At 41.2% G+C, this 1,153,433-nt stretch overlaps 3 protein-coding genes, 1 long non-coding RNA gene and 6 pseudogenes across 10 annotated transcripts; 3 read left to right on the top strand and 7 right to left on the bottom strand.

Annotated features, from left to right (window-relative positions):
* The first annotated feature begins 613 nt into the window (after nt 1–613).
* Nucleotides 614–57,494, top strand: Slc6a5 (solute carrier family 6 (neurotransmitter transporter, glycine), member 5). Of its 7 annotated transcripts, none has more exons than XM_006540546.4 (16): nt 614–705; nt 5,331–5,873; nt 8,342–8,480; nt 10,859–10,990; nt 11,223–11,396; nt 21,195–21,336; nt 23,615–23,747; nt 29,808–29,942; nt 31,927–32,030; nt 35,400–35,524; nt 39,128–39,240; nt 40,133–40,264; nt 41,871–41,970; nt 45,034–45,134; nt 50,028–50,195; nt 52,899–57,494. In XM_006540546.4, exons 1-16 carry the CDS (start codon nt 658–660, stop codon nt 53,052–53,054), a joined length of 2,445 nt encoding a protein of 814 aa, XP_006540609.1. In that variant the 5' UTR covers nt 614–657; the 3' UTR covers nt 53,055–57,494. The 7 variants fall into 7 exon arrangements, with proteins under 7 accessions (XP_006540609.1, XP_006540612.1, NP_001139485.1 ...); NM_001146013.1 differs by lacking the exon at nt 614–705 and adding an exon at nt 3,929–4,011 and having other exon boundaries at nt 52,899–53,123; XM_006540547.2 differs by lacking the exon at nt 614–705 and adding an exon at nt 4,271–4,535.
* An 11,485-nt stretch (nt 57,495–68,979) lies between these two features.
* On the top strand, nt 68,980–956,919 carry Nell1 (NEL-like 1). Its single transcript, NM_001037906.2, has 20 exons — nt 68,980–69,073; nt 76,306–76,434; nt 156,248–156,398; nt 214,160–214,330; nt 269,855–269,951; nt 313,212–313,284; nt 313,884–313,966; nt 322,422–322,556; nt 323,786–323,888; nt 343,271–343,344; nt 351,796–351,895; nt 373,148–373,276; nt 542,470–542,595; nt 654,397–654,519; nt 794,786–794,881; nt 919,890–920,030; nt 942,113–942,306; nt 947,459–947,635; nt 949,834–950,058; nt 956,529–956,919. The coding sequence occupies exons 1-20, from the start codon at nt 69,019–69,021 to the stop codon at nt 956,577–956,579; spliced, it is 2,433 nt and encodes an 810-aa protein (NP_001032995.1). The 5' UTR covers nt 68,980–69,018; the 3' UTR covers nt 956,580–956,919.
* Nell1os (NEL-like 1, opposite strand) lies at nt 610,939–669,514 on the bottom strand. The gene is made up of 4 exons (NR_045928.1): nt 669,469–669,514; nt 656,388–656,567; nt 651,049–651,131; nt 610,939–611,118 (listed from the first exon to the last, which is right to left on the bottom strand). It is a non-coding gene; the product is annotated as an NEL-like 1, opposite strand (long non-coding RNA).
* 4933405O20Rik (RIKEN cDNA 4933405O20 gene) lies at nt 692,820–694,158 on the top strand. Its single transcript, NM_172901.2, has one exon. The coding sequence runs from the start codon at nt 692,850–692,852 to the stop codon at nt 694,038–694,040; it is 1,191 nt and encodes a 396-aa protein (NP_766489.1). The 5' UTR covers nt 692,820–692,849; the 3' UTR covers nt 694,041–694,158.
* Nucleotides 1,034,173–1,036,817, bottom strand: Gm9343 (predicted gene 9343; annotated as a pseudogene).
* Nucleotides 1,042,922–1,045,566, bottom strand: Gm21032 (predicted gene, 21032; annotated as a pseudogene).
* On the bottom strand, nt 1,051,669–1,054,313 carry Gm21033 (predicted gene, 21033; annotated as a pseudogene).
* On the bottom strand, nt 1,060,424–1,063,067 carry Gm21034 (predicted gene, 21034; annotated as a pseudogene).
* Gm21035 (predicted gene, 21035) lies at nt 1,069,175–1,071,819 on the bottom strand (annotated as a pseudogene).
* Nucleotides 1,077,927–1,080,571, bottom strand: Gm21036 (predicted gene, 21036; annotated as a pseudogene).

Raw genomic sequence — 1,153,433 nt, forward strand, 5'->3', positions numbered from 1 at the left:
GACTCGCTCTGATCTGTCTGTGTCCTTTGACTCCAGTGATCTAAATGGGAACTGGACCAACTGTGAGGCTGAGGCTGAGTATTAAGTTCCAAGCTTCTGCACTGTGCACTGCATTTTACCTTAGTATAAACAAAGGTACTTCTCGACATATTCCTAGCAGCCTCAGTGTTTGGGCACATTTTACTAAAAAATTAAAAAAAATAAAGGTAAACTCTTGATTGTTTTATTGGCTAAGGAGAAAAAATGGGTTCACACTAGCTATCTTTTTGGAAAGTTGTCTGCTCTTTGTATCCACCTACTCATATTGTGCCTTCTGAACCAGGCACAGAGATCTGCTGTTTTTCCTAAATCTCCGAGTCTTCAAGTATACTGTCCATCTAGACAGAGTAGTAGCAATATCCGAATCCTCAGCACACCAGGTAGCCAGCTTCAATCCATTCACTTCATGTGCACATTCTCATTTATCTTCAGGTCCCTCTCCACCTCTGGTTAATTCTTCATTTAACAAATGGAAAATGTCCCTCAAGGTCAGGGAACCAGGAGGCAGTGCGGTCTGTCTGCAGAACTTAGATCCTTAACACAACACAACACTACAGCGGCAATAGGCAGCAGTAGACAGTTGGAGAAAATACTGCATGGCTTCTTGACTGTCAAGCAATGTCACCTGAAACTCACATGGTGCCTTCACATCCATCATCCGTAGAGGTAAGTGCTGGCATAGCCATATAAACATCAACTAAACAAAGACACGCAGTTCACACAACATTTCATTTCTTCTGTGTGGTATGGGGTAGACTGGAATCCACACAGATTTGGCTCCAATCCCAGCTCTGCCTGCCGACCCTGCGCAAGTTCCTTGGCGTTTTTGATGAATCACACTGCTGTTCTTCCTTGCACCAAAATCCTGAGGACCAGAGAAGGCTGAGGCCACTAGCTCTGGGTGAATAGTAGTGTAAAACACCCTTTCCTTTCCCGCCTTAATTCCTTTTGGGGAGAAAGAGGGCAGGGACTTGGCTTAGCATGGCTGTCCTCTGGGTACTCTCAGCTTGAGTTCCAGCTGCCTTTTGCGTCTTGGCACAAACATCAGCTTCAGAGCTATAGCCAGACAGTTCTTTTTCCACTAGGCTGCCCCAACCGGGTGGTGGACACGGTCTTCTTCGCAAACAGCTATTTATTTGCTTATCTTCAAGGAAGGAGGGGAGAGGGGCAAGTGATAGAGGACAAAATCAATTACTATTTTTCATCTTTGACAAAGTAATTAAGGCCATAGCGACTGGCTAATTCCGACCGAATGGCTGCGCACGGATGGATGCGGATTTACAGCCTCCTTGGCTGCGGTGCGCACCGGCCCAGATTATCACTCTGAACAGGCGGCAGAAGAGGCAGGAGGTGGAGGCTTATGTGGGGGTGGGTGACAGACTTTTCACTCCGCCCATTTCTGCTTTTTAATTAATTAATTAATTAATTAATTAATTAATTTTATTTGGATCTGCAGCACCATCCTTTGATTCTCGCAGGCGTTGACACACAACTGGACTCCAGATGATGCCCCCCTCCCCCAGTGCCAGGTCCCTGCTTCACTGTAGGGGGGAGGAGGAGGGAGGTGTTGCTCTTTTGGTCACTATCCTGTTGGAGCGACTCCTCTCGGTGTCTGGTCCCTGAACTGTCCCTCCACTCTATCGGCAGCCCCTCCTTTCTGGAATCTTGCGGCTGGAGGAGGGGGGGTTCTTTGTGGAGCTTGAACTGGCGCCTACTCGTCACCCGCCTCTGCAGGACCTTATTAGCCCCATGCTAACTCAAATGCGCACTTGAGCAGGCGACACGTCAGATCTGAGGCTGAGCGGGGGCGTTGGGCATCACTCACGGTCAGCAACGAAGTGGGGGTGGAGGGTAGCGGGAAGTAGCCCTGCACGACTCGGCCACCTCAGTACATTCCCTCCTTACTGGCCAGGCTCTTTTGCACACTCCACCGACTCCCGCGTCAAGTCTGGCAGGGGCTGCTCAGATGCAAATTTGGAGACTAGCCACAAGCTTTGAAGTCGTGACTATTTGCTGTCAAAGTGGCCTCTGGACCTCAGAGCCAGACCTGAATCTTAACTAGAAGCGGGTCTCATGACTCCATTGAAGCCACTCCCGGACATTGCACTTTCTTGGGATTTGAGGATATTACAGGACTGTCAACCCTACCGGCTTTCAGAGCCTTTTTCAGTCAGAGTACCCCAGGGTCCCACTCATCCCCTTATTCCTCCTCTGAGTCCTTCCCCATTTCTCGGTTGCCTAGAGTGGTGACTGGTGCAGGCAACGGGCTGTGGAGGAGCTAGTAACTTCAAAATAGACCCTGACCTTAGCGTTCACAGCATAAACACTGGAATAATTTCCGAAAGGCTGTTGGCAAACTTAAACGTAATAATTTCGTGGAAGCGTTGCAGATGGCCTAATAGTAAAAGCTCAGTAAATGTCAGTAAAAGGCTATCTGGAACCCGAAAGACACTGGGAGGACAAGGCTCCTCTGGCTGCCTACTCGCCCCCATCCCCCGCTGCCATCCCCAATCCCAAATAGTGCAGACCCAGAATCCAGGTGGCTATCCTGGGAGAGCCAGGCTCACAGAGGCATCTACCACTCTTGGAGTCTTGGAAGGGTGAGGGAGGAGACCCGAGTGGAGCAGCAATGCCCCCGGCATCCACCGCAATCTGCCACCGCAGCCTGCGCCCTCGGCCGCTGCCGCGGCTTTGTCCTGGCTCCGCAGGGAGACAGCCCAGTCGAGTGCGACGGCACGGACCCGGAGGCGGTGGGCCCCGTTGCGCGCTCAGCGCTTTCCAAGCTTCCCGTTCCAGAGGCCACGGTTCCCTAGCTAGGCTGTCAAGACAAGAGAGAGGGGAGGCATATTGCTGCAAATCCCCTTCTAGTTTTCAAATGACACCTTTGCAAAGGGCTTTTCCCTTTTGTGATCGTGGTTGCTGCCTTGTACCTCGGGTAAAGTTCATAGTCCACCTGGCCACTTCAGACCTGGGCGGGAGCCCGCAGTCTCTTCTTAGGGTTTCCCAGAGAGCCAGCCCTGCCCTGGGTTGCGGGGTGGGGGTGGGGGTGGGGATCCTCGTTTCAGGTAAAACTGCATTCTCCAATCAGGCCTTATTTTAAAAGGATTTTTGTTTGGAGGACCACGGAGAAAGGGTGGGTTTTACATGGCTGGAGGACTAAGTCAGTATTTAAAAATAAATAAATAAATAAATAAATAAATCCAGAAGAGCCTAAAACGTACAACGAGAAACAGGATTAGCAGAGACAAACAGGGATGAGAAAAGTGCATTTAATAGTTTAAACGAAAACTCGGGGTCTTTCCTTAGATTGACTTTCTGGAAAGGCTGGGATGTAGGGATCTGAACACCACACACTGACCAGCCAGGTGCGCCCTGACCAAATACAGGGCTCTACCCTGGAACAGGCATAGAAGATCTGGCTGGATACCCGAGACAGGCCTGGCATTCTTTGGGGGGAGGGGATACTTTTGAATCGGACAGAGATTCAGGGAGAGCGCAAGCAAATTTGATGGGAGAGGGAGACTGATTTGACCCCCCCCCCTCCCTCACTTTAATCCAATCTGTTTGGTTGGCGGCTGCGCCTTGCCTTGGAGTCTTGGGCGCAGTGGGACGTGTCTCTCCCATGTTTCCCTTAATTAGGAGGTGGCAAACTTTTCTCGTTCCCTCCCACCGGCTTTGGTTTAGTAATCAGACCCACATGAGTCACGCCAAACACGCAGCCCCCTCCTACCGGAGTGACAACAAGACAGCGTACTCCAGGCTGTTGTCCCTTTAAAATCCGAATCCAAAGGGGTAATGATTTATCAAACGTGTATTATCAGGAAGATGTCAAACGAAGGGCACCTTGCTTCCCACTGACGCAAACCCAGCCTTTCCCGGGGAGATATAGAAAGCGCCTCTTGTTCCAGGGCCAAACCTAGATCAGTAGAGGATTTTACTCTACGGTTCAATCTGTTGTCCGCATCAGACATGGTGAGTGCTTGCTTTTATTCTCTAAAGAAAGGTGGAAGTGGGGATAAGGATGGCTGGCTCGTTTGGGGTATTTCTTTTTGGAAATATCTGCAATAGGTGAGAGGCAGAGAACCATTTTCGAAGGCTCAAGTTCAGGTATTCGTACTTGGGAGCCTTGCCGGAGGGCAGAGGAGGTTTCCCTAGATGGTAAAGCTGCTCTTAAACCCGGTCTTAGGTACTGTCCGTGGTACTGAAAGTCAAGATTCCTTTAACCGCGAGTCGCTCTGGGTCTTAGGGACAACTGAGAACGCAGACTGGAGTCCAGGCATTGGGTTTGGTGCACGTAAACTCGGTTTGTGCGTTTGTGAAGCGGGTTAGAGCAGAGATTTTCGGTTGATGAGAAGGTAGTTTGATTGGTTTTACAGTGAAGTAATTATACTATCTTGGAACTCTGAAAGGTAACACTAGCACGCGGAAGCCGAAGGGAAACCCACTTCTGGCAAGTCTTTAAAATTCAATAGGGAGAAAGCTAATGAAAATTATTGGTGAGTTTTGGTCCTCAGTCAAGAGTTGGGAGGGAAAGAATATTATATTACTGGAAATGGACAGCAAAATAAAAATAAAAAATTGGCAAGATCCGTATACATTGGAGGGGTCTGGAATCAAGTGGAGAGAATGTAAGGGTCAAAGCCAGCTACTATGCGTTTCCCATCTAGTTTATTGTTTTAGTGGTGGGCTGTTTGTTGGTAGTAATATTTTGATTTTAAAAAAAACAAAAAACAAAAAACCTTTAGCCTTGACTTTGCATCTTGGGTGACCAAGGTAGGCTGAATGCTGGAGTTTGAATTTACCCGTGTGGCTTCCAGCCTTGGCCTACCCCAGAGCATGTTTTGTGATCACAGCTTGTCTATGGGGGGAAAAAAAGGCAATGTGCATTGTTGAATGACAAAGGAAATGGGGCGGAAAATTAAAGAATCTTTCTCCACAATGGTGAAGGGGATGTGGTACCCACAGCCTTGATTTGAAATCCACAGAGGGCAGGGAGCTCCTGGCTGTAGGGTTATTTCTATATTGCCCGCCTCTTTCCCCCTGTCAAAACCCACTCATTCTTCGGTCTTAGTTCCTCCTCCACTTGGGAGAAAATATTAGCTTCTTCATGTCCCAGGATTACAGACGTGTCTGGCGAGTGGAGAAACACCGGTTCCGTTTGCTACCCTGTCTATTTTGTGCCTGGACCTGGAATGTGTGCATCTGTGTATGCAGACCCATATATTTTATTTTTAATGCTGCCGTGACTTTTTGTTTGTTTGTTTTGCACGAACTTGACATTGTGTTTGCAGGATTGCAGTGCTCCCAAGGAAATGAATAAACAGCCAGCCAACATCTTGGAGGCAGCGGTGCCAGGCCACCGGGATAGTCCTCGTGCACCTAGGACCAGCCCTGAACAGGATCTTCCTGCTGAGGCCCCCACGGCCACTGTCCAGCCGCCACGTGTGCCCAGGTCGGCTTCCACCGGCGCCCAAACTTTCCAGTCTGCGGATGCGAGAGCCTGCGAGGCCCAGCAGTCCGGAGTAGGGTTTTGTAATCTCAGCAGCCCCCGGGCACAAGCGACCTCCGCGGCCCTCCGGGACTTAAGCGAAGGGCACAGCGCACAGGCCAATCCCCCTTCCGGGCCCGCCGGGGCTGGCAACGCTCTGCACTGCAAGATTCCAGCTCTGCGTGGCCCGGAGGAGGACGCGAACGTGAGTGTGGGCAAGGGCACGCTGGAGCACAACAATACCCCAGCCGTGGGCTGGGTGAATATGAGCCAGAGCACAGTAGTGTTGGGAACCGATGGCATCGCGTCGGTGCTCCCGGGCAGCGTGGCCACCACTACCATACCGGTAAGCAGGTCACAAGCGGCCCCGCTGCCTGCTGCTCACCAACCGCGCGTGAAGGGGAGCTGGGCCCTGGCGGGTGCACGTATGCTGATGTTGAAACGGGTTGGCAATGCCAGGTGGTGGATGCTGGAGGCAGCTTTGGGGCTTCGGAAGCTCGCACTGCTGGGGGCGGGGAAGGGGGCTCAGGTCCTCAGTTAAGGTTTGGGGTGTGTGTGTGTGCAGCGATCGAGCCAGCAAGGTTTGGACTTGCTCTTCCCAGCCTCAGCTGTAGAACCGGTGCAGATCCGTTAAAAAAAAAAAAAAAAAAAAAAAAAAAAAAAAAAAAAGCAGATAGATTCTGCATCTTGCAACAGACGCAAGAGTCTCCATCCTATCAATGTCTGAGTCTTTTTCGGTTCTTTAAAAAGAAAAACTACAATAGAAAAGGAAGCCTGCGGTGGTATGGGAGGGGGATATAGCTTATTCTGAGAGCTCTCCCCATGTGAGTCTACCCCAGAACTACCCCAGAACTCTCAATGAGGCGCTGCTGAAGTTAAATTTAAGCATCAGGGTCTCTTAATCTGGCCTCTTCTAAATCCCAGAATGTAGTTTCTTTTTTCATTCCCCTAACATAAGCCCTCTCCCTTGTATACGGTTTGGTTCGGTTCGGTTCAGGCCCTTCCCAGTTGGGTATCCCCTTAACCGGAGATAGGAAAAACGTACAGAGTGAACCCTGATCACTGGACCAGGGATAAAGACCATTTTTTCCTCCTTAAAGCCTTTTGTTCCATTTCACCCCAGTGATTTCTCTCCCTTCTCTGCCCCCCCCCACTGTCCCCCACCCCCTACCCCGTTGTTTCAGGTATTCTTTCCTTTCCTTGGCCTGTCCCTCCTTTAGCTCCCCTTTAACCCTGCAGTCAGGGGTTAGGTGTGTGGCCAGAGCTCAAAGGCTGGGGGGTGGGGGTGGGGGTCGGGGCAGATGGAACATCACCACAAGCAATGTGGGGTTTATAGACCTGTCTCTCCTCATCTGGAGCCCCACCCCCACTCGCATAGTAGGAACTCAGCCACCCAGTCATCGGGGTAACTAGAAATAACCTTGCATTTACATGTTTCTTTGCTTTGGAATTTCTTTCTAGAACACTGTTCTGCATATATTAGATGCTTTTAATGTCATGTGCCCACCAGTGGAGTAGAAACTATGTTTCCCACACCTCCCTTTACCTCTGCACTGCGACAAAAAGAGCTGGGACTCCCTTACTCTGTCAGCTGTGTTGGGGGTGGGGCTAGGGGTGGAGCCCTGTGTGTGTGGGGGGGGGTGGGGGTGGGGGTGGGGGGGAGGAACAGCAATGGGGTTGAGTAAGGGCTGCCAGGCCTGAGAGTACCAATGTTTCAGCCCCTTCTGACAATCACTCTGCCCTTCTTCTCTCTTGACCATCACTGCTTCATCCTCCATGACCTGAAGAATCATGAAGTACTCCATGCTGTCATTTGATAGGTGAAGGGTGACTGGGGAGCAGGGTGCCCCAATGTCTGGTTGTCAGGAGCAGAGTTCACATAAGGTGCCTTTCCCATTCATTTTTCTGAGGCTTTCTAGAATCAAGTCCATGTGAGCTTGGAGACAGAAGGCTAGAGATTCACAGACTATGTAAGTTGGCAGATGCCCCAGAGACAATTATTCAGTCCTCCCTCCCCCATTGTCCAGATGTGGACAGAGGCTGAGCCCAAGCAGTGCACAGGGAGTTCCCCTGGTTAGTAGCAAGATCTAGATCAGAAGTCATGGTTTTGGCTGTTCTGTTTCTTACCACGTTAGTCTTCTCCTATTCTTTCTCTTGTGTCAACTCCAATTCTCCATCCTGCCTGTTTCCCTCGCTCCAGGGCTGAAGGATGCACCTTTTAAAATTAGCTGACTGGGCAGGTTTTGCCTGCAAGTTTTGGCAGAGAAATGTGAGGCAGGGGCTCTGGCTGGCTGGAAGCATTACAATTCTTATTTCTGCCACACGTTTTGAAGAAAGGACTGAAGAAGGGGTGTGCATCGAGGGGTTTTATGGGGTGGGGGAAGGAATTGGTTCGGAACCTGCTTGCTGGGAACTTCAGGCATGATACTGGGAGTCTGCTTGCTAAATGAACTCCTGGCGACAGGTTGGGTATGAAGGGACGGTTATGCTTGGGGAAGGCTGCTTGCTGGTGTGCCCTGACTCTAGGATTTAGGAAACCGGGTCAGAGGTCTGATTAAAGAGGCCCTTTAGAATAAGATTGGGGGGGGGGGGCTGCTTGCTGAAGACTCAGTGCAGGGGTGAGGGGTAAGGGCTCTGCTCGTAGATGCATCCTTTCTTCAGATTTGGGATCTTGCTTGCCGATGCATCCTATGCGGGGAAACTGGGGACCTGCTTGCGGGGGAAGGACCCTCAGCTGTTGCGGGGAGGGCTGAATGGGGCCTGCTGAGGACCTACCTGGGTCTGCTATCCGACAATGTGCTTTTCCGCCCTCAGGAGGACGAGCAAGGGGATGAGAATAAGGCCCGAGGGAACTGGTCCAGCAAACTGGACTTCATCCTGTCCATGGTGGGGTACGCAGTGGGGCTGGGCAATGTTTGGAGGTTTCCCTACCTGGCCTTCCAGAACGGGGGAGGTACGGCTTTTCAGCTCTTTCCGCCTGCGGAGGGGGCGGGCACTGGAGGGGTGGGGCGGGTGCATCTGAAGACCTTAAACAGAGGTTGGGAGGGAAGATTGGGGCAACCTGGTCCTCTGAAGGCCAGACTGCAGGAGCGAATGGAACCCGCTGGATTTCAGAATGGACACGGGATCAGCTGAGGTGTAGGCCTCACTCACTAGAGATCTCTACTGGCCCAGACCGGGGAGGGTCCCCAGGCAAGTGTACACCGAAGCAGAGGTGTTTGAATTCAAGTTAAACACCGATTAGTCAGGAAGTGAGTACTCCCTTGTAGGAAATGCACTCTAGAGCCCGAAGCCCTGCTGTCCTGAAGGTCAAAAGGTGTCTGGTTGTAACTGGGAAATGCGGAGCCTCCTCCTCATTTGGAGACTGCGAAAGAACAACCTTGACAGAATGCAGGGTGCAAGAGAGCAGTGGGGAGCTTGGGGTGTACCTTCTTCCTGGGTAATCTCTCAGGAGTACCCCACCCTAACACTCCCTTTCTTGGGAAAAGGCAGGAGATATTTTGGTTTTAGTTATATCATTTAGCAAAGATGAATCTACTTCCGTGTGTCCTCACTGTGTGAAAGATACTGCCTGTGAAAGAAGAGTGGAGATGCCAAGGAGCATGGATTAGAACTCACTGGATCTTGGACGTACCCACCAGGAAGGGACCCTATAAAGCCAGGGTCCCTTGGCTTGCCACCCAGAGGTTCAGGCGAGGGGCCGGCTGCTCACCCCAGGCCAATTAACAAGGGTCGTCCAGGAATTTGCATCTCTATCGGACCCAAAGTGCACGGAATGCAACCCTCGGAGTCCTCTCTGGCCGGGTTTTAGGTCCTTCCGCTCCAGGAGGTATTTAGTGCCCAGAGTAGATACCACTCTGCAGCAGGGGACAGTTATGGTGTAAAATAAAAAACACCCTCCACCCTGCCCCGTCTTTGCAGTTCCGAATAAGACACTTTGACAAGTACTAATGCAGATACAAAGTGTTCAAAATCAGGGGTGTCCCGGAAACTGATAGAACGAAGCGCCCTGACTGGGTTTCCATTCTTCCCCCAGCAGGGAATCCCCAGGCCTGAGTGTAGGGATAAGGTGCTGTTCTTGGAGCTGCAGGGATGGGCGCGGGAGGGGGTCTACTTGTGGGATGGGACGAGGGAGGGGAGGGATTCCAGAAGAGCGCTTTTGCCCGGGAAAGTGCCCGCCCTTGTTTCGCGAGGTCCTGAAGATTATAAGGGGGGGCAAGAATAAAAGCAGAGGCTTTGTCCGCAGTGCGGCTCAGGCGCCTCACAGCAGCGCGTGAGGGGAGCTTCCGCACACAATGAACATTTTTTTTTTTCTTTTAAATTTCTATCCAGAGAGAATAGAGAAGGAGCCCAAGCCTATCCCCCAGTAGATCCTGGTCGCTACTGGGACCTTATTAACTGGAGGCTTTGGTAGAAAATGACCCTCTGCCAGACCGACCTGGAATAAGTCAGGGGAAGGGTGGGGGTGAGGGAGTAGCTTCCTGAGCTGAGCACAGCCTTCCAGATTCTGTTGTTTCTAGTACCCAAATTGACCTTGACTCTTGTCCTGGCAATTCTCTCCAGGCCTGAAAAATCCTTGCCCTTCCCCAGAACCCAGCAAGGCCGCAGGTACTAGGTGCTACAGCCTCCCCCAGGCCCCGGGGGAGGAACAGAGTTGAAAGAGAAACACGTCTGAGAGCTCACAGTCTAGAGGAGACAGCCACATAAATATTTTGAAGAGAAGGGTGCTTCTTGAGGCAAGGGACTGTGGGAAGACTTATCCCCCAAAAGGAGGGCTGACTTCTGAGGACTAAGCTCTGAGTGGAGAAGGAGGTTGTGTGAAGATGCGGCTGCCTGTGGGTGATGGTGTGGGCGGGCCAGAGCGAGAGGGCATCCAGTTGTCCGCAGGCAGGCAGAGCAGGCCAAGCTCTGGTGAGGTGAAGGTTTGTGCTTTCCTCAGATTATTGTACGGGAGGCTCACAAATCCAGCTTAGCTGAGTGTTTGAGGGCCCACAGAGGGCCTAGGTATTAATGGGAATCCACCAAATCTGCCTCCAGTGAAAGGCACGGATTTGTGAATCAGTGGAAGGGTTTAATTTGGGAGTGGGGTGGGAATCAAAGCATTGGAAAGGACACACGGCATGCAACTTCTTTCTGGTGGGAAACGGAGGGCAAGTACTGTATGACTTTGGAAGAAGGCCCTAAACTGCCCTGAGGGTGCCTACTGTAGAGCTAGGACACTAAAAGCCTCTTCAGTTTATTTTTAAGAAGACCAAGTCCAGCCCAGAGGGTTGAGTTGGGCCAGAGCCCTGCTCATGTCTCCTGACTCTTCCTTCCCACTTTCTCTCCAAGGCGCGTTCCTCATCCCTTACTTGATGATGCTGGCACTGGCTGGCTTACCCATCTTCTTCCTAGAGGTGTCCCTGGGCCAGTTTGCCAGCCAGGGTCCTGTGTCTGTGTGGAAGGCCATCCCAGCTCTGCAGGGTGAGTCCAGTCTCCTCGTTGCCTCCTGGCTTTGCCCTCCCTGTCACCTTCCAGACTTAAGGAGGGACACCTACTCCCTCTCATCTTCCCTTCATTGTTTCTGCCCTTGTGGGGTCCTTGGCAGATCGTCTCCATTTCCGTGGATGCATCCCCCTGTGCAGAGCATCTCTGTGGGTACCATTCTTGCACGGGGTTTTGGGATGATACCAACACAGGCCCTTCACCTTTGCAGGTTGTGGCATTGCGATGCTCATCATCTCTGTCCTCATAGCCATATACTACAACGTCATCATCTGCTACACGCTCTTCTACCTGTTTGCCTCCTTCGTGTCTGTGCTGCCCTGGGGGTCCTGCAACAACCCGTGGAACACACCAGAATGCAAAGATAAAACCAAACTTTTACTAGGTAAGTTTGGGCATGCTTTAGCTGTCTGTGGTTCATTCAATAGATGCTCAGAGAGCACTGAAGAGGCAAGCCAGGCCCAGGGTGCACAGAGGTGACGTCAAACCTCCAAACATACTGAATTCTAATGTTTAGAAAGCTCATGCTGAAAGGGTGGGAGTCAGAAAAGTCTTGTTTGCTCCCAGAGAGCTGATGTGTTTGTTAAATGTCCAGGTTAACGTTCCTGTGTGGGATGCTTGCTTTATTAGAGTGGGTAAAGCCAGGAAATTTGCATTTTTACCAACCAATTTATGTTTTGCTTTCTTTCATTGAATATATGTCCATCTAGCTGTGATCTGGGAGGGAGTTTGCAACCCTCTCTGGCATTTTTTCCCCCCTGAGATCCTCATTGGCAGAGTTCTTAATAATAATGCCACAAATCACATAGACTCCAGGAACCCCACACATGTGATCCCGGAGCTTTGACTGAGACTGTGCCCCAGACTCTGTTAGAAATGTGTGTAGTATGAGAACCAAGGAGAGGGCTTTCTACTATGGGGAGAAAGGAAACTTGGTGCTGGGTGTGTGAAACCCACTGTGTCCAGGAGTGGGGGGCACATTTTCAGCTTATTGGGTGGAAGGAAGGAGTGGATGCCAGGAGACCCAGGAAACAGAAATAATGACTGTTCGGTATGTATATTCCTATGCTTTCCAGAGGAAAGACACGGGGATATGACAGCAGCTGTGAATGTGCAAAAATCTTCCAGTGAGTGAGTGTGTGTGAGAGTGTGTGAGTGTGTGTGGTGTGTGTGTATGTGTGTGTGTGTGAGAGAGTGTGTGTGTGAGTGTGTGTATGTGTGTGTGAGTGTGTGAGTGTCTGTGTGTGAATGTGTGTGTGAGTGTGTGAGTGCGTGTGTGTATGGTGTGTGTGTGTGTGAGTGTGTGGTGTGTATGTGTGTGTGCGTGTGTTTCGGCTAGTGTCAGTCACTGTGGGAAATTATGGGTATTTTAGTGGGTACTGGTAAGCAAGAGGTCTCTCCCAGGTTTCCCATGGAAGGTGGGATCCCACTGAGGTCAGTTGCACACGATCTCTTTGCTTTGTCCTAACATTCACCTCCCAAACCAGCTCTTTCCCCTACAGTGCCCATACCTTGTGGAACTTTGACATTGTTTGCCCCCCGTGGGTTTGTTAACAGCATACAATGAGTTCTTCCCTGCTGTATTAGTTACCTGTGGGTGCTATGATATAGAACCATGACCCAAGGTGACTTTTGGAAGAATGAGTTTATTCTACCTTATGGTAAACAGGGGTCCATTGTGAGGGGGAGGAGGCATGGCCAAAGAAGCAGGAAGCTGAGAGATCACATCAGGAAGCAGAGAACACACTGGAAATGGGGTGTCTTGGTCAGTGCTCTATTGCTGTGGAGAGACACTGTGACCATGACAACTCTTATAAAAGACAGCATCCAACTGGGGCTTGCTTATAGTTTCAGAGGTTTCATCCATTATCATCAGGGCAGAGAGCATGACAACATGCAATTAGATAACTGGAGAAATAGCTGAGAGTTTTACATCCAAATCCTGCAGGTATGCAATGTTTGGGTAGAAGAGAAATATCTCTACTGTTGCTCTCTTTTGGTCTTATTCAAAACTTCTCTAGGTGGAGGCTGGGTGGTGTGTGTGTGTGACATATATGTGTGACATACATGTGTGTGTAAAAGTACGACAGTATAAACTATGTCCTTAGATGTGGGACAATAACTTGAGGCTACAGCAGGCAGCAGGAAGAGAGAGACACTGGCTTTGGTGTGGGCCTTTGGAACCTTAAACCCCACCCAGTGATGCACCTGCTCCAACAAGGCCACACCCCTAATCCTTCTCAAGCAGTGCCGCTCCCTGATGACTAAGCACTCAAACGTATGAGCCCATAGGGGACATTCTTATTCACACCATCACATGGGCAATGCTATAAACCCTCAAGCCTGCTCCCAGTCATCATGTACTTCCTCCAGCAAGGCCACGCCTCCTAATCCTCCCCCAACAGCACCACCTACTGGGGACCAAGTGCTCAAATATGTGAATCTATGGAGGACATCGCACATTAAAATCAACACATGTCCTATATAGTCCCAGTCCCACATTGAAGGACACAGTATACACTGTAGTGCTTTTACACACACACACACACACACACACACACACACACACACACACACCACCCCACACCCAGCCTCCACCTAGAAAGGTTTTGAATAACAGCAAAAGAGAGGAACAATAAAGTTGTTTCCCTTCAATCCAAATTCTGCACACCTGGCAGGGCTCAGGAGTGGGGAACGGGGCTTGCACAGGTTCCCTATGGATGCATGACCAAGGCTAAGTGTCCCTCAGTATCTGTGGGGCTCATAGTCTTCATCTCCACTGGTTCCCTGTTGACAGTTTTCTCAGGGCACTAGAGTGGTACCCAAAGCTGGTAGCTGCATATCAGAATCACCTGGGAATGAGCAATGTCAGTCACTTAAGGAACAAACTTGATGAATTAAAGATCAGACTGCATCAATGACTCTGGGAACCAGGATTTAAAATCTTCTCAGATTTGGACTTAGGATCCATCTCAGTTGATAGAGTATTGTGTACCGTGCATAGGACCCCGAGTTTGATCCCTAGCACAGCATAAGCTCGGTGTGGTAGTGAATGTCTACGATTCATTCCAGCACTCTGGAGGTGGAGGCAGGAGGACTAGAAATTCAAAGTCATCCTTGACTGCATAGCAAGCTTGAGGCCAGTGGGTTACATGAGATCCCATCTCAATAAAGGAAGCAATATGTTGTTTTTGCTCAAGTATAAGCCAAGCTAGGAACTAACTACCAGGGTAGAAGTTGCTCAGTGCCTTTCTGTTTTTCTTGCCGTTGGGGACTGAACACACACACGTGAGCCACCATTGAGTAACTAACACCCTCCCCACCTCCAGAATAGTTTTTGACAATGTGGACCATACTTGGTTTTGGAATGAGGCGTGGCCCACCTTCTTTGCCTCATGCAGTACTTACCTCTAAAAAAGAAAAAAAAAAATCTGTGATTTTGGAGAGATTCACTTGCAGCTCTCCACAGAATCCCAGGCAGCAATCAGATGCCAGAATATCTTCTTGGAAACAACCAGCAAGTTTAGATCAAGCACGTTATTCCAGGAATTGCCTCCTGGAGTGGAGAAAACTCAGGTCATAACCCATCCCAGAGTCCAGCTTGTCTTTGCCAAAATCTGACTGGAAAGGAAGTTCCCTTCCAAGACTATGTGCTGGATCAAGTTGTGGCTTTTGATTTAGGATCCAAGGATGCTTTCTGGAGCGAGCCTGAGAGGCCATATGGTCACAGCGATCAGTGTCCTGCAGCTGTCCCCCAGGTGGGAGTATCATTCAGAAATATGCAGTCTTCTACCAAGAAGGTCCACTCTCACCAGTGTAGCATCTGAGCACATATTAAAGACAGCCACTTTCACTGCACGCTGTCTGTCTGAGACGCTCTTTCATTGACTATTCAATGTTAATATGCACAACAAGCCTACATAGGCATTCCGTTGTTTCTATGTCACAGGCGAAAAACCTTGAGCAGAAGCTCTGAATTAGGTGTCTGGTCGGACTTGGGGACTGGAGTCCAAGTATGCATGTCTTTTAAGGCCACAGACTTACCCCAGTGCTAAATGCTTCCTAGACTGCAAGGCTGCACCATAAAGTCACATTTTTACCCCTCTTGAACAGAACCTGCGGATTGCAGACGGCAAGTGACGCGATGATTATTGTTTTTTTTCCCCAGATGACTAAGGGGAGTTTTCAAACTTGCAATGTAAGTTGCAAGGTCTGCATTTTGGGCCATGTGACCCCCATATTTTCTGCCTGTCCGGGGTGTTTAAAGAATCTTTGGTCCACGTGTTCTAGTCTATCAAGTCCCAGCAAAAGTGATATCATGACAGGTGTTCCCCCCCCCCAGTGATATTTGTGGTTGATATTCTGTGTGATAGCAAGAAAGATCACGCACGCAATAGCTAAGCTATCACTGTGATGATTCTACGTGGAGGCATCCGTGCAAAGGGAAAATTAGAGACAGATAAATATGGTACGAAACTGCTCATTGCAATCACATTCACAGTGCTGGAAAGCAGTAGGAACTTAGTATGTGATAAAGAGCCCCACAATTCCATTGCTCAAATAAATCATGGCTCACCCTTCATAATAAGTTATTCTATAATCATTAAAAACAAATAGTCATATATAAAAGCATGGGAAAAACCTCCCACATCCTAATACATTTAAAAGCATGCTATGTTCATAGTGGGATTTTATCTTTATTAGAGATACCTACATGGATGTAAGGATAAAAATTTGAACAATTTGGGGCCCATCTTTGCTCCATTTTTCTGTCATAGATATGCATCTATTGTGTAGTCTATTCATTTTTACATGTGTGTGTTTATTCTTTTTAAAGCTACCTAGGTACCTTGGCCAGGCATATAGGTGATGCCTTAAGAGAGAGGCAGGCATGACCCTGCCCTGGTTTGGATTCATGTCTCTCTCCAGTGTGGTGTGAAGCAACCCTGAGAGGCAGAGGGCTATGGGGCCTGGCATGGCTAGGCATCTATTCACCAGCCGTACACCATTAAAACAACCAGAGCACAGACAATGGGCATATTTCTCTGATTATTCCTAGGAGCCCATGAATGAGTCAGAGGCCGCAGCACGCTTAGCCATAGTTTCTAATTTTTTTTTTGTTAATTAAATAAAGCAAAGTATCAATATTCCCCCACCCCCTCTCTGCACTCCCCTCAGCTTCTGCATTACTTGTACATGGGTGGGCTCTATACATGGGGTCAAGTTCTCTTTGATAGGGGTTTCAATCCTGTTGGGTTTTGAGGTGCCGTAGAAAGGTAAGAGAATCCTGACCTATAGAGATACACATTGCTTTAAATCCCTTCTGCTTGGCCCAGCTGTTGGGAATTTAGACAATAGCTTTTCCCATGCCATCTCCAAGATGAATACACCAAGCTAGGCTTCTTTGGGAAATGGACCTGATGCCCCCTCTCCTCCCTTGCAGTGTTCCCCACATGACCCCCAAGGCACCGCCTCAGCCCTGTAACCACTTCGTTTTCAAAGCAAGCCTGGCACTGTCCCAGGAGATGAACGGACGTATAAATGGCTTAACATTGTGACCCTCACACACAGTGGGTGGAGGTGTGTCCACCACCAGTGTTGCTCTGATCATGTTGTCTGATTGTTCATGTCAGCATGCAGATGCCAAGCACTGTGCCCACTCCAGCCCGAGACCAGCCCTGGGGCTGCCTACAGAGAGAGGCAGAACATGCCTAGTCATTTCATCTTCCTTCCCGTTTTTATTAAGGCAAGGCCTTGTTCTGTAGTTCAGATGGCAATCCTCTAGTCTCAGCTTCCTGCGTCTCTAGGTACAGCTTGTAGGACAGGCTACTGCCCAGGCTGACTCAGCCCTCCAAGGATCTGCAATGGAGGACAGTTTGTCCCTACCCTGCGGAATGAGTTCAGCCACTGTTTTGTTCAAACAGGGCCTTAGCTGGGTCAGCTCAAATTGGAACAGTATAAACACCATTTCTATTTCTGGAATGGCTTAATTTTCATTAGAACTTTAATTAAATGATCCCTTTTCTCCCCGGTCTTTCCTGTGCTTTCATTTATTAATAATTGCCCGAGTAAAGAGAATCCCATTCCAACAGCTTTCCAATTTAGCCGATCATTATCGCTGTTCTTTGTTCGGGGTTGTTGGGCCGCGGAGCTCTGATGAGATGGCCTGTCACTGCTTCTCTGGCGGACAGAAAGGGCAGAGAGCCGAGAAGCACGCTCCTGCCACCTAGTGGTTAGAAGAGACATTGCAGGAGGCTCGAGGCTGCTGGTGGCTCTGCAGCATTGCAGTGGGAACCTGGAACTGGATCTTATGAGGCTACACTGGGTTGGCTGGTCGGTGGTCCTCTGGGCATTCACGGGTCCAGGGAGTCTTTACAAAGGCAATTTTGGAAGCAAGCAGCGATCACTGAGATCTTAGCGGATGGGTTGCTTTTCATCAGGAAAAATCAGAATTAAGCCGTGGTGATTTACGCCAAAAGGATCTGAGTGGAACTTTAATCCCCTGGTTCAGGGGATTAAAAGAAATTAAAAGAAGAAATTAAAAGAAATTAAAAGAAGAAATCTTCCCCAGCAAAGATTTGATAGTCGGGAGTCTGGAATCCTTCTGAAAATGTTTTTGTTGTTGTTGTTTTTATTTTGTTTTGTTTTGGTTTTGTTGTTTTGTTTTTTTAATTAAAGAGCTAATGTTGAAAAGGCAGCTTCTAGGAGACACCTAGAAACAGATTCTCAGCCTGAGATTTAGCAGAGCCAGTTTTTGTTTTTGTTTTTGCTTTTGTTTTTGGTCTGGGGTGGTAAGACTACTAGTGTTTGGTGAGCAGCAGCCAGTGGCTATTACCACATAGGACAGCCTTCTTCCAGCAAAGAATGATTTGGCCCGGGAAGTAATTATTAGTACTCCTCGGAGAGAGTCTGGGGAGCCAATCAGAAGGGGAGGGGTTTTCTACTGTTATTTGAATCTTGCTTGTTTGAGATAAGGTTGGGCTCACGCTCCTGGCAGCCTTCCTGTCTCAGCCTGTCACATGCCGGGATTACAGGTGTACACCACCACACGTGGTCTAATGTGCATCCGAAGACTGAACCGGAGGCTTCGTGCTGCTAGGCAAACACTCTAGCAATGAGCAACATCAGCAGCCCATGTTGTTGGAATCTTCCCTCGGCATTCTGAGATAACTAGGGGTGGGGGTGGGGGAGCAGCCGGCCATTGAGGTAGGTCAGTGTGTTCCTCGGAAGTGATACAGAGTACAGTCTGCCTCGTGGACAGGTAATATGACGAAGATTGAGTTACTGCTAGGATGTATTGAGTATTTTTAAGCCTCTTATCTCACTTACTTTGGACCCTGCAATAGCCCCGTGAACGAGATCCATCCATCCCTAGCAGTTGGAGGTGCTCTCAGGCCTGGTGGAAGCCTGAACCCCCACTCTTGCCCTTGTGGCTGCACTCACAGAGGGTGTGGCTCGGGGCATGGTTTGGGGCGTGGCTTGGAGCGTGGCACAATGCATCTTCACTGCATGCATTTTGTCATGGTGTCTAGAACAATTTTAACTCATTCTCCAAAACTTAGAAAAGGAAGATGGTATGCAGACTCACTTTCTGCATCTGGACCTGAACATCTGGAAAAGGTCATTGCGGATTGGTGGGAACAATCTGTCTGCTGCTGCCGTCATTCCCCATTTGTGCCTTCCTCCTTGGGCCCCTGTGCTGGACTCTCTAGGTGCACGAGCCCATGAGCCCTGCTGTGTACTCCAGAGTGGGGTAGATCAGAGTGAGGACTGCAAAAAGCAAGTGCCCCGTTCCTCCTGGCAGGACTTGCATCCTTGGTAAGCGGCTGCAGCTCTGGGTACCAGCTGATTCCAGGACTTGGCTCACAGGGGTGACGTAAGGCTTGGGGGCCATGAGCATCCAGTGTTGCAGACATCCCCGAGACCTAGTCCTCACAGTGCCAGTTGTCTTGCTACTTGGTGCTTGATGAAACTGTCTTTTGGGAGTCCAGCGGGCTTTTTGTTTCAAATTTCTGCCCATTTTTACTTATTGCATCCCCTTCTGTGGTGCTGGAATTAGAACCTAGGGCCTTAGGCATGCTAGTTAGTGCTTCACCCCTGAGAAAACCCACAGCTGTGTGTCTAGCAGTTTATACTGCTGTTAGAAACACATTGCAAAACGGTCAGAAATACCCCAGCTTCTTCCTATTGAGAGTAAAGATTAAAATAATCTATGCTTGCTGTGTCTAAAGACGACTTCTTGAGCTGAGCCCAGCATGGGGTCTTATTGTAGAAATTATTTATTCTCAATCTGGGACTTCTAACTCACCTTTGATCATTTAGTTCCTAGATAAAAGACACACAACTTTTATTATTTACAGTACGCCTTAATCAGCGCTAGAGCTGGGCAGAAATCTATCCTCTATGCTATTAAAATCTATGTCCTATCGATAACCCCAAGTTATTACTTATGTTTCATCTGGGCTGCTCTTAACTCCAATTGGCCAGCCTTCATGACCATGCTTTCCCAACTCCTAACCTATGACATCTTTCTCCTCTCCCACCTTCTTTTCACCCTTATGGTCTCCTCAGCTCCAAGCCCAGGAACCCATCTTTGCCTATCTTTCTTCTCCCAAGCTGTAGGCATTTTATTCACCATTCAGGGAAAATTTTTGGGGTGGGGGTCAAGGTTACAAAGTATCACTTGTGTAAGTCACTTGGGTAAGTGGGGTGGGGGTCAAGGTTACAAAGTATCACTTGTGTAAGTCACTTGGGTAAGTGCAGACCCTCGTATCCCTGGAGGCACCCAGGCCTCGGAGGCCAGCATTTAGCATTACAACACAAGCAAAAGACCAAACCTCAACGGTGCCTGGCACCCTGGCACCCCTGCACCCTGGCATGCTAACGCTCATGTGGTTGACTGGTTGACTTTCTCTTCTTATTCCAGGCATTCTCAGCTATTGGGATTTTGCATGGGATAATTCTTTGTCAACATGGAGAACTGACTTGCTCATTGTAGCAGCAGCAGCAGCAGCAGCAGCAGCAGCAGCAGCAGCAGCCTTGGTCTTTATGCTCTTGATGTCAATAGTGCTGAGCTGCTCAGATGCAAAAGTTAGAAATGTTTCTGGATATTACTATATGGCCCATGATGATCACATTCACCAAGACGACACATTCTCAGGTCCTGTTGAAGGCCCTTTAGCACACAGTGTGGTCACTAGGCCTGCTGACCCATGTGAGTGTGGAAAGAGCATAGCACAGGTTCTAAGAGTACCTACTGTGTGTTGTCTATATTACTAGGTGGTGCTTCAAAGCAGGGCTTAGAAATTATTATTATTTTTTTCTTGACACAGAATCTAGTTCAGGATGTTTTAGAAACTGCTGTGAAGCTGGTCATAACCTTAAAGTTCTGACCTCTTTGCATCCACCTCCCGAGTGTTGGGATTGCAGATGTGAGCAACTACACCTGGTTTTATGCGGTGCTGGGAATTGAACCTGGGGTTTCCTGCATGCCTGGCAACCGACCAACTGAGCTGTATCCCAGCCTCCTTGATCTTCCTGCCTCTGTCTGACACATGCTGGGATTATAGGCTGGCACTCTTGTCCTGGCCAGAGAGACCACTTACTAGAAAGCCTTCTATAGCAATAGCACTTAAGAAGGAGCCTCACAGGATACCCCTGCTCAAATTGATATCTGTAACTGATATGCCTTCTGTAGTGTCCTAAGGATCTGGGTCTGAATTTAGATCTTATGACCTATGGGACTTCAGTCATGATATTGACCTTTAAATGACCTTAATGACTTTAAAAAGCTCATTTCTTTATTTAAAAACTTAATTATTTATTTTAGATAGGGTTTTACCGTATTACCCTGGATGTTCTGGAACTAACTATATGGACCAGGCCGGTCTTGAACTCACAGACATCCTCCTGCCTCGGCTTCCTGAGTGCTGGGTTTGAAGGCACAAGCCCAGTTTTTCTTTTTTAAAGATTCCAGGGTTGCACACATGTGGGGTTTTGCTATTAGTACAAGGTATTGCAGGGCTGGAGAATGCAGGGTGAGGACTACACTCTGCCAACATTTCCCTGCTGCCCCTCAATGCTTAGAGCTCTGGCTTCTTACCTCGGATGGGCAGAGAGATCGCTGTCTATTCTCCATACTTCTCTCAACGTTCCTGGTCCATCCTCTTCCTCTCCCGATCAGATTCCTGTGTTATCGGTGACCATCCCAAGATACAGATCAAGAACTCTACTTTCTGCATGACTGCCTATCCGAACTTGACAATGGTTAACTTCACCAGCCAGACCAATAAGACATTTGTCAGCGGGAGTGAAGAGTACTTCAAGTAAGCTGGCTGGGTCTGGGGAAGCTCTGTAAGCAAGCCCAGAAGATGGTTTGGAGGTGGGAGGGGTGGGTGGCCTCCCTTTGTACTCTCCTTGCTGATGCCAGTGGTCTGAGAGGGAGATTGTGTCTGGTTGGGCTTCCAAAAGCTATGTGCTGTGTACTGTGGCAATCCATGTTGATAAGAAATAAATGCTAACCTTGACTCATGTCATCCAAGCTGACACCTGTCAGCCAGGTCACTCTGTCCATCTGCACTTGACCTCCAGGGAAGAGAAGTCAAAAGTAAGAAAACCATTAGGGTCAGGCACTTAGCTTCAAGGAGGAAACAGACTTTCTTTCATCCCTCCTTTCTTCCTCTCTCCCTTATCTCTCCTTTCCTTCCTCCATCTCTCCTTCCTTTCTTTTTTCTCCCTCTCTTCCCCTTCCTCCATCCTTTTCTTCTTCCTTTCTGCCTTTCCTTTTTTCTTTCCTTCCCTTCTTTCCAAAAGGAGACTCTCTCTGTAGCCCTGGCTGGCTTGGACTCACCATGTGGTCTGGAATAGTTTTGAACTCACAAGAATCCTCTTGCCTGAGTTTCTGGGGCTGGTTTTACAGGCATGAGGCCCCATGCCTGGCTGAGTTTTGTCCTTTCTCTGTGTCCATTATTGAATGCTGGTGATGGGGTTCAAGATTACTAGAAGACTTTCAGCTGTAAGTGTACTTGCTGAAATGTTTGTGGAGCGGGGGGCAGTGTAGACATTTCATGGAGGGGAAAACAATGTGGTCCAGCCACTCATGTGCACTCTGGTGTGAGCAGGATTGTAAGTGAGTGGAATTATAAAATGGTGGGGAGTGGACTGAGGCAAGCTAAGGGGGAGCCGTCAGAGTGCTGGGGTGCTCAGACCCACTTGAGCTGTTTTTAGGCAATATGAGCCAGTACTATTGGAGTCTCATGCAGCCCAATTCTTGAGCTCTCTAACTAGTCCACCGAGGTACAGTTCACCTTACACTCTAAATCCTCCTGCCCCCATCCCCCAATGCTGGGATTACAGGACACCATCTGGTCCTGTTCACACAGTGCTGGAGATGAAAAGCAGGGCTGTATGTTTGCCAGGCAAGCACTCTAGAGTGAGTACTTTAACATTTTAGCCAACATCAGCCTCAGAGCATGCCTAGTACAACTCGAAGTACGTGCAGAGGTGCACTTTAAGTGACTGCTTTCTACACTCCTGCTTTGTAAAGTTGAGAAGTACAACTGTGCTCCAGTATGGAAAAGCTTGACATCCTCCTCCTCCTCCTCCTCCTCCTCCTCCTTCTTCCTCCTCCTCCTCCCTCCTCCTCCTCTTCCTCCTCTTCCTCCTCTTCTTCTTCTTCTTCTTCTTCTTCTTCTTCTTCTTCTTCTTCTTCTTCTTCCTCTTCCTCTTCCTCTTCCTCTTCCTCTTCCTCTTCCTCTTCCTCTTCTTCTTCTTCTTCTTCTTCTTCTTCTTCTTCTTCTTCTTCTTCTTTTTCTTCCTCCTCCTCCTTCATCTTTAAAAAAAAGATTTATTTTATTTATTTACTTGAGCATGTGTGTGTTTAAGTGACTTGTGAGTTTATGCAAATGTGGCTATAGATACTCCTGTAGAAGCTAGAAGGGGGCATTAGCTCCTTCAGAGCTTTTCAGTGTTTGTGGGTGCTGGGCTCCTCATGTGGCTGCTAGGATCCAGACTTCTCTCCTCAGGACTGGGGAGTCAGTACTCAAACCACTGAGCAATCTCCCAAGTCCCCACTTCAGAATTTCTATTATACATCTTTCATTTTGTTTATTTACCTTTTTTTTTTTTTTTGAGAGGGTGTGTGTGTGTGTGTGTCTCATGTAGTCCAGGCTGGGCTCGAACTTACTATACAGCTGAGAATGACCGTACATTCCTGATCCTCTGCCTCCACATCCTAAGTGTTGAGATTACAGTTGTGCTTTTTGTGTGGCAACTCCAGTGGATAGTGCCAACTGTCTTTCACAAAATCAATCCACTATCACACAAGACCTTCCAGCTCAGTTAAAAGAGATCCGCAAATCCTTAGTAAGTAGACAGCCTTAGGCAAGAGCCAGGCCCACCAATCTCTGCTTACAGGCTGTGGGAAGTGCTGGGTGTGCTGAAATCTCCCGGCTCTGATGCTCTGACCCAAGGTTGAAGCTTGCACATCTTCACTTCTCTTCTCCCCCACTCCCTCTCTCCCTCCCTTCCTCCCCTCTCCCTCCCTCCCTTCCTCCCCTTCCCCTCCCTCCCTTTCTCCTTCTTCCATCTCTCTGATTTTTTTAGGTATTTTGTGCTGAAGATTTCTGCAGGGATTGAATATCCGGGTGAGATCCGGTGGCCCTTGGCCTTCTGCCTTTTCTTGGCTTGGGTGATTGTGTACGCATCACTGGCGAAAGGAATTAAGTCATCAGGAAAAGTAAGAACTTGGCTTTGTCTGACCTCTCTTCCCCCCACCCCTCACCCCCACCCCTTCCTCCTCTTCTGCCTTTTTTGAGACTGGGTTATTCTTCTCACAGCCTTCAGGCCCCTGAGGGCTTCCCATGGTGTGTGTTGTGTGAGGTTGTCTCCACTTGAGACATGAAACTTGGCTGAACTTTTGATTTACTCTTAACATTTATTTTTTTTCCTCCAGCAAATAAAAAGCCAAGGGTCTCATCTTAGCTTTTTTTTTTTTTTTTTTTTTTAGGACTTCTGTTTTCTCCGTTTGAAGGTGAAAGATGTTGAGCTAGCAGGTGTTTAAGGCCCTCTAGTTCCCACATTGTTCTATCTGAGCACTTGCCAAAGGAGCTATCAGGGCCTATGCATTCTCTAAGATCTGTTTACCAATCTGTAAAATGGGAGCTGGGATGGAAGCCTGAGGACCCCACTGGTTCAGGATGAATGCTGTGGGGGCTATAGGAAGGTGCAGAATGCTGAAGGGACCACACAGCCATGTCCAGGGTCCCCTGTGCTTTCCTGATGTGCTTGCCCCACATGTATTGGATCTGAGTGGAATGGCCGCTCCATCTTCTAAGGATGCTTAGCACAGCCGGCCAAGCATCTGCTCAGCAAAAGTCCCACAGGCTGGGGATGGAGATGATGTGGCTTGACTATGGCCCAGTGAAGAGGATGCAGTCTCTTCCTAGCTGTGTAACTATGGCAAGATAGTAATCCTTGGGAGTGTGTTTCTTAATCCTCAACCCCCATACCCTGTAGGATTGCCATAGGGTGTAAGAATGCATGTAAAATACCTAGTCTATGGCCAGGTCTTTTAAAGGGCCAGCCAGTTTCTTCCACTTTGTTATAATCGGCTGATGGAATAGACTAATGGTCATCCCTGCTGGCATCCCAGAAACAGTGACCTCACTGGGGAATCAGGATGAGTAGGTATCTTGTGGAGAGCTCTGTGTGGAGCACCGGCTGATTTCTCCACATGCATCAGTACGTCAGTTTCATAGCACCTGCCGCGCGGGTCCCCTATTCCCATCTACAGACAGGCTAGGCTGCCTGCTGTCACACAGCTGGTAAACAGCAGCAGGGGCATTTGAACATGGGTCTAGCTCATTGCAAAGCCTAGAATCTAGCCGGCTTTCTCTTTCTTTTGCTATAAGGAACAGAGAACCACAGGTCCCCATTTACATGAAGTATCAGGCTATCAGTTCTCCTAGCCTGTCTCAGCTCCATTTATCATTATGACTTTGGGAAGCCCCCCCCGGGTGCATCGGGGCCTTATTGTGCTCATTTACAAAATCCAGGATTAAAATAAATATTCTGTAAGGTTCTTTCTGTTTGTTTGTTTTCTGAGTCAGGGCATCACTGTGCAGTCCTGGCTGTCTTGGAACTTGCTAGACAGACCAGGTGAGCCTTGAACTCACAGAGACCCGCCTGTCTCTACCTCCTAATTGCGGCTTCTGAGTGTACACCAGCACACTTAGCCTCTTAAGATTCTTTAAAGTTCCGTTCATCTGTGCTGTTGGTGGAGTGGCATTACGGCTAGCTCGTTCAAGTGATTAGGATTTAACCTTTGGGGGCAGATTTCATAGGCTTCAGGGGACAGGAAGTTTAAAGCAGTCTGGAGCATGTAGGCTTGTCACTGACAACTGCCACACTAATGCTGGCTCACCGAGGAAAGTTTCCAATAAAAAACTATTGATTTTTTGAGGTGTCTATTTTTTCCCCCTTTAAAATGAGGAGTGCTACCAGAAATAGTGAGCCGAAGCTTCTTATTCGGCCCCAGGTTTTACTGCTATGAATCAAAGTTATTTGCGAGCCAGAGAGAATGTGGGACTGAGTTGTTCATTTGTGACTGGCTCCTTTACAATGGAGATTCCACAAGCAAAGCCCTGTCCTACAGAGATGCCTCTTTCCCTGCAGTGATGTGAGCTCCGTTCCTCTAGTGCAGGACCTGAGGGGACAAAGTTGGCTCTTTGGAGACGTGGCCTTTGAACTGGTAGAACTCGACAGGTGACCAGTAGGCAGATAGCCTGGGGTCCTGGGGCTGCTCTGCCTGCAAGTGCGAGCAACCCAGTAAAGGGAACCTAATTAGCTGTCTGTGTGGGACCCCTGCGGTGAGGAGGAGGGTGCCTGCAAGGGCCAGGTGATCCAGTCAGCCTCCTTCCTGCCAAGCATGCTTCATTACTGTTCACAGTCAGCTTTGACCCGCCATTTGAAGCAGGTGCTGGTGGGAGCCCACCTGACCCAGACAAGCAGCTTGCAGAAAGCCTCCACCTGCTCCTCTCTCACGTCCGAGGTATAAGCCAAATATTCCCCTCTCCATTCACCAGGAGCAAAGGAACTGGGCCACCTACCCATGGGGCCATGTGCAGGGGAGGTGAGGAAGTACCCAAGGTGTGATTTTTTAAGGAGACACTCACATGGGCTTGTAGGTCCCTGCAAGTGCCACCTCCTGAAAGCATGCACCCTAGACACCTCTCTTGCCTACTGTTAGCACCCAGCTCCTGTTTCTGGCCTGTCAGTTTACAGAATGACCCTAATGGAAGTAATGGCTTTGGAGTGGCTTCAGGTTTGGACATTGGTTCAAGCTGGAAGTCCACGAATGAGTTATTTAATCCTCTGTGAGATGTTCAGCCCAGACCTCAGCTTTCTCTGCAAAATAAGGCTCATGTCACAACAGCTATGTGGGAACAGCTGGCTCAGCTGATCAGGCTGACGTCAAGTGAGAGGGAGGGGTCTTGATGGTCCCCATGGACTAGGATGTTTCTTCTCCTCTGTGGTCCTCCTGTAGGCTTTCCTTCCCATCAGCCCCCAGTTAGGTGTCCTCTGCTGCTCCGTCCCTGGTGAAGGTAAGAAGTGAGACTGTCTGTGACCATGCCTTGCCTGGTAGCAGCTCCTCTTCCAGGCTCATCTCACAATGGGGAGGTCAGTCTGGTCAGCCTGAGGTAGAGTGATATTTTTTCTCTCTCAAGGTGTCAGATATCCTTGAGGTTTTAGAATGTCTGTGTGCAGATGCAGGGTCTTCTGTTTTCCTTCAGACTTTAAGAAGAGAGAAGCAAGTTCGGAGATGTAGGAGGGTATCTTAGGGTTTCCATTGATGTGCGGAGACACCATAACCAAGGCAACTCTTATAAAGGACAACTGCCATGCACACTCCAGTGAAGTCTGCCTGGAAGCTCTCACGAGGCAAAGAGTTTCATGGAAACTCACCTCCTGGAGCTTTGGCGTTCTCATTAACCCGCATACTCATAACCTATCCCCGCGTTAGTCTGGTGTATGGGTCCACGTGCTCTCTTTTAGTATTATCTTATTATAAGTGCCTTTTAAGATTGAATTCTGACATAGCCTTCGCCAGTGTTCCAAGGTTCCAGAAGCCTATGAGCTTGGAATCGGTAGGAATGCAGTAAGGAAGTTACCTATTCAGTAACTAATTAAGCATTACAAAAGACGGAGCCAAAGAAGCTCAAGGCTAGTCTGCAGAGTATTTACTAAGGACAACAGCTCAGAGCTGGTCTGCAGAGTGTTTACCATGTAAGAGCCAGGGAATCCCACTGAGATAGAAATCTTCAGCACAGGCTACATTGCATATTAGAAGCAAATTGGTGAATTCTTATGACAAATGGAGATTCTTCACAGATACTTAAAAGTTACTAGAAATTATCAGGGCCCAGGAAATAGGGGGGGGTTGTGGTATTGCCGTATTCATGAGAAGGTCTACTAAAGTAGAACCCCTGGTGGTGGGTTTAACAATAGACTAGCTTTACACCTGGCTCCTTTCTTAGTGGCAGCGGTCTAGTTCCCGCCTTCTTTTGATGTATACATTCCTTTTGTATTGTAACTTGGTGGATTGTATCTCGTCTGGTTTCTTGCTATTCTGCTGTATAAAAAGTTTGATGCTCGACCTGACAACATACATTCAGATTCTACACAATCTCGTGTGTTGGTCTGTCTGTCATTCGCTGACTCTTTGCCCACCTGCGACCAGAGACCCATTCCATGCAGACAAAGGGACCCAGAGGGTCTGCAGCAGACAACATTTAACCAGGGCTGGCTTACAGGTTCAAGAGGTTCAGTCCATTATGATAAAGGCAGGAGCATGGCAGCATCCAGGCAGACATGGGCTGGAGGAGTCGAGAGTTCTACATCTTGTTCCAAAGTCAAACAGGAGAAGACTGGCTCCCAAGCAGCTAAAAGGAGGGTCTCACAGCCCACCCCCACAGTGACATACTTCCTCTAACAAGGCCACACCTCTCAATAGTGCCACTCCCTGGGCCAAGCATATTCAAACCACCACAGAGGGGCTGGCTGTGGGCACTACCTCATCTCTGGGACCAGAGGGACCAGAAGGGCAAAGTGACTAATGTTGCATGTGTCAGAGGAGAGGCATCTGTATAGTGGTCCAGGTGGAAAGAGGTGGTCAGACCTTTCTGGGCTGGAGTCAGAGAGTAAGAGCTTGGCTTTGAGTGGCAGGGTGTTTCAGTGTTTGACAGTTTACTTTTGTGGTCCTAGGCAGGCTCTCAATCCTCTTCTCCTTTGATTGCCCCATCATGCTCCTCCCAGTACTCTGTAAGGGACATGCAGCTCTTACCACCTGCAGGTATTAACACTTACATCCAGAGAGGTTTAGCCACTCCCCAAAGCAACCCAGCTCATAAGTGGAGGAGTCAGGATTTAAACTCTAGACCCTGTGACTGTGGAGTTGAGCAGGCACAGTTTGCCACCCCTGTTGGCATTCCTTCTAGGCTCTGCCCAACAGTCCCTCGATCTACTAAATCTCAGTCTCAAGCCCTTGCTTCACCTTGAGGCTTGATTGACAGGAAAGAAAGTACCCCTAACCTATCCTCATCCAGGACATCCCTAAGTTCTGCTAATGTTTCCTCCAGATGTGCCTTTACTCCGTCCCTCCATCTCTTTCAGAAGTTACAACTACCTGTTTGCACTTTGGGCCTCCCATGCTCTGACCTCCTCCAGCACCTCTAGCTACCCTTCTCTCCACCGGTGACCTTCTGCCATCCTAGCAGCGAATGGGCAGAGCATCACTTTCCAGTTCCTGCCTCGCCCACCCTCTCCCCTCCTTCCCTTTGCCAGCTTGCCTGGGCTATTTGAGATTGCCTTTCTGCTCTGAGACCCAGCTTGAGTGATATCTCCATGAACCCTTCAGACACTCCCAGGCTGGGTACTATACGCTTCCCTTGAGTCCCACAAGTTTCCTATGGTTGACTGCTCAGCCCCTGTGCAGATATTGGGTCCTTTCCATTATGTATTCCCTCTCCATATAGCAGAGCCAGTTCACCAGAAACCCTCCATACATGCCTGTGGAACTTAGGTGTATTTAATGATCCTCTTATGGCCAGGCCCTGTACCTGCTTCCACACAGCAGCTTGTATAACCCTATGTGTTGTTTTAGGATAGGTGCTCTATACCCATATTACAGGTATATAAACAGGTTCAGAGACCTTAGGAGCTTGCCCACCGTCACACTTCAGTATCAGAGAATGTATACCATTTTTGTAGGAATGTTTCTAATTTTAGAATCACAATCTCTTCACTCTGTGAGGCCATTTTACCTAGCGTGTCTATGTAAGCCAGGATGGCAGGTATAAGCCAAAGTGTTATGGTGATATTTGGGCAGAGATAAGGTAGATATTTTGGGGAACATAGCACAAAGCCTCTGTCCCTACCTGTGGCTTCTTGCACTATTGATCACTTGGTAGCTGGGCAGGGGGATATCTTCTCCCAGTCTAATGTGTCCTGGCTGCCTCACACCAAAGCCTTGGGCCTCCTGGCTGGATGCTTTCTTCACCACCAGGCTTGATTGACAGGTCAGGAAGGCAGGTACTTTCTGCTCTTCTCCATCTGACCCTGGCCCCAGTGGGTCTCCAGTGTTGTCAGAGCTTGGGAAGACCTCACTGTTGGGCTGGCAAACTGTGTCTGCTCAGCTCCACATTAGCAGGTATTAGGGTGACAGGTCCCCTGTCACCTCAGCTCAATGATGTCCTTAGGGATGCTGCTCACCTGCCTCTCTACCCCTCTGCTCTTGCAGGTAGTCTACTTCACAGCCACATTCCCTTATGTCGTCCTGGTCATCCTCCTTATTCGAGGAGTCACCCTGCCTGGAGCTGGAGCCGGCATCTGGTACTTCATCACACCTAAGTGGGAAAAACTCACGGATGCCACGGTGGGCTCATTACTCTGTTTATAGCAGACTGGAAGCAAAGGTGGTGTGTGTGTGTGTGTGTGTGTGTGTGTGTGTGTGACATTCTCAGGGTAGACCACTCTCCTGGATGTGGAGCAGATGGGGCCAGCCTTGCCTTCCCTTCCCCTTTGGGGTCCCCATGGCTACATCTTCAGGTCTGGGAGATCTTGGTGTGCTGGGGTGATGATCAGGTAGCTAAGTGCTTTCAGATTCTGAAGTAGCAGCTTTCCATCTGTAGTTGCAGCCTAGGCCCTAATGAAGATGAGTGTCTGAGTCAGGGTTTCTATTCCTGCACAAACGTCATGATCAAGAAGCAAGTTGGGGAGGAAAGGGTTTATTCAGCTTACACTTCCACATTGCTGTTCATCACCAAAAGATGTCAGGACTGGAACTCAAGCAGGTCAGGAAGCAGGAGCTGATGCAAAGGCCATGGAGGGATGTTACTTACTGGCTTGCTTCCCCTGGCTTGCTCTCTTATAGAACCCAAGACTATAAGCCCAGGGATGGCACCACCCACAATGGGCCCTCCCCTCTTGATCACTAATTGAGAAAATGCCTTACAACCAAATCTTGTGGAGGCATTTTCTCAAAGGAGGCTTCTTTCTCTTTGATAACTCCAACTGTGTCAAGTTGACACACAAAACCTTAGCTAGTACAACGGGGATCTTTTGGTAGCTTTGGGCCACCCACACACCACTTATTCCTTACTAAGTATAGCGTGTTGGAAGCAGAGTGTTGCTGGTTGGAAAATCAGAGCACAAGCAGCTCTTTGATTTTAAAGACACATTTGAGTATTTCCTGAACACAGATGTGGGACCATCGGATACTTGAACTTTCTCTGTGGGTCAGGTGTATGGACATCACACTCTAAAAAATTCACCCTCACACACATCCCTCCCTGTGAAGGGTGAGTGTGTAACAGCAGATGAATTTTCAAAACTGCATTTCCAAGGGTACATCAAAAACTCATGGTAAGGATTGAGTTTGGATGCACATACCGCAGAGTCCAGGTCACGACAGCATAAACAAGATAACAGTTGATGGCTGCTGGTCAAAGGCCAGTTCAACCCTCTGTGATGTCACGAGGGATCAAGGGTCTGGCCTCTCCATCCTTAGCGACCAGATCCCGAGAACCGCTGTAGCATCCACCATCATGCCACCATTCCACCACCATTCCAGGCAGCAAGTGTGAGAGCCAAGGCAGAGAGAGGCAGCCTTCCTCTTTCAAAGAGCAGAGACTACAGATGTTCCACATAATAATTGATTTTCACACAGTTGGCGAGAGACTAAGTGACAAGCTGGTCTTCCCTACTCGATCCTCCATGATGGAGAAGCTGGACACAGCACTGATTTTCAACCAATCAAAGCATTGTTTTAGGGCAGACAAGAAATGGGTGCTGGGTAGATGTGGGTTTTAACCAGTTTCACACTTGAGATCTACCTTTGCATTATTTTAAGTACATTAACATTTTTATTTATATGTGTGAAGCTCAGGTTCTGGCAGTTATCCTAAGGTATAAGACTGTCAACTAAAAAGGGTTTTTGTTTTGAATCCGTGACTGTATTTGGTGTCACAGATTGTTCTTTGGGTGGGTAAGCGCTTTGAGAGAGGGCCATCATCCTGTTCTGTCTGGTGTGATATTGTAGGCCGGGTAACCTGGATGCAAAGGTAGGTTTCAAGTGCAAGGCTGGTAAAGGCCCCATCCACCCAGCAGCCATTTTCCTTGTCCTGTCAGAAAGTCTGCAGACCAATTATCTCAACCCTTCCTTCTATTGCACAGAGTTAGAATCTCCTAGCTAAATCCTACCTTAGCTTCAGGAACAAGAGAGGCACGGCTTCTGTTTGTGCACTCTCAGCTCTTTTGTTCCCAGTCACCTCTGATTCACGTGGGAAGGTGACATGGTGTCAAATATGTCACTGGAGGCTGGACACTCTTAGTGACCTGACTCTCCTTCTTCTTCCCAGGTATGGAAGGATGCGGCCACTCAGATTTTCTTCTCCCTGTCTGCGGCCTGGGGAGGGCTCATCACTCTTTCTTCTTACAACAAATTCCACAACAACTGCTACAGGTGCGTGCAGACATCCAATCCAGAGGCTGCAGGCCAGCAAAACAAAGCCTCGACACACACCCAAGGCAGAGTTATAGAGTCACCCTGGGCTCAGGAGGAGCAGCTGGCCAATGCCTTGTCACTCACTTCTTCATCTCAGCTGACCCCACTGACCAGGGCCCTGAGTGGGGGCTCAGTGGCTACCTACAGGATGCAATGTCCTCTTGGAGAGGGTCACAGTGGATAGATGTGTCCTGTAGAAGTCCATGTATACAGTCATGGAGTAGTCATGTGTGTAGTAAGGTCACTGATCACTTGATTTCAAGAGGGAAAGACAGCCTGATGCAGAGGAAGGGACAGCATGGAGCTAGGGGGCATTTGAGGATAACTTTGCTATTTGCTACAAATGCAAGGATGTGGCCCTTTTGGACATCTGTTTTCTCATCTATAGAGCACAGAGTGCAATGTCTTGTGAGTAAGAGGTGATGCATGCAGTTACCACAGGGTATTTTGGACATAGTAGGTACTCAGTAAGCAATAGCAGTCACTATCATCGTTCAGAATCAAGGTGCCAGAATCAGGGTGCACAATTTTAGCCCATAATTTCCTTGAAGGACAGGTTCAGATGCCAGACTCAGGCCTTTGAACAGTTTTGGTCACACTGCTCAACATCTACCAAGGCCAACTGGTCTGAAGGCCATCAGAAGGTAAAGCATTGTGTGTGCCTCACAAGAAATGAGGCTACATGGCATCGGAGTAGGGACCTTGGCTGAGAGCTAGAAAGTTATTCAAATTCTGTCTCACTACCAAGTCATCCATGGAACCGCCTGCCTCCGTTTGCTCTTTAGGTAGCTCAGGGGTTTACAGGGCAGATGTTTCCTTCACACTGGCTCTGTGGTGGGCTGAGTGAGGTGCAGAAGTCACCTTGTTCTATGTTCTCAGCCCCTTGAAGAGAGAGGTGAAGTTACTGCCACCATTACAGTATAGGAAGGGAAATGAACGGCGCAGGGTCATTTTAGGTTATACATGAAGCATACTAGCAACCAGACATGGAGATTGTAGGGTCAGGCTTGGATGGGTAATTAGGTCATAGGAGCTACTGTAGGAAGCTTGCCTTCATTCAAAATTGCAGGTGGTTGCTACCAACAAAGGGGACAGGTGAGAAAGGGAAGGAGGAGGGACAGGAGGTGGAGGAAAAAGAGGAAGGGGAGGAGGAAGGCCAGGATTTTAATGTAGGCCCAATGACCCTTCCTTTTTTCTGTGACCTCACATTTGAGCCTAGAGCAGGCTGCAAACACCTAGCTGTGTTACCAGCAGAAGGCTCTAGAACAGTGGTCCTCAACCTTCCTAATGCTGTGACCTTTTAGTACAATTCCTCATCTCGTAGTGACCCTCAACCAGAAACATTTTTACTTGCTTTGGTGATTTGAATATTCTTGGCTCATGGGTGCTATTAGGAGAGGTGGCCTTGTTGGAGGAAGTGCATCACTGAGGGGGTGGGCTTTGAAGCTCTGCCCAGTGTGGAAGAGTCAGTCTTCTCCTGGTTGCCTTCTGATCAGTTTTTAGAACTCTCAGCTCCTCCAGCACCATGTCTGCCTAGATGCTGCCATGCTTCCTTCCATAATGATAATAGACTGAACCTCTGAACCTATACGCCAGCCCTTTAATTAAGTAAATGCTGTCCTTTATTAGAGTTGTCTTTTCATGCAATAGCCCCCTAACTAAAACAAAAGTTGGTACCAGGGAGTTGGGTATTGCTGTGATAGACCTATGTTTTGGTATGGAGAAATGAGGATTTTGGGATTTTGGAAAGTGGCAGAATGCTTTAAGGGGGGCTTAATGGGCCATCTTAGTAGGAATATGGAAGACATTAGTGCTGAGAGTTCTATATCTTGTTTGGAAGGCGACCAGGAGAAGACTGATTCTTCCACACTGGGGAGAGCTTCAAAGCCCACCCGCTCAGTGATGCACTTCCTCCAACAAGGCCACTCCTCTTAATAGTGTCACTTCCCGTGAGCCAAGCATATTCAAACCACCACAGTTGCTACTTCATAATTGTAATTTTGCTAGTTAGGAATTGTAATGGAAATATTTTTGGAGATAGAGGTTTGCCAAAGGGGTCATGACCTACAGGCTGAGAACCGCTGTTTTAGGACAAAGGTAGTGATGCCTGTCTCCATTGCTTCTCTTGCTCTTTTCAGCCCTTTGAGCCCTAGCCCCAGGCTGCCATCATAATTCTGATGTCATTTCAATGTCCCACTGCCTTCTATTCCTCCTTGTGGGTTCCTCATCCTGAGTCTCAGAACTCTCCTTTGTTACTGTGATGGCTGGATTATCTCCTATCTTGATATTATAGTCATTTTTGGCCTATTATTGCAAGAGTATTTTACATTGGGTAATTTATAAACAACAGAAGTTTATTGCTCATATTTTGGAAGTCCAAGATCACGGTGCTAGGAGATTCAGTGTCTGATGAGGTCTCTCTCCAAGTTCTAGTTGGTCCCTTGCTGCTGCATACGAGTAGGCTTTGGAGCAGCACGCACCTCACAGCCTCTTTCATGAGGGCATCCTCTTAGTCATTGGATGAAACCGTTCTTCCAAGGCCCTGCCTTGTGATATGACCACACTTGGGATTGAGCTTCATTATACTATTTTGGGGGAGCATTTAGCCACTGCGAATTAGTTGTGACCCTGTCCTAAGGATAAGAAACTAGAGTTTCACCCAGAGGTCCTAGGTGGGGCCATTATAATATTATGACATAGACTAATATATAATATCTTTATTGATTCTATGAGAATGTTATATAATGTATTTCAATCACTTGTATTTCACCCCTCCTCCCAAGCCTACCTCCTCCTCCTCACCTCCCTTCACTTTGTGTCTTTTTGTTGCTAGAAAACATTGCTAGAAGAGCTGGTCCTCTAACTCTGACAAGCTTTCCCCTTCTTCTGTGATAGTCTCGAAGCCTTGGGAGTAAAGGTTGTATTGTAGATGTATCAGTTGGGGAATTGGAGACCAGCACCCTAAAGCCAGCCATTCTCTGCTTTCTCAGATGGTGTCCATTTGTTGAAAAAAGACAACTCTGATGAGGGGGTGAGAGCTATGTGCTTATCTGTGGAAATAAGAATGAGTGTTTAGATTACAGTTAGAAATTACACTGCTTTAGGAAAATAGATTTGAGTCTTTTGAGGCTTTTCGGATATACAGAAGGGCATCTGTGCTTGGGACTGCTTACTTCTTTCCTTGGATGTATATGTATGTGAACAAAGTGTTCATAGATGATCCTGCATGCACGTGGGCACATAAATACATGGCACACACTTGTCTTTTTCCGTCCCTTTCTACTCACAGAGCTCACCTAACCTCAAACTCTGGTCTCTTCCTTCCAGGGATACGTTAATTGTAACCTGCACTAACAGTGCCACTAGCATCTTTGCTGGGTTTGTCATCTTCTCTGTCATCGGCTTCATGGCCAACGAGCGCAAAGTCAACATTGAGAATGTGGCCGACCAAGGTACAGGGCAGTTGTCACCCTGCTGTCCCAGGGCAGGTTCCTGGCTTACCTCACAAGCTTCTGATTTGTTCTGTCTGGAACTTAGATAGATGGAGGTGGGGTGCTCAAGTGTCTTGACAGAGTGAGCAAGACAGGCTCCATTGGGAAGCTCATAGAAGAGCTAGAGCCAGCCTAAGACAGATCGTTTACAGCTTGTTCCCTCTTCTTCTTCCTTGCTCTCTTAAACTTGCTCCAGCCTGTCTGGGTCAGGGTTGTGCCTGTTGTATCAGTTAGGCATGAGCAGGGGAGTCATTAGGCAGCCCACAGCCCTGCAGCTGCCTGCTCTCTGCTGTAGAAGTTGAGGGCTGGTGCTTAATGAGCTCCAACTGGACTTCAGGGAGCTTTGTCCTTACGAAGCACTTTCCTAATTGTTAGGTCAAGTATGTTCTCATGGCTTTTTCTGCTTAGTTAGCATTGCCGCCCTGCAGTTTTCTCCCCAGCCAAGTGGCAAGGTTGAATGGGTGGTGGAGGTGGGAGTGTGGGATAAATGTTTACGCTGCACCCAAATGATGCTAACATTTGCATAGTGCTCTCGAGTTTGTAAGGAGCCTTCCTTTGAATACATTCAAAGTATATTTCCAGGACAGCATTTGCAGAGGGAGCATTTGCGATTTTTATTAACTTATTTCCACTCTGCCTGGTTCTACAGAGGATTAGGGTATTGCAGGTTTGTGGCCACTGGGGGCGGGGGCTTCATTGTGGAGATTGCTGACTATTCTGGCCAGACTGACCAGGCATATGAGCTTCAGTGTGTGGGAACTGTGATGGGTGAGTGCAGAGATGCGTGGCCCTGAGCCCCAGCCCCACCAGTGGTGGGAGGCTTGTCTGGCAGCAGTTGTCTTTCAAGTGGCTCCCCATGGTTTTCAGAGTCGGCACACAGCAGAGCCAAGTTCCAGAAGGTCACCTTTTTGGAGGGATGGCCCAGTCTCTTCCTGTTCGCTGGGCATAATTAAGCACTGCTTCCACTCGTGCCAATACAGCCTCAAAGAGTTAAGGCTCCAGCGTATCCCAGGGGTATCATAATCTCTCCCTGGAGAGACTGTGAGCCCCCGGAGATGTTGGTTCCATATCAGTGGGCTGTGCAGTGCTTTTCCTGGCTGAGAATTTCCCTACTCTCTGTGAGGCAGGAGATGCTACAAAGGCCTTATCCTCAGGCACGAAGCTACCCCTAGCTGTTCTGTAACCTCAATTTCTTTTAGCAGAGTCATTGAGGCTGATAGTTTCTGCCCCACTTTCAAGAACATCTGAGGCATTTTGGTTTCTAAAACAAAACAACCACCAAACCTATCCTGTTGGGAACTAGGGGATGAACTGATAAAAATAGTATGGGGGGGGGGAGGACGGGACACATAGGCCACTTAGGCTAGCTGCCCTGAGCTGTCTCCTGTCCCGGTGAGGCCAGGAGAAGACAGGTGCCATTAAACACCCAGGTTAAATCTGTTTATCTTCCATATGCAAAGCAGTAGAAATTTCCAGCATGTTCCTCTGAAATTCCCTCTTTCCATAGCTATTTACTCCCTCCGTTTTACAGGAAGAAAATCATATCTAACTCAGACACGGGAACAAACGGGGCTCAGTGTCCAGGAGGGTCCCTGAGTCTTAGGACCTCTTCCAAGACCCCTTGTGGGTCTAATTCTTTGAAAATTTTTATATATTATACATTTTATTGTCTCTCTTATTTTTGAGATTATATATACGTTTCCCCTTCCCGTTCCTCCCAGGTAGCCTTCCTTGCTCTCTTTCAAATGTATAGCCTCTTTCCATCAATGGCTATTGCATGCATATGCAAATATATTCCTAAATATAAGCTGTATGATGTTACTTGTATGGGTGTTTTCAGGTCAGACCCTTTGGTATTGGATAACCAGTTGGTACGTTCTTCCCTGGGGAAGACTGTTTCTCCCACTCTCAGTTTTTTGTATAGGGTTGAAGCCTCATGATTTTTCCCATCTTCTTTGGCATGTCCATCGTTGCCCTTACTCAGCTCATGCTTAGGCAGCCATGTTGGTAAGACGTCATGGGGATAGTTCACACACTTTCTATCTGTTCTTCTTAAGTCTATTTTCCCCTGTCCCAAGAAGGCTCCGCAGAATGTGTGCAAAGGGATGTGTGGGGTCAGCTGCACCCCAGCCTAGCTGAGCAGTATCCAGCATATTTGTACTCAAGACAGCTGCTGGTCCAAACACTGTGCTCTGATGGCTAGTCAGAAACAGCATCATAATGAGGCCAACTGGTTGCTGTGACCACACTCTTCTCAAGGAGGTGTGCCTGTCAGAATTATTGACCCTCCTTCCAAGCAGTAACACCCAAAGGGTGGAACGGTCTTCAAGCACCACAGTTAAGTCCTCTGGTGGTGACCGTCCCAGGGCCTATGTGTCAACCTCACAGGCTGGCTTTTTGGGTCTGTGTTTCAACTGTTGTTTAATACAGACTTTTCTTTTCTGTTTCACACAAGGAGCCCTTGGAGACTGGCTCTACAGTCTGTTCAATAAATGTATAGGACAGGGGGTATCTTCCAGGTTCTATATTTTAAGCACCCTGAGGCCTTGTGCAACTCCAGTTTCAAAAAAGTGCTGTTATGCTGGCTGGAGAAATAGCACAGCAGTTAAGAACACTTGCTGTTCTTTCGGAAGACCAGAGTTCAATTCCCAGTACCTATGCCAGTAGCTCACAACTGCCTGTAACCAAGTCCCAGGGGAGCTGATGCCCTCTCTGGATGCTGGGCACCTGCATGCTGAAAGGACTCAGGCACAGCCTCCCCTAGCCCCCACAGTATATGGTACTCTTAGAAGCCATTGCTCCCCTGCCTGGGACGTGTGTCTCTGCTTTCTAATTTAAGCAGGTTTCTGTATGAACTTCTTTTCTTCTTGCTGTGACAAAAAGCTGACAAAATCAACAAAATCAAGGAGGGAGGGTTTATCTGGCGAACAGTTGGAGGAGATGCATTTCTCGCCATGGGGAAGGTATGAGGACTGGCTGCATATATGGTCACATTTCCTCTGCAGTCAGGAAACACACACACACACACACACACACACACACACACACACAGAGAGAGAGAGAGAGAGAGAGAGAGAGAGAGAGAGAGCTGTGCTTAGCTCACATTCTCCTTATTCAGCCTGGGACCCCGGCTCATGGATGGTGCTATCCATGCCGGTTAGCCCAACAAAGAGACTCCTTCACAGACACGCCTAGAGGATTGTTCCCTAGGTGACTTTAGATCCTGTCAAGTTGAAAGAACGGATCATCAAATTATCCCACTTCATCCCATTTGTGAGAAACAAAACTGCCTTCAGACACTGCCAGGTACCCCTCAGGGCTCAATATCAACAATTCTACCAGAAGGTAATAATTCTCTTTGCCTCCATTCAAATAAAAGCAAGTAGTTTCTTAGTATTTTCATGGGAGGAAGGCTGGTCTAATGAGCAGAGATGAGCATAAATAACAGACAGTGGAGCGAACCTATGGCCTGTGAAACCGTTCAGGATCTCAGTGGAGGGAAGGCTGTGGGTAGAGGGGCTTCGAGCAGGGCCTCCCTGACACCTTCTCTCTTGCTTTTTCCAGGGCCTGGCATTGCATTTGTGGTTTACCCTGAGGCCTTAACTAGGCTGCCTCTCTCTCCATTCTGGGCCATCATCTTTTTTCTGATGCTTCTCACGCTTGGACTCGACACCATGGTGAGTCCCTGTCTCTCCCATCCCTTCCCCACAAACCCTTCAAAGACTCTACTTTCCATGATCCCAGGTCTAGCCTGCAGAAAAGGCTTAGGCTTATGGGTTACACTGAGGCATCTCTTGAGTAATGTCTGGATGGTGAGGGACCTGTCTAGAGTCACAGTAAGTCTCCTCTCTCTCTCTCTCTCTCTCTCTCTCTCTCTCTCTCTCTCTCTAATCCATATCTCAGGATGGCCTTGAACTCTTTAGCCTCCTTCCTCAGCTTCCAGAATGCTGGGATATGTGAGCGCAACACCACAGCCAATTTAACCTCACCTTTTTGGTGGTCATGTGATGGTGAGAAGGGGCTCTCCTCTCTCTTCCATTCCCTCTTTCTGTTCTCCACGCCAAGTTTTAGCCTGCATCCTCCTTCCTTGGCATCGTCTTGCCAACATGAACTCTGTAGGGCAGCATAAGGGATGATAATATGAAGTCAATTTTAGGAGAATTGCTTTGAGGCTGAACCTACTACAAATCATGCCGACAGGTGCTCAGAGTTTAGTCATTGGGTACAAAGTGGGCTCTCCCTCAAGTAGGAGATCAAACGGTAGATAACTAGAGGAGAGGAATTTACATCTCATGAATACAAAATGAAGCTAAGATCTCCTGATGGATGATTGTGAGTGATTCCCTCGGGCTTTGGGGTAGAGTTTCTGGAGCTAATACACTGCTTGAGTTCTCCCGACTTTGTGTGTTGGCATCCAGTAGGGCTATTTAGACCCATCAATAGAATGGCGCTCTAAAAACCAGACAGAGCCCAAGCACAGATTTCCCTAGTGACACACACAACACTTTGGAGAGGGCTTTTTTTGGGGGATAGTTGAGCTCAAATGCTTTTGTCCCGGTACTCTTTCAGTTTGCCACCATTGAGACCATCGTGACCTCCATCTCGGATGAGTTTCCCAAGTACCTGCGCACACACAAGCCTGTGTTCACCCTGGGCTGCTGCATCTGCTTCTTCATTATGGGCTTCCCTATGATCACACAGGTGAGAGTCCTCTTTGCATGACCAGATGTGGTGGGGCATGTATACTGACTGTCCAACAATCACTCTTGGGTAAGAGCCTACCCTGCACAGGTGACCAGGGGTCAGGTGCGAGACGTATGATGGCTGTCTGTCACCACACAGCCGAGAGTCTGCAGTCATGAGCTCCTTGTGGCGCAGGTGGAGGACCTGTGATGGCTGTCCATCCCTGTATTCGCATTTCACAGACCTCTCAACCAGAGCCAAATCCCTGTCATTCCCATAGATGGCACGAGCTCAATGATGATTCTGACCGCACGTGGAAATATGTCATCTTGGCTCCTAGCAAGGCCCCTAGTATCTTCATAATTGAGATGTAGTCTTCTTGAGCCAATAAGACAGGTGTGTCCTACTTAAAGAAAACAGAGATCAGGAACGTCCAGATTTATTCACCAGCCAAATTTCCAAGAATATCACTTGAGGTTTTTCTTAGTCCCGAGCGTGTTGGCAAATTACACGGTGACACTTAGGGCATATGCGGTGTTTGCTGTCTCTGTGACCTTGAACCATCCACTCCTCTGGGCCTTAGTTCTTGTATTTATAAAGTGATGGAGAAATGAGATGGCCTCCAAGTCTCATCTGTTGTAGGGAGATTTCAGAGCAAGGCAGAGAGAGAGAGAGAGAGAGAGAGAGAGAGAGAGAGAGAGAGAGAGACACACACAGAGAGACAGAGAGACAGAGAGACACAGAGAGAGAGACATGGAGAGAGACACAGAGAGAGACACAGAGAGAGGTTTGAAGAAAGCCCAGTGTATTAGTTAGGGTTCTCTAGAGAGATAGAACTGGTAGGGATCAGCCTACACCACATCCAGAACAACTGTCTCACATCTGAGGGACTGAGAACCCAATAGTTACTTAGTCCATGAGGCTTGGTGCCCCAAGCAGTCTCAGTCTGCTGCTGGAGCCTGGAGGGTTCCTGGAGAGCCGGGTTTACCTTGGGAGCCTGGAAAGGCTGCTTGGGATATCAGTAGAGGAGTCAGTGGCAACAAAGTAAATTAACTCTGAGCTGAGAGGGAAAGCCAGGCTGAGAAAGATCCGGCTCTCTTCCTTCTTCTGTGACCTTTTACATCTGGGCCCTTCCCGAGGGTGCCAACTGCATTCAGAGTGGGTCTTCCCAAGTGAATGAAGGCAGTCAGGAGAATTCCTCAATGAGCCTCCTGTTCAGGTGATGCTAAAGTAAATACAGCCATAGCTAAAGGTCACATGAGAGTCAGTCAAGTGCATCTACACGGGTAGAAGTGGTCATTGACAGCTCGAAGCAAATATGAAGCGAGGAGGATGCTCTCATAGCTCCCTCAGAGGGTGACCTTTGCCTTGGGAAAAAAAATAAGATATTTAGCCTGCTTTTTGTGCTTTATCGATTCCCTCAGAGGCCACTGAGGGATGCCTCTGTTAAGCTGGACAAGTCTCCAGTTTACATGCCTTGTCCAGGTATAGTCTCTGCTGTGGACCAGGGAGGACTCTGACCCTGCTGGTCCTCAGGAGGGAGAAGAGGAGCTATTACAGGTGGGAAGATGGAGCTGGGCCATGGGGTCCTATTTGATGGTGGCTGTTTTCTCTCTCCTGCTAGGGTGGAATCTACATGTTTCAGCTTGTGGACACCTACGCTGCCTCCTATGCCCTTGTCATCATTGCCATATTTGAGCTTGTTGGCATCTCCTATGTGTATGGTAAGGGGACACTCTGCCTGTTGCCATGGGAGGGCCAGAATGTATGGCAGGCCTTGCTGACAAGTATGGACCCCATATTTAAAGGGGTTCAATGCTTCTATTTCTGAGCTTGCCTCAGATTCACTGTGAGGAAATTAAATGAGAAACCAAAGGTGCCTGACTGTGAATCTTAGCAGTGTATGCCAGAAGATCGTAGGACCTGGTTTTGGGTATGGGCTGGCACAGTTAATGCCTGTGGCCAGTGGGCTCCTTTGCTGGTGTGGGATTATTCTCCGTGTTGGCAGTATCACTGCCCATGTGCTTGAGGTGAAGGGTGGCTCCCCACAACCCCAGGATACCAAAGGCCACTCGATCATAGAGCCTTCCAATCTTGATAAGCACCTGGGGGGAACTTGCCATACAGTATCTAAGTCCCGGATTTTCTCAGCAAAGAAACTTTCAGTTCCCTAATGGTTTACTAGTTCTGCCATCACCATAGCAACATGCAACCCATCCACTAGAGCTATTATCAAGGATAAAGGATGGCAGCCATCTCCACCCTTTGTGCACAAGTATGTGTCGTAGAGGTCACACCAGGGCCCTCCTGGTTAGTCTGTCCAGTTTGGCTCAGGTACTGCTGACTCCTTTGTGATTAGACATCTTAGAATGGTCACTGGATAAGGCCACATAGCAACTATTAGGGAAAAAAAAAGTTTCAGGGTTCAATGATCTAATAGTCTTGTAGTCGCTGAAGAGATAGAAACTTTGTTCTAAGAGAAAAATAAGTGAAATGAATTGCTTGGAATAGAGGTGCCCCCAGATCATCATGTGGGGATGCTAGAAGTGTTTGCAGAGCTCTGATCTCCAAAAGGAGGACAACACACTCCCCAACTTCTGTGTGCCCTGGGAAGAGTGCCTTGATTGTTGGTCTCATACTGGCAGGTATGCAAAAGTTATTAGATTTCCTGGAAATCGCATTAAAATAAAAAAGAAATAAAATAGAGCAGAAAATCAGGATCGAAAATGAAAATCTTTCATGTAAAATTTATTCACCCTAGAAACAGGAAGAGGCTACAATTATTAATTAAAAAAAATTACTGAGCACGGTGGCACCTGCCTTTAAACCTAGCACCGGGGAGGCAGAGGTTGGTAGCCTGGTCTACAAAGTTCCAGGATAGCCAGAGGACTACACAGAGAAACCCTGTCTCAAAAAGCAAACGGAACAGAACAAAACAAAGTCTCGTGTGCAGTATATGTGTGTCTGAGTATGACTATGTGCACCAGTGTTATGGGCATGGAGGTCAGAAGAGGGCATCAGATCCCCTGGAGCTGGAGTTATGGGTGGTTGTGAGCCACCTGGTGTGAGTGCTGGGGGTGGGAGGGGAGGTCGGGGAGGGGTTGGAAATGTCAAACTCTGGATCTTTACAAAAGCTGTTTGTGCTCTTAACCACAGAGCCATCTCTCCAGTCTTGCAATTACGTCCAGATGAGAGTTGAAGGGGAATTTTTTTAAAGACTCGAGACCATCCCCCCATTTCAGGGAGAGTTTGATCGTTGCACTTATAGCTTGTCTGCAGTCATGCCCATGGGCATAGACTAGCTCCTTTTACCCAGTTCCTAACTGCTAATTGCCACAAAAGGCACATTCCCAAAGCCCTTTCTGGTATAACAGGCCTATTCAGCAAGGCTTGAAAACAATTAAACCAGGCACCTTTTAATATGCCTAGTTTTAGAAGTTAAATCGTCTCTCCCAAACCTTAAGCAAATCTGGCTGTGAAGGAATGAGTAAACCCCAAGTACTTCCGTCAATGGGCTATGCTAATTTTCCTGGTACTCCATTAACCTCTTTTTATTTTTATTTTTTTATTTTTTTTGAGAAATCTCTAGGTTTTCCGTGATGGTCATATGACTTTGTGGTTCGGTCATCAGTATATCAGGGCCTCCTCTGTGAGGAACACATCTTGGATACATCAGGATGAGTTTTTAGACATCCCCCAAAACAGCAGTGGTCCTCAACCTGTGGGCTGAGACCCCTTCTGGGGATTGAGCCTTTCATAGGAGTTACCTAAGACCATCAGAACACACAGATATTTACATTACAATTTATAACAGTAGCAAAGTCAGAGTTATCAAGTAGTGATGAAATAATTTTATGGCTGGTGGGGGGGGGTGGTTTACCACAACACGGGCCACTGGATTAAAGGGTGGCAGCATTAGGAAGTCTGGGGATCACTGCAATGTGGTGACCTGTACTCAGGAAGCTATCAGGTCCCGTTTGCATATTGAACCCCCATTTCTGATGGGTTCCACTTCTGTTATCAGTGCCTTGCCTCCGAAGCAGCACTCCAGTGCCCTCCTAAACTAAGAGGTTGCCAGGAGGGTGGCTCTATGGGTGTATGGCTGTCTCCTTTACATTTTACGTTAGTGAAGTTTCAGAGCAGACAACAGTCATTGAGTTCCAGCTTAAGTGAGTGCTGGCCACTTGGGATTAACATTGCTTTTCACCTGTAGCTGTCACCAGACTCTAGGCAGAGCAAGGTGGATGCAATGGAAATGCTCTCCGGAGGGTGAGAGGCACCACCCCAGGCCACAGAGACTTGCTAAGTGCTGAGCCTTTTATAATATGGTCTCTTGGTTTACCGAAATCTTTTCCTCTGCTAGACTTGACATCAAGCAGACCAAGCCCATGCACATGCCACTGCCAGGGGACCTGGAACTAAGCTCTGGAGATGTTGCCATGGCAGCTCTGAACCTCACTGCAGAGAGTGTTTAGCATCTATTTCAACATTCAGTTAGCCTCAGTATTCCTGACAGTGAGTTATCTGTCTGATAGTTTCCTGTCTCAGGGAAACAGGGGTTATGGTGACCTAAGTTGGGTTCTTCCTTAGCCAAGGTTGTTGAGTGAGGGGCTCCCCCCGTACCCCTGCCCACTGTACCTCACACATGGCCTCTGCTGTCTCTCAGCAGGCTCCCCCGCCACCCCTGCCCACTGTACCTCACACATGGCCTCTGCTGTCTCTCTGCAGGCTCCCCCGCTACCCCTGCCCACTGTACCTCACACATGGCCTCTGCTGTCTCTCTGCAGGCTTGCAGAGATTCTGTGAAGACATCGAGATGATGATTGGATTCAAGCCCAACATTTTCTGGAAAGTCTGCTGGGCATTCGTCACACCGACCATTTTGACTGTAAGGGCTGAATGCTTTCTCTCACAGCCTCTCCTGCATGTCAGTGCTTTACCACCTTTGAATACATGTGTGCCTCCTGGTGAGGCTGGGGAGCTGGTGGGATGGGTATTGGCCTTGTCTTCCAAGGCGAGTGTACTGTAGGCCAGAAAGGAGAAGCGACTGAACTCCAGGTATCTGGCTGGTCAGGGATGGAGCTAGGATTGACCAAGCACATCTGTGTAGGGCACACACATTATATCCGTCTGCCTCTTGTGCTAGCAGATAGCAGTCAACAGCCAAGTAGGCCACACATTTACCATGGTTCAGATTTTGTTCTGGGTGACTGGTGTATAGGGCTCTCTCTCAGCAGTCCTGCCAGGCTGGTGTAGTGATCTTTGTCTTGCAGAAGGGGAATGTCCTCTTTCCTTTTCAGTTGCCATGATAAGATAACCTAACAAAAACAGCTCAGGGGACAGAAGGGTTTATTTCCACTTACAGTTCCAGGTTGTAGTTCATCATAGCAGGGAAGCCATAGTATCAGGAGCTTGAAGCAGCTGGGTACACTCAGTCAAAGGCAGAGAGAAATGATGGCACCCATGTTTGTTCGTGCCCAGCTAGCTTTCCACTTTTCAGAAAAGGATCTCTTCTACTATTTCCTTACACGTGTGCCTGTGTGTGTCTGTGTGCATGTATGTGCAGGTGCATGTGGGAGCCTGAAGAGTCCAGAAGTCCCATTGGATCCCCTGGAGCTGGAGTTCAGGTGGCTGTGAGCTGTGAGCCAAATTCCAATCCTTTGTAAGAGCAGCACATGCTCTTAACACTTTGAGCTCTTTCTCCAGCCCCTGATTTCTGTAATATGAGATCCCTCTGCCTAGGGAATGAAGCTGCCTACAGTGGACTACATCTTCTCACATCAACTAACATAAGCAAGGCCAACCCCACAGGCCAACCTGATCTAGGCAATTCTTCATTGAGACTCCTTTCTAAGCGATTCTAGGTGGTGTCAAGGGAACAATTAAAACTAAGTATCACAGGGAACCCGAAGCTTGGAGTTATGTGACTGAACTAGCATTGAATGTACAATAGTTAGCAATAGTCTGAATTTGAACCCACATGTTCTGGCTCCTAACCATTCTCAATGTGCCTACTCTACAATTAATGCAGCTTTAATCAGGCATTTACTGCTGATTTTTATAGCTTTTGAGAGCCATGTTGTCACCTTCAAGTGTGGGGAAGGAGTTTTGAGATCATCTGACATTCCCTTTCTTAATGAACAGAGCCACAGATATGCCTGTAGTCTATACAGACTTAAACTCACACCTGTAACCCTCCTTATTGTGCCCGAAGCTATCAGCGTGGCTTCACTTTTTTCCCCAAGCAAATCTGCAGAGATTTTGTCTTCCCCCTCCTCTGCTTGCTTTTTGTCTTTTTCTGACTTATGGGGATTTTGTCTTTTTCTGACTTATTGAGAAAGCCTGGAGGAAGTTGCCTGTAATTTTTTTATTTATTATGCATTTTCCTCAATTACATTTCCAATGCTATCCCAAAAGCACCCCATACCCTCCCCCCCCACTCCCCTACCCACCCATTCCCATTTTTTGGCCCTGGCGTTCCCCTGTACTGGGGCATATAAAGTTTGTGTGTCCAATGGACCTCTCTTTCTAGTGATGGCCGACTAGGCCATCTTTTGATACATATGTAGCTAGAGTCAAGAGCTCTGGGGTACTGGTTAGTTCATAATATTGTTCCATCTATAGGGTTGCAGGTCCCTTTAGCTCCTTGGGTACTTTCTCTAGCTCCTCCATTGGGAGCCCTGTGATCCATCCAATAGCTGACTGTGAGCATCCACTTCTGTGTTTGCTAGGCCCCGGCATAGTCTCTCAAGAGACAGCTATATCTGGGTCCTTTCAGTAAAATCTTGCTAGTGTATGCAATGGTGTCAGCGTTTGGAAGCTGATTATGGGGTGGATCCCTAGATATGGCAGTCTCTAGATGGTTCATCCTTTTGTCACAGCTCCAAACTTTTTCTCTGTAACTTCTTCCATGGGTGTTTTGTTCCCAATTCTAAGAAGGGGCACAGTGTCCACACTTTGGTCTTCATTCTTCTAGAGTTTCATGCATTTGGCAAATTGTATCTTATATCTTGTGTATCCTAAGTTTTGGGCTAATATCCAGTTATCAGTGAGTACATGTAATTTTTACTTATCCCAGTAGGTGGCACTAGAAACCAGCTAGAGAGCCCGCTTTGCACCACCAGACACCAGCTTCTTTTAAGATGCAGAATGAATAAAAGCAGATGCAATGGAGATATATTTTTTTTTCTTCATTTGCTTGCCTTTCCCCCCTCCCCCATCTGCTGAGAGTATGTTCTAGTTAAACCATATCTTTCTGAAAAGCTAGAGGTTTAGACAGAAAATCCATCCCACAATCTCCGTCTTCTGTATGGACACCGAGAGCTTACCCACATCTATATTGGTAGTGTGAAAAGCCCTGCTGGAGTTGGGGCATGAGACCTGAACAATATTAAAGACAGGTGCTCATGAATGAAGTGTGTCTAAGCCGGCTTAGCTTATGGGTGTGAAGATGATGCTGTTGCCTGTTGCCTGAATATGCTGTGTTAGCAAATCCTGTCCCTGTTGACCCTTGACTTCCCTCATTTTCATTCCTTGTAGTTTATTATCAGCAGAGTCAGCTTTACAATATGTTCTATATTCTGTCCTCCTTTTCTTTTCATCCCAGAAGAGTGTCAGAATTTTGCCTTAATCTGTGGAGATGCATCACACGGCCATCCGCCTGCTGCTGTGTGTGTTTCAAGGCAGGCCCTTTATTGGCCTTATCGTTTACACCCATGCCATCTCCCCATTTTACAGATGTGTACATTGAGGCTCAGAGAGGGTAAGGGACTTGCTCTAGGCCACAAGGCCGTAGAGCTAGGGTGGCCTTTAAGCTTGCCCTCTGCATTCTGACAGTCTAGGAACAGCATGGCCTGTTTGGGTTAGAAGTCAAGTCTTCGAACTCAGGGAGAAGGAATTCTATTTCATTATTTTTTATTTCATTCTTGGGGAAGTTCTCAGTTTTGCTGTGATTCGGTAGATTACACGTCAGAAGCTGCGGAGACACCCTAAGACTGTCTTGAGCAGATTCTCTATGCTGTTTGGAGGTAGGGATGTCTCCAACCAGTGTGTCTCCTGTGTCTCATTGGTTGCTGGGAAAGGCAGAGGTGGGCAGGACTTGGAAGCAAAGTCCACCCCAGTGCAGGCTCTCATCCAAGCTGACCTGGCAGAGGGAAATTTATGGCAAGCAACCGGCTTGTGCCTAAAAGTTTGATGTGATATTTGCGGAAGTGGAAATGGGTGTCAAAGGTCTCTGCCCTGCTTGTATTTTACCATTTACCTCCGTAGCAGAGATAGCTTCCAGGTCCTGGACCAGGGTGAGATTATGGGTTTAAATCACTTCAGGGCCTCTGAGATAAAATCCATCATTTTTCTACGTGCCGTCATGGATTTATGGGGCCATAAATATCCTCATGCAATTATCATATGCACAGTCTGATCACGTTACTGAAGGCACACACATAAGCAGATGCATTGCTATTTATATAGTAAATGAAACAGAGCAGCATGCCATAATGACATCGGGCCATACTTCCAATAGATTGGCTAATAAAACTTATGACTCAGGGGCAAAAGTTGGAAAGGGGGGGGGCTAATGTCGACCTTGCTTTCCACGGGAGCCTTGTCTTTGGGCTTACATTGCTTTGAATCACCATATGAATTTCACCGAAAAGAAGTCCCTGGCCCTGGCAGCCTGGGTGCTGAGGCACTGGTGTGGATGTTTTGTGTTTGTCTCGGGCTTCGCAGTTCTCCAAAAATCTCCCACCTGCTATTTCCCTCCAATCATTTTGTTACACTGCAGCTTACGGTAGGAAGAGAGACATAGAGCCGGGGAAAGGGCGTACGTGGATAATTCTAGGCTTATGCTGCCACAGGCAAGAAGAATACGCGGAATCATGTTGTCTTGAGAAATGGTCTCCACAGGCTGGGCTGGAGCTGTCAGAAGCCTGGCTCTGTATACAGATGCCTCTGACTTCAGCCTATGCCTTCCCTTGGCCCTCTTCAGCTGCCCAGCCAAGCCTTCGGACGGATCTCAGAGCTCTTGCTGGTCGAAGTACGATGTGATCACAGATAACGGCCAAAACCCACATCATGACCTTTTAAGAATGAGGAAGGTCTCTGGAGTAAATACAGACTTCTGCTCCCAGAGAATCCCAGCACTGCATACATGGTGTGAAATAAATCAATTTTGTAGCTGAGAATCTGAGAGGCCCTACAGCTCATTAGCTCAGGTCTCTGGGGTCACTGGTGATCTCCCTCCCCCTCCCCCTCCCCCTCCCCCCTCTCCCCCTCCACCAATGGCTTATTATAGGACTGTGCTTCTAGATCAGTCACCTGTGGGGGACCAAGAACCATGTTGAATCTCACACAGCCAACTTTAGAGGCAGCCTCACACGTTGGCTATTCCTTGTGCAAGAAGGAAGCCAAATGGATTCAATTAAAAGGATTGAGATCTACAAATTTAGCACATCATTCCCCCCATTATAACAAAGGCTTAGTTATCAATGGTAGTGCAGTCAGTCTCCTCAGAACTCCCAGCTGTCAGGCACTGTGCTATGTTCTCCTGGTGTAGCCATTGACTTCATGTGTGAGGACAAACACAGGAGCAGTAGCTGAGTTTGTGTTTCCACCTTCGCCATCTTGAGGTTTTACTTCCTTCACTGGGAAAACCCCCTTTCAGAGAGATGAGAGTGTACACAAGGCAAGAGGAGCGAAGCATGCGGCCGGGTTCCGTACGTGCGTGTTGAATGAGTGAGTGACTCACACCATCACCCTAAGGCAACTTTCTCTTCTCTCTCAGTTTATCCTTTGCTTCAGCTTCTACCAGTGGGAGCCCATGACCTATGGCTCTTACCGCTACCCTAACTGGTCCATGGTGCTTGGATGGCTGATGCTCGCCTGCTCCGTTATCTGGATCCCGATTATGTTCGTGATAAAAATGTATCTGGCTCCCGGGAGATTTATTGAGGTAATTCTATTGGCTCCTTTCCCCCTGCTAGCCTCTCCCGAGGGAGAGATCCTAAAAGCTCTATGCATTAAAAACAAAAAGATCCGGTAAACATATCCAAGAAGGATACTGGGTGAGTAAGTCATCCCAGTTGCCACTGATTCTATTAAACTCATTTTAATTATATATTATTCCTGTAGTGGAGGAGACCAGTCAATCATCAGGCTGAGTGAGCTGTGCTGTTCCTCACAGTGGTGGCAGCCTTGGGACGAGCAATCTGAATGCCTCCTCTTTCCCAGAGCTCCCATCCCCTCCTCCTCAGCTACTATCTATATCTTGGAGTTCATTTTTTAACACAGGGGTCCCCTCTCTGGTGTCCCTCTGCCTCCAAGCTTCCTCCCTCCTAAATGTTGATTGCCATTAGACTTAAAGTCACCACTGCTCCCTTTGTTCCTGAGTGAAGGATGTCTGATTAGACATTTGACGACTCTCAGCATGTCCTATGCAGTCCAGGGCGTGGCTAGTGCGAGGGGAGACTTGCTTTCCCTTACCAACTGTCATAGTTAGCTTTCTGTTGCTGCAATAAAATCATGACCAGGAGCAGCTTAGGGAGGAAAGGGCCTATTTCATCTCATTATTGCCCAGTCACAATCTTCCCTGAGGGAAGGAAGTCAGAGTAGGAGCTCAAGGCAGGAACCTAGAGATAGAAGCTGAAGGAGAGGTCATGGAGAGGACTACTTCCTGGCTTGTTCCTCCTGGCTTGCTCAGCTTGTTTTCTTATGTAACTTGAGGCCATCTGCCCAGAGGTGGCACTGTCACCATGGGTTAGGCCCTCCCACATTAATCATTAATCAAGATAATGCCCCCACGGACTTGCCTATGGGCTCATCTGAAGGAGGCGATTCCTCAGTTGCCGTTGCCTCTTTCTAGATGACTGTACCTGGCTAAGCTCACTAGCACACCACTCAGTTCTGATCAGAGCTCAGGGGACTTTTCCATAGAGACAATGGGACGGCCACCACTGAGGAGCCACCCAGCTTTTGTTACTCATGAGAAGTCACTTGTTCAAGTGTACCTGTAATTCTAGCACTTGGGAAGTAGAAGCAGGAGGATCAAGAGTTCAAGGCTATCCTTAGCTCTGTGTGAACTTTAGGCTACCCTGGGCTATAGGAGATCCTGTCTCCAAGGGAAAGGAAACGGTCATTTGTCCAGCTGGGCTGAGAATGAATGACCTCTGCCTGCATCCTGAAGACATCTGGACCTCCATGAGCCCTGGGGTCTGATCTAGAGGCGTCCTGGGAGCTTGTCACAAATGCAGACAGCCAGGTTCTCTCAACTGCACGGAGCTCAGGGGAATGGAGCTTGGCCTCATCTTCTAGTGATTTGGTTGCGTGTTCGGATTTGGGAAGCACTGAGCCCATCACAAAGAAATACTTATTCACTGGGGTGGAGAATGGCTGTGTGGGGTCTGCTCTTGGGCAGCTAGATTGACATGAAGAAGAGGCTGGTGGGGAGGGACAGGGCAGGGGTGAGGGCGTGGCCAGCACACAACACAAGTGTTCACTTGGTGTGGGTAAGCAAGTGGCCTTTGTTTCCACTGACCCCGGATGACAGTGAGTCCTCATGTTTAAGATGTATTCTGGTTTTCTTCCCTAGAGAATTCTGTTTATTATTCTCTGGTGTAAAGCAGTTCTGGCCCAGCCTATCCCCAGCGTACCACGCTTCTTAGCCACCTTCCTACCAGAGGTCACGGGAATCTCTTTCCCTAACCGGAACCTGCTGTAACCTCGGCTGCTGTTGCAGCCTAAAATTCTCTAGACTGATGGGGTTGGCCGTACAAATTTATGATGGTTAATTTGGGACACAAAGGTTGCAAGCTGGTGATTAAAGGGGCATTAAACTAACAGCTATAAGAACCAGATTTTCCCTTAATAGGTAATAAACATATAATTATTCCCTCTTATATAGTCGGAAATAAGTTGTCTTTCTCTATATGTTTCTATCAGATTTTATTTTCAATAATAATTTCAGTTGAAGCTAGAGACACCTCCATTATTTTTAAGCTTATCTACATGAACCTGCACTGCTGATCTGAGTCAGAAACATATATATACGCACATATATGTATATGTGTATATAAATATATATGTATATATACACATATGTGTATACACACACACACACACACACACACTCAACAGACAATTAAAATTTTTGTTCATGCTTGGTGGTGTATCTTTGGGTTTGGCTTTTTTCTTGGCCATTTGTATACTTTTGGGAAATATGCTAAAAAAAATCCAATTATTTTTGATGTAGCAACCCATCACTGAGACTCCAGAACAAATGTAATTGAGCCCATGGCTTTTGCTGTTGAGAGCAGAAGTAGGAGCTTGGGAGCTCTCTCAACTTGGTGGGTGGAGATGTATAATTAAAATCTGGGCCCTTTGTCCTCTACTCATCGTATGCACGGGAAACATGGAGCAATCACAAAGTTGCTTTCAGGGTGATGATTTCAAGAGAACCAAACCTAGTCTTGCTTTTCCTGTTCTTGGCCTGGTTAATAAATGCTGGCTCATCTCCCTCACTGTGAGGCGAGGGGGAGGGGCTCTTGACTTCAGTGGTGGATCTGAGGAAATGGTACCTAGTCTTTTGGGGATGGCTAGCGGTGCCAAGGGGAGGAAGGCGAGTTCATATTGTAACTATGGGTCTTTGCCTTCTTTGCAGAGGCTGAAGTTGGTATGCTCGCCACAGCCCGACTGGGGCCCATTCTTAGCTCAGCACCGCGGGGAACGCTACAAGAATATGATCGACCCCTTGGGAACTTCGTCGCTGGGACTCAAGCTGCCCGTGAAGGATTTGGAACTGGGCACTCAGTGCTAGTCCAGTCGTGTGGATGGTCCGGTATTACTCCCGGGCTTCCTCTCTGCCTCCCCTTCACACTTTCCCCAGATTTATTCCCAATTTTCTTCTTTCTCCCCACACTTCGGTTCACAGCTGTGCATGAGAGTGTTCCATAGAAAAGTAGGACATAGCGTAGCATGCCGTAGCGAGAGCCACACAGGCCACTGATAGCGCTGTCTGTCTGTTGTCTGTGTTATCAGTTTCTGGAAGGGTTGGCCCCCTGGTCAGGTTTCTTCCTTCATCCTGCAGGATGGGTTGACCAGGTGGATGCTGGCAGGTACGTGGTTGGTTTGGCAGTAGAGAAATTGCGTTGTGTCTTCTCATTGCCGGAAGGAGAGAGTAGGGCACGGGGAGAATGCAGACTTTCCAGACTCATCAGCACCGTCCAGCTGATCTGGGCAACACAGTGATCTCATTCAGAAGCTGGAAGTTCAGGTCAGGTATGTTTAGCCGGATGGCAGAGCTGGCAATTATTTTGGATGCAGACATGGCTGGTAGATAGACTTGGCCACCGCTGAGTGGTTTGATCTGTGTATTCATTTCCTTTATTTTGACTAAATATACCATGCATTTAGAAGCTTCATCCCTCTATGCCGTGGATCTGAAGGGACTGTCCATTCTCTCGCCATAGCTTTCCTTCCTTCCTTCCTTCCTTCCTTCCTTCCTTCCTTCCTTCCTTCCTTCCTTCTCTCTTCCTTTCTTCTCTCCCTTCCCTCCCTTTCACCCTCCTCTCCCCCCCTTCTGTAATAATGACACTGAAGAGTTAATGCTCTGGGTCTTCTCTTTCACTCTCTGCACAAGAAGCCATGCTTTGATTTGCATGTCAGCCTTTGTATCGCCATTGTATCTGCATGGTGTCTTTGGCACCATGGTTCAGTATCATGTTATGCTGTCTCTTTGCCTCCAAGTCACTTTCTATAAGGTGTAGGTAACCTTCACTTCCAACCTGTTGACAAATGAGACCTACCCCAGTTCTGTCTATATATTATATACACACGGGACACAAACTCTTAAAAGACACTTTCTCATTTTTTACTCCTTTTTCAGTAACAGTAAATGCCAATTGTGGCCATAGGGAAAATCAGAGACATGAAGAAGTTGGTAAAAAGCAACCCTATGACTCCCCATCCCTGTGGTTGTACATCTTAGGTCACTGTATTTCCAGAGCTTTCTGATAAATACAGCTTAGTTAGGTAGTGAGTAAGCCGATTAAAACTGTAGCTTTTAAGACTGCATTTAGCTAGTTCAATGTCCAGAACTCCTTCTCCACTCTGCTCAATGTAACTGCCCTCCAGTGAGAGCGAGCCCCCTGTCGGCAGAGCCCGGCCAGGCCATACCCTTCAATCCGCTGTGTCCTGAGTGGGCACATGCAGTGCTATGTACACATAGTGCTAGTGGTCTTTTCTGTCCTCATAAATATCTTATGAATCACTGCAGAGATGGCAAATTTAGAGTAGCATAGTCCGGGCTTTTTATTTCTCCCTCTTGCAGTATTAATATCACAACCTAAACTCATTTCCTCTAGGGGAGACGGGTTCAATCATTTTCTTATTAGTTTGTCTTCATATAACAGGGTCTCAGGCAAAGTTTTCAGTTCAAATCTTGTATATCGACGTGACATTTTCATCCTGTGCAGCGGCAATGGCACCTCAACAACAGACTTTAATGTATCATTTAAAAAATCTCACTCTTTTTGTGTAAAGTGTCTTAAGTCGTTGAATTGAACTCTCCTTTCTTAGGGCAAGTTGCTCACACCACCTGCCAACAGTGATGGGTACTTGTGTTTCCCAGAGTAGCCATGATAGGTTTTAGGGAAAGGAACATGGTGGGTTTTGAATCCCTGGCTCTCTCTCTCTCTCTCTCTCTCTCTCTCTCTCTCTCTCTCTCTCTCTCTCTCTCTTCCTCTTCTATTTTCTCTTTTCTCCTAGTTTCCCCAAGCTAGGTCTTGCTAGGCTGTCAAAGAGATGGAACCTCAGGCTTCCCTGTTTTAGGCAGATGAGCTGTGGACTCAGCTCTTCACTGTCTGCTGTTGTCATCTGTTTCCCCAAGAAAGCCACATCGACGAGAGGGCCCATTCCTGCACCAGCATCGTAGGGCAGTGCCGTGACTTGGGTGGTGTGTGTGTGAGTGGGGAGGTCAGTTTGAAAACTCCTGCAGCCCTGCCAGTTTGCAGGTTGAAGAAAAGCACAGCGCTCTCCTTCAGCACATGTGGGATCTGTGCTTGTGTTGGGATGAATGGCTTCTGGCTTCCTGTTTTCCTATTGGCCGGAACTGGGATTGGTGCTGGATGCCAACCCGATTTCTGCTCATTTTTTGCCTCTGTGATTACAAGAAGGATGTGGGGAGGCCCTGGACACTGCCAGATGTGAACTGAGAGTCAACTTGCTTGTCAGAGTGATGACCTTATCCATTAGTGTGGGGAGCTACAGCCGTGTCTACTGGGATATAGTTAGGAAAGACCTAGAAGCTGCCCCTGAGTATATGTCCATTTTGTTGCTGTTGTTGCTTTGTTTCTCTTCCCTAGTTAGACTGCTTAGAAGGACAGAGTCAGACAGAAGGTTCCGGGCTTGCCTGGAAACCACTGGCTTTCAAGTTAGTTTTGGCCATTCATTGCCATGTTCAACTTCAAGGTTGGCAGGGGGCAGTGGTGTCTGGGTAGCCTCTGTTCATGGTGTATCTCAGCGGTGTGCCTCCTGGGGATTTGGTTGGGATACTCAGAGCTGATATGTATCCCACGAGATGGATTGTTTTCACGCCACTAAAATGCACAATCAATCGGAAGAAGAAAGAGGAGGGAATTCATAGACAATGAAAGCACTGTCATAACTTGCCACCTGAGCGTTCTCCCCTGACCATGAAGGAGAAGCAAGGCTACTTTGCAAAAAGGGTTCCCTGTGCATACTGGTGGGGAGTTTTCCATCTGTGAGATGATTTCATAATACCACTTTAATAAATCCATTCAGAGAAAAACAAGCCATATGTGAAAAATAGTAACCCCGTAATATCCTTAAAAACAGAAAAGCACCATATATTTATTAACTACTCGTGTTGTGGTTTCTTATGCAAACCTTTGTCTAATTGTCTTGCCCACTAGAAACTTCTAATCTCTTTCAAGCTTTGTTTTATTTGTGAACAAGTGTGTCTGTCCAATTCTGGTCTTTCCTGGTTGTTGTTTTATCTGCCCCTGTCTATTTCTTTACTGCATGATATCTGTGGTCAAAGCAAAATCCTAATGACCATTGACGGCTTTGGAGTTTTTGCTGTGATTTTAATGTGTGAGAGCTGCACTTGATGTGTCCTTCAGGGACTGGCACTTTAGAAAGAGTGGAATGGAAGGGCCTTCGGTTTGATGAGACTCGGAGTGTGTCTATGCTGCCACAGCACTGAGGGGGTCAGGGTTTTGTTTCTCTTCTGTCATCTGTGTGTGCCTCAGAGCGTCTCAGTTCCTTTCTGTCAGCATGGGCTTCCCATGCCCTAAATTGACATTTCGTCTTTGTCTCCTTGGCCGTGGTCATCGTCCTCTTCCCAGAGGCTAGTTCAGTAACTGTTGCTGGATGAATGTGCGATGGCAAGGTCATCCTGCCCGTGGTATTGGATGTGGGTCTGTGACTTGCTTCTTCAAGGCTCTGACATGAGTGAGGGTGTTCTGTATGGTACATTAGCATGCAAGGCATGAAGGCCAAGGCCGGCGAGCCAGTTTCCTCTGTCTCATGATGTGTGATGCAGAGCTGGCCTGAGGTTTGGGAGCAAGACTTCTTGTCTTTCTCTCATTTAGCTGTGCTTGACTAGAAGGACCACGGTGAAATATGGTCTCGGCGCAGGCTGCTGTAAACTGCCTGCAGAGGAAGGATTTCAGATGGGTGTTCATCACCCCTGAAAAGCAAGCCCAGGTTTGATTAGCTTCAGAGGATGACACTTGCAGGTGACCAGCTGCCTTACAGGTGTTTTTGATCATTGGGCTGCTGTTTAGATGGCAACTGGGAACTGCCGTGTCTCTCATTTGTCTGTGTCTTTTGCACTTTATTACGGACCTATCCAGGAATAGGAGGTTGATTCTTAAATTGTGTACTTGGATAAAGTCCTAGATGCAAGCATCTCATGTGAACAGTACTGTTCATGAATAAAGATGTTTCCTAGTCAGGTCCTTATATTTTTTCATTGACTTTACATGAAGAAAATATATTATGTTATAAAATGATGCATCATATATATCTATCTATCATATAGAGTGCTTATTATATACTGTGCATTATTCATTTAAGAAGTCATTACTCTTGAGGCCCTACCTCAAATTTTGTATTTATGTGTACAAATGCAATTTATTGTATTATATATTACATACTGATATAAATTAGAGTTTATCCTAATAATGTATGAGTTCTCAAAACCCCTGAAATAAATGTCAGTATTTAAAACACACTGCTTGCCATTGTGTCTGTTTCAAATCTGTCATTACCATGGTTTCTTCTTTAACAAATGGGCTTCAGGTGGGCTCAGGGTGAGCCTGTGCCATTGTGAGAAACTTGGCACAGCTGTGGAAAATGGCCCTCCTGGGGAAATGAGGTATCGTTGTATTGTGTAGAAGGAAATATCAATTAAATTGCTATATTTGCAGCTATCAGAACACATCGTAGTTTTCTAAATTATTAATTAGCTGAGAGAAAGAGAGAGAGAGAGAGAGAGAGAGAGAGAGAGAGAGAGAAAATCTGAACAGATCTGAATAGAGAATGAGCTAGATAAATCTCTGTGTGTAGTAAAATTATTATTTTTTCCATTTCCAATTTTATTTAACTTTAGCAGCATCTAGATATTCTTGATGTGTGCTTGGCTCCAGGCCGAATGAGCCTGGTAAAAAAACCTCCCATGTGAAGCTAACAAACAAGTGTCCTCCATCTCTATTTGAGTAGGTGGAACCCCTGGCTCCCTGTTCCAAGACAGGTTTTGTGCTATGTATGCTTTTCCATTTGACTGCATTAAACTGGACAAAGGCTGTCTTCTGAGCAAGGGGCTCACTTCCTGTCTCTATCTTCTGCTTCAGTGCTAGATGGCTGCAGAATGGCCTGGGCCAGTATCAGTGGGAAGACACAGGTGCTCAAAGAAGATGCTGGGATCCACACACTGAAGTATGGAGTCCATCCTGTGATAAAGCCTAGGCCTAGGAAAGGCCTATGATGGGGTTCACATACACACTTGGGAGAGGCCTGTGACTGTGAGGGTCACACATCTGGGAGAGGCCTGTGACTTTGAGGTTCATACACACATCTGGGAGAGGCCTGTGACTCTGAGGTTCACACATCCGGGAGAGGCCTGTTGCTGTAATGTTCACACACATCTGAGAAAGGCCTGTGGCTGTTAGTTCACATACCTTGGTGAGGGCTGTGGTCCTAAGGTTCATGAAAGTTTAGGATTAGCCACAGAACTGCAGCCAGAAAGTGCACAGCTGTGTTAAGCACACTCAGTTGTGTATCTTACCTCTCAGCCAAGGTGACTTTGCTAGAAAATGCTCTGAGGGATAAGAACTTGGTGCTGGGCCTGTACCTTGCCTCCTTCCTGAGATTGCTATTATTATTTTTTTTTGTTTGTTGGGCCCCGTTTTGGTCCTGGTTTGGGCTTTGAGGACAACCCGGAGCCTGGCCTGAGTTTTGAGTGAGTCTCAGTCACTTCCATATGGGGTGACTCAGCAAGACCTGTTTGGCCCTGCCTCTGCCCCGCTGATGTAGAGCTTTGCCATTGGCCCTGCCAGTCACTCCATACCCTCCGTCACCCTTCCCTGTCTCCTACATCATCTTATCCCACCAAAAATCCCCCTCCCTATGTTCCGAACTTATATAAGCAAGAGACTGATGCCATAAAGTTGAGTTCTTGCTTCGACAAGACTTCCGACTTGCTATTCCTGCTCAGCCCAGGAGAGACCCTGGCAGGACCAGGACCTCTCTCCTCTTCCCTGAACCTGCCAGCAAGGAGCCTGGAGTTGTTGTTGTTGTTATTATTATTATTTAGAACTTTTAATTAAAACACAAAACCTCAGATAGGTAGAATACTAGCAAGAAAGAAGGATGGGTTCTTGTGTCCGTCCATTTCTTGGTTTCCATAACTACAGGCCACGCCTAAGCACTCATTCTCACCTGTCGGTCTTACCACCCAAGTAGTGGTGTTCCATGTGGAGACTTCCATACCAGACACAGGCAAGCAAGGATGTTAGAAATCCTCTGTAGAGTCCTATTGCCCTTTGAACAGTTTTTTTCCTGAATGGGGTTGAGGGTGAGTATGGCAATCCTGGCCCTCTGCCCCACTGGAGTAGAAGGCTTGAATGACTTCCACACTGAGAGCCAGCCACACTCGTTTCTGTCTTTCACCTTATGTGACACCCATGCTGAGAGCCAGTCATATCCCCTCATGTCTTTCACCTTTTTTTGTATTTGTTTGATATTGCTGTTTTCTTGTCCAGATCTCCAACATCTTAGGCAGTTTTCAATCTTTGTTCTTATAATACTCTGTCAATTCGCCTCCATGTCTCTCCTGCAGCCAGAGCCTCAGAATGGCACAGTGGTACAGAACTCCAAGCTCACTCATTCCAAGGATGGCCTTGAGACATGGGTCACTGCCCAATGGTCTTTTTACTAGGAGTTGGGTTTGCAAAGAGATGCTCGTGCTGAGTGGTTGCATTTTATAGAGTCATGGTAGAGCTCTTTGCAACAGAAAGCTCCTCCTGTAAACGCCTATAAAATGGGCTAATGCCACAAAAGCAGGATTTTCTTCTCTGATCACATATTTTACCAGAAAAGCAAGCCAATGTGTTACTTGCCTCGTAGTGTGCTTTGTGATGGTATGAGGACTTTTGGGACTGAAACTCACTTAACTTATGTCCTTTCTTTTCTAGACCTCTTCCTGCAGATCTCAGTAGGTTAGGAGAAATGGCGACAGGCAAGCCACCTTGTCATCTGTCATTGATTTGTTGGCCTACTTCCTTGCCATTCCCCCTGTGTTAACTGTTTATATGTTCCCAGTGCTTAACAGGGTTTGGCACTTAGTGGATACTCGGAAAAAAATGCATCTTAAAATTGAATAAGCAAATATTGAGTGTTGACTCTGGACAAGGAACAGAACTCAGTGTTATAAAGAGCAAAGGATGAGAAGGAAAGCCAGGCCTCTCTTCAGGGTTACTCAAACCTGGACACAGCCTCAGCCTACATGAAAAAACGAGAGCCTCTGAAGTATCTAGGATAAGACCAAACTGAAAGAGAGCAGCAGAAGGCATTCCTGCCAGCTGAGGGGCTCTGTCAGGACTTCCTGAAATGGGATGTTGGCTCCTGGGGTAGGTGTAAGGGTCAGTGGGGTGCTGGGATGGGCTTACGGGATGAAAGCAAACCCGTGGCAGAGCAAAGGTGCAACTGGATATTTTAAAACTGGATGGTGGGGCTGGAGAGATGGCTCAGCGGTGGTTAAGAGCACTGACTGCTCTTTTGAAGGTCCTGAGTTCAAATCCCAGCAACCACATGGTGGCTCACAACCATCTGTAATGAGATCTGATACCCTTTTCTGGTGTTGTCTGAAGAGAGCTACAGTGTACTTAGATATAATAATAAATATATCTTTAGACAGGAGTGAGCAGAGGTCCTGAATTCAGATTCCCAGTAACCACATGATGGCTCACAACCATCAGTACAGCTACAGTGTACTCATATATATAAATAAATAAATCTTAAAAAAAACCCTGGATGGTGGGGTGTGGGGGATGTCCATTTAGTACAATGTTTTCCGGGTAAGCTTGATATTCTCACTTTGATTCCCCCAGAACCCCTATGAAAAAAGCCGTGTATAGTCGTGCCTGCTTGTAATCCCTTCATTGGGAAGGTGGAGATAGTAGTGTTTCTGGGACTCATAGGCCAGACAGCCTAGCCTACTTACCAAACTTCAGGCTGGTGAGAGGCCCTGTCTCATAAAACAGGGTGAAAAGGATTTGAAAAAGGAAATTTGAAGTTGTCCTCTGGTGTCTAGAAACACACACACACACACACACACACACACACACACACACACACACACGAACGCATGCACACATGCATCTACACCTGCACGCATGCCCCTCTACCCTCAAAGAATGATGAGTGGGTTTTGAAAGTGTTGTCTCTGTCAATAGAATGTGGGGACTAAGGCTGAAACGCCAGTCGGGACTTGACAGTCTGGTGCTTTTCATGCAACATGGAGCACAGGCGCTCCTCCTCAGAGCTCAGAGGACAGCAATCTATGGGGTAGTAGGCTGGTGCTTTTTGGCAGAGATATCTTGGATATTGATTTGTTCTTTCTTGGTTTAAGATTTTTGGAGACATGATATTAAAGGATTGTCACTGATTCGTCTCCTCAACAGTGGAAAGTCCCATGGCCGCCTTGCAGGTTCCTTGGTTTTATTTATTTATTTATGTATTTATTTATTTATTTGCACAGGAGGTCATTCTCTTTAGACAGGCTCCTTTCCTTGTATTCTTAATCCACACGGTGCCTTGAGGGAAGACTGAGAGCCATAGCGACTGCACAAGCCATATGCTGATATCTCACAGGGATGATGTACCTACCCTAAGAGGTGTCCTGGAGGCTGAGAACTGTCCCTGGACTCCTGTCTTTTCTTCTTTAGGATCATCAGACTCTAGCCCTGTGTGTTATCACTGTGGCTCTCTTTCTTTACTTCCTCCAGATAATACTCTTATAATATCCTCACTATGTGTGGGTTATGTGTCTTGGCCCCTGACCTCAGCTTTGCACCCACGCCTTTCTCCGTGTCCTGTGGGCAGTGTGCCAGGCCTGTGTCTACATCGGAAAGGTCCTCTTTATTTTCTTTTTGGTGCCACTTTGGGCTTTGAGAAGAACGTGTCCTGGCTATACCATGGTCATCACGTGGCAACTGGGATGACATCACAGACCTGTACTGAGAGGAGGCCAGCCCATCTCCTGCAGTGTGCATTGGAATGGTCAATAATCAGTCTGGTGGAACTGAACCCTAGCCAAGCTACAGCTACACAAGACCCAGTGCTTAGTGTTGCTAACAGTATGAATAGTTGAACAATATTATTTTATCTGAATATTACAAGGCCAAAGCTGCCAGAAGTGCGTTTTGTGGCCATTCCACAACAGTAGGCAGCAGATGTGTACGGAGTAGCCATGAGAATAGATTCTGTCAGAAGGCAAGTGGAACTGACACGTGAGGCTCCCAGGCAGGCATGCTCTCTTTGCCTCCCATGGTTTGCTATCTGGAATGCAGGTGCAATGGCTGGAGTGCTGGCAGCCAACTAGAAGAGCAAGGATAACAACTGTATCTTAGAGATGATGCCAAAAAGGTCTGAAAGGACCTGGGTCCCTGAAGGCTTCACAGAGCAAATAAATTTGCCTTGGACTGTCCAGTTCTGAATTCTTTTACCCAAGAACAGTGGTTAGTAATCTTGGAGTTTTCCTGCTGTTTGTTGCCAGATAACATCCTTATTGATACAGAGGAGTTCACTGTCACTCTGTCAACAAGAAGACATTGTTTGGCTTTTGACTCTGGGTAAAGGTCTGAAAGCACTGGGGATGGCAAGGCAAGCCCATGGCTGCTGTGTGAGTGTGTTGCACAGAGAGCAACAAGAGCCTTCTCCCTCTGATAAAAGCACCTCTCCCATTGCCCATCCAAGTTCTGAATACCCCCCAACTCTGGTAGCTACCCCTTGCTTTGGGTTGGCAGACCTGCTCCTGAGAACTATATTTTACCCTTATGTTTTACATCTTATTTTGTGGTACTGGAGATGAACCCAGGTCCTCATGCATGCCAGACAATGGCTGGAGCCCGGAGCCCCACCCAGCCTCAAGCCTACACCTTGGTGAGGTAGGCAGTTTCTCTCCTAACTCAGTGTGAGCTGAAAAGCAATGCTTTCTTCCTAGGTTTCCTGCAGAATAGTGATAAATGTGCTTCTAACACAAATAAAGGATTGTTTAAGGCTTGAAAAAGAAGGCTTGGGTGAGTGCTTTATGCACAGCCCTAGATGACAGGCAGAGCTCTTATAGCGACAGTTTGAATGGCAACGGACCGCTATTCTCTGGGTTGCCTCTTTCCTACTCTCTTGGTTCCCATGGTGAGTGATTTTTCTCGAGCACTGATGGACCTTAAACCCACTCTGACTCTCCCATCCCATGCAGAGGAAGGAGGCAAACCCTTGGCCTTTCTTTCTCGACGAGGCTACTTTGCTTTCTGTTCTTATCCAGCTCAGTGGGCAGATGGCTGTGGGAAGGTCCAGCCTGGAGGTAGGGCAGATGGCCAGTCCATTCTGGCTCTCACAGACGGCTGTGCTCTCTCAGGACTGCCCCTGTATTAATGAGGGGATGTTTGGGCCTCCTGTGAATTTTTTTTTTTTTTAAATTTCTTGATTGGTTCAGAGCTGGGTCAGAGACTAGTACTGTGGTTTGTGGATTGTTTGAGGTCTCTAAAGGTCTCAACAAGGAGACTGAATTCACAGGATTCATCCAAGGACACATGGTATAGTTTAATAATTCAGTGTATGCCGGTAGTCATCCTGCCTGAGTTTAAAGCTTGGCTTTAAACTGGACAATGGCTGATTCCATGTCTATAAAATATGTATAATAATCCCATCTGCTAATTGGGTTTGGGGAACACATAAATTAATCCGTTGCAAGCATGCTGAGCATGGTCTGCCTTGGTCATGGATCCAATGCTTGGATAGGGAACAGCTTGTCCCTGAGCAGTTAGACTGGCTGGTACCTGCTTACTTGTCACTCAACAATACCCAGGTATGCGTACCTTGATTGTGTCCTCAGAAACCTAGCCTGAGGTTGTTGGTGTGATGAAATGCCCCTCCCTTTTAATTGGTTATTTATTTACATTTCAAATGTTGTCCTACTTTCAGGTTCCCCCTCCCAAAACACCTCATCCTATCCCCTCTCCCTCTGCCTCTATGAGGGTGCTTCCCCACCCCCACCCACTCCTACCTCACTGCCCTAGCATCCCCCTTTACTGGGGCATTGAGCCTCCACAGGACCAAGGACCTCCCCTCCCATTGATGCCAGATAAGGCCATTCTCTACTACATATGCAGCTAGAGCCATGAGTCCCTCCGTGTAGAGTTAGGGGAAGGACTAAAGGAGCTGAATAGGATTGCAACCCCAAAGGAAGAACAACAATATCAACTAACCGGACCTCCTAGAGCTAACTAGGGACTAAACCACTAACCAAAGGTGTGATCGATTAGAACAGTTTCATCATAAGCACCATAAGCTAGCTGTCTTTATCCCTGTGTTTATCTGTAGGTTTTTCTACCTATTTTCCCCATCGTCCTATATCCAGTTCTATTTTAAAAGTGTTTGAAGCTTTACAACTGGGTGCAGTAGTTACATCAGAACAAAGGTCCTTCTCATTTGGATGTGATTGAAGTTGATTTTACTCATTAGAGAAAAGTTAAAACGTTTTACCAGCAGAGCTAAATATTCACATAGAGATAGTGGCACTGAGGAAGGCACATCCACTTAACCCCCGTTTGGATGCACATGCATTTCAAGAACCAAAGACCCCTTCTCTTACCAGCCCTCCAGGTTCTAGGGTACTTAGTACCATGCCTGGAAAGGAAGCTGGGGTGTTGTTACCACTTCTTGGCTCCTAGGGCTCTCCTAACCGAACAGTTCAAATAAGAGTTGCCACTGTGAAACCAAGGGCAGTGGCTGAGCTCTGTTTGAACCCTCCTGGGAGTCCCGCTCCTTCCAGCCCCTGCAGCCCTGGCTCTTTGTAGTCTGAAGCTGCCTCTGTCTTCCCTTGTTCTTTTTGGTGTCTCTTCTTGTCTGCTTTCCAGAAGCATGGAGCACGGCAGACATATTAGATTGGGTTCTCTCTGATGACCTCACTTTGACTTAGTTACATGTACAAAGACTCTATTTCTAAATAAGATTACATCCTCAGTTGCGAGGGGTCTAGGAATTGAGCATGCCTTGGGGGCAGAGTGGGAGGCACAATGTGTGATAATACCAACCTCTCAATGTCTCCAATTTTGAGTATTTATCTTCTCAAACTTGGATCTTCCCCTGGCTGTGGACTGACTTTGAATCCTGGCCAATGACTTCTCCTTACTTCTCCTCACTCTGAGAGCCACTGTCTGAAAGGAAGTCAGCTTGGAGTATCCCTAGAGGCCAACAGGACAAGGCAGTTTGCTTGTGTCCTTGATGACTGTCTATCAGAAAAACCAGGTGTTCCCTAGAAACTATGTTGCTTCATTTATTCAATAAGCAATTATCAAACCTCTAAATGTTCCAGGCACTACTCTGGTGAAACGAAATTGAGATGAACGAGAGAGACAAACCTCCTACTCATGGGGCACTGGTATTATGGTTGGGGAGATAGTGAACACACAAGTAAATGTGTAAATAATATTACTTACGGTAATCAGACACATGGGAAGAAAATGAAGCTGAGAGCCCTGGGGGTTGACAAGAGGGATTCTGCTCTAGGCAGCCTCTGCCCAGGGAGCTGACTTTTCAGCAGGGATCCAAGACTCATGTTCAAAGCCAAGTACACAGGGTACATCCTAGCACGATGAAATCTTAACCTGCAGGCAGGACAAAAACCTGCCTCCAGCTTGATTTCTTCGTGCCCTGCAACCAAAGCATGTGGTATCTTCACAATACCAATAGAATTTCTTTATAGTTTATGAAGTAGACTGTGACCTTTATGGTATGACTGACTTGTAAGGGCAAGCATGGAGGCAGTGAGGACACCCAGAAAGAGATAGGAATGAGTTGGAGGGTTGGGAGCCCCGGGGCTGCTGAGAAAACCACCTTTCCTCACAGATTCTGGCAGGGTTTTATGATTTACCTGTAGGCATAGGGTAGTTGTGGGTTATTTGATTGGGCCATGTGGTGAAGGCCAGTGCGTTCTCTTAGAAGTTGTCAGGAAACAAGTTTGGGCAACCAGAAACCAAAAATCCTTACTTGGTCATCATTACAGCCATCACTAAGGAATTTTCCAAAATATATAATTCACGTACTCCATGATTTACCAAAGTACACAATTCAATGTTTTATATATATAGTGATATCTCTGAGAGCCATATACCCATCAACTTTTTACCATCATGATTTTATGGTTCCCCTAAAGTAAACCCTACGTTCTTTAGCCATCATTCTCCAGATCCTCCTCCTACTCACTCCTCATCCAGAGGCAGCCACTCATCAGCTTCCTGTTTCTATGCATTTGTTTTTTTTCTGGAGACGTCACAGAAATGGACTATATGCCAACAGAAATCCACTGGGCCTATTCTCTGCTGGACCAACAGGTCTACCGCCCGCCCCTTCCCCACGTCCCCACTCAGGAAAGCGTGTACTTACCTGAGTGGACTGAGGTCCTTAGTTATCTAGGGAAGATTTATGAGCTTGTTGAGATTAACTCTTGTTACTGCTAATGGCTGCGAAGCTGCAGAGCTACGACAGAACATATGTCTCACTTAATTTTTTAAATGGAACACGCTGAAACCCTCATCCCACAGGACCAGCTACACAGTCTTGACGATTAGGGTTCAAAAGATACAAGTCCCCTGCTGGGACCACTGTGCCTCTTAGGGCTTCTGGGATTTCTGAGATCAAGAAAAGGGGACTAGGAAAAGCACTTCAGAGCCCCTAAAGGCCATAGAAGTGCATTTATACTGAGGGAGAGTTGAGGGTGGGACATGGTTCTCACAATATATAGCTTGGCATCCGGAGTCCTTACTTAGGAGGCCCAGTGAAACATGGGAAATCTAGTTTTCTGCAAGGGGTGTGTGTGTGTGTGTGTGTGTGTGTGTGTGTGTGTGTGATTTTAATGTTGGCATCACGTGCAGCATGCTCCAGGAGGAAGAGAAAGCCTCGACTCTGTAATGAAGACACAGGAGGAAGGGTCTGCTCTGGGGCCAAGTTGAATTTTGAGAATTTTGGAGAGTAAAGGGCTATGGAGACAGATTAGTTGGTAGACTGCTTGCCCAGGATGCACAAGGAAGCAGGTCCCATCCCCAGCACTACATAAACTAGGTGGCCCAGACATATAACCCTAGCATTTAGGAGATGAAGGGACAGGAGGTTCAAGGTTCAAGGCTAGCTCCAGATACATAACAAAGAAAATATTTGGGAGCTGAAATAAAGTTCAGTTGACACAAGGATCCAGGACACATGTCACAATAGATTGTAATTTCAGCAGCAGTGCATCCAACATTGTCTTCTATCTTCCAGGGGCACACACACACACACACACACACACACACACACACACTCTTAAAAGCTGGAGAGTTAAGCCTTGACATCCACTCTGTAATGGCCCAGTTCAGCTGCATTGCAGTGGGTACTTCTCAGGCTGATTTATCTTTCATGATTTCTTTCTTCACCTGCCGGGGAAGGTACGAACGGGGAGCAAATGGGCAAGGGGGTGTATACAGAATGTCCTGAAAAATAGGATCAAGGTCAGAGGACCATGTAGGTTAAGACCTTTCCTCTTCATAAACTGTGCAACTAAATTGGTGACCCCCCACTGGACTCCTGGGGTCAAAGGTATGTGAAGTAAAGGCCCTGGGAGCACAGAGGATGGGCAAATGCCAGAGAGAAACCCTGGAAAGAAAGCAGAGCTCTTTTGTTGAACTCTTTCCCCCCCCCCCCCTCTGGGATCTGGGAGGTTGTTATGAGTTTAAGTATCTCAGAGTAGTATTGGATGTTGGGGGAAGCTGGAGCCATAGATGGAGCCACAGGACAAGCTGGGGTGCGGGAGGCTTCGAGTCACATGGCATGAACATGTAAGCTGGAGGTACTGACCTTTCAGGTTCTGTGACTGCATCATCTCTAGATAGACTGAAGCACACAGTACAGGGACCCTAGCGGGGCGGCCCCAGTAGCAGAGGGTACACTAGACAGGAGAGACTCCTCTGCTTGTCCACTGGTCGCCAGCAAAGCCCAGCTTTTCTCTCTACAGAATGGTGTTCCAGTAGGGGTTTCCAAAGAAAGGAGAGAGAGAGAGAGAGAGAGAGAGAGAGAGAGAGAGAGAGAGAGAGAGAGAGAGACCGAGACCTAAACAGCGGGTTTTGGAGAAAACCATCCAGAAAGTCACACAACAGCCAAAAAAAAAAAAAAAAAAAAAAAAAAAAGGTTTAGAAGGTTTAGAACTTCCCCTATGTGGCAGCATTTGGCCTGTAGAACGAAGCTAGCAAACACTTCTTAAATTCGAGCCATAGATTGCTCTAAGCTCAGGGACTCCCACCTCAACACCCTCAACCAGCACTCTTAAAAGCTAGTATCCAGTCACAAGAGCCTTTGGCTGGGACTAGACAGCAAGTACAGGTGGCGGTTGGGGACTCAGGCATCATCCGTCCCCTGCCCCCTCCTCCGCCCCCACCTGCTCCTCCCCACCCACTTGCTGGAGCGAATCGGTAGTAGTTATTTCCCAAGGAGGTGCTGGGAGCACTTCTCGACACCGCCTAGGTCTGGTTCCCCTAGGGAACAAAACCCACGCACGCAGGCTGGGCGGCTTCGGACCCGGCCTGGATGAACTGTTGCAACTTGGGCAGCCCGCAGCGCGGCGCAGTGGCAGAGGCGGGGGCGTGAAGCCGTGAGGCGCGGGTAGCCGGGATCCTTGCATCTCCGGAGTCCAGGAGGCGAGCGGAATCCGCACAGACTCCCAGGGCAACCTGCGGGAGTGGCGGAGCCCCGCGCTCCCGCCCTAGCTCAGGGGGAGCGCAGCTGCAGCAGGGTTTAGGGCCCCAGCCCCGTGCCACCGCCACCCGCGGTGGAGGGTGGGCTGGGGGCGGGGCAGTCGGGGTTGCTTTCCCGGGCGCCGCCGAGCCACCTCCCCTGCCGCCCGCTAGTAAGTTTGGCCGCTTCGAGCCCACAGAGCCGCGGCTTTCTGAAGCATTGGTTTCTTGCTGGCGTTGGTGCGCCCTGCTTGGCGGGGGGCCTCCGGAGCGATGCCGATGGATGTGATTTTAGTTTTGTGGTTCTGTGTGTGCACCGCCAGGACAGGTAAGCAAGGCTGGGCATTAAGCGGGATTTGGGGGAAGGTGGTGGTGATGATAGTGCTGCTCCCGACTGCTGTAACCCGGGATTACTCTGTCTAGGAGAGACTCGGAACCTATCTCTGACGGGCTAGAGAAGGGCAGCAGAGTGCTTGGGTTCTGATTGCCCAGCACAGCTCGGGGTAAAAGCGCTAGAAAAGATGCCCGGGCGAGTGTTCTCTTCCCCGGGGACGCAGCAGCGGGCATTCAGTATGCGGGGTGCGGCCGGGTGGTCGCAGCCTTGTGTGGCTAGCAAGCAGCTTCCCGGTTCTAAGGAGTCAGAACCCGCTGCAGCGTGGCCAGAGATCCTACATCCTTGAACTTGCAGGGTGCGGTGGCCAAGGGTGTCCCCGAGCCGCGGGAGTTCCACCCGCAGAGGGAGCGCGTGCGGCAGGCAGGCGCGGCCAGAGCCGGGGGAGCCAGACGGCGCACGGGAGAGGGCTGCGAGGAAAGGGGGGACCCGCGAGCTCTTCCGTGGTTCCCACATGGCTCCCAGAGGGAACTCCAGGAGTGGTCTCCTGTCAGCTCCCTGCCCAAACAACTAAGCGAACAATTATTAGGAGGTAAATTGGACCAGTGGAGACGACAGAAGATTTTCTCAACCTCTAAACCGTGTTCCTCCTGCTGTCATCCAAGATTGTGGGGTGGGACCCGGGGCCAAGGAAACTGGCCTGATGACCAAGTCCCTATAGAATCTGCCTGCTGGAGGTGCGGTTGTGATGACCCTGAGGCGCACTCCACTCTTTCCTCTTCCACGGGGTTCCCTGACTCCGGGTCCCTGGGGTTCAAGAATGTAGCCTACTTCACCAAGCTTGCAGTAGTTGTCAGGAGGCAGGGGCGGGGTTAGGAAGGGTAGGAAGCAGATCAACAAGGCAGACAGGGGAAGAGATAGTTCTTGGTAGCCAGACATCAGATTCATTGCCCACAGACTTCGGATCCCTAGAATGGACGCATAGGCATTCCCTGTCCCCATGTCGGCGGCCCTCCAGTACCTTCATTCCCCACTCTAGAGGTTCAGTCTCCTTCCCAAGCCAGACAGCTGGTTTACGTTTAGAGGACTGAGGAACACACCCCTTCTTTAGTCGACTTAAAAAGTTCCCATCCCTTATGCCCCAGACTCCCCACTTTGGCAGGCAGTTAGGGGTCTGTGAGCTTCTAGCCTCCCCTCCCTTACTTCCCAGGACCGAAGTGGACTAAGGTTTTCCTTTGCCTAATCCCAGTGAGACGGGGAAACCTTTCTCTAGGGACAAAAGAACCTGAGTGTCTTTCCGGAACTCCCTTCGCAGCCAATAGACCCAAGGCTAAGTGGCGCTTACTACAGTTGCTCCTTGCAATTAGAACTAGTTCCAGGAAGATGAGGACATGGCCTACTAGTGCTGGGCTACCGGTGGGGAGGAGGAGAGTGTTGCTGGGGACATCCTACAGGGAAAGGGAAGATAGGGAGAAGACAGATGGCGAAGGAGCAGCCTGATGACCATTCCATATCATTCCAGATTAGGACCCAAGTGCTTACATCCTTTGTTTTCATTACTCTTTTGAAGAGTTGCCAAAAACTGCTCATGAGCTTCAGGCTGAGTTTCCACTATACTTCAGTTTCTGACGTGAGGTCTTCCCCCCTCCCTACAATCCTAGCTCCCTTTTACATCTTGAACAGTGGGTGGCTTATTAGGTGCCACACACACACACACACACACACACACACACACACAGAGAGAGAGAGAGAGAGAGAGAGAGAGAGAGAGAGAGAGAGCGCACGGGAGAGAGAGACAGACAGACAGAGACACACACACACACACACACACACACACACACACACACACAGAGAGAGAGAGCGCACAGGAGAGAGAGAGAGAGACAGACAGAGACAGACAGACAGAGAGAGAGAGAGAGAGAGCGAGCACGGGAGAGAGAGACAGAGACAGAGACACACACAGAGAGAGACAGAGACACAGAGAGAGAGACAGAGACACAGAGAGAGAGACAGAGCTGACTGGAGAACTTAGAGCTTTGCTGAGAATCTTGGTAGAAACCAGAAAGCATTCTTGTTACACTGTGTGATGTGGGGGAGAGGTGGGCTGTGAGAAATTGGGGTCATGGGAGTGAAGTTCTGGTTACATGGTAGAGAGGATGATCACCTACCTGTAAGGCTTTGCCCAGGCAGTGAGTTGTGTGAGTTGTGCCTTGATGGCTCTGGAGGAATAAAGTGGAATGTAGTCAGGCCCCCCAAAAAACCCTGGACAAAGACAGAATGGATCTAAGATGTAGCTCCCCAACCTGTCCCTAAGCTTGGTACAAGGCCAATCCTTGTGCTTCCTGGTAGCAATTACTTGATTGCCTGAGGCTGCATATTTTTCATACATAAATTGTTGGAAGAATTAAAGAAATGGAAGAAATTATGCCTTGTGGGTTTGCAGTTTCTTGTAGCTGGAGAGAGCATTGTGTTCGGTTTCTGGAAGCAGCCCCTTTGGTTTTGCCCAGGAAGCCCCATCTCCATCCCTTACATCCATCTTTGGGTTTAGAAGGAGGCCGGCTGGAGATTACTGTATCAGGATCCAAACAGCTGCTTAGAGAGTTTATTTGTCAAGTGAGACAATTGTTGTCTGGGACATTACCAGTCCTAGATGAAGTAAACATGTGGCCCACTTAGCTACTCAGATATCACCAGCTTTTAATGGAAATGAATAGATGCTATCAGGCACATTTTAATTAAAGCAAGACTGCAGTGCAGGGGTAGCTTCAAAAGGCAGGTGTTATGAGGAAGCTGCTCATATCACTCTGGCCCAGAGCACCTCTGGAGCACAGAGTGGGGGTGGGGTTAGGGGTGGGGGTGGAGGTGCCTGTTGTCTTCCATTCTGGGATTTTCAGGTACATTGGGGTAGATGGATGGGCAGAGTAGTATCTATGAAAGCATCCTTCATCCACCAGTTTTCTCCTGTGTCTTGGAAATGCCAGTAGTATGTGCTCAGTGCTTAAGCCTTCCTTGCTTTCCAGTTTTTTGGGGGGGAGGGAGGTTGTCACCAGGGTAGAGGATAAAGGGTATACCCAAAATATCAACACCCGAAGGTACCCACTCAGTGTCTCCTGCTGCACCCTGCTGGGAAGGAGGGATTTTTCTGTTTGAAGCAATTTCCAGGCAGTTCAGCCTGAGCATCCCCCACCCCAACCCTATCAAGCATGTGCCAACTGGTAGAAGCATAAAGTCTATTCTTCAAGAACACCACTTTTCAAGGTATTAAGAAGAGGTCAAGTGGCCATACACTCCTGTTATTAGAGGAGGTTGTAGAGTCTTTCCAGTGTCACTTTGCTCTGCATCCATGAGAAGGATTAGATCTGAAGTGAGTCAGGCCAGGACTCTGTGCTTGGAACGTCAAAGGCAAACTGAAGGGCTTTGGGCTGGATCTCTTCTTGGCCAAGGCTGAGGATCAGCCAGCAGTGGCATGGACAACAGCAGGTATCCCAGCTAAAGTGAGTTCTGAGTACCAGATCAGACCTCAAGTGCCTCTGTCATGTTCACGGCTGCTTCCCAGGCTCTGAAAATATCATCTCCCCGGGAGCTTTTTACTCTGCTTAATTCTAATGCCCACTTTTAGCCATTTGTAGAGCTGTTATGTCAAAAGTAGAGAACTTTAATAGAGTTTCCTAGGAAATGGCAGGAGCTGGCTGCATGGCCAGGAGACAGAAGCTTGGGAATAAAACATGTTTGATGGAGCCAGCATCTCACATGATGCAAGGATCAGGAGGGGTCACGGAGATGGCTCCTTATTAATGGGTTTCCTGATTCCCTATCCCATGTGCAATGTGTTATTCTATCAGCATCGGGCATCGTCCTGAAAGGAACTAATTAAAGAGAGAGAACAAAACTGCATCTGGAAGCCTAATTGGTTTCTTTTTTCTGTTTGTATGGTGTGTCTTCACATAAAGAGCAAAACGGTCACAGCAGTGAGGAGAGCTGCCCAAGCTGCTTCCTTAACTTCTGTGGAGTACAGGATCAGGGCTGGCATGGTCTGGAGAGTTAGTCTTATGAGCGCATGTGACTGAGACCCCAGGCGAGTATCTACTGTATGTAGCCTGTTGGTGAGCTCGGCTCCCAGACCTCGGGTGTCAGGGAGGTGACACTGACCTTCCTATGGAGGAGGAGACTGAGGTTCTCAGGAGCGATACTTCTGCCTAAGAGCACATGCACCAGCCATTTACCAAGTTCCTGGCCAGAGAAAGACCAGCTTGCAGGTCCTTTGAGATTACCTTTGATTTCATTTGCGCAGTATAGGATCAGAACAGTATAGATCAAATTGAAATATTAGTTCCTTTCCTGTCTGCTCAAGGTGATCACAGAGCTGCTGGCATCTAACCTCACAAGTCCTGACAGCAGGCTCATGAGCAAGACAGAAGGGTATCTTTTTTTCTTTTTTTAAAACTATGCAACATGATCTTTTATTAGTTCTGCTGATAACCATGTATTACACTACTTTTTTTTTAAATTGGATATTTTATTTGTTTACATTTCAAATGTTATCCCCTTTCCTGTTTCCCCCCTACAAGCCTCCTTACCCAGCTTCTGTGAGGGTGCTCCCCAACCCATGCACCCACTCCCGCCTCACTTCCCTAGCATTCTAGAAGGGTATCTTGCCCCACTTTTCTTTGCTCAGAGCAGGCACCGTGAACGGAGTTGGTATGTAGTGTGAGCAATAGCACACAGGTGAATGCTTAAAGATAGACCATATTTGAAATATAAATGAGAGCACATATAGGCATCCTTTCCTTGAGCACAAACTTCACAGTACTCCAACGATCACCCATTAGAAACAGCATAAAAGCCAAGGTCCTTGTCAAAGTTCCTAAGGCCTTTTATAACCTGCCCCTTACAGTCTCTAGTTAGCACTGTCTACCGAGAAGAGAGCCACCTGCAAAGAGAGTTATAGGGAGATGCTGGTCATGGCCCAAGTTTGGAAGTCAGAGGACAGCTTGGGGGAGTTGTTTCTCTCTTTCCACCATGTGGGTGACGAGGATCAGACTCAGGTGGTCAGGCTTGTTGGCATGTGCCTTCACCCTCTGAGCCAGCTCACAGACCTTGACGACAGAGATGTACTGAGTCATTTTCTCTGTCAGGTGGCTCTGTGGGCCTTTCTGTGAAGGATGGTCATTACTGTTAATTGATGTCAGAGTGCCCAGCCCACTCTAGGTAGCACTGTTCTCTGGGCAGGTGTCCCCGGCTGTTTCAAAAAACTAGTTATTCGTGAGTCTGCCAGGGTGCCAGTGAGTGAACCAGCAAATAGCTTCCTTCATGGTTTCTGCCTTGACTTCCCTCAGTGGTGGAGTGTGAATACTGTTTTACCACAGCAATGGAAAGGAAGAGGAGAACACCTGCCTTTGAGCTAGCTCTCCCTACCCCTCAAACCCATTCTGCTACAGGCAAGTCTACCCATCTCTCTTCTGTTTCTAGAACACTCCACGATGTTCCTGGCTTGCACCCACGGTTATCTACATGTGGACATGATTTTCCTCGGGCCTGGCCCTGCTCATCTTGATTTTCTAGCTCAAAATGACCTAGTTAGGCCCCCTACCCCTCCAAGTTTTTTTCTATTCTGATACTTTCTGGTATTTATTGCCAAACTATCCACTTAGTTTCTTCTCTCTCAGGGAGGAAAACATCATGAGAATGTCCTTGGTGCGCACCACATGCATATATCTAGTATGTGCTACATGGGACCCCATCCCCAAAGGGCTGATAAATGAATTCAAACAGTGGATATGAGAGCTATCTTTGGGTCATTGGGTAACTGGTTGCATTTCAAGGAGAAAAATTTCAAGCTCAGCTCAGAAGATGTGTGTGTGTGTGTGTGTGTGTGTGTGTGTGTGTGTGTGTTAGACAGGGCCTGGCAAAAACCAAGAAAGCAGTTAAATGCACCATGCCTTCCATTTAATCAAGTTTCTGCCTTGGCATGACCGGTTTCAACTCTGAAGCATCCCTTCTGACCAGCCTTCTGATATGGCTGCAGAATAGGAAAAGGGGAGGGAAGGGTGAATCTCCTTCCCCTAATCTATATAGGCTGCAGGGGTAGGAGGGGGACAGGTGAGGCTGTGGGGGCCTAGGAAGGCCTGATGAATAGTCACTGAGACTCCATGGGACAAATTGGGTGCCTGCTCTCTGAATCCCGCCTGGGTGACTGCACTGCCATCAGGGGGATGTTGACAGCTGTTGCTGATTAAAACATTTCCAACCGAGCAATCAGAACCCACTATTGAGATGCTAAGTGGCGCTAAGTAGAGCCTTCATGAATGGCTTCAAACAAAGTCCCACAGAGTAATCTGTAGCCTTATTAATACATGTAATTGGAAATCACTTTGCAGCCGTGAATGTGTCATTCCACAGAACACTCTCTGGGTAAGAGACACCCTCGGGGATCTACCATTCCCAGACAGGGGATTCAGCCACATTTCTTCCCTAGAGAGAAGAGTCAGGGCATCTACTTTTTATTCCCGGAGTCCTTTGGAGGAACCTACATACCTGTTAAGCCGAACCTGTTCCCGTTCGCCAGTAGGGGCAGCAGTTCTCTCCCTGCTCCCTTCCTGAGTATTGCAGGTGGTGGTTTCTGGGTGATGGGGGTCACTGCAGGGTTTGCTGCTGTGTCTGTCTGAGGCCAGATAGGCCAGCACCACAGTCCTGCACCCACCATCCCCATCCTCACAGCCCAAAGTTTAGAAATCAAAATTTCTTCATAACTCACCAGACAACAAAACTGTCCTGAGTTGAATCCATTTGGTGACAAAATGTGTCCTGAAGGGATATTGGGCTATTTAAATCATTGTTTCAATTAGCAGAAAACAGCACTTTTTTTTTCACATCAGAAACACCCTAGAATTTGATTATAGGCCATGACTTTGCAGAGAGTGTTACATAAAACATACCATGTAGGCCATATTTCCTTTTTAACCTGCGATATGTCCTGAATTCTGAAGCTTATTTGGCCCCAGAGAGTTTCAGTGTGGGATTAGCCATCTATAATGGAGTGGGTCGGGGCAGGGTACCAAGAAGCTGAGCTCTGAGAGGGGTTGTGGGTGGAGTTGCTTTCCCTGATTTTCCCAGTGCAAACTCCTTAGCACTCCTAACTGCCTTGGCTGAATCCTGCTCCCATCCCCCTCTGTAATCTGCTCTGTATGTATCGCTGCCTGATAAACCAACACGAATCTGTTTCTCCCCAGTGCTGGGCTTTGGGATGGACCCTGACCTTCAGATGGACATCATCACTGAACTTGACCTTGTGAACACCACCCTGGGCGTCACTCAGGTGGCTGGACTACACAATGCCAGTAAGGCATTTCTGTTTCAAGGTAAAAACATATGTCTGTTTTTTTTTTTTTTTTTTTTTTTTTTTGTGGGGTGGGGGTAGGAGAGGCGGAGTTGGTCTAGGGGTATGCTTACCCTCCTGGTTTGGGGTCACCTTTGCTGCTTTTCTTGTGTTGTTATCCTGAAGTGTGTGATAAACAGGGAAAGTTCTGAGAGTGAGCAGAGGCATGTGGCGTGTGGAGGTGTGGTGGAAAGATACTTGCTTTGACAGTGAAATGTTCACCCAAGGACTTTGGCGGGGACCTGGTAGTGGAATTAAGTTGCAGAACTTTTGAAAGCTGCTGCTCAGCCATGCTTGGCTTACAGATCATTTATCTCATGATTGTTTCTATCTTCGATGTTTCTAGTCCCTGTCTTATCTGTGGGAAGAATGTGCCCATGGCCACATTCTCTTTGGGCACAGCTTCCTCAGCTCTGCCAACGACACACCTGACTACACACCATCTAACAAGCCTTTCTAAAGCCAAGATAGAAGAGTGCTTTGAAGCTTGGGCTCTGGAGCCCCACTGATTGCAATTGCCTTCCAGTTTTGGCACTATGGCCTGTGGGACTTAGCTTCTCTGTGCCTTGGTATCTTCATCTAATTGACAGATCCCTGCAGCACCTCCCTAGTGGGGCCTCTGGAACAACGCCTGATGTATAGTTCTTGTTTAGTGAACACTGGCATTGTTTTAGCGTTCTTCTGTGTACTATCTCAAATGCCAAGAGTGAAGAAGATACATGTAGCCCCTGCCCTAAAATAGAATGCAGAAGTCAGAAAATTCCACAGATTGTTGTTGAATCAAAGTGGCTTTGCTTATCCATCAAGGGGATGTATAGACTGCCAGTCAAGGGTAACACAGACAGGTCTGTTCAGTTTGGGTAAGAGACAGAGGTCACCAGAGAAAGGCCACCTGGAAAGCAGGTCAGCAGGGACTGACTTGAAACCTGAAAGGAAAACCTGGGGTCAGAAGAGAGGGAAATCTGGCCACTGTGGACGGTTACATGTAGAAAAGCCTTTAACAGAAGCCAACAGATAGAGGTGCAGAATAGCTGGAGGGTGGTGAGTGTCGGAAGGGGTTAGGCACTGCCTATTTATCTTGGACCAGCAGTCAGAGGCGATACTTTACAGGTGGCATGGGTTTGCGTACTCGGATGGCTTATGCAGTGGGAGGCTGTGTGCTTGCTCGATGCTGTGTTTTAATCTCACAGCAATGGGACCATCGCAGAGGTGAAAGCAGGGGAGTGCACCGAGCAGATATGTAAGGCACGAGGCTTGGTATCTCCCTGTAAAAAAATGCCTAACAAGGTTCTTCCAGCTCCCCCTTCTGTGAAGACAAGTGTACTGGGTAGATTTTCATTGCTCTGATCCTTTGCATGCCTGAACCAAACAACTTGAGGCAGGAAAACTTTATCCTGGCTCACAGTTTTAGAAGGTTTTGTCAGTCATAGCAGGGGAGGGAGGGTGGAACAGCTCACATCATAGCAGCCTGGAAGCAGAGTGTAAGCCAGGAAGGAGTGGGGATTGATAAACACTAAGGTTGGTGACTTCTTCCTCTAGCTAGACTCCACTGCTTAAAGCTTCAGGAGCTCCCCCAAATGACAGCAGCAGATGGGGAGCATGGGTTTAAAACACAAGCACACAGGGAACATAGCATGTTCAACACAAATAGCAACATGGTTTGTTTACAATCGCGGAACCTATATTGGATGTGATTTAAGATATTCACTGTATGGAGAGCTAACCAATTGTTAGTAACAATGACTTATTGCAAAACGACAGGTATGTGAATTCCACTTAATTACTTAGACATTTGGTGAACTATTTAAGCTGGTGTGGCTAAAAGGACAAAGGCTGGGTCACCGGATTGCTTTCCTTTTTGCCTCGTGGAGAGTGAGAATCCCAGCCATTCTCTGCTAAGAAGGCTTGGGTGCTCCGTGAGCTTCCTGGGACAGGGGTCCCACCTGTCTAGAGAGTTCTTGATCTTTAGAGCCAGCTGTTGTGCCTAGTGTGTCAGTGACTAATGAGCCTTTTCAGTCTGATGAAAAGTCCTCTGCCCAGTGTACCTCGGAAGAGGCTTTTGTTTACTTTGCGGGTCATTCATTCCATTGCCGAGCCCATGGGCGGGGCTTCTTCTCTGGAACCTGTTTGCTCTCTGGGTTGGTGTTTACCTCTAGGAGTCTTCCAGGTGGGGGTTTTTAGCATCCTTGGTGGGAAGAGAAACTAAATTTTGGGAACTGGGTGAGACATTTTCCTGTAACCTGGGCTCCTGTGATTGGCTATAGCATACCTACCGGGATAGCCCAGGATGCCCTTTTTTCTCCAGCCAACGTCTTATTATATCTGCAAAGCTTCCTTTATCTCTTAAGGTGGCATTTTTCATAGGTTCTGGTGATTGACTCCTGGACTGCTTTGGGGAAACCATTGTTCTGCGAATTGCATCCTCTACTTCCCAAAGATTCATGTCTGTCCTACATGCAAAATACAACCATCTCACCCCTATCCTTCAACAATCTTAATGCTTGAAGCATCAGCGCACTGTCCCAAATCTCCTTCAATTGTGTCTGTTGAAGTCCTAAACCTTGCTCTTCATTTAAATCATGTGTGATGAGACACACTTGGGACAGAATTTTCCTCATCGTGGGCCCATGGAACTGGGGGGAAAAAAGATACTACTTCCAAAAGATAAGGGAGGCAGAAATGGAATAGACGCTCCTGCTTAAAGGGGGAAGGAGTGGGAAGAAGGGGGCTGCCACCCACCCCAGTAATCTGGGAGCCCAGCAGTACCAACTTCACTGAATCTCAAAGCTTGGGCACAACCTCTGCCCCCTGTCCTTGGCACACCCCTCTGGGATACCTTTCTCTTTGCATGAAGGAGAACATGTATTTACAGCTGAATGAGTGTATCAGCCTGTGCCCTGTCAGTAGAGTTTGGGGGTCTTGTGAGCCCTGACTCATTTCGTCCTCTTACTTTTTTTCCAGTTCAAGCTGGTGATGTTTCTGCCAGAGTAAAATTCTCAGAAATATTTTAAAATTTATTTATTTATTTTATTATCTCTAACTTCATTATCTGGGTGTGTTTGTGTGTGTGTATATATAGTATTACAGGGGTTTGGGGATTTAGCTCAGTTTGTAGAGTGTTCCCACAATAAGCAGAAGGCCTTGGGTTTGGTCCTCAGCTTTGGAAAAAAAAGAGACAAAATAGTGCACAGCATGAGTGTGTTCATATGTAAATGCACGTGGAGGCCAGAGGTCAATGTTAAATGTTTTCCCCTATGTCTCTCCACCTTATTTATTTATTTATTTAGAGACAGAGTTTCTCCCTGAGTCCAGAGCTCACTGATTGGCTATGCTGACTGACTAAAGAACTTCAGAGATCCACCCATCTTTACCCTGTGACTCTTAGGCTCTGTGGTTCCGGATATGCGGATATGCGGATATGCCGATATGCGGATATGCCGATATGCGGATATGCCAATATTCAGATATGCACTGCTCACCTGGCTTTTTACAGTGGTGCTTCTCTTGCTTGTGTGGCAGACACTTTACTGACTGAGCCATCTCCCTGGTCCCTATTGTAGATTTTGAAACAACTATGTAACCGAGGCAGCCCTGGGACTTGAAATGCTCTCGCCTCAGTCCTCTGAGTGCTGTGATCACAGATATGTGCATTGGGGACATTTCAAAACTGGATTTTGTTTTTGGTTGATGTATAGCAGTTGTACATAGTAATGGGGTGCAGAGTCTGATTTCAGTGCCTGAGGCCAGTGTGTGAGGATCAGGTCAGGCTTGGTGCATGTCTATCACCTCAGTCATTTCTTGCTATTCCATTTTCCAAACCTTCAAATTCTTTTCTACCAGTTATTTGGAGGTATTTAATCATAGCTTTCTTACTTGCGGCAGAACAACTGCAGCTAACCAACTGCATTCATCAGGCCCTCACTCACGCCCCGTCTCTCTTTCCTCTGCTCTGGGAAGCACTATCGTATTCTATTCTGTAGGATCAGTGTCTTCCTTTTCACATATAATGCTGAGCTTGCTGTGTTTGTCCTTTTGGTGTTCCTTCCTTTAATGTGTATTCATCGCCCATTTGTTAAGAATCAGTTGGCTGTAGGAAACTGGCTTTGTTTCTGAGTGTTTTTTCCTGTGTCACTGGTCCAGGTGTCTGTTTTTTTGCCAAATGTTATGCTGTTTTAGTTAACATGGATTCTTTTTTTTTATTAAAAAAAATTTTTTTTAATTAGATATTTTCTTTATTTACATTTCAAATGCTATCCCAAAAGTTCCCTATACCCTCTCCCCGCCCTGCTCCCCTACCCACCCACTCCCACTTCTTGGCCCTGGCATCCCCCTGTACTGGGGCATATAAAGTTTGACATGGATTCTTAGTATGTCTAATAATCTTAGTGGTCTCCTGCCTATGAGAGACAGGAGGCTGGCTCTTCTATACAGGGTGACCCAGTCACACTTGATCTCTTCCAACAGATCCCTGGGTGGGTGATGGACTTTTCCGGTCTTTGAATCCTTTCAAGACACTGCCTTGTTCTCTTACACTTGGTCTCCCCTCAAGAGTGGGCTCTCTCTGGAGTCAGTCTCATTTTGTTCTCTTTTGTGATGGAGGTGGGCCGAGAGTCCCTCAAACAATCAGCCCCTCCTTCCCTTTTGCTTAGCAGTTTTTTGCCTCAACCTCCTTCTTGCTTCTGACATTTTTCACGAGGAGCAGGAAGTCAGGCCCCCTCTGCAGTCCCTTCAGCTACCCATCCACAGCCACTCAGCCCCAGTCACCACTGGCGGGTGCCTTCCCCACCTCTGCAGTCCCTTCAGCTAATCACCCATGCTCACTGTTGGCAGGTGTCTTTTCCAGGTCACCGCAGGGCCAATCTCAGCCTGTCTTTCCGTTGCTATCTGAAGATTCCTTGTTTGCTTGTTGGCAAGGTGCTTCTCATTTCCTTCTCAGCCTCCAGGAGCAGTGGCCTTTGAGCATTCACAGCTGTACATATTTAACAACAATCAAATAGTCTCAGAGGCAGGGCAGACTCTCTACTGTCTTCTCCACTTTCTTCTCAGAAGTTCTATTAACAGTCTGTGGAAGGCATTTTCCACCACACCCTTCAGACTTTTTTTTTGGAGGGGGCTATTTTTGTTACCCAAGTCAAAACCTTTCCCCAATTCTTGTGTAATGGTTGAAGCAGTATCTCAACTTCACACACACACACACACAATTTGTGTTATTTATTTCCTGTCGTTATAACAAATGACCACAGATTTAGTTACATCAAAATGTAATTATCTTAGAATTCTGGACATTGTAAGTTTAAAGTGAGCTCTCAGGAACTGATGTTGGGGTACTGAAAAGCCGTGTTCTTCATGCATAACTGAGCCTTTCCCCCATTCCATAGCTACCATCCTCCTGGACTTGATACAGTGCTCCAGCACATGTGTCCGCTGTCACACTGCCTCCTGCCTCTGCCCCACTCACATACTGTCTACTTGGGTATGGATCTGCTGTCCCCCTCTCCCTTCTGTCAGGACTTTGTGATTACACTGGGTCATACATAACAGTGGCCTCATTTCAAGACTCAGAAAGTAATCACATTTAAAGTGCCTTCTGCCAAGTAAGACAATTTGTTTACTTGGTGACTAAAGTGTGGACATTTTTGGGAAGGGCGTTTTTCTGACTACCCATTGCTGGGCAGAAATGTGAATACTACTGTGTTCCGAGTAGTTCAGCTAAATCCCCCTCTGTGGTGGAGAACTGTCCAGTAGAGTGTGCAATGAATGCGCCTCATGTTTTAGAGGAACCATGTTGAACAAGTGAAAACATGCCGGTGAAATTACACGTGTGTTTCATTGTGAAATGTTCTCATTTCAACATGCGGTTGACACAGAAAGTTCCTGCTAAGATGCTTTAACCTTTTGTTAACAAACTCTTCAAAATTCTTCAAAAACTTTAAAAACAAAATCCTCAAAATTCTTCAAAATCTTCAAAAACAAAATCTTCACCACCTTTGGAGGTTTCACCTGTACCAATCAATATATATTAGACTTAATAATATTTAAAGCCCAAACCGGATTTAATAACTTATTCCAATCACATTTTAGATTAGAATGTAATCAACTCTATTGAGGTATGATTGACGTGATAAATTGTGCATATTAAAACAGTATGATATGGTGATTCTGACACGTGAATACACCTGTGGAACCATCCCATAATAATTAAGGATATAGTTGTCACTTCAAGCTATCACCCACTTCTCCCCATCTCTGTCTCCCCAAACTGCTGTTCTGCTATCGTTATAGATTAATTTACACTCTCTAGAGCTTTCTACAAATAGAATTTTATGATGCTTTCCTTAGGGTACATATATAGCTGGGGCTTGCCTTTTTATTAGGTATTGGTTAGTTTTGTGTGAACTTGCCACAAGTTAGAGTCATTAGGGAAGAGGGACTTCCCAGTAATAGAAAAGCAACTAAGGCATTATTTATTGATTTACTTACCTGTAAAAATCTATTTTTATTTCATGTGTATGAATCTTTGTCCACATATATGCCTTTGCACTACATGCATGCAGTGCTTACGGAGACCAGAAGTGGACACCGGGCTTTCTGGAGTTACAGGGAGGAACTGAACCCAGGTCCTTTAGCAGAACAACCAGTGCTCCTGGTTCCTGAGCTACCTCTCCAGCCCCCAATCAACAGACAACCTAAATCTTTTCATTCTATTGTTTAGTTTATATTTAGTATGACTGTTGATGTGGTTGTTTAAATTTGTCTTTTTCTGTTTTTATTTTCTGTCACTCCCCTCTCTTCCCCTCCCCTCCCCTTCTTTCTCCTCCCTTCCCCTCCTTCCTTTCCCATCTTCTATTCTTTCTTTTTCTTTCTTTTCTGTCTTATGAATTAAGTGGATAGCTTTTAAAAACGTGATTCCATTTCTGTTCTTTACTGGTCTCTTAATGCAACCTTCTGTTTTGTGACTTTAGTGGTTACTCTGGGGCACACAAAGTCTGTCTTTATGCTAACACTACCTTCTAATGGCATATTGTCACATTATGTATAAGATCATTTCAGTAGTCCATTTCTGTCTTCCTGACCTTTGAACTGCCATTGCAACATATTTTATTTGTATGCTGGGCCGCAGCCTGCATTGTTAGCATTGTTTTTGTTTGCAGGGCTTGGTGTAGGATCTCACATATGCTGGACAAGTACTCTCCAACCAAATGCTCAGACCTATTCTTACTGTATATGTGTATGCATGAGTGTGCCTGTATGTATGAGAGTGTGTGTAGTGTGTGTGTGTGTGAGTGTGTATATGTATGACTGTGTGTGGTATGTGTGTATGCATGAGTTTGTGTGTGTGTATATATGTGAGTGTGTGTTCATATGTGTGTGAGTATGTGTGTGTTTGTGTGTATGTGTGTGTGCATGTGTATGTTTGAGTATGTGTGAGTGTGTGTTCATATGTGTGTGTTTGTGTGTATGTGTGTGTGCATGTGTATGTGTGAGTATGTGTGTGTGTGTGTTTGTGTATATGTGTATGTGTGTATATGTGTGTTCATATATGTATGTGTGTATATGGGTGTTATATGTGTATGTGTGACTATGTGCGTGTTTTTGTATATGTGTGAATGTTTGTGTATATGTGTATCTGTATATGTGTGCATCTATATATGTGTGTGTATGTGTGTGTCTGTATATGTGTGTATGGGTGAGTGTGTGTGTATGTGTAAGTGTGCATGTATGTATGAGTATGTGTGTAGTATGTGTGTGTATGTATATGTGTGGGGGTGTGTATTATGTGAGTATGTGTATTCATGTGTGTATGTGTCTGTGTGTGTATATGTGAGCATGTGTGCGTGTTTGTGTGTATGTTTGAATGTGTGTGCATGTGTATGTGTGTGTATATCTGAGTATGTATGTATGTTTGTGTGTATGTGAGTGTATGTATGTGTGTGGTGTGTATAGGTGTTTTGCCTATATGTATATGATCATGAGCATGGTTTGTGTCCGTAGAGGCTAGAAGAGGGCATCAGATACCTTGGCATTTGAGTTACAAATGGTTATAAGCTGCCATGTGGGTGCTGGGAACTCAACTTCATCCTCTGGAGGATTAGCCAGGGCTTTTCATCACTGAGCCATCTTTCCAGGCTCCATTCTTACTTTATTTATTTAACCAGCCAATTATTATTTAAATCAATTTAAGTTAAAAAAAAACCCTGCCTTCCGTTTATTCTTGTCAATTTGGTTACTGTTTTCTGTATTTTGTATCCCTTGTGTAAATTTGTGTTTCTTTAAACATTTTTTAGACTGTGGGTCTCCTGGTGCTGAGTTCCTCTGGATTTTATATATCTGAGACAGTCTTTATGTTTCCTTCAATGTTGAAATACATTGTTGCTGAGCATAAACCTCTGGGTTGACAGTTTACTTTCTCTCATTCCTATTCATGCTGTTTCTAGCTCGAAATCTGCTGTGTCACTGCTTTGCTCAGAGATAATGTACCTAGCTTCCCTGTGCTTCCTCACGGCTTCTCTTTACCACTGATTTTAAGTATTTTGCTTATGACATATAGCGCTGTAATTGTCACCATATTTCTTCTGCATGGGATGGATTTGAGTTTCATTAAATCTAAAAAAATTTGGCCATTTGGTCTTCAGATATCTTTTATTGTCTTTTTTTTTTCCAACCTCCCCTCCCCCATACCTACCCATACTTGCCTACCCACCCAACTTTGCGTCCTCTATATTTTCTTAACCCCACCAAGTCCAATTTGTGTTGCCCATATATTCTTGCCTGTTTGCCCATGCACTGGAGTACAGTCAATGTATGGAGGGTCGAACCTTAAGGAAAATTGACCCTTATTCTATCAGTTCAGAGGTGGGGCTTCATGCCTAATCCACTTGCCATGCTGAGGTTTTGTGTGTCTTGAGCTTGTCTGTGCAGGCCCAGTGAGCACCCAAACCTTGCTTGTCTCTGTTTCCTCTCCCCACAAGCAGGGAAGTATAGCAGCACACATTTCCATGTCAACCGTTAGCTTGGTTGCTGGTGGTCCAAACTTAGTTGCCTGTGCTTGCACAGCAAACATTATGCTTGCTGACTTCTCTCTACAGCTCCTGGATCAGTTTTCACTGGCTGAGTTTTTTTTCTTTGTAGCCCTGTGCCTTGCACGCCTAGACCATTTTTCATTGAGTGTTAGCCATGGTGATGTTTGCCTAAATGTTCTTTGAGTTGTGTTCTAGAATACAGTTGAATTATTGGGAAACAGTTAAGCGTTTAGACTCTACTTTTTGAGGCTGCACAGAATGCCCTGGAGGAGTGCTCATTTGATGTTGAACAATTGTTTCCTATCACTGAGGCAAAACTTCTGACAAACTCCACCCAGTGCCCAAGGAATGTTAGTTCTCCCTGGGCTGCTGGAAATACACACACTTCTTGTGTGTTGGCTGCTTTAGTTTTGTAGGCTTTCTGCTCTATTTCTGGGCAATATTTTCACATGTATGAATCCATTAGTACCCAGCTGGCTGCAGACTTTAAGGGAGGCCTTCACTCTTTCTTTGTGTTGCAGTAGCCTCTCCTACCTTGCCTGACAAACCTAGATTCCTCAGTCTCCCCAAATTCTGAGCTTCCTGTCCTCAACTCTGACAGTGCTAGGCTCTGCCTAAGTTCCTTTCCCAAGGCAGCAGCCTGGATGCTTTCTCACTCACCAGCTCATCTCTCTTGTATCACAAGGATTGTGTCACCTTTCATAGAATGACATCTAGTGTCACAAAGCCTCACTTTCTCCAATGCTCGATTTCCAGTGAATTAAAGTGATAAAATATTAAAATCCACTTTTTGGCTACACCATTCCTATTTCATCTGTCATGTGTGACTAGAGGTTGCCTAACTAGATAGAGCAGGTCCACAGGCTTTTCCATTTCAGCTCCATCCAGTTAATATACCACACTGTATGATCTTATCACTCAAGGGCAGTGCACCATGTTAATTAGAATGCCACCTACATTTTCTACCTAAGTCTCTCCATGTACACATTGATAAAACATCAGTGAAAATAGTTCCTGTGAAGTCCAGTTGTAGTGAGGTGAGAGTAAATTAAAGTGTACCAAGTTCTGGGACTGAACACTGAACACAGACTGTAAATTCTTGTCACTATGTCCTTATATCTTAAGGTGGTAGGTCTAGTTGTGTGTGTGTGTGTGCATGCACACAGAAGTGTGTATATGTGTGTACTTGTATGCATGTGTTTGTGTACAGTGTGTGTATGAGTGTGAATATGTGTGCACTTGTACATGTGTTTGGATGTGTGTATATGTGTGTGCAGATGTGTGTGTATGTGTGCATGTATGTGTGTGCCTGTGTGTTTAGGAGAACAAGATTGTGAGGGGACAGAGAATGAGTTAGCCCTTCGTGTTTTTAAAAATTTAATTAATTAATTAATTAATTAATTAATTTGTTTACATCCCAAATGCTGATCCCTCTCCAAATCCCTTCCTCATCCAGTCCCTTTTCCTCACTTCCTTCCCCTTCTCCGCTGAGAGGGTAGGACCCACTCTGATTACCCCTCTACCCTAACACATCAAGTCTCTGCTAGATTAGGTACATCCTTTCCCATTGAGGCCAGACAGGGTAGCTATGGAAACGAAGGCTGAGCTATCTGCCTGCTACATATGTGCCCAGGAAGGGGTGTGTATATGTGTGTGTGTGTTCTCATTTCAGCCTGTGGTTGTTTTTTGGTTGGTGGATGAGATTCTGAAAGCTTCCAGGGGGTCCAGGTTTGTTGACTCTGTTGGCCTTCCTATGGGGTTTCCATTTACTTCTGGGCTTTTAATTTGTCCCCCAACTTTTCCATAAGAGTCCCCAACCCCTCCGTCCAATGTTTGGCTGTGGATATCTGCTTCTGTTTAGGTCAACTTCTGGGTGGAGCCTCTCAGAGGACAATTATACTAGGCTCCTGTCTACAAGCACAACAAAGTATCAATAATGTCCGGGTTTGGTGTTTGCCCATGGAATGGGTTTCTAGTTGGGCTGGTTATTGGTTGGCCTTTCCTTCTGTCTCTTCTCCATTCATGCATTTCTTTAAGACAGGACAAATATTGGGCTGAAAGTTTTGTGGGTGGGTTGGTGTCCTTATCCTTCCACTGTAGGACCTGCCTGGGTACAGGAGGTGGCCTCTTTAGGTTCTGTGTTCCTACTATTAGGCATCTCAGCTAAGGTCACTTACATTGACTCCTGGGAATCTCTCTTATCCCAGGTCTCTGGGACTTCCTAAAGATTCTCCCCTCCTCTCCACCCCAGGCAGATTTCCATTCATTCTCCTGGCCAACTGGGCCTCTCTCCTGGTTCTCTCTGCACCCAATCCTCTTTAAAGGCCTCTACCATCTTCATGAGATAGTATTTTAAGTCTTGTTCTTTAGGTGTGTTAGAATATCCAGAGTTTGCTGTAGTAGGAGGGCTGGGTTCTGATGGTGTCTTGTTGCTTTGGCTTCTGTTGATTATGTTCTTGCTCTTGCCTTTCACCATCTAGTTATCTCTGGTGTTGGTTGGCCTGAGTGTTGTTCATTGGATTGGGCCTTCCAGAAGGCAGGCGGAGCTATATATCTCAGGTTTGAGCAGATCTCTAGGGAAGCAGGCATAGCTGTGGGGTGGGGCACAGTGTGCCACTCCTTGACCACTGCTACAGACCAAAAGAAAGATGGAGTTGTGAATGAATGAGGAGGGCAGAACCCATAGATGTTAGGCTTACTGGGGTCCTTGAAGGTGGGATTATTGGGGTGGGAGGGTGAGTCCTTTGTGTTTAAACTTCATGTTTGCTTTAACTATATCAGGGTGATTCTGCTATTATTGGAAGAACTTCGATGTGATTTTTTTTTGTTAAAATGCATTTTATTAAATTATATAAAAGGGATTTCATACACATATGCAATATATTTTAATTATATTTTTCCCCCACCTATTATCCTAATTTATTCGAGATTCACTCATCCCCCCCCCAACCTGCCTCCCATCTTCATGTCCTTTTTTTTCTTTTTTTCTTTTTTTTATTATGTATTTTCTTCAATTACATTTCCAATGCTATCCCAAAAGTCCCCCCCCCCCACTCCCCTACCCACCCATTCCCATTTTTTGGCCCTGGCATTCCCCTGTACTGGGGCATATAACGTTTGCCTGACCAATGGGCCTCTCTTTCCAGTGATGGCCGACTAGGTCATCTTTTGATACATATGCAGCTAGAGTCAAGAGCTCTGGGGTACTGGTTAGTTCATAATGTTGTTCCTACGATAGGGTTGCAGATCTCTTTAGCTCCTTGGATACTTTCTCTAGCTCCTCCATTGGGGGCCCTGTGATCCATCCAATAGTTGACTGTGAGCATCCACTTCTGTGTTTGCTAGGCCCCGGCCTAGTCTCACAAGGGACAGCTATATCACCGTCCTTGCAACAAAGGCTTGTTATTGTATGCAATGGTGTCATCACTTGGAGACTAATTATGGGATGGATCCCTGGATCTGGCAGTCTCTAGATGGTTCATGTCCTTTTCAAATTTGATTTTTATAACCTACTATGCCCAATCTGTGCTGGTCATTTATTCATGGGAGTGGAGTCCTCCATTAGAGGCCCACCTACTCAAGATCATCCCCGCTAAAGAAAACTGACTCCCCCTCCTCCAGAATCCATCAGCTCCTCAGTTAGGGATATGCTGTTGAGACTGTTCTTAAGTGTGCCAGTAGGTGTGTCTTTCAGTGTCATCATTCTTCAGTTTCTATGACTGGAAAGGGAAGGACCATTTAGGCAGCTTGTGCAAATTAAACTCCATTGGACAGTTCCTTTAAAAGGTCAAAGTGTAAAACAGAAGTGCGACATTCTTTCTTTTGTTTCTACTTTATCTCTCACCATCCAATGCACAGCTATGTGTGTCTCTGCACTTGGGGCAAGAAGGCATTTGTGTCATTGCTGTCCTGTTCACAGAGTTGATGAAGTTCAATAGAAAGCTCTTGAGCTGCTGGCTCCTCTAGTGCTGACTTTGGAGCCTGGTAGGATTTGCTTTCTGGGTCCCTCCCCTCACCATGGTCTTTGTGCAATGAATTGGATTAGCAAGAGTTTTATTCATCTTTTATTTTGAAAAAATGATCCATTTTTATTAGATGTGTGGATACACTGGGAGACGAATGGGTGGTTATGGGTAGGAATAGCATGTGTCAAAGTGGAGGGAATCCCTGAATACTAGCATTGGACTTTCTTTTTTAAAAAAGATTTATTTATTTTATGTACATGAGTACACAGACACACCAGGAGAGGGCATCAGATCCCATTACAGATGGTTGTGAGCCACCATGTGGTTGCTGGGAATTGAACTCAGGACCTCTGTTAGAGCAGTCAGTGCTCTTAACCACTGAGCCATCTCTCCAGCCCAACATTGGACTTTCAAAAGTCACTTTGCAGTACTTGCACTTGACTTTGAGTAGGACTCAGGATATCTGAGAGTCAGGAAGTATGGTTTTCAGGCAATATCTCCCAGATAGCAGTTCCAAGTCTGTATCTCCTGGTGTTGAATTTATAAAACTAAATTAGATGAGATTGGCACTTTTAGGTATGACCACAGACAGAAGTAAATTGGAATATGCACAAGTACAAGTTCTTTATGATATTGCTTCCTCTGCTACATAAAGTATTACTTTTTAGCAGATGTTTGAGGAGGGGTTTTAAGGAAAGAAGAGATAAGATTTCCCATGTAACCTGCTGCATAAAATAAGATAGAACATAGACTAATGTACGTTCCTACCAGGGGAGATTGTAGGTATTTGGTTCCATTTTGCATGCTAAGCTTTGAGCTTGGTTCTGGTGGAAGACACAGGAGCTGAGGTCACAGTGTAGAAGATCAAACACCACATGGCCTCTGATGCTCTAAAGAAGGGGAGAAAATCTGTGTGGATAAAGTCTAGAGAATATTCAAGAAATAATTTCTACTTCCTGGGTGACCTGAGGAAGAGGAAGAGAGGGGTGGTATCTGATGAGAATCAAATAGTCAGACTCCTGTTTACAGAATGCCCTTGTGTAGTAATCGTTTCCACAAAGTGATGGGAAGGCTGTGCCATAGCTCTTAATGCTTAGAAAAATCTGAGGAAAATAAAGTTACCCAAAGGGTTTATTTAATGTCGATCTTCCTGATTCCCCGACATCCGCTGTTGCCCAAGTCTGAATTGTTTTTTCTGTTGATTGGATATGCCTAGTCACTAATTACCTCTGGGAACATTTATAAGTCAACCTCCACTTTGAATGGAGTGATTTAGTACAACTTTGCATTTAATCAATTAGTGGAGTGGTTCAATCCACATACCAAGTGTCTCCCAAATATAGGTGTTTTTGCTCTTGCCAAGTAAAAAAGTCAAGCAAGCTTTGAGTGGGTTTTCAAATCCCTCCCTGGGCCAAATTTAACACCTGCACCAAATTGGTCTAGAAAATAGTTAAATGGCCATGTGAGTAGATGTATGTAATGGAGCAAATAAACTCTGTGTTTGTTCTCTAGATCTGCAGTCCCAACATCCACATTAAAATCGATTCTCTCAATCATGCTTCTTTCCCCATCAGGAGCACAAATGAAAAATGATTAAGAGCCTCTTAGGAGACTTTAGCTGGAGGAGCTAAGTACCCATGAACAAACTGACCTATGACAATTGGTTAAGACCACCTGGAATTTGCATCCTCTTTGGGTGCTGGGTAATGGTAAAGACTGATTTAGATAAACAACTTGTATACAAGAGAAAACTAAAATTCAGTGTTAATTGATGTTACCATCGTGAGTAGTTCCTAGAAAATACATAATTTTCCATTAAGAAGATACACAGTGGATATCTGCTATATGCCAAGCACTTTTCAAAACAAGATGGGTATTGTAGTGAAGAATCAGAGAACTCCCCACTGTACTGGGGAGATGCTCAGTAGATAAATCAAGTCCTGTGAAGCCTGAAGATTCCCTTCCTGAGAACCACTAAAAGCTGGCTGAGCACGGTAGTCAGCCTGTAAGTCATCAGGAGGCAGAGACAGGTGATCCCTGCTAATCTGGTTAGCTAGATGAGCCACATTGTAAGCCAGGTTCAGTGAGAGACCTGGTTGCAGAAAACACAATGGAGAGCAACCAAAGAAGATACCCGAGATCACTTCTGATCTCATACATATACATACTTCCATACACACATTCCATGCTGTGGTACATATACCTACTCATGTATACACTGTCAAGGAAATGAAAATGTAAATCAGAGGAAAATGCAAATAAATAAGTGTAAATTATATTTCTCCCAGATAACTTAAAATCGATATGTTTAAATTTAGGAACATTTTTATACTTTGTTTTCTCTCAAGAAGTATATATTTATGCTGATTAGAAATTTTGTGTGTGTATGTATGTGCATATGTCCGTACAGTGTATGAGATGGTGTCAGAGCCTGTTTTGGTCAGTTGTAAGCAATCATGTACATGCTGAGAACTGAACCCAGTGTGTCTTCTGCAAGAGCAGCAAGTTCTTTTAACTGCTGAGTTATCTCTCCAGTTTCAATTTAATGAATCCAATCTATTTAATCCTTGTAAAAATGAATGTGTGTCATCTGGGATGGGTTTTTATTTCTTTTTGAGACAAAAGAAAAATTTTCTCTGGTTTACTTTTTCATTTTCTTGACAATGTATACATGACTAGGTATATGTACCACAGTGTGGAATGTGTGTGTGAAACATGTATATGCACGAGATACGATGTGATGTCACGTATCTTCTTTGGCTGCTCACTGGGTAGTCCTGGTTGGCCTGGAACTCACTATGTACACCAGGGTGGCCTGAAATTCACAGAGATTTGCCTTCTTCTGCCTTCCAATTGCCAGGATTAAAGCTGTGCACTAGAACACCTGGCACTAGACTGGATATTCTCTTTTAAAGAAATAATTTCAACTATTGTGTCTAGTCTACATTCCTGTTTACAACCCTAAAAGTTAGGCTCTTTTTAAAAACTGTTATATTGCTGTAAAGAGGCACCAAGACAAAAGCAATGATTATAAAGAAAACATTTAATTGGAGGTTTGCTTATAGTTTTAGAGGGTTAGTCCATAATTATCATAGTGGGAAGCAGACAGGCATGACACTGGAACAATAGCTGAGAGCTTTCTATTCTAATCTACAATGAAGCAGGGGAGAAGGAAGGAGGGGTGGAGAGAGAAAGGAAGGGAGGGAAGGGGAGAGGGGGTGGGGAATAGAGAAGGAGGGAGAGAGGGAGTGAGGAAGAGAAGAGCCAGGGCCTGGGTTGGGCTTTTGAAACATCAAAGCCAAGCCCCAGTGACACCATCCTTCTAACAAGGCCACACCTTCTAATTCTTCCTAAACAGTTCCACTAACTGGGGACCAAACATTCAAATGTATGAACTTATGGGGACCATTCTCTTTCAAACTACCACAGGCTTGTACACTGCCTTGTACATGCATGTTCTATTTTCATATTCATGGTACAGATGAGAGAAGAGGTAAGTCCCCTTGACTATATGTTACCTGTTGTGGTAGATAAAGAGATTAACTCAGACACGGATGCTTGAGGGCTTTGTCTTAGCCCCACTCCATTCATAGCTGTTTCCTTGTATTTCATGAGACTGGAAATGAATATACAAGTTTGACATGATGGAGTTACAGCATTCCTGAAGAGATTCCAAAGAACTTCTGCCAAGAAACGATTTGACAGGTATTTTAAATCAACCAGGACAGATGGTGGTCTTGTCAGTTGGTGAATTCTACTTAATAGAATTTCATGTTTTTTTTTTTTTTTTTCCTACTTGGCAGTGCCCAGAAATGAAGATTTGGCAACCGGTTTGGCTGATTAAAGAGTGGATACAAGAAAGCAGAAATAACCAGGAATACGAGTTCTCATAGGTTAAAATGTGTTCTCTATGACCCCTTGACCAAAAGGAGGATGTTGTGAACACTGTGACCACAGTGTTCTTTGATGGATGCTGTAATTCTTTTTTTTTTTTTTAATCTTGATTCCATATAAGTTAAAAGGTTTTTAAAAATTATTCTTTTTTATATTTTAATATGTGTATGCACATGTGTCAGGTTCTGGGCATGTGTGCAATGAGTACAGGACCTGTAGATCTAGGTGTTCAGGCCCTCCCAGAACAGAATTAGACATGGCTGTCAGCAGCCAGCTATGGGTGCTGGGAACTGGACTCAGGTTCTCACCAAGGGCAGCCATTGCTCTTAACCACAGAGCCATCCTTCCAGTTGCATAGATGCTCTGATTCCCTTTTCTTTCTCAAAATAAAACAAAACCATCTGATATGTACGAGTGTCTATCTACGTGTATATATGTGCCTTGTATCCAAGAGACCAGAGGAAGCATTGGTTTCCTTAGAGTTAGAGTTATAGATTGTGAGCTACCATGTTGGTGCTGGGAATGGAACCCAGGCCTCCTCTTCAATAGTAGCCAGAGCTCATTAACTGCTGAGCTGTCTCATCAACTCCAAATAATCTGATTCTTAATTGGGACTTATTTTGAATGTTTTGGGACTGGATTCTTTCCTGTGGGAACACATTCCTAGAATTACAATGTAAATCATTAGGAAAATATTATTTTATATGCAAATATTTCATTTAAATATGACTTTTCCTGGATGAAGCCAATACAGGAAAGAAAGCCAAGATGTAGTTATAACTAGGTTGGCTCCATCCTCATGCTTATGGTCCACTGAACAAACAGTATGATAGCTTGGAATAGCAGTGTAGAAGTGGGCTCTGTATCTGAAAGCAGGCTGAAGCCTGGGCTTGTTCACGGCTGACTCCTACATCTTTCAAGTGATAGATTTCTCCTCATGTCAGTCAGATTTTAGTTTCTCTGGGGATTATTTTCAACGGACTAGTATGATATTAAGCAACAGGTTCTTGTTGCATCTTAGTATCAGCAAGTGTCAAAACTTGGTTCTATTTGGCCATGCTCCAGTAGAGGCCACATCTATGTGGGCAGCACAAAGTGGACTTTATTGCATTAAAACAAAAGACACATAGTTGGATGGAAAGGGAAGAGGAGGAGTTGGGGAGAAAATAGGACCAGAATTATGCAGTTCTCAAAGAACTAATAAAAACCTTGTCAAAGGCCCATTAAAATTAGCCACAGGCCTGGGTATGAGTACTTGTCGCGTGTACAGGAAGCCTGGGTTTGCTCAGAGGCAAAAAAATAAACTGAATGCACTAGGGGTTATGGTGGGTACCTGTAACCATAACACTTGGGAAGTAGAGGCAGGAAGGACCAGGATCTCAGAGTCATGCTCAGTTATACTGTGAATTTGAGGCCAGCCTGGGAGGTAAGAAACTTGGCTTTCAAACAGTAGTAAGCAAGCAGCGGTCTTGTAGTAATCAAGTCTGTATGCGGACTCTCGGACTCTCAGCCTTCTTAGAGGGCTTAGTATGCTGATGAATATTCAAAACCTACTTTGGGGCTGGGGAGGTAGCTCAGGAAGTAAATGACAGGCATTGGGAACACAGAGATAGGGAGATTCTGGGGGCTCAGAGGCTCAGAGGTGGCAGGTAATTGAGGAAAGACTTTCTGAGGCCAGCTTGTGGTTTCTACATAGACCTGCATGGGACAGCACACCTGCTCACCCCACACCCCTTCTCACACTTATAACCATAACAACCTCCACACACAAACTCACTTTGTGTATTGTGTGCACCTACCAATTTCATGTTTGTATATTTATATGTATCTATGTTTGAGGAATGTAATAGAGAGGGCACCTGTAGTGTGGCCAGATGTCTAGCCCTCTGCACCGTGTTGCCAGGTTTCAGCCCCTACTCTGACTCCTGCTAGCTGCATAGTCCAGAAATGTTTCTTTAACTTTGCTTTTTCGTTTTCATCTGGGTGAGTAAGACCCTTGCTTCACAGTGCTGTTCTGTGTATGAAGCTGGCCGGACCCCATAACGTTATAATTTACTGGGTTTCCTGCATAAGAACCCCCGGTGAATATCAGCTGTTGTACTGGATGACTTATAAAATTATGTAAATGGTAGTATAGTGTGGCCCTCCTGAAACTCATTTAGCTCACATTCTTTTCACAGCATGCAGATCTGATTTGTTGAACTGCTGCTTGACACCACAAGGCATTTATCCACTTTTTATTGATGAGAAGTTGGCTTGGTTCAGAAGTTTGATTGACAGCCTTGCAATATACATCTCTGGATATACTCTCTCATTTATAGCTTGTACCTTTTTTCTTTTCAATTATTGTTATTATTACTATTATTGTTATTATTATTTTAAATATTTAGTATTACTAACTAGTATACAGAGTATTAGGTTTCATTATGTTCCTTCCTCCCTCTCGCTCCCTCCCTCCCTAAGTTTATTTGCTTTATATCATGTGTATGTGTGTGCACCTGAGTGAATGTATATGCATCTTGTGATTGTAGGTGTTCTCCAAGTCAGAAGAGAGCATTGGGTCCCTTGGAACCAGAGTTACAATTGGTCACATGGAAAATGAACATGAGTCCTCTGCAAGAGTATAAGTGCTCTTGCTGGACCTGGTGGGGTATGCCTTTAATCCTAGAATTCAGAAGGCAGAGACAGGGGGATCTCTGTGAATTCAAGGGCAGCCTGGTCTATATCAGGAGTCTTAGGACAGCCGGGATAACATAATAGAGAGACCCTATCTTAAAACACAACCACCACCACCACCACCAACAACAACAACTAAGAGTGGTTTTATCCCCTGTGCCACCTGTCCAGTCTCTCGTGATGGCCTTTTCAGATACATTGCTCTTGTCAGCGCTCCACCCTTCTACCCCACCACCCCACCCCTCCTGCTGGCTGGTTTCTCTCCCTGCTAGCCACTCTTCTGCTGTCATGTCACCTGTATTCTGTTGCCCTCTTCTTTCCATCCATAAAACCTTTATAATACCCCTTAATATCTCTTCCCCCTCTCTCTTACAGTCTCTATAGTCAGGACCTATACCACCCCCTCACATAAAAGTAAAAATCGAAAATGTGTATATGAGAGGAAATGAAGTATTTGTGTTCCTGAATCTGTTATATTTTATTTAATACAATGATTTCTTGATCCCTCCATTTTCCTGCAAGTGTTAGGATCTCTGTTTTTCTTTATGGGTGAATAAACTCCAGCATGTCTGTGTAATACATTTTCTTTATCTGTTCATCTGTTGTTGGACATCTAGGCTGGTTCCATATCCCAGTTGTGAATTGAGCAGCAATGAACGTGGGTGTGCAGGTCTCTCTCTGACAAGACTTAGGGTCCTTTGAGGATATACACAGGGTGCCCATACCTGGGTGCAGTCATGCTAATTTCAGTGTTTTGAGGAGCCTCTATTCTGATTTTTATAATGTCTATGACAATTTGTACTCCCATAAACTTCAAATAAAGAGAGCCTTTCCCCACATTATCATGACATTTGTTGTTTGTTTGTTTGATGTTAGGCATTCTGACTGAGGTAAGATGGAATCTCAAAGATGCTTTTCTTTGCATTTCCGTAATGGCCAAGGATACTGATGGTTCGCACAATTCTAAGAAACGTATCTCACTATAGAGAACATTCTTTAAGGAGGTTTGTAATTGTCCAACAGCCCATGATAAATCTGCTGCTATGCCTGATCACTCTTAGAGATGGGAGAGTGAAAGCTGCCCTTGTGGGACTCCAATGGGATCATCTCGAAGGCTAATTCTGATTCTATGCAGTGTTTGTCTATTCCTATCCAGCACTCCAGTTTCACTGGTGCTCTTCTTGTCCCTTGGGTACTCAGACCTCCTCCAGATTATTCTGTCACCTCACCTTGTCTCTTCACTTCCTGTTCTTGTCTCTTCCTCCTCATACTTGGGGTTGGCAAGAAATGCCAGTTTCTCATGGAGGCCCCCTGGGACCATCTCACTCAGAGAGGCTTTTGCTTTGTTTCCTGTCACTTCTTGTTTGACCCTTCAGAATTCTTACCATGTGCTGAAATTACAGATTTCTCTGTCTTTACTTTTATTTTTTCCCCATAGGAAATAATGGATAAGTCTATATTATTTAGAGTTCTTTAAAGGAACAGAGCTGATAGTATATGTGTATACAGAAGTGTATGTGTCCATGCAAATGTATGTGTGCATATACATACGTATGTATGTGTATACATATATGTGTACATATATATATATACATTTATTTGAGTGGCTTACTGGCTGTGACCTGAGTGATGTCTGTGTTCTGACAAGAAAGTACAAGGATCTCATATTTGTTCAGTCCATGAGACTGGATGTGTCAGCAGTACCAATCTTGGGCTGGAGTCTCCCAGAATTCCTAGGAAGCTTCCAGTCTTCAGTTTACATTGGGATCTTAAAAGAGTAGGCTCTAACACCAGTGAAGAAATGCCTTAACAGCAGGATAGACAGACTTGCCAGAGAGAGTGAGGGCTAGCAGCAAAGAAGCCAAAGTTTCCTTCTTCAATCTCCTTTTATGGGGGCTGTCATTAGTGTGTGTGGCCCAGATTTAGGGTGGGTCTTGCATCTCTAATGAGCCAGTCAGAAAATCCTGCATAGCTTGGGGTTTACTTGATTCCAGATGCAAACTGACAACCAAGATTAGCCATTACAAAGTCCATGGCTACTTTCCCCTTCCACATATGTTTCCAGCCTAGGCCTATCCCATACAGTTGGTGTAATGGCTATTCCTTGTTGTCAACTTAACTATATCTGGACTGAGCTACAATCCAGAATTGGAAGGCTCACCTGTGATCCAGATCTTGAGGCTGGGGAGACACAAGTTTCTGACTTGGATCTTGGCATGGAGATCTTGAGACGTAGTGGCTATGAATCCCAGCAGACTATGGCAAGCCAGTAAGTAACATCCCTCCATGGCCTCTGTATCAGCTCCTGCCTCCTGACCTGCTTGAGTTCCAGTCCTGACTTCCTTTGGTGATGAACAGCAATGTGGAAGTTTAAACTGAATAAGCCCTTTCCTCCCCAACTTGCTTTTTGGTCATGATGTTTTGTGTAGGAGTAGAAACCCTGACTAAGACAGTTGGTATTTAAAGTTCAGGTAGTTTCAACTTTCTGTGTCTTAGTTAGATTTCTATTGCTGTGATAAAGCTATACGGCTTAAAGTGTGGAGAGGAAAGGGTTTAGTTTATCTACAACTCCCAGGTTAGCACTCAGTTACTAAGGGAAGTCAGGGCAGGAACTCAAGGCAGGAACTTGGAGGCAGAGGAACATGTTGCACACTGGCTTGCTCAATCTGCTTTCTTACACAACTCAGGACCCATCCACAGTTATTTGGTTAAAGTTATTTGCTTTAGTCATTAATCCTTCCACATTCGTCTACCAGTCAACCTATAGAGGCATTTTCTGAATTCAGAGTCTTTCTTCTCAAATGACTGTTTTGTGTTAAATTGACAGAAAACTAACCAATGACACAACTTAGGATCTGAATGAAAAAGTCCCAAGTTCTTTGGTAGGGGTATTTGTGGACAGCTTTCCAAGTCCCCTCCTTCCTTTACCTGGTTACTTAGATTGGTCCTGTCAGAAATTTTCTGCCTTGGTCCCCATCATGGTCTCTTATGGTTTGATAGTTTAAGCCCCTGATGGTATTTGCTGTCAGAAACTGAAAATGATACTTCCTATGTGGTCTAACCGGGACATGGCTGACTGCCCTCTCCTTGTTCAAGTTCCCTGGTTCCTGTTTCTGTAGCTGGGTCAGAGCTGATGAACTCAATGTGGCCCAAAGCCCCACAGAGATTTGTTTGTTTCTCTGGTTTCACGGGGCTCCCCCTTTCTCTTTTCTCAACATTATGTGGTTGTTTTTGAGCCACATTTATGTCCTTATGTTCATTACCATTAAATTTCATTGCCAGCCATAAAAGGAGAGAGGGTAGGATTAAATCACCAAGGTCACTTGCTGCTTTTCAAAATAAAATCAGTTATTGCCCTGGAACTTTCTGTGACGGTAGAAGGGCTGTACATTCTCCAGCCCTGTGGCTTAAGTCACATGTGGCCACTGAGCCCTTCAGATGGCCAGCGAAACCAAGGAGTTGAACTTTAAACTTTATACTGCTTTAATTATTTTGAGGTTAAATTTAGGTAATTATCATGGGGGAATAGTCACTCAATCAGACAGTACCATTCTAAATAAAGTTATTAGACATTCAGGAGCTGGGGAGGCCCGTATAGAACATTAGGAGAGACCCACACAGCAGAGAGGATGGCTGTTTTGGGTTAGGAATATTGATTTAATGTTCTTTTATTTGATAAAATTTTCTCCTTATATTCTTTTATGGAGTTGATATGTGCCATCTATAGTTCTAATTGCTGGGGATACAGCTTTGAAGAAGTCTCATGTTGTGTCCTGTCAGGACTCCTCATCTGCTATGGCCCTCAGCCTTGGCTGTATATTTACATAAATAGGGAACTTCAAAGAAATCTAGTGAGAGGACTAGGGATATAGCCCAGTGGTCGAGGCCTTGCTTAGCATGTGCAAGGGCCTGGGTGTGATATTTAGTACTTCTTCAGCCCCTACATTTTGATGCTGTGTCTCTGCCCCAAAGACCATACTTTATATCCTCTGATGTAAATTCTTGTAGGCTTGGGAAAGCCACACTGGTGAGCCAATCAACAATCAGGGCTAAGAAGTCTTCTCTTCTAAGGAAAGGGAGGTCCCTTCTTGATAAACAGCTGGAGAGAATAACATTTGGAGTTCTACTTAGAGGGAAAAATTTTCTGCATATTGTAAAATATTCCGCTTGATAGCCTGGTGTGACTTCATCATGCATCCTCAACCAAGAAAGACAAATGTCCTGGAGCTTGGTGAACCATGAAATCAATCACACGGCCTTATTTGTTGTGTAATGATGTGAAACCGGCAAACATTTAATCAAGATAAGTTATGAGTGTTTTCTCCTGGCAAAAAAAATGGATGGTAAGTCTTGAGATGGGATTTCAGTCCCCAGCATGTTTTCATTGATCATTCTAATCAGTGTAAATTCTTGTGACTCTGGAACTCAGCCTCAGTGGCAAAAGACGAATTCAGATCTGGACATTTGTGAGGTGCAAGGATTAATGACTTGCATCCTCTAAGGAGGAGGAGGTCGGTGGCTGTGCCATTCAGTCATTTACTGTGACTAATAACAAGGGTTGATTTCTCCATGTTTCTTGTGAGGCATCTGAGGTTTGGAATAAGCTGGCGGAACATCCTTTGGATAGCTTGTGGCAGAGCATCAGGGGCCTTGAGACCTTTGTCTAGAAGCATATTGCTTTTGTTTTGTTTTGTTTTGTTTAAACACTTTATTCAGAGGCTTGGGGAAAGGTAGTAGAAGTCCATGCTGTCTGCTGTCCTGCGCGGGGCAGACCTTAGAGAAGTCCTCGTCGCTAAGAGCGCATATTGCTTTTTACATGAAAGAAGATTTATGGCCAGCCAAAGAGGTAGTCTCCCCTAGGAGAAGAAAGGAGAGATTTGTGAATAATACATCTCTTTATGATCTTCTGTTTTTGTTGCAAATAATTTATTCTATTGCTTTTCAACCCAAAATAAACTCTTCCTCTGTTTCTGTCTAAACTAACCAAAAGTTTTACTAATCATGATGACAGGAATAAAGTGTGAGATCCAGTAATGGTCTAGTGTGAGGCACACTTGACTCTTCTTAGCTCAGGTAGTCAGATACTTATCAATTAACATGAGATATTACCTTTTATATTTTGGAAAAGGAGAAAGATGGAGGTTTTCTATTAGTTACTTCTGGTGGCACTTGGAGATTCATTGGGACAGCTGTTGTAAAGTCCCCTTATCTTAGGCTTAGTCAGCTTTCAGTTGCTTTAGGAAGTACCTGAAAAAGTAGATTTGTAAAGAGAAAGTTTTCGTTTTGGCTCAGTGTTGGGAGTCCATGATCAGTTGAACTTATTATTCTGGGCCTGTAGTGAGGGAGGCCGTGATGGAGGAAGAGTATGCCAGCATAAAACTGCTGTCCTCACGGCCCAGATGAAGAGAAGGGGGAGGGGTGGAGAGGGAGCGGGGACAGGAGGTGAATGAGCTCAGGGTCTCAGTGCCCTTCAAGGATCCGCTCTCAGTGACCTAAAGACCTGTCATAAATCCATGAGTCCATTTCTCCTAAAGTCCATTTCTTCCTAAATAGCATCACACTGGAGTCCAGACATTTGACATAGGATATTTGGGGTCAAGACAGTGTTTCTGAACCCATGGGTCTGAGCCCATTGGGAGCTGCATATCAGATATCCTGTATATCAGATATTTACATCATGATTCATAACAGTAGCAAAATTATAGTCATGAAGTAGCAACAAAAATAATTTTGTGCGTTGGTGGTCCTCACAACATGAGGAACTATATTAAAGGGTCACAGCGTTAGGAAGGCTGAGAACCACTGCTCTAAGATTTTGTAGGGGACATACACATCCTTTTACTTCCCGGAAGTAGACAGTAGCTGGAAAGCTGTCAATCCATTTTTACTTAGAGCTGCGCCTTGACCTGTGCAGTTGGGATCTTGGGATCCTCTGACTAGGAATGGAGAGGAAGTAAAGAAAGGACAGACACATAGACACATGTGCAGAAAAGCTGGGGTCAGGTGGGGTGTGTACTCTCTAGGGAAGTACCCTGGAACCTCAGTATGTTTATTATGCTCTGTGTGGGGTGGGGAGGGGGAGGGGTTTGCTAGTGGCCATAGGAGGCCTCTGTATGTTACTTTCAGGCTGTGAACACCCAGGAGGAGAAAGCGGCAGTTGCTGGTTGTACACACAGATCACTTGCTTGCACTCAGACCTGGAGGGAAGCTTGACCATTCTACTGAACTTGGCTCATGTGGGGAGCAGCTTTGCCACTTGCCCATGGGTCTGAGGCTTTGGTCTTTGTCATAGCTGTACCCATTTCGGTGACCCACATTCACCCAGGACTTCATTCATCATGGCTTCCTCCACTCTCCATAGGACTTGAGTATTAGTTTCCTAAGTCACAGTTGTTTGTAATAAAAGACAACTATGACTCTTTTTTCTTTTTCTTTCTTTTTTTTTTTTTTCGAGACAGGGTTTCTCTGTGTAATCCTGGCTGTCCTGGAACTCACCAGGCTGGCCTCGAACTCAGAAATCCGCCTGCCTCTGCCTCCCGAGTGCTGGAATTAAAGGCGTGCACCACCACGCCCGGCTCTTTTTCTTTTTTTATGACTCTTTTTTCTTAAGTAAAAATGAGTACTATTTGGCCTTTTTTTTTTTTTGCACATTTTAAAAATTAGATATCTTCTTTATATACATTTCAAATTTCAAATGCTATCCCGAAAGTTCCCTATACCCTTTCTTTATTTACATTTCAAATGCTATCCCAAAAGTCACCTATACCCTCCCCCCAGCCCTGCTCCCCTACCCACTCACTCCCACTTTTTGGCCCTGGCGTTCCCCTGTACTGGGGCATATAAAGTTTGCAATACCAAGGGGCCTCTCCTCCCAGTGATGGCCGACTAGCTAGAGACACGAGCTCTGGGGGGGGGGCACTGGTTAGTTCATATTGTTGTTCCACCTATAGGGTTGCAGACCCCTTCAGCTCCTTGGGTGCTTTCTCTAGCTTCTCCATTGGGGGCCCTGTGTTCTGTCTTATACATGACTGTGAGCATCCACTTCTGTATTTGCCAGGCACTGGCATAGCCTCATACGAGACAGCTATACAAGGGTCCCTTCATCAAAATCTTGCTGGCATATGCAATAGTGTCTGGGTTTGGTGGCTGACTAAGGGATGGATCCCTGGGTGGGGTAGTCTCGGGATAGTCCATCCTTTCATCTTAGCTTATTTGGCCCCTTTTCTCATAAAAAATAAAAACAGTTTTCTATGTGGAGAGGCATACTCATATTTTGTGTGGACTACCTTGAATCTGTGGGGGTTTCATGAAGACCCAGAAACCTCCTTTTCTTTCTCTGTATTTTCAGCTGAAAAGACTCATAGGTACTTGTAAAATGTGTTCAGATGTTTTAACAATGGGTAGGTTGCCTGACCTCTTGATTTAATTCTTGCCTTGAGGCTGAGTTTTAATTGGTTTGTCCAGAGCCCATCTCAATTTTGTCTTTTATTGTTGAAAATGAGAAGGACTTGTCTCTTTCAGCCCTACAAGCCCTGGATTTCATGGCTCTCTATTCTCTTTCATTTCCATTTACAAGGAAGCCAGTTCTTTTCTGCCCCCATCTTGTATCAGTATGTGAAAGAGTCCATGACGAAACACTGCACACTGGGCATCTTAAGCCACAGAAATTATTTCCAGTTCTAGACAATAGAAGTCCAAAATTAAAGTGTCTGTGGGGTTAGTTCCTTCAGAGGGTTGTGAAGGATTCCTCTTCTGGGTCTCGATTACTGGCTTGTAAATGTCAGTCCACTTCCATTACATCACTCCTCCCTCTGTATACATCTGCTAGGTCCTGGGATCAAAGCCAAAGTCCTTAAAAAAAAAAAAAACAAAAACCAAAACCCGTTGCTGTAAAGTTCTGTCCACAGTTTTCCTAAACTTCCTGAAAACTGTAGGAATGCTGTTATGCTTCTTTGTCCCTCACCGTCATCTGACATTCCACTTTTCCTGTGCCAAATTTTTCTTTTATAGGAAACTTGTTATATTGGGTTATAACTTCCCTTAATGACCTAATTTTAGTTTCATTAACACTGTGAAGACATTATTTCCCAGTAAGGCAATATTCCAAAGAAGTAAGGCATTGATTCCTCAACAGAAAGTACAAATGAGGAAAGAGAATGCACAGTTCAACAAACAACACATCTTTTTGTTCTTGTTCTTGTCAAATATAGCAAATGGTAACCACTTCTACCTGACTTTTCTGTTTTCCAAGTTTATCAGGTAAGTTTTCTGTTACAATTTACTTCAGTTGGCAGTTTTACCAAATGTAGTCCTACATTTGTAAAATATGAATTAATAGAAATCCAGCTTTCAATAAGTTTCTTTTATGTTCCTTGCCTGGCATCAGAAGCCAGTTCTACATATCCTTAGTTTGTTGTGGTAACACCCCACTTCTGGTACCAGTTTCTGTACCAGCACAAAGGCTAGGGTGTTGCAATGAGGAGTTCTTAAGTTTCAGTGGCACCCAGTGTCAAAGCTTCCTTCTTGCTCATGACATATGTCCACTGTGAATTCACTACCTGTTTTCTTCATATTTCCCTCCCTCTAGAGCAGTGATTCTCAACCTTCTTAATGCCGTGACCCCTTAATACACATCTTTATGTGGTAGTGACCCTCAAACGTAACTGTTACTTCACAACAGTAATTTTGCTATTGCCATTAATCATACTGTAATGTAAATATCTGTGTTTTCTAATGGTCTTAGGTGGCCCCTGTGAAAGGATCATTCAGACCCCCAAAGGAGCCATGGCCCACAGGTTGAGACCCACTGTTCTAGACCCAGTGTTACTGCTGTTAGGAGGCTGACACAGAAATTTACTGTAGTGAATTGTGGGAAAAACAAGAAAGTGTCCTCTTAAAATCACTACTTAGGTTTTAAGAGGTGTCCTATGGCTCTTAAAGCTACCATTCCTAAATGGTACATGCCATTTCTTCTCCAATTTCATTGGCTAAAGAAGCTTTCTGGCCAAGCCTTAAGTTAAAGGAGAGAGACACTTCAGATCTCTCCAGGGAGGGTATACAGATGCTTGTCAGCATGGTGAGTGACAGTCATACTTTTTCAGAAAGTTCAGGGAGATGGAAGATTGAAATAGAAGTAGCTGAGTTAAAGGAAGAGAAAGACTCTGGGTTTGGTACTAGACTCTAGAGGAATGTATTTTTTATTAGAGACCTTACATAGTAACATTGGGGGCAGGAGAGTCTATAGAGGGAACATAGTTCATGTAGGAAGCTGTTTCCCAAAATTTCATATTGCAGTTCTACACTTAGTTGTGTGACTTTTGTCAAATCATGTGACATCTCTGAGACCCTGTTTCTCACCTGTCCAAAGTATCATCTCTGTTTCTAGAATTCTTTGTCTGTATCATCTATCCATGTAGTTGTGTGACTTTCTGAAAGTTATTTATACAATGTTCCTCAGTGTTGTGGGCTTTAGATTTTAGAATTCCTCCACTAGAAATACAAAAATCTGGATGCTCTAGGTTCTTAGATAAAAAGGTATAGAATTATAACCTAAAAATGTGTTTGTGTTCTGAAAGTACTTGTCATCTCTGGATGACTTTAAAATGAAAATTCTCTGCAAATAGATGTAAAGCTATATCATTTAGTGCGAGGGTCTCAACCTTGCTAATGCTATGACCTTTTAATACAGTCCCTCAAGTTGTGGTGACCCCTTAATTGTAAGTTTGCTACTGTTATGAATTAATGTAAATATCTGACATCTGACCCCTGTAAAAGGGTCATTCCACCTCAAAGGGGTCACCACCTACATACAGGTTGAGAAACACTGGTTTAGTGAATCATGAATAACAATGAGAAATATATGTATTTAGTGGAAATGATTTTTTTCCAGAATACTTTTAGTCTTTGGTTTAGTTGAAGCTATGGGCTGTACCCAGATCAACTGATCAATCAATCAATCAATCAATCGATTAATTTTTAAGACAGGCTCTCACTGTGTATGCTTGGCTGGTCTAGAATTTGCTATGTAAACAAGGGTGACCTCAAACATATTTGCTTGTCTCTGCTTTTCAAGTTTTGGTATTAAAGGTGTGTGATATCACTCTTGGCTCAGTTTCTAATTTATAAAATTAATTTATTCTTTGCTATATTTATATGTATAGATGATATATTCTGGTTAGATCACCACTCTGCCCTATCTTATTTTCCTCTTCATCCAGCCAGTCTCCCTCTCATTATGTCTGTTTCTAGGTCTTGTCTCCTCTGTTCCCAGTCTTGGGAGGGAAGAATTTTGTGTGTTCTTAACACTTGTGGGTTGATCACTTCCTAAGGAGCTTCCATGGAGGATAGGAATGTTTCAGTGGGGAGGATACTGATCCACAAGAGTAACCTCAGTCTCTAGAGATGTTGGTAGCAGCAAGAAGGCTGCTCACCTTGCAGATGATGGAAGCTGATGCAGGGGCCCTCTGTGAAAGCAAGACACAACAGGCTCTTCTGTTTCTCATGTTACAGATGAGGAAACAGGCGCTTAGGATAGCACAGAATTCATTTAACATTATAAGCTTTGTCACTTCCATAAGCAGACTTAGCATCTACATGTAGAGGAGTCAGTTTTGACATTTCTTTCTGTACTGGCTGGTTTTGTGTGTCAACTTGACACAGGTTGGGGTTATCACAGAGAAAGGGGCTTCAGCTGAAGAAATGTCTCCATGAGATCCAGCTGTAAGGCATTTTCTCAATTAGTGATCAAGGGGGGGGGGAGGGCCCACTATGGGTGGTGCCATCCCTGGGCTGGTAGTCCTGGGTTCTCTAAGAAAGCAAGCTGAGCAAGCCAGGGGAAGCAAGCCAGTAAGTAACATCCCTCCATGGCCTCTGCATCACCTCCTGCTTCCTGGCCTGCTTGATTTCCAGTCTTGACATCCTTTGGTGATAAAGAGCAATGTGGAAGTGTAAGCTGAATAAACCCTTTCCTCCACAACTTGCTTCTTGGTCATGATGTTTTGTCCAGGAATAGAACCCCTGACTAAGACACTTTCTTTTTTTGAAAAAAAATTTTTTTTATTGAGTCTTTGTGAGTTTCACATCATGTACTTCAGTCCCATTCATTTTCTCTTCCCCTTGTTTCTGCCCTTGCAACCCTGCCCCCAAACACACAAACAAACAAAAATTAAACAAAACAAAGCATAGAAAACATCTTGTTATGGAAGCCGTAGTGTGTCACAGTGTGTTCCACAGTATACCTCTTTGTTTTCTTCACTTGCAAATGTTCATTGCAATTGTTCTAGTTCAAGGTCTCTGGCTTCTGTGACACCATGAATATTGGATCCCCACTGGGACTCCTCAATTATCCTGTTGTTGCCTTGTGTCACAGAGACTCTACTGCTTTGGATGAGGAGGGCCAGACCTTTTATGTGTCCCAAAAGTTCCAAGATGATGTAGTGTTTGGGATGGGCCAACTCAAAGTCGTGAATCTGGGCCAAGGTGGCAGCTATCATGGTCTGTGCACCAGTTCTTTCTTATCCACACAAACAGGGTGAGCTCTCAGGCACTGCTCTGGGTAGGCTACCCAATTCCATGGGAGGCAGTAGGCAGGGTCAGTTCTCCCACTCATGCCCTTGGGTGACTCATCCACACCCATGACTTCAGAGCCAGTTCCATTGTGCTGCTCAGCCAGGTGCAGGACCTGCTCTTTTGAGTGCTACATCCAGTGAAGGGCAGGCCTAGTTCTGCATAACCCCTGGACATCCAGATGGTTCCAGGGAAGTCCCCATGGTCTCTAGTGGTAATATGAGTCATGGACACTGACATTGACCCCTGCTGTTGCACAGCAACAGACCCACACATGGCCCTCAGCAGCAGCATGGGCTGGGGCTTCACCATGGTCACAGGTGGTGGGGTTGGCCATTCACAACAGGCTACTCCTCTCCATCCTCAGGTTTCCAGTTTTCTCTCTCTTCAAATTGCTCACGTTGTTCCTCTTCTCTTTCTTTCCCATATGTCCATCATATACTAGCTCGTTGTAGTGGCTCCTGCAGCAGGTGAGCCACACAGCTGGTGGCTGCACTGTGTGGTATGACAGCAAGTGGGTCTCTAGGTGTCTACAGAAGCTGTGTGGTGAGAGGTCCTATGAATGCTCTGATGCCTTCCTCCTCTGGCACCACATGGTTTGGTGGCAGGCAGGCCTCTGTGTGTCTATGGCCTGCCTAAGCTATATGGCAGCAGGCAGGTCTCTGGGTTTCTCCCTGCTCATGCCACATGGCATGGCAGTGGGTGGGTCTCTGGATGTCTTCCTTCTCTGGCACTTCACTGAGTGGCAGCAGGCAGGGCTCTGTGTCTTAGTTTTGACATTTAAACTTAGAGTATCAGCTAAATTCTAATTCATTTATATCATCCATCCATCCATCCATCCGCCCTTCCATCTTTACATCCATATATCTACTCACTCATCCATCTACCCTCTCACAATCTACCCACATACCCTCTCACCCACCCATCTCTATTCAGCTATTCATACACTCATCTACCCATGACCCATAAATATACCATTCACTGACCCATCCATCCATCCATCCATCCATCCAACCAACCATCCATTTTTGTGCTCCATTATATAGGATGTTATGCTGGCCTGATCACTTTCTGCAAACAGTGGGTGAAGAATCTGAATCGTATCTTTTGCTCACCTTTATGTTCTTTTATGCTGTTTTTGTTGGGAAGGCAAGCTTGTCTGTAGAGCCTAGCCAACAGGGAGGAAATTGGAAGCACTCAGGATGCCTGATAGATAGAATGATTGACATTGTCTAGGCCAAAAGCAAAGGATAGCAGCTGTCCCAACTCTGGAATGAGCTCCAATGTATTGGCAGCAATTCTGAAATAGAAGGAGAGGATGGCTTCCCAAGGAGGGCACCTGGCTTCTTTGAACCTTGAAGGACCTTAGATGCAGCATCCTTGCTGATAGTTAAGTCATCAATGAGGCTTGGTGTAGAAATGATGAATTATTGGCAGGCTCAAGTTGTGAATTCTGTCCTTTAGGAAATAAACATATAGTTCAAAATAAGTAAACACATAAGAGACTCTCAATGCTACACCATTGAGATGAATAGCTATCAGTATTGTGCTAGAGTCAAAGAAACCTCTTGTGCTTCAGAGATCTGAGTGTGAAGTCTATGGGAAAGCTTCAGTTAATGTGTGGACACTGACACTGCATGGCAATTTTAAGTGTAAAATTTCCAAGGAGAGGCTTTTGTAACTGTATCATCTCCTAGAGACACAACAGAGCACCTATGCAATCGTTCAGAAATGGGATCTTGAGAGTGTTTCTGTTTTTCAGATGGGAAAGTCAAGACTCAGTGGCCATATCAATACTTGAGCTCAAACCTTTTTGTCTTCTAACTCTAGGCTTGACCTGACTTGCTATGAGACAGGGTTATTGCACTAGGAAGGGGAAACTGAGGCTCGTAGTGGTTAGTCTATTTCTCTAGCTTTCATTTGTGTACAGAAATGGCATGTCACTTGTGGGGCGTTGGGCTATGCACACTGGAATGGTGATAATTCACTTACATGACATGACACAGTAGGCATTCCTTCCTGCTCCTGGAACTTTGGCTCCTGCCTAAGTTAATGCCCCTCACAGCCCCCACAAGAGAAGCATGGCTAGAAGTCAGTAAGCAATGCCCCAAGCTTCTGACCTTCAGGCTAAACTCCTTCCCAGTTACCTAGCAACAGTAAGATAAGGCAGCATACTTTAAAAGGGGCTGTCAGTTCCCTCCTCACCTCTCTCTTACTCCTTACTCTCACCCCCTCTCTTTGTCTTCTCTCCTCTCACTCCTTTCTCATTCCTTTGTTCTCTTACCTCTCACTTCTCTCACTCCTCTCTCTTTTCTCTTTGTCTTCTCCTCTCCTCTCCTCTTACTCTTACTCTCTTTCTCTGTAGTCTTCCTCCCTCCTTTCTTTCTCCCTGCCTTTCTATAATAAAGCTCTAAAACCATAGACAGTCTCGGCTCATCAAGAACCTCTCTTCCCTTTTCCCTCTCTCCCATAACTCTGGGGCTTTAGAGAGTAGCCCTGGGGCTCCCAGGTTGGGCTGCCCCTTGTTCACCCACCCCCCCAACCTAGAGTGGGTCAGAAGCTTGGATACCCATCTGGGGCTGAGTGGAAAGAGTCTGGCAGCCCTCCCATGTCCGCCTGACCAGAGCATAGGTGGAACTCTGGCTGGGTGTGGGTCTTTCCTCCCTCTCTTCCCCAGGGCCCTTTTTAGTTTCCACAGTCACTGTTATTTTGAACAGAAAGTTTGCCTTTCAGGGAAAAACCAGAGTGATCCTAGCCGCATATCTCCTGCTGGGTACCTAGATGTGCAGGATGAAGGTGATGAACTGCCTCTGCTTCACATAGTTTATACTTAAGAAAGAGCTTCCTGGGGCTGGAGAGATGGCTCAGTGGTTAAGAGCACTGACTGCTCTTACAGAGTCCTGAGTTCAATTCCCAGCAACCACATGGTGGCTCACAACCATGTGTAGGGATCTGATGCCTTCTTCTGGTGTGTTGAAAAGGAAAAAGGAAAAGAAAAAGAAAAAGAAAAAGAAATAGCCTCTCGACTTCCAAGTGACTTCCTGAGAGAGGATGAAGTCTCTAGAGCATTCAGATTTGATTGTCTTAAGCAGGGGGAGGGTATATAAATCTCAGATGGCTACCATGGGTCACCATGTTTTCGTGGTGGTTCTAACTGTACTGCCTCTTCCTATGTTTAGGGTGAGTGGAGGGTTAATTAGTGTGTCTAGCTGTGGAACCTTCAGCATCCTCAGACACATTCTCAGCAGGGCTTTTGACACCAACACCACTTAACTTTGCTGTTCACCTTGAGAAATGCAGTTCTTCAGACACCAGAGGAAGTCTGCATCGTCACAAGACACCCAGGGCTCTGGATGCTCAGTGAATGTCTTCACACCTTGACAAGCTGCAAGGTTTTAATGGGCTTAAAGCACTTTGATGATGACCTAGTGAGGTTCTGTTACACAAATTGAGACCTCATGGGAAATCATTCTGTTGGGTTTGCTTGGCTGAAGGCTACGGCTCAATGTGAGAAGAGGAGAAAGCAGGGCCTTGTGGACATCATGGTCCAATAGCAGTAGGAAACTGTAGCTAGGTTAGGTTTGTAGAGGAAAAATCTCTGTGCATAGTCTGCAGGGTGAGGGTGCATAGGTGGGTTTTATGAGTGTGAATGTGGACTTGGAAGTGAGGGTAGAATGTCTGGGTACAATGCTATTAGGGATGTTTGTTATGATTAAGGTCTAGCTTTGAATTATACATGCATCTACAGGGTAAGTTAATTTACACCTTTGCATATTTTCTCATCTGTCAAAGCAGAATAACAATAAATACTTTACAGGGTCACTGTAAGGATCACAATAAAAATTCGCATATGGAAAATGCAAAGCCCATGGCCACAATCTGGTTTTTGAGGCTCCAGCAGTAAGAAGGAAGCTTTCTTTTGATGCATGTATAGAAATACAAGAGAACGGTAATACAAGGATAGATACATTACAAGATGATCATGAATAGAGAACAGACATTGGCTTAATTAATCAAAACAATTTTGAATGTCTACTATTTGCTGGCTATCGATTCAGCTCAGGGTGGGTAATGCAGCAGGTTTAATAAGGCTAAGTCAAAGGTCAGGGGGACTGAAGTGGGCAGTGTGGAGATGGGAGTAGGTGGGTCAGAAAGGTAAACAGAGTCTTGAGGGTATGCAAAGGAGTTAAAGCTTCATTTTTTTTTTTTTTGGTCTGGGAAGTTATTAGAGGATTTTAGATAGGGCAAATATATATATATATATACATACATATATATATATGGTGTATTATAAGATTGTATATTATGCTTATATAATGTATATATGTATTAGAGGATTCTGCCAAAATTCTCTAATATATATATATATATATATATATATATATGCAGTCAAAACACTCATACATAAATTATGCATGACATATGCGTAATATGTATGTATATATAAAAATTCTATATATAGTTTGTGTGTATATGTTTTGTGTGTAATTTGTGTAGATGAGTGTTTTGACTGTATGTATGTATGTATGTATGTATGTATGTATGTTTGTATGTATGCATACATGCATGTTGGCCTGTCTGTCTCTACATATGTATACAACATGTGTACCGGGTGTCTGTAGAGATTGGAAGAAGGTGTCCAGTCCCCTGGAACTTGAGTCAACTGACAGTTGTGAGCCTCCATGTGGAGTCTGGAAAGTGAATCTGGGTCCTCTGAAAGAGCAGCAGTTGCTCTTAACCACTGAGCCATCTCTCCAGCTCATGTGATTTATATTTTGACATAGAACTTGTTTTGTGAAAGAGAAATTATTCAGAGTTCAGATGAGAACTGCAGAGAGCAGATGGGATGTATGCATTCATCTTGTGATGCAGAGACCCCACACCAAAGGTGGGAGACCATTTATGTGTCTTTTTGGATTTTGTTTTTCTTTTTCTTTTTGAATCAGAGAGTACAAGGTTTGCGATGGATTGGGTGTAGGGTACCAGAGAGCTTGTGGCGTCAACACTGCTTCCTTAGGCACTGGGAACCATCTGTGTGAGTTTACGGGACTCGTGAGATCATCTGAGGCATCAACTCCCAACACAGTTCTTGAGCCAAACTGCCCCACAGACCACTTAACCTGGAGGCGGACCAGAGCTGATTATTAGGCTTCTCCCTGCATCAGCTGAAGATCTTTGAGGGCTGGGTCTGTCTGGTGTAGCTCAAACTGAGTGCTGGGGAAGAGATGCAGACTGGTTCCTGAGGTCTCTAATAATGAGAATGAAGAAGAGAAGAAGGTGAGGGCCTTGGTGCTGAGTGGGGAAGCAGAGGGTAACAAGCCGAGATCCACCGCAGCTCCACAGAGGTCAGGAGAGCCCACATTGTAAAGAGGAGCTGTTCTTTGTTCTTTTTCAGTGTAATAAAAAGTGAGGTCATGAACTGACAACAAAGAGGGAGGAAGTTAGAGGTGAGAGAACATGGTGTTAAACAAGAAAATAAATGGGGTGATGCCACATGTAAACTCATCGCTGCTCTCTGTGGCACAGAGGGCAGGGCTGGTCGCAGACTCTCTCACCTTTGCCCACTGTGAAGTGGAGGCCAGGGTGCCAGCAGGGCCCTGGCAAGCATCTCCCAGCTCTGTTAGCCATACTCATGGCAAGCTACGTGTGCAATTTAAATTTAAACACCATTAAAATAACTAACACAAAGAATATCCCTCCCTAGCATTAGGCATGTTTTAAGTGCTCAGCAGCCACACTGACTTGGCTATTGTACTGCTTGACAGAGCTGCCTATGTAGGAAGTCCTGTTGTATCTGCTGCCTGGCAAAGAGCAGGCATCAAGGTTGTATCAGTGAGCAGAGCCCTGCTAAGACTGTGTGGCCTAGGAGCTCTTTCTAGTGCCACTAATGTAGCTGGTGACACCTGCAACTTTTGCACCAGTTATGCCACTGGACCCTTCACACGTGATTTGGGAATGAGCAGAGGAGAGGCTCCATTGTCAGGGGGCTTCTTGGGAGCCAAATGCCCAGTGTAAATGGAACATGCATACTTGTCTCATGGCCTCCTGCTGTGTTTTGTAGGCTTTGGCCCTTCCAGCAGAAGGCTACCTAACGTTTGCTTGTCTGCCCGTGTTTATACTTCCTTCGGTGAGAGAAGCCAGCTTTACTATATCCCCTATTCCCTCAACTGCACTGTCTCAGAGCCTCAGAACCGGAAAGTGCTGAGACACTTGCTCCACCAAGTGTAGTGGGACCTGTTAATGGATGTCCTTCCCACAGCCCGGCCATTCCCTGGGCACAGGCAGGAAACAACCTCTCCTCACTTTCCACATGGCTGACGCTAGGAGGTGGGTGACAGAGAGCGGAGGTGGAGAAAGAAAAGAAATCGTGAAATGGTTTGGGTGACTCAGTTGTGCAGTTTGGCGAGATAAACTTTTAAAGAAATGGCTTTAGCCTCTTTCTTCTGTTCTATCGCCACCACTGTTAGGCTTAACCCTGTAGGACGTGAGTTCCCATGTTGTATAACTTTTCCTGTGGGAATGTGAGCAAGCATCTATTCAGGATAGACTGAAGAAAGGATTTCACTCACGTGGGGCAGGAGCATGGGTGAGGGGCTAGCTACAGAAACATGGTGAGTTGCTACTTTCAGGAACACAGGCTGCTGATAGACAGTAAAGAGCCCAAGAAGCGTCTCCTTCCTGTAACATCCTGCATGTCTTCCTGGAGGGGCAGACCTTGGGTACCTTTGTGAACCAGAACTCACCTGCTAAACTTACCCAGGCTTCTTACATTTGAGTTGTCATAACATGAGCTGTCAGTGCGCCAAGCCTGTCCTGTATTTTCTTGTGATTAGTTATGGGAGAACAGTGAGTCATATATGAGCTCTGACTCCTCTCTGGGCTTCTGTCTCCATCTTTGACTGTTTTCTGTTGCCAGATATTTAATCTTGCTGTGAAGCCTGAGACTGTGTTATTTACTGAAAAAATTGCTTCTAGCTGTGGTGTGGTCCAGTCCTTCGCACACCCTCTTTCTGGAATACACACACACACTTAGTACACACCCTTAATCCCAAACAATGAAGGTAAAGCTAGTTTGTATAAAGAAGCACCCATATATGAAAGTGATGTCTAACTGAGTGGCTGTCAAAGTGACAAATCAGAGAAAGATCTGACAGAATAGGACACGCCCAACTCTTACGAGAAGGGAGAGAGAGGGAAAGGAAGCAATTTAAGAGAGCACAGAGAGAAAAAAGGGGGAGAGGAGACATTTTTAGCAGGACAGTGATAGACAGATCGCAGACAGAGAATAAGCTAGACACAGGAAAAGACAGACGAGCCAGACAATAAGGAGACAGAAGATTAGAACAGATTGCCGGAGTTAGTTTAGTCACAGGCCAAGAGACAAGTCAGACTGAATCAGTCAGCTGGAGAGGAATTTGAGCCAGAACAGCTGAGGTGAACCAACCAGTCAGAGATCAGAAAGGACTCGGAAGAGGTGAGCTTTTTCAGCAATAAGTCTCAAAGGCTGAAAATATTATAGGCCTAGAATAGATTGTATGAAGGCTAGAAGCATCCAGGAGTAGGTCTAGGTTAACAGGAAGAGCTTATAAGCCTCAGAGACAGCAATTACATCAGGGGAATAAAGGTTATATTTACAGTTTTACCTCTTGGGCATAGACTTTTGTTTCTTTCTAACCTTTGCTGACGTGTCCTTAGCTCCAGAAATCCAAATGTTGTGTGGATCACTGTAAGACAGCTTTTCCACCTTTCTAGATGATCACTTCTGCTCTCATGGCTTCAAATATAACCTATGTACCATTGACACACAGATCTCTATTTCTAGTCCACATTGCTTCTTTGAAGGGCAGAAGTGAATAACACATGTTCCAGTTAGCATCTCTACTCCTTCAGTAGACAAAGATGGATGACCAGCAAGGGCCAGGAGTCCACCTATCTCTGCTTCCCTAGCTCCCAGGTTTCAAGTGCATACCATCAGGATCTTAAAAATTAAATCTATCTATCTATCTATCTATCTATCTATCTATCTATCTATCTTACTATCTATCTATCTATCTATCTATCTATCTATCTATCTATCTATCTACATGCCTGTGAGTATGTATGTATGTATGTATCTACATGCCTGTGAGTATGTATGTACCCATGTGTGCCATAGCACACAACTAGAGTTCTGAGGACAACTTGGAGGAATTGGTTTTTGTTTCCATTTCCACTACGTGGGTTCTGGTGATGGAACTCAGTCATGAGGCTTGGAGGGAAGTATCTTTCCAGATGTCCCCTCTCTTTAAAATATATAACATCTAGGGTTTGAACTCCATTTCTTGGTTTTGTATGTCTAAGGACTTTGCTCCCTGAGATGCATCTGGGCACCCTGAACCCATCAGATTTTATACTACATATTCCTCTTTGGGAGTTTTGTAGCTGAACCCAGGGAGGGGTATGACATACAGCTTTTGCCGAGCTCATTCCTGAATTTAGTTCCTTCTACTCTGGAGATTGAAAAGAACCTTGGCAAGATTTAATACCCATAACCATGACCAAAGTCTACACCTTGATCATACCTTTACAGCTTGGAGAAACCAATCCTCATTTTCACTGCCCTCTTGGAGCAGTCTCCAGAGGCAGGTCTGCAGCCAGCTGCCTGTGTGTCTGCTCCTTTCAGCTGAGAGATGTCTTGTTCACAATTACATGCCTGACTTCCTTCTTTGAAAACACCTGGTGCCTATAATAAAATTGGAACAGCTGAATATTACCTCAGAGTGATGGGTAATTCTGACCAGGAAGGTAATTGAATGTATTCAGTAGTGAGAAGATGTTAAGTTGTCCATGGACAGTGTGCTTGCTTTGAGGGTCTGTGCACACAAAGCTGTCATACATGGCCACACATGCTTGTGTGTATTCTTGATGACATATTTTATTAGTAGAAAGAAAATCTGCTAGATCTTTTGAAATAAGCAGAAAATGCAATTTCTTCAGCAGGAGTTTGTCTTGGTCAGTAGGACCAGCCAGTCTTGGAACAATAAGAGGAGAATCATTAAGTTTGACATCTTTTTTTTTTTCCTCCAGAGGCAGGAGAAGCAAAGAAAATTCATTATTCTACATTGCTTTTATTGTTTTTCTCTATAATTAAGGAGTAGTGGCTAGAGAGGTTATAAGCACTTGCTAGTCTTATAGAAGACTAGAGTTTGGTTCCTCACATCGATGTGGTGGCTCACAACTGCCTGTAACTCCAGTTACAGGGAATCTGATACCCCCTTCTGGCCCCTGTAGGCTTTATAGACATGTGGTACAAAGACAAATATGTAGGCAAAATCATGCATATAAATAAAAGCTCATGCAGATAAATATAAAGAAAAGTGAAAAATGAAGGGTAATTAAAACCCAGTAAAGTAACCAGATGCTACCTGTCTGGATTGATGAGTTTTTATAATAATATGGGTATAAAGCGTTCACCTACAAACAAATCTTTCCCTTACCTCCTCTCCCTATACCTTCTGGCTTGGACGTCTGATGGGGACTGTGCTGCTCATTCTACTCTTGTATCTGCTTCCATTTTGCTTAGCACATTGTTCTTAGGTGTCTTCTTACATGCTTTCTGTTGCTGGCAGTTCATTTGTATTCTCAATTAGTCTTCCTCTTTGCAGATGTAGAAAGTGAGTATCTAGGAGAAAAAATTGATGGGTCAGAAGGTGGCTAGAACCACCCTGCTGCAACGTGTGTTAGGGTGCCAGCTTTCCTCCATCCCTGCCAACACTTGATACTCTTAGCTTTTGATCATCATTCAGTATAGCTGTGGTTGAATCACTGAGTTGTTGGCAGCATTTCTCTGCTGGCATTTTGCATCTCTTCTTGTGTGTTTCCCTTTATTCCTGTATCTTTGTGAGAGGTCCGTTCAATTGTTTATTTGCATGCTTTACAGTTACATTACGATTATTTATTCTATTCGTGTGTGTATGTATGTATGTATGTGTGTGAGCATGCCATGGTGTGCATGTAGGGGTGACTGGGAATCAAACTCTAGCCATCACACTTGGTGACGAGTACCTTTTCCTGATGAGCCATCCTGCAGGTCCTAATGTTATTATTTTTAAGTCACTCAATGGTAGGGGTGATTTTTTTTCATTCTGGCTTCATTTTGTCAGACAGATTTATTGCATGTGCAATTCACGGATTCTGTCTTATCCATTCATATTCTTGCTGATGCTTTTTGTGAGGAGAAAATTTGAATGTTGATGAAGCCCAATGTATTATTTTCTTTTGTAGTTAGCTTTTTGTATTTAAAAATAAATCATTGCTTATTCTAAACTCGAAGAAATACTATTTCCTAGAAATTTATGTTTCCAGCTTTTATGTTTGTTCTTTGATGCATCTTGAATTAATTCTCTTGTGTGGTGGGAGATTGAAGTTGAAAATTTATTTTTTAAAAAAACAAATCCTCAGCTGGAGAGATGGTTAAAAGAACTCATTGTTCTTGCAGAAGATCTGGATTCAGCTCCTAGCACCCACATGGCAGGTCACAGTCATATGTAACTTGGGTTCTATGGGGAATCTGGTGCCCTCTTTTGGCCTCTGGAGGCATTACATGCATGTGGTGCATATACATACATACATACATACATGCATATATACATATAGGCAAACTTCCAAACACATGAGATCAAAATAAACAAATCTTAAAAATGTACAGATCTCCTTCCTTCTATTTCATTGAATTGGTGACTTTGTCAACATTCATTTGAGTGTGATATATCTGAGTCTATCCCTGTGTTCTCCATTCTGTTCAATGAGCCATATCTTTCTTCATATTCTCTTACACTGTCAGTTTTTGCAGTGTTAGGAAAGTCTTAAAATCCGGCAGTGGAAGAAAGTCAACTTTGTTCTTGGTGTTTATGATTGATTGCATATGCTGGGGCCTTTGCATTTTAACTGTAATTTTAGAATTAGTTGCAGATGTCTTCAGAAAAATTCAGCAATGAGTTATTTTTGAGTCCATCAAATCTTTGTGCCAACCTATGAATCCATCAAATCTATGTGTTTAGGAGTTTGCCTGCATGTGTGTATGTGCACCACATGCATGCAATGCCTCCAGGGGCCAAAAGAGGACACCAGATCCCCCTAGAACCCCAGTTACAGAGGACTGTGATCAACCATGTGGGTGCTGGGACCTGAACCCAGATCCCCTGCAACAGCAATGAGTGCTCTTAGCCATCTCTCCAGCTGAAGATGTGTATTTTTAAAAATAAACGCCAACTTCAATCTCATTTCAATGTGAACATCTAAAAATACCAATTTTTTTCATGTACTAGGTTTTAACAGTATATATCTTTCCATCGATTTAGGTTTCAAGATGTTTATAATTTTCTTCGTAGCTTTTAGCATGAAGGGACATGGGCTTACTATCATCATCATATCACCACCACCACCACCACCACCACCACCACCATCATCATCCTGTGGCTAAAAACCAGCTTCTCTTGTAACCTAAGAAATTTTCCTATCACTGACCAGACATTCATTCTTACCCAGATTTATTCTTTCACATGGAATCTTATGCTAATGCATATTATATATAAACATATATACCATTATATATATAATGTTATTATAATTAATTTTCATTTTTAATCATTGCTATTTTATTAGATTAGAAACTGATTTGCATATATTGACCATTTGTTTTATAAGCCTTGTTAAACCTGTTTATTTGCCCCGAGAGCTCTTTGTGAACAGAATCTCTAAGGTGCCTTTTATTGGCAAGTGTGTCATCTCTGAATGATGCTATCTTACCTCGGTCTTTTCAATAGTTTGTATTTATTTCTTTTCTTGCTTTATTGCAATGATTATGGTGTCTAGTGCAGGGCTCAACATTCTTGTTCCAATTCTAGTGGGAAAGCATCCAATGCTTCATTATTATGACGCTATTGTCAGGGTCTGTTATTGATTTGTTCTGTTAGTGTGAAAAGTTGTATGCATTTGCTGAGAGTTGTGCTTAAAAATATTACAAATGATCATTTTATTGAGGACTTTTTCTGCATCTATTGAGAAGGCCTGGCGACACCTCCCCATCCCCCATTCAGTCAGTTTTGAGAACAGCCACCTCACTAGCAGGAAATGTTCAAGGGCAAAAACCAAAATGTCTATTTTTTTTTTTTGATAAAGATAGTGGTTAAAACTGGCTTTTAAAGGAAATTGTAACTAAAAACAATCACTTTTATGAGTATGCATGTTTTGTCTGCATGTTTGTCTGGGCATCAGCAGGCATGCTCACTGTCTGTGGAGGCCAGAAAGTGTTGGCTTCCCCGAGACTGGGGTGACTGACAGCTATGAACCACCATATGGTTACTGGGAATAAAGCTGGGTCCTGTGACAGTCCTCTAGCCACAGAGCCGTCTCTCTAGCCCCATCAGAGGCCTTTTTTAAAAATAGAAACTGTGTGTATTCTGGAAAGCAGAGCCGCACAGGCTTATAAATCTCTTCTTGGAAATAATTCTAGATTTCTTTTTAAAAAATTAAACAGATGTAAATAATCAAACAGGAATTATTGATTCTCTCTTGATCTGGTCCAAGAAAACCCTCAAATTCATCTTCTGTTGTGGCCTCTTGGACCCTGGAAGGTGGAATCAGGTCTGATTGATCTCTGAGGGACTACACCAGTCATACTCGTTTTGTCTGCCCATCTCTTTGTGAGTTTAGATGTCTCTTGCTGTGCTGTGTTGGGACTGTTCGAACTTAGGGCCGTGGTGCTTCTGGGAGCAACCTGGAGTGGTTTTACTGCTTTCTCTCAGAAACTCCAGTCAAAAGATGCCTCCCCCCTTTTCATCACCAAGTAAAACAACAATTTTGAAGCTGAGGATGATATCAGTGGTAGAACATGTCATCTGCATGTGGTCTTCATGTGGTCTGCATGTATAAGGCTGTATACGCAACCACTAGCCTTGAACAAAAATGTGAAGCTATGTCTCATTGGCCCATAAACTGCACTTATCCAGCCCGAAGTCAGTACTGTGCAGCTTTCTGATGAGTAAATGATGCTGATTGGCTGGACCTGGTTATATCTCTACCAGGTGGGGTAGAGTCAGCACCTGGGTGAGTGAGAAACCACCCTGTAGCTCACACAAGGAGAGGGAATGCAAAGTAAGCAAGATGAGAACAGGACAAGACAAACCCCCACACATTGGAAAACAATCATCCATGTACCTCCAGGTTCTTGGCCAGTTTATCTGCTGTTAGATAGAGAAATATCCTTCAGTTCAGTGGGGCTGGCCTTTAGCAGTCTCTGTGAGTACTCTTTGTGTAAGATTGTTAAGTGACTGCTTGTTGATAGTCTAGTTCATTGGATTTATAGTGGGCTGAGCAAATATACCTTATGAGTGTTGACTCATGAATTGATGCTGGCCTGGGAGATGGTCCCCAAGGGCATGCTCTTTGGTTTTGTAAATAATCCACTTTAGGCTGGCATTTCTTTTCAGCAACTTGGGCGAATCTATAGCAGATATAAGAGTTTTAGATGAACTGCTCCTGAAATGTTGGATTTCTCAGCTTAGCTAACTTATAGAAAAAATGTAGGAGTAACATATAATCTGTAACTTTTTATTTGGAAGTATACAAATATTATGAGAACTGCCATCTATTCATTTAACCAACATTTTACTGTGCTAACATAGATCTGTTTTCATAAGAGAAGAAGGCCGCAAAGTCTCACTGGAAGACAGCTCTTCCCAAGAAGGGATAATTGGCTGCCTTACACTGACATTATAAAATAACATAACAGATAGTGCACAAACAATTGCAACAATATCAGTTTTCAAAATTACAGTGAATCTAATTTCTGTAATTTCCTCGGCATACATTTGTTACTTTAGAAATCTGTACTTGACAGTGCATCCTAGCATGGAACCTTGATGACAGCCCGTGAACTTGATTGCTCTTCAGACTTCTTGGAAGGCTCAGGGATTCTATGGCTCTGCTGATAGTTATAGAAGAATGATACTGTTCATGATCTGTCACTTGATTCAGAGTCTTTTCCACTATTCCAAGAGTGGCTGAAAACACTTATCCAAGTCATAAATGCACGCTTTGTTGGTGCTGACACTCCTAAACCATTTCCACCCTCTTCCTCTAGAGGGCAGGGGAAAGGCCATGCACCTGAAGTATGCATGAAGGACGCCGGACATTTACCTAAAGGCTCCCTTGTTGGGGGTGCTCAAAAACCCTCATGATTTTGACTGAGGCAGGCAGGGAATGATACTGCAAGCCAAAGGCATTCCCCCTCAAGGCTGAGGCTGTTTGCAGCTATTTCTGAGGTGGTGAAAAATTGTGTGTGGCGATCTATCCTCGCCTTGCCACAGACTCCTTACCGAACATCAGAATCAGGCTTTTAAGAGGGTCCACATGCTGGACCCAGGAACTTTCTGACAGGAAGGAATTCCAGGGATTAGCCTTTCTCTCTTCCTTATGACTACAGACTAGGCTATACAAGAACAAGACTGTCTTGAGAGCAATTCACGGGAAAAATACCTTAAGGTTTAATCAACTCAGGTTCAGGATATCTCAGATAACATCATCAGTGTGGGCTTCCTTAATCAGGACATAAGGCCAAGATCCTGGGAGATGAAGGGAGGTAATAGTTGAACTTCAGCAGGGTTATTGGCATTCTGGACCAGGTCACTCTTATTTCTTAGGGGCCTTCTTGTGATCTGTGTGTTACCAGTAGCTGTGGATATTACTCACTGTGTGCCAGAACCATCCCCCACAGGTAGCCACCAAAATTATGTCTGGGCACATAACCTCTGAAGGGTGAGGATAAATGGCTTTGGCTCTGAGCCATCACACAGTGAAGTCTCCCTGTGCCAGTGTGGAGCGTGAGGTCAGTTCCGAGGGCTCCACTATACTGTGACTGTTCATACAATGGGTCAATCCCAGAGCACCGGACTGAATAAACACCAGTTTTGTAGGAGAAACTAAGAGTGCTTGGAATGGAGGAGAAACAGTTTGCAGGAAGGGGTGTTAGGAATGGATCCCTGTTGGAGAGGGACAACCCTCTTTTTATTCTAGCTTTTCAGACTGGAACTCCTTCCTTCCCCTCTTTCCTTTCTCTCTTCTGGGATTCATGTAACTTCCTACCCAGTATTTTTTAATTGTACTAAAATACATATATAATACAGTACTTTAGTCACTGAAACAGATGGTTCAGGGGCATTCCCAGTTTTGTACAACTATCGTCAAGATCTCCAGTAGTATTCATTATTCCGAACGATCCTTTCAGTATCGTTTCCTTTCCCATCTCTGAACATACAGAAGCCTGATCCAGCTGCCTTACTGTAATCCCCAACTTTATACACCACAGCCCTGCAATGTCTAATGGAGACTGTGTTGTCCAAGGCGGTACACTGAGTAAAAGAGTTGCCACTTTCATTAAATCAGCTGTGCCTGCTTCTATTCATCAATCATGATTAGGACTGTGGGCTGTTGACATTCTGTCATGAAAGGAAGGGATAGGGAAGGTCAGTAGATCCTTACCCAAGTTTCCAGCTGATCATCTTTGCTCTAATTATATGCGGCCTCAGGGTCTCTGAAAGTACTAGAATACATGGGTTGGGAAGGTTGACAGGGTCTCCATCTATGCAGCAACGGAGGAGCCATCCTCATTCATGTTGAGATTAGACCTTCCCCTATTGGCTGCTTTAGGTCAAGAGACTCCTGTTAGTAACTCCTCACCCACATTCTGTAGTGACCCCTCACCCATACTCTGTAGTGACCCCTCACCCACGCCTTGTAGTGACCCCTCACCCACGCTCTGTAGTGACCCCTCACCCATGCCCTGTAGTGACCCCTCACCCACGCCCTGTAGTGATCCCTCACCCACGCTCTGTAGGTGATCTCTGGTGTCTTCCTTTTTCTTTATTTTTTAATGTATGAGTGTTTTGTCTGGATGTATGTCTCTGTCCTCTCAGAGTCCAGAAGAACATTTCAGATCCCTCAGAACTGGAGTTACAGATAGTTATGTGCTGTCATGTTGGAGCTACAGATTTAACCTGGGTCCTCTGGAAGAACATCTAATGCTTGTAACCTCTAAGCGAGCTCTCTAGACCCCTGTGATATCTTCTTAGTGGCACCCATCTTGTCAAGAGTCTCGCATCATCATGATCCCACTTAAAACCAATGACCAACTAAAGATCCCATATCCCAATTCCCTGCGTTGGAGACTTGGACGTTTGAGTTTGGAGGGATGCACCCTTTTCATGTACCCATCCATCTCCTTCCTCAACCCCAGACAGTCCTTTTCTCTCATTCCCTCATCCCATCTCTAAGCTTCCTTTTCCAGTCTATACTTTACACTGTAGCCATCCCTGGCCTTCCATGGAGCTTGTCATGTTGTTATCTTACATAGGTTGTGGCTGGAGGGATCCACACACCTTAGCAAATCACTTGAGACTTCCCACGACTCTGTCCCCCTCCATCTTTCTCCAGTCATCCCCATCATATCACGTTCCTAGGGATGCCTCACTTTTGTGGTACCTGTTTCTGCTTGATGCTTTGCCGTGCAGACATGTCTGTGCCTGTGCTTCATCCCCTTTGTTCTTCACATGTACCCTTTCTTTTCTTGATCTATCCTGGAGAAGATCATGTGGTTCTTTCTCCTGGTAGATATAGCATATACGCTGAGATCCTATTTAATCGATTTTGCTCTGCCTTATTTTGCATTTTGTTTCACCTCCATCCCTTACAGGGAAAACTTCCCCAGGGCAAGAACTCTGCCCACTTGTCTTGGTTAATGCTAGGGCCTTGCACACTTACAGATCTTTGACACATTGCATACTGCATAGTTAGATTTACTCTGCAGAGAGAGAGAGGGCAAAATATCAGACAACAGCTAAGAGTCCTTTACTTTGATTTAATCAGAGCAGAAATGTTTTGAGTGAGAATTGATCAATAATGAAGAGGCGAAGAGAGGCAGTTGCTGAGTGCCTGTTTCTGATAATGTTCAAACAAAAGCCGGGAAGACAATCTTCTAGAGTGCTATAGAGAGAATTTCTGACTTTGGATGTTATTAGAGGCTGCCTAAGGCTAACTTTCTCAGATTCAGCACTCTTGACCATCGGGACAGGGTAAATCTTCTTTGTGGTGGTGAGGACTGTCCTGTGTGTTAAAGGATGATTAACAGTGTCCTTAACATCTATCTCCTAGATACTAGTAACCTTCCAAGGTGATGATCTCAAAAATGTTCCCAAACTATGACACATATTCCTGGTAGGCAAAAATCACACAAGTTGAGCGTGATTGGTTTGGACTCCTCTCTATCAGTAATGCATGTGCTATTTGGTCCTTTTTTCAAAGTCACCACCTCAGAACGAATGGGCATTCTGTGGGTTGGGAAAAAAAGAAAGCTGTGAAGAAAAATGTTTTTGTTTAGTTTACTTTGTGCAGTGTTAATCTGTGAGGTGAGGGGATTGGGTTTCCATTGTGATTTGAATGTAAATGTCTCTTAAATGTAAATGTTTGAGACTCTTGGTCTCTGGGTAGTGGGGCTGCTTTGGGAAGTTTCCTTTGCGGCCATGCCTTCTTCCATGCAACTGAACAAATCCTTAGGCCCTTTCTTTCAAGGTATTTGGTCACAGAGACAAGGGAAATATCTCATATTTTGCAGATGGTGAAGTTGGGGCTCAGCTGTGGAGATGCTTGACAGAACCCGTCTTCTTCCTCTTATTTCTTCTTGCCCTAAGTGTTTGTTTTCCCTTCAGTGCCTTTAAGCTCATCTCTCACGCCTACCTTGCTCCATTTAGGAACCTCACACTGAAGATCTGAACACGTTCCAGTGTTTGCTTCTTGAGGTTTTCTACAGAGCCCTGGTTCAGCACTCACTTACAGGGGAGGGCTGCCCAGGAGTCTCAGGTGTTCAGATCACCCTCAGTATTATTGAGTGGGCTCACTGAAATACCTTCACATCGTGATGTTGCCTTCTGATGCAGCAAATGGCTTGTTTTCGGTGATTCCAACATGTTAGTAAGGTCGAGGAACCTTAAATAACAACAAAGCCACAACACTGATAAGCATATTTATTGTGTTCCTTTCTGCCATAGCAAGGTCTCCAATTTCCTGTGCAAGACTTTGGAAACCAACTCTTCCTGGGTCCCTCCTGAGGTTCCTTGCTGTTCAGTCCCATAACTTCATCCACCTTTGGAGGTGTTGTTCTTTCTACTCTACTCTGGCCAGTCTGGAAGCTTCTGGAAACCAGGCCACTATTGTCTGGGTTGTCAGAGCTCCTACAACTCATCATATATGTCCAGGAAGCTATGCCTGATGATTCCAGAGAGTCATACCTTGAGGGATCCAGGGATCCTTACCAGTTAGACCTCTTAGAGTAGCAGAGTAGACCTGGGTCCAAGTGGACAAGGATTCTTACTCTAGTTAACTCACATGTAGGTTCCTGGCCAAATCCTTGAAATCTCCTCAAGTAATATACCCATGCCATGTATTCTTGTTCTGTAAAATATGAACATTTAAGCCTTGCCAATGATAAATAGGAACTCTATGGTATCTTGTGCTCAAGGGCAGGGGGTAGCTCTTATCTTTTGAATTTAGCCTGAACTTATGCTTTCCCACAAAAAGGAAAAGAGGTTTGACACTAGGACCGAACTTAGCCAGCATTTCCTGTGTCACAAATGAAAGGTTTAACTTGGAGTACACCCATGTGCTGTGCTGCTATCAGCTGTGTTTGACTCATCCCTAGGGTGACCTGACATGCGTGTTCAATCCTCTGCTGTTTAGTTGACAGCTGGGATGCATATGACCAACCATATCTGGAATTGTGACTCAAAAGATACAGACACTTTAGGGTACATACTAATGCCACACCCTGGACTGTGACCTCTCTAGACTTCGGGTGGAAAATGTAGAATGTTTCCATTTCTCTGCCACTTAGGAATGGGTGGAAAACAGGATCTTCCAAGGGAGAGGAGAAGGAGGAGAAGGGAGAGGAGGAGGAGGAAGAGGAGGAGGAAGAGGAGGAAGAAGAGGAGAAGGAGAAGGAGGAGGAGGAGGAGGAAGAGGAGCAGAGAAGGATGATCGGGTAAACAGGGTCCATAGTGATAGACTAACTCCAGACCTATCAGGCAAGACTCTGAATTTTAACATATGGAATATTTTTATGGAGCGATGACATCTGATGTTCCATAGCACAGGAGGGGAATTGACTGGCAACAATGATCACAGATTTTAAAATCGCTATTAGAGAGGGTCTGAATGTTTCAAACAGAAGGGAATGATAAATGTTTAAGGGGATAGATAGCCCACTTATCTTCTCTAAGCATGACTCATTGTATATGTGTATTGAAATATTGCACTGTACCCCATAAGTATGTACCAATAAAATGGAGCAAAGCAAAAACAACATCAAAAACCTTTCAACATCTGTTAGGACTTCCCGTCTGATTGACATAGGTGGGCATGTGGCTGGTTTGGGAATCTTACTCAATTTTTTTTCTGTTTTTTTTCTTCTTCTTCTTTTTTTAACCACAAAATGGAAGTTTGGTATCCTATCCATTTGGCAGTGTCTGTTAAAGATTTGAGGGCTACTGCCCAACTACCCAGCCTCATTTGGCTGCTTTGAAGAATCGGGTCTGTGGGAAGAAGGGTCAGCAGAGCTTCTCCAAACCCACAGCTCAGAGGAAGATGAGTACCCGAGGCTGCTCTTGTCATCATCCTGTGGGAATAAAAATTAGCTCCTCATGGGTATTCAAACTACTGCCTTGTTTATTTCTGCCAATGATTCAGGCTTGTGCTGGGCAAACAGGAAGTGTGCATCTGCATGCTTTTGTGTGTGTGTGTGTGTGTGTGTGTGTGTGTGTGTGTGTGTGTGAGAGAGAGAGAGAGAGAGAGAGAGAGAGAGAGAGAGAGAGAGAGCCTGCTGGTATGTGTATCTATGTGTGTATGTTTGGCACATGTGTATCTGTGGGCTTATATCTGGGATACGTGTATCTGTGTGAGTGTGTCTGGCACATGTGTATCTGTATCTAGCATGTGTGTTTGGCTGGAAGTGGTGGTAGAATTCTATTTTGCTCCACTCAGAATCACTGTTTAGATATCTGGTGTCCATTGCATACACTAGCAAGATTTTGCTGAAAGGACCCTGATATAGCTGTCTCTTGTGAGACTATGCCGGGGCCTAGCAAACACAGAAGTGGATGCTCACAGTCAGCTATTGGATGGATCACAGGGCCCCCAATGGAGGAGCTGGAGGAAGTACCCAGGGAGCTGGGGGGATCTGCAACCCTATAGATGGAACAACAATATGAACTAACCAGTAACCCCCCACCCCCCCCAGAGCTCGTGTCTCTAGCTGCATATGTATCAGAAGATGGCCTAGTTGGCCATCAGTGGAAAGAGAGGCCCATTGGTCGTGCAGACCTTATATGCCTCAGTACAGGGGAACACCAGGGCCAAGAGGTGGGAGTGGGTGGGTGGGGGAGTGGGTGTGGGAGGGTGTGGGGGACTTTTGGGATAACATTGGAAATCTAAATTAAATAAATACATAATAATAATAATAATAATGATAATAATAAAGATATCTGGTGTCAGAAAATGTCAGTCAGTGAGCAGGTGCAGCTTCTGTCACATAACATTATGTGAGATGTGGTACTTTCATTTGCTTTCTGAGAAACTGTCTGTCAATGGACCGCCCACTCTGTTTTGCTTCTGAGCTTCTGATTTGTTCTGGCTTTTGGAGGGATCACAGTTCAATACTTTCCCAAGTCTTGGAACATCTGAGTAAAGATAGAAATTAATGCAGACCCGAATTTTCCAAAAACTGTTATAGTTGTGTGCTTGCACAGTAATGGGAGAAATGGCATCATATGCCATGGCTTTGTGTCTGTTTTTTCCAGATGATAACTGGGTTTACTTTCTTAAGGAATGCCAGAAATGTTCTGTCATCTCTGCTTAATCTGATATTTGTTTGTAAAGCTCCCCAAACAAACCTTCAGCTTGGGAGTTTTGGAGAATTGCTCAGTCTGGAACACCTGACATAGTCCTTCAAATTCTAGGCAAGGGGTGACTTTAAAAGGCTTTTTTTTTTTTTTTGGGCTGTTTCATATTTTGAAACAACTCTGAATGTGGGAGGAGGATTGCATTTGGAAGGAGACCTGGAAGCCAGCTTGTTTTGTATGTGAGATATGACAAGATTCTTATAGATTTGCTTTAAAAAATGAAAGCTCAGAACTTGTCATCTGACATCCCCAGGGCCATCTGATAAATGCTGATGGCTTTGCGACACCACATGCCGCTTTTCTTCCCCTCCATTTCACATTTATTTCTTTGAAATACCAAAGTCAGGACTTAGAAGGAACCTGGCAGCCTTTGTGGAGGAAAAGCCTCCTTGAGAGAGGACTTGGTAGGCGTGTGAACACCCGGTGAATGGCATCACATGAAGGGCATCTCGGATGTCAACCTGTCTCCATTCTTTTGTAGCTCTGCTTGTGTTTCTTTGATTGAACTAAGTGATGTCCTGTGTCAGGCTACTTCCTTAGTGACTGGTGAGCCCTTTGGTTTTGGGATTTTGATCCCCAATTGTTTAGAAATGTCTTCCATAAAAAACAAAGTCAACTTGGCCTCAGGTGCTGTAGGTGACAAGAGAGGGTGAGTGACCTAGGCACACGTGATCTTTCTCTTAGATAAGACTCATCCACAAACAAAGGCTTTTGCTCACGCAAGAGCTCTTTGTACACAGAACACGTCTGCTGTTACGGACGAGGCCTCTCTGATGGCTGCTGTCAACCTTGTCATATTTTATTCATGAGTTGTGTGTGTCTGGATGAAATAAGAAAAACTGAGCTCCACATCATAATTATGGTATAAGAGATAAAATTGTTATTATGGTGATATTATTTTTGAAGAATTTTAAAATCTTCCTAATAATCCACTTGGAAAAGTTTTTCAGAAGGACTGAGTGTGTAGCACATATTTATGTTGTGTGGAGGCTCCAGTGCTCGGTTATCCTGGGATGCACAGTGACAGGCTCCATGCACCCAGTGAATGAGAGCATATTTAGAGAGAGGGCTCCAGCAGGAGTTCCATGTAAGTGGAGATGCTGACAGCGTCTTTGCGTGGACCATGCTCACATTATCACTCCCTAGTTGATCAAAGTACTGCATTCTTGCCTGTTTTTCCAAAAGGCCACTGTTTTTATCCAAATGGGGGCATCTGAATCATCTGATGTGACTGGTCTGGGGAAAATGTGTCAGAAGAAGGCCACTTAAAAAAGAATATGCACATCGGGGCAGTAGTGGTGCACACCTTTAATCCCAGCACTTGGGAGGCTGAGGCAGGTGGATTTCTGAGTTTGAGGCCAGCCTGGTCTACAGAGTGAGTTCCAGGACAGCCAGGGCTACACAGAGAAACTACAGAAAAACCCTGTCTTGAAAAAACAAACAAAAAAATTGTACATCCCACAGATGTTGAGGGTAGCAACACAGGCTTTAGACAGGAAGCTCAGGCTCCAGGTTTATGTCATGCATTGAGAAAGTAGACTCTCAGAGACTGAACCATCAACCAAAGAGCATACATAGGCTGGACATGGGTCTCTCCACACAAGTGCAGCAGATGTGCAGCTTGGTGTTCAAGTGGGTCCTGAACAACCGGAGCATGGGACTATTCTAAAAGCGGTTGCCTGTAGGTGTGATATGTTCTTCTAGCAGGGCTTCCTATCTGGTCTCAGTGGGAGTAGATGTACCTAGCCTCACAGAGACTTGATGTGCTAGGGTGGGGGGATATATAGGGGAGGTCCCATCCACTCAGAGGAGAAAGGGAAGGGGGATATGGGAAAGGATTGTGGGAGGGGGCAGTGAATGGGATGTAAAGTGAATAAGTAAAAATAAAATAAAAAATAAAACTAAAATCTCTATCACAATTATATAGTATTTTATAGAAATTATAAATATGTACAAATATTTAGCATCTATATAGCAACATGAAAAAAAATCTACAGGCTCATTAAAAAGCCAACTGTTGTCACATAGCTCCCCTCTGCTAATACAGGGCTTGGGCACTTCTTGTTTATTAAGATTTATTTGGAGATACTTATAAGCCTTTGTGCTTGTGACTGCCCCTGACTCTGGTCCAGATTACGCATGGACACACTGTAGCATGCATTCCTCACTGTTTATTATCCTAGCTGTGGTCCCTTGCTCACCGTACCCAATTGAATGCTGTCTGAGAAAGCTGCAGAATGCAGGCCTCGTCTCACCTGATGTTAAGTGATGCTATGTGGATACTCATCCCAGCATGACTTGAGGACCAGAAGGAAAGTGCATGATATTTTCAATACCATTTGTGTTGGTGGCCACATGTCCATCATACAGATTCTGTGGTAGACAGGTCATCGTTATTACTTGGTACCAGTTTCTGGAGACCACGAGGCTGAGAGGCGTTAAGTGACAGCCTGGATTTTAACGTTATTAAATGTCACTCAGGTACTGAATGTCAAGATTGGCAGGAGATCACAGGTCCTCTGACCCCCAAACCTACTTCAGTGTAGGACTGATCTTCTTGGCTCTTTTCAGATCACGGCACACAGGAAAATGAATGTGTACCAGTGGAGAGAAAATGGATTTTTGTTTTATGTGTTCTGCTTGGTCACAATGAGGGCTGAACAGATCCATACCTGTTATCAGGGTTTGGACATCCTGTGGAGAATCAACAGTGGGGAGCCTGGAGAGGCTGCAAGGGCTATAAGCATGGGTGATGCAAGGCCCAGGGGAAAGCTAGGATGGCCTGTAAGATCAGAGAGCAGAAGGGGTTTGTGTGTAGTATACAGGTTGTGCAACTTGTTGGTCCAAGTTCAGGACATGAATGGGATGATCCATGATCTCAGAACCCAGGTGTCAGCTGGGAAATAACAGAGTGAAATAACAGTGTGTATCTGAGAGGGTCTGCAGTAGCTGGAAATGGCACCACACACCATCTCTGTCAGCCTCGGCATCCATGCTGATGAAAATAGGCCTTGTGCTGCTAGGACATCTCATGTCATTGTTTTATCCGAGATCTCAAGGTCACAAAAAAACTTCTTTATTAGTTTTCTGAAGGAACAGATCTGATAGAATCTGTCTATCCATCCACTCATCCATCCATCCACTCATCTATCCATCCACTCATCTATCCATCCACTCATCTATCCATCCACTCATCCATCCATCCATCCATCCATCCATCCATCCATCCATCCATCCATCCATCCATCCATCCATCCACTGATCTATTCAATCATCCATCCATCCATCCATCCATCCATCCATCCATCCATCCATCCATCTACCTACCTAGCTACCTAGCTACCTACCTAGCTAGCTAGCTAGCTAGCTAGCTACCTACCTACCTACCTACCTACCTATCTCTATCTCTATCTCTATGTGATTTATTAGAGTGGTTTACAAGTTGTAGTCCAGTTAGTTAGTCTCCTGATAGAAAAGCCACAAGGTTTGATGTCTTAACATCACAATCTGGTGTTAGAGTCCAGAAGGATTCCTAGAGAGCTGCAGGTCTTTAGTCTGTGTTGGAATCGTGATGTAGTAACAGGAAAGATGAACTTGCCAAGTGAGAGTGAGGGCAAGCAGGTCCGCCCCAAAAGGTTCGTTCTTCTGTCTCCTTGTATGTGAGTTGTCACCAGACAGTATAACCCAGTTTTATAGTAAATCTTCCCACCTCAAATGGCTCAATCAAGAAAATGCCTCTCAGAAATGCCCACATATTTGGGTTTTAGTTGACTCCAGATGTAGTCAAGTTGACAACTGAGACCACTTATTTGTGCACTGTGTTTTACTGACTTTCCTCACACATTGAAATTGGCCAACTTATGCAATAAGCCACATAAATAATCTACAGTTAATGGTGCCTCTTTTGTTTTTATAGTCAAATGATGTGTTTCTTGGGGTAAGTTGGACATCTTACAGTTATGGTACTTAGTGTGTTGCTTGGGAGGGTGGTGGGTGACACCGGAAACTAAAGTGGATGCATTTTATCTGGAGCAGGAACACTAAGTAAGACCAATGTGTCAGCTGTTGCTGCCACATTCTCTTGGATGCTTAAACACCAATGCCTGTGCACCAAACTGGGCTTCTTCTTCTTCTTCTTCTTCTTCTTCTTCTTCTTCTTCTTCTTCTTCTTCTTCTTCTTCTTCTTCTTCTTCTTCTTCTTCTTCTTCTTCTTCTTCTTCTTCTTCTGCTGCTGCTGCTTCTGCTTCTTCTTCTTCTTCTTCTTCTTCTTCTTCTTCTTCTTCTTCTTCTTCTTCTTCTTCTTCTTCTTCTTCTTCTTCTTCTTCTGCTGCTGCTGCTGCTGCTTCTGCTTCTTCTTCTTCTTCTTCTTCTTCTTCTTCTTCTTCTTCTTCTTCTTCTTCTTCTTCTTCTTCTTCTTCTTCTTCTTTTTCCTGTTTCAGGGCAAGAATTGGACATTCTAGTTTTTACATTGCCAGGTGATTCTGACATAGAGACTGATGAGAGCTTTCAGTTGGAGTGATCTGAACAGAGAAAAAGGTGAGATGTTCTGGCTTGTTCCATAAAATCCTGAGAGGGGTAAGAAAAGCCCTGATTGGAGGGATCAAGAGGTGAGATTCAATTGACTTGACCTTGTTACCTGAACCCCGCAGCCACGGGATTGAGGGTTGAGAGCTGTTTAAATTGAAATGAGGCAGATAAAGGACAAATTATAATGGTACCATAATTATGATGTACGAATTCAATTTTTACAGTACTTAGGAAGAGCATAGAGACAGCAGCTAAATGTTTTATATTTCTGTATTTTCATAGATTTGGGTTATGTTATTAAGGGAAACTTAGAGTCCATCCGTCTACTCAACCATGTCTCAAAGCTTCTTCAATGCCATGCTTTGTGGTCCTGGGTGCTCCAGCTCAGGGCTCAGCTCACACAGCCTCTTTTCTGCAAGATGGTTCCAGAGAAGGAAATGCCCTTGGGATGCGGAAGCCACGTCGTCTCGACCTGGGGTTGTGGGAGGTAGCTTTTCTGTTGAAGACTGAGTGATGAGTCATAGCCAGGCATGGGTGTGCACAGGTGTGTGTGTGTGTGTGTGTGTGTGTGCACAGGTGTGTTCCAGGCATGGGTGTGCACAGGGGTGTTCCAGACAAAAAGATGACTTGCCCACAGTTTTTAGGCAAGAGAGAACTTAAGTGTTAGTGGAATCAAAGATGATCAGAGACTCTGGAAGAGGCAAAGCTGGGCCTGAGCTGGTCCACTAGATCCTGCTATACAAAGTTTTGGTGGTTACATTAGGGAGACAGACTTCCTATTAAATCAAATTATAGTTTTGTTAATTATATTGAAAAAAGGAAAAAAATGTACTGCCATGACCATTTATTTTAAACAATTTTAAAATTTCATTGGATATGTGTGTATATATGTATGTATGTGTTTACAGGCACACACTAACTGGGGTGCACATGTGGAAGTTTGAACAATTTGTAAAAGTCAGTTCTCTCTCCTAGAGACTGATCTCAGGTCATCAGGCCTGGTGACAAGCAGCCAAGCAGCCACCTTGCTGGACATGGCTCAGCCATTCTAAGTGCACCGTTCAGCAGCGTTGACTATGTGGTGCACTGTAAAGAAAAGATCTACAGATTTTTTTTTTTTTTTTTTTTTTTTTACTTTGCAAAACCATTGAATCTTAACCCCTTCAATTTTAGTGAGAATGAGTTGTCCCATAAGCATGGGGGCCACTGGAGCAAGGGGAACTGTTTGTGATCAGAGAGTGACACAGTTATGCCTAAGTGGTGTGGGCCCAGAGGGAGGGTGACGTGGCCCATTTTGTGTTGATATAAAATCATCTGAGACTGAGTATTTCTGAAGAAAGGAGGCTTGTATTTAGGTAACATTCTGGAAGGTTTCTGATCTTGGGGTTCCTTATCTTCCAGTGAGGGATCTATCACATGTGAGGGATCTCTAATGTGTGTGTCAAGTTAGAGAAAAATGGGCTTCACAGGTGAGAATGGGGCAGAGATGGGAGGGACCCAGGCTTTCTGTTTTATAGCAACTTCTCTCACAGGACTGAAATCACTTCTGAGGGATTTAGCGCAATCCTCAGAACCAGCATCTACCCATCTGCAAAGGTGGCCATGTTTCAGTCACCTTCCAGGCTCACCTCTTCAGGACCTATCAGCTTTCAGACCTGTTAGGTTAAGGACCAAGCTTCGACATAAACTTTATTGGGAAAGCCCCTGTAAACCACATCAAAGGGCTGCAATTGATCCGTTCAGGAGAGTGAGGAGGGAGCAGGCATCTTCACATTTCAAATTAGTGTTGACGAAGCCTCTGCCCTGCTCCCATTGAACACAAACGCTGGGCTCAGACTGGCTTAGCACAGCATTTTATGAGATTGAGAACATCTGGTGCTGTGTGATGTTAGCTTGTGCCTCTTCTGCACATCCGTTAGCAGGGAAGCAGAGGTGAGGAAGGCGGTGCCTTCAAAGGGGAAGTCTTCACCTGACAGAACATGAGCTGCAGGCTCCTGTGGAAAGGGCAGCCACAGAGAAATTGGTGGGTAGCAGTTGGCAAAGGTTCCCAGCAATTGGCTTTATTTGTATATTTCAAGCTAGCTGTAGTATTGGTTTTGATGTTTTATTTATACAGAAAAATCTCAGCAACTCTTCTGATCTACTTGTACGTACAGAGGACTGAATTCCTGTAATGTGCTCCAAGTCTCTCATTTCAAGGTGTGCTTTTGGGAACCCTTATCTTTCAGTGAATCTTTGAGTGACCTGATGGAGGATGATGGTGGTGGGGATGATCATGATGATTTTGTGTGTATGTTTACCTTTAAAGGAGGCTTTACATTCTCATGTATGTACTGATCATCAGGAGCGTCTAACACATGGTTGTGGAGGCCACTGTCCTGGGTTCTGGTGGAGCACAAAGAATATCACAGGTGTCCTGTCTTTGAGGAACTCTTGTCTAAGTGCAGCAAAGAGAGTAGCCCAAATTTGTTCATCCATCCAACCATTTATCCATTCCTAACAAATATTGATTAACCATCTATGTATTCTGGGTATGAGCAATGCAGCAGAAAAAAGACAGAGTTTGTCTACAACTCTACATGAGTCCATATATTCCTGCAGGGGTGGAAAAAGATGATAATAAACAAGTGTGGTAAAAAAGTAGTAATCATATATATATATATATATATATATATATACACATATATATATATTATGGAGATAAAAGCAACACACACATATTCTCTGTCTCTGTCTCTGTCTCTTTCTCTTTCTCTTTCTCTTTCTCTTTCTCTTTCTCTTTCTCTTTCTCTTTCTCTGTCTCTGTCTCTGTCTCTGTCTCTGTCTCTGTCTCTGTCTCTGTCTCTGTCTCTCTCTCTCTCTCACACACACACAGACACTTAGAGGCAGGAGGCTGAGAGTGACTAAATGACTTAGGGAGATGGTTGCCTTTAAATCAGAATGCTGGTGAAGGCATTTCTGGAGATGTGATGTTGGAGTTGATGGCTAAAGGAAAGAGTTAGAGAACTCAGGTAAATATGCAAAGAACATATCCTTAATATTTGCCTATAGTCTTTTTTAATTATTATTAGGTATTTATTTCATTTACATTTCCAATGTTATCCCAAAAGTCCCCCCCACCCTCCCACACCCACTCCCCCACCCACCCACTCCCACCTCTTGGCCCTGGTGTTCCCCTGTACTGAGGCATATAAGGTCTGCACGACCAATGGGCCTCTCTTTCCGCTGATGGCTGACCAGGCCATCTTCTGATTCATATGCAGCTAGAGACACGAGCTCTGGGGGAGGGGGGGGGTTTACTGGTTAGTTGATATTGTTGTTCCACCTATAGGGTTGCAGATCCCCCCCAGCTCCCTGGGTACTTCCTCCAGCTCCTCCATTGGGGGGCTGTGATCCATCCAATAGCTGACTGTGAGCATCCACTTCTGTGTTTGCTAGGCCCCGGCATAGTCTCACAAGACACAGCTATATCAGGGTCCTTTCAGCAAAATCTTGCTAGTGTATGCAATGGTGTCAGCGTTTGGAGGCTGAAATATTTGCCTATAGTCTTATGAATGGCTCTGCTAAACACTGTTCTAATTCTTTTATGTCCATTAACTCACCCCCTAAAGGGAGATATAATATAAACCCCATCTTATAGGAGCACAGAAAAGGAAATAAAGGGATCAGTTGGTCAAGGCTAAATGCTTAGGCACAGGCAAAGCTAGGGATTGAACTAGCTTACTTTGCTCCAGATCCCACACTCTTGGAACATCTGGGAAAAATTCTTCAGATCTAGGCAACATTAATGGACATACAGATGTCCCAGGAGGGTAGATGTTCCAGAGGATTCCAGAAAAACATGGCCAGGGTTAGATCATGTGAGATCATTCTGGTTAGGACAAAGAATTAGGGTTTTATTCAGATTTCAGCAGGCACTGTTTTGGGCAGAATAATGGCCTATGCCCCAAAAGAGACCACAAGGAGACCCAAGTCACAGAAAGTTGGAAAGCACACAATAGATTTCCCCAGAGATCCCTGAGGAATAACTATACTATCTCTTTAGTTGTTTTTCTTGCCATCAACTTAAGGGAAGAAGGGATTACTTCAGGTCATAGCTGGCAAAGATACAGCCCATCATGGAGGGGAAGGCATGGCAGAATTTATGACAGCTGAAGCGTGTGTCTGGGACTCCTCACATCTGGATGGATCAGGAAGCAGAGAACAGCCAGAAACTCTGCTGCACTTTAAATCCTCCAGGCCCTCCTCCAGGGACACATTTCATCCATTTCTATTCCATGTCTTAAATGTTCCACAACCCCCCAGACACTAGTCAGCTGAGGTTCAAGTGTTGAAACACTTACGGCAAGATGGGTACAACTGCAGATTCAAACAACAGTACTGTCTAAACCTTGGCTTTGTCTCTTCAGCTCCTCAGTCCCCTGGAACTTTGAGATCAAACAAACATGTCCTTATAAGCCAGTGTTTCAGGAGTTACTTAAAGCAGCTTCAGGAAACTGCTACAGCCAGCTGTTTAGGGATTTGAAATGAGAGGTGAGGTGATTGAAAAGTGCGGACCTTTTGGATTCTCTGGCATCCATGTGAGTGTGGGGAGAAGAGCAAGGATTAATAGAGGAGGGAGAAGGTAGTAAAGAGGATGTAAGAAAAGGTGGTGGAGGAGGAGGAGGAGGAGGAGGAGGAGGAGGAGGAGGAGGAGGTGGTGGCAGCTGATGGTGGATAGCTGGTACCTAGCAGGTCTGTAGAGTCAGGGGTCATTGTTGCAACTGAGGTGGAACCCAGGACTTGCTGATGGGATGTTCCTAATAATGACCAGGCAAAGCAGGATGTCATGAAGAAACTTCAAGATGTCCCAGCCATGGAGGACAACCAAAGAAGTGCAGATTCTGGACAGGTTGTGAGAGGCACCTAGAAGCCAGGTTGCCACCTAGCCACTGGTTTGTCATTTCACTGATGTGTCCATTCAGCTAGTCATATTGGTTGGATGAGTCTTTTCTGGTCAAGTCTGGAGCTTACAGAGCTTACAGATAATGGCAGGACAGACCTCTGTGTGTGTGAACGAATGATTGGGCTTAGGACTTGAAAGGGAAAATCATCCTCAGCTGGGCTTCTGGAACCTTGGCTCATTAAAGTTTGGTTGGCCCTCAAAGTAGGCGGGATTTGAACAGGGGACACCTAGAATTACAAGTGGGAGGTGAGGTGTGTGTGTGTGTGTGTGTGTGTGTGTGTGTGTGTGAGTGTGTGTGTGTGTGTGTGTGAGAGAGAGAGAGAGAGAGAGAGAGAGAGGAAACTGTGAGTACTTCAGACACCTCTTTGCCTTCCTTAGAGAACCTCTTGGTTGTCCAATTGTGAATATGGAAGAATAAAATAACCATTTTCAGTGTGGCTAGCAGAGAGCAGGAAGAAATGCCAACTGTTAAAGTCAAATCATATACAAGTAGAGACAATACCTCAGTGACCTAACAGCCGGCCTTTGAAATGAAGTAGGAAATTGAACGGGAGGGGTCCATTGAATTTGGACAGGCCTGAGCTAGGCATGTTTGCAACAATGATCAAAGACCAACTTTTGCTTCAATCCATATATTTTTAAAAATTCATTTTGAAAATGCTTCAGTAAACAGGGCTTATAGTTTCAGCTCATGTTTGTGGCTCTTGTTTAAAAGGGTGGAGGTGGGACATTGACTAAACAAAGTTCTGCACCAGAGTCACTGCTTTGATCTCAAAAAGCAAACAAGATATGCACAGTTCCCTTTAGGGGTGACTTCAGTGTTTAATGCAGTTGAAATAAGATCTGTAAAAAAGAACAAAAAGAAATGCCCACTGCCCCCTTTTTAGAAAGATGCCCACATTTCTCAGAGCTCATTTTAGTACCCTGGAATGTTGGGCAGCCTACTTCTTGTTGGGAAAGTGTTGCCATCCTGCTTGTCCAGGGTTAAAAGGTCTGGGCTTCATGGTTTCCCCAGGGAAAATGAAAATGCACAAGACACATAGATAAATAGTGAGGAGGATGGCCCCAGCAGTGAGTCCGGAACTCATTAGCTAACAAGGCGTGTAATTAGATTAATACTTGGGAACCAAGAGCTGATGATGCACTTTTTAGGACAGTGGAAATATGAAAGCAAGTATTACCTGGATGAGTTCCATTATTGCCCCTGTCACAGTGAACCTGGCCCATGTTTTATGGATAGCCAGATGAAAGGAGTGGGTAGCTTCCACATACAGTTTACAACAAGGATACACTTGTTACCCTGATTAATTAGAACCTGTGTGTGAATATTAGAACACTACACCACGTCCCATAAATAAGTTCAATTACTATGTTGTAATCTGTTTAACAGTGTTTGAGGATATAGAGTCGCTAAGTCTTCTGACTTGATAATTGCACAGTGTATACATGCATGGAATTATTATTACGTGTTATCCCGTGAGCTGGGCCTAGGGTGACAGTGAGGATGAAGGTGCTATCACTCTATTGGTGGCTGAGCTGTGTGAATCTCCTGTTGCTTCGTGTTTCCTTATTTTGTGGAAAGGTTCTCTACCCTCCTTCCTCTTGCAATGGAAGAGGTCTCTTCACTGCACCGGATCCAGGCTTGCTTGACCAGAACAGGCTAGTTTTCTTAGGAAGGACTCCTCTCATTTTCTCCTTTAAAGTCCCTTCCCTTTCCAGGAGCAGTCCCACCTCTTAGCATGGAGTCACACCCCTCACCTCAGACCTCAGATCCGGGTTCAGCAGATTTGACCTCTCACTCTCTGCCTTTCCTGATCTTTCTTTCATCTCTCTCAGAAGCAACACTGCCTTGTTGGCCCCAGAATAACACATTTGTGTAGTGTCTGGGGGGATGGTGGTGGTGGTGGAAATGTTGCTTTGGTTACTTAAGCCATTTCTTCTTGTCTCCCTGACAGTTTGTTAATCAATATGATTTTTGGTCATTGCATCCTGCATTGAAGTTGGACCAATTTCCCAGGGGTAGAAAGTCAGACATTAATCCACTAAAGCAACTGAATTACTTGTGTGTGTAAGACAGTTTCATCAGGACTATCTGTCTGGGGTTTGACACCTTGCTTTACAGGCTGTGAACTTTTGAAAGTGCTCTCTGGTTCAGTGACAGGGGCATCTGGATTCTTGATAGAAAGTTAAGTGATTAAAAGATCGCCTCCCTCTGGTCAAACCATGCTTAGAGTGTGTGTGTGTAGCCCTGAGAAGGGACTTGGGTCATCTTTGGAAGCTGAGTGAGAAAATCATCTGCTCTGTCTTCTATTAGTCAGATGCAAGCATATCTCTCAGGGCTCAGTGTTCTACCTGTGTGTGTGACACAACTGTCTTTTTGCCCCAGAGTCTCAGCAACTTACCTCTAAAACATGAGCTATTCACCCTACTAATTGTCCCAGCCTCTAATTTAATGAAAACCCATTAAACCGAAACAATAATTAAAATGAGACATCATCTCTGTAGGAGGTTTGCATATTAAAATTACCCTGAACTTCAATGCAGGCAGATTTTTATTCTTGAAAAACAGCATTCGAAGCAACATGTAAAATATGATTTATAATGAACAGTCATGGATTGGAGAGCTTGGCTATTGGACACGATGTCCCACTGTTTAATATTGACATTGAGAAGATGTAGTGAGGTCAAGGCCAATGCGATGTTTTAAAAAAATCTCTTTCATGCCTAAAATTAGGACTCTGCACAAAAGAGGATTAATTATAATTAGGTCAGTCACTGATCCAAACTTTTAATGCAAGTTCAAGGTTGCACCCAGTATACAGGGTAGCTGAGGCTCTTGAAGGAGGCTGACCCTGGCGTGGGTGTGGGGTGAGGGTTGCAGTGATCTGGGGTTAGGGAAGCCATGCACAGGAAGAGCTTGTTCTCATTAAAGTGAGTGTCTCATGGCTCATGCAGTGGGCTTTTACAGCTATGGAATGTCATGTATACATAGACACCTGGGAAGTGGTCCTGCTCAGAGCTAAGTGGGTAACTTTCGAATTCTCCTTTGCAAACAACTCAGAAACTTCCTTAGGGATGGCACTGCGTATGGACTCATTCTTCCATTTATTTGTGACAGAACCCTGAAAAGCAGGATAGCACCATCCCGTCACAGTCATGGCCACTCAAAGATGGAGAAAGGAAGGTGAGCTATCCCCAGTGTGTGAAGGGCAGAGCTGAGAGCCAGATCCTGGCATGTCTGAGAAGACGGGCAGTGGTCTCCTGAGGTTGGCTTTAAGTGGATCAGAGTCCGACTTCTGCCTCCTCCACAAAGGCATCTTCACTGACCTGTGGGATGATACAAGAGCACTGACCTCATTGTGCTGCTTTGAAGATTACACGAATGCATTTAAAATCCTTGCTAAGCAGCACAAAGTAAAAATTCAAAACTGTCTGGCTGTTGGCTGACTGGACCTAGACTGCAAAGTGGCCAGAAATCCCGTCGACACTCCACTTTCTTGTAAGCAGATGAGAATTGGAACAGGTGGTTAAACCTGCCACAAAGCATAGCAAACAATACCTGTTCTCCTGCCTTCTGCTTTCCCACTGGCCCACAGCCATACTTAGCCATCAACACGGCCATTGCTACAGCTCAGACTGCAGAACCATCAAATGCTGGCTGTGGATGTAGTTTGGTACTCCATACATCCTACAGGATCTGGGCCCTGAGCCCAAACACATGTGCTTTTTTATGGGGAGACACTATCATAAAGGTTAAAACCCACTATGTAATTTAATTGTCACAGTTGCACTGTCTCCATCGGGGTACATGCAGTTTCCTGGCATTTGGGGAATGAGGAGTCTGAAACATAGAGAGAGAGGTTAACTGGTCCAAAGCTATACACCTGATGGACAAACCTGGAATCTCAGCTGGACCCAGTGGTCATACCAAATCTGTAATCCCTGCTACTCAGGAGGCTAACTTATAAGAACCAAAAGCTCAAGACCAGCTCAGGAAATTTATGAAAAACATGGTATTTAAAAGAAAATGGAAGAAATTTTCTGTGCTGTGGAGGTATTTCAGTGATGAACTGTCTAGAATGTGTTTGGCCTTGGGTATCAACTATAAAGCACACACACGCGCGCGCGCGCGCGCGCGCACACACACACACACACACACACACACACACACACACACTCACCACACACACACACACAAGCCATGCACCATACCCCCGCCCCCACATACACACACATTATCTCTAGCAGATCATTGGCTTGGCTCCTGAGCTAACTACTCTCCTATACTGTTCCTGAAAGGCATGCACCACCAAATTGAGCCTTACACCCTGTGGAGATACATAGTAATCCACTTGCCTTCATTCAGAGGAATGCTCAATAAAGGCATTTAAATGGAGATCAAGCGAGTGAATGGTTGCATCCATGGGCGCTTCGAAAAGCTCAGGACGCCGTTCTATCTTTTGAAGAATAGAGACAGCAAACCTTGCAGGAGGATGCATTCTTGTCCAAGTTCAGTATTTTCCTATGCGTGGAGCTGCATATTCCATGCAGTGGGCACATCTGCTTGGCCCTCGGACTATTGACAGAACAGATTAAAACCATGTCTGAGGGAGCTTGATGGCAAGTGATTGCTATCTTCCTGATTTATCTTGGAGCTATACAGGGCATAGGGTCAGGGTGTGAAGGTTGAATGCCCTATTTTAGTTTAAATGTCCATTCAAGCCATTTGGAGCTGACTGGCTCTATCCTTTAAGGAGAGGAGGGTCTTCATAGAGAGTGACTCTGGGTTGAGCTTCAATGGAACACTGGCCATCTCATGATTAAGGATGCCCCTCATTGACGGACAGCTAGATGAATGGGGCTTTTATTTTCTTTTATAGCATTCTCTTCTTGGTTTTCTCTTTTTATTTAATATGTTTTTATATTTCAGAAAATGTGTCTTTTTTTCTCATCATAACATCTAGAGAAGATTTAGAAATTCAGACACATGGAAAGAAGAAACAGTTTACCTATCCCTCAGAATGGCTAATATCTACTGAAGACCATGCTGCTGTCTGTGTGAATAACTGAATAGGTTCTGTGTACACGTGATTTCCTGTTATGGATATGATTGTATAACATGTGCAGTGTTGGGAATGGAACTTAAAGCCTTACATAGTCCCTCCAAGCATTCTAACACTAACCAACATCCTTATCTCTTGGGGGTCTTGGGGACAGGGTCTCACTGTGACTCAGCTTAGGCTGACTGTGAACTTACGATGCAGTCTGGGCTGGCCTCAAACTCGGGCAATCCTCCTGTCTCTGCCTCAAGTACGTTCGAGAGTGGAAGCATGCTTCACCACACCTGGAACATTTGGTAACTGTTGGACAGTGTGACTGGACATTTCCTTCCTTATCTCATTACCTCAGTGTCATTATGATATTATCATATGTGATTTTCCTTCAGGCATCTATATCATGATGTAATTATCTGTTCCCTACTCTTTTGGTTAAATAATGAAGTCTTAATCATGTTGTGGAGATCTTTTATCAGCCCCCCACCCTGTGTGTTTTCCTGTCCTGTGAGGCAAATGGGCAGGCATTCATACTTCTCCTTTTTTCTTAGTCCTATGCTTCTGAGTCGTGTGTGTGTGTGTGTGTGTGTGTGTGTGTGTGTGTGTGTGTGTGTGTGTGTGAGGGGGGTGATGGGAGTGAGCAGGATGATTCTGCTGAGTTGCTGGGGCAGTGTGGAGAGGCAGTCTAAAATGTTACTCGGTTGATTTTCTTCCTGATATCATTAAATGTGTAAGGAGAACGCAGCCGTCTTAAATCTCTTCTCTCATTAGTGAAATTATGGGGGCACCGGGATGTCTTCTGATTGAGTCAAATAGTAATTACAAAAATTCATTAGTGCCATGTGTCATAGGGCTCCCTAGGCTCCATCCCCTAATGGAAGGGTTGGAATGGTTCTCTAGATTTATTGTTCCTTAGGCAGCTTGCTATGGGGGTGCACTTTGTCTCAACAGGTTGGGTTATGTGAGGTGCTGCTCACCCCTGTCTTATGTTTTATTCAGGAGTTGGCAGACCAGATCACTTTTATTTGCCAAGTGATTGGATCTCCACCAGATGTGTGCCAGTAGTAGGTGTTAGGTACACATTGGTAAAGGGTTTCCCATGGGATCTACAGTGGAAGAAACAAGATATTATTTAGTAAGTTAATCACATGCAAAAAACGATTGCATGCACGAAACCAGTGGTTGTGCTAAGTACAGTGGGGACAGAACACAGGGACTCAGCTGGCCTGAAACAGTCAGAGGGAGCTTGAAAAAGCTGCTGCAGACAGGAACAACAGCGTGAGAGTGCTGTCCCCTGGAGGAAGGGCAGTGGGGTTTGCAGTGCTCTGATGCAGGGGCAGAGGTGGAGTGGGAGATGAGAGGGGTGACAGGTAAGCAGGGGACCAGCTGAATGCCAGGGAGCACGATGGTCAGTCTTGATGACCAGCATGCTGGTTATTTTCCTGTGCCTTGACTCACGACTCTGGGTAAGCTAGGGTATGCCTTTGTGATTCAGTTTCTTTACCTATTGGCATTTGCCTCAAAAGGGGTCCTTCCCTCATTCACTCAGTGTTTCCTGGATGGATGCAGAATGCTCAGCTGTGGACTTATGATAGGGATCCATCTCTTTCCACATAGACATAGACATCAAGGCCACAATGTGACAGATGGCAGATGGCACAAAGTTAGATATGTGTTCTATAGGATGAGCTAGCTTGGTGTCTTTGTGCAATGGCTTCCTAGCCCAGTGTCTTTCATAACATTATTTAAATTCTGCAAGTCTAGCTTACTTTTAAAAAAAAAGTTTTTTTTTAACATCTCAATCCCAATCACAGTTTCCCTTCCCTCCTTTCTTCCCCATCCCTTCCCCAACCTCTCACCCCCATCCGCTCTTCCTCCATTTCTCTTCAGAAAAGGGTAGTCCTGCCATAGATCCATGGCTATCAGCCAGCCCTGGCATATCGAGTCACAGTAAGAGTAGGCACATCTTTTTCTATTAAAGCTAGAGGAGGCAACTCAGTAGGAAAAAGGGGTCTCAAAGGTAGGCTTTGTTTTTGTTTTTTAAACATTTTACTATTTTTAAATTTACACATATGAATGCTCTCTCTGTGTGTATATGTATATCTGCCTACAGTGCCAGATGAAGACATCAGCTTCCTGTCCCCATTCTTCTTGCCTGTGCTCAGCACTTTCCTTTTGTCCATTTGGTCTATGATTGAGCATATTTCATAGATTTCTAAGTTGATAGCTATACTTTATGCTTATAAACTCCATTCACCATGTGCGTTTTTCTTGTTCCATCTCATGGATGGAATATTCTCAAGGGGCACTGTGAACGTGCATCCCCGTGGTAGAACACGGCAGCACAACATTTGCCCCAGGGGCTCGTTAATTCATTTCACTCATTGCTCTTTCAACTCTGGGCAGAAGTCTGCCTCTGGGGAGGCAGTGACACGCCAGTATTTGAGGAACTGAAAACTTTATATTTTAATTTGGAACTTGAACAAAGAAGAGCAATTATAGAATCTGTGTGCTGCATAGATGGAAAAAAATTACCCTCTTTTGCTATATGTCTTGGGCAGAATAAATTAATTAACAATAATGAGATGTTCAAGCTGAGGCATCATATAACATGATCCATTGATCTTGAGCAGTTGATTATGGGGTTCAAAGAGGAGAAGTGTTTTCCAAGGCTACCCAGCTAGTGATCTGCCAGACTCAGAGTAGTCTCCGTGATGTGCAACCTGCTCTGGAATTCAGACCTCTATGCTATGTGAAGTGGGGTAGCTTTTCATGTTCTTTGATTCTGGCAGGTGCTTACTTGAGAATAATGAGACTGTATGTGACATCTCCATGTTTTCAAATGGGCATTTCTTACATTTCCCTCTGGTAGGTAGGTCTTTTTCCTTTAATATGCCAATAATTTATGGAGAGATGTATGAAAGCTAGGATGCAAAATACTGAAACTTCAAGGCTGGTAGAGGCAGTTCTGACTATTTAAGGGTGTCTTGTATAGAAGAGGAGGGATTGGCTCAAAATACCATTTTCTTCAACCAAGATACTCTTACTGGCATGAGAGAAAGATCAGTTTATCTCCTGGTTTTGCATATTTTCTGAGTTCGATATAAGTAGTTATTTAAAGTAAAAATATAAAGTAAGGAAAATAAATGGAGCAATCAGAGTGTCCAAATTGGATGCCTTTGTGTCAGGCACAAAGAATGGGGGTCAGACTATGAATAAATAGATATACCTTCAATCAAGGAGCTTGCAGTCTGTTAGGGAGAGAAAGTAAATAACACAAAGACTGGTTGTTACATATAGAGGCAATGAACTGGTCACAGTCTATGTATAACAATGAGTCATATGGAAGGAATACCCAAAATGGTTCGAAAAGGGACATCCCTGGAGAGCCCTCATTGACAGGTGGCTCAAAGGTTGCAGTGAGAATTCAAGGAGGAGGGTCCAGGCATTTACAGAGCCCCCTGAGAAGAGTGAAGAGACAAAGATGCAAGGCAAGGGTGTGTTCTTCTAGCAAATGAAGAAGGGTGAATGAGATGTGGTAGAGAGATGCATCAGATGGGTCCATGGTTGACTTCACTGGTCTTGTGATGGAATGGGATTTGATTCCATGGGCAGTGGGAAGTAACTGTACGCTTTTAGCAGGAGGCTAACATGATTCAAATGTATGTTTTCAAAAGAACATTTGGCTGTTGTGTGCAAGATGGGAAGAAGGTAGCATGGACATGGGGAAGCTAGTGAGGGGTCAATAGAGAATGTCTTGAGGGACTATGGGAGTGACTTGGGCATGAGATATGAGAGGGAAGTTGGGGTGCAGTGGATACGTTCCAGACATGGGAGTCAGATCACCTGCTCTTGGATTGGACTTGGAAGCAGAGAAGTGGGAAGAACCAAGGACAGTTTCTAGTGTTTGGCTTGAGGGTTGGGTGTCACATACACTAAGACTGAAAACTAGGATGGTTGAGTCTGGGTCAAAGAGTGAAAGTCTTTAACCATAGGTGTTTGAAACATTGACTAGATGTCCAGATGGCCGCAGTAAGTAAGGAATTGTGTATGTGAGTCTGTTGTTTAAAGAAAGCTTACAGCTGTGAATTTTAATATGGAGGCTTTTGGCCAGGGGCTAGATACCCAAGGGCAAGAGAGAGGAAGAAGGACAAAAGAAAGCAGACAAGTTCATCCCAGGAATCTTCCCCCCACTCCCGGCAATAAATACAGATGAAGGAGAATTTTGCTTAGCACTAATATAAAAAATATAAAGTTAATAAAATTTGGCCAGTATTCTCTAGTTTGCAAGATAAATTGCTCTTGTGTTTAGTAAAAATGGAAGCTATCTCAGAAAGTGCCCAGGAAGGATCGTGAAGACATTGAATCATTTTTTTCCTTTTAAAGATTGATTTATTTTTATGCATATTCATGTATTGTCTACATGATATCAGAGCACTATGTGAACACAGTGCATATGGAAGCCAGACGTGGACCTAGGATCCCTTGGAACTGGAAATGCAGACAGTTGCTAGCTGCCATGTGGGTGATTGGAATCAAAGTGAAGTATCAGAACAACAAATGCTCTTTTTTTTTTTTTTTTTTTCTACACCCATTTCCCTCCCACCCATTGCCTCCCAAGACCATATTTCCCTTTTCTAAGTGGGATTCCTTCTTATTTAACTTCAAGAGTCTATGAGGTATATTCTGTACTTTTTGGCTAATATCAACTTATCAGTGAGTACATACCTACATGTCCTTTTGGGTCTGGGTCACTTCACTCAGGATGATATTTTCTAGTTCTATCCACTTGCCTGCAAAACTCATGATGTCCTTGTTTTTAATGGCTGAATAGTATCCCATTGTGTAAATGAACCACATTTTCTGTATCTATTCTTTTTTTTTTTTCCATTTTTTATTAGGTATTTAGCTCATTTACATTTCCAATGCTATACCAAAAGTCCCCCTTACCCACCCACCCCCACTCCCCTACCCACCCACTCCCCCCTTTGGCCCTGGCGTTCCCCTGTACCGGGGCACACAAAGTCTGCGTGTCCAATGGGCCTCTCTTTCCAGTGATGGCCGACTAGGCCATCTTTTGATACATATGCAGCTAGAGTCAAGAGCTCAGGGGTACTGGTTAGTTCATAATGTTGTTCCACCTATAGGGTTGAAGATCCCTTTAGCTCCTTGGGTACTTTCTCTAGCTCCTCCATTGGGAGCCCTGTGATCCATCCATTAGCTGACTGTGAGCATCCACTTCTGTGTTTGCTAGGCCCCGGCATAGTCTCACAAGAGACAGCTACATCTGGGTCCTTTCGATAAAATCTTGCTAGTATATGCAATGGTGTCAGCGTTTGGATGCTGATTATGGGGTGGATCCCTGGATATGGCAGTCTCTACATGGTCCATCCTTTCATCTCAGCTCCAAACTTTGTTTCTGTAACTCCTTCCATGGGTGTTTTGTTCCCACTTCTAAGGAGGGGCATAGTGTCCACACTTCAGTCTTCATTTTTCTTGAGTTTCATGTGTTTAGGAAATTGTATCTTATATCGTGGGTATCCTAGGTTTTGGGCTAGTATCCACTTATCAGTGAGTACATATTGTGTGAGTTCCTTTGTGATTGTGTTACCTCACTCAGGATGATGCTCTCCAGGTCCATCCATTTGGCTAGGAATTTCATAAATTCATTCTTTTTAATAGCTGAGTAGTACTCCATTGTGTAGATGTACCACATTTTCTGTATCCATTCCTCTGTTGAGGGGCATCTGGGTTCTTTCCAGTTTCTGGCTATTATAAATAAGGCTGCTATGAACATAGTGGAGCATGTGTCCTTCTTACCAGTTGGGGCTTCTTCTGGATATATGCCCAGGAGAGGTATTGCTGGATCCTCCGGTAGTACTATGTCCAATTTTCTGAGGAACCGCCAGACTGATTTCCAGAGTGGTTGTACAAGCCTGCAATCCCACCAACAATGGAGGAGTGTTCCTCTTTCTCCACATCCTCGCCAGCATCTGCTGTCACCTGAATTTTTGATCTTAGCCATTCTCACTGGTGTGAGGTGGAATCTCAGGGTTGTTTTGATTTGCATTTCCCTGATGATTAAGGATGTTGAACATTTTTTCAGGTGCTTCTCTGCCATTCGGTATTCCTCAGGTGAGAATTCTTTGTTCAGTTCTGAGCCCCATTTTTTAAGGGGGTTATTTGATTTTCTGAGGTCCACCTTCTTGAGTTCTTTATATATGTTGGATATTAGTCCCCTATCTGATTTAGGATAGGTAAAGATCCTTTCCCAGTCTGTTGGTGGTCTTTTTGTCTTATAGACAGTGTCTTTTGCCTTGCAGAAACTTTGGAGTTTCATTAGGTCCCATTTGTCAATTCTCGATCTTACAGCACAAGCCATTGCTGTTCTGTTCAGGAATTTTTCCCCTGTGCCCATATCTTCAAGGCTTTTCCCCACTTTCTCCTCTATAAGTTTCAGTGTCTCTGGTTTTATGTGAAGTTCCTTGATCCACTTAGATTTGACCTTAGTACAAGGAGATAAGTATGGATCGATTCGCATTCTTCTACATGATAACAACCAGTTGTGCCAGCACCAATTGTTGAAAATGCTGTCTTTCTTCCACTGGATGGTTTTGGCTCCCTTGTCGAAGATCAAGTGACCATAGGTGTGTGGGTTCATTTCTGGGTCTTCAATTCTATTCCATTGGTCCACTTGTCTGTCTCTATACCAGTACCATGCAGTTTTTATCACAATTGCTCTGTAGTAAAGCTTTAGGTCAGGCATGGTGATTCCACCAGAGGTTCTTTTATCCTTGAGAAGAGTTTTTGCTATCCTCGGTTTTTTGTTATTCCAGATGAATTTGCAAATTGCTCCTTCTAATTCGTTGAAGAATTGAGTTGGAATTTTAATGGGGATTGCATTGAATCTGTAGATTGCTTTTGGCAAGATAGCCATTTTTACAATGTTGGTCCTGCCAATCCATGAGCATGGGAGATCTTTCCATCTTCTGAGATCTTCTTTAATTTCTTTCTTCAGGGACTTGAAGTTTTTATCATACAGATCTTTCACTTCCTTCGTTAGAGTCACGCCGAGATATTTTATATTATTTGTGGCTATTGAGAAGGGTGTTGTTTCCCTAATTTCTTTCTCAGCCTGTTTATTCTTTGTGTAGAGAAAGGCCATTGACTTGTTTGAGTTAATTTTATATCCAGCTACTTCACCGAAGCTGTTTATCAGGTTTAGGAGTTCTCTGTTGGAATTTTTAGGGTCACTTATATATACTATCATATCATCTGCAAAAAGTGATATTTTGACTTCCTCTTTTCCAATTTGTATCCCCTTGATCTCCTTTTGTTGTCGAATTGCTCTGGCTAATACTTCAAGTACTATGTTGAAAAGGTAGGGAGAAAGTGGGCAGCCTTGTCTAGTCCCTGATTTTAGTGGGATTGCTTCCAGCTTCTCTCCATTTACTTTGATGTTGGCTACTGGTTTGCTGTAGATTGCTTTTATCATGTTTAGGTATTGGCCTTGAATTCCTGATCTTTCCAGAACTTTTATCATGAATGGGTGTTGGATCTTGTCAAATGCTTTTTCTGCATCTAACGAGATGATCATGTGGTTTTTGTCTTTGAGTTTGTTTATATAATGGATTACATTGATGGATTTTCGTATATTAAACCATCCCTGCATCCCTGGAATAAAACCTACTTGGTCAGGATGGATGATTGCTTTAATGTGTTCTTGGATTCGGTTAGCGAGAATTTTATTAAGGATTTTTGCATCGATGTTCATAAGAGAAATTGGTCTGAAGTTCTCTATCTTTGTTGGATCTTTCTGTGGTTTAGGTATCAGAGTAATAGTGGCTTCATAAAATGAGTTGGGTAGAATACCTTCTACTTCTATCTTGTGAAAAAGTTTGTGCAGAACTGGAGTTAGATCTTCTTTGAAGGTCTGATAGAACTCTGCACTAAACCCGTCTGGTCCTGGGCTTTTTTTGGCTGGGAGACTATTAATAACTGCTTCTATTTCTTTAGGGGATATGGGACTGTTTAGAAGGTCAACTTGATCCTGATTCAACTTTGGTACCTGGTATCTGTCCAGAAATTTGTCCATTTCGTCCAGGTTTTCCAGTTTTGTTGAGTATAGCCTTTTGTAGAAGGATCTGATGGTGTTTTGGATTTCTTCAGGATCTGTTGTTATGTCTCCCTTTTCATTTCTGATTTTGTTAATTAGGATTTTGTCCCTGTGCCCTTTAGTGAGTGTAGCTAAGGGTTTATCTATCTTGTTGATTTTCTCAAAGAACCAACTCCTCGTTTGGTTAATTCTTTGAATAGTTCTTCTTGTTTCCACTTGGTTGATTTCACCCCTGAGTTTGATTATTTCTTGCCGTCTACTCCTCTTGGGTGAATTTGCTTCCTTTTTTTCTAGAGCTTTTAGATGTGTTGTCAAGCTGCTAGTATGTGCTCTCTCCCGTTTTTTCTTGAAGGCACTCATAGCTATGAGTTTCCCTCTTAGAAATGCTTTCATTGTGTCCCAAAGGTTTGGGTACGTTGTGGCTTCATTTTCATTAAACTCTAAAAAGTCTTTAATTTCTTTCTTTATTCCTTCCTTGACCAAGGTATCATTGAGAAGAGTGTTGTTCAGTTTCCATGTGAATGTTGGCTTTCTGTTATTTATTTTGTTATTGAAGATCAGCCTTAGTGCATGGTGATCTGATAGGATACATGGGACAATTTCAATATTTTTGAATCTGTTGAGGCCTGATTTGTGACCTATTATGTGGTCAATTTTGGAGAAGGTACCATGAGGTGCTGAGAAGAAGGTATATCCTTTTGTTTTAGGGTAAAATGTTCTGTAGATATCTGTCAGATCCATTTGTTTCATCACTTCTGTTAGTTTCAGTGTGTCCCTGTTTAGTTTCTGTTTCCATGATCTGTCCATTGGTGAAAGTGGTGTGTTGAAGTCTCCCACTATTATTGTGTGAGGCGCAATGTGTGCTTTGAGCTTTACTAAAGTTTCTTTAGTGAATGTGGCTGCTCTTGTATTTGGAGCATAGATATTCAGAATTGAGAGTTCCTCTTGGAGGATTTTACCTTTGATGAGAATGAAGTGTCCCTCCTTGTCTTTTTTGATGACTTTGGGTTGGAAGTCAATCTTATCAGATATTAGGATGGCTACTCCTGCTTGTTTCTTCATACCATTTGCTTGGAAAATTGTTTTCCAGCCTTTCATTCTGAGGTAGTGTCTATCTTTTTCTCTGAGATGAGTTTCCTGTAAGCAGCAAAATGTTGGGTCTTGTTTGTGTAGCCAGTTTGTTAGTCTATGTCTTTTTATTGGCGAGTTGAGACCATTGATGTTAAGAGATATTAAGGAAAAGTAATTGTTGCTTCCTGTTATTTTAGTTGTTAAAGGTGGCATTCTGTTCTTGTGGCTGTCTTCTTTTAGGTTTGTTGAGGGATTACCTTCTTGTTTTTTCTAGGGCGTTGTTCCCGTTCTTGTATTGGTTTTTTTCTGTTATTATCCTTTGAAGGGCTGGATTCGTGGAGAGATAATGCGTGAATTTGGTTTTGTCGTGGAATACTTTGGTTTCTCCCTCTATGATAATTGAGAGTTTGGCTGGGTATAGTAGCCTGGGCTGCAGTTTGTGTTCTCTTAGTGTCTGTATAACATCTGTCCAGGCTCTTCTGGCTTTCATAGTCTCTGGTGAAAAATCTGGTGTAATTCTGATAGGCTTGCCTTTATATGTTACTTGACCTTTTTCCCTTACTGCTTTTAGTATTCTATCTTTATTTAGTGCATTTGATGTTCTGATTATTATGTGTCGGGAGGAATTTCTTTTCTGGTCCAGTCTATTTGGAGTTCTGTAGGCTTCTTGTATGTTCATATGCATCTCATTCTTTAGATTTGGGAAGTTTTCTTCAATAATTTTGTTGAAGATGTTTGCTGGACCTTTGAGTTGAAAATCTTCATTCTCATCCACTCCTATTATCCGTACGTTTGGTCTTCTTATTGTGTCCTGGATTTCCTGGATATTTTGAGTTAGGATCTTTTTGCATTTTCCATTTTCTTTGATTGTTGTGCCGATGTTCTCTATGGAATCTTCTGCACCTGAGATTCTCTCTTCCATCTCTTGTATTCTGTTGCTGATGCTCAAATCTATGGTTCCAGATTTCTTTCCTAGGGTTTCTATCTCTAGTGTTGCCTCGCTTTGAGTTTTCTTTATTGTGTCTACTTCCCTTTTTAGGTCTAGTATGGTTTTGTTCATTTCCATCACCTGTTTGTATGTTTTTTCCTCTTTTTCTGTAAGGACTTCTACCTGTTTGATTGTGTTTTCCTGTTTTTCTTTAAGGACTTGTAACTCTTTAGCAGTGTTCTCCTGTATTTCTTTAAGTGATTTATTAAAGTCCTTCTTGATGTCCTCTACCATCATCATGAGATATGCTTTTAAATCTAGGTCTAGGTTCTCAGGTGTGTTGGGGTTCCCTGGACTGGGCGAAGTGGGTGTGCTGGGTTCTGGTGATGGTGAGTGGTCTTGGTTCCTGTTAGTAAGATTCCTCCGTTTACCTTTCGCCATCTGGTAATCTCTGGAGTTAGTAGTTATAGTTGACTCTGTTTAGAGATTGTTCTTCTGGTGATTCTGTTACCGTCTATCAGCAGACCTGGGAGACAGATTCTCTCCTCTGAGTTTCAGTGCTCAGAGCACTCTCTGCTGGCAAGCTCTCTTACAGGGAAGGTGCGCAGATATCTTGTATTTGGATCTCCTCCTGGCCGAAGAAGAAGGCCCAAAACAGGACCTTTCTCAGACACTGTGTTGCTTTGGCAGTTCCCAGGTGGTACAGACTCTCACCTAAGCAGACTAAATTCCTAAGTTCCTTGGAGTCCCGGGACCAAGATGGCGACCGCTGCTGCTGTGGCTTAGGTCGCCTCCCCAGCCGGGCGGGCACCTGTCCTCTGGTCCGGAAGGTGGCCGGCTGTCCCCGGCCCACACAGGGTGCTGCCTCAGCGCCTCTGTGCTTCTGCCTGTTCCAGAGGCTGTCAGGTTCTCTGGCGCACCCTCTCACCTGTTCAGACTAATTTCCTAAGTTCGGCAGGTCCCGGACCAAGATGGCGACCGCTGCTGCTGTGGCTTAGGCCGCCTCCCCAGCCGGGTGGGCACCTGTCCTCTGGTCCGGAAGGTGGCCGGCTGTCCCCGGCCCACGCAGGGTGCTGCCTCAGCGCCTCTGTGCTTCCGCCTGTTCCAGAAGCTGTCAGGTTCTCTGGCGCACCCTCTCACCTGTTCAGACTAATTTCCTAAGTTCGGCGGGTCCCGGACCAAGATGGCGACCGCTGCTGCTGTGGCTTAGGTCGCCTCCCCAGCCGGGCGGGCACCTGTCCTCCGGTCCGGAAGGTGGCCGGCTGTCCCCGGCCCACACAGGGTGCTGCCTCAGCGCCTCTGTGCTTCTGCCTGTTCCAGAGGCTGTCAGGTTCTCTGGCGCACCCTCTCACCTGTTCAGACTAATTTCCTAAGTTCGGCGGGTCTCGGACCAAGATCAACAAATGCTCTTAACCACAGAGTCATCTTCTCTAGACCCCATAGAAAGCATTCTTTACATGGCTTTCTTATGTGTTGGCCTGTAGCAAGGTCATAGTAAATAATAAAAATAATAAAACAGTGATGACTTTTCAGTAGGCAGAAAAAGTGAGTGTCAGGCATCTGGTGTCCTGCCTCTATGGGAGAGACTGCTTGTATGCATCTCTCTCTCTCTCTCTCTCTCTCTCTCTCTCTCTCTCTCTCTCTCTCTCATTAGATATTTTCTTCATTTACATTTCAAATGCTATCCCCAAAGTCCCCTATACCCTCCCCCTGCCCTGCTCCCCAACCCACCCACTCCTGCTTCCTGGCTCTGGCATTCACTTGTCCTGGGGCATATGATCTTCACTAGACCAAGGGCCTCTCCTCCCATTGATGGCCGACTAGGCCATCCTCTGCTACATATGCAACTAGAGACACAACTCTAAGGAGTACTGGTTAATTCATATTGTTGTTCCTTTTCAGCTCTGTGTGTGTGTGTGTGTGTATAATCTATTAAATCCATTTGGTGTTGCTCCTTGTACATGTGTTTAGGATTGGCCACTTGGGATTGGCTGACCTATCAGGAGGCTCATGGCTACAGAACATTGGTTCTCCCTTTCTCAGAGCCACTGAATGCCTATCCCTCTTCATCCCTCATCTATATTGGCATGTCAAAATGATATTATTATTATGCTGGTCTTGTTTAGGCAGCCATATTATTGTGATTTCCTGGGTATGACTTCTCTGTCACATCTAGAAAATACTGTCTAGTAGCAGGCCTCCTGGTTCTGTGACTAAAGAATGTAAAAGCCAAATGACTTTTGATGCTCACTTGCCCTCCTCTGCTATGACATCCCCATGTTTGGTCCGTTGGTGACCAGTTCTGATGCTGGGAGATGATCGTGAAATAATGTACAATGAGCAAGCAGGATGAGCAGGGTTCATGCACCTCTAGACCTTACAGACCTTAATGAATATGTCATAAGGAATGTAATCCATCTCATGATCACAGAGTTATTCTAAGCACACGTACAGATCACTAGTGTGTATTGTTTATTGTCTCATTCTTTAAGCAAAGGCGATATTCCCTGGCATTGTTAGTGCAGGTATAAGACAAGGACAGGGATTCTAGATGCATGTTGGGGAGAGAGAAGCCAAGACTACAAGCAACATAGAATCTGAATGCTATTAGTTATCATTGAGTCCTGCCAGGTCTGAGATTCTCTGCCTCTCAGGACCCTACTTACCTGACAACCTCCAACATTATTTATGGCCACTCTATTGATTTTATTTTTTTCAGAAGGCCAAATTGCTCATTATCCCATCAAAATTTATGTCAGAAAACCACTGTCTGGCCTATCGTGACTTGCCAAAGTGACAAGTGGGCCTGGTGGCAGAGATAGCAGCGTTTCTGGGTTTTTTGTTGAATGGATGTAGCTGTGTGGGGTGATGAATGGTGCCAGAAAATGAAAGCTATTGACAGAAGAGGAAGAAAAAACAAAAAAGGCAATCTGGGCTCTTAAATGTTTCACTTGTAATTTGATCCCTTTTTCTTTTTTTCTCCCCTGCTTATGTTTTCTGTGTCTCTCCACTTCACCCTGCTTCTTCTGTGCCTTTTTCTTGACCCCCTAGATGTACAGAGAGAGATCCACTCAGCCCCTCATGTGAGTGAGAAGCTGATCCAGCTATTCCGGAATAAGAGTGAGTTTACCTTTTTGGCTACAGTGCAGCAGAAGCCGTCCACCTCAGGGGTGATACTGTCGATCCGGGAGCTGGAACACAGGTAGGAAACAGTCTTCTTTTAATTACTTAATTGGCTTCTTGAGAGAAACCCTTGGCTGGTTTGAAATGTAGTTCATAGACTGACTGTTCTTGCTCTTTCTATGATCCTCTTGCCTTTGCCTTCTGTTCTGGAAATATAGGTGTGTGCCACCATGCCTGGTAAAGAAAGCTCTGTATACTTTCAAGAGTCTTTTTGGAATGAAAGGACTATACAAGATGCTTTTGGGCTCTAGAGATGGGGATTGGATGGGAAAATGTGGTGGCCACCTCGGGTCTAGTTTCTACTGAACACATAAATGTTAGAATTTACTTTGCAGTAAGAATTTACTTTGGGCAAAAGGATGTGCACTTATTTTTCAAAGGCCACTCATGAGTATTGTTTATCTTCTAATTTGCTTCATTTGTATAAAACCACATCCTACCTTGCATATTTAGGTCATCAAACATGTTAATCAGTTGTATTTAAGAATGTTCTGTAAGACTCCATTGTGTGTTTCCATGGAAACTGTACTTGACATTGGATGTAAAGGCAACTATCTCCAAATGTTTACTCTGAGGCTTTGAGAAGCTAGTAGGGACCGTGGACAGATGAGCGCTAAGATGCTTTATGGATGCAGGGTTAGAAGTTCGTCTTGATAAAGGTAGGCTGGGCCAGTCCTACATAAGGTTGTATTAGTCAAAGAAAGCATCAGAGAAAATGACAGTTATATAATGAAAAAAGTGAGTGTGGTAGATAGCTCAGTGTGCACTTGCTGTCAGGCCCGACAACTTCAGTTTGATCCCCAGACCCACCCATGTGGTGGACAGAGAGAGCCAAACTCCTGCAGGCTGTTATCTGACTTCTCTTTGTGTGCTGTGGCATGTATAAACTCAGGTTTACATAAATAAATGTTTGACAGTCTGAATGGGAAGCAATGGGTAGCACTGTAAAAAAAGAGGTTCCTGGAAATTTAAGAAGGATCAGGCTGTTGGGTAAAGGTGGAGGTGTAAGGGAATTTCTGGGAAAGAATGAAAATTTGGAGTACACAGAGATGGGTATAATACAGAGCTAGCAAGAGACAAGAGGAAGCTTGGTCACTGTGAAAACTCAATGCTGTGTTGGAGACCTTAGATGCAAGTCTCCAGAGTTTTAAGTTTAAGAACACTCATGTTACCCTAAATAGACTGTCTCCATCAAATCTCTCCCATCAGGACTCAGAGAAATGGGATGGAGGACACAGGCCCTCTGAATAAACAGAACTCAGAGACTGAGGCAGTATGCATAGGGTTTGCATGGGTCTGCACCTGATAGATATTATGGCTTCTTGTTTTGTGTTTTTATGGCATTCCTGAGTGTATGAGCAAGTGGACGTTTTCTTTGCTTAAACTCTTTCCCTTCTGTTTGTTTTACTCTGTCCTGACGTGTTAGATTTTTTTCTTCTTATTATCACATTATATTTTATTACTATCCCTTCGAAGCCTGCTTTGTTTTCTAGTGAGAGAGAGAAGGAGGTGGTAGATCCAGATGGAAGGGGTGGTGGGAAGGAACTGGGAGAAGAAGAGGAAGGGGAAACTATATTCAGGATATATTATATGAGGGGAAAAATCTATTTTCAATGAAAGGGGTCAGGGAGAAGAACACTCACGGCTGACACAATGTTCAGTTCCTTTCACAGAGGACTTTATGTCTGAGAAAGCTCAAGGTAATGCTGACCAGGTAACCAAACATTTAAAAATGGTGGTAGACTCTTCCTCCCCTTGCCCTGTCGAATATACTTCTGAAGAGGTTTCTTTGTTCCAGGGACTGTAACAAGTTCTTGTGGAGTCAATAAAACAGAATATCGAAAGGATTTATGAACCCTTGAGGTATAAAAGCATGGCCAAAGAAAAAGCTAAAACTTAGTCAATGCTAATCAAAGGGAGGCACCAAGCAGTGTGTGACCTTCATAATTTTGTCAAGTGCTGAGGTCATTAACCAGACCATCGAGCCAGGGTGCAGGGAGCATTGCCGGTGGCAGAACCCAGCAGGGAAGGAAAGAGTAATCTCAAGCAGGAGGGGCTATGTGTGCGGTCACAGAGCTGAGGGAACAGGGCGTGTAGGTTCGTTATATCCGTGGGGAGAGAAAGGCAGTGTGAAAGCCAACTTAGGCGAAGCTCGAGAGCTTTACTTGTGGGCTTACAGTAATTGTAGGAGCGACTATCTCTAGTCAAGAAATTCTTTATTTCACTTATTTATTTTTAATAATATAATATTTTATTAATTCTTTGAGAATTTCACATAATATATCATAATCATATCTAGCTTAGTTCCTCCTCATAGCCATTTGTATCTATCTATCTATCTATCTATCTATCTATCTATCTATCTATCTATCTATCTATCTATATGTATATATTTTTAATGAAAAATTATGCCATTTCCTGCTTTCTTTCCCTCTAATCCCTCCCATGCTCCATCTTCTTACTACCTCTTAAAATTATGGCCTCTTTTCCCTTAATTACTATTGTTTTACATATACACACCCTAAATATATAACTACAGCATATATATATATATTTTTTTTTTGAGAATTTCATATATCTTGATATGTGTTATATGAACATATATATGTCTGATATAGGTATATGTGTGTATATATATATATATGTGTATGTGTGTGTGTGTGTGTGTGTGTGTATGTTTATCTTATGTCAGTCATAGAACTCATAGGATTGCTTTGGTTATTTGGAGTCTTTTGTCGTTCACTCTATATATGAATATTAGGATTTTCCTCTATTTCTCTGAAGACTGAGGTTGGGATTGTATTGAATCTATAAATAGCTTTTGGTAGAAAGGTCATTTCTGCTACAATATTAACTCTACCAAGCCACAAGTATGGGATATTTTTCCATTTTCTGATCTCTTTATCTCTTTCCTCAGAGGTTTAAGCTTTTTATTGTAGAGGTCTTTTACTTCCCTGGCTAGGTTTATTCCTCAATATTTTATTTTCCTTGAGGCTACTGAGAATAGGAATGTGTTCATGATCTCTTCCTCAGCATGTTTGGTTTTGGTATATGGAAAAGCTGTTGATTTCTGTAAGTTGATTCTGTATCTTGCCATCTTGCAGCAGGCATCCCTGACCTCTGGCTCTTATCATCTTTCTGTTCCCTCTTCTATGGTGTTTCTTGAGCCTTCAGTGTAGGCATTGTAGACATATCAAGTGGAGGCAGGTACCCCATAGTCAACTGTTCTTTGTATGTTGACTAATTGTGGTCTTTCTGCAACAGTCTCTGATGCAAAATGAAGCTTCTTTGATGGCTACACACATTAGGCAAAATTGCTTCTCAAGCTATTTGTCTGGAGCTAGGCCTGAGGGGACAGTTGGGCTATTTTTATTTTTAATTTTATGTGCATTTTGTATCTGAGTGTGGGGTTTGTGTGAATGAGTACAGTGAATGATTACAGAGGAGACCAGAGGAGTGTACTGGACACTGGATTCTCTGGAGCTGGAATCACAGGCACTTAGAAGCACCTGATGTGGCTGCTGGGAACGGAACTTGGGTCCTTTGCAGTAGTAGCTGACCAATCTACTACTTCCATAAGTTGTTCTGTCTGTTTCTTAATGATTCAATTTGTTCTCAGCCTCAAGTGGTTTGCAGTATACTCTGATTCCTGTCTGTGAGTTTTGTCAATGTTATGAACAATAGGTAGGTCCACACAAGGTAACTTGTGTGTCTGTGAGATGTGGGTAATTCCAAGGTTCACTATGTGCTGAAATCTGGATGTCAAACCAAGGCTTGGCTTTCTGAGCACAGAAAGGCTGAGTCCTTTTGTGCCCCTCTCTGACTCGATGGGGCAGAAATGTGAGGATCTTTATGGTAACAGGGACAAACCAATGCCTAAGACTGGACAGAACTCTTCAGTTGCTTGTCAACAAACACAGAGGGGAGCTTCCCAGCAGTTAAGAAGAATGCGGGCTCAGGGTTCCAGAGTTGGTCTGACGTGGGTTGGTGTCCCAGCTTTGTGACATCCACCATCTCATGTCTTGAGAGCAGTTTCGTTGTCTATAACATACAGACAAGAATCTAATTAGTACAGTTGCTCTAGAACCACAAAGGACAATACATATTGAATTATCATCATTCCTCAACAGGTAAATCTTTCCTTTCCTTGTTTATGTCTAGGAACTTTAGTAGCCTGCTTTTCCTTTGGGATTAAATATCTTTATTTTGAGAAAGAACTTAAATAATGTGTACAGCCCCAGAGTTCTTCAATGCTGCCTTTCTTGTCTTATGTCCATAGCAGACCTCTAAAGAACTCAGGACTACTGAGCTGAGAGTCTGCTCACCATTTTCCACAATAATAGTAAACCCCAGGTATCAACTGACAAAGCAAGTATGAAGGACTAGATAAGGGATCCTACTCTGGATTTTGTGGTTCTCTCTCCCACATGTGCACAGTTTGTGTAAGGAAGGCAAAGCAGGAAGGATGGACAGGAAAGGCTATGAGTAACGCAGAAGATGATTTCCACCTTTAAAAAGATTAAACTATAGCCAAGAGACCCAGCATGTGATAAAACAGAGAATACGTAACACTGAATATTTAGGCATTAACTTCTCTCTCCCCATTAGTCTCCCCAGAGGATATCTTTACCAAGTAAGACTCTTCTAATACCTCTCCAGGTTGTTAACAGTGTCTAGTGGGACAACATCCTACAGACACTGAACATGGACATTTTTGAATACAGTAGTTTTAGAGAATTTCATACTTGTATATAATGTATTTTGATCATATTTAATTCCATTCATCCTCCTAATTTCCCCCAGACCCACCCAATACCATCCCACTATGCCCGATTTATTTTTGTACTGTACTGATTCCAGTTTGTGCTGCCCATATGCACATGGGCGTGAGGTCATCCACTGGAGCATGGTCTACCTACCAGGGCCCTCAACCTTAAAGAAAACCATCTTTCCCTCCCAGGGAAGTCGTCAACTGTCTAATAGGCCATTTGACCAGGTGTATAATAGCAGGAACTTGGGAGCTCTTCTTTATCTAATAGCAAGGGGTCTAGATATGTGATGTGCAGATCACTGGTATGACAGTCAGGCACCATGTTTCTTCCATGGTTCCCCAACTCTATCCCTTATGAGGAGTAACTCACTAGGTTGCTGTAATTGGGATATAATAGGCATCATTAGTGGGCATCACTAAATTGTCAGTTTTCATCTTTATCCTGTGACTTTTTTTTTTTTTTTTGGCTTTTTTGAGACAGGGTTTCTCTGTTAGCCCTGGCTGTCTTAGAACTCATTTTGTAGACCAGGCTGGCCTCGAACTCAGAAATCCGCCTGCCTCTGCCTCCCAAGTGCTGGGATTAAAGTTGTGCCCCACCATGCCTGGCTTTATCCTGTGACTTTTAGTGTACTCAAAAAGTTGTGCATTGATTGCATAGTATCTCTGGAAAATCCAACCCCCACAAAGGTCAGTGGCTATTCTCAGTCTCTCATGAAGTTCTCCTGCCCTAGTTTTAAGTGGTCTCAAGTCTACTTTCTGTTTATGGAGTTGCCTATTTGGGTCATTGCATAGAAACAAAGTCATATTCCACATGGTTCCCGATTGGGTATATTCACTTAGAACAGTGTTTCCCAAGTTCATTCATGTTTTTATCAGTAATTTTTTTTTTAGTGCACTATTTAAAGTTAACAGCTTTCATTTATCCATCCATCAGGACATTTGACCTGGATATTCTCAATTTCTGTGAAAATTCTCATGCACAATTTATGTTGTCATTGTCTTGGATTCATATTTAGAAGTGGGCCTTCTGACTCAGATGGAGACCCTGTTCAAGTTCATGAGAAGTTCATGTACCATGGCTGAGCAGCTAAGAGCACTAGCTGCTCTGGCAGAGAACCAGGGTTTGATTCCCAACACCCAGATGGTGACCTACAACTGTCTGTAACTCCAGTTTCAGGGGATCTGCTGCTCTGTTCACCACTGGTACTGCACAGACATGGTGTGTGTGTGTGTGTGTGTGTGTGTGTGTGTGTGTGTGTGTGTGTATGCATGCAGTCAAAACATTCATACACATAAAATACCTTTTCAAAAAAGTGCTTCACCCTTTACATCCCCACCAGCAGTGTATGAAGAGCCCATCTTCCCCACATCCTTGTCCACACTGATGATTCCCCTTCTCTTTGATTGTAGCCATCCAAATGGGCATGGCATGATCTCTGTTGAATTTTAGAACCACCTCTGCTGGATGGCAAATGATGTTGAGTTTTTTTTCATGCTCTGACTGGCCACCTGCATATCTTTGGAGCGATGTCTGTTTGGATCACTTGCTCAATTCTAACTGGTGGTATCTTTGGCGTACAGAGTTTTAAAGTTTGATGATGATCAATTTCCTTTAATTGTTTGTCCTTTCAGTGCCACAGCTAAGACCACATAGCCTGAGCCAAGGCTGAAGACGCACTCTCAGAACCTCTTTAGATTTCGTGGGTTTAGCTCTTACATTTAGCTCTTTTATGTTTTAAATGTTTTTATTAGTGCATGTTAATTATATGTAACGGTGGGTTTAACTGAGATGTTTTCATATACCTACATTATGTATTTCCATCGCATTCATCCCCATCATCCTCTTGACTTCTCCTCACTTCTGTTAACCTCTGCTTTTCCCTAACCACCCTTACCCAATACTTCCATTTTTAATTTTGAACCCCCTCCCCATGTTAATTAGAATTCTTTCTAGAGGTGTGAGTGAAAGTTTGTTTTCGGTATTTTGTGCACTTTACCAGTGGTTACAGCAGTAAAGAAAGTATTTCTTCCTGCCCTGGTTTGGATAGATTTTAAGTTAAATTCTCTGAATGGTGGATGGTTGGGGTTTGACTTCATGCTCTGTCAGGGACATCAGTTGTCCCAAAGCCATCTGTAGCTCTTTTTCTCCCCAGTAATTACTTCAGCATCCTTGTTGAAGACAAACTAAACTAACCATAATTGTGAGCATCTCACTCCATTTCAATGATGTCTTGATCACCGTGGCAGTAATGTCCTGATTGTTGTAGCTTTGTTGTAAGTTTGATAGCTGGAAACACAAGGAACCAACCTCACTGTCTTTTAAAGGTTGTTAGGGTCTTCTGTTCTCTGTGAATGTGGGTATGCATGTAAGGACTAGCCTGAGAATTTCTGCAAAGAACTCAGAAGAGACATTGAGAGGGGTTATGTTTAATTCATGAATCAATTTTGGGGTGTCTGATTTCATAACATGACAATATTAACCAATTGATTCAAGATTATGGGATAGCTTTTTCAATCACCCTTTTTAATGTAAAGATTTTTTAAAATAGTTTTCAGAATATTATTTTTCCTGATTTTTAAAAAATCCATTCTTAAGTATTTTATAAAGGATTTATTTATTTTTATTTAATGTGTATGAGTGTTTTGTGTGAATGTATGCCTATGCACCAAATTGTGTTCATTGTGGTTATAGGCCAGAAGAGGACATTGGATTCCCTGGAACTGAAGTTACATATGGTTGTTAGCTACCATGTGGTTTCTGGGAACTGAACTCAGAACTTCAACTGCTAAGCTATCTTTCTTGCCCCTTAATTAGTTTTTGGTGCTATTGTAAATGGAGTTGATTTTGTAATGTAATCTTATGGTTCTTCATAGCTTTTATATAATAAAATGGATTTTATGTAATAATCTTATGTTTTGAAGCCTTGAAAATTATTTCTTAGCTAGGATGATTTGTTTGTGGTTGCTCTACATGAGGTTATATTGTATGTAAATCTTTCTGTTTCCTTCCTGTCCTATCTTGGTGCCTTTTATTTTGTTCTCTTGCCTACTTGCCTTGGCTGGAGCTTTCAAGCTCAACATGAAGTAGGAGTCACAACACATTACTACTATCTTGGTCCTCATTTTAGGGAGAAAGCTTTACATTTTCACCATGGAGTTTGCTAAGTGTGGTATTCACAGCTACTCTTAACTAAGTTGAAGTTTCTTCTGAGCATGTTTCTGGTCAGGGTGAAGAGCTTGCCTCTGCCCCCCCCCCTCAGATAAAGTACTTGTGTTATGAAGAGGTATTGGTATTTTTTACATTCTCTTCTTGTACTTATTGAGATTTATTATGAAGAAGTATTGGTATTTTTTTACATTCTCTTTTTGTATCTATTGAGATGATGAGTAGTTTATAGTAAAGTGGTGTATGACATGAATTGAGTGAAACTTATTTATTTAATATATGTGGTACAATGTCACTATTTTTGGACACACCAGAAGAGGACATCAGATCCTATTACAGATGGTCATGAGCCTCCATGTGGTTTCCGGGAATTGAACTCAGGACCTCTGGAAGAATAGTCATTGCTCTTAACCGCGAAGCCATTTTTTCAGTCCCATGAAACTTCTTTTTACCAATATCCTGAGCTGACTATTTGTCTTAGTCACTGTTCTATACTGTGAAGAGACATCATGATCACAGCAACTCTTGTAAAGGAAAGCATTTAATTGGGGCTGGCTTACAGTTTCAGAGGTTTAGTGCATTGTCATCGTGGCAGGGAGCATGGTGGCATGCAGGCAGACATGGTGCTGGAGAGCTAACTGAGAGTTCTACATCTGCATCTGAAGGCAGCAGGAAGGGACTGACATTGACGCTGGCTTGGACTTTTGAAACCCAAAACCCCACCCCCAGTGTACTTTCTCTGACAGGGCCACACCTACTCTAAAAAGGCCATACCTTCTAATTCCTCTCAAGTAGTTCTATTCCCTGATGACCAAACATTCACATATATGAATCTAAGGGGAGCATTCCTATTCAAATCACCACACCACTTGATTGGACAACCTATGTGAGACCTCATACCAGCCATGTGGAATTTTGTCATTATGTCACATTGTTTAGGTTAACATTGTTTCATGGGTGATATTTATTACTTTATTAATTTGAGTATGTGTGTGCATGTGCATACATATACATATGAGTGTACTTGTGCCCCTGCTGTGGCACATGTGTATGAAGGTCAGAGGACAAATTGTAGGAGTTGGTTCTCTCTGTCTACCCTGGGGGTTTTGGGATCAAACTCCAGGTGTCATGTCTGGCAGCAAGTGCCTTTACCTGCTGAGCCATCTTGCCAGCCTTGGGTTGCATTTGGAATGTTTTCTCAGATTGAATAGCCACTTGGTTGTGATTCAGTCAATTTTCTAAATTACTGGATGTGGTTTATTTGTTATGTACGGCATTGAAGAGTTTTATATCTTATTCATAAGAGAGTCTTAGTTCTGAAGTATTCTTTGGGTATTTTTAGTCTGGTTTTCAAAATAGAGGTTTAGCTGATTTTAAGATATTTGGAGTGTTTTCTAAAAAGATAACATTCACTGATTGTAAGCCATGTGCTAAGCATTTTATTGTTTTAAACAACCCCTTTGATTTGTTTGCTGTAAAATTTCATAATTTTAAAATATTGAAAATCCTATATCTTAAATTCCAATACTCATATTAGCACTTTTGTTTCGTTTTATAACACTGTCTTGAATTCATTCACATGGCACACATATATGGAGATCAGAGGACAAATTGTGGGAGTTGGTTCTCACCTTCTACCTTGTGAGTTTTGGGGTCAAACTTAAATTGTCAGGTTCTACAGCAGGTATCTTTACGATGAACGATAAATAAGTAGGTTAAATATAATCTATCCCTATTAAAGTCAGGAAAATAGAGAGGGCAATCCCTTTTCTTATGGCTTTATCATGCTCTTTTTATCTGCTTAATAAAATTCTTAGTAATAAGTTCTAACTTATGTATCTCTCTAGTCAGAGTGTAAAGAAAATTTCATTTTGTTTCTGATTTACTAAAAGGCCCAAAGCAATCATCCACAGTTGTTAAATTGCATTACGAATGCCTTTGACGGTATTTTAATCTTTTCCCTGGTATCTGTTAACACACTTAGTGATATTAATTGGATCTATAATGTTAAGCTATACTCTTTTAAATTTACACTCTTTTTTTATTTTGCACATATGAGTGTTGCCTGCATACGCAATGCTGACAGAGGCCAGAAAAGGACATCAGATCCCCTGTAGCTAGAGTTACAAATGGCTGCCATGTGGTGCATGTGGTACTGGGAATCAAACATGTTTCCTCTGGTGCAGCAGCCAGTGCTCTTAACTGCTGAGCCATTTCTCCAGCCCTTGCAGAACTATTCTTGAAACATTTCAATAAACTCACAGAGACATGGGGTTTTAATTTTTGCATAATAGAATTAGTAGAAAAATTGACTCAAATAGCAATAGTCACTACAATTATTTTCTTTAAAAGGTAAAAAATTATTTTGTATGTATAGATATTTTGCCTGCATACAAGTCTGTGTTTTGTGTGTGTGCTAAGTCCCTGTGCAGGCCAGAAGAGGGTGTCAGATACCCTGGAATGGAGGTTACAGAGGGCTGTGAGCTGCCACGTGGGTGCTGGGAACTGAACTCAAGTTCAGAGTCACAAGTACTTTAGATGCTGAGCAATGTCTGCAGCCCCATTAAAATTATTTTAAAGTTCTGATTCTTTTATTATATATTTTCTTCATTTACATTTCAAATGCTATCCCAAAAGTCCCCTATACCCTCCCCCATCCTACTCCCCAACCCACCCACTCCCTCTTCTTGGCCCTGGCATTCCCCTGTACTGGGGCATATAATCCTCACAAGACCAAGGGCCTCTCCTCCCAATGATGGCTGACCAGGCCACCATCTGCTACATATGCAGCTATAGATACCATCTCTGGGGGTATTGGTTAGTTCATATTGTTCTTCCTCCTATAGGGTTGCCCCTTGAGTATAAAGTTCTGATTTTTGATTAGGCATTTTTCTAAATATTTGTCTAAACAGATTTTTCTGTATACGTGAATTAATTCAAGGCACTTTAAAGTTAATCTCCCAGAGTTATTATTTATTTACAAACCTCTCTCTATATATGATTTATTAATATATAATATATTACACACATCTGTGTGTGTGTGTGCACGTGTGCTTGTGCGTGTGTGTGAGCATGTGTTCATGTGAGTGTAATACCAGAAGAAGAGGTTAGATCCCCTGGGGTTGGACTTATGAGCATTTGTGAGAAGCCTAGCATAGGTGCTGACATCTGAAAGATGTTTCTTTTGTAAGAACACCAAGTATTCTTAAGTGCTGAGCCATCTCTCCAGCCCCAGCCCCCATCAAATTTTTAGATTCTGCATACCATTGAGGTCACCTGGCATTCCTCTCTCTCTGAGCCTGGTTTATTTCTCTTGACACGATGTCCTCTATATTTAGATGTTGTTGATAGTGATGGGATTTTTTTTTCAAGGCTCACTGAGATTCCACCTAACAGTATTCCATCTGTCTTCCACAGAGTAGCAACTGTCTATTTTCTTTTCATTCACCCTCTGATGGGCACTGTGATGGTTACTATTGGTTACTTGCCAATTTAACACGTGGGAAAAAGAGAACCTCAACTAAAGAACTATCTTCTTGACAGTGGCTTCTGGAATGTTTGTATGGCATTTTCTTTCTTTCTTTTTTAATATTTTTTATTATTACGTATTTTCCTCAATTACATTTAGAATGCTATCCTAAAAGTCCCCCATACCCTCCCCCCAACTCCCCTACCCACCCATTCCCATTTTTTGGCCCTGGCATTCCCCTGTACTGGGGCATATAAAGTTTGCGTGTCCAATGGGCCTCTCTTTCCAGTGATGGCCGACTTTTGATACATATGCAGCTAGAGTCAAGAGCTCCGGGGTACTGGTTAGTTCATAACGTTGTTGCACCTACAGGGTTACAGATCTCTTTAGCTCCTTGGATACTTTCTCTAGTTCCTCCATTGGGGGCCCTGTGATCCATCCAATAGCTGACTGTGAGCATCCACTTATGTGTTTGCTAGGCCCCGGCCTAGTCTCACAAGAGACAGCTAGATCAGGGTCCTTTCAGCCAACACTTGCTAGTGTATGCAATGGTATCATCGTTTGGAGGCTAATTTTCTTGACTGAAAATTGATGTAGAAGAGCCCAACCCACTGCGGCTGGTGCCATCTTTGGGTAGGTGGGCCTGGGCTATAAAGCAGTGGCAGCTGAGCAAGCCAGTTGCAGGACTTGATTCAAGTTTTGTCCCTGCAGAAGTTTCTGCCATCATTTCCCTCAGTAAGGGATTGTGAACTAACTGTAAGCCAAAAGCCTTCCCTTCTCAAGTTGAGTTTGGTCATGTTGCTTATCCCACTGGACAGACACTAAGGTTGGTTCCTTGTGAATAATGCTGTAAAGATCACGGGGATGTAGCAGCCTGTGTTTACTTCATGTGTTTTCACAGTTTCAGTTGCTTTTGTTTTTAACCCATTTTGAGATAATATTTTTAATATGGTGTAAGAGAAGGTCTAAAGTGTGGATGTCTGGTTTTCTAAACAAATGCATTGAAGAGACTGTCCTCACCTTCCCTGTGTATTCCCAGAATCCGTTGAATCAGTTGGCTGTGGATGAATGGATTTGTCTGAATTTGAATGGTTCCCTATTTTACCTCATTGGTCTGTGTCTGGCTTATGTCATTATCACATTATTTTGATATTTGTAGCTTTTCTTTGTAGTTTTGAAGTCAGTTAACCTGAGGCCTCCAGTTTTGTTCTTTTTTTCCTGAAGATTCCTGTGGCGCTTCTGGATGTTTTCTGGTTTTCATGAATGGTTTTCTGTTTCAGTGAGACTGGGATTATGCTGATAATAGGCTCGTTTCGGTACGTGTTTAAACATGTACATATTTAAACATCATTTGTTCTTCTACCCCACGAATATGAGGTATACTCTCATCTGTTTTCACTTTTTTCAATGTTCAAATCAATATTTGGCAGTTTTCAGAGTAGAGATTATTCTTTTTTTCTTGGATAAATTTATATCTTTGGGTATTTTTATTCTTTTTTTTTTGGTAAATACTATGAATGGAATTATTTCCTAGATTTCACATAATTTGCTGTTAAGTATATAGAAGCAATTCTAAATTTTATACATCAATTCTATGTCTTGCAGCTTTGCTGAGTTAGTTTGCATGCCACGCAAGAGTGTGTGTGTGTGTGTGTGTGTGTGTGTGTGTGTGTGTGTGTGTGTGTGACATTTTTAGGTGGCCATTTTAGGTGCTCTTCCAGAGGTCCTGAGTTTAATTCCCAGCAACCACATGGTGGCTCACAACCATCTGTAGTGGGATCCAATGCCCTCTTCTGGTGTGTGTCTATAGACAGCTACAGTGTACTCATATACATAAAATAAGTAATTCTTTTAAAAATCATTTATTTATTTTTATTTTATTTCAATGCCCAAAACTAATGACCTTAAAGAACAGAGGCAAGAATGGGCATATTTTGCCTTGCTTAGAGTCTTGGAGGCAAAGTTTTCAATGTTTCTACTTAAATGATTTTTAGTGGGAGCTTATCTTATTCCTTGTGTTTGGAAATTATTTTTTGTTCTAAATGGCTTAGAAATATATGAAATACTTTTCACATAGATTTTTTTATGGAATTAGCCTGAAAATAGTAAGATGCAGAATTAGATGAAAATATGATTGTCAGAGTACAGGAAATATTTTGTATAGAAAACATTTGATATGAAAAGTAGAAAAATTATTTGCATTGATAATATGTTCAGGGAGACATGGTGAATCATTTGGTATTAAAATGCTCATATTTTAGTTTTTATGATAAAGTTCTATTTATTTAGTTTGAAAATCTTTTTTGTATCAGTTCACATCTTGCAAAATCATTGATTTCATTGAAATATATGCTTTTTGGCAATGAACATTATATTTGTATTTTATAAAAATTTTCATACTTATGGCATATTTTCTCTCATTTCTAATGTGAAAGAAATATTTTCATTTTTCTTTTTCTGCCCAGACTCTTCATGTGGTTACGTAATTTATTGGTCTTTTAAATGACACACTTTTAGTTTTATTGATCAAGTCTGCTCTTCCTCATTTCAAATTCATTGATTCCCCCCATCTTATTTTCCTTTCAATCTTCTTGTCGCTATTTTTAGTAGCCTCTCAATGTTTCATGCATTTGTATTCAGTACTCTGTATTTATAGTACTGGTAGCCCACTGAAGGCCCTACCTCTAATGGCTATTGCTCTGAGTATAACATATAGTTCTATTGTGTTTTCATTTTCTGTCCTTATTTTGTGGTTCTTAATTTTACTTTGACTTCCTTTTTGACCCCAGTTGGAGGAATGTAGCATCCAAAGTGATTAAATAAAAGGTACTTAATGGGTCATTTCTGCCTTTATTGCTAATTGAAGACATAAAATATGTGCTGTATAGCTTTTGGAGTTTGCTGAAGTGTTTTTTTCTTTAAAAAAAAACTTTGTAAAACCTTAATTAAATTTGGTTCTTGAAAATTTTATACATGCATATAATGTATTTTTAATTTTTTTCTATTGCGACATGGCCTTATAGAGTAGCAGTGGTTGTTTTGAAACTCTGTGTAGACCAATTGGCCTCAAACTCACAGAGATCCTCCTGCTTTTGTCTCTTCAGTGCCGGACTTAAAGGTGTGTACCAACATGGCCCATCATGAATTCTGATTATTCTGTGCATCTTATCTCTTCCTTCCTTCCCATTTCCATTCTTACCCCCACTAGTTCCTTTGTAAGATTTTTGACCTTTGGCTTTGTTTTGCGAGGCTGGTGGTGGCAGTGATGCTGGTAGGGATGGTGGTGGTGATGATGATGATGGTGGTGGTGGTGGTGATATAGTAGTGGTGGTGATAATGTTATTGAGGTGGAGGTAGAATGCAAAACAGGGTCCAGACAAGACAATGGTCATTTTTTTTCTAGCTTAGCGGTTAAAAGAAAATGATGGCTACTACCCAGAACTGACTGGTGGTATTCAATGTCCAGTCTGATGCTACTTTTGTGGATGAAGCACAAAGGGGGAACAGAGTGCTGGGTCTGAACACTGTGTAGCCTCCCTGCTCACCGCATGACACAGCCACCCATCTGCTTATGGAAGCTATCCTCTATGGAATCCTCACTTACTACTGTGGAAATGAATGTTCCAAGTGTCTGTGGACACTTGTAGTTCTAGCTACTTTGAGTTATAGGCAGAAATGTTCACTCAGTGGCTCACAGGCAGAACCTCTCTCATTCATGAGCAGTCAGCAACCAGAGGGGGTTGCTTGGAAGACTGAAATGCCTTCCAGTAGGAGCCAACTTCTTGGCAATGTAATATCTGGGGACGCCAAGGTAACTGTGTCGATTGAGTTCCTATGGGTAACTTGAGTGGGTAGATACACTGAGATGGAGGACTTAACCATAAGGCTATTGAAAAACCACCTGGAGGGAGCAACTGAGACAAGCTCCTTTATGTAATGAGACAGACACTCTTGATATTCTAACATGTATTTTAAAGGTGATGTGTTTTGTTTTGTTTTCCCACAGTACTGAGAGAGCACACTGGATAGCAACAGGAATGAACTTGTCTTGCTGAACTGTAGTAGTGGTGTTGAGAACTTAATGTTTATTTTTTTCTAATTCAAATGTGTTAATATAGAGCTTTGTTAAGACAGAAATCTTAATTAATGCAGATTAACTCTAATGGAACACTCTACCTGTATATGAAACTCTATATGATATAATGGTAAATCTCTTATTTTTCGGTTTTATCTCTAAATTATAGATAAAATTACATCCAAGTACAATTAGAGAGGAAACAAATCAATGATATATGATCTAAGACAAAGCAAGATTCTTGTGGGATAGACACTATGAGGGATGAAGAAACCATGTTTGGCTTCCTCATTTTCTTTGTGGGAAGGGCTTTGCACAATGATGCTAGGTTTAGTTCCTGGCTTTGTCAGTTATTTGACAAGTGAATTTTCAGAGTTGTTTTTAACTCATGACCACTGCACTGTTCTTCCATGAAAAGGGAAGGCGTGATAAACATGGTGTGGAGTTCTGGGGATTCAAAAGGGCATCTGAGAGCAAGCCCTCCTCTGTCTGGTCCCCATGGGACTCAGTGTATTCTTTTTTCCTTCCCTCATGGCCTCTTTCGCTATTTTCCTTCCTCAGAAGGAAAGATGTTAGAGATTGGTCCCTTTGTATGAAATTGTTTTGAGGCTTTTATAAGAGGTTTGCAGGGATAATACACAGCAGTGGATTTTCTAGACAGAATTCACATTGTAATGTCTGAGCAGCAGAGTGACCTTTCTTAGTACAGATGATTTAAGAAAATAACTAAATTGTTTTCCAGATAATTTGTTGAAAAGTGTCAGAACAGGGTTTAGAAGAGAAAAGAAGAAGTCTAGAGTGTGTTCTAGTACTTGTTAAAACCAGCCCAGGAGAAGCCTTCCTGCAGGGCAGTTGACAGTACAAGTCTGTAAGCTGAACTTTCTTAAACTCAAATGTTGAGTTCTTGCAATGAGATATAGCAAAAGGCTTATATTATTTAAAAGGTATATGCTTTTTAATGTTAGGTTATTTCCATTTGGGAAGGGAATGAGAAGCTTGGATTCTTGCCTTTTGAGCCATACAAACTTGCCTTCACATTTCAAACACAGTTTGGGGGGGGGGTCCTTCAGTTCAGAGCTATAAACTCTTGACAGAGGCTAGCCTCTTGAACTGCACACCCAGGAGGTATCAGTGATATTAAGGCAAAGACCATGTGGTGATGGATTCCAAGCTATCAGTTCATTAGAGAAACAATATGGTTAGAGATGAAATAGAGTGAGCAGTACCTGATCACCCCAAATGAGTTGCTGAGTCTCACACTAGGAGCTATGTATCAGAGCCTAATAGAGAATTCAGGATGTATTAATCAGGAAGACAGGGATGGGGCCGTGTTCTGGATGAAGCCTGGATGAAGAAGTGAGAGATGAGAGTTTGTGGAGCACTAGAAACAGTACATGTCTTGCGTTATCGGAGAGTGGGGAGTAAGGACAGGGACCAACAGTGAGTCTGGAGGGGTTGACAAGATGCCTGATCATGAATGAGATGGAGTCCCAGTTTTCTTGCTCTAGTGGAGGTATGGCATGATTTGATTTGTGGTTTTGAAAGGTTTCATGGGATGTTTCAGGGAGAAATGGCACGGAGAGGACAAACCGGAGACAGAAATACAGTAAAGAGGTTGCTTATAGTTGTCTGGAATCTACAACCCAGACAAGAGGGAGTGTTAGACCAGGCTAGCTATGGGGTATAGTTGCTAAGAAGACAAACCTTCAGGGCGAGGCTAGATGTACTCAAGGGATTCCTCTTTGGACCACTGTAAAGTTCTCTGACTTTTCCCCCAAGTCATAGTTCTGTGTATATGCCACACAGTATTGCTTCTAGTGTTTGTTTTGCTCAGGTTCTTAGTTAGACAAGGTAATAAAACCATAGAAAACAGCTAAAGTATAATAAAGAAAGTCATATACTCTCACCTAGTAAATGGGGCCATCTGCCTCCTGCTGGAAGTTTTTCACTGAAGAAGGTTAAAAAGTCAGAAGATGAAAATGTGTATCTTCTAGAGATGCTTCCGCATGTCAGGTGACCAGACATGAGGATGCTGGGCTTCTATCGTTCTTCTTGTATACTTGGCAGAGTGTAGTCTTGAATAGCAAGAGGAAGGGTACGGAGGCCATGGTGTCTTGGGAAAGCAGCAATTTTCATGCAGAAATGCAAATGGATGGAAGGGCTTGCTGTCAAGAAAATGAGGTTTTCAGGAACACACTAATTAAGTAAAATTTAAGTCTTTGTGGAAAGAATTGAAGCTGTTCGGATGACTTTTGACCTTAATTGAAGATAGGACGCATCATAGCAATAAGAGTATAATGTTTCAGGCAGATTGCTCATGCTTGTATGTATGCATATTAGATTTTGGATTGCTTGGTGTTTGAGAAATGGAAAAACAGCAAATGTCACCATTAACCTTTACTTTTTTAGTATAAAAGTCACAATTTCATTAATATTTATGCATACAATCATTTAAGTTCAATGGAATTCTCTTAGAGAATTTTAAAAGCCGTTTTGGAAGCCCTTTGGAATTACTGGTTGTGAAACACTTGAATTACTGAGTGACATTCATTCACTCAATTGGTTCTGGGGATAGAAATGTGGGCAAGTGAGTCTCATCGGGGTGAGATACAGATTAAAGCCCTGGCTTGCTGAGCCTTCATGGAATGTACCTCTGACCCTCAGAGCAGGGGAGAGGGGACACAGTGGCTCTGATGTTGAAGCAGAAGGCAGAATATGCAGAAAAGCTCTTCTTAGTACTTGAAAAACTAGAACTCATTCATTATCCGTCAGATGCTAATCCATTCCAGGCACTTGCTTATCTGTGGGAGAAGCACAGGGATGATGTATTTAAAGATGAGGAGGATGTGCAGAGGGCGTGTTCTCAGGGGAGTTCTCATGGAGGCGTCAGATGATAAATAGGTACCACTTTAAATCTAGTAGTGAATGTTATAGGAAAGAAAGACATTGAGGGATTGGAGAAAACCAAGCAAACGAGGGAGGGAAGAGGGCTTTGAGAATAGAGCACACGAGGTGACTCTAAAGGAGACACCGATGAGAAAAATCAGGAAGATGAGCATCCCAGAGAGAGGAGATGACACATTCAGAGGTCCCAGGGCAGAGTCCAGCCTGGAGCTGAGAGCTGGGTTCTACAGGGGTCTATTGACTGGTAATGGGAAGGTAATAATATTGAATGAGGAGACACTCAGCAGATCCTGCCCTGATGGCTCACAGTGTGAGATGCTTCGCAGACTGTAGTGTGATCTTCACATAGTGAGTGTCATATTATTTCAGGTCAAAAATCATTTATAGAGCACCAGCTGTGTGCACAGTTTACCCACTGATCAAAACCCTTCCTGGCAAAAAACAAACAAACAAACAAACAACCACCTCTGTCATTTTTGAGACTGTAATTAGGTATACATCTTTTAAAGTAAGTGAACTCAAGTGTGTTTTGTTTTATTTTTAGAATTTTTATGCTTTCCCTCCCCCTTTAGTTGATTAAGTTGCTTGTGGATTAGATACAGCATGATAAGAATAAGCTGGCTGCTCTTTTCCTAAGAGTTGCAGGGCCTCATCCCCAGGAAGGTGGCAGTGGTGTGGTGGTGAGGGTATGGCTCAGTGGTGGACTAGCTAAGAGGTAGTTGGTACTCAGGGTGTGGGAGGGTAGTGCCCTGAAGAGGTTCTGGTGGGTGTGGTACCATCTTCAAGGCAAGACTGGCAAAGGGAACATATTTGGACACTGGTGCCTCTCTCCCAGTAGGCAGCCTTGTGGGACTTGTTAAGAAGCAGAACCTTGAGCTTTGGGGATAAAGGTCGGAACTACCAATTCCGATGGCTTGCATGCTAATGCTCACAGTGGTTTTTTTCCCCTCAAAGTAATGAATTAGTCACTATCACTTTAAAGATTTATAGCTGGTTGTAGTGGTTCCTACCTGTAATCTGAACACTTAGAAGTTCAAGGCTAGCCTTGGCTACATAATGAATTCTAGGCCAGCCTGATCTAAAAGTTGGACATTGTCCAACAAACAAACAAACAAACCAACAAACACAACCCTCAAGCCTCCAAACCTCCTGCTTTTCCCTGGTGAACACATGGTGACTGTATACCTCCTGCTGCCCAGCTCAGAGCTCTCTCCTTTGCCTCCCATCTCTGCTAGCCAGCAGGAGTTAATGGGAGTTTTATTTTAATTGGTGTAAAGTCTTGTGCTATCGTCTTTATTAGAAGGGAGTGAAAGAATCTTTAAGGATTAGTTATTTCTAGAAAAGCACTTTGGACTCCTACCCTGCCTCAATGGTGTAAGGGCTGACCTGGCCACCTACCCTGAAGTTGTGGGTTCTCTGTGGAGGTGGGCATGGTTGGTGAAGTGTTTTGCAAACAGGAGGAAGCCTGCAGATGTGTCTGTGGTGACAGGGGCTCTTAGGGAGCTCTGCAGAGGACATGATGCCACAGGTGCAGTTTTGTTGCAATGAAAGGAAGACTCTTGTTGCAGAGTCATAGTTTGGCTCTTCACACTGAGAAAGGAGCTAAGAAACAGTGTTCACTGCAGGGGGCTTCTACACACACTGGGTTCTTGAAGCTTCGTAGATGGCTTCCCACAACCGTCCGGGCTTCCCACAATCCTCCATGCACACTATGTCCCTCCACCTGGTTGTCTTTCCTCCAGGTGGAGTGTGAGAGATAGAGAGTCTGACAGGGAACTATAGGATGACTTAATAATCCTGCCTCCAGGAGATAAGGTTTCATTTGTTTATGGAGCTGATGGATTTGGCAGGGAATGTTGGGAAATAGTGAACACATTGTAAAGTCTCTCCTTACAGGGTGGCTACAGTGTTGGGCCAGCAGTACCAGCACAGGATGCCTCTGAAGGGTTCTGCAAGTTGCCATGGGCCCATGTGTTGTTTTAGTTTTGCTGGAGTTGATGCCTGTGGACCTGGAAGAATGGATCACATTCAGTTTTACGAAGTGGGACTCTTTCCAGCATCCCATATGTGACTCTTTGCTTTTTGGAAAAGTGAGCTTATTTGGTGCTTTTGACTTAGTTTGACCTAGGAACCAGGACTCCAATGGTGCATCTCGAAGGGACAATTTGAGGCTCAGTGATAAGAGTCTCAGAGCTGATTAATTCCTAACATGGGGCAGCTGTTTTAGCTACATTATCCCAGCCAGGATGTGGTAAGGGCTTCTATCCCTGCTCAGAGAAGGGAGGCAGTTGAAAGCCAGAGGGCCATTTGAAGTCTGAAGACTCTGAAAGAAGACTTCCAGTGCATCTAGGGAGTGTAGCCAATGAACAATTTAAGGTGTAGATGCCACCCTTTGCATCTGGTATTCTTTCAGGAGAGCAATTACAATTTAAAAAACTTGACTAAGTTTGTCTGTGAACTCTTTAAAAAGAAACACGAGGGTAAGCTAGGGACTTTGCTAGTAGTCAATGTACAGCCAAGTCTCCTACAACACAGAGTCATAAGCTACAAGTGTTAGCAGTGTGAGGTGGGGAATGGCATTCTACACTCACCGAAGGTACAAATTATGACCTGCCCATGTTTATTTATTTATTTTCTTGAGATCAATACTTGTATCTCATGTCTTCCCAAAGCAAACCTGACTCCTTCTAGCAGCCTGCAGTTATTATTAGTTACCTTCAAATTTAAAATTTTTTTGAGAATTTCATATACAAGAACTTTTCTTATACTGTTCCAGCGTCTCCTCCTTACCTCCAATTCTCCTATGTTCTCCCCACTTTCGAGTCAATGGCTTCTTCTTTACAACCTAACAGGTCCCTACAGTGTTGCTTGTATGTGTATGTTTTCAGGATTGACCACTTGGTATTAGATAAGAAATCTGGGGACTCTTCCCTGGGGAAGGCTATTCCCCCCACTACCAGCATTCCTCTGTTTCTTGTCATTATACTCATGTCCTTGGCATGTCATTGCTGGTCATCCTCATTCAGGTCTTATTTAGGCAGCTATATTGGTGAGACTTCAAGGACGTAGCTTCTCTGACATTTCTAGAAGACATGATCTCACAGGAAACTTTTTTTTCCTATGACACTTAGTCTTCCTGACTCCTCTTTCACAATGATCCCTCAGCCCTAGGAGTAGGGAGTGTAGACACATTAGTCGGACTGGGTTCTACAACTCTTCAATTGGATTAGTTGTGGTTTTCTGAGGTAATGAGAATAACTAACTTTGCTGGGTGAAAACATTTTACGATTACAACACATTTCAGTCCCACTTAGTGCAGAAGTCACTTCTTGTTGGGGTTCTTATCAAAAAGTTACAGAAAACACTGGAAACCTCAGACTTTTTACATTTATATCAGACCAGGGGACTAGGGAGACAGTTCAATGGGTTAAATGTTGGGGTAGCACGAAGATCTGGATTCAGATCCTTAGCACCCTTATAAAAAGCTAGGCATGGCAGCTCAGGCCTGCCATTCAAGTGTGGGAATCAGAGATGAAGCATCTCAGGGGCTTGCTGGTTAGCCATTCCAGTCAGTCTGGAGCCCCAGGATTAGTTAGAGACCTCGTTTCAAAAAATAAGGTAGAGAGTGGAAGATGGAGATGATGTTGACTGCTTGCCATCAGGCATAGGTACACACACACAGACACACACACAACCATGTAAGAATATGTTGGATGTATGCAATGAATTTGCAATGCATGGTAGTATTTAATCATTATGATGAGGCAGGCTCGGTTTGCATTTCTGCTTCCAGGCCAAGGAAACTGCAGCACAGATTGTTATCTGCTCTGTCAAGGGTCACCTTGCTCGCAAAAGGATGGAGCTGAGCATCAGACCCAGGAATCTGGCTCCTTCTCAGACTTTCTTTGCCTGTGTGCCACACTACATTGCTCTTATATCTGGTCGATTTACATTATTATTATTATTACTATATAGTGTGTTGGGTTGGTTACTTACCATCCTGTCATTGAATTACATGCTGACAAACACTGAGAGGTACTGCAGATATGACATGGGTTCAAGGCCTCAGCAGGCTTTAGTCCAGAAAGAATCAGTCTTGGAAGAGTCTGGAAACCTGGACCTGGTGAGCTCGTTGGAGAACATTTCCTTGGTGACTGATGCTTGTCTGTTGAAATATTACTCAGATGTCCAGCATTTCACCTCGCCCTCATGGTCCACAGAGAGCAATGCCTGAGGCCCTGTCTACTTGTCGAAGTTTGGAGGCACAGAGAGCTGGGCAACACCAGTGTCTGTGTTGCTGGAGGAGATTTTAACTTGTCTAAAAGTTCTAGTAAGATAAATCATTCCTGAGCTGCCCATTCTGTGAATAGAAGTTATGCATAAAAACGTTTAACCTCTTCTAAGACAATTTGTTGCCCAGGAGTGGGTGGATTGGCTGGTGTGGTAGTTTGAAGGACAAATATCTCCCATAGAATCAACCATTTGAACACTTGGCTCCCAGTAGGTAGCACTGATTGGGGTGGTTAAGGGGAGGTGTAGCCTTGATGGAGGAAATGTGTCACTGGGGGCGAGCCTTGAGAGTTCATCACACGGAAGCTTGAGGAAAGCTCCACAGATTGTAGAAGTTTTTTTCTTGCAAAGGATTTAAAATATGCTAAGTACGCAACTGCAGGATTCCACAGTTTCTCAGCTCTCATCTTTGAGAATGCCTTGGGGACACTGTACAATACCTAGGGGACAAATAGAATTGACCTGGCAGCTTAAGCTCCTTTCTGGCAGTGTGTAGGGAGACTGGTAGGCATTTCTGGAGGATATGATAAAGCCCCCAGAGCATACCAGTGCAGCAATGGACCTTGGAACATAGGGCAGTTTTGATGGCTTATGAATTCTGGTCATAGGAATTTCAAGCAGCCCTTTCAGTGATGGCTCTGTGGATAACTAGACTGGCTGCTTGTTCCTGCACGTGGAGACTAGGTGTTTCTGAGGGAAGCCTCACATGGCTAAGTGAAGGTAGAGTTTGAATTTAGGAGGCTGACCCTTTCCCAAGAATGATGAGAGAGTCACAGGTGGTCCTGCATGCTGTGTGTGTGTGTGTGTGTGTGTGTGTGTGTGTGTGTGTGAGTGTGTGTGTGTCTAGATAAGAGCTTTCTATTTGCTTTGTTCTCATCATTCCATCTCTGAAAAGTTATTAAATAAAGTTATTTTATAAAGTGGGCACCATGATTGGAGCTGGAGAGATAGAGATGTGCCCTTGAGGGAGACATGTATCGATAATTACAGCAGTGGTGATGTGTTTTATAGAGAGATGAGCTGTAGTTGATGGCTTCCTTCTAACTCAGTATAAGATCCAACTGTCTGATTTTGGCTCTGAGCTTCATGAGCTGGGCTCTGCCTATACCTCCTGTATAGTCTTTTAGCTTAGCCCCACAGGCTGAATCCCTTCCTTCCTTCCTTCCTTCCTTCCTTCCTTCCTTCCTTCCTTCCTTCCTTCCTTCCTTCCTTCCTTCCTCCCTCCCCCTCCCTCCCTCACTCCCTCCCTCCATCCCTATTTTCTTCCCCCTTCTCAGATTTCAGAATATAAATTTATCCTACATTCTGGATCGTGAGTACAATGATTTTTGTCAGTTTTTTAAAGCTATAGGCTAATTTTAAATTTGATTTATTTTTGAGAATTACATACATCAGAACTATATATGATTTCTCTTCTCATTTCCCCCCCATAACACCCCTTGAGTTCCCCCATTCCCTATCAAATAAAGAGCTACAGGCAATCAATAGCTGCTGAAGAGTAATCATCTTCAAGCCCCAGTGGCCAAACCCAAACACAGAGACATAGGAGCCACGCCAGAAGGCATCAGTCACTGCATTCACAAATTTATATGTGTATGTATTTATATGTAATAATTAAAGAATTGGGAACAGAACACCCATGGAAGTAGTTACAGAGACAAAGTTTGGAGCTGAGACAAAAGGATGGACCATGTAGAGACTGCCATATCCAGGGATCCAACCCATAATCAGCTTCCAAACGTTGACACCATTGCATACATTAACAAGATTTTGCGGAAAGGACCCAGATATAGCTGTCTCTTGTGAGACTATGCTGGGGCCTAGCAAACACAGAAGTGGATGCTCACAGTCAGCTATTGGATGGATCACAGGGCCCCCAATGGAGGAGCTAGAGAAAATATCCAAGGAGCTAAAGGGATCTGCAACCCTATAGGAGGAACAACAATATGAACTAACAAGTACCCCCGGAGCTCGTGTCTCTAGCTGCAAGGGCCTCCCCTCCCACTGATGGCAGATAAGGCCATCCTCTGCTACATATGCAGCTGGAGCCATCATGACCAGATCCGTCTTGTTTCTGCAATGACTTTTATTGTTCAGCCCAGCAATTTCCTCCATGAAAATCTCTTTTCATGTATTCTCAACAACTTAGGGCACCCCGCCCCCCATCCTACTCGACAACCCTTGTGTCTACAGTCCCTTCTCTGCTCTCTCATGTTTTATTCTCTTAAGCTTCTCCATGCTACCTTATCACCATCTAACACAAGGAATACTTATTGTTTTCTACCCTATTCTATTAGATAGGAACTGCAAGCATAGAAACACTTCATTTGTTAAGTTCACAGCTGTATCATAGGCACTTTGAACATCCTTTTGGTGTCCTATTAACATCCATTAAATATATATATGAGAGGAAACTTCTTTTGAAATGAGAAGGAAGCCAATAACTGTTGTGGGAAAAGTCAAGGGGGGATTTACAGAGAAAGTAGTATTTAAACTTTAACTCAAAGCCTGAGTAAGAGTTTTGGGGGCTGGCTCAGTGGTTAAGGGCACTGGCCGCTCCTCCAGAGCTGGGTTTAATTCTCGTCTGTAACTAGACTGTCAGTTCTAGGGGACCTGATGCCCTCTTCTGACCTCTATGGACTACAGACATAGACATGGTACACAGACTCACACACAAGCAAAATGCCAGCATACGTAAAATAAAAATAGACAAATCTAAAAAAGTTTCCCAGGTGGATACAGTGTGAGCTGCCACAAGAGAGGAGCATGCCTCTAGGCAAAGCGGGATACATTGTTTCATTCTTCTCTCTTTCTCATCAGTCTTCCTGGGGCTTGTGGAAGAGACTGCTTCCCAGCATCTTTTTGGAGGCCCATACTACATAAACTCTTGCACTCAGGTGTACAGTGCAGTACATGTGATGTGTCCGGTGCCTGATTGAGCTTGAGTATGATATGATATGGGGAAGGGGTGGTGGCTTCACTGCTGCGTACTACTAACAGCTCATAACCAGGTCCTCTGAAGTATGTGGGAGTTTCACATGCTGACCTAGGGAGAGTAAAATATTTTGAGTCAATTGTAGGGTAATAATGTCCATCTCCAAAAGAACTTACTATGGTTGTAACGTGTCCAACTGTTTCACATGGGGAAACCCCAGGGTGGAGTTAGGTCTCCACTTGGAGTTCTTTCCTCACTCTGGCACTTTGGAATTTTAGTTGAAGGGCAGCAACTAGACCTTTAAAATGAGATAATGTTTAGAGATTTTGTAAAAGGGCAGTAATAGCTTATATAGCAACAGGCCAAGCCTGGGCTTTGCAATGCTAAGTCTGATCATTTGTGTGTTATTGGGAAACATTGTTTAGCAAATGAGGAAAAGTCTCAGTGAACTCTCATTTACCCCAAAGCAGAGGGCTGCTCCCTAGCTTCTACTAGGTAGTCATTCAATAGTAATAGGGCAGGGTTGTTGGTTTTTTTTTTTTTTTTTTTTTTTTGTCTTTCTTCCTTTTTTTCCCCTAAGACATTCCTTCCAAGGATATTAAAATGCTTAATCAGGCCACTGTGCTTAGTCAGGTCCAAATGGGTTAATGGGTGTCTCCAAGTCAGGAATGAGAGAAGTAAGTCATTTTGGGATGATGGGACCCAGAGAGGAAGGGGCAGAGGAGGGCAGCCTGGAGCAGAGGGAACAGCAGTGGGCCAGGTTACTGAGCAGCATAATGGGCAGAGAGACTGCAGGGGATCTGCAGACATTGAGGAGGCATGCTTAGAGAATGGATGGCTGCAACCCAGGGGCACCTGAGTCACAGGGAGAAACCAAACACGAAGAGTACAGCAAGAGAAGTGATTGGCAACAAGGCCTGTACGCCCTGGCGAGACACAGCCTGGCATAAATGCTTAGCACAAACACTCATGGAGCTAATGAGACAAGTTTTCTGATTTGAAGATGAGCATCATTTTGGCAGAGCAAGAGTCACTCTCAGGGTAGGGATGGCAGGGTTCTGTGGGTGTGGTCAATTCACAGAAGTGTTGGTGGATTGTGGAGTATCATGAGGATGACAGGGCTAGATTTTCAGGCAAATTGTCATAGTTTCTGCTGTCAGGGCAGTATGGTAATTGTTTTCAACTGCTTGAATGGATGCTGAAACTGAGTCTTAAAGGCGGGTGTATGTAGCTGTTATTGGCTGGAACCTGGTCATGTGACCACACATGGTTTGTAAAGCCATGGTGGCAATAATAGCCCAGGAATGAAAGAACCGATGTGGCTCAGGGAACAGCTCTTATAAATGCAGAGGGAAGCAGGAAGGATGGTCAGAGGCAGTCAGAACGTTGTGAGCCCTGTGTTAATGCTTCGCCTAAAGAGCTTGACATTGTGAAGCAATGAACTTGATGGATGATTAAGAGACCTTTCCAGGTAGGTGATGAGGAAGGCCTTAAGCTGGAAGTGTGGAGTGTGGAGGATGGCCCCTGGAGGAGCAGCTGAAGGTTTGGCTTGGAAGGGACAATTTTGATCTGAAAATGGAAGCAGAGAAAGGAATGTGAAGACTCATCTGGAGCTACATGGAAGAGTTGCTGCAACAGGATGTCTGCAAGGCTGGAAACCCCGAGTCCTTATCCACAGGACCTTCATCCCAATGGGCCACAAGCACAGGACACACAGCCACGTGCTTTAAGATGACAATTTGGGAAAATGCTTTAAATTTGGATCAGGGATGCTGGGTTAAAATAAATACCAAGGTAACTCTAACAATAAAACATTCTATGGACACTTAAGAGAACCAAGGCAAAGCAACTATGATGTGTGCACTTTTTTGAAAAGACAGGGAAAATATCCAAGACAAAGAAAGACAAAAACTGCATGTTTTTCCCTGTTTGTGGATCTAAGATTATCTCTTTATCTATCTATCTATCTATCTATCTATCTATCTATCTATCTATCTATCTATCTATCTATCTTTCTTTATTTCTTTCTATCTATCTATCTATCTATCTATCTATCTATCTATCTATCTATCTATCTACCTACCTATCTATCTACCTATCTATCTATATATCTATATATCTATGAATTTATATATGTACATATGCATGTACCTATTAATACATTTAACCTACCACTCTATATTTATCATCTTATGTACCATCTGTCTATATATATCTAAGTAAGTAAGTAAGTAACTAACTAGCTAACTCTGTATATGTATATCTATCATGTATCTATCATGTGTACCCATCTATTGGTGAATCTATCTATCCTCTCCCTCCTCTTTCTATGCATATGTATAACTCATGAAAGGCATCCATGTGGCAGAAAAAAATAGAGTCTTAAGAAAGAGCTGGGGACAGATAAAAGGCAGTCAATAGAGTGACATGAAAATGAAAGTGGTATAGTGGGGAAAGTGGTGGAGCCAGCAAAAGGAGGGCAAGAGGATTGGGAGTAGGAGTAGAAAGAGGAAGAAACAAAATAGAATACATATGAAAATACCATAGCAAAAACTTTTACTTCAGATGCTAATTTAACAAAAGTGAATAAAAAGTCAAGTGAAAAAAGACTATAGAGGTACACAGTCATCCATCTAGAGCTGGAAGGCATGATGAGGTCCATGCAAAATTCACTGCATCCAGGGAATCCATGATTATCAGATGTAGGATCAACTGTGGGAGTGAGGACCAAAGTACTGGTGTTTCTAAGAGGAGAACCATGTAACTTGCTCTTGTGAGGCAGCTGGAAGGCAGGTAGTCAGAGTTCATGAGACAGTTTCACAGGGTTGAGGTCCAGGCTCTTCTGCAGTTTCTGGTATGGTATATTCTGTCTCCCCCTGAGTCATCCTGGTTCACTCTTATACATCTGCTTCCCTTAAAGTTCTCACTATAAAACAAGAAAGAGCCTTGATGGGAGTCTATCTGTGCACTTGGTAGGTACAGCTTACATTTGTTTGTGTCTGTCATCTTGGCCTTTGCATACAGCAGAGAGACAGCTAGCATCAGTAGAGACTGGAGAGTGTATTTTGGATGTTGATGCTTTTTAGAAGTTAACACATTTTAGTTACATACACTAGTGAGTGTGTTTGCTGTGCTATTTTCATATATGTGCAAGTATGCAACCATCTTTCTGTACATACCTACGAACTCTTCCCAATGTCTACTCGTCACTATTCTGTGCTTTCCAAATCATGCTACAATAAGCATTGCTATGCTGGTCAAAAGGTTTGTCAACTCTATTTCCTTTAAATGTATCCTCAGAGGTAGGGTAGATGGTAGGCTTATTTTTTTTGTGTGTGTCTTGCTGTCTTTCCCAAGGTTGCTATGTTGAGCAGAAGTGATCAAATATCACTTAACCATAAAAATGGACTTAAAAATCTTGACACAGAGAGAGTGAAAGGTGTACTATTTCTCTGTCTTTCTATCTGACTTATTTCACTTAAATGATTTCTCTAGTTAAATTGATTTTGCTACAAAGATAGGATTTTACTTTTCTTTATGGTCAGGACAACATAGAAATCTTACACAAGGTAACAAGACTCTGTCCCTTCCCCAGCAGCTATCTGACCTCTGGATAGGTATCCAAAGGAAGTGAAGTCATCATACTACAGACATAAACTGGCTTGCTGTGTTCACAGTAGCTAAGATGTGATGTCATTCCAGGTGCCTAGCAATGTGGGAGTTGGTCATTCTAGAGTCTGTCAAGTTGACAATATTAACCATCACGGTGGATAAAGAAATTTAATACATAGTATTTATATTATATATACACATACATTATATATGTATATAATAAATATATGTAGTATTATATATATGTACACATATATAGTATGTATGTATAGAGGTGTTGTATATGTAAAGTTGCATATTATGCACATATGTACATATATACATATGCACTGATTTTCTGTGTTCACAGTAGCTAAGATGTGATGTCACCCCAGGTGCCTAGCAACATGGGAGTGAATGTATCAGTGACTTTCTTCATTGTTGTGATGAAATAACTAGAAATAAGCAATTTAAGGGAGGAAGGGCTTATTGTTTATTGTCATTTAAAGTCAAAGGGGCTCATCCATCATGGTAGAGAGGATATGGCATACATATATATATCTCCAGGAAATGAATCTAGTTTGATGTTAGATTACAAGTGAGTGTAACTGGTGGTAAATTAGCAAGCAGCTCTGAGGTTCTAAGAAGTTCTGGGTTAGTTACAATCATCAGCTGTGTTTGGCATTGTTCAGTAAAAGCACCTCTGCTCCAAGGTTGGCTTATAGCACTTTTGTCTCTGATGCATAATGTCAACAGCGTCAGCTCTCCTACTGTCAGCAACTCAACAGTTGACACCATGACTTAGGTACAATGCTGTGGAAGAGTGTGTGTAGTGTTAGGTCAACCTCATTCCATCCTTAGATCTGCCACCAACCAGAGATGGTGTCACAGTTAGTCACTGTGTATCTCTGAACTCTGCTTTCTGTATCCATGAATTATGCATATTTTCTATCTAGTGTCCATAGTCAGATATCTTAGAACAATATATGTGTCTTAGTCAGGGTTTCTATTCCTGGACAAAACATCATGACCAAGAAGCAAGTTGGGGAGGAAAGGGTTTATTCAGTTTACGCTTCCATACTGACTGCTGTTCATCACCAAGGAAGTCAGGACTGGAACTCAAGCAGGTCAGGAAGCAGGAGCTGATGCAGAGGCCATGGAGGGATGTTCCTTACTGGCTTGCTTCCCCTGGCTTGCTCAGCCTGCTCTCTTATAGAACTAAGACTACCAGCCCAGAGATGGCACCACCCACAAGGGAACCTCCCGCCTTGATCACTAATTGAGAAAATGCCTTACAGCTGGATCTCATGGAGGCATTTCCCCAACTGAAGCTCCTTTCTCTGTGATAACTCCAGCCTGTGTCAAGTTGACACAAAACTAGTCAGTACAATGACATACAGTTGGTACTCAATAATTGTTAATTACTATTATTAATGTAACTATTAGGGACAGTATACTTTCCGTTTTCACTCCAGTAGGCATTGTTTGGTTTTATTTTTTGAGATTTTTTTTCAGTCTCTATTTCTATTTTTAGAATGTCTATTGAAATCCGTCATATTTGACATCTGGTCTTTACGTTTTACTTGCAAACACCAGAGGCTAAGGAAAGAATTAGTAGTGAGAAAGCCCTGAGTTATGTTGCTACCATAGTGACCAATATAAGGAGTCATCTTCCTGGCCACTTTTTGAGAATGAATCAAGGGGCTTTCTGTGTCTGCCGTCTGTGCTGAGATGGATGGAGGAGGATCATGTGGTTGTCTTTGGTTCATCTTCCCTAGGAACCTATGATGTAATGAGTTCTGTGCTCACATGACTTCATATTCTTCTTGTGCTCAGATACCCACCAATCTCATGTAGGCTGGAAGACCCTTTTATTTCTTTTTCTTGTTGTAGTTAATGTCTTTCAAAATAATTCTTTTCTTTCCAGTTCATTTCTTGGTCTTTATTTGTGTGTGTTCGTGTGTGTGTGTGTGTGTGTGTGTGTGTGTGTGTATGCAGGTGTGTGTGGTGTATGTACATAGATGTGCACACATGAGGAAGCTGGAGGAAGTATCTTGCTTTATCACTCTCCATCTTATTCTTTGAGACAGGATCTCTTATTGACTCTGGCTCTAGGATGACAGCTAGCAGTCTCCAGCAGCCCTCCCATTGCCATGCCTCACAGTGGTGGCACTACAGGTACATGTCGCCACAGCTGGCTTTTTACATGGATGCTAGGGTTCACACTCAGGGTCTCAGACTTGTATAGCAAATCCTCTGACTACTGAGCTGTCTCCCTAATTCCCACAACTGTTCTTGAGGTTTGTTTTCCCGTAAGCTTGTGTCAGGTGGATCTCACAACCAAAACCCAGGTGAGCTGGTCTACTCAATTGTGAGTAAATCCAGATCCAAGAGAAGGTGCATAGAGCACCCAGCCTTTTCTTATTCAGATGTGGAGTACTAGCGACATCTCCAGTGGGGCATGGCTTCCTAGGCTCTATCGCTGAGGGATATTTATTTATTTATTTATTTATTTATTTATTTATTTATTTTTAGCCTTTTCCTTGGTCTTATTTTAGATTTAGAGGGAAGTTTTAGAAATGTACAGAGCATCCATGTGTCTCCCACACTGAGCCTAACTCCAATAATAACATCTTACGTAACCACTGAAATTGTAAAATCCAGGAAGTTAGCAGGATAACATGATTATTCACCACGCTGTGCAGTTTATTTTAATTTACCTTCCCCACTGAGATCTGTCCTTCACCACTCTAGAATCTCCCCCAGGATCCCACATTACATTTAGTCGCCGCTTCTCATGTTCAGGATGTGACAATCTCTCAGACATTCCTGTCTTTCAGGGCTTGACAGCACCGAAGCATATGGCCAGTTACTTTGCAGAAAAAGCTCATTTTGTTTTTGACATTTTCTTGTGATTAAATCTTTTTTTTTTTTTGGCAAGAATGAAGTGAAGTTGCCTTTCCACTTGTATTGTGTCATAGGACTCGTGGTGTCCATTTAGAGTCTTAGACCGATTATGCATTCTCTCCCTTGGCTAAGGTGGGGGCCACCGTTCTTTACTGAGAAGTTCCTGCCTTTCCTTTGGAATTAGAGGAAACAGTACATTGTAAAGTTCTTTCTAGGCCACTGCTTACTGAGAAGAGCTGCTCCTGCAGCCTGTCTGTGATGAGAGAGGTTCTGATGGGGATTGACAGCTCAGAGACACCCAGATGTGGTTTTACCTTACTGCTTTGCCTTTTAGTCAGAACCTTTACCTTGCCTCCCTCCCTCTTTCCCTCTTCTTCCCCTTTCTCTTTCTTGTAACATCATTTTACTTCTTGGAGGTGAGGGAGGGCATCAGGATTCCTTTCTGTATTGTAAGATTAGGTCTTTTGTGAATGGACATCCATAACACAAAGCACTTGCCTGGTCATCGACATTCTCCTAAGGGTGTAGATAAAGTAGAGCTCTCTCCTAAGGTACACCCTTAGGAGAAAAAGTAGCCCTCATTACAGATGCTTGGAACCAGAAGTGTTTTGGATTTGAGCTTTCTTTTCATTTATATTTCACCAAACCTTATACATATAGTCTGAAGATAATTTCATGTAACATTTTTCAGTGTACTTGCATGAAACTCTGACCTGTCTGTCACATGAGGCCAGGTATAGAATGCAAAAACATCCTTTCACTGTTATTTCACTGTGCAGAGTAGAACACGTCCATTTAAGTATATATTCTACATTGAACGTGCTCCCTCATCGTTTGTGCCCTCTACCTCCCCATCTTGTTATTCCTCTGTTGTTCTTAGACACTGCTCTTCTGTCATCTATGCATGGGTGTGTTCTTGCTTGTGTGTGTGCACATGTGCAAGTGCATGTGTGTGTTTATGTAGGCCGGAAGCTAAGTCTGGCTCTTCTCCTTTATCTCTTTTCATCTTACTTTTTTGAGGGGCATCTCTTATTGAGTCTATAGTTCACTGATTGCTTTCTGGATGCCTGGTAAGCTCCAGGGGTCTTCCTGTCTTTGCTCCATAGCACCAGGGTTATGGGTGCACATCACTGTGGCTGCCTGGCTTTTTCCCTTACCTAAGAGCTGGGAATCCAAACTAAAGTCCTATGTGTTCACAGCAGGCACTAAACCAATTGGACCATGTCTCCAGTCCCCAGTATGATATTTCAATGCATTCATATGATATGTAAAGGTCAAAATTTGTGATATGTCTGTTTCCTTACATTTTATTAGTTCTTTGTATTGAGAACATGCACAAGCCTTTTGACTGGGCATTTAAAAATAGCCCATTAATTGATATGTGCCACAGTAACTTTATTGTACTATAGAGTATTGGGAGTTACTTCTTCTTTGAACCTGCTTTTACCAGGATGATTAGTGTGCAACTTGAATGAAGTACAAGGCACACTTTAAAAGGAGTACTGCCATGGTCACCATGACTCTGTTGCCTAGGTGTCTGGGAAGCTACAGTTGTTTAGGGCCCAAAAAGGTGACCTCCCAATGATGATGGCAGGAAGCCTCTTTAGCCCTTGGGGATGGGATGGTAGTAGGGCACTCTCTCAGAACAGGGCAGGCGTGTTAACCTCAAAGCTTACTGATGTCTTTGTGGGGTGTGAGTGCTCCGGGCATGCCAACTTCCTGAAATTTTGTTAACTTTGAGAGGAAGCCCTGGAAGAGGTGCCCTCATGCACTGTCTGATCTGCTGGAGATGCAGGGTGTAGGTTCCCCATTGCTCCAAATGGTTGATTCTAAAATCAGTTTACCTAACAGCCAGTTTAATTAATAGCAGTTTCTTCCAAATCACATGCACTAGGAAGTTAGTTTAACTAGTTTAAGTTAAATTTGGTGTTAGATGAGGCTATTTTAGGCAAAATTTCACTTACATATATCAACTCTAGGCAAGCTCAGTTCATGTGGTTTTACCTGATCCAGGGTCTGTTGTAGTAAATATTTAATCTCGAATCAGGGTTTCTACCCCATTTTTGATCATTCAGTCCCCAGGTAAAACACATACAACTTTTATATTTATAATAAGCCTTTGGTACACTAGAGCTGGGGATATTTTTATTCACAATGCTATTATGTCTATGTCCCTATCATCTTCTCTCTCCCTCCTTTTGATTCCTGTCTCAGACCTCAAGCCTGTGAATCAAAAACCCTGCCTATCACTATTCTGCCCGATCAGGAATAACTTGGGGGGAGGGGGCAAGGTTACACATAACATCACTTGGGTCTATATGAGGATTATCTCATCCCTGGGTCAACCAGGCCTTTGGGGAGGGGGCAGTAATCAGCATTACAATACATAGCAAAAGACTAAACCTCAGTAAGGGTCTTCTCCTAGGACAGGTGGTGGTGATATTCTCTACAGGATTGCCTGGCTGCAGTGCACAATCATTACTGGCAATGTGTTTGTAGAACTTTCTCAGGGCCAAGAGGCTGGGTGCAAACTTGCTCCGCTTGTCTTCTTATTGGCTCCCTGACAGGTTTATCATATAGCTCTTTTCTTGCATGGTGATTATAATATTGAAAAACACTTTTACTTAGCTGGGTCTCTGCTTGCTAGGCTACTCCTTTAGTGCAGTTCTCAGCGACACTGCACATGCATTAAGACACTGCTTCTGATACTCACGCTCAGCCTGTGCCTGCCATCACTCTGGGCACCCTCATTCCATTGCAATTTAAACCAGTCTCAACTTTATCATCAAGCCACATGCCTTCTTTTGACAGCACTTATCTATTTCCAAGTTTATATTTGTAGTGTGACTATTTCATTAGCATCTGTCCTCCCCCTGAATGGTGAGCTCAGTGAGCATTGTGGGCCTTGTCTGTTTCTGTCTCCTCATGGCATCTCCAGAGACTAGAGTAGGATGTAGCCTATCAGATTGGAGATGTGGTAAATATTTTTGGACTAAATGAACACATTAACAAACCTCTGGCTTTTTTTATTAACAGTAATCAATTGCATCTGGCACGTCTCATAGATAACTGCCATGCATCAGGTTACTCTGACACAGAAGCGGAGAATCATTATTGTAGAAGATAAAAGTTTCTCATCAAGAAAGCAGTTCAATAAAATCAACATTTAAATAATGATAGTAATCGCTGACATTTATTGAGTTCTTGCAGCATATCAGTCATCTCAAAGAGCTGATAATATAACATGCCTCTCTCTCTCTTTTGTTTTTAATGGAAGCTCATCTTTCTTACAAGCAATGAAGAGGCCTCTAGACCCTGTTACCAAGGTGGTGGCACTCAGTTTCTAGTGGTGAAGCATTCAGTACTCTGGACAGAGGCAGTAAACACAGGCTCTGATTAATTTGTCGATTTGCTCCCAGCTCCCAGCTCCCAGTGGTGTACATTCTGGGGAACCATCTGCCCAGGAGGTCAGCCGTCTTGCTGAGTCTCTTGGGTGGCTGGGTGTTCATCACAGGGCAGATGAGTCTGTGTTGACGCTCATGCTTCTCTCCTCCCAGAGTGTTCAGCGTAGGCTCTCGTGTCTCAGCCATGCGCATTTGATCAAGACACCAAACTCCTCTTGAGTTGTAGTTAAGTGGAGATAATGATCCGTCTCTCCACAGAGTTGGCATAAGAAATCACTGGTCTATGTAAAGAACTCATCAAGTTGGCATGTGGTAAGATGTAACAACTGTTAGTGATTATGAAGTGTTTTATCATCATATAGATGAGGCTTTTACAGAAATACCTTAATGAACTTGTATCTTCCATCATAGTGATTCTCAGCTTCAGGGTTACAACTCGTTGGGGTAGCATAGTCAGCACTCCGTGTATGCATGAAATTTGCAAACAGTGCATTTGCTACTAAAGTCACTTGTTCGTTCGTTCATTCGTTCATTCATTCATTCAAGAAGTCTACCCTAAGTCTCTCCAACATCCTAGGCTCCACAGACAGGGTGATGTGTGGCAGCAGGCAATGCCTTCGTGGATCTCGAAGTCAACAAAATATTGATCCTTTAGAAGTGGAATCAGAGATAATGAAGGAAACTGAAAGAAGACTGAAGGATTAACCAGAGCCTGGTCCCTCTGCCTCTGTCCAGGGTGTGAATGCTTCACAGTACTGGAAACTGAGAGCAGCTACCTTGGTAAACAGGTTCCAGTGGCCCCCTCACTACTTGTAAGAAAGATGAACTTTCATGAAATTCAGTGAGGTATATGAAGTACTTATGATAATTGATATGTTATAAGAGCTCAATAAATGTCAGCAATTACTATCATTATTTAAATGTTGGGTTTACTCATATGGCCATAGGACCGAGGTGAGAGGAGAGAGTGTCTGCAATATCTTGACAGGCAAGGTCAGGAAGGATAAAGAAAAATGAGTTTACAGCTGTGCCACTTCCGGTCATACAGCCAAAGAACTCTATATCCTACCTAAGTAAAAAAAACAATTAAAAGCAAATAAACAGTTAAAAACAAATAAAAAGCAAAAAGAACACCCAACTCTATTTTTGGGGAGTAGAGTCAGGTGTACTGGGATGGATGGGAGCCTGGAATGTTTGGAGAGAAGATGTATAGATTCCAGCATGCCTGAGTCCTTGTTTAGAAACTCTAGACCTAAGTTAATCAGCAGTGGGAAGTCAATGATGGGGCTTTAAACTGGAGAGTGTTTGGTAACTTAATTGAATGTTGTCATTGTTTTGAGAGACACTCTTCTTGGATAGCCCAGGCTGGTCTGGAACCGATAGATAGTTTAAAGCTGACCTTAAGCTCACAGAGTTCTGTCTGCTTCTGTCTCTTGACTGGACTTTTATTTTGAGAAGATGACTGTGGCCTTTGAATGGGTTGGAAAGGATGAGAATGGCTTTATCAAGATCTTAGAAGAGACTGTAGAGTTTCCAGTGGGAAATGATGGTGGCCCAGGCTGTAGAGTTTCCAGTTGGAAATGATGGTGTCCCAGGAGAGGACAATAACAACAGGAGAGATGAGTGATGGGTATGAGGGAATCACCTAGAACAGAGCAGTAGAGTAGGAAATATTCTCCATATTGGTTGCAAGGAAGAGAAGGCATTAGAGCTGGCCCTCTGGGTTTTAGCATTTGATCTTGGGGAGATTCTCTTACCAAGGTGCCAGGCTTATGAGGGACAATAATAAGATTATGTGTTTGTTTACTGAGCTTGAGGGATATAAGTTGAATTACTGCTTAGACATTTGGCTGCCCAAGCATATAGCTCAGAAAATAAACATAGATTGGAAATACAAATTTGATATTCATTTTCATGAAAAAACAAAACAAAACAAAGAACATTACACAACAAAAGTGCTTGACAAGTTAGAGTCCATACAGAGTGCTCGATTTGAATTTGATCTGTAAAAGGCCTGAGGGGAGGAGCAAAGTTTGCTGACATTATGGGGGTGTATTAAACTCTTGAGTGAAATCTGTTTGCTTTTCTCATGACAGAAATAGCTTGGGCACTGGCAGGGAGGAACAGGGTCACACATCAGGGACTGATTATGTGAATTCATTTCTGTTTGTAACTGTGACTTTACAACATTTTTGTCTGTGGCCATCTTTGATGCTGTGTGTCGCTGTTCAGCCTCTCTGGTCTCTTAGGTTGCAGACATGGTTGCCCTTATGTGCTTTGCTTTCTCTCTTCTGCCCCAAAGCATCTTCCCTATCTCTCTCCACCCACCTGTTTCCACCCTCAAAGATTTCTTGCATCTCCACTTAAGAGTGGATTCCTGCCCCCTCTCACTGTTGGTCAGGCTGTGCTGTCTGTTTTTCTGTTTTAATTTTGCCTTATCATATGGCATTATATTCCTTGAAGAGGCTCGTCTTGGCATTCCCTGCTGCACATTACCACCTTGTGCCATCCTTCTTCCGTGATTCTTTGCCATCCTTCCCATATGATTTCCTATCTTGCTTTCACTCTATGTGAGCTTCTCTTAGCTGTGGGTCTTTATTGAGGTGTAATCTAGGTTTGAGCTGTAAAAAGTAATTGATTTTAACTTTGGGTGGGAGAATTTGTATTACTCTGAAAAGAGAAGAATGAAGAATTGGCCCTAGAGGTGAGTAAGATCTCCTTACATTAAGTGAAAAGAGCATGGGAGATTGAGCGTAATGTGCTGCCATCAGTGTTAAAGAGGTGAGATGGATAATGTATTCATGTTTGCTTTCTCAGATTGGGAACCTTGGGGAAAAAGAATAGTCTTTTAAGCAAACGATGCAGGAAAATTGGCCATTCGTATGCAAAAACTGGACCTTGACACAGACTTCACACTTTTCACAGAAGTTAACTCAGAAGGACCATGCAATGTGTATGGTAAACCAAAAAGGTAAAACTAGAACACAGGGAGAGTAAGGCCTTGGTTTTAGTGATATGCTTTAAGTACGATTTTGAGAACATGACCAAGGAAAGATGTAAGGTTAAGATCAAAACCTCTGCTCTGCTACACACACTGACAAGAAAGTGAAAAATCAGATCAGACAAGGAGAAAAGTAACTAAGACAGAAGTTGGTATCAGAAGTGAAGTCCTGCTTACAATGTTGAACTGATTTCCTAGTCCAATGTCCCCAAATATTCCACATTTCTCCTCCAAAACCCTCATGGTCATATCTGTCACAACACCTATTGGTACCAACTTCTGTCTTAGGTATTTTTCTTTTTTTTCTTAATGTTTTTTTTTATTACGTATTTTCCTCAATTACATTTCCAATGCTATCCCAAAAGTCCCCCATACCCTCCCTCCCACTCCCCTACCCACCCATTCCCACTTTTTGGCCCTGGCGTTCCCCTGTACCGGGGCATATAAAGTTTGCAAGTCCAATGGGCCTCTCTTTCCTGTGATGGCCGACTAGGTCATCTTTTGATGCATATGCAGCTAGAGTCAAGAGCTCCGGGGTACTGGTTAGTTTATAATGTTGTTGTACCTACAGGGTTGCAGATCTCTTTAGCTCCTTGGATACTTTCTCTAGTTCCTCCATTGGGGGCCCTGTGATCCATCCAATAGCTGACTGTGAGGATCCACTTATGTGTTTGCTAGGCCCTGGCCTAGTCTCACAAGAGACAGCTATATCAGGGTCCTTTCAGCAAACTCTTGCTAGTGTATGCAATGGTGTCAGCATTTGGAAGCTGATTTTTATACCACTATCAAGGTAACTTGTAACAGAAAGCACTATGGCTCATGGTTTCAAAGGGTTAGTGTCAACAATAAGGACTGAAGGGATGTTGAGAGTTTGTGCCTTGACCCACAACCATAAAGCAGAGATGGGGATACTGGGAATGGTGCAAATCTTTTGAAACTTCAAAGCTTACCGCTGGTGACACACCCCTCCAGCTAATCCACACTCCCAATCCTTCCCAAACAGTTACACCAACTGGCAACCAAGTATTAGAATATAAGAACCTATAAAAACCATTCTCATTCAAACAACCCCAGTGAATGACTATTTTGTCTGCATGTATCCTGTGTCTATGTGCACCATGTGTGTATATGGTGTCTCCAGATGCCAGAAGAGGGCACTAGATGTCCTGGAACTGGAGGTACAGATGGTTGTAAGCCACCGTGTAAGTGGTGGGAATTGAACCCAGCTCCTCTGCAAGAGTAGTAAGCACACTTAACCACTGAACCATCTCTCCACGCTCAGAGGTCACTATTTTCCACTAGCCTGGCTGTCCAGAGAGCTCTCCAAACCTTCCTGGCTTAGATTTCCACATCTCACATAGCATGCCTAGCTTTTTACATGGGTTCTGGGGATTCGAACTCAGGATCTCATGTCTCTAGCACAAGTATTCTTACGCACCAAAGCATTTCCTACCCCTTCAGTAAGTTTTAATACTGAGTCCCAGAAATGTGTACAATTAACCTTCAGCTTTATTTACTAATAGGGAGTAAGGAAATGCCAGAACATTTAAAGAAATAGTAAAAATTCATAATAATGGGAATGTTTCAAAAGAAAGAAGTGGAAACACACAGTGGCTGCAGATGGATCAGTCGAGACACCAAAAGAATGAAAATTTAGAATGTCATCCACAAAAATGACAACAACTAAGTCCATGGTGCTTTAAACACATTTGAATAAATAAATAAGAGAAGTAGAATACAAGGGTCTCATGCAGAATTAGAAATAATTAATGTAAACAACCAGCCCTCAAGGCAATTGGGACAGAGCTCCCCTCTGCTCCGGGATGAGCTGCAGATGGTAAGTTTCTTCCCTGGAGCACAGGATGGAAGCAGGAGGATGAACTTCATGGTGGAGAAGGTCAGCAAGAACTACTCGAGCCTGTAGGTTGACCCAAGGATCAGCCTCAGCAGGGATGCTGCGGCATGGCATGTGTTCCTAATAAGCTGGGTTGTGGATGGTGACATGAGATCTGCTCCTCATAAGCTTGGGTGAGGATGGTACCTGACCTCTCTTGTCTTTCTCCTCTCACTTCACAACTCATAAGTAATTGTGACAGACATCACAGAAATCTACATTGAAGAAAACCACCTGAATATTACTCAAACCTGTCAGGGTGACAAAAAAAAGAAGACAGCCTGGAGTCTGAGGAGACAGGCTGATTAAATCTATGTGGTATGTTGGATAAAATTCTAGGTTTCAGAAAGGGAATACCAGGCAAAAACAAACAACAAACAAACAAGCAAATGAACCAAGGAAATCCTATGGAAGGGGATGAGGAGGGATTATGCCAGCTGTGGATGGAGGGTGACCTCAAAGAAACAATGTCTTCCAGACACAGCAGCCGCCACACATATCAACTCACATCAGTTGTGACAGCAGGCATAAGACCTGTGTAAACTCAAGCCAGACACGGGGACAGGAGGTGGACATTCAGTCCCACCTCTAGCTGAGAACTGTTTGGCAATTGACAGCTGCTGGGAGAGGCAGAGTCATTTTCAATAGTGTGACCCCTGGTAGGTTGACACTCCAGAAGATGGCCTTACATCCAAGAGTATTTGAGCAGAAAAAAAAATTTACTTTATAATTTTAAAAACTGAAAGAGAGGACACAAAGTTGTGTGGTTAGAGAATCAGGTGAGGATCTTTGAGGAATTGGGTGGGTGTAAACATGATCAAAATAACACTAAATAAAATTCTTTATTTTTATTAAATTATTTATTTACTGTGCAGCAGTTTATCCTCACAGTCCCTCATCCCACAGTTCCTCATCCCATTACTCATTTCTTGCCTCTGGGAGGGTGCTCCTCCCACCAGGCCTTCCCTTTCCCTGAAGCCTCCCTCAATTCTCTTGAGGATTAGGCTTGTCTTCCCCCACTGGGGTCAGACCAGGCAGTCCTCTGCTATATATGTTCCGGGGGCCTCGGACCAGCTTGTGTATGCTGCCTGGTTGGTGACTCAGTCTCTTGAAGATCCCTGGGGACTGGGTTAGTTGAGACTGCTGGTCTTCCTATGGGGTCACCCTCCTCGTCAGCTTTTAATCCTTCCCCTAAATTCAACCACAGGAGTCCCCGACTTCAGTCCAGTGGCTGGGTGTAAGTATTTGCATCTGTCTCAGTCAGCTGCTGAATAAAATTCTTAAAGAATGAATAGAAATAAATTAAAAAACTACGGAAATATCAAGACAGTATAAAATGTAGTAATAGTGTATTTCTATTGGTTCATTGATTATGTAAGATGTCAATAATAAAGGGAGCTGGTGTGCTGCACACAGACTCACATCTACGTCGTGCTTATCTTACTTTTATCTGTTCTTTTCTGTATCCCTCCCTTGCTCGCTTCCCCCAACCTCTGTTTGCTCCTCCCATTCCAAGATCACTTCCTCAAATGCATCTAACCTTAACTATTCTATTTCCTCTTCCTGGGAAGATCTCTCCTCCCAGACCCTTACTCTCTACCTAACCTCTGTGGTTATGTGGATTGTAGCTTGCTTATCAATGACTTAAAAGTTAACCTCCACATATAAGTGAATGCATGCCATATTTGTTACATCAATCTACCTGCAAATTTCATTTTTCTAAACCATGAAAATAACCAAAAGGTATCATCCGAGGATAATAATATCCTTCTGTTTAAAAACCTTACAGATTTTCTAACCATCATCATGCGTGTGTAGGAGATGTAGGCATATGTTTGTGCATGTATGTGTATATGATGCATGTGTGTGTGTATTATGTGTGTATATATGACATGTTTGTATGTATGATGCATGTGTGTGTATTAAGGCACACATGTGTCACAGTGCATGCATGAAGGTCAGAGGACAGCTTGCAAGGGTGGGTTGATTCTCACCTCCACAGTAGGGTCTGAGGGTGAACACATTGTCAGGGTTGCTCAGTGAGGGCTTTGGGCCTGTTAGGCCATCTCACTGGCTTACCTTCTCATCAAGTCTTCAGTAAGTGAAATAGAGAAGGTGGGTTTTATGACAATTTCAGTAATGCAAACAGTGATCTCAATTTTTCTTTTTATGCTCATGTCTTAAATTACATGCATTTTGATCTTGAGTTCAGGAGGTTCAGAGCTATACCTCAGCTTAATGTAAAATAAAACAGTGAGACTGTAAGCTCTCTGCTCCAGATTTGGTCACTTCATAAACACTTTAAAATTGGTTTTCTTGGCAAACTTTGACCATTAGAAAGAAAACCAAGTCTCCTTCCACAATCACCGTAGATGATCTCGTTGGTTGCTTTCGTTTTAGATTTCTTTATGCAAACGTTTGTTCTGTATTACCTTCCTAACATTCAGTCTTCTCTGGGTCTTCATGTTGGAGAAGGCACAAGTCAGCCTTCTCTTTAGTAGGGACAGCCAGGTTAATTCCACATGGATTGTAACGTCTGGTTATAAAACCATTTCGAATCGATATAGAGAGCTCACTTTGCGTTTCATGTGGCAGCGAGTGCTTTGTTCTCTGTAACAGATGCTATGTCATTGTCACTGTTAATCTTCTGCTAGCTGTTTGCTAAGCACACTGAGCACAAAACTAATATGTAACTTTACAAAACAAATAAAATCACCAGGTCATAGCTAAACAAGAAGGGAAAAACACACAAACTCTCCTTCTATAGTAAGGGGTGTGTACATTCCTAGTTGTACCTCTGGGAAGCTGCTTGTTTCCATGGTCATAGAAAGAGATAAGAAGTCTTAAGCACTGTTGGATGCCTTGTAAGGTGGCTTACAGACTGGTGTTATTTTGTCCAAAGCAGACTGTGGAGTGAATGTTTACTTTCCTGCTGAGTGAAGACACAGACAGAGGGAAGCACGTGAGCCCAGAGGGGGAAGGGCTCGGCTCTGAGGCTGCCCTGCTGCTGCACTGTTTTCTGATGTTGAATCCCCTTCTACAGCACATTGCTGTACTTGGAGGAAGTGGACGCACTAGAAGTTTATCAAGGAGGACACATCCTTTCCTTGAACTCAGACAATATCTTGAAGACTGGGAAGGCATTTGGGACTGAATCCAGGGAACACATCTCACTTTTGAAGAGGCTACCAAGGTGGCCCCTCATTCTAGCAAACATGAAGCTGGAAACCAAGCTGCTGGGTCTTGAAAAAAGTGATAGAAGAGAAATAGCCAAGAATTCATTATATACTTATTTCATATCTTCTGACAAGCATGTATTAAAAATACCCAATACCGTGATATATTAATACTATACTTTTCAATAATTTATTATTTTAACTGATAACCTATCATTGTTTAAATTATGGGGGGGGGTACAAGGTGATGTTCTGCTTTGTGAATATAGTACAGAATGGTTAGTTGAGTTTACCGGTACTGTTCTCATTGCCTCAAAAACCTAATGTGTTTTAGGTGAAAACAGTTGAGCAACATTTAAAACAATTTTGAAGCACATATTATTTATCATTAGTAAATCATCTTGAGGTGCAAGAAAACTAAAGAGTATTCTTGTTTCCCCTCACATCCCCACTTCAGTCAATGTGCAGCCTCCACAAACACCGTTTTACTTTCTGCTATGTGTGATCAAGCAGTGCCTGTCTTTCTGTATTTTCTGTATTTCACTTGTATGATGTTCACTATTTCTTTCCATGGTGTCGATCATGACAGAAATTTTCTTTTTCTAAGGCTGTCATTGTTTGCTGACATGCTCTTTTACAGAGAAGAGCACACTCTACTAAAATACTACAATAAATGGATTTAATAACTAACCCACAACAATTAGTGGTTTGTCTCTACACTGAAAACAGACTGTCCATCTTACTTTTATAAGTTAGAAGAATGTGCGCAGCTATAAATCTGTGCAGAGAATTCTCACTTTGAGACTTGATTATCTGGCCAGAGATCCCAGGCATTTTGAAAAGACATACCTAAATTATAATTTCAAAGCTTAAAGGTCAAAAATACATATACTTGCACTTAGAGTGTTCCAATTTCTGTTAATGTCTGAAAAATGGTTCCCAAACTTTTAATGCTTCTGGGTTCTCTGGGTTAAGGATTTGGACATAGCCCAAAGGAGAAGGCTTCTTGGTGCTTCATGACATTTGTGGCTCCAGCTGTGGGGATTAGGTGGTGGGGGAAGTGATCTAGAGGAGCTTCCATGCTGCTTTATATCAGCTATTGGCTGATGTCCCAGTTTCTGTGCCAAGAAGAGCATCTGGCTGATGCCTCCTTGGTGTGGCTTGGGCTTCCTCCAAGCACGGTGCCCTCAGGATTCTTAGGTTTCTTAGCAGGTGACTGGGGGCTTCAAGCACAAGTATTCTGGTACACGGGATCAAAACTTACCTCTTGAATTTGTCACCAAGCAATACAAAGTCCCCCAGGTCCTATGTGAGTCCTTTTCATTCTGAGAGAGAGAGAGTTGTCAAGATCGCTTTATGAGATGGGCATGTGATATAGGGATATTGTGGTCACCCTTGGGAAATGTAACTTCCCTGTCACCTGTTCTGTGGCTAAGAGGGGATTGTGTCTTCTGCCTCCTTTCTTGTCTCAGAGTAGTAGTACCAGCTCTGTGTCTTGGCTTCTCACAGTTTTCTGCCTTTCTCTTCTAATTCATACTCTTCTGTTTCGCTTTACTCTCGAAACTTCTACGTCTGTTTAGTATGTCTGAGTGCATTTATTGTGTTTAGGTCCCAGCTCAGCATTAGTTTCTGTAATGAATGGTATCTCTGATCCATATGGTCATTTTCAGACTCACTCCATCTACCAGTGCTTCTGAGTCCTCTGACAAACCTCCAGCAAGTAGCGTGGGCTAGGCACACACTGTTGGCTAGAGTTAGCTTTTATTGAGGGTTTACAATGGAATTACAGGGGCAATTCTGAGAAACTATTTTCTTTTTTATATACTTTGGGCTTTTGGTAGGGTTTAGGAATGCCTCACTCAGGGGAATTTGTCTACATATGAGGTGGCCTCATACAGGAAGTTGATTAGTGGCTATAGGCCCTTAGTATTCTGCTAGCCTTGAGTATCTTGCTGGAGTTAAATATGGCTGGGGTGCACCTTGCTTTTAAGGTCATCTTGCCTTGACCTCCTATTCTGATCCCCAGGATACAGTTATTTGTCCAGCCACAGAATCCGCTGTTGGAGTGTGAGCAGGCACAGAGCACAGCACCAAAGCTCTTTTTGGTGGATTTTTCACCAGGCAATGTACATACCTCATATAGAGGAGAACACCAGAAAAGACATCTTCCTGAGATACTTATCATTCCTCATAAGAAAATACACACTGGCCACTTAAAACAAGTCCCCCTTACTTTCTCTCTATATGTCCTGCCAGCAGAGGTCTCTTTAACATTTGAACATGCCTGCCTTTGAAGTCTTTGATATTGAGCTAGTTTCTTTTTTCTTTTTCTTAACTTGAGAGAGGGTTTAATTGTGTGTGTAGACTAGGTTGGCCTCAAACTCACTGAGATCCTCCTGTCTCTGCCTCTTTTTTTTTTTTTTTCCCGTAATGTTTATTCACTTACTGACAATGCACACAGCAGTATACTGCTAAACTCAACCATAAAAAGAACACATACATACACATGTGTGTGTATTATATACATTTATGTTATATATACAGTGTGTGTGTGTGTGTGTGTGTGTGTGTGTGTGTGTGTGTAGTATTTATAGAGGATGTGGCAGTAAGGAAAACCTCCCTTACAATTAAACAACTGTAATATCAATTACTATTATTCAAATACCTCATAATCTATGAAAATATTTGCTTTTGGAGGCAAATTGATTTTCTGACTTGTTTAGCTTCATTTCTATATACTGCGTCTCTTTTTTTTTTTTTTCCATTTTTTATTAGGTATTTCGCTCATTTACATTTGCAATGCTATACCAAAAGTCCCCCATAGCCACCCACCCCCTCTCCCCTACCCACCCACTCCCCTTTTATGGCCCTGGCGTTCCCCTGTACTGGGGCATATAAAGTTTGCGTGTCCAATGGGCCTCTCTTTCCAGTGATGGCCGACTAGGCCATCTTTTGATGCATATGCAGCTAGAGTCAAGAGCTCCGGGGTACTGGTTAGTTCATAATGTTGTTCCACCTATAGGGTTGCAGATCCCTTTAGCTTCTTTGGTACTTTCTCTAGCTCCTTCATTGGGGGCCATGTGATCCATCCAATAGCCGACTGTGAGCATCCACTTCTATGTTTGCTAGGCCCAGGCATACTCTGACAAGAGACAGCTATATCAGGGTCCTTTCAGCATAATCTTGCTAGTGTATGCAATGGTGTCAGCATTTGGAAGCTGATTATGGGATGGATCCCCGGATATGCTAGTGTCTACATGGTCCATCCTTTTATCTCAGCTCCAAACTTTGTCTCTGTAACTCCTTCCAAGGGTGTTTTGTTCCCACTTCTAAGGAGGGGCATAGTGTTCACACTTCAGTCTTCATTTTTCTTGAGTTTCATGTGTTTAGGAAATTGTATCTTATATCTTGGGTATCCTAGGTTTTGGGCTAATATCCACTTATCAGTGAGTACATATTGTGTGAGTTCCTTTGTGAATGTGTTACCTCACTCAGGATGATGCCCTCCAGGTCCATCCATTTGGCTAGGAATTTCATAAATTCATTCTTTTTAATAGCTGAGTAGTACTCCATTGTGTAGATGTACCACATTTTCTGTATCCATTCCTCTGTTGAGGGGCATCTGGGTTCCTTCCAGCTTCTGGCTATTATAAATAAGGCTGCTATGAACATAGTGGAGCATGTGTCCTTCTTACCAGTTGGGGCATCTTCTGGATATATGCCCAGGAGAGGTATTGCTGGATCCTCCGGTAGTACTATATCCAGTTTTCTGAGGAACCGCCAGACTGATTTCCATAGTGGTTGTACAAGCCTGCAATCCCACCAACAATGGAGGAGTGTTCCTCTTTCTCCACATCCACGCCAGCATCTGCTGTCACCTGAATTTTTGATCTTAGCCATTCTGACTGGTGTGAGGTGGAATCTCAGGGTTGTTTTGATTTGCATTTCCCTGATGATTAAGGATGTTGAGCATTTTTTCAGGTGCTTCTCTGCCATTCGGTATTCCTCGGGTGAGAATTCTTTGTTCAGTTCTGAGCCCCATTTTTTAATGGGGTTATTTGATTTTCTGAAGTCCACCTTCTTGAGTTCTTTATATATGTTGGATATTAGTCCCCTATCTGATTTAGGATAGGTAAAGATCCTTTCCCAATCTGTTGGTGGTCTTTTTGTCTTATTGACAGTGTCTTTTGCCTTGCAGAAACTTTGGAGTTTCATTAGGTCCCATTTGTCAATTCTCGATCTTACAGAGCAAGCCATTGCTGTTCTGTTCAGGAATTTTTCCCCTGTACCCATATCTTCAAGGCTTTTCCCCACTTTCTCCTCTATAAGTTTCAGTGTCTCTGGTTTTATGTGAAGTTCCTTGATCCACTTAGATTTGACCTTAGTACAAGGAGATAAGTATGGATCGATTCGCATTCTTCTACATGATAACAACCAGTTGTGCCAGCACCAATTGTTGAAAATGCTGTCTTTCTTCCACTGGATGGTTTTAGCTCCCTTGTCGAAGATCAAGTGACCATAGGTGTGTGGGTTCATTTCTGGGTCTTCAATTCTATTCCATTGGTCTACTTGTCTGTCTCTATACCAGTACCATGCAGTTTTTATCACAATTGCCCTGTAGTAAAGCTTTAGGTCAGGCATGGTGATTCCACCAGAGGTTCTTTTATCCTTGAGAAGAGTTTTTGCTATCCTAGGTTTTTTGTTATTCCAGATGAATTTGCAAATTGCTCCTTCTAATTCGTTGAAGAATTGAGTTGGAATTTTGATGGGGATTGCATTGAATCTGTAGATTGCTTTTGGCAAGATAGCCATTTTTACAATGTTGATCCTGCCAATCCATGAGCATGGGAGATCTTTCCATCTTCTGAGATCTTCTTTAATTTCTTTCTTCAGAGACTTGAAGTTTTTATCATACAGATCTTTTACTTCCTTAGTTAGAGTCACGCCGAGATATTTTATATTATTTGTGACTATTGAGAAGGGTGTTGTTTCCCTAATTTCTTTCTCAGCCTGTTTATTCTTTGTGTAGAGAAAGGCCATTGACTTGTTTGAGTTAATTTTATATCCAGCTACTTCACCAAAGCTGTTTATCAGGTTTAGGAGTTCTTTGGTGGAATTTTTAGGGTCACTTATATATACTATCATATCATCTGCAAAAAGTGATATTTTGACTTCCTCTTTTCCAATTTGTATCCCCTTGATCTCCTTTTGTGGTCGAATTGCTCTGGCTAATACTTCAAGTACTATGTTGAAAAGGTAGGGAGAAAGTGGGCAACCTTGTCTAGTCCCTGATTTTAGTGGGATTGCTTCCAGCTTCTCTCCATTTACTTTGATGTTGGCTACTGGTTTGCTGTAGATTGCTTTTATTATGTTTAGGTATGGGCCTTGAATTCCTGATCTTTCCAAAACTTTTATCATGAATGGGTGTTGGATCTTGTCAAATGCTTTTTCTGCATCTAACGAGATGATCATGTGGTTTTTGTCTTTGAGTTTGTTTATATAATGGATTACATTGATGGATTTTCGTATATTAAACCATCCCTGCATCCCTGGAATAAAACCTACTTGGTCAGGATGGATGATTTCTTTAATGTGTTCTTGGATTCGGTTAGCGAGAATTTTATTAAGGATTTTTGCATCGATATTCATAAGAGAAATTGGTCTGAAGTTCTCTATCTTTGTTGGATCTTTCTGTGGTTTAGGTATCAGAGTAATAGTGGCTTCATAAAATGAGTTGGGTAGAGTACCTTCTACTTCTATCTTGTGAAATAGTTTGTGCAGAACTGGAATTAGATCTTCTTTGAAGGTCTGATAGAACTCTGCACTAAACCCATCTGGTCCTGGGCTTTTTTTGGCTGGGAGACTATTAATAACTGCTTCTATTTCTTTAGGGGATATGGGACTGTTTAGAAGGTCAACTTGATCCTGATTCAACTTTGGTACCTGGTATCTGTCCAGAAATTTGTCCATTTCGTCCAGGTTTTCCAGTTTTGTTGAGTATAAGCTTTTGTAGAAGGATCTGATGGTGTTTTGGATTTCTTCAGGATCTGTTGTTATGTCTCCCTTTTCATTTCTGATTTTGTTGATTAGGATTTTGTCCCTTTGCCCTCTAGTGAGTCTAGCTAAGGGCTTATCTATCTTGTTGATTTTCTCAAAGAACCAACTCCTCGTTTGGTTAATTCTTTGAATAGTTCTTCTTGTTTCCACTTGGTTAATTTCACCCCTGAGTTTGATTATTTCCTGCCGTCTACTCCTCTTGGGTGAATTTGCTTCCTTTTTTTCTAGAGCTTTTAGATGTGTTGTCAAGCTGCTAGTATGTGCTCTCTCCTGTTTCTTCTTGGAGGTACTCAGAGCTATGAGTTTCCCTCTTAGAAATGCTTTCATTGTGTCCCAATGGTTTGGGTACATTGTGGCTTCATTTTCATTAAACTCTAAAAAGTCTTTAATTTCTTTCTTTATTCCTTCCTTGACCAAGGTGTCATTGAGAAGAGTGTTGTTCAGTTTCCACGTGAATGTTGGCTTTCCATTCTTAATGTTGTTATTGAAGATCAGTCTTAGGCCATGGTGGTCTGATAGGATACATGGGACAATTTCAATATTTTTGTATCTGTTGAGGCCTATTTTGTGACCAATTATATGGTCAATTTTGGAGAAGGTCCCGTGAGGTGCTGAGAAGAAGGTATATCCTTTTGTTTTAGGATAAAATGTTCTGTAGATATCTGTTAGGTCCATTTGTTTCATAACTTCTGTTAGTTTCACTGTGTCCCTGTTTAGTTTCTGTTTCCACGATCTGTCCATTGATGAAAGTGGTGTGTTGAGGTCTCCCACTATTATTGTGTGAGGTGCAATGTGTGCTTTGAGCTTTACTAAAGTGTCTTTAATGAATGTGGCTGCCCTTGCATTTGGAGCGTAGATATTCAGAATTGAGAGTTCCTCTTGGAGGATTTTACCTTTGATGAGTATGAAGTGTCCCTCCTTGTCTTTTTTGATAACTTTGGGTTGGAAGTCGATTTTATCCGATATTAGAATGGCTACTCCAGCTTGTTTCTTCAGACCATTTGCTTGGAAAATTGTTTTCCAGCCTTTCACTCTGAGGTAGTGTCTGTCTTTTTCCCTGAGATGGGTTTCCTGTAAGCAGCAGAATGTTGGGTCCTGTTTGTGTAGCCAGTCTGTTAGTCTATGTCTTTTTATTGGGGAATTGAGTCCATTGATATTAAGAGATATTAAGGAAAGGTAATTGTTGCTTCCTGTTATTTTTGTTGTTAAAGTTGGCATTCTGTTCTTGTGGCTGTCTTCTTTTAGGTTTGTTGAGGGATTATCTTCTTGTTTTTTCTAGGGCGTGGTTCCCGTCCTTGTATTGGTTTTTTTCTGTTATTATCCTTTGAAGGGCTGGATTCGTGGAGAGATAATGGGTGAATTTAGTTTTGTCGTGGAATACTTTGGTTTCTCCATCTATGGTAATTGAGAGTTTGGCTGGGTATAGTAGCCTGGGCTGGCATTTGTGTTCTCTTAGTGTCTGTATAACATCTGTCCAGGCTCTTCTGGCTTTCATAGTCTCTGGTGAAAAATCTGGTGTAATTCTGATAGGCTTGCCTTTATATGTTACTTGACCTTTTTCCCTTACTGCTTTTAGTATTCTATCTTTATTTAGTGCATTTGGTGTTCTGATTATTATGTGTCGGGAGGAATTTCTTTTCTGGTCCAGTCTATTTGGAGTTCTGTAGGCTTCTTGTATGATCATGGGCATCTCTTTCTTTATGTTTGGGAAGTTTTCTTCAATTATTTTGTTGAAGATGTTTGCTGGTCCTTTTAGTTGAAAATCTTCATTCTCATCCACTCCTATTATCCGTAGGTTTGGTCTTCTCATTGTGTCCTGGATTTCCTGGATGTTTTGAGTTAGGATCTTTTTGCATTTTCCATTTTCTTTGATTGTTGTGCCGATGTTCTCTATGGAGTCTTCTGCACCTGAGATTCTCTCTTCCATCTCTTGTATTCTGTTGCTGATGCTGGCATCTATGGTTCCAGATTTCTTTCCTAGGGTTTCTATCTCCAGCGTCGCCTCACTTTGGGTTTTCTTTATTGTGTCTACTTCCCTTTTTAGGTCTAGTATGGTTTTGTTCATTTCCATCACCTGTTTGGATGTGTTTTCCTGTTTTTCTATAAGGACTTCTACCTGTTTGGTTGTGTTTTCCTGTTTTTCTTTAAGGACTTGTAACTCTTTAGCAGTGTTTTCCTGTTTTTCTTTAAGGACTTGTAACTCTTTAGCAGTGTTCTCCTGTATTTCTTTAAGTGAGTTATTGAATTCCTTCTTTATGTCCTCTACCATCATCATGAGATATGCTTTTAAATCCAGGTCTACCTTTTCAGGTGTGTTAGGGTGTCCTGGATTGGGCGAAGTGGGCGTTCTGGGTTCTGATGATGGTGAGTGGTCCTGGCTTCTGTTAGTAGGATTCTTACGTTTACCTTTCGCCATCTGGCAATCTCTGGAGTTAGTTGTTATAGTTATCTTTGTTAAGAGATTGTTCCTCTGTTGATTTTGTTACCCTCTATCAGCAGGCGTGGGAGACAAGCTCTCTTCTCTGAGTTTCAGTGGTCAGAGCAGTCTCTGTAGGCAAGCTCTCCTCTTTCAGGGAAGGTGTACAGTTATCTGGTGTTTGGACCTCCTCCTGGCTGAAGGTGAAGGCCCAAAACAGGATCTTTCCCAGAAGCTGTGTTGCTTTGGCCAGGAAGGTGGCCAGTTGTCTGGAGTCGAAGATGTCGCCGCCTGAGAAGCTCTGTGGCTCTTGTCCGGAAGGAGGCCGGCCGTCTGGAGCTGAGGATGGCGCTGCCTCAGAAGCTCTGTGGCTCTTGCCGGGAAGGTGGCTGGTTGTCTGGAGTTGAAGATGGCGCCGCCCAGAAGCTCTGCGACTCTCGCCCATCCCAGAAACGGCTGGCACTCTGTATTCCACACGGTCACCCGTGCAGCCTGCCCTCCGCGGAGTCCCGGAGCCAAGAAGGTTCCCGCCGGCGCCTGTGCCACAAACCTCTCAGGCCGAGCAGACCCCCGTGCTCTCACCAGGAAGTGGCCGGCTGTCTGGAGCTGAAGATGGTGCCGCCCAGAAGCTCTGCGACTCTCGCCAGTCCCAGAAACAGCTGGCACTCTGTATTCCACACGGTCACCCGTGCAGCCTGCCCTCCGCGGAGTCCCGGAGCCAAGAAGGCTCCCGCCGGCGCCTGTGCCACAAACCTCTCAGGCCTGGCAGACCCCCGTGCTCTCACCAGGAAGGTGGCCGGCTATCTGGAGCTGAAGATCCTGTCTCTGCCTCTTAACTGCAGGAATTAAAGGCATGCACCAGTAAGCCAAGCTTTAATTACTTTTGTTGTTGCTGCTGTGGCAAAATGCCTGTCAGAGACAACTTAAGGAAGACAGACAGGCTCACAGGTGGAGGATATAGCCCTTCATGACAGGGAAGGTGTGGCTACACATTGTCTCTAGGCTGTTGAGGCAGCTGGACCTATTGAACCTGCAGTCGGGAAGCAGAAAGACAAGAGACCAGAACCCCAGGCCATGAAGTGATGCTACTTATATTCAGAGTGGAATGTCTCCACCTTCTTGAGTATATGTCTTTAGATTGACTGTTACAGACACTCTAAGAGGTGCATTTTATGGTGGTTCTAAATATAGTCAAGATGATAGTGAAGCTAAACCATTACAAATGATTGATTAAAAAAAATCTCAAAATGGGATATAATTTGGAGAAAATTATAAACATTTCAATAAAAATGTCTGTGTGGCCTTGATCAATCTATGTACTATTTAGAATTATTCTTCTTGAATTTTATTTTCAAACAGCATGAAATTCATATGGTTCTATGAAATTAAACTTCCTTTCACGGAGAACTGGTTGTGTCTAATACTGTAGGGTGGGCCTTGGGGAATTATGCAGATGAAGCCTAGCATTTAAGCAAAATATTTTAAAATTCATCTATGGAAATACAGACTGGGAAGAATTTGCATACAGAGTTTTGGGTGAAGGGGCTCAGGCTGTTAGTTGATGAGAAAGTCAGTGTAAACAGAACACAATCATGGCCACATATAGCCCAGAGCAAGGCGAGGAGAATGTCACTACCCTGTGCATTTGAAGACATCTGCACTGGGAACCTTATTCCTGTTTCTATATTGATGATGTGCCAAGTGGATTCATTTGGCCATGCCTGAAGCATCAGGACCAACCTGATGGTGTGTCTAGAAAGAAGAATTAAGAAGAATCATTTTCTAGAAAGGGGAATAGTCTAGGTAGGAGACAGAAATGTACAGAGAATACTTGTCCTGAAGAAGAAAAGTAAAACAACTGTAGGAGGGTATATCATCACTGTTTGCAAATATCTATAAGGTGAAAAGGCCATTCAGAGAGTGGTGTTCCTTGGAACAGCACCACAGGTTGAGGTCCAAGGCTAGGGAAGTGCATCTCCTTGGTGAGATGTTACTACAGAGCTCTTGTCCTTCCTAGCCTCTCAGGAAGCTCTTCTGCATGAGTAAGGGCTCACAGGTCTGGACTGTTCATGAGAAGCTCCTCATGCTAGCTTCCACCACCCTTCTGCTCCCACAGCAGCAAATGGCTGCTAGTCCCCACCCACAGTGGAACTCCTGACATCCACCACCTTTGTGGTGAGCCCCCTTGTGGCAAGCAGCTGGTCAGGAAGTATATGCAGTGCTCTCCACTGCCCAGAATCTTAACCTTCCAGGTGCTCAGAAATCATCTGGGAGTCCTACTGAAATGCAAAGTCTGACTCAGTAGGCCTTGGGGTGGGGAGGGCTGTGATCTGATACCGCTGGGACATGTACCAGTCCACTGGCTCATCACTGTGGCCAAATAATACAAAAAGGGTTTGTTTGGGCTCAAAATTTGAGAAGTTTCAATCCACGTTAGCTGACTCCTTTGCTGTGGCCCATATTTAGGCAGCAGAATCAGGTGATGATGGGGTCTGGCTGCTTATGGTGGCATGGAAAGGGGGAAGAATGAGAGAAGCAGAGAGATATGGACAGGCTTAGAGTTATTGGAGCAAAAGAGATATACAAAGAGGGAGAGAGATAGACACATAGAGATAAAGATACAGAGGAAAAAGCCAGTGAGAAAAACAGAAAGAAATGCAGAAATACACACAGACAACGAGAGGTATGGAGGCAGAGCAGAGAGAAAGAGAGAGAGAGAGAGAGAGAGAGAGAGAGAGAGATTGAGAGAAAGATACATACATGTACACACACATGCATACATGTGCATACACACCAGGAGAGACCCAGAGAGACAGAGAGAAGGAGACTCCAATAATGGCACACATTATAAACCCATCAACAGATTGATACATTGACTTGGCCATAGCCCTGAGTTAGCTCCAAGAACAAGTCCTTCAACACATGAGCCCTTTGGGAGCACTCTAGTACAGATTATGGCGTGCATTTCTCATGTCACAGCCTTTAGATCGGTGACGGCCTCCGACAGGCTGCTGTCAGGACTATGCCACATGTCCCTGTCAGTGGAGAGTTACTGCCTGGACATACTGCTGTGTTTCCTTCAGTCTAAACTTTCACCTAGGTTTGACCCAGGTGCCCCTTAGCTGTCCAGTGGTTCTGTCATCCCTGGGACACATCAGCAGTTACCTAACGTAACTCTGCAAGTACACGCCATCTTGGATTGTATTCAAGTAGTTTGAAGTGCATTGCCTGTGAGTGAAGAATGTCTGGGGCTGTGAGAAAAGACTCCAAGGTACAAGTGGTCACTGTGAGGCACCAGAGCAGGGTTCTTTTCTCATAGCTACATATTTGTGATTACCACAAGGCAATCACTTACTCTGGTGCTTTGTAAAGAGATCTTTAAACGATCTATTTATAACACATTTAGCACTTGCTCAATGAGGCTGTAACCCCAGGAACAGTGATTGAATCTGGTTAAATGCACTAACCCCCCATCTTAATGATCCTATCAGCCATCTTGATGAACATTTCCAATTGTCATTGACTGAAGTCCTTTCAAGGTCAGGTCCCTTTTCCCAGGAGTCTCTTATTGGTCAAAATAATTGAGAGATTTCACATGATGTGCGGACCTTGGTGAGGTGCTTTTCTAAGCCAGAGCTCTGTCCTCCTGGGGATTAGGCATGCTCTGTGTCTGACCATATGAGATCTCACTGCAAAGTCTTAATAAAAATGTACTTGGCAGATTCCCAGGATGAAGTGTTTGCTTGTAGCATGACAGCTTCCCTCGCCTCCTCCTTGGACACTTCTAGTTTATGATGGCAAGGAACATGTTTCAGCGCACTCTTTACTAGTCTCAGAACATCTTGATGGAGGGATCTATACTTCAGATCATGTTTATCTCCTCCCTCTGTGCTCACTAAAGACACATTGAGTTAACGAGTGGATGAATGACGGATTACCCAGTGTCTTGAATTAGGTTCTTCAGTTTTATTCTTCTAGAACATGTTTGAAGCTTTGAAGAACTTAAAAAAAAAACCCAAATATTAAGGAATATCTTCTTTTTGAAAATATATACTATACTAATTATACCTAGTTAGCATGACCCTGGGCATAGAATCTGGTTTCTGTGGTAGGGATAATCTCTTGGGGATGATCCCTTGTGCTGCTGGAGACGAGGTAGTTGCGAGGTGGTCTTCAGTCTGTGCTTCCCATGGGAATGGTCTTCGTGAGATGAGCAGGAAGTGCTCATTTGTTCTCTGACATGGTTTGGGTCATGGCCAAAGAGTCTGATTTTCATCATAGCTCCATCTAGACCTCATCAGTGATGAAATTTGCATTTCAGATTTAATATAGTCAAGCTTGGGTTATCTCAGCTCAGTGGATTATAGGAAAACTGTAGCTCCTTCCAGCTACAAGGATCACACTGCCACCCTGTCTAGATGAATGTCTCTAGAGCTGCATGCATTTCTGGAGGCGAGTGCTAGCTGAGTTTATGCCCAGTACTACTTAAGAGCATTTTCAGGTGGCTAAAAAATGCCAATGACCTGCCTTTAAAATGTACAAGGGTATGTTTATAATCCTTAAATCTCAGTTTTTCTCCACACACTTTTTTCTTTACTGCTTCCTTCTCCTCCCCTTTCCTCCCCTCCCTTTCTCTCCCTTCCTTTTCTTTCTCCTCTCCTCTTCTCTCCTCCCCTCTTCTTCCCTCTCCTCTCCTCTTCTTTTCAATCTCTTCTTTTCTAATAGATCTCATGTAGCCCAGGCTAGCCTCAAACTCACTATATATATTTTCAAGAATGACCAGGAGACTTTCTGATCCTCTAGTGATAGAATTACATGTTGTGTACAGCAACATCTGGCTTGTGCAGTGCTGGGGGATGAACCCACGGCTTCACACATGGCAGGCAAGCACTCTATACTACAGTCATAATCTCAGTTCTTCAGCCTTTAAGAGGGAATGGCAGTGCAAGTGCTTTAGGCTATGATGGGAGGCAAATTACAACATGCACGTAACAAGCTAATGCACAGTTGGCAGTGAGGTCAGGCACATGCCAATGACAGTGATGATAACTTCTGGAAGTTATAGGAGACAAATCCCCAGGAACCCATGGAAGTCCCAGCCCTAGCACTTTGGACCACAATGGTGGCTGAAAAACATGAGGACATCCTTGGCAGAAAGAACTCCAGTTATGTACTTTACACTGTGATAATTGTAAATGTTGACTCAGGTGTGAGAGGCTTTAGTCACTCCCTGTCCCATCATCTGATGGTCACCTATCTGGTGAAAGCATCCACCCCACCCTCGATGGGAAGGACAGAAACAGACTTATCTCTTTACTCTTGTATTGACTTTAATCCCAGATGCCCAACCCATTTCTCATTAATTCTGGAAAAAGTTTAAATGGCAGTTCTAAAAATAAATATCAATAAAGCCCTCCAGTCAATAGAGAGAGGGCACTGAACTGTACTTTTAAGTATTTAGGAAGCACAACTCCAAGCTAATTAGCTAGTGGGTTTTCCCTCATCGTGGATCAAATTGATCTCCATGTCAGAAGCTCAAGGTGTTTTTAGAAGGGCTTTCAGACCATAGGTGGGGTGGGCTCTATACCACACACTTGAGTTCAGGTCATGGCTTTGTGTGCTGTGTTTAGGTAATTTTAGTTTCTAAGAAACCTAATAATGAGGATGTGGGGCTAATGAACACCATGATGCCCAAGACTAAAGTCTTTGTTCCTTTACATGCAGCTATTTTGAACTGGAGAGCAGTGGCCCAAGAGAAGAGATACGCTATCATTACATCCATGGCGGCAAGCCCAGGACTGAGGCCCTTCCCTACCGCATGGCCGATGGACAGTGGCACAAGGTCGCGCTGTCTGTGAGCGCCTCTCACCTCCTACTCCATGTCGACTGCAATAGGTATGTTTGGCTTTGACCTTCCGTGACTCTGCCCTTCAAATCTCACTCTGTATGGGGAAGGGGGAAAATGTTAACCCCCCTACACCAAAACCTTAATTGTCATTTAACCTACTGAATGGGCCATTAGGCATGCTGAAATGACCAACTGTAATGCGATAAGAAAACAGTTCATTAAGATAAAACTGTATCCTGTGATTAGGAACAAATGTAACAAAGGTTGATTACAGATCAGGGACTATTAACTGCCCCTCAGTGAGCTCTCAGCACTGGCTGAAGTTCCATGGAGCTGTGACCACAGTTAACTGTGATGGATTGTTGAGTTCGTTCCACTTGGAAGTGAATAAGCCAGTTATTCATGTTAGGATGAGTCTGAGAAGCTTTGCTGCTGAGGTAGCTGAGTCTATTTTATTCCATTAAGCGTAGCTTTGCTTAACTTAAATGACTTCCTTTTTTTTAAGTGTATATTTTCTTTATTTTTATTTCAAATGGTATCTCTTTTCTCAGTTTCCCCTCCAAAACCCCCCTATCCCTTCTCCCCTCCCCTTGCTTCTACGAGGGTGTTCCCCCCCCCATCCACCCACCCACCCACCCACCCACCCAGTCCCTGCCCTGGTCTTCCCCTACACTGGGGCATTGAGCCCAAGTGCTTCTCCTCTCATTGATGCCAGACAAGGCCATCCTCTGCTACATATGTGGCTGGAGCCATGGGTCACTCCATGTGTACTCTTTGGTTGGTGGTTTAGTCCCTAGGAGCTCTGGAGGGGGGTCAGTTGATTGATATTGTTGTTCTTCCTATGATGTTGCAAACCCCTTCAGCTCCTTCAGTCCTTTCTCTAACTCTTCCATTGGGGATCCCATGCTCAGTCCAATGGTTGGCTTTGAGCATCTGCCTCTGTATTTATCAGGCTCTGGCAGAGCCTCTCAGTAGACAGCTATATCAGGCTCCATTCAACTAGCACTTCTTGGTATCTGCAATAGTGTCTGGGTTTAGTGACTGGGTTTGTGTTTTGGGGATGGATCCCCAGATGGGGCAGTCTCTGGATGGCCTTTCCTTCAGTCTCTGCTCCACCCTTTGTCTCCATATTTGCTCCCATGAATATTTGTTCCCCCTTCTAAGAAGAACTGAAGCACCCACGCTTTGTTCTTCCTTATTCTTGAGCTTCATGTGGTCTGTGAATTATATCTTGGGTATTCTGAGCTTTTGGGCTAATATCCACTTATCAATGAGTACATGCCATGTGTGTTCTTTTGCAATTGGGTTACCTCATTCAGGATGATATTTTATAGTTCCATCCATTTGCCTAAGAATTTCATAAATTCATTATTTTTAATAGCTGAGTAGTAGTTCATTCCTTAGTCACCAGGGAAATGCAAATAAAAACAACCCTGAGATTCTACCTCACACCAGTCAGAATGACTAAGATTAAAAACTCAGGACTCGAGCCCAGGGCTTCCTGGCCAGCGGAGTTGCCTGACACCCGAAAGGGCCCACACAGGATTCCCCACGGGATCCTAAGACCTCTGGTGAGCAGAACACAGCGCCGGCCCCAATCCAATCGAGCGGAACCTGAGACTGCGGTACATAGGGAAGCAGACTGCTCGGGCCTGACCCGGGACAAAAGCCCCTTCCGCTCCACTCGACCCCCGGGCTTCCTTGCCAGCAGAGTCGCCTGACACCCGCAAGGGCCCACACAGGATTCCCCACGGGATCCTAAGACCTCTAGTGAGTGGAACACAACTTCTGCCAGGAGTCCGGTTCGAACACCAGATATCTGGGTACCTTCCCTGCAAGAAGAGAGCTTTCCTGCAGAGAATACTCTACACACTGAAACCAAGGAGAGTGCTACCCTCCCAGGTCTGCTTATAGAGGCTAACAGAGTCACCTGAAGTACAAGCTTTTAACAGAGACAACTATAACAGCTAGCTTCAGAGATTACCAGATGGCGAAAGGGAAACATAAGAATCCTACTAACAGAAATCAAGACCACTCACCATCATCAGAACACAGCACTCCCACCCCACCTAGTCCTGGGCACCCCAACACAACCAAAAATCTAGACCCAGATTTAAAAACATTTTTCATGATGATGATAGAGGACATCAAGAAGGACTTTCATAAGTCACTTAAAGAATTACAGGAGAGCACTGCTAAAGAGTTACAGGCCCTTAAAGAAAAGCAGGAAAACACAGCCAAACAGGTAGAAGTCCTTAAAGAAAAACAGGAAAACACATCCAAACAGGTAATGGAAATGAACAAAACCATACTAGTACTAAAAAGGGAAGTAGACACAGTAAAGAAAACCCAAAGCGAGGCAACGCTGGAGATAGAAACCCTAGGAAAGAGATCTGGAACCATAGATGCGAGCATCAGCAACAGAATACAAGAAATGGAAGAGAGAATCTCAGGTGCAGAAGATTCCATAGAGAACATCGACACAACAGTCAAAGAAAATACAAAATGCAAAAGGATCCTAACTCAAAACATCCAGGTAATCCAGGACACAATGAGAAGACCAAACCTACGGATAATAGGAATTGATGAGAATGAAGATTTTCAACTTAAAGGGCCAGCTAATATCTTCAACAAAATAATTGAAGAAAACTTCCCAAACATAAAGAAAGAGATGCCCATGATCATACAAGAGGCCTACAGAACTCCAAATAGACTGGACCAGAAAAGAAATTCCTCCCGACACATAATAATCAGAACAACAAATGCACTAAATAAAGATAGAATATTAAAAGCAGTAAGGGAGAAAGGTCAAGTAACATATAAAGGAAGGCCTATCAGAATTACACCAGACTTTTCACCAGAGACTATGAAAGCCAGAAGAGCCTGGACAGATGTTATACAGACACTAAGAGAACACAAATGCCAGCCCAGGCTACTATACCCGGCCAAACTCTCAATTACCATAGATGGAGAAACCAAAGTATTCCATGACAAAACCAAATTCACACAATATCTTTCCACGAATCCAGCCCTTCAAAGGATAATAACAGAAAAGAAGCAATACAAGGACAGAAATCACGCCCTAGAACAAACAAGAAAGTAATCCCTCAACAAACCAAAAAGAAGACAGCCACAAGAACAGAATGCCAACTCTAACAAGAAAAATAAAAGGAAGCAACAATTACTTTTCCTTAATATCTCTTAATATTAATGGACTCAATTCCCCAATAAAAAGACATAGACTAACAGACTGGCTACACAAATAGGACCCAACATTCTGCTGCTTACAGGAAACCCATCTCAGGGAAAAAGACAGACACTACCTCAGAGTGAAAGGCTGGAAAACAATTTTCCAAGCAAATGGTCTGAAGAAACAAGCTGGAGTAGCCATTCTAATATCGGATAAAATCGACTTCCAACCCAAAGTTATCAAAAAGGACAAGGAGGGACACTTCATACTCATCAAAGGTAAAATCCTCCAAGAGGAACTCTCAATTCTGAATATCTACGCTCCAAATGCAAGGGCAGCCACATTCATTAAAGACATTTTAGTAAAGCTCAAAGCACACATTGCACCTCACACAATAATAGTGGGAGACTTCAACACACCACTTTCATCAAGGGACAGATCGTGGAAACAGAAACTAAACAGGGACACAGTGAAACTAACAGAAGTTATGAAACAAATGGACCTAACAGATATCTACAGAACATTTTATCCTAAAACAAAAGGATATACCTTCTTCTCAGCACCTCACGGGACCTTCTCCAAAATTGACCATATAATTGGTCACAAAACAGGCTTCAACAGATACAAAAATATTGAAATTGTCCCATGTATCCTATCAGACCACCATGGCCCAAGACTGATCTTCAATAACAACATAAATAATGGAAAGCCAACATTCACGTGGAAACTGAACAACACTCTTCTCAATGATACCTTGGTCAAGGAAGGAATAAAGAAAGAAATTAAAGACTTTTTAGAGTTTAATGAAAATGAAGCCACAATGTACCCAAACCTTTGGGACACAATGAAAGCATTTTTTTTAAAGATTTATTTATTTATTATATGTAAGTACACTGTAGCTGTCTTCAGACACTCCAGAAGAGGGAGTCAGATCTTGTTACAGATGGTTGTGAGCCACCATGTGGTTGCTGGGATTTGAACTCCGGACTTTCGGAAGAGCAGTCGGGTGCTCTTACCCACTGAGCCATCTCACCAGCCTCAATGAAAGCATTTCTAAGAGGGAAACTCATAGCTCTGAGTGCCTCCAAGAAGAAACGGGAGAGAGCACATACTAGCAGCTTGACAACACATCTAAAAGCTCTAGAAAAAAAGGAAGCAAATTCACCCAAGAGGAGTAGACGGCAGGAAATAATCAAACTCAGGGGTGAAATCAACCAAGTGGAAACAAGAAGAACTATTCAAAGAATTAACCAAACGAGGAGTTGGTTCTTTGAGAAAATCAAAAAGATAGATAAACCCTTAGTTAGACTTACTAAAGGGCACAGGGACAAAATCCTAATTAACAAAATCAGAAATGAAAAGGGAGACATAACAACAGATCCTGAAGAAATCCAAAACACCATCAGATCCTTCTACAAAAGGTTATACTCAACAAAACTGGAAAACCTGGACGAAATGGACAAATTTCTGGACAGATACCAGGTACCAAAGTTGAGTCAGGATCAAGTTGACCATCTAAACAGTCCCATATCACCTAAAGAAATAGAAGCAGTTATTAATAGTCTCCCAGCCAAAAAAAGCCCAGGACCAGCCGGGTATAGTGCAGAGTTCTATCAGATCTTCAAAGAAGATCTAATTCCAGTTCTTCACAAACTATTTCACAAAATAGAAGTAGAAGGTACTCTACCCAACTCATTTTATGAAGCCACTATTACTCTGATACCTAAACCACAGAAAGATTCAACAAAGATAGAGAACTTCAGACCAATTTCTCTTATGAATATCGATGCAAAAATCCTCAATAAAATTCTTGCTCACCGAATCCAAGAACATATTAAAGCAATCATCCATCCTGACCAAGTAGGTTTTATTCCAGGGATGCAGGGATGGTTTAATATATGAAAATCCATCAATGTAATCCATTATATAAACAAACTCAAAGACAAAAACCACATGATCATCTCGTTAGATGCAGAAAAAGCATTTGACAAGATTCAACACCCATTCATGTTAAAAATTTTGGAAAGATCAGGAATTCAAGGCCCATACCTAAACATGATAAAAGCAATCTACAGCAAACCAGTAGCCAACATCAAAGTAAATGGAGAGAAGCTGGAAGCAATCCCACTAAAATCAGGGACTAGACAAGGCTGCCCACTTTCTCCCTACCTTTTCAACATAGTACTTGAAGTATTATCCAGAGCAATTCGACCACAAAAGGAGATCAAGGGGATACAAATTGGAAAAGAGGAAGTCAAAATATCACTTTTTGCAGATGATATGATAATATATATAAGTGACTCTAAAAATTCCACCAGAGAACTCCTAAACCTGATAAGCAGCTTCGGTGAAGTAGCTGGATATAAAATAAACTCAAACAAGTCAATGGCCTTTCTCTATACAAAGAATAAACAGGCTGAGAAAGAAATTAGGGAAACAACACCCTTCTCAATAGTCACAAATAGTATAAAATATCTTGGCGTAACGGTAACTAAGGAGGTGAAAGATCTGTATGATAAAAACTTCAAATCTCTGAAGAAAGAAATTAAAGAAGATCTCAGAAGATGGAAAGATCTCCCATGCTCATGGATTGGCAGGATCAACATTGTAAAAATGGCTATCTTGCCAAAAGCAATCTACAGATTCAATGCAATCCCCATCAAAATTCCAACTCAATTCTTCAACGAATTAGAAGGAGCAATTTGCAAATTCATCTGGAATAACAAAAAACCTAGGATAGCAAAAACTCTTCTCAAGGATAAAAGAACCTCTGGTGGAATCACCATGCCTGACCTAAAGCTGTACTACAGAGCAATTGTGATAAAAACTGCATGGTACTGGTATAGAGACAGACAAGTAGACCAATGGAACAGAATTGAAGACCCAGAAATGAACCCACACACCTATGGTCACTTGATCTTCGACAAGGGAGCTAAAACCATCCAGTGGAAGAAAGACAGCATTTTCAACAATTGGTGCTGGCACAACTGGTTGTTATCGTGTAGAAGAATGCGAATCAATCCATACTTATCTCTTTGTACTAAGGTCAAATCTAAGTGGATCAAGGAACTTCACATAAAACCAGAGACACTGAGACTTATAGAGGAGAAAGTGGGGAAAAGCCTTGAAGATATGGGCACAGGGGAAAAATTCCTGAACAGAACAGCAATGGCATGTGCTGTAAGATCGAGAATTGACAAATGGGACCTAATGAAACTCCAAAGTTTCTGCAAGGCAAAAGACACCGTCAATAAGACAAAAAGACCACCAACAGATTGGGAAAGGATCTTTACCTATCCTAAATCAGATAGGGGGCTAATATCCAACATATATAAAGAACTCAAGAAGGTGGACTTCAGAAAATCGAACAACCCCATTAAAAAATGGGGCTCAGAACTGAACAAAGAATTCTCACCCGAGGAATACCGAATGGCAGAGAAGCACCTGAAAAAATGTTCAACATCCTTAATCATCAGGGAAATGCAAATCAAAACAACCCTGAGATTCCACCTCACACCAGTCAGAATGGCTAAGATCAAAAATTCAGGTGACAGCAGATGCTGGCGTGGATGTGGAGAAAGAGGAACACTCCTCCATTGTTGGTGGGATTGCAGGCTTGTACAACCACTATGGAAATCAGTCTGGCGGTTCCTCAGAAAATTGGACATAGTACTACCGGAGGATCCAGCAATACCTCTCCTGGGCATTTATCCAGAAGATGCCCCAACTGGTAAGAAGGACACATGCTCCACTATGTTCATAGCAGCCTTATTTATAATAGCCAGAAGCTGGAAAGAACCCAGATGCCCCTCAACAGAGGAATGGATACAGAAAATGTGGTACATCTACACAATGGAGTACTACTCAGCTATTAAAAAGAATGAATTTATGAAATTCCTAGGCAAATGGATGGACCTGGAGGGCATCATCCTGAGTGAGGTAACACATTCACAAAGGAACTCACACAATATGTACTCACTGATAAGTGGATATTAGCCCCAAACCTAGGATTCCCAAGATATAAGGTACAATTTGCTAAACACATGAAACTCAAGAAGAATGAAGACTGAAGTGTGGACACTATGCCCCTCCTTAGAATTGGGAACAAAACATCCATGGAAGGAGTTACAGAGACAAAGTTTAGAGCTGAGATGAAAGTATGGACCATGTAGAGACTGCCATATCCAGGGATCCACCCCATAATCAGCATCCAAACGCTGACACCATTGCATACCCTAGCAAGATTTTATTGAAAGGACCCAGATGTAGCTATCTCTTCTGAGACTATGCCGGGGCTTAGCAAACACAGAAGTGGATGCTCACAGTCAGCTAATGGATGGATCACAGGGCTCCCAATGGAGGAGCTAGAGAAAGAACCCAAGGAGCTAAAGGGATCTGCAACCCTATAGGTGGAACAACATTATGAACTAACCAGTACCCTGGATCTCTTGACTCTAGCTGCATATGTATCAAAAGATGGCCTAATCGGCCATCACTGGAAAGAGAGGCCCATTGGACACGTAAACTTTGTATGCCCCAGTACAGGGGAAAGCCAGGGCCAAAAAGGGGGAGTGGGTGTGTAGGGGAGTGGTGGTGGGTGGGTATGGGGGACTTTTGGTATAGCATTGGAAATGTAAATGAGCTAAATACCTAATAAAAAATGGAAAAAAAAACTCAGGTGACAACAGATGCTGGTGAGGATGTGGAGAAAGAGAAACACTTCTCCATTGCTGGTGGGACTGCAAGCTGGTACAACCACTCTGGGAATCAGTCTGGAAGTTCCTCAGAAAATTGGACACAGTACTACCTGAGCTATTACCACTCCTGGGCATATACCACAAAATGCTTCAACATACAGTAAGGACACATGCTCCACTATATTCATAACAGCCTTATTTATAATAGCCAGAAGCTGGAAAGAACCCTGATGTTCTTCAACAGAGGAATGGATACAGAAAACAGAGACTTCTTAAAGAGGTATTGAGTCTCTCATTACTGAGGACTCCATGCTCTGTAGAAGAAGGGGCCCATTAACTTATCAGTGGGTGCTAGTGTTCCCTGGGTAGGTGGAAACTCATAGGAGGTTGTTGGCTGTGCTGCTGGGGAAGAAGCAATGTCCCACATGTCTGTCTCTGCAGGCAGACTCACTGAGAGCTGAGAAGAGGAAGGGACCATTGGTCTCTACTGCATCATTTGTGGAAGGACAGTTGGATAATGGTGGCCAATGCTTTGATTTTCCAACCCACTGCAAATTTTTTCAGATTAGTGACCTGAGGCTAATAATAGAGTTTTATTTTGAACTCTAAACTGTGCCCATGCACTATTAGCCTCAACAATGATGCTGTCAAAATTAAAATGACGGTCCAGCCATGAGGCGTGTTCTCTGGGGCCAGGGTACAGGACAAACATGGTGGGGATAGCCTCCTCACGCCCATAGAGACAGTGCTCCAAGGACACTCTGCAGCAGAGTGTCAGTCTGATGAGACGATGCTGCAGCATGCTTACCAAATCACTGCTGCACTGCAGTTAAAGACTGGAGGACAGGAAAGTGTGTCAGGATCCACACAGGCCTGCCATATATGTGATACTTGATCTGTTTGGATATGACTTATTTAAGATGCTTTCCAAACATTTGAGTTATTGATGCTTCCAGTAGATCTATTGTTAATGTCTGGCAAGAACCATGAGTTCTTTACCAGTCATAACTGGGCTTCACAGCCTGAATGAAACCAACCCTTAGCTGCCCTGTTCATATCTACCTTTAAGAGCTCATTATATCCTTCAGTTTCATAGGACTAAAGTATCAGATTAGGAGGCCTCATTTCTTCATGATCTGCTGACCAGTCAGGTGCTTCCTACATGGGACTGTGGAGGGACTACATGCTTTTGGACTCCATTGGTAGCTTCCAAGAAATTTCCAAGATTCTTGTCTTATTTTTTCCATGTGTTCATCTACATGTTTATTCTTTTTTAAATTAGGTATTTTCCTCATTTACATTTCCAATGCTATCCCAAAAGTCCCCCATATTCTCCCCCCCACTCCCCCACCCACCCACTCCCAGTTTTTGGCCCTGGTGTTCCCCTGTACTGGGGCATATAAAGTTTGCAAGTCCAATGGGCCTCTCTTTCCAGTGATGGCCGACTAGGCCATCTTTTGATACATATGCAGCTAGAGTCAAGAGCTCCGGGGTACTGGTTAGTTCATAATGTTGTTCCACATATAGAGTTGCAGATCCCTTTAGATCCTTGGGTACTTTCTCTAGCTCCTCCATTGGGGGCCCTGTGATCCATCCAATAGCTGACTGTGAGCATCCACTTATGTGTTTGCTAGGCCCTGGTGTAGTCTCACAAGAGACAGCTATAACATGTTAACCATTCTCTGACATCGTTCACTTTGGAGAAGAGAAAGAGAACAGAGTATGTCTGCTAAGTTAGTGTCTCACCCTCAAATTCTTTGGTTCCTGTTTGATATTCACCTCTTCCTCGGCCACTTGGTTGGTTGCGTCAGTTTAAGCAGCTTACTTTCTATGCCTCTCAGTTTCATCTTCTTGTACTGAGATTAATCATACTTACATATAGTTAGTAATTCTAAGTCTGCACTGCACAAATAATATTTTAGCCAAGGGCAAGGAGCAGACAACATGGTGGTCTCCTTTGGTGGATCCCCAGGAAATGATGTAACCTTTGTGTAAGCTTACTTGGTGATGTCTACAGAGGGATGAGACTCTGTCGCCACTGGTTTGTCAGTTTATACTGTCTTGAAGCACCATATGTCTGCACGTGCTCATGTATGGAAATAGAAAATGTTCTGAGAAAATCTCTTAGACCTTCAGTACTCAGCCCACATCTGCCTTTGTTGGTGTTACTTATATCACACACCTATGGCATCTTTGTCCTTGCCATCAGACCATTCCCATCTTCTATCAGAAGAGTGGAAAGAGGACATGAATGCTGTCCTGTAGCTTTGGGTGTGGCCTCATTTTCCAGATCAGTGGAAGGGGTCTTGTAGATTCTTTTTTTCCATTGATATTTTTCACTCTTTTGATTGTGTTAACATGTAAGATCTTAGAGGATGTTACAGCTTGCTATTGCTGTGATAAACACCATGACCAGAAGGAGCTTCAGGAGGAAAGGGTTTATTTGCTTGCATTTTCATACAACAGCCCATCATCAAGGGAAGCCAGGGCAGGAGCTCAAGTCATGACTCTAGAGGCAGAATCCAAGTGGAGACCATGGAGGGACTGCTTCTTGCTCTCACACCCCTACTCAGCTACCTTTCTTATGCAGCATAGGTCGCCTGTTTAAAGATGGCAGTCCACAGTGGGCTGAACCCTTCCACATCAATTTTTATTGGATATTTTCTTTATTTACATCTCAAATGTTATACCCTTTCCTGGTTTCCCCTCTGAAAAATATCCCCCACCTCCCCCTGCTCATCAACCCACCTACTCCCGATTCCTGGCCCTGGCATTCCCCAACACTGGGGCAAACAGCCTTCATAGGACAAAGGGCCTCTTCCCCATTGATGTCCGACTAGGCCGTCCTCTGCTGCATATGTAGCTGGAGCCATGAGTCCCACCATGTGGGTTCTTTGGTTGGTGGTTTAGTCCCTGGGAGCTCTGGGGTTACTGACTAGTTCATATTGTTGTTCCTCCTATGGGGCTGCAAACCCCTTTAGCTCCTTAGGTCCTTTCTCTAGCTCCTCTATTAGGGATCCTATCCTCAGTCTAATGGATGGCTGTGAACATCCATCTCTGAGTTTGTCAGGCACTGGCAGAGCCTCTCAGGAGAGAGCTATATCATGCTCCTGTCAGCAAAGCTCTTGTTGGCATCCACAACAGTGTCTGGGTTTGGTGATTGTAAATGGGATGGATCCCCAGGTGAGTCAGTCTCTAGATTGTCATTTCTTCAGTCTCTACTACACACTTTGTCTCTGTAACTCCTCCCATGGGTGTTTTGTTCTCCCTTCTAAGATGGAGAGAAGTATCCACACTATGGTCTTCCTTCTTCTTGAGTTTCATGTAGTTTATGAATTGTACCTTAGGTATTCTGAACTTTTGGGCCTCTGGGATAATATCCACTTATCAGTGAGTACATATCATGTGTGTTCTTTTGTGGCAGGGTTACCTTACTCAGGATGATATACTCCAGATCCACCCATTTGCCTATGGATTTTATAAATTCATTGTTTTTAATAGCTGAGTTGTACTCAATTGTATAAATGTATCACATTTTCTGTATCCATTCCTCTGTTGAGGGACATCTGGGTTCTTTCCAGATTCTGACTATTATAAATAAGGCTGCTATGAACACAGTGGAGCATGTGTTCTTATTACAAGTTGGAACATCTTCTGGGTATATGCCTAGGAGTAATATAGCTTGGTCCTCAGGTAGTACTATGTATAATTTTCTGAGGAACTGCCAAACTGATTTCTAGAGTGGTTGTACCAGCTTGCAACCCCATCAGCAATGGAGGAGTGTTCTTCTTTCTCCACATCCTTGCCAGCATCTGCTGTCACCTGAGGTTTTGATCTTAGCCATTCTGACTAGTGTGAGGTGCAATCTCAGGGTTGTTTTGATTTGCATTTCCCTGATGACCAAGGATACTGAACATTTTTTAGGTCCTTCTCAGCCATTCAGTATTCCTCAGTTGAGAATTCTTTGTTTAGCTCTGTACCCCATTTTAATAGGGTTATTTGTTTCTCTGGAGTTTAACTTCTTGAGTTCTTTGTATATCTTGGATATTAGCCCTCTATCGAATATAGGATTGGTGAAGATCTTTTTCCAATCTGTTGGTGGCCTTTTTGTCTTCTTGACAGTGTCCTTTGCCTTACAAAAGCTTTGCAACTTCATGAGGTCCCACTTGTTGATTCTTGATCTTACATCACAAGCCATTGGTATTCTGTTCAGAAAATATCCCCATGTGCCCATATCTTCGAGGCTCTTCCCCACTTTCTCCTTTATAAGTTTCAGTGTCTCTGGTTTTATGTGGAGTTCTTTGATCCACTTGGACTTGAGCTTTGTACAAGGAGATAAGAATGGGTCGATTTGCCTTCTTCTACATGCTAATTACTAGTTGAGCCAGCACCATTTGTTGAAAATGCTGTCTTTTTTCCCCACTTTTTAGTTTTAGCTTCTTTGTCAAAGATCAATTGACCATAGGTGTGTGGGTTCATTTCTGAGTCTTCAATTCTATTCCACTGATCTACCTGCCTGTCACTGTTCCAATACCATGCAGTTTTTAATCACAATTGCTCTGTGATAAAAACCTCAGCTTGAGATCAGAGATGGTGATTCCTCCAGAATTTCTTTTATTGTTGTGACTAGTTTTCACTATCTTGTGCTTTTTGTTATTTCAGATGAATTTGGAAATTGCTCTTTCTAAATCTATGAAGAATTGAGTTGAATTTTTGATGGTGATTGCATTGAATAGGTAGATAGCTTTTGGCAAGATGGCCATTTTTGCTATATTAATCCTGCTAATCGATGAGCATGGGAGATCTTTCCATCTTCTGAGATCTTCTTCGATTTCTTTCTTCACAGACTTGAAATTCTTATCATATAGATCTTTCACTTGCTTAGTTAGATTTACACCAAGATATTTTATATTTTTTGTGACTATTTTTCCCTTATGAATATCAATGCAAAAATTCTCAATAAAATTCTCGCAAACTGAATCCAAGAACACATTAAAAGGATCACTCGTCATAATCAAGTAGGCTTCATCCCAAGGATGCAGGGATGGTTCAATATACAGAAATCCATCAATGTAATCCACTATATAAACAAACTCAAAGGAAAAAACCGTATGCTCATCTCATTAGATGCTGACAAAACATTTGACAAAATCCAGCACTGGTTCATCATAAAAGTTTTGGAAAGACCAGAAATTCAAGGCCCATACCCAAACATAGTAAAAGCAATATACGGCAAACCAGTACCTAACATCAAACTAAATGGAGAGAAACTTGAAGCAATCCTACTAAAATCAGGGACTAGGCAAAGCTGCCCATTCTCTCCCTACATATTCAAAATTGTACTCTATATACTAGACTGGGCAATTAGAACAGAAAAGGAGTCAAGTGGATACAAATCGGAAAGGAAAGAGTCAAAATATCAGTATTTGCAGATGATATGATAGTATACTTAAGTGACCCCAAAAATTTCACCAGAGAACTCCAAAACCTGATAAACAACTTCAGCAAAGTGGCTGGATATAAGATTAAATCAAAGAAATCAGTGGCCTTCCTCTAAACAAAGTATAAACAGGCCGAGAAAGAAATTAGGGAAACAACATCCTTCACAATAGTCACAAATAATATAAAATATCTTGGTGTGAATCAATTATTAATCAAGAAAATGTCCCCACAGACTTACCTACAAGTCAGTCTGATAGATGCATTTTCTCAAATGAGATTTCCTTTTTTCCAGATAAGATTAGCTTGTGTTATGTTGACAGAAGACTAGCCAGCACAGGAGAGAAACAAATGAAGCTATTTCCAATTAGTAAGTGAAGGGCCCTAAACCAAAATAAAACTTTTAAATAAGTTGGTGGGTAACAGGCCTAGAAAGGAAAGATATATTGTGATTCTTATAGAGGAAAAATCTATAGTTTTCCATTGGTTCCAGAACTATGTATAATGTTACCTGAGGAATTTACTAAAATAGAGGCAGGCAGGCCCATATCTGACTTACTGAGTATGAAACTGAAGATGCGCTTTTTTTTTTTTTTTTTTTGGGCTGACAACTAATGTTTTTACACCTTTAGGAGAATCACGTGATAATTCAATGCAGTGTACAGCGTGCTATGATGAAATCTGGGGAATTTGCTTTTCTCTCCTCATATATTTATCATTTCTATGTGTTTGAGAACCTTTCGATTCTTCTGAGATATAAACTGTTGCAGACAAAAGTTAACACACTTAGCTGTAGGACTTTAGAACCAATTCCTCCTATCTTTGTGTTACCTAGCCCTTGATCCCTAGCCTCTAGGGATCATAATTCCATCCTCTTATTCTGCTTTAAACTTCCACAAATGAGTGAGAATGTGAGCTATTTGTTCTACTATGGCTGGATTATTACACTTGACTTCATAGTTCTACTTCTAGTCCCATTGTCACAAGTGACACGCTTTTGTTCTTATTGATGATAGATATCTTACTGCATATATCTTTCAGGAAGCTCTTCCTATTGGTTTTGTGTGGGACACTTAGCCTTGGTGCATGAGCTGGTGTTCTAGAACCTCTGGCTAAGCAGAGGGGTAGGTGTCAAAGGTGATGGAAGCCTACGAGAAACCAGAGCTTAGAAAAGCAAGCACTGGATGTGCAGTCCTGGGGAGGAGGAGGAGGAGGAGGAGGAGGAGGAAGAAGAGGAAGAAAAGGAGAAGATGGGAGACAGAGTGGTATATAGTGTGCAAACAGGACTATTCTCATTAGTAGGTACAAGCTGGCCCTAGAGTGACCTTGGCTCTGACACTTGTACCAATGTGCTAGTCTACACCTAGTTGTTTCTGTAGAGAGTGAATGTCAAGAGACTTATTTCTACCCTTCCAACTGTGCCTTCCATTCCACCTTGAGAACATCTCTAGTTTTTTATCTTTCTTATCCTGTCTCATTTTTTTCTTCTAATCTGTCACTCACTGGAGTCCTGCTGGCTAGATAGAGATAAAGGTGATAGAGATAAAGCTGACTGAGTGTTGACTTTGATTGGCCATTTACTGTAAGTTTTTAAGATGAGCGAACCAAAGATTGTATTAGTGATGCTGCTGTAATGGCACCCAGGTGTGACTGTGAGTGTCTGCTGTGACTGTTAAGGTCTGACTGTGAGCATATGCTGTGACTGCTGAGGTCTGACTGTGAGTGTCTGCTGAGGTCTGTCTGCAAGAATCTGCTGAAGTCTGACTGTGAGTGTCTGCTGTGACTGCTGAGGTCTGTATGTGAGTGTCTGCTGAGGTCTGTCTGTGAGCATATGCTGTGACTGCTGAGGTCTGACTGTGAGTGTCTGCTGTGACTGCTGAGATCTGTCTTTGAGTGTCTTCTGAGGTCTGACTGAGTCTGTTGTGATTGCTAAGCCCTGTAGTGGTGATGGCTACCACTGGATTTATAACACAAGGAAAGTCAAGAGCCTTGCTTGGGGCAGGAGTTTGCTCCTTTCTAGTATTTTTCTTTTAGATGTTCACATTGATGACCTTGGAGGATCAGAAAAGATACAGAATCTAATGAATAGGCTCTGTTTCACTTGTGTTGGGGAATTGAACTGTGTTATCAAACTTCTACTACTGTCTATGTAATGGGCTAGGCTAAGTAGTCCTTAAGATAACATTTAGTGACTGCTTTATTGGAATCATAGATTCGAAAATAAAAAAAGAAAGGCTCAGAGAAGGTAGATGGCTTAGTTTCAGTCAAATAAGCATAGAAACAAAACCTTGAGCTAGAAACAGTCCCTCCAAACTTTAGTCATACCATCTCTCCAAGTTACCTTCATAGTGTGCTAACTTTACATGTTTGTTAAGACAAAGTCACAATACCAGAGAGTCTTCCCAGGGCAGAGATGCTGTAGAAGGTGAGAGAACCATCTGAAACAAAAGCAAGCCTACAGAATAGGGGAGAATCTTGGTTATATGTCAGTCAAAAGCTTAGTGTCTGGTGCTTTGAATGCGAAATGCCCATTATAGGCTCATGTATGTGAGCACTTGGTTCAGAGTTGATGGCACTGTTTGGGGAGCTTATGGAACCTTTGGGAGGCAGAGCCTTGCTGGAGGAAGCATGTCAGTGGTGGGGTGGAGACTTTGTAGCCTGGCTCTACTTTTAGTGTGCAACTGAGATGCAATCTCTTGGCTTCCCACCCCTGCTTCAATGCCTACTTTGCTAGTATGGAAACCTAGGTGTCTGAGACCATAAGCCCAAGTACATGCTTCTCAGGGTGTGTTTGGCCTTTTCGTCACAGCAACAGAAAATAACCAATGCAGTATCCATGTAACAAACTACAAAAATTAAACACCAAACATCAGTGACTAGGCCAATGGAATGAACAGGCAGTTCTCAAGTGAAATACAAATGGCCAATATTTTTTAAAAAATGTCTAACATTTTTATCCATTAGAAACATGCAAATTGAAACCGCATTGATAATTCTATCTCATGTCTGCCAGAAGGGTAAGCACTGAGAAAACAAATGACAAGGGATGTTGGTGGGGACACGGGGAAAGGACGCCTTACCCACTGTCAGTAGGAGTGTTACTAGTATAGTCATTATGAAAATCAGTGTGGGGCATTTCCCATGAGCTGCCATATGACCCAGATGTATCAGCCTTAGACATTCCCAAAGGATGCAGCATCCTACCACAGGAATACTTACATTTCCATGTTGCTGATGCTCTATTCACAATAGCAAGGAAACAGAATCAGCCTAGATGTCCGTCAACTTGATGGATGCATAATTACAATGTGGCACTTATACACAATGAGATTGTATTCATCTTTGGAGAAAAATAAAATTATGAAACTGTCAGAAAAAAATGAGTGGGGCTGGAAAATATCTTACGTGAAATAATCCAGGCTCCTAAAACCCAAACCGGGAGATTCTAGAGGTGAGCACACTGGAAGGGGAGTCATGAGAAAGAAGAGACATTAAGGAACACAGGGGTGTGAATGTGGAAAGGGTGGGGTGAAAGGTGGCCTGGGCAGGAAGAGGAGGAAGGGTCAGTTAACAGTAAGCCTATGTGAAATGACATGAAGAACCCTGTTGCTTTGTCTGCTAACTAAATGATAAAATATTTCCTTTTCTCCAAAAGATGGAACAATTTCTCAGGCAATTGCATTATTCTGAACATTTTTAGCCTGGAAGGATTTTCTACTTTTTTTTTTTTTAAAGGTTAGAATTGAGAAATGGAGCTAATTGCACAAATTGTCACAAGGAAAGCAGCTGCTATTTTAGTCAGTAGACAACACTCTGTCGACTACGGAAAGTCACACTTTTTCACTTGCTTTGGCTGTTCAGCTGGGCCTGCTTAGCAGCTCCAGGTAGTGTATCTGGAGCCCTGGAGTGAGAAAGCAGAGGAGGAGTTCATTGGCTGGCTAGGCTGGATATCTCCACTGACTCAGATTGTTATTTTTTCCTGGCAGCCTTTTATGTTCATAGTTTCCCAAAAACTTCAAAGCAGATAATGGTTTGTAAATGGAGGAGGTAAAGGGACTTGTGAAGCCACACCCCTCCCTAGGTGCCCTTGGAGGCTAATGGGTGCCGGGTCAGGGAAGATATTTTCTTCACTAGTGTAGGACTGGTAAGTTCCTCATGATCCCGTGATAACCTCTTACCCACTAACGTCAGCAACCCTAATAAAACTTACTGGGTCACACAAACAAATGATGAGGGGTAAAATGGAAGGATGGGACTAGGTTTTGAAGAGAAGGGGTGTCAGCAAGAGTGGAAGTGGGTTGAGACAAGGCAGCGGCAGGTTCTAGACACATTATGTCCATGTATGAGTGTCACAGTGAAATCCATCATTATGTCTTAATATGTGCTGATAAAAATAGCTGCTGCCCAGGCTGGGGCTGAGGCATTCCTAGTTCATGTGGTAGCTTAGGCCCATGACTCAAAGGGCACTGACATGAGGATTCAGATATATGGCTGTTGATCTTCCCCATTAGCCAATTTCTTTCTTCTATTAGGTGACTTTTAATTTTCTGTTAGCTCATCAAGTAGAAGCAGAAGCTGATCATTGGAGAGAACTGAAAACGGTCGTGTTCTAGGTTCCTTTCTGTTGCTGTATTAAACACCATGGCCAAAATCAACTTGGGGAGGTAGGGACTTATTTCATTTTCCAGTTTGTAGTACATCAAGAAGGGAAGTCAGGGCAGGGACTCAAGGTGGGAAACCTGGGAGTAGGAGCTGAAATAGAGGCCATGGAGGGATGCTGCTTACTGGCTTGTTCTCCATGACTTGCTCAGCCTGCTTCCATATAGAACCCAGGAATACATGTTCAGGGGTGGAACTACCCACAGTGAGTTGGGCCTTTCCACGACAGTCATTAATCAAGTCACTTGCCTACAGACCAATCTGGTGGAGGCATATTTTTCTTATTTGAAGTTTCCTCCCTCCCTGATGACATAAGCTTGTATCAAGTTGACAAAACCTAACCAGCGCAGGTCAGTTCTGTTGTATCGGCCTTTGACGGATGGTCAGTGGCACTGAGCTTGTTGGCAGTGAGGGGATGGGCACCACAGAGCTTTCCATTGAACTGTGTATTCTCTGGGAAACTGACCAGTGCATTTTACAATGTGCAAACGTCTCTACTTCTGGTCTACACCTTTCCTCTCTATGTGGTTAAAAAGATCATTTCTAAAGGACAATTGATCATAGTCCAACATAGCTCTTCATTCTTTATTTTAAAAAATTGTTGCTATTTATTTATTTATTTATTTACTTACTTACTTACTTATTTATTTATTTATTCATGTGCATGTGCTCCTGTGCATGTGTGTGTGTTTCTATGTGTGCCACAGTGTGTGCATAAACATCAGAGGACAATTTGTTAGAGTCTGTTCTCTCTTTCCATTAGGAGGATCTTGAGGCCTGAATTCAGGTCATTAAGCTTGACCAGGCATGAAGATCTGGATTTTCAAACTTTCAAAAACACATGTTTGACCCATGCAGGTACATGTACATACACACACACACACACACACACACACACACACACACACACACACAGAGAGAGAGAGAGAGAGAGCTGCAACATGTTGTCACAGAAAGTTAGCTCAGTGATTCTGTTCTATTTTATGTGTTTTCACTTATTTACTTGTGCTTGTACGCACATATGTCTTGTGTGTGCATTTGGTGCCTGCAGAGGCCAGAAGAGGGTGTTGGCTTCCGTAGGACTGGAATAACAGATGTTTGTGAGTCTCTGTATGGGTGTTGGGGATTAGAACCCGATCCTCTAGAATATATCCAGTGTTCCTGACTGCTGAGAGACCTTTCCAGCCACTCAATGCTCACACTCTAGATGAAAAGCATAGTAGATGCTCATTGTAACACTCACTTATTCACACAGAGCACATCTACCCTTTGCATCCATCGAGCTGATTTTGTAAAACACATAGAATTGGAAGCTAAGCTCACTACAAATCATAGTAAAAGCTAATAACTCAAGGTTCCTATAGAATATTTTCAGTACTTTTAAAGATAGAAGCAACTGTTTATACATGTAGATGTTTTTTTCATAATAAAATGTGTTGATATGGCATCTTCCACAGAACTGCTGAAGTATCTCTAAATATAGTCTTGTTAAGCCTCACATTCCTTTAGATAGTTAAGCCATTTGTGTGATGAGCTTCATGAGTTTTATACAAACACTGCTGCAGTATGATGAGGCCATGAATAGGTGACTAGAAAAGGCCAGAAGTTCCCAGAAAGCAGTAAAGACTCCCAAGCTAACTAGCTCTGGGTTCCCTGCTTATTATATTCTTCACACAGGAAGCAGAACTGCATACCACATCTCATTAGCAAAACTCATTAAAATAAAACCAGGTAGCTGGCATATGTCTCATTTCAACTAAGACGGCACATGAAGAATCACAAGCAAGTTGGGAAGATAGGATGAGCCCATGCTCAGATATAAAGAACAACTCTTGTGTAGTAGTTTAAGAGATGCCACAAGACATCATGATGGACCGTTGCATTTCTGGTACAGATAATCAGGTTCAGGCAGAAGAACTCCAGAGGGGATGTGCAATAGCCTCTGTTGCTATCCCAGGTGAAATGCATGGTGGTTTCTACAGCCTCACAGGCTGCAGTGTGAGCTGTCGGCCACATGTGAGTGGGACATGAAGCACTGTTTATGCTTCAGAGATCACAAAGCCAATCATAGCCTGGTAAGGGTAGAATGTGTGTAACTGAGAGAAAGCCTATAGGGAGAGGCAGAGGCAGAAATGTGGAAGAGGAAGGAAGGTGAAGGAAGAGCAGTCTTTCATGTTTCGTATTCCAGACATGAGATCTGCGATTTAACGCAGGCTGAAATGAATTCTTAAACTCTCATTTTGGTTTTGCCATTTGTAAAATGTGATTTCATGCAGTTGTGTAGTCGTGTGAGAGACAATTAAGGCTTAGTTTTCTCATTCTTTCATTGGCCAGGAACTGTGCTTGTGTTTGTAAAATAGAAGCCACTGTGACTCCACAGAGTTGTGGAAATGTAGCTGGAGGGTGCGAGGTAAAGCAGAATACTTCAAGCTCTAGTCATTACATCTTGTGGTATGGAAATGACTTTAGAGTATGATGCTGGAACAAGCTCCATTCTGTCAGATTTGCAGTTCTCTGGCAACATTGGCTTATGTTCCAGATTCATGGTACAGCATCAGGCTTGAGGCCATTCAAGTCCCCAGAGTTCCTATAGATTGACAGCTCCCAGCCGTGGCTCTCCAGGACTTCCCCTTGCGTTTCCAGTCTTAATACAGCATGGTGATGCCTGGTTTTATGATAGCAGAATCACTGTTAAAATGTTTGACTGAGGCAAAGCAGGGTAGGAGATCCGCAGGGTGAGGGGGCCATTGCTTGTCCTTGAAGGATTCTGAGCATGCGGTATAGTTTCTCTTTTTTCTCCATTATTAAGCGGGGAAGACTTTACCCCTCCCAACAGAAGCCAAAACTATGGTTTTTATGAGAGATGTAAAATCATCTGTTAGTTTTCTGGGTCTTCTAAAGACTCCATGAACAAGGAAAACAATGCTCTGCCCTCAAAATATGGCATGATAGCCAGAAAATATGCTGGAATGAATTGACTTGAAACAAATGACTAAATCATGTGATTCCAGCAAATTATTGTCTCTGGGCTTCAGCTTCATTTTGCTTTTATTTTTCTTTTAAGATTATCTATCTATCTATCTATCTATCTATCTATCTATCTATCTATCTATCTATCTATCTATCTATCTATCTATGTGAATGCTATATGTGTGTGGGTACCACAAAGGTCAGAAGAGAGTGCCAGATGCCTTGAAGTTGGAGTGAGTTTCCTGACATGTGAGTGCTGAGTTCTAGGAATTGAACTCATGTCCTCTGGAAGAGGAGGAAGTGCTCTTACTGAGCCAAATCTTCATTCCCTGGGATTCACCTTCTTTTTTTTTTTTTTTTTCCATTTTTTATTAGGTATTTAACTCATTTACATTTCCAATGCTATACCAAAAGTCCCCCATATCCACCCACCCCCACTCCCCTGCCCACCCACTCCCCCTTTTTGGCCCTGGTATTCCCCTGTACTGGGGCATATAAAGTTTGCAAGTCCAATGGGCCTCTCTTTCCAGTGATGGCCGACTAGGCCATCTTTTGATATATATGCAGCTAGAGTCAAGAGCTCCGGGGTACTGGTTAGCTCATAATGTTGTTCCACCTATAGGGTTGCAGATCCCTTTAGCTCCTTGGCTACTTTCTCTAGCTCCTCCATTGGGAGCCCTATGATCCACCCATTAGCTGACTGTGAGCATCCACTTCTGTGTTTGCTGGGCCCCGGCATAGTCTCACAAGAGACAGCTACATCTGCGTCCTTTCAATAAAATCTTGCTAGTGTATGCAATGGTGTCAGCGTTTGGATGCTGATTATGGGGTGGATCCCTGGCTATGGCAGTCTCTACATGGTCCATCCTTTCATCTCAGCTCCAAACTCCGTCTCTGTAACTCCTTCCATGGGTGTTTTGTTCCCAATCTAAGGAGGGGCATAGTGTCCACACTTCAGTCTTCATTCTCCTTGAGTTTCATGTGTTTAGCAAATTATATCTTATATCTTGGGTATCCTAGGTTTGGGGCTAATATCCACTTATCAGTGAATACATATTGTGTGAGTTTCTTTGTGAATGTGTTACCTCACTCAGGATGATGCCCTCCAGGTCCATCCATTTGGCTAGGAATTTCATAAATTCATTCTTTTTAATAGCTGAGTAGTACTCCATTGTGTAGATGTACCACATTTTCTGTATCCATTCCTCTGTTGAGGGGCATCTAGGTTCTTTCCAGCTTCTGGCTATTATAAATAAGGCTGCTATGAACATAGTGGAGCATGTGTCCTTCTTACATGTTGGGGCATCTTCTGGATATATGCCCAGGAGAGGTATTGCTGGATCCTCCGGTAGTACTATGTCCAGTTTTCTGAGGAACCGCCAGACTGATTTCCAGAGTGGTTGTACAAGCCTGCACTCCCACCAACAATGGAGGAGTGTTCCTCTTTCTCCACATCCTCGCCAGCATCTGCTGTCACCTGAATTTTTGATCTTAGCCATTCTGACTGGTGTGAGGTGGAATCTCAGGGTTGTTTTGATTTGCATTTCCCTGATGATTAAAGATGTTGAACATTTTTTCAAGTGCTTCTCTGCCATTCGGTATTCCTCAGGTGAGAATTCTTTGTTCAGTTCTGAGCCCCATTTTTTAATGGGGTTATTTGATTTTCTGAAGTCCACCGTCTTGAGTTCTTTATATATGTTGGATATTAGCCCCCTATCTGATTTAGGATAGGTAAAGATCCTTTCCCAATCTGTTGGTGGTCTTTTTGTCTTATTGACGGTGTCTTTTGCCTTGCAGAAACTTTGGAGTTTCATTAGGTCCCATTTGTCGATTCTCGATCTTACAGCACAAGCCATTGCTGTTCTGTTCAGGAATTTTTCCCCTGTGCCCATATCTTCAAGGCTTTTCCCCACTTTCTCCTCTATAAGTTTCAGTGTCTCTGGTTTTATGTGAAGTTCCTTGATCCACTTAGATTTGACCTTAGTACAAGGAGATAAGTATGGATCGATTCGCATTCTTCTACATGATAACAACCAGTTGTGCCAGCACCAATTGTTGAAAATGCTGTCTTTCTTCCACTGGATGGTTTTAGCTCCCTTGTCGAAGATCAAGTGACCATAGGTGTGTGTGTTCATTTCTGGATCTTCAATTCTATTCCATTGGTCTACTTGTCTGTCTCTATACCAGTACCATGCAGTTTTTATCACAATTGCTCTGTAGTAAAGCTTTAGGTCTGGCATGGTGATTCCGCCAGAAGTTCTTTTATCCTTGAGAAGACTTTTTGCTATCCTAGGTTTTTTGTTATTCCAGACAAATTTGCAAATTGCTCCTTCCAATTCGTTGAAGAATTGAGTTGGAATTTTGATGGGGATTGCATTGAATCTGTAGATTGCTTTTGGCAAGATAGCCATTTTTACAATGTTGATCCTGCCAATCCATGAGCATGGGAGATCTTTCCATCTTCTGAGATCTTCTTTAATTTCTTTCTTCAGAGATTTGAAGTTTTTATCATACAGATCTTTCACCTCCTTAGTTAGAGTCACGCCAAGATATTTTATATTATTTGTGACTATTGAGAAGGGTGTTGTTTCCCTAATTTCTTTCTCAGCCTGTTTATTCTTTGTATAGAGAAAGGCCATTGACTTGTTTGAGTTTATTTTATATCCAGCTACTTCACCGAAGCTGTTTATCAGGTTTAGGAGTTCTCTGGTAGAATTTTTAGGGTCACTTATATATACTATCATATCATCTGCAAAAAGTGATATTTTGACTTCCTCTTTTCCAATTTGTATCCCCTTGATCTCCTTTTGTTGTCGAATTGCTCTGGCTAATACTTCAAGTACTATGTTGAAAAGGTAGGGAGAAAGTGGGCAACCTTGTCTAGTCCCTGATTTTAGTGGGATTGCTTCCAGCTTCTCTCCATTTACTTTGATGTTGGCTACTGGTTTGCTGTAGATTGCTTTTATCATGTTTAGGTATGGGCCTTGAATTCCTGATCTTTCCAAAACTTTTATCATGAATGGGTGTTGGATATTGTCAAATGCTTTTTCTGCATCTAACGAGATGATCATGTGGTTTTTGTCTTTGAGTTTGTTTATATAATGGATTACATTGATGGATTTTCGTATATTAAACCATCCCTGCATCCCTGGAATAAAACCTACTTGGTCAGGATGGATGATTGCTTTAATGTGTTCTTGGATTCGGTTAGCGAGAATTTTATTGAGGATTTTTGCATCGATATTCATAAGAGAAATTGGTCTGAAGTTCTCTATCTTTGTTGGATCTTTCTGTGGTTTAGGTATCAGAGTAATAGTGGCTTCATAAAATGAGTTGGGTAGAGTACCTTCTACTTCTATTTTGTGAAATAGTTTGTGCAGAATTGGAATTAGATCTTCTTTGAAGGTCTGATAGAACTCTGCACTAAACCCATCTGGTCCTGGGCTTTTTTTGGTTGGGAGACTATTAATAACTGCTTCTATTTCTTTAGGTGATATGGGACTGTTTAGATGGTCAACTTGATCCTGATTCAACTTTGGTACCTGGTATCTGTCCAGAAATTTGTCCATTTCGTCCAGGTTTTCCAGTTTTGTTGAGTATAGCCTTTTGTAGAAGGATCTGATGGTGTTTTGGATTTCTTCAGGATCTGTTGTTATGTCTCCCTTTTCATTTCTGATTTTGTTAATTAGGATTTTGTCCCTGTGCCCTTTAGTGAGTCTAGCTAAGGGTTTATCTATCTTGTTGATTTTCTCAAAGAACCAACTCCTCGTTTGGTTAATTCTTTGAATAGTTCTTCTTGTTTCCACTTGGTTGATTTCACCCCTGAGTTTGATTATTTCCTGCCGTCTACTCCTCTTGGGTGAATTTGCTTCCTTTTTTTCTAGGGCTTTTAGATGTGTTGTCAAGCTGCTAGTATGTGCTGTCTCCCGTTTCTTCTTGGAGGCACTCAGCGCTATGAGTTTCCCTCTTAGAAATGCTTTCATTGTGTCCCATAGGTTTGGGTACGTTGTGGCTTCATTTTCATTAAACTCTAAAAAGTCTTTAATTTCTTTCTTTATTCCTTCCTTGACCAAGGTATCATTGAGAAGAGTGTTATTCAGTTTCCACGTGAATGTTGGCTTTCCATTATTTATGTTGTTATTGAAGATCAGTCTTAGGCCATGGTGGTCTGATAGGATACATGGGACAATTTCAATATTTTTGTATCTATTGAGGCCTGTTTTGTGACCAATTATATGGTCAATTTTGGAGAAGGTCCCGTGAGGTGCTGAGAAGAAGGTATATCCTTTTGTTTTAGGATAAAATGTTCTGTAGATATCTGTCAGGTCCATTTGTTTCATAACTTCTGTTAGTTTCACTGTGTCCCTGTTTAGTTTCTGTTTCCACGATCTGTCCTTTGAAGAAAGTGGTGTGTTGAAGTCTCCCACTATTATTGTGTGAGGTGCAATGTATGCTTTGAGCTTTACTAAAGTGTCTCTAATGAATGTGGCTGCCCTTGCATTTGGTGCGTAGATATTCAGAATTGAGAGTTCCTCTTGGAGGATTTTACCTTTGATGAGTATGAAGTGTCCCTCCTTGTCTTTTTTGATAACTTTGGGTTGGAAGTCGATTTTATCCGATATTAAAATGGCTACTCCAGCTTGTTTCTTCAGTCCATTTGCTTGGAAAATTGTTTTCCAGCCTTTCACTCTGAGGTAGTGTCTGTCTTTTTCCCTGAGATGGGTTTCCTGTAAGCAGCAGAATGTTGGGTCCTATTTGTGTAGCCAGTCTGTTAGTCTATGTCTTTTTATTGGGGAATTGAGTCCATTGATATTAAGAGATATTAAGGAAAAGTAATTGTTGCTCCCTTTTATTTTTGTTGTTAGAGTTGGCATTCTGTTCTTGTGGCTGTCTTCTTTTTGGTTTGTTGAATGATTACTTTCTTGGTTGTTCTAGGGCGTGATTTCCGTCCTTGTATTGCTTCTTTTCTGTTATTATCCTTTGAAGGGCTGGATTCGTGGAAAGATATTGTGTGAACTTGGTTTTGTCGTGGAATACTTTGGTTTCTCCATCTATGGTAATTGAGAGTTTGGCCGGGTATAGTAGCCTGGGCTGGCATTTGTGTTCTCTTAGTGTCTGTATAACATCTGTCCAGGCTCTTCTGGCTTTCATAGTCTCTGGTGAAAAGTCTGGTGTAATTCTGATAGGCCTTCCTTTATATGTTACTTGACCTTTCTCCCTTACTGCTTTTAATATTCTATCTTTATTTAGTGCATTTGTTGTTCTGATTATTATGTGTCGGGAGGAATTTCTTTTCTGGTCCAGTCTATTTGGAGTTCTGTATGCTTCTTGTATGATCATGGGCATCTCTTTTTTTATGTTTGGGAAGTTTTCTTCTATTATTTTGTTGAAGATATTAGCTGGCCCTTTAAGTTGAAAATCTTCATTCTCATCAATTCCTATTATCCGTAGGTTTGGTCTTCTCATTGTGTCCTGGATTACCTGGATGTTTTGAGTTAGGATCCTTTTGCATTTTGTATTTTCTTTGACTGTTGTGTCGATGTTCTCTATGGAATCTTCTGCACCTGAGATTCTCTCTTCCATTTCTTGTATTCTGTTGCTGATGCTCGCATCTATGGTTCCAGATCTCTTTCCTAGGGTTTCTATCTCCAGCGTTGCCTCGCTTTGGGTTTTCTTTATTGTGTCTACTTCCCCTTTTCGTTCTAGTATGGTTTTGTTCATTTCCATCACCTGTTTGGCTGTGTTTTCCTGCTTTTCTTTAAGAGCCTGTAACTCTTTAGCAGTGCTCTCCTGTAAATCTTTAAGTGACTTATGAAAGTCCTTCTTGATGTCCTCTATCATCATCATGAGAAATGTTTTTAAATCTGGGTCTAGATTTTCGGTTGTGTTGGGGTGCCCAGGACTAGGTGGGTTGGGAGTGCTGCGTTCTGATGATGGTGAGTGGTCTTGATTTCTGTTAGTAGGATTCTTACGTTTGCCTTTCGCCATCTGGTAATCTCTGAAGCTAGCTGTTTTAGTTGTCACTGTTAAGAGCTTGTTCTTCAGGTGACTCTGTTAGCCTCTATGAGCAGACCTGGAGGGTAGCACTCTCCTTAGTTTCAGTGGGCAGAGTATTCTCTGCAGGCAAGCTCTCTTCTTGCAAGGCAGGTACCCAGATATCTGGTGTTCGAACCAGACTCCTGGCAGAAGTTGTGTTCCACTCACTAGAGGTCTTAGGATCACGTGTGGAATCCTGTGTGGGCCCTTGCGGGTGTCAGGCGACTCAGCTGGCAAGGTAGCCGGGGCTCGAGTGGAGTGGAAGGGGTTTGTGCCCCAGATCAAGCCCGGGTAGCCTGCTTCCCTATGTACCGCAGTCTCAAGTTCCGCGCGATTGGATTGGGGCAGGCACTGTGATCCACTCACCAGAGGTCTTAGGGTCCCGTGGGGAGTCCCGTGTGGACCCTTGCGGGTGTTGGGCAAGACTCTGCTGGCAAGGTAGCCCGGGGCTCGAGTCTCGAGTCGAGCGGAAGGGACTTGTGCCCCAGATCAGGCCCGGGTAGCCTGCTTCCCTATGTACCGCAGTCTCGAGTTCCGCGCGATTGGATTGGGGCAGGCACTGTGATCCACTCACCAGAGGTCTTAGGGTCCCGTGGGGAGTCCTGTGTGGACCCTTGCGGGTGTTGGGCAAGACTCTGCTGGCAAGGTAGCCCGGGGCTCGAGTCACGAGTCGAGCGGAAGGGACTTGTGCCCCAGATCAGGCCCGGGTAGCCTGCTTCCCTATGTACCGCAGTCTCAAGTTCCGCGCGATTGGATTGGGGCAGGCACTGTGATCCACTCACCAGAGGTCTTAGGGTCCCGTGGGGAGTCCCGTGTGGACCCTTGCGGGTGTTGGGCAAGACTCTGCTGGCAAGGTAGCCCGGGGCTCGAGTCTCGAGTCGAGCGGAAGGGACTTGTGCCCCAGATCAGGCCCGGGTAGCCTGCTTCCCTATGTACCGCAGTCTCGAGTTCCGCGCGATTGGATTGGGGCAGGCACTGTGATCCACTCACCAGAGGTCTTAGGGTCCCGTGGGGAGTCCTGTGTGGACCCTTGCGGGTGTTGGGCAAGACTCTGCTGGCAAGGTAGCCCGGGGCTCGAGTCACGAGTCGAGCGGAAGGGACTTGTGCCCCAGATCAGGCCCGGGTAGCCTGCTTCCCTATGTACCGCAGTCTCAAGTTCCGCGCGATTGGATTGGGGCAGGCACTGTGATCCACTCACCAGAGGTCTTAGGGTCCCGTGGGGAGTCCCGTGTGGACCCTTGCGGGTGTTGGGCAAGACTCTGCTGGCAAGGTAGCCCGGGGCTCGAGTCTCGAGTCGAGCGGAAGGGACTTGTGCCCCAGATCAGGCCCGGGTAGCCTGCTTCCCTATGTACCGCAGTCTCAAGTTCCGCGCGATTGGATTGGGGCAGGCACTGTGGTCCACTCACCAGAGGTCTTAGGGTCCCATGGGGAGTCCCGTGTGGACCCTTGCGGGTGTTGGGCAAGACTCTGCTGGCAAGGTAGCCCGGGGCTCGAGTCTTGAGTCGAGCGGAAGGGACTTGTGCCCCAGATCAGGCCCGGGTAGCCTGCTTCCCTATGTACCGCAGTCTCAAGTTCCGCGCGATTGGATTGGGGCAGGCACTGTGGTCCACTCACCAGAGGTCTTAGGGTCCCGTGGGGAGTCCCGTGTGGGCCCTTGCGGGTGTTGGGCAAGACTCTGCTGGCAAGGTAGCCCGGGGCTCGAGTCTCGAGTCGAGCGGAAGGGACTTGTCGGGATTCACCTTCTAAATATATAGTGAGGAGTTAAAATGATATAACTTTTAACTCCACTTCCAGCTTTAGTCTGGACAGCTCTGATTCTATTTTACCCAGATGGGTATTTTACATTTTACATTTCATATCCCTTTCAGGACCTTGGAGAGTTCCACAACGCCACACTCTCTTGAGTAGGACACTTCTTAGTGGACCAACAGGGGCTCTGTAGTCCTGTAATGTTTGCTTGTAGGTGCAAAGACCAGAATTCACTTCCACTACATGCTTGCTCTTTCAAACTAGTTGTCTCTCAGTTTGTTGAAGTAGCTGCTAACCATGCAGTTTAGATTCTGAGGGATGCTGAGACACTGGACAGCCTTGTATGTGTACTGGTCTGGGCATGGAGGCCTTGGTAGTGTGTTGACCTAAAAGAATAGCAGTATACTATAGTACACAGATGTCGAGATAGTTGTGTTGTTGAAATAACATAACATACTCTGAATACTGAAAGGAAAAAAAGCCCTTAGATTCTGTCTAGTTACAAAGATTTGAATAATAAACTAGAGAGCTAGAAGGCCAATTGGATGCATTCAAAGTTCTAGCAGGATGGCAGGTGGTCTTTTAATTATTGGGGAATGCTAGATAATACGGGCTCCAATGCCTTGTTCCAACTGGGCTCCCCATCCTCCTGTCTCTGGATCATGTGGCTTATTCATTTCAACCTTATTAGGGGGAATCCAGGCTCAACTTTTCCCTATATTTAGCTACAGAGGCAGACTCATTTCTAATTTTGTCTGTTCAGGAGCCTTCCTCATTTCCTCTTGTACCCCAATGGGTTTAAATATGTCTTTAGTTAACTGTGGCCTCAGTGGCATTGAGAGGTAGGAGGTGGAAGGATGACCTGAAGAGTGCTTTCATCATTCCTTCCATCAGCCTGTGTTCCTGGGCTTCCAAAGGTGTAATGTAAAGCAGACAACGAGCACAATAGCCTTCCCTTTAACTAATGGATTGTTGGCCGGAGCTACCAGCAGATCAACAGGAAGCTATTTTATTATGTACACGAGGTCTAACATGTATTAGAATTGAGATAAAATAAGCTCCTTTTGTATCTCAGTGACTTCATATATGGCCTCTTGACATATCTTATAATGTCACAGAGGTTGTTCTGCAGAAAGGGCATGGGAGGGCAACAGGCCATAAGAAACACAAATGTTTTCTTACAGAGAGTGTCGATGCTTGCATCTTTATCATTATAATTTTACTTTTTACTTTATATATATATATAAAGGAAAAAGCAGAGATGGGAAAATTAAAAGTCAAATGAGAATATACCTGATGGGATTCTACTTGGAGAAATACACATTTATGTATTAGTTTTCTCTATTTCTTTTGTGCTCAAACTTGTTAGATAGAGGAGCACCGAGGAATAAAACTGCATGCTCCATGAGGACTTTTTAATTGAAAAAAAATTCGATTGCTGCATTTGTTTTCCAGTTATACCAGAGGTGTGGATGTTGTCATTAAAATGAACTGATTTTCTACACCAAGAAATTAATTTATCTCCCTGAAAGCTTTAATTAAACTAATGTTATAAATATGAGCAGCCAGAGCAGCTGGATGCCAGAGAACAGATTCATGGTTGTTGGTATTTAACGGCTTTTCTTCTAGGGGGTGTGCTGGGGGTAGATGTGAGGATGAGGGAATTAGGAAGGGAAGGTTGTCTGTGCAATACTTCCCTGCACTGACCCTGAAGACAGCTGCCTTGTGTGCCCTTTGCAGCCATTTAAACTTCTTAGTGAGTGTCTCTCCCATCAGGGGTTCAGCTGTATTTACCCAGGTCATATAGCGATGCTCTCACCTCAGTGTTTGCCTTGGCAATTAGAGTGGAAATAATTTCTCTTCTCCTTAAAGGGCCTATGTGTTGCTGTCTCTTGAGTTTTCCCCAGGAATGTCAAGATACATCCCTGCTCATTACAGCAGATTAGTTTGAGTGTATCACTTTCCTGGCAGTAAATCGCACACATGTGCAGTCACAGGCGTCAAGTGGGGACCCATCAGTAGGCTTTTTTGGAGACACTTAGAATGCCTGTATTACCCTGGATGGGATTTTATTTGATTGGAAGTAAACAGCTCTGGGCACTTAGCTAAGGCACTTGGTGCACTCTTGCTAATATCCACTTTCCAGGTCAGATGCTGTCGTTGGCTGAGGGAGAATCAAGGAAAGACTTGGAAACACATAATTCAAGCTCCTCAAATCCTTTGATATTTTAGCCTCGGAGGCCTAATACCACTCTGGTTGCACTTGGACTTTTCTCTTGGTCGCTCCAAGCTGAGTTGAATGTTTCATACTGCTTAGGAGGTTGGTGACATCTTCACTTGGGATTCATTGTAGCCCTGTGAGACAGATGCTCATGCATCTTATAGATGGGGACTTTTGAGACCTGGGAAAAGTTGTTTGTTCAGTACTTCAGAAAAAGTCAGCAGCAGACCAGAATCAGAGCCCATTTCAGGAAGTTTGTTCTTTGTTTATATCACATGCTCTACCTGGAGCCACTCAAGGGAGCTCAGTGGCTTTCCCTCAGGACTTAGGTCCTTCCTCTTTTACTTCTCCTACTCTTTCTCTCCTTTCCTATCTTCCTCCCTATGCTACCATGTATTACCCTTGCAACTCTCCATGCAGCAGGATAGCACTTCACATTTCTCATGGGAGATGAGTTGCCTTATATTGATAGAATCCTTACCCATGGAAGAAAGGCTACTCAGACATGGAAGATGTGCTACTCAGACAGGGATCTGCCTTCTAAGGAGAGTACCTCTGGGTTGGACTAAGAACCAGCCTTCTAGAAACCAATCTATTCCAGGTCAATAGGTCAAGGTGGCCCGAGTGTCATTGTCTTCAGGTCTGAAGACTCCTCTCTTCTTGGAACTGGAAGAGTGAGGGTCCTAATTTTACCATCCTATTGATGTGGCCTGTCACCCTTGTGAGATTTATATGCCTTACATGTGGCTCAGTGAGGATGTGTAATGGCCAGGGACCTAATCTGCAATGATGACTGACTGTAAATGAGCCGTTTGGCCATTTCTTTGGATGTGGAATGAGTGGCTCACAACGTTCTCCTCAGTTACATATGTGGTTTTATATTCTTCCAACATAAATTTTGATACTCTCTGTTTCAAGGTGATAAACTCTATTTTTTGAGGTGACTTTGTAATTGCTATGTCTCATTAAAAACTGCTGGCAATGAAATAATGTGTTGGGCAGTGGAGGACCCGCATTTAGGAGGACATTAGTCGTTATTGCTTCTTTTATTGGTACCTAATTAGATATGTACTAGAGCCTGCAGGAGCTAATCAGAGATGTAGGTGAGCACACTGAATTCTGAGTGTTTTTCACAGATGGAAACTTATGAATGCTATCTGGGTGCACAAAGGCCTTATGTTGCAAACTGGATCACCACATTCCCTCCATGACAGAAATGCCCCATTAGTGATATCATATACATGTTTGGGTCCTTAACACAGCGTACACAGGAATGTGAAGTCTGACTCATGGTCCCCTCTCTAGTTTCATCATGTGCTTCCCTTCTTCATCCTCGAGTCCCAAGTTCCTCTGCTTCTTTGGATGCAGCATAATTGCTTAGGTCACTGGATCCTTGCACATGACATTTCTAAAGTGCCAAGTTTACTCCTGTTTATCCTCAATTTTCAACACAGTTCCTAGTGTTTTATATAATACGGGGCTCATTTTCTACCAAGTATTTTTACATATCCATCAATCCATCTATCCATTCATCCAGCTATATGTTGATCAACTACAATCCATCTATCTATGTATCATCTAGTGTGTGTGTGTGTATGTGTGTATATGTGTGTGTGTGTGTGTGTGTGTGTGTGTGTGTGTGTGTACATGCTACAGTGCACAAGCAGAAGATATAGAATTACTTATAGAAATCAGTTCTCTCCTTCCAGTATTTGGGTCCCTGGAACCTAACTCAGACTCGGTGGCAGGTACCTTTGTCCTCTGAGCCACCTTGGTGTGTTGTGATCATTTGAATGGTGTCTGTCTTTGTGTAGGCAGTAGGCATGCAGAAAGCTTGTGCTTGCACTTACTAGTGCCTTTCATAGAGTAGTCACACCAGAGCTACTTAGAGCTATTCACAAATATTAGGATAGATGAATAATTGGAAGCGATGCTTCTGGTGTCTGTATTCTTGGCATCTAGCCTAGGCTCCTTGCCTTCTAGATAGCTGTAGTGGTTGAATCTGCTTTCCTTTGTTGCACCCTCCTTATCTGTATATTAAGTTACGTGCTCAGGGCTGTGTTGAGGGCCAAGTGAGAACCTGCTTGTGAATATGTGCTGTAAATTTTGATGTGTATACTGCTCCTTGTGTGTAAGCACAAGGAAAAGTGGAGATGGATGGATCCCAGCCTTTCTGTTTTGACATTTGGTGGATTGGCTTCTTCCCAAAGAAGCAGTTGATTTACATACATCCTCTGGTGTTTTCTGGGCCTGATTCACAGCACATGGTGAGCCATGGTGCCCTGATCTGCAGTTGAATTTACACGTGTTCTGTGTTGGTGGGATTGCTGGCAGGCATAAAGGAGTGAAGGTGGTAATTTATAGATGGGACACAAGCATAAACCAATCATAGGTGAGAGTAAGGGATATGTGCCTCCCTGTGGAGTGCAGAAGGAGTTTGGGTCACTTGGCTTGTTTGTATGGTAGACATGTCAGCACTGTGAGATCCCTAGTCTGTTTCTCAGAACTGCCGCTGATGTACACAGGCAGAGCTTCCTGTGAAGCTGGGGTTAACCCTTTGTGCATGGTTTCATCAACATCTCACATTATTTTATGGACCATTGTTTTGAGCTTGATGGCTGTGCTTTTAAGTGGTGAAAGCATAAGGTATTTAAAACTACCTTTAGTCCCATTGTGCAGAAGTGGTTATTTTTGAATAGCTACTTTCCACTCCTTTTCTCTGGGCTTCCTTTTTCCTTTAAGTCTGCAAACACATTTTTTTTTTCAGTAGACCGGTAGCACAGTGCTTATGGTTCTTCAATGCAAAGGCTTAGCCTTTCCATTTAGCAGAATCTAAGCCTGATAGACCCTTGATCCGTGGCAAGAGCACATTGAGGAGGAGGAATGGGGCTGCTATGGTTCTTCTATAGGATAGTCAAGGGAGCTTTGGCCCTTGGCAGTGTGTGCCATAACAGTCACTTGGAAGTTTGCAGCTTCCTGATCTGGGCTTCATACATCCCTCTTGCATGTCACAGACAGCAGTGACTACAGAGACAGGTCAGGATGCCAGGAGCCTCCTGGATCAGGATGCCCTACCTCAGCTGGGCAGCTCAATGAGACCATGGCAGGTAGTTGAGATGAGAACAACAAGGTGGAAACAGGGTGTACCAAAGCCCATGTGCTTTGAGTGCAGGTGCGGTGCTAGATCTTATGTCATGTGGAGAAGTTGAGCTGCTGCTGTCCAAGGTGAGACGTCAGTTTAGTGGTTAAAGGTTTGGAGTTGGACAGAGATGAATGTCAGCTCTGGTTCTGCCACAAGCTACAAGTTACTTAACCATATGCATAGAATCTTATACGTAATGTACTTAATATAAGTGAATTTGTGGGAGATGGGTAACAATAGCACCTTCTTTATGAGATTTTAAGAATTAAATGCTAGTTTATGTGTATCAGAAAGACCAGTCTTGGTTGTAAACAATAGCACTTGGATAAGACTATGTAACAAATAATAGATTTAGGTAAGGGTGTGTCAGGGATGTTTGTAGCCTACATATGACAACCGGGGTGAAGTCCTTTGTGTTCTTTGACTCCACCATCCCCAGCATTGTCACTACATGCTTCTCCTCCAAAAGGGACAAGGGTCACAATTCTGTCATAGGCCAATCATCTTTCTTTTCATGGTACTGGTGCCTTGCTTTAACAACAAAATTGAATGTTTTTTTCTTCTTCTTTTACCCCCATTTTTTGGAGCAAAGAGGCAATGTGGTGTATGTGTGTATGTATGTATATTGAATCAGTTGTCAATAGTCATGTCAATAGTTAAACTTCATTCCTGGAAAGACTTAATATAGTCCATGGTGTTGACACTAGTTCTTCCAGGGTGAGTCTTGCTTGTCTGAGCAAAGCAGAGGTGACCAGGCAGATGAATAACACAGGTGCCTGTTTAATCAGAGGTCACTTTAAGCATGACTGTTGCTGCTGTCAAGGCATCTTTGAAAGGCCATAATCCAATAGGCCAGACTGCCTTCTTCCTGGAATTCTGTCAAGTCTATCAGTCAGGGTACCATTTGTTAGGCCTTTTTATTATTTTAGAAACCTAGCCTTGTTTTTTTCTGGATATTGCCTTCTCACAGGCCATTGAGACACAGATGTGTGTTCCTTTTAAAGTACCATGATGGATGGCTCTGGGCCAGGGCCCTCCTGGAATTTTCCGTGTTTGGTCTCATCTCCGAATACTGTTCTCTTCTTGGTGCATCACCCTCTGGCTTCTGATAGCTTCTTCTCTACCTGCTCACCTTGTTTGGGCAGTTTCTCATTGGCTGGCCCCAGAACTTCATTGTTCCTCTGTCAGCTGTACTTCATGGCATTCTTGCTGACAGGAAAGAACATGACCTTTGCTGTGCTGCACTCTCTCAACTTTTTTTTTTTAAATTTTTTTATCCATTTTCTCCCACGACCACCAGAAAAGAGCTGGCCTTCATGGAATATCAACTGAACACAGTACAACAAGATACAATAAGGCCAGGTACAGGCCCTTACATCAAGGCTGGGGGAGGCAATCTAGTAGGAGAAAAATATAGGCGAATGAGTCAGAGATATCCCCACTCCAGGATGTCCCCCCAAACACCAAGCCAACAACCATAACATATAACAGAGGACCTAGCACAGATCTATACAGGCTATGTGACTGCATAGTCTCTGTGAGCCCCCATGAGTCTCGCTTAGTTAATTCGACAGGCTGTGCTCTCCAGGTATCCTCAACCCTTCTGGTTTCCTCAATTCCTCCTTCCTTTCTTACATGTGGTCCTCCCACCCTGAGCTCCAGGGGAAGGGGTATCTGATGGAGATCTCCAACCTGGAATCTCTCTCCACCTAATATTTGGTTGTGGGTCTCTGTATTCTCTCCCATCAGCTGCTGGAGGTAGTCTCACTGATGACAACAGGACTAGGCACTCTCATCCTGACTCCTTGAGAAGACCTGGCCTTTTTATTTTTCTGCCATACTTTACCTGTGTGTGTTGGATCCTGGCCAGTGTGGTCAAATAAGAGTAGCAGGACAGTGGAATTTGACATCTCGGATGGGCTTAGAGCGTCATTCAGCTAAAATCTAGAGTAGTAAATGGATGCACGACACATTTACAGTTTCCATAAAGCTGATAACCATGCAAAAAATGTGACAGAGCTTTCTGTAAAGCCCATTCCTGAGAAGCAGCTCATGGGAAAGGTGACCCAGTGTTTGCAAGGTGAACAGTCATTAGGATTAACCAAAATGCCACCTCTGCCAAAGCAGAGGATGCCTAAAGTTTCAGTTCTAGTCATCCTTTCAGGGGAAGGGGGGTTGGGATAGAGGGAGTGGGCTGGGAACCCCTGCAGAGTATCTTACAATTGCTTCTCCAGAAACACTCTCTGCCCTCCTGTCTTCTCTCTGCCCTGGCCTGTCAGGCTGACTGGATTTCTCATGAAATTGTATAAATTGCATTGGCAGAAAACATGGGCAGGACCTGGGAGGAATGGAGAGACATCTATTTGCCCCCTTCTTCTGCAGTATCATCCGATGGCTGTGTTCCTTGTTAAAGGCCACAGGCTCTAGCTAAGTTTTTTTTTCCCCCTTTATACCAAGAAAGAGAAGAGGTCATGTGACACCCTTAACTTTTTTTTAAAAATATTTTTTATTAGGTATTTTCCTCATTTACATTTCCAATGCTATCCCAAAAGTCCCCCATATCCTCCACCCCACTCCCCCACCCACCCACTCCCACTTTTTGGCCCTGGCGTTCCCCTGTACTGGGGCATATAAAGTTTGCAAATCCAATGGGCCTCTCTTTCCAGTGATGGCCGACTAGGCCATCTTTTGATACATATGCAGCTAGAGTCAAGAGCTCCGGGGAACTGGTTAGTTCATAATGTTGTTCCACCTATAGGGTTGCAGTTCCCTTTAGCTCCTTGGATACTTTCTCTAGCTCCTCCATTGGGGGCCCTGTGATCCATCCAATAGCTGACTGTGAGCAACTACTTCTGTGTTTGCTAGGACCCGGCATAGTCTCACAGGGCACCAAACATTCTCTTCACATTTACCTACATCTGGGCTTAGTTGTGTAAAGGATTCTTTTTCTTATATACTGACCATTTTTAGTATCATATCTTCATTGAACCTATGTATTGAGATTCATAAAGACTAGCATTGGGCATTTGTGAAGGTGACCCTTACGCCAATCTAAACATAGAAATACTTGTATATCCATGTTCATTGCTGCACTGTACACAACAGTTATGTTATAGAATCAGCTCAGGTGTCTGCCAAGAGAGGACTGTATATTATTATCTTTTCAAATGATCATATCGCAGCCTATAACTCTTTCCAACTGGGACACTGCTCTGTACAGATCACAGGATGGCTTCTCCACTCTCTAGCGGTGTGATTTTACCCCTTCCTTATTGTGGGGTGACACTATGCTTGCTTGTGTTTGCCCTACCAGCTGAGTGAATACCTCATGGACTGTGCATAAGGGAGGAGTTTATATCACTCTACCAGGTCAGGAGCTTGAAGTAAATACTGGGGAAGTTGCAAGGCCTTGAGGCTGAAACATGAGAGGGCTCTGCATCCTCCCCATTTCAATTTTCATTATTAATTATTTATCTTCTTGCGTCTATCACCTTTTTTCACTGTATTCGGAAGCCCCTCTTTTCTGAATTTTTCACTGGGTTACTCTGCCCCCAAATCTAAACTCAGAGGAGTTGCTCACTAATTACTCCTATGCTCCATTAATTTTACCTTTGTAGTGTATTAAGAATCTGATGATGTTCATACTTCCCTGATTGTAAACCTGCATCCAGATCTCACCAGTTCTCACCTATGCTATTGCAGTGCTCTACAGCAGGCTTCCCCATTCCTCCTGTCCCAAGTCCATTCTTAACCTTACCAACCATAGTTAGCCATTTGAATTAGATAACATCAGCCCTCCACTCAAAAGTCTCTGGAGCTTTCCACTTCACTTCAAACAAATGGTTGAGCTGTGGGCTGTTCTCTCACTGTAAGAAGACCTAGCTCCTTCATTCTATGCCCCAAACTCCTATATTGTCTCCCTGACTACTGTACTGCAGATTCATCTGTTATCTAGAGCCTTAGTGTACCCTGAGCATGTCATATCCCTACCCTTGTTTCTTTTATGTGCCATTTTCTCCCTGTCTGTCTGTTTGACTTGTCTCTCTCTGTGTTCCTCCCTATTTACCTCCCTCCCCCCTCTCTGTGTGCGTGTGCATGCTTGCGTGCACCTATATGTGTGGGTCCATCCATGACTTGTATCTTAACTTCTTTATTGAAATGCTTTCTTATCCATGAAATCATACAGTGCAGAGGTCCCCTCATCATACTTTTACTGTTGTATTTTTTTTCTTGATTTTTTTTCATGTTACATATACATATGCAAGGTACATATATAACCTTTCCTTGTTGATGCTTCTCTAAGAGGTCAGCAATTATTCAGAATGTATGGCCCCATTACACCATCATAAATACTAAATAGTTATGGAGGAGAAGGAGGACTCACCAAACTCTCAGTTCCAACCAAACCAGACCACATCAGAGCCAAGGTTAAGAGAATGGCTCTGGATTTCTGAGAACCATAAAATGGTGAAGGTGATGTTGCAGAATCTTTTGTACAGAGAAATCAGGTGAGAACAGCAGTAGCTGCTGTGCCAACAGGAAATGAAGAGGTAATTTTTATTCCACAGATGTAATTGTGCTGAATTACATTGTGTAGTTACTGCCGAGTAAGCTCACCCTTTCTAGTTCTTTCTGAACTCTGTCTGGCTTGTTCAACTCAGCTGTTCTGACTCAAACTCCTCTCCAAGCTGACTGATTCAATCTGGCTTCTCTTGGCTTCTCAATGAATTGCTCTGCTTGGTCTCAAGCTAACTCTGGCACTTTGTTCTAATCTTCCGTCTCTTTCTTATTCTCTGACTTCAACTGACTCTGCGGCAGGAACTGAATGAAACTGAAATCAACTCCATTGCACAGACTCAACTGATCTGAACTGCATTGCATTCACTGAACTGACTGGCTGCCTCTCATTCAGATTCTGACTCACTCACTCTCTTTTTGCACTACTCTTAAGTAGTCTACATTTCCTGTGCTGTTCTCTAGAGAGTTGGGCTTATCCTATCTTTGACTCATTCTGCCAAATCTTTTTCTGATTCCTCACTTTGTCTGTCCCTCATTGTTTGGGATTAAAGGTGTGTGCTAAGGGCGTGTCTGCATTTCAGCCAGAGGAATTAAAGATGTGTCATTGCCACCAGATCGCACAGACCTTAGCAGAGCAGCCATGCTGCTGGCTTTAAAGTTTTTATTTTGTTTTGTTTTGTCTTTTAACAAGGCAGTACTGCTGTGTTGAAGGAAAGTGCAGCTGGATCTTGGCTGAGTTTGGCTCATGGTGAAGAAAGGGAGAATTAGGAGGAAGATCGCTAAGCTGTCCTTTTTTGAGCTCTTATAAGTCAGCCTTCATGATTGAAAAGCATTATTTCTGTATCATATAAAACCCAGGAGGCATCATTTGCCTCATTTGATGGAGAGTTTAAATTTCTGTGTCAGGCTCCATGGCCCAGAAGTGGGATTTGGTTGCACCAGAATTTCGTTGATAGGGAGGAAATAGCAAGGCATGGAAAAGGTGCTCTATGTCTCTTCCCAGATCATCTTCTAACTTGCAGACTATTTAGTTGACAGTTCACATATTTACTGTTCCAAGAAAGCATTTGTCAAGTATCCACTCCAACCAGCCATAGGAGGTGTGGAAGCAGAGGTGTACCCTATTGTCCAAGAAGTTTAGAGACTTGTTTGGAATATAAAACAAACACAGTGGCCAGTAGATTGTAGTGTACAATAGGGTCTGACTCAATGCTGAACTGTCTGTTAAATGTATTTTGAGTGACACTATGATAGAGAAGACAAAAATACATGCTCTTCTTCCATTTGATACTTTTAAGGATGTTTCATGCTAAGTCTCGTCCTAGTTTCTGAGAAGAGCAGGAGGAGGAAAGGAGCAAGAGGAGAAGGAGCACAAGGAAGAGGAGCAGGAAAAGGAGGAGGGTGAATTGTTGGCGAGGAAGCATTATTTAACTTAAGTGAAACATATAGAATTAGCGGATCTGTAGAATGCTTCAACATTGAAAAGCAGGACAGAGGTTTCCAGGCTGTTGGGTAGGAAAATGGAGTACTGTCAGAGTTTCTGGTCGGGGTGAGTCTAAGTTTTGTATACAGTGGCAATAGTCATACATCACAGTGAATGTAATTAATGTCACAGAGTCTTACAACTAAGCACGGAGAAAGTGGCTCTTTTTTGGTTGTATATATGTCATAATAATTACAAATTGATGATGTGATAGAACAAAGTATGTCAAAGTGTTCACATTCGGTAGGTGAATTGTGTCATATATGAAGTGCATCTCACAAAGGCTGTTGAACTTAGCATGCAGGAAAATAAAGGATTATGGATACCAAGAACCCCATCCCGAGTCTGGGAAACTCACTTAGCAGATGCATCTAAGCTAATGAAAATCACTTCAATGAGAGAGAAATAAAAACTCAAAGTAATACTTAAACGTTTAAACACATACTGAAAAAGTAAAAGCAAAAAAAAAAAAAGTCACGTTGGCAGAAGACATTTTGCTAGCATCATACAAAAGAAGACAAAAAGTACCATTTTCAATAAGACTCAAATAGCCTGAGAAGAGCTTTGCAGTCAACAGTCTTGATGTTTTATATAGCCACTGATCTGCTAAGAAGGTTTCTGGAACTAAGAAACCCACATGCATGAAGGATGGAAACCAGAAGGCTTGAGGGACTTCTGCATGTTGCAAATACTTAGGCATGCAGGATGACTTGAGCAGTAGCATTTGGTGTCTGGTGATTCCCAGCCAGTGTGGGTTATGGCGAGAGAGCTATTTATGATTCCATATGAAGAGATAGAGGAAAGACAGAGCAGCCGGGGCAATGTGGCTGTAACTCTCATTTGCTTGAGGAGATGTTTCAGGAAGTAATCAACTCTTCAGAGATCCCATACTCCTCTTTCAAACATCAGTCTACATTTCAACTTTTCCATCTGTCTAGTTTTGAAAATACTAACAAACCAATTTAAAAGGTTTTTCTTAATTTTTTTCAAAATACAATAATAGTACCTATTGATAAGACAAAAGATAACATTTCAACGCATACATATGTAACAAGCACAGATCAAATCAAGGTATTGCCGATGATTCATATTTTAGTAAAAACGATGTTTGTGGTTGTGTGTGCGTGTGGAGGCACTTACATGGGGTGTGTATGGAGATAAGAGGATGCCTTCCAGGGGTCTGTTTCCTCCTCACACTCTGTAGGTTCAAGAAATTAAACTCAAGTTTGTCTGGCCTGGTGGCAAGCACCTTCACCCAATGACCTATATTACTGGCCCCTATTTCTTTATTTTAGAAACTTTGAGCTCCTCCTATTTTAGTTCTTTATAAAATAGAGTGCTGCCTGTGCCCTGGATGACTCACTGCCTGACCATACCTGCCCTTGGGGGGTTGGAGGTGAGGTGGTGCAGAATCAAATACACAGACTCTGTGAGCAGGTGAGAAACACTACAGCAAGCTCATCTGAACCCTGCTGCAAGCTTCTTTAGTACCCTCCACCCCCTACCCCATTGACCCCAAGAAAGCATCTCTTCTAACCAGTAGTTCCCGACTGGCTGGCGTTGTCTGCATCAGCAATCCTTGGTCTCTTAGGCAGTCCTCAATTAGGTTCTTCTTCAGGAGATGCCTTTGTGGTTGTATAGGCCCCCAGCATTTATGTAGAGGTGGCCATTATTCTTCCTGTAATATATGACAGGGTTTTGTGAACTATAGTGATATATAGGGACATTGGAACCTTTTTCTTTTGTGTTTTTGTATCCGTTCTCCAAATCCCTGATTCCTGTTCTCTGGCTCCCCTTCTGAGTATCTAGTAGTGACTCCTTTAGTCTCTTCTATTTTGACATTTTATTTTTAGCTTCCACGTAAGAATAAACATGTGGCATTTGTCTTTCCTGTGTCTGACTTTTTAAAATTCACACAATACCATTCAGTTCCAAACATTTGGATGATGAATGATTGATCTATGCACGAGGCAGAAGGAATAAGTCTGTTTATCCACTGTACAGTCAGAGGGAGAGGGCTGTATATAGAAACTACTCAGAATAACATTCTAGTACTGCCAAGTGCAAAAATAACTGGGGAAAAAGCCACTGTTCTTGAGCATGTATTCTGCAGCAAGAACTGGGTTAGGTCCTGGAAATGGCAAGACATGTAAGAACCGTATTCTCCACAAGGACATAAGCTTTCGGTTGTGTCCCAGGGTGTATGTGAGGTAGGCATAGAACATGCGAGAAGATGTACCTTTTATTCCACGTGCATTACAAAGTGAGTTCCACATTTCCTTGCAGGCAGCACTTCATTTGAGTGCTGAACTGTTTGACATCTGATCCACTTCCCCACACACTCTTATGTCACTTAAGTTTTGATGGTATGTGACGAAGATCAAGTTGAGTAACTTCAGCTGACTACATTTCTGTGTGTGCATGTGTGCCTGTATGCTTGTGTGTGTGTGTGTGTGTGTGTGTGTGTGTGTGTCTGATGTGGCTTATATAAGGAGGTGGCATGGTTTATTCTAGGCCACACACCACATCAGTTGAGCCTAGAATTTGTAGCAAAGTCCTCCTGATTCCTGGATCTCTTATAATTATAAGTTTCCTTCAGAATACTAGTATTTTTTCATCCTTTTATTTCCTTAAGTTTTCTTTTATCCCTTATTTTAGTCTTTGACACTAAAGGAGTCACTTGTGTGTCCCTAATGATAGGCTCACTTGAGGTATGTCTAAAAATACTCTTACTTGTGCCTTGTGGTCTGAACATACAGGGGCTACCATGACATGGGGCGATTCTAATGAGTAGAGATTCGGCCATGGTAGTGATTTTCTTGTGATCTTCTGTGAATGCCTTATCAGAGACGGGCCATTATAGTTTAAATGCCAAAATGAGTTTGAAAAGAGTTTGCAACTTCATCAGACACTTCCTGAGCTTCGAGTTGTAGCCCATTGTTTTCCAGATTCCAATTTTTCCCCTCTACAATGAACAATAACTTTTTGATTAAACAGCTGGCAGTTACTATTGAATGCCTCACATTTAATAACAAAGTCTTCCGTCAGAACAGGAAATTTTATCTAAATTGCTTTGCTCTTCTTGGTGACTGAACTTCTAAAGTCTGACAGGACTGATAGCATGGAAAAACAAAAATTTCATTCAAGAAGACAATGATTACTTTTTAAAAGAAACAGCCTCGAACTAAATGAATAATTCAGAGTACATGCAGTCGAGCAGAAGTCAAGGCATAAGCATTGTCCTCTCTGTAAACATTATTAAAAAACAATCAAGTTTGTATTGACACACTTATATTGGGAAGACCACAGACTGCAGCTGAGAGACGGAGAGACCCTGAATAGAAGGACCTTCTTCACTGTATTCGGTCTTCCTCATGGGGCACCTACCCCATGAAGTACTAACCAGTGGTTACTATTGTGTGCTGTGCACCAGGCTACCACAATGAGCCCCTTATCTATTAGCCTACACCTGAGACTCAGCCTTTCCTTCCCTCCTGATGGACTTTGCTTCAATCACTTGGAACCTTGGCAGAGAGGAACTGACTGACACCCAAGGCTCAGACTCCCGAGCTGCAAAGCAAGGCAATGACAAGTCAAACATATCTGGAGGGACAAATGGAGACTATCTGTCTCACTAGAGTTTACATTCCTTTTTGTTAAAAATTTGAGGTTAAAAATATGATTACATCATTTTCCCCTTTCCTTTTACTCCCTCCAGACCTCCAAACTTATACATATGTATATACAGCCCTATCTACCTATCTATCCATCCATCATCTATCTTATTTTTCTTATTTATCATCTGTCTGTCTGTCTTCAGTCTCTCCATTCACCATCAGTGTAACAGTCACTAGTGGATATGGTCAGGGGAACTCTGATTTCCTCGTATCCTTCATAAAAGTTAGTACCAGGAAGGTTCTTCTTCCTTTTGCATTGTTTTCCTATTCTCCCCCCACCCCCGCCCCTCTATCATTCAAGAAGGAAAATGTTTAGATGTGGTCTTAGAGTGGGAACAACCCACTTGCAAGTTTCAAATTCCACCTTGGACATGGCTTCAAGTCCTAACTGCTTAAAGACAAGTTTTCTTGGCTGAAGACGGTAGCGATGATGTATTAGGATTGTCATCCAAATCTGACTGTTGTGTGGGGACAGGCAAGTCAGATATCCATCGGTGATTCTTGTCTACACAAGATCAGACTGGCATATGTAAGTCTGAGGGACCCAGAAATTTGTGTTCCTAACTAACTCATGAAGTTCTCCCGTTGCCTAGCAAAGTTTGGACATTACCAAAAGACGACATCAAAGTCTTCAAGTGCAACCTCCATCAAGAGTCCCAGAAAGAGCCAAAGAATATGGATTATGTCTTGGGTTTTAGAGGTGCCAGTATTTGGGACAGGTTTGTAGGCTTGCAGCCTGTAGCTATGTAAAACCGAAAAGAGAGAGAGAGAGTTTGTGAAATATTTTCTTTGTTCCTTACCATAGCTGCTAGACCCTGACATATTCCAAACAACAAGGGTTGTTTGGAAATGTCAATCATCAGGCCTTTGGGGAGTTCTGTTTGCTCTGGGAAGCTTCAAGCTGTTATAGGAGCAAGTATACCTGCTCACTGCTGACAGATGGCTTTTGGATGCTTGTATATTAATGTTACAAGTAGCAGATGGAGGTGGGATTAGAAGACTTTCAATGTCCTTTCTGACCTATGAGTCCCTGCTACCCAAGTATGTCCTATATGAGCAGCAGGCTTTTCATTTATTATATGAAGAACATTTAAATCTTCATCTCAGGGAATAACACGACAGATGTGACAGACAGCTCGCTGGTGCAGCACTAAGCCCTGTACATAGCATGTTTTGTCTGGATCCCTTGAAAAGATGGCAGCAATGGCTATGGCCTCCAAGTGCTGCTGGAGGCACTGTTGACAGAGTGGTTTGAGGGCTCAAACTCAATTCTCCTTCCCATTAGAACTTCCACCATCCTCACCTGTAGAAATTGAGAGCTGAAGTGGAAAGTGTGCTTATCCAGTAAAGCCAAATGGCTTCTATAAAGACTTCGGCAGTTTGTCTGAAAATAATTCAAACAAAAATATCTTTCAGGTTATTTGGTGAAGATAAGAGCATTTCTTTCCCTTAATGACACTAATAACAGTGCACTTGTAAAGAGCACTTACAACTTCATGAAATACTTTCTAGACTATTATCTGGGTGTTTACAGAAAATCTGTATAAGACGAATTGCTATCAAAATCAGCTAGGTGTGGTGGTAGTATGCCTGTAATTCCAGCACTTAGGAGACGGATGCAGGCAGAGCTGAAGTTCAATGTCATCTTCAGCTACATAGTAGGTGGCTTTGAGTTCAGCCTTGACTGCACAAAGGCATATTTAAAACAAAAAGTGCATGGTTGAAAAAACTATCTGAGGTACAGTAACTTTCCCTAGGTTAGAAAGTGTGAACGGGAGAGGTAAGGCATGCACAGGGGCTTGCTGACCCTAGGCCAGATGGTCCTTCTCTGTCCCATGATGTTTCTGTAATCTCCCCACTGGGTGTTTTACTCTGCCAGAGCAGAATCCACTGTAAGACAGAAGGCAATGCCATGCACTAAAGGTTTACATCTTGGTTTGAATTTGGTCGCTGCCATTCATTTCAGGAAAGTCCTTTCACTTTTACAAGCATGTGTCAGTTGAGCAGGGTGTGTGCCTATTATTAACATTATTACAATGATTATAAAGTATATATACTTGTGCACTATAGTTAGAGCCCACTCAAAGTTTGCTCCAGTGACTTTTGAGGCAGAGACTCTATCACTGGGTTTGAGATTAATTGGCTCTTTTACTTTCAGCAGCAAAGCTCTATATATAGAGAGGAGGTTCACAGTGGCCAGGCTGTCTATTCTCTGTGCATGTTGCTCTGACTGTTAAAAAATTCACCCTTTCTCAAGCTGAAAGCATACTGTTAATGGTCCTATTATTATGTATTAATTACTTGCCTTGTTGCTGTTACAATATGCCCAACCAATGCAACTTAAGGAGGGTAAAGGATTAGTTGACTCGCAGTTTGAGGGGACAGACTATTATGTTGGGGCCAGCATGGTGGCAGGAGTGTGCAGCAGCTATTCATAATGGAAATCACTATCAGGAAGCAGGGAGAGGTGAATGCTGGTGCTCTGTGGCTTTTTTCCAGTCTAAGATCCTCACTCGTGGGACATGAGGTTGGGTCTTCCCAGTTTAGTTAATATAATCTTGGAAGTCTCTCCCAGATAGGCACAGAGTTTGTCTCCTGGGTAGTTCTAGGTCCTGCCACATTGACACTGTAACCTTGCACAGTGCACATTTTACTCCCATGTGATATTGGAGTACATCTAATTCCTCTCCAGGGCTTCTTCCTCATATGTGAAGACTCTGCCACCCGTCAGTCTTCTTCAGACTGCCTCTGCCCTTCTGCCATTTGTTTCTTCATTTGGCTCCTAGGTCCTTCACATTCTTCTTGTTTCCTTCTGAAGTGTGTGTTTAGTTTGGAAAGTTCTAGAAGTACACATGACCCTCTAAGCAGATGGACTGATTTGGGTCTGATGAAACTGGACTTCTCTGGTACAGTTTAAACTCCCAATTGTAGGCATAGATTTTTTTTTTTTGCAACCTACTTTTAATAAGGGTTCAACCTCTCCTCTAGTCCACCATCCAGCAGAGGTAGTGGAAGAGAAAAGTTATTAGGAAGTGGGGGAAGTGGACCTGTTCAGCAATAGTTCTTTGGGGGGCAAGCTTGATCTTCTCTCTTAGCAGCTCTGTCCTGTAGCAAAAACCAAATATAACTCAGTAGCTGTAGACCAATCCTTTAAGCAGGCAGACACAATACATAAACCAGCAGCTACAGTCCAGTCCTCTAGGTAGGCAGACATCAGTCACGAACCAGCAGCTACAGTCAGACAATTTCAGCAAGCAGACACCAGGCATGAACCAGCAGCCATAGTTCAAGCCTGAAGAAACAACAAGGCTCAGCAACTAGCCCAAGGTGAGGCTATGGAAGCAACAAGCTTCTGTAGGAACCTCACAGGCAGTTCTTTGGGGGAGTTTCTCTCTGGTGTCACCACTAGTAGAGATCAACAACACTATGCAAGATGAACCAATACATGCATATAGTTATTGAGGAATAGTGAAGCAGAGCAAACCAAACCAATTCTCATTGCTCTTCTCCCACTTTCTGTGGGATCATATTTATACTCCTTCAGTACAGGTCTTCTCACATGTTTGCTATATCAAAACATCCTTTCACCTGTATGTGCTTCGGGAAAACATTCCTTCCCCTGCTGTCTGCTCCAGCAAAACATCCTTTCACCTGTGTGTTCCAGCAAAACAGCATGTGACATTAATTAAACAAACCAAAGCTTCCACTTCACCCAGTCTTCCTTTTGATGGTATTAGTTTAACTTACTGTTAATGTAAAAATAGCTAAGAGCCCCCCCATCAGCTATACAGCAGTTCTGTTCACTCTTAGACTCTCACACATTGTGTTTAAGAGGCTTGCATATCTTAAGCATGTAAGCTTCCCCCCCCCAGTGTTAAATTTCATCTTGAGTTGACCTGATTCCTGCCTATTAATGTCACTTTTAATCCTGATGGTGTTCTATCAAGTCTCTTATGGCTGAAACCATAACACCAGCATCATAGTTTCTTACAGACTTAAGAAACACTGATACTGCCAAGTCACAGATAAAATCCTAAGTCTGTAGAATTATGTGACGGTGTTATTTGACCTTGATCTGCAAATCTGAAGCATTTTAGGTTGATTCTGGATTATGAACTTCAGGCAGAGAAAAAGTGTTGGGAAGAATAAGTAGAAGATGGGCTTGTGATGTGGACTAACTTGTAAAGTTCTCACAGAACCTGAGTGCAAGCCCCACTGCCCACATTAAAAACAGCCAGGTGTTATAGTTTACATTTGTAATCCCAGAGCTGGTAAGTCACAGACAGAGGTCCCCTGGGACTCTCTGGTCAGCCAGCCCAGACTACACAGCCAGATCCTCTCCCTGTGATACTCTGTTTCTCCCATCCAATGCCAGAGGTGCATTTTAAAGATCTAATTATTTGTTAAGTGTCATCTGGATTTGTTTAGCAGATTAGTAGGAGGGGAGTACAGAGCTGCTCCTTGGGGGTGCCCTTTCATGTCCCTCTGGTACAAGCTCTTTGGGCTGTGTGTTCCATGTTAGAAAATAGTAACAGCAGCCAGGCAATAAGCAGGGCACTGTGCACAGCTGGTGATGTGCCCTGTCACAGTGAATGAGATTTAAGGAGCCTCTGGGCACAGTGCAGACCTCTGGACTCAACATTTGTGGGTGTCAAGAAGAATGGTAATGACATCAGATGGATGCTCTCAGATTTTCTAGTTGCCTTCAAAAACCTGTTATTCTCACACTTCCCTATGAGGCCACCAGGAAAAAGTATGTGCTTGTCTCTTACAGCCTAAGTTAGAAGAAGAGGTTACTGTATGCAAGGTCACCCATCGCCATAGCAGTGGGGACATCTGGGGAAAATGGCCTTGTATTCTGCAGAGGGAACTTCCTTAGAGAGCACCTTGACATTCTTCTGGGAAGAGGCTTCTCCACACACTAAGCAAGGTTGTTGTAATGTCCTTTCACAGGAGTGCATGGAAGCTTTCCTGCAGTTGGTGGCAAGGCCCAAGATAAATATCTTCATTCAGTGCCTTAGTAGGGGTTCCTCATGTCTTAGTAAACAGGGATGTAATTCATGACAGTTCATGTGTTTCCATTGGAAATTCATTCTTCTACGTAGTTAGGAAAGGTCCCTGAGGTCCCTTCAGAGGTCTTTCTTCATCCAGATAAATAAGCATTCAATATTCTTTCATTTATCTTATAGTTCAACCCTTACATTGCACAGTGTTGAGTTCCGAGGGCATTGCTCTGAAACAGGAAGTTCGAGTTTCCTGAGGATTATGGACTGGTCTTTTAAGCAGGGGGATGTTGTTATTCAAAGTCACACATAAAGAGTGTGACTCTTCTTGCTCCTTGTGAAGAAATTCCTGATGTGAACCCTTGATCCAGTGGATGATTTTATCTGGACTGTCAGTTACTCTCGGCTGCTCGCTTTCCGAAGGCAGGTTTTATGTCTGACTGGATGGCTAATTTTGCATGGTGTTGTATTAGAAATGAGATGCTTACACTTTAAGCTCCTGATGGATACTAATGGCATGCACAATTCCCATAACTCCTCCAATACCACTTAATAGTCAGCACCATGTTTAATGGCTCAAGTGAGCTCGAAGCCTCAGATACAGGACTAAGTGGGAATTAGGTTTTCTGCAGTCAAAAGAAGGGGTAGATTTCAGATGACTGTGGAGTAATTCATTATTTGTATCAGACAGGCTATGAGAGTGTGATAAATTTGGTAAAAGCAAAAAGATTTATATGATCCGAAGAAAAACTGCAGTGTTATTTGGGATGATGATAATGTAGCCAACTGAAACTGTAAGTCACTGACTTAGCTCTTGATCTAATTAATTTTCAAGTTGCCCACTGTTTATCCTTCTTTCTGAAATACAGCTATCTAGCTTCCCTGTTAGCAACGTGCCTGCCTGACAGATTTAAATTTGCTACCCCCTCACTTTTCTGGGTGGGAAACAATGAGAAGCATTTGTCTTGCTTCTTTCTAGTTTTGTGTGTAAATCTCACGAGGTGGAGATGGCAGAGGAAGAGGCTAGGAAGGGATGATCACATTTCACTCATTTTACTGACTTTATTTCTCTAAGGGTTATCAGCATGCTGCAAAGTGCCTCTTCCAACGAACTCTTTTCCCAGTTGGAATTATCCAGCTTTATGAATTGCTTATTGTAAAGTTTCAACTTGGTAGGTTTTTTTTTTTCCTATCTATCATCCTCTGATTTTGAAGATCCAGGAAGCATTCACTCATTTGTTTATTTGTTCATTCATTCATTCATTCATTCATTCATTATGAGTAGATGTATACTACTTTGGCTAGGCAGTCTCCTTGACACTAGAAATGCTGACTTGCAAATAACAAGATCTCTCTTTCAAGGTATCCTATGGGAGGACAGAGTCAATGAGCAGAGGAGCCATGGACCCATTTTGGAGTTACCTGTTTTGATCAAGGCAAGACAAGCTAAGTGCTAGAGAGTGACCAGGTGGTTCTGAGGTGCTTCATAGACTATCATGGAAGGTCTATCAGTAAAGGGTACAATGGATCAGACACAGGGCTGAGTCCTGAGGTGAAGGCTCTACTCCATACCGACCGTGCAGAGGATAAGAGCAATGACAGTCAGGAAATGCAAAGAGCTTGAGGACAAACATGCTAGGCCAAGGTCACTGAGATACCCAAGTTCTTCCTTCCTCTGTTGGGAAGTTTGGAAAGGCAAGCCCAGCTATGATCATGATCTTAGAGACAGTAGTGTGATGTATCAGTCAAAAGGTTGAAGAGGGACTCACATGGGCCATTCTAGCATATATTCCCAGAGATTAGTAAAAAAGCAAAAAAAAAAAGACATAAACATAATACATAAAAGGTATACAGTCCACCTGAAAAACTACTCAGCTATTAAAAAAATGAATTTATGAAATTCCTAGGCAAATGGATGGACCTGGAGGGTATCATCCTGAGTGAGGTAACCCAATCACAAAGGAACTCGCACAATATGTACTCACTGATAAGTGGATATTAGCCCAGAAACTTAGGATACCTAAGATATAAGATACAACTTGGCAAACGCATGAAATTCAAGAAGAACGAAGACCAAAGTGTGGACACTTTACCCTTTCTTAGAAATGGGAACAAAACACCCATGGAAGGAGTTACAGAGACAAAATTTGGAGCTGTGACGAAAGGATGGACCATCTAGTGATTGCCATATGCAGGGATCCATCCCATAATCAGCTTCCAAATGCTGACACCATTGCATACACTAGCAAGATTTTGCTGAAAGAACCCAGATATAGCTCTCTCTTGTGAGACTATGCCGGGGCCTAGCAAACACAGAAGTGGATGATCACAGTCAGCTATTGGATGGGTCACAAGGCCCCCAATGGAGGAGGTAGAGAAATTACCCAAGGAGCTAAAGGGAACTGCAACCCTATAGGTGGAACAACAATATGAACTAACCAGTACCCCGGAGCTCTTGTCTCTAGCTGCATATGTATCAAAAGATGTCCTAGTCGGCCATCACTGCAAAGAGAGGCCCATTGGACTTGCAAACTTTATATGCCCCAGTACAGGGGAACGCCAGGGCCAAAAAGGGGGAGTGGGTGGGTAGGGGATTGGGGGGGTGGGTATGGGGGACCTTTGGGATAGCATTGAAAATGTAAACGAGGAAAATACCTAATTAAAAAAAAACTGGCACAGAAAAGAGCTGTTTCTCACTGCAGACATGCTTGTTTTCTGAGGATGCTTATCTGCAAATTGTCTCAATCTAGTGACCATCTCAGTGAGCCTGCAAAATGTGTCCTTGTCTTGGTAACGAGATCTCTCTTTTCCCTTCCTTCTAGATAAGTCAATAAAGTCAGGACTAATAATTTATTTGTATAAATTATACTTTTATATTGCTATTGTACAAAAAGATACCAACTTGGCTTACAATGTGAGCATGCACCATTCAGAGGTTTTGATAATTCATGAGTTACCCAAGCATGATCTCACTGTATACTTTGGTATTTTCTCTGAAAAAAAAAATTTACAGGTTCTGTTAGTCTAACTTTTGGGGGAAGCAATAGCTTGGCTACAGTTTCTGCAGTGAAGTCTCTTTATTGAATATCTAAATAGGCAGTGCAGAAGAATGGCTGAACATTGAGTTCAAAGCCCAGTACTTACAAGCTGTCGCACCATGGCTATACTTGTTAATCTGGCTGATGTCTCTTATGAAGAGTTTGCAAGCTTAAAAACATATCGTGTGCCTTTAAAATCCCTATGTTGCTATACATATATCCAATTTGCTGATTCCGCCTGCTGCTGCACATATTCTCTATGGATTCTTGCTTTTTGGAAGACATTGGTTGCCAAGGAGGCAGCATCTTATACTTCTCCCTGACCTATAGAGAAGACCCTAGTGGGGACTGGGCATACAACATTGGAGCACTAGTGTGACACACATGTCCTGTGGGTCACCCTGTTCTAGTTGGTGGTGACAGATGCCAAATATTTGCTTCCTCCACTGTTTTCAAGGCACAAGGAGCAGCTACCATGATCAGAAAGAAGATGGAGAGAATGAGGAGTTGGTATTTTTTAGTTATTCCATCATCCATTCACTTGTGTGCTCTATAAATATTAATTAAGGCCCACCCTGCTCAGTGGAGATGGCTCAAGAGTATATGAATGTAAGGAAGAAAGTATCGGCACTGAAAATTCCTCTGACTCTGACAGAGGTGAACACTTGAAAATACAGGCTAAGGTAAATGGGTTGACAACGTTTTAAATTTATTAGCGAGACAGCCTTGTAGAAAATTATGGTCCTATCTCTTCCCCTAAATACAGTGATCTCCATTTCTCCTTAGCCTGTCTTGTATCCACCAATGTCAAACATAACTTTTCCACTGTTATCTCCACAGTACATAAATAACTTTATATTTCATGTCCTCTAGTGAAAATTATTTTGTATATATTTTCCCATTTCTCACAATCTGCATATTTATCACTTTTAATGACTATAGTAAATTCTTGGAAGATGATACTTTTATACCTTATGCTTATTTTTTTCTCTTTTGTTGTAAGTTTGGCTTGTTTCTAGCTTTTCCAGTATATCGAGCCTAGGAACCCTTTAAGAGAAAGTATATAATATATTGTTATACTATAAAGCTACTTTAACAAATTGTTTTACCCAAGAAGGCTCATTTAATACACACAAAAGGTTGGATTCCTATGAAGAAAACATGGCCTATTTTCTTAAGGGAAACTTATGTTTCCTTAATTATGTTTTGAGTTTCCATTTATGATGGAAATATAATTAGTGGGAAAAGCCCTGATATATTCATGTTCCTAACAAGGCTTTGCACCGAGTCTTCTGAACTGCATATTCCTGGAGATGTAGAGTCTTAGGATACATAGCTTGGGTAAAAGGCTGTAGTATATCAGCTCCTAATAGCAAGAGTCTTTCTGTGTTTTACTTTCCTTAAAACTGGAAATCTTCAGTTCTTCTACACTTTCCTTCTGAGAATGTTCTAGAGAAATACACCGTTCTCTGTTCTCCAGCAAGGGGTACTCAGCCCCATGACAACCTGGAGGTCCTGACATGACCTGGAAAATGACTCTTTAGTAGCAGCCCTGAGCAAAGAATGTGGAAAACATGAGTAGGCAGGGCCCTCATCTGGACCTGAAATGCACGACTCCCTCTGTCTCACTCCACTGAGAGTTCTCTGGGCCTCCAGCACTGTGACACAAATCTTGGTCATCAACCTGACATATCTGGAAAGAGAGAACCTTAGTAGAGAAATTGCCTCCATTGGATTGGCCTATGGACATACCAGTGGGGACATTTTCTTGATTAATGATTGAAGTGGGTTGCAGTGAGTTGTACTATCTCTGGACAGGTGGGCCTAGGCTATATAAGAAAGGAAGCCAACTGTGAGCCTGGGAATAGGCCAGTAAGCAGCATTCTTCCATGGTCTCTACTTCTTGCTTATGTAAGCCAAATAAACCCTTTCCATCCCATATTGATTTTTGTCATAGTATTTATCACAGAAAACTACAAGTACTGAGAAATTTTTGCTGTGGGGGGAAATGGAGGGTTGGGATTAGCTGGTCTCGAGAAAGCACAGATTTTAAGCTGTCTCACTGTTTACCTGATGTTGGCAGGATGGAACCAAGACAGTTGTTCTGAAGTCATACCTTCTATGTGAGCAAGCCTGGGATTTGTTGGATGTTTCAGGATGCTATCTGTCTTAAGTTTCATGGTTGTAGGACTGTATGGGTCTGTCAGTCTAAAGCTCATTGCTTTAGTTTCTTATTACCTATTATGGAATTTGGAGCATAAGTCTGTTAATGAATACCTTGTGATTGGTTCTTGATGGGATGTGTCGATGTGGCAGTTGCTGGAGCCAGAGAGATGACAGCTTTATCACAATGGTAACATGTACTTCATCTCTGCTGGCTGCACTAGTGGACATGCTTACATTCTCTTTACATCAGTTCTTTGACCTGTACCATTGGGATAAAATCACTTCCTTCTAAGTTTGTGCAGGGGTCATTGGTCAAGGTAGACATTCAAAATGGTGTCTTCTTAGTCCCATCTCCCAACCTCATGGTAAAGAAGGTAAGAAAGGTATGACGTACCCAGACAGTGTGCCCAGTACTGCCATGGAGGAGATCTCTGTCATGGTACCGTATATCACTTAAAGCATGACACACCTTATTATTATTATTATTATTATTATTATTATTATTATTATTATTTATTTTCTTTATTTACATCTCAAATGTTATCCCTTTTCTGGTCCCCCCCCCCCCAAACCCTTATCTACTACCTCTTTCGCCTGCTCACCAACCCACTCACTCCTACTTCCTGGTCCTGGAATTCCCCTACACTGGGGCATCAAGTCTTCACAGGACCAAGGGCCTCTCCTCCCACTGATGACCAACGAGGCCATCCTCTGCTACATATGCAGATGGAGTCATGGGTCCCTCCATGTGTATTCTTTGGTTGGTGGTTTAGACCCTGGTAATTTTGGGGGTACTGGTTGGTTCATATTGTTGTTCCTCCTATGGGGCTGCAAACACCCTCAACTCCTTGGGCCCTTTCTCTAGCTCCTTCATTGGAGACCCTATGCGTGAGCACAGGCCCAGTGGTTGGCTGCAAGCATCCACCTCTGTATTTGTCAGGCACTGGCAGAGCTTCTCAGGAGAGAGCTATATCTGGCTCCTGTCAGCAAGCTCTTGTTGGCATCCACAATAGTGTCTGGGTTTGGTGACTGTATATGGGATGGATCCCCAGGTGGGGCAGTCTCTGGATAGTCATTCCTTCAGTGTCTGCTCCACACTTTGTCTCTGTATCTCCTACCATGGGTATTTTGTTCTCCCTTCTAAGAAGGACTGAAGTATCTAAACTTTGGTCTGCCTTTTTCTTGAGCTTCACGTGGTCTATGAATTTGGGTATCTTGGGTATTCTGAGCTTTTGGGCTAATATCCACTTATCAGTGAGTGTATAACATTTATGTTCTTTTGTGACCTCACTGAGGGTGATATTTTCTAGTTCCATCCATTTGCCTAAGAATTTAATAAATTCATTGTTTTTAATAGCTGAATACGACTCTATTGTGTAAATGTACCACATTTTCTATATCCATTCCTCTGTTGAGGGGCATCTGGGTTCTTTCCAGGTTCTGGTTATTATAAATAAGGCTGCTATGAACATAGTGGAGCATGTGTCCTTATTACCTTAACCTCTTTAAACTATCAGCTATGTACAACTATGCAAACATCATGGCAGTCCCTCTATTAACAACTATGTTCTTTGTTCTTACAGGATTTATGAGCGTGTGATAGATCCTCCGGAGACCAACCTTCCTCCAGGAAGCAATCTATGGCTTGGGCAACGTAATCAAAAGCATGGCTTTTTCAAAGTAAGCTCTAATTTTCACATATATTGAAAAATGCTCCTCTCTCTCTCTCTCTCTCTCTCTCTCTCTCTCTCTCTCTCTCTCTCTCTTTCTCCATCCTCCCTCTTTCTTCTTTTTTACAGTTTTAAAATTAGAATATAATTAAATCATTTCCCCCTTTCCTTTCTCTTCAGCCTCTCCCACATCCTCCCTGCCACTCCCTCTCGAAATCATGGCCTCTTTTTTCTTTGATTACTATGGAAGTCTGAATGAGAATGGCTCCCATAGGCTTGTATATTTAAAAGCTTACTCCTTAGTTGGTGGAACTGTTTGGGAAGTATTAAGAGGTATGGGCTTGTTAGAGGAGGCGTGTCACTGGGGGTTGGGTTTTGAAGTTTCAGAAGCTCATGCTATTCCCAGTTAGTTCTTTCTCTTTGTCTTGTGTTTCTTGTTTCAACATCTAAGCTTTCAGCTATTGCTCAGCATCATGCCTGCCTGCCTGCTGCCATGCCCCACCATGTTGGTCATGGCCTCTACTACCCTTTGGAAACACAAGCCCCAAATTGAATTCTCTCTTTTATGTTTCCTTGGTCATTATGTCCCTTTATACCAATAGAAAAGTAATTAAGAAAATTAATATTTTTATAAATATATGTGTAAATTATAAATATAGCATACGGAGTCCACTTGGTATTACTTGTTTGTATACAATTTCAGGACTAACTCCTTGGTATTGAATAACCAATTAGGGAGAGTTCATTTCTGAGAAAGAGTAATTCTCTCTCTGCTAGCAGTTGTTAGTTGCCTATAGTTCTTTGTCAGGGATAAGGTCTCATGAAATTCCCCCCCCCCTTCTATATTTGCATGTCTATTAGTGTTGTCATTGTTTGGAGCTTGTTAGGCATCTGTATTGAGGTATTATGGGTAAAGCTTCTCTTCCATGTCTAGAAGACACAAACTCATAGTGACTTCCCAAACTTTGGCTCTTACATTTATTGCAGCACCTCTTCCATGATGTTCTCTATGCTTTAGGTACAGAAGATGTTGCTGGTTGTATGCATAAAATTGTATTAATGGAAGGGCATAGCAATGGCTATTGAATACTTAATGAATATACATGGTTTTAGCATAAGTACTCTATAAAATAGATATTTTGAAACTGAATAGTTTACCCTAGGATATTACTACATTGCATTTTCATTAGCTAAACTACTCAGTTTTCTGTCTTGCTAGGCTTGGGTAATCAAGAACATAAATTATCCATTGGATGTATCTCATCACATTAAACTCTTAATTCTGAAAGATTTAAATAACTGTAGTGGTTTGAAGGAGAATATCCTTCATGTGTTCAGATGTTTGAATATTTGGTTTCCAGTTTGTAGAACCATTTGGGAAGGATTAGGAGGCGTAGCTTTACTGGAAGAGATATGTTACTGGGAGCTGGCTTTGAGGTTGCCAAAGACTCTGGTCAGCACCATTTGGGGCTAGCTCTCTTGACTGGCTTTCTGTTAGTGGATCTTAGCTACTGATCTAGCTGGCTGCCACAGTGCCTTTTCACACAGTCATAGACTCTAGACCTCTAGAACTTTAAACCCAATTAAACTCTTTCTTTTAAGATGCCTTCATCCTGGTGTTTTATCACATTGATCGAAAAGATTGGGTCCATCATCAGCATACATGATAATTGAATCTGGAACAGATACTTATTCATACATAAGAAGTAAAATCTCACCTTCTTTGGGTTTGGTTTCCTTGGCTATGAAGACGATACAGGAACTGCATTGCTTTTCTTTGTGGAAACATGAGGATACTGTGATAAAATGAGCTGAAAACCTAACACTATTAAATTTTAAAATACTCTTGTTCTATAAAGAATGGTAGACTTTGCCTCTGGTAGTATGGAAGACTGATATTTTAAAAATTCTCCTGGTTTGAAATACCTATAAATGCTGGATAAAATATGGGTGCAATCCTTTTAAATTCATCATTGCACTTACAAGAAAGGAAATCCTTAGGGACTAAATATATGGAGGAGAGAAAAAAAACTAGAAGAGTATATTCCAACTAGAGACACAGAGTCTTGATCTTTTCCTTTGAAAATTAAGATATAATTTACACACAGTAAAAGGTGTTAGCATTTCTTTTAGGCTCCACCCAACAGTTGCCTAGCAACAGGCAGGTAAGGACATGGCTTGCTATAAAAGGATTGTTTGCTCTCTCTCTCTCTCTCTCTCTCTCTCTCTCTCTCTCTCTCTCTCTCTCCTTATCCAATCTCTTTCTCTCCCCACATGTTTCTGGCCTGTCTCTTCCCTTCTTTCTCTCTTCTCTCTTTTTTTGTCCTTCTCTGTCCCCCTTCTTTTTCTGCCTCTACCGTATTCTCCCAGACCATTAGTCTCATGTCCCAGATTAACTTCATTTTGTATTAAACCTGACCTATGACTGACAGTTGAGAGGGGCACCTCAGTATGCACAAGCTAAGACACCCCTCCCGCTGCATCATGCCACTGCATTACAAACATCAAAAGGTGCCCCTCTAAATGCACAGCTTCATTATTTTGAGAAATTTTAGTTCAGCCCTGCAGCTGCTATGAAGATAAAGAATTACTCCAACATCTCCAGGTTATCCATTTCTCCTTCTTTCTCCTTATCCCAATCCTCTCATCTGTTCTGGATTTTGCCTTTCCAGAATATTCTAATCATGAAACCATTTGTGCATATGGACATTTGTATAACTGTGTACATTTGAGATTCACTCAAATTCTTGTATTTGTGGGTGATTCTCTCTTTTCCATTGCTGAGTAACGTTCCAGTTTTTCAGCACAAATAAACCACAGTGTATAAGTTTATTTTTTTGCTGTGGAGACAAATATGATGGAGCAACCTAGGGGAAGGAAGGAATTGTTTGGCATACAATCTATGCATCATTGAGGGACATCTGGGCAGAAACTCAAGCAGGAACTTGGATCAGAAAGTATAGGAGTGCTGTTTCCTGGTTGGTTCTCAGGCTTATACTTAAGTAGCTTTATTATATAGACCATGACTACCTGTAAGGGAATGAACAGTGTGACCCATCATGGGCTGGACCCCTCTTCTCACACCCAGTGTCAGTTAACAGTCAAGACAATCTCCCAAACACATGCCCACAGGCCAGTCTCATTTGAACATTTGGGAGTTGAGGCTCCCAAATCACATGACTCTGGAACGTGCCAAGTTGACAGTAAAAGCTAGGAAGCCCATACATGATCGTGAAGCTGCTTTCAACTGATGAACATTTTAGTTTTTAGCACTTATAAATAAAGTCACTAGAAACATTTGTAGATAGATTTCTGTGAGTAAAAGGTTTTGTTCGCTTAATGTAAAAATGTAGGCGTGAGAGCACCAAGTCAGAAATTAATATTCAAGTTCATAGGAAACTGCCAAATTATTTTACAAACTGTGTGAGCCATTTTGCACCCCTATTACCAATGTGTGAAAACTCTAGTTGGAACTTTGAATTCCATCAGTCTGTGAAGTGTGAGGAGCCTCTTAGATCCCATGCATGTTGGAGAGTAGAGGATAGAAACTTCTGAACTAGAGCCTCAGTGGAGGGGAGGCAGAGGGAGGGAGTCCATCACTCAGCAAAGCCAGATGATAAGTTAAACCAGCCTGTTACCCTCTCCACTCAGATTAGGAAAAGAGAGTGGTTTTGAGAATCTAACCTCAGCCCTGTCATCAAATGGATGCCACCGTAGGTTTAATGCAATAAATGCTTCAGGCAGTCCTTGGTGGTACCTTGTGGTAAGGCAGTAATGCAAATTAACTTTGGGAGAAGTCACTCTTAGTCAGCCCTCTTGTGGTGCCTCATGGATTGATTGTTGAAAGGAGGAGTGTATGAATCATCGTGGGCGACAAAGGGAAAGAAATGAATTAGTCCTTGCAGGATTGCAGAAATGAAATTAGCAAATAATTTCATATTTGAGATGTTCAAAGGAACACAATATTAAAGAATAGGTGCTAGCCAAAGATTGAACTGAAAACACTTCTAGAGATGAAAACTCCAGTCAACAGGTGAGCTAAGATTTCAGTGAGTCTGCTAAGCATTAGCTGCGACACAGGATTGGTGAGCAGTCATAAAAGGGTACTTACTGATAAGGTCATTACCTCAATAGTTCTACAGAAGGAAGGAAGGAAGGAAGGAAGGAAGGAAGGAAGGAAGGAAGGAAGGAAGGAAAGAAGAGGTTAAATGCAGAAAAGATAGATAAATATGAAATTTATACACCTGTTTAGTGTGTGCTCACACACACACACACACACACACATATATATATTATATGTGTGTATGTACCTACTATATATTCAAATAGTTATCCAATCCATATATTTATATATAGGCATGTTACACATTTATTTGCATATCTATGTGAAAAATTTAGGAATAAAGAATATTTAATTAATTACCCAATTAAATATAGAGAATTTAAGAGAGAAAAATATTACAGGAACTGTTAGAAATGTAATTGTTAGGGGCTTTCTGAATTGTTAGAACATGTTGCTTATCATTACAGGAGGTAACATGAACATACTCTGTGTTCCCTGCAGCCCCCCGAGTCACTTATAAACTTAGGGGTTTAAAGAATAATTTTACTTGGCACTCAGGTCCAGTACTCTTTCTGTTTTTGACTCCCTATGCTTGTGCCTGCTGGGTTCCCTGGAGAGCCTGTGGCCAGCTGGTCCCTCAGCAAGTGGCAAGGTGAACCAAGATGCTGCCCCCTCCTTCTTGATTTAGCATCTCACTCTTTAATAGCACAGTTTGGACATCCTCACATAGTACCCTTAGGATACTGAGCACCAGGATCAAGCAAGTCCTAGAATTTATGCTTTAAAAGGCTCTTTTAAATAATCACATGGCTCATTGTCCAAAGCAAGGTATGTGGTAATGTCTGGAATCCCAGGGTAAAGAAATAGAGTGCCCCTTTCAAAGGGCTGCTTTGTAACACTACATTGCAAACCTTGAATACAAAGAGGAAAGGACTCTTTGGAAGATTTTAATGGTATATTACATGAAGAAGATATTAAAAGTATTCAATGGGAAGAGAGAAAAATTAAAGCAAAATAACAGTTTGGAGCAAATAGTTTTAAAATACTAAAGCAGAAGTCAAAAGATAGGAGGGAAATGTTTTATAATTTTTCAGGAGAGAAATAACTCTTCACAGGTAACTGTGCAGACCCAGCTTGATCCGTAGGTAAGGAGGTTGGCAAGATAAACCTCTGCAGACAGTCAAAACGCTTAGTTTATAACCACCAGATTTTCATTAAGAATTTTTCTAAAGAAAGCACATATTGTTAAATAGGAGAAGAATTGGTAAAGAGAGGCTGGAGAGATTGCTCCATGGTTAAGGGTATTGGTTGTTCTTTGATAGGACTCAGGTTTGGTTTGAAGCACTCATGATGGGAGGTTCACGCCATCTGTAATCCCATGTTCAGGTGATTTGGCATTCTCTTCTAGAATACGTAGGCACCTCCCTTCCTGTATACATACTCACACATAAACACATACCTCCATGCAATTTAAAACAATCTTTAAAAGAGGATTGGTAAAAAAAATATTGAAAGCATTCACAAACATGTATAATTATTGTTTTATTAATAATAATGTTAATTAATTTTAGGAAAATAAGATTATATCCGCATTACAGTACAGGGTGATTTGACCTGAAGTACAAAAATAATGGAGGAATCCAATAACTTTAGATTTTTAGTTTATATGTGAATAATGTAAACCAAGGCCTACATAATAAAAATCATGTTACAGGTCAAATTTAAATGTAAGAGAAAGAGGAGACCAAAACGAAGAAACAAATTGAGGAAACAACTCCTCCATCACTCTGGGCCTAACAGCATGACTTAGCAGCCGCAGCTCCTTGGGAGGCTGAGGCAGGAGAATCACTGAAGCCCGTGAGTTTGAGGACAGTCTGTGTGGCAGAGATAAAGTGCAGTCTCCAAACTTCCACTGGCCAAAAATAAGGCAGGAGGAGAGACATGTTTGATGTAAAATAATGGATAAAACTCCAGTTCACAGTATTCACAATTTAAAGTAACTGGCAGTCAACAGCATCAGCTGAGCAACCATTGGTGAGCCTACCAGGTACCAGTGCAGAGCTCAAAATCCAGGAGCACAGTGAAAGCCCTGCCTGAAAGCATCGGGTCTCAAACCAAACCAAAAAGACACACATGTAGGGGGCCTATAGGGAGAAGAGGGGGTGATGGGGAGAGTGAGGTGATGGAAGGAGGGAGACAAGGGAGGGAGGGAGGGAGGGTAATCAGAGTGCATTGTTAACATGTATGAAAATGTCAAATGAAAAATTTAATTGAGTTTTAAAAAATACGGAAAAAGTGCTCATGTGCAGGGTTAGAATAGCGGGTTCAAACGGACTCCTAGGATTCAGTTCGTGCTGTGTCCTGTTTAAATGCAACAGCAACAAAAAGCTACTTTTAAATGCTAATAGGGAAGTAGAGTGTTAGAAAGGAAAATAGGTCCAAAGTAGCCCGGGAAGGCAAGAAAGACACTACTGACATCAATTTCAAAGCCCAGGGGTCCCTGCACAATCATGGGTAACCCTACAAATGCACAGGCTTAATGAGGGAGTCTCACAATGTGTGGCCGAAGCAGGGCCATAGGGAAGGGAAGGATGGCCCCGGAGGGATGGAGCATTTCATCATCTGAGGTTCCTGGGAAGAGCTAACTGTGACTCTTACCTTGAATGAAACCAATTTCAATTCAAAAGTCAACTCAATTCAAACCATGAGTGAAATGATGGTTATTCTTGGTTGTCAACTTGACTGCATCTGGAGTGAACTATAATACAGAAATTGAGGGCACGCCTGTAAGGAATTTTTTTTTTCTTGGTATAAAGTGGGGTAATCCGCTTCTAGTCTTTATGGTATGAAGACAGATGAAAAGATACATACATACCTTTGATCTGTTCCATACCTGCTGTTGGATGTCTCTATGAGGATGTAGACGAAGGAAGGAAGCTTTTGCTCTTTGCCTGCTTGCCTTCAGTTTCCGAGCACATCAATTCCTTCACTGGCATTAGAGTCTACTTGTCTGTGACTCCAGCATATACTGAAGATCTGCTGAGATATCTAGCTTTGTGAACTGAGCAAGTACTGGATTCTTGGACTTTCAGTTCACAGACAGCCATTTTTGGACTTTGATCAACTATATATGTGTGTGTGTGTGTACGTATATATAAAATATGTGTGTATTTGTATGTGCATATTTGCATATATGTATTATATACATATATTCATTCTATAAGTTCTGTTACTTTACAGTATTCTGACTCATATACCATAGAAGAATATCTTTGCAACCTTAATTTTCAAAAGATATTTTAAAGAGAACATAGTAACCACAAAGAAGTAGGTGGCTACAGTGGAATTTATTAAAATAACTATTTTTTCAGTAAAATACATTACTGAGAGTAAAAAAGGCATATCATAACACAGCTCAAGCTGTTACTAACAGTTACACTCTACAGAGGCCTTTGATCCACACCATGTAGTGAAACTCTTCAAGTCAAGCAAACATCTATCCAATTAAAAAGCAGACAAACATGCTGAAAGTCACTTCACAGAAGGTAATATCCAGAGACTCATAAAGACAGGAAAGGCATCTGTCTGGTTAGTAATTGGGGTGAGAAAGCCAATATGGATGCTATTGAATTCTGATAAGAAAACCAACATTCACAAAACTGACATGAGCAGATGTTTTGCCAGGATAAGGAGCAACTAGAACCTTCATTCACTGCAGGCATGACTACAAGTTGGTGAAAATGCCATAGAAAGATGTTTGGTTATATATACGTGCATGTGTGAATTAATAAAAAAAAATCTGGTTTTAGCCAAATAAGACTAATATCCCCTGGTATAAATACATCACACATGCATGCATACATTCACACACACAAATATGTATACACACATATACAATGCTTTTGTAAAGATTTATTTACATTTATTTTTATGAATGTATTGCCTGCATGTGTGTATGTGCATCATACAGGTTCTGGAAATAGAACTCCAGTCCTCTGAAAGAGCAGCAAGTGCCCTTCTGAGTCATCCTTCTAGTCCTACGAAATGGTTTTTACTGGAAATATCAATAAGAGAAAAACAAAACAAAAGTCCTTTGAAAGTATGAGATTTGTGAATTGCAGTATTATTAAGAAGTATATTCTATGTTGTTACTAACATGAACAAATTGCACTGTGTCCGTGTGGTTGCGCACAGTGAGTCCAACAAGAGACTGAGCAGAGTGTTCACTGTTCTATTACAATGAAGCACAGGAAAGATGAATCTGATGTGGTCCAGGCTTTTTGGGGGAAGGAAGGAGTGAGGACTGGAAAGGAGAGAAGTGGCCGGTAAAGTATTGTCCAGCCCTTGTTCGTTGAATTAGGTAGCAATTCCACAATGTATTCAAGCCACATTAACTCACCAGTAGTATTTTTATGATTTGTATATTTTTTATGTGTGCAATATTCTTTGATGAAGATGTTCATTAAATATATATATATTGACATGCACAATAGGTAACTTAAGGAAAATAAATAGATTGATTTTTAAGCATATTTCAATTAGTAATTTATAGATAAAACAGGCAAAAAGTTAATAAGCATATGAGCTTAACACACTTATCTGTGTTATATTGTTTATAAATCCAGTAACCAACACATAACACAACTTGCAAATAGTATCTCTATAAAAACTGATACATAGGAACATTGACTTCACACAAAAAAAAAATTAGACAAGTCTTCACACAACCCATGTGGCATGATTTATGGATTATGTTCTAAGATGACGATAGAATCTCATTACATCAGTAGTGTGTTTGGGGGAAGTAAGTGACCTCTCACTTTTATCCATGTAAGGATGTAGACATTTTCATAAAAGTCATAGTCTGGTTTAAGGATAGGATAAGCATGTACAAGAATAATGGAAGAAATGAGAGATAGGTTCATTCTCAGATGGAGACACTTGTAATGAGCTAAGGACCTAGAGTAGGAAGTTGGAGAAACTTATAAAGTTGATCCAAAGATAGTAAAAAGCATGAAATAATAAGCATATACGAGCAGAAATTAATACAATGATCAGACAAGGTAAAAGTCCACCAAACTTGGTCTTTTAAAAAAGATAAATATAGAAATTTGGATAAGAAAAAAAAATGAGGACACTGGAAAGCCTCAGAGATTGAGAGCCTCTGTTAATTTTACCAAGGACCTGGGATTTGTTTGCTAGCACACACGTGGTGGCTCACAACGATCAGTGACTTCAGTTCCCAGGATATAATGCCCTTTTCTGGCCTCTGGAGGCACTGCATGCATGTGGTACACAGAATGTGGGCAAAACTTATATATACATGAATTGGAAATAAATAAGCCGTTTAAAAAAGAGAAAGTGAGAGAAAGATATTAAAAGCAGTTATTGTGAAAAGGCACCAGTAAGTGACATGAAAATGAAGACAATCGCCACGTATTAATATAACAATAAAGTGAAAATGCAAGAAAAAACATTATCATTAAAAAATATAAATTACCCTAACACACATAGATACTCTTATTATCACTAGAACACGTGAGTTTATGATTCAATATCTTTGGCCTTGAGTTTTGCTGCCAGCAAATAAAACACAGACCGCGTTTGGAAGCAGTGCCCGTGGAACTCAGCTTGAAACCAGGGCTGTCCATGACTGGGAACTCTTGCTTCTCAAAGGGTTACTTAGGGAACTCACACCAGTTGCTGGAGTTTCTAACTCTCCTGCAGTGAAATAGCTGGGATAGCTCACCCACTTTGACAGCTTCCATTTTCCAGAAGTCTGGTCCAGGCTTTTCTATCTGATGACTGAGTAGAGTTTCTGGAGCTAACGCAGAAACTGGACTCTTTGAGAGCCAGGCTTGATACTTCTGTGTTGTTTGCTTTGCAGTAATCCAGCATCCTATGCAGTTACAAATCCTCTTTGTTGTGAGGGCATGGCAAATCGATGCTATCTAAAACTCTGTACTGCACAGGGCTTGGACACAGTGAGAGGCAAAAATTTGGGTCAGCTTTGTCATTTACTATTTCCACCAACAGCTCCTAGGCTAAGATACCTTAGGGCACTTGGTTGCCACATATTCAGGGAACAATTCAATCCTACATCACCCTTTCTGGAGAACAGTGTACAGGAGAGTGCTTCCTGTCTGACTCATCAGTATATGTGAGCTCGATTTTCTCGCTGTGTTAAAACTGCTTAAAAAAAAGAATTACATAAACTGTCTTAGTTTTGAACAGATTATATAAAAATGAAATCTAAAAGTATCTGCATCTGTGTGTGTGTGTGTGTGCGCGTGTGTGTTTGTCTGGCACACACATACACACACGCACACACACACCAGCAACAGAGAGTGAAAGCCTGAGAGCAAATTGGTTATTTCAACAATGCAAATTTGTTTTTAATGTATTACTGTGTTAATGTAATCTTCCATATTAAACAGACAAAATGGGAAGTTACAGGGTCATCTCAAGAGAAGAAGCGCACTGATAAAATTCAATATTGACTCATGGCAAAAGACCCTTAGTAAATTATCAATGGGAGGAAACATCACTGAACTAATAGAGTATATAAAATAAACACACATAAAAAAAATCAGGCTTGCAGTTTAAACACGGAGAGCTCCTACTAGAGCCAGTCCGACATAGATACTTATCATTTGTATCTCTGTGTTGGGTGTGACTACAGGTCACTAGCAAAACAAGAAGTTTTTGAAAGGAAGTATAATTATTCACACATTTTAATCTGTCCTTGTAAAAAGGTGTTCTCAAGTTATTAATACTAACATAAGAGTACAGAAAGGGTGATAGGTGTAAGATCAAAGAAATAACCAGTTGTATTGTTGCAACAAAAACTAAATAAAATGGATAAACCAAAAGTATAATTTATAATGTCAGAAGGTCACCACGCCAAATACAATATGAAGGTTAAGCAAATCAAATATTTTCGTTTTTAAAATCACTCTATAGGACATCCTTGTCACGCCAACCTCCAAAGGCCCAGGGATCATCAGAAGAGCGGGTGTGCAGATTATAAAGGCCAGAGGAGGTAGATTACTTAAAAGCCGTCATGATTTCTGGATGCAACAGAAGCTACACATATGAACTCATGTGGTTGGGACAGTAGGCACAAGACCTGTGAGCTCCAGCCAGACAACATCCAAGCAACCACAGTGGATATGGCCCACAAGTCCCACCCTTAGCTGACAAGCTATTGGCAGTTGCTTGATGCTGAGAGAGGCAGAGTCAATTTTCTTAAAATATGTGACCCCTAGGAAATAGACCAACACTCATACACACAACACATATAACATCCACAGTCACACTAATACCCAAACCAACACCCACATCCATATCAACACCAACCCTGCCCACACCCATACCAACACCCACACCTACACACTGGTATGTCACCTACACCCAAGAATTATGTAAACAGCACAAACTGGACTCAATGGGTTTAACAAAAGATAGGGGTCACACAACTGGATGGGCAGGGAAACCAAGAATGGGTTAGATCTCAGAGGAGTTGGGGAAGAGGTGAATAGAATCAAAAAGTACTGTATGGAATTCTCAGAGTTAAAATCTATAAAAACATAATGAAGAATATCTTCATAGGTAGAGGTAGTATTATATTATTGGAAAAGAAACTTTAATATAGTTAAAATGTCAAAAACTTCCATAGTGATCTCTAGCTTCAGTGAACTTGCAATAATTTCACAATGGGATTTTTTTTGTGTGTGTGTTAGAATGTATAAGTAGATTCTAGAATACTAATGGAAGACTAGAAGCTGAAAATAATGAAGACATTTTCTGAAAAAAAAAAAAAAAAGGAAGGATTTGTTCTTTCAGGTTCCGAAGCTTATTATAAAGTTATTACAGCCCATGGAGCATGCTATTCCTGCAAAGAGCAGCCCATAAACCAAGAAAGGAGAAAGGAGGCTGTAACGGCCGTACCGTAAGACATGGCAGGTTGGGAGACTTGATGCATGATTGGTGTGTCATTTCTGACCAATGAGAAAAGGAGGGCTTATCAATAGCAATTTATGGGGCTCAGTTATTTAAAAATGTATACATCTCACATAGATAAGCTACTGGCACACAGCTTTCACTAACAGATATTAATGTTCTGTGTTCAGTGTCAGGAAATGCTTCTGGCATACACCTGCATCCTCACACAGAATCAATTGCAATTAGAACTGAATTCAATTCTTTATGTTCTCAAGGTAGAGAAGTTGTATTTGGAAGTACATTTTAATTTTTCTAATTGGAAATAGATCCCCCCCTCTCATCCAGTAATCCCAACCACGGTTTCCTGTACTTCCTCTCCTCCCAGCTCCCTCTCACCTCCTCTCTCCCCAGATCTGCTCCTTCTCCATTTTCTTTCAGAAAAGGACAAACCTCCAAGAGACAACCACCACTGACATAGTAACTGCATGTATGTAGATGTTCTTAAGATAAAAGATCATGAACCCCACAGAAGAGGAGGTAGAGTGTGAGAGACAGAGGGAATGGGAGATACCAAGAAAACAAGGTCCTTTAAATCAACATGAGCAAAGCTCAGATGAACTCACAGAGACTAAGGCAGCATGCACAGCGCCTGAACAGGTCTGTCCCAGGTCTCTTGTATGGCTTCCAGTTAAGTGTTTTAATGGGATTCCTGAGTGTGCAGATGGGTAGGTCTCTTTTTGTTGGCTTTCTTTCTTTCTTTCTTTCTTTCTTTCTTTCTTTCTTTCTTTCTTTCTTTCTTTTCTGTATGTTTTGTTCAATTCCAGTGTATTTATTTTTTGGTACATCTTATTATACTATATTTTATTATTATTCCTTAGAAACACATTTATTTTCTAATGAGAGACAGAAAGGAGTGGATCTGGATGGGAGGGGAGAGGAAGGGCCTGGGAAGAGTAGATGAACAGGAAGCCATAATCAGGATTTATTACATGAGAAAAGTATTTTCAATCAAAGGAAAACAAATGTAAAAGCATGCAAGCTCACTAAGGACAATATCGATCATTTTACTACTACTGAATAAAATTGAAAACTCCAACAAAGAAGGTCTTAGCAATATGCTGGATTGTATTGCATTTCTAAATATGGAAGTGATTAGGTTCAAACAGAAAATAAAGAGCATCTGTTAAAGACTCTCTGTAAAACTCCAAGAGTCACAGGATCATCAGGATCAGATTGAAGACAGGAGAGGACCTGTCTCCAGAGTAGAAATGTGAATAGTTGGGAATGTACTATAAAGGTATATTGGAAATGCAAATTTATACAGTTACTATGATAACATTTCTTCACCAATCAGTATCAGGCATGTGAGTGATGGACCCATTGTGGAAACTTTAATTGACAGAGCCAAAAAGAGAGTGATGTACACATTTTTGTTAATGTATCTTATTATACAGGACTTCTGCACCTCGATATAATTATCAAAGAAACTCTTGGTACTATACCAAAGATGGGTCTATCAATATAATTGTCTGGGTTGTTGTCATGTCAAAAAACTGAAAAACTATCCAACTAATTGCCAGTCAAGGGTGAACGTTCAAACCAAGTAAAACAAGACCTTACAATGAGATGGTAAAGCCAGCGATGTGTTGAATGTGTTTTTATTCAACACATATGAAAAATATGGTATTAAATCACTTCCATATTTAAAAAGGCAATACAATCTAACATATTGTTTATTGATTCAGTTCCATAAAAAAAGATAATTGCAGGGAATTATAGGCATCAGATACAGAAAAGTTTGCTTCCTCAGAGGGAGGGATGGGGGATCTTTTTGATGATGCACACACAGAGGCCCACAGCCATGTTAACAGCATGAAGGCTGAATTGTGCATACATGTGCTACATTTTGTTTTAAACTCTCTCATACATCATAGTCAAAATATGACAACTTTGTGGCTAATAATCTATTTATTTCACTCTGTGTGTGTGTTTAAATACCATCTTCCTATGCATCCAAGAATTAACAGATGTATGCGCAGGTGTCTCCATTCCGACCCAACTCATTTAATGCAGTGCTGATTCTTGTTCTGCAAAAAGCAACTAACTGGTAAAACCAGACTTTTCTTTTGAGTCTTGAGTCTATAACAAAGGGCAGCAACTGCTTTCCACTCCTAAAAACATAAATATCCCCATGAAAAGACTTTAAAACTCAGATCCTATATATGCCTATATATACTTGTTGAGAATTTGAACTGTAGAATTTAAGAATTTCCATGATAAAACTTAATGATTGATTTGGATTTAATAGGTTTGAAGACTCAAACTTTAGGCCATGGATGTAGAGATCTGTGTGTTGACTAGAGTTTTGCCTTGGTCTGTAGAAACATTCGACAGCCCACAAGATATCAGTAGTTACTGATTCTGATAATTCCTGGGATAGCTTATATAGTCAGCAATATAGTGGCATGGGCATCTCCCAAGACACTACACACCTGGTGCATACACTTACATACATGCAGGCAAACACTCATAGACACGGCTATTTTAAAAATATTTTAAACAAGCATACCAAAAATAGGTCTGGCGGGGCACAATGACATCAACACTTTCTAGGCAAAGGCATGTGGATGTCTGAGTCTGATGTCAGGTTGGGCCTACATAGTGAGATATTTTTCTCAAAACAAACAAAACCAAAACAACAGCAAGAACAGTATAAATATTTTAAAGCAAGCAGAAATGGATAGAACTAAATTTAGTGAATCTTTGAAAGCAAAGCTTCGTAGTAACTCTCTGTGTGTCAAGACAAAGACAGTGTGGCCATGTTGGGGATGGCTCACAGACGCTTACTGAGCTTGGCCTCATACTTGTGTGGTCTTTGAAGTATCACTTCATTGAAAGTCTTAAAGTTAACACTCTCTGCTCCCAGTGCAGGGAAGGAGTTCCTAGACCGTGGAGCGAGTAGAGACATCACTCATTAGTTATTTTTGTGTCTGTTCTAAATGTCAGAGACTATGCGGGACTGATGTGAGGCACTGGACTCAGTCTCAATTATCTCAGAATTCTTCAGCATGAGGAAAGTGGCAGATAATGATTGGAACAGCAAGGCTAATAACCTGCTGTATGGAGCAAGAGAGGAAGGGAAAGACACATACTAGGTCATTCAATACAAGCCTGAAACTGAGGAGAGAGTTTACTCCAGTAATTCAAAAGCACCTGCATATTTAGGATATTTAGAAAGTCTGCTACATGTACCAGGTAAAATGAATGGTCAGAAATGACCTGAAAATGCCCTCCTGCCCCCACCCAATAGCTCAAGCCAATCTGTAAGATGTGGCTATTCTGGCATAGTCTCTGCCCCTTCCTCTGCTGTTTAAGATGTTCAAGGAAGAGTTTCTAGCACGAGAATAGGGCAGGGCCAGCAGTGAGCACACATGATAAGGAAGCAAATCCATCTAACAAACCACCAAAGAAACAGACAAGCACACTGTCTAGCAGCCAGAAACAAGCAAGATCAGAAAACTCAGAGCCACTTGGAGACTCTGCTATTCAAAGTTCTTACACTTTAGTGATCATGTGTTCATAAAATGTTCAAATAAAGCCACAGGACAAGAAATGAATAAGGAAAATACTATTGTTTGTTGAAGCAAAATCATCTCTGAGGAAGGTCAAATTAAGCAAAAACTTTTCCCTTCCTCCCTCCCTCCCTCCCTCCCTCCCTCCCTCCCTCCCTCCCTCCCTCCCTCCCTCCCTCCCTTCCTTCCTTCCTTTTTTAAATTTGAAGGGCTTACATGTATTCCAGAGTTCAAGAATCCTGGAAACTAGGGAAGTGATATTCAAACAAAACAAGAATTTAAATAACAATAAGAAGTATAAACACGAATCAGATATTTCACATCTAAGAAGACAACTGAAAAATTAAAAAGTCTCCAGAGGGATCTAACAGCAGATTTGAGCAGGCTGGAGAAAGACTTACTGAGCTTGAAAATGAGATGATTAAAATTAACAAGTCTGGGGAGCAAGAGGAAAAATAAATGAAGAAAAATGAGTCCATGGGACTGGAATTTACTATGAAATAGATGAACGTGTCTACTTGGAATCTCAGAAAGAGTGAGTCTAATGTGTGAAGAAACACGCCATGTGATCCACAAATTGAGTCACATGAGTTCAACTCCAAGTACAATAAACAGACAGATCCTTAGAGATTTGATTGAGAGGCCAAAAGAGGGCTGGAACAGAGCGGGTAGAGTGCTTGCTATATAAGAATTAGGACCTGAATCTAATCCTCCAAATTCACATAAAGAAAGCCTGGTTGCCGGGCTTGGTGGTGCACACCTTTAGTCCATCCCAGCACTTGGGAGGCAGAGGCAGGCAGATTTCTGAGTCCGAGGCCAGCCTGGTCTACAGAGTGAGTTCCAGGACAGCCAAGACTACACAGAGAAGCCCTGTCTTGAAAAAAACAAACAAACAAACAAACAAACAAACAAAAAAAAAACAACCCCCCCCAAAACAAACAAAAAAAGCCTGGTGTGGTGGCATGTTCTTATAATCGTAGCTGAGAGGCAGAGACAAGAGGACTCTGGGGTCTACCAGCAGCAAAGCTAGTCTAGTCAGTGAGATCCAAGCCAATGATGAGTTCTGCCTCAAAAAACAAGGTATTACACATCTACACATACGTGTGCACCCATATATGTGGGCTAAGCACAGGAATGTACACAGCAAAGAGACATTTGACAGGAAGAGAGAAACATGATTGTCACATACAAGTAGCGGCTCGTCCTTCATCAGAAGGCTTGGAGGCCAGCATGCTTCCAGGGAGGGTGATGCTTAGACTTTGCGGAAAATATGATTCCAAAAGAAGACACATAAAGATATCAAAGGCAAGGACATTGTGAACCATTATTTCTTAATATAGATGTAGCATCTCTCACAACACATAAAGAAACTGAACTCAGCAGCATATTCAACGGCTGTGCACCATGTTCTAGTTGCAGGCCTAATATGAACAAACAAACAAACAAGTAAGCAAACAAACAAAAACAGTACCTATTCCTAGTTCCTAACAGTATAAGCAGCCAGCTGGCTAGGGTCCTTCTTGATGGACTAAGCATGAAATACCAAGTGGGCAGAGTAATTGTTTTAGTATTAGCCATCCTGGGTCTGAAGGCTTTTGGGTTCAGCTGACAGACTTAAAGACTCCTGACTCTAGGTTTTGAGAACTAGAAGATTTCGAAGCCAGAGACTCATAGCTCTGGGAACTTCAATCAGAGGCCTGTTGTTCTTAGATGCATCTGCCTATGGCTGGTACTTGACACAGAGCATGATCCTTGGCTTTTAGTAGCAGTTAAGGACAGGAGTAATTGGCATCAGCTATCGTTATGACTTCGGCATCTTGGATGTCAGGACCCTGGGTCATAATAGAAGCTAGTATTATACAGTTCTGAGCTTGGGCCATTGGAACCATCAACCCTTAACCTACCAGAGCTCTCTGGCAACCAGGGTTTGTAATTCCTGAAGTTTTAGCCCCCGCTTCAGCTCGTTACAACCTCTAGTCATTTGAAGCATCTCAGTCTCTTCCCTTCGCAGCACTTCAGCCATCCTTTCCTGCTTCTTGCAATTTCTGCCTCAGTTCCTTGTCATTATCTCTTAAGTTGTCTTTTCATGGCTGCTGCATCTCACTGGCTACTCTACGGTCTTCTTTCTATGCTGCCCCCTTGGCCCGCTCTGCTTATAATAAAGTGTGTGCATGTGGGCAAACATAGCAATGTCTTCCATTGTGTCTAATTCTGTAATACAAGGAGGCAGCACAGTGTAACCTTTACAAAAAAAGAAGAGCAGCGGAAGAGTCTGGCTGCAGTTGCGAGGGTGTGTGGTGTGAATATGGTTTGCAGAGCTCTCAGTTCCATCCACTGCAAGTCTTTTTTTTCCACCAATTTTTTTTATTAGGTATTTACTTCATTTACGTTTCAAATGCTATCCCGAAAGTCCCCTATACAGTCCACCACCCCCACCCCCCGCCTTGCTTCCCTACCCACTCACTCCCACTTCTTGGCCCTGGTGTTCCCCTGTACTGGGGCATATAAAGTTTGCAAGACCAAGGGGCCTCTCTTCCCAATGATGGCCGACTAGGCCATCTTCTGCTAAAAATGCAGCTAGAGACACGAGCTCTGGGGGGCACTGGTTAGTTCATATTGTTGTTCCACCTATAGGGTTGCAGACCCTTTCAGCTCCTTGGGTACTTTCTCTGGCTCCTCCATTGGGGGCCCTGTGTTTCATACTATAGATGACTGTGAGCATCCACTTCTGTGTTTGCCTGGCACTGGCTTAGTCTCACAAGAGACAGCTATATCAGGGGCCCTTCAGCAAAATTTTGCTGGCATATGCAATAGTGTCTGTGTTTGGTGGTTGATTATGGGATGGACCCCCGGGTGGGGCAGTGTCTGGATGGTCCATCCTTTCGTCTCAGCTCCAAACTTTGTCTCTGTAACTCCTTCCATGGGTGTTTTGTACCCAATTCTAAGAAGGGGCGAATTGTCCACACTTTGCTCTTCCTTTGTCTTGAGTTTTATGTGTTTTTCAAGTTGTATCTTGGATAGTCTAAGTTTCTGGACTAAAATCCACTTATCAGTAACTGCATATCTTGTGAGTTCTTTGTGATTGGGTTACCTCACTCGGGATGATACCAGACCGTATACATCTTTTGCCTTTTACCATTGCAAATCTTAAATAAAGACCAGTCACAGTCTTTTGTTGAGTCATTGGAATAAGTGCTCTGCCATTTGTCTTGAATGAGAACAGTAGCAGAGAGATTAGGCGCATTCAGAGTTCATTGAAGCTGGTGCGGTGCAAGCTTTGAGCAACAGTCATGGGCTGGAGCCAGGGTCCTGTCTGCAGCAGCTTTGTGTTTTGCATCTGGAATGCAGTTTCCCCAGCATGTCAGTGGAGAGTTAAATGCGACCAGGCCACTATAATGGCTGTTTGAGTCAAATCACCTGACTCCCAACCACTTAGCTTATTTAAAGCAAAAGTAAACATCAAAAGAGTGCTTATGTTAAATATCTATTATTGACATTCTTAACTGTACTCTTAACAACTCTTAAGCAAATACAATGGTGAGAGTTGGGGCAGTCTCTCTGGCTTGAGAACACTCAGAACAGTAGCAGTAGGAGCAATACTCAAGATGATAAAAGGTATAAGAGAAAACTCCACAGCAGCCAGCATCCTTGGTGTAGAAGGACTGATAGCTTTCCTCTGAAGAGGAAGAGCAAGGTGAGAAAGACACCAACACTGCTTAGCATCATACTAGAGCTTCTCGCTAGTGCAGCCAAATGAACAACAGAATTCTTTCAAACTCGAAAAGGCTAGGGAAAACCATCTCTGTTTGCAGAAATGATGGGAGATAGAGAACATTGTGAAAATCTGCGCGAAAGCTGCTAAAGCCCACAGGTGACTTCAGCAGTTACAAATTAAACTCACAGTGTCCCTGATGATTCTGGAAGTCACTAGCAAGTAATCTGGAAGACAGACTAAGAGAGTAGTACATATATACAATCTCCTAAATGAGTAAAAGACCTAGCAGTGCATTTAACAAGGAAATAGGAGGCTTGCAAATTCACAGCACTACAATTCTGTAAAAAGAAATTAAATCTACACAAGTGGATTTTTTTTCCATTTTTTATTAGGTATTTAGCTCATTTACATTTCCAATGCTATACCAAAAGTCCCCCATACCCACCCACCCCCAATCCCCTACCCACCCACTCCCCCTTTTTGGCCCTGGCATTCCCCTGTACTGGGGCATATAAAGTTTGCGTGTCCAATGGGCCTCTCTTTCCAGTGATGGCCGCCTAGGCCATCTTTTGATACATATGCAGCTAGAGTCAAGAGCTCCGGGGTACTGGTTAGTTCATAATGTTGTTCCACCTATAGGGTTGCAGATCCCTTTAGCTTCTTTGGTACTTTCTCTAGCTCCTTCATTGGGGGCCATGTGATCCATCCAATAGCTGACTGTGAGCATCCACTTCTGTGTTTGCTAGGCCCCGGCATAGTCTCACAAGAGGCAGCTACATCTGGGTCCTTTCGATAAAATCTTGCTAGTGTATGCAAGGGTGTCAGCGTTTGGATGCTGATTATGGGGTGGATCCCTGGATATGGAAGTCTCTACATGGTCCATCCTTTCATCTCAGCTCCAAACTTTGTCTCTGTAACTCCTTCCAAGGGTGTTTTGTTCCCACTTCTAAGGAGGGGCATAGTGTCCACACTTCAGTCTTCATTTTTCTTGAGTTTCATGTGTTTAGGAAATTGTATCTTATATCTTGGGTATCCTAGGTTTTGGGCTAATATCCACTTATCAGTGAGTACATATTGTGTGAGTTCCTTTGTGAATGTGTTACCTCACTCAGGATGATGCCCTCCAGGTCCATCCATTTGGCTAGGAATTTCATAAATTCATTCTTTTTAATAGCTGAGTAGTACTCCATTGTGTAGATGTACCACATTTTCTGTATCCATTCCTCTGTTGAGGGGCATCTGGGTTCTTTCCAGCTTCTGGCTATTATAAATAAGGCTGCTATGAACATAGTGGAGCATGTGTCCTTCTTACCAGTTGGGGCATCTTCTGGATATATGCCCAGGAGAGGTATTGCTGGATCCTCTGGTAGTACTATGTCCAATTTCCTGAGGAACCGCCAGACTGATTTCCAGAGTGGTTGTACAAGCCTGCACTCCCACCAACAATGGAGGAGTGTTCCTCTTTCTCCACATCCATGCCAGCATCTGCTGTCACCTGAATTTTTGATCTTAGCCATTCTGACTGGTGTGAGGTGGAATCTCAGGGTTGTTTTGATTTGCATTTCCCTGATGATTAAGGATGTTGAACATTTTTTCAGGTGCTTCTCTGCCATTCGGTATTCCTCAGGTGAGAATTCTTTGTTCAGTTCTGAGCCCCATTTTTTAATGGGGTTATTTGATTTTCTGAAGTCCACCTTCTTGAGTTCTTTATATATGTTGGATATTAGTCCCCTATCTGATTTAGGATAGGTAAAGATCCTTTCCCAATCTGTTGGTGGTCTTTTTGTCTTTTTGACGGTGTCTTTTGCCTTGCAGAAACTTTGGAGTTTCATTAGGTCCCATTTGTCAATTCTCGATCTTACAGCACAAGCCATTGCTGTTCTGTTCAGGAATTTTTCCCCTGTGCCCATATCTTCAAGGCTTTTCCCCACTTTCTCCTCTATAAGTTTCAGTGTCTCTGGTTTTATGTGAAGTTCCTTGATCCACTTAGATTTGACCTTAGTACAAGGAGATAAGTATGGATCGATTCCCATTCTTCTACATGATAACAACCAGTTGTGCCAGCACCAATTGTTGAAAATGCTGTCTTTCTTCCACTGGATGGTTTTAGCTCCCTTGTCGAAGATCAAGTGACCATAGGTGTGTGGGTTCATTTCTGGGTCTTCAATTCTATTCCATTGGTCTACTTGTCTGTCTCTATACCAGTACCATGCAGTTTTTATCACAATTGCTCTGTAGTAAAGCTTTAGGTCAGGCATGGTGATTCCACCAGAGGTTCTTTTATCCTTGAGAAGAGTTTTTGCTATCCTAGTTTTTTTGTTATTCCAGATGAATTTGCAAATTGCTCCTTCTAATTCGTTGAAGAATTGAGTTGGAATTTTGATGGGGATTGCATTGAATCTGTAGATTGCTTTTGGCAAGATAGCCATTTTTACAATGTTGATCCTGCCAATCCATGAGCATGGGAGATCTTTCCATCTTCTGAGATCTTCTTTAATTTCTTTCTTCAGAGATTTGAAGTTTTTATCATATAGATCTTTCACTTCCTTAGTTAGAGTCACGCCAAGATATTTTATATTATTTGTGACTATTGAGAAGGGTGTTGTTTCCCTAATTTCTTTCTCAGCCTGTTTATTCTTTGTATAGAGAAAGGCCATTGACTTGTTTGAGTTTATTTTATATCCAGCTACTTCACCGAAGCTGTTTATCAGGTTTAGGAGTTCTCTGGTAGAATTTTTAGGGTCACTTATATATACTATCATATCATCTGCAAAAAGTGATATTTTGACTTCCTCTTTTCCAATTTGTATCCCCTTGATCTCCTTTTGTTGTCGAATTGCTCTGGCTAATACTTCAAGTACTATGTTGAAAAGGTAGGGAGAAAGTGGGCAGCCTTGTCTAGTCCCTGATTTTAGTGGGATTGCTTCCAGCTTCTCTCCATTTACTTTGATGTTGGCTACTGGTTTGCTGTAGATTGCTTTTATCATGTTTAGGTATGGGCCTTGAATTCCTGATCTTTCCAACACTTTTATCATGAATGAGTGTTAGATCTTGTCAAATGCTTTCTCACCATCTAACGAGATGATCATGTGGTTTTTGTCTTTGAGTTTGTTTATATAATGGATTACATTGATGGATTTTCGTATATTAAACCATCCCTGCATCCCTGGAATAAAACCTACTTGGTCAGGATGGATGATTGCTTTAATGTGTTCTTGGATTCGGTTAGCGAGAATTTTATTGAGGATTTTTGCATCGATATTCATAAGAGAAATTGGTCTGAAGTTCTCTATCTTTGTTGGGTCTTTCTGTGGTTTAGGTATCAGAGTAATAGTGGCTTCATAAAATGAGTTGGGTAGAGTACCTTCTACTTCTATTTTGTGAAATAGTTTGTGCAGAACTGGAATTAGATCTTCTTTGAAGGTCTGATAGAACTCTGCACTAAACCCGTCTGGTCCTGGGCTTTTTTTGGCTGGGAGACTATTGATAACTGCTTCTATTTCTTAAGGTAATATGGGACTGTTTAGATGGTCAACTTGATCCTGATTCAACTTTGGTACCTGATATCTGTCCAGAAATTTGTCCATTTCGTCCAGGTTTTCCAGTTTTGTTGAGTATAGCCTTTTGTAGAAGGATCTGATGGTGTTTTGGATTTCTTCAGGATCTGTTGTTATGTCTCCCTTTTCAGTTCTGATTTTGTTAATTAGGATTTTGTCCCTGTGCCCGTTAGTGAGTCTAGCTAAGGGTTTATCTATCTTGTTGATTTTTTCAAAGAACCAACTTCTCGTTTGGTTAATTCTTTGAATAGTTCTTCTTGTTTCCACTTGGTTGATTTCACCCCTGAGTTTGATTATTTCCTGCCGTCTACTCCTCTTGGGTGAATTTGCTTCCTTTTTTTCTAGAGCTTTTAGATGTGTTGTCAAGCTGCTAGTATGTGCTCTCTCCCGTTTCTTCTTGGAGGCACTCAGAGCTATGAGTTTCCCTCTTAGAAATGCTTTCATTGTGTCCCATAGGTTTGGGTACGTTGTGGCTTCATTTTCATTAAACTCTAAAAAGTCTTTAATTTCTTTCTTTATTCCTTCCTTGACCAAGGTATCATTGAGAAGAGTGTTGTTCAGTTTCCATGTGAATGTTGGCTTTCCATTATTTATGTTGTTATTGAAGATCAGTCTTAGGCCATGGTGGTCTGATAGGATACCTGGGACAATTTCAATATGTTTGTATCTGTTGAGGCCTGTTTTGTGACCAATTATATGGTCAATTTTGGAGAAGGTCCCGTGAGGTGCTGAGAAGAAGGTATATCCTTTTGTTTTAGGATAAAAAGTTCTGTAGATATCTGTCAGGTCCATTTGTTTCATAACTTCTGTTAGTTTCACTGTGTCCCTGTTTAGTTTCTGTTTCCACGATCTGTCCATTGATGAAAGTGGTGTGTTGAAGTCTCCCACTATTATTGTGTGAGGTGCAACGTGTGCTTTGAGCTTTACTAAAGTGTCTTTAATGAATGTGGCTACCCTTGCATTTGGAGCGTAGATATTCAGAATTGAGAGTTCCTCTTGGAGGATTTTACCTTTGATGAGTATGAAGTGTCCCTCCTTGTCTTTTTTAATAACTTTGGGTTGGAAGTCGATTTTATCCGATATTAGAATGGCTACTCCAGCCTGTTTCTTCAGACCATTTGCTTGGAAAATTGTTTTCCAGCCTTTCACTCTGAGGTAGTGTCTGTCTTTTTCCCTGAGATGGGTTTCCTGTAAGCAGCAGAATGTTGGGTCCTGTTTGTGTAGCCAGTCTGTTAGTCTATGTCTTTTTATTGGGGAGTTAAGACCATTGATATTAAGAGATATTAAGGAAAAGTAATTGTTGCTTCCTGTTGTTTTTGTTGTTAAAGTTGGCATTCTGTTCTTGTGGCTGTCTTCTTTTAGTTTTGTTGAGGGATTATCTTCTTGTTTTTTCTAGGGCGTGGTTCCCGTTCTTGTATTGGTTTTTTTCTGTTATTATCCTTGAAGGGCTGGATTCGTGGAGAGATAATGGGTGAATTTAGTTTTGTCGTGGAATACTTTGGTTTCTCCATCTATGGCAATTGAGAGTTTGGCTGGGTATAGTAGCCTGGGCTGGAATTTGTGTTCTCTTAGTGTCTGTATAACATCTGTCCAGGCTCTTCTGGCTTTCATAGTCTCTGGTGAAAAATCTGGTGTAATTCTGATAGGCTTGCCTTTATATGTTACTTGACCTTTTTCCCTTACTGCTTTTAGTATTCTATCTTTATTTAGTGCATTTGCTGTTCTGATTATTATGTGTCGGGAGGAATTTCTTTTCTGGTCCAGTCTATTTGGAGTTCTGTAGGCTTCTTGTATGTTCATGGGTATCTCTTTCTTTAGATTTGGGAAGTTTTCTTCAATAATCTTGTTGAAGATGTTTGCTGGTCCTTTGAGTTGAAAATCTTCATTCTCATCCACTCCTATTATCCGTAGGTTCGGTCTTCTCATTGTGTCCTGGATTTCCTGGATGTTTTGAGTTAGGATCTTTTTGCATTTTCCATTTTCTTTGATTGTTGTGCCGATGTTCTCTATGGAATCTTCTGCACCTGAGATTCTCTCTTCCATTTCTTGTATTCTGTTGCTGATGCTCGCATCTATGGTTCCAGATTTCTTTCCTAGTGTTTCTATCTCCACTGTTGCCTCACTTTGGGTTTTCTTTATTGTGTCTACTTCCCTTTTTAGGTCTTGGATGGTTTTATTCAATTCCATCACCTGTTTGGTTGTGTTTTCCTGCAATTCTTTAAGGGATTTTTGTGTTTCCTCTTTAATGTCTTCTACCTGTTTGGTTATGTTTTCCTGTAATTCTTTAAGGGATTTTTGTGTTTCCTCTTTAATGTCTTCTACTTGTTTAGCAGTGTTCTCCTGTATTTCTTTAAGTGAGTTATTTATGTCCTTCTTGATGTCCTCTACCATCATCATGAGATATGCTTTTAAATCCAGGTCTAGCTTTTCAGGTGTGTTGGGGTGCCCTGGACTGGGCGAAGTGGGAGTGCTGGGTTCTGATGATGGTGAGTAGTCCTCGTTTCTGTTAGTAAGATTCTTACTTTTACCTTTCGCCATCTGGTAATCTCTGGAGTTAGTTGTTATAGTTGTCTCTGTTTAGAGATTGTTCCTCTGGTGATTTTGTTACACTATATCAGCAGACCAGGGAGACTAGCTCTCTTCCCTGAGTTTCAGTGGTCAGAGCAGTCTCTGCAGGCAAGCTCTCCTCTTTCAGGGAGGTGCACAGTTATCTGGTGTTTGGACCTCCTCCTGGCCGAAGATAAAGGCCCAAAACAGGATTTTTCCCAGAAGCTGTGTTGCTTTGGCCTGCAGACTGCCCGCTGCGGAGTCCCAGAATCAAGGTGGCCCCCGCGGAACGTGAGGCAGAAGCCTCACGGGCTGTGCGGACACCTGTGCTCTGACCAGGAAGGTGGCAGGTTGTCTGGAGCCGAAAATGGCGCCGCCTCAGAGGCTCTGTGGCTCTCGCCCGTTCCAGAAGCTGCTGGCCTCTGTGTTCCACACTCTCACCTGCAGACCGCCCGCCACGGAGTCCCGGAACCAAGGTGGCCCCCACGGAACGTGAGGCAGAAGCCTCTCCGGCCGGGTGGACCCCTGTGCTCTCACCAGGAAGGTGGTCGGTTGTCTGGAGCCGGAAATGGCGCCGCCTCCGGATTTTTTTCATTGATAGGGAGATTAATATTACCCAAATTCTAACATGGAAAATTTGATCCTCAAATTCATATGAACCTGCTATTAGCCCTGAGTGGCCAAAACAACCTTGAAAAGGAAGAAATTTGGAAGACTCAATTTCCCGTTTTTGAAACTTCACTCAAAGCTCTAGCCATCATGCCATTAGCATGATGATGGATACATATCTCAATAGGATAAAGCTAAGGCTCTAGACACAAACTCATGTGTTGTATGGCTAGTTTAATTTAAAAAAATATTTTAGTTTATGTATATGAATGTTTGGCCTGCATGTGTGTTTGTATAGCCTGTGCATGCATAGCCTGCCAAAGTTAGATGTTAGTGACTGGTCCCCTGTAGCTGGAATTACATACTGTTGTGAGCTGCCATGCATGTGCTGAGAACCAAATCTAGGTTGTCTGCAAAAGCATATGGCTCCTAACAGCTGAGCCGTCTTTCCAGGGAATTGCTAATTTTTTTTTTTTAATTACAAGAATGTTATGACCACTGAGCGGGAGAGGATAGTTTCCTCAGCAAATGTTGCTGAATTTACACATGCAAAAGACTAAAACTAGGTTTATTGTTTACAATATATAAAAGAAATTAGTCCCAAATGGACCAACAGTCTGAATATGAGTTAACACCATGAAACAATTAGAAAGAAAGATAGGGACAAACCATATGATCTTTGATTTAGCAATGGAGTCTTAGCTATGACCTCAAAAAGCATGAGATGTAAAGGAAAAGTGTAGGTAAGTTAGACTTCATCAAGGGAAATTATTAAGCACATGAAAAATCCCATATGAGAAGAAAAAAACATTTTCTAATTATATATCTTATAAGGATTTAACATCAGGATATGTAACGTAGACCAATTAAAAATGTGCTAATGGCGAGGCTGGAAGGGTCTGAGGGTGAATATAATCTTGTATGAAATTATCAAAGAATCAATGCAAATTTTAAAGTGTTAAAATGATCTGACTAGACACTTCTCCAAAAAGATGACCAGAAAATCCATGAAATGATGCTCAACATTATTAACCAGTTAAAGGTAAATAAAAACCATGATCACCTTTACGGCAATCACGCGGTTAGACAATTTAAAAATGGAAAGTGACGTCTGTGTGGGTGAGGGGGCATGGGTCTCTGTAGCCTATATCTTGTTGGCTGTGAATATGAGATGGTATGGATACTGAAAAAAGTTTGTTCCTCACAATCTCAACACTGAATTATCCTGTGACCCCCTAGACTGATACTCAAAAGGACTGAAAACAGAGACCCAATTTTGTATGCCAATGTCTTCTGAAACGTTAGTCACAATTTCCAAAATATGGGAACACTGAGTATGTCTACTCATGTAGGAAGGAATATTCAAAGCATGGTATGTGCAGGTGGCAAGCCATTAGGTTGACCAAAGTTCTGTAGTGTGAATGGGCCTTCAAAATTCCCATGAGATACTAGGTATAAAGGCAAATACTGTTTGATTGTACTTGCTCTGGTTTCTTTCCCTGTTAATGTGATTAAAATATACCAACAAAAACCTAAGAGATAAAGGGATTTTTTTTTTTGACTCACAGTTTAGGGACATAGTCTATAATTCTGGAGTGGTCAAGGCATTGGGAGACTTGAAACAGCTGGTAGCATAGAGTCCACACCCAGAAAGCAGGGTGATACACGCATGTGCTCAAACAATTTTCTCCTTTTTATATAGCCCAGGATCCAGCCTAGGGAATGGTGATACCCCTAGTGGGCATGTCTTACCATCCCATTCCATCCAATTTAATATAGTCCTGTGCAGACATAATATGCTGTCTTTCAGATGATTCCTGATTTTATCAAATTGACAATTGATATGCAGTTTCATGAATATACAAAGCCATTGAATCAGAAATGTCAGTGTTCACACGTGGTAGGGGTAGGTGATAATGAGAATGGTTACAAAACCTTTATTTGGAGGGAGTGATAAGTTACATGACATTGTGAATGAACTTGATGCCTCTGAATTGTGCATTTCAAATAGCTAAAATGGCAAATTAGTTATCCTGGCTGCATTTCCAAAGTCATACTCGGTAGTCCTGAAATAGGACCTGGCACTCTTTCACTTCTGACACATGACTAAGAGATGTTGATTCATGATTCTGATGTTCTGAGATAGCATTTAGAGGCCAGTGTATTAGACAAACATACAATGACAGCCAGGTAAAAGAGCTTTGGTGACAACAGTGATGCACATTTAAGTTTGACTACCAGACTTCTCGGAGCTGGTGAGCCTGTACTTGCTTTTGAGATTAACGGACCTGTATTCTTTTGTTTAAATCTGTGTGCATGTTTGTATGTATGCGTGTATGTGCACACACACACGTGTGTGCACAGGTACGTGTGCCTCTTTGCACATGTGGAAGCCAGAAGAAGGTGCTAAGTGTTATCCTCTATCACTCTCTTTTCTGTTTTATCCCTTGGAGTCAAGGTTTCTCACTGACCCGGAGACCTCATCTTTCAGTCTTTCAGCTTGGTTAGCAGCCAGCAATCTAGAGATCTTTCTATTCCACCCCACTCTGTGCTAGGGCAATAGGCATGTTCAGGTCCATGTTTGCCTTGTTACATGGGTCCTCATGCTTGCCCTACAATTGCTCTGAACTGCCAAACCTTTTCTCCAGCCCCTGGGGTGACTGCATTGCAAGTCACATCAGTGTCAGATCTGGTTCCTGCTTTCCTCTGCAACCTTATTTCCTGCTATTGCTTCTTCTGACCATAATATAATTGCAACTCTCATCTCTGAGCCCCTGGGAAATGCCAGAGTCTCAGAATAGTTTCCACTTCCTTTCCTCCCCCTTTTTCTTTTTTTTTTTTTTGTACCTTTCATTACTCCCTTTTCTCCCTCTCTTCTTCCCTCCCCCCACCTCTTTCTTTTCCTCTTTTTCAAAACTGCTGCTTCTCTTGTGAAGTTCACACGTCACAGGGAGATTTTGTAAGGATCTGGCTTGCCTATTCCCTCATAGATTTATTTACTCATGTGCCTGCAGCAGGCTGTTGAAACTGGATGAGGTCTAATTTATCTTGGATAGTTTCAGTCAAATGGTGGCTGACTCTTGGCTGGGATAATGTCTGAACCACATGTCTCTCATTATGTAGTAGGCTAGTTTGGACTTGTTTCTATTTTAGTGATCAGGGTTGTGTAGGAGGGGGAAAAGACGTGGTGCTTGGGCCCTTGCTTTACAACTGGTACAGAACAACTTCTAGCATGTTCTACTGGCCAAAAATAAACCATGACGTCAGGCCTATATTCAAAGCTCAGAAGCTGCCCTGTCCTCTCAATGTGAAGTTAACAGTGTTAGCCTGGGGTGTGTGGATGCAGGAAAAGGAGCCCCTATACTGAAATAACTTTCTCAATGAAGCATCTTTTTATTATCATACTGGATTGAAAGAGCAGATATAGAGAGGACTGACTTCATAAACAGCTGACACATGTAGTCCTACTACATGGTGCTGCACTTATTAGGGCTGTATGGTTGATTTAAGGTGTTGCTATCTTTGAGGACTTAGTAATTTTTAAAATAGGTTACAATCATGTAATTGTTCCTTGGTATAGATTGTGTGTTTAATGGTTTGCTCTTTCTTTCCAGACTGGAAAGCCTTACCAGGTTCAGAACCCATTTTTATCTCTATTTTATTTAGAGAGTATTTAAACTAGTGCCCAGCTCTAAATGATGGAGTGACATTCCTGTTGTAGAAAGTATTTAATCCTGGCCTTGAGGTTTCTACCCTGCCTTAGCTTCTTAAGTTCCTGGATTAAAGATACACACAACCTTTATATTTACAATAAACCTTAAACAGCACAATAGCTGGATTAATACTTACCATCAATATTATTAGAATCTACTTTCCTATTGATAACCCTGAGTTATTATTTACTGTTTACTATGCTTCATTTGGGCTGCTCTTGACTCCAATGGGCCAGCTCTCAGGGCCACATTCTTATGGCTCACCTAACCTATGGTGGGTTCTTCTTCTTTCTCCTGCACCTTCCTCTTCTCTAATGGTTTTCCTCTGTCCCCAAGCCCAGGAAACATAAACCCCACCTATATTTCTTCTGCCCAGCTATTGGCTGTCAACATTTTTATTTACCAATCAGAAATAACTTGGGGGCAGGATCACAGGGGCTTTAAGTCTTGGGAGCCCACACATTTAACATTACAATAGACAATAAAAGATAAAACCTCAACACATTCCAGTAAACCTATTGTAAGTTGAAAATATATTAAATCAAAAATTCATTTAGTTGCTGGGCCATGATGGTGCATGCCTGTAATCTCAAGACTTGGAAGGTGAAAGCAAGGAGATCATGAATTCAAGGCTAGTCTCAGCTATACAACAAGGATAGATAGATAGATAGATATGTAGAGATAGATAGACAGACAGACAGACAGATCGATAGATAGTTAGATAGGTAGATAGATGGGTAGGTGGGTAGGTAGGTAGATAGATGATAAATGGAAGGATAGATAGATGGATAAATATATTTAGTAAATTACCATACTTAAAGACATCCCCATTTTGCTTGCCAGTTCTCTCTCCTTATGATCTTGAGGCTGCAGATCTATTGTGGCTGTGGCTCTTGGAGGTAGACTGTCAACATAATGAGTGGCCTAGCCCAGTCCTCTGCAGTAAAGACTTCATTTATACAGGAGAGGAATTGCAGATAGGAGATGGGTGTCATGGCTGGCCATGCTCATATCCATGGCAAGGAGAAGAAAAATGGGATTTTAAAAGTTAAAATGAGAAGTTATATAAATAGTTTGGAAACAACTATGTTTGACTATAAGGCTCAATTGCACGGCTGTGGTGAGTTCCATATTGAGTGAACAGCTGCTTAGAGAAGTATTGTCTTAATAATATTCATTCACTTCTGTTGAAAGGATGCATTTTGGGGTGAGTCTTTTGTAGTAGGTCTTGTTACCAGGCAGTATGCATACATCCCATCCATGCCTTACCCTGACTCCCTTTTCATTAGAGTTTGATAGAAGGGGTCTCCTTTGATTCTGACAATTTAGACATTGTTTTACCACATATCCATAGCATAGAAAGAGACCAAAATTTGAAATTTGAAGTAAAGTTTCTATTGAATATGTACTGCTTTGACACTGCTGCAAATTTGAAAGATTATAAGTTAAACTGTGGAAAGTTAGGGACTTTCTGTGGTCTTAAAGATGAATGAGTACAAAGATTAGGAAGTAGTGTGCTATCCCGAGTTTTCTAGATGTGCAGAACTTATAGAATGAATAAATATAAACATAGATTTATTAAATTGGCTCATAGCATGTAGTGTGGGTAGTTTGACAATGTCTGTTTCACATTGGAGAGACCAACAACCTGGTCTCACTCCTTGAGGCTGTATGTCTGTCTCCACAGTCCCAGTCTGTCACAGAAGGGACTTTCCTATGGGATTCCTTGAAAGGTACTGGTCTTCAGTCTACATTGGCATCCTGGAGATAGTTGGTTCTAATAGTGGTGACAGAATTCTATAGCAACAGAATAGATGGCCTCACCAGTGAGAATGAAGGCAAGCAAGCTAAAAGGAAACATTTTTCTTCGTGCCCTTTTATCTGGGCTGCCACCAGAAGGTGCCATTCAGAGTTAGGATGGGTCTTGCTGCTTCAAATAATGTGATTAAGAAAATCTCTCCCATGAGTGCCTAACATCTTGGGGTTTTATTGATTCCAGATGCAGTCAGGTTAACATCCAAGATTAACCATTACAGACATCTTACTTATAAAATGATAAGTCTGTCATAAGAGGCGATGCAGATTGAATATGTATACGCATTAAAGGTACCTAGCATGTGAGAGGCTGCATCATACACAGTCCATCTTGTCTCTCTTAAGCACTTTATGCTGTGCTTCACATCATACCGTAGAAGTAATATGCACATTTATCGTATTGAGGGAACCTCTATTTTAGTTAGAAGGATATGACCCAGAGAATAGTCAACCACATCTATTGTAGCCTTGAAGTATATGACTCTCTAGGCATGAGGAATCTTGGGTGTCAAGAGAGGGGATGGAGAGGAGTTGAAGAGAACATGGAAAGAACACAGAGAAGACATGAAGGTGATACAGAAAAGACTCAGGAAACACACAAAGGACACAGAGAGGACATGGGCAGGATGTGAAGAGTTCTGAGCCTGGACATGTTTTGCTGCAGATGTAGGTTGTGAAATGTGGATGAGAGAGACAGTGACTTACTGCTTTTGAGGCTCCAGACTTCTGCTCTCCATCATTGCCTAAGCTAATTATACCTCCCATTCAGAGCATCCTAATGAGGTGGTGATTATTATTTCCATTGTACAGGTAAGTCAATGGGACTGGAGACTAAGTGATCTGCCAATCCCACACAGTGATGGGAATAAGATTTAAGCCTAAAGTTTGTTTTCCCTTCAGTCTGACCATTCAACCAACAGGTATGTTTTACAGTCTTTGTGGGGGTGAGGAAGTACATACCTACTTCACTCTTGATTGGAGAGATATCTCATCTGATTTTATTCTTGATTTCAAGGGGGCGGGAGAACAGCTATTTCTTGTGGAAAGAGAGAGAAGGGACTTGCTGCTCCTCACAGCCCTTTTCCCCGGGGAGCAGGATAGTTCTCTTTGCCTTCCAGCAGTAGTATGAATACTTAGTTATGGGGTTGCTTACAGGGACCTCAAATCTAATCTCCTCTTTAGAATTCTGGGCACCACATAATGCTGATGGCCATCCGTTGGTGAGGTATGATGACTTGGGTACTGGCAATATGTCAGCGTCTCATTATAGAAATTACCTCTTGATTAATTCAATGCTGCAGAGCTCTGCCTGAAGAGGAGGCAGCCACATCTTGAGAGTCAGCACATCTTAGGGCTTTGCACATTCATCCTTGGGATGCTGCCTCCTGGGCCTAAGACACACACACACACACACACACACACACACACACACACACACACCTGCTTTACTGCTCTGGAGTTAAATTCCTACGATGTGTTTCAGGCTAAAATAACATTATTCTCTATTATAAAATATGAATGTGTCACTTCCTAGGCAAAGGAGAAAGCAAGAGAGTCTCACGTGTCAAACCCTGGTGCATCCTTGAATACAGCATGATAATGTCCATGCAGACCAAGGAGCACAGGCTAGAGGCATGGGCTTTGTGAGGGGCACACAAGCCTCTCTACCACTGATGAGTCCCCTGGGAAACACAGGCACACTCTCGGGATTTCTGTACTTTAGAACAATGGCTTTCTGAGGAACTAGTTATTCAGTAGGGAAGAAACATGATTGTCACAGATTTTCATTACCGGAATGGTTGGCTACCCACTTGGTTTCTCTGTCATGCATTTTAGCTGTTTGTGCTCTTTATTTCAGAGTATTAAAAATAATGACTAAGCCTAAGTGAACTGCAGTGAGTTTGGGATGCTTCAGGTGGCTGTCGGGACTGGGAACATAGCTTAGCAGGTAGGGTGCTTGCCTCATTGCACAGGGATCTCCGTTTAAGCTCTAGCACTGCAAATACCTGGATTAGTGGCTCACACTTATAATTCCAGCTCGTGACAGGAGGATACAGGAGGATCAGGAACTCAAAATCACGCTCAGTTTCCTTTAGGGAGCTTGAGTCCAGCCTGGGCTACATCATCTCCAAAATATCTAAGGGGAGTGATGGTAAAGAGCTAGAGGAGGAATTGAGTGTTCTCACAGCTTCTAAACAGTATGTCTCCCCGAGGATTCCCACCTGCACAGGTCCAAGGTTGGTTTCTTTCTCTCCTGAAAGTCTTTTCTTTTTCTTTTCTTTTGTTTAAATCCCATCAAGGGTCTCATGCAGTCCAGGCTGGATGACATTGCACTTCTGATCCTCCCATCCGTAACTCCAAATTTGGTAATTACGGATGTACTTCATCTGCCAAGCTGCTGTTATGTGGTGTTGGGGATTTCACCCAGGGCTTCATGCTTGCCAGGCAAGCAAGCACTCTACCAAGGACATCCTGAGTGCTTTCTCTCACCTGGTCATCTCTCCCTCTCTCCTCTCTCTCCTCCTCCTCCTCCTCCTTCTCTCTCTCTCTCCCTCTCTCCTCTCTCTCTCCTCTCTCCTCTCTCTCTCTCCTCTCTCTCTCCTCTCTCCTCTCCTCTCTCTCTCCTCTCTCTCCTCTCTCTCCTCTCTCTCTCCCCCATCTCTCCTCCTCTCTCTCCTCTCTCTCCTCTCTCTCTCCCCCCCTCTCTCCTCATCTCTCTCCTCCTCCTCCTCCTCCTCCTCTCTCTCTCTCCCTCTCTCTCTCTCCTCTCTCTCTCTCTCTCCTCTCTCCTCTCTCTCTCTCTCTCTCTCTCTCTCTCTCTCTCTCTCTCTCTCTCTCTCTCTCCTTCAGCAGCTGAGCTGTCACTGCAAAGGAAGATTGATGACAACTTCTTCCCTTAATCTGGCAGCTGCTGTTTTTTCTCACCTCAGCTGCTTCCCATAATCCCGCAGATGGCAGACATATGTTTATAGGCACAAAGCAAAAGAAGCTGTTTTGGATTCCTCCCATTCTTAATTCCTATTTTCCCTTTCATGGGGGAAAGCTGGAATCGCAGCACTGGAAAGTGTATACATTTATAGATTAATATTTCTCTGCGTTAAGACTCTGTGGGAACAGCAGGGCAGCTAATGATATGCTAATGAGCTGACAGTTTTTTATGGATCATAATGGAAGTCGACAAGTGTCTTTCTTGGCTTTTATGCAAGCTGGGATATTTTATTCACTGTCTTCAGGGCAGAGATAGGCGATGGGTTGCATCTTGAAAATGCTGCTCTCCAGCTCTTACTTTCCATGATCCTGTTGTAAAAGCTTGGGTCTCTGCCAGATTGTAAACAAAACACATCTTCATCCATATATTTACATGCCTGGCAGGAAATGCTCCCACCCGCTCTGCTCTTCCTTTGCCTTTCAAAGCAATTTGTTTCAGTGTTTTTAGCATACAAAAAAAAAAAACCCCAGAACCAGTTTCTTCAATGTAAACAGAGATCTGCAGGGAAATAAGAGCGTTAAAAATGAATTAGCATTTGTTTGGCCTTAAAGCATCTTTCATTTGTGTTTGAGAATGCTGAGCATCTAAGGAGGGTTTGCTAATCTCAGTTATCCCATATGTAAGAGGGTCTTAATGGCATCATTTCCCATTTTTTTTTAATTATACCTTTCTATTTTTCTTACTGAACGACAAAAAATGTTGGAAATAATGGGAGTTGGCTTTACAAACATGAACAACTCAAAATGTATCACTGATTGGGGGGATTTATTTTTTTTTCAGTTTCATGGCAGGCAAGCTGTCTGCGGGAGGTAGAGTTGGCAACAGGTGGGAAGGGATTGAACTGTATGCCTTCCATCCTTACTAATAGCAAGCACTTCTTGTAATGTGGGCTCTGCACTGTAGGAATTCACTCAGATTTCAGATCCCCCACCCCCAGGTTTAGCACCTCTGACAAAGAGCTAGTTAGCAAGGGGAATGTGATGGTGGCCTGTGGGTAAAATCAGACTACCTAGAAGCAGCTCCTCTTCTCAGTGTTTAAATTTGCCTCAGCAAAGGGTTGGCACCAAATGCAAATGACTCAATAGACATTGGGCAATGAAGATAAGCTGTCATGTCAGTAAGAGGAGTTCTTTGCTGTAGTGTCTCCTGTGACCATGCAGCAAACTGTGGGGCTCCTGTAGGTTATGCAGGCTAAGCTCTGGCATCTTGTGGCACCCGAGTGCTGGCTTGGTGTTAGAAGATCTGTACTGTTTGATTGGTTTAAGATGCAGGTGCCACGTAGGAAGGCTATTAAAGGTATCATAGCCTTCAATTTCTTACAGGTGAAATGAGCTGGTTATTTGGCCCCCAGCTCAGTACTTCATTGTAACAACCACTGCAGAAGTTCCCCCAAAACGTTCCTGGGTGTCTGTTTTCCAGGGTCTTGAAAACACTGATATGCATTTGTAGGTAGAAATGGAATGCTGTATATTACCCAAACTTCTTAGAAAAAACACAATCTGATATTGCGCAACCTATAGGCTTTAGGAATTTGGTGCTCTTATACTGTTTACTATGCTGACAATGCACACTCTTAAGACTCAGGAAGAACAGAGGACACTGGGATCTGTGTTGCCTTTTGACCTCAGCTTATGTATCCAGCAATCCACCCGTTTCCATCCAGTAGCAAGTCAGTGAACTGCTCATATGTAGCTGTTAGACACCACACTCAACACTGAACTTTTAGCACATAAACCTTTCTGCTCAGAAAGAAAATGATTGACAGCAGATCAAGCTGATCTAAGCTTGGTCTTTTGACTTTTCCTCAGAATCATTGGGAGCGGTTTTATAAAAATGCTGATTTCTGGGTCTATTCCAACTCCAGTGAAGTGGAGTCTTGTAGGGTTAGTCCAGGACTGAGAATTTTTAGTCAATACTCATGGTATTTCAGAATTATTAAGAAAGTTGAGATTTGAGAAAGTCTGCCAGGATAAATGATGTGAAATAAAGCATAGGGAATGAGGCCACCAAGGCCAGCTAACACACTGTCACCTAGGCCAGCTAACACAGAGCCACCAAACCCAGCTAACACAGAGCCAGAATGCTGCTGAAGTGAACATAGGCTCATTGAACTGTATTAGACATAGGTCTAGTATGCTGTAATTTCAGATAAGTATGGATACATTTAAAGATAAATGAGGAGGGGCGAGGGGAATTCTGTCTTTTACCCCTTATCTCTTTGAGAGAAGTTGCAGTACTGGAAGACTCCTTTTTGTCTATGGAAATCCTCACAGGTGAAGGTTTCTGTGGAGAAATAAGGGTAAGGGAGAGGTTTTTTTTTTTTTTTTTTCTTTTTTCTCCTTACTTTTATGTTTGTAAAACTTAATGGGTTTAAATTTTTAATTTTAATTTAATTAATTTATTTTAGCATGGCAAATGTTTATCCTACTATTGTGCTGGTTAATTTTTTGTCAACTTGACATAATAAAGTCAACTGGGAGGAGGAAATTTCAGGTGAGGAATTGTCTCCATCTGATTGGCCTGTGAGCATGTCTGTGAGACATTTTCTTAATAACTGATGTCAGAGTTCAGCCACCTGTGGGTGTTACTGTGCCTAGGCAGGTGGGTCTGGACTGTACAAGAAAGGTAGCTGAGCAAACAAGGGAAACAGTATTTCTCTGTGGTCCTTGTTTCATTTGCTGCCTTGAGTTCTTGCCTTGGCTTTCCTTGAAGATAGACAGGCTGTAACATATAAGCCAAATAAGCCCCTTTTTCTTCCCAAATTCTTTGTGGTCTGTGTTTTATCATTGCAGCAGAAAGCAAACTAGGACAGAAGTTGGTACCAGAGAGTAGGCTATTGCTGTGGTGGGTCTGGTTATATTGGTTTTAGGGAGGATTGTTGAAGGATTTTACGCTTTGGGCTAGAAAAAGTATTGAGTACTCAGGCTGCTCTATGGAAGCTTGATAGAGAAGAACATTGAAATAAATGTAGACAACAGTGTCTTGGCTTGTGAGACTTCAGAGGGATGTTTGAGAGACCCTCACAAACTCTAAAGGGGCTGTTTGAATATTAAGTTGGAATTAAGGAAAAGAGTTCATGTATTTGAGGAGACAAGAAATGGCCATAGAAGAGGTTGGAGGGATGAAAGGGAAGATGATGAACCAGCCTACCTCCATCTTAGGCTTATAGTAAAGACAAACTAGGATTATTTTGTTTTTGATTAAAGCCCTGTTTCTCAAGGATTGGGCTAAGCTCAACTTGTAACCTTAACTACAAATGGTTCTATATTGCATGGTCCAGGAAATGACAACCGTGTCTTTATTTCAAAAAGTTATAATAACCATATGACAACCCTACATTTGTTTCAAATGGTTGCTATAATTGTTTCAAATGGTAGTCAGAAAAGGTAGTTACCTTGTTTGGCTACCTGTTTTTATGACTACTCTGTTATGACTACCTTGCAATCATGTCTTCATTTTAGGAGGTCATTATGACTAACTTGTTATAGTTATGTTCTGGTCCTGTAACCCTGCCTATTTTGCATGCCAAATCTCCCATTAGAAAACCTTGCACCACTGAGCTACAAAATCCTTGTCTTCCTCATATTCAATGCTGAATTCTTGAACCCCATCTTAGGAGGAGGCAGCCCATATACATGGGAAAAAAAGCTTGCTTTAACTAGTTGGTCTATGGTCTTTCTCCTCACTTTGGGATTAAAAAAAGGAGAAATGATGTGATTATATTTTAAGTAAAATATGTTTAAAATGGGCATTTATAAATTATAATCACAACAGTAAATTTGCAAGAAAAGAAAGGAACCCATGGAAACGAAACCTTTGCTTTATGGTGAAAATAGATGCTGGTTAACTGTGGCTGAAAAATCAATGTGCTTATCAAGAGATGAGCATCATTGAGTGGGAATCTTCTGAGAAATCTTTAGTATTCCCTCAAGGTCAGCACACTGAAGGTAAAGTCAAGAGGAGGGCAAGGCTATATCTCTAGCTGGCAGCTAAAGTTGGTGATTTTGGTGGCATGAGAACTGCAGGATTGAAGGGGTCATGGAGCATAGCTGAACCCTGGTACACTGTGGCAGTGTTGGAATCTCCCAGAAGAAAGGCCATCTGGGAAGGTGTAGTCTCAGTTTCCATGTAGAACAAAGACTGGAGGGATCATGGAGAGAAGTTGAGGCTTGTCACTATGAGAAGACAGGAAAGGCCATTGGTGAAGACACAGCTTCACCTACAGTGGGGACACTAGCATATTGCTGATGACAAGACCATGGGACAACCACCAAGGACAGTATGAGTGTGGAATAGAGTTAGCCTATGAGACAAGTTGAATATGCTGTGGCAGAGCTGGAGAGTTTGAGCTTCCAAGGACTTTTGGAACCCAGAAGATTGTGAGTGAGTTCCAGATGTCAGACTTTGAGCTGCAGGATTTGAAGCTACACTGCTGGACTTTGGTTTTGCTTAAGAATGCTGTTTTTATGCCCACGTCTTTCAATTTTGGAAGAAAGTGTTCAACTTACTTTTTATTGTACCAGAGCCCACAGCTAAGTGTCTTTGGTCTTTAAAAAGAATCACTGAACTTTTAACCTGATGAGTATTTTAAAGACTGTGGGAGTTTTGAAGTTGGACTGTGTTTTCTATTATGAAAGTAAAATGAAAACTTTAGGACTCATAGGAAAGAAAAGGTTGTAGTTTCAGGTTGTTGTGTTTGTGTGGAAAGTTAACGAGGAGTCAATGGTGTGGGTTAATTTTATTCAACTTTTGATACAAACGAGAGTCACCTAGGAAGATAGACTCTCAACTGAGGAGTTACTGACATCAGACTGTGCTGCTGGGCATGTCTATGAGACTTTTTTTCTTTCCTATTAAGCAATGTAGCAGGGTCCAGCCCACTGTAGGCAGTACAACCCCTACTTAGGCGGGCCTGGGTTATATGAGAAAGCAGGCTGAGCAAGTCAGGGAAGCAGTTTTCCTCTCATTTTCTGCTTTGATTTCCCTTGATGATGGACATTTAAGACAAATATACCCTTCCCCCACCCCCCATAAATTGTTTTTGGTCAAAATGTTTTATCACAGCAACAAAAAGCAAACTCAGATAGTCCAGTCCTATGTCACCAATATTTAGGCACTGCATGATCACCATGGTGAATAAATGCAAGAGTTTCTGTCCTTATTTAGGGGAGGAGGTGGGATGCCAGCACTTCTTGGATCCCAAGTGTGCACATTTGCACTCAGATTTCTGTCAGTTACATACACAATATACCTACACTTTTGTGGGTGACATGAGTGTTTACAGTCACACTTTTGTGGGGGCACATGTACATTTATATCCATATTTTTGTCAGACATACACACACACACACACACACACACATCACTCACTTCTGTGGTTCACATATGCACAGTCCTACCCACACTTCTGTGGGACACGTGCACATTCACATCCCTACTTTTATGGGGCAGATGCACAATCACATCCCCAATTTGGTGAGCCACACACAAATCTACACCCACACTTCTGCGAGTGTCAGTTAGTATTGCTGTCCTGCCTCCTGCTTTCTTTCAACCCAGCATCGATTTGTATCCGTTCTGCATCAAGTTAACATCTTGATTTATGTGGCAAGAACAAGTTTTTATGCCCACATGCGGGCTGACCCCTATGACTTTTTCTCAGAAAAAAAAATTACCAAGTGCTTTGGGTTTTTGTGTTAATGAGCATTGGAAAGCTGTCAGCACTTATTTCAGGTTTTGTCCAAGTCAACATCATTGACCTTCACCTAATGATCTGTGACACAAATGTGTGCATATGCGTGCATGGACACACACAAACACACACACACACACATACACACTCATGACAGAGATCAAAAGTGGAAAAGACAGAAGCAAGGAAGGTTAAGAGGAAGTAATTTGTAGCTTATCTTTTATCTAAAATGTGTAAGGTCACTTCAAAGAAGGCCAAGAAAAGCTAGCATGCCCTGGGTTGTTGTTAGGCCAATTCATGTTGCAGTTTTCAGGGTGGTTTTCTATTTTGTGAGGGAAAGCTAATTTATATAAAACACATTTCTGAGAACTCTTCCCATGCATGATGCAACCTCTTCTGACAGGGATAGATAGACCTGGGCCTCTTCTGGCACATACGTGTCTTCTGCATACTTAAGGATCACCAAGGTTGACCAGTTCTCTTGTTTTGGCTGGGAGTGTCTTTGTTTTAGTAATAAGATATCCCTTGTAAGAGAAAAATCTCTACATCTTGGGCAAAATAGGCTGGCTGGTTATTCTAATCTATCTAGAATCTATCTGATTACATAGGCATTTTATTTTAAAAAAACAAAATTTAATATTATATTTCTGCTTTGTGTTTTAAATTATATGTACTACTCTACAGCTTTTAGTGAATGCACACAGTGATGATCTCTTTATGGTATTTTTGGATACATATCCTGTTTTGCTCATGTTTATGCCTGTCTTTCTCTATTGTCTCTTTACCCTCCCTTTTCACCATAGTATTTTGTCTTCCACACAAATGTTTGCCTTCTCTGCCATTACACTTCTCTCTCAGTCAGAGGTTCTGAATATGAGAGAACATTCAACAGTTTCCCTTTTATTTTCTTCCCATTATCATCTGTTGACCTATCTTCCACTTAGACTCTTTCTTCCCCTCTCACTTAGTTCCATTCAGGTTTCTTCCAGAAATGTATTTTCTAGCATGACATTTAATTTTCTACAGGCATCTTTCTTTAGTGGAAATATATAATTTTGTTTATATAAGCATATTTCTATACACATGCTACATACATAGGTGGAAAGGCAATTAAAAAATGAGAGGTCTCGTGGGTGACAGTGTAGATTCAGATGCCTGTGAAATTGACCCAAATCCTGTGTTAGAGGGATGTGTTAACTTTTAGATCCAGCATCTCCCTCCAACTGATGCTCAGAGAAGGTCACTTCCTTCTTGTACTGTACACACAGTAAGCCAGAGTCAAGATCAAGAACTTGGCTTCCCCTGACTTCTAAGCATAGATTTTTATTTTCTTTTGAAGTTACAATGTGTCTGAAAGTTGCCCTGACTCTTGAAGCAATTGTTTGGCTCTAAAAGATGGAGCATCTTTGTACCCGAGAGAAGCTCACTCAGGTTGTATTAATTGCTGCATGAGATTATGAGTTAATAGTAGGAAGCAGTGGCTGGCTTCTTTCCCATTGGGAAGCCATCTCCCCTTGTGATCACCAGCACTGCTCTTTGGTAAAAAGAGATGAGGTTAAGAAATGTGTACAGTTCTGTTGTTGATGAACTCTGCTCCTGTTATTTATATTAATATTTCCAATTAAATTTTATTTTGAAATAAGAAGTAGAGAGCAACATGTGCCGATTGCCTTGTCTAGAAGGCATTCATGTAAATGTTAAGTGTTCGCCTCCCCAAAGACTTACCCACTATCTTAAGCCTATATTTTATTTATAAATGAAGCTCAATATTCGGAACCAGAGTCTGTGTCTACCATCTGTTCTCTTCCATATCTTTCATTAGATCTAAAGGAAAAAAAAAACCATCTAAAACCAGAATCTTAAATTTAACTTGAAAAATCCCAAAGCCAAGCCAATGTTTTTGTTGAGAGATCGGTTCCCACTGACTGCTTCAAATTTGGCCTTTTCTTCTAAACTGAACTGTAGTGTTAAAGTAGCCTTTCTTCTCTCAGATGTTGATCAAGTTTTTTTTTTTTTTTTTTTTTTTTTTTTTGGTTTTTCGAGACAGGGTTTTCTCTGTATAGTCCTGCCTGTCCTGGAACTCACTCTGTAGACCATGCTGGCCTCGAACTCAGAAATCCACCTGCCTCTGCCTCCCAAGTGCTGGGATTAAAGGCGTGTGCCACCATGCCCGGCTGTTGATCAGGTTTTAAGATGCCAGCAAAGACTCAGTGTTGTTCAATTATTTGAGGAGAGAAAATTGTTGCTTAATTTTTCTTTGATGTTTAATTTTATTTCCTTAACTAAATGTATCAATAGAAGTCTTTATTGGGATTGGGAGTATGGTTCAGTGGTTAAAGCACTTGCTATACAAACCTAAGAACTAGAGTTTGGGTCACCAGTAAATGCTAGGAGAATGTGGAAACATACCTGTGATCCTAGCACATATGAGGTGGAGATGTGATTCTCAGAGCCAGTTGGCTAGCTATAGTAGACAGAGGGCTCTGAGTTCAAGAGAGAGACCCTGCCTCAATACATGTAGATTGAAGAAGATGCCTAACATCAGACCCTTACCTCTGCATTCATATGGACACATGTACATGCATGTACACTCTCACACTTGTGCCCACACTCATGCAGACAGCATACTCATATGTACATACACTGTACACATACATATGCAAAAATGAGAAATCTTTTATTATATTTATTTCCCCCTCCAAAAGCAAGCCTTGAAAAAAAAATCAACATTACTCAATGTTCTAAGATTAGGGCATAAGAGAGCATTTGTATTTCACAGCATCCTTTAAATTTGATAGTTCATGAATGCAGATATCCCCTACTGCGCCCGCCCTTGCTACTGTTCTCGATGGTATCTACCAGATGGAATTATCTGTGACCTTCTCAAGATGAATGTATAAGGGACTTCTAGATGGGGGTGATTTTGGCTGATGCCAACCAAGGCTGCCTGGACTCCTGAGTGAACCAGTCTTGGTAAGCACCCTCTGATTGTGGGGGTTGCACAGAACTCCTGGCAGCTGTCAACTTGATCGCTATTTATCTCTTCTTTGGTAGGGAATCATCCAAGATGGCAAGATCATCTTCATGCCGAACGGCTTCATCACACAGTGCCCCAACCTAAATCGCAGTAAGTAGCACGCAGGCATTTCTGATTAAATAGTATGTGACTTGTTCCTAGTGTCAGACAAAAACATCTGTAAGGAAACGCGTAAGTTATGTAAGATTGACTTCGGGGACAGTAGAAGGATTATCTGACGTCGATATTACTGGGTCTTTCAAGGTTGGAACAAGATTTTGTTACTTTGGCAATTACAATTTGAGGGCAAGAAAGGATCACACAATGGGTTCTGTATATTGCAACAAAAATATATATTCAATATAATTACATAAATGTATGTTTAATGTAAAAATATATATCTCACAAAATTATTCTTTAAATTTTTGACCTGGGTGTGAGTTACTTCTTGGAAAATTTCAATTTCATATGAGGATTTAGTTTACAAAATATCAGGTTCTTTTTAGTTAATGGCCTCCTTTTTTCCTATTTTTAATTATTAATAAAAATGAGGGAAACAGTGTTAGGAACAGAAATCCTCTGTCATTTCCCTCAAATTTTAATCTCAAGAAAGCAAAACCCCTTGTATAGTTACGTAACTCTGTTTTCAAATTTTTCTCTCTCTCATGCGAGCACAAGGTTAACACGTGCCTTCTGTTTTCTTTATTGAGCTTGCCCAACATGCAGTGATTTCCTGAGCCTGGTTCAAGGAATAATGGATTTGCAAGAGCTTTTGGCCAAGATGACTGCAAAAGTAGGTGTCTAAATTCACTGTGATAGTATGTCTCTTTGTCCTACCTGGAATTTAGAGCAAGATGTTCTAGTGGAAACACTTTTAGCTTGGCATGTGTAAAGTGCTGTAGCAAAATGTCTTATTCTTGCTTGAAATGAGACTGCCCGTAGTAACACAACCATTGAAGTCTTTGATACAATTAGGCTGTATCACAATCGTTTTCTTGAGAAGTGCTAGGAAACAGAACACAGTCTGCATCACTGTAGGTTCCTTGTGAGCAGAAAAAGAATTTGCCCAGTGGCTAGGAAAGCAGACAGAATGAGAGATGATATATGGGGCAGAGTCTCTGCAGCTTGTGAGCTAATGCATTTTGGATGTAAGAATAATTGGCAATAATCATGAGGGTAAAACAGCTATCATGAGCAGATTTCTGTCATTGCGAGACATTACATCGAGCTTCTAATATGTGACTCATTTTCAGATTGTTCCTGAGTTAAATGAAGGGGCAAAGATACCTTCAGTTGTATCATTCGGAATACCCACTTTATCATTTATGCAACAGATACAGTGTACAGCTCTGGGATATTCCTGGCACCCTATTAGATACAAAGAGGCAAAACAATCCCTCTGAAATGCTCATGCTGAGTAGCGTTGTTCCAGATGTAAATAATTAGGGCTGTTCATATGTATTCATAAAGCACCGCTCCGCATGAGAAGCCGAAGCCTCGCGGAAAAGGGCACTGAAATAAAAACAAAACCAAAATGAAACAGAACATGCTGTTGTTATCAGAGCCATCAGTCCTGGACACGGATTCTGGCCTAGGGCAAAGGAAGAATTAGGTTGGGCCAAAGAGACGTTACACACTGCAAAAGAAAGGATTTTAATAACAGTGAAAATGATACATTAGTCCCATTCCACCTGTGGCTGGCTGCTGCTGCCCTTCAGCTGTGGCATGTGGACATGGAGTGGGAGGTGGCTATGTAATTGTGAGCCATAGATCACTCCATGGATGACAAGCTTTCTATCTCAAACTAGACTTTTGGCTAAGACATCTTCTTTGAGCTTGTGTGTGTGTGTGTGTGTGTGTGTGTGTGTGTGTGTGTGTGTACACATGTAGATGGGTGTACCCATGTATAGGTGGTAAGGCCAAAAGTCAATATTGCTACTTCCTCAAGTCACTTCCTACTTTAGCTTTTGGGACAGACTTCCTCACCATACCCAGAACTCACTAATGACTGTATTGGTTGGCCAATGAACCCCAGACATCCTCCTGTCTCTGTATCCCTACTGCTGATGTTATAAACAGGCCAGAATATTTGGCTTTTTACCTGGGCAATGGAGAATAAAGTTTGATCCTCACACTTGCAAGGACAAGCAACACAAGCCACCAAACTGTCTTCCAGTGCCCCAAGCCAAATCCTCTTTTGTCTGGAAAAGAGAGAGAAAGCTTTTGTAAAGAGAAAGATGGAGACGGAGGCTGGAGTCCTAAGGCATTAGCTTTTCACCTTTAGAGTGTGGAGGAAATTTGAATCACAGGCAATTATTCACCATCCCAGCTGGTGGCACACAGAGGCTTTTATGTCACATTGTCTGCAGCAGCTTGATCTCAATACTGGTAATTATATTTTAGCATGCTGGCAAATTTTTAGAACAAGACACAAGCCACTCAGCTTCAGGTGATGGCTGGCCTCCATTCTCAGCTCCTAGGATGCTCTTTTCTTTCCCATTCTCCCCCATTGTGGGCAATGCCATTTTTCTCTTTGAGCTGTGCACTGTCTAGGAGACACAATGAACTCTAACCTTCAAACATTATTATGTAAAGTGGGCATTTGTGAAATGGAAGACATTTAATTGTGGGAAATTATAAGCTGAAAATGTGTTCATTCACCTTCCAAACCCTTGGTGCTTTGAGAATTTTGAAGTCTGTTCCTTCTAAACTTGCTGGATGTGTAATTCTATGTAGCAAGGGAGTGTGTCCATTATCACTGCATTGTTTGGAAGCTATAATGGAAACCGGATACACACACACACACACACTTATACCTAACTAGCCAATGGTAGGCTTTTCCAGTCCAAGAGGCAAAATTTAGGATACTGTGTATATACTTGTTTTATTAAAATATAATGATAAATAACCTAAATTATAACCATTGAAAAATTTATGAACCATTCTTAGCTTACAGGCTATAAAAAAATGGTAGACAGGATTCGGCTTATGGAGCTACATTGATGTAGAAGGAATGGGAAACTCATTCATTAGGTAAATGTATTGAGCGGTTTCTCTGTGCTTGATCCAATGCTTATCTTTTATGTTCACTATCCCCTTAATTCTCCACATAATTCTGAGAGCTTAGTTTAATTTGTCTACATACATCACAGAGGAGAAGACTGAAGGTCAGGATGGGTAGGTAGCTCTTCCTGGGAAAATAGAAGGCAGACGCATCAGCAGAACTCAAGACTCTTAGACCTTGAAATTCCAGCCATATCCGAGAAACTTTATGGTTAGAAAAAATAGGATTGTAAAGAGAAATAAGATAAAATCTGTAGAAAGGAAGAGGTGGATGTTAAATGGTGGATAGCAAAAGGGTGGAGTTATCAAAAAGGAAAAGGAAGAAATTAGAAAGGGCTACTTCACTGAGCCATGGCCAAGTTCTCAGGTTCCCTGTAGGGAGTGAATCTATCACCTGCAGCCACCCAGTGAGGAGGAAGACCTGGCCAGGAACAAGACTTGTTAACCTCACCCTTTGCCTCCGAACTGCTTGTTTTCCTTGGAAACTGGTGATTCTTTGAGCCCTGGGTTGACATCGTGTGTGCGTCTGCAAAGATGATGAGGATTCTTCTTTTTATATCATCTGACTTCACAAAGTGGCTCTCCCAGCCAAGAGTAGGCCAGGTGAAATCTGTGAGAAGAATTTGTAAGGAATTTCTCAAGGACAACTTTTTCTCTCTTTTGCCAGTGGTAAAGTCTGAACAAGGAAGCTTTGCGTGTGTGTGTGTGTGTGTGTGTGTGTGTGTGTGTGTGTGCAGTGCAAAGATCACCTTTTCTTTCTGTGCTATGTATATGGCTTACTTCCTTTCCGTTTACCCTCCACAGCCTTACTTTTATATGGGAGTTTCCTTTAAAAGCCACACTCTTAGACTATATTATCTAGATGCCCCACTCCCATGTAACAACCATCAAGATGAGAGCTCAAAGGCTCTGAATTTCAGCAGAAACCTTTAGGGTTCAGGTTGGCCTTGGTACTTGCTAGTCACCTGGGATCCCTCCGTCACTCTACTTTCGCTTTTGTATCTTTCTTTTGAGATGCATCTATGGCCACCTTTGAGATTTTTACTTATACATTAGACACAGGGTTTTAGTTCATTCAAGCAGAGAAGTCCTTCAGGGCATCTGGTCTACCATTTTGGTGGAAACAAAACATCATTTATCCTTTTGGCAGATTGAAGGATGTGAGGCCAATTGGGAGTTAAATACATTCCAAGATGCAAAGAGAACTGGATGGCATCAAGTCTTCTTGGAGTCAGGGCTTATCCTCAATTAAATAAACCCAGTGTGACAAGTGTTAGTGATTGGAGCTTGGTTTGGGTTATCCAGCAGCTGTGATTTAGACACAAATATAATCAGAGAGCTCAGGGTAGAGATGGAGACAAGGATTTGGAATCATAATGACCTGAGCCTAAGCCTTCTTTTATCACTGTTGTCAATATTCCTAGTCTTGAACAAGCCATTGGGCTTTTCCAGCTGCCACAACCCCATCTATAGAGATAATTATTTCTGCCATCAGCCTATGAGCTTTGGTGCAGGATAATGATGCATATTCAGTGAGCATTGGCTGCTATTCATACTGGTAAGCTAGGAACCATCAGTAGTCTCTAAAGAAATGTACAGCTCCCTCAGTGGCTAGACATCACAAATACCAGAAGCATTTCCTAGGTGTTATCAGGCCTTTCATCTGCGGCTGGAAGAGAGAAGTCTTGAAGAGATATTTTATACGATGCGTTATATCTGGGTTTTCATGCCTGCGTTGCAGTGGAAACCTCAAGGCCCTTCTGGAGAGCAAGTCCAGAGCACGGTGCTACTCCTCGGTATGTGGTCCTGGGTTGTATAAAAAAGAAAACTGAGCAAGCCATGAAGGGACGAGAGTAAGCAGTCCTCTATGGAGTCTATCAGTTCCTGCCTTCAGGTTCTTCCATTGAGTTTGCCTTGCCTTCCTCTCATGATAGACCGTAAACTGTAAGCAGAAATAAACCTTTCCTTCTCAAATTGCCTTTGGTTAAGGTCTTTATCACAGCAATGAAAAGTAAGTAAAATATTGCCTTTCTGAGACTGACTTTGTTTTCTTATATGATTATCTTCATTTGCATCCATGTTTCCCCTGTAAACATAACTTCATTATTCTTTATGGCTGAAAAAGAATCGCATTGTATGTATATACACATTTTATCTATCCAGTCCTCTGTTGTTGGACACCTTGGTTAGTTTCCCAGCTTAGCTTTCTGAACAGAGACTTTCAAGTCTCTCTGGGGTATGCTGAGAAGTGGCATAGCTGGGCCATCTAGTTTGTCTGTTGTCAGGAGCTTCATACTGACCTCCACAGTAACTGCACTAAGAGTATGTTTCCACTCAGTGTACAGGGTCCCTTTTGTCTGCACCCCCATCAGCAGCTGCTTTTATTTGTGTTCCTGAGAACTGCCATTCTGACTGGGGTGAGATGGATTCTCTCAGTCCATTTCTCAGATGGCTAAGGTCTTAATTTTGTCTTATGTTGATGTGATAAGAGACCTGGACAAAAGCAACTTAAAGGAGGCGAGGCCTATGTGGCTCTTTGTTCCAGGTTCAAGTTCATCCTTAACTGGCAAGTTGTTAAGGTATCAGTAACTTGAAGCAACTGCTCAGATTGGTTCCACAATCAGGAGCAGAGAGCACTGAATCGGTGAAATTTAAGCTCAATGTCCAGCACAGAAAATGGTGCTTCCCACATTCAGGGTGGGTTTTTGCACCTCCATTAACCAAATTAAGAAAAATCACTCACAGGCATGCTCACAGGAAAACCTAATCTACATGAGTCCTCACTTAGACTCTCAAGCCAGGAAATTCTAGATTGTGATCAGCTGACAATTTAAAACCAGCCTTCACAATGAGGGTGAACATTTTCTCATAGGCATATTGGCTATCTGTACTTCATTCCCTGAGAACTCTGTTTTCCTACATTAAGCTCATTGGTTGGTATTTTTAGTGTCTAGTTTTTGGAGTTCGGTGATTCTGAGTTCTAAGACATTCATCAGAGCTAGCTAGATTTTCTATGAATTGGAATTCCTTTTGAAAATGTGTTTACTTGGTTTATGTTTGCATGCACACATATGCGTGTGGCACAATGCCCATGTGTTGGTTAGATAACCACCATCAGGAGTCATTCTCCCCTTCCATTGTGTGTTTTCTGGTGATGGAACTCAGTTCTTTATGCTTGGCACCAAGCAGCCTTACTTGTTATCCCAACTTTCCAGCTCCTAGAGTTGGAATTTCTTGATTACTTTTGTTTATGTCTGAAATTTGTGTAGGCAGATCAGGTTCCACGCAGAGTAGCATTTCAAGCTATAACATATTTAATTTGGGGACCTTTCTTGTTTGAGGAACTCAGTGATGATTTTTCCAATTAGGATTGCAGACTTAACAATAGAAGATTTACATTTCCTCCCATCCATATAACAAGCATCAGATAGTACTTCAAAGCAGAAAGGCAATCTACTGTATGACTAATGTACTTGGGTCCATTCATTGACCTCTTCCTGTGAAAAAGCCCGCCGCTGTCTGTCTTCGAATGTCTAGAGGTAGGAATAAATGATTCAGTCTGTGGTTGCTTAGATAAGTGCGAGAACAAAGGTAAACACAATGGAGATGCAGACCTGAGACTGTATCTATCTGGGATCTCAGGCATCCTCAGAGAGAGAGGCAGTTGTGTAGAAATAGCTTTTCAAAATGAATTTGTATAAATTCAGCATGCTCCCACCAATAGCAGAAAATGTAATTCATTTCTTTTGACTCAGAGCTGTTTTTCTCCTTTATTGTTGTTATAGGATTTAGCAGAGGAAAAAAAGGCAAGATTACATATTAAATGCCTTTGAAAAATTTGATTTTTTTACCTTAATATCCCTTTGCCTTTGTTATCTGTTTATTACACTCTCCTTATTATACAGATTAGGGCTTTTCCATGTTGCTAGACAGAACTAAACATATTAAAAGTCAAAAGAAAGTTCAGGCAGGAAAACAAGATGCATTACATTAAAAATGAAGTTTTCTTAGGACTGGAGCCTCACAGATGGGCATCTCAGCTTTGTTGGATGGACACTGGTCATCGCAAAGGCTGACCTTAGATAAGCTCCCATGTCACAGAACTTCATTCGGTAAAGCTCCCTCTCAGATCATGGGGGCTTGAAGGACTTTCCTTCCTTGTGTTAGACAGATGGGAAAGTTGTTTTAGATTTTCACACTGAAGGCACACCCACTTCCTGCTGAGCTCACAAGCCCCATTTGAAGCTACTTTTAGCAGGTATATCTAGCTCATCTCTGTTTTTGCTCATCCCCAGCTCATGTAGGAACTACTGGGGCTAATAGATGGAGTAAATGTAGTGAGTGATGAGCTGTCATTTCATTATCTTTGATGTGTAGGTGGCTTGGTTACTTAAAGTCACCAAAATCTTGGAAGTGTGTTTTATTTGTGCTTCCTAAAGAATTCCCAAAGATCTTAATTACCATAGATTCTAGAAACTCTATAATTAGGCTGGAGCTTTAAGTAAAGATCATACATATTAGAAAGACCTATAGGGGTCTAAAGCAAGTCTGTCAGTTCTCAGCTCCAGGGTGAACATGGAGCATGTAGGTAGTTGAGGGGTCTGCTTTCTCTGTCATTTGCATCTTACCATAGGAGCCAACAAAGGACACCTTCCCCTGAGAAACTGCAAGTGCTTGGAGGAAAAGGATGAAAGAAATGGCCACAAATGACCATACCATAGGTTAGAATTATACATGGACTGTGTTTTCAGAGAGTAATGGTGTTTAGAAGCACAGGGAGAGATCATGAAACCGACTGTTGGCAGTTGATAGTTGTTGGCGGTGTGCCTCATTGACTTCAGTGGGATAGCCACTGGTGATCTGAAACTCCCACACACTCTTGGTTAAGAAGCTACAGTTAAACTCAAGGTCTCACACATAGAAAAGAGCCATGGAAAGAGGAGGAGGTCTTGTTAAGAAAAAGGGTTCCAGAGGGAGAGAGAGGGAGATGAGGGAGGAGAAAAGGATGCATGTGAAAATGACTCAAATTTATTATATAAATGTATAAAAGTGTTACACATTATTGATCAAAGAAAGATGGTGTTTCCCAGGATCATAATTATGCTTAAGATACTGGCTTGCAATAGTCATAGTTGGTTCCAAGGCTGCTCTGGTTCCTAAGGGAAACATGCAAAGCACTGGTAGAGAAGGTGTGATTTAGAAAGAAAAGAGCCTCCTCCCCCCCCCCCCGCCTCTGTATGTATTTCGGGGCCAGAGGCTCATGTCAGTGTCTTCTTCCCCCATTTTCATCTTATTTTTGAGATAGAATCTCCCCTTGAATCAGATAGCTTGGCTAATGAACATAAGAGATCTGTCTTCATCTCCCTTGCACTAAGGTTATAGACAACTGCTGCACTCAACTTTGATCTGGGTGCTGGGGAGGGAACTCATCCCCCCAGGCTTTCCTGGCAAGTGCCTTACTCACTGAGCTATCTCTGTTCCTCTCCCACAACTAACCAAGCAAGTAACCAACCAACTAACTAAACAACCAACCAATCAATCAATCAATCAATCAACTCTTCCTGATCTCAGTTAGGGTTTTCTCAACCTCCCCTGATCTACCTCTGAATGTTCAAATGAATTCCTGGGCATTCTGTTTGGGGACACTGACCTGGAAAGACACTGGGCTCTCCATTGGCCTTTTTTTTTTTCCTTGTTGCAAGTTCCCAGAATTTTTATCCTAGAGGAAGTTACACCTTCACTTTGTGAACTACACAGAGAGGATGGTGGGAGACAGATGTGAGCACACGAGGCTTCCCAATTACATCTCTACTCAGCATCCTAATAGTTCCTGGGAAAACTCTCATTGCCAGCACATCTGTGTGGGCTTGTGCTGTAAGCACACGCTGTCATGGATACCCATAAGGCTCCAGAGACGCCATTTAATGTCTCATTTGATGTTCATTAGACCACGGGAGACAGCATGTCTTCAATTTAGTGTGATTTTACCTGTGTGTAAACCAGAAAACAGATTCTGCTAAGGATCAGGAAGCCACTCAGTGATGTTTTTTTTTTTTGTTTGTTTGTTTGTTTGTTTGTTTGTTTTCTCTCTTTCCTTGGATTTTTTTCCCTCTTTATTACTATTAGCTTTGCTGGAACAGTGCAATCTAATCACCCAAATTACAGCCACTAAATCTTTTCTGCAGCTGAATTATGCAGAGACGAGACTTGGTCAACTGGAAAATTGCCACTGTGAGAAGACCTGCCAAGTGAGTGGGCTGCTCTACAGGGACCAAGACTCCTGGGTAGATGGTGACAACTGCAGGAACTGCACATGCAAAGTAAGCCTCTACCCTAGGCCACAAGTCTGCTGATTAGTGTGTGACTATGCCACTTAGCACCTAGTGCTACTTCCATTATACACGCTCGCCTTTAGTGATGCTAGCGATGTGCAAATATTTGGAAAGTAAAGTCTTCTTCTTCTTCTTCTTCTTCTTCTTCTTCTTCTTCTTCTTCTTCTTCTTCTTCTTCTTCTTCTTCTTCTTCTTCTTCTCCTTCTTCTTCTTCTTCTTCTTCTTCTTCTTCTTCTTCTTCTTCTTCTTCTTCTTCTTCTTCTTCTTTATACTCTTTGCTCTATCTTCGTTTAAGTAACTTACTATCTTGAGTCTGAAATTCAGGTGTAGAGGGAGGCAGAGACTCCTTTGATTTCCTGCCCTAAAGTTAGGAGCTTTATTCACTTTATTCTTCCTCCTAGACTACATACACACGTTAAGATTTAACTCTATTACTTGTAACTATGTGCACTTAAGTGCGTCTCTATGTGAGTATGTGGGTGAGAATGTAGGTTTCCACAGGAGCCATAAGTTTTGGGTTCCCCCCAGGGCTGGAGTTATAAGTGCTTTTAAGCTGAACAACATGGATGTTGGGAACTGAACTCAGATCCTAAGAGAGGGTAATACACACTCTTAAACACTGAGCCACCTCTCCAGCTCCCACCATAAACTTTTAACAGTTTAATTAGTCTCTTGATATTTGTATTGTATTTTTGCAAGGTGTTTGTTCCTGAGAACTTCAGAGATCTGCCTCTCCCTACTTTACAGAATATCCAGCATCTGTAAACTCCTTTAGTTTCAGAAAAGTCGTAAGAGCTTCACCTCAGATTAGTATGTAAACTCTGTCCAGCTGAAATTACTTGATAAATATCTGAAGAATGCTATTGTTTGTCCAGAAAAACACAAAATGGATTGTTAGAGCCTTAAAAATGATTGACAGGGTCTACTAAAGGTGTTATTTATGCTCTCATAGAAATAGGCTTTTTGTTTTCTGCCTAATCTACTTAGTCCACATGGGCAGGTGGATGAAGCCAGTGATGTTTATCAGAAAAGTAATTGAGGTCACATAGGTTCATTCCGACTGGAGAGAATACTTTATTTGTGGTTGTGGAGGGGCCTGGGAATTCCCCACACTGCCCTGTCTCCCTGAGGTCCTGGAGAAGAGAGGCAAACTTCCTCAGAAATAGATGTGTTAATTGAGCACCTCAGAGACCCTTTTCTCTGTCTTTCCTTCTCAGAGTGGTGCTGTGGAGTGCCGAAGGATGTCCTGTCCCCCACTCAACTGTTCCCCAGACTCACTTCCTGTGCATATTTCTGGCCAATGTTGTAAAGTTTGCAGACGTAAGTATTCACCAAGGGTCACAGTGATCCTCTGTGCTTTTTGAGTTATTTCCCTCTGTTTCGGGACCCAACTAACATTTGTGAATGAAAGCAGTGGCATTTGATCTGGAGCTGGATAAGAAGGGCTGAACGGTTCATTCCCTGCCATTGCAGCAGACACTGTACACAGGCTATTCCTCTCCAGAAAAACTGTCCCACTCACCCTAATCACTGTCCCCCATTCTTTACATCTGAAGTGACCAAGTCGCTTCTCCAGGTTCTAACACCAGGCTGGACTTGTAGTGTGAATGTACAACCCCCCCAAGTTTATGTGGTTTGGTCTTTTTATTTTAAATGATCAAGTTAAGAGTCAAATTCTGTATTTAGTTTCTCTAGGTATTTGGATAGATCTCTTGTTATTAAGGTGCCCTTTTAGAATTTTCAGTATGAAATTAGTTTAAAACACTGAAACATTTATCTTCAGTGTTGGCCAACCCAAGTAATAATGATAAAAAAATACCCTTTTAGGCAAGAGGAATAGCTCGGCAGTTAAGAGCACTTGCTGCTCTTGTAGAGGACCCAGATTCAATTTCCAGCACCCACACAGCATCTCACAACCATCTGTAACTCCATTTCTAAGGGATCTGACACCTTCTTTTACAAGTGCTGGTACCAAACACGGTGCACATTCATAGTAGAGAGGCCTGCATGTGTCTGCTGTGCGCTGTACTGTGCTGGACGCTTTTGTTCAATGAATTGGCTTCTCATGGTAAGGTAACATACATTGTTTGGAACCCATTTTACCAGACACTCAATTCAGCCTAGGGGGAATCAGTTTCCCAAGGCCACAAGGCTAGTGGGATCCCAAACTAGCTTTGCTGCCTACAAAGCCTGCAGATTTTCCATAAAAATCACCTGACCTAGAGAGAAAACTTTCAGATAGAAATGTGGCAACCTAGCTGGGTGGTGAATACCTGCATTCCTGCATTGGCAACACAGAGGCTGAGGGGTTAGGAGTTCAAGGTCACCTTCAGTCATACAGTGAATTTGAGGCTGGCTTGGATTATATGAGACTCTGTCTCAAAGATGCCAACAACAAAACATCCACCAACCAAAAAAGCAGGCAAGCAAACAGACAAATGAAATTTGTATATTCTGCTTTGCTGACTTAGCCATTATCGCTTAAATGTATCTGATATAGTTTTAAAGACAATGAATCTTATTTTACTGAATTTCAGATTCCCACTGTTTCACTGATGCATAAATATTTCCCAGCTATCCAAAGTCCAGGTTGTTTCCCACTTTTCATTATTATAAGGACTCTATGATAATGTGCTTCATACAGAAACATATTTTTTGATTATTTTGAATTGCCTTAATCTAAGATTGTCCAATGTAGAATGACTGGGCCTCAAACTGACACCCTCGAGACCCCTTTACATTTATTTATGTAGTGTGTGTGTAGGTCCATGTAGGAGTCAGAGAACAACTCTGGCTGTCAGTTCTCTTCTTCGGCCATATATGTCCAGGGAATGAGCTCATATATCAGCCTGCTGAGCCATCTTGCTGGCCCTCAAGGCCTTGGTTACATATAATTCATTCTCTCTCTCTCTCTCTCTCTCTCTCTCTCTCTCTCTCTCTCTCCTTTCTTTTCCTTTCCTTTCCTTTCCTTTCCTTTCCTTTCCTTTCCTTTCCTTTCCTCTCCTTTCCTTTTCTTTTTCTTTTTTGGTTTTTCGAGACAGGGTTTCTCTGTGTAGCCCTGGCTGTCCTGGAACTCACTCTGTAGACTAGTCTGGCCTTGAAAATTAATTCTCTTTATCATATATCAGGGAGATGGACATTTATCTGTATTCCAGTTCGTTTGAGAATTGTCAAGTTATAAGATGATCCTAGAAATTTGCCCAAATTTTCCAAGATGCTGAAGCACAACCTAAAGATAATGTTGGACTTTTATATTTATGTAGAGTCCACATCAAGTTGGTTATATAGAACTCAACTTCTCAGTAATTCTGGTGATATTTTGATGCCCAGAGGTTCACTGGGAATATGAACACAATAGATTAATATTTAATGTAACTCTAAAGTTAAAGAGGTTGAGACCTTCTGGCCTGAAATCTTACACGCGTTCTCACGCCCGGCCAGGAAGAACACAACAAACCAAAATCTTCTGCGGCAAAACTTTATTGCTTACATCTTCAGGAGCCAGGAGCGCAAACCCCCAGCCCCAAAAGCGAAAGCCACCCCAATAACGAAACCGAAACCCCTTCCCTATTTAGGAGAGTTATATTTCGCCTAGGACGCATCACTCCCTGATTGGCTGCAGCCCATGGCCGAGCTGACGTTCACGGGAAAGGCAGAGTACAAGTAGTCGTAAAATACCCTTGGCACATGCGCAGATTATTTGTTTACCACTTAGAACACAGGATGTCAGCGCCATCTTGTGACGGCGAATGTGGGGGCGGCTCCCAACATCTCCCCCTTTTCTTTTAATAAGAGCAAATAGGCCACCCATATTAATGAGAGTGGAGATAGAGGTCAAATCCCCAGTGTGTAGGTAAAGGAGCCGTACACATAACCTCCTCCCAGGCTCATCACCCAGAGGGGTCCTGGTCTGGTCCCGTGTTGTTTTTCCTGGGGGAAGGACACTTGAACACTCAACCTTCTTGAAAGATGACATGTCTCCCTAGAATAGGCTCATTTTATGCCGCAGAGCCCTTCTATTGCAGTGCTTAGCCGTGCAACTCTCTCGGGCTGCTGAAGCACACTCACTCTATCCCGTGCAATGAGTCTAGCCTCGTGAGATGTAAGAGCTGAGTGGCCAGCGACCTATTGCCTAAGCATAGATATATCAGGGGAAGCTCCATGTTCTAGTCCTGCAAGCGCCTGGGCAATAACCACCTTGTCTCTCCTAGTTTGGGCCTTAAGCTTACAGACCAATCAAAGAAGCAACACTAATCCACAGCAAAGTGTATCTCCAAATAATATCAATCCCACCCATTCTTTAAAGAAGGAAAATGCTGAGGAGATCCAATTGGGTAATCCTTTGGTCAGGGACAGGTCCAAGCGCGTGGAGTTGACCTGAAGTCTCAATTCCCGAAGGATCTGTTCAAATTCAGCCGTCCAATTCTGTAACATATACTGAAAAAGACTTTTTGACAAATTAGCTGCCCTAGTAAATTTAACATACTGAATGGAAGTAACACACAATCCCGGAAACTTTTGTTTACACCCCAGCTGAGTTATTTGTCATAATACATTTAGTTGATTCTGGACAAGATCTATGAGTTGATTAACCAGCATGAGACCTCCCTGTATCATGACATTAGCTGAGGCCTGTTTATCTATGACTGTAGTCACTGAGGCTGACAAAGTGTTAATGGTGTCAGTCGTCTGGACCTGTCTAGACAGAGCCAAGGCTGTCTGAATCAAGGCCAAACCCAGTTCCTAGTTAGTGGTAAAAAAGCAGGAGAATACTTGAGCATTATACATCACCGTCATTGGGAGTGGAAATGTCGACATTATTCCCCAACGCTGCTCTCTCTTTATTATTGACGCCCTGGACATCACCAAGACGAGGGACATCAGTATTCCCTTGGTCAGTCTGGATTTTTCGGGTGAGTCTTTCTGGTATCCAAAATGGGTTGTCTTCATTCTGTGGGAAAACACAAACCGCTCCCCTGGATCTTATCAAAATAGGATCTGGGCCATACCATTTATTATCAAGGACATTTTTCCATTTAACCATCTCATTGGGCCTATCTGGCTCTGAACAATGACGTTCAGCCGCAGTATGGCCATGAGCATCAATATTTAAAAAATTGAGTGTAAAGAGTGCCATAGACACAGACACTCTTGGTGCTCGGGGTAAAGTCTCCTCAAAAGTTCCCCTCTTCTGTTTTATAAGATAGGCTTTGAGGGTGCGATGCGCACGCTCAACAATACCCTGTCCTTGAGGGTTGTATGGAAGTCCAGTCAGGTGGGTTACGTCCATCTGACGGCAGAACTGCTGAAATTTTTGAGACGTATAAGCTGGTCCATTATCAGTCTTAAGGAGTTTGGGTTTCCCCCAAGCACTCCATGCCTCAAGGCAATGTTGAATCACATGTGAGGCTTTTTCTCCGGTTAACGGAGAAGCAAACATGATGCCAGAACATGTGTCAATGGACACATGGAGATATTGAAGTTTTCCAAAGGAAGAAACATGTGTAACATCCATTTGCCAGACCTGTAGAGGTCGAATACCGCGTGGGTTAATTCCCACATGAGGAACTGGCAAGAACTCACAGCAGCTTTGACATTGAGTAACAATGTCACGGGCTTCTTTTCTTGTCAAGGAGAAACGACTGCGTAATGTTTCAGCCGTCACATGAAAATTGTTATGAAAATTTCTTGCAGCCTCTACCGGGGATGATAGGGCAGCAGCCACCACTTTAGTGGCCTTATCTGCCAAATCATTTTCCAGAGCCATGGGGCCAGGTAGGCCTGAATGGGCTCTAACATGAGTAATATAAACAGGAAATCTTCTAGATAACAAAACTAATTGTATCTGCTGAAAAATATTGGCAACTCTACTGGAAGGCTTAATCACTCCAGCCACTTCTAAAAGATTTACTGCATTAACCACATAACAGGAATCTGACACAATATTAAGGGGTTCTAAAAAGGTTTTTAAAACTTCTAAAACCACTAAACATTCTACCACTTGAGGTGAATTTTCATTATATTGTTTGGATACCACTTTACCATTAGCCACATAGGCACCTATGCCAGTTTTTGATCCATCAGTATATACCACAATCCCATTTTTAAGTGGGTTTCTTACTGTTATTTGTGGAAACACAACAGATTGATTTTGGGCAAACTGTAAAATTGGATGTTTTGGATAATGGTTATCTATTTGTCCTGAAAAGGAGGTAACTAAAACTGCCCAATCATTAGATGTGGCTGCCAAGGTTTGAACCTGTGCAGCGGTATAAGGTACAATTAAAAGATATGGACTTCGCCCAAAGTGGGTGATTGCTGCTTTTAGGCCTTTAAGGGCAAGCTGTGCAATTGCATCAGGATACCAATCTATTATTTTAGCTGGGGATACGTTTGGATGGATCCACAACAATGGCCCATTCTGCCACAAAACTGCGGTTGGCAATTGTGCTGTCTTAAAGACACACAAACTGAAAGGCTGCGAATCCTCAATACGTTGTAATTGTGCATTCTGTAAGGCTTTTTCCACCTTCTGTAAGGCCTGGTTAGCAGCTAGAGTAAGAGTCCTAGGGGAGGAGATATGAGGATCTCCTTCTAAAATACCAAACAAAGGCCTTAACTCAGCGGAAGGAATTTTTAAAAAAGGTCTGAGCCAATTAATATCTCCCAACAGCTTTTGAAAATCATTTAAGGTATGGAGGTGATCTCTTCTTATCTCTACCTTTTGGGGCACAATCTTATCTGGGGACACCACAGAGCCCAAGAATTGTCCTGTATCAGAAATTTGGACTTTTTCTGTGGCTATCTGTAAACCCCACTGACTTAAAGTTTTAAGTAGAAAAGGATATGCCTTTTGTAGCATGGTAAGGTCTTTATGGCATAGGAGGATGTCATCCATGTAAAGGAGCAAAATTAAAGAGGGGAATTGTTCCCTCACTGGCAAAAGAGCTTCTTGTACATAAAGTTGACACATAGTAGGACTATTGGACATTCCCTGTGGTAAGACCTTCTATTGATACCTCTTATCAGGTTCCATGTGATTAATAGAGGGGATGGTAAAGGCAAATCTGGGCCTATCCCTTGGACACAAAGGTATAGAAAAGAAACAATCTTTAATATCTATAATAATTAAATTCCAGCCACGTGGTAAGGCGGAAAGTACAGGGAGACCCCTCTGTACTGGGCCAAATAAGTTCATTTGCTCATTAATGGCTCTGAGGTCATGGAGCAGTCTCCACTTTCCTGACTTTTTTTTAATTACAAAAATTGGAGTATTCCAAGGTGAGGTAGAGGGTTCAATATGGCCTAGTTTTAATTGTTCCTCTACCAGTTGAATCACAGCTTTCAGTTTTTCAGAGGATAGGGGCCATTGAGGAACCCACACTGGGTCCCCTGTTTTCCATGGTATGGGTCGTGCTGCCCCAATGGCCACTAAGGAAAACCCAGACCCTGTCTGTCTTGGTTTTCATTAGGTGAGATGGGCTCTATCCTTCCCTGTTCTTGATGTCCTAACCCTTTTCCTTCTTTATAACCCATCTTTGCCATGATATTTTTTGCTTTAGCTGAATACCCTCCCGATGGGGCGTTTTCATTGGACAAAATAAGGCCCAAATGCTGCATAATATCCCTTCCCCGGAGGTTAACCGGGAGTGGGAGCACATAAGGTATGAATTTCCCTTGCTGCCCTTCAGAGGATTCCCACGTCAAGGCAATGGAGCTTATAGTGGGACATGATTGATAACCTAGGCCCTGTAATGAATGAGATGACTCTGTGGTGGGCCATGCTTTGGGCCACCAATGTGTAGAAATTATACTTTTATCTGCTCCGGTATCAAGGATGCCTTTAAACTCTTTTCCGTTGATCTTAAGGCGGAGCTTAGGTCTATCATTCAAAGATACAACCAAATAGGCAGAATCATTTCCTGAGGAGCCCATTTTCTTTATCTCAGGGCCTGCAAATTTCTCCCTGGTATTATCAGGGAGGAGCAGCAGCTGAGCTATCCTATCTCCTTTACTAATAGAAAAAACGCCTTTAGGGCTTGAGCACAGGACCTGTATTTCAGGGGAATGTTGACAATCCATAACTCCAGGGTGGACTACTAAGCCCTGTAAGGTGAGTGAACCCCGGCCGAGAATAAGGCCCATGGTTCCCGGGGGCAAGGATGGTATAGGCTCCACTGGCACCGGCTGAATACTCATTTGAGGCATTAATAGGAAGTCGGAGGCGGCACGCAGGTACACCCTTGTGGGTCTTCCTGGGTCGCCTCTCTGACTGCTTCCTGGGTCCTGACAAACTGGTTCCCATATCTTTGAGGGCCCTGGGACCGAGGGCCCGATGACCCGTTTTTTGGCACATAAGCTGATTGACTATCAGGTGGGGGAAGGATTCTGCCCTTTATATCCCTCACAGAGCGACACTGGTCGGCTCTATGATAACCCTTGCCACACTTAGAGCAAAGAGTGAGAGTCCCTCCCTGTTTATCTGGAGCTCTGCAATCTTTCTTAAAATGCCCAGGCTTTCCGCAGTTAAAACATGTCCTCTGATTATTTCTGCCCATGGAGCGGTTTTGGGATTGAAGGATGGCAGCCGCTAAACCTGCATTGCTGAGAGGTCCCCCAAGCTCTCGACAAACCCTGAGCCAGTCTTGTAAGCCTTTGTTCTTTCTTGGGGCTATGGCCGCTCGGCACTCCTTTGTGGCTTGCTCATAGATGAGCTGTTTTATCAGAGGCGCGGCTTGCTCTGACTCTCCAAAAATACGCTCTGCTGCCTCTGTCATTCTGGCCACAAAATCTGAGAAGGACTCCTGAGGTCCCTGGATTATCTTTGTTAACTGCCCAGTGGCTTCACCTGCTCGGGAGAGCGCCTTCCAGGCCCTAATAGCCGTGGAGGAAATTTGGGCATAAGCTCCCCAATGGTAGTTTGTCTGATCAGCAGAATAAGCTCCCTGACCCGTTAACAAGTCAAAAGTCCAATCTCTCTGCTCTGGAGTCAAAGCAGCTGCGTTTGTTCGGGCCTGCGCTTGTGCAGCTTCGTGCCAAAGAGCTCTCCATTCCATATATTTGCCCATACTAGGGAGAGCGGCTTTTACAATCGTTTGCCAGTCAGCAGGAGTTAGTGCCATGCCGGCGAGCCTGTCTAACTGCACCAAGGTAAAATTAGCATTGGTTCCGTATTTACGGACCGACTCGGCGAGTTCTTTAATCTGCACGTATTCTACCGGAGCGTGGACACGCCCACCCTCGGCTCCTTTAAAGACTGGAAATGTCTGTTGTATTTTCCTTTGTTCCTCTCTGGGAATGAATGAGTCTGCGCACTGCCTCTCTGCGCACTGTCTCTCTGCGCACTGCCTCTCTGCGCACTGCCTCTCTGCGCATTGCCTCTCTGCGCACTGCCTCTCTGCGCATTGCTGACGCACTACGCAGGGCGGGGGCTCCGCATAGGGCGGACCTTGAAACCGACTGCCCGGAGGTTGAACAGTACGCTGGCTTTCGCCAGCCGCTTTTGGCTTTTTTCTTGACCAATTAGCTGGCTGGTAATGGGCTGCTTCTTCCTCCCAGTCTGTTTCCTCAGAGGAGAATTCTTCATCTGCTTCAGAGCTACTAAGAGCTGGCTTCCTGAGCTCATCTAGTGACGAGTATCTCCTAGAGACCTCCGCTAATCGATCTTTTTTCTTTTCTTTTTTCTTTTCCTTCCTTCTAATCTCTCCCCAGGTATTCATACCTGACCTAAACTTTTCCTCAGGTTCAAGACCCGTGGAAAGGCCTGTATACTTATTTTGTGTACCATATTTTCTCTTTGCTCCTATTCTCTCTCCCCGCTTTACTTCTGATAGATTGTCCTGAATTTCATCTAGAATCTGCCCTGCCTTAACCACTTGATAACATGTGAAAAGGAACAAAAGGGCTCCTAACACTAGAAAAAATTTAAGGCCAAACATACCTTGTAAAGCCATTTTCCACTTTACTTCTGATAGACTGTCTTGAATTTCCTTAGAAAGTTCAAGACCAGACTTACCTTGTAAAGCTGTACTCACTGGTACTCTGTTCCCCCAGCTGAAAAGTTCTGAATTCATGCAGTTGAATCCTTCTTAACAGTCTGCTTTACGGGAACCTTTATTACCGCGACCCGCAGTTCTGGTTCTGGAATGAGGGATCTTCCTTGCGCCGGTGATGGTAAACTCTCGTCCCGAGTTTTTCTTCCCGGGTTTCCTCTTCCTGGAATTTCTCGTCCCGGAATTTCTCGTCCCGGGTTTCGGCACCAATTCTTACACGCGTTCTCACGCCCGGCCAGGAAGAACACAACAAACCAAAATCTTCTGCGGCAAAACTTTATTGCTTACATCTTCAGGAGCCAGGAGCGCAAACCCCCAGCCCCAAAAGCGAAAGCCACCCCAATAACGAAACCGAAACCCCTTCCCTATTTAGGAGAGTTATATTTCGCCTAGGACGCATCACTCCCTGATTGGCTGCAGCCCATGGCCGAGCTGACGTTCACGGGAAAGGCAGAGTACAAGTAGTCGTAAAATACCCTTGGCACATGCGCAGATTATTTGTTTACCACTTAGAACACAGGATGTCAGCGCCATCTTGTGACGGCGAATGTGGGGGCGGCTCCCAACACTGAAATACTCTTTATTTCTTATTAGATTTTAAATACAAATCTCTGTTAGTTAGTTTTGGGTTTGGGAGTCTGGTTTGGGTTCTGAAAGAATCTTCCATTGAGCTAGGCACAAGTCCCAGTGTCCAGAAGTGAAGTGGGGCAGGTGTAGTGCAGTGTGGACACAGGCATGTTAAGGAATGTTCATAATAACAGCTTAGCAGTGTATTTAGAAATTAGTAGGAACATTTTAGGTACCCATGTGAGTAAGAACATACCTGTCAGAGGGAAACACACAGGCTAAAAAAGGCCAAGAGAATTAAACATAGAATTGGTGTTTTTAACTTAAAAATTAATGATTTTAAAGAGCATCTTGGGGCTGGACCTAGGCCCGCTACACATTTGTAGCAGATATGCAGCTTGGTCTTCATGTGGGTCCCCTAACAACTGGAGCAGAGGCTGTCTCTGACTCTGTTGTCTACCACTGGATTCTCTTCCCTTAGCTGGCCTGCCTGGTCAGGCCTCAGTGGGAGAGGATGTGCTTAATCCTGCAGTGAGTTGATGTCCCAGGGTGGGGAGGTACCCAAGGCAGCGGGGTGGGGTGGGGTGGGGTGGGGTGTGTGTTCCTCTTCTCTGAGAAGAAGAGGAGGAGTTAGTGGGGGGGGCGATTTGTGAGGGTGGGACTAGGAGGAGAGGAGGGAGGGGGGCTGTGACCAAGATATAAAGTGAATAAATAAAAAATGAAAAAAAGAATGAAATTAAATATAATGTTATTTTTAAAAACTTAAGTCTTTTGGGTGGTGGGTGGTGGGTGGCACTGTGTGGATGGATGGCTCAGTGGATAAGAGCCCTGGCTGCTCTGCAGAGAACTTGGGTCTGGTTTCCAGCATCCATAGCTCACAACTGCTTATAACCTCAGTTCCAGGGGATCTGATACCCTGTTGCCTTCTTGGACACCTACATGCATGTGGTATACATAAACTTACACAGGTGCACACATACAGGCATATATTTTTTTTAAATGAAGTTTTAAAATAGGGCTATGGAACACTCAGAAAAGTGATTTAAGAAAGGGCACCGTGTTAACCGAGCTGGAGGCAGTGGCCAAGCCTGAGACTTGGACATATTCCATATGAAAATGATGGGCAAGCAGATAGACTGCCTAGGGAGAAAAAGAGAAGGGATGGCTGTGAGTGACAGCTAAAGGACCTGGCCTATAAGCATTGATTTATATGAGTGTCTGTGCGAGTGAGCAGGTGCCAAGTTTTGAAGGAGAGCCCACGGGAGACAAGCAACGCGAAGTACAGAGACAGGGCAAAGGGAAGAAACAGTTTGGTGTGTGCTTGTGTGCATTATGTCTTCTGTTTGGCATCTGTGGGTTGGAGATGCCTTGGTGATACCCAGTTTGATGTGGGTATCTTATTCAGAGAGAGGGAGTTTGTAAGCTCACCAAAGTAATTTACTGAGGATGGTAGGACCCTTGGATGTTTAGTACTTCTGATCTGTAAGGCTCTTTTAGTGTGAAGCAGAGTGCTATGTCAAAGTCACCAAGTGCCCAGGGATGGCTGACATGTGTGAGGGAATGAAGATCTGAATGTGGACAGAGAAACCTCTTGTGCCTTTCTGACAGGGTCAACAGAACTAGCACTTGTCAATTGTTCATTCAGTGTGCACTCAAGTGGCCAGAGTGTCCAGTCCCCAAACTCAAGAAATCAAGGTCACATCCAAAGGCCCAGATGTCGGTGGGTGCAAAAGGAACAATAAACTGTCTCTAAATGCCCAGCATGCTTGTTTCTGACATCACGAGGAAGTGTGTGCTGGAGCTGGGTTTCAATTTCATGGTTGGACACTGTGAAATCCTCTACTTTGCATGTCCCTGGTGTGACATGAAGGGCTCCGGGTATCCATTTGTGTTTCTGCCCACACTGAAAGCTGTAGGGATGAATTCTCCAGTGCCCAGCCAAAGGCAGTAGGGCCTGACTCACCTTGCGCTTGAATTTCCTCATACATCAAAAATAAGTCTTTTGGCTGCAGATTAAGAGGTTTGATAATGAGGACTTGTATTATCCATAAAGAAGGAGATGACAGTGAAGAAAGGGATGCTATCAGAGCAGTGGGGGAGAATATGAATGCAGGGGGACTTTCCAATCCCAAAAGTTGTTGGAGGTTATTTTGTGGACACCTGGCATTCATATCATATGCACTTTCTGTACCTTGACACAGCTGCAACTGGTGGAGACATATAGACCCAGGCTGGTGTCATTCCCCAGGCCCCAAAGCTCCCTATGATGTGATGGCATAAAATTCAGCAGACATTTATTTTTTATAGCAGCCTGGTGGATGCAGGATGTGTCTCTGAGTGTGGCATAAACAGTAGGGCATTTTTATCTCTATATAGGATTTTTTGGATGAGCCTGCCAGAAAAGAAAGGAGCCAGCCGAATGTTTCAAGACAGGGTAGCAAGCGTGTTAATACCATTGTGGAGTGGCAAGGGGCCAAAGGGAAAGAAAAGGAGAATTTCTGCATTACCCAGTCCATGCCAAGAAACAGATGGCAGTGTCGGCGGGAGTGTGTTTAGCAGAACTGTCACTCTGGAACAAGCCACCTCGCCAAGTTGGCAGCTGCTGTCTTTTAGAAGTATGGGAATTTATCACACAGGAATCCCAGGGTCTTGGAGATGGGTCTTCCTGTGTAAGCCAGTGGGGTGAGGGGACCCAGAGTGTCATTAGGAGCAATGAGTCACAGCCACTGATTTATCTAGAACACTGTGGCATAAAAGAGATTTTTTTTAAATTAAAAATAACAAGGAAAGAATCAGTTAGGGAACTGTTTCATCCACTATTTAGGTGTTGTTATTGTTGCTGCATTGCTTTGAAACTGTTGGATGTTTAAAGCTCTATGGAGGAGCAGAAATAACTCCTAGCAGGCCAGGAGATTTGTTGTTGTTTCTTTTACTACTCACTAGAGCTCATTAGATTGAAGTAGAAGTGGTATTTATCATTTCTAGTCAACAATAAGCCCAGAGAGGCACTGAGCTTGAGGTGGGGTTCACAATTATGCCTACACAGTTCTGACTCTCATGGAGGTGACAGTGGGAAAGATGTAAAATTAAGTGTGTAGTTAAGATACAATGTCACATATGCTCTGTGTGTAGATAAGATACAATGTGATATATGCTCTGCTAGGGTGTGGTCCACAGAACAATAGAAACAGCAAGTAGAAGAGTTAATTAGGGTTCAGGCTCAAGATCAACTTCCTGGGGTTGGAGAGATGGCTTTGTCTGTGCATTGCTTGCTTTACAAGTACGGGGACAAGAGCTAGGATCCCCAGAGCCCATGGAAATGTTGGACATAGTGGCATGAACCTGTGAGGTTCATCCATGTCTATATACAGAGACAAGCAGATTCCTGAAGCTTATTGGCTCCCCAGCCTAGCTAAATTGATGATTTTCATGTTTAGTGAAAGACTTTAAAAAAATAAAGGTGAGAGCAAACAGAGGAAAGAGATCTGATATTGATCTTGGGCCTTCCTGTGCACAGGTGTGAGCACCCTCCCACCCTGTACCTATCCACCTAATTATGAATTTACATCATAAATACAATACAGACAGACAGACAGACAGCAGGCAGGCAGGCAGGCAGGCAGACAGACAGACAGACAGACAGACACACACACACACACACACACACACACACACTTCTTTTTTTTTCAGTTTCCAATTTAGTTTATTCATAAATATTTAATGTGTTGAATATACAATTACAAATTTACAGACACTTATTATTTTTTAAACAACTATAAACTGTAAACTTGTACAGATTTGTTTTGAATTTAATATAATTTGTTTGAAAGACCTAATATTAGCTACTAAAACTCTTTTTTTTTCCATTTTTATTAGGTATTTAGCTCATTTACATTTCCAATGCTATACCAAAAGTCCCCCATACCCACCCACCCCCACTCCCCTACCCACCCACTCCCCTTTTTTGGCCCTGGCGTTCCCCTGTACTGGGGCATATAAAGTTTGTGTGTCCAATGGGCCTCTCTTTCCAGTGATGGCCGCCTAGGCCATCTTTTGATACATATGCAGCTAGAGTCAAGAGCTCCGGGGTACTGGTTAGTTCATAATGTTGTTCCACCTATAGGGTTGCAGATCCCTTTAGCTTCTTGGGTACTTTCTCTAGCTCCTTCATTGGGGGCCACGTGATCCATCCAATAGCCGACTGTGAGCATCCACTTCTATGTTTGCTAGGCCCAGGCATACTCTGACAAGAGACAGCTATATCAGGGTCCTTTCAGCATAATCTTGCTAGTGTATGCAATGGTGTCAGCATTTGGAAGCTGATTATGGGATGGATCCCCGGATATGGCAGTCTCTACATGGTCCATCTTTTTATCTCAGCTCCAAACTTTGTCTCTGTACCTCCTTCCAAGGGTGTTTTGTTCCCACTTCTAAGGAGGGGCATAGTGTCCACACTTCAGTCTTCACTTTTCTTGAGTTTCATGTGTTTAGGAAATTGTATCTTATATCTTGGATATCCTAGGTTTTGGGCTAATATCCACTTATCAGTGAGTACATATTGTGACACACACACTTCTTAAGAGAAGATAGGACATCATTAAAATAGATCTAGGTCTGTCTACCTGTCTATGTGTCTATCTATCTATCTATCTATCTATCTATCTATCTATCTATCTATCTATCTATTGAGAGAGTGAATATGGATGGCTATATATGGGTGTGGTGGAGACAGATTGGGGCATATATGTTTGAGAGTGTTGAAATGGGTAGGTATATAGGCGAGGAGGGAGGAAATGGATGAGTTTATATGTTGAAAGATGCAAATGGATGGATAAATACCTTGGAAGGCTGAAAACTGATATAGAAGTTGGGAGGGTAGAAATGTATGGCTATATATGTTATAAGGGTGGAAACAGATGGGTATATGTTAGAACTATGAAAAAGGATGGGTATACGTTAAAAAATAGAAGTGGATGGGTGTAGTGTTGGGATGGTATGCTGGTTGGTTTATGTCAACTTGACACAATCGAGAGAAGAGAACCTAGACTGAGAAAATGTCTCCATAAGATTGGGGTGTACACAGTGGAGGGAGCTTGGTGACTCTTGTAGAAGAATAGGAGGAAGGATTGCAGGCCTCAGAGGGGATAGGAACTCTATAGGAGGCAACTAACCTGGACCTTTGAGGTTCTCAGAGACTGAACAACCAACCAAAGAACATACACAGGCTGGATCTAGACTTCCCCGCACATATGTAGCAGATGTGCAGCTTGGTCTTCATGTGGGTATGAAACAACTGGAACAGGGGCTATCCCAAAAGCTGTTGTCTGTGCATGGGATATGTTCTATGAGCTGGGCTGCTTTGTTTGGCCTCAGTGGGAGATGATGCACCTAGCTTCATAGAGTCTTGAGGTGATAACCAGGGGACCTCACCCTCTCAGAAGAGAAGGGGAAGGAGGATAGGGAGGGATAATGGGAGGGGTGACTGGGAGTGAGGCAGTAAGTGGTATATAAGGTGAATAAGTAAAAAAAAAAAACTGAATTAAAATGATTTTAAAAATTGGGGTGAAGATAGTGCTGTGGGGCATTTTCTTGATTATTAACTGATATTGGAAAGCTCAGCCTATTGTGAGTGGTTCCATTCCTGGCTGGTGATCTTGGTTGCTATAAAAGAGCTGGCTGAGCAAGCTATTCTGAGTTGAGAATCTCTGTTTCTGGTTAGCTGGGATGGAATAATTAGCTGTGCTTAAGATGATAGCAGAACTACTAAAGTGAATCCTTTGCTTTGCTTGGATACTTGATACTCTCAGCTGGGGCTGAGAATTTAGCAGTGATTAAGAAGAGACCAGCATCATTGATGTGAATTCTTCTGGGACATGGTTCCTGAGAGTCAGCACACAGAAGCTGTGTTCCAGAGCTAACCAAGGTTGTACTTTTCATTGACAGCCAAACTTGGTCATAGTTACCCAGGTGGTAATGATTTTGGAGGTATTGAGGGTTCATGAAAAGCAGCTCAAGTTCGGCACTGTGAGAAGCCAGGATAGGCCACTGGAGAAGGAGTACAGCCTCAGGTGTAAGCTCCAGAACTGAAGGCATCATAGAGAGAAACCGAGGCTTGGCACTGTGAAGAGAGCTCAGGAGAGGTGATTGATCAAAGTGCATCCAAGTTGAAGCAGAGGTACCAAGCATTTTTTGGGATACCAGTGCCATAGCATAAACATCAAGAATAGCAACAGAGCTGAAGTGGAGCCAGCCAAAGTTTACATAGGAAGACAAGCTAAGTGTGTTGCAGAAGGTGAGCCAGAGAGGCGACCCAAGGCCTTTCAGAAGCCCAGAAGATCATGAGTGAATCCCAGATAGTAAACACCGAGTTACTCATATTTTTAAAGTTTGGTTTTACTTTGTTCAGATCATGAATGTGCCCTGGTTCTTACCCCTTGAAGTAAGAAAACATTTAAGTCAGCTTCCCACAAGCTATAGTCATTTGAGAGGAGGGAGCCTTGATTGAGAAAATGCCTCCATAAGATCTGATTGTAGACAAACCCGTAGAGTATTTTCTTAATTAGTGATTGATGGGGGGAATGCTTAACCCATTATGGGTGGTGACAGATGTGCAGCTTGGTCTTCATGTGGGTATGAAACAACTGGAACAGGGGTGATCCTGGATTTTATAAGAAAGCAGGCTGAGCAAGCCATGAGCAGCAAACCAGTAAACAGCACCCATCCATGGGCTCTGGTTTCCAGGTCCCCGCCCTGTTTGAGTTCCTGTTCTGACTTCTTCTAATGTTGAACAATGATGTAGAAGAGTAACCCAAATAAACCCTTTCCTCCCCTCATTGCTTTTAGTTGTGGTGTTTCTTCACAGCAATAGTAACCTCAACTAAGACAGAGGGTGTCAGTGAATAATGGAGATCTGAGCATTTCTATAGAAGACAAGAATATGTGCAATGCTCGGTAGTGAGAGAAAGAGAAAGAGAGCATAGCTGTGACACAGGTGGGGTATGAGTATTTATAGTTGCACAGGGGTTGGTAAGTTTTTGGTGTTTTGAGAGATCAGGAAAAGCTGACAGACCCCAGTGCCTTTGCAGTTGTCTGTGGAAGTACTGGGGAAGGCTGAGGTTAAAACAGGGAGGTTTGGTAGCAGCAGAGAAGAGGGACACTGATGGTCTGAACGAAGGCGAGAGTGCAGAATGGAGAAGCATAACTTGAGCAGGAAGCATTGCTCTTGACTTGGTTCCCCACCAGACACAAGATTGAGTAAGAAGCATATGTAGAAGGAGCTGGGGTAGACAGTGGTGCCATTCACTGAGAAGAGAGCACTAAGGTGCAGCTGGGTGTGTGGGTTGGTGCAGTCCAGGCGTGGACCAGGACCAGTCTACCATGGAGATTTCCACATGCTTTATTAGAAAAGGCACACAGGATCAGTTATGTATCAGAATGGGTGCTGAAGACGCAGAATCAGCAGAAGTTTGTTGACCAGATACTCATAGCAAATTCTATGAGTTCTTCCCACTGGGAACCTCAGAATGGCCTCTGGGAGTTGTCCTGAGTCAACCCAAGAAGGCAGGACTTTGTGTCATGTTATCAATGCTTTATCAGATTTGGGCTAGCTTAGTGAAGAGTCTTGACTTTGGGCAAAGTGGCTATTCATAGCCCAGCATAGATCAACCGTTGGCTGAGGCCTGTTGGGTAACACTGTTCCAACAGCTGTATAAATATGTCAGTTGTCACAGAGGGCTCTGGGCATCATGTCAGAGTATCTACCTTACAGAAGGGACATGCTAGGTAAAGTGGCATTGGTTTCTGGGCTCTTCACTTTCTGTGATGATGAGCGCTGGGCAGATGCTTACAAGGCTCTATGAATATGAACATCGGATGAGAATGAGAAGACTGTAGAGCCAGGGAGCTACCAAAGTTAATCAACCCAACTTTAATAGATACAGACAAGGCCTGAGAGGTGAAGCTGTTTTATGAACTAAAGGCAAGTGTGTATTTATTTCTGTTTCTCCAGAGAGCTGGGGCTAGAGGGCCTTTATCAGGCCAGGAAAGAGTTCAATCAGACCTTTGCTTTCTGTTTCCTCTTGAAGGGGCTGGAAAAATCTAGTAGACTCAGAGAGAGGTCATAGCAAATTGACATATTCGGCAAATGCTTAAAATGAATCAGAAAGTGAAGCCAAGGCTCGAGCCCTGGCAGAATCTCAATTGAGCTGTTTCTCTTTGAAACACTCTACAAGGCTGACTTCCACTTTCTGCCCTCCGTGTTAACCCACACAGGTCACCTTTCTCAAGGCCCCGTCTCCAGTGTGCTGATGTCACAATTGGCCAGGTTGGCTTGATGGTCTTAGTTGTCTGAATATGATTAAGTGTCTCTGGGCTCAGGGCACTGTCCTCTCAGGATCATAAAGAAGCACATAGGGGATCCTCGGTGTCGTGGAAAGTTTTGATGAACAGAACATCTGCCTTTTACCCAGAGGCACACCTGGTAGCAGGACTGTCTGCATCAAAACTACTGCTGACTGGTCTGGGGGTGGGGAGTGGCTCAGAACATACACTAACAAGTATGAGGACATGAGTTCAGATTCCCAGTACTCAAATAAATAGCTGGGTGTGGCCATGTAGTGGCATCTCTGGAAAGGCAGAGTCAGGCAGATCCTGGAGGTCACTGGCTGGTCAGTCTACCTGAATCAGTGAGTGCCAGGTCCAGTATGAGACCCTGTCTCAACAAGTAAGATGGAGAGGGACAGAGGAAGATATCTGATGTTGACATAAAGCTACCACATACGCATGCTTCTACCTGTACTCATGAGCACACATACACACACACACACACACACACACACACACACACAAAACTTTTTGTCTGTCTGTCTGTCTGTCTGTCTGTCTGTCTTACTAATTCACTTTACATTCTCATCACTGCCCCCTCCTGGTCACACTCTCCCAAAATCCTTCCCCATTGTCTCCGCCCCCCCCCCCCCTCTCCTCTGAGGGGATGGGGGCCTACTACCCTGGCAAATCAACTCTCTGTGAGGCTAAGTGGATCGTCTCCCACTGAGGCCAGACAAGGCAGCCCAGCTAGAACATGTCCCAGGCACAGGCAACAACATCCATCCACCGTTTGGCTGTGGGTATCTGCATTGGTCTGAGTCAGTTGCTGGGGGCAGTCTCTCAGAGCACAGCCATGTTAGACTCCTGTCTGCAAGTATAATAAGAGTATCATTGACAGTGTCAGGGATTGGTGCTTGTCCATGGGATGGGTTTCAAGTTGGACCAGTTATTGGTTGACCATTTCCTCTGTCTCTGTTCCATTTCCTGTCCCTACGTTTCTTGAGAGGGAAATAACCCAGTACCCAAAGGACATGCACACTATGTATTCACTTAAGGGTGAATACTAGCCCTAAAATACGGGTTAGCCATGCTACACTCCACAGACTCAAAGAAGTTAAACAAGAAGGAAGGCACAAATGAAGATGCTTGAATCTCACTTAGAAGGGGGAATAAAATATTCCTGAGTGTCAGATGGAGGGGGGGGATTGGGTAGGAGAGGAGATGGGGAGGGGAATGGGAGGGTGTTCATAATCAGGTGTGGGGAGGGACAGAAGGGATGGCCAGATGTCCATGAGAATGAATAGAAATCTGCATCTCATGGGGTGAGGAGGTAGGGGCCATCTCCAGGATGAGACAGAGACCTGGGATAAGGTAGGCACCCCGGAATCAATGACCTTAGCTTTGACTCACAGCACTGGGGATATGGAACCTGAAGAGGCTACCTCCTGTAGCCATCCAGGAACTCCAATGGAGTGATAGGGACACCAGCCCACCTACAAAACGTTCAACCCAAAATTTACCCTTTGGCTTTTTTCCCCCACTTATTTTGCTTTGCTATGAAGGTGAGGTGAACTCAAAAGGTCTGGCTGAGGGCTTCAGGGGCTTTGCATGCTCCTCTTTCCATGCCTTACATTGGATGAAGTTTATATCACTTAGACTCAGCGAATCTGTGGGATCTGTTAGCTTGGGAAGGAGACTCTGAGGACGTTTGGTAGCATAGCATGACTAGGCATGAACTGTATTTTTGTTTTCTTGCAGCAAAATGTATCTATGGAGGAAAAGTTCTTGCTGAGGGCCAGCGGATTTTAACCAAGACCTGCCGGGAATGTCGAGTAAGTTTATCCATGGTCCCTGTCATTTCCACAGAACAGAGAAGATAGACTTGTGGTGTTCCTCTGTGGGGCATGTTGGCCTAAGTGGGTCCCTGAGGGGCAGAGTTAATGGGCTGGAGTCAAGGAGGATCTAGACACCAATGTGTGACTAGCTTGCATTCAAGTGTGTAACATGCCTTGAGAAGCAGTCAGTATGGGAAGGATGTGGAAAGGAAAATGAGACAGGAGTTGCTGTAAATGGGGATGTTGACAGGTGGCCCTGAGGAAACGTGATGTGTTGGTGGTAGGCAAGGGAGTAGGTGATACCATCTTGACTGGGCCAAGCTCCACAAGTGGTCAAAGAATGATCTCTTGTAGTTGTATATGTTTCATGCCATCAGATGTACAGTTCTTACTTGGAGTCTCAATGTGGTCGCAATGTTTTGACTGTTGGAGGTAGAATCCTATGTTGACTGCACAAGTCAGGATGTTGGACGCCCAAGATGACTTCTTTATGCATCTCTAAGACAATTGAAACAGACTCTCCCCTTCCTCATGCATGGCTATGTACATACTTCCTTATGGAATAATGGTCTGAGACATTTCTTATGTGGAGAGTACTTTTCCTCAGAACAAATCTACCCAAAAGACCAATGTGAAAGATCCAATGTTTCCTATGACCTAGTCTCCAAAGCTGTGTAGCATCATTCCCTCTTAATTCTATTATTTGTATTTGACTGCTTCAGATTTATTATTAAGGAGGATGGAGAGAAGGCATGGATTCCCAGGAGCATGTGTCCTTAGAGACCAACTATCACAGTAGAGACTCTGATACAGTTTTCTGTGAAAATACCCATGTCCAATTGCCTATACCTTGACTGGCATTTATTAACACAAGTAGCTCATTCCCTGACTAGAAACCATTAGTAAGTAGCAAATTCCTTTGATTTGGTGAAAATCCACCTTTTTATAACCTCTACCCAGTGACCTTACTTTTGATCTCTGGAAAGTATGAGAGTAAGTTTGTCTCCTTTGACAGAGTGGCATCGTGTCAACAGATCAAAAGTCTGTAGTAACATAGACTTCGGTGAAGTTCAGATTCCCTTTGTTGGTTCTTACTAAGAGACAACTGGGAGACAGTGGAAGCAGAAGATTAAGTTAAAGTACCTCTGTCTTTCCATTTTCCCTCTTCTTACCGTGCTCACTGCATCCTAGAGGAATGCAGATGAATGTCAGTGCAAAAGTTGTTCCAGCCTTCAGCTGGGCTGCCTGACCAGACAGCCTTCTCCTCGCCAGCATTAACAGAGAAGACAGCAAAGGAAAAGTACTACTTACCCATGTGACTTAGGGTCCTGGAGAACAAAACTTGAGGCACAGGACTTTTGAGTTAATACTTTACTTATATATTCTTTGTTAGTGATGAGGAGTTGGATCTTGGACAGTGGGAGGAAGGGACAGACAGGAAGGGATGTGGAGGGAAAGGAAGAAGAGAAAAATGTATTGCTATGTGGCCACAGACCAAGGCTGGTTTTGTGAGGTATAGCCAGAGATGCTGAGTGAACTGCTTTGTAGACATCTTTTAAAATGCTTTTTACTTATGTTCTTTTCTTTTCCTCACATCCCAAGAGAAAAGGAAGAATGCTATTTTAAACATTGAACAGAACAAAGTATTTAGAGATTTACTGGGCATTCAAAGAGATCCCAATGAAAGAAGAGCCGAAATCTCTTCTTTTATGGGGCCTAGGGAAAAAGGCTTTCTCCTGGATCTTTCTCTTACTAGAAACATCTTCTAATGGTTGACCCCCTTGAACTCATCTTTGTGTTCCTCATTATCCCTCCCTGTCTGGCATCATGCCTGGCAGAAATGGTTGGTTCAGTCAGTTTGGTGATTAACACAGGTGGGGGTACTGTGATTGTTAGTTGTAAACATCAAAGTGTATAACCTAGAGTCACTTAGATAAAGCCTCAGTTGATAAATTATCTTGATGAGGAAATGTTTTGTTAATTACCCCAGCCCATTGTGGGCAGCACCATTTCATGTGTTAGGCCCTGACCTGTAAGAGCTCGTAAGGCTAGCTGAGCACAGAAGCCAGCAGGCAGGTGGCATGGGGTATGCTTGTCTCTCTCTCTGCTCTTGACTGTGGATGTGGTATTTTAAGTTCCTGCCTTGACCTTTCTGCAATGATGGCCGATAACCTGGAACTGTGAACCAAATAAATAAAGTAAGCTCTTTCCTCCTTCATATTGCTTTTGGCTAGGACTTTAGGCAGCAACTGAATGACACTGGGGCTGGTATCTCTGTACCAATAGATGCTGGCTGTGGATCTTTTGCCAGGATCAATGGTGTAGATGAGATGGCAGTGAGGACTTTTTGTCTCTTTATCAACTAAGAAGCTCCCAGGCCTGGGAGCTGGCATGGTCTCCATCCTAAGACAGGCATGTCACAATGGGGGATGTTAATACACAGAGGAGAAAATGTGGTGCTTGGCACTAAATCTGCAGTGAACATGAATTGTTTTTGCCTCACATGGCCTTGTCTACCTTCCTTGAGTACAATTAAAGATGTCATGGTCTCTGTAAATAGGTTCCATTCTGGGGAGGACAATGAATTTAGATTCTGCCTTTGGTTTCCTCTCCTACCCCAGGGAAAGGTGGGGTGATTAAAATCAATTCTGCCCACTCTCTGTGATCACAGCATAAGCCACAGGACTGACACTAATTAAACCTATTCCTTTTTGCATTTTGAGCAGAGGCCTTGGGTGACTCTCTCCAAAGTCTTCTTTGTGACTACATCCTTGTCATCAGAGATGATCGGAGCATGAAATGGGCAGACATGAAACAGACACTCTGTATTCTTTGGTTCGTTATTACTATGTTGAGGATTGATGAGTTAGAAGAAAATTGGTCCAGCGACCTCTTTGCATAAGCTATATGTGCATGCATGCATGCGTATATATGTGTGTGTGTGCATGTGTGTGTATTCATAGGAATGATTTCACCCTGTTTTGAAAAGTGAGTTATTTCTTGGCTTTCTGTAAATATTTATGAGTTACCCTGTCCACAGAGAAATGAGTCATTTACAATATCATTTAACATTCTTTATGTACTTACTATTTTTTGAGTATTATCTAAGCTAGATAAAACATATCACATTTAAGTATCATAATAACCCTACAAGGTATGTACTACACAGATGTGGCAGTCAGGATTCAGAAGGGCAAGGGAGCTAGCTGGAGTCAGACTCTGTGTATGGCTGGGTAACACACATTCTTAGCTTTTCTGTGCTCATTCCTCTGGCTTTGAATTATTTGTAATAGTTCTTGGTTTTGAATTTTAGAGAGGTACTATGTTCATTTCCTTTTTTGTTATGATAAAATACTCTGGTGAGGGAAGTCATCTAAGGGAGAAGGGTTTACTTTGTTCATAGATTTAAAATATTTTAATTTTTTTATCCTTTAAGTTTCACACATCTATACCATGAGTTTTATCCATTGTCACTCCCTGTTATCCCCACCCTGTCCTGTTGATACCATTCTTCTTTTGGAAAACTTTTGCCTCCTACTTTCATTTCTTTTCAGTGTGTGTAGGAACCACAGAGTTGAATTAGTGTTGCTTGCATGAGTGTGGGTGGGGAGTTATTTAAGGACTGAAGGTTAACATATGGGTGGGTATAGCATTGAAGAAAATAACATGCCTCCTCCAACTCCACCCCCAGCAGCAGGGCCTCGTGGCTCCCTTCCCTGTCCCAGATGAAGTGTTGATGGGTCTAGTCAAATACAGGTCTTCTTCCCGTAGCCGCAGCTGCACTGAGTTGATGAGTGCAATGGCCATGTCTTTCTGTGGCCTACCTCTTCCTCCTCATCCTCCAGCTCTATTCTTCCTGCTTGATTTTTAGTATTCCCTCTAGACTTATCATGGTGGGAAGTCATGGCAGCTAGAACTGGAGGCACACTTTGCCTATAGTCAGGAGGCAGAGAGAGGTGAATGCTGGCCTGGGTCACTTTTCCCTAATTCAATCACTCATGGAATGGTGCTACCTTAAGTTAGGTTAGGTCTTCACACAATCCATTTAATCTATATAATCCTAGGCACTAATGGAGTTTTTACTCTTAAGTGGCTCTAGATTCACTTGAGAGAAAACAGTCTAGGTCTTGTCAAAGTGACCATCAGCATTGACTACCTTTCAGTGTAACTGAGGATACATAGTCAGTCAGGCTAGGACTCACTGCTTAATCAACAAAGGGAAGTTCTGTATAAGACCATAGAATAATGTGGAGGCCAATTTAATGAGTATGTTCAATAAGAACAGAGGCTAGTGGGTATGGACGGGACTGGTCTGCCCTACCTTGCCTTTCTTAGTGTTTGAGCTCCAACATTGTATGGCTTCTATGGTATGTAATAAATCAATTTCTCCCCAAGTCATCCAAAGTGATACACATACTCTCCTGAGAGAATAGAGTATATCCTTGCTCAAATAATGATTGTGTTCTTTGGTTCAGGTGAGGATCCCCTGACAATGAAAGGCAACCTGGATCTCTACCCATTTCTGTCTTATGGGATTGAATTGGAGACATCTTTCGCCTTAATTTTTTGCTTTATGTGTCTCTGCATATATGTGCCTGTGAGGGACAGGTACACTCAGAGGCCAGGGGTGTTTAATCTCCTGGAGCTGGAGCTGAAGTTAGAGGAAGTTGTGAACCATATGGTGTGGATTCTGGCAACCAAACTCTGGTCCCTGCAAGAACATCTTAAGCTTGCAACAACTCAGCTGTCTCTTCACTCCACTATATTATTTATTAGGCCATTTCTTTCTTTTCTTTTTCTTTTTTATTTAGTTTTCAAAAATTTAAGACTATAATTGAAAGATTTCTTTCCTCTCCCCCCTCCATATTGCCCCAATATACCCCTCCTTGATCTCTTTCAAATCCACATTCTCAATTTAATCAATTGTTATTGCATGTATATATGAATATACATATATGTTCCTTAATATAGCCCACTCAGCCCATATAATGTTACTTGTATTTGTGTTTTCAGGGCTGACCATTTGGCATTGGATAAACAATTGCTATACTCTTCTGTGGGGGAGACTATTTCTTCTGCTTTCAGCACTCCTTAGTTGTGTGAGTCTTCATGTAGAATCAAGGCATTGTAGGAGTTTCTCTGTCCACTTTAGCATGTTTATTGGTGTTGTTCTTATTAAGCTCCTATTTAGGCAGCCACACTGATGAGACCTTGTGGGTGCAGCTTCTGACATTACTAGGAGACATGATCTCATAGCAAGCTCCCAACCCATTATTTTTAAACCAAGTTGAGGAAGTCTTCTAACAGTCTTGCTTCCATTTGCCCAATTATCGACTTTTCTGGAACATTTCTTCAGCACAGTGGCAGTTTTCAACTTGCAGATATTTATGTATTGTTAGGAATTCAAGTCAGAGCCTGGTGAGGTGATTTGTATAGAAGTTGGAATGTTTACATTTGAGCACTGAGCAGGCGAGTTACTCTAAAATAGGAAAAGTGGAATAATTGTGTTTTTCTACTAACACAGAACTCAGTGCAGAGGTCACAACATACAACAATCAGGAAGATTTAAAAGTAATGACAGATTACGTTTTACTGGCGATAATTTTCAAAATAGAGTTGAAAAACGTTTCTCCCTGGGCTAATGGATGTAGATGCACTTATCCAACAATAAAGGCAGTTCAGGTTATTTTAAAAATATACCAGTAGGTTTGTCTCAATTTAAACTTTGGAATTGGGTCTTATTTATTAAACATATTAAGGATTGATTAGAATTCCAACTCATTTAGATGGCTCAGCAGGTAAAAGAACCTGCTACCAAGCTTGGCAACCTGAGTTCAGTTCCCATCACACACATGGTGGAAGGAGAGAACTGACTTTGGCACATTATCCGCTGACCTCTACACGGGTGCTGTGTCACATGCATGTTCTCAAGTAAATAAATATAATGGGAAAATATTTTTAAAAAACTGTTAGATGATATAATCAGTAGCTAGAGCAAACTCCTTTTATAGGAAGAAAACATCATGAATGATCACTTTTAAGAAGTGACAATCAAAGTATTATTTAGCAACAACATACACACACACACACACACACACACACACACACACACACACACACACACCCAGGCTGTAAAATTTTAGGTTTAGAAGGAAAATACAAGGAAGTAACTGGAAATCATCTAGAATTTGACCACCCAAAGTTCTTTAGTAGTTTGCATTTTGAAAACAGCTCTAATAGAATAGTGAAACACATTAATTGTCCTAATTTGTATAACCCTAGAAGCTGACTCTGCACTAAGGAATGACCTGTTCAGGATGTATTCCCAGTAGGACCCATTAGACTGTGAGTGCATTGGGCAGGGGGATGGGAAGAACCTGAGCAAAGAAAGAATTCAGACAAAAGGTCACATCTAGCTAGAACCCACTGGGCATTGTGGAGCATAAATCATACCTCAGAGATTGTCCATTCTGTAGTTGCAGGCCTCATATACTGTTCAGCCACGGGCTTTGGGCCATGGAAATACGGGTGTAGAACTTGCAGGTAGCTTCCAGCTTTTCAAATGGAGGCAACAATCGATGTGCCCTCTGTCAGAGGTGAGTCAACATCAGGGTGTTAGAAAAGCATCCAGAACTTGGAGATGGGAGCATAGTTTGGATAAAAAGTATTCAGCAGGTTTTTTGTTTTTTGTTTTTGTTTTTTTTTAAATCTATGTTGGAGGCAATGCACCAGAGCCTCTATCTTACTATGGGATGGTAGGATTGGAGTTTATAATAAGTCATTCATTTCCATTTCCAAACAGTGCAGTTCCAGAGAGCAAGGAGCTTAGTTTCTGTTGCCTTGGAATAATTGGTTTGACTCAGATGTCGACAGTAATCTTAGTCCTGATGCTTAGACTCTGGCCGTCAGCTACATGAGAAATGAGGATGGAATCTGGCTGGAAAAGAGGACTGAATGTAACAGGATCTGTTATTGAGTCTTAGGACCAGTTTCTTATAGAATCGTGGGGGGTGGGGGGGGGAGTAAGAGTTTAGGAAGATCACCAGAGGTTGTGTGTGTGGGTTGGGGGTGGTGGTGGTGGTGGAGTATGCTAGGAACCAGGCTGGCTGGCTGGGAAACTTCAAGAAAGAAGAGAAAGACATGTTGCAGATAACTTACTGGAAGGCAAGTAGCTGATGTATGTGGCTCACTTTGTGCAACCAGCATGATAGTACTCAAGCAAGAGTCTTGTGTTTTGTATTTCTATTTGGCATTTGATGTCCTGACTGTTCTCTTCTCTAGAAATTAGTGTCCCTTCTTCCAAACCAGACAACTGGGAAGATTGCGGGGTAGTCACAGGACAGTGAGTCTCTCTTGGAAACATAAAACACAGTGCCCGTCTCTCCTAGCCTCACGGCTGTACAGCTCGGTCCTGTCTTCCTACCCACCTCTGTTTGGGACTGACTTTTGTCCTAAACTGAGGCTCCTCTTCTTGACTGTCTTAAACACCTTGAAAAGGATTAGAGAGAAAAACCTAAGTGCATTAGATAAACTTAGAGCCTCTTCAACCTTTTAAAAGAAAGTAATCAATGGGCTTATTTTAAAAATTCAGCCTAAAACTAATGCAGACACCACTCATGCCAATCAGGAGGACCTTAGGTCAGTGAGGCCAAGAGTGTACAGTTGACTATTTAACAACATTGTGTACGTTATGTTATTTACAGCCAGAGGAAATCTATTTTTCATCTGACTGGTGCTCTTTCATGTCCATGTGCCTTGTCTACTATCTTGACCTCTAAAGTCTCTTTATACAATTAGTCAAGTTCCTTCCAACATGACCCCTTCATAATTTCTCCCTGCCTGGGCAGAGTTAACTACTCTCTGTAGCACATTACATTGCCTTTATTAGAGCATGTTTTAAAATGAATTTCCGTACTGTATTAGCATTCCTAGTTTAGGAACTATAGATCTCATTCCACTTGAGTTGTAATTCTACTGAGAATAGGAAGCTACCCTGTTGGCATCTGGTGACAAGGCTGTGGTTTGTGGAAGCTGGAATTGCTTCAGAGAAGTCTGTTGTATACAACATGGGTAGCACAACGTGAACTGTTGCATTTTACAGCAGAGAACTCAGTAACTGACGCAGGATGCTGCCACACTCAGCAGTCAGCTGTTGGAAATTATCAGTACATCACTGTGGGCATCCCTTTGCATTAGAAAAAGAGACTTAGGGAAAAAAAAAAGAATGGCACTTGTAGATACCCAGGCTGTTTTGATATAGAAAGGAAGCCTGATTTCTCTCCCTGGACTCATCAATTTGACTTGCAAGATTGTTCTTCTCGGTGGAATTCCCAAGAATGCTCTTAGTATCTGGGTGGTTACCTCTGCAAGCTGATAATAAGGAACGTTAGAAGCGCCTGCAATGGGCTCTCCAAATGAACTCACTCTTTCCTGGTATTTGGCTTCTAGGGTGGAGTCTTGGTAAAAATCACAGAAGCTTGCCCTCCTTTGAACTGCTCAGAGAAGGATCATATTCTTCCGGAGAACCAGTGCTGCAGGGTCTGCCGAGGTGAGTGGGTGTGGCAAGTGGGCGTGGCAAGCGGGCGTGGCAAGCAAGGGCTTCTGGGTGGGGCTGGTGGTGGGCGTGAAGGTTTGATGAACAGTGAGCTTGTCTTGCTCACTCCATCCTGATTTCAGAGACTTGTAGAAACCATTTACCTTTCTCTGAGATTGTCTCCTCAATTGTAAACCGAGGATAATAATAGTATCTACCTCGTAAGACTGCTGTGAAGATTAAATGGCAAAAATGCATAAGCACAGAGCAGAAGGCCCAGCGTGAGACAGACATCCAATAAGCAGTAGTTTCTATATTAAAGCAAATGATAGTTCCTGTGATAACAACCATTACCATCATTATTACATTTTCTTACTGAGTGGGGCTGAGCAGTATTCCTCCCTGCCTCATCCACAGGCCAGAATGACTCAAAACTTCAAATAAGTATGCCTGCTAGTTAATTCTTAGGCAGGAATTATTTTCTCTTTCTGGGTCCTCTTTTCCAAATTTATTCTTATGTTTTCAGTTAGTTCATGAATTGATTCTTTCCTGAAGTTCTCACATAGGAAGAATTAGCTGGGTTAGGAAAACCTAGAATTTATTAAACACCTTAACCCACAAATCCAGTTAAAAATCATAGCCACTATTTCATAGCTGTGCCTATTTCAAGCACCTCGAACTCTATAATTCACACTAATGTGGAACATCCCTAACTGAATTTTGGTGGTTTCTGAGTTAAGGAAGACCTGGAGTCTAATAGGTTAACTTAGGTCACTTGATACTTAGTTCTCCTCCTCCTCCTCCTCCTCCTCTTCCTCCTCCTCCTCCTCCTCCTCCTCCTCCTCTTCTTCTTTTTTCATTCTAGAAAAGGTCTGCAACATTTTTCTTACTATAAAGAGCCACAGAGCGAATATTTTAGTTTTAGCAGACTAGTTTTCTAGTATATCTCCTTAACTCTGCTCTTGCACACAGAAGCACAGAAGGTGGCTGGGGTGTAGGTATATGAGTGGGCACAGCTGTGTCCCAAACTATTTCAAGGAACTCCTGGGAACAGGTCCTGATTGACTGACTTCATCCCCAGCACCTTCTGATTTATATGAAAAATGTACATTATTATGATGTGTTCTCATCTGAAGTTGTGATTACTCTCAGTGGTTGGTCAGGAGAGAGTTCTGCTATATAAAATCTCATTGCTCTAAAAAAAAGAAATTGGCTATAGAATCAGGGACATGATAACTCTGCCATCTGAGTATCAGCCCTGACTCATCTATCTCTGTTCTCCATGATGTTTTATCTGGAGGGTTAAAAACAAACATCTGCCCAGTCCAGATAGGGCATTGAAGAAGACAGCCTAAAGAAACCATTCCACCCAAGTCTATCTTGGTGAACCAGTGAGTGTATTGGACTGAGTTACAGAACCATGGCTGATGGGTCACTCACAGGAGCATGGCTAAAGGGATCACCCTTCCTGATCTGTCTAAGATTGAGAAGTTTCATGAGTTTTTGAGCTTTGTGAATTTAGATAACTTCTAGAATCTTATGAGTCATAACCCCCCTGGAGGGTATGTCTCTTTTTAGAGGGAAGAACTGTATGACGAGGAGCTTACTTGCAGCTGGGAGATCTTAGAAATACCTACATATTGAGTTGAATTTTTCAGAGAGATGCATTTATTGGGAACCAATAAGGTTGTTAGGTAGGTCTTATAATTTAATGCAAAATCCATCACTGGCTATTTGTTGAGGTGCCAAGTGGGCCTCTGTTTATGCAGATCTTTTCTGATTAATGGCTTCATTAGAGCAGAAACATTGATTAGGGCACAGAAACTCAAGAGGAATTTCATTGTTCTGACCCAGTTTACAATAGGTGTCTCTCCCTCTGCTTGTGCCTATCTAGAGCTCTCACCCTTCATCAGCAAGGCTGCTGGGAGCTCCCACAGGCACACGAGGCTCCTTCTGGAATCACTATGAGTGGCTTTTGCCAAACCTGGCTCAGGTATAGAGGAACAAGAGAGGATATGCTGCGGAGCTGAGGGCTTTCCTTCCACTTATGCTCTCTGCTCTGCTAGGACATGTCTGGAGGAGGAGGGTGATGCTTATCTCTGGAAATGCTGTGTAGGCGGGAGTTGCTTTTGTGTTCTGAATTCTGCATCTTCCACAAGAACTGGAGTCGCCATTCAGAGAAGATGCAGTGGAGGGGATTTCTTGGGAAGTATGGCAAATTAATCCCTCTGTGCCTTTACTTCTTCTGACTTCCAATTTCTAATATTTTCAAATACATTTTTTAGATGTGTTTATTTTATTTTATTTCATGTACAAGTATTTGGGTGACATATAAGCCTGTGAACCCTGAACATGCCTGTTACCTACAGAAGTGGGAAGATTGGTGTCGGGCTCCCTGAAGCTATACCTACAGATGTTTGCAAACTGCTGTGTGGGGGCTGGGAAGTGAGCTTGGGTCTTTTGCAAGAATAGCCAGTGTTCTTAACCGCTGAACCATCTCTCCAGCCCCTCTCTTGACATTTATCCTGCACACTTGATTGCTAATTAATTTACGGGGCAGAACTTGCCTCACTTCCTCTTTCTGGTATCCTCTTCTTTACTAAATGTTGTCTTCTGTCTTCAAATGTCAGCTCAAGCATTTCTTCCTCTATGAAGTTTTCACTCAGGGAAAATTAGTCGGATTAGGAGAATCTAGAATTGATTCACAATCTTAAAATCTAATCCAGTTAAAATCATAGTTATCCAGCAGTAAGAATCCATTAAGGGAAATCTGGTCAATGTTTGGCTTGTGTTGAGAGCTAACATTCTAGCTGGGTGGCTCAGTCACCTGGCCCGGGAACTACCCTGAGGAATATAGCTCGCCTTAAGCCATGCTAAAGAGGTAGGTGGACTAACTAGTCTTTAATGCCATACTGTACTTCTCAATTTCAGAATTCCTGCCTCTGTTGCAGTATCTTACAGAACAATGGCCACTGGGCTTTACAAGTCTGCTCACTGTCCTGAGTTACCCTGGGAAGGGTAACTTGTCTTGTTTTGATCCTACTGTCTCTGCCGTAAGCATGCTTTCCTTAATGGTATTTTGGATTTCCTTGCTAAACCACTACGCGGCTCCTGGCTGCCATGCCGCTGACCTTCATGCAGGCTGCACTCAGGACCTTTTCTCTTCTGTCCTCTGTTCTTCCCCTCTGGGCAGTTGTGAGGATTTATAGCTTCCCTGCTTTTGAGATTTTTCTTTTAAACTCTAATAAAATTTTCTTCATACTAAAAAAATGATAATAGCTACTCTTTAGAATCTGTCCCTATCCTCAACACCTCACATTGTCAAATACCCAGTTAGCTAGATCCTTTCTGCCTTTTTTTTTTTTTTGATGTTTTTAGGTTTAGAAAATCAATCTGGTGGTCTAATACTTAGCTTGGGTTATCTTATATTTAACTCCTTTTTTTCGCCTTCTGCCTTATTCCCGCTCCCCAGCACAGAGGTTAGCCATATTCATCAATAATGTTCCAGAAATAAAAGTATGACTTTTGACCAAGGGCCTTTGCAGCACCTCCCACTGTCATTATGTCCTCCTCTTGAGGATGGGAGCCCAGAGTCCCAGAACAGGAGCTCACCTGCGCATGTCTGTGGTCCTGGTGACACATTATGTGACCACCAAATGGAAGATCATCATCAGGATAGCGTCCATGACTTCCTCACAAAGCCCTACAGCTTAGATGATCATTCCAGATGAACTCAACATCTGTGGTCCTGAACCACACTCACTGTGAATCTGACTTCGTTTCTGGTTTATCCCTTAAGGGCTCATTTAGAGATAGCACAATAATCTCACACAGTTCTGAGAGAAACCTGCTTCTCCCTTTGTAATTCACTGTTTTTTCACCTTTCCTGCTATGTTCATGTTTTCTGGGTGGGGTCTTAGATGAAGATGGGCCTGAACTAGTACCTTTTTAACAAGACATGGATTTCAGGGACTTTGTCTAAGGCAAAGAATTCAGTTTTTCTTATCCTACTTCCTCAAAACATAAAGCAAACAAAGGCAGAAATGAGTCAATATCTACATAAATTAATTAAAATAAAAAAGATTTATTTTGTGTGTAGGAGTATTACCTGCATGTATATCTGTGCACCATGTACATTCATTGCCCACAGAGGCCAGAATAAGGCATCGAATTTCCAAGTACTGGAATTATAGACAAGTTGTGAGCCATTATCTAGTACTTGGAATTGAACCTGGGTCCTCTGCAGGAGCAGACAGTGGTCTTGACTGCTGAGCCAGTTTTCCAGCGCCATATAAAATCAGCCTTTATCCTGAATATGGGAAGGCTACCTTTTTGCTTTGTGGACTGAGATCTCCTGCAGGCATCCAAATAGACACGTGAGGTCTGATGAATGAAGTGTGTTATCTCCAGAATTGTCTCTGTGGAAATTGTGTCCACATGTCTTCTGCTACCCTGGAGTGACTGATCACGAAAACCCAAGTGGCTGAATTCTCTATACACTTGCATAGAGGAACTTCCAATGGATGTTTCCACCATCTCTGGCTCACTGAGAGTGTTAGGTCTGTATGCTACAAGATGTTGTCTGAGATGCCATTCCTTGGAAGTTGAATTAAAGCTATTCTCATGCTTTGAGAATTTGACATTTTTTTCAAGATTTATTTTTGTTAAAAATCTGTTAGGCCACCTTACCCAAGGGGCATAGTCTGGGCATTGGAGAGAACTGTCCTCCTCCAGATCAGGGGACAGGGTAGACCTTCTGATTATAGGGGGACTGTCCTGTGTTTTTTACTTTCAAGACTTCAAATGATACCATTTTCAGTACTGAATAATATACTCCACGAATGCAATAGTATTTATAAAACATTTTTCTGAGTTGTAACTTTGTTTCCAAGTTGTTGGATCATAACATGATTTTGTTTTTATCAAATTAGTGGTACCTATTTTCTATTATGTCTGCTACCACTCCAATGACTAATCAAGATGAAGGATACAGACCTTTGTTTCAAAATTGAGGGATTTTTTTTTTGTCTTTGTAGAATTTGAATCTGAGAAATTACAGTGAAGCATAACAATGTGTTGTGATCTATAGCGTTCAGTGCCATCAGCTGACCTAGAATTTAGACCAGGAGCTTGGACACCTTGCTTTTTTCAATCCTGGGTTTGTCAAATACTGCAATCCTGTGGGCCGCTCCATCTGCCTTTAAGGAAGATAAAGGAACCAAGTGAATAGGCAGCTCAATTCCCAGGATTCAGCGGATGGACTGCATCTTGGTGCAGCCAAGACAGATCCAGGAAAAGAACCACAGGGCAGTTTAGGAAGACATGCATAGGACTGAATGTGATGGGCACGACTTGGGGCTCTGTGCTGTTGCTGGGTCTGCAGGTCTTGGCTAACTGTGTAGTACCCAAAACTGCCCTGACTGACCACTCTGACCATTGATGCTTTTTTTCCCCCTGATGTCTCAAAGCCACCCATGGAACATTGTTTATGCTCATTGCTTTGAGGTAATGGCTGTAGAAGAGGTCTATTACCTTAGAGTGTGTGGTCAATAGTTGTGGGGGCAGAGTGGACAGTAGAGTGGCAGCTATGCTTCTTGCTGGAAGAATGTGATGAAGGACTGAATGTAGACCCAGCAGGAAGTATTTCCCATGGATTTCTGCTACTCTCAGTCAAAGGCTCAACAACATCAACAAAAAAGCTAGTAATCTTGACCATACATTTTCAAGACCGCTCCAGGAAAACACACTGATCATTCAGCCCATCCTGGCACCTTCAACACACTCCTTGGAGTTTTATTTCCCTCATAACCAGCTCTAATTGTATTTTCAGCATCGCCAATGACTTTGGAGGGTTTTGCTTCATGTTTATGACTTTGGGTGTTGGAAGAAAGTTCTTTCCGACATCTGTTCCAAATGTGTTTATCGGTAATTTTAATTCATGCTCACTTGCCTTGTCATCTGTCCTGGACTGAAATTAGCTGAGATTATTTGTACTATTTAAGATTTTATGCTCTTCAATTAAATCCTCCCAAAGAATCCTGTTATCACATGAGTTTCCCTCCCACACTTCCTGATCATTTCAGGTGGGTTTGTAATTGAAATGATCTTAGAGATGTGACTTCAGGGGATTAGAGGTGAAAAGTAATCTGGAAAGGAGGAATTTAGTGAGCATGTGGGCTTGCACACACATAGGAGAACTGGCAGTGTTTCACGGGAGGGGGTTGTTCTCTGTATGTTGACAGATGGGTCAGATCAAAACTTTGCACATGTGAGCTAACATGGACCATGAAGATGGGGCTGCAATGCAACTGCTGTGCGGTGGGCAGAGGAATTTGAAGGACAATACTGTCTAGAGGAGACAGGAGTTCAGTGCCCGCGGAAGTGCTCTATTGGGTAAAGGTCTTGAACATGCCCAGAACGAGGTCCATTGTTCTAGAGGGAAGACTGGAAACTAGGGCTGTGCTGCCTTGGACAGGAATTTCAGAAGGAACTGAGTGCTTTTAGGACAGAACCTGTGAGGACATGGAGCCCACTCTCCTTTGATAGTCCTGTCCTGGTGTGTCCACAAAAGGTGTGTCCCCCAAGGCTCTGGTTTCTCTTGTGACATGTATTCTCGCTCTGGGGTCCCTTCAGGACTCTCAGTTCTTATAAAGCATCTGTCTTAACCAATTGGTGGATGGTACTGACTAGCTCTGAGGCACACAGACCAGCAGCACACATTGCTCTTTGTGTGAATTACAAGGTTGGGCAAGCAGTTGGGAACGGGAGAGGAATAGATTTCTTGAAATTTGACTTAGGGTAGAGGGGTTTGGAATGTGTATTCTGAATGTGCAGGTACACAATTCAAAGGTAAACTACCTAGCTTGCTCATGAGAAGTGCATTATTGGCAGGGGACCCAGGGCAAGCTGTGTGTCCCTCTATGACAGTAGTATTGGTCTTGACCCTCTTGGGGGGCCCAACAACTCATTCACAAGCGTCACCTAAGACCACCTATACCATTATAGTAGCAAAATTACAGTTATGAAGTAGCAACAAAATTACTTTATGACTGGGGGGGTCACATGATATGAGGAACTGTATTAAAGGTGCAGCATTAGCAAGATTGAAAACCATTGTTTTAATGGAGTCAGTCTTTAGTCATCTCAGCAAAGCCTGGGGTCAGGAGTGTTCTGTTTTTATTGTAGATAAAGTCACAGGGCAAAGAACACAGATGCTGTCCATCATTGGTGGCAGAAGCCAGAGGTAAAGCAAGATAAATGAATAGTGTTATCACAATTATGAAGAGAGAGAAAGAGAGCAATTTAGACAGCGGCAGTATGAGAGCTTCATTACAATGAAGAAAAACAGTTAAAAAAAAACTAGATTGGCTTGCTAGTGTTTCTATTACAGAAATGCAGAGGCAGAGCCACAAAATGAGTCCAGATTTTTCACCTCTCCATAAGAAAAGTGTGACACACCTAATATTTATGGTTGCTCATTAATTACTTTGAATGCATCATGGGCGTTTGCTGCTTTATGTTGGGTTTATGGTAGTATTTGTGATGCCTCCATTGCCAAGCACAGTAATTGGGTAGACACTTTGCTTTTCTTAGATGGATGACTTGGTTTACTTAGCTTTTGTTGGCTGGATGAATGGCACTTTGCTGGGAATTAAACACAGGTGTGTGTCCTGAGTGAAACTCCCAGCTGCATCCCAGCAGGTCGTGTGACTTAGAGCGGTTGCTCATTTCAGCCACTTGGCGTCTTCAGATTGGTTCTCTTTCATCCTCCTGTACATCCTTCTACAGAGTGACAAATTCTTTTCCTTCTGATGTTAAGTCTCCAGGTAGTGAGAAATGATGGCATATTTCTTAAAGGAAGAAGCAAGGTTTGGTTTTTTGGGAAGGTGCAGGTGTTTCACCCCCTGGAAAATGCCAGTGGCTGATGGAGTGTTGGTTTCTCCTGCAAGGGTTGATATTTCATGAATTTCCTTTGATGATGAAATGATGGCTGGTCAGTCATATGGGCAGTGAGAGGAATTAAGAGTAATATTTGTGTTTATAACTCTGTTTCTTCTACTAGTATATATGTATTTGCACATGCACATATTTAGGTATGCATATAAATATGTTTATGCATATAAATATATACTAGTTGTGCCTTTGTAGGAGATGCAGTTAACCTTGCCAGACTCATTTTGTTTATCTTAAAAACACATTCAAGTCTAGCTTGAGAAGACAATGAAGATTTAGTGAATAACTGAATAAGAATCAGCTGAGTGCCTACAGTACATTGGGCTGTTGTCTTAGCCAGAAGGTGGGCAAATGTACATGGTCCTTTCCCTCAGTGAGGGAAGCATCTAGAGGGGAGATAAGCATCTACTAATAAAAGAAAAAATAATCCCATAATTAGTCATTGTAATAACTGCTACAAACAAAGTCACAGCGTCTTGTGAGAGAATAATAGTGTTTAATTTAGGAAATAAGAAATTTCTTATTTTGGAAATCAGAAATGTTGCCCTGAATGTGACTGAGGGGATGGGGGACTGATTTATTATTTCTGTTTAAAAACTTATTATTGAACTTTATTCAGGTATAATTGACCAAAAAATAAAATGTGTGTGTACTTAGAGATTTACAACATGGTGTTTTGACATGTATGTGCATTATAAAGTTATTAATCAATCCAGCCTCACAAACTTACCATCTTACTCATCATTTTTGTGTGCTCAGTGAGAACTTTTCCATGAACATTTTCAGGAGCTTTTTGGCATATATTGTTACCATCAATAAACCTCATGCTGTGTAATACAAGGTCATAATTTACTCTTTGTTTAACTGAAATACTGCCCTCTTGACCAAGCTCTTCTATTGCCCAATGAGTAGGATATAATTAATCTTAACTTGATGGCTGAGTTATTATATCCGGGAGAATGGCTTTGCAAAGCTCTTGAATTAGAGAGAGAGAAAACAAAAGAACAGAATACTTGAGGAGGGGTGAGGGCTTTCCCTTAGCTGGTAAAGAGCTTACCTTAAATACAGAAAGATCTCGGCTCAGTTCCCAGCACTGCACAGACTGAGTGTGGCACTGTAATCACCGTACTTGGGATCATTCGCCACCACACAAGGTCTTAGCCTGGGATCTAAGGGACGTGCTTCAAAAATGAACAAACCAACTCACAAACAAAACAAAAATAAAAGGACAAAATGGTTAGCAGCTATGACAAATAACAAATTAAAAAAAATACTAGAAGAGTTAAAAGAATGGGGAGAAGATAGTGTTACAGATTTTGCAAAATGAAAAACCCTTGCAAGATTTTGAAGGGAGGGAAGGGACCAAATGCACTGACAGTGAGTGGCAGGGGTAAGGTGGGTAGAGATACATGTCATCCTGTGAAGAATAAAATAAAGAAGGAAGGCAGATGAGATGGCTTCCATTTAAGAGAGGATAGTGGAGTGGGAGGAGATTTTAATTAGTATAGCTGTGAAGAGGTCCAGAAGCAGGTAAATTGATGATATATATATGGAAGAAAGGACCAAGATGTGGTTCAGTGTTAGAGTGCTTTCCTTATACATACAAGGCCTCAAGTATGATTCCACCTTCCCAAAGCAACATATGTCTATATGTATACGTAAATATGTGCATATGCATATACATGCATACAAACTGATGGGACTCAGGAGGGCCAGTTTTCCAGAGGTGAGGGCTAACATGACTTCCATTTCTCTGACTTGGGTAGATTAAGGTACCACAGATAGATGGGAAGAGCCAATGAGACTCAGGTTTGAGAGTGTGATCAAAGGTTCAGCTTTTACAGGGAAACTGTGACTTGCTTCGGAGGTTGGAATGGAGAGGAACATTAATGGGCAGTGAGTGGTCTGTTTGCTATAATGATACAGTGTAAGTGAAGCCAGAAATGCTAAAGAGTCCTATTGTTTTCTATGCTCCTAGAGGGGGTTGTGATTCCCTCACTATTGCTCATGGAGAGAAGTAGATATTTATAGCACATGTCCATAAGATTTGGCATTTTATTTAATTTCTGATTAGAACAGAATGACAATATCTCCAAGAAGGATTACAATCTACAAGCATCATTGGAAAGGTTATTACTGCTGGGGTTCTCTATGGCCTCAGGTATTTAAATGTCAGGAGAATTATTTTTTTCAGCAGTTCTAACAAGAACTTTAGAGTCAGAATGTGACTGTCACTTACTCATGTATACTTTGGATATACAAACTCTAAGCCTTATCTCTCTAACCTCTAAATTGAGGATAGTGATCTTTAGGGTTATCGTAAAGGTTTAATTGATATGTCTAGTTGTATGTTAGAAGACATGATGGAAGAAGTCTGGGAAAAGCAGATTTTATATTTAAGACGTTTTAGACATTTGAACAAATTCTAGATTTAAGATGTCACTATATACTAATTTCAGAATCGTTTCAAAGACTCAAATACACTTATTTTAAAAAGTAAAATAAGTTGTGAACAGTGGCTTGTTTATTTACTTATTTGTGATTTTTTTTCTTGATTAAGCTGTATCTTCTAAGCCCATAAAGATAAAAGGACTACTAAATTTAGAATGCCAGGCATGATTTCTTTCTGGTGATGAGTGTCTCTAATCCAAAAAGCAGTTGGTTACCCTCATAACAGCCATGCCATTGTTGCACAGTGAGTGCGGCGTACTTGGTGGGTTGGTGTTGTAGCTCACAGAATTCATAAGTAGATGAGGCTATTGATGGCTGTTCTTTCTTTAGTAGCCTGCATAGCACTACCTTGCATTTTGAAACTTAGCACTTAGCTCACTTCCAGCTTGATTTCTCTAAGGCTTATAACCAAGTGTGTGGTGTCTTCAGAAGTATGGTCTAGACATTTGGTTCTCAAGGGCACCAAGGGCAATAGCAGTACTATATTAATTTTGAGTCCCACCAGGGCTTCTATGACCAACAGCTTATAGGGAGGTATCCCACACATGTTACTAGAGGCTTTGTTTAATAGCTATGCTCTCTGGGGCAGCATTATTTACTGTAGTAGATACTTCAGTTCTCAGTCTTTCTGTCTTTAGAAATTATTTTTAAATTATCTTATAAAGTAGTATGTTTTCATAAAATGCTATTTAATATATCCTTAGTTTTGATTAATATTCTGACCCCTTCTTTTATGAACAGAGAGCACAGTGAATATGAACATGAATATGAATATGAATGCCTTTGTATCTTTGTGGCAATCTTTAGGTATATTCCCAGGAGTGATACAGCTTGATGAGGTAGTAGTTCTATTTTTAGCTTTTTGAGAGACCTCTACACTGATCTCCATAATGGCGACACCCATTTATTCTCCCAGTGACAGTGAATAAGGGTTCCCCTTTCTCTACATGTCTGGAGAGGTCACAGGCCTCTGTGGGGGGAGCTTACCTTTGATGTTATTGTAAAATGCAAATGTTGTCAAACTGCCTTCTAAATATTTACGTTTATCCCTATCATTAGTACTGTTCTCAGCCTTGGTTAGAGCAGCTTCCCCTTGCAGTGTGTGGTAGTTATGGTAGTGACTAATAACTGTCCAAAGTGCTGAGAATAAGGGACTGTTGAGTGCTGAACCCCAAACAAGTTGTCTATACAGCCTCCTCCAAGGGAGCTGCATGCAAGAGAGTGTGTCAAAGATGTACAAGCTGGAGGATAGGGAAGAATATGAAATAGGCTGTCTTCTAGATGTGAGTTCATTGCAGCTGCGTTTACCTGTATAATACTGGCTTATAATTTATCAACAATCAAGTGTGGTTGGAGGACAAGAGCAGGAGACTCCACCCCTTCCAGAGATACTCTTGCTGGTTAGTAATTCCTGAAAGATCGAGGGGCAGTTTCTTCAGTAGTATAGCCACAGCTAAGCTGACCATGCTCCGGTGAATAACCCGTGACCATGCTAAGGCACATGATCCTAATTAGATACAGTGGGTCACTTAAATACTCACACACACAAGACACTTGGGCTTTTGTAGGAATAGAATGGGATAAAAAGGAAAATGGGTGGGTGAATACAATTAAAGTACGTCATATACAGTTACAAAATTACAAAAGAATAAAGAACCAAAGGATAAATTAACATTGAACAATATTGATGCTAATCAAGAGAGTATTTTTGAGTGGGATCATGCCTTAGACCTTCTTGATAACCATCCTGAGGGGAAAAGTTTGCTGAAGCCTGACTGGAACATGAATGGGCAAAGGGAAGAACTGGGTGACAACTGACAATAAATATTAAGAAAAAGAAAGCTTGTGTCTTAAGTGACATGCTCTTCACAGACATCAGATAAGAAAGACAAAGCCATTTGAAGGATTATAGAAATAGAGAGCGAGCTGAGGATTTATGAACCTGAGCTGACAGCCAGCTAAGACGCTGAGGTAGTACTTGATGAACGATGATGGTTAGCAGTGGGAAGCAGTGTTTTTGGCCTGGGTGTTGAGGCTGAGTCACGACCACACATGGTTGCTAAAGATCATCAGACTCTACTTACTATAGGAGGAGTTGGTGGTTTGTGAATAGTAGCATTAATAAAAACGTTGAAAGAAGAAATATGGTGGATGGCCTAAGGGAGTCTGAATGGTTTGTGGTGGTGGGATGGCATCAATTCATCTGTTAATTCACTAGTTTATCCACTAAGGTTTTGCCTGCCCATCAGGCCTCTTACTTATGAGACACACATCCACATAGCAATACCTGTATAGTACAAGGCCTTTTTCTGCCAAGACTGAATATTGGGTAGTCCAGTCTGGCTTTGAACTTGGGGTGTAGCTGAGGATGAGCTTAAACCTTTGATCCTCCTGGCTGCACATCCCAGGTGCTGAGATCACAGGTGTGGAATACTCTTTGCATATTACTGACGATGGAAACTCAGGGCCTTATGAATGCTAGACTAGCATCCCACCCACTGATCTACACTCCAGCTCTTAGAAAGCTTTTGATTAGAGACCCCGATTAGACATAGGCTCTGACCTAAGAGGGTTTAGTGACGAAAGTTGTGCTTTTGCTCAGAGGACTTAGAGTTATCAGACAGGGACGTATTGAAAAGCCCTTTGTTTCCCTCACTGTAAGTGTATTTTTAAAGCTTTATAGTAGGTAAATAATAATTATATATCATATGAGGTCTAAAATGATGTTTAGATACTTGTTGACATGTTTGAAGGGTTTTGTTTCAGGCTGTGGTATTCACTCTGGGGGAAAAAAAAGAAGACATGAATAAATCAGATGCAGAACACATATGCTAAGAGATGACTGTGTGACATTGTTTCAAGTGTCCCAGTGGTGAGAAGCCTGATGAATATTGGCTTAAGGAGTGAGCTTCAGATACTTCCTCGTACAGGGAAAGCCACAATGCCTAAAATTGCCCCTTGTGCAGCAGAAACATCAGTTTCTTTTAGCTGTAATGATCACTGTGAGAATTTTAATCTGGCTACAAGCACCCATAGGTGTTAGTTCCCAGATTTTTGAGGGTTAAAGCTGTGTTCTGCTTTTGGTTGGGGCTGCCACTGGTTGGTGGCTGGCATCCAGTCATTTTCACTAGGGCTGTGGATCTACCTTTTTATGTCCCAAGAATCAGCCACACTTTTGACCTTTTATTAGATTTTGCCATCACAGAGGGTATATGGTACAAGAGAAATGCAGAAATGCATGGCTGCAGGAGCGATCAGGGCCTGACCTGGATTCCCAGTGTCTGGAGTGGAAGAGGAATACTTCCTGTGGCCACAAACACCAATACAGGGAGAGCAACTGAATCTTTGCAGTCCACCTGTCTTAGTCAGGGTTTTACTGCTTTGAATAGACACCAAGGCAAGTCTTATAAAAAGCAACATATATTTGGGGCTGGCTTACAGGTTCAGAGGTTCAGTCTATTATCCTCAAGGTGGGAACATGGTAGCATCTAGGCAGGCATGGTGCAAGGCAGAGCTGAGAGTTCTACATCTTCATCTGAAGGCTGATAGTGGAAGAGTAGCTTCCAGGCAGCTAGGATGAGGGTCTTATAGCTCACACCTACAATGACACACCTACTCCAACAGGGCCTAATAGTGCCATTCCCTGGGCCAAGCATATACTAACCATCACACCACTTAATTTAGAGCAATGATGTTCTGAGAAGGCAGAGATAACACTCCAAAGCCAAGCTGCCTTTCCTCTCAACTCCACCTAGCTGGGTCTGTAGGAGAGGGGACAAGGCAGGCAGCCATCCTGGAGCTCAGCTTCCCAGGGGTCAGCCACATTTCTGAGACTTGCTTCTGTGCCCCTCTCATTATGTTTCCATCCATTCACTCCTCAGTTCCTGGGCCTAGACATGTCTTAGAGCACTGAGTCTTGTTGGTGTCTTCTGGGATCAACTCTGTGGTCTTTCAGGTGCCACCTGGGTTGGAGAGATAATCCAGAGCAAGGCATTAATGGTGTGTATATGTGAAACTATTAATATCATATAGGGACAGATTCCTTTCTACGACACAAAATAAAAACGCCCCCATTTATCCTCCAATTACCTGTCATGTGTTTGAATTTGAATTTTTCTTTTATTTTCATAACTTGCAGTTGAGGGGACAATAGTTTTATTTTATTTTATTTTTTCTGCATGGAAGGGAATATATATTTTCTCTTTTTTAAACAATTTTATTAGATATTTTCTTCATTTACATTTCAAATGCTATCCTAAAAGTCCCCTATACCCTACCCACACCCTGCTCCCCTACACACTCACTCCCACTTCTTGGCCCCGGCGTTCCCCTGTACTGAGCCATATAAAGTTTGCAAGACCAAGGGGCCTCTCTTCCCAATGATGGCCTACTAGGCCATCTTCTGCTGCATATGCAGCTAGAGACAGGAGCTCTGGGGGTACTGGTTAGTTCATTTTGCTGTTCCTCCTATAGAGTTGCAGACCCCTTCAGCTCCTTGGGTACTTTCTCTAGCTCCTCCATTGGGGGCCCTGTGTTCCATCCAGTAGATGACTGTGAGCATCCACTTCTGTATTTGCCAGGCAATAGTCTTATTTTAAACTTTAGTTCTCACTGTTAGCAAGATCACCACAATCACCATCATCATGTCCATCCCCATTCCTACCATCACCATCACTAACATCATCTATTACCAACATCACCAATAGAATGGGTACCAATGTCCAACTTCTTTAGTATGTATCAGGAGTTGTTTCAAGTATTTTATATTAATTTGGCTCTTCACATTCTTCAACCACAAATCAGTAATGCTATCTCTCTTATTTAAAATATTTACTGAAATGACAGGCACATTACAGGTGCAAGAATCTTATTATTAGTAGTAAAAAGCATTACCTTCTAGGCTAAATGTTGTTGGTTTAAAAAAAATTGAAGAATAACAGTTCTAGAATTTTCTCATTAAAATGAATTAAAGTATAATTTTGCCTTGTCTGGGGATTTGCATGGTTTTTAAGCCTGAGTTTGTACTTTCCATAATCCATATGCCAAAATGTAAAAGGGTAATTGTTGCATGTGTGAGAGGGTCAGGGGGCGTGATCTCTCTGTACTTGCCTGTCTTGGCTGAGGGTCTCAGCAGCAGTTTGAAATCACCACTGTCATCATTTCTGTATGTACTGAGGCAGGAAAGGTGATATGCAGTGTTTGTTAGCTGCAGACCCTGAATTATACATGAGATTTCCTGATCCCTAGGTGCAGTTTCCTGTGAGATGATCGTATGTGCTGTAGCATAATCATTAGTATCCTCAAAATGTACCGATTTAAAGGGGATAAAGTACTGTCACATATCTTATCACATTTAACCTATATTTTATAGAGCCGAGCCTCCCAATTTAACCCTCAGATGCTGCATAGTATGTTTTTTTCATTTAGTAGGTCTTGCAGTAGAGAAGGAGAAAGAGAGAGAGAGAGAGAGAGAGAGAGAGAGAGAGAGAGAGAGAGAGAGAGAGAGAGAGAGAGAGAGAGAAGTTAAAGAAGTGTGATGCAGCATGCTGGAGTTGGTTTTCCCTGAGAGCAGGTTGTTTTTTGTTTGTTTGTTTGTTTATCTTTGTTGGTTTTCTGCATGACTTTTTATGGACAGTGCATAGCCTGGTGCTAGTATGAGATGATTGAATGAGAATCTCAAAGGGTGATTTTCTCAAAGGGTGAAAAGCAAACCTTTAAGACGAGGCTTATCTGTCTTAGACAAGGCTTATCTGTCTAAGGCTATCTTGAGTCTTAGATTGGGTTCTACAGGAGGAAGTTGGCATTCCAGAAAGCATAGGGCTGCAGGGTGTCCTATTTGTGTGGTTTAATTCTCACCCCAAGGCAAACAGACAGTTTAAAGTGATTTTATGTTGACAGTCCCTTCAGCCACCTGACAGAGGGTAACATAAAATACTAAAACCCAAGCCAGGAATATTTTCTACATATTCCATTTCAAACAAGATGAGCTCTAAAATGAAAGAGTCAGGCTCAAGGAAAAGAAAGAAAACAAGCCACCATCGATAATGTTCAGCATAAACAACAAACTGCAAAATCACAAAGCCAGCTGGTTGATAGTGAAAGCCTCAACATAAAGATTGACTTAAAGGATTAAAAGGTGAGTAGATGAGGGGATATCAAATTGACTAAGCAGATTAAAAGAAACAACACTGAATTCTAGACTAAAATATAAGGGCAATTTAAAATGATATGAGAGACTAAGGCAGAATGAGACACAGCCCAACACAGAATTAATGAACTAAGAGTTATATGGGGAATTCACTGAAATTTAGCAGGAAAAGAACAAAAAAGACATAGATCATGTGACAGTAAGACAACAAAATAAGAGAGACCCTGTCATGTGACCCAGCTAGAAGTCTGAGAGCAAACACTGATCTCTTGGCTCCTTCTCATTTTCTGGTTTGTTCTGTCTTCATCTGGGTCTAACTTGTCGTCTCTCTGCAACATGTCTCTGTACAACTATCTAGGTAAAATTGTCCCCCCTTTTCTCTCTCTGTGCCCTCTTAAATAGCTTTCCTTCTCTGTCTTTTCTCATGGGAATTAGACATATCCTATTCTATCAAATTTCTCTCTGATTAATCACATTGTCGGCCACTCAATTAGACACCACTTTCAAACACGGGTGCTTTTTTTTTTTTTTTTCCTACAAATTAACTTTATCTTCCTTGCTTGGGATTAAAGGTGTGTACTAAGGGCTGAGCCACACCCTAAGTAGAAACAGTTTTTCAGTAAATAACTTAATCTCTGGGCTTCTCTGGGTTCACAATATGTTGAAATATCCTGCAACAAATAGTGACTGTGCAGATATGAATAGGTGATAGAATTGGAGATGAGTAGTTTATCCTGTATTATATAATCACAATGTAATCACTATCTAATCATACTAGTATACAAAAGCACATAGTTTTTGATGGGTCATATGGAAAGATTTGTAGACAATAGACAACCCAGTGTGATACAGTGCTGAGGAGAGAGAGAGAGAGGCATTTCTTTTTATTTTAATTTTATTTGTTTATTTATTTTTAATTAGGTATTTTCTTCATTTACATTTGCATTGCTACCCCAAAAGTCCCCCAAACCCTCCCCCCACTCCTACTTCTTGGCCCTGGCATTCCCCTGTACTGAGGCATATACAGTTTGCAAGACCAATGGGCCTCTCTTCCCAATGATGGCCAACTAGGCCATCTTCTGATACATATGCAGCTAGAGACACGAGCTCCTGGGGGTACTGATTAGTTCATATTGTTGTTCCACCTATACGGTTGCAGACCCCTTTAGCTCCTTGGGCACTTTCTCTAGCTCCTCCATTGGGGGCCCTGTGATCCATCCAATAGCTGACTGTGAGCATCCACTTCTGTGTTTTCTAGGCCCCAGCATAGCCTTGCAAGAGACAGCTATATCAGGGTCCTTTCAGCAATATCTTGCTAGTGTGTCCAATGCTGTCAGCGTTTGGAGGCTGATTATGGGATGGATCCCTGGGTATGGCAGTCTCTAGATGGTCCATCCTTTTGTCTCAGCTCCAAACTTTGTCTCTGTAACTCCTTCCATGGGTGTTTTGTTTCCAATTCTAAGAAGGGGCAAAGTGTCCACACTTTGGTCTTCGTTCTTTTTGAGTTTCATGTGTTTTGCAAATTGTATCTTGTATCTTTGGTATTCTAAGATTCTGGGCTAATATCCACTTATCAGTGAGTACATATCATGTGAGTTCTTTTGTGATTGGGTTACCTCACTCAGGATGATGCCCTCCAGGTCCATCCATTTGCCTAGGCATTTCATAAATTCATTCTTTTTAATAGTTGAGTAGTACTCCATTGTGTAAATGTACCACATTTTCTGTATCCATTCTTCTGTTGAGGGGCATGTGAGTTCTTTCCAGCTTCTGGCTATTACAAATAAGGCTGCTATGAACATAGTTGAGCATATGTCCTTCTTACTGGTTGGGACATCTTCTCGATATATGCTCAGGAGAGGTATTGCAGGATCCTCCGGTAGTACTATGTCCAATTTTCTGAGGAACCGCCAGACTGATATCCAGAGTGGTTGTACAAGCTTGCAATTCCACCAACAGTGGAGGAGTGTTCCTCTTTCTCCACATCCTCGCCAGCATCTGCTGTCACCTGAATTTTTGATCTTAGGCATTCTGACTGGTGTGAGGTGGAATCTCAGGGTTGTTTTGATTTGCATTTCCCTGATGAATAAGGATGCTGAACATTTTTTTCAGGTGCTTCTCAGCCATTCGGTATTCCTCAGGTGAGAATTCTTTGTTTAGCTCTGAGCCCCATTTTTAATGGGGTTATTTGATTTTCTGGAGTCCACCTTCTTGAGTTCTTTATATATATTGGATATTAGTCCCCTATCTGATTTAGGATAGGTAAAGATCCTTTCCCAATCTGTTGGTGGCCTTTTTGTCTTATTGACGGTGTCTTTTGCCTTACAGAAGCTTTGCAATTTTATGAGGTTCCATTTGTTGATTCTCGATCTTACAGCACAAGCCATTGCTGTTCTATTCGGGAATTTTTCCCCTGTGCCCATATCTTCAAGGCTTTTCCCCACTTTCTCCTCTATAAGTTTCAGTGTCTCTGGTTTTATGTGGAGTTCCTTGATCCACTTAGATTTGATCTTAGTACAAGTAGATAGGAATGCATCAATTCGTATTCTTCTACATGATAACAGCCAGTTGTGCCAGCACCATTTGTTAAAAATGCTGTCTTTTTTCCACTGGATGGTTTTAGCTCCCTTGTCAAAGATCAAGTGACCATATTTGTATGGGTTCATATCTGGGTCTTCAATTCTATTCCGTTGGTCTACTTTTCTGTCATTATACCAGTACCATGCAGTTTTTATCACAATTGCTCTGTAGTACAGCTTTAGGTCAGGCATGGTGATTCCACCAGAGGTTCTTTTATCCTTGAGAAGACTTTTTGCTATCCTAGGTTTTTTGTTATTCCAGATGAATTTGCAGATTGCCCTTTCCAATTCGTTGAAGAATTGAGTTGGAAAATTGATGGGGATTGCACTGAATCTGTAGATTGCTTTTGGCAAGATAGCCATTTTTACTATATTGAGCCTGCCCATCCATGAGCATGGGAGATCTTTCCATCTTCTGAGATCTTCTTTAATTTCTTTCTTCAGAGACTTGAAGTTTTTATCATACAGATCTTTCACTTCCTTAGTTAGAGTCACGCCGAGATATTTTATATTATTTGTGACTATTGAGAAGGGTGTTGTTTCCCTAATTTCTTTCTCAGCCTGTTTATCCTTTGTGTAGAGAAAGGCCATTGACTTGTTTGAGTTAATTTTATATCCAGCTACTTCACTGAAGCTGTTTATCAGGTTTAGGAGTTCTCTGGTGGAATTTTTAGGGTCATTTGTATATACTATCATATCATCTGTAAAAAGTGATATTTTGACTTCTTCCTTTCCAATTTGTATCCCCTTGATCTCCTTTTGTTGTCAAATTGCTCTGGCTAGGACTTCAAGCACCATGTTGAATATAGAGAGGCATTTCAAAAGTAAAGAAAGGGATGCACCAATTCTCAGATTCAGGCCCCATCCGCAAGAAATCATAATGTGAAAACACATTCATGTTCATGAACTTCAGAATAATTGAAGACTAGAACATCAAACCAACCCAAGGTAACCTTTCACCCACCAATCAAACAGCCAGATAAAGGTTCAACATCTTCATTGACAGAATGGTGACCACATTAGAAGGAATGGCTATTAAATTAACTTCTAATTATCAGTAACAATATGAAAACTGTAAAGCAGAATCATATCTTCAAATGTTGAGATTACATACCTTTACAGAGTAGAATTATTTTTCAAATACAAGGATAGTTCTATAATTGGCTGATTGAGGAAGTCTTGCTGTGTGGTCAAGGCTGGTGCTGAATCCTTGTGTTCTAGTTTCCCATATGCTTGGAGTACAGTATAGATTTCATGATACGTAGCTTGAACATTTGAAATGAATTAAAATTAAGTTCAGAAATAGCTGAGCATAGATTTCTAGTAGATACTTGAGGAGGTAAAGCAACTAGCCTACAAGGGATGGGTGGAATTCTGGAATAAGTGTGGGGCAAAACAATTTTGACTTGTCAAAACTGTGTTTAAAACCATTTAGCAACAATTTTATATTTCAAAACATGCAAATAATTCCAATATTGATTTTTAAAGGAAAGTAGTTAAATGTAAATTATGGAATTCTCATAATGCTGAGACACAGCATTGACAAATGAATGCCTATAAGCACTGCCATGGTTAGAGTTTATTAATATGAATAAAGACATCTACAGGTATATATATACAGAATGATTATACGATGGGAGGTTGAAGATGGCAAAAACTGAATATTTGTTTAGAAATAAGCATCAGTGTATGAAAAGATCATAGCTATGTACAAAGTAGTGAAGCCCGGCAGAAAGAGAGGCTCTATAATGTTAACACTCACATTAGATTCATTGTATCTCCTATACCCATATATTTGGGTCATGCATTCTTTTCTACACATCATAAATTATCTACTAAGATAATTATAACAATGTAAGAAGCAACAAGACTGCACAGATTGGCTTGGGTACAATACCCAGACAGGAAGTAGCTTAGCAAGGTAAGCAGTGCCAGGCACATCAGGAAACATGCTCTCATACACAGGACAGTCCAGAGTTTCTCCTTCCTGCCCTATAGCTCCTACTAGGCTTAATCTTGCATGTTCATGGATCTATTTCTGTGATCCCTATGTCATATACAATACTGTGTGCCTTATTGTTGGAGGCTCTTCCTTCTTGTCATTCCTCCATGTAAAACATTCTTTCTGTCCTGTAGGTCATAACTTCTGTGCAGAAGCACCTAAGTGTGGAGAAAACTCGGAATGCAAAAATTGGAATACAAAAGCGACTTGTGAGTGCAAGAATGGATACATCTCTGTCCAGGGCAACTCTGCATACTGTGAAGGTAAGGTCAGCCAGGTCTTGTGGGGAAGTGGTAGAGAAGTTTATTTCCAGTTACTACAGATATGGATTTGGCTATGCAAGGGCATCAGTTCTCATGGTTTATCCAGCAGCTTCATGTGAGAAACTAAGGGCTGTGTGAGATCATACCGTCTCCCCACTGTCCACACCAACACCAGGGTAACCACAAGCACAACACTTTCATTCTAACGATTGGAGGGGAGAATCATCTCCAAGGTCATCATGGGATGTGGCAAATGAGTTCCCTTTTAAAATAAGGGATCAGACATTGGCTTAGACCCAGATTTCATCTTCAATTCCTGAAGGCAGAATTATTTTTTCAGTTGATTTCCTCAAAGGATGATTCGTGAGCTGTCACTTTCTGGTCATTATCAAAAATTAATGTGACTGACAGGACTTATGACTTAGCCCCATGAACTGACACTGTTACAATGGGGATGTGGCCTCAAGCCCAACCTACCATTTCTTTGCCTTGTGGGTACATCCCTTTCTCCCAGGCTCAGCCCCTCACATGCTGCTGGTGGGCATTGCACACATGTACTCTTTTAGCAGCCAGAGGGGTGGGGCTTGCTCTGACCACGTCTAATATATCTGAGCCTGTCCTTTTCAAAGGCTCTCCCTGGTTCCTCCCCTTTGGGCAGAGACGTTCTATAAGGCAGAGTCATGATTGGTCTGCTTCTCTGCTCCTCCTGTTTCAATTTGGCCACTCCTTTCATCTTTGATAGCTGAATATCAAGCCATGGTAGCCTGGGAGAAAGGCAGTTTTCTCAAACTGAACAAATGGGGCAGTGTCTATTCACTATCACGCACATGTAGCTTGGTTCTAAAGTGGGTCAAGTGTTCTTAAGGTACAGATGGTGCTCATATGTGACAATAATGATAAATGCCTGTTCAGTCTGTGTTCTGTATTGCTGACCCCTCTTTAACATTTTGACTTCACTCAAAGAGCTATTCACTTCTTTAAAAAAATTATCTGCTGATTCCCAGTGATGGTTCTGGTGGGTAGTCCTTGCTTTTTCATTTATTCTGGAAGGCTTTCTTTGTTCCTTTCTTCTTAGTCAGTAGCAGTATTCTAACCTGGGGGCTTCCTCCCTCTTTTTAATCCTTTTATTTTGCATTTGTGCTTTTGCTTTGAACTTGATTCACATCCTTTGGGAAAATAAAGTTACCCTTGTGATTATGAATATTTTCCATCCACCCCTAAATTCTTCTTAGCTATTTGTCAATTTGGGGAAGAACATTATAAATGTCAATACTTCAGATTAAGTGATTTCTTTATATTTCTATCTTATGTTGTTTTCCACTTAATCCGGAAAAAAGCCTCCATGTGAAAATCCTTTTAATTCAATCTCTATGGGAAACACTTCCAAACTAGGTAATGAGCTGATGGAGTTGTGCTCCTATCTTCTGCTAAATGTTGGGTTGAACTCTTAGCCATTATAAAAGTGATAGCAGAATCCAGGGCCCATGTGCATTTGAGACCTAGAAGAAATGGGAGTAATGGCTGCTGTGAATGCTTGCTGTGACTCTTTGATTCTTTCTTCCTTGATTCAGGTTTTTATTATATAGAATTGGCTCCAAAAGAGAACAGTGGTACTAAAGTTGCCCTTTCTGTGGGAGGCCTTTAAAAAAATTAGTTACACTGTATGACTGCAGGTTTGACTCACTGTTTTCTTGGAATGCCTCTGCCTAGTTCACCATCTGGATCTGTCTTCATGCCAGCATGCTTGCTTGGTACCAGTGGTCTAGATCATAGTGATGACTAGGGGCTGTAGCCATTTCTCTGCCATCATAGAGACAGTCCAGAAGTTCCATGGAACTTGTTCACGGAGACAGACCAGTTCTAAGGAGGAATATAACTAATAAGGAGGAATATAGGGCATAACAACAGAACTCTGGAGCTAAAGCAGGAACTACATGCTGGGCATCCAGAGGGAACTCAGGACCACATGTAGTAGATGCCAATGCTTAAGAGCATGTGCTCATCATCTTGAACACATCGAACTTGGTCTTTGGGTTTACATTCCAGTGGTTACATGATACTGACATCCATACTGCTGTAACTCCAGTCACTGTGTGTTGAAGGACAGATCTCTGTGTGAGATTCTACATTTGCGTGTTCAAAACTATTTCTTCCTATAGGGAATTCTCTAAGCCCTATGCTACTCAGACATGCAGAAGATTCTCCATCTTAGTTTTCAGAACTGGATTACCTCCTACCTAGTCCTGACATTACTCATCTGATATTTGGGGAGGGCGGGGAATCCTATGAGGTCTGGTTGCTTATGGTCCTCCTTTGGATCTGAAATCAACCTCTTCCCTTTGAATCTAGTAGAGGTGTGGGAAGAGGAAACAATGAGGGTAGTTTGAGAAAACAATGAGGAAAATCTGTTCCTGCACCGCTCTTCTGTTAGTTATGCATAATTCTTGTCATTTTCTGAGTTCGTACCTAGGAATTTCCATCCAGTGTCATCTAGTGGAGAACCTTAGAGGTGAGTGTCAGAGACTCCCAGGGATGCATTATTTGCCATAGCTTAGAGACAACTAGAGATGCATAAACTGCAATAAATGAATGAAAATGACCTGGATTATAAAACCACAATGAGCAAGATTAGCTTGAAATTAAAACAAAACAGTACACACACTGTCCAGAAATCTTGAAGGATCCATCCCAGATTCTCAGAGGAAGACAAAGCACAAAAGGCATTGAGCTTTCTTACCTTTGTCCCGTGGCAGCAGAGCTCTGGTGTATTAAAGACTCCTGATCTTCAGAAGTTATAAAACTGCCGAGGAGATGTCAAAACTCCTGACCAATCAATGGAAGATAATAAAACCTTCTGTCAGCTGTAATACAATTCACCAGGTTTCATTTTTGCCTTGTGAGACTGGGGCAGGCACAGTCCTCATCCTGAAAACTCCGTTCATTGGATTTTTTAGTGTTTTGAGGATCTGGTTGGCTGGGGATTTCTCCCCCTGTGATAGCATTTTCACTGAGTGGGTTTTAGGTAGTTTCTGATACCTTTGTGTGAATTATAACCAGTGTCTGGTATAACTGCCATGCTAGCTGTCCTGTTGGCACCCTTACTACTGAATTTGGAGGCTGAGCAGCTTTTCATGAACCGGAATGAGTAGCTGTTTGTAAGGATGAGGAATAATATGATGTCCTTTGCATCCTGAAGGATGAGAACTGATTGAAAAATGACCCTTTAGTTGACCTGAGTTTCCCAGGATCCGTTTGTATTTGTTGCACTTATGGGAGCTTAGAATCTGTGAGCACATGGCAACCCTGACCATTGTTAGCCCCACTTTACCCAATGCAGCCATTGAGACTCAGAGAAACCCAGCCATGGCAGAGCTTAGTGATTTTCTACTCTGGTTTTTTCCTGATGCTCTGGTGGTCTCTGATCCTAATCCTCCTACTGTTCTGATCTCCTATTAGAGTTCAAAATATCTTCTTTTTTTCTTGATTCATCCCGCTGACATCCAGGTTAGCTAAAGAACTATAGTGGGATGGGGCTAAGAGACAGCTGAGCTCTTAAGAGAATGCAGTGTGTACCACAGCCATGTCAAGAAACTCAGGTCTGTAACTCCGTCTCCAGGGAGATCTGCTGCCTTGGCTATCTACCGTCACAGCACTCAAATACATGCATGTAATTAAGCATGATAAAGATAAACCTTAAATAAAAAATTAGTTCAGGCATGATGGCACTTGTCTTTAATTCTAGCAGGGTTAGAGGCAGGTAACTCTCTGAGTTCTAGGTCAGGCTCGTGTTTTAGATCAGAAAGACCATGTCTCAAAGAAAAAAAGAATAGAAAATGAAGCAAACAAGCTGCAAGTAGACATGACCCAGATTATTTCTGAATGAAGACTAACAATTTTTGCAAGTTCCTATCTCTATTATTCTCTTTCTGGCACAAAACCTCATCATATATCAAGGGTTTTGTTGTTGTTGTTGTTGTTGTTGTTGTTTAGTCGGGCTTCTAGAAGAAAGATAACATGGAACAATTGACATCTGACAGATGATGAGTAGATTTCTGGTACATGTCATATGTAATATTTTATACCATTGAAATTTGCCTTGATGGTGAGGGACAGCTACCTGTTGCTTTTCTATAACTGAGTTGAGTTTGCTGGTAGACCCTGATTAATTGATCCAAAGTTCTTATATTCAGCAGAGATCAATATTTACAATAAAAAAGCAGTGTTGAGAATCACTAGGGAAAGTCTAAAAGACAGGAGCTAGCAGTCAGGCAGTAAATTGTTTTGTATATGTGTGGTAGAATACAGTTGCAATTTAGTGTTTGGTTATCCCAAATCCAGCATAGGAAATTGGATTTCCCAGTTCACATTCCAATGAGATGGAGCATACTAAAAATTTACCAAATTTCCCAGATTGACTAAAGGTTGAAAAGATTGTGTTGATTATCATCATCTTCATCACCATTATCGTTATCATCATCATCGTCATCATCGTCATCACCACCAGTACAAGCTCCTGGTTTGTGTTCTCTCAGAGGTCAGTGCTTTGAGAGCCAAATTTTATTCATCTACATGTTATGGTAAAACTGGCAGATGACCAGGGAAAGTGCCTTGAGATGGAAGGACTAGATTATATCAGTTATGCAGGGGAATGTGGGACACAAGCCATTGTCACTTACAAAACTGTATGTGCTCTTTCATCAGAAAGCACAAATGGAGCTCTTTATGGGAAGAGTTTAGCACGAAATGACCTCTGCTATGTGAATCTAATAATCACACGTAGCAGGTATTCCGAAGCATTGGATACACACAGGCACTGATCACCAATGTGAATCATAACTTCTCTTTTTAAATAATATCTTTTATTTCCCAAGATTATGTTATAATTATATCAGAGCAATAACTTCATGTGATTGGAGGTTACGATGGATGCATGGGCCCGGTTTTTCTTTTCAGTAGTAAGAGACCTGGAAAGTTGCTGGAAAAGAAGAGTTCAAATGGGAAGAGGCCTCAGACTCACTATGAAGGTAGAGATTACTGTACAGAGTCTAGCGTGAGCACGCTTCCATAGAAACAAGCCTGCCAGTTCCTGCTTTAGAGACTCCACGGGGACTGGCCCAGGGTGCTTGCTACGCTTCTGATTACCCAAGAATTGATCAGGTATCTCTGCTTTCACGTTTTCTTTTACATTTAAGTGTTTTACATATTATAGCATGAATGGCCCTTGCGATTCACAGAGCCCAGTTAATGTTCCAGTTTGAGTCTATCTCTGAAGTCCTGCTTTGACTAGGGAGGAATTATCCATCTTTAGCAAATTAGCTCTTTGCCCTTGTGGCTGGGTATTGGCAGGAATTCTGAATGCCGGATGTAAGAATGCCTCCAGAAGTCTTTCTTCTTCTGTTTAGTCTGCTTGCCTCAGCTAGATAGCTTGTTACCCAAGTGTTTTCTCAGACAGATTTTAGCCTTTGTTTCGTCTGAGTAGCTCTATCTGTTGTCCTACCTCCAACTGGAACAGCTAGACTCCTTTCCATTTACCTCTGCATCTTTGATCCCAAGGCTGCTTGGGCTCAAACCCAAGCGCCCAAGATGCAAACACAAGTGTACCCACCCTTCCTCTTACCTGAGCCCTCCATAGCCCTTCTGCCTTGACCACTTTCAGTTTTAGTTGAGCTCCCTCAATACTAATTCTAAATGTGTTTGCGTGATCAGATGATCCCGGTCGTTTCCTCCTTGGCATCACATTTTTAGCACCCAAATGTTTGCTGCACTCCATCCCCTCAGTGTGACTTTGTGTAAATGACTAGGGCTTCGAATTTTTAATCACCTCACTTGTAAATGGGCTGGGAATTCTCCTGTATAGCCTGGAATCAAATGGGACAATGAACTGAGAATAGAGCTGATGTGTTGTAGAAACACACAGTAGAAACATCATTGTTCATTCACACTATTTCCCACTCTTCTTCACATAAATAGGTGTGTTCCACAAACACTGCACAGCACCCTGTGCTTGTCCTGGTCCATATTGTCATCTCTTTATCCTGCCCTGACAATTTTCCTCTTGGAATTAAAACAGACACAGCAAAATACGAGCAAACTTAAATTCTGTTACCTCTACTTGAGTCAGACCAAAGAGTTCTTGTTAAAGCTTGAGCCCTTCAAACTGTCTGACACAGTGGTCAGAACAGCAGGGTAAGTGAGCTATTAAAAACATTCTTCAAATTCATTTGTAAGGCATTGTTTGAAATTTTTCATTATGTTTTTGCAATAACGTGTCAAGTATTGATTAGGTCTCTAGGGTGTTTTGCAGAAATGGGATTGTCATGTAGCTAAACTATTGCATTCAAAAACTCTTTGGGTTCTTGCTTTCTCCTGGGTGGCAGTGCTTAGCTCAGCTAATAGTACACCCGTCTACTTGGTTGTTCCCATCACAGAATGTTGAAACTGCTCATGAATTCAGCCTTTTCCAACCTTCGTTTCAAATGACCACCTATTTATTGCATCTTCGTTGTGTCAGCCCTGTCTGAGTCTTCTTTGTTTCTTAGCTAGTGATGACCATGGTAGCCACTCTTGCCCCATTTACTCACCTTCCCAACAATATATGAAGGGGGAGCTTTGAAAGCATCCAGAAGTTATGCCGTTGCTCTGTTACAAATTGCCTGATGGGTGCCATGGTTCTTGGAATAATACCCAAACTTGGATCTGGGTAAGGCTTGGTGTGAGGTTGGGCTCGTGAGCTTGGTATTTCTGTTGACCTCTGCTTTGTGTTCATGCGTCTTCAACTTTATTGGCATTCTTTGCATTCTTCCATCAGGTCTGGGTGGTAGTTCTTTCCCCAGCCTGGGACGCCCCTCCCAAGTCTTTGCAAAGTTTTCTCTTTCTCTTAGCAAGCTCAGAAAATTCTGAAATTTTCTTTGAAAAATTGAAAGAACTCTTAACCACCCAGATGAGAGTATCTTTTTCAGCCTCTAATGCTTTCTTTTTTTTTTTTGCCATTTTGATATTTGAACTTTATTTTCATCATAGCAATTTCTCTCTAAAAATTCTTTTTCTTTTTTTCAAAATTATTATTATCTTACTTTGTCCTTTTGAAGTATAAACTGCATGGGACGGTAATTTTACTCCTTATTATTTTCAGTCTTTAAGGTAGTGCAAGGTGAATTGCTGGTGAACAAACGTGAGTTTAATGGAAGGAAGGATAAAGGAAAGAATAAAGGAGGGAAGAGAACAGTGGGATAGGATTCAAGTCTCTGTGTGATTGTCCCTTTCTTGTGACAAAGTTGCCTTGTGTCATTCAAGTCCTGCTTTCTACAATGTGAAGTTGCTTCTGCTATGTTTTGCTACTATTCAGTCCATGGAATATTAGCACACGTGTGTTACCATTTCCCCTGTATTATTTTTCTGTTGCTGTGAAAAATACCATGACCTAAAGGAACCTAAGGTAGAAGGGGCCTATTTTAGTGCTTATGGTTTCAGAGAGTCCATAATGCTGAGGACCCATAGCATGGTGGCAGAAGCAGGAAGCTGGGAAATCACATTTCATTCATAAGTAGGAAGCAGAGAAAATAAGAAGAGGGTGAGCCTTGATACATCAAAGTCCATCCCCAGGGGCATACTTCCTACAGCAAGTCTCCATACATAACCTTCCCAAACAGCACCAAGTATTTAGATACTTGAGCCCGTTGGGGACATTTCTCATTAAACCACCGTACCCTACTATGAACTAGCTGTCTTTAGTACCTCAAGATGGGCATTTGTCACAACATTTATAGTAAATCAACTGATGTGGGGCTTACAGCAATGACAGCTTTCATTCCTCATTGCATAATCTTTAAAATGGCTGTTTCTAGTCATTAAGGTCTTCCCTCAGAGCTCTGAGTCAGGCCCCCTTTGGTGGTCCATCATGTGTAGTCTGTGGCCTTCAAGGTCATTGTGGAGAAGGAAGAGAGAACAGAAAGTTTTCAATGTGCCTGTGCTGGTTACATTTCACTTGCTAAATCCTCGTTACCCACCACACTCAGCGCCAAGGGAGACTGGTGAACAGCATCTAGCTCTTTGCCCAGGAGGAACAAGAATTTGTGATAAGCAGCTTTCTGATCTTGCTGGCTTTTCTGCTTACTAAATGAAAAAAAAAAGTTCCTCATTAATTTTAATCCTTTTTACTCTTTTATTTCCTGTGTTCTGATGTCAGCAGATATTACTGAGACTCATTCATAGATAGGGTTGGATAACAGGACAGTTTGCCTGCCACAGTGTCATTGTCTTTTTCCTAAGATGTCTCCATGGTGACTACTGTTGCTCCTCTGTGGGGTTGCTTCAACTCTGTATACCTCATATCCCAAAGTGACTTGCCTGATTTCGTGTTGTTGTTGTTGTTGTTGTTTTGACAAAATTCATGGTTTTACGTGCAGTATGCATTTGGAGCCTTACACTAAGCAGAAAGCAGTTCATGCAAAAAGCTTAATATGCATCTGCAAATGATTGATGTCATCCTAATGGTAGCAGAGATGAGTGTGTGCATAATAGGATGCTGGATAATGAAGAACATCCCCAAATTGTGGAGTTGTAAGTGCCATAGAAAAGGAAAGTGGAGATTGAAACAAAAATGAATGTAGAAATGGCTGGCCCTGTTTGCCTGGTGGCTTGCCTTGGTGGCTGACAACCCCCAGATAGTTCCATTTTCTAGTGTTTTGTGCTCTCTGTTGATTTTCTTGACACTTCCTGAGGCAATGATAGAGTGGAAGAATGTTGAAATGAGGATCAGGAGACCCTGATTGATCCTGGCTTGATCATTTAGCAACTGGGTCACCATAGAATGTTACTTGATCCTTTTGTGTTTCAGTTTCTCATAGCTCAAATAAGTTATGAAACAAGACGCAAATAAGGACAACTGGAAGTGCTTTGTGAAGACTGGTATAATATAGGTGTACATTGTTATATCTTTTATCATTTTAATTGGGCAGTTATGTGTCATATTAGCAATACATCTTATCTTTTGCAGCTACTGGACTAGAACATAGGTCTTCCTGGTCTGTCTGTCTATGTACACATACCCTAGATATATATTGTTCCCATGAGTATACATATTAGGCCAAGTTTTTATATTGAGCTGTGATAGGCTTCATAGAAGTGGGTCTTATATCCAGCCATGTCCTTTATCTGCATCAGTGAACTCTGTTGTGGTCTTGCAGTATGAAGCATACAAGGCTGCTTATATCACAGTCCTGTCAAGGGTGTAAAGCAAGCAGGTGTGGAGCCTTATTTTACTTAGGCACATGCTTGGCAGGGGCTTCTGGGTTGTTAGAATTCTGAAGATGATCAGTGACCTGTCCCATCCTCAGGAACACCATAGTCTAGAGTGGAAGAAAGACTTATAACCAGATAATGAAAACATAGCAGAACTTATACCATCATAGACTTAAAGACTGTAGTAGGTCTGTGTTGATGGGAGCCATGCATTCTGCCAATAGCACTCTCTGCAGGTTACCTGAGAGGCATGGCCAAGGAACTGAGTTCTTAAAGTTGTGAAATAGGAGAGGTGTGAGGGATGGATATCCTTAATGTGAGGGATGAATGTCCTTAGTGTACACAAAAGCACAGAGTAATAGCTTTAATATGACTACAAAAAAGAGCAACTGGTAGATGTAGCCAATGGTGAGATGACAGGAGATCCAGGTTGTCCTATAAGCCATGCATATAAACAGTGTACAGACATCACACTAGGTGAAATGAATTCACTGGAGTATGGAGAACATTCTGGAACTTTATGCTTAGTGCTATCTCATACTAATAGCTTTCATTTTAATATATATATATATATATATATATATATTATATAATTATGATGTAGTATAGTACTAGTAGACACATATACTTTATTAAATAATTATGTATTTACTTACAGAAAGTACATGCCCAAACATTTTTATCTCTAAAGATGCATGATCAAAAAAAAAAAAATCATCAAAGACCACAGCCGTGGACCAGAGTCACATTGAATTTGAATTCTGAGGTCAGGAGGATGTAATTGGATGTCCTGTCAGGAAAGTTGTATTCCAGGCCCCAAGAGTTCAGAAGCATTGACTGGAGGGTCACTGGCGGAGAAGAACCAGGTTAGGTGACACTGCTTGCATAGTTCATGTCTTCCCAGGTTCAGGCATGGCCACTGTAGGTGGGAAATAGATAAAATATCCCCGAGGCCACTTGGAAGAGTCCATCTGGCTTTGCTTAGCTGCTTGGTGGTGTTTTTCTAAAGCCTACAGTTCCTGCACCTGACTCCCGATGGGCTCCCAGTGCGAGTGATGCACCTGGCATTTCCCTGGTGTGTCTTCCTCTCCTCAGGACACAAGACACTCAGAGGATAAATAGTTACAGCCTCTTAATTGCTTTCCAGGGATGTACTTTCAACATGGGAAATGATACTGAGACAATTCTTGGTTCCTTGTGTGGGAATTTTAGATTTTAAGGAGTTCCCTTAAAAGTCATTAGTCATTTATTTATAGCACTTAGCATTTTAAAATTATATTTTTCTCTCATATATAATAGCCCAACCACAGTTTCTCCTCCCTCTACTTCTTCCAGTCCCTTCACTAACCACCCTTCTCCCCCAGATCCATTCCTCCTCTGTTTTTCCAAGTGCTGGGATTAAAAGCATGCACCACCACCACCACCTGGCGAAATGCTTTTCTTTACCTAAAATGTGAATAACTTTTGACTCTTTGATATGTCTGATATCCAGATATAAAGAATTGAGTATATGATGTTGTTCTTTGTGAGTGTATCTCTGTGTGCCTGTGCATGCACATATGTGTAGAGACCAGAGGATGACCTCATGTGTCCTCTCCTATCACTCTTCATCTTGTCTTTTAGATAAGGTCTCTCACTTAACTTGGAGCTCACTTGTTTAGCTAGATTGCTTATTGAGGTCTAGGGAATCCCCATGCCTCTCTGCTTGCTTTGAAGTTAAACACGAACCCATATTTTTGTAGATAACTGGGGATCTGAACCCAGGTCCTCATGGTAGCACTTCTCACACAGTATCTATTGAGCCATCTCCTCAGCCCCAAACTTTTTATTTTGCTTTAGCTACAGCTACTAGTATATATCTGTCTTTGCTATTGAGTTTAAATTCTTGGCAAAATTTGCCTAGATAAAAATTACACATGCCAAATCTTTAGGGAAGAAAAGCAGAGGTTGGACAGAAACCTTAAAATTTGATCTGGTGTATTTGACTTAAAACTTCTGTCTTTATAATTTGTGAAATCAGACCAAAAATACATTTATCTGTGTTTCTGTCTGGTAAAACCAGTGTGCAAATGTATACACTCCAGTGGTCTCTTTTTGTGGTTGTGTGTGTGTGTGCAGAGTGTGAATATAGGTGCATATGTGGGCACATGCAAAGGCCCGGGGAGGTTGTTAGGCATCTTCTTTAACTTTGTACCTTATTCTCTTGAGACATGGTTTCTTACTGAACCTGAAACATGTAGTTTCAGCTCGGCTGGCTAGCCATTTAGCTCCCACAGTCTGCCCATCTCTGCTCTCTTGCTCTGGAGTTACAAGCATGTGCATCCATGCCTAGCTGTTTATCTGTGGGTACTGGAAATTTGAACTCAGGTCCTCATGCTTCACCTCTTTAAGAACTACTCTAAAGACAAAGGCAAATTAAGCTTTAGGAAATGAAATATAGAACAGCTTAAGATTTAAATAAATTATCAGCTAACTATGAGTATAGCAACTGCTCAATTATGAGTATGTAAATTCCGAGTCATACTGTAGTGAATGTGTTGTGAGCAGTGGAGATGGGGAGGACCATTCCTGGAGTGAGAAGGAAATGGGCATCTTACAAGCGAGGACTATGGTGGCCTGTGAATGACACTGGATGTTTCATGGGCAAGTATGAATTGTCCCGGGGGATCCAAGATGAAACTATTCCATGAGATGGAGGGAGCTGGCTGATGGGAGATGGATAAGTGCTGGGAGGGGCCTCTATAGAAACACTGAGGCAAGAAGAGGCCAAGTGAGCCTGTACTGTTCTTAGAACCCAGTGTGGGAGCTCTGGGGGATGGAACCAGGAGTCTATGAAATCATTCTAAAGACATTGGGGTGCTGGAGTATTTTTTTATGAGAAACAATGAGATTTGATTTTTATTTTTGAAAAAAATTCTAACAACAGCAACTCGTCAGGGACACCAACTATCAGCTAGTGACGCTCATCTGGGAAAGTTGTCATAGTGGGTAGAGGTGAAATCAGCAGGCTGAGTGATTTGCTGGATGCTGATTGGGAGACTGAAGGCTGTATAAAAAGAGTTCAGGTTATTCTTTGGCTCCTCACTTTGGTGACTGACTTTGTAGTTCCCTGCTCTGGCTCTGAGAAGACTTTGTTCATAATTTAAAGGATCTGGTTACTACTCTCTATAGCTCCTAAATTATGAGCTATGGGCTGCTTCAGATTCATCTCCAAGCTGCCAAGGCCCAGCCTCCCGGCCTGGAGAATGGTAGTTAGTTTAGAAACTAAAGGTATGATTGCCTGTGTGAACACAGTGCTTCATGGGCTCTTTTCTTGCAGCTTCTAAACTAAATAAAGTTTGTTACTTAGGCATGTGTGTGTGTGTGCGCGCACGCGTGCCTGCATGAGTTAAGTCACTACAAGTACGCAGACACCTAGAGAGAGGTCAGAAGGTGTTGGGTCCCCTAGGATTACAGAAGCCTATGAACCCCCTGATGAGAGTGCTGGGATCTGAACCTGGCAAGAGAACAAGCCCTTGGTAGCTTAGCCATTTCTCTAGCCCATGTCTTGTCAATTTCCTTTCTAATTTAAAAACAAAAAGAGTCACTATGGAACATTCCATTTCTGACCTACCTATGTTTTATAAGAGCCCTTCCCCCCACCTCATTCGTTTACCACTGAAAAGAGTTTCAGAATTTCTGTGCGAGCTAATAGCGATCTGGGTAGTACTTTATTGCTAGGCCCTTATCACTTTCCCTTCTGCTGAGGAATGTCAGATTTGTTGTCTTTGATGCTCACTCTCCTGGCTCCTCAGAACTCCAGTGGCAACTTTTCTGAGCGCGGCTAAAGAGCCCTGGTTTGTGAGATAGATTACACTTCCCGTGTTGACGCTTCCAGCGTTCTGCCAACTTCTGCTTTTTGCTTGACTTGGCGAGGTAATAAGTTTGTTTACACTTGTGAAGAATAAATGGAAATGAGCACGCTCTTTCCAAGCACCAGGCTGTGCACAAACACTGAGCTTGCTGCTGGTTTGTTCATTCTTTGTCTCACTTAGAAAGCACCTGGTTTTATTACATTTACCTCATCATTAGTCTATATCTTATTCATCCCCAGAGTAGACAAATGATGGTTTATGTATATTTGTATGTAAATATATACCCACATCTATCTATCTATCTATCTATCTATCTATCTATCTATCTATCTATCTATCTATCTATCTATGTAGCTACTATATGTAGCACAATCCTAAAACTATGTATATCCTGTTCTGTATATAATTTCAGGTAACATGTTAAAATTATCATATGACATATATGCTTTTATATATAACAGACATAATCTCCATTTTATACCAGTTAAAATTTGCAATAAGTTTTAATTTAGATACTATCATCCTCACATGTAGTGAATTGTCAAAGCATGGTAGAATTTTACTGGCTGTTGAATAGAAACAAGACCATTGGTATCTGCATCTCTACCTTCCAACCCCCAGCTCTGACGTGTGTTTCTGCCTTGGCCACTGAAGGTTGAGTGCCTCTTTTTGAAACTCCAGACTTAATGCTTAAGTTGTTTGCTTACATTCTCAGTTCTCAGTCCTTTCTACTTGTCTGAGGGAGGATGAGAACAATGATTCATTGTTTAAAATGTTTTGAACATGTTGTACACCAGATCTTAGGATTACACAATTATTGGCTTTGAAAGCTCGTAGGAAACTGCTTAGTTTATTTTTCTTTAAATGGTTTGTACCTGGAATCATGTTTTTTTCACAGAAGAACCCTGTCATCATTCTTTGAGACACTTTGTAAAACAGTCCTTAGTGTGTTTCACTTGTAAAGAAAATCTAGAGATACAAGATTTCCTAGAAGTCCCAGACATTGATGTGACAGATGCCAGCATTTTCTATGGTAACTATGATAAGTGTCAAAGTTTAATTACTCTTTTCTAATGCGAGTTCCTCTGAAACTCGTTGCTTCTCTTTTACAATTTGTCTGACTCAGGCCTTACAGATTTAATTTATTTAATAGTTAATAAAAGAATGTTGTCCTTCTGTTTTTCTCAACTTGATGAACACAATCATTAAGCATGTATATAGGGATAATTAACATATTAATAGAACATTTGCATAATGCATTATAATTTATAAATTGCTTCAATGAATAATGTTCCCTTTATCTTCTAAGGTGTGGCTTTTGCTCATAGACTATTTTACAGGTGAGGAGACTGAGGCTCAGAGAAACAATGGCAGGTCCACACTCAGAGCTTGGCCTTCCGTGCATGTAAATCAAGTCTAATCTTGGTTTACGGCTCTTTCCGTATTGACCTTCCTTAAGAGATACTTGGATTACTTAAGGAGTATTGGCAGCCCACTTGGTAGCCTTGTTGACATGGATAGTGGGCTCCCAGATGTCACATGCTTCTGTCGGCTTCATTTACTGTTGCTCTCTAATATCCAGCCTTGCCAGCCACACAGCAGCTCTGCTCTTGAAGTCACTGCTGACTGCAATCACGGATACTCTAATCATAGTAAGTGTTGCTGTTAGTATTTATTTATATACATTTAAATATTGCCATCGCCAGTTTCCAGATGAGGAAACTGAGGTCTGGAACAGAGGAAAGCCTTGGGGTAACTCAGGGAGCTAAGAGACAGAGGCTCATTTCTCTGGCTCCTGGATCCTAACCTTCATCTTTGAAGAGGGAACAGAGGAACTTGAATCTTATGTCAAATCCAGCCGTTTCTACACCAACGTATGCCACTGCTCTGTCACACTCACCCCCACAATAGACAAAGAATGACAATCCTCTTCTGGTGACAGTTAATATTTCTGAGCATCATCTATGCTAGTTACTGTGATAAGAACTTTATATTTCTTATGTCCTTTAATTCTCCCAAATTTCCAAGTTAGCACTTATTGTTATCCCAAGAAAGCCAAGGCTTTCTTGAAGATCAATGGTTTGCCCAGGGTTATACTGCCCACAGAGAAAGCTCAGACACTCTATCAACTTTAATTCCAAACTGTATTTGCCTCCACAAAATAAAACAAAACAAAAATGGGGAGATAAATTTATTAGCCACTTCTAACGAGGTATCTGTCTGCTTTAGCTGGTTCTCTTGTTGTATGTCCCGCGTGAGCACAATTTGGTATCTGAGAAAGAAACAGTTGGAGACACATTCACATTGCCATCTTATGTTGGTATGGACATAGGATAACTCCATCATAGATTCAGGCTGGCTTGGTTCTTTTTAAGCCTGTCCATTCTGAAACACTTCCTGACAGAATCCTCTAGAACATGTGATCTGGTCACAGTCACCTTCCAGCTCTCATTCTCTTCCCCCTCTCTTCCTGATCCATAATACCTCATCTTCTCCTTTTTTTATTTTTCTCTCTAGCTTATTCTACAAAACCCACTGCTCCCATTTAGCTGCCTGCTCTGTATCTTTTCCCTTTCTAATCCCCATTTTCCTAATTTCCTAATTATTGCCAGCATTGTTGAAACTTACTGCTTAGTGTGATAGGAAATGCTGTCTGTAATGCCCACAGGTAAGTATACTTCAAAAAGAATAAATGGGGTTCAGCAGCCCCCAGCATATTTACTGGAGAAAGACAAAGGCTTTAAATTAAGGGATTAATTGGAACCCTCTCAGGTACACTTAGTTTCTGCTTGGCTGAACCAAGTTCTTCTCTTGAAAGGTCAATGAGTTTTTCCATAATTTTGAGCTGCTCTGAGAAAGAAACCATAAATCTTTCTGTTTATTTGCTTTATAAATCTCTCCCTTCCGCTCATTTAGTTAGTAGGGAGCTGAACATAATAAATCCATGGCTTTCTTTTCAAAAAAGGAAAACAAACCATGTTACCATAAAAGGAAACCTGGGCTGCTAAAACTATAAATGTCAACTCTTCCTGACAGAAGATGTGTGTGTATATGTGTGAGTGTATGTGTGTGAGTGAGTGTGTGTGTGTGTGTGTGTGTGTGCACGCACACGATCACACATTTTAAGTTATAATAAATCACACTGCTGGTTTTTACTTGTATTATCTTCTATGTAGAAGATTTTATGATGTTATCAAAGAAATAAAATAACCTTTGCTATGAAGTGACATCTACATTAGGATGTAATGAGGAGTATGGTCAAATTGATGGACGATATGGTCAAAGAATAACTTATTCTTATTAATTGGAGAAATTATTCAGTCATGTTCATGCTCTTCTGTTTTACTAGCAAATCTTTAAATTCTCAAGTCTCACTTCAGGCCATAGAGTAGAAGGCCATATTTATTGTTCAGTTTCTACTTGGTGGCTGATGGGTGCACCAAGAAGACATCAGAACTGATTCAGAGCCTCTTCATCCACGGTGTCAGGTGTGCACCACCAGATTGAAGCTTGCACTAACCTGTTGTCCTGTCTTCCAGGATGGCTTTGGAGGTTGTTTTGGTGTCCTAGCCATCATTTTAATGTTTCTCCCTGAGATAACCACAGGTAAGGTAGTCTCAGCCCTTCCCAAGGCCACATACCTTTCCATGCATCATGGTGTCTCCAGCACTATTCCTGGTATGCTAGTTACAATGTACTTTTACAAATAGCTAATGGTTCTAGAATATAGCTTAGTTGGTAAAGTGCTTGCCTAACATGGTGGAAGTCCTAGGATTTGATCTCCAGTGACACCCTGACTTAAAAATAAAATTCAATAGTTGAGAAAAGACATGCTGGTTTCACCTGTGGCTAACCAACATACATAAATCTGAGCTTTTAAAGATTTGGGTCAGCTTTTCTGTCTGGCTCTTTTCTTTTCTTTGAATTTATTACCTTCTAACTCAACTACAAAGGGGATTAGCATGCCCTGCATCCCTCTCACATCTTAGATACTGTGGTAGAATCCATCAGATTCTTTAGTGGTCTGTTGCAAAGTAGATTTTACCATCTTTATTCTGAAAGGTGATGAGCATTTGGGCCAATCCATTGTACATTTTCACACCCCATCCTGTGCTTCTCTAATGTGCCAGAGCATCTGGGCCTCTTGGGAGGTTCTGTGAGGATCCTGACGCTAGGGCTTGTGTATGTGGGGGGGATATGTGAGCCATAGCGCGTGTGTGGAAGTCAGAAGACAAGTTGTACCTGTTAGTTCTTTCCTTCTCCTATGCGGGTCTTAGGGATCAAACTCTGGGAGCCAGCTTTGTTGGCAAGTGCCTTTACTAGCTGAGCTGTGCCACTGGCCTAAGAATCTTCAAAGGGAACATGAATCTGTGGGCGTGCCATGGCTCATGGAAGATTATGGTGTGGTGGAAATGAGGCTGTTTGTTTCTTGTACCCAGAACATAAGCTATGAGGGTAGTAGGAGAAGAAATGACAAATGACATGCTGGTTTCACCTGTGGCTAACCACAGCTCCTTGTAGGCACTCCTTATCTGAGCAACATGAAGCCATATTAGGGCTAGGTTTTTTAATTTTGTGAGTTGTTGACAAAAAATCATTAGATTCTTGATAAACTTAAATAAGATTAAAATATTCATCCTGGCCCTGTTGCTAGTACTTAACTCATGGATCTCCTTCTATCAACAAACCAAGAAAAATCAAGATGTCATGCAAATTTAGTTTCCAGCCTGAAAACCTTTCACTGGAAAAAAAAAATCAATGAAACAAGGAGCTAATGGAGGTGTTCAGATGGATGAGGAGTGCTGAGAGGGTTTCTTTGATATGTAAATGCTAGAAATACAAACTCAAAATGGCTTCTGCAGGGAAATTTGATGACCTGAGATAACTTAAAGTTCAGGATTAGCTCTCAGCCAGGCTAGCTCTCAGCAGTACAGTCCCCAGGAGACAGCTCTCTCTTTTATCTTGCTTTTTCATAAGCATGTCTGCTCAGCTCCTACCTCCATCTTCAAACCTGTCTGTCATGCTGTGCCATTTAACATGTGTGTGTGTCACCCAACTGAGTGTCATTATTCTGGGTTGAGCTCAGAGTTTGGCCCTTGAACCACTCCTATGTCCCAGTATCCAGGGAGCTACAAAGTCCCAAGTAGTCTGTCCTGCTTTGTGACAGCTTTATGACTGCAAAGTGAGGGTAGGACTGACCTGTACTTAAACCATGTGATACATGAAGGAGAGGTCTTGATGAAAGGAAACAGGACAGCATCTTAGAAAATGGGCATGATTTCTTGGAGAGAAATGCCCACTGCTCTCTTTAATGTTTTCACGATGCAAAGGAAGGTCCCTTGCCAGGAGCCAGCCTGGCCTGGAATGGTTTGAAGCAGGCAAACAGCATTGGACGGGATGTAGAGTAAACTTCTAACTCTCTAACTATACTGAATGCTTGCTGATAACTTCTAAAATATCCTACAAACCATTGGCTTAGGCAACTAACACCTGTTGCCTAGCAGCGGGGAACTAAGTAAAAAAAATTATCGCTATCATTCCATTCTATGTCCAGGCAGCCAGAGACCTCTATGGCTAGGCTGGTTAACTCTTTGTGAACCAGAGAGGAAGGAAAGTAAAAGAATTAGAATGCTTTATATAGTTATGCTCAGCAGATATGCACAGACACATATACGTTTATATACCCACACTCTGGCTGGGCCTGCCTATCTGTCTCAATTAACTCCACAAGTATTCATGCATCTTACATACATACACATATATTTACACATGTACATACAGACTGGATGGATGAATGGATGGATAGGTGGGTGGGTGAGTGGATGGATGGGTGGGTGGATGGATGGATGGATGGATGGATGGATGGATGGGGCAGAGCTCCCCAAACCATTTAACTACCAATTTTATGTCTTTTCTCTGGCCTTTTAAAAATACCTCCTTAGACACAAAGTTCTTTAGAAAATCACCTCAGAGATAAAATGTTACATAAAATGGGAGTTACAGAAGGATGTTGATATAAGATCAAAGCAATGTTTCATTCTATATAATCACTATAAGTACAAAGCAACAGTTTTTTCCTGGCCTTGCTCATCATAGTGCACACCTGTGGCTATATCCTTGGACCTAAATATTTTTTTCTTTTTTTTTTTTTTTTTTTTTTTCCATTTTTTATTAGGTATTTAGCTCATTTACATTTCCAATGCTATACCAAAAGTCCCCCTTACCCACCCACCCCCACTCCCCTACCCACCCACTCCCCCCCTTTGGCCCTGGCGTTCCCCTGTACCGGGGCACACAAAGTCTGCGTGTCCAATGGGCCTCTCTTTCCAGTGATGGCCGACTAGGCCATCTTTTGATACATATGCAGCTAGAGTCAAGAGCTCAGGGGTACTGGTTAGTTCATAATGTTGTTCCACCTATAGGGTTGAAGATCCCTTTAGCTCCTTGGGTACTTTCTCTAGCTCCTCCATTGGGAGCCCTGTGATCCATCCATTAGCTGACTGTGAGCATCCACTTCTGTGTTTGCTAGGCCCCGGCATAGTCTCACAAGAGACAGCTACATCTGGGTCCTTTCGATAAAATCTTGCTAGTATATGCAATGGTGTCAGCGTTTGGATGCTGATTATGGGGTGGATCCCTGGATATGGCAGTCTCTACATGGTCCATCCTTTCATCTCAGCTCCAAACTTTGTTTCTGTAACTCCTTCCATGGGTGTTTTGTTCCCACTTCTAAGGAGGGGCATAGTGTCCACACTTCAGTCTTCATTTTTCTTGAGTTTCATGTGTTTAGGAAATTGTATCTTATATCGTGGGTATCCTAGGTTTTGGGCTAATATCCACTTATCAGTGAGTACATATTGTGTGAGTTCCTTTGTGATTGTGTTACCTCACTCAGGATGATGCTCTCCAGGTCCATCCATTTGGCTAGGAATTTCATAAATTCATTCTTTTTAATAGCTGAGTAGTACTCCATTGTGTAGATGTACCACATTTTCTGTATCCATTCCTCTGTTGAGGGGCATCTGGGTTCTTTCCAGTTTCTGGCTATTATAAATAAGGCTGCTATGAACATAGTGGAGCATGTGTCCTTCTTACCAGTTGGGGCTTCTTCTGGATATATGCCCAGGAGAGGTATTGCTGGATCCTCCGGTAGTACTATGTCCAATTTTCTGAGGAACCGCCAGACTGATTTCCAGAGTGGTTGTACAAGCCTGCAATCCCACCAACAATGGAGGAGTGTTCCTCTTTCTCCACATCCTCGCCAGCATCTGCTGTCACCTGAATTTTTGATCTTAGCCATTCTCACTGGTGTGAGGTGGAATCTCAGGGTTGTTTTGATTTGCATTTCCCTGATGATTAAGGATGTTGAACATTTTTTCAGGTGCTTCTCTGCCATTCGGTATTCCTCAGGTGAGAATTCTTTGTTCAGTTCTGAGCCCCATTTTTTAAGGGGGTTATTTGATTTTCTGAGGTCCACCTTCTTGAGTTCTTTATATATGTTGGATATTAGTCCCCTATCTGATTTAGGATAGGTAAAGATCCTTTCCCAGTCTGTTGGTGGTCTTTTTGTCTTATAGACAGTGTCTTTTGCCTTGCAGAAACTTTGGAGTTTCATTAGGTCCCATTTGTCAATTCTCGATCTTACAGCACAAGCCATTGCTGTTCTGTTCAGGAATTTTTCCCCTGTGCCCATATCTTCAAGGCTTTTCCCCACTTTCTCCTCTATAAGTTTCAGTGTCTCTGGTTTTATGTGAAGTTCCTTGATCCACTTAGATTTGACCTTAGTACAAGGAGATAAGTATGGATCGATTCGCATTCTTCTACATGATAACAACCAGTTGTGCCAGCACCAATTGTTGAAAATGCTGTCTTTCTTCCACTGGATGGTTTTGGCTCCCTTGTCGAAGATCAAGTGACCATAGGTGTGTGGGTTCATTTCTGGGTCTTCAATTCTATTCCATTGGTCCACTTGTCTGTCTCTATACCAGTACCATGCAGTTTTTATCACAATTGCTCTGTAGTAAAGCTTTAGGTCAGGCATGGTGATTCCACCAGAGGTTCTTTTATCCTTGAGAAGAGTTTTTGCTATCCTAGGTTTTTTGTTATTCCAGATGAATTTGCAAATTGCTCCTTCTAATTCGTTGAAGAATTGAGTTGGAATTTTAATGGGGATTGCATTGAATCTGTAGATTGCTTTTGGCAAGATAGCCATTTTTACAATGTTGGTCCTGCCAATCCATGAGCATGGGAGATCTTTCCATCTTCTGAGATCTTCTTTAATTTCTTTCTTCAGGGACTTGAAGTTTTTATCATACAGATCTTTCACTTCCTTCGTTAGAGTCACGCCGAGATATTTTATATTATTTGTGGCTATTGAGAAGGGTGTTGTTTCCCTAATTTCTTTCTCAGCCTGTTTATTCTTTGTGTAGAGAAAGGCCATTGACTTGTTTGAGTTAATTTTATATCCAGCTACTTCACCGAAGCTGTTTATCAGGTTTAGGAGTTCTCTGTTGGAATTTTTAGGGTCACTTATATATACTATCATATCATCTGCAAAAAGTGATATTTTGACTTCCTCTTTTCCAATTTGTATCCCCTTGATCTCCTTTTGTTGTCGAATTGCTCTGGCTAATACTTCAAGTACTATGTTGAAAAGGTAGGGAGAAAGTGGGCAGCCTTGTCTAGTCCCTGATTTTAGTGGGATTGCTTCCAGCTTCTCTCCATTTACTTTGATGTTGGCTACTGGTTTGCTGTAGATTGCTTTTATCATGTTTAGGTATTGGCCTTGAATTCCTGATCTTTCCAGAACTTTTATCATGAATGGGTGTTGGATCTTGTCAAATGCTTTTTCTGCATCTAACGAGATGATCATGTGGTTTTTGTCTTTGAGTTTGTTTATATAATGGATTACATTGATGGATTTTCGTATATTAAACCATCCCTGCATCCCTGGAATAAAACCTACTTGGTCAGGATGGATGATTGCTTTAATGTGTTCTTGGATTCGGTTAGCGAGAATTTTATTAAGGATTTTTGCATCGATGTTCATAAGAGAAATTGGTCTGAAGTTCTCTATCTTTGTTGGATCTTTCTGTGGTTTAGGTATCAGAGTAATAGTGGCTTCATAAAATGAGTTGGGTAGAATACCTTCTACTTCTATCTTGTGAAAAAGTTTGTGCAGAACTGGAGTTAGATCTTCTTTGAAGGTCTGATAGAACTCTGCACTAAACCCGTCTGGTCCTGGGCTTTTTTTGGCTGGGAGACTATTAATAACTGCTTCTATTTCTTTAGGGGATATGGGACTGTTTAGAAGGTCAACTTGATCCTGATTCAACTTTGGTACCTGGTATCTGTCCAGAAATTTGTCCATTTCGTCCAGGTTTTCCAGTTTTGTTGAGTATAGCCTTTTGTAGAAGGATCTGATGGTGTTTTGGATTTCTTCAGGATCTGTTGTTATGTCTCCCTTTTCATTTCTGATTTTGTTAATTAGGATTTTGTCCCTGTGCCCTTTAGTGAGTGTAGCTAAGGGTTTATCTATCTTGTTGATTTTCTCAAAGAACCAACTCCTCCTTTGGTTAATTCTTTGAATAGTTCTTCTTGTTTCCACTTGGTTGATTTCACCCCTGAGTTTGATTATTTCCTGCCGTCTACTCCTCTTGGGTGAATTTGCTTCCTTTTTTTCTAGAGCTTTTAGATGTGTTGTCAAGCTGCTAGTATGTGCTCTCTCCCGTTTCTTCATGGAGGCACTCAGAGCTATGAGTTTCCCTCTTAGAAATGCTTTCATTGTGTCCCAAAGGTTTGGGTACGTTGTGGCTTCATTTTCATTAAACTCTAAAAAGTCTTTAATTTCTTTCTTTATTCCTTCCTTGACCAAGGTATCATTGAGAAGAGTGTTGTTCAGTTTCCATGTGAATGTTGGCTTTCTGTTATTTATTTTGTTATTGAAGATCAGCCTTAGTGCATGGTGATCTGATAGGATACATGGGACAATTTCAATATTTTTGAATCTGTTGAGGCCTGATTTGTGACCTATTATGTGGTCAATTTTGGAGAAGGTACCATGAGGTGCTGAGAAGAAGGTATATCCTTTTGTTTTAGGATAAAATGTTCTGTAGATATCTGTCAGATCCATTTGTTTCATCACTTCTGTTAGTTTCAGTGTGTCCCTGTTTAGTTTCTGTTTCCATGATCTGTCCATTGGTGAAAGTGGTGTGTTGAAGTCTCCCACTATTATTGTGTGAGGCGCAATGTGTGCTTTGAGCTTTACTAAAGTTTCTTTAGTGAATGTGGCTGCTCTTGTATTTGGAGCATAGATATTCAGAATTGAGAGTTCCTCTTGGAGGATTTTACCTTTGATGAGAATGAAGTGTCCCTCCTTGTCTTTTTTGATGACTTTGGGTTGGAAGTCAATCTTATCAGATATTAGGATGGCTACTCCTGCTTGTTTCTTCATACCATTTGCTTGGCAAATTGTTTTCCAGCCTTTCATTCTGAGGTAGTGTCTATCTTTTTCTCTGAGATGAGTTTCCTGTAAGCAGCAAAATGTTGGGTCTTGTTTGTGTAGCCAGTTTGTTAGTCTATGTCTTTTTATTGGCGAGTTGAGACCATTGATGTTAAGAGATATTAAGGAAAAGTAATTGTTGCTTCCTGTTATTTTAGTTGTTAAAGGTGGCATTCTGTTCTTGTGGCTGTCTTCTTTTAGGTTTGTTGAGGGATTACCTTCTTGTTTTTTCTAGGGCGTTGTTCCCGTTCTTGTATTGGTTTTTTTCTGTTATTATCCTTTGAAGGGCTGGATTCGTGGAGAGATAATGCGTGAATTTGGTTTTGTCGTGGAATACTTTGGTTTCTCCCTCTATGATAATTGAGAGTTTGGCTGGGTATAGTAGCCTGGGCTGCAGTTTGTGTTCTCTTAGTGTCTGTATAACATCTGTCCAGGCTCTTCTGGCTTTCATAGTCTCTGGTGAAAAATCTGGTGTAATTCTGATAGGCTTGCCTTTATATGTTACTTGACCTTTTTCCCTTACTGCTTTTAGTATTCTATCTTTATTTAGTGCATTTGATGTTCTGATTATTATGTGTCGGGAGGAATTTCTTTTCTGGTCCAGTCTATTTGGAGTTCTGTAGGCTTCTTGTATGTTCATATGCATCTCATTCTTTAGATTTGGGAAGTTTTCTTCAATAATTTTGTTGAAGATGTTTGCTGGACCTTTGAGTTGAAAATCTTCATTCTCATCCACTCCTATTATCCGTACGTTTGGTCTTCTTATTGTGTCCTGGATTTCCTGGATATTTTGAGTTAGGATCTTTTTGCATTTTCCATTTTCTTTGATTGTTGTGCCGATGTTCTCTATGGAATCTTCTGCACCTGAGATTCTCTCTTCCATCTCTTGTATTCTGTTGCTGATGCTCAAATCTATGGTTCCAGATTTCTTTCCTAGGGTTTCTATCTCTAGTGTTGCCTCGCTTTGAGTTTTCTTTATTGTGTCTACTTCCCTTTTTAGGTCTAGTATGGTTTTGTTCATTTCCATCACCTGTTTGTATGTTTTTTCCTCTTTTTCTGTAAGGACTTCTACCTGTTTGATTGTGTTTTCCTGTTTTTCTTTAAGGACTTGTAACTCTTTAGCAGTGTTCTCCTGTATTTCTTTAAGTGATTTATTAAAGTCCTTCTTGATGTCCTCTACCATCATCATGAGATATGCTTTTAAATCTAGGTCTAGGTTCTCAGGTGTGTTGGGGTTCCCTGGACTGGGCGAAGTGGGTGTGCTGGGTTCTGGTGATGGTGAGTGGTCTTGGTTCCTGTTAGTAAGATTCCTCCATTTACCTTTCGCCATCTGGTAATCTCTGGAGTTAGTAGTTATAGTTGACTCTGTTTAGAGATTGTTCTTCTGGTGATTCTGTTACCGTCTATCAGCAGACCTGGGAGACAGATTCTCTCCTCTGAGTTTCAGTGCTCAGAGCACTCTCTGCTGGCAAGCTCTCTTACAGGGAAGGTGCGCAGATATCTTGTATTTGGGCCTCCTCCTGGCCGAAGAAGAAGGCCCAAAACAGGACCTTTCTCAGACACTGTGTTGCTTTGGCAGTTCCCAGGTGGTACAGACTCTCACCTAAGCAGACTAAATTCCTAAGTTCCTTGGAGTCCCGGGACCAAGATGGCGACCGCTGCTGCTGTGGCTTAGGCCGCCTCCCCAGCCGGGTGGGCACCTGTCCTCCGGTCCGGAAGGTGGCCGGCTGTCCCCGGCCCACACAGGGTGCTGCCTCAGCGCCTCTGTGCTTCTGCCTGTTCCAGAAGCTGTCAGGTTCTCTGGCGCACCCTCTCACCTGTTCAGACTAATTTCCTAAGTTCGGCGGGTCCCGGACCAAGATGGCGACCGCTGCTGCTGTGGCTTAGGTCGCCTCCCCAGCCGGGTGGGCACCTGTCCTCCGGTCCGGAAGGTGGCCGGCTGTCCCCGGCCCACACAGGGTGCTGCCTCAGCGCCTCTGTGCTTCTGCCTGTTCCAGAAGCTGTCAGGTTCTCTGGCGCACCCTCTCACCTGTTCAGACTAATTTCCTAAGTTCGGCGGGTCCCGGACCAACTAAATATTTTTTTCTTGAACAAAAGTTTGTCCCAAGTCTATTTCTATTTTTAGTATAACTATGAAAGCTTGTTATATTTCTTACTATGTAGCCTTTACTTACTATTATGAGAAGTGGGTATGTATATTCTATTCTTGATTCTAACCTTTTTACATCTTTCTAGCAAAGCAACTAAGACCATCTCTTAAAACTTTTTTTCCTAAAATTATTTGAATCAAATCTGGTATTCTTTACAATCATTAATTCATCTCAACGGTATTATTAATTCATCAAAGTTCATGTTAATATTGTTCTGCAGGAAATCTGATCAATAGGGTGGGCTAATACCCAGGGATTATTATTAGTAATTTAATAATGTCAGGAAAGGCATATCAGCTGCAGGAAGCAATTCTGGGATGAAGTCTCTTTGGAACCTTGCCATCAAGCTCACCCATTGTAGACCATGCAAAACTGGGTGTTCCACAAACAGTGCAGAGATCCAGATCCTCTGTGCTTGTCCTGGTCCATACAGCCATCTCTTCCTTTGGCTTTGCTGGCATGACTTCTAGGGAATAATGTTCGGTTTGGTAGAGATGAGTCAACCTTCTGTTGTATCCCATGGGTGTCCATGCAGAGTCACTTGACACCTTAATGACCAGCATTTATCACGGTGGGCCATTTTCCAGGAGGAGGGAATAATTTGCTTAGTTTGAAGGTACTCATCTTGGACACTACAGATCAGTGATTATTCCTCTTCATAGAGTCCCTAAAAAGCTTCTCTACTGGGGTTCCATGATTTCAAACATATTTCATTGGTTGTATGTATGTATATGTATATGTATATGTATATGTATATGTATATGTATATGTATATGTATGTGTTGACTGAATGAATTAATAGTTTCCTTCAAGTTATATGGCTCACTCAAACTTTTAGTTTGATTGGCTCAACAGCTTACTGAAAGGTCTTATCAGTTTACTGGCTAAGAACTTGCCTTGTGTAGCTATGAATAGGAAGATGATGTATCCCTAGGAACAGAATGAAGTCAAGTGGTCACCCTCTCTTAGATAGATGAGGAGTTTGAGATGGCTTATAAGAATTTACAGTGAATTGAAATAGTTGAAATTATTTTAAACTAAAATCCCGCTTAGCATTGGTGTCATAGACTGGACTTGGCTAGTTATTTGGCCTCTGTCACCCTCATGGTTTGTCCTTTCATCTCCCGTTTTGTCCCTCTGAGCCTTTAGACTATAATGTCCAACATCTACACTAGGGTCAGAAGGATTCAGTTTGCTGGGTACTAGTGTTCAGGAACTTCACCTGCATCATAGTCTTCTGGTGTCTGTGTTTAGGGGAGAGGAGACATCCCAAGTCCTTGATTTCTTTGGTCTGGAGTAGAGACTATTATTTTGCTTATCTAACAAGTTCCAGGTGACATGTCTTTGCCTCCTTCCTGATATCAATGTCATGCTCTAGAGATGCTCTCACAGGCATTTAAATTTTAAATTTTTGTTTTGTCTCTCTTAAGCCTGTATCAACAAATCAAACAACTACAGATACTGTATATACCTTAAAGTGCAAGGTTGGGGAAGTAAAGTCCCCTTTAAGAGAATCAGACAAACTAGATTTGGTATGTTAGGTAACATTTTTGTACTTATCCTCCTTAATTTTATAGCCTTTATTAACATGGCATATAAATATAAACTGAAATTCATAAAATATTGACGGACTGTATAGAAGAGTTAAATATTTTAAGTGATCCTGAAGATCCTACAGAGCATATAATGCAGAATTTGCCCACCGTAGTCTCTGATGTTTGGTTGGAAATGCTCAAAATGACTTTTGTAAGAGATAAGAAAGAAACCCCACAGGGCTGAAGCATTCTCTAATTATAGTAAAAAGGCCAAAGCAATTTTAACCTGGGTGAATTTTACCCCATTTAATTTAAATTTAATTTAATTTCCCTTTTCCCTTTACAACCCTCCTTAGCTAGCTTGACCCAGGTCATGCCTATTCTTATCCAATCACAACCCATACAGCAGAGACTGCCCAAGTGAAAGTTCCTTTTCTGTTACATGATAAGTTATTAGCTGTGTATGTTGAGAGACTTGTTTAACTTTCTTGCACCTCATTTTTCCTCATTTATCCTCTGCAATGAGGATAATAATGGTATTTATGCTGTGCCATTGCTCTGAGGATAAGTTAATTTATACAAGTAAAGTGAGTGATGCTTAAGGCATCTTTAAATATTGTAATGGAATACTTGCCTTCCTTGAGATTTAGAGAATTCTCCAGGAAGGGCTTCTTGGTCCTGAAAACCACATCATATTGATCCACAGTTAGCAGAGAATCTAAAAGACAAAAGATTGGAATTTGCCTCTGCTAACAAAAAACCGACATGATCAGCCTTTCAGACCATGCTGCATTTAACACTTCCACTGGGAACATGCATAGGACACGGTGCCTTTGCTTTGCTGTGGGGCTGTTGGAATACTCTGTGGTCTAAAGAAATGATGTTTCCTCATACGTTCCATAATTCCCATCGGCTTCTTCAGCTATTTGATCATAAAAAGATGAAATCTGACTTTAAGATTTTTTTCTGGGCATATTTTAGGGTTTCTTTTTTTGAGTCAAAATGAAACAACATATAACATGAATTCAGTCCCACAAGCCCTGTTATCTTCTGCTTGTAGATACCATTAGCAATGTCTTATGCTTAGAAGTGCTCATATATTTTTTTTCTCCAAAGCTCTTTTTTTCTGGGTCACCAGAACACCTCAAGGAGTATTGTTTTCTCAACTGGTTTGATAGAAGGCTTTGACATTACACATAAGAATTGTGTGCTTTAGCCTTCAGTAGCTGACTGTTTGATACTAATTCTGGCAAGATGACCAACCTTTCTGAGCCCCAGTTGGCCCATATGCCACAATATTATTCCTTTGTGGTGCTGGTGAAGTAATGCTCACTTACCCACACACAGCTAAATTATAATAGAGTTTAAATCCAAATCTGGAATATAGACCTTTGTCTCATTGCTCTTACCATTTCTGAAGAGGAAGATCTTGTGTACACTCTGGACCAAGACATTTATGGAAGGAGATTAGAGGTTGCCCTTAGGAAACCTCTCTTAAACCTCTTCTTCATTCTCCATTACTCGCCCACAGCAGATAAATTATGTAGGTTTCACTCCTAGACCAGGCATCGTTTACCTGTAGTGTTGGGTGTCTTGTCTGCCTACCTCCTCATTAATACTTATATGACAGGGTATTGAAGCTCTTCAATTATCTTGGTCCCTCCCTCTCCATTGGTATTCTCTGTTTTCTCCTGACTCATCTATTTACCTTTGACCCACTTTATAGGTCTTGACTTCACCCCATACTCGATAGTACAACTCGATGTTAACTTGGCAGTTGAAAAATCTGAAATTGTTTGGGGTATAGTAACAAGATAATTTATTTTTTCCACACATTTCCCTCAACTTCTCCCTTAACTCCAAATGCTGGGCCCAACCTATAGATTTCTGGTGACATTTGTATATTGACATTTTAGTTTAGACATTTAGTTTAGTTTGAAACTCTAATCTCATGTCTAAATGCACTTATCTTCCCTTCTTTCTTGTTTTGGCTTGAGAGCTTACAGAGGTAGGGGATATAGTCTGGCTTTCCAGCACTTTACCACTACTACTTGGGTATTCCATTATGTTTTCTTTCATGATCAAGGTGTAAAGTCCATGGCAGGTCGTGTAGGCCTGCTGTCCATCACTCAGGTACCTAATATGGAGACTGACAGTAGTTTGTTTTCTGGCATCTAATCAATCCTCCCTTTGATACCCCTTTTTTTAGTAGTAAATTCCTATAACACATTGATGCTGTGATCTTCTTTCCCATTTGGAATCTCTTAGATGTGGCCCTGGAGAAATGGCTGGTGATTGGTTGTTTTTCACACTGTGCACCTATTAAGCATGGTTTCTTGACATGACACTACTAGAGAGCATGTTTCCTTCTGCTGCTTTTTAGACTCAGAGAAAACCCCTAGATTCATGTAAAAAAATAGGTGCCCAATTCAGGAGTACCTTTCCTATCTCTCTTTGTTGGCAGCACCACTCTCTTGCCCCTATTTTTCAACAACTTGAGTATTTGGCTTTATTGAGTCTGACCACATTCTTTAACTCCCTTATCTGTCTTTTGTTTCTACAGCTAGAGGAGAAGAATGGTGTTGTAGTGACTTAGGTAGCAAACTTTGGGAAGTGTTGGCCACTCATTGGTGTTCAAATTCTTTAGACTGTGTACTTGGAGCATTTTGTCTTTGTCTTTGATACTAATGCTAGTTATGAGAAGCCCTGCTCAAAACTCTCTGCTGTTGACACTCAGAACTTCTCTGGGCATACCCTGTAGCTGTCTTCTGGAGTTTACATGCCCATGGTCAGGTGAATAGGATGGTAAGCCTAGAATACAATGACTGTCCACTGAATAGTGTTCTGGGACTTTGCCACCAATCAGAACTGTCATGTAGCCACTGTGTTTTATAGCTGCTGTGTTTATCTATGTATCAAGGTGTTTTCCATTCTTAGTGGAGAATCTACCTGCCTTGAATGTAGTCCTGTATGGGGTGCCTGACAAGATTTTATGAAGATTCAGTTCAGAAGCTACCTAACACTCAGGACCTTCCTTGGCCATGCCCTATGGCTGTGTTCTAGACCTTTTCACACCTAGATTCCTTGTCTTATGACTCTCCTTGATCCCTAAGAGCCTTGATCCCCCAAGAGCAAGCCAGGATGCGTTTCCTTGTCTCATTATTTCTGCCTTTGATGATAGTATTATTTCTGGCAACCCAGATTTTATTGTAACATACTATGTTTGTCCCTTCTTCATTGGTACCCATCCTCTAGTGAGATTTCTTTCTTTTTTTTTTCCTTTTAAATTGGATATTTTTCTTTATTTACAATTCAAATGTTATCCCCTTTCCCGGTCCCCCACCCCCAAACTCCCTATCCCATCCCCACTTCCCTTGCTTCTATGAGGGTGTTCTCCCACTCACCCACCCACTCCCACCTCCCTGCCCTGGCATTCCCCTACACTGGGACATGGAGTCTTCACAGGACCAAGGGCCTCTCCTCTCATTGATGTCTGGCAAGGCCATCCTCTGCTACATATGTGGCTGGAGCAGTGGGTCCCTCCATGTGTACTGTTTGGTTGGTGGTTTAGTCCCTGGGAGCTCTGGGATATCTGGTTGGTTGATACTGTTGTTCTTCCTATGGGGTTGCAAACCCTTCAGTGCCAGACTAAAGCATTGGCTTCCTCTACTGAGATTTCTAAGGTATATGAATTTTAACAGAAAGAACATACAGGAACCTTTACAAGGTGCTTTGGACCATCTTCAACAACTTTGTGTGGTAGGTAACATTACTTTCATCTGTTCTAGTTAGCTTTAAATTGTTAACTTGACAGCCTAAAGTCAACCAAGAAGGGAATCTCAATCTAGGAATTGCCCAGATGGAGATGTGGTCTACCTGAAGGCATGTCTGTAGAGGTTTGTGTTGATTGTTAATTGACAAATTTGCATAGGAGTGCCCAGCTTCCTGTGAGTGGCGCCAATTTCCAGGCAGGTGGTCTTGGGCTCTATAAGAAAGCTAGTTCAGTATGAGCCTGTGAATGAGCCAGTCAACTCCTCATTCTTAGACTTTAATTTCTTTCTGTTACTTTAAATCAGATTCTTTACATGGGTCAATGCTGTCCAGGACACTCATACTAGGATTTGCTATCTGCCAGAGGGTTGGAAACCTTTGTGGGTTTGTTGCTGTCATTGTTGTCTGATTATTTTCTAATTTAAGACATTAAAAACAACCTGTGAGGGCCATTAAAAATGAGTTTTAAGTTCTTCCTCATAGTTTCTGTTCCAAGATCCTGCCTCGATTTCCCTCAGTGATGTATTGTGACCTGAAACTATAAGCCAAGTAAACCCTTCCCTTCCCTAAGTTCCTTTTCATCAGAGTAATTTATCACAGCAACAGAAAGGAAGTAGGACATCATATTTTTAAGGACTACATGAAAGGCCCTAGATATGTAAGTTGTGTATCCCATCAGGCTAGATCTGAAACCCTTATTGGAATGTTTCCAAAGTCCTCAGTTCTTACCTCTTATTATAAGAACAGTGAACAAGTCAGCAGATTGGAATTTGTTTTGTTGTGGATGATGGTATGAACCAGCATTGGCCTCAGTCAACAGCTGCCATTGGCAGAGCGAGGCCTGTTCTGAGATCCTCGCTCTGAGTTTGCACTGGCTCCCAGGTCCCAGGCTTATCACAATGCACGTTACTTGTAACAGCTGAGGAAGTTAATTTGGCAGAAGGAAATTAAACTCATCTGGATTCTCCATTGTCTCTGAAGAGTTACACTAGAGGAGAATCACTCCCAAGATGATAGGTCTTTCACAGAAAGGTCACAGCATTCCCTCTCCTCTCCTCCTCTTCTCCCTTGATTCCTTCATAGCTTTGGTAGGATGAAGGGTTTTTTTTTCATCATTTAACTGAATAACAGTTTTATGAAGAAAGAGATATTTACATGCTAGATCATTAATTCAGAGTTTAAGGTTGTTGAATATGCAAGCAAGCAGAGAACCTAGGGCACTAAAATAAACAGGGCTTTGGCAACAGGAAGGCTGAGCCAGGAGACCGTTTTCATTTCAATGTGATCTCAGTTACCATAGGCATGCCTCACAGATAGGATTAGATTTCTGTATTTCTTTCTCATTCTTAGACTTTAATTTCTGGCTGTTACTTTAAGTCAGGTTCTTTATGTATGTCATTGCTGTCCAGGACACTCATACTAGGATTTGCCATCTGCCAGAGGGTTGGAAACTTTTGTGAGATTTTGTTGTTGTTTGCTGATTATTTTTCTAATTTAAGACTTAAAAAACAGCTTATAAACAGCTTATAAGGGCTGTCAAAAATGAATTTTAACTTCTCCTTTTGTAGTTTAGAGAACTTAAGAGCCTGGCTTCTCCTTTGGACACCCATGGGTCAGCCTTGTCTTGGACCTTGAAAGGCCAAAGTTAGATGGATAGCTATACAGAATGGAGCAAAACCATTTGTCTTCTGAACCATGTCCACAGCTTTAGCTCCTGACTGCTACTCCTTCTAGTTATAAGTATTTTGATGGCTCTTTGACAACTTTGTGTAGAAGGTTCTAGGCTCATCTCCACTTTGTCATGCTTTTTACTCTTGGCCAAGGCAATGTCTAACACATGCCTCCTACAGTAGGAGCAAGCAAGTAGGAGCAAGGCAAGCTTGTATGAGAGTAACTGGGCTCAATTCAGAAGCAACTAATGTAAGACTCTGATGAGCCTTAGCTACTGGGAACCCTCTGAGTGAACCAAGTACAGTTGGGGACGGATACAAAAGCAAGAGGAATTTATTGTTCCAAAGCACTGGAGAGGTGGCCATTTGGCGAGTTTTTATACAGTTTACAAGGGTAGAATAGAGCATCAGCTACTAGGCACAAAATGATTGGTGGAACAGTGTGCCCTTTAAACTGATTAGTCTTTGGGGAATAAGGTAGTGGGTGCTTCCCATATCTGCAGGTGGCCAATGGTAGGTCTGCCCCTCAGTTTTTCTGAGGAATGTAGTCAGCCTCCCCTACCAGAGGGGAGGGGTACGTATGTGTTCCATCGACCTCTCCCTTCTGGAAAGGGAAGGGGTATAAGCTATTCTGAGATCTGGTAGAATTTTTCAACAGTCTTTAGTTAGCTGACCTTTTCACCTCCATCAATCCTTCTTTAGTGCTCCCTGCCCATCCCACCCAAACCCCAAGCAAGCAAGCATGTAATTTTATACTGAATTTCTGTTTCAGTCTTTGTAATCTACTTATGGAGATGATAGCAGTGCAACTGTTGAGTGGACACCACAGTGGACCATCCCCGAATTCCCTGATGGTGGGGACTTTTGTTGTTAATGTTATTGTAACTGGGGTTGTTGTTCAGCATTTGTTTGTTGACTGTCTAAATAAACATCTAGCTATGCTGCAGTGAGCCAACTGTTCACTGCAGCCAGGGTGAGACTGGTGAGACTTCTGTTCTCTTAAGCCAGGTACAGCTCGGTCAGTTCTTATTGGATTTTGTTGGTAACGAAGTATTTTGGCTATTGGTCTTTAGCATGGTCTGTGAGCAGAGCCTTAATAGGTGGGCTTAAATGAGTATAGTCTTATTAAAAATGAAGACCAATCCAGAACTTCCTTAAATCAATATGGACCAGGCAGTTCCATTTTCTACATTCTCAATAAATAATATCAATATCATTTGCACATTCTTCTGTATCTTCAAAGAAAAAGATGTAAATCTCAGCTTTGGTGATCATTTAATCCCTCTCTGTTAAGGATAACTTTTCTAGTGAAATAAGACACCTTTTAGAAAGCCAGTTTGCTTTTGATGACCATTGCCCCATATTGGGGCTCAGGCTTGATACTTGATAGCCATGAAGTCTATCATTTAGAATTTGAATGTTTGAGTTGAACTTGTACACACCTGCACTATCAAAAATCATCACAAGGCAAACTCACTAGGCCAGTTCTAAAAATAAGCACTGAACACTGTAATGAAAACACATGAAGATTCCCTGAGCAGCAAACATTGCAGCAGAGGGAATCTAATGACACCTAGGTGAGGTCTAATGGTTAGGAATGCCTGTAGTGCCTCGTGCCTGGATGGCTCACAATGCTGTGCCTATTTTCATGAGCCTAGGTTATTGTTCACTGTTGCTGAAAGAGAAGGCAATCAGCCAGCTAAAAGTCTAGCTTCCCAAACACCAGCAATTAAATGCAAGAGAAGACAGCACAGGCATTGCCAAGGACTAGGCTGTTTTTTTTTAAGTTGAAAAATGTGAAATGGAACAGGGGAAATGTGCAGGGAAAATACAAATGATACACGTCCCCAAAGCAGGAAAGAATAGTGTTTACATTGGTGCTTACAGCAGATGGATTGCTCACACTTTCCAAAGCTGCTGGGGTACTTACCAGCGAATTAGTTTAAATTGTAGACTAGAAGTGCCAGGCTTTAGGAGAACCAAGCTAGAATTGTTCCTTGTCCCTCAGAGTTGCTCTCATTATGTTAGTGTGGTATCCTGCTGTGATTTCCATGAATTTTAATTTCTAATAAGGTAGCCATGTGTTTTGGAGGGAGTTGTAAGGAAGTGTCACAAATAACTATCTTTTCTGACAAATCTGACCTCGAGACAATCAGACCTCATTTTAACAACTCATGTTAGATGTGGGTTTTCCCCGTTTCCATGGCTCAACCTGCTCACCTCAGAATGGCCTAGTAACAAAGGGGGATATCTGAGAGGAAACTTCCTTTTTCTATTTTTCTCCTCACCCCCATGCTGCTATTTCCATCTAGAGTTGCAAACTCCACAGAGGAGGTTGGCCATCAACACTCCCTGTGCTCCACAGAGGAGGTTGGCTATCAACATTCCCCAATTCTCTCTTTCCTTTCTTTTTACTTTTTTATTCTTTTCCCCCTACTTCTAATTCCTGTAAAGAAAATGGATTATGTTAGATACAACCAACATGAGTTGTCCAGAAGAATTATGTTAGCTCATTCTTCTCCTGGTGATTAGGACTGTAAATAACCAAGAGATAGAGGGAGCAAGGAAACACACACACACACACACACACACACACACACACACACACATTTCTACATTCTCAATAAATAATATCAATATCACTTCATAGAGTCTCTCACTCATGGACGTCTTCTGTGATAACACTTCCCCCCAAAATATGAAAGTAAGAGGCTAGACAGGAAGCTACCAAAGAGAACTCTTTAATGATGTGGATGCTGGAGAGGAGCTCGCCACAACTGATGGCTTCTGGTACAGGGACAGAAGGGAAACGACTCAGTGTTATTAAAGGTGCAGGCCACTGAGAGTTTGACTGTGCTCCAGTGAGTATATAGGTAACACAAATTGAACTTCTAAAAATATTTTTATTTTTGCTAGTTTTTTGGGGGGGAGTGGGGGTGAAGGAAGTCAGAAGGAGGGAACAGACATGGAAGGACTAAGAAGTGAACGTGATTAGGGTGTATAATGTGAAATTCCTAGAGAATCAATAAAAATACTATATTGAAAAAAATGAACCTCATATTCTCTACCCCAGACAGCAGAATGGCTCCAGTTCCTAACTCAGTGTTCCCTTCTGCTACAGTCTCTCAGCAAGCTGCCCTTTCTGTACTCTGCTCATCAATAAGTTAATTAGCACATGCTTATGGCATTCCCTATCTCATGTGGGGCAGGTGTAACATCAGAAGAAGGGTGCTGTGCAGATAAGATCCGGTTTCTCTCTGTTCCCTTATCACTTCCTTGGAGATGCCGGTTGTCCTGGCTTGCTTTCTGCTGCTGTGATAAACACCATGTCCAAGGGAAGGAGAGGGTTTGTATCATCTTATACTTTCCACCATAGTCAATCACTGAGAGAAGTCAGAGCTGGAACTCAGTACAGGAACCTGGCGAAGCATTGGGGAACAATGTTTACTGGCTTGTCTTCCAGCTTTCTTACATAACACAGGACTGCCTGCCCAGAGGTAGCACCGTCCACAGTAGGCTAGGCTATCAATAAACAATTAAGACAGTTCCCCACACTCACAGTTATGTCTGAAAACCTCTCAGATGCAAATATACCAAGGTGACTCGTGGTTGTGTCACGCTGACAGCCAAACAACAGTCTTCCTAGAATATCATAGAACTACAGTGGGGAGGGACTTGATAGCAAATCTAGATCAATTGGGAATGAACTAGATGACTTCCATGAAGACTACAGGAGCTGAACAATGGGGAAGTTTTGGGCTGAAGGACAGAATCCAAATGTCTTCTTACTCCTCACATATTAAAATATGTTTAGTTAATATAATCTTGGCTATTCTAGTTGGAATGAGCCCCTTAACCCCTTGTATGAAAATTCATTTCCTTTAATCCCATCTTATTGTTATGTTCCATTCTTAATCAATGAAGAGTATGGTTAGTTTTGGGCCTTTGGGTCTCTTTAATTTAAAATTAATAATAATAATTTTAATTAAGCTCATTTTTCATGTAGATAATCTACATATTGAGCCTATCAATATGGCCCCCATGTTGATGTCACAAGCAAGTATGCTCAGTGACCTTTTTGTAATGGAAACCTAGAAGATTCTGGATCTCTTTTTCAACACAGATATCAATGAACCATTGTATCTCTGTCTCTCTGTCTCTGTCTCTCTCTCTCTCCCCCCCCTGTCTCTGTATTCCTCTATGAGGGTTCAGCTTCATCTTTTCATGTACATGAGGATGGCCCTCTCTCTGCATCTCTCACTTGACTACATCTTTCTGTGAACACGAGGATGCACTGTTAGAGGAAAACAGAACAGCAATCCTTTCTTTTTCAGTCTTTCTCCTCCCTCTCTGGGGCTTTTATCTTTCTGATGCCTCACTCCATTAAGCTAAAGAGCCCTAGGGATTAGTTTCTTAACACCTTCATTTTTCTTACATTACCTTGAAATCTCTGCTTTTTCCATATCCCCCAGTCAATGGTTTTTCTCTCCATTTTCTCTCTTCTAGAAACTTCAGCTATACCATATTTTTTCATCTTCCCTATCTCATGGGCATACTTCCAATTTTGCTTTAGCCAAAACCAAAAGGAAAGTTTCTAATTTAAAAAAGAATTGTTTTATTTTATTTTATGTGCACCAGTGTTTTGCCTGCATCTATCTCTAGGCACTGTGTTCCTGCCAGTGCCCTTGGAATTTGGCAGATCCCCTGGAACTGGAGTTAGAGACAGTTCAGTTGTGAGCTGTCACGAGGGTGCTGGGAATTGAACTTATGCCCTCTGAAAGATCGGCCAGTGCTCTGTAAATGCTGAGCCATCACTCCAGCCCCCGAAATCCTTATCTTAAACAGTGTGACAGAAAGTATAGAATAATAAAACAAAACAACACCAAGTACTCTGACTTGACATTTTTCATCATCCAATTCGGAGGATGAGGAGAGCATGACCAGACAAAATGTTGGGCTTTGTCATCTCAGGAGTTTGCTTGTGACAACAGAACACTGGGGTCATCCATGCTCAGGACTGCTAAATCATCTTGGAGTGGAAGATGGAATTAGTGGCAAAATCAGATAGAAGTGGATTGTGGAATTTAGGTAATAGTAATGTTCTGGTCCATGCTATTTGATTAGTTTTGACAAATACACAGTATTAATCGTTGATATAACTATTAGAGGAAACTGGGTGGACTTATTTGAGAAAGTGTCCTGGACTGCCTGTAAATTTTGTGTGTATGAAATTATTCCCCCTTTAGAACTTATTTATAATGAACTACTTGTGTGTATGGTCAAAGCCTTAAAAGTACCAGCAGAATAGAAATTATCATATTTATTGCTCAGGTGTTTTTATTTTTATTTTTTTTAACATTTTCTGTCCTTTAAGATCAAAAGAATAAAAATATAAAAAAGTTACACAATTCAAAACTTCATATTTCTTTCTTTGCGTGTATGTGTTTATATTGTTTTATTTATATGTACTGTTTTCTGCAAATAGGCTTTAAGAGAGAGAGAAAGCTACTCCTCTCCCAATACTGTGTGCATGTATGTGTGTAGAATATGCATGCTCGTGTGGAGGTGTGTACAGTTTCTTCTGTGTCCATGTATCTGTGTGTGTGGGTCAGAGTCAACATTAGATGTTGCTTCCCATTACTGCTCTCCATCCCTATTTTTTGCCTTAAATTTCTTTATTGTTTACCTTTTTACATGCTGATTATTATTTTTATAATTAAAAATTCACATTTTTATAACTTCCTTTTTTAAGTAAATTTATTGTTTGATAATTTCCTACATCATATAATGTGCTTCGATCAAGTCAACTCTCCCTCCCTCCTCTTCACCATCTCCATTCCTCCCACCAGTACTTTCTCCTGGCTTCATATACTCTTGAACAGCCCACTGATAGGCTAGAGTGGGCAGCCTACTGGGGACTACATCCCTGAAGGAAACTGACTCTCTCTCCACCAGAATCTATCAATTGCCAATATCTCTTCAGCTAGAGGCTGGATTTCATAAGCCTCTCTCCATCCCTGCTGGAACTTTGCCTTATTTTTCAAAACCTAGTCTTTCACTGAACTTGGAGCTCACTGATTCAGCTAGGCTGGCCCCTGGGATATGATTGCAGGTGTGCTCAACCTTGCTAGCTTTTCTGAGTCCTAGGGATCAAAGTCCAGGTCTCTAGGATTGTGCAGCAAGCTCTTTGTCAACTGGGTCATCTCCCTAGCATTCTCCTGCAGTATTCCATGGGGACACAGGCCCTTCATCATGTGAATGATTTAGCCTAGATGTTATGGCTTCATTTCATCATTTTAATTTGGTTTTAGTATGGCTAAATTTGTGGTTGCCACTATAGAATTTTATTTAGATGGAGACGTGACTTTACCATTGTTTTATAGTCTCTCTCTCTTTTTTTATTTTTATTTTTTATTTTGTTTTTTTTGCAATGACAATGGTGATGATTACCACCAAGCACCTCTCTCACATTGCTAGCATCTCTGTATGATTTGGGCTCCATATTATCAAAATTAATCTTTTCTCCTAGGTAAGTAAGCACCTTGGCACAAAACACATCTTGTAAGTTATTGAACCAAAACAGCAGCTCATTTAACAGCTCAGGCTTGATCAATAATGTTGGCCAGTAGGAACACTCCAGCTGTCTTCCATCTTTCTACTCATCAGCACTATTTATTAACTTAATAGTCTAATGGTTGTGCTTGAGTATTGCATTATGGAATATCTCTGTAGAAGAGTAAATTCAATGGAATTCAATGTCTGTGATGCTATTTCTCAAAAATGAATTGCATACTTTCAGTAGGAGCCTGGTGGATGGCAACTCCTGCCATCACTAGACAGGCAACAAAGGAAGCTTGTAAATCACAGCAAATTATGCACACTAGGCAACAGTCACGTTGGTAGACAGACTCACATATCACAGTTTGATATTTGTAGTGATTTGTGATATTTCATCAGTTTTCTGTGTTCCCACTTGAATAGAATTGGGAGTCAAATGCTGGGGTTAGAGTACCATGTCTCCAAGATGGGCATAAAACTCATCTTTGCGGAATATGGCACATGGTGTTGCTTCTCTTGACACCTCTTCTCCACTCCCAGTTGGATCTCCAGTAGGTTTTCATGGGATGCTGCTACCACCTTAACCTGCAGTAATCCACATGTCACTTGGTTCTCAGGATTCTGGCTCTATTCTATTTAGTATATAGCTTTTTTTTTTTTTTTTTTTTTTTTTTTGGTGATGATAACATCTGTGGCCTGGTTGTTTAAACTCTCTATATTAAGATATGCCATCTCTTATATTTTGACTTGTGAGCCTAGCCTTTAATGGCTCAGCCATCTCTGCAGCCCCTCAAAAAAGGAATATAAAGCCTGAAAAAGAAGCTGAGGAACATCTGTTGCATCTACCCACTCAAATTAGTGACCCCATCTTTCTATCTTTTATGCCAAAATTGGTAACAATCCTGCAAGTCTAAATATAGTAGTGGCATGTCAAACTCATAAACCTGAGACAGATACTCGCATAGCCCACATTGGACATAAACAGATCTGTAGTTGAGACTGACCTTGAACTTATCTTCCTGATTATTTTACTTCTTATGTGCTGGGATTAAAGGCATGTGCCCCCTTACCTGGCTATGGACTACTTTTAAAAATATCACCTCAATTATGAACATGTTACTTACATATACTGTTTTCTGAAAGCCCTACTGATCAAAAATATTGAAACCCTCTCAAGAAGCCCTATTCTAGTTACTTAATGTTATGTCTAACTTTAAAGGGTATGAGTTTTATTGCTTTAAGTTTCAATCTGTTGTAATAGAAAATATGACTCAGCCTCAGACACGGTGGATCCTGTTGTTCTTTTGTTCGTTATGGTGTCAAAGATTTAGCTCCAATCTGCCACCTGCTCCATAAAGGCCATCGATACTCCAGAGTGTGTTTGCTAATTACATTTGATTACTTGAAAGGTCATCTGAAGGTTTCCAGTGTGTGTTGGAGTAGAGGTGTTTAAATCAGAACTTTGATGGATGATATCTGTCAGATCCCCAAAGGTCAGCTGAGTGAAGTTGGACAAAAGGCATTGGCAGTGATTGACGGAGTCACACAGAAATGTGCGTCTGGTTTTGGTTTGTCTTTTCTGAACAGATGACGTTCTCAGTTTCATTCACCTTGAGTAAGACCCTTGATCTGGTTGCCTGTGAGAGCTCGTGGGATTCAAGATCACCCTAGAATATTTTCATGGGAGCTTTTTAAGAGATGTTCTTGGCCTGTTTAATCTTCCCAACCACCACTTCCAGGGGCCCCAATCAGAATGTCAGACATGGTGGCTGCTGTTATCTAGCCAAAATGTCTGAATAAGTTCGTGTCTTCAATGCCCTTTCTGCCAGTAGTTGCAGACAAACACACATGCTCGTGGGCAGGCACACACATGCATGAACATATGCATGCATACTCAAGGGGTGCACGAAACTAGGAAAGACAAAAAGGCTCCCAGTGACTTTCAACATCTCGTTATTTTCTTTAAACAAGGAGTCTCCTGCAGTGAAAGCAGCAGTATCTTTGGCATACCCCAGTGGAGGACATGCAACTTGCATTCATAGAAACTGGAAAAGTCGTCTTTGTCAAAGCAGAAGGGGACACTTTTGATAGTCATCCTCTGTGAAGTTAAATGTTATATAGCAGGAGGTTATAATAGACTACCCCTCACAGAAGCCCCTTGTTGGCCATCATTGGAAAGAGAGGCACATTGGTCTTGCAAACTTTATATGCCTCAGTACAGGGGAACACCAAGGCCAAGAAGTGAGAGTGGGTGGGTAGGGGAGTCTGGGGGGGGGGAAGGTATGAGGGACTTTTGGGATACTATTTGAAATGTAAATGAAGAAAATACCTAATAAAAATAAAAGAAGCCCATATACAAAGAAGCACAGTAGAGAAGGCAGCTACTCAGCAGAGTCTACCAGGAGATGCCTGGGTTCTTTTTCACTAATTATGACAGAAAACCAGTTCGATGCTCTTATTTGGGGCATGTGTATACACAGAGACAAGTGCCTCCTTCAAAAATCATAGATTAATAATTCCATCTGCAGGTTCCTCCAATGCCTGATGGCATTTTGGTATTACCAGTCTTGACAACTCAGTATTCTCTCCAGAGGCTAAAGAGCTAAAAGAACAGCCCCCCACCCACCATGGTATAGAGGTGTTCAACCTTTCTCCACCAGGTTCCTCTATGGAAATGCGAGGATTCTTCCTTTTCCGAAGACTGGCAAGGAAACTACCAGGGCACCTCTGGGAAACTTGCTGCTTTTGGAGCTGGGGCAGGTGCTGAGCCAGCCTGGCTCCCAGTCTGCAGATCTGAGGAGAGAGCTGAGGCAGGCAGGGCACAGGACTGGCTTGGAGACTTGCACTCCCACTGGAGTTCTGTTCCATTAATCCATGGTATGCCTTTGTAGGAGGTGCTGAGGCAGAATTAGAGGGACAAATATCTTGTTAAGAAATGGGGGTAACCTATGAGCAATAGAAAGGAAAGAAGCAGGATATGAGGGAGAACTTCAGATCGCATGCAGGTCTGACAAAGCATTTGGTTGCGGGATAGTCTGAGTAGTATCCTGTAAAAAGGTTAAGTTGGACATAAGTGGAACAACCTTAATACATTTCCTATAATGGTAAGGGTACTCTGATGGGGGATATCTAGGAAGTATGCCCAGGCTTCAGCACTGTGTAGCTGCAGTTGATTCCAGATGAATTTGCTCCCTCAAATGTGCTTTCTCATGAAGCTGTAAGTTTGTGAACACACACACACACACACACACACACACACACACACACACACACAAATATAAAATAATAATAACTACATCTTTTAAAAAGTAGTTAGAACAGGGGTTAGCTATACTTTGGGACAATTTCAGCTGTTATCTCTTAAGTCAACCTGCTTCTGCATCCCTTCTCTTTAGCATATCCACCTTAGCCCATCACTGTCTGGGGACAGCTTTGCCACGAGCAAGGGCTTTCAGCCAATGGAAAACTTTCATCTTCTAGGCTCACCTTGAGGAGACACAGTGTCCTTTCACTTACTGTTCTACTGCTGTTTCCACTGCAGTCGCATGCACTCTTTCCTGCCAGGATACCTGCAATGTCCTCCTCTGCAGCCTTTGGCTGTGCTAACAGAAACCTTGAATTCAAAAATCTTCTCCCAGTCCCCAACCTTTCTATCCATAAGACGCTTCACTGATTATTTAATGGCATGCTTCTAACTTTAACCAATCAATAAAATAATTATCAGGCCAACAGTCCATCCCTTAGTGGAATGGATATCTTTGGCTGAGGGTACATAAGTGGTGGTATACCTCATGTAGCCTAGAATGGCCTCAAGTTTGCTATACCCCTTGGTATATACAGGGTATACAGCTGACATACCTTGAACTCCTGATCCTCTTGCCTTTATTTCCTAGCTTCTGGGATGATAGGAATGTACTGTTATACCTTGGCTTAATGGCTGGTAGCAATGCAGTGGGACATCTAGTTCACTTAGTTTCATAGCTTGGAGCCTAAAGTGAAAAGACAATGACATTTTCAAGGTGACAGGGTCCTAAATGAGAGTGCTGTGCCTCTGAGTCCTTGCTTTGTTTTATTCTGTGCTGGACCTCAGACCAGGGAAAGCTGGAAGTGTTTAGACCACTGAGTTGCAGAAAGGGCTGAATCCGGGAGTTTAGGTTCCTCTAAATTTTGTGATCTCCCATGTATAATGCAGACAAATATTTAAGTACAGGCTACAGATGTTTGTAGAAGGATAACTATAAGAAAAAAATGGAGGCCCCATGTATATTTTCTTGCTGTGTCAGTTGTCTTTGGGCTCTGTCCTCATTGTCTTACTCATCTGCCTATCACAGGACTCATTGGTCTCTCCTAGGGAACACACTGCCCTTTCACTACGTCCCTGCCACACTTCAGGACACCATTTGAACATTTGGGCCTTGAGATTTAATTACTTGTTCTGTGCTTTTCTCCTTGGCTGCCCTGAATGTGAGTGACAGATATCAGTAGTACTTATCTCTATATTCACCAAAGCATATATTGACATATTAGCTATCCATGTTAGGTTAATTGAAATAACAGATAAGATATATAATTAGTGAAGCTCAAGGTAAATTTGCAAAATTTTATATGTAGAGATTATTATTGTAAAATGTTATGCCCATAGAGTATCTTTGTTTGTTTGATTCAAATATTAATTCCAGGTAGTAGTTGTTTTTATTATTTTGTAATTTTTATTTTTAGACAGAGAAAAATATTTTTAAATTCAGTTTTAAACTCTCTCTCTCTCTCTCTCTCTCTCTCTCTCTCTCTCTCTCTCTCGGGTGTGTGTGTGTGTGTGTGTGTGTGTGTGTGTGTGTGTGATTCATTTGGCGCTTTGGATGAAAATGGCCCCATAGGCTCCTATAATTGAATACTTTGTTCCCAGTTGGTAGAACTGTTGGAGAAGGATTAGGAGGTTTGACCTTGTTGGAAGAAGTTTGACTCTGAAGGTGGACTCTGAAGATGATTCAAAAGCTCATGCCATTTCCAGTTAGTTTGTTCTCTGCCTCTGTGTTAGTGTTATATTATTGTGAAGAGACACCATGACCAAGGAAACTCTTAACTCTTAATTAAGCTTGCTTACAGTTTCAGAGGTTTAATCCATTGTCATTTGTGGGGAGCACTTCTGGAGTTAACTTTGACTGACTTCTTGCTTGTGATTAATCATGAATGAGTCTGCCAACATCTGACTTTGGTTTTAATTAAGACATGTGATATACCCTGACAAGTTCCCCTAGTTATGCATACATCATTGAGAGACTGTCCTAGTCTGAAGGAAATGACCTTAGTCAAACATAGATACTCTGTATCATAAATTTGCCACATAAGGATTTGTGGTCATTATTTATCTTCCTGGGATTGGTCATGCTTTGTGTTGGTTGCCTTTAAAAGACACTGAGAAAGTACCCTTGCTCGCTGGCAAGCAAGCAGCTCTCCCATACCTGTCTCTTGCATCTTGTTTCTACCTTTCCTATAAGCATCTGCCCCAGTCATGGTTCCCATATTGACTGACCTTCAGGCCCAAAACAGTCATCATGATGGGTGGGATATATGATGGGAAGCAGGCAGACTTGGTGATGAACATCTTGCCCTGTAGGCAGCAGGAAGAGAGAGAAATACTGAGTATGACATGACTTTTGAAACCTCAAAGCCCATGTCCCTTTGACACAATTTCTACAACTAAGCCACAGGTACTCCAACAAGGCCATGCATCCTTAATCCTTTCTAATGGTGCACTCCCTATGCATTCAAACATATGAGCCTATGGAGGACACTTCTGTTCAAGCCACCATATCCTCATATTTGCAGTTAAATATGAAGTGCTCAGTTATTGCTCAAGCACTATGCTGGCCTCCGTGATGCCATGCTCCTGGCCATGATGGCCATAGACTCTGGAATTATAAGACCCTGATAAACTCTTCATCATTGTTGCCTTCATCATTGTGTCTTGTCACAATAGAAAAGTAGCTTAGACAGTGCATTTGTTTGTGAAGGGCAGAAGACATCATCAGGTATTCTTAGTCATTTTCTTCGTGAGTCCTTTTAGACAGGGTTTCTCTCACGAACCCAGAGCAAGGCCAGCAGCCAGAACTTTGAGCAATCTTTATGTCTCCACCTCCACAGCACTGGCACCCACATAACCATGCCTGAATTTTCCTGAGCAGGCTTGAGATCTAAACACAGGTCCTCATGTTTGCACAGTATACAGTCTTACTTGATAAGCCATTCCCATAGCTCTTCCCCATTGTTATTTGGATTTTCAAAATGAGATGTTGAGATTCCAATTCAAAAATCCTGGTTGAAGTCTTCATGCCCTGGCTTTTACAAAAGGATTCTTACATAAGAGATGGGCAAGTGATAACATAAAGTTCACATCATATTTGTCTTAGTCAGGGTTTCTATTCCTGCACAAACATCATGACCAAGAAACAAGTTGGGGAGGAAAGGGTTTATTCGGCTTACACTTCCATACTGCTGTTCATCACCACGGAAGCCAGGACTGGAACTCAAGCAGGTCAGGAAGCAGGAGCTGATGCAGAGGCCATGGAGGGATGTTCTTTACTGGCTTGCCTCACCTGGCTTGCTCAGCCTGCTCTCTTATAGAACCCAAGACTACCAGTCCAGAGATGGTCCCACCCACAAGGGGCCTTTCTCCCTTGATCACTCACTAATTGAGAAAATGCCTTACAGTTGGATCTCATGGAGGCATTTCCTCAACTGAAGCTCCTTTCTCTGTGATAACCCCAGCTGTGTCAAGTTGACACAAAATTAGCCAGTACAATTGACCCCTTGTCAACTTGACACACAAACAAATCACTAGTAAGCCTCAACCCTTACATTCTTATTCATCCCCAAGATTTAAATAACTTTAAAAGTCCCACAGTCTTTACATATTCTTAAAATTTCAATTTCTTTAAAATAGCCATCTCTTTTAAAATCCAAAGTCTTTTTACAATTAAAAGTCTCTTAACTGTGGGCTCCACTAAAACAGTTTCTTCCTTCGAGAGGGAAAATATCAGGGCACAGCCACAATCAAAAGCAAAAGTCAATCTCCAACCGTCCAATGTCTGGGATCCAACTTACGATCTTCTGGGCTCCTCCAAGGGCTTGGGTCACTTCTCCAGCCATGCCCTTTGTAGCACACGCGTCATCCTCTAGGCTCCAGATGCCTGTACTCCACTGCTGCTGCTGCTCTTGGTGGTCATCTCATGGTACTGGCATCTCCAAAACACTGAATGACCCCTTCAGTCCTGGGCCATCAATTGCAACTGAGGCTGGACTTTCACCAATGGCCTTCCATGACCTCTCACAGTGCCAAGCCTCAGCTGCTCTGCTCAACTCCTTCATGCCTTCAAAACCAGTACCACCTGGGTGACCCTTATACATTACCAAGTCCAGCCACAGCACAAGGTACAACTTTGGCTATATCTGGAACACAGCCACTGTGCTCTCAGAAAACACTTCCCAGAAGATGTCACCTCAATGATGCTGGTCTCTTCTTAATCACTGCTAATTTCTTAACTCCAGCTAACCAGCATCAATAGTCCCAGTAATGCAAAGTTTTTGCTTTAGTAGTTCTGGTATCTTGTTAATCACAGCTGATTCTTCAGCCCCAGCTAACCAGAACTACAGAATCTTCACAATCAAAACAGCAATGGCCCTGAAAAGAGTCTTTAATTTTCCCTCTGAAATTTCACAAACCAGACCTCCATCTTCTGCAGTGTTCTCAACATTATCTTCCAAGCTCCTACACAACATCTGACAGAGCTTTTAACAACGGGTGGATCTTCAAGCCCAAAGTTCCAAAGTCCTTCCACAGTCCTCCCCAAAACATGGTCAGGTTGTCACAGGAATACCCCACTCCTGGTACCAATTTGTCTTAGTCAGGGTTTCTATTCCTGCACAAACATCATGACCAAGAAACAAGTTGGGGAGGAAAGGGTTTATTCGGCTTACACTTCCATACTGCTGTTCATCACCACGGAAGCCAGGACTGGAACTCAAGCAGGTCAGGAAGCAGGAGCTGATGCAGAGGCCATGGAGGGATGTTCTTTACTGGCTTGCCTCACCTGGCTTGCTCAGCCTGCTCTCTTATAGAACCCAAGACTACCAGTCCAGAGATGGTCCCACCCACAAGGGGCCTTTCTCCCTTGATCACTCACTAATTGAGAAAATGCCTTACAGTTGGATCTCATGGAGGCATTTCCTCAACTGAAGCTCCTTTCTCTGTGATAACCCCAGCTGTGTCAAGTTGACACAAAATTAGCCAGTACAATATTACTGTAATTCTTGTGTTTTATAAAAAAAAGACCAGGATATGTTTGTAGTGTGGTTTGTTGAGGTTGGAGGGTGTATGCTGAGACAACCCTTCCCCATGAGGTACCAGCCATATAATGGATATAGTGTCGAATAGGGTTTATTTAGGACATGGGAATGGGAGTTGAGAAGGGAGTAGAGACAGAGAAAGACAGACACAGAGAGAGACAGGTGGAGAGACAGACAGAGAGACAGAGAGGAGGGGGAGGAGGAAAGAGGGAGAAAGGAGTCAGGGAGAGAAGAGAGTCAGGGAGACAGAGAAGGGGCAGAGAGAGTGTGAAGAGGCGAGGCCAAACAGTTTCTTTTATAGCAAGCCAGGCCTACCTGGCTGTTGCCAGGTAACTGTTGGTTTGGATTGTAGAAAGAATGGTAACAGTAATAGAAAACCCCAAACTGCTTAATCTATAAAGAAATGTACCTGCCTCACAGCTGTGGAAATCAGTACCTCACTATCAAGAAGGCACATGTGGCATCAGACTCCATGCTATGTCACCTACAGGAGGAGGAAGCATGGAGATGTTAGAGCTCAACTGAACCAGGCTGGCTTTGACAAATCCACCTCTGTGACAACTAGCCGCATCCCTTGATAAAGCCAGGAATCCACCCTTGAAGGCAGAATCCTCATGGCCCAGTCTACCCCTGCTCCTCTTGTGTTTCTGGAAGTTTTTTTTTTTTTTCTTGGTTTTTCGAGACAGGGTTTCTCTGTGTAGCCCTGGCTGTCCTGGAACTCACTCTGTAGACCAGGCTGGCCTTAAACTCAGAAATCCACCTGCCTTTGCCTCCCAGGTGTTGGGACTAAAGGTATGCGCCACCACTGCCCATAGTTCTTTTCTTTAATAATTCTAAGTCTTTATTAAGCAATACTCACAGATAACACAGTTCCTTGATTAATATGTGAGCTTTTTTAAAAAAAAATTTATTTTATTTATTCACTTTTCATTCCATTATCAACCTCCCCCTTTCCTTCCAGTTACATCCAGACATTACAGAAAGATTTAAAACCAGAGCCGACTAATATCAGTTTGGTAACTTTGCTGTGACCATGATTGGGGTAGGAAATTAAGAATGAAAAAGAAAGTATTCTTCTCAAAACTCTTTATAGTTAAATTGGTTTTTTTTTAAAATAAAATAATTGTGGCAACATCTAGTATACTAAAAATCATTTTACTCTCCAAGAACATTGCTTACAATTTGTAAGCCACTAATATCTGTGGACTTTTTAATGTCTCAGTGGTCCCCATACCTCAAAACATAGAAACCACAGCCGTCTATGTCATATGCCTCAAACAGTTAAGTATTTTTTTTTTCTTCCTGCTTCTGCCCTTTGGAAGCAAATGATGAGAAAATAAGCACATATCAGAAATTTAATTAAGACAGCATCCATCTAAAACCCACCGGGTATCCTTGGCTTCAGAACACATCAAATATATTTTCTCATACTTGTCTAGGGACAGCCCTGCAAAGCCAGGGCTCAGTGAAGAGTAACTTTGTAGTCATGTGACCCTGAGGAACTTGTTTTTCCTTGCTGTGTTTGCTGAAAATCTTGGGTGTGGTTATAAACACCCATGTCATGACTTCCCACGCAAAGACTTAAAAATGTGTTTTCTGAGACTTTCCTTATAAGCCAATTCCATCATGTCCAAGAAATCTGGAACAGTAATCCATGTTTTTCCCTGTCGCTATAGAAGTTAGTTTACATCACAAACATCCTTATTTTTTGACTTAGAGTTTGATACTCACATCACAGGTCTCATAGCAATGTGTGTGTGTTTTCTGCCTGGAGACTATGAATGAATTCCGGTATGTTCGCTGGGGAAGGGACACTGAGGGGTCACAGAACTAGTGGCATTTGGAGGCCACTTCACACAGCATAGCTGCTGCCTGTTCACTGGCATTTTGCTGCATCTTGGCCCCTGCCCGTTTAGATGGGAGGGTGTATTAATAATTTCCTCTCTTGATAAAGATGGTGTTTATGAACACCGGCATTAACAGCACGGGTTTTGCAGCCCTGAGGTTAAAAGCTTTCTGCTGTCTCATTAACTCACAATGGCATTTCATTTTTAATATTATCTATGCACCCTGGCTGGAATCATCACCGTTCAAACAGCTTTAATTTGCAGTGGCAAGCTAACCTGTGATGGATGCAGTGGTTTCCAACCTTCCTAAAGCTGTGACCCTTTAATACAGTTTTTCTTGTTGTGGTGACCCACACCATAAAATTACTTTTGTTGCCACTTCATAACTGTAATTTTGCTAGTGTTCTTTTTTTCCCCCAATGGTCTTGGTGACCCTTGTGAAAGGGTTGCTTGACCTACATATTGAGGACAGCTGCTCTAGAGAGATAACAGCCAAAGTAGTAGGTGTTACCATGGTGGGCTTGCTCTTTGCTAACTACTATTTGTAATAGTATGCATATTTTCTCTGATAGGTGGGCTTGGATCTGGCTTTGAATTTTACCAGTGTGTTACTATTGTCCTTGGGCCATATAGTGAATTCATGAGTTACAGTACCCCCGCCCATGTGTGTGTTTATGTATGTGTGTGTGTGAATGCACATGTGTTCATGTATCTGAATGCATGCATACGTGTGTATGCAGATGATTCTGTACACCTAAGAATAGCATGCATGTTTGTGTATGTGCACATGGATACCAGAGGTCTGTATTGAATGGCTTACATTATTATTCTTCACCCTGTCTATCTATCTATCTATCTATCTATCTATCTATCTATCTATCACCTATTTTTTGGTGTGTTTGTATGTGGGTATACACACACACACACACACACATATGCACCTGTATTTCTATATTTTTGAGTTCTATATGCATGTGTGCACCTGTGATTGCATGTGTGTATGCTATGCAGGTGGATATGGAAACAGGATACCTTTCTCAATTATTTTCAACTTTGGTTTTTACCCAGAGTCTCTGACTGAATTTAAATTTTACCTTTTGTGCTAGAATGGCTGGCAATGAGCCACTGATATCTCCAAGTGTCTCTGCTTCCTGGCCCTGGGGTTATAGATATACATAGCCACACTCAACTTTTAAAAGCGATCCAAATTCTTACCCTCATGATTTCTCAGCAGGAACTTTACTGAATGAACCATTAGTCTAGCCCAAGTCAGCTTCTTGTGAATAGAATAGGTGCAATTGTACAGTCTCATGGATTTGAGAGAAATCTTAATGAATGGAAATTAGATATTCAGTAGCCAGCCATGTTCACGTGTGGGGTCTGTACTTGTCTTTCTGGTGGTACTCAGGTTAGAATTTCTGTTGTTCTAATGCTTTGCCTAGATTTTCCAAGGCTTCAGAAACCATGCTATTCCTTTGGTATGACATCCCCAAGCAGAGACCCCTTTCTTTGCCATTGAGCCTATAAATTGTCAAGAAGGCCTTGACCTCTTCTCCTGGTCTCCCTTGCTTTTCTCTCATTGGTGTCTCTGTCTTCTTGATGTAATTGTCTTTTTTCAGCAGCTACCTGGAGGGGGATGCACTCTCTTGTCTTTTCAAGGTAGAGCCACCAACTGCCTTCCTCACATCTGATGGCTTTGCACTAAGGCTTGGGCCATCATGGCTGAATACTTATAATTTGTCATTGTCCTTTACTAGACTATATTTCTTAGGGAGGTGGGTAGGCTGGGCCAAAATCAATTCCTTGGTTTGGAGTGAAAGAAACATCAGTTCTGTAAGAAGCCTCCAACATTGTGAATAACACAAGGAAAGCACAGACTTAGGACATGGGGTTGCTTCTTAATGGACATTTATCTGATGTAAAAGGGCAAGGGATTCTTCTAGACCACCGTGGGAGGCAGACATAGCAGCACAGGCTTTTCTCTTCAACACTGAGGGATTCTTGCCCACACCCACCTTTTCATCCCATTTTATAACCAATGGAACAACATCTCCTTACCCTCTTACTCTCTGGTCTTAAATGTTTTCAGAGGTAGAGTCAGGGAGGGTATTTCTGAAGCTACTGGAATCTTTGAACTTGATACAAATATCTGCTCTTAGTGACGTGTTCTCCCCAGAAGACACAATAGCATGCTACATATTGATAGGATAAAGGCATTCACATTTAGCATGTTATCTATCAAGCGTGAGGTGAGAAAGTGCAGCATGAATGGAATAGAAGTTTTGATTGGCCTGGGGCTGTTCTCTGTTGAGCCTGCTGCAGCCTATGTTTGGAGACTTCAGCGTGTGTATTCCACAGCCCTGCCCACCCTCCTCTCTCTAGTTTCATTTCTCTCCTGGATCTTCTTCTTCTGTTAGAAACAAGGCAGCTGGGTTCCATCCTCTTGATGTCTTCATGCTGGGATTGTGTGAGGAGAGTGTGCACATATTAAATCTACAGTTGTAAGTGCTGCACAATTATAATTTAACAGCAAGTACTTTACCATACCTTCCAACTCCCAAATGAGAGAACAATGAGAGAAAGCTGTGGATACCCACTTAAGGAAATAACATTAAAATCATTATTAAAGTGTGGCCTGCTATCCAAGATGATTTTCATAATGCCTAGCCTATATACCAGAGAGCATGAACAAGACTGGGAATATCCAGATGTTGATCTGCAGACACTATACTAAAGCTAATGCTTCCGCTAACTCAGGGAGCTGAGAGCCACAAATGGCTTTAAAATCACCCATATCTGCCTTTTTGCACAGTAGTGAAGTGGCTACCTAGATAAATAATGTCACACACCAAAAGCTTCTTGGTGGAAGAGATTGAGCCCATAAGTTCTCAACTGACTTGTCCCCGTTGGGCCTTGTCTCAATACCTGTAGCAGCTATAGCTCTGAATCACCAAACAGACACTGAGTCACTTTTGGAGAAGTGCATTGCTTGCTTGTTGTTTTATACATGTGAGGATGTTTGCTCCATGCTGTGTTGGATGCTTTCTGCGATGAAGGCTATCAGGCTGATGCAAGCATTCTTTTTTTTTTTTTTTTTTTAAGTAGGAAGACTTAATGATTGATTGACATTCCTAGGTATTTTGTGTGCATGATTCTAAGTGAAGGGACACTGGGAAATTTTCTTTTACTGAATGGTTCTGATTTCTTCTGGTCTGGGAGATCTAGAATAAAGCAGTGGTTGTAGTGCAGCATTTCCCAGCAGTCCTTTCCATTCTCTGACCCTTATAATTTTTCCCGCTCTTTCTTTCTTGATGCTCTGTCAATTGATGAATGGATAATGAAATTTTGTTTCACAAATGGGATGCTACTCAGCTGTAAAGAAAAATGAAATTATGAAAGTTACAGATAAATGAATAGAACTGGGAGAAATTATACCAAGTGACTGAGTAAGATCACACAGGTCCCAAAAGATAGACACCACATACCTTCTATTGTACGTGATCCCCAACTTCAAATCTTTTGTTTTGTGTACATGTGTGTATTTTATAGATGATGTGAAAAAAGTTCAATACTGGAGTAAAAATGCTTGTAAAGAACTAAAAGGATAAAAGCTAAAGATGGGTCGTGGGAGCTTATAAGGATGGTTTGCTTGTATGATACCCACACTCAGCCTATGTACATCCTACATTGGTAGGTCGGGAAAATTCTAGAAAATTCTATTGCACCCAGGGCAGTGACAACTGTTTTTAAATTATACTGCCAGCTTTCCTAATTTGAAGAGGTAGGATCCCAGCTCACTAATTTGGGATATGAAGGAGGGGAATAGAAATTAATATGGAGAAGATGATGATGTTCCTAATGTATTGCTATCCCCAAGGTGCTCTGAAGTTTAATGTGTCAGAACCGTAAGAGTCTCCAACAGGCTCCAACCAGGATCTACAGCTAAAGAGCAGACATGGCGATCTGGTTGGTAGGGATAGATATCCTAACATTGATATCTGGTTCTTTAGATACTAGGTATGTTAGCAAAAGCCTGTGCTTCAGTTTACTTTTGCAGCCATTAGACTAGAGATGATTCCTTGGGGTGGCCAGTCAAGACTCACTGCTGCCAGTTCCAAGGCGTTCTCCTTCCTGCTGATCCTCACAGCATCCTCCCATTAACTTCTAAGTAGCTTCAGGAGATGTAGTATTATCATTCATTCATTCATTCATTCATTTATTCATTCATGCATGCAACAAGTATTGAGGGTCTTCTGTTCACTGGTTATTATGAAACTGTAGAGGATTCACAGATGAGAAGAGAATTCCTATAGTCCCTGTGTATATTCACACTCTCTTTTGCACCCATAGTTTGCAGAGAAGTAGAGGAGAACATCTACAGCAGCAGAGATCACTCAGGGTGGCCTTGTCCTGATGAAAAATCACCCCCATCCAGGTTCTGCATCTTGCTGCCTAAGAAATGACTCTTCCGGTTTGCTGCAAAGAGTACCATCGCTTAGGGACAGGTTCCTGTTGACAAACTCATGGTCTGCTTATACATGCTATCTGAGAACATCACTTCAATAATTTGTAGTAGTCATCAGGCAGGTCTGACATTGTCTCAGATAGACTAGAGTCTGCTCACCTTGAAGGGAAGACAAGTGGCTAGAAGATTCCTTAGTGAACAGGTCCCCAGAGGAAGGTTCAATAGCAGTGGGCTCTGCCTGGCTGGTGAGTCTGGCTCCACAATGCTTGTACCCTATGGAAGAGTGATCATTCATGCGTAGTCAGAATGTTCTTCACACTCATGGTAATTTCTGGCCTTCCCTGCCCTCTCCTCCTGTGGTGCCAGGCTGTTTGCTTTCGGGAGCCGGGACATAAATATTTACAAGAATGAAAATCTATCATAATGTACCACACACATTTTTTTTCTTTAAGGTAGAGTTTTTCAAACTGACTTTCTTTATGTATTTGTTTTTTTTTCTTTACCAAAATAAAATATTTGTATGTTTTAAAGAAAAATATTGCTCTATGGTTTATGATGAAAGCCCACAGCTCCACACTTCTTCCTTTCCAGTTTGAGCATTCCTGTTGAAGGCTCTTCTCAAACCGACTTCCATCTTTCCTAATGCTGTGCTCATGCTGCTATTATGCATGCAATTGTATTCATTACCTATTGCCTCTCTCTCTTCTTTTCCTTAACGTGAATGAAGATTCAGCATGCTAATGGCTCTCTTCCCCCACCCTGCCTTCCTCCTCCCTTTCCCAATCTTCCAATTTAGCCAGGACTCACCGGAAGCTTCGGACAAGCTTTGTACAGTATGTGTTCAAGAGTGTGGTCCTCAGTGCTGGGTGTCCCAGTTCAGGATACACCGCTCATATTCTGACCTGTCAGCTTAGCCAGCATACTAGCTATTTAAAAGTGAGGATTGTAGGTTTCACTCTCTTCCAAATCAAAGTGATAATATTTATAGTCTCAATGGAAAGTGAAGTCAATATATGTAAAGTGCCTGGATTATATACCTTAAAAAGTAAACTAAGAAGAGGCAGGCAGCTTTGAGAAGTGCTTTGAAAACAGATACCATAAACTGACTTAGCACAATATGTATCTTTAAAGGTTTTTTTAACTCTGTATGTTTATGTGCATGCATGTGCGCGCGCGCACACACACACACACACACACACACACACACACACACACACACACAGCCTGTATGCTGGACTCTGGTCCAGTAGAAAACACTGGATCTTCCATAGCTGGCATTGGAACTGTCGTAAGCCATCCGGTGAGGGTGTGAGTGTGGGAAGCCAACTTGAGAAGGAGTAGTATGTGTTCTTAAGCATTGAACTATCTCTCCTGCCCCAAGACAGTATTTTTTTTTTTAACTAAAGAGTTTATAATGCAGGCAAAGCTCTCCTGTCTCTCCATCCCAAAGAGCTAAAACCAAAAATCCCAGCAAATGGTGCTTGTGTGGCCCAGCTTTGATCATGCCTCCTTCTGGAGACTTGTACTTCAGCGGCCCAGCCCCCTTTCTGTTCAGCCTTTCTCTGATCAGGGACAATACCATTGATTAGGCTCCATCTACTTAGTAAACCACAATCACACCGCAGCCTTCCTGCCTTGAAATTATGACCAAATCACCTTGATTGGGGTTTTCAGTATTCCTGATTCCTCCCTCACACATTTGCAGACATTTTCTGGGTTTATTTCCCCAGATGGCTAATCTCACTGCTTGTTCATAGGCTTTATGCATTTAACTCACAGGTGGCAACCTTATTTCTCCTATCTTTGCCTTCTCTATGATCTAATCAACTTAAGAATGTTCTTTATAGTGAAGCCTCGAGGCAAGATTTACTTGCTGTGCAGTTTTGTGCCCCCCATTCCTGTCACTCTTTGAGTTGAGGGAATACAAGTTGAGGACATGGTGTTTAGGGTATTAGGTGTTGTTCATTAGAGACTGCTACCTCTGCAGGGAAAATAGAGGAAGCAGAATAACACCACAAAGATGGGATATAGACTTGTGTTGCAATTGTTTGGCCCAGATCTTTCTTCTTCTACCCATTCCTCTCCTCAGATGTACATGGCTCACAGATGAGCATGTTAATAGATCAGAGACTTCTCTGTAGCTCAACTCTCAGGCAGAGGTGTGTCTAGCACCCATAAGTTGCAACTGGATACCCAGTTCTTTACCCAGAGAGATATTAAGTGTTTGGCTTTGTGTTTAACACCCAGAGTTCCCACTCCAGCTTATGTGAGGTTAATTCATCCTCCGCCAGCCCCAGAAGACCAAGAGCACGCCTTCATTGCTCATGCTCCTTATCTCCAACACTTGGCGCGTGATGGGCACTTGACGTCTCTTTCAGTAAGAATTTCACAAATGATCATAAAGCCGGTTTAAATCCTAGAGTTATTTCTATCACTGGAGCTGTCAATTGCAGCTGAAGGATAGAAACTCATTTTTCTGAGCCCCTCTTGGGTGCCAATCATTCTGGTATGAGCTTTATATCTGTAAATTAATTTAACCTTCACAAACGCTTCGTGAAGAGAGATATTGATCTCTGTTTACAGTTGGAGAGATGCAGAGGGCCTGTTGGTCTGCGTCACATTGCCTTTGTGGACAAGGCTGGACTTCTAGGCTCTGTACTGAAAGTACTTCTCAGGGTTGGGGTAGGGACCTGTGCCTTCTTTATTTACCTTATATTTTAGTTATTTTGCCATTGATCTGATAAAATGCCCTTACCTAAGAAACTTTATGGGAGAAAGGAGTTATTTTGACTTATGTTTGCTGGTGTTCACAGTCCACCTTGACAAGTAAGCCTTGGCAGCAGGAGTAGTCACCAGGCTTGTAGCATTGCTGTGCCACATTGTCACGTTGCATCAGAACTCAGAAAGCCGAGGTTGGCCAGAAAGTAAGCATGGTTAGATAGCTTCAAGTCCTGCCACAGTCCACTTCCTTCGAGAAAGTTCTACCTCATAATTATTCATAACCTGAAATAGTGCCACCAACTGGGGACCAAGTGTTCAAACATGTGAGTCTACAGGAGACATTTCACATTTAAACCACACTACCATATTGAATCCAAGTTGAACATCATGGTAGACACTCTTCTCATCTTGGTTGCTATCCTACCAAAAATGCTCTGTTCTATCCAGATGCTGTTTCTTACAGCCTTCTGGACTACTTGCACATCAACCCAAGCTTTGCTCTCTCTCAGTAAAGCTGAGACAAATCCCTCAGATATGGCCTATATGCTACAGTCAGACCTATTTTTCTTGATAGTTTTCTATCTAAGAGCCCATGTTTTCCTTATAGGTCATCTTTCTTTCTCTACCATCCAGGCCATTGTGTTGTAAGGGGAGATCAGGAGCCCCCTTCCCTCATCCTGTAGGAATCATAGGCCATCATCTCTTAGGAGCAGCCCAACATCTTTTGTCTCTTTCGCAGCCCTATTTATGCTTTAATATATGCAGGACCCTGCCACCCTCTGGGATCTGCTGGCTTTATAGTCTATGGTGAAGGAGTTACTCAGGTCCCCACTCTGGCTGCAGAAATAGTAGAGAAGTATGGAATTGATTAGGAAGAAGACGGGGAAGCAGTCTGCCAAGCTTCCAGTTGCATGGTAGGTGGTGAAACAGAAGAGTAAAACTGTGGAAGTTGCCTCCAAGAAGGTGAGCCACCATCAGAAGGCAGTGGCAGGGTCAGTGCTGGGAGCACTTAACAACCATGGTCCTGGCTGGAGAAAGGGTGCCATCCATGGGTGATGTCAAGTACAGGCATGCACAGCAGATGTATTTATCCTGTGACACTAGGGATCAGCAAAGTGAGGGGACCACAATGTTGTCTTTGAGGTCAGAGTCCATGAATCTGAATTCGGATCCTACCAGTTATGTGAGTGTGAGTAAGTCATTGCCCACATCTGTGCCTCTGACTCTCTTATGCAGAGTAAGGAATGCACGGTAGGTAGCTAACTCCCTGAGCTGCTGCAGGGCTAAAGTGAGCCCCATGCTGTCTACCAAGGATATCGTAGTCTCTCTTTTTAAAATAAGAAAGTGTTAATTTTTATTTTATGTGGACAAGTGCTTTGCCTGCATATATGTAAGTGCACTGTAGCGAGAAGTACCTGAGGAAGCCAGAAGAAGGCACTGGTTGCCCCAGAACTGGGGGTACAGACTTTTGTGAGCCATGTGCGAATGTGTGGAAAAGACCCCGAGTCTTCTGCAAGAGCACCTAGTGCTCATAGCTTAGTGGTGCCATCTATCTCTCCAGCCATGTTTTAAAACAAACTTCTTCTGTTAGAAAAGTTTTAGATTTATGGGAAAATTTTGAGGATACTACCTAGAGTTGAAATTTTCTTTACTGTTGGTATTTTATGTTATTATGATATAGACCCATGTTGGTTTATTGGCTTAGCCAAAGTCTATACCTCTGCTCCAATTCTCTGAGCTCTGTCATTCTGTGTATTGTTCTTTGCAGTCCTGGTCCTCACATCTCCGGAAGGGTCTCATTGGCATCTATGTTTTACTTGTTGCTGCTGCCATTGCAAAGCCTAAAGAGATCATTCGCAATTCTTTAGAATACCCGTCACCTCCGTCCCCATCCCCATCACTCCAAAGCTTTTTTCACTATTACATCTCGAGCATATTTCAGGACAAAGACTAATAGATAGTTATTTTCTACTTTGGGTTAAAACCGAACATACTTCATTTTGTCTGTGATTGTGCCAACTTGGCAAATAGGAGCTGTTAGAGTTGACTCCATTGTTAGAGATTTTCAGAGTTGGCTTAACTGAGTGAAAACTGTTTTGTTGGATTTGATACAACAGGCACCTGGGGCTCAGAGCAGAGGGTTGCCCATGTTCACTCTGCCTCTGGCTATGCTTGGATTCTTCCACTTGGCAGTCGTGTCAAGCGCTGTGCCCTGCAGGTCTTCCTAGTGTCTGAAATGCAGTTGGTGGAGTGGCATCAAGCTTGCTCATTTTGTTTCCTTATCTTCCCCGTTCACATTGTAAATTCTTTTTGAACAATGGGATTTTCTTCCTAGGACAGATCTGTGAAGAAATGTAGTACAATGTACCATGCCTTCAGCCCACCATGCTGGCATTCCTCAGATAGTCTGGGGTTTCTGTTTATTTTTTGTTTTTGTTTTTGTTTTTTTTTCTAACTAAGCACGAGGCAGGCTTATTTCTCAGGTAAGTTTTACATTTATAAGGCAGATGAGCTCTTAATTCATTGCTTACTTAAGTCTTGTTTTGAGCACTGCTGGTTCTGTGATTATCTGTGCATAGAATGCTGGGACCTTGAGCACTGTGAAGTCCCCCAGGGCACATACTGTTGCAACACATCCTTGTGAATCCATGGTGCTTCGTTAGCAGACGAGTAATGTTGCTGAAACAAATGAGGACTGTAGAACTGGAAAATCGACTCATTTACTCACATAGCTTGATGGGATTGAGGTTTCCTAATCACGTTTATGTAATACAGTTATATACAGTTAAGGAAAGACACTGTCCCCTGTTATTTTAAATTTTATTTTAGTTTTTTTCCTTGTTTTTAATTGAAATACAACTACATCACTCCCCTCTTCCCTACACCCCCTTACAGTGGTTCTCTCTTAACCTCCCCTACCCTAAAGTTTCCTTCCTTCCTTCCTTCCTTCCTTCCTTCCTTCCTTCCTTCCTCTTTTCTCTCTCTCTCTCCTTCCTTCCTTCCTTCCTTCCTTCCTTCCTTCCTTCCTTCCTTCCTTCCTTCCTTCCTTCCTTCCTTCCTCCCTCCCTCCCCCTCTCTCTCTCTCCTTCCTTCCTTCTTTCCTTCCTTCCTTCCTCCCTCCCTCCCTCCCTCTGTTCTCTCTCTCTCTCTCTCTCTCTCTCTCTCCTTCCTTCCTTCCTTCCTTCTTTCCCTCTTTCTTTTTCTTTGGTGATATTCATTACTTATATGTCTGTGTGTATTCATGTGCATGTCTGTGTTTAGAAATATATACACAGAACCTACTGAATCTGTTTTGTTTTGTGTGTATATGGCTTCAAGGATTACCACTCTCACTTTGCATTGGTCAACTCAAGTCTTTCTCCTACCTGTCAATCGTTGCTTATAGTTCTTGTCCAGGGGGTGAGACCCTGCAAAATTCCTTCCTTCCCTATTGACATGCCCACTGCACTGCCATTGTTTTGCTCTTGTTCACGAAGTCATTTCTAGGAGAGACAGTTTGAATTCAGACTTCCTGGTATTTTAACTGTATAATCTTTCCTCCTCCCCTTCCACAATGTTCCTGAGCTATAGAAGAAAACTAACACTTTTCTGAGTAATTCTGAAAAGCAGGAAGACTCATAAGGCTCCGCATGTGTGACTATGTAGCTGTGATGTAAATATAGCCACTGTGGCTGGGCTCCCTATAATTCATTGTTCTCTGCACTGTGTTCAGTTGTGGTCTTCTGTGATTGGCTAATTGTTGTAAAATTAGTCTTCTTTGGTGAGAAGTTATAGCCACACTTACCTGTGGGTGTAAGGACAGGGTTTAGAAATGTGGGAAGGAATTATGTTGGCCCAGCAAAGTTGCGGTAAGTAATGGATTCTTTCTAAGGCTCATGACCTTTTCTAAGGTTCACAGCCCAGGAGACAGGCTAGGTGTTTAGTTGCAGTCCCTTGTGCTTGTAGAAACGATTCCCTCGATTTTGGTTCTTGATCTCCTTGGATGAACTTTCCCCATTACAGTTGTCAATGCTTCTCCTCTTCATCTCACAGCTACGTTACTAAATCTTGGGGAAATCTTTTGTCGGGTAATAGCTGGGAAATCAGGATCCTCTCTTGGAATTATAGTCTCCTTAAGAAAAGCACTTAAAAGACTCCAATAGTGCTCAGGGGTAAGGGCCTAGCAAACACATAAGTAGATGCTCACAGTTAGCTATTGGATGGAGCACAGGGCCCCCAATGGAGGAGCTAGAGAAAGTACCCAAGGAGCTAAAGGGATCTGCAACCCTGTAGGTGCAACAACATTATGAACTAACCAGTACCCCGGAGCTCTTGACTCTAGCTGCATATGTATCAAAAGATGGCCTAGTCGGCCATCACTGGAAAGAGAGGCCCATTGGACTTGCAAACTTTATATGCCCCAGTACAGGGGAATGCCAGGGCCAAAAAATGGGAATGGGTGGGTAGGGAAGTGGGGAGGGGTATGGGGGACTTTTGGGATAGCATTCTAAATATAATTGAGGAAAATACGTAATAATAAAAAATATTTTAAAAAAAGAAAGAAAATCAGAGTAGATAAGCTATAAATCTCAGTAGCTACATGGAGGAGGAGAATATAGAAGAGAAGGGAGAAAAAGTCATGCTATTTGCGTTAAACTACCATGGAATTCAAGCAGAAGGTAGGAGGCAGCACAAGGAGGGGATTGGGGCTTCAGAGAAAGAAGGAAGCCTAGAGTTGAAGAGGAAGCATTCTTAGAGAAGAGATGGAAAGAGAGGAAGAAAACTTAGAGTTTTCTGTGTAATTCTGAAAAGCAGGTAGACTCACGAGGCCCCATGCATGTGACTTTGTAAGCTCCTGCACTAGGGGTAGGGATGGTGGAGAGGAAAGGTATATGATCTCATTAAAGGCATGACTAGTCTGCCTGCCTCTTTAGCGTGGGTTAAGGTGATCAGGCTTCCTAGGTGTGGTCTCTTAGTTATGTGATTGATCTCGCAGGGAAAATTTAGTGTCTGTCCAGGCCAGAGATCCAGCCTCTTGACCTGAAGAAGGACATGATTCTTCCCAGGGGTCCTTAATGCCTGAGTTATTTGTTTACTTTGTTACACTATGCACATTTTCAGACCTCAGCACCTGTTCTGATTGTGTCACCTCCTGCCTTTTGACAAAATTTCTTGCTTTTAATCCAGGTTCCCTATTTTTGTAACAGAAATGTGCTGTTAGGTCTTCAAGGTGTAACAAGAATGTGTTGGTTTTGCTTATTGCTGAGAGCATTATTTACTTAGTACCAAAAGAGGCAAGCCTCTCCAAGTTCTGGTGTGACAGCAACTAAGTTGGGGAGAGAGAAAAAGAGACTCATTCCTGCAGTTGGAGTTGGAACTATGGCTCCCGTACAGATGGTAAGGTAAGGACTTGATCTACGTATGAGTATGCCTGGCTGTGTGGTCATAGTGGCTCCAACCTGCCAATGACCAGTGATCAATGCTCCTGTCTAAGCGGAATTGGCCTGACAATACATGAATCTTTGAAGGTCAAGTCCTTTCTCCTTTCGCCATTTTCTTTAACCTGTTACCCTGAAGTGACTTTGTTTCATGGATTTTTGTTATTGTTGTTGTTTTTGGTTTTGTTTTGTCCCATGGCTGAATCAATGGAGCTGTGTAAAGGTCAGCTTTTGATACCCTTTGGTTTGGAATGGACTCTTTAAGGCTCATATTCAAGATTTCCATTCTCCCTGGTCCTTTCTTCTTCCCCAATGGAGAATCAATTCTAGAGTCCCATCTGTGCTTTTCTTCTAAAGGATGCTCTAGCGGGCGTGAATGATGCTGTTCAGTAAAACATGCCATCGCCCTCTCTTAAGGCAGATGTGTCCTGTTGGTGCCAGTAGATCTTGTAACCCCCAAACATCCAGTAATTGTCCTTGCACTGTTGTCATTTCTCAGTGACTCTTTTTGCTACATAAATAGCCATTTGACCTCTATTTTTGGAGTACAAAAATATGGTCCTTTTGTGTCTGAGCTGTAGGTTTCTATAACATTTGTTTTTTGTGCTTCTGGTATTGGCAGAGAGTGTCTGTACTGACAGGTCTTACCTCAGGAAGAGGTGTCTACTGGGATGCTTATGGGCATAATTGGACAGACCTGGCTGGATACCAGGTAGTGACTATATGAGAATCTAACTTCCTGTTTCTCTTGTGTGTTAGGATGGACAGGTATGCTCAGGCCAAGATGGGTATAATTAAATGCTTCCCTTCTAATGACAATTCAGTTTAGACTTAATTCATCCACTTCCTCACTTACAATCACTGAAAACGAACCAATTAACTAGAGGAGCCCCTAGGGCAAGTCAGATCTGAACATACTTCCTCCTGCTACTTAGGAGGCATTTGGCTGGGTGTTGTTCTGGGGAAATATCATCTTCTTATGCTTTAAAATGCCAATAGCAGGAATGGAAGGATGACTCAGTGCTTAAAAGAGGACAAAGTTTGGCTTCCCAGAATTTGGACTACTTATAATCTGTAACTCAAGCTCCAGGGGATCCAAGGGCCCTGGCTTGTTTGAGTACCTCATGCATGGATATACACATTTAAAAATAAAAATCAGAGGTCAATAACTAACTATCCTAACTCTGAAGAATTGGAGCCCACCATGACCTGGTTCCACCATCTTCCTCATGCCCTTTCTCCATTCTTACCCACAGAATCCATTGTTCTAGACACATCGACAATCATGGCTCTGTGACAACCTTGCTCAGTTCTTCAGTTCCCAGTGTCTGTGCCTGATGGTGTCCCATCTCTGCTTTCTTATCCTTGATGTAATTTCCCTGCTTTACACCAACAGCAAATAGAATCCTACCCTTCACTCAGGGCCCAGATATAATCCTTTCCTTCTCCTGCCTGAACAACTGACCTTCTCAAATCATGAGACATCTGTGTTTGTTACATTCATGGGCTTTCTGTATTTGGCCATCTGAGAACCATGTGCCAGTCTATATTAATGTCATTTTGTTTTCCAGCAAAGGAAAAGTCCTATGTCATTGCAGTATATAAGCAGCAGAGAGGGTGTCTTTTGAACACTTGAAATATGCCTAGTGTAAGTGTTGGACTGAGATTTTAATCTTCTCCATTTTAATGAGCTGACTAACTTAGTTGCTCCCATTCTATTGGGCAGTGTAGGTGTGGTGCAGTGGTTGTAAAACTAGTCTACGTCAGCCTAGAAGGTCTGATGAAAGCACAGCTCCTGGGAACCCCTCCCTGGGTTTCTGAATCAGTGAATCTGTCTGGGGTTATGGCCTCATAATTTGCATTTCCTGGAGGCTCCCAGGGAATGCTGGTATTTCTTGTTGAAGACTCACAGTTTGCACAGTTTATACATAAATGATATAAACCAGTGTCAACAGGTTTGCCTTGAAGCAGTGTGGCAAGCCTGTCATCTCAGCACTTGGGAGGTGGAGGAAGATCAGAGGTTTGGGTCATCCTTGGTCACATAGTGAGTTGGGAGCCAATCTGGACTACAACAGTCCCCACCCTTGTTTTTTTTTTTTTTTTTTTTTTTGTTTTTTTGTTTTTTGTTTTTTTTTTAAAGAAAGAAAGAATATGCGTTGCTGGAGAAAGCCTCAGTCTTTCATTTACAAATTATTTAATTATTTATGTTGGTTTTACCCTGTAGTGGGAGAGAAGAGCAACCACACCAAGACCCAAATAAATATTTGTAAAGACAAAAACCTGGTGCTGACTATAGAAAATGTGGGTATTTTAGGTCTCTAGTCTACAAAAATAACTTAGTCTTTTCTGTAACCTATGACAGTGTCCTATAGAGAATGAAGAAATGAATGAACATGTATACGGAAAGAATATTGGATTGGTTGCTCTGAGCAACAGTGAGGCCTTCACCTATGATACATTGTTTCAGGCTTTCCATAGGCTTAAAAACATTTAGAATTTGACCACGGATAAAAGATAAGTAAAGGACTATGGGACTAGAAGTGGTGCCATCTAAAAGGAAGGAACACTGTCTGATCTGTTTGCTACCAGTAGTGTATTTTATATTGGAAATCTATTTTATCCTAGGGCTAACAGGACAGGTTTCTCCCCAGACTAGGAACCTAGACCACTCTGCACCTCTCTTAGAGAGCATCTGGGGAGCTTTTGATGACTCATTTTCCTCTAGGCCATTGGAGTCACACCATGCTGGACAATTTCAGTCTATAAAATGTCCATTAAAGTGAAGGTTGTAGCCTTTATGCATTTTCCCCTTTTCTTTTCTTGCTTCACATGGCTAATTTTTGCAAAGAAGGTTCAGAACAATCTAAATTATCTGCACCAAAAAGTTGTTATCTAAATGGGAATTTGCCATTTAATCCTAAAATATTTTCAAGATTTATTAATTTATTTTATTTTAGAGTATGAATGCTTTGTCTAAATGTATGTATGTGTAATACATACTTGCCTAGGATCCATGGGAGCCAGAAGAGGGCTTGAGACTGGAGTTACCAATTGTGAGCTGCCATGTAGGTCAAACCCTAGTCCTTTCGACCAGCAGCCAACCATCTCCCGAACCTCATCAGTTACAGTTATCTCCTCCTTCCTCTTACTTTACACATGAGCAGAGTGGTTAATTGGGCAACCCTTGACCTTTCAATTTCTCTCCTCCCAATTCCTGTATGTTCTTGGGAAGGTCACCGAGACATTGTGCACCTCAGTTTGCATTCTGGACTCTGTTGTTGATCTGCTGTCATGGCCACTAGCTTCCCTGAGAGCTTTTGAGAATGGCCTTCCCACCCTGGGGTTATAAGTGTATGCCCTCATACTCAGTCTTTGTATGTGGGTGCTAGGGCTTAAAATCAGGACCTCACTTTACTAACTAGCCATCTCCCAGCCCTCTCTTTTAACCATATAATACCTTGCTTAAATGCCACCCCTTCAGATATCTCAAGTACTTACTTAGCTCTCAGGCCATACTTGGCTCTTGTTCTTGTCATAGTTATCGAAATTAAAATCTTCAAATGACAGATTTGCCTTCTTGTATCTTTCTTATGTCTATAAGATATTTGTGTCAAGACCCTTTTCTTACACCTATTGATGTTTCTAGCTTTGCAACTAAGATGGAATAGGTTTCAATAACAAATGTTCAAAGACTCACATAGTCTTCATGGTTCCCAAAAGAAGATACTTGGCCTCTGGGATGGAAAGCCTCGATGATAGATTCTGTTACTTTCCTAAAGCTCTGTCTGAGTTGTGCACTCACAGGCCTGTGGCAGGCTGGCAAGGGACAGACCTATTAAACTGCAGCAATAGGGGATAAACTGCTGCCACTGCTGTGGCCACAGTGTGGTCAGATGTCTGGACCTGGTCCTTCTGATTATAAGAACATGTGACTGGGGAATACAGCTTTCCTCTCTGTCAGCCCTGTTGTTGGCTTGGGCTGGTTCAGTGCGGCAGGTACATTATTTCATGTCTACCCTGGAGCAAAAGACATCCTGGGTGCTGATGCAGAGATAAGAGCAATGTGGAAGGCACTGTCTTTCCCCTGGCTGGGGCCAGAGATGGATATTTTTTGTGACTCTCGAGCTGCATGTGGAAATATTTTATCGAGTGAGTTTACCCCAGGAATGCTCAGATCTATTATTTACCAAATGGCTCAGTGAGAGATGGATGCGCTGTGGTCCTTACTCATTTTTCATGTGCAGAGGCTGCTTCCCAATCTGCTCCGTGTCCTACTTCATTTTAAGTGCTTCTAATGTTGGGACACCTACAGCCTTCTCAAGATGATTTAAGCATTGGAAAGTAGTCTGGAGGTCTTTGCTTTTCTTTCCACTTTTAATTGGTCTTTTGGAGGGTTTATTTCCCTGAGGGTGGTAGAGAGCTGTGAGAGAGTCTGAAGTGAAGGTCTAGGTTGGAGCCCTGGTTCTAACAGGAGCTGCTTCTGTGATTGTGGACAAATGGCTTAACCTTTCTTAGCCTCATGTTCATGCCCTTTGAAATGCAAGGGATTGCAATTGCTCTTCTGAGCTATCAGAATATGTTAATCTGGCTAAGGCCTTTTGATTATAAAGCAGTGGTTCAAAGACAGCATTTCTTTCCCTCTGGATGAGCAAGAGATGCTCATCAGAATATAGGCTGCACAGGGAATATAGACTACCAAGCACTGTGTAGGGTGTGGCTACACTTCAAGACAGCCTCCTAGCCTGGAAGATGCAGTGTAGTAAGAATAACAGAATATTTCCTGAAAGGTAACAACAAGGGTTATGTTGTATACCAGTTGAGGCAGAATACAGCAAGAGCAAAGAGGATCCTTTGTGGTTATCCTTTCTTGTCTAATGAGAGAAGATATTGCCAGGGATGAGAAGTATCTGGAGATGTTTTGGGCTGCCACAAGCTCAGGAGAGAAAAGGGCTAAATTAGGCAACCTGTCAATAGAGAACAGGGATGCTGTAAACTCTGTACCATATGCAAAGCAAGCTCATCACCATAATCTAGTTTTGATCATCCAGTGAGGTGGGTGAGAAGCAGTGAAACCTCCAGGCTGATCGAGGCCTGCTTCTGTGAGACATGGGGACACGGGAGGTGTAACAACTTTCCTGAGTAACAGGCCTGTGGCTGGTTCTTGGTTCTTCCAGGATTTGTCTTTGCAGGCATCACTCCAGCTTTCAGGTTTAATGAGCCCAGTATTTCCTTACTGGATTCACTTTCTCTACACCTTAAGCCCTCCTCTTCTTGTTATTTCTTTCCACAGGACGTCTCTTGTATTAACAGATCCTGAAGGTTAAGAATTTGGAGTTCATGGGCAGAATGCCCATTTCAAATTTTGCTCTGCCATTTACACACCATGTGACTGCAGACGAATGCTTGAGCTTTAGCTAATACCAGTACAAACTGGAGAGCCTAACACCTATCTTCTACAGTTGTAGATCAATAAATATGTTGAAAGAACAAGATGATGTGCCAGTGAATTAGTTCCTAAGATGTTTCCTCCCATTTCGTAAGTGCTTAATAGAGGTTAACAATTAGTTTATATAATACGTATCGAACCTAGACTCCAATATGGCGTTACTTTGTGGGTCTTCACCATTTCAACTCAACTGACCAAGCATTTGTTTCATGCCAGATACAAAGTTGAGGTGTGTAAACCACACATGCCCAGACCAGCTCAGAAGCATGAGAGCTTATTGAATCCCTGTATCAGCTGATGAATCAATAGTACAGAGGCTGCAGTCTGGGGATGGCTAGTTCTCTAAAGTCACCAAGAGAGAAAGCCTTGTTGTTGTTGTTGTTGTTGTTGTTGTTGTTGTTATTACTTTTTACTCTTTGGGAGGGTAGATTTTAAGAGGTGGCCAGCAGATTTCAGGAGAGTTTTTGAAAGAAGAAACCCCTCATTATCTGGATCAAGGTGGTCTGGTTGGCCTCCTGAACCTTTTTCCTATCTTAAACTGCTTTGTCTTCCTTGTTCATCCTACGTTGGCTTCATCCCTCTGATCTACAGTACCTGAGGGATACACTCCTCCTTGCCTCTCTCCACTTTTCCTGCCTTGGCAAATAGATTGATGCAGAAAAGATATCCCTGTTTGGAGAGGGCTTAGAACATACTTCTTTCATGACCTCTGCCTCCTTAGAAGGGATATCCTTGCAGGAAGCACAGGAAAACTAGCAGTTTCTGTAGCTCACTCACATTGTGGGTAAGCTGGATGTTACACCAGACAGTGGTTATCTATGGAGCTGCTGGGACTGATTCACCCTTGTGAGGAGCACTCAGAAACCCATCCTGGGAAGGATTGGCTGTCTGAGAGTGTAGAAGTCAACATAGTTCTAACAAACAGCAACAACAAAATTTATAGATGGTCTTCAAAAGGCCACCCAAAATACAGATGTTTCTATAGTGAGTCAAGAGTTAGGGCTGGTTTGTAACTGCATCTTAATGAGTTACTGCCCTGGAGCAGAGTTAAGTGTGGGTTTGCACACCTCCTGCTATAAGCGGATCTTAAACCTGGTTGAATACACTCAACATTGGAATATCAGCTTGGATTGGTGGGGCTGGTGCAGGAACTGGGGTATACATGTGAGGAAAGCTTTTTAAATTTGCACATGTCTTTCATGTTCATCTAAGAGTATGAAATTTGAGTGTCTGATCAATTCATTATGGCTTATAGACTTGTGGGTAATTGTTCACTCTTTCTCTCAGACAACTTTAGTGCCCCAAGTAGTTCTCTTATTTTAGGCTTGAAATTCAACTTATTTTCATAATCACATCACGTCCTGGGGAAGACACATCAGATGAAGGTGTTATTACTGCTAATTGTAATCTCGTGCCTTCAGAGGAGCACCTGTGCAGATGGAACCTCAGTTGCTGCTACATGAATGAGCATAGATTGCATTATGGATGTGCTACGTTTTCCCTTGTTCCCGTGCATAGCTAGTTGCCTGGGAGATGTGAGGTGCAACTCTCAGAGTAGTGATAGGCTCATTTGCAAACCTGTTGATAGTAATCATGCTATGAAAAGAATGAACCATTTGCTTGAATCCATAGGGAGTCTGTGTTTGGGCTGACCCCATATAATGCCATGAAAGTGAAATGAAATCCTAGTCCTAGCAGCAAGCTTTCTCTCCCCTTGGACTTTCTTGAATATAACAGCATTTCCATTTGGTGCTAGATAAATTGATCCTCTGTTATGGATATTAGGTAGTGGGCCTAACTTGATCTGGAAACCAGTAGCATCTCCTACCACAGTAGTGACAATCAAAAATGTCTTCAGACACTGTCACATTTCCTAGGAGGCAAAATTACCCTTGCTTGGAAAAAAATGACCCTTGTTGAAAACCAAGGTACTTAATATTTCATATATGGAGAATAAAGGATTATGTCATGCTGTGACTCTCACTAATGACTCCATAGTGACCTACAGTGGTGATTGGGGAAGAAGAATCCCTAATCCTACAAATACTTTTTAGGAAGCTGTCTTATAAAAGATGGTTACTTAGTTCTTAATGCCACAAACTTTGTTTTAATCTCAGAATGTCATTCGTTCATTTTAGAGTGAATGAATGAATGAAATAGTTCAGTGTCAGCTCTGTATCTTCTCATACTTGCTGAAGATACCATCTAATCTAGGAAGAAAAGGTTACTCTCCTCAGTGAGCTTTTGTTGTGGACCATGGTCTATGACCTGTTTGCCCATACCATCTTTTCTGTCAGTCCTCCCCTTCCATACCTACATTGGTGACATTTTTACTAGTCAGCTAGCTGAAAGCCATTTGCTCTACCCAGGTTTGAATTGTGATAGTCAAGGAGATACTAATCACTAGAAGAGTGCAAATCTAGGTTTGCACCAATCACAGCCTTTTCCCCTCTGTTTTCCAGGGGAAATGCTTCCCTCTGGCTAAAGGAAAAATAGTTGCAGGACCATCTAGAGCAATGGTTTTCAACCTTCCTAATGCTATTACGCCTTAATTCAGTTCCTCATGCTGTGTTGATTGCCAACCATAAAATTACTTTCATTGTTGCTTCATGCCTCCTTTTACTTGTGCTTCATATAGCTGCTCCTGTTATGAATTGAATTTGACTATCTGCGTTTTCTGATGGTCTTAGGTGAACTCTGTGAAGGGGTCATTTGACTCCCAAAGGGTCGCAACCCACAGGTTGAAAATTGCTGATCTAAAGTATACAAGGGCTTGTGATAGCAGAGCCCAACGTCACTGAAACAGATATGCTTTCAGGAGTAGATGTTTCTTATGTTGCTTTCAGTTTTCTCAAGGGATCAAAGGAGAAGTCTATGACCATGGATGGAATAAGAAGAGTCCAGCAGGCTTTTAGATTAACAGTCCTTCTGGTCAAGGTAGTCAGGGCAACAAATCAAGTTGAATGGCTGCTAATTAGAGGGTCAACTTACCCCACCTCTCAGTCTTTGCTTATTTACAGAAAAATGAACACGAAAAAGAAGTGCTTTCAATAAGGTCTCAAAGAACTTATTATTAATGCTCAGAGTGATTTATAACAGTATGATTCAAACTGCTAAATACCCATGTAGTTCACCCAAGAGAGGTGAATCCCCTTATCTGTTTAAACTTGAATGTCCATTATAGGTATTCAAACTGAACTTGATGGATGATAATTAAAGGATCATTGCTGTTCTTTATTGAACTTTCACTATAATAAGCCCTTCTGTGCTTTGTATAAAAATGCCTTGTTTCATTATTTCAGTCTTATTAAGTTGCTATTATTCTTCTCATTTTATAGTTAAGACAGCAGAGGCTTAGCAAGTTAGGATAAATGCCCATGGTCACAGGGCTGGAAAGAAAAAGAATCTGGGTTTGAATCAGGCAGAAAGTAACTGATTTTGAGTAGGTGTGTAGATATATGCATGAGTAGATGAAGGCATTTAATCTTTAGGAAGTTTAAGTTTAGCATCTATTTCCCAGTCATCATCTATCATCAATGTATCTTTCATTATCCTATCTATCTATCTATCTATCTATCTATCTATCTATCTATCTATCTATCATCTATCATCTATATCCTTATCTTTGTCTATGTATCATCTATATATCCATCATTCTTTATCATTTTGAATCTATCCTTTACACATCTATCACATTTATCTATGATTTATACTTATGTATATTATACCTATATGTACACCTAATCTATCATCTATGTGTCCATCTCCATCATTACAGTCATGCATTTGTCTCCTTTGATCCCTTGCTCTTCCCTTCCTTCCATCTCATCTTCCCATTTTTCACCCTTGTGTATTTCTACCTTGGCCAAATCTTCTCAGTCTCCCTTTCTGGTCTTCTTCACTTCCTTGAAGTGCAAAGTTAGAAGAGTCCCAGAGCTCTCTCCATGAGCTTCTACTTCTGCTTAGAGTTCTCTTAATGACCTCGTAGAGTGTTCTGGTACTAAGTAGTATCTATGAACAGATTATGTTCACATTTACAAGTCTAGACCTGACCTCTGCACCTTTGATTCATGCATTTTACTGGTTAGTTTGTATCTACATTTGGTATTTTAAGAACATGCAAAGCAGATCATGTCCCAAATGGAGTTCAAGCTATTCCTCGACCTATATTCTCCAACCTACCTTTCCTTCAGCTTTTCCACAATTAAAAGCAATCATCCCAGTTACCTAGACTGAAAACCTGCAGTCATTTCTGATTCTATTTCCTCATATTATAATTTAATTCATCAGCACATCCCCTGATCTCAGTCTTCAAAATTATCTGGAATTGGTCTGACCATCTCCTATACCGTGAAATGACCTCTTAGTTGTCCTGTTCCTGCACCTGCCTCTCCACCCTCCAGTATCTATACTCCCACGTTGACAAAACTACATGACAGTATAAAGCACACCATGCCCAGGGCTCTCTTTGGAATCAACCTATGAAGATCTGTCCCAGCCAGCTCTGTCCTTCCTCTGAACTCGTCTCCTCCTAACTTCCTTGTACTTAACCTTGACACACTGGCCCCCTTGCTGCTCTGCAGACATGCCAGGCAGCCTCTCCTTCTGGGCCTTGGCAATGACTTTCTCTTCTGCATGGCTCATTGCCTCTTGTCTTCAGTGTTTATTCACATGTCACCTATCAGTGCAGTCTTTCTGATGACTCTATCTAAAGCTGCACATTCTTCCAACTCCCTGGCTTCCTTTCTTTGCTTTTATAATCTCCATTGCAACCATCACTATCTAAATTTACAATTCACAATCTAATTGATTTAACAGTAGACAGTCACTTATAGGAAGGCAGGGGTTATTACCGTTTGTGTTGTTTCTACCCTAGACCAGTACCCCATATATTCTGTGTACTTGTTAAATCCCTGTTGAATGCATGTGTGGTGGCTTCACTTGGCATAAAACATCATGCCTAGGATTTTGCATTTACTATCACGTTGGCAAAGGCTCACCTACTGCATATATATATATATATATATATATATATATATATATATATCCTTTACAAATGAGAAACCTGAACTTACAGAGATTAAGGGTCTTGTTCAAGGTTACACAGCTAAGAATAGACATGGGTCTTTCTAAATCTCAAAACCACATGCTGTAAATAATTGTATTTTTCTGATATTTGTTCTCAGTACAGAAACCTCTACCCCTGCCAGTCCCCTTCCCCTCCCCCCCAAGCCCCAAACATAAAATTTTCTCTTGGTCCATTTCCTCCTGGTGGACTATAACATGCCTTTCCCAGTGTCCTTTTAAGGATAATTAGGCATTCTTTGGAAAAATGGAACGACTAGAGGGTAACATTTATTTCTTTCCCAGTGAGAATGAAAGCAATAGGCTGGAGGGAGGCTTAGGATGACCATCTATTTTAAGGATTTGGGGGAAAAATTGTAGTTCTTTTTCAAAATGTGTATGTCATATGACATGTCACATGTATACAGTGCCTGCAGTGGCCAGAAGAGGACACCAGATCCCCTAGAGCAGGAGTTATATGTTATTGCAAGCCACCTGATGTGGGTGCTGAGAACTTTGGTGAGTACACACTATAGCTGAACAGATAGTTGTGAGCCTTCATCTGGTTGTTGGAGATTGAATTTAGGACCTCTGCTCCCTCCGGTCAGCCCCGCTTACTGAGGCTCAAAGATTTATTTATTGTGAATAAGTATACTGTAGCTGTCTTTAGATGCATCAGAAGAGGGTGTCAGATCTCATTATGAGATGGTTGTGAGCCACCACGTGGTGGTTGCTGGGATTTGAACTCAGGACCTTTGAAAGAGCAGTCAGTGCTCTTATCTGCTGAGCCATCTCACCAGCCCAAGTGTTCTTAACTGCTATGCCACTTCTCCAGCAGCTCATTTAGCCTTTCTAAGGTGATGATCAACTCACACCTGCAAATCAGAACTGTAGTCAGACTTACAAAACATCTTTTTTTGTAAATCTCAGAGGAACGTTTCCCCCAGTTACTCTGAGAAAGCAGGCATTAGTTGTTGTTTCCCCATGTGCTTCTGATTTCCTACCTAGTTTGCAAGCTCCTGCCAAGCCAAGAACCATCACTGTTGCATTCTGTGATGCCTTAGTGACTACTAAGAAAGATAAACACAACCTCACTCCTGCCAGTAGCTGCAAACTATTAGTGAGGGAGAGAAACAAATACCCAAGTTGGTAGAAGGAAGTCTCCCTAACATCACCCTTTGGAAGCTGGCATTAGAATCTTCTTGGGGATGCCAGGGGCAGTGTGCACCCATATGCTCTGCCTTTCCCAGAATCACTGCACCTCAGCAGCAGCCAACTCTCAAGGTGAGGAATTCTTGGAACTAGAGGGCTGAGACTCTTAAAGAGGATTTTTCTCACAGCTTCCAATTCCTAACTTCCCCAGCTTCCTGCATTCTTTTGATGTTGTACAAGATGCAGTTTAGGATGCCTATAGCTGGTACAGGTGTGCTACTGTAACCATCCATATTGCATTTTTAAACCCTCTGCTATGATCCTAGTATGCCTCCAGGGTTGAAAATACTCCTTTCAACCATTTCTGGCCTTTGTGCTTAGAGTCCTTTCTTCCTGCAGGCAGAATGAATTTGAGTCAGAGAAATCTGGTCAATTCAGAACTATAAACCATTTGGCAAACATGTGGTCTGTAGTTAAATGGCCCTATCAAAAAGATATAATTAATACTGTCATTTCAAAGGACACTAAATGCAGGTAGAACCCACTGATGAAGGAAATACTTGCTTAACCATGTACTTCCTCATTAATCTGCAGAAACTGCCCCAATCCAGTTCTATTCTGGCCAGCTACCCTCCCTACTCTTGCCTATCCCGTGTCTCCAGATGCACTGTTCTACAGCCTCTCTGTTACTTTCTTCTTTAATTTGCATGTATTCACATTTACACTCTTGCCTTATTGCTCTTTGGCCAACATACATACTATTACATTTCATCCTGGTTGCAATATTTCTTGAGAAACTACTTCTCTAATGAGCTACTTTAAAATAACCTTAACTGGATCATTTCTATTTCTCTTCATCTAAAAATGCTCTCAAGGTTTTACTTTTTATTTAAGAGATTCCCAGAGATGTTTACATACTTTAGTTTAACACGCCGCCTCTCATGGATTGTTGGGACTTAATGGAAATAGAACCTTACCTCTGCCCATGCCCTGGTACTAGATAAATCAGAGTCACCCACACCAACTCATGCTCCTTCCTCATTCTATGATCTGACTTGTAACTGTGGGTTTTTAACATTTCTGATACCAACAACAGAAGTGTACAGATTCTTTTCTACCTGTGCTGGAAATAAAAAAAAAATCTGATTATAACCAGAGTCCTGGCTTCCTGTAAGCACCATGTCTAGACGATCAAGACTGACTTGTTTACATAGAATGCGAATTGATCCAGTCTTATATCCTTGTACAAAGCTCAAGTCTAAGTAGATCAAGGAACTCCACATAAAACCAGAGACACTGAAACTTATAGAGGAGAAAGTGGGGAAAAGCCTCAAAGATATGGGCACAGGGGAAAAATTCCTGAACAGAACAGCAATGGCTTGTGCTGTAAGACTGAGAATCGACAAATGGGACCTCATAAAATTGCAAAGCTTCTGTAAGGCAAAAGACACTGTCAATAAAACAAAAAGGCCACCAACAGACTGGGAAAGGATCTTTACCAACCCTAAATCCAATAGGGGACTAATATCTAATATATACAAAGAACTCGAGAAGTTGGACTCTAGAAAATCAAATAACCCCATTAAAAATGGGGTACAGAGCTAAACAAAGATTTCTCAATTGAGGAATATTGAATAGCTGAGAAGCACCTGAAAAAATGTTCAACATCCTTTATTATCAGGGAAATGCAAATCAAAACAACCCTGAGATTCCATCTCACACCAGTCAGAATGGCTAAGATCAAAAATTCAGGTGACAGCAGATCCTGGCAAGGATGTGGAGAAAGAGAAACACTCCTCCATTGTTGGTGGGATTGCAAGCTTGTATAACCACTCTGGAAATCAGTCTGGCAGTTCCTCAGAAAATTGGACATAATACTACCGGAGGATCCCGCAATACCTCTCCTGGGCATATATCCAGAAGATGTTCCAACCAGTAAGAAGGACACATGCTCCACTATGTTCATAGCAGCCTTATTTATAATAGCCAGAAGCTAGAAAGAACCCTAGATGTCCCTCAACAGAGGAATGGATACAGAAAGTGTGGTACATTTACACAACGGAGTACTATATAGCTATTAAAAACAATGATTTTATGAAATTCTTAGGCAAATGGATGGATCTGAAAGGTATCATCCTGAGTGAGGTAACCCAATCACAAAAGAACTCACATGATATGCACTCACTGGTAAGTGGATATTAGCCCAGAAACTTAGAATATCCAAGATACAATCTGCAAAACACATGAAACTCAAGAAGAAGGAAGACTGAAGTGTGGATACTTGGTTCCTCCTTAGAATGGGAAACAAAATACCCATGGAAGGAGTTACAGAGACAAAGTTCAGAGCTGAGAAGGAAGAAAGGACCATCCAGCGATTGCCCCACATGGGGATCCATCCCCAATACAGCCATTAAACCCAGACACTATTGCATATGCCAGAAAGATTTTGCTGACAGGACCCTTATTTAGCTGTCTCTTGTGAGGCTATGCCAGTGCCTGGCAAATATAGAAGTGGATGCTCTCAATCATTTATTGGGTGGAACATAGGGCCCCCAATGGAGGAGCTAGAGAAACTACCCAAGAAGCTGAAGGGGTCTGCAACCCTATAGGAGGAACAACAATATGAACTAATCAGTACCCCCAGAGCTCATGTCTCTAGCTGCATATGTAGCAGAAGATGGCCTAGTCGGCCATCACTGGGAAGAGAGGCCCTTGGTCTTGAGAAGATTATATGCCCCAGAACAGGGGAATGCCAGGGCCAGGAAGCGGGAGTGGGTGGGTTGGGAAGCAGGGCGGGGGAGGGTATAGGGGACTTTTTGGATAGCATTTGAAATGTAAATGAAGGAAATATCTAATAAAATTTTTTAAAAAAAATTAAAAAAAGACTGAGTTGTTTTCTTAGCTCTCATTGTCCTTCACTGGAGAGGAAGGCCAGGGTTTTACCCTCTCTCTACTGCTGGGAAAGTTACGAATCATTGAAACACACATACCAAGTGAATTTAAGCTTCCAAAGTCCGCACTGTGTCTTTGATGTATATCTTTTCAGTTAATTTGGCATTTGTTTAAGAAGCTTGGTTTGTGTGTCCCGGGTTTGTGACATGTACAACCTCCATGTTACAGGCTTGGTCACCATGTCTGCCATCCACAATATTACCAAGACCATTACCACCTTTCCTTCTCCTTCTCCATCCCCTCTGCCCCTCCTTCCTACTTATTCCCTCGCCTTCCTTCCCTTTCAAAAGTGCCCCGTCCCCTTTCCCTCCCTGTCTGACCTCCCTTCTCTTTACTTCCCTCCCTCTCTTTTTCCCCCACCTCCACTATCACTGTGGATACTAAAAGGCACCCATAAACCTTACTGAGCTACCAATCCCTGTGGGTTCATTAAGGTGTGATGAGTTCACTAATGTTACCTTGACTTTCCGAAGTCCAAACTTTTGTTTTTCCTGAAATGATCTGGATTCAGGCTCATACTCTCAAAGGGAAGCTGGAGAAGATGGCAGGGATGGGTTGGATAAAAAAGAACAAAAGGATGTCTGCTTCAAATTATAGCAAGAATCACCTTCTGTATTAGCTCCATCTTTCCCTCTCCATTCATCTATTTCTCTAACAGAAAAGAAATGGAAAAACCATTAAGCACCTTTATTTTGATGGCAGGTACATTATATCTGAAAATAAGATTGAAGATCTTGAAATTTCCACATGCTCAGCAAGACTTTAATTTTTTTTTTGGAATGACCTGCTGAATAGGTACTTGAAAGAGTGCCAGTTCCAAAGTAAATGAAGTGATGGGGCTCATCAGGACATATTAGATGACAGGTGCACACGCACTGTGAAAGTGGTACCCTGTGTGCTAGATGTTATCTTGTGAATTGAACTTTAAAATCCCATTAGATGTTTCTTGAGGGGTCAGCAGAAGAGTGTTGGTGAAAGGGCTTCTGGTGTGGGAAAGCTGTCACTGCTCTGGAAGGTCAGGTCAGGGAGCTGTAGATGGCCAGGAAGGATGCAATGCATCGCTGCGCTTGGGTGGTCTGCACTGCTGCAGGAAGTGTTTGACCTTTTGTTTACACAAAGGATTGTTAACAGATGAAATGTCAGGGCTGGGCTGCCTCCCTTGAGCAGAAACTCAGGGAATTGGAGTTCTGTCCTAGCTCTGTGTGTGTGTGCCTGTGTGTTTGTGTGTGTGTCTGTGTGTTTGTGTGTGTGTGTGTGTGTGTGTGTGTGTGTGTGTGTGTGTGTGTGTGTGTGTGTGTTTATAGGGCATAAAATGGAAAGGGTACTATGAGAAAGGAAAAAGAAATCTACACAGAGAGGGAGGTTATATATTGGAGGCTATTCTATTTTCATGGTGGCTCAGTGTTAATGACTATAGTGTGCACTCATGCAGTTCATTTCAGAAACTCTTATTTTCATCTTTATTATTCTTTTGTTTTCGAGACAAGGTCTCATGCAATGCAGATTAGCCTGCAGTTCACTGTATATCCTAAACTAGCTGGGAACCCCTAGTGCTCTCTTTCCCACTTCCTAGGTGCTAAGATTACAGGTGTGGATCACCATGTCAAATTCTGTTGATTTTCTTTTGATGTGATTTTCTTTGAGCATATTTATCTTTTACTTCCTCGGCCTTGTAGGTTTAAAGCTTCTGGTGGTCTTGCAAGAACAGGAGCCATGAAACTTGTTGCTCTTTTGCTGAGGTCCATGCTGGACCCGGCACTCATTTTAGTTTGTTCTGATAATAATAGCAAGGTTTGTTTGTTTGGAGAATGAAAGCAAAGTTCAGCCATTTCAACTCAGCCATAGATTTGACAAGTAACAATATTTGGTGTATTTCTAGGGTTTAATTATATACCTCTTGTCCATCATTCCTCTTAGTAGGTATACTAACAGGTTCATTTGAATAAAATGGAATATATTTTATATTTTTAAAGATAACATATAAAAACATTGGGTTCCTTTATGGCATTTTCATATAAAGATATTCTACTTTGTATTTTTTCATATCTCTTCCTACAGCTATCTTTTTGTTTCCTCTATTTGTCTGGTCCCCTTCCTTCCCCAAGTACCCCGTGCTCCACTCCCTCTCTCTCTAGATTTTTTTCTCCTTTCTCATAGTACCCTCTCCATTTTATGCCCTATAAACACACACACACACACACACACACACACACACACACACACACACACACACACACACATTGTTCTGAGAACAGTTTGTTTTCTTAGCATAACGGTCTCTAGCTCCATGAGTATTCCTACAGATGGCATGATTTAATTCTACTCTACAGCTGAATCAAATTTTACTGTGTTTGGGTACTACATTTTCTTTATTTTTTCTACCTATGAGTTTTTTTTTTTTTTTTGGTTTTTGTTTTGTTTTTTACCTGAATATATATCAGTATAACATGTGCATCCTTGGTGCCATGGAGTCAAGAAGAGGGTATGAAGTCCCCTGGAACTAGAGTTAAAGATGATTGCAAGTTACTATGTAGGTGCTATGAACTGAGTATAACTCCTCTGGAAGAGCAGCCACTTAAGCCTCTACAGTCTCTCTCTCTCTCTCTCTCTCTCTCTCTCTCTCTCTCTCTCTCTCTCTCTCTCTCTCTCCCTCCCTCCCTCCCTCCCTCCCTCCCTCCCCCTTCTTTTCTTTTCTTTTCTTTTCTTTTCTTTTCTTTTCTTTTCTTTTCTTTTCTTTTCTTTTCTTTTCTTTTCTTTTCTTTCTTCTCTCTTTCCTCCTATGCCCATTTATTTGTTGATAGGCATCTAGTCTGGATCCACTTTGCGCTGATTGTGCCTAGTGTCTACCATCTCTGTATTTGATTGTTTGAATGAGCAATGGCCTCCTTATGGTCATATATTTGAACCATTGGTTCCCAGTTATAGATGTCGTTTGGGACTGTTAGGAGGTGCATCCTTGCTGGAGGAAGTACATAACATGGGGAAGGCTTCGAGAGCTTGTAGCCTTGCCTCACTTTTCATAAACACATTGTTTTCCAGTACTTTCTCCTCTTTGTCTGGTCCCCATCCCCTGCTCAGTCAGTTCCTCCTGCTGTAAATTATTACTTTATTCACACTCCAGAATAATCATTTATGATACTACTTAATTCTAAGTTGACAATTTTTCATTATGAAGACTCTTGGGAGTCCTTTAGGTTGAACCCAGGCTCTTCTAAATGCTAAAACCCACATGATAAATAGGAGCTCCATTATGGAAAGACTATCCAGTCCTCTCTCAGTAGCTCACAAGGCATATGTCCTGGTATCTGATTGGCAGACGTATTTGGGCAGCTGAAGCTCTCCGTACTCTTTGGAGGATGCTTCGTTTTATTCTTCTCACTACTTGTAGATGCCTTCTTTGTTTTTCAGTGATATGCATTCCTGTCGTGGTGATTTACCTGAGTGGATTTCCTCCTTGTCATCCTACTTACTGAACTTCAGGTTTTGTTGCGCTCACAAGGTCTACAGGTTTTCAGCTGTTCTCTTCTGATGGTTGTGTCTTACTGACATGCTTCATTTTTCTCACCTCAGAACTTCGATTAGAGTTTTGAACTCTGCCTTCCCTGTCTTTTGACTGTGGCATTAGTTACTTGAATTGACCAAATACCTGGCAGGAAGCAACTTAAGGGGGAAGGGTACATTCGATGCGCAGTGTGATGAGACACCATATGTAATAGTGAGGAAGGTATCCTGGCACAGAAGTGAGGCAGCTGGTCACACTTGGTTTGCAGTTGGGAAGCAGATGTTCATTCGTGTACAGGGGACTGGAAGTGGGGCTGGGCTCCTAAACCTCAGGCTGGCCTCTAGTGATCTGCTTCCTCCAGAGGGCTCAGCTTCATAAAGTTTCCACAACACCTTCAAACAGCACCAACAACTGGGGACCAAGTGTTTAAATATGTGGGCCTGTGAGGCACATTTCATACCAAAACCATAGCAACTTTTCTTTACAACCATTCCGTCTCCCCGTGCGGCACCTGTTAGTAACTCTCACATACATTGTCTCATCAGGGATGTATTCATCTAGTCACTGAATCTTTAATTTTAAATGATGATATAAATACATGCCTAGAATTTGTGTTAGTTGCTGTTGGAAGCCAGTATGATCTTTTCTATGGTATCTCTTTCCTTTGTTATGGATTTTAGCTCATGTTTGATTTTTAAGAATGGTCAAACTATGTACCTTGTAATGAGTATAAATATAATACATAACCTCTAACATTACTAGTCTCATCACTAGTTTTCTTCTATTTGTTACTCTTTCAAAACATTTTTTATTGGTTGCCTTTTAAAAAACTGTTTCTTGGAGAATTTCATACATGAGTCCTATATTTACATAATTTCTAACCTTCCCTTTCTCTCTTCCAAGTCCTCCAATGTCTTCCTCAATCCTCAAATCCATGATCTCTCTCTCTCTCTCTCTCTTTCAGACACACACACACACACACACACACACACACACACACACACACACACAGAAGGGGGGAAGAAAAGAGATAAAGGGAGAAGAAGGAGGAGAGGAAAAGGGATGGGGAGAGAGATCAGGGAGCTGCCTGCTGAGTCTATTTAGTTGTTCTTGAGTATATGGGTTTGGGGCTGACTGCTTGGAATTGGGATTGGCTAAACTATCAAGGGGTTCATCCCCGGGGAAGATTAATTCTTTTCTCATCAGACATTAATTGACTGTTGTTCTTTATCTTGGTGTGGGGCCTGGGGTCTTGGGAGGGTCCCCGCTCATGTTATATATCAGCTGGCATTGCCATTGTGCAGATCTTGTGTCTTTTCACTTGCAGTGAGTTGTGATCTTGTTTATACTTTGGGTATGAGCTGACTTTCAGCAGCAGTTGGGGAGAGGGTCCTGTGGGGAGGGGGCAGGTGAGGGATGCGCTTCTGAACACTAATGCTATTCAGTATGAGATTTTACAGGGTTATAAAATGTTTTCAACATTGAGATTCAGTAATAAAATTTGACTACTGTCAGGAGGTGAGTTATTTTTCTTCATCTAATATTCATTAATTGAAATGTAAATTTAGTCATGTATGTCTGGTGGCCAACTTACTGGACAGCCAGTTTTACAGAACGTTTATTTAGGCTTTTTCTATGTGCTCTTGAGAATGGCCAATCTATTAATATTATCCCACACTATACAAATTGTTCTGAAAATGTCAGTGCAGGCTTATGGATATGTAAACGCAAGTTATCTTATATATACATATGCATATATATCATCTCTTTTTCTATATATACATAAATACACAGTGTGTGTCTGTATGTAAGTATGTATGTACAAGATAAAGACATCTTCCCTTATCTACCTGTTCTTTCTGGTGTGCAGATGGAATATGAAAACATGGTTTCCTTAATGTATGCAAAGTTCCATAAATGTATCAACTTTATGTATGGCCTTTTCTCCCCATTTTGGAAAAATCTGGGCCATGTATCCCTTTTGCCAGCAGCTACTTACACCTGTTAAATGCTCCAGGGTATTCATTTCCAATGATGACCATGTTTGCCTCTGGTTTTCAACCCCGCCTCTCTGCTCTTCCATCAAGTTTCCTCTGTCTTCTTGCAGGCTTAGGTAACCATCGGAGGAGAGCTTATTCAGTTGTACCCAGTTTTTGACTGAGTTATCATTGGCAGTTACCTTAATCAGTCCTTTTGCTGGAAATGGAAATGTCACCAGTTCTTGCTGACTGAATAATTTCTTGGTAGTGGACAGGCAGTGGAATACACTCCTGCTGGGGATGGAGAGAGGGGTTTGTTAGCAGTCAAATAACAGAACGGGAATGTAAATAAGCCCCTTTCATGGGCCATTAAGCCCATGAATAAAATAGATGAGACAAGGTGCTTTGTATTGGCAACTGAACACTACTTTCCTCATAAACTGGGTATGTTAAGCTCTAACTATAAACAAGCAGCCTGCAAGTATCCTATTTTCCCAGCTGCATCAGGGCACACAGGATTATTGATGTGGGAGCCACAAGTCCATGCTGTGAAGGTCAAATTACCTTCGTGCATCTGTACCAGGATGCTGGAAGATCATAATGAGATTCAGCTTGTGAGGCTGTAGGTTGTAAGTGCCTTCAATGGTTTATTTGCTTTTTGAAAGGTAATCCTGGTTTGATGAGTCTGTTGGTGATAACTAGTCAATATATATTTTTATTCTTCTCTATTTTAAAATGTGTATGGGAATTAGATTCCAACATAGGACAATGAATCATGTACTACAAAACGGTAAGGCCAGAGGTAGAATGTACTAGAAAGACAGTTCAGGCCCCCACATGTGAGGTAAGAAGGGTTAGTGGTAGTAGGTCATTGTCTGACTCTCTTGGCTTTCTTCCATGCATCATTGTTAAGTCCCAGCCTCGACTGGACAGTCACTATATTTTAGATACAGATCCATATAGTTTATTAGGTCGTCCAAACAATTACTGGTGTAGATTCATTGTGCAGGTGATGGGTTTCTGAAAGATACATTTGTTCAGTTACATCAAGTAATTTAATCACATTCTCCCTCAATTACAGCTGGCCCCCTCCTAGCTTCCACTGTAACCCCTATTGTCCGTGGTGACACAAACACAGAGAAATTGAGAAACATGTTTATGTTCACATAACTAATAATCAATACAGCCAAGATTTGAGTCCAGACACCAGTGTCTGCCTCTGAGTCAGTACATTTCATTTTAGAAATACTCTCTGATGCTGCAAATATTGGATTCTGTAATCACTGGGAGGATGATCTAAGTGAATATATAAGTCTTCTGTTACAGTATCTGTTTCCTTCTTTTCTCCCCATACCATAAGATGTTGGATATTGGTTCAGCAATGCTATATATCTGTGCTAAGTATCTATGTGGTTTCATTTTTCTTTTCCCATATTGACCATGCTTACTTTAATGCCCAAGCTTGTCTCTGGCTTGCAATGTGGGTTTTTGGGACTATATCCAAGTCATCAAACCAGGAGGGGAGGAAAAAGCTACAGCAATATTGTCTGTTTAATCAGAAGTGAAAATGACTTTCCTGATGTGCACACAGAGACAACCTCTCCTGTATCATTTGTTTGTCTGACTTGTATCCTGTGTCTATCCACGATGGCAAAGGATGATGTAACTGTAGGCTCTCACTGTTTCTTAAGCCTTTAGAGGACAGTAAGGGAAAAGCTAAATTTGACGTGACCTGGGAGGGGCTTCAGTAGCATCCTCTGTATTGTTACACACTGATCACAGTTTGGTTAAGAGGAATCTATTCTGTGAGATAATAATGCCTCTGGGATTCTGTATGGGAACGGTGTGTGGTAGGAGATAGGGAGGCCACACATTATCTTTTCTTTATAGTAACTAAGGCCCTTAGGAGTCCACCTGTTGACTTAGCCACATTCAATCCAAGAGCTGGACCTTGCCAGTGACAGACTCTGGAATTAGTTTTGTACCATCATCATCTTCTGGGAGGTCTGTGATGTTAGCTAGCTCTCACCTGTGGCTGTGTGCTCTTTCCCATCTCTACATGCTACAATGAAGCCTTCCCTCATTCTTGTAGCTAATATTAAGCATGCCACATCTTCCTTGGCACTCCACTATGGGCCAAGGTTAGGCTATCTGGATTAACTACATAGACAGCCCCACCTGATGCCTCTCATGCATTCAAAGTGGCTCCTTTCCTGTCTGAAGCTTCTCATGCCAGATCTTTTTTATTTTTTCCTTCTGGAGACTTCCCCACCTTCACTTCAAACGTTACTTTCTACTTACTGGTGTGTGTCCCTTACTTCTCTCTGTTGCTTGAGGGCTAAGTACTTTTTCTCAATACACTTATCACATATGGGTGAGTACCTGGAACTAAATCCTGGAGAGTGAGAAATGCACAAATGTCAGTCTTCAAAGCACGAATCTAGATTACAATAAGAAATGCATGTATCTCTAGAATTTAAATCAACTGTGTCCCTAAGTGTGTTAGTACAGGTGGCTTTATATTTGCACTGTTTTTGTGAAAAGATTTTTTTTTTGAAGGAAGCCATGTGCTGACTTGTTTCTGGTGTCAGCTCCTAGATTTGTGGGTTCTAACAAAAAGTACACAGACTCACCGCATTCAGTTACTCAGGGCCTGAGGACAAAGGAGGGTCAAAAGATGAAGGAAGTGAGAAGGAACTGAGGTAAGACTGGAAGTTAGTGGTGGTCAGAGATAACTATGTTCATACGGAAGAGAAAAGTCCTGGATGAGGGAAACCTGCATCTTCTTCTTAGGCACATTGTATACTTGGCCTTCAGAGACATTTTCCATATGACCACTAAAGGAAAAACAAAACCAACCAACCAATCAACCAAACAAACAAACAAAAGAAAAAAAAAAAGACAAAGAGCAAACCTCTGAGAAGTGATTTTTCTGAATGGAAGAAATTCATGATCCACTGGATGATGTGTACTGTGATTTCTAATGAAATCTGTTAAAATTGTCATTGTCACCTGACTTGATGATATTCATTGTGTCAATGCAATCATATGATACTATAGTGTGGTTGCCTTCTGTACCCATCATACCTGAGCCACAGGGAAGGGTCTTTTCTATTATGAGAGTGCACCCTGGAGGGTAGTTGGGTTAATTAACCTGGTTAATTGACCCCCCACCCCCAATGGTCAATTCCATAGTCTCTCACTTTTTTTTTTTTTTCTATTTCTTTTTTTTTTTTCCATTTTTTATTAGGTATTTAACTCATTTACATTTCCAATGCTATACCAAAAGTCCCCCATATCCACCCACCCCCACTCCCCTGCCCACCCACTCCCCCTTTTTGGCCCTGGAATTCCCCTGTACTGGGGCATATAAAGTTTGCAAGTCCAATGGGCCTCTCTTTCCAGTGATGGCCGACTAGGCCATCTTTTGATATATATGCAGCTAGAGTCAAGAGCTCCGGGGTACTGGTTAGCTCATAATGTTGTTCCACCTATAGGGTTGCAGATCCCTTTAGCTCCTTGGCTACTTTCTCTAGCTCCTCCATTGGGAGCCCTATGATCCATCCATTAGCTGACTGTGAGCATCCACTTCTGTGTTTGCTGGGCCCCGGCATAGTATCACAAGAGACAGCTACATCTGCGTCCTTTCAATAAAATCTTGCTAGTGTATGCAATGGTGTCAGCGTTTGGATGCTGATTATGGGGTGGATCCCTGGCTATGGCAGTCTCTACATGGTCCATCCTTTCATCTCAGCTCCAAACTCCGTCTCTGTAACTCCTTCCATGGGTGTTTTGTTCCCAAATCTAAGGAGGGGCATAGTGTCCACACTTCAGTCTTCATTCTCCTTGAGTTTCATGTGTTTAGCAAATTATATCTTATATCTTGGGTATCCTAGGTTTGGGGCTAATATCCACTTATCAGTGAATACATATTGTGTGAGTTTCTTTGTGAATGTGTTACCTCACTCAGGATGATGCCCTCCAGGTCCATCCATTTGGCTAGGAATTTCATAAATTCATTCTTTTTAATAGCTGAGTAGTACTCCATTGTGTAGATGTACCACATTTTCTGTATCCATTCCTCTGTTGAGGGGCATCTAGGTTCTTTCCAGCTTCTGGCTATTATAAATAAGGCTGCTATGAACATAGTGGAGCATGTGTCCTTCTTACCTGTTGGGGCATCTTCTGGATATATGCCCAGGAGAGGTATTGCTAGATCCTCCGGTAGTACTATGTCCAGTTTTCTGAGGAACCGCCAGACTGATTTCCAGAGTGGTTGTACAAGCCTGCACTCCCACCAACAATGGAGGAGTGTTCCTCTTTCTCCACATCCTCGCCAGCATCTGCTGTCACCTGAATTTTTGATCTTAGCCATTCTGACTGGTGTGAGGTGGAATCTCAGGGTTGTTTTGATTTGCATTTCCCTGATGATTAAGGATGTTGAACATTTTTTCAAGTGCTTCTCTGCCATTCGGTATTCCTCAGGTGAGAATTCTTTGTTCAGTTCTGAGCCCCATTTTTTAATGGGGTTATTTGATTTTCTGAAGTCCACCTTCTTGAGTTCTTTATATATGTTGGATATTAGTCCCCTATCTGATTTAGGATAGGTAAAGATCCTTTCCCAATCTGTTGGTGGTCTTTTTGTCTTATTGACGGTGTCTTTTGCCTTGCAGAAACTTTGGAGTTTCATTAGGTCCCATTTGTCGATTCTCGATCTTACAGCACAAGCCATTGCTGTTCTGTTCAGGAATTTTTCCCCTGTGCCCATATCTTCAAGGCTTTTCCCCACTTTCTCCTCTATAAGTTTCAGTGTCTCTGGTTTTATGTGAAGTTCCTTGATCCACTTAGATTTGACCTTAGTACAAGGAGATAAGTATGGATCGATTCCCATTCTTCTACACGATAACAACCAGTTGTGCCAGCACCAATTGTTGAAAATGCTGTCTTTCTTCCACTGGATGGTTTTAGCTCCCTTGTCGAAGATCAAGTGACCATAGGTGTGTGGGTTCATTTCTGGATCTTCAATTCTATTCCATTGGTCTACTTGTCTGTCTCTATACCAGTACCATGCAGTTTTTATTACAATTGCTCTGTAGTAAAGCTTTAGGTCTGGCATGGTGATTCCGCCAGAAGTTCTTTTATCCTTGAGAAGACTTTTTGCTATCCTAGGTTTTTTGTTATTCCAGACAAATTTGCAAATTGCTCCTTCCAATTCGTTGAAGAATTGAGTTGGAATTTTGATGGGGATTGCATTGAATCTGTAGATTGCTTTTGGCAAGATAGCCATTTTTACAATGTTGATCCTGCCAATCCATGAGCATGGGAGATCTTTCCATCTTCTGAGATCTTCTTTAATTTCTTTCTTCAGAGATTTGAAGTTTTTATCATACAGATCTTTCACCTCCTTAGTTAGAGTCACGCCAAGATATTTTATATTATTTGTGACTATTGAGAAGGGTGTTGTTTCCCTAATTTCTTTCTCAGCCTGTTTATTCTTTGTATAGAGAAAGGCCATTGACTTGTTTGAGTTTATTTTATATCCAGCTACTTCACCGAAGCTGTTTATCAGGTTTAGGAGTTCTCTGGTAGAATTTTTAGGGTCACTTATATATACTATCATATCATCTGCAAAAAATGATATTTTGACTTCCTCTTTTCCAATTTGTATCCCCTTGATCTCCTTTTGTTGTCGAATTGCTCTGGCTAATACTTCAAGTACTATGTTGAAAAGGTAGGGAGAAAGTGGGCAGCCTTGTCTAGTCCCTGATTTTAGTGGGATTGCTTCCAGCTTCTCTCCATTTACTTTGATGTTGGCTACTGGTTTGCTGTAGATTGCTTTTATCATGTTTAGGTATGGGCCTTGAATTCCTGATCTTTCCAAAACTTTTATCATGAATGGGTGTTGGATCTTGTCAAATGCTTTTTCTGCATCTAACGAGATGATCATGTGGTTTTTGTCTTTGAGTTTGTTTATATAATGGATTACATTGATGGATTTTCGTATATTAAACCATCCCTGCATCCCTGGAATAAAACCTACTTGGTCAGGATGGATGATTGCTTTAATGTGTTCTTGGATTCGGTTAGCGAGAATTTTATTGAGGATTTTTGCATCGATATTCATAAGAGAAATTGGTCTGAAGTTCTCTATCTTTGTTGGATCTTTCTGTGGTTTAGGTATCAGAGTAATAGTGGCTTCATAAAATGAGTTGGGTAGAGTACCTTCTACTTCTATTTTGTGAAATAGTTTGTGCAGAATTGGAATTAGATCTTCTTTGAAGGTCTGATAGAACTCTGCACTAAACCCATCTGGTCCTGGGCTTTTTTTGGTTGGGAGACTATTAATAACTGCTTCTATTTCTTTAGGTGATATGGGACTGTTTAGATGGTCAACTTGATCCTGATTCAACTTTGGTACCTGGTATCTGTCCAGAAATTTGTCCATTTCGTCCAGGTTTTCCAGTTTTGTTGAGTATAGCCTTTTGTAGAAGGATCTGATGGTGTTTTGGATTTCTTCAGGATCTGTTGTTATGTCTCCCTTTTCATTTCTGATTTTGTTAATTAGGATTTTGTCCCTGTGCCCTTTAGTGAGTCTAGCTAAGGGTTTATCTATCTTGTTGATTTTCTCAAAGAACCAACTCCTCGTTTGGTTAATTCTTTGAATAGTTCTTCTTGTTTCACTAGGTTGATTTCACCCCTGAGTTTGATTATTTCCTGCCGTCTACTCCTCTTGGGTGAATTTGCTTCCTTTTTTTCTAGGGCTTTTAGATGTGTTGTCAAGCTGCTAGTATGTGCTGTCTCCCGTTTCTTCTTGGAGGCACTCAGCGCTATGAGTTTCCCTCTTAGAAATGCTTTCATTGTGTCCCATAGGTTTGGGTACGTTGTGGCTTCATTTTCATTAAACTCTAAAAAGTCTTTAATTTCTTTCTTTATTCCTTCCTTGACCAAGGTATCATTGAGAAGAGTGTTATTCAGTTTCCACGTGAATGTTGGCTTTCCATTATTTATGTTGTTATTGAAGATCAGTCTTAGGCCATGGTGGTCTGATAGGATACATGGGACAATTTCAATATTTTTGTATCTATTGAGGCCTGTTTTGTGACCAATTATATGGTCAATTTTGGAGAAGGTCCCGTGAGGTGCTGAGAAGAAGGTATATCCTTTTGTTTTAGGATAAAATGTTCTGTAGATATCTGTCAGGTCCATTTGTTTCATAACTTCTGTTAGTTTCACTGTGTCCCTGTTTAGTTTCTGTTTCCACGATCTGTCCTTTGAAGAAAGTGGTGTGTTGAAGTCTCCCACTATTATTGTGTGAGGTGCAATGTATGCTTTGAGCTTTACTAAAGTGTCTCTAATGAATGTGGCTGCCCTGGCATTTGGTGCGTAGATATTCAGAATTGAGAGTTCCTCTTGGAGGATTTTACCTTTGATGAGTATGAAGTGTCCCTCCTTGTCTTTTTTGATAACTTTGGGTTGGAAGTCAATCTTATCAGATATTAAAATGGCTACTCCAGCTTGTTTCTTCAGTCCATTTGCTTGGAAAATTGTTTTCCAGCCTTTCACTCTGAGGTAGTGTCTGTCTTTTTCCCTGAGATGGGTTTCCTGTAAGCAGCAGAATGTTGGGTCCTGTTTGTGTAGCCAGTCTGTTAGTCTATGTCTTTTTATTGGGGAATTGAGTCCATTGATATTAAGAGATATTAAGGAAAAGTAATTGTTGCTCCCTTTTATTTTTGTTGTTAGAGTTGGCATTCTGTTCTTGTGGCTGTCTTCTTTTTGGTTTGTTGAATGATTACTTTCTTGGTTGTTCTAGGGCGTGATTTCCGTCCTTGTATTGCTTCTTTTCTGTTATTATCCTTTGAAGGGCTGGATTCGTGGAAAGATATTGTGTGAACTTGGTTTTGTCGTGGAATACTTTGGTTTCTCCATCTATGGTAATTGAGAGTTTGGCCGGGTATAGTAGCCTGGGCTTGCATTTGTGTTCTCTTAGTGTCTGTATAACATCTGTCCAGGCTCTTCTGGCTTTCATAGTCTCTGGTGAAAAGTCTGGTGTAATTCTGATAGGCCTTCCTTTATATGTTACTTGACCTTTCTCCCTTACTGCTTTTAATATTCTATCTTTATTTAGTGCATTTGTTGTTCTGATTATTATGTGTCGGGAGGAATTTCTTTTCTGGTCCAGTCTATTTGGAGTTCTGTATGCTTCTTGTATGATCATGGGCATCTCTTTTTTTATGTTTGGGAAGTTTTCTTCTATTATTTTGTTGAAGATATTAGCTGGCCCTTTAAGTTGAAAATCTTCATTCTCATCAATTCCTATTATCCGTAGGTTTGGTCTTCTCATTGTGTCCTGGATTACCTGGATGTTTTGAGTTAGGATCCTTTTGCATTTTGTATTTTCTTTGACTGTTGTGTCGATGTTCTCTATGGAATCTTCTGCACCTGAGATTCTCTCTTCCATTTCTTGTATTCTGTTGCTGATGCTCGCATCTATGGTTCCAGATCTCTTTCCTAGGGTTTCTATCTCCAGCGTTGCCTCGCTTTGGGTTTTCTTTATTGTGTCTACTTCCCCTTTTAGTTCTAGTATGGTTTTGTTCATTTCCATCACCTGTTTGGCTGTGTTTTCCTGCTTTTCTTTAAGAGCCTGTAACTCTTTAGCAGTGCTCTCCTGTAAATCTTTAAGTGACTTATGAAAGTCCTTCTTGATGTCCTCTATCATCATCATGAGAAATGTTTTTAAATCTGGGTCTAGATTTTCGGTTGTGTTGGGGTGCCCAGGACTAGGTGGGGTGGGAGTGCTGCGTTCTGATGATGGTGAGTGGTCTTGATTTCTGTTAGTAGGATTCTTACGTTTGCCTTTCGCCATCTGGTAATCTCTGAAGCTAGCTGTTTTAGTTGTCACTGTTAAGAGCTTGTTCTTCAGGTGACTCTGTTAGCCTCTATGAGCAGACCTGGAGGGTAGCACTCTCCTTAGTTTCAGTGGGCAGAGTATTCTCTGCAGGCAAGCTCTCTTCTTGCAAGGCAGGTACCCAGATATCTGGTGTTCGAACCAGACTCCTGGCAGAAGTTGTGTTCCACTCACTAGAGGTCTTAGGATCACGTGTGGAATCCTGTGTGGGCCCTTGCGGGTGTCAGGCGACTCAGCTGGCAAGGTAGCCGGGGCTCGAGTGGAGTGGAAGGGGTTTGTGCCCCAGATCAAGCCCGGGTAGCCTGCTTCCCTATGTACCGCAGTCTCAAGTTCCACGCGATTGGATTGGGGTAGGCGCTGTGTTCCACTCATCAGAGGTCTTAGGGTCCCGTGGGGAGTCCCGTGTGGGCCCTTGCGGGTGTTGGGCAAGACTCTGCTGTCAAGGTAGCCCGGGGCTCGAGTCTCGAGTCGAGCGGAAGGGACTTGTGCCCCAGATCAGGCCCGGGTAGCCTGCTTCCCTATGTACCGCAGTCTCAAGTTCCGCGCGATTGGATTGGGGCAGGCACTGTGATCCACTCACCAGAGGTCTTAGGGTCCCGTGGGGAGTCCCGTGTGGACCCTTGCGGGTGTTGGGCAAGACTCTGCTGGCAAGGTAGCCCGGGGCTCGAGTCTCGAGTCGAGCGGAAGGGACTTGTGCCCCAGATCAGGCCCGGGTAGCCTGCTTCCCTATGTACCGCAGTCTCAAGTTCCGCGCGATTGGATTGGGGCAGGCACTGTGATCCACTCACCAGAGGTCTTAGGGTCCCGTGGGGAGTCCCGTGTGGACCCTTGCGGGTGTTGGGCAAGACTCTGCTGGCAAGGTAGCCCGGGGCTCGAGTCTCGAGTCGAGCGGAAGGGACTTGTGCCCCAGATCAGGCCCGGGTAGCCTGCTTCCCTATGTACCGCAGTCTCAAGTTCTGCGTGATTGGATTGGGGCAGGCACTGTGGTCCACTCACCAGAGGTCTTAGGGTCCCGTGGGGAGTCCCGTGTGGGCCCTTGCGGGTGTTGGGCAAGACTCTGCTGGCAAGGTAGCCCGGGGCTCGAGTCTCGAGTCGAGCGGAAGGGACTTGTGCCCCAGATCAGGCCCGGGTAGCCTGCTTCCCTATGTACTGCAGTCTCAAGTTCCGCGCGATTGGATTGGGGCAGGCACTGTGATCCACTCACCAGAGGTCTTAGGGTCCCGTGGGGAGTCCTGTGTGGACCCTTGCGGGTGTTGGGCAAGACTCTGCTGGCAAGGTAGCCCGGGGCTCAAGTCACGAGTCGAGTGGAAGGGACTTGTGCCCCAGATCAGGCCCGGGTAGCCTGCTTCCCTATGTACCGCAGTCTCAAGTTCAGCGCGATTGGATTGGGGCAGGCACTGTGGTCCACTCACCAGAGGTCTTAGGGTCCCGTGGGGAGTCCCGTGTGGGCCCTTGCGGGTGTTGGGCAAGACTCTGCTGGCAAGGTAGCCCGGGGCTTGAGTCTCGAGTCGAGCGGAAGGGCAGTCTCTCACTTTTTGGGGAGGGGTGTTGGTTCTATAAATGAAGTCTTCCTTCAGTTAGAGTTCAGCGCTATTGTGGAACCTCCAGTATTTTGTAGAAACTCTATCATTTAGCTCCTTTCATGTGGGTCTACACACATCAGCATGCCATGACACACATGAGGAAGTTGGAGGACAGACTGAGGGAGGCAATCTCCTTCAACCATGTGGGTCACAGAGATCAATGCCATGTTATTACGCTTGGCTGTAAAAGATTTTGCCAACTGGGACATCTTGATGGCTCCCATTTAATATTTATGCTGATACAAAACTCAGATGATTGGGATTAGAGAGCAGGTGTGGTGACTAAGAGTGCTTGTCCTTTCAGTTCCAGCACATTCAACTTCCTCTTCTGGGACTGTGGGCAGCCATGTGCATGTGCACACACCCCCTATCATCAGAATAAAGTGGAAATGTCATTGTTTGCGTAACAGATTTTCTTTATCCAGTCAATGTTGGCAGGCACCCATGCTCATTCTGTTGGGCATTGTGAACAGTCTAGTAATGAATATGGCTGTGTACCCAGCCTTCTCTGTGGTATGCCGACATACCCAGAAGTGGTGGTGCTGGATCACATGTAGAGATAAGAATCTCTATACAGATTTCTGTAGAGCCTGAGTGGAGAATTTGTCTATCGGTAGTGTTAGCTTTTTTACTTCTTTGGCCTCTGTTGCAATCTTGGATAAAAATATGGGAGAGAGCAGCTCTCCCAGTGTCACTGGGCATTCAGGCACACCTGTATTTTCATGGAGCATAGCTTAATTATTGCTTATATCTTGGGTCATTAGAAAAAATAATTGTACTCTGATGTACTGTAATTTATAAAGCTATTACACATTCTCTTCATAGCATGAGTTGGCAATTGATTTAAAGATTCTAATAGGGTCCGATTATGAGGAGGAGGGAGAGAGAGAGAGAGAGGAAAGGGCACTAGGAGAGAAGGGGAGAAAGAGCAAGAGGAAAGGAGGGGGGAAGAAGGAGAGGGCGGAGGAAGAGAGAGAGGCAGAGATGGAGAGGAGAGAGGGTGAGGTGAGAAAATAGAAGGCTAGCAGCCTTGTCTCTGCTTTAAAGCTGTTACTGCTCTCCGTGAATCTCTAGCCTATCTTACTCACTTTTCTCTTTCACAAATACCTTCTGTACATTATTTATGAAATTGGTTCTCTCTCGCACCTGACAGGAAGCTATGTCATAAGCCTTCACTGGGGATATTTACAGATAGAACCTTTTGATCATATCTTGGGTAGAGAACAGTAAAATAAATGAGTAAAGGAGATGTGGTAAAAGCGTCTCTGAGATATTCCACTGACCATGGCCCAAGTCTCCACACAAGGATGAATTTAAAGCTGAGTTTCCACATTACAGGATTGGGCCAGTTATGTTTCAGTGTCCTTCCCTGGATCAGTTGTTTTGAGTGAACACGACATTTCTAAGCGTGATACAAGTACAAAGAGCTGGAATTAGTGTAACACTGTGGGTTGCGTTTGCTGCTTCCCGCCATGGCTATGAACCATCTAGCTGAACATTTTAAAAGGAAGAAGGACCTATTTTTGCTACTGGACTTACAGGCCTCAGTCCATGATTGGTTCAACACGAGCACTTGGGTAGGAAGTCATGTTGGCACGTGTATGTGGCTAAGGAGACCTCTCACCTCTCCATGAACCTCACTGTAGGTAGGAAGCACAGGTAGGGGTGGGGTGGTGGGGGTGTGGGTACTGGCTCCATCTCTGGCTTTCCAAGTTTCGCTTTTACTCTGCCCAGGCCTCCTGCCTATATAATGGTGCTATTCCCATTCAGAAGTGATTTCCCTGCTCAGTCCATCATCTTTGGGAACACCATCACAGACATCCTATGTGTTTTATAGGTACTTTCTTCTCAACCTAATCAGCTTCACTACCAACATTAACCATGAAAATACCAATGCTGAATGCTCAGTAGGCCTGACTTTTAAGAAAGCAAGCTTATCTTCAGTATATGTCTGAGATGATCAACTCTAAGCTTGAAGGGTTAGTGAAGTTTACCTTGTTACCTTTCACAATGCCCTCTGCTACCCAGGAGAAGCTATGGTAAGGAAAATGTATGCATGGGTCCAAAAGCCCACATTACCGACACTTGCAGAGCTGAGCTGTGTGCTAAAGTCTGTCTTTCTATATTAGACAGAATTCACAAATTTTCTTTTTGACATATATATGATATGTGCATGCATTTATATTTGTATGTGTGGGGTGTAGAGGCCATAGGGGAATGTCTAGTATCTTCCCCTGCCTCTTGTCACCACCCCCCCAACCCCCTTTTTCTTCAGACAAGGTTTCTCAGTGAACCTGGTGCTCACCCGTTCAGTTAGGCTGGCTGGTCAGTGAGCCCAGGATCCTCTTGTCTCTGTCTCCTCACTGCTGTAAGCACAGGCATTTGTTGTCATGCCTGGCCTTTTATATGGTTACTTGGCATCTAAACTTGGGTCTTTGGCAAGTTCAACAATTGCTCTACTAATGGAACCATCTCCCTGGATACCAATATTTGCAAACTTTTCAGTGGGAACAAAAAGACTAGTAAATATAGACCTTGATTTAATTATCTTTATCCTAACAGATCTTGGATATATACAACCATAAACTCAGGTATAAATATAGTTTGTGTAGAATTATGAAAGTGATTTATGATAAGGATAAACAAATCGGTAAGCCAATAGATTTAAATGAACTACATTGATTTAACAGTCCCAAAGATAGTGTTTTGCAGGAATTAAATCAGCACTGGCAATGTGTGTGAAACCTGTAGGCTTTGGTGCAGATTTTAGGAGCTGGCAGACGGCCCCACGCTGAGGAAACATGACTCATTTGCCTTTCTTGCTATATTTGAACCACTGGGGAATCATTTTTGAAAAGCATGTTGGAAATCCCACTTTGTTTTCATTCCGCCTAAATACATCCTGATCAATCAAGTCTACCTCTTTTCTCATTTGTTAGCTACAATGTAAACTCTCTTGGTACAATGTATTATAAACTGGAAACAAAAACACATAGTGGTATCTAACTATGAAGGATTTATCAGAAGTATTCAAGATGGAACAGACAGTGTTGAGACCATTGAACTCTGACCCTGGCAAAGACCATACATTCCTGATGTCACAATGCTGTTTTTAGGAATTAGACCACATTGAATTGCTTGTGAGCCTTGTGGAGAACCTGCAGATATGGAGGGATCAGGAAATGAGATCTTAGAACTTGGACCATAGTTAAGCAACTCCTGCAGTATCAATACCCGAGATATAAGATACAATTTGCAAAACACATGAAACTGAAGAAGAACGAAGACCAAAGTGTGGACATTTTGCCCCTTCTTAGAATTGGAAACAATCACCCATGGAAGGAGTTACAGAGACAAAGTTTGGAGCTGAAACAAAAGGATGGACCATCTAGAGACTGCCATATCCAAGAATCCATCCCATAATTAGCCTCCAAACGATGACACCATTGCATACACTAGCAAGATTTTGCCGAAAGGACCCAGATGTAGCTGTCTCTTGTGAGACTATGCCAGGGCCTAGCAAACACAGAAGTGGATGCTCACAGTCAGCTATTGGATGATCACACGGCCCCCAATGGAGGAGGTAGAGAAATTACCCAATGAGCTAAAGGGAACTGCAACCCTATAGGTGGAACAACAATATGAACTAACCAGTACCCCGGAGCTCTTGACTCTAGCTGCATATGTATCAAAAGATGGCCTAGTCGGCCATCACTGGAAAGAGAGGCCCACTGGATTTGCAAACTTTATATGCCCCAGTACATGGGAACGCCAGGGCCAAAAAGTGGGAATGGGTGGGTAGGGGAGTGGAGGGGAGGTCATGGGGGACTTTTGGGCTAGCATTGGAAATGTAATTGAGGAAAATACGTAATAAAAAAAAGAGTGTTAATTCATCCAGACTATAACCTATGCCAGAAGTAGAGATCAACGGTTGTCTCAGCGCCAAGAACCTGGAGATGAACCTCACTCTGGAGAAGGCAGCCTTCTCACTGCCTGGCCATACTTCTCGTTCCTTCCTAGAAACAGTCAGTCCTTTTCCATCCTGGCCCGAGGGCTTGCAGGTGACAAAGCTCCAAAACACCCAAGGAGGGGTGAATGGGAGGTCAGAGAGATATTTCTGCAATGCATTCTAAGCCAGGGTCCCAACACTGTTGGAAGCCAAATCTTACAGGATTTATCACCTTGGCAGTGGCCATGTGGAACGAAGTCTGCTCTGAGTTGGTTCATTTCATTGAAATGCATATATGTATATAATCAACAACAGGAAAACTCATGAAGGTTGTATTCTCATGTGGCAGGTGGATATTATATGATAAAACCAGGAAATAAAATGGACACTGATCTGAATACATTTTAGGAATAAAGTAAGATTGAGAATGCACACTGTGTTCTAGAGAATGCCATTTGCCTTAGAGAAATGGTACAAAGAGGCCATCATGAAGTAAAAGAGAAAGACAAGGTATATATCATGAAGAGCCTGGAGCTGATATTGATGTGTTGTAAAGACTTAATACTGAAAGAATCTAGGCAGAGGTGTGACTGGTGGCCTGAGTTTTTACAGGAACCACTTAGTGCTTTGTGAAGAGTGGGTTGGGAGGGCAATAGGGTAGCTGGGGCTCCAAAAATGATAGATAGATAGATAGATAGATAGATAGATAGATAGATAGATAGACAGACAGACAGATAGATAAAAATAGATAGGTAGATAAATAGACGATAAAAGGTAGGTTATTAGGTAGGTAGGTAGGTAGATAAATAGATAGATAGATAGATAGATAGATAGATAGATAGATAGATAGATAGACAGACAGATAGATAAATATAGATAGGTAGATAAATAGACGATAAAAGGTAGGTTATTAGGTAGGTAGGTAGGTAGGTAGATAAATAGATAGATAGATAGATAGATAGATAGATAGATAGATAGATAGATAGACAGACAGACAGATAGATAAAAATAGATAGGTAGATAAATAGACGATAAAAGGTAGGTTATTAGGTAGGTAGGTAGGTAGGTAGATAAATAGATAGATAGATAGATAGATAGATAGATAGATAGATAGATAGATAGACAGACAGATAGATAAAAATAGATAGGTAGATAAATAGACGATAAGAGGTAGGTTATTAGGTAGGTATGTAGGTAGGTAGATAAATAGATAGATAGATAGATAGATAGATAGATAGACAGACAGACAGATAGATAAAAATAGATAGGTAGATAAATAGACGATAAAAGGTAGGTTATTAGGTAGGTAGGTAGGTAGGTAGATAGATAGATAGATAGATAGATAGATAGATAGATAGATAGATAGATAGCAAAGAAATGGGTCGATCGATGAGAGATGAGAGATAGATAGACAGATGGATAGAGAGACAGATAGATAGGTGATAGAGAACTATAACAGTGAAACTGGTGAAAGGCTGCTCCATCTGAGAACTACAATTCAGTGAATAATTCTTCTGATCAACTGAATAGGAGGTGTAAAGAAAAAAAAAAGGAATCAAGGATTAATCCAAAGTGTCTGGTTTCATAACTGTGCTCAATGGCATTGTTTTGAGAGAGGAATACAAGGTCACATTCTATGAGGTTCTGAGAGAATTCAAGTGTGGTGACCAGTAGGATCTTGATTTTTATGAGTACAAGAGACTAGTCTATACAGGTTATAAAAATTTGACCATTATCAACCCAGGCACAATATTTAAAATTGCAAAAAATAGTTGCAATCATTAACAAAATGGTATTGACTCAAAACAAATCCCAAAGAATGATTAGGTTTTGAGCTTTGGTGGAGAAGAAAGTGACAACAAAGAGAGCATGTAGATTGTGCCCAGAGAGCTAAACGGCGTCTTCAACAGGGGTGGCAGAATCCTCGGAAGAGGCTGAAGGAGGAAGATTTAATGAAACATGAGATATGTGTCTCTGAATGGGCAAGAGGCCCATTGTTGGTGATTGTGATGAGTTTCCTCCAATGGTACAGGGCAAGAGTGAAAGACGTGAAATAAAACGTGGGGAAGTCACTTGAGGAGTTTGAATGGCAGAAGAAAAATACATAGTATCAGCAGGGAGATGAAAAGACAAGTTGAAATGTGTTTACATAGTCTTTAATGAGATATATCAGAGTATATATGTATATAGATAAGAAAAATTCAAAAAAATTGACAATGTAGGAAGAGAGTAGTTGTCTTTGAGGGCACAACTGGCATGGCAAGTAAAGAGAGGAGTGATTCATAGGAGAATGGACTTCACTTTTTAAATTTTTTCTTGATTCTTTGGTAATTTCATAAATGAGTCCAATTAATTCATACCCATCTTTTGCTATGCCAACCCCTTTTGGACCCTAATATCCCATCAACTCCATGTCTTCCTCTCCTTCCCCTCTCACCCGCTGAATCCACCCAAAAAAGTATAGGTTGAGTACCCTTGCCATGCTGATTTGGTGGAGGAGACCTGATTGATCTACAACAGGCAGTTTGTCAGGAGAGTGTACAGTGTCCAACAGGAGGGAACAGGGGAGTGTACATAGGATTCTGGTGGTTAGAGGAGGTATGAGTGGTCTTCCCAGAGATGAGTAAGCTCCACCAAATGCAGTATATAGCATAGTTCACATAATCTTCTAAGGCCGATTGACAGAGCTTTTGTTTCTGAAGCTTTGAGTTGGTTGAGTGAGGGCCATTAAGGGTGGACATTTAAATTTCACACAGTACAGAGTTTTACTTACACAAGAACGCCAGGAACAGATGGCCAATGCAGTTAGGGTTAGAAGAACAATGAGGTAGGGAAGATAAAGGGAAGCAAAGGCTAATTAAGAACACATGCAGCAGATGAATGGACCAGTAGCTCCCTGAGGTTGAAGGACAGTGGCAGAGGCTGATCACTGAAAACCAATCAGAAGACAGCGGTGTGGTGTCAGGCTGGAAATGAGAACATTTCTCCATGGTGAGCCTTAGAATCTTGGAATTGTGGATGAGAAAGTAAAGAACCCAAGAGTTCAGAGGTGTAGTGTCCTGTGCCTTTCCCAAACTATGCTCTGGGTGTACTGCAGGTAGTTGTGGGCATTGCTTCATGGGCATGATGTCCCAAGTGTACGTGTTCATACATTTGGCAAAAGTGTCTATTTCTCTGTCACCCCTTGTCCTCAGACTGCCTACAGAAGTCTCTAAATTTTCTGTTAGAAAGATCTCATTCAGCATACTTAATTCAATCTACTTTTATAATATGTTTAGTCTTGGTTTTACTTACTTTTATGTATATTGGTGTTTTGCTTACATGCATTTCATGTACCACATGAATACCTGGTGCCCACAGAGTCAAGGAAACACTATCAGATGCTCTGGGACTAGAGTTGCAGACAGTTGTAATCTATCAGGTGGATGCTGGGAACTAAACCCAGGTCCTTTGGAAAAGCAGCCAGTACTCTATCCCCCAATGTCAATTAAAAATACATCTTTAAATATGTATATATTTTTTTGAGAATTTAATGTACATATGCAATGTATTTTGATTATATCCAAACCTGCTCCAACTCTTCCTAGGATTCTTCCAATTATACCACCCTACCAAATTCATGCCTTCCTTTTACACACCCTTGGTCCAATTATTATTGGCCACATGGATGTAGGTCAGGAGCCACAGCAACCTATCAGGGGCCACATCCCTGATAAAAACTACTCTTCTTCCTCCATTTCTCTCCTTTCGCGAAATTTTCTTGGCTGTTCTCACCAATTCATTGCTCTCTTCTAGACCATCATGGTCACATTCCAGTAATAATCCTATGTGAGATTTAATTGAAGTTGAATTAAATGTGTAATTAAATTTCAGAATAATAGCCTGTTGGTCATTATTTAGCTTTATCGTAAATGTCTTTACATTTCTCTAAGAGTTTTCGAGTTTCTAGATAGTTTTATAATCCCTCCCTGTACAACATATGCTCTCCTGGGTGTTTCTAGTTAATGCTATTTCTGGTTATCTTTTGTTGTGCTGGTAATATGGTAATTATCTTTTTTCCATTATATTCTGTGCCTTTTTATTGCTGGTGTTTAAGGATGGTATTGATTTTTGTATATTTACTTTGTATCTGTCTTTATTACTGAACACACTCACCAGCATTAATGGCATTTTAATTGATTCTTAAAGATGGTGCTTTTCAAGTTTCAGAAAGGTACAGGCTAGCTTCTAAAGGAGAAAAGAAACCAACCTATGATGACTTAGAGATTCTTTTTGCAGATGATCAGAACAGTGTTGCTAAGATATGGAATTTAAAGTCAAGGCTACACTTCTTATCCTGATAGCTGACAATAAAATGAGCAGGATTCTTTGTCTGGTTAATTTTCTCTGTTTTGGTTAATTTAAACCATCAGCTTCTGTGTAACTGTGTCCTGGTTACTGAAGCCCAATGTCATTGAGTTTATCATGCCTCAAGAATAATCACTCTGCAAAGGCTCATTTTTTTCCATCACTATAGAACTGTCAACCATGTCAACCCTTTGTTTCTTATACCTTGGCTTTTTATTCTTATCAGGATCCAGTGATCAAACAATAATAGAACCAAATCAGTCTGTTCTGTGACCACATAATACAGCCGCATAGTCACACCTGTCACCCATGGCACAATCCACTGTTCATAGTCATCAATTCTACACACATACAAAGTTTAAATTTGCTTCCCAGATTTTTAAAAGAATACAAATTTAAGATTATTACTAAGGATTGGAGGATCCATGATAATACACCCTGAAACTTTCAGGGTCTCTGAACTCAAGCATGAGGAACATTATTCTCCGGACATTGTGGCAAAACAAACAAAACACATGTGATTGAAAGCAAATGAGGAAGGGGTTATTTAATAGGAGAAAGAAGGTCAGGAAGGGAGGATGTGGAGTCTTTTTCAGATATTAATGTAATAATTATGATAGTAAGCAAATAATTGATAAAACAGAAAACTATTCTGTAACATTGCTAATTATGTCCTTTTATAGACAGCTATCTTCTATGTTAATTTCATATTCAGAACTTTGTGATGGTAACTAGTGTCTAGAAAACTAATAGTATCCTTCTCCTTCTTTATTAAAAATATAATTTAAAGAAGTTTCCCTATTGTTTTCTTTATATAATTAAATAATCCTTTAGTTTCTTAACAAGTGTTCTTTAATACCAGTTAGCCTAATAGATTTTTCTCATACTCAGCCTTTTTGCATTACAGAATGAATACCAATTTGGTAGTAAACTATAACATTGAATAGTTTAGATGCAATTTTCTAGAATTTCTAAATTGTAAAAAGAAATTTCCCAGTAGTTTACAAGTGTATGCACTTATAGAATGGGCTTTTATCTGGGAGATGTCTTTTAGGTTGTGTTTTAGGTCTTTAGGATTTGGATTCAAAATGACACTAGCAAAATGAAGAGAGTTTAACTGGATTTCTGAAGTGTGCATAGGTTGAAGAATGGCTGAGGCTTAGTGAGTTTGAAGATAATACAACAATGTTCCCTAAATGCAAAACTTGTAACCACAACATATTATTGAGGCTGAAGAAGATACAGCTGTATGAGTATAGGTCCCCAGCTCCTTTCCACTTCTCCAGAGATCCTTGCCAAAGAAGGGTTTGGCACTCCCTGAGTTAACCAGGCTGTTTTCTGATTCCCAGGTTCAGACTATGATCCTAGCTTAGCCTCCTAAGTCGCTGTGTCTATAGCCATGTGACATTTAAACAAGATTTCAAACTTCCCTGATCAAGATGGCAACATTGTAGAAAGAAACGCTCCCAACCAGAGAACCTCAGAGCTCTGGGAGCCTTTTCATGCAGAGCTACCCACAGACTTGAGGGCAGCAGCCACACCAACATGGGAAATCTTTTTCATGTACCATGGCTCTTGCTCAGTGGGATACTTCTACCTTTTGTTTCCTTTCAAGTTATCAGCCCAGTCAGGCTTGGGTTGGGGGATTACTGAGTGTGTTACTGAATGAGAGGATCATTGAATATATTGTTAAGTGAAGAATTATTGAGTGGATTGCTGGACAAATGAACTTTTCATTTTTAAACTTTGTAGAGTGATAGGCATTGACTGAATGGGATAGTAGGTTTCTTTATGACATTTTCATATATGTGAAACCTCTGATCATATCACTGTCCCTCTCCTCTGGCCTCCCTTTCATGACCTGTCTATTCTGTGACAGTTGTCCTCATCTTCCCCATTGTGTCCTCATCTACTTTCATGTTCTTTTCCATTTTTGAGATCAAACATATTTGTCTTCCTGAGTATGACTTATTTCACTTAATATACTGATTTATAATAATGTTTCCTCATGCCAGGGCCAAAAAGGGGGAGTGGGTGGGTAGGGGAGTGGGGGTGGGTGGCCATGGGGGACTTTTGGTATAGCATTGGAAATGTAAATGAGCTAAATACATAATAAAAAATGGAAAAGAAAAAAAATAATGTTTCCTCATTGCAAAACACAAAGACATTACTTAACCTTGCCCAGTTTTGTATGGCCATATTAGTCTTAAAATGCTAGTATCTTGGGGCAAGACAGATGACTCAATGTTTAAGAATGCTTGGTGCTCTTCCAGAAAACCTGATCTCTATTTTGTTCCCAGGAACCATATTGGGAGGTTCATAAACTTTTTTAACTACAACTCTGGGGGACCCAATGCCCTCTTCCGGACTCCATGGGCATCTGCATGCATTTGTACAACCCCTCATACATAAGTGGAAAAGTATAGCAAACCTCTCAAATATTGAGATATTGATAATGGAAATCAGAAGATATCTCCTAGGTTCTGTAGTATCCTATAATAAAAAGAATTCCATTTAACATTCTTAGCTTCATTTTTAGGGCATGGCATACATGCAGACTTCCCAGTATTTGCCTGCTAATGCTGGGGGAAGAAGGAAGCATTTTAAGACTACAGGTGCTCACAAGTGCCTCTTAACATTTTCCTCAGAGTACAGTAGTTTTCAGTACATACAAATCTGTCTTGAACCAGGATCTGAGTTTGGTGTTCCCACAATCCGCTCAGTTTTTTTTTTTTTTTTTAAACAGCTCTGTATCTCAGGCAGCTCCCTCTTGCAGGCCTGCATTCAGTGCTTTTGAAGTTGAACTGAGAATAAATGCTAATGAAACTTTAGCTTGACAAGTGAAGCCACAAACAAACACAGATGTAGATGTCAGTCATCGAGGATGGCTAGCTGCATCTTAAATGCATTCAGAGACTGATGGATGAAGTAAACAAGATATAATTGTCTCCCTTCCTCAGCAGTATTATTAATTTGGCCACCCACCACCTCTCATCACATGAAATGATGAATATATATATATGTAGTTTATTTGGGGATTTCCAATATTAGGAGTAGGTGGAAAATCAAAAGACAAACTTACCTGTGTTCTTACTTTCCTTTTAAACCTTTCTTTATTCTTACTTCTGTAAACTAATAATTTTAATCAAATTCTTAAATGTGACAATCTGAACAGTGATTGTTTAAAACTCAAAAATTGCATAAACATAATTTTTAAGACAGTCTATTTTTGGTTGAAGAAAAGACAGCTGATTTAATATAGGGTCATATGCATCTTAGATAGCGCAGGCTCTGCACGGACCAGCACAATTAAATGCACGATTAAGTGTTCTTGTTTTGCTTAAACAAGAACAATTATCTCCAAGTCTTCTGTGATGCATAAATATACAGACTGAAGACCTGAATTGACTTCGAGGTCTGATTAGGTCAGCAGAGCCTCTTTGTGGAATAAATTATTTTTTTTAAATCAGTGTCCTATTATGTAGCCTTGAATGACCTGGAACTCTCCATGTAGACCAGGCTGCAGGCTGGCATTGAACTTACTGTGATCCTCCTGTCTTTGCTTCCAGGAAGCTGGGAATAAAGATGTATGTTATAATGTTTATAATATATGTATAATGTATGCCATAATGCCTGTGTCCAGTGGTTTTTTTTAAAACTATGTATATGCGAGTGTCTGCGTGTGTTTATGTGCAGCACATGCATGCAAGTACCTGGGGAGGCTTCAGACCTCCTGGAACTAGAGTTACAGACTTTTGTGAGCCACCTGATGTAAGTGGCTGGGAACTAAGGGTCCTATCGAAGAGTAGTAAGTGCTTTCAACAGTTAAGCCAGAACTCCTGCCCCTCAAATGAGTTTTAAAAAAGCTTACTCCTTTAATGTCTGCCTTCCTCTGTGATTGGAGTAGGAGGAGAAGGGGGACAGTGGGAGAGGATGTGAAAAGCCAAGATGGGCAGGATCTCCATGGCCTTGGCCATCACTCTAGCATCTCTTGCTTTTGCTCTGGGTATAACTGAGACTGGATCAGGCCCTGGACCAAAGCATCATGCCATCAGATCTACATTTAAACAGGCCATTGTAACAAGGCTAGAGGCACAAAGACTATTTATTCTTCTGTGGAAAAAGCCTTAGAAGGGAGAGTGGTTGGATCACAATGCCAAAGTGATCACATCCTGACTGTATTTTGGCTCTATAGCCAGCTATGTGATGTATTAATTTTAGTGAATTCATCAACCAATCTTTATTAAATTTTGGTAGCTTCCAGCAGTGCAATGAAATAAGAAAAAGATTTTATATTGGATTCTGCAGTGCAGATCAGGGAGAGGACTGGTTTACATTTTATGGTCTCTGAGGGATTATTTAGAGGACAGCCACTCTAGATATGAATGAAGCAAGCCAGTAAATCAAATGGTAGTATAGTGGTCTGCTTCATGAGATCATCATGTGAAAGGTCCACAAGGCAGCCTCAAGAGTTTCTTTTTTCAAACTCGTGAATCTAAGGTGGCTGGGTGAGCTTCTGAGATGCCAGGTAGAAGTAGAAGGTGAAGTTAGAAATGTGAGCCATCAATGGGAGGAGAGGCCCTTGGTCTTCTGAAGATCATATGCCCCGGTACAAGGGAATGCCAGGGCCAGGAAGTGGGAGTGGGTGGGTTAGTGAGCAGGGCAGAGGAAGGGTATAGGGGACTTTCAGAGAGGAAACTAGGAAAGGGGATAGCATTTGAAATGTAAATGAAGAAAATATATAATAATGATAATAATAAAAAGAACCATCAAAAGAAAAGAAGAGAAGAGAAGAGAAGAGAACAGAAGAGAAGAGAAGAGAAAAAAAAAGTGAGATGATTCTAATGGGTGGGGTATTGTAGACCAAGGTGGGAGCTGGCTCCTTGATGCCGTGGCAGAAACACAGGTTGCTTGAAGGGAGAGGCATTCTGTGTTTGGTACTAGACTAATACCATGGAGACTGCATTTGGAAGGGGTTATATCCCAATCCATGAGGGGAAGACGATTGATCAGTCATGCCTGAGCCATTTGGACCTGAAGTTTCCTCTTAACAATGACAAGCTTTTTTGCAGGAGCCTTCCCCACATAGCTCCGAGGGCACACTGAGCACCACACCCCCACTCTCTGTAAACTAGAAAAGCTCTTCTGCGACCCACATAGCTAGGAGAAAATGTCCACCAGCTTCCCTCTCAGTATTTGCTGTCAGTATTTTGCATCTTCTTCCACAATCCCCATTAACTCAAAGTGGAGTTAGAGACATGGCTAGGCCCAGGGAAGCTTTCCCTCAAATGGAATTGTTTGACACAATTGCTTTTCTTGGTGCATATGTCTTTATTTATCATGGTCTCCTTATTGGAGCAGATGTGTGTCTCTGATAAACCAAATTCATGGACTAAATCTATTCCAGTTTATGTGAAGTGTAAACAATGAGAGTAGTAGTAGTGACACAGAACTTGATATTTTTCTCCGAGTTCACTATTTGGGTGATATAACTGGGCTTTTCCTACCATACCCAGTTCCCAAAATATCGACTCTGAGACTTATTTCAGGAATAAATGCTTAGGTCATAAGCTTTTTCTCATTCCCCAATTAGATCACAACTCAGTTAACCCATTTATTCTATTCTGTGAGTGCCACATAGTCGAATACCTCTCCTCAGTTTTATATGACTGTCTCCTCAGAGTTCAGGGCAAATCTCTTCCCATGCCTGACTCCATCTCAGAATTCTCTGTCTGTTGGATACCCCACCTTCTATTTCCTGCCTTAGCTAATAGGCTAACAGCATTTCCTTGACTGCTGATGCTTCCATACATTACACACGAGATTCTTTCTGCAGGGTGACTCATTCACATCGTGATTGCTCTTCTTCTTCTCAGTGGCAATACCTTTTCATTGTAGAAAATTTGGAACGAGCGAGCGGAAAGAACAAAGCCATCCATACTCCCATCATGTGGAGATACAGTACAGCTATCGTCTTGATAAGGATGCTTCTCTCCATCTCCCCTTTCTTTTTCTCTCTTTCACCAATAGGAAGATTCTCCGTTTTAGAAAGTCAAGGTTATATTGTCCTTAACTATCTGGGAATACACTTGTGTTAGTATTCTCATGAAGCAGCCATGAAATAGCTGATCACAGCCACGTAAGGTAGGGAAGGTGTGTGTTAGCTACAGTTGGCAGAGCATCCGCCATGGTGGAGAAGGCATGCTGGCTGGAGCTTATGCAGTACATTCTATCCTCAGGAAGCAGAGAGAGATGAATTCTTGTATTCGGTTTGTTTTTGCCATTTTATTCAGTCTAGAACTCCAGACCATGGGATGATGCCACCCCTAGGATAGGTCTTCCTCCTCAGTCAACCCAGTGTAGAAACGGCCTCATAGATGTAAGAATGCCAGTGGAGGAAAATAAGAGTAGACTCAGTTTGTCCTCAAAATGGTGAGAGCGGACTTCATTGGTATGAGAGACTGTCACTCCCAAATCATTGTGTGGAGTAGGAGACTATACCCAACAGTGACTGAAAATCAGTTTTTGTAATGGAGTATAAGAAGAGGTAGGACCTGGCTTCACCAGGCCCAGAAACTGCTTTAGGGGATGACCTGCTTGGTGGGAGACAGGTCAGCTTCCTTATTTTGGAGACCTCCTGGCTCCAAGTTGTGTCATGAAGACTGACTGCCTTCCGGAATTCCATGGATAACAAGCTTCGTTAAGGCTTGCACATGTTTTATGGCTCTGGTTTTAGGATGGGAGTTTCTCTTGACAGACATGCTTGTCTCCTGTGTGATTCTGGATCCTGTTGCCAGTCAATATTAGCCACCACAGAGCTTTCTCATTTAGCCTAGTTTTTAGTATTACATATCTAAAATGATGCTTTTAATGGCATCTCAAAAGGTACTGCCTATGTGCTATATCCTTCTGTAATGCTTAGTCCTTTGTTTTCCCTAGAGTATCTAGAATGGCTAAGAACGCTCAAATACCATTGTAGGGTTCTCATTAAGCTTTCACTGCTAAGCCTAACTTCTCAGCCTCTTCTTTTGAAATTCTAACCCCATAGACTTTGGACCCCACAGAGAAGTGTATCACAGGGCTGTAGATTGTGAATCCTTGCTCCTTTGACAGATAAGGGAATGGCAGCTTCACTGCTCCAGTTGACATTCTTCTGCTTACCGACCTGCCAATCGTTTCCCCTGCTCCTCCCTCACACTTGCATCTGTTTTGTGAGTTGCAAATTCCTATACGGTGTGCAACTTTACATTGTATTTTGCACAGTTCAGTTGATAAATGGTCTAATTTATTTCTATATGTTTTTATTGTTTCTTTCGAAATGGAGCTCTCATGTAGCCCTGACTGGTTTCAAGCATAGTATGTTCCTAAGGCTGGCCTTGAACTTTTAATCCTCCTGCCTCACCTCCCGAGTGCAGGGATTACACAATGCCTGGCTTAACCTTTAAGTGTGTATGAGTCAGTATGTGTGCAATTATCTGCCAAACGCATAATTTGCCTTTTATTTTGCTTATGGCATTTCTGGTCTGATAGGTATTTTTGATTGAAATCAAACCAGATATTCTTCCTCATTCTGGTAATGGCACATGAGGACAGACTTGCTTGTCCAGCCTATGAGAGTCTCCAGATTTACTGTCTAAAACTACAGAAATAGGAAAAAAGAATGATGCTTCTGACTGTGCATTATGATGAGAAAAATATTCCTCTCCAGTGAACCATTTCAGTTTCTTTATTATTTTGCAGTTTAACTTTAAACAATTAATTGTTCATTTGAGTATTAACTTGCCTTGGGGTACTGTAGGAGAGCCTGGCATTATTGTTTTGTTTTGTTTTTTTCCCTTCAGATAGTTGATAAAATGTACTGGAACTCTTCTTTAAATAATCCTAGCTTTATTGCTAATTTAAAATGTTCTTTTTCATTATGAACCAAATTATGAGTACTGAGGTCAGAATTTTAATTTTTTTCAGCTTTAGTGTTTCTACTATCAGGCTGTGCAGGGTCTCAGCTTGAATTTCCCTTTATTCTCTTACTTCCCTTTCCTTCCTTTTCATTTCAAAATTGTTTTAGTCACTCTCATTTTTCAGGGGATGTTTCAAGCAGTTCTATAAAATTTTCAAGTCATATTTTATTAGAATTAGATAGTATTTCTGAATAAATTTAAGGCTGGTATCTTAGTTAGAGTTTCAATTGCTATGAAGAGATACCATGACCAAGGCAACTCTTATAAAGAAAAAAAAAAACATTCAATTGGGGCTAACTTGCGGTTCCTGAGCTGTAGTCCATTATTATCATGGTGGAAAGCATGGCAGCATGTAGGCAGATATGGTGCTGGAGAAGCTGACAGCTCTACCAGGAGGAGACTGTCGTCTACAGGCAGCCAGGAGTGGACTTCTTATCACACTAGGTATAGTTTGAGCATAGGATCTCAAAGCCCAACCCCACAGTGGTACACTTCCTCCAACCAGGTCATACCTATTCCAACAAGGCCACACTCCTAATGGTACCACTTCCCATGGGCCAGTTATATTTAAACCACCACAGCTGGAAGGAAGGATTCGTGATTACAAATTCTTACTGCCCTTGCCTGAGTTCAGTTCCCCACACCTGCTTGGCGACTCACAGCCATCCAACACTCCAATTCCAAGGGATCCAACACCCTCTTCTGGCCTCCACAAGCACTATACATGTTTGGTGGACATACAAACAGGCAGGCAAAACATTCATACACATAAAATAAAACAAATGAATTGTAAGGTAATTTTGAGAACATTCAGAGGATGGCGATATGCCTATTCTCAAGTTAATGTCCATGTCTCTTAATAAGGATTGACAATGTCTCTGTATATCTATTGCTCTATTACTTATGACTATGGTTCACTACTAAATGTGGTTTGAACTATTTTCTTTTTAACAGATTGTAGGTTCTGTTTAGGAGGGTTGTTGGCCTGTGTTTAATTTTTACTAATCTCATGCCATGGAGGAAATCCTGAGGAAGGATTGGCTAAGCCTTGTCCACAGGACTATGATGGGCAAGGGATGCCTTTGAGATGGAAGGGTGCCTGAGCACAGGTTCTTTTTCTCCCCATTCAGCTCAGCAATGTAGAGAGCTTCTTAGCGAAGCTCGGTGAAAATCTTTCTCGCAAAATACTTTCCAGTTATTTGAATGATTCATTTTGATGTTGCTAATAGTAAGGTTGAGAAAAGAAGGCTCAGGGGTGTATTGATTTCTGCTTTATGTACATTGGAATATTGTAATATTCAAGTCAATGTATCACTAACTGCTAACAGTTACTGAGCAGTCTAGGCATTGGGCCAAGCACTAAATATAGATTAATGCATTTAATCTTCACAACATGTTTATGAGGTAGGTATTTTATAACTTCCATTTTGAGGATGGAAGACCTGAATGAAATAGGTCTACCAATTCACCCTGATCACAGAGAAGCCAGGGCTAGGGCCTTACTTTGGAATAAAGAGTACTATCCAGGACCCTTGCTCCCAAAGACTAAGCCACTTTGCTGCCTACCCCATTTTCCCCAGTGCACAAAATGACACTCATTGGCCATGTTGATTAGATGTGATATTCCCACATAACTCCTCACTTGTTAATTTCAAAAGATTTGACAACCTTTTTGTAGTTTAGACACAAAGCCAGAGAGGTTCATGTTATAGAAAAACATTCCTTCAAAACGTGGAGGCCTGGGTCCCTGTTCCACCATCATGTAATCACTCACGTGACTTGTTGGACACCTTCTTTTGGCCTTGTAGTCGCCAAGTGAACAGGAAGGTGGGTTGTGTAAGCTTCTGGAAGCGTAACTCTCTGAGATTTCAGTGTCCTTTTAAGTCAGCATTCATTTTATACAGACTAAGGCTTCGTGCTGCACAGAGAGCTTGTTCCTTTAGTAAATCAATTGCATTGGCAAGCTCCATTAAATTCTATTGCCTTTTTTTTATTATTAAAGTTGGAAGTAAATGTCCCTCTCAGGCATGAGTGCACAACCAGTGACATCTTCTGTATCTGCCAATTCATAGATCCAACAAATGTTGCAACCACAGTATCCTCAGAGATCACAGATTCAGAGGCTGAAGCTCAGCTGTGTTGAGTTCTAGCCTGAGATCTCAATGGGAGTAGAGGGCAGAGATGTACATCAAAATATGTTTACCATCTACTACAAAACTTATTGTGTCCTCTTTTGTAGGCTAGCACTAGATAAGGTAGCCAAGGTTTAGGGTATGTCTTCTGATCTCAGATAATCTGATCAAGAAAAATATGTCCAGTGACTTGGGTTTTAGCTAATTCCATGTGTAATCAGATTGACAGCCAAGATTGCCCATTACAACTCTACCCCTTGTCAACTTGACACACAACAGTATATCTTTATGTCATGCTTAATTTTCAAATGAAAACAATAACTAGGTTATAGCACCTGGCATGATATAACTATCCCACATACAACTGCAAGTGCATTATATATTTTTGAATAGGTGACAATTTTCCTGGAGGGACATTCTTTTAGTGACTCATAACTTAATTATAGCAATTAGTATGTTGATTGATGCTATATTACATGATAATGGCACAGAGGAAAGAAAACACAAATATTTGCTTAGTAAATGTGTATATATGTACAAATATGTTCTTAGAAATGACAGAGGCACTCATGCCAATTATAATCCTCATTTTTGCAGCTGGTCACTTGGTATAGTTATACCTGGAATAACTATATTCTCCACCTTCAGCAAGCACCTCAGCGGGTCTTGATTCTTTTACTAAAGTAGTGATCTATCTCTTAATCCCTAAAGGACATGGGCCCTATCTGAATTGGGTTGGATTCCATTACTTCTAATCACAGGACATGGGAACACCAAGGGATGCCCTAAAGCAATTGTCCTTATCTTTCTTAATGCTGTGACCCTTTAATACAGTTCTTCATGTTGTGGTGACCCTAAACCATAAAATTACTTTTGGTGCTACTTCATAACTATAATTTTCCTTCTGTTATAAATCATAATGTAGGGCTGATGAGATGGCTCAGTGGGTAAGAGCACCCGACTGCTCTTCCAAAGGTCCGGAGTTCAAATCCCAGCAACCACATGGTGGCTCACAACCATCCGTAACGAGATCTGACGCCCTCTTCTGATGTGTCTGAAGACAGCTACAGTGTACTTATATATAATAAATAAATAAATCTTTAAAAAAAATAAATCATAATGTAAACATCTGACATTCAGGATATCTGATATGCGACCCCTCCCCAAAGATGTTGCAACCCACAATTTGAGAAGTACTACCCTAAAGGATATCCTGCCTTCCAGACATAATTTTTATTACCTCCATTGTGGAGAAGTAATCTAATTTCCCCTTGGTAATCTGGATCAATCAACACTCCTACCACTGTATTTTTTTTTTGTCTTAGTCTGTTGATTTAAGGAAATCAGAAGCCCAAAGTAGCCAGGGAGAAGTCTGGGCTTCCACTTCTATGGAATGGTTGTTGTGTCTCCTGGCAGGAGTGGTTCCAAATGTCTGAAACTAACATTCACACACCATCAGAGCTTAACATCATGGGAACAGGAAGCAAAAATATTTTCCTAGTGGTTACTAGGGGTGATAGTAAGTAGAGCCATTACCCTTTCTATCTCTTGACTACTGAACCGGTGGATCCTGGTTATGGGAGAAACTGTACCATATATTGGATACTGAAGGAAAACATATATTGCCTTCTGGAGATCTGTGTCCCAAACCCTCTAGGTTACTGACACCTAATTAGCACTGCAACTGTGTCTTCAAAAGCCCATTCTACTGCTATGTCAGCCAGTTACTTCAAGATAGTGGAGAACTTGAAATGTTCCTTGAGCATGTGTCCACTGTTGCACTTTCCTGGCTGGGGAGTGAGTTTCTTGGTCAGAAGCAATACTGCCTATAATATCATGACAGAAGCTGTAACCAGGTCAGCTGTGGTGGGTGGGAGTCCATGTTATTAAGTCCACCATCATCTCTGGCACCATGGCTATTTTTTCATGGGACTATTAGGCAATGACAAATGACAGAGATGGCTAGGGAAGAGGCTGACTGCTGGCAGAATGGATCATTCTGTTCTTGATTACTGAACTCTTCCTCAGCTGAAATCACCACTTGAGCATCTACATGGAACACAAGTATTGTTAGACCTTTTGCTCATTTTTAGAGATCTATCAACATACTTCATTCTCAGATGTCTTTCTCACTAGTTTCTCCAATTATGCTCTTTCCAAGTCTCTAACCACTCAGCTCATGAATAAGTGAACACATTCGTCCATTTCTCTTTCAAAATAAATGTCCAACCATATGTACTGTCCAAAGTTTTGCCCACTGTGAAGATTTCCCTTCACTGGACTCTTTCAGGGCTATCACAGAAAAAGGTTGTAATTGTAGCTGTCCACTCTTGGGTGGTGCCTGTATAACATGCTGAACCATCAGTAAGTCAGGAAGGTCTTCTCTTCCTCAGTAAACTGATCATTTTGCTCAGTTGTACCTATAGTCCATGCTTGGGACTATAGGTACAAGCTTGGGAGCAGACAGCATTGTAACCATATGTAAACCATAGTCATTTGGGCAACTTCACGTAACTTTCTTGTGTCTTCAGGACTGGTTCCTGCCTGATCATTCATATATATATATATATATATATGTATATATACCACTTCCATTTGATAATGGATTTCTGCTGTGCATGTCTTACTTTATGGCTTGGTGGGTAAGATAATACTTAGTTCATGATGGGCAGCTCAAATTGTTTAGTAACTTGGTGGCCCATTGTCAAACATTTGGTTTCCACCATGGCTCAATTTCAGTCCAAGAGCGATCTCTCAAAGGGAGAATGATTGTCTGTAAATAATGGTAAACCCTTGTTCCACAATCTTAAGTATTATGCCCACACATAACTTCTATCTCTGTCATCATGTGTACTGTTCTTACAGAGGAGCCAAGTTCAGTTCTCAGTACTCAGGTCATATAGCCACCTGTAACTCCAGATCTAGGGGATCTAACACTATCTTTTGGCTTCTGAGGCCAAATTCCCATCCCCTGATACACATATATGCATACATTTGTTTAAATTGGGGTTTTAGAAAGCTGAAATAGTGAGGAAATTCAGAAAGATAAAGAAGAGGGTCATGAATTTCAAATTTTGAAAGTTTTAAAAGGAAATCATTGCAATATAATGATCTAGAAAAATAGGTAGCTCAATGTTTCCTCAATATAGTAAGAATTTCATCAAATCAATACAAAACAGATAAATATGTAAATTCCTTAAATGAGGCATAAACCCATATAGGAAGACATTTCATGAAAGAAGAGAAAATAAATGGTCCAATAGAAATAAATTTCTCTGCTATTCAAATAGATGCAAATTAAGACAATTAGGTGCTTTTATCCAATGTATTGAATAAGTCAAGATTAAGAAAGTGTAACAGTCAGGGATGTGGACACCCTCACACTTGTGTCTTAGAAAGTAGATGAGAATGGTTTTCCAGCAGGATTTCTGTCTTATGGTTTCCATTGCTGTGAAGAGACACTATGACCAAATGCAACTCTTATAAAGGACAACATTTAATCGGGACTGTCATACTGGTTCTGAGGTTCAGCCCATTATCATCATGGCAGGAAGCATGGCAACATCCAGGCAGACATGGGGCTGGGAGAGCTAAGAATTCCACACCTTGTTCCAAAGGCAAACAGGAGAAGATTGGCTTAGGGATGTGTCTGTGATTCAACACTAGAGGTCACTTAGACTTACACTCTGAAACAATTCCAACTAGCCACTTGGCAAATGTGATTTTTTTTTTTCCTCTCTCATGAAGGGATAGTGGAAAATTTTGAGAGTTACTGAAGTTGTCAGTACCATGACAGTAGGAGAGTGTGTGTGTGTGTGTGTGTGTGTGTGTGTGTGTGTGTGTGTGTGTGTATGTACCACAGTAAACGTACAGAGGTCAGAAGGGTCAGTTTTCTCATTCTATCATATGTGTCCTGGGATTCAATTCAGGAGATCAGGTTTGGCAGCAAACACTTCTATCTGCTGAGCCATCTTCCTGACTCTATATCTCTTTATTTTAAAAATATGACCATAATTAACTTTATTCCAGAAAAAGTAGGTACTTGAGTTATTTTCAGAGGCTCTTATGTGGTTTAGACATTCCTTTGATTTTCTTTTTTGTACTTTCTCTCTTTTGCAGAAAGTTGGCTGATTAAAGCCTGTTGTGTCCATTGTTTACCACTTTTGAACAAAATAAAGTCAATTTTGAACTGAAAATGTAAACTACCAAAGATGCTGCAGTAAAGGCAGTACATTGTGTTCAAGACAGTGACCTCTCCCCAGAATAGATGGTAATAGTCAGAGATGTGCATAGCTCCTGTACTGTATATGTGGTGGACTCAGCAACAAAGGGACTGTTGTATGGATGTGTGCTAGCCCCCAAAACATTCCACAGGAATCAAGTTGGTGTCATTGTCCCCTGTTTAAGCATAGGTTTTTTTTTTATATAAGTTCATTATATTTTTATTTTAAACAAAAGAACAGAGAAATTTTCAAGTTACTTAAAATAAAATTATGCTGTTTTTCGGTGTGGTTTGTGTCTTTCATTTTAATAAAATAGTTTTGTGCTGACAGTCATCTTTGGAAATGAAAACATCATAATTTAATGAAATGACATTTTCCAAGCTTTAAGGGAAGTGGATATTTGGATTAGCTTGTTTAAATTAAATTGTTGTTTTCTTTTGACTTTATTAGCAGGCACACTCCATGCCCTTTCTCCAGCTCTATACGGTGTGCTGAGATTTGGTTTGGAAGTGGAATTGTAGCATCTACCCTGCTTATACCATGGTGCACACTGAGTCGTAGTCACTTAGTTAAAATTTTTCTTTCTTTTTTTTTCCATTTTTTATTAGGTATTTAGCTCATTTACATTTCCAATGCTATACCAAAAGTCCCCCATACCCACCCACCCCCACTCCCCTACCCACCCACTCCCCCTTTTTGGCCCTGGCGTTCCCCTGTACTGGGGCATATAAAGTTTGCGTGTCCAATGGGCCTCTCTTTCCAGTGATGGCCGACTAGGCCATCTTTTGATACATATGCAGCTAGAGTCAAGATTTTTTCAATAGCGAGATTTATTTAGTACCCACTGTCATCACACCTAATACAGAGAGAACCCATTCATCTGTCATTAACTATTTTCTAAATGTTATGTTTAAAACTACAATTCTTGGGCTGGGGAAGTGGACTAGTGGATTAGAGTTCTTGCTCTGCAGACAGGAGGACTTCAGTTTGTATTCCCAGAAATCATACGAAAAGCTGCATGTGGCCACCTGTTCCTCTAACTCCAGATCTGGGAAACAGTGACAGGCAGATCTCCAGAGCTCACCGTTGACTGTAAGTTCACTGTAAGCTGAAATGGTGTGCTTCCATGTCAGTGAGAGACCCTGTCTTAAGGTAATAAAGTGCAAACAGTAGAGGAAGATACTGATGTTCTGTTCTTACTTCCCCATGTGGCATGGGTGTGTGCACCTGTGCATTTATATGGATGCAGTATGCACACCATGTACACACAGAACCATACAAACTACTACTACCACGTCGCTGCCACAGCTCTGATGGAGATATTTCCTTGTACGAGCAGGCTAGGTGGTCTCTCAGGTTCCACAAGAGCTATGTACTTTTTTAAAATGTTTGTTTAATAAGAAATTTAATGAAAGGAGTTATAGCTGGGGTTATTTGTACAGACAGGGATTCAGGGCACCAGCAACATGTTATAGAAACGTGTCATCTGTCTTGGATGAGAGTGCTTGGCCTTGTGTAGAAGCATCAGAGGAGCCACCTATTGGTTTCCCAACAGTCCGTAAGACCACAGTTCCTTTTGTCCTACTCTGTCACTGTTGGGTCATCTGTTTGCTTCTGTGTCAGGTTTCAGAGTGAGATTCATGCCATCATTACATAGTGAAAATGAAAGCCACTGAACAGCAGCTCAGAGCCACCTTTGGTGTGCAGTGGCCACCCTGCTTGGAGCCCTCCAGCTGAGGACTGTCATGGGCCTTTGCACTGTAAGTGCTTACTGCTGTGCTGAGTGGTAAACCCTGCTTATCCACCAGGGTTCGGTGCTAATCACGCCTGGTGCACCATAAAGCAAAGCTTGCCACTCCCAATGCTCTGCCAGTACTCTACCTGGAGCTCATTATAGTCCTGAGTCCTGTTCACTCTGTCCACATCTCTGAGTCTCCATGTTTCCCCTAGCACACATCTAGATTAATTCAAATTCCTATCCACAGAGAGCAGTTATTAGTCTGTGAGTATTTGCCACACTTGCCTAAAAGAATCCTGGGATTTTTTTTTGAATAACAATGGAGACACGTTCCTTTACCTCCATGAAAATTTTGACCTATACTGGGTTTTTGTCCTGATGAATCAAATAGCATTACAGTAGATATTCTTAATTACTATGGTACAAAGTTTTATCTTACCAAGCTAAAGAAAAATCGATATTTTACCAACTTGGAGAAATTGAGAACTTCTTGGGGGGTAGTGATTCCATTATGCATCGGGCTACCCACAATCTGCAGAACTGTCATCTCTTCTGTGCCCTGTGGGTCCCAGCCGAGGCACATAAGGGCAAAGCCATAGGTTTGCTTTGCTTTGCTCCTGTGCTTCTGTCACTGTTGCTACTGGAAGTAAGAGGAGAAGGCTGTCTCTGGGTCAGAGGTGGAGAACTCTATTCTTAAATTTATATAATCAGTCCTTCTCATGACACGCTCAAGAGCCCACCTGCTGGGCCAGCTCCCTAGCCATAATGAAACATGCTCTAAGCTAATGAACCACATGGGATTAAGCACATTAATTAGGTAAATAAGACCTCGGTGTCACTCTCTACTGTGAAGGTCATTTTGTCTTTCCATAGCTCCATCCTTACTTAAGCAAAGCGGAGGATTTGCAGTTTGAGTCTTAACTCTGCTACTGATTAGCTCTGGGCATGTTGGAGAGGGATGCTTAATCAACTCCCTCTCATATTCCTTTCCTATGTAATGAGAATGACACTATCCATGGGATTATTGTGAGGGTGAAATTAAATTATATTACATCTGTCCAGAGCTTAGGCATTAGAAGCACTTAAAAGTTTTAGTTATTAGTATTAACTAATAGGTTGCATGATTTAGCTGCCTATGACTATTTGGTTTAGCTGTCTCAGCATCTCTACTGGTGATGGTCTCTGCCCCTGTACCTTTTTTTTTTTTTTTTTTTTTTTTTTTTGCATAACATTTCAACCAAGCTCTCATTATAATGCTGACACCTAGTGAAATGTTATACTATTGATTTCAGTATCCCATTATGTACCAAATAATGAACCAGTGTGTAGAAGAGTAAAACCAAGGAAGGGCAACCTATGAACAATCCAGGACCAGCTCCACTGTTATCTCTAAGGAAAACTGTTGTGTTTTGGGCCTCCCCCTCCCGTTCTGTTTTTAATGGATAATAGAGCATTCACTTCCTGAAACCTAGAACTTTCTGAAGACCCAGAGCTGCTGGGTGATTTGTTAGCTTTTCTACCATGTGCACAGAGTCTAGGTTTAAATCTCAGCATGTAGAAGTAAACGAGACAAACATGCGTCAGTTTCTGCCCTGTGGCCTGTTTCTGGAAACTGTTAACTCATGAAAAGAAAATGAAGGTTTGGTCTTTGTAGCAACCTGAATGGGAGGGGAGATCTGTGAAATGAAATAAGCCAGGCGCAGAGAGACAAGTGTTCCATGATCTCCATGGTACATGAGACATAAAAACATGGATTTCAATGAAGCCGAGAATAGAATAGTGATGACCAGAAGCTGGGGGCCGTGGGGGGCGCAGAGCAGGGAAAGATTGAGCAGCAGGCACTGAGCGATGGTTGAATGGCAGCAGGGAGCTCTGGGGTACCATAGCACATTTGGGTGACTATAGATTGTGATGTTGGACTGCATACTTCAAAAGCCTAGATGAAATGATATTTAAAGTCTTTAATATAAATAGTAAATGTTTGAAGAGGTAAGTATGCCTAATCCAATTTTTTACTTTAATTTTTGTTTGAAAGTTTTATACATACATATAATGCAATTTGGTTCAATCCACCTTCGTTCCCTTCCCCTCCAATTCCTACTCTTTCTCCTTCGAAACTTTGTATATACATTGAAACCCACTGAGTCCACTTAGGGCTGCCTGTAGTGTATGGGTGTGGGGTCATCTACTGCAGCATGAGTAACCTTTCAAGGCCCACATCCTGAGGAAAATGTACTGTCCCTCCTTCAGCAACCATCAATTGCCAATACCTCCTCAGCTATGGGTGGGACTTTATGACCCCCCCCCCATCTGTGCTGGGCTTTTGGATAGCTTGATCTTGTGTAGGTCTTGTGCATCAGTCACAACCTTTGAGAGGTCATAGTTGCAGTGGCCCTGCCATGTCCTAGGAAATGTGTTTTCCTACAGGCATCCTTTACCTGTGGCTCCTGCAACCTTGCTGAAGCCTTTTCCATGAACCCTGATCCTTGGGTAGAGGAAGTATGATAGAAATGTCCCTTTAGAGTTGAGTCTTCCACAGTCTCCTTCTCTCTTCAGGTTGATCAGTTGTAGGCCTCTCAATTACTACCTATTGCAAACAGAAGCTTCTTTGATGAGACTTGAAAGATGTACTAATCTCTGGGTACAAAGACAGTAACTTGTGGGACAGTTTATTGACATGTCTATTTAGCAGAATAATGGTCTTAGGTTTCCCTTTAAGTCCAATGACCCTAGTTAGCCATAGGTTTTTGGCTCCATTAACAGGACCAGACATGGGTTCCATTTTGTGGAACAGCCTATATATCCAATCAGAAAGTGGTGGTTGTTCCTATAACATGTGTGCCACCATTGCACGACTGGCATATCTTAAGGACCAGTGCACATTGTAGCTTACAGGACATTTCATAGTTGTAGAAGACTGTTGATGGTTTTTCTCCCTAGCACCTTCTAGCTATGTGGAAGATAACCAGTAGGGATGGAGCCTCCAGACTGGTTACAGCTTTATTTCTCCATATTCTATAACTCAGGTATGTGGTGTTTGTTAGCAGTAGAGTCTTACCATCAAGTTACGGAGGGTAACCAAGAATAATGACAATAGCCTGTAATGTTTAGGGAGGCCTATTGAACCCACTGACCAACGACTGGAAAAAAAGTAACCGATAGCTGGCATAGAATTTTTATTTGATAACAGTGTGATTGGGAGAGGTGTTTGTCCCTTAGTTGTAGGGTAACTTCATTTAAAATTTTATATATGAACATGCATATATTTTAGGAAGTTCTACTACAGTAAGTTTCAGAATGACATTTTAAATGTCTTTAGGGTTAATCATCCCCTCAAACTGTTTCCCATCCTCTACCCTATTTAACCCTCTCTGTTTCATTGTTTCTTCTTTCCTCTTCATATAATCTGTATTTTATCCCGCCTCTTGAAGTTCATCATTACTATTTCTTACTACTTTCCTTGCCTCTTTGAGTATTGAAAACAAACTATACACGTCTAAAGAGTCAAAGCTAGCATCCACATATGAGAAAGAACATGCAATATTTGTTTAACAGAGTTTGGGTTACCTAACTTCTTTTTTTTTTTTTTGAGACAGGGTTTCTCTGTGTAGCCCTGGCTGTCGTGGTACTCACTTTGTAGACCAGGCTGGCCTCGAACTCAGAAATCCGCCTGCCTCTGCCTCCTGAGTGCTGGGATTAAAGGCGTGCGCCACCACACCCGGCTGGGTTACCTAACTTCTAATGATTATTTCTAGTTCCATCTATTTACTTACAAATTTTATAATTCCATTTTTTTGTAGCTGAATAATATTTTATTGTCTATATATATCACATTTCCTTTATCTGTTTATCAGTGGGTAGACATCTAAGCTGTTTCCATTCCTGGGTTATTGTGAATAGAGCAGCAATGGACATGGATGAGGAATTCTCTCTATAGCAGGATATAGAGCCCTTTGGAAATTTTCCAAGCAGAGGAATAGCTTGGTCCTAGAGTGTATCTAATTCTAACTTTTTGAAGAACCTCCACTCTGAAGGGGTGACTACAAGTTTGCATCCCCATTACAGTGAATAAGTGTTTCTCTTCTCTCATAACCACAGCAATTTGTATTTTTGATCTTAAACATTATGACTAGAATAAGATGAAATCTCAAAGCTGTTTTGATATAAACTTCTGTGATAGCTAATGAGGTTGAGCCATCAACCATTTGTATTTCTCAGCCATTTGCATTTTTTTTAAACAAATGAACTCTCTAGTTAGTTCCCTGCACACATTTTAAATTTTCTTTCTTGCTGTTTAGTTTTTCGGTTCTTTGTATATTCTAGACACTAACTCTCTGTCAGATGTAAAGTCTCATGATGTCCTGTTTATTGGTTGTTGGTCTTAATATCTGTGATACTAGGGTCCTGTTTAGAAAGATATTTCCTATGCCCTTAAGTTCAGTTGTATTTCCCATTTAGTCATCGAACAGATTCAGGGTATCATGTCTTCTGTTGAGGTCTTTGATCCATTTGAAGTTGAGGTTTGTGCACTGTCAAAGATATAGTTTCATTTTTCTACATGTGACAATCCACTTGTCCCAGAACCATTTGTTGAAAATAAGAAAGCAAAACAACAACAACAACAACAGTCATCGTCAGTACAGATGACCATCAGGTGGTACTACGTGAGGCAGTTAGCAGAAGTAGAGTGGGAATTGACACTGCTGATGGGCTGTCGATGGCAGTGATGGGTGGGTTAGACACAATGGGCAAAGTAGGTCTTGCCATAGAGGAGTGATGAACAAAGTCTTAAAGGAGATAAGAGAGTTAGAGCAGCTACAATCTTGAGCACTTAGGTTCCAGGCCAGTGAAAAGGCCTAAAATCAGAAATGGTCCTGGCATAGTCAGGGAACAGGCAGAAAGCCACTCGAGCAGAGCTGTGAGATCATGGAACAATAGCAGAAGAGAAGCAGGGGTGGAAGATGCCGGGTCTCAGTGGCTGTGGCTTTTACTCTGATGAGCTCTTTCATCTGAAGAAATCTGAGCAGAGGACCCAATTTCCTTTCTGAGAGTCTCACTATGTCTCCTGTGAGATGACTATAGAGAGCAGAACAAATGCAGAACCAACTGCTTTGGTGCAGTTTCCATTATCCAGGCAGAAGATGATAGCAGCTGAGAGCAAGGGATAGGAGACAAGGTGATGAGACATCATGGGATTTTCGATACATTTTGAAGGTAGAGGCAACCGAACTTTTTCAGAAGTTAGCCTGAGAAGTCCAGTGGTCCTAGAGGATGCTGGGAAAAGGATGCATTGTTATACTGAGTGTTGTGGAAGCCATACAAGAGCCTGAGTAGAGTAGTGCCATTTACACAACTCATTCGAACCTGTTTGTGGAAGAATTAGGGGAGAGGGGAATGGGTGCAGAGAGGCTGGGCCATAGTGTTTAAACATCTTGTAGGCATTACATACCACCCCATATAAACAGAGAAGACATACCAATGTCCCTTATTAGACGAAGTTTTTGCTGCAAATGTTTTTAAGGAATTTTATAATTTTTCCTATGGAATGATTTGATCCCTCTTAGCAATTTAATTGAAAAATGACTTTGATTTGTGAGTTATCTTGCATTCATAAGACAAGTGAGAACAATCTAACCTACAAATTATATTCAGATGGAAAGAGACTTTTGGCAATTTGTGATTTTAGTAACACAAAATTTGATGCTCAGGGAAACAAATTTTGTAGACAAATCAATTGATATTAATACTGCTCTGGCTTTTTGAAGTTTTGAAGTAGAATTTCGCAATTTGCAAAATTGGTATAATGAATTCAGTCATTTATAAAATTGATACAGTGGCACATTTTTAGACAAATCACTATGTACCAATATTGACTTTATGGTTTTTTATTTGAGCACATATGTTTCTTTACAGGTCTTGACGACTTTTATGGGTTTCTACAAAGTTTATAGGCTCATAAGCCTAATAGATTAAACAACAAGAATCCCAGGGGGTTTATTTAGGAATCTGCTTTATGGAAGGGAACTTTGGGAAACTTCTTGATTTCACTCGCTTTACAGAGGCAAGAGTTTAGGAAAATCCACAGGAAAAAAATATCTACCAGCTATCATTATATAATATCTACTATTATATTTCTTTCTCTTTTTTTACTATTATATTTCAAAAGGCACTTTGTGCCTGCTGGTTAAATGGATCTTAGAGTTGATTATAAGGGATTTTGAAGGTTTGGCTTCTTGGCTCAGTTTACTATTGGGCAGTTGGGCTGTTCATATCACTGTGAAAGTATTTTCCACCCTGATGTAGTGAGGATGTTGGGAGAATTGTTTCAAGGCTTGAGAAACAGATACAGAATATTGATTTTTATCTTTACCACTCTTAATAATGGATTCTTTTATTTTTCTGGTAACTCGGTATTGATTGCATGTATTGAACCCAAAGAGTTCTAGTTGTGTTATAGATAGAGGGCGACATATTACCTGTGGGGTAAATGATTTTAATGGGATGTTGTGCATTTACCACTGAATTCACTTACAGTGGTAAAGCAGGGATAACAGTTTCACAGTGAATCTGAGAAGAAATGTGTTTTCCTCGTTCAACTGAGTAAGTTCTTTTATGTTTAAATGTACAGATAGTTTGCATGTTTCTTGAGAAAGAGGAGATAGTTAAAAAAAATCAAGTTAGCAATCTTCAAAGATCAAGTATTTCCTCTTTTATTTTTCAAAATGTGCTAGCAAAGGCCATTTATAAACTCTTGTTCCTTTGTAGGGGTGTACTGCCTGATTTTGTGCGTCAACTTTGCACAAGCTGGAGTTATTACAGAAAGGAACCTCCCTTGAGGAAATGCCTCCATGAGATCCAGCTGTAAGGCATTTTCTCAGTTAGTGACCAAGAGGGGAGGGTCCGTTGTGAGTGGTGCCATCCCTGGGCTGGTAGTCATAGGTTCTATAAGAAGGCAAGCTGAGCAAGCAAGGGGAAGCAAGCCAGTAAGTAACATCCCTCCATGGCCTCTGCATCAGCTCCTGCTTCCTGACCTGCTTGAGTTCCAGTCCTGACTTCCTTGGTGGTGAACAGCAATGTGGAAGTGTAAGCTGAATAAATCCTTTCCTCCCCAACTTGTTTCTTGGTCATGATGTTTTCTGCAGGAATAGAAACCCTGACTAAGACAAGGGGAATGCATCTGTATCCGCCCTATGTGTCCCTGATTCATTTGTAGCTTTGAGAATTGTAATTTATTTCATTTTCAGCCTTTTTTCTGAGCGGGATTCCTAGTTTTGCGGTGTAAAATGAACATAAGTAACTCATCAGTTGTGATTGTCCTCTGGTGACTATTGGCTATGGAGTCCTTGTCAGTGATGAAACAAAAGGCTTTTTCCGCTGGATATCTGAAGACAAACCTGTGACAGTTTTACCTTGGTCCCAGCTGCCAGTCTCCTCATAGAGCTTGTGTCTCTGTACTTGGCACACTGCTTTCACGGCTGTGTAGAAAAGCTTAGTGACCAGGCTTTGCTTGCATTTACTTTTATCTGATCCCTGTACATTTTGCTTTGTGGGTTGACCATTTGTAAAGGATGTTTTGCTTTCAATGGTCCTACTGGGGTATGCTCGGAACCCTCAGATGCTTAGTAAATTTAGAGCCATCCTTGGGTATAGGAGGTCCTATTTCAAACAAACATACAAACAAGAGTAAATACATAGTGTTTTACATTCTTTTCTTAGGGTATTAGTGAGGTTGGCAGCCCAAAGTTCTCTGCTGTACTTTTTGGTTTGTTGTTAATATACCATGAAAAGATGAAGCCATGACGACAGATGAGCTGTAGTTTCAGACTTTTCAATCTGCAGATTTTCTTCCCTCTGGCTGCTTTGAACAAGTTAATTTCCATGTCTCTCTGTTTGTCGGTTTACTGATCTGTGAAATGAAAGTTACCATCCTTCACCCAGTGTGTGTTCCCTGAGAACCACGAGGCAGGGTTAGTGTCCTGGGCCCTCACTTCTTGTCCTTGACTGCAGCTCCTGTGGGAGAAAGGAGATGCACAGCACCCAGTAGTTCCTAAACACAGCACAGTCACTCTGTCCTTTACTCTGCATGCACTAAAGAAATTAGCTTAGTGAGTGTGTGCCATTAAACTCCTTTTAATGTTCTATGGTTTTGGTTTGCCCTCAAATCTGAAAAGGGGAGTTTCTGGTGAAGTTGTAGCTTTTGAACACAGGAATCCCTAAGGAGTACAAGGAAAACTAATGAGCAGAGGAGATTATGGGACAGAATGCTAAGTCTGGTAGGTGTCTCAGATCATGACTGCTTGGGACACTTCACATTTCCACCATATTTTGTGAAAGTCTTGCATTTTAAATTATCATTCCAGCTAAAATCCCCAGTCTGGGATGAGTCTCTCTGTCTCTAATTGAGTAAGACTGGTTCTGCTGAGACCTTTCATGTACTGGGCTGAAGACAGTCCACAATGCTCAGAGGACTAGCTCCTCGAGTGTTTTGGAAAAGAGGAAATGTGATGAAGGAGTTTTGCAAACAGGCAGCCCCCTGCACCTCTCCCCCAAGAAAGATGCCATTAATAAAGAGAGTCAGAAGCTGCCTGGAGGGCAAATCAGAAAGCTTTAGAGATCATTCACTAGGTATATGCCACAAACAAGACTGACTTTTATACACTTCAATTTATGTCCTCTCTGCCCCATCCCCCCCCCCCTCTCTCTCTCTCTCTCTCTCTCTCTCTCTCTCTCTCTCTGTGTGTGTGTGTGTGTGTGTGTGTGTGTGTGTGTGTGTGTGTGTGTGTGTGTGTGTGTGTGTAGACCAGAGATCTTGTGGAGTGTCCTCCTTAACTGTTCTCCACTTTGTTTTTGAACTCAACTCTAAACCTAGAATTCACTCTGGCTGCTCCAGCTACTCAGCAAGTGTTAGAAATTCCCCAGTCTCACCTCTTCTGGTTCAGGAGAGCAGATTTCACTGGGGCACTTGGCTCTTACCTGGGTGTTGGGAATCAAACATGGGTTTGCAAACACTATGCTGACACAGCTGCTCCCTCCACTCTGCATTCTTGCTCAGAATCATTGCTTGCTTTAGGTTCTATTGAGTGACTGTTGTTTGTTTATTTATTTATTTATTTATTTATTTATTTGTTTGTTTATAAAGATTTATCTATTTTATGTATGTGAGTACATGGTCACTCTCTTCAGACATATATCAGAAGAGGCCATCACATCCCATTGTGAGCCACCATGTGGTTGCTGGGAATTGAACTCAGGATCTCTGGGGGGTGCAATCATTGGTCTTAACCACTGAGCCAACTCTCCAGCCCAGAGTGGCTGTTGCTGTTTTCTCTGAAAGAATTGCCACTTGTTTCTATGAAGACCTCAAGGAAGGAATGTGTATTCTGCTGTGTGGTAGACTTTGGGTCAGTTCTGAACCCTTAACCTGGAAGAATGCAGACCTGTGTTCAGGAGAGATAGACAGGCCTCCTTAGAGAACGGAGGTGCTGATCGCCACCTCTGAAGACCTTTTTTTCCCATGCATCTGCTGTTTTACATCTTTTACATGTCACCTAGTTTAGTCCCTATGACATACCCCCTCTATTTTAGGTATAAACATTGGGACTTCACTAATTTCCCCAGACCCATCAAGTTAATAAGGAGTAGAATCTGATTTCAAGTAGTACTCTTAAGCTGAGTCTATGTTTTCTCTTTTCATTAGGATGAGCGGATAATTTTGTAAAGATTAAAATCCACGGACTGGCCTAGAATTCATATATACGTTGAATGCAAATCCTCTTACATTCTTATTTCTTTGATCTTTAATGTTTACATTTTTCATTGGCACACCTTGACACAAACCACATGCAGAGAGAACCATCAACACACCTGTACAGGATCGCTTAGGAACACTTAGTGCAGATGCCCAGTTCCTCAAGATAGCCAGTTCCTCAAGGATGAAAAGGAAGAAGTAGGAGCTTGTTCCGGTGGAGCAAACCTGTCACCTCCTCACTTTCCAAGCTGAGGCAGGAGAATTGTAAGATTGAGATCAACCTTGGATCAACTTGGGGAAGGCAGTGCCTGATGGTCGGGCATGTGGGGAATGTGGGGCTGACCAACAGATTCTGGAGTCCATGTGCCTCTATATGTTGAGCCATGTGGCAACAAGTGATGGAAATAAGTATTTCTTGTACTGTTCACTGAGTGTGTCTGCCCTTTCAATACACTAAGTTTCTCTCAAGGCCAATCCTTAGGACATCTTACAGTACTTAATGATTATTAGGTAAATGAAGCCTTGGGGGCTAGTCTCCCTGAAATAAGGCCATGGGATGAGGACTATATTGTGTCTAAACGTACATTAAACCCTTTCCTTTGGAGTTCAGAGGACTGAATGGGATCCCATAGAATACAGGCAGATACTGCCTTCATTCAGAACAAATACTTGTGGAGATGCTTCACTTGCCTCTAAGGATCCAGAGTTGAAAACAGTAACTTGATGTCTTCACTCGCCATGGACAGAAGTGCTTAGAATTTGGAAACAGCTGTGTTCCTTCCCTAAGTCTGTAGGGTGGCATTCTGCGCTGAACACTGTTACACGCTGTACCTTCCATCACTGTGAGGGCTCCAAGGATTAGTATCTACCCCTCTTGAAACACGGTAAGAAGGAGTCTTACGGCAATCCTCATTGGCTGGCTTCCAGGTTGATGGTGTTGTTCTGCAAGGGAGGGCCATGGAGTTGACCTCATGCTGCTCAGTTAAACTTACCAGTTCACATGACATATGGCAGACATGTGTTTATTTTTCAAGATTCAAATTCAGTTTTGCGAGTGTGTGTGTGTGTGTGTGTGTGTGTGTGTGTGTGTGTATTATTATTCAGGTATTTCTACGGTCTTTCCTGAGGTGTTAGGTATTATAGCTTAGAAATCACTGATTAAGAATATTAAGAAGTCATATGGATGATGGCAACAGGTCTAGATGTCCACTCAGTTTCTCTATATCCAGTCTGGGTGACTCTGGTAAGTCATGTTAGTGCACTGAGCTTCAATCAAGTTGCTGTGACATTTTTACAAAGGTGGAGTAACTAGGTATAATGTCTGTCACACAGTAGGTGTCCTGTAGGTCTTTGTGTTTTCACTTTTCCATTTTTTTTTCATCTTTTAGGCACATAGTCACTCTTGGAGAGTGATGGTGTTGTGAAGGACTTGTATTCAGTTAAACCAAATGGATAAATAGTTTCCCAGTCTTAAATGACAAGCATCCACACCAAGTTCATCCACACCTCACACAAGCTACTTCCTGGGAGGCTTATGCTTTTTTTTATTAAAGTAGCCTGATATATGCTGTTGAGGATTCTGATAGAGACCATCATACTGAATTAAGTAAGATGAAGATTCCAAGGAAGCTGGGTACACTAATATCCATCCAGTCTCCTTTCTCCTTTGAAACTTGCCCATTTAATAGGAATAATTTTCAGGAGATAAGATACCCAGATAAGAAAAAGGAAAGTGCCAGGGCTGGTGACACATATTCAGGAAGTAGAGGCAGGTGAATCAGGAGTTCAAGATCACCCTTGGATATATGACATCTGCCACCAAAAGGCAAAATAATAATCAAAAGGAGGTTGTAAAAGTGGAAGACTTGGTGTTTAAGGATACTAGATAAATCTTAAACTAGAATTCTTCATCTTTTGTCCCCATGATTTTGAAAGTTCAGTCTCTCAGGAGTTGACATTAGAGTTGAAAAGGACTAGAAAGCCGGATAATGAGGCTGATGTGGCTTCATCTGCTTCAAGGGGACCATGAGGGCTCTGAGACTGAAAACAAATAATAATGATTCTTCCATAGTTTGCAAAAAAGCACAGGATGTGCTTATTTGAAAATGTTCCTTCCATGTTTCTTTTGTAATATCCTATCCTGTTATTTCTTGTCTTGTATAAAGCCTGGTGTGGGCTGAGCCTACCCAACTCAGTGCAGTGCCTTTTGAGTATATATATCACAGTTGTCATGATGAGTTACAAAGATCCCCATGACACTAAAATTAGCATCTGAAGTAAATCTGAGGAATCGTTGTTCAAGGACTGAGATGAATATGTCTTTAAAAGTATGTCTGAGTGGGAGGACACAGATGAACAGTGCCTTTGAGCAAATATCAAACATCAGGGATCTTGCTAGGTTGTTGCTTTTATTCTGACAACCGGGAGCCTCCTTAACCCAACTGCTTGAAAACCAACTAAAGACAGCAGATATTCAGAGACCTAAACTTTGCTTCTCATCCCCCCCAAATGACTGTCCAGGCCACTTCAGAACTCCAGAACGGCAGGGCAGCTGGAAGATTAGGTTCATATCTGTAGGGTCAGGATTACATTTTTGATCTCTTCCCTATCTACTGTGTAATCTTGGACAAATTTTGAGCTTCAGTTACATCATTTTAAAAACATAAATGATACATTATGAACAGTAAGGAAATAAACCAATTAATCTTATTGTGGGCTGCCTTTCGAGAAAGGACAATGTCTGGTGTGAACATGGCTGTTCACCCAATTCCCACAGTAGTTGATAGGAGTTACTTAATAATGAGTAGGTAACGTATATTATACATCCGGCAGCAGGTTTGGCATGTACTGATCATTTCATGAATGGCAGAGAGGATGTTAATAATAACGGTAACCAGGAAAAAGACTGCATACTTTTTAAGTGATTTTTGTTTTTTGGTTTTTAGGTTTTTTTTTTGTTTGTTTGTTTGTTTGTTTGTTTTTGAATCAGCCTTCTGTCTCTCAAGGCCCTTTTCATACAACTTGTATAGCTTTTGTCAGGCCAACTCGCTTCCCAAGGCCTAACATTGAGGATGACCTCACTTCCTGCCTTTCCAACTCTTAGCCTGGTGTTTCCATGTGCAGACTGTCAGGTGTCACTAGGGGAAGCAGCAGGTGGCTCCTGGGCACAGACAGCTGAGATCAAAATTTGACTCTAATGAGGGGTTGGGAGACGGTGAAGTCTTTTGAGACCCTTTGTGCAGTAGGTGACTTACTTAATGAAGTGATTACCCAAGAAAGCATTTTGATTTCTCTCTTGAAGAATGAAAAAATTTCCTTTTTAATGAATCTATTTAGCCTTCTCACAGGCATGGTGTCTTTGATGCCTCTGGGAGGTGGCTTTTATCTCTGATAGCTGGGTTTGTCTCACAATGACCAGGCTTTTTATCATTCTGCCAAGTTGATGGCAAAGGTCCAGGAGAAATGTGGGAAACTGGAAAGTCACCATCTTCTCTTGATGGTCCCATTGGCAATGTATGCTGAAGATAATGAATTTAAATTAGTAACTAAGACACTTTTATGAAAGCTTGATCCATTAGTTTGTTTAGCTTTGTGGTGGAAGCCTTTAGGAGCGCTTGCTTTGGCAGGTAAGTGCTTAAAGGCCTGGTGCTGCTAATAGCCAAATGGTACACAACAATCAAGTCAATAAACAGGGCGATTATTAGATAGGAGTGCGGGGACGGGGGCTGGAATAGCAAAGCTGAGTGGCTTGAAATTACACAGTTGGCATGCACGAGGAGCAGCAATCTACAGCTGACATCGCAGCTACACAGTACAGTTTTCTCCCTAGTCTTATCCTGTCCAGGATGATATCGGGATTTTTATTTATAATTCCCGAGTAAGTTGTTATTTTTTTTCTCCCCAGCTGCAGAACCCTGACTTGAATTGTATTTTCATTTTCAACATCAATAGTTCTTTGTATAAGAGCATTCTTTGGCCTGAAAGTTCCTGGCATTTCCTACAAGGAATATAGCTGAGTAACAATTCTTTACAGGGATGGGAGAAATAAAAAATGACAGACTAAAGATGTGCGGTTAAGCTGTAAGAAACCTAGCAGATAAAGCTTGGCAAAGATTTATGCAGGAAAAGAAGTATTGTTTAGCCAAAGACATGGAGAAAAAGGAAATCCCTCCCCCTCCAAAGAGCAAATAGCATAAGCTTCAAAGCCTTACTGAGATGCCGCTGCCTCAGGCAGCCCTGGCAAGGAATTGTGTACCTTGATTTTGTTGTATCAGCAAAGGCTTTCCTCTTCTGATAGTTTTCCAGAATATGTGCTATTAGCCACATGTGTGCATGCCAGCACTGTGGCTGCAGCCTGTGTTCATTAGCATGTGGTGTGCCTTTTATTTAAGTAAACAGAGCTGGCAGTGTGTGCCTGGCTTTTAATATAAATGGCTCTTAATTCTTTCATTTCTATAGCATTTAAAAGCAATTTTATTTTAGTAGCTGTTCTTGTGGTAATATGTATTATGAGTGTGTGTACACATGTGCACACACACACACACACACACACACACACACACATGAGTGTGTTTGCCTTTGTACGTGTATAGGAGTGTGCCTCTGGGTGTGTGTGTTCTTAAAGGTATGTTCAGAAGAAAATATTTCCACCCTGAATGTAGGCAGTATCATGTCATAGGCTGGGGTCCTGGGCAGAATCAAGGGGAGACAAAGATGAACTCTATCCTTCATCTCTCTCTTCTTAACCATGGACATTGTGTGACCAGCTCTTGTCACTGAGCTCTTGTCACCGCGATGGATACTATTTCAAACTATTATCCAGAATATACCTTTCTTCCTTAACTAGCTTTTAGAAGGTAGTTAGTCAGAACAGTGAGAAAAGGTAGTTAATGCATAGGGCAAGCTCTTGATGCCTAAAGCCCTATGTGGCATCACAGCAAAGTGGTCACGGGGTACTTGCTGAGAAGTGAATAAACGAAGGCAAGGCAGAATCACAGGAGCGAAGATGATCTCATAGCCACACAGAGTGAAGGTTTCATAGGGAAGCAGTGGGTTTGCTTGTTTGTTTTGCTTTTCAAAAATATGGAGAAATGTCGGGGGGGGTGCAGTGAAAATAGTAAATTGCAGTTATTATTATTTTATTAGATATTTTCTTTATCTACATTTCAAATGATTTCCCCCTTCCTATTTTCCCTTCCAAAACCTCCCACCTGCTTCCTCCTCCCCCTGCTCACCAACCCACCCACTCCTGCTTCCTGGACTTGGCATTCCCCTATACTAGGGCATAGCACCTTCCCAGGACCAAGGGTCTCTCCTCCCATTGATGACCAACTAGGCCATCCTCTGCTACATATGCAGCTAGAACCATGAGTACTACCATGTGTTTTCACTGGTTGGTGATTTAGTCCCTGGGAGCTCTGGGGATACTGGTTAGTTCATATTGTTGTTCCTCCTTAAGGGGCTGCAATCCCCTTTAGCTCCTTGGGTACTTTCTCTAGCTCATGCATTGGGGAACCTGTGCTCTGTCTAATGGATGGCTGTGAGCATCCACTTCTGTATTAGTCAGGCACTGGCAGAGCCTCTCAGGAGACAGCTATATAAGGCTCCTGTCAGCAAGCTCTTGTTGGGATCCACAATAGTGTCTGAATTTGGTGGTTGCATATGGGATGGATTCCCAGGTGAGGCAGTCTCTGGATGGTCATTCCTTCAGTCTCTGCTTCATACTTTGTCTCTGTAATTCTTTCCATGGGTATTTTGTTCCCCCTTCTAAGAGGGATTTGCAGCTATTAAAGACAATGAATTTGTGAAATTCTTAGACAAATGGATAGATCTGAAGGATATCATCCTGAGTGAGGTAAGCTAATCACAAAAGAACACGCATGGTATATGCACTCACTGATAAGTGGATATTAGCCCAGAAGCTCAGAATACCCAGATACAATTCACAGACCACATGAAACTCAAGAAGAAGGAAAACCAAATTACAGTTATTTTTATTTCCTTCTCTTTAGGGAAGTATTTCTGAAAAATATTTTTGTAGCTCTAGATTCAACCAGTTAATTCTAGCACTATAAATAAATATTTCTCATATTTTCTTGACAAGTGTACAACGACAGTGGGAGTGACTTTAAAGACGTTTCTCTGAATCGATACAAACAGAAGGTTTTGAGAATAAGAAATGTGCTTAAATCCCTTTTGCATATGAAGTAGTATGAAGTTTTTTTTTATGTCTGTTCTTTTTAATAAAAATTATTTGGAAGTTCACAGAAAATAGAACAAGATAAAGAAGAGGCCTTAAGTTTTCTAGTCAAAGATGAGTCATTGTTAAATTTCAAAGACAGGAAGGACCTTGCTTCCTGACATGTGGTCCTGAGATGTGTAAAGATGGCACCCACAGTGACCCTGCTTAGAAATGCAGAATTCAAACACCGCCTCAGGATTATGGAATCATATAGTTTCTGTTAACAAGACTCTTAGGTGGTATTGGGTGCTGATACAGAAGCTGTGCTGTAGGAAACAGAAGCCTGGGAAATGTGATTTACATATAACAAAGTTCACCTGTAAGGAAACCTTTTTTATTCTTTCTGTATTATTCTGATGTACAGTTGAGATGAGAATATGCCATAGAAGAGTGATAGTTGACTATCCTATTTTCCTAATAAAAATATATCCTGAGACTAGACAATGGAGATGTAATGATTAATTATTTACAAGGGATAGCAAAATCATTTAGGTCTTGTACTATGTCTGTATGATTTGATAGGCTGTGTCAGGAGAGTTACACCTGAGGCCTTTCTTAATTCTCCCTCATGTGGGGTTTCTTTCCATACAGAAATTTAAAAGATTCTATGGTATATAAAATGTTTAGAATTTGTACCAAATCCAACACAACCAAACTCCACAGGTGCAACAGCAGGCATAGTGATCTAATTTCTTCTCTGTTGCTGTGATAATACATCCTGACCAAAAGCAACTTAGGAGAGGAAAGGGTTCATTTGGTTTAAACTTGTAGGTCATAGCCCAGCATTGGAAGAAGTCTGGGCAGGCATTCAAATAAGAGCATGAAACAGAAATCATGGAGAAACAATGCTTGCTGACTCACTAACAGGTGCTTAAACAGTCAAGGACCACCTGCCTAGGGAATAGTCTGCCCACAATGGGCTGGACCCTCTTAAATCAATTAACAGTCTCTCCACTCACATGCCCAAAAGATGATTGTATTGATTTCACCTATGGTGAACTTAGTCAAGGGTTTGTTGTGATGATGGGTTGGAGGCAGTATGTGTGTGAGGAATTAGGACTTTTATTTTGCAAGATGGATGTCATACAAGGACTCTAGTTTTTTTCTCAGTTTCCTAGCACAAAAATAATTTTTAGGCTCTAAGACCAGGAAGGAAAAGTAAGAGAACACCCTGGCAAATCTAGTGTGATGACTTTTCATAGAAGCTGGGTTAAGTTTCCTTCATGTGAATCTGCCTTCCCATTTTAAACTGAGAAAAGGGAAAGAAGAGTATCCATGAGAATAAAGTAGTGGAAGAGGTCGTCCGCGCCCCATGATCGGGTAATCATTCCCCGCTTACTTCTCCAGTGAATGTTGAAAATGACACAAGATAGGAAATATTATGATAAAGATTTATAAAATGGAAACATATACTCATCTGTAGATCAAAGACTCCAGATAACCTTAGTAGTCTTACAACAAAATAAATCCTGTAGGTCTTTTCCCCAAAGGAAACATTTTAAAATTCAACAAAATTCCATAGAGGAGAAAATAAAAATGAAAATAAATTATAACTGTGTAGAAACAAATACCAGGCACATATCAGAATTTTTCTCTAAAAAAAGAAGGTTATTTACTGCCAAAAGAAAAGTCACATTGTTGACGGATGGAGAAGATTACGTGGAATTAAAAGAAGTCATATTCAAATTGTCCCTTATGTCTGATGATCTTCTAAATCTGAAATTTGAAACACAGACAGGAAAGAGGCTCTTTGAATTTACTTAAATAGCCCAGGAGTAAGATCATTATTTAAAACACACACACACACACACACACACACACACACACACACACACACAGAGAGAGAGAGAGAGAGAGAGAGAGAGAGAATTAATAATTAAGCTGACACTCTTAGAATGAAACTGAAACCACCATTTTATGTAAATAAGAGGTAAAAGCAGAATATATGAAGAAGAAAATGTTCCATAGCAAATGGAGGTAGGATGGTGCAGTGAAGTCACACTGAATCTCACATAGCAAAGCATGAAACACACTTTGTTTCAGATTTCACATTGTCAATGTAGGACTCTATGTTTAGCTGTCATCTGTTATCATCATCTATCCAATACATCCATCATCATCAATCATTTCTATTTTATATCTCTTTGTTCTATCTATGTAGAGAACTCTCTTGTCTTTCATTTATCTATCTATCTATCTATCTATCTATCTATCTATCTATCTATCATCTATCTACTTGTCTATCTCCTATCTCTATCTATCTATCTATCTATCTATCTATCTATCTATCTATCTATCTATCTCTATCTGTCTATCTCTCTCTCTATCTATCATCTATCTATCTATCTATCTATCTATCTATCTATCTATCTATCATCTATTAATCTAACTATCATCTATCTATCTACTCTCTATCTATCACCTATGTATGTGTACCTATAGCTGAGTGATATTGATGATCACATCCTCCTCTGGTAGTATACAACTATCGTCCATGACAATGGACATTAATCAGTGGGGGTGAAGCTTTTTATTGTGTGTTAGCTCAATTTCTTCATGTTCATGACATAAATAAGTTTTATCTTCAGCAATAGGGTCTTACCATCCGGTTCTGGGAACAACAAGCAGCCTCGACAATAGTTCATGATATTTGGGGGCATCTGTGGTGACCCCGTTGTCCAATGATTCAACAAAGTTTAATCCACTCCTGGCAGTGGAAGCTTTATTTTGTAGCATGAGATGAAACATCTAGTTGAAGCATTCTCTCTTCCATTATATGTTGACTCCATTTAAACACTTTCCATATATTTATATATTTTAGGAATCTTCTGTACTGGTAGGTTTCCATATGGCTTTAATCTTCCCCCATCTTTCATTTATTTATTTATCTATCTATCTATCTATCTATCTATCTATCTATCTCTATCCCTCATCCATCTATTGTATATTCATTGTGTATCTATCTATTGGTACACACATACTTACATTATATGGTGTGTGCATGTAGGGAAGGTAGATAGGTGAATTCTGGTTTTGAATACTATATAGGTAAGTACCAATAGAATTGAAGCTTAGCCATTCAACTCATCATAGCAGAGAAAACAAATCAGTACTGTACTTTTTAAATGTGTTTTTGTACAGGTTCTAATGTAGTCTAGCCTAGCATCAAACTACTTATATAGCTCAGGTTGCTCTTGAACTTCTTATTCTTTTTCTTTTGCTTTCTGAGTGCTCAGATCACAGGCTTATAGTACCATGCTTGACCCACACTCTTCTTAAAAATTAGCTGATAAAAAGGAGAGGCCCTTGGTATTGCAGAGATCATATGCCCCCAGTACAGAGGAATGCCAGGGCCAGAAAGTGGGAGTGGATGGGTTGGGGAGCAGGGCAGGGGGAGGGAATAGGGGGATTTGGGGATAGCATTTGAAATGTAAATGAAGAAAATATTTATAAAAATGCTAAAAAACTAGCAAGGTAGTTTAAAATATGGGAAGGCAGATATGAGATAATAGTGATTGATTATCTGCTATAAATTAAATTTTAATCATTTAGCTTCCTTTTGAAAGATCCAGCTCTGCATTTCTAATAAAATCTTTAGGTATATCAAGGTGCAAAACAAACAAATAAACAAACCATGGCAGCAATAATTAAGGCTATAGCAAGCAAATCTGAACAGAGGCACTGCTGAGAATGTACTACTGTCTATCAAAAACAAAATCATAGGCAAAACACATCAAAAGAAAGGAGAAGAGTCACTTGAGGTCGGTGAAATGTAAAATCTATAATGAAGGCATCAAAGATACAAATCCAGGTTTACCACTGAAGTACAAAGCCAAGGTAATGCTTTCCACAAGCAAGAAGATCATCAGAAACATAATTCCAGCTGCAAACTTTAACATAACATTTTCAGATCATAACAAATAAAACAAGAGATAATTCACTTAGGTATTAAGCAATTCAGAAAGACAAGTTTGTAACTGTGTCTTAATTGTCTACATTGCAGAAAATATTTTTGTCTTTCAACTGTGCATAGAATGTTACTGAAAACAATAGCAGAAAATATCAATAAAACCCCTAAACCTGAAATTATTCAGACTCTGCTTTTTGACATCTGGCACAATAGAGCCTGGAAGAATGACAGAGATTTCAGGGGACTGAGAAATCTTAGAACTGTGTATTATAATTGACTTTATAAATAGCTACTAGCACACACACATCTCTGTTTACTCATGCATAGAATACACGCACAACTCTGTTTACTCATATGTAGGACACACACACACATATACACACACACACACCTCTGCTCACTCATATGTAGGACACACACACACATACACAAACATACACATCTCTGCTCACTCATATGTAGGACACACACACATACACACACACACATCTGCTCACTCATATGTAGGACACACACACACATACACACACATCTCTGCTCACTCATATGTAGGACACACACACATAGATACACACACACACACACCTCTGCTCACTCATATGTAGGGGATGCACACACACACACACACACACACACACACAAACACACACACACACACACACACACACACACACACACACACACACACACATACCTCAGCTTACTCTTACAGAGGCCAGGCCAGGCCACCAGATATTTGTTGTCTTCTGTAACTATATACCTTATTGTCTTGATACAGGGTCTTTCACTGAATCATAGGTTTGCCTTTTCATCTCCACTGCCTGGCTAGCTATCTCTCACGATTCACCTACCTTGATCCTCTAGTGCTGGGGTTCCAAGAATATCCAGCCATGCCTGGGTTTCTTTTGAGATCTAAACTCAGATCCTCATGCTTGCTGATCAAGCACTCTCACCATTGAGCCATCTCTACAGCCCCATAAACTATTAGTTTAAAAAGAAATAAAACATAGCTAATGAGTAATTTAGAATATTCCAGAATAAACATAGCACTCTGTGACATATGTGTACAAGCACAATGTACAAGCACATGTGGAGATAAAATAGTGTTTTCACATGTTCTTATTTGAGTATGTTTTCATATTTCTAAAAACCAATTCACTTTCATTTTCCATGAAATGTATTTTTCATTTATTATCATATTTCTATTTAGTTTTGTCACTATTCCCCTGTTGATTTGCATGAACCCTTTCCAGGTAATGTTACCCGAAAGTCCAAGAATCTATTAAACATTTTATGTATGAAGAAAATTAATCCTTTTTATGCCATATGGATAACCTAGCCATTTTTCTATGTATCTTTTTGCTCTGTTGACTTTCCCTGGAGAGTTTGGTGGTTCTGTTATTGTTATTATTGCAGTAATGAAGAACTAGCTTCCACACACTTAGTAACTAAATCACAGCCAATTTAGCAGAAGACCAGAGTGTATGTTCTTAATCAGTATCTAAAGCTGCCTATTATGGTATGGGCCCTTAACATACCCTTGGCTCAAAAGAGCTGGATGTTCTGTGCAGAACCAGCTTTGTCTTCAGCCTTGTCCAGGTGAAAGCTGTGTGCTCCACTCAACTCTACTGTGGATTTCAAATCCCAGAGGATTAGACGTCTCCTTGATTTCCATTTTCAACTTGGGAGCATTGTTACTCTTCATTGAAAATCACTTAGAAGCACTGTTACTCTTCATTGAAAATCTCTGTCACTATTGAGACCCATTCTTCGAGTTTGCAGCCTCCTTCCTGCCTTCTGGACTACTATCTTTTGTTTTCACCCAGCCATGTAGCTTCCTCTCTTCAAGCAAGTTGCTGTTATCTTCCCCATTTCTACACCTGCTGGGTTGAACCCACTCAGAATGCCAATATTTCAGTCTGGTAAGCTGATCACCCATTGCCCAGAGCCATCCCACATAGCCCATCATGATAACTTTTGGGAAAACATTGCTATTATCCTGGCTCTTTTCCTCCATGTTTGAACCTCCCAATCTTTGATAAAGTCAATTATCTATCCTGTATACATTTGTCCCTGAGTAAATGATCCTACCGGAGAGAGCCAGGCTGTTAGGTAGACTGAAGGGCAGTTATATCAATGATCGCATAGAAACAAACCCTCACGGGAACTCCAGTCATGTGAGCATTCCCTGGTAACCTTGGTTCCTCCTCACCCACATCAGACTCTTAGTCTCCTCCTGATCTTATTCTCACCTCCAGACTTAAGATCTTGCTTTGTCTCAGAGAAAAATGGGTCATCAGAAGACAACTCTCCTCACCTTACCTACCCCCAAAATCCCTTCAAGTTCCCATCAGCTCCCCTTTCCTGTTGTAGCAACTGACTTCTAGATCACCTATACTTTTCATTCTGTTCTCCAAAGATTTTTTTCAGTGACCTTTGGTTGTCTCCCGTTATCTCTTTCACCATCCCTCTGGAGTTATTTCTGTCAGGATCTTATCATCGTTTTTCATCCTACATAGGATTCCTTCTTTGTCTGTGTCCCCTCACCAGCCCTACTCCATCCATATACCTTCTCATGCAATTACCTGACAATGAATTGTGCAGGGGCTTCCAAAGCTCTGCTCATATCTACTCCAATCGGTCACCATGTCATTGGCAGCCTTTCCACTCGAGTCTGACTTACAGGGGACAGGTCCTGTCACGGCTATAATCTCTCTCAGTAGCAGCTTACCTCTGCTCATCACATACCCTCACTTGTGATCACCTTTCTTTGTGCATCTGTGGTAACATATTTTCTTCCCACATCTTCTCACATCTCCCTTTCTATTGTACCTCTGCATTGTTCTCTTCCATTCAAACAACAACAACAACAACAACAACAAAAACAAAACAGCTCTCCAGGCTTCAGATCTTGCCTCATTTCTTTGAACCCCTTCCCTAATTGAAAAGTGTTCTACAATTAATCTCTCTGGCCCTTGTCTTTTCTATAAACTGCATTTTGGTCCAAATGCCCAATTAGCCTCTCAAGTCATACATAATAAGATGTGTCCTAAACTTTACTTTCCAGGGTAAACCTACTTCCTTCTGTGTGTTCCTTGTCACTCTTTGTAAACATAGCCTGCGTTCTTATTATATATTATTATTTATTATATATTATTTATTATATATATAGTTATATATTATTTATTTTATCTCTCTTTCTTGAACACTAGGAGACCATCAATTTTTTTTTCTTTACTCTTGTTTGGGTCACTTACATCAGCTTCTTTCAGTCTTTGGGCACACAGTCTGTTCTTGAGCCCTGCATCATCACTCCCACTGGGGAAGTGACCTTATGCTTTATGCTTATGCTTGAGCCCTGCATCATCCCACTGGGGAAGGGACCTTGTGCTTTAATGACTCTATTTCTCCAACTGGCCTCAAGTTCGAATGTAACTGTAGAAAACATTTTGCTGTTTTTAGAAACACAAATAGCCATCAATTGCACTTCAAAAGCTGAGTTCAAGGATTTATCTCTTCTTGAAAGGGTGCAATCTTAAGTTCTTCTAAATTTGTATGTTCAGAGTTATAAGTGAGCTGGCTTTGTGCCAGTCCCAGAGATTATATGGGAGAACTTTCTGATTTATCAGATGACGTCAGCTTAAGATGCTGTCACAAAGCCAAAAAGGACACTTCAAAGGCTTGTGTGAGCTTCATATTTTATGTTTACTGGGCATGCGTGTGGCCCTTTATGTTCCATTAGATGGAGTAGTTCTAATGTAAGGAGACTGTTAAAGGTTGATATGCTTATATTAAATCAAAGTTTTGCCCAAAGAAACATTTCAAATGTTGGAAATAAAACAGAATTTTGTTACTGTATATTATGTATACATTATACATGTGATATATATGATATAATTAATATAATATAATAACAAAGCATGAGAGGAACTTAGTGTATGATGCAATTCTCCACTCAGCTTTAGCCCTGGAAAGGTGGCAGTTAGTCTTTGTGCCATCAAGCAAAGTATGTCTGGCTTCTTCAGAAAATGTGTTGCAAACTCATCTCCTTTTCCCATTTCAATCTTCTGTGTTCTCTCTTGAACAACGAAATATCTTCTGTTCTGTCTTCTACATCTCTGTCCCTGTTCAGTCTGCCCTCTACCTAGCACCTAGCAGTCTGGGTGATCTTTGAAAAAAAAAAAAAGAAAATACAATACAATGCAATTTATATCCTTTAGTCACTGTGGCAGCTGATCATATTGTGTCACTTATTTTTTAAATCACCTTATAGCCTGTATTCTCTTGTCACTTTTAGAGAGGTGATTTATTCAAGGTCACATAGGCAGAAACTGGGGGAGTTCCAATCTAAGGCCAAGCTACTTCTCATTAGAGCCCACACCTGACCAAATGTGAGACCATGCCCATGCTTTCCCTGGGATGGGCCATTTTCCTCCTTACAGCAAGCTGAACTCTTGCAGCTCAATACTTCATCCGTATTGCCTCTGGGGACCTTGAAAATTACAGTTGACTTCCTTACAATGGTGACCATTTGTTTTTCTGGCACTCAACATCAAAGGGAGGCTTGCTATAGGTAGTGGAATTAGGGCAGACTTACTGGGGCTTCATCCAGATTTCCTAGGGGCTCCACTCAGGTGAATGGGATTTTATACACGCTATTCTGTGATACCCTTGAGATGGACTCAGTGTGGCAGTTTTTTTTTCTCCAAAAGTACAGATTAATTTAGAAAAGTACCAAGGTAATTCTAAGGAAATAACATATTTACATCCTTTTTCTGCAACTGACTGCAGAGAACTCACTGGTCTCTCATCAGTTAATCATAGTAATCAAAGATGCAGGAGACTACTCATTCTTTGTAATTTCCCCACCAAGGTCCACATAAAAACAAGCACTTTCCATTCGTTCTTGCCAAACCACCCTCTTGAGGCCCTTAGAATCATCTTTGTTTCAGTTCAAATCCATCATGCTCATGGTTTAAATGTCAATGTCTTCCTACTGCCTGCCCAACAAAAGCCAGACCTGCTTTTTGCGTTCAGATACTCTGTGATGCTGTCTGACACATTTCCTGCTTCTTTGTTACTGCTGTTCACTTTATGTGTGTTAAGATCTCAGCAATGAACTGGGTAACTCTCCCTGAGCAACACTACTCTTTCTTGTTCAGTATCTTTGTTCTCTGGCTTTCTTGTAAGTGAAATATTTCACCGGTCTAAAAAAAATTTCTATTTAATAATATTTAAAGGCCAAGGGTGAAACTTCGTTGGCATAGTGCCTGCCTAGCGTGTTCAAAGCCCTAGATATGATCCCCAACACCATAAACAAAGCATGATGGCAAACTCTTGTAATCAGGGCTTGGGGAGTGATCAGACATTTAAGGCCATCCTCAGTTACATAGCTAATTGGAGGCCAGTTAGTTGAGACTCCATTTCCAAACATAATTTAAGGTACTACATCAAATAGCACAATGGTAGGTAGATGCTAACTTAATCTTACTGTGTGCACCTGTTTTTCTCACAGCTTCGATTTTCATAGCAGAGTGCCTGAAAAGTCTAAGGAGCAAACAGACTCTTCAGTGGCCTTTGGTGGGTTGGAAGATGATAATGAAGAGAACAGAGGCAGGGTTGATTAGCTACAGACCCAGGTTTGGAGGTCAACAAATTAGGCTTGCTAAACAACAAGAGGGGCATTTGTCCAGCTCTCATGGAAAGTGAAGAGAAAGCAATAAGCCCATTGATAATACATCAATGTGTGTTGCTCCTGAGCCACTGGGAGAATTAAAGCTGCTGTTTTATCCTTGCAGTATCAGTGTCAGCAGTGTGTGGTATATCCCTCAGAACATCCTTTGTCAGTAATTTGATTGGTTATGGGATTCAGGGCCTGTTCTAGAGAGATTGGACACCTCTTCTAGGACTTCCAGTTTAGACTGTAGACATTATGCTGTGAACACATACTTTGAGAGAGACAGGAATGTTCTGACAGTATTTATATTATTTATCTCTCAGGCAACTTGAGATTTGGGTCCTATTATTATACCTCAGTGTCTCAGTGTGTAGTATAAATTAGCACATATTACATTGTTTTATAATTACCTCCCCAGTAACATGATGACAGTGCACTGTGTTAGAAGTGTTATACAAAGTAAACATTATTACCATTTTTATGATTCTACTCTGAAATTTCATTTAAAAATATACAAAGAGCTTAACAACCTAAAAATGACATAGAATGCTGCAATAGTACAGGATGTGTTTGCATAGCCCCAGTGGCTGTCAGGGAGTGCCGCAATGAGCTTCTCACTGGAGCCTGTGTAGATTTGTATTGCTATGGAAATTTTCAGGCAGATGACATTAAAGCATCTTGAACAAAAAGTGCTATGTTCTTTATTTTCATTTTTCTCTTTCTTTTCTTTATACACTGTTCAGCTGGCAGTGAATGTGATTACATCATGACCTTCACCTGAACTCTGGGGTCCTGACTATACAGGTGCCAAAGTTAGAATAGGGGTAATTATTCATCTCTCAGCTATATGTTCTAGTGCTTCTGGCTCTATTGTTAGTGTAATAAACAGAAATGACATTCAGCCAACAGTTTTCTTCTCTGAAAATGGCATGACTTCTATGGTACCTATTGAGTATGATTGTTGGGAAGTAAAACAAGATAATGAAAGTTATAAACATAAAATTTTCCTGTAGCTGATAGTCGCTGTGCTGATTAATTGCTTTATTCTTGAATAAAATTAGCTCCATGTTGAATAGGTCAAGAACCAGAGTCAGGTCTCCATATTATGAGCAAGGAGGATTTCTCTGTTTCTAGTTAGAATGGTGTTTTTCTGAGCCAGCTCTGTGGATCTGTGGATATTTGGGGGCACAGATACCCTGATTATTTCCATATATATATATGCATATATAGATCCCACCAAGTTGACAACTAACTCATATTTAAAGACAAAAGTCTAATAGTCAAGAGGTGGAAAGCTTAGGTATTTGACATCATTTCTTCAGCCTCTCTGTAAGCCATCAGGCTTTCTGACTTTAAACACTTTTACTGTCTATTTGGACACCCAGGCTGTTTTAGAATAAGGTATTTGTTTTCTGTATCTTAGAAGAACTAGCTCTGGTGGCCTGGCCCAGCCTTTAGGATTGATAAGTACTGAGTGGGACACAGCACACAGCGATGGATGAAGTCTAAAGACCAATGATCCTTGGTCTTATAATCTTATTTGTGCTTTAACAAGCACTGGTTTCCTTTCTCTTAGTATGTATGCTTTAATAAGCACTGGTTTCCTTTCTTTTACTAGTTTGTGCTTTAATAAGCACTGGCTAGTTTCTCTGTAATACTCTCTTACTATTTCATACTTTAGTAAGTACTGACTTCTTTCTGCTGTAACTCTGTTACTATTTCATGCTTTAATAAGCACTGGTTCCTTCCTCTCTAATTTCATGCTTTAATAAGCACTGGTTCCTTCCTCTCTAACTCTCTCTTACTATTTTGTGTGAATAAGTGCTGGTTTCTTTTCTCTCTCACTCAAGGCCCCCTCACTGGCCAGGCAAGAAGCTTGGAACTCATTAACATTTTGTGAAACAGAGAGAAAAGAAAGGAAAAGAATTAAAATCTTTTACACGGGCAATATGCGCACACATGCATGCACACACACACCCACACACACACACACACACACACACACACACACACACACACACACACAGAGGTCAGCCCCGACCACCCGTCTCAGCAACTCCACAAGTGTTCACCCAAACTTACAAACACATACCTATACTTCCATATCCATAAATACATTTGGTGGAAGGAGCAAAAGCTCCCAAGACCAAGTTCCAAGCACCAATGCAGGAAAAATTCATTCATTCTGCATGAAAAAGATGCTCCAACCTTTAAAGCTCTGAGAAAGAAAAAAGCCTCTTCCTATTTATTGTTGCAAGTAATTAAAAAAAAAAAAAGCCCTGTGTCTCATTGTCCTCATTCTTGGTTCCTGTATATTTTGAGAATAAGCGATCACATGGTTTTCCAAGAATCTTTACATTCCACAAGTTACTAGCAATTTTAAGACACTAATTTAAGTCATAAATTGATAAGGAGTCACAGCAGAAATGTTTACATATATTTCTATTAAGGCGAATATCTGACTAAACATTCATAGCCTGTTACTAGCTCTATAAGTTCATTAATACCAGTCAATATTTTATTTTTTGCCCTTGTAGCTACAATAAATTGTCCATTCCTAGTTTATGACCTTTAGTTATCTGTTAGTGGTCTCTCAGCTTATCCTAGAAGGAATTTTTTTCCCTGATCGTAAATCTGTTTTAAGCCTGGTTTCTTATCCTAGTGCAATTAGCCTGTGACACATGAAATTTTACAGAACCCTATTTGCAGCTTTGTCAGAGAGCTGGAAATTACTTGTATAAATTTAGGATTTCTGTAAAATCATTATCAGGAATTATGAATTATCAATTTGTCTACACAGCATCACTACATGAGAGTATTTCTTTGTTGATCTCCAGAAAATCTGTCCAATAGGGTAGGCCAATGCCTAGGAATCACTAGATTATGTAATAATGAAAGGAAAGGCATATCAACAACAAGAATAAATCCTGAAATGAGATCTCTGAAGTTCCAATTCAGAGCTTACCCATCACAGCCATGCAAAACAATGGGCCATCTCTAGAAAAGTCATTTGTCAGTTTTACTTGTTAGTTTTAGCCTCTCCTAGATGGCTCCTGACAAACTACTGCTTTCATCTGCCTGGACACTATCTCTCAGTGAGGACGAGGTGGAACTGGAAGGTTTTTCAAGTCATGGTTACAGCAGCTGAAAGATGAGGTTAGAGACTTGGATTTTCCCTCACAGTGGGTCGTCTTCACCCATTACTGCTATCACTGGATTTTTAATCTGTATCCCAGGTTCATATGGGGAATTCTCATCCCATCATCTCCAATGCCTAGGAGCCTCCATACACTTTCAGAACAAGTCAGGAACCCTTTGGTGTCCTCTAGCCCAATAGTGCATCTAACTTTAGACCAAATTTAGTATGATTCTCAAGTGGAAAGCTCTCATCTAAAGGTGTAGAGATAAGGTCTTGAGTAGAGAAGGAAAAAAAAAAAGGAGTAAGTAGCATGTGCTGCTGATCCTTCATGCTGTGCTGCTTTCTGGTTTCAACTTTCTGTCTGGATGATGATGATGGTGATGGTGATGATGATGATAATAATAATGATGATCATGATGATGGTGATAACAATAACTATATGTCCAGGGTCTCACGCTATAGCCAAGGCTGGAGTTTTTGATTTATTTGTGCATGTGTCTGTGCATGTGCACCTTATTGTATATATGGGTAGAGGCAGAAATTGACATCTACCCTCTACCTTCAATGGTAAGATAGGGCTACCCAGGGAATAAAGATTGGGCTAGTTTAGGTAGTTTACTTGGGGGACCCTGTCTTACCATCTCATGAATACAGGACTCACAGGCATACTGCCACATCCACCTGACCTTTACTCAGGTTCTAGGGATCCAAACTCCTGATTGTATGGTTACACAACAAACATTTTGCCAAATGAGCCCTCTCCAGCCCTGCAATTGTTTAAAACTAAAAACTAAAGTTGACTTTGTTTTTGAGGGTAATAGGATGAAAATGCTCTTTTATAAATATCATAGCCAAGAGCAAAACAATTAGAATTAACATTTTTATTAAACTTCCAGTAAGGAACAAAGTAGAAAGAGAAAATTAAGTTTATATTCTGGGGAAAAAAAAACAAAAACCTTTTTGCCTTAGTTAGGTTAGGAGATGCCTAAGGGATTTAGTGCCTTTGTGATATGGAAGAAAATATGAATAAGAGTATTTCACTTGGTACTTGTGTTATAAATTATAGCAGATTGCTGAAATTCATGCAAAGATCTACTTAGTCTCTATTTTTCATTATCATACTGACAAATGTTATCACTGTGTGTGGATAGAAAATAATTTTTTGAAGACCAAGAACTTTTCTGTCTTGTCCTAATATTATTTATGAATGTTTCAAACTTGATGTTCTGTGAAATTGTTTGGACGTGAAGGCACTTTAAATACCACAGTCAGCTTGAACACAGCAGGGTGAAGGAGACTATCAGATGCCTATTCTGGGTACATTGGCTCCCATTACAGCAAGGGTCAGCAAAGTATGGTGGTTTTGTTATATCTGGTTGGTAAATAAAGTTTTATTAGAACACAGCTCTACACATTTGTGTATTGTTGGTGCCCATTTTCATGCTACAGTGTCAGGGTTCTATAACTGTGATAGAAACATGCTTCACAAAGCTATGGATTTTCTGATTTGATTTTGAGTGAGAATGAGTTTGCATGCATGCCTATATACATGTGTGTTCATCTGTATGCAAGTCCACATATGGACATGAGTATGTGGACGCCAAAGGACAACCTCAGGTGCCTTCCACATTTTTGTTTTAAGTGAGGGTCTCTTACTGGTCTGGAAGTTGCCAAGCATGCTGGATCCCTGGAACCGACCTGTCCAGCTCTGCAATTACAAGTATGTGCCATCACCTCTGACTTTTTTTCTTTTTTTAAATGTGGATTCTTGGGATCCAACCTAAGTCTTCATGATAACAAGGAAGACACTTTCTAGCTGAGCTGTCTGCCAGTCCACCCTCTTTTACAGACAAAGTGTAACTTCTGCTATAGATGCAAGTTTTACAATTTGACCTCTGGTTTCAAATGTATAAATTTCAATGGACTTCTGCAATGACTGCTTGCTTCTTTGAGTCCCTCTCTCTGTGTCTCTTTCTTTCCCTCTCTCCCTCTTCTTCTCCCTCCCTCTTCTATGCATCACTGAATATTTTGTAGTTCCAATAAATCATACTGTTATAGATTCTGTATGCTTGTTGTTATAAGCTTCCCAGTAATCATGGCCATACCCTGAGGGAGATGACCCACAATCTGTGCTTTCAATAGACACGTAACAAAAGTCTAAAGAAAATAACAATCTAGATAGAGTCAATCTAATGGCGAAATAGTGTCTCTCAGGATCTGTATAATGCTTTATATTTTTTTCTAATTAGTTTGACAGTTACTCAGTATGGTAACACATAAAGAAACTGAGGCTCAGAGCAAGTATTTCCTTAAAGCAATATGTTCTAGCAGGTAAATCCAGGCTTAAATCTGAATTTGACCCAAAAGTCCACAGATGTCCTTTCTCCAGCCACATCTGGTATCTTCCCAGGTAAGCTGCAACAAGTCAGACAAATTCTACAGATTTGTACAGAAAGCAACTAGTCATTTTCCCCTCAGCTCACACCATCTCTTGCTGCATGTGGAGGTCAAGTAAATACAATTTTTTTTTCTAGCTGTAAAGCAAGAACATGAGTTTCTTACCCGACTGCTATTCATATCTCATGTCTAATTTTTTTAAAGTATATCTTCGGAATGGTGATAGAGGTCAATGTTCACACTTCTTGGGAGATTTGAGACATTTTTTTAAAAGTAGAGTGAGACATCCCCCCATCAGAATTTCATCAGCCTGTGATTTTTCAAAGAGGTACCGAGTCCTTCAAAATGCCACAGCTAAAGGTTGTTGGGGGCACGGGGAATTCGAGATCAATTATATGAGTAGCCTGCTACAATTTATCATTTGAAGATAACATCTATGTGAATTTAAAAAGAAGCTAGTCAATATCACAGCACAGAGATAGGACATGGCCAGTGTAAGAGTATTAGAGATTAAAAAGGAAGAAGTAAGCCTTCTACTCCCACCCCTCCACGGATGAGGGATGGCAAGTAGATGGAAATGCCAGGGATGCTTGCTGATTAAGCTTAATTGTTCAGGATAAAGCAATGAGAAGGCAGGGATTGTTCATTTGCAGATTTAATGCTGCCCTGTTCATCCTGGGCCAATAGCAAAGTTAAGAATAATGGATGACAGGAGTGGAATATATAGTAGCCAAGTGGAAATCAGCTTAATTGCATTAGTGTGGCTCAGTTTTTCTTTTCATTGTCAAGGTGAATTAAAGATATCTCTAAAAATAACCAAGTGCTAATCTCTTGAAATTCCTATAAAGTTAGAACAGCATTAAATGCATTTATCAATTGGATTCAGGTAGAAGTGAGTAGGTGTGGACTGGATTCTCTCTTTTAAAGTGTTTCATCCCCTATCCAGTGGCTTCTTATAGATAAAAATGTGCTATAACAATGAAAACAAACTGTAGTAAGTGTGTATATCTATATTGCTAATTATATACATGTGGTAAACAAAACTGGGTCTGGAACAAAATTAAAAAGCTGATTTAAGCTGGGCATCGTGGGCATTGTGACACATACCTTTAATCCTAGTATTTGGGAGGCAGTGACAGGTGAATCTCTGAGTTTGAGGCCAGCCTGGTCTACAGTATGAATTTTAGGACAGCCAGGGCTGAGCTAGGGAAACCCTGTCTCAAACCCTTCCCACCCTCCCCTCCCCCACACCAAAATAAAGCAAGTTTACTCACTGATTTGTGGTATGGGAATCCACTTGGCATCATTTTTGCTTCTGTGGGCTTCAAAGTATCAAAGTGTTTACATCGAGGAATGAAACATGCAGGGAGTCTCTAATTGCCCAGGATTTTAAGGTGGTGGTGTGGAAGAAAGGCCTTCTAGTCTGTTTTTGGACTGTGATCAAAGATGGAGTTCTATCGCATGGTAGAAGCAAAATCCTGTCCCTTCTGTAATTGGTTACCTTGGTGAAAAGCTACAGTAACTTTTATTCTCCTGTAGTAATTGTTGTCTCTGAGGTTTACTGGCTCAATCTGCTAACCCAGGCAGAGTCCTGGAGGCTTCTAGCCTCTGTACAAGCTTATGTAGGCCTAGAGTGTTTTCAGTCTCTAAGACTTAACGCTGAATATACTCACCCTTTCTAGTTCTAATATCTGGCTGACTGGCTCAATTCAGCTGTTCTGCCCAAAGTCCTCACCAAGCTGACTGATTCAAAAATGGCTTCTTTTGTGTCCTCTGACTGAATTGCTGTGGCTGGCCTCAAATTAACTCAAGCAATCTGTTGTAATCTTCTGGGTCCTTCTCATTCTCTAGCTTGTCTGGCATTACCTGTGTCTAGCTTGTTCTTTCTTCAATTTATCTCTGTAAAACTCTCACAGTAAAACTGACTCTCTCTTTTTCCATCTCTGCTCTACCCCTCAAGAATTGTCTTCACCCTTCTCATGTGAGTTGGGTGCATCCTTTTCTGTTAATTTATCACTGTCTGTCACTCAATTAGACATCACTTTCAAATATGGGCATGGCCTTCCACAAACTAACTTTACCTTCGTTGTTTGAGATTGCAGGTGTGTACTAAGGGTGTGTCTGTATTCCAGCCAGGGGCACTGAAGGTGTGTGCTAAGGGTCAAAGCCAGAAACAGGCTTTTCTGGTAAACAGCACAGTCATGGGGTTCACAGTGTGATCAAATATCCGGGAAGACGGCACAAGGTTCGGTTTGCAGTGTCACATCAGTGAATGGTTTTGAATGAGGCTGCCACCGAAGGCAGTGTTTTTTTTTTATATATTTATTTTTTTTTATTACATATTTACCTCAATTACATTTCCAATGCTATCCCAAACAACAACTCCAAAGCTTCTGCAAGGCAAAAGACACTGTCAATAAGACAAAAAGACCACCAACAGATTGGGAAAGGATCTTTACCTATCCTAGATCAGATAGGGGACTAATATCCAACATATATAAAGAACTCAAGAAGGTGGACTTCAGAAAATCAAATAACCCCATTAAAAAATGGGGCTCAGAACTGATCAAAGAATTCTCACCTGAGGAATACCGAATGGCAGAGAAGCACCTGAAAAAATGTTCAACATCTTTAATCATCAGGGAAATGCAAATCAAAACAACCCTGAGATTCTACCTCACACCAGTCAGAATGGCTAAGATCAAAAATTCAGGTGACAGCAGATGCTGGCAAGGATGTGGAGAAAGAGGAACACTCCTTCAGTGTCTTTTTATTCACTGGGTGTGTGGTAGGGGAGGCAGGGCTTTCCATCTTGTGTCTGGAAGCCAACTATCTCTATCTGGACCCTGACTTCAGCTTCCAATTGGGAACTTCCTGCCGTTCAGGATGTAGGGTGACACAAACAATGAAAAGAGCTCACAAAGAAGAAAAGTAGCTGAAGAATGAATTCAATGGCTCAGAACCACTGTCCTCAGCCATGTTTATAAAGGCCAGTTCATCTTCCTTGCATGCAATGACAGTGTTTGTGGATGTTGTGTTAGTCACAAAACTGTGGTTAACATCCTTCTCTAGGAGGCTAAGCAAAATATCCTCATGGCAGCAATCATCACTAATGGGAAGGATGCTTGCTTGTTCTACGTTGACTTTTTTCCAGGTTCAATGGAAGTATTTTGGCTCTTTTGATGATAACTTTCATGTTGCTGTTAGCAACATATTTCTGTAATGTAGCAGTGAACTTGAGGTTAGAGAGATTTGGGTTTAGTTCTGTTACTTTTCAGTTGTGACCTTGGCCTTATGAAGAGGATTTAGGAGCACAAGAAAGAGCAGTGGGGACAGCTGCAGTACTGAGAGATCAGCTTCAAACTTTGTCTTTCTCGACCTGTTTACTTTGAAATGAATTGCATCCATTTTTATCATCACCTTAAACACATTTATGAACACTTTTAGTGGGGGATCCTTTGTATCAGTGGGATTTCAGAAGAAGCTAAACCTTGGCTCCTTGAGAAATGACAGCTGTTGACTTAGATAAAAGGTGTCTCGGCTCTCTCTTTAGCAGGTGCCCTGTTGGTTTGTGAGGAGTCTGTATCTGCTCTGAGTAGTATGTCATCTATTTAAAAGGTGAAACCTCAAAATAAAACAGAAGTAGATTTCAGTCCTGTACCTGCCCTTTGTATGTGATCTGATCTTAGCTCTCCAAGTCTCATTTGTTTCACTTTCTATGGAATGAAAAATGTCTTGCAGTACCCTGTGGCTTATATTTGCTGCCTTTTATCAGGTATTTAATAAACTACAGATATTTTCTATGCCACAGATTGATTCCCTCAGGCAACATTAAGGGGATCCATTATGGCTAAATATCTCCTTATTGATAAATACTCTAAAGACTTCTATAGCTAGGACATACATCATATTCAGGTTTTATCTGGCTGTCTATTTTTATTCTGTTTACATTTTATTTACGCATGTATGTGTGTGTGTGTGTGTGTGTGTGTGTGTGTGTGTGTGTGTGTGTTTATGTACCTCAGAGGATAACTTGGGGTAGTTGTTTGATTGGTTCTTTCCTTCTACCACATGAGTCCCAGGGATTGAACTCAGGGTGAGGCTTAGGGTTAAATGCTCTTACCTGTTGAGCCATCTCCCTGTGACTTGAACAGTTCAGATAAAGACTGCAGACAGTTTTCTTAGCATGATGAAGTATTTTCAGCTAGCTGGGCAGTTTACTTGATGCAACCTCAGTCTAAAGATTCAGTTATATGAAAAGGGCTTAGTGAATAAATATGATTTCTAATGCTAAAACTCAAGGCAGTTGGGTGTGGAAAGGAATAAGTGATGTTCTAGGTCGTTTTCAATTTTAGAAAAAAATTATAATGTTTTAAATTGAGATTTTTCACTAAGGGACCAGCTAATAGAGTAGTTATTATAGGGTCCATTCTTACTTGATTGACACTCCAGCTCTGATATTTTTTTAAATGCAATATCAATTCACAGGTTTTACCCATTATTATGTTACTATTCATCCATCCAATTATCAGAGTCACTCTTTTTGTGTAATATAATATAGCATATATTTGATAGGTCCTGTATATGTTCTGGTATTATGAACATAGAAAAGTAAAATGGCCCCATAGTCAAAGAGCAGGCCAGTGGGATAGTACACATGTGCCTAGCAGTGACAATGTGACATGACTTTACAGATGTTAACTTCATAGAATTTGGGGAGATATGGCACTTCTTCTATCAGATAGGACCTCAGTTGGGGGATGCACATATGGGGGACCCAGTAGAAAGCTAGGGGATGGACATGGGGGTGTTATATAAGGCAGGATCTGCAGGATGGCAACATAAAAGACAAGTAAGAGGGGCATCCTGGGGCATCCCAGGAAGAAGAAATGCCCAGAATATTCCAGAATGTTCTAAGATTACATGACTTGCTTTTATTTTAACACATATTTACTTAGTTGCTTTCTGACTGCTTTGATTTAAATCTGATATTAAGATTCCATAGTCTAGCATTTAATAATGGGCTAAGTTGGGACATTAGGTGGGTTTAGAGTTTTGAAGAAGCAGAGGAGAAAAGTGGGGATTAAGGACCCCTGGGAAGGTGGCTCAGTTGATGAGATTGGCTGTACAGCTGGCTCATGTTGGTGATGCCACCTTACTGTGTTGCTGAACTGTGTCTTTTTGTTTTTCCTTTCTGGGACGGTATCAGTAACAGGATGGGGACTGACGTGAAAGATGAGCAAGATGATGCACACAGTAGGCCTAGAACACTGTCAGAAACACAGGAAGTAAAGCCTGCTTTCCAGAGTTCTCACTGGTATCTGTCTCCTAGAGGGAAGGAAACATTAAAGCCTCTCTGTGGGGCCTATACACATTTGGGAAAACTGATTCTCAAAAGTACCCAGTGGGAGTATTTCTACCAGGTAGCACTTTGTCTGTATGCATGTGTGAGGGTGGAAATGGGGAAGAACAGTTAGAGTGGGATGAAGGAAAGGAAGACACATTACTGCATGTTCCAAAGACGAATGCAGCTCAGCCTTTGTCAGAGAAACTGCTGCTTTGTTTGTTTGTTTGTTTTTGTTTTTTTGGAGACAAGGTCTCACGATGTAGCTCAGGCTGTCCTGGAGCTCACTTTGTAGACCAGGCTGGCTTCGAATTCAGAGTTCCATCTGCCTTTGCCTCTGCTTCCTCAGTGCTGAGATCAAAGGCCTGTGCCACTATGTCCATATGGGTGTCAGTTAGTGGCTCCTAACTGGTCTGAGTTCTGAGAATGAAAGACTGTCCAGTGCTCAGACATATGATGGTGTATCTGTATTACCCCCTCCAAGGCTCAGGGAGCCTTAGCAGGGGGAGGGCTGGAAAGAATAAAATAGCTGGAGAGAAGGATGAAGTGCTAGGGAATGCTGTCTTCCAGGAATAACATGGCTGCTATGTGTGTTTAGGTATGTGTACACATGCGTGCATAGGCGTGCTTGTCTGTGCATGTGAATGCAGAAGTTGTAGTTTAGAGCTTGATGTCACCCACTCTGACTCTAGGTTTTGAGACAAGGTCTCTCTCTGAACTTGGAACTCAACATTTTAGGTATGCTGCCTGCCCAGCAAGCTACAAAGATCCGTCGGTCTCTGCCTTCCACCAGCACTGGAGTTAGAGATGTGCATCACCACTCTGCCTGGCTTTTATGCCTACACTGGGGATCTCAACTTGCATCCTCATGCTTTCAGAGCAAGCACTTTACACAGTGAGCCACCTCCTCAGCCCCTATTGCATTGTTGACTAAAAGACCCCCAACGTTATCAAATATTTCACAGAATGTCCCGTCTCTTGAATTTCTTTGTAGACACAGCTGTTAGCAGGGGCTGCTTTTCTCTTAACATTTGGTGTTCCCCGAGCCCAGAGTCAGCTCAGCTTCTTCAAAGTCAGCTTCGCCTTATGTCGAGTATTCTTTTCCTTATGGAAAACCTTTCTCCTCAGAACTCCCAGCCATCTGCTTACCACACCTGTGACCCTATCTACTTGTCATCGTTGACAAATCTCTTGGCCTCCTCCCTTGTTCGCTGAAGCCTTTGATTCCTCGTGGCTTGGATTTCATCTTCACGAAAATCCTTGCTATTATTGCGGGCAAGAGTTCAGCCTCAAGATCTTTACCTTTTGGCCTATGGCCAGCTTCATATTCATTCTACTTCCTGCGCTCTTGACCCTCTATTCCTTGAATGTGATCCACAAAATTACAAACTTCAGTAGACTGATCTTCAGGCGGAATCTTCCTGCTCCAGGCTCTTATGTGGTTTTCGCTCTGTGTGCAAACTCACTGCAGGTGGCTGTTTCTCCTAATCTATGCGCGCTCTTGTCACACCTGCTGATCTTCTCCTGATGGTTAGGCTCAGCCTTGCTTCCAGGTTGATGACTTTAAAATCATCAGTGATTCCTTACCTCAGAACACATTAATAATTCTAGATGAGTTCATGTGTGCCTTTACAAATATATAACAGTGGGGGAAAAAAACCAGAAATTGCTCCTCTCAATAAATGCACAAATCTCATTCATGTTTATCAGTTCAAAGAATTTAATCAACTTCTTTCCAAAGTTAATACGTATGCTCAAATACCTTATGACAATGACTTGAAATTTTAGGAAAAAATAAATTTAAATGAGAGACAGAGAGGGAAAGCTATAGAAGGACTTGAGGGGTATTTGTTATTGAATGCTACGCTAAAGTATTCACTCAGTATAAAAAATGGGGGAAGAAATGGGCCCATCTTCATGTCAAATGTACATTGTAGTGGTCCTCAGGGTAGAGTCCAGGTCTTCACATGACAGTCAAGGCTTGCCCATATTCACATTCGTGATGTTCCTCTTAACCAACAAACCCACAGTCACCAATGGGGCTAGTTCATACCATTGCTGTTTCACTAATGATGCTTCCTCTGGGGGTTTCCTTCCTTCACATGGTTTGTCTTCATCCTTCCTTCCTTCCTTCCAGTTTTCATCAAGCAGGGCCTGTTTCAGATGCTCCCTGCCCTTCTGACTTTTCTTGACATATTTCCTTTCAAGTGCCTTCATCCTGCCTGTGTCCTCTGTTTACATTTCTCTTGCCAAGTCTCATGGCAGCCATGGCCATGCTTGGAACTTCTCAGCTACTCTCACCCAGATTCACTCCCGGCCAGCTGTGCTCCTGAGAGGAAAAGGTACCCATGTCTATCTCCATCACCCTAGCCTGGGTCCCTAAGACAGAGCAAGGCATGAAAAGACCAGTGAGAGTTTTAATGGTGCTTCTGAGAGGGGCCTGGCTGTTTTACCCAAAATTGTTAACACTAAAGCAGGTCTCCTTGGCCACAAGCCTGGGGAGGACAGGGCACCCCAGACTCTGACAGCATTTTATGCATCTAGCCTTTTCCTCAGGTCTGAGAATAGCATTTGAAAATATGTATCTCTCAATTCTGCCAATTTTTATCCCTCCCTCCCTCCCTCCCTCCCCTCTCTCTCTCCCTCCCTCCCTCCCTCCCTCCCTCCCTCCCTCCCTCCCTCCCTCCTTCCTTCCCTCCTTCTGATCCCCTATTATGCTTAGGGGTTATCTTCTAAAACTCAGTAGCCACTATCAGATCTCTGTACTAGATCACAGAATACATCTAAATGAGAGATTCTAGCATCCTTTCAGCCTCTGGGAAATGCTGGTATATGGCATCATGGCATCTGAGATTTATTTTTTGCCTAAATTGTTTCATTTGTCCAAGGTGGGATGACAATGATCTTTGTTATCAGACTATTTATTCAAGGATTTTCTCATTCCTAAATAAGCTTCAAAAGCCTTAAATTCTGAAGCTGTTTTTTTTTTCTTCAGAGCTTTTTTTTTTTTTTAAATATATATTTAGGGCAAAGACATTAAAGGAAACTAACCATACACACACACATATGTACACATACATGCACACGCACACACATTCACAGGCTCATGAGCACACACAGTATATGCTATTGTTAAACCCCACAATGGCAGTTTTAGGCAGGGAGTTTCAGGTTAAGGCAGGAAGAGTCTTGTGAAGGGTGTGGCTGGCTCTATGAAAGAGAAGGTGGCATTTTGGAGGTGCACCCAACCTTGAGTGGATAATATCTTTTCCTTAGATCTCCAAGGCTGATCAAGAGGAGAAGCCTGATAGCCTATCCACAATGGCCCCTGAATCAAAGAAAAGAGAAGTTTCAAGATGTTTGAGGATTCTTGTTGATGTCCATGACCGTGCAGGCTCATAGAACCTTCGGAGTGGCAAACCCATCCCTCAGATGGGCAAGTCCAGGTTCACAAACACTAAGAGGTGTTCTTACAGTGACACTAAGCTGCAACTTGTCAGGAATGTGGGCTGAGATTCACCCACACACACACACATGAAGTACAGCTTTGTCTACTGCCTTCTCGTGTTGAGACAACTCTATTGAGATAAATTCTTACACTATTCAATTTACCTATTTAAGGAAGATAAGTTGATAAATTTAGCCACTTTTGCATGTTCATGAGATGGGGTTTTACCATGTAGCCTCAACTGGCCTGATACTGACTCTATGAGGTAGATTACCTTCAGGTTCACCAGAGTCCTTCTTCCGTAGTCTGTTGAGTTCTAGGATTACAGTCATTTGCCCTCCGTGCTTAGCTCAATTTAGCCATCTTAAGTGAACAGTTTAGCAGTTATAACTGACAAGCATCACCACTCTCTTTCTAAGCCTTTTAGAGCCCTGAACAGAAACTCTGAACCGGAGAGGCCCTAGTTACTCAGGCCTCCTGCTTCTAGTCCCTGAGCCCCTACTGCAGTCCTCCATGCTCTGTAATACCCTAGCCCCAGGAGCCCTCCATGTCTCAGCATCTCCCAGTGCCTGGGATCCTCTAGCCTCCGTTATTCCCTATCTCCTAGTATCTCCCCACCTATGGAATCCTCCTTCTCCTAAAATTCAGTAGTCCCTGGAAGATGAAACTAGAAATAACAAATAATAGGAAGCGAGCAAAATAAACAGGACCTGAGTAAACAGACCAGAGTGTGGAGCATAGGGGCAGGGGCTGTAGGCCATGGTGGTGGAGGGTGGGACAGGGCTGTAGACCTGGGTGCTGGAGGGTGGGACAGGGCTGTAGACCAGGGTGCTGGAGGGTGGGACAGGGCTGTAGACCAGGGTGCTGGAGGGTGGGACAGGGCTGTAGACCTGGGTGCTGGAGGGTGGGACAGGGCTGTAGACCAGGGTGCTGGAGGGTGGGACAGGGCTGTAGGTCAGGGTTGTGGAGGGTACAAACAGGGTTATCTTATCTCACTCCTTCCATGCTGTGTGACCCTGGTCAGGCTACTTATTCTTACTCATTCTTTTTTCTCCTACTTCACTCTTCCTTTGTAGACTTGAGAGGTTAAACAGAATCCACCAATGGGCAGTGCCATGAGGACACCAGGAATTAATACAAGGAGCCATACTGCCATACTGATGACAAAACTGTACATAAATGTTTGCTCTTGTTACTTTAGGTGCAAGATTTTTTTCTTCCATTTCCTGTTTTTCTGATAATATAGTCTATCATACTTTCGGATTGTATTCTCAGAAGAAATTTGGTTACATTCCAATGCTCTTCTCTTTCCTTTCTACTCTATTTTCTCTCTTTTTTTGCTTGGCAATAGATGGGAATCTGGACCTAGTGGTTTTTTGAGGATTAGCTTTAACAACCTCTGCTTTTTCTACTGTGATTCTGTTAAATGTACAAGAATCTGGAAGTAAGAGTAATATTGACTTCAGTTTAAGATACTTGTTCTATCTAAAGAAACCAACCCCTCCCCCTTGGAGAATGCAGGAGGAAATTGTAGTTGATGGTCTTGTAGCATACAAATGGTTGCTAAGGGGGAGTGGCTTCCCTGAACCCAGGTTGTGTCTTTCATCTTTGGTCCACAGGAATAAATCTTGGAGCCAGGTGTTTGGTCACTTATTAATTTGATGCCAAACTTTATATGCCCCAGTACAGGGGAAAGCCAGGGCCAAGAAGTGGGAGTGAGTGGGTAGGGGAACAGGGTGGGGGGAGGGTATAGGGGACTTTTAGGATAGCATTTGAAATGTAAATGAAGAAAATATCTAATAAAGATAATTTTAAAAATTGATGCCATTGTGAGTCAGAGTTAGACTTTTGTCACCAACTCATTTATTTTTCGTTTTTATTCATTTATCTTTCTTTATGTTATATGTATCCTTGTGTGTATTTATTCTGTGTGCATATAGAACAAGAGAACAGAAGAGGGTATCCGATCTCTGGAGCTCAAGTTAAAGACAGTGATGAACCCAATATGGGTACCAGGGACAAGATCTGTGTCCTCTGCAAAAGCAACAAGCATTCCTATCTACTTAGCCATTTTTTCCAGGCCTCCTTTATTTATTTTTTACAAGGCTAAAGTTTGTGCATTTTCTTCTGGTTACTGAATGAAAAAGATGAATGAATAATTTGATTACATGCCTGCAGGGATATTTAATAAACTAGGCTGTTTAATAATCTAGGGCAGGTGAATATTACTAGAACAGAGACACTAAGGTGGTTCACAGAGGGTTAGAAAAAGGTAGGTGCTATAGATTCACACCCTCCATGGTTTCTTTGCACCTTTTGGACCCCTAAAGTGCTTGGCCTATGCTTAGCACAACATGATGACCAAAGACCCCTTTATGCATTGAGCCTGTTCTTTCACCAAGAGGCCTTGAATGGCACCCACACAATCCAGCATCCTGCCACTTCCTCCCTCCTGGATGAGCATGACTTCTGAAGACCCAACCACATCACACCAACATGCATAAACTTCACTGCTTGTGCAATCTGGCAGACCCTCAACAGCTCTTGCATTTATTCCCTTTCCCAGTGTACCAAAGACAAAAGATTGCTGTTACTTTCATGTGTCCAGGATATTCTATGATAGCTCATCTGGCTTACATCTCATGAACTTGCCTATTATTATTATTATTATTATTATTATTATTATTATTATTAGGACCTTGGTCTTGGTTGTTACCATCATCTGCAGTGGAGCTTACACAAATAGGTTCAGGCCGGCTGCTGTATAGCCAGAGACCAAGACAGGAGTAATCACTCTTCACACCAGGCGTCTCTCTGTCCTCACAGACAGCTAATATCAGCATATGGACATTCTTAAAGGTCAGAAGTGCCGGATGGGCAGGATTTCATGGGGTGTGCTCTCATGATGCTTTGCCACCATTAGGTGAAAATTGGTGAACTGTGATTCCCAAAGACAAAAATGAAAATGTTACTTTATGGCAGTGTTTGATTCTGAAATTGAGCCCAGCAGGACAAAAACCAAACATGTTATCCTGAATTTCCAGGTATCTGATATAGCTAAATATGGAAAAATACTTTAAAAAATATCAAACCAGCAATCTTTAACAGAAGGATGTAACAGGACACATTTGTCAATCATGGGAAGATCAAAATGTCTCTTGGAGTTTAAATCTGAAGATATTTGTTCTGGCTGGCAACATGTTTGTTTGATACATATGGGAGAATTTGACTCAAAAACCCATTTCCCTAAGCAACAAAGAAATAAAAAGGGTTATGGTGGGAAGCAGCTCATGATGCCACAATAGAGCACTGACCACTGCGTAGTGTGAAATCTCGTGATGCTTTGCTGCTTTTCTGGGGTTTGGAAGTCTGAGACCTGGGACCTAGCACAGCAAGGCTCTGGTGAGGAGTCTTATTCTGGGTTACTGGCAGCTGGCCAGCTCAGCCTCACCTAGAAGGGAAAGAAGGTCAAATCTCCAGCGTCTCTTCCAAAGGGTGTTAGAAAACCATGTCAAGCCCTATTCTTTTGCTTGCATCTAGTCCTAGTTGCCTTCATCTCTAGACATCATTGTGTTGGGGGCAGGGGTAGAATTTCAACGTGTGCACTCAGAGGAACACAATTCTCTCCACAGCGATGAGCTATATGGTGCTTTATAAAAATTGTTTTCCTCCCTCTCCTTCCCTCATCCTATTTTTATTTACTGGGTTTTCTCTCCCTCTTCCCCCCTTTTCTCCCTGTTCTTCCCATCACCCCTCCTTGAGGCACAAGCATCTGCGAGTTAAATAGAATTGGCAGATACATTTGGTTCCTCTGGAAATGTTCCCAAGGAACAGCAGAACCAGTGGTTGAAGATATGAAATGCTAGGACTTCTGTGTGATGTGGAAAGGTGAAAGCTCTGGCCCATCTTTCAGGAGAGACCACAGCATCCAGTTCAGAGTTGTGTCACCCGTGTCCACATCCTCACATCTGGATCTGCTCTGACCTGTATGGAATTTCACAATATGGTGTGCCCTAAATTCTTAATGTATTAAGTGAAAATGTACTAAGCTCTAGCCTGTACCGTGTAGAGCTGTGCGTGCTGGATGAGTTCCTTCACATACATTCTCTTAAGGGATGCCTAATGATTAAGGATTCTCATATGACTAATCCTCCTGCGCTCCCTTATGACGGATTGGGCTGGAGCTTTCTCAACATCTCGGTTCATCATCAAGAAGGCATTTCTTTGTAAGAAGGACACATTTTGCCTGCACACTCACACACATAGCAACCTACCACCCCCACCCTCACATGCATACATACACACCAACCACTATACACATATACTCATAAACACATATGCAAAACAACAAACACAAAAACACAGGAATATACATGCACATGTAATGCTCTCACATACATGCATATATACTAACATGCAAACAGTGAATATACACACACATACACACACACACTTCTCTTTGGCTTTTATAGTCCTAGGCTCTATAAGCATTTGATTGTTTTCCCCTTGATTTAGGAAGAAACTATAATTACAGATAAATGGAAGATGGTACAAAGTGCCAATTTTGGAATAAGAAGACCTTGACCTTTGAATATGCTTCCAGCATGCTGATGAGAAGTGATCATGTCTGTGCCAGGGGCACCCCATCCCCACTCTCTGTCTTTCTTGCTCTGTCTTTCAATGGTGCCAATGGTCAAGTCCAAAGCTTTGTTCTACCTTCTCCTATGAGAAAGCATAAAACAGTCCATGTTTTGTCATCCTCCTTAGATTTTAAAACTAAGCCTATTATGTTTTTTTTTTAAATTAGTTTTACACTTATGGTACAGCTGAAGGCACAGGCATGGCACCCACATCTCTCCACACATATTAGCATCTCTACCAGATGGTACATTAGCTGCAGTCAGGGAGCATACTGTGGATGGATCATAGTCATCTAAAGCCTTAGTTCATACCAGGACTCATTCTTGTTGGCAGTTCTATTAATTTGGATGACTGACACTGACAGGCAGCCATCATCTCACCAGTAGCTCTCTGTGTAGCTGCTGTACTCTAAGCTCTTGCTGGATTTTTATAGTTTCAATTTAGAGATTGCACACACTTAAACTTTAAAAAAAATGTAAATACGGCCCATAAGGAAAGGAAAGTATAGCTGATTTGAAAATACCAACCAGCTGGCCGCCACTGCTGTGTTCTCCTCATCTCAATTGCTACATAGCCAGGAGGTCAGGCTGGTAACATTGCCCTGCAGGTTCTCTTAAAAGTATGCAGAAAGCCTGTCTGGAACTGCTTTCACATGAATATATGTTATCTTGTCTTAACTGGGGAGATTTCAATGCAGTTTATAGGGGACCACAGTGAGGACTCTAGTTGTCTGAATGGTGTTGTCTTGGAAAGATATGTAGGATGTTCACGTGCTCCTCCTGGGAGTAGAGAAGGGGGCCCAGGAGCTGCTCCAGATGCAAGACCTTAAGATGAATTGATAGAAATATCTGAAAGGGTCAAGAACCTTAGAGCCAGTGGGTCTTTCGCAGGTATTGGGTCCAATCCCTCACTTTGACAAGATCTATGGTCTCAGGAAATGTGACTTGTCCCGAGCCACAACTAATTAACAGAAAAGCCCAGAGCTGTGCCAGGGTGGCTCGGAGCTCTAATATATGCCGCAAATGCAGAAGCTGAAATTTAAACAAATATCCCACGTGGCATAGATGGAAAGTTCTGTTTCAATTCTCAGCATTGAAGACATTTTAATAAAGAAAGAACAGAATGCAACTTTTGACCAGCAAGCCCATGTCCCTGATTCATTGCTCAGAGTAGAACATGGGTGTATATGTTTCTTGATGTCATGTGGACTCCTTCTAAAATTCCAGAGATTCTACGTGCGATACTGAAGTCTGTCCCCGGAGGATTTAGAAAGAATGAGAGAAAATGCCAACAGTCCTTGGTCAGAACACGACTCACAACAGCGGAAGCACGGTCTTCCTTCCTTTGTTCCTTCCTTTGCCTGAACTCTCCCCACCCCCCATCTCTGTATCCAGCTTTCTCTGGGTTATTTTTTTCTTGCGTAGGAAAGCCTTAAATAATGAATCTGGATAGATCATATGTTATTAAGAAGAATCTTTGCAGGCACCTCTGTGTGCTGCCTAGACCACACACCACAAGCTAATTTTCATTTGTGCTCTAACTTAATGACACTGATCCCAATCTGGGTTGGTGGGGGTTTACTCCCGAAGTCCTGTAGATGGAGGTTGGTGGTGTGTGAAGAACCATTCTGTCACATCAAGTTTCATTTGAAAGTCTATAAGTATACATTTAAAAAATGAAAACAAACCACTTCACTGTCCTAGGGACATAAATCATGTGTTTTCATTACCTCAAAAGACCACGAGAAGATGAACTCTAATATTTCAAAGACGACAAGCAATTTATATGAATGAATCACAATCTGAACTCCATTCTACCGGAGCCAAAATACACTGCAGCAAGGTTTCAGATGTTTCTTTAACAACAGCGAATAACCATATAAATACCCATGCATTCTGCTAATTTCTAATTCACTGGAGGCTTGGATGGTTGCAAGTAACTGAAGCAGAAGCTATAGGAAGAAACAGGTTCAAGGTGGCAACAGGATGCATCTGCCCAACTGGGAGCCTTGGGACCTGGAGCCTAAAGTACAAAAATATGAGGATTTGGTTTAAAGGAGCCAAGAAAACTGAGATGTCTGGGGTGGCACTGCTGTTTCAGTAGAGAGAGTGGTACCTGAACAGATGTCATTGGTGGCATGGGGAGTGGATACAGATTTGGCGAGCTGTCTGTTCCTGTACATGTCACAAGCACAGCAGCCACACATGAAGTCATTGGGTTGAAATTTAAATAAGTGTTAAAACCACCAGTGGAAAGGTCCTTTCAAGTTGAATTGCTTGTCTCCAAATCAAGGTTTTAGTGCTAAGTAATTGTGTGCTCTTTCTAAGTGCTGTAAAAATCTCTGAGCCTCAGTTTATTATGACCTATGGTGCCTACCTGCTAGAGTGGTCCAATAGGTAACCCAGTGTTGAGATGCCACACATGGGGTGATGAGCACCGTGTCTGCTGTGTACATACAGCAGACATTGCCGTCCATCAGCTGTGCTGCTGGTCCTTTGTCTCAGCAGGAGTGTAGCTCACCTCCCTGTCTCCTTGAATCTCAGCAAGTGTCAGGTTAACTATGACTCTGCTCAACATCTTCATAGGGCAGATTCAGCCTTAACCACTCCAGGTTCTCACTCAGACTCGGCCTTTTCTTGCTTCCTGGCTTTGGGGAGGACATTACTTTGAGAGAGACCACTGCTCCAGAATGTTTTCTTCAGCCAGAACCCTTCCTTAAGCTCCGACAGCTTGTCTCACCCATGCCAGAGGTCTCCCTGTGCTGTGTCTTGTCTCACCCATGCCAGAGGTCTCCCTGTGCTGTGTCTTGTCTCACCCATGCCAGAGGTCTCCCTGTGCTGTGTCTTGTCTCACCCATGCCAGAGGTCTCCCTGTGCTGTGTCTTGTCTCACCCATGTCAGAGGTCTCCCTGTGCTGTGTCTTGTCTCACCCATGTCAGAGGTCTCCCTGTGCTGTGTGCGGTCCAGGCATTCTCTTCCATCATTTAGACCAGTATCTTATGGTTTTATTCTCTTCTGTTTTCTAATTATACATCACCTTTTATAGCCCTTTCTCCATGAAAAAAATGCAGTGTTTGTCCTAGTCTCACTTTAAAATAATCTCAGTTGTGTGTGTGTGTGTGTGTGTGTGTGTGTGTGTGTGTGTGTGTGTGAGTTTTAAAAATATCAGCTATTTCTGTTGGGTTGTTTTCTCTGGGTCTCCCAGATCTTTGAAGATGTTAATTCTGCTTTGATTCTCCTTTTAATCAGATTTTCTTTCTGAAGCCCTCTTGAGTCCTATTGAAACTGTACGCGATTATACCTTTCCCTAAGGATGGAGAGAGACAATCTTTATCTTGGCAATGCCTCACTGTTCCACCCCCACCCATAGCCTAATACTATAGACGTTGTTACCTCCTCTTTCTCTTCCAGGACCCAGAGGGGTGACTCCATTTCATTCTCTTCTCCCTCCCGTATGCCTGTACCACAGTGTACCTCTTATACGTGGTGGTTGAATGAAAGCTGAACAACCAAGATAAGATTGTGGCAGTTTGATTTTCTAGAGGATTTTTTTTTTCATCTTTATTTTTGTGCTCTGTCATGGAATTTTTAGACACGCAAGAGCCAAATTAGAGGCATGAGCTAAAAACAAAGCTTACTATAAGACATTTCGACAGAGCAGCTCGGATGCAAGGCCATGAGTCTTGCATGACTTATAGAGAGCAAGAGTTTGGTTAAAACTCTGAGAAATCCTCTCTAGGGCTTTGTAACCACCCTCTTTGTTGTTTTGAAAATACATTCGTTCAAATCCTTCGATGCCTGTGAAGTAAAGAGATGGATTGGTTTATTTGAACCAAAGTAAGCGTACCATACCAAATGACTCCTTCAAATTCAGAAGAGGTGGCAGCCTCCCAGCCATCATACAGTGGCCCGAGGGAAATGAGCCAGGAGTCCCCCTTGGAAAAAGTTGACAGGCATCCATGACAGGCAAGTGCTCACTGCGGGCCGCAGCCTAGTTGTCAGCTGTGACCATGGGTGAAGATTGAATCACCTTAGAGGCAGGTCCTGACTAGTTTCTCATCTTGAGGAATGGTTGGGTATCCCAGCAGAGTGAAAAGGACGTCAGTGTGGCTGTGAGCACAATACCAATGTGATTTAGCCCTCAGCTTTTCCTGCTCCAATCAATTCCCTTTCCTACAGCTCGAGTGATTTTTTAAAAACAGAAATTGGATTGTGTCACTGCCCTGATAAAAGTCCAGGTTCCTTGATGTGGGCCGAGAGGTCCAGTGGGAAGTTGCCTGAGCTATGCTTTCTCTCTAGCCCTGTTTTCAGTAGGCAAAGCTTCCTGGATCACCCTCTGCTGCCATGTGGTACATCATTTCTCTCTTCTCTGCTTCACTCCTACTTCAAGTGTCAGATGAATCGGCACCTCCAAAGACTTTTTTCTGAACAGAGAAATGTTCTGTGACCCTCCTCTGTGACCCTCTCAGAGTATGTAAAATGCCTTGCGAGAAAGTCTCCTATCTTTGGTAAAAAAAAGTTATCCAAGGTTTTATACGCTGTGAGGTCCAAAGTGGCAATTTGCTCATTATTCTGTCAGGCTCAGTAAAGACTAATTAATGTTTTTTTTTAACTATTTAAATGCTTTTTTAATTTTATTTAACTTTATTTAAAAAGTTGTGTGTGTGTGTGTGTGTTGGGGTGGGAGAATGTATACATGAGTGAAACTTTCTATGGAGGCCAGAAGAGGCTATATATTGAAGCTGTAGTTACAGTGGTTACAAATTACCACATTTGTGTGCCAAACACTGAATTCTGGTCCTCCAAGAGAGAAGTACATTTTCTTAGCCTTTGAACCATTATCACCAGCTCCCAACGATGTGGCTCAGACTGGCTTCAAACACACGACCCTCCTGCCCTCCCCTCTTCAGTATATCCTACACCACTGTATGATACAGTATGATACAGCCATCATACACCGCTGCAACTGATGGATTAGGTTCTTAAAGGTCACAGTTCAGTGACTCTCTCTCCCCTTCTAACTCCACAGAGACGGAAAAGGTTTCTTCTCCAGTTTCTCCTCCGAATACCCACCCACATTCCTTACCTGATCAATTCATAGTCTTTTAAGATCCATTTTCGTTGAGGTAACTCTTTATACTGGTTAGAGAAGGTTCAAGGACGTATCTCAGTGGAGACGTATTTCTCTATCATGCAAGATGTTAATAATGCCTGTTTGATGACCCACTTGTAACTCAGGGTCCCTTCTTGATCCCTGGGTATGTTTCTGTGGTTTCTAAGTCAGCAACAAGCTAATGTAGGGGCAGATGGTGGCTCTGATGCAGATGTAGAGGCAGATGCTGGCTTACTGCATGTTTCTACTCAGATGGATGCTGTTACACTCAAGCTTCATGTGCAGTCATGTAGCCATGCTTAAATGAGATGAGGATGTGGACATGTGATCTTGTTGTGTCCAAAAATATGAAAAACTGTATGAATAGTGCTACCACCACAACCTTTCTTTATACCTGGCTTCTCTTGTGTTTACAGCCTTTCACTTCCACCGGTTTATCCACCACCACTCTATGGTCATACTGAAGGCTTGCAATGAACAAGCTGCTTTTTGTGTGAGCTAGTTTTATGCCAACTTGATACAAGCTATAGTCATCTGAGAAAGAGGAGGGAACCTCAACTGAGAAAATTCCTCTATAAGATCCCAGCAGTAGGGGATTTTCTTAATTAGTGATTGGTGGAGGAGGGCCCAGCCCATTGTGGGTGGTGCCATCCCTTGGTTGATGCTCCTAGGTTCTATAAGAAATCAGGCCCAGCAAGCCATGGGGAGCAAGCCAGTAAGCAGCACTCCTCCGTAGCATCTGCATCAACTCCTGCTTCAAGGTTCCTGCCCTGTTTGAGTTCCTGTCCTGACTTCCTTTGATGGTGGAGGGTGATATGGACGTACAAGCCAAAAAAAAAAAAAAAACAAAAAAACAAAACAAAACAAAAAAAAAACCCTTTCTTTCCCAGGTTGCTTTAGCCATAATGTTTCTTCACAGCAATAGCAACATAAACTAGGACACTTTCAAAATAGTGCATCAGGCTCTCTATCTCTGACTTGATTGCATAAAAGAAGTACGACAATGACACTGTGACTCTGTTCCTTTATCCGGATTTTTGCTGCAAGTGACGTTGCCTGGAACACTCTCTTGAGACAGACTGGCACAGAGGACATTGTTGGCTGCTTGAGTTCTTTCATTAAATTGTGGTGCTTTTTCTTCTCATACCAAAGTTACTAAGTCTTGTTAACTGTGGGTCTCCTCCTAAGACCTCAATTACCCAACAATAATTCTTATTTATAGGTTGACAGCTCTTTAGGACCGAAAAGAGTCTAATTTTATTCCACTGTGCTTTATTGGGAAATAAATCAAACTATGTTTCTTAAGAAAAAAAAAAGATAAGTGAGTTTTCTAGTGACTTGCTATAGCCATTTTTTCTCTTTTCTATAAATTAAAATATTTGGATGTCAGTAATTATCGAATAAACTGGATTTGACTGTTTTCAACTTCAAGGGCCTTTCAGTTGACGTTATAGCTAATAAGAGACGTAGGAATTCAAATCCCATGTGTAGCATGTTAAGTGGGGTGACTGACAGATAATTTAACTTCTTTGAACCTCATTTTCTAGACTTTAAAATAGAGGTGATGTGTACACTTTGATAGTGGAGTTACATTCGAATCAAGCTCGTTGATGCTTAGGAGGCACACAGCATTTGTATCAGAACTGCCACAAAGGACAAGCTGATAAGGGCCTAAAGGTTCAGAGTGTCAAATGCAAGTCTCTGATAGTGACTATCAGACCCTGAACTAGATCTCACACTTTTCTGTCTTGGGTTTCTGTGTTGTTTTTAACAACCCCACCAATAATTATGTAATTGTACTTTGAACACAATGAACATAAATCAAAATCTGAAAACCTAACTTCTAGAAAAGACTGAACCCAATGTTTACAGTGGTAAGGTATTTTCATCTTCATCAGGAATTACTTTTAGAAAGCAGGTGTCTCTCTGACCTCCATCCCAAAGAGAATGCTATGGTCTGTTGAGTGAGCTCATCACCTGGTACACATCTCCAGGTCAAAGCACCAAAGTGCAGATTTTTGCATTCCCCCAAATCAGTTGCTGTCTTCAATCTAGGGTACAGTGTGGAGGAAATGGCTGCAGCTTCATTTGGTAACAGATGGATTAAAGCATGTCTCAGTCAGACACATGAGCAGAGAGGGACTGAATTCCTTGATCTTGCTGATGAAAGTGACACCATGTCCCATGAATGCCCAATGCATATTAATAGGCCTCAGTGTGACAGATACACAGCTCCTTGATTTGGGACATTTAAAGATAGTTTCTCCCTCGGTGAGAAATTAACAATTGGGTTCATCTTCACCCTCCTTGGGTTCTCAACTGTGGCACCTCTCCATGCACCTTTCTAGAATGCTCTCAGCTCAGAATGGGTTGCAGTGCACCAACTGGCTTTGTACTTAAGCATTCCGATTTAATGCACCTTGCTTTTACTCCTGACGCCAGTGACCATTCACCTTCCACAATGTCATTACAGGGCAATTATACTCTGATTCGATTGCTCCACTAACCATAATTCTCTTTCCTCTTTTTTTTAGATATCGATGAGTGTGCAGCAAAGATGCACTACTGTCATGCCAACACGGTGTGTGTCAACTTGCCGGGGTTATATCGCTGTGACTGCATCCCAGGATACATCCGTGTGGATGACTTCTCTTGTACGGGTGAGGAATAAGGTTCACGGCTGCTTTGCTAAGTCATCCTTGCTCTGCACCATCTCTGTACCATCACCGTTATCTTCTCACGCATACAGTCCTGCTATTCACCCTAGCATTCTTTGCCTGCCTTGCTTCAATATCATCTTTTGAGAAAAGAATAATGACATAAGCAATTTTGTCTGCATAACTGATTCCCACAGCCAGTACTTCTGACTGTGTGTGCGAACATATACCAACAGGTTATGTGTGTTTAAATCAAAGCCCCAGTTGCCTATGGTAACACTGAGGGACCAAGAGATGGGAGTTCTAAAAATAGAAAGTGTCACACTATTCTCTTGCCATCATGATGAAATGGGTATTTTTTGAATATAAGAAAATGTCAGGAAAGATAATCATTAGATGGTCAGGGGTGGTGAGTGCATTTAGTCATCAGAGAGTGGGCATCTGGAAGCCAGTCCGGATTACTTGGTTAAGGTTTACTTATTGTTAGTTTCTCATCTCTTTTCTCTGTGCTAAAACACTAGCCTGCAGCCCTATGGATCTGAGTCCCTGTCTCTGCATGAGGGGGGCTCTGACATGTCATAGATCTAATTTGTAGTTGTATTGTATTTCTGTGTGTGTGTATTATGTGTCTCTCTGTGTGTATGTATGCATATATACAGCTTCATAAACTTTATGACTATAAAATTATCTCGAAGGCAGCATCTTTTGGTTTCTGCACTCAGCTTCTATCTCTCTCCCGAGTTTCTGAAATATACATTTCATCTGTTGTTCAAGTTTACAAGAAGTCATGTTCTACCTAACATGTGTAGGACAGAGCTCTTAATTTCCTTCATTTTCTGCATTTTTAATGAAGCTGTCAGTAATGGTATAATGTGCCCAGTTCTTAGAGTTAAGCATTTGAAGCTTGTGCCTGATTCTTTTTCCTCTCTTGGAGCCATGGATGATTGCATCTGTACTTCTAGTTTTGTGTGACTCCATCTTCCCACACTCCCACTGCCCCTAGCCTTTTCACTTCCACACACAGCTATTCCATTCAGGAAGAGTTGACTCAATCTTCTACTCTACCATAATCCATTCTTCATATAACAGCCAGAGCACACTTTAAAAAAAAAACACATTTTAATTTCTCTCTCTCTCTCTCTCTCTCTCTCTCTCTCTCTCTCTCTCTCTCTCTGTGTGTGTGTGTGTGTGCGTGCGCTCACATGATGTGAGTGCTTTCAGTGGCCAGAATGAGCACTGGACCTTTCTTCCTCACACCATGGAGCTGGAGTTACAGGTGTTTGAGGTCTAATGGTTATGAGTACTGGGAAGCAGGCTCTGGTCCTCTGGGAAAACAGCACCCTTTACCACCAGGCCATCTCTCCAGGCTCTTAGAACACATTTTATGAACTGGAAGTATACAAAACGTGCTCAAAACTCTCTAGTATATCTCAGTACACAGAAAGCCCAATCCGATCTTTATATTTCAATGGAGAAGCCTGGTGGTTTTATCCTTTCGGCTTCTAACTTTATCTTGCAGCATTTTCCTCCCACCACTACAGGATGCTGGCCTTCACTGTATCTTCTCTTTCCAATAAGCTTGTTTCTGCATGGGCTGTCACTCCTTGTTGGAAGCTTCTGGAAATTTCTTCATCTTGGGTCTATATACAGGGAGTTCTGTCCTGTTGAAATCTCAGCATAAAAATGAGGCTTCTACTGAGCAATGTAAATAACCTATGCATTTATCCTGCATAGGTTAAATGACATCTGAATTTAATCCCATGAGGATGAGATGATCATATAGAGTATGTATATGTGTGTGTATGTGTGTATATATATATATATATATAAAGTGTGTGTATGTGTGTATACATATATATATATATATATATACATATATATATATATATATATAAGTGTGTGTATGTGTATATATATATATGATTTTTTCCTTTCGCTTTCTACACTGCCCTGATGACCTACAACAATTGCCTGATGCAGACAGTGATCAGTGAATAGTTTTAGAGTAAATGAATGCATTAAAGATATGAACCGTAAATGACCTTTCCACTTCAGAAACCCTCAGATATAAAATCTTGCATCCACTTACAAGTTATAAAAATTAGCTCATATATTATACATGAAGGCAGTTGTCTTAGTTAGGGTTTCTATTGCTGTGAAGAGATACCATGATCACAGCAACTCTCATAAAGGACATTTGTATGGGGCTGACTTATAGTTTCAGAGGTTCCGTCCATTATTGTCATGGCAGGAAGCATAGTGGTGTGCAGGCAGGCATGGTGCTGGAGAAGGAGTTGAGGGTTCTACATCCAGATTGATAGGCAGCAGGAAATGACTGAGATAAACTTCCTTAAACAATGCCATACCTACATGGCCACAAATTCCAATAGTGCCACTCCCTGCGAGCCCATGGGTGTCATGTTCTTCCCAAGCACCACAGTAGTTAATGTGACACTTAGCCGGGAAAAGATACTGTGCTGTTAAAAATAAGCCCAAGCATGAGAAATTTCACAGCTTTATCTACTGCTGATGAACAAGAGAGCCCTGCTTAGCATTGTGTTGGGGTTCAAGGTAATGGCAGAGTCACCGTGATGAAAACTGGGGAAAAGAGAACATGGAGTCCCCCTGCAGCTATGAAATGCCCACTAGGGAGCAGCAGCGGTCGCCATCTTGGTCCGGGACCCGCCGAACTTAGGAAATTAGTCTGAACAGGTGAGAGGGTGCGCCAGAGAACCTGACAGCCTCTGGAACAGGCGGAAGCACAGAGGCGCTGAGGCAGCACCCTTGGTGGGCCGGGGACAGCCAGCCACCGTCCGGACCGGAGGACAGGTGCCCGCCCGGCTGGGGAGGCGGCCTAAGCCACAGCAGCAGCGGTCGCCATCTTGGTCCCGGGACTCCAAGGAACTTAGGAATTTAGTCTGCTTAGGTGAGAGTCTGTACCACCTGGGAACTGCCAAAGCAACACAGTGTCTGAGAAAGGTCCTGTTTTGGGCCTTCTTCTTCGGCCAGGAGGAGGTCCAAATACAAGATATCTGCGCACCTTCCCTGTAAGAGAGCTTGCCAGCAGAGAGTGCTCTGAGCACTGAAACTCAGAGGAGAGAATCTGTCTCCCAGGTCTGCTGATAGACGGTAACAGAATCACCAGAAGAACAATCTCTAAACAGAGTCAACTATAACTACTAACTCCAGAGATTACCAGATGGCGAAAGGTAAACGGAGGAATCTTACTAACAGGAACCAAGACCACTCACCATCACCAGAACCCAGCACACCCACTTCGCCCAGTCCAGGGAACCCCAACACACCTGAGAACCTAGACCTAGATTTAAAAGCATATCTCATGATGATGGTAGAGGACATCAAGAAGGACTTTAATAAATCACTTAAAGAAATACAGGAGAACACTGCTAAAGAGTTACAAGTCCTTAAAGAAAAACAGGAAAACACAATCAAACAGGTAGAAGTCCTTACAGAAAAAGAGGAAAAAACATACAAACAGGTGATGGAAATGAACAAAACCATACTAGACCTAAAAAGGGAAGTAGACACAATAAAGAAAACTCAAAGCGAGGCAACACTAGAGATAGAAACCCTAGGAAAGAAATCTGGAACCATAGATTTGAGCATCAGCAACAGAATACAAGAGATGGAAGAGAGAATCTCAGGTGCAGAAGATTCCATAGAGAACATCGGCACAACAATCAAAGAAAATGGAAAATGCAAAAAGATCCTAACTCAAAATATCCAGGAAATCCAGGACACAATAAGAAGACCAAACGTACGGATAATAGGAGTGGATGAGAATGAAGATTTTCAACTCAAAGGTCCAGCAAACATCTTCAACAAAATTATTGAAGAAAACTTCCCAAATCTAAAGAATGAGATGCATATGAACATACAAGAAGCCTACAGAACTCCAAATAGACTGGACCAGAAAAGAAATTCCTCCCGACACATAATAATCAGAACATCAAATGCACTAAATAAAGATAGAATACTAAAAGCAGTAAGGGAAAAAGGTCAAGTAACATATAAAGGCAAGCCTATCAGAATTACACCAGATTTTTCACCAGAGACTATGAAAGCCAGAAGAGCCTGGACAGATGTTATACAGACACTAAGAGAACACAAACTGCAGCCCAGGCTACTATACCCAGCCAAACTCTCAATTATCATAGAGGGAGAAACCAAAGTATTCCACGACAAAACCAAATTCACGCATTATCTCTCCACGAATCCAGCCCTTCAAAGGATAATAACAGAAAAAAACCAATACAAGAACGGGAACAACGCCCTAGAAAAAACAAGAAGGTAATCCCTCAACAAACCTAAAAGAAGACAGCCACAAGAACAGAATGCCACCTTTAACAACTAAAATAACAGGAAGCAACAATTACTTTTCCTTAATATCTCTTAACATCAATGGTCTCAACTCGCCAATAAAAAGACATAGACTAACAAACTGGCTACACAAACAAAGACCCAACATTTTGCTGCTTACAGGAAACTCATCTCAGAGAAAAAGATAGACACTACCTCAGAATGAAAGGCTGGAAAACAATTTTCCAAGCAAATGGTATGAAGAAACAAGCAGGAGTAGCCATCCTAATATCTGATAAGATTGACTTCCAACCCAAAGTCATCAAAAAAGACAAGGAGGGACACTTCATTCTCATCAAAGGTAAAATCCTCCAAGAGGAACTCTCAATTCTGAATATCTATGCTCCAAATACAAGAGCAGCCACATTCACTAAAGAAACTTTAGTAAAGCTCAAAGCACACATTGCGCCTCACACAATAATAGTGGGAGACTTCAACACACCACTTTCACCAATGGACAGATCATGGAAACAGAAACTAAACAGGGACACACTGAAACTAACAGAAGTGATGAAACAAATGGATCTGACAGATATCTACAGAACATTTTATCCTAAAACAAAAGGATATACCTTCTTCTCAGCACCTCATGGTACCTTCTCCAAAATTGACCACATAATAGGTCACAAATCAGGCCTCAACAGATTCAAAAATATTGAAATTGTCCCATGTATCCTATCTGATCACCATGCACTAAGGCTGATCTTCAATAACAAAATAAATAACAGAAAGCCAACATTCACATGGAAACTGAACAACACTCTTCTCAATGATACCTTGGTCAAGGAAGGAATAAAGAAAGAAATTAAAGACTTTTTAGAGTTTAATGAAAATGAAGCCACAACGTACCCAAACCTTTGGGACACAATGAAAGCATTTCTAAGAGGGAAACTCATAGCTATGAGTGCCTTCAAGAAAAAACGGGAGAGAGCACATACTAGCAGCTTGACAACACATCTAAAAGCCCTAGAAAAAAAGGAAGCAAATTCACCCAAGAGGAGTAGACGGCAGGAAATAATCAAACTCAGGGGTGAAATCAACCAAGTGGAAACAAGAAGAACTATTCAAAGAATTAACCAAACGAGGAGTTGGTTCTTTGAGAAAATCAACAAGATAGATAAACCCTTAGCTAGACTCACTAAAGGGCACAGGGACAAAATCCTAATTAACAAAATCAGAAATGAAAAGGGAGACATAACAACAGATCCTGAAGAAATCCAAAACACCATCAGATCCTTCTACAAAAGGCTATACTCAACAAAACTGGAAAACCTGGACGAAATGGACAAATTTCTGGACAGATACCAGGTACCAAAGTTGAATCAGGATCAAGTTGACCATCTAAACAGTCCCATATCCCCTAAAGAAATAGAAGCAGTTATTAATAGTCTCCCAGCCAAAAAAAGCCCAGGACCAGACGGGTTTAGTGCAGAGTTCTATCAGACCTTCAAAGAAGATCTAACTCCAGTTCTGCACAAACTTTTTCACAAGATAGAAGTAGAAGGTATTCTACCCAACTCATTTTATGAAGCCACTATTACTCTGATACCTAAACCACAGAAAGATCCAACAAAGATAGAGAACTTCAGACCAATTTCTCTTATGAACATCGATGCAAAAATCCTTAATAAAATTCTCGCTAACCGAATCCAAGAACACATTAAAGCAATCATCCATCCTGACCAAGTAGGTTTTATTCCAGGGATGCAGGGATGGTTTAATATACGAAAATCCATCAATGTAATCCATTATATAAACAAACTCAAAGACAAAAACCACATGATCATCTCGTTAGATGCAGAAAAAGCATTTGACAAGATCCAACACCCATTCATGATAAAAGTTCTGGAAAGATCAGGAATTCAAGGCCAATACCTAAACATGATAAAAGCAATCTACAGCAAACCAGTAGCCAACATCAAAGTAAATGGAGAGAAGCTGGAAGCAATCCCACTAAAATCAGGGACTAGACAAGGCTGCCCACTTTCTCCCTACCTTTTCAACATAGTACTTGAAGTATTAGCCAGAGCAATTCGACAACAAAAGGAGATCAAGGGGATACAAATTGGAAAAGAGGAAGTCAAAATATCACTTTTTGCAGATGATATGATAGTATATATAAGTGACCCTAAAAATTCCAACAGAGAACTCCTAAACCTGATAAACAGCTTCGGTGAAGTAGCTGGATATAAAATTAACTCAAACAAGTCAATGGCCTTTCTCTACACAAAGAATAAACAGGCTGAGAAAGAAATTAGGGAAACAACACCCTTCTCAATAGCCACAAATAATATAAAATATCTCGGCGTGACTCTAACGAAGGAAGTGAAAGATCTGTATGATAAAAACTTCAAGTCCCTGAAGAAAGAAATTAAAGAAGATCTCAGAAGATGGAAAGATCTCCCATGCTCATGGATTGGCAGGACCAACATTGTAAAAATGGCTATCTTGCCAAAAGCAATCTACAGATTCAATGCAATCCCCATTAAAATTCCAACTCAATTCTTCAACGAATTAGAAGGAGCAATTTGCAAATTCATCTGGAATAACAAAAAACCGAGGATAGCAAAAACTCTTCTCAAGGATAAAAGAACCTCTGGTGGAATCACCATGCCTGACCTAAAGCTTTACTACAGAGCAATTGTGATAAAAACTGCATGGTACTGGTATAGAGACAGACAAGTGGACCAATGGAATAGAATTGAAGACCCAGAAATGAACCCACACACCTATGGTCACTTGATCTTCGACAAGGGAGCTAAAACCATCCAGTGGAAGAAAGACAGCATTTTCAACAATTGGTGCTGGCACAACTGGTTGTTATCATGTAGAAGAATGCGAATCGATCCATACTTATCTCCTTGTACTAAGGTCAAATCTAAGTGGATCAAGGAACTTCACATAAAACCAGAGACACTGAAACTTATAGAGGAGAAAGTGGGGAAAAGCCTTGAAGATATGGGCACAGGGGAAAAATTCCTGAACAGAACAGCAATGGCTTGTGCTGTAAGATCGAGAATTGACAAATGGGACCTAATGAAACTCCAAAGTTTCTGCAAGGCAAAAGACACTGTCTATAAGACAAAAAGACCACCAACAGACTGGGAAAGGATCTTTACCTATCCTAAATCAGATAGGGGACTAATATCCAACATATATAAAGAACTCAAGAAGGTGGACCTCAGAAAATCAAATAACCCCCTTAAAAAATGGGGCTCAGAACTGAACAAAGAATTCTCACCTGAGGAATACCGAATGGCAGAGAAGCACCTGAAAAAATGTTCAACATCCTTAATCATCAGGGAAATGCAAATCAAAACAACCCTGAGATTCCACCTCACACCAGTGAGAATGGCTAAGATCAAAAATTCAGGTGACAGCAGATGCTGGCGAGGATGTGGAGAAAGAGGAACACTCCTCCATTGTTGGTGGGATTGCAGGCTTGTACAACCACTCTGGAAATCAGTCTGGCGGTTCCTCAGAAAATTTGACATAGTACTACCAGAGGATCCAGCAATACCTCTCCTGGGCATATATCCAGAAGAAGCCCTAACTGGTAAGAAGGACACATGCTCCACTATGTTCATAGCAGCCTTATTTATAATAGCCAGAAGCTGGAAAGAACCCAGATGCCCCTCAACAGAGGAATGGATACAGAAAATGTGGTACATCTACACAATGGAGTACTACTCAGCTATTAAAAAGAATGAATTTATGAAATTCCTAGCCAAATGGATGGACCTGGAGAGCATCATCCTGAGTGAGGTAACACAATCACAAAGGAACTCACACAATATGTACTCACTGATAAGTGGATACTAGCCCAAAACCTAGGATACCCACGATATAAGATACAATTTCCTAAACACATGAAACTCAAGAAAAATGAAGACTGAAGTGTGGACACTATGCCCCTCCTTAGAAGTGGGAACAAAACACCCATGGAAGGAGTTACAGAAACAAAGTATGGAGCTGAGATGAAAGGATGGACCATGTAGAGACTGCCATATCCAGGGATCCACCCCATAATCAGCCTCCAAATGCTGACACCATTGCATACACTAGCAAGATTTTACTGAAAGGACCCAGATGTAGCTGTCTCTTGTGAGACTATGCCGGGGCCTAGCAAACACAGAAGTGGATGCTCACAGTCAGCTAATGGATGGATCACAGGGCTCCCAATGGAGGAGCTAGAGAAAGTACCCAAGGAGCTAAAGGGATCTTCAACCCTATAGGTGGAACAACATTATGAACTAACCAGTACCCCTGAGCTCTTGACTCTAGCTGCATATGTATCAAAAGATGGCCTAGTCGGCCATCACTGGAAAGAGAGGCCCATTGGACACGCAGACTTTGTGTGCCCCGGTACAGGGGAACGCCAGGGCCAAAGGGGGGGAGTGGGTGGGTAGGGGAGTGGGGGTGGGTGGGTAAGGGGGACTTTTGGTATAGCATTGGAAATGTAAATGAGCTAAATACCTAATAAAAAATGAAAAAAAAAAAAAAGAAATGCCCACTAGGAGGTGATGCTAAACACAGCTCATTGCTGAGATATAACTGGAATTTCTGGCCACAAAGAGTGGGGGAAATGTAACCCTGTGGTGTCTTCTGGTGGAGAATCAGACATATTGGGTATGTGTGCTAATAAACACTATAAACCAACATGTGATTTTTTTTCTTGACACCGGAAGCTCTCTCTTGATGATTTTGTTGCATCAGTTGATGATGTAATAGAGAAGATGGTCTCAAAAAATAACTAAGGTAGACGATACACTTAGTAGTGGATTGTTTGCCTAGCATGTGAGGCCCAGTGTTCAAGTCTCAGAACTGCAGAATCAAACAAAAGCAAATTTTCCAGATTAAGCTCATTGTATTATGTATTATGAGAGAGGTACAGGCAGTCATAAGAAAAGGGTCCATAGCTTTCAAGAAAGAGTACTAATTATTCTTATTTTTGCAATCCAGAGGATGTTACTGAAATTAACTGGAACATGTTCACATATGGTGAATGTATTAGCTCAGAATTTTACAGTGGGCATTTGAGATGAAAATGGAGAGCCAAAAGGTACCCTTCTGGTTCTCATTTTGTCTCTAGTTTAATTCAGGGGCCTCTGACAAAAATAGTAAACTGAGTTCCTGGAACTAGGGCATCTATCTTGAAAAAGGCTAAATATAGTGTTTACTGTTCAAGATGGAACCTGTCTCCACCTAATATTTGACATTCACTTATTTATTGATGAAGACTTCTTCCCGTAAGTCGTAAGTTGGTATGAAACAAAAACGACATGTGATAGATTTCTGCAAATGTATGGGTATGTATGTATATGTGTGTGTTTGTGTGTGTGTTTGTGTGATCATATTTCTCATTTCTAGATGACAATTTACTAGAGAAATTGCCAGGTTAAAAAGCATCTATTGTTATCCTAAGAGTTTGGTATAACACTTTTCCATTAATATTCTTTGTTTCCATAAATCACATGGTCTCCATTCTGGGTCAATTATCTACTCTTCCTGTTGGTTTTCTAGTGTGTCAAAGTTGTAGCTGCTTCTTGTTCTTTTCTGTGTATTCCATGTAGAACTCATCAGCCATCATTGATCAGGCATTTGGTTAAGATCAAACAGAGACCTCAGTAGACATACTGAAAATTTTCATGTAACCATTAATTAGTGAATCTGTGTCCATAGAATTCATGGCTAATGAGGGACCCGCTTTACATTGAAGAAGCTCTTATTTACTTGCTAACAAAAATAGTTCATTTGCCAAACGAACCAACCTTCTGTGGGTAGATGGGACTAGATAATTACCAGATGTTAAATACTCAGTAGCCTTTACTCCTTGAAATATATAATATAAGGGCCCTAAACTACCTGTCTCAAAGGCTTTATGCTAGAAGTCCTCTCAGATACCTGCAACTGAAACTGGTCCTGAAACAGGTCAAATAGAAAACAGATATACAAAAAGAATCCATTTGTTTTTATTTTATTACTTCTTTCTTGTTAAAATCTGGAGGAAAAATAGACCTGAGGCTCTGTTAGTAAAATGCTTCCCTGACAGGCATAAAACCCAGGCCTCTATCCCAAGCACTGTATAAAACAAGTGTAGTGGCCCTCATTTCTAATCCAAGCACTCTGGAAGTGGAAGAGGATTTAGTGAGTTATAGTGAGTTATAGTGAGTTTGAGGCCAGCCTGGGCTAACTATGCCTCACCACACACACTCCCCTATCTACCTCCCTATCTTCTAACTCTAACATATTTGCCTTTTGACTCTGTGCAGTATGGGGGTAGTCTTGAAAGTGTTTGCCTTGACAGTTGTGTCAGCCTGGAGCATTGTTTGTCCTCTCTGGGGTTCTTTAGTGGCTCCTTTATGAAAGGGCACCAACCACTATATAACTTAGTGTGTGAGGAGAGACTTCTGAATACTGTTTTAATTTTCGAAATGGTCGACAGGCTTGATTTATTGGCTTCTGACTTTGATTTAACCCCAGCTAAACTCATGCTATGGCTGTTTGCGAAGATGTTCTCATTAGAGACGCAGGCAGGTTTAAAGAGATTCTCCTGATTTACAGCAAAAGCATGAGACAATAGGACAGTAGCTTGACAGTAATGGGTAAGCATCCATTTTTATGCCAAAAACTTCCCATGAAGGTAGGATAGAAAGAGAAAAAGTGAGATAACAAATATATCATTTGATTCCTCTTACATCACTAAAGAGATTTTTATTTTCTTAATGTTGGTGTGGAAGAAACCTTGAAGGAAGCATATGTTTGAAATACTCAGATAAAGCTTAAAGAATTGGATATGAAAGTCTGTTAGCTAAATGGCTTGAATTTAGCACCTTACAATGAAGAGAGGTTAGACAAGTCCTTAAAGCCCTTTGAGGAACAGTTAGCTGGTAGAGATTTTAGGGTTGTTTTCTGGAACATAAGGCAGATGATATACAAATACTTTCCAAATGTCAGGTTGTTGGCCTTTCCCCACTTAATATTGCATGCCATGTGAAGTGAAGAGAACATTCCTCAAGTTGATGGGATGGTGTTGTCAAGTATTCTTGACTTTCAGGTACATGGAGTGTGCTTGCTTCAGGATGCTTGCAGTTTGTATTTTGAGCTGTCTGTCAGCACTGGGGGTAAGGTTACTGGAGCGATTATTTGTTTGTGGGTTTTAGAAGAGGTGATAAAATTGTGCTAATGCAATGAGTCAAAATGTTAGTCTAGAAAACCTTACTACTAATTAGACTCAATAGGTTCTAAAAATAATGAGAGGACATGAAGTGAAGGAGAGGCGTTTGGGAGAAGTAGAAAGGGGACTGGAAATAATAAAATATATTGCAAGTATGGGTGAAAGTTTGAAGAAATTAAGAAATCCTTAAAACTGAAAGTTCCTATGCCTACTAAGATTATCAAATATGTTTATTAAAGATAAGAGGAATCACTTGTCAATATATTGAATAAGAAGAGATGCAATAAGACATGCATCTTAAAAAAAAAAGACATGCATCTTTGGATATCTAAATACCTAGAAGGTCTGACTACTTGAAAGAGATATTTGTCTTTTGTTTTGATTTGTTGGTTTGCTATTTGCCTCTCTTTTTCTTTCCTGTATTTAAAGAGATAAGGGGACCCTATGGTCTACCTACCCCCCCCAAAGCAGGAATGTGACTGTACTATATTAGCATTCCAACGGGCAGTCAAGGTTGGGGGTTGCTGGTTCACAGAGAGCAGAGGAAGTCACCATGTGAGGAGGAAAAAAATAAGAATAGATAATTGTCATATATATATATATATATATACATATACATATATACATATATATATATACATATATATCCTAAATATATATATATATAATCCTAAAATGGTGGCAGTAGACATAGGATTGGAAAAGCAGTAAAAGCAGAAACTACAACAGTGTTTAAAGGAAGGCCTTACATTCAAGGCTGCACTTTGTAATTGACAGGGCATAGAAAAGAAAAGGGCCATGTGATGTCCTGGAAGAGATCCAACATCTTAAGCTGTCTGTGTAGACCAAGCTGGGTATCTGTACAGTAACTTTGTGTTGTATGTATCGTATTGAGCATTATGTGGATTGGCTATTTGGAGTCCTATAGACCTGACATGGCCCAAAAGAAGTGCAGACTGCCCACCATGATCAGGGAAATCATTCCGGGGGAATTTAAAAATTATACAACACTGCATTAATTACACATCTTTGAACTAGAAAAGTCCATTTATTACAAGTGAACAATGTCAATGTCAAAAAAAGAGAAAAGAATATTAATTCTCTCTTAAGAGAGATTGTGTGGGTGAGGAAATTTTTAGTTTTCCATATGTAATACTGGAAAATTCAATGTTAATATCATGCTGAGATTAATTCGGTCTGGAAAAATGCATGTCTGAGAGGCCACCAGAGAGTGTTTAGCTTGAACTTTTATGATGGAAGTCATTCTGAAGGACTGTTGGGCTTCTTTGTTGCTTTAAGTGGTGTTCTTTTTCATCCCTGTCTGTGTTATGAAGGAGCTGAATCACGTGGGCCACTGTAGAGCAACCAGGACAAATGATGGAGCTCACCCCTGGGGCGTTTGTGCACAAACCTATTAAGTACTGTGCTGCCCTTGACCCAAATTCATCATAAAGGCTTGTGAATATTTCTGAACATGCTATTGTTAGAGTTGCTCTTTCAGAATGACAATTAAGTTTCACATAAAGGGGTTTGATTAAGAGTATTCCAGCACTTAAGAACCATATAGGCTGGGTTATAGTCCCACCACATCTGCATCTGGGTCATAAGTTTCTCTCTAACAACCTGGCTTTCTGTCTGTCTTGCATTCTTTATTTCTGTCCAAAAGATTGTATGTGTGTGTGTGTGTGTATGTGTATTTGTATTTGCACTATCTATCTAATCTCTCTCTCTCTCTCTCTCTCTCTCTCTCTCTCTCTCTCTCTCTCACACACACACACACACACACAGAGAGAGAGAGAGAGAGAGAGAGAGAGAGAGAGGTCTTCTATTCTTAAGGTTATATTCTGATACTTATGCTGGAGAGAGAATTGTGAGATATGGTATGATATGTATGTGTGTGTATGAGAGAGAGACAGAGAGAGGCAAAGAGACAGATACAGAGAGAGTGTTAGTCCAGGTGACTTTAACAAATATATACATATATATATATATATATATATATAACCAAATCTACAACCAGTAAGTCAGCTGTCTTGTAAGGCAAGCTCATTCTCATATAGCTCATAAGCTAGAAACATAACTTCTCTGTTAATTCAACCCCTCCATTTCATCCTCACTGTAAAGTTCTTCCAGAATTTTTACTTTATTTTTTTCCATTGTGATACTTTGGAACCTAATCAAGTTCTTCTTATAGTCTCAAAGTTAACAAAACTTTTCCAAGTGTTAGAGCTGAACTCAACCACAACCCAAACTCACAAGGAAAGACCATTCTTTCCTTCCTGTCTCTTCTTGGGACTCAGGATGTCTTTATCTGAAGTGCCACCCTAGTAGATTTACTTCAGTGTTCTACTGACAAAAACGTAGTTTGGTGTATCAGTTCATAAAATGTATTGTGAAGAAGGGAAGAGAGTGGCCTTGGATGAAGATTTATCTTCTCTGATCCTAGGGTAGGAAACAGTTTCTTCTGTATACTTGCTCAGAATCCTAACAACAATGTATGCTAAGTTGTCAAGAAAGGAGAATATTTGTGTGGGTGTAGCATGTATATGAGAGAGAGTGCATGTAAATGTGCATGTATGTTTCTTTGGGTGTCCATGTGTGCATGTGTGTGTAAGTATGTATGTGTAGATCTCCCAATTTCTAGTGCAACAGACAACATATATTAGAGTTACTTAAATTTTGAATAAATTTTTCAAGGTTAAGAATAATGAAAATAGAAATTTTCTTGAAATGTGTGACTATATAGGTGGGTATATGGAGAAATATTGTATATTCACATGTATGTCAAATAATAGGCATTTTAATACATTGCCTTGGGAATACAAATTGCTGTAAACTTTCTTGCAGGTCATTTGATGAGTGTATCAGAAACAACTTATTTATAGCAATTCGTCTCTAAGAGCTGCTCTGTCACAATTATTACATAAGATTTTCATTGTGGCCACTAATTTCATTCATTGTTTATAAGGAGAAAAAAAAGACTGGAAATAGTGTTAGTATACAGTAGTGGAGATTTGGTTCTTGTATATTATATACATATAATGAAATACAATATATAATAAATAACATTTAAAGGATAGTTAATTATCAATAGAAAATTCACACTTTGTAGGGTGGTAAGATTTAAAATGAGCATATTGTTTTTAGTTATGGCTATACATACTCAGACATGCATGTGCAAGAATATAAGCACAGATTGAAATATCTGTGATATAAGTAGGTAATATAGAGTAACAGAGTTGATGACATTTTTTTCCTATATTCACATATTTGAAAAAAAAACCCCACAGACACAGATATCAGGTGTACCTGCACTTTACTATCAGAAAAACATGAGATTAAAATACTAGAAAACAAAAATCTGATAAAGATGACATTGAATGTTTTCTCTTCAAAGTCTCTCAAATGTTATCTGATTTTTTTTTTAGCCAGTGTTTTAACTCCATAGTGTTAATTTCTTCCATTTTTAGTTACATGGTTTATGGATCTAAGCTAATGAGATTAAAAGGCTTCGATATGTTTTATTGAATTCCAGTAGAATTTGGTGACTGGCATGTGTCTATCGGTATGAGCATCTGAAGTCATGGTTCTTTCTTAGTGCATTCATTAACTCAGTGGTTTGTCAACAACAGAAAGGGACGTCTTCTCACTCAGGCAGAAACTTCTAGATCAAAGCAACTGCAGATTTCATGCCTAGAAAGGACATATTTGTCACTTGATCTTTACATGGTGCAAGGGGTGAGGGACCTTCCTAGATGTCTTGTATAAGGGCACTGATGACCTATTTGTATCCCTGAGGCTTCACCTATGGAATGAATTCCAGGATGTAGCAGATGTGCAACTCACTACAGATGTTCTCTTGTCCTTTGGTACCTAGCACCTGACATCACATCTTACCACTTGGTATGATACAAGCTCTTCTGGCAGAATTTCCAGAACCAGAGCGGTTGCCCAGGTTTTTATGCACCAGGGTTGAGACAAAGATATTGAGCAGAGACACAAAACACCAAGGGTTTCCTCGGTAAAGTGGCCTTTAAATCAGAGTCAGGAAATGGCCTCACGTAGCTCTCGCCAATAGTCCACCAGATGAATTGCGCCAAGGCTATATATAGTTTTCTTTTCTTTGTTGGACCTTGGCAGATTAAAGTTTCAGTCAGAGGGGTTGGGATTACAAATTAGATTTCTTCTGAAAAGAGATTCTACAAAAGAGGATTTTACAAACTATTACTTTTCTAATTCTGTGATTCTGTAAGATTTGGTTCCTGACCTCCAGGAGGTTATGGTCTCTTTGGGAGACATTAAATTTACATTTAAGGAGAATAACTTTATAGGGCATATAACTGACTGCTAAATTGTGAGACACGGGCGATAAATGCCAGAGAACACGGATACCAGGAAGAAGAAGGAATTAATTACTCAGAAAGGGAGAGAGAATGTGTGCTTTCCACCCTTCCACAGGGTATCTGACCTGTTAGGGTTTGATACTGGGAAGGAGTTTAGGTGAGGACAATGAGAATTAATGGGGTCAGGTGCTTTCGAATTAGGTCCATTTGTGTATGTCAATCTACAATGGGTTCTGGAGATGACTTATATAAAAACAAAAAGACCATGTGGGCTGGAAAGATGGCTCAGTTGTAAGTACATTTTGTTCTTCCAGAGAATTTGAGGTCAGTTTCTAGCACCCACTACAGCAGCTTCAACTCCAGGGTGTCCAACACCTTCATCTGGCTTCCATGGGTACCTACCTATACACACACACACACACATACAGAGAGAGAGAGAGAGAGAGAGAGAGAGAGAGAGAGAGAGAGAGAGAGAGAGAAAGAAAGAGAGAGAGAGAGAGAATAAACTGTTTTTAAAAGAGAAGTGAAAAGAGCGGGAGGTGCTAAAGGAAACAGGCCTAGATTCCCTAGACTCCTGCCCGACCTCAACACTCACCAGGATCAGCCTGTACCAACTCCAGGAAATCAGACTCCCCTTCCTTCTAGAACCTTGCAGGGAATGAGACAGAGACTATTTGCAAAGTGTTTGGAAGAAGAGCCAATGGAGTTCTGAAAGTGCAAATGGGACATAGTTCATCTGCTTGATGGGCAGCTACCATTCTTAGGACGAAGTATCAAACCTCTGAGCTTGGGATCGTGGCTGGGCCTGCTCCAAGAGCGCATGCTTCCCTTTAGCACCCTAAGAGAAGGCAGATCTTAAGGCTGGAACACGACGGAGACAGTGCAACAGTCACTCATAGTAAGTGTTCAACTGAAGTCCTGGGGTGCACGTCCCCCATTCCCCTCTCATCATCGTAGAGCTCTTGAAATACTTAGCATCACCTTCAGAATATCTGTTCACTTCCAGAACCAGTGAGAACACAAGCCTGCAGTGCCCTGCTTCAGGATTACGGGTTAAGAAGAGGACCAGCGTGAAGTGGGCTCGGTGATGGCCTTTGTAGCTCTGCTGAACACATTCCTGTGTTTAAAGGAAAGTCTTGTCTTCTAGGACCCTGAATCTGTAGGTTGTTGTGAAGACAACATTGAAAAATGTTCTGTTTAAAAATTTATCTATTCCCCAGAAGGCAAGTCCCTTGAACTCTGAGCAACTTCTGTATCTACGGGCTTCACTTGGTAGCATCTAGTTAGTCCTTGAAGGGAGCCAGGGGGCAAAGTGATTTCAAAAGATGGATAAAAGCCCATGAGTTTGGTGGAAGTTGGACAGCAGGCTGAGGGTTGGGTTTTGGAAAATGTCCTTAGAGGGAGTTAGAGTACACAGACAGTGTGTAGAGAAAGCAGAAATCAGCAAAGTCATGAAAGGGCTTTTCTTAATAATGACAGCAGTGTGTGAATACTCAAGCAACATGAAGAAACTAAGAACAAGAAAATGAAAACTATCCATAATTGAGCCAGTGAAGATGCCTTTAATGTTCGGAGTATTTCTTTCCTAGTAGGTTTTAAACAATTCATGATTCTCTATAAAGTGAAAAAAATCATATTGTAACTGTTGGGTAATATTTTTTAAGCTTAACTTATTTCATAAGATTTTCCTAAATTGGCTAAGTTCCTGTAAGAAGAGTAGAAGTAACTGGATGTGGTGGCGCACGCCTTTAATCCCAGCACTCAGGAGGCAGAGGCAGGCAGATTTCTGAGTTCAAGGCCAGCCTGGTCTACAAAGTGAGTTCCAGGGCAGCCAGGGCTATACAGAGAAACCCTGTCTCGAACAAACAAACAAACAAAAAACAAAAAAGAAACTAAACCAAACCAAACCAAAACAAAACAAAAACAAACAAAAACAAAAAGAAGAGTAGAAGTATTTATGGTCGATAATATTGTCATCTCAGCTTTTCCCACACCAGAGAAGGACTAATATCCAGTCTCCTCTCTGTCTTCCTTTGGTTCCATGGGGACATCCACAAGCTTTCTTTTTCCCTCTGTTGTGATGGCCCTTGGTTCTATTCCATTTAGATGAAGAGTGAGTCACAGACAAAACCAAGGCACACCAATGCAAGAAATACACATGCTTAACTGTAGGTGATTGGTAGATGGAATGACAGCTTCCCTGGTGGTGTTTACTTAGACAGATTAAATGCCCAAATACTGTGTAACCTGTTTGTGTACCTGTGAGTGGGTGTACTTACCTTTGTATGCATGTGCTAAGAATTCATAGTCAGTTTCTCAAAAGTTAAAAATAGAAAACAAAAACAGAATTATCTGACATGGCAATTATACTCTGGATGTGCCCTAAACAATCAAAAAATGGTGTCGAGATGAAAGACTTTTATCCTAGTATTGACCAGAGCTGCATTCGCGAGAGATGCAGTACACAGATAATCCAGGGGGCTCACCAGAAGAGGAACAGACAAGCCAACTGCAGCACAGGTATGACAAATCTGTTTTCCTTGAAAGGAAGGGAGTTCTGAAGCACTCTACAGCAAGGATGAAACTCTAGGATATACAGAGTGGAGTAAGCCAGCCGGCTACTGACAGACAAGCACTGCAATTCCAGTTGTGGGAAGCCGCCAGGGCAAGAGGCAGGAAGTAAAAGAGCCATGGGTGCTGGTAGGCAACATAAATAAGCATGATGCCACCAAATGGGACAGAAGAAAATGGTGACAGTGTTAAATTCTGTTGTGTGTAGTTTAGCACTGTAAAAATTAGGTAACACTGCCTCCAGGGAAAGATTTCTTCCCTAAATGTCTAGAAACCAGACTTAGCATCACTTCCCTTGTGTCTAGATTGTGTGTGGGTCATCAGCCTCTTTTTCAATTCAGAGTGTGTCTTCCTAACTCCTGTCTTTGTTTATTCATGTATCACATATCTATTGAGAATGCTCCATCAGATGTAATTATGGCTGTCAGGGATGTGCCAGTGAATGGAGGAGGTAAAGTACAGCTCTGAGTAGTGCTGGGGTTGGCAAGCCGTGAGACACTGAACATACTGGGTGGGACGATGTTCTAGAAGATGACACGCACTAGGCAGAAGCTTATGCTGGCAGATGGAGCTCAGCTGCATAAATGTAGAGTTGCCATTTTACATGGAATGGCCTGGAAAAATCTCACCGATGATGCACAGTAGACATGAAAGCTCTGAACCCACTGCTGAACGGTACGTGGTATGTCCTGTGCAGAAATCACATACTGTGTGCTGCACTGTGGAAATCTCATACTGTGTGCTACTACTGATTTTGAAGACCATATGCTCTACTGTGGAATTTCATGTGTGGCAGGATTTATGGTTCTCATCTGATCCTGGTCTGTCCTTTCACCTTTGTGAACCTTGATGCCATCCTCCATAAAACATAGGAAATAATAATTTCCCAAAGGAGTTGGGAAAGTGATCAGAAAGTACAATTGTAAAATGGAAAATAAGAACCATTATTACTAGGGTTTTACACTGGAATAGATACATAAAGTGATTTGCATAGGTATACACACATATATGCACCTGCACATACATGTATCTGCACACATGTACACACACACACATACACACACACACACATACACACACACACACACACACACACACACACACACATATATATATATGTATATATATTCACCTGCCCACGTGTACACCTACACATATTCACCTGCACACATATACCCATACTCATATGCCTGCACATGCATGCACCTGCACACTTGCAATCTTACACAGATGTGCCTGCTCATACCTGTCCACCTGCACACATATACAGTGTACATTTGCACACAAGACAGAATATCCCAGGTAATTTCTAGTATCTGCCTTTTAATTTAATTTTTCCAGTTTATAGAATAGGACTTCAAATAGTCATCTCCTTAGAGACTTAGGATTAAGTACGGGAACTTATTAAATCCATAAACTGCAATTGGCCTCTCTCTAGCCCGCCAACTTCTCTGGTTCTCTCTGCTGGACTAAATCATGTGAGATCCAAGGCTTGGGAGAGTGACTGATTCTGGGCCAGTTCTGTCCTCCCAGGGGTTGTAGATGACAGAAGCCAGCCACTGGGTAAATGGGGCGCTACTGTATTTTTCTTCTAAATAGAAAGCAAGGCATCAGTGGCCCTAGCCATTACCAGACAATATCTCTCTTAGAAGAGGAATGCAGTTCAGGAAGGGGTATATCACACCCAGCATGTAGGAAATTCAATGACAAAGTCCCATTACTGATAACAAGGCCTTCACATTTAATCCTACAGGCCAACTGTGGCAGATCCAGAGCCCAGGCCAGAAAATCTCTAAGCAACAACGCAGCTAAAAGAGCCTAATATTCCCTACCCCTTTTATTTTCACTTCTGTTATTTTCTATTTTCTTTGCTGTTGATAAATAATTCAGAAAAGAAAAGAGGGCTAGAGCCCTGGCTTGTTAACATAGAGGACAATTAGGAGACTGATCCCCAGTCACCAGAAAGGGACTTGCAAGTTGAGTGTTTCATATATATATATATATATATATATATATATTTTTTTTTTTTTTTGGTGGCAGTCTGTCCTGTGGGACTTTGCAATCAATTGGCTTTGTTTTTGTAGCTAGAAAGGATGTCAGGGCTGTGTGGATGAAATTCACAGAAGGAGTCTTTGCAGGTTCTTAATGGGTACTCAGCAACAGGTCTTAAAGTGATAGGCCTGGGTTTTCTATTCATATGGGCTTAGGAGAGAACAGCAAGATCATCAAACGACCTCAGCATGCTGTCTTAAAATTCAGGTGGACAGAGCCAGGAAGATAACTCTGAGCATCTGAAAACCCAGATTTAGCTGGTATCAGAGGTGAGGAGCCAGGGAGTTCATGATGGAATCTTCCCATGTGCAACTAGGTTGTGTTTACATAATTTGGTGTCTACCTATTTATTCACTTCTGAAAGTTGTCTCTATTAGAAGGAAATATCAGTAACACAATGTATTCATAACATATGCGTATAATACAGAAGTAAACTCAGAAATAAACTTCAATATAATTATCTGGATTATTTATTGTCTTAGGGTTTTTATTGCTGTGAAGAGATACATTTAACTAGGTGTGGCTTACAGTTCAAAGGTTTAGTCCATTTTCGCCATAGAGGAAGCAAGGCAGCATATAGGCAGATGTGGTGCTAGAGAATTAGCTTAGACTTCTACATCCAGATCCTTAGGAGGCAGGAAAAAAGTGACACTGGATATGGCTTGAGCTTCTGAAACCTTAAGGTTCACCTCTAGTGACACACTTCTTCCGCCAAGCCCACACCTATTCCAATACAGCCATGCCTCACTCCTTGTGAGCCTCTGGGGCCATTTTCATTCCAACCACCACATTTATGCAAAAGCAACATTTCCATAAATATATTAAGCAAATAATTGGGGCTACCAGTAGTGCTGGTTAACACTAATTGAGAACCTGTTGCAACATAGAATGGAGTCTTAATGAGGCTTTCCCTATATCAAGCTGCTCTGTAGGCATATTCCTGAAGGAATGTTTCTGTCTCAATTGTTAATTGATATCGGAAGACCATTCCCATTGTGGGTTGCAACTTTCCATGGGCAGGAAACTGCTTAAGAGAGGAAAAAGGTAACAGGGCAAAAGCAGCAAGCAAGCAAGCACCCATGTGTTTACTCTTTCTATTCTCATCTGTGGCTGTGATGTTCTATGTTCATGCCTTGACTTCCCTACAAAAATAGACCATAACCTGGAATTGTTTGCCTGAGAAGTCCTTTCTATCCTAAGCTGTTTTTTTGGCAAGGATGTATCACAGCAACAGACGTGAAACTAGGACACCCGGTATGGTGGATGCTGGGTGTTTGCAAAGCTAATGGGGCAGAGATGAAAGGATTTGGCATTGCACACAAGACCTACTGTGATCCAGACCAACACACTCTATAACATCAAATGTGTCGTTGCACCCTTCAGGCTTCAATTCCATCATCTGTTGGAGAATTTTAGATTATAGAATATAGATTAGATTATAATTACTAGAATTTAGATTATATATGGATTAGAATAGTAGATTATACTAGAATGTATATTATATATACAATATATAGAATATGTTGGACTTTCAAAAGTTTCAGGAAACTCACCTCTTTAAAAACATGGTTTTCATCATGTCCTCCATAGTAATGGTGCTAATGAGAAATGCTTGTTCTTTTGTCTTTTGTTTTGACTTAAACATATACCCATCATCATTTTTAGCATTAAACTTTGTTTGACTTATATAACTTATTTTAAAGTCCTTTTCAGTCTTATATGTATAGCTTATAAACAGGCATCTGATAGGAACCCAAGACCGTCATTCTGACAATGCTCATTTTTTTGGCTGTGTTTGTTCTTGTTAATATCCCACGGAACCTTTGCATATTGGCTCTGGCTATAATAATGGCAGGCACTTGTCACACAAGTGATAAAGGGCCCTCCTTTGTAGCTTGAGAGTATTGTTTCTGTGATGGACTGTTGGAGACTCAGGCTAACAGGAATGCTGTCCTGCTGAGAACTGATGTTTGTGGGCAAGCACATGTTAGCATTGTCCTTGCTGTTTGTTTATTTGCTGCCCAACAGGGTCAGGCTGGATCTGTACTTGCCTAGGATGTGGTGATTCTGGTGCCAATTGAATAGACTAGCCTATTTGGAGAAAGGTTGGGAAGCAACGGAGAGTATGGAAGAAATACAGTCACTATTGTAACGTCTGCTGCCTTCTAGGCTCAGATTGACATCGCTTTGGACAAAATGCACTGTCACTTATTTCTGTTATTCTTTAATATATGGTGAACACATCCATGTATAGTTAGTGAAGTCTATGTCTGTCATGAGTGACTGAGATCAGAGAGAAGTCAGATCCTCAGCCAGGAGGGCTAGGAAGGCATCTTTGGCACTGTGAAATGGGATTTTGTTGTTGGGTGGTGAGATTGTGAGTTTAGACTTCAGTTCTGGGCTGGGTGGAATGTAAACAAGACGAACGGCTCAAGAGCTATTTAGGCGTGTCGTCTTAGATATTCTGGCCTTTAATCTTCTGCAGGGAAGAGAGTCCTTCAAAGGATGGAGCACCCTTGAAATCCATCTGTGCATCTTCAGCTTCTTCGCCTTGAAGTCCCTAATTTTGACAATTCTGGTAAACATGCAGTCAACAGCACATCCATATTCACTGAGTGTCAACTATGTACCAGATCCTCCTTTGTGCTAAGGATGTGATGGTCAGAGAGGCAGTATCCCCCACTTCCCTGTGAGAAACTCTGTAGAGGCATCTGCTATCTGTGTGCCTACTTCAGACTTCCTATGAAGTTGGCCTGAGTAGAAGCAACGTTCTAGCCCCACCTCCTGTATCCTTGAAGGGAGGAGTTTGTTAGCAATAATAGGCTGTTACATAGAACACATTTTGGGATTCAAAGTTCAAATCACAGGCATGAGCAGAATCTTGGCATTAGCAAGCTCAGGCTTTGTAGCTCTCTGAGTTTTTATGATATTGTTGAATTCACTCAAAGTGTGATTGCTTTATGTATACTGTGCATAGAATTAGTGTTTACATCACATGTGCAATATGTCAATCTGTATACTCCTATTAAAATTACAACATTTGTTTCTAACACTATTAAACATGGAGTCACAGTTCCTCATTACAAAGAAAAGAAAATACGGGGATCATCCCTATTGTTCTCTACTAAATGCAGAGAGAGCCTTGATTTTGGGAAGAGTAAGGACCAGGTGATCAGTCTCTTTGTGGGTTATTTGAGTAGGAAGAAAAAAAGTTAATTCTCTCTCCTCTGGTACAATAGTGTTTGCACATTTTGGGACTGATATGTCCAGTGGGTGTTAAATTATAAAGAACTTCATCAGAGGAGTGTATAATTATCTGGCATGATGCAAATATCCAGAGAGAATACCAGGCTGTGTGAAGCAGAGCTGAGTCTATGGTTTGGTTTCAGAAAGATCAGACTCCGTGTCTTTGTTTCACAGCTGTGTTACCTGCAGCAAGTCGCTTTAACTGCTTTGAATCCATTTATATTGGCAAGGCAAGAATGGGGGCAATAGACTTGTCTATTTTATGGACAGCTTAGAAGTTCTGTGAGTCATCAGATGTACAGTCTGAATTGGTACCATGGCACATGACACTTGTGTCAGCACTTCAAAATATGACAGTATAGCAGTTTCTTGATAAATAATGGAGTCCTCTTTTTTATCCTTAAGTACCTTATATTTTCTCTATGTCTGTCTGTCTGTCTGTCTGTCTCTCTGTGTGTGTATGTCTCTCTTTCTCTCTGTGTGTTTGTGTGTGTGTGTGTGTGTAGAGAGGGATACATGTTGTATACATGCCTTGTGTCTGTACATGGACACCCATGCATTCTCATGGAGGGAAGAGGAGGGTCTTTGGTATCCTGTTCTATCACTCTCCACTTATTCATTTGAGATGCTTTAACCAGCTCAGAGCCAGGCTAGCAGCAAGTGATCCCCCCAACATTGCTAGATTTGTAGTTGTACACGTGGCCATGTTGGATGCTGATGTCTGAACTCAATTCCTTATTCTTGTGCAACAAGTGCTCTTAGTCACTGAAACATCGGTTCAATCCTCATCCTAGAAAGGTTAGCATAGTTTCATGGGTTTGGATAAAATAGTTGAGCATACTTTTAATTTAATCATAAGTTTAAGTGGCAATGATTTCTTCAAGTCCAAGTGATACCATCAACTTTCCTTTAGAGGCTAAAAGTTCATCTTTTACCAGTTTGCACACAAAGAGAAATACAAACTGGCTAGACCTCTCCTTGGACATAATAATTGGACCTGCAAATTATATTTCCCAATTAGTGCTTTAGATTTTTCTCCATCTGATTGGTCCTAGGCACAGACCTGGGAATGAATAAGGGTAGTGAAGAAGTCTTTTAAGAGTCTGTGTGCATGGAAATGCCTAACTGAACGGAGTGTGAGAGACATTTCGACAGTTAACAGAGACAGGACTGAGTCACCTCAGTTCAGAATTGTGAATAAAGAAGAGTGAGCTATAGGGATGAGACACCCATGTCAGGACCAAGAAGCAGCCCAAAACAATAGAGAGAGTGGCAATAAGTTCAAGAAATTATACAGAAGTACAAAAGGCTTGGTGGTAGGCAGTGTTGTTATGGATAGTATGGAGGCTCAGGAGTCAAAACCATAAAAATTCCATTATGCTTGGCACAAAGAGCTGTTGGCAGTATTCCAAAGAGCAGAGGTGTCATTGCTTCTAATAACAGGATTTTAAAAGAGAGGTTTTGATGGAAAGTTGGACAGAAGGTAGAGTTTGGAAGCTCTGTCCATTAGAGGATTAGAAAGAATTGGAGAGAAACTTGAATCAGACAGCCAGGTCAAGTGAAAGATCTTGGGGCCTCTTCGAGCTCACTTTTCAGATGAAAACTGAAAGGCTACATGGGAGAAGAGGAGTAAGGGTGTTTAACCCAATCGTCATGGCAGACAGGCCACAGGTAGATGAGCTGGCTGTAAAGGAGCATGGTTGCCTTTCCTTCTGCGTTGCAGACTAACATCAGGGGATAAAAACAGAGAGAAAGGCCTATCTGGAAAGCTATGCCTCTGGTGCCTTCATCTCTTCACCTAGTACATTTTGTCCAGCATGTTCCCTTGTTTTAGAACCATGAAGACCAGGTCTGCCTCAAACAAATAGAAATGTCAGAGTTTCCCCTGGAGGAAGTGTTGAAATGCCTCAGTCTTATTTGCAAAGGTGACTTGCCCTCTGAGGTGGTAGGGGATGCTGGTAGGATCATGAAGTGACACATCTGGAGTTGCAAGCTCTGCATGAATGATGTTAATCCTTACTACCTTGGAACTTTTGGGAAAATAGCATAATTTCTCTCTCAGTATCCAAATCTTTAAAACTGGGATAAGCTGTTTTTCTCCTCCAGGCACCAATGGATTACTGAGTTAATGCTTTGTAAGTCACAGGAAGGTTTGCAACGGGACGTTACTGTCATTACCTGCCTAAGAGACACAATGGTGGTCCTAAGGATGTATTTATGACCTCATGTTCATTTCGATGGTGATCACCTGGTGTTTATAAAGAGATTATACATCCTCTGCCAGAGCAAAACCAGAGGTAGATCATCTGTTACCCAGAGGCACATCAGCATGAAGTGTAAACCAAATACTCTGTTTGTTTTTGTCTCTGTACCAAGACATTGTTTCAGGTACAGCGGCTGCTGTAAAAGTTCCTCTTGAAAACAATGGCTGCCCCCTACATTGTTGGAAAAATATTTAAAATCAAATGAGATCTGAAGGCTTTGACAGACATACTGGGGTTGAGATTTCTACGTATGAAACTTGATATCTTGGTGAGTAAGTGTGCTTTACTGGTAAGTGATGAGCAAATTTGGAAAATAACCTTAAACAGCATGTTACCCACAGTGCTGTGGATTTGAATTAGGAAGAGGTGATAGCTTCTGCTGAAGGTGTAGTTGGTGCATTTTTCTTGGAGTAGGTGCTTTCAGATTCAATAACATAGCAGTAGGAGCCACTCTAGTAAATTCTTGTCTCTGCTCAGTTACATGCCTGAATGCAGCTTGTTGTATGTCACGCAGAGCTTAGTTCGGAGGCTTGGCTTGACCCCCACAGCATAGTGATTAGTGATGTCTCTAGGGACCTGTGTGTTTTGCTTTATGTCCATGTTTCTTTTCTTTTCTTTTCTTTTCTTTTCTTTTCTTTTCTTTTCTTTTCTTTTCTTTTCTTTTCTTTTCTTTTCTTTCTTTCTTTTTTTTTTTTTTTTTTTTTGACTTCTGTTGTGAAAGTCAGGGAACTTCATTTATTTTCAATATGAGTACCTATTGCTGCATTTCCCCTTCACATCTGGGAGACAGAAAACATAGTCTGTGAGAAACTGGAGCACAGGAATCTGATCTGGACTCAATATTACCCAGAGTATATACATGGGTTTTGTGCATGAGTACCCTAATGAAAATTGGGATATTTATAATAGAGAAAACAAATAACAAAACAACTATAAGACCCTCTCTAACAAAAAAGACCCCTTGCCTCTCAAAGCCTAAGTCTGATCTACCTAAGACCTAAGAAATTCATAAATAAGGTGTATGGACTCTGAGTGATGAGGTGGAAAAACAGATGTGAGAATTCGAATGAGGTCATAGGTAAACACAATGGAACTTAACAACAGTTACAATTACTCAGTGGGAGATGAGGAAGATGGTTCAGTGGGTAACAACACTTGGTGTAAAGGCACAGGGCGTTAGTTCATATCCCTAGCACCCATATAAAAGCTCTGCATGGTGACTTATGCTTGGACCTCCAGTGCTCAGAGGGTGGGCAGATACTTAAAGATCACTGGGACTTTCTGGGTAGTCAGCCTAGCCAAATCCCAGAAAGTTCCAGGTTCAATGAAAGAGCCTCTTTTAAGAAATAAGGAAGAAAGTCATAAAGGAGTATCACATGTTCTCTTCTAGACCCTGGCATATGTGTGCATGAGTATACACAAATATATAATACATAATACATACATACATGCATATGGACTCTCTCACACACACACATATATACATACATAAATATACATATATATATACACACACAAATATGCAAACATATACACATATATACATATTACTTTTGTCATTATTCCAATCACAAAACATTTGTTTTCAGGGAGTCCTCTCTCTTGACTGTTACCCGTTTGGATCAGATGTCAGCCACAGTGTTGACAATCTACACTTAATCCATCCTAAGAGAGTTGTCTCACCTCATATAGCTCCAAATGGACTCAGCTTACCTCCTGTGTAGGCCATTAAATATGAAGAAAATGAGGGTTGTTTCCATTCAAATATTGCTTGTATTGTGAATTCTTCACTGAACTACTTCTCATTCAGTAATGAAAGCATTGCATTAGAGATTGTAACTCTACAAGAAGATTAGTGGCCAGCTAACTATATTTCTTTTGTTTTATGAATGTGAATCTAAGGCCCAGAGGTGTGAACTTGCTCTAGGTTTTACATGGGTTCATAATGGCTAAAGTGGAATTTAAAGTTGGCTCATCACACAGGGTGATATGTGAAAATTCTCCCCATCGTTAAGGTTGGAGATAATACATGGGTGACTATTTTATAGACCTCATGAAAGAGTCAACCTATATCCTAAGAGAACAGAAAAATGAACTGCTTTGCAAGATTTCATTTCCACAGATAAAAAGCAGTCAATTTTATCATTTGAGAAACTGGAGGCTCAATTTTATTTCATTCTTTACCGAATATGCATGAGTTGTATTCAAGATATTTGCAGAGAGAAAAAAAAATCTTGCTTTACTAAAGTAACTGATCTTGAAAATCAAATTTGAGATCTCCAAGCTCTAAAGAAATAAAGCATAAAGAAAGATCTCAGTAGAAAACTTCAATCTCTTGATATTCAGTTAATTGGCCCTTCAGGATATAGTCTGATGCAAGCAGCTTCCCTTCACCATTGTGGGACTCTTCTTTATACTGTGAGCTTGAGAGTTATGTGAGGAAAACTTTTTATCTGCTACGGATTGTTATTTTGTGTTGCTATTTTATCCTTCAGTCTCACTGTATAACCTTGGAGGAGCCACTTAACCTCTCTGAGCCCCAGAAAATAAAAGTCAGTCCCTCCCTACTGCACAGAGACGTAGTAGAGATAAATCATGCCTCTGTGAATTTTAAATAAGGAATCTGTGAAGATAAATGGTTGATAGTGCTCGAGGCTTATACATCCAAGGAGAATGATAAGGGAGGTGATTAAGGCAAGAGCAGTAGCTTTGAGCAGAGGGCAGACTTCAAGCATGTAGCAATCTGAGAATGATGGTGTTGCCATTTCATGGTCTCTTCTTTCTCCTTTTTATTTCTCTATTTCTCCCACAACTTCTTAATAGAGCCATGGCTCAAAGGTCAACTGCAGCATATGGATTTGTGTAACAAATACCAGTTCAGTCTCCGTTTTCCATTCCTTCTGAGTTTTCCCAGCAAAGATATCTAATTCTTGTCAGATCTTCTGTTAGGAGGAAGCCATTATCCCTTTCAAGAAAAATGATTTGAGTGTCATTGAACTATCCATAACATACTAGGGCTTTGGCTCACCCAACACCCATTCCAACCCCTATAGGTGTGTTCTCTGTTGTGTAGAGACTGGGATGGTCAATAAATATTTCTCAAATCTCTACCTGAGTTCCAAATTATATGGCTTGAGGTCTTTAAAAATAGCTATATCTACCAAATGGAAGTACATATTACATGGGTGTTTTTATTTCTTATTTGTTTCATTCTTTCTGAAATCAAAGAAGAGGCTATTTTCACTTGCTGTGTGTGTGTGTGTGTGTGTGTGTGTGTGTGTGTGTGTATGTGTGAAACAAATAATTACACCTCAAAGAGTAAGACTCTCTGGGGACAAGTGAATGTAGACTGATTGATTATGTCTATTCACAACCCATTGGAATTCATGTAAGCTTTACCCAGTGTCTTGGGCTTCTATGGCTCTGATGTAGAAGGGTCCATAGTAGTGGTTCTCAACTTGTGCTTTGCAATCCCTTTGCAAGTAGCATATCAGATGTCCTGCATATCAGATATTATCAGATACTTACATAATGACTCATAACAGTAGCAAAATTACAGTTATGAAGTAGCAACAAAATAATTTCATGATTGGAGGTCACCACAATATATGGGACTGTATTAAAGGGTCACAGCATTAGGAGTTTTGAGAGCCATTGTTATATAACAATCTGAAATGCCAGTGAACCCCAGACTGACAGTTGAGTTACTTTTCTTTCCAAAGGGACTCCTGACTTATATAGGCTTACATCACAAAGTCACAATGAAATGACGTATCCATCTGTGCCTTAACAGAACTGAGTGAGAGTCCAGAAATAATAAAGGACACATTGTTTTGATTATGTATAAGTGATCTGTGTTAGGACTGGTGCACTGACAGGGAACAAGAAAGTAAACCATGGGTGGGGCTCACAGGTAGCAGAAAGTATAAAAAGAGGATGAGATAGAATAGACTCAAGAAAATGGAGAAGTATGAAGTTGAATTTGAAAGGAAGAAAAGGACAAAAACACCTTAAAATAAGTGAAGAACAGAGTGACCAAGGGGCACGAGATATGGATGTTGCATAGAGAATGCGTGAAGTTAAGGAATGTGAACTGTGCTCAAAGGATCAGCAAGTGTGCAGCAGTGCATGTGCTTGCAGGGGAGCATGAGTGGGCTCCATGATGGGCTTCAGGGCATGGAGTGATAAAGAGAAAAACTGGGGCAAGCTCTTGCCCATGTGGAGGTTAGATGGAAACCAAAGCTTTCTTGCCTATTCATCTCTTGTTGGGAACTAAGAAGGGGCCCAGGGGAAGACAGGGAAGGGGAAAACCCACACTCTGCCAGAGTTTTACCTATTCTCTGGTCTGTCAGAAGTGGGAGGGCTGCTGTCTACCTTCCACTCATCCCTGGATGGGCATTCAGCCTCTGGCCCACTGTTCAGGGGGTGGTCAAGGGGCAGCCCTACTTGGGAACCCCAGAGCTACTTTGCTAAAGCCTCCAGGATTATTAGGAGAGAGGGATGAGGGAAAAGGTTCCCAGCACTGTCCAGAGTGAGTGCAGCGGATCTTGATGAGCAGAGACTCTCTATGGTTTTAGAGCTTTATTATAGAAATGCAGGGAGAAAGAGAGAAGGGAGGGAGGGAGGGAGAAAGAGAGAGAGAGAGAGAGAGAGAGAGAGAGAGAGAGAGAGAGAGAGAGAGAGAGAGAGGAAGGAAGGAAGGAAGGAAAAGGCTAGAGAGAAAGAGAGTAAGAGGGAGAGAGGAGAGGAAAGAGGAGAGGAGAAGACAAAGAGAAAGGAAAGAGGAGAGAAGAGTGAGAGAAGTGAGAGGTAAGAGAACAAAGGAGTGAGAAAGCGAGGTGGGGGTCTAAAAGCCCCTTCTATAGTATGCTGACTTATCTTATTGTTGCTAGGTAACTGGGGAGGAGTTTAGCCTGAATGTCAGAAGCTTGGGCCATTGCCTACATGACTACTGACCATGCTTCTCTTATGGGGGCTGTGGGGGGCAGTAACTTATGCAGGAGCCAGAGTTCCAAGAGCATAAGGGAACACCTACCATGTCATTTAGGTGAATTATCACTCTTCAGGGTTCAGACCTCAGCTCAACTGGAGACCAGCCTGCATTTCCCCACAATCTCTGTAGGATATTATGCTCTAACTGATTCAAGTGACTTGAGACCATGAGATGTGTACACATGCTCACATCCTTGCATCTTTCTTTTTATGTTCAAGGCTATCACTGCATCAGTAACCTGTTGCAACCCAATACAGTGAGGTTCTAGGTTTTGAAATATGTCAGTAATGGAGGGAGATTTTGAGAATACTGATTTATGTGACAGCATAAGTATCCCAACTCTGATGTGAGATTTTCTTTCCTACTCTGTGACTAGGACCTCATCTCAATAGGATGAGTTAGTGGGGACAGAGGAGAAGGCATGAACCTTTGTGACCCAGTATCTGCTGCTTTTATACTGACTGACCACGGGGCATAATGGGGAATGAAGTAGTCACAGCAGGTGGAAAGCTGCGATGTATACTACAAGAACTAAATTTTCTTTAGAGGCTCAGAGAAAGTCACTGAACAATTGGTCTGAACAGAATACTAAGTGGGAATGATCATTGCAGCAGAATAACGCACTGTGAGTGGTCAAGAGAAGAAGGCCCTGAACTCAGAGATAAAGAAATTTGTTGAGCATACACTATACGTTTGTTCCCTCTCTCCATCTCTAAAAGCCTGCCTTCCTGAATATTGACATGTGCCTTTAGGCAAATCTCTTCAAACGCTCTGAGGCTCAGTTTCCTCAGTCCCAAAAGTTAAAGAATAATAATAATATCTACCTTAAAGGACTGTTAAATAATGGAGATAGGACCTACAAAGCACTTGGAACAGAGCCAGGCACATAGCAAGTGTTATGTAGCTATATATGTTTATTAATAACACTATTATCATTTTATGTGCTGAGTACAGAACAGTATTTTATATCAGCAGACATTATTATTGCCTTCATTTTTAAAATGGAAGAAACGAGTCTTTGAAAAGTTGAGCTACTTGTCCAACTAATAAGTGAATGAGTTGGCTGTGAATCCAGACAATCAATTATAGAACCCCAGCTCAGAGACATGGAAACCAGTCAGGTGACTGACACAAATGAATGGATCAGCAAATGATAACTTTGAGTGTGGTTATTTGAAATAGAACTGGTATGGAAAGAGAACATCTAAGCAGCTGAGAAATAAGGTCTGGCTGTGCAGTCTTTAATCAAGTCAGATGCAGAACTGGGGGCGATAACACTCTTGTTTGGGGTTTAGGAGCCTGAGCCACCTAAGCCACAAAGAATGCAAAGACTAATGGTGCCAAACTATTTCTTATTTATTCAACTATAGAAAGATACAATGCAAAGCTGGGTTTGGGACTCATGTATTAGTTGTGTTGAATAACATAAATCTAGGAAAAGACCCCTCCCTTATTGGAGGACCTTGTCTTAGATAGTACATTCCTTGGAGCAAAGTCAGGATCAGGAGCCCCATCATCGTGCAGCCTCATGATTCTATTTGAACTTGGGACGGGGGGAAGGGTGAATTTTATTTATCACAGTTGTGGAGGGGGTGCTGACTCTATTTTGTCTCTAGTCCTTTTCTGTCTCTTCTCTACTCTGCCAACAAGGTTTAGTTCAGGGTCTTAGAAAGAGGTTTACAGAAAGTAGCATTCCAGAATGTCCTCTGGTTCTGTATCTATTTCTCTTGGGCAAGATAAGCTAAGAGACTCTGTGTTGAGCTTCTTAGCTCATTCATGAGGACAAGAATACTGATCATCAAAGGTTGTCACAAGAATCAAATTATATGACACATGAATGCAATTATCTTGTATAATTCCTCGAACCCAGAAGACATTAATAATTAATGGTTTCCTTCCCTGCTCCATCAACCAAAGTTAGAACGGAAAACAAGAATTTATCTCCAAATGGATTTGTGGTGAGCCTACGTTTTGGAGTTAGAAGGATATGAATCAGGAGAATCAGAGTTAGGAAACCATCATCACTCTCAGGGCTGAAGGATGAAAAGAGGGGTTGCAGGGCACACAGAAGACAGAGATATGGGGCTGTATGCTGCGACAGCTGGTCAGAGCTGTTCTAAAGCTGTTGCCAGTGGAAGAGGCAGCATTGCTTTTCTCACCTCCTGCCTCTGAATTGAGAGCCAGCCAGCAGGGAACCTGCAAAGGGACAAAGCTCTGGATCCGGCAGGAGAGGAATGGATGCAAAAAATAGAATGTGTGTACGTCAGTGGTCAGTGGAGGATCATCGGTGCTGAAGATTAGAGAACAACAATAGCAGCAAAACATGGCTCACTCTAAGTATCCAGAAGTGCATCTCCCCACCTTCATGGCAGTGAGGCAGGTGGTGGCATGGGCTTCCAGAAATAACACTGAATGCATTAACTAAAACAACACTCCATGGAAACATTTTTTTGCGAAGTTGTAACAGCCCTTGTTGGAAAAATGGCTTTGGTGCCTATGGATATGGGAGATGCTGAGGTAACAGCAGTTAGATTTACTAAAGTTTTCTCAGTGCCTTTAGTAAGGATTATTTTGAGTCACTCTGCAGGGGATGTAGTATGTGGCACTCCTTACATCAGTTTTTGTGGAGTATTTCATGACAAAACTCTCCTTGAAAGGTAATGAAGGAGATTCTCAGCTAGGGATGATGGTGCAAGGGTCATTTAAGACTGTCTTACCTCTGCTGTAAGATACAAGCTGAGGCTTTCTCAAGGTCTTCACATTTAGTAGCAAATGCCTGTGTGTTACGATATTCTTCAATTTCCTCCAATATTTTTGAAAAGGAATGTCTTTGGATTAGTTTGTCATTACCAGCCATAACCTACAGGAGAGTTAAACTGTGCAAATAACTATCTTCAAGCTAAGGCCCCACTGGCAAGCATTTCTCTCTCTTGTGCCTCCTCTGACTGCCCATGTTAACATTCTTGATACAATTTGACAGGAACCTTGAGTGTAGATGACACTGAGACATACAGAAGTTGACCCTGTCTTTGTCATAAAGTCAATGGATCGATTATTGTAAATAGACATACACACTCAAAACACTTGTGGGAAAATCAGGATAGCTTTAGCCAAATACTAAAACCAGTTGTAGAATCAGTGTATTGTAGTTAGCATTAATTGTTAACCCAACACAGCCTCGAGCCATTTGAGAAGGGAGTCTCAATTGAGGGATCCCCCAGATCAGACTGACCTGTAGGCATGTCTGTGGGGGACTGTTTTGACTTTTAATTGGTACAGAAAGGCCCAGGCAACTTCAGTCAGCACCATCCTCTGTGCAAGTGTTCCTGAGCTGTATAGAAAAGCTAACAAAACATGACCCTACACGTAAGACAGCAGAGTTCTTCCATAATTTGGTTATTCAATATTCTAATCCAGATCTTGCCCTGAGTTGCCCTCAGTGATAGGCTGTGACCTGAAAGTGTAGGCTAAGTAAATCCATCCCTCTAAGTTGCTTTTGGTCAGATATTTTTATGACAGCTATAGAAAGGAAACTGGTACAAGGCTATTGGAAGTAATTGTTGGAGTTATACATATGGACAAAAGGGTGTCTTGTTTTGAAGAGGCTTCTGAGCTCCCCAGAACTTAGGTAGACAGAGGTGGGGAAAGAGTCTGGAATTTCATGTAGAATAATAGAATTTAGTGGATTGAGAGGAGGAAGGATTTGGCAGGCATTATGTCTGTTCTTTGGGTTATAGATTCATGGAAGGAAAGGATCAGCTGGTGACTTTTATGGCAAACCCTAAGAGGTTAGCTGGTTTATGAGCCTTCCCTCAACTGGTCCTTGGGCAGCTAATGGACAGTGTGGCTCAGCTTCTCTCTATGGACTATTAGTCAACTTTCTCCCACTGACAGTTAATTACAGGGAATATCCCTCTGCACGTTATCATGTGGATTCATCTGTATGGAGTCAGTAAGTTGGGTTGGGGACCAGTTTGAATTTCCTTTGAGGCGTTTTATTTCTGATGACATATTACCAAAATAGAAGACCCAGCAACTTCTGAGTTAAAGTAGTGAATTTTCTTTTTAAAACAATTGTACATATGCACCTGTAAAGATGGCTCAGTTAGTAAAGTGCTTACAAGGATGAAGACCTGAATTTTATCCCCCAGATCTATGGATAATACCAAATCGTGGTGTCATGCTTTCTTTCACAGTCCTGGTAAGGCAGAGACAAGCCAGTCCCCTGGGTCTTGCTGGACAAGCATCCCAGCTTACTTGGTGAGCTATAAGGCCAACAGAGGTCCTGGTTCAGAAAACAAGGTCGACAGTACCCAAGGAATGACAGGCTGGCCTCTGACTTCCCATGTATGCACACTTCTTCCTGAACATACACATGCACACACACACAGGGATGCATATGCTAGATCCCTATGATACCACATTTCTTTGTATTGTAGCACTTAGGGCTATGCTGTGGTCTTAGAACTTGAATTTCACAACATACAATAGATGCTTGCTCCATTTGGTCAGTTGTCCCAGGGTACCTACTCCACCTTCTTTCTTTCTTCTATATGCCACAGTTCACAGAAAAAACACCAGGGGAAAACCATATAGTTTTTGTTCTAGTTTTACATAGTGACTTTGATTGTACTTATGAAGGGCACCCACCTACTATAGCCACATAGTAGTTAAGAACACAGGCATTGCCTGACATAGGCTGAATTTGGCTGTGGTACTGGTGACCTGACCAGTAAGGGAAGGTGAGACTTAACTTTGGCATTAGGCAACCCCTTTCACAAAATATCATAGGGGTCTGGATCTCCTATTTTAGATTCCCTGCAACCTAAATGAATGACCTGCTCATTGATTATGCATTTGACTTATCATTTTGTCAGATATTTGTCAAGCTCTGACTGAAAGTTAGGTGCTGTTGCTAGGGAGAGAAAGATGAACATGAACAGAGTTCCTGCTCCTGTGGAACTAATGTAGGTGAGAAGATGTGAGTAAGAGGACAGTTTTCACTGTGTGTTTTCTAGAATGACAATTTCAAGTTGTGATAACGACAATGGCCACAACCAGTAATGAATGCTTTGAGGAAAACCAAGCAGGGCAGTTCCAGCAAGTCACTAGGGACAGGAAGAAGGCTCACTGAAGTGGGTTTTTAGCTTATGCTTGAGGATTAAGAAAGAATCCCATACGTGGCACTACAGGATGAGCATATTTCAGGAAGAAGGGGGAAGAGTGACGGACAAAGGTCCTGTGGCAGTAAGGTAAGTGTTGTTGTAGTCTAGTGAGGCCTGTGTAGCAAGGGCATGTTAAGAAGATGCTATAAGGTGCCCTGTGAACAAAAGGGAAGCTGAGTCTGTTGGGTTCTTGCTTTACTTTCTCCTAGTCAGGCTATGTAACTGTCAAGCATCCATTATCTTTTACCAAGATAACACAGTCAAGAAGGTGCTTCCAGGTTGCCATGGGACCTGCTGGAGCCAGGGCTTTCTGCTTTGGCTTAGCATTGTCAGCTTTGTAGTTTTAGCTGAACTGAAAGGCTGCCCCCTAGTGTTGCTTGGTGCACCTGTCCTGTTGCTGAAGGGCTGCAGAGGGGCTTGAGGGACTAGACGTGAAAGTAGAGCCTCTTGCCTTCTCCACACTGTGGGTTTTTGTGTGTTGCTTGTGTTCAAGCATCCTGGAAGGGCAGAAAAAAGCATTGCTAACACTAAATGACCCCACATCCCAGTTTTCTGATATGGGAGAATACTGGGGTCCAGGACCCCCCATTCTTCTACATAAAGATTCTAAATTGATTGATCATATATACAACCCAGATTTAGATAATTTTCTCAAACCTAGGTGAATACCACATGGCTCATCTGTGCAGCCAGGCTGTTCTTCTGGTCTAGAAAGATGCACATTGACATTTTACTGTTGTTTTCTCCAATGATTTTGGCTTTAGAACCAAGATCCTTTATCAAATTAGAGAATTGTTCCTCAGTTGATAACTCAAGAATTTCTACCAAACAGGTAGGTAGGTGTGCGTGTGCGTGCATGCGTGCATGTGTGTGTGTGTGTGTGTGTACATGTGTGTTTGATGGTATGCCTGTGTGCCACATTTATAATTTGTGTGGTTACATTGTGTGGTTACATGTATGTGTGTAGGTGCATTTAGACACAATGTGCATATGGTCCAAAAGTTGTGTGTGTGTGTATGTGTGTGTGTGTGTGTGTGTGTGATTATGTATGGCATGGAATGTGTCTAATTGTCATGTCTATAGTCTGTAGTGATGGTTTCCATGGTGATGCATGTGAATTTGAAAAAGATCCTGTATATCCTTAGCCATTTATCTATAATGGCCTTATTAAGTGATTTTTCCTTCTCTGCACTCTAATTTCTACTGTGAAATTCAGTGTGTCAATGGACTACCAGCCCTGCTCTTCTTGTAGGGATTAGTTAGGATAATACTATGTTCTTAGTTCCATGATCACAGTAAACCCTCCTTAGAAGTCTTCAGATGGAGATGAAATCTTAATGAATTTATGTTACCTTTCTGTGCCACATTTGTATCAGTTAAGTGGAAATAGCATTACTGTTGAACAGTACTTTGGCAAAAGAAAATTAGTTGCTCTCTTCAAGCATGTAAGTAATGTGCTGCAGAAAGTGAGATTCCTGGGTAGGTCTTTCTTTGTTGAAATATTTTTCTTCATCATTTGCCCTCCTTGGATTCTTTGCTCCTGACAGATGTAAGCATATTGTTTCTTCCCAACTTGACTCTGACCTGGTCCACAAATTACTGGGTATGGATACGTGATCCTGGTGGGGAATGAGTTTGGCTCAGAATTTGTGGAACACGGGAATATTTGGACTACTCACCAAGTTTCTAGGATCCTGTTGTGCTTAGCCACAGTTGTGAACATTTTCACCCTGTAAGGAGTGACTGGGGAGGACAAAGCTTTTGGTTTATACATAACGTTTGTGGTCTGGCAGTGGTTGCATCCGAGTGCTTGAGAAAATTTATATTTTAATCTATTTCCTGATCCCAATTCTCTCCTCTCTGTCACTCTTCTTGCCTGGCTGTCCCACTATGGGTTCTTGGCAGGTGGTGTGTTTCCAGTGGACACTGATTAAAGTTGTCCATTTCTCAAAGTGAAGTGTATATGGAACCTTGACCCAGCAGAGACTGGTTTGGCTGAAAGACACCATTTCAAATATGTTTCTGAAAAGTGCAGTCTGCATTTGTTTTCTTTTCAGAACAGTTCTGGAGCTGTTGGGAGTTGGAGGAAATGACAAAGCTGGGACTTGAAATAATGTTGACCTTGATGAAATGCTGGTAATACTGAGGACACTTAGCTGGACAGCTATTGCTGTTTTATCTTATCGAATCCAGTTTTCTGCTTATCTTTAAAACTGGCAGCTATAAAATGGACCTTAAAATTAAAATTCGATCAAATGAGTTGCTTTTTAATTAAACAAAAATATGCAAGGAGGAAATTATATGATTCATTTTCTTTCCAAGAATGAGTCTGAGAATAAAATATCATAGGCATAAGGCACTTTGTATCTTTGTATTATTTTAAGGATATCTATTCCCAGGGGCTTTTACCTAATTATATCTGAATGATATTAGAGTTTGGCCTCAATTGCTTCCCTGCTTTTCTGCATTTACATAGAATTTCTCAAAGAAATCTCAATCATTCCTGGTTGGCTTTCTGCAATTTTATATTTGTTACCTTGTAATACCTTATAGTGACTGTGCAAAGTATTTTTTCTGAAACCCATGTGATGTGTCCTTCCTGGTGAGGCAGATGGCTCGAGGCAGTTGGGACTTTTAATGTTCCTGTTAACCTTCTTAGAGTAGATGGATTTCAGTCCAGGCATTTAAAATGCAATTGTGTTTTTATCAGGTATTTTATAAATCATAAAATTGCTAGTGTGTTAAATAGAATTTTTTTATTTAACCAGATGGACCATTCATTTAGTCTGTCTGAGGTTAGAAGACACGCTTTCAAAAAATGAAAAGCTCAGTTTGGGGTTTTGTGTCTGAATTAATAGTGTGGTGTGGGGTGTGTGTGTGTGTGTGTGTGTGTGTGTGTGTGTGTAAGGCACAGAGAGCTGTTATAGTTGAGAATAAATTAATATTCATTGAAGCAAACCCAAAGCTTAGTGCCTACCATGTATCTAGTCTTTCCTTGACTACACTCCAATCTTGTGGTGGCTTGAATGATAGTGTGTCCCTTCAGCTCCGATATCAGAATGCTTGATCCCCAGTACATAGTACTAGTTTTATGGGTTTAGGAAGTATGGCCTTCCATACTTCTGCTCCAGTCACTGTTTCTGATGCCTCTGCTCTATGCATCATGGACTCTATCCATTTGGAACCATAAGCCCAAATAAAAACTTTCCTCCATAAGTTACCTTGGTCATCGTGTTTTATTACAGCAACAGGAAAGTAACAAAATCCTTATTAACTCTTTAAATAGATGATTACTGAGAACTTGCTATACACCAAGCATGACCCTATGCATAGGCACTGAGAAGGCAAAGACAAGGATACAGATATATCATTCTGTCCTTTTGTATTCCATCACCATTCAGACTTGGGGAAGTGGAATGAAGAAGGGGGAAAAAGAAGCAATATTTACTTACTGTCTACAACTTTTCTAGACAGCTAGATAGCTCACATCACCTTATTTATACTAATTATACATACTAAGTTAATGAGCTAAGTTTTTTATTCATTTTTCTAGGGAGAAAATTAAAGCTCATAAGTTAAGATCAATTTCTGAAGATTATACCACTGTTAAGAGCTGCATTAAGGACTGTCTTCTGACTTCAAATTTATACCCATTCTCTAGCATTTTGTTTTTTCTCTTTAAAGGTTGTACAGTGTTCTCATCCATTAAAAAACCCTACTTTCAACCCGTGGAGGCAGCCTTTGGTTTATCAAGCCTTTTCTCTAGGATTGAGAGCCATTCTCTGGGGTTGCACTAAAGAGCTCATGTATGACAAAATGCATATCTCTTCCTAGATTCCTATTTACTGGACAATGTAATTAAAACTGCAATGGAACTAGATTGCCCAAATAATATGGCATGTGACTCCATAGATGTTATTGAATGTTTTGGTTGAGATATGTTCTATTGTGGAGAAAACACTCATCTGAAGGGTTTTAATGACCTGCTGATGGTAAGATGGAATGGATAGTTTTTGAGACCCTACTTCTGTATCTATTCAAGTCTTTGATGCCTACAAATGCCTACATCTCAAATAAATTTGTTTTTATCCTGTGGAAGAAGTGAGATGAACTCTAGATTGAAGGATGATTTGTGTGTGACTTGATATGACAAGAGGAATCTATCTCTGCAGAAATCTCTGAAGACAAAAACTGAGCTAGGAAATCTGCTTCTACTATATCCACTGAGTGTTCTGTTCATCGAGTGGCTGTTTCCTGCAGGCTTCATGCTCAGGTCTGACAATTCTGATATGAATAAGTTGTAGGGTTCTTTCTTTCCTTTAATAAACACAAATTCTAATTGAGAGGTATTTATGTAAAATGTAAAATGTAGATTTTCTTTTGAGGTGAGTGTGGCAAATACAAACCAAGGCAAAAATTTTCAAACTAATCTTAACATAGGATCTCTGAGTTCAAGGTCAGCCTGATCTACAGATCAATTTCCAAGGCAGCCAAGGTTACACAGCCTGTCTCTAAACACAAAACAAAACAGATAAAGACAGAAGGGGTTGAATGAAGGCTTTTTGAGGGAATGTAAAGATGAGTTTTGTTGAATATGAGGAGATCACCAAGAATCAGGACAGAAGATGAGGTATGCTGATCAGTGGAGACAGATTCAATGGACAGCTCCAAAAACAAGTCATACGTGTATGAGGGAACAAAAGACCATGAGCTGCTTTAGTTCGTACAATCATTAATATTGATTAATAAGCTCTAGAATCACCTAGGAGACCAGACTTTGGGTGTATCTGTGAGGGAGGTTCTAGACTAGGTTGATTGAGGTTGAAAGACCCACTTGGAATGACCAGGTGGGGGTCTTGGAGTGAATAAATGGAGATAGCAACTAAGAGGTAGCACTAAGTGCTCTCTGCTTTCTGAGTGCAAATGTAAGGTGGCCAGCTACCTACAGCTCCTGCTGAAATAACTCCTTTGCTATGATGGACTCGACTCTCCAAATGTAAACCAAAATAAGCTAATGTTACTTTCTCTCGGACATTATATCACAGTAACAGGAAAACTTACTGATGCAGTCATTTTCCTACCACTCCTTCAAAATACATGAAGCAATCAACTTAAAAATAGAAAAGCTTTACTCATAGTTTTGGAGCCTTGATTCCATGTACAATTTCCTTGTGCATTTGGACCTGTGAAGAGGTGTATCTTTTAAGAAGAATAGATTGGAGAGGAGTTTGTGACACTTAAAATCATGGGATGGTAGCCTTATGACAGAGTTCATCTAACCCATCCAAGGTCATGTCATCATTGCCCTAGTTTCATCTACTAGACCTCAACTTCTACAAGTCCATCATTTCCCAGTAGTATCATAGACTGGTTTCCAGACCTAGCACATGGTCCACTGGGGCTCATTCCAGGTCCTTAGTATATCATATACCATGTTATGGAGGGTCTTGTGCATTAAGAAGAATGTACAGAACTTGGTGTTTAGTACCTTTGGGAAGGTTTTGTGGTAAAGTTCGAGTGGAAAATTCCTACAAATACATTGTTCTAGGTAAGAAAGTGTCCTGAATCAGGTCAATGAGGAATGAAAAGGAATGCTTAGTCTGTGCTAAAGGTTACAGTACTGGAGACCAATGTGGTTTAGTTGCTGATGGTAGACAAGTCTTCGGAGATTGGATCTCAGGTTCTGACTCAATGGCATGGATGGTTGGTGGCTTTACTGCCCAGATATTATTTGTTTATTTGGGTAAATGGATGAAGGCATCTTTAGAAATTCTGCTGGAAATAACTGCATCTTGAATAGATGCACATAACTGAAACTTTTGCAGCACTGGGCAGGAAGATGTGCATTTTCAGGATGTCAAGATAAGAGTATCACTAAAAAAACACTCAGTACTTGAATGTAGAACATAGTGATAGTACACAGTTTACTGTGCATGAGGTCCCGTGCTCAGTCCCTAGCACCAAAACAAGTATAGAAATGTATGGGCTTACACGTCAGAGAGAATACAGACCAGAGCCTGTGACAAATCAGCAAATAAGTAATTAAGGAGAAAGAGGAAAACAGCCAAAGAAACTGAATAGGAAAACCATCAGTAGTATATTGTTTTCAACTGAAGGGGCCTAGGATTTGAAAAAGGGAACTGAGAGGTCAGATGGTACTCCATGTGGATTGGTTTCACCTGGAAGGCTGTATTGTGGCCCTTGCTAAGGATGTGATGCTGACAATGTACACAAGTCAGTACCTTAGGCTTAGCAGGTAGGACTGCACTTTGACTCTTGTTTAGGATGCACATAAGACTGCATTGTGAGCTTGGCTGAGGATATGAGGGCACACTGAATAAAGATCACGGCTATATAATAGAGTGTGAGTGAGTGATCTTGGAATGAAGACAGATTGTATAAATAAAAATTTCCAAGACACTGTCTAGAAAGAAATTAAGGATATGGGGTGGAAAAAAAATAAGGCAATGTTACAATTCAAGAGGACCTTTAGGTAAAGGACATGTTCTCAGAGTATAGATGTATTAACCAATGGGGAAAGTTCTCACCTTGGATAGAACATGAGTCAGGATAAAGGAAGAAATGGAAATGTACCAAATGATGGAAATTCATCATTGGGTCAGTGGGTACTGTGGCAAGGGCTGTGAGTCCCATTGGAATATGAGGCATCTGCTGGTAATAAAAGAATAAAATCTCAAATTCAGTGAGAATATGGTTATAGGATAGCCTCAGAATTGGAAAAACAATTTGGAGTATGCAATCTAGTTGAATGGGAAAAGTGAGTATCTTGGGCAAAATCAGACGCTGGGACAAGTGATTTGACTTCAAGGGGAAGAGTTGTCCACACTGCCATAGAAGAGACTGTTTTTAGGACTAAGCTTCCCCTGGGTCCAGGGAGTTGTGTTTGATGGAGAGATAAGAGTGTAAATGGCAGGCTCTGTGTAGTACTTATCTAGACTAAGAAGTCACACAACATGGAAGCAATGGGTGGGGGAGATATCTATAAACTAAAGAGAAGTGAGACTGGGAATAAAGGAAATGAAGATGCAGAAGGAGATAAAGTTGTAAGGAGAAGTCAGGATCCTGGAGCTGTCAATTCTTCATGTGGGTCCCTTCCAGAAGATGACAATATACAGCAGACATTAATGGAAGGAAGACACTAAAGGGAGGGATGTAATAACCGTTAGATTTAAACGTGTTATAAGTTGAAAATACCCTGGAAAATGGGTCATCCATAAAGGTTGGGGGGATCATTAAATCAGCTACATGCACACTAAAATTATTTTTTAGAACCCTCAGCCTCTTGAGTTGTTTGCCTTGTATTTGTTGACTCATTCAACCTGAGTATCTATTTGCCATTTTGTTTTTTTTCTCCCTTCACAAATAGAAAGTACAGTATTAGATCTATTTATTTGTTATAGAAAATTACACAAGCATATTATAGCAAACATTGGGCATGGAGGCAAGTATTCAATATGGAATGAATTAAAATGTTTACCACCAACTTCTGCATTTTGCAAGCTCACACTGACGATTGACAGAGTACATGCACTTATCTTTATAGTTCTTGGTACAGTGGTTCTTGCTGAGACACAAGAAAGCAAATTGTCTCTGCCTCAAATGAAAGCCGTAATCTTAAATTGATTATGTATGTTAGTGGTTCAATTTTGAATTCATGTTTCTGAGATTCTGCTCTTCAATAACATTACTTTTTTTTTTCCTGAGAAGCAATATGACATAAGACTTTAATACAAACTCTGGAGCCAGTCTACTGTGCACACATGCTGCTTGCAATCCCTTACCTTCAGACAATTAACTGACCCTTGATGTGGTTCAATCTTCTTGTCTCTAAAATGAGTACAATGCTGTAGTCACCTCATAGCATAAACATAAGTATTAAATAAGGTTCAAAAAAGATAGGTGGATCCATTTTAAAAATAAATTAATATTTTAAGCAGTACCTGGCCATTTTATAGGAGTTCCTTCTATTTCATTTTCCAGTAAATTTGCATTTATATAAATGCATAATCACTTAAATGCAAAACATGATCTTATCATCTAGACACTACTCTTTTCTCCTTTTTGGCTCCTATATGATGTTACTGCTGGATAGTTTTGGTTTGTTCTGTTATTTTTTTATGAAACCATCTCACTCTAAAGCCCAGGCTGACTTGGGCATTATCATGCACCCTGAAGCATAAGCCTGCCCTGTTGTTTCAGACTTTCCTCTAAGTGCTGAATTGAAAGGTATAATTCACCATTCTTCCTAGATAGTATAGTGCTAATTTGCATCTGAAAAATAAAATTATAGTCATCTATGACATGTAGATTTCTTTTTATTATTATTATTTTTAATTAGGTATTTTCTTCATTTACATTTCTAATGCTACCCCAAAAGTACCCCAAGCCCTCCCCCCACTCACCCCCCCCCCACTCCCAATTCTTGGCCCTGGCTTTCCCCTGTACTGAGGCATATGAAGTTTGCAAGACCAATGGGCCTCTCTTCACACTTATGGGCAACTAGGTCATCTTCTGATACATATGCAGCTAGAGACAGGAGCTCGGGGGGGGGGAGGGGTACTGATAAGTTCATATTGTTGTTCTACCTATAGGGTTGCAGACCCCTTTAGCTCCTTGGGTACTTTTTCTAGCTCCTCCATTGGGGGCTCTGTGATCCATCCAATAGCTGACTGTGAGCATCCACTTCTGTGTTTGCTAGGCCCTGGCATAGCCTCATAAGAGACAGCTATATCTGGTCCTTTCAGCAAAATCTTGCTAGTGTGTGCAATGTTGTCAGTGTTTGGGGGCAGATTATGGGATGGATCCCCGGGTATGACAGTCTCTGGATGGTCCATCCTTTCATCTCAGCTCCAATCTTTGTCTCTGTAACTCCTTCCATTGGTGTTTTGTTCCCAATTCTAAGAAGGAGCAAAGTGTACACACTTTCATTTTTGTTCTTCTTGAGTTTCATGTGTTTTGCAAATTGTATCTTTTATCTTTGGTATTGTAAGATTCTGGGCTAATATCCACTTATCAGTGAGTACATATCAAGTGAGTTCTTTTGTGATTGGGTTACCTCACTCAGGATGATGCCCTCCAGGTCCATCCATTTACCTAGAAATTTCATAAATTCATTCTTTTTAATAGCTGAGTAGTACTCCATTGTGTAGATGTACCACATTTTTTGTATCCATTCCTCTGTTGACGGGCATCTGGGTTCTTTCCAGCTTCTGGATATTACGAATAAGGCTACTATAAACATAGTTGAGCATGCGTCCTTCTTATTGGATGGAACATCTTCTAGATATATGCCCAGGAGAGGTATTGCTGGATCCTCCAGTAGTACTATGTCCAATTTTCTAAGGAACCGCCAGACTGATTTCCAGAGTGGTTGTACAAGCTTGCAATCCCTCCAACAATGGAGGAGTGTTCCTCTTTCTTCACATCCTCACCAGCATCTGCTGTCACCTGAATTTTTGATCTTAGCCATTCTGGCTGGTGTGAGGTGGAATCTCAGGGTTGTTTAGATTTGCATTTCCCTGATGATTAAGGATGTTGAACATTTTTTCAGGTGCTTCTCAGCCATTAGGTATTCTTCAGGTGAGAATTCTTTGTTTAGCTTTGAGCCCCATTTTTTAATGGGGTTATTTGATTTTCTGGAGTCCACCTTCTTGAGTTCTTTATATATATTGGATATTAATTAGTCCCCTATCTGATTTAGGATAGGTAAAGATCCTTTCCCAATCTGTTGGTGGCCTTTTTGTCTTATTGACAGTGTCTTTTGCCTTAGAGAAGCTTTGCAATTTTATGAGGTCCCATTTGTCGATTCTCGATCTTACAACACAAGCCATTGCTGTTCTATTCAGGAATTTTTCGAGGCCTTTCCCTACTTTCTCCTCTATAAGTTTCAGTGTCTCTGGTTTTATGTGGAGTTCCTTGATCCACTTAGATTTGACCTTAGTGCAAGGAGATAGGAATGGATCAATTCGCATTATTCTATATGATAACCACCAGTTGTGCCAGCACCATTTGTTGAAAATGCTGTCTTTCTTCTACTGGATGGTTTTAGCTTCCTTGTCAAAGATCAAGTGACCATAGGTGTGTGGGTTCATTTCTGGGTCTTCAGTTCTATTCCATTGGTCTACTTGTCTGTCACTATACCAGTACCATGAAGTTTTTAATCACAATTGCTCTGTAGTAAAGCTTTAGGTCAGGCATGGTGATTCCACCAGAGGTTCTTTTATCCTTGAGTAGAGTTTTTGCTATCCTAGGTTTTTTGTTATTGCAGATGAATTTGCAGATTGCTCTTTCTAATTCGTTGAAGAATTGAGTTGGAATTTTGATGGGGATTACATTGAATCTGTAGATTGCTTTTGGCAAGATAGCCATTTTTACTATATTGATCCTGCCCATCCATGAGCATGAGAGATCTTTCCATCTTCTGAGATCTTCTTTAATTTCTTTCTTTAGAGACTTGAAGTTCTTATCATACAGATCTTTCACTTCCTTAGTTAGAGTCACACCAAGGTATTTTATATTATTTGTGACTATTGAGAAGGGTGTTGTTTCCCTAATTTCTTTCTCAGCCTGGATATCCTTTGTGTAGAGAAAGGCCGCTGAGTTGTTTGAGTTAAATTTATATCCAGCTACTTCATTGAAGCTGTTTATCAAGTTTAGGAGCTCTCTGGTGGAATTTTTAGGGTCATTTATATATACTATCATATCATCTGCAAAAAGTGATATTTTGACTTCTTCCTTTCCAATTTGTATCCCCTTGATCTCCTTTTGTTGTCCAATTGCTCTGGTTAAGACTTCAAGTACAATGTTGAATAGGTAGGGAGAAAGTGGACAGCCTTGTCTAGTCCCTGATTTTAGTGGGATTGCTTCCAGCTTCTCACCATTTACTTTGATGTTGGCTACTGGTTTACTGTAGATTGCTTTTATCATATTTAGGTATGGGCCTTGAATTCCTGATCTTTCCAAGACTTTTATCATGAATGTCTGTTGGATTTTGCAAGTGCTTTCTTCACATCTAAGGAGATGGTCATGTGGTTTTTGTCTTTGAGTTTGTTTATATAGTGGATTACATTGATGGACTTCCATATATTAAACCATCCCTGCATCCCTGGAATGAAACCTCAGGTCAGGATGGATGATTGTTTTGATGTGTTCTTGGATTTGGTTAGCGAGAATTGTATGGAGTATTTTTGCATCAATATTCATAAGGGAAATTGGTCTGAAGTTCTCTATCTTTGTTGGGTCTTTCTGTGGTTTAGGTATCAGAGTAATTGTGGCTTCATAGAATGAATTGGGTAGGGTACCTTCTGCTTCTATTTTGTAGAATAGTTTGTGAAGAACTGGAATTAGATCTTCTTTGAAGGTCTGATAGAACTCTGCACTAAACTCATCTGGTCCTGGGCTTTTTTTGGTTGGGAGACTATTAATGACTGCTTCTATTTCTTTAGGTGATATAGGACTGTTTAGATCATTAACCTGATCCTGATTTAACTTTGGTACCTGGTATCTGTCTAGAAATTTGTCCATTTCATCCAGGTTTTCCAGTTTTGTTGAGGATAGCCTTTTGTAGAAGGATCTGATGGTGTTTTGGATTTCTTCAGGATCTGTTGTTATGTTCCCCTTTTCATTTCTGATTTTGTTAATTAGGATTCTGTCCCTGTCCCCTCTAGTGAGTCTGGCTAAGGGTTTATCTATCTTGTTGAATTTCTCAAAGAACCAGCTCCTTGTTTGGTTGATTCTTTGAATAGTTCTTGTTTACACTTGGTTGATTTCGCCCCTGAGTTTGATTATTTCTTGCCATCTACTCCTCTTGGGTGAATTTGCTTCCTTTTGTTCTAGAGATTTTAGGTGTGTTGTCAAGCTGCTAGTGTGTGCTCTCTCTAGTTTCTTTTTGGAGGGACTCAGAGCTATGACTTTTCCTCTTAGAAATGCTTTCATTGGTGTCAGCATTTGGAAGCTGATTATGGGATGGATCCCTGGATATGGCAGTCTCTAGATGGTCCATCCTTTCGTCACAGCTCTACTAGTAAGATTTTGCTGAAAGGACCCAGATAGGGCTGTCTCTTGTGAGACTATGCCAAGGCCTAGCAAACACAGAAGTGGATGCTCACAGTCAGCTATTGGATGGATCATATGGCCCCCAATAGAGGAGCTAGAGAAAGTACCCAAGGAGCTAAAGGGATCTGCAATCCTATAGGTGGAACAACAATATGAACTAAACAGTACCACCCTGGAGCTCGTGTCTCTAGCTGCATATGTAGCAGAAGAAGGCCTAGTCGGCCATCAGTGGAAAGAGAGGCCCATTAGTCATGCAAACTTTATATGCCTCAGTACAGGGGAACGACAGGGCCAAGAAGTGGGAGTAGGTGGTTGGGGGAGAGGGTGGGGGAGGGTGTGGGGGACTTTTGGGATAGAATTGGAAATTTAAATGAAATAAATACCCAATTAAAAAATATCAAAAAAAAAAAAAGAGAAAGAAATGCTTTCATTGTGTCTGAAACATGGTCTGCCCCAGAAGCCCTGTGGCTTCCGTTTGTCCCAGGAGCTGTTAGCCTCTGCAGTCCACACTCTCACCTGTGCAAACCAGTCTTGGCGGAATCCGGGAACCCAAGATGGCTCCCCCAGATCGACATATAGATTTAATCCAGACTTCCAGTTAAGTGATATAGAACTTATTGGGCTAAAATTATTTTTATTTGCAATGTATTTTTATTTGCATTATTTGCAAAAGATGACTTTTCTCCGGCTTTCTTTTCTATTTTAAGAAGGGAATCATGTGCATGACCCTTGTTTTCCAGCTTGTGGCAATGGTTAGTAATATTTTTTATACTGTAATAAGTAATGAATGGAGGAATTGAGAACTTGCTCGACTACCCTAGGTCACCTAAGTATCAACTGCGTTTTTGGTGTGTTCTCATGCCCTGCTTAGGCCTCCGGCTCTGTCTTTAATTTCATGACTCAGTTCTGATGAAGAGCCTAGCTCTAACTAGAAGTAATGGTGCTAGGCTCCTTTTTTTTTCTGTTAGAAACAACTTATCAAGTATTCTGCATTCTCTATAACTGATATCTTACCTCATTCTGCTAGCTAGTCACCCCTATGATCTATGTCCTTAAACTTAGGCCCAAGATTTGGATCTCCGTGATTATCTATGATCACTCTATGAAAAAATCAACTTTTGGCTCACAGTTCATGGGCATCCATACATCATGGTGGGGAATCCACAGCTGCAGGAATTTTAGGCAGCCCTAGTGACTACATTCAAGAAGCAAAGAGTAATGAATGTGTGTATTCAGTTCACTTTCTCCTAAGGAATGTTTCAATCCACAGTCAATGTATCTTTTCAGTTACCTAATCAATATAAAATTTCACAGGTATGTCAAGATGTCTGGCTCCCAGTTGATTCTAGATCTCATTAAACTGATCACTGAGATTGGCTACTCCACAAATGTTTCTGAACCACCTTCCTTTGCATCTCTAAGCCACATGTCTTAGGTTTTCTAGTGGGAAAACATAACATGCCTGATTGTAACTAAGCAGAACATAAGCATATTAGGAGGACTCTGAGTTGATGTTATTGAGTATGAACCAAAAATGTGGATGTACCACCTTCAAGATCTTGATTTAGGAATGGTCAGATGGGATTCCGCTGTAGTTTGGATGTTGAATGTCCACAAACATTTGGGAGATGATGGGTCTTTTTAAGATATGGGAATAAGAATTATATTCTTAAGTCATTATAAGTGAGCTTTCAGAGGTCACGGTAGTATCTTGGCTTCTTTTTGTCATTTCTTTGGCTTCTTGCATTATAGGGTTTATCCTTTTACATATACTCCCTTTCTTGGGATATTCAATAAGAGAACTGAAACAATGTGGCTAAACTAAACACACTAAAACTGTAAGCCAAAATGTGTGTGTTTATTTTTGTAAGTTAATTGCCTTAGGAGTTTATAATGATAGAAATCAAATACAGTTTCACGAATGATACTTGTATCTCAAGCCTCTGTTCTAACCAAAGCCTGTCCCACTACGTCTGATTTTTGACAACCCAGACTCTCAGCAGCACATGTCCCTTGAGGTCCAAATCTGTTTCCTTTGCAAGGGATACTCTAATGCGTTTTATATGCGAATTCCAAGGAGCTTGAAGGCTTGAGAGGAAGCATCTGAGTTTTTGAGTCAAAGTCACATAACTTTACTCTAGCAATTTGGTTATAGGGATGAGTTGTTACCTTTATCATTTAAAATGTTGGGCATAATTCTACGAAGGAATCATGAAATAACTATTAAATAGTATTAATGACATCTATAAATTTCCTTCATTCACATTGGAATGTCAATTGGTGTTGTCACCATGCAGGTCTTGGAAGGCACACTCTTCAGATCTCAATGGGTGCAGTCTCTGTGTCATGCCTAGAAGGCACTATCATAACAGGAGTCAATCTGGTCATCCCTGACATTTAAAATGATTCTACCTCCATCCACAATTTTCCCATGCATCTTAGGTGTAAGAGTTGCATTGTGAATGTATCATTTGGGGCTGGGCAAACCACATTTACTTATTCTCTGCAGTTTGACCAGTTGATCTCTGAAAGAGTCTCCAACTGATGTTGCAAAAAAGAAAGTTCTTTGATGACTCTTGAGACCTACATTTATCTGTGGGTATGAGGGTAATTATTTCGAATACAGTGATAAAGAGCTATAGGTTATCAATGGCTTCTGAGAGAAGGAGAATTAGTTTTCTATGGAAATGAGCTCCCTGCCACATTATCCAATACTAAATGCTCAGCCCTAAATATGTGGATATAAAAATGTCATTAATTGGGCTCAGTAGGCTACACACACACACACACACACACATGCAGAGAGAGAGGGAGAGAGAGAGAGAGAGAGAGAGAGAGAGAGAGAGAGAGAGAGAGAGAGAGAGATGGATATTTGAAGGAATGGGGAGAGATGAATGGTGTTATGAGGGAAAAGAGGGTAGGGTTAAAATGATGTAAATATAATACTCATGTATGAATTCTTAAAAAATGAAAATAAAAGTTACTTCTTATCTCATTCTATGCTGCTATGAAGTATCTGAGACCAAGAGCCTTGCAAAGGAAAGAAATGTCCATACGGCCTAATTATAGTGGCTTGAAAGTCTAAACAGCATGATTCTGGTATTGAGTGTGAGCTTTTGGGCTATTTAACAACACAATTGAAACACAGCAAAAGAAGTGAGTGTATACAGAAGTGGCATATGCAGAGGCCTCGTTTTATGATAACCCATTACCTTAGTTACTAGTCTTACCTGAGAGATATAATTCACTTCTGAGATAAAGGCATTAATCCCTCTCAAGGGCAGAGAGCACACGATGTCAACACTACTACCTTGGAGAAGTCAGCCTCAATATGAGATTTTATTCTTTAAGAATTTCAAACAGGTATAAATGTATTTTGATCATATCAATTCTCTCTTTTCACTAGTTTCTCTCAGACTTTCTCCAGGTGTCACTCCCAACTTCATGTCATGTTTATTTCTTTCTTTTAAAGATTTATTTATTTTTTTACGTGTATGAGTACACTGCAGTTGCCTTCAGAAACACTAGAAGAGGGTCCCATTACAGATGGCTGTGAGCCACCATGTGATTGCTGGGAATTGAACTCAGAACCTCTGGAAGAGCAGTCAGTGTTCTGAACCACTAAGCCATCTCTCCAGCCCTCATGCTTATTTTTTAATGGATTGTAGTTAGTCCTGCATGTATGTGCATCAATATAAGGCCAAACACTGTCCACTAGAGCATGGACAACCTAACAGGGAGTATCTAAAGTAAACTCGTATGTAGCTGTGAACACTGTGAGCTACAATAATTACCAACCTGGCAAGATCTGTCCATTGGTGCAGTAGAGGCATGAATATTATGAGGGCAACCAACTGTTTTCTAGTTGGACTTAACACCCAATGCACAGGACAGAACACAGTATGAGTTTTCATATGAATAAAAAAACATATAAGCCCTGGTGGGTTTTTACTTGTTGGTTAGAACTCAAAGGTAAAGTACGCCAATTATCCACTCTCCTAGAGATGGTAAGGGTTTTCTTTCCCAGACCATCGTAGCTCTCTGTTGCACTCAGGTGAATGATTCAGACATTTTTCACCTGTTTGGTGGGGACTCACACTTAGCACCAGATGCTTTCTCCTAAGAAGCATACTTAAGTTTCTACCAGCAAGCTTCCTTAAACTACCTGGAAAGCATAATGGTAGTGATTCCTAATGGCTTTAGGAGTCTCTCAAGGCACATCATGTCCCATTAAGTAATCCAGCATCACCAAGCAATTACAGCTCTCCATCTTTTTTCTCCATTAAGATATCATTAAGGAAAAACACACTCTATTACAGAGTACAAAGGAAGCCTAGCTACATCTCCTCCCATCCCCTTTTTAAAATAAGGACAGGTGAAAACCCCAGAAATAACTTAAACTATAAACAAAAGAAAGCAGCCTGTAGAATTCGGCTGCATGGGAACCACTGGGGTATCCACAGCCATGCAGTTTCTAGGCATTGCTTGAAGACTTTTTCTCAGCTAATATTTCATCAGACACTGTCATAAAGGCCCGCTCTGAGACTTCCTCTGACAAGATGTTTGCTGGGTTAATCATTCAGAATGGAAAGGCGTTTTCATCTTAAGCCACTCTTCACTGTGCAGGGTACTTCAATTCCGTTATGTGTATCTTTTTGTTCTGGTGTTACAGTTAAAGGGGAACAGAGTTTCCCCAGATGCACTAGGCTCTGTTTAGCAATTTGTATTTTTCTGATATTCCATGACTGGTATTCATCTCTCTGTATGTGTAATCACTACATTTGGAATATCCCATTCTTTTGTTTAAGGGAAACAAATGGAGCTTTCAGGAAATGGAATTTATTTATGAATATTTTACAAGCTTTTAGCAATGGAAATTTTATAGCGAGGCAAAAAGAAACTAGACTAATAGTGCGTTTTCATAGAACAAAGGGAACTTACACATTGCTATTTCTGTGGTGTTGCCTCAGATATGTTTTGCTTTAGTTCTGCAACACATGAAAAGGTCATCTTCTTTTTCGCCGTGGATGCATTATGGTAATCTCTTTTGGAAATAAATCATTTTAGACCGAACATTCTGATTTTAAATAACTTATTTAATTTAAACATGTACACTGTCATGGACTTAGCATTTTAATTGTGTTGTTTTTAAAAACTTATTTCTTAGCCTACATTTATACACACACTAGCATTTTCAGTTTGAATTTTATTTAGAAATATTTTATATAAGCCAAAAACCACAGAGGGTGCCAGCTTGAACAGCTGGTCTCAGGGAACCTTTTCTGCCCGCAGCCCCTCTTCTTTCCCACTGGCAATCTTCTCTGTCACCCCATCCCTTCTTACTTGGATTGCTGCCCTCTCCACACTCCCCTACTTCTCTCCTTCCATATAGGACAACATTGTAAACATAAAATTAGAGCCATTGATTTCAATTTTAATGAGTCCAAGTTTAAAAGGAAAATATTTCAATTTTTTTAAATAAGATATCTTATTTAATCCCCATGACAAAATCCTATTTAACAAGTAGTTAGTATATCACCAGTGAGGTATTTTATATTATTTGCTTGTTTGGGACGAAGTTGCATGAGCTGATGTTGAACTTCTGATCCTCTTGTCTCTGCCGATTGGCATGCACTACCATACCATGTCTATATAGCTTTAGGGGTCTAACCCAGGGCTTCCTTCACTAGGCAACCACTCTGATATCTGAACTATACATCAACCCTGTACATTCTTTTATAAAAAACAGCCTTTGAAAGTCAGAATTCATTTTACACTTTTAGGGCATCTTTATTTGGACTAGGCATATGTCACATGACCTACTTCCTGCTGATGCAGGAATCTGCATTCTGTTAGCTTTCTAGCCTTGTTTGCTTTGTTGTTCTGAGCCTAGTGCTCTGAGAGAGGGGATACTAGGACTGGGAGTAAGATGGGCTTCAGTTGAAGTGAGGGCTAAGGATCAAGGAAGCTATTAGAAATAACTAGGTTAATGTGCCTAAAGGCCGAGCCTTGCCTGGTGGCTTTATTGCAGCTTGTTTTGTCTTAGGGTTCTGTAATGTATTTGTAAGTTTCTCCTCTCCAGAATGGCTAGGCTTACAGTCCCTGCTCTCTATGTCAGAGGGAAAAGAGTACTTTCTAAATGAAATTGGTAAAGTTTTCTATTGAAGATATTCAACTTTTTGATGTTATAGAATCACTGCTAGGGTTGTGTGTGTGTGTGTGTGTGTGTGTGTGTGTGTGTGTGTGTGTGTGTATGTGTGCGCGTGCGTGCAAACAGTGTCATATAGTGGCTGCAGATAGTCAGACCATTATATATCTGCTTTCTTTCACTGTTGTGGACAACACTTGATTAGTAATTTTGGCAATGTGTGGTCTTTATATAATTTTATGTTTTAGCAGTTTAATTTGACAATATATTTGAGATATATATGCAAAAAGATGATTTCTGAATTTTTATGCCCAACATGTTTATAGTGTAGGAAGGGAAGTGTGGAATACTGTAAGAGTATAATAATGGAAATGGGCTAAAGGAATTCACTGAGAAAGAAGGGTTTTCACCTACTTATGGGACAGAAAGTATTTTCTAAGTTAATGGCTCGGGTTCAGTATTTTGAGAAATCTAGTGTACCTGAGAGATAAGAATGGCTGGACATCCAAACAGAGAAATCAAGAGGGAACTCTGTATAGCTTCTCAGGAATGGCTTTCAAGAACAATAATGTGTTTGTTGTCAGAAGTGTCAGGAAATGAAGATGGGAAGCCAGGTAGACCCAGATCATAGCACCTATGGGCCATGTGAAGCTCTTGAACATCATCTTAGAGAGTATAGTACAAAGATAATGCTTGCACAGTGTTGTTGAGGGTATCTGGAACATGATTTAATGTTATCTAAAGATGGATTGTTATAGAAGCCTTGGGGATAGTCTACATAAAGAATGAAGATTCCTAGTAATAACTCAGCAGCAGAGAACATGGGTTTGGTGTCTACTATTTAGAAGATTAGACATTTAGGATTTGGTGGCTGTTTTGTTTTGCCAATATGTTTCACTAAAAGTCAAGGGTTGAAGCCCTACCAGGCTTTTAAGGAGACCAGATAAAATGAGGTTTTATTCATCATGTTGGTCTACAGAGCATTTTATTATAGGCATTTATTTCTAATTGTACTGGAGGCTCTGGTAACTGCAGATGCACATCATCTGAAGATCTTAATTCTTAGCCTGTACACGGCAGCCTTCTTGCTGTGGCCTTGCTTGCTTGTTATAGAGTGGAGAAGAAGCACCATTCTCTCTTAATGCTTTCCTAATGATGTGAATTCCATCACACAGGTTCTGCCTTTGGGGTTTAGTCTAGAGTGAGCCATCTCCCAAAATCTCTCCTTCTAAAAATCATCACAGTGGAAGTTAGGGATTCCACACATGTACTGAAGAATATGAGTGTACACTAGAGGTCATCAGGAAGGGACTCTCATTCAACAGGACTGATTGGTGTACTCCCAGACAAATGAACAGATGCCATGATCACGTATGCATAGAAAAAAGTTCACATGAGGACATGTAGGAAAGGCAGCCATAAGTCAGAAAGCAAGTGAGCACTACCTTGATCTTGTAGGTTTGTCCTACAGGACTGTGAAATAATTTCCTTTTTTTTTCTGATAGAGCAGATGATCTCTGATAGACATGAATCATAAATCTCTTTCACCTATGGTTAGGTTCATTGCTTATGCTTTACTCTCTGTATTTTGTCACAAGCATGAGAAAAAAAGTTGTTACTTTGTGAAGAACAAGAGGCATTTGTGGCTCAAATGAAGAGTTAGCTGAATGCCAGGATAGATGAATGAGTATCAGAATTCTGTAGGAATAGCATTTCTGTTTATTAAGGTGATACCATACTTTGAATGGTCATTTCATGCATGTGCATAAAGATGGAGCTGTTTGTCCCCTTATCCATCTAACTATTCAGAATGGCTTATGTGATCAAATCTCTGTCTCCTTCCCTTTAGCTATTACTAGATAATAATACTTCTTCTTGGGGGGGGTGGGGTCATTGGTATTTCTACACCTGAAAAAAACTATAGTAATATAGATCTGCATTTATTTAAAAGAAGAAAAGGGTTGAAGAAAGAGCAGTCCTCAGAGAATGAGAATCTTCTATTATGATATATTCCCATCAAGAAAATGGAAATAATGCAAATATCTCTGCATATTATCTCCTGGTAGGATTTGACTATTTTCTTTATGGGACCACTTCTATTAGTGTCACCCATATGGAATTTGTACTTGAGTCTATCACATTGATCTCTAATAGCTTCAGAATAAGATCTCTACACTATTTGGAATTGATTGTTGGGTATGGGTAGAGGTTGGTATTGTCTCCATTCTTCTATATATGAATATCCTATATTTTTAATTAATGTAAAGATGTGCCTGAATAAAACAGAACCATAAACACACAAAGGAACAAAATGTCAAGTGGAATACTTACTATAAAAAGGTAGATCATTACAAGGCAAGGCTATTTAGAGTATTAAAATATCAATAAGATAATTCCTGTTCAGAATGTCTGTAGTGGGTTTCCTTTCTCTCATGATAAACTTGAATCCTCATATACTTGGAGTGGCTTCCTGGTCTTTTGTATACCAAAGACCAGGAAGCCACTACAAGAAGTTTTAGCAATAAAGATGACAGAATGATGCCTGAAACTTGAAAGTCCTTTCATAAAGCTGATTTAGGGGAGAGCAGAAACAAATGGGTTGACCCATGTCATTCTTGTGATTAGTTTTTCTTTTTCTTTTTCATTTTGTGGATTTAATTACATGCAGTTTTGTCAATATATGTGGTGCCATATCCCTTTTTGGTCTAACAATGCACCAGAGAGCATTCTTTCAGTCTTAGGAGGAAAAGGGTTCCTCTCTAAGAACAAGCCAAACAAATGTGTTGGGATTATGTTGTTGGCTTGGGCAGACCTGACCTGGGCTCTGCGATTCTGAGTCATGTGAGGCAGGGAATACCATAATGTGGTCTCCTTAGTTCAGTAATACCCTCCTTTGGTGTTATGGTTAGCTCAATTTTTCTAAACACTAAGGATATAAAATCTGGGCTATGATTAGGAGGAAAACGAATCATTGTGATGTTGCCAAGTGACATTTGACTGTTCTATATTTCTGGAACATTTTGTAGGCTCTCCTGCCTCTAACCTCAGCCTTGTTTTTTTTTTTTTTTTGTTTGTTTGTTTTTTTTTTTTCTGTATCTTGCAATAGTCTTGGTGTACTTTTTATCTTTGAAAATCATCCACATTTCTCTGACTCAGGGCATTTGACTCCTATTCTGTCTGCCTCAGTGTCCCACCTACTTTGTGTTCACAAGGCTGCTGTTGAGAGAGAATTTATTCTTTATATTTCAAGTTAAAAGCACTTGCTAGCATAGTTGTGCATTGAAGACTTAGGTAGGAAACACTGTATGTAACTCTTCACTGCCTCTTAGGAAAGCTATACTATTGGATTTTCTTTACTAGCATGTATCAAAACTTGTAACAATTTGTTTCTTAGTTATTGCCAATATTTCATCTTGTTTGAAGCTTTTGGGGGATCTTACTCCATGCCCGATCTTTGCAGGTATTAAAATAAAATGTCCTAAAACCAGTTGGCAGTCAGTATAAAGTCACAAATGAGTGAACTCCTAAAATCATAAGAATGCCTGTGACTATGACAGAAGAAAAATTGAAAGGCCATCTTTGACAAATGGCCATCCAACCTCTGACAAACCAATCTTGGTGACACTAAATTTATTATCTCCCCAGGATGAATATTCCAACACTGATTCAGTAGAATGCCATCTCCCAACACCTTTAAACTGACTTTAAAAAATACCATCTCACCATGACCTAGTTAGGCTTACATAGTTCTGTTCCCTAGAGCCCAATTTGAGTTGAACACTGTCTTATGATGTTGAAGGCAGCTATCACATCCTCCTCTGCTCCTGTGTCTTCTTGCCTTTAAACTTAGATTTCCCTAATGTCTCCATCTGTTCTTGTCTAACAAGATTTTGACATCCCTCACCAACTTGGTGACTCATCAATTAACATGTTTCAGAATGTCTATTTCTGGCCATGCTAATGATGCAGGAATTATTACTCAGGTCTGCTAAGTAGGATGTCACCCCACTTTCTCTTAGATATCACAGATTGTATTCTTCTTATGTGTGTTATATAGACTAACAGGGAAGTTACACTCAGTTGAAACTCTTTAGTGTCTTCCCCAATTGCTGACAAGCCTCAGATTCATTTACTTGTGAAATTAAATTGTGTTCTGCCTCCTTTCTGTTTGAAGACACTGAGCTGTCTGTGGGGATCATTTTTTTTTTTTTTTTTGAGGAAGTCAGATGGTCTCTCAGGATGCTCATTGATTAGACTCCTAAACTGCCCCAAATGACTTTTGTGCCATCTTTCCTCCAGAAAGATGTCAGTGCCCGTGACACAGTTCTACAATGCGCTGTACTCATTCCCTGGGTGGGATCAAACTTGATGTTATTACATAATTCTTTCTGGAATGTGTGACTTACAGAGGACTCTTTAGTCTCCCAGTCATTCCAGGTCAGTGGCTCTCACCCTTCCCAATGCTTTGACTCTTTTATACAGTTCCTCATGTTATGGTGACCCCCAGCCATAAAATTATTTTTGTTGCTTCTTCATAATTGTATTTTTGCTACAGTTATGAATCTTATATTTACAATGGTTTTAGATGACCCCTGTGACTCCCAAAGAAGAGAAGATTCACAGATGAGAACCAGTTCCAAATGCTCTAAATTATGCCTTTCAGCCTTAGCAGACCAGTGGGACAGCATCTGTTATAAAAAGGGTGCCCCATCCTCATAGAACTACTTTTGACAAGCGATTTTCAAACTTAGTCAAGTAACTGGTGCTGAAGAGTGTGTTAGGGCTCACCAAAGTGAAGGTAGTTGTGGTACTGTAAGGGTGGAGTTAGCGATTTCAAGGGCATGCGACAGAACATCCCCCTTTTTGTTGTGAAGACATAAGAGATAGTTTTTCTGTATCAAATGAAGAAAAGGAACTATTTCTTTTGACTTGTTACTTTGTGATGTGTACTTTAAGATAACTTTGCAATTTTATGCTTTTGACCAACTGTTAAATATTAGGGTACACATTTGGGTTCACACACAATACCAAGAATTGTGCACTACTTATTTCTTTTACCAACGTGACTATTGGGTTAACTACCTCTTCCCATTTTCCTCTTAATGTGAAAATATGAGTTGGTGAATAATTTTCTATTTTGTAATGAGCCATGCTAATAAAATTTTTTTGGGGGGAGGGGACACATGTCCTTTATCACTTTACTTTAGGGACACCCCCCTTTAATCTACAGTTACCTTAATATTGTCAATCATTCAATGGTCACTTTTGATGGTCAAGTTGCTATTGTGATCCTTTCAACACATGACTAGACATATGCTCCAAACCAGCTAGTTATAATAATCCCTAGTCTTCCCTGTGGAAGGCCTTCTTTGGGGCTTATGATTATAAGGACAGGTATTGAACTGCAAATGTCATCCATCCTTCCAAGTAGTACTTTTGTATATAAGCTGTCTTGATACAATAATAAGAAAAACTATACTGAAACCAAATAAAGGGGTAAAGGGAAGGAGACGAAGAAGGAGAAGGAAAGGGGAGAAAGGGAGGAGGAGGAAGGAGAAGAGGGGAGGGAGTGAGGGAGAGAAAGGGGGAGAGTGAATTATTTTAAAGAGTTTTTTATTTTATGTATATGAACGTTTCGTTTTCAAGCACATCAAAAGGGCATCAGCGTTCATTACAGATGGTCGTGAGCCATCATGTGGCTGTTGGGAACTGAACTTATGACCTCTGAAAAAGCAACCAGTGCTCTCAACCTCTGAGACATTTCTAGCCCAGGGGAGTGAATTTTAAAGATATAATTTGAAGTCCATCCAGGACTGAAATGGATCCAATTCTTTATGCCACCATTATATGCCAAAAGTAGATTCCTATCACTCCACCAAAATAATGGACTGTTCTATCTTATTTACCTAAAATATACTATATTCCCTAGTTCTTCTATATACATTTTATATGTTTCCTTAAATACTTCACGAAATGGAGAATGTCAGTGTTCACAAACACACACACACACACACACACACACACACACACACACACACACATATATTACATGCACTAATGTCTGTCTATAGATAGGTATCTGTCTTTAGCTATATAAATATATATATAGTTGACTTAATAAAACACACAAGGAAAGTTTACATTTATGTCTACATCAAACATTTCATGGCACTTAATCTTCCTGGTTTGATATCATTCTTTGATAAGTATGTTCTATCATTTTCAATTTTAACCTACCAGGAGATATATCCCTAGAGAAAAATGTACTCTCCTTTTCCAACAGCTGTCTGATGCCAGGAGCTAATCAACTAAAGGTGTGACTTTGTGTCCATGGTTCCTGCCTCTATACTGGGATTTTTTTTTTCTGGCTTAAGTTTGCAAATAATAAGAGACCTTCAAAGTCCTCAACCCAAAATGGGACATCTACATCAAACCCTCTCTTCCCAGGTCGGGGTTCATTGTGGTAAAAAAGACGGAGTGTAAGAGCAGAGACAGTACATGACCACGAGGAAATGTTTCCAGACCCAACAGGACAGATACACATAGGAACTCACAAGGGGTTGTGACAGCAGCATAAATGGGGAAACACTCCCTTTGTACTATTTTAGCCATACACACATTGCTTTCTGTTTGTGTGTCACACCATTATGAAACACATACCTTCATGTCAATCACTAATTGATGGAGTACATACAACAATATGCTTTGAGCTCATATATGTCATCTTCAGACCATGTAGGCTCCGCACCTTAAGTCAGGATTTTCTTTACAGTGTTTTCTTTTTGTGAGTGAGTCCAAATATATCCTGTGTTTATACATTTCTGACTCTAGTGATACTAAAGATTGGGCGTCCTGCTGTTTCCCATTTATTCTTGTAACAGTAAAACAATACAAGTTGACTGTGGAACTTGTATGCAATATAAATAGATATGAAAGCAAGCAGAATTTATTTTTAGTCTGAAAACTAAAAGTAACTTGGTAACTCTGGATTCTTATGCTTTTCTTTTTTATTTTGACCTAAAAGAAATATAGCTATGTATTATTTTTTACCACACATGGTAGACCTGTTTACAGAACACACTGTATTTCTGTCTGCTGTCAGCATTTATAGCACCACAGGCTTTTTCTATCCTTGCGTGCACATGGAGGCCTTGCACACCTCTAGGAGATGTGGTGTCCTTATTCTATCTTCTCCTTTGGTCTCAGCACAACTGCATCTCTTTGCATTTGGAATTGGCACATATGAGCTAGTATAACTCTTTCCTCAAGAAACTTTTGAGAAAGTTTTCTGTGCTAAACTCAGTTCTGTGATATACTTCTGGGGCCACGGGCTGTGGGTTTGGGTTTCTCTTGTCTGTCCAAGATTTTTTCTAAACTAGATCAAACTTCCTTACTGCTCTGTTATTGTTTTGCATAGATTCATTTTTTAAAGGATTTTTTTCAAGAAAAATAAAGTATTTTTTCCTCACTATTTTTGCAATTGAAAATACATTTGCATGTTTCTGAACTTTCTTTGAACCTGGTGGAATGTTCTTTACAGTATTCTGGTTTTCAAAGGGCTGAACAATTGCATTTGAAATTTTCTTCCTGCCTTCAGCTGCTGTGAAAGCGCTTGTGAAAATCCAAAAAGAGTGGTTTGAAAGTATACCGCAAAGGTTACTTTTTGGGGCTTACTTTTTGAATATCTCAGGCTCATTAATGTTAATCTGGCCTATATGAGTTCTCAGTTAGTTTTGAATTTAAAATTCTAGATTCTGTATTATTAGATTTGAAGCTAGCAACAGGGACAGTTTTATACTGGTAGACCAAGGGACTACTAACTTTCAGCTGGAGTCTCTTAGTGCTTGTTGACTTTCTGAGTGTTTTCTGGTACCCATGATGGGAAAGAGTAGAGACTAGTGATTCATTTAGGCAACCAGACCCATGGTGCAGCCAAGAGACTGCCTTTGTATAAGTGCTTTTCATTTGGCATATATTCCTTCTGTACCAGCATATGACTGATCTGTCCCAAGTGTACTCTCTTGTCTCCCACCTGGCTTTGGGAAAACGCTAATAATTCTGGCATCATCTGCACATCTTATGTCCAGGGTGTATACTCTAAATTTCCCTGAAGGATTAGCCCCCAGAGTCTAGGTGGTGGTTTGAATGAGACTGATCCCCATAGGCTCATTTATTTAAATGCCTGGTCCCCAGTTGGTGCAATTGCTTAGAAAGGATCAGGAAGTTTATTCTTATTGTCGGTGGCATGTCGCTGGGGGTAGGCTTTGAGGTTTCAAAGACTTAAACCATTCCCAGTTAGTTCTTCTCCCTCATGATTGTGCCTTAAGATGTAAGCTCTCAGCTACTGCCTCAGTGCAACGTCTACCTCCTTGCTGCTATGATCCTTACCCTTACAGAATCTAACCCTCCAAAACTTTAAGCTCTAAGTAAAATCTTTCTTCTATAATTTGCCCAGGTCATGGTATAACAGAAAAGCAACTAACCCCATCTATTTTAAAATACAATTTTTTTATGTATTCACTTCCTGACTATGTACCTTTTCTTATGGACTGGGATAATGAAGAGCAATTACTGAGTATCACCCTCCACATTTTACAGTACTCTCAATAGTCTATGTGCATGTTTGAAGGTCAGGATATTTCTGTACAGATATGTAAAATATATATTAATTCAACTTAGAAACAACTTGTATTAGCTTATATATTCCTATGTAAGTATAATGTGGAAACTGGGTCTTTCGATGTCTGTGTTGGCTATTCATGAAGCACAGAATATGTGCAGATGTGTGGATGTACACTTAGCAGATGTGCAGATGTATGAGTATGTGTGGATATGTATGCTTATGCCAGGGTACTATACATATATACATATATATATATATATATAGAGAGAGAGAGAGAGAGCTGTCAGAAACAATAGGGGCTGAAGTGTGGGATTTGCCTGTTAATACATGTAGTTCACTTTACAGAAGATATTGTTGTGGGATGACCCCTAACTCTTTATATGCATTTCAGATTGGATTGGACTGGAGAAATTTGATTTGCCTACAAGTTCTTAGAAAGATATATGCAGGGCAGGTCTGAGGTATGAGACATGTTGCTTGAGGCCTCCTCATTTTGATGAATTATTTGACAACCAGAAGCAAATGAGGTAAATTTCGAGCTGGAATTTAGAGTTCAGTGAGGGAAAGGGCAAATTATAGAGTCTTAGGTGGATTTTTTGGAAATATTGCTCTCATCTCCAGCTCTGTGATTGCTTGTAATCAAGAAGCCCTCATGTTCTTCACTTTATAGATCACTCTTCAGTTTTTTTCCTGATCTCACAGCTTTCATGCCTTGTCACAGGGAGAGCAATGACTTCCCGGGCCTGTTACAGCTGTCTACGTGTTATAAAGGTTTTCTTCTTGAACCTTTTTCTTGCTGCCTAAGGGAAGAGGGCAAGTTCTTCTCTCTTGTCTAAGTTTAGCTCAGGAGTTTCTAGCAAGCAAGCAAGCTGTGTTGTAGGCAATATGAGCAGGACCCATCATCTGTCTTCCAGAAGCAAGTGCAAGAGAAGATGAAGGCACTGCTTGGTGCTGCCCCTTATGCAGGGTGGGTATTAGTCACTGAAACTCACTCAGCTACTCAGAGGTACTTTGATCATTGCCTAATTCCCAGAGATGGTGGTTTTCATTGACATATTCTTGCAAAACTACAAGTCCTGATTCAATATAGGTCAGGGCTGGGAACATATCCAAGATATTTCTCTCTCTCTCTCTCTCTCTCTCTCTCTCTCTCTCTCTCTCTCTCTCTCTCTCTCTCTCTCTCTCCTCTTTCTCATTTATACAACAGGGTATCATATGTGCAAGGCTGTCTTGAAACTTTCTATGTAGCTAAGGACAAGATAACTTGACTTCTGATCATCTTCTCTCTACTTCTTGCAGGCTTGGATTACAATGCTCAGGTTAGTTCAGAGCTGGGGACTAAACTGAGGGATTCACACATGCAAGGCATGCACTCTGCCAATTATGCTACAATCTCAGCCTTTCAAGGCAGTTTCCAGTCTTCAAAAATCTCAGAGTGGGTAGAATTTACCACAAATAATCCAAATAAAGAACTGATGGTCTTGAAATGAATTTCAAGAAGGTCAAACAATTTAAGTCACTACTGTGACCTCATTCATAAAATGATTTGTTAGATGTGCCCTTTCTCCACAGACAGGAGCAGATGTGAGAAGGGAGGAAGAAGAAATACTGGATGAAGGGGGAGGAACAGTAGTCATTCATTCTATCCATGCACAGACAGTGGAGATAAGGCTGCTTAAGGTTCCAGTTCTTTCTTTGTCTTACTATGTGACACGGTGTCTTAGCCATTGTTCTATTGATGTGAAGGGTCACTATGACCAAGGCTACTGTTTTGTCTTACAAGGCTACTGTTTTGTCTTACTATGTGACACAGTGTCTTAGCCATTGTTCTATTGATGTGAAGGGTCACCATGACTGAGGCTACTGTTTTGTCTTACAAGGCTACTGTTTTGTCTTACTATGTGACACAGTGTCTTAGCCATTGTTCTATTGATGTGAAGGGTCACCATGACTGAGGCTACTGTTTTGTCTTACAAGGCTACTGTTTTGAAAGAAAGAGTTTAGTGGAGGGTGTGCTTACACTTTTAGAGACTCAGCCCACTATCATCATGGTAATGAACCAGGTAGGTGCTGGAGCAGTCTTTTAGAATTACTTCCTGATACACTGGCAAAGAGAGAATCCTAGACTTGGTGTAGGCTTTGAACCCTCATCCTGAGTAACATACTTCCTCCAACAAAACCACACCTTCTGACCCTTCTAATACCTTTGAACAGTTCCATTCACTGATGACTAAACATTCAAATATATGAGCCTATGGGAGTTACTATTATTCAAACCACAACACACAGGTCATGTGGTAAATAAACTCTCTGTACATGTTTAAAATCTAGAACCCTACATCATTCCTCATTTTGTTCAAAAGTAACCAGTTGTACAATCAATATCTGTGACCTAACCCTTCTTCTTTTAAAAAAATGTCTATTCATTTATATTCATTTCTTGTATATTTCATGGGTGCTCGGGTCTTTGTATGCCATAGCAAGAATGGAGAGGTCAGAGGACAAGCTCAGGTATAACTCCTACATTTCTGGACCAGCTTGGCCCACGAGTTTCTGAGGATTCTATCTCTGTCTCTGATCTCGCTGTAGTATTAACACATGTACAAAACCCCAACCAGCTTTATGTGACTTCTGGGAATCCAAATGCTTCTGTAGCAAATGCTTGACAAACTGAGCTGTTGCCAGCAAAGCTGACCCCTATTGCATCTCTAGAATCGAAATCAAAGTGAATGAAAGAGACCCTTTGTCTAAGATTACACAAGCTTCATCCTTATTGATTTTAATAATTACATCACTCTAAATTTCAGAACCTTAATTTTAAACGGTCGTAAATTACTTGGTTGTCTTTATTCAAACCATGCAACAATGTCTAAAGATCTCTAAGACAAAGATGAAATGGCTTGTATAAGAGCAAACATACTGGGTTGCTGTCTAAAACCACAATCAGTATAACCCTGGCTGTCTTTCATTTCCCACAGTAAGAGTCTATACAGTTTTTTCAGGACCAGTCTGCATCGGTGGAGGGTTGTAAGCCATGGGCCCCATTAGCACCTGTCGATGACGTTGTCTCATTTGTTTCCCTTCTAGGCCTTTCTGCATGGCTGAGTTTCCATTTCTAACCATTGTTCAATTTTTTGTTTGCTCACTCTCTCTTTTCTAACTCAGAGTCAGTTTTAGAGTTCAATTTCATTGAGAATACACACATGTTACACTCTGATACCAAATGATATAAGTATGGATTTTTGGCAAAGCATACTTAATCACTGTAAATATTTCCTATTGTTATTCAAATTTGTAATGCATTTTAATCATGTGGAAAATGTCCTTAATTTGTCCAATTTGGTATTCAAAACTAATCTACTGGAATAATTTGTGTCAGTGTTGACTTTAAATCTAGGCATTTCTTGTCTGTAAGGTAAAAAATTGAGTACTCGGTAGACAGCCGTCTTTCTACATTTAGTTTTTTACAAATGATTGAATGGTTCCTGAATGCCCCAATGGACAGTCATTTATTTCTCTAAACAGTAATGTTTTGTCTCTGAGCACAATTAAATTTTGGAATCTCATTTTCAAATAACTTATTTTTTCTGGGATCACTGTTGTTATAATTATTGAGACAAATTCAGGATCCCTCTAGTATAATTCTGACAAGCAGGCTGGATTTTTGGTGTCTCCCTAACTCAAAGGTCTTTATTTTCTTACATGGAAAACCATCTTTGCTTTCTTTACTACATATCTGTAGCTAGGACTCTTACCATAGACTCCCTTCTCTCTGTTAGCATACATTCTGCGTTATTCTTGATAGCCTTGGTCCACGTCTGTGCCTTAGAAGGGAAAGGATTGTAGTGATAAGTGGAACATTTCCTTTTCTTGCTTGAGTCTAAATAAACTACTCCTATATAAAGCATGTACACTGGCACATGGCTATAGGCTTATATTTTTCAAAACCTATATGCACTCACTGATAAGTAGATATTGGCCCAGAAACCTAGAATAGCCAAGATATAACTTCCAAAACACAAGAAAATAAAGAAGGAACACCAACACGTGGTTACTTCATTCCTCCCTAGAATAGGGAATAAAATATCCATGGAAGGAGTGGCAGAGAAAAAGTTTGGAGCTAAGATGAAAAGATGGACCATCCAGAGACTGCCCCATCTGGGGGTCCATCCCATAATCAGCCACCAAATGCAGATACTATTGCATATGCCAGCAAGATTTTGCAGAAAGGACTCTGATATAGCTGTCTTGTGTGAGGCTAGTCCAGTGTCTGGCAAATACAGAAGTGGATGCTCACAGTCATCTATAGGATGGAACACAGGGCCCCCAATGTTGGAACTAGAGAAAGTACCCAAGAGCTGAAGGGGTCTGCAATCCTATAGGTGGAAAAACAATATGAACTAACCAGTACCCGCAGAGCTCATGTCTCTACCTGCATATGTAGCAGAAGATGGCCTAGTCGGCCATCATTGGGAAGAGAGGCCCCTTGGTCTAGCAAACTTTATATGCCCCAGTACAGGGGAATGCCAGGGCCAAGAAGTGGGAGTGGATGGGTAGGTGAACAGGGCGGGGGGAGGGTATAGGGAACTTTCAGGATAGCATTTGAAATGTAAATGAAGAAAATACATAATAAAAAAATTTTTAAATGTTAAAATGCTTCAACCTTCCTTAGAGCTCACTGACCAAAGGTAGGATAGGATAATAGCTAATAGGCCAAGGGCAGTGCGGTGGGGTGTGGACCTGTTTAGAAGTCGTTTCTTGAGGTGAGTCCATCATCTTTGTCTGCAGTCCAGTACACTAGCAAAATAGCAAAAACTAATCAGCAGCAGCTTGATTTATAAGAAACTGTGAGGCTCTGCCAATTGGCAGGATTTCACCAAAGCAGCACGAAGCTACTGGAACACCACCAAAAGTTCTTTGGTGTGTTTCTGCATATGATGACACAAGTGAAGATCAGCAAAGAAAGCAAGGTAAACAAATGTCAGAGCATTGTCATTGAACACCAGGAGGAGAAGCCCAATGAAGACCAGCAAGGCAAACCAATGTCAGGACATTGTCCACTGTCTGTTGGGTTGTACTTATACTCATTCCAAAGAACTTGTGTCCTTTCAAGTATCTGCTCCAGCAAAACATCACATGGTCTTTCACCAGACAGCTTCCAGAAAAGCATCACATGGCACAAGCTGAGTCTCCAATGAAACCAGATATTGACACATCACATGGCATGTAGCATGTACAAGAAAATAATGATATTGTAAAGGGATGCTGAGGCATTCTGTGCAGGATGTCAGTGTCTATCGATCTGGATTCTGTTCAGGGTTTTTATTGAAGAAAAATTGCTTGTCTAATAAGATGGAACAAGATGAGGTTACAACAACTGATGATACCCTTGTTTCTGGAGGTTTCTTCTCCTCTTCACATGGAAGAATTATCTTCACTTTTCTTAAATCACAGGAGGTCTTTACAACCGTCAATCCAATATGGTGTTCCTAAGAATTTGAACACAGAGTTATCAGGAGGGCTTCTCCTATCAAGTGTCACATTAGTATGCTTAGACTAAATAGTCATTGCCATTTAATTGGGACATTCCTTGCTGCCTCTCTGGGCTTTAATTTATGATTGTACTGTAATTATCTCACAGATTTGAGGAGGGCTATAAAGAGGTCAGCAGGTATATCAGATTCTGGGACCACCTGTCTTTTGTTCATTCTGAAGTTCCAGGCACATAGATGATCTTGGCACTGCATTCCATTCCTCCAGCTCTTAATTTGTTTTCTCCTTGCTGAGTGAGGATTATTAAACCTTCAAGAATAGAATCCTTAATAGAATGAAGGACAGAAGATATATCCAAACTCACTGATAGAGAATCAAAAAGTAGAAGTACAAGAAAACAACCAAGGCATCATGGCTCTTTGAAATCCTGATGCCTATGGAACTCAAATCATATAACTACTGAACACAAAAGACACTGACATAGGGACCTACAATTAAGAAATCTCCTTGAGACTCAGAAGAGACTTTGGACTTTAGAACGTTGTTGGGAGCATTGAAGAATAGTAATACCTTTGAGGTTCAAAGCAATGTCTTTCCCTTTAGGAGATGACCATTATCCTACAGGGGTAAAGGGCAGACTATTGTGGTTTGAAAGTAAACACTCTGCCATAGGCTCACAAGCTTCAATATTTGGTTTCCACCTGTGTGGTGTACCTTGAGGTGGGGCTTGTTGAAGCAAGGGGGTCACTGGAGAGGGTCTTAAGGTTTATTAGGTTGGCACCTCTTCTTGTCCCATTTTTGTTTCTTGACTACAGATGTAATGTGATCAGTCAGTCAAGTTCTTGTCACCATGCCTGCCCCACACTGGTGGATTGTAAACTATTTAAAATTGTAAACCAAAATAAACCCTTTTTCTGAAATAGATAGATGATAGATAGATAGATAGATAGATAGATAGATAGATAGATAGATAGATAGATAGATAGATAGATAGATAGATAGTGCTGGACTCTCTCTCTCTATGGTCTGTTTTCATCAGTCAGCCCAGATGCCCATTAGCAAAAGAATACATGAATAAAATGAAGAATTGGAAGCATAAATCATAAAGAAGAGTAAAATTATTTCATCTATAGGAAAATGGATGGGACTAAAAATCATGTTAAGATAGCCAGATGCACACCAATACCGCATGTTTTCTCTCAGATGCAGAATTTAGTCATTAAACAAAACATGAACATAGGTATACTATTTCCATATGCATGCATGGAAATATAATGAAACTCATATTTTTATGCAACTAATATTTGCTGCCACAAAATGTAAACAAGCATAGATGGTGGCCCAAATGTAGATTTCTGATAGTGCAGGATTTAATGGAAACCTCTGACTTTCCTGCCATCAGTCATTAAACACTCCAATGCTTGGTAATAGGTTGAGAGATTCCCAGAGTGAGAAGCCTAATAGTAAATCCAAGGATTTTAAAATTCACTTGTTGTTATGATCCACGTAAAATGTCCACCATAGGCTCACGTGTTTGAGCCATTGGTCTCCAGATGATGTCGGTGTTCTGAATGCCATAGAAACTTAGGGGTGAATGAACTATCTGGTGAGTGTAGGCCATTAGGGGTGGAACTTGAGGCTTATAGCCTAGTCCTACTTCTGATCTTCTTTTTTTCTTCTTGATCTACTAGGAAACAAAGAACTCCTTGTAACTTTAATTTTTTCCAAGTCTACTTTTAATGATGGTCCTTAAAGGGTTTAACCACCCTTCTAGTCTACCACCTACCAAATGTAGTGGAAAAGAAAGGATACAGGGGAAGTGGACCAGTTTAGAAATGGCTCTTTGGAGCAAATCCCATCTGCATGGTCAGGATATCAGCAGTTTAGTTCATGGGTAAACAACAACAGCTTGATCTAGTCACAAACACTTCACAGATATACCAGCAGTCCAGATCAATAGTGTTGGGATAGTAGCAGCAGTGGCACAACCTAACAGGAACAGCCAGGCCTCAGCCAAATCAACATGAGTCAGTCGTAGGGACCAGGGCTAACAGGAATGCCAGGAAAAGTTCTTGGCTGTGCATCTTAGGGAAGCGAAGATCAGCAAAGACTTGAGACAAACAAGCGTTTAGCAAGCCAAGCTCCTCTCATAGTCCACTAAGTCCTATTTATAGCCGTTCAAACACCATGTGTCCTCCATGGATTTTGCCTGACCACGTGTCTTGCATGTGAGTGTGACTTAGCAAAACTTCACGAGTCTGTCTCAGCTGACACCCCTCTGCCATTGGCCCGAGTCCATAGAAGTGGCAAGAATCTGAAGAATACCACCAGAAGTGTTTTGGTTTATTATTCTCTGTGGAGTCCTAAAAAATGGAGCTCTACTATGCAATGTAAAGCAGATGAACATATGCATGTCCTTAGCAAAGAATCATCCATCTTTCGTCCTTTCATGTGCTTACTTTAGCAGAACATCCTTTCGCCTATGTCTGCTTCAGCAAAAACTTTCCTCCATGTGTCTGCTTGTAAAACATCTTTTCATTTGTGCCCACTTAGAAAAACACCCCTTCACGTGTTTGCCCCAGTCAAACACCATCCAACACAACTGACTTTCCAAAGAACCCTTAAGTTTCCACGTCAGCTCCTTTCTCACACACTCCTGCTGCTGTGGGTGGAGCTTCCTCAGTGTCTATGGACTGAACTCTCTGAAGTGGGAGCCAAATTAAATCTTCATACCTTAAGCTGTTTCTGTCAGGCATCCTGGATCAGTATCCCATTCACTCATTGCACCATTTTGAATTGTACACTACACCGTTATCTATGGTATCACAATGTGCAACAAAGCACCAGGACATATTGTTGTGTCTTCCAACCACCTTCCTTCCTCTATCCGCCCTTGCCACACCTGCCTCTGGTCATCCCCATTTACTTTATTTCTATAAACCCAAATTAAATCATGAATATTTGTGTCTCTATGTCTGGCTTTCTGTGGATTACATCATTACTCCCTAGGGTCATCCAGGATTTGTTGCAAATGAGTTTTCATTTGGTTTTTCTCCATTCATTCACTGTCTGTTGGAGATTCCCACCTCACTGAAGTCTGGGTATTATTAATGATGCTGCAGTGAACACAGGAATGTATACTGCTCTGAAATACTGATATCACTTCTTCTGAATTGGTGCTCTGGTGAAATTTCTGGGTCACATGTTGGTTCCAGTATGGCAACTCTGACTTTCTCCCTCCCCAGCCCTGTTCAAGATTCTCCATGTCTTTTTTTGGACACTCATTATCATCATTCTTCCTTTAACCACAGTCATTCTAACAGGAGTGAGTTGGTATTGTGGGTTTAGTTTATATTTCCATTTTGTTAGCAGTGTTAGACATCCTTTGATCTGTACACATCTTTACCTTAGAAAAGTCCATTTGGGATCCTTTGCTAATTCTTTAGGTTAGTCATTTGCTTTGTAGCTTTATTAAACAGTGTGAGGTCCTTATGTGTTTTCCAAACTGATTCTCTGCTTGGTGTCTAGTGTGCAGGTTTGTTCTTCTAATCTTTGGACTTTGTCACTCCTTTGCTATGTGAAGTTCTCTGATTCTTAAACATTAATATGAATTATGAAAATTAATGATTTAGCATGAAAAGTATTTTGAATGTTTCTATGATTTTATTTTCCTGACAAAGGCCCCTTTTCTTCATAGCATCCCTTTCCTTGGCTGAGTCTGAGGACACCAATATCTAATCATTTCATGAAAACTGATCCTCATGTTCAAGGAAGGTGCATCTGGCTGAGCAGATAAAATTAACCTTAAAATCAGTCAGCTTTCTTCCCAAAGTGAAGAAGATGTGCTACATTATTCTGCGAGAACTTTACTGTTAGTTTAGTGAACAGTTTGAGTTCTGGCAACATAGCAAAAACTTACTCCAAAACTTTTAAACGTACTTACTTTTAAAACTTTGATTTCAATCCTAAACTTTCCTATTGGTTGTATTAGTAAGTAAAAGAAAAATATTCAATTTCTGAAAATGCATCAAATACACGATAGTAGGTACTTCTTTGGCTTCAGGGCAAAGAGTACAAAATAGCTTCTTTTCAGGGATGGGAAGGAGTGGCCGAAGGAGTGGCCATGATGTCATAAGTGCCTGAGATTGTGCAGTGTTCGTGGACTGGATGGATTCTGCCCTCCTGAGGAACAGAATAGAGTGCACTTGTCATAGGACCTTAAGAAATATTGTCAAAAAATCCAGATTATTCCAAACTGTAGACTACAGATTTATAGAACAATTAATTCATTGCTGATGAACCCTAGCCCCCAAGTAGCCAGGAGATGATAAATGATCATTCTCATGATTAGATAATCAGTTGATGGTTTCTTTTTGCAAGTGTTGGGCTGGAGTTTGGTCCTAAAAATACAAAATCTTTTGGTGAGGATGTGACAAAGAGAATTGTTTAGGTAGAAGGTTAGCAGCCATGCAGTTGCATAGGAATTCGATTACTTTGAGGAGCAGTTTTTCGAGTATATTTGTTAGTTATTTTCATAACCGTGATGTCTAACAAACGAACCCAAAGCCAGTCCCTAAACAGAAAAAAGAATTTTCACTGACTTGGCAGTTGGCTGGCATGGCTCTCCTTCATTCTGGGGCTCTGCTATTGAATGTTTTCAATCCTTATTGGGATAATGGACAAAGGGAGACAAAAAAGCAACAGGAAGTCAGCTCCCTCAATACAGGAACATACATTTTTGGCCTTTGCTTGCATCATCTCAATGCAACATCCCTTAGCCAAAGCAAGGAAAGCTGGCATGGGGCTGGTACACAGTCAAAGTGCAAGGCACTGTAGTGCTTCCAGCTTCTGGGTGGTATGTGACTACACTGAAATTTGACTTTCAAGTGTCCCATAGACCAGTCACATAGGGGAGTCTCATCTGTACAATGCAGTCTGGTGATTTTCACAGTTTGGGTGTTCTAGAATATCTTGCAATTGGAATACAGAAAAATATTTCTTTGAGACAAGAGCTTATGATCTTGTGCTTTATAAAACAGATAGTAAGTATCACCGGTTTTGTATACCCTACTGTCTGGTGTCTGCTATTCGAGTCTGACTCTGGAGCAGGAAAGCAGCAGACGTATGTGTGCAAACAACAGCATGTAACTGTATTTACAGCAAGGCGGGTGGTTGAGGACTGAATTTGACCCTCTGGCTACAAATTTGCAGGAATGTGATAGAGCAGATAATGCCTTGTAAATTCCCCCTCCAAAACATCAGATGTTATTTTGCTATTCTTATAGAATTAAATTAACCCATGGTGTGTAACCTCTAACCTATGCCTTCTTACCAGGAAACAAACTAAACCAAATCCACAGTTGTTTCCAAAGCCGAGGTTATTACAACATAATTCCTGTTTGTTGCAAAAGTCTTTGAGTGTTAATTGGAAAATAAATTCTTAGATGTCTGATGCATGCTGTGATCTGGATTAATAATTCCTGTTGGATTGTGCTTGAATTCTCGGTACACAATCCTGCTGCTCTGGATTCATATCACGGGGTTTACACGGAGACACTCTTCTGCCTCTGACATTCTTTCTGAGCAGTCACAAAATACTTTAAGATCAAGAGTAGACAATTTTCTTTTCTGTGGAAGAAAAATGACTTGGCAAATTAATATAGAAATGAGTCATTCGTTTCTATTTATGTATAGCCAGGAAACGCTTAGTATCCAATTTAGGATGAAGATTTGTTCTCCCTCTTGCTGAACAAAGGCCACTTGGGCTTAGCACTCTGTCTAAATGTTGTCTAGAAGATTTTCAGTTGAGTTTCATGCAGTCTCCTATTCGTCTCATGTATAGTCCCCCATCTATTCCTTGGACCACAGCTCAGGGCATCACTGGTTGGCTGGTTCATCACACCTGAAGCAGTTGTATCAAACTTCTATCTAAAATTCCAGTTATTCCTCCATTTGTATGTCAGCTAGAGGCTCATTATATGGCCCAGTCTGGGTTAGAACTCATACCAAACCCCTATCTTTGCTTTCTTAGTGCTGAGATTATACGGCTAAGCCACCATTCCTGGTTCTAATTCCTTAAAGGACACTTTACTTGAAGAATTCCCTCCTTAAACAGACATCTCTGCATAAAAATCTGCACTGTTCAGGCGGATCCTTTCTCCCTCCTCCTTTTCTTGCATCTCATCATTGATGTGTTGGGCAGAGTAGGTCCCTAATCAGAGAAGTATCTTTATTTTTTTTTTCCATTTTTTATTAGGTATTTAGCTCATTTACATTTCCAATGCTATAGCAAAAGTCCCCCTTACCCACCCACCCCCACTCCCCTACCCACCCACTCCCCCCCTTTGGCCCTGGCGTTCCCCTGTACCGGGGCACACAAAGTCTGCGTGTCCAATGGGCCTCTCTTTCCAGTGATGGCCGACTAGGCCATCTTTTGATACGTATGCAGCTAGAGTCAAGAGCTCAGGGGTACTGGTTAGTTCATAATGTTGTTCCACCTATAGGGTTGAAGATCCCTTTAGCTCCTTGGGTACTTTCTCTAGCTCCTCCATTGGGAGCCCTGTGATCCATCCATTAGCTGACTGTGAGCATCCACTTCTGTGTTTGCTAGGCCCCGGCATAGTCTCACAAGAGACAGCTACATCTGGGTCCTTTCAGTAAAATCTTGCTAGTGTATGCAATGGTGTCAGGATTTGGAAGCTGATTATGGGGTGGATCCCTGGATATGGCAGTCTCTACATGGTCCATCCTTTCATCTCAGCTCCATACTTTGTTTCTGTAACTCCTTCCATGGGTGTTTTGTTCCCACTTCTAAGGAGGGGCATAGTGTCCACACTTCAGTCTTCATTTTTCTTGAGTTTCATGTGTTTAGGAAATTGTATCTTATATCGTGGGTATCCTAGGTTTTGGGCTAGTATCCACTTATCAGTGAGTACATATTGTGTGAGTTCCTTTGTGATTGTGTTACCTCACTCAGGATGATGCTCTCCAGGTCCATCCATTTGGCTAGGAATTTCATAAATTCATTCTTTTTAATAGCTGAGTAGTACTCCATTGTGTAGATGTACCACATTTTCTGTATCCATTCCTCTGTTGAGGGGCATCTGGGTTCTTTCCAGCTTCTGGCTATTATAAATAAGGCTGCTATGAACATAGTGGAGCATGTGTCCTTCTTACCAGTTGGGGTTTCTTCTGGATATATGCCCAGGAGAGGTATTGCTGGATCCTCCGGTAGTACTATGTCCAATTTTCTGAGGAACCGCCAGACTGATTTCCATAGTGGTTGTACAAGCCTGCAATCCCACCAACAATGGAGGAGTGTTCCTCTTTCTCCACATCCTCGCCAGCATCTGCTGTCACCTGAATTTTTGATCTTAGCCATTCTCACTGGTGTGAGGTGGAATCTCAGGGTTGTTTTGATTTGCATTTCCCTGATGATTAAGGATGTTGAACATTTTTTCAGGTGCTTCTCTGCCATTCGGTATTCCTCAGGTGAGAATTCTTTGTTCAGTTCTGAGCCCCATTTTTTAAGGGGGTTATTTGATTTTCTGAGGTCCACCTTCTTGAGTTCTTTATATATGTTGGATATTAGTCCCCTATCTGATTTAGGATAGGTAAAGATCCTTTCCCAGTCTGTTGGTGGTCTTTTTGTCTTATAGACAGTGTCTTTTGCCTTGCAGAAACTTTGGAGTTTCATTAGGTCCCATTTGTCAATTCTCGATCTTACAGCACAAGCCATTGCTGTTCTGTTCAGGAATTTTTCCCCTGTGCCCATATCTTCAAGGCTTTTCCCCACTTTCTCCTCTATAAGTTTCAGTGTCTCTGGTTTTATGTGAAGTTCCTTGATCCACTTAGATTTGACCTTAGTACAAGGAGATAAGTATGGATCGATTCGCATTCTTCTACATGATAACAACCAGTTGTGCCAGCACCAATTGTTGAAAATGCTGTCTTTCTTCCACTGGATGGTTTTGGCTCCCTTGTCGAAGATCAAGTGACCATAGGTGTGTGGGTTCATTTCTGGGTCTTCAATTCTATTCCATTGGTCCACTTGTCTGTCTCTATACCAGTACCATGCAGTTTTTATCACAATTGCTCTGTAGTAAAGCTTTAGGTCAGGCATGGTGATTCCACCAGAGGTTCTTTTATCCTTGAGAAGAGTTTTTGCTATCCTCGGTTTTTTGTTATTCCAGATGAATTTGCAAATTGCTCCTTCTAATTCGTTGAAGAATTGAGTTGGAATTTTAATGGGGATTGCATTGAATCTGTAGATTGCTTTTGGCAAGATAGCCATTTTTACAATGTTGGTCCTGCCAATCCATGAGCATGGGAGATCTTTCCATCTTCTGAGATCTTCTTTAATTTCTTTCTTCAGGGACTTGAAGTTTTTATCATACAGATCTTTCACTTCCTTCGTTAGAGTCACGCCGAGATATTTTATATTATTTGTGGCTATTGAGAAGGGTGTTGTTTCCGTAATTTCTTTCTCAGCCTGTTTATTCTTTGTGTAGAGAAAGGCCATTGACTTGTTTGAGTTAATTTTATATCCAGCTACTTCACCGAAGCTGTTTATCAGGTTTAGGAGTTCTCTGGTGGAATTTTTAGGGTCACTTATATATACTATCATATCATCTGCAAAAAGTGATATTTTGACTTCCTCTTTTCCAATTTGTATCCCCTTGATCTCCTTTTGTTGTCGAATTGCTCTGGCTAATACTTCAAGTACTATGTTGAAAAGGTAGGGAGAAAGTGGGCAGCCTTGTCTAGTCCCTGATTTTAGTGGGATTGCTTCCAGCTTCTCTCCATTTACTTTGATGTTGGCTACTGGTTTGCTGTAGATTGCTTTTATCATGTTTAGGTATTGGCCTTGAATTCCTGATCTTTCCAGAACTTTTATCATGAATGGGTGTTGGATCTTGTCAAATGCTTTTTCTGCATCTAACGAGATGATCATGTGGTTTTTGTCTTTGAGTTTGTTTATATAATGGATTACATTGATGGATTTTCGTATATTAAACCATCCCTGCATCCCTGGAATAAAACCTACTTGGTCAGGATGGATGATTGCTTTAATGTGTTCTTGGATTCGGTTAGCGAGAATTTTATTGAGGATTTTTGCATCGATATTCATAAGAGAAATTGGTCTGAAGTTCTCTATCTTTGTTGGATCTTTCTGTGGTTTAGGTATCAGAGTAATAGTGGCTTCATAAAATGAGTTGGGTAGATTACCTTCTACTTCTATCTTGTGAAAAAGTTTGTGCAGAACTGGAGTTAGATCTTCTTTGAAGGTCTGATAGAACTCTGCACTAAACCCGTCTGGTCCTGGGCTTTTTTTGGCTGGGAGACTATTAATAACTGCTTCTATTTCTTTAGGGGATATGGGACTGTTTAGAAGGTCAACTTGATCCTGATTCAACTTTGGTACCTGGTATCTGTCCAGAAATTTGTCCATTTCGTCCAGGTTTTCCAGTTTTGTTGAGTATAGCCTTTTGTAGAAGGATCTGATGGTGTTTTGGATTTCTTCAGGATCTGTTGTTATGTCTCCCTTTTCATTTCTGATTTTGTTAATTAGGATTTTGTCCCTGTGCCCTTTAGTGAGTCTAGCTAAGGGTTTATCTATCTTGTTGATTTTCTCAAAGAACCAACTCCTCGTTTGGTTAATTCTTTGAATAGTTCTTCTTGTTTCCACTTGGTTGATTTCACCCCTGAGTTTGATTATTTCCTGCCGTCTACTCCTCTTGGGTGAATTTGCTTCCTTTTTTTCTAGAGCTTTTAGATGTGTTGTCAAGCTGCTAGTATGTGCTCTCTCCCGTTTTTTCTTGAAGGCACTCATAGCTATGAGTTTCCCTCTTAGAAATGCTTTCATTGTGTCCCAAAGGTTTGGGTACGTTGTGGCTTCATTTTCATTAAACTCTAAAAAGTCTTTAATTTCTTTCTTTATTCCTTCCTTGACCAAGGTATCATTGAGAAGAGTGTTGTTCAGTTTCCATGTGAATGTTGGCTTTCTGTTATTTATTTTGTTATTGAAGATCAGCCTTAGTGCATGGTGATCTGATAGGATACATGGGACAATTTCAATATTTTTGAATCTGTTGAGGCCTGATTTGTGACCTATTATGTGGTCAATTTTGGAGAAGGTACCATGAGGTGCTGAGAAGAAGGTATATCCTTTTGTTTTAGGATAAAATGTTCTGTAGATATCTGTCAGATCCATTTGTTTCATCACTTCTGTTAGTTTCAGTGTGTCCCTGTTTAGTTTCTGTTTCCATGATCTGTCCATTGGTGAAAGTGGTGTGTTGAAGTCTCCCACTATTATTGTGTGAGGCGCAATGTGTGCTTTGAGCTTTACTAAAGTTTCTTTAGTGAATGTGGCTGCTCTTGTATTTGGAGCATAGATATTCAGAATTGAGAGTTCCTCTTGGAGGATTTTACCTTTGATGAGAATGAAGTGTCCCTCCTTGTCTTTTTTGATGACTTTGGGTTGGAAGTCAATCTTATCAGATATTAGGATGGCTACTCCTGCTTGTTTCTTCATACCATTTGCTTGGAAAATTGTTTTCCAGCCTTTCATTCTGAGGTAGTGTCTATCTTTTTCTCTGAGATGAGTTTCCTGTAAGCAGCAAAATGTTGGGTCTTGTTTGTGTAGCCAGTTTGTTAGTCTATGTCTTTTTATTGGCGAGTTGAGACCATTGATGTTAAGAGATATTAAGGAAAAGTAATTGTTGCTTCCCGTTATTTTAGTTGTTAAAGGTGGCATTCTGTTCTTGTGGCTGTCTTCTTTTAGGTTTGTTGAGGGATTACCTTCTTGTTTTTTCTAGGGCGTTGTTCCCGTTCTTGTATTGGTTTTTTTCTGTTATTATCCTTTGAAGGGCTGGATTCGTGGAGAGATAATGCGTGAATTTGGTTTTGTCGTGGAATACTTTGGTTTCTCCCTCTATGATAATTGAGAGTTTGGCTGGGTATAGTAGCCTGGGCTGCAGTTTGTGTTCTCTTAGTGTCTGTATAACATCTGTCCAGGCTCTTCTGGCTTTCATAGTCTCTGGCGAAAAATCTGGTGTAATTCTGATAGGCTTGCCTTTATATGTTACTTGACCTTTTTCCCTTACTGCTTTTAGTATTCTATCTTTATTTAGTGCATTTGATGTTCTGATTATTATGTGTCGGGAGGAATTTCTTTTCTGGTCCAGTCTATTTGGAGTTCTGTAGGCTTCTTGTATGTTCATATGCATCTCATTCTTTAGATTTGGGAAGTTTTCTTCAATAATTTTGTTGAAGATGTTTGCTGGACCTTTGAGTTGAAAATCTTCATTCTCATCCACTCCTATTATCCGTACGTTTGGTCTTCTTATTGTGTCCTGGATTTCCTGGATATTTTGAGTTAGGATCTTTTTGCATTTTCCATTTTCTTTGATTGTTGTGCCGATGTTCTCTATGGAATCTTCTGCACCTGAGATTCTCTCTTCCATTTCTTGTATTCTGTTGCTGATGCTCAAATCTATGGTTCCAGATTTCTTTCCTAGGGTTTCTATCTCTAGTGTTGCCTCGCTTTGAGTTTTCTTTATTGTGTCTACTTCCCTTTTTAGGTCTAGTATGGTTTTGTTCATTTCCATCACCTGTTTGTATGTTTTTTCCTCTTTTTCTGTAAGGACTTCTACCTGTTTGATTGTGTTTTCCTGTTTTTCTTTAAGGACTTGTAACTCTTTAGCAGTGTTCTCCTGTATTTCTTTAAGTGATTTATTAAAGTCCTTCTTGATGTCCTCTACCATCATCATGAGATATGCTTTTAAATCTAGGTCTAGGTTCTCAGGTGTGTTGGGGTTCCCTGGACTGGGCGAAGTGGGTGTGCTGGGTTCTGGTGATGGTGAGTGGTCTTGGTTCCTGTTAGTAAGATTCCTCCGTTTACCTTTCGCCATCTGGTAATCTCTGGAGTTAGTAGTTATAGTTGACTCTGTTTAGAGATTGTTCTTCTGGTGATTCTGTTACCGTCTATCAGCAGACCTGGGAGACAGATTCTCTCCTCTGAGTTTCAGTGCTCAGAGCACTCTCTGCTGGCAAGCTCTCTTACAGGGAAGGTGCACAGATATCTTGTATTTGGACCTCCTCCTGGCCGAAGAAGAAGGCCCAAAACAGGACCTTTCTCAGACACTGTGTTGCTTTGGCAGTTCCCAGGTGGTACAGACTCTCACCTAAGCAGACTAAATTCCTAAGTTCCTTGGAGTCCCGGGACCAAGATGGCGACCGCTGCTGCTGTGGCTTAGGCCGCCTCCCCAGCCTGGTGGGCACCTGTCCTCTGGTCCGGAAGGTGGCCGGCTGTCCCCGGCCCACACAGGGTGCTGCCTCAGCCCCTCTGTGCTTCTGCCTGTTCCAGAGGCTGTCAGGTTCTCTGGCGCACCCTCTCACCTGTTCAGACTAATTTCCTAAGTTCGGCGGGTCCCAGACCAAGATGGCGACCGCTGCTGCTGTGGCTTAGGCCGCCTCCCCAGCCGGGCGGGCACCTGTCCTCCGGTCCAGACGGTGGCTGGCTGTCCCCGGCCCACAAAGGGTGCTGCCTCAGTGCCTCTGTGCTTCCGCCTGTTCCAGAAGCTGTCAGGTTCTCTGGCGCACCCTCTCACCTGTTCAGACTAATTTCCTAAGTTTGGCGGGTCCCGGACCAAGATGGCGACCGCTGCTGCTGTGGCTTAGGCCGCCTCCCCAGCCTGGTGGGCACCTGTCCTCTGGTCCGGAAGGTGGCCGGCTGTCCCCGGCCCACACAGGGTGCTGCCTCAGCGCCTCTGTGCTTCTGCCTGTTCCAGAAGCTGTCAGGTTCTCTGGCGCACCCTCTCACCTGTTCAGACTAATTTCCTAAGTTTGGCGGGTCCCGGACCAAGATGGCGACCGCTGCTGCTGTGGCTTAGGCCGCCTCCCCAGCCGGGTGGGCACCTGTCCTCTGGTCCGGAAGGTGGCCGGCTGTCCCCGGCCCACACAGGGTGCTGCCTCAGCGCCTCTGTGCTTCTGCCTGTTCCAGAAGCTGTCAGGTTCTCTGGCGCACCCTCTCACCTGTTCAGACTAATTTCCTAATTTCGGCGGGTCCCGGACCAAGATGGCGACCCGAGAAGTATCTTTAACATGAAGATATGCCCGCTGCGCAATTTGTATTAGGTTAGCTGAATTCTCCCCACTATCACTTCCCTCCTCTCTTTTCTTCCACCCTCTTTCCTCCTTCCCTCTCTCCTTTCTTCCTACCCTTATTTTTATGTTTTCTTTTATTCCTTCTTTTCCTCCCTCCCTCCTCTGCCTCTCTTCTCTTTCCTCTCTGCCTGTTATTCTCTGACCTTCTCTCTCTCTCTCCTCTGTCTCTATCTTTGTTCCTTTCCTTCTATTTCCTTCTATCCCTTCCCTCTTCCCTTTTTCTGTCTCTCTCTCCCTCTTCCTGTCTCTCTCCTCCAGCTCTCGCTTTCAGGTTTCTCCCTTTCTTTTATCTTTCTCATTTCTCCTTCCCTCTCTTTACTCTTCTCTCCTTTCTCCTCTTCTTCTTTCCTCTTTTCTCTCATACTTCTTTCCATCCCCTCCCCTCTCTCCTGCCCTTTCTCTACCTCAAGTAGCCTAACAGAGTTGGTATAATTATAGTTCTCTTAAAATGAATTTGTTAGACATCCTTGAGTCTCAGCAGATTTATTTGACTGGTAAGTAAAGATGAGCTATACTTTCATATTGTATTTATAAGGAGAAGCATAAAATAAAACCCAGTAATCAAGTCGAGTTTATTTGTAGACTATTTTATTTAAAGAAACAAAGAAACTCCCCACTGAGAGCCTTCTCTATGTCCCTCCAAGGTGTCAGGAAAATGTCCTTACCTCAGGACATGGCAAGGCTGGGACTAAAACTTGGCTCCATACATAGAATTAACCCTTCCCCCTGGCTCTGAGAGGCTGGCTCAGCAAAGCATCTGATTTGCATGCCCCCAGAGACAGTAATGCTATTTCAGTTTAACTGGCACTCTCCCTTGTGTTCTGTCTCTTATGGCACAGTGAGTTTTCTCACTGTTTAAACCAGACCACAGCAAACTTCCAGAGATCCCAAGTCTCTGTTTAAGTAGAAAATGCAGCACATTAGTTGGTACGACAATCTCCCTAAGACTCTTCACAGGTGACACTGGTTAGATGAAGGGTTCTTTTCCTACATGCACTAAAGAGTTGAGAGACAAGACAAGGGCTCAGAGAAATGTAAAAGTCAAGTTTATTGACACACATTTCCATCTTCTAGGCTGGGGAAGAGGCCTCAGAAGTGGGAAGACACTGATCCTAATGGGGGCTACTTTTTCCTTGCGTCAAGAACTTTCTCCTCAGAGACTTCCCGTCTTCCTATTGAGAGTAAAGAATTTAGACAGTGCTTCTAGCATGATAACTGTTTCCTCTGCTTCTGATCTGAGCATGGAAACAGATGAAGTAGGGTACTCTAACTCTGTTTCAGGGTACAGGTATGGAAATGACTTACTAGTTGTGGCTAGATTGAGACTTAGCCCCATTTTCTTCATGGTATACAGGGGGAAGTAAAACCTACAGCAGGTAGAAGGAGATAAAACTTACTGCAGGGGTAAGTGTCCCCCTGCCCCTTCTATACTCAGGACTGGGGCCTCAGGAACTCAGGATTTCTGAATGGTGTACATTTCTCTCTGGGAAAGTCAGAGTCTAATGGTGCTTCTGTCTGTCAGCATTGGTCTAGGATTATACATATGTGAACTCAGTTAATTCTCTTATCAAATTTCGGGAGGTTAGGCATCTGTTATTCCAGTGACACAAGACTAGAGTGGTGGAACTCTGCCTGTGTTATTCTCACATACTGCAAGAAGCTCCTTCGATGAGGGCTGGGTGAGGCATATATAAGCATAGCAATATGCTAATATTTTGCTATGTTTCTTTAATAAAATAGTATTGGGGTTTCCTCTAGGCCCATGAACTATGTAGTCTCACATTCTTGGCCCCTTTAAAAGTGTCAGTTGTAGGTTCTTTCTCATACAATTGGCCTTGAATCTAATCAGTAAATGGTTGGTTGCTCTCACAACATTCGTGCCAATATTGCACCAGACTATCTTTCAGGCAGGTCACTGTTGTAAGTCATGGTGCTTGTAGCTGGGTGATTTTATCTTTCTCCTCCTGTAGTGTCTAGTTCTTTCACTACCATGAATACTAGTCAGCAGGGGTAAAGCTTCTAGTTAGAAGCTAGTTAAGCTTCTAGCTTAACTTCTTTATATTCAATGACATAAGTAAGCTTACCTAGCTTTAAAAACAAAAACAAAAACAAAAACAAAATTTTGGAAAGTTGAATTTAGGTCTTCATCCTTGCTGATCAAGCAGTCTCCTCAGCCTAGGATGACATTCTTTCTTAACCCAAGGCTTTCAGCCTTCCTGCTACATCTGTAGGAGGTTTTTGTCAGCTTTACCAAATCTAGACGTATCTTGGGAGTTAGAATCTAGCTGAGAAATGGCCTTCATAAGATTTGCCTGTGGGCAAGTCGATTGGAAATTTTCTTGACTAATGATAGATGTGGAAAGGTTCTATTCACTGTGGGTCAGCCCTGAGTTAGTTGTCTTTGATTATATAAGACAGCAGGCCAAGAAAGCCATGAGGAACAAGTCATTAAGCAGCATCACTCCATGGTCTTTCCTTCATTTTCTGCTTCCAAGTTTCTGCTTTGAGTTCCTGCCCTGACATCCCTAGATGATAAACTATGAATTATAAAATGAAATATTCTCCTTCCTTCCCAAGTTTCTTTTGGTCATAGTGTTTTATGACATCCTCGTTAACAGGCCCCAGACACAAATAGCCTAACAGGAAGTAGTTGGCCAGATAGAGCCTTGGATTTCAGAATCTTAATTGCATTCTTTAACTTTAAGACTTGAAATAAGTCTATTTAAGAGCTAGGGGAAGCATTATTAGGGAGTTTGTGACCCCAAACTTTTATGAGTGTCACCTTTCCCAACAACTTGAAAATTTTGTCCAGAAAACTTAGGCTTCCTATCTACACAGTGTAGCCTAGTAAGTATAGTTGGTACACAGTAAGTGACCATCACTCATATAACTGTCTGAACAAACATTAAATGTTCATAGATTCAATACATCTGAAAACAGTGTCAGCCTCATAATTAGTATCAGAAATGAACAAATCACTCAAGAGAAAACTTTTTAAGCCTCTTTGAATCTTCAAGGGCATCCCAGTGCTCTTGGGCATTCTGGACTATCTCCTCCTACTCCTTCTCCCCCATGAGATGGTCATTCATTTAGAAGGAAGAGGAGGAGGAGGAGGAGGAGGAGGAGGAATAATCTGAACCTGTTGGGTGATATTCCAACAGCCTGTCCATGCCCTGTGAGTAAATGGATATGTTTATCCCTTTTCAGGATTCTAGCCTTCTGGAATATGATACTATATTTCATATGCCAGCCACCCCTATCCCTGACAAAGTGCTCAACTTTTGATCGTTCTTGAAAATTTCTGCTGGTGTATGGGCAGAACCCCTTCTGTCCAGTTTTTGGAGAATTGTGCTCTCACCCCTACCCCACTGTAGCCAATATTTTATAGCTCAGGTCCTACTAGCAAGATGGTCAGGCTGGCAGAGGCAGACCCTTGCCACCATGAACTCAGACAGCATACTGGAGGCCCCTCCATTGCTTGAGTCCCCTCCATCTCCCCCTTTTCAACTGGAACTCACCTTTTCCAATTGCAGTGGTTATTACATACCAAGCTGAAAATCAAACCCTCTTGCAGTATGTATGGATCATTTGTCTTCAAACTTCTAGAATTCCAGTTTCTAGAGTCTGATTCTTCAGCCTGCTGTGCCCTCCACATGGCTCTGGCCCTTGCAACCCCCCTCCCCCAACTCAGCTTCCTTTTAGTTTGCTTGAGCTCTGACAATGCACAGGCAGACACCAGTCCTTCTCCTTGCCCATTACACCAGGCCACACTCACATCAACATCATCCCTGCCCACTCTGCACAGTGCAGCCTGGCCTCCATGCTCATGTATGGAGCACATTGCTTTTCCAATGCTTTTTTTTTCTTTTCCCTTTTTATTAGGTATTTAGCTCATTTACATTTCCAATGCTATACCAAAAGTCCCCCATAGCCACCCACCCCCACTCCCCTACCCACCCACTCCCCCTTTTTGGCCCTGGCGTTCCCCTGTACTGGGGCATATAAAGTTTGCGTGTCCAATGGGCCTCTCTTTCCAGTAATGGCCGACTAGGCCATCTTTTGATACATATGCAGCTAGAGTCAAGAGCTCCGGGGTACTGGTTAGTTCATAATGTTGTTCCACCTAGAGGGTTGCAGATCCCTTTAGCTCCTTGGGTACTTTCTCTAGCTCCTCCATTGGGAGCCCTGTGATCCATCCATTAGCTGACTGTGAGCATCCACTTCTGTGTTTGCTAGGCCCCGGCATAGTCTCACAAGAGACAGCTACATCTGGGTCCTTTCGATAAAATCTTGCTAGGGTATGCAATGGTGTCAGCATTTGGATGCTGATTATGGGGTGGATCCCTGGATATGGCAGTCTCTACATGGTACATCCTTTCATCTCAGCTCCAAACTTTGTCTCTGTAACTCCTTCCAACGGTGTTTTGTTCCCACTTCTAAGGAGGGGCATAGTGTCCACACTTCAGTCTTCATTTTTCTTGAGTTTCATGTGTTTAGCAAATTGTATCTTATATCTTGGGTATCCTAGGTTTGGGGCTAATATCCACTTATCAGTGAGTACATATTGTATGAGTTCCTTTGTGAATGTGTTACCTCACTCAGGATGATGCCCTCCAGGTCCATCCATTTGGCTAGGAATTTCATAAATTCATTCTTTTTAATAGCTGAGTAGTACTCCATTGTGTAGATGTACCACATTTTCTGTATCCATTCCTCTGTTGAGGGGCATCTGGGTTCTTTCCAGCTTCTGGCTATTATAAATAAGGCTGCTATGAACATAGTGGAGCATGTGTCCTTCTTACCAGTTGGGGCATCTTCTGGATATATGCCCAGGAGAGGTATTGCTGGATCCTCACGTAGTACTATGTCCAATTTTCTGAGGAACCGCCAGACTGATTTCCAGAGTGGTTGTACAAGCCTGCACTCCCACCAACAATGGAGGAGTGTTCCTCTTTCTCCACATCCACGCCAGCATCTGCTGTCACCTGAATTTTTGATCTTAGCCATTCTGACTGGTGTGAGGTGGATTCTCAGGGTTGTTTTGATTGGCATTTCCCTGATGATTAAGGATGTTGAACATTTTTTCAGGTGCTTCTCTGCCATTCGGTATTCCTCAGGTGAGAATTCTTTGTTCAGTTCTGAGCCCCATTTTTTAATGGGGTTATTTGATTTTCTGAAGTCCACCTTCTTGAGTTCTTTATATATGTTGGATATTAGTCCCCTATCTGATTTAGGATAGGTAAAGATCCTTTCCCAATCTGTTGGTGGCCTTTTTGTCTTATTGACGGTGTCTTTTGCCTTGCAGAAACTTTGGAGTTTCATTAGGTCCCATTTGTCAATTCTCGATCTTACAGCACAAGCCATTGCTGTTCTGTTCAGGAATTTTTCCCCTGTGTCCATATCTTCAAGGCTTCTTAACAAATGGTCACTCTTGTCCCTCCTGTAACTATAGCTTCCTTAGGCCCATGTCTGGGCCACAGCAACAGTTTTCCCCTTGTGCTCATGTAGGACTACTTCAACAAGCCCCCTCCTAACCTCTCCATCCTTCTTTTGCCCTGAGTCCCCAAATTTGTTCTAGCTGTACCATTCCAAGAAAGCTACCTCCTCCTTGCTTCCAAGACTCCAAAAATATTCCCTTCCTTTCAGCCCAACTGTTCTCTTCCTAAAGCTAAATTCTCACTATTGATAACCAAATAAGCTGCAGTATTGTAGATGACCTTGTGTTAACAGTGCTCTCAGCCGAGAACCTTACCACTTTCCCAACTTATTAACTCTTTCCTGTCCTGTCTGTAATTAAACCTAATCATAAAGACACTATGATGTTATTAACATATTATAAACTGTTAAAGATAATTAAGAGTGCATCTTAATATTCAGTTGCCTTATAAATAATCAAATCACTGAATGTGTTCATAGCTATCCTTATTGTCTTACTAAAAACTAATATAATTAATTACAGAAATAAGCCTTATTTAGACTCCTGGAATTTTCAAGATTAAGCCTAAGTAACTAAAAAGAAACAAAGTTTGTCTGTTTAGATATATTTGGATAGATAGATGGCCCTAAAACACTTCAGAGATATGCAGAATATAGTATTTAAAATGTTTACTAAAAACACTTTACGTGATAAGAGGAACACATCAACCCCTGGCAGCACCCCTAATCTCCTCCAAGGAAGATAAGCACAGAAGAATCTTCACTTAGGGTTTGCTTTAAATGAGACAAAGCTGGACACTGGGCTATAAACTGCCCTTTTACCTCAACTGCTGACAGCATGCTGTCAAGATTGTGGACAAGCAGGACACTGGAGAGTTGATTGCCCCACTTTGCCAAGACAAGATAGGACAGTCTTCCCTAAGTTCTGACTCTACAGGAAAGTCTATTGGATCATCTGAGCCTGGTGGCTGAAGACTGATGTCCCCACCGACCACATAGACCACAGAGTCCCATCCTTATGACAGTCCATGCCAACAGGAAGTAGCCAGATCTGAACTGGTGCCCATATACCCAGTGAGGTCAGAATGTATAGTTGGAGCTCCTGCTTGCCTCTGCACAAACTAGGAAACCCCATCTAGGATGACGGTCTAGGTAGCCCGGAAGTCTGTTATTTTTAATAGATTTGGAAACTGCTTGTTTTTGTTTACTCAAGTAAAACTTATCCTTCTCAGGTCTCTGATGGGTTTGAAGACCAGGCTAATAAAAGATTTATCAATTTAACAACAAGCAAGGTTTCAGATGCCTTCCTAGTTCTCTTGTGTAAAATTCAGGCCACAGACCTCACTCTTCTAAAGCTGCACGTCTGTCTTACGGTTTTCCTTGTGTCTAGATTCAGAAAACAAAAACTCACAAACCATATAATGTTTGTAAAGGTTCAAAGACATAAAAACTTAAGTTATAAAGGATCTAAAACTGTTTTAGGGTCAACGAAGATGTTTTAATGTTAATAAATGTAGGTTGTGAAGGTTGGAGGATGTGAAGGCTTAAATAATAATAATAGGGCAATTTAAGATATATAAAAGAAAAAATGTTTCAGATTCCTTAACCTCATTATTCTACTGTTGTATTAAAGTTTCAAGAACTCAGAGTTCTAACATTAATCAGTGGAGTTCTCATAATCTACTTAATCTAGCTCTGGTATACTACTTGCTAATATTATCATAATCACCAATTCAAGTTAAAATCTATTCTGGTTGTTTTCTAAGTATATACTTAAAATGGGTTTTCATTTAAAAGTGTACGCTTAATCTACGTAAATCCAGTGTTCTGAGTAGAGGAAAGAAGCCGCTCCTTCACAGTCTGTAGTGAAAGTGATGCTAAAAATCAAGATCAATCGAGCTTTGCCCCTTCTGCTCCACAGAAGGTTTGTGTTTCCCGAGCCCACCTTAAAGAATGTCCATGCTTTTAACTCTAAATCATTTCCCAAATCCCTACTATGGCACAAAGGTATAAGTCTATTGCCTTTTCTACAAAATGGGTCTCAGTATAGATTACAAACAGTGATAATGCTATCATGTCTGAAATTTCTCTCTTTGCCAGCTTAAAAAGATTTCTGTATGCTTCAGTGGCCCTACAAAACTAAAGATCTATTGACCTCCTCGAAGCTGATAAGGGTGGCACCTGCCTATTCTTGGGAGAAGAGTGTTTCTGTATCGAGTCTAGCCTGGTGGAAACCCAGATGGAGTCACTCCAGAAACTGAAGGGAGAACTTTGGATGGCAAAGCCAACCCTCTTCCTCTCCCTTAACCCAATGGCAGTCCTCCCTTTTGCCTGGCTCACCCTGTTATGGGACCCTTCATTCTCATTTGTCTGTTTTTTGTCTAGTCCCTTGCCTTCTCCTCTTCCATTAGGAACAGATTTGAAAAGTCTCTAGCGTGGCAGTTAACCAAATGGTTCCATGCTCATACCTCCCTTTGAATACTAGCCCACTGACTCCTGACTTCCCATCCTTATGACAGTCCATGCCAACAGGAGGTAGCCAGATCTGAACTGGTGTCCATATACCCAATGAGGTCAAAATGTATAGTTGGAGCGCCTGCTTGCCTCTGAACAAACTAGGAAACCCCATCTGCCCTCCTTTCCCCAACCCCACCCACACAGAAAAACTCTTAACAAAGGAATGGCTCCAAGAGCCCAGTTCCACCTTCTTGACAGCTGTCACAACCTCCTCTGATGCTGCCAGCCACCCAAATCCCTATCTAAGTACTCGCTCTTCACCTTACTTGGGCACAAACCCAGCTTGTGACTGGAACATCATCCCCCTTCGCCTATAGTCTATAAAACATCTCTGCCCTAGCCCAGGTATGTGACTTCCTCAGCCCCATTCATTGGTACTAATGAACTCACCCAGCAGCAGTGCCTAATAAACTTGCATTTATCTGATTTTAATCTAATCTGGCCTATATTTTCTTCACTGAGAGGAAGAGTGGGGGAAAAAGTCTTTCATATGTATTTGCCCTTAGGACTTGTCATTCAGTCCTGTTATAAAGAATATCCCCTTTCTTGAAGCCTTCCACAGTTATAAATAATTATTCCAAATATTGTTTCAATTCAGAATTCTTGATAATTTGCCTGGGAACATGCATTTCACTCTCTGTACACCCACTCCTTACCTCTTAGTTTGGGCCTCTTCCTAAACCTCAGATTAAGTCTTACCTCAGAGGGTTGTTTGTGAGACTCAAATGTGTTAATAGGCATAAAGCTGTTAGTGATGTTTCCAGCAAGGATTAGTTCTCTCCCCTGTGGTGTCTGCCTGCACTTTGCTGACTGTAGTCCTATTGCTTTTTAGCACCCTACCCAGGATTTAATGAACATGATGGTTTCTAAGGAAGGAGGGATCTGAAAGGACTAATGAATTTTCCTGCAAAGCTCTCATGAAATCATAATTAATTGATTGACAGGATGGGGGGCTGTGTAGAGATACTAGGACACAGAAGGATCATTACATCAAGGAACAGGAGGAAAGATGCTGTCCACAGGGGTTGGTTGGTTGGATACATAAATCTCACTGACCTACTGCTTATGAAACTCTGAAGACTGAAAATTAAAGGAGAAGCATAGCATCTATGTAACCTTAACTGGTTGGTGCCATATCCAACTTTTAGGCCTAGCCCAGTTTGTGCATCCTTATGGGGCCCCAGGCAATTAATTACAGTTAAGAGAGTTAGTGTTTCCCATAGATGAGCTCCCTAATTGGTTATCCAATACAAAGTGGTCAGCTCTAAAAAGATACACAGTCAAGCCACACTAAATGAGTCTAGCAGATTGTATTTATATTGGAGTCTCACAATAACCCTCTGCGGTGGGATTCAATTTACATATTTATATATAAATATGGGTGTGTGCTACAATAGTAGTTTTAAAAAGGCCATGTATTTGAGAAGGAGTGAGGGGCAAAATGAGTTAGATAGGGGACAGCAAATGATATAAATATAGTATATATGGTATAACTATATATAAATATATATATATATATATATATATATATATATATAAATTAGCTTAATAAAAAAGGATAGGCTAAGCTTAAGTCACATGACATGCCTTTATGTTACATAACATGGCTTTAAGTTATTTGACATGGCTTTACTTGACATATTATGTGGGGCAATGGGCTACGCACAGACAGCCTGGTCTCCAGTAGAGTTTAGGTCTTGAATCCCGGTGGGACCCGGTGGGTGGTAATTTCCACCTCCACGGAATGGAAGGCATTCGATCATGTCTCCTGGACCCCTGGCTCCTGTTGAAGTTACTGCCCCCATAGCCCTCACAGCCCCCACAGGGGAGGTCTGTGGCTATCAGTCACCCAGATAGTGTCCCAAGTTTCTGACATTCTAGTTAGACTCCACCCCCACAGTTACCTGACTCTAGCCAGGTATGCTCCTCCCCACAGTTACCTGGCAACAGCCTGATAGCCCAGCCCACTATAAGAGGGCCTGCTTGGCCCCTCCTTGCTCTCTTTAAGCTTTTACCTTTCTTACTCTCTAGCCCTCTTTCTCTCTTTCCCTTCTCCCCTCTCCCCACGTGGCCATGGTTGGCCCCTCTCTTTCAACCTTCTTTCCTTTCTCCCTACCTTTCTACAATAAAGCTCTAAAACCATAGACTGTCTCAGATCATGAAGGCCTGCGTGCTTAAATGATGGGATAGGCTTCTCCTAGTGAGCCATGTCTAACCTCCCACCATAAGGCCATCCTGTGCTCCAGCACCTGACCAAGGACTCTCGCCTGCATGGGAACCATCCAGCACTGCTTGCCTCGCCCCTGCCCCAGGGCCCCAATTTGTTCTCAGTTCCTCTGCCATATCCAGCATCAGATGCCAGAAGCTGAGAACCTGGTACCTGGGGCTGCCCCTTGTCCACCACCTGCCGTGTGGGGTCAGTGGCTTAACACAGCCAGATGCCCACCGGGGACCACGTGGAAAGCGTGCGCAGTTCTCCTGTGCCTGCCCACCCAGAACACCAGAACTCTGGCAAGACACGGGTTCCCTCCCACTCCCCTCTTTCCCCCACACCTATGGCCCCACAATATTAAAATGAAGGCCCCTTTCCCTGATGTCCTGTGGTGGTGGCAGAGTTCAGGACATTTCCTTCTCCACAGGATAGACCCTTGGAAAGACCACAAGAACTCCAGGTGCCAGTCAGGGGAGGGCACAGTGCTGGGTGCCACCCATAAAGGAAATGTGACTTGTCAGCATGGTTTTACAGACCCCAGATCCAACAGTTCTCAGTCTATGTCAGTGAACTTATAGGTCTTGATTGATTCTGGTTTGTTCTTCTAAGATGGGTCTTTCTATCTCTTGGGAAGTTTTAATCACTTCTGGATCATCTCCAATTCTTGTTAAGTCTTTATTGAGCTGTGGCAACTAGATTTGACAATTTTGTCTGCTAGTGTGCTGTGGTTGGTTTCAGAGGAAGAACAATGCATTTGTTTTGGTGTCTGCTATCCACTGTCAACAGGAATGATACTTATTGAAAGATAATAGTTTTATTTTTATATCAGCTGGGCATCTAGCAATGCAAGCTTTTGAGCATTTAAGAACCAAAATGGTGGAACAAAGATAGGAGAAAAACTAAACAGATACCTGCATTTCTACACACCCCAGTAGATTTATCTTAGTGAACTTATGTATTATCTGCATGCAAGACAGCTTTTGGTTTGGGACTTAGACATAGGTTAACTTGATGGTCACTTCTGAACAGGCCCATGGCATCTGCAGAGTCATTGTAACATTGCTGCATCTCAGATGTGTCACCAGTGAGGCAGGAGTGAGGAACCATGCCAAGGAGACTGGGGTTGAGGGTGATGCATGCAATTACACTTGTTAGGACTGACTGTCTGGCACATGGCAGGAATAAAATTCAAAAATATAATTTCCTCTTCCCCGGGCACCAGAGAGACAAGGAGATGTGAAGTAATTGAAATCACTGGGTCCTGTTGAGATGATTTAGATGAGACTGCAGCAGAGGGTGCCTCGAGTTGGCCTTCGAAGGAGGAAAGCAAATCTCATCAAAGAAAAAGATGGAAGGAGATAAGGTAATTTAACCAAGTGTGCCAACTCTTGTCTGTAACGCTTGCACTCAGGAGCCAAGAGAGGAGCAGCAGGAGACAGAGGCATCCTCAGATACATAGTTCAGAAGTCATCCTGGGGTCCATGAGACCTTGCCACACAGCACCCAACAAAACAACAAAAACAGAAGTGAAAGCTGACGGTGTTCCCAATCCGTCTCCTCTCCCTGAAGACGATAGTAAGATAACTGCTCTGCCAAGAAGGTTAGTTGGAGTGGTTCAGGACTTAGATCATAGGCAATCAAAATGACACTTACTGTGATCAAGGCACCAATGTCCTGGCCTGAGCCAGACTAGATTGACTAGTCTCTTAAGTGATGGATACTTTCAACCTTTTTAGCTTCAAGTTTCACATGGCATATGATGGCATTGGCTTGTTTGCCACAGCTTCTGTTCTGATTCTTTTTCTCACTTTTTCTATGTCTGAGTTATACACCCTGTCTGTTCTTCCAAGGTGGCCTTTCTCGGTCATAGAATGCTCAAGATTGGCTACCTGGCCACACCTACTTTTCAGTTGGAAAAAAAAAAAAAGCTCTGAGTGAGGCATAAGGTTCCTATAATGACTTTTGAAGCACCATGTTAAAAAAAAAAACCACCCCCACACAGGGATTAGGATTGAATACTTTGTGATTTACAAATTGCATTGATTTGGACATCTTACCAGGTTCTTTCCATAACACAGGGATGACAATTCCTGCCTAGATGTGGCTCTGGGATTGAAATGAGGAGCTGCCTGCAGAACATGGGTTCAGTAATGGCAGGATCCCTTCTGCTGCATCCTCTGTGGAATGGATTTGTGCTCTAGAATTTAAATGGTGGATGATACCCCATTCGGGGAAGAATCCCGAGGGCAAAGGCCAAACCACTGCACACTTCTGAGCGGAGCTGGGTTTGGCCTTTGATCTTTTTTTCGAGGTAGTAGTAGTATCACTGGGAAGAAGGATCAGGCTCCTCTGTCCTCACTGTGCCTGGGCCTGGGATCCTCCTCCATATCCTGCTTGGAATGTAGGCTGACATTTGAGGACTGAGACAGATGGCCATCATTTCCATTAAAAATAACTGCGCTCCAGCCTCCATGGCTCTGCAAATGTATATTGCTCTCATATGGGGTATATATGTGGACAATTTCCGTCGAGCTTGGACACACCAAGACTTTCAGAAGGCGTTGCTGCTCCATTTTCTCTGTTACTTGTTCTTCGAGTAAAGTGAGGTTACAGCTACAAAGGCTTTTCTATAGAAGCGAGGGAACATTCAAGTGGGATTTTCCTCTCTCAGGGAACTTCCGTTTTCATTTAACAATAGCTAGCAGGGAGGGGGATTTTTAAGATACCAGAAGGCACAGTGGCAGAAGAATAGAGATGCAGATGAGGGATCCTGGACTAGAATCTCTGTGCTGCTTAGCTGGGATGCAGCTCTGCTGTGTGATCTGGGGTGCAGGAGAGCCCGTTTCCTCTATAGTGCTTTCTAGCATAATACTTTCTGGCATTGTGTGCATAATCCCTGCTGGTTTGTTTATTTTGTGTTTGAAGCCATGGCTGGACCAGTCAATAATCAATCCTTCACAGATGCACATCCCAAGCCTGGTGTAAAATTTCTAATAGTTCTACAGACTATTGTAATAATGTAGGCAAACCCAGGAGTAAAGGGATAAACAATTGTGTACCTGATTTAATGTGTTGCCACGTGTATGTGTTCTTTGAGAAAACCTGTAGGTAGCATTAAAGAGTCTCATATCATATCGCTGGGCGGTGGTGGCCCACGTCTTTAATCCCAACACTTGGGAGGCAGAGGCAGGCGTATTTCTGAGTTCGAGGCCAGTCTGGTCTACAAAGTGAGTTCCAGGACAGCCAGGGCTATACAGAGAAACCCTGTCTCGAAAAAAACAAAAGAAAAAGAGTCTCATAGCTATTAGTTTTCCACCATTATGGAGAAATGTCTGACACAAGCAGTTCAAGGGAGGAGGGATTCATTTTGACTCAGGTTCAGAATTTCCACACCATCAGGGGAAGAAGGCAGAGAGGAAAGTAGCTGCCTTCATCCATTATTCCTTTTATGCCATCCAGGCCGCCAGCTGATGGTCTAGGTCTCTCCTATCTTAGCTAATCTTCTCTGGAAGCACCTCAGTCAGTGCTCATGGACCTTATTGTCTCTGATCTTTGCAACCCAGTCAGATTGACAGTCAAGGTCAACCATCCAGTTGTCGCTCTTGGATTTCATTCTTTCCTCTCATAATTAATCTTTTACTTGAACCTGTAGCTCAACATTTCCGTGTATGTCTACATACTGCTGTTACATATTTACATGCCTGCCAATGATACATTGTGCTTAAAATGTTTTATTTTCATAACCGTAATATTGTATACATTAAACCAATGCTTGCCTTTTTTACTGAGCATGTGTGTCTGTGTGGCTTTATGGTTGTGTATACACACAGAGGTAATTGTACATGCGTATTCATGTGTTCTAGTTTGTGTTTATGCAGACATACATGCCCTGGCCACAGGTCAACCTCAGGTTTTTATCCTCAGTCACTACCAATCTTTCTTTTTACGACACAATTTCTCACTAAGGATCATCAGGGACTTTCCTTTCTCTGCCCCACTACTGCTAGGATTATAAGCACACACTGCCATGCCAGTTTTTTGTTTTGTTTTGGAGGGTGGAGGGGGAGCTAGGAATCAAACTGACGTACCTGTGCTTGTGTGTCAAGGACTTGAGAGACTGAGTCCCCTTGCCAGCCCTTCACAATGGAGTTCTGGCATTTATCCAGGCTTGCATATGTCCTACCTCATTCATCTTAATCACTGTATGTTAATCAATTGTATGAATTGTCCACATCTTGCTTAGCCCTTTTCTTGCTGACTAGCTTTTACAATGGAAAATAATGCAGGAATTAACGTTCTGGTGAAACCTCTCCTGCCTGTACATCTTTAACTTCCCTTAAAGTTGCCAAATTGCTACTAAAAGTTGGAAAAAACCCACCGTTCCGATGGCTTGTTCTTAGGCTTATTTATTTTATCATGACCTGTTAACTCGAGCAATGATGAAGAATCTCAAATTTACTGTTCTCTATTTTCGCTCATGCGGCATACATCACATGCTCAGTTGTAGCAGAAAGATGGGCAATCTGCCATAAACAAACTCCCCATTGTATGTGGTCAACAAGCCCGTGCAGTTGGTTACTGGTGTGTGTGATCCTGTGAATGTTGACTCCGCAGCTGGGAAGTGATGATTCACCTGAATCATCTTTAAGCCTGCTGAATGCAAATTCCTTGACAGGTCTTGATCTTTTGTTAATCTCTTTGCTCTGAGCCTTGGGGTGCATCTCTCCTGATCAGACCTAAACACCCTAAACGTGCTCCATCTGTTTAGGATTTGGTTGCTTTGTTGTAGGTAGCGGCTACTGGCTTTTCATTAACTGCACAGAGATGTAGTAACCAGAGAAAAGACTTTCTTTGTTCTGAGTTGAGTTTGGCTACTTATTTGTTCTGCTTGGCAGTATTGACACTGAAGGAATTATGACTCTGTGTGGACAATGGAAAGCAGCTCATGGGTTGAAATGAACAGTCTGCCTTAACCGGCAATTATATCATCAATCAAAATTTACAGGACATAAATAGCTTCATGCAATCACAGGTTTATTTAGCATTCAGAGGGGGTGTAGAATAAGGAATATTGCCATGTATACCGTCAAGAGTATGGTAGAGATTTTAGATACCAAGACAGAGCCATGGTAGCTATAAATAGTTTGAGACTTGATTTCGTTCCAGGATGCAGATCATGACACTCCAGCTACTTCATCAGCACTGTCTAAGGACCTTCACTTTGAGCTCAAAGTTTCCCAGTCCACTCCTTAACATCATCACACCAGGGGCCAAATTCTTTATGTGTGTATTAAAACTATTAAAGTCAAGTTCCTGTTTTTTTTTTTTTTTTGTTTTTTTTTTTTATAAAATCGACATGGCCTTAACTTTTAAATGAAATCAGCTTAACTTTTTTTAAAAAGCCATTTACTGTTTGATATTTAGTGCATATTAACAATTCATTCTGGTCAAATTTGTCACATTACCCTCCATACATCCTTGTCCTTAGTTAGTTAGTTATAATTAGTTAGTTAGTTAGTTAGTTTTGGCTTTGTGATGCACTGGGTTGAACTGGGGCCTCCCATGTGGTCATGAGTGAGGAGCTATGTACTGGGGCATGAGTAACTCAGCAGTGGCTACATCATTAAAGACAGTGACTGTTACTCACCCAGGGGTTCTTCACTGCCATTGGCTTTCCCTGTGAAGCAGGGTCCCATGGCTTCTCCCCCTTCTACCTGTTGCCAGGCTCAGTCTTGTTCAGGCCCCATGTGGGGAATGTCAGCTGCTGTGAGTAGGTTGAGGATTGTGGCTTTGCCATGCACTTAAGACAGCGTGCCATGGCCTCTTCACACCATCTAGCTCTTACATTCTTAGGGTCATTTTTCTGCAGTATTCCTTCATCTTTGGTGTGGCATTAACTAAAGTATTAATCAGATGTAATGTCTCATTGTGAATTAGTTTATATATCAAATGAACTTATTAGAATACCTATAAGAGGCACACAAAAAGGAGAAGCTGTAGTACATCATCATTCAATTATAGAAGCCAGCACCAAGGTAATCAATAGTATTGGTCCCAAGTGACATGGGTTTTTTTCTTTTAAGAGACCTTGTTTTTATAGAATTAACATATTCCATTTATAGAATGATAATTAATATTCTTTATCCAAAACCTCAGAGATATGAGTTATCATTATTTAATGACAACCTTTGTGTAAAACCTTTGAGTGCAAACATGATATTTACTCAATTCATCTGAGATTACATGTGTGGTCAGGATAATTATCTTACTTCATAGTGTGTTGTGGTACCTTTCAAAGGTATATTGTTCATTCGTAGTTGGGATGGCAAAGTTCTCATTGCAGTGTGTGCCAATAATTAAGTAAATCACAAATATTTATCTTGAATTTTGATTAGATACACATTTAAATCAATAAGTTTAAGCAAATGAAATTATGATTTGATGCCTAGTTTGCTTTTCATAAAGATTCTATTTTGGGTCAATAGCACACTCTTGCTCTCTCTCTCTCTCTCTCTCTCTCTCTCTCTCTCTGTGTGTGTGTGTGTGTGTGTGTGTGTGTGTGTGTGTGTAGGTGTGTGTGTGTGTATTTGCACATGTGAGTGTGCATACTGAGAACTAAACATTAGGCTACAATATAATTGCTTACTCCTCTTTTCAAAGCCAGCAATAAACACTGTTACAGACAGCTTATTTCATGTTCCTATTTTCCAGTTGACTCCTGGGCACAGTTAAGGAGCACATAATGTAGTGCTATTATTTTCTAATCAGTGTTTCCTGTGGAGATTTTATGAAGACTTTTATTTGTATTCCATCCTGGAGCATAAGAGAAAGTTAAACTCAACAGAATGCCCAGGGAGGTGTGGCCACACTTTTATGCATAAATATGTAGTCTTGTCAATAGAAGTCACATCAAGTCAAACATTTGAGATGGTTTGATTTCGTATTTCGTATTGAAGTGAAATATATATAAATACTTTGTCATGGGTGGTCTGAAAGTTTTAACAATCAGATTATAATAAGATTTACTCATTGCTTATATATTATTGGTCCCTGATGAATGAAAATCATTTGTACCACGTACATGGTTAACAGTGATATGTTTGTAATACAAATGCTGGCTATTCATTTCTTGGTGAGCCTTCTCTTCTAAACATAAAGATCAGGGAGGGCTATCGTATGGCTAATATGTCAAAATCCAGCATTTTGATCAGGTCGGTAAATGGAAGAGTTTGCAATGCTGTAAATAGTTGGTTTACCTATTCAAGAATAGGGTTCATTTCAAATGCTGGAACGGAACCGGGAAGCTTCATATATAGGTTGGCAGCTTTGATCAGTACAAATCGGTACAGATCAGTCAGAAGCAGAGAACGAGAGCACTGTCTGACAACCCACAGGAAATGGGTGGGAGGAGGGTGCTTTTGTAAGGACTGTCTGCATATATCCTACAGAGGAAATGGGGTAACATGAGGCATCTTGTTACAGGCATCTTGTGGAATCAAATTTATAAATATTTGAAAATTAATTTGTATTTCAGAGGCTGTCAGCATCGTTCCCATAGCCAACAAACAATAAAAAAAATAATCATTTTATAAGAGGGATACTGTTTCTTAGAAGCAAAACTAATTCTGTAAGTAAATCTAAAGTGAATGTAGAGACTTGAGAACTTTCTGACAGGTAGATGCTGAGAAGTTTTGAGTTGTGTTTCTGCAAAGTTACCAAGCACCAGAAAATTGCACGGATAAGTCATTTCATTTGATGTTTCAGAGCTTTCTCTCTCTTCTGAGTGATGGAGATAAAGGACACGTTTTAAAGACTGTCTGCAGGCTTCACTTCGGGTGCTGCAGAAGTCAATATCAGATTTCAGAGTCTGAAGATTTGTCCCACTTTCATTGTGGGGGGGGACCACCTTATGATGTTTATACAGAAATTCTGAGTTTTGTAGATACTGTATGATTAGATGCTAGCTGCATGGGCTTTCCGTGTGGGGACCCTTAGGAATGCTGATTATTCTATTCTATCAAATTTAACCTGTATGGAGCCAGTTAATGGTTATAATGTCAGTGTCCTTCACATTGCAATAGTGGTTATGAGGCCAATGACAGGGAATAAGTATAGTAATGACCTTTAGTTACCATTAAAATATTTTTAAAGACTAGCCCTGTAAATTTCTGTCCTGCCTTTGGCTGGATGGCATTTCTGGGAACTCAGGCTTCTGCTGTGCTACCAGCTTGTGGCCTCACACATAGTGCCCCGTTCTGATTCCTACCCATCAATCGATGGTCTAGACTTCAGCCAAGGCATGGTTCTGGTACACTGTAAACCCAGATGAGGATTCTTGATGAGTGTAGGTTCGGTTGTTCTCATTCCACCTCCACCTTGTCTTTTGTACCACCTAGAAAGAAAGGTTAACAGGAAGACCAAATAAACTAGTACTGACTAGCTGCTTGTGTCTGGACCCACACATTGAAATTACTAGTTGGGTGGTTTGGTTTTATGCTCAGTTATACACTGGTTTCTTTTTAAACTGCCTAGATTATTAAATGCATGGGCAAGATCAGGGAGCTGGCCCAAGGTAAATTTTATAAATTCATAAACCAAATTTAACAGCACCACCTGGTAACATGTTAGTATCTGGATCCTCCGGCCCCAAACCAGTTTACCTATACACAGAAACTTTACACAGGCAGCACCTAATAATCTGCCGTTCCTTAAGCCCTCCAAACAATTTAGATGCATGCCAACACTTGAGGAATACCATCTAGATTAGCCCCCAAAGGTGAGAAAGGAGGCTGACGGTGCATTCCCCATCTAGAAGGTGGATGACATAGCCCCAAGACTAGGATGAGAGGAGACATCAACCACTGGGAGCAAGCAGATTGTTAAGGTCCATGCTGGCAGCCAGCATCCCGTGGAAGACCTTCTTGCAGCAGGAGTTCCTATTCCCAGTTCAGGCCTCCAGCAGGAATGCCTGTTCACTGCAGGTGGCCGGAGGATAATCAACACATGGTGTACTCTCCTCTATGGTATCCATGCCAAATATTTAAAATTAACTGAGGAAAGCAGCCTTCTTCCTCAGCTGGTGTTTGGTGTTCAGTCTTTTAAAACAGTACTCTAGGCAACCAGTATCACACAGTGAACACCTGACTTTCAAAATAAATCCCATTTAAGACTAAATATTCAAAATCTCAAAGATGTTCCCTTTTCTTCACGTTTACTAAGTACTGCCTCTGTGTGAGTAGTGTGTGTGTGTATCATCAAATATATAATTCAAAATTTTTAGTATCCTTGTTGAGGAAGTAAAATGAGACAGGTGAAATAAAATTTAAAATATTTCTTATTGAATGTAGAATGTTCAAAATATTTCAATATATAACTAGTATACAATTATTAATGAGATATTTTATTCTTCTTTTTTGGAGTGCCTTTGAAAAGCAGGGAATATATTCTAATGACAGCACATTTCAGCCCATGCTTACCATATTTGAAGGCTTGATAGCCACTTGTGGTTAGTCATTGCCCTGTTGGATAGAGTAGGTTTAAATCTTGGATTGGGGACAAAAATATAGCCTGGTCCAAGCCTCAGTAGGCTCATTTTTCAGGGAATTTGTTCCAGGCGAATGTTTTTCTGCACATGGATTTTTGTCCTCATGCTAGGGTTTTCACAAAGAAGAACAGTCATAGGGATGCTGAGAATAGGATGCCTGCCATTCCTTTATGGTTGTCTCATACCTTCATTTCCTAGCTCTGTCCCATTTCTCCTGAGATTAAATATCACTTTTCAATCAGACATGGTGCCTACTGACCTAGCATTTGCTTTTCCTGTTAAAATAAGGACTCTTTTTACAACAGCAAAAACGTTTAACTCATTAGTATCCCATGCAAGTACAGTGGGGGCAAATGCTGAGTACTATACTGACACTTCACAAAATCCCATTCAGTCCTGTGACAGTTGGTGTGGACATAAGAACTAACATGGCTGTTCAGACATCATAAAGTTGAGCTATGAAATTGACCACAGGTTTTGTTTTCAGGATCTAGTTTTCAATCCTTCCTGCCTCCCTTTATCCTCTTCCTCCCATCCCCTACTCTCTCTCCCTCCCTCCCTCCCTCCCTCCCTCCCTCCCTCCCTCCCTCCCTCCCTCCATCCATCCTTCCCTCCCTCCCTCCCTCCCTCCTTCCCTCCCTCCCTCCCTCCCTCCCTCCTTTCCTCTCTGTCTCTCTTATTTTTCTCCCCCTCTATCCTTCTTTCTTCACATCTCTTCTTTCTCCCTTTGTTTCTCTTTAATATTTGGCCTTCAATCAAGAAGGCTTCAAGGGAGCAGGAAGGGAAGCAAAACTTGGAGGCAGAGTCCACTGAAGGCTTCTTTCTTCAGCTGTCAAGACATTTTTCTATGCCTTGACGGCTGGATTCATATGGGCACATTGACTGGCATGTTCCAATGATCACATCTCTGTGTCCTTAGTTTCTGACATCATGGTAGTTGGGTTTTGAGACATGATACCTGGATGTGAAATCTACAGACTGGGGTTATTCCAGAAGCTAATCAGTTTCTCAGAAGTCTTGGAAGTAGCACAGATGATGCTGTCTATGTTTTATTAGCTACAGAGATCTAAAACAAGTCTTGAATCAAAGGGAGTATGATTAGATTAGACCTTTGGATAGAGGTGGATGAAATTTCGTTGAGGATCAGCATGTGGGAAGCAAAATAAAGTCAAATTTGGAAAACCTATCCTTCCCGTAACACAGGAAAATGCCAGTGAGCAACAAGAGCTGAATCACTGTGGGGAGCCAGATGCACCATGTGGTCACGTTGTGTGTACATCCAGGCGGTGACTAACTCACTTTCATATTTCTACTTTCATTGCAAGTTTTTTAAATTAAATGTCACTTATCTTAGTAAACTTCTCAGAGTCCTGGATTATGGTTCCCTGCTGTGTGTTCCTGTGGCATCCTGCTCCTGCTCCATTCTTGGTTTAGCCTGTATCACTTGGGATAAAAATGGTCATTGTGTCTTTAGATTGTAGAATCCATGAAGTTAAGTTCTGTGTCTACACACAGTTATCATATTCCCTGTGCTTGATACAGTGTTGAAATTTGTTTATTTTTTTGTCTGTTCTTTTCCCTTGTACTTTTTTGAAGTCAAACTTGGCAACCCACAGAAGAAAAAGACCACAAATATAGCATAACGGCTTACTTCCTTCTCATTTCCCATGCAACTCCACCTCTTCCTCCTTTTTCTCTTGTTCCTCACTACCACCCTCTCCCAAATCCCCAGTCTCTCCTTCCTCCTCTTCCATATTCTTCCCCCTCCTTCTTCTCCTCTTCCTCATTCTTCAATGAAGGTATTCATCTTAGTATACTTACTAGACCTCTGGACCCCTGGTAGACTTTGCTGGTCAAAAAAAAAAAAAATGGAAAAGGATTCCAATTTATGGGTAATCAATTAAGAAGATTACCCTAGCCTATCTGACTAAGAGAAACCAGTGCTTTAGCATGCTGCAGAAATTTTACTTATTTAGAGTACTGGGAGATGAACTCAGAACTTGAGTATCCAAGGAAGAGAAATATTCTTCCATTGAACTGGACTTCAGCTTCCATGGGACTTTCTTTTCACTATCGTGATATAAACTGTTGGGATGCGGGTACCAAAGATGGATTCCGTTAAGCTTCCCTTCAATTTCATTTCTAAGGCGACATATATCCTTTGGTGTTTGGTGAGCCTGATGTTTTCTCTTTTTCTGGGTTTTGTAGTTTGAGTCTAAATGTTAGATAAAGGGTAACTAACATGACAAGAATCAGGAATCTCCTGGGTGTTAAACTCTGATCAATATTCCCTAGTTGTACTTTTCTTAATTCTCATGGTCCTCAGTAAGGAAAATGACAGAGATTTGGGAGGACACTATTCAAGCAAGTACAGTGGAGTTGGAGGATGAAGTCAGCAGACATGAAGAGATGTGTTAAACATGGAAGGAATGACTCTGAGTGTTTTTTCTGTAATTCTATTTTCAATTTGTTTAGTTTACATAGAAGGAAACAGACGCAGGGAGCAAGAGATTTCCCTGTAGCCCAGAGCTGCTTCACATGGGGGTGTGGATGAGGCTCAGTGTGTCTGCCCATAACACCATTTTCTTTCTCTTCTTCAAACACTGTGGGCATGTATACCCATGAGTATTCCCCATTGTTTTGTGGTCTCTCCAGCAAGCCCTGAAGCCCACTGAGCTTCCCTCTTCATTGCTTTCTCAGGACATTTTTGGTGTAGGAATTACTTAGAGGTTTTCAATGACAATGACTTCACTGGCTTCCTGATCCTGCTAAACATACTGCACACACTGGATGGCTTCCAACAGCTTTCCAACATATTTTTTTTCTCCCTATCTCTCATAGATTTTGGAGGTTTGAAACTTTAAACTAAAGGAATAAACAAAATTTCCAAAGACTCCATTGAAGAATCATTTTTGCCTTTTCTAGTTGTCTAGTTTCCCAGAGTCCAGGGCTCTTGGCTTCTGAGGCTCCTGGAGTTCCTTGACTTCTAGGAGTGTCTAGTATTTGCCTGTGTCTTTGGTTGATCTTTTGCTTCTATGTATCTGCATGCCATTTCTTCTGTTAAGGATATTTGTACTGTGTTTGGGGTCTACTCTTATCCTGAAGAACCCTATGCAAATTGCCTTTAGATAGTCATTTCCCCAATAGGAGCACATTCCGAGGTTCCTGGCCACAGAAAATGTTAGAGAACATTCAGTCTGTTATGCTTAGGTATGGTTGAAGGATTCAGCTGGGAAAAAGGATGGGCTGAGAACTGTGGTCATGCTGATGGCATGTTCTTGAGCTCTTTCAAGCCTTCAATTTTATTTTATTTTCCATTGGAATTTCACAGGTCTGGCGTTCCAGAGCTTCTGGGTAGCTTCATGGTCACCCACAAAGGAGGAAGAAAGTAGTTTCTGCTCCATCACTTTTATTTTGCAGAAAGAGAAAGAACAATCCACTCAGGCACACTTCCTGAAGTGGAAGCAAACATTTATGTTAAAGAAAAAGAAAAACAAAACCATTAACCCCGCATTATTTTTTCTTGCCATGTTTTATTTTCAGAGTTTCTTTCCAGTTTCTCTAGGTAGCTGTGGAACCAAAGGGAAACATCAGAAGCCTCTTTCTTCACAGCAGACAGATAAAAGTGCTCAGGGAAAGGGTCACTTTGGGGATGCACATGGCATGTGACCATTAAAAGAAACCAAAGTCAAACAAGCCGGTTTGCTTCTTTCTTTTGTGTTAGTTGTGAGTATCCCTGTTGGACTGGATGTTTTAAGTGAAGCCCCACAGCACAGGCACAGATATCATTTATTCATTAATTTCATATTTTAATGGCGCATTTCTAAATTATCACAGTGGTACAGTGACTAATGATTCCTGAATCTGTATTACTTGGCTAGGAAGCTGCTTATGCTTACTTCTCATGCTTTTATTTATTTATTTATTTATTTATTTAAACAATATATTTTGTTCATATTCTTTGCCCTTCCCCAATCCTTCCTAGATACTCTACCTCCTCCCTACCCACCCAGTTTCCTGTTCTTTCTCTCTCTCTCTCTCTCTCTCTCTCTCTCTCTCTCTCTCTCTCTCTCTCTTTCTCTCAGTCAAAATCTAAGCCTAAAATAAAACAAAAACAGATTCTCTTTTGTGTTGGCAAAATATTCCTGAACAGGATGTTTGCTTTGGATAGACCATGTGACACTCCTTTAAAGAAACCTGATTTCTCCTCTCCCAGAAGCTATGAATTGCAAATATTTTCTTGGCTAGGTATGGGGTCTTCATGTCTGCTTTCTCTTTCTTCCCTGTGCTAGGGGCTTGTCTGGCTTGTGCTTCTGCAGGTTTTGTGCACGCTATTAAAATCTTTATGAGTTCCTACGTGCATCAGCCCTGTTGTGTCCAGAAAATGTTTCCTTTTTGCATACCTTCTCTGCTAATTCTCCCAACATCTCTTTGAACTGATCGTATTACTCACATTTCAGGGCAACAACAAAGGGACTGAAATATATTATGCATGCTTTCTAAGACTGTGAAGTGAGTGAATTATATAGAAAGATAGATTTGATTTGGAATTAAGGCCTTTTGGCTTTCCAGAATTTCAGGAGATCTAGAAACTCAGGAATATAGAGGAAACACAAATAATTAATAAAACATTCCTGGAATTATTGGGCATGGATTCCTGGGGAGTGGAGAAATGACCTAGATGCTGATGTTGCTGGTGCTGCTAATGGTGGTACTGGTAATTATGATGGTGATGGTGATGATAATGATGATGGTGATGACAGGTGGTGAAGTTGTTATGATGGTGGTGAAAATGAGGTGGCTGTGGTGGTGATGGTGGTGGTGAAGGTAGTAGTGGTCAGAAGTGCTTTGTGGTGATGGTGATAGTGTGATGGTAGTAGTGTTGGTGTAGTAAGAATGCTTGTGGTGACAGAGTGACTGTAGTGGTCATGATGGTATTAGTGATGAGGAAGATGGCAATGCTGACACTAATGATGGTGTCAGTGTTGATGGCTTCTATCATTTAAAAGTGCCTACTTTATTCCATTAACAATACTGTATACATTGTAGCCTTTATGAGTAGTCATTAAATGTCTCTCAAATATCTGTCTTGTGGAAAAATCTGTTTGAATCTGAGGAAATGAAGACTGATTCTTTCTCTTGGTACTGGCTACATTTTATATGCAAATGGGAATATCATTTGTTAAAGATTCTGCAGGTGACTACTTGGACATTCTCAACCACCTTTGCCAGTCTCCAAAGCTTTTCCTCTTCACAGAGAATCTTTGGATGTGTCTGAAATTCATTTTGGCTCTTCTTACTTCCAGCTTCAAAAACCGCAAACTCTTTTATTTAGCAATAAAATATACATGCTAGTTGTAAAATTTCAAAAACCTGAAGTGAATAAGAAATAGTACAAGTACCTCCCATTTATCCTCTGCCCAGCTAAATAACCTACATCACTGTTAATGGTTTAACAGAGTGTGGTAGACTTTCTCTACATATGCCATAGTGTCATGTAAGTATAGTTTTATAGTTTTATAAAAATTTGCCATGTTTATTACATAATACCATCTATCCAAGTCAAAAGTACAAGATAACACTTTTACTTTCCATTTTTCTTCTTCCTGTTTTCGAGGAATTAGGAAGGAAGAGAGCAAGTCTCTTTGCCCATTTCTCCCACTGTCTCCATTGCCTCTTAATGGCATAGCCATCCTGGTTGTCGCCTTACTCAGAGCTTTAAGGACTACCTCTTTGTTTGCAAGGCCAGCTCTACTAGTGTACAGTTATACCACCGCCATGGAACAGCCTCTCCTAGGGGAGCCAGGATGGATGTTTGTAGCTTTGGAAGTGGTTTAAGTTAATGCTGTTTGTCTCAGGGGAGGGAAAAAAACAGGCCCTATAGTTCTTATGCTGGTATGTGCCCCAAGCAGGGAGACCTGTGCCCCATGGAGAATTGGCTTAGATTTTAGCGCCTGACTTCAGCAGGGAATCAGTAGGGTTTTAGCCTCTAAGACCTTTTTCTGGCTAGGCCAATACCTGCTGTGAGGCATGGATAGCTGTCCCAAGAGCCTTTGTCTATGATTCCTGGAACTCTGCTGGGACCCTGATGGGTAAAAGGCATACAGTAATGAACATGATTTAGTCTTCCATCCTGGCACATAGTGATCCTAGAGCTGCTTTTACTTTGACATAGAAAAATGCTACTTGAAGAAAAGAGAATTGTGTTGTGTTATAAATAACCTACATCCTTAAGCCCAGGTCTTAGAATTTCAGAATTTGTATCTAAGAAACTAGGGGATGTCTTTTAATTGAAGTGTTTATTTTGTGCACAACTCATTTCGTATGCCACGATGAAATAGACAAGATTTTCAACTAGAAAAGAGCAGGATATATCTGGGTCATTAGCAAGATAATCAGCATAAAGAATTTCTATCCTCCATTTCATTTAGGTCTACACACCAGTGGGATTTTATATTCCTGTGAATGCATGGACAAAACATTTCATGTGATCTTTTTAATGCATTTAATGATGTTTGGTTTATGGAGTATGGTATTCACTCCTTAAAATCGTCATATTTTATTTCTTTTGTGTGTGGGAGGAGCATGTGTAGCACAGTATGTGTGCAGGTCAGATCACAAGCAGGATCCATTCTCTCCTTTCACCATGTGTGTCTCAGGGATCAAAATCAAAATATCAGGCATGGTGACAAATGTTCGTACCACCTGACACACTTGCTAGAGTCACACAATCATTTCCATGACCTAATTATATATATACAGCTACTAGCAATGCACAAGTGATCCAATTTCCTTACATAATTTGCCAGTTTATTATTTTCAGTCTTTGCAATCCAGGTTATTCTAATGGGTTTGAGATAACTTTTCAGCTTCGTCTTAAAATTTCCTAATATGTACACAATTCTTCTTGTATTTATTTGCTATCTGTATACCTTCTTCAAGGAAATTGCCACTGAATATTTTGTGCCTCTTTACAACGCGATTAATGTTTTAGTGTTGCATGGTAAGAAGTTATTTACATAATCTAGATTCAAACCTTTTCACACATACATGGCTGAAAAATCCTTCAATTTGTGGATTATGTCTTCAACAGCATTTGTACTCTATTTCTTCTTGGCCCGTCTTCACAGTCACTGTGAGAAGCAAACACAAGGCCATGCTACTATCAGCTTGCTTCCTTGCTTAGCTTTGCTCCTCTCAAATGTCCTCAACCAGGTCAATAACACTTTCTTGTCTTAATCCTCCTTGACTTCTCTGCAGCTTTTATCTTCCCTCCTTTTATACTCCTTCCCTCCCTCCCTTGCCCCTATCCTCATATTTGTATTAGCACTTAAATTTCAGAAGCTCTGCCAGAGGCTGGGGAGAATGCAAAACAGAAAGATATAATTCCTATCCTCAAGAGATTTGTGCTCCAGTAGAGAAGGAAGACATTCATCATACATTAATGAATGTAGAAATAGTAGTGTGATTAACCCATGCAGTTCGAGAAGTTCTGGCTATGATGGGCAAATGTTCCAGGGCAAATGGCTCCAGACCAGGGAATCTGGTTTTCTTCTCGAAATAAGGTGAAGGTTTAATTGAGATCTCAAGGACAAGAAAATACTATGATGTAGGTGGAAGAGGAAAGTGCCTATAGACAAGAAGAAATGAGGACCTTTTGAAAGAGGAGACAAAGCAGTTTTGGTTGGAAAGGGACAGAACCAACTTCATGCTGTGTCTGATGGTTTAAAATAAAATGTTTACTTAATAACAGTGAGGAGGTGGTTGGCTTTTGTTTGTCTTTAACTAGGAATGGCAGGAGAATCAGATTTTATTTCCCAAAAGATTTTCATACTTGTCACGTGAAGAATAAATTGGCAGAGGTAAAGCAGAGGTAGTGAGAGAGCAGAGCAATTGGGAAGGTGTGGTTCAGGCTTATTTGAGAGGGTCAGTGGTATGGGTACCCTGCAGTGGTAGGAATGAGACAGTGGGGTTATCTTGGGAGTTCTGCAAAAGAGAAATCTACATGACTCAAGGATGAATTATAGAGCATTATGATAAAAGACACTACCAAAAGGCCAATAATGACTCCCTGCCTATTTTTTTCTGCTAACCTTTGACAGTGGGAACTTTGCTTGAGTCTTCCAGCCTATGATTGCTAAGGAAAAGAAAACATTTTATTAATTTTAATGGCCATCTAATATGTAAGTCCAAAAGTAGTTGAGGTACTATGAGTGGTAGTAGAAATAGTAGATATGGTGATATGGTGACCGTGAGGTAAAGTAACTTATCCTTAGAGCATTTACTGGCAGCAATATGCTGTCTTCCATCTTCATTAACTGACTTTCACCATGATCCCAGGACATAGGTCCTGCTGACTCACATTTTACTATTAGTAACTACAAAGAGACTAAACAATTTATGATAGTGCACATAGCTAGAAACTGTCAAACCCAGGTTCTTCAGTCTTGGGGTGTCTGGCTCTGGATTCTATTTTCTTTACCCTCATATCTTGCTATCTTTCATGAGTCCTTACATATCTTGTACTTTTGGCATTGTTTGCAGCATCTGGAAAAGCAATTTGATATTTTTAGAAGGAAATGGGGTACTGCTTGTTCCTCTCTGACAGATACATGTTTAAAGATCCAGTTACTTTGTAGACTTGGGCAAGGCTACAGATTATGAGATATGGGAGCTTCATAAGCTTTATCCTCTGGGTTAGGACCAGACATTCAGGAAGTATTAGGAGATCCATGTGAATCCAGGATCCATTTAGAAGACACTTATTTCATCACTGGCATGATGAGAACACTTCTATTTGTCATGGATTTGCTCTGAATGCAACCAGGTAGCTTCCAACCACTGCTCATTGCTGCAATGGTTCTTCTGGCATGAATGTTCTCAAATCTGAGACACCTACTCAGCCATATTTTGATGCTGGGCAAGTTGTTTAATGTGTCTTTTTTTCCTACTGCCTTCATTATAAAATGAGAAAACTCATGTTGTTGGGTGAGTTAAATAGTTGAACACCTGTAAAATGTATTTTAGTGTGTAGCATTCTCTTGGTTCAATACTATTATCTAAAATGTTGCTAAAGTGCAGACTTCAAAATGTTCCTCAAATATGATATGAGTTTCTTCAAAGTTAATTGGCATTGATGACAAAATGTGAAAATATCACAATGCAGTATTGCAGGGTTGTTTACACAGTGGGCTAAAACAATAAACTACACACTAAGATGGATAAAATTCATGTGGCCTAAGAGAACAGATTTGGAAAGGTTGTTTTAGTTTGGCTTTGAACTGGCATTTAAAGCTAGGCAGGGCTATATTTATTCTAACCATATGGAGTAGGGAGTATTTTGAATCAGGAAAACAACATGAAAAGCCAAGAGAATGCTAAATAAATACTGAACTACAAGAATGAAGTTGTATTGCCAAGACAGCAATGGCACCAGGTCATTGCGTAAGGGAATTGTCCTCTGGGGTATTAAGTGACATGAGCAGATAGTCAAAGATGGACCTGACTTGGGAATGTTTCATAACCACCACCCCCACCGACACACTATTCTTTTGTTTTGAGTATTCTTTGTAGGCAACTCTGGCTAAGAAAACCATCCTGCTCTTGAAAGAAAAGGTTATATATTCTTGTCTAAAGTATCTTCTCTCCTGTAGATGCAATGACTTCTCTGTCATGAATTCTCATCCTTGTTGTATGTATACCTATTAGCATGACAACACATACTGGTTTGTCCAAATCATTCAGAATTATGCCTGTTATCATGGCACTGTTATTAACAGAGTATCTGGATGGTTAGATGAAATATAGTCACATACTTAAAACAGTATCACTTCTCTCCTATGTTCCTGTTAGCTACATATTGGTGTTTGCTCAGCATAAAACACTCAGAGTTTTCAATCAATTTACATTGATATACAGTTGCCACATGCTGCACCAAGGCACTGTTTTTCCAGGAGTGGCTGTGCTGTACTACACTCCTGGATGCACTTAGGAGTCTTTGAAGAGAACTTTGGTTGCCATGATCTGGGTCAAGGAGTGCCATTGGAGCTTGCTATTGTGTGTACAGGATGTTTAGAATCATGAGAGTTGGTCACAGGGAAATTCACCAACACCGTGATTGAGAATCATCCTCTAAGACTCAAATATTAACATAGTATATGTTCCATGCTTTCTTTATGACAAATACAGTGGCTATAAACAGGAAGTTCTTATGTATTCCAGGTTTGCCTCAACCTCCATATCCTCTTGCCTCAGACCCATCCCAAATGCTAGAATCAAAGGCATCATTCACCATGCCTGCCTAATCAGTACCATGCTTGGTGAGGTCCAGCACACTTCTCCAGTCCAGCTATTCCTACTTTTGTAATGGCATCTTTCTCCTCCTTCCCCACCCTGCAGAGCATGATGATTGTGGCAGCGGACAACACAACTGTGACAAAAATGCCATCTGTACCAACACAGTCCAGGGACACAGCTGTACCTGCCAGCCAGGCTACGTGGGAAATGGTACTGTCTGCAAAGGTAGGCTTGCTGCCTTGAGGGGCACCTCCACCTGATACCCTGCCTGAGCCTGTGATGTTCATGAGCAGGATTCCTGTTGTCACTATGGGAGCTGAACATAGCTGGTTTCTGCCCCTGGTCTATCTGTTGGCTGAGGTACTGTGCATGGAAGAAAGAACCTTAGCAGTTTGGAGGCTGTGGGTGTGGGTCCTGGTACAGTTCCACACCTGAATGGGGTTCTCCAGTTTTGCCTCTTAAATAAAATTGGACCTAGTGATGGAAGATACAATTCTGGTGTGAATTTGGGTCCATGTGAGCTGTGGCCAGAGGGTAAGTGGGTACCAGTTGCACTCTCATTCAGGGCGTCTGCTTGACTGAGAAACTTTACCCTTAGAAATGCTGATTAGAGTTCAGCTAGTGGTCTGGCTTTGTATATATTTTATGGTCATCTTCTATTTTATGGTCATCTTCTATTTTATGGTCATCTTCATATCCTTCCTTCAGCCATCCTCCCAGCTGGCCATCCACTATCCACATACTCTTTTTCTATAGAAACCCATTGGCTACTGCCAGTCCTTGGATATGGCCATCCTCTCTGCCTTCATGGGTGATCACTTTCTTTATGTCTCTGCTCTGATCACAGAATCACTCTTAGTGCTCCCAAGACCAAACCTTGCTCAACTGCTTTTCGAAAGCAGCCTGACTGGACACTCTGTATTACATATTTGTGTTTGTCTCCATGTTATTTGCCTTGCAGTGAGGGTGGAAGTCCTGGGTAGCAAATACATGGTCATATCCTCACAGCTTAATGCTTAGAAAAGAATGTGCCTGGCATACTATAGCAATTCATTACCTATGTGATAACCAGCCTAATCAGTCAACATAGAGAGACACAACTTCCATCCTTCTCTTCCTTCCCTTCTTACATCTCCTTCTCCCCTAGAAACTAGAAACTAAAACAAAAGCTGAAAGGAAAGATAATTATAATTACATTGTGTAACCTTTAGAAAAAAAATGTGCTCACATATTTGATAAACAGACGGAAGCACTTTAAGCCAAGCAATACATATTGCTAACTATCTTGGCATTTAGGGTTAAATGGACAGCATGCTTGCAGACAGCTCTAAATGAGATTAGCATAACCTGACCTGAGGGTTAAGGTTCTGAATAGGAGAGTGTTTATCTGCCTGGCCAGCCTGGCATTAGTGCTGGAATGGAAATCGGGCTTTAACTAAGCAGTTGTCAATATGTAGCTGATAGACTAAGCCCCCTTTCTTATCTGTCATTAGCTGGATAAAATCTGGTGATCCTGGAAAGCATTCTTGTCTCAGTGGCTGATAATATTGGCATTTATTTTGTAAACACACAGTGAGTGTGAATTTTATGTTCAGACCCCCCCCACACACAATCTCCCCCCCCCCCCAAAAAAAAAACCAGAGGTAAGACAGGGCCTTAGAGGATTCATCATTTAAAAATGGAAAACAATTTGAACAAATGCTTCCAACCCAAGTGGTAAAATGTACAAAGCAACATTGGCTCATACAAAAAAGGTTCCTGAGAACTCTGAAAACATTGAGCCTTGTGTGATGCGGTGTACACTTTAGGATTCCTTTCGTTACAAGCAACAGGAACCAAAAATGAAGACTTGTGATTTGGAGCGCGAAGAGACAAATGTAAGTTTAGGCTTCCTTTACAAAAGCAGGCAAAGCTTGCTTCTTAAAGGTACCCAAGTATTTATTCTCCTTTGTGCTTGAAATTGACTGTTCAATGTTGCTTCGTTGGGTATGGAGGACAGTCTCTGTGTGACGGCTGACCCATAGGATAGCAATAGGTCTTTCCTGCAGAATGGAATCCTCATATGGGTATGACTCCACACTCCACAACCTGACCTTGTTTGAGCAGAGAACTTGAATCAAGCATCCTCCCTTTCTACGATTTCATATCCTAAATCCACAGCAGACATGGCACTCAGTGATGTGATGATCTCTGCAGCAGTTCTCTGCATATTTGTATCGTGCACCACCAGGTCCTTGACATCCAGCACCCAGGAGGGTGCCATCATTCTTTTTCTGGAAATAGCGAAACATATGTGCTCAGTCCCAACCCTTTCAGTGTCTGCTGGTAAAAGTCTTTAAGCTATTTTGGTATGATGAAAAGGCAGAGAGACATCTGGAGGGACTGCATTTGAACTAAAGTTTTCTAGGGCATCCAACCCAGACTTTTGTCTTTTCCAAGAGCTGGTGAGTAGGTGAGAGGATACACAGACAGGTTGAATGTATGCGACCTTTCTTATTCTTCTCGTCTGCACTAAGAGTCGGTGGGCTCAGGAGAACACGTATTCTGGGTCTTACTGAATTCTACTTAGAACAAATCCATGTTTGAAGTTCTTAGGAACTTTGCAGTGGTGATTACAGAATGCCAGACCCCGAGTGTGGAGCCTTCCTAGGTGATGCATATTTGTGAAGTTGGTCCTGCATGGTGTGAACTAGAATTCAGAAAAAAAGATTTCCCAGGAATATCACAGAACCTGAAGGTAGAAAGAAGCCTAGCATTGAGGATAACTGCTCCAAAGGATACACTTTGAGGAGCACACATCCCTGTGGTTTCTCTTGTGGCTTGGTTTTTTTGTTCTCCCACTGCAGCCTGGGATTCTATTTGTCTCAGACACCAGGTTTGACCAGAAAACTTGATGTGGTCATTCTCTTCAAGGTGACTAAATAGCAGATCTGTTGGCAAAACTGGTAATTTGTTGATTAATTTTGGGGAAAGTTGTGGTTTTGAGAAGAGACTAGAAATGGTAGGCTTCCCCTCTCCATAACCAATGAGGGGAAGGTGAAGAAGTCAAGCACATAGAAGTTGAAGTGCTGGCATGAAGCTTCCTCTCACTCCTCAGGGCAGGAGGAAAACCTAGAATGGGTGGTCTCATGGACACACTCATCCGTAGTGTGGAGATGAAGAAAGAACTGGGAGGCAAATGTCCACCATGTCCACCTCTTCTCTCTAACTCACCCGCAGTCAGGGTGAGGCTAAGTCAAGAGGCCAGATGGGATTGCTCTGGAGGAAATGTCAAATGGTGTGTCAGTACCTTCTCCCGAACTTCACACATCTAATGATGTTCACTAAAAAATGGCAAAATAGTTGTGTTTGCTCTCTCACTGGTGTTCTAATCTATGAACTATGTCAGGAGTCTTTTACAAAATGTGCAATTATTTACATGGAAATCAGAGCTAAGGGGCTAAGTGCAGGCTACTGTTACCACCTCTCTATCTTGATGGGCTCTCTGAAGAATACTTGAAAGCTATTGGGAGGCACTTGTTCAAACTTTTCCAGCATTTCAGAAGCTGATAGGTTGTGACACCCTTGTGGCATCTTTTAATACCTACACTTCCTTTGTATATAGAAGTGAATTAGTTAATCTTCCTCTTCCTGGGGTTTATATGCAGATATCCTGGGGACACTTTAATGATCTGTAACATGTAGAGATGCAGATGTGCCTAGTAACTTTTCAAGTCCTGGGTTCCCATCCTGATGCCTTAGGCTAGAGTATTACCTTTTTCTGCATCCCAAAAAGCTCTCTAAATGCCATATCTGCCTGTACCACCACATATTACACCTGTTTGTCTATATATCTGCTTCCTGTACACTGTGGCTTAATATATCTGCAATGATGCTTAGTAAAAGGGAAGTGTACTATAGACCTTGGAAGTTTCCTTGTGAGGGTACATTAGGCAAATATGCCTTTCTAATAGAATATGCACTCAGGTATTTGGAAGGTTTTATAAGAAAGCAAGTCTGTCTGTCTGGAGTCCCAAGAGTTAGGGGGTCATCCAAACTTATCCCCATCTGAGAAACCACTGCTTCCAGAAATAGATACACAAACTAATCTCAGTATGAAGCCTGGGCTGCTAATGGGAGACAGGCTTCAAAGAAAAGCTCTAGTTAGGTTCACTGTATAAATTTTAGGCACATAAGTGAGACTTTCTTCTAAGGCTTCTAAGAATCTGGTAGTTCACGGAGGTGACATGTTTTGAGCACTTTGCAGAGAATACTTGCATAGAAGGGCTACTTCCTGGAAACATCTATTTGATGGGAGCCTGGATACTCACTGTATGGCAAGAGGCCAGAAACAGAAGACTAGGGAAAGTCGGGGGTAGAAAGATTAATGTGACAGCTCACACTCACAATGCCACTGACATCTTGAGTTAGCAGATATTCTAAGGAAAGCAGACATCTTGCAGGTGCCAAGAGATGATTTCAGCAGCTCATAGGCAGTATGAGAGGAAGAGAGAGGGAAAAGAATAGTAAGTTGTTATAGCAAGCTATCACTGAAAATAATAAAACTGATGAAGTACCGGGCTGTGAATCAGAGTAGATGAAATTTGAAGGTTTTGAAGCAAATAGCAAGGGAAATGTGAAGCCCTTGGCAAAGGTGCTTATAGCACTCTAGACAGAGTTCTGAAACGTGGTTAATGTAATGAGAGGAACTCAGGAAGGCTTCGTTCTGAAATTCTGCTGTTAAGGTTGCAGACAGAATGTTGAAGAGAACGATGATGAAAAAGATTGACTGATAAGATAAGAGGTCTTGACCCAGCTGAAGACCAGTCCATTTGTAAAAGCATACCCGTACCATGAGCGGGTAAGGATGGTAGGTACACCTATACTTATAGAGCAATTTCCTAACAGCACAGGAACGATACTGAGATTTTTTTATTCTAGCTCAGACTGGTTTATAAAGGCAGAAAAAAAAATAGATTAGGGGTAGCCCAGGACCAGGTTCAAGTCAGGAAGATGAGCTCTTGGGGTACTCTCTTTACATGGAGTATTCTCCTTATGGTTATTTATTTTATTTTTGTACATGTTTGTGTGCCTGCTTGTCTGTGTGAACACCCAACAGAGGCAGGTATCTGCAGAGGCCAGAGGGGATGTCAGAGTTTCTGAAACTGGGGTTACTGGTAGTTTTAGCTACTTATATCAGGGTTAGGAACTGAACCAAAGTACTCAGCAAGAACAGCAGGTGCTCTCAACTACTGAGCCACCTATTCAGACCCATAGAATATGCTTGTAATAGAGCCACCTAAAATCTTTTAAATTAATTAATTAATTAATAAATATCCTGGCCACAGTTTCTCCTTCCTTCTCTCCCCCAGGCCCTTCCCCACTTTTCCCTGCTCCATCGATTCCTCTTCCATTTCTCTTTGGGAAAGAGGAGGTCTCCCATGGATATCAAATAGCCCTGGCATATCCAAGTGAAACACAACTAGACATCTTCTCCTATTGAAGCTAGACGAGGCATCCCAGTAGGCAGAAAGGGTCTAAAAGGCAGGCAACAGAGTTATAGACAGGCCCTGCTCCCTCTGTTAGGAGGAACACATGAAGACCAAGCTACACAACTGTAACATATGTGCAGAGGGCCTGTATCAGTCCCATGCATGCTCCCTGGTTGGCAGTTCAGTCTCTGTGAGCCCATATGGGCCCAAGTTAGTTGATTCTTTATGTTTTCTTATGGTGTCCTTGGCCCCTCTGGCTCCTACAATCCTTCATCCCCTTATTCTACAGCATGCAGCATTTCTCAAGCTCTGCCTAATGTTTGGCTATAGGTTTTTATATCTGTTTCCATCAGTTGCTGGGTAAAGACTCTGTGATGACAATTATGCTAGGCTCTTGTGTTCAAGTATAGGAGAATATCATTAGCAGTGTTGGGGTGGGATCTCTCTCATAGCATAGGTCTCACGCTGAACCAGTCATTGGTTGGCTACTCCCTCAGTTTCTGTTCCATTTTTACCCCTACACATCTTGTAGGTCACATAAGGTTTTCTATGTATGGAGGTTAACACAGGAGGATCCCCTTTCATTCGTGTTTAAGAATCTCCTTAGCTGCATATGGACACTCTTGGGCCAAATTCTTTTACTGCAGGGAATGGGACTCTCAAATAACATAGTACTATTAAGAAATTTGAGTATATACCAGTTGCATTAAAGGCAGCACTGATGTAAATGTGAATGAGGAAAACTCCAGTTCAGTTAAGACCAACTAGTCAGAAAACATGCAGAGCTTAGGACATGAATTTGAACACACAGGGGCAGAAAATTATTTCTCAGGAACATGCAGATCCAAAATATGCTTAAGCATGCACCTGAGAAGTGGTTTTCAGAACAGTAAATCTGTGTCTGTCTGTGTGTACCTAATTGTCTCTCTATCCATCTCTATCCACTCTGTAATCATTCCCCATTTTTCTTCCTAAACAAACAAATAAAGTGTTTCTTCTTTTTCCATTTTTTATTAGGTATTTAGCTCATTTACATTTCCAATGCTATACCAAAAGTCCCCCATACCCACCCACCCCCACTCCCCTACCCACCCACTCCCCCTTTTTGGCCCTGGCGTTCCCCTGTACTGGGGCATATAAAGTTTGCAAGTCCAATGGGCCTCTCTTTCCAGTGATGGCCGACTAGGCCATCTTTTGATACATATGCAGCTAGAGACAAGAGCTCCGGGGTACTGGTTAGTTCATAATGTTGTTCCACCTATAGGGTTGCAGATCCCTTTAGATCCTTGGATAGTTTCTCTAGTTCCTCCATTGGGAGCCCTGTGATCCATCCATTAGCTGACTGTGAGCATCCACTTCTGTGTTTGCTAGGCCCCGGCATAGTCTCACAAGAGACAGCTACATCTGGGTCCTTTCGATAAAATCTTGCTAGTGTATGCAATGGTGTCAGCGTTTGGATGCTGATTATGGGGTGGATCCCTGGATATGGCAGTCTCTACATGGTCCATCCTTTCATCTCAGCTCCAAACTTTGTCTTTGTAACTCCTTCCATGGGTGTTTTGTTCCCAATTCTAAGGAGGGGCATAGTGTCTACACTTCAGTCTTCATTCTTCTTGAGTTTCATGTGTTTAGCAAATTGTATCTTATATCTTGGGTATCCTAGGTTTGGGGCTAATATCCACTTATCAGTGAGTACATATTGTGTGAGTTCCTTTGTGAATGTGTTACCTCACTCAGGATGATGCCCTCCAGGTCCATCCATTTGGCTAGGAATTTCATAAACTCATTCTTTTTAATAGCTGAGTAGTACTCCATTGTGTAGATGTACCACATTTTCTGTATCCATTCCTCTGTTGAGGGGCATCTGGGTTCTTTCCAGCTTCTGGCTATTATAAATAAGGCTGCTATGAATATAGTGGAGCATGTGTCCTTCTTACCAGTTGGGGCATCTTCTGGATATATGCCCAGGAGAGGTATTGCTGGATCCTCCGGTAGTACTATGTCCAATTTTCTGAGGAACCGCCAGACTGATTTCCAGAGTGGTTGTACAAGCCTGCAATCCCACCAACAATGGAGGAGTGTTCCTCTTTCTCCACATCCACGCCAGCATCTGCTGTCACCTGAATTTTTGATCTTAGCCATTCTGACTGGTGTGAGGTGGAATCTCAGGGTTGTTTTGATTGGCATTTCCCTGATGATTAAGGATGTTGAACATTTTTTCAGGTGCTTCTCTGCCATTCGGTATTCCTCAGGTGAGAATTCTTTGTTCAGTTCTGAGCCCCATTTTTTAATGGGGTTATTTGATTTTCTGAAGTTCACCTTCTTGAGTTCTTTATATATGTTGGATATTAGTCCCCTATCTGATTTAGGATAGGTAAAGATCCTTTCCCAATCTGTTGGTGGTATTTTTGTCTTATTGACAGTGTCTTTTGCCTTGCAGAAACTTTGGAGTTTCATTAGGTCCCATTTGTCAATTCTCGATCTTACAGCACAAGCCATTGCTGTTCTGTTCAGGAATTTTTCCCCTGTGCCCATATCTTTTCTTAGTAAAGCATACCTAAACGCCTACAGGACCCTTAGTCCTGTGAAACTTTGCCCCCTTCTGGACATTTTGAGCCTCATCTGTCAGTACACTTGTCTCTTCCCCACCCCTCCATAGTCATGCTGGAGGCCCACTGACCATTCCTGCCCAGACAAGTTAGCTTCATGTGATTTTTCTCCCCCTAAGAATTGGCTCATGATCTAAAATAACCTCTCACGTCCTCCTCTTCCCATTAATGCTCTGTTCACCCTCCTCAGTGCAGCCCAAGTTGCTGATTCCCTTCATCTCCTGAGTCAGGATAGACGAAATCTCCTCTTCCTTCTGATGTATTCTCCAATGCACTATTGTCTAGTCAGCCAGTTCACACATAGCTTCTTGCTGCCATGAGACCCTAGGTATGATAATGACTTATCAAGCAGTTGCAATGAGCTGGATCACAAAGGTCAGCTCTGTTCTTGTAGTACAATGGGTGAGTCAGTCCTGAATATAGACTATCACAGAGAAGTTAGGATCTGATGTGTTATTAAAGCAGCATGGAACAACCATAAATTTACAACAGTTCTTCCTAATCATAAGGCTTTGCAGACACCCTTGGGAACTCAGCTTTGCTGAATAAACCTCTAGGCTGAAGATTCTGAGCGAAGCGGTGCTCTCTGTTGACTCCTGAGTAGTATGGTACCTTCTTTCGCTAAGCAGAATGAGTTTCTGTTACATTGTTCTGTGTATTTCTGCAATTTTAGCCCCTTATTCTTCAAATCCTCACGGACGATTCTGCCTTAAGAACTTTCTCCTGTTGTAATCAGTGATATAAATGGCAACTAGCATATAAGTTATTGAATAATATTTACTGCAGACACTGTGAGCTATGTACTATTGTAGGCACTGGTACATGGTTAGCTTTTGGTTCAACTACAACTCAATTTCCTACAGCATTTGAAATCAACTACTTTTCATTGTTAAAACAACAACAACAACAACAACAACAAAACTTTCCCCCCTCCCCCAGAAAGCTCACAGTCCTCGACTTTTCCCTATTTCTACAAATACTCAGATTTCTTTGGTAAACTTTTTGACTAGTCTTTCAACATTTTCTCCCTTCTAAGTAACCATGTTCAAATATAAAGGCTTAAACAGCACGTATTTTCTGACAAGCATGAAATTTATACCTTCACTTCCAAACTCTAAGGTCACCAGAGTCATCTCCTTGAACCACCTCCTTGAGCATCTCATGGCATTTTAGTCACCTTTGTCCATTGGGAATATGCTCCAAGATTACCAATGGATGCCTGAAAATGTAGCTAAAGCTACACACACACACACACACACACACACACACACACACACACACACACACACACACACATTGCAATACATATTACAACAGAGATACACTGGACAAAAGGGTGATTCAATCCAAGACAAGCTAGAACAGTATATACATTTTCTCATCATCCTACATAGAATGTCACATAATTTGATAATTATGAAGTATCATTAAAATTTTCCATTTTCAGACAGCAATTGTCTGTGGTTAATCACAACACAGAAATAAAATGAATGTAGGGAAGGGGATTGTATTTCAAAATTGTACAACGCTAGCAGAGGCTTCACTTCTTCCTCTAAGCTATTCCCTAACTGGGCACTCAGGTCATCTCTCACCAGATTGCTTAAAAACGGGCCTAAATGTTTCCTTTTGTTTCTTGTTTTCATGTTATATACCACCCCATCAGCAAATCTGTCATCTGTCCCTTATCCACAACACAGTAATTTCTTACCACTGCCGACCTCTGTCATAGCTCAAACCACAATCATCTCCTCATTGGTGGAAGCACTAGAAAGAATTCCAGCTAGAATTTTGAAAACTACATATGTGATTGCAAGAATCATACAGTAACTTCTATTTTCTCATAGATTGAATAGTGAAGAGTTAGGATAGATGCCGAAATCACCTAGAAGAAGAGGTGCTTTAAGAAATGAGCAGCCACAGCAGTAAGGGCCAGGCTGGCGGAAAGGCAGAATGAGTTCTGGTGGGAGGAAAAGGTCTCAAATGAAATAGAAATCCAAAAAGTAGGGTTTTTTTTTTTCTTGAAATTAAAGAATTAAAAAACAAAACAAAACACATAGCCATTGTCAGAGTGTGCATCATAAGATACTCAGCTAAGATGGGGAAAATAGCTGTTGTATGAGACTCTCTCATATGTGAGGATTGTGTCCTGCTTGTAAGCTTTGGAGATAGACATGTTGGGCTCTCGTGTTGTAATATGGTACTAGCAATATGGCTATGAGTGACTGACCATGTTTCTTTCAATTCTAGTTTCTACACTCAAGGATATCAAAGACATACAGCAACACACAATGCTCATTTCTCCAAACCAGTGTCCCTGTCTCTATCAGGGACCCAAGGGTACTTGATTCATGTGATTATATGATTATAAATAAAACAACACAGATAAACTGGATTAAAACATTACTGGAAATGTCTGCCTTTCCATCTGTGTTAGTTATTTTTCCTTTTGCTGTGATATAATACTCTACTCTTCTAATTTCATTTCTATTGCTGTGATAAAATTCTCTGACAAAAAGCAGCTTTGAGGAAGAAGGGGTGTGTGCATCTTACAATTGCAAGTTATAGTCATAATTGTAGGGATATTGAGGCAGGGACTCAGTTGCATCACACCCACAGTCAAGAACAGAGAGAAACAACAATCTGTGCATGCTAACTCTCTTCCATCTTATGTAGTCTAGTAGCACATGTGTAGGGAATGGTGCCACCCACAGTGGTCTAGGACTTTTATATCAATTAACAATCAGGATGGATCACAGGGCCCCCAATGGAGGAGCTAGAGAAAGTATCCAAGGAGCTAAAGAGATCTGCAACCCTCTCGGTGGAACAACATTATGAACTAACCAGTACCCCAGAGCTCTTGACTCTAGCTGCATATGTATCAAAAGATGGCCTAGTTGGCCATCAATGGAAAGAGAGGTCCATTGGTCAGGCAAACTTTATATGCCCCAGTACAGGGGAACGCCAGGGCCAAAAAATGGGAATGGGTGGGTAGGGGAGTGGGGGGGGGGGTAGGGGAGTGGGGGGGGTGTGGGGGACTTTTGGGATAGCATTGGAAATGTAATTGAGGAAAATACGTAATAAAAAAAACAATCAGAGCAGTCTCCCATATGTCAACTTGATATTGATAAGCCCTCATGAATATTCTCTTGATGGCTATAGGTTGTAGCATGTTGACATTCAAAACTAACTAGTACACTGAACAAAGCAACTTTTAAGGAAGAATTTATATCAATTTAACATTTGAAAGACATTCCATTCTGGTAGAGAAGCCATGGTGAGAGAGTTTAGGTAGCTTGTCAAAGCACATTTATAGTCAGGAAGCAGAAAACCATGAATGGTGGTGCTCAGTTTGCTTTTTTCCTATTTTATTAGTCATATCCTAGCTCATAGAATGATGATAGGTGCCCCCACGTCAATTAACCTAATCAAGATAATCTCTCATAGACATGCCTGAGGTTTGACTCCTAGGTTATTCTAGATCCCATCAAATTGACAATCAGTATTACCTCTCTCTCTATCTAAGATTTACTTATTTTATGTATGTGGGTACACTATCACTGTCTTCAGATGCACCAGAATAGGGCTTTGGATACCCATTACAGATGGTTGTGAGCCACCATGTGGTTGCTGGGAATTAAACTCAAGTCCTCTGAAAGAGCAGTCAGTGCTCTTAACCACTGAGCCATCTCTCCAGCCTCAGTATTAGCTCTTATAGTCATATCACTAGACAGAATCAATTTCCTTTAGGATGTACAGAGCTTTCTCACAAACATACACACACACACACACACACACACACACACACACACACACACACACACACACACATAATGCATTCAACAGTCATCTCTGTCCCTGTTCACGATATTGATTATGTTAATATTAAGTATGCCTTAAGAGCATCAGAGCCATATGTATTTCCTATTTTAATTATTAAAGGGCTGGGCTGGCTACCTTAATATATATTTTAAGAAAACAAAAATGAGCAATGTCTCTTTGTGATCAAAGGGTCATAAAAATTCACCTAAGTGTGGTGTGGACTGGTGACTTGAACCTTGTCCTTTCCTGTGTGTCCTCCTTGCTGTAATCAAGAGAGTCATTCCTGAGATTGAGACCAATCCCATGTAGCATAGCCACTTAATTCTCAATCACAGACAAACTTGGGATCACTTTATTCTGTAAAAACTAGGACATGACTCTGCAACGTGTTAGAGCTTGAGATGCCACAGTTTTTCTGTCACTACAGCAGGTTTGAGTCAACAGAGAATAAGTCCGGGACAGGGTGGTCAGCACAGTGGCCTTTGGAGTAAATAAGACAACAGGACCATACTTCAGAGATGACCTCCATCCCTTCTCAATGTAATGGGCTGATGCAGTAGTTGAGGATGCAGAAACCTGGCCAGACAGAGACTGGAAATTCTGAGGATCTCACTGTGGCTCAGTGTAAGAAGCCCAGGACAAAGACTTCATCAGGCTTGCCAAATAAATGCTCCTTTACAAGAGCTCCTTTTTCAAAGCAGTGCGAGTGTGATTTTCTGGGGAGACTGTGAAAGCTGAAGCAGCTCTTCTATGAGTGATCCAACCTGGAGGCTGGGCAGGTATGTGAGAGGCCCCCTGTTCCCACCTGCACTACTGTGGTTTGAGGTGATGGCGATAAGCAGTACTAGTGGCTTTGCAAACTTCCTGACAGACAAATGCTTACCAGCAAGCACTGCTACCAAATGTGCCAGCAAGTAACTTGTTATGGACCTAAAAGAGGGAGTGTTTTATAATACTGATTTAACTCTGAGAGAAGAACAAGCCTCTAAGCCCAAGGAAAGTTACTATGCTTTATACTTCAGCAAGTCATCCTTTGAAAATGTATCTGGAACTAGAAAATAGAAGTGATTTTTCTCATACTCAGTTACTGAGAGATATGTATGCCTGTACATTTGGTAAAGGGCTGGTAAAGGGCACCAGAAGCTAGGCTGCCCTCCCCAAACAGGAAAGTGAACATTGACAGAGCAACAGAGACAGAAGCCAACCTCAGTGACAAAAGCCCCCTCCATTCATTGTGTTCCTTGACTTGTTAAGGTAGATCTTGTAGGTTTTTTTTTTTTTTCTGAGCCTTTAATATTTCTTTCCTTCCATTGCTTTTCCAGTAGGAGAGGGAAAAGAAAAAAAAAAAGGAGTCTCTTGGATATACTTAAATCACAGTTCGTCGCTAAGCGATGTCAGTACTTACTGTTTAAGGCTCACCGCCTGGAAGACAGTAATGGAGTCCCCTGAGGCTTAAAGGAAGCATCCTAAGCTAGCTTGACTCTCAGAGGGTGTGGAAATAAGACGTGTTGACAAGTGCCGACTTTCCAGAGCTGAGGCTGCACTTGGGTGAATTTCACAGGTGTTTGTACCCTACTTGTCACTGCATAAATGACTCACAAGATTAGCATAGCAATATAAATACCCATCAGTCCATTTTATCTTAAAACAGGCAGCTAAGCCTCGTGTGTCTACTGAGCCACTGGGACAAGATTGCCTTCCCTTCCTAAGTCACAATTTTCAAAGGACCAGAAAATGTTCCCTAGTCAGCTTTCCTGGGAGATGCCATAGCTAGTGTCCAGGTTCAGTGCTACGTTGTGATGTGTGCTGCTGAGCAATTATTGACAAAATATGCAAATTATTCGGTGACTGAAACTGGGAAGGTCATTCAGTGACTAAGGGGACATACTGCTTTTGCAAAGCATTTGAGTTCAGTTCCTAGCACCAAATATTACACAGCTCATAATCATTTGCAACTTTCATTTCTGGGTATTAGCTATCTTCTTCTGAACTCCACAATACCCACACTCATCATTAAAAATAGTAAAAATGAATCTCAGAGAAGCAGCCAGTGATGCATATGTATTGGGTCAGGTTGTATACAGAGAATAAAAACACTTCTTTGCTTTGATCATGTTTAAGGCAAGATTAGAATTGTACCCTGGAGCTTATGTCTCTAGCTGCATATGTATCAAAAGATGGCCTAGTCGGCCATTACTGGAAAGAGAGGCCCATTGTACATGCAAACTTTATATGCCCCAGTACAGGGGAACGCCAGGGCCAAAAAGTGGGAGTGGGTGGGTAGGGGAGTGGCGGGGAGGGTATGGGGGACTTTTGGTATAGCATTGGAAATGTAAATGAGGAAAATACCTAATAAAAAATAAAAAAAGAATTATTAAAAAAATAAAGAACTATTACCCCTTCTTTTTTTTTCCCTTCCCTTCCCTTTCCTTCCCTTTCCTTCCCTTCCCTTCCCTTCCCTTCCCTTCCCTTCCCTTCCCTTTTCCCTTCCCTTTTCCCTTCCCTTTTCCCTTCCCTTTTCCCTTCCCTTTTCCCTTTTCCCTTTTCCCTTTTCCCTTCCCTTTTCCCTTCCCTTTTCCCTTCCCTTTTCCCTTCCCTTTTCCCTTTTCCCTTCCCTTTTCCCTTCCCTTTTCCCTTCCCTTTTCCCTTCCCTTTTCCCTTCCCTTTTCCCTTCCCTTTTCCCTTCCCTTTTCCCTTCCCTTTTCCCTTCCCTTTTCCCTTCCCTTTTCCCTTCCCTTTTCCCTTCCCTTTTCCCTTCCCTTTTCCCTTCCCTTTTCCCTTCCCTTTTCCCTTCCCTTTTCCCTTCCCTTCCCTTCCCTTCCCTTCCCTTCCCTTCCCTTCCCTTCCCTTCCCGTTTTCCTTTTCCTTTTTCCTTTTCCTTTTTCCTTTTCCTTTTTCCTTTTCCTTTTTCCCTTTCCTTTCCTTTCCTTTCCTTTCCTTTCCTTTCCTTTCCTTTCCTTTCCTTTCCTTTCCTTTTCTTTCTTTCTTTTCTTTTTGAGATAGGATTTCTACAGAGCCCTGGCTGTCCTGAAAACCACTGTTTAGACGATCTGGCCTAGCACTCACAGAAATCCATCTGCCTCTGTCTCCATCTCCTGGGTGGTAAGTTTCAAGGTTTGAATCACCACACCTGCAGTGTTCTATTAACTTTTAATGAATGAACAAATACCTATGTCCTCCCGTACTTCACAGGCACACATACATTTTATTTTAATGCTAGATATAGCATGGGTAAGGTCTTATCAAATTCAATGTGAGCCAGAGATAGGTGCTACCTTCAGGTCTGTCCCATAAGCCACCTGAGCACGACCTGCTACTGTTGTCTGTCTCTCTGCTGTTGGAGGGATGCAGCTGAGAAAGGGATGCAGCTGCTGACAACCTTGAACAGGTGAGCTTCCTTGCGAAGCCACTCTGTAGCCACACCCGGTGAACAATGGAAACCATGGGAACAGGTTATTGGGTATCTGTTAGAACTCTATCATTTTCTATCAGATTCACACATGCTGCCTTACCTATCACTGTTTTGAGTAGGAGCCGAGAGTTAAGTGGCTAGGTGTCTAGGATGAATGCTGTTCTTGGGTCTACAAACATATTATTCTTTTTACTATTATCTTAGTCAGGTTGATTGATTCAGGTCTCTATTCAGGCAGCAAAACATGGTGATAGAATTATTATTAAAGTATCTCTTACATTCTAAGAGAGAGAAAGTTTTTCTGGATCTCAAAAAGACTTAAGACTGCCTACTCTGCTCTTTCTTTAACCTGTCTTTAAGAGAACAAAGAGCTAGCCAGCCTTCCCTGCTTTGATCTCTCAGGTTTCGGCTCTTAAAACCTAATTTAATATATAGCTTTAATTTTGAGTCATGTATTTTTTCCTTGCCCCTGACCTTAAGTAATGCATGTGTGTTGTGCATAGTGGTAAATAAATGCTCGAAACAGCAAATATGTTAAAAGCAATCTTATAAAACTAATATCCACCATAAACACTGGAAGCACTATTTGGATATTGCCTTATAACCTCTGTTTTTTTATCTTGGTCAGATGGGGTCAATTGAAGTCAGTAACTTAATCCCTTTGGAAACTCTATTAAATATTTCTATAAAGTAGCTCTCATTCCTCCGCCTTGTGATACTTTCTATGTTGTCCAATAAAAAAGTGAGCAAAGGCCATTGTTAAGGACAGATTAATGAGACTTTATTCAGGTAGACCCAGATTCACAACAGAGTACAGATAGACCAGAAACCACAGCTTCAGAGAGATAGAGTGGTAAAGAATTCAGATCTGAGTTTATTCTTAGCCACACTACTCTCAGAAGGAAGTTTTTGATTTCTTGTCTGAATATGACACCAACACATATTGGTGACTCTGTTTTTAATCACTAATTCATTTAGCCAAATACAGCAAAGGAGAAACTGAGTAATATTTACATATAGTATACAACTCCAAACATAATCTGGGAGTCCTGCTCACTGCCCACTTCCTTCAGTAGAATATTAGGATAATTAAGACTGGTCATTCCACACTGTTGTCTCAATTACCTGCCTTCAAGTTTTTGCTTCATTTAATATCAAATATGTCCATGAATTTCTGTATTTCAACTCACAGCATATTCTGTTTGCTTTCTGAAATAGAGTTAGCTGTGTGCATGACAGCATTCTCCAGGTTCTGGTAATTGTCACTTAAATCCCCATTCTGAAAATGTGACATCTTCCAACTCAACCACTTGGATCAGAATGTCTGTTTCCGGTGCTTTCATCTAACCCCATTTTTTTCTCTTTTCACTGAACCTGTGTTAGATAGGGCAGCACGTGTCAATTGCCAGTACCCAGTAAGGAAATGATAGAGTTCTGACAGATGCCCAGTAACCTGTTCTTGTGGTTGCCATTGTTCACCAGATATAGATAGCTGCAACGTGTCTTCCTAAGAGAGCTCACCTGTCCATGGTTTTCAGCATCTGCATCTCTCTAGCTGCAAGGAGATGACAGGTTGTGCCCAGGTGGCTTATGGGTCAGACCTGAAGGTAGCACCTGTCACTGGCTCACACTGAATTTGATAGAGAGCCCTTTCCATGCCATATCTATTATTGGCGCAAAATGTCTGTGTGCCTGTGAAAAAGAGGAAGGCCATAGCTATTTGTGGGCACATGTAGTCTCAGATAAGCATTGATGCCAGCAACATGCACATAAAAGCTTGGGTGAATTTCTGAAGCCATTCGACCTGGCACATTGTGATGGTCATTTGTAGGTGTTCACATAAGACCGGCATATCCAAGGTTTGAAGACTGTTCTTGTTGGTTGAACCACATCGTCGTCATCACTACTTCTATCAGGCTTCAGTCAAATTAAAGCAGTTCAGTTTTTGCTGCAGCTCTTGATCTTCTTAGTTTTAGAGTAAATTGAGAAAATGCTCTGCGTGTCACTCGAAAGTAGTGTGAAGAGCTCTGAATCTATAATGACCTCTTGAGCAGAACTGCAGGGGACATAGAAGAGACACCAGAGCCCTGTACCTTTCTGAAATCTTTAGTTACATAGCTACTTGCTTTTGGTTTATACAGTGGCTCTTTTTCTGTGCTTCTTGACTGTTTCTTTCCTTTGATGAATCTGTCATTTTTAAGACTTTGTAAGAAAGAACTGGCATGTTGGTTATTTTTTAAATCTCATTCTTGGATGGATCACCTAACTCATTTGTGCTGATCACATTTTTATTTTATTTTAATCAACTATTATTGTTGATTGTTTGGCCAGTGGAGAGATTATCCAGAGAAGTTGGTTTCCAATTCATGACCTCTTGTGTCCTGGGACTACAGGTACATGGGACTCTACATGTGGTGACAGCAGTTTTAAAATGTGATAGTTTTACAGATCCTGGGCAGGAATATGACAAAAGAAATAAGCACTTACTAAAATACACTTTCCATTATTAGCAGGCAAGCATGAAGAAGGCATTCTTTATCACTCTCCAAAAGGTAGGTAGTTGCAGATATAAAATGATGATGTAGGAAGATAATTTGACTATCAGTCTTCTAGATAGTTCTAACCTAGACAATTTGGGAGGTTTAGACCACAATTCCTGTGTTCTAGAGTTGTATTAAATCCTGACACCTTTAAACAAATTATTTTAAATAATGTGTATGAAAATGTGTTTGGGTATGTGTATGTGTATGTATGTGCATGTGAGCACAGGTGCCTTCAGAGGTCAAAGGCATCAGATGCTCCAGGAGCTAGACACACAGGTTGTTGTAAGCATCTGGATATGGTTACTGGGAATTGAATTCGGGAGTTCTGCAAGAGCCATCTGTGCTCAAATCCACTGAGCTGTCCCACTAGCCCAAACCTTGGTATCTTGAGTTACATTACTTCTTTGAAGACTATATTTATGGCTGACCAGGGAGTTGTAGTGTATTCACTTGAAGAGAATTTCTTTTCTTTTTTATTTATTAGGTATTTTCTTCATTTACATTTCCAATGCTATCCGAAAAGTCCCCCATACCCTCCCCCCTCCCCCCCTACCTACCCACTCCTACTTCTTGGCCCTTGTACTGAGGCATATAAAAAAATCACATGATATGTACTCACTGATAAGTGGATATTAGCCCAGAAACTTAGAATATCTGTCCCGAGCTAGTATCTCGCCAGCAAGAATTCACTTGGACAACCGGATCCTTCTATGGCAAAGCTTTATTGCTTAATCATAAGGAAGACCCCGAACCCAGAAAATGAAGCTGTTTAAATACCCCTCTGTGTGACGTGTCAGCTCCTGATTAGCTGCTCACTCATCACCCCACTACTACACCCCGAGATGGGCAGTGACTTGGCACGAATTTACTCCAGCACCTGCGCACATTGCTTGTTTACCAGTTAGGCACAGCAGAAGCCAGCGCCATCTTGTAATGGCGATTGCTCACGGCTCTCCACAAATATCCAAGATCCAAGATACAATTTGCAAAACACATGAAACTCAAGAAGAACGAAGACCAAAGTGTGGACAATTTGCCCCTTCTTAGAATTGAAGATCATTTCTTTATGTTCTTAAAACACAGCCAAACCACACACACTCAGGCGAGTATGTGTACGTCTTGAAGTTTCTGTGATTTGTGCTCCAAAGTTTGGGGAGAGGTATAGTCTCAAGAACAGCTTCATTCAGGAGAAATGTAACATGAGCCACATGTGTAAGGTAAAGTTTTCTGGAAGTTTCCTTAGCCAAGAAAGAAGTGGGATACATCTCAGTTCACACTAGACAAGCTATAAGTACTCTGTCACCAACACAGCAACTATGTTACATCCAAGTAAGGTTTTCATCAGGGGCAGAAGAACACAGTGTGCTTGCTAGTCCTAGGACACAGTATGCTGAACTCCTAGGGTATATAAAGATGACTTCTGAAGAGGTCACAGTGCCCTTAAATAGGGAAAGGTATTGTCTGTGAATTCCCTTGTCTTGAGAGCTCAGGTCTGGCTTTTAGTCAAGTGCAGCCTCATAGCATTTATTAAAGAGACAGGTGGCTGGAATCCATGTACCAGAGGCTAAGGCCATTTAATTCCTACTATAGTGTAACATTTCCTGTCTCAGGATGGAATTTCACCAGAAGGTCAACTATTGAATAGAATGAGCAGCCTTCTTCAAACCCAGATTTATGCTAAGATAAGAGGAAGCAGAGGAAGGAGAGGGGGGTGGAGACTCTAGCATCCACTTTTGTTGTACTTCAAGATCAATTTCAATTAAAGAGAGTTCATAATGGAGCAGGCAGAATGCTTTCATAAGACCAGTTCATGGGGACAATGTCTATCAATTTTAAATAGTGACACCCTGTCCTACCCCACAGTACAGCCATTACCCAGCAGAGAACCTTAGCATTCCCAAGGCTAGGTAGGGTACATGACAATTTGTGGGTAATTTTCTGGCATGCTTGAGGACATCACTTACTGGGATCATTCTTGAATTTACAGATAATAAATCTTTATTAAGGTAGCCTCTGGTAGCTTGGAATATGTACTGCTTCACAAAAATTGAGTTGATAGATAAATCCCTAAGCATCATAAACCAATCAGATCTTGAATCTGACACTCTTGGAATTAAATCTCAACAGCAACCTATGTCATCTCATCTATGGCACTCCCTTTTCTTTTCTGGGTTTGCTTTCTTGCCCAAGGACTATGGAAGAAATGACACTAACCCCATAGAGGGCATAATCATAACCACCCCTATCTTGTCATGCTGATTGTTCACGAACCAATCCAGTGCACATCTGAGTCCATAGTCATGCAGGATGATGGAGTGAGAGAGATCATGGCTTATGGAGCTTAACTGCTTGGTTAGAAGTTGGTTCAACCTCTTTTCTGTTTCTATAACAAAACATATAAGATGTAAAAGAAAGTGGAGGTCACATGTGAAAGAGACAAAGTTAAAACACTTTCACAGTAACTAACTTAATCCCATGAAGCAAACAGATGAGTATAGTGAGGCAAAGGGATGAGAGACATCACTTTCTTTTTTTTAAGGCAATTTTTATTAGATAATTTCTTCATTTACATTTCAATTGCTATCCCCAAAGCCCCCTATACCCTCCCCCCACCCTGCTCCCCAACCCACCCACTCCTGCTTCCTGGCCCTGGCATTCCCCTGTACTGGGGCATATGATCTTTGCAAGACCTAGGGCCTCTCCTCCCATTGATGGCCGACAAGGCCATCCTCTGCTACATATGCAACTAGAGACACAGCTCTGTGGGGTACTGGTTAGTTCGTATTGTTGTTCCTCCTATAGGGTTGCAGACCCCTTTAGCTCCTTGGGTACTTTCTCTAGTTCCTTCATTTGGGGCCTTGTTAAAGAGACATCCCTTTCTTAAGAAAGTCCTACCATCTGTCCATGGTGTTCTTGTGGGATTAGACTTCAACATCAGGGATGTACTCAAGTCTGGAATCCTAGGTTTACTAAACATCATCTCAACAGCTTGTATCACTTTGAACACAGTGGTAACTTCTGGCCTATTAACTCAACTTTATGAAGAAAAGCAGCAAGAGATTCTGAACATTGAAATGAGAGAGTCATTGTCCTCTTACTAGAGTAAAATGTATTTTGTGAAAAGACTAGAAAGAGCCAGCTGGATCTTACTACCAAGCCAAATGGAAAACAGTGTACTGGACAGAAGAATAATTGGCATATTTTACTACAAACCAGTACATGTTGTATCTCAGGCATTGCTATTTTCTATCTCAACAGATACATTCCTGGAAACTCGTATTTATTTAAATATGCTTATCGTTTGAGTGGATTTTGTGGTATTTTGTGGCTATTTTCTGATTTTTCTCAAGTGTTTTCTGGAGCCTCTCATTTTAAAGATGTAAAGCATTTGCCCATTTTATTTCTTTGTTCTGTCTTAACACTCTGCAGGTTCCTTCCTTCTTAATTTTCTCTACCTTAAAATGATTCATTTTTGCTTCCTAGTCAGTTGGATTTGAAGGCCTATAGCTTGATCACCTAGACCAGCTGTTCTCAACTTGTGGGTCGCTGCTCCTTTGGAGGTCACATATCAGATGTCCTGCATATCACATAGTTATATTATCATTCATAATAGTAGCAAAATTACAGTTATGTAGGAGCCACAAAATAATTTTATGGTTGAGTACCAATACTACATGAGGAACTGTATTAAAGGGTCACAGCATTAAGAAGGTTAAGAGCTACTGACCTTGACAGAAAGTCGCCATATTTTGAGTCTGACTAATAAGAATTAGATTACAAATAATCTCAAATGGGTAACTCTTTGGGCAAGAATAAACCAATGTCTTTAATTCAGAAAATGCCATAAATTGTATTGCTTTGAGCAAAACATTCAATCTCTTAGGGCACATTAAAAATATTGGGATTAAGGAATGAAAACTGACTGGCCATCCTTTTTTATGTCACGTCACATAGAAATGTATCTTATATAGGCCCAAATGGGATGTAGCTTCTCACTGCTGGGGCTGACCTGGGTAAGCTGCGTCTTCTGTCCAACCCACTTTACCCTATTCCTGGTACTCATTTGGAAACACTTTGATTTGCATAGCACATGGTACGTTCCCCTTTCCATTTTGGTTTTCAAGTTTTTAATCCTTCTGTGAGGCATCTGAAATGTGGTTCAAATTTAAGAATCATTTAGTAGACATTTTAAGAACACTAGCATAGGTTCATGAGATATTTTGAGGATTAGAAACATCAAGAAGCCCATTTTAATGTTTTATTACGGTTCAGGATTTTTTAAAAATATAAAATCATGTCTCCTATCCATGATCCTATATGATGACAGTGTATTACATACAGCACCAGAGCCTGAGCCAAATACACAGCCTAGCCACAAGAGTTTCTTTTAAGATTAATTAATTCTATGTGTACATGTGCTTTGTCTCTATGTCTGTACATGTACCAAATATGTTCCTGGTACCTACAGAGATCCAAAGAAGGTACTGGGGTACTGGATACCCTGGAACTGGAATTACAGATAACTGTGCAGCATCATGTGGATGCTGGGAACTGAGCCTTGATCCTTTCAAGTGCTCTTAACCACAGAGCTATCTCTCCAGTCCCTGTACATCCACAGAATATTTGAGATAACATCCATGGTTAAGGTCTTATGTTCTCAAAAATGCAGCATCTCTGAAAGTCAACATGTTTTACATAGAGCATCATGCAAATATACAATTAATGCTTCTTAGAGCATATGTATATGTGTGTGTGTGTAATTAGCAAAACTAACAGCCACCAAGAAACGTGTTCAACACATAGAATAAGAAGTATTTTAATCCAGTAGCCTATTTACCCGTCCACTATCACGAGCAGGCACCAAACTCTGTTGACATAGGTTGGCATGATCTCTACCTGGCAGGCATGGACTGTAGGAGGAAATTATCAGAAACTAAGGGAGCTGTAGTTACTGCCAAGGCGTTTTCATTCTAGTGAGCAAATCCAGCATCCAGGGAACTAGAAACACGTTGGCAGCAGCAGGAGAATGCTTCAAGGTGACAAAATAGATCAGGATGAAAAGCACCTGTAAGTCAGAGGCACTCAGTGGACAGGCAGATTTCTGGCTTTGGGTGGTTTCTTTGAGCAACTGGGCTTCAGAGCAGTATTCTGGAATGAGTTCAAGGGGACTGAGGATCTGAATGGTCATGTTAGCCCCTCATGCCTTGAGCAAAGAGGTACACTGTGAGGTTCTTTTCTATGTTTTTTTTATTATTATTTTCAAAAGAATAAGAAAGTTCTCACTAAGTAAGGAAGCATGGAGAAAGACATAGACTGCTGGGATGTTTGTGTAAGATTTGTATCATTGTGACAAAATATCTGAATTTACAAATTTACAAAGAGAAAAGGGTTTGGGAATGTATGGTGTTGGAGCATGGCAGTTCATCATGGTAGGAGCATATAGTGGAAGAGTTAGAGCAACCATTCATATCAGGGGTTAGAGCAGTAACTGTCCTGATGCTGTGACCCTTTAACATAGTTCCTCATATAGTGATAGCCCACAACCAAAACATTGTTTCATTGCTGCTTCACAACTGTAATTTTGCTACTGTTAATAATAATGCAAATACATGTTAAGCAGGATATCTGATATTTGACTCCCAAAGAGGTTGCAAACTGCAGGTTGGGAACTGCTGGGTTAGAGCAAAAACAGAGAGAGAATCTAGGTGCAGTGGCACATACTTTAAGCCCCTTCATTCACAATGCTTCTGAGAGAGGGTCAAGGAGATAGTAATGGTTTCATTGGTGGTTCCATATGGGACAAACAGGTGGGGCCTTTGGCAGTTGTATTATTTATCCTAAGCTAATAGTCACTTAACAATACCCCAGATGTTTAAAGGAGAAATATGATATAAAACCAAGGAAACAAAACATGGTCTTTGATGCCAAAAGGAGTAGTTTCATATGGCTGCAGACACTAAACCAGGCAATGACAACAATGGGGAGCTATACTGTACTGGAGAAGGCCTGAGGACTGTGGGAACATGAGAGAGGAACCTCAATGTCTATCTTAGTTGAGGAATAGATGTAGAAGGTCTGAGAATGATATTCTTTGCTGACTACTGAAGGTGAAGAGACATATGTGAGATAAACAAAATGTTGAGTTGAAGATGGAAATATGAAGGGTGGGGAAGAATTCCTGTAGCAGGAACATTATAAGCCAGTTGCAGAAAGAGCAGAGCATATGTGTGAAGATTCCCTTCCCATATGTCTGGTCCTTCAGCTGTCAAAATCGCCTGAGAAATGTAAGGCACAGAACTATACTGAGCATCTCTTTTATAGCATTAGGCAATGAAAATAATAAATGTGTCTCCAAGCAGTCGGCATATGTTAAGTATAAGACTAATTGCAAGCCTAAATGGAACATTCATATTGGTACCTGAAGAAATGTAATGATGGAAGAAAGCCATTTCCTTTCTATCCAAGAAATTACATTATGGAAATTGTGCCTTCAGAATGAATTAATAGATGGCTTTAAAAATCCCAATGCCCAGAAAACAAATGCATAAATTAAATACCATGAGTAAGGTTAATATTAAAGTAACATTTGTACAGTTTATAGGAGGAAGGAGTTCATGAGGGAGGTGACAGTGGGTGCAGAAGGAGCTTTGAAACTGGCTACAAGGATTGGCTGCATATGCCCGAGGAAGCTGAAGGCCACTAAGTTGTTCACCAGTGGTGTCAGTGCTCTCTAGCCAGGGCTGACTTTACCACTAACCTTTGACTGGGGAGGTGGGAGGTGTGCTGTCAATCTTGGATGAAAAGAACAATAGGCTGAAGTGACTGTTTCCCCGGTGAGCTTCCCCATCCCTCCTCTTCACACTTGTCCTCTGTCTCTGAATAAGCCCAGCTGAGTGGAGACGTCCACTGTGGAGCTCAGGGACATCACAGAGTGACTAGCAAGTCCCAAAGCCTTCCAGACGTCCTTTCCTTTGTCTTTCGCCAACATGTAGAGGAGTGAGGGAAGCAAAAGGGGCAGATGTGCTCTGAAGTGACAAGTAGGCAGAAGGGAGAAACGATGTACTAGAAATTATGGAAACCCCCCTCAACTGGACACAAAAGGATAATGTCTGCAAGGACTGTCTGGAGGCCTTTAGTGGAGTCAACAGAGAGTGTTCTCCATGTGGAAGGTGGCCAGTGGTGTCCATGTTCTCCCATCTTGTGGTTGGCAAGAGAGATGTCCTTACATGTCCATGAGAGCTGACTACCTAAAGCTGACCCCTTAGCTTCCTTAAGATTGTTGAGAATATGAGCTCTCCATTCTCTGTTTCCTAGAAAAAGCCATTAGCTTGTTCTTTGAGCAGCTGCAAAACAGATTTGCCATCCTTAGGCAGCCTCTAGGATGTACTGTGAGCCAAATGGGCCTCTGCTTGGTCATAATCAACCTAACATCTAAACTCAAAATTTCATAGCAAAACACCCTGCCTGAACCAGCTCTTGAGAGAAAATTGCAATGAAATTTGACAAGATTATGCTCAGACAAACCTCAGGCACAGGAGTGGGGGGTCAACTTTCTGTAGGGCTGGGGTGCTAGATAAGAAGGCTGGCCCTCCAGGAAACTGCCTTCTCTACATCTCCTTCATGGTCAGATGTTGTCTCCTCTCTGGTTCCCTTTCCAAGTACTATGGGTATTGTCCTGCTTGACAAAAGATTTTTCTCTTCTTGTATTTATGTATTTGCTTTTGGAAATACAATAGAATTTTAATCCAGTTCCTTCTGAAAGGGTTGTATTAAAGCATACAGAGAAGTCTTGTCTACACCAGTCCTTCTGCATTTTCAGATTTACTTCTGTTGGTGGATGTGCCAAGCTCTCTCCTCCATGTGTTTGTATCCATTACTATGGTGTTTTGCCTGAGCTCTGATTTTTTAATAAAATTTCCTCTCTGGGAATGGCACATCATTTAAGAGCATGTGCGCGCGTGCGCGCACACACACACACACACACACACACATTCATAATGATTTAAAAGTTCCCCCACTCATGCCTCACTGAGGACGTTTTAGGTCCCTTAGCATTCAAACACACACCTCCTTCAGTTCCATTTGCCTCTACACATCTGCCACCATCTTCCATATAAGACTGTGTGTGATTCCATTACAGGACCTTTGTATAGCACAGCATCTGTGCCATAAAAGGATGTTCGGGAAGTGGATGTCCTGGGTTCTCATTGCTATTTATCCCAGTTATTTTACCAAACTTCCTTCCTCCCTGATTACATGAAATATATTTTTTACCTTTCCCAAACAACCTTTATATAATTGTATATAATCTTTTGCTGAGAACCAAAGGTAGATAGGAGATTGATATGCTTTCTCTTCAGTGGTACTTTAGTGATTTATTTCTTGTGAAATTAAGAGTGAGGGTCAAGAAAACATTGGTCTGAATTTGAAACCAGGTAGAAAAAAAATCCCATTGGGATGACATTAGAGGCAACAATTAGATGTACAAGATAGGCTCACTGTTAAATATATTAATACTGTTTTCTTTCTTTCTTTCTTTCTTTCTTTCTTTCTTTCTTTCTTTCTTTCTTTCTTTCTTTCTTTCTTTCCCTCCTGTGTATCCTGGGCTCAGTAATATATATTTTCAAGGCTTATAATTTGGTCTTGGATAATTAGTTTATGTCTTCTTCCTTGGGGAAGGCTCTCCCCACAGGTGTCAGAATTTTCTTAGTTGTTTGTAGTTCATATGGAACCACAAGGGTCCAGATAGCCAAGACAATCCTGAGCAAAATCATCAAAGCTGGAGGGATTTCCATTCATGATCTCAACATATATTACAGAGTCCTAGTTAAAAAAAATATGTTCTGTCACAAAACAGACATGCAGATCAATGAAACAAGATCAAAGACCTAAACATGAGTACATGCAATGTCAGCCATTCATCTTTTATCAAGATGCTAAAAGTTAACTCTAAATGGATAAAAGAAATAAATGTAAACTGGAAACACTGAAACTGCTAGATATAGTTATAAGAAAGGACTTCCTGGCCTCATTCGCCCAAGGATTAAGGCAATTGAAAAGTGGGACCCTATAAAATAAAGGCTCTGCACAGCTAAGAAGCACTCATGTGAAGAGGAACGCCATGGATTGAAGGAGGGTTTCAACTGTACACCTGACAGGATTAATGTGCAGAATATATAAAGAATTTAAAAGTCAAATAGTCAAAAATAAAACCAAATGACCCCTCCAAAGCTCAGGATTTGAACAGAGTTCTCAAAAGAAGAAATAAAAATGGCTAAGAAATGTCTCAAACATTGTTCATTGTTCTGTGAATCAGGGAAATATAAATCCCAACAACGCCGAGATTTCATCTAACCCCAGTCAGAGTGGCAAAGAACAGCAAAACAACCAGAACATGCTGAAGGGGACACAGGCAAAAGAGAAGCCATATTCCCTGTTGGTGGGATTTCAAACTAGTGTAGCCACTGTGGAAATCAGTGGGGAGAATTCTCTCGTTATATTAAAAAATTCGTAAAACTCCCATATGAGGCAGCTATACCACTCTCTGGCATCTGTCCAGAGGACCTGGTATCCGACTCCACCGATGCTTGCTCGGCTAGAAAAGAGAAACAACCTTAATATCCTTCAACCTACAAAGGGCTGATGCGATGTGGTGCATATATAGAGTGGACTACTATTCACAGCAGCAGCAGTCTGAAGTCCCTAGGTCCATCCTTCAGATATAGATTACCCTGAGTCACAGCAGAGATTGGGTTTTGTTTTTGAGCAGTTATCTCCCTGTGTTACCTATGCTGACTTCTAGCTTTCTATTTAGCCCAGGCTGATCTCAACCTTGTAGTTCCACTGCCTCAGTCTCCTGAGTTCTATGAGTACAGGCACCTGGCAGCCCACTCAGTGTCTTCCCTGAGCTTCTGTGTGCAGCGCATTCACCCCACAAACACTGGTTCACTGTGAACTGAGCTCTTTCTTCCTTTACAGACTCCACTAGGTTCTACCATCAAGTCTGAGGTTGCAGATGAGCAGTTGACACTTCTCCAGCGAGAACTGCAGAGGTGAAGTGTAATTCCCCTGCACAAAAGCTAGCAGTCCACCATCCTTTGCTTAGGGTCAGAGCCAACATAAACTTTCAAAATTTCTGTCAAACAGCAGTCAAAAAGTCTGCAAGTGGGAGGAGACCCTGACTCTGCCACCTGTGGCTAAAATTAATTTCAGCAAACCTGACACATCTCATTTGCCTCTGAGAACAGGTGCCTAGACTTACTCCATAATCTTCTCTCTGACACACAGCCTCAGTGAGGCCCGTAGCCCAGGTCTCTAGCAAGTGTCAGCACCCTGTGTTCCTTTCACATTGCTTCTTGTGGATGTGTTAACAGGGTAATGGGCAAGTGATAGGTTTTCTGTTCTGCTGGTAATTAACTTTGACAGGCAGCACTCCAGGCTGCTGCAGGAAAGAGAAAGAGCGCCATCCCCGAGACTCCTTCTGTCAGATGAGAATGTCTTTATTAGGGGTCACTGTGAACAGGCAAAGGAACTTTCAGTGTCATGACTGGCCGTGGTGATGTGCACACATGTCTTATCGGCAGTACAGATTATCCTGGTATCTTTGTTTGTTACATAATTTCTGATAGTCGGAAAGTAAAAACCACATGGAACACTGTTGATTGGTCAATGTGCGTGGGGTAGCACATTCCTATGCTCTGGCATTCCATGCCAAGCTATAACTGAGCAAAGGAAAGCTCTGTCTTCTAGCTGGCATCCCAGGCATGAACTAATCAGCATGCAGCAGACAGAGTCCTCATCTGCAGGAGGGAAATGATATTTTGTCTTGAGGGTTATTGAATGGCGTCTCACTTTTTTTTTTTTAGGTGAATGAATTTTAGCTCATACTCACACAGGCTCAAGAATTATTAAAAATTAGTCAGTATTCACAAAATATGAAGACTGATCTTAAAATAATTTCTCAGAGTAAGGGGAGAATTATAAATAGGAGCTCTTTCATTTCCCTCTAGAAGACATATTAATACCTTACATCAATTTCTCAAATTGTTAAGTGAAGGGAGATTGGGATATTAAGTGTTTCCAATATTCTGTAATTGGAGGAAATTTCTGTATATGTGAATAGATAATAAATGAGGATAGAAAGGAGTAGTACTCGGCTGTGAAAGCATTCAATACACTACACAGATACTGTTTTCTTGGCATTTTTTTTAAATTCTAAATTTGGGCCAAAGTATACAAGTTGAGTTCAAATACAGTGAAATAGCATATTCTCTTAATCTTATTTATTTGGACTGAGGCTACTCCAACATACTGTATTTGTATGAATAATAATGACCTAGGTAACATTCACGTTTCCTATATTCAATTCTTGCCAATCTGTATGAGGAAGACATTACCGTCATTTACAGAAAAGGCAAGTGAGAGAGAGGAGGTTTAACATTCTGCCCCAAGCCAGGTGATCATAGCTGTAAGTAAGAGTCATAAGCAGTTTTGTTAGAATAAGGCTCTAATAGATGCGAGTGGAGCAGCCAGCATTGGACCCCAGGGCATCTGTGACTTTTTCCTCTTAGGCTTCAGTGCCTCAACAGGCTTTACTTAAAGACTTCCTACCCATGAGACAATGATGGTCAATTCTGTTTACAGATTCTCTCAGCTGCTCCCTTAGAGTCTCAAAACAGTATGCTTTTTATTACATTATCATAGTTCCAATTTAGACAATTTGTAGATCACCTCTCCCTACTTAAGTTAATCCAGCTGCTGGTTACTGCTCTACACTCTTGCTGCATCAGTAGTCTGTGTTTTTTTGTTAGTGTAGCTGTGTATGAAATGATCATGAGCAGATTATGGGATACACAACATTGATTTTCTTGCATGGAAGGCGTTTGTTCCCCTTACCATTAATAATCATATTCTTGATTAATTTATTATGTACCTATAATAATTTTTAAGTTCCAACCCAAGCAATAGATGCTCTTCAAGACATTAGCTGTTTCCCTTAGCCCCTCCACACCCAGTTCAACTGATTTCTAGGCTGTCTCCTCAGTTTGTTCCAAAGAATGCTCTTTGCCTCTCCCTGTGGAAGGAAGCCCTGGATTTTGGCACATTGTCTGTGTTCTTTCTTGCATTACTGTCTGTACTGGCTAGTTTTGTGTCAACTTGACACAGCTGGAGTTATCATAGAGAAAGAAGCTTCAGTGAGAAAATGCCTCCATGAGATCCAACTGTAAGGCATTTTCTCAATTAGTGATCAAGGGGGAAAGGCCCCTTGTGGGTGGGACCATCTCTGGGCTGGTAGTCTTGGGTTCTATAAGAGAGCAGGCTGAGCAAGCCAGGTGAGGCAAGCCAGTAAAGAACATCCCTCCATGGCCTCTGCATCAGCTCCTGCTTCCTGACCTGCTTGAGTTCCAGTCCTGGCTTCCTTGGTGATGAACAGCAGAATGGAAGTGTAAGCCGAATAAACCCTTTCCTCCCCAACTTGTTTCTTGGTCATGATGTTTGTGCAGGAATAGAAACCCTGACTAAGACACTGTCCTAGCTTGGTGAAACACATTATTGAAGTGCCTGATGAGAAAGTTTTGAGACTATCGCTCTAAAAAAGTGTTGACTGAATATTTCTGCATTGCTTAAATACCTGGAATATGAGCAAAATGCAAATGTTCTAAAATTAATTTAACCAACATTTAAGAATAGTGATTTAAAAAATTATTTTACTATGAATGAGTTTCTCCTTCAGATTCTTAGAGCATCCTTTCAGGTTAGGATTTGATAGTTCAGAAACCCAAGGTGTCTCTGCTTTCCTTTAGCTTACACAGTGACATGGGGTGCTGCTCAGTGTCAATTGTCCCTTTGGCACAGCCTAGAATCACCTTGGAAGAGAGTTTTCAGTCAATTATTTTTCCAGATTAGGACATGTCTGCAATGGATTATCCTGCTATTTAATTGATGTGGGGAAACTCAAGCCATTGTGTATCATATAATTCCTTAGGCAGGAAGTCCTGAATATTGTAAGAAAGGAAAAGCTAGCTGAAAGCAAGCATGCACCACAGAAGGATGTGATGATCTCTCCTCTCCTCTCCTCTCCCTCCTCTCCTCTCCTCTCCTCTCCTCTCCTCTCCTCTCCTCTCCTCTCCTCTCCTCTCCTCTCCTCTCCCCTCTCCCCTCTCCCCTCTCCCCTCTCCCCTCCCCTCCCCTCCCCTCCCCTCCCCTCCCCTCCTCTCCCCTCTCCCCTCTCCTCCCCTCCCCTCCCCTCCCCTCCTCCCTCCCCTCCCCTCCTCCCTCCCCTCCCCTCCCCTCCCCTGCCCCTCCCCTCCCCTCCTCCCTTCCTCTCCCCTCCCCTCCTCCCCTCCCCTCCCCTCCCCTCCCCTCCCCTCCCCTCCTGTCTCCAGTCCTCTCCTGTCTCCTGTCCTCTCCTGTCTCCTGTCCTCTCCTGTCTCTTCTTTCCCCTCCCCTCCCCCTCCCTCCTTTTCCCTTTCCTTCTCTTTCTTTCTCTCTTTCTTTATCATCAAGCAATGAAAATGAAACTAGAACAAACTGGTTTCATTTTCTTTTATTCTGACGGGTAGATACTCAGTGGACTGTTTCACTCTGAAACTCATAAAGTTTAAATGTGCAAATGTCTTGCTTTATGACTTTGGTGACTCCTGTATTCTCTGGCTTATACATGTTTTGCCTTCCATTTCTTTGGCTAGTGCTCTTAAGGCATTGATGCCGAGCCTTGCAACTTTCTTATTCATTTTCAAGCTTATGTATGTGCATGTACATATGTGAAAATTTCTCATTTTGACTTCCAACACTTTCTCCTCTCTTTTGGTTTTGCTGTCCCTTTCTTTTATTTATTTATTTATTTTTAAAATATTTTTTATTATTACGTATTTTCCTCAATTACATTTAGAATGCTATCCCAAAAGTCCCCCATACCCTCTCCCCCACTTCCCTACCCACCCATTCCCATTTTTTGGTCCTGGCATTCCCCTGTACTGGGGCATATAAAGTTTGCATGTCCAATGGGCCTCTTTCCAGTGATGTCCAACTAGGCCATCTTTTGATACATGTGCAGCTAGAGTCAAGAGCTCCAGGGTACTGGTTAGTTTATAATGTTGTTGCACCTATAGGGTTGCAGATCCCTTTAGCTCCTTGGGTACTTTCTCTAGCTCCTCCATTGGGGGCCCTGTGCTCCTTCCAATAGCTGACTGTGAGCATCTACTTCTATGTCAGAAAATGAGTTCTTTCTCCTCATCGTTGTTCTCAGAGGATATTGTTTTTGTTTCCTGATTTTTTTTTGCCCCCTTTGTCTTCAGATATTAGTGTTGATACATGAAGTAGGTCCCTGTGCCTCCCTCATAATATTTGTCTTTTGAGTTGTTTGGCTTTCTGCTTCTCATTTTAGATGTATCCCACCAATGATTCCCCTGGCTTTTCACTCATATTTAAGAGCTGAGCAGGAAAATTGCAACTTCTATTCTTTGCTGTACAGTTTGACCATAGACTTCAGTGGGCCCCTTCTCTTGGGAATGATCTGATTGTCAGTATTCTATATTTAGATTTTTTTTTCAGTTTGTTGGCAATACTTTTCAATACATATGTCCAGACAATGTAGGCCATATCTAGCACACAGTATGGCTTTCTTCTTTTTCTAATAGTCAATACTGAGTCTGCACTGAATTGTATATAGTGTTTCTGAGGACCAAAGGTCGAACTATCCTCTTCTCATAGGCTTCTGGGATCACAGCCATCTGCGAGGGCAGAATGAGGAAGAACTGCCTGGGTGTATAATTATTAAATAGATGTTAGCTCCCCCTCTGTTAGTTCCTATGTTTTCCTTCTGTGTTGTGAACCTAATTATTTCTTTTTCTCCCTCTGCTATAATTGACATTTGGCTCTCAGTGTCTGAGGAGGCAGGCACTACCCCTTTATATCTAATTTCTAATTTTCAGAAATTCTTATCCTCTGTAATTCCCATGACCCTTGCAAATATGCAAACTTCTACAACAGGGAAACAAAAAAGAAATTTAGAATTTTAGTGGGTCTTTGAGATAGAGTTATTGCAAGTACATGCTTTTAAAGGACCCTTAACCTAGATGCCTGTTAGCAGCTATTGGTAGTTCTGCACAATTATCATTGTACGTTGTAAAGATTTGAAGCTCTGCCATGGTGACCTGTGTGCTTGTGAGTAAGACTCTTGCTCTCTGTCTCATGGGCATGTCGGGGAGGGAGTTCATGGTGACACTGCTGCCCCAAGGAAAGGTGCACAACGAGGGAGAAGAGCACAAATGGGTCTGAAGAGACTAAGGCCCAGCATTTTTGTTAAATTATAAGGAATTATTAATATCCTTAGCATCTTACTTCTGTTGCTCTCAAATGATAAAGGCAGGATCTGTGCAAGGGATTGAACTAATGTGCAATGTAGAACCTGGAATACATTGACAGTGTAGTTTTGGAAAAATGTAAAGCAAAATTATCAGTGACTTGGTTCTCACAAATTCAAATGAATATCAAGAACCCTCTCTTCCCCTTCCCCTCCCCCCTCTCCCTCTCTTTCCAGTTCTATGTGTGTGTGCATTTAAATTTTTCTGCTTGTATCAAGGTAAGTCTTGCTATATAAAGTCACCCTAATCCTTCAAGTTTTCTGCCTTTCTTCCTCTTTCTAATGCGTGCTTTCCTTTTAAAGTCACACCACTTAAAGCCTTTATTTTTGAAGCCTTCCATGCTGCCCTTAGGGTATCATAGAGATCATAAGTTTGTCGTTGAAGACTCCTAATCTCTGACCCCAATTACTTTCTCTTTTTGTCTGTGCCTATTTTCTCCCATAAATGCAGCCAACCAGGGAAACTTAGCACACCCTACAGGCCTTTCAATTTTGTCTCCATTTCAGAAAGCCTCTCTCTCCCCTTCCTCCATATGCTACTTGTCCTGTCTTATAGTTGTACTGAAGTCCCTGTGTTATTCATCCTTATCAGGTACATAGGTAACTCATTCCAGCCCTGTCATTAGGAAACCATTTATCACCACATCTCTATGCACATTATATATGTATATATATATATATATATATATATATATATATATATATATATATATATATATATATATATATATATATATGTGTGTGTGTGTGTGTGTGTGTGTGTGTGTGTGTGTGTGTGTGTAATGTATATATATATAGTGAGAGTATGGCAAGTCTAGCTAGCCAACTTGCCCCAGGATCTAACCTACTTTAAGAGTATTATAATTATAGTTGAGCTACCACACACATCTAGCATTTAAATGAGTACTAGGGATCTGAATATATATGTATGCATATATACTTATATAACATATATGTGAGTTATTATGTTTATATTCTATATTTTAAGTCTGTCTAATAATTCAAATTCTGAAAGTAAAGGTATTTGTATTTGTTTCATAGCACTTTTACGGTGGCATTAAGAGATCTGCATGCCTTTCAGTCTGTCATCTATGTGTCCATTTTTATTTTGCTCTTCTCTCTGGAATGCAGGTTCTAAAATAGGTCATATAATTTGAGGAGAATACATTGGTAAGAGCTAGGAGAGTCTGTGAAACTCTTACTGTGCAATTGTGAGGACCTGCATTCAGATCTTTGGTAACTAGCCAATTATGGAAGTGCATACCAAAAGTTTAATGCTGGGAAATTAGAGAAAGACAGAAGAAATCCTGGTGTTTGTTCTATTGTCCATTTTCTTGAATTGGTGAGATCCAGGTTCATTGAGCAAGTTAGCTATTTTTAGTCTCAAAAACTAAAGTGGAGGACTAGGGAGGTATCATCATGGATAAAACCCTTGCCAAAGAAGGATAAAGATTCAAATCCCTAATACCAATGTAAATGCTATGTGGATATGGTAGCTCCACTGTAGTTATAGTGCTCTTAAAGTAGGTCTGATCTTGGGACAAGCTGGCTAGTTATACTTGCCATATTGATGAGTGTAAGTTCAATTTAGAAACCCTACCTTAGTGAATAATGTAAGGTGGGAAGTGATTGACAAAGACTCTCAGCATCAGCCTTGGACCTACACATGCACATAGACACATTGACACTTGTGCCCATACATGTACCTTCTCACATGGATGTTATACACATGAGCATGAGCATGTATGCACACATGATATACGCCCCCCCACACACACATTCACACACACATGCAAAAAATAAGTGAACAAAATATAAGATAGAGAGTGATCAAGGAAGGTAAGTAGATCTCTGCTTCTACATGCATGTTCACACACACACACACACACACACACACACACACACACACACACACACGGACATGGACACAAAGTTAGATATGGTAGGCCTCTTGGCTCTGGAGCCCATGCTGTTAACCATTAATCTGCCTTCATTGTTGAAGTTGCCATTGAGTCCTGGTTGCTATTACTGGTTGCTATACTTCCCTCTTTACAGAATTGTGATAGGGTTAACTATCCTGTCCATGGACATGTCACCTCCCTTAGAAAACAATGGCCTCTCTTAGTAAGTCCAGCATTCCAGTGCATTCTTCTCAGTTATTCTCCTCTAAGGCTTCAAATACTGAAGTCCTTTTCATTGCTGTCATCTCTTATGCTGTCTCGGCAGACATCTTCCCAGACCACACTTGCATGACAATATTACTACATCATGGTACAATCAGCTATGACCTAACCACACTGCACTTATTCATATGCCTTACATTGAAAGTGCTTGTAAGTGGATTACTTTTTCAATGACTCAGACTCACCACAGAGTTACTCCCATAGGATGCAACATTTCCTCAACTATATTTCAATATGATATCTTGGGTTATATGTGATAGGGGATTGGCTATCATTCATTGGCTCATATTTCTTGAAATGTCTATGATCTGTTGTTAATGTAGATGTAGCAATTCTGACAATGGCTATGACAACACACATAAGACCTATGCAAACTAAAACCAGAAAACCAAGTGGCCTGCCACATCTAACTTTTGTGTCCCTATGTGTGTGTGTGTGTGTGTGTGTGTGTGTGTGTGTGTGTGTGTGTGTCTAGGTAATGTTAGCTTTCAAGAGTAAGAGGTAGTTATGTTTAGGTTGTAGCCCTTGATAGATCTGCATGTTCAGCCCATATCCATACATGAGAGAAGATGTAGGAGGTACCAAAAGACTGAGTGGCTTTTCAAAAATGAAGACGCAAAGTTGGGTGGTTGATCTGAGAGGAGATGGGGGAAGGATGCAAATGTTCAAAAGACAATAGGTGTATTTCTTCTAGAATTACTAAAGCTACTTTTTAAACGTTACAACAACTCTGATAGGCTACAGTCTGTGAACTGTGGGTTTATATGTGTATTTGTTTCCTTGATATTTTACATAGATAACTAAGAAGCTAGGCTGATAAGACATGTATATTTACCTGTTTCCTTATAACACAGAAACAAGAGTGAGGACACCTTAAACCCTTAAAACTTCCATATCAGGAGTAAAGCAGTCATCCAAGTTAGAGGCTTAGTCATTTGTATCCTATAGTATTAGCATAAAGACTACACAGAAATACAATTTCTGTACATTTTGATGTTGAGATTATAATTATTTTTCTTAGTCTGAGTTACTGGATGCTGCTCTACTTACATTACCTAGAGAGAACTGAGTTGTATCTTTGATATACAGTTAAATATGGTTTTAATATTAGAAAATGTGCATCTACATTTTTCCTTAAAAGTGATGTGGTTTAAAACAAGTAATAGATTTCATAATCATTTGTAGAACAATTTTGCTTTTTCTGCATATTTCCTACAAATCAACTTAGAGACCTTTTGCTCTGTTTTGTCAAGTACTTTATGTGCACATGTATATGTGTGGGCCTATATGGGACTATTTCCTGTGGATGTCATTTGTCATCCATAGCAGCAAAAACAAGGTAGGGATCCTCTACTTCAGGCTATTGTTTATACTCCTATATACCTCTCTGATATGTTGATGACTCCCGAATCTATACCTTCACCCATGATCTCTCATCAGGGACTTCCAACTCATTTATTAAGCTATTCACTAGAGGTCATTGTGTGGCTATCATCCAGGCTTCAAAGACATAGCATACTAAAAGTGAACTTATTTAGATCATCTTTCCTCACCCAGTTTACTGTTCTTCCAGTGTGGCCCATTTCTTCATTGACTGCACATTTTCCCCCCAGTCTGTTAAATGCATTCAGAATGATGCTCACAGTCCCCATGTCTGGCCATATCCTGCTACTGATCTAAATATCTCTGAAAACACTGTTCTTGGTATGTTAATCCTTACTCTGATGCCGCTGTTCATCCTGTTGGGGTCATTTCTTAGCTCAGTAGCTCTTACATTTCAGAATGCACCAACACTATTAAACAATACTTTGCTGTCAACTCCAGGAATGCTCATTCCATAAATATATAGGTGTTTCCAAGGAATTTCATTTCTTACCCAGAGATTTTCTTAGAATGTGTTAAAGAAGAAACCCAATTATGGCACTATAACAATGGATACATGGCATTCTATATTTGTGTAAATATATACCCGGTTTAAAATTGGAAGAAAATCCTAGAGCAAACCATAGGTTATGAGTCACAAAGGTTTGCCAATGTTTATTCATCAGTTATTAAACATGTATCATTTGCAGGCAGGATTCTGACCAGGGGAAATCTATGTCTAAATCATGGCCTGGGTATGTGAGGAATGCCACTATCTTCATCTCAGTTCCTCTGTGCCTCTGTAATTGTTGGAAAATAAAGTCTAGTTAAAAAATTAAATTATATGTGCATCAGTCATGTACTATCTAGAACATGGCATTTCATGGTCCCTTCTTCATACTCTGGCTCTTACTGTCTTTCTGACTTATTTTTAGATGTTTCTTAACCATCAGATCAGAGGAATTTGATGTAGTTATCTTATCTACAGCTCTGCAGTCAATTACTTATTCTCAACATTATAATCAGTCATAAGTCTCTGTATTAATCACTACCTAATGTAAAAAGATGTTTCTCTGACCAAGGTTGGGATCAGTGGCACAAATCTCTGAATATAAACATATTTAAAAGACAGTTTAATAAAACAACTATTTAGCAAAGCAATAGTGAGTCTCCCCTATAGCCTATAAGCTTCCCATTTAAAGATGTCTCTTTACCCAGGCACATAAGGAAAATCCTAATCAGTTAGTAGGTTATTGATTTTTTTTTAAGGACATGAAATTTGAAGGTGGATGTGTTGGGACATCCTGCCAGGAGCTGGAGGGAAGTAGAGGTAGTAGATACATATAAAATACAATGTATACAGGTACTAAGTTTTCAAAACTATGAGAGTGACTCAGTCTATTGTGCTGAGGGGCACAGGGAAACAGAGGAGTAGATCTGGGTGGGAAGGAAGTTTGGGAAGTTGGACTAGGAAGAGTGGAAGGAGGGGATACTGTGGATGAGATCTAATATATGAAAGAGAATTACATTTTTTCAAAAAAGCAAAATTTTTAAAAAGTCGTATTTTTAGAGCAGAGCCCATAAACATGAATTATTACCTAGCCAGAAAATGTTTGCAGCTTTTAGTGTAGACACCCTATTGTTCCATATCTAGCATGCTTACACGAGTAGAATGTCTGTAAAACAGAATGTAAGGAAGGAGAGAGAATTGTGACTCAAGAAGGAATCATTGCCTCAGAACTCCAAAGCAAACTGTTTCTAAGAAAGAGTAAGGACAGCCACGATAGTAAAGATGTTGGCAGTAACCAGCTGTTCTATGAAAACAGTTCTCCAATATGCTGTGTTTCTTGGCCATTCTAGGGAGGTAGTGTGTGAGCTTGTGACCTCCTTCAGAAGTTTCTGCTCACATTGCGCAGTGCCTCCTTCACCAAAGTATGGAGGAAGACACACGGTGGCTATGATTCCTGGAGATGGCATTGGGCCTGAGCTTATGGTTCATGTCAAGAAAATATTCAGATCAAATTGTGTGCCAGTGGACTTTGAAGAGGTGTGGGTCACCTCGACATCTAATGAAGAGGAGATCAACAATGCTCTCATGGCCATCCGTCGGAACCGTGTCGCTCTGAAGGGCAATATTGCAACCAACCACAATCTGCCTGCCCGTTACAAGTCTCACAACACCAAGTTTCGCACCATCCTTGACCTCTATGCCAGTGTCGTCCATTTCAAGACTTTTCCTGGTGTTATGACCCGACACAAAGACATAGACATCTTGGTTGTTCGGGAGAATACAGAGGGGGAGTACACTAACCTAGAGCATGAGAGCGTGAAAGGCGTGGTAGAAAGCCTTAAGATTGTGACAAAGACCAAGTCTGTGCGCATTGCTGATTATGCCTTCAAGTTGGCCCAAAAGATGGGGCGGAAAAAGGTGACAGTTGTTCACAAAGCCAACATCATGAAACTGGGAGATGGGCTCTTCCTTCAGTGCTGTAAGGATGTGGCAGCTCACTATCCTCAGATCACCTTAGAGAGTATGATTATAGACAACACCACAATGCAGTTGGTATCGAAGCCCCAACAGTTTGATGTCATGGTGATGCCCAATCTTTATGGCAACATTATCAACAGTATCTGCACAGGACTGGTTGGAGGGTCAGGAATTGTCCCTGGAGCCAATTATGGTGATTCATATGCAATATTTGAGATGGGTTCAAAGGAAATAGGTAAAGATTTGGCTCACAGAAATATTGCCAATCCTGTCGCCATGCTGCTGACCAGCTGTATCATGCTGGACTACCTTGATCTCCAACCCTATGCCACTCACATCCGCTCTGCAGTCATGGCGTCCTTACAAAACAAAGCTGTCTGCACTCCAGACATTGGAGGTCAAGGGAACACTGCAAGCACTGTAGAGTATATCTTACACCACATGAAAGAACAAACTAGTGGTTGTCATCCAAATTTCTTCCTGCAGTTCACTTGATTCACCCCCTCAGAGAGTCCAGCTAGCTTACTCAGCATGAATTGAGAGTGAACATTGCCAATTCACTGGAAGGGAAGGTGGGGGGATCAATATTGGTTTTTCCATTAAATTTAAATTCAGTAAACAATGCTTACTTTAATTAGCAAAGCTTTTCACAATGTGGACAAACAGGAATTTCCCTGAAAGTTTATTCCAAAGTCCTCACCTCTCTGGGATATAGTATGTTGAATAAATCAGAAAGTTCAAGGTTTTTCTCAGAACCTTTTCCTCCTCCTCCTCCTCCTCCTCCTCCTCCTCCTCCTCCTCCTCCTCCTCCTCCTCCTCCTCCTTCTCCTTCTCATTTCTTCTTCTCTCTTCTCTCTTCTTCTCTCTTCTTCTTCTTCTTCTTCTTCTCCTCCTTCTTCTCCTTCTTCTCCTTTCTTCTTCTCTCTTCTCTCTTCTCCTCCTCTTCTTCTTCTTCTTCTTCTTCTTCTTCTTCTTCTTCTTCTTCTTCTTCTTCTTCTTCTTCTTCTTCTTCTTCTGCTGCTGCTGCTGCTGCTGCTGCTGCTGCTGCTTCTTCTTCTTCTTCTTCTTCTTCTTCTTCTTCTTCTTCTTCTTCTTCTTCTTCTTCTTCTTCTTCTTCTCCTTCTCCTTCTCCTTCTCCTTCTCCTTCTCCTTCTCCTTCTCCTTCTCCTTCTCCTCCTCCTCCTCCTCCTCCTCCTCCTCCTCCTCCTCCTCCTCCTCCTTCTTCTTCTTCTTCTTTCTTCTTCTTTCTTCTTCTTCTTCTTTCTTCTTCTTTTTCAAGACAGGGTTTCTCTGTATAGCCCTGGTTTTCCTGAAACTCACTCTGTAGACCAGGCTGGCCTCCCACTCAAAATCTGCCTGCCTCTGCTTTCCAAGTGCTGGGATTAAAGGCATTCACCACCACTGCCTGGCATATCAGAGCCTTGAAAAAGTGATTTTTCTCCTTATCTGAGCCACTGAAATTTAGCAATCAAACCGAGAGAGGAGACTTGCTTTCCTGTAGAAGTTATTAATGAATTAATCAGTGCTATAAAGTTTGCCTACTAAGTGTATATTATACTTTTAATAATGAAACTGAGCTAGTGTAGAAGGCTCCCACACCCACAACGATCTCCTTTCTCCTGGTGATGGTTAAGATATTTGTGTTAGGAATTCTCTATGGTGTTTTGATGAGTACATGAGTTCCCTCTTGGACCTTTTAGCTCTCCTAGAAAGAACACTCTCTCTCTTTTTTTAATTATTAGATATTTCCTTTATTTACATTTCTAATGTTATCCTCTTTCCTAGTTTCCCCTCGAAAATACCCTATCCTCTCCCTCCTCCCCCTGCTCCCCAACCCACTTCTGCTTCCTGGCCCAGGCATTCCCCTATACTGAGGCATAACACCTTCACAGGACCAAGGGCCTCTCCTCCCTTGATGACTTGACTAGGTTATCCTCAGCTACATATGTAGCTAGAGCCATGAGTCTCTCTGTGTGTTTTCTTTGATTGGTGGTTTAGTCCCAGGGAGCTCTGGGGTTACTAGTTAGTTCATATTGTTGTTCCTCCTATGGGGCTGCAAACCCCTCAGCTCCTTGGGTACTTTTTCTAGCTCCTTCACTGGGGACCCTGTGCTCTGTCTAATGGATGGCTGTGAGCATCCACTTCTGTATTAGTCAGGCACTGGCTGAGCCTCTCAGGGGACAGCTATATCAGGCTCCTGTCAGCAAGCTCTTGTTGACATCCACTATAGTGTCTGGGTTTGGTGGTTGTTTATGGGATGGATCCCCAAGTGGGCCAGTTTCTGGATGATTATTCCTTCAGTCTCTGCTCTGAATTTTGTCTCTGTAACTTCTTCCATGGGTATTTTGTTTCCCCTTCTTAGAAGGATCGAAGTGTCCACACTTTGGTCTTCCTTCTTCTGGAGTTTCATGTGTTTTGCAAATTGTATCTTGGGTATTCTGAGCTTCTGGGCTAATATCCACTTATCAACGAGTAGATATTGTGTGTGACAGAACACTCTTAAACTTCTTTCAGTTGTATTTAAAAAATGTGGCTGTCAAATCCCTCCAGAGTCACAGAGACCATAGTTCTCTACTATATAAAAAGAATCCTGGAATACAAACCACATATTCAGTGATTCACAATTTCTTATGGTTTATTTGTCAACTATGAAAAATTTCATATAAAAATCAAAAGCTGTGAGCTAACTTAAATATTTACCATTACTTTATTATATCCTATTTACAATATCCTTAAAGTTATAGTCGGGAACGATGCAAACATAATCTTGTTAGTATCTGAAAGAAGTTCTTTCTCAGTAGAAAATGTAAAAATGGTTTTACAAGCTCACAATAATTTCCCCAGAAGGATTGGCATGCATTTGGAAGTGAGATTGAGAAAAGCAAAGAGATCATCAGTATCCTTATATCTAACCTAGCAGCTGTGGATACCAGCATGCTTCATTATCACACATGGAAGTTCTTCATCTGGGACCATAAAAAGGTCTCAGAGGTGCTAGCTCATTTATCCTAATGATGCATATATCCATGGTCAAAAGGGTTGGATAAATTTTGCTGGAGGACAAAGTGATAAACAATCCTACATAGAAGTTCCTGAAAAAGTCAGGTACACAAGTGAGGGTTTACCAACAATTGAAGACATTTTGGTTTGTAGCCCACCTTTTACATAGTTCAGACCTATACCTGTGCCATTGTTTGGTGAACAGAGCAAGGATTTAACCTGCCATCTCTACCTACAAAGCCACAGTGGCCAAATTAACTATTGCACTCCCTACTTTTGACCCTTTTTCTTAACGCTAGAAGTATGTAGTGGTTAATACCAATTTTTAAACATGACAAGACCTAAACTCATTCAGAACGCAAGGCTTTGGACAGTGCTGTGAGGGACTATAATGATTTTGTTAGCCTGTGGATATGTCCATCATAACTATATAAATTATGTAAATTAAGGTGGGAAGACCCATCCAAAACTGCCAGAAAAACAGAAGAAAATGAACTAAACATAGACATTCATTATTTTCTGCTTCCTAATTGCAGGTGCAATGCGACCAGCTACCTCAAGCCTCAGTCACTAAGTCTTCCCTATCATGATACACTTGAAATGTAGGCTAAAATGAACCCTTGCTTCTTTAAGTTGCTTTAGTCAAGGTATTCATCATGAAGACGGGGAGGTTAGGGAATCCAGGGGCTTTATTCAAAGCACAGCCAGCTCAGCTTCAGATGCCCAACTGTCAGGTCATGTTTAGCAATTGGGGGTAGTTATGGTGTAAGGAAGCTGAAATTGATCCCCAGTTTTAAAATGTTCATTCTCTGACACTCAAAAACTCTGGAGGTGACAACCTGTCACCCTTTATCGTCATTTACCATTTTCATTGTTACACTCTTCCACTTGAGTATCTCTAGAACAAATGGCATGAAGCTATTCTTTTTTCTTCTCTGCATCTTTACCATGATGACTAGTACACAGAAGATATGTAATACACATTTAAAAAAATTAATGAAAAAGTTGACACTGGTTTGATGGTGCTCATATCATAGCATTGCCGAAAAAGCAAAGAAAGGGTGGCCATTACATAGCACTTAGTAGGTTTCCAAACTCACCATCAGTGTTTCCCATTACATGCCATGGTAAATGATGACTGTTAAGGGAATCAGATATTATAAAAGGTGTTTAGTATTCCTGTAAAATACTTTGGACCATAGGAACAAGCTGTCTTAAGTTTCCTGATTCTCTCTCCTTGTTTCTCTCTCTCTCTCTCTCTCTCTCTCTCTCTCTCTCTCTCTCTCTCTCTCCCTTCCTTCCTTCCTTCCTTCCTTCCTTCCTTCCTTCCTTTCTTTCTTTCTTTCTTTCTTTCTTTCTTTCTTTTTTTGTATGTGTGTATCTGGTATGAATTTGGGTGTATTTATGTTTCTGCACATGTGTGGGTACATGTGTATATGAAAATACATGTGTGTGCATTGCAAGCTTCCCAGTATTTTTTTTTTACTTAAAAGTATTCTCTGTTAACATGTATCTACCTATAGTTTTCTTTTTCTTATTTCCTGCAGTGCATCTGATTTGTTGCTTTTGAAACAGAATAGAACCGTGTAACCTTCTTCAGACTCTGCATTCAGTGACTTCCCTTTGTTCTTTGGAGAAAGTCAGCTAAGCACATACAGTGCAATATTCCCTAGGCTGTAAGAGTGATTGAGGAATCCATCACTGAAGAGTCAAGACCTAGGACAGGGTCAGGCTTATTCTTCACACTCATTCTAAGTATTTATTCAAGGAAACGGGAGTAAGTGAAAGGTTTCAGTCACTGACAAGTGTTAGCAATTAGAAGAACTGATTTATTGCAAAGTGATAGTGTCTGGCTTTCATCTACAAACCTATCCAAGGTTGTTCTTTTCGAAAGAATTCAGGAGCCCATAGGGCAGTGAAACAAGTGTGAAGTCTGTTGAACTTGCTTACCTCGATTGAGTATCTCACCTGTGTCATCAGGTGTGTGCTCCTCACTTGAGCATCCTGCTGTGGCTCCTATGGTCTGGGCATCAGATGTGGTCAGCATGTTGTGATCCAGATGTGGTTCCACGTCGTTGCTTCCTCCCTTTCAGTAAGTCCAGATGCTGCTGCATACCAGACTGGAAGGATGAATGGGTGGAGTCTGCAGGATCTCAGTCTGGCTGGGAATGAGTGCTCTATCGAGAGAGAGAAGGCATTCTCTGAGGAAGATTTTAGTATTTCAGCTCTTTTAGAAGATGGCCTTCTCATAGGCCATCATTGGGAGGAGAAGCCTTTGGTCTTGCAAAGATTATATGCCCCAATACAGGGGAATGCCAGGGCCAGAAAGCGGGAGTGGGTAGGTTGGGAAGCAGGGCTGGGGAAGGGTATAGAGAACTTTTGGGATAGCATTTAAATTGTAAATGAAGAAAATATCTAATAAAAATTGTTTAAATAAAATAAAAAAAGAAAGAAAAAGGACACCATTAAAAAAAAAAAAAAGATGGCCTTCTCTTAGGAGGATCTTAGAGTTATAGCTCTCTTAGATGATCTTAGTTTGTGAGCATACTTTTATTCAGGGTGCCTGTATGCATATATTTTATTTGAGGTAGAATAGGGATATATATGAATTTTGGAGAGTGAGAAGGATGAATGTTTAAAGCTTTGTGAATGGCTCAGTAGTATGGAGAGGCATTCCAGGAATCTCAGGTACTTGCTGGGTGGATTTTTTTTTTTTGGGGGGGGGGGTAGGAGGTTGAACTTGTAGGTCTTCCAAGAACTACTTGACTTTTCCCAGGTAGGGGATTGTGGGGTCGGTATCCCCAGACAGAGTCAGAGAAGGGGAAGCCCTGCTGGTAAAGGAAGACCTCCATTTTGAACAGAGGTCTGAGGAACTGTCCGGTCATGGGAGACGGCGATGTCAAATAGCAGGTTGTGCCCATACTCACCTTTCTGCACTCATTCTGTTATCTCATTTTTGGCTTTACCAGCCTCTCTGCTTTGCTTTTATTTCTGGAATACAAAGGATAGCAGCATGCTGTTTGCCTTTATCTGACCTCATTCTCACCAGCTCTCTGTTTTGACTGGTGGCCTTAAAATGACTCACTCATTCATTCAAATGCTAGAGTTGACATTCATCTCTAGTCTGCCACACATAGGAGGTATGCTAACATTGAAGGAGTTGCTTAACCTCTCTGGTCTCTGGTTTGTTTAATTTTTTAGAAGGCCAAAGCTTATCTTCATGGGAACATAAATGTCCCTTGGGGTGGGGGTGGGGGACAACTGGAAAGAGTAGAAGGAGGGGAGGCTGTGGTTGGCTGTACTATATAAGAGAAGAATAAACAAAAAGAAAAAAAAAAGAAGAAAATGCTTGTCTACTGCTAAATGGGACCCTCAATCTAGTGGTTTAGGACAAATGATTGTGTGTTATAGTTCTGTAGGTTAAAGGGAATGCTGGGAATGGCTGGGACATCCAAGATGTCTTTCTGGATGATGACAGTAATGGCTGCCTGTCAGAATCCTCAGTTGTCCCACATGTACAAATTGAAGTAACTGGGTCCCTTCATAGCACAATACCTTGTTTCTAAGCTGAAAAAAAAAAAAGAAAAAGAAAAAAAAAAAGAAAGAAAACTAAGTCTGTAGATTTCTTAAGGCTTAGCCTTGAAAATGTCTTAATACTGTTTCTTCCACATTCTGTTGGTCAGAATGGGCTGGAGATAGAGCCGATTTAAGAATAAGGAAATATTTAGAGGGTTAGGTTAACATTGGAGTCTGGGGACTTATTGCACAGCATTCAGTGGAATACACAGTGTTATGTGGCCACACTAGGAAACACAATATGTAATAATGACAATTTGTTTCTGTGCCTGCCTTGCTTGCCATAGGCATTGCTTATCCAGAAGTTGCTCTTCTGATTCTCCACTTTTCCCATGACCTCTTAACTAGCTTTAGGATCTATGAATTCTGCTCTACAATGCTCTGTGTTAACTCCATCTCCCCTCTTTCCTTTTATGCTTTTAGCCAACTAAGGATTAAAGAACCCTCTACTAACATCCTAGGTTTGAACACCTTCATCTCACATTTTGTCTTGCAACAACAACTCATCTATTTGATAATAGTCTTAATATATCACATAGTGTTTGGGGGTAGGATATATTTCTTGATGAACTTCTAGTTCTTATATTGACCATTGCAGTGATTGCATAGGAGGTATATACATCCCATTATGTTGAAGATTATATTACAGTTTATGTGACATATTTTGTCTATTATGCTTCATTCCTTATTTTGCACACTTTGCATATATCATTTACAATACTCATGTTAACTCTATTCAATGATTATTATGCTCATCATTTAACAGAGGAGAAAACTGAGAAACAGACATTAAGAAATTTTCCTGCAGTATCACCAACATGAGGTGACTGATGCAGGTAGCTCTAGAGTTACCATCTTTGAGAGGTCATGCGTGAACATTTGCTATTAGTGAATTCTCAATATTATATGAAAGGGAATGGGTTTTCTGCAATAGACTCATGTTTCCCATGGAAACAATTTTACAATTACATGCAGAATTAAAGAAATGTCGAGAGCTGTCCTTCAGAAACTGCAGTGTAGGAAATCAGACTAAGAGGCCTTGAACCCATGTAGTATTTAGCCTGATGAACATTGGCACTGTATCAAGTCTGAAGGTCTCTGTTTCTCTGTAGCTCTTTTCCTTGTGTGACAGGCAGGCACATCCTGTGCTGGTGTGTTCAAATGCTTACTATATGTCAGGTCTTCTAAGTGCTTCCTGAGCACTATTAGATAATTATTGAAGTATGGCAAGTTTAGTCTTACTCAGGGCAAATCGGTCATTAGTAAGGAGATAGTACTAGAGGGCAGCACCAGTATTTAACGTTCACAACTAAATCTGAACCCTGAATTTGGAGTTACTGCTATTGAAGGTAAAAGTTTTAGTCATATGAGACTATCCTGTGTCCCTGAAATGAGCATCAGATGTTAAAGAGAGTGACATTTCAACAACATGTCAGAAAACAATGAGATGGCTTCACAGGCATGCTAGGGTACTGGTGCATGCACACCCCAGACCACAAAAGCCTCCTACAGATATAGCCTCCCCCCCCAACACTCACACACAGCTACCTCCACACATGCACACACATGCATATACATTTATTTACCCCCCACCCCACCCCTTCACACACAGAGCCTCCCCTGCCACCTGCACATACAAATAAAAAAATAAAATAAAATAAATTATCAAGTCAAGGATGCAAATAACTCCTCTGGTATAATAACTGAAAAAAGAGAGAAGCCCTAGATGAGGGGTTGCTTGGATAAAAGACTTGCTAAGCTGTAGTTGGCGCAAGTCTAGAATATCTGTAACTCAGGAGAGTAGTAAGTTAAGGTCTGCTTGGACTACAGAGTGCATTCAAGGTCATCTCACACAACTCAGTGAGATGCTTTCACAATGTAGAAGCAAGTAGAAGAGAGTGCTGTGCATATAGCATCAGTCTGAGAAAATGTTCCCAACTCCCAAGGTCTCAGATGGAATCATCAACAACAAAAATATCTAAAATAATGATATGTGGCAGATGCAATCATGCCATTTTAAATGACCACAGATCAGAGGAGGAATTTGAAGGGAGTGTCCAGTGACAAGTTATCACAGAGTTTGAGAACAATGACAGTATCATTGCAGGCTCAGCTTCGGCAAGGAGCTGGGCACAGAGCACGGCCAGGAGGAGTTTGAAGGGGAGTGTTTGGTCCTTAAGAGTTCCCCTGACAATGTGTGTGACATTGGAATTGGAAGTGGCAGGGAAATCTTCACATCAGAAGGAATTCATTTACGGTGGTGGAAAGTGCAAGATGTTACATCAGCAATTGTTCTGGGGAGCCTAAGGAAAAGGGAAAGGGTGTGCGCAAAGTGCGAAAACTGCCTCAGACTCACTAAAGTCGCCAGAAAGAAGGGAAGAAGGTCTTGTTATCAATTTTACAAGAGCTTAAAACTCAACTGAGTAAAAATGTCTGCTGACAACCCTCCAGTTTGTGTCCTACTCATTTCAAACACCTAGTTATAGACATACATGACCAAGGTTGTCACAAAAGAATGTCACCTGTCTAATGACAAAACTGGTATGTTTTTATTTTTCATAAAATGCCTTCAAATAAGAATTATTATAAATGTTCTCTGTCTACCCAGTAAGGAACTTATTTAAGGGAGGAAATATTGACCTTGGTTATACTGCCTTAATATTTTCATAAGAATTAGATGGAGAATACATTCTAAGAAGAGGAAAAAATATTCCTAAACAAAGAATTACTAATTAGTCACAGAAGTATACTTTTCAGAATTGCAAATACTGAATGCCTGTGGTAGTTTGAATAAAAATGACCCCCATAAGATCATACAGTTGAATGCTTAGTCACCAGGGAGCAGAACTCTCATTGATAGGATTACAGGGGTGAGGAGCTGTTGGAGGAAGCATGTCACTGGAGGTGGGTTTTAAGGTTCTAATTCCCACATCACTGTGCTTAGGGTTCAGGATGTATTTCTCAGCTGTGGTTCCAGCGCCTGTCTGCATGCTACCATGCTTCCAGCCATGATGGTAATGGAATAAACCTCTGAAACTGTAAGCCAGGCTCCAATAAAATGCTTTGTCTTACAATTGTCGTCTTGTTCTTGATGTTTCTTCATAGCAATATAATAGTGATTAAGAAAACTCCATTGTTTAATTAGGTGGATTACAATAGCTCTCTCAGAGTACACCTTTGTATTAAAGCATCAAGATATACATGCATATACACATGTATCTTAAGTATATATATTTTTAAATGGTCAATTCTACCTAAAAAAATAAAGACTGAAAAAACAAATACTGAAAACTTTGAAAATATAAACTTTAATACAATTCAATATTGACCCATTATAGAGTTTATAAATATAAGTCTACCATGAAAAAATGGGGTGACAAGTCCTAAAGGGTGGAACTCAGTTCTCATGATGCCATGAGAAAATGCGTGAAACACAGACCAAAGAGTTCCCCACATCCAGAGACTCAGAAAAACTACAACAGATAATGATAGATTTGTTTTGATCTTTGGAGTACTTAGAATGTGGCTGTGCATTGGGGAGATGGTGAAGTTCGTGTGAAAAGATGAAGTAGAATTATTTAACAGTCATATTCAAGAAGAAACAATATTTCTAAATGAGTGTTACTTAATCATAGTCTGCTCAGAATATATTAAATACAACTATATATGTACATTGGAATCTGTAAGGCAAGTATTCACATTGCTGTCTATCTATGTTTTACTTAAGTTATTCAACTTTGGACAGACTATTTTCCTTTCTGTAAATGTTTCCCCTGGGGCCAATGGGATGGCTCAGTAGGTAAAGGTGCTTGCCTTCAAACCTAATGATATGAGTTTGACTCCACATACCCACCTGGTGGAAAAGAAGAACATATTCCTGCACGTTGTCCTTTGACTGAATACTTACTCGTTCACCCTGACATAAGTATAAGATAAAATTAAATGTTATTACTAATGAAATATCATTTTACCTAAATTTGAAATTGTTTCTTGAAATGTTTACAACATCATCTAAGCACAGATCTCTGTGGGGAAGTAAGAGAGGAGATTGTGAAGTTATTGTGCAGAAACCTGCAAAGTAAGACATCAAGATTTCTAGATTTTCTTATGGAAAGAAATACAAAGGAGCTTCAAAAGAAGTTATATTTAACTCCTCACAGCTGCAGCCAGGGGACATCTGGGGCACTTCATCTAGTTTTGATCTTTCAAAGTCCTGAAAGGTTTGGTTTCTTGAACAGGTGTACAGTGTACTCAAAAGCCAACTTTATGCCAAGCTTTCAAAAAGAAAGCCTGATTTATAAATAACTTGTTTTCTCCAGGCTAAGAAATGTCTCTAAGACTGATCCTTTGCTAGGTATTCATGTTCTGATGATATTAAGCTATTTTTGTCTATAACGTCTTCTTGCCAGCAGCAAGATCCTTGCAGGTAGTGACCTCCCAGTTCATTCTTTCACTTGCTCACTTGCTGCTCTGTGTAGATTGTTGAGTGAGGCTCCTGCTTCGACCTTGTAAAACTTGGAGCCCTGAGGTTTCATCTTTGAGAGCCCATAGGCCCTCTCTCAAGGATCTCTCACTGCTGAGGGAATCAGGAGTAATTAGGCCACCAATAACGGAGCATACTCAGTGCGGTAATAGAGAGGTATGAGAGGTAACATGAGCAGGGAGCTACAAGAACAGAAGGCAAAGGATACAAGAGTAGCCTCCCAAATACAAGGCAAGCTTCAACTGAGCCTTAAAAGTTCAGGAACAGGAAGGGGTGAAGTTGTAGAAGGGAGAGGGAGGAGCATTGTGGGTAAGCACTGAGAGCTGGGCTGCTGTTCTTTACTTGATAACTGACATTCAAATCCATTGCAGCATTGTGTTGGAATTTTGATGGGGATTGCATTGAATCTATAGATTGCTTTGGTTAGAAAGGGCACTTTTGCTATATTCATCCTATTAACCTATGACCATGGGAGATCTTTCCAACTTCTCATCCTTGCACAGATACATAAGATACAAACAAAGTAAACTGAGCAAACCACAGGGAGCTAACCAGCAAGCAACACCTATCTATGGCCTCTCTATCAGCTCTAGCCTCTAGGTTCTTGCCCTGGTGAAGTACCTATCCTAACTCTTTTCAGTGATGGTCTTATGGATGTATAAACCAAATAAATTATTTCCTCCCCATGCTGTTTTTGTTTGTGATGTCCTATCACAGCTATGATAAACCCAACTAAGATGGGCTGGGGAGCCTGGAATGAGATCAAGTAGCAAAATGGGAGGAAGAGAGGGATGAGGTGGGGGATGGAATACAGGTAGAGACAATCAAAATTAAGGGCCATTACACACACACACACACGCACAGACACACACACATACACACACACACACAGACACACACACACAGACACACACAGACAGACACACACACAGAGACACACACACACAGACACACAGACACACACACACACAGACACACACACACACACACACACACACACACACACACACACACACACACACACACCAAATAATGGGAGAGGGAGACAAAGCTTCAAATGAAGCTTTCAGTACTGGTATTGAGTTATACCTAATTGAATCATTGGCCAAAGGGACCCCATGGGAACTCCCAAACAACTGAGTCTATTGCCAAGACTATAGAATTACTCCCTACAAACTGATGGCAAGCCCTCATGGCTGAAGACTATACTCACACAACTCACAGAACATGGAGAAGTCAAGCTTCATAGAGCCTTTCCCACTATGTTCCAACATGTTTCATACAGAAAAGCACTCTACATGCTATCAAAAGGGAAACATAAACACCAGGCTACCATAAACCCTTTAATATTCAATGGCGTCAGACCTGCAAGCTATATTAGTGCAATGTTGGCACAAAGCTTGTGGAGATAACCAACTACTGTCTGACTTTACTTAAAAGCCCACAACATAGAGCCCATACCTGACACTGCCTGGGTGACAAAGAATGTAAGACTCCATAGTCTAGGGACCTACAGTAAAACCAAATACTACCGGGACTTCTGTTGTTATTGTTTGTTTGTTTGTTAGTAAGTAGCAATAAAATGACTACCAATGACCTTCTGTTATACTCATAGATCAGTTATACTCATAGATGGCCTTGCTCCTCCCTAGCAGATGGGAACAAATGAAGAGATGCACAACTAGACATTATGCCAATAAAAAGCCACTCTGTCCTAAATGGGATGTCTCAATCAAATCCAACCCCTCAGGAATCATGGAACCCTAGAAAAATGGGTGTAAAACAAGTGTAAGAGCCAGAGGGGATGGCAGACGAAGAAAATGCCTCTAAATTCACCTAATCAAAGCTTCTATGAATACACAGAGACTGAGGCAGCATGCACAGGATCTGTTCAGGTCTGCACTGGATGAGGTTTTAGAGTTGAATGAAAACGTGGTCACATGTCCCATCTCTAATGCAGAAGCCACTTCTTATTGGTAACCACTTGCAAATGGAAATTTAGTTTTTTATTTTTTTAGGGAGTTTCACTCAGGGAAACAAACTAGTCTTAAAGGTATTTGGCACTTCATTGGAGATTACTTGTCTCATGTTATGTTAGGATCTTTTTTCTTAAAAAAAAAAAAACCTTCTGTCTATCTATCATCTTTCAATATCTATTAATCTATCTATATTTATTTATAATCTATCATCTATCTATAATCCATCTGCCCTGAAAACCCACTGATTGGCTAGGAGTATTTCAGGGTCTATGGTAGTAGTGGTTCCCATTTTTCTGTTGCATTAGGAGGAACTGCAACCTCTGGATGACAGAGCACCAGTAGAGAGTGGCTAAAGCATTTCCCTAGACTTCCTAGGTTCTAGGAAATAAGCAGCATTTCTCATGACTGCCACGGGCCCACCCCATGCTTCCCTCCTTCATCCCAAGGTGGCACCTTTTGCCAAAAGCATCATTAAATTGTGTGCTCTTATAGGAAGCTGTAGTGTAGTTTTGGAGAAACTTCAGATGCAGACAGCTTAAGATATTGGCGTTACTTGTCCATGCATGTGATTTTTATCCATATTGAGAAATGCACTTTACAATCTTCATGGGATTTCAGCAAGAAAAAGCCTAAAATGCACAGGAGGGGAAAGCACTTCTCTCCCAAGATCCCTGCTGAGCGAGTAACAGTCTATGGGAAGGCATCTATTTAAACAGAAATAAACACGCCTTGGGATACCAGGAGACTATTTTCAGCTTTATTAAGCTATTTTCAGCTTTATTAAGAAATCTGTGTTTAATTTTTTCCAGTCCTATTCACTGCACTTTTCTCTGTGTGTGGACCAATTAGAATTCGTGATGAGAAAGCAGCCATGGCATTCTGGTATTTACGGGGACATGGTGCTTGAGGAGGGGAGTAGGGAGCCTCCAAGGTTCTCAAGTGCACAGTCAGCTACTTGTATTTAATCTTAACCAGCTTGTCATTGGAAACAGCATTTTTAGTAGTCATTGTTTATCCCTGGCACCCGGAAAATTTTAATTAGATATTCTTTTGTTCTTTCTAAAAATTCCTAGAATGCTTAAAAATCAGTAATGCATATTAAGGCAGACACTGCTGAGGTGAGGGTCAACCATTGGTTTGCATGTGTGTATATCTCAGAGCATAAAGATAGGCCTCCTTGATCCGGGTCCCTCTAAATATTTAAGAGCCATGGACAGCATATGGGCTAATTTGCACATCTGTCCTTCATGTGTAGGCACTGTGGTTTAAACTTTTACATAATCTCTGCGTGATTTTTTTTCAACTGTACAAAACCATGGAAGCCTCTGAGCTATTGGGCATGCTGCCAGAGTCTGAGTTCATGTGTGCATCAGTCCTGTTGTGGGTGGAAGACACCATTCCCTTAGAGTCTTCCAGTACCTCTGTCTCTTACAATCTTTCTGTATCCTCTTTTGCACAGATGCCTTAAATCTGAGGGTAGGAGTTTCACAAAGGGTTTTATTATTTTTTGACAGAAAGAGTCTGGTAGAGGGGATGAAGAGTGAGAGGGATGGTAGAAGAGGAGAGAAAGAAAGAGAGAGAAATAACATGAAATTCAATAGATAGGGAATTGGGAAGGACTTGAGGGAGGAGACAGATAAAATATAATCGGAATGTTTTGTATAAAAATTAAGTAACAATTTAAGAACCCTAAAAGTCACTCTTTACTCAAGAAACAAGTTGTTGACCTTCCTGCTATTCAGCAACATCTATTTAGTGTTGTAGAGAGAGGTCCATAGACACATGCACATTATTAAAAATCATATGGATTTGTGATTGGGGGATTGGCCCACTCAGCTAGGTCATTCTTCCACTTTATTGATTATCTTTTGACATTCACATTATTCGGCTACAGGCAGACAAGGGCTCATGAGTGGTCTAGAATCCACAGTGCCTTCACTCCCATGTAGGGTCTTGGTAGGTAATTGCCCAGAGTAGTTCTGTGTTATCCAATGTGGTTTCCCAGCCACTGCGAGGCTAGAACTGCATGGGTTCCAAGTAGGAATGTTCCATAAAATTGAGCCTGATTTTCAGGTGCTTTTGAAGATCTGCTTACATTGAATTGGAAGATATTATTCCCTCAGAGCAGGGCATTCAGATTTATGTAAAGTAAAGCTTGACTAAGACTCTGCTTGGGATGCCCAATTAATTCATACTTCATTTACCTGCATTTACCCAGGAGGACTATGATCATGGCCATCCCAAAATTTATAAATTCACTTAGATTATGTGATCTCTGGGAGACCATTTTTATAACATTTTAAAATTGTAATGGAATTATATCACGCCCCCCTTTCTTTCTCTTTCTTCCCTCTAACCCATCCCATACATCCCTTTGTTCTCTCAAACTCCTGGTCTTTTTTTTTTTTTTAACTTTAATTGTTGTTTCATAAACACCAGCATATAACTTTGTAAATAATATTATTTCCCCAAAGGTAAATTACTATAAAGTCTCATGGAAACAAATCTTCCATATCTATGGCTTTGTGACCCTGGCTTCTGTCTTTAGATGGAAATACAAGAGAGTGCTTGTCAGTTCAGTGGCTTATTGAGATGGACTGCTCAGTACCCAAGACTAAGCCATGGAAATAGGCACCCAGTACTAATTGATCATTGATCTGCTCCATTCTGTGGGTCCCTCCTGTGTTAGGTCCCCTAAAAAAGCAACCTGGGTAAGATGTGATCCTTTTCCTCAAGCTGCTTAGAGTCAGGAAAAAATATACTACTAGATGCTAGCAAAAAAAAAGTTGAGTGTGTGTATATATGTGGAGCATATATCTTAAGACATTTTTAAAATTGCTATTATTGGAAGGCTCGATGAATTTCAGAAAGGTGTTCCTCTTAAGAGATATATTCTTTTCTCCTGGTTGCTATAGTTTTCTGTATTGTAGAAGAAATTGAAGCCTTTATTCCTCCAGCATATTTGGCATTGTGAAGAGCCAATTTTTCTCAAAGGTGAACTAACATTCATGTCAGTCTAGTGTTGGACGTATTGCATCTACTATACTTACTTCTTTGTTTTTGTTGTCTTTTGTTTTTTGTTTCTGTTTTTTGGGTGGTTTTTGTTTGTTTGTTTGTTTGTTTGTTTTGCTACTTCAGTTAATCTCTGCCTGGTACAAGCCATGAGGCAATATTAGTTCCTTATTCATGGAAACGTTTTAGAATCCAATGCCATGAATAAGAAGAAACAAGCAAACAAAAGAAAATCAAATAAAATAACAATAACCAAAAACCACCACCACCACCAACAAAACAAAAACAAAAACATTCTTATGGAAAGCTAGTATACTTAGCAAAATATCAGTATTCCCTTATCAATGTAACATTTGGCACATGGGAAATGCTGTCACACTGTCTTTGTGTTGCTAGAGTAAAATACCCTGTGTGGACAGTTTTTCAAGAACATAAATGTGCTGCCTATAATTTGTGTGGCTGTTAAATACAAGATTATAATACAGGAAACTTGAATCTAATGAGGTCCCAGTCTATACTTCCATACTGTTGTGACCCCTGGAGGGCACGATTAATTTACCTTCACAAGGCAGATGTTGGAAGAGAATGAAATTCTAGCCCTTTCTAATCCCATTCCCAGGAGCAGATTACTCCTGATTTGGTTGCTTCCCAATAGCCACACTTGTTAATACCATTGCATTGGAGGATTAATTTTCAACATGAGTTTTGGAGGTGATATTGTTATCAAAAGCATAGCAGTTGGTCATTTAATACTAATTTACAAGGTAGAAGCTGTTGTATGCTCGTGTTTTATACTCTAATGAGTCTAAAGTCAAATACACTCTCACAAAGCCACCCTGGTGTTTGGTATGTACACATCCCACAACCATTTTTAAGTGTTTTCTATATGTCATTTCCATTGTCCATGTCTATGTACATGTCCCATAACTCTTTTCATTTTCCATAGGAGACATGTACAGACCTGGTCAAGTCAGATGTAAGGCTTGAACCCTGATCTTTTTGAGTCTATAATTGATTCCCCTTTCCACTTAGAGACACAGAGTTTGCCAAGTGAGCATGTCTTGGAGTGGGTTTCAGTAGACTTAAGATTAGATGTGAATTCTTATCATAGTTTAGAACCAAACAGTTTTATTCTGTTGGTTTGAATGAAAAGAGCTCCCATAAGCTCATAGGTAGCAACATTCCTAGAGGTGTGGCCCTGGAGTAGGTGAGGATTTGTTGGAAGAAGTGTGTTACTTAGGGCAGGTTTTGAGGTTTCAGATGCTCAAGCCAGAACAAGTATGACTGTCTCTTCCTGCTGCCTGTGGATCCAGTGGTAGAACTCTCAGCTCCTTCTCCAGCACCATGTCTACCTGCATGCCATCATGCTTTCCACAATAACCATAATGGACTAACCTCTGAAACTGTAAGCCAGCCACAATGAAATGTTTTCCTTTAGAAGAGTGGCTATGGTCATAGTGTATCTTCATGGTGATAAAACCCTAGAACATATATAATCATAGTTTTTAACATGCTTTTAAAAGTCGTCTCTTTACACGCATGTCAAAGCCTGTACATCCATGTTAATTTAGAACATGTTTTCTTCTTAGCTTCCATAATATGTCCCGCATCCTTGCTCTTGCTTGTCTACTTATATTTTTTAATAGCATGCATTGTCTTTAAACATTCTATTCCATCTGATTATTTTCTATTTAAATTTACGTTTTGGGGAATTTCATACAGACCACTATATTTACATAACTCCCCATTCTTCTTTTTATTTTCTATTTCTCCCATGTGTCCCTCACAGCCTTTCAAATTCATGACCTTTATTTTTTAATTGTTACTACTGTGTACATATAGTAAGCATTAATACATACATGTTATGTTAATAAATACATATAATCTACTAGGTTCATTTAGTGCTGCTCCTGTGAGTATGTGTGTGTTTAGGGATGACCACTGAGATTGGATAATCTATCAGGGAGCTCATTGCTAGGGAAAACTGAATTTTTCTCTCTCAGCAGCCATTATTTGCTTATAGCTTTATCTTGTGAGATTTCCTCTATCCACATTGTTCTTAATCTTCTGTGTCTTGTGCCCTAAAATGCAGACTACTGTGGGGATAGAAATCTTTGTTTAAGGAGGCATCCTATGTCTAAAACTTCATAGATATTAAGAGGCTCCCAACAAATACATGTTAGACAGTTTTAAAAATTTTCCCTTTGTCACATAATATATCCTATTATGATTTCCCCTCCCTGTCCTCCTCCCATTTCTTCTCCACCTCCTCTCCCATCTAGATCCACCCCTTTTCCTCTCTAATTAACGTAAGCAAAGAAATAAATAAAGAACAAGGTTTTAAAGGATAATAATCTAATCTAATAAACTAAAACAAAACTAATACATTGGAGTAGGATCAAACAACCATAAGGAAACAAGCCCAAGAAAAGGCACATGAAACAGATATAGACACAAAGACCCAGTCATTCACATACCTAGAAATCCCATAAAAACACTAAAATGGAAGCTATAATATACATATAAAAGACCTGTAGGGTAAAAAGAGAAAAAAGTATAAATAAAATAAAAAATCAGATAATTTTACAGAAAGAAAAGTTACTCGCATGACCCTATGAGACAAGAAACCGCAATGAGGCCATTGAGTTCATTTTCTGTTGGTCTCTACTGCTGGGCATGCAGCCTACCCTGAGAGTAATTTATTTCCCCAGTGGGGCTCCATTTGGAGACAACTAGATTTTCATTTGCATGTGGTTATCAATTGGCAATAGCTTCTGGGTTAGAGATGGAGTCATGTGTCTATTTTCTTTTCATCTCTAGAACACAATTGGGCATAGACCCAGGCAGACCCTATGCTTGCTGTTTTAGTCTCTGTGAGTTCATATGCACATTGATCCTGTTGGTTTTGAGGACCTTCTTTTCTTCTCAGTCCCACCTGGTTCTTTCACTCTTCTTCATCTCTTCCACAGGGTTCCCTGAGCCTGAGCCTTGAGGGGAGTGATTTGTTATTTGCATGTAGGAAGACTACTGATTTTTGTGAATTAATATTTTATCCAGATACGTTGCTGAAAGTGTTAATCAGTTATAGGAGTTGTCCAGTTGGATATTTCAGGGTCAATTATATATACACTCATGTCATCTGCAAATAGAGACACTTTGACTTCTTTTTTTCCCCCAATTTGTATCTCTTGACCTCCTTTAGTTGCCTTAATGCTCTAGGTACAACCTTAGGTACTTTATTGAATCATTAAGGAGAGAGTGGAAAATCACTTCTTGTTCCTGATTTCAGTGGAATTGCTTTGAGTTTCTCTTTGTTTAAGTTGATGTTGACTATAGGCTTGTTGTAAACTCCCTTTATTATATTTACATATGTCCCTTATATCTCTAATCCTACAACTTTATCATAAAGAAATGTTAGCTTTTTCCAAAGCCTTTTCTACATCTAATAAGTTGATCATGTGTTTTTCTTCTTTTTCCTTTTTTCCTTTTGCTTATTTGGTGGATTACATTTGATTAACATATGTAACATTCCTACATCTCTGGAATAAAGTCTATTTGATCATAGTGAATGATCTTTCTGATCTGGTTTGCACATATTTTATTGATAATTTCTAAATCATTGTTCAAAGAGAAACTGGTCTGTAATTCTTTGTTGGGTCTTTATATGGTTTGGGTGTCAGGATAACTATGGCTTCATAAAATAAACGTGGCAATGTTTCTTCTGTTTCTATTTTGTTGAATAATTTGAGGAATATTGGTTTTAACTGTTCCTTGAAAGTTTGATAGAAGAATTCTGTGCTGGCACTGGACTATTTTGGTTGGGAAACTTTTAATTACTGCTTTTATTTTACTAGGAGTCATAGGTCTGTTTATATTGTTTGTATCATTTTGATAACCTTGGTAAGTGGTATGTATCAAAATATTCTATTTTGTTTAGATTTTCCAATTTTGTTTAGTACCTGTTTTAAAAGTGTGTCCTTAAGAGCTTCCAATTTTATGATTTTTCTCTGCCTTTTAGTTAATTTGGCTATGGGCTTGTCAATCTTATAGGTTTTCTCATAGAATCAACTTTTTTTTTTAATTTCATGAAAAAAAATCTTTGTTTCATTGATTCTTTGTATTTCTTTTATTAATTTCAACCCTGAGTTGATTATTTCTGGTTGTTTTCTCACAGCTAGTATGATTTTGTCTTTTTGTCCTAGAGCTTTCAGATGTGCTGTTAAGTTACTGGTATTATATCTTTCCAGTTTTATTTTTATGTAGGCATTTAGTACTATGAATGTGCCACTTAGAACTGCCTTTATGGTATTGCGTATATTTGGGTATGTTGTGTATTCATTTTTATTCTATTCCAGAAAGTCTCTAAGTTCTTTCTTAATTTTTATCTTCACCCATTTTTCATTCATAGTAAGTATTGAGTTTCCATGAGTTTGTAAAACTTCTGTTTTTATTGTTGATATTCTGCTTTAATTCATGATGGTCAGATAGCATGCAGGGTGCTATTCCAATTTTCTTGTATTTGTTTAGATAGTTTGTTTTAATTTTGAAGAATATTACATGAGGTTCTAATAATATATATATATTAGGTCTATTTATGACATCAGTTAGCTCCAACATTTTTCTGTTTGATTCATCTGCATGATCTGCCTATTGGTGAGAATGGGTATGGTAGTCTCTTACTCTCAGTGAGCAAGGATCAATATGTGATTTATGCTTTAGTGATTTCTTTTAGGAATTTTCATGCCCTTGTGTTTGGTGATTGAAAGTTTTGCTGGGTATAGTAGTATGGGCTGGCTTCTATGGTCTTTTAGAGTCTGCAGCACATCTGACCAAACCTTTCTGGTTTACAGAATCCCCATTGAAAAATCAGGGGTAATTCTAATAGATCTGTCTTTATATGTTACCTGAAATTCTTCCTTGTAGCTTTTGATATTCTTTATTTGTTCTGAATATTTAGTGTTTGGATATTATGTGCTGAAGGAAATACTTATTTTGGGCCAGTCTATTAGGTGTTATGTGTGTTTCTTGTACCTTAATAGGTACCTCTTTCTTCAAGTAAGGGACATTTTCCTCTTTGTTGTTAAAAGTATTTTCTGTGCCTATTCCTATTATTCTGAGATTTGACCTTTCATTCATAACATCCCAGATTTCCTAGATGTTTTGTGGCAGGAATTTTTTTTTTGATCACGTTATCTATTTCTTTTTATCATTTCATCAGTGCCTGAGATTCTCTCTTCCATCTCTTGTATTCTGTTGGCAAGGCTATCCTCTGAGGTTCTTGTTCGAGTTTCTAAATTTTTTATTTCTAGTTTTCCCTCAGGTTGGATTTTCTTTATTCTATTTCTAGTTTCAGATATGGAACTGTTTTATTAATTTTTTCCATACCTTTTTATGTTTTCATTGTTTTTTAAATTAATATTCCCTCTTTAAGGATGTCTATCTTAGCCATAAAGGATATTTTAAGGTCTTTGTCTTATGCTTCAGCTATGTTGAAATATTCAGGGCTTATTGTGGTAGATTGCTGGGCTGTAGTCTTGGCTATTGTTGATTGTGTTTTTTTATGCGGTGTCTAGGCATCTGAATTTGGGGAGATTGTAATTTTAGGTGCTTTATTGGGATGGTATTTTGTTTCATGGTTTCAGTTCCCTTTCTGTTTCTTAGGAGGATATGGTGGCTGTGGGTTGCCTGGTAGGGAACCTGCTGGATGTGTCCCATGGGGCTTCCAGGTAAAATGTGTTTCTGGGTATCAGGAGTTGACACTTAGGAATGGGCATGTACTAGGAGAAGGAAATTTGAGGGGTGGGTCCATAGGTGGGAGGAAAGCAAGTTGTTCACCAAGATTTGCTTACTCTCCTGGGAATGGGGACATATTATAAGAAAAGGCCACACTAGGCAGTCTGCTACAGAGCTGGGGATGAGCCTGGGGGATTGGATATGCGAGAAAGGGTGGGAAGAGTGAAGATCTGAAGCTCACCTTCCTACTTCACTGATCTATTTGGCTCTCTAGAAGGCGAATTTATTGTGGGTTCCCAGGGAATGCCTGCTGAACTTGGTGCTGGGCTAACAGGATGAGTAGGGTAGGAAGTTTGGAGGCAGAGAGATCTGTGTGATTTACTGGAGAGAGGGGCAGAAAGGAGGGAGAGAGGGCAGCAGGTGGTCTTCCAAAGAGATTGCTGTGAACCTGGGAGATTAGATTTATTATTATTTTTTTTTAATTAGGTATTTTCCTCGTTTACATTTTCAATGCTATCCCAAAGGTCCCCCATACCCACCCCCCCAATCCCCTACCCACCCACTCCCCCTTTTTGGCCCTGGCGTTCCCCTGTACTGGGGCATACAAAGTTTGCAAGTCCAATGGGCCTCTCTTTGCAGTGATGGCCGACTAGGCCATCTTTTGATACATATGCAGCTAAAGACAAGAGCTACCAGGTACTGGTTAGTTCATATTGTTGTTCCACCTATAGGGTTGCAGTTCCCTTTAGCTCCTTGGGTAATTTCTCTAGCTCCTCCATTAGGGGCCGTGTGACCCATCCAATAGCTGAATATCTATGCCCCAAATGCAAGGGCAGCCACATTCATTAAGACACATTAGTAAAGCTCAAAGCACACATTGCACCTCACACAATAATAGTGGGAGACTTCAACACACCACTTTCATCAATAGACAGATCGTGGAAACAGAAACTAAACAGAGACACAGTGAAACTAACAGAAGTTATGAAACAAATGGACTTAACAGATATCTACAGAACATTTTATCCTAAAACAAAAGGATATACCTTCTTCTCAGCACCTCACGGGACCTTCTCCAAAATTGACCATATAATTGGTCATAAAACAGGCCTCAACAGATACAAAAATATTGAAATTGTCCCATGCATCCTATCAGAGCACCATGGACTAAGGCTGATCTTCAATAACAACATAAATATTGGAAAACCAACTTTCCCGTGGAAACTGAATAACACTCTTCTCAATGATACCTTGGTCAAGGATGGAGTAAAGAAAGAAATTAAAGACTTTTTAGAGTTTAATGAAAATGAAGCCACAACATACCCAAACCTATGGGACACAATGAAAGCATTTCTAAAAGGGAAACTCATAGCTCTGAGTGTCTCCAAGAAGAAACTGGAGAGAGCACACACTAGCAGCTTGACAACACATCTAAAAGCTCTAGAAAAAAAGGAAGAAAATTCACCCAAGAGGAGTAGATGGCAGGAAATAATCAAACTCAGGGGTGAAATCAACCAAGTGGAAACAAGAAGAACTATTCAAAGAATTAACCAAACGAGGAGTTGGTTCTTTGAGAAAATCAACAAGATAGATAAACCCTTAGCTAGACTCACTAGAGGGCACAGGGACAAAATCCTAATTAACAAAATCAGAAATGAAAAGGGAGACATAACAACAGATCCTGAAGAAATCCAAAACACCATCAGATCCTTCTACAAAAGGCTATACTCAACAAAACTGGAAAACCTGGACGAAATGGACAAATTTCTGGACAGATACCAAGTACCAAAGTTGAATCAGGATCAAGTTGACCATCTAAACAGTCCCATATCCCCTAAAGAAATAGAAGCAGTTATTAATAGTCTCCCAGCCAAAAAAGCCCAGGACTATATGGGTTTAGTGCAGAGTTCTATCAAACCTTCAAAGAAGACCTAATTCCAGTTCTTCACAAACTATTCCACAAAATAGAAACGGAAGGTACTCTACCCAAGTCATTCTATGAAGCCACAATTACTCTGATACCTAAACCACAAAAAGACCCAACAAAGATAGAGAACTTCAGACCAATTTCCCTTATGAATATCGATGCAAAAATCCTCAATAAAGTTCTTGCTAACCAAATCCAAGAACACATCAAAACAATCATCCATCCTGACCAAGTAGGTTTCATCCCAGGGATGCAGGGATGGTTTAATATATGAAAATCCATCAATGTAATCCAGTATATAAACAAACTCAAAGACAAAAACCACATGGTCATCTCGTTAGATGCTGAGAAAGCATTTGACAAAATCCAACACCCATTCATGATAAAAGTCTTGGAAAGATCAGGAATTCAAGGCCCATACCTAAACATGATAAAAGCAATCTACAGCAAACCAATAGCCAACATCAAAGTAAATGGTGAGAAGCTGGAAGCAATCCCACTAAAATCAGGGACTAGACAAGGCTGTCCACTCTCGCCCTACCTATTCAACATTGTACTTGAAGTCCTAGCCAGAGCAATTAGACAACAAAAGGAGATCAAGGGGATACAAATTGGAAAGAAAGAACTCAAAATATCACTTTTTGCAGATGATATGATTGTATATATAAGTGACCCTAAAAATTCCACCAGAGAACTCCTAAGCCTGATAAACAGCTTCAATGAAGTAGCTGGATATAAAATTAACTCAAACAAGTCAATGGCCTTTCTGTACACAAAGGATAAACAGGCTGAGAAAGAAATTAGGGAAACAACACCCTTCTCAATAGTCACAAATAATATAAAATACCTTGGCGTGACTCTAACTAAGGAAGTGAAAGATCTGTATGATAAGAACTTGAAGTCTCTAAAGAAAGAAATTAAAGAAGATCTCAGAAGATGGAAAGATCTCCCATGCTCATGGATTGGCAGGATCAACATTGTAAAAATGGCTATCTTGCCAAAAGCAATCTACAGATTCAATGCAATCCCCATCAAAATTCCAACTCAACTCTTCAACGAATTAGAAAGGGCAATCAGCAGATTCATCTGGAATAACAAAAAACCGAGGATAGCAAAAACTCTTCTCAAGGATAAAAGAACCTCTGGTGGAATCACCATGCCGGACCTAAAACTGTACTACAGAGCAATTGTGATTAAAACTGCATGGTACTGGTATAGTGACAGACAAGTAGACCAATGGAACAGAATTGAAGACCCAGAGATGAACCCACACACCTATGGTCACTTGATCTTTGACAAGGGAGCTAAAACCATCCAGTGGAAAAAAGACAGCATTTTCAATAAATGGTGCTGGCACAACTGGCGGTTATCATGTAGAAGAATGCGAATTAATCCATTTCTATCTCCTTGTACTAAGGTCAAATCTAAGTGGATTAAGGAACTCCACATAAAACCAGAGACACTGAAACTTATAGAGATTAGATTTATAAAGAAGAGAGAAGGGAATCTTTGCTGTTTGGCCACCTGCTTCCCTGTCCTGAGTGGCCTATGGATTCCCAGGGAATGCCTGATGGATTTGGAGACTAGGATTAAACAATGAGTGGGGAGGAAGGGGGTTCAGAGGGGAAGATCTGTGTGAAGATCGGGGTGGCAGGAAGGGAGGCAGCAGCTGTGGTCTGCTTCACAGCTAGGAATGAGATTGGAGCAGTGTATTTGGAGGCGAGAAGGAAGTGATGAACATCTGCAGGAATTTACCTATTTCCCAGCATAGACTTTTAAGGAGGACAGGAAGGTCATGAATAACACTTCTAGGAGCAAGAATATGGTATATGCAGGACAGGAAGATATTGGCTGCCTCTGGTAGTCTCATAAGTGTTTCACTTATGTGAAGAATTATGAGGGAGAGCAATTTAACAGTGGATGGGATGCATCATGGAAAGGGTTTCTATGTCATGCAGTGTCTTTAGTGGTCAACAGAAGCAACCTCTATCCCCAAGACTTACCAAAGAACAATAATTCTAGTGAATCAGTGATTTGTTTTCAGAGGGCACCCTTCACCTGTTATATTGATACTATATTTAAGTTTATGCTTAAATATATAGGTCAGTTTCCCTTGTGAGATGACAAGAAACATTAAAGGAATAAGACATGATATAATTTGTTTGTTTAGTTGTTTCATCCTGAGCTCAGGGAGAAAAGTATGCAGATGTGCTAGTCTTCATTTATGGTAATTGAATTTTAAATTTAATTTAGCAGTAAAAATCTGCTATTCAGAGGATTGCTATACTGTAAAAGACTTGAGAAGTACTTAGATTCTAAGGGTGCTTAGAACTCCGTTTGATACCTGAGAGGTGGCAAGCATAGAAGCACCCACATTAATCACAACTGATATTCTATCAAGCTAAATGTAGCAATGTGTTTACCAATGGGGTGGTTTTAAAACATGTGAAAAGAATACAATGAACAGGACAGAAGACTCAGGAAACCCTGCTGTGATGGTTTTCTGACTAGAGGCTGGCTAGACAATATAAACTTTATTTCTTATGACATTATTAGAAATATTCATGAGAATTCTTTTTTCCCCAAAACAAGGTTTCTCTCTATATTCCTTACTCTTCTTGAATGAGCTCTGTACATCAGGCTGGCCTCAAACTCACAAAGATCCTGCTACCTTTACCTCCAAAGTACTAGGATTAAAGACATGTGCCAACACCACCTAGCTCATGAGAATTGATTTAAAAGCAGCTGCCTGTTACTGAATTTCAATAATTACTTAACATTTTAAACACCTTTGGATATTTAAGAGTCAACATTTTTAAAATCATATTTATTGAAGTAGCAAATGTCTTAGTGCATTAGTTTTGTTTTTCATTTTAGGGGTTATTTCCCATAGAAGTCATTTTTAGAGTGAAATACTGAGTCTAAGGTTATGCACGATTATTTTCTGGATTTTGCATGTCAGTATGGCCACAATAGACTTTTAATTTTGTACTGTTATTACTGTGGGTTGAGCTGACGCTTGTCACAGACACCTGCTCCTGCCTTTGGGCCTTTTTCCTGTTGCAATCTGGCATTTATGCAAAGCCCTCAGAAATTCTGCATATGCAAAATTTTGTTTTCAGTCAAGCCAACCTGTCAATAGACTGGAGCCACTAATCAATTCATTGGACCTGTCAGTCAATCCACCAACAAGATGGCTCATTTCATCCATAAACCTGGATTGATTTAGTGAAGCCTCTTGGGGAATAAAGGCTTACTCAATAAGTCATGTCAGGAAGTGGGGCTGAAAAAAAAATCAAAGAATAAAGTGAACAAAGTCGTTAAATACTTGCTAATGACTTCCTACGGTACTCCTTCCTGAAAAACAACCTTAGCCAGTCATGGAATGTTCAGGAAGCGCCCATTTCTCTTACTTTGTGTTCAGGGAGATTCTGAGCTAACTGTCATATGCTAATGTTTTTATTTCCATTCCTGGGTAGTCTGGGAACAATTTTCTCTTTGGAATGAAATGGTTCAGTCTTCTCCTTTAAGTGACCCTTATTTAGATAAAGCTTTGATCAACTTTGCCTAGTCACCAAGGACACACACTCTCTCTTTCATCACAGTTGTACACAGCTCCTGGCTTCACAGCTGACACAGAGACAAAGAAGTCCTAAGAAGCCATCTGAAGTTATGAGTATAAGCTTATCACACCATGGGTGAAAGGGGACCACTATTTTTTTTCCTGTTGTAACCTGCAGAAGGCTTTTTTTCTCAACAGTGATACTATCTCCTAGCATTGCCATCATGACCATAGAATGTAATAACACTTACAGGGCAACAGGAGCCAAGATTAGCTGACACAAAATAAGGTTGAGTCCTCTTAATCTATTCCATGACCTGAATGGAATAAGTATCTATAATTATAAGCTTATTCTATAAAGTACATCTTCTATTATGACTGCATATTTACTTACACATTTGGTTTTAGAAATAAACACTGTAAGCATGGTCTGCATTATGGCTTCACTGGGTATGTGTTGATTTGGAATCATGTTATAGCTGGTGTCATGGATGTTGTTATTGACAACTCTTTGGCTAATGAAAATTGAAAGCACTCTAGTGACTAGTAAGAAGACTGTGTCTAATCTACTATGGATAAATTGTAACATTTCAACCCATTTGTAGCTAGCCCTGAGTATACATGTATTGATTTAAATACAAGCATTTGGGCTGAGACTATAGCTCAGTGGTAGGAACATGCCTACCACTAGTATGCATGAGGTCCTGGGCTCAGCTCCCAACTTTTACAAGAAGGAAAGGAACAGAGGGAAGGAGGAAGGGAGAGAGGAAGAAGAAGAAAAAGAGCTGCATGTATTAGGTATTTACTTATAAATTTGGTGCTATTGTTAGGTAAAAGCAAATTCAGATAACAAGAAAAAGAAGAGGGCATGTTTTTCTTTTCCTCCTATTTAAAATTTATTCTACAGATTCCCAAGCACACAGACCCATCAAAATTTATAGGCACACACAGCTAGAATACCTCTTTCCCAGTAAGAGCTCTGCTTCACAATGTCTATAATTTTAAACATACCACATATTGGTTTCTTCCTAGACTCTTGGTTCTAAACATGCAACATTAATTTGGGGGCAATGAACTGTGACCTTGAACGTGGACCCTGGTCAGGTTTTGTGATCTGTGCTACAGGGAAGGGTAGAAACACATCTCTCACACTTATTCAAATTAGAAGGCATTCTTTCAATGGAGTGCTCAATAGTGAGCCTCCATTCTAAGAAAGAAAATTCAACTATACTTCAATAAGAAATGAGATAAAGCTTTCATTGGAGAGTATGAAACTAAGTTCATTTTATACTCAGAATTCATTAAAAATTATGGAGTATGATTCTCTAGTCTTATGTCTTCCCAGAAACATTGAGCCATTTGTCATGTTAGAAGATAGACTACGTGAAAAGCCTAAATGAGACACAATTCTAAGGAAGCGTTACTATACTCTGATTGTGTGAAGTCCTAGAGCTCCTCCAGGCTAGGACACTGGCTTTGATGCTGACTATCAGATGGTTTTAGTGAGTCATTCAATGGCTCTGTCCATCAGTCCATACATCTCTGAGTGTATTGTGAAGCATAACAGAAGTGTAGGCATGCCAAGGAGAGCACAGTCGATCCTACTAGGAAGTTATTAAAGACACCAGTGTTGACACATAGAATATGCACTAAATTAAATGAGGCGGATTTGGAATCTGATCTCTGAGCCAAGATATCACAAAATTAAGCTGCAGATAATGAGAGGAGATTAAGCCTCAAAGTTTCCCCCTGAGGATATTAATAGACAACGAGGATGAGGATGTGGAAGTGTCTATGGCCTCTATGACCTTGCATTTCTTAGACTTGAAGAACAAACAGGTGTGGGAGGAGCATCTGTTTTCTCTGTGGGGTAGCAACTGGCTCAGATTTTCTTACTGCAGAGTACACCGATTCAATTACAAGATTATAATGAGTTAGTTTTAGGAAGATGTTTTCCCAGGGATCATTGAGCTGTATTTTCTTCTTTACTTCCTCTAAGCATTTAATTTCACTTCTTCCTCTTCTCCAGTTCCCTAGCAGTCTCTCAAACTTCCTTTGAAATTTATCTAGCAATGGGAAGTCATTTTACGGCACTATCTTGTGACAGCATCCTAAGCTGCTGATATTATTTCTAATTATACACACAGTAAAGGGTTTAATTTCCTCCTTGAACCTCTTAGGCACAGTATGTCTAACAGGTTTGTTTTGATCATCCCATGGGGTTGATGTCACCGTACAGGAATCTCATCAAAAGAAAAAGGACTTTAGAGCAAGCAGGCCCTAAAATGCCTTGAAAGAAAAGAAAGTTCCCGGGGTGTTAGCTTAGATATCACATTAGACACTGTAAGCTTTTGTTTGGGTTTTACCTTTGTTCTGTCACACTAGTATAATACCCTATTTTGCTGAAGGTAAATATTCTCAATCAAGGTCATGCAGTAAGCCAATTGGCAGGATCATTTTTGATTCCAGTCCAAACTACAGAAATGTCTTTAGCACTTTATACTACCTCTTAAAAGCCTAAAAATTACTTCTCATGCTCATTTCCTGGTGTGAAAGAGGCTGTCCATCATTTCTCACAGTGATTTCAGAAGCATTTGACCTTCTTCTCAACATCACCCAAACTCTACCTCAGCAATAAGACTAGAGATTATGTGCAGATAAATGTTTCTTCAGGAACAATTGGCCTTCAGCCCTTCATAATTTGATTGGATTGGGAGTGTTTAGAAGATATTAGTCTTCCATATAAAGAACCAACTTTGATCTGTGGCTAATTCGGTATTTGAATGTTGCTTATAGGTTTTCAGAAGCAGATTTGGCACTTATTAAGAAGATATTTTAACAGATATAAGCAGGAAGAAAGAGGGAAAAATAGGAAGAGGAAGAGAGTTGAGGAGGAAGGGAGAGTAAGAGACAGAAAGACAAAGAGAGCTAGCAAGCACAGAGACAAGACTTTTCATGCCTATACAAAACTAGTAAATAGCAGAGCTGAAGTTCAAATTCAAAACTTTCTATACCCTAAATATGTGTAGACTAGTATTCTCAATGTAGACTAGTGTCCAGGCATGCTCATAATTACACCATGACATTGGCAAATAATAACATTTGTTCAAATAATAACATAGGCTCCAATCAGCAAGCAGTTCCAGTGTAAACTGTTGTGCCAGGCATTGTGGAAAACAATTCCTACAGATAACTTGAGATTGTGACAAAATGCCTTGCTTCTGCCCATTTCTTGTATATAGTATAGTGTATATAAGCATACATGATTTCAAATAAGACCATAGTCCACACTATGAAAGAATGTTGGGTATCATGTCATGTGTGATTTTAAACTTAGCCTCATTCAATGTTTCCTGGAAAATAGTCATAGATTGAACTCAGGTGTCAGAATCAGCCAACGTGTCTTCTAATTATTCTGGGGACCGATGTCTTATGATAGGAACTTAATATAGAACAGTGGCTTAGGACATTTATCATTAAGTGGATGATGGTAGCATAGCCTATATGTAGCTTCAGAAGCAGGAAGCACTGTGCATGCTGGAGTGGAAGAGGAGGAGGAGGCAAGGAAGGTAACAGAGGCAGATACTGAAAATCCTCAATGAGCATGAAATGTTTTCATCTGCATTTAATAGGCTTTGAGAATCTCTGGGAAGGTTTTAATTTGAATAAAATCACTTATTTGAGTTGACTGAGCTCTCATTTCAGACTTCAGTGTACGTGGGCTGCAGACATTGGGCAAGGAACCCATGCCGTGATTTTATGAGCTGAAAATTAATATGTGTGTTTCAGTAACAGGATCTGCAGCTCTCCCTGCTTCTCACATAGTGCTAAATGACTCTGGCACCACTCATTGAAGCTATCAGCTGATATATTTGTTAAAAAGAAACACATTTCCCTGCTATAAAATTAAATGTTGCATTGCAAAGCAATATACTAAATATCTCTTCAGTCAATTTTTGTAAACTAAATGTTATAAAATTATATTGGAGCAAGGAGACAGCTAAATCCACTGGGAATAGATTTCCTTAAGATTATTTAGTTAGCTTGTGCTGATGGACTGGTTTTAGTTACTTTTTAACAAAAACATGTATTTTTCAGTGGAGGGAGAAGAAGTAGAATTTTTAGCTCACATGGCCCTTCGGGTTATGGCTTTGCAGGTGTATGCATTCTGAGAACTAATTTTTTTATATTTATATAAAATCAAATATATAGTCTCTATATCCTTTTACATAAATACTAATAAGACTTTGCTGTGGAGCTATGATCCTCTTTTAACAACCTCTAAAATAGAGCATTGCTATAAAGTTTATAAACACTCTCTAGGCAAAAATCTAGGCTGTTTCTAAAGCCTTCTGAACATATTCTTTAAAGTATAGAATCCTGGAATCCTTCCTAAAAACAATTCTATAATGTTTTCCGAAGCCTGGGTAAGTAACATTTTTTGAGCATCTACTATGTACCAACCATTTAGCATATTGTCCTATTTGATATTTATAAAGTTTCAATTACTTTTATTATCTTATGTTATAGATGAGTCCTATTGTCTGAATATCTGGACCCATTGAATTTGTATGTTAAAACCTAATCTTAAATATAATGGCATTAGAAAGTGAATCCTTTGGGAGGTATGCGTGTATGAGAGACTGATTATCATTTTGTCAAATACCCAAGAGAAACAAGTTAAAAGAACAATATTAAACCTAAATAACTCATTTCTCCAGCCAGGCCCCTCTGGTCTGTTAGTCCATTCCATTATAATTTCATCAGTAGATTTCTATATTGATTAAGTTTGAGTTGCCATGATGCAAACACTATAAAAACCTCCTCTTTGACCACTGTGTTGGGGACTGTGCCTTCACCAAGTGACCATTTAGGTACGTTCCATACCCAGACTGTGACAGGAAGTGACAAGGTCATAGTGTAGCACATTCATAAATGGATTTTGTATTCTTATAAATGATGCCTCATAAAGCTAGCAGAGATCTTTGCCATGCGAGGAGACTGAAAAGACACCATCTGTGAATAAAACCAAACAAAAAGGTTGTCTTCATGAGACATGAGCTCTGCCATCTTCTTAGCCTTGGACTTCCAGTATCCAGAAATATGGGGGCATTTTTTCTCATGTTTATAAACCCAAAAACATTTATTATTAATTTTTTTCTGACAAAGTTAAGCTAGCGTGTAAAATGTTAAGACACCTGTTCATCCCATAGAGACATTAGGAGTGAGAGCTGTGAGAGGAATAAGAGCCCCACTTGGCTTCAGGGTACTATCTACCATTCGATGGGTCTTTTGGAAATGTTTTCTCATATATATATAACTTTGTTTTTCTCCCTTTCATTAGTAGATACCTTTTCCAACCTGATGTCTATGCGTGTACCAACAAAGAAATTACTCTAGGGGAAAATTGCCTTGGTTAAAGGCAGTGGTGATTGAGGTAAGAGAAACCACTATGAGCCATACCCTTGCTGTGTCCCAGACACCAGGTGCCATGTTTAGCTGTTTTCATTCTAGGAGGGATGTGGAAGGGTTCCCCCCTCACACACACAGACCAGGATATCAAAGCTTGGAGACTTCATGTAAACTCATCCTAAGAGGAAGGATGTAGATTCTGTCTCAGCAGCATGCAAGTCTGTGCTTCTAGCTCATTCCTGAAATCTCATGAAGTATACACACATGCCATGCAGTTGTCAACAGGTATAGTTAAAATACCTGTTGGGCATGGGTAAAACATAGATAGTTTTATAGTTTATTAATATATGTACATTGCCACTGCAGAGTTCTGGAACCTAAATATTACTACATTTGTCTCAGCTCAACCTTTAGAGGACATAGAAAGCAGGGCATCCCTTCTTCCTCTGAGCAGCTCTCTATCAACAGCATCACTCCTTGTCCTTAATTAGCTATAATTAACCACTACTCAGTTCTTCCTTATCCCTGCTCACACCCTACCTCCTGTCTCCCAAAATAAAATCAAAAGATTAGTCCTTGAAAGAAGAATTTTAAAGCAAGGGATAGATATAAAATTGTCTTTCTGACTAAAGATTTTCAATCAGGATTCTTCCCCTCTTAGGGTTTATATGGAAAGATTATTGGCTGACGGAGGAATGGTAGGGAGTGTACAGATGGTGCAACAAGAGAGCTTTCAGCCAGTATAGGAGATCAGCTTAACTCCGAGCTCATTTGCATATGGTTCAACAATGCATGGGTATAAAAGCCAAGGGCAGAGGAGGGCAACATCTTGTAACTTATTAACACAAGCTTCCTACTATGAGAAAACTGTTGAGTGGTGAAGCTGAGGTTGAAGCAAGAGTCCTTGATGCAGGAATTTGCCTCTATCATTGTAATGGTGACCAGATCAGTGAAACTGTAAAGAGCTAAAGTGAGCTAGCTGTTTAGGGGTGTTCAGAATGGCCTAGATCGATGATAAATGGACAGAAAGTAGTGGGGATTGGAGTAGTAGGCTAATCTTCTTCTGTGTTTCTGTGAAGCTCTATTTGAAATTCTACTAAGAGGCTGGGGCTGTAACAGGAACTTCTAGGGTGCTGCTGTATGAAGTTAGCTTAACCTTTTAAAAACTGCTTATAAATGTAGGGGACTTTCAGTCATCTTGAGTTAGCTTTGCATAGTGGCCACTTTTATGGCAAATATTTAGAACATTGTTTCTCTGTAGAATTAGATGTTCTCATTTTTAAATATAAAATACAACATCTTCATTATATTGATTAATGTTTTTTCTTTCTCTTTTTAACTTTTTCTTTTGTTCTGTTAAAATAGCATACAAAGAAATACCCTTCCTTAGGACATTTTCACACATTGTATTTTTGTGATGCCCCTTCCCCGTGGCCCTCCCGTATCCTGAATCTCCACCCCTTCTTTCTCTCTGGAACATCCACTTGGCTTTCCTGTCACTTGTATTCTACCTTGTCTTATTATCCTGCCCTCCTGGGCTCCTCTCTAGTTTTATGACTTGAACCTCACTATACATATCTATCAGCTCATATGTAAAAATTAAATTCTCAGAACTAAACAAGAAAGAAAAGCTGGTATCTGGTTTTCTGGGTCCAAGTTATTTTGCTTACTAAAGTTTCCAGTGTCAACACTTTGCTGAAAATGTTATGATTTCATTTTATAAAATGAAAAAAGCTGCATTGTCTACATGGATATTTTCCTTATCAATTTGTCTTTTGATGGACACATAGTCCTGCATCATTTTCTGGCTTTTGTGTATAGTACAGCAGTAAACATGGATGAGCAAGTATCTCTGCTGTGAGAATGTCTAGTCCTTAGGGCATATGCCCAGGGGCAGGATAGCTGAGTCATGTGGCTGTTCTATTTTCAGTTGTGTGAAGACCTTCCACACTGAATTCCATAGTGGCTTCACCAGTGTACAGTCCCTCTAGCAATGAGTGATCTACTTCTCCCATGTAGTCACAAATACTTGTTGTCATGGTGATAGCCATTCTTACTAGCATAAGGTAAAATCTCAAAACAATTTTATCTTATATTCTCCTGATGACTGACGATGTTGAAAAGTACTTCATATATTTATTGGCCATTTGATTCATCTGAGACCTTTATGTTCACTTCATTAGTCCATTTACTTATTGGAAGATTTGATTTTTATTGGTGCTTAGTTTTTTTTTGTTTTTTTTTTTGTTTAAGGCTTTTTTAGGTATTAGCCTCTTGTGTGATGGATAGCTGCCAATTCTGTGGGCTTCTCATTTACTCACTTCATAGATACCTTTACACTGTTAAAGTTTTGCAATTTCATATAATTCCACTGTCAATTATTGTGGTTATTTCCTTTGCTATTAGGATCCTTCAGAAAGGCTTTGCCTTTCCCTATATCTTGAAGTTTTTCCACCAGCAGTTCAATTCCCAGCTTTCATAACCCTCTAAATATTGCAAAGCTTTATTTCTAACTTGCTTTTGAGAATTTAATACATGATTTTATCATCTCTACTCCATGCTCTCTTCTCTCCAGCCCCTCCTCTGTTCTCCCACACTTCTCAAATTTACAGCCTCTCCCATGATAATTTTTGTGCAGGCCTCATTTAGGCAACCATACTGTCACCATGTCATAGGAGCAGTTGTCCCATCAAAACCAGAAAACACTATCTCCTCTGGCTTTTACAATTGCTCCATTACTTCTCCCTATGACTTAGGTATAAGGTGTGTTGTAGATGTACCCACTATGGCTGGACACCTTGTGGTTACTTGTTATCTGAAATTTGAATAGCTGTAGATCTTTGTAGTAGCCTCTGCTTGCTAAGTTGAGTGGGAGAAAACTTGTTTGATGAGGAATGACTGCTACAGTACTTGGGGGTATAAGATAAGTATTGAGACTTCCCCCTTAAAACTTTCTTTAAGAAATCGTGTCTTTAGCTACATATGTATCAGAAGATGGCCTAGTTGGCCATCAGTGGAGAGAGGCCCATTGGTCATGCAAACTTTATCTGCCTCAGTACAGGGGGACACCAGGGCCAAGAAGTGGTAGTGGGTGGGGGACTTTTGGGATAGCATTGGAAATGTAAATGAAATAAATACCAAAAAAAAAAAAGAAAGAAAGAAAGAAAGAAAGAAAGAAAGAAAGAAAGAAAGAAAGAAAGAAAGAAAGAAAGAAATCAGTTAGAAAGTATGTTGGTTTGTGATCTTAACTCCAATCTAATCAGATATTGGTTGGTTTCTCCCAAAAAACTTTGTATCACTCTTGCGCCAGCATATCTTACAGGCACCATGATAGATTAAGGGTTTGTATCTGGATTTGTGTTTACCTTTCTCCTTTGGTAGTGTACAGCGTACCTTCCAGTACATGAACGCTAGTCACTAGGGATGAAGGTTCTAGATACGTACCAGCTCAACTGCTCCATATCCAGTGAGTTGTATGGGTGTTGTCTTTAGCAACAGGACATTTCCATCAGTTTGTGGAAAGCAACCAATAGTTGTCTTAGTAGATTAGGTTGTTTGGTTCCCATGGGGGCCCTTTTGGCCCCCAACTTTATTAGATGTAACGTGATTCTGGAACTGGAGGCTTCATTTAAGACCCACTTCATGAGATGGAACTCATGCCTGAAACTGCCTGTGTGGCAATAAAATTATTCCAAACAACATCATGCTATCTTCATAAATGAGAGCCTTGGTCAGCCATCACCAGAAACCTCCTCCTGCAGTAGATGGAAACAAATACAGAGACCCACAACTGGACAATGTTCAGAGAATGAGAGACCTTTGAACATCCAGTCTTAAATAAAATGTCTCCATCAAACACCTCCTCTTAAGGCTCAGAGAACTCTGTGGAAGAGGAAGCAGAGCCCAAAGGGATGAAGGACACTAAAGAAACAAGGCTGTCTTAGCACAGCAAGACAGCCATACATATAAACTCAGAGAGTTTGTGGCAGTGTGCACAGGTCTTGCACAGGTCTGGCCCAGATGGGGTCCCAGCATGGAGAATGGAAGTAGATATAAACCCCAATAACCCAAAGCTATCCTCAATCGAAAACTGCTCACAACAGAAAAAAAAAAATCACCTTTTTGTCCATTGGCGTCTCACTGGGTATACAAACCATTCTGGGGGGAGGGGCATCTTCAACGGTAGATGGTCAACACAAAATGAGTTAATGGCATTTATGGAGATTCTTTGTCTCATAATTTCATAATGCTTCATTGGGCCTTTTGTTTTGTTTTGTTTTTTTAAATTTGACCTTACGGTCTTTTGGCATGTACTATGATTTCTAGTTTTGTGTTCTGGAGACATTTCCACATGTGAACATGTGAGTGTCTCTGAATCTGTATGTGCTTCTTGTGTACTTTCATCTGGCTCTTTTTCTTTAGTTTGCTTCTTTGTTTTGTCCTATTCTGGTTTGTTCGGTTTTATTTTATCCTAGTTTATTTTACTATTATTTTAGATGCCTGTTTGTTTCTCATATGGGAGGGAGGAGGAGGGAGATGGAAAGAGTGTGTGTTTGAATGGGAGAGCTGGTAGTAAGGATATAGGAAAGAGTTGAGGGAGAGGAAAACTTAATCAGAATATATGGCTTGAAAACAAATCTATTTTCAATAAAAGAAAAAAGAATAGAATTATAGAGACATGTAATAATTCACAAAAGGGATTATGTGAACAGCATGTACAATTATGAAAAAATTAATGTGAATATTAATAACAAAATGAACTTTGATGTAAAAAATTAAAATAGACCTTGCAGTATGTTCCAGTAGTCACAATTTTTCAAGTCCCTTAAAAGCTATAAAATTAATGTCAGATGTATTGTATATTGATACAATTAAGATATTTTAAAAAAGGAAATTAGTTTAAGAAAATAACAGAAATAGTTTTTTCCTGGTCTATGACTGCTCTCTCCACAAGCAGTTGGCTATATTTCCAGTGCATATACAAGTTCTATCCTATTGAGTGAGTCTCAAATCCAATCAGACAACTGTAGGCTACCCCCAGATATGAGTCACTATTGCCCCATCTTGGATGTCTTGTTGGGTTGGTCATTGTTGTGACTTTAAGTATCATGGTTGTATAAGTTTGGCAGATTATATAGTACATTCTGATATGAGAGCTAGTCCTCAGAGAGCAGGCGTCCAGGTCAGTTCAAGCTTGATTCCTTCAAGTCATGTGTCAAAATTGTATGTTCTGGGAGGCAACCAGGGTAAAGCAATAGCCTATATGGTTTCAGGAATCTCTTGGACTCTGACCAATAAATTAAAGGAAGGTTTCCAATGCCTAGCACTGAGACTTTTGAGCTATTAAGAGGAATTACTTTAGGGATTGCATTTGCCTTCCTGCCTGCCTGTATTTCTCTCCCTCTCTCCCTCTTTCCCTCCCTCTGTCCTTCCCTCTGTACCTCTTTCCCTTCATTCTTTTATAATAGAATAGTGTTAAAAGTATTTACCAAGGTACACATAGGGCAACCCACTGATTACCTGATAGTTTTACATGGATTTGTCAAGCCTTCTTGTCATTTTATAGAGTCCAATATTTCTCAGAATATATTTCAAATAGCTTCTGCAATGTTTGCCAGGTAGCGTTTAGTAATGTCCTCTAACATACCAGCTTCCTCTTGCCTGCAAGAAGGAGGCAGATCTAATCTTCTATGTTCTAGCATCTAAATCCCCAAGTTTTAAGTCTGCTGATGCCCACGGAACTTCTTTTAGAAAGTTTCTGAGATGAAAAATGTCAATTTATGACATTTCTTTGACATTGTATCTTCTTAGTTTTCTTTTTCAAATACTTGAGCAAGGCCTGTATTTTTGTTTTGTTTTGTTTACCCATTTAAGAAGTTAATTTAGTAGAGGGCAGCTATGATCAAAGTCTGTTGTGTGTATGATAATGTCATGCGTAAGCTCATTATTTTGTAGAATTAATATTTTCATTACACTAACATGCAATCTTAGATTTTTCAAAACCTACTTTAATAAGGGTTGTTAAATGCTTTAAACTCTCTTCTAACCCACCACCTACCAGAGGTAGTGGAAAGGAAAGGAAATGTTAACAGGGTAAAAGGAGATGTAGACCTGTTTAGAAATACTTCTTTGAAGTGACTCCAATCTTTGCTGTCAGTATATCAGCAGTTCAGTTCACAGGAACCAGCAGTTAGGTAGCTCAATCTGCTTGCAAACACCATCCGTGAATCAGCAATTTCAGCTAGATCCAGAAGAATCCACAAGGTTCTGAGGAAGTGGCAAGAAGCTACCAAAACATCGAGAGAAGTTCTTTGGTGAGTTTCTTTCCACAAAGTCACAACAAGTGATGCAAACGAAGAAGGCAAGGCAACTGATGCCATAGAGTTTCCTGCAAAGACTAGCAAAGCAAGCCAAGGCAAACCAATGTGTTGGCCTCATCCACTGCCTGTTGTGTTGTACCAAACATCACATGTCTTCTTAGGCATCTGCTCCAGCAAAACACCACATGCTCTTGCACCAGGCAGCTTCCAGAGAAACACCACATGTCTGTTCTCAACACAACATCCTCTCACATGTCTGCTTCAGCAAAATATCCTTTCATAAAACGGTCTTCAAAAAAAATCACATGACACAACTGAATCTCCAAAGAAACCAGAAATTTTCACTTCCCTAATAATTGTTCAACATCACCTCTCCGTGTTGCTGAAGTTAAATGCGAATAGGGAAACGTCCATGAGGCCTCTCTCACCCTAAACAAAGAACTACAGGCAACTAAGAAATGTTAAGTGCTAGAGACATAGTCTTCCTGAAAGAGCCCACCAATTGGTTATCCACAACGAAATGGACAGCCCTGAAAACATATATGCAAGTAATATTATACAGGCTAAGCAGGTTGTATTTAGAAATATATACGCATACACATATTCATATGTGCATGCAATAAAAATGACGAAAGAGGTCCTGAACTTGAAAGAACAAAGAAAGGAATATAGGAAGGTTTGCAGGGAGAAAAGAAAGGGGAAATTGCACAATTATAGTCTCACAAGATAACCCCTATTTCATCTGACTCTCTGGACACTGTTGTGTTAGCTCCTCACTTCTTACTCAACTTCTCCTTGATCCCACTGTTGCCAAGCCTCAGGGAATCCTCAGTGCGGCTGCCAGACCAGCCAGCCACCCAGCCTACCCTCCTAGACATCCAAGCTTGCAGTCCAGCAGCCCCCTGCCTGTTCTGCCTCTCACCTGCTGTGGATGGAGTCTTGCCCCTATGAGATGAAGCAGTTCTTGGACTGCTTACCATTCAGATCAACCTAACCCTTTGTGAGGGCTTCCACAAGGCCCTCAAACGGTACAAATACAGTCACAGTCTGAGCTCCCTGCCTGGACGAAGCCATGGACTTGTTCATACTCTCACCCCTCACTGACAGATTGATGGAGATAAGATGGTACTTGAGCCTGGGAGTCAGGGTAAAGGGTAATTCTCACCCCACAATGAGAAGTCAAAAATATTCAGTTAAAGACTTTACTTTAGACCACACCAAAAACAAGCAAACAAACAAACAAACAAACAAAAAACTCAAAAAAAAGAAATAATTTAAAACTCTGGTCAGTTCAACAATATTTGAAAATCCTAGACATGAGAGGAAAAAGAAAAGACTACATCACAGCCCCTACTGCTTAAATGCTGATATTTTCTGTCTCAGCCCCTCTTCTGTTCAGTATCACCAGGTAACGGATGTGTGGACACATTAGTGCCATGCTTTCTGCTGCTTTAAATCCATGAGGAGTGTCAGCCTGCCCACATGCCCACTCCGTCCCACTCTGCTTTGGCACCTGAAGCTACTTCTTTATTCCCAGGGAACAAATATGATTTAGGAACACTGAAGAGATCCATCTCTACAACTATGGTCAAATATAAGATGAAGAGAGTTCAAGGGTACTGACTAGGACATTTCTGCTGGATTATACTCCGGGGAAAAGGACAGCGGCAGTTGGTCCTATTGATACAAAGAAAGTTGCGCATCTGTGTGTTTCTGTAACACAGGGAACTGGACATAAATGTCATCAATCTGCAGACAGAGCCAGAAAAGCTAACAGGGACTGCATTGCAGGCTTAGTTACAAAAGCCAGGATAAGAACACAAGTGATTTTGACATTATGCCTTCTTGGTTTTATAATGAATAAAATTTTGTTGGGACAGACGATTGCATCACTCACATTCATGGCCTATTGCCTATGGCTGCTTTTGTGCCTCAATGGCAGAGATGAACCATTATTATAAAGACTGCCTGATCTACAGAGCCTGCACTTACTGACTATCTGTCTCGTTACAACATTGGCTGAGCTTGTAGTGAAAGCTTTGTGTTCTTTGCATCTAATTCTTTAAAGATACCCCAGCATTCCTAATTCATTTACTGTTGCTTGTGCAAGAGTTTCCTGCGTTTGACATGTTTTGAGCAAGTCCGCCTTCCTTTCACTTCCCAGCTCCTCGCCATTATCCCCCTCTGTAACTTCTTTCCAGTTTCTTGTGTTCTCCTTCTCCTTTTAAACCTGTGAGTCCTCTCAGTCCTGTCTGTATGGGCAAGGGTGCAGGACCATCCACTGAAGCATGGATGTCTTCTCAGGGAGTGCACCCCTGAAGAAAACTGACTTTACCTTCCACAGCATCTTCCAGTTGCCAATGGCTCTGGCAAGTGGAGGGACTTCATGTCACGCTTTCCCTCGCACGCCAGGGTTTAACGTGTCTTTATCCTGTGAGTGGAGTCACAGACACTGCGAGTTCATGTGTGTCACAGCACTGCTGCATCTCATTCACCCACTGCTACTCTGAGCAGTCACAGCATTTTTGGATGCATTCTTTTTTTTTTTTAATTTTTTATTAGGTATTTAGCTCATTTACATTTCCAATGCTATACCAAAAGTCCCCCATACCCACCCACCCCCACTCCCCTAACCACCCACTCCCCCTTTTTGGCCCTGTCGTTCCCCTGTACTGGGGCATATAAAGTTTGCAAGTCCAATGGGCCTCTCTTTCCAGTGATGGCCGACTAGGCCATCTTTTGATACATATGCAGCTAGAGTCAAGAGCTCCGGGGTACTGGTTAGTTCATAATGTTGTTCCACCTATAGGGTTGCAGATCCCTTTAGCTCCTTGGGTACTTTCTCTAGCTCCTCCATTGGGAGCCCTGTGATCCATCCATTAGGTGACTGTGAGCATCCACTTCTGTGTTTGCTAGGCCCCGGCATAGTCTCACAAGAGACAGCTACATTCTTAAACATCAGTTTGCCAGGAACTTCCTTACTGTTAGTAATGTCCTCTTGCCATTTTTTTTTCTCTCCCTCATTCCAGCCTCAGCTCTAATCTGTGTTCCAGCAGCTAAATCCTAGTTTTAAATCTATTGATGCCCAGGGGACTTCTTTGAAAAAGTTTCTGAGTAAAAAAAAAAAAAAATGTCAAGTTATGACTTTTGCTGACACCATGCCCTCTAAGGCTGCACATAACACACTTGGAGTCACTCCCAACTACACTGACTTTTTAAATGGATAAAATCTAGACCTTGCTCTGGCATCTGAAGACAGACACACTTCTATATAGCTTTCATTCTCAGTATAAATATCAGTGTTCATTTACATGTGCTTATGTCTATTATATGGGGTAGACCAGATAAAAGCATGGATGATGATAAATGTAAATACAGAGATCTCTAGAGTTTATAACGAAAACTCAAACTCTACAAGCTAGCATTTGGTGAAAGCCAGATTAGAATTAGAATCCATGAACTGAGCCAGATAAGCCACTGCCAAAACTTTGAAAAATGTAATCATATCAGATATATAGTATTTCATTGTGGCATGTATTAAATTTGGCTTAACCATTCTTTTATTAATCTAAGGCACAGTTGTCAGAGATTTTTGATTTTCCTATTTAAATGTAATATGGTGAGGAATGTTCTGACCTACACAGTTTCATGCTATTTCTTCATTTTTTCTTACCTTAAGACATATACATAAATTTATAAATAAGTGAGTGACCTTTGTCATATATCATCCAATACTGTTTATTCTTTAGGTAGATATAATTTATCCTACTTCTAAAGATTCATTAGAATTTCTACCATATATACTGTCTACTGTTTCTATCATGTACCCCCATCCCTACCCCAGCTTTCTCTATATCTGCCCTGTTTCTCCCATCCTGCCCCCAAATCCTGTAGTGTGTAAAATATTTTTCTGGTTGTCAAGGAGACTATTTGATATTAATATTTCTCCCAAGGGATTAGATGCTTCCATGGGAACTTGGGCAATGTGTAAATGATTACAAGTGAGAATGGGTGAGGGCCTGGGTTTCAGGCAGAGACGACATCAGCAAAACAAGTACTGGAAAATGACAGGTCTGCTTTTTTTTTTTAATTATTTATTCATTTTACATCCCAATCACTGACCCCTCTGGTCTTCCCCCCCTTACAGAGTACCTTATGCCATCCTCCATCCCTCATTTCCCTCTCCTCTGAGAGGCTGGGCCCCTTGGTGTCCTCCCACCCTGGTAATCTTGTCTCTGAAGGATTAGCCTCATCCTCTCCCACCTAAGTTAGACAAGTCAGCCCTGTTGGGGAATGGAGTTCACAGACAGGCAACAGCTTTAGGCACAGCCCTTGCTCCAGTTATTGGGGGAACTACATGGGGACTGATCTGCACTCTTCTACATGTGTGCCGGGGGTGGGGGGGCTTTGTCCATCTCATACATGCTTTTATTTAGCAGCTCTGTCTCTGAAATGCCCCCCCCCCGCAAGGATTCAGATTCGTTGACTGTTTTTCTTCCTGTGAATTTCCAACCCCTTCAGTGCCCTCAATTCTTCCCTTTTCTCTTCCATAAGAGTCCTGAACTCCTTCCAATGTTCACCTGTGTGTCTCTGAATCTGTTTTAGTCAGCTGCTGGATGGAGTCTCTCAGAGGACAGCTATGCTAGGCTACTGTCTGTCAGCATAAGAGAGTATCAGCAATAGTGTCAGGGATTAGTGCTAGTCAATGGAATGAGTCTCAAGTTGGTCAGGTTATCTGTGGGGCATTCCCTTAGTCTCTGTTCCATCTTTGTCCTTGCATTTCTTTTAGACAGGACAAATAAGTCAGAGATAGGAGAGAGGGCCATAGGCCCAAAAGAATGAACATGAAGCTGCCAGGGATGCAGGGTGGAGGTTAGGGGAAATCTCTAGGACTTCCCAGAGTCCTAGGGTTGGGGAGGCTACCAGGAATCAATGCAGGTGACAAATGTATAACAGTGGGAATAGGAAACCTCCTGTAGCCAGCCAGGACCTCCATTAGAGAGATAAGGACACAAACACACCCACAAAACTTTTGACCCAAAATTTGGGTCCATTGTTTTAGCACAGGGATGTGTTTTCTCAGTGCTAGTGGATAGACTAGCTGTAAGGAGATATTTTCTATATTTACCTTGAACCACACAAGTGACTTAGTATCCTTGGGCATCTGCTTACTAAATTATAAGTCAAACATCATTACTTGATTATATACTTCCTTAGAATTCTGTTAGTTACTGGATTGCCATGCAACTTAAATAAATACAAACCCTCTGTAACCAGAAATAACTGTGTGTTACTAGGATTACAAACTATCTGTTTCCTAAATGGTGATAGACTGGGATTCTATACGCTATATCAGTCGAAGTCTTTTCCTCCTAGAAGATAATTAATACTGCTAGGAGATTCATGAGGCTGTGTGCCAATTGTGAAAGATTTAAAACTCCAAAGTTCTTGGTACCCTCAGCAGCTCATTCGGATATAAATTGCTTTCCTGACCTTGACTAGATTCTAGGGCATTGCCTGATTTTCCTCTTAAATTGTAGGGAGAGTTTCATATAAAATGAGGGGGCAGATAAGTCATGTCAAGCCTGATATTGATACACAGAAGCATTAAACCCATGTCCTTTATCAAGTGGCTGCCATTGGCTCTTTTGAGTCAGCAAAAGCATGCTTTAGGACAGAGCCCTAGACAGCTCCTTCAGGTGGCTATGCCCAGATGGAAAGCCCCATAGTGGTTTGTTCTTCCCAGAAATCACTTTGCAGCATCTTCATCTTGCACAACTTGGTAGTTTTGTAAACTAAACAAGGCCCACATTCTCCTACAAGACTACAAGTCTATGCTATTCTTTAACATCCACCCTTGTCCCTTCTTCCAGGAAAGAAAATGTCCCCTTGATACTTCAGTTTTTAATATCATAATATTATTATTTATCATCTTCTTCTTCAGTATTTTGTGAACTCCAATGTGGAATAAGTCCAACATCTGAGATATATATATCTCAAAATATATTCCAAATATATATCAAAAATAGATTCCAGAAATTTTTGCTAAAAGGGATATGTGACTACTGTTGGGTTACATTTCCCTAGTAGAATTGTTTGGTTTCCCTTCATGTTCCTACTGTATTTTACTTGTGATAGGGGTTCATTATGTTTGGAATCAGACTGTGTAGGTTTGAATCCTGGTCTCAGCTCTTATGAGATGACTGCGGCAACTGGCTGGTATCTTTGTATTTCAGTGTATTCACCTGCAAAATAGCCTGGTTTTCCTAGATCTGCCCTTTGAATGAGATAGTGCTTGTCATGAGCTTAGGGTTTTGCGCTTCTCCTCCTCCACAGGTTTATGCTATTAGTAGGACTCACTAAATCTGAAGCTTCTTTAAAAGGGAGTTTTGTTTCGTATAGAATTTTGGCTTTCTGCTGATAGTGAGGAAGGTTGCCAACATTTACTGAATGTGATTGGTGGGTAAGGTTTGGAAGGTTCCTATCTTTGCAGAACTTTTGTCAGTGTTATGCTCTTCTCTCAAGGGCAGACCCAGGGCAGTGGAGCTGTGCCTTAGCTCATCTGGGAAGCAGACCAAACATACCCCAAGTGAATGAAGCCTGAGTTGGGAATGGTTATGGAGGAAGGGATGTGCCACAAAAAAAAAACCCAGATGAACGCGCCCCCCCCCCCCAGATTACCTTAGAAAACTGGTCCTGCTGGTCCTTCTTCAGCTCTCCTCAGCTGCAGTGAAGGACTTCCCTTCTCTCCTTACCTCTTGCTGATTATAGCCATAGATTTATTCAAATGGTCACTCAGGTCCTGCTGGAATATAACCCTGTTACTGGCATTATCTCTAGTAATTTTAACAAATGTGACCAGTTAACCTCTGCTTGACCCAGTGCTAAGTTCTTTAGAAAACTGTTCCAGCGATCATGGCAAGAATGCAACCTTCATCTTTTATTCCAATTCTTAAAATGAACCACGGAATGTGTACACCACCCTGATGGTCTGAGAGGCTCTAGCAGATTGAAGCTGAGTGTTGTGGGGTATCAGAATAAAATCTGAGGCTTTGAGCTGTGACTGCAGCACTGGGATGCCCAGGCTCCTGGCATTCTTTCTCGTATTTTCTTGTATCCCAGCAATGTCCCTAGAAGTTGACATGAGATTCTCATTTGGGTGATCTGGAAGAGTCCTTGATATCGCTAACTTGTACTGTAGTTTTTCGCAGTGGGGAAAGGCATTAGTTGCTCTCACAAAATCTCCAACTTTATGAGAGCCCATGGTGTTTGGTCTCCATTGCAATATGGCCCTGTTGCCAGCCACAACCCAGCATGGTTAGACTTGTTCTACCTGGCAGGGAATTCTGTCTCTCTTCTTTCTTCTTGCTGCTCTATGGGACAAGGCCCCTGAAATCCTCTTTCCACGCACACTTAAATATTTTATGTTAATAGTGATTGAAGTCAGATTTCAAGTCATACTTCCTGCAGTTTATTGGCCCAGTTAATTTAACATTAAGAAAGAAACCGAATGAATAAAAAGCATGGCACATTTCCATATGCAAATGTGTGCCTGGAGGAAGCTGTTAGATGTGGGGCAATCAATAAATTCTAGAAATTTAGTAGCATTGTGCATGACTCTGACATTAACTCCCCCCAGGTTTTAGGGCTTGTTTTAAAGTTCTTTCTTCACTCACTGCCTTCCTTCCTAAGACATGATGTTTTCTCGTGCTCTGAGGATGCACTGTAGGTGCCATTTGTGAGCAATGGGCTTCTGGCTCCTGGGGGATTAGTAATTGCTTAGTTCTGACAGGTGCTCATTGCAGGGCCTCATTTCCTACACAGCATCACCATCCATCTCAGCCTCAAAAGTAATCCTGCCAGGAAGAAGAAAAGGTCACAGCCCAGGGGAGCGGTTCCTATACAGAATCCTGATCAACCCCGAGATTTCGCAAAGGTGACTCAGGGGCCACTGCTGGGGGCTGTGGAAGTGGGGGTGGAAGTGGGGGATTTGAAGGAAACCCATAACACTCCAGTGTTTTGGTCCCCGATATACTATAAATGCTATCTTAGCAAAGGATTTCTAAAAAGTCACTGACAGGAAATAAGAAGGAGCTACCACCTATAACGAACATTGATTTCCTCCATGTACTTTGTACTACTAAATCTCAGGTCTGTGTTGTCTCATTGCATCCTGTAAATGATTCTTGAAAGTTTCTCTCATTTTGATTTTAATTGATGAAGAAGATAATGCTTAGTTACCAAGTCACTTGATAATAGCCTCCAAGTACCAGACATCATAACATCATATCTTTCTCTTACTCCTTGAAGCCAACATGCATGGGAACTGAGGGGCTCACATCAGGTTTAAAACACTGGAGATACAGTTGTGAATGAGATAGACTTGGCTGAATTCTCATGGGGCCCATTAGTTAGTTGATCCGAATTCTGATGTATGTGGTGCATAAGCTAGCATCTTTTATACCATGTGGTCTCTAAACATCAAACTTTGTGGCTTCCCTTTGTCGAAGTCTCTGGGGGAGACAGAGAGAATGAAAGAAGCAGATGGTCCTAAATATGGCAGCATTGATCACTTCCTGTGGCACGAAGGGACAAGGAAAATCTCATACTGTGATAGATTCTTTACCAACACTAGGAGATCTCCTCTGTCCTCTGTAATGATAGGGCCATGCACAGGATACTCAGAACGAGTCTCATTCACATATTAAGCCATGACTGTTCTTAATGCAGTAGGAAGCACTTCCAACTGTGAGGCAAAAAGAAAATTGGTTCAATCCTTAAGTCCCTTGACCTCTTTGGGAAGTGACCCCATTCAATTCATTTCCCATCTCTACGTGGTTTATGTGGTTCTTCTGTGGAAGAAGTCCTTGAATCTGAGCTTGTAATTTCAGGGGGTTTTGCTGGGTAAATTTCAGTTTTCTTATTCAATGTAGGGTACTTTCTACAAGTGTAGATTTATTGTTGTTTTTGTTATCGTTTATGTTATTATTGTATTTTTACATTAATATTACAATGTCTCACTATGTAGTCCAGTCTTGACTCAAAAGCATATTATTGCCTTAGCTCTTTCATCTTTTTAAAGGCTTGTTTTTTTATTCATGTGTTTTGTGTGTGTGTTTATGTGTGTGTGTGTATGTGCACATGCACTCATGAGCATGTATGTAAAACATGTATGCAGGAGCATGAAGAGGCCAGAACAAGATGTTGGTTTCTTTGGAGCTGGAGTTAAGATCCTTATAAACTATCCAATGAGCTAGGGGCTGGACTCCAGACCTCTGAACAAGTAGCAGGCACTTTTAACTACTGAGCCCTCTCTTTAACCCCTGTCTTGCCTTCTTGAAGTCTGAGATTGCAGACATGTTATACCACTCCTGGGGTGGATTTTAGTTGTTGCATTTTGTCTCTCATCAATAAAAAGAAATAAATTTTACATTGTATTTGGATTTACAAGAAGGCACACACATCAGAAACAAAACTACCATTGATGTGATACACTGTGAGATCTTCCACGTTATTCCATTTTCTCCATGTATAGTCTATTTTCATCTTGATAAAAGGCTTGACTGTGGTTGAGTAAGTTGGTTTCCTAACTTCAGCTTTGTGCCATGAAGTCAGATCACCATGGAGAGTTTCTCAAGGTCAAAGGCTGACCAGGATATATAGTCATCCCTCTTATCTGTGGGTCTATACACATTGACTCAACTAGCCACAGATTTAACATGCAAAAATATTGCCTCCTTACTATAAATTACAGACCTTTACTTGTTAGTATGCAATAGGGAACAAGGACAGTTTGCCTAGGCGTGCATTAAGTATCATAAGCAATGTGGCAAGAATTTGAAGTGTAGGAGAAATGTGCAGTCAAGTGTGAATGTAACAGTTTTACATAGGGGAGCTAAGTGTCCCTGGATTTCTATATCCTGCGGGGGGGCAGAGTGAGTTCTGAAAGCAGTCCCTTCTGGCTACTGAGCAGCAAGCATTTTCTTCTTTCTTAGACAACCAACACTATTCCCTGCTGCTCTCTGGGTCAGCATTCTTCCTTCTGACTAGTCAGGCAGTTCTCCCAATTTCCTGCTTTGCCTCCATGATACCATTAGACCCTCTGCTCCTACTGAAGTGAGTTCAAAGTGCCCCCTTAGGACAGAAGTGCAAGGCACTGTTGTATGAAGAAGCGATTGGCCAATTCCGTCTGGAATTAAATGGCTTCACTCTGTCAGCAAAGGGCTCTTTAAAATTCTCTAATGCGTGGAGCTTAACTGGGGAAAGAAAATAATCACCCACATTTGTCAGTATACAACAACGAAATAGAATGCTTGAAGCTTGTGGAGTGGCTCATTAGTATCAGATTAGCCTCCCTTCAGTCTGATGGAGAAATTATCATGGCATCTTAAATTTATAAACTGAAGCCAAGGGCCCCAAAGACTGGGGGTATTCAAGCAGTGACTGGCACAGGGCAGAGCAGAATGGTGCACTTCAGGCTTGCAGGACATGCACTTAGTGGAGTGCTTTCTCATGGGAGCTTTGTCTTATGGCTTGAGGAGAAGGAGCAGTCACATGGTAGTATTTGCAACAGTTCTGTCTTTCTGGTCTCTTTTATTCCTGTAGGTTTTGAGCACATTTCATTTTCCTGCCTGTTATAGTTTACCATCCATTGATATGACAAACACCATGACCTGTTGCAACTGGGAAGGAAAGGGTTTATTTCATCCAGGTGTGCACGTCCAGATCACATCTAATCACTGAGGGAATTCAAGGCAGGATCTCTAGCAGGGACTGAAGGAGAGATGCTGTGCTGCTTGCTGGTCTGCAGGCTCTCTTGCTTGCTCGGATACCTTTCTTATACATCCCAGGCACAGCTGAATGTGGATGAGCTTCCAGCATTTGCCTGAGTCCTCCTACAACAATCATCCTCCACGAGAGCATTTCACAGAGTTGGAGAGATGGCCGAGTGGCTACGAGCATTGGCTGCTCTTCCAGAGGACCCAGGTTCAAATCCCAGTACCCATGTGGCAGCTCACAACTGTCTATAACTCAAGCTCCAGTGGATTAGACTCCCTCACACAAAATAAATGAATTAAAAGATATCTAGATAGATAGATATCCAGATAAATAGATAGATAGATATCTAGATAAATAGATGGATGGATAGATAGATAGATAGATAGATAGATAGATAAACTTCTCATAGACATAATCAATCTGATAAATGAAGGTTTTGAGCTAAAGTCTCTCTTCCCAGCTATCAGGTTGTATTATGTTGAGAATATAAACTAAGCAGGTCAATTGAATTCTAAGTGACCTAGGATCCATCTATATGTTTGCTGAGAGACTTGGATAAGTTGCTCTTCTACTTTTACCACAGTTGTTACTTTGGTTAGTCCTTTCTGATTTGCCTGACTTGTGGAGGACTCAGGCCAATGCTGGAAGATCTTTTTCTTCGGACCTTCACTGACTACAACCAGTTCTGAGCACATTCTTTGCTGGGCTGATTTCCAGTTTCTCTACCTTATCACTCTGGTTCGTTTTACCCTCTGAAATTACACGTTTACTCTCTGATACCTTCAGTAATATACAGGTTCTGCAGAAGGTAAGAACTGTGTCCACATCCTCATTCTGTACCAGAAACCATCGCCCTGTTGGACAGAGTCAAAGCACAATGAATGCCATTGAAGTTAATACTAAGCTGGATATATCTCTCCTTTCTCGGATCATCAAAGTGGATCTTGTATCATTTCCTGCTTCTGGAATATATTTCTAATTTAAATATTTGCCTCGTTTTCATGATACTACCTCTTGAAAGGGCTTGGTGTTTACATCAAGGTTATAACTTCATTTAAGGATGGTAACATTTAGTACCTACCTTTATTTATTTTTTGGTGATAGATCTTTGGCTCAAATTGTTTTATTTACCCCTATGAAACAAACATTTTTATCCTTTCTTTTCTTTAAGGAAGATTTAAGGAAGACCCAAGGCTTAGAGCTTGAGCTATATCCAGATTGTTTAGTTAGGAAGATTTTTGTTTTGTTTTGTGTTTGTTTTTGTTTGTTGTTTTATCTTGTTTTTTTTTTTTTTTCCTGTTACTGTGACAAAGCACATGAGGGAAACTCTGTGAGGGATTAAAGGTTTCTTTTTGGATCATTGGTCCAGGAGGCTTAGTCCATGTGTTTCCAGGTCTATTGGGTTGGGCCTAAAGTAAGACTGAATATTGTGGTCTCAGAAGCATGTAGTGGAGGGCTCCTTTCGTGCTTGCCATGAACAAAAAGAATGCAAGAGAAAGGGCTTTGGAAGTGATGCACTTTGGCATCTCCTTTGGCAGGACATACTCATCTGAATTCTAACAGTGCCGGGTGGAGAGATGAGGCAGCAAATGAAAGGGTTTGGTGTTTTCCAGAGGTTCAGGGTTCGGTTCCCAGCACCACCATTCAGCAGCTCACAACTCCAATTCCAGTTCCAGGGCATCCAGTGGCCTCTTCTGGCCTCTGTGGGCATGTGTAGAGACACATGCATATACATATACGTATCCGTATGCGTATCTGTATGCGTATGCTTATACACATGCATATACACATGCATATACACATGCATATACTCAAATGCATACACATCAGCAAGTAATAAGATAAAACTTGAGAACTTGGATTTTTCTTTATGTTCTGTATTTTTATGTCACTGAGTTCTGCTTAGAGAATTACTTAGTTAAACCTTTCAAAAATTAAGAACCGAACATTTAAGTAGTTTTAATTTTTATTTATTTTCTTTTTGAGACAGGACTTCTTGTAGTTTAGCTGGCCTCAAACTCATTATGTAGTCCAGGATGACCTTGAACTTCTGATCTTCCTGCCTCCACCTTCCCAGGATAGTATCATAGGTGTCTATTACCACTCCAGGTCAATGTAGTGCTTCAGATCAAACCCAGGGATTTGTGCATGTTAGGCAAGTACCTTTCCACTCGAATCTTAGTTTTAAGAGTAATACTATTGATTAAAAAAAAAAAAACTTAAAAAAAATCTCCTATTTCTCTTATGTTTTCTTTAGAGACTGAGGTGGAGGCAAAAGTAGCAGCTTCTTTAGCACAAATTAAACGTTTTCAGTAATGTTACTGTTCAATAGGTGCCTATAGATTCAAAACAACACAAGGCTTACAAGAAAGGAGGAAACTCATGCATGGTCCACTCAAGCAATGGACGCATCAGCGGAGAGATCTGTTAACCGGGCCCTCTGAGAAATCCTCCTAAGGACAGATAGCTAGCTGGTCCGTCACTTGGAGATTGTGCCATGGTGGTAAAGAACACTGATCATTCTAAATGTAATGCATATCCTGTCTGCATCTACAAAGAACTGAAGGGGACTTTGGCAGAGTAGAAAGAGATAGAAGGGAATCAGAACGGGGGCGGGAAGACAAGAAAGAAGACACACTGTAGGTTCTGAGAATGGTTAATTTCCATCTGGAATGGCATTTCTAATTTCCTTCCTGTTAAAGAATATAGCTCAGGGGCTAGGGAGGTGGTTCACTAGCTAAAAGTGCTTTCTATAGCACCCATGTTAGGAAGCTCATAGCCTTGTAACCTTAGATCTACGGAATTGACACCCTTCTGGCCTCTGTACACACACACACACAGACTCACAGATACACACACATGCATGCACACATGCACCTCTCTCTCTCTCTCTCTCTCTCTGTCTCTGTCTCTGTCTCTGTCTCTGTGTCTCTCTGTCTCTGTCTCTGTCTCTCTCTCTCTCTCTCTCTCTCTCTCTCTCTCCATGTCTGTTTTGCTGTCCCAAGGGCCCATAATGATCTACCTGTTTAAAAGCACACTTCTAATTTGTTTTCACAATGGACTATTTTTTCTCTTTTACTTTGTGTCTTTTGAATGGAGATTTATCTTTGTTCTTAAAGAGAAAAAACTTTGAGAAATGTTTTAAGCTATGGAAGCATGCAGATATACACGCAAGTCCTTCACTGAGAGACAATTCTTTAGCGAATCCCCTTACTGCTGATGGTTTCTCTCACATACATCATATTTGGTTAAAATGAATATATAACTCTGCTTTCTAACTTTTCTCCCTAGATTAGGCATTGAGGTTGTCTCTAGTGCCACTGGATGAATAATAATGCCCCAGAGCATTGCTGCTGCACTGATCTTGGTCCACATCTCTGATTTATTTTCTCTAAATTGATACTGAATTGAATGTCTAGACCTGAGATTTTCCACAAAGTGAAACCAGTTTAATCTCTTCCATCATGCTGTGAGGATTTATTTATTTATTTATTTATTTATTTATTTATTTATTTATTTATTTTTTCCCCCCTTCCAATGTCAACAATGGGTGTTATATCCCAAATCTGTTGCCAGTTTTGTAGTTAAAATAAATACTCCATTGTTTTATAGTGAACCTTTGATTTTACATGTGGCAGACATTTTATTTTTGTTTGTGTGATTTACTATTATTTGCTTTAAGTTTATTGTGCATATTTAAAATAATAGTTTAAATTGATACACAATTTACATGTAGTAAAATGTGTAGATCATAAGTATGCTTTTTAATAGGTTATATAACTTCAAACACTGGGGGTTATAGGTGGTTTAGTGGTTAAGAGCACTTTCTGCCTTGCAGAGGACCTGGGTTCTGTTTTATATACCCATACACAACCCCTGTAACTCCAATTTCAACTGACCTGATACCCTCTTCTGACCTCTCTGGGTACTAGATGTAATACAGTATGCATGCCTATGTGCAGGCAAGCACTTATTCACATAAGTTAAAAATAAACAAAGCTTTAAAAAGTCCAAACACTTGCTTAATTCTCTGATTATAGATTTTATTCTAATATCCCAGAAGTTTCCTGGTGCCCCATCTCCTCACTCCCACCCAGAGACAATGGCTGTCTTGATGTTTTTCAATAGGATTTTTACTCTAGAACTTAATACACCAAATCAAAACAACCCTGAGATTCCATCTTATACCAGTCAGAATGGCTAAGATCAAAAATTCAGGTAACAGCAGATGCTGGCGAGGATGTGGAGAAAGAGGAACACTCCTCCATTGTTGGTGGGATTGCAAGCTTGTACAGCCACTCTGAAAATCAGTCTGGCGGTTCCTCAGAAAATTGGACATAGTACTACTGGAGGATCCTGCAATACCTCTCCTGGGCATATATCCAGAAGATGTTCCAACTAGTAAGAAAGACACATGCTCTACTATGTTCATAGCAGCCTTATTTATAATAGCCAGAAGCTAGAAAGAACGCAGATGCCCCTCAACAGAGGAATGGATAAAAAAAAATGTGGTACATTTACACAATGGAGTACTACTCAGCTATTAAAAAGAATGAATTTATGAAATTCCTAGGCAAATGGATGGACCTGGAGGGCATCATCCTGAGTGAGGTAACCCAATCTCAAAAGAACTCAAATGATATGTACTCACTGATAAGTGGATATTAGCCCAGAAACTTAGAATACCCAAGATATAAGATACAATCTGCAAAACACATAAAACTCAAGAAGAATGAAGACCAAAGTATGGACACTTTGCCCCTTCTTAGAATTGGGAACAAAACACCCATGAAAGGAGTTACAGAGACAAAGTTTGGAGTTGAGACAAAAGGATGGTCCATCTAGAGACTGCCATATCCAGGGATCTACCCCATAATCAGCTTCCAAACGCTGACATCATTGCATATACTAGCAAGATTTTGCTGAAAGGACCCAGATGTAGCTGTCTCTTGTGAGACTATGCCGGGGCCTACCAAGCACAGAAGTGGATGCTCACAGTCAGCTATTGGATGGATCACAGGGCTCCCAATGGAGGAGCTAGAGAAAGTACCCAAGGAGCTAAAGGGATCTGCAACCCTATAGGTGGAACAACGTTATGAACTAACCAGTACCCCAGAGCTCTTGACTCTAGCTGCATCTGTATCAAAAGATGGCCTAGTCGGCCATCACTGGAAAGAAAGGCCCATTGGACATGCAAACTTTATATGCCCCAGTACAGGGGAATGCCAGGGCCCAAAAGTGGGAGTGGATGGGTAGGGGAGTGGGGGGGGGGGGATATGAGAGACTTTTGGGATAACATTGGAAATGTAAATGAGGAAAATACCTAATAAAAATACTTTTAAAAAAGAACTTAATACACAGATAAAGTTTGTGTCTCTTTTATGACAGGTTGCTTATCTCAAGATGAAGTTCTTGGGCTCATCAGTATGGGTGGCTGTATCCATACTTGAGTAGTACCAATCTCATTTTATGGCTGAATAGTATTTAATTAAGTGAACCACCACAATGCAATCATCTATTCTCTTATTGATAGATGTATAAATTTTAAATTTCGGGGATTTTTGCAGGTAAATGAGAAATGAGCAGACTCAAGTTCAAGCTCTTGGTTTTACATCTCAGTCTTGTTGTTTGTCTCTCCATTGAGCCACCTGTTTACCTTGAACTTGTTTCTTACCTTCCTTCTACATGAACAGAGTATTTTTCTTTTCAGTGTTCTCCATGTTGTTAGGTTATTAGTTACATCTCTTTTTAGTTTTTAGTAGTTGTTCTGTCATCTATTAGATGTATCTTTGACTTACCATGATGAAACTTCAGATACTCACATGTATAGGTGTGTCATAAAGTTGGAAATAAGTTGTATTTTAACTTGATAAGTTGTAGAAAAGCATGGAAAAATAGAAAACAATGCATCTTGTTTCCTATGTCGGCCATAACTGGAAATCTCTTACTTGCATGTTTTAGTACCAACCCTTTCTTTAAAGTAAAATAGTTTCATTCCTTTTTAAGAGTGTAATGACACACACAGAGCATAGTTTGGTCATATCCACATACTCCTGTTCCTTCCTGTGTATCCTTTCAGACATGAGCCCCCATGTTCCCACTGATTCTCAACTGGATGTCCATTTGTTTTCTATTTCTGCCTGTATATGCCTGAGTGTGTGCCCATCCATTGCAACACTGTCAACCTACCAAGAGCCACACTCTCAAAGAAAACCGACTCTCCCTCCCCCAGAAGCCACCAACTGTCAATGCCTTAGCTAGTTGTAGGAGGCTCATAACCCCCAAACCCTTCCTTGTTGGAAAGTGGCTGGTTTGGTCTTGTGCACACAGAATTGCTCTTGTGAATTTGTGAGTACAGGAGTTCTTTCAGTTCTGAAGATTCTGTTTCGCTCTGGTCCTGTCTGACCTCTGTCTCACAGTCCTTCTGACCCCTCTTGTGTGGTGAGGACCAACTTCCTGTAAGTTCACATTATCCTTCCATCTGAAGGACTTCCTGTCACAGGGCAACAGTCCCTCATGGCAGAGTCACAATTCCAGTGTACACCATGCTGTATGGTCTCACATTTTCGAAGAATGCCCTCGATGGGAAGAGTCATAAGACATTATCCCCTGCTTCGGTTCTTAAAGGATTTTTGTTTGTTTGTTTGTTTGTTTGTTTGTTTGTTTGTTTTCTGTTCTTTGAAGATAGAATTCAGACTGAAAATCTCTCTGTTGTGATTGAGTGTTATATCGGTTTACAATTAATATTGCTGTATATTTGAGCTGGATTTATGACTGCCCTTTCATCTTTTGGATTGTATTTTTGTTCTTTGTTTTTGTATGTCTTGTGTCCTTTTAAAAACTCGGGTTCTTATTAGTATTTCTCTTTTGCATTAAGTGAATACTTCCTACTGTAACATTTTAATTACTTCAATAATTATTTTGTCTCTATGTTTTGAGTTATTTTTAATTGGTTGCCTTCAGGCTTACCATATGTACCCAGTGAAAGTCTGCCTGATTAATACTAATTTAATTCCATGAGACATAGGGCTCTTACTTTTCTATTGCCTTATTCCTGTGTTTTAATTTTGAGGCCATTATTGTGATACATATTTGTATGTACATTTATTACAAACAAAACAGTGTATCCTAATAATCTTTCTTTCTATAATTTTATGTTTTTAAAAGTAGCTGGGAGAAAAAAGAAGGAAAATTATATCATGTCACTTTTATTAAAATTATTTTATTTACTATTTTTTTGTTCCTGTAGATTTTAGTAACCATTTATTAAACAATTTTCTGTTCCCATTCACCTTCTTCCTGTAGCTGTTGTTAAATATATTATATTTGCATATGTGGTAACCTGGGTAATGTAGTCACATATTTTAAATGTGTCTGGAGTAAAATAATGAAATATACACTTATTCAAGCTTTCTTAACTGTAATTATTTTATTTATTTATCTACCTATTTATTTATTTATTGCCCCTTCTTATAAGAAGGTCTTTTGGGGTCACTTGCTTTTATGTCACATTTTTTAAAAATTGTGTTTAGATGTATTTATTTTATCTTATGAAGTTTTCCCTGTATATACGTATGTCTACCATGTATGGTCCTGTTGCCCACAAGGTCAGAAGAGGGTGTTGGATCCACTGAAACTGGATATGCACAAGGTTATAAGTTATCATAGGTCTGGGAACTGAATCTGGGTTCTCCGCAAGAGTAGTAAGTGCTCTGTTGTTTGATAGACTTTCCTGGGCAGATGTAGCATAAATATGTCTACTTACCCCAGAGAGGGAGCTCACAATAGACCAAAATGCATATAACAACAAGGTCTGATATGGTAAACCAATGAGTTTTGTTGAGGTTACTTATAGTGTTATGGGGTCTGTTTAAGTCCAACATAACTCAAACACCCAAACAATGTAGATGACAAAATTTATTGTAATCAAGCCATACCCATTGATTATGGTCACAAACAGACTAGGGACCTGAAGTTCAACCCTGAAAAGAAATTGCACAGCATATTTAAAGGACAAGACCACAGAGCAATGGATGAAATGTAGCATTGTCCAACCATATTTTGACCCAAGGAATTGAGCAAGGAAGTTTCCACCAATCAAGATAGGAGTTGGTTCCCAGGTCTGGGAACATGAACTTGGTTTAACCCTGCCAGCAAGATGGAGGAGTTATCCTTGAGATGTCAGGACTCAGACAAAGTCTCCTTACATTAGTAACATGGGTTAGGGGGTTACTTATAGGAGTAGAAATGACAAAGACAGCTGTATAACCAAACCCATCTTCCCCAAAGTTGGGAACTTGGAGCATATTGCAACAGCTGCAGGCAGCTCAACCGGTTTTAGAGTGTCCTTTTTCAGTAGCTCACCTGGTTTTTGTCTCATTAGGCAATTTTTCTGGTTTCTGTTTCTTGTTTGTAACTTGGCTCATCTGAGGGTGACTGTTAGCAGTCTTTCCTCTTCACATGGGGGTGGGGGTCTCCACTGGTGAATCTCATCAGTATCAGGGACTTAGAGCTAATTTGAGTTCCTTGCTTCCTGTGTTAAGGAGTTTCCCTGCAGGATGAAAGGTTTCAATCTTAGAGAAAATAGGTAAGCAACATGATTCCATTTACTAAATTATTGTTTGAGATTAACATAATTACTTGATTTCATCCTTCTCTTTCTTTCCATATACCCCTCCTGTTCTCTTTCAAATGTATGGCCTCTTTATCTTATTATTAATTGTTATTACATGCATATATATTCCTAAGAGCTCAAATATAACCTGCTTAGTGTGCTTTATAGTCTCTAGCCCCAGCAAGTCAGCTCCCAATGGGATTTTCTTCATTTCAGTTTCCTGGAAATAATTTTAATTTTTCTTCATGTCTAAAAATCAGTTTTGCAGGACTCCAGATTTTGTGTGACAGCTCCAATCTTTCATTGCTTGTGGTGAGATATCAGTGGCTAAGCTCGTCTGGATTCTCTTACTTATGAGGGCATGGGTTTTCTTTGCTGCTCTCTAGGTGGCTTCTCTCAATTACCTTTCATTTTTGGATGGCTTTAGTCCTGTGTGCCCGAGTATCTTTGTGCTTACCTTAGAGTTTGTTGAGACTTATGTGTATGTGGACTATTTTAAATAATATTTCAGACATTTGAACTGTTACGCTTTCAAATAAAAGCCCTACTTCACTCACTGATGTGGGCGTGCTCTGAGACATTCATTACTTGGAGATTTCAATATCCAGTGGCCATCACAGAACACATATCTATTCCATGGGGTGATCCAGTCCCTGGATATGTGCCTTTATACGCCTTTAAAGCAAAGAAAACTTGTCAACATGAGGTGATGTGGTATTGTCATGATGAGACATGTCCTTTCACCATGAACTTAAAAAAAAATAAAAACAGCGTGACTTCATCTACACATAAATATCAAATAAAAGTGCTATAAATTTACAAACGAGGATTGTGATACCCTATTATCAAGAACTGGGAACCGAGTCAGGCAACATGGATCAATGAGTTCTTGTTACAGCAGCCTGACAAATTTATTCATTGGATGTCGAGGTCGAAGATGAGAACTGACTCAGTTTGTCCCCTGATTTCTGCACATGAACTATCACAGATGGTTTATCATGCGTGTGCCTCCCCTTCCCCTCTTACACACACACACACTCACACACCAATAAATAAATGTATTTACTGTCTGAAATTATATTACTATGCATTTCTAAATTACATGTTTAGCCAGCAAACAAATTATTGTATTCCCTTGTAACCTGGTTAGGTATGTCACAGAACATTATAATTTGATCATACCTAACCCTATCATCTTCTTTTGCACTCTAATCTCTCATCTTAAGGGGGAAAAAGTGGGGCCCTTCTCCTGCTTAAGTAGAATCCCTTCTGCTTTCAGATCATATAATATTTTATATATATATATATATATATATATATATATATATGTATATATATTGCAAGTATATCTTCACCTACACTCCACACAAGATAAAGCTTTCTTTTATCATTGCCTACTTGTTCCTCATTTCCCTGCCTTTAGTCTCCTTCATGGCCATGTGCAGTCTCCATCTACTTTAAATTACAAGCAAAAAATATATTTTAAAATATATTGAATATTTTATTAATATATTAAATACATTAAATATTGAAATATATAGGCATATATTTAAATTTATATAATAATGAAATAATATATAAATTTAAACATATTTAAAATATATGATACAGGTGTATGTCATATTTTAAATCCTAGTATGAGCATAGAGCTTTGATGTAACAACAGAGGAAACTTGGTTACAGGCATAACTTCAAGGCCACCTGGGTAAGCACATTATTCTTCTCTATTGAGAAGGCAACAATGTTGCAGTGAAGAGGTTCTAGTCACCACCATTATGATCTTGCACATCACTTACATGTGTGTGGTCTGCTCTGTGAGTGTTTTCTTCTATTCTCTCTCTGTCTGCTCCTTAAAGTCATTATATACATTGCTGCTTTTTATGGCGTCCTTCATGACTCCAAGGCCCTGTTCATCGTCACCCTCTCAGTGTTGCAGAGGTCCCCTTCTTTCCTAACCATCTTCACATGGTTGATTCATTTGCCAAGTGACATCTATTTTAGTCCACCCTGCTGGCCACTCACGCATCTCACTCCGAATAGCGTTCCACTCCAATATTCCTTCTGCTTCCCTTCCTCACCTTCATCACTATTTCTCAGCTTATGGAGATGAGCCCAGCAGGCCTGCCTCTGCTTCGTGCAGCATGACACTGAGTCCTTGAATTTGTTGTCACAGTGTTGAAGTCTTTATTCAGTGTGATATCTAGGCTTTCTTGAAAGCAGTTCCAATTCCGGATGTTTAAATTTTTTGGTATATGGGTCACACTTTTCTGTTTTCTTGCTTGACCCATATTTTTTCCTTTGAGGAAAAGTGGTCACTTTAGATAATAAATCATAGTGACACCAAATACTGATTCTAACCCCTACCTCCAGGGTTTTGTTTTGCTCTGTGTGTGTGTGTGTGTGTGTGTGTGTGAGAGAGAGAGAGACAGAGAGAGAGAGAGAGAGAGAGAGAGAGGGAGGGGGAGGGGGAGGGAGAGAGAGTAAGAGAGAGAGAGGGAGGGAGGAGAGACAGAGAGAGGGAGAGAGAGAGAGAGAGAGAGAGAGAGAGAGAGAGAGAGAGAGAGAGAGAGAGAGAGAGTCCATGAATTTGGTGGAATCCATTCATTTTCACTGTAGAGCTTGTTATGGTTCCTCCAAAACCAGATTGAGCATGCCCAGTGGCTTCCTACTGACAGGCTATTCATCAAGGCACATGGACTCTCATTCTCTGATCTCTCACAAGATGCCTACTTTTACTATTAACATAGTGATATTATAATATATAGTAATATTGTAGTAAAATAGTAACTGATGTGAGAGTTAATTTGGTTGCCAACTTGATGAAATTTAGATCACCATGGAAACATATTTTGGAAATATCTCTGAAAGTGTACCAGCAATGTTTAATTAAGAAGGGAAGAGCCACTATGAATGTGAATGGTATTATCTGTGGTCTGCATTCCTGGACATAATCAATCCCAAAGGATAGAGCCAGCCCAGCAGTAGTGTTCCTGTGTCTGCTCACTCTCTCACTGCAGACATGATGTGACCAGCTGCCTCCAGTTCCTGCTCCAGGTCTTCCTTGCCACAGTGGACTGTATCCTCCAACAATGAGCCAGAAGAATCCCTTCCTTCCTGAGGTGCTCTTCAAGGAATTTTGTTACAGCAACAGGAAAAGTATCTGTCACACTTGGTCATCAGGCCCTGTTAGTTTCCAGTTTCTCCATTGTCCTGGACATTGCCAAGGGAGATAAATTGCTGCAAGTTTACCCAATTAAATTCACAGTCCTTTGCAGGGGAATTTTCTTTTTTTTTTTTAATTTTATTTTATTGGGTATTTGGAATTTTCTTTTAGACTAATCTTTGAAGATATCCTCCCTACAAGAGACCTCTCTTTCCTCTCTCACTCTATCCTCTACTTTCTTTTGAATTCGCAACCCGTCTCTTAACCCTGATAGAAATCTCCAGACTCCCACTAATTGCTTATCATGGAAACGTTCATCGGTTCTGAGAGAACCCTACAGCTTGAAATAACCCACATTGTTTTAAACAAATTCAGTCATTTGGAAGGAATGGGTTCAGACTCTTGTTGTTTGCCTATATTCTGAGAGTGTTGTCCACAGAGACATCTCTTTGTGTTCAGAGGTAGATGGGGACAGCATGGAGAATCGTCCCTCTGGAGTGTGTTAGCTCTCATTCCTATCTCCTCTGGTTCCTCAAATGCCAAGCTTTATCTCCAACCTTTGGAAGCTGGTGTGCTCCGCTGGGCTTTCCTTATCCTAACCTCTTTTCTAGAAACCTCCTGGAGGCAGGAACTGAGGCAACCTGGACAATGCCTTCCCTGCTTTTTGCTGTGCACTGTGCCCTGTTCTGTCTTTTGACTGATGTTTGAAATCAGTCTTTTCATGCATTTTATGTAGTGATGGTATTCATGCTGGAAAGCAATCTCATAGCATTGGAATTTTAATGGGAGCATTTGGTAGCCTTTCCTTTACTCTTTTGTAGACTACTCTTTTTCCTTCATTCAACTGAGAAACTCTTTAAAGTATAAAATTTTAGCTAATTTCAATAATGACAATAGCAACAAACTGAGAATACATACTCTGTTATTTTAACATATCTTACTTTTGTCCTTTATGCTACCTGTAGTTTACATTATTCTTTTCCCATGTCTTTTATCTTTTTAAAGATTTATTTTCTGTGTCTAGGTGTTTTGCTTGCATGTACAGCTGCACCCTACATGCAAGCAATGCACTCAGAAGCCAGAAAAGGACATCAGATCCCTTGGCACTGGAGTAACAGATGGATGTTGGTCTCCATCAGAGTGCTGGGAACAGAAACAGATCCTCTGGAAGAGCAGCTATGTTCTTAACTACTGAGCCACCTCTTTAGCCTCTTCACATTTTAATACTTTTTAAATGAAACTCTTTTCTTTGGAGCTTCTTCCAACCAGGAGCCTAATTTGTTTCATGGGCTGTGAGAGGGTTTCATTTTTTACTTTGAATTCTTATTTTACTAAAATTGGTTTTAATACTTAAGACAGTTTTGTGGATCTTTTATTCTGCATTTGTTCAAATCAATTATAGGAAAAGGTAGTTGTATAAAGGAGCTAACTAAATGCATATCACTAGAAAGCCATTGGTGCATTTTTCCACTAGAGTTCATGTCTCTCCTCCATCCTGCACCATGGATTTAAGATTACTGCATGTTAGTGTATGTTTGTAAATAGCTACTAGCATATGACTCATTTTGAAAGGTCAAAATATATTTCAAATTCAGCAAAAAAAAAAAAAGAATTGAATACATATAGATGAGGTCAACATCAGAGGAGTGCCATTGGAAGCAAGGTGACACTGCCAATTCAGGAACCAAGACAAGCCTTGTGGATCCCTAGAGCAGCTGTGGGAGGTCAGGACTTTTATTGTTGCTGTTGTTGTTTTTTGATTGTTTTGTTTTCTTAGGTTTCCCAAGGCAAGGTTTCTCTATGTATCAGCCCTGGCGATCCTGGACTCACTTTGTAAACTAGGCTGGCTCTGAACTCACAGAGATCCACCTTCCTCTGCCTCCTGAGTCCTGGAATTAAAGGTGAGCCACTACTCTTGGCTAAGGACGTAGCAGTTTTATTTAAGAGTATTAGAGCAATGGCAAGTATTTGAGACAGAAAGACCTAGTACTATCACTAGTCTCTTGTAAGCATTACCATCATTCATTCTATGTTGAGGACAAGGTGAACTTAGATGGTATGTCACTATGATCTATCACTATGGTGGCTACTACCATTAAAATTTTTACTATAATGTAGAGACTACAGTAATGTTACTTGAAAGAGGAAAACATAGAGATGCAACTTAAGTCATAAATGTAGGCAAGGAAGGAGTGAGGTTGCAGCCTCCATTTCTTTAGAGCAGTGAGTTCTGTGTATTTCTGTATCATTATATGTATGTATATGGTATGTGTCTTAGTCAGGGTTTCTATTCCTGTACAAACATCATGACCAAGAAGCAGTTGGGGAGGAAAGGGTTTATTCAGCTTACACTTTCCACATTGCTGATGATCACCAAAGGATGCAGGACTGGAACTCAAGCAGGTCAGGAAGCAGGAGCTGGTGCACAAGCCATGGAGGGATGTTCCTTATTGGCTTGCTTCCCCTGGCTTGCTCAGCCTGCTCTCTTATAGAACCCAAGACTGCCAGCCCAGAGATGGTTCCACCCACAAGGGGCTCTTCCCCCTTGATCACGAATTAAGAAAATGCCCCACAGCTGGATCTCGTGGAGGCATTTCCCCAACTGAAGCTCCGTTCTCTGTGATAACTCCAGCCTGTGTCAAGTTGACACAAAACTAGCCAGTACAGTATGTATGTTATTCTTCTGGGTGGTTCCCACACAAATATATCACTTAGCTTACTGTCACCATGAGTTATCATGAACATTCAGTCTCTGGGCTGTGTGCAGAGTTTCACTTAGCATCAAAGAAGAATTTGTATGTAGATCATGGGAGAAAAGGGAAGTACTACACTATTTCTCTGAGTACCACTCTGTCTGGCTTATGCATTCCCCATAGACACATTAAACTAGTTTATCTATATAAATCAATAAAGACTATATTCTCTTTTGCTCAATGCTCAAAGAGATCTTACTATGCAATTTCATAGGGATTTGTTTTGGGGTCTCTCTGTGTTAAATTGTGCTAACTGGGGCAGGTCCTTTTCTTTAACGTAGGTTTGTTCATTAGTGTTGGGGCAAAAAATCAATTAAGAGCTGCATGCGTATTGTAATTCATCTGTATTAAATCAAATTGTCAGTGAGTGATTTCTATGTGCTTGGTGCTGTGTATCGAACTATGGGCACAGCTGAATAGTATTCACACAGTCTCTAGGTACCCGTGGGGAATTTGTTGACAAGAATAGACAGATGTGCAGTGAGTCAGGACAGGTATACTGAAGGCTACACAGGGTGAGTGCCAGATGCTACGAGTGACTAATTGTGTATGACAGGAGTATGTTAGCTTTCTCTATCAAGGGACAGATGGTAAGTGTCTTAGGCATTAATGGCCAGTAGGCAAAATGAAGTCTACTGTTCTTACCAACCTATGCTTCTTGCAAGTCTATTTTTTTATTTCACTTTTAATCATTAAAAAAAAGGTCATTTCTAAGTTGTATAAGGATCATAAAGAGGCATAGCTTGATCATCTAAGTTATATTCAGGTTATATTCACACTCTAGTCTCCTAGGAGTTTTAGGCCTATGTATTATTTTATTTGAGATGGGGTATGTATAGCTCAGGCTGGTCTTGAACTGTCTCTCTAATTGTGGTTTACATGTTTGCATCAACATGCCAGGTTCTAGCCACAGAGTTGTAATGGTCACTATTCTAAAGGGTTTTTGTGAGATCTAGATATCTGTGTCTGTCTGACTCTCTTTCTCTGTATTTATCTTCACACTTTTGAACCTGTTTTTCTCCACCCATGTCAGTCTGCATATGAAATCCTTGTAGAGTTGAATAATATGGTGTGGAATATATATGATTATATCTATATTTTATAGTATTTTGATTTGGCTTCCTATTTATCTCTTCTAAGAAAGGATTTAGTAATTTCAATAGTTTCCATATAGTATTATGATGACCTTATAGCTTGACAATTATATTTGTATAGATTCCATAACTAGTTGTTGGGTTAATCTACTCAGACGTGTTGCATCTACTGAAGCAGCTGTAGAGAAAGACTGAAGGCAGAGGTAGAAAGGGATAAAAGGTTAGATAAAATTCATAGAATCACAGAGTGGGTTGGCAAGCTTGTTGTTACAGCAGTCTTTTATATCAAAGGTTAAACAAATCTTGTTCTTAACAGTCCAAGAGAAACACGTTGTCCTCCAGGAGCACACAAGGATATTTGTAGAGGCTCAAAAAAGCAGAACAAATTTGATTACAAGACAAGCAAACAAGAAAACCCAAAATCAAAGCATCCATTTAATTCCTTTTTAAAATTCAAAATATAAAATGTATTATAAAATACAAAAGTCCCATTTTTTTAAAATGGAATTTTTTAATGCCTGAAACACTCACAGTAGCTATTCTATTCTAAAATGGTCATAAGATAACAGTTCAGATATTTCTTTATATATTCTAAATGTTTTCTTGCAATTACATTGAGAATCAAAAAAAAAAAAGGTAACAAATCCATATTCAATTCATACGACTTTATCAACCACTCAACCACTTCCTTCTTTTGTCTCTTCTTTCCCTGCTTCCTCCTGCTCTCCCCTCTCTTCACTTTTCTCCCTTCCTTAATCGTTTCATTATCTGACTTTTCAGATCTTATTTAAACAGGGGAAAAACTATGGCTGAGGAAAATGCCAAAGATCTAATCAAGAAGTTGTCAACAATAAGCAAGAGATTTAAGCTGTACATAGCTTTGGACTGCATGTTGCCTTTTTCATCTAGGTGTGAAATTTTCCTTCCTTCTTTTGTTATCTACAGTGGAGGTAAATATATTCTTCCCCAGAAGAGGCTACTAAGGGAAGAGTCCTCACTGTCAGGACACCTGGGACTGCTGCCTGAAGACAAACAAATACAGCTCCTGTCAAGTCTTTCTCCTCCCCAAACCACAAATTTGTTGCTACACAACATAGATATCAATGGACACTATGCGATGACTTTATGTTCCTAACATATCAGGGAACCAATGAACAGATGCTCTCAGTATGATGCACCTATCTCCCACCCCTCTGTGTGTGTGCTGTGTGTGTGTGTATGTATGTATGTATGTATGTATGTATGTATGTATGTATGTGTGTTCTGTGTCAGTCATTCTTCTCAGTCTACTCTATCAATCAAATATTATTTATCCCCAATTTTACAAACAGACAAAGTTACCAAGGAACACTAAACAGTATGCCTGGTTTGCTACTTAGATGAATTTTTTAGTTAATCTTTCCAACATTTTTCTTCTATTTAATACGATAATATTTATTGAGTACTTTATTTGCTAGGCAGTAATTTCTTTGCTCATTAATTCCATATTTTGAACATCCCATGGAGCTAGTAACTCATCTTCATTTACAGAAGAGTTTTAAGGCACAGAGATTAGGAAAGTGAAAGGGTCAGTTGATCTACTCCCAGACCTTTTCTCTAAATGTAGCATCATTACACACTACTTCTTTCCATTGCTTTTTTTTTTTCAGTCTTCCTGTTATACATTTACTCATGTGGCTATCTTTTAATAATGCCAATCTATCTCATCTTTAGACTGTAAGATCAATGAATGCAAAATCGAATGTGCTTTGTATAAGGCTGTATTTCCAGTGTACAGTAGAACAACACTAACTAAATATGTGTTAGAAAAACAAATGAACAGGATCCTACATGCACAATGTATCAAAGCAGTAGAACCAAAAGCGTCAACATGCCTATCTTCAGAAACACTGTGTCAATTCTTCCTACATGTATTTCCCATTTGAATTTCACTGTCACTGTATCTTCTATTTACAGTGGCTTAGTCAACTGAGTTTCATGACTTCCAAGCCAGAAACAACAAATGGGAGAACTGGATGTCCTACCCAGCACTGTATTTAGGATTTGCTTTCAGTCTTTTGTTGTTGTTGTTGTTTGTTTGTTTGTTTTATTTTTTTAAACCTGTTAATTCACAAAGCATCTTTTTAAAGAATTATCTATATTATCTTTTATTTCATTTTTTATTAGGTGTTTTCTTCATTTACATTTCCAATGCAATCCTAAAAGTCCCCCATACCCTTCCGCCCACTCCCCTACCCACCCACTCCCACTTCTTGGCCCTGGCATTCCCCTGTACTGAGGCATATAAAGTTTGCAAGACCAATGGGCCTCTCTTTCCAGTGATGGCTTACTAGGTCATCTTTTGATACATATGCAGCTAGAGTCAAGAGCTCTGGGGTACTGGTTAGTTCATATTGTTGTTCCACCAATAGAGTTGCAGATCCCTTTAGCTCCTTGGGTACTTTCTCTAGCTCCTCCATTGGGGGCCCTGTGATCCATCCAATAGCTGACTGTGTGCATCCACTTCTGTGTTTGCTAGGCCCTGGCATAGCCTCACAAGAGACAGTTATATCTGGGTCCTTTCAGCAAAATCTTGCTAGTGTATGCAATTGTGTCAGCGTTTGGAGGCTGATTATGGGATGGATCCCTGGGTATGGCAGTCTCTAGATGGTCCATCATTTTGTCTCAGCTCCAAACTTTGTCTCTGTAACTCCTTCCATGGGTGTTTTGTTCCCAATTCTAAGAAGGGGCAAAGTGTCCACACTTTAGTCTTTGTTCTTCTTGAGTTTCATGTGTTTTGCAAATTGTATCTTGTATCTTGGGTATTCTAAGTTTCTGGGCTTATCCACTTATCAGTGAGTACATATCATGTGAGTTCTTTTGTGATTGGGTTACCTCACTCAGGATGATGCCCTCCAGGTCCATCCATTTGGCTAGGCATTTCATAAATACATTCTTTTTAATAGCTGAGTAGTACTCCATTGTGTAAATGTACCACAATTTCTGTACCCATTCCTCTGTTGAGGGGCATCTGGGTTCTTTCTCGGCCTTTTGGCTAAGATCAAGTGCTTTCAGTCTTTTAAGTCAAAGTCTCGCTAGGTTGCCCAAGTGAGCCCTGGGCTGTGATTATCTTGCCTTGGCCAAGAGGTGAGGTTGCAGGTATTTCCCAGGATGCCTGGTCTCAGGAGTCTGTGGGAAGCTCTGTATTGTCTATCTGCCCTTCTGATATTTGCTTCACACCTCCCACACATATCCAAAGATTTTGAGTTATTTTCTCATATTCACAACATAAGTAAATCTAGCGGTGGCACTATGATTTAGGACTTTTCCTAATGGATCACTTTATTCCTGACAGTGACTTCTCATACATGTTTATATTGCATACATGTATCAGGCAGAAATAATAAAAGGTACTACTTTGTTTTTTAAATTTCTTCTGGTATTTACTGCTATACTTAAGTGTTCCTGGACAGTTTTTAATTGGTGAAGTTATTACACTAAGATTATTATAAAAGCAACATAAATTCCAACAATCACAGGGAACCAGAGATATCCCTTTGAAGCTTCTACAGCAGCCAGATAATAAAGCTGAAACAAAGAGATACTAACAGAGGGCAGTGGTGGTGGTGGTGGTGGTGGTGGCGGCGGCGGTGGTGGTGGTAGAACTGGAGATCAGTTTTGCCTGTGAAAGCTCAGTAAACATCAGTCTCAGTGACACTGTGTGTGGTGATGGGAAAAGGGAGCTTAAAATGATGAGCTGTTTTCTAAGTGGCTGCCAATAAAATTCCTCTACATTCAAGTTGGTAGCTGGTCAGGGCCATCTCAGGGAAATGGCTAGTTTGGAACCTATTTGCAGTTTCTAAAACTAGATGTGGAGTGAAGGTGTCTAGGATTTGCTAGTCAGCCTGCATGATTTACTACCACAGTAAATCAAGTTTCTTTAGATTTTCTCCTATGATCAAAATAATATAAAATGTATCACTATCCCTTACCTTTTATATACCTACAAGTAACAAATCAGGGTAGAACAACTATGCCAAGCAGGTTAACGGTGGCTATCTCAGTATCTCAACTACAGAAGTTATGTGATGTGTTTGGGGCCAATCCCTTCGATGTTATAATCATGACACATGATGCATAATCACCATAGCTGTAGGAAGAAAAGCAGGAGAGGTTGGGTCAGCTCTTATATGGTATTAGGTGCTTTTGTTCACATCCTATTGGCCCAAAATGGTCCGAGTCAACTGTAAGGAAACCTGAAAGAGCACTGTCATTTGATGTGTTCTCTGTGATCAGACCATTATTTCCATTTTCTTTCTGCTACCCTGCTTCCCTATCTTGCCTTCTTGTCATTCTTTTCATTCCATTTTTCTTTCCACCTTTGTGTTTAAAATCTTTAAGTATTTGTATGGCCAAAATGGTGACCCTTCTAAGCTGAGTACACTTGGTACCTTTTCCTTGTTCTTGTCCTGCTACTCTGTGGCAGATCATTTTTAAACTGAGGACTATACAATAACTGGATATGATTCCTAGTCTCATGTTCACCACTGTCAGGTGAGAGAGGTACAACAGGCAGAGGAAAATGTGCCATGCTATTTCAGCATGTACTGTTTGCATGAGGCAGGTGTGTGTGTGTGTGTGTGTGCTGTTTGCATGAGGCAGTTGTGTGTGTGTATATATGTGTGCTTTTTACATGAGGCAGTTATGTGTGTGTGAGAGAGAGAGGGAGGGGAAGAGAGATAGAGATAGAGATAGAGATAGAGAGAGAGAGAGAGAGAGAGAGAGAGAGAGAGAGAGAGAGAGAGAGATTGTACAGGTCCATATATGGGTGTGTACACTCCAGTGTGAATTTGTGGGGAGGCCAAAGATCAACCTTGGCTCTTTTCATCCACCTTGTGTTTTTGAAACAGGGTTTCTCCATAGCTGACAATTTAGCAATTAGGCCATGCCAGCTTCTCAGTGAGCCTTATGGCCTGTCACTACTTTTCTAGCTCTACAATTATAAGTGTATGCCATCATGCCTGGCTCTTTTATGTGTACTGCAGGCATTTAATTTAGGTCCCCATGTTTGCACAGCAAGCATTTTATTGACTATGATAGCTTCTCAGCCGTACATATGTGTTTGCAGAGGAAATTCTAGCTAGAAAAGATTGATCTTCTAATACCACTGTAAAGAGGTAAGAATCTTCAATTTGAAGAGATAAAGATGCATATCAGATCAAGTAGTCTGTGATAAATCTAATTCTAGGAATCTGTTGTAATTTTCTCTGCTTTAGTTTTATTTAATGGGGGATTTCCTAGCCTGGGAACCTGTGACTGTAGTCTTTGAAGCAGGGACTCTGTCAAATTAAGAGTTGAGAGCTAATGATGCAGACATTCAATAGACAGCCACAGAAAGATTTGAGAAGTGAATGGAGTTAGGCAACTCCAAGTACTAGGATGCTGAGTACCACTGGGGTTGATAAAGAAGCCAGATCTTCCTCTGAGTCTCCAAAGAGAAAGTGATGTAGTAGCGGGCATCTGCCTTTTCTGACCCACAGGCTGGTGAAAGAACTCATTTCTGCTGCTCAAGCCTCCATGCTTTTTGTGGGGACCCAGTAAAGTAGCACTCCGTGCTGACTTTGCACATCAATACACTGCACTAGCAAGGTCAATGGTGACAACTGTGTTTTGCTGGGTTTTATAAATACCCTGGCTAGACCTGGGTCTGTTTGACTTTCAAGTGTGTGTTTCCTATTTATGCCTGTTGGAACAACTCAACCATGGCTCCTGCTCCTCTGCAGTCACAGCAGCTCATTAGAATCGACTGATCACCTTGCTTGGAGTCATGTACCAGCTACTGAAGCCACTCATGTCATGTTGGCTCTAGCAGGACCTACAGAGCTGCCATGTCAGTGTCCAACCTGACTAGGATCCAGGAGACTCTGGTCTCTTCCAAAGCTCTACAGTGGCCAATGATGTCAACTAAGAAAACAGAGGTTTAAGGAGATGGGCCATGCCTTCTTCCCTATTCTTTCTATCTTAGAGCTTTCTCTAGGAAGTGGCTCTACAATATTATCCTTTGAAATTTCCAAGTAAAACGAAAACTCCTGGCACTTGGTGGGGGTGTAGGGAAGAATGTGGCCAGATCACCTTTCACAGTTACTGTTGGCTTGTGTACTGCAGTGGATTGAATTCAATTTATATGTTAAACTCCTAATTCCCAGCATCTCAGAATATGATATCATTTGGAAAATAACATTGCAAATATGATTAGTCCAAGTGATGTCATAGTGGAATTGACTTATTACTGGTGTAAGAAAGGAAAGGACAGACAGGTGGGGGATGAAGACAGAGAGAAAAGAGAAAGAAAAAGACCGAGACAAAGAAAGAGTAAAGGCTATGAGATTGGCATGATGCCATTCTAACAGAAGCTGAGGAGAGGTGTTGGCAAGAAAATACTCTCTTCACAGAAAGCCAATCTTACCACCAACTTGATTACTCCAGATCTATAATACGATACAGTTGTACTTTGTAAGCCATGTGGTTCATGGTTTCCTACCTGGCTACTGAAACCCATGCCTCCACTTGTTGGGTTCTGTCAACTTCTGCTCTACACCACAGAAACACAAAAGCAGTCACTTTTACTGGATCTCAGTATTCTGGAGCCAGAAGCTAAAACAACTTTTAATCTTATTCTATTTCTAATATGTATGGTTATATCTCTGAGGTGGGCACTGACTAGTAGAGAAGAAATAAAATATATAACTCCTAGGAAGGTTCTTTCAGTTCTTGGTGAAACTAAGTGAATTTGTAAAACTGGCTGGACCCAGAGAGGGTGGAATGGAGCAAGTTTGGAAAAGAAAGCAACTGTATAATCTGTTAATGCTTCAACACAAGCTATTGGTGCTGGGGGGAAGCCGTTTTATCCTAGAAGTTTCCTAATGGCACACAGGGAAGGAGTTCTGAGCCAGCTATGCTCTTTCTATCTGCTTGCATTGTCACACTTGGATTTGTGTCAGACAAAAGGGAATTTTATCCTGAACAGGAAATTCAGACGTTTGTAAACAAGGCCCCATGTCAATAATTCAGACAGAGTAATTAGTGTTTATGATTCTGGGAGTCAGCTGTGTGCGTGTGATTAATTATATTAATTGGGAGTGACCTGATAATGGAGGATTAGGAGAGAGAATCTTTCAAGCTAAATGTGCACAGACAGCGGCTCAAAGTATTCCCTAAACCAAGTCATTATCTCAGCCCAGAGCATTTATTGGGAAGTTACTTGCACATGACACTGCAGAGACACAGCACGCCCTTATAACCTACTCTTCTGTCATCAGCTTCAAGGACAGGGCAGCAAATGGAGCTTTGAGCTTCAAGCCAACAGCTTTCCTACCTAATAATACTAAAGATATTCTTTAGATGATGTCAGATGATGTCTTATTATTTACCTAATAATACCAAATATATATGTTTTAGATGAAATCAGATGAGGTCATATTCTCATTGTTGAGGGTTTTCAAACATCTCCATAGTTGGTAAGTCTCGTCAGTCTATTTATGTATGTTAATGATCAAAATGCAGTGTCGACTCAAACTATAATTGCTTTTTGCCTCAATGCTACTGTACCCTTCCCTTTGGTGAGTGAGTGGTTCATGGCCTGGAGTCTGGATTGAATGTGAGATGATGCTATGGTTAAGTCAGTGTTGTCTCCTTTATACCTAGAGATCTTGCAAAAGTAACCACGAGTGAAGGTGTTTAAAAAATCATCTGTTGTTTGGGAAAACTTGCACATCACTAAGGTTGGGTTCTCAGGGTATTTATAGAGCAGAGATAAGGAAACGCTTAGCCCTTGTCCTGTCTCCAATTCCTTGCTAAGCACTTGACATAAGCTCAGAGGACACCCTCCCTTTTATGTATTTGTTTATGTATCGAAATGCAGAGGATAAACAGTTGTGTAACTATGAAGACCCTAACACTGGGTCTCATAGAAGACTCAGCCTATCTTTCTTTACCTTCCTGTACTTAGTGCCTGGTTATGATGCTCCATGGTGCTTTATCTTGCCCATGTTTAGACCACATGAAGAAACCTGTTCTCAGAGACCTTGAATGTGTTTTCCCTTGGTTCCTCAGTGAGGTTCATCCCCCTCCTCTCTGATCTCCATCTGTTCTTATTGAGTAGAGAACCCCCCCAGTCATGTGCTCAAGTCTTCCACTTGACCTGCCCAGGTGCCTCAGACATCTAACTGCAATGTCTTGCTGTTCTGACTCCCAGATTTCCTAGAACGGCATGCAAGATGCTCTCTGCACAGGACCCCATATTTTCTTTTTTCTTTTTTCTTTTTTTTTCAGTGGTGATCAATGTTTTTTTTTCCATTTTTATTAGGTATTTAGCTCATTTACATTTCCAATGCTATACCAAAAATCCCCCATACCCACCCACCCCCACTCCCCTGCCCACCCACTCCCCCTTTTTGGCCCTGGCGTTCCCCTGTACTGGGGCATATAAAGTTTGCAAGTCCAATGGGCCTCTCTTTCCAGTGATGGCCGACTAGGCCATCTTTTGATATATATGCAGCTAGAGTCAAGAGCTCCGGGGTACTGGTTAGTTCATAATGTTGTTCCACCTATAGGGTTGCAGATCCCTTTAGCTCCTTGGCTACTTTCTCTAGCTCCTCCATTGGGAGCCCTGTGATCTTTAAAACTTATATGTTCCATTGCTTTTATACAGGGCCCATGTACATGAATATCTATGACCATTATACTTCTGAGTCTGCACTTTGGTTTTCATAGGACCTTATGATTTGCAACATTCCACCTTTTTCGTTCTTTTCAAAATTGTGTCTTCTAGACATAAAACCTGAGTCTGCCTTGTTGTCTTCTTATCAGTTTATATTTGGTTTTAAGGAGTTTATGACATTGTCTTAAAATCATCTCATTGGTGTTCTGGGTTACACAGCAATTTTTTATAGCTTAGTCTATATTTTATTTTTGTTCACATGTATGTTTATATCACATCTGTGCTTAGTCAGAGGTCAGAGATGACATTGGTTGCATGGGTCTGTAGTTATGGATGGTTATAAACCACCAAATTGATTCTGGACCCAAACTCAGGTCTTCTGGAAGAGCAGCAAGTGCTTTTGACCACTGAGCAAACTCTCCAGACCCACGCTTTTTCCTTTCTTAACAACGAAGCAGTTAGTTGGTATTTGGGTTTGTGGTGTGTGTAAAGTATGCCATATATCCCTCTGTTCTATACCATCATGGCTAGAAACAGTCAAAGACAATATGAAAATTAGAAAGCTTAGCAAGCTTGCAACTAAACTTTCCTTACAAAAGTAAATGGCAAGAAAGATGTGTCTATTCATCATAGCTTCTCATCCCTTTACTAAGGTTTTATGGTGGTAATTACGCCTTATGTTTCTCTGTGACTGCAGTACCTGGATTTGTGCTTGAGCTGAAAGAGAGTATCAAATTCAAGACCCAAGATAGAGTTCAATGTATAATAATGTAAGTGAAACTAGGAGGCTATCAGGTGTGCAACACTATCTCAGGCAAGGCAATTAATCTAGTCTTTACTCTTGCTTGTGTTTAAAATACAATCTAGTTGACACCAACCATTTCCAGTTTGGTGTCTTATAGGTGTGCTGCATTGGAGGGTCAGAAGCAAGTCGCTACATATTGAATTCATAGGTCACATTCAAACACAGGCTACTTACTCCACTTGAGCAGCTGAGGTTCCTTGCTCTTTCCTTGGATGTCCCATTGCTCTTGGGTCTTTCAGCTATCCTTGAAACCAGTCTCAGCATCACCTGTGGCCTGTTTATTGAAAGTTTTGTAACTAAGTACAGTAATAGAAAATTTCAATCAATACTCAATTGTAGCAGGAGTCAGTGGAGAAATTTCAAGGCAGCTATAGCGTGCTGAGATAACTTGGTGTCACTGAGAAAGCAGACAGTGGAGAGCAGCATTAATTGAGTGCCATCAATCGTATGTGTGGGCACTGGGCATTGATGTAGAAGCAAGGGCATTGTTTGGTGTGTCTTTGGATGTGTAAAGCCACGCAGCAAGCACACCTGAAAGCAGCTTAGTCTAGGCATCTACCTTCCATCACTTCAAAAGCTCAGCACTCTCCTCTATGCATCTTTCTTAAAAGAAAGAGCAATAATGGTTAGTACCAAGAGGGAACATAGCTAACAGAAACATTAGCAATCAAGAGACAAAATTCAAACAGTAGCCAGCATACTTACTCAGCACTGTGTGTGTGAGCTGGCTGACACAGAGAGTACCCATTTCCCCATCTACAGAGGAGGTAATGCCTGGCTTTCTCATCACAGCTTTTTGATGAAGTTCAGGCAATTCTTGTCTCTGAAAATGCTGAGCAGTGACGGTTGTTGTTTTATGAAAGCCTCAATTATTCTGACTTCTCTAGGGAATGATGTGTCAGCCCCAACTGAGATGTTTCCTTGCAATTTAATCTGGTAAAGTGCCAGAGTTTTAATTTTAACATTTTTTATTGAACTCTTTCTCAAAGAACACACAATGAACTCACTGCTTTATTAGACTGAATAGTTGATAAAATTTTAACCCATTCGTAGGCCAGAGCTTTAGAGGCATGTTTCTGTCATCCATGTTGTAGACACAGATACTTTTGGTTCTGGGATGCAAGTGTGATGCATCTCAAGCCTCAGCAACAATGTAGCTTTTTATCCTAGAACAATTCCTAGTTGTGACTTTCTAAATGCTGGTGATTTTTTCACTTTCCCGAAAGAAAGCCAGAGACGTAGCAAATGACTGAAATTATAATTACCGTAGAAGGAAAAGAGATATTTTATTCCACTTTTTGTTTGCTTGATGTCCAGTGGAATGACATGGAGAATGTCAAGGCACAAGTGTAGAGGACATAGGACAACTTACATGAGTCAGTTCTCTGCTTCCATCATAGTCCGGGAATTGAACTAAGGCCATTGGTTTGGGCAGCATGTGCTCTTACCTGCTAAGCCATATTGCTGGCCTGAGCAGAGATATTTGAAAGAGAAATGTGTGTTCCTCCTTTTGACAAGCCTCCAGGATATTGGTGTGAGAAATTGTAGCATTACTTCATTGTGTACACCTGGTTAGCAAGCACAGTTGAGCTGAACTTAATATTGAGAAAATGTAAAATTAAAATGCCCACCCCCCCCAAGAGTTTCATGGTGCAATAAAGGAATGACTGAAGATCTGTGCTCAGTCAGAGGAGACACTTACCTGCCAGCAAACAGTCACGTGGTTCTGACTATCATATCAGATAATGCTGCAGGACACACTAAAGTTGAACTGATGATGATGGATAAATGAAGCACTGACCAGGACTGCTTAGCTACACATAACTTTTGCTATCTAAACCTAAAACTTCCTGTTAGAATTGGAAGACAGACAAGGATATAGGACATGTTGACATAAGCATCTTTCCAGTGTGGTCATATTGAATAAATATCCTTTCTGGTTTTTTTTCCCACTATTACTGCCTGAATTGGTATCCTGGAGAAGAGGGTCAAGCTTAGTCTGTTAGAGCTGCAGAGCACAGGCTCTGACCCTAAATCCTACAATGATAAAATGTCACAGTTGGAAGTAATACTCAACACAATTGATTCTTAGAAGATGTGATACTTTGAGGGCTTAAGGACATATTGAAGATCACATTAGATGTGATTGTTGAGCTTCTATTGAACCATTGATCTCAAATGACTAGGGGAAGACAAGAGGGAAGAGAGCTGGGGCAATTCAAAGGTTATGTGAGCTAAGCAGTTTCAATCTGAGTGTCTTTCATAACTTCCAGACTCAAAGAAATTCCCCTATAAATCTGCTTAGGTGTGTAACTCTCTAAAGGTCTCAAAGTAAGACTGTTTTTAAGCATTTATATTTTGAGAATTTTATAATAAATATTATATTTATATAATTTCTGTCCCACATTTCCCCTTCCAATTCCTCCCATGTCCTCCAACTCTTCCTCAACTTTATGAGCTCTTCTTTATTTAATATTGTTAATATATATGCCTGTATATTTATGTATAAGTGCAACCTATTGTGACAATTTAGTGTGACTTATATGTATATGTGTTTAGGGATGATGATTTGGGTTTGGATAGGCTAGCAGGTCACTTGACTCTGGAAAAGACTGATTCTCCGTCTCTTAGTATCATTAATTGCTTATAGCTCTCGATCTAAGGTGGGACTTTGGGAGCCTTTCCTTCCACATTATTTAGTCTGTAAGAATTGTATACATTTGTACAATAATCATGCTGCCCCTCATTCCCTCTCTAAATCTTTCTCCCCTCCTTCCCTCATTATATCCTTCTCCAAACTTCATTCTCTCTCTCTCTCTCTCTTTCTCTCTCTCTCTCTCTCATAATCCACTGAGTTTAATTAGTGCTGCCTGTATGCACATTGGTGTGAGACTACTAAAACTGGGTCAGCTGTCAAGTACATGAACTCAGAGCAGACGTTAAGGGAATTCTGACTAACTGATGGTTAACTAGTACTATTAATGAGGTATGGATAAGGACCAGACAAAACTCAAACCCCAAAGTATTCTCTAGACATCTCACTCTGCAAAACTGTCTTAAAAACCTGACCCTACTTACAAGCATTTATCATGTATATGATCTTAGGGTACATTATTCATCATCTCTCTACTTAGGTCGTTTTATTTTTGTTGTGTTTCCATAGCATCATATGTAAGAGGAAAAACTGATGGAGAAGGAATATGTAGGGGATGTGTATATACAGTGTGTGGCATGCTCAGCAAAGCCTCTGGTGAAACTGAAGTGTATTATAAGGTTAGTTATGCTGCTGCTGCTGCTACCGTAGCTGAATCTAAGATACCATGGTAAAGGTGTACTATAAGGAGTACACAGAGAGTGGTGGTGTTGGCAGTAAAGAGTGTTGGGTTCTGGGAGTCATTTCTGAGGAGACAGCATATGTCCAACTGTAAGATGAAGTGAAGCTATGGACCATGCAAAAAACTTGGGGCCAGAATTCCAGGCAAAGGGAGCAGGGAACCTCTTCCTGGTGATTAGAAGCACGCTTTCCTGCCGAGTAAAGCCTCAAGGAGACATTTACACGAGTGCTATTTTTATTAAGATCTTCATTTTTAAAATGTAAAAGAATTAGAGACACATCACATGGAATAAGTGTTGTATCTTTATGGGTAGGAAATTTCTCTTTCTGATCATTTGAATCTGAGCCAACTTTTCTGTGACCCAGAATGGAATGTAAATACTTAGGGTTGACTATGATGGTCAGTGGAATCAGTGGACCAAAGGGTTTCAGGAAAACAAAACTTCATGTTTGAGATGAAGTATTTTGATTACAGACAAGTTGCTAGTGTTCAAATCTGGAAAGAGTATATGGCAAGGCTTGTAACCCATCCATACAGAACCAGCAAGGTGTGTCCTGATGACCTGCCACAGCAGAGGGTTGAACACAGGCAACAATATTGTTTGTGAACCTCAGGGAAATGTATTCTGGAGTATGGCTGTGTTCCCCAGTCTTCCATCTCGTAGGATCATTGAGAAAGAAAGGGAAGTAGAAATCTGCTCAAATGATTTCTGGTTTTGTGTGAGGATATTCTTCTGTATCTTTACATCCACTTAGTTTTTACATTTTCTTTCTAAAATACGTTCTCACTAAGTTTGTCAATCAATCTTGAACTCTCAAGGTCACCTTGGCTGATCTTGAATTCATAATCCTCCTGCTTCAGGTTCCCTAATAACTAGATTGCAGGTATTTACAGACATCTCAGCTTTGAGGTTTTATTTTTTGTTTACATTTTTCTCTTTCTCCTCTTTCTTTCTTTCTTTCTTTCTTTCTTTCTTTCTTTCTTTCTTCCTTCCTTCCTTCCTTCCTCTCTCTCTCTTTCTTTCTCCCTTTATTTCTCTGTCTTCCTTCCTTGCTTGCTTCTCTCTCTTTCTTTTTCTCTTTCTCTCTCTTTCTTTCTTTCTTTCTTTCTTTCTTTCTTTCTTTCTTTCTTTCTTTCTTTCTTCCTCTCTTCCTTCCTTCCTCCCTTCTCTGTCTATCTCTTTCTTCTTTCTTTCTTTCTTTCTTTCTTTCTTTCTTTCTTTCTTTCTTTCTTTCTTTCTTCCTTCCTTTCTCTCTCTCTCTCTCTCTCTCTTTCTTTCTTTCTTTCTTTCTTTCTTTCTAACTATGGTAATAGCGAACTGTTGAGGTGGCAAGAAGAAGGAAATGAAATGAATGATTTGGGCCTGAGAATGTGAATAGAAAAGAGCAACACTCACCCCCCCCCCACACACACACACCCAAGCTGGATGATGAGTAACAACAAGAATTACAAAGCAGAAACCACAGGAACTGCTATAAAGCATCAAGTGTATAGAGCTGCTGTGTCTTACAGTTAGCTGAGACATGCTGAGGCACAGAAGAAATGTTGATAATATTGTGCTGGAGATAGATTATAAATGGTTTTGAATTTTTGTCAAAACAGAATTGTTTAGACAACAGCGACAGGGCTTCCAGACTTGTAGGCAGAGAAGTAATGTACTTGGACGTTCTGTGTGACTGAATAGGTAGCAGTGTGACAGAGAATGTGTACATGGGAGGGGTAGGATGAGTCCCTGCTACAGCGCTGTGTAGGGCGAAGTGGAGCGATGACTGAGCCAGTAAGCTTGCTAAGCTTGAGGACTAGAGTGCAGATCCATGGTACTCACACAGAAAGCCAGGCATGATGCTGCTGATGCTGCATGTCTGCAATCCCAGTGATGGGGAGGTGGAGAAGAGGAGCCCGTGAGCTCACTATCTGGCTAGGTGTGCAGAACTGGTAAACTCCATATCCAGTAAGAAACCTACTTCAAAAAAAAAAGTGAAGAGCAATTAAAGAAATATGACATCATCCTCCATATGTGTGCCCATGCTACTAAACATATACATGCCTACTCCACAGCTCAGAATGACAGAGCATCAATGTTTAGGTAAAAGTTAGACAAACGTAAGAGGAACAATTACTTTCTTCAAAGGCAGATGAAAGTTGCATGTGATGACACATGAGCCTGGAATATGAATTTTGTTCTCTATGAGGGATGCTATTCATGGGTGCCAGAAGCATTAAAAGATGTAGAAATAGTCATCTTATCCATGATCCTAGCAGCACTAGCACTTGTGAGAATAGTTAAGCTCATTACAGTCTGTCTAGTTGGAGGAAACCGGCATTCACAGATCCTAGCTTGAGTCTATTGGCAAGAATTGGCAGCATTGACATTAGCCCTTCCTCTATCAGAAAGTAAAATGCTTTGAGAACATGTGGTGCCCAGAAGAGCATTTCCTGAAAACCCCAGAAAATGCTTTTTTCATGAAGTTCTCAAGCTTATTGTCTATCATTTATATATTAAATTTACAGTGCTTTTTATCTCATTCTAAGAATCATTTTTATATTAAAAGCTGTAAGGAATTTAGTCTATCATTTGCTTAGTAAAAGACTCTCCTTTTTATATACTGTGAACCTCAGGGAGTCTGCTTTAAGCACGCATATTGTTGAATGCATATGTGATGTTGTTTTCCTTGTGTGCCTGACCTGTGTGCAGACACTGTAGTGTAGGATATAGCTTGTCACTGCTCTGTGGTTCATCTTGATACTCCACTTTAGCACACATTGGCTACTAGTGTCCTCAGTATGGCCATATCTCATTTCAGTTATGTCTCAAGAAGCTAAAAGAATGTATATTAATTGATTAGGCCTCTCAATAAATACTTGAGAGCATACTAGTTTATGATTATTGCTATTCACCTTGCAGTTCTTAGAATGAAGAAGAATTGGTCTCTTCACTTGCTATTTATGAATGGCTGGTAGAGCTCATAAATCTAATAGACAGTAGCAATCATATTCAATGGACTGCTGCTTTGAGATCAGATGACTCGTACACTGGGAGACTGTACCCACACTTCCCTTTCTTCTCCATGTTGTCTCTGAAATGCCATAGGTCCTTAGTTCCATGCTTCTTGTCCTTGACATATCTGCTGCTATCACTCAATCTTCGTTTTCTGTCTGTCATCTCTAGTCTACTTCATCTCAAGTTCTCAGAACCTGAAGGTGATGATCACCAAGCTTTCATTTTCATAACTGGAGATGACTGATACTGGCTGGGCTTGGGTCTTTCTCTCCATTTGTTAAGGGATCTGAGGACAGGAACAGAGTTCAGAAGAGGAAAAATCTGGTTTATTTGTAAACATTGCAGATTCTTCAAGTGTATGAAGATGAAGCTTAGTAGCACCATCTCCAAGGGATTGGGGTTATCTTGGATTTAGAGTGCCCTACCTGCCTACTTCCACACCTTCTTTCTATCAGTCTGCAGATCTCCACGAATCCATTTTATAGTAGTGACTGGTTCTCTTCCTCTGTTAAAAAGCAAGGAAATAATTGTAGCAGAGCTCTCAGCCTCGGCACTTGAGCACAAAACCAGTTATAATACAGTCCTTTGACAAAAGACATGGATAAAGGTGGAATAGCTATGGTAGGAATAGTTGGTGCCACCAACTTCCCCTGCTTTTTGTGGTATAGCAAATCACTGTATGTCAGGGAAAATGGTCTATGTTTTAGAGAATTGGATACTCATTGCAGGAAAATGCCCCAAACAGGAGTTATTACATTGCTTCTTCTTCTTATCCTTATTCTTATCTCCATGACCTCATAAAATTTGGATATAGTTGTTCTAGCTTGATTTCATTTGCTATAATAAACACCATGATCAATAAGCAAGTGAGAGGAAGACATTGCTGGGCCACAGTCCACCACCAAGGGCAGTCAGAATAGGAACTTAAGAATAGAGTTCAAATTAGAACCCACTGGGGAAGACTGCTTAGTGGCTCACTCCCAGAAACATGCTCAGCTCACCTCCTAATATATCTCAGATCTATCTGCCCAGGGCTGGGCCCATCCTTCTCAGTCATCATTCAAGACAATCTTTACTAGGCCTGATCTGGGCAAACCATTGGTTGATGTTCCCACTTATCAGGTGATTATATGTTCTGCCAAGTTTGTAATAAATGTGAACCAGCCAGTACTCATCTGGATATTAGGTCATTCTGATCCCAGTTTGGGGAAATGGAAAATGGTCATACTGTTAGTAACTAGTGGAAGAAGAAAACACAACTTTACCGAATCAGCTTTCAAAAACAACTAGACCTACTGATACTGAAGAAATAACCATGTCTTGTGGATTGAAAACTCCCCCTGTAGGGTGGATCCAGATGGGAAGGGAGGGGATGAGTTCCTGGGAGGATTAGAGGGAGGGGAAACTATAATTACCATATATTATGTAAGGGGAAAAATCTATCTCCAATAAGGAAAAATGAGACCTCTCCCTGTTTACCAATACATAGTACACATTGGTAATTTCATTGGTACCATTATTAATTGGTACATTGATAATGTCAATGATCCTGTGTATAATATTCTGACAAAGAAGGAACTAGAAGCCAAACATTTTTAAAAGGCCAACATCATATTAAAAATCTCAGAGTGTTCCTTCTGGTGATAACAGGAAGTTTAATCTACCTGGTGAGAATTAGTTAAGCTTTTCACCTTTGTATAAATCTACCCAGTGATTTGTAATTAATGTGCTCAATTAAGAGTAATTGATTATGCATGATGTTCAGGAATTGCTTGGTACGAAGGATGGAGAGTGGAAAGACATGCTCTGTGTGTTTCAGAAGCTCAAATCTGTTAGAGCAAACTGACCAGCAAGAAGGCAGTTGTAGAGCACTGTAATGAATGTCATTGGAAGATTCTCTGGTAGAACGAAGGAGGAGCCTTGTAGTTGGTTTTAGAATGAACCCTAGTGGTGTGTCCATATGACAACCTACAGCGCTTGTGGATGTGGCCCTATTGGCAGATGTAAAGCCATATGCTAGCTATATCAAACATTCTTGGCCTCAGATGCCAATGATGGACTCCCCCTGCCTCCCTCCCCTGCTCAGAACCTCTGCAGAAATCAGCACTGCCTGACCACAGCTGGTTTTACACTCTGAAAGAATTAAGTTATTTGCCAGTCAGTGGGGAATCTGTCACCACAATTCTAGGAAGCTACTATAAACCTTGAACCTCTAGAGGCCAGAGATGGGAGAGGAACTCAGTATGACTGTGTGTCTCTTTTCAGGGGATATTTGGAGATCAAGCAGAAATCTGAGCAACTTACCACTGTAGGAAAGAATTCTTGTTTTTTTAAAAAAAAATGTATGTAATCACAACTAGAAAGCAAACCCCTAAGTCCCAATTCTAAAGGAGGACTCGAGGCAGCTGCCCATCCAGTTTTGTTCACCAAGGCAAAGATTGTGTCTGCACTCTGTGGTCCACCAGCTTGTGTATTTAAATGTATTAACAATCCAACCAGCTTGTGGCCCCTCACACCTCCATTTCATTACATCAGCCACGGGAACTGAATGACTGCAGTAGCTTTCTAAGCTGGGCAATCTGCTCACGCTGTTGCTTGTCTTGATCCATAGTTAATTTTTCTTAACATAGGAGTAAGGAAGGAGCCAGGCAGTGGTGGCATGTACCTTTAATCTCAGCACTTGGGAGGCAGAGGCAGGCAGAGTTCGAAGCCAGCCTGGTCTATAAAGTGAGTTCCAGGGCAGCCAGAGATATACAAAGAAACCCTGTCTCAAAACAAAACAAAACAAAACAAAACAAAACAAAACAAAACAAAAACCCCAAAACAAAAAAAAACAAAACAAAACAAAAAAAGGAGTAAGGAAGGTCCTGCTAAAACCTAAGTGTTGTGAATTCATTGGTCAGCAAAGAGCCTTCAAATGGCTGGTCATAGCAATGACCCATCTTCTTTCATCAGTGTGTATTAACCCACCCATGCTTATATGGTCCTTGGGTTAGTATTTAGGCTCTTGTTCTCCCCCACCCCCTCCTATTTCTTCCATGATTCCCATTTGGATTCCCTAATGTCCCATTCTATTTTCACTGTTTAGATAGTTTCACATTCTATATACTTGTTTTCCTCAGTATGGTTTATTCTACTTCACAAGTTTATATCACTTAATAGACTCATCCTAATTCCAACCAGTTTACTAAGACAACATGATTGAAATTGTTATATTAGATAAAGGATAGTTCAAGTCCACTCCCCTGTTAATGGACACTTAGGCCAGTGGCATGACCTGGTAATCAGGACTGGTGTAGGAGTAAGCACCTATCTCTGTGGAGTGCTGCCTTTGACTCCTTGGGTATCTAACTTGGGCTCCTATCACCGAGTCCTATGGTAGTTACTGCTTTCAGAACATTAGTATAGCTGAGTTCTGAGGCTTTCTGCTGATGTCCTCTAGGACTCGACCGGTGACTGTGACTCACTTGTCCTTGCCATCTTCAGACATGCTTAATATGGGACTTTCTATAATGCATCATTCCCTCTGCCTGAGAAGCCAGTCATCCATATGTCTGCTTGGCCCTCTCTCCCTCTTCCTTCTCAGTGCTTTCAAATGTCAGTCTTCATCATTTCATGATCACCCTAAATAGATGGCCCTGCCGCTTTTCCCTTCATTCTGCGTTGTTAGTCCCTTTAGTAGCTGTACTCATCTGAGTTTTGTAATTTTATTTTTTCCATCATGTGTGTTTTATTGACATAAAAGTAAAATTTCCAAGATCAGAGCCATTTCCAGCTCTGTCCTGCATTACAGGGTCAGTGCTGATGGCAGTCTGGCCCCGCTATGACTTCAGAAGATGGTTATTGAATGAATTGTCTCCTGAGGATCAGTGCTTTGTAGAAGAAAAGCCAATATTTAATGAGAATTGCCAGACCCATGCTTCCTTAAAAAAAAAAAAAAACTAAATAAGTTATGTATATTGTATTCTCAGAAACAGATTGCAATGGCCTATGTTTGGATCCAGTAGTAAACTCATTTTCTTTTCATCCACACAAAGAGAGAAAGAAACAGAAATTGAACTGAGTCCTTTATCAGTGTGGTATTCAAGTAGCAGGTTGATCCATTTTGCTTGGAGTTGCTTTTGTACTGTAGGCTTTCTCTTCTAAAATATTATTCTTACCCAACCTTTCTTGTCCCTGACTCCTTTCTTTCACACAGCAAGTGACATAGACCCTGAAGCTCTACTGCCATCAGTGCCTTCTCCGGCAGGTTTAACTGCACTCTCCTGAACTCCGTAGATGCCTGCTTGCCTCTGTATATCCGTCACTCTCCCTTTTGCCTGGATATTTTGTTGCCACCTTAGTTGGAATCTTATTGCATTGATCAGTTACAATGCTTTGCCCAGTGCAGACATGTAAGCAGGTTTAAAAAACACTCTTAACATTCCCACTGTTACTTGATAATTTTTCATGCCTGTGGGATATCAGGTGGGTGTTCTCATTCATGTGTATACCATGTGATGGTCAATTAGCATGTCTGCTACCTTAGACCTCCATCATTTTCATGTGATTATCATCTAGACTCCATCCTTGGAGGTGTGTTTAGTCAGTCAATGGTTATTCACTACATCCACCTACCCTGCAGCAGAGTCCAAGAGTTTATTCTTCCCAACTGCCATGTGATTGCTTACCAGTTCTTCCTCAATTTCTATGTCCTGTCTCTCTCCAGCCTCAGATAATCACATTTTATTCCTTTCAGATCAGTTTCAGTTAGCCTGCACATAGAAATGATTTTATGTCATATTGTCTTCCTGCTCCTGGATTGTCTCATCTAATATAATAACCTCCAGGAGCGTCCATATTTCCATAAGTGATAGAATTTCATCCTTTCTGTGGCTGAGTAATAACTCATTGTGAATGTATGTTTGTATTTTCTTTATTCATTGAATCTATGAGTTCTTTCCTTGATCCTATCTATGTACTAAGCATGGTGAATAAGGCTGCAATAATTGTAAGTGATACCATAGGTATCTCTTTGACCTACTGATTTTATTTCCCAGCTGGATTGGTACATCATACTGCTTTGGACGAGCCACGGATGTATTTCCCACAATGCTGCGCTAAATTACTTCCCCATAAGCAGTGGGTTGAGGAAGGATTTTGAAAGCTCCCACCAGATGTAGATTTCTCTTCGCTGAGAGCTAAGTTGTGAGAAGCTTTTCCACTGAGCAAAAAGATGGGCATTAGGAAAACATTCTGATTGTGCCCATAGGAAATAAACACACAAGCATTTTGCTCTGTCGCTCCATGGTCGCTGTCATGTGGGCTAAAGGAGTGGATAAAATGCACGCTCAGCATGTATAAGGAGCTGGACCTAGCTGAGTAAGGCTATAGAAAGGACTGCCATGGAGAGTATAAAGGGACCAGTATGGAGAGGCAGGATGCATCAATCCCCATACCACTGGCTTTGCATTTAACTTACTGTCTGTATCCCCCCCCCCGCCCACCCCCCCACCAGCCGAACTTGAAGAGGAGGTCTTCATTTAGTGAGAAGGGAAACCCTGGCTCAGAAAATAATATGCCTAACCTGCTGAAGGTCACAGAACTGCTTAGCTCAGATTCAGGAGTCCTTCATTCTTTGTAGACTGTGTTCTTTTACCCCCTCTAGGCGGCCTATAAATTAGAAATACACTGTGAGGGATTTGAGCTTAAACCTTTCAAAAATAACATTAGCACAAGAATGAAGGCAGTCCATGCTATAGATGAGAAACAGCTTACCATCTAGGAGGACTAATAACCAGCATCAGGGAGGCTCAAACCCTGGCGAGTGTGAGGGGCCCGGAGTGCAGACATTAATCAGAAGTACCCACTTAAGGGGACCCTGTGTTTGACCTTGAAGGCAGCTGAAGAAAGAAAAATTTATTTGTGTGTATATGTCTACGAGAAGCAAACTTCTTTGTATTTCATGAATTACTTCACAATTAATCATTCCAATGCCGAATTCCCAGGTTAAAAAAAAGTCTTCAAGAATAGGATGGAAAGAGAAATATATTTTTTTCCTCATAAAATATAAAGGATAGCCTGACTGCCCTGGAAATTACACCTTTCTTTACTTTTACTTTAGTCATAGTGGTGTGGCTGTCCCTCCCCAGAGAGCTTTCCCCAGGTGTGTATAAGTGTGTAACTAATAATAACTAGAGTCCCAGTAGTAATTAATATCCTGTAAACGCCTGGAAGTGAACACATGACTTTAGGTGGCCTTAGTGATCAGAACAGATTCTTTGGAGAGACAGAAGGCTAGAGAGGTTCCCACGAGCCCCACCCCACATCACACAGCTAAGAAACAGCCTGTGAATGACTGCCCAGAGGAGGTCTACTGAAAGCCTTGTATTTAAAAGGGTGGAGTGGATCTGAGATTCCCAAGTAAGGGGTGTCATGATTGTGACAGGGATCTGTACCTCATTTCCATTTTCTCCGTCTTTCTCCTCTGCCCCCACTTTAATATCTAAAATAAATTGCCTCACATTTGGTCAAAGCTGACATCCTCTCATAATCTTGGACTCTCATGTACTAAAGCCCGAGCACGACTAGAATCCTGTAATCTCAAGTTCCACCTCATTAACTTTTCCTTGAGCAAAGTGCCTCATGTTGCTCTCTTCAGCTCTCACATCCACAGAAAGAATATTTTAACTTAAAAAAACAATAAGATTACTTGGAGGGGATCTTAAAACATGAACAAAATCTGTGGAGTTTTTCAGGGGCTAGCCAGGGAAAATGAGAAAAGGAAGAGCCCACTTAAGAGCTCTGGTCCACCCACATTAATATTTCATTCCAGGAGTTACTATCAAGTTCCAAGCAGTTATAGAAAATTGCAGGAAGTCTTTTCCTCAAGACACTTTGCAGGTCTTCAGACTGCCACCTGTGTGGATGATCTGAGTGCTGCTGAAATGCAGTGTAGGAAGAATCCTTCAGATTCTCACCCGGGCTTGTCCTGGCGAGAACCCTTCCAGCCTCCCATTTCTTAGGGTTCCTCGGAAACTTCAACATCAAATTTCACTTTGGTTTATACTTTTTGTTGCTGATAGATGATTTGTTCTTAAGTTTTATAACATAAAAGACTAAAATTATCATTATTTATTATTATTATTATTATTATTATTATTATTATTATTATTATAGATTGAAATACTAGCCATTAAACCCAAGGCATTGTACATGCTAGCTAGGTAAGTAGTTCTATCACTGAACTATATTTCTAGTTATTGACGTAATTTCTTGAATTTTGATTTTCAAATATGAACATCAGTTTATTCTATCACTTGTTTCAGGCTTTGTTCCTAATAAAGGTTTGTTTTCAAACCCTTTCTCCTGTGTAAACTCGGGATATAAAATAACTTAACAATTTCTTTGCTATTGATTTCAGAGGTGAGGATCCTCCTAATCATGGAGCGGATACACAGACCTCTTTTTAGAAGGAAGGATGCAACCGCCTTTGTACTTAGACAGCGAATGCTGCATTCTATTAGTCAACCTAGGGACAGAGGCTGATGGTCTTAAGAAGATCTCACTTCCCCTGAGAGCTTGCAATGTGTGGTCATGCTGCCAAGGACCTTACCTCTTCTGTCTCTTTTAATCCCAGTGTCCCCAGTCAGCTGTAGATTCTTTTCTTGCTGTGACTAAATGATTTGTAAGACAAAATGGGAGAGGAATCAATATTGGAAACAAGGCCTACACTTTTGAGTCATACTCATAAGCACCCATTGAGTCATAGGCTGTAAGAAGGATATGTCCAGGTAACTGGGGTATTTGGGCAAAGTATAAGTGACCCATCTCAGGTTAGACTGAATAGTCATCATTATTGTTTTTCAAACCTTTTCTCCTGTGTAAACTCAGGGTCTGACTCATTCCCTTTCCTGTTCCCTTTCATGTTTTACTGAGCAACAAGCCCTCACTAAATCACCTGGGTTGGTCCTGAATTCAGTCTTGCCTATTGAGTCTGTACTCCTATCCCTTTACTGCAGTGTAGTGGATCATGAGAGGAAGCCTGGTAAGGTCTAGCAAAAGGCTAAAAGTCCCAGAGACCCTGAAGAGACAGTAGGAGATTTGCCTGTTCCCAGCACCTGGCCCCTGTCATGTAGCCACAGCCCCCTATAACATAGATTTGTAGCCATCAGTCATATAAGAGCAATGCCTCAAGCCCTTCCACATGTAGTTGAGGCATCCCTAACATCTCAAACCAAGACAATAGGAAAACAGATGTGACCATAGTCAAGTAGGCTCAAAACAGAGTTCTCCATGCGAATGAGGTACCTAGAAGCTAGGAGTGTGTTGCCAATAAGCTTCCCTTCCCAGACATTTGTCCCAGCAAAAGGTAATCTCAGGCCCACCCTGAGAGGTAAGGTATGGTTTTGCACATCCATTTTCTGCCATGATAATAAACTGTTTAGAACCATGGATGGCCTCTTTTCATCATGGCTATGGGGAACCATGAAAAAGGCTTTTGCTTACAGAGCCTCTGTCTAGTCTCTGATAAAAGGACTCTCTGTGTTCCCAGCCACAACTGCCACCAAGAGTGCAGCCACCAAGCCACTGGGACAAGCCGGAGCTCCCCTTTTCCCGACTGGCCCAGAACTAGAAGCTGTCCCCAGCCTATGAGTTCCTGACTCCGTTCTCTGCTCTTCCATGACTCCCAAGCATGCTTAGATGTCCAAGAGCCTGAGAACCCCATGGCACTGGCCTAATAGCATACCTGGGGAACTCTGAGCAAGCTCCAGCTTTCTCACATCTCAAACTGTTCTTTCCCACCCCTGGAGCAGTGTATAGGTGCTTCCTACAGCCCAGCACTAGTGTGAGATAAGCACAATTGAACTCACTTTGTTCTGCTTCGGCAAGCAGCCTTTCCCAGTGATGGAGCAGATGTGGGCCAACAATCCTACACCAGGCAGACTGGGGTTGGGTGTATTATAGACTGGGAACAAACATCCTTAGCTAAGACATAGGGTGTGGTGCACAATTGGGAAGAATGAAGAGTGCTTTTAGAATTCCTGTGTGACTGGGATTGCAAGCCTATGCCTCCAGACCCACTTCCTTTGTTTTTCATACAATAATCTATCTCTCTACAGCTGAGAGTTTTAAATCTATTTGTATGTTGCTTTTTTATTTTCTCCTGGGCAAAAGCCACCATTCACTTTCTTAATGAAATTGGAAATGCGGGGAAATACACAACAAGAATCTTAAATCCTTTGTAAGACAGATGGGTGTCTTCTGAGGAAAACAAGTGGAAACCACTTGCCTTGAATTCATCTATGCATCTTTAATGGAATTAAAGAGATTGGATAATTGGTAATAGGCAGAAACATATTCCTCATGGATCTAGAGAATGAAAAAGACCATAGGGGTAGGTGAGTAGGTAGGGGGTTGAAGGGAGTTGGGATGAGACAGCATTGGGGTAGAAGATATCTCATGGTTGACGGAAAGGAAGACAAATAAACTATTCTTGAGGCCACAGCAATATTTTATTCATAAGGGTATAGAACCCAACCAGTACTTACTCCTCTTAGTTGACTTGTAACAAAGATTAACTTGGAGGAGACATTCAAAACACATCATAACCCCATCTATGAGTCAGACCAGAGTCAGGGTTTCTAACAAATTGGGCAGAGCCAGAGCATCTTCTAATATCTGGGAATTCTGAAAGCACTATTTGTTCTTCCCAGTTGTGCCTTATGTCTTGGATAAGGATGCTTATTTCCCAGTCTGCAATACACCCAGCCCCAGTCTGCCTGGCTAGTGTTTACTTTCTCCAGTTTAGCTCAGGCATTAGTGCTATGAGCATACTCATGAACTGGCTGGGGAGATAGCCTTCCCCTCCTCCCAGCCTCTTCTAGATGCAGACAGTACGGTAAGGACCTGGGAGTCCGTATGTGAAGCACATGCTTTGATCCGCAGGGCCTTTGCACCTACTCCAACCTCTGTCTGCTTAGCTCTTCTGCTGTTCACTGTATGGGTCACTATCCCCTGTGCATTATGACAGAAAATCTTTATCAGTGCTCAACTTCGATGACTTGAGACCTTCTTTCAACAGACTTCTACCCATACCCAAATGGCTGTTGTCCTTCTCACTTGTAATAATATAACATATACTTTCACTTGAACTTTTGTTTAGTTTGCACATTCTCCTTTTGGGGTTGAGCCTATAAGCTGAAGCACCCTTATCTGCTTTGTTTCTGTTGGTGTCCTGGTTTGCAGAATCATCTCTGATACTGATGCTTTTCTTAAATAACTGCATACAGGGCTGTTTTCTTTCTCTCAAACTTCCAACTATTGATATCCCAAGCTCAATGGGTCATTGGGAAACCCATCCTGTGTATGGTAGGGTCCTTGACTTCTAGCTATCAGTATAACTCTACCAGTCAATACAACTAGAATTATCTGCAGACATGACCAGAATGATCCTTTGTTGCTGAAGTAGAGCATATGAAGGAGACTGCCCTTCCTGAAACCAGTGTGTCAGACCTTCAGCTACAAGGCTATGGGAGCCACTTGCAGTTAGGCACATAGTCAGACCTTCAGCTGCAAGGCTATGGGAGCCACTTGCAGTTAGGCACATAGTCAGACCTTCAGCTGCAAGGCTATGGGAGCCACTTGCAGTTAGGCACATAGTCAGACCTTCAGCTGCAAGGCTATGGGAGCCACTTGCAGTTAGGCACATAGTCAGACCTTCAGCTGCAAGGCTATGGGAGCCACTTGCAGTTAGGCACATAGGCTTCTGTGTGGCACAAGAGGTGCTGAATTGGTTTGACATGTGCAAATGATTATTTCAAATTTCATGACATTGTTTCTGAAAGAGATTTTGTCATCAAAACCCATCCCTCCTTACCTAAAGAATTTATGTATTGGCAGCAGGTTTCATACTACCTCTGGCAAAGTGTAGAAGAATTAAGAATTGCAAAATACAGGACTTTGGTCCCTAAGAACCTCAAGATCTAGATGGTCCATCCTTTCGTCTCTGCTCCAAATTTTGTCTCTGTAACTCCTTCCATGGGTGTTTTGTTCCCAATTCTAAGAAGGGGCAAAGTGTCCACATTTTGGTCTTCGTTCTTCTTGAGTTTCATGTGTTTTGCAGATTGTATGTTATATCTTGGGTATTCTAAGTTTCTGGGCTAATAGCCACTTATCAGTGAGTACATATCATGTGAGTTCCTTTGTGATTGGGTTACCTCACTCAGGATGATGCTCTCCAGGTCCATCCATTTGCCTAGGAATTTCATAAATTCATTCTTTTTAATAGCTAAGTAGTACTCCATTAAAACAATATGAACTAACCAGTACCTCCCGGAGCTCGTGTCTCTAGCTGCATATGTATCAGAAGATGGCCTAGTTGGCCATCAGTGGAAAGAAAGGCCCATTGGTCTTGCAAACTTTATATGCCCCAGTACAGGGGAATGCCAGGGCCAAGAAGTAGGAGTGGGTGGGTAAGGGGAGTGTGGAGGGGAGGGTATGGGGGACTTTTGGGATAGGATTGGAAATGTAAATGAAGAAAATACCTAATTAAAAAAAACGAAAAGAAAAAGTGTCACTAAAATAGATAATAAATTCATCTAAAAGAAAAAAGAAAAGAAGAACCTCAAGATCTAGTTAGAAAAGTATGCGTATTGAACCAAACTAATGCAAATATCTTATTATCTCACCTCTCACTCTTCCCTTCCTGTATGCAGTGTGTCTTCTGTTATAGGGACCTTTTGTAAAAAGATTTAAATAAAAATATTCTCTACCTTGGATGATATTAGTAAGTGTGTGTGTGTGTTGTAAAGACACCCATGGACACACAGCACATAAAGCACAATGTTCTTTTGAATTTAAATAATGTATTATTGCTTGACAGTTTCCTGCTTGTGTAGTGAAATTTAGTCAATTTCATCTCCATCCCTCTCTTAGCCCCCCCCCCCTACTTGTTCCACTGAAACCCTTCCTCTCAACATGTCTTCTTCAGTCAGCCTTCCTGGAACCAAACTCAACATCTCAATTTGAAACTATAGAGGCTGTATAAACATAGTCATATTCCCCATTCTCTTTCAGAGCACTTTGTGCTTTTATGATACATGGCTGATGACAGCCTGTGAAACAAGCAGTTTTATAATTCATTTTAACCTTTTATTTTATTTTTATTTTATGTCTGTATGTCATATGTGTGTGCAGTGTATACAGTGACAGCAGAGGCCAGGAGATAACATCAGCTACCTAGAAGCTAGATATCACATGCTGCCTGACTGAGGATGCTGGAAATGAAACATGGGTCCTCTGAAAGAGTTGTACATGGCCTTAATGACTCAGTCTTCTCTCTAGCCCAAAAGATGTTTTAATAACATAGGTTTAGTGGATTGTGAAAGTAACGACTTCGACCATAGCTGACTTACAAGTGGTGTTGGGCAAAACAGAGTCAAACAGACAAAATTGAATAGGACAGAATAGAAAATATCACAAAGAATTCTACATATGAGGAGAATCTTTATCTTTTGCTTACTTCATATACATATATATGTGTGTATGTATATATGCAAATGTATATATATATGTGTGTGTGTGTGTGTGTGTGTGTGTGTGTGTGTGTATGCATTTGATTTATATGTGAGTGTATATGTTATGGTCTGCACTTTAAAAGATTATTTCTAATCAGTTTATGGTGGAATAATGCTAATAAAGTATAGTCTTAAGCCAACTGATAGAGCACAGGAAGCAAACCTGAAAAACATATGGAGATTCAAGGCGAGGTGATGGCTGGCACACAGACCTTAGTATCCTCTGCTTGTCTACGGCTCCCTGCTTTCTCTTTCACCACTGTGCCTCTCACCTCACTTTATTCTTCTCTTTAGCAATTTCCCTCATGAAAATCCTCAGCCAGAAACATCACACTTCCTGAACCATCTGGAAAAAAGTCCCCTTGGCTTTTCTAGACCCAATATAGGTGTTAGCTCTGTTGGGAAGCTTTGTCCCAGTCCACTTGGCCCAGTTAATTATAGTCTGTATCTGTCCCCAACTGTCCTTACCACTACTGTAGGTTTCTATACATGTTTATGAGGCCACTGTCTGCTGCTACAGTGTGAGTATCTCCGGAAAGGCGATAATGTTCCTGACTAGGTATGGATTTCTCACTACCCAGATTATTGTCTACACACTGGAGGCAGGAGAGCCCTAATAGACACAGCTTGGAGTTGCAGTGAGAACTCACTTCCAAATCCACTTAGTAGAGGCATGATCTTTGACACCTTGAGTGTACCAGGATGCTGTAATAAGGAGATGGAATCCTGTATTCAAGGCATCACAGTAGCATCGGACATGGAATAAGTTTCCTAAGAAGACAATTTTGTACCGAAGAGGAAAGTGGAAACTTCTATAAGGCTGCTGGTATTACAACTGATCATGTTGAAGGCGAATTGTTTTTCTTTTAAAAACAGTGTATGACATGGGTATGTCTGGAGAGATGGCCTAGCCATTAGGACCACAAGTTACTCTTTTCAGGACCCGAGGTTTGTTCTATTACCCACATTGGGTGGCTCACAACCTGTAAGTATTTTTTTTTTTTTTTGCATATAGCCAACTGCACTCATAAGCAATAACTTATCTCTATAAAAACATAGATACACATACATAATTAAAATGAAAACAAGTACTTTTAAAGTTTAGTATTTATGTTTTATTTATTTTTATTGCTTGACAGTTTCATACACATAAATAACTGTAGTGAGACCTTAAAAACAGAAACATTATGATAGCATGTTTTTGTTTAAATCCCAGGTGTGGGCTATAGGGCTGCTTTAGTTTATACACAGCATCAGGATATCATTTACCTTATAATCTGGTAGGGGTGTGATTTTGCTAGCTGCAGATAGATTTTGCAAACATATGACATTTAGAATTCTGGGGACTCTTGAGAGGGTATATAAGTGCAAGATCCCCAAGACAGTCCATTAGCCTCTGCTTCTCCTCCTCTCACTGCCCCTGTTGCTCCTGCTGTTGCTGGTTGTTAGTCACTGTTTTCTGGTTGGAGATATCCTAAATTGCCCCCAAGGAATTTGATACCTAATCAGCAAGAAGTAATTTAATGATACTGATGTTCCATTTCCTCTTCTAGCCTTCTCCCTGTTCTATCTAGTGTTGGGTGGTTGGAAGGAATAAAGATTGAAAACGGTAGTTGAAATAGGAGCCTATAAAGTAGCCCAAAGTCTGGGTACAGATTTCAGCCAATTTAACTTTCTATTACCCTGAGTCTCACTCTGTTTCCTTCTCCTGCTTGCCTCTCTTGCTGATCTTCTCCAAAGTTCCCCTCTAGTTTCATGTCTGTTTTGTGAGTATAACCCACTGCTCATGCAGGACTGACTGCATGAGCATATGTAGAACATGAGAGCTTAGGAACTCCTTATGACACACCTGCCCCACAGCCACCATTAACTGTCAGCTGAAGGTGAGTTTTAAAGTGAATACTTATTAAATTATACAGCACATCGTGGATGAGAGACTTAAATAACAACAAGTGAGAGCTGACGACATTTGCATGTTTTATATTCTATCATTGGTATTCTGAATGATTTTTATCTTTCTTATCTCCATATTTTCAGTTTATTTTATAGAAAGATTAAGAAAAGCAAAGTCAAAAGAAAGAGGGGATGGCTAAAATGGCAGGATTCTAGCCACAGAGGTATTTCATGGACTTCACTGAATAAATTTATTTAATGAACTTAACTGAGTAACTTTATTTATTTAATGAACTTAGCTGAGTAATAGGAGTAAAATTTTTTCCATCTCATCATTACTGACATTTTAGGCCAAGACTTTCTTCTTTGTGCATGGCTTTCCTGTGCCTTGTAAGAAAGGTGACATCACAGGGTACAGTAGAATATTATCCTGACCCCACTTTGCCAAGGCAATGAAATTGAAGGACCCTTTGATAAGTCACATGTTCTGAAAAAAGACTAAGAATTAAGCAAGAATCTAAATATGAGGAGATGCTATCCCCTTCGTTGTTGGTGGAATTGATTTGAGAATGGGAGTTTATGTCTGAGACTATACCAAGAGGGTACAGAAAGCCAATGTGGCCTTAAGGCCACCAACCAGCTCCCTGGAGAGGAAACTGGGCATAGAGCTATGTTGAAATGACCAGGTTTTAGTTCAGCTCATCCTACTTCAAACTTGTAATGCATATGATCGAGTCAATGATAATTCATGGAATCTAACATTGATTTAGTAGTAATAAATCAACAATTTAGTTTAACAGCATAAGTGCTGCCTTGCACATAAACCAGATTAGATTAGAAATGGTAGCTTTGGCTGCTTGTGATTTTAGGTGCTTCTGTAGCCATCTCCTGCTTCTTTTATCAGACAAGCATCACTCTTATTGCCCATGGGATGGACCAAAAAAAAAAAAAAAAAAAAAAAAAAAAAAAAAAAAACATTGGTAGAGAGGGGTTAGAAACAAACCCAAGGAAAGATGCGCACTTGCCAGGATTTTAGGATGCTTAAGAACTAAGTATGCCATTAAAGCTTGAAGAGGACCGGGAGACGTGCTCAGTGTGTGGAGGGCTATTACTCTTTATTGGTGTATACCACAGTTATTAAATGTAACACCTGGTTCCCGTGAAAACCTTAGTTGATTTCACATGCCAGGATTGCTTTTAACACAAGCATCCATTCTTCCTATGGATTAAATCTCACTCTGAGGTTTCTGATCTCATTTTTCTTGCAAATATAAAGAGTTCTCTCAAAAACAGAAGCATGACTTCTTCTAGTTGATCTGATCAAGCATCTCCTTCAGGGCAGTAAGTTAATAACAAATGGCACTAAAACAACAGATCGAAGCCTGTAATCTCATTGTCTTTCTTCAATCTGTTTATGCCATGCTTCAGATTCTGGATAGTGGTTGATAAATAAGCGGCTTATTAAGTCCCAAACTTGTGTCACTGAATTTCTCTGAGTTTGTAAGGGAGTTAAGATCCCAGTTCTGCGGCTATTTATTTTCCAAGGTCATTGAATCAAGAAAAACTAGAGACTGGGCTCTGTCTTGATACAGAGGGATCTTTCTTGTGTTGCTCAGCACTGCATTTCTAGAGCCTAGGAAAGAAAATTGTTCAAAATATGACTATTATCTGGCCCTGGTGACAAAGCCCATCATAAGGATATTGTACTCATGTATCATGCTGAGTGGCTGAAGTTAGTAATTTAATCCCACCCTCTCAAAACAGGGTGGCATCATCAATAATCATCAGTGCCTTAGAATTGAGGAAACTGAGGCACAGAGAGATGAACTATTTTGCCAAAGGTCACAAAGCTCTCAAGCCCGAGGCAGCCTGTGGACCACAGACTTTCCAACAGCTCAACGCACAAGCCAAGAAGTGATACACAGGTAGTGACATGGCATGTTTAGCCCTGATGCTCACAAAGTTGTGCTGTCCAAGATCTAGGTCCCCAAGTAACCTTTCCTTTGTAATGTTAGTTGGGTTGATAATTGGTCAAGAACACCTATCAGGGCACTAGTAATCACCAACTATGTTAAAACTAGAACACAGCAGCTTCTTTTTGTTATTTTATACAAAGCAAGAAAACTAGGGTTGTCTTGATTTCCCCAAGGTAGTTAAGTTTTGGATGACAAAGCCTTTTGGGGAAAATAAAAACCACTTAGTTTTGTTTTAATTATTTTCTCTTTTTGTCTAATGTACAAGGGGGCAATTGTTTCCTACTCCAGATAAATTTCTTTTAAAATTGCTATGTGCCTAGATCTATGAGATGTGAGCAGATAGACAAAAATGTATTATCAAGTAGCTAAATGAACTGAATATTCATTAAGTATTATGATATCGGGTGATATTTTGTGTTTGTTTTAATCAATTTCTTTAGCTATTATAGAACTATTTAAGAAAGAATAAACTTGCCTTTCTGAGCATGGGATTGCAGGTTAGCTTGCATTGTGACAAAGGAAAGACCATAGGTTTTTGTAGAAAAAGCTGTTTGCTTGAGCCATAGCCCTGCCAGGGAGTGACAACATAGTCCTGGTTTCTGAACCTCATTGTGAACATTTTTATATTAAAATAATAACAACTCTAAGATATTTCCATATTGATATCATCAGTATGTATTTGTAAACTTTTGTAAGACTGGTTTATTTTTTGAAGGTCCTTAAATTTTTTATTATTTTATTTTATGTATATGTGTGATTTCTTTGTGTGTCTGTCTGTGCACCATGGGCATGTATTCTATGTAGAGGACAGAAGTAGGCACCAGATTCTCCAGGAACTGGAGTTACAGATGTTTGTGAATCACTACGTAGATGCTGGAAATTGAATGTGGATCTCCTAGGAGAACAGCCATTTCTCTTAAGTGTTGAATCTTGTAGCTTCCAGGAAGATTTTTAATGTCTTGACACCAGTCTGTACTTCATAGTCACCATGACGCTGCTACCAACTAATTTTATATAACTATGCACACAGTACAATCTAGGTAAAGTCCTTTATAATACAAACTCATCTCATCATCATAGAGCTCTTTACATATTCACAGATTGTTCCAAAAGCCTCACATGCCCCTCACAGATTCTCATATTATTATCTTTGTGTAAGAGATGGTTTTATATAAAACCAGGAACACATACATACTCAGCTTTTAACATGGTCTGTAGGTCCTAGGTAACATCTATCTGTATACTAAGGAAAGTCAAGCTGAACTTTCTCCTTCCAGCCATGCCATCTTCTGCCACCCCCTGAAGTCTGTTACCTGCTTCCCTTTGTTACTCCTACTCTGCAGAAAAACTTTGTTACGTTACTATGATCCACAAGTATACTTTAAATATCTCACTGAAAATGCCATCCACAAGAGCTTACACTGTGTGATTTCTCAAGATGCATATAGGTTTCTTGATGGATACACCAAAGCAGATTTTGCCTAAATCTTTCGTTACTCTCTTTCTCTCTCTCTTTCTCTCTCTTTCTCTCTCTCTCTCTTTCTCTCTCTCTTTCTTTCTTTCTTTCTTTCTTTCTTTCTTTCTTTCTTTCTTTCTTTCTTTCTTTCTTCCTTCCTTCCTTCCTTCCTTCCTTCCTTCCTTCCTTCCTTTCTTTCTTTCTTTTTCCTTTCTTCTTTTTGTTTTGTATCAGCATGGTAAGATGCTGTAGAGTAGAAAATAGTCCTTCAATTCCAAGGTCTGCACTCTCCTCCAGCACAGAAAGCAGCTCAAAATTAATTGCTGAATCTGTAGAATATGAATTTACCCGAGAGATAGTAAATGATGTGGAAAACAGCAACATTGTGATAAGTTCTACCCCTTTGGCTCATTCTCAGCTATCTAAACACACCCTGTGGCTTTTTATAGCTAGACTCATATTAATTAAGCAATGATGGCAACATACGGCCAGGACATTTTTCCAGGGTGACATTTTCTTAGTACAATTAAAATTTAAAACTCTTGTGCGTGCAGCTCTCATATGAGTACAAAGAACTCAGTCTTAACTGTGTCAATCAGCTGCATTATTAGCAAATTTCAATGACTGTATTAGTCAACAGATCATATGATAGGTTATATGGTAACACCCTTCAGTAATTTATCCTGGATGGAAATGATGCAGAATTACAGGGGTGGGGACTTTTCTATCAGAGCAACCTGCAGAGTGGAGAATAGGCCATCCAGCAAGGATCTTCTATAAGTACCAAGGGACACATGCTGAGATTAGAGCACAACAGTGAGCAAAACATCTTAGCTACTTGTCCTTCAGGGCCTCACGGTGGAGTGAGTTGTGTTAGGGTGTGAACTGTGTGTGAAGGGACAGTTGCGAGAGCTGCTTTGCTATGGTGTATTACTAGAGACCTCCAGCCTCCCTCAGCTGGGAAACATGTGGGGGTAAAATCTGGATTTCATTTCTGTTTCAGTGATAAAACATCCTGATGAAAAGCAATGTAGGTTGGTAAAGGGCTCACAGTTCCAAGTCATACTTCTGTTGGAAGTCAAGGCATGGATGAGCTTAAAAAGCTAATCCAACTACTGTTTGTATATATGTAGAGAGATTAAATCCAAAGTGCCTTGCCTGCTTGCTTTTATTCAGCTAGCTTCCTCTTCTGTTGTGCCCTTCATGTTCCCCTGACTGGAGGATTGCAGTACCCACACTGGACTGGGTCATTTTATATCAATTAGCAATCAATATATAATAGCTTATAGAAAAGCCCACAGGGCAGTTTGATGTAGGAGATTCTTCATTAGGTTCTCGTCATAGGTTATTCTCTCTTGTGTCACATTTACAATTAACATTAAGGGTCTTAGATGGGGCGGGGTATATTTGTAACACTTACCAAAATGTGGAAATTAAGTCTATACCCTTTCAAGGCATTTTCACATTCAGATAATTTTCCTAAATCAAGAATTTGGGATAAGCTAGACATCTTAGCTATGAAAATAATGGGTTATTTATGGAGGCAAAAGACTGGAGCCAGCTTAAATGTTCAGGAGTCAATGATTCATTGCTTTTATTGTTTTATAAAAAAATGTATCAAGCACCAAACATTTTTGAAAAAGGAAAGAATATATTGTCATAAAAGATAATATAAATGATACTTATTGGGAAAAATAGGTTCTAAGATACTGGGTATTAAAAAGTCTTTGCTCCCAACCTCACCTTTCACTTTTGAGCTATTTGTCTCAGATGATTTCAAATAAATCAATAAAGATGGCAGAAGAAGCCCCTGCCAATGCCAGCTCTCACTTAGCACACGTCAGGTTCAAGTACAACACTTTAAATCAATGATTTCAGTTAACTTCATATAAAGCAGTGGAAACATTGTTATATTTATTACTTTATGTACATAGAAAAACTTGAATATGCCAATACAGAGTTGTATTCCCTGGGATGGATACACACACACACACACGTGTGTATATGTATATATCTGTATGTGTCTGTGGTGTGTGTGTGTGTGTGTGTGTGTGTGTGTGTGTGTGTGATCTAGATTATGTTAGCTAAACAACGTCTTTGCTTCCATTACAGCATTCTGTGAAGAGGGTTGCAGATACGGAGGTACCTGTGTGGCCCCTAACAAATGTGTCTGTCCTTCTGGATTCACAGGAAGCCACTGTGAGAAAGGTAAGATGAATCTGACTTACTTTTCAGGTGTGTGGGTAGGTAGGGGAAGCAAGTCAAAGAGAATAAATAAAAGTTGTTTCCCTCGGGGGGTCTCTGTGAGCTGACTTAACACATTTGATAGTGGACTTTCCAAAGCTGGTCCATTTTGATGACTGTATTATGTAATGGGCCTTTTCTTTCTGGACACAGAATCTTTTTTTTCCCTTAATTTAAATTAGGTATTTTCTTCATTTACATTTCCAATGCTATCTGAAAAGTCCCCCATACCCTCCCCCCCACTCTCCTGCCCCAACTCCCACTTCTTGGCCCTGGCATTCCCCTGGACATAGAATCTTATACACCCTCCCTTCAATGTATCTCCCTTAGCCAGGCCAAGCCTTTCCTCTGCTGTAATTTGCTGTGTGTTTTCATTCAGTACTAATTAGAGATAAGGCATGATGAACTGACCTGCCCTACTTATCATCAACCCAGTAGCTGTTCACAAAACTACTGGAGTTATTATAATCTGCTGTGTCGACAGAACCTGAATAGGCAGCACTGGTCTTTGCATAAAAGCATGTTAAATAATTTTGGCAGCAGGATTATTAGTGTGCTTAGGATTTTATTTCAATATTGGTTTATTGGGTATATTATCATTCATGAACTTAATAATATAAGGCAGTTAATATCAGTATGTTCCCACTTATGTGTCTTTCTGTTCACATTAAATGTGGCATTCACACGTGGCACTGTTTAGCGAAGTCTAATCCACCTGGTGATTGGGAATGCCCTTCCTGTGCACATGAGAAACTTATAGTATTTTGCACTAGCATGCATAAGTAAACATCTATTTGTTTTTGCCATACATTTTCTGAGATGCACTGTGCTTTCCTGAGTCTGAATATCACGTTATAGATTAGGAAAATGGGCATGATGCTCTATGTAGCCTTATTAGTCAGGTAAATGGGGGTATACTTATCAAATGCTAAAGATAATAACAGATATTGTCTTCTTTCCTTTTGGCTTAAAAGCTTCTTAATTCATGTCACGGAGTTTTAAAATGAGGCCATTTGCTGGGAATAGTGGCATCCACCTTTAATGGGTGGGGAGCAGAAGTAGATAGATTTTTGAGTTAGAGGCCAGCCTGATCTATATAGAGAGCTTCTGGCCATTCATAACTATACAATGGAACTCTTTCTTGAAAAAATAAGACACACAAAAAACTGTACTTTTCTTCATTCTGGCCAATAGGTTACATTTCACTGTCTATTCTGTACCTTTGCATAATGACCATTTAAAAAAATGTCCAAATTTAACTACATTGAATATTCAGTAAGGAAATCAATAACAGACTGTGCCATTGTCTTCACATTTTTTGATCTTATCAACAAACCACCTAGCATTTATTAAATAATAATAATTAATTGGCTTATCTTTTTTGGTTTTTTTTTTTGTTTTGTTTTGTTTTTTAAAAGTGCTAGATTGCCTGAGCATCCTGGCAGGCTTGCGTTATGGAGGCTAGGAATTTCTAGGGATAACAGCTCTTGAAATACATTTAATTTTTAATTATATTTTAATGGAAAGAAGAGACAGGATTTTTAGGTTTTATCTTAACCTGGAGAGGTGGTGATAAGCATCATGAAGTTACAGACACCATGGCTAATGCCATCCCTATATACTAATGATGCTAAACCTTTTCAGTGGGTCTTTAAATGCTAGAAACAAGCATTATAAAGATAAGGTTTTTTTTCTTTTTTCTATTTTAGACTAAGTCTTGTGATATAGACTTGGCTGGCTTGAAACTCACAATATAGACCAGGCTGGCCTTCAACTCAAAGTGATTATCTGCCTCTGCCTCCAGATTGCTTAGATTAACGTTGATTACTGTCATGAGGTAGATGTTTTTACTCCCATTTATCTGGATGACATCCTAAAGCTGATCTGGGGTCAATAACATTTGCAAATAGCCCAAACTAAGAGTATTATTCAAGTTGCATCTTATAGCCTGTGATGGGCAATTTTGTTAAAATATAGATACTTTGTTTAGAATCAGCATTAAGGAGATATGGAAATAAAACAGGAAAGTAAGACCTAATATAAATTATAATACTCAATAACATTATAAATAATATTCAATGTTAAATGTTTATGGTGTAAAGAATACAATGCCTAATTCCAAAAGTTTAACTAGCACGTTTACTAAACTGTATGAATGGTAAGTATTCATACGTAGTAAGAGGTTTTGGAGTGTGTTTTATGCAATAAAATAATAAATTAAAATATTTAAATGCAGTTCAATATTTTGAGTAAAAATAAATTGTAGAATATGGAAAAATAAATTTTGCCTAAAACAAACCAAAAAATTCATAGATCCATTCCCACCCAAGGATCAAAGAGTATTGAGGATAAAGGGGCAGAATCATGCTAGAGTTAGATAATGGAGAGGAGGTAGAAACACTGTCTTCTAGATGCAACAGACAGTTGCAGTCATGAGTGTACAAGTCTGTGGTTATCTGTACCAATCATGCACATATACAACCGAAGTCACGGGAGTAGGATGGGAATAGTTGGGAGGAGGAAGCTGTGGTTGGTAGTGGAAAAGAGAATAAAAGAATGCTATGGGGAGTGGATGTGATATCAACACATTTCAAACAAGTAAGAACCTGTCAGAAAACAAATTAAAAATATATTTCTGAATCACTTCCCCCAGACTAGGGGAATTGGAACAGGAAGAGCGGCTCCACAAATTTCCATTTCCACTGAGAAGCACTGGGTACTTCAAAATTTCATCTAAATATCTACTACATATTTTAAGATTACAAATCACTGAAGGGAGCATTGCGACACAGTAGGGCCAAGGGTCAGTAGCAGTCCCGGGGAAGTTACTGAGGATCCTTTTGCTCTATCAATCATCCCTTTGTCCTATTTTCCATATACTATAGTAGATATTTGAAGCGCTCCTTATTCTTCTGCCTCTAAGGTGAAGCACAGCACAGTGTGGTTATAGAAGAGCATCAAGACCAGAGACAGGAAGGAAATGTTTCTAGGCAAGTCCTTTCTCTCTAGATAGATATTCAAGTTGTAACCAGCAATTCCACATGCTTGAATTCTCAAAGCATCTCCCATGGAAAAGGCCCATTAATGTAAAAATCTTCTGTACGTGGTATTTCTCTGAGCACATTCATCCATTTAATTCTGGCCAGTTCTGTGGGATTCTTCAAAGAAAGGATCAAATGCACGCTTTTCCAATTAGTTGTGCACAATGGATCTGGGTGAGTTGTATGGAGACCATTGCAAGCCTGTCCTCTCTGGGTTGATTTTTTTTTTCATGTTACTCATTATGAACATCAAGTCTATTGGCTCCTGAGAAATTCTGCTTTCATGGGAATCACAGAGCCAATGGCAGCAGGCTGGTACTCTGTATGAGCCTGTGGCTCAATTGCACCAAATCGTCTATTTGTTTTGTTGCAGGGCTAAATGGGCTTACTTGAGCCAGTTATATTTATACATGTTTCTCTGGATCCTCCAGTTACTGTTTTTACTCAATGCTTGTGATATTTACCCTCTCAAAATTCAACTACACTTGCTTTGGTTGCTAAAGTTGTTCTTTTAAATACAATGTTAGCTGTAATGGGTAAAATGACAGACTCCATTTGAATATAACACAAAGATCAGTAACTCTCCACTTCCTTTCTGTTGAGATGGGTTTGTTAAACATCAAGTTTTCATTTTTTCCCTGTTCTTTCCTGGACATGTCATATTTTTAAATTTACCCTTTGGGTATCTCTTCTTTATGCATTTGGCATGATTTAGTTTCATGTCAACATGGAAATTTATATAGACTAAGAGGACCATAATGCTAGGTCCTATTATTCTGCTAAATGAACATAGTATTAAACTGCCCCTTGACTTTTTATCTTTATCCCCACAGATTATTGCATCCCTCAACCCTCATCAGAGAGGTTTGTTTTTACAGTAGCTGGTTATTTCTACAGAATCCCAGAACTAGACAACACACAGAGAATAAAACAAACTTCTCTGATCAGCTGTAAATGGGACTTTTTTTTTCATAAATGGGACTTTTATATGACTCTTTCTACACAAAACTGTGGTATCCCCTTGGAAAATGACTTAAGGAGTAGATGTCTATAGCACAATATTTTTTATAGATATTACAGCACAATGACACATGGATTCACAGCAGCTGTGATATGCAGGAGACTTGTACAGGATCAAGCCATCCAGAAACCCAGCATGGATAGGGGTTGGGCTTATAAAGTTCCACCACCTAGTTGAGAAACTATTGGGAATTAATGGTTGCCAGGGAAGGGAGAGTCAATTTTCTTCAGGGATGCCTTTCCTGGAAATCTCCTCATGGACCAATAAATGGTCCCAGGGCTACAGAGATAACACTAAATAGACTCAGTGGGGTTGTTGTGGCTTGTTTGTTTTGGGGGTTTTGTTGTTTTTTTAGAATGCATGAAGTTGGAAGGTAAAAGTTCAGGACTTTGGAGTTGGCACTAGATCACAAGAAGTCTCCAACTTGAATCCTTCATCTACAGAAATTCTGTTTCCCTGCCTATTAGTAGCCTGGTGGCCCTGACAGACTGACAGGTGATTAGGATTATTTTCAAGACAGATACCTGCCCTTCACCTCAATCTTAGTCCAAGTTCAGAGAGCCATATGCCAAGCTTTAACTTCTCCTTTGCCCTGCCATGTACTAGGGGCAGGCCCTGAAACTTCTAGACCAGCATGAGCTACCAGGTGCTATGTACCTTGTCATCTGGAGAATGCTTCTAGGTGTTCTTGAAACCTCCTACCCCCAATCCTACCCTGGGATGGGTTTTAAAGGGAAATTCTTCTCATACTGAAAGTGAGATCTTGACAAATAGTCAAGGAAGTTCTCCCCTGGGTCCATGAGTGCCTGATGCTGGATTTCCTAAGTTACAAGTCCAACACAAATTGCATGTAAAGGTTGCCTTAGACAGAATGCATCATAGTGATAATGAGGGTGGAAAATGCCATTGGGATACTTGGAAAAAGAGTCCAGGAGTTTAGGGCTGTTTATGGTAGCATTGTCAGCCAAATTTCTGTGAAGCTGTTAGCACCTTTGCTGTTCAGAAAGGAGCCAATCATTTTAACAGATTGACATTCGCCATAAAATAAATGAAGGCTATTAGGAATTACCCTGTCTAGGCTGCATGCAGAAAAATAATAGCTATTTAGGTGGCAGGCAGTGCTTGCCTCCCACAAGGCAAGCCTGTACTACTGAACTGTGAAAGTCAAGAGTTTGTTTCAGAATCTCATTTTTAATCCTTTGTTCTGGAACGTACAAACACCACTGTGACGTGAAGGGTACTGGCTAAACAGAAAGCAAGGTAGTTTTCTATGACCCTGTGACCACCCAGATCCCAGAGTTACTAACTAACCTTAGCACATCCTTGTAAGCCTTTGTGTCTAAGAACATGTACCACACTATAGAACATGTAGAGAAAAAGCTCACTGAAGCTTCAAGCTAGATCTAGAATGAATATAACTCAGGACTCCCTTCACTCTATTCCAGTAAGATTCATTGGTTAGAAAAGGCAGATATCAGTGTACAGTTTGGTCCAAAATAGGACGGATCAAAGATCAAGATCTATGCATTCCTCCTGGTGTTGGTTGAAATGATAAGCAGTTTCTGATGTCATGAGGTAAGGTGGTTTTATCACAGTCTCCAGTTAGACAGAGACCTCAAAATTATCTGTGGATGAATGCAGTTTTGACCAAGTAGATGGAGGTCATGAGGAGAGGTCCTGGAAGATTATTGTATTAAAGGATGCCTTGCTATGAAAATCTTTCCTGACCTCCCTAGTCCTTAAAAGATAAGTGTCAAATTTTATAGCATGTCCCATAAAGACCTGTGTAATTAAGCCTTTGCCTCTCTCTCTCTAGCTTTATCTCTTCCTCTTCTAAGTCTGAAAGTGTAGACCATTTTCAACTACTCTCAATCAGTGTAGGTTTTCAGATATCTAAGCTGTTCTTCACATTTTTTTTCTTTTTGCCTACAAGATATACAGGCTTAAGTATTTATCATGAATATATGTAATATCCAATAAGAGGAATGTCTGGTTGTTGAAAGTCCCTGATAATTCAAAACAAATTTATTCTCTTACATTCTTTTGTGTTCTTTCATATTCTCTATGTTGAGATAATAAATCCACCTGTTTATCTTTTTCATAGGCCACCCAAACCATTTAACCCAGTGTTTGACATTAGTGTAGAATCTGTGCTGGATAGTTTATGTCAACTTGACACTGATAGTCATCTGAGAGGAAGGAACTTCTATTAAGAAAATGCCCCCATATGTCATGATATTCATGACATCAGTATCACACTCACTGAAAAAAGTAATTATCAGGCGCCTATGTGCTAGTTGTCTAAGGAGCAAACCTTTTTCTAGTTCTTATTCTAATACTCATCAACTGCTGATATTCTGGAGGTGGCTGTGTCCCAGCCATTGTATATGTGCTTGAATAGTCGAAAAGACAGATATCACTATCATTCTTGATTAATAAATGAGGGAACTGAGGGTTGAAGGGGTTGGCATGTTGGAAATCACACAAATGGGATTGGTGTGTATATCTATAGCATACCATACAATTTCTGTCTATTTTTTGGCTCTACTTTTTGCACTATTAAAATATTCTTGACAATCTTTCATTTTTCTTCTGTTCAAATCACTATCATTTCTATCATCTCAGGTTTCATAACTTTTCAGAGTTTTAACAGAAAATTTTTGGTAAGTGATATTCTCAAAGTTTATAATCCTAGATGCAGAAAGAGGAAAAAAAAAGAAAATAGAAAATTTTATAAAATATTACAAAATTTTACTGAAACATACAAAGGATTGTGAGTTACACAAAATATAAATATATAGCTCGATGGATTTATTTATTTTAACTTGGCATCTCATATACCTCAGGCTGCCCAAATACTATAGCTGAAGATGACCTTGAACTTCTGATCCTCTTGCTTCCAGAGATCTGGGATGGCAGATATGCATCTTTGTGCCCAGTTTACACTGTTTTGAAGACTAAACCTGGGACTTCATGCATTCCTGGCAAGCCTTTGCCAACTAAACTGTGTCCACAGCTCCCATTCTTCTTTTAAATTACTGGAACTATTCTTTCTTTCTCCACAGAGTTGGGGGTTAATTCAAGTAATTGATAACTATATTAGATTTCCTTTCATAGTTCTTTAAATAACTACAGTCGTGGTTCTTTAAATAACTAGAGTTACTTTCAGTTGGAATGTTACAACTCAATAAGTTGACTTATTGACATATTGACTATGACGTGGCATGAACAGGTTCTTCTGTGATCATGTCTTTTTTTTTTTTTTGATGCTTCTTTTGCTTGAAGGTTCTTTTCTTACTCTAGATTTGGAAATTTTCTTGTTCTAGTTTTATTGTGTAGACTTTCTATACATATATCATAGCTCCTTCTTCTGTCTCATGGATTCTTAGGTTTGGTATTTTGATCATATCCCCAGCTCTTGAACACTGATTGCTGTGATGATTGAGTAGCTTTTCTATTTACAGACCATTCAACATGTCTTCCTCCCTGTCCTCCACCCGTGATGTCCTCATTCTCTCTCACCTAGCAAGCATATCAGTAGCAGTTGGTTTCTTCTGTGCATTTTCCTTGGCTCACTGAGGTTGTTTCCCCCTTTATTTCTACATATTTTCAACTTCAGTTTTCTTGTTGATCTTTCCATCTATGTAGACTTTCCTCCTATGTTTTTGGTTTTCTTATTCATTTTAAAGACTTTGTCCTTTGTGGATTGACGTTCCTAAGTTCTAGAGTAAAATCATCTGCTTTATCCCATCTCCCTGAGGACACATGACCAGAAGTCATGCCTCCTTCCTTTAAATGTTTCTTGGGTTTCAGTGTTCTGATTTGTACATTGGCATTTGGAATGGCTTATCTGGTTTTATTTGGGAATCTTTGTTGAACAGCTCCTTCTGAAGAACTCAGTGTCCAGTCTGCTTTGGAGTAAGGCATTGGCTTCCATCTTCATGGTAGTCATAGGGCTTCAACTCATCTTTCTTCTTCTTCTTCTTCTTCTTCTTCTTCTTCTTCTTCTTCTTCTTCTTCTTCTTCTTCTTCTTCTTCTTCTTCTTCTTCTTCTTTTTCTTCTTCTTCTTTTTCTTCTTCTTCCCCTTCCCCTTTCCCTCCTGCTCCTCCTCCTGACTTCGGCTGTCCTATCAATTTGTGAAGTTATGAAACTATTTCTCTTTTTCTTCTGCCCAAACTCCTCTCTTTAAACAGGTTGCACAGAAGTAGTTTCCTCTGCTCTACCACATCACCCAGATTTCCCCTTTTTTTATTTGAGAAGAAGAGCTACTGTAGAGGTAGTAGAGGAGAGTTCTGTGTGACTTTTCCATTTAGAGAAAGCAGTAACTAGATCTCTGAGTCTAGAACACACTTGCTAGATTTCGTTTTTTAATTATTCTACTACTTCTGTATGATTCAATGTTTTCATCCCTCCTACTTAGTATTTTATTATGTTGTGAGTGTTGTGGGGATTTTTCCTCTATCTTACTTTTCTACTTACTAAGTTATTCACTTCCATTATTCTGTTTGTCACTGATTAAAGGCTCTTCTATCTAGTGGTTTTTTGTTTTGTTTGTTGTTTGAAGATAATGGGAAGAGTTTTTGTTTCATGATTCCTCCCTAGCATTCACTTTGTTAAGTTCATCTTTTCCTGTTACTTTGCTTTTTCTTGGGCATCTTTCCTTTTTCTCAGGCATCCCTACCTACCTGCTCATCTTTTACATAGAAGCATTAAAGATGTTTATTTTAAACTCACTTTTCTGTGTGGCATGGTGATTCACAGATTTTGCAAAGATTAATTGCCTATTACCCTGGAAGGAAATGATTAAATTTCTAGATGCATTAAATGTGGTTGCTGGTATGCCTAGAAACAACTAGGCTGCAAAAGGCAAGAGTTGAAAAGTTCGGTCTATAAATTTTCACTTGGTAACCCTCTGTGCCGTGGTACTTCTGTGCTCATCCATCTGGATTTGTGGTACCCTATGCTGAGAACAGTGCTGTAGCATCTGCTGTGTTGAGAAAGGCAGGAGATGGGCTGGGGTGAACAAAAACTCTGAGGAACTGCTTTTTAATATAATTTCAAGTTAATTTTTCTTGTTTAGCCTCACTATTGTTTGAAGTTGCTGAGATAAAACACCATCCATTCTGGGATCCAAGGTGTGAAGCAGGAGGCTTTGGGCCTTTTCCTCAGTTGGGCTCTGAGCTATTTTTATTATATCTTCCAGTTGAATTAACACTCATCTATCTCTTTTCTGGTTTCTGAAATTATGTTGCCCTCATGTCCTTTCCTGTGTGCTTTGCCTTTGAGGCCTCAGACCTTTTGATTTATTTTGTACTATGTAGTTATTAGTGTTTGAAGGGGAAAGCAGAGGTAGGTATGCATATTTAACTCAGTGTCTTCAATCAGAAGCCAGGTTCTCACTTCCAAAATTGTGTTTGACCCCCAAAGGAAAAGTCCTAAAAAACACTGACCAACATGATGATTTATATTATTCCTTTGAAAATAATCAGAGGGTACAAATGTTTCCTCTTTGAGAAGGTTTAATAAGGCCAGGGGAAGGGATGAGATTTTATAAATATCCTATCTCAATGACTCCTTAAAATATTAGGAAGGAATGCATGAAAAGATGAATATATTGCTTTTGGAAACAGAATATCAACATAATTTCAAGCACTAGTAGAGCATTATTTAAGATGTTAAGTGTTTGAACTGTTGTTTTAAATTTTCAGAATGCTCTGGGAATAAATTATCTTGCCACTAAGGACGCTAAAATTGAGTTGAAGAAAAATATTGAGGGCTATTTTACATTAAATTTCTTTGAAATATAATTTCTAATTATTTGGAGGTGATAGTTTCAGTGTTTGGGAAATGACCAAAGGAATGTAAATAAGGCAAGGCAGTAAAAGGGAACACCATGGCATACTTAATTGGGGTTGAAGGACAGTCAAGGCACCATAGACTTGAGCTCTGGGGTCAGACTCACTTAGCAGTTTCATTAATGATCTGGAAGAAGGAGGATTCAACAAGTTAATTAAATCTACAGAAGGCCCTTTCTGGAAGTTATAAATACCAGGAGAACTAAGAAATAATAAGCAAAAACTAGGAGGTCAAGAGCTACAATAGCTGTGGGCACAGAAGAGCACAATTAAATTTGGGAGGAATAATTGTAATTGAATACATTTCATTCAGTGAAAAGGGGAGTTAAAGTATAGTCAATTAATAGTGCTCAGAACATGGTAGCTTTGGAAGTCCTGCAGGCTGATGAAAGACTTATTTATCTACCAGAACAGGACTTTCTAAATTCAGAAATAAATTCATTTAATAAAAGAAAATATGGTTCGTGATGAATTTATTTATTCATTTTTGTTAATACATAACTGAGTTGGCTAGTTTCCTTAATAAATTTCTCCAACCTTCAGAAGTGCTTATGTTATAGTGTAGTATAGAGAGTAGACAATTAGAAATGCATGTTACCATGTTCTTGAGGTCTAGGTCAGGGGGGTTATGGCAAAAACACAGCATGTAGAATTACTGAGACAGGTCCCACTAAAGAGAACTGTTGGTGTGAAGTTATGAGGTTGGGAATATTGGATGGTATCTTTACTCCCTATTCCAGGAGCACAATTGACTCTAGGAAGGCCTCTAAGATCTGTGTAGTAGGAAAGCTTCTATACTTCCAAAGATCAGTAGACCTCTACTGAGACCTAGAGATTTTAGAGCTAACTCTGAAGTACATGTCATGCCCATTAGAGCAGAAAAACAGCAGAATGGGAAAACAAATAGGCAACATGTCAGTCATAAACCTTGTCTGTGCCAAATGATCCTCAGCACTTTACTTAGTGACCACTTTAATTCTCAGATTAATTCTATAGGACAAGTCATTCCCCAATCAAAAGAAAAACAGGAGTCTAAAAATGTCAGACAAAGCACCTGAGGTCAAGCTTATATGAGCCTAGGGACCGCACTGCATTACAAAGTCCCATAGAATATTAAGTGAAACGTGTAAAATGCATATATATATATATATATATATATATATATATATATATATATATATATATATATATTTCTATGGGATAAATCTAAGCAGAAAAGCACTTTCTTCTGTAATTGCTATTGACAGAGCTTGTTCTGCTAGGTAAAATGGGCAAGCAGGGATCATTCTTCAACTTGCAACAATGACAAAACAATTGTCTTAAAGGGAAATATGGATGATACCTTGATATATTGATTAATGGTCTTGGGGGGTGAAATCTATCAGCCAGTTAACATATAGTAAACACTACACAATTGTGCAGTGTGCTCAGTCTGACCACAGTCAGTAAAAATAGAACCCCAGTGCTACTATTTTAGAAGCTGCATCTTTGAGAGTTGAGGCATACTTGTTTAAATATTCAGATATTATACATGCTTAATTAAATTACATATTAAAAGTCTAGATAGCTATTAGCTGAAATTTCTCCCTTTTCATTTGTATAGGTCACACTGCCACCAGTTTTAATAGGTTGCTGGGGCCACTGACCTTATTCAGAGTTAGTTATCATCACAATGAGAGTTGAGGGAGTTAGAAAGAGTGAATAAAACTTTTCTGTTTGGAAACAGTTAAAAATGGATAACTCTTTTTAGGATGTATACTCAGAAATGATACTAACCTTGGAAGTGGACAAATAGAGAGATGAACTTTGTTTTTTCCACACTGGAGTGTGAACAAAAAATGAGGGAGAAATGGCCACCCAACAAGAAGGGGCTTGTGTGCTCAATGCTGTGGCTTCTCTGCTCTTCTTTCCTCATAGCACTGAACTCCTCAGGCTCAGAATCCTGAGCGCCCAGTTGAGATGGTCTCTGTGTTCATAATAGAAGCAAGCTGTTTTGAACTGGGACCTAGTTGCATTGAGAGATGTCCATCGTTGCTTCTGGAGGCAGACCAAGTAGATTCCAGAATTATATTCAGACAAGTAGCTGCTAGACCTGTGAACTTATGTTTTGCCAAGTGAAATGCATAAAAGAAGATAGAGTTTCAGTTTATGGCTATTAGAGTGCATAGTACCTTCTGAGAACACTGGAAGAATTTATCCATGGCAGATTGGAATCATATCTATTACTGTAGTAACAGTACATTTCTGTCATTCAGTATCATGGGAGAAATATCACAGGCCATGCCATGGAGTGTAGAACCTTGGAAACCATGAAATATTAAAGGTGTAATTCTACTTTTTGACATCTGTGGAAATTGCATTGGCCTCTCTGAAAATAACACCTGAATCTAGTCTCAAATATGAAGAAGGGACTTGGAAAAAATAACAGAAAAGCGACAATCAATGCACAAAATCAGCCAGGTTCGAGAATTTATTGATTAAGAAAAACAAACAAAAATACTAGCTGAGATGACAGCGAGACTAAAGAGACCAGATCAATCCACAGGCACATTAAATGTCTTTTCAATACTGTCTTCGATCACAGTAGCAAGGAGAGGGAGCTTTGCTTGAAGCAGTATTCATGTGTGTGTGTGCAGAAAACAAAACTGCCTGCATCATATAAATGACTTTTTCCAGTGTCTTGTCATCAAGGTCTCTGCAATCCATGAAGCCATTCTCATAGACTTGCAAACCACACACAGTGGGGAAAACATTTATAGGGAGCCAGGGTTGTGGGAGGTAGTTGTGATACAGCTACTTTCTAGAGATTTTCTAATACCAGGAATTGAATTTACCATGTTTGCCAATGCATTCACATGTAACAAATTATAGACACATTAGTCTGGCTCATTTACTTAAGAACAAATGGTTTCAAAATGCCAGGCAAAGGGGAAAACTTATAGATAATTTCTAAAGGAAAGACTCAAATCCAAGGAGTTGGTAGTAAAGGAAGGCTTGAACCTCAGTTTTGTTTATTCCACATATGGCTTCTTCAGTATTTAAGTGTATTAAGTACTGAGAGGGCAGGGATAGAGCCATGATGAGAGAAGTACCTGCATTCACACATGCCCAGTACTTTCTGTATAAATTATCTGAAAGATTCAGATCATCAGATGTCAAGAAAGATAAGAAAGACACGTTAAATCGTTATTAATCCATGGTTTGAGAGCAGTCACTGTGTCGGAGAGGCAGATGGCATCTGGGCAAGGTTTGAGGGATATGCTGCTTTCCATTCTTAGAAGAAAAATCAACAAAATTTTAGTAAATGACAGTCACATGGCTTTCATCTTAAAGGGTGACTTGGAGACATCCACCTCAGGGAGAAAAGTATTGGAGGCACAGAAAGGTGAGTAAAATTCTGTGCCCTGCAACTGCAGGCCATGCCTGGGGAAAGACAAACGACCCAGCATGGGAGGAAGGCTCGTGTTGTGCTTATTTGGATTAACCTCAGATTACAGGGGTATTAATCATCGCCCTCGGTTGCAGCACATCTTGGGGCCATCACTGCACTTTCCCTCCTGCTTATTTAATCTATTCTGTTTCTCAGTTGCATTCTCTTCTTGTACTTCATCATACAGCCTTCTAACACATCACAGGTCCTTGCACACTTGACTGTGTTCCTTAACCACCAATTGCTATTTTGGGACCCAGATTTATGGAGGTGATATAATCCTACATATTTTATGACCCAATCTCTCTTTAAATCCCCACATTTTTGTTTATAAGGTTTCAGTGGGTTATCTGATACATTCAAAGTCAGCTGGCTCTTCTGATCCACCTTATAGTGTTGTGTGCGTTTCCACCTGATTTCTCACAAGTCTCATTCTCCCTCCAACATAATAAATGCAACTGTGAGGACAGACTCTTATATCTCCCTTCATGGTCATGTGCCCCCTTGAGACATGGCCCCCCACATATCATCAAAGTGTAGAATGAAATGTGAATTGTTTTTGACTGAACATTGTCAGAGTGTCTGCAGGGCCTTGTGTAAGACTACATTCTATGGCCATTGCTGGGGTGATGGACATGCTGTGTGAGCCTGCTCACGAGTGCCACCATGGCCTTTTTCTGCTTTACATGGTTGATGATCATCTGTCTCTCTCTTCGTCTGTCTGTCTGTCTGTCTGTCTGCGTTCCTGCTTGCCTACCTATGGTCTCTCTCTCTCTCTCTCTCTCTCTCTCTCTCTCTCTCTCTCTCTCTCTCTCTCTTTCTTTTTCTCTTGCTTTGGGTTCTAGTTCTCCATTGTGAAACCAATTAGGAAAATCTAGCCCCTCCACAGGTGAACTTTTCAATATTCAAGTGACAGACCTAAATTTACCCAAATCAATGACATCTTTTGTGTTTTGCCTTTAACTCTCAGATGTCATGTTCACGTTGGGTCATGGTGCAGTTCTCTCCTGGATCCATTGTCCCGTATCCATTCCTGTGAGTTCCAAGTCATGGGTGATGTTGATGAGCACCCGATGCCCTCTACATCTATAGTTTTTGACTTTTGGAATCTTGTTTTCATGTCACCAGTGTCAAGCTATATTAGAAAGGAAAACTGGCATGGCATACACAAACATTCAGATATCTCCATTTCATTAACACATTTCCCTTTACCTTCCAGTTTTGTAGGGTTGTACTGGTTCCATCGATTTTCTGTCTGCTTGTCCACTGGTGTCAAAGTGAACTATCTCCATTCACCATGGTGTCAGGATGTTGGGGACAGCATCAACATCAGAAGGCTCAGGAAGACATGGCCTTCCTATGTGCCAGCGTAGGGAGTGGATATTGAAAGGGCCCGTGTCAGTCAAACAGAAAATAAGACACTCCAAGACGCATGGATGGCAGTAATGACAACTTGATAGTATGCCTTTGAAAGTCACAGTTTCAGAAAGAATATGGCAAGAAAAAGCACCACATTTGCTTCCATTCCTTTCCTTCTACTTAAATTATACAACCTTTTCTATAACACCAGCTGTTAAATCTGAAACACCCTTGCCATAAAGCAATTTTAATAGAAAATACAAACTGTCTTTTCAGTGAAAATGTAAAAGATTTTTATCAGTTGATAACATAAGTACTTCAGTCTGATCTTCCCTGGGAGCCAAATATATATTGTAGGTAATGTGAGTCACCCATGTAGGAAATCATGAGGTTGTTCCAAGTATCCAGAAAGAAACAAAAAGTTAAAAGGGACAGTTTTACTTCTTTGACAAATGTAAAAAGACATTTTTTTCTAAGTTCTTAAATAAAATTGCTTACCTGACAAACTACACAGGGAGGGGGAGGGGGAGAGAAGGAGAAAAGAGGAGGGAGAGGAGAGAGGGAGAGAAGGAGAGAGGGAGAGAGAGAGGGAGAGAAGGAGAGAGGGAGAGAAGGAGAGAGGGAGAGGAGGAGAGAGGGAGAGAGAGAGGGAGAGAGGAAGAGGGAGAGAGGGAGAGATGAGGAGGGAGAGGAGAGAGGGAGAGAGAGTGAGAATTCTGTGTGTGTATCTATGGGGTGTCTGTGTGTGTGTTTGTGTGTCTTTGTGTATGTTGTATGTCTTTGCGTGTTTATGTGTATGTGTGGTATTTGTCTCTCTATGTGTTTATATATGTGCGTATGTGTATGTGATATATATGAGTGTGTTGTGTATATGTGTGTCTATTTGTCTGTGGTGTATGTGTGTCCATGTGTCTCCATCTACATGTGATATTTGTATTCATGTACATATGATAGATTAACACTATCTCTGATCTTAAAGTATAATTCTGGGCATCCAGAATTTGTTTACTGAGGAATACATGCCATGCTGCAAGTGGGTGCAGACTGTGCCTTGGGCATAGCTATGTTTTCAGTACAGTTTCCATTCCTCTCCTTTCATTTAATGTTTTAAAAATAGGAAAAGAGTTAGGTTGCCACTTAAATCTTAGAAATGATCTTCAAATCTGACACCAGCATTAAACATTTATATCTAGACTTTCAAAGAGCCGGTGCTGGCTTAGATAATTCAGTGGGCTTTCCTGTTGCTTCTTGCAGCTGTCAAGAAGTGGCCAGTGATATCCTTGAGTTCCTTGGATTTTCAGCTGCCCATCCTGGTGTCAGTTCATGCAGAAGGAATCTATACTGATCTGATCTGGCAACTGTTTTTGAAGGATTCTCTTCTGGCCCATCCACATACTTAGAACATCTCCTTAATTACCATCTCTTGGCCATCTGTACAGAAGATTTAAGGCAAAGTTCTTACCCACAATATTTTCTTTTACAAGAAGAAGTTTAGAGATGTTCATTTTCCCACACAGTTCTCATTTTCTATTGGTGAATTTTCAAACTCTTCAATTATAAATCAATGAGGCCTATACACTTATATATTCTCCCCATGCAGCCCCCATCTCTACTGACTCTAAGGCTCACACATTCAAATGGAGAAAGGCAAAATAAATACATAAAATATGAACTGTAGAAGCTTCAAAACAAGTTTGCTCTAAGCCCCATTCAAATGTTTATTTCTTTTTTTCTTTTTCCTTTTTTTTTGGGGGGGGGGGAAACAGAATGCAAGCATGGAGATTATTTCCTAGAACCCACTCACCTTTTTCTCAAAAGAGTCTCTAGTGGCCTAGAGCTCATCAAAGAGGCTATTGTGGCTGGCCAACAATTCTTGAGGATTTTCTACATTTATCCTTCGAGTATTGGGTTTATAGATACATAGCCCCGTGCCTGTCAGTGTAGCCAATCTTTGTCTACTTGTGGGTTCTTATTTCTTTAATCCTTCTTCACCCTTTTCCATCCTTTCAACTCCCTAACACTAGATAGGAGAAAAAAAAAAGGATAGAGAGGAAATATTGTCTGTAGATTACTTCCTGCTAATTAGGGGCCTCAAGTTCCTTAGGGTAAGTTTGATCTTCAGTCAGGATAATCTAATTTCTTCTTGTTTCTTCTTGCTCATAACTACTTAATAAAGTATTATTCAGAGCAACTAACAGCAACCAACAACTATCAACCAACCAACCAACAACCAACCAACCAACAACCAAAAACCTACCACCTCTCTTGGGGTCCTACCTTTTATATACCTTCAGAAAAGTCTCCAGAATTCCAAACATCACACAATAACAGAAACTATCTGCAGCTGGCAAAAACAACCCTGCTAGAGCATGAGGCAAATCACAGTCAGTTGCTATAGACAATCTGAAGCAGCCCTATATCCTATCCCTGGGATTAGAATAAAAGTCCTTTCTCTCTCTCCCTCTCTCCCTCTCTTCCTTTCTTCTCTCCCTCTCTTCCTTTCTTCTCTCCTTCTTTCCTTCCCCTTCTTTCCTTCCCCTCCCTCCCTTCCTTCCTTCCTTCCTTCCTTCCTTCCTTCCTTCCTTCCTTCCTTCCTTTCATTTTCAAAGAAACCAAAATTCTTAGTACATGGCAGTTTTTATATAAACTGTGATGATCAAATTCAAGTCCTCATGTTCACATAACAAGCAATTTCATACCCAATAATTGACCTTTGTTTAAAGGTGGCCTTTGTGTTATAATCAATTTTCATGTCATCTCACATGGTAGGAGGAATACTTTCAGCTACTTTCTTTAATGTAAGCAGACATCTGAACTAAAAGATCTTCCCTCATGTTAGTGACATCAGTAGCGCATAGAGCCTGTTGAAGTGGCTGAAAACCTTCTCTCACTTGCTAAAGTCACCCTGAAATGGAGCTGAGCACTGCAGCTCTTGATCAGGCCACAGTGTGATGACGAGAACAGCTAAGCATTGTTTGTCCTTGTTGACACTGGCTGATTCCTAAAGAATCGAGTAGTAGCTCAGTTGTTAATAACTGTAGGGAAGGCACTGACAAGAGGTGGTTGGTCTACTGCTAAGTGTACCCTTTGTTTCTAATATCGATGCTTACTTGTACCACATAGCATTAATTTTTGTTTCTGTACATTAAAACCCCACTTTATGCCCCTCCCTCTCCTTTTACAGACTAGAGGGAATTCAAACTCTACCACACTAAGTGGGGGTCTCCCCAGGATCCCAGGACTATCTTGGGGTCACTATATAGTAGATATTGGCTATTATGGATACGGTCATTCAGTAACCCTCTATTCATATCAATCACAGAAACTTCATTAGTAGCTGAATCCTTCCCAGGGTGCCTTGTTTTCCACACACTGAAATTTGCAGGTGAGGGACCTAGTCTGAAGGCAGAGCTGGAAAGAGGTCATCAGTCTTTTGCTCTTATCTATTTTCATCTGGGCTAACTTGAAGATTAGTCAGGGCTCTCCTGCTGGTGAAATATTGGCCCAAGCACCTGGCTCACACACTTGTTATCTGGGCAGATTTAAAAATAGCTAACTGGGTCTTCCAAGAATTATGGCTTTATTGTCTCGGGATGTGTGGATTAGATTAAATGGTATTGGTAGATAATTTCTGTGTGAACCATGAGGCCCGAGGGAGAGAGGCATACATAATAGGAAAAATATTAGAAAATAATATGAAATGGACACAGGGTTTTTGAAAAACAGTATGTATCTAGGCAGAGGAAGTGGGCATTTTTTCAAAACTGAAAGCCATTGTTAAAATTCTTCTGTGTTCTCACTACCAACCCTCTCCTGTACCCACACTGTCCACCCCTGATCTCCATCTCTGTTCCCTTCTTCTCCCTGAATGAGACTCACACATCCTCCCTTGAGCCCTCCTTAATACTTAGTGGCTTCGGGTCTATGCACTGTAGCATGGTTATTCTATACTTCATGGGTAATGTCCATTTATAAGGGCGTATATACTATGTGTATCTTTCTGGATCAGGGTTGCCTCATTCAGGATATTTTCTAGCTCAATCCATTTGCCTGTCAATTTTATAATATCTTTTGTTTTAATAGCTGAATACAGTTCAATAGTTTGTGTAGATATACTACATTTTCTTAATCCAGAGAAGGGGGGGAGGGGGGGAAGAGGAGTGTAGCAGGCTGCGATCTCGATGTAAAGTGAATAAGTAAATAAATTTAACAAAAAGAAATTCCTCTGTGGGCTCAGCATTAAGTTGTTCCCATCCATTGTAGCTCTTTCCTTTCTGTGGAGAGCTGGCAGTGGGTGTTCATAGGTTGCTACTATCTGCAGAAGTATTTTATGTTCATCAATATCAGAGAGAGGTTGTCTTTCATTCCTGCTTCTGCACCTTCCAAACATGCCAGCAAGGGCTTTTTCCCAAGCAGCTGCATTACTTGAGTCTTCTTGATGAACTTCAGGTTTCATAAGACACATGTGATTTTCACTTTTTTTTTAATTTTTGAGAATATTATATTGTATTTTTATTGTCTCATGTTATATTCATATTGTTCCACCCCCACCTCCTCTCCAACTTCTCCTATGTGGCATACACTCTCAAATTCAACACATCTTATCTAATTACTGATATCTCACACACACACACACACACACACACACACACACACACACACACTACATTAAGTTGCAGATAGCTCCTCATATAGTGGTAAGATCTTATGAGATTTCCCCCATCCCTGTTGGCATGTGACTGTAAACTACTTTGCTTCTCCAGCATGCATTGCAGAGTAGCAGAGTATCTGGCTACTGTCAGAACTGAAAGAGGCTGCACATAACACATCAATACACCGTATTTCCAGATTTTCCTGATGCACAACTTTCTTTTTTTTAAATGGGTCATGTACTCAAAACTGATATGGTTAGATGATTTTATTCATGATATTCTCCAGTCAGTTTTTATGTAGACTTTAGGGGCAGGATAAAGACAAAGATCTTATAAGTACCCTTTGAGCATGTAGGCCAATAAGAAAATATTAAAATGAGGAGGTATGATTTTTCTAACATGTCTTTTCAGGTCCATATTGTCCTAATATGTTAACATACAATCAGACTGAAGCCACAAGATTTTGAGCTGTTTTTTTTTGTTTTGTTTTGTTTTGAGTTTATAACTAACTGCCTGATTTAGGGGCTTACTATAGTGCCTGACACTGTAGGATGGTAGCTTTTTTGACCAAGTCAACAAATTGTTTTGACTAAAATGAAAAAAAATCACAATAATGAATTATATAGACTTAATTCCTCTTCATGTACCCAATTTATTCTGGAGCTAAGATTAATTCAATGTCTTTTTCTCTGCAAAGCTCTTTATCTGGTGCTAACAATGTATCTGGGTCTCCTGAAGTTTAGATCAAGGATATATCCACATGAACGTTCAGTCTCTGTCAGGGTATCAAATTCTTCTCGAAGAATCTCTTTATTATCTTGGTGGTTTATGTTGTTTGTCTGCAAGGAATTTCCTTGATCACATTAACTGACGTAGGAAGACCTACCCCAAACGTGGGTAGCACCATTTGATGTACTGTGCACTGGGCTGAATAAATAGGAGATATTTATTATTATCCAGCTCCTTCTGCCAGAATTGCCTTGCTGTGATGAACTGTGTCCCTTTGAATTGTGAGCCGAACTAAATCCTTCCTCTCTTAAGTGTCTTGTTCGGTATTCTGTCACAGCCACAGCACAAGTAATTAGTAAAGTTACTTATTTGCGGGAGGACAGGAACAAAATGGCAGACTCTAAGTCACTCCTACTTCAGCCAGAGATGTTCCTCACCCCCAAAGCAAGAAGATGAATGATAAAAAGATGGAAACACAGTTGTTGTTTGTTGTTTGTTGTTATTGTTGTTGTTGTGGTGGTGGTGGTAGTGGTGGTAGTGGTGGTAGTGGTGGTAGTGGTGGTAGTTTTGGTGGTAGCAGTGGTGACAGTGATGGTAGTGGTGGTGGTGATTTTTTCCCCAAGCCTCGTGATTTCCCATGAATGTGTAGTTCTATTTCTTAACCACATGGCCAGACAGGCTAGGTGGATGGCCCAGGCTCTGTTGTACCCCAGTTTTTCCCTTCCTGTGGACATAGGTCCCGTTCCTTAGGGTGGTTTCTTGTTTGGTTCCCATTAAGAACTCAGAGGTATGTACCACCATTTTCTTTTTACATACACAAATTGAATTTAAGAAAACTTCTGTACCACAGGTTTGGTAAACTGCAAAAAATGGATATACTGCTACTGACATGAAATTTAACAAGACTGAGTTAAATGAAATATACTGGCAAGTTTTACATCACTTGACACAAACTAAAGTCATCTTAGAGAAGGGATCCTCAGTTGAGAAAATGTCTCCATAACATTGGGCTACAGGACTAGCCCATTGGGCATTCATTCTATTTATTTATTTATTTATTTATTTATTTATTTATTTATTTATTTATTCCCAAATGCCGCTCCCCTTTTCAACGCCCGTCCCCATAGAGTCCTTTCCTTCATGCTCTCTCCCTTCTCCTCTGAGCGGGTGGGATGCCCCTGGGTATCCCTTCACCCAGGCACATGAAGTCTTCCAGATTAGGGACATCCTCTCCCACTGAGGCCAGACAAGACAGCCATAGAGACTAAGCTACACATCTGCTATGTATGTGCCTTAGTTCAGCCCATGTATGTTCTTTGGTTGGTGGCTCAGTCTTTGAGAGCTCCCAAGGGTCCAAGTTCTCTTTAGTGCTGAACCATGTCTCCAGCCTCAGAATCTTTACTCGTAAACTAAATCTTTTCCAAACTCTACACCCATACTTGACTTTGAAACTTAGAATACCCAAGATACAATTTGGAAAACACATGAAAATTAAGAAGAAGGAAGACCAAAGTATGGATACTTCATTCCTTCTTAGAATAGGGAACAAAATACCCATGGAAGGAGTTACAGAGATAAATTTTGGACCTTAGATGGAAGGAAGGACCATCCAAAGACTGCCCCACACAGGGATCCATGCCATAATCAGTCATCAAATGCAGACATTATTGCATATGCCAGTAAGATTTTGCTGACAGGACCCTTATATAGCCTCTTGTGAAGCTATGCCAGTACCTGGCAAATACAGAAGTGGATGCTCACAGTCATCTATTGGATGGAACACAGGGCCCCCAGTGGAGGAGCTAGAGAAAGTACCCAAGGAGATGAAGGGGTCTGCAACCCTATAGGAGGAACAACAATATGAACTAACCAGGATCCCCAGAGCTCGTGTCTCTAGCTGCATCTGTAGCAGAAGATGGCCTAGTCAGCCATTATTGGGAGTAGAGGCCCTTGGTCTTGCAAAGATTATATGCTCCAGTACAGGGGAATGCCAGGGCCAGGAAGCAGGAGTAGGTGGGTTGGGGAGCAGGGTGGGGGAAGTATATAGGGGACTTTCTGGATAGCATTTGAAATGTAAATGAAGAAAATATCTAATAAAATTTGTTTTTTTAAAAAAAGAAATTAGTATTTCCTTGTGTCTAAAGAGCTTCAAACACTAAAAGCCTTTCTTTGTACTGAATTATTTATTTCTGCTAAAGTGGACATGCTTTTTCTTCCTTATAACTGTCCTATCTTTGAAAGAGTAACCCTTGATACTGCCTGGAATGACTACCTAAATTAGCCTTGACACTTAGAAAGATGCTCACCACCCTGTATATGTTGAGGCAACTGGGTCCTCCTGTCATGAGGTGTCAAGTCCATGTATGAAGGCCAAGTCAGCAGGGTTGTACTGATCACTGGCTCTGTAAAACTATAGACAGGTATAGAATTGCTGTGTGGAGACAAAATACACAGAAAATATAAGTAAAAGCTTCATAAAGACAACAAACCACTAACAGGAGAAAGAACAATGGAAAAAATGTCAAGTGTACAGAGTGAGTTTCTCATTTTTCTTTTTGATTTCTGAGCAATCAGCCATAGGCGCTGTCACTGGTTCATTGTGACTTTTCAGCGCTACCTTTTAAACATTTTAAGTGTGTGTGTGTGTGTGTGTGTGCGCGCATATATATGTGTATGGATTCATGTGTGTACGTGTGTGTGCATGAGTACAGATGCTCATGGGCCACAAGTGTCAGATCCCTAGAGCTAGAGTTACAGGCAATTGTAAGCCAACAAATGGTGGCTGCTGGCATTCAAAGTCAGGTCCTCTGTACTAATAGCATGTATCCCTAGCCCATGAACCATCTCTTCAATACCTTTAATTTATCAAATTTTACATAGTATTTTAATCTTTTGCATTGAAATCATACCCATTTATGTATTTTTTTCTTATTTTTCAAGTAACATGTAATTTTCAGAGTAGATTATTGTGTGATTACTCTTTCCCAGTTTTGAAACTCCTATGTGATGTATCTTAATTAACTTTTTGATCTCAAATAACCATTGTGCAAAAGGGGTGATATCTTTTTATAGATGAGAAAATGAATTTAAGAGAAGGCATCTCCTTGTCAAAGGTCATTAAAACTATCTGTGGATCCATAATTAAACATTTTGCCATCTCACTCAAGTATCAATTTGTCTGAAAACTACCTTTTGCCTTCCAAGGGCAAAGGAGAATCTCTACTTAAAATTATTTATATTTCATAAACATTCAGTAAATTCTTCAAATTCTGTGGAAAATATCTTATGGTCTGCTTAATTCCTCAGTTCTTATGGTTACAGTGTTGTTACAAAGTTCTCCACCTTGCCTATACATTTTTTCCTTAATATTTAGTCTACAGATTGTTTATCAAATTCACTGTTTCAAGCCCAACTCTGGTTACTTGCCTCTGTATTATCAAGTTTCATCAATGAGTATCTGTTATCACCTAAGACCAATAATATCCTTTTCCTTCCAGTTAATATCCTTTTCAATATCTACATCAATTACTTTTCCCTCTTAAAATTTCTCCACTTATTTGTCTCCTGTATGAAACAGTACATCTAAACACTTGTACTCATGGTCCTTCAGCCTCACCCCCTCACCATGTTTCAATAACGTTATCTTAAAAGGGTGTTGTCTTCTTTGCCACAAAAAAACCTTATGTGCACTCTCCGTGTCAAGTGTCAAGTATTCCTGTACACTGTAAAGTAGTTCCTGATTTTTCTAGTGGGATGTTATTCCCTCTCAAAGAAAATGTCCATGTTTCTGGTGGGACCTTCATTTCCTGTGTTAAAGAATTGCCAATTCTCATGTTAGGAACAGGACTTGCTCTACTCAGGGTGGTTATCCGAAGTTGATCACAGCTCTCTCTGGGATTCAGGGAGGACCTCAGACAACATTCTGATGCAATACTCAGGGAGTCACTGTTGGGCAAAGTAAAACTTGACAGGTCTCTTCATGCAGCAATAATCAGCCCCCTTTGTTGCAGACCAGTGCTCAGCAAAGCCCTTTACTTGGCTGTACAAAAACCCAACATGGCTTTTGTTTTGTTTTAACACAGATTCTGGCCTCATTGATTGTTCATTTGCCTAGATGAGGGCACGGTTTTAGTGTAAAAGGGAAGGGGCCAAACGTTGAAGGGTTTTGAGTCCCTTGCTACAGTTTCTGGAGTAGCTCTACTTGTGAACATGCATAATCATTTAACCAATAGGGAGCTAGTATTTTAAAGCAGTGAAATTTCAGAATAACTTATAGTTCTATTGTGAGCATGGACTTCCAGTTGCCGGCTTGTGAGTATCCTAAGCTAGCCTGAGTTTATCTTAAGTGAGCAACCACTACTCACTTTAGAGCAGCTCTTCATCTCTGATGTGAGAGATTGAATTTGAGAGATGTGCTCTGTATCCCCTGTGTACTGTGTGAGAAAATACCAAGCAGAAAAAGAAAGAAGGCAAGAAATGAGTGTGATAGAGGAGAGGGACAGCACTATTTAAATGAGCTTCCAAGCTGAAAATTTGGGACCAAGAACCATTGCAGATATGCATGTCCGGTGTTTGCTACCCCTGTCAGTCATGTCACCGCATTTTGTAGAAAACTGGGAAACGGTTAGGTGTTTTAAAGCACAGTGCCAACTTGGGGGTGGGAAGGCTTCTGACTCAACTTCACCTTCCACTCAGGAGCCACAGAAAGGCATGGGCACAGGAGAGGAGGAAAGAGTGTGGAGATGTAAGAGAGGAGACAGGTTTCTCTTTTTGTTCTTTTCTATTTCTTTTTTTTTTCTTTTTTCTTTTTTAAACATTTCTTGGTCTGGGCTCCATTCCAGGACGATAGTCACACGATTCAATAATTTATAATCTCACATGAATCAAATACCAGCCACAGTTAAGTATGATTTGTTATATGTGTGCATGTCTGTTTATGGTACCTTTATTGAGACGTTCAGTGGTAAAATGTAATATGTAATCTCTACCTATTTAAAAGTGTCATGCTGTTTGATCACAGAAATGATTTGCCTCTTCCTGATCTCAGCCCAGAGAATATTTGATACAAAGTTACACACCATGAAGTCCCTGTGGGGCCTTGTGCCTGTCAGACTCTGAAACATGCAGCAGCATATAGTGTGTGTAGTTTCTGGGAATTACAGACATTGTGGCTAGTGGTGGGTAAATATCAATTTAGTTGTAGGGGGAATTAACTTAATATAACCCCCAAATTTCTTGCCTTCACCCCAACAAATGGCTGCTATGGTAGTATCTAATGAAAGGGAAGAGAGCTCGGCCAGCAGTGTCTCTCAGAATACCAGAGACCATAAGAAATAGCACCAGCCTGGGATTCTATTGCTCACCCCAAAAGCACAGCCCCCCCCAGCCTTAGTGTCATAACCTCAGGGGGCTGCAGAAGTCTCTACTCCTAGTTTTTATCTGGAAGTGAAGAAAATACCCAAGCTTCCTGAGGTTGAGAAAATTAAATGAGATGCTGGTAAAGTACTCTACCAGAGTATTTGTTATTTAGAGCCATCTAAGGAAGAGAAAGTGGGGGGCTGGAGAAGTAGCCTAACTAAAAGAGCTTTCACCTAGCACGCACAAAGCTTTGTTTGGCCTTAACCTGCAGCACAGTGTAAAACCAGGGTGGTGGGCAGGACCTGTGATCCAGTGTGGAGAGCTCGAAGCAGAAGGATCAGAAGTTTCCAGTCATCCTTGGCTACATAGAGGGCAACCTGGGTTACACTGATTCTGACAGAAAGACAGGGGAGTGGCATGGGGAGAGCAGAGGGAGGGGGAGAGAGGGCTTAGAAAGAGAGAGTGTTGTTCCACTGGGTTGTGCAGTTCTCAAATTGTTTTCCTTTGAAAAGAGAACTGACTGTATTTGTTTCCATGTGGAGACTTAAACATTCTCTCCTCATAATGCACATACACCTGCCAATAGTGATACCAATAAAGAACAAAAGAATAGCAATAGATCCCAGCTAAAGGAAAGGGACTAGAAACTGTTGAGGACCTTAGTAACACCATGGAAGCAAGGCTGAGGAGATGGAGACCTCAGTATAGGCCAAAATTTAAATGACTGCACCAGTTCCCCTATGATTAAAATACAGTTTATTTTAATGTGATATTTAAATATATAGTATTACTCTGAAATATGTAAATGTATCTGAAGACGGGTATGTACAGGTGAATGCAGTGCTCCCAATGGACAGAAGAGGGCGTCAGATCCACTGGAGCTGGAGTACTGAGATGCCCACTGTGGGTCCTGAACACTAACCAGGATTCTATCTACAAAGGTAGACAGTACTCTTAACCACAGAGCTATCTCTACAGTCCCACAATGCAATAGCTTTTTAACTACCAAAACCAAAGAAGAAACAATACCCAAAGTGAAACCTGTTTTTCACAATAAGGCAAGGTCCATAAAAGATGAGATCCACGTGAGACAAGAGGCAGGGATGGGTGGTCCCTGCATGTATCTGACGTCTGTGCAGTGTGGAAGCAACAGCAGGACAGCTTGGGCTTTCCATCATGGTTGTGCAGTTTCTACTGAGAAACACCTTGACATGACTTTGAAGTTTATACAAATAAAGTTTACCTGTTTTGCTTTTGTGACAATCACTAGCTGTTCTCCAGTGAGGGCTACACTCAGAAGTGAATTCATCATGATGGACTTTAAAGCACAGTGTTGGTAATTTTGCAAGCAGGTCACAAATAGTTAGGTTTGTCATGCTTAGGACAGTAGTCCAGGTTGATGATGATTCCTGTCTGACCTACTGACATGGTCACACAAAGTCATCAACTACAAATTTTATACTTGACAACTGTGTAATTGAATTACAAACCAAAACCAAACCAAACCAAACTAAAACAAACCAAAACAAAAAAAGCAACAAAAATGAAAATTTAAAATCTCATAATATTTTAAGTTTACAATTTTTGATTTTGAATTTGGCCATGTTTATAGCTACCCTTGACCATATGTAGTTACATGTGTCTCTTGGAGGGCAGGTAGGAAGACCTTGGATGGAAATACAATGTATATTTTCAATCTAGTTATTGTGTCTAAATTGATAATTCTAAAAATTATGTGATAGAGTAACAATTTTCTGTGTTCTCACCTTAGAGTCTATTTAGAGAGTTCACACTAATAGCTGTGTAACTGGGTAAGGGAAGCGATGATAACTGAGCACTTGCTCTGTCTTGGCCTGAGTGTTTATGTCCTTATCCACTCCAATGTTCACGTTAGTCCTGCAGTGTGCACCATTCCAAGGATTAAAAACAAGATGATGATGACGATGACAACAATAACAGCAACAACAAGCAAACAGACAAAAAACTAAAGTCAGAGAAACCCACCAGGTTGCTCAGAATCACCCCACAATGAATGGCAGAGCCGGGTGGAATGCAGTCATTCTGATTCTAGTATCTTTCTGTTTACCGGGGATGTTAAAGCCAGGGTTGGGGAGGGAGCATTTGGCTTGTCATTTGGGATGAAGTCACACTCATTGAAAATTAACTTTTGGGGAAAGATGTTCATCTTGGAAAACTTTATACCTTTGAGGTTTGGGACTTTGGAAGTTCAAGGGGGGAGAGATACCAAAATTAGAAACAAATCAAAACAAAACCAAAAAGCTAAACAGCCTTCTAGAATCTTAGCAGGTTAAATATCTGGGGAGGGGAGATAAGCAGGTATGTGCAATCTGAGACAGGTCCAAACTGCATGCTTGAGAGGTATTGCTACAGTTCTATTTATGCATCAGGGTAGCCCATGGGTCTCCCTTGCCCTACTGTGTGAGTTCTTCTTACTTGATCATTCTGAGCCTCTTAGCTCAGGGCTAGAGAGCGTTGATTTTGCACACATCTCAGGATGCAGCGGTTCCTCTGACACTCTGTCCTCAAAACACACAGTAAGAAATCACAGCAGAAGCTTTATTAAGCCAATAAAAGCCCCCACCAGCAATCCAGAGGGCACATGAGACCCCTGCAGGGGCATGCTGTCATCATTGTAAGCATCTGAATCATTGTGTGACAGCTGACCAGGACTGCTGAGTCAGCCAGAATTCTGAGTGATGGGAGGAAAGATTAACCATAACTCAAGATGCACATTCGGGACAGAACACCCAGAATTGGGAGTTTGAAGCGACATGAAAATCTAATGACACTTTGGGGTTGTGAGGTGTGCTGTGGGTGTAATGACCTCTTGGTATCCATCCCACTGTCAGTCACCAAGCCTTCTGTTTATAATCAAATATTGACTCCTATATAAGTTTAGATTTGAGTAATAGTTTTATACATTGAAAAATTAAAATCAAATAAATGTTTAAGCAAATATTATTCTCTTATCTTTCTAGAATTCTTGTCCCAGGGAAGCTCTGTGTCTTTTAAAATACCCATCTTCAGGTTCTGTTCCTATTCTGTCCAGTACTTGTCTACATACCTCTTATGCAGCTTTAAGCTGCCTTTCCATGCATCCTTCTCAAACACTGGATGTTTGACATCTGTGTGCAAGTGGTAAACAATTGCTCTGATGTAGGGAAAATATTTTTTGAGGCTATGGTGAGATATCAACATTTATTACCTTCTGCAATCTGTCACAATTTGGATCAGTCCTTCCAGAGGCAAAACGCAAGGCATATTTCATCAGCTGTCAGCAGGTGGGGGCTCAGAGGGGACATGTAAACAGCATTTTGTTTATATTCCTTCTGTAGAGGCAATAATGGCATGATCAAAGTTTCTGTTGCTCATGACGGTAGTAAAGTCCTTGTACCCCTCCAGTTAAAGACACGCTGGGCTATCTGAAGCCTTATGACAGAAACCTACTCAGAATAGTAAATTAGGGAGGAAAAAAGTCATGAACATAAGCAAATAGGCTCTTTGTCCAGAGAGTCTGAATTTGTGTTTAACAAGCCTGAAACAGGTGGAAGATACATGGGTGTTCTATGCTACTGGGTCTGGGAAGGGGCCTCTGGAAATCAAGGTAATTAGAATAGTTGAATGGGACAGGAAAGAGGGAAAGTGTTCCCAGAAAGTATACTGATGTGAGTCACAACATGCCGGCATTTAGCCTACTCCTTTTCTTTTTCTGTAGATTCCTTTCATTTTATATGTATGACTGTTTTGCTTACATGTATATGTGTGCACCGGGTACATGCCTATTATCTTCTGAGGTCAGAAGAAGGCATCTGATTTCCTGGAGCTGAAATCATGGTTGGTTGTGAGCTACTGTGTGAATTCTTAGTATCAAACTGAGGTCCTCTGTAAGAGCATCTGCCACCTTTTTACATGCTGAAATATTTTTTAACACCCAGATATTTTCCAAACACAGTTTGTTTGGTTTTTTTTAAATTAACTTTTCTTTCTCCCCTTCCCTCTTTCCTCATGATAATGCAACCTATGAATAATCTATCCAGAAAGATTTGCACATTTGTGTCTATAACTTAAGCATATTTTTAAGAATAACAAATGTATTTTCCAATCAAACTGTGGACATCTGTCTATGATTTAATGATCTAATACAAGATAAAACTAGGTAAACCTGGGTACGATTTGGAGATAGACCCTAAATTTTACTGACCTACAATTTTGTAATGGCTTAGTTTATGCCTGCTAAACTCTTTCTTTTCCTCTCGAACTCTTGTTTTAGTTTCAAATCCCCTTACCCTTTGTAAATATATCATATTTTCTTTTGATACATTATACACTTTGCCCTCCGAAGTGCATTTGAATTGCCACGTGTGTGCAGGTGTGCTTGGAAGCCAGAAGAGGGTGCCAAACACTTGGAACTGAAGTTATGGGCAATGAGAGCCATGCAAAGCAAGAGCTAGAAGCTAAAATTTGGTCTACTAGAAGAATATACCTGACTACTGCACTGTCTCTTTAGTCCCCTGAACGAGCATTTTAAGATGTTAATAAATATATCTGAAATAAGATTTGATAACTAAATCTATTAATATATTATCACAGATAATTCTGAGAAATTATCTTTTTTTTTTCCCCAGTACCAGTCACCCCTGCCGTGGGTGGCTACTTTTCTTTCTTAGGGCAATGCCAGTATCTTCCTTTCCTCTGTTTGGCCTTGGGAAGGGGCATTAAACAATAGTGAGATGCTCCAAAGACATCAACAAGAAATGAAGGCATCTAGTGGATCAAGGTCACCCTCAAGTGCCTCTGGATCTCTTCAGTCCAGCATCCAAACAATGCCGTCTGCTGCTTCAGGGGAATTATGCTTTCTGGAACTGGAGTGAGATGGAGCTTGGAATGAAGACATTGACCTTGTCTGAGACTTCATCCCTGAAAGAACCAAATGAGAATCATGTCTCCCACCTTCCCTTATCCTTGCTCTCAGTAGTGCCATGCAAGGAAGGATGAGGCTATTAAAGAGAGATGGAGAGAAGTATATTTGGAGGTACATGGCCCGTGGCTGCCTGGAAGCCAGTTGCCCTAAAGAGAAATAAGCAATTTAGACAAGTTGGGTTAACATTCCTTTCCTCAGATTGAAAAGAATTAAGTTTTTCGATATGAGCTTGAGAACACTAGAGAACCTCATTGGTTTACTGCAGTGATCCATGACATTCTCTTCTTGCTGTCTCTGTGTGCATTTCACCAGATTGAGAATGCAGCAGTGACACAAGGCTATAGGTCTATTGCATTGCTTTGGTTTTTTTTTTCTATTCTCATTGTGTATGATGATACATGGTATATAGGAACACACCTTTGTAGCTGCATGCAAGCCTGGGTGCCTATGCATGTTGACACCTGATGTCGGTCCCAGGGATTGCCCCAGATCTCTCTTCCTTCACCTTATTCATGGAGAATAGGGTTCTCAGGCAAACCCTGAGTTCCCTATATGGCTAGCTCATATGACACAAGGTTCTATGAGAATCTTCTGTCTCACCTTTGCCTTTGTAGGGGTGAAAGTATAAGTGGGTCACCATGCCCATTCAACAGTTAAATGAATTTTTTTTGAGGTCTGAACTGTAGCACTTAGGCTTGCATGACCAGTGGTTAGACATGAAGACATCTCCCCAGCACTAGATATCTATTTATTATGCTTGTTTGCTTCATTGTTCTTTATTTTTATCCCTAATGTTTTCTAGGAAGGGCATGGAGAAAATGACAGCATGTTGTGTCTCCTGTTTAATGATAGCTGAATCTGAAGACAGGGCTTTTAATCATGTACATTACAAAAGATGGGTTTTGTTTCCATTCACCTGACCAAGTAAAGCTGAAACAATAAGAAAAAAGTTAGAAGCTTTCTGGTCTTCAGCCTGTATACAGAAAACAGAACTAAGATAGTCATACGTCATGCTCAAACTCTGTAGCAATGAGATTTAATGTTCAGGCACTAGGTTCCACTTCCTAGGGTCTCTACTTTCATGATTTTAAAATTCAGTATGTTCTCCATCTTCAGAAGGAGTAGAAGGCCTAGAGGGAGAACTCTTGCCAGGACAGCTCCTGCTGTAACTTCTTTGCTGCCTCTCTCCGTACTTCTTCTGGCCTCACAGAGTAAATATTTCTTTAGAGAAAAATACTAGTCTAGGTAAGGTGCTGTTCTGAGTTAAGGACAAAGTTGGAAACCTATTTACCTGTTGAACAATTGAAGGCAGTTCTTCTTTCTTGTTCAGATTTAGGAGCAGGCTAAGAAATATAGAGCTGAAAAAATAGTTATATGCTAAAAATGAATCATATCCGGATGAGGTTAAGCAAGGCTCTGGCCTGAAGCTGAGGCTGCCTCCCTGGTAAGCTGTGAGGAGACTGGCTTCAGATATGGCAGCCTTGTAGACATTCATTTTCCCAATCAAAACATCCCATACCTATTCTTCTGCCTTCATTAGTCATTTGTAAAATAAAATTATAGGAAAAAAGAGATAACATTGACCTTTGATTGCAAACAGTTTTTTCCAAGTTTCAGTTAATAAGGCCCCAATTCTGTGATGAAAGTTGAGATGAAAGAAAGAAAATGGGCTTTCTGTTTTTCTCATTTTCCCTTTCCTTTTATATTAATGCCATAATTTTTATATTTGGTGTCTATAGCTACTGTTCAGATACAAAGCATACATAATGGGATTTAGATTTTCAGAATGCAAAAGAGTTATTGTCAGGTAGTCTTCACAGGGAGTGGCCCTCTGTCTTAGTTGGTGTTTTACTGCTGTGAACAGACACCATGACCAATGCAAGTCTTATAAAGGAAGACATTTTGAGGCTTGCAGGTTCAGAGGTTCATTCCATTATCATCAAAGTAGGAGCATGGCAGTGTCCAGGCAGGCATGGTGCAGGCAGAGCTGAGAGTTCTATATCTTTATCTGAAGGCTGCTATCAGAATACCCATTTCCAGGCAGCTGGAAAAGAAGTCTTAAAACCCACACTCACAGTGACACACCTACTCCAACAGGGCCACTTCTGCTAATCATGACACTTCATGGGCTGAGCACATACAAATCATCACACCCTTGAAGCAATGACAGCCCAACCATCTCATCTGCTAATATACTTGGAATAAAATTTAAGTTTTCTGTTTCCTTTCAGGAACTCAGGGAGTCCTGGTGATGGTTGTATAAAATTCATTTAACTTCTCTGATTTCCTATCTCATATTCCATTCTGATGATTTGTTTCAGCCATGTAACACACATAGAGATTTTGTGGCTTTGCCCTTCTCTTTCCTTTTTTTTTTTTTTTTTTTTTGTGGATGAATAGGCTGACACAATAATGAACATGCATTTTGCCCATCATAGTTGTTCAGTATCAGAGTAAACACACAGGCCAAGGTGACATGTGTTTGAGTTAATGAAACTAAACATATTGAAATACTGCATTTTCTTAAGCATTCATGTAATCAGGGACTCTAATCACTGCCTAGAATGGTGTGTGTTTACTTATAAATTCTCCTCCTGCTATGTGGTTTTGTTTTCCTTTTGCTTATAATTCTCTTTCTTTAACCACTCATTCTTCATATTTCATGTTATGTGCATATTATATTTGTTATGTGCTTAAGTGTGTGTCTAAGTGAGTGTAGTGGACAGAAGAGGGCATCAAATCCTTCTGGAATTGTAATGGCAGGCAATTATAGCTGCTAGACGTGGGTTTGGGGCTCTGAATTTAGGTTCCCAAGTAGGAGAAGTTGGCATTTTTGTCTACTAATCCATTGCTCCACCTCCTGGACTTATTTTAATATAATTTCCTGTTCTGGTGTCTTTTCATGAGCTCCTGAATTTCATACCATTTCTGAGCCTTTACTCAGAAATGACTGAGAAATGTTTCTCTATATTCAAAGTTTAGTGGCTATTTCATACATATGGTAGATTCTCATATTAGACATTTCATTTATGATTTCCAAAACCTCAGAATCTCACATTGCTGAGATAGGTCAAGCAAGTGTTTAAAGAAGGATAGAAACTTTACTAGTCCCTAGAAGCCCAAAGTTCATTAACACCATAATTAGGTGTTCACTTAACACTCCAGATTAAATGGGTTGGCACAAACTTCATTAAAAGGGAGTATGAGATACAGTGCACACCTCCAGGCTCTCTCACAAAACCTGTTGTCACAGCTAGTTCAGTGGCTCCAGCTGTCTTCTCACACCTGTGTGTCATGCTGAACTCTTTCCCCCTTGACTTTGGGGAAAGATCTGAGAAACACTCCAGCAGACTGAGTCTCTGCTGGTCTATACTGAAGCAATTTTCCCAGAAGAGGATAGCATAGAGTTAAGCCCAATAGCTTTGTGGCATAAAACTTAAATTAAAAATATTCTTGGAATCCTTGTCTAGTAGTTTTTAAATCCAGAAAGATAGCTGTGCTTTTGTTCTACAGATGTCTAGAAATGGCAAGTTGATTTTCATTTATTAATAAGTCAACCATGATATACCTACTAGAAAGATTATAAATGAGAAATTAGAAGACATTGTATATGCCCAGGGAAAGGTAAAAATTTAGTAAGTTCTGAGACTACTTTTAGGATGATTTTCAGCTCATAGTTCAGGGTAATCTTTACAGTTGTGGGCAGATGACAATAAAAAAAAATAAAACAAAATAAAGAAGAAAATAAAAATGGGTAAGGCAGAAAATTTGGACTCCAGAGTAGCCAAAATATTTTAATTAATATAAAAATATAGACCAAATTCCACAATAAGAAAAAAAATCACGGGTCATTAAATGGAAGAAAAATAGCAGAAATGATCCCTGGTGCCCATGAGAAAACAGATCTCCAGTTAAAGCACCATAAAGCAACTGTATGAACATCGCTGAAAGAAAGCTGTAGAAGGACAAAGGGTAAACATCATTAGAGTAATATTATTAAATATTTAGCAAATATCATTTCTCACAAATGAAGGTCATAAAGATGATGAGATCATTAAGTACTGAAAGCAATGTCTTAAAAATCATATCACTCTACAACTTCTAAACACTAGTGGCAAAGGAGATTCTTAATGATACCTTAATGGAAGAGAAAGCAGGTATGTGTCAATGTATAGATTGAATGGCACTGACATCCTACATGTGACTTTGCAACCTAAACATAATAGAAAGTGTTCAAACATATGAAAGACTACTTTGAGTACTGTTCCAGTCAAAATAACACCTCCTCCAAATGCCCATGTTCTTATTCCCAGAACCTGTGAGTATTTAACCTTTTACATCTAAATGAAACAAAACAAGACTACACACACACACACACACACACACACACACACACACCAGCCCAAACCCAAATACTTTGAAGATATAACATGACCAAATCAAGGTACTGTCATTAGGGAAATTTGAGTGTAGTCACAAAGACCTACAATCAAGACAGAAGAGTACCAAAAGTAAAGACAAATATGTAAATGCCTGAATCAACATGGCTGTGACAAATGGACTGAAGAATGTAGGCTGTACTTGGATCTTCCATAAGAAGCCCTAAAAGGGACCCAATAGTGCTGGTATACTTGAGAATTACAGCCTAACTGTGAGATGATAGTATAGTGTTGGTTTACCCTTGTAAACATGAGGGAGCAGATCTGTCCTAGTTTTATCAATTTATCAATTATGAAGACAAAACAGTGCTAAGGATTGAAGGAAATTCGCCATAGTACTTCCATGCTTGCTTTCCTAGGGAGCTATAGGGGACATACTTCTTCATCAGGAGTGTGCAAACTCTAAAAGTCAAAGTATTCAACATTCAACACAATGAACATTCATAAAAGGCATATATTTTAGAGGATGGGTATATAACTGTAACCTTTAACTTGGATTTACATTTGTACTTCCTGCATAGGTGTCCAAAATGTACCATAATATGCTGTTGGCATATAATGTACTTGGCCAATATTTGTGTCTCATCCATAGCTTCATTCCAGAACCCAGCATAATCTCTAACATGCACAGTGGTTGGGAAAAAATGATATTCTGGCTAAAACATGAACATTTGATCACTATTGTGATTTTTTTAAATGACTTTCACACCTTATAGGCTAGGAAAGGGCACTTTCTCCATTGTTTTCCATGGAAAGTGGGTTTATAAAGTTTACTTGAGGAACTGGACTAGGGTAAAGTGCAGCTCTCTATAGTGGTCCATGTACTGTCCTGTCATTATGCTTCAGTGTTTGTCGCTTAGTGATGCCCTTCCTACTGCATTAAATAGGGGAGGTTTAATTTTAATATCATTTTAAAATGTGTATGTATATGTGCATGGGAGTGCTGATAAACATGTATTAGACTCATCAGATCCCTCTAAAGCTGGAATTATAGATGGTTATGAGCCACCAGATGTGGGTGCTAGCTGGTTTCCCATTGCTGTGATAAACACCATCACCCCAAACAAGTTGGAAACAACAGGGTTTATTTCATCTTATAGCATAGAGGCCCTCATAGCAGAAAATCATGGCACGAACTCAAAATAAGAACACAGAAGCAGGAACTGAGCAGAAGTCATGGAGAAATACTGTTTACTGGCTTGTTCTCCATGCCTTACTCAGCCTGCTTTGTTATATTACTCAGTGCCACATGCCCAGACATGGCATCACTCACAGCATTCTGGGCCCTCCCACATCAATCATAGTCAAGAAAATGCATCACAGGCTCACCTACAGGCCAATCCAATGGAAGTATTTACGATGTTAAGAACTCCTTCTTCCCAGATGTGTTTATAGTTGTGTCAAAGTGAAAAAACAAACAAACAAAATACAGTCAGCACACACTTGATACAGAAAACGTGGAGGAATTTTCACTCATCAATGCTTATCTAGATTTTATATAGCTCACAATAACCTCCTAAATGAATTAATTAGCAAGGTAATCCCTCACAGACATACCCATAGGTCAGTGTGATCTGGACAACCCTTCCACTGAGACTCCTTTTCACTGAAAGCTGTAAACTATCTCAAGTTAACAGTTAAAACTAACTAGGACACATTACCCCCTTGTCAACTTGCCACAAACACACTGCCTTAAAACTATAACCTTACACCTTTTCTACTCCAAGATCTCATGTTAGTATTGTAATAGAAAACACAGTCCAACTTGTGAAAGTTCCAGTCTTTAAAAATTCAAACATTTTAAAAGCCCCAGATTTATTTAAAATCCCCAAAGTCCCTTAACTGTGGGTTCCTGAAAACTAAAAACAAATTTTGTGCTTTCTTATTCCAAAGGGGAAGAACCAGGGCATAAAAAATAATCAGATGAAATCAAAACCAAGAAAAAGCAGTGTAAATCAAATTCTATATTTCAATGTCCAACATCTGGGCCTCATTCATTGAATAGCCTTTCGGCTTCAAAAGGCTTAGGCAGACAGTTGCACCTCCCCTCTGCCAACCATAGCACTCACAGCTGTCTCAGACCAAGGCCAGCTCCACTTTTGCATCTGCCTTTGACAGGTGTCTTAGAATTCTGGCATCGACAATAAACCTAGCAATGGCACCTCCACCAATCGACTCTCCTAAACTCTCAGCAAAGGCCATGCCACATGCCTCAGCTGTTCCCTAGAACCCCTCCAGTCTTGAAACATTCCTATCTTCATAACCACTACCATGGAGGTGACCCTTAAATAATGGAGAATTTGACTACCAGCCTGAGATGTAGCCTTCACTCCTTTAGCCCACAGTTTCTGTTCTGACCTATAGGAAATTCTTTCCTATTTTCACATTGAGGCAAGGATGATTTTATCTGAAGAATGCCTGTTTTGTTCATCCCAGCTGATTTTGTTCAGACCCATCACGATCTGCATCTATTGTTTCGTTTTTTTATTAGGTATTTCCTTCATTTACATTTCCAATGCTATCCCAAAAGTCCCCCCACTCCTACCCACCCAAACCCAGTTCTTGGCTCTGGTGTTCCCCTGTACTGAGGTAGATAAAGTTTGCAAGACCAAGGGGTCTCTCTTCCCAATGATGGCTGACTAGGCCATCTTCTGATACATATGCAGCTAGAGACACGAGCTCCTGGAGTACTGATTAGTTCATATTGTTGTTCCACCTATAGGGTTGCAGAGCCCTTTAGCTCCTTGGGTACTTTCTCTAGCTCCTCCATTGGGGGCCCTGTGATCCATCCAATAGCTGACTGTGAGCATCCACTTCTGTGTTTGCTAGGCCCCGGTATATCCTCCCAAGAGATAGCTATATCAGGGTCCTCTCTGCAAAATCTTGCTAGTGTATGCAATGTTGTCAGCGTTTGGAGGCTGATTATGGGATGGATCCCCAGGTATGACAGTCTCTAGATGGTTCATCCTTTCCTATCACCTCCAAACTTTGTCTCTGTAACTCCTTCCATGGGTGTTTTGTTCCCAATTCTAAGAAGGGGCAAAGTGTCCACACTTTCGTCTTCATTCTTCTTCAGTTTCATGTGTTTTGCAAGTTGTATCTTGGGTATTGTAAGTTTCTGGGCTAATATCCACTTATCAGTGAGTACATATCATGTGAGTTCTTTTGTGATTGGATTATCTCACTCAGGATGATGCCCTCCAGGTCCATCCATTTGCCTAGGAATTTAAGAAATTCATTCTTTTTAATAGCTGAGTAGTACTCCATTGTGTAAAGGTACCACATATCCATTCCTCTGTTGAAGGGCATCTGGGTTCTTTCCAGCTTCTGGCTATTATAAATAAGGCTGCTATAGAGCACAGGATTCACCTTAGTGGTTCTGGTCTCTTTTCAATCATGGCTGATTCTTTTCCCCCAGTTGACAAGCACACACAGATTCTAAGCACACTGTCACATGAATGCCCTCATCCCAAGTCTCAATAGAGTATTTGCTTTCCTCTAACACCACACAAGTTATGTCTCCCTGGCCTGTGTTTCTCTAGGTGTTTTCATCTTCTAACTGCCAACTGGAAAAGCACATGAAGCTCTGAATACTCAATGGATTTTCTAGCTCCAAGTTCTATAGGCCTCAATAAGAATAGTTCCAAAGGCAAAGAACACACTGTCACCTTGCTACAGCAGCACCCCATTCCTTTGGCATCAGTTACATCCTAGTTTTTTTCTCTCTCTTGTAGCAATCAAATACTCTGAGGAAAAGCACCTTAGGGGAGGAAAAGCTTTCTTTCTACATACAGTCTATCACTGATGGAAGTCAGGGTCAGAATTTGAAGAAAAAAACCCAAAGGAATAGCTGCCAGATTCCTCACCTGTCTGGCTGTCTTTCTTATATATTACCAGGGATGGGCGTTCCCAGAGTGGGCAGAGCCCTTTTACATCGACTAACTCTAAAGAAAATACCACAAACACAGTAACTGGCCATTATGATTTGGGTAATCTCTCAACTGAGACTCCCTTCTCAGGTGACTCTAGGCTATGCCGAGCTGGCATTAAAGCTAACTTGGTTAGTCACAGAACTAACATGTACCACACCACTGCTATCTGGAGACCTGAGTCAGAGACCCAACACGCACCATACTTGCTTGCTGCTTAGGAGCCCACATCCACAAAACAACCTGAACCACTCTCCTGTTACCTGAGGGTGAATAATCTGTATTTAATTGTCATACTTCACAGGCTGTTGGTAATGACATACAATTGCCTATGGTGATTAAAATTGTTCCAGCATATTAGCATAATTATATGCTAGCTTTTAGTAATTTGTGGTTCTTCTATAACCCCAATGATTAGGTTTACCAAATTGTTGGGTGCCATAACAAAATAAGAGGCATCCTGGATTTTGTTTTGAAGATCTAAATGCAAGCTCTATCTTCATTGAAGCTAATTAGCCTCTGTGCACACTGAGCCTTGTCTTGCTGAAATAATGCTGTATTGTAAACACCATAAAATACGACATTTTTCCACTTTATTCATGAGTCTTTAGGCCTATATAGTTCTTCTAGGAACAGCAGAAATTGTCTGGACCTATTCTCATGCATTGGTTGGAGCTGACTATTTAAGTCTTTCCTATTCTACTTGGACCTTCAGCTGGTGGGTATGTTTTTATGATAGAAGGAAAAAAAACCCAAGAAAAACAAAAACCCCCAACAATTTACGCAAGAATACATAAGAAATATCATTGCTTCATTTTGAATTTTCATTGGTCAAAGTACAGAGTCCAGACAAAGTGCATGTAATTATGGCCACATTGGAAAAGTAAGCTCTTTTAAGACTTATGCAATACAAGTTAAATTACCATAAAAACAAATAGACTTTATAACAGCAAGGAAGACCTGTGCCAGTAAAAGTTTGAAATGCTCAACTCAGAAGATCCAAGACACTCAAGAAACCTGTGAGCCCTGTCATGGAACCAGGTGAAAATGATGCACTTTGTGAAAAAAAAAAAAAAAAAAAAAGAATCGGAAGCTGCAGGCTCTTGATTTACCACCTTGGAAAGGTGAAAGACTAACTCCCAAGAAATTTCTAGTGACAGCTATGGTTTCTTTTAGTTATTGCCTCAGTGGGTCCCTGCCAGGCACCTATAAGGGTGATTTTGAAGTTGTTATGTGTCATAAGGGCCAGCAGTTAGAACACCAAGTGAGGCACAGAAAAGTGCAGATATAACTTAAGAAAAGTTTTCTGAGTGTCCTGTAAGCAGCTGCAGAAGCAGTATAGGCTGTCCTTAGAACTCTACATAGACATGATATAAAGAGTCTTATTTATATCAGGCACCCAAAACTAGTTTCCTAAAGGATGTGAGTCCTGTTTCACAATAGGTCCTGAACACTTGGTCTGTCTGAGTTTTGTGTACTCTCAAGCAGCTGATGGAAGGACTGGTGCATATGGGGCTGGGATCAATGATAGAAGCTGTTGATCTAAGATTAGATGTCCAGAGAACACCAGTATGTTTCCATCAACAGGCAATGGACCAACTTTACAGGCTGAACTTACCGGAGAGGGTGAATCTGCTGATGGGAAGAGAGTTGTTGGTCATGAAACAGAGAGGTGCAAGGAAGGCTACTCTTTATCGACCTTCATTTCCACAGAGTCCTCAGTAAAAGTATGCTCATTTATAAAGAATAAAAGAATAACTAATATTAATACCAACACTTTTCAAGAAATTTAGTTCCATGCAGTGATTTTATTATAGGACTTAAAATTCTGAAATCATTTATTTGGGGTGATACTGTGAAATTGTTATTTGTTGCTATTTTCATTTGGGCAGAAGTTTGGGTTTTAAGTCCTGACTAACACACATTATAGGAGTTTGTTTGTACTGCCCCTTTCCAACTTTCTCATTTCTTTCTTTATTTTGATGAGTATTTCAGATTAATTTGTAGCCATTACTTTGCCTTTCTCAAAACAAAACCTGAACAAGGCATTCAAAGATTTTTCTTCTTTAGATTTTATGGCTTAGAATTCTTTAACTTCTTGAAGGAACCCTAATGACTGTCCTGGATTGATGGCTTGCAGGTGTGTGGGAGCACATTGGTGATTTGAATGGGAAATGTGCCAAAGCAGGAAGGAAGAACACAAATGTTGGTAAATCAGGAGTGGTAAAGTAAGTCCACACAATGGCTAAAGCACAATGGCTAATGAGTGTGATGTGAAACAGAACTTCTTCAGAACATGAAAGACAGTTTCATAGGGGCCTTCACTGCCTATGATGATCGGGCAGTGTAGGACCGGGGCATCTCTGGAACAGCTGGTATGTTGGCAATGACAGCCTCAAGGCCACTTCCATTGTCAGCTCTAGATCCTATACATTCACAGTAAACTTTTTAAATTTGTTCATTCTAAAAGTAAAAAAAAAAAAACAAAAACAAAAAAAAAAACCACGAATTTAGTAATTTGGTATCGTTGCTCACTGGGAACTAGTAATTTTAAGACATTTAAAATTAAACTGGGAATTCAAAAATATCTTAAAATATCTTTAAGACAATTATATAAAGTTTGAGTTTTCACGCTGAGTTGGGAGAAAAGAAATACACTTCTAATGTCTTAATTGACATTCAATCCTGGGCTTACTTATGCATTTGCTATTTACATTGTATATTGTTGTTATTATTGCTGTTGTTACTGTGTGAGCAGTGTGTGTGTAAGTGTGTATGTTTGTGTGTCTGTGAGTGAATGCACGTGCACATACACATGTGCTCATCTGTCTATGCATAGATATGCACTAGGGTTCATATATTTGGAAGCCAAAACTCAAAGCAGGCTGTGTTTACTGATCATCACTCTCTACCAACTGGAATTTATTCATGTGGCTTGATTGCCTGGCCAGGGAGTCCAGGGCCTCTCTTGTGTTCAGTTGCCCATCACTGAGATTATATAGATACATCCACCATGCCCCGTTTTATACAGAGAGCCCAGCGATCTCCTCATGCTTTTGCAGCAAGGTCTTCACAGCTGAGTCATTTCCCCCAGTCTCATACGTTTCCTATTCTAGCTTTTAAACTAATTAGAGGCAATTTTGATTTTGCAGAAACAATGTACACTGATATGAAAGATAGTTGACCATGAACAGGGACACCATGTTAGGCAAAGAGGTTTTGGTCATATCATGCAAACACCTCAACTTCAATGTGGTACACAGGAAAATAAAAAATAAAAAAGACTTACTATTGCAAACAAGTCTGATTTTCCAAACCCACACATTTTAAACTGCATTGGCTTTGAAATTCAAATGGTAGGGGATTTGGAAATCATTATGATGCTTCCTCCTTTACAGGGTTCTCTCTGAGTAGACTGATGACAAATATTTGCATATTTACCAGTGAGAAGAGGTACTGGACAGAGAAGTTCCTTGCCTTGGAGATTAACTGATCATCTTGGGCTCATTAGGATGCCAACATCATCTTTGTAACAACTGTATAATTTTAGAGAGTTATCAGTATGAGGCAGAAGCCTCTAGCATATATTTTTATCTGTCTTAATCCCTTGATTTAGTGGTGTGTTTGATGGCAAGAATTAGGGTGAATCAAGACTTCAGACTAACTTTGTGCTTAGTTTTGGGACCTTAGACATATGTTGCATGCTTACTCTCCTATGCATCTCTGTAGTATCAGATCGTATGTGATTATTAACCAACTATGAATCTCTTTGTGTATACTTAGAAGACGAGTAACTGAATTTCTGAGCCTCTAACCAAGCAGGATATCTGCCTTGTTACTCTGCCAGTCAGGAGCATTGACTACATTTAACCTATCTTTCTAACTACTTAAAATTCTAACCTTTTGATCATTCTTGCATCCCTTTGGCTATTTTACTATACTTTGATATTTTGGGTGCACTTTAAGTTTAAATCTTTCTAAAATTATCTCTTTATGATCTTATATCATATGTAATGTGTGTATAATGAGAATATTTGAAAATTCTCCATGTATGAGCATTGGAAAGCTGACAACATTCATATGTCACATCTGAGAATCTCTCTTCCAAATCTTTAGTTTGTTAGTTTGGTTTTATTTAATTCCGAGCTTTAAGCAAACTGCTTTTGCTAGAAACTAAGTTTATTCATGTATTTAATGAAATGTTCACATCTCATCACATATAGGTATTTAATCCATTTACACAGAACCAAGGACTTCTGAGGCACAGTATAGGGCTACAGATAGCATTTATAATGGCCTTATCGAGTGACATGATTTACCACTTGTACCAAGCATTTCAGATGACAAGAGATGGTAAGGTTAAAGTCCCCTGATCTGCCACAGAGCACAACCCAGATGCCACCTGATGTTGGGGGTGTTTGTCCCAGTGTCCACTGCAGTGTCTTGACCATGTTTTCTGCTTTGCCAACTCTCCCACTATACATTTGTGAGCCTTCCCCCTACCAAACCAGTCAACTTTATTTCAGACATCAGTGATGCTCAGCTGTGTAGTTATAATGCTCTATAATGCATTACACTATAATAAATTAATTGTAAGTCTTCTCAAAATCCATAACTGGAAAGAATACACATATGATAATGATAGAACTTGGCAAAAAGTAATAAGATTCTTTGAATGTTTTTAAGTAGATTTTATCTTGCATCCCCACGTGTGTATTTCTTCTTGTGTTTAGGTTTGTCTTCAAGTAGAGATATGCAAATGTGTGGGTGCCTGTGCAGGCCATAAGAAGGCATGGGATCCCTTGGAACTAGAGTTTCAGGCATTTGTGACCCAGGGTCTCAATTTCTGTCCTGATTGAGAAGAAGTACTGTTGAGCCATTATGTCTAGCTCTTTCTTCATGTTTTATAATTAAAACACACACAACCTCCTCTTTTCACCTGTGGCACTAACTTCACTGTAACTTGGGAAGTGAGTCTCCAATGTAGCTTTGTTCCAAATGCCCTTTCCTTTCAGTTACAGAATCAGCCTTGGGTAAACCTGTTCAGGAAAGTTTACTTTCAAGCCTGAGTGTTTTCCTCCTGTTCTTCACATGCTCATTACTGTGTCATAGTGCAAAGAGCATTTCCCTCAACTTAAGGAGCCCCCATAGTCTTGGGGTGAGAAGATGACTTGGTATTTAAAAGTATTTGGTTGATTTTGCAGAGGACTTTGGTTCAAATTCCAGAAACCATGTGAGAACTAACAACTGTCTGTAATTTCACTTCCAGAAGATCTTATATGAATTTATATATACTCTGAAAGCATCCCACTAAATGGGCCATACATTGCCACATCTTGTCTGCCCATCTCAAGACTTTGCCCGAAGATTAAGTGGTCTAAAGGTTTGATTTAGGTGCAGCTGATCCTTCCCAAATCCCTGGCTGAGTGCTCTTTTTTATAGTTTTGATTGTGATCCTAGCCTTTAACAGCTGAGCCATATCTCCAGCCCAGGCCTTTTTTATACAAAGAACTCTGGAGGACTTTTTCCTTTGAAAACAGTTTTCAAACATGTTTGCACTTTTAGAACCTAGGACCTTCAACTGGGGGGTGGAGAGTCTCACCCTCAAATCACCTTTCCTATAGTCTTAATGCCAAGTTCCTATTTTTTCTTTCATATGCTAATCAACTCATTAACTGCTACCCATGACATTGTCCAAATTTGCTCTGAGTTCAGCTTTAAACAGGAATCCCCAAACTCCATTTTTTCCGCATCTCTTCCTGCTCTATATTTTACTCTGGACTCTCATTGTGGAGATCACTAATTAGAGCCAGTGACAGTCATGCCACAGCTTGAATGCTATATGCTCTTGTGAAATCTCCAGTGTTGTATTAACTTTTCCTGAAGCGATGTGAGCAAACATCTAGTCACCCTGGACAGGGTTCCGACAGACAAATGTAAGATTCCCATGAAAGTCTAACTAGCCAAACCAAAGCGTTAGATGCTGATTTCAGGGAAGCTGCATGGAATCTAACCTTAGGGTGATATCCAACAACCTATAGACTTGAACATCTTCCAAGATCATTATCAACTGGCTTAGGGCAGGGCAGAATAAGGGCTGAAATCCCAAGTGAAAGTCTTGTGACTTTCCCCTCCTCTCCTAAAGAGAGTCAAAAGCTCTGTTCCCATTACCACAGACCAGGCCATCATTGCAGTTAGTTGTCATAGCTACCAGGCCCACATAATCTTTATTAGAAAAATGATAATGCTGTGAACACATTATGAACAGAGGTAAAAAAGGCCATACTAGACTTTCTGACTGGAAATAGGGCCTACTTCAAGAAATTAAACCCATACCTTGGACCAATATTGGAGCCAAGAACCCTTGGCTAGAGAGTTCCTAGGCCTTAGGGGAGAATCTATCACTGTGATTCTGATAAATGGACATAGTATTAAACTGATTTCTTAGAATTGACCATAGCCATAAGTTAGTACACCTGTCAATCTTCATCAGAGAAGCTTCTATTTGCAATGACTGATGATTACTGCAGCAACCCTCAACTGGCCAATGTGCCAGTCATAAGACACTGCAGGATTCTCAGCTCCAAATTAGATATCTATTTCATAACCCTTCCTACAAAGACTCAGAGATTAGTATGGAAGAGGGGACAGAACTATCATAAGAGCAAGAGATGGTGGATAACTACAAGGAAAAGAACTTTCTTGTTATAGCAGGGTAGCTGTTCACAGGAGCTCACAAATGCTGTGACAGCACACACAAGACCTGGGCATACAATGTCCCAGAATAGGAGGAAGTGATCATGAAGTCCCAAACCCATCTAAGGGGATATTGTGGGGGGAAAAGTCTATTGAGGAAAGTGAGTCTATTTTCTTTAAGAGTATGACCTCTGGTATCTTGACCATGCTCTCCACTGGGTAGCCATGTACCCAAGACAATATATGTAGCACAAACCATCTTAGATTGTTTTTTTAAGAGGAGACAAAGTTGGGTCAGTAGGGAAATGAAGGAAGGTAGTTCTATAGAGAATTAGGAGTTAAGAAAGGGGATAAAACTAATCAAAACACATTGTGTGAAATTCTTAAATGATTAAAAACCGGGGTAGAGGGCATACTATGCAACACTACAGAATAAACAAATTCATTGCTCTGGAATGCATTTCCCACAAGTTTTCAGGATGTTGGCAAGATGCCATCTTTGGCATCACAATGGCTTCCACCTACTTCCAATAGGACCCTTCTTCCCACCTCAGATCTCATCCATTCTTTGCAGTCTGTGTTTCTCTCAGCACCATGATTTCCTGAATTCTAGGAGAACAGCCTAGTAAAATGTAGTTCCATCATTCCAGGGCTTCTATATTTCTCATCTCCCAGTCCCCACACTTTTCCTGTAACTAAAGTCTAGAATCTAAGAAACACTTGCTAAATTGACTACATCAACAACTCCAGTCTCAGTACCCATTTGTGTTTTAGGTCCTTTTGTCATTGATACAATGACACAACTTACATAGAGACGTGTGTATTCAATGGGTTTTATTGGGGACGGTGTGATGATTAGAGAAACTAAGCCATCTTGAGGGAGCTTGTAGTGCCCACTGTTTGTACAACACAGGACAGGAAGCAGAAAACACAGGAGAGGAGCAAGGGGTCATCACCCTCAGTGTCACCTCTTCATTTGGCACACTAGGCTCTTCCTCTTGAAGGTCCCACAGTCTGCCCCAAACTCGTCATCAGGGACATAAGACATGAGCCTCTGGGAGTGCTTCTCCTTCAAAACAGCACTGCACAGTCTAATTATCAACTTCTTTTCCAGCAGATGATGCTGCCAAGCTGTTAGCAAACCTCATAGGAGTACTTGCCTAACCAAGCATCTCTCTCTCTCTCTCTCTCTCTCTCTCTCTCTCTCTCTCTCTCTCTCTCTCTCTCCCTCCCTCCCTCCCTCCTTCCCTCCCTCCCTGTCCCTCTCTCCCTCTCTTCCTATCTCTCTGTCTCTCTATCCTTCTCTTTCTCTCTTTTCCTCCTTCCCTCCCCGACTTTATTTCTCACAAACAGAAACTGGGTCTGAGTTCATTTATTTTGTTACCTCTTACAATGCAGAATGCAATGCTATGTTTCCTAGGAATGGTCCAGAAATGTTGTGTGTGCTATGTCTGCTATGATTGACTTGTGATGCTAAGATTTGTAGTCATCATGAGAACAAAAAACGTTCCTCCTTCCTCATGAAACTTTTTCCTAATATTCACTGGTTAAGTATGGAAAGATAGATAAAACATAAAATGAATTTCACTGAGTCAGATTCTGTTTATTATTTTTGTTGATGCTATTTTGGTAACTGACATCCTAGGTGTGGCCTTAAACTTCTGATCCCGTTATACAGTGCTGCAACTCTGTGATGCCTGTGGTTCTTTATTTGTCAATCTGCCCCATGCCTTACAGCAGTGCTAACTGGTTGTGGGTAATGCTCTATTTAGGCCAGGAGCTGTGAAATCCATTAGCAGGAGCTATGGTAAACACCTTGCAAGATGGTCTCCTTAACCCGTGTCTTCACATCTGCATAATTCATTCATCTCTTTACCAGGGTTTTGTAACACTGTCATAGTTTTTGCTTAACTTGAGGCCTTACATGTGTGTCCTTCAGTCACTACCATTAAGTGAAAATATTTGTTTTCATAGTCAGTCAGTTAGTTTTTTTCTGTTTGTTATTTTATATTCATTTATAAATAAAAGAAATGTAAGGGAAGCAATTAAGTAAAAAAAAAAAAGCCTTCTGAAGAAAGAGAAGGTTTAATTTTTCTATTGTTTGCACAGAAAAAGAACTTCTTTTGGCCACTATTATACTCTCTTTATGTTTAAGCTTGAAATGTGTGGTTTTGTTTTTTTTTTTTTTAACGATTCATGTCACAATTCACTAGATTCACTAAATCCTTGACATTAAAATGTGGTTGCTTCAGCAACATATAATTATTGTTGTTTGGTTAAAAACATAATTTCCTTTTCATACCTCTTTACCTATTTCTCACCTAATTAAGCACAATGAAGAACGCATTTCTTATAAAGCACAGCCTTGTTTTGCATGTAAACAACAAAGGCTCCCCTGTGTGCCTATGGAATTGTGTCTGCTCCTTTTTTCCTTAGTCCACCCAACTTCACACTGGAATTATATCTATGATAAGGAATCTCTCCAAAGAAAGGCACACAGAAGTTCTTATATGCATACTATAAGCTTATGTGGTTGGTTTATCAGGGTCTGGCCACACAGAAAGAGGTTGAAATGTGAAACAGTCCTATGGATTAAGTGGGGTGAGGAGACAGGGAATACTGCAAGTCATAGAAGGAGGTGAGTGTCACATGGCAAAAAGGAGTTGTTTAGATGCATGATAACCATCTACATGTGACAATTCAAGCTGAGCGAGTGTTCTAAGTGGTTATCATCCCTCAAAGTCAGTAATATATCATGACAGAGACAAAGAAAACAGGAACATTCAAAACAAGAAGTATGGCAATAACCAAATACTAATTCTTTCTTTCCCAATTCAGAGTAGTAACCTGGGTTTATGTAGCACCCATGAAGGAAGAGGGCACATGTATTTAGACTATATCTGAATTGTCTAGAGCTAGATTAATTAGTTCTATATTTTACTTATTTTATTTTAATTATGTGTGTGTGTGCATGGTGAGGGGTGGGGATAGCTGCAGATGTGTGTACAGATACCCATAGAGACTAGAAGAGTGTGTCAGATCCCCTGGAACTAGAGTTACAGGTAGTTGTGTCAACATTGGAAAGTGAACTCTTGATACACCAAGAATAGATCTAAAAGAATTCTTAAGCACTGAGAATTCTAAAAGAATTCTTAAGCACTGAGACACTTAAAAGATAATTTATTATCTCTTGATCATGGAGAAGCAGGTTAACCTCGGATCACTGCAGTATTACAAGATGACAGCCAAGAGGTAACATCCAAGATGCCACAGGCAGCTGTTTTCCCTAGCTGTGGCTACAGTACTTAATGAGTGTTAACTCAACTCAGGCAACATTATGAATTGCAGGAGGAAGCCTCAGCTCCTACTATATAGCCCAACCCTTGCTATTACAAACTTTCCAGGATTGATACAAAAAGAAACATTCTCCCTCCATGCTAGATTCAAGTTCAAGGTATTACATTAGGCATATGCCTCCTGATAGCTGTCATCCATCTTAAAATTCAAGAAAGTGTGCTTGTTATTATCATTTCTTCTTCCAAAAATTCTTACTAACACCATTCTTATTTTAGCTCCAAAATGCAACCAAATGTCATCTATCTTATCTGTCTGTCTGTCTACTTATTTATTTATATTTCCTTAAACAGGCTATTACTCTGTGGCACAGACTGGCCTCAAATTCACTATATAATCCAAGCTGGGCTTGGGTTTCTGATCCTGCTGCCTTAGGCTTCTGAGGGCTGGTATAGGCATACATCACCAATCCCAGCATGCACTGCTGCTACCATATTTGTCAGTATCCTGTATCACCTTTTTAGCTGCCTTAAATGCCTTGGTGTCTAATACAAGATTCAGCACATAAAGATGAACACGCTTTAAGACTTTCTAAGAGAATGATAACGTGCAAGCTAACATATTGCCATTAAGGAAACACAGAATGATTAGAAAACAAAACAAAACAAAAATCTAGATGTGCAGAGGGAACATTGCTAGTACCTAGAACCAAAGAATTGTGAAAACATTAATATCCCGGTGAAGTCTCTTGGCAGTTACAGAACATGTGTGTTAAGAGGAATTAGTGCCAGGCAGCAGCTGGTTTCCTGCAGTGAAGACAATAAGGTCGAGGAATGAGCCCCAGGGTTTGGGAAGCTGTTAGCCCCATTTTTCAGAAGACTTTGCAGAACTGAGGGGGTGTTGAGTACAAGCTGCCCTGAAAAGAATGTACAAGCCTTGGGTACTGCTCCTAGAAGAGCTTTTCCTGAGACTTTGACTTCAGACAGCCTCATCTGCTTGACTGTATTGTTGAAGATCCATAAAACGTATGAAAAGCAGGAATTATAGGTGTGAGCTATACTTAGTTCACAATTTTACAGATCCTGCTGTGTTCTGCAAAGTGTTTGAAACTCTTTCATTATTAAAACCTTTTCATCTCACCTCCCACGTCTCACCTACGGGACCCTTTCTGACACCAACATGCCAGCAGTCCTATTCTCCTGAAAACACTTCTTTTTCCATTCCTGTGCCGAACTTTGTCTTACCTTAACCCTCCTGTTGACTTCCTCCTTACTCTGTTCTCCAGTGGGGCAGCCTCTTCAGGGCAATTGGAATGACTCTATCTTCCATAATCCTGGGGTGTGAATGGAATGCATGAGATTACGAAGAATCTTAAACATTTTTCACTTACCAGATTCTAATGCATATAGTTTAATGGATTGGAGAGATGGCTCAATGGTTAAGAGCAGTTGCTTTGACAGAGGATCCATATTTGAATCTGAGCACCCACATCGAGGCTCACAGATGCCTGTAACTTCAGTTCCAAGGGATTGAATGCCTTCTTTTAGGCACTTCACACACATGGTGTAAATACATACATGCAGACAAGACACCTATACACATAAAATTAAAAAGAAATTTAAACAACATACCTATATTTGTGTTGTGGAGGAGATAATTTTTTAATTTACTAGATTAAACAGAACAGCTTTGAACTTTTAAATATTTCATCTTTGCATATTTGGTCACAGTCTTCAGATAAAATTCTGGAGTTCTGAAAACTCTGCTCTGGCATCTACACATGTAAGTGACTTATTGCATATCTAGACTAGTCTCTATCTCTCTCTTTCTCTCTCTCTCTGCTCATGTACTATCGGGAGTAAAGAATTTCCATTTTAACATTTTTCAACAGTAAATATTATTATCACTCTGCATTCTTGCCAATGTTATAAAGATAAGTTAGAGTTGATTTTCATGATCATAAAGTAATATCCAGTTATTACCCTTAAATATTTCATGCTTCTGTTATTTTATTTTCTTGATATGTATGTATGTGTGTGTGTTTTGTTTACTTTATGACAAGAGCTTGGAGTGTAACCTAGATTGATTGGAAACTCACTTTGAAGATTTAGGCTGGTCTTCCACTCATAGCAATCCTCCTGCCTTAAGTTTTGGAATGTGGAATTATAAGAGAATATGTTGACACCCTTTATTCATGTATATTCTGTACTATTTATAATACTTATTTTTATTGTATATTTTATTTATTTACATTTCAAATGTTATCCCCTTTCCTGGTTTCCCCTCCACAAGCCCCCTATCCCCTCCCCCTTCCCCTGCTTCTATGAGGGTGCTCCCCTACCAACCTACCCACTCCTGCTTCACTGCTCTAGAATTCTCCTTTATTACCTGATAAATTTTATTGAAAAACATACTTAAGAATTCTCCTCTATCATCTGGAATAACAAAAAACAGAGGATAGCAAAAACTCTTCTCAAGGATAAAAGAACCTCTGGTGGAATCACCATGCCGGACCTAAAACTGTACTACAGAGCAATTGTGGTCAAAACTGCATGGTACTGGTATAGTGACAGACAAGTAGACCAATGGAACAGAATTGAAGACCCAGAGATGAATCCACACACCTATGGTCACTTGATCTTTGACAAGGGAGCTATAATCATCCAGTGGAAAAAAGAAAGCATTTTCAACAAATGGTGCTGGCACAACTGGCGGTTATCATGTAGAATAATGCGAATTGATCCATTTCTATCTCCTTGTACTAAGGTCAAATCTAAGTGGATTAAGGAACTCCACATAAAACCAGAGACACTGAAACTTATAGCGGAGAAAGTAGGGAAAAGCCTCGAAGATATGGGTACAGGGGAAAAATTCCTGAATAGAACGGCAATGGCTTGTGCTGTAAGATCAAGAATCGATAAATGGGACCTCATAAAATTGCAAAGCTTCTGCAAAGCAAAAGACACCGTCAATAAGACAAAAAGGCCACCAACAGATTGGGAAAGGATCTTTACCTATCCCAAATCTGATAGGGGACTAATATCCAATATATATATAAAGAACTCAAGAAGGTGGACTCCAGAAAATCAAATAACCCCATTAAAAAATGGGGCTCAGAGCTGAACAAAGAATTCTCACCTGAGGAATACCGAATGGCAGAGAAGCACCTGAAAAAAATGTTCAACATCCTTAATCATCAGGGAAATGCAAATCAAAACAACACTGAGATTCCACTTCACTCCAGTCAGAATGGCTAAGATCAAAAACTCAGGTGACAGCAGATGCTGGCAAGGATGTGGAGAAAGGGGAACACTCCTCCATTGTTGGTGGGATTGCAAGCTTGTACAACCACTCTGGAAATCAGTCTGGCGGTTCCTCAGAAAATTGGACATAGTACAACCGGAGGATCCCGCAATACCTCTCCTGGGCATATATCCAGAAGATGTCCCAACCGGTAAGAAGAACACATGCTCCACTATTTTCATAGCAGCCTTATTTATAATAGCCAGAAGCTGGAAAGAACCCAGATGCCCCTCAACAGAGGAATGGATACAGAAAATGTGGTACATTTACACAATGGAATACTACTCAGCTATTTAAAAATTAATTTATGAAATTCCTAGGCAAATGGGTGGACCTGGAGGGTATCATCCTGAGCGAAGTAACCCAATCACAAAGGAACTCGCACAATATGTACTCACTGATAAGTGGATATTAGCCCAGAAACTTAGGATACCCAAGATATAAGATACAACTTGCCAAACGCATGAAATTCAAGAAGAACGAAGACCAAAGTGTGGACACTTTACCCTTTCTTAGAAATGGGAACAAAACACCCATGGAAGGATTTACAGAGACAAAATTTGGAGCTGTGACGAAAGGATGGACCATCTAGTGACTGCCATATGCAGGGATCCATCCCATAATCAGCTTCCAAATGCTGACACCATTGCATACACTAGCAAGATTTTGCTGAAAGGACCCAGATATAGCTCTCTCTGGTGAGACTATGCCGGGGCCTAGCAAACACAGAAGTGGATGATCACAGTCAGCTATTGGATGGGTCACACGGCCCCTAATGGAGGAGCTAGAGAAATTACCCAAGGAGCTAAAGGGAACTGCAACCCTATAGGTGGAACAACAATATGAACTAACCAGTACCCGGGAGCTCTTGTCTTTAGCTGCATATGTATCAAAAGATGGCCTAGTAGGTCATCACTGGAAAGAGAGGCCCATTGGACTTGCAAACTTTATATGCCCCAGTACAGAGGAACACCAGGGCCAAAAAGGGGCAGTGGGTGGGTAGGGGATTGGGGGGGGTATGGGGGACCTTTGGGATAGCATTGAAAATGTAAACGAGGAAATACCTAATTAAAAAAAAAAAAGAATTCTCCTCTAAGCACATAGCCTCACAGAGACTTGAAGTACCAGGGCTGAGGGATACATAGATGTCCTACATCAGCTCACAGGAGAAGGGGAGGAGGGACAGGAGAAGGACTATGGGGGCTGGCTTGGATGGGGCAGTGAGTGGGATGGAAAATAAATAAGCAAAAAAATTAAATTAAGTTAAAAAATTCTCCTCTGTAATTTGAATTCACTTACAGCTATTATTGTACATGCTATATATATATATATATATATTTGACCAAAAAGCATTTCCAAATTAACCTACATCTATACATACGTGTATGTGTGTGTGTATAATTGTTTGTATGTATAATTTGAATAATACAGTATAGAGAAAAAATTCTAGAGTTATTTCAAGGCACACTTTGACAGGTTTCATATTGGCATGGCACTGTCCCCATTATCAAGGACATTCACAGAATGCATAGTTTCTTCACTGTATAGTCACATATTTAAGAGAACCAATCTGAAGGAGGAAACACGTCCAGTCTTTAGAGGCCTCAATAGCAAAGACCTGGGAAAGAGCTAGAGATATGCAGAGCTAGAGACACTGTATTTTCAGGATATGGCTACTATGGCCTCCTCCCCCTAACTAGCTCCAAGTTTCTCCTTTCCAATATTTCTCAATAATTGTATTATGTCATGACTCCATCCCTGATTTAATCCACTGATGAGGTGACAGCTCTCAGGATCCAGCCACTTCCCCAATTAATGGGCAAATGAGCCTTTCATACAGAGCAGGAGTCAATGCTCAGGCTTGAACTTTTCTTCTTCTCTCTCCTCCTTCTTTCTCCTCTAATTTCTCTTGAAACCAGAAAGCACTGACACGGTATCTCACTACATGTCAGATTGGTTTACGTTTTCATAGTATGTGACAATTTTATAATGCCAATTTACCTTTAATTTAACATTTCTTTCTCCCAAAATAGGGAATATGTGTGTATATATATATATACATGTGTATATATATATATATACACACATGTATATAAATAATTTGTATCAATACTTTTTTTTTTTACTTTTTAGTGAGTATTATTTACATGGATGGGATATTCCATGACTTACAAAAATATTCAACTCTGATGGGCATCACTCTTTCGAGGATTGCCTGTTGGTGATAAAGCTGTGGTGACTGTTAATGAACACATATCTGTATGGGCATATGCAATAACCCTCTTTCTTGGAAAAATACTGAAAGATTGGAACATTGGATCATAGTAGGTAAATATTTAACTTTTAGAAGAACTACTCCATTGGCCAAAGCGCTCCTATCATTTCACACTGCCAGTCAGGACTTAGGGATCCAGCTTCCTCCCTGTCTGAACTATCTTGGGCCACAGCTTTGCTTTGAAGTTTCGGCCATTATAATCAATATCTTTTGGCAAACTAAAAGTTGTAGATTGAATTTGCCTTATGAGTAATTATGCCTGACATTATGCATGGCCATTGGGACATCATATATCTCCTATTGCAATGCTCTCCCCTAATTTTATACATTCTGTCAAATAAATTGACTGAAAAGGAAACTTTTACTAAGATTTTTAAAGTACCGATTGTTTGTTTACATTTGCTTTATGCAATGTATACTTTCCAAGTGTGTCTCAGATAGTGGCGGCTTTGCTTGTTTGTTTTGTTTATTCACTTTTTAGTTTCTTTGAAGAAGTTTTAATTTTGATGTGTTTGTTCTCTCAAAGACTATGTTTTGGATGGTGTTTCATCTAAAAAAAAAAAATGTTTCATGAACTTGCAGACACAAGAATTTTTTTTTCCAAATCTTTCCCTAAAAAGTATAAAATTCAGAGTCTGATATTTAGATGTGTGGTATTTTGAGCCAACCTTATAAAGGGTAAAGAGACTTGATCAACGTCCTTTTGTTTGTTGGTTTGCTTGTTTGTTTTGCACACTGATGGTCATGGTTCTAGCCATACTTACTGGGAAGAGCGTTGCCTTTGTGTCCTTGTTAGTCACTGTCCCTTTATAAGTGAGTCTTATGAATTCCTTTTGCCTGCCTGTCTGTTGCCTATCTTAAATCCAGTGCTATGCAAATCTTTACCTGCAGCTTGACAATAAAACTTGGAAAAAGGGTAGAATTCACCCTCCTCCTTCTTATTCCCTTTCAATTTTTCTTAGCTTTTTCAACAGATGCCAAACAGAATTTCCATTTGCGTTCTTGGCAGCTCTGCAATCACTAATGCAAGCAGCCAGTTCTGTACCGACGGCATTACATTGGAAAGTCAAAGAAATAGGAATTCGCTTTACCATTTTATTGGTCATTTAATTATTATAAAATAAAATATTCATCTCAAAACTGAATAATCTATTTAATGTAAGAGCACAGCTCTAAAGGAGCGGCACCATCTGGGCCCTTCCTGTTCTCATTATAGTTTCATTGTTATCATTCTGGGGATGTGTCTGGGGGATTTCCAGGGAATTTACTACAAAGCCTTAAAGAAGAGAAAAACAGAACGAAATAGATTGTTAACTCATGAAGAATTTTGGCTGGGATCTGGTGTTATACGTTCTCTAGATGCATGCATTATTTCCCTGACAGTGATATTTATGCTGTAGATTAAATGTGATTTATGCCATTGAGGCGTAACTTCTCATACTCAACATGTCTCACGAGAATGTTAATTCTCTAGATGATAATAATAAATGATGGGTCTTAAAAGTCTAAGACTTTACAACAACTTTGAATTTGCAGTTAAAAGCTAGCAAGCACTGTTGCTTCGCAAAGATACTGGAGGCATAGATTTCCTCAATGCACTACTGTGCATTTAAAGTCTGGAGGATGACTTTAGAGTAAGGGCTCTATGGGAAGTACCCCCCAACACGCACACACACACACACACACACACACACACACACACACACACACACACACATACACACACACACCCTGTGCATGCACGTATAGTTGCAAAGATGTCACATCTGCTGCACTACCCAAGAGGCACCTGGTGTGGGTCAGCTCTCAATTTGTTGTGGGTAAAATCCTTTGGAGTTTCTTTCTTGCCATTTGTGTTAGAATGATGTTCCCCGATTTTTAATAGAATTGCTCACTGAAATGCATTCAATAACTATATCCCTGTCTAGGGGAAGTGATGAGAAAGACAGAGGAGAGTCTGTGCCAGGTACCACACTGAGTATTTCATTTGAATCTTCTGATTTAATCCCTGTTCCACATAGTGAGACTGATCAGTTATTTGTAGTCTCTGGAAATGAGGGAGACAGACAGACAGACAGACAGACAGACAGACAGACAGAGAGGGAGAGAGAGATTTCAACAAGTCAGAAAACCATTGAATTTTAGAATTATCCTCAGAAATTTGTGAAACTAAAGCTTATCATTTTTGGTAAAGATACTTATCCAGTATATTCAGTATAGTTAATAGTATAAGATAACTTGAGCCACACCATAAACTGGGTTTCCTTTAGAGGCTACATCAGGTAAATGGACCACATGACTCCATACTTTAGAGCACTGGCTGATCTTCCAGAGACCCCAGGGTCAATTCCTTGCACTGATATCTGCTCAAAACCATCTGTAATGCCAATTCAATTGGATCTAACACCCTATCTGGTCTTTGTGGATACCAGGCATGCATGATGCTCACAGACATACATACAGGCAAAACAGCCACACACAAAAATACAATAAAAAATAAAAGTGCAAAAAATTTATAAGCTACCTTAGTATTGGGTCTCCATAAAGAAATGAGAAAGCTATGTGAGACACAAGATGGAAAATTGACATTAAATGGTATTTACTTGGCTGAATGAGAATGGCACATACATTAATTCATTCTGGCAGGTACTAAAATATTTGGGATCAGAGAAGCTTTGGGAAGAAATCTTTACTAAAGGAAAGTTCCTTTGAGTATTTTTTTTTCCATTAGTCAAGCCTGATTTTCTGTATTGAAATATTACCAGAAGGTCTTTGACCTCATGGTGTTAAACAGAACAGAGAGGGAAATGAAGAGACGGGAACATGGGGTTGGAGGAGGATAGTGAGGTGAGAGTGGTGATGGTGGTGTCAGGAGGTGACCTCATCTGAAGTTGCTTTCATCCAGCATTACAATAGTCAACTCTACTTCCCCATTACTTACTGTGGACAGTGTGTGTTTTTTCTATGTCTGTGTCTTACTTACTTGGATGGCACAGTACTGTGCTGCCATTCTTATACAATGTCACAGTCTCTGCCTTTTAGCTGGGATGCTTGGACGATTTGCATTTAGCAGCAATAGTCATATGGTTGGATTGAAAGGCACCATGCTGCTATTTTTATTTTATTTATGTTAGCTGTTTTTACCCTTCTGTTATTTTTGCATCACCCTTGATTCCATTTCATTTCAATTATTACCTTCTTGGGTCTAACTTTATTGCTATTTAGATGCTGCTCCAGGGTTTGGCATGCCTGCCTTAAACTTATATAGCCTCCTTCAGGTAACATTAAGCTGTTTCATATATAATATAAATACTTTATTATAAGTTTACACTTCACAAATCTATAAGTATCTCCTGCCTATTTTCCTTTCTCTGTGCTAGCTTTAGACATAGATTTTATTTCAAGATGCACTATTAACTAAATATGTTGTTCATTTTGAGGTGTAAGAATTCCTATTAAAAATAAAAATAAGACAACACATTTGTCTCACCTAGAGTTGCTATAAAAACAGTTTGTTGGTGATTTATTTTCTGGACTTTGCCTAAAAATATCTGTATTCAGACTTCATTCTGGGGAAGTAATTCCACTGGGAACAGAAAATGTATTTTCTTATTTATTTAAATGTGTTTTGTTTTTGAAGACATGGTTTCTCAGTGTAGCTCTGGCTGCCCTGGACCCAGCTCTACAGACCAGGTTAGCCTCAAAATCTGAGCTCTACCTGCCTCTGTCTCCTAAGTGCTAAGATTAAAGACACGAGCCAGCACCACCTGGCAATAAATGTACCTTCTTATCTTTCTGGTTTGATAATTTTTGAAGTGAAATCTGTGTAGTTTCTAATGGGTGCCATTTTGAGATTCCATTATGGCTGTAACCTGTTTGGGTGAGCTGTGCCTTGCCAGGGTTTTCTCTATGTTGCTTCAGGTTTGATCTGTAGAGTTTTTTAGGTATCTTACATCATTGTTTCCCTTAATGTTGAAAGGTTCTGCATCATTGCCTAGGTATTATTTCTTCTTTGAATATTTTGTTTCCATTTATATCCTTTACCATGTTTCCCTTCAGAACTTAAGTCCTCTTTATGAGATCCTGGTATATGGTCATATACTTACTTCTCTGTATGCTATACTGAGAATTTTAATATAATCTTCTGTAGGCTATACTGGTATGTTGTCATATGCTTTGGTGAGACTCCAGCTATTCTCATTGCTCTACCATAGATAGACTCTTTCTGTGACTTCCGTTTCACTAACTAATCACTTGGAAAATCTAATCTGCTGTATGATGGGATGTATTATGGCATTGTGGCTCTGGTATTAAAGGATACTGTGAGAAGTTATACTGACTAATTTCTCCCTTACATAGATGGATCTCAATTGTAGACTAGCTATTGTTTAGAACCTGAAATAGTTGCTTTGCAAATTTAGCACGTAAATTTCTTTTACATTATTTATTCTATGGTTTGCATGGGGAAAGAATATTCTTTTGATTGGGGTAACACTATTCTCTAGGTAGAGTCTGATGGCATTTTTTTTACATTAAACTTACATAGTGATTTATAATTAATGTTCACAAGTTTTGCCATGAAGTTAAAAGTCTGAATCCTGTCCTCATGGCATTGACAACCCTGAAAGTCAAAAGCTACCATGGGATAAGTCAGATTTTGTGGCACAGATAATTAAAGGTTCTAGTCAAGATGCCAAAGCAACATGATGGGGATTCAGAAATGCATACATGATATAAAGGAAAATGTGCATCTATGTAGGATGAGACCAGGCCAAAAACATTCATAAAAAGTGACTTTTTTAAGACAATGTTTAAACTCAATATAGTGATTTCAGATGGTACGGGTAAATTTGATAACTCTTAAGAATCCGTGATGAAGCCCATGATCCTGGATTCTGCTGACTTTAATGAACAAGGATGATATTTTGGTAGTGATATAAATGACTGCAGATGCACAGTTGAGAGAGATGGACATGGACATGAAAGGATGGTAAAGTGTAGAGGGATATATGGTGTGAAATTCACCCAAAAATCAATAAAAAATTATTTTGAAACAAAACCTTTAAACTGAATGCCATAGAAGACGAAGCTAAAATAATACTGGAGGATGGGGTACAGTGCTAGAGTGCTGTGAGATGCTGTCTTCTGGGCAGGACATGGCTGCTGCACACATGGACTTACTGCAGTTCTAAACACATGAACACCCTGGGAAAACCCAAACTAACAAGGTGAGTTCACATTCCAACAGGCAACACTAGCTAGAGTGAGTGGGCTACAAGAAAAGGAGAAGGCATGAATAAGGGGAGGGTGGGCAATATGGTGGTACCTGGGACAAATACAAAAAGGTAAATTGAAGCTGCATATTATCCTGACACATAGTTTGTTTGTGTGAAATTGACATCTGTCTGTGATTTTCATTACAAAAATTTAATAGTTAATAGACAGGGTTGGCATTGCTGCATACATGTGATATGAATGCCCTGTTCAGAAGAAACAAATTATTGACACATTTGGATATGAATTGGATTTTTACACTTTATAAACACAAAATAATTTGAACTATGATGGTCTTAGAGTATTATAGAGAGGTGTGACAGGCAGGGATAAGACTGAGAGCTGTTTAGAGTTGGTTGTGTAGGACAAACACGTCCATGTGCAGTACATGAGTTGGGTTCACTATCTGCTAAGATCAGTGAAATGGATTCTTTCCATCTAGACTTTTTCTTTTTTTTTTTACACAAGGTCATGGAGGGTGGTGAGGTAAGAGAAGGCTCTCTACTAGGTGGCTTTGTGAAGAGGATGAACTTAGTACAGATTCTGTAGGCTTTAAATCCATAAGAATATCTCCTTGGAATTTTAAACAGAGTGTTCTTGATATTCTCTGAAGAGTTCTTGGGCTAAAGGTAAAACTTCTCATTTGCTCAGATTAAATAATCCAGGAGGTACAACAATAAGAAAGTGTTATACATGGTGGTCCCATTTAAGGAGAAATGGGAAAAGAGAAGAAAAGTATGGCCTAGAAGCAGTGGGTTGCTAATTTTAATCATCAACTTGATGCAGCTTAGAATCACCTAGAATGGGTAGGGGGACAGGGACAGGAATGAAGCCCTTAGAGCCAGAGGAAAGAATAGAAACTAACAGCCTCTGGAGGAAGGTAGGGGGGACCCTCTAGAATGTACCAAAGACCTGGGAGGTGAGAGATGCTTAGGACTCAAAGGGAGGGACCTTAGATGAAATGCCCAATAGTGAGAAGCAACTTATGGGTCCATCTTCAGTGGGAGGACAGAACATCAAGTGGAAGGATGGGGTTGCCATCCCAGAGTCAAGAGTTCCTGTTGTTTCAACAACAGGAGACTGAGGGAGGGAAGGTTAAATGACCAGGCCAAATTGGGATCCAAGTTGAGTAGAGGCTCTGAGGCTTGACACTGTTACTGATGCTGTGGTGTTCTTACAGACAGGAGGCTGGCATGGCTGCCTTCTGAAAGGCTCAGCAGTCAGCGGAGAGAATTAGATGTAGATACTTACATCCACCCAATGGACAGAAGCCAGGGACCCCTGTGGTTAAATTGGGAAAGGGCTGGAAGAAGCTGAGGAGGAAGGTGACCCCATGGGAGGACCAGCATTCTCAACAATCCTGAACCTCCAGTATCTTTCAGACACTGAGATACCAACTGGGCAGCATACACCAGCTGATATGAGACCCCCAACACATATACAGCAGAGGACTGCCTGGTCTGGCCTTAGAGAGAAAAGATGCACCTAACCCTTGAGAGAGACTTGAGACCTTAGGGAGTGGGGAGGTCTGATTGGGTGGGGACGGGGGAGTGGGAGAGGTAGGACAGGGAGTGGTTGAAGGGTGTGCCAGAAGGAGGATGGTGACTAGACTTTAATAATAATGATAATAATGATACTAGTTTTTTAATTTTTAAAAAGAGAATCTCAGTGAGGGATTGTCTAGATTAGGTTGGTCTGTAGGCACTTTGGTGAGGCATTTCCTTGGTTATCTAATCCATGTAGGTGGTATCATTCCCTAGGCAGAGTATACTGGGCTGTGTAAGAGTGCAAGAGGCAAGCTGAGCTGTAGATATACATGTATTCATTGTCTGTCTGTACTTGGTTATCATCATCACCAGTTTGTTCTTCACATTTCTACCTTTGCTTCCCCATAATGATGGACTATGTCCTGAAATTATGAGGTAAAATAAGCTTCCCCACCCCTATGTCTTTTTGTCAGAGCATCTTATCACAGTAACAAGAAATAAAACTAAGACAGACGTTAAAAAAGTAGAAATTTCTAAAAAAAAAAAACAAAATCACAATGATACATACTCTAATGTGTGCGTAAAGATAAGAAGGACATATTTGACTGGGTTGTTGGAAGTTTATGGTAAAATCAAGAAGTAGAGAGGTGAAAGTTTGATTGAGAAAAAGTATGAAGTTCAAATGAGAGTTACTGAGGCTAAAGACTCCGCCCTTCTCCCCCTACCCCTCCAGGAAACCTGAATGTGAAAGAAGACTAGGATTATACAAGATAAAACATGGGTTAAAAACTATTATTTTATGAAGTAAAATGTTTACATATATTTTTAGCCTCTGTTTTGAGAACAAATAGAGAGGAAAAGCTTAAAAACTTAGCAGAAAATAGTCTTAATGACAGCAGGAATGTGTTGTGACCATCTCTTTACACAGCTGGTGGGCGTATAAATTGGTATAATCTCTCTGAGCAGCAATTTGATAATGTCTATGAAGAGCCTAAAAGATACAATATTTGACTCCATGAGTCTTCTTATAGAGATCTGCCCTGTGGATAGAGCTAGAGATATAGACAAAGACTTAAGTAATGGATAATAATCACTTCATCATTTATAGTAATGAAAATTGAAACAATCTTTATCTCTGAAAGAAGCCATACTTATATAAATTACAGTGTATTCATGGAATCTTACATAACTATTCAAATCTTATTTTCAAGGACTTTTAAATTATTGGAGAAATGTTCTTGTAATGTATTATTGAGTGAAAATAAAAACTAAAACCACTGAATATAAAAACTAAAATATAAAAAATACATTGAACTTAAAAGAAAAACAAAACTATAATGTTTGATGCGAAAAAGTAGAAACTGAGAAAAATGTCTGAATGTATAGTTAAGTGGAAGGGACTGGACAAAAACTTTGTTTTAGGTAGAGAACAAAGGGGGAAATTGAGGCGTGTATTTTTAAATATGGAGAAGGAAATCAAGAGAATTCATTTCCAAAGAGAAGGAAGCCTTCTTTATTTTACTACTTCTTTTTCACCTTCTTCTTCCTCTATTATATCTACACTATATCAACAATACATATTTAGAAATAAATCAAAACCTAAGGTTTCTTTATAGTGTATGTGTGCATGTGTGTGTGCATGTATGTGCATGTGTGTGTATACATGTGTGTATGCATGTATATGCATGTGTGTGTATGCATGCATATATTTGTCAATTGTCCCCTTATTTTTGAGATAGGCTCTTTTCCCACTGAACCTCAAACTCACAGACTTGTTCACTTGCATCCAGCCCTAGGGGCCTTCTTGTCTTCAGAGCTTCAGCACTGGGGTTGAGATACATGCTGCTGTACCTATCTTTTATCTTGGTTCTGTGGATCTGAACTCAGGTACCCATGCTTGTGTGGCAAGCACTTTATGGATGAATCTTCTTCTGGGTGTCTCAGTATATATTGGATTCCAGTATTAAGGATAAACAAATTAAGGTGTGGGACAGAAGAAATCTGTTGAAAGTTCTGTGTGAGGATATTGTACATCTACAACTCAGTTCACAGTCTATACCTGTGCTTTCCATGATAGGAGAAGTGAGAAACTAAGAAGACCTGTGGGGATGTGAAGGTAGATAATTAGAGAAGCAAACAAACTCCCAGGTACATAAATGGTACCATGTACCATTAATTAAGGTCATTCTTAAGGTCTCTTTAAGGTCATTCATTATGGGATCCCTAGTTTACATAAAAATTAGGTGTCTATCTTGGTGTCATGGAATAGAAAAGATGAGCTATAAACATCAGAAATTGGGAAAATTGTGGCAGACTTTAAAGGCTTTGAAAACTTTGGCCATAAGTAAGCTGAATGGGACACAAGCTTAATGTGGAAAACTGGCATTTTGGGTGAAGTAAAACGTGAAACAGAAGTATGTGCAGGGGGACTGCAGGACTCATGGAGCCGAGGGTATAATGGGAAGGGGGAGATGGGATGCTGGTCCAAGTCCTGTCAGCTGGAGGTCACAGACAACATTGACATAGATAGTTAAACTGTCTATCTCTCTGGAAACCAGTGAGTGAGGCCTTTCTTCCTGTGATGAAAGAATCAGAAGCCATGAGATTCATCACAGTGTCATCTCTGCCTGCTTACTAGATAAAAAGAGTTATCAGAACGCTGCTTGAAGATAAAAGGTGAGGCAGAGTAGATGAGGTTGAGTACAGCGGCATGAAACTCAAATGGCCAAAGGGCTTCATGTGAGACTGATGAAGAATCATGGAAGGGCAATAGAAGGAGGGGCCTTTACAGTATACTGGGGTAAAGAGAGAAGAAAGGAATATTCTTAGAGAAAAAGCAGGTTCCATGGGTAGAACATTACATGAAGGAGAAATACTGTACAGAGCCAGCTCTTTCACATGTGGAAAAAAATTAAGAAATAAGAATGTAGTGAGTCTTATCAGGAGGGAGAGGCTTCTGAGAAAGAGTGGACTTTTAATCTTGCAACATGGTTGAAAGAATTTATAAAGAAAACCAGAGGGCTGGAAAGATGGCTCAGCTAGTTAAGAATATTCGTTGTTCTTCCAAAGGCGGGTTCAATTCCCAGTACCCACATGGCAGCTCACAACTATTGTAACTAGTTCCAGAGGATCCAGCACCTTCACACAGACATACATGTAGGGAAAACAATGCATGTAAAAAATTTTTAAAAGGTTATAAATTAATAAAAAGAAAGAAAACCAGAAATGAACAAGAGCACATGGCAGATCAGAGCCATAAAGAGGCATTGTGAATTGAAAGGAGTAGCACGTGTCTGAAAATGGCCTCAGAGAGACATGAGGTCCCAAATAGTTATTCTGAAGCCCTTGATATGAACCAACTGAGACCTATGTAGTATGAAAATGATATCCATGCTAGAAGCCTTCAGTCAAACAGTGAACTGTGCAGGAGCCTCTGTGACACTTCATAAGGCTAACTCTGTCTTGGTGGTTAGATACAGTTAGCTGCCCACTTGCAGTAGAATCGATGGTGTGAGGTTACCAGGAAGCTGACATTTTCCCTGACACGAATAACACAAAACAGAGCACCATGGGGTAACCTGCCCAGAAGAAGAACTCCTTGTGTGAGGCTGGGAATGAACTTGTCTATTTTCTCTAATTCCAAGCTCTCAGTGTTATGGGCACAGAGTGCTAGTCATCGGAGATTGGAGCCTCCAGCTATTATGTAACCAGTTTTATTCTCTGCTATTTGGAGAAATCTCCAAAGGCCAAATGATTTGTTTTCTACTGTTTGTATAACAGTGAGATATGTAGAAATATCTGGCCATATATATCAGTTCTGAGGCAGATTTTTGGCCCTGATGAATTACTGCAGGGAAAGTATCCACATCTGTCTTATGTTGTCATAGGGGGAAAATATTGTTTTCTAAAGAAAATTACAAGTGCATAATGAAATATTAAATCATTGCATGGTTTGCCACACCATAGGCTATTTTTCTTAGAATCATTGATAAACATATTTAATAATAAATTTCACAAATTTTTGGATGGGCATGTCCTTTTATTAACATCTTTAGCCGTAAGCTAAATGGCTAAATGGGGCGAATGGGGACTGTTGTTAATAATGCCATAACTGAAAGCCATCAGTTTGAATATAGGTATGGATTCACAACTCACTAATGACCTCAGAGAACAAAATGCCACTAATTGTTAGGAGAAACGCTGAGTGACATAGAAATTAGGGTGTCTGTTGATAAGGACTGGATCAGAATAGAGATACTCTCAACTTGACCCATTGTGTGCTGGCAGTTTATACTTCAAAGATCTGGAGCTTGTAGGAAAGATCATGGTTAGTTGTGAATTAATGGAATCAGGTTGGCTTGATTAAACCTAAATTTCCTCATGTGTGTCATACCACACCTTTTCTTTTCATTCAACCTGCCATTCTCTTGAGGAGCTAGCGTGGTGTGAGGTGTTTTAATTTGAGCATTACTGTACCCCACAGGCTTGTATGCTGAAGGCTTGGCTCCCAGCTGGGATGACACTCTGGGAAGTGGTGGACATTTTAGGAGACGAGGCCTAGATGGTAGAAGTGGGCCTTTGGAGGCATGTCTTCTAGGGCTATAGCTTGCTCCTGGCTCCTTATCATTCTCCTCCTCCTCCTTTCCTCTCTCTGCCTCTTTGATGTCACCATCAATGCTTGCCTACATGATCCATGACATTTAACCTCACCTCAGGCCCAAATCTCATATCCACCTGAGACTGAAACCTTATGCTAAAACAAACATTTCTCCGTTTACGTTGATATCTCCAGTGTGCCCCAGTATCTAAGTCTGATGAACACAAGATTTCCCAATCCCTTTCTCACTGAAAAAGGACAAGTGTGTTTCCAGCCACCAGGGAACTTCTGATTAGTGCTCACTGTGAACATTTTTTTTTTTCCAAATGGAGGCCAGCATTATCATCTGATCAAGAAATACACATATTTTCACTTCTACACATGATCCCAAGACTGAGGCAGCCATAGACCATCCATGCTCAAAAGGAGATAAAAACACATTTCAACATCCTTCTGAAAAATGTCTAAGAAACAGTGAGTATATTTAAAAACTACTCCTTTGGACAAACTAGCATCACAAAGTAATGAGTCTTCCAGTAACGTAGCCTGTATGCCTCTAGATAGTGCATCTACTTTTAACCTAGACACACTCAGTGTGGATTGAAGAGCTCTTAGTAATAGCATCTGGGAAGTTGAACAGGCTGAGGAGAGCACAAGCCTCTTAGCTTTTCTCCTTTCTGGACACAAAATAATATTTAACCTTGTTTGCCATTTATTGTGATATGTATGGGGCATGTTTTAGCTATTTTTAAACTACTCAGGCATTTCTGTCTCTGGATGTTTACCTCAAAATATGGGAGGAGAGCAGAAGACAGTTATTAAAGAGGGTTTTGAATATAGGTTTTGAGGGTGGCTGCAGTGGAGTCCTACAGAGGCAAGTTTACCTCCATGGATTCACTGCATCCTGAGAAACATCTTCATAGACTTCAAAATTTGATGTTTAACATTAGCCATTACACCTCCTTAGTGGTGCGATCATTTGAACTGGCTCCAAGGACTAATGCATAACACAGACATCAGTGTATAGTTATTTTTGTTTTCTTTTCTTTTCCTCTTGCTCATTGCCCCCCTTCCAGTCATTCCCTCCCACAATCCTTCTGCCATCATTCCATACCCTTCTTCTCTAAGTGGGTGGGAGCGCCCCATGGCTACCCCTCCACCTTCGCACTTCAAATCTATGCAAGATTTGGTGCAACCTCTCCCACTGAGGCCAGACAAGGCAGTACAGTAGAAGAACTTATCCCACAGACAGACAACAGCTTTTGGGATAACACCCATTCCACTTATTCAGGACCCACTTGAAGGCCAAGCTGCACATCTGCTACAAACATGTAGGGAGGCCTTGGTCCAGCCCATGTATGTTCTTTGGTTGGTGGTTCAGACTCTGAGAGCCCCAAGGGTTCAGGTTAGTTGACTTTGTTGATCTTCCTGTGAAGTTCCTATCCTTTTCAGGACCCTGGAATTCTTCCTCCTATTCTTCCATAAGCATCCCTAAGCTCCTTCCAGTGTTTGTCTATGGGTATCTATGTGAGTCAGATGCTAGGTGGAGCCTCTGAGAGGACAACGTGCTCCTGTCTACAAGCATAAGAGAGTATCATTAATAGTGTTAGGAATTTGCACTTGCCCTTGAGATAGGTCTCAGTGTATAGTTATTGTAAGCCTCTATTCTAGCCCAGGACCTTACACAGTCTAGGGAATGACTGTGCCATGAGATTCATTAGAAGCCCTTGCAGTTTTTGCAGTGAGGTTTTACATATGTCTAAGGTGACTTTTTAACTCATCGTGTATCCCAAGTTGGCAGCATCCTTGTCGACATCACTGATATGTGCCACTACATCCAGTCCAGTATATAACTTACATGGAGTACTGTAACTAGGCATACTCATATACACTGCCTTACACAGGTTTGTATCCTAAAATGCTGTGTGACAAAATGAAAGTGCTACCTGGTGATTACTAGCAATGGTAACACCATCTTTATCACTTATATACAATGCCTAGTGGGAAGCCCAAGATACAAGAGGCTCCCAAGAAATGTCTGTAGGATATGTGAGAGTAAATATGAAAATGGCCAAGACTACATGTGATATGATCTGACAGGTTTCAAATCTGCCCAGACCCATGGAGGACACATGTGGCCAAAATGCCCAAGGGAGCATTATAAAGGATGAAAGATATATTTTGTCTGATAATTTTAGAGGGTTTAACCCATGGCTGATTGACAGAACATCATAGGGGTGGGAACTTGTGTCAGAAGATGAATTTCTCTCATGGCAGACAAAAAGCAGAAAGAAAGAGGAAATGGCCAGGCATAGCCTGAAAGTGCACACACTTTCCTAGCCATCATTCCACTTCCATTGAGGCCTTGACTCTTATAGTTTCCTTGACTTCTCAAAATGTCACTCTGGACTAGCAAGATGGCTCAATACATAAAGGAGCTTGCCTTCAAGACCAATCATCTGAATTCAATCCCCAGAACCTACAGGATAGAAGGAGAGAACCAGTCCCTGCAAGTTATTCTCTGACATCCATGGACTGTGGCACATGCACACACACACACACACACACACACACACACACACACACACACGCACACACACACAAGCAGACAACACTGAGCCTAAATAAATGTACTAACATATTAAATAGTGCTGATGGCTGAGGACCAAGCATTCTACACCATAGCTTGTGGGGAACATTTCATATTCAGAATCTTACATAAGAGTTTACGAAGAAGGGTTGAGGGGCCAACATGTAAAGCTGTGCGATTAATGTTCCAGGGCTCTAGGATGTTCATTCTACTGTTTCAGTATCAGTTACTAGAGATTTGTTCATGTTTAAGTTAGAGTCAAACTATCAGCAGATAATAATACTACAACTGCTAATAATGGATGATAAAAGGGAAGAAGGAGGAGGAGGTAGAGGGAAAGGAGGAGGAGGAGGAGGAGGTGGAAGAGGAGGATGTGGAGGAGAAAGAGAAGGAGAAAGAAAAGGAGAAGGAAAGGGAAAAGGAGAAGAAAATTAGTGGGAGCCATGTTTGTTCAGAAGAAACTAACATCTAAACCAATTATGTGATTTGCCCAAAATTCCCTAATTAGTAAAAAACTAATCTAGAACTCAAAATGAAAGCTACTCCCTCAGTCCTGGCCTCTTCCTTCATGTAACAGCTTATTGACGCTCAGCCTCTAGTTTGCCTGCAGACTCTCCTATGCATGTTTTGATGAGTGTTTGGCAGCTGTCCAGAGTTTGTTATAGAATTTACATTGACTTTCTGTGAAGAAACCCTTGTCCTAGGTGTCAACCATTGTGTTATACAACTCTTACTCTTGGCAGTGGAGTGGGGTGGGTTTGTCAGGAGTAGTTGTGATCAAAGGGAGTAGTTGGGGTAAACAGGATCAAATTACAGTGTAAGAAATTCTCAAAGAATTAAGAAAAACTGTATTAAAATCTCCTTAATGTTTTCTTCTTCTGGGCCCCATTTACCTTATATTTTCTTTTAAGCAGCCTCATGGACACATTGCTCATCTAAAGAGGGAAGGAGAGAGAATACACATTGAATAGATAGGTGAGCAATGAGATCCAGGCAAAGGTTCCTAAAGTGCACTTTCCTCAGAGCACTGCCATCATTTCTATTGTTCATAACATCCTGGTCTTTCCTTTGAGAAGCAGCCTCTGCCTGTGCTCAAATTAGGTCAGAATAACCCTGGTAGCTTACTTAGGCTTAAAAAAAAAAAAAAAAGTCATAGCTCCAGACAGCATATGCTCAGCTGACTCTGTAACTGATCTTTCTTTGAAGCTACACTGCTACATTCCTATGCAGAGGAGAAAGAGAGAGAGAGAGAGAGAGAGAGAGAGAGAGAGAGAGAGAGAGAGAGAGAGAGAGAGAGAGAGACAAGAGACAGAGAGAGACAGAGAGAGACAAAGAGAGACAGAGACAAAGAGAGACAGAGACAGAAGACAGAGACAGACAGAAGACAGAGAGGCAGAGACAGACAGAGACAGAGAGACTCTCCTGGAATCTTGAAACCCCATTCTCTCATTTGTTTTTACACATAAAGAGACTGAAACCCAGAGAAGGACCAGTTGCTCACGGCTATAGAGCTGATTACTGGCAGAGAACTGTCTCCAGACTCCTAGTCCCGAGTTGAGTCTGTTACCCACAGTAGGGTTCAGTTTGCATCCAGTGCAATGTTTTTGCACTCCAATTAGAGCCTTGGTATAAGAGCATGGTGCTGGCAACTCAAAATGCCAGGGACATTCAGTGGTCTAGACATGGCACCCAGGTAGCTGACTTTTATCAGGGATGGATAGGAGCATACAGGCCCAGTGGCCCTCATTCAGAGGGAGAAACAGCTAGCAGCATAGGTTACTAGCTCTCTGGCTGAACCAGAAATCTATCACTATAACTCTTTGCTCTGACAGATGACTCAGACATTATCTGTGTGCTAACCCAGAGAGAAAGAAGAAAGCTAAAGGCAGGGACTGCAGACAGTTGCATACATGCCCAATGAAGACAGAATGAATCCTAATAAGGAACAACAATCCTAAATTTGATTTTTTTTTAAAATTATTTACTGTACATCCCACTCACTGCCCCCTCCAGGTCACCCCTTCCCACATTCTTTCTCCCCCCTAACCCTCCCCCTTCTCCTCTGAGCACATAAGATCCCTATAGGTATCCCCCTACCCTGGCACATCAAGTCTGTCCCAGAGGCTAGGCACATCCTCTCCCACTGAGGCAGACAGTGGGAGAGGCTTACACATACAGGCAACAGCCTTTGGGACATCCCCCATTTCAGTTGTTCAGGACCCACATAAGACAGAGCTGCCCGTCTGCTACATATGAGTGGGGAGGCCTAGGACCAGCCTGTGTATGTTCTTTGATTGGTGTTTCAATCTCTGAGATCCCCAAGGGTCCAGGTTAGTTGATTCTGTTGGTCTACCTGTCGAATTCCTATCCCCTTTGGGGCCTGTAATCTTCCTTCCTATTCTTCCATAAGATTCCGCAAACTCCATCCACTGTTTAGCTGTGGGTATCTACATCTGTATGAGTCAGCAGCTGAGTGGAGCCTCTCAGAGGACAACAAACATAACAAGTATCATTAGTAGTGTGAAAGATCAGTGCTTGCCCACAAAATGAGTCTCAAGTTGGGTCATTCCCTCAGTCTCTGCTACATCCCCCATTCCTGAATTTCGTGTAGAATGGATAAATTTTGGAATTTGCCTGGCTATAGGAAGTGAAATAATTAACTGACAGGGGTGGAGAGGTAGGGGGGGGCATCTCCAGAATAAGACAGAGACTTGGGATAAGGGAGATGCCCAAGAATCAATGGGGGAGTGACCTTAGCTGTGACATACAGCTCTGGGGATATGGAACCTGAAAAATTGATGTTTTCCATTAGAAGAAATCTTTTACTTTTTCAAGCCAGATCTTGCCCAGAACACCTGTGTCTGAAATGGCTAAAGGCAACACCTATGTCTGGAAACTTGAGCATAAAATAAAATGGCCCATACAGCTCCAAGAAAGTGGTTTAGGTACTAATGATGGCAAAGAGCCTGACACTAGGAGGAATGTTGGAAGTCTGTGGTGTTATTTAGGTTTTCATGGTTATGAGACGGGAGGGTGCTGTTGTGTTTCAGTGACTAGGAGCCAAGGATGCTGAGAGTCCTGTGACATCATATGAGATCTCCCAGGGATGCTGACTGCCCAATGATGTCAGATAGATATTAATATCTCCCCAAGATGTTTTGTGTGTATGCAAATATACATGTGTGTGTGGGTACCCCTGGGTGTATATGCAAATAAAGGCAAATAAAGGCCAATCTCTCTTGTTCCTTGGGCACTACCCCTTGTTTGGTTGGTTGGTTATTTTGAAGCAATTTCTCTTCCTGTCCTGGGACTCACTTAGCAGGCTTGTTGGACATTCCTCAACAAACCAGGGATCTGCCTATCTCCATTTCTCCATTTCTCCAGCATTGAGATTACAGGTGCATGCTACCATATCTGGGTTTTGCATAGATTCTGAGGTTTATACTCAGGTCTTCATGCTTGTCAAGCAATTGCTTTCCTGGCTAAATTATCTCCAGAGCCTCCCCATTTGACTTTTATTTAGGAGAAAATGTATTTTTCAGAAATGTGTTATTGCAAAATCAAACATTTATTTTCATTTAATTTAGAATATTGCACATTTTTCTATAAACTCAGCAACAGGAATAATTGCAGAAATAATGGGCTTGTTTTGTTTTCTTAGCATATCAGGATTTTTTTTAATTAGTGGATATTTTCTTTATTTACAGTTCAAGTGTTATCCTTTTTCCCCGTTCAAGGTTTAAAGTTAACTTGGTTTTGAATCTCAGATGTGTTTTTCCAGTTGAGAGTGACGTTGGGCCCTTCACCACTTAGTTTCCTGAGCTGGGACTGGTATGATGACTTGTCTCAAAATGCTGTGTCTGGTATGTGCATGCTCAGAATGGTACATGGTACACAGGGAGATTTCTGACCTGGGAGATCATCCGCTGCTGCTGAGGACTTTCCATTGTTCTCAAACCAGTTCCCTTCCTTGTGACATTTCCATTACAAGTTTTATTTTTCAATTTATTTTCAGAGTGATTTCTCTATGTCACTCTGACTGGAGTTAAAATCTTCATTTTTCTGCTCCAGTCTATCAAATGCTGGGCTTTTAGGGTTGTGCCACCCCTACCCCCACTAGTGCTTGCTTGTACATAGCATGACTAAAACCATTTCCTAACTGAGTCATGGGCCTTCCTACACTCCATCTGCAGTTTGCTTTTATGAAGGTGCTATTCTCCTTGTCAGCCTGGCAATAGTATTAATATGACTGGAAAGTAAAATAAGACAAAGAATTCAGGGTAAGATCTATGGGTGTGATTAAAAGTTCTAACACTGATCACACCTAAGGACTTTCTCTAACACCAAAGAGTGTGGCAGGGACGCTAGGGTGTCGAGAGCCATGTGGACTATGGGAAGATAGGGAGGATAAATGTTGCCCTTGTAAACTCTGTTGATATAAATGAATTCTTTGCTTTTTGTATTTTAATCTGGAAACAGAATACAGCAAGCAACACAAGTTATACGTGAGGTCTAAAGTCTTCAAAACCACAAGAGCATGAAGAGTTGGATGCAGATCGGTCCACCTTAACAGCAGCTTCCTGCTGGAAAATCCTGGGCTGGCTTCACTCTATTCATCCATAAGCAAGAAGTATAGACATTTCCAGGACACTGCAAGAATTTCAGGGAAATCTTTCCTACTAGAAATGCATAATTCAGTGAAATTATTGAAAAAGATGTCTGTACAATGTTCATGAGCTTGACTACTTTGCAACAAAAATGTGAGCTTTTATTTTAGGATTGACATGACATATCAGCAGGTTGACTAGAGGACCAAATGCTACACAATACTGGGACTTTCTTAAGTGGAGCTGAAAGGCTGATAATGAGTGGGTTGCCTTCTCTATGGGGGATGTTGTACAAAATTCCCATCCAGTGCTTAGCCTCCATCCACATAGAAAGGTCTATGTCCTCAGTGGAAGCTGTTTTTCTGATTTTCTTTTACCTCCAGAAATCTGTAACTGTGAGAGAAGTAAATAGTCTACTTTTTAAAAATATTTTATTAGCCGGGCTTGGTGGCACACACCTTTAATCCCAGCACTCAGGAGGCAGAGGTAGGCAGATTTCTGAGTTCGAGGCCAGCCTGGTCTACAAAGTGAGTTCCAGGACAGCCAAGGCTATACAGAGAAACCCTGTGTTGAAAAACCATGTATATACATATATATAATTTTATTATTTTATTTTATATGAATGAGTGCTTTGTCAGCTTGCCTATACATGTCTACATCTATGCCTGGTATCTGGAATATCTGAGAAAGGGCATTACATCTCCTGGAACTGAAGGTAAGACAGGTATGAACCACCATATAGGTCCTGGAAACTGAACTGGTTCCTCTGCAAGAGCAGGAAGTGTTCTCAAGCCATTTCTTCAGACACATCAATACTATTTATATTTGTGCTCTTCTGGTCTCTGCAATCTTCTTTGTTCCATATGATCCAAATGCCCATCTGGGCTTCTTTCCACTTCTCCTTTTCCTACAATTAATGAAGCACATTCAATTAGCTGGAGCCAAGTATTGTGTGTGCTACACATTTGCAAGCCTTGGGGAGAGAGAGTGAGAGAGAACAAGAGCACAAGAGAGCGAGAGAGCGAGAGAGCAAGAGCAAGAGAGAAAGAGAGGCAATCTGGTAAGTGTTTGCTCTATGTCCAAGCAAGTGTGTGAATAGAGGAAGCAAGAATGACAAGGCAATAAACACTATCAGTTCAGATAAGCAGGGGTGCTGTGCGAGTGAGGGCAAGGGATGCAGGCTCCTGAAGCATCAGAAGCAGCATCACATATTTGGAAAGAGATTATGTATATCCATCTTTCTAGAACATTTGATTGGGAGGTGCTGAACACATAGGCTACCACCAATATAGTCCTATTTAAAGTTCTTTCTCTGAAGTGTCTAATGAAGATTCAAACTTGATTAGAGATTCCCACCTTGATCAAGATAAAAGAATTGATATCTCACAGACATTAAGGGATGACTTCATGAGGTATTTGTATATGTATTTTTCTATATGAATTTATTTAATTCATGCCGCTTTTTGATGAGGCAGATACTTTATTTCTATTTAGCACACGTAGATTGAAGCACATGAAGCAATAAGAACAAGGTCACCTAGTTTGTGAATAGCGGTCTTACTGAGGACCCACCAGGTTCTTTTCCTTTCTTCTTTTTTTAGGCATTTTTATTAGATATTTTCTTCATTTACATTTCAAATGCTATCCCCAAAGCCTCCTCCTCCCTCTTCCCACCCTGCTCCCCAACCCACCCACTCCAGCTTCCTGGCCCTGGCATTCCCCTGTACTGGGGCATGTGATCTTTGTAATACCAAGGGCCTCTCCTCCCATTGATGACCGACTAGGCCATCCTCTGTTACATATGCAACTAGAGACACAGCTCTGGGGGGATAGGAGTACTGGTTAGTTCATATTGTTGTTCCTCCTATAGGATTGCAGACCCCTTTAGTTCCTTGGGTACTTTCTCTAGCTCCTTCATTAAGGACCCTGTGTTCCATCCAATAAATGACTGTGATCATCCACTTCTGTATTTGCCAGGCATTGGCATAGCCTCACAAGAGATAACTATGTCAGGGTCCTGTCAGCAAAATCTTTCTGGAATATGCAATAGTGCCTGGGTTTGGTGGTTGTATATGGGATGGATCCCTGGGTGGGGCAGTCTCTGAATGGTCTTTCCTTCCATCTCAGCTCCAAACTTTGTCTCTGTAACTCCTTCCATGGGTATTTTGTTCAGACTGAGAAAGAAATTAGGGAAACAACACCCTTCACAATAGTCACAAATAATATAAAATACCTTGGTGTGACTCTAACTAAGGAAGTGAATGATCTGTATGATAAGAACTTCAAGTCTCTGAAGAAAGAAATCAAAGAAGATCTCTGAAGATGGCAGGATCAATATAGTAAAAATGGCTATCTTGCCAAAAGCAATCTACAGATTCAATGCAATCCCCACCCAGTTTCTTAGCAACATATTGGAAACCCACGTACAATCACCTACCTTTCTAGTTAAAATCTCTGTAGCTCCCTGTGCTAAATGAACTGATTCTAACACCCTTACCATAATATCTGGCTCTTCCACTTATTCAGTTTCACCTCCTGCATACTCTTATCTTATATTTTATATTCCAGCTCACATGCTTATATTCCCATTTATTCCTTTCCAGGTTTTTGCCACGTTTGCTTTTTCTTCTGTTAATCCTTGTCTTGTTTCTGCCTTTTCCTCCATGTCATCCATTCTGAGCCATTTTCTTGAAGTTTTAGAGTGTTAGTAATGCTCCTTCTAAGTTTTCCCTAGTATTCAGTGAATCTTCAAAAAAGAGATTACCATATTGCATGATATTCTTTTCCTCTGCAACAGGAGGTCGTGAAGTCCACGGATACTGATGTCATGCCTCAACGTGACCTTCCCAGCCTTGGACCTACCCTAATCCCAGGCTTACTCTGGAACACAGTGAGGGAAGGGTTCTGCTTCTCAGGTTGTACAATGCAGCAGCTGGGAACTCTGACTCTATGGTTCAGTTCAAACATTTTGTTTCAACTCTGTGTACATCAGCTATCTCATTTAAATAATCTTAAAAAATCATAACACCTTCATCATGGTTTTGTGCAAATTAAGAAGCTGGGTACATATAAAATGTGTAGCATGGTCTTTTATACTTGTTTATAGTCTTAATTTACACTTGGTCTCCACCATCATATTTGACAGGGATTGTGCCTAAGCCTTCTAAAGCCAGAGCATGGCTATTTAATAATGCTACGAAGCCTTCAGAGAAATGCTTCTTGTGTTTCCTGATTTGACATTTGCAAGGGTCTGTCAATCCTTTTGGTCAAAAACTGAGCAGAAAAAAATGGCCTCCTTCATGGCTCACATTATGTTTCATTCATTTTATGTCCCCCTTTCAATGATGACTTTCTTTGTATTTGAGGAAAGATTATAGGCTTGGAAGTGAATTGAGAAGGTTGGAGGAAAGTGGTCTGCGTGATGAGAATTAAACTGAGCCTGATACAAAATGATCATGTTGGCCACCTTTGCACTCTTGACCACTAGAACATACTTTAATAAAACCAGCCTGCGTTCCTTCTTATTCATCATTGGATATTTCCATGTAAAGAGCTCCCCACTCTCAGCTACTAAATTCTAGCCCTATGCTGATTCCCATCCATTTGGGAAAAAAAAAGTCCAAGGAACTGGGAATAGTCATTTTATGATTTAGCAACATAATTGTAACAACCAATGTTTATTGTTTCCTTGCCATGACAAGCATATTTCGTGGTACATTCACTAATGACAGCCTTTCTGCAATGAAGAGGCCATCTGTTCTCTTAATAGAAATAAAGAGATTGAGGCTTGTGAAGTTAAGATTTGTCCAAGGTCAGCAACTATAAAGAAGAAAGAATAAACCCCCTATGGTGGTATGCAATTCTTGGAAAATTGAGGCAGGAGGGTTGCCAGAGTCTGAGGTTTTTGCGGGCTGTATAATGAGTTCCATGCTAGCAGGGCTATTCAGTGAGATTCTTTCTCACAAAAAGATTGAGGAAAATATGTAATAAAAAATATTAACCCCCCCAAAAAAAGTCATAGTAAATCATGCTCTGTGATAGATTCCTCATCTTGAGTTCTCTGAACAAAATACATGTTGAGGTGAAACACTCTGGCATATACCTGTGACACCCTGGTAGATTTAGACTTGAAATTGTGTGCATGAAGCTTTAGGTGAAGTCTAAAAATACAAAGGTTTCCCTTTATAACATGTTGACCCTGGTTAAGGACAAGTGAAGTGAGTCTGAGGATATTTATTTTTGCTGGTTCAGGAAGACACCAGAGTTCTCCTCAGTTCATTTTCAGGAGTGACTTTAAAATTCGTGTCAAAGACAACTGATAAGTTTCTTCTTCTTCTTTCTTTTCTTCTTCTTCTTCTTCTTCTTCTTCTTCTTCTTCTTCTTCTTCTTCTTCTTGTTCTTCTTCCTCTTCCTCTTCCTCTTCCCCTTCCCCTTCCCCTTCCCCTTCCCCTTCCCCTTCCCCTTCCCCTTCCCCTTCCCCTTCCCCTTCCCCTTCCCCTTCCCCTTCCCCTTCCCCTTCCCCTTCCCCTTCCCCTTCCCCTTCTCCTTCTCCTTCTCCTTCTCCTACTTCTTCTTCTTTCCTGATGACCTTTGAGCTGTCTAAACTCTCAGAAGCAAAGTGTAAGGTTTGATGCCAGGTCTTCCCCACCCTCACCCCCCCCCCCTTTAAAACTCATCTCCCAGCTGTGGCTCACTACACAGAGGCTGTCTCCAATCTCTGGAAAAATTCAGCTCACTCCTCTCTGCTGATGAGCAAGCCTCCTGGCCAGAGCTCAGTTCACCATTAGTGTGATTTTTGCTTCCAGACACCTGAGATGCTGACTGCTTATCAACTATAGCTCACGCTCCCTTAACCTAAATTGTTGAACTTTAAAGATTCTGAGCATTACAACATTATTTTAGCTCATGCCTCTGAGTACATTACTCTTTCGATTGTTATTGGGTCATAAATCACTCCCTGGCCTTTACCCACTGTCGGGACTTGCAGTTAACTATTGAGAGTGTGTCCTCTTAGAAAACCAAACCTTTCTGGGCTTGATACACATCTTGTTATCTAATTATCTTGAGAGCTGGAGAAGGATCGGTGTGGTATTTCAGATTAGGTGGGTTGATGTAAAAAACCGAGGGAGCAGAGGAAAGGAAGGAAGGAAGGAAAGAAAGCAAGGAAAGAAAGGGAAGAAAGGAAAGAAGGAAAGAACAAGAGGAAAGAAAGAAAGAAAGAAAGAAAGAAAGAAAGAAAGAAAGAAAGAAAGAAAGAAAGAAAGAAAGAAAGAAAGAGAGGAAGGAAGGAAGGAAGGAAGGAAGAAAGAAAGAGAGAGAGAGAGAGAGAGATCAAACAAGGTAAAATTCCTTTTCCTGAAACCAAGTGGGAAACAGCTGTTGCAGGTATCTTCTGAGATAATGAATATTATTATCTCAGAAAAGAAATCAAGTATGGAATGTCTATAGTAGTCTTCCATATAGCTACCCTCCCCTTCTCCCCTTTACTCTGTCTTCTCTTTCCTCACTGCTGCCTCATTTTCTCCTCCCAACTTCCCTCCCTTTATCCTCCTCTCCTTCATCCTGTCTTCCCACTCTTTCTCCCTTCCTTCCCTCATTTATTCTTTCTTTTTTCCTTTTTCCCCTTCCCATTTGAATTGTCTGTGTGGTTGCCAATTACTGGATAACATTTACATGCATTATGCATTATGTAAAACTCATATTTAAAGAAAGATGACCTAAAGATGGGTCCACTCAATCTCAACCTAGAGCTGTGTGTATAACAGGAAGAGAGAAATTCAGGCAGAAGGTAACTGAAATGTCAAGAAAGAAAATTCATCACCTAAGAAAGAAACACACACACACACAAGCCTAGAAAAAAGTTCCCTTCCTGGAAGATCATGAGAAACTTGACTGGTAGCCTTTGAACTAGAGTCTTGGCCATGACGAACCCTTGAGTGGTAGAGAACAGCATTCTAAGCAGAAGGTTTCAGAGGCTCATGAAGGTGAGACATCTTATGTTTTCATTGGTTTGCTCATTTTATCAGAAAGTCTCTGAGCCTCCATGCCAACAACCTGTACACACACACACACACACACACACACACACACACACACAGCACCCAGGTCTTTTTCACATCTTTTCTGCAAAAACAAACAAAACAACAACACCCTTCTTCATTTTGTTCTGTGTGTATCTCTGTGACCATCAGGGTGACAAACTGGCTAAGGTAAAAGTTGGTCCACCTGTGAATACCTGCCTGCTGCATCCTCCAGAAGATGTTTGTTGAGACTTTAACAGGAAGTGTAAGAAGTGTTTGGCATGTGACCCTAATTCCACAAATGAAGACTTAGATTTTCAAAATTCTTGTTTCCATTTTAGGGAAGAAAACTTGTCAGTTTTTCCCCAGATTAGAGTGGTAACTGTCATCTTAGCTTGTTATTTCTTCTGGCAAATGTTATTGACAGCCTGTCAATCTGTCAAGTGTGAGCATGATCTGGATATTGTGAGCAAGATCATTTGCATGCAATCAATAAGGTGTTTATCTCCTAAAGCAGACAAATGCTTTAGGAGGTCACAGTGGGGTTCATGTTGGGCACAGTTCACTACTTTGTAATCAAAACAGGGCATCGAGTGGCCCTCTTACTACCTCTCCATAGCACCTGGCTATCTGTGCTCCAAAAACATTATGTTTCAGGGGGATGCTGTTTGTTTATTCTAATTTTTAAATTACAATAATTAATTTTTTAAGTGTGTGTGTGTGTATAGAAACAAGTACCTGCAGAGACCAGGTACTTGAGCAAATACCTTCATAATCCTGTGAGGATAACAGTTATAGGTGGTTGTGAGTTGTCCAGTATGAGTTCTGGGACCCAAATTCAGCTTCTCAGCTAGAGCACTATGTGGCCTTGGTAGCTGATCTCCCTCTCCAGCCTCCCTCCCTCCCTCCCTCCCTCTCTTCCTTTCTTCCTTGCTTCTGTTTCTTTCTTTACTTCTTTACTAATTGTGTGTGTATACACAAGTATTGTACATGTGTATCATCATATGCATACATGGGGGAAGTCAGAGAAGAGCTTATGGGAATCAGTTTTCTCCTCCTACCATGTAGGTCCCTGTATAGAACTTGGATCTATACAGGGAACTACATGGTAGGTCTTGGCAGGAAGACTCTTTGCCCACTGAGTCATCTTCCTGGCTTGTGTTGACATATCTAGAGTGGATGTTCTGCTTTACGATGAATGGAACACTGAAAAAAAATGTATCATTGTCTTCATAATGTTACTTTCTTTGTGCTATTTGTAAGCTAATTCTCCTCCACAATGGTGTCTTATCACAAATTAAGAGACACTATTGACAAGGCCAATGAAGCTCAATGGTCTGTCTTTTGCCTGCTCATCCTTTATTTTTATCTGTCTGTTCCTTAAATTGCTTTACTTGTGTTAATTCTACTCATTGAATCCATCTGTAAAGTGTTTTTGCCACTTTTTTTCCTTTACTGAAGTTAGTGTGTCTCCCTGTCTCCTTATCTGTTCTCTGTGCAGACAGGCCACCCTTAGCCATTGTCTAGTAGATTTCCTACCAGCGATACCGGCTGCTCTGTTTCTAATTACCTTCACCTCACAAAACACTGGCTAGTGGTATTCTTTTTATGATACTTTCTGAAAGATAAATATCAAGAGGATGGGGCCTTGCAGCTTGTTTGCTGAATTCTTAAGACTGAGGGCTCTGCCCAGTACACAGCAGGCATTGGTTGGTGCTTATTAAAGTAGACTGGACCTACAGTAGCATCTTTGTCCTTGTGCAGAGGGGTACATTGTATGCTCTCTAGTTTGCATGTTCTTTCTCCTCACAGTCCATGTGTTCAAAGCTTTTTTTTCTCTGAGAAATAGAATTTCATTATGTACACCAGGCTGGCCTCAATGTCCAGTTCCTACTGTGCCAGCCTCCTTCATGTTGGGATCATGGGCAGTACCACCACACTCAGATTTATGTTGGGAACTTAATCCCTCATACATAAGAACATAAAGTAGACTAACAAGGTGGCCAACAGAAATTTAAATGCATGCGTGGTCACCAGCAAAGTCACTGAAAAGGCTGGGAAATGAATATCTTGAAAACCCCCGTATGATAACTAAACACCTTTCAAGAACTCACTGCTTTAAATGTCTCCGGGGTGTACAGGAGACTTACATGAGCAATGTCCATCTTCTACAAAACCCCTGCCTTAATTAGATATCTGTCTTTATAATTCCTTATTTCAGTAAAGTATCACCTGGCCTGTCATCTCCTGCAGAGTCTACTTCACAGTAATCACTAATTAACACACAGACTTCTTAACTTTAGCTGGTACAAGCAGCACTCGCCTTGATTCTTTCTGTTTCCTTTTCTCTTTTGGGTTTGGTACCTTATTTGACAGCACTGTGGCTGTATCTCTTATCTCAAGCTCTATGCATCTCAGGCTGGAGGGCATCCCAGAGCCTCAGTTGGTGGGGACACTTTGAATGTTATATTTATTTTTGGAGTGGATCTTGATGCTCTTTCTTTTCCCAGTAACTTGCATCCCACATACAAAAAAAAATCCAAAAAGCAAAATTTATTTTAATGCCCTAATTTTTTCCTTTGCATCATATTAACATTTGTCATAAGATAACTTCAGTGAAAATTCTTTCATTTATTTTATCTATTTCTTTAATTATGTGGAGACATGACAGAGCCATATCTCAATGTCATTTTAATTGGAAGTGTTGATGTTTGAGGTTGCATCCTGCTGGGCAATTTTTAATTATGTTCCACGTGGCTTCATTCTGAATATTCCAGTGGTAATTTGTAGTGTTGTCCTCACTCTCTGCTTCTTTCTTGCTGTTATTATTTTTCATGTATATGTTCAGTCGCACAACTCTCCACATGGACAGAACTTGTCACGAGACTTGCTGCTGCTAACAGCCAGTGAGTGCACAGCATGTTGGATGCATCCAAGCACGGATTTTGAGTTGACAGCTCCCTGGTTCTGAAGAAACACACCCTCTAAGGGACTATTCTATCACTTTGAGATAGACAACAGACAAAAATCTGTGTCAAGCCCAGTCATAATTACCCACAGTAGAAATTGACCCAACTTGTATAAACCAAGTGCCTGTTGTTGTTGCATCACTAAAAAAGCTGGATTGTTAAGATAAGGGAACACAAGTAACAAAGATATAGTCACACTTCACCTAAGAAGGGAATGTGTATTTCCCAAGGAGATCCAGCATTCCCACTAGACAGCTTCTCTTTATCTTTGGATCTGTGGATTGTAGTGTGATTACCCCTTTTAATAGTTAATATCCACTTATAAGTGAATACATAACTGGGACTGAGGGGTAAGTGGGGTTGGAAACAGGAAGGATCAAGTGAGGGTAGGAGGAATGGAGGGAGTAAGTATGAGGAGAGATGGCTGGAGTAAATGGGCATTTAGAGGGTGATCTAAAAACCTAGTCCAGTGGAACCTTCCTGCAATCTATGAGGGTGACCCTAGCAAGGACTCCTAATAATGGAGGGTATAGAGCCTCAACTGGATGTCTTCTGTAACTAGATTAGGCTCCCAGTGGTAGGACTGGGATACCACAAAACCTTCGATCTATAGCTTGTCCTCACTGCAAGATGTGCTAGGGCAATGGTGGCTCAAAGCTTGTGGGTGTGGCCAACCAAGTACTGCTCTAACTTGAGGCCAAAGCCACAAGAGGGAGCCCATTCTCAATATTGCCTGGATGCCTAGGATCTGGAAATTGGATGGCTCAGAGACCTAGGGAAGAATCAGAAACCACTGACAAAACAAAACAAAACAAAACAAAATGAAAACACAAGACCCAATGAAATGATTTCTAATGATATTATGCCATACTCTTATCAGAGAGGTTTCATATAGCATCTTATAGGAGCAGATACAGAAAGCTGCAGCGAAACATTAGGCAGAGTTCAGCATATCCTGCAGAAGATGGGGAGGAAGGATTGTAGGAGCAAGAGGGGACAAGGACACCAGGAGAACATGGACCACAGAATCAGCTAAGGCTCATAGCAACTCAATTAGACTGAATTGGCAAGTATGGAGCCTGTGTGGGTCTACACTGGGCCCTCACATGCTGTGGTTGTTGTTCATCTTGGGATTTTGTTAGACAGTGGGAGTATCTCTGACTCTTTTACCTGCTCTAAAGACCTTTTTCCCATATTGGGTTGTCTCATCTAACCTTGATATGAGGTTTGTGCCTACTGACATTGCAACTTGTTATGTCAGGTTTGGTTCATATTCCTGGGAGCCCTGCTCTTTTCTGAAGAGAAGTGGAAGAGCAGTGGATTCAGGGGAGAGGAAATGCAAGAACTGGGAGGAGGAAAGGAAGGGGAGACTGCAGTTGGGATGCATTATTTGAGAGAATAATAAATAAAAAGAGAATTAGCACAGGGTCCCCAATGAAGGAGCTGGAGAAAGAACCCAAGGAGCTGAAGGGGTTTGCAGCCCCATAGGAGGAACAACAATATGATCTAACCAGTACCCCCAGAGCTCCCTGGGACTAAACCACCAACCAAAGAGTACACATGGAGGGACCCATGGCTCTAGCTGCATATGAAGCAGAGGATTTCCTAGTCGGACATCAATGGGAGGAGAGACCCTTGGTCCTATGAAGGCTCAATACCCCAGTGTAGGGGAATGCCAGGGCCAAGAAGCAAGAGTGGGTAGGTTGGTGAGCAGGGGGAGGAGGGAGGGGATGGGGGTTTTGGAGGGGAAACCAGGAAAGGGGACAACATTTTAAATGTAGATAAAGTTGTTAATAATAATAATAATAATAATAATAATAATAATAATAGCATAATAAAGACAGCTAAAAAAGAAAAGAAAAAGAAGGAAAGGAAGAAAGGAAGAAAGAAAGAAAGGAAGAAAGGAAGAAAGGAAGAAAGAAAGAAAGAAAGAAAGAAAGAAAGAAAGAAAGAAGAAAGAAAGAAAGAAAGAAAGAAAGAAAGAAAGAAAGAAAGAAAGAAAGAAAGAAAGAAAGAGAGAGAGAAAGGAATGTGCTTGGAGGACTATCTTGCTAGATGTTCTTCCCATTACAGTGACATCACAGAATATGTTCACTGAAACCAAGACCCTGAAATCAATTTTTCCACATAATCTAAAAGTGTCTGAGGCTGTTGCCAGCATATTGCACCCTACTGTTTATAGAAAACTTAATTTCCTTAGAATAACCATTTTAACACTAGAGTAAAGCCATAAGCTACGGATATATTTGTTTATTGCCCTATCTGTTATATCACTTACATAATTGTATGTGGTACGTTTTTTGTATGTGTGTGGAGCTTGCAAATCTTTGGTGTATGTACACAGATCATCAGTTACCAGCTTGATCTTGTTTATTTGAAACAATCTCCCACTGGCTGTGAGTTCACCAAATAGGCTGGGCTTGCTGGGGATCTGTTTATCTCCACCTCACTAGCACTGGCTTGTAAATATGTCTCAGTATTCTCTGCATTTTGTTGTTAGTGTGACTTCAGGGGATTAAACTCAGTTCCTCATGTTTGCAAGACTTTGATGTAGAAATGGTGGCATTTCTGTTTCTTCCACGTTGGTACCTTTGTCATTCTACACAGTTACATCATTTCTGCCTTAGGGATCCCAAGGCATTCAACTTGTCCTTGTATGCCAGGATTACCATGGCCCTCTTTTGAGCCTGCTATGGTGGTTTGAATGAATTAACTCCTTACCATGTGTTCAAACCAAACCAAAGTCTTCTATGTGATATCCAAAGAGTTCACAAAAGTATGACAGAGCAGTTTTCTGTTTGAAATATACTAGGTAGATTTATTTGAATTAGTCATTGAAACTAAATATTAGTGATCAATTAATTGTTTTCACTTTCCACACAGCAGACACTGAATTATACCAGGAGCTGGAGTTACTGTGGAGTAGATATTCTTGTCTTCAAAGGCAGCAAGCAAAACAAACTTAATTTCTTCAGTGGAAGGTTTAATAAAAGCTTCTACAAAGCATTGTTTAACAGTTGTGCTGTAGTCCATGCATTACCAGCCCTAGAAGCAAACCCTCCCAGTTAATATCAGAAGAAACAAAAACACACGATATATTAGAAGAACAGTAGCAGCAGCCATCATAGTTGATGATGAACAGTATAATTTGAAACATGTTTGGGAAAATGAATTAATAGACTATTGGTCAAAATGGTGGATTAGTCATAACCTCAGGAAGATTATTTAAGAACTAGGATTACATCATTTCATACCATGACAGACATGGAAGCCAAAGCAAAGTTATTAAATATGCTTTCAAGAAAAAATGAAGGAGGGAAGAGAAAAGAAGAAAAGAAAAAGAAAAGAAGAGAAAAGGAAAGGAAAGGAAAGGAAAGGAAAGGAAAGGAAAGGAAAGGAAAGGAAAGGAAAGGAAAGATAAGGGAAGATAAGGAAAGGAAAGGAAAGGAAAGGAAAGGAAAGGAAAGGAAAGGAAAGGAAAGGAAAGGAAAGGAAAGGAAAGGCAAGGCCTCCCATAAGCTCATATATTTACAAACTTAGTCTCCAGTTGATAAAGTACTTAGAATGGAAGTGTGGTCTTGTTGGAGGACATGTGGGCTTGTTGGAGGAGCCATGGCATAGTTGGAGGAGATGTGTCCCTAGACCTAGGCTTTGAGGTTTCAGATGTTCTCACCAGGGCCAGTGTCTGTCTCTGCATGCTGCCTGTGGATAAGAATATAGCTCTCAGCTACTTCTGCACTGTGCCTGCTCACCTGGCACTATTCTCCCACCATGATTATGATGGGTTGGCCATCTGAAGCTATAAGCAAATCCCCAATTAAATGCTTTCTTTTGAAAGACTTGCCTTGCTCATGGTGTCCGTTCACAGCAATAGAATAATGACAGAGATCCCTGCCATGCTCATCCTTGTCCTTCCCAAGCTTCTTCAGTCTTGTGTCAAATAATTTAGAACTAATATAAGCAATCAGGGAACTTCTTACTTAAAATCCCTCCTTTCCTTTTTTGAGATCTCTCAAGTTTATTTAGGAGCTTACAGGAGTCTTTGGAATAAAGCATATGTCTAATAGATGACCCCCAAGTAACTGCAATTCTCCCTTCTCTTCCTGAAGTAAAATGAGAGGATTACTGATGCTTTTGTTTCTAGCTTGGGAATCAGCAAAGCTTAAGCTGTGGTAACTCCAGGAGCGGTTTCAACTGTTCCCCAAGGAAGGAAGCCTGCATTGGTCTTCCACCTACTGCCTCCCTGACCTCATTCAGATGAAAATGCAAATCAGTGGGTTGAAAATTATTGGCAGCAGGACCTGCCCATACAGGAGAAGAGAGAAAGGACAATTACCTTGCCCAGGTGGAATCAGACTGTCTGTCACTCAGATAGATCCATTTGTAAGTGGAGCTATTAGGCTGTCCATTTAGCTTGACAATGCTGGCCATGGGTGTGCTAAATTGTCACACTTCTCTGATAAAAACTCCTGAGCAGAATTTCCTACTTTGACCTAAAAATGCTTCCTACCTCACTTGGCTATTTGAGACTAACGGGGTTTCACAATACATGCAGATTTAGCTCATGTGTGGACTCTGGAAGGGAGCCTGTTATGACCCACCATGAGCTGATCAGCCATATGGGAATGAATCCAGCTAGTCATACCGGGGAATGAAAGAAACCAGGTCATAGAAACACCCTGGTATTCACTCCCTGCACATGCCTCATCACCTGTCTTTAGTGTTTTTGTATATTTGTCAAATAAGCAGACCAGAATATCTGGGGCAAATATCCTTAAACTAAGTTTGACTGTTTTGCCTTTAATTTCTTAATCATAGATTCATTTCCATTCATTTATATGGTCTTGGTGAAATCAATTGTCAGTTAGAATCAGTTTATTCATCAATGAGATGGGAATGTATAGAGACTTCTTTCAGAGTCTTTTGTAAATATGTTAGATGTAGCACAAGAGGCACCTATAGTCTGTTTAGTACATAATAAGTGACCAATAAATTATATGTTCATTAGAGTCATATAGTATGGCATACTATATCAGAGACTCCAAAGTGAGTATCTTCCTGGTAAAGTCTATCTGCCAAAGAGCCAGCTTATGAAGGCAGTTCCATGAAAGGACATAGTTTATTATCTCTAGTCACACATGGCCTAATGACCACTGCAGTGAGCTCAGGGATGAATGGTGAGCATGTTAAAGCATCTATGAGGTTAATCCTCTAATAAGAAGGTTAGAGCAAAAGGATCTTTAATAGAGACAGGTAAAGATTGTCAACTGACTTAATAATGATCCTCAAGGATGATTGATGTTCATAGCTAAAGGAATAATGAAAGGTTTGCATTCAAGTTGAAATACAGCATAGCCTTCTTCAATGACCTGGTATACACTCCCTAAGTGCACAGGAGATGACACAAATTCCTAGTGCCAACAATGGTAGACACTGAAGGAGAAAACCCCCCTCTGTGTGTCTGTATTAGGGACAGGATCTTGATGGAAGACACCTGGGTAGCTTTGGGATTGCTCTGCCTGGTGCACATTAACAGTTGTACATCTGCTACAGATTGTGTGAACGTTGACTGTTAATCCAGGGAAGACTTCTAATACGCCAAATATTATCTGACTTTCTCTACATTGTGTGTGTGTGTGTGTGTGTGTGTGTGTGTGTGAGAGAGAGAGAGAGAGAGAGAGAGACAGAGAGAGACAGAGAGAGAGACAGAGACAGAGAGACAGAGAGACAGACAGAGACAGACAGAGACATAGAGACAGAGAGACAGACGGAAACAGAGAATGAGAATGAGAATACAGAGAGGGGAGGGGGAGGGGAAAGAGAAAGACAGCTTGTCTGGAAGCAAGATAGCTCCTGTTCACAGACCCTCAGAGGAACAGGGCAAAGATGAGAGATGGCTTGATTCTGACTTCTACCATTTCCAACTTTAGTGACCACAAGGAAGCAGTGTCTCTCCGTGGGCTCTGTTGACTAGTCCATCACATTCATTTTAAAGAACAAAAGAAATCCATTTGGTTAAACTTAAGCAAAACCAGGAATGGATTAAGTCGTTCACAGGATTAAAAAAAAAAAGTAGGAATGAATTTTTATCAGAAACCAGAGTAGTCCACACTAAGGAATGTCCGTCCTTTCAGGTGAGAAATCACTCCGGTTCCACTGTTGTTATAGACATTTGTCACCCCAGTGGATGGTGGAACAGCTGTCAACAATTATCTCTCCTAGGTTTCATGCTCTCAGAGCAATATGAGAACATATTTTAAACCGTTTGAATACCTCTCTTTGGTTTGAGTTTCACCATATTGATGCAGGTAATATCTATTATCAACAGATAATTATGATTAGTATCACATTCCCCAAGGTAGGCAAGGACATTGGATGTCGATCAGCTGGCGTGCCAGATGTTCCCTGCACTATGTTACCCTTTTGGCCATGGCTTCTGTGTAGGGAGTTCAAACTAACTAGCAGACTGTACAAAGAAGAAACCAAGTCTGCATGAAATCATCCGATCTGAAAGCAACTGTCAAAGTCCTGCAGCGAGCTGGAAATGAAAAGGCCATTTTCTTTAGACTATGTCCAAGCAGCCCCCAAGGGTCTGGAGCTACCAGCTTGAGGAATGGTTTCTTAAGAATTTAATATATCTTGTGTGATAGATATTGCTTGGAAATTATTGCTGAAGGATAGTGCAGTGTGTCTTTACCTGAGGAGCCTGCTGTTCTTAAAGGTTTATCACTGTAATGCAAACAAAACAAAATTGTCATATAACCTTTAAACAACGAAAAAATTCATCTCATGGATGGATGGAACATGCTCACTAAAGTGTGAGCAGCTCTACCATTATTAGAACTTGTCCCCCATAGTCCAAGTAGGTAGCATAAGAGTGCCCATCAGTGATGGCACATCAGTGCCCACTGATGATATTGGGAAATTGTAACAGGCACAAACCCCCGGATGTTCTCTGTGCACACAGAACAATAATTGTGCATTAGTTATTTTTCTATTGCTGTGAGAAAACACATGATCAAGACACCTTATAGGAGGAAGTGTTTAATTGGGGTTACATTTTTAGTGTTAGAGTCCATGATGAGAGGAGGGGAAAGCAAGGGCATGGTAACAGGAATGGCTGAGAGATCATATCTTGGGGTAGGGAGGGAGGGAGAGAGTGAGTGTACTGGGACTTGCACTAGCCTTTTTCATACTCAATGGCTTCCCCTAGTGAGGCACCAATTCCGATAAGATACCTCATAATCATTCCCTAACAGTTACAGCAACTAAAGACCAAATAGTCAAGTATATGAGCCTATGGGGGGACATTCTCATTCAAACCACCTCAAAAATAAAACCACTTTGTGTTATTATTTAAGAATTCATGCTGAGTGTAGTGGCATTTGCTTTAATCCCAGCACTTGGGAGGAGGCAGAGGCAGGTGGACCTCTCAGAGTTTGAGATCAGTCTGAGAAACACTGTCTTAACTCCACACTACCCCAGAATATTATTTTAATTGAGATTGAATTACTTAGAGAGCAGTTAAATCACTGCCTCCTGTGTGTAGTTAGAAAGGCAGCTTTAGCATGTTCTGGTCACAGTCCTTTATGCACCAGCTTCCAAAAGAAACAGAATATTGTTGTTTGAAGACTAGATCAACACATACTTCCTGAAAGTAGACATTTACCAAGCTACTTGAATGAGCTGTTAGGGCTACTCATGATTACCTACTGAGTTTAAGTCTACTAAGCACAATGGTATTAATATCTGGGGTAGAGGTATTATTGTGTTAACTTTGTATACAATTTGTAATGAAAATACCTTTATTAGCCAGGCATGGTGGTTTGTGCCAACAGTCCTATCGCTCGAGAAGCTGAGGTAGAAGGATCATCATTAATTTCAAGTTCAGCTTGGGATGAACATTAAGTTCCAGGCTAGTCAGGGCTATTTAGTAAGAATCTTAACAAACAATAACACCATAATACTCATAATAGTGATATTATTATTCAATTATTGCACCAAGATTAAAAAAGAAAACTTTGTACTTTGGAGTCAGTCAAATGTAAAGATTATTTCTTAGGAAATATTTTAAATTACAATCAGATATTTTTATATAAAATATTCATTGAGTTGTTTAATTAGTCAAAATGGACAAATGGAAATAGCCAGGTATTTAGCATGGAGCACATGTAACTAAAATAAGGCAAAGAGAAAGTATAATACTGTGCAATAACAATCTTTTGTAGTTACACTATAAGGTAACAGAGAAAATAAAATTAGCAAGTATATACATATGTTATATGTATTATATATACAGCATATACCCTTATTATTAAAAATGCATATAAATTAAAATATTGAACATTGCATTTAATGGGAAGATTTAACAATGGCTTATTTTTTACATAAATTTTTTAGTTTCTCATAGTTTTTCTATGAAACGTATCGATGAGAGACCCCCCATCCCATTTTTTCTTAAAATAAAATACACTTATGATCAGAAAGTTAAAATGACACATGCAGCAAAGAAGAAAATAAAATGTATCATTTCACCTACTGAGGAACAGCCATGGTGTTGTGCTTTGAATAAGAATGAATCCCATAAGCTCACATATTCGAATATTAGTCATGACAGAGTGGCACTATTCAAAAGGATTAGAAGGATTGAGAAGTATGGCCTTGTTGGAAGAAGTGTGTCACTAGAGCTCGGCTTTGAGGTTTCCAGAGCTCCTGCCAATCCCAGGGTTTCTCTCTCTCTGCTGATGGATCATAATGAAGCCCTGGATACTGTTGCAGTGTCTGCCTGCATGCCACTATGCTTCCTGTCATGATAATAGACTAAACCTCTGAACTGTAAGCAATATCCCAAATAAATGCTTATTTTATAAGACTAGTCTTTGGTCATGGTGTCTCTTCCAAGCATAGAACCATGATTAAGACACATGTTAAATGTGTTTGTATGTATGTTTGTGCTTGTGCATGTGTATGTTTGTATGTACACTGTTTCTAGCAGGAGATATAAAACATATGTATGTATATAGAGATGCATGATTATACATGAAATAGCTACCATATACAATTGACAATTTTTAATTGCTTTTAAATTAAAAGTGTCAGTTTGGGAACTAGGAGATTACTCAGAGAGTAAATTGCCACACTCACATAAAAACATGTTTTGATCCCTAACTCTTGTGTAAAGCCTGCGATGAAATATATTTGGATCCCTAGTTCCTGAGTGAAAGCCTGGGATGATGCTGAGTGTAACCCCAGCACAGAACAGAAAGAAACCCAGCGTCTGCTAGTCACCAGCCTAGCTGGAAAGGTCTCTTCTAGGTTCAGAGTAACACCTTTCTAAGGCAATGATATGATGCAGCATTGAGGCAGTGATTTGTGGCCTTCCACAACTACAAATGAGGGTGAGCACACTTATGCACACACATGCATAACACACACACATACACACACAGAGTGTCACAGAGAGACAGAGAGACAGAGAGGGGAGACAATTTTGTCGAGTATATTCTGCAAGTTAAAAGATTCATTTATTTTGACAGTACTAAGTATTTTTCAATAAGGTGACTATTTGAATGGACCACAATTTAGTTTGACATTCAGGTTTTATATTCTTAGTACAAGTAATGCTGTAATGGTTATTTTTTATATATTCTAAATAACTACTTCTTAGTACTTAAGAGCTGTGATCCCATCATGAGAAGCATATTTCAACAGAGCCATTTAAATAAAAAACTATGTACATTAATATTTCTTAGGAAAAATTTTAAAAGATTTTTTTACAATACTTTAAATTTTGTCATTAGACCCTACTGTTTTAAAACTATATTATCTATTTATATATGGACATTTCAGTGAATAAAACACACTTTAAGGCGTATGAAATGAATATACATGTATAAACTATTAACAGTTGAAAAGACATACTTCTCATCATTTATAATATTATAGTCAGCATACTGATTCTGTTTCTATTTGGGTCTACCTTTGTACACAAATCTTTACTGTTTTTTAATTGTTACTTCTTTCAATTACACACACATACATACATATCACACATATACATGTATATATAAATAAAGTGTATACATACACATACATAAGATGGTTCAGCAGGTAAAGCTGCTTGCAACTAAACCTGACAGTCTAAATTCAAGCCCAGGAACCCACATGATGGAAGGACAGAAGAACCGACTGGCAACAGTTGTCCACTGACTTTCACATGAACCATGACTTCTGTTGTGCATGTAAAATACTCATATGCACACACACACACACACACACACACACACGCATATACATATATATATATATATATATATATATATATATATATATATATATGTACAAAGGTAGACCCAAGTAGAAATAGAATCAGTACACTGACTATAATATTATAAATGATGAGAAATATGTCTTTTCAACTGTTAGTAGTATGTGTATATATATATGCATATATGTTTATATATGTATATATATATGTGTGTGTGTGTGTGTGTGTATATATATATATATAAAACCTTAAGCAAATGCCTCATAGCTTTGCTCATTTTTGAGTCATGTAATCTTCACTGCTTACATACATCAAGATTCATCTCTATATAAACACGCTCCTATTATTTTTAGATATGTGTCTATCAATAACTCTAGTTCTAATTATATTCTTTAAGTGTTATGTGCATTATCAAACTTGAAAAAGACAAATGTGGCTCTGTTTCCAATTCTGCCAGTCGACATATAGTTTATTTTTATTTTTAAATTTTTAGGCAATTCCACAATCAATGTCCTTGTAGGAGTCTCCATGTGCAGTTATCATGGCAGTTTCTTCAGGGTAGATGCTAAGGGGGACATTATTGCATAACAGGTGATGGCTATACCCATCTTTGTCAGATAATTGCAAATTAGTATCCAGGGAGGTTTTCTCATTTGCAGCATTGCATGAGAGCCAGCGTTCCATAGATTTTTACTAATCTATGCTGTCGGCTATCCTGTTCACTTCCCACTTTCATACATGTGCACCTGTCCCCTTGTTTATCTGAATTACTCTGATGGGAGCATGAACATAGTTTAACCTATCCACAGTTCCTCTTGTTCCCTCCTAGTCCTGTTTCCTGCTCACATTTACATTATGCCATTGACATTTTTCAGTGTTGAATAGATTTTTTTAGTTGCACTCTTAAAATGCTAATCTCTTATTCCTTATTCCCTCTGTTTTAGGTTTGGAAAGTGCTAATAATTTTTCTTTTGCCTACATTTTGGTTCTGCATACTACTTCAAAGCCATCACTTATACGGCACTCTAAATTTAGAATTTCACTTTTTTTCTGAATTTTACACCAGTTTGTATTTTTTATTAAGGTGTCTAATGAATGCATAGCTTATTTTTACAGATACTGTCAAGTAAGAACCTAACATCGTGTTTTCCCTAAGGATAAGCAATGGTCTGGTCTATTTGATCGGTCTTTTATATCACCAATCATATTTATACCAATAGCAGTTTTAATCAAATGGCTCAACCTAATATGTATGCCCTTTATGTATTCTTCAGTCCTCTTGCTACCTGTGTACAATAGCTTACAGTGTTGTTTCCTATGTTTTGAAGTTTTCTATCCTCTCTGAACAAACTCTTCCTCCCCCTTTTCTTATGAACTTTCTGCTTGGCTTTTCCAGAAAAGCAAGTCCAATTACTGTGATGTTCAGCCACCCCTACCCCAGAGTTCAAATCATCATTATGACTTGTGAAAACATAAGCAGAAGCCTCTGCATTGGCTGTAAAACTGAAAAACATCCCAAGTGTGGAGTGACAGCAGTCTGTCCACTTTGTCTCTCTTGTAGTTCTTGAAGACAAAGAGTAGCAGGGGCATTAAGAGGAGTTTTCAAGGTTGGGTGATATTCTCTCTATGGTATTAAGGATCCTTGAGTGCAAGTTTCCTAGTGAAGAGTATAGTGGTATATACTTATAATTGGTAAACCTATAGGGTAGCCAATGTTCCCTAACAGTATTTCAGAATCAAAATGTGAGGCTGACTCCAGAACTGAAAAGCTGTGCCTTGGCCTGGCTTATTGACATGTTTGAGAATTTACCCATCTATAGTATTCAGGGTTGCATTCCTCAGGAGAACAGGCAATTAGATTGGAGTTGAAGGGAGAGGGTGGATCATGCAAATTCTTTAAGCTATACTTCTGATTTGATGTGAAGAGAGATTATAGCAACATTTTCTGAAAGGCTACTAACTAGGTACTATGCATTCAGGATGATGCAAAAATATTTTTTTTCCTTTTTCATAGTGTCTTGATTATATAGAGAGTCTTGGGAAGAACGTGGCACCTTCCACACTTTATAAAACCGAGATCTCATTTACCCAGATCATTGTTTCTTATGCCCCAGTGGATTTCACTATAACCGTGAATTTAATAATAACCTTGTGTTATTTCTCAGCTCTCTTTTAGTGCTGGATCATTTGAGTGTCTTTCCTATGCCCCTCCCATCCCACAGTTTGCATTTGGGAGCATCTGATTTGTGAAAGTTTTCTGTGTTTTAGTATCTTATTTCCTTAAAATGTGCATAAATATCTAGACCAATAATTCCCAGCAATTCCAGCAATTTTATAATTTCTGTAATAATAATAATTTTGGTCAGTGCTTGCTTGTATCCTTTTATTCTTGTGTGCTGAACCCTTGTTCCGTGTTTAAAATACAGCTTTGTCCTACTTATCTCTGCTCACAGCTTATTCTTATGAGCAGTCATTTAGTACTGTGCAGCTACTAAAAGTGTTAGAAGGCTTAGTTAAGCTATTATAATTTTCAAATTCTATATACACTCTGTCCACAATAAGTTTTCAGATAAGTTTTCCCCTTTAAAATATATTTATGTTCTATACCATAAACTGTGTTTTAGAGAACCAGAACTGAGAGCTACCCTTGGGCTTAATTTCTTTTTTTATTATTTTATTCATTTACATTTCAATTTAAACCCCCTTCCCAGTTATCCCTCCACAACCCCCCTATCCCATTACCTCCTCCCCTTTGCCTCTATGAGGGTGCTCCTCCACGAACTCATCCACTCCTGCCTAACCATTCTAGCATCCCCCCTTCGCTGGGGCGTCAAGCCGCCATAGGACCAAGAGCCTCCCCTCCCATTGATTTCAGACAAGGACATCCTCTGCTATATATGTATCTGGAGCCATGGGACCATTCATGTATACTCTTTGGTTGGTGGTTTAGTAACTCCTGTTTTCTAGCCTTAGTTTGCTTCCCACAGTGTGTGGTCCAGTGGTTACAACATGGGTACTCTGTTTATGTCATGGTGAAGCTATTGTTGGTAACTGACCTGATACTATTTATTAATCACAACAGATTATTGAATGTGTATAAGCATTTTCACAAAGTAATGACCTAGCATCAATATACTTTAAATACAGCTGGAGATGTCCATGGTCGAAGTATGCACATATATATGCAGGTGATAGTGACATTTCTTACTGATAAAGATATTTCATATATCTTACTTTGGAAGTATAATTTTTTATTTACTTTTCTTAAGTTTAAAATGTTATAGACATTTATCTATTGCTTTGCTTTTACACAAAGTATTTGCAGACCTGTGGGTACACAGTGGCAAATTGCTATGGTAGATGCTTGTCTTTTGACTTTATGCTTGTTATTTGAAGTTTAGATCACAAAATGTTGAAGCTTATGTATTTTTGTTCTTGTTTTGTTTTACCATGGTTTTGTAACTTTTTTATGAGATGGAATTTCATGTAGCCCAGGCTGACCTTGAATTCAATATGTAACCAAGGCTAGCCTTGAATCCTAGACCTCTTCCATCTCCTTAAGTCCTGGTGTTATAAGTATGTGTTACCACACCAGGTTTCTTACACACTGTTTATGTGAATCAGCTTGTTATATCCAGAATTTCCTTCTCCCCACAAAGAAGAATGAAACAACCTTCATTTTATATCATCTGTATATTTCATCTATTCATGATGAGTGGGAAATTTTACTCCCATGACAGATAGACAATAAACTGTGTGCCCAACTGTGGCCATGCTGTGTAGATTATCAAGATTTGAACACGTTTATTTTACTTGCCTTAACTACTGCATATATATCATAGATGATATTGTAGAATATCTAATAATTTGGCTCTTTGTCTATAGTTTACCATTCATAGAAATGAAGGCATGTTTGTTGTGGATTAATGGAATAACCACAGCAACCTTTTAATACAGTTCCAGTGAGCTTATAGATATCTTCCTCACTATAAGTTCCTCTTTTTCACCACATCCTCGCCAGCATTGCTGACAGGACCCTCATATAGCTCTCTCTTGTGAGGCTATGCCAGTGCCTGGCAAATACAGAAGTGGATGCTCACAGTCATCTATTGGATGGAACACAGGGCCCCGAATGAAGGAGCAGAAAAAAGTACCCCAGGAGCTGAAGGAGTCTGCAACCCTATAGGAGGAACAACAATATGAACTAACCAGTACCTCCCCAGAGCTGTGTCTCTAGTTGCATATGGAGGAGAAGATGGCCTAGTAGTCCATGGTTGGGAGGAGAGGCGAAGATTATATGCCCCAATACAGGAGAATGCCAGGGCCAGGAAGCAGGAGTGGGTGGATTGGGGAGCAGGGCGAGGGGAAGGTATAGGGAACTTTTGGCATAGCATTTGAAATGTAAATGAAGAAAATATCTAATTTAAAAAAGTTCCTTTTTGCTAAGATTGTGCATTTTCCTCTCCAGTCTCCAAACACATGCTCCCTTCTACCAGCAGCACCAGACAAAGCTAACCAGGACTCCTGGCTCTGGTCTTTGGTAAAGGCTACCATAGCTTTGAAAGTCTGTCATGATACATATACTGCCAGTTCTTCACTAGAACCAAACTCACAAACTACTTGTAAGGCAAATGATCATGAGTAGTGTGTGAGTGTGCATGCATGTATACACATACCTGTATTGTGTGGGTAAGCATACATGTATCACATCTGTGTATTGTGTGTCTATAGATGCAGGTAGAATTTTAAGGTCCAATCTTTCCCAGCCCTAACCCTTCCATTTCACTTTCCAAGAACACTGGAGATTTGAGACCTGTGTCATGTTAATTCATATTGAGCCTGAATGCTCTAGATAATGTGGGAGGGGACATGGATACTTAATATTTTCAGCCAAGAGGACAGGTCTGCATGTGTCTGGGTTTACAGGAATGCTGTGGCTATGCAGGATATGATGTTTCCAACAAGGTTTTACTCCTCCCCTCTCCCTCTTTCCCTTTCAGGGAGCTCTCAGTCTCTAGGAAACATTTATGCTGTTTCTCAGTTTGAGTAACTGTGTACATCCAATCATTTGAAAGGTATTCTCAATCAGCTAGCCCTATAAATAATGTCAAAGCAGACCACCCACCAGCTTTCCTGAGTCTCTAAACACTTGCTCATCTAGCCATTCACTTTAGATTTTATGATTAGTCAGTGTGCATGGTTCTGCTGTACTTTTTCACAGTAGTATTTGATTCTCAAGCCTTTTTTAAAATCCCAGATTCTCCTTAACTCAATCTTGATGCATCAAGTACTAGGATATCACTGGGGTATACCTTTGGCATCCCTCTCTCCTTCTGGCTCCTAGAAGAACTGAGCTGAATTCTCAATAGCATATTTGCTTTTTCCTTGCCTAAGCTGCATTGAATTTGTGAATAACTCATGACTGTTTTCTTTCCCCAGCTGGGTCAGTAAGAGCTCCATGAGAGTAGGGACTTCATTTGTCCTTCAGAGCAGTTCCTCATGTAACCAACAAATACATTCATAAGATTATTAATCAGCAGCCAGTGTGGTTGTCCTGCAATGCTCCAAACTACTATTGTTCTGGCCATTATTATGGTACTTCTTATTTAGATCTATCACCTGCTATAAACTTGTGTTATCTTCAATCAAGCATTATTATCTTGTGTCCTTGGGTGTTGAGGCTGGGGCTTATCGAGGTGACCAGCCAGTCAAGTAGGGGTTGGAAGTTGGTGTCTTTTGATCACAAGTAGGTTTACTTCCTTTACCTCCATAGTCTGTCCTACCATCTGATTGTAGTTTTGTACACAATCAAATAAGCCTATGAGGTGATATTATAATTTTTATCTTAATCAGTGAGATGCTTACCATGATATACCTATAATGAGATTAGGAAGTTCAATGTTCAAGTTGCTGGCATACACTTTTGTCCTATATTTCTTTTGATCATGTGAATCTGCTCATCTTCTTGCCTTTCCTCTGATCCCTACAAAGCGTTTATCGATTCTAACTTTATTTTTGATGAATTTTTAACTTGTCTTAAACTCATCCATTCTCTAGCTCAAAGTAAAGGCTCTAGAACCAAACCTGCCTTTCACTCTTGCTTTAGTTGGACTTCTTTCCTCCTGCTTCCCTGAGCCCTTGAGCTGTCACTGCATGCCACTGGCTCCCAAGTTAAGGATATTCCAGGGAGACATTGTACAATAGGTCTGTGGCCACACATCTTAGGCAATAAATACTCCAATCAGTTTTTTTTTTTCTTTTCTTTCCCTTATTCCAAATTTTAATGAGAAGTGCTTTTTTTTTTTTTAGCTGACTACTTAGAAAGTTTAAGTTTGTTTCTCTTTTACCTAGATTATTTTTGTGAAACCAAGCATGGTATAAACCTTAGCTAAACTCTGATGCTGCAATGGCCAACTATTAATCTATATTCATGTTCCTTTTCTGTCACTTCCTGCTAAGATCCTTAGAAAGTTTCTGGAATAGTGCCCTGGAAGGCATCATTCAGCCTGGAAGAATTATCTTCTGTGAGGTATAATACAGTTATCTCTAAGCCATTAATTTATTAATTTATCAAATATACAAGCAATAATGATCCCATGTACCTTTTACTAGAGAAACAGTTTACAAGACAAATCTGTTGAAACCTGCAGTTTCTCTCTATCATATCACGATGTGCAAATATGATTGAATTTGACTTGGTTTATAAAATGGTCTTGCTAAAATTATAGCCTCATTTCAGGACCTACTCAAGGAATTTGCTTAAACATTTGCTGTAATCTCATGCTCTCCAAGTTAATATTTATGTTATTTTAATTATTTGCCTATTTCTTCTCTGTCAGCCCATGGAATCTCAGCCACAAGGACCATGTTTTTCCCCATAAATCTTTTTTTCTGATTCCTGGCACAGAATGGCCTCTCAGCAAATGATTGATGGATGGATGAGCATTCGCTTTCCAAGACTTTTTTCCCCTGACACACAACCAGAATTCCACAAACATCTGCTCAGTTGAGTATGCCAGTATCTCATAATCTGAGCACCCTGATATGAGGAGACAGTCTGAACACTAAAGAAAAAGTCATGCTGTGAGTTTGTTAAAAATGCATTTTCATAAGTTATGTGTGCCTCATAAAATAATCATGGTCTATGAAGGTCAGCGCCCCATAGTGGGTTGGATTTTTATCCTTTAAAGAATTTTCATTTTGAACACAATTTGCTGAAACTTTGAGTTTATTCAAACCTTCTCAGAACACCTAGAAAACCTGATAATGATGATGAAGAGTTTCAGAGACAACTATGAGTTCATGCTCACAAAGCAACACTCCAGAGAGGCTCACCACTTCCTTAGCATCCCATCCAGCAAGGCCAAGACACTCAGCCCAAGCCACTCTCACGTGCTCATGACTTTTCATCCTAAAGACACTAGGAAACAATATTGTGAAATGCACATGTAAGGTCCACCACTTTTATGAGGTAGGAGCTGCCTTCTAAGATTGTCAAGAGAGGACCTGGAGTAAATAGCTTTAATTCAGGTTTGATGTGATGCTACAGAGAGACGAGGAATTGCATGTTTTCCTCATCTATAAAATTAGAAGAACCATGTTATAGAGTTGAAAAGGACTGTAAAAGATCATAATTATTATCTCCAAAGGTTTATCAACTTTCAATTCTTTAAGTCTCAAAGCCCTAGAGGTAGATATCAGATCCACTCTCATGTGGCACAGGTAGTGACCCTGTACTTTTCATGCCCTGGAGAGAGGGCATACACAGGATATGCTTGCTAAATAATTGCCATGGCTTAGTTCCATAGTCAGAGACACCACAGACCTTCTCCTCTTTTTCTCCTAGAAGGCTCTAGGAAGTTTTACACTGTGCATCTGTCATTCTTTCTTGCTGAAAGAAGAGAAAATATGTAAAGGATAGCCCCAGCTCATCATGCATTGAACACATTATTTCTAGGCTTACTGTCAGGTCTCTCTGTATTTTTAACCTGTGCAACCTGATATCAAAATTTCATAAATTAAAGTTTCATCTTACACTATAATGAGAATCAGATACTTAAGACCATATTTGAGTAGAAGCAAAATCAGGATTCAAACTCAATACTGTAAAGTCAGTACATGACATTGAAATGCATGGGTAAACATTAACAAAACACAATTTTAGATAAAACTTTTCTGGTATGGGAAAACTCATGCTTATGCATGAGGTTCAGAATACCCTGAAACAGTCATGGCCAGACAAGTCTTACTCTGGCATATTATAGGCAAACTGTTAAATATGGTAACTGAAAAAAACTTAAACATGCAGAAGTGCCAAGTCACAATAACAATGCATGTAGGTAACTTACAGTAGATTTATCAGCATGAACATCACAAACCAGGAGGAAATAAAATAACATATACCAAAATCTGAAAGAACATAATTATAATCAGCAGATATTATACGCAGCAAAGCCATCCATTGAAGATAAAGAAGAAATAGACTTTTCAAGATATACAAAACCTAAAAGAACTCATTACCAGAACAACATGATAGAAGATTTTTAAGACAGTCTCACAACCAAAATAGAATAAACATAATTTTTATTATTACAACACTATTAACTTAAATATCACTAGTAAAGGATACACAAAAGAGAAACAGAAAAGAATTAAGCCTGACCGATACAGTAATCCATAAAGATGAACAGGAAGGCAGGAGGACTAAACAATCAATACTCAAACAAAGAATTTAAGAAAATGACAAGAACCATTCATGATATACCTCTCATATTATTATCTATAAATGGACCCAATACTATAAATAAAAAGATATAAACTGTTTTATTGTGTTAGCTATTTTCCTCATCTACATGAGCACATAACTTGAAAAGAAGCAGTGAGAGAGAGGAAGGGGAGACTTTTCCTGGTACTTAGTCTAAGGAGATGTACTTCATTGTGGTGGAGAAGGCATAGCAATGAGCATTTTCTGTGGTGATAGGTCCATGAGATAACTTGTTTTCATATCTGAAGATCAGGTGGCAGACAGCTATGGCCAGAATTAGGCAAGGCTATAACCATAATAACATACCCTAAAGGCCTATACTGCCATCAAGGTCCCGGTCTAAAAGTTTTCCTACATCCCAAATAGTACCAGCTGATTAGGACCAAGTTCTCAAACAAATGAGCCTGTGGAGAGCATTGCATATACAAGCCACAATGCTGAATGAGTGGGTATACATGTAAGGCACAGTAATGTGTTGCCTGTAAGAAGTTCACTTCTAAAGTATATACATGGAGATATAATTGAAAGAGTGAAAAATGGAATGCCTTAGCAAAAGCAACACAGAGAATCTCGTAGATCAGACAAAATGGAATTAAGGAAAAGAACTGTAAATGGAAATATGGGACACTCCTCTTGTGTTTCTGCTCCCTCACCATTCCCCCTTCTAATAAGAAATGCATTTCAAATAATGTTAGCATTTATATTGTACTATGCTCGGTAGCATGCTAATTTGAAAATTCAATGTGGTGTTGAGGTTTTAGTCTCATGAGCATGTATACTCAAACTCAGATTTCATACGTATATGGAAGGAGAGTTTGAATGCCTTATAAATATAAAATTTTGATCTTTATAAAATATTCTTGGAGATAGATAAACGGCTCCTCAGTTTTACTTAACTTCATTCATAAAAAGCGCTGTGAAAGTTCAGCATTAGTTATACATCAGTTTTTATTGAGTATATGTTGATAATGTTTCTGAATGTCTATTTTAAAGGTTCAGACTTTTAAGTGTATGCCTGTATACCACATGTATGCCCCATGCTCCAGGAGCCCAGAAGAGATTGTTTGATATCCTAGAAATGGAGTTACACACATTGTGAGCACTAAGAACCAAGCCCGGGTCCTCTGCAGGCTCAGCAAATGCTCTCAATCACTCCAGCCTCTCAGAATTGTCTTTAAAAATGTCATGGACTTGTTGCTTCTATACTAGAAATTAAGGAAGAATCACTGAATAGTAGGTAATGCCCCCATGCAGTTCTTTAATAACACCAAAGAAAATATTCAAGTCATCTCAAGTGGAAAACACGTAGAAAGCAAATTAACTTATAGTGATAGAAAGACTTACCTTAGCAGCCGAGAGAGAAGACCACCATCAAAGCCCTGTAGCTGTTATCACATTTGTGTAGTCAACCCATGAGGTCTTTAGAGAGCTAAGACAGCAAAGCATACAACCTGGGAGCTGAGAACTGAACTGCAATCTCTTGAAAGAGCAGCAAGCACTTTTCATCGTGGAGCCGTCCATCCAGCCCCAATCAGAAATTTAGGTTAAAATTGACATGGAGATTCTGATTCACACTCAATGTGGTGACAAATATTAGAATTTTTGAAAATATGAAGTGTTGACAATATCTAGAGCAACAGAAATTAAAATGTGTATGGTTTCAGCTTGTGTATTAAACAAGACGAATTTCAGACAGTACTTGCTGGTTGATTCTAGGTCCCTCCCCACATATTCTTGGAGCCAACTCTTCTGCTTTAGTAAGACCCCCGAGAAATTCTGTATATGTAGAAAGAACACTGAACAGCCTTAGCCTCAGCTTTTGGTTCATATTGCAACATCTGAGAGCTAAATTTCAATGAAGGAAGAGATAGAAGCAGTAAATATCACTGTAAACACACACATTTGTCTTACTCATTTTAAGGTGGGTAAATGTCAAAACAGTACTTAGTGTAACATGGAGTATGTATGTAACATGACTCTTAGGGAGATGTTTAGATACGAAGCAATGGGAGCAGGGTGATGGGAAGATGGGCAGCCAAAACTAACCATTGAAAATGCCACAGGAAACCTGCTGATTTGTGAACTGGCCAAAAAAAAAAAAAAAAATCATAAAATGTAAATCAATTTCTTATTCCACTTTTGAAGGAATCATATATGAAGAGTAGGTGAGAAAGACAGTTCAGAGGCCAAGATAAATATGGCAGTTAGTCCAAGTTTAAGGCCCTCTTACCACTTGACCTTGTAGTCAGCTCTTTCTTTTCTGCAGTTTTCTATAACCAGTAAGGTCAAGGCATGGGCGTAGACAAAGGGAAGCTCAATCATGTTACTTTGCTTCAAGAGACACTTGGGAGCAATATAGGTAGAATTATAGGTGTGGTTTGTGTGTGTGTGTATGTGTGTGTGTATGTGTGTGTGTGCATGTCTGTGTCCATGCATGTGTATGTGCATAGGTATATGTCTGTGTGTGCATATGTGTGTGTATATGTATGTGGTATATATGTGTATATTCACCATAATAAAAAGAATTTTGCATCTTGGGTTTTTGCTAAATATCAGCATCTTCTCTTGTAATGAATTAATCCTCAAAATATCTAATTAAACAAGTAATACAGATCATCATACAGATAAATCATAATTTATTTAACTTAAGTTATCTTATTATTAAAATATGTGGGACAATAAAACTATAAACAAGGTTAATTCTAGAAAGATATAATCAGACAGGTTTACATTGGGTTTTCAGCTATATTGATAGTGATTAATCTATTTAGTTAGCTACACTTAAAAACGTATAGCTCTGGGGTTTTTTATTGTTGATTATTAAACATTTCAGAAAAATGTAAAATATATTTAAACATGGACAAGAAAGAATTACTAGTCTTATCATGGTTCTCATGTTGATTAAAATTAATCCCCAAACTCTGGAGTATTCCTAAATCACTGATGAATATATTGTTAAAATTTGTCTTTTATGTATCAGGAGAGGTGGCAGGTGCATGTAGGCAGTGATCACAGGTAAAAGTGACATACTCACTGGAAAGCTTGGTAATTAGGGGCTAATTAACATTTTGGTACTTTTGTTGAGTGACAAGTCCCATCAGCCCTCCAGGTATATTCCAGGAGGACTCTAGGTAATTTTGTAGTGTTGGTAAATGCTCGGCTAGCTATGTCTTGTTTGCAATTATAGATCATAAGCTGTAGTAGATGCCTTTTAGAAGCTGTATTTATAAATGAGCAGAGAACAGTGGCTGTATTCAGTAAACACCATAAATAACCATGCAGCAGTGGCGTGCAGAATCCAAATGCAATTTAGATATGCTCTGTGGAATTGATAAAGCATTTTCTTAAAGCAAAACAGGGCAAATTCCCTTTTCTGCCCTTCATTTGAATTGTGTGGGAAGATGAAGAAAAGCCCTGTTGAATCCCCTTTTCTGCTCTTTATCTTTCCCTATGAACTTGTTCTCTGACTGTGTCAAAATATAAGCATTTGTTGTGGGCCAGGCCTCAGCATAGTTTGAGGGGACATATTGCAAACCTGTTGTTTGTATGCAAATCTCCCCAAGTCATGATGTATATTTGTGGTATGAGTTTTTGGAGCAGGAGAAAGTATATTTATGGTTGTGGGTCACCTCCAACTCCGTTCTTTCCCACCTTGAGATCTTAAGCACTCAGGAATGTCTTACTTTTTTCCTACCCACATTCTGTATTTACTGTGCTTTGAACATGTTACCCTCGGCTTCCACTTTATTATGTGACCTGCCCTTGATAAAAATGCTCATTTTTGTCTAGTCTCTGAGCTGACGCAAGGAGGCTTCTTTTCTCCTGCTTTTAAGAATTGATTTAGTCTCTGTAACTCCTTCCATGAGTGTTTTTGTTCCCAATTATAAGAAGGGACAAAGTGACCACACTTTGGTCTTCGTTCTTCCTGAGTTTCATGTGTTTTGCAACTTGTAACTTGGGTGTTCTAAGTTTCTGGGTTAATATTGTGAGTACATATCATGTGAGTTCTTTTGTGATTGGGTTACCTCACTCAGGATGATACCCTCCAGGTCTATCCATTTGCCTAGGAATTTTATAAATTCATTCTTTTTAATAGCAGTGTAGTACTCCAGTGTGTAAATGTACCACATTTTCTGTATCTATTCCTCTGTTGAGGGACATATGGGTTCTTTCTAGCTTCTGGCTATTATAAATAAGGCTGCTATGAACATAGTGAAGCATGTGTCCTTATTACCAGTTGAAGAAAGGATGGACCATCTAGAGATTGCCACACCCGGGGATCCATCCCATAATCAGCCTCCAAGCGCAGACACCATCACATACGCCAGCAAGATTTTGCTGAAAGGACCCTGATAAGGCAGTCTCTTGTGAGTCAATGCCAGTGCCTGGCAAACACAGAAGTGGATGCTCACTGTCAGCTGTTGAATGGAACACAGGGCCCCCAATGGAGGAGCTAGAGAAAAAGTACTCAAGGAGCTAAAGGGGTCTGCAACCCTATAGGTGGAACAACAATATGAACTACCCAGTACCCCCAGAGCTCATGTCTCTAGCTGCATATGTATCAGAAGATGGCCTAGTTGGCCATCTTTGTAAAGAGATGCCCCTTGGTATTGCAAACTGTATATGTCCCAGTACAGGGGAATGCCAGGGCCAAGAAGTGGAAGTGGGTGGGTAGAAGAGTGGGAGGGGGAGGGTATGGGGGACTTTTGGGGTAGCATTTGAAATGTAAATGAAGAAAATACCTAATTAAAAATATATATTAAAATAAAAAAGAATTGATTTAGTTTAATGTGCCTTTGTTATTTCTATGATTGGACTTGCTCTAGAATATGGAAATGTACCATCATGCTCTATATATTTCCTCCTTCCAACTCTGCAAATTTCATAAGTCAAATGTACCTCTATCTCTTCACCTGTAGATGTATAAAGTAATAATAAATAAATACTGATGATATGTATATGGCCTGGATGTTGAGGAAATAAAGTTAGTACCACTGTTACTATTAAGATGTTGTCACACAGTTTGCTGTAACAGTTTCTTCCTCCTGCTAACCATTCAGTCTGGCTTCCTACAACTTTCTTATCTGTATTTCAGTTCTAGTGTGAGATATGATTTAGCTTAATTTATCACCTTGAGTTTAAGGAAAGCTGGAGTTTCCCTGGAAGACACAGTGATGAAGATAGGCACAGTCTTAGCCCCCGCAAGGCCCTCACTCCAATGACAAAAGCCGCAATAGTCATGTGGTCATGATTGTATCTCATCCTAGTGGATGCTATGAAGAAAACATTGCAGGGCAGGGCAAAGATGCAGCTACCCTAAGACTGGTTGTCCAGAAAAGTCTTTGAGATTGTGACATTTAAGTTGAGAACTACATAGTGAAAGGACTTGGCTGTGTCTATTAAGGACATTTTATGAAGTGTGAACAGTTAGTACAATAGTTCCAAGTATCATGATGGACCTAAGTAAGTTTGATGGTAGATCTGACCAGTGTGAGTATGCCAGTGTGAACTTTATACCTTAGTGAAATTGAAGTTCATCTCATAACCCCTGTTAATATCCAGATAGGATGGGTGCTGCTATTGAACAAAATACCTTATTGTATGAAACACAAAGTTATACTACAATGAGGTAATACAATATTTGAAAAAAAAAAAACAAACAAACAGATTACCAGAATCAAACTCCATCTGCACTTTGTGTCCTCTTTGCTGTTATCTTGTGGCCATTGTCCTCTGGCTTCAGAAGCCTACTATCTATCTATCCTAGTGAACTGATGGATACTTGCATGAAGCAGTCCCAGAACCCTAATAAGAATATAGGTCACAGTAGACATGTTGCTAGTCTCAGGGACAATCTGCCTCCTGGTTAATGCAAACCCTGCCTTTCTTGTTCTCTCTACCACCTCAAATGCATGCAAACACTCCCTGTCTGAGAATAAGAGATAACCACAAGATGAGAGACAGCAGCTGCTGAGCAGCCACTGCACTGACTTCATCCCATCAGGAAGTTGTCTCTCAAGGATTCTCCTGTATACTCATCATTGCATCATGTTGCAACTTTAGTCTTATATTCAGTGCAATTGATGAGTAAGAATATCACAAACCTGTCCAATATTTTAATTTTGTTTATGTCTATTTCCTTTTTGAAATATAAACTCCACAGGGGTAGAAGCTATCTTATTTAGTCTTATACACCTAAAAATTCACAGAGCAAATAAAATTTATGTTAATATACCAAACTTTGCCAGTGTGTGTTTCATTTGGTAGTCATAGATATTTATAGAGCAAGGTTTAATTGTCTTTTCATTGCTTAAAATTTACTTATGTAGTTTTGTGTGGATATATGCCCCTTCATGAACATGTATGTGTGAATGTGAGTGCACATGTGTGTGCCTATGTGGCATGGGTCAAATTCAGGTAGTCTTCCTCAGGACTGATGCCTTATATTTTTTGAAACAGGGACTCACTGTCTTTAGCCTGAAACTCATTGATTCACCTAACCTCCATGGCCAGAGTGTTCCAGGAATCTGTCTTTGCCTACCTATTGGTTCTGAGATAACAAGCACATGGCACATGTCCAGTTTGAATATGAGATAAGGGGGTGGCTCAGGGTATTGAATTCATGTCTTCTTGTTTGCAAGGTAGGCACTTTATCAGTTAGCTATCTCCTTAGACCAAGATTTGTTATCTTTAGGTTGTAGTCAAGGAAAGCCAGAATTAAAAATACAAGTGCAGTAAAGGATAGATCTATGAGCATATTCCCAAACTCTCTCAAAATTAAGCCTATAGTACTAGAAAATGCAGCCAGAATAGATAGAAGGCAGAAAAATCCATTCACAGGCCACCCTACCAGCCTGGCCTCAAATCCCCAAGCAGAGCATATTACCTGCAATGTAGTGCTACTGCTTCTGGGGTTGAGTGACAGGGTATATATAACAAATAGTTCTGGTCATTTTAGGATAAGAAAATTAATTTAATAGTACCTGTTTGTCTAATCAAAAGAAGCATTCAATCTGATTGGACACTAATTTATTCCCAAGCAGTCAGAACACTATTAGTTAAAGACTGGGACCCCAGGCAGCCCCACTGAAGCTTTGCAGAAGAGGTATTAGCCAATGACAATCAGCCTATCCCTGCTGTTCAATTAGGTTTTGATTTGTAATTCCCAACCCTCTAGCACAATTTTACTCAGTGAATTGTAGTCAACTCCATAGGAAAAATTAAATGCCTGTGAAATAATATTTGAGTAATCAGAAGGGAAGTTAAATGCAAACTGTTCCCTATAGTTAGAGTATTAGATGTTATCCAGGAGTAATATGGAGCTGAACTCTTGTAAAGAAATCTTTTCTACGGATTTGTCTAGGTTTGTACATGTGTGAGAATGCATCTTTCATGATTATTTACATTTGTGTGTGTGTGTGTGTGTGTGTGTGTGTGTGTGTGTGAGAGAGAGAGAGAGAGAGAGAGAGAGAGAGAGAGAGAGAGAGAGAAACAGAGAATATCACATAGACGTAGTAACTTGGTGGTTAGAATAGAGAATTGGATGCCCTGTAGCTGGAATTATATGCTGTCGTGAAGCACCATATGATGAACTGAATCCATGTCCCTTGGAAGAGTGGCACATACCCTTAATTGCTGATATATATCTCCACTCTCAATTATTATTGGTGACTGAATAACAAAGCTTATGTGCCTTTCCCAGAGCACTGCAACTCTCCTTTTCTGTTTTGACCACTGCACTTGAAGGCAGTATCTTTTCCAACTTTATAAAATGTAGGCATACTTATAAAGACGAAAATGGATCAACTGGAAAGGGAGGAGACATGGTGTAGAAGATGTGTCAGTGCCTGAATCAGCTAGAGGATGTCATGTGACTAAGGTAGTATAGGATGTACCAAGTTTTGTGATAAGAAGGCCGCTCAGGATAGCTTCTTAACACTGAGCTCAATAAGCAACTGTGGAATATTCCTCTTTATGTATTATGATGATGCAGTTATCATTCCTTCTTTCTAATGAAGAGATCAAGATAACATTTGGTGCTGTAGCCAGTAAAGGGCTGGTCCAAAGTTCAAACTTTGTTGGACCTGAGTCCAGAACATATCCTAGACCCTCAGTGAGTGTGCAAATGTTGAAGGCATGGATAGTGATTCCTTCCTGTACCCGTGGTCACAGGACACGAACACAGTGATCTTGGATTAAAGTCGTACAATTTCTTATTTTATTCATCTGAATAAAATAATCTAAAATAAGGACATAAGTCTTTGCTAAAATATTAATTTTAGTGAAATATTCATTACAAATGGTTTTTATTGCAAATGATTGTTCTGACAATGACAATTGGATAGCACAGAAAATAATATATGGATTAAAAGTGGGCTGTTCTGAATCAATTAATTAGGTTCCATCATTTTGCAAATTTTAAAGGTAATACATTAGAGATATCAGCTTTATTAGTCTACAAGATAAAATTTAATTAGCATTACTAAATTAAATTGTTAATTAAATTATTTGGCATGACTTTTTACTTAAACTTTTATGTGCATTTATTATATAAAATGACTTGTAATGAAGCCACATTTTACAAGCTGCTATAACAGAAGAGGGTTAGACACAAAATGTTTTCAAGTTTATTTTCCTTGTTAAATCCAGGGCAAAGATCACAACCTTATATGTTTAAACTTGCCAAAGAAGAGTGAAATGTTATGAGTATAGGCTGTTCCACAGGGGAGGTTTAAATATCATTTAAAGGAGGCATGTTTCGCCTCAACTATTATTGATATATTGCAGTCAAGTTGTAGGTTTTTAGATCTGTATGTGTGTGTGTGTGTTTGTGTCTGTGTCTCTTTCTGTCTGCCTTTGTCTCTCTTTCTGTCTCTGTTTCTCTATTTCTGTCTTGCTCTGTCTCTCTCTGTGCCTCTCTCTCATTCTCTCTCTCCTCTCTCTCTCTCTCTCTCTCTCTCTCTCTCTCTCTCTCTCTCTCTCTCTCTCTCTGTCTGTTTGTTTCTGTCTGCCTTTGTTTCTGTATCTCTGTCTCTGTTTCTTTCTTGTTCTATATCTCTGTCTCTCTGTATCCCTTACCCCACCCCACCCCACCCCACCCCACCCCTGTATATCTCTGTATCTCTCTCCTTCCTATTTTGAATATTGGTTTCTCCTAAGAACACAGATTCTGTACAATAAGTTCAGGTTCTTCACACTTCCACAACATGACAGGGAAATTAGGACTTAATGATCCAGCAACAAAATGAAATCTTTGGAAATGATACCTCCGCAATCTATGCCAACAGAAATCATTAGGGATTATCTCTCTACAATTTATTTTTTAAATAAGGCTTTAGATATCCTTACACAAGGGTCATCATGGAGCCCACAGAGATCTTCCTTGGGTGCTATGCTTCTACTTCACCCTGAAAGTCTCTCTGTGGTACAAGCTATGGCATCATGGAGGAAAGTATCACAGAATGCTACAGATATGGAAAGTGAGAGCACAGTGGGAACACAGGGCTTGCTCATCATCTCACTGCCAGGTTCTGATTGCCTGTCATCTTTTTCTTATGTCCCTAAATTCATGAAGAAGTAACACTTTAGGCTGTGGCAAATGCACCCTGAGACTGGAGGGGGAAGCACTCAGCTAGGCTCCAAGAGCTCACTTGGCCGTCTATAGTTTTGTCTCTGAGCCTTGGTAACATTATATGTGAAAGTTTATTCCATCATTTTTGAATGTATAAAATATTACATCATTGCCACAAACCCTCCTATACACCCATCCCTACTCAGTTTCAAATTTCTGACCTGAATATTTCCAAATAGATAAATACAACCTACCTGGGCTGTATAATGTTACTTGTATGTATATTTTCAGGGAAGACCATTTGATATTGGATAACCATCATTTCTTCTTTGGGGAAAACTATTTCTCCTGCTCTCAGCATTCCTCAGCTGCCCTAGTTCTTTGCAAAGCGTTGAGGAGTTGTGAGCCAGCCCCTTATGCAAGATAACAACTTAACAAGTCTATTGGTGTAATCCTTGATATTTACATTGGGAGGGAGAACTTGAGCTCAGCAGTGTTTAATTCCCTTGGGGATTAGATCCACACAGATCCTGGATGAGAGAACACACTGAGTGTGGGTTCAGACAGTATCTGCCAAGATGGACCTGACGGCCTGCCCTTCTTTCATGACAGGCCTCATCTAAAAGAGTGGTTTAGGGACCCCGTGATCTGACTTTGATTTCAAAGGTAGAGCCTTATCTGGAGACTGTGAGCAGAAAATTGGCACCTGCAATTTGGTTCACTACAGTTTAAAGAAGAAAGCAATCGAAGTTCTACTGATCTGAATGAGCAGCTACATTCCCGTAGAGCCAGCTCTGGAAGGCTTCTTAGCAGTCCTATAGTTTCTTTAGTATTCTTGGCCTAACGGGTCTCCAAGGAAGAATATGTAACTACGTGAGCCTCCCTTCAAACTCAGTGAGGTTCTCAATGGTAGAGGCCACATGCATAGTCACTTCTGATTTCACAGGAGAAAAATAGTGGGAAAAAAATTCAACAACATTGCACAGTAAAGGAAAGGGGGTGTATGCCACTAGACAAACCCACCTATTTTTCTTATAGAAAAATAATACCCACAGAAAAATATAGTCCACAGAATAGGACAGTGACCAGCACTCCTCAGTCTCACCTTGAGGACTAAAAGTAAATCCTGAAGGACTTAACAGACAAGTTTCTTCTTCTGCTTATTTGTATTTATCAACATTTGTATTTAGAAAAATCACTTGGAATGTGTTTGGAGATAGATGTCTTTGTGTGCAAAAGTGACAAAGAATCTCTCCTCTTACACCTTAATGTGTCTAGCTCTTTTATTCTACTACTCTTTAAACTGCTATTAAATAGTACATCAAGCTAGCCAGTCTTTGGCTAATTAGTTTTGTTCTTGTTGTTGTTGTTGGTGGTGGTGGTGGTGATGATCCTTAATTTCCCTCCTTGTAAATGACTGGTTAGTGGGTTCAGTTTGAAAAAAAAAAAAAGGAGTATGTTTGATGAAAATATATTTCATGCGTTCTACACTATGTGGTGTTATTTTGTAATAATGGATATAAAGAATGGATATAAAGAATTCTGTAACAGCAAAATCTAACTGGTGAACCTTCACCTGTTGTGGGATCCACTAGGCACTCAACATTTCTGGTGACATTTCCTGGACTGTATCCTACCTGTTCCATGTCTATGACAGTGGCTAACTCGGGTACTTGAAAGGAGCTGATGTAGCACCAGAAGTACTCACTCATCTCTGTTCTATCCCATTTCCTGTAGCCTAACCTCTCAGGAACCTGCCCCTTGCAGATGCCTTTAGTGTTTCTCAAGGGGTGTGGTTAAGTGGATCTAAGAGGAAGCAACATAGTGCCCCAGGGTACTCTTGAAGTTACTGGTTCTGGCCTAGCCCTTATGATGAGTTATGGCCAACCTTAGTTCTCAGTCCTTTTGAGCTGTATCACTCTTGCAAAGACATTTAAACACAGACACCTGAAGCTCTGCATAGCTGCCCCCCAGCATGAGAGTCCTTCAGACTGTTTCAACAGTGACTTTAGTTTTCTCAATGTCTTCCAACTCACCAAAGAGAAAAAGACACTTTTATTTCATCCTTTCAGAGAATCACAAATTATAAAACTTTTTTTGGTTTTGACAAATAGAACCCTTTATCTTTTTTTTTTACCCCCTCAAAATAACTTTTTCACTATGATGGCAACTTGTCCAGCAGTGAACAACATAAAAGGATTTTTCTCTGGGCATCACCCAAAGGTGACAGATATACAGCATTGCTTTCTAAAACTCCTGACTTAAATTCTTCATTTTTCAAGGGAGATCTGACGGTTCTCTGTTTTGTTTGGAGGTAAATTATCTTATTTATCATGTCTGCATAAATACCACCAAGATGAATAATGCAAGCTATTGGAATAATCAAAGTAAAAAAATGTGGACTTGTCCTTAAAGGGACAGGTTTAGCATCTTTCCTGAATATATTAAAAGAGAGGTTATATCCCTCCCCTTGAGTAAGAAAATAAAGCACCCCCCCATGACAGGTTCAGTATCATCTCATCCAAGGGTTCCGAAGTTCATTAAGAAATCCAGACAGACTTTTATCACTACTTTAACAAAATTCTTCATGTCAGCAACTTAGGGAGGGAAGAAATGTTTTGTTTTTTTTTTTTTTTTTTTTTTTTGTTGTTGTTGTTGTTGGTTTTTTTTCCCCATAGTTTAAGGGTACAGTCTATCATGGTGGGAAAGGCATGGGGTAGGGGTGTGAGGCAGCTGCTTACACTGTATCTCTCACAGTCAGAAAGGAGGGAAAGAGAGAGAGAGAGACAGAGAGAGACAGAGAGAGAGACAGAGAGAGACAGAGAGAGACAGAGAGAGACAGAGACAGAGACACAGAGAGACAGAAACAGAGAAACAGAGAGAGACAGAGAGAAAAAGAAAGAGACAAAGAGAGAGAGAGAAAGAGACACAGTGTGTGTGTATGAGAGAGAGAAAGAGAGGGAGAAGGAGAGGGAGAGGGAGAGAGAGAGAGAGAGAGAGAGAGAGAGAGAGAGAGAGAGAAAGTTATTCCTCAGCTAGCTTTCTCTTTTTACTTTCTATTCAACCTAGCACAAGCCATGGATGGTGCTGCCAACATTTAGTGTGGCTCTTCCTACCTCAATCAACACAATCTAGAAACGCCCTTCCAGACATGTGCAGAATGTCTCCAAGGTGATTCTAGATCCAGAGAAGTTGAGGATAACTAGTCATCACACTCGGTGTTAAATGGAACATTTAGCGAAAAGTAAAACACAGCCACATTTAGATCTACAGTTTGATTGAGAAGCAGCATGGAGTATAAAGAGGGACAATGGCTTATGAAATTTGGGGTTCAGAAAAAAGTGGGAACGGACTCAGAGGATAAACCTAGTTATGCAGATAATCTGATCTGGTTCTGGTTTGTTTTCTTAGCCCATTAAATATAAATAAGTAATTGTAAGAAATTATAGTCTTTAATTGGCTTTGATGTCATGAATTTTTACAATATGTAGCTCAAGGTTTGAGTCAGCAGTTCAGTGGTGTCAAAGAGGTAATTCTGGGTGTCTGATTTTACTAGGCTTTCTCCCATGGTACAAGATGGTTGTGCCTCTAGACATCATGGCCTTCATTCAGCTGGTGAAACAGAGTAAATATGTCAGAATTCTCTTAGTATTCCATGAAAGTCAACTCTGCTTCTTATGCCATAGTCATCCATGTTCCTCTCGTCTCTCATTGGCTAGAACTTGCTACATGTCCCTATCTAGACAAATCACTAGGAAAAGGAACAACAGCTTCATCCCAAAGTTTGGTCCCCAGGATAATCCTGAAAAACTTAACAAAATACAGATAGATCTCCTTATCCCAAGAATCTCTTCTTTGGTTGCTGTGGCTTAATTATATTAATTTATATTATATTTCTTGGTGATATCCTTTTGATCAAAACTTGATAAATTAAGAGAAGTTAGGCTGAAATCTTAGATTTGTGTCAATACTGCTAGTAATAACTAATCTTTTTTATTGGTTTAAAAAATGTTTCCCTAAGACCTCTAGAAATTACTTAATGAAGAGTTTCTTGTGTGTGGCCATGCTAAAATGGTGATGGCTTTAACTGAAATGTGAAATAAGCCTGAATTCTGCAAATAATAGCTGATCATATTTATCCCACACTATCTACTGTCCCTGTGCTCTTCCAGTTTTGTGAGGGAAACTCTTTTTAGAGAAAAAGAGCTAAGTACAGAGAAGGTGCAACTAGAAAACAAGAACAAGAAGCCATGTAAATACTCAACACTCAAATAGTCAAGGTGATCATCTTCCACTTTTGAAGCCAGGTATTTTATTGTATGTTATCCAACATTATTCATTGGAGTGTGACATTTCCTTAGTTTAGCTGGTAGAAGCAAGCATAATTTCTCTCCTTGTCCAGCAGCAAAGACTACCACCTTTAATCTAACCTAGGGATCTTCCCTAAGTTTGGGATGTTTCCTCAAGTTAGTTTATTAGCATTCCACTAAATATTTGCGGTGTGTTCTCTGTTTAGGACTTCAGAATTTTATTTCTCTTCCCATTTCTCTCCCAGAAAACTCTACTTGCCCTGCCTTCCCAGGCTCTCTACTTGATATTCTTAGATCTGGTTTTACTGCCCTCATGAAATGGGCAGCTATAGCAACTGTGCATCTTACTTAGTGTTACAGCACTCATACTTGAAAATCAGTTCTCATATATAATAGTTTGATTTGTTCTTTCCTTCAGCTGAGCTGATGTATACACATTTTGTTACTCTACCTCAGTTGATGTAATTTCATTGTTCATCTGAGTATTCTAATTGTGTAAGTCCTTTTTTTTTTTTTCAAATTCTGACTGATAAATTTGACTTCTAGGTAGGAGTGTATTTGGTTTCTTTTATCTATTTCTCTTGAGTAAATCCAATTTTCCTTTATCTTTCTCTCTTTAGTAATTTATTATTATGCATTGAAATTGTGTCAGCCATTTATATAAGTAGAAATTCCATCTGAAGGGTTTATTTTCATTACAACAGGCAATTAATTTTCCAGAGTCAAAACTCTAAATTCTGCTTCCTCTTTCAACTCTTTTACCAGAAAAACCAATAACAATGTGTTGAGTCTCCTTTAGGTTAGCAATGAGCCTTCACCATGGGAGGTGACAAAATGAAATGTGCTGGAGATTATGGGATATGGCTATTAGTGTGAACTGTGGATTCAAACAGAGCTTGCTTTAGTCCACATTCTAGTACCATTCAGATATTGTGTCATTGCAATATAATCACACATTTAAGTGTCCAAGTTCAAATTATCCAGGAAACATTCTGAAGCTCAAATAAAGTAATAAACAGAAAGTACTTGTCAGGAAAACTTAAACATTCTGAATTATTAATAAGCTCAGACTTTCCTCCCTTTGATATAAAAACAATTTCAAGAAATACAACATATCATAAAACTGAATTGATATTGGAGCTAAATGGAGTAATAGGGTTGTTAGAAATTATAGAATTCAGAGATGAGAAAAGATTCCTTGAATTAAAACTGGTGCTTGGCTTTTAAGTTAGACACAATTATGTGCAGGAAATTAAATTGGTTGTAAAATTTATGTACTTAAATCAACACTCCACAGAGTAGTTTTATAGTAAAAACCTTTGATCATTACAGATAAATAGTAGTAGAATTCAGATCACTTATTCTTTGAGCAGGTAAGTTTGTATAAGGAAGATCTTTGTCATTACTAGAACACTGTGACACAAGAAGAAATACAAATCAGAATTTTAGCAAAATTTCAGTTTATAAGACCTTCAGTGTCCACAGTGGTAATACCCTTTATGTCTATACAGTAGGAATGAACAGCTCCTTATGTCACTTAAGGTTCATCAGTAAGTGGTTACCTTGTTTGACTGGAAGGACCTTCATGGAGATCTAGTGTCCAGTAGAACAGTGGATGAAAAATGTTGTTCAATTAAATCTTTGCTTCTTATACAAATGAAAGAACTAATGTATTGACTTGGAATATATGACTGACCTAAGCTGACTCAGATCTCTGATTAGCTGCTATTGTTTGAGTTAAATATCTCTGGGGTATGGGTTTTGAGAATAGTGTGCTATCAATATGGATTAGAGAAGGCAGTCACTGAAAAGTCAGCCTCCAGCTATGACTGCACTTATCCAGGTCTGAGAGAAGAAGACCCCAGAGTGTGATGTTGGCAGTAGATTGGAGAAAGTGACTTAGTAGAAGGCAACATCTGACACCATTGCAAAAATGAATTTCCTGTGGCCTTCCTCCCCTCTGTCTTTTTCACTTCTTCCTTTCCTTCAGCAAATGTCCATTACTGCCCTCTAGGTTCTAGGATCCATTCTATCCTCAAGTTACATCAAGGTCTGTGCACGCTAGTCAGGGAATAAAGAAAAAGCAAACAAGAACACATGCAACATATAAAGTTTGCTAGATGAGCATAGGCATAAAAGACAAAACACATGCATTTGAGCAAGGGAAAGTAGGTGGAGCTAGAGGGGGGGAAGTTGGAATTTTATATATGGTAGCAACAGAAAGTTTCATTGAGACTTTGAGTTGGTCATTTGAGTCAAGGGCCAAAAATTGTTGAAAGGCAATTTCAAATAAAATAGAAGAGGATTTCAAATACAGTAGATAGGTTAGACAAATATTTATAAACAGTTAGTTATAAAGGCTTGGATCTTTATTTGATTTGATAATGGGAGATAAGAGAAAAGTTCTCACAAAGAAAATGAATTTACTGAAAGTGTGAAGGTGGTGTGTGTGTGTGTGTGTGTGTGTGTGTGTGTGTACATGCGCACGTGTGCCTGTGTGATTTTGAAGTAAAATATCACAGAACACTTCCATTTTATACAAATAATTTGAGACCTAGAAAGCAGTATGCCTTAATATGAACAGTAACTCCTCAGGAGGTAGGTAAGAGGGTTATGAGTTAGAGAATAATTATTACTCTCTTTTTTGCTTTCATTCACCTTTTTTATTGATTAATTATTTTATTTGCATCCAAATTCTTTCCCCTCCAGATCTCTCCTCATACAGTTCTGCCTCCCTCCTCCTCCTCTTTGCCTCTAAGAGGGTGTCTGCTCCTGGATATCCCCCTACCCTCTATGTAGCAGACGGCTACCTTGTCTGGCTTCAATAGGATAGGGTGCACCTAATCCTGTAGACATGATTATTATCCTCTTTATAAGTGCCTGCTCAGCTTTGTGAAGTAGAGCTAAGGAAATGGAAGCTCAGAAAAAGATACATATTTTGGTCAGAATATGGCAGCCAGGAAGTAAGTGGACCAGACCTTAGACTCAAGTGTATCTGACCATGCAGCTTTTCTGGCTTGCCCTTTATTCCCCTGACTCTCAGCATAAACTGTCTCCTCCTGGGGCTGGTTGTATATGTGCTGAGAGCTTTTCTTGCTTTCCTTTAGAGGGTGAGTCTGCATGAGTTCTAACATGAAAAGTTTACCATTTTGATACAGCAATGGCTATATTAAAACAGTTGAGAACGGCTGGGTATAGCAGGGGTATAGTCCCACTCTGTGTAGTGGATCAATTATCACATGAGCATGCTTTGTTTGCTTTGATTTGCTTAGAGACAGGATTTTTCAGTGTAGTCCTGGAAATTTATATGTAGTTCCACTGGCCTCAAATGCACATAGATTTGCCTGCCTCAGCCTCCCAAGTCTGGGATCAAAGGCATGCACCGATGCAAAAGGCTTCTCACTCTTCTAAATATCACACCACAGTTTGAAGTCTGTAGAAAAAAATCTTGCTCCATGTAGCAATGCTGGAAGTCAGAGACAAAAGTTCTCCCATTTTCAATATGTGGCCCCTAAGGTTTCCAAACAGTGACCCTGAATGAACAGGTGAATACATGCATTAAGGATACCATGAGACATGTTTATATGCTGTATTGGAATACCAATCCTTATATCAGGCAGGTAGATTTACCTACTTACAAATAAAGTACTCAAGACAAACCACAGGAACCCAGAAAAGTAGCTGGGACACTTGGTTTCTGTTGAGGGGTCTCTGAGGTCTGTGTTCAGTGCCAGTACTGGCAGATTCACTGAGGTTTAGTTTGCTGTGCTTGCAGCAATTTGATGTTGCAGACTTTACTTTCCTAAATTTACATAGCATTGGTGAGAGGATTCATATCTTAGGTTCTATTGAGTATAGATTCAATATTTAATAATTTTATTGTCTCAAGATAAAAGCAAAAAAGAAATACATTTAAGAGCCAGAGAACACTTTTTATTCCCAACAAGTTTCCTGAGTCCAAGTTAATACTTTTAACTTTTCTTCTTTGAATTTGTAATATAATTACCATTCTATCTTCAATTCCTTCATTTAACAACCCTCCCTTACTAGCTCTCAGATTCATGGTGTTTGTTGTTATATATGCATGGATTAATAAATATATAAATACAACTCACCCAATCTGCATAATGTTCTTCAGTGTATGTCTCCAGGGATGAGGATGGTATTAGATGATGACTTAGTAGGGTCTTCCCTGGGGAAGGCTCTTCCCTGCTCTAAGCATTCCTTTGTTGCCTGTAGTTGTGGGCCTAGGGCTCTTTCTTTTAATTTGGAGAATCCACGTTTCTTGTCTACTACATTTTAACAGTGATCTCATCCTGGAATTTTAATTGACAGTGTTGAATAAAATCATATATTTTAAGAGTTTTGTGTTCTGCAGCAGTATGAAGTTCTACTTTATTATTTTCATACTACAAATCAGAAGACACCGTCCTGTAAGATTTAAGTAATAAAGTAATATGTTGGTAAGCAGGAATTATAAGTCATATGTCTCTAAAGTTATAGCTATAGCTGTGTGTGTATCTGTGTGTTTTTTAATATTCTAGTTTTCTCTACCTGGCTTTATTCCTACAAACCAGAAACCCTTACTTCTCCTTTTTTTTTTTTTTCAATTTTTTAATTAGATATTTTCTTCATTTACATTTCAAATGCTATCCCGAAAGTCCTCTATATCCTCCCCCCACCCTGCTCCCCTACCCACTCACTCCCACTTCTTGGCCCTGGCATTTCCCTGTACTGAGGCATATAAAGTTTGCAAGACCAAGGGGCCTCTCTTCCCAATGATGGCCAACTAGGCCATCTTCTCTACATATGCAGCTGGAGACACGAGCTCTGGGGATACTGGTTAGTTCATATTGTTGTTCCACTTATAGGGTTGCAGACCCCTTCAGCTCCTTGGGTACTTGCTCTGGCTCCTCCATTGGGGGCCCTGTGTTCCACCCAATAGATGACTATGAGCATCCACTTCTGTATTTGCCAGGCACTGGCATAGCCTCACAAGAGACAGCTATATCAGTGTCAAGCAGAGATAGTGTTATGCTTAACACCTAGCAATCTTATGTTGAGTGGAAAATAACAAGTTTTCCACCACTCAGTCTCATGCTGCAAACTCTTAGAGTAGTCATGATTCACTAGCACAGTGCCTCTGGACCTTCCTGATGCTGTGGCCCTTGAATACAGCTCCTCATGTGGTGACCTCCAACCATAAAATTATTTTGTTGCTACTTCAAAACTGTAATTTGCTAATGTTATGAACTGTAATATAAATATCTGATATGTAATCCTCAAAGAGGTGGGGGCTCACAGGTTCAGAGCTGCTCTTTAGCATACTGAGCCACAACTATACCATGAGCTTCACACAACTAGTATGAAATATAAACTTGTCCTCTTAATAAAAGATTTTAAGGATAAAAACTACAGTCAGTGATAGAGTGCAAAAGACCCTGAGTTAAGTCTCCAGTAGAAGAAAGGGAAACAGACGAAGGAGGAGGACAAGGAGGTGGAGGAGGAGAAAGAGGAGAAGAAGAGGAAGGGAAGAAAGAATGAAGACAGAAAACACTCTTGAGAAACATTGACTACAAGCATTTTCCTCCACAACTGTTTCAGATTAACAGAGTATGACTTCATAAGAATCACGTATTTTCAAAGGGCTTTCAATAGAAGTGTATCCTATTATATATCCACCCAAATATTTAACATATCACTTAGAACATAAGAAAATCCTTGAATAATCATATACTTTTGATGTCAATAAAAGTCTTAATAAGGAAGGAATGTTCACTGAGACTATTTATAGCTCTTTTTGTTTCCTACTTTATTTCTTTTAAACCACTAAAGATTAGAATTGGACACAAGGTATTAATCAGAAACTAAATGGTATTTGTCAGCATTAAATAATATATGATCCTTAAACTAGCCCCATTGTACTCTGTTTTAAGACTTGGCCTCATGTCTGTTCATTCACAAACAGTAGCAATAGTGTAGTGTTCCCAATCTATATGGTGGCACATGCTCAAACTTTTAAGTCATGATACTGTTATCAGTTTCATTTACTTGCTCATGCATTCATTGATTAAGTACTTCCCAATTGTTTATCATTTACTTGCTATGAATGAATGTAAGCCTTAAATGAAATTCTCCTTATCCCTATTCTTGGGACATTGGTATCTGAATGAAGAATGCAAAGGGAAATGTCTGTTAGAACATGATGTAGTGTACTGTATATGGTCCAAAGACCCTGAGCCACTGGGGGAAGGAGGAGCTAGAGAAGGTGTTACTGGTTGAACACTGAAGAAATCCTGGCCATAGTTACTCTTTCTTAGCTGTGAACTTTGAGATTTTACCAATCATGCTACATTCAACTCTGCATCTGCCACAACACTAAAATAATTTTTACAGATTTTCTCTCATAACATTCAGAGAATTGAAAAGTGCATTGTCTTTGCATAAACCGTCTTATTCTGAGCTCATTGATATGATGATGATACTGTGACTGATGCAGACTCAGACACAGCTAGATTTTTTACCAAGGCTCAGCAAAGGACCCTGGACAATAATGTTAGTTTGTGTAGCTCCCATGGCTATAAATACCATGAGTTCTGGCCTCAAATATTCTGCAGCATCAGTTGGGTTTTTTTAACCCCTTTCTCGCCTTTTCAGATCTATGCGAGATTAAACTGAGATTTAGAGAAAATCCTGGGTCTTGCTAGTGGAAATAAAGTGTCTGTTTCCTTTAGGATGACTGACATGCCGACAGCCAGCTATTCTTACTGTAATTCATAAGAAGTCCTCCAGCAAGAAAGTTAGGTTCCGCAGTAAACACATGGGGACCCCATTCCCACAGCATCTGTCTTGTTTGTTTGCCAGCCGCAAAGTGCTGACTGGGAAAAACAAATCTCCAGAGACAAAGGCAGTAGTAGTGGCTCATCTTGGGAGGATCTATATTTGTAATTTGTAAAGACCCAGCATGGCTGAAACCCCTCAGAGTGACTTTTATATTTGGACCTGTGATGGCTGCATTGAGCAATGCTGTTAATGCTCAGAAGTGATAACCGGCATTGCAAGCATGATACCCATGTGTGCTCCAGACTTGCAGCAATGGTGCAGATAGAATGGATTTCTGGCTTCAGTGCATCTTTTGCTGAGACTATGCAGCCTTACTACCCTGAATCTGTGCATGATCTATAGTTACTCACTTTAAAATCAAAGCATCTGCTGTGGGAAGTGAGCTACAGGGCAAGGAGGTTCTCATTGTCTTTCTCATTCCCAGAGGAAGCCAGAGGTTCTCCAGGGTTCTGGGGGGAGGGGGGGTAGTTGCAGAATTTAGCTGAGCATCCCCCCTGCTGTCAGAGTCCATGTTTGTTTTGGCTTACCTTCTGGCACACTGATGAAACACTCTACCCAGAAGCCACTTGGGGAGGAACAGGATCCACGTTGCTTATACTTTTTTTCAGGTAATGGTCTACCATTGAGAAGAGTTGGGCATGAATCAGAAGCAAAAACCAATAGAAGAAAGCTCTTTGGTAGCACACTCGCTGGCTCATTCTCAGATTCCTTTAGGTATCTTTCTTATACAGCCTAGGACTGCATGCCCAGCGATGATACTGCCTGTACTAATTAGTAATCAAGATAGTCCCAATATGATTTGGACAGTCTCTGAATTGAGACCCTCTTCTCTGGAGACTGACTCTAGACTGAATCAAATTGACAGTTAATGCCTAGTAGGTCACTTGTGTCCATAGACAACTTGACTCTTCTCAGGCTTTAAAAACCTGAGACTAACATCATTTTATTTTAGAAATCAACAAAGTATTTGCACATAGTTTATCCTGATTCTAAAATTTCCCATTGAATTTAAAGTGGAAGTGAATCACCACCACCACCACCACCACCACCACCACCACCACCACCACCACCATCACCACCATCATCCTCATGATTAAAACAGGGTCGGTCTTACTATGTTGCCTTGGCTGTCCTGAAACTCACTGTGGAGACCAGACTGGCCTTAGACATACATATTCCCCTGAATTTGAGAGCTGGGATTAAAGGCCTGTGTTACCACACTGGGATTTGTGCTGTTATTTATAAGCGCAGATTATTTATCCTCTAAACTTGAAAGTGAAAGGGAAGGAAATTTAAGCAAGGGTTTTTATGGGCAGGGCAAGGCAAATGATTGTTTTGCTGTTTGAGACACCTTAGCGTTCTATCCTCACTTTCCCTCAACACTTACTTCGGCAAGGCAGCCATTACTCAGAGATCATGGCCACTTTTCTAAGATATTTGTAAATGTCAGAGGTAGAACTTCTTGCTCCTCTGATGGAAAGGTTTGTCTTTCACTGTAAAATGAGGAAGTCATTTCTGCAAAATCAATCTTCTGGTTACACCTTGTACTTCCCACTGCCTTGTATTTAGAAATCACTGAGTTTGCAGTTGCCTGAAGAGAGGCCTTTCCCCTGTGTGAACTCAGACTCTATCCTATCTCGCTTCACTTTTTGATTTTTATGTTTGGAATGTTAGTCTGTCTCACAGCTTCCATGTATAAAATTTGGGAAGTGACAATCAAGATTAAGCGTTAAGAACTCATTTCAGGGGATTTATAGGAATGCTCATGCAATCTAACTGCAGTGTCTGAAGATGCCACAGAAGTATTAGGCTCTGGCATGTAGGGGCCTATTGGAGCATCATGTAAAAAAATGCATCCTGTTCAAACTCAAATTACGACCAAGCTGGTTCTGTGGAGCTCTTAAATTCAGCTGTTTTCTCTCTCTACTCAGCTGTCAAGAAGTTACGGTGTCATGAACCTGAACAGGCTACATCCTTAGCTCAGTGCACAACTCAGGCTACAAAGAAGTAATGGGCCTATACTAGCAGACTGGCCCTGAGCTGATACCTTCAACAGACCTCCTTGAAAGAAATCCCAAAGGGACATTCATTTACTGTGCTTTATATTCCAGTGTTAATTAAATTTGTGTTCATATATGCCATAGTTCAGATATCTCCAGGAGAAAGAGAAGGGTTTTAGCCAGCACTTGCTAGCGTCCAAGAAATAATTACAAGGAGGAATTGTGTCAGAAGGATCCAGTGCTGGCACAACAATCAGCAAGCAGATTCTTCCCACTGTAGCCCAGGGGCAAGCCTTTGGGCTTAAAATGATGTGCATGATTCAGGTATTTGCTGATTATGAAGAATCAGATCACAGAGAAAATAAGCAAAGCTCAAGAGACTTTCATTCTTCAGAAATAAGTGAATAAGGGGGATTAAAAAATATCTATACTAGTAAATCAGCATGTTATCATCCCCAGATTATACACCCCAGAGCACAGATCCATGAGATGTTGAACGTTTCCCAAGAGAACGCCTTTATCAGTGAAATACATTTGGAATAAGTTTGCATGGTGATGGTGGTGGTGGTGGTGGTGGTGGTGGTGGGGTGTGTCCTTTCTCTGTCAAGGGAGTAAGAAAATTCTAGATATTTTATCTATCCCTCTGGACTCTGCAGGAACAGCATGTTGTTTTTCTACACTGATCAACACTCAGTATTTAAAGACAATCCTCTGTTGGTTAAATTGACCAATTTTCAAGTTTCCTCATTCTATAATTTGTGTATGTGTGTGTAAAATTATAAATGTATACACACACACATATATATACATAGATATGATATATATGTATATCATATATATGTATATGTGTGTATGTATATATATATATATATATATACATATATATATATATATATGGAACTTCTAAAAGGTCAGTTAGATCATTCATAATATGGGATTCCCTGAATTCATCTGTTCTTAAATATTTTCAGCAAACACACAATAATATCTAGAATTACTAATTTAGAAGCACTGAGTCTGAGATCAGCTGTTTATCCAATAGACTGTGTTGTCAGTTCAGATTTTAGTTATTCAGATGGTCAGTCAGAATGTACAATTATAATTGGCTCCAGGACTATGGGTGTTTATTCATAATTTATGAGAAAAGGTACTGGTGAGTGAAGCTTTCAACACATTTTGGATTCTGGATTGTTATATTTAGATCTTTCTGTGACTTTTATTTTAGATGATATATCAGCTGTAATTGATATGTTGACATATGTTGACACGAGTATGTTTGAGGTATTTATTGAAAGGTTAGTGTAACAGACACTAATGTCCCGGTGGGCTTGTGTTTTTCTCTGAGGCAGATATTGATGAATGTGCAGAGGGATTCGTTGAGTGCCACAACCACTCCCGCTGCGTTAACCTTCCAGGGTGGTACCACTGTGAGTGCAGAAGCGGTTTCCATGACGATGGGACCTATTCACTGTCCGGGGAGTCCTGCATTGGTAAGCAGCTCTCAGAAACACCCTGCACCTGGGGTTGAATTGCTTTGCAACTCCATGTGACCACTCACTGGCTAAATTAATCTGTTTTCCAATGTTCTTCCCCTACAGTTTAGATACTAGGCCAAAGATTTTAGAGGGTGGCCTGGTGAGAATTTTATACCAAAGTAGAGTATTCAGAGGAACAAAGTCTGGCTCCATGTGCTAAGGGTGGTTAGTTCTTTCTCGGTAAAAGCATGGCAAAAAGATGAAGTTTTCGGCAGTTGGAGAAGCAGCTAACAAGTGAAAATAGTTCTCGATTTAGAATTAGAAAGTGTAGCCTCAATTCAAACCCTTAGGCATGTCTACTGTCTGATCCCTCATCTGGGTATGTATAAAAGGAATAATACTACATGTGTCTTTTCAGGACAAGACTGGATGTCTGTTTGAAATTGTGAATTTTGAACTGATGCATGCATTCAATATGTTTTGTGTTAACCTTTTGTCTGTTGCTGCTCTTTGTGATCAACTTTCTAACTTTCTCATGGCTCCCAAGCTTTTAGGTGGCAGTGTCCCTGATCATTTTCTTGCTTTATCTCCTGTGTGCGCTAGCCTGTTTGCTCTCCTTACAGACTTTGAGCATGACAGTGATTTTTGTGGTATGTGTCTTTCCTGTCCTCTCTGGCACTTTGCATAGTTGCCTCATCAAATCTTCTATAGACAGACACAGTTTGACTGTTATCAAATACTGTGTATTTGATCTTTCCTAAGCACTTTGTTATATTATATATTTGTATTTTAAGTACTCTTTAGCACATATACAAATATATTTCTAATAGTCTCTTGTCTAAAAATATACATGTTCTTAGGAGACAGAGACCTTGTTTTTCTTTCAATAGCATACGGGCTGCCTCTAGAAAAAAATGCTGTATTCAGTACAGCTGTGTCAAATGACTGAAAGAACCGACATTCAAAATATATGAGGTCATGTGTATTTTCCATTTGATTTGACATAGCAAAGTCTATAGATTGTTCTGCAAGGCAAAAGATGTTAGATTCTGCAAAACCACATGAGACACCTCTGAAAAGGAATTCAATGAGAGCACCCACCCTGCATCACACCTTCTGGGGATATATCTGTGAACAAGTAGAGATGTCTATTCTTAAGGGATTTATAAACTGAAAACTTGGAATCATAATAACAGAGCTTAGCGGCAGTGAAAATTATCACACCTAAATAAGTCCTAAATAGCATAATCCACCAATGCTTACATTTAAAAGAGTAGGCTATTTCTAAAACAGCATTTAAAATAAAAGGGTGGCTTAGCAAAATTGACTTGGCTGTGCTTTTCCTTCCAGACAATGGTAGAAGTACGAGTATTAGAATCTAAGAATGTGGCCATTTAAGGCTTTTAGAAGAATCGTCTCATTATTCTAGACCATTTTTGTCAGATGGTGATAATAACACCTGCTATATTCACTTCATCAGAAGCTCCACAGTGTTGACACAATAAAGAATAGCACTCTCACAAGATGTATCTTTATCTATAAAAATATTCAAGATTTGCCTCTTTATCCCAAAATAGATCATGTGATCCAAGAAGTGGAAGTGCCAGGCAAAACAGAGATAGAGTCATCACACACAAGAGACTCCTTGGTAGTAATTGTTCTATGTTTTGTTATTTGTACAATGCTGCCAAGAGACTGGGACACATAAATACCTTGTGCTGAGTATTATCAGAAGTTTCCAGTGGCCTCGTATGGTACTCAGTCTTGATGCATTATTAGGAGTCTGTGATTGTCAGTACCAGCGTTGAAGTTGTAAGCAGCTCTATGTGTGTGTGTGTGTGTGTGTGTGTATACCTGTACGTGTGTGTGTGTACATTCATGTGCATTTGTGCATGATGTGCAGGTATAGAGATGTGGGTGTGTGCATGTGTATGTGCAGGTGTGGAGATGTGCATGTGTATGTTCATGGTGGAAATGTGGATTCATGCATGTGGATGTGCAGGTGTGTACACGTGTAGGTGCAGGTGTGCAGAGGAAAGACATTAATGTCTGCCTTTCTTCTTGATCAGTTTCATCTTATTATTAGGACAGGATTGTCCACTCAGCCCAGTGCATTGCATTTCTCTAGTTGGTCAATGGGCTGCAAGGATCCTTCTATCTCTGCCTCGACCTGGCATTGGGTTATGGATATGTGTCACTATGATGAATTTTACATGCGTGCTAGGGTCTGAACTCAGATTCTCATGTTTGTAGGGTAGACATTGTATTGCTGATACATTTCCCCAGTCTTCAAGCAGATTTCTATGCATGCACGGTGGTCTGCGTTATCAAGAAATAAGGTGAAATACCTCATACGTACTGATAGCATACAGAAAGGATAAATTGTACTTTAGATATTTTAAAAGATCAGCTTCACGTCCCCATCCCTGTCACTCTGTCACCCCGTTCTCAGTCCTGTATATGGACCTTCATTTTCCTTTGATACTTTTCATGCTTTGTACAGATACTTCAGCCTGTGCAAGCCCTTATTCCATTATTCCTCAGACACCAATCTTTGCTTATATATTTCTCTCTTATTTTCTCGAACTCCAGTTTCTACTGACAAATGTCCCAATCAAATCTTACTCCTCAAACCTAAAATTTCTAAATTCAGTTTACAGGAGACTTCAGGTAGATTTAAACATTCTTATAATCTAACAGTATAATCTGGAGAATCACTTTCAGTTGGTCTTCTGTGGGACCTGGACTACTGTGATCTTAGAAACATCTCCAAGTGTCTAGATAAAAGTGCTCAGGTATCACAGAAAGCCATCAGTACAGATTTTCTCCACTAATGAGAATAGTTGTTTTTTTTTTAAGGTGTTCCATCTATGTGGACCCACACCTATTTATTTATAACAGAATTTTCTATGTAAGTCTTGTGTTATTAATAAGTTTTTCATCTCTACACTATTTTTGGTTATGTTCTATATATCTGTAATAAGTTAAATCATTTGGGGAAGTCTTATAGTAAATAATAAAAATAATTTCAATGTCAAAAAAATCATTTTCTTGAGGTACACTGGAAGGAGGCACAGATATTCTCCCAATGCTGGGCAGCTGTCATCCTCCTGTCACAACCTTCTTCACAGGACACAGTAGAGGGAAGCAAGCACCCCACTGTGCTCTGCTCTCTGGTCACAATAAACAGTACAACATGGGCAGCTGCCACTGTATAATTAAGAGCAAAGTGACTTCTTTTATTATTTTAAGTCATTAAAATAGTGTTTTTACACAATGAAGTATTCATTGTGTATTGTTAATTTTTATCACTATATGGAGTAACAATAGGTTACAAAACAGCTTGGCAAGGTTCTAATGGAATTTCTTATTAAATATCTTTGTTAGCACCCTTGTCAGTTGTCCCAGAGGTGGTGTTAACATTTCCATGCATGTTAGATGTTACAAATATTTTCAGATGGACCAAGAAACCAAGTAGGTAAAGTAGCTTTGTGATGGATCAACAATTCCAGGACCCAGATACAGAGGTTGAGAACATGTTCACCACTTCTTTGTGGCTAACTGTGCATCCTCAAAAGATCTCTTAGCAGAGTTGGCTGCATCTGATGAGTTAGATAAGAATGAGTTCTACACAGGTCATGCTGGAAGCTTGATATTGTCTCACAAGTTCAGGCACAGGTGTATAAACCTGGACCTGTTCATCATGACAAGTAGACAGAAAGTGTTGTGGAGACTTCTGGAAACACAGATGCTTGTCTTCATTTCAGTGAGAAACAACTTACACATAACATTGGTACAGAGTCGGTCATACCCAAGGTTGAGCAGTCATCTGGATAAAGGGGCTAATGGTGCAAGCCTGTATGTTGTTGAACTAAAATCAGGTATTTGGTGGAATTTTAATAGGATCTCAAAATACCTGTCAGACCTATCCTGTCAGATACTGTGTTATTCAGCCTTATGTTGCTGCAACAGGCATACAAAAGAAAGACTATTTCTAGAGGTTTTGATCCATTGTTGGGCCAACTCCATTGCCGTTAGTTAGGTCCATAGCAAGGCAGAACATCATGGTGTGGATCATATGATGGAGAAAACTGCTCATCTCATGGTGTCCAGGAAGCAAATAAAAAGAGAGGGGTGAAAAAAATGGCAGAAGCAATGTATACCCTTCAATGGTCTAAGTCCCTCGCCCAGAACTCCTGTACTGACCCACTGGGGTCAGAATCCAGAAATAAAATTATCCACTCATGAGGTCAGATAACTGATGATCTAGTCACCTTTTAAAGCCATACCCATAAACCTGTTGCATTGTGGTCCAAGCCTTCAACACATGGGCTTTGGGAGTCATTTAAGACTCAAACTATGTCACTATCCCTGATACTGTTTAGTAGAGATATGGTGCTGGTTTCCATGTTGAAACCTCTTCCTAATAGTCTCAGTAATTAGCAATGACCAGAAAGCAGTACAAAGTATCTGGGGAGGCTGGAGGTCACTTCTTACCAGATGGCAACTACATCGATAAAAATAGAGGCACAATTAGGATATTGGTGAGCATACATACATACATGCAGACAAACAAATGCATGCATGCATATACAAACACACATGATTAAATAGTATCCATAAGACCGGTAGAATGGGTGATGCAGAGGATTCATACCTTAGGAATATTAACACTTAGATGTTCCAAAATGAACAAACAAGCAAGAGAGCAAACAAACAAAAATCATGCATGAAGCAAACAGTGGCTTTCCTATACAAACCATAGTTCACTGTAAAGTGATGTGGTTTGCATTATAAAATATGGAGGCAATTAGGAGAAAAGGACTCAGTGTAGACCAGAGAACAGTAATACCAGATAGCATGTGCTCAATTAGTCCCACAGGGTAAAATACAAAGATCTATTAATATTATCTAAAATCTATATACTACTTAGTGTTGTAAGATATTTTATCTCCTGATTCATTTATGCTCAGGATAATTCTGTTGGAGAGTGCTTTGCATAATGACCACTTAATGAACAACTAAGTGCAGTCTTCCCTATGCATTATGAATGTCCCCAATTTGTTTGGCCTTAAATCTTGTATTTCCTGGGCAGTTTTTAATTTATTTTATCTTTGAGAATTTCATGCATGAGTTCTGTCTTTACTTCATAGCTACCCTTTTGCTCCCCCGTCCAACTTCACATGATTCCACCTACTACCTCTTAATTAATACCTTGATTATTGATTTTTCCTACAAGGACAGATAGACTGACAGACAAAAACTACCGAGTCCATGAATGTTGCTCATATTTTGAAGTGTCTAGAAGTAAACACTTGGAAAGGGATAGTCTATCAGGGGATTCACTTATGGAGAAGACTGGGGCTGAGGAGTCCTGAGTGCTTCATTTGCATGGAGAGGAATTTCAGGTGCTTGCTGGGCATGTCCTTATAAAGAGGGAGGGGCCTGTAGCCTGGCCACCAGCCTAGTTGATCACTTCAAGGGCTGCAGAGGTGGGGATGGTAAGGCTTATGTGTGAGTGGACATGCAGAGTAACTGGGCACATTGTAGACTTAATTTCCACATTGGAAATGTCCTGTATAGATTATGGTAGTGATTCCAGACCTGTGAGCAGCGATGCTCACTTTCACTTGAGGTTCTTAAGAATGCAAATTTAAGCCCCTCCACCCCTCCCAATCCTCTGTGATTAAGGTTTTGATGAGACCCTGTTGGCTAACGATGCTGCCCACTCTTCTCTTCGAACCGCTGCAATGAGTTTTCATTGAAAAACTGCAGAGGATCCTGGAATACTCAGTAAGTGTGCCTGTACATCTGTGTTTACATCTTACAGAGGACATTAGCTGAGATTTTCCCTGGGATCTCAGAAAGATGCTGTCCCTCAGCAGTGTTACAAGCACTGTGTAAAATGCCAGGTCCCAACATCAGCATTTCGGCTGCCATTCTGATTCAACTCCTTGGTATTTTCTGACTGGAGATCTGTAACGTTTCTCCATGGAGATTCATCTGCCTTCTGTTCTCAGTTCCTAAATAATCCTTAGTGTCAAATCCTAGGCAGTTGTCAGCTCCTTGCCTCTCGAGGCTCAGTATGAACAATCGTTTCATTATCAAAGCTCCTGGCTTAAATACATCGGAGGCCAGGATCATGTCTAAGCAGCCATTCAGACACCAGCATCTACAATTTCTTTGGGATGAATATTGAATTGTTTGTTTTATTCTGAGGTTGCCCCTGCTGCTGTGAAAACTTTACGTGTGGCTTTTATGAGCACTGAATCTTAAACTGCGCTACTCAGATCAAACAGAGCAGTTCTGGAAAAAAAAATCACCATTCACTTTTGAGTCCTTCCTGAAGTCTGAGTGGCAGGAAAAGGAAGTAGGCAGAGAATGGAGGAGGTCACAGTGGGCTAGCCAGGCGCATAATGTTTTGATGTTGGAGCAAGTGGAGGTATCCTGGTGTTTTCCTTGGAGAGTGAGAAAGAAGAGGAGGAAAAGTCTATGTCAAAGGAAACAGTGTTTCCAGGAAAACCACATCAGTGGCCTGAGTGGAGACATCATAAAGGGAGTTAATTGTGTTTGGGGGAGGGTAACCACAAACCTAATGAAGCGCCTGATATATGGGGGTGGGGGTGGAAAGTGAGAGAGGAGGTTGTGAAGCTGTAGACAGTATCGTGATGGGGGAGTTCAGAGTGTTGAAACCTTCCTTGTAATACGTTTCTCCTAATGTTTAAATTTTATGGTGTGTGAAAATGATTTTTTTTGTAGAAGTAACTATTTTTTAATGTAGCATGTAGCTATACAAGCTCAAAAGCACTTACCATGGGATTGCATCCCTGTGGGATAGTTAATTTTGGTTGGTAATTGGCTGAATGAAGATGTTTCCTGGGGTGTATGCCCAGGAGTGGTATAGCTGAGTCTTGAGGTAGAACTATTCCTAGTTTTCTGAGAAACCACCAAATTGATTCCCAAAGTGGTTGTATAAGCCTACACTACCACCAGCAATGAAGACGTGTTCACTTTCCTTCACATCTTCCCCAGCAAGTGCTGTCTCTAGAGTTTTTGATCTCCATTCTAATGGGTGTAAGATGGAATCTTAGAGATTTTTGATTTGCATTTCCCTGATGACTAAGGACTTTAAACATTTTTTTAAACAGTGATTCTCAGCCATTCATGATTCCTCTGTTGAGAATTCTCTGTTTCGCTCTGCGTTCTATTTTTTTTTAATTGTGTTATTTGGTTTGTTGGTGTCTAACTTCTTGAGTTATTTCTAAATTTTGGATATTAATACTCTCTCAGATGTAGAAGATCATTTCCCAAACTCTAGGCTGCCATTTTGTTCCATTGGCGGTGTCCTTTGCCTTCAAACTTTGCCATTTCATACAGTCCCATTTATCTTAGGGTCCGAGCCATTGGTGTTCTGTTCAGGAAATTGTTTCCTGTATGAATCAGCGAGGCATATCTTTATATACATCTATGAGTGAGTTTATTTCCAGAGGTAATTAACTAAGAAACAAGGCATACTCCAAATAAGGTACCATTCCATAAAATGGTGTCTCATGCCTGTACTCATAGGTTCCCTGTCACAATGTATACCTTCGAACGGTGAGCCAGGATAAGGCAATTCTCCTTACGATGACCTAGTCAGACATTTTTCTCCGATTTTTGAGAAAAGTATTCAATATAATTAGCAAATCAAATGTGTTCAATAAATATCTGTTAGCACACACATTAATCAAGGAATCTTAGAAAGATTGTATTTCTTTTTCCATGACCTATGAGGACATTGACCCATATACAAATTATCCTGATTAAACATAGCTGTACCTTGTATGAATGCCAAGAATTTTGTTTGTTTCAACTCTAGCAGCCTTAAAGATAAGGAAGTATTAGAGATAAACACAGTAAGAGAGTGATTTAAAGTATTAAGGGAAATTTTTAAATTACTAATAAAATTACAATACAGAGGATGGTTCCAGTTAAGTAGAATAAAACCCTAACTTGTGTTGAAGTGACTTAGTTTTTCATTTATTAAAATGTTTATTGTTTTACATTTGTTTTATCATTTAAATGTGTGTGTGTGTGTGTCTGTATGCAAGTAACTATGTGTACATGATTGCCCTTGGAGAGTAGACATATCAGATTTCTTGAACTATAGTTAGATGCAGATAGAGCCATTTAACATGGCCTCTGCAAACTGAACTTGAGTTCTCTGGATAAGCAGCATGTTCTCTTAACCACTGAGCAATCTCTCCATTTCCATGATTGGGGACTTTTAAAAGACAAGAAGAAAGAAGGAGGAATGGTAGTTTATTTAACACTCAGTATGGTAAAAAAAAAAAAAATTAATTTAGAAAATGGTGGCATTGACCCATTTGTACTATTCTGTGTTTGTCAAATTGTGGTATGTGTGTAAGACTTCCCACATCTTCCCAGAAACTAAGAAACAGGTCTCTGACTTTAGGTGTTACTCAAAATAACAGAAATTGTAAGGGGTATAGAGTTGTCATTCAGGGAAATCCCTTGAGCTCTTAATAACCATGTGAATGGCTGCTTAAGTCCTCTATGTTAGCTGATTGGATGGGGTGGGTTAGACTGCCTTAGTTACTCAGGGTCTAACTATGTCTACTCAAGAAGGGAACTTTTGGTTTCCTTTGTTTTCCTAGTAAATAAACTTAGTTTGGGGACATAAAGTTTTGAATACATTGGCATAACATATTTAAAAAAAAAAAGAAATTAAAGACTACCAAAATGTCAACCAAAATGTCAAGTGGGATAAAATATCCACCTTTGTGCCTAAATTTCCCCTTTCCCTATTAAAGCCTTCTAGATCTTTCTGGTCAATATCCCTTTCAATACAAAAAGCACTCCAAGAGCTGTTTTATTAATTTGGATGATTAGAGCTCTACAAGAGAAGAAATACAAATAGACAAAAACTAATCTAAAGAGATGAAGTCCTCCAAGCAAAACCATCAGAAGATGTTTAAAATTTTACCTATATCCTTGCCAGACTTTTCACCAATTACTTCCCTTGGGATGCCATTCCAAATTCCTATCTTTGAAAATGCCCTAAATGTTCCACTAGGATGAAAAGTTTAGAAAAGTCTTGACTGCACACCAGAAATTAACGACCACAGTGAACAGAACTTTGGAGGGAAGAACATCAGCCTTTGAATAGGAGGCCACTCTAAAAACCACTCCTCTTATTAGTCAGAGACCAAATTTAGAAAACTACCACTAGTATTTTTTTTTAATTTTTGTAAATTTATTTTTATTTGTAATTATTTTTACACTCCATATTCCATTCCCTGGCCATCCCCATCCACCCTCCAACTGTTCTCCACCTCACCCCATCTCCACATGGATGTCCCCACCCCCTACCCAACCTGATCTCTAAACTCCATGGGGCCTCCAGTCTCTTGAGGGTTAGGTGCATCATCTCTGAATGAACACAGACCTGGAAGTCCTCTACTGTATGTATGTTAGGGGCCTCATATCAGCTGGTGTATGCTGTCTGTTTGGTGGTCCAGTGTTTGAGAGATCTCAGGGATCCAGATTAATCAAGACTGCTGGTCTTCCTACACCTTCTCCTCAGCTTCTTTCAGCCTTTCCTAATTCAATAACAGGGGTCAATTGCTTCTGTCCATTGGTTGGATGCAAATAACTGCATCCGACTCTTTCAGCTGCTTGTTGGGTCTTTCAGAGGGCAGTCATGATAGGTCCCTTTTGTGAGTGCTCCATAGCCTCAGTAATAGTGTCAGACCTTGGGGCCTCTCCCCTTGAGCTGGGTCTCACCTTGGGCCTCTCACTAGATCTTCTTTTCCTCAGGCTCCCCTCCATTTCCATCCTTGTAATTCTTTCAGACAGAAACAATTATGGGTCAGAGGTGTGATTGTAGGATGGCAAACCCATCCCTCACTTGATGTCTGTCTTCCTGCTAGAGGTGGGCTCTATAAGTTCCCTCTCCCTACTGTCAGGCATTTTATCAAAGGTCCTTCCCTGTGAGTCCTGGGAGTCTCTCACCTCCAGGTTTCTGGTGCATTCTGGAAGGTCTCCCCAACCTCCATTTCCTGAGATTGCCTGTTTACTTTCTTTCTGCTGGCCCTCTGGGCTTCTGTATTTTTCCCTCACCCAATATCAGATCAGGTTCTCCTCTACCCACTACTGCCCCCCCCATCCACATTCCCTCCCAGGTCCCTCCCTCCCGCTCTCCCTTCCCAGTTGTGATTGCTTCCTTCTCTCTCCCAAGTGGGACTGAGGTATCACTTGGGCACTTCAACTTGTTGAGCCTTTTGAATTCTGTGGACTGTATCATGTGTATTCTATATGGGTTTCTTTTCTTTTTCTTTTTCTTTTCTTTTTTTCTGCTAATATTCACTTATTTGTGACTGCATATCATGCATGTCCTTTTGGGTCTGAGTTACCTCACTCTGGATGACATTTTCTAGCTCCATCCATTTGCCTGCAAAACTCAGGATGTCCTCATTCTTAATAGCTGAGTAGTATCCATTGTGTAAATGAACCACATTTTCTGTATCCATTCTTCTGTTGTGGGGCATCCAGGTTGTTTCTAGCTTCTGGCTATCACAAATAAGGCCATTATGAACATAGTGGAACAGATGCCCCTGTGGCCTAGTGGGGAATTTTTTGGGTATATTCCCAAGAGTGGTATTGCTGGGTCTTCAGGTTGATCTCTTTCCAATTTTCTGAGGAACCTCCAGATTGATTTCCAGAGTGGTTGTACCAATTTGCAATCCCACCGGCAATGGAAGAGTGTTTCTCTTTCTCCACATCCTCTCCAACATGTGTTGTCCCCTGAGGTTTTGATCTTAGCCATTCTGACTGGTGTAAGGTGGAATCTCAGAGTTGTTTTGATTTGCATTTTTCTGATCACTAAGGAGTTTGAACATTTCTTTATGTGTTTCTCAGCCATCCCTCAGTTGTGAATTCTCTGTTTAAGTCTATACCCCACTTTTTGATTTTGTTGTTTGGTTTTTTGGTGATTAACTTCTTGAGTTCTTTATATGTTTTGTATATTAACCCTCTATCGGATGTGGGATTAATGACGATTTTTTTCTCAGTCAGTAGGTTGCAGATTTGTCTTATTGACTATGTCCTTTGCCTTACAGAAGTTTTCCAGTATTATGAGGTCCCATTTATCTTGATCTTAGAGCATGAGCCATTGGAGTTCTGTTTAGAAAATTTCCCCTTGTGCCAATGAGTTCAAGGCTCTTTCCCACTTTCTCTTCTTTAGATTCAGTGTATCTGGTTTTATGTTGAGGTCTTTGATCCACTTGGACTTGAGCTTTATACAAGGTGACAAATATGGGTCTATTTTCATTCTTCTAATACAGACAGCCAGTTAGATCAGCACCATTTATTGAAGATGCTTTCTTTTTTCCATTGTATATTTTTGGCATTTTTGTCAAAGATTAAGTGACAGTAAGTGTGTGGTTTTATTTCTGGGTCTTCAATTCTATTCCATTGATCAACATGTCTGTCTCTGTACCAATATCATACAGTTTTTATCACTATTGTTCTGTAGTAAAACTTGATATCAGGGATGGTGATTACCCAGCTGTTCTTTTATTCTTAAGAACTGATTTTGCTATTCTGTTTTTTGGGGGTTTTTTTGTTTTGTTTTTGTTTTTGTTTTTTGTTTTTTGTTTTTGTTTTGTTTGTTTGTTTGTTTGTTTGTTTGTTTTTTGCCTTTGCAGATGAATTTGAGAATTGCTCTTTCCATGTCTTTGAAGAATTGTGTTGGGATTTTGATGGGGATTGAATTGAATCTATAGATGCCTTTGGGTAGGATGGCCATTTTTACTATGTTAATTCTGCCAATCCATGAGCATGGGAGATCTCTCCGTTTTCTGAGATCTTCTTCAATTTCTTTCTTGAAAGAATTTAAATTATTGTCATACAGGTCAAGGCCCATACCTAAATATAATAAAAGCAATTTACTGCAAACCAATAGCCAATATCAAATTAAATGGAGACATACTTAAAGCAATCCCACTGAAATTGGAGACAAGACAAGTATGCCCACTCTTCCCATATCTATTCAATATAGTAGTTGAAGTGTTAGCTAGAACAATAAGACATCAAAAAGAGGTCCAGGGGATACAAATTGGTAAAGATGATATAAAGGTATCACTATTTGCAGATGATATGGTAGTATTCATAAGCAACTCCAAAAATCTACCAGAGAACTTCTCCATCTGATAAACAACTTCAGCAAAGTGGCTGGATATAAAATTAACTCAAATAAATCAGTAGCCTTCCTTTATACAAATGATAAACAGGCTGAGAAAGAAATTTGGGAAACAATTCCCTTCACAATAGCCACAAATAGTATAAAATACCTTGGGGTAACTCTAACCAAACAAGTGAAAGACCTGTACACTAGTAATATTTTTATGTCCTTTACCTTCTGTATAAATTGCAAGACAATCCTTCTAAGCCACTTTGTACCATTCTGTGTCTAAGCCTTTTGATTGACACAGGAAAGAAAGGAAATAATCCCTCATCTGGCAGCATGCTTCAAAGAATGATCTATCAGATCAGGGATTAGTTTGATTTCAACCTGGCTGGTTCCCCTGCATGTGTTTCCATTAAAGATTACTTTGATGCAGATGTAATACACACAAGAAAAACACGCCTTCTTTGTCTGACACTTGCTTGTAAATACCCAAGAAGGGACCAGAATTATTTCACTAAATGTTGAGTGTGCAAGGAGATTGCTGAACTATCTTGTTTGTTTTTATTGTTACTGGTTTTCATTTAGGAAATGGTCTTCCTGTGCATCCCAGTCCGTCATAATGAACGTAGTAGTCCCCCTGCCTCAGTCTCCCAACTGTTGAGACTATATACATGAATCATTTTCAAGTAAACCAAAATCTTGGAAGTTCATTAATTGTCCCAACCATGGATTCTTTCTTTTATTTACATCTGGATTTTATGTCTTGTTATAAGTCTTCTAATTGACTTGTACGCTAAGTCCCACAGAGCTGAAAATAACCATATAATCTTGGAAATGGACAAGACCTTGGAAAGAATTATGTATAGTTAACTCTTTATTTTTCTCTAAAGAAAGCAGTTCACCAAAAGGCAAATGTTTCTTCAACACTTGATTCCAGCCAAGAGGCTGAGAAACGATTCCAAGGATTCCTGTCCATGCGGCTCAACCACATTCAAGTAGAACACTTGTTCATGCACTTCTTAGTAGACAAAGGTTCTCGAGAACATTTTGTGACAGACACACAGATAAGAGGTAGATGGGTCTTAGCAAGCTGAGTGAGTACGGAGAAGAGAAGAAAGAATGTGAAATCATGAAGCATAATGCAGTGTAAAACTGGAATTCAGGAAAGAATATTCTTTGCCCTGAAAAGTGAAACTTTGGTAAAAATCCTAGATAGTACAATGACTGTCATGATGAACTTTCTGTGGCTGGGTGTTGGGTATGTGTTAGGCTGTTTTTATAACAAAAAACAACTTTCCTTCCACTCATGAGCAGATATATTAAAACACATAAATCTAACACATTTGGCATTGATACTGTAGCTTTCTGGAAGTGTTAAAATTATTTTCAGATAGGAAGTATTTAAATGTTAATAGATTTTTTCTATTCATCCTATTCACTGGTTAGAATTTTATTGATTTTAATCAAATTTCATCACTGTGTACAGAGGTCAGAATTGTCCACAGCAGACAATAGTGAACTGGGTATCTTAGATTGCTCTCTGTCCTTACCAACTCTTGCTTTCCTACCTCCATCTGCAGTAAAATACCCAGATCTGCATATTCTGTAAATAAACATAGTTAACAATCATGGCTAGTTCATAGAGTATCAGAAATGTGTTCCCATCATTTACCCATAGTGCAAGGTTTGTAGATAAAAGGTCACAGATAACTTGAAGTTTTGACATTCCTGGATCTTGTTGGCTGGTAGACAAACCAAAACTCATGAGTTTGTGTAAGACTTTGGGATTCTGGCCGAATAACTTTTCCAACAAGAGGAAAGAATGTGCTGCCTGTGTAGTAAGAGATCTGGAGTCAAGTGCAGACTGAATTTAAATTTAGGAGATGAGAGAGCAGGAAGAGATGAACTCTAAGTGATAAGGAATATAGCAGGAAAAGGATCAGGAAGACCAGTGGAAGCTCAGCATCTGTAAGTGATGTTTGCAGGATGGTGCTCTCTGATGTTTAACCAAATTACCAAACTACCTGACATACATTTGCATCTGCATTTTGCACAGGATAACTGAACCTCAGAGTTAAATGTCTTCCAGGGTCATACAACAAGTAAATTTCAGAGTGGGGCTGAGGCAAGGGTCTCACTTTTCTTAGGTTGCCTGGAACTTTCTCAAAGTAAGCTTTTCCTGAGAATGCAAGCTCCCCTCCGTGGGAGGAAGAAGATAGACAAGAGTTAGGATTTTAGGAAAGATGAAAATTTGAAAATAAGAGATACTTACATCTTTACCTATAAGACTATATATATTTCCCTTTCTCATTGCATCTCTTTCCCTAAGTAGTAACTTGATAATTTATATATATGGTGAATTAAATAATTAGATATAGACTCTTAGCAACTGAGAATGAATGAATGATAAGGTGAGAGGATGGTTAAGGGATTACTAAACCTCGGGAAGTCTATGAAAGCTCTCTGATCAAATTTTCATACCAATGTTTCAATATTTGCTAAGTCTAAGGGGTGATTTTGCAATAAGCTGTCAGGAGGTGGCTCAAAACCTGGCCTAGGAAGACAAGTTCCCTGGAAGCTTGCACTCATGCAGAAGACAACAGTAATGAATAATTAGAGTATTCTAGTTGTTGACACCAAGAATTAAGATCAGGATCAACAAACTACATGGAGGGATAACTAGTCCAGATCATATTGGTTCCTTTAATGAAAGAGTCTTTTCTTTTTTTTTTTTTTTTTTTTTTTTTTTTGGGGGGAGGAAAGGGTTTATTCGGCTTACACTTCCATACTGCTGTTCATCACCAAAGGAAGTCAGGACTGGAACTCAAGCAGGTCAGGAAGCAGGAGCTGATGCAGAGCCATGGAGGGATGTTCTTTACTGGCTTGCTTCCCCTGGCTTGCTCAGCCTGCTCGAAAGAGTCTTTTCAAGAGGGCTAAGGCAGAGACCGAAAAGATGACCCTGGACAAACATTGAAATCTTCCAATGACATGCAATATGGCCAATAATGAAGGCATGCCCCGTTTTTTCTCCTCTTGCTTGCGACATGCTCTGTGACAGTTAGGTGATCTGAGTCTCTTACTATGCTTGGTGATACCTTCCAATGTGTTATGTATGTCAGCCTCATTCTTAATAGTATGTGCTCTAAGGCAGAGCTTCCAGCTAAATGTGGAAAAGCAGAATATAAGCTCACATAGCTAGGAAGCCTTATTCTAGTCCTGAAGTTAACTGTGCAGCTTAATGGCTTGTAAGCCCTTTGCTTTGCAAGATGTAGGAGCCCCTGTTTTTCTCTGCATTTTATCAGAATTATTCTGCTGATGTGCACTATATGTTCCTTTTCCCATTATCTTTCTGCCATCATAAAAAGAGGTAGTACCATTGTAGCTGTGGGGAGGCCCCTGTGCTCTATCCTATCTATTACTAATAACCCCCCCTAGCTCTGTTCTCATTTCTGAGCCACTCATGTTTTCCAAGTCAGAACCCACACAGCTGGATGTTAAAACTCCGGGTTAAATGTCCTTTTCTGACACATCACCTGTTTTGAATCTGATATGCTGCAAAAGTCATTCAAGATGGAGAAATACGAGATAATCAAAAAGTTCATTTTCTTGGCCCACTACTCACCTTTGGGAAAGGGGTTTGTTTTGCGTTCTGAGATCAACCTGTAGCAGCTTCAGCTCCTCAGGCAAGCACTGATACAGTTTGTTTTTTTTTTTTTTTTTTATGGCATTAAGATTCCTGCAAAGCCATTTTTTTTTCCTCTCGGCGGAGTAGGGAAATTGTTTGGGGCTAAGTTGGGAATGGTTTGATTGCCTCTGATATAAACATCTCTGAAGTATATTTTTTCCATGGCCAAGTAACCTCACAACCTCAAATCAAGGAAGGAATCAGACAGACTGTGTGCAGCTAGACTTCTCTTAAAGTGAAATTGAGTATGGTAATCACAGCTTTCAGAATTTGTGAAAATACCAATGTAAGAAAATTAGCTCTAATGCAAGTTTAGCCATGAAATCTTATTGAGAAAAGTCTTATTCAAGTATGGAGCATTTAAATAATAAACATATAAGGGGAAACACAAAGAAATCACAGAAAACTAGTATTTACAATGAGTAAAACAGGGCTGCTGTAATGACTCTGGATTTGAGCATGAAATGCTTTGGTTGATTTCTGTGCATTGTCTCTTGTCAGACTGTGAGCTTGTCTGATGATTTGCAGAAGTCTCTTGGGAGAGTATCTTTGCACTTGCTCAACAGAGAACAACAATTGCAATATGTAAATAGGGTGTCTCTTCCTTTTGGATGCCTTGGGATATGTGTAATAGATTAAGTTGGCTTTGTGCAGAGCAAACAGGTCTGTTACCAAGAATATGAATAATGTCAGTTTCCATAATTGCTAACATCTGGCTTTCCACAAATCTGTTAAATTTCATGGAAGTAGAATTAGGTTTCTGTGTCATAAGTAAAGCAATTACATGCAACTCTGTAGGCAACACAGCTCTGTATTGACTTTGAAGTCCTTCCCTTCTGTAGTGAACATTTGGGTTTTACACTTTGTTTTTATTATGGACAGGAGGTTTGCTTGCCATTGTGTTCTTTTTTTGTGAAGGGAAAGGGTTGCTAATGTCTTTGCCATTTTGTAAACTTGAAATAGCCAAATACTAAGCTATCATTTCAGGAGTGGGAATTAACATTTTAGGGTGGGAATTAACTGCCAATTTTGAGAATATTTTAGAGAGAGCAAAACTTGGTAATGATTTGGTGGAAATTACATTTTTAGACAGTTCCTAGATAGGTTTATTAAGTGGTCCCCTTGGCCTCTTTCCTAAAAAAATGATAGAAAAATGAAGTTGTTTTGGGGGACCATGAGATTTTCCTTCCTGTTTCACTGTGACTACCTTTTTATGTTTCTTCTATTTTACATTAGAATCAAGGATATCTCAGACTATGAATTAGTAAGAAAAAATTTTCCTTGAGGGCAAACTATTGGTTAGTCCTTGTGCTTGCTGAACACTCTAAAAACAAAATTTCATCAATATAAAGAATATATTTTTGTAAATTTCATGAATTTATATGAATTTATGTATTACATGAAGTTATATAAATAGATTGTCTAAGATGTTTTCTGCCATCTGGGGCACTGGGAAGAGTGAGCAATAAAGTGCCAGTTCTGCCCTCACTGCCCATAGTGATGTACACATCAACTGATGGCCGCTGGGGGCGAGAGAGTCAGTTTTCTCCTTTGAATGTGCCTCCAGGAGATAGATGGTCCTACACCCGGGCACTGACTGCCAGAACCCAGTGGATTCAGTAGGTTTAAAAAAGAGAATACATGAAGTTGGAAGGGAAAATGTTTCAGAGCGATGGGAAGAGTTTGTAAGAAGTGGGGATTTAATTTAATCAAAATATAGTGTATTCTCACTTGAAATAAAAGATGAATTTAAAATAATACTATAACTCAGAATAGGTTATAAAGATAGTGTTTCTCTATTTCCCTTTTACAGAGGAGGATAAATAAAACTGAAGACATTTTAAAAATGTCAGATGGAAACCTATTACTATAGAAGTTGCCTACAATATATTCAGCACATATTTAAAGAGTTAAAAATGGAGTGGCCCTGTCATGGGGCAAAATGTTTAAGAGACATCACAGAATAGCAAATGAAAAGTTCAGTGCCAGGAATGACCTCTTTTGGGTTGTTGGCAAGTGAAGCCCCATAGCCCCTCAAACATAACATGCTATTACCAGGGATATTAGATACCCTTCAGAAGTTGATGGTAAAATTCCTATTGCTGAAGACAGCATATATTGACCCATACAACACACAAAAAGTAAAGCTGCTACTCACCTAAAATCTTCATCCTTGCTAGCGAGATGTCCTAAGGTAGAAGGTGCTACTGGAGGAATAAAGTACTATATTATTCTTGCACAGCTATGAATGTGAACCCTGGAATCTAAAACTGTGTCCTGCATGACAAGACATGCCCACTGGTGAGATAGTGGTGCAAATATTATTTGATGAACCAACCACTTTCTTCTTGGAATTAAAGGCTGTTTCAGAAAAATAAAACTCATATCTAATATTGATACTAGAGCCAAGAACATATGCATAGCCAAGTCAGAGGCTCCAGGGGTTATTACTCTGCTAACAAGACATGATATTAAACCAACTCCTAATGACTTATTGCTGTAACCATTGATTACTGCATTTGTCAACCTTCATCAAAAAAAGTCCTCTTTTTATATACAGTAATTACCACAGAGACCCCCAAATGGGGCAAAGTGTAGAGAATTACAGACTGCAAAATGTTTATATGTCATATCTCCTCCTCCTAGGAGTCCACTATCATCATAATGAGGGTTGAAAAGAATAAGACATTGCTGCAAATTAGCATCATATTTGGAGATTATCAACAGTGTTTTAAATATACATACTTATTATATCAAGGAATAAACATTGCATTTTCATTATATTATCTATAATTTGGTTTTCATATGAGTCAAGACTTGTTACAACTTTGTTATACTGTTTGTATAACAGTAAAGGAGCTCCAGTGTAGAGAAGACGCCCATGGGCATATGCTCTTACAGGCGAAGTGACTGCTTTATTGAAAGCACTGAATTGGAAGGAAAATAGGATTCCAACTTGGATCTACTAACTATTTTGACTCAGTGGGTGACTTTGCTTGGGAATAGTTAGAGGGAGACTGAGAAGACAAAGGGGGGTGGCGTCCTAGAAAGGATCATCACACTACATAATGTGCAAATGGCCTTGCTTAAAAATGTCATAAAACATGCTTCAAAGCTGAGAAAGTCCTTGCTGTGCTGAGTTAGAATCCAGGTATCAAATTTTTCATCCTTTCCATGGCTTCCATTCATTGTTTATTAACTAAATGGCTTCCCTGAGACTTCAGTTGGTAGAACAAAAAGAGAAAGTAAATCTTAGAAGCAAATAGGTTCTAGAAATGATTGCTATGTAAGCTTAATGGTGGAAGCTTACAATTGCAGATACTCTGTAGGGCTATATCAGAGGATTTCATACTCAAGGTTAGCCTGGGCTCCTGAACAGGCAAGGCCAGCATGGGGAATGTCAGGAGACACTGCCTCAAAATAAGAAGCATAAAGAGGTCTGGGGATAGAGCTCATCCAGAGCTCATGTACCTGTGTAGCATGCACAAGACTGCAGGTTCAACCCCCTAGTGTCACAAAAAAAATATATATATAGCATCGAAACTACTTAATGTCTTCTTGTATTGTTGCCATGAATCCGTTTTATAGCAATATGGTCCCTGCAGTCGGGAAGAGAACATAGGTCACAGATTTCCCATTATTTTCAAGTCATAATTGCTTCAAAACTCTAACACACTTGGGATAATTGCATCATTTTACACTCAGAATGTCAACTAAAAGTACTCCAGGGATCTATGTAAGATATAATGTTTGAAAATTAATCTTAGAGTCTAGAGTGTAAGTTGTGGAAAGTAAATAGAAACCACAAAAGCAGTGCAGTACTCTTTAGCTCTTGAGTTGGCATAGGATTACAGAATCCTCTAGAAGCACTCCCCACTGTAGTATGTGCTAGTTACAAACCTACCTACACCTTGCTTTCCCTGCTTTAAAAACTGAAGCTCACTTCTTTCTTGGGATCACTATAGCATAACTAATTCTTGAAAAACAAGAGCTGTCAGGATATTCATCATCTTTATGTGTATAAACACACACACACAGTAAAATTGCTGCTGTTATGGCTTTAAAATTGTAGTGTAATATTTCCAAAATATGATTTTAAATATATATATATATATATATATATATATATATATAATTTTCCATCTCCTAACTCTTCCTAGATCATTCCCATCTTTTATCCACCAAACTTTGTTTTTTTTCTCTTTCAAAAAAAAAAAACTCCACAGATCAAAACTTAAAGAAAAAAAAAAAAACACAAAAGACCAATATGAAAAAATACCAAATAAAATGAAACAAAAATCCACAAAAGTATCATAACTGTTTTATGTTATGATACTGTTTTGTATTTCTTTAAGTCACTCATCCCCTTTGGCTCTTACAACATTTCTGACTCTTCTTCCCCAGAGCTTCCTGGTCCCTGAAGGGAGGGGTTTGATGAAGATATCCCATTATGTACTGGGTATTCCAAAATCTATCCAACTACTCCTGAGCTCGATACCTGTCCCAGGGTATGGTTGATATACCTAGTAGATTCACTCTATTGTAGAAAGCTGGCTTTTTTTTCCCCCTCTTTCAGCAGCTATGAATTACAGAGAGCTTCTTGATTAGGGATGGGCCTCTGTCCACTTCCCCTTCTCAGTGCTGGTACCAAGTCTGACTTGAACCTCTGCAGGTCTTGTACATTATGCCATAGTCTCTATGAGTTCATCTGTGAGATATGAGTGCATCTGTTTTGCTGTGTCTAGAAACCACACGTTTCTTGGAGTAATCCATCCCCTCTGGCTCTTACAATCCTTTCGATTCCTCTTCCCCAGAGCTCCCTGATCCCTAAAGGGAGGAGTTTAATGAAGATACCCTGAAGATATCCCATTAAGGACTGGAAGGACTGGGTACTCTCTGCACACTGTCTAATTGTGAGCCTCTGTGTTAACTTCCAGCAAGGAAAAAAAAAGTTTCCCTGAGGAGGGTTTATTATTTAATCCTAATGAAGTACAACTTCACACAGATATTAGGATGGGATTCAGATGAGATGACATTATTCTAACATTCTGCCTCCTACAAGATTCCTGTCTAACGATCAATGGGCCTTGTCAATGGGTCTCCAAGTCATGCATTCTGTTTCATCAGCTTTGTGACAGCAGTATCTTGCATGCTCTTTTGTGTTACTTTTAATATCAGTCACATCTGTTGTGCCAATAGCCTTGTACATAATGGAATTTCATCATCTGAATGGTATTTATAGACATGGCTAGAGATTAACCAAGGGAGTAGAAGATTCTGACAGACACAAGACAAGTGCCTTCCAATAAAGCTTAAATGCATATAGAAAGAAAGGCCAAGTACAATTTTCTTGATATGACACCAGCACCAATGAGCAGAAGTTGCTGGCTAAGATATTTGATCTAAATGTAATGAATACGTTTCTTTTAAAGTAGCCATTTACAGGCAAAACTGGCTGCCTTTCAAGCTTGGCTGTCAGGAAAGGGCTCAAGAGAGACTAGGCAGGAGTGTGTTTAAGACTTAGAGGTCACTCAAGTTTGAACTGTCAGGTAGAGTGACTGGATTTGTCTGATTTCCCTATTAGGCTGTCAGTGAACACAATATTCAATATGCTTGCCTTCATCAGCATCCAAGCCATATTCTGGAGCCTTGATTTTTTTTTTTTTTTTTTGTGAGACCTTTTTTTTTTTTTTTTTTTTTTTTTTTGTCCACTAGGATGCTAAGTATTTTAATATTAAATAAGACACCAAGAATCATGCAACCTCTTCTTTCATAAAAAGCCCTGGCATCAGGATCTGGGGCAGACTGGCTGAGTCACAGTTGCTCTAATTACCCACTTGTTTCTGCTCAGTGGCTTGTGCACACACAATTCTTTTCTATGAGAGCTAAGCTTCAAAGAATATATTCTGTAATTGATGAGTTAACAAAATTCATGGCCACTCTAAGAGACTAGAGGTGAAAGTGGATATTTTAACTAGTTGGGCAGCTATAAATTTGATCTCACAGAAGCTTCAGGCTGCTTGGCACTGGGCACTTACACTCCATAAGCCTTAGTACCGTGATTCTCCTCCACAGAGCCTTGTAGAGTAAATGAGCAAATGCAGATGAAAAAGGACCCAACAACAGGTAAATCTGAGTTAGTGCTGCTCAATGGTACTGTGTATTGTTGTTTCCTGAGTTTACTTGCCTGGGTTTTGAAGTTCCATGCTTTATTTATTGCAGATATTGATGAATGTGCCTTAAGAACTCACACTTGTTGGAATGACTCTGCCTGCATCAACTTAGCAGGAGGATTTGACTGCCTGTGTCCCTCTGGGCCCTCCTGCTCTGGTGACTGTCCCCACGAAGGGGGGCTGAAGCATAATGGGCAGGTGTGGATTCTGAGAGAAGACAGGTGTTCAGTCTGTTCCTGTAAGGTAAGCTGACTGGATACAATGAAGGGTATATTCTTCCTCTCCGCCCACCATGGGCTTCTTTCTGCCCTTGTGTTCATGAGTCCCTAACTTTTCAAAAGGGTCTATGTATTCTAGCCTACAATATAGCTAACTGATGATGCTTGACTAGGCAATTGTATTTGGATTCACTCTTCTCTTTGTGGCCAGCTGATTGCAACCTTGAGAAGAGGCTGCCTATCAGGAGAAGCTGGGAAGAACAGTCAAGGTTGCTTCTTGAACTGAGAGCCACAGTACTTTCTTTGTTGGTCAAGTGAGAATTTTCAGGAACCTACATTTCTACACTTATTCAAGCTTGCTAGCTTAGAAATCTCTATCTAAAATTGTCATTTGCAAGGACTCTGCTTCACTGGCTCATTGCTTGTGGGGATATCATCAAGAAAAGCCAGGCTCACAGATCATTCCTTTAGTGGTCAGACATGAATGGATGGACAAATGGTGAGGGTAGCATTGTGGTTCCCTTGTCACCAATTGAGGGAGTATCTCTTAATCTAAATCCTCAGAAAACAAGGAAACAACACTTCTCTAATAGTGTAGTGGTTCCTTTGTAACCAATGTCTTTGTCTTTCTCAGTGCTAAGTCTCAGGTCTCTTAGGCTGAGTCCCAAGAAAGCAAATTGCTTGCTGATGGAAACACAATTCTGTAGCATTGTTGTGTTACTTATTGCTTTGCACAATGGACCTGTTAAGTGTTTGATTTCTTCATGCTTTGTTTCTTCTTTTGTTGATTTTGCCATTTTATTTTCATCTGTCCTTATGTTGCCGTAGTTTGGGGGCTTAAATGATGGAATGAGATTATTTAATCTTGGGCTTTAAAGGCGTATAAAACAAGAAACATTATTTGCTTAGTAGCTCCTTTGGAAGCCAAGTCTCCTAATAAATCCTGTGTTACTCAGAAATAGAGCAGGATTGAGCCTGAGAAACCCATGTGCACTGACATCTGGCCACACTCAACAGAACCCAGGGGTCTACTTGGAAGAGATAGTTCACCAGGTCCTAAACCCATGGCACATGTTTCCTCCCTTTCCACTTAAACCTAGTTCCATAACCCAAATTTACAAGTATTTTCCCATTTATTAAGCACCATATACTAGGCCATATTCCAAATAAATCATAAGTATAAGACAGCATCATATTACATGTGCGCACCGCTCTGAACAATGAAGAAACTAGCTGTGGGAACCAAGTAAGCCATCCTCTTCATCAAGGTACCCACTTACAGATTATCTGGGCCTTTGGTCTGCACTGTCCCAAAGCTAACTCTTCCCCCACAGACTGGTGTATTAGAAGCCAGTGAGGCCAGCTGTCCTTCCAATTTCAGAGAGCTCAGAGACTCAGCTTAGAAATATAGGACATGGATAGGACATTATCGGCAGCCATGTGAATGCTATCAAATGTAGTACTGAACCAGGTGGTTTTACACCGTATAATATATTCAAATATTTTTCTATCAGTGAGAATTGCCCTGCTTTTAAAAATCTAGAATTAATTTAAACACAATTCGTATTAATTGTGCATGGTTGAACTTTCATTATAAAGTTATGTGGAAACACTGAAGTGCTGAGCAGAAGAGTGAGAATTCAGCTTTGATATCTCAATGGAACTGGGATCACCATCTTAGCTAGACAGGGGTCAGGCTCTTGGTACAGCCCACAGAACAAAATGAGGAGGACAGCCTGCTGAGATGGGCCTGTTCTCACTCACACTTGTTTCCAGTGTGATTGCACTCTCTGAATAAGCCTTTATAATCATATTAATAGTTGTATTAATGAAGCCACCTTTGGCATTCCCATTATCAAACATGAATTTTCTTGACGGGTTTGCTCAGTAATTCAAAGCTAACTGGAACATTGTCATTGTTCTGAAACCTAATAGAAGCTAAGAGGGGCCTCAATGGCATTGTCACATAATTGATGAGATGTGAAATTGCTTTATTCTACACTAACCCTGAAGGCTATCCACTCATTTCTATTCATTCTCTTAACTAGTAGGTAGGGTTGAATCTCATGGAAAGAAATATAGTAATCTGTGAAAATAATTTCTCATTTTGCTTGATTCTGGTTTGCCATGTGGTTCCTAATGCTTAGACCTTCAGCACCTAGGAAGTGAAATAGATTAGTAATGAAATGAAGCTAACGGGGCTTGGGGATACAGAGTGTATGGTAAAGTGCTTGCCTGGTACATGTGTGTCTCTAGGTTCAATTCCCAGCACTAAAACAAGAAAGATGACATGTTATACAAAACTATTGTGAAATATTATTTTAGTGAAAGTGATTGGAATTGTGATATAAGCCAGTATGCCAAGGACTTCTTGTTGGAAGATTCCTATGATCTGTACTCATTAGTGGTAGGCTATGTAAAATATCTTGTTTAATTCACCTGATCACCTCTAGATTCCCCCCACCTCTTGCTCTTTCTGTGTCTTTGTGTATATTTTTGTATATCTCACTCTCTACAATTACACATATTTACATACTTATAGAAAGTCTGTGTTTTTATAAAATTAATGTATATGTGTGCACATACAAGTATCTGTGTGTATTTAATCTCAGAACAGTTCTCTTTTATCATTTTTATAGTAGAGACAATATATAAAATTTGAGTAAAGGCCCCTTTCCATACTCTTCAGTAATTACAAGACAAAAGTAGCCAGCATCTCCCTTCCACTCTCTGTAAGAAATGTAGTTCTTTTTAAGGGTTTCCACTTTAGCTTCCATCGAACTTACCTTTTCATCCATTCTTATGGAAGAAGTAGACTACCACCTCTTAGGTAGGTCCATTGCGTTTGCAGATATCCATAACTATGAAGCTGCATATTCATGGGAGATGACAGATACAGTGTCTGATAAAAGCTGTGACTGGCAAGAGAGGTGAGGTGGATCTAATAGGATGATATGCAACATGCATCAGAAAACACACATATGCCCAATCAACAAGCCACGGGAAGAAGGGGCAGGGATTAATGAGGTTTTTGTCTTCATTAAGCTCACTATCAGTCAACACTGTGACATAAGCAAAATAAGAAGGCAAAGCAGACTGCATTAGAGAAAACACACTGAAAGTTAAAACCATGGCGAAACAAACCCATGTCACTCCTTGTTTCTCAAGACTTATATGCAGTTACCTGACTTGAGAAATGAAGGCATAAATTTCTACTTCATGAATCATTATATTAACATGTAATATAGGTAAATGATTGATATAATTTTCTAGAAGATAGCTAATAAAGATGTTGAAGATCATGCTCAATAGTCAAAGATTGAAGGAGGTAGCCAACTAAGTTTCTTTGTAGTGAAAAATTACAAATAATGGGAACAGATTGAGGAGTCAGAAATGTTTTTCCCAGAAGGAGTAATTTGGTGAACACTTACAAATTAGCTTCTAAGAAATGTTATAAAAGAATACAAGGGCTATGGTTTCAAAGAATAGTAACTAAAATCAGCAAAGAGATAACAAGACTAAGACACACAGACATGTGCCCCGAATAGCTTCATGGTGTGAGCTCCCAAGAATGGATAGCCTCAAGTATAGTCTTTGTAACTTTTAGCCTTAGCTGTTACAGTATGGGTAGACTTTATGTCCTTTAGATTATCTTCTACCCCTAAGGTTTAATTTTAAAAATACTCAAAAACATAACTGTAGGGAGATAATGGGAGCTAGGTCAGTTATTCTTCTAAAGGACTCAAGCTCAGTTTCTAGCACCAACATAAGGTAGTTTACCACCACCTGAGGCTTCCACTCCAGAGGATCCAGTGACCACTGTGATCTCTATAGGAACACACACACACACACACACACACACACACACACACACACACACACAATTATTCTTTAAGAAAGGTAAATCTTTAACAAAAATAACTGTATCCATAAATGTAGCCAAAGTCCTTACACTTTAGCTTCCCCATCAACAGAAATATGACACTGGTTTGATAAATAGATAATAGACATGCTATAAGCACTCAGTCTTAATGTCCAGTGATATTGACCTCCAGTGCCTTATAACTGAGTTTCCAAGACTAATACTCCTGAAATTGGAATGTGTCTATCATTTGATGAACTGTTTCATGGAGGAAGGTGACAACTGGTCATAAGCTCTGCAAATAAGCAACGTAAAGACTTGTGGAAGCAAAATCTTTTGAAACTCTCAGGCTCAATTATAGGCTTAGAGATGATGCTGTACTGTGTGATCTCTATAAAGCACTTAATGTCTCTGGACCTCATTTAATTCTTCCCATATCCCTTATGAATGGGACATGTATGAAAGTAGGCAGTGCATTTCAGTGTGTTTGCCGGTATTCTTGTATATTAGGACAATGTACTTACATGGTTTCCACTGAAATGGGGTTATTGTCTTATTGATTGTCATAGCACACAATACAATGTTTTCATTACATTTTCACACACACACACACACACACACACACACACACGCACACACCACTGCAGTTTTCTCTTATTTCCCCTCATTTCCCAGGTTTTTTCCACTTTCCACTTCTTGTCTGTTTCCCCACCACTCTGGAATGAATTCTTAATCATATTCATTTTAACTGCTTATATTAGCTCTAATCCTGAAACAGAAACATGTCTTTTCTATTAATTAATTTATTTATTCACTTTACATCCCAATCACAGCCACTCCTACCAGTTCCCTTTTATATTGCCTCTCACCAGTATCACCCCTATTCTCCTCAGAGGAAGGGGAGGCCTGTCCTGGGTACCAACCTACCCTGGAAGATCAAGTCACTGCAGTGCTAGGTGCATCCTCTCTCACTGAGGCCAGACAAGGCAGCACAGTTAGGGGAACAGAAGTCACACACTGGCAACCGAGTCAGGGATAGCCCCTGCTTCACAGAAACATATTTTTAAATATTCAAAGAACATACTGATGTTTATCCCTTGGGTACACTTAGCAATGTTTCCATTTTGACTTGGCTGGCTCCAGGAAAGAAAGGCTGTGCCTGCTTTGAACAAGATGGGAAGTAGACAATATAGATTCAGAGCTAAGAAGTTTATTCTGTGAGCTCTATGGTGCATTTGCAAGGCTTGATTTTTGGAGTACATCTGTGCATATGTTTTCCTAATCACAAAACCTTCTTGACCTTACTTCGCAACAGGATGGGAAGATATTCTGCCGGCGGACAGCTTGTGATTGCCAGAATCCAAATGTTGACCTTTTCTGCTGCCCAGAGTGTGACACCAGGGTCACTAGCCAATGTTTAGATCAAAGCGGACAGAAGCTCTATCGAAGTGGAGACAACTGGACCCACAGCTGCCAGCAGTGCCGATGTCTGGTATGTCCTGTCCCTAAGGATCCTGGTGCCTTTACTGTAGAAAACGTTATAAACTTGAGAGCTTTTGGGCAGGAGTTCCAAGATGTTCCCAGTATTATACAGAGTATCATGGGTTATGCTTAACCAGTGGCCATGTGTTATGCCTGGAGATATTTACATTGCATTTAAAATGTTGCAAAAGTAAAAATAATGAATTTATAGAACAGATTTAACCTGAGCAGTTTGTATATACCTATATACTTTAGCAAAGAAAATTAAATGGTTTGAGAGGTAGTGATTGTCCAGACAGAGCCAAGTGTGTTTTTGTTTTTGACATAATCCTTAATATTGCCAATAGAAAAAAAACATAATAGAAGTGATGGAGTTTGGGTGAGCAATAGTGAGAATCCAATTCCATAATTGTCTCCTAGGTCAGCTTGATGTAGACACTTTGGATATATCAAAGCATTTCAGTGGTTAGTCTTTTCCATAAAAGTACCAGTTCAAAGATTCTTGAGAAGTTAAGAGAATGTGTGTGAAAGATAAGTACCATATTCATTGTACAGCAAGCACTTGGCTGAGTGTCACGGAAGATCCTTAATGTGGCAACTAGTACTGATGCTCTGATATCCCTTGAAGATGCTGCTCAAACAGAACAAATAACATTATTTTAAATATTAATATACAGGTATTAATACTGTGCCTGGATTTGGGGAAGTTCAAAGAAAACACACAATTTCCATATCTGGTTCAATGTGTTTTAAACTACTGTACAGACAACGATTTCTAAGACTTGAGGGCACGGTACATTGAGAACTGCGGTGCTCCATCTGCTCCATCTCGGAGCATTCTTCCTGAGTCAGCTTATAAGGAAAGCTTTTAGATTGGTGCTTAATATTTATTGAAATGAATTTTTCTCTTTCTGTGTATTATATAAAATCTAGCACCCAGAGAACTTGTTCTCTAAGTTTCCATAAATCCCCAAGTTAACGTGCAAGCGGTCATCACATGGAGCCTTTACAATCCATCTTAATACTAAGACTGCAACATAGATAAATTCTGTTCATGTGCAACTTTACAGATTCCCTTCCAAGGACAAACACATTCAGGATAACTGTAGACCTGTTTCCAGTGTCATTCTGGAAAACCATTTTTCTTCCTTGAGAAGCCAGTCATCAGATAGCTGGGATTACTGGCATTTATCTTCTACGTGACATTTTCATTCAAAGAGTTTCAAAAAGGACATCTTGAATGTCCAGTCTTTGGGATGTACATTTATTTTTCAACTCACAGAAGCTATTGAGCATTAACTTAAAATTCCTTTAGAATAATATCGGTCTCATTTATGAAATACTTCATCAAGAATTGCCTGTGCCAGACTCCTAGTGATATACAAGCAAGGCAGACACAGTCACAGCATGAATAAGCCTAGAATATGGAGACATTGACTGAATAATTAAGTAAATGAGAATCACTGCAGTTGACAGGGCCATGATAACAGTGAACCTGTGTGGAGAAACCTCGTTGCCATAGGCAGCTCAGTGGTGCCTGCGGTCAGAAGAGGACTCAGGTAGAGGCTCCATTTAAGCTGTGATTTGGAGACCTTAGAGTGATGGGATGGTTTGTCCAGAGAACAACCAGCTTCAGCTCTGAACTTGAATCCTGCATCCCAGCTGATGCAGCTGTTGAAATATTCCATGTCTCCAGGTCTCCCTTTGGACCTGAAAAGAAGTGGTTATCTCTTTATACACTACCCTCACGCGACTATCTGATTGCTTGTTTGTTCTATTAGTATCTGTTAAACAAATCTCTGAACATCATCAGGGAAGAAAACAAACAATACAATCCAAAAGTTCAAGTTAATGTTGAACTCAACACTTACCAATTATGCAGCATAACCTGAAAAAACAAACAGTACACTTTGATGAAAATAACTATATTCCGTGCTTAGAACACAAACAAGCTAATTAAAGACTGTCTGTGAACTGTGGGTTAGGTAGTCAGCAAAACCATCCCGAGGAAGTGATATCTCCTTAAAAGGTATGTGTGTAAAAGGTATATCTTCACAGAGGAGGATGGATCATACACATTAGGGTTCCGGCTGGAAGCATTCAGTAAGAAAATAATGAGATTTGTAACACTTTCCTTCCCCCAAGGGATACTGGGAATATAAAACTGTGTAAGGATGAGGACAACTTATTTCATCTTTCTCTCCACAGGAAGGAGAGGCAGACTGCTGGCCTCTAGCTTGCCCTAGTTTGAGCTGTGAATACACAGCCATCTTTGAAGGAGAGTGTTGTCCCCGCTGTGTCAGTGACCCCTGCCTGGCTGATAATATTGCCTATGACATCAGAAAAACTTGCCTGGACAGCTCTGGTATTTCGAGGCTGAGCGGCGCAGTGTGGACAATGGCTGGATCTCCCTGTACAACCTGTCAATGCAAGGTAACCATCAGCCCTGGGGGTTGTGAGCCACAGAGAGTTTCCTTTTGAAATCTCTGGATTCAGATTCCATGGAGTGTATGTTCTCACAGGAGGACATTAAGTGTAGACAGATAAGAGCTGGTCCTCGTATAAAGGCAGTTTCCAAATGGACGTGGAGTAATACAAATTTGCCTTAACATTACTGAATTTTAACCACTGACTAATCTTAATCCCAGAGAATGAAAGTTATTTTAATCTGCAATATAGAAAAATAATGGGAGAGAACAGAGGGAAGGGGAGGGAAGAGAGAGCAAGCCTAGAAATTCTTAACTTTATTCTAGAAAATTACAGAAACCATCAGTAGTGTCAGAAGACAGAGATCTATATAGGAGCTTATTCTGTTTTATTTTGCCTTGCCAACCATATTCCTGAATCTCTTGTAATTTTTGACTGCTATTATGTGTCTGATTTTTTTTTGGAAGATTTCCCATAAAATATCCCCCTGTGTCTTTCAGACTTGAAAGGTGGGCCTCCCTCTCTTCAGTGTTCATAGAGTTATGACCACAGGCAGCTTACAGTGATGCTTCATCAAGCACAGTCAAAATCTCAGGCAGAGCATTGTGTTGAGATTCTCATGATTAAGATCATTAAAAATGATAGTGCACTTGGTCCCATCAAAGCCTACCCCCACCTCAGCCATCAATGGAGCCTTTCTAGCTTGTCATTTTTTAGATTTATTAGTATAGACACTTTTCTGTTTCCTAGAATGTAGTATATTAAGATTAATTCCCAATAGAAAAATAATGTCAGGCCTTCTATAGCCAAAGAGCCACGATCCCCATCTGGAAATTCACCAACCACAATCAATGTGGCCAAGAGACATAGGCACCTGAGTTGTTCAATTTCATTTCCCCCATTTTCTTTTATTGAAAATGGATTTTTTTCATACAATATATCCTGATTATAGTTTTCCCTCCCTCTATTACTCCAAGTTTCTCTCTACCTACTCTCACTTCAAGGTCCACCTCCTTCCTGTCTCTCCTTTGAAAACAAACAGGAATCTAAAGGATAAGAATTTTTAAAATCAAATAGAATAAGATTATATAAATACATTGGAATAGGACAAAGCAAATAGAAGGAAAAGAGCCCCAGAAAATGCACAAGAAAAAAGTAGATGCAGAGATCTATTTGTACACTCAGGACTCCAGTAACCAGAGGCCATAATATTTACACAAAGGCTGTGTAGGGTAACATATTAAAGTAAAAATAAAAACTAAACTAAACTTTAAACAAAGAGACAAAAAGCTCTGCTATGACATTATGAGTCAAGGTAACAGCAGAGATGCCATTGCATTGATTATCTATTGATTATCTATTGGCTGTCTACTGCTGGGCATGGAGCCTACCCTTAAGATTATTTGTTTCCCTCATGAGACTCCCTTAGAGCAAAAGAAATTTCCATTTGTATGTGGTAGGTGTGTGTGTGTTCACTTCTTTCAGCTCTGTGTAGTCCCCGTGCTTGCTACCTCAATCTCAGTGAGTTCATATGTTCATTGGTAATATTGTTTTGAAGGCCTTGTTTGGGGTCCTTTATCTCCTCTAGCTCTTACCTTCTTTCTGTCTCATTTTCTGTGAGGTTCTTTGTTCCTGAGGAGGAATTTGATGCACATGTTCCACTGAAGGCTAAGTGTTCTGCGATCTCTCAGTCTCTGGATACTGTTTGGCTTTGGGTCTCTGTATTTTCTCATCTGCTTCAGGAGGAAGCTTCCATGATGCTGGCTGAACAAATCATTGAGCTATGAGTATGGCAGAATGTCATTCAGAGTCACTTTATTTCTACTTCTTTTTCTTTAGATCAGCATAGACACCATCTCAATTCTCTATAATTAATAAGGTGTATATGTGTTTTCGCTATCAATTTATGGAGAGCAACCTACATAGCTTTGGTAATAGCTTAGGTAGTTTGGGAATTCCCATGGACTCCTTTGGCCAGCAACTCAATTAGATATAATTCATCCATTCCCAGCACTGGAAGTACCATTTAGTGATAAGATATGTCCAGTTGGAATTTAGATATCCTTTATATATGTTTATATCATAGGAGCTTCTACTAGATAGGTTACAATATGACCCCTCAAATTGCCCCAGTAAAGATGTCCTTCCCTGTATTTCCTTCTTCATCTATCCCCCTTCTCATTTGATCCTCCTGTTCTTGTCCATCCCTAAACAGCTCTTCCATCCATAACTATATATTCTATTTCTCCTTCCCAGGGAGATTTATCCATGCCATCTAGTCCCTTACTCTTTATCTAACCTCTATGGTTCTATGGATAGTAGCTTGGTCCTTACTCATTGATCAAACAGCTACTATACATATACGTGATTACATACACACACACACACACACACACACACACACACACACACACACACACACATATATATATATACCATACTTATCCTTATGGGTCTGGACTATGTAACTCAAGATGATTATTTTCTAACTCTTTCTGTTTGCCTGCAAATTTCAGGATGTCAGTAGAACTAGATCTTGAGGTAGATCGTTTCCCATCTATCTGAGGAACCATCATATTGATTTTCATAGTAGCTGTACAATTTGCACTCCAACTAGCTAGCAATGGAGGAGTGTTCCCTTTAGTCCACATCTGTACCAGTCTGAACTGTCACCTACATTATTGGCCCGACAGGTATAAGATGTTATCTCAAAAAAAGTTTTAATTTGCATTTCCATGATTGCTAAAGGTTTTGAACATTTCCCAGTCATTTGAATTTCCTCTAATAAGAATTTGTTTAGATCTGTATCCAATTTTTAAAATTAGATTGTATGGTTTCATTTTCATATCTAGTTTCTTGAATTCTTTATGTATTTTGAAGATATTGTAGTTTAACCAATTTAAGCTTATCCCCACCTAGCATATATATAATAAATGAGATTATGTTCATTTTATTTGGCTTTCACAGTTACTGGGGGGTAGCCTCAAATCTACTGTTCTAACTGCTGACTTGGCTGCCTCCCCAGTGGTGTATCTCAGACACTTGCTGTTCCTCTCTCCTCATGGCAGCTTCCTCCCTCTCTCAGTTCTTCCTCCTTCTTCACTTTGTCTCTCCTCTCTGCTTTCTCTTTTCCATGCCCCAGCCAGGTCAAATCCCACCTACCTCTAATCCCTCCAGTATTTGGCTGTAGCCAATTTTATTAAACCAATAGTTTTAAATCAAGGAACAAGGTTTGCACAGCAAAAGCTTGTAAATGTGGAAATTCACTTTCCAGGCCTTGTCCTTCCTTTCAGGTACAGAATTTAGCATTACAACGCACAGCAACAGACCAAATCTCAACAGAATAGTAGATGTGGAGTTAGAAAACAAAAAAACAAAAAACAAAAAACAAAACCTTTTCCCATTCCATAGACAGCTGCTATTAGTTCAAGGTTATTCCCCAGTTTCTCATCTATCAGGTTCAGTGTATATAGATTTGCTTTGAAGCATTTGATTATTTGGAATTGAGTTTTGTGCAGGGTGATAAGTATTGATCCATTTGTATTGTTTTAGATGCTGCCAATCAGTTTGTCCAGTATCATCTGGCCCTGGACTTTTGGGGGGATAAGAGATATTTAATTACTGCTTCTATTTTATGAGGAATTATATATCTGTTTAGATTGCTTATCTGATCTTGATTCAGCTTTAGTAGGTTGTATATATTGAGAATATTATCCATTTATTTCAGATTTTTCCAATTTGGTGGAATACAGTTATTAAAGTACGTTCTTATGACTCTCTGGATTTCTTTGGTATCTGTTGGTATGAACCACATTGCAATTGAAATTTTATTATTTTGAATCGCGCTATCTTTTAGTTAATTTGGCTCTATCTTTTAGTCAATCTTATTGATATTTCTCTTATAACCAACTTTGCTTTATTGATTTTTTTGTACAGTTTTTTATTACTATTTTATTTTTTGTTCAGCCCTGAGTTTGATTATTTCTTGTCCTCTACTCTTTTCGGTTGTGATTTTATCTTTTTCTTCTTATTATTTTTTTCTTAGAGCTTCCAGGTATGCTAAGTTACTAGTATGTGATATCTCATTTTTTGCTATTTTTAAAAATTTATTTACTTGTGCTTTTTTTTTTTTTTTTTTTTTTTTTAGGCACTTAGTGCTATGAACTTTACTCCTAGAATTGCCTTCATTATGCCCATATAAGTTTGGGTATGATGTATTTTGTTTTCATTCAATTATAAAATTTTTTTCTAATTTTTGTTTTGACCCATATTGTTAAGTCAGTGATGAATTTTCCAGTTTCCATTAGATTGTAAGCTTTTTTGTTGTTGCTAGAATCCATGACGGTCAGATAGAATTCGGAATATCTTTTTACTTCTATTGTGATTGAAGGTTTTGCTGAGTATAGTAGTCTGGGCAGGCATCTCTGTCTCGCAAAGTTTGGAGAAGGTTCTTGTGACTTTTAGAGTTTCAGTTAAGAAGTTAGGTGCTTTTCTAGTAGGTGTGCCTTTGTATGCCTTTATGTGTCTTTTCCCCATGCAGCTTTTAATATCTTTTCTTTATCTGTACATTCAGGTTTTTGGTTATTATGTTCCAAGGGGAATTTCTTTTCTGGTCCAGTTTATTTGGTATTCTGTATGCTTTCTCTACCTTGATTGGCACATCATTCTTTAGGTTAGGGAAATTTTCTTCAGTGATTTTGTTGTAAGTATTTTATTTGCCTTTGACCTTGTTTTGTTTTCCTTTATTGCCATTATTCTTAGATTTGGTCATTTCACAGTGTTTCAGATTTGTGGAATGTTTTCTTCCTGGATTTTTTTTTTCTTTTATCTTCAATGCTTGCGGTTCTCTCTTCCGTCTCAGATCCTGTTGGTGAGGTTTACCTCTGAGGTTCCAATAGATTTCCTAAGGTTTTCATTTTCATATTTCCCTGAGTTTGTGCTTATTAAGTTGATTCAACATCACTTTTAGGTCTGGAACGCTTTTATTCATTTCCTTCTACCATTTGTTTGTGTTTCTATAGATCTTTTATGGGAATATTTATTTCCTTGTTTAGAAATTCTATCATGTTCATGAACTCTATTTTAAGTTTTGTGTTTGGTATATGGCATTTCTTTGGTTACTGTGTCTACTAGGGACTACTGAGTTTGATACTGTGCTGACATCTAAGCATCTGGGTTTGGGATGATTGTAAATTTAAGTGCCGATATCTGGTCTTGTCTTTGTTGAATAAGTGTTTGGGTCCTTGGTTTATGTTGTCTTTCTGGTTCTTAGGAGGGTGTGGTACTGTAAACTGATAGGAAATGCTACTTGGATACTGCCAAATATGTCCACTGGAGGAGTTGACCTGCAGGTTGTCAGAGACTGCCAGCGGGAGGTGGGGGCTGGGACAAAAGGTGAATAGGAACAAAGGTTGGGGAAGAAGATCTGCATGATCTGCTGTGTACAGGATGGGGATGGCAGAGAGGAAGGCGAGGCTACAGCAGGTTAGGTTTCTGCCACACAGCTCAGGAGGAGACTAGAGGATTGAATTTTCAAAAGAGAAGGGAGAAATAGAGATCTGCAGTTAGCTCAGCTAATTTCCTGGCAGGCATGGCTGGTAGATTAGCAGAGAATGCATGCTGCAGTTAGGAGCTTAGGGGGTTGGGATGAGTATAGAAGAAGAAAGGTTGGAGAAGATCCGTGTTGTGTGATTTGCTGAAGGTGAGGCAGAGAGCATACAATCCCTTTTTAAATGTCAGACTTGAGATTCATTCAATGCAGTTATAAAGGTACATTTACACTAATTTATGAAATGGAATTTTAATCAACTTTTGAGAATTTATTCACCTAAATGCTTACTCTTCCTTCCTATTCTTGATCTGGTGAATGCTCATATTTCTCCTTGATGTAAATCCCTTCCTAGAATCTAGTTTGGATTTGCCTTCAAATCTTACTGATACTTTCAATTAGTTTTTTTGAAACGGGAGTTGTTCCTTTTTAGCCATTTATATTTCTGAAATGCTTCATGGAAATAAAGTTAGCCAATAAATGGTGACAGTTCGGATGGTTGGAGTGTATCCAGAGCATAGATTGAATGCAGGCAGGACATGAAACTGACTTGTTAGCAAAGCCTCAGTCAAGGATGACCTGAAAGATCATCCCATGCTTGCTTGCTTTTCTTTTTTGGGGGGTGGGGGTGGGGGTTGATTTTTTTTTTTCGAGACAGGGTTTTTCTGTATAACCCTGGCTGTCCTGGAACTCACTTTGTAGACCAGGCTGGCCTCGAACTCAGAAATCTGCCTGTCTCTGCCTCCCAAGTGCTGGAATTAAAGGCGTGTGCCACCACTGCCCGGCTTGCTTGCTTTTCAAAACTAGTCATCCTCTTGCTATTTTTTGAAGCATATTCTCTGTTCCACTGTTTTAGACATGGATTTCATACTGCTCACCAGTGAGTCTTCTGTTTCAGGAGCTGACCCCTGTGTTCTTTTTTGTACAGAATGGGAGAGTCTGCTGCTCTGTGGATCTGGTGTGTCTTGAGAATAACTGAAGATTTTAAATGGACTCATCACATGAGAAAATGGACAAAATGACCATCCAACCTGAGGAAGAGGAGGGGCTGATTTCTTTTTCTTTTTAACCACAGTCAATTACCAAAGTCTCCATCAGAGGAAGGCGTTTGGGTTGCCTTTACCACTTTGCTCATCCTTGCTGACCTAGTCTAGATGCCTGCAGTACCGTGTATTTCGGTCGATGGTTGTTGAGTCTCCGTGCTGTAAATCACATTTCCCTTGTCAGATCATTTACAGATACATTTAAAGGATTCCATGATAAATGTTAAAGTACCTTTTGTTTATTTTGTGTACCAACATAATAGAGACTTGGCACCATTTATTTATTTTTCTTGATTTTTGGATCAAATTCTAAAAATAAAGTTGCCTGTTGTGACTTCTATCTCATCCGCTGCACACAGAATGGCGGTTCCTGAGGGACGTGTTGATGGAGATGTGTAGCATCTGTCCACAGCATCTTTCTGTTTCAAACTGTTGAACACAGATGCCCACTCACTCAGCTAAAAACTGCTTAGGGCAATTATGATACACTAAAGGGGAAAGGATGCCAGACATCATTAAACATCATTTCAAAAAGTACTATCTCCTCCCTGTTGCAAAAATAAATGAAGTGACACATTTACTCACAATGTCCAAACAGTGATATTAAAAGCACTTCTTGGCATTGGACACCAATTTATGTTTATATCAGCTTTACATAATGCTCAAAACCAGCAAATCACTTTAATAGTGCTTAATAAAGTGAAATTATACAAGTCTCCCACATATTATATAAACCTGTTTGGCCATTTTTTTTATTTTTATTCTTTTCAGAGTATTTGGTTTATGTCCTTTGCACCTGACAGTTAAGGTTTCTGATTCCTGCGCAGTGCTGTTCCTCTAAGGACATTGCTCTATGGATAAAGGGGGAAAGCCTTTAAGACAAGTTTGGCTTGGTGATTGCTCCCACGTCAGCTGCTCCCTGCTTGCTGATTTACTGACTGATTGATCAATTCATTTTATTTAAAGTATATGAATCTTTTACCTGCATGTATGTCTGTGCACCATGTGTGTGTGTGTGGTGCCTGTGGTGATCAGAAGAAGGTACCCTGCCCCTAGAACTGAAGTTACAGATGTTGGTTAACTGCCACATGGGTGCTGGGAATAGAAGCCAGATCTCTGCAAGAACAGCAAATGCTCTTAACAGATGAGACAGTTTTCCAGCCCCAAACAATGCTATATTTTTAAGGATCAGCAGTTATTAGGTTATACAAATGATTACATTTCATCAGAGTTGAGCATCAAACCTTAGGTGGTACTTTTAAGAAGATCATGCATTGCCCTGAATTAAGTTAGTCCCTGGACTGCTCCTCAGTGCTCCCATATCACAAAGTCCTAACTTGTTACACCAGCAATGCTACAAGTAATGTTTAAATTCTAAATACTAACATTATTAATTTAAAATTATAAGTTCCAAACACTATCATTCACTAGTATTTTTTCCAACAGAGATAATAGCCAATATTTTTTGGGAAAATGGAGTGCTCTACATGAAACCGACTCTATGTGATGAATCACAATGACAACAAATTGAATATAACACTTGGCAAAGCCCGATGCAATGTGATAAATTACAGCACATCATATTTTATCTCAATTCCTTACATGTAACCCTGGGGTAAAGAATTGAAAATTACCCTTTGAAAGCATTTATGACAACTCAATTAAAGAGAAGCCTTTCCAATGTTATAAAAACAAAGACATTTACAGGACTTGCAACTGCATCTACAGATCTCTGCGTGAAACAGCGTCCTCCTGTTCGATTAGCACCTGCCCCACACTTACATGTCCTGAAGGCAAGTCTGGGAGTTCCCACAAAGGCTAAGAGACTCTCAAAGTTAACACTATTCTTTTCCTCCTCTGTAGAAAGTCTGCTGACCTCTGCCACAGAGAAAGTACATATGTATGTCTTAGAACTGTTTCTCCAAGACATTATCAAAATGCCACAATTTTATTTGAATTCCAGTGTATTGGTTTTTAGCTGAAGTACAATGAAAATCGATAGGGCAAAGTACTTATTTTTACAAATGCCATCCTTAGACTCAATATTTTCTTTTCTTCTTGAAACCTAATGGAGTGAGTTTAATCTGGATAATTTTAAACCATGGTAGTCTCTATCAATATGGAATATACATCATATAATACACTGGGTGGCATTTAATTGTTAAAAACACATTGATCCATTTTGTTTAAATTGAACTTGTTAGATATGGCTGACTGATGGGATAAATGTTATTTAAGCTTCTAGATGTAGTAAGGTGTATTCATTTTACCAAGTTGGTCTGCTGTTAGTCCTTCCCTCAGCTACGCTAAGAGCTGCTGGTATGTGGTATTGAGCACTGTTAAAGCCAACCCTTAAACCAAACATGGGCTAAACAGAGTCCTATAGACTGAGTCCAGAAATTTGAGGTATATCCATGGTGTCCAGCTGGACTGTGACCCAGTGCCACAGACCTAGTGCTGCACCCACAGCACTCAACAGGACACAGCTGTGTCAGACCTCAGAATGTTGTGTTTGTCCAGTAGGTTTTGAATGGAAAGTGTTAAAATGTTTTTGTTAAAGTAAAGCTTGTTTTTGAAAAAACAAAAACAAAAACAAAAACATTGATCCAGATAAGGTGGCATGTGCTTGTAGTTCCAGACATTGGTATTGGAGGGTGGAGGTGGAAGTAGAACAGGGAATCCCTTGGCTTCATGATTTCAATCTATCCTGGGAAACATAGAGAGGCATTCATATAACAGCAGCAACAGCAACAATAACAAAATTAATATAAAACATACTTCATCTTCAAGTATGTTCTCTATGCTCTACTGGGGAAACTAAAATGACTTTTAGAAGTAACCATTCTATACACCTAGATGAGTTCCATGAGTGAGCATTATGTAATACTAGATGATCAGACAGGATCATATTCAAATATTCTTCATATAGAAATGGACCATTTCCTTGACTTGTAAATTTTTAAAAAGACACAAAGTTGGATGACAAGGGAAGGGAGGGTGGAACTTAGCAGAGTTGGGAGAGAAGGAATAAACATGATCAAATTGCATTGGTCTGGAGGCTGTGCGTGTGGCTCAGTGGTATAGCACTTGGTAGTATATGTACAACCCTTGCTTCCATCCCCAACATCATAAAAACAAATAGGTACAATACAGTCACTAAAGTCAGTGCCATGCTACCACTCTGAAGTTTGCAAGAGAAAAATGGTAGCTACTTAATGACAAGTTAAGAGTAACATTTGATGACTCGATCTTCTTAGGAGATAGACATGGTCAATTGGCAAGAAATGTAATCCCAAGATGATGCTCTCCCTCCTACTGTCACTGGCCTGACAACATTGTCATAGAGAGTACAGTGTGAGAATAGGCAACAGTTCTGGGAACCTAATTAACATGTATCAATCAAAAGCTAATTTTTCTTCATTCTTTGCTTCTAGGCTACATATCAATGTGCATATATATGTATATACCATGTATTTGTTTTATACTAGATGCACATGACATGGGATTCATGTATAACCTATAATACATGCCTATAGAAATATAAAAATTGTTCTTATATATTCATATACAATATAAACACACACATGTATATTATACATATGCATGTATATTCTTGGAATACTTCCTCTGACATTCCCCATCTGTGCTTAAATCACTGCTATAGATTTTATTACCTGCCTTCCTTGTATTATTACGTTTGCAGTAAGATGTACATTAGACGATATAATATGTATGCAGCTGACATCTTCTGACATCCACTATAGTAGTTTGCATACAATGGGTTTTCAATTAAGTCAATACAGAATTGATTTTTTTGTAACATAAAACAGTCACAAGGTATTGGTGGAAAAACATTAATCTCATGCTTTTAAATTTTCTCTAATAATAAGACCTGTCTTAGCAAAATTTATTCAGTGCCCCAATTCTGAAAGTGGATAAAAGCAGGGTCTCTGTGGTTGGAACAGGCTGGACACGCTGAGCCCCTTCCCACGCCTGCACACAGAGCTTAAAGGGGCAGAGCTTAAAGGGGCAGAGCTTAAAGGCCATGGTCCTGTGTCTTTCCCTTTTCTTTTACAAAGAAGCCAGAGCTCAGAGTGATTTTGTGTCTTGCCCAGAGCTCACAGCTGATTGATTGTAGACCTAGAACTGGTTCTTCTCTGTCGCATCCTCCCCTGGGTTCTCATGAATCGCCACATTTTTTTTTTCTCCTTCTGGGATGACAGTAAAGAAACCTTGCCTGAGTTGAAGCTGCATAGGCTGCTAGGTTTCACATCTTTCCTGACTGTGCTGTAGTTTCATGAAAATTCTGATACTGGTTCTGTGAAACCTCCAGATTGTAAGACTAGGTCTATATCAAAACCCATGAGAACAAAGAGCCCTTTACACAAGCACTGTAACTCAGAGTTTCTTAGGAAAATGACCGAGGAAGAATAAAGCAATCTATAGAAACAGCAGCTCCTGCAAGATTAAGACACACAAGTACACATGCACACACACAGATACCAAGTACACTCAGACTACAGTGACCTCTGGCACTGAGAGGCAGTCCCCAACACAGCCTCTTTTCTGGGTTCATTGTTATTCTTTCCTTACTTCAGAGACAGTGTGATAGACTCTCCAGATGCAGACAGGAATGCAGCAAAATTGTTCTCTATGCCCAAGGCATTAGTAGCTTCTGTATAAAAGACAGAAACTAGAAAGCAAAGACTTGTACAGCAAAACAATAAGCTGTACAAGTATAAGAGAGGAAAGGACACAGTGGTGAATGGGAGGAAACTGGAAGCACACTTTAGATAGGAGAAAGATAGCCAGAGTGTTGGAATGAAGAAGAGCCTGGGCAGAAATCTTTCCAAGAAGGACACATGTGCACAGACATGTAAAATGGAAGCTGGGTTGGTTTTCTGGGGATCATTAAGTGAAGCCAAATAAATAAATAAAGGCCAGTAAATAAAGAGAAAAGAGTGTGGTATAAAAAGGAGATGAGTTGAGAGAAGAAGAGGGAATGGGAGGGGAAAGGAAAGAATAGTAGAGGGGTGAGAATGAGGGGCGGTAAGGGAAAGGGAGAGGAGAAGAAAGGAAAAGAAGGGAAGAGGAGGGGAGGACAAGAGGGGAGAACAGGGGATGGGAGGGGAGGGGATGACATGGTAGGGGAGGGCAGGAGAGGGGAGAGCCGGGGAGGAGAGGGCAGGAGAGGAGAGAACAGCGGAGGACAGAGAGAGGAGGACAAGGGAGTGCAGGAGAGGAGAAAAGGAGGAGAGGAGAGGAGGGGAGGGGAGGGGAGGAGAGGGGAGGGGAAGGGGGAGGAGAGGAGAGGAGGGAAGGGGAGGGGAGGGGAGGGGAGGGGAGGGGAGGGGAGGGGAGGGGAGGGGAGGAGAGAGAGGAGAATCCTGGAGCAAGAAATTAGTGATGGCCATAGGCAGGTTTCATTCTGGGATCAATGGAAGATATTAAATGACTGAACACCATACTCATACTCGACTTTTTATCTACTCACCCACTTATGCACTTCTTAGCTTTTAGTTAACCTGTGTGTCATCACTGCTCTATAATCATACAACACCCACTACATACATAATGAGTACAAGATTCATTGCATTTTCTTTAGAACTTAACTTCTACACAGTACTTCCTCAGATGGACACAAACCAGCCTGTCCTAAAATGTGCAAGAGAAAAACATCACAACTTTGATCTTTGAAACTGTATTTTGTCTCTCTAGTACTTTCCATTAACATCTTAGGTCTTTCCAATGGTGTTGTATAGAGCTGTATATTTTATAACAGTTATGATATCTAATAGCATTAGTCATGAGTCCGAGAACACAGAGAACACAGAATTGCTTTAATCAACTAGGGGAACTGTTACAGATGTCACCACCCTTCCCAGTGTTGATATTACCATGTAGACACAAAGGTACAAGCTAACATTCTGCCAACTGTTACCTTATTGATCATTAAGATACTTTGGTCAGTAGCAGTGCCACCCACTCACTGTGTGCCAGTGATGGAGTAGAAAAACATACCAGAAGTAGCAACTTAAGCTAAGTGCTCCTTTTCTTTAAAATTTTCTGAGCATTAAGCTGACATATAATCAATCAGATATTTATTTGGAATGTTAATCAGTCCTGAAAAGCTGAAGAATTCACCTCTAAGGCAAATTCAAGTTTTACCCAGCTTGGCAGAATTCACAAATAAAAGTTCAATACCATGGTGGTGTTTTTTCCTCTCAGTCTGCGGCTATTCCTTTTCAGCAATTCTTTTTACCCTTCAAAAATAAGAACGTACTTCTCAAGGATAGCTTATGTCATGATATACCAATACCCATGTTCTAGTTATACAATTAAGCACATTCACTTAAAATAATGTATTTATTACCATATTAATTACTGTTGTGTTACTGTGATAAAACACTATGACCAAAAACAGCTTAAGGAAGGATTTACTTAGCTTATAGTTTTAGAGAGATAAAATATGCCATGATAAAGATAGCATAATGCGGCTTCCAAAGCAAGAAGCTGGCTGGTCTTATTTATTCATGCACACAGTAGAAGCAGAGAGGGGTGGCAGTCACTCTTTAAACCTGTAAAACCAAGCACAGGGGTGACTTCCTTCAACAAGGCTGCAATCCTAAGGGTTTTATAAACTCCTCCAAAACAACACCATCTGGGAACTAACTTTAAATGCTTGGGCCTACAGGAGACATTAAAACCACTATGTAGCATAGCATGGAAATTGATCCATTCTTGTCTCCATTTCATGGAAGGATACACCCTCAAAATGCATTTTGAAGAAAAGAGGCCATATTTACATCCAAAGATGAGACTATAGACTAGTAACCCCACTTCCATCACCTCCGTGCTGTAGGACCTTAGAGAGAAGAAACAATGAAGGTCTAATTGGTACCTGGAAGACACTTTAGTAAGCATGAGACAAGTGCCTGATTTTATACTTGCTGTACTCCTAAATACCAAAGGCAGCAACCCACGCATTTACTTATAAGAGAAACAGGACACAACCCTCTCCTCTGACACACAGCTGTAAGCAGAGGTTTCACAATGCCTACAGCTAAAGCTGAATGAAGAGTCAGGAAGGGTCAAGAAAGGAAAGCAAAGTTCCTCATTACCAAGGCGGCTTCTTCCTGAACTCTACAAGGGGACTAAAAGAAACTGGCCAGAGAAGAGACTAGCAAAGAGGAGCAAAGGAGCAGTGGAAATTAGAATGGGTCTTTCATGTCAGACTGTATGGGTTTGACTGGCTATAGAACTGAGTCCTTCTGTCTCATGTAAGATGGTCAATGGAACTGGACATCTCAGCAGGACTTGGCTATGTGTCCTTTGATGAAATAAGCCTGTACCCAGACTGTGTAAAGCTGGAAGAACACCCTCTCTGCAGGACACAACAGCTGTTAATTTTCACTTTTGAATTCTGAGTGAGGTAGGTAATTACACCCAGCTGTCTCCTGCTTCCCTGCTGCCCCTTTCTCTCAGTCCTGTGAGTCTTCATTTATTCTCACGAGGAGGGATGTACTGTGAGCTGTGAAATGCATCCAGCTGTCCAGTACCTGGCAGCGGCTTGTTCATCACTTGCCTCTTGGTTGTGGCTTTAGATGTTTCAACCACACTGCTTTTCAGTGAGGAGATTTATCTTCCTCAGAGCCTTCCAGAGCAATCTTAAAGAATATAAAAAGTCACTGGCACTTCACAATCAAAAAATAAATAAATAAACGCCAAATGCCTGGGATATGAAAAAAAAAATGATGTATTGTGAAAAAGACTAAATTCAAGGGTGGAGATGAGGGAATTAAAAGCAAGAACTGCGTGACTGGCCTTTGTGAATGGCTCATCTAATTCCCAATAACAAAAGTGAGACTAGAGAATGGAAGACCCAAAATGGATGAGACATCAGAGTGTTTGGCTCAAAAGATGATGAGATTTGGAGAATATGTCCTGAGAGACTCTTTGTTGGTAATTGCCCATGGCTTGTTCAAAGAACTGTCTTCTTCTGCAGTCTAGCGTTTATTCTTTCAATCTCTCTGAGTACATATTTATGCCAGATATCACATAGCAAGTGTACTGTACAACTATTTTGTGGACATAGTTATTTAGGAACTAAGGGATTTATAGATGAACATTCATTGTTATAGACATTCCACAAAAGGAAATATTGGTTTGAGGTGAAGAGATACAGCCTACCACACAGCACTGATAAAGAACATTTGCTGAAAAACAAAACAAAACAAAAACTTAAACCTGGACATTCATTTTGTTAGTGCTTAATGACCAAGAAACTAGCAGCTATTGTAAAGGATCCACAAGAAACATGGTATACTTAATTCTTGGGTGTTCTCTGAGACTGCAGGGAGGGGCAGACTCCTGGAGAAACTTGTAGGTCAGACTTTATAGCCAGGAGGCAGCCAGATGATTGACAGGAGGCTGAAAATAGCAGTGACACCAAAAGAAATGGCAAGGATTGAAGTCTTTATGTTCACTGGGAATGGGTAGAGGAGAATTTAGAGCTTGGAGATGATTTCTAAGAAGACAAGTTCAACCACACAGTGTATCACATGGATGAAACCGCTTTTACTGTAGAGACAGAACAGCAAGGCTGGCACATAGGAGAAAGGGGACATGTCATGAGGTAGAAAGAACACAAGCTGTAGGGACAGACAGACGTAGACTTGAATAGCATTCTCCCCATCTCTGATTTGATTGTAAATACATTACTATGCTGTCTTACTATCATGCATCCTCAGTTAAGCAAAATTTTAACTAAATTAAGAGTTTTAATTAGAAGAGAGGGAGGAAGGAAGCGAGGAGGAGAGAAGTGTTGGGGGGGAGGGGACCATACCTATAATGGAAATTATACTTGTCATGAATGACAGTTACTTGGAAAACTACCTTTAATACATTTTATTGATCTTCCTACCACTTTGCCCATACTGCCTCCTTCTCTTAGGCAGCCATTTAAGTAGCTGCACTGGTGTTTCTTCAGAGTTCAAAGCATTTTAGAAGTATTGATGAACCATCAAGCAAATGTAAGTCTCCATCTTTGTTCTCAGATTCCAAGAGACCAAATGCACAATTTCATTGTATAAGGTGTGTATGTGTGTGTGTGTGTGTGTGTGTGTGTGTGTGTGTGTGAATACGGGGGTGTTGTAGAAGAATGAAGAATTAGTTAAATCCTTTACAAGTTGGCACTTAAATTCCAATGACATTCTCTGTGGAGAAGTGGAATGATGTATTATAACAAAGGGTGTATTATAGGTACAGAGTAACCAGGCAATGATTGGAAATGATTATTCAGTGGCCAAAGGATGAGACTGGAATCATATAAATTGGCTAGGTAGAGGCTGTGTATTTTTTTCCCTTGGAAGATCTGCACGTTTATCAACATTTTCCATTGACCACCATATGAGGACTCCTTCCTTTTAAATTTTAAAAAAATAGAGGGAATTGGAACCAGAGACCGAAGAGATTTCTCTGTGGTGAAGAGCACTGGCTGCTCCTGCAAAGGACTCAGGTTTCATTCCTAGTACTCTCATGGTAGCAGCTCACAACGATATAAGTCCAGGTCAAGGAGATCTACTGCCCTCTCCCAGACTCTGTGGGCATCAGATGTAACTGTGCTGCACAGAAATTAATGCATTAAGATACAATTTGCAAAATACATGAAACTCAAAAAGAACAAAGACCAAAGTGTGGACACTTTGCCCTTTCTTAGAATTGGGAACAAAACACCCATGGAAGGAGTTACATAGACAAAGTTTGGAGCTGAGACAAAAGGATGGACCATCTAGAGACTTCCATACCCGGGGATCCATCCCATAATCAGCCTCCAAACGCTGACACCATTGCATACACTAGCAAGATTTTCCTGAAAGGACCCAGATAGAGCTGTCCCTTATGAGACTATGTCGGAACCTAGCAAACACAGAAGTGGATGCTCACAGTCAGCTGTTGGATGGATCACAGGGCCCTCAATGGAGGAGCTAGAGAAAGTACCCAAGGAGCTAAAGGGATCTGCAACCCTATAGGTGAAAAACAATATGAACTAGCCAGTACCCCCCAGAGCTCGTGTCTCTAGCTGCATATGTATCAGAAGATGGCCTAGTCATCTATATCATTGGAAAGAGAGGCCCATTGGTCATGCAAACTTTATATGCCTCAGTACAGGGGAACACCAGGGCCAAGAAGTGGGAGTGGGTGGGTAAGGGAGTGGGGGAGAGGGTATGGGGAACTTTTGGTATAGCACTGGAAATGTAAATGAAGAAAATACCTAATTAAAAAAATAAGAAAAAGAAATTAAAAAAAAAAAAGAAAAGAAAAGAAAAACAAAGGGAAGCTGGGTGTTGTGGCACATGCCTTTAGTCCCAGCACTCGGGAGGCAGAGGCAGGTGAATTTCTAAGTTCGAGGCCAGCCTGGTCTACAAAGTGAGTTCTAGGACAGCCAGAGCTATACAGAGAAACCCTGTCTTGAAAAACAAAAACAGAGCCACCGTCCGGACCGGAGGACAGGTGCCCGCCCGGCTGGGGAGGCGGCCTAAGCCACAGCAGCAGCGGTCGCCATCTTGGTCTGAGACCCTCCGAACTTAGGAAATTAGTCTGAACAGGTGAGAGGGTGCGCCAGAGAACCTGACAGCTTCTGGAACAGGCAGAAGCACAGAGGCGCTGAGGCAGCACCCTGTGTGGGCCGGGGACAGCCGGCCACCTTCCGGACCGGAGGACAGGTGCCCACCCGGCTGGGGAGGCGGCCTAAGCCACAGCAGCAGCGGTCGCCATCTTGGTCCCGGGACTCCAAGGAACTTAGGAATTTAGTCTGCTTAGGTGAGAGTCTGTACCACCTGGGAACTGCCAAAGCAACACAGTGTCTGAGAAAGGTCCTGTTTTGGGCCTTCTTCTTCGGCCAGGAGGAGGTCCAAATACAAGATATCTGCGCACCTTCCCTGTAAGAGAGCTTGCCAGCAGAGAGTGCTCTGAGCACTGAAACTCAGAGGAGAGAATCTGTCTCCCAGGTCTGCTGAGAGACGGTAACAGAATCACCAGAAGAACAATCTCTAAACAGAGTCAACTATAACTACTAACTCCAGAGATTACCAGATGGCGAAAGGTAAACGGAGGAATCTTACTAACAGGAACCAAGACCACTCACCATCACCAGAACCCAGCACACCCACTTCGCCCAGTCCAGGGAACCCCAACACACCTGAGAACCTAGACCTAGATTTAAAAGCATATCTCATGATGATGGTAGAGGACATCAAGAAGGACTTTAATAAATCACTTAAAGAAATACAGGAGAACACTGCTAAAGAGTTACAAGTCCTTAAAGAAAAACAGGAAAACACAATCAAACAGGTAGAAGTCCTTACAGAAAAAGAGGAAAAAACATACAAACAGGTGATGGAAATGAACAAAACCATACTAGACCTAAAAAGGGAAGTAGACACAATAAAGAAAACTCAAAGCGAGGCAACACTAGAGATAGAAACCCTAGGAAAGAAATCTGGAACCATAGATTTGAGCATCAGCAACAGAATACAAGAGATGGAAGAGAGAATCTCAGGTGCAGAAGATTCCATAGAGAACATCGGCACAACAATCAAAGAAAATGGAAAATGCAAAAAGATCCTAACTCAAAATATCCAGGAAATCCAGGACACAATAAGAAGACCAAACGTACGGATAATAGGAGTGGATGAGAATGAAGATTTTCAACTCAAAGGTCCAGCAAACATCTTCAACAAAATTATTGAAGAAAACTTCCCAAATCTAAAGAATGAGATGCATATGAACATACAAGAAGCCTACAGAACTCCAAATAGACTGGACCAGAAAAGAAATTCCTCCCGACACATAATAATCAGAACATCAAATGCACTAAATAAAGATAGAATACTAAAAGCAGTAAGGGAAAAAGGTCAAGTAACATATAAAGGCAAGCCTATCAGAATTACACCAGATTTTTCACCAGAGACTATGAAAGCCAGAAGAGCCTGGACAGATGTTATACAGACACTAAGAGAACACAAACTGCAGCCCAGGCTACTATACCCAGCCAAACTCTCAATTATCATAGAGGGAGAAACCAAAGTATTCCACGACAAAACCAAATTCACGCATTATCTCTCCACGAATCCAGCCCTTCAAAGGATAATAACAGAAAAAAACCAATACAAGAACGGGAACAACGCCCTAGAAAAAACAAGAAGGTAATCCCTCAACAAACCTAAAAGAAGACAGCCACAAGAACAGAATGCCACCTTTAACAACTAAAATAACAGGAAGCAACAATTACTTTTCCTTAATATCTCTTAACATCAATGGTCTCAACTCGCCAATAAAAAGACATAGACTAACAAACTGGCTACACAAACAAGACCCAACATTTTGCTGCTTACAGGAAACTCATCTCAGAGAAAAAGATAGACACTACCTCAGAATGAAAGGCTGGAAAACAATTTTCCAAGCAAATGGTATGAAGAAACAAGCAGGAGTAGCCATCCTAATATCTGATAAGATTGACTTCCAACCCAAAGTCATCAAAAAAGACAAGGAGGGACACTTCATTCTCATCAAAGGTAAAATCCTCCAAGAGGAACTCTCAATTCTGAATATCTATGCTCCAAATACAAGAGCAGCCACATTCACTAAAGAAACTTTAGTAAAGCTCAAAGCACACATTGCGCCTCACACAATAATAGTGGGAGACTTCAACACACCACTTTCACCAATGGACAGATCATGGAAACAGAAACTAAACAGGGACACACTGAAACTAACAGAAGTGATGAAACAAATGGATCTGACAGATATCTACAGAACATTTTATCCTAACACAAAAGGATATACCTTCTTCTCAGCACCTCATGGTACCTTCTCCAAAATTGACCACATAATAGGTCACAAATCAGGCCTCAACAGATTCAAAAATATTGAAATTGTCCCATGTATCCTATCAGATCACCATGCACTAAGGCTGATCTTCAATAACAAAATAAATAACAGAAAGCCAACATTCACATGGAAACTGAACAACACTCTTCTCAATGATACCTTGGTCAAGGAAGGAATAAAGAAAGAAATTAAAGACTTTTTAGAGTTTAATGAAAATGAAGCCACAACGTACCCAAACCTTTGGGACACAATGAAAGCATTTCTAAGAGGGAAACTCATAGCTATGAGTGCCTTCAAGAAAAAACGGGAGAGAGCACATACTAGCAGCTTGACAACACATCTAAAAGCTCTAGAAAAAAAGGAAGCAAATTCACCCAAGAGGAGTAGACGGCAGGAAATAATCAAACTCAGGGGTGAAATCAACCAAGTGGAAACAAGAAGAACTATTCAAAGAATTAACCAAACGAGGAGTTGGTTCTTTGAGAAAATCAACAAGATAGATAAACCCTTAGCTAGACTCACTAAAGGGCACAGGGACAAAATCCTAATTAACAAAATCAGAAATGAAAAGGGAGACATAACAACAGATCCTGAAGAAATCCAAAACACCATCAGATCCTTCTACAAAAGGCTATACTCAACAAAACTGGAAAACCTGGACGAAATGGACAAATTTCTGGACAGATACCAGGTACCAAAGTTGAATCAGGATCAAGTTGACCTTCTAAACAGTCCCATATCCCCTAAAGAAATAGAAGCAGTTATTAATAGTCTCCCAGCCAAAAAAAGCCCAGGACCAGATGGGTTTAGTGCAGAGTTCTATCAGACCTTCAAAGAAGATCTAACTCCAGTTCTGCACAAACTTTTTCACAAGATAGAAGTAGAAGGTATTCTACCCAACTCATTTTATGAAGCCACTATTACTCTGATACCTAAACCACAGAAAGATCCAACAAAGATAGAGAACTTCAGACCAATTTCTCTTATGAACATCGATGCAAAAATCCTTAATAAAATTCTCGCTAACCGAATCCAAGAACACATTAAAGCAATCATCCATCCTGACCAAGTAGGTTTTATTCCAGGGATGCAGGGATGGTTTAATATACGAAAATCCATCAATGTAATCCATTATATAAACAAACTCAAAGACAAAAACCACATGATCATCTCGTTAGATGCAGAAAAAGCATTTGACAAGATCCAACACCCATTCATGATAAAAGTTCTGGAAAGATCAGGAATTCAAGGCCAATACCTAAACATGATAAAAGCAATCTACAGCAAACCAGTAGCCAACATCAAAGTAAATGGAGAGAAGCTGGAAGCAATCCCACTAAAATCAGGGACTAGACAAGGCTGCCCACTTTCTCCCTACCTTTTCAACATAGTACTTGAAGTATTAGCCAGAGCAATTCGACAACAAAAGGAGATCAAGGGGATACAAATTGGAAAAGAGGAAGTCAAAATATCACTTTTTGCAGATGATATGATAGTATATATAAGTGACCCTAAAAATTCCAACAGAGAACTCCTAAACCTGATAAACAGCTTCGGTGAAGTAGCTGGATATAAAATTAACTCAAACAAGTCAATGGCCTTTCTCTACACAAAGAATAAACAGGCTGAGAAAGAAATTAGGGAAACAACACCCTTCTCAATAGCCACAAATAATATAAAATATCTCGGCGTGACTCTAACGAAGGAAGTGAAAGATCTGTATGATAAAAACTTCAAGTCCCTGAAGAAAGAAATTAAAGAAGATCTCAGAAGATGGAAAGATCTCCCATGCTCATGGATTGGCAGGACCAACATTGTAAAAATGGCTATCTTGCCAAAAGCAATCTACAGATTCAATGCAATCCCCATTAAAATTCCAACTCAATTCTTCAACGAATTAGAAGGAGCAATTTGCAAATTCATCTGGAATAACAAAAAACCGAGGATAGCAAAAACTCTTCTCAAGGATAAAAGAACCTCTGGTGGAATCACCATGCCTGACCTAAAGCTTTACTACAGAGCAATTGTGATAAAAACTGCATGGTACTGGTATAGAGACAGACAAGTGGACCAATGGAATAGAATTGAAGACCCAGAAATGAACCCACACACCTATGGTCACTTAATCTTCGACAAGGGAGCCAAAACCATCCAGTGGAAGAAAGACAGCATTTTCAACAATTGGTGCTGGCACAACTGGTTGTTATCGTGTAGAAGAATGGGAATCGATCCATACTTATCTCCTTGTACTAAGGTCAAATCTAAGTGGATCAAGGAACTTCACATAAAACCAGAGACACTGAAACTTATAGAGGAGAAAGTGGGGAAAAGCCTTGAAGATATGGGCACAGGGGAAAAATTCCTGAACAGAACAGCAATGGCTTGTGCTGTAAGATCGAGAATTGACAAATGGGACCTAATGAAACTCCAAAGTTTCTGCAAGGCAAAAGACACTGTCTATAAGACAAAAAGACCACCAACAGACTGGGAAAGGATCTTTACCTATCCTAAATCAGATAGGGGACTAATATCCAACATATATAAAGAACTCAAGAAGGTGGACCTCAGAAAATCAAATAACCCCCTTAAAAAATGGGGCTCAGAACTGAACAAAGAATTCTCACCTGAGGAATACCGAATGGCAGAGAAGCACCTGAAAAAATGTTCAACATCCTTAATCATCAGGGAAATGCAAATCAAAACAACCCTGAGATTCCACCTCACACCAGTGAGAATGGCTAAGATCAAAAATTCAGGTGACAGCAGATGCTGGCGTGGATGTGGAGAAAGAGGAACACTCCTCCATTGTTGGTGGGATTGCAGGCTTGTACAACCACTCTGGAAATCAGTCTGGCGGTTCCTCAGAAAATTGGACATAGTACTACCGGAGGATCCAGCAATACCTCTCCTGGGCATATATCCAGAAGAAGCCCCAACTGGTAAGAAGGACACATGCTCCACTATGTTCATAGCAGCCTTATTTATAATAGCCAGAAACTGGAAAGAACCCAGATGCCCCTCAACAGAGGAATGGATACAGAAAATGTGGTACATCTACACAATGGAGTACTACTCAGCTATTAAAAAGAATGAATTTATGAAATTCCTAGCCAAATGGATGGACCTGGAGAGCATCATCCTGAGTGAGGTAACACAATCACAAAGGAACTCACACAATATGTACTCACTGATAAGTGGATACTAGCCCAAAACCTAGGATACCCACGATATAAGATACAATTTCCTAAACACATGAAACTCAAGAAAAATGAAGACTGAAGTGTGGACACTATGCCCCTCCTTAGAAGTGGGAACAAAACACCCATGGAAGGAGTTACAGAAACAAAGTATGGAGCTGAGATGAAAGGATGGACCATGTAGAGACTGCCATAGCCAGGGATCCACCCCATAATCAGCATCCAAACGCTGACACCATTGCATACACTAGCAAGATTTTACTGAAAGGACCCAGATGTAGCTGTCTCTTGTGAGACTATGCCGGGGCCTAGCAAACACAGAAGTGGATGCTCACAGTCAGCTAATGGATGGATCACAGGGCTCCCAATGGAGGAGCTAGAGAAAGTACCCAAGGAGCTAAAGGGATCTTCAACCCTATAGGTGGAACAACATTATGAACTAACCAGTACCCCTGAGCTCTTGACTCTAGCTGCATATGTATCAAAAGATGGCCTAGTCGGCCATCACTGGAAAGAGAGGCCCATTGGACACGCAGACTTTGTGTGCCCCGGTACAGGGGGACGCCAGGGCCAAAGGGGGGGAGTGGGTGGGTAGGGGAGTGGGGGTGGGTGGGTAAGGGGGACTTTTGGTATAGCATTGGAAATGTAAATGAGCTAAATACCTAATAAAAAATGGAAAAAAAAAAAAAAAAAAAAGAAAAACAAAAACAAACAAACAAAACAAAAAAATCAAAAAACAAAAAACAAAACAAAACAAAGGGAATTTCTGAACAAATAATATATTTGGTAGTGTTTTAAAGAAGCTAAATGACAAAAAGAAGTTTAAGACCATAAAGATGAGCAGATTGGCCCAAATGGTACACTAGAATGGTTTCCAGCGTGTACTTCCACTCATGATGCTGCAAAGTGGTCTCTGGGATCTGCCCAATCAGCCTTAAACATCTAAGATTTATTGAGTCCCTTACATTGAAACTGTGTTCCATATGGATGGTAAAATTCAAGCCCAGGTGTTCAGAATGAAGCCTTTGTTAAAGTGGTCTCGATGAATGAAGGGGGCAGGTGAAACATAAAATACCCCTCAGCAATTACAATCCCCACAGTCTTCAGGCAACACTAAACACATAATTACTTCTTTCTACCCCAGAGAAAGACAGCATCAAGGATACAATTACATAAACTGTAGACAGTATCATATTGCTTTCAGAGTACAAAACAACTCACATTATATTCAAACAGCAGGCATAAGAATATGCAATTATCCTTCCCAGATATAATTATCTAGATAATTTAGAATAAAAACAACTTGAAATGAAACCAAAATATTTTTGTGCTACTTAGCTTAGAGGGTAAAGTGTATAGCAGCTCATGGCCTGCATGCATACACACATACACATACACATATATACTTTGTAACTTATCCACACTTAAGGCTAAACACATATGCTATGTTACAACTGTATGTTGCTCAAGGAGAAAAAGTAATGAGATCATACTGTCCCTCTTAAAAGACTTAATTTTTGTATAAATTGTTATAATGTATGGACTTCCAATGAAGTTTCCAAAAAGACACAATTAGATACTTTGGGTCAAAATGAGATCACTGAAGACTTCTGTATAAAATTGAAGACTACAAGCTGCCTCCATTTAAAACAACAGCAACAAAAAGCACACAAACAAACAAACAAAAAACCAGACTTTATTACAGAGAGAGAAAGAACACAAAATATTTTACAAACTTGGTACATGTACAGAGAAAATTCTGGGAGGAGGAGGAGGAGGAGGAGGAGGAGGAGGAGGAGGAGGAGGAGGAGGAGGAGGAGAAGGAGAAGAAGAAGAAGAAGAAGAAGAAGAAGAAGAAGAAGAAGAAGAAGAAGAAGAAGAAGAAGAAGAAGAAGAAGAAGAAGAAGCTAAACCGAACACCAGTGCTGTGACATGGCTGTGGCATGGCTCCTGGACAGAGAGTAGAGGCAGAAACTTCTCGTCAGGGAGGAGATGAGCATCCCTATCCCTCAGGACAACCCTCAGCTCTCAAAGGCCTCAAACTCACTTTCAGGTTCAGTTACTCAGTTTCTCCTCTCAATAACTCCCTGAGCTTAGACAGAAAAAAAAAGGTTCTCAGTAAAATTATCACAAATCATATTTAAGAACACATAAAGTGCTAGAAAAATGGCTCAGCGGTTAATAGCACTGACTGCTCTTCCAGAGGTCCTGAGTTCAATTCCTAGCAACCACATGGTGGCTTACGACCATCTGTAATGGAAACTAATGTCCTATACTGGTGCATCTGAAGACAGTGACAGTGTACTGACATACGTAAAATAAATAAATCTAAAATAAAATTCTCTAATGTTTATGTAAGCAATAGATATAAAAAGTAAAGGAGTAAATATGTATTTGCTGATTACAGAGCTCAAAGGAGTAAATATGTACTTACCGATTACAGAGCTCAAATGTATATGACATCAAATATTTCCTCCCTAAGGGATTGAATTTGGGCTCTCATACATGGTAGAACACATAAAGATCAGTCTTCATATGGAAAATTATGTTCATCCTTAGGATAGAAGATTAATTCAGCAAGCAAAAATCAATAAATGTAATACAACATAGACACAAAGTCAGAAACCACATATATGTATTCTTTGAAGAAACTGGGACTATATGAATCAACAGCTCATCATAATAAACGCAGTGGGCAACTAGCCAATATCCAACATGATATTAAATAAGGAAGCACAGAAATCATTTCCTCTAAAGTGAGGAACAAAACAAGGAGTCTACCCACACCACTCTTATTTAGTATAGTTTTTATATCCTTAACAAGAACAATGAAATATAGAAATATTTTTTTCTAATCTCATTTTTACACTATTATAAATGTACTTTTATACCACCATAAACTCACTATCTGATCATTATTAAGTGTTACATAACAAATTGTTTCACAATTTGTGGCTCAATAGAATAATTGTTTCTTTTTTTTCCAATTTTTTATTAGATATTTATTTCATTTACGTTTCAAATACTATCCTGAAAAGTCCCCTCTCCCCTACCCACCCACTCCCATTTCTTGGCCCTGGTGGAGATATAGAAATATTTTTAAAGCTAAAAATAGAAATGGGAGGAATTTAAGTATCGCTATTTGCAAATGATAGCTTCCTATACATAGAAGGTCCTAATGATGCCCCCAGAAAACTCTTGGATCTGATAGTGAGACATTAGAATACAAAAGAAATACAGAAAAATGGGTGGCCTTCCTTTGTACCAAGAATTAACTTTCTGAGAAGGAAAGTGGGGAGAAAATCTCATTTATTATCCTTCAAAACAAAAAAAATACAAGAGGGTAGGGGCACACCCTCATAGAAGCAGGAGGAGGTGGGATGGGAAAGGGGGCTCCTGGGGGGAGCGAAATTGGGAAAGGGGATAACATTTGAAATTTGAGTAAACAAAATATACAATTAAAAAAAATTATCCAATGAGGTGTAAATCCTTTATGTTTGAAACTTAAGTTACTGAGGAAAGAAGTTATCTACAAGGTCAGAAGACCACTTTGGTCCTCAGATAAACAGAATCAATATTTTAAAAATAGTTAAATTACTGAAATTAATCTAACCATTCAATGGAAGACCTATAAAAATTCAATTGCATCCTTCATTGAACTGGAAAATAAATAATATTTATGTGGAAACAAACACACAAAAGTGAAATAAACAAGATACACAGCCTTAAATATCTAAAGTGATTATAATTTTTTTTTTAAAAAAAAAGCAACACTGGAGGTGTTAGAGTTCTTGATCTCAACTATACAACAGAACAATAGTGACAAAACCAAACTTGCACAGGCACAAAATACACATGCAGACCAATGGAATTGAAGAGATGATCCAGAAATAAACCCACAGAATTACAGCCATTTAATTGTTGACAAAGATATCAAGACATACACTGGGAAAAGAGTGGCTTATTTATAGGGAGTACTGGAAAAACTGGATTCATGTCTATGAACTCTCACAAAAATCAACTCAAAATGCGTCACAACCTTTAATCTGAGGCCTAAAAGATGGAAAGTGCTAGAATAAAACACAGGTAAACACTTCAAGATGAGCACACAGGCAAAACGTTTCAGAGAAAGCCCCTAATAGCACCAAAAATAATCCAAAGAATATACTACAGAATATGAAAAACCTTTTGGATAGGAAGGGAAACATTCTCCAGTGTGAATGCTTTGTTTTTCATTATACTTGCTTCTTTACTGACTACACCACTATGCATTCACATCAGCAATCAATCAGGGTTCTTTTTTCCTGTTGATGAAAAGCAGTCTAACTAGCAAAGATATCAAAACTAAAAACAGAACCATCATATCATCTAACTAGAAAACTTCTGGGTATGAACCAAAATGAATCAAAGTTTAAATACAACAATGGTATCTGTACACACAATTGTTGTAGTGCTATACATAAAAGGCAAGATATAAACTAAATATCGATGCCATTAACAGATCTGTACATGATAAACACACACACATACATATTATCAAATTGGAGAATAAAAAAGTTATCTCTTCTGAAGAAAACAGATGGAACAAGAAATAACTTCAGAAGGAAACATATTTTCTTCCATATGTAGAATCTAACTGAAAATACAAGAAAGGGAAATCTTTGAAAGAGAAGGAAATGGCATGGAGTTGTAGAGAAGATAAAAGAGGGTGATGTTGAACACTTTCAAAGTCTGACAAGCATTGATGAAAGTGTTGTGATGAAATCTATTATTTTATATGATTACTATATACTAGTAAAGATGTTTCCTAAACCATGCTTTGTGGGATTCATCATGGAGGGTCTCAAGAGTCTTGAGTCAAGATGAAAATATCTATTGGCATTCTTCACTAGCCCCTGCCCCAGAATATAATGAAAGCAACATATTCATAGCAAAGTGGCCTGATATGTTATTTTATGCATGGGATAGTTTCATATTGACTTATTGATTAGTTATGAAATAAGACATGGGGAAAGTGTTTAAAATAAGTTGACAGATGGAGGCAGTTGCCAAGTTTTACAGCTCTTATATGTGAAGATAAGGAAATCTTACGATCAGCGATGATGTCATGAGAATGAAATTTTGTCTTTATAAAAGAAGATTGCTGGTTATCAGCTTGACTTTCCATGCAAATTTCTGTTTTCTGTTAGCCCCTGGAGCAGAGACAAGAATTCTGCAATTGTGCAGAGGGGAAGAAGACAGAGTCCAATCATAGGGCACATGGGTAATATGGAATAGGTCCTAGGCTTGATCCAAGAGCTATATGGACTCTGAGGTTCTGTTTTGGGTCTTCTGCTATGATAGAGCCAAAAACTTATAGAGTAGGTGAAACGCAGTTAAGTGCAAACACTGCTGAGGGAAGAAAGAAGAGGTGATCCAGAGCCAGTACTGATTAAGGACCTCTGTTGCCACAGTCCTTCACTGTACAACCTGCCTACCTTGATTCGAATCCTCATGCCTTTGCATTTTACAGGCCTGTAAAAACAGCTAGATCAGTGTCAGCTAGCTTGGACAGTGTGCCTCTGGATGAACCAAATTGGAAAGAAACATAGAGCAAACATTTAAATCATTTAAACCAAAGAAACCAGGAATGGATCAGATGAAGAATGAACCATGGAAGCATTGTTCAAACACTCATCTTCTGTGGTTAAAAGATGCAGAAGTTTATTCTTCCTTCAATGTGTTAGCTTTGGATACTTATTTCTACAGTATTTTATGGATTTTTCTATCCATTTATATGATTATTACTGTTTTAATCATGCATATAGAGAAAGACAATAAGAAACATTTAATTCATTTCAGAGTTTGGTAGCCGAGCAGCGGCCATGGAGAACTGGGTACACCTGGAAGGAAAGTTGGGGGGTGGAATAGAGTGGGCAGACGATAGAAATAACCCAAGACAAGACAAAGATTTCTAATCAGGGCTCAAATTTTAATGTTCAGCTCTGAATATGTAGGGGAAAACCCAAGGACTAGGTTCTGCTGCTTGTTTCAGCTGGATTGAGTTGCAAACAAAGCTCTCAGCAGCTCAGCTGGCAGGCAGTTTGCTCAAGTCTCAGGCAGGAAGATGTAAATGTAGGGAGGCCTGGAGCCTGGCTCCAGCTGACAGAGCCTAGTTTAACCAACTCAAGGCTGGGGGAAGGGCATAGAGTATATTTTATTTAGTGGAAGAATTACATAGTAGCTTTTTTTTTTTTTTAGCTTTTTGGAATCCATCCATGATCATTTCCATAGTTGCTACCCTAGTTTATATTCCCTACAATGGTGAATAAGAGTTCCCTCTTCCCTGAAGTCTTATCAGCATTTATCATTTGTTTTCTCTTCTTATTTATTTATTTATTTATTTCATATACTATGTTTTGATCATATTCTATCTTCTCTCCCAAACTCCCCCCATATCATCTACATACCACCTACTATTGACCTGATTTCATGTTTTTTCTTCATCGCAGAAAAAGAAAACATCAAGATCCAAAAAGAATAAAGTTAATTTGGACAAACTAAAATAATAAAATCATTAAGTCTAAAAATATCGAAACAAAAAGTAAACACACATGGGGGGGGGGAGAGAGAGAGAGAGAGAGAGAGAGAGAGAGAGAGAGAGAGAGGATTTGTTTTAGACAAATACTGCTCTGCATTGTACCTTCCCTGGAGTGTGTTGGTATGCACAGTGACACTCCTAAGAATGCTTTGGAAGGAGTTACAAAGTGTGGAGACTGAAGAAATGACCATCTAGAGACTGACTAACCTGAGAATAAAAAACTGCTGTAGACATTTCACAAAGAGGAGATTTAATTTAGGGATTAATTATACATCCAGGGAGAGGACTCTAAAAAAAATGGGAAGTGGAGTTGGAGATTAGCTGTTGCTGGCAGCCTTGAGGAGGATGGTAAAGATGGCATCTTACCAAGATGCAGAAAGCCACATGGGAGTCAACTAGGCAAGAAGAGACAAGGTAGGATCTGTTTTCTTAGTCTACACTGTTGAAAGGTTGTATCATGGGGAAACAAAGCCACTGCCAAGGGCATCAGTCACAAAGGAAGACACTGTTTTTATCTTCCACCTACTTATTTATATTCTGATGGTTCCTCTCTGTTTATACTCAACTAGCCCAGAAGCCTTATGGGAGCTTGAAAAAAAAAATCAACCCCACAAAAAGGACTGAAAAGGAAATATAATAACAAGTCCCCCTCAAATCCTATTTATCCCAACAGCTCATTTGTATCTTGTGATGCACCTGTAATTAAACAATCTATGAACTTGAAAGTCAGGAAATTTATAGATATGACACCCATGAACACTGAAAACTCAGGCATTTAGCTTTGGAGCTATGACTGAGATAAGCAAAGTGTACTCTCTATGTGATAACATTGTAATTTAGGGATAGTGAAGAGAAATGGTAAAGACAGTGATCCAAAACATTGGCACCCCCTCAAAACTTACATGTTAAAACCTTAAATCCAAAGAGATGGAGACTTCAATCCTTAGTGAGGAAGGGTTTCATATTTGAATAGAGTAAACTGTCATTGATCAGCCACTACATACCATAACCAAAACAGATCCCACTGAGAAAAAAACCCCACAGATATAAAGATATTAAATACTGTCAGCATCTTAGGAGGGAGGCTTATAAAAAGTATTGATTGTAGGAAAGAGGGCTAATTGTTTTGGCCATTATATTATTAAGAGTATTTTTTCATAGGGTACTGTAACCATACAAAGGGAGATCTCTTTTCAGTAAAAGGATCGATAGTAAAGCTTTCTAGAAGAGAGATAATACACTAAGAGAAAAGGCAGAAGCAGATAGCGAAGAGAGAGTAGTATGGAGTGAAGGAAGGAGGATCCGAGAGAGAAAGGAAGAGAGGAGGATAGCACAGTAGTGGTACTACAGGGAGGCAGCAAATGGCCCAAAGCAATGGTGCCCTAATATACAACTCTGTAATCAGGAATATGTAACTGTTTATTTTCATTTCTTCAACAAGATGGATCACAGGTTGGTTCACTGTACCTTGGTGCTTCACCTCTGAGCTCTGTGCCCAGGCAGACATGGGCAAAATGCTGGAGAAGGATAAATTTCCAAATATTCTGTTGATCCTAGCCCCTTCAAAACTTAATACAGAACCCTAGGGCCAAAGGAAGAGCAAACACTGAGTTTATGGAAGGGCCAAGTAATCAATGATATAAATTGACCAAATGAAACTCGGTCAATTGTTTAAGTTTCTCTTTGCCATTTTCTATATCACACAATGTAGGCTTGGGATCAATAGTTCAACTGTACAGATACATTGTGTGTATGAGAGCTTGTACCTCATCTCTTTTCGCAGGATGCTAGACGTATCCCATTGGCTCTGATGTAAGCAGTGTCCCATGAGCTACACTCAAATATCTGAGACTCCCTAAACTTTTACTTGGGTGATCTGAACTCAGACAATACTGTGTGAGACGAACTCTGTAATCTGAAAAATTAGACAAAGTCTGTCTCTTTGTGAATAGAATACATGCAGCATCGTCTCATAATTTTCAGTTTCTCCAATTACAAGGAAATTCTCCAGCACTTAACCATTTGACTATTGGAGCAAGGTAATTAAGGAGTGATTTTCCTGTGTTGACATCTGTGGCCTTGGCAAAGGAATCAGCTGTTCTCCTGGCAAGAAAGCTTTCTTAACTGAGTGTGGCTTATGGTAACAGGAGCAGATGTTTACTGAGTTGGGGAATGAGAAGTGATTATTGATTTGCTATCTTATAATGGCTTCAGTGGAGAGTAAGAACGGACTGTACCACTTGTATCAGAGTAAATAGCCATTTTTATATTACTTGCTTTCTTGCAAATTGCCTACTGGCGGCAAGAGTAAAATATATGGCTGTCTTGTATTTCAAAGCTCTAAACAAACTGCATTAGAGGAGCACAGTGAAGCATGGGAGAGCATTTGCTGATATTTATGACTTGAGCTTGAGCTGAAAACACTGTATTAAAAAGCTCACAACACCCCCCCTCCCTGCCCCCATTTATTTCCCACAGTCATTTGGGTATTGCGTCCTCAATTTTTAGCTGCTGCTGTTATTTTGGAATAATGTGTAATTGTTTATTCCCTCATAACACTGAAGAAATACTCTGGGTCATGTATCAATTTGTCATTTCCTTGGTAAAATGTGTGCTATTTTTTCTGGGCTGTATTTCTTCAAAAAGGAGGAGGCAGAGATGGTACACAGTAGATAATATAGGAAACAGGGAGGTGTCTTTGAAATGATTTTTACATAAAGACTGTGCAAGATTTTCTGTGTAACTTGGGATTTCATTTACCTTTGTGCTCTAACTATGGTGTCCTCTTTCCTTCTCATGAGCTAAAATTAGCTTATGAGGGCTGCTGTGTGACTTACCCTGGGGAGATGTCAACAGATGTCTGCTCAATCCTAAATAGGACACTGAGGACAGAACAAAGTAACAATTCCATCAAATCTGGCTTAGAGAGCCAGTGAGTTGGTTTTTTTTTTTTTTTTTTTTTTTTTTTGTGGTTTCTTGCAGAGCATCAAAGTAGTTGCATCACTGAAAAGCTCACCCTAGCATGGGTGACAATCCACAAAAGTGGCATTCCTGTAGCTCTCTAGGCTACTTGCAAGTAACTAAGCAGGTTTGAAGTCATCTCCCCCGCCCCCCCCCCCCCCCAGCATATGCTACTGCTTATGTGACCTTAAAAAGCAGTCTTGTTAGCCTTCTTGGGACTTGTCAAATGAATTTATACCCACAGTCTTATCAGCCTGCTTCCAAGAAGAAATGCTACAACTCAGAGTAAATGTCTGAACATAGAGAAGTGTAGACATGCTCATCTAATAGCTCTCTTCCCCCTACCTGTTAGGCTACCAGCAGCTGAGATTGCACTTGCAGTCTAGATGACACTGTTTAATAACATCTGTACCAAGACAAAAGTGTTGACTACTTGTCCACAATTTTGTAGTACTATCTGGGGAAGCCTAGGAGGTGTAGTCATGCTGGAGGAAGTATGTTTCTGGGGGTGGGAGGTAAGCTTTGAGGTTTCAAAAGCCAGGAGCCATTCCAAGCTAGCTCTTATAACCCAATATATGCTAATATATAGTATAAATGGATATATTAATAAAGTTATTCTAGGAATTCAAGATTGCCTCAACATTTGAAAACAACTTACTGATCAACAAAAGTGGGGAGAAATCTGTGATCTACTTTCACAGATGAAGGAAATATTCAACATAAAATCTACTATCAGCTCACTAAGAAAAAATAACAACATCCAGAAAACTTAAATGAGATTTGATATTATTTACTCTGATGGTAAATATCTGGCTTTTTCTCCAGCTCAAATCCAAAAGATAGCAACTCTCTTGGAGAAAACATCAAGCAATTTCTTCTTGAGATAAGGAATAAGTCACCAAGGACAATTCCCACAGCCCACAACCGAATCCCTCTGATATGTGTAGTTCCCAGGCAGCAACATTATTTCTTTGGCTTGAGAATGATACTTCCCAGCTGCTGTATATTTTTAAGGATGCATATAAAGCCTGTTTCAATACTTTGACTCTATAGTAGTGGTTAACCAACTAAGAATTTTCTTTTCTTTGCATATCCTGGTTATTTTTGTCCTGGTTAACTTCTGTCTATAGATGCAGAAAGAACATTTCTTTCTAAAACATACTGCTATTCTATGTTTGTGGGCATAAATGAGATGATTGAATTAGAAGCATCTGTGAAAGTGGATGTCTGCAGAGGGCACCAGTGGGACCTGACAGCAGTGTTCCCTCACACTCAAGAGTGTTCTGGCCCAGTCTACGCTCACAGACAATACTGGCTATAGAGAGTTTACAAATTATAAATGCAGCTCATTGGAAGAGATTTTCATAGTCCCAATGTACCAGTAGTCTTAAGCAAAACCTGAGTCAAAGCCAGAATACTTACTACTGGGCAATTGATTCTAGAAGACTCAAGCCTAGTCTTGTTATGGGAACATGACCATATTCCAAGCAGATACACAGACATCCTTGTGGAAGCCTATGGATTTTATTCCTATTACATGATGTAGGCAAGATACAATGCTCTCTAGGACAGACACACTTTATAGCCACCTTTTTTCACTGTGAGCTCCTCAAATTTCTTATGACATCATGACTCCAATCTTAACTTGGTAGCAGCCTTGGAAATCAGTAGTGACAGACACAAAGAAATGGAGAAAATGTTTTTATCTTAATGACCCAGAGATGTTCTATAAATGTGAAAGTTTTTTTGTAGATTTTGTTAGAAAGAAAAATGTGTTCCTTTGCCTGCTATCAGAATAATGCTAATGGAACCCAAGTTACAGACAGAAGGAAAAAAAGAGATACTAACTCCATTATATGATGGAATAGAGACACAAAGGGGAAGAGATAACCCAGCTGAAGGCCATGCAAAAACAGTGAGCTGATGAAAATCACGGGTTTCTTCCACCTGCTATTATATTATGACAGGTTTGTTTATGAAAAATCTTAGTCAATGTATATAAGATGATAAACACAGTGACAGTTTGCTTCATCAAGTGCAGACAGAAAAACCAACCCATGACACGTGTTAAGGTACAGAGACATTGATTATATATGGATGAGAACCTACATGAATATGGAAGGCGATGGAAAAGTCAAAGTCTAGAGATGTAGGCAGGGAAACTAAAGTGATGGACAAGCCAGGTGGACAAATCACAGCTTGGCAACAGGTACAAGCACATATGCCAGATGACCTTGGGCTCCCAGGGAGACACTCTATGGGAAATTGTTGCCTGTGTGTCTCTATTGCTACAGTGAGTTTAGAGCCAAGCACCTGGTTATAGGCTTGGTGTTGGTCTTATGCATCAAAGCAGCTGCCAGCAATGTTAAGGCAGATGTAGAATAGTAGATGACAGGCCAAAGTAGAGACCTGCTGTGTATTTTCACATTCATCCATCACAGAGTGTGAAAACAGCGGCCTTCTAAGGGCACCGACTTCTGAATAATTTCCTGATTGGCCTGTATGTAATCTGAACAAATTCAGTGAAGAGCAGCTGCAGAAACACATTGACCAAGAGTAGAAATGAATCTTAGGTATGAGTGTGACTAATGGAATACAGAGAAACATTGGTGTGCTTGTGAGAAGGTTTTCCAAAACCAGTCACCAATCTAAATGGTTTAGTAGGAAAAATGCCCGCTTTTCATGGATGGTACTATTTATCATCTGGGGGCCCAAAGAAAACATTTTGTGACAAGAATTGGCCTATTTTCTAATAGTTGGGTCAGGCTTATTTTTGCTTCCTTGGACATCACAACTATAGACTTGCCAGCATTTGGGCCCAGGGAATTTATGCCAGCAGTTTTCCAGGATCTTACGCTTCTGGCCTTGGACTAAGCTACATTCACCAACTCTCCTGGCTCTGAAGCATCCGTGGTTCCTGACTAAGCCAGGCTTTGGAATTCTGTAAGCTCTGGTCTACAGTTCACCTCCTGCTGTGGTTCTCTTCTGCCTTCATAACTATGTAGTCAGCTCCTCTAATGAACTTTCTCACATAGGTGAATCTCTAAACCCCTACGAACCCATCACATACATATTAAACAAAGCAACCCAAACTCTCTGTTGTACATATGAGGGAAGCCCAGACTAGCTGCTAATTACACCAGGTGTTTACACACATGACTGGCTCAGGTTTGTCTGATCCCTCACTATTTTCCTCATCACGTTTCTATGACAACCAAATGCTCTACATTGCACATTTATATAAGTTACTCTTTTATTTATTTATTTATTTATTTATTTATTTATTGTCACTGTGACAACACTCTTGAAAAAACAAGGAAAAGTTTATTTTAGTTCATCATGTCAGAGAAAGCGTGAACGAGCAGACCAACTCTTATCATGGTACCCTGAGAGGAACTGGGACAAATATGACTAAATCCCCAAAGGGATACTGTCATTAAACTGCCTCCTCCAGCTAGGACCTATACAACAACTCATAAACATTTCACATTCAAATTACATGTAATAGACTAGTGTGTTTGAATGCTTATCTACAGGGAGTGGTAGTATTAGGAGTTTTGGCCTTGTTGGTGGAAGTATGTCACTGTGGAGATGAGCTTTGAGGTCATATAAACCTCTGAAACTGTAAGCCAGCCCCAAATAAATGTCCATTATAAGAATTGCCCTGGGCCTTGGTCATGGTTTCTTTAGAGCAATAAAACTCAAACTAAGAAAACAGGCCATAGTCCAATGGAAAGTCACTCATCCATGTATGATCATCATATTATATATTTGATGGGTTGAAAGAAGAAAAAGAATGGTCACAAAGCTGGCTGTGTTCAGAGGGAGTAATCTGAGAACAGTTGGGAGGGGTGAATATGGTCAAATTACATTGTTGAAAATTTTCAAAGCACTAATATAACACTAGGAAAGAATACTGACAAACTGAAGAAGATACAAAAAACATAGACCCAATAAACCACACCATGATGTGTAATGAGTTTTCTTGAGGGGTGTGTACATTATGATGTCTGACATATAAGGATTATGACATTTCCAGTGACTATCTGCAGAAGGTGTTCTGTAATAAAACTGTGGAGTCTGGCTTTGCTGCATGTTCTGAATCAATGTTTCTGGTGACAAGTGTTCTGTACCCAGGAAACGTAACAAATGGGGGAACACATGGGTGGAGATTCTTGAACTTATATCTGAATGTCATGTTTCACTTACAAGTGATAAGAAAGAAAAAAAAAAAAAAAAAAAACCTCTCCTCTGAGCTTCCCAGGGCTTCCATGGAAACCAGGTGAAATTGCTTATCTAAAGATTTTGTGTTTAAAACATGTAAAATATTCACCAGGCATGAGAAGCTACATTTCCTCATCATGGCCTCAGCTTCTCCAGCTATCCCATATGACCTCTGCCAGCAATTTGGGCTCTCTGTCACTGTTAAGCTTCAAAATGGACTCATTTTGGGTATCCAGGAAGGACTTGAAAAAGACATGCTAAAACGGTTCAAAATACAACCTTCAAGTAAAGAAGTAGGCTTCCCTACTGTTTAAAAGTCTAATTTTTATATCTTGGGTATTCTAAGTTTCTGGGCTAATATCCACTTATCAGTGAGTACATATCATGTGCGTTCTTTGCAAAACACATGAAACTCAAGAATAATGAAGACCAAGGTGTGAACACTTTGCCCCTTCTTAGAATTGGGAACAAACACCCATGGAAGGCGTTACAAAGTTTGGAGCTGAGATGAAAGGATGGACCATCTAGAGACTGCCATACCTGGGGATCCATCCCATAATCAGCCTCCAAACGCTGACACCATTGCATACACTAGCAAGATTTTGCTGAAAGGACCCTGATATAGCTGTCTCTTGTAAGGCTATGCTGGGGCCTAGCAAACACCGAAGTGGATGCTCATAGTCAGCTATTGGATGGATCACAGGGCCCCCAATGGAGGAGCTAGAGAAAGTACCCAAGGAGCTAAAGGGGTCTGCAACCCTATAGGTGAAACAACAATATGAACTAATCAGTTACCCCCTGGAGCTCGTGTCTCTAGCTGCATATATATCAGAAGATGGCCTAGTCGGCCATCAGTGGAAAGAGAGGCCCATTGGTCTTGCAAACTTTATATGCCCCAGTACAGGGGAACGCCAGGACCAAGAAGTGAGAGTGGGTGGGTAGGGGAGTTGGGGGGAGGGTATGGGGGACTTTTGGGGTAGCATTGGAAATGTAAATGAAGAAAATACCTGATTAAAATAAAATAAAATAAAATATCTTTAAAAAGCCTAGTTTTCAACTGTTCCTTCAAAACAAAGGTTGGTATGTCACCTGGTCCCACTCTACCTACAATTATATCTCCAGCCCGAAGAAAGCCATGAGCTAAGCTCCCGCTGTGACTCCTTCCAAAGCATAAGGCTGTGTGGGAGCTGTACCTCAGCCCCAGGTACAGAGGGCGATTTCAGGTTGGTTATCTCTAAGCCTCCCAATCCTTTAGAGAAGCTGTGTTTCTAATCTATGCCATCGAGACCTTTGCTTACCCTGTTAGATTAAATCACAGGCCTTCTTATCAGCACAGAGCCAAGAGGAGGCTTGCAAATTGAATATCCACTGTGTCTGTGAGCAGCATGAAAATCAGATGAACCTGGCACATCATTGCCAGTCACAGACATTGTTGTTCCAGGTGTTGGTCCCGCCAGGGTGCACACCAGCATGCAAAAGGCAATTAGGTTCCTCAAGCCAAGAATTTGGCAGTAGCTTAGCTTTACAAAATAACTCATATAAGAAAGTTACTTACACTGAAATCTTTGTTCTGGTTAAAATATTAGTAATAAAAAAAAGAGAGCTAGAAAGACAGCTCAAAGCCAGGTGTGGTGGCACATGCCTTTAATCCCAGCACTCGGAAGGCAGAGGCAGGCAGATTTCTGAGTTTGAGGCCAGCCTGGTCTACAGAGTGAGTTCCAGGACAGTCAGGGCTACACAGAGAAATCCTGTCTCGAAAAAACAAAAAACAAAAAACAAACAAAAACAAAACAAAAACAAAACAAACAAACAAAGACAGACAGCTCAGTGGCCAGGAATGCTTCCTAACCTTCCAGAGACTAAAGTTTGGTCCCAACATTATGTCAGGTGGGTCACAATGGCCTGTAACTCTAATTCCCGGGGTTGTGATGCCTTCCTTGTTCTGGCCTCTGTAAGCACCTGCACATATGTGTGAACACACACACACACACACACAAACACACACATACATATATAAACACACATACAAGTTCATATAAATACAAATAAAATAATAAATCAGTAAATGTTTTAAAGAAAGAAATGGAAAGGACATGAACTCATTGCACAGGTAAGGGCTCTCCCAAAACTCTGATGAAGCCTGAAAACAAACAATGCCTCAGAGAAGCATACACACTGTGTGTGTTCTCACTATCTCTACTCCCATTTCTACCTCACTGATCAGGTATGCTAGCATGCTACAGCAGAAAGGTGTGAGACTTTGGCTAGTGTAAACAGGTAAATGGCCTGATTGTTTTCTTTTGGAAAGCATTGCCTACCTCAGGTTTCATTTCTTTCTTAGATCGATGTAAAACAGCTATGGCACATATCCAGAGATAGATGTATTTTGAGATGAGTCTTCTATGTAGCCCAGTCTGGTCTCAATTTAGTCTCAACTTTCTGAGACTAAATAAAAGGAAAGCAGACCAAAACAGAAATGAGCTCCTAGTCTCTCAGTTAATGAACAGAACAGAATTGGAAATGACCTAGCACTGAGCCAGGAGATCAGAGCAGGCCCAGACCAGGTTGGGTACCATCTTTAGGTCTCAACTTTGCATCATTGCTTCTTTTCTGCTTGGGAGAGGAGGGCAGTAAGTGCACTGAAGTGAGCAGAAGAGGAACACCCCTTTCTGCTCCCCATTTGCCACCATGCTCAGTGGTTTCTACTGTGTTAAAGTTCTGGGCAAGATACACAAGTTGAGATGCCCCAGTACCACCAGACCACCCCAGCTCACTTACAGTCTACAGTGACATGGTGATGAGTCAACATGCTAGACTCCTGTTCCCATTCTAATGAAGAGTAATATGAATAGTGTCTGCTCATTGCTTATCCTCTCTGATCTACCGCCTTCTCAGTTATGCATGGAGAAAGCAGGTTTATGAACCTCAATTGGTGTGTGCCTTATTGCAAAGGAACTGCAGAGATGTTTCTTGAAGAATCTCTGAGACCCAAGCTCGTCAAGCAGAAGTCAATCTAAGCTTAGAATAGCAAGGGCTTCTGTAGCTATAGCCATGTGAGAAGAGATTATAGACTACAGAAAGGGCAGGTTGGATGAATCATAATATATGCGCCCATAAACATGCAAATTGGTGTTGGCTAGAACTAAAATTCCCAGCTGAATCTAGTCTTTTTGGAAAAAGTAGATTATGGAGTCTCCAAAAATAAAGAAGAATCAGGTGTTACTACACCTGAGCTGATTACGTGTAAATAACCCCAGAAGCTAAATCAGATGTTTTCCTATCAGTAGTCGGGGCAACAGCTCCAACCTGATCAGCTGTTGATGCTGGGTAAGAGAGCTATTGGGGATAAGAGAAGACCTTCTGGCCCACAGTGTCCTTCCCCTTCCCAAGTCTTTGACTAAATGGCCTGGTTTCCATAGCACCAGGGAGAGAAAACCAAACAGCATAAACAAGCAAGCACTTGAGAATCATATGAATTATAAATGTTCATCACTTTCTAATTCTTATGACTCTTCAAATGGATAAAGCATAAAAGGACAGTAGTCACATAACCCTTGTGTAGGGCCAGAGTAGAGCCTGTACTGCCTTGTCATGCATTGCCCTCAATAGCAGTCAATACGTTTCTGTAATTTATGACAGTGCAAATGGGATTTTGCCTTAAGGATATCACAAGACTTGAAAAGAATAGAATTGCTAATACCTGTTTATCCCATCATTGCCCCTTTTCAAGGCTTGTTCTCATGACCTTCATCCCATTACTGCCTCTTCACTCTTACACCTGCAACTCTTATAGAAGCAGTTGGAATCTGGGCTGCACTTACCAATTCTTAGCTAAATAGTCTCAGTATGCCCTCACTAGTGCAAGCAGATTCAGACCAAGCCTCAGACCCAGTTGAAGGACAGTTTGTTTCTAGTTAACAGTGCTTCCAGTGAGAGTAAGACAAGCCTCAGGAGGTAATCAGTTACTTACATGTCTGGGAGGACAGGAACTCAAAAGATTCTTGAGGAACCCTCCCCAGCAGTACAAAAAGGTATAAGTCAACTGCTGGGGAAGGAGACTCTGGCCAGTTGAACACCAGTGAGAAGATATATTGGACTGTTGAGCTGCCTGCAAACTGTGCTGAGAGCCCACAGCCTTCCCGTGAGTCACTACCAGTGCTGGGGAGGATTTCTGGTGACATGACTGCTTTTGACGCTTCTCTGGTTTTACTAAGTAAGTTTTCATCCATTCTTCCTAGGCATGCTCCTGAAAGTGACTTCCTGACCCTGCTCTTGCCAGTAACCAATGATAAAAACTCACTGAACTACCAAGGTAGTCTTTGGTACAGTTGGTACCTTGGCTTGTCCTGTGCTCACTTTCTGGGATGAATAGATGTAGATTTTATATCCTGTAGGATACAGGACTCACAGGCAAATTCTGTCACATAGCAGATACTTACAAGCCTGAATCCAGGTTCACTGAAGTCCCTTTTATTTAGAGAAACCAGCCTCAGACCTATAATTGTCCCTTCTCAGAGTTTAGTGCTTTAGCTCAAACTATTCTTTCCTCCAAGCTTCAATAAGGCCACTCCTTTGCCTTTGTTTCCCACGTCAATCAAGGGATCTGCTTCCTAATCAGTTATCACCATAAAATGTTCCATTTGTTTTTATAATTACTCAGTAATCTTGAATTCTAGCTAATAGTGCCTTTTGCAATTAATTTTACTGCAATTGCTAGTTGTATTTTTATATTTCTTCACAGTTACTAAATTTGGTACCAAAACTCAAACCTTGTAGGTCTGAAGACCAATATTGTAGGTGAATTTGAGACAACCTGTAGTTTTCACACAAAGTTAAGCTCCTCAGTAGTAGAAAGTGAGATGTTGGATATGAGTGGCAGCACGCATATCACTATTGAGTCAGCTGATGTGCTTACACAGTGCTTTGCCTCCAGAAGGGGCTCTGATGACGAGCTTCAGCTTTTGGGTCTCATGGGTAAAAAATTATCACTGTTTATGTTAGTAGTTGACTAAGACACTGCTACCAATGCAATTGATAGGAAGAAGGTTTTCTTTTTGGCTTAGAATTCTAGAGGGATAAAACATCATCACTATCACTACCTGGCAACAAACACAGATGAGTTCCCTTACATATCAAATTGCAGACAGGAAGCAGAGATAGTACACTAGAAATGACAGACAACTATGTTATTGTTTTTTTGAAACCATAATTATAACATCTCCCTCCTCTTTCTTTTTCCTTCCTATACACATCCATTTCTCTCGCTCTCTCTGTAAAATGTTTCTTATGTGTATATATAATCTCAGAGTTTTCCCAGAGGTAAAAGGTAAGTCAGTATTGTTAAAGATACTAGACACATTAGACACAGGCTTGGGCTGAATCTGACCTGAAAGAGTTATAAAACATTTCAACCTTCAGGGATACTTGTTAAGAAATATATAGGAAAAGTTTCAGGAAGTCCCTGAAATTGACGAGTTTCCCTAAGCCCCTCCTTCCCCAAGTGGATATAAGCACTACTGAGAGGCATGTGTGCATCTCTCTCAGAATGGACCAGCTATCCAACTGAGCCACCTGGAAAGGATACTCTCCAACCTGCAATTGGTGTAGTATGTTCCAGAGTCCATGCTTTTGTGAGCTGTCACCCATGCCATGGTGGGCTTTTGTGAGTGGTCACCCATGTTGTGGTGGGCTTCTCTGACACAGCTATGTTGGCATCACGTCTTCCCTTGTCAGTAACCCTTCAACCATCCATACATAAATAACCCCAGTAAAACTTGCTCAATAAGGTAGACTTTGGTGATGTCCATATATTGATCTATTTCAGTTCTTTGCCTTGTGTAAGTAGACTTTTTTTTTCATGTTTCCCCAGGAATAGTGTCTCACAACAGCTGCTCATAACTTAGTTGAGTAGCAGAGTAAAACCCATACTTGATCAGTTTTGGTTTTTCTATATTAATTATTCCTTTCTTCTAGTGTCCTTGTTCTGATAATCAAGGGAGAAAACTTTCTTCTTTTACCCCTCCCACTCCAGTTGGAATAACATACCATTTACTTGAGGATTCACTGCTTTGTGACAGGGTATTTCCAGGTAGTCTATGCTGGCCTCACACTTGAAGCAACCCTTTTCTTTGATCTTTGTAGTTTGAGATTTACTGGCATGGACCACAATGCCAAACTTGATCTTGGTCTTTGCATCAGTGGCTTCTTCTTCCCATATGCCCTCAGCCCCCTGTGCGTTGTGCATGTATCCCTGTGTCTGTGTGTATATTGTGCATATCTACGTGCACATGTGCCCATACACACACACACACACACACACACACACACACACACAGAGAGAGAGAGAGAGAGAGAAGGGGGGATGGAGAGAGAGAGAGAGAGAGAGAGAGAGAGAGAGAGAGAGAGAGAGAGAGAGAGCGCCTTATTTTTTAGTTAGGGTCTTTCCCTTGGCCTAGAGTTCCTCTGAGTAGGCCAGGCTGATTGACCAGCAAGCTGCAGGGATCTATCATCTGAGTGCATCTACCACTATACTCAGCAGTGAGGTTGTAGACATCAGACTTAGGTCTTCATGTTTACATAGCAAGCACTTTAGTGATTGAGCTTTCTCTCCATCTTTCTATATGATGTTTACGACTTAATATTAGTGAGAGAGGAATTTGACCATCTCTGTCAGCTCCTGATGTCCTCCGGAAGACTGGTGTTTTCCCAGACAGTCTTGGCAGCTCTTTCAGGTGTTCATCACACTTTTAATCCACCAGAAATTGAGAACATCTGGAGTCCTGCCGTTGACACAGCTGGAAAAGACTGGGAGCAACAATAGCAGGGAGCAAGAGGCAGGGCTGGCAGAGAGGAGCACACAGATTAGTTGGCAAGGTACTCAGCAAATGATGCATGGCAAGAAAGCCCCTGTTCATTGATTAAAGCCAACTGCTCAGGCAGGCAGTCTTGCATTCTGCCAAACAGCCAGAATGGAATGCAGGACAAGACAGATTTTTCTTCTCAGTTCTGGAAGATATTCGAGATGTAGGACTCTGCGGTTTGACGTTTCTGTGTCTCCTACTGTGTGACCAAGCATAGCACAGATACATGTTACATAAACACAGATGTTAGAACTTGCTGGAATGCAGTGTTATTTTTGTAGATTGAGAATGAACATCGCATTGGTGTATTAGAAAGCCCACAGAGGAAGGAAGACTGGCAGTTCTGTTCCACAAAGGCATCACTTGTTATGCTTTACAAGTCGGTTATCTAAACCAACCCGATGCTGTCTAGATGGGATATTTTGCTTAGAAACCTGATACGCCAGTTTTTTTTTAATCTCACAATAATCGTTAATTATTATTTTATCTGAAGGTAAAGGAATAAATTATGACTCTGAACTGGTTAATATCCTGGAAATAGTTATTACTTCACATTAACATATAGAAAATTTAGACCTAAACCAACCTTCCTTCCAGATAAACTAAATTGCTTTAAGGTCAAATTTAAGATGTTTCCTCTGAGGGGGAAAAAAAAAAAAACCCTGAGTGAAAGAGATGGCATATATATATATATATGAGGTTAGAGGACGTGTCGTCTTATGTGTATAAACAGTGCCATATTAGATACTTTACTTCATAATCAAATATGATGATTCTACTAACAGCCCAGTGTTCTCATTTAAAACTTAATGACTATACACGAGCACTCACTCTTCTATATAGAGGGAGTTCTAAGGCACAAAACCAGCGTTTTACCCAGTAACTAAAGTTTTTTTTTTCTGTCCAAGGGAATATTTTTATTAATTTATTTATTTTTTGGAATATCACATAATGTACCCAATCATACTTCCCAGGGAATAGTGAAAAAACAATGATTAAGCTGAGGTGCTTGAGAGGAGGGCAACTGAGAAGAGGGAGCACAGGGAAGGATGAATCACGAAAGATCTTTAAAAATAGACATATCGAAACCCACTAGTATAGAACAATTTTATACATGCATAAAAAAGTTAAAATGGAGTTTTCCCATATCAGAATCAACATTATCACTACAAGACAAATAAAAATAAAAAGCCCACATAGGTTATGACAAGTGCCTTCCAGAGGTTGGATGTAAGTCCCTCTTGCTACAGATACCTCATATTTCAAACACAGGACTCATAGCCGGGCAGTGGTGGCGCACGCCTTTAATCCCAGCACTTGGGATGCAGAGGCAGGCAGATTTCTGAGTTTGAGGCCAGCCTGCTCTACAGAGTGAGTTCCAGGACAGCCAAGGCTACACAGAAAAACCCTGTCTCAAAAAAAAAAAAGGAGTTTTAAACTGAATGAATATCTGATGTTTTACTGTTCATAAGCTACTGCCATAAAAATTATATCAGCAGAGGACTTACAAGAGAATTTTGAAGCAGGTATAGTATAATTTACATCCCATCACTTACTGAGTTCCAGGAAACGAGAGTGATTTCAGCAAGATTCTCACCACTGTTCATGTAGCCAGGCAGTAACCCCAGTGGAGTCGTAGAAACACCAACCCACCCACAAAACTTTCAACCCAAAATTTATCCTGTCTACAAGAAATGCAGGCACAGGATGAAGCAGACTGAAGGAATAGCCAACCAATAATGGGCCCAACTTAATACCCATCCCATGGACAAGCACCAACCCCTAACACTCACTATTTAATGATACACTGTTATGTTTGTTATGTTTGCAGAAAGGAACATGTTGTTCTCTGAGGGGCTCCACTAAGAATCTGACTCAGACAGATACAGACACTAACAGCCAAACAGTAGGTGAAACTTGGGGACTCTTATGAAAGAGTAGGAGGAAGGATTGCAGAACTCCACAGGAAGACAAACAGAGTCAACTAACCTGGACCCTTGGGGCTCTCAGAGTCTGAACCACCAACCCAACAACATACAGGGCTGGACTTAGGCCTTCCTGCATATGTAGCAGATGTGCAATTTGGTTTTCCTGTGGGTCCAGAACAATTTGAATGGGGGCTATGCCGAAAGATGTTGCCAGAGCATGGGATATCTTCTTCTAACTGGGCGGCTTTGTCTGGCCTCAGTGGTATAGGAAGCACCTAGCCTCACAGAGACTTGAAGTGCTAGGCTGGGGCATCCCCACCTGCTCAGAGGAGAGGGGAAGGGTGAGGGTGATGGATTGTGGGATGGCGTGACCAGGTGTAGGGCAGTGAATAGAAAGTAAAGTGAATAAGTAAAAAAAAGTAAATTGCAGACAATGGATGCAATTCCTTTTGATTCAACTATTGAATTTTGGAAAAGTCGAACTTCCCTGACTTGCATTGAAGATCCTTAATAAAGAGGAAACTAAAAATAAAACTACCCTGATCTCTTATGCTCATTTATGTCTATCCACTTAAACTTCCTTCTTTCATGTAAGCTTCCAAGTTTTAAGACACTGTTATGTAGCAATAGAAAGCCAGTACAAATCACTGAGGCAGGAGAATAGACCAAAGAGTGGAGGAGGATTAGGTTTTAGAGAACAACATACTTTATTTACATTTCAAATTTTATCCCCTTTCCTGATTTCCCCTCTGAAACCCTTCTATCCCACTCTTCCTCCACCTAATTCTATGAGTGTGTTCCCCCAACCACCCACCCACTCCCACTTCCCTGTCCTAGCATTCCCCTACATTGGGACATCCAGCCTTCCCTGGACTAAGGGCCTCTCCTCCCATTGATGTCCGACAAGGCTATCCTCTGCTACATATGCAGCTGGAGTCATGGGTCCCTCCATGTGTACTCTTCTGTTGGTGGTTTAGTCCATGGGAGATCTGGGGTGTCTGGTTGGTTGCTATTGTTGTTCCTTCTATGGGGCTGTAAACCCCTTCAGCTCCTTCAGTCCTTTCTCTAACTACTCCATTGGGGACCCTGTGTTCAATCCAATGGTTGGCTGTATCCTTTGTATTTGTCAGGCTCTGACAGAGCCTCTTAGGAGACAGCTATATCAGGCTCCTGTTAGCAAGCACTTCTTGTCATCCACAATAGTGTCTGGGCTTGGTAACTGTATATGGGATGGATCCTCAGGAGGGGCTGCCTCTGGATGGCATACAAAGATACCAGTTAGCAGAGGAAGACTAAAAGCTCTTCCTAGGTGGGAGTCATTTAGTCTACAGATCATGCTTGACTGTATGAATTCTTGCTCATGGCTGCTGGAGGTTGCTTGTTCATATCTCAACAGATTAGAAAGAAGCATCCATTTAGAATACCGATATTCTAAAGGCTTTCTTCTATTTCCTAATCTATTCACTCTGGTCCTCCAGACCCTAGGGTGGTATTACCTATGTTGAGAGTAGATATGACTTCAGTTAAGCTTCCCTCTGGAAATACCATTAAATACATACCCAAAGATGTGTGTCTTATGTGATTCTAAATCCAATCAAGTAGACAAAGACAAGTAACTCATCATTCCAGGAAAAGCTTCACATTCACTTAGCTGTAGAGCCAAAAGACTGCACAAAATATTTTGGCTTCAAACTGGAACTTAGACCCTCTGAGTTGGATGCCTGAGAAAATAGACCAATCAATGTGCCACAGATTCTAGGTCAAACGAGTCTACTATTTTCTCTGTTGACCAATAAGATGACATGGATTGCAACAGTTCACATCAGCATTTACAAGTGAAGAAAAATAATGATATATGTAGATAATACAGCTAACCATTTATTCAGTCCACAATATGGGGTTTATAGATTCCTAAAAGAATGCCTGTGAAACTGGTATTATGCAAGCATTCCTTCTTGACTTTAGTCCTAGAACCCAAGAATATTTTCTTTCTTTCAACTCAGTACCAGGGAGTTTAAAATTACAGTTACCTTTGTACCATCATCTCCCAACAGAAAGTTCAATTCTCTACCCTCCTTAGAACTTTCACCTTCCCATGGGGCCTCTGGTCCCTTACAGGATACAGCAACTTCAGCTTGAGCCCCAGTCTTAATTTTATGCCATTTATTTGAAGTACCAAGTAAAAATTGTCAGGGTTTTACTGCTTGTTCCTTTGCTTATCTGTATTTGTGTCAATAACTGAAGTCACAAGACCTTAGCATGGCTACCCATTGGCTGGTCATGTATTTTCTTGAGATAAGAGTTCAAATGAAGAACTGGGTAGACTCACAGATAGGTGATTTCAACCAGGGACTGCCTCAGTGCTTCAGGGTAGGACAGTGTGGGTATAGCCCTATCTTCCCCAAAGATTGGAGGCATACAGAACACTATGGCTGGATACTATAGATTCCCTACCTTCAAATGGCACTGGCAATACAGTAAAGTCTTGTTGGGGGAGTTTATGCTGATGCTACTTTATTGCATTCTTTTTGGTCTTTGATGGTCAATTTTTGAGGATAAAGAGACAAAGGGGACCAGGAGGCCTGAGAGAGCACAGTATAACTCTGTCCAGCTGCTGAACAACTTCTAACACTGCTATTGATATTCTGTTGTCCTAGTGGTGGCTGCTCTAGAGAGTTCTAAACAATCCATGTGCAGTAGAGTGACCCACATGTCACCATACCCTCTCACTAACATGATTATCTCCATTATGGTGTTGGCAAACTAATCACAATTAATGTTTCTTTGAGCCATTGAACAAAGCTATCCATAGGCTCTACATTCTTCACTGAGGGCATGACTATCAAACAGTTTTGTGATCTATAGCTGCTTAGAGTTAATGGAAGCTACTGTGAACAACTTACTTCACAGAGCCTAAAAGATCTTTGTTCCCTTTGTCAGAGAATCATGACCTGTGATTAGGGAACCTTTCCTGGTTAGATTAGAGATTATTTATGTGATTTTAATTCTACCCTCTGTGGGGTCAATGTTCCCCCTCTGAATTGTATCAGTCAATACTCACCCATTGGCATAGCTGTTGAGGCTCTTGTGGGTCCACCAGTACCCCAAGCTGTACTGCAGAACCAGTGGCTCTTTGCCCTTTCAAAATAGATGTAGTACTTACTTTCTACATTGAACAGCTTAACACATGGATTTGTCAAGGTGCAGAGGTGGTCATCTGAAACCATATAATATTTGATATTTTATTAATTTGATGTGATCATGAAGACAAAAGGGAAAGAACATTGCATTAGGTTCTCAGCACTCTGGTTCCTTCCAGGATCTGACCTGAGATGGGTGAGTAGACTACACATGACTACTCAGGGAGTCTGGAATGAAGAACAGAAAAGACTAAAGGGATGGTAGTAGTAAAGTGTCAGAGAGAGGGAAATGCCCTTGTAAAGGTCAAAGATGAGACATCATAATGCAGGTACCTGGGAAATGCTTTGGACAAGGGTTCTATTAAGGAGCCTGAGTCAGGAATAAAGTTAGGAGTCCAGTTACTCATTTGAGCACAGCTAGCTTTGAGTTGGGAGAGGGATTAGGGTATTTCCTTGGCTACAACTCCCTCCCAGAATCTATAATGCACTGGCTTAGCATAATGCACTGGCTTAGCATAATGCACTGGCTTAGCAAGATGGAGTTGACTATTAAAGATGGTAGCTCTTTCCATGATGCTTATCCAGCAAAGCACTTTGTAATTTCCTATGGCCAGTCTTGAAGGATAAAATGTAAGTATCTGACTTGTGGCTGTACTCCTCAGATATAATACAGATGAGTCCAGATGAATGAAATTTCATGGGTAAACGTGGGAAGAATTAGTTGTTTCAAATTCAAATCAAAATCCAGAGAAAAACGAGGTCCAATTCCCTCATGCTGTGTAACTATTTTCATCTAATCAGCACCAATTTCAATGAATAATTCTCACAAATCTAATTTTCTCTTGTGTTTTTCTAGGAGTACTTTCAATACTTTAATGCTGATACTGGGAATATGTGGTTTTTCTTCATCATAAGTGATTCAACCCTATGTGCTTAGGATGTTGCAATTCAATATCAGTCTACTACCCTTTGTATACTTAGCTATAAGGGGTATTGTTATTTGGTAGGACTGACCAAAGCTTCTAGATGCTATATTCTTCACCTAAGCTGTGCTAGATATTAGATATAAGTTGTAGAGTTGAATATTTTCATTTTCCCAGCTGTAGTTATGCTTTGCTTTGTTCCTACTCCTTATTTCTATGCTTTTCATCCTTTTGGACCAGGAATGCTTATTCTGTGACATTTCATGTTGTGAGTGAGAAACTTGGTTTTGGTTTTCGAGTGGAATCCAGATAAGAATCTGCCTTGAGTCTCAGGGAAGCTATAACCTTAGACATTTGAAGAGTGTTCAAACCATTAACACAATAACTATCTGGACTGAATGTATGTTGACATAAATGTGCACTGTTGGGGATCCAGGAATAGAATATTTAGGTGATGAGCCTTATGAAATAAGAGGAGAAATGGAATGGGAAGCACTTTCAATTTGTCTTTCACTTTGTCTGTCTTCTGTCCTCTCTCTTCCTCTTCTCCTTCTTTCTCTCCATGTTCCTTGCTCTCCCCTTCCTTCCTTCCTTCCTTCCTTCCTTCCTTCCTTCCTTCCTTCCTTCCTTCCTTCCTTCCTTCCTTCCTCTCTCCCTCCATCACTATGTCTCTCCCTCCATCACTATGTCTCTCCTTACTTCTGTAAGAAAGGAAGAGTTCATCATAACAGTTAAAGGCATGGTCCATCATAGTTGGAAGAGAGTACATTGTATTCATAATCAAGAACAGAGAGCAACAAATGCTTACTGGTAATCAGCTGTATTTCTTACAACTATTAGACAATTTCTGTTTTGTATTAAGGAATTATGACAACTGGCTCCTAACTCATTTTATTTTTCTGTCAAATAAATAAGAAAAGAACAAAGAGAGGAAGAGAGAGAGAGAGAGAGAGAGAGAGAGAGAGAGAGAGAGAGAGAGAGAGAGAAGCATTGAAGGGTGTATGCCAGATAGCACTGAGAGACTACCAATCAGTCTTCCCATGGGCTGTCCAGGCTCTATATTAGATATTAGATATTCTTGGCAAATGAGTGGCCATACTTAAGGATGCTTTAAACAAAGGGGCTAGCACAGGAGGAAGGTTGTAGATATTTGACAATTTATCACTGAGAAGCAAGCCTTAGCATCTGATCTTTTTAATTGTAAAATCTGTGTAATATATAATTAAAAAATAAATTGTTTTTCCTTTAGTGGATTGTTCCTAATTCATCTTCAATTGACCTTAACACCCCAGGAGAATAGAAATAACTTCTTCTGCTTCTTCATGTTTTCCTCTTATAAATAGTTGGAGAAAACTGGGAAGAAATGTGTTTCATTTTCTTTAATAAAGCTGTTGAACTATAAGTCGACACACAACTAAAAGAGTCAGTGACAAGAAGTTGGAAAATACAAACCAGCTGCAACCAAATGAAGGGTCTTGAGGCAAGAGCAGGAAAATCAGTGCAAGCAAGAAGACAGGAGTCAGCAGGAGGGGTGCCAGCTCCTGTCTCCACGTTGCTCTGATCACCGTTCTCATCAATTATTTATACAAGGAAGATCTACTTTAAAATTAATCATGAAATGCTGAATTGCTCCTTTACATTAATAATGAAAGAACTGCAGCAAATGCAAACAGACCCTGGCAATAGAATATGAAATAATGTCTAACAGAGAAAGGGAAGTGGCCTATTTAAGGGAAACACCAAGAGGCTAATTAGGATCCTCTCATGAGGGTTATGGTCGATGACCCAGATTGGCAGCCATTACATTCCCAATCTCACAAATGTTGGTATCTTTCATCTGCAGTTGTTACATTAAGAGTTACATGCAAAGATGTCCCAACCCTTGGGAACCAGGGAATTCAAGGAAAATATGAATGGTCCAATTACAGCAATTAGGGAAAGTTCATGGAAAAGATGTTCCAGTTTGAAAACCTGACAGGGCAAATACAAGTACCCAGAGGCAGTGGTTCTCCCTCTACTTACAAACAGCACCCATGCCTTCCCCTACTTCCAAATAGCACACAGTCAACCTATGTGTATGAGGACCTTCTTCTTTAAAAATATCTATGGCATACTATTTTTCTTTTGCATTAGAGCATTTTGCTGTGCATTTTCTTGACATCCTTGCTGCTTCTGTATCCTAGGGTGCATCTGACATAGTCTCTATTCGCATGCATTTTCTGTGTATTTAAGGCAGGTTTGCAATCATCAACTTTGTACTTTTGTGTTCCTAAAGAACGACCTGATGGTATCAGGGTATATAGTATCATAGAACCTTTATTTGACAAGAATTAAAGAGCATGGAAGATAATTTTTAAGATTCAAATTTTCATGTCATTTCAGGCAATGACAAGAGACTCCCTCAATAAGTCTGAGGTCTGGCATAATCATTTAGTTACCTTGGCAGGTTGGGAGTAATGGTTTAACTACTTGGATCTCCTGTTTCCTCCTATGTAAATGGGACAAAGAGCATGCTTGTCTGATCTCAGCTTATCTGAATTGCTGAATGTTTAGTAATTTTGATTCTAGGTAGCTGGCAAGCTTTTGTTGTATGGGGCAAGGCCATAGGTTCTGGATCCCTTCTCACTAGTTTCAACCTGGCTTTGCTGCAGTATTGGCTTCCAGTAACTACTTACCAATCTACTGATGAGAAAAGTCTTAGGAAATAAGCACAAAACAAATGTTGACTATCATTGCTTTTGGAAATCGCTAAACACAATCTTTTGTAGCTTTGATGCATATTGTAAGGTCTCAGTGGTTATCATTGCCACAGCTGCTGTTGTTGTGCTAACAATGTTAAGAATTTGCCTGAAAGCACAGGTTAACTCCTGTTTCCATGTTTTCCCCACTGGTAAGTAGAAATTCATTGTTTTTATTTTTCCATTAGATGTTTTATTTATTCAATGTCATGGCTGACCCTGTAATTATGTACAGGTTCATAACAGCCTGTGCAATGCTAAGAAACATTCACTTCGATACACTCTAATCAGAAAGCTTCACATGTCCTTTAGTACCAGCCATGGGTTTAATCATGGATCGATGAAATAGAAAAATTTAAAACATTTTATCAAATCCAGAAGCACCTAAAAAACACACTTTTATTTCTGATTAACAAATGTTTAATGATGACTGGCACCCTACAGAAAGTAAAGAAAAGGTTTTGGTTGAGCATGTTTAGAAATGGTTTTTCTGGTGGTGATTTAGTCTTCTATAATCTGGGCAGATATGGACGAGAGCTTGGCTAACCCAGGATACAGTATCCAGGGACCTCCTGTCTTCTTTCCCAATGAAACGTGTCTGTTTCCTTGTATTTGTGTTGAAAGTAGGAGCTGCAGATGTCAGGCAGGAAAGATGGAAATGTGAAAGATGATTCATGTCTTCATGGTAACTAGGAACATAGTCAACAGCACGTACCATAAAATCCTTCCTTCAAGAATTCCCTTGTATGCCGCATCCTAACTCATCCATATGTGGCAGGTGGAGTCATGGTACAGAACACTCCTAATAAGCAGACAGAATCCCTGATGTTCTGGGCATTCCACTGATATGTTTTGTCTACTGTCCACAGTTGCAGGAGCCATAAACCAGAAGGTCATAAATCAGTTCTAGAAAAATCCATTCTTCTTCACCCAGACAATGTTGTCTTTAGTACATTGCTTCACTGGAGAATTCATAGACTCTGGACCAGCAGAGGTTAATGTCCTTTCATCATTTCTACAGGGCTGTTGGTGAGCGGTGACTAAGGAACACCAAGGACATTAGAGGATGGTGTAAGCTCCAGGGTTTCTCTCATACAAAGTTGGGCTATGATTTTTGAGAATAATTTAAAGCAAAAAGTCCCTAAAGTGTGTTCTAGGAAAGCATTAGCGTGATAAAGAAGTATTCCATGGCCCAGTGGTCCTTGGTCTTTGGAGAATTTGGGATCCTATGGGCTTAGCTCTGCCTAATGATGACAAGGTTCCCAAGAATTTGCCATGTATCCGTATGTATTCCTGGTCAGCACTCAAAGGCAAACAGCTGTATCCTTGTCCATTACATCCATCATTTTAGAATGACTTCTGCAATATTGCACTGAGAAATCATGCCTCAAAAAATGCATTAAAGAATGAAAGGCTTTGGGGATTTTATTTCTCTGGATACCGCTGACTCCTGATTACCTATTGGCTGAAATGCTCACCTTGTGATTCAGGTTTACATCCCCTAGCAACACAATGAGTAGCCAGATTTTATACCTCACAGTATTATATGCTGGGAACAACTAGGGACTTTAGTATGCAGATAGTCAGTTTTAATAAGTGGACAGCAGGCTCAGTATTTAGAACAGACACTGAGATTCTGGGGGCAACTAAAAAGTGAAATGAAATTTGGGGAAAGAAGAGAATAAGGGTTGGGAAGAAATTCTGAGTATCTATACATGTCTGCAGTGTCACCAGAGGATTTCTCACACCACCAGAATCACTCAATATCCTCTTATTTGGTCTCTCTATTTGTAATTTGACTTTTTTTTATAGCCTGTTCAGCTATGAGTTGGCTACAATCTAGATTCAGAATTTTTTTCTACTCAAATGGGCCATCATTGACTTTATAAGAGCATAGATGACTCTAACACTATTTTATAAGATTTTAAATAATCTGGGTCCTATGTTTATTGCACTTGGATTAGGATCTCTGCTTCAGCCACCCTGGGCTTCTGCTCTTCCTAAGACCCACAGACATGTTTTAATTCTAGCTGATCTTTCTAGCTGGCATGCATTTCCTCTCGTATCCCCATCACCTCCTTTACTCTTTGCTGAAGTGTGGATGCTCTAAGGAAGTCTTCTCTGCAGACCTCACATCTATTTTGTCTCTTTCTAGTACTTGTCAAACCCAGCATGTAATATGATTTAGCCATTTGTTTTATTTATCTGTTCTCATGGCAGAACATATTTCATGGAAGCTGAGGCTTGTGTTCCTTTTCCACTGCTGGATCCTTAGTGCTTTGAGAAAAAAAAAAAAAAAAGCCAATCCACAGTGGGGCTTCTTGGTAAACACTCTGTGTACTAACTGGTTTTGTGTCAACATTTCACCAGCTAGAGTCATCAAAGAGAAAGCATCCTCAGTTGAGGAAATGCCTCCATGACATCTAGCTGTAAGGCATTTTGTCAATTATTAATCAGTGGGGGAAGAGCCAGCCCATTATGGGTTGTGTCATCCCTGGGCTGGTGGTCCTATGCTCTATAACAAAAAAGGTTGAGCAAACCATGGGGATCAAGCTACTAAACAACACTCATCCATGGCCTCTGTATAAGCTCCTGCCTCCAGGATACTTCTTCCCCTCAGAAAAGAACATCAATATGGAAGTGTAGGCCAAAAAACAAAAAAAGAAAAAAGAAAAAAACCCTTTCCCACCCATCTTGTCTTTTGGTTATGGTGTTTCATCACAGCAATAGAAACACTAAGACAATCTGTAAAACTACTCTGTAAACATTTGTTGTGCAATGGATAATATATAAAACGAAATTTGGTTACTTACAGATTTGTCTACTATTTCAGAGGAGCTTCCTAAAGCATGGGATTTCTATTTATTCTACTTCTCTCAAATTACCATGAAGCCTGAGCATGTCTCTCAGAATATCCTTATGAACAACTTAGAGAAGAAAAAGAAACGAGCCTGAGTCCAAGAAGTTGAAGCTTAGGAACATCTCACTTGGGGATGTTAGGCACCAAATCGGGATAAGTCAGAGGGCAGAAACACGTACCTGTTGAAGACTTATAGATGCTTGTGCAGATTAGTGTGGGTGAGGGAGTGAGGAGGACCTGGTGGAGGAGAAACTGTATTTAGACTATATTGTATGAAAAATCATTTTTGATAAAAATAAATGTAGAAGACAAACAAACACCAAAGGTAGGAATTATTTATGCCTTGGTAAAAGATAAAACAACAGAACAGCAGAAGTATCTGATCTTTAGTCACATATCTGGGTAGAGGAGCCTGTAGGGCTCCCTGTATGCCACATTATGTCAGGGAAAGGATACTTAATCTAGGACATTGTTCCCCTAGATCAACTACTGCTATGTTGGCCCTAAAGTTTGAACTGATATTCTATCCTCCTCTCCTTTTTTGGTAGATTTTATCTCTTCAATGAAGAAGCATACTGGATATTCAGCCAGGTTTTACACTTCACCGAGTTTTAATTCTCTTAAAATTGATATCATTCACTCTTCCCTTGTCTCTGGTGGTCTTACCTCCAGCACCATTGAAACTCCTTCCTCAATTATTTGCATATTTTGTTTCTCATGATTAAACTAAGTCATCATCTTTATTTAATTTACTAGACTTGTGGGAACCGGTAGCTCACCAGATGTCTGCAATTAAGTTGCCACCTCAAGGTATCCCCAGTCAGTGGCTTGCAGGGCTCTAACGTGCTCAGCTGTGTCTCTCTGCGTTCTACAAGCTTCTCGGGAAGTCACATTGTGGGAGGCATAACCTGGAAAAATAAGAGTTTTTTGTTTTTTGTTTGTTTGTTTGTTTCTTTGTTTCCCTCAGTTCTAACTGGTCTTTGAAATTTTCTGGAAAGGGAACAGTCATTAGTTTTGAATATAAATGGCCTTACTTCAGTTTTCCTTTTAAGTAAGATACAAAGAAATCAAGGTCCTTCTTGAGCACTTGTTTCTTTTCAGCTTTAACCGTCAGAGCCAAGACCGAAATCCTGAGAGATCCAGTCTGTCGGTCGGTAAGTGATTGTGCCATTTTAATGGGATGTGGGTAGAGGAGCAGAGTGACTTTTAATCATGATCAAGGCAGTTGTGCAGAAGAGAGGTGGTAGGAAGGAGATGCTTTTTGGGGGGGGGTGCTTTTAATTACACAGGTGATGAGAGGAATCTAAGCAGAGGGACTTGTTGGGAGAAAGGTACTAAGAATTAAACTGACATCCTATCCCATCACTGATTGCAGAAACTCCACAGGATGACCAGCGGAAGCCTATGTACTGAAAGAAGGCAGCTCATTAACACTCAGATACAGGCTGTGAAGCTTTATAACCATCTCTTTGTACAGACTTAGATGCGTTTGGGGTTGGTGAGTTATTTTCTCCATGGTACAGGCATGTCGGTAAAAGGAGCTACAATTGCTTAGCCAAAGCATTTGCCATTGGGTCCAAAGGAAGCAGGTCATCTCAGAGAGGCTTGGAAAGAGCAGCATGAAGAGAGCTGAGCCAAAATTGCCCCCCCCCCCGCCCTCTGCAAAGGCCAAAGGAAAGCTGAGAAGTTGAACAGGAGATGGGGGCAAACTCTGCCCAAAGGCAGCCTGGGGTTGTACACAGGGTGCTGGAGATAAAACTAAGATAAACCCAAGTGTAGATTCAAATAATCAATGTAGACAAACATTCTAAACACTGAATGAATCACAAAGAAAATAGAACATCTCAGACCAGCAATCCTATTAAGCTAAATGCCATGGACATTCATGAGGCATGTGGTGTGTGTGTGTGTGTGTGTGTGTGTGTGTGTGTGTGTGTGTCTGTAAACATCAGTGTCTAAGATATTTAGTCCTTTAGTGCATTCTACTAAATCATAAACTGAGTTTGACTACCTGTCACCCTATTACAGCCAGAAAATGAGATGCTAGCAATTCAGTCTATTTCTCAAAGCCAGAGGAAATTTGTAAAGCTCATGACTCAAATCTAAATGTCCAGGACTTTCTCCTCTGAACTGCTATACCTGCCTGTACCTGTCACTTCAGGATTGCCTGTACCTCTCTGCAAGGGACCCAAAGTAAAGGCCATGAGCTGAGATTCAATTCAGTGCAGCATGTCAGAAAAGGCCTCTTCTGTCTCATTTATACGCCCAGCTTAAATAAGCTATGTGTAAACTGAATCCACTTCAGTTTTATGTCAAAGATATAAAAATAGCATTCTGTCTTAAGGAGGTTCTTTGGTGACAAGGTGTTTACGTGTACTTTTAATACCACAAGTGTGAAACACTTGTGAAAGCTAGGGAATTGAACCCAGTATCATAAAGAAAGGCCTGTGTGACACAGCCAGATGTGAAATGTCTCAGTCATGGGACAGAGATTCCAGATGGTGCATGAGAACATTTTCATGTCTGATAATACATTCATTTCATGTGCTAGTTCTGAGGAGAAAAATACTATAAAGCCATACATTTATCTCGAGAGACACCGAAAATAATCATGATGAGATTCTGTATCAATTTTTGATATTGATCCTCAATAAGATAAGAGTCACCTACGAAGAATCAGCGCTGTAAGCATAAACAGCAAAATACTTTATGGTTCTCATGTCAGTAGCAAATTAATGTGTCTAAACTTACAGTTTCTATGATATAGAGGGTACAGTGCCATAAGTTCTCCTGAAGGCAATTAGGAAATCAACTTGGATACAAGGCATCCCAATGTGAGAGAAACTGGTAAAAATTTCTGCATGTTTAGAAGACATTATAGACATAAACACACACACACACACACACACACACACACACACACATCATTTAAAAACACACTAAGAACCTCATAGACTTAACTATACTATAAGATATAATATAAGTCCACCACACTGGTCTACTTTAGCCATCAGGAAGAAATCAAGAACAAATATTTTATTTTTATAAATACAAGGAAGAGTGAAGATATTCAGAATAAGTTTAGTAAATTGTGAATGTTCACTCTGAAACCTGCTACCTTTTGTGTAAAGAGACACGAGGCGGCCTAATGGAATGGCATGTTATGATGAGTGAGTGCCTCAGGAAGTTTCATGTTTTTGATTCTACTCACTATTCTACTCACTCCTGTCTCCATGTTCTTAACTGCATAAAAAAATGAACTTCAAAATGAACCAGGTCCTATTTTTACATCCAGAACCTTACAAAAACTTTAAGAAAAGCATAAGGCTAAAAGTTCACGGATCCTGAATCAGCAATGATAATTTACACAACCAAACAAGCAGTAATAAAAGGTACTGAGAGAACTGAACAGTACAAGAGTAAACGGGTTTCATTGTTCAGAGGATAGTGTTAACAGACAGAAAGACAATTCACAGGATGAATACATGAAGAACTAATTTAATCACACAATAAAGACAGACCAATTGAAATGAGTTCTGAACTGGAATAGACATCCTTACAAAGCAGATGAACTTTACAACAGTGTAAAGCATTCTAACAATCATTATTCTTCAAAGTGATCTCTCTCTCTCTCTCTCTCTCTCTCTCTCTCTCTCTCTCTCTCTCTCTCTCTTTCTCTCTCTCTGTATGTGTGTTGAATGGTTGTACATGCATGTATTCACATACTTATATGCCTACCCATATCTGTTTACAACTAGAGGCTAGGGACTAACTCCTCTATTGCTCTTCACCTGATTTTTTTGAGATGTTGTCTCTCACTTAACCTGGATCCTGCTGTTTTAGGTCACCTGGCTAGCTAGCAATACCCCAGGATCTACCTGTATCTGCTTTACAATACTGTGGTTAAACACATACACACACACACACACACACACACCCCACTATGCTCAGAATTCACATGGGAACTGCACTCAGCTCCTCATGCTTGAGGACCAAGCTTTTTGCCCACTGGGTTATCTCTGGAGCATTGTAATTCTGAATCCCAACCTGAAGTCCTTTCATACCCACTAGGAGAGTAAAAAGGCAATTGGTACTGGTGAGAGAAGAAACTAGATCTTTCTACAGTGCCAGACACCCTGACATTGCCGTAGCGCTTAGACACAGTTACCTTGGCGATCTGTCATGTCTATTTTTAGAAAAGTGAACAAATCAAAATACAAAAGGAAAGGTACAAGGAGTATGTCACATCTATTTTATACTAAAAAATTAGGGTTAAATAAAGTCTTTTAAGGATTCTAGATAGGAGTAATTGTGGCTGGCATGTGTGTGTCTGTGTCTATGTGTGTGTGTGTGTGTGTGTGTGTGTGTGTGTGTGTGTGTGTGTGTGTAAAATCCTGTGACACAGAAGTAATCCCAGTTCTATTTCCTAGACCTGGAAAAAGTGTCATCAGATAGACAGTGGGAATGTGCTTGGATTCAGAGGTATCAGAGTAAGAGCTGAACTCTCTGGCACTCCCCAGAACATGGCTTAATCATAAAGTATGAATGAAGCTGACCTTGAAGAACTGTGGGCTTTGCGGCTGAGTGCCCTAGCTGTTCTATCACAGGGGCAACTGCCATGGAAGCATCTTGTAGCTTCACTCAGGGCCACTTTATAAGTAAAAAAGACCTTGAGCGTCTGTGGTTCCTTTTTCCCTAACCATACAACAAAGTTTATTATGAAAGCAATGTATGTTGTACTATGTGTTTATAAAATGTAATTTTGACCTTAAATTCTATGCTTTATCTTATTTACAAAGAGATTAAAGAATTCTGGGCGATTCTAAATATATTGTATTCCCAAACATAGCAATTCCCCTGTGTAATAGATCAACAATGTCCATCATTCAGGACAAAAAGGTAGCCTATAGACTAGAAAAATATTTTACCAATACCACACCCAATAGAGGGATAATAGCCAAAGTGTAGAAAGCTAATGTAACTTGATATGAAAAAAGACCAAATAACCCAATGCTGTAAAAATGTAGTACAAATCCAAATAGGGATTCTCAGTAGAGAAATTTTAAATGGCTGAGAAACAATTAAAACTGTTCACCATCTTTAGCCATCAGGGAAATGCAAATCAGAGTATTTTGAGATTCCATCTTCTACCTATCTTTTCAGTGTGTCCCAGACTTTCTGCATGTTTTGTGTAATGAACTTTTTAGATTTTTGCATTTTCTTTGACTGATGTACTGATGTCTTCTATTGAATCTTCAATACCTTAGATTCTCTCTTCCATCTCCTGTATTCTGTTGGTGATGCTTGTATCAGTAGTTCCTGTTCTTGTTCTTAGGTCTCCATCTCCAGGATTCCCTCAGTTTGTGTTTTCTTTATGGCTTCTACTTGCCTTTTCAGAGCTTAGACAATTTTATTCTTATCCTTCATCTGTTTGATTGTATTTTCCTGTATTTCCTTATATTTATTTGCTTCCTCCTTTCATATCTCATCTGTTTGAATGTATTTATTTTTTGTATTTCCTTAAGGGATTTATCCATGTCATCTTTAAAGGCATCCATCATCTTTATAAAATTGCTTTTAAGATCCTTATTTTGTGCTTTAATTTCATTAGGAATTCCATGGTTTGTTGCAACAGGATTGCTGAACTCTGATGGTATCATATTGGTTGTTGATTGTTTTCTTAAGCTGTCTTTTGGCATCATATTTTCCCTTATGTTGCCTGGATAATACTAATGGCAGTGGGACTTATTGGGACAGACTTAGTGGGGTGAGCCATGGGACAGACAATGGGGATTAGGGTACCCTACTCTGTTGGCTATGCTTCAGGTAGACTTGCACTCTGCAGACTGTGTCCTGGGCAGACCCTATTCTGCAAATTGTATCCAGTTAGAATCAGCTAGGGTGGCAGGCAGACTCAACTAGGATGAACTGTGAACTGTTGGGTAGGGTTCCATGCTGGTTAGCTTTTGGGCCCCCATAGGTTTCCACAGGGAGGTAGGATGCTCTTAGGGTACTGAGAGGTTCCTCTAGACTAGGAAGCCAGGGCAGAGCTAGACAATGGGTCTCTAGGGATCTCTTGTGTGCCTCTGCTGGCTGTCCTAGTAGACCATTTATGGCTAGAAAATCCAACTACAATGGGTAGTTGGGTAGTGTTCCAAGCTGGTTAGTTTTGGGGTCCCCAAAGTTTTCCATGAGAGTGGAGGGACAAGATGTTCTTGGGTTCCCAAAAGGCTGACCTTTTATTTTTGTGCATAATCTGACTTAGTTATTAATTGTTCTCCAGACACATACACTACAGTACACACACATTAGTAAAGGCACACACATATACATAGATACACATAAATGGGCATGCACTGATGGGTAAGGCTTTATCTTTCATGTTACCAATGATCTTTCTGTTTTGTAGACTAGTTTCTTTCTCATAGATTTACATGTAAGTCTTTATCATCCTTTCTCTTCAGTGTCTTGACATGCATTCCTGGTGATGGTAGGCTCTATTTTCCTATAGCCAAAGTGGCGAAATTCACATGTGTAAAAGGAACTAAAATCATATTGGTACACATCTTATGCAAAAATCACAACCAAATAGAATTGGCTGCTTATATTTTATTAATAAAATGAGTAAAATGGGATCTAGTTAAAAATTGAAGATCTGAGGACACATGCAAAATGTATTAAAGATGATAAAATACGTATTCCTAGAAATCTTTTCAACTCAGACAGTTTTGTTGTCACTTCTTCCACACTTGAATTCTCATGCTGTAGAAATCTATTTTTCTAAAAAGGCAAGCCTTGAATCTATGCAATTCAATTCACAAAGCAAGTAAAAATCATTTCAAAGAGTGAAGATGCCAATAAAAGAAAAATGTGAAGCAAAGAGACTTAGATGTATTCAAAATAAATATTAGTAAATCTAGCTGAGTAATACCCTGGGAGCAGAGTATGCAGAAAGAGAAGAATCCAGCCACAAGCTGAAATCATGGCCTCTTGTTTTAGAGTCTCTATCACATAAGTAAGTGGAAAACACACATCACAGTTCATTAGGATAAATTGTTTGGAAAGCTCCAATTCTGATTCTCACTTGAAACACTTGGAAATATAATAATTGTCATTAAAAAGTTTTGGTGACAATAACTGTATGAAACCATCACCTTAAAGTTTCAGAAGAGCATTTAAGAGGTCGACACCCAAAAGGCAAATATTTTACACAGAAAAAAAAATCATTCAGTTGGAGAATAATGTTCTATGTTTGAATGTATGCCTAGACTAAATAAGAGACTCTGGATTTAATCTCCCTGAGTTACTCCTTCTCTTTTTCTCTCCATTTATCCTACTTATAATGTACACATAACCTACTATAGATACACAATACATAATCTAAACCATATAAACTCAGTGGATCCTTTCCCATGTGACTTCCTTTCACAACAAGTAATCCTCACTAGGGACCAATGCTATTTTATATTTTGTTTATTATTCCCTTTGCATATAACTAGTAATCATCGTACTGACCAGTTTACATGCCTTCTGTTTATAGTATCATATTGTACATAGTTTTGCACTATATTTTTAAGCTCAGTGCAGCCTAAAATCTCCTCGTGTTGTTGATATTTGAGAACAGCTCCTTTCTGCTTCACTATTGATTACTTTTATATTGTTTGGATCAGCCCAAATGTTGGTTCCTCTCTACACAGATAACTGAGGATAATTTGCTGCTATGATTCGAAGGTGGTGTGAATGCTCTTGGGTAAATATTCTAAAATATTCTGCAAATGTATGTGTGTGTGTGTGTGTGTGTGTGTGTGAGAGAGAGAGAGAGAGAGAGAGAGACAGAGAGAGAGAGAGACAGAGAGAGAGAGAGACAGAGACAGAGAGAGACAGAGAGAGGCAGAGAGAGACAGAGACAGACAGAGACAGACAGAGACAGACAGAGACAGACAGAGACAGAGACAGAGAGACAGAGAGAGAATTCTCTATGGACAAAATGGTCTATAAATACATCCTGTTTAGGAAATTTAAGAGTGATTAAATTCAAAATCTTATATATGCTCAGGATTTCTTTCCACTAATTTTTCTTCTGGAAGTGGCATTAGCTTGCTACACTAAGCACTGTTCATCCTTTGTGCACCACAATCTCTAACTTAGTGTTTCTTCTTTGACATTAAAATATGTTATTAATTCTCTGGTAATTTCATATAATAATTTGATTATCTTTACCTCCTCCTCATGCCTTTCCCTACCTCCTATCTTGCCCCAATTTTTTTTTTAAATAACTTCTCAAATCCAGTCTGTAACACCCATGCGTGCCTGGATGTGGGGCCATCACATAAAGCTATTTCATTAAATTAAACTAAATTATTTGACCTTTTCCTCCCTGACAAAAACTGTTTTGCTATAGTTTTTTACTCTATCAGATGGTAATTTATTCATTGTTTATAGTACTTGAAAGTGATTATTTTTGTTATATTTAATTTTTTAAAGTCTACATTGATCACATCTCTCCCCCTTCAGTTACTTTAGCTCTGACATTCCCATTCATCACCGTTCTATCTGAATTTTCATTCTCAATTCAGCATTTCCATGTAGCTTCATGGTAGGCATAGGCCCACAGAACTGCCTTATTCAGTGTGTTACCATTTTTTTATATCACTCTCTTGTATCTGAGAGTGTCAGAGAAAAATCTTTTTTCATTCGTTTTGACTTATCTTTAAACTTCAATTGCTGGGACATTTGAAAACACTCAAATGACATTTCCCAGAACTGATTTCAGGTGATCACTCAGAATTTAGGGCAAACCTCTTGTCAGAAAATGCCCTGTCTGTTTCACCTTGGAAGAGCATCAGGGTGTGATGCATAGAAAATAAAGGAACATTTTGATTGGCCCTGTCTGCAAATTGACTCTAGCCTTTACTACATTTCTTTACTGCCCACGGTAATATAGTTATTTGCAAAGGCCCAATAAGAATCTTTCTTCACTGCAACCAAGGTCTAATTAGCCACATGTTTATAAGCACAACTGGACCAGAAATGTCACCAGTGAGAGTTTCTTGCCTCTGATTGGATAGGAAGCATGTTCCCTGGGAACAGAAGTACTTTTGGTCACATTGCAAGACTGTGGTGAACTCTGATCTGAGACCTGCCATGTTTGGGAAAGAAGGCCAGTTGTAGGTGAAATTTTGCAAACCTAGAAGTTTTCACAGACAATACTTTCACTTGAAATTATAGAGCAGGAGCCATGTCAAGCACACTATGTAGTGTTAGCTTTTCTATCCCTAAAGGGGAAGACCAAAACAGATCTAACATTGGCCCCCAAGGGCTCCATCAAGCTTCCAGACAGAAGCAGATGATATTCTTAGTTTCTGTGAATATGTAGGTAAGGGTTTTTTTCTTTTCTTTTTTTTTTTTTCTAATGTATTAATCATATCTTCGTGCCTCCATGTGAACAAAATGTGCCAGATTTTAAAAGAACATGAAGTTGACAATAGCAACGTGCTAATCCAAACACTGTGGGACAAATTTAACTGGTCATCCATGCACCTAAGCTGGGTGTGATTAACCATGGAAGGTAGAAGTGAGGTGGAGGGGAAAGGTTAGTAGGGACCAAAAGGCAAACTAACATTTTTCCTCTAAATGTAAGCACAGTGACTGAGAAGGGATGAGAACTGCCAGCTGTACCTCCTAGAGGAATTCCAAGATGCTTCCTCTCCACTGTGAGCACTTTTACTGCCTGTCTTTATTTTGTTCTTTTAGGTCTTTTTTATTTTTAGTATATGTATTTGAGTGCTTGCCTGCAAGTATAAGAGTGTCTGGTGCCCATGGAGGCCAGAAGAGGGAGTTCCAAATCCTCTGTAAAAGAAGGTAGGGGGAGGGTAAAGGGGACTTGGGGGATAGCATTTGAAATGTAAATGAAGAAAATATCTAAAAAGAAAAAGAAAAGAAAAAAAGAAAAGAGGAAAAGAAAAAGAAAAAGGAAAAGTAAGTTGGGGACATATTAGCTGCCAAGTGGTTTTTAAGAGCTGAATCCAGTTTGGTCCTCTAGCAGCCAGAGCTCCTAAGTGCTGAGCCATCCCTCCACCCCTACACACCCCATCTTTAGGAACTACCTGTCCTTTGAGCTCTGTCCAGTCATTTAGAATTCTATCACAGTCTGAGGAAAGGTGAAGAGAAGCTACCATGTTTCATCTTTTCTCCAGAGGAGACACTTTCTAGGATGGGCCATGTCAATATTGGTTTATAGGACTGAGATAGAAATAATGACAAACCCAGTAACCAAGGTGCTCATCTGTTACATAGATCCCATCAGTCTGACAACATGGTGGCCCTTCGGGAGCTACGTGAAGTGAAAAAGACAGTAGAGAAAGACTAATACTGCATGACCTCAAGGGCAAGAAAAATCTGACTCACAGAAGCTGAGGGGAAAATGGTGGCTGTTCAGGAATGAGGGATGAGAGGAGATGAGGACATGATGCTTGAATTGTGCGAGGTGTTAGATAAGGAGGATGAGGCAGCTGGAATTCTACTGTGCACAGGAAGGCCATTAACTACAAGATTCTGAGACTGAATCTGCTGAAAGAGTCATTTAAGACTCCCAACACACACACACACACACACACACACACACACACACACACACACACTTATGAGCACACGTTCACAAACCATACATATAAAAGATAAAAATGTATAATCCATCACGTACACCATATCAGTATTCTTGTTCTCTTGTTCTCTCTCTCTCTCTCTCTCTCTCTCTCTCTCTCTCTCTCTCTCTCTCTCTCTCTCTCTCCCTTCCCCCTTACTACTCCTCTGCTCTTTTGTTATTCACACTTCAAGAAATCTGGGACAGAGTGAATTATCAAATATCAATGTTCCTTTTGAAGCAAAAATCATGAATTACACATATTTGATTATCAGCATGATTTGAAGTACAAAAGTAAATTTAACCTAGAGTTAACAATGACTTAGATTTCAAAAACCAGAGACCTAATTTAATATTTTAAGTTTATATTCATTTCTTTAGAGTATGTTTTTAAAGTTTATACATTTTATATCTTCAATACCTTGAATCAACTTTGATTGTAAACAGCCAAAGAGGGGACCCTCCAGAATGCACCAGAAACCTGGGAGGTGAGAGACTTTCATGACTTAAACAGAGGGACCTTAGATGAAGTGCCAGACAGTATGGAGAGGGAACTTAGAGAGCCAGGAGGAAGACAGGGCATCAAAGAGGGGAGAGAGGCCATCCCACAGTCACAATTCTGACCCATAATTGTTCCTGTCCGAAAGAATTACAGGGATGGAAATGGAGAGGAGCCTGAGGAAAAGAAGGTCCAGCGACAGGCCCAAAGAGGGATCCAGCTCAAGAGGAGGTCCCAAGGCCTGACACTATTACTGAGGCTATGTAGTGCTTACAAAAAGGGACCCAGCATGACCACACTCTGGAAGACCCAAAAGCACCTTAAAGAGTCAGATGCAAATATTTGCACCCAACCAATGGACAGAGCAGCTGACCCTTGCTGTTGAATTAGGGAAGGCTGAAAGAAGTTGAGGAGAAGGGATATTCTGTAGGAGGACCAGCAGTCTTAATTAATCTGGACCCCCGAGATCTCTTAAACCCTGGAGCACCAAATATACAGCATACACCAGCTGATATGAGGCCCCCAACACACATACAGTAGAGGACTTCCGGGTCTGTGTTCATTTAGAGATGATGCATCTAACCCTCAAGAGACTGGAGGTCCCAGGGAGTTTAGAGGTCAGGTGGCATGAAGGTTAGGGACATCCACATGGAGACAGGGGTTAGGGAAGAGTTGTGGGATGTGGCGCAGTCAGAGGGTGGATAGGGGCATAATAATAATAATAATAATAATAATAATAATAATAATAATAATAATAATAAACTAAGAAAAGAGCCAAAGAAAGTTCCAGTAACTTGCCCATGTTCAAAATTTACAGAAAGCAGACCTGTTTTTCTACCTGGGCAATGGATTTAGGGAAGACATTCTTTCCTCTTCTCATTGGGCTCTGACAGCAGGGACAGAAACCTGTTTGTCCATGTCAGCTCTTCATAGTCATTCTGCTTTACCACATGGACCTCACCTATATATGAAGTAAGCCTTAATTTAAAAGAACTTTGTTGTCCTTGTCATTTAAATTCCTTGCAAATTAAGTTTTAATAGCACCCTGCTATATGGTTATTATAGCAAAGCAATAAATATATCATCTACCCCCATTTTTCAATTGAGGAATCCTAAGGATTTAAATCATTTTCTGAAAATTATGTATGTCATATATCTAAGAAATGGACACTCTGTGATTTAGATTTAGGTTTGACTAAATTGATTTAAGCTTAGTTTGATCTAAAAGCCCATGCCTTTAACTGATACTCAGTTGTGACCTTAAAGCATACCAAGTTGTTCTCCCACTGAAGCTTTCCACTCAGACTTTTGATTGATTTTGTTGAATGGTGTCTTGTGTCACGACACTGTGTGCTCTGTCGATCTGTCACACTGACCTCAGGAGGGACTTGTGGTTATCTTATTTCAACTGATAGTTAGGGGACAGCAGGGACTTAGCTGTTCTCCCAGAGTGGCTGTGATGAGGCTGAGGTCCCCAAGGAGTCGCACATCCCCCATGCATTATGTCCACCCTGGGACATTGGTGTCCATGGTACCTCAGGGATCCATCCCATGAAACAGGTGTAGGTGTCTGCTCTAGCCACCTCTGTGCATGAGCCACACTGGCTCTGCTTCCTTTGAAGACAGACTCTGTTATCTGAACTTTAATTCCCAACACTTTTGGCAATTTCTGCAAAACAAAGAAATCCAATCCCTGTAAACTATAAAGATTACCCAGGGCTTTAGAGATCAGTTTTCAGGGGGTGGAAGGTGGGGGTGATGCAGGAAGATTCTGTGCTTTCTCAGAGTGGCTAGTTAGTGAGGCAGGTGGGAATGTGTGAACACTAAGCCACAGTCAGTGTTGGTAAGCCACAAGTAGTTAGTTAAATTGTCTTTGGGTGAATGTTTGCTTCACTGTGGAACTGTTCTATCAAGTAAGACAAGTCGCTAGAAACAGCAGAAGGATTTCTTTGTCCTTAAATGTAGCCTGAATTGATTTTTTTCTAAACAGCTCCAAATGTATGCTTTCATTTTATAATCCATCTTAAGTGTTTTAAAATAAAAGAACTATCAAATCACTTGGCAGAAGGAGGCCTATTGATGCCCGGAAAGGGTGATTTATATTCAGTTGGCACCCTCACAAGCAGCATGATGGATATCATTCAGATTTGAGACCCAAAGTGATAAATAGTCACACATGGCCAAGTGCTACACTGCGGGGCTCATGGACCCCTGGTGAGTTATTGTTTTGTTTTGCCCCTGGTTCTTGCAGGCTGGAAACTTCGTTTTCATAAATTAATCAGTGAAGGCATTTTGCATTTCTGATTTGCTGCCTTTCTCCAAGGCTTTCACTCACAGCTTGTTTGCTGAGTGGGGCACTTTTAAGCAGTCCAAAGAGATAGGGAACAATGAGAAAAACAATAGGCTCTCTGTCCAGCATCTCTGCGGATGAACATGGAACTCTCTTGAAGCTTCCTTGTTAAGACCTGCTGAGCACATATGCATGAGGCATTTTCGAAAGTGTGAAAACTAAGGAAAGGATCAGCAGGAGAAATCCCATATTCCAGTTACCCATTTTAAGGAAAACAAAGAATTAATAAAACATTCCCTTTGAAATTTTCTGTCTGATCACTGTAGATTTCACTGTAGCCCTTCTCCTGTCAAAAGTAACCACCGTGCTCAGTTTGGAAATGAATAATACATCTATGTAAGTGTTCTGTTTCTGTGCAGATAGAGTCACTCGGTGTACGATCACGTGGTTTACTCTTTGCCCCTGTGAAGTAATCCACAGCTTGAACCACAGGGGCTCCCTAAACTCCAGTTGGCAGAGACTTGGTCCTCAGCCCTGCACCAGTGAGGTGATGGAACCTAAGGAAGGCATCCTGGGAGGTCTCTTCACCTGGCAGGGTGCACTATGGAGGGGACAGTTGGACTCCATCCTCTTTCTATCCCTTGTTTTTTATGTGCTCTGTCATGATGCTCAGCCTCCGTCAAAGCGAAAGGCAGTGAAGTCACAGACTGAGACACTTAAAAATAATGAACCAATCTGCTCCTTTTACTCTTTAGAGATTGACTAATACATTGTGGCAATATCCATCCATGTTGATACTTTCAGCTGTATTTTATTTTCATTACTGCATATGATTCCATTATATGAAGGTGTTACAATTTATCACTTATCTTCAGTAGATCTTTTGATGTTCCTGTCCTTTAGTAGTTAGTTCCATTGTAAATAGTATTACATATTGGCTTTCCTACAGCTACCTTAGTATATATGTTAACATTTTTGCTGTGAGTGTAGATAGATACTAGTCTGCTTATGTATCGTGATATATTAATATAGTCACATAAAATGCATTGATATGCTATTATATAATGGGTAGTTGGCTTAGTTAGGGTTTTTTTGCTGCGAAGAGACACCATGACTGTTGGCATCATGACCTCCCAAATCTATGACATCACATTGGTGACAGCACGACCTACAAACCTGTTACCAAGACAACAGCTACCATATTCACAGAATCCACTTGGTTCACCTCCCACCTTTGCCTGCATTACATCATTTTCCATATATTTAAGGGGAACGCCCATCCCGCTATCTCTTTTTCCCCTTCTCTTTCTGCCGCCACCTCTTCCTCTCTCTCCCTCTCTCTCTTTCTCTTTTCTCCCCCTCCTCTCTTTCTGCTGCCACCTTGTCTCTCCCAATAAAACTTCTTCCATGTGGTACTGTCTTGGCCTCATGTGCTGCTGAGATGTGACCCACCATTTTTTAAAACAATTTTTTATTAGATATTTTCTTCTTTTACATTTCAAATGCTATCCGGAAAGTCCCCTATCCCTCCCCCCTCCCCGCCCTGCTCCCCAACCCACACACAACTGCTTTCAGGCCCTGGCATTCTCCTGTACTGGGGCATATGATCTTCACAAGACCAAGGGCCTCTCCTCCCAGTGATGGCTGACTAGGCCATCTTCTGCTACATATGCAGCTAGAGACAGGAACTCTGGGGTACTGGTTAGTTCATATTCTTGTTCTACCTATAGGGTTGCAGACCCATTCAGCTCCTTGGTTACTTTCTCTAGCTCCTTCATTGGGGGCCCTGTGTTCCATCCAACAGACGGCTGTGAGCATCCTCTTCTGTATTTGCCAGGCACTGTCATACAGCTGTCTCTTGTGACCCGCCATTCTAACACATCATTTGGTGCCAAAACCCGGGAAAAGTCAGTGGGTAATGCCAACAGCCACTGTGGAGCGCTGTGACAGGGACCCCAGCGGCGGCGGTAAAACTGCAGCGTGGGCCAGGGCCCCATGGTCTGTGGCCACAGCTGCGGGAGGTACACAGCTCAGTTGCCATTGCTACTCAGAGTGGCTATTGCCACCACCGCCAGCGGACCAGGCCAGAACTCTTGCCACCAACCCATTGTGGGCACCCAACTGCTTTCACCACGTGACCTGCTGCTGACGCTATGGTATATACGAACTTCAACCACATGAGCTGTGCTCCCCTGGTCCATCTTGCAGGCCTGGCTTCTGTGGGGCCCCACACCTAGCCCACTCAGTTTCACGCTTCTATTTACTAGGTAGCTAGAATTCTCACAGACACTGGCATATTAATTGGTAGGGCCAGTCAGCTGGAGGGCCTCTAATTTCCCAGATAGGGCCTAGCCAGCCTTTTCTGGGGCTAAGGGGTTGACATTTTACAGTCACACCTCCAGCTAACATGAGTTAGGACATCAACCATTTGGGTGACCTTTCCTTCGAAAGCTGCTCTTGCTCCCCTTCCCTTCCGGGCTCTTGCAGCCATTTAAAATCCCTGTATCAAGGTAGAGCACTTTCCACAATTAGCTTACAGGGCTTACTGGGTGGCCACTAGAAGCCCTTGTGACAACTTGGGTCTCTAGCCTGGTTGATTTCTTTTTTTGGTTCTTGGATTGCTCTTGGGATGCTGGTAAGAATGATCCAATAACCTCCCAAATGGGTGCTGTGTTGTCTTTGGATGTACCTCCAGGCACCCCTCTGGGATGTCTCCTGGAAAATCTCAAATCTTTGTAGCTAACGCCTGACTTGAAGGCATCAAAATTCATATACCTCTGCTATAAGGTCTGGATTCAGTAACAGCTAGATAATCGTTCCAAATGGCCATTTAATGGTACCCTAGATCCAATTACTTTAAGGGATCTCAATACATACTGACAGAGAACTGGTAAATGGAAAGAGGTTCTCTATATTCAAGCATTCATCTATCTTCACTCCAATCCTTCCATGTGTTCTCCAAACCAACTTCTCTTAGCCATGAAACCTACACAACCTTTGCCAGATGACGCTACAATGCTAGATCCAGCTAACCAACTACCTCCTTTTTGCCACAGATCTGTTCCTGCACTGCCAAAAACTCAAACTGCTGCCTCAGTTTCTCCTTCTCATCAGGATACCTCAGAGCCTGCTACCTCTACCTCCCCTTATTCTGTGCCAGCCGCAGGTCCCTCCAAACATTCTACATTGGCACTTACCTTCCTTCCTCCTATAACTTGCTCTAAGGTCACAGCCAAACCCCCAAGTCCTTCCCTCCCCATATCCCCCTAGGGAACACCTGACCCAGCAATCATTCTTCCTCTAAGAGAATTGCTAGGGTAGATGGCCTTGTCAGAAGAGTACAACATTCCTTTCTTGCTGAGTGAACTTTCTCAGATAGAAAAGAGGCTGGGTCATTATACTGCTAACTCCTCCACCTTTATTCAAGAGTTTCACTATATTACTCAGTCTTACAGCTTGACTTTCCATGATGTACATATGATACTTACTAATAACTTACTTCCTGAGGAACACAGGCAAGTATGGGAGCAAGCGAGAACACATGCAGACAAAATTCACCAAACAGATAGAGCATATCCAATCAGATCAGAGACAATGCCTGACCAGGATCCTCAATGGGATTATAATTCCACAGGTTGTATTTTAGTCAGAGACAGGTTTATTACATGATTTTTGGCAGGCCTAAGAAAGGCAGCCTTAAAACCGGTACATTTTGAAAAACTCCAAGAGGTTGTCCAGGATAAGCAGGGAAATCCATCTCAAGTTTTAGGACACCAAACAAAGGCTTTATTACAGCATACCAATCTGGACCCTGAAAACCCAGAACATAAGCAACTTCTGATGACCTACTTCTTTTCCCAGAGCTACCCCAACATAAGAGCTAAACCTAAAAAGCTGGAGAGTGGACCCCTAGCTCCATAGGCAGAAGTCTTAGTACTGGCCTTCAAAGTGTACTATGGGAGAGATGAGAAAGTCCACAAACAAAAATACCATATGCTGGTTGTACTGGCTAGTTTTGCGTTAACTTGACACAGGCTGGGGTTATCATAGAGAAAGGAGCTTCAGTTGGGGGAATGCCTCCACAAGATCCAGCTGTAAGACATTTTCTCAATTAGTGATCAAGGGGCGAGGTCCTCTTGTGGGTGGTGCCATCTCTGGGCTGGTAGTCTTGAGTTCTATAAGAGAGCAAGCTGAGCAAGCCAGGGGAAGCCAGCCAGTAAAGAACTTCCCTCCATGGCCTCTGCATCAGCTCCTGCTTCCTGACCTGCCTGAGTTCCAGTCCTGACATCCTTTGGTGTTTAACAGCAATTTGGAAGATGTAAGCTGAATAAACACTTTCCTCCCCAACTTGCTTCTTGGTCATGATGTTTGTGCAGGAATAGAAACACTGACTAAGACCTGGTGAAGCCTGTTCAACCAGTCCCAGCCACTGTCCCTAACTTCTGGTCTTCTAAGACTCAGAGACCACCAGGTACCTGCTACAAATGTGGTCAACAAGGTCACTAGGCAAAAGGCTTCCCTAACTTCTGCAAGCCAATGGGGCCATGCCCTAGGTGCCATCAAGAGAGGCATTGGGCTGTCAATTGCCCTCATGTTACACAGAACAGAGGGACATCACTCCCAGATAACCCCCCCCCAATTAATCTCCTGGGCTTGGCTATGGCATACTGACAAGGCCTGAGCTAACCTGATCCAAGCACTGCCTTAACTAGCAGGGAGCCCCAGGTAGATATAGTGGTATGTGGGCAGCCCATCTCCTCCCTCTTGGACACTAGGGCCATTTACTTGGTCCTGACAGAGTTTTGGGGACTCACTTTTCCTTCTTGCTTTCCTAATGTTGGAGTAGGTAGACAGCTTTACTTCCCTCACCAGACCCCACCACTTAGTTTCATTTTTAGGGGTGTACTTCTCACCCATTCCTTTTTGATAGTGCCAACATGTTCTGTCCCCTTATTGGGAAAGGATCTTCTAGCTAGGCTGGGAGCATCTATTTCCTTTGCTCTTCACATTCGCCTAAACCCAGGCTCCCCAACAGTTCCTCTGCTCCTTCTTCTAGCCAACCAACCTACTAACACTACCATGTTATTTCCTTTACCATCTTCTCAGGTAGATCCCAGAGTCTGGGATGTCCAGAATCTCTCTGTTGCTAAACACCATTCTCCTGTTGTCATCTAAGTACTGGACTACCAGGTACATAACCCAAGCTCAATACCCCCTCTCTCTCTCCAGAGCCTCAGGGGACTTAAGCCTATCATTTCTGACCTCTTAAAAAAAAAACTCACCCTACTTCTTCCCCCTTTAGCACGCCTATACTAGCTGTTAAGAAACTTAATGGTACCTACTGCCTGGTTCAAGTCCTCAGGCGCATTAATTCTGCAGTGGTTCCTCTCCATCCTGTTGTAGCTAACCCTTACACACTTCTTTCCACTATCCCCTCAGGGACTTCTCATTTCTCAGTCTTAGACCTCAAGGATGCATTTTTCTCTATCCCTCTCAACACCCTATCACAGAACATATTTGCCTTTACCTTGGCAGATCCTGATACCCCCTTTTCTACCCAACTTACATGGACTGTTCTACCTCAGGGATTCTGGGACAGCCCACACTTATTTGGCCAGGCCCTGGCTTCTGAATTATTATATCTGTCTCTCCCTAAATCTAAGATCATACTTTACGTAGCTGACGTTTTTCTCTGTAGCCCCTCTCTAGAAATTAGCCAAGCTGACACCTCTGCTCTTCTAAATTTCCTCTCTAGTAAAGGCTACAGGGTCTCACCTTCTAAAGTCCAACTGCCCACCCCTCAGGTCACCTATTTGGGACTAACAATCGCCCCAACCCACAAGGCTATTACCTTAGATAGAAAGAATCTGATTCAGTCTCTAACTGTTCCTTCTACAAAGGAAGAGATTTTATCATTCCTAGGAATAGCTAGCTTTTTATGTTCATGGGTTCCTTCCTTTTCCCTCCTTTTTCATCCCTTATATGAAACAGTGTTAGGCTCCACCCACAAACCTCTTCTCAAACCTTTTACCAAGACCTCTCAAAGGCTTCAACAGGATCTCCTTAAGGCTCCAGCTTTATATCTCCATGACCTGACTTGTCCTTTTTCCCTCTACATAACTGAAAAAGAGGGATTTGCCCTTGGAGTCTTAGGTCATTAACTGGGACGTTCTTTTGCACCCATAGCATACTTGTCCAAAAAAAAAAAAAAAAACCCAAAACAACCTAGATCTAGACATCCAGGGATGGGCACCTTGTATCTGTACCTTAGCAGTCCCTGAACTCCTTATTCAAGAGTCAAAAAACCTAGTCTTTGGGTGGCCTATAACTATCTTCTCTTCTCATAACTTGTCACAACTCTTAACATATAAAGGCTTACAGACTCTACCTCACCCCAGTGTTCTTTCTCTTTGGGTATCTCTAATAGAAGACCCCAAACTCACCTTCCAATCATTCCCACCATCAGACATGCCAAGTACTCCCTGGTCTTGGTGGACACCTTCTCTGGGTGGGTAGAGGCATTTCCCACAACTAACAGAAGGGCCAGTCTCTGATCTCCTCCTCCGAGAGATCATCCCTAGGTTTGGTGTCCTAGCCTCTCTCTAATCAGACAATAGTCCTGAATTTACTTCCCAGGTTTCTCAAATTGTATCTAAGGCCCCAGACATCCCCTGGTATTTTCATAGTCCCCACTGCCATCAATCTTCAGGTAAGGTAGAAAGAACTAACCACTCTTTAAAAAGCACTCTTGTTAAACTTCATTGCGTAAAACTCCTACCTCTGGCTCTTTTCAGGCCATGAGCTTGAAACGAGAGCCAAGTGACCTCTCCACATCTTGCCCTTTGAACTCATGTATGGATGTCCAGTCCTAAGTCCTGGTCATTCACCTAAATGCTCTCCTCTCCCAGACCATCTACTCATCCCATTACTTTACCACCTCCGCTCTCTCCTATGGGACTTTGCTGACCACTGTCTACTACAGCCACACACTATCTCCTATCCACTGCCTGTCAACATTGGAGAACAAGTCCTTCTATCCACTCCAGATTATTGTCCCTCACCCCTCTCTCCCAAATGGCAGGGCCCTTTTAAGGTAAGCATTGTGACCCCTACAGCTTCTAAACTCAGGGACTCTATCATTGGGTCCATCTGTCTCACCTCAAACCTTTCATTCCTCCACCTAAAAATGACTCTTCTTTATACATGTTGACCCTAACAGGACCATGCTCTGTTAAGTTCTGGGAGATGTGTACCCTCTAGAACTAACTCATAATTGCCACTTATAGTGTCTCCGGTGACACTGCCAAGTAACCTTACCTCACCCTTTGTCAGCTACCCTGACTCCAATGTTGCCATAACTCCATGACCCAATATAATACATTCACTTCCCAGTTTAAAACAGATCTTCAAGAAATGACTGAAACTGTGCTTACTATCCAGAAACAGATAAATTCTTTGGCAGCTGCGGTGCTTCAGAACCAATGGGGGCTAAATGTACTGACAGCTAAAGAAGGTGGTCTTTGCCTGTTCCTCCAAAAAGAATGCTATTTCTATGTCAACCAATCTGGGATAGTGAGAAATAAAATCCAGGAGCTACAGTCAGACATAGAGAACTTTAGAGACCATGAGACCTCCAGTTCTGGGATTTTCAAAATCCTATATAGAAGTGGATGCTCCCTTTCCTAACACCTCTCCTGGTCATCTGCCTGGTGTTATTATTTGTTCCCTGCCTCATTAATCTTGTTTCTAAATTCCTTCAACGACAAATACAAAAAGTTTCTAACCAAACTATTAATCAGCTCCTGTTATAGGATTACTAGCCTCTGCCCACAGAATAGCCGTTGTCCACAGAGGAACCTGATGCAAATGTTTACCAAGTGGATCCTGATGGTGAAAGCCAGCTACACCTCAAAGTGAACGATGCCCCTGGACAGTAGGAAGCAGCTTAAGAGACACACACCCTCATTTCTTTTTCACCATCAGCTTCCCCCTCCTTTTTTCTTTCCTTCAATTTATAATAACAAGAAGGGAGGTATATTGGCATCAGAACCTCCCAAACCAATGACATCACATAGGCAACAGAGCGACCTACAGACCTATTACCAAGACAAGAGCTACCATATTACCAGAATCCACTTGGCTCATCTCCCACCTTTACCTGTGGTATATCATTTTCTTTATAATTAAGGTTAATGCCCCTCCCTCTCTCTTTTCCCCTTCTCTGCCACTAACACCACCACAACCACCTCCTCCTCCTCCTCCTCTTCTTCTTCCTTCTTCTTCCTTCTTCTTCTTCTTCTTCTTCTTCTTCTTCTTCTTCTTCTTCTTCTTCTTCTTCTTCTTCTTCTTCTTCTTCTCTCTCTCTCTCTCTCTCTCTCTCTCTCTCTCTCTCTCTCTCTCTTCTCTCCCTCCTCTCTTTCTGCTGCCACCTTGTCTCTCCCAATAAAACCTCTTCCAAGAACTGTCTTGGCCTAGTATGTTGTTGAGACACGACCTGCCATTCTAACACATCAATGACCAAGTCAACTCTTATAAAGGAGAACATTTAATTGGGACTAGCTTATAGGTTCAGAGGTTCAATCCAGTATCATCAAGTTAGGAACATGGCAGTATCCAGGAAGGCATGGCACAGGAGGAACAGAGAGTTCTACATTTTGCTCCAAAAGCATACAGGATAAAACTGACTTCCAGGCATCTTGGAAGAGGGTCTCAAACCCTATCCCCATAGTAACACACTTCCTCCAACAATGTTACATCTCCGAATAGTGCTACTCCCTGGACCAAGCATATTCAAAGCACCACAGTAGTCTTATTTATTTATTTATTTATTTATTTAGTTAGTTAGTTAGTTAGTTATTTAGTTATTTAGTTATTTATTTATTTAGGGTTTTTCAAGACAGGGTTTCTCTGTGTAGCCCTGGCTGTCCTGGAACTCACTCTGTAGACCAGGCTGGCCTCGAACTCAGAAATCCACCTGCCTCTGCCTCCCAAGTGCTGGGATTAAAGGTGTGCGCCACCATGCCCGGCGTCATAGTTATTTATATGAGAGAACTACAGAGCCTTTAGTAATGCCCACACAGAAGTAAATACTGCTGAGTGACTTTTCATGTCATGAAGTGTAATCTGTAAGTATTCCAAAGTATATATTGGCACTAGCAACAGTACAGAAAATACTCATATGTTGCAGTAAATCTCCGACCCATATGCCCCAGCAATGAAAACACAACTCAATTAATATGAATACATGCTGTGTGCTTAGATTGTGTAGCTCTACCGCTACACTACCATCTTCGACATCAATGAGGCCCCTTAAAACTTGTGGTTTCTCCAGGCCATGTGCTTCTGCTTTGCTTTTCTTCTTCCTCCTCCTCCTCCTCCTCCTCCTCCTCCTCCTCCTCCTCCTCCTCCTCCTCTGCATCCTATCCCTCTTCCATTTTCTCCTTCTTCTGTCTCCACACCTTCTGCTCCACCTTCCCTTTTATCTGCCCAATCATCAGCTCTCCTTTATTTTAAAAATTAAGGTGGGAAGCAGGTTTATAGGAAATCACCTGAGTGCTGACTCATTCCTTGTTCAAGAATGGAATTAACATCAACTATAATGTTAATATATCCACAATGTGGATATCCCCACGGCTATCCACAACACTCAAATTTGATGATCATTTTATGTCAATGTACTCTAGAATTCAGGGGTGAATTCCATATTGTATTTATCTTTGTATATTCCCAACTTTTTCATATGCATCTTGGTCTTTCTTGGTCTTTAATGATCTGAGAGTTTTTAGGAGTAATGATTAGTGAGTGTTCGGTATTTTCTCATAACTAACTAAGAACATATATTTTGGGCAAATACTGCTGCAATCTCCTCAAGGAATATGAATCCTAATGTTAAGATTTTCATCTTCCTTCATGACTTCTGAAACGGCTTTTCTTAACTGAATTTTATTACTTTATAATTTTTTAAAATTTCTAATATTATTATTTATTATTATTTTACAAGCATGGGAATTGCAATAGGTGCACTGTTTATGGGTAGCATCTGCTTGAGGATATTACCATTACATCTGCAACAAGTTGGAGATCAACTCTGATACTGCAAGAACATCTCTAATCTAAAGGATGGGGAAGGCACTTGGACCTGCCGCTACCTAAAAGAACACAAATCAGCAAACTCCAACTTTTTGACCCTGGCGACCTCTCTCCATCTGAATGTTTCCTCTACTGTAACCAGGAATAAGCATCATCTAAATTTTATACAGACTAAAGGGGTTATACATGTGACACTTATAGATCTGGGGGCTGTCAGAGTGTAATAATGTCTTGAGATGCCCAACTACCAGTGTGATAGAGTTAAGAACAAGGGACAATTCTTGATGCCACTTCTGCTCAAGCAAAGCAGACAGCAGAGCTGCTCTATAAGGGAGAACTGAGAGGGAGTAGTTAAAGAGACCCTGGCATGTAGGGATACCCAGTTCTCCACAAAACATATGCATGCCCATCACTTTATTTCAAATTCATAATCATCCACGGTAGGTTGATTTTATATCTTTGTTCTTATTATATCTAGCTATAATTAGACATAAGGATTTCAAATAGGTTATCAAAGCATGCTGCCTTTGCAGGTAGATAGCATGGAATCTGTAAGAGTTTGTAAATGTTTGAGGACCAAACATATTTTTTTATATATTAAATTGCACTTGTACCACCACAACCCAATTATTTTTATTTATTTATTTTTTACAAATTCATCACTTTTGGGTACCTAAAATATTTGAGGTTACTATATTTTAGGGGTTTCCCTTACCTGGCACACGTTTGAGAGATTCTAATTCAAATTGCTCTTTAACCTATCAATTTCCCTTTCAATAACATAACAATTTATACAATTAGTGACTGGAAAGCTAACTTTTGTGATTAAATAATTATATATTTTATAATAAAAATCACTTGTGTACAGCTACATAATTCTAAACTTGAGTCTATTTATGCATGGAACTCATGCATTTTTGCTATCTCATTGGAAATGAAGACACTTTAACGTGTTAGATATTGCCCTAAAAGAAAGGTGGTTGCTTTAGCCTAGAACAGTCAGCAACCAATGCAGTCAGCCTTTGAAACTTAAAGGACTCATCCAAGGACTACCCAAAGCATCCAAAGGACTACTCTCAAACCCAGCAGGTTCCTGCTTCTGCGTGGGCTTAGCTCTGGAGTGACTTAAAAAGGACTCTAGGATAAAGGACCTGCTCTTTTGAAAAATTAAAGGAAAACACCCTCAACATTCAGTTTTATTCCTTAATGTCTTTCTTCATTCCACGAAAAATGCTACATTATTCACTCAACTCAGAGGAATATTCTTAACATAAAGATGATTACAGCTATTTGTCACTGAAAATATAATACGTTTCTTTATGTGTAAATAAACTGCTCCTTCATTCAAGGAATTCATATGTAAATTATTTACACTGTATATAAAAAATAGCTCAGTAAGGCTTTAAGAGAAAGATTCTGTGACTGAACAAATTAAAGTCTAAAAAGCAAGGTAAATTCACTGAAATTGCCTTGCCTATAAGCTCTCCATCCTGGCTTTGAAAGAGCCCTGCTTGGTTCTAAAGCTCTGTCCCATTGAGTATGTACAGAAAAGCACCTAGCACAGGTTGGAGACAAACATTCCTTTTCTATAAATTAATGGTGTCTTCCAGGCACGGGAAGCCATCACCATCACTTTTCTGGAGAAAGCTCGTGGTTTTTCCTCAGAGTTTCTTTAACAGTCTCTAAAAGTTCACATTTGCTCCATTGGATACCAAACCACCAGGCATATCTTATAGCTGCACACTTTAGATAAATATAGATTCCAAAAAATTTGAAAGCAGCACCATAGAGGAAATCTCTTTCAATTTGCTCCTCAGATGGAACATTGTGTATCACTTTAAAACAATTTAACATTTGTTATAATTTATTAATGTCACCAGTTTTACACGCACCCATTTGTGTCTGCTGTGTGTATGCATGTGTGCTGTGACTCTCTATACAGCATGTGTTGTATATGTGTCTGTGTATATGAGTGTTCATGTGCAATGTCTGTTCATATGTCTGTTGTATGTATCTGTATGCAGGTATGTTTTGTGTGTCTCTGTGTATGTATTTCTGTACAACTTTATCATGGAACTATCCTCAACACAATCAGGATGTAGTATTGCTTCATCACCACAAGTCACATCATTCTAAATGTCTACATTTACAGATTCAAAGTGGACACTTAGATAATTGCTACACACATGAATCTCTTGTATACTTAAAATTAAAGCTTAAGAAAAGAAGTACACAGGAGACACAGAAATGAGCTGACTCCATCCATTTCCTATGTCTATTTTATTTCTCCTTCTGAGTGAGATTCAAGCATCCTCCCCGGGCTCTCTTTGTAATTTAGCCTCTTTTGGTCTGTGGATTGTATCCTGTACTTTATGGTTAATATCTACTTATAACTGAAATCATAACATGTATGTCTCCAATGTAGAATTATTTTTATTTTATGTGAATTGGTGCTTCACCTACATGTATATCTGTGTGAGGATTCCCCTGGAACTGATGTTTAAGACAGTTTTGAGCTGCTATGTGGGTAATGAGAATCTGGAAGAACAGCCAATGCTTGTATTCACTGAACCACCTCTTCTAACCTGGACACATGGGGAGTCACAGTGACTGAACTGAACTGCCAACCAAAAAGAATGTCTAAACTGGACCTAGGAACCCTACACATATGTAGCAGATGTGCAGTTTGGTCTTCATGTGGGTCCCCTAAAAACTGCAGCAGGGGCTGTCTCTGACTTGGACTGCATTGCTTATCTTTGCATTCCTCTACGACACAGAACTAGGTTTTTGCCCAATAACTACAGAGTGTTGAAATGAATGAATGAATGAATATCTGATGTTTTAGCTCACAGACAGTGAGCTTTTTACTGTTTAGAAAACATTTTCATAGAAGTTATATTAACAGAGACATATAAGAGAATTTTGAAGCAGGTATAGTGTAATTTACATTCCATCACTTACTGAGTTCCAGGAAATGAGAGTAATTTCAGTAAGATTCTCCCCTCTGTTCTGTAGCCAGGCAGTAATCACAGTGAAGTAAAATACACCAACCTACCCACAAAACTTTCAACCCGAAATTTATCCTGTCTACAAGAAAGGCAGGCATGAGGATGGAGTAGAGCCTGAGGGAATGGTCAACCAATTAATGGTCAACACAGCCTATTTAAGACCCATCCAAAGGGGAAGCACCAATCCGTGACACTGTTAATGATAGTCTGTTAGGCTTGCAGAAAGATTCACGCTGTCCTCTGAGAGGCTCCACCCAGCAGCTTACTCAGACAGCTGCCAACACCAACAGCCAAACAGTGTATGGAGCTTGGGTATTCTGATGGAAGAATAGGAGGAAAGATTGTGGGTCCCAAAGGGGATAGAAACTCCATAGGAACAGAATCAACTAATCTTGACCCTTGGGGCTCTCAGAGTCTGAACCACCAACCAAAGAACATACATGGGCTGGACCTAGGTCTACCCATTTATATGTAGCAGATGTGCAGCTTGACCTTCCGGGGCCATCCCAAAAGCTGTTGCCCGTGCTTGGGATATGTTCCACCAGCTGGACTTCTTTATCTGGCCTCGGTGAGAGAGGAAGTGCCTACCCTTGCAAAGACAAAAAGTGCCAGGGTGGGGAAGATACTGAGGGGGGCTCCACCTGTCCAGAGGAGAAGGGGGTAAGGATTGTGGGAAGGGGTGACCAGGATGGGGGCAGTGAGCAGCATGTAAAATGAATAAATTAAAATATAATTAAAATAAAATAATTAATTAAAATTAATTAGTTATTGAGAAAAATGAAGCTGATTCTTAAGTTCCTTAACTGGATACTACTTGGGTTTGGACAATTACTTGCAAGACACTCTGGTCTTAGCTTAGAAGAGATGGGAAAACTTCCTATCAGTAAAATGTATGTAGTTAGACAGGCAGCTAGGAAATATGGGCTAAGTGTCTCCACTACAATATCTCTGTTCTCATAATTATGCCTTTGACTCCAGAGGCCACCATTTTGTCCTTTATTGGAAGGCAATGGTGTACATGAGGCCATATTTTTAAGACTATTAAGTCAATTCCAATGTACTAGATTATTCTAGGGGCCACCCCTTCTTCTACTATATACCCCCACTTAGCTGCACCCACTTTGGCCACCATTTAGGAAATGCCATTATGGGTGATTTGAAAGAGTGTCATGCTGGGCAACTGTTAGGCAATAACAGAATTAGTATCACAAGGCACAAGCTGTGTGAAGCCTGACAGGGACAAATCTTTACTGTCATGAAGGGAGTCTTGATTTGTGGGAGAAGGCTGAAGGACATCTTGGTTTACATACCTATTCATTCATCAGTAATTGGAGGTCACAGAGACAAAAAATGGCTTTTGTATCTTCTGGCTTATCATACATAAGCAAAGCAAATAAATATGAGAGACAATACAGAGAACAGGGAGTTGCCATTCAGAATTCCCACTAATTTTCTCCAAGTATTAGGAGTACAGAGGCATCTCTGGAAAGAGAAAAAAAAAAAAAAAAAAAAAAAACCTGGGCTAAGAACACAGAAGCTTCTGAACTAGACACTCCTGTTAAATAGCATGAGGATTTGGCAAATCATTTGTTTTGTTTTGTTGATGTTTTGCAACATGTCTGCCTACATATTGTACATGTTGTTGAGATGAAGAAACCAATGAAAACTGATTAAAATCCCATTATTATATAAGGAAATAAATAATTTTTCAAAAGAGGCCATAAGGTCTTTTCTGCTGGAACAGACATCTCGCTGTTCTGCTCCCATGAAGAAACCATGTCCCTACCCATCCTAGAGGACACTTTTGCCCAGAGAGCAGTTGGTCAGAACCCCCTCCCTCCCCTCCACCCCCTCACAAGTCCCAGAGCTGTTGCTGGGAGCCTGGTGGGCTCCAGACCCCATTGCCCATGAAAAACCCCACCCTCCTGAAACCACTCCCTTCAGTCCCTTCCACACCTTCCTCCTGGTCCTTTCTGCTAGGGCAGAAACATATAGTTGGTCTGCTCCTGTGAAGACAAAATATCCAGAACAATCCTAGAGGACCTGCTTAACTCAGAGCAGTTGAGGATTAGCTGAAGTCACAGCAGTTGGACAACTGCTTGACTGCTTCACTGAAGACACAATAGTCTGAAGACCTCCCAGGAGATCTACTGCTGTTAGGGCAACAGATCAGAAGCTTTTCTGCCAATGTGAAGAGCCCCGAGTTGAAAAAATCCCACAGGTGGTCTGCTACAGCCAGGGTCCAGGGCCTAACAGGAGACCTGAAGTAACCCAGGGACAAAAGAGGCAGACCCCAGACAGTCACACAGACCAACAAACACCAGGGATATCCAGATGGTAAAAGGCAAGGTCAAGACAGTAAGCAACAGAAGCCAAAATACATGGGCATCATCAGAACCTAGTTCTCCCACCACAGCAAGGCCTGAATACACCAACACACCTGAAAAACAGGAATCTGTCCTAAAATCCTATCTCATGAATAAAATAGAGTCCTTTAAGGAGGATATCAATCACTCACTGAAAGAAAGACAGAAAAACACAGGTAAACAGGTGTTGGAATTGAGTATTTACTTTATTTACATTACAAATGCATTCCCCTTTCCAGGTCTCCCCTCCAGACACCCCCTATCTTATCACCCCTCCCCCTGTCTCTGTGACAGTACACCCCCAAGGGCCTCTCCTCCCACCGATGTCCAACATATTCTTGTTTCCTTTGCTGTCTCCAGGAACATTCTGACTCTTCTTCTCTTTCGATTTTGGATTATCTTTTGGATTGTGACTGTCTCTTGTTGAAAGCTTTACTGGACAGTTCCCACCTAGACTTCTATTTCTATGACTTTGTCCAGCAGCATAGTCTTCTCTGTGCCCTCTTGTGAAGGGTGAATTTCTGATATCAGGAGGTAAGAGTCTCTCTGAAGAAAAGTCCTCTCTATTGGCCTAGGGTCTAGGCTGTGTTCCTACTGCTTGCCCTTTGCCTACTCTCATACCACTGGTAGTATTTCCTCTCCCATTCCTGGTAGCGTTCTTTCTCTTCTCGAGGTACATCGAGTTTAGTGGGAGACTGTCCCCTAAATGCTGGAGGAGATCTGGACCGTGAGCGATATCGTCTATAGGGAGGGGACCTTGACCTAGATGGGCGATATCCATGAGATCTGGACTGTGAACAATCATTGCAGATCTTGCCTCTGCCTCTTCTGGAGGATGGGGATGATCGTGAAGAAGATCGAGAGTGTGAGCAGCTGAAGGACTGAGAGTAAGAGCGTGAATGTGTTGAGCCAGACCTTGACTTTGAGTCAGTGTATGAACTTCTTGAATACGATGACCCACTATAGGGAAATTTAGACTCTTCCTTTAGTCGTTTTTGCTCTCTATAGAATTCTTCCCTGGACAAAAGAGGTGCTTGTGTTGTGGGCATGGTATTTGAATGGGCAGTGGGAACACCTGGTGAAAAGCAAGCTGTTGATATATTGGCAGGAGCTGGTGGAAATCCTGGAGGAGGGACACTATATCCTGCTGTTGGAGGCTGGCCAGGAGGAACCCGAGGAGGAAACCGTGGGGCAGGTACACCTGGAGGAAGAGGAAGCATATGTGGAGGAGACGGTGGCAAAAGAGGTGGTGGAATAGGCACAAAGACTGGAGTTGCTGGTCGTGATGGGCCTTGACTCCTCTGTGATGGTTCACTGTAGTCTCGCCCACGTTTTATTCCTCGGTAACAGCTTCTTTCTTCACTTCTAATTTGCTGTGTTGGAGAAACTAGCTTCCCAATCTTGTTGGAATGTTCCCAACCTGGTTGACCACCACTTGGATGAGCAGCATTTATTCTTACTGGACCAGTTGTGGGGATAGACTGTTCATGGAGTAGTGACTGTCCCAACGAAGGTGGAGTTTCAAGGACCGCCACCTGGCCACGCTTTTCTTCCATAGGAGCAGTAACAGCAATTGAAGAGGCTCCCTTTGAATGTTCTGATGTAAGGGCGGCAGCTGGTAATAATTGGTTTTCTGATTCCCGAAAGGATCCATCTGATTTTTCTGAAAGGTCTGATACAGATACTCTTGCAGTGGTCTCGGGTACGGGAGCTGGGGCAGGAGATGGGTTTCCAGGCACAGAAGGAGCCGAGGAAGATGAATTTGAAGCTAATGAGGTTACAGAGGGAGTTGGGTGAGCTGAGGCTGAGGACGATGTCATTGGAATCTTCAGAGGATCCTGCTGTCTAGATGTGAGAGATTTCATAGGAGGCTGCAGGTTCTGCTGAATGAGTGCACTTGGTGGAGGTAGTGGGGGTGGGGACGGAGTGACCTGTTTTCCCAGTCTCTTTGTGTAGTCAGTTTGATTTTTAAAGTTATTAACAGCCTGTCGTAAAACCTTGTTGGCAACTAAAGCATCAGGAGAAACATCATTTTGATGACATGTTGGACATGTATGTTCATCTGACTCCAGAAGTGCTGTCCTTATACATTCATCACAGTAACTGTTTCCACAGCAGGGGATGATAGCAGCATCAGTCATGGTGTCCTTGCAGATGAGGCACAAGAACTCGTCTGGGACAGGATCAACTTCTTCTGAAGATGATGATGATGATGGTTCCTCTGGTAAGAAGGGTGGTTTCTCTTTCTTCCCAATTGCATAGGCCTCTGCATTTATAGTCGGGATTACATATTGCCCAGTTTTTGTAAGCATTGCACCTTTCATGTTAGGATCTTTCACTTCCATCATAAAACTTCTAGGAATTCCAGTGCTCTTTCTGATCCTAGGACGAGATTCAAAGTTCTTATCTGCATTGGTTGGGCAATTCTTAATATAATGACCAGGTTTACCACAACGAAAGCAGGTGTAAGATGGAGGTGGCAAGCCTACTGGAGTTTTCTTCATGTAATTGATTGGGTTATATAAATGGCCAGATTGTATCATCATTGCTTTAATTTTGTCTTCCTCAGAAGCATTGGCCTCAGCCAGATTGGCAGTCTCTATAAGCTGGGCCAGAGACATAGGTGCAGAAGAGTCATTAACTGCTTTTGTAGTTCCCATTACTGGTTTAGTGTGACTTATTCCATATGTTTTGCTTTTAGACTTCACACCTACAACAGGAATTCTTCTGACAATCACAGATGAATTCTTAGGGATGAGCGCATTATCGTCAGTATATTCTTCTTCCGTCTCTGCATTGATGATCTGCAGATCACTATTGCCAGTTTTCAGCTTTTCTCTCCCCATAATCTGCTTCTTTAAGTAGAAGAGGGAGATATGGAGCCCATCAAAGGTGATGGTGTTGTAGCTGAGTTTAGAGGAAAATTTGTAGTGCACACAGGACATTGTGGCAAAGGATTCCTTGGGCTAGGCAAGGAGCTGACAGCTGATGTTTGCAAATCCTGAAGCCCAGTCCTTTGGGTTGGAAGTAACTCAGCTATCCCAAAGATTCTGTAAGAGAACAGAGGATTTGTTCAGTCATTGTAGATTAAATCCATAAATATATATCCATATCCAAGACCACACTTGTCATATCTGTGCCTCAATTCATGGGGCTGAATAAATTAACAAGAGCAAAAAAAAAAATCTCCAACTTATAGAATAGAATCCTAAAGCCTCTTAAAGAAACTTACTAACAGAAACCAAGACTACTCCCCATCATCAGAACGCTGCACTCCCACCCCACCCAGTCCTGGTCACCCCAGCACACCCGAAAAGATACTCCCTGATTTAAAAGCGTATCTCATGATGATAGTAGAGGACATCAAGAAGGACTTTAATAACTCACTTATAGAAATACAGGAGAACACTGCTAAACAGGTAGAAGAGCTTAAAGAGGAAGCACAAAAATCCCTTAAAGAATTGCAGGAAAACACGACCAAACAGGTGATGGAATTAATCGTTAGATGCAGAGAAAGCATTTGACAAAATCCAACACCCATTCATGATAAAAGTCTTGGAAAGATCAGGAATTCAAGGCCCATACCTAAACACGATAAAAGCAATCTACAGCAAACCGAGAAGCTGGAAGCAATCCCACTAAAATCAGGGACTAGACAAGGCTGCCCAATTTCTCCCTACCTATTCAACATTGTACTTGAAGTCCTAGCCAGAGCAATTCGACAACAAAAGGAGATCAAGGGGATACAAATTGGAAAAGAAGAAGTCAAAATATCACTTTTTGCAGATGATATGATAGCATATATAAGTGACCTAAAATTTCCACCAGAGAACTCCTAAACCTGATAAACAGCTTCGGTGAAGTAGCTGGATATAAAATTAGCTCAAACAAGTCGATGGCCTTTTTCTACACAAAGAATAAACAGGCTGAGAAAGAAATTAGGGACACAACACCCTTCTCAATAGTCACAAATAATATAAAATACCTTGGCGTGACTCTAACTAAGGAAGTGAAAGATCTGTATGATAAGAACTTCAAGTCTCTGAAGAAAGAAATTAGAGAAGATCTCAGAAGATGGAAAGATCTCCCATGCTCATGGATTGGCAGGATCAACATTGTAAAAATGGCTATCTTGCCAAAAGCAATCTACAGATTCGATGCAATCCCCATCAAAATTCCATCTCAATTCTTCAACAAATTAGAAAGAACAATCTGCAAATTCATCTGGAATAACAAAAAACCTAGGATAGCAAAAACTCTTCCCAAGGATAAAAGAACCTCTGGTGGAATCACCATGCCTGACCTAAAGCTTTACTACAGAGCAATTGTGATGAAAATGGGCATGGTACTGGTATAATGACAGAAAAGTAGAACAATGGAATAGAATTGAAGACCCAGAAATGAACCCACACACCTATGGTCACTTGATCTTCGACAAGGGAGCAAAAACCATCCAGTGGGAAAAAGACAGCATTTTCAACAAATGGTGCTGGCACAACAAGCGGTTATCATGTAGAAGAATGCAAATTGATCCATTCCTATCTCCTTGTACTAAGGTCAAATCTAAGTGGATCAAGGAGCTCCACATAAAACCAGAGACACTGAAACTTATAGAGGAGAAAGTGGGGAAAAGCCTCGAAGATATTGGCACAGGGGAAAACTTCCAGAATAGAAGAGCAATGGCTTGTGCTGTAAGATGGAGAATTGACAAATGGGACCTCATGAAACTGCAAAGCTTCTGTATGGCAAAAGACACCGTCAATAAGACAAAAAGGCCACCAACAGATTGGGAAAAGATCTTTACCTATCCTAAATCAGATAGGGGACTAATATCCAATATATATAAAGAACTCAAGAAGGTGGACTCCAGAAAAATCAAATAACCCCCTTAAAAAATGGGGCTCAGAGCTAAACAAAGAATTCTCACCTGAGGAATAGCGAATGGCTGAGAAACACCTGAAAAAATGTTCAGCATCCTTAATCATCAGGGAAATGCAAATCAAAGCAACCATGAGATTCCATCTCACACCACTCAGAATGGCTAAGATCAACAATCCTGGTGACAGCAGATGCTGGCAAGGATGTGGAGAAAGAGGAACACTCCTCCACTCAAACACACTCAAAGCAGCCTTATTTATTATAATAGCCAGAAGCTGGAAAGAACCCAGATGGCCCTCAACAGAGGAATGGATACAAAAAATGTGCTACATTTACACAATGGAGTACTACTCAGCTATTAAAAAGAATGAATTATGAAATTCCTAGGCAAATGGTTGGACCTGGAGGGCATTATCCTGAGTGAGGGAACCCAACCACAAAAGAACTCAAATGATATGTACACACTGATAAGTGGATATTAACCCAGAAACTTTGAATACCCAAGATATAAGTTACAACTTGCAAAACACATGAAACTCAAGAAGAATGAAGGCCAAAGTGTGGACACTTTGCCCCTTCTTAGAATGGAGAACAAAACATCCAGGGAGGGAATACAGAGACAAAGTTTGGAGCTGAGACAAAAGGATGGACCATCTAGATAGAGACTGCCGTATCCAGGGATCCATCCCATAATCAACCTCCAAATGCTGACAACATTGCATACACTAGCAAGCATTTGCTGAAAGGAACCTGATATAGCTGTCTCTTGTGAGACTATGCCGGGGCCTAGCAAACACATAAGTGGATGCTCACAGTCAACTATTGGATGGATCACGGGGCCCCCAATGGAGAAGCTAGAGAAAGTACCCAAGGAGCTAAAGGGATCTGCCACCCTATAGGTGGAACAACATTATGAACTAACCAGTACCCCAGAGCTCTTGACTCTAGCTGCATATGTATCAAAAGATGGCCTAGTCGGCCATCACTGGAAAGAGAGGCCCATTGGATTTGCAAACTTTATATGCCCCAGTACAGGGGAACGCCAGGGCCAAAAAGAGGGAGTGGGTAGATAGGGGAGTGGGGGGGATGGTATTGGGGACTTTTGGTATATCATTGGAAATGTAAATGAGGAAAATACCGAATTGAAAAAGAAGATAAAAAGAAATATATTGGCAATGTTATGTAACCATCAGGCATAACCCCAGAGACAGAAACACAGCTTAAGTCACTTATAGATTAATTTTTATAAGTGACTAATTTCTTCCTCTTTTCTTTGGTAATTCAAAATTTCTTGCTCTATCATCCACTTCAGGGTTCTTTCTTAAAAACTTGGGTGAATGTTGGGCATGTACTTGAGAGGCATAAGCAGACTGATCTTGGTTAATTTTAAAGCATCCTTTTAGTCCTTTTGACCAACCATAGCTACAGAGTTAGACCCTGTCTCAACAAACACCAAAAACCCCAAAACCCCCAAAACCCCAAAACCAAAATCTTTGAAATAAGAGGACAGTAGAGTTGCAGAGGAAGGAACTACTTCATCTTTGGTAAGATGAAGGAACCTTTGGTAAGAGTATCTATGAAACTCTTAAAGGAAAAGCTGAGATTCACTCAACTGGATGGCAGATTCACTCAGCTACATGGCTGATTCAATCCTCTCTCTACATACCAGAGTTAATTCCTTTACCAAATCCAACAGCTGATCCATGAGCCACGCCCTGATGCTGTCAGAATCTAAACAGAGGAAGAATTTGTGTCTCTGGGAAGCATGCATTCAATAGGATATTCTGGTTTCATAGGTTGACCTGGTTCTCGCCTTATACCATGGGTATCATACTTAGCAACAAGTGCCAACATGCAGAGCCATCTCAGTGACTCTAGACTTGAATTTTCTTCGTATCTATATTTTATGATTTATATGAAACAAAGATGATGTTCATTTTCAGATTTGTAGAAACACTACTCAATTTAGGGCTTTCTGTGTAATTCCTTCCATTGGTAGATTGCTTGTTTAGTATGGAAGAAACCATGGGTATGTTCCCACCTATCCCCTATAAATTGGACCTGGTATCAAATATAAGTACTTCCCACTGGGAATTCAATGCAAAGTAAAAGTCATTGTATGAGTGAGGGTTCTCTAGATTAACAGAACTTATATTATGAATCTCTCTCACTTTCTCTCTCTCTTTCTCTCTCTCTTTCTCTCCACCCACAGCCCCCCACCTGAAACACACACACAAACACACACACAGACACACACACACACACACACAGACACTCACACACACACACACACACACACACACACACACAAAGGAGCACAGCATGTATCAGAATTACTTACAGGATATGCTCCAGATAATCGAGAGATGTCTGATTGGAAAGTCCAAGAATCCAAAGTTTCTCGGTCAGTAACTCAGCTGGTCTTCAGTAAAATCTGGAATCCCAAAGAGGCTCTGATGCCAGAGAAGGAACACACTTGCCAGCCAACCAAGAGCAAAATGCAAAAGTTTCCTTCTTCCATGTCCTATTTATTTAGGTTACCTGCAGAGGGTGTGGCCCACAATAAGGGTGTGTCTTCTTATCTCAAGATGCGGATTAAAGGATTGGAAGACACAACTCTGTAGTTAAGATCACTTGACTGTTCTTCCAGAGGACCTGGCTTCAATTCCCAGCAACTACATGGCAGCTCACAATCATCAATCATCTATATCTCCAATTCCAGAAGAATCGGATACTCTCACAACAGGCATTGATACAGGCAAAACACCAATGCACATGAAATAAAGAAAATGAATATTACAACAAAACAAAACAAATCTAAACAAAACAAAACAAAACAGTTTAGAAGTGGATTTTCCTACTTCAAGTTAAATGTAAAAATTCCTCCCAAGTGTGCCCTCAATTTAGTTATTGGAGTTGATGTAATCAAGTTGGTAACCAAGAATAGTCATCATAGGCATCCTCTATCAGCCTCAGCTAGCCAAGCTGAGTCTAGCCTGCTACATGAGAATGTCTCAGAGGAGAAAAGGGAAGACAGAAAGCTCGGCATAGTAAAAGCTAAAGTCATGAATTGACACTGCATTGAAACAGGATAGCTAGTTAAGGAATAAAGGGGACAAGAAAAGAGAATCGGCCCCTTCTAGTTGTTCTGATTGGTTTCTGTCACTCAGCAGCTGACATCCATGGGTTTCAGCATAAGTCATCCAGGTCATATCAGTCTCACATATTCCTGTGGCTCTTAAGTAAGATCCTTCCCATAATCCTTCTCACACAGTGCAGTTTGCTTTTCTGCTCACTGAATAAACTCACTAGCTTTGCTGCTCTGTGCCTTACTGTGTTCTCTTCTGTGCTGGTCCTTACAGTGGCTCTTCATTGAACCCTGGGGCTGAGGTGGCTCAGCAGTAAGCACACTTACCACTCTTGCTAAGGACCTGTTTGGTTCCAAGAACTCACATGGCATCTTGTCTATAGTCTACTCTTGTGAAGACACCGTATACAGACCCATCCTAGAGGACCTGCTTAACTCAGAGCAGTTGAACTGCTGAAGACCCTCTGCACTCAGAGCAGTTGAGGATTAGCTGAACTTACAGCAGTTGGACAACTGCTTGACTGGTCCACTGAAGACACAATAGTCTGAAGACCTCCCAGGAGATCTACTGCTGTCAGGGCAACAGATCAGAAGCTTTTCTGCCAATGTGAAGAGCCCCTAGTTGAAAAGCCCCACAGGTGGTCTGCTACAGCCAGGGTCCAGGGCCTAACAGGAGACCTGAAGTAACCCAGGGACAAAAGAGGCAGACCCCAGACAGTCACACAGACCAACAAACACCAGGGATATCCAGATGGTAAAAGGCAAGGTCAAGACAGTAAGCAACAGAAGCCAAAATACATGGGCATCATCAGAACCTAGTTCTCCCACCACAGCAAGGCCTGAATACACCAACAGACCTGAAAAACAGGAATCTGTCCTAAAATCCTATCTCATGAATAAAATAGAGTCCTTTAAGGAGGATATCAATCACTCACTGAAAGAAAGACAGAAAAACACAGGTAAACAGGTGTTGGAATTGAGTATTTACTTTATTTACATTACATATGCATTCCCCTTTCCAGGTCTCCCCTCCAGAAACCCCCTATCTTATCACCCCTCCCCCTGTCTCTGTGACAGTACACCCCCAAGGGCCTCTCCTCCCACCGATGTCCAACATATTCTTGTTTCCTTTGCTGTCTCCAGGAACATTCTGACTCTTCTTCTCTTTCGAATTTGGATTATCTTTTGGATTGTGACTGTCTCTTGTTGAAAGCTTTACTGGACAGTTCCCACCTAGACTTCTATTTCTATGACTTTGTCCAGCAGCATAGTCTTCTCTGTGCCCTCTTGTGAAGGGTGAATTTCTGATATCAGGAGGTAAGAGTCTCTCTGAAGAAAAGTCCTCTCTATTGGCCTAGGGTCTAGGCTGTGTTCCTACTGCTTGCCCTTTGCCTATTCTCATACCACTGGTAGTATTTCCTCTCCCATTCCTGGTAGCGTTCTTTCTCTTCTCGAGGTACATCGAGTTTAGTGGGAGACTGTCCCCTAAATGCTGGAGGAGATCTGGACCGTGAGCGATATCGTCTATAGGGAGGGGACCTTGACCTAGATGGGCGATATCCATGAGATCTGGACTGTGAACAATCATTGCAGATCTTGCCTCTGCCTCTTCTGGAGGATGGGGATGATCGTGAAGAAGATCGAGAGTGTGAGCAGCTGAAGGACTGAGAGTAAGAGCGTGAATGTGCTGAGCCAGACCTTGACTTTGAGTCAGTGTATGAACTTCTTGAATACGATGACCCACTATAGGGAAATTTAGACTCTTCCTTTAGTCGTTTTTGCTCTCTATAGAATTCTTCCCTGGACAAAAGAGGTGCTTGTGTTGTGGGCATGGTATTTGAATGGGCAGTGGGAACACCTGGTGAAAAGCAAGCTGTTGATATATTGGCAGGAGCTGGTGGAAATCCTGGAGGAGGGACACTATATCCTGCTGTTGGAGGCTGGCCAGGAGGAACCCGAGGAGGAAACCGTGGGGCAGGTACACCTGGAGGAAGAGGAAGCATATGTGGAGGAGACGGTGGCAAAAGAGGTGGTGGAATAGGCACAAAGACTGGAGTTGCTGGTCGTGATGGGCCTTGACTCCTCTGTGATGGTTCACTGTAGTCTCGCCCACGTTTTATTCCTCGGTAACAGCTTCTTTCTTCACTTCTAATTTGCTGTGTTGGAGAAACTAGCTTCCCAATCTTGTTGGAATGTTCCCAACCTGGTTGACCACCACTTGGATGAGCAGCATTTATTCTTACTGGACCAGTTGTGGGGATAGACTGTTCATGGAGTAGTGACTGTCCCAACGAAGGTGGAGTTTCAAGGACCGCCACCTGGCCACGCTTTTCTTCCATAGGAGCAGTAACAGCAATTGAAGAGGCTCCCTTTGAATGTTCTGATGTAAGGGCGGCAGCTGGTAATAATTGGTTTTCTGATTCCCGAAAGGATCCATCTGATTTTTCTGAAAGGTCTGATACAGATACTCTTGCAGTGGTCTCGGGTACGGGAGCTGGGGCAGGAGATGGGTTTCCAGGCACAGAAGGAGCCGAGGAAGATGAATTTGAAGCTAATGAGGTTACAGAGGGAGTTGGGTGAGCTGAGGCTGAGGACGATGTCATTGGAATCTTCAGAGGATCCTGCTGTCTAGATGTGAGAGATTTCATAGGAGGCTGCAGGTTCTGCTGAATGAGTGCACTTGGTGGAGGTAGTGGGGGTGGGGACGGAGTGACCTGTTTTCCCAGTCTCTTTGTGTAGTCAGTTTGATTTTTAAAGTTATTAACAGCCTGTCGTAAAACCTTGTTGGCAACTAAAGCATCAGGAGAAACATCATTTTGATGACATGTTGGACATGTATGTTCATCTGACTCCAGAAGTGCTGTCCTTATACATTCATCACAGTAACTGTTTCCACAGCAGGGGATGATAGCAGCATCAGTCATGGTGTCCTTGCAGATGAGGCACAAGAACTCGTCTGGGACAGGATCAACTTCTTCTGAAGATGATGATGATGATGGTTCCTCTGGTAAGAAGGGTGGTTTCTCTTTCTTCCCAATTGCATAGGCCTCTGCATTTATAGTCGGGATTACATATTGCCCAGTTTTTGTAAGCATTGCACCTTTCATGTTAGGATCTTTCACTTCCATCATAAAACTTCTAGGAATTCCAGTGCTCTTTCTGATCCTAGGACGAGATTCAAAGTTCTTATCTGCATTGGTTGGGCAATTCTTAATATAATGACCAGGTTTACCACAACGAAAGCAGGTGTAAGATGGAGGTGGCAAGCCTACTGGAGTTTTCTTCATGTAATTGATTGGGTTATATAAATGGCCAGATTGTATCATCATTGCTTTAATTTTGTCTTCCTCAGAAGCATTGGCCTCAGCCAGATTGGCAGTCTCTATAAGCTGGGCCAGAGACATAGGTGCAGAAGAGTCATTAACTGCTTTTGTAGTTCCCATTACTGGTTTAGTGTGACTTATTCCATATGTTTTGCTTTTAGACTTCACACCTACAACAGGAATTCTTCTGACAATCACAGATGAATTCTTAGGGATGAGCGCATTATCGTCAGTATATTCTTCTTCAGTCTCTGCATTGATGATCTGCAGATCACTATTGCCAGTTTTCAGCTTTTCTCTCCCCATAATCTGCTTCTTTAAGTAGAAGAGGGAGATATGGAGCCCATCAAAGGTGATGGTGTTGTAGCTGAGTTTAGAGGAAAATTTGTAGTGCACACAGGACATTGTGGCAAAGGATTCCTTGGGCTAGGCAAGGAGCTGACAGCTGATGTTTGCAAATCCTGAAGCCCAGTCCTTTGGGTTGGAAGTAACTCAGCTATCCCAAAGATTCTGTAAGAGAACAGAGGATTTGTTCAGTCATTGTAGATTAAATCCATAAATATATATCCATATCCAAGACCACACTTGTCATATCTGTGCCTCAATTCATGGGGCTGAATAAATTAACAAGAGCAAAAAAAAAAAAAATCTCCAACTTATAGAATAGAATCCTAAAGCCTCTTAAAGAAACTTACTAACAGAAACCAAGACTACTCCCCATCATCAGAACGCTGCACTCCCACCCCACCCAGTCCTGGTCACCCCAGCACACCCGAAAAGATACTCCCTGATTTAAAAGCATATCTCATGATGATAGTAGAGGACATCAAGAAGGACTTTAATAACTCACTTATAGAAATACAGGAGAACACTGCTAAACAGGTAGAAGAGCTTAAAGAGGAAGCACAAAAATCCCTTAAAGAATTGCAGGAAAACACGACCAAACAGGTGATGGAATTAATCGTTAGATGCAGAGAAAGCATTTGACAAAATCCAACACCCATTCATGATAAAAGTCTTGGAAAGATCAGGAATTCAAGGCCCATACCTAAACACGATAAAAGCAATCTACAGCAAACCGAGAAGCTGGAAGCAATCCCACTAAAATCAGGGACTAGACAAGGCTGCCCAATTTCTCCCTACCTATTCAACATTGTACTTGAAGTCCTAGCCAGAGCAATTCGACAACAAAAGGAGATCAAGGGGATACAAATTGGAAAAGAAGAAGTCAAAATATCACTTTTTGCAGATGATATGATAGCATATATAAGTGACCTAAAATTTCCACCAGAGAACTCCTAAACCTGATAAACAGCTTCGGTGAAGTAGCTGGATATAAAATTAGCTCAAACAAGTCGATGGCCTTTTTCTACACAAAGAATAAACAGGCTGAGAAAGAAATTAGGGACACAACACCCTTCTCAATAGTCACAAATAATATAAAATACCTTGGCGTGACTCTAACTAAGGAAGTGAAAGATCTGTATGATAAGAACTTCAAGTCTCTGAAGAAAGAAATTAGAGAAGATCTCAGAAGATGGAAAGATCTCCCATGCTCATGGATTGGCAGGATCAACATTGTAAAAATGGCTATCTTGCCAAAAGCAATCTACAGATTCGATGCAATCCCCATCAAAATTCCATCCCAATTCTTCAACAAATTAGAAAGAACAATCTGCAAATTCATCTGGAATAACAAAAAACCTAGGATAGCATAAACTCTTCCCAAGGATAAAAGAACCTCTGGTGGAATCACCATGCCTGACCTAAAGCTTTACTACAGAGCAATTGTGATGAAAATGGGCATGGTACTGGTATAATGACAGAAAAGTAGAACAATGGAATAGAATTGAAGACCCAGAAATGAACCCACACACCTATGGTCACTTGATCTTCGACAAGGGAGCAAAAACCATCCAGTGGGAAAAAGACAGCATTTTCAACAAATGGTGCTGGCACAACAAGCGGTTATCATGTAGAAGAATGCAAATTGATCCATTCCTATCTCCTTGTACTAAGGTCAAATCTAAGTGGATCAAGGAGCTCCACATAAAACCAGAGACACTGAAACTTATAGAGGAGAAAGTGGGGAAAAGCCTCAAAGATATTGGCACAGGGGAAAACTTCCAGACTAGAACAGCAATGGCTTGTGCTGTAAGATGGAGAATTGACAAATGGGACCTCATGAAACTGCAAAGCTTCTGTAAGGCAAAAGACACCGTCAATAAGACAAAAAGGCCACCAACAGATTGGGAAAAGATCTTTACCTATCCTAAATCAGATAGGGGACTAATATCCAATATATATAAAGAACTCAAGAAGGTGGACTCCAGAAAAATCAAATAACCCCCTTAAAAAATGGGGCTCAGAGCTAAACAAAGAATTCTCACCTGAGGAATAGCGAATGGCTGAGAAACACCTGAAAAAATGTTCAGCATCCTTAATCATCAGGGAAATGCAAATCAAAGCAACCATGAGATTTCATCTCACACCACTCAGAATGGCTAAGATCAACAATCCTGGTGACAGCAGATGCTGGCAAGGATGTGGAGAAAGAGGAACACTCCTCCACTCAAACACACTCAAAGCAGCCTTATTTATTATAATAGCCAGAAGCTGGAAAGAACCCAGATGGCCCTCAACAGAGGAATGGATACAAAAAATGTGCTACATTTACACAATGGAGTACTACTCAGCTATTAAAAAGAATGAATTATGAAATTCCTAGGCAAATGGTTGGACCTGGAGGGCATTATCCTGAGTGAGGTAACCCAACCACAAAAGAACTCAAATGATATGTACACACTGATAAGTGGATATTAACCCAGAAACTTTGAATACCCAAGATATAAGTTACAACTTGCAAAACACATGAAACTCAAGAAGAATGAAGGCCAAAGTGTGGACACTTTGCCCCTTCTTAGAATGGAGAACAAAACATCCAGGGAGGGAATACAGAGACAAAGTTTGGAGCTGAGACAAAAGGATGGACCATCTAGATAGAGACTGCCGTATCCAGGGATCCATCCCATAATCAACCTCCAAATGCTGACAACATTGCATACACTAGCAAGCATTTGCTGAAAGGAACCTGATATAGCTGTCTCTTGTGAGACTATGCCGGGGCCTAGCAAACACATAAGTGGATGCTCACAGTCAACTATTGGATGGATCACGGGGCCCCCAATGGAGAAGCTAGAGAAAGTACCCAAGGAGCTAAAGGGATCTGCCACCCTATAGGTGGAACAACATTATGAACTAACCAGTACCCCAGAGCTCTTGACTCTAGCTGCATATGTATCAAAAGATGGCCTAGTCGGCCATCACTGGAAAGAGAGGCCCATTGGATTTGCAAACTTTATATGCCCCAGTACAGGGGAACGCCAGGGCCAAAAAGAGGGAGTGGGTAGATAGGGGAGTGGGGGGGATGGTATTGGGGACTTTTGGTATATCATTGGAAATGTAAATGAGGAAAATACCGAATTGAAAAAGAAGATAAAAAGAAATATATTGGCAATGTTATGTAACCATCAGGCATAACCCCAGAGACAGAAACACAGCTTAAGTCACTTATAGATTAATTTTTATAAGTGACTAATTTCTTCCTCTTTTCTTTGGTAATTCAAAATTTCTTGCTCTATCATCCACTTCAGGGTTCTTTCTTAAAACTTGGGTGAATGTTGGGCATGTACTTGAGAGGCATAAGCAGACTGATCTTGGTTAATTTTAAAGCATCCTTTTAGTCCTTTTGACCAACCATAGCTACAGAGTTAGACCCTGTCTCAACAAACACCAAAAACCCCAAAACCCCCAAAACCCCAAAACCAAAATCTTTGAAATAAGAGGACAGTAGAGTTGCAGAGGAAGGAACTACTTCATCTTTGGTAAGATGAAGGAACCTTTGGTAAGAGTATCTATGAAACTCTTAAAGGAAAAGCTGAGATTCACTCTACTAGATGGCAGTTTCACTCAGCTACATGGCTGATTCAATCCTCTCTCTACATACCAGAGTTAATTCCTTTACCAAATCCAACAGCTGATCCATGAGCCACGCCCTGATGCTGTCAGAATCTAATCAGAGGAAGAATTTGTGTCTCTGGGAAGCATGCATTCAATAGGATATTCTGGTTTCATAGGTTGACCTGGTTCTCGCCTTATACCATGGGTATCATACTTAGCAACAAGTGCCAACATGCAGAGCCATCTCAGTGACTCTAGACTTGAATTTTCTTCGTATCTATATTTTATGATTTATATGAAACAAAGATGATGTTCATTTTCAGATTTGTAGAAACACTACTCAATTTAGGGCTTTCTGTGTAATTCCTTCCATTGGTAGATTGCTTGTTTAGTATGGAAGAAACCATGGGTATGTTCCCACCTATCCCCTATAAATTGGACCTGGTATCAAATATAAGTACTTCCCACTGGGAATTCAATGCAAAGTAAAAGTCATTGTATGAGTGAGGGTTCTCTAGATTAACAGAACTTATATTATGAATCTCTCTCACTTTCTCTCTCTCTTTCTCTCTCTCTCTTTCTCTCCACCCACAGCCCCCCACCTGAAACACACACACAAACACACACACAGACACACACACAGACACACACACACACACACACACACACACACACACACACACACAAAGGAGCACAGCATGTATCAGAATTACTTACAGGATATGCTCCAGATAATCGAGAGATGTCTGATTGGAAAGTCCAAGAATCCAAAGTTTCTCGGTCAGTAACTCAGCTGGTCTTCAGTAAAATCTGGAATCCCAAAGAGGCTCTGATGCCAGAGAAGGAACACACTTGCCAGCCAACCAAGAGCAAAATGCAAAAGTTTCCTTCTTCCATGTCCTATTTATTTAGGTTACCTGCAGAGGGTGTGGCCCACAATAAGGGTGTGTCTTCTTATCTCAAGATGCGGATTAAAGGATTGGAAGACACAACTCTGTAGTTAAGATCACTTGACTGTTCTTCCAGAGGACCTGGCTTCAATTCCCAGCAACTACATGGCAGCTCACAATCATCAATCATCTATATCTCCAATTCCAGAAGAATCGGATACTCTCACAACAGGCATTGATACAGGCAAAACACCAATGCACATGAAATAAAGAAAATGAATATTACAACAAAACAAAACAAATCTAAACAAAACAAAACAAAACAGTTTAGAAGTGGATTTTCCTACTTCAAGTTAAATGTAAAAATTCCTCCCAAGTGTGCCCTCAATTTAGTTATTGGAGTTGATGTAATCAAGTTGGTAACCAAGAATAGTCATCATAGGCATCCTCTATCAGCCTCAGCTAGCCAAGCTGAGTCTAGCCTGCTACATGAGAATGTCTCAGAGGAGAAAAGGGAAGACAGAAAGCTCGGCATAGTAAAAGCTAAAGTCATGAATTGACACTGCATTGAAACAGGATAGCTAGTTAAGGAATAAAGGGGACAAGAAAAGAGAATCGGCCCCTTCTAGTTGTTCTGATTGGTTTCTGTCACTCAGCAGCTGACATCCATGGGTTTCAGCATAAGTCATCCAGGTCATATCAGTCTCACATATTCCTGTGGCTCTTAAGTAAGATCCTTCCCATAATCCTTCTCACACAGTGCAGTTTGCTTTTCTGCTCACTGAATAAACTCACTAGCTTTGCTGCTCTGTGCCTTACTGTGTTCTCTTCTGTGCTGGTCCTTACAGTGGCTCTTCATTGAACCCTGGGGCTGAGGTGGCTCAGCAGTAAGCACACTTACCACTCTTGCTAAGGACCTGTTTGGTTCCAAGAACTCACATGGCATCTTGTCTATAGTCTACTCTTGTGAAGACACCGTATACAGACCCATCCTAGAGGACCTGCTTAACTCAGAGCAGTTGAACTGCTGAAGACCCTCTGCACTCAGAGCAGTTGAGGATTAGCTGAACTTACAGCAGTTGGACAACTGCTTGACTGGTCCACTGAAGACACAATAGTCTGAAGACCTCCCAGGAGATCTACTGCTGTCAGGGCAACAGATCAGAAGCTTTTCTGCCAATGTGAAGAGCCCCTAGTTGAAAAGCCCCACAGGTGGTCTGCTACAGCCAGGGTCCAGGGCCTAACAGGAGACCTGAAGTAACCCAGGGACAAAAGAGGCAGACCCCAGACAGTCACACAGACCAACAAACACCAGGGATATCCAGATGGTAAAAGGCAAGGTCAAGACAGTAAGCAACAGAAGCCAAAATACATGGGCATCATCAGAACCTAGTTCTCCCACCACAGCAAGGCCTGAATACACCAACAGACCTGAAAAACAGGAATCTGTCCTAAAATCCTATCTCATGAATAAAATAGAGTCCTTTAAGGAGGATATCAATCACTCACTGAAAGAAAGACAGAAAAACACAGGTAAACAGGTGTTGGAATTGAGTATTTACTTTATTTACATTACATATGCATTCCCCTTTCCAGGTCTCCCCTCCAGAAACCCCCTATCTTATCACCCCTCCCCCTGTCTCTGTGACAGTACACCCCCAAGGGCCTCTCCTCCCACCGATGTCCAACATATTCTTGTTTCCTTTGCTGTCTCCAGGAACATTCTGACTCTTCTTCTCTTTCGATTTTGGATTATCTTTTGGATTGTGACTGTCTCTTGTTGAAAGCTTTACTGGACAGTTCCCACCTAGACTTCTATTTCTATGACTTTGTCCAGCAGCATAGTCTTCTCTGTGCCCTCTTGTGAAGGGTGAATTTCTGATATCAGGAGGTAAGAGTCTCTCTGAAGAAAAGTCCTCTCTATTGGCCTAGGGTCTAGGCTGTGTTCCTACTGCTTGCCCTTTGCCTATTCTCATACCACTGGTAGTATTTCCTCTCCCATTCCTGGTAGCGTTCTTTCTCTTCTCGAGGTACATCGAGTTTAGTGGGAGACTGTCCCCTAAATGCTGGAGGAGATCTGGACCGTGAGCGATATCGTCTATAGGGAGGGGACCTTGACCTAGATGGGCGATATCCATGAGATCTGGACTGTGAACAATCATTGCAGATCTTGCCTCTGCCTCTTCTGGAGGATGGGGATGATCGTGAAGAAGATCGAGAGTGTGAGCAGCTGAAGGACTGAGAGTAAGAGCGTGAATGTGTTGAGCCAGACCTTGACTTTGAGTCAGTGTATGAACTTCTTGAATACGATGACCCACTATAGGGAAATTTAGACTCTTCCTTTAGTCGTTTTTGCTCTCTATAGAATTCTTCCCTGGACAAAAGAGGTGCTTGTGTTGTGGGCATGGTATTTGAATGGGCAGTGGGAACACCTGGTGAAAAGCAAGCTGTTGATATATTGGCAGGAGCTGGTGGAAATCCTGGAGGAGGGACACTATATCCTGCTGTTGGAGGCTGGCCAGGAGGAACCCGAGGAGGAAACCGTGGGGCAGGTACACCTGGAGGAAGAGGAAGCATATGTGGAGGAGACGGTGGCAAAAGAGGTGGTGGAATAGGCACAAAGACTGGAGTTGCTGGTCGTGATGGGCCTTGACTCCTCTGTGATGGTTCACTGTAGTCTCGCCCACGTTTTATTCCTCGGTAACAGCTTCTTTCTTCACTTCTAATTTGCTGTGTTGGAGAAACTAGCTTCCCAATCTTGTTGGAATGTTCCCAACCTGGTTGACCACCACTTGGATGAGCAGCATTTATTCTTACTGGACCAGTTGTGGGGATAGACTGTTCATGGAGTAGTGACTGTCCCAACGAAGGTGGAGTTTCAAGGACCGCCACCTGGCCACGCTTTTCTTCCATAGGAGCAGTAACAGCAATTGAAGAGGCTCCCTTTGAATGTTCTGATGTAAGGGCGGCAGCTGGTAATAATTGGTTTTCTGATTCCCGAAAGGATCCATCTGATTTTTCTGAAAGGTCTGATACAGATACTCTTGCAGTGGTCTCGGGTACGGGAGCTGGGGCAGGAGATGGGTTTCCAGGCACAGAAGGAGCCGAGGAAGATGAATTTGAAGCTAATGAGGTTACAGAGGGAGTTGGGTGAGCTGAGGCTGAGGACGATGTCATTGGAATCTTCAGAGGATCCTGCTGTCTAGATGTGAGAGATTTCATAGGAGGCTGCAGGTTCTGCTGAATGAGTGCACTTGGTGGAGGTAGTGGGGGTGGGGACGGAGTGACCTGTTTTCCCAGTCTCTTTGTGTAGTCAGTTTGATTTTTAAAGTTATTAACAGCCTGTCGTAAAACCTTGTTGGCAACTAAAGCATCAGGAGAAACATCATTTTGATGACATGTTGGACATGTATGTTCATCTGACTCCAGAAGTGCTGTCCTTATACATTCATCACAGTAACTGTTTCCACAGCAGGGGATGATAGCAGCATCAGTCATGGTGTCCTTGCAGATGAGGCACAAGAACTCGTCTGGGACAGGATCAACTTCTTCTGAAGATGATGATGATGATGGTTCCTCTGGTAAGAAGGGTGGTTTCTCTTTCTTCCCAATTGCATAGGCCTCTGCATTTATAGTCGGGATTACATATTGCCCAGTTTTTGTAAGCATTGCACCTTTCATGTTAGGATCTTTCACTTCCATCATAAAACTTCTAGGAATTCCAGTGCTCTTTCTGATCCTAGGACGAGATTCAAAGTTCTTATCTGCATTGGTTGGGCAATTCTTAATATAATGACCAGGTTTACCACAACGAAAGCAGGTGTAAGATGGAGGTGGCAAGCCTACTGGAGTTTTCTTCATGTAATTGATTGGGTTATATAAATGGCCAGATTGTATCATCATTGCTTTAATTTTGTCTTCCTCAGAAGCATTGGCCTCAGCCAGATTGGCAGTCTCTATAAGCTGGGCCAGAGACATAGGTGCAGAAGAGTCATTAACTGCTTTTGTAGTTCCCATTACTGGTTTAGTGTGACTTATTCCATATGTTTTGCTTTTAGACTTCACACCTACAACAGGAATTCTTCTGACAATCACAGATGAATTCTTAGGGATGAGCGCATTATCGTCAGTATATTCTTCTTCAGTCTCTGCATTGATGATCTGCAGATCACTATTGCCAGTTTTCAGCTTTTCTCTCCCCATAATCTGCTTCTTTAAGTAGAAGAGGGAGATATGGAGCCCATCAAAGGTGATGGTGTTGTAGCTGAGTTTAGAGGAAAATTTGTAGTGCACACAGGACATTGTGGCAAAGGATTCCTTGGGCTAGGCAAGGAGCTGACAGCTGATGTTTGCAAATCCTGAAGCCCAGTCCTTTGGGTTGGAAGTAACTCAGCTATCCCAAAGATTCTGTAAGAGAACAGAGGATTTGTTCAGTCATTGTAGATTAAATCCATAAATATATATCCATATCCAAGACCACACTTGTCATATCTGTGCCTCAATTCATGGGGCTGAATAAATTAACAAGAGCAAAAAAAAAAAATCTCCAACTTATAGAATAGAATCCTAAAGCCTCTTAAAGAAACTTACTAACAGAAACCAAGACTACTCCCCATCATCAGAACGCTGCACTCCCACCCCACCCAGTCCTGGTCACCCCAGCACACCCGAAAAGATACTCCCTGATTTAAAAGCATATCTCATGATGATAGTAGAGGACATCAAGAAGGACTTTAATAACTCACTTATAGAAATACAGGAGAACACTGCTAAACAGGTAGAAGAGCTTAAAGAGGAAGCACAAAAATCCCTTAAAGAATTGCAGGAAAACACGACCAAACAGGTGATGGAATTAATCGTTAGATGCAGAGAAAGCATTTGACAAAATCCAACACCCATTCATGATAAAAGTCTTGGAAAGATCAGGAATTCAAGGCCCATACCTAAACACGATAAAAGCAATCTACAGCAAACCGAGAAGCTGGAAGCAATCCCACTAAAATCAGGGACTAGACAAGGCTGCCCAATTTCTCCCTACCTATTCAACATTGTACTTGAAGTCCTAGCCAGAGCAATTCGACAACAAAAGGAGATCAAGGGGATACAAATTGGAAAAGAAGAAGTCAAAATATCACTTTTTGCAGATGATATGATAGCATATATAAGTGACCTAAAATTTCCACCAGAGAACTCCTAAACCTGATAAACAGCTTCGGTGAAGTAGCTGGATATAAAATTAGCTCAAACAAGTCGATGGCCTTTTTCTACACAAAGAATAAACAGGCTGAGAAAGAAATTAGGGACACAACACCCTTCTCAATAGTCACAAATAATATAAAATACCTTGGCGTGACTCTAACTAAGGAAGTGAAAGATCTGTATGATAAGAACTTCAAGTCTCTGAAGAAAGAAATTAGAGAAGATCTCAGAAGATGGAAAGATCTCCCATGCTCATGGATTGGCAGGATCAACATTGTAAAAATGGCTATCTTGCCAAAAGCAATCTACAGATTCGATGCAATCCCCATCAAAATTCCATCTCAATTCTTCAACAAATTAGAAAGAACAATCTGCAAATTCATCTGGAATAACAAAAAACCTAGGATAGCAAAAACTCTTCCCAAGGATAAAAGAACCTCTGGTGGAATCACCATGCCTGACCTAAAGCTTTACTACAGAGCAATTGTGATGAAAATGGGCATGGTACTGGTATAATGACAGAAAAGTAGAACAATGGAATAGAATTGAAGACCCAGAAATGAACCCACACACCTATGGTCACTTGATCTTCGACAAGGGAGCAAAAACCATCCAGTGGGAAAAAGACAGCATTTTCAACAAATGGTGCTGGCACAACAAGCGGTTATCATGTAGAAGAATGCAAATTGATCCATTCCTATCTCCTTGTACTAAGGTCAAATCTAAGTGGATCAAGGAGCTCCACATAAAACCAGAGACACTGAAACTTATAGAGGAGAAAGTGGGGAAAAGCCTCGAAGATATTGGCACAGGGGAAAACTTCCAGACTAGAACAGCAATGGCTTGTGCTGTAAGATGGAGAATTGACAAATGGGACCTCATGAAACTGCAAAGCTTCTGTAAGGCAAAAAGACACCGTCAATAAGACAAAAAGGCCACCAACAGATTGGGAAAAGATCTTTACCTATCCTAAATCAGATAGGGGACTAATATCCAATATATATAAAGAACTCAAGAAGGTGGACTCCAGAAAAATCAAATAACCCCCTTAAAAAATGGGGCTCAGAGCTAAACAAAGAATTCTCACCTGAGGAATAGCGAATGGCTGAGAAACACCTGAAAAAATGTTCAGCATCCTTAATCATCAGGGAAATGCAAATCAAAGCAACCATGAGATTCCATCTCACACCACTCAGAATGGCTAAGATCAACAATCCTGGTGACAGCAGATGCTGGCAAGGATGTGGAGAAAGAGGAACACTCCTCCACTCAAACACACTCAAAGCAGCCTTATTTATTATAATAGCCAGAAGCTGGAAAGAACCCAGATGGCCCTCAACAGAGGAATGGATACAAAAAATGTGCTACATTTACACAATGGAGTACTACTCAGCTATTAAAAAGAATGAATTATGAAATTCCTAGGCAAATGGTTGGACCTGGAGGGCATTATCCTGAGTGAGGTAACCCAACCACAAAAGAACTCAAATGATATGTACACACTGATAAGTGGATATTAACCCAGAAACTTTGAATACCCAAGATATAAGTTACAACTTGCAAAACACATGAAACTCAAGAAGAATGAAGGCCAAAGTGTGGACACTTTGCCCCTTCTTAGAATGGAGAACAAAACATCCAGGGAGGGAATACAGAGACAAAGTTTGGAGCTGAGACAAAAGGATGGACCATCTAGATAGAGACTGCCGTATCCAGGGATCCATCCCATAATCAACCTCCAAATGCTGACAACATTGCATACACTAGCAAGCATTTGCTGAAAGGAACCTGATATAGCTGTCTCTTGTGAGACTATGCCGGGGCCTAGCAAACACATAAGTGGATGCTCACAGTCAACTATTGGATGGATCACGGGGCCCCCAATGGAGAAGCTAGAGAAAGTACCCAAGGAGCTAAAGGGATCTGCCACCCTATAGGTGGAACAACATTATGAACTAACCAGTACCCCAGAGCTCTTGACTCTAGCTGCATATGTATCAAAAGATGGCCTAGTCGGCCATCACTGGAAAGAGAGGCCCATTGGATTTGCAAACTTTATATGCCCCAGTACAGGGGAACGCCAGTGCCAAAAAGAGGGAGTGGGTAGATAGGGGAGTGGGGGGGGTGGTATTGGGGACTTTTGGTATATCATTGGAAATGTAAATGAGGAAAATACCGAATTGAAAAAGAAGATAAAAAGAAATATATTGGCAATGTTATGTAACCATCAGGCATAACCCCAGAGACAGAAACACAGCTTAAGTCACTTATAGATTAATTTTTATAAGTGACTAATTTCTTCCTCTTTTCTTTGGTAATTCAAAATTTCTTGCTCTATCATCCACTTCAGGGTTCTTTCTTAAAAACTTGGGTGAATGTTGGGCATGTACTTGAGAGGCATAAGCAGACTGATCTTGGTTAATTTTAAAGCATCCTTTTAGTCCTTTTGACCAACCATAGCTACAGAGTTAGACCCTGTCTCAACAAACACCAAAAACCCCAAAACCCCCAAAACCCCAAAACCAAAATCTTTGAAATAAGAGGACAGTAGAGTTGCAGAGGAAGGAACTACTTCATCTTTGGTAAGATGAAGGAACCTTTGGTAAGAGTATCTATGAAACTCTTAAAGGAAAAGCTGAGATTCACTCAACTGGATGGCAGATTCACTCAGCTACATGGCTGATTCAATCCTCTCTCTACATACCAGAGTTAATTCCTTTACCAAATCCAACAGCTGATCCATGAGCCACGCCCTGATGCTGTCAGAATCTAAACAGAGGAAGAATTTGTGTCTCTGGGAAGCATGCATTCAATAGGATATTCTGGTTTCATAGGTTGACCTGGTTCTCGCCTTATACCATGGGTATCATACTTAGCAACAAGTGCCAACATGCAGAGCCATCTCAGTGACTCTAGACTTGAATTTTCTTCGTATCTATATTTTATGATTTATATGAAACAAAGATGATGTTCATTTTCAGATTTGTAGAAACACTACTCAATTTAGGGCTTTCTGTGTAATTCCTTCCATTGGTAGATTGCTTGTTTAGTATGGAAGAAACCATGGGTATGTTCCCACCTATCCCCTATAAATTGGACCTGGTATCAAATATAAGTACTTCCCACTGGGAATTCAATGCAAAGTAAAAGTCATTGTATGAGTGAGGGTTCTTTAGATTAACAGAACTTATATTATGAATCTCTCTCACTTTCTCTCTCTCTTTCTCTCTCTCTCTTTCTCTCCACCCACAGCCCCCCACCTGAAACACACACACAAACACACACACAGACACACACACAGACACACAGACACACACACACACACACACACACACACACACACACACACACAAAGGAGCACAGCATGTATCAGAATTACTTACAGGATATGCTCCAGATAATCGAGAGATGTCTGATTGGAAAGTCCAAGAATCCAAAGTTTCTCGGTCAGTAACTCAGCTGGTCTTCAGTAAAATCTGGAATCCCAAAGAGGCTCTGATGCCAGAGAAGGAACACACTTGCCAGCCAACCAAGAGCAAAATGCAAAAGTTTCCTTCTTCCATGTCCTATTTATTTAGGTTACCTGCAGAGGGTGTGGCCCACAATAAGGGTGTGTCTTCTTATCTCAAGATGCGGATTAAAGGATTGGAAGACACAACTCTGTAGTTAAGATCACTTGACTGTTCTTCCAGAGGACCTGGCTTCAATTCCCAGCAACTACATGGCAGCTCACAATCATCAATCATCTATATCTCCAATTCCAGAAGAATCGGATACTCTCACAACAGGCATTGATACAGGCAAAACACCAATGCACATGAAATAAAGAAAATGAATATTACAACAAAACAAAACAAATCTAAACAAAACAAAACAAAACAGTTTAGAAGTGGATTTTCCTACTTCAAGTTAAATGTAAAAATTCCTCCCAAGTGTGCCCTCAATTTAGTTATTGGAGTTGATGTAATCAAGTTGGTAACCAAGAATAGTCATCATAGGCATCCTCTATCAGCCTCAGCTAGCCAAGCTGAGTCTAGCCTGCTACATGAGAATGTCTCAGAGGAGAAAAGGGAAGACAGAAAGCTCGGCATAGTAAAAGCTAAAGTCATGAATTGACACTGCATTGAAACAGGATAGCTAGTTAAGGAATAAAGGGGACAAGAAAAGAGAATCGGTCCCTTCTAGTTGTTCTGATTGGTTTCTGTCACTCAGCAGCTGACATCCATGGGTTTCAGCATAAGTCATCCAGGTCATATCAGTCTCACATATTCCTGTGGCTCTTAAGTAAGATCCTTCCCATAATCCTTCTCACACAGTGCAGTTTGCTTTTCTGCTCACTGAATAAACTCACTAGCTTTGCTGCTCTGTGCCTTACTGTGTTCTCTTCTGTGCTGGTCCTTACAGTGGCTCTTCATTGAACCCTGGGGCTGAGGTGGCTCAGCAGTAAGCACACTTACCACTCTTGCTAAGGACCTGTTTGGTTCCAAGAACTCACATGGCATCTTGTCTATAGTCTACTCTTGTGAAGACACCGTATACAGACCCATCCTAGAGGACCTGCTTAACTCAGAGCAGTTGAACTGCTGAAGACCCTCTGCACTCAGAGCAGTTGAGGATTAGCTGAACTTACAGCAGTTGGACAACTGCTTGACTGGTCCACTGAAGACACAATAGTCTGAAGACCTCCCAGGAGATCTACTGCTGTCAGGGCAACAGATCAGAAGCTTTTCTGCCAATGTGAAGAGCCCCTAGTTGAAAAGCCCCACAGGTGGTCTGCTACAGCCAGGGTCCAGGGCCTAACAGGAGACCTGAAGTAACCCAGGGACAAAAGAGGCAGACCCCAGACAGTCACACAGACCAACAAACACCAGGGATATCCAGATGGTAAAAGGCAAGGTCAAGACAGTAAGCAACAGAAGCCAAAATACATGGGCATCATCAGAACCTAGTTCTCCCACCACAGCAAGGCCTGAATACACCAACAGACCTGAAAAACAGGAATCTGTCCTAAAATCCTATCTCATGAATAAAATAGAGTCCTTTAAGGAGGATATCAATCACTCACTGAAAGAAAGACAGAAAAACACAGGTAAACAGGTGTTGGAATTGAGTATTTACTTTATTTACATTACATATGCATTCCCCTTTCCAGGTCTCCCCTCCAGAAACCCCCTATCTTATCACCCCTCCCCCTGTCTCTGTGACAGTACACCCCCAAGGGCCTCTCCTCCCACCGATGTCCAACATATTCTTGTTTCCTTTGCTGTCTCCAGGAACATTCTGACTCTTCTTCTCTTTCGAATTTGGATTATCTTTTGGATTGTGACTGTCTCTTGTTGAAAGCTTTACTGGACAGTTCCCACCTAGACTTCTATTTCTATGACTTTGTCCAGCAGCATAGTCTTCTCTGTGCCCTCTTGTGAAGGGTGAATTTCTGATATCAGGAGGTAAGAGTCTCTCTGAAGAAAAGTCCTCTCTATTGGCCTAGGGTCTAGGCTGTGTTCCTACTGCTTGCCCTTTGCCTATTCTCATACCACTGGTAGTATTTCCTCTCCCATTCCTGGTAGCGTTCTTTCTCTTCTCGAGGTACATCGAGTTTAGTGGGAGACTGTCCCCTAAATGCTGGAGGAGATCTGGACCGTGAGCGATATCGTCTATAGGGAGGGGACCTTGACCTAGATGGGCGATATCCATGAGATCTGGACTGTGAACAATCATTGCAGATCTTGCCTCTGCCTCTTCTGGAGGATGGGGATGATCGTGAAGAAGATCGAGAGTGTGAGCAGCTGAAGGACTGAGAGTAAGAGCGTGAATGTGCTGAGCCAGACCTTGACTTTGAGTCAGTGTATGAACTTCTTGAATACGATGACCCACTATAGGGAAATTTAGACTCTTCCTTTAGTCGTTTTTGCTCTCTATAGAATTCTTCCCTGGACAAAAGAGGTGCTTGTGTTGTGGGCATGGTATTTGAATGGGCAGTGGGAACACCTGGTGAAAAGCAAGCTGTTGATATATTGGCAGGAGCTGGTGGAAATCCTGGAGGAGGGACACTATATCCTGCTGTTGGAGGCTGGCCAGGAGGAACCCGAGGAGGAAACCGTGGGGCAGGTACACCTGGAGGAAGAGGAAGCATATGTGGAGGAGACGGTGGCAAAAGAGGTGGTGGAATAGGCACAAAGACTGGAGTTGCTGGTCGTGATGGGCCTTGACTCCTCTGTGATGGTTCACTGTAGTCTCGCCCACGTTTTATTCCTCGGTAACAGCTTCTTTCTTCACTTCTAATTTGCTGTGTTGGAGAAACTAGCTTCCCAATCTTGTTGGAATGTTCCCAACCTGGTTGACCACCACTTGGATGAGCAGCATTTATTCTTACTGGACCAGTTGTGGGGATAGACTGTTCATGGAGTAGTGACTGTCCCAACGAAGGTGGAGTTTCAAGGACCGCCACCTGGCCACGCTTTTCTTCCATAGGAGCAGTAACAGCAATTGAAGAGGCTCCCTTTGAATGTTCTGATGTAAGGGCGGCAGCTGGTAATAATTGGTTTTCTGATTCCCGAAAGGATCCATCTGATTTTTCTGAAAGGTCTGATACAGATACTCTTGCAGTGGTCTCGGGTACGGGAGCTGGGGCAGGAGATGGGTTTCCAGGCACAGAAGGAGCCGAGGAAGATGAATTTGAAGCTAATGAGGTTACAGAGGGAGTTGGGTGAGCTGAGGCTGAGGACGATGTCATTGGAATCTTCAGAGGATCCTGCTGTCTAGATGTGAGAGATTTCATAGGAGGCTGCAGGTTCTGCTGAATGAGTGCACTTGGTGGAGGTAGTGGGGGTGGGGACGGAGTGACCTGTTTTCCCAGTCTCTTTGTGTAGTCAGTTTGATTTTAAAGTTATTAACAGCCTGTCGTAAAACCTTGTTGGCAACTAAAGCATCAGGAGAAACATCATTTTGATGACATGTTGGACATGTATGTTCATCTGACTCCAGAAGTGCTGTCCTTATACATTCATCACAGTAACTGTTTCCACAGCAGGGGATGATAGCAGCATCAGTCATGGTGTCCTTGCAGATGAGGCACAAGAACTCGTCTGGGACAGGATCAACTTCTTCTGAAGATGATGATGATGATGGTTCCTCTGGTAAGAAGGGTGGTTTCTCTTTCTTCCCAATTGCATAGGCCTCTGCATTTATAGTCGGGATTACATATTGCCCAGTTTTTGTAAGCATTGCACCTTTCATGTTAGGATCTTTCACTTCCATCATAAAACTTCTAGGAATTCCAGTGCTCTTTCTGATCCTAGGACGAGATTCAAAGTTCTTATCTGCATTGGTTGGGCAATTCTTAATATAATGACCAGGTTTACCACAACGAAAGCAGGTGTAAGATGGAGGTGGCAAGCCTACTGGAGTTTTCTTCATGTAATTGATTGGGTTATATAAATGGCCAGATTGTATCATCATTGCTTTAATTTTGTCTTCCTCAGAAGCATTGGCCTCAGCCAGATTGGCAGTCTCTATAAGCTGGGCCAGAGACATAGGTGCAGAAGAGTCATTAACTGCTTTTGTAGTTCCCATTACTGGTTTAGTGTGACTTATTCCATATGTTTTGCTTTTAGACTTCACACCTACAACAGGAATTCTTCTGACAATCACAGATGAATTCTTAGGGATGAGCGCATTATCGTCAGTATATTCTTCTTCCGTCTCTGCATTGATGATCTGCAGATCACTATTGCCAGTTTTCAGCTTTTCTCTCCCCATAATCTGCTTCTTTAAGTAGAAGAGGGAGATATGGAGCCCATCAAAGGTGATGGTGTTGTAGCTGAGTTTAGAGGAAAATTTGTAGTGCACACAGGACATTGTGGCAAAGGATTCCTTGGGCTAGGCAAGGAGCTGACAGCTGATGTTTGCAAATCCTGAAGCCCAGTCCTTTGGGTTGGAAGTAACTCAGCTATCCCAAAGATTCTGTAAGAGAACAGAGGATTTGTTCAGTCATTGTAGATTAAATCCATAAATATATATCCATATCCAAGACCACACTTGTCATATCTGTGCCTCAATTCATGGGGCTGAATAAATTAACAAGAGCAAAAAAAAAAATCTCCAACTTATAGAATAGAATCCTAAAGCCTCTTAAAGAAACTTACTAACAGAAACCAAGACTACTCCCCATCATCAGAACGCTGCACTCCCACCCCACCCAGTCCTGGTCACCCCAGCACACCCGAAAAGATACTCCCTGATTTAAAAGCATATCTCATGATGATAGTAGAGGACATCAAGAAGGACTTTAATAACTCACTTATAGAAATACAGGAGAACACTGCTAAACAGGTAGAAGAGCTTAAAGAGGAAGCACAAAAATCCCTTAAAGAATTGCAGGAAAACACGACCAAACAGGTGATGGAATTAATCGTTAGATGCAGAGAAAGCATTTGACAAAATCCAACACCCATTCATGATAAAAGTCTTGGAAAGATCAGGAATTCAAGGCCCATACCGAAACACGATAAAAGCAATCTACAGCAAACCGAGAAGCTGGAAGCAATCCCACTAAAATCAGGGACTAGACAAGGCTGCCCAATTTCTCCCTACCTATTCAACATTGTACTTGAAGTCCTAGCCAGAGCAATTCGACAACAAAAGGAGATCAAGGGGATACAAATTGGAAAAGAAGAAGTCAAAATATCACTTTTTGCAGATGATATGATAGCATATATAAGTGACCTAAAATTTCCACCAGAGAACTCCTAAACCTGATAAACAGCTTCGGTGAAGTAGCTGGATATAAAATTAGCTCAAACAAGTCGATGGCCTTTTTCTACACAAAGAATAAACAGGCTGAGAAAGAAATTAGGGACACAACACCCTTCTCAATAGTCACAAATAATATAAAATACCTTGGCGTGACTCTAACTAAGGAAGTGAAAGATCTGTATGATAAGAACTTCAAGTCTCTGAAGAAAGAAATTAGAGAAGATCTCAGAAGATGGAAAGATCTCCCATGCTCATGGATTGGCAGGATCAACATTGTAAAAATGGCTATCTTGCCAAAAGCAATCTACAGATTCGATGCAATCCCCATCAAAATTCCATCTCAATTCTTCAACAAATTAGAAAGAACAATCTGCAAATTCATCTGGAATAACAAAAAACCTAGGATAGCAAAAACTCTTCCCAAGGATAAAAGAACCTCTGGTGGAATCACCATGCCTGACCTAAAGCTTTACTACAGAGCAATTGTGATGAAAATGGGCATGGTACTGGTATAATGACAGAAAAGTAGAACAATGGAATAGAATTGAAGACCCAGAAATGAACCCACACACCTATGGTCACTTGATCTTCGACAAGGGAGCAAAAACCATCCAGTGGGAAAAAGACAGCATTTTCAACAAATGGTGCTGGCACAACAAGCGGTTATCATGTAGAAGAATGCAAATTGATCCATTCCTATCTCCTTGTACTAAGGTCAAATCTAAGTGGATCAAGGAGCTCCACATAAAACCAGAGACACTGAAACTTATAGAGGAGAAAGTGGGGAAAAGCCTCGAAGATATTGGCACAGGGGAAAACTTCCAGACTAGAACAGCAATGGCTTGTGCTGTAAGATGGAGAATTGACAAATGGGACCTCATGAAACTGCAAAGCTTCTGTAAGGCAAAAAGACACCGTCAATAAGACAAAAAGGCCACCAACAGATTGGGAAAAGATCTTTACCTATCCTAAATCAGATAGGGGACTAATATCCAATATATATAAAGAACTCAAGAAGGTGGACTCCAGAAAAATCAAATAACCCCCTTAAAAAATGGGGCTCAGAGCTAAACAAAGAATTCTCACCTGAGGAATAGCGAATGGCTGAGAAACACCTGAAAAAATGTTCAGCATCCTTAATCATCAGGGAAATGCAAATCAAAGCAACCATGAGATTCCATCTCACACCACTCAGAATGGCTAAGATCAACAATCCTGGTGACAGCAGATGCTGGCAAGGATGTGGAGAAAGAGGAACACTCCTCCACTCAAACACACTCAAAGCAGCCTTATTTATTATAATAGCCAGAAGCTGGAAAGAACCCAGATGGCCCTCAACAGAGGAATGGATACAAAAAATGTGCTACATTTACACAATGGAGTACTACTCAGCTATTAAAAAGAATGAATTATGAAATTCCTAGGCAAATGGTTGGACCTGGAGGGCATTATCCTGAGTGAGGTAACCCAACCACAAAAGAACTCAAATGATATGTACACACTGATAAGTGGATATTAACCCAGAAACTTTGAATACCCAAGATATAAGTTACAACTTGCAAAACACATGAAACTCAAGAAGAATGAAGGCCAAAGTGTGGACACTTTGCCCCTTCTTAGAATGGAGAACAAAACATCCAGGGAGGGAATACAGAGACAAAGTTTGGAGCTGAGACAAAAGGATGGACCATCTAGATAGAGACTGCCGTATCCAGGGATCCATCCCATAATCAACCTCCAAATGCTGACAACATTGCATACACTAGCAAGCATTTGCTGAAAGGAACCTGATATAGCTGTCTCTTGTGAGACTATGCCGGGGCCTAGCAAACACATAAGTGGATGCTCACAGTCAACTATTGGATGGATCACGGGGCCCCCAATGGAGAAGCTAGAGAAAGTACCCAAGGAGCTAAAGGGATCTGCCACCCTATAGGTGGAACAACATTATGAACTAACCAGTACCCCAGAGCTCTTGACTCTAGCTGCATATGTATCAAAAGATGGCCTAGTCGGCCATCACTGGAAAGAGAGGCCCATTGGATTTGCAAACTTTATATGCCCCAGTACAGGGGAACGCCAGTGCCAAAAAGAGGGAGTGGGTAGATAGGGGAGTGGGGGGGGTGGTATTGGGGACTTTTGGTATATCATTGGAAATGTAAATGAGGAAAATACCGAATTGAAAAAGAAGATAAAAAGAAATATATTGGCAATGTTATGTAACCATCAGGCATAACCCCAGAGACAGAAACACAGCTTAAGTCACTTATAGATTAATTTTTATAAGTGACTAATTTCTTCCTCTTTTCTTTGGTAATTCAAAATTTCTTGCTCTATCATCCACTTCAGGGTTCTTTCTTAAAAACTTGGGTGAATGTTGGGCATGTACTTGAGAGGCATAAGCAGACTGATCTTGGTTAATTTTAAAGCATCCTTTTAGTCCTTTTGACCAACCATAGCTACAGAGTTAGACCCTGTCTCAACAAACACCAAAAACCCCAAAACCCCCAAAACCCCAAAACCAAAATCTTTGAAATAAGAGGACAGTAGAGTTGCAGAGGAAGGAACTACTTCATCTTTGGTAAGATGAAGGAACCTTTGGTAAGAGTATCTATGAAACTCTTAAAGGAAAAGCTGAGATTCACTCAACTGGATGGCAGATTCACTCAGCTACATGGCTGATTCAATCCTCTCTCTACATACCAGAGTTAATTCCTTTACCAAATCCAACAGCTGATCCATGAGCCACGCCCTGATGCTGTCAGAATCTAAACAGAGGAAGAATTTGTGTCTCTGGGAAGCATGCATTCAATAGGATATTCTGGTTTCATAGGTTGACCTGGTTCTCGCCTTATACCATGGGTATCATACTTAGCAACAAGTGCCAACATGCAGAGCCATCTCAGTGACTCTAGACTTGAATTTTCTTCGTATCTATATTTTATGATTTATATGAAACAAAGATGATGTTCATTTTCAGATTTGTAGAAACACTACTCAATTTAGGGCTTTCTGTGTAATTCCTTCCATTGGTAGATTGCTTGTTTAGTATGGAAGAAACCATGGGTATGTTCCCACCTATCCCCTATAAATTGGACCTGGTATCAAATATAAGTACTTCCCACTGGGAATTCAATGCAAAGTAAAAGTCATTGTATGAGTGAGGGTTCTCTAGATTAACAGAACTTATATTATGAATCTCTCTCACTTTCTCTCTCTCTTTCTCTCTCTCTTTCTCTCCACCCACAGCCCCCCACCTGAAACACACACACAAACACACACACAGACACACACACACACACACACAGACACTCACACACACACACACACACACACACACACACACACAAAGGAGCACAGCATGTATCAGAATTACTTACAGGATATGCTCCAGATAATCGAGAGATGTCTGATTGGAAAGTCCAAGAATCCAAAGTTTCTCGGTCAGTAACTCAGCTGGTCTTCAGTAAAATCTGGAATCCCAAAGAGGCTCTGATGCCAGAGAAGGAACACACTTGCCAGCCAACCAAGAGCAAAATGCAAAAGTTTCCTTCTTCCATGTCCTATTTATTTAGGTTACCTGCAGAGGGTGTGGCCCACAATAAGGGTGTGTCTTCTTATCTCAAGATGCGGATTAAAGGATTGGAAGACACAACTCTGTAGTTAAGATCACTTGACTGTTCTTCCAGAGGACCTGGCTTCAATTCCCAGCAACTACATGGCAGCTCACAATCATCAATCATCTATATCTCCAATTCCAGAAGAATCGGATACTCTCACAACAGGCATTGATACAGGCAAAACACCAATGCACATGAAATAAAGAAAATGAATATTACAACAAAACAAAACAAATCTAAACAAAACAAAACAAAACAGTTTAGAAGTGGATTTTCCTACTTCAAGTTAAATGTAAAAATTCCTCCCAAGTGTGCCCTCAATTTAGTTATTGGAGTTGATGTAATCAAGTTGGTAACCAAGAATAGTCATCATAGGCATCCTCTATCAGCCTCAGCTAGCCAAGCTGAGTCTAGCCTGCTACATGAGAATGTCTCAGAGGAGAAAAGGGAAGACAGAAAGCTCGGCATAGTAAAAGCTAAAGTCATGAATTGACACTGCATTGAAACAGGATAGCTAGTTAAGGAATAAAGGGGACAAGAAAAGAGAATCGGCCCCTTCTAGTTGTTCTGATTGGTTTCTGTCACTCAGCAGCTGACATCCATGGGTTTCAGCATAAGTCATCCAGGTCATATCAGTCTCACATATTCCTGTGGCTCTTAAGTAAGATCCTTCCCATAATCCTTCTCACACAGTGCAGTTTGCTTTTCTGCTCACTGAATAAACTCACTAGCTTTGCTGCTCTGTGCCTTACTGTGTTCTCTTCTGTGCTGGTCCTTACAGTGGCTCTTCATTGAACCCTGGGGCTGAGGTGGCTCAGCAGTAAGCACACTTACCACTCTTGCTAAGGACCTGTTTGGTTCCAAGAACTCACATGGCATCTTGTCTATAGTCTACTCTTGTGAAGACACCGTATACAGACCCATCCTAGAGGACCTGCTTAACTCAGAGCAGTTGAACTGCTGAAGACCCTCTGCACTCAGAGCAGTTGAGGATTAGCTGAACTTACAGCAGTTGGACAACTGCTTGACTGGTCCACTGAAGACACAATAGTCTGAAGACCTCCCAGGAGATCTACTGCTGTCAGGGCAACAGATCAGAAGCTTTTCTGCCAATGTGAAGAGCCCCTAGTTGAAAAGCCCCACAGGTGGTCTGCTACAGCCAGGGTCCAGGGCCTAACAGGAGACCTGAAGTAACCCAGGGACAAAAGAGGCAGACCCCAGACAGTCACACAGACCAACAAACACCAGGGATATCCAGATGGTAAAAGGCAAGGTCAAGACAGTAAGCAACAGAAGCCAAAATACATGGGCATCATCAGAACCTAGTTCTCCCACCACAGCAAGGCCTGAATACACCAACAGACCTGAAAAACAGGAATCTGTCCTAAAATCCTATCTCATGAATAAAATAGAGTCCTTTAAGGAGGATATCAATCACTCACTGAAAGAAAGACAGAAAAACACAGGTAAACAGGTGTTGGAATTGAGTATTTACTTTATTTACATTACATATGCATTCCCCTTTCCAGGTCTCCCCTCCAGAAACCCCCTATCTTATCACCCCTCCCCCTGTCTCTGTGACAGTACACCCCCAAGGGCCTCTCCTCCCACCGATGTCCAACATATTCTTGTTTCCTTTGCTGTCTCCAGGAACATTCTGACTCTTCTTCTCTTTCGAATTTGGATTATCTTTTGGATTGTGACTGTCTCTTGTTGAAAGCTTTACTGGACAGTTCCCACCTAGACTTCTATTTCTATGACTTTGTCCAGCAGCATAGTCTTCTCTGTGCCCTCTTGTGAAGGGTGAATTTCTGATATCAGGAGGTAAGAGTCTCTCTGAAGAAAAGTCCTCTCTATTGGCCTAGGGTCTAGGCTGTGTTCCTACTGCTTGCCCTTTGCCTATTCTCATACCACTGGTAGTATTTCCTCTCCCATTCCTGGTAGCGTTCTTTCTCTTCTCGAGGTACATCGAGTTTAGTGGGAGACTGTCCCCTAAATGCTGGAGGAGATCTGGACCGTGAGCGATATCGTCTATAGGGAGGGGACCTTGACCTAGATGGGCGATATCCATGAGATCTGGACTGTGAACAATCATTGCAGATCTTGCCTCTGCCTCTTCTGGAGGATGGGGATGATCGTGAAGAAGATCGAGAGTGTGAGCAGCTGAAGGACTGAGAGTAAGAGCGTGAATGTGCTGAGCCAGACCTTGACTTTGAGTCAGTGTATGAACTTCTTGAATACGATGACCCACTATAGGGAAATTTAGACTCTTCCTTTAGTCGTTTTTGCTCTCTATAGAATTCTTCCCTGGACAAAAGAGGTGCTTGTGTTGTGGGCATGGTATTTGAATGGGCAGTGGGAACACCTGGTGAAAAGCAAGCTGTTGATATATTGGCAGGAGCTGGTGGAAATCCTGGAGGAGGGACACTATATCCTGCTGTTGGAGGCTGGCCAGGAGGAACCCGAGGAGGAAACCGTGGGGCAGGTACACCTGGAGGAAGAGGAAGCATATGTGGAGGAGACGGTGGCAAAAGAGGTGGTGGAATAGGCACAAAGACTGGAGTTGCTGGTCGTGATGGGCCTTGACTCCTCTGTGATGGTTCACTGTAGTCTCGCCCACGTTTTATTCCTCGGTAACAGCTTCTTTCTTCACTTCTAATTTGCTGTGTTGGAGAAACTAGCTTCCCAATCTTGTTGGAATGTTCCCAACCTGGTTGACCACCACTTGGATGAGCAGCATTTATTCTTACTGGACCAGTTGTGGGGATAGACTGTTCATGGAGTAGTGACTGTCCCAACGAAGGTGGAGTTTCAAGGACCGCCACCTGGCCACGCTTTTCTTCCATAGGAGCAGTAACAGCAATTGAAGAGGCTCCCTTTGAATGTTCTGATGTAAGGGCGGCAGCTGGTAATAATTGGTTTTCTGATTCCCGAAAGGATCCATCTGATTTTTCTGAAAGGTCTGATACAGATACTCTTGCAGTGGTCTCGGGTACGGGAGCTGGGGCAGGAGATGGGTTTCCAGGCACAGAAGGAGCCGAGGAAGATGAATTTGAAGCTAATGAGGTTACAGAGGGAGTTGGGTGAGCTGAGGCTGAGGACGATGTCATTGGAATCTTCAGAGGATCCTGCTGTCTAGATGTGAGAGATTTCATAGGAGGCTGCAGGTTCTGCTGAATGAGTGCACTTGGTGGAGGTAGTGGGGGTGGGGACGGAGTGACCTGTTTTCCCAGTCTCTTTGTGTAGTCAGTTTGATTTTTAAAGTTATTAACAGCCTGTCGTAAAACCTTGTTGGCAACTAAAGCATCAGGAGAAACATCATTTTGATGACATGTTGGACATGTATGTTCATCTGACTCCAGAAGTGCTGTCCTTATACATTCATCACAGTAACTGTTTCCACAGCAGGGGATGATAGCAGCATCAGTCATGGTGTCCTTGCAGATGAGGCACAAGAACTCGTCTGGGACAGGATCAACTTCTTCTGAAGATGATGATGATGATGGTTCCTCTGGTAAGAAGGGTGGTTTCTCTTTCTTCCCAATTGCATAGGCCTCTGCATTTATAGTCGGGATTACATATTGCCCAGTTTTTGTAAGCATTGCACCTTTCATGTTAGGATCTTTCACTTCCATCATAAAACTTCTAGGAATTCCAGTGCTCTTTCTGATCCTAGGACGAGATTCAAAGTTCTTATCTGCATTGGTTGGGCAATTCTTAATATAATGACCAGGTTTACCACAACGAAAGCAGGTGTAAGATGGAGGTGGCAAGCCTACTGGAGTTTTCTTCATGTAATTGATTGGGTTATATAAATGGCCAGATTGTATCATCATTGCTTTAATTTTGTCTTCCTCAGAAGCATTGGCCTCAGCCAGATTGGCAGTCTCTATAAGCTGGGCCAGAGACATAGGTGCAGAAGAGTCATTAACTGCTTTTGTAGTTCCTATTACTGGTTTAGTGTGACTTATTCCATATGTTTTGCTTTTAGACTTCACACCTACAACAGGAATTCTTCTGACAATCACAGATGAATTCTTAGGGATGAGCGCATTATCGTCAGTATATTCTTCTTCCGTCTCTGCATTGATGATCTGCAGATCACTATTGCCAGTTTTCAGCTTTTCTCTCCCCATAATCTGCTTCTTTAAGTAGAAGAGGGAGATATGGAGCCCATCAAAGGTGATGGTGTTGTAGCTGAGTTTAGAGGAAAATTTGTAGTGCACACAGGACATTGTGGCGAAGGATTCCTTGGGCTAGGCAAGGAGCTGACAGCTGATGTTTGCAAATCCTGAAGCCCAGTCCTTTGGGTTGGAAGTAACTCAGCTCTCCCAAAGATTCTGTAAGAGAACAGAGGATTTGTTCAGTCATTGTAGATTAAATCCATAAATATATATCCATATCCAAGACCACACTTGTCATATCTGTGCCTCAATTCATGGGGCTGAATAAATTAACAAGAGCAAAAAAAAAAAAATCTCCAACTTATAGAATAGAATCCTAAAGCCTCTTAAAGAAACTTACTAACAGAAACCAAGACTACTCCCCATCATCAGAACGCTGCACTCCCACCCCACCCAGTCCTGGTCACCCCAGCACACCCGAAAAGATACTCCCTGATTTAAAAGCATATCTCATGATGATAGTAGAGGACATCAAGAAGGACTTTAATAACTCACTTATAGAAATACAGGAGAACACTGCTAAACAGGTAGAAGAGCTTAAAGAGGAAGCACAAAAATCCCTTAAAGAATTGCAGGAAAACACGACCAAACAGGTGATGGAATTAATCGTTAGATGCAGAGAAAGCATTTGACAAAATCCAACACCCATTCATGATAAAAGTCTTGGAAAGATCAGGAATTCAAGGCCCATACCGAAACACGATAAAAGCAATCTACAGCAAACCGAGAAGCTGGAAGCAATCCCACTAAAATCAGGGACTAGACAAGGCTGCCCAATTTCTCCCTACCTATTCAACATTGTACTTGAAGTCCTAGCCAGAGCAATTCGACAACAAAAGGAGATCAAGGGGATACAAATTGGAAAAGAAGAAGTCAAAATATCACTTTTTGCAGATGATATGATAGCATATATAAGTGACCTAAAATTTCCACCAGAGAACTCCTAAACCTGATAAACAGCTTCGGTGAAGTAGCTGGATATAAAATTAGCTCAAACAAGTCGATGGCCTTTTTCTACACAAAGAATAAACAGGCTGAGAAAGAAATTAGGGACACAACACCCTTCTCAATAGTCACAAATAATATAAAATACCTTGGCGTGACTCTAACTAAGGAAGTGAAAGATCTGTATGATAAGAACTTCAAGTCTCTGAAGAAAGAAATTAGAGAAGATCTCAGAAGATGGAAAGATCTCCCATGCTCATGGATTGGCAGGATCAACATTGTAAAAATGGCTATCTTGCCAAAAGCAATCTACAGATTCGATGCAATCCCCATCAAAATTCCATCTCAATTCTTCAACAAATTAGAAAGAACAATCTGCAAATTCATCTGGAATAACAAAAAACCTAGGATAGCAAAAACTCTTCCCAAGGATAAAAGAACCTCTGGTGGAATCACCATGCCTGACCTAAAGCTTTACTACAGAGCAATTGTGATGAAAATGGGCATGGTACTGGTATAATGACAGAAAAGTAGAACAATGGAATAGAATTGAAGACCCAGAAATGAACCCACACACCTATGGTCACTTGATCTTCGACAAGGGAGCAAAAACCATCCAGTGGGAAAAAGACAGCATTTTCAACAAATGGTGCTGGCACAACAAGCGGTTATCATGTAGAAGAATGCAAATTGATCCATTCCTATCTCCTTGTACTAAGGTCAAATCTAAGTGGATCAAGGAGCTCCACATAAAACCAGAGACACTGAAACTTATAGAGGAGAAAGTGGGGAAAAGCCTCGAAGATATTGGCACAGGGGAAAACTTCCAGACTAGAACAGCAATGGCTTGTGCTGTAAGATGGAGAATTGACAAATGGGACCTCATGAAACTGCAAAGCTTCTGTAAGGCAAAAGACACCGTCAATAAGACAAAAAGGCCACCAACAGATTGGGAAAAGATCTTTACCTATCCTAAATCAGATAGGGGACTAATATCCAATATATATAAAGAACTCAAGAAGGTGGACTCCAGAAAAATCAAATAACCCCCTTAAAAAATGGGGCTCAGAGCTAAACAAAGAATTCTCACCTGAGGAATAGCGAATGGCTGAGAAACACCTGAAAAAATGTTCAGCATCCTTAATCATCAGGGAAATGCAAATCAAAGCAACCATGAGATTCCATCTCACACCACTCAGAATGGCTAAGATCAACAATCCTGGTGACAGCAGATGCTGGCAAGGATGTGGAGAAAGAGGAACACTCCTCGACTCAAACACACTCAAAGCAGCCTTATTTATTATAATAGCCAGAAGCTGGAAAGAACCCAGATGGCCCTCAACAGAGGAATGGATACAAAAAATGTGCTACATTTACACAATGGAGTACTACTCAGCTATTAAAAAGAATGAATTATGAAATTCCTAGGCAAATGGTTGGACCTGGAGGGCATTATCCTGAGTGAGGTAACCCAACCACAAAAGAACTCAAATGATATGTACACACTGATAAGTGGATATTAACCCAGAAACTTTGAATACCCAAGATATAAGTTACAACTTGCAAAACACATGAAACTCAAGAAGAATGAAGGCCAAAGTGTGGACACTTTGCCCCTTCTTAGAATGGAGAACAAAACATCCAGGGAGGGAATACAGAGACAAAGTTTGGAGCTGAGACAAAAGGATGGACCATCTAGATAGAGACTGCCGTATCCAGGGATCCATCCCATAATCAACCTCCAAATGCTGACAACATTGCATACACTAGCAAGCATTTGCTGAAAGGAACCTGATATAGCTGTCTCTTGTGAGACTATGCCGGGGGCCTAGCAAACACATAAGTGGATGCTCACAGTCAACTATTGGATGGATCACGGGGCCCCCAATGGAGAAGCTAGAGAAAGTACCCAAGGAGCTAAAGGGATCTGCCACCCTATAGGTGGAACAACATTATGAACTAACCAGTACCCCAGAGCTCTTGACTCTAGCTGCATATGTATCAAAAGATGGCCTAGTCGGCCATCACTGGAAAGAGAGGCCCATTGGATTTGCAAACTTTATATGCCCCAGTACAGGGGAACGCCAGGGCCAAAAAGAGGGAGTGGGTAGATAGGGGAGTGGGGGGGATGGTATTGGGGACTTTTGGTATATCATTGGAAATGTAAATGAGGAAAATACCGAATTGAAAAAGAAGATAAAAAGAAATATATTGGCAATGTTATGTAACCATCAGGCATAACCCCAGAGACAGAAACACAGCTTAAGTCACTTATAGATTAATTTTTATAAGTGACTAATTTCTTCCTCTTTTCTTTGGTAATTCAAAATTTCTTGCTCTATCATCCACTTCAGGGTTCTTTCTTAAAAACTTGGGTGAATGTTGGGCATGTACTTGAGAGGCATAAGCAGACTGATCTTGGTTAATTTTAAAGCATCCTTTTAGTCCTTTTGACCAACCATAGCTACAGAGTTAGACCCTGTCTCAACAAACACCAAAAACCCCAAAACCCCCAAAACCCCAAAACCAAAATCTTTGAAATAAGAGGACAGTAGAGTTGCAGAGGAAGGAACTACTTCATCTTTGGTAAGATGAAGGAACCTTTGGTAAGAGTATCTATGAAACTCTTAAAGGAAAAGCTGAGATTCACTCAACTGGATGGCAGATTCACTCAGCTACATGGCTGATTCAATCCTCTCTCTACATACCAGAGTTAATTCCTTTACCAAATCCAACAGCTGATCCATGAGCCACGCCCTGATGCTGTCAGAATCTAAACAGAGGAAGAATTTGTGTCTCTGGGAAGCATGCATTCAATAGGATATTCTGGTTTCATAGGTTGACCTGGTTCTCGCCTTATACCATGGGTATCATACTTAGCAACAAGTGCCAACATGCAGAGCCATCTCAGTGACTCTAGACTTGAATTTTCTTCGTATCTATATTTTATGATTTATATGAAACAAAGATGATGTTCATTTTCAGATTTGTAGAAACACTACTCAATTTAGGGCTTTCTGTGTAATTCCTTCCATTGGTAGATTGCTTGTTTAGTATGGAAGAAACCATGGGTATGTTCCCACCTATCCCCTATAAATTGGACCTGGTATCAAATATAAGTACTTCCCACTGGGAATTCAATGCAAAGTAAAAGTCATTGTATGAGTGAGGGTTCTCTAGATTAACAGAACTTATATTATGAATCTCTCTCACTTTCTCTCTCTCTTTCTCTCTCTCTTTCTCTCCACCCACAGCCCCCCACCTGAAACACACACACAAACACACACACAGACACACACACACACACACACAGACACTCACACACACACACACACACACACACACACACACAAAGGAGCACAGCATGTATCAGAATTACTTACAGGATATGCTCCAGATAATCGAGAGATGTCTGATTGGAAAGTCCAAGAATCCAAAGTTTCTCGGTCAGTAACTCAGCTGGTCTTCAGTAAAATCTGGAATCCCAAAGAGGCTCTGATGCCAGAGAAGGAACACACTTGCCAGCCAACCAAGAGCAAAATGCAAAAGTTTCCTTCTTCCATGTCCTATTTATTTAGGTTACCTGCAGAGGGTGTGGCCCACAATAAGGGTGTGTCTTCTTATCTCAAGATGCGGATTAAAGGATTGGAAGACACAACTCTGTAGTTAAGATCACTTGACTGTTCTTCCAGAGGACCTGGCTTCAATTCCCAGCAACTACATGGCAGCTCACAATCATCAATCATCTATATCTCCAATTCCAGAAGAATCGGATACTCTCACAACAGGCATTGATACAGGCAAAACACCAATGCACATGAAATAAAGAAAATGAATATTACAACAAAACAAAACAAATCTAAACAAAACAAAACAAAACAGTTTAGAAGTGGATTTTCCTACTTCAAGTTAAATGTAAAAATTCCTCCCAAGTGTGCCCTCAATTTAGTTATTGGAGTTGATGTAATCAAGTTGGTAACCAAGAATAGTCATCATAGGCATCCTCTATCAGCCTCAGCTAGCCAAGCTGAGTCTAGCCTGCTACATGAGAATGTCTCAGAGGAGAAAAGGGAAGACAGAAAGCTCGGCATAGTAAAAGCTAAAGTCATGAATTGACACTGCATTGAAACAGGATAGCTAGTTAAGGAATAAAGGGGACAAGAAAAGAGAATCGGCCCCTTCTAGTTGTTCTGATTGGTTTCTGTCACTCAGCAGCTGACATCCATGGGTTTCAGCATAAGTCATCCAGGTCATATCAGTCTCACATATTCCTGTGGCTCTTAAGTAAGATCCTTCCCATAATCCTTCTCACACAGTGCAGTTTGCTTTTCTGCTCACTGAATAAACTCACTAGCTTTGCTGCTCTGTGCCTTACTGTGTTCTCTTCTGTGCTGGTCCTTACAGTGGCTCTTCATTGAACCCTGGGGCTGAGGTGGCTCAGCAGTAAGCACACTTACCACTCTTGCTAAGGACCTGTTTGGTTCCAAGAACTCACATGGCATCTTGTCTATAGTCTACTCTTGTGAAGACACCGTATACAGACCCATCCTAGAGGACCTGCTTAACTCAGAGCAGTTGAACTGCTGAAGACCCTCTGCACTCAGAGCAGTTGAGGATTAGCTGAACTTACAGCAGTTGGACAACTGCTTGACTGGTCCACTGAAGACACAATAGTCTGAAGACCTCCCAGGAGATCTACTGCTGTCAGGGCAACAGATCAGAAGCTTTTCTGCCAATGTGAAGAGCCCCTAGTTGAAAAGCCCCACAGGTGGTCTGCTACAGCCAGGGTCCAGGGCCTAACAGGAGACCTGAAGTAACCCAGGGACAAAAGAGGCAGACCCCAGACAGTCACACAGACCAACAAACACCAGGGATATCCAGATGGTAAAAGGCAAGGTCAAGACAGTAAGCAACAGAAGCCAAAATACATGGGCATCATCAGAACCTAGTTCTCCCACCACAGCAAGGCCTGAATACACCAACAGACCTGAAAAACAGGAATCTGTCCTAAAATCCTATCTCATGAATAAAATAGAGTCCTTTAAGGAGGATATCAATCACTCACTGAAAGAAAGACAGAAAAACACAGGTAAACAGGTGTTGGAATTGAGTATTTACTTTATTTACATTACATATGCATTCCCCTTTCCAGGTCTCCCCTCCAGAAACCCCCTATCTTATCACCCCTCCCCCTGTCTCTGTGACAGTACACCCCCAAGGGCCTCTCCTCCCACCGATGTCCAACATATTCTTGTTTCCTTTGCTGTCTCCAGGAACATTCTGACTCTTCTTCTCTTTCGAATTTGGATTATCTTTTGGATTGTGACTGTCTCTTGTTGAAAGCTTTACTGGACAGTTCCCACCTAGACTTCTATTTCTATGACTTTGTCCAGCAGCATAGTCTTCTCTGTGCCCTCTTGTGAAGGGTGAATTTCTGATATCAGGAGGTAAGAGTCTCTCTGAAGAAAAGTCCTCTCTATTGGCCTAGGGTCTAGGCTGTGTTCCTACTGCTTGCCCTTTGCCTATTCTCATACCACTGGTAGTATTTCCTCTCCCATTCCTGGTAGCGTTCTTTCTCTTCTCGAGGTACATCGAGTTTAGTGGGAGACTGTCCCCTAAATGCTGGAGGAGATCTGGACCGTGAGCGATATCGTCTATAGGGAGGGGACCTTGACCTAGATGGGCGATATCCATGAGATCTGGACTGTGAACAATCATTGCAGATCTTGCCTCTGCCTCTTCTGGAGGATGGGGATGATCGTGAAGAAGATCGAGAGTGTGAGCAGCTGAAGGACTGAGAGTAAGAGCGTGAATGTGCTGAGCCAGACCTTGACTTTGAGTCAGTGTATGAACTTCTTGAATACGATGACCCACTATAGGGAAATTTAGACTCTTCCTTTAGTCGTTTTTGCTCTCTATAGAATTCTTCCCTGGACAAAAGAGGTGCTTGTGTTGTGGGCATGGTATTTGAATGGGCAGTGGGAACACCTGGTGAAAAGCAAGCTGTTGATATATTGGCAGGAGCTGGTGGAAATCCTGGAGGAGGGACACTATATCCTGCTGTTGGAGGCTGGCCAGGAGGAACCCGAGGAGGAAACCGTGGGGCAGGTACACCTGGAGGAAGAGGAAGCATATGTGGAGGAGACGGTGGCAAAAGAGGTGGTGGAATAGGCACAAAGACTGGAGTTGCTGGTCGTGATGGGCCTTGACTCCTCTGTGATGGTTCACTGTAGTCTCGCCCACGTTTTATTCCTCGGTAACAGCTTCTTTCTTCACTTCTAATTTGCTGTGTTGGAGAAACTAGCTTCCCAATCTTGTTGGAATGTTCCCAACCTGGTTGACCACCACTTGGATGAGCAGCATTTATTCTTACTGGACCAGTTGTGGGGATAGACTGTTCATGGAGTAGTGACTGTCCCAACGAAGGTGGAGTTTCAAGGACCGCCACCTGGCCACGCTTTTCTTCCATAGGAGCAGTAACAGCAATTGAAGAGGCTCCCTTTGAATGTTCTGATGTAAGGGCGGCAGCTGGTAATAATTGGTTTTCTGATTCCCGAAAGGATCCATCTGATTTTTCTGAAAGGTCTGATACAGATACTCTTGCAGTGGTCTCGGGTACGGGAGCTGGGGCAGGAGATGGGTTTCCAGGCACAGAAGGAGCCGAGGAAGATGAATTTGAAGCTAATGAGGTTACAGAGGGAGTTGGGTGAGCTGAGGCTGAGGACGATGTCATTGGAATCTTCAGAGGATCCTGCTGTCTAGATGTGAGAGATTTCATAGGAGGCTGCAGGTTCTGCTGAATGAGTGCACTTGGTGGAGGTAGTGGGGGTGGGGACGGAGTGACCTGTTTTCCCAGTCTCTTTGTGTAGTCAGTTTGATTTTTAAAGTTATTAACAGCCTGTCGTAAAACCTTGTTGGCAACTAAAGCATCAGGAGAAACATCATTTTGATGACATGTTGGACATGTATGTTCATCTGACTCCAGAAGTGCTGTCCTTATACATTCATCACAGTAACTGTTTCCACAGCAGGGGATGATAGCAGCATCAGTCATGGTGTCCTTGCAGATGAGGCACAAGAACTCGTCTGGGACAGGATCAACTTCTTCTGAAGATGATGATGATGATGGTTCCTCTGGTAAGAAGGGTGGTTTCTCTTTCTTCCCAATTGCATAGGCCTCTGCATTTATAGTCGGGATTACATATTGCCCAGTTTTTGTAAGCATTGCACCTTTCATGTTAGGATCTTTCACTTCCATCATAAAACTTCTAGGAATTCCAGTGCTCTTTCTGATCCTAGGACGAGATTCAAAGTTCTTATCTGCATTGGTTGGGCAATTCTTAATATAATGACCAGGTTTACCACAACGAAAGCAGGTGTAAGATGGAGGTGGCAAGCCTACTGGAGTTTTCTTCATGTAATTGATTGGGTTATATAAATGGCCAGATTGTATCATCATTGCTTTAATTTTGTCTTCCTCAGAAGCATTGGCCTCAGCCAGATTGGCAGTCTCTATAAGCTGGGCCAGAGACATAGGTGCAGAAGAGTCATTAACTGCTTTTGTAGTTCCCATTACTGGTTTAGTGTGACTTATTCCATATGTTTTGCTTTTAGACTTCACACCTACAACAGGAATTCTTCTGACAATCACAGATGAATTCTTAGGGATGAGCGCATTATCGTCAGTATATTCTTCTTCCGTCTCTGCATTGATGATCTGCAGATCACTATTGCCAGTTTTCAGCTTTTCTCTCCCCATAATTTGCTTCTTTAAGTAGAAGAGGGAGATATGGAGCCCATCAAAGGTGATGGTGTTGTAGCTGAGTTTAGAGGAAAATTTGTAGTGCACACAGGACATTGTGGCAAAGGATTCCTTGGGCTAGGCAAGGAGCTGACAGCTGATGTTTGCAAATCCTGAAGCCCAGTCCTTTGGGTTGGAAGTAACTCAGCTCTCCCAAAGATTCTGTAAGAGAACAGAGGATTTGTTCAGTCATTGTAGATTAAATCCATAAATATATATCCATATCCAAGACCACACTTGTCATATCTGTGCCTCAATTCATGGGGCTGAATAAATTAACAACAGCAAAAAAAAAAAAATCTCCAACTTATAGAATAGAATCCTAAAGCCTCTTAAAGAAACTTACTAACAGAAACCAAGACTACTCCCCATCATCAGAACGCTGCACTCCCACCCCACCCAGTCCTGGTCACCCCAGCACACCCGAAAAGATAGTCCCTGATTTAAAAGCATATCTCATGATGATAGTATAGGACATCAAGAAGGACTTTAATAACTCACTTATAGAAATACAGGAGAACACTGCTAAACAGGTAGAAGACCTTAAAGAGGAAGCACAAAAATCCCTGAAAGAATTGCAGGAATACACGACCAAACAGGTGATGGAATCAATCCTTAGATGCAGAGAAAGCATTTAACAAAATCCAACACCCATTCATGATAAAAGTCTTGGAAAGATCAGGAATTCAAGGCCCATACCTAAACATGATAAAAGCAATCTACAGCAAACCGAGAAGCTGGAAGCAATCCCACTAAAATCAGGGACTAGACAAGGCTGCCCAATTTCTCCCTACCTATTCAACATTGTACTTGAAGTCCTAGCCAGAGCAATTGGACAACAAAAGGAGATCAAGGGGATACAAATTGAAAAAGAAGAAGTCAAAATATCACTTTTTGCACATGATATGATAGCATATAAAAGTGACCTAAAATTTCCACCAGAGAACTCCTAAACCTGATAAACAGCTTCGGTGAAGTAGCTGGATATAAAATTAACTCAAACAAGTTGATGGCCTTTTTCTACACAAAGAATAAACAGGCTGAGAAAGAAATTAGGGACACAACACCCTTCTCAATAGTCACAAATAATATAAAATACCTTGGCGTGACTCTAACTAAGGAAGTGAAAGATCTGTATGATAAGAACTTCAAGTCTCTGAAGAAAGAAATTAGAGAAGATCTCAGAAGATGGAAAGATCTCCCATGCTCATGGATTGGCAGGATCAACATTGTAAAAATGGCTATCTTGCCAAAAGCAATCTACAGATTCGATGCAATCCCCATCAAAATTACATCTCAATTCTTCAACAAATTAGAAAGAACAATCTGCAAATTCATCTGTTATAACCAAAAACCTAGGATAGCAAAAACTCTTCTCAAGGATAAAAGAACCTCTGGTGGAATCACCATGCCTGACCTAAAGCTTTACTACAGAGCAATTGTGATGAAAATGGGCATGGTACTGGTATAACGACAGAAAAGTAGACCAATGGAATAGAATTGAAGACCCAGAAATGAACCCACACACCTATGGTCACTTGATCTTCGACAAGGGAGCAAAAACCATCCAGTGGGAAAAAGACAGCATTTTCAACAAATGGTGCTGGCACAACAAGTGGTTATCATGTAGAAGAATGCAAATTGATCCATTCCTATCTCCTTGTACTAAGGTCAAATCTAAGTGGATCAAGGAGCTCCACATAAAACCAGAGACACTGAAACTTATAGAGGAGAAAGTGGGGAAAAGCCTCGAAGATATTGGCACAGGGGAAAACTTCCAGACTAGAACAGCAATGGCTTGTGCTGTAAGATGGAGAATTGACAAATGGGACCTCATGAAACTGCAAAGCTTCTGTAAGGCAAAAGACACCGTCACTAAGACAAAAAGGCCACCAACAGATTGGGAAAAGATCTTTACCTATCCTAAATCAGATAGGGGACTAATATCCAATATATATAAAGAACTCAAGAAGGTGGACTCCAGAAAAATCAAATAACCCCCTTAAAAAATGGGGCTCAGAGCTAAACAAAGAATTCTCACCTGAGGAATAGCGAATGGCTGAGAAACACCTGAAAAAATGTTCAGCATCCTTAATCATCAGGGAAATGCAAATCAAAGCAACCCTGAGATTCCATCTCACACCAGTCAGAATGGCTAAGATCAACAATCCTTGTGACAGCAGATGCTGGCGAGGATGTGGAGAAGGAGGAACACTCCTCCATTGTTGGTGGTATTGCAAGGTTATACAACCACTCTGGAAATCAGTCTGGCGGTTCCTCAGAAAATTGGATATGGAACTACCAGTGGATCCCTCAATACCTCTCCTGGGCATATATCCAGAAGATGTTCCAACTAGTAAGAAAGACACACGCTCCACTATGTTCAAAGCAGCCTTATTTATTATAATAACCAGAAGCTGGAAGGAACCCAGATGGCCCTCAACAGAGGAATGGATACAAAAAATGTGGTACATTTACACAATGGAGTACTACTCAGCTATTAAAAAGAATGAATTATGAAATTCCTAGGCAAATGGTTGGACCTGGAGGGCATTATCCTGAGTGAGGTAACCCAACCACAAAAGAACTCAAATGATATGTACACACTGATAAGTGGATATTAGCCCAGAAACTTCGAATACCCAAGATATAAGTTACAACTTGCAAAACACATGAAACTCAAGAAGAACGAAGACCAAAGTGTGGACACTTTGCCCCTTCTTAGAATGGAGAACAAAACATCCAGGGAGGGAACACAGAGACAAAGTTTGGAGCTGAGACAAAAGGATGGACCATCTAGATAGAGACTGCCGTATCCAGGGATCCATCCCATAATCAACCTCCAAATGCTGACAACATTGCATACACTAGCAAGCATTTGATGAAAGGAACCTGATATAGCTGTCTCTTGTGAGACTATGCCGGGCCTAGCAAACACATAAGTGGATGCTCACAGTCAACTATTGGATGGATCACGGGGCCCCCAATGGAGAAGCTAGAAAAAGTACCCAAGGCGCTAAAGGGATCTGCCACCCTATAGGTGGAACAACATTATGAACTAACCAGTACCCCGGAGCTCTTGACTCTAGCTGCATATGTATCAAAAGATGGCCTAGTCGGCCATCACTGGAAAGAGAGGCCCATTGGATTTGCAAACTTTATATGCCCCAGTACAGGGGAACGCCAGGGCCAAAAAGTGGGAGTGGGTAGATAGGTGAGTGGGGGGGATGGTATTGGGGACTTTTGGTATATCATTGGAAATGTAAATGAGGAAAATACCGAATTGAAAAAGAAGATAAAAAGAAATATTGTGGCAATGTTATGTAACCATCAGGCATAACTCCAGAGACAGAAACACAGCTTAAGTCACTTATAGATTAATTTTTATAAGTGACTAATCTTCCTCTTTTCTTTGGTAATTCAAAATTTCTTGCTCTATCATCCACTTCAGGGTTCTTTCTTAAAAACTTGGGTGAATGTTGAGCATGTACTTGAGAAGCATAAGCAGGCTGATCTTGGTTAATTCCAGAGCATCCTTTTAGCCCTTTTGGCCAATCATAGCTACAGAGTGAGACCCTGTCTCAACAAAACAAAACAAAACAAAAACAAAACAAAATAAAACCAAACCAAACCTTCCAAACCTAACCAAACCAAACCAAACCAAACCAACACCAAAAAACCCAAAACCCGAAAAATCCCAAAACCAAAAACTTTGAATTAAAGGGGACAGTAGAGTTGCAGAGGAAGGAACTACTTCATCTTTGGTAAGATGGAGGAGCCTTTGGTAAGAGTATGTATGAAACTCTTAAAGGAAAAGCTGAGATTCACTCAACTAGATGGCAGTTTCACTCAGCTACATGGCTGATTCAATCCTCTCTCTACATACCAGAGTTAATTCCTTTACCAAATCCAACAGCTGATCCATGAGCCACGCCCTGATGCTGTCAGAATCTAATCAGAGGAAGAATTTGTGTCTCTGGGAAGCATGCATTCAATAGGATATTCTGGTTTCATAGGTTGACCTGGTTCTTGCCTTATACCATGGGTATCATACTTAGCAACAAGTGCCAACATGCAGAGCCATCTCAATGACTCTAGACTTGAATTTTCTTAGTATCTATATTTTATGATTTATATAAAACAAAGATGATGTTCATTTTCAGATTTGTAGAAACACTACTCAATTTAGGGCTTTCTGTGTAATTCCTTCCATTGGTAGATTGCTTGTTTAGTATGGAAGAAACCATGGGTATGTTCCCACCTAACCCCTAATAAGTTGGACATGTTATCAAATATAAGTACTTCCCACTGGGAATTCTATGCAAGGTAAAAGTCATTGTATGAGTGAGAGTTCTCTAGAGTAACAGAACTTATATCATGAATCTCTCTCACTCTCTCTTTCTTTCTCTCCACCCACAGCCCCCCACCTGAAACACACACACACACACACACACACACACACACACACAAACACACACACACACACACACACACACCCTAGCACAGCATTTATCAGAATTACTTACAGGATATGCTCCAGCAAATAGAGAGATGTCTGAATGGAAAGTCCAACAATCCAAAGTTTTTCTGTCAGTAACTCAGCTGGTCTTCAGTAAAAGCTGGAATCCCAATGAAAGAGGCTTTGATGCCAGAGAAGGAACACACTTGCCAGCCAATCAAGAGCTAAATGCAAAAGTTTCCTTCTTCCATGTCCTATTTATTTAGGTTACCTGCAGAGGGTGTGGCCCAAAATAAGGGTGTGTCTTTTTATCTCAAGATGCAGATTAAAGGCTTGGAAAATGCAACTCTGTAGTTAAGATCACTTGACTGTTCTTCCAGAGGACCTGGCTTCAATTCCCAGCAACTACATGGCAGCTCACAATCATCAATCATCTATATCTCCAATTCCAGAAGAATCGGATACTCTCACAACAGGCATTGATACAGGCAAAACACCAATGCACATGAAATAAAGAAAATGAAAATTACAACAAAACAAAACAAAACAGTTTAGAAGTGGATTTTCCTACTTCAAGTTAAATGTAAAAATTCCTCCCAAGTGTGCCCTCAATTTAGTTAATGGAGTTGATGTAATCAAGTTGGTAACCAAGAATAGTCATCATAGGCATCCTCTATCAGCCTCAGCTAGCCAAGCTGAGTCTAGCCTGCTACATGAGAATGTCTCAGAGGAGAAAAGGGAAGACAGAAAGCTCGGCATAGTAAAAGCTAAAGTCATGAATTGACACTGCATTGAAACAGGATAGCTAGTTAAGGAATAAAGGGGACAAGAAAAGAGGATTGGCCCCTTCAAGTTGTTTTGATTGGTTTCTGTCACTTATCAGCTGACATCCATGGGTTTCAGCATAAGTCATCCAGGTCATATCAGTCTCACTTATTCCTGTGGCTCTTAAGTAAGATCCTTCCCATAATCCTTCTCACACAGTGCATTTTGCTTTTCTTCTCACTGAATAAACTCACTAGCTTTGCTGCTCTGTGCCTTACTGTGTTCTCTTCTGTGCTGGTCCTTACAGTGGCTCTTCATTGAACCCTGGGGCTGAGGTGGCTCAGCAGTAAGCACACTTACCACTCTTGCTAAGGACCTGTTTGGTTCCAAGAACTCACATTGGATCTTATAAGCATTGTCTATAGTTTACTCTTGTAAAGACACCATATATAGACCCATCCTAGAGGACCTGCTTAACTCAGAGCAGTTGAACTGCTGAAGACCCTCTGCACTCAGAGCAGTTTAGCATCATCTTACACTCAGAAATGTTGGATAACAGCTTGACTACTCTACCTAATACCCATCTGTCTGAAGACCTCCCAGGGCAACAGATCAACAGCTTCTCTGTCCCTTTGTGGAATCCCCAGTTCGAAGTCCCCACAGGTATGCAAAGTTGGTTCAATATAGGAAAACCCATTAATGTAATCCACTATATAAACAAACACAAAGGAAAACACCATACAATCATTTCCTTAGATGCAGAAAAAGCATTTTCAAAATACAACACCCCTTCATTTTTAAAGTATTGGAGAGATGAGGAACTAAAGGCCCATACCTAAACATAATAAAAGCAATTTACTACAAATCAACAGTGAATATCAAATTTAATGGACACATACTTGAAGCTATCCCACTCAAATTGGGGACAAGGCAAGGATGCCTACTCTCCCCATATCTATTCAATATAGTACTTGAAGTGTTAGCTAGAACAATAAGATATTGACATTAAAAAGAGATCAAGGGAATACAAATTGGTAAAGAAGAATTAAAGTTATCACTATTTGCAGATGATAGGATTGTATACATAAGCGATCCCAAAATTTCTACCAGAGTATTTCTCCAGCTGATAAATATCTTAAGTAAAGTGGCTGGATATAAAATTAATTCAAATAAATCAGTAGCCTTCTTTTATACAACTGATAAACAGGTTAAGAAAGAAAGGAGGTTGGGGGGACCCTCCAGAATTCACTAGAGCCCTGGGAGGTTAGAGACTCTGAGGACTCAAAGGGAGGGACCTTAGATGAAATGCCCACATAAGAAACTTATAGAGTCTACCTCCAGCAGGAAGACACAGCATCAACTGAGGGAAGGGGTATCCCATCTTCAAAACTCTGTCCCAAAATTGTTCCTGTCTTAAAAAGTTACACGGATGGAAATGGAGAGGGGCCTGAGGAAAAAAGCCATCGACATCTCAAAGTGGGATCTAGTTTAAGGACATGTCCCAAGACCTGATACTACTACTGAGGCTATGGAGCACTCACAAAAACGGACCTAGCATGATTGCACTCTGGAAGACCCAACAAGAAGCTGAAAGAGTCAGAGGCAGATAGTTGTACCCAAACAATGGACAAAAGGAGCTGGCCCTGTTGTTGAATTAAGGATAGACTGAAAGAAACTGAGAAGGAGGGCCACCTTGTAGGAGGACCAGCAGTTGTTGTGTCCTGAGTTCACTGGAAACCCAGAGGAGCCCAAGAATTGCAAAATTCACTGCAACTTGCAAAAGAGTCTTTTATTTTCGAGTTCAAACTCAGTTTGTCCACCTAGCACTCACTGTGTGAATGCTGGCATGTGACCCTAAGTCCAGAAAACATTGGTTTATTTACATAGAAATAGTGTAAATATTCACAGAAAAGGGGAGTAGAGGGTAGAATATTACTGAAATGGGAGGGGGGGTTAATGGTTTTCTGTTCAAGGACTAATTTTAAGGTCAGTAGTAACTGTCTGTGACCTGACCTAGGTTTCTTTTTTTCCCCATGATCTCCCTTGAGTTTGTTATTTCTCTAAGGTCTCAAGGACAGGCACCTGGAGTTTGGCTGCTTATCAGCAGGATGTTGTGAGCCATTCTAACTCTAGGGGAGGGGGAGGGAGGATGGGAGCCTCTGGTGGGGAACACAAAGGTGAACTTTCTGTACAACACTGAAGTCTCTTTAATATCAGTAATTCAGAGTTATAGTACAGTCTCAATTAATCTGGACCCCCAAGATCTCTCAAACACTCAACCACCAAACAGGCAAAGTACGCCAGCTGATATGAGGCCATGAACACATATAGAGCAGAGGATTGTGATTCACTTAGAGATGATTAACCTAACCCTCAAAAGACTGGAGACTCCAGGGAGTTTAAAGGTCATATGGCCTGGGGTGGGGGGTGGGGGAGGGGAAATTTACATGGAGACAGGGGGTGGGGAGGAGGTATGAGATGCGGAGCAGTAGGAGGGTGGATGGTGGAGGGGGAGATAAAATATGGAGTGCAAAACAAACGAATAAATAATTTTTTAAAAAAGAGGCCATGAGTTTGAAAAAAATCAAGGAGGACTATATGTGGGGGGGGGATGGTTGAAGGGAGGAAAAGGAAAGGAGAAATGTAATAATTATATCTCAAAAACATCACATGACCAACAGACATCTGATACTGCTATATCTGATGTAACTGTTGGTTGATTCTGTCTCAGCTTGCAGAAGATGATCAATCCAAGTTGGTGGTTGGTACAAGACTCTGATAAACAAGGAACCAAAGAGGGAGCAGTGGAAGTGTAAAATAGACAAAAATCAATTCTAATAGGGAAGAAGACAACAAAATATAGGCAGTATGTGTACTTGCCTTCAGCAATTGTCTACAGGTGGGCCTGCTCCCTTCAGGAAAGCCATTGGCATCTGGGGCTGAGAATAGGAACACCACATGCCCCTAAGTCTAAGTTAATGATGAATGGCTTTATGCCATGCTCCTAGCTTCCTGCCATGAAACCAAAAGAAAGACTCTGGCTTCAGTCTTAGACCTGAGATTATATGAAATTAGTTCTAGTCCACTTGTTCACTGGATGAGAAATAAACACAGAGGGAGGCTGCTTAAGCAGACATTTGTGGCATGGCTCTGAGCTAAGCTTATCATCTGATGTTTGAGTCCAGCTCTCGGTTTTTCTTCTATTATCAAGACCCTAGGTTTGTTCCAATTCCTTCTAAGTTTTACTTCATCTCATGATGACATCAGCTGATTTGGAAACTCAGAGATTGTTGGCATGAGTATTTCACATGAAGCTGACAGTAGGTTCCAAGAGAAGTTTTTGTTCATTACATAAAACTATTAGTAGTCTCTACTCAGAATATTCTAGTGAAACCAACTACCAATATTAAAGGGAAAATATTAGAAATAATTAGATTTTTATTTCAGGTGTGGATAAAAGCTTGTTACTAAGAAAAAAACACTGAAGCCTGTTTTTTGCCACATAGGAATTATATTAAATAAAAATTTCAAAGTTGTTTACTATATAACATACTATTTGATTTCCTCTCCAATTATGCATGAAGGAAACAAATATCACTTACTCAAAAATAAAGTAATTAATTTCTACTCTCAAGAGTGAAGCTCCAATTTTCACTTAAAAATCGCATACATCTACTCTTGTTGGTGGGACTCTGTTCTAGTGTCATTTTGTTGCTGTAACAAACACCATGACAAAAACTACCATAGGGGAAGCAAGGGTTTATATCATCTTATACTTCTAGTTCCCAGTATATCATTGACTGATGTCAGGGCAGAAAATCAGAGTCAGAAACAGAGGGATGAACTGTTTCATATTCCAAGATGGCTGACCTTCCACTCTGGATCTAGAAGACAGAAAAAAATAGTAGAAAGGCTGAGGAACTCTGCTTGATGGCTAACTCACAGGTTCACACTTCGCTTCCTTATACAGTGCAAAGGCACCTGCCTAGGGGCTTGTGCTGCCCAGAGTGGTTTCAAGTATCCATGTCAATCAAGCCAACATAGTCCCTCAGCCACACTCGCAGATGAAACAAATGAGACAATTACTCAATTGATACCCTCTTTTGAGAATTTTAGGCTGTGTCAAGTTGATATTATAGTTGAGTAGGAAAGGCATCAACAGGAAACATTCTCAGAATTCATCACCCAGCTCTTTTGAATTAAGGGATCAGTTGAAAAATAGGTAACAGATAAAAGCCTAAACATATCACTGTTCGAGGCTGAAGTGAAATGTTCAAGGTCTTCTCACAGAATTATTTGGACAATTACAGCACTCCATAGACTGGGAAACAAGACAAAATTAACATAAAATTCTGACATAAACATAACTATTTATCTTTGGATGGGTACTCCTTGTGACTCTCCTCAAAGCCTCTAAGTTACTCTTTCTTTCTCTTTTTTTTTTTTTTAATTTTTTTTATTAGGTATTTTTCTCATTTACATTTTCAATACTATCCCAAAAGTCCGCCATACCCACCCCCACCCCCAATCCCCTACCCACCCACTCTCCCTTTTTGGCCCTGGGGTTCCCCTGTACTGGGGCATATAAAGTTTACAAGTCCAAGTTACTCTTTCTTAAGTGGATGCTCACAGTCATCTATAGGATGGAACACAGGGCCCCCAATGGAGAAGCTAGAGAAAGCACCCAAGGAACTGAAGGGGTCTGCAATCCTATAGGAGGAACAACAATATGAACTAACCAGTACCCCCAGAGCTCCTGTCACTAGCTGCATGTGTAGCAGAAGATGACCTCGTTGGCCATCATTGGAAACGAGGCCCCTTAGTCTTGCAAACTTTATATGCCCCAGTACAGGGAAATGCCAGGGCCAAGAAGTGGGAGTGGGTGGGTAGGGGAGCAGGGTGGGGGTAGGGTATAGGGAAATTTCAGGATAGCATTTGAAATGTAAAGAAAATATTTTTTAAAAATAAAGAAATTAGGGCCTTGTAAGCATGGAATATGCTGTATTCCTAATAGATTTGAGCCTTCTCAAAGACTTGAATGCTGTCTAGATTGGGTATTTTAGACACATGCTACAGGCTTATATCCAAGGTCAATTTAAAAGAAATGTAAATATTCCCCAAGTCATCTATCAAGACTACAAGCATGTGACCTGGTTTTTGCTTGTACAGTGCACTGAACCAGTGATTTTTCTTTAGCCAGTGTGAATGGAGGGAACTCTAAGGCCTGATGTAAAATATATACTGCAGAGATTTAAAATATGGCAGAGTGGTACATGACACCCAGGAGAACACCATTAATATCGCCTCTCTGGCCTCTATCACTGGGGAAAATTGAGTTTGCAAGAAGTACCGTCTGTTCTCCACCCCATTTATTCACACTCTTTCCTGCCACCTTTGATCCACTCTGTGTATTGTCTTCCTTGAAACCACAGTAAAAACTAGACTGAAGAAAATATATTGAAGTGCTGCTGTTATTAAGTTGTTTTATTGTAACTTCCACAAAATAGCTAGATCATCAGAAAAGGAAAATGAACCATATATAAGTCAATACAGAGATCCTTGGAGAAGTGATTGAAGTGTATATAGGGTGAAAAAGAAAGGCCATCCTGATGAGAGATGCCCCTAGACTTAGAATGTGACAGAAATGGAAATACACCCATCAGGATCACAGGATGGCCATTAGAATAGCAACAAACATTGCATGTGATGACTTCACTCACATCTGCAAGTTATGACATGGTGTCCCAGGCAGGACAGTGAAAATGTCAACTCAGCTCCAAGATAATCTGGGACTTAATTTGGTAACACAAAGCCTAGGGCCCAGTGATCTCAACTCTGTGCTTCCTAGTGTTCCTCCCATATCTTCTAATTCTCATTTGTGTGGACTGATATTTTAATTTCATTTATCATCTCTACCTCTTATTTTAAGATTTAAAAAACTGAAGTGAGTTTAACACAGTAAAATGAAATTCTGTTAAGCACACGTCTCATTGAATGTTGGACAGTTGTTTGTATGCCCCCCTCTACCTCTGTCCTTAACTCATACAGGTGCTCTCTTCTCACCAGTGTGGATCCTAAAGGCCTTTGACATTGTAAAGTTCTCATAGATAGGCACTCCACTCGGAATCCTATGACCTTCTGAGCATCCTAGAAAAGGATGTATTTCATTTGGCCATGCATGCTTTGCTCTGTGTAGCATAGATCATCCCTGAAATGTATCTAACACAGCTGAAACATATTCCTCTGGGCCCACGCCTTCTGATCTCCCAACCTCAGATACTGTTTTTAAGTTTTGACTTTTAAATCTTCCTTTTATAAGTCAGATGAAGCTATACTGTTTTGGGATGTGGCTACTTTGTGTAGTGTCATGCACATGTCATTCAGAACAGAGAGTTCTTTTTGTGAAATCTCAGTATTTCAGTATGTATACATTTCTCAATTTGATTATTGACACACTTTCCCATACCTTGACACATGTGAACTATGCTCCAATAAGCACATAGATATAGGTAACTTATCATCTCTATTTTAAATTTCTGTAGATATAGTCAGAAAAGGAGTTATTGAATCAAATAAGAATGTTTTAATTTTCTTATAAAATGCTCATGTTTCTTCCATAGTGACTATACAGTACAAATTCATATCACTCATTCACATATGCGTTCTCTTTCCTTCATATCTTCAGCAATGTGATGCTTCTTTAGTTTCTTTTTCTGTTTCATATGTTTAGCAACCAGAGAGCATGATACTTCCTGCTTTTTCCCCTTGAAATTGTTTTTCCTACATGGGACCTTTTGTGGGTCCATATCAATTTTAAAACTTTTATTCTGTTGATCTAAACATATTCTATAAAGATTTTCATCAGAATTGAATTTTATTTATATACAGGCTGTTTTTGAAGAAGGTATATTTTACATTTATGATTTTCACAATGCAGAAACATGAGGTATTTCTTAATTTACTTATGTCTTTTTAAGTTCTTCAGCAAATTTTTACATTGTGCAAAGTAGCAAAGCATTATACAGATTGTTGTAACCAGTGACCTTTGAGTTTCTGTGATTCAGGTCAAACTCTGTATGATAGATGATGATGAAGTCTCCCACATCAACCTATTTTGCCAAGTACAGTGCCACCTCTGAAGCATCTTTAAAGACCCTCTGTCCATTCTACTAATCTTTTGTTAATTACATAGCTTACAGGCATATATGCGATAAACCCCTTTAAGCAGTTAGTTCCAGCCAACATTATTTGTTCCTATTGAAAGACATTTATCTTCATGCATTTCCATGTTTTATAGGATTTATAATAAATTTCTACTCTTGAAGAAATTATATTTTAGGGCCCAAAACAAAAATGTCAAGATACTGGCATATATATATATATACAGGTAACAGATAAAAGCCTAGACAAATTACTGTTCAAGGATGAAAGATGTTCAAGGTCTTCTAACAAAATTATGTAAAGTGCTCCATAGACTGGGAAATAAGATGAAATTAACATAAATACATAAATATTTATCTATCTATGTATCTATCATATGAGTTGAATGTTCTATAGAAGCTCTTTGGATGATATCGCTAAAGAGCTTTGGGGGCTTCTAGTGACAGGTTTCAAATAAGAACTCCTTGGATGCATCAGTGAGCATGTTTCCAGAGAAGCTTAATGAGGAGGGAAGGTCTGCCTTAACTGTGTGCTGCACAATTCCATGGACCATAACTAATGGAGTAGAAGCAGTCACCTGCCTGCCTAGTGACTATGAAAACTATGTGTCCACTAGCACCTTGACTGCAGAAGCTATGTAAAATGGAAACTTCTAGTTTCACTAGAAAGTCAGTGTACTGCTTGAGTTCCAGTCCTGATTTCCTTTGGTGATGAACAACAGTATGGAAGTGTAAGCTGAATAAACCCTTTCTTTCCCAACTTCTTCTTGGTCATGATGTTTGTGCAGGAATAGAAACCCTAAGACAAATTGGTACCAGGAGTGGGGTAGTCCATCTTTTGGGGGGAACTGTGGAAAGACTTTGAAACTTTGGGCTAGAAGATCCACTTGGTGTTAAGAGCTCCATGGGATATTGTGTAGGAGCTTGGAAGATAATGTTGAGAACAGTGCAGAAGATGGAGGCCTGGCTTCTGAAATTTCAGAGAGAAAATTAAAGACTCTTTTCAGGGCCATTGCTATTTTGATTGAGAAGATTTTGTGGTTCTGGTTGGCTGGGGCTGAAGAATCAGCTGTGATTAACAAGATACCAGAACTACTAAAGTGAAACCTTTGCATTACTGGGACTATTGATGCTGGTTAGCTCGAGTTAAGAAATTAGCTGTGATTAAGAAGAGACCAGCATCATTGAGGTGACATCTTCTGGGAAGTGTTTTCTGAGAGCACAAAGAGGCTGTGTTCCAGAGATAGCCAAAGTTCTATCTCGTGCTGCAGTAAAACTTGGTAATGTGTAAGAGCCACCCAGGTGGTACTGGTTTTGAAGGCATGAAGGGGTTATGCAGAACAACCGAGGCTTGGCACTGGGAGAGGCCATGGAAGGCCATTGGTGAAGGTATAGCCTCAGTTGCAATTGATGGCCCAGGACTTAAGGGGTCATGCAGTGTTTTGGAGATGCCAGTACCATGAGATGACCACCAAGAAGAGCAACAGCAGTGGAGTACAGGCAGCTGGAGCCTAGAATATAACCTGTGTGCTACAAAGGGCAAGGCTGGAGAAGTGACCCAAGCCCTTGGGGGAGCCCAGAAGATCGTGAGTTGGATCCTAGACATTGGATGGTTGGAGATTGATTTTTGGTTTTGATTATGACTGTGCCCTGACATTTTTCTCTCTTGAAGGAAGAAAGTATTTTAGTGGAGCCCACATTTAAGAGACTTTGAATTTTAAAAGAGATTGGACATTTTAAAAGGATTGAACTTTTAATATGTAAAGACTGTGGGACATTTAAAGTTATTTAGATCTTGGGGATGAATACGAAAGTAAAGGATGAGGCTCAATAGTGATGTGTTTGTGTGTCAAGTTGACAAGGGGTCAGTTATACTGGCTGGTTTTGTGTCTCAACTTGACACAGGCTGGAGTTATTACAGAGAATGGAGCTGCAGTTGAGGAAATGCCTCCATGAGATCCAGCTGTAAGGCATTTTCTCAGTTAGTGATTAAGGGGGAAAGGCCTCTTGTGGGTGGGACCATCTCTGGGCTGGTAGTCCTGGTTTTATAAGAGAGCAGGCTGAGCAAGCCAGGAAAAGCAAGCCAGTAAGAACATCCCTCCATGGCCTCTGCATCAGCTCCTGTTCCCTGCCCTGCTTGAATTCCACTCCTGACTTCCTTTGGTGATGAACAGCAGTATGGAAGTGTAAGCTGAATAAACCCTTTCCTCCCCAACTGCTTCTTGGTCGTGATGTTTGTGCAGGAATAGAAACCCTGACTAAAACAGTCAGTTAAGTTAAATGATGGTTTGCTGGAGCACACAGGTGAAAGGATGTTTTGCTAAAGCAAACACAGGTGATAGGATGTTTTGCGGTAACAAACACATGAATGGATAAACAGTGTTCAGTTAGAATATAAATATGCCCTTACAGACAGTGAGAGCTCAAGCATTGGTTTGCTTTGCTCCACCTCATTATTCTTCACTAATGATTTGCATCTATTGGGTCCTCTTACATTGCATTGCTGAGTTCTACTTGTGGTGACACCAAAGCAGCTCGCTAAAGAACTTCTTGTGTGGTTCCTGTGGCTTATTGCTGCTTCTACAGTGGTCACGGGCTCATTGTTGAGCCTTGAACTTTCTTCTGGATTGATTTGCCCTTGCTGGTTTGTGTGTGGTGTCCATCAAGAAGACTGAACTGAAGCTGCTGGTTAGTTTTTGGTGCTTGCTACTGGACTGCAGTGCTGATATCCTGACAATGAAGATTGTACTCCCCCCCCCCCCAAATCACTATTTCTAAACAGGCCTACTTCCCCTATGTTCTACTAACTTTTCTCTTCCATTACCTCTGGTGGGAGGTGGGCTATAGGAGAGGTTGAACACGTAATAAAGTAGGTTGAGAAAAATTTTGCCTTCAGATATGTGCTCACCAGCTCTCTGACTATGAAGACTATGTGCCTATGACTGCAGAACCTATGCACCCACCTACATTCTAACTGTGGAAGCTCTTCGACTGTAGAAATACAGAAGTGGATGATCACAGTCAGCTATTGGATGGGTCACACGGCCCCCAATGCAGGAGCTAGAGATATTACCCAAGGAGCTAAAGGGAACTGCAACCCTATAGGTGGAACAACAATATGAACTAACCAGTACCCCGGAGCTCTTGTCTCTAGCTGCATATGCATCAAAAGATGGCCTAGTCGGCCATCACTGCAAAGAGAGGCCCATTGGACTTGCCACCTTTAGATGCCCCAGTACAGGGGAACGCCAGGGCCAAAAAGGGGGAGTGGGTGGGTAGGGGATTGGGGGGGTGGATATGAGGGACCTTTGGGATAGCATTGAAAATGTAAATGAGGAAAATACCTAATAAAAAAATTTAAAAAAAAAAGAAATACTATATCTACCTGCTCTGTGACTATATAAGCAATGTGCCCTAAGGAAGCTATGCGCCCATCAGCTCTCTGACTGCAGAAGCTTTGTACCCACCTCCTCCCTGATTGTGGAAACTATGTGCCTATGACTACTGGAGCTCCGTGCCCACCTACTACCTAACCACGGAAGCAATGTCCTCACTTGCTGCTTGGCTGTAGAGGTGATGATCCCAGTGACTCACACTCCTGCCACCAGGGCCTTCCTACTTTGATGTCCTGTAGCCCCAGCTTCTCTGCCCTTCCTTTCTGTGGTTTTATGCGTTTGTTACACAATTACAAGTAAGCAATTCACTTCCCAATGTCACACAGCTAGCAGAGAGAAGAGCAAGAGTGTAATCTATGTCTTGGAATCAACTTACAGTATATCCTATGCTGTCACCCTAATTCAATATCTATTTCTGAGCCCCACTAACCCATCTCATCAGTAATGACTCTTATACATGAATCAATTACTTCTGAGAGCTCTGACAGAGCAGGAAACAAGCAAACATTAATCAGTCCTGGGATATTCATTTCTTAGCCCATGGTTGTATCTTGTCCCTGCCTGAGCAGAGTGCAGGCTCTACTTACGAAGATATTCTCCTGTGGCTGGCTGAGTCCCTCAAGGTCCTTAAGTACCTACTGAAGAATTAGAGTGAGAAGCAGATCCACCAGCTACCTGCTGCGTAAACAGAGGTGAATGCTGGCAATGTGTCTCCTCCTTCTTCCAACTGCTGAGTAGAGAAATTGGGACATGGACCTTTGGTTAGTGAAGCCTAAAATAGTTCATAACATGTTCTTTATAGAAGCTTGCCTATCCATGGTACAATAGAAAATATTAAATTTATGGGAAGATAGTTGTGATTTCAAATCCAGCCAAATTATCAATCAGAACTCATAATAGTAGTTTACAAATACCAGATAGTCTGATGATATTTTCTAAAACTAATGACCTAATGCATCTAAAGTGAAAGTCAGAAAGGACATGTTGCTGCAACTTACAACTTCTGAATGTTAAGTTGTCCATCTCCTGCATAAACTCGTTTAACTTATTAAACACCATTGGTGTGTGACTCCTATTTTTCATTCTGTCTTAGCAGAACAACGTGACATTTTTTTCTGATATAAAAAATTAAAATAAAAGAAGGATTTAAAAGTAGTTAATCTGGAAGTGGATTTGGTATCTTTGTCAGTGGCACTGCCTTTCAATGGCCATTCACACTTGCACAGAGAGTCAAGCGGCTGCTAGCAGGTAATGCCTTTGACTGCTGATGTTAGACTCTTAATTTGAATCAGCTAAGATGAAGCTGGCTAACAAATATTCACTAGGAATCTATACTCATGAAAGGAAATGGATGGAACGAGCATGAAACAAGTGGAGAAGCTGAAGAGCCTGGGTCAGCACTGTGTACAGTGGGAATGAATCCTCTGGACAGAGTTGGCTCATTGAGGGTATCCAGCAGTCACACTGTGTGAGCTACTTCAGGAAAGGTTATCGCACTCTACATTCCAGCAGCAGGAACTGGCAGGTGAAGGCTGCTTGCTACTCAGAGTTGCTAGAACACACAGCTGTGTCCTCTTTAAAGAGAGATCTTGATGACACATCTTACCCTTCATCCACTAAGCACGGTCATCCACTTTCCCCTTGTTCAGATATGTTTCTTCTTATCTATTTGGAGAACTGATTCCTCCAGGAGGCCTAAGAACTTTGGACTTTTCAGAAGCACAGCTGATGCTCTCATCTTCTTCTTATATTGTTTTTATTGCATGCATGTCACTCTCAGTAAATATCGGTTCGTGGTTGGATCACATTCCTTATCTTTGTGTGGTGTGATAATCACATGTCTCTCAGCCGAAGTCTCCTGTGAATTTATGATCAAAATCAGCTCACAGAATACCGCAAAGCAGCCAAGAGCACTGCCTGGCATCTTCTGATATTATATTCATTTCCTTCACTCCTTCATTGTTGGATAGGTGGCACCAAGGGTTTCTCAAGTAACAATTAGTCTTCCTTCTTGTCATTTATGGAGAAAAGGACACAGAAGGTGCCAATCAGAAGCCATTGCTTATATAGGAGTACAACTCTTATGTCCATTTGGAGATTCATAACTCTAAATCCAGGGCACACAGGGTTGCATGGATGAATCTTCAACATTTTATTAATTAAAATGGTGACAAACTAAAAAACAAATCAAGTCAAAACACCATTCAACCTGTTTTTGAGGAGTTCCTATTGATGAGTACTCATTTTAAGATGCCTAAAAATTACCTGTAGATGTACCTCACCACCAGACCAAAATGGAAATATCACAAGTTCCCCACAAGACAAGTGGACAAATTCCCCATAGTCAAGGAACTAAAGGCACGTAAGGAATGCTGATAACAAGAGAAATAGTCCTCCCCAGGTACGAGTCCCCCAATATTAACGAATACCAAGGGGTCATCTCTGAATGCATACATATATAAGTACCAGTAGACTGACTGAACAAGTTGTATTTATATGTTTAGCTATGATTTGGGGAGAGATGATAAGAAGGAAAGGGAAGAGAGAAATGATGTAATTATATTTTAATTTTTAAAAATTTTAAAGATTTTTTTCTCTACCTAGGACTTCTGTTTCTTCTCAGGTTATGGTAAAACTCAAAATAGCAAATTGAGGTACATATCTCTTGATATCTAACAAGCAATTTAAGATCCAATGGAATGATATATGCAAAGACTTTTACAATGCAGAAAAAACACAGAGTTTCAGAACAAAAGGACAAATTAAGACTCAAGAGTTTCCCCTGAGGTCTCCTGGGTCACATATTCAGTCAACTAAGCTAACAAGACCGGTATGTGAAGTAAACGGTCTAACATGACAGCTAGCATTTAGAGAGGAGTGGAGTTCATTCACAACAGTAGGTGCTATTTTAGCAGCAACATTAAAGGATTCCCCTGGTACTGCCTGTGATATCCGTCTCAAGGCAGGGATGTGTCTAGGATTGATGTGATAGAGGTCACAGCTGATGTGGTGAGACATCCCCTTTATACAGGGTTGTTAAAAGCAGGTTGTATTTCTGCACCTCACTCATGTCGCAGATTTCACCTTGGCTCAGTGTGGACCAGCAGTGGGATACTGCCCAGTCACTGGAGAGCCTTTGCTTAGCTTTAAATAGCCATCCAGTGAAGAGTAGGACCTGGTGTGGGGACAAGGTCCTTTTTTGGAATTGTTTGCATTTTCTACTCCTGGTCTTCCACATTAATAATAGACCAAATCACCCCCATTTGATCTGGATCTGATTGGTGAGTGCTTTTAGTAGACTTTCTACAAGGCAGGAATTCTGATTCTTCTCTATAAACCATTGCACAGCAAACAGATCTACAAAGAAGCAAGGAGGATTCCAGAAACATGAAAGAGTCTGAAGTTCAAAGACTCTTCTCTCAAATTGCAAAGAAGTCATGTTAACTAAAAAATATTTATTTCACGAAATTAAAAAGTCAAACATCTTCACAAAGAAGATAAACATAAAATATTTCACATATTTAGCTAGATATAGTTTTTTAGTTTTGTAATGAAGCTTTCTTCTAAAATTGCCTGTATAGGAAACATCTGAAATCCACCAACCAGCACCCTAGTTATTAATTGTGTGTTGGAAAATTCATTTTAAAAGTATGAAAATTAATTCAGGCTCTATTAAGAAATAAACCCTATATCATTTTTATTATTTACCATTTAACATAATATAAAATTTACTTAATGAGAATAAAGATTTTTCTACTGTGAAATAAAGATTTCCTTTCTCAAATTACCTATCATTTCATATTTATTAATAAAAGTTTGTAACTGTTTCCAGTACAATCACACAAAATATCATTTTACTCAGAACTATTGGAGTCTTTAAAAGTGATGCATAAAACAAGTAGATTATTTTATTCTATAATAATTTTCTTAAACAACATAATTATTGGTTGTTGGGCAATGGGCCCCCAGGATGTAAGAAGGCAGAACACAATAACTCTGTTTTAAATTTTTCTTATGGCTCCCCAACTCCAGAAATATACAATTAGTTTCCTTTTTGTTGTTGTTGCTTTTTCTTCCCAGCAATAAGTTTCCATTTCCCTGGAAAATAGTCCATTTCAACTCACATGAACTGGATCCCTCTCCCCATTGCAGTGAAAGGAGTGGGGGAATAGGCAGAGTCCACTCTTACCTTGAGCAACCAATATCAATTCCTTACTGCTGCTTGGCAACCAGGGACCCTACTGCAGGTGAATATGTGCTGGAACACCAAGGCTCTAGCTATTCATGTTAAAGTCAGAGACACAACCCCTGCCATAAGAGAGTCATGGAGATACCTTTAGACCAATAGAGAAATGAGGGAATCATGAGGTGGGACACCTTAAACTCAAATGAAGACTCAGGCTCTCAGAGGGTCTGGAGTCTGCCAGATCTGGGGGGCTCTTCTCTACCAAATATGACTGCAATGATGTAAAAAAAAAAAAGTCACTCTGCTCTAGGCTGCCTTTTAATTCTTTATTTGGGGGAGGAAAAAGGAACCTGACTGCTTGCCAGCAATAGTTGTAAACTTAATTGTCTCCTTATCGATAAGAAAAGCAAAAAAAAAAAAAAAAAAAAAAAAAAAAGATTGCTGAATTCTATGATGAAAAGATGTACAAGCTTACACACAAAAACAAAACAAAAAACTTTATCATGTGGAAACAGAAAGCAAGGTTCAAAGGGGTGAACCCTAACTTTAACCCCCAAACAAAGCAAAACAAAGAAATGCATCATGGTTTCCATATAACAAGAGCAGAGCAGTATTATATGGTAGTGGCAGTAGTGTGTGTGTGTGTGGGGGGGGAGGGGGGAACCAGACCTGTGTTTGATGCAATCACTGCAGGGAAGAATTGGCTATTGCACAATTATTATTATTTTCAAATTGTACTTAAAGTTCGTTAACATTTAGCACTAAGGTCTACTTTTATCCTTAATTCTTCTAGTTCATGGTGTTTCAGGGAGACAGTTTTTAGGCAGTTGTCATTTGCTTCTTGCTTAACAGCTTGTCCTTGTTATTTTAAGGATATTAGACATTTTTCTTGGGATATCAAATTTTAAAATACTACTTGTATTATAAGAAAAAGACTTGAAAAAATTTTCTTGCACCTCTAGAATGTAAAACATTAGAAACTAAATGATCAAAGGTGTAAATAGAATAGTAAACAAATCAAATGATATGGGCCTAAAATGGCACACTCTGTATGCCTCTCTCTTCCTCTCTGTGTATAAAGGTGTCTGTGATATATGTGTGTGTGTGTGTGTGTGTGTGTGTGTGTAATTGTGACTTTCATAAATTACTTGGGAAATCTAGGAAATTGTCTTAGGATTCTGTGGGTGGGACCATCTCTGGGCTGGTAGTCTTGGGTTCTATAAGAGAACAAGCTGAGCAAACCAAGGGAAGCAAGCCAGTAAGAAACATCCCTCCATGGCCTCTGCATCAGCTCCTGATTCCTGACCTGCTTGAGTTCCAGTCCTGACTTCCTTTAGTGATCAAAAGCAGTGTGAAAATGTAAGCTGAATAAACCCTTTCCTCCCCAACTGCTTCTTGGTCATGATGTTTGTTCAGGAATAGAAACCCTGACTAAGACAAATTGGTACCAGCATAGTAGGGTATTCCTGTGACAACCTGACCATTTTTGGAGAGTACTGTTTAAGGACTTTGGAACTTTGGGCTAGAAGGTCCATTCGGTGTTAAGAGCTCTGCCAGATGTTGTATAGGAGCTTGGAAGATAATGTTGAGAACAGTGCAGAAGATGGAGGCCTAGCTTCTGAAATTTCAGAGGGAAGATTAAAGACTCTTATCAGGGTTATTGCAATTTTGATTGTGAAGATTCTGTGGTTCTGGTTAGCTGGGGCTGAAGATCAGCTGTGATTAATAAGATACCAGAACTACTAAAGTGAAACCTTTGCATTACTGGGACTATTGATGTTGGTTAGCTCGAGTTAAGAAATTAGCTGTGATTAAGAAGAGACCAGCATCATTGAGGTGACATCTTCTGGGAAGTGTTTTCTGAGAGCACAGAGAGGCTGTGTTCCAGAGATAGCCAAAGTTCTATCTCGTGCTGCAGTAAAACTTGGTAATGTGTAAGAGCCACCCAGGTAGTACTGGTTTTGAAGGCATGAAGGGGTCATTCAGAGGAGCTGAGGCTTGGCACTGTGAGAGGTGCAGCCTCAGTTGCAATTGATGGCCCAGGAATTGATAGAACCTAGTGGGGAAACCCCCACTCAATTCCCGATTTGGCAGGCACCCAAAGAATCACGAAAAGGCCTTGATGTAATTACACGAGGTAGTTTAATGACAGAGCTCCGGACCAACATGCATCCCACACAGGAGATAATGGATGTCAGCCACGAGGCTCGGAAGCTAGGGGTTTTTATGGGGTAAGGGGCTTAGGGGTGTGGAATTCAGCATAGCAACACACTATTGGCTTATTCAAACATCAGCAGAAAAATTACATGTACGTGCAGGGTGTCAGAGTTCTGTGAGTTGTTGACTCAGTTTAGATAGCCCTGTTACATCCTCACATTCCTCTTTATCTTTAAGGTTAAGCTGTTCCCAGGAATGTTTTAACTACAGGGCATATCTGGGTTTGTTTTTCTTTGTTCTCAGCCTCAGGAAGCCTCTAGGCTCACAAACAACCAGCAATTTCTGAGTACTTTATATGACTTACAGGTCTTGAAATTTCATCTTTCTTTCAGAATGAAGGGGTCATGCAGTGTTTTGGAGATGCCAGTACCATGAGATGACCACCAAGAACAGCAGCAGCAGTGGAGTACAGGCAGCTGGAGCCTAGAATATAACCTGTGTGCTACAAAGGGCAAGGCTGGAGAAGTGACCCAAGCCCTTGGAGGAGCCCAGAAGATCGTGAGTTGGATCCTAGACATTGGATGGTTGGAGATTGATTTTTGGTTTTGATTATGACTGTGCCCTGACATTTTTCTCTCTTGAAGGAAGAAAGTATTTTAGTGGAGCCCACATTTAAGAGACTTTGAATTTTAAAAGAGATTGGACATTTTAAAAGGATTGAACTTTTAATATGTAAAGACTGTGGGACATTTAAAGTTATTTAGATCTTGGGGATGAATAAGAAAGTAAGGGTTGAGGCTTATTAGTGATGTGTTTGTGTGTCAAGTTGACAAGGGGTCAATTGTACTGCCTGGTTTTGTATGTCAACTTGACACAAGCTAAAGTTATCTCAGAGAGTTCCAGTCCTGACTTCCTTGGTAATGAACAGCAGTATGGAAGTGTAAGCTTAATAAACCCTTTCCTCCCCAACATGCCTCTTGGTCATGATGTTTGTGCAGGAATAGAAACCCTGACTAAGACATGGTCCTTGTAATGCCAGAGGACCACGGGACTTGACTGTGTGCTCATGAGATGAAACACAGTGTTGGTAAAGTTGTTCCAGGCAGTGCAGATAAAGTTACATTGGCACCTTAGGAGTCCTTGCCACCCTCACTGCCCAGTGCTTAAGTCTGACAGCTATGTTCACCCAAGACTGGCTGGTATGAACTAATAAAATATTTAACTTTGCTTAGTATCAATATCCTGGTAAGTCATTTTCATACCAGGGGTGATCAAATGGAAATATGCATAAGACATTCTGCCCCATGTGAAAGCCCAGTGGCGGCTTTGAAGAAAATTGTCTCTGTGATTTTAACTGAAACTGCAATTAGCTGACTTAATTTTTCAGTAGGACGCCATTTTTACCTGAAAGAACAGATGAAAGAGGTGTGAAGTACCAAACAGAGCTGCGGCAACTCAAGGGACAGCCTGTCTCATGTTTTGCTGGTTTCGTATTTTAAAATTTGAAGTAAAAATTAGAATTTTGGAAAACTCACCTCCACTTCCATGAGGCCAATGGTGTCCAGATGTTAAATATTAAAATTAATTCATTGAAATGAATTTTATTAGATTATTAAATAATGAAGATATTTGAAATCAAGGATAATCAAAGTCAGTCAACCTTTTGCTATTATCAAACTAAGTGTGTCAAGACTGGGAGACCATGAGAGATGGACCAATCAAAATCCCTGAATAAATGTCTCATTCTCCCCTATGGCGCACACCAAGGCAAAGATCTCTTAGATCCACTACCAGTTCTAAATATACTAAAAACAGAGAGTAAATTTATCTGGTTTCTGATTCATATAAAAACTGGTTTTAGGGAACTGGTTTGCTGAGTTTTTAATGATAACATGAAAAAATATATCCAATTACTTTCCCAAAGCTTTGGAATACAGTCCACATTTTCTCAAGTAGTATGTTTGGGATGCCATATATGTTCCATATATTTGATCAAAAGCTTGCTTTGTGGCAGGTTGAAAAAGAAGCATCCTGAAAATAATCCTTTGACTAGGACATAAACTAACTTGCAAATATAAGATATTGTTATTCTCCCCTATTTTTTAAATGTGTTAATTTTTCCCTAAAAAAAAAAGAAAAAATGTATCAAGGTGGTATTACTATTTTAAAATTAATTAAAATAATTTGGTAATAAACATTTGTAAAACATGTAATTTAAGCTCCGAATCCTTGACAAGGTGTAACCCAGATTAACAAATGTCACCTAATATGCACAATCATTTTTTAAAAGTATAGAGAGACTCAGATCATCATTTACCAAATAGTTTTGTAAAATATTTAATTTAGCAATGCAACCATAAAACTCATGAAAACATCAGTACCTGTTTACTTTCTCTCTGTGTGTTCAATTCACATGCAGACAAGCATATAAAAAAAATTAGTTTTCTCCAAGGGAACCTACTCAGGAAATGAACCACTCTTAGGGTTCCATGCTCAGCAGTAGATGGCCAAAACAAAATTAACTCAACAGCATCTTTGGAAGATCTATGTATCATGATATCCAGTCAGAGTAGCCCCACCAGCTTATCAGCCCTTTGTGAGTTTATTATGGTTTCCTGTTTGGGAATTTTATCAGGTTCCTGTGTGTGTGTGTGTGTGTGTGTGTGTGTGTGTGTGTGTGATGCATGTTGGCGTCTATACATTTTTTGTACCTTTTTGGTTTTGGTTTGGTCATTTTGTTGTTCTGTCATATTTTGATTTATTTGATTTTTATTTCATTTATTTTATTATTATTTCTTAGATACTTGTTTACTTTCTAAGGAGAGACAAAAAAGGATGTGGATCCTGATGGGACAGAAGAATGGGAGAAATGGGGAGGAGTAGGAGGAAGGGAAATTGTAATCACAATACCGTACATGAAAAAAAGTATTTTCAATGCGATGAATGAATAAGTCCTGTAGTATTAATAAAATATGACAGGAAACCAGGCCTGAGGCCTCTGCTATTCTGGAGGCTGAATCAGAAGGCTCACAGGTCAAGGTCTGCCCAGCTAGAGGAAGTTCCGGGTCAGCCTGGGAAAGTCAGTGAGTCCTTATCCCAAAATAAAAGTTAAAAGAGGCTGACAATGTAGTGAAGGTACTTGATTGCTTGCCGATCTGTGTTGTCATGTCCAGAAGTGGAAAGAGATAACATTATAAAAATCATATACATATAAAGATACCTTTAAAAGCTTCAAGTCCCATGGAAGGAACTCATAACAGCTGCTGTTTACCCAAGATTTAGTTAAGATTGACGTTTTTTTTGCAGGGTGGTGGTGGCACATGTCTTTAATCCCAGCACTTGGGAGGCAGAGGCAAGTGGATTTCTGAGTTCGAGGCCAGCCTGGTCTACAAAGTGAGTTCCAGGACAGCCAGAGCTATACAGAGAAACCCTGTTCTTTTGTGACTGGGTTACCTCATTCAGGATGATATTTTCAAGTTCCACCTATTTGCCTGCGAATTTCATGAAGTCATTGTTTTTAATAGCTGAGTAGCATTCCATTGTGTAAATGTATCATACTTTCCGTATCAATTCCTCTGTTGAGGGACATCTGGGTTCTTTCTAGCTTCTGGCTATTATAAATATGGATGCTATGAACATAGTGTAGCATGTGTTCTTATTACATGTTGAAGCATCTTCTGACTATATGTCCAGGAGCGGTAGAGCTGGGTCCTTAGGTAGTACTATGTCCAATTTTCTGAGGAACTGCCATACTGATTTCCAGAGTGGTTATACAAGCTTTTAATCCCAGCAGCAATGGAGGAGTGTTCTTCTTTCTCCATATCCTCACCAGCATCTATGGATGCCAGGAAGTGCTTGCTGACAGGAGCCTGATATGACTGTCTCCTGAGAGGTTCTGCCAGAGCCTGACAAATACAGAGGCAGATACTCTCAGCCAACCATTGGACTGAGCACAGGGAACCCAATGAAGGAGTTGGAGAAGGGACTGTAGGAGCTGAGGGGTTTTGCAGCCCCATGGGGGGACCAACAGTGTCAACCGAACAGACCCCTCCCTCAGAGCTCCCAGGGACTGGATCACCAACCAAAGAGTACACATGGAGGGACTCATGGTTCTGGCCTCATATGTGGCAGAGGATGGTCTTGTTGGACATCAGTAGAAGGAGTGGCCCTTGGACCTGAGGGAGTTCGATGCCCCAGTGTAGGGTAATGGAATACCAGGGTGAGAAGAAGGGAGTTGGTGGGGGAGCACCCTCATAGAGGCAGGGGGATGCGGATGAGATCAGGAGGGTTCCAAAGGGGAGACCTGGAAAGGGGAAAACATTTGAAATGTAAATAAAGAAACTATCCAATGAAAAACAGATTTGATACATTTATACTTTTCTAATAAACTTTATGTTATTTTAAAAGGCAATACTTAGTTTTGAAGATATCTATCCATCATAAGCTTCCTGTCTGTTTATTTATCTATATATCCATCCATCTGTTTGAATTTACAGATAATGATAAATATGTTCTCACATGTAATTTATAAGAATGTGTAATGTAGTATTTCTAAAAGTTGACAAATTTATAGACATTTATAACCACCTTCTTGCCTGGCAATGCCAATTTTTAAACCACTAGTCTAATAATTCCAAACCTTGAGAAATATTTAATGATAATTATATCCATAATACTACCATATGTACTAAATAAATCTCATAACAAAATCAATGAGATATAAAAATTTGTAATTTTGTATGACACAGAAGTCAGAAAATTATGTGAAAACTGTAGACAAGTTTGTAAAAGTGTGAATGGTATGTGCTGTTGGAAAACATAGCACAAACCTAGATAAACAATTCTGAATAAACTCCTGGTTCCATACTGGACTATGAGACTGAAGGTGTTTTTCTCCTGCATAACTAGCCATATCCTTCCTCCTGCCCTCCTCCTGTTCATACACAGACATCTTTAGCAGTGTTAGTTTAAGTTTGCAATGATGCTTCACTTTGTTGTGCCCTAGTAGTTGATCCAAGGCACTATAATTCTGGATTAATAGCATCAGAATTTCATCCACTTTTTAAAACTATATGGAAACATGCATATAAAGAGAAATAGTCAGAAAAGAATGTGAAAATAGGCTATGTTGTTTTAGGGTGCTAGTATTATGTGTTAGTTTTTAAATATATTTTTACATATGCAATCATTTTGTGTCATTATTGTTAAGGAAAGCAAAATACAGTTCTAAATGATCTTGACCCTAGATAGATTGACCATTGAGATTGCAGTCCTCTATCCTTGCCAGGTCATCATGAAGTGCACCAGATTCAAAGCAAGGACAAAGCTCCCTCTGCCTTATATTTGCAAAAGTGATGTGGGGACCACAGATTTCTGTTGTTACCTCACGATTGTCAGACTTTACCCACTTCATCTGGGAAGTATGAGGGAAGCCATAAAGAAACGCTGAGACTACCAAAACCCAGTGTGGCAAGGTCACTCCTGTGATGGTGTCAGCATAAGTGACACAGGCAGCATCATCAATGAACCCTTTTATGTACAGTCACATCATCTAAGGCACGGTGATGAACCAGAACTCCCATGCTCCCTAGGTGTGGATAAATGCTGTGTAAGAGACTTCTACCTAGATACCATTGGTGAACCAGACATCCCATGCTCCCTAGATGTGGATAAATGGTGTTTAAGAGACTTCTACCTATATACCATTTGGCAGCAACGAAGGGTATTCTTCCATTCCTGTCATGATCAGTCAAAGCGTACAGAAAAAGGACATTTATATAAGACTGAAACTTTCACAATATAATACCTAGAAACCCAAAGTTTAGGAGGGAATCACTCACATCAATAACCAGGAAACCTGACTCTGAATAAATAAGGCAATCAATAAATCCAACACCAAGATGTCAGAATTATTTAATGTTTTACAGCAGCCATTGCTTTAAAAAGAAACACTTTAATGAAAACCATACACATATTTGAGATAGATAATAGGGGATGGGGCTACAATAACAACAATAAAATGCAGAAGTCTCATAAAAAAATTAGAGAGCATATGGAAGATACTTGAAAAGGCTAAATGAAATATTACAGGTGAAAAATATGATCACACAATCAAACTACAATGTGCTGTTTCAGTAACAGTGTGGGAAGGACAAATGACAGATGGATAAAACAGAACTTACTCAGTCTAAACTACAGAGACTTAACTAACAAAATCAGGATACAAACAACCAATACAGAGCCTTGGAGACACAAAAAGAGAAAAAAAGACTCAGATATGAGAAACGTGTTGGAACTGCCACACAAGACAATAAAGACAACAATGATTCATTAGCTAAAGATTCTAGCAAGCACACTCAAAGTTCATTTTTAAGTCTACATGGGTCCTATGATAGCTTTCACTGTGGCCCTATATATTTGTAGATTATTATTATTGTATATAATCTATGCATTATTGATACTGTATATTATTACGTGTCACCTGTTAACTTGTGTATTCAGTATATAAAATAGAAAAAGCCTAAAACATAAATATCATATAAGTATGTGACTACTCACAGCCCCACACCCTACACACACACACACACACACACACACACACACACACACAACTTGTATGCACACACATACACATACAGACACACAGAGACACACTAAAGCAAAAATTGACATCTATTGGTGGTAGACTCTGTAGACTTTGGAAAGGAGAGTAATTCTTCAACTTGATAAGGAACCCAAGTGAAACCCCACAGCTAGCATCACTTAATATTCTGATAATCTAGAAGCTTCTAGATAAGACCATTTAGAACTGTTCTTTCTCACCAGCCTCTTTGAACAATCTTACAGTCTAGGAAGTACAGTCAGAATTAACAAAACATGCATGAATATGTTTAGCACATAAATTACACACATACATACACAAAAGCTCTGCTTGTTGTGAATTAATAGACCATGTCATAAACCCAAAAGAATCAACAATTTAAGAACCAATAATCAACTTAACAAAGTCACAGGAAGCAAGGTTATTATGCATATGTCAACTGCTTTTGTATATAGTAAAAAACCAACAAGTAGAATTTGAAGCTAAGAATATAATATCATTGTATTTGTACTTTAGAAAATAAAATATTGGGTCAAATCTCTTAGATATTGGGTTATAAGATCTACATGAGAAATAATACAATAGTCTGAAGGAAAGAGTTGAATCCAAGGAGACATGCTACAGCATTGAATGGCTACACAGTGTTTTTGATGTTAGTGTATCATGATCTACAGGTTCAGTGATGTCCTAGGAAATCCTCAGCAAGGTATTCTGTGGTTATAAACTGGATGGTTTCAAATTTAGATGGAAAGAATAGGAGAGTATAACCAGCATGATATGGAAAAGACAGAAGACAGAGAACTACTGTCATGCCACCATGCGTGCCCAACTACATGCCTTACTGGAAAGTAAGCAAGGTTGTGAGAGTGAACATGCACAGACAGCCCGACAAGATCTTCACTGGAGAACTAAACCCATACCTCTCAGGGATCCAAAGCAGTTCAATATCAAGGTGAAGAAGAGACAATTCTGAACACAGACTTTACACTCCACAGAATCACAGTTCTAAATACACAGTGAGAAACTATACAATCCACAGATAACAAGAGCAAGCTTGAGTGGCAATGGATGGGAATGACATTTTAGATGTGACATCAAGAGCTGATCTCCAATAATAATCAATATCTGAACTTAATTATAGTTGAGAGGTTTTACTTTGAAAAAAATGTAAGGGGGAAACAAAGACAGAATGACAGACAGGCAGAAAGAAAGAAAGGGAGATGGGGGAGGAAGAAAAAAGGAAGGGAGGGAGGGAGGAAGAGAGGGAGAGAGGAAGGAAGGGAGGAAGAAAAGAAATAGGAAAGAAAGGAAAAGAAAATATTGAGAAGAGAATAGACAATACACAGACTGGAGAGAAATGAATGTCAAAATCATATCTGAAAACCATCGTGATATGTACTTTGGTGTGGGTACCAATGATGCACAAGTTTAGGGGCAGAGACCTTGGGAAAATATTTTTCTTTTGCTGAGACGTTCTGTGAACTTGAAATCACTTTAATTCATTCTAAGTGGAAAGGTGAAAACCATGAGGGCTGAAGAGGTGCTTCGGTGGTTAAGAACATTGGCTGCTCTTCCAGAGGAACCAGGTTGAATTCCCAGCATCCAAATGGTGATTCACAACGATCTGTAGCTCAAGTACCTGTGGCTCTGATACTTCTGCTCTTCGAAGGCATCAGGCATACAGTTGGTGCACAAATATATATGGTGCACTCATAACATAAAATTTAAAATTCAATTTTTAATACCATAAGAGCCAGAAAAGAATATTTGCTAACCATGGTGGCCCACACCTGTAATGGCCCACACCTGTAATCCTGAGATAGAGCCAGAAAGATGAGAAGTTCAAGGTCATTTCTTGCTCTACTGTGAGCTTGAGACCAGCCTGGGCTACAGGAGACCCTGTCTTAAAATGCAAATAAGAAATAAGTGGATGACAAATTTCTATTTACTGATCATTTTGTGTCAGACACTATTTAAGAGTTTAAAAGCCTCCACAAGATTAAATGAAAGCCTCTTCCTAAGGATCAAGATTTATTGCAGAATAGGAGATAGAAGTAGTATGAGAGCCAGGGGAGCCTGATGATGACAAAGGAACAGCACCTTGTGGGATCAGTAGGGCTGCCGCACACAGGAACTCACAGTGTCAGCACAAAATACATGTAAAGATGAAGCCAGATGAGATTCCAGCATGGAGAGAGGAGCAATTGTTAGCCACTGGACTCTAGTAGAAGGTGACACATACAAAATGGTGTCCAGGCATTACTCATGTCCTTGGATGGCATGGGAACTCAAGAAGAGATAGGGAAGAGGGGACTATAATTCAGCTTTTACAGCCTCAGGTGCCAGGAAAGGAATAGGGAGGAAACCAGCTCTTAGCACAAGGCCATTTGGCCTGTTAGGGAGATTGTGAAGGGCTCGCTTTCTCACGGGATGGTCTCTGACAGAGAATATGATCAAAACATGTATGAAAATATCAAAGAATTAGAAAAATACATAAGTAGATGATAGTAGATAGATTAAATGAGCCCACATTTTGGTAGAGTGAAGAAGGCAGGCTATCATATATATCTATGTGTGAGTTTTAAATAAAAGAATGATAAGCTGTATAATTTATTTTCATTTACCACAAGGAGCTAGGGATATTATTAGCATCATTTTATAAATGAGGTATTTTAGACATGAAAGGTTAAGTGGCCAGGGAGCTCACACCCAAACTACCTGTACCTGCATAGGGGATTGAATCCAGAGGCTGACCTTCAACTCTCTGTTGATCTCTGTTACAAATTGAATTGATACAAATCGTGCCCTCAGTTCCTCCCCAGTGGTCGTCCATCTAATCTATCCATGGCCTTTTTCTTGCTTATTGCTTTTGTGTAGCTCTTTTCCTTGCTTAGGGGGAAGCATTGATGTGTTTACATTTCGCTCACTATTACAGGCCTATACAGTGGGACCAAGAGTCAAGGCAAAGTTAACAAGTCCAAGTCAGCACAAAAGGCAAACTTTTTCTCATTCTCCTTCAAACTACAGTTGTCATCAGACTAACAGCATGGAGGAGAGTTGGATAGATTTGCAGAGCTCCCAACTTGGAGCTGACACAACTGTCCTTACCTCCAGGCTCTTAGCTCTCACGCATCTCAATGTACAAAAGTTGGCAGCTAATAGCTTCTGTATTTATCAGAATTCATTAACACATCTATTTCTCTTTCAAGATCCCAAATAGTACCTGCCACATGTTGTTAACTAGAGAATCTTTTACTGACAACTTTTAATTGTGGATAAATGAAGCTGTTCCTTTAACAGAAAAGGGGCTGATACTTGGTGTATGTTGAATATGGCTTCATTTCTTCAAAGACCTGCAAATATTTATTCTTGTGACCAGCATCAAAGATGGTTTTGCATTCTGAATTGGGCATTTGAAACAAACTAATGGTAAACATTGTAACAACCTTCAAATAGGTAGATACCTGGCGTGTCAGTCAGTCAGACAGCATTGCAATAAACAGAGTAGCAGAGAAATGACTGGGGTTAACTGAGATGCTATAAAAATCCCACAACCAAAGCCACATGCAATGTTTCAAACACCGGCTAGACAATAATCTAAACCATCATTCTACCACTCAGTAATGGTGGCAAATAATAAACTTACTACTTAATATATTTTTTCCTTAGTTTGTTTCCTGTTTACTTTCCAATCCATGTTCTGTAAGAATGGAATTGATACTTGAAAAGTAGAAAGATTTAAGTAGAATATTGGTAAAGTTCAACTCTCACACAGAACCCCCTCCTCCATTAAACTATGGGTACAACACAGTAAGCACTGTCTGTCTCTTCAAAATGTCCTAGACATAATCTTCCTCCCAGACTTCTCTTTCTCCCTCTTCTCAGACAAACATCTTTGTGATACTTCACCTCTGTGTACCTGCTAGGGTCTTATGTAAGTGAGATAACAAACAGAAAGAGTAGTCTTGAGCTGTGTGGTGCTATGCTTTTGAGATGTAGCTGCATCATTGGGTCAATGGTTCACTGTGTTACTGGGTAATATATAGTCACACAGACTAATCAGTACATGCTTATCATTCTATACTTAATGGATATTTTATTTTTTCCCAGTATTTAGCAATTATGGACATAACAACCAATGACTGACGTACAGATTCATTTCTTACAGAAAGGATGCTTATTTTTTAAGTTTTTAGAACAATCACCACCACCACCACCACCACCACAGAGCTTTTCAAAATTTAGTATATTATGTAGCAGATATGAAAATGACACTCATTTCTATGGCTGGTCAGTTGTTGGCATTGAAGCTGGGAGATGGCTTAGTAAGCCAAGAGCCTGCCACCTAAGGGAAGGGACCTCATTCAGTGAATCCCCAACACAAGTTAAATACCTGAGAGTGGTAGCATACATCCGTAATCACAGCAATGGGAGGGAGTGGTTGAGTCCCAGGAGTTGGATGGACAGGTAGGCTAGCCAATCCCTAAGCAGTGGGTTCAGCTAAAGAATCTATTTCAAAAGATATAAAAGAGAGCAACCAGGAAAGATACCTGATATCCATCTCTGACCTTAATGTGAACTCATACACATGTATATGTATATATACACATATATATGCACTTGCTTACACACAGGAGAACATATGTAGACTATCTTACATGCACACAGGCACCAAAAAAATGCTTTACATTATTTATCTACTCAGGGCAGACAGCCTAGAAAGTAGTTTTCTACATTTAATTGTAAAAAGAATGCTTAGCATCCTCACATCTTAAACACTGACATAGTTTCTTTAAAGGCATGTTTATTCAAATTTTCACCATTTTTCAGTAAGTTTTTTTTTTAATCATTGGATTAGGGGAAATATCTACATATTTCAAAACACCAGATCTTTTGACCAGATGAGTGCTTTTTAGGTAAGTTCTCTTACCCTTGACTTATATTGAGAATATTTTAAATAGTAGAAGCTTCTAAAGTTCAGGGAACTTTACTGAGAAAGTGATGCTTTCACAAATACTAGAAAAGGAAGAGAGAAGTATATCTACAGGATATTCATTAATAGAATAAAATTATGAACCATCCTTGGACTTGGTTCTTATCCTATGTGTCCTTGTTAAAAGCGTCATTCTTCTTTCACAGTCTTAGTTTCACTCACAGGTGGGGCTCATCCCATTCTGAGGAGTGATGTGCTCTTACAATGGCTGTGACAGGCTCTAGAATGACTTTCCCTCAATCTTTTTCACGGTCATGCTCAGCAACCAAGTAACAGTGTTATTGGTGCTGTTGCTTCTCATCTCCTACACACTCATGAATCTAGATGCCTCTCCAAACTCCACTGATTCCTACATCTTTCTGATGCCGATTCTAGATCTCAATGTGCTAATACGTCTGCCTCCCTCCCTCCCAGCCTGCTTCCTTCTCTCTTCCCCTCTCTCCCTCCATTCTTTCCTTCCTTTTATCATTCCATTTCCACTTCATTGTAATTATTTGAGCATCTTATGAGAAACGATTAGTGATAAGCATCTGGAATCCAAGATCCAAGTTCATGCAATACTTAGCTTCTCTTCGGAGACCTCAGGTCCTATTACCTGTAATGCTGGCTACTGAACCCAGGGACTTACATGTGCTACAACAGAGCTACATTCCCAGCCTTGAAATTCTTAAATAAAAATTATTGTGCATTACAGGGGAAAACAACTTGCTAAGGAAGGTTTCTTACAGCAATAACATGCTGCACAGCTCAACATAGGTGTGGACCCTACATCTTCATGTGTAGAAAGAGTAAGACCAAGGATGTTTTTGTGATGGTGTTTTGTTATGACACTTCACCCAACCTCAGGACCTCTCCTTACCTGTGGCGTGGACACTGTTATCACTTTCTAACTGACGATCTCTAGTAACCCAACCTGCCTTTCAGCTTCCTGAAGCCTGTACTGCCCATAAGCGACACTATATGACAAGAGTTTTCTGGGTCAGCCTGTTACTGATAGTTAGCCTTACATAACACACACTTCAGTGAAGAATACCTCTAAATTGATTCCACAGTTTTTGAATTTAGTGTAAAAATAGCCAGAGGTGAGAGAACACATTTAATTAAATTTTGTATGCATCTGATGTTGTGTATAGAAACATCACCCAAGGGGTATAGATTTTTATAATGAGCCTTCTTCCCTTGACGTCCTCTGACTTCCAACCCCATTTGAAGGGCTGTGCTGAAAGGCCAGATTGCTCCTTTCTTGTACCTTCAATTTTACAAAAGGATTTCTTGCATAAAGCTCCATTGGTCCTGCTTGCTGTTCGCTCAGCAGGGCCCATGCCCACCATGCTTTAGATCTCACTGTTTCACTGAACTGCCAGAACAATTCCTGACTCTGTTAATGAGGCTTAGCACCCCAGCCCTGATGCCCAACGTGAAGCTATTTCTAAAGACTTCAAGCACTGTCTGGTAAAGAAGTTATTCAGGGCCGTCTTATCAGTAAACATAAATATTTCCCATAAGCTCAGCAATGACCTTGAATCTGCTCAGTGAATTAAGAAAAGCGGCAGTAAGTAGGCTGTGTTTCCATTGATCACCAGAGACACGTAAAGGAGAATATGAGGCGATGTCATGGTAATTCATTCCTTCAGGGAACAAGTACTCTCTGTCTATCCCAGTGAACTCATTTTTCTTTCTGATTTTACCTTCTGAGTGTGGATGCTACAACTTTCTCACATATACAGCTAGCCATAGGACATGGGAGAGTTGGTTCCTTTCCACATGAATCCCAACATGTGCAGGAATTTTGCTGTGCTGTCGTCCCCATCTTCTATAGATGGTGGAATATTCGCAGTCTTCACTGTGTGTTTTGCCACTGGAAAGCCTTCACCATAGATTAAACAGCCAAGGCTCAAATCCTATGTCAAAGTACAGGGGACTCAAGAGATAACACATAGCTGAGTAAGAATTCAGAACTGTCCTCCAACCTTAAACTACTTAAAATGGGCCACTGGGTTAGCAGGGATCCATTTTTGATGAAGTCTCTTTCTTCCTAGTCACATGTTAGAGAAGGCTTTCTTGGAACTCCCTTTGTATGTACAATCCCGGTGGGAGGACTGTTGCTGATTAAATATTCGTTCTTTTCATTCTGAATCATAAAAGAGTTAAATCAGAGACCTGATTTTGGTTGTCTTTGTTACTAATAATTTTAATTTATTATTTTCCAAGGACAGACTGACTTTGTAATCCTAGACAACTTAAGCTGGAAGGCAGTTATGACAAGGCATGGCTAACACAAAGGTTTCTGGGAGACAAGAGAGGGTGGGAAATGGAGCTTGACAGAGAAGGGCAGCCATCGCAGTAAGCTTCCTATGTAGTCTTGAGATCAGAGCTCTGACTACCCTCTTGTCCCCTCAGGGTGTAGCAATCCCTGAAACTTTTACGTTGCCAGTTTCATGCAGAGTCTGTAACTGGTCACTAAAGACTGTGCTACCTGCCACTTAGGGACTGGAGTATAAGAAGCATACTTAAGAGATTACGGGGCGGGGGAGGTGCTGAGTTCTGCTTCTTTGGGCTTTGCATGAAATGTAAAGACGATCAGATAAGCGCACAGAGAGAGAGAGAGAGAGAGAGAGAGAGAGAGAGAGAGAGAGAGAGAGAGAGAATGAGAGTAAAGCAATAAAGAAATAGATTTTTACTAGAAGAGCCAGGAATAGGAACAAGGAGGAGGAGGCAGTCTGGCCTAGGGTCCACATTCATGAACATAGGACCACATGCTTCTCCTGGTAGTGAGGCCCCTCTCTCTGAAACTAACAGGTGGGATGAGAGACTTCTTGGTAGAGCCCAAGCTTTAGATAACTAGGAAAAGCTAGGTTAGGGGTTTCCAAACCAGAGTTCATTATACCAGATCACTGAAATAACACTGTTTTTGTTTTGCTTCTTTTTGTATCAATGGAGTTCTTGCTATGTAGCCCAGGCTAGTGGTCTTCCTCCTGCTGCCTCCTCCGGGATTATAGGCATGTACTGTCACTCCTGGCCTACAAACCTGTTCTTTATGTAGCTCTCTCTCTCTCTCTCTCTCTCTCTCTCTCTCTCTCTCTCTCTCTCTCTCTCTCTCTCTCTGTGTGTGTGTGTGTGTGTGTGTGTGTGTGTGTGTGCATGTGCACACACCTGCACAGAAAGGTATGTACATAAGTTTGGCAGCCAGAGGTCAATGTATTTTCAGTCTCCACCTTATTTTCTGAAACAGTGGCTTCCACTGAATTTTGTGCCTATGCAGCAGGATGTACTAATTGGGTGGACAAAAAGCCACAAGAATGTACCTTGCCCACTCTTCTTAGAGTTCACTCTAGAGACACACACCTATGCATATTTATATATGGGTGCTGAGGCTCGAACTCAGGTTCTCAAGCTTGTATGAGGGAAGCAGAGTTTATCAGGCTGAGTGTTCTCTCTAGCCAGGTATCTCTATTATTTTAAAAGATTTATTTATTTATTTCATGTATGGGAGTACACTGTCACTGTCTTCAGAGAGACCAGGAGAGGGCATCAGATCCCATTACAGATGGTTACAAGCCACCATGTGGTTGCTGGTAATTGTATTCAGGACTTCTGGAAGAATACTCAGTGCTTTTAACTGCTAAACCATCTCTCCAGTCCAGAAATATGTATTTTAAAAAGTACTTTGTATTTTAGCAGCTTGCATGCATGTGTGCACGCACACCTCTTTGTGTGTGTGTGTGTGTGTGTGTGTGTGTGTGTGTGTGTGTGTGCCACACATGTGTGAGTTCCCACAGTAGACCAGAAGAGGGCATTGGCTTCCTTTAAGAGTAGTTACAGGCAGTTTTGAACTGCTCAGCTTGGGTTTGGAGCAAATAGTGCTCAGAAAGAGCAGCAAGCACTCTCAAGTACTGAGCCATCTCTCCAGCCCTGGAATACATATCTTAATAAGACTTTTTTTCTTTACTGTTTTGATACTGTGTTTATGTTTTGGGGTAATGCGACTAGACAATGAACACATGTTTAAAATCCTAAGCACCTGCCTTCCTTGTGCCAGTTCTTGTCTGCCTCCCCACCCCACCCTACTTCCATTTATTGTATGAATTTTCTCCCAGGCATAGGATACCATGGAGTCCAGAGCTGGCAAGGAGACACATGTGATCTGCACATTCTCCTACCATCATGAAGCCTGGGATGCCCCCACTCTACTTTTGTCCATGGTTCCTAATGGATCAATTATACAAATCCAAATAATTCACTAATGAGTACAGTGGATTTCTACTTTGGTATTTGCAAACAAAACCAGCAAACAAAAAATGCCTGAGAGTTACAGCAAGGAAATGGAAAAGCACTTTGTAGAACAAGGGAAAAGACAATAACGACAGATTACAGATGAAAGGAAGCCCACTATAAAATTGAGTGTGGCATGAGGCCAAGGTTCCTCCACTTTTCTGCTCTGCGACACTGAGAGTTTCCACAGAGATTGTACTTTCTCTTTTAGAGCTGCTCCATCATGTAAGAATGGAATGCAGTGGAATAGAACCACTAGACTAGAATGCTGCATTTCAACAATTTAAATCACAGAATCATTCTACTATAAGTAAAGGAGGAACAGGAAGAAATATTGAGAATATCCATGGAAACAGAAAAGACAAGTCCAATATTAAAAGGGGAGGAGCATTTATTCTGCACACAGGATGTAATTTTAAAGTTGTTTCCTTTGTGCAGCTTTATGATCTGCAGTGTGTTTTATCAGCACTTGTGTGCCACACACAATGATGGAGTCACTGCTGTCAATCTTTCAATAGTCCTGCCCATGTTATATATTGAATCATAGCTAACCTCAAGTTGGCAGACTGGATGGAGGTTGCACTGCTAGTGGGCTATGGTACTAGGATTCAAATCTTTTTCTTTTTTCTTTTTCTTTTTTATGAATTAATTTATTTTTTACACTCCATATTTTATTCCTCTCGGCTATTCACCCTCTGACTGTTCCACATTCCATACCTCCTCTCTACCCACCTGTCTCCATGTGTATGTCCCCACCCCACCCCCACATGCCACATGACCTCTAAACTCCCTGGGGCCTCCAGTCTCTCGAGGGTTAGGTACATCATCTCTGAATGAACACAGACCCGGAAGTCCTCTATTATATGTGTTTTAGGGGCATCATATCCGCTGGTGTATGCTGTCTGTTTGGTGGTTCAGTGTATGAGAGATCTTGGGGGCCCAGGTTAATTGAGTCTGCTGGTCCTCCTATAGGGTCACCCTTCTCAGCTTCTTTCAGCCTTCCCTAATTCAACAACAGGTGTCAGCTGCTTCTGTCCATTGGCTGGGTACAAATATCTGCATCTGACTCTTTCGGTTGCTTGTTGGGTCTTTTGGAGGGCAGTCATGATAGCTCCCTTTTTATGAGTGCTCCATAGCCTCAGTAAGTGTCAGGCCTTGGGACTTTTCCTTGAGTTGGATCCCTCTTTGGGCCTGTTGCTGGACCTTCTTTTCCTCAGGATTCTCTTCATTTCTATCCCTGTAATTCTTTCAGACAGGAACAATTATGGGTCAGAGATGTGATTGTGGGATGTCCCCCCTCCCTCATTTGATGCCCTGTATTCCTGCTGGAGGTAGGCTCTATAAATTCAATCTCCCTATTGTCTGGAGTTTCATTTAGGGTTCCTCCTTTTTGAGTCCTGAGTCTCTTACCTCCCAGGTCTCTAGTGCATTCTAGAGTACCCCCACCCCAACCTCCTATCTCCTGAGGTTGCCTGTTTCCATTCTTTCTGCTAGCCCTCAGGGCTTCCATTCTGTTCCCTCACCCAATACCAGATCAGTTTTCCCCCTCCGCCATCCCCCTTCAACTTTCCCTCCCAGGTTCCATCCTCCTTCCTTACTTGTGGTTGCTTTCTTCTCTCTTCCAAGTGGGACTGAGGTGTCCTCACTTGGATACACAGTCCACAGAACTGAAAAAGTTCAACAAGCTGGATTTACTCTCTTTCTGCTTCAGTGGGGGACTCTTTGGTTGAAAGTACATCAGAGCTTCTGCAGAGCTCAGTGAAGTAACCCTGGGGTTCCTTATTAAGAAAATCTGTAAAGAAGGCCCCCCCAATTTTTTAATTAGATATTTTCTTTATTTACATGTCAAATGTTATCCCCTTTCCTGGCTCCCCCTCCGCACTCTCCCTGCTCCCCAACCCACCCACCCCAGCTTCCTGGCCTATACTGGGGCATAGAACCTTCACAGGACCAAGGGCCTCTCTTCCCATTGATGACCGACTACACACTCTGCTACATTTGCAGCTGGAGCCATGAGTCTCACCATGTATTTTCTTTGGTTGGTGGTTGTCTTAGGGTTCCTATTCCTGCACAAACATCATGACCAAGAAGCAGTTGGGGAGGAAAGGGTTTATTTGGCTTACACTTCCATACTGCTGTTCATCACTAAGGATGTCAGGACTGGAACTCAAGCAGGTCAGAAAGCAGGAGCTGATGCAGAGGCCATGGAGAGATGTTCTTTACTGGCTTGCTTAGCCTGCTCTCTTATTAGAACCCAAGACTACCAGCCCAGAGATGGTCCCACCCACAAGGGGCCTTTCCCCCTTGACCACTAATTGAGAAAATGCCTTACAGTTGGATCTCATGGAGGCATTTCCTCAACTGAAGCTCCTTTCTCTGTGATAACTCCAGCTGTGTCAAATTAAAACAAAACTAGCCAGTACAGTGGTTTAGTCCCTGGGAGCTCTGTGGGTACTGGTTAGTTCATATTACTGTTCCTCCTACAAGCTAAAAAACCCTTCAGCTCCTTGAGTACTTTTTCTAGCTCCTTCATTGGGGACCCTGTGCTCCATCCAATGGGTGACTGTGAGCATCCACTTCTGTATCTGTCTGCATTTGTCAGGCACTGGCAAAGCCTCTCAGGAGACAGCTATATCAAGCTCCTGTCAGCAAGCACTTTTTAGCATCCACAACAGTGTCTGGTTTTGGTGGTTGTATATGGGATGGATCCCCAGCTGGGACAGTCTATGGATGGCCTTTCCTTCAGTCTCTGCTCCACACTTTGTATCTGTAACTACTTCCATGGGTATTTTTGTTCCCCCTTCTAAAAAGGATTAAAGTATACACACTTTGGTCTTCCTTCTTCTTGAGTTTCATGTGTTTTGCAAATTGTATCTTGGGTATTCTGAGCTTCTGGGCTAATATCCACTTATCAGTGAGTGAATATCATGTGTGTTCTTTTGTGATTTGGTTATCTCACTCAGGATGATATCCTCCAGATCCATCCAGTTGCCTAAGAATTTCATAAATTCATTATTTCTAATAACTATGTAGTACTCCATTGTGTAAATATACCATATTTTCTGTATCCATTCCTCTGTTGTGTGACATCTGAGTTCTTTCCAGCTCTGGCTATTATAAATAAGGTTGCTATGAACATTGTGGAGCATGTGTCCTTATTTCATGTTGGAGCATCTTCTGGGTATATGCCCAGGAGTGGTATGGCTGGGTCCTTTGGTAGTACTATGTCCAATTTTCTGAGAAACTGTCAAACTGATTTCCAGAATGGGTGTACCAGCTTGCAATCCCAAGATCTTTACCAATCCTAAATCCCATAGAGGGCTAATGTCCAATATATACAAAGAACTCAAGAAGTTAGACTCCAGAGAACCAAATAACCCTATTTAAAAATGGGGTACAGAGCTAAAGAAAGAACTCTCAACAGAGGAATACTGAATGGCTGGGAAGCACCTAACAAAATATTCAACATCCTTAGTCACCAGTAAAATGCAAATCAAAACAACCCTGAGATTCCACCTCACACCAGTCAGAATGGCTAAGATCAAAAAGTCAGGTGACAGCAGATGCTGATGAGTATGTGGAGAAAGAGGAACACCCCAAATTCTTTCTAACAAATAATCAGACTGTGCTTAAAACTGCTCAGAGGGATCACTCTGCAAACCATGCATAAGCATGGTGGTTTTGGAGGATTTAAGATCTGTCATCTATTGTTCTTAAAACAATTAGACACAATTTGGATAACTGATGGCACTGGCTAAATTTGCATATTGAGCTTTAAAATTATCTATCTTGAGGTCAATAGACTAAAGCTCAGGATCAAGTGGGTAAATGTGCGCATCAGTCCCCTCGCTGCCTGCTTTGATGTGGCATGTAAATTTTCTGCAACCTGCAGTGTTTATCCACTCTGTCAGGCTATTAATAATAATACAACAAGTGTCATTCATTTGCTTTATTAAGCCTGATTATTCAGCATGTTTTGCTTTTTCTCCAGTAGTTATTTTATTTATGTTAGCTGTTAAAATTGCACAACCTTGTTGAATTTATCAGATTAAGTTAGGCTGATGGCAGGGGGAGGAATGTTATTGTAGCTCATGTGCACTGCAGTGGTTTACTCCCAAGTACGTGCTCATAATCTATGAATTTATAAGCTATTAGATCTCATACATCAAAAGCAATGCTAGCTGGGAATCATTTTGAGCTCTTAATATAGGATGAATTATCTAACCCTCACAGCAATACTGTGAGATAATGTCCATTTTACAGATCCTTGCATAATAGACAAAGTTCTTTAGGAAGTATTTAGCTTCATGCCTGTTGCTGTGATAAAATATCTTGATAAAGGGAAGGTGGGGAGGGGGCAAGGAGATTCACTTCAGCTCAAAGTTTCTGATTACTATTCATGGTAGGAAGGCTGAAAGATCCACAGCAGTGACTTGATCATTACACATGACACACAAGTGCTAATAAAGCATTGCAGATAATAACCCAGTACAATGAAGTCATGGCTGGGTCTTTAAAGCTTCTGATTGAATCATGTCCATAGTTAAGAGGAGAGAGAAAAATGAATGTGTGTATGCTTACTAATATTCAACTCCTCTGTATACTTGTATAGTCTAGGACACAAATGTGGAGAATTCAGGCTTCCTATTCAATTAGTTTAGTCAAGACAATTCTGTACAGACAAGCCCATGGGTTAACCTGATTTAGACACTAGTTCAGTGGCAGAGTCTTCCAAGGAGATTCACTATTATGTCAAATTTGTAAATAAAACCAATATTCCCCAGTAATATTTGGTAAAGCAGTAAGATATTTGGACCTAAAGCTACCTGATGTTCTTACCCTTTATTCTGTGCTGTGGAACTCCCATCTAGAACAAAGCCCCCTTGCCTCCTTTCACAAAGAAACTGTCATTGGTAAGATAATTACTACAAAGCAGGGGAACAACTTAACATTAGCTGGTTGTGGTGGTGCACATTTGAAACATTAGCTGGTTGTTGTTGGAGGCAAGAAGACTAAAGGTAAAGCTAGCATAAGCTATATGAGATGCTGTCTCAAAAGACAAAGAAAAAAACAGGGGAAGGTCAAAAGCAAAGGGTCATATTAGTTTCCCTGTCTCCGAGTCTTGACCATAACTGAGCTCTTGAGACTTGGTTTACCATCAATATGCCATGCCACATGCAGTAAACAGACATAAATAAATATTAATAAAAATATTCTCTTTGCTATACAAAAGGGATCTCAGATGACATCTCCCATAGTCTCCCTATTTCATCAGTACATTTCACTGAGAACTTTTAACATTTGTGCTGATCATGTTCTCTTTCTGTCCATTAACAAGTAGGCCTTCACAAGTGATGGAGATTTCTTTCTGATCCCAGGCATCTCTGCCATTGGACATGAGACATGCTGGCCTCCACTGTGAAGACATGTAACTTATAGGTGATGCTTGGAAGTTAGACCTTCTTGCAGGCTGCTATAGTGGAAAAGATTTATGTTACGATATCTACTTGTCTCCAGTGCCAGCTCATCCCTAGAGCCATCTGCAGCACTTTCTTGTTTCTGATTTGTATCCATGAATAAAGAAGCTATTCTGTTTGCCAATCACCCCATTTAACTCACGGGACAGAAGAGCCCTGAGCTCTTCCTGTATGAATAATCAGACCTGACTGACTGACTGACTGACTGACTGGTGTAGGCTTTCTGGTTAATTTCATGTTCATTGCTCTTCCCCTTTCTCTCGGTTCCTGCTGCTCACATGCAGCCTATATGGACAGCCACATTTTGGAAGGTGTCATTCAGAAATCTGCCTAGTCCCCAATAGCACAATTATTGACAGTTGTGTTATTGGTCACTATCACTTCAGAAGAGGTGAAGCTTAGGAAATTTTCCAGAAAGTACTATAGTTAAAGTAGTAACTTCAAATCTTATGTCCAGGGGCTAGAGATATGACTCAGTGGTTAAGAGATGGTACTACCTTGCAGAGGACCTGAGTTTGACTCCAGGAATCTATTTAGGTGTCTCACAATTGCCTATAACTCTGGCTCCAGTAGTCCTGTGGAATCTAGCCTGTGGCACACACGCATGCATGCACGCACCCCCCCCTCACATGCTTGCAAGCGCGCGTGCGCGCGTGCGCGCACACACACATCTAAAAACAACAACTTATTTCTAAGCCTAATCCTCTAAATGTAAAATGATGAGAAGTATCCCAGCAGTATTAATCTGAATAAGTCTTTAGAGCACTGGATCTCAACCAGTGGTCAAACAATCCCTTCACAGGGCTCTCCTATGACCATTGAACAATACATTTATTTACAGTATGATTCCCATCAGTAGCAAAATTATAGTTATCAAGTAGGAACAAAAATAATTTAATGGTTTGGGGGTTACCACAACACGAGAACTGAATTAAAGGGTCACAGAATTAGGAAGGTTGAGAATTTCTGCTTCATTGCATGTTGTTTTCATCTTCTGTAATGTTTGCTCCACTTTTCTGTTGAGTTACGTCTGTTAGGTGGAGATATAGCCTTCATCTTCAATATGATGTTCTTATGACCTCACAGTTTTAGGTTCTAAATAAATACTTTTTGAACCTACCAATAAGTAAGTCTGAGATAGTCGTTGAGAAATAGAAAGGTAAGATTGTCTCTGTCACTGAAGAGTTTATATGATGAATAAATAACAGAACTATGTTTAGGAATTGTATGTCAATGTTACCTGGGTGCTAATAATGGGGAATCAGAAAGAGAACTTCCTCTCACAATCTAAAGATGGGCTCACAGGGTAGGAAGAGTCTGATTCCTAATATTCAAAGGAAAAACAAATAAATGTGTGTATCGTGTCTTACTGATTCCATAGCATCGGTAGGGGCTGTGAGGATGACAGTCAGGAGATGCTCACATTACTTAGCCACACTAAGGAAAGCCTTGCATCCTTTCTTGTGTGGCTTGTTACATGAATTCAGCCTGGTCTCTCCATTTTTTTTTCTGTATCCATGTCTGTATTTAAGAGTAATCACATCACTCTGGTTCTCACCTTGTATGTGGTTTGTATGAATCTTTCCAAGGCTCTGTAAGACCACACAGACATCAATCAACCATTCTTATGGATGTTGTAGAGATCTTAGTGACAGCAGGGCTAGCCAGGCTCCTTAGACAGTTCTAAGTGGGACCAGTTCCAAGTCTCTGCTATTAATTTTGATAGTTTCCTTGGTCCGTACTTCAAAACGCCAGACTGAACCCAGTCTCTACCACTTCACATGTCTGTATGCAAATGTTTTTATTCTATGAAGACTCCCATCATATTAGGTCTGGGGTCTACCCTGCTCCAGAGTGATTGTATCTCAAGAGATTCATCTCTACTGTTCTTAATTCCAAACAAAGTCACAGTCTGAAGTACTAGGGAGTCAAGAGCCCAATACACAGATACTGGGGATATCTTTCAGTTTAGAAAGCCTGTTTTATCTAATAAGTATTTGAAAAATGTGACGAAAACAGGGGCTTGGAATAGTTTCACACAAGGGCCTGCTCTCCCTTGCCGCCTTGAGAAACCTGCCACATGAACCTGTGAACAAGCTCAGACCGGTCTGCTGGATAATGAGAGACACGGGGTTCACTGCCTCCATGACAAGCTGACAGTCAGCCACTCTCCATAACACAGAGTCTGGGGTGACTGGCAGCTGACCTAGATGGAAGTTCAGTAAAGACCAACTAAGCCCAACTCAAGCTGCATGGAGTTAAGTAAGCCTGCTGTAACCAAAAAGTTGGAGCGTTTTGTTGAACAGCCATGGATAACACATTGCACCTGGAATGGCATTGGAAAGGTTTAAGTTCTTAACTCTACGGTTTTTCCTAAATTTTCTTGTGTTGCTAACTGGTAACACAGTAAATTTGCTGAAATCACAGACTACTCCGATTTGAGCTGTTCAGTTGCACTGTTCCTGAGGCAGATTCCTGGGGTTAGCAAAGACATTTCTACATTGAAAAGTGTCATAAAGACAGCACCCTATTCTATTCCTTGGGAAAGGGAAGAAAAAAAGAACGCCTCCTAATTAAAGTTACCATTCCTTCATAGAATCGAGAAAACTGTCAGATTTTGTTTTGTTTTGTTTTGTTTTAATCACCATTTATTTGCAAGCAAGCAGATGTGTAACTCAGCAAGCTTACCATCTGTCTTTCATATCATAGATACATCAGTCATAACTTAATATGGATTTTTTTACTTTAAATATTTTATCGCATAGATTCATTGCCTTGCAAGAGAAAGGACACTATGTGCTTTTTGCTTTCACCTCTCAGCAGTGCAGAAAAACACCATGTATGCTTCCTTCTGCTCACACTAATGAGGAAAGGCTCAAGCTTTCTTGAACAATTCTTTTATTTTGCTATTTCTTCCTGCTCTGCCAGCTTCTAGCAGACTCCGGTCTACCCAACTCTACTCATGCCCCTCTCTGGTAGTTATTTTGCTGCAGGCTGAGAACATCATATTTCCTATGATATGTACATATAGAAAGGTAACACCCACATGCTACTTTGGCCTTTCCTTAACTGTGTTAAGGAGTCTAGCCTTTGTAGACATAAGAGTCCTTTGCTATATCTTCAGTAAACACAGGATTTATTACCATTCTCAAGTTTCCCATACCCAAGGTAGAAAGCACCGAAAAGCCCGATTTTACAGAAACAGTATTACCTAGAATCAGAAATATAATGGAAATACAAGGGGACATTGCTGCAAAGGTGCTTTACCTGGGAAAACTACTATTAAAGTGCTCAGGAAAAGCAATTATTAAATTCCACTATGTGCCATTAGCAAGATCATGCCTGGGCGATAAACAGCAGACACAGAGGATTTGCTTTCACACTTAATATCTCACTTATGTCTCAAAGCCAGCTGTTGGAGAAACTGTTGGTGATGGCTGAGGAGGTGACCTGATTCCCGATAGGTTCTCCCTGGGTTGATGGTCACATGGCTCTCTAAATGCCTTTTCCTAGAAAGTGCTTATTCAGGAAGATGCCTACTGGACCTTGTTTGTTGGGCTGGAATGTGCCTAGGTAGTGGACCTTGCTATAGCAATGCAACTGTTTCTGGAGAACTTCATTGTGGGTTAGTGTTTTTCTGAGCCCTGGTGTCTTAGTTTGAGGGCAGCTTATCTACCATATGTGTTGTTTGGAATTGGGAGGTATGGGACTTTTACGTAGAGTCAGAGGCCATTCGTTCAGATGAAGGTCAACTGAATCTCTCCTTTGGGAGTGGTTAAAGTGTTTCTTATGGGAATCTGTTTATTTTTTGCCTCAAAGCCTGAACTGGCCCCTCCTGGTCTCTCTTTGGCTTCTTGCTTTGAGATGCCTTGTTTCCCTACATGGTCCCATCTTTGCTATCAGCCATCAGCCATCAGACTGTCAGAGCCTGACTACTATGCTCGGATTTTAGCAGCCACCAGTACCACTTAAACAACTACTTGCATCCCAAAGCATTTTGCCCCAGGTGTGATGATATGGTATCTAAAATTGGAAAATACGGCTAACGCCAGCTCAGCACGTGAGTACAGATTATGAAAAAGTCCAAAAGGCTATAATATCTCAAACAAACAAATGAGTTCAAATCCTAGCTTCCCATTTACTGGTAGTTAATGTCAATTAATAATTTCTTGCATCAAATGCTGATGATGCTTATCACAATCTCTCATCATGAAGCAGGACACGGAAGAAGTTGCAGTTCTTTGACCTCCACACACACTTGGAAGAAAATAATTGGACCTCTTGCTGCCAGGAAAGACATTCGGCTATAAACACTTATTTTTTATCGCTTTCTGAGATAAAAATATTATTAAAGTAAAATGAAAAATTATAATTAAAATATATTTAAAGTAAAGAACAACTTAAGAACATATAAATAGGAGACATGCTTGAAAAGATGGAGCAGGTCAGAGGGCTGGGAGGGACTGCTCATGACTAGACAATACAGGAGGAAAGTTTAAAAAAGTTAGAGTTAAAATCTTTCTCAAAGAGGTCATGACCATATTTTATATGACCTCCATTTTCATTCTTTATTTGTCAGCTACAAAGCTGTCTAAATCTAACTCTTAATCTCTTCATTGACAAAGTAATTTATCATTTCATAGTATTAAAGAGCTTTTCTAATATCCCACAAATGTCAAATATTTCATTTTTGTTTGTTTTCATGTGTGGCAACATGACATGCATGTGGGGGCATTCATGTTCACGTTTGTGTGAGCACATGTGGGAAACGGAGCTTTTGGAGGCCCAAGATTGATGTAGGGATTACCTATCATTAACTGAAGCAGAGTCAACCAGCACACTCTGAGGTTCTCTGTCTAAGACTTCCTAGGCTAGAGTTAAAAACTGCTCGGCTACACCTACTTAGCCCTTACATGGGTGCTGGTGTGCCCTATGTCTGTCCTCAGCCCTGTATAGTTTAATTGCTGAATTATCTCCCCAGCTCAAAAGCCAAATTTTTAAAAAGAAGCTAATTAAAATGTCTTAGCTTTCATTCCTCCTTTTAATTATTTCCAAAGTAAGTTTTCACACACCTATCTATTATCATCTGCCTGCCTACCTACCTACCTATGTACCTACCTACATACATACATACATGCATGCATTATATACCTGCCTGCCTGTATCTTTGGATGTGCATGTATGAATGTCCGTAACAATCCTACCTACCTATCTGTCTGTATGTGTGTATTGTTTTTCTACGTATTGGCATAAATTCACATCCTTTATATATCTATTGGCCTCACATATATACTTGCACACATATATATTTATTTTAAAATCTACATTTGAGTATATTTATCTTTCTTCACTTGAATAACACCAGCATTATCTTTCTTTGCATGATTTGTCTTTACTTCTTCACCAAGTTCCAGGATACCTAGTGCTTTTTAAGATCTTGTAGTATAGAACTGATCATCTCAAGGGAGAAGATTCAAGCACACATCACCTTCTCCACACTCCCCCACTCCCCCATTTATATATATATATATATATATATATATATATATATATATATATATATATATAAGAAACATTTAATTATGGCTTGCTTACACAGTTTCAGAGGTTTAGTCCATTTTCAGCATGGTAGGGAGCCTGGTGGCATACAGGCAGACATGGTATTGGAGAGGGAACTGAGAGTTCTACATCTGGATCCGCAGGCAGGAGGAAGAGCAAGCCATATACCTGACTTGTACTTCTGGTACCTTAAAGCCCACCCTCTGTGACACACTTCCTCTAACATGGCCACACCCACTCCAACAAGCTCACACCTCCTTATTCTTCTAAGTAGTGCCACTTATTGATGAATAAGTGTTCAACTATATGAGTCTATAGGGCTGTTCTTATTCAGACCAAAAACTGGCTCTAAGATTTCTAAAAAGGTAAATCAGGTAAGCAGCCTTTGTGACTGTTCAAGTTTAATACTGCGCAATTCTGAATGTGGTGAGAGTGTATTTGCTTTTTATTTTGTAGTTAAATGAAAGACATTTAACTTCTCCATCTCTTGATCCCAGTTTGTCACTCTCTGCTCAAGATCAACAGCACATCACTGATTACAGAGCCTCATATGTGCTTCTGTCACATTTTCTTCAGAAAAATCCACATTGCATTTTATGCCTTTGTCTTAAGCAATCTGTGTCTGTCACTCATTTATTTAGGTGCCAGTCTCTTCTGGGTTTAGAGCTATTTTCAAGAAATGGAATACAATTTGGGAATCATAAAACATTGATTGAACAAATAAAATAGCAACATTGATGGTGATGACAGTAGCTAATTTTTCTTAAGCATTTCCTGTCTTTCATGTGATTTTTGGCTTCCTATTTATGTGAAGTGATTTTATAGACACTAACACTCTATGAGACAGATATTGTTATGATTGCATTATAAATTAGGGAATGGAAACACAGGATATCTGTTCAATTAATTTCCAGGTACCAAGATTCAGAGTCAAAATTGAACACCATCTGGTCTCATTGAATAGTTAAACACTACTTTAGGCTGCCTTTTCTGTGGGCATGTATGAAAAATTTGTGAAAGAAACAGTTGGGAGAGACATTAAAAGAAAAGAAAATATCCCACTCAAAATACATATTTACCTATTATCACACAGACTGTCTTACATCACTGTTCTGGAACCTGAAAGCTTGAGTCTTTGCTTAGACTAGCCAAGAAAATCCGACACCACAATATAAGTCCTTCTCAGTGGAAGAAGAATCCAGGGGACCCAGCAAGCTCTATGGAGGCTACCACAAAGTAGCTGCCTTTGGAAGTGGAGATGAGAAACAGGCAGCTGAATGTGGAGTTCTCTAAGGTTAGATGAGTTAGTCAGTTTTCTATCCCTATAATAAACACAGGTTATGAGCAACTTATGAAGGATAAGGTTTGTTCAGGCTCTTAGCTTCAGGTGTTCAAGTCCAGGAATAGTTTGTGCAAAGACTTTTACCTGTGATGGCACATTAAAAGGAGTGTATGGAATAACAGAAATCTTCACAACTGGAAATCAAAACAGAAGCTAACAAGGCTGGCATCCCAAAGGACATGCCCAGAGTGACAAACAAACTTCCATTAGGTACGGCCAACTAAACTCTCATAGAGCCTAGAAGGAACACATTCTCTCAATACCTGGGCTGTAGTCTAGTTGTTCTGGCTAGTTTTGTGTCAACGTGACACAGCTGGAGTTATCACAGAGAAAGGAGCTTCACTTGAGGAATTGCCTCCATGAGATCCAACTGTAAGGCATTTCCTCAATTAGTGATCAAGGAGGAAAGGCCCCTTGTGGGTGGGACCATCTCTGGGCTGGTAGTCTTGGGTTCTATAAGAGAGCAGGCTGAGCAAGACAGGGGAAGCAAGCCAGTAAGTAACATCCCTCCATGGCCTCTGCATCAACTCCTGCTTCCTGACCTGCTTGAGTTCCAGTCCTGACTTCTTGGTGATGAACAGCAGTATGGAAGTGTAAGCCGAATAAACCCTTTCCTCCACAGCTTGCTTCTTGGTCATGATGTTTGTGCAGGAATAGAAACCCTGACTAAGACACTAGTGAAACCTAGTTCTGATTCCTGACTTTCAGAAGTACAAGAGAATAAATTCATTATTAGGAAACTAATATTCCAGGTAGAGGAGCATGATAGCATAAGGAATGTCAGCCTAGAAGCATGATTTGATGTGTTAGCTGCAATAGGATAATCAGAATTGTGACTTTTGGCTTTGATGAGAGTAGGGACAATAGATACCATTGTGTTTCTTCCATAAAGATGAGGCTTAGTCGACATTGGAAACTTCTAAGTCCAGGGCAGTGTTGGCTTAGAGGGCTCAATTTGAAGATGTAACAGTAACATTATCTTTGAGGCAAATGCTGATGGAAATGGGAGGGGAAGAGTAGGAACAGATATGGAAGTGGTAGGATTAAAGGAATGACCAAATTGGTAGGTAGTGACCTTTCTTCTTTCCTTTCAGTATTTTCCATTTTAAAATTTTTTTATTTGACATTTTATTTATTTGCATTTCTAATGTTATCACCTTTCCCAGTTTCCCCTCTGGAAACCCCCTGTTCCATCCTCCCTCACCTTGCTTCTATGAGGGTGCCCCACAACCCACCCACCTACTCCCACCTCCCAGCCTCGGCATTCTCCTACACTGGGGCATCAAACCTTCCCAGAACCATGGGTCTGTCCTCCCACTGATGCCCGACAAGGCCATCCTCTGCTACATATGTGGCTGTAGTCATGGGTTCCTCCATGTGTACTCTTTGGTTGGTGGCTTAGTTCCTGGGAGCTCACGGAGGTGAGGGGTGGCATGGTGGTCTGGTTAGTTGATATTGTTCTTCCTATGGGATGCAAACCCCTTCAGCTCCTTCAGACCTTTCTCTAACTCCTCCATTGGGGACCCTGTACTCAGTCCAATGGTTGGCTGCAAGCATCTGCTTCTGTACTTGTCATGCTCTGCCAGAGCCTCTCAGAAGACAGTTATATCAGGCTCCTATCAACAAGCATTTCTTGGCATCCACAACAGTGTGTGGGTTTGGTGACTGTATATGGGATGGATCCCTAGGTGGGGCAGTCTCTGGATGGCCTTTCCTTCAGTCTCTGCTCCACACTTTGTCTCCAGATTTCCTCCTGTGAGTATTTTGTTCCCCCTTCTAAGAGGGACTGAAGTAGCCATGTTTTGTCTTCTTTCTTCTTGAGCTTCATATGGTCTATGAATTGTATCTTGGGTATTCTGAGCTTTGGGGCTAATAACCACTTATCAGTGAGTGCATATCATGTGTGTTCTTTTGTGACTGAGTTACCTCACTCAGGATGATACTTTCTAGTTTGATCCATTTGCCTATGAATTTCATGAATCCATTGTTTTTAATAGCTAAGTAGTATTCCATTGTATAAATGTACCACATTTTCTGTATCTAGTCCTCTGTTGAGGGAAATCTGGGTTCTTTCCAGCTCCTGGCTGCTATGAACATAGTGGAGTATCTGTCCTTGCACCTGACAGACTCCAAGGGAAACTACTGACCTCTGCTGTATGCACTGAGACTGCTTTGACCTGAGATGACTTCAGACAGAGCACTCTGACAGAAGATACATTGATAATCACTTGTTAAGGTAACAGAAACCAATGTCCTTTATAATATGTACCTGTATGCATAGTGTGTGTGTGTGTGTGTGTGTGTGTGTGTGTAATAAAAGCATTTTTGTGTAGTGGCAAATAGACAATGTTTAGTAGCTAGTGATAATAAAATACTAGCTTAACATTTTAAGAAGAATTAATCGATTTTAATTCCTACAACTTATAGAAAACACTGCTTGGCTGCATTGGAGGGTTAAGTGTGCAAGAATATAGTTTATTTTTTCTAACTTCTAAGCTTCTGAAAGTAGGTTTGATCAGACGCTTTCTAAGCTGAAGAGGCACTGGGTACAGAAGGAATAGAAAGACTGAAATGTATCCGCACACAAGTTAAAAACTTTTCTCTGAAAAAGCAACCAGAGTAAAAATGAACAAAACAAATTAGAAACCTAAGACAATCAAGTGTGAGTGGTTGAAGTGTCATGGTTGGGAATGTGCATGAAAGGGATGGAATTGAAAGCCTGTAATTACAAGCCCATAAATGGCCTGGACAATCCACGAAGTGGAACTAGAACAAAAAATGAAAAGTATTTAGCCTCCTCATAATCCAAGAAATGCAAATTAAAATGAGATTCCTATTTTGCCCATAAAATTAGCAAACATTTTAAAAGCCTTGTAATATCCATTACCACTTTCATGAATGGCTAATGGCATATGAATGGCACAATGCTTATTAATTTCCAGACTATATCTGAAAAGTTTTCTACATAAATAATTTAATATAAAATGATCCTATATACAGCCTTTTCCATCTGAGTGTTTCCTGTATTATCCCAACATTTAGATACACTCTGAATGTTCAAAACTATTAAAGGCACTGAACATTGTGATAGCATTGAATTAATATGGTATTATTGAGCAATTTTAGCATTCATCTACAAAGTGTAAGTTATACCTTGATTAGAAAATGAGGCTCACAAAAGTGAGCCTGTTCAGTAATTTTTAAAATGCTTTTGATAATTTTGCACAGAACAAAACAGGAAAAAGAGCATAAAAGGTTTGCTTGGAAAAACCTACCTTTATTATAGCTTGTCATTTTTACTGTTAGGGATCTTACTTCTATCTAGTAATCATGAATTATTTTATGATATATATTTATTCACTAAATATGTACTTGACTTTTATAGGGAATTGTATATAGTTTCCCAGCCAATGACAGAAGCTTCTGAGGTTCTGAATAATTTTGGTGATGGAAGTAGGTCCTTGGGGGTGATGTCACTGTTGGGAGGGGTTCTGTGTTTTATCCCTGATCCCTTTGTTTTTCTGATACTTCCTATGAACCTTAACATGAACGACCTCCTCTCCCACTCATCTCCAGCTACCAAGACTGTCTGTTCACATACATGGGACAAGGCCAGTATTCTACCTCTGACACCATGAGGCTAAAATATGCTGTTTCTCTCCTGTTCTTTGTATCAGGAACTTTCTAACTGTGAAGAGAGCACCAAGTGCATGGGCCATCTGCTATATTTGACGATCACATAGGAACAAGCTATAAGTCTGGTATAAAAATATTGTTCGGAATCCTTTATATTTAACAGAAACATGTAATCAGTGATGCTATTGGTAGAGATAGTTCTTTTGCATTGGCTTTTAAAACAGTGTATTTATCGCTCCCTCTCTCTCTTTCTTTCTCATTGTTTTCCTCTATCTTATCTCTCCCTCTTCTCTCCCTTCTCTATCTCTCCCCCTCCATCTTTTCCACACCTCTATCTCTCCTTTGTTCCATCTTCCCTATCTCCCTTCCTGCTTTCTATCCCCCTTTCTACTGTTCAGATTTAAGCCAGGACTTCACTCAAATGCAAGTGCTCTGTAACTGCATTACATCATCCATGCTCATGACGTCCCCCCTCATGACGTCCCCTCAAAACTCCCTAAAATGACAGCATTTCTTTAGTACAAATCTTGCTTCCACCTCTCTTCTTTTTCTTCTCATTCCAATTTAATGCCAAACACTAGAAGGAAAGAAACAACTGCTTAACTGTTAGTCTTGCAAATGTAAAACACATACATCGAAAAGATGCCATATCACCAAGTAGAAATCAAAAGAGCTTAAGTCGCTCTGAGACTTTCAATACGAGGAAGCTGCACAAAGACAATATTCATCATGCCTTGGTTTCCAATCATGTGAGGCATTTGGTTTCTAATGCCAATTTCATTTTAAGTTACAACCTTCACTGAAATGGCTGAAGAGGAGTTTCACAGCCAGGCAATGGGCTATGAAAGCTGGGTTGTCTCAGCAGCTGCCTGCTGCCTGATACTAACAGTGCTCACAGACACTCTCACCTTTTATGAGATGCTGTCTGTGGTCTAACTTCCTCCTTGCTAATTACATAACAAGTACATAGCTTACACATTGTATTCTTGGTCCTCAGGCAGGGCTAGAAATAGGGAGATATCAGCCTTATTGAAGAACTGCCTGGAAATTTTTTTCTCATTATTAAAAATCTAGTCAAACACAGCTCACCATTTTTATGTTGTACTTTTCCTCATCTGGATTGCAACAGCTGTCAGAACTATTGTCCTGCAGGTGAGTCCATGTCAGCCCCTTCCACCCTCTGTATAATCATCCATCCCATTGAGCTTCATGTGCTTCTGAAAGCATTGGTGTTGCCTAATGCGTCCTTTCTTGTAAAGAACATGGTCTGTTACAATGGGCATAACATACTCAATGAGATGGTCACCATCTGTTCTACCCTCCAATTACCAAAACAAATGGAAACCAAAACCAAAGGCTTCAGAAATCCTGGATAATAGTTTCCGTTCTTAGTATCTTCTGCCTGATGTGAGTTTTATTTTTAATTCCCCTTGGAGCCAGTTGTAAGAGGAAACATATTTTATTTCCATCAGTGAGACACAATTAGAAGACTCAGATCCAGCAATGAGAGAAAATTACTCTCTGCAAGATGCATGTGGGAACATTGAACACCCTGACCTCTGCTGCATAGTACAGATTTCTGCTTAGCGTTGCCAAGCTCACATAATGCTGGACATGACATAATTAAGTTGAAACTCTCAGAGGTACTGTTGCCTGGGGAACAGCAATGGACTCACACAAGATGGTATTTCATAGCCAATGCTTCTGCCCAGTAGAATGGGCTCACAGCTAGATATGATGCAAAATAAGATGATTGGGGGGATATGAAAAACAGCATTGAAGGAGACTGAAATGAGAGGCAATGGGACATGATTTTAAATTAATGTGATTCTAAAATAGAGTTAAGGTTATGAAGGCAGCATGAGTGTCAGAATACTGAAATGTCAGAAATAGGATTCTACCAACACACAGCCATTGAATGGAAAATGAGAGAAAAGTTTCTGAATTGGATGTCCTCATTCCAGAAGCAGATATCATACAATAGACAGGATCCCCTGGCGTGCCCAACACCAAGACACCAATTATTTTTATAATGGGCAAGATCTATTTCTTTTGCTATATTGTTAATAAATGACAGGTGACTGGGGGAACTGTAGCTGATTAGGGGCTGTATATCCAACACGACTGACTGACAGCTGCTGTTCGGATTCTGCCCCATAAGCATCATGGTTTCTAGTGCTCTATGTCTTTAGTCTCAATAATAGCATTTGCATTCTCTGATGTCTGATAAAACTCTGGTTTTTACATACTCACCACTCTTGAATATCATATTTACCATTATACAGCTCAGAAGAGATTGAACTATAGGATTCAGAAGTAATGCTTACTCTCTTGCTTCCTTTGTGAGAGTTTTTCTGACAGTGGGAATGTAAATAGACATATTGCAGCTTCAGCCTGTCCACAAAAGATCAGCATCAACTGAATGGTTCCTATACCAGAGGGCTCACATATGGTCCAATCATAATATTACACCAGGAATGTCCCCAGCTTAGATGAGCTTGGTAGTTTTAACTCTTCAGGACAGTAAGCCGGTCTGATTATCTAGTCTCAGTCCACCATCCCCATGTAGGAAGTCCATCAATGCATATGTGGTTTTAACCAGTTGTGGCTGAAAGTTCAGGTCCAAATATAAGCTCTAGCTACCACCAGGTGACCCCAAAGGAGATGCTCTATAGAACTAAATCAGTTCTGTCCTCATATACACTAGACTGAAACCTTGATACCTAATACTAACAAACTATTAGACTTGCTGAGTGCTTTTTATTAGTATTTCTAGGACTTATACTTGACCTCATGTTTTCTAGGCAAAGGTCATTAGCAGACATGACATGCTTATATCAAATCTCTCAGGGTGTAATTGAAATATAGTAAAGTACATGTTCATATGCACATTTAAAAAATAATATACATAAAATCTCATGAAGCAGTGGGCCGTAATCAAGATAGAAACTGTAATCATTTTTCCAGGTGGTTTTCTCTCCATCTTGAATTTCCTTGTCCAGACCAAGCAGTCATTGACCAATTTTGTGTCACTATAAACTATATGACATCTTCCAGAAGTTAATGCAAATGGGGTGATTCAACTTGTGTCTCTTTTCTAGCTGTCTTTATTTAGCATATTCACCATATTTTCCTTCCACACTGCACATGCCTTATACATACCTTAGTGTGCTTGTTAATCTTCAGCTGAGTGGGATACTATGTGGACATTGCATGTTTTATTTATTCATTGCATGGTTGATGGACATCTGGGCTGTTTTCAGGACGGTGCTAGCTCTTGCGATTCTTTTCTGAGAGTTTGTTTGTGGAGGATGCATAGTCTCAGGTAGCATGCCTTACAGATGACAGTAGGAACTCTAACTCACTCAGCAGCTTTCTGACATCTAGAAGGTACACACTAAGATTTCTAAGAATTAATGAATAAGTGATGAGCAACAGAAACCAGGCTCATTTATTTCCATGTTTTACTTCCCTAATTATTTTTATATTAATATTAAATAAAGACAACTTTTTAGTTTAACCAAGAAACATAAAAAGGCAAATGACCATATCAGACTCTGATTAAATTTTGTAGAGTAATTCATGAAAGGATACAGCTAAAGGCAGGCATTTTTGTTAGTGACTCCATATAATCAATTAGAAGATACAAGCTTTGCCATCTTTTTGCCTTTTGAAAAGGTGGATGCCTCTTGCAGTTAAAGCACAAATTTTGTAACTTGTTTTTTTTTTTTTTAATTTTCCCTGGTAAATACCCACTCACTGATAATGAATAAGAAATAGTAACACATCCACATACAAGAACACTATTCACAAATGCAAAGGAGCAAGTGTCAAGACATTCTGAGTGAGTGAAGTGACTCACAAAAGCCTAAAGGTCGTGCTTGTTATGTTTCTTGGGGGGTGGGGGACTGCAATGAACAAGTCCATAGAGACAAAAGGTAGCACTTTCCCAGAGGATGAGCAGAGGAAGGAATGGGATGGAGAGGTTTCAAGCTCTGTGAGCGACAGGAATACTGGCACTCCCTGCTCATCAACCCAGTCAGTATTGACCATACTGTGGTCCAACCCATGCCTTCTAGAAGCTGAAGAAAATTAATGTACATTGCAGGTATTTTAAGGTATCGCTGAGGAACTAAATACACACATTAACCCAAAATCATCAGGCTAAGCTTTACTCAGGTGCAGTAGGAAGAACAGAGCTTTTGAGCTAGGCTAGCCAGTTTAAAATTTAGGAAAAATAGGTTAGAAAACAGTCTAACCTTTGAATTTGATATTGAGTCATGTAGGGCTGAGGTATAGCTCAGTTGATACAGGACTTGCCTGGTCCACATGAGGCCCCAGTTTTATCATTGTGCTGTATAAACTGGGTATACTGATATGCCCCTCTAAGCCCGGGAGACATGAGATGAGGGCAGGAGGTTCAGAGGTCAAAAGTCATCCTAAGATACATAGTAAATTTGAGGCATACACCCGAACACACACCTTGCAAATATGACATTATGATAATAGTACTTAGCTTACAAAATTGAGCAAAGCTATATATGTAAAGTGCCCAGCATAATTGGGTCATACTGACTTCTGAGTAAATATAGGGACATTTCTCTCCCCCAGCTGTCCATCATTGTGAAAGGCATAAACTTGAATTACATTTGGCAACTCAAGTACAAAATCCCTCTTATTTAGGGAAATCAACATCTGACTAATGAGGGAATCTTGCAGGAATCATGGAGTAGCTATTTATCTGGCACAACTGCACATGGACTACCTGTGGCTGTTGTATTGCAATTACATTGTGCGGTGAAGAAGCCCTGAAGACCTATTCCAAATAAATGAAGAGAGAAAAGTACTTTGATTCAAATGTCCGAGGTAAAATTGAAACTTCTAAAAATCCAGTTAAAATCTAGATCAAAATGTAAACTTGGCAGGTGAGAAGAATCGACGCCTTGTAACAAATAGTGTTCAGTTGGGAGCTAAGGATCCTGTGACTAAAATAATAAAACTCCAAGTGTGGAGTCAGGTGGGGGTTGTTCCTCACCTCCACCTCAGTGCAGGACTCAAACTCAACAGATTCTCCTTAATACCCACAGGTTACATCTCCAAGAGAGTGAGCGAATCCATATTTTCACTAGAGGATCTGTAAATTAAAAAAAAATCAATTTGTAATAATTTCCACACATAGTGAACACATAGGGCACATATTTCAAATTTCTTTTAAGAAAATTCTTTTTTATGTTTTTCTCTGTATGAACTAGGTCATCTTTATTTTTCTGAGAGAAAATTCAACATTTTTTTAAATTAGGTATTTTCCTCATTTACATTTCCAATGCTATCGCAAAAGCCCTCCATACCCACCCACCCCCACTCCCCTATCTACCCACTCCCCCTTTTGGGCCCTGGCATTCCCCTGTACTGGGGCATATAAAGTTTGCAAGTCCAATGGGCCTCTCTTGCCAGTGATGATCGACCAGGGCATCTTTTGATACATATGCAACTAGAGACAAGAGCTCCAGAGTACTGGTTAGTTCATATTGTTGTTCCACCTATAGAGTTGCAGTTCCCTTTAGTTCCTTGGGTGCTTTCTCTAGCTCCTCCATTGGGGGCCCTGTGATCCATTCAATAGCTGACTGTGAGCATCCACTTCTGTGTTTGCTAGGCCCCGGCATAGTCTCACAAGAGAGAGCTATATCTGGGTCCTTTCAGCAAAATCTTGCTAGTGTATGCAATGGTGTCAGCATTTGGAAGCTGATTATGGGGTGGATCCCTGGTTATGGCAATCACTAGATGGTCCATCCTTTCGTCACAGCTCCAAATTTTGTCTCTGTAACTCCTTCCATGCGTATTTTGTTCCCAATTCTAAGAAGGGGCAAAGTGTCCACACTTTGGTCTTCGTTCTTGTTGAGTTTCATGCGTTTAGCAAATTGTATCTTATATCTTGGGTATACTAAGTTTTGTTAATTAGAATTTTGTCCCTGTGCCCTCTAATGAGTCTAGCTAAGGGTTTATCTATCTTGTTGATTTTCTCAAAGAACCAACTCCTCATTTGGTTAATTCTTTGAATAGTTCTTCTTGTTTCCACTTGGTTGATTTCACCCCTGAGTTTGATTATTTCCTGCCATCTACTCCTTTTGGGTGAATTTGCTTTCTTTTGTTCTAGAGCTTTTAGGTGTGTTGTCAAGCTGCTAATATGTGCTCTCTAGTTTCTTTTTGGAGGCACTCAGAGCTATGAGTTTTCCTCTTATATTTTTTTATATTTTTGTATCTGTTGAGGCTTATTTTGTGACCAATTATGTGGTCAGTTTTGGAGAAGGTACCATGAGGTGCTGAAAAGAAGGTATATCCTTTTGTTTTAGGATAAAATGTTCTGTAGATATCTGTTAAATCCATTTGTTTCATAACTTCTGTTAGTTTCACTGTATCCCTGTTTAGTTTCTGTTTCCATGATCTGTCCATTGGTGAAAGTGGTGTGTTGAAGTCTCCCACTATTATTGTGTGAGGTGCAATGTGTGATTTGAGCTTTACTAAAGTTTCTTTAATGAATGTGGCTGCCCTTGTATTTGGGGCATAGATATTCAGAATTGATAGTTCCTCTTAGAGGATTTTACCTTTGATGAGTATGAAGTGCCCCTCCGTGTCTTTTTTGATGACTTTGGGTTGGAAGTCAATTTTATTAGATATTAGAATGGCTCTACTCCAGCTTGTTTCTTCATACCATTTGCTTGGAAAATTGTTTCCCAGCCTTTCATTCTGAGGTAGTGTCTATCTTTTTCTCTGAGATGAGTTTCCTGTAAGCAGCAAATTGTTGGGTCTTGTTTGTGTAGCCAGTTTGTTACTCTATGTCTTTTTATTGGGAAGTTGAGTCCATTGATATTAAGAGATATTAAGGAAAAGTAATTGTTGCTTCCTGTTATTTTTGTTCTTAAAGTTGGCATTCTGTTCTTGTGGTTGTCTTCTTTTAGGTTTGTTGAGAGGTTACCTTCTTGCTTTTTCTAGGGCATGGTTCCTGTCCTTGTATTGGTTTCTTTCTGTTATTATCCTTTGAAGGACTGGATTCCTGGAAAGATAATGCGCGAATTTGGTTTTGTCATGGAATACTTTGGTTTCTCCATCTATGGTAATTGAGAGTTTGGCTGGGTATAGTAGCCTGGGCTGGAATTTGTGTTCTCTTAGTGTCCGTATAACATCTGTCCAGGCTCTTCTGGCTTTCATAGTCTCTGGTGAAAAATCTGGTGTAATTCTGATAGGCTTGCCTTTATATGTTACTTGACCTTTTTCCCTTACTGCTTTTAGTATTCTATCTTTATTTAGTGCATTTGTTGTTCTGATTATTATATGTCAGGATGAATTTCTTTTCTGGTCCAGTCTATTTGGAGTTCTGTAGGCTTCTTGTATGTTCATGGGCATCTCTTTCTTTAGATTTGGGAAGTTTTCTTCTACAATTTTGTTGAAGATATTTGCTGGTCCTTTGAGTTGGAAATCTTCATTCTCATCCACTCCTATTATCCATAGGTTTGGTCTTCTCATTGTGTCCTGCATTTCCTGGATGTTTTGAGTTAGAATCTTTTTGCATTTTCCATTTTCTTTGATTGTTGTGTTGATGTTCTCTATGGAATCTTCTGCACCTGAGATTCTCTCTTCCATCTCTTGTATTCTGTTGCTGATGCTCGAATCTATGGTTCCAGATTTCTTTCCTAGGGTTTCTATCTCCAGCGTTGCCTCACTTTGGGTTTTCTTTATTGTGTCTACTTCTCTTTTTAGATCTAGTATGGTTTTGTTCATTTCCATCACCTGTTTGGATGTGTTTTCCTGTTTTTCTATAAGGACTTCTACCTGTTTGGTTGTGTTTTCCTGTTTTTCTTTAAGGACTTGTACCTCTTTAGGAGTGTTCTCCTGTATTTCTTTAAGTGAGTTATTAAAGTCCTTCTTGATGTCCTCTACCATCATCATGAGATATGCTTTTAAATCCGGGTCTACCTTTTTGGGTGTGTTGGGGTGCCCTGGACTGTGCGAAGTGAGAGTGCTGGGTTCTGATGATGGTGAGTGGTCTTGGTTTCTGTTAGTAAGATTCTTACATTTACCTTTCACCATCTGGTAATCTCTGGAGTTAGTTGTTATAGTTGTCTCTGTTTAGAGATTGTTCCTCTGGTGATTCTGTTACCCTCTATCAGCAGACGTGGGAGACTAGCTCTCTCCTCTGAGTTTCATTGTACAGAGCAGTCTCTACAGGCAAGCTCACCTCTTACAGGGAAGGTGCACAGTTATCTGGCATTTGGACCTCCTCCTGGTCGAAGATGAAGGGCCAAAACAGGACCTTTCCCAGAAGCTGTTAATTTCAGTAGTCCACACTCTCACCTGTGCAGACAAATTTCTGCGAAGTCCCAGAAACAAAATGGCTCCTGTGGATCCTGAGGCTAGGGCCTCCCGGGCAGGGCGGACACCTGACCTCTGGCTGGGAAGGTGGCTGGATGTCTGAAGCCTGAAAATGGCGCTGCCTCAGAAGCTCTGTTGCTCTCGCCTGGCCCAGAAACTGATAGCTTCCGTAGTCCACACTCTCGCCTGTGCAGACAACTTTCTGTGGAGTCCTGGAGCCAAGATGGCTCCCTCAGATCCTGAGGCAAAAACTTTCTGGGCTGGGCGGACCCCTGTCCTCTGGCCAGGAAGGTGGCCGGATGTCTCAAAATTCAACATTATGATAGTAGTACTTAGCATATCCTCTTTCAAGATGTTGTAAGATGTTAGACATGTAAAACAAGTCATAGTGCAGTCTTTAGTTTAGAAACAAAGAGTCAGCTCAGATATAGGAATACACATACTCTGAGAAGGGCCACATTGGTCTTCCCAGCCTTGCGTACTGTCTGTGACATGCCTAGATCTTAGGTCTGGGCTATTGGTGTGTGGGAGTGCTAACCAGTTTTTCATGTGGCTTGTCTCCTTGGTGATCAGTGATGAAGAGAACATAATATCTACTTGATGGTCATTTTCCTTATAAAATATCTAATTGGTTATTTTGTCCATTTTTTTCTTTTGCTATTATATAATTCTATTTTGCGGGCAAGGTGTTCGATGCCTATCAATAGATGCTTTGAAATTTTTTCCACCAATCTGTAGGTTATCCTTTTATTTTGCAGTTCCTTTATTGGATAATACAATACCAATTGTTCATTACTGTTTTCTTGTCTGTGTCCTGGTTCATAGTGAGTATGTCACTGACAAGGTCAATGTAAAAAAAAAAAAAAAATCCTATGTTTTCTTCTTGGAGTTGAAAAGTTTCCAGCCTTTAACCCCTTTTAGTCCATTAAGTCTTTAACCCAGGTCTCATATTTGTGTGTATGTTGTATATAGTATGTGCCTGCATTCTTAAATTTGCTTGTCAATACTTCACAGGCTTTTCCTGATAATATTTACTGAAGAGTTTATCCTTTCTTCTTTTTCACATCAAATGTTAGCACATTTCTATTTAGGGACATATTCTTCCATGTTTTCTGCTACTCGCAGTGTTTTGTTATTAAGTTGTTTTTGTGCATTGATGCTTTGCCTGAATATATGTCTGAAGGGGCCGGATCCCCTGGATTTGGAGCTACAGACAATTGTGAGCTGCCATAGCGCTGAGAATTGAACTCGGGTCCTCTAGAAGAGCAGCCAGTGCTCTTAGCCACCAAGCCATATCTCCAGTCCCAACATTCAGTGACTCATTCATTCATTTGTTTGTTTGTTTGTTTGTTTTAAGGTCAGTATCATACTTTTTCTGTTATCAAAGCTTTAAAATATGATTTGTAATGGGAGAGCATGATACTTCCTTCTCTGTTTTCTGTCTCACGAACTCTCTACTTATTAGGGTATCTGCAGCCTTAAACAAGTTATAGCACTTCCATTCCTGTAAATGCACACTCAAACTGTGCCGGGAGGTTGTATTAAATGTGTAGACAGCGTTATATACTCTGTACATTTTGGGAGTCTCAATTCTCACTGGTTATCTCTTTATCAATCTGTGTCTCCTTCACTTGGTTTCATCACTGCCTTACTTTCAGAAGGCTGACCTTTCACCTCCTTTGGTAAATTTATTCCTAAGCCTTTCATGTTTCTTGACACAATCACAACAAAGTTTTAACAAGAAAACTCCTTTCCCGTTATCTGGTAGTTAGTTTATATAAATCAATGGATTTCACGTTAATTTTTATCTACAATTTCACCAAACTTAGGAGTTCTGACACTTTTTGGTGGTGTCTTCTGAGAACAAATAAAATAATCGGTCTTCCAAAAGGCAGCAGTTTGAAAAGAAAAGGAAAAAAAATAAATGCTGGTCCATAACAGTAACCATATTCATGGGTTTTTAATTGAGATTAAAGGAAGCTGGGATCTGGCTTCTGTGTGACCTTGGATGCCACAATTTAGTTTTCTGTGACTATAGCTGCAGAATGATGGTGAGACCCTTGGCCCCTTGGCTGAAGATACTTTACAGATTTACTGAGTTGATAGCTAAAATATTTTAGCTAACCAAGAGCAGATGACTCCGAAACTGTTACTAGAATAGTCTTAGCATACCTACATAATGCTTTGCATGACCAAATTTAATGCTTTAGCAATACATATAGGTTTCCATGTGTGTAAAAATTGCATGGAAAAATCAATTCAATAACAATAAGATTATTGCATCATTTTCAGGAAAGATGTCTCCTTCTCTGAGACGATGGACTAGCCATACACTGCTTACAAGCTCAAGAGCTGATTAGCTCCCCCTCCCTACCCTTCCTTTTTCATTCAGCCAAGGCCATGACTTTCTTAGCTGTGATGAGTCACAGGTGAATTAGCCTCAGCCACTACAGTGATATGTCCCATGGTCTCTCTTTCTGTGATGTTTACCCCAGTGATCTCTGTAAAGAATGTTCTAGTTCACAGGACTGTTTGGTTTGGCCTCAGATACCTCCGTGAGGGCTTTTTGGCCTTTGCATTTATAATTAATGTATTAGTCCAAGCATTACGTGATTCTAAAAAAAAAATGACAAAAATTCTGTACTCTTTATTCTTTGAAGTTGCTCAGGGAATGCTGAGAGAGCTACAGAAGCTTAGAAAAAGAGGACCGAGCCTTTACTTAAGGTAAATACCTAAGAATAAAAGAAAATAGCAAAAATTCTTCAACAATAAGGTCTTCCAAGCCATGTCCTGCTTTTCTCTCAGTCTATAGAGATCCCCTAAGCCACTGTCCTCACACTGAGATGGTGATGATAAAATTCCTTCCATGGGGGAAGATGTAAAGCAGCATGTATTTTCCCTTCCAAGGTTCCAAGGAAAAACTGTAGCAGGACTCTGCTAGAGTTGACTTTGAGGAACCAGTGAATTAATTAGGCTTCCTTGCAGAGCCTAAGTTAGGTTAGGGCTTGCTTACAGGGGTATGGGCACTTCTCATCCAACTGGTATCACCTGAAAACCTTTACCCAGCCTGGATGTGGGCTGTCCTAGTGGCTACATAGATGGAACCTCTGCTCTGTTTATTGCTACCTCCAATACTCTAGCCTCACCTCCAGGCATTATCCTTCAGCATTGATGGATAGAAGAGAGCATCTGTATCCACAGGCAAGGATCCTCTGTCCTCCTTTTCCTAGCAAACTTTATATGCCCCAGTACAGGGGAAAACCCTGGCCAAGAAGTGGGAGTGAGTGGGTAGGAGAGCAGGAGGAGGGTTATAGGGGAGTTTTGGGATAGCATTTCAAATGTAAATGAAGAAAATATCCAGTAAAAAGAAAAAAAAAAGGATCCTCTGTCCTACTCTGCACTTCTTTTTTTTTCTAATATGTGTTTGAAAAATTGCTATTTTTTTTATTATAATATTTTTTAATTTATTTTTTAATTAGGTATTTTCTTCATTTACATTTCAAATGCTATCCCAAAAGTCCCCCCAGACAACCCCTCATCCCCCTACCCACCCACTCCCACTTCTTGGCCCTGGTGTTACCCCGTACTGAGGCATATAAAGTTTGCAAGACCAAGGGGCCTCTCTTCCCAATGATGGCTGACTAGGCCATCTTCTAATACATGTGCAGCTAGAGACACGAGCTCTGGGGGGTACTGGTTAGTTCATATTGTTGTTCCACCCATAGGGTTTCAGACCCCTTTTTCTTCTTGGGTACTTTCTCTAGCTTCTCCATTGAGGGCCATGTGATCCATACAATAGCTGACTGTGAGCATCCACTTCTGTGTTTGCCAGGCCCCAGCATAGCCTCACAAGAGACAGCTATATCAGGGTCTTTTCAGCAAAATCTTGCTGGTGTATGCAACTTCTGTTCCAGGGTGTAAACCATCAACTAGCCCTGATGGCATGATCTTTTGAAAAGGACCACAGCTGAATTTTCTTGCTTGGCTTAAAGGACAGTAACCCAGAACAGATGGTATGACATGTTATAACAAACTGTGACCATGAGTATTGAAAAAAGTTTTGTTTAGTACTATTCTCTGACCAGTTTGATACCTCCATGTTATCTCTGATTTCTATTTTTATTGTTATGCAAAGTAAGATCAACACTATAACTGAATACAGATGAACCTTTGTACTTAGTGTTGGTATCCTTTTGGTAACTGGCTCTTTCTATTGAGTAGCACACCAGGCCAAGGGAAATCTTGAAGAAGACAAAAGATGGCACACAGAAGCTCCTCAGCTTTGAGGCATAACATGCTAAAGTAGGGCTCAGAGAATACCACATACCTAATGTGGTTCTTCTCATTTGTCTGCCTTTCCAGGTTGCTTGATTAAATTCCAGGCTATTTCTGAGGTTGTCTTTCAACAATCTACTTCTTAAGTGAAGCCTTTCACTGTGCTCTGTTATATTTGATCCTCCTTAACTGATTAGGAAATGAGAGTACCTGTTGACCAAGCAGCCTACTCAACCTCAGAGTTAGAACAGGAGCTTGTCTGTGAATCAAGAACTTCATTCCAGAAATCAAAGCAACAATATCTGAGTCAGAGCAGGGGATGAGATCCATTGAGAACATAATGATTTGATTCTAGCTAGCTCTCATGTGCTCCCTATGATATAATTGATAATATAATCTCACTTGAAAGTAAAGAAGCAGGTATTCTTTTTCACAATTTGTTGGAGTTCTTCCTTATGGCTGATATTGAAATTAGACCCACAATTAGACTCCATATCCTTGGCTCTTGTCCTTGAACATTTTGGGATTCATAGTCATGCCTCAATGTGCTCGATTTTGGTATCAGAACCATGGCAAAAGCACTCTACAACTAAAACTTCATCTTTTTTTTTTTATCATAATGAGCATCTTTTGCATTGTAAGCAAAAGTAAAAGCAAAATGGACATTCCTTATCTCAGAGATACATACAGTCTGAGTGCATTCTTGCAGAGAGCCATAACTAATTGGATGAGTGGCACAGATAAGAGAAAGGTAGAGAATGCATATACCCACTAGAGCCCCTTTGAATATTTAATTGTTTCACTCTGGAGGCATGCAATGATTCTAGTTGGAGCTACTGAAAGTTTTCAGAATAATTGATGTTATAAAACCACAGAAAGAATACATTTCTAAAGCCACAGTACAGTGGTCCTTCACCCTCATCTTTCTTCATTATGCTAACCTCGGATATCCTTCCTGGCTTGCAAGATCCCCATTAGATTTTAAAGCAAAAGACATCCATTCTTCTTTATACTATTATCAAAATGAAAACATCCCCTTCTCTGTTTCTCTATAGTCTTATATCTGCCCATGTCAAAAAACATTTTCTGAATGGACCAGATCTCAGACTTAAGACTCTTTCACTGTACCCCTTCCCTTGACCTTGGTTGCTTACAAGGCTCATGGGTACAAGGTTTTGTCTTCAATGGGAATTTCCTCACTGAACTCTAAATTAATATATATAACACCAATTAAAAATATTTGCCAGGCCCCAGGGGCACTTGTTCCACTATGTTCATCGTGACCTTTTTTGTGATAGCCAGAAGCTGGAAACAACACCGGTGTCCAATGACAGAAGAATGGATACAGAAAATGTTGTTCATTTACACAATGGAGTACTGCTTAGCAATTAAGAATGAGCACATTCTGAGTCTTGCAGGCAACTGGACGGAGCTAGTAAACATCATCCTGAGTGAAGTAACTCAGACCCAAAAGGACATGCGTGACATGCATGGCATGTACTCACTAATAAATGGATATTAGCCAAAAAAAATACAGAATAACAAGATACAGTCCCACAGAACTCCAAAAGGTCAACAAGCTGAAGGGCCCAAGTGAGAATGCCTCAGTCCCACTTGGGAGGAAGAAGAAAGCAATCACAAGGAGGAAGGGAGGGAGAGAGGGACCTTGGAGAGAAAGAGGATGGGGACAGGAGAGAGGGGAACATGATCTGGTATTGGATAGGTGAAAAGGACTGAAGCCCTGAGGGCCAGCAGAAAGAATGGAAACAGGCAAACTTGGGAGGTAGAGGTTGAGGCCCACTCCAGAATGTTCCAGAGACCTGGGAGGTGAGTGACTTTCGGGACTCAAAGGGAGGACATTAGATGAAAGAAGGAACTCCATTTTTCCATCTATGCAAGAAAAGAGCTTAGAGACTTTTAGTCCAGTTGTTTTAACACAACCACAGATACTGCCTCCAATGTTTCATTACAGTTTTTTGGGTCTCTATACAGAATATATCGAAAACCACACCTTGCTCCACATGTGCCCATTGCTACTATTGTGATTCAAGCAACATTTCCTCTTTCCTGTCTTATGACAGCTGGGTTTCTGGGTTTCTTGATACTCCTTACCACTCTCCCAAATGTGGCAATTTCTAGTACTTTTTCTCTAGGAAATATTCCCCAAGACCTTCCCCTTCAAGTTTCTGCTTCTAAATTCTCTGTGCAGGTGTGTGTGTGTGTGTGTGTGTGTGTGTGTGCCCATGAGCACTCATGAGTGTACCTGTCTGTCTGTGCAGGTACATACATACATACATGTTTATGTGTATATGTGGAAACCAGACATCTTCATTCCTGTCTTCTTCAATCATTCTTCATCTTATAGTTTGAGACAAGATCTGTCTCTGAATGAACCTGGAGCTAATTGGTCCCACTAGAACAGTGATTCTCAGTCCCCCTAATACTGAGACAGTTTAATATATTTCCTCATGTCATGGTCACCCCCAACTACAAAATTATTTTTTGTTGCTATTTCATAACTCTAAGTTGTCTACTATTATGAATCATAATGAAATATCTATGCTTTCTGATAGTCTTAGGAAAGCCCAGTAGAAGGGTCATTTTCTCCCCAGGAGATAGTGACCCGCAAGTTGGGAACCACTGCACTAGACAAACTGGTCAGCAAGACCTTTGTCTACCCCACAGTGCTGGCCCTACAGTAAGTACTACCATGTCCGTCTTCCTACGTGGTGTTGGTGATATGAATTAAGAACCTCATGTTTGCATGGCAAAAACCCTACTCACAGAGCCATCTCACCAGCCATTGCTTAAATGTCTTAGTGAAGGGTTATCCTATAAAATACTTCACCCCTGGTACTCATAGCACCAAATTATAATAAGACATATATATATATATATATATATATATATATATATATATATATATATATATATAATCTCAAATTTATCTCTTTTTTTAGCTATTGAGTTCTTTATCAAAGAAGTGGGTCCTTAAAAGAAGAAAACATTAATAAGATTTTTTTCTTGCCTAAAATTCCTAAAATTATACATGGAATAGATTTTCAACAATATTTGGCTAAGTGACTGGATCTGAACAGCAACTTAATTTCAGCCCCACACTGTAGTGGTTGAAATGTGAACTGCCCCCCATAAGTGCATGTGTTTGGATATCTGGCCCCCAGCTGATGGTGCTGTTTGAGGAGGTTATGGAACCTTTAGGAGGCAGAGCCCTGCCAGAGCAAGCACTTCACTAATTGCTGTAGACATAGTATAGTAGCCAGATCCTTGTCCAACTTCCAGTTTACTCTCTCTGCCTGCTGCTTGTAGTTGAGAATGTGATTTCTCAACTTCCAAATCCAACCATCTACTGTCATGGCTCCATCATCATAATGGATTCTCGCTCTGGAAACCTAAACCAAAATCAACTCTTACATGAGTTGCCTTGGACATGTGTCTTATAATGTCAAGAGAAAGTAACTAATACACCCATGGTTAGTAGTAAAGATAGCATATCTTCAGGTTCTTTGAGACAGGTCTAGATTATGATCCTGTCAGACAGCTGGTTAGTTAATAAAGATTTGATGACATATTATGAACTGTCTTTCGGTTCTATTATTGGGGTCACAAAAACTCAAAGGATGGAGAATGATTTGTGCTAATTCCTCAGACAGCATGATGAATATTTCTTGGCTCCTCTTTTTTATAAGCCACCTCAATATCCTACCCCATCCTCCACTGCTGACCTCTACCAGCTTTTCAGTTCCCAGCAACACCAATTCTAATTCCACCACATGGATGTTTACGACTTCATTGGTGAGTTGGATGTATACCGTGATCCATTAGAGGTAGGTTCTCAACACTTGAGAGAGGAAAATAATTAACAGGAAACTCACAATTTTATAGTCTGGCTTCCTCCAGGATCGTTGTATGATTTTATCGATTTTTATAAAACATCATCCAGTCTTTGCATACTTGTTCACTCTCTTTTTGCTGAGACACATGATACTTCCACCTTCACTGTGACTCTCAGCTGGGAGTCCCCAACTTTGCAACTTCCTAAAACTAAACCATTCCCATTTCCCCCAAACTTGGTAGTTCTGTTATTTCTTATTCAAGTGAAACATCCCACTGCTATTAAGATGATTTTTCCAGGATCCTTGTTGTAATTTGGGGACAGTCCCTGGGCAATTAAATCAGTTCACTGGAAGCAGAGAGTGTGTTTGTTTTTGCTGACTCTTTCTCCAACCTCAGCAGAGTCCTTGCCCATGGGTGTCCAGGAACTCTATGAAGTACTGTAAAGGTGAATACTCATGTCCTGCTCCCTGTGAGGCACAAAGATGTCTGGTCAGCTAAAGCACAGAGTGGGATTAGTGGAGCTGAGTTTGCGTTTTATTCATTATTGGATACAGTGTTCTCTTTATTCAACATTCATTCTTAAGGGTTTGGGGGGCAGGGTAATCTGTATGTTTTTGAGCAAGTAGTTTATTTTCTGTGAGCCTCGGTCTTAATACACACTAAAATATCACCTCATGAATTCTTAGTGAATATAATGAATATAAATGAGAGAATGGATGTGGTTTAAAACAAGAGCAAGAATAATATAATATTCTTCATATATTTAGATGTTTGGCTGTCATTGTGCGAAACATTGTTAAAAGAAACTTTATCTATTTTTTCTTATTTAACCTTCTGAAAAAATATATTAACTAATGTAATAATAATTGCAATTCACTGAGTTTTTATACAAGGCTAGGCTTGCCTAAATTATTTTCATTGGTCTCTTCATCTTTGAGAAGTAGATATTAGAGTATTCTATCACAGCTAATGAGGAACTTGAAGATCAGAACACTCAACAATTGGTTTATTTTGCATGTATGTATATGAGTGTTTTGTCTGCATGTATGTATGTTTACCTATGCATTTCTGCATCCAAAGCCAGAAGAGGACAACAGATTCAGTGGAAAGAAGAGTTACAAATGGTCATGAGCTGCATGAGGGTCCAGAAGCTGAAGCAGTGTCCATGGAAATGTAGCCAGGGCTTTGAGCCATCTCTACAGCTCTGATGATAGAAACTTTTAAAGTACACACTGGCTTTTACAACTATAAAAAAATAACTTTATATTTCTATATTAATTTGAAAATGGAAAGAAGGGAAGCAAGCAAGAGAAGAAGGAAGGAAGGAAGGAAGGAAGGAAGGAAGGAAGGAAGGAAGGAAGGAAGGAAGGGAAAAAACTAAATAGTATAAATGGAATTTGAGATTATTCTTCTTGTGATCTAGCCATGTAAAATGCACACACACTAGACTCCATTCAAACTGAAGTCCAGGGTTCAATCTACAGACCTCTCTATTTGTCTTATAACATCACATGAGTATTTTGAAACAAGGAAGCTTTGTTCTTATTCACAGTGTCACACATATTGCTTAACACAATGCCAATTCCTAATAATGTTTACATAATACAACTGTTCAAGCTATCAGTTGAGACAGAGCTCAGACTAACACAAATCCCTCACCCTACAAAATGGGAGATCAGTTCAGTACAATGTGCTTCAGATATGCCTAAGCTCAGCTAGAATCCTGCTTTGTTAAATAGCAATTGAATTAATAGCAATTTACTGGCCACCTCTCCTCACTGTTTGCCTGACAAAGTCACTCTGGCTCAGGGAACCAGGCTTCTGATTTTGAAGACTTCAAAGGGGTAACAAACTCAAATCATTGCATGTGATGATCTAGCTTCCTTGATGGCAGCATGATGCCATTCATGAAGTCCCCAAAGCAAAGTGTTCCTGAGCTGAGCAAAATAAACAGTTATGTTTAGAGGAGGGGCAGTCAGTAAGTCCCCAGCATGTAATTGCTTACAAGGAGACTGGAATATTTACAGAGAGGGAGACAAGCAAATAGGACTGCTGTGAAAAGGTTGAAGGGATTGGCTGTTCAAACATGAAAGGGAAGGGAGGAGTAGTTAATTAATGATCATCAAGACACAGCTTTGCTCTTGGATCATAGGTGATAATGGCCCCTGCTTCTCATCAGAACTTCAAGTGCAGAATAGAGCAGAAAGGGTAACTGTAAGTTACGTTATGTAAGTTTTAAGTCTTCCTGGAATTTGAACAGGACAGTTTTTACATGTCTTCTTATGAAAAGCTTTAAAGAAAGACAGCTTCTTGGCCTGTGAAGATAAAAATATAGACTTGTTCAAAGGAAAGGTTCATCTCAACACTCCTCAGTAGCCTCACAACATCCTGCCCTGATCTGAGATTAGGGCCTTTTATTTGTTTAAATCCTTGATGACATTTGTGGCATATCC

This window comes from Mus musculus, chromosome 7 (assembly GCF_000001635.26).
Source record: "Mus musculus strain C57BL/6J chromosome 7, GRCm38.p6 C57BL/6J".
NCBI classification, from domain to species: Eukaryota; Metazoa; Chordata; class Mammalia; order Rodentia; family Muridae; genus Mus; species Mus musculus.

Coding starts and splice junctions, on each gene's coding strand:
- Slc6a5 (XM_006540545.4), top strand. CDS start 5,147: ATGTCCCAGGATTACAGACGTGTCTGGCGAGTGGAGAAACACCGGTTC. Junction 32,031..35,399: donor TTCCACAACAACTGCTACAG/GTGCGTGCAGAC, acceptor TCTTCCTTCCAG/GGATACGTTAATTGTAACCT. Junction 35,525..39,127: donor TGAGAATGTGGCCGACCAAG/GTACAGGGCAGT, acceptor TGCTTTTTCCAG/GGCCTGGCATTGCATTTGTG.
- 4933405O20Rik (NM_172901.2), top strand. CDS start 692,850: ATGTTGGCAGTAACCAGCTGTTCTATGAAAACAGTTCTCCAATATGCT.
- Nell1 (NM_001037906.2), top strand. CDS start 69,019: ATGCCGATGGATGTGATTTTAGTTTTGTGGTTCTGTGTGTGCACCGCC. Junction 156,399..214,159: donor ATCCGGGAGCTGGAACACAG/GTAGGAAACAGT, acceptor CTTTACATGCAG/CTATTTTGAACTGGAGAGCA. Junction 343,345..351,795: donor AGACCTGCCGGGAATGTCGA/GTAAGTTTATCC, acceptor TTTGGCTTCTAG/GGTGGAGTCTTGGTAAAAAT.